This window comes from Larus michahellis, chromosome 10, assembly GCF_964199755.1.
Source record: "Larus michahellis chromosome 10, bLarMic1.1, whole genome shotgun sequence".
Taxonomy (NCBI): domain Eukaryota; kingdom Metazoa; phylum Chordata; class Aves; order Charadriiformes; family Laridae; genus Larus; species Larus michahellis.
In genome coordinates, this window is record NC_133905.1 from 17,310,481 (window position 1) to 18,447,936 (window position 1,137,456).

Here is a 1,137,456-nt window from a genome sequence, read left to right on the forward strand (position 1 = left end):
GCCCCCATCTGCAGCACGTGTGCAGTTCCCTCAGGGATTGCTGGTGTCCCAGGACCCCACCGCTCCCAGACCTCAATCTCTAGCTCTTCTGTGTTTCCTTTCTTCTCTCTGCTGCCCATAATTAGGGGCAGATCTCAGACAACAGACCCATGTAGGAGTGGGAATGGTAGTTGATGTGGCTCAGGCTGGCTAAGGAGGACCTTGATAATGGATTCAAACCACAAGATCTAGGGTGGCTGTACTCTGGGATGGGTGTGATCTCCCTGAAGACCTCCCTGAGTCCTTGTCTTCTTGACTTGGCGTCCTTCAACGTGTACCAGACTCAGATCCCAGGAAGCTCCAAGTCACATGTTGCTTCTGCAAAGCCTTGGCCTGCCCATCTCAAGCCAAGAGGTGCATGATGAAGCTCCTCTTAACTTCCACAGGGGTCCAGAGCAGGGACCCTGGCTCTGCTTGCATCTCCCTGAGTAGAGGTAGCCCCGACTGCCAGTGTAGCATCGCTCTTCTCCTCCACCAGAGACACACAAGCAGGGAAACTAGGCCAAAACATGATGGTTTATCTACCTTGTCTCTTGAGAAATCCCTTTTTCTTCATTTCTTTGGTGACCTGTGCCTTAGCCCAGCTGGGCAAGAGCTGTTTTATGATGTGCGGCTGGAAAAGAGAGGCTGAATCAGAGAGTTTTGGCAGTGGCTGGGCTGAAGGTGGGGTTTGAGCATGGTACCAGCTGCATGAGCAGCCCCCCAGGAGCCTCCCCAGCTGCTCCTGAGCCATCTGCACCTCTCCGAGAGGCAACCCCGTGCTGGCGCCAGGATTTCTGGGTGTGTGCCTTGGTCCTAGGAGGGCTTTTTTCCTCATGGGGAGGGTTGCATGGAAATAGCGTGATGTGGGAATCTGCTCTTTGCACTGAAGGGGTTAAAGTCTGCTCCCTCCTTCTAGGCTGACCATGGAAAATCCTGCTCATGCCGGGGACTGAATGCAGGACAGAAAGTAGGGCTCCTAGGATACAATAATACAAACAACACAACTTGTTCCACGAGCGGCGGAAACGAGCAAAGCCGGGTTTCCAACGGGTTTGTGTCGTGGGGTAAAGGGTGTGCGTGGGCTCTCGCTGGCCAGTAAAAGCTAAACATGTGCTCATCGGCTCCTCGTCAGCCACCAGACTTCACAAAATTTACATTCCCGTAATAACTGGGAGCCCCTGTACAGAATGGCTGAAAGTGTCCATAAAAAAGGAGAGGCGGAGAAGAGGGTGCATGGGCGGTATGGCTGCGTAAACCTTGTTTCCATAGAAGATCAGGTTGTAAAACGAAGGATGCAAAGAGAGCATCCTCTGGGGAAGCTTAATGGTGTTTCCACTGGTTTCTGTCCCAAATTATGCATCCACTTTGTGATGATGTTCATTTTGCTGGGGGCAAAGGCACCTCAAAAGGCAGAGGTGCTGCATGACAAAGTGTTGGGCTGGAGTACTTTGAGTGGAGTTGGTCTGTTTAGCAGTCTGGCTTTTGGCCCTCAAACTGGAGAAACCTGTGTCTGAGTTCCCGTTGCAGCCTAGACTTGGTGTTTTTGGCGTTGATCACCCTGCGGCTCGGACATAGGGATGTCCTGAGGTTGATGGATGCTAAAACCAGAGCCCTTCCACTGTCCTCTGCACCAGGCATGGATTAACCCCCTGAGCCGTATCCAGGGAAGATGCAGCTACCGCATAACCAGCTTCTGGTGGCTGCGTAAGTAAAACAGGACTGCTGGGATCATGTCGCGCTTGTTTTCTAGGAGAGAATAAATGTGATGGAGATGTTCAGCAGATGTGTGCTGGAGCCCCACTGGAGCCAGGCTTTCATCTATTTGTCACAAGTCCCTTCTTGGCAGCTTCGCCAGCCCATGCCACCCTTCAGGGGACAGAGGAGCAGTGGGGATGAGGCTGGGGTTTCTAATTAAACCCCATAAAGATGTGCTTGTTGTTTTTTTTTCCTCATTAGGATGTGGTGGAGGCTCCTTTGTGATGCACTGGTGGGGAGAAGGAGGAGGAGGGAGCTGCTGTGTCATCTTCACGAGGGTGGCAGTGGCCCCACTGGTGTCCTCTCACTCTGAGCACCCACGGGTGAGGAGGAGCACTGGCAGAAATTGGTGTCCTATGACTGAGTGGGGGAGACGGGGCAGCCCCATTCTTGTCCCCCCTCACCTGGGTAGGAAGCAGCATGGTCCATACCCCCTGTCCCCAGTCTCCTGAGCCACCCGGGGGAATTGTGGCTCTGGTGTGTTCCTTGGCAAGCTGTCCCTTGTGTTGAGGGATGAACATAAATGCTGTCCCCAGGGAGCTGGGGTGGCTTTGTGTTACTGGGAGGCCAGACCTGCTCTGTGTGGTTTGCAGGGGGATGGCACCGGCTGAGATGACTCGTCACTGCGAATGCACTAGACGTTACCGGGGTGCTCTGTAAGATTAGTGGGAAGGGAGGAGAGGGTCTTAAGGTAAACAGAGCAAAGCTGGCAGATGACTGCGCCATCTATGCGCAACCTCGTCTAAGCCTATTTATATAAATCATGTGAAACCCAAATTAGAATTTCATCCATCTGCTGTGCTGTAAGTCGCTCTTCCACTGGCACAGCAAGCCAAGAAAACGCTCTTAACTCCGTAAGATCTGCCTCAAGCATGAGAAAGGTTCGTCAATACAAGCCCCAGAGCTGGTGGGAGGGCTGAGATGCTGCATGTCGCAGCGTCCTGCAAGGCTGCAGGACACATTGTCACCAGATCCTCCAGTAGACAGCAGTATGTTGACATCAAGGGCAAGCCAGGAAGAGATGTAGATGTTCGACGAGAAGCCTCCAAGACTCCCCACCGTGTGCAGGAGGACAAGGGCTCACTTCTGCCTTGTGCATGACATAACCGTGGGTGAAAGCACTGGGCAAGACCATCTCTGCCTGGCTCCTGGTCCCAAAACCAATGCCCAAACACTGGGGTGAACTTGTAGTGGTTTAGCACAATGAGGAAGGTAGGGAAATGTCCTCTGTCCTTTCCCGTGTTTCCTACTTGTGGCAGCCTTTCCCTCAGGGAGACTCTTACCCATTTGCTTTGCAGGTGTGCAGTGCTTCTGCTTGGGGCAGCTCCTCGGGGGAGTTACACCACCGGCAAACATGACCACGGCTCTTTGCCTGCCTTCACCTGTGGTCACTGAACTCGCCGCTCATCTGGGAGCACACTTACAGTAGGAGCATCCCGCGGGCCGATGACTCGTCTGTCCGGACGTGGCCCTGCCAGCCAGCGCAGGGCTGACCCCGCTGCCGCGGCAGAGCCGATTTCTAGGAAGCACGGCTGCCAGCACACACAGCAGGTCCCTGGTGAAGATGGTGACTCACCAAGGGATCTTTTGACCTCTCCACCCAGCAGCGTTGCGATCTGGCTCTCTTGACGTTTAGTGCTTTTCCTGTCATTAAAAAGAAAAACCTACTTTATTTTTTTAACTTTTTTTTTTTTCCTCTCACTGAATTGAGGATTTCAGTGAACAGTTTGGGGGTAAACAAGCTAAGATGACACTGTGGAGGAACAGTTGGTCGAGTTTGCAAGAGATGGAGCCAGATCTAAATATGGCACAGCCTCGCTGGTACAGAGCAGAAGGAAGGCGGCATATGTGTCTGAGCAGTTGGATTGCTGCACGCTCTGTTAGGTTTCCTTAACATCAAGTGCGTCTCTTCCCTTTTTCTTTCCTTTTTAGCAAAAAAAAAATAATAAAAAGGAGCAGAAACTCACAGAAAATGTCTTTGGGCAGAAATAGGGAAGGGCTACAAGGAGGTGATGGGCCCTCTGTGTCCCCACCGGCTCAGCCGGCAGGTGGAGGCAGCTGTGTCTGGACGAGATGCTGCTCTGCAATGATGAAACCAGAAGGCAGTGGCCACCACCTCCAGTGCATCTCGCTGCTGGTGCCCACATCAAAATTTGGCCTGGCAAATGCCTTTTCCCAGGTGACCTTCATGCTGCTGCCAAGTGTTTGGTACCGATGGAGGGCCTGGCCCGGGCCACGTACCCCGCAGAGTCCAAGACCTGCAAGAAGGAGAAGGTCACTGGTGCTCACGTGGAGATGCTGCGCAACATCAGCCTTCCAGCTGGGCCTCTGCACACCAGGAGCAAGATGCCTTTCCCAGGTGCTCTGGACTGTGTACTGAAACTGAGAGTCTCCTCCAAAGTCCCAGGCCACGCCGTCGACACAGGAAAGCGGCTTGCTTCTAGGAGTTCCTCCTGGGAGGTGTATCCTCACACCCTACTGGTCGCATAAGTTTTTGAGCCCCTATGTCCACTGACATAAAGCCTGCAGAGAAATCAGAGTGTCCTTAGCCCGCATTCACCGCTGGAAAAAACTGAGCAAGGATTTCACTCTCCCTCTGTGGCTGATGATGGAGACAGCTGGAGGCCAGGCTGCACTGGGAAAACAACGTGCTGCCAGATGCATGCTCCTCGTGTGGCTGCCGGCTCCTCCTGTGGCTCCTGCCTGTCCCGGAGGGCAACCCACAACTCCTGTGCTGTGGGGGATGAAGCTTTCATCCTGTGGGATGCTCTTGCTGGGTTTTCACACATGCAGGGAGCTAGGGAGAGGAAGCCAAAGGCGAGACTCTTGCGAGCAGCTTCAGTCAGGACTTGATTCTTAAACCACCCGTTCACAGGGTTAGTTGTGGAGCCTTCTCCATCCCTGCAGGATAGACAGATTTGACTGTGAAGCTGCATGTTGGAGTCTTGTGTCCCTACATTTGGCCATTTAAACCAAGGCTTCCTCATGGCTTTCCAGCAAGATGGGCTGACGTGGCTGAGTGTGAAGGGTTTAACACAGATACAGTGGGCAGGTGACTTCTCCATCCATCACCAGCGAGGGCAGGGCCGTGCACATGAAGGATGGGAAGGGACCGGCACTGTGTCCTGGACCTGAAGAAGACAGGAGCTGAGGGTGAAACACCGTGGGGTGGGGACCTGCTCGGTGGTTGCTGCTGCTGAGCATCTCCCCCTGCAAATGACTCCCCCCATCCCAGCACTAACGCAGGGAGCAGCCAGCACTATCACGGGCTAAACCTAGACTGGACCTTTCTGTAGCTGTTCCAGCTTTGGTCGGCCCTGGGTCCTGCCCAGGAGCGGGGGAGGATGTCCCCAGCCCCCTGGAAGCACCACAGCACCCTTCCTGCTCTCCCAGGCCGGCCGGCCGGGCAGCCAGCCCAGTGTGTTATGCAGAAAGTCAGTAAACTGACACTATAAAAAGTCAGTATTTGCCAGTGAATAACATAATGGTTTTTCTTTCGGTTTAATTGCCTCAGAGTAAGTTTCCTAATCTGCATTTAAATCAGAGACCCCAAAATCCTCAGCGGAGGAGAAAGAGCTCCAGAGAAAGAAGGAAACAAGGGCAGGTCCCGGAGCACCAGTTACGCTGCCTGGTGTGTTGCAGCGATGCCGTCTGCCTGGAAGGAGCACCCCAGCTTGCTTTCAGCTACTTCTTCTGCCCTGTGAAGACTTGTGTGGAAATGACCAAGGAACAAAGCACCCAGCCTGCTGCTGGCAGGGTAAGAGGCTGCTGGCAGGGCGTTGCTTGAGCGAAGAGGCTGAGGACGGTGCCCGACTTCCTGCACTCGCATCCTGGGAAAGCAGGTGGAAAATCATCCTGGTTGGGTCACGCATTCCTGAGCGAGTCCTTAATGCCAAGCGTGTGAGTAAAAAAAGGATTAAACAGAAGTTTAAGAGCTTTAATCACATAGAATGGAGGTGGTCAAAGCGTATCTGTCAGGAGATGTTTCAAATGCCCTTTTGCGAGTGCTGGGATTCATCTTATTTCAAGGGGTAGAAACAGAGGAATATAAAAGCAGAATCTTCTGTGATGCAAAACTGCCGCTTGTTTCATGGTTTTGCTTAATTCATTTTTATGAACAGGCTTTTAATTCAGTTTAACTCAGTCTCTTCCCCCCCCCCCGCTCCCCCTGTGCAATGCAAGCCCATTTGTGTCTAGGTTACTGGCAACCAGTATATCGAGCTCTAGCCAAGCACGTATTAAAATAAAGCTGCAATCTGCTGAAAAACAGGTTTTAAGATGGAAACAAATAATTAGAAACACACAAATTAGTGTATGTCTGACAACAGGTTGAGCTCCGCACGGATTTAAACAAAGCTGTAATGGCAGGATGCGAGCGATTCAAGCCGGAGGCAGTGGCGGAGTGTTGGATTTAACGGGTCAGCCAGAAAAGATGGGGGGAAGGAGCGTAGCCGGGGGGGGAATTGGCTGGGGCTGGGCGCCCCGAGCTGTGAGGTGAAGGAGCAACACTCGGGGGTTTTGTGTAACTCGCGGCCTCTCAAGGGCCGAGGCCTCGGATGAAGCACGAGCTGTTGGCTGGTGTTAGGAGCCCACGGAAGCATCTTGCAGCCGGCGCTGGTCCTTCCCCTCTGCCGTCTGCCTGCACTGGTGTGTCTTTACTGGGCAGTCGCAAGGCACCAGTAAGCCACTTTGGTGGGCAGGGTGTGGAAGCGCTTTCTGTCATTTTGTACCCGTGGTGTTGGGTGTTTTTATGCCTACAGGCTACAGCGGTCTGGCACTGACCCGGGGACAGGCTCTATCCCCCGGGCAAGGCAGGGGGGAGCAAGGGCATTGCCCCTGGCTGGGCAATGGACAGCGGGTCCCCTGGGGAGCTTTCTAGCAGCTATCGAGAGCAAAATGGTTAAATACTCATTTTTTTTCTCTCATTCACATAGGCATCTCACCGCTGAAATCGCAGCGTGCCCGTTCCTCGGCGTGCGTGCGAGCGAGCGAGCGAGCCAGGCACACCAGCAGCATGGATTGTTCTTCTGCACCCATTGTTATGGAAATCGCCTTAGAGACAGTCGCTCCAGCGTACATTTTTAGAAGCGTGAGTGAGCCGCGCAGCAGGAAAACCGCTGCGAGGGGAGGGAAACCACCCGCCGGGCTCCCAGCAATGCCCCTTCCTCCAGCAGCGTGGTGGGGCCTTGCCGGTTCTCTTGGTGGGGATGGGATTTAGGGTGTTCCTTTGCCGGGTAAGGCTGGGAGAAGGAGCCTCAGGAGGAGCAGCCCCTTCTGCGTCAGTCTCCAAGGAAACCCTTGGGGCTGCGTGGCTCAGCCTGGAGTTTGGGCAGTGGCTCACGTGTCCCAGACTTGTGCCTGAATCACTCATCCACACTTCCATCTACAGTTTGCTAGTGCAAACAGCCCCATTTTAGGCAAATTGTGGGGTTTTCCCACATCCCTAGATGCCACTTTATCTCAAAGATTCTCACGGTTGGATTGGTGTGCAGGAGAAGTGATGTCCTCCCATGAGCTCGAGAGAAACCAGCCCTATCTCTGTTTCGAATGCACATTCCTCGCCGCTGAGTCTGAAAGGAGAAGCCTTTTAACGCTCCCACACCTCCCAGCTTTTGAGAGCAAGCCTGGGAGCCGCGGTGGTTACGGGGAAGCTTGGGCAGCGGGTGCTTCCAGGTCTGCTGCCACCAGCCTGGTTGCAGTGCCCGAGCCAGAGCGGGTCACCCCGCGCTGCCAGGGAAGAGGGGCTGCCTGGTGGCAGGCCGGAGGAGCAGAGGACACCAAGCAGGTCCCTACCCCAGAGGTTTCCAAAACACCCCGGGTCAGGGCTGGCCAGCCACACGGGCAGATTCACTGCTCACCCCCCATTCGCACAGAGACGCCCGTCCCTTTCATCCCAGTTTTGACTGAAAAATTCAGCAATTCTGGTCTCGATCAGTTAAAAAGATGGGCAAGGTTTGCTCCTCTCGGGCTTTGCCTGCACTCGTCGTGGCTGTCTCCCGCGGAGCAGGACCCGACCCCCAGCCTGTGCCCAGGAGCTTCGTGCGGCCTCAGCTGATGGAAGGGGAAAAGCGCAGATCCAGTGACCTTTGTTTGCACAACCACTGCCCACAGCCCCTGCCTGACATTTGAGAAGCGACCGTAAGTGCCGGGGGGGTGCATGATGATGGGGGTGCTGGGCAAAGCAGACGAGCCTCATCCCTGCTGGCGGAGTACCAGGCTGAGCCGTGGCCTGTCCTTTCTCTCTCTGGAAGTCCTGGTTGACTTGCCAGGAACCAAGGACAAGAAACCTGCCTCCAGCTGCTCGCTGGCCAGGCAGAGAGTTTGGCCACAGTTTGTCTATTCCCGAGACCGTTTTGCTGCCCACAGCAGCGATGGAGCCGGAGCAGCGAGGAGCGTTTGGCTCTGTGGGACGGTGTGTCGGTCGGTGCTGTGGGATGGGGCGGGAGGGAGCTCACAGGCTGGGAGGGCACCTTGTCATCAGAGTGGGGTTGCTGGGAGTCACAAGGTGATGGCAAGATGCCACTGAATGGCCTGGCCGGCCGGGTCCCCAGCTTCGGCCCTGGCTGCTCCTCAGCATCCCCCTGGCGCTGCCTGGGGCCCGTGCCTGGGGTGGCGTGGGGTGGGGTGGGGAAGGACAACTCCGTCCCACACCTGCCTCCTCTGGCTTTTGCAAGCAGGCTGGTCTTCATACCTTCAGGCTTCACAAAGGACCACCGTGTCGGGCGCTGCAGGTGCGGCTGAAGCCGCTGAGCATCCTGGCCTTTGCACTTGCAAATCGTCCCGTTCTGCAGCCAGTACAGTACATTTCTCCCCAAACCTGGGAGACTCTTTATCCCAAAGGTCCCTGGTGTTGCTAACCCCAAAAGCTCAACCCGCCACAGTCAGAAGCATGAGATTAGCACAAGCCCCCAAGTGTGTTTCTTTTGATAAAGAAAATTTTGGGGGAGGATGGGGAAGGGTAATTCTTTACATTTTACATTCTGAGCCATTTAAGCTTATTTTACTTCCCTTGCTACTTTATCTGCTGCACTTGCAATGGCTGGAAGCTCTCTTTTATTTTGTTTTGCGTGCTTTTAATGTGAAAACAGAGATTTTTGGGGCAGGTCGCTGGAGCTCGGCCACAGGAACTGACAGCCCTGGGCCGTGCCTGGCCGTGAAAGTCAGATGCCTTCGCTGGACATCTGGCTGCTTTAGCAGATAGCAGGGAAGCGCACTTTAGTATTTATCCTGAGCTAAAAAAACACGTAGAATGGAGAAAAATATACAAAGTAGGCCATGAAAACAGGGTTTGTGAACATCTGAGATCCGCTCCTAATTAATAGCAGTTCCCATCCCAGAAATCATACCATTCAGCAAAAGTTAATCATCTTTGCTCATACATACAATACACTTCAAGGGAGAATGAGTCACCCTCATTGAAATGTCTAATGTTATGAAATCCAGTGTGACTGATGTAACAGAGCCGGCTAAGCTCTCCAAATTGGCCGGGAGCACCAACAGCCCCGTGTGTAAGTTGACTTCATTGAGTTTTGCTTGTTTGTACCCGGGCTGGATTTCACCTTCAGTTACCAAAGCAGAGTCATGGGGAAGGGGCCAAGAAGGCCGCGGGCGGGCAGGGGAGGGGGGAAGGTGCCGCAGAGAGGGGCAGGAGGGGTTGCCAAGGCCAAGCCTGGCGCTCCTCAGCTCCCACCCTGGAGCTGCCCATCCCCACTTTTGGGAGCCCAGGAAGCAAGTCCGCACAGGGGCCCCGATCCTGCAAATATTTTGGCATGGGCGCAATTTGCAGCTCTGCTGGGGTGCCTGGGACCAGCACTTCAATCGCATCACTCTGCGCGTTTCACTGCTCCCAGGCCCAGGGATTTATTCTTCATTTCTTGGTTCAGAGAGGAATGTAGGTTGAAATCAGCATTAAGATTCTGCCTTGATATCAGCTGTTCCCTCTTAAATTAAATATTATTACCTGCAAACATTTCCTTTTAGCACTGGGAGCCGTTTGCTTGGTGTACTTTGTTTAAATGTCACCATATGAATTACTGAAAGTAATTTAAATATTTAAAGACATATACTGCAAGTCTAATTTTATTTTGAAATACTGAGCCAGACTCGCAGCTGATGCAGCAGATAACAGCTCAGCCTGGCACCCCTGGTTCCTGTCCCACTTCTTTAAATTAATAATTTGCATTTCCAACACCTTTCACCCAACAAGTCTGGACTCTGAGATTTTTTTATTTTGTTTTTTTTTCAGACAGATTTTCTTTTCTCTTTGAGGCCTTGCAGCCCCTCGCGGATGGGTGTGAGTCCCTCGGCGGGCTCCTCTCCCATCCATCCACCTCGCCTGCCCTTCCGTGGCATCTGCCCCGTAGGGCAAACCCTGGGAGAGATAAGATCAGAAATGCCAGGGCCCCGGCAGAAAAGACAGCAGCGCTCTCGTATCTCATGTTTTCCAACCAGAGGAGATCTCCCTCCCGACACAACCTTTTCATCTCTCATTATCTTTATGAATAGCTTTAAAAAAAAAAGTATAATTTCTGGCACAGTGGCCACGCTGCTGAAGAGCTGTTCCTCTTCCACCTCCTTCTTCACCCACTCAGATGGAAAGCTACAGGTAATGTTGGGGAGTAAATGAAAGGCTTTCCGTGGGGAAATAAGCTAAAATAGTAAACAAAAGGCTGATTGCTAAAAGCAAAACAGCTGAAGATGTCACCAGGAAAACAACGGTGACGAAACACTCCTCATCCTTGGAAATTACCTTATATGCTGTTGGAAATTACCTTCTGACTCAACCGGCTCAATGCGTCTGATGCCACTTTGCTAATAGCTTTTACTTGACCTGAATACCCGTGGTTTTCAAGGAAATAACGTTCCCCGTGAGAAATGCCACCACCCGGACCTAAGCCTTCCCCAGCTTTCCTGAGAAAAACTTGGGTTAGGTGGATGCTGTGATGTCTCCAGCTCCTGGGAGCAGCCCTGATGAGCTGTGCTCCCGCCACCGTGTCCCCATGGCCAGCCGGTTTGCGGGGCTGGGACGGGCTCCCTGCGTGGGAGCACCCAGAGCCTGCTCGGCTTTGATCTCACACCTCCACCTGCCATCTCAGCCGGGTCTCTGAACACAAGGTCCAAGTTACCTTTTAATCACACTGCAGGCATCTCCCCGGAGCGTTCATCTTGCCTGCTGCCCTGCCTGCCCCTCTCCCTCCAGAGATGAGTCTGGCTTCTTACGCAAAGCCGGTGACTCATTCCCCGGGATGTGTTTGCTTAAAAGTTGCCTGGTCACCTCTTTTCTCTGCTCGCTGCTTCCTCGCTTTTCAAAGCGGGAGTGAAGAAACGGTGACACACAGGCACAACGCACGCCTGTGCTGAAACGGCACAAGCTACTTGCAGGATCCCACTTCCCATGTGCCCTGTGTGTCCCCAGGCCACGTGTCCCCTCGTGTTGTGGTCAGCGGTCAGATATGGAGAAGCATGTCTATGATGTGAGCTCTCCCTGCCCCCCTGGCTTTGCGTGTGCCCCAGGGCCAGCCCAGCTACAGCAGCACCTGTGAAAGCTGGGCTGTCATTACAGCTGGGAAGGTTTCCCCCAAGTCCCCTTTGGCCACTAAAGCTGGCCCCTACAAGCCACGCTCGAGCAAGCCCCAGACCCTCGAGAACCCTTCAGAGATGATGCTGCCAGTGGGCACAGCAACGCACATGGTGTCTTGGGTGGGATCTAGCAAGTGCCTTTGACGATGACCTCTCGTGCATTGCTGCCTTGTGCTGGTACCATCCAGTGTCTTGTCCGCTGTGTTTGCTGGGGTGATAGACTGGGTCCAGCAAAGCTTCCAGGGCTTGGCTGTTGTGACATAGATACATTGCTTGATGCCACACCGAGGGGCATCTTCCTCCTTGACCTACAGCACAGCAAGGAACCAAAGGAACCATGGGACCAGCTGTAAAGCCAGGCACAGGAGGAGCAAGGCCGCAGCCAGGACATCTTTGCCGTGTCTCAGCAGCCAGGCAGGCACAGCGAGACAGGCCCACAGCACTCAGAGGGCAGGTCTCCTTCTCCAGACAACGCTGGTGCGTCCTTTCTGGCCTGCAGTGGGATGAACTAAAACCAGCCTGAATGGCCATGCTCCGAGGGTTGTGGTTAGCAGCTCAAAGCCCAGCTGGAGCGCAGTGGTGTGCCCCAAGGGTCAGCACCAGGCCCGATACGTTTAACGTCTTTGTTAGTGACCTGGATGATGGGACCAAGTGTACCAACTTTTAGAAGATGCAAAACTGGGAGGAGCGGCTGATCCATCAGAGGGTCATGCTGCCATTCAGAGGGACCTCGATGGGCAGAGAGAAGCTTTGTGAAGTCCGACAAAGGGAAGTATGAACTCCTGCCCCTGGGGAGCAATAATCCCATGCACCAGTACACAATGGGGGCCAGCCAGCTGCAAAGCAGATTTGCAGGTAAAGACCTGGGGGTTCCTGGTGGACAAGTTCACCATTCACAGCAATGAACTCTCACAGCCAGCAACAGCATGGGCTGCGTTAGGAAGAGTGTTGCCAGCAAGCCGAGGAAGACGAATGAAGAAGGCTTTGGTTCCTCTGTCACCAAGCACTGCTGCCACTGGTGGAAACGGGACTTGCACCCCGTGGGTGTTTCAGATATTGCTTGCTAACTCTTAGGTCCAGTGAAGCACTGCATGGAGGGGCTTTACTCCCATTTCAAGGCTTGGAAACGGGATACAGATGGGGGTAGGGACCTGCCCAGCATCACACGTTAGGCCAGTGGTGAGTTGGGAAGGGACCAGTCTCTTCCCTGAGAACTGATCCAGTTCCCCCTGTGCTGGGTCATGTTCTTGCAGGTCATATATGTGCGTTGGAAAGCTGTGAGTGTACCCAAGAGTGTCCAACAGGCTGGACCAGTGACCAGCAGGGATTGCTGAACAAGTCCACAGCAAATTGGAGTTACGTTAAATACACTAAATAAAAAGCACCAAAAAGAAGCGAAAAAGAGATCGTCCCAAGAGATGGTTTGTGTTCAAAATAAAGCTTTTTTTCCTGGAAACTAAACTTTTGGGGGAAAAACAGTGGGGTTCAGCTGAACATGACTAACACGGGGAGGAAAACAGAAGTCATTTTCCGATGTTCTGAAAGGGGAACCAGCGCCTTGCTCCTGTAACGCTTCACGGAAATGGCCTCTTGGGTTTTGTTCGGTTTTAGTTGAATCGCAGTGAGGGGTTGCAATACCGGAGGACTTGGTGCAAGAAAAAAACAACCCTCAGGAACCGGAGCATCTTCACAGATGGCTGAAAAAGCTTCTCAATGAGAAAGCAGTGTTGCCACAGCACAGCTGGTGAGACCTTGAAGCAGGGCAGGAGCCTGGGCTGCCTGTCAATTAGTAGCCACCAAATACATCCAAAACCAGAACAACTACACGAAAAGCAGCGTTGTGAGGGGACGTGCACTGGCTGGGAGACCTGCCCTGCTCGTTGGAAGAAAAGGATATGAAAAATGATTGACTTTAAAGCCAGGCATGGAGAAGTGGCAGCATGGTGCAACCTCCTTCCCCAGTATCTCTGCATCAGCTAAGGGCTTAATTGATGCAGTTTGGGGTTTCGTTGATAGGCAGGGATGCGGTGCACCGCCACGTTGCTGAGTCCACCTCTGATCTTGTCACGGTGCAAATCCCAGATGGTGCTGCCAAAGCCACCGGGACGGCCTCGGATCCGCCGCAGCAGGGCTGAGCTGGGCTGCCTCACCCTTTCAGCGGCAGGGAAAGTCCTGGCTGGGTTTGCGTGGCAGAGGAGCACCCAGAAACCCAGGCGCCTTGCAGGACCAGGCAGAGGAGCGGCGACCGCCCAGCTCAGGGTGGGGAGAGAAGACTGTCCTGGTATTCGGTGGCCCTGCTTGAAATCAGACCCAGAAAAGTAGTGAGGAGGGAGAGCACGAAGGCTGGTGAGCCAAAGCCTGGCAAAGATACGGCGTCTTCTCCCACCTTCTCTCAGCTTCTCCTACTGGAGGGACAGGCTGGGAGCTGGAGGGGCGACACAGCACCTTTCCCAGGAGGCTCTGCACTGCCTGCATCCATTTCAGGTTTTCCCCATCCGTCTCCTCCCCTTGCCCCAAGCCAGCACCCCAGCAGCAGCTTGGGAGAGGTGGGCGAGGGGCACAAAACTCACCCCCTGGGCACATATGGGGCGGGAGCTGGGTTAGGGACACACAGCTGGGTGCAGCCTGCGCCCGCCCTGCTCATTTCCAGCCCTTCCTGGTGGGTGGTGAAGCTGCTTTCGCAATTGTTTCCTGTGAAAAGCCCGCACCAGGAAGCTTGCCACTTAGGCTCCTTGAAAAAGAAATATTTCTCTGCAGGAAATTGCTTCTTGAACACAGCCCGGCCGCCCAGGAGAAGCTGCCGAGGAACTGACGTGTGCGCGGGGCGGGCGGCCGAGGACGCCAAAACTGTGGAGCCGGAGAAGCGATGGAGATGTGAGCGGATCAAAGGGGAGGTGCTCAGATAGCACCAACAGGTCCTGCACTCGCTGTCTCGGGCCATTCCTCGCTGCCTGTTTTCTTAGGAGAAAGGACTTCTTTTTTTGGTGTACAAAAGGAGGCTTGATTATAAATGGGGTATGTAGGTATATATTCAATTACACACCATGCAGTTTGTGTCCCAAACATGCACGAGACAGGCTGGAGAGTAGGTATTATTGGCTTTTTAAGTCCCATAAATACTCTGTGCTGCTCCATGATCGCAGTGACAGACTCTAGAGGGTCTAATGCCAAAGGGAGCTTCGGAGCTGCCCCCTCCTCTAATTTCGTAAAGGCGGTGGCACACCGCTTCCATACCTGCTCATTTAAAATCCATTGATAAAAGGGTAAATAATCTTAAATATTCTCCTGTGGAAGGAGCCTGGAGCTCAGGAAGCGGTGGTAGAGAAGAAGGGAAGCGGTCATGCTCAACGATGTTTTCCCAGTTTAATTAGATTGGAGCTGCCCTCCCTTGGTGGTGGAGCCCATGGGGGGGGTCTTGGCCCCTGCTTAAACATGAGCTCTCTTTCTCTCCTGGGTTTTATAGAAAGTGTGGGGATGTCTGAAGTTCTCATTTAAGCAGCTATCCCAACCAAAGCATTTTGAGAAGAGCTGGGCCAATATTTCCCAGATATATTAATTTTTGGCTCTGCAAATTTGATTTTTTTGCTTCCACCCAGGTGGAAGCATGCCCTACTCTGTAACAATGCAGAGGTTTCCTGAAACCCTGAAGATGGACATAGACTTTTCTTGGGTGCCCAGTGAAAGGATAAGAGGCAATGGGAACAAATGGAAGCATGGGACATGATGGTTAAGCATAAAAAAAACATTTTTTCACTGGGAGGGTGGTCAGACACTGCATCAGGTTGCCCAGAGAGGCTGTGGAATCTCCATCCTCGGAGATATTGGGATAGCCAACTGGGATGCAGTACCTGCCTTAGTGGATGCTGCTGTGAGACACGGGTTGGATCAGAGGCTCCTCGGAGGAACCTCCAGCCTCAACCCTTCTGGGCTTCTGTGACCTCTAAGAGTTTGTCACAGAAAACAGCAAAATGGGGTTCTTGGAGCCTCGATTTTTGCTGTGGAGATGTTTAAAGGGAAGCAAATGTCCACATTCCCCAAGGAAGCACACAGCTTTGCTCCTCCACAGTTTCACAGAGCTTCTAGATCTACCTGGAGACCTGCATAGTGGAAAGGCCAGAACCAGCCCAAGGAGAAGGCTCCTACATCAGGTCAGGTTGTGCAGACGCAAAGTGGGTACAACTGCCCTGAGCCACTGCACATGCCTTCTGGCTTTTGCACAGGAGGGGTTGGTTTGCTGCTTCTGCAGGAACAAGCCAGAGAATAATTTTGTAGTCTTTGGACCAGAACTCATTGACAAATTGATGGGAAAGTCTCCAAGCTCTGCAGCAAAAGTGCCTCCCAGAGAGGCGAAGGAGAAAATTCACCACCCAAAGACCTGGCCGTGGAGCTTCCATGTGCTCGTGGCTGCCTCATGCTCCACAAAGGTTTCTCCACATGGCGGTTCTTCTCCTCTTCTCCAGCCTACATCTACCTGCCTTTGCTGGGACAGCAGAGGGGAAGATGCTTGCCAGGGCTCGGCATCCTTGCAGGATGGAGCCCACCAGACACTTTGCCCTGAAGCGGGGATGTGTTAGGGAGGAGAATCTGTTCCCATCGCCGAATTAGACGCCTGCAGTGTCAGCGCTGATGCTCCACGGGGACGACTCGCTGCGGAAAGGAGAGCACTGCACTTAGATCCTCCGGCTGAGCCTTTGTGGGTGAAGCGCTTCACCAGGCCAAAGTCATCTGACATTTTTCTCGGGGGCGGGTGAAGCTAATGAATCCCAATTAGGCAGTGCGGAGGCCGGGGAGCTAGATTTCTGCTGAATATATATGAAGACAAATGTAAATTCTAAACTTTCTAGGGAGTATTTTTACCCTGGCTCAGTGTTAACGTTGATAAAAATAGTCACAAATTAGTGCAGGAGTAGAAAGCAAATTTGGGCCTTTTTTTTTTTCTTTTTTTTTCTGTTAAAACCATGCATCTATTTCTCTACCAGGAGTTAACCTCTTACATCCATTAATGAAACATGGGGTAAACCATCAACAAGTGCCCTTCCCTGACAAAACAACTCCTACCTCAATTAAGTAATTAGGAAGGAAAGCTGAAGTTAAATAAAAAGCCTTTTTTTTTTTTTTTTAAAGATAGAAAAAAGTGATTCAATCAAAGAAATTCAGCACTGCGAGAGGATGTTACCATCACACCAGCCCACCTGCCCGGTTCCCTAGCACCCAAATGCTTGCAAAGGTGATGGGGAGGCACCAGCCCCGTTCTACCGATGGGAAGACTGCAGTATAGAAAATTGTGATTTCGCTCAACGTGACAGAGTAAACGAGAAGCTTTCCTGGGAGCCCAGGTCATCTGAGCAAATTCCCAGCTGAAATACTGCTCACAAAATACTGCTTTGAGCCGCCAGACCATCATTAAACTGCCAGGAAGGAGCATCCTCTCTCGGTACTGATGGATATTTGACCACCCACACCTGAGACAGGTGAAGACTCCTGCAAGAAGGAGCGTAATAGGTACATGGACTGATGTCTGGGCCATGAATCATACCTGATACTTGTTATTAGATGTTGCAAACGGCTGACTGAGCAATGAGAAAGTAAGCCTTAGGAAGGTTTAGCTGCTACAGCCCAGAGTTTTTGGGGAAAGGGCTGCTTTGACAGCTGAGATGGGAAAGAAAATCGTTTTGTGATGCAATGTTGCTGAGAAAGTGCATATTAAAAAAAAAAAAAAAAGGGCAAAAATGTGCTTTTCAGAGGTTCATTTTTAAGAAGGAAATGTGGTTTAACTTCTGACCAGCTTCTGATTGATTGCAAATACTTTTGCTTTACTCTTCAAACCCTTGGGAACCCTAGCCCTCACCTAAGCTGCATTTAGTATCGTGAGTCCCCTCATTGTGTGACACCTTCCTCCCGTTCCTCAGACTTTGGCTGTTCCTTCAGCTCAAAGTAGCAGCTGTGACATCCTTGGGAGCAATTCCCGCGGCAGGGCTAAGTCAGGACCTGGAGCGAGTTTGGGGTAAACATCTGCTAACAATGCATTTATCTCGTGTTTTGCCGTGACTCACAGTTGTGGTCTGTGTTTCTAAACCACAAGATGAAGACCCAGGTAGAAAAGAGACGTCAAAACCCAGGCTGGGAGAAGAGAGGTGGCAGCGATGGAAACGAGGAACTTGAGACAGTGGCTTCATTGGCATCGCAGGAGACCGGGATGGATGAGAACAAAAGCAATCTGAAATCAAGCCAGGAAGAGGCGTCTGTGGGAATGGGGAAGTTGCTGGTCACTGTGCTGGGCATTGAGTAAAAAGGCTGATGGAGGAGAGAGTCTTTCCACAGCAGGACAACAACCAGAAAGACACACACAGCCCTGCGTATTAGAAACCCAAGGCCACATGCGGTGGTATGGCATGGAGATGATGGCGGTCCACATGTAGAGTGGTTGTCGCTTTATGCTATCCTTTTCGCAGGCACTTGGGACTCTTTGGAGTTTAGCTGTAAGCTGCTCATTTCTGGACGTGTGCTGACGTTCTAGCTGTCAGCAAAGCTATGTACATGGTGAGACAAACACCACCGAGAGCCCTGAGCCCTGGCCAGCCCCTCTGCGCTGGTGCTGGCACAGATGATAGAATCATAGAATGGTTTAGGTTGGAAGGGACCTTAAAGATCATCTAGTTCCAACCCCGTTGCAGTGGGCAGGGACACCTCCCACTAGACCAGGCTGGTCAAAGCCCCATCCAGCCTGGCCTTCCTCCCCAGCATCCTGGCCCCAGTCTACGTGCCCCTGATCTGCCATACTTTGGGAAACCTCACGGCTGTGAGGTGCCTTCTTCCTGGGAGGGGATTTGAGGGGGATGCCCACGGCTCTCTGCAGAGCAGAGGTCTCTTCTTTCACGGAAGAAATCCTGCTGGATGGCAGCTCCGGCTGCTGCCGGCAGGATGCAGGGCCTGGCAGAGGGAGCCTGGCGCTGGAGGATGCTACCTCGGGCTGGCTTCTGGCTGCGGTGCATTTTGGAGCGTTTGACTCAAGAGGGCAGCATGCCGACAGGCTGGCACCAGCCGCTGCCCGCTGCCCTGCCTGCGCCTGCCTGCTGGGCTGCAGGGGGAACCCACCGGGATGAGCCCTGCTCCTGCTGGGAGAAGCGATGGGAATCTCTGTTGCTCCCCTCCCAACGTCCCTCGGCCCCTGGCTGGGCAGGCAGAGGATGCCACACCAGCGTTTGGTGATATTATTTTGCTTTCGCCCTCGTCAGGGCGAAATCTGGTCTTGCCTCTGCAGGTGACGCGCCTGGAGCCTGTCCCGAAACTTATGCGGTTGCTAATGCGACCGCAAAATGGAGGTGAAACGTTTCTCTTCTGGTTTCACGGCACCGCATGCCGGCGGTTACACCTGCCTCCCTCGCGCCGCCCCAGAGCGGCCAAGGAGTCCCCGTAAGATTTCTGGGCACCGTTTTCAGTACAGCAGGGGCTTTAGACCCAGAGGTAAGGGGTTTGTTTGCACAACCCGCCGCTCTTCCCCTTGTGAATGGAAGGTGCTTCGATAAACATACTGAAAGGTCAGCTATTTTCACTGTGGCTTGCATAAGAACCTCAACATCCTCTGCTGCAAGAGCAGCGTTAGTAACTTCCTACTGCAACACTGAATCACAATAGCTTCCCACAGCAACCAGCGGTAAAAATAAACTGGGCAAGGGGAAGTGGACGGCTTCTGCTGTTCCGCTTTCTCGGGCACCCTTGAGTCACAAAAAAAGCCATGTAGGACGAGCCGTTTATTTTGCTGATGCCGATGAAATCCACGAACGGTCGGGAGCACAGTCCCACTGAAATCACAGAGTGTTTTGCAATGGGATGCTCAGCGTGCTCAAAGTTAAGCATGTGCTTGAGTGCTGTGTTGAGTCTGTATTTTTCATCAGGATCCAGACTTAGGAATTAGACTAAAAGGAGACAGGGACCCCAGCGCAACTGAGTGCTGCTTTTGTACTAAAGACAGAGGAAAATGGCCTCCTTGGGATGTTTTATGTGTCGAGGGTATATAAAAGACCACTGGGGAGACAGCGGCTCTGTGACGGTTTCAGTAGTAGATCTTGGCTTTGAGAAAAGCAGATCTTGACTGGATGAGACGCATCCTCAAATACAATCCGATTTGTATTTTTTGCCTTGAGACGTCATTTGAACAGCACAGTTTTAAACACTATTATGACTAAGACTCTGTGTGTGTGTGTGTGTGTGCGCGCGCACGCACGTGTTTGTTTGCGTGTGGGGGTTGTTTTAAAGAACAATATCTTTCCTGTTACACAAAATACAGCCCAGGTCTTGAAATTCAGCCAGCTGGGAAAAAACTCTGTCGAGACCTCGTCAGGTCGCTGGGCCTGGGAATCTGCTGGTGAGACAGACCCCGGCTCTTCCCTTTGTGACAGTATTTGCTGAGGAAGTTTATAGTAAGAGGCTAAAGTGAACATAAGTTAGAGCCAAAAAGGAACGGCTCATCTGTCCCAGACCGGGGAAGAGGAGCCATTCACTTCCCACTGATGCCCTTGGGAGTTTGGGGAGCTTGTAGGATAACCCAGGTGAGAAGGGACCACAGGAGGGCTCTAGTCAAACCTCCTGCTCAAAGCTGGGTCAGCCCCGGGGTCAGCCCAGGTTACCTGGGGCTGCGCTGAGTCGGATCTCGAAAACCAAGGATGGAGATTGCACAACCCCTCTGAGCTAGCCGTCAATGTCTGACTGCCTGCGTGGTGAAAACAGACTGCAACAGAAGCAGCTCATGCAAAACCACATTTTTAATGTCATCCTGCTCATTAAAAAGAGAAAGATCAAATCTATTTTGTAGCAGAAACAGTTTATGTGAGGCACGGAAAACTTCTGGTACTAGAGGACTGATTCACATGAAAAGGCACGTAAAAGATGGAAGGAAACCAGAAGGATGCCTCCAGATACATTCCTATCTTGAAATTTCAGTATTGCAGCACAAAAGGTTTGTATTTATAGTAGTGGATACCAATAGGGAAGATGATACTCTAAAAATAAGTGAGGATGCACAGATGAAATAATCTATTTTTGAGGCTCAAAAGAGAATCTGGAGGCTTAACGAGCCTCAAGTCAATGTTATTTTGGAACTGCGTGCTGCCGTCGAAGACCGAGGCAGGGCTGCCTGCGACCCGCTCAAAACCCACGCAGGCCCCCGCCCCCCGTGGGCCCTCTCGCTTCAACCCCCGCAACTTTTTCTTAAGCTTTTGGCTGAAAACTAACCGGGGCGGGGGGCAGGGGGCGGCGAGGCTGCTGGCTCTGCCCGGCAGCACCGCGGCGTCCCGCCAGCCTGGGCCCGGGTCCGAGTCCCCTTGCTCCTGCCGCGCCGCGCCGCACCCCGCGCGCGCCTTCCCGCGCTCTGCCCCCGCCGCCGACCCCGCCCCCTGCCCATATTTGGGAGCGCCCGCTTCCCCCCGCCGCGCCTCATTGGCGCTGGGGGCGTGGCAGGAGGCGGTGACGCGACGGCGGTGGGCGGGGCCCGGAGCGCGGGGTCGCACCGCCCCGGTGCGTGTGCGCGGGGGCCGCTTCGATCGCGATCCCCATCGCGATCGCGGCGGGCAGGGCCGGGCCGGGCGGGACGGGGCGTTGCTGCCGCTCGGCCGGCCCCGCCGCCCGCCCCGCCTCCCGAGGCATGACACGCCGAGCCGCCGGCGAAGCCCCGCTTTAATTGAGGCCGCCGGGATGGGGCGCACCGCGTAAGGCAGAGCGGGGGCCGTCGCGCTCCGGGCCGCAAGGCAGCGCGCACCCACGGCCGTGCGGGAGCGGAGCCGCCGTCCGGCAGAGCGCAAGCCCACCCCGGTCCCGGGGAAGTGAGCGGGGCCGCGTCCGGCCGCCGCGTGGGTGGCCGGTGGGCCGGGCGCTGGCGGCCGCCGCTGCCGAGCCTCATGAAAACGCAGGTCTGGGGGAGCTCCCCGCGGGCGCCCATGGCTGCGGCGATGCCGTGCAAGAGCGCGGAGTGGCTGCAGGAGGAGCTGGAGTCGGGCGGCGGCCGCTCGCTGCTGCTGCTCGACTGCCGCCCCCACGAGCTGTTCGAGAGCTCGCACATCGAGACGGCCATCAACCTGGCCATCCCCGGGCTCATGCTCCGCCGCCTCAAGAAGGGCAACCTGCCCATCCGCTCCATCATCCCCAACCACGAGGACAAGGAGCGCTTCGTCAAGCGCTGCAAGGCCGACACCGTGCTGCTCTACGACGAGGCCACCGCCGACTGGCAGGACGGCGGCGCCGCCACCTCCGTCCTGGGGCTCCTGCTCCAGAAGCTGCGCGATGACGGCTGTAAAGCCTATTACCTGAAAGGTGAGGTGCCCCCAGCCCTTGTCCGTCCATACCCCCCCGGTTGGCCCCTGCATCCCCGGCTGGAGGTGGCTGTGTTGTTTTGCTTCCTTCCCTTCACCTCCCTCTGCCTAATTTATTATTATTATTTTTTTAATGTATTTTTTTTCCTCCTCTGCATCCCGTTTTAATCCCCCGCACAAAATGGTCGCAGGTTGGAAGTGGCCGGGAGCGCCCCGCTTCTTCCTGCGTCGCCTCCTCCGGCAGCGGCAGAAGGGAGCCCCCCAACCCTGCCACCGGGGGGGTGCTCTCTAGCGCTGCCCTGTCCCAAGCCGACCCCGGCCGGGCACCCCGGGGGCGCCCCTCATCTCCGCTACCTGGAGGGGGCCTTTCGGAGGCTCCCCGCCCCGGCGCCAGGCTCCCCTCCGGAAGAGATGGCCAGGTTTTTGGGGGGGTAGGAGAGCCCACCCACCCCTGTTTTTGTCCCCCCCCCCCCCCTTCATCTCCGAAAAGCGAGCGCTTGGGTTTTTCTCCCGCTTTCCCTGGAAATGCCGGCGGGGCTGGGAGCGGGCAGCCCGCCTGGTCCCCCGGGGCCGGGCGATGGAGGAGCGGGGAGCCTGGTGTGGGGGAGCCGAGCCCCGCACATGCCCTTCCGTGAGGGCTGCGGTGGTTTGGGGCTTTTTGGGGGGTCTGGTGATTTTTGCGTGGGTTTTTTTTTTTTTTGGCCGTTTTGAAAGATCCCAGCAGGCCTCCGCAGCGGGCTGAGCAGAGCCCACAGCTGGGCTGCTGGGACCCTTCCCATCCTCCCAGTGCTCCCAGTCCGGTCGCTGGGTGGCGGGTTTGAGGCAGAAATAACAGGAGAGCGGAGGAGCGGTGCGGGGGGGGTGGGGGGGAGAGTGGTGAAGAAAGTTGCCACTTGCAGCCCTTTAAAAAACACTGCTGCTTCTTGATAGACCCTTTTTCGTATCCCGGGGAGCCCCTGGTAAGGGTTTGGGGTGGCAAGGGGACAGGCGGGTATTTGGGGACCAGCCGTCAGGGCTGTGCTGCCCGCACAAGCCTCCTTCGAAGGTGACATGGTGAGGGGGACAAGCACAAGGTTGATCCCACTTCTCCCCTCTCGTACCTCCACTCCCCGCCCGTGCCGGTGGGCGAGTCCCCCATCCCATCCCATCGCATCCCATCCCATCCCGGTTTGGGGTTTCCCGAGGGGCTTCGTTGCTCCTTCGCTTTGTCTTCCCGTTCCTCTCCCCGTCCTCCTCACCCCTAGCTGGAAGGAGCAACTTTGAAGTTACTCCTAAGCTCTCCCCGATGGGCAGGGGAGGAGCTGAGCCCCTTTCTCTGCCTTTATCCGGGAGCCTCGGTGGGAAATGTTTCCAATTAAAATTCCAAAATGGCTCCTCGGCGCTGTCTGGCGGCGCGGGGGGGGACGACCGAGGGGAGGAGGACGAGGACGAGCCTTTTTTTCATGAATGGATGTGGCAGGAGCTGTCTGTCCTGCTCAGTGACCCCGCCACAACCACCGAACCCACTAACAAAGTTTCCAGGAGGCCTTTCTAATTAAACCATTTGTCAGTGTCAGATACCGATGGCTGAGCTCCGGTTTAATATTGCCTGGAAAGGAGGTAGATCGGTGGGGTTTTGTTTTTGTGTGGTGTTTTTTTTTTTTTTTTTTTTTTGCTTCCCTGCCTCTGCCTTCCTTCCCAAACTGTTGCGCTGGAGAAATGGACTTACGAGCAGACATGAGGGGTCCCTTGCCTCCTGAAGCCCACTGAGGTTTAGGTGAAGAACAAACCTGTGACACTGACCTGTTGCAAAACGTGTTTGTAGTGATAAAATAGGTGTGAGGATCGCTCTTTGGCAAAACTTATGGCCTTTTTTTCCTGCTTGAAGGTGAATTATTTCATTGGGGTTTAGTGCTGGGGCTGGGTATGTGGTTGTTCTTGCTTTATCTTTTCAGACGCAGATACTTTTGTGCTTTTCTGTCTAGGTGGCATAATAGCTCTTGCCTAAACTGCCCCAGACGCATATTTCAAAGAAGCTAAACGAGATGAGATTGTCTCTTGCCATTGATTTTATTTTTGGGTGTTTTTCTTTTGTGATTGAGATTTGGCCCCTATTTATCTCAAGCAATATCGAACTTTGTAAGAAACACTCTTTGGCTTTTTGGGACCTGTTTGCTCACTAACAGTTGGCCCAGGGAAGGTGAGGGAGCAGGGAGATGCTTTTCTTGGGGTGAAGTTGAAGTTATACCAACTTTTTGCTGGCAAAGACTTGCTAAGTAATGTGCGCCTCTGTCTAGGTAGAAGAATTTCCTGTTCTGCAGAATAAAACATCTTTTTCTCTCTGCCTCTCCCCTTCCCTCTCTCCTTTCCCCTTTCCCAGGTGGCTTTAACAAGTTTCAGACCGAATACTCGGAGCACTGCGAGACGAACCTTGACAGCTCCTCACCCAGCAACTCTCCCCCGGCATCAGTCCTTGGCCTGGGAGGGCTGCGGATAAGCTCTGACTGCTCGGATGGCGAATCCGACAGGGAACCCAGCAGTGCCACGGAGTCGGACGGGAGCCCCATCCCTAACAATCAGCCTGCCTTTCCAGTCCAGATCCTACCTTATCTGTACCTGGGCTGTGCCAAAGATTCAACCAACTTGGACGTCCTGGGCAAATACGGCATTAAATACATCCTGAATGTGACTCCCAACCTGCCAAACATGTTTGAGCACGATGGAGAGTTCAAGTACAAGCAGATCCCCATCTCAGATCACTGGAGCCAGAATCTCTCGCAGTTCTTTCCCGAGGCCATTGCTTTCATTGGTAGGTACTTGGCAGAACATCTCTCTTCATACTCACCGCTTGGGAATGTGGCGAGCTGCTTCCCAGGGCTGTCGTTCATCCCTGGCCTCACCTCTCTGGGGCACAGCATCGGTGCTAGCTTAGCAGTTGAGCCGAGGTGACACTTCTGGTGCGTGTCACCCTGGCTGGGTTCAGGGAGGTCTCTCCTTCGAATATTCATCCCTATTACAGCACCACAGCTGGATTACCTGCAAGTGGTAGGACCGGCCCCGCTGGACCCGGCTGTCTCTTGCCCTTCTATGGGGATTTGCGCTTGTGTGAAATGGCTGAACCGAGGTGGTGGGGAGCTCCTTTGCCTGCGTTGCTCGGAGGAATGAGTGTTGATAGGAGCTGCATTGACTGGTGTCAGCAATTCCTTAGCCCCAAGTGTGGTTGAGATCTGGGGTTGGGGGGTCGGGGGGGGATGTTTTCTTTTCCCAAGGGGATTTGCTAGTCTAGTTGTGATCCCGCTGTATGTTGCCCTAGCATAACTAACTCCTTGTATGGATACTTCTCCTAAGGTAAGTGTCAACACAATGAGTTAGTGATTATAATTGCAGTGCAGAGCTCAGCTGGAAAAACTGCTGTGCAGACGGCCCCTGAGACAGCTGTGGCTGGTCGTGGGGAGGAGTGTGGGGGGCAGATCTCTTCTCCCAGGCTACCATAGACTTTGAAAATTGCTTCTTATTCTGTGAGAAGTGTCTGTTGGACTGAATAAGGATGTGTACTTCCAGCATGACCGGTGCAGTCTGCTGGCGATGGTCGTTAGCCTGATCAGTTCTGACTTATGGGAGGTGAATGGCACAGGTAGTCATTACCACCATTAACTATTAAAAGCCTTATGGCTTCACATCTGGTTTAAAAACACCAGTGTAGGGAAAGGCAAGGAGGACCTTTACCTTCAGACTGAAATCTCTGCAGCCCATTTCGATGCTGTTGTGTTGGCTCCCCATTTTGGACCCTGCTGCATGCGCTTGCTTGCTGTGCTGTAAGGCCTGAAATGGGGCAGAGCGGTGGTAGATTCTCCTCTGCTCTTCAGCTGTCAGAAACCCGGGTTCCCACGCACTCTCCTTTGCCCCCAGCTTCTGTCCTCTAGTAACACGATTGTGGTCAGAAGCGGCTGCTCCAGTGTGGCAGCAGGGACCCATCTAATGTCCCATCTACGTTTCCCACACAAAGTGTAGTATTAAACGTCGGGGGTGAGGTACGGGGTCCCTGCTGGCATGTGGCATTTGGGATCCATCTGCTCAGACGATGTCTCTGAACACTGCACTTGTGCTTTCCAGTTAATGACAGGAAATGGAGGATTACCTCACTCTAAAACCAAACACTGAGAAATGCAGCACAGGTCAGATGAAAGGCAAAAATGTCTCAGAAAAATGTTGAATGGAGAGAGGCTAGGGGGAGGGCTGGGTACGCTGGGGGGCTATTGCCTACTGTACTGGAAATTCTTGCCTGGTTTTGCAAGCTGGGGCAGAAAACCTGTTGTGGCTTGGGTCTGGATTTTGTTTTGCCTGCTCTGCTTTGCCCTTCCCCGCTCTTGTGGTGCCAGTGTCCCTTACCTCCGGCTTTGCCTGGGGATCCTCTTTCTCCTGCCACCTTCTCCCTCCCCTCCAAGCTCTCAGTCAAATGACTGACTTCAAATAGGGCTGCCCAGAAGTAAGCGGCGCTGGGTACTTGCGTGCATTCAGCGGTCTCAGCGGCGTGTCCCTCTTTCAGCACTAAGATGTCAATTCATAAAGGGATCACACTGTTCCGGCTGTGCGAGAGACAATGAGTGTGTGTGTGCGCTTTTCAATTGGTGGCCACGAAGGGGAAATTTCGTCGCAGTTCTCTCGCCATTTTTTTGGTCCAGCTTGCATTCCTGCTCCCCGCTACCATTCATCCTGAGAGTCTCCTCCAACACAAGCGTTTGTTTGTAGTGAAGTGCATTTCTGTCGATCCTGAAGAACAGTTTCACAATAAGGGAAGTTCCTGCACTTCAGACTCAGCTTAAATTGGCTCCGACTACATTCAGATAACTTTGTAGTGGAAGGAGGACAAGGACAGCAGAACAGAGTAGCTGGCGTGTTGCTGGTCTGTAGGCTCACATCAAGTGCGCAGCCTTCCCCAGTTAGTTGGTGTTGAGGTGGGTGTGCTGTGCCCGACCACCAGCATCTCCCTGGAGCTGTTGTCTCCAGCTCCACCTGCCTTTTGTAGGTTACTCCATTTCTTGGTTTGAATAGAGGGGTACCGATGCTCCCTTGCCAAGGGATGTGTTGCCAGGCTTGATCAACACTTCTCAAGCATGTGAGATGCTTGGCCTTGCTGTGCGAAACGGGGATATGCAGCTTCGCCGTGCAGTGGGGATATCTCAGGAGCCCTTTGGGGAGAGATGCGGGTGTCAAAGGGACAGGAGATGGTGTCCCTAGGAGCGGGGTATCCAGTTCTGGCAGTCGTCCTGGTCCTGGGAGCCTGCAGCTGCCACCTGGCCCTGCTCCAAAGCCATGCGTTTTTGGTGCAGAATAATAGACTCCCCCTTCCCCTTGTCTTGTTTCAGATGAGGCCCGTTCCAAGAAGTGTGGGATCCTTGTTCACTGCCTCGCTGGCATCAGCCGGTCTGTAACAGTCACTGTCGCCTACTTGATGCAAAAACTCAACTTGTCCCTGAACGATGCCTATGACTTTGTGAAAAGGAAAAAATCCAACATTTCCCCAAACTTTAACTTCATGGGCCAGCTCCTGGACTTTGAGAGGACTCTGGGACTCAACAGCCCTTGTGACAACCGCTCGCCCAGTGAACAGCTCTACTTCACCACCCCCACCAACCACAACCTGTTTCAGCTGAACACTCTGGAGTCCACATGAAGGGGATGCCGCCTGGTCGGGAACTCGAGCATCGAATCGCTTCTCTTGAGCATTTCAACTCTTAGGAAAATATCTGTCTTGCCAGGCAGCTCTGAAAGGACTAGCTTCTCTGGGCAGAGGTGCCTGATCGCTGCTTTAAGAAGGCTAATGCCGTTCATTAGTGTCCTGATCAAAGTGGTTTGAAGAGGTAGTCTTTTTACAGGGGGTTACTTAATACAGGCGATGTTACAGCGTTTTGAACGCAGCTGTTACCGGCAATAACCGCTTTCCTGGGTGCATTGGGACTGTCAGAGCACGCACACGTGTGAAGAGCTACCAGGGGTTAGCTTGCTGTGGAAAGTGAGGAGATTTATGCACTTGGAAACCTTGAACAAAAGGTTTGGGCCAAGACTGTTTTAAAACCCAAGTTTACTTTTTTTTGATTAAAAAAAAAAAAAGGTAGATCTTACTCGAGCTTTGGGTTCAAACTCTTTTTAAATATGTAAGTTCCTGACTGTTTGTACAGACGAGGTTGCAAAACCAGTATTTTATTCTGTTTCTTGTTTGATCATTTATTATTTTTTTTTAATCAAATGTTTATATTGACCAAATGCATTTTGCACACTTTGTGAAGCCTTGGTATGTCCTGGCATATTACTGGGTACTCCAGAGAGAGATACATGCTGCTGCTGTTGTTGTTAGCATCTGGTAGGAAGCTTTGTTATGTGTGAAGGCCAGTTGGGCTTAAACGCAACCCCTTCACCACTCCTGCACTCACAATCACAAACTCTGCACTGATTCAGCCAAGGTGACTAAGCCGCAAGCTTTTTTTTTTTTTAATGCCACCCCTGCCAAAAACACTGTTTGCTATTGCCAGAGGTGAAACTCTTGTAGCCTCCAGAGTTGGTAGAAGCATGTCTGAGCCCAGCTTCGTTCTCTGCTGCCTGTTGACTGACTTAACGTCATCCAGCTGGCCTAAAACCATTCCAGCTTCCCGAGTACAGAAGGTAGTTGTGATGTTGGCGTTTCTCGTGCACACTCAATTCTTTCCCCACGTGCGCGGGGCGGAGGGGGGAACACGGCGAGCGCCTGGAGCAGAGCGAGGATTGCGTAGCGGGACGGGACTGAATCGTCACGCACGGTGCGTGTGAGGGGAGTGAAGAGATGTGGAAATGATGACGAGAGCGTTGTAACAGAGAATTTTTTTATATATATATATGAATATATATATTAACTGGCAAATTCTGAGATGATTGGAGCTTTCAACAGAGGTTCTGACTTTTTTTTTTTCCTCCTCTTTCAAATAACTTTATGCCGTGCCTTCTATTCTGAGAAGACTTGTTTATATTTCTGGCTAGTGTTTGGCAAACACCTTATACCGAGCTGGGAGGGGGAGGAAGTGGTAATAATTTCTGGGAGGAGGGCAGAACGGATTTGGAGATTTCTTTATTGGCTGCAATGTAGTCCCTCCTTTCTCCCCCCTCCCTTTCCACTTTAACTCTCATGTAACTGAAAAAAAAAAAAAGCCACGGATTTTTTCTAAATATCCAGTTTTTTGTACTTTTTTCAAGAAAAAGAAAAAATAATAAAAAAAATCTCCATCTGGAGGAATGTTTGACGCTGTCACATCCTGAAACTGTTCTTTTTGTTAAAGATGTTACCAGAATGTTGGAATGAACTTCTCTTTCTTGTTTTCTGGTTGTTTTTTGTTTGTTTGTTCGTTGGGTTTTGTTTGCAACAATGTTGGGATCGTGGGTCATTAGAAGGGAGAATGAGCATAAGTATGGTTGCGAGTGAGAAAAGTGAGAATATCCTAATTGCATCTTACCTCATGGAGGAATTTATTTTTTCAGGGATTTTTTGACAGTGCATCTGTATTGCATTACAGCTAAGCTGGTTTGTAAAGGCTTCCTGTGCTGTTAGTGGTCTTTCTTCTTTAAAGGAAAAAAAAAAAAAAGATGCATCTTCTGATTAGTACAAATGAGAGCTTGTTAGTGAGGAATGGTTCTGCTTTCTGAGTTATGAAGGAAAATTAGTGACCCTATATATACTGATCCAATATTGGGACTTTGTTTGTATTGCAAATAAATATTATTTTTTCTTTAAAAATGATGTTTGTGTCAGATGCTTGTCTAGCCTCTGCCCATATAAGGGCATGCTGCTCCTATCCCTTTTTTTTTGTGGCCGATTAGTATTCTTCTGTGACCATGAAGAGCATTTGCTGGGCAGTGTTCAAGTGTGGTGTTTGGTTTCATGCACAGCTTAATTTTTAAGACCTGTGGTAAAACAGAGAGGGGGAGGTGGGAGGGCAAAGAGAGGGATATGGGGTATTGGATAAACCAGAGAACAAAGAACAGCTTGAGAATGGGACCGGCTTTGACCCCAGCCATTCCTCTGTGCCAAAAATAAATAGATACTAAAGACACTTTTGTTCGCTGTTTAAGCGTGGCCTACAAAGGCATGGCAAGGCCTTGCCCACAACTGTTATGATAGCAGGCTTTATTTCGGTAGGAAAGCAAAAAGTCGTGGCTCCGTGGGCAGCCACCCGATGACTTCTTCTGGGTCTCATGGAGAGTGGGAGCCCTGTCCTGCATCCTCAGGTTGGGGGCCAAGCCCCTGGCTGCAGTGTCACATGTGGGCTGTGCTGTCCCCCTGTGCTCCTCGGCGGTGGGTGCAAGCGGTTTGTGGGGAAACAAGGAAGGGCTGATGGGGCTGCTTTAGGGGGAAAGGTGGCTCCAAGCATCCAAGTGCAGCCCAGCTAAGGCAGCTGTGGCTTCCCATGCCTCTGCTCATAGCTGGGCAGGACTGAGCAGCAGTGCGGGGTGTGTGTGTCCCCATTCTTTGCTTTAACCTAAATGTCAAGAAATTAAATTGCTATCTACTCAGTTGTTCAGTTCCTCAAAGTGTGCATGTGTGTGTCTGGGCCTGAGCACCAAAGACAGCTAGTTTTATTCCAGAAGGAGCTCAGGCTGATGGGTGCAGAGTCCATCGCAGAGCAGGGGGTAGGTGGTCAGAGGCTGAAGCAGGAGCCAAGGGAGAGCGTGTGTGTGAGAATTTGTTTGTTTACTCCTTGACTGCATGATGGGAATCTATATATTGATTTTGAGACCTGTTTGTGGTTCAACAAATGAAAATCTACCTGGTATGCAGGAAAAAGACGACCTTTAGGTTTTCCCTTGTAATTACATGGTAGAGTATCTTGAGGTAGATATGAAACCATGCTGGAGGCTGGCTGTGCACTCAAGGAGTGCAGAACAGCTTGTCAGGTGTAGTGCTATATTTGCTTCCATCTAATTTCCTCCTCTGATTTTCTGCTAAGGTGTGGAATAGGATATTAGCAGTTAGCATTAGCCCTGTAAGCACATTTGCGCGGTAGCTGTGTTGTGGCTGGCTGGAACAGCACAGCTGCTGTTTGTGATGGTCTGGGTCGAAGAGCTGGTGTGCAGGCAGCTGCCAGGCTGCTCCTCAGCAGGCAGCTCCCTTGGGGTACCCGATCCTGGGAGATGCAAGTCTGTTGTGTGTCCCATCACTGCTGCGCTCAAAAGCCCTGTTGCCAAAGAAAGGAGATGGCTTGTCTGAAAACCATCCTGCTGCCTGCAAGTGCCCTTTCCTCCAGGACCCAAAGGAGCCTTTTCCAAGCTTTCTGGCCTTGACAGCAGGGAGCAGCCAGCCTGGCTGGTCTTCTGCCATCAGTGTTTTACAAATGGATTGCGTGGTGCTTCTTGGCTCAGAGGGGTTTCCTGGGAGACCTGATGTCCTGTAATTTAGTGAGGAGACAAGAACTGATATCAGGAAAGGGGCAATGCCAGAGAAATAGTTACAGAGAGAAGAGAGAGCGTGTCTACACTCCCTTGCAGAGGCGGGCACGAGCACTAGCTGAGCGTAGGAGCACGGGCTTGAGTGAGAAAGCTGGTTATGTTCAGATCAGTGGAATTTGGCAAGGAGATACCGCTTCCCACACGCAGCAGGGAGAAGCTCCTTGGTTAACCCATTGATTCCAGACAAGCCGCTTGCATGATGCTCTGTGGTGCTCTGCTCTACAAAACCAGGTAAACTACACAAGCAGAGAGATCTGCTGTCCCTGGGTTTTCACTTGTGATGCCACAAGCCCTCAGGCAATACGAGTGGGATTTTTTTGTTTGTTTTTAATGGATGACTTTGTCTTACACCTCTGATTTGAACAGCTAGAGGGACCACAGGTCCCAGGTGCTTTCAAAAAGTTTCTCCCTCCGTTTCAAGTGATGGCAAAAGCACAAAGCTCTGAACTCAGGTAGAGCTAAACTTCTGCAGTTCCCCACCAGGAAGCCCAGGTGGCTGATTTTAAACATTTCCAGCAGCCCTCTGCACAGCATAGCACATCCTAGATCCCTCTATGCTGTGGGCATGGTAGCTGGCAGAGCCTGGTTGCTCACCCCAGACAGAGAGGGAAGGGTGAGGAAAGCAGGTATGTCCTGAGCACGAGGGTGACTGTTTGGCATCTTGTGAAACGGGAGAGCAAAGAGTAGGTTCCCAGGGCAGTACAGTGAGGATTACTGGTGGCCATAGACAACACAAAGGCCGGGGAGATGTGCTCCAAACAACTGCGGGAGGGAGGTGTGAAGGGGTGGCGGAGGCAGCATCAGGAGCCCAATGAGCAGGATGTGAGCTCAGGGAAGGGGCCATGGGGTTATTTGTAGCTTTCTTTCCCTTGCTTGTGTCTACCCTTACCCCTCTCCCGGGCTCTTATTTCTTGGTGTGGCATCACACGTGCTCTGAACATGATGCAAGTCAACCTCTGCAGCTCTGAACTTGCTGGCTGTTGCGTCACCCCGAGACACACGTGGGAAAGCAGACTCTTCCTGCTGCCATCTGAATTTGGGTGCTCACATTTCCAAGGTAACCAGGTTATTTGTGGGCTGTTATTTTCTTTTTTTATCCTTCATGTGAGCAAATCAGGCTATTTGCAGTGTTGCGAAGGCATGTAAATAGCTCTGCTAATCAACACATCCCTGTATTTACAGCTGATTGGCACAGGCTGTGATAGTTATGCTCTGGGCTGCTCAGAAAGCGTGTGAAAGTGGGCTTTCTTCTGGATTTTGTGCCATTTGCTCCTTTGCGTCTTCAGGTTTTTTTCTTAATCATGCTTGAGGTCAGAGTGGTGGGCTGGCTTTTGGGATGAGAGGGCAAGTGAGGAAATGGTCAGCAGGTAGGGAGAGCAGCTCATAGGAGCCCCATCCAGCCTCCATGTCCTGTTCTTGTGAGTTCCTCTGTTCAAGCTGCGACATTCTCTGTCTGCTGGCTTTGTCTTTTGACTTTCTCCCTGTGTTGCCCAGCCATGCTGGCCCAAAGGACCGGCTGCAGCGAGGCTGCCCAGAGCTGCTGCCATGTTGCTGCTGGATCCCAGGCCCAGGCAATGCCTGGGATTTGTGTGGGAAACACCACGGCAGGACTGTGGCATGAGGGAAATGGCTGTGCTGTGTGCTGGCTGTTGTAGAGGCTCGCCATGCCAGGAAGGGGCAAGCGGGTGCTGAGGACTGCCATGTCTGGCTGGGTAGTGTGGGGTTTGGGTTGCCATATGGGGTTCAGGTAGCGACATGACGATGAAGCAGCAAATGTGGCTGTTTCCTGGGGTCCATGCTCAAGTTTAAACGGCTTTTTGTGAGGTATCTGCTTTAAATTGGGGAAACTGTGAGGCAGGGAGCAATATGGCGTTGGCTTGGGGCAGCATTCTCCCCAGGGTGGGCAGTGGCAGACATTTTGTGTCCTGCCTCTCCACTGGATGCCCCTTCCTGTCATGGCCGCCGCTGCCCTCAGGAGAGTGCACCAGCCTCCCTTCATGGGCCAGCAGGGCTTGGGGGCGGGGGGGAGGGGGGAAAGTACCTCAGTTAGAAATGTCATCTTTTCCTAGCCTGGCTAGCTGTCTGCTCTCACCTTTTACCTCTCCAAAACACCCGAGGAGCTGTTGTGGCACCTGTGGAGACCCCGACTGCAGTCCTGGGAAGGTCTGAAATACTTGTGGCCATCATGATGGTGCAGAAACACGGCTGGGTCCTGCAAAGGAGGCGTGGGAGGATGAACAGACAGGGGAAGAAGGCTCCGTGCAGCTGGCGGCAGTTGAACCCCTCAGCCTGTGATGGCGGTGGCAGTCCTCGGCAGCCGTGATGGCGCTGGCACCAGCGGTCAGAGACAATGAGCTGCTTGCAATGGAATTGTAAGTTTCTGGTGCCTCCGGGCTCCTCCCCTGACACCTCCATGCTGCCCTGCTCAGCCGTGTCACGATCGTGTTTTTAGGTTGGGAGCTGGGTCAGGGCGGAAGCTGTGGTTCAGCTTTGATGGCTCAGTCAAGGGTTGGGGATTAATTATGGGTTGGGAATTAATCATGCGGCAGGCGCAGACACCCAAGCTGGCTGTACAGCCCCAGACTGCTGCTGCCCAGCCGCTCTGGGCTGTGTGGACCCCTCAGTGCTGGGGCAATAGGGCCCCCCCCTCCCCTGCTTGGTGCATGCTGAGGCGAGGCCTTTTTTTCTCTCCTTTCTGTTTGTTTGTGCCCATAGCTAAACTTGCACTTGTTCTGCGTTATCCTTATTTGCTTCTCCCTGGTTTCTCTACTGCTTTCTGTTTCTTTGGATCACTGGGACTTGAGGTACTCTCACCTGGCGGCTGCTCCTGTGAAGCTGTGGTCCTTCTGCAGAGCCCTGGCTCTGTCTCACAGACATTATGGCATGTTGGAAATGGAGACCAGCTGTGCTATGGGAGGTTCGGGGAGGGATATGTGTTACTTCTGTGCTCCTCAGTGGTGTGAGTGATCCAAGAGCATGTAAAGCCTTGAGAAGTACCTGGTGAGGGAACTGAGTATGAGTGGGGGAAAGGGAATCCAGACAGATTTATTTATTTTCCTACTTTCTTTCCCTGGGGAAACATCTGGCTTATGTAAAGCCATTTGCTGGGTTTCTCCCTGCTTTATTTTGAAAGTCTCCGCATTCAGGCACTCTGCTCTTCTCATCTCCCTGCTCTTCTCATCTCCCATCACTGCCTCAAGGGCAGATTCTTCATGATTTGGGGTTTTGCTTTTATGAAGTTTACTCTTTGTTTCTGCTCTGTGTTGTGTTTTTCTTTTCTTTCCTTTCCTTTTCTTGTAAGGACTGCTCAAGTTTGGCTTGTGGTTTTGCCTTGTTTTCTTCTGAGAGGTGAATTGTTGTGATAAACCCTGCAGAAAGTGGGAGGGAGCAGACTGGTGTGTTGGCGAGACCCTGGGCACTGATACGGCATTAGTGAAAGCTCTGTAACAGCGAGAAGCTGACCTCTGAGCTTTGGTTGCGGATGAGACACGCTAGAAGCACAGCATTTTTCTGTGCAGAAGATTTTGAATTGAAATGTGTATGAGGGGGTGCGGTTGGAGGGGTTGTGACTTTGGGTTTGGGGTAAGCACTCCCTTTCGCCAATGTGGCTCTGTATTGGACCTGTCATTTTACCATGCAATCCTGGCAGTTAACTGCTGAGTATGCGGTGGAAGATTTAAAGCTTTGCTCCAGTAATGCAGTTTGGTTCTTACTCTAAATTTGCCACTTCCTCTCCCTGGATGGCTGGTTCTCCGCTGCTTGGAGCAGGCAGCGGTCCAGGCAGGATCGCATCCTTGAGAGCCAAGCAGGATTCTCTCAGAGCTGTGCAAAGTGTGATGCTGAATCTGAGTTTGAGGGGATTCCGGGTGTTGAGCCTGCAGAAAGCTGTCCTGTCCTCTGACAGAACAAGGATCAATTCTGAGGTGAGCTCCATCTCCGTGTCCTCTCTGACATTCATCACCTTTCCTCTGCCCCCGTTCAGGCTGTTGCCTTCTAATGATCCTGTGCTAGAGGTTCAGGCAGACTCCTGCACGTCTTGGCCTTGCATCCAGTTGGCAGAAAGCTGAGAGAGAGAGATATGTTTGGGAAAGTGTTGTGGGGGTTTTTTTTGTTGTTTGGTGGGTTTTTTTATTTTTTTTTTTAACAAGAAGCTTCACTATTCATTCATTCCCCAAATAGCTTTCCCTCTTCTTGGACAACATCTTCCTGCTAGGACAGTCCAAGCCTGTTCTGACAGGCGGCTTATCTGCCTTGCAGCTCTGACTGCTTCCTCTGTCTCTCCTTTGTGTGGGAGGTGTTTTTGTCTTTCCAAACTTCTGCTGACTTCAGTGGGCGCTAGCTTGTGCCCAAACATGCACCGATAGTGCAGTTCAGTGCTGAAATTCGCCGCTGATTTTTATTTATGTCCCTGCAGCATGTTTTTCTTTGCAAGGGGAGGACTTAAGTGGTTTGGGGAGGGGCAGGAGGGTTGTTATTGAAAGCTGGTGAAGCAGAAGTTTTCCGCTGACCCTGTCTGCCTCTGTCCAGCGAGTCCCGCAGCAGAACATGGTGAAGGCACCATGTGTTGAGGGGTGCCATGCCAATGGGTGTCCAAACTGTAAAAAAACTGCGTCTGAAAAAGCCTGGAGCAGCCAACTTGCTGCCTTCCTGTGTTGCCGGCTGCTCAGGCAGTTTTAGAGAAATACCTAGTTTTAAATCAGGTAAAAGTGGAGAAAAGTGCGTGTGTGTGCATGAAGTAAGATTTACAATTGTCAGTATTTTTAATAAAACAAATCCAGTCACGTTTGAAGCTGCTGGCTGCCAGTGTGCATTCCTGATACAAAATCAGTGCTTCCACTGAAATACAGTTTCCAGTCAACATAATGGGACTGCCACTATCTGTGGCTCGAACTAGCAGCAGCCAGGAAAGCCCCATCTTGTCCCCTGTCCATGCTCCGCTTAGTGTCCGTATCAGTCTGGTGCCTCCAGCCTCATCCTCCAGCCTGGGCTAACCAAGCTCCTCTTAAATGGAGAGGGAGAAGGCAGATCCTCTTAGAAAAGGGATGTCCATCTTGTGAAGAGCGCTTCTGGATCATACGTGCTGGCTCCTGAGCAAGATGGGCTCTTGCAGCTTGTGTTGATTGGCCACCAAAAGATGAAGCACTTGGCCTTGGAGATGGGACTAGTGATGAGTTACACACAGGAACATTTTCCCTCCCTCAGTGTTAAAATCAAACTCTGATCTCTGGTAGTCCAGAATAACTCCCAGATGTCACCGTCCTGAAATAACTATGAATGAAACTCTGGATGATGTTTAGTTTTCCTGACTCTCCAAAACTTCTGTGAGCCTGCTCCTTGTGGAGATATGTCTGGTTTTATCTATGGAGTTCTCCACATTTCTTCCTGAGCCGTGGCCATGCGATGCCACCACGTGTCCAGTGCTACTGCATGTGCAGCGTAGGCTCAGGGATGTTTGTAGGTCAAGGATGACAGATACTCAGCAGGACTCATAGGTGCTGTTATTTAATTGCATTCCAACAGCAGCGAAAGCAGTAGCAAGAGTAATAAACAAATTATAGCCTACATTATGAAGCTGACAAATGCCACCCACACATTACCTGTCTTTAACCACTGTCATTACTACTCAGTCTTTGTGGGAACTAATCTTGCTGCTCAGTGTCCGACTTGTTCACTTAATATCATTATCTGAAGCAGTCGGCCGCTCCTTGTGAAAGAAGAGGAAGGTGCTTTTCCTGAGGCTTTTTCTCTGGGTGCTGAAATGTGGGTAGTTCTGGGGTGGAGGAGGCTGAAAGGAGCACTTTGCAAAAGCATGGTGTGGCAGGGAGGTGAAGACTGAAGTCCACAGGGACAGTCGGGGGCAGGGGCTAGGGATGGGTGGCAGGATGGAAGATTGCCACTTGGAGGAAAAGGCTGCACTCTGTTTGTCTCCCTAGGATGGACGAATAGTATTCAGCAAAGGGATGTTAGGAAGAGCCATGTTTTTCTTCTCTCCGGATGTTTTCCAGGGTTTGGGAGCAAGCTGGGTTGCTGAGTAATGACAGTTCTCTTTGTGGCTGCTCCAAGCCCAGGGCGTTGCAGGAGGAAGTCCTGGTGGTGTTTCTGTGGGGACCTGTTCAGGATCCCCCCAGGAAGGAAACCGATCTCCAGGAATTTCTTGCAGTGGTCTGGCATAGCTTGAGTTCAGCAGAGTCAAGGATGTTCAGCCTCCTTGATGCCTGGCTGCTGCCATTATGTTGTGTCAGTCCGTCCTAAATGTTAATGACTGCCCTGTGCCTGGGGTGCAGCTGTTCTTTCCCCAGTGATTTAACTGGGAGCCTTCCTGGGGGAGGCCATTGAGGCCTGCAAGCTGAGGAGCTGGGCTGAGAGAGCAAAAGGGAAAATACGTCTTTTTCAAGATACTCCATGGGTGGCTGGACCCTGGCCAGCCAGAGGTCCTATTGTGCTCCCAAGGTTTTGAGATATCTCATGGGGTCTCTAATGGGTAAATAATAAGCTGAAAGATGGGAAACAAAGACGGAGAGGTGAAGGGCCATATTTCTCAGTGGAAAATTGACATCAGTCAAATGGGACAAGGGCTTATCGAAGGCCAGAGCTTTTGAATGTGTCTGGTAATGATAAAGAGGAGTAAGTGGCAGATGAAGTTCACTGCTGACTATTCAGAGTAGCAAAACCGCAAAGCTGCACTGAATAGCTGTAGGAAGTCCTTGCAATGCGGAGTGGTGGGGTTGCAGCATATGATGCTGAGAAAAGCAAAGCAACCAAGGGGGAAGAGGGAGCCATCTTAATCTAAAATGCGGTGCAATGGGCTCAAAATGGGATAATGTCACTTGGGAGAGAGATCTCAGAAGTGCAATGAACTGGGCTGTAGGAGCAAGGCTCTATTCTGAGTATGGTCAGAAAACTCAAAAACAATCAATTTCTAGGAAAGGAGTTGAGAACAACCTGTGTAAATGCACTGTGTGAATCTGTAGTGAACAAAAGCATTTATGTAGGTTCGGGGGAGACTGGAATAACTAATGCAAGGAAAATCCATTGAGTGCTCTTAAATATCAATACGTAATTTCTCTCTTGTTGAGAAAGTCCTGCAGCTGCAAATAGCTGGGGCCTGGGAAAGCGTTTGCAGTGAGACATAGCTGCGTGCTTGGCCTGTTCTTATACTCTTCCCTAGGTGCTGCTATCAAGTACCACTGAAGACACAGGCCACAGGTCAGGATGAAGCTTGATCCAACCACAGTTAGTGGCTGTGATTCATCTGCTTTTCCAAGAAGATGCTGTCCTGGAGTAAGCCATGTGTGGCGCACTGTGTGTGTATGAGGAGCTTTTATGGAGGTTGGACATACTGTGCTCTCTTTCTCTCTGTTCAGTGAAGAAAGCTGATGAAGTGTATGGCTGGAGGAGAAAATTCCTGAAGTCGTTGTACATCTGTTATCAAAGGGACATTGCAATGTAGCGTAGGACAGCCAAAGGGACATTGCAATGTGGCGTAGGACAGCCAAAGCAGGGAGAGGGGCTTTGTACCAACAGAAACATCTGTTTTTCCACTAGCACCAGTCACTCTGAAATGAATAGTTTCCTTAAGTGATGGAAAGCCATCACCCAGGTCAACAAACTCGCCTCTTGTCTCCTCTGAGGAACGTTTCAGCAAGAAACCAACTCCAAAAGGATTCACTTCCTTTGACCTGTCCTCTCCCATCACTTCTTTAGTACTGTGCTTCTGGTTAGGAAGAACTGGATGACATGGAAGTAGCTGGATGGGCCAGGGCAACTCATTTAGACTGGACATTAGGAAAAAATTCTTCACAGAAAGAGTGGTCAGACACTGGAATAGGCTGCCCAGGGAGGTGGTTGAGTCACCATCCCTGAATGCGTTTAAGAGTCGTTTAGATGTGGTGTTGGGGGATATGGTGTAGGGGAGAACTTTGTAGAGTGGGGCTGATGGTTGGACTCGATGATGCCAAGGGTCTTTTCCAACCTAAATGATTCTATGGTTCTATCCTATGATTCTGCCCTCAAAGCCCCAGTGTGCTACTTTAACCAACAACACAGTGGGGCGAGACACTGTGTGGGAGCGTGAGACAAATCCCTAATATTGCTGTTGATCAAATGGCCCTCTGAGTCTCCTGATCTGCTGTGGTGATAAGTCATAACAAGGACTCTCTCTTAATCCTCATTATCCTCAGTTGGCGCTTCCTGCCCACATACACTAGATATTTCCTATCAACAGGGAGTAACCTCTGTGGAAGATAGGATCAGATTCCCAGGAACCAGGCTGTAGTAAGAGTGAAGGAAGAATGAGGAAACTGTCCTAATTTGAGGCTAATCTTATAAATACAGGGCTGGATACAGACAATAGGAAGAGAAATGCCAGGAGAGCTGTAGCATTTGGTTAGGGAAGGATCATCTTTTGCCAGGAGTAGCCTTAATTGTAACTTATGATGTGGTAAAGTTGCTGTTTGATCTCAGCTTCAGCAGAGGGGAAGAGAGATTCTGCTTTGTGTCTCCAGAGGAGGAGTAGCCTGAGAAAATAACAGAGAAAAGTGTCTTTAAAAGCAATTTTTTGTCACTTGTGTACTGATTCAAGCTGCAGTGCATGGATGGAGTGCTTTATTTCTCAGTTTTTATTTGGATAAAACAGTAAATACGGAGGAGAAAAGGGCTGTATGATTTTTCCTGAAGCAGATGTGCTAATATACCCATCAAGTATTTAATGTTGTGTGGTGTTGCTGAAAACAGAGAAAACCACAAATCTTTTCTTCTAGCACAAGTGGGTTGGTGGGGTGGAGTGTTTCTTTCCCCTACCTAGACCCATAGCTGGAGCCTGTACCAGTCAGAGACTTGGCCTGTCCCTCATGCTCGCCTTTCACGTGGGCTGGGTGGAGTGTGCTGAAGCTGTTTGTGGTGGAGAGTTCTCTACAGACAGTTGCTTTTGTGAACCTTTTTAGACAACCTGTTAAAATGAAGAGTTCCCTCCTACCTGTCGTTGTCCTATCCACACCACAACACCATACACAGAGCCCTTGATGCCTCTGTGTGTTTCATTTGCCAGCAGGGTGAGAGCATGTGCATGTTTGTGAGAATTACCATTACAGGGGTGTGTGAGGGTCCTTAACCACACATTCATGTGCAGCCGGTATTCTAGCATGATCCCATAACCATACAAATGACTACAATGCAAGAAGGTGTGGACACTGGTTGCTCATCCCCACCCTGAAGGCAGTGTCGCAAGTTCCTGGAAAATGCCATCATGTCCTTGCGGGTTCGGACTCGTTTGACTTTTTACTATCCATCCAGCTCACAGGTGCTTGTTGGTGTTTAATTTATTACCCATCTCTGGGCTGATCACTGCTTCTTCTTTTGGAAGCTTTACAGGTTTTGTCTTGGACCAAGTTTGTGGAGCTACAGTGACGTACAAGACCCCTGCTGCTTCCTAGAAACTTTATGTCCCTTTTAAATAGGCTTGGCCTAAGATGAGCGATACAGTAGTTCCCTGTCCCAGGCTTCCTGTATAAGTTAGGACAAGGCCTTTCAGCCATCTCTATTTTAATTTTTCCACTTCCTATCATTTCTGGCCCTCCCAGGATAGCTGATTTTTGCCTGAAAGTCAGCAGAAGAGTCATGCCATGTGGACATCCATTCCTCCCACAGGTGGTTTTCTTTGTTGTTTTCTCTTCACTGTAGCAGGTTATGTGATCTAAGGGTTCTATTTTATTATAAACAGTGCACAGTTTGGCTCTGGTGGCTGGGGTTTTTTTTGTTTGGTGGTTTTTGGTTTTGTTTTTTTTAAATTTTAAAATGACTGATGCATTTGGGCTCTGTTGAAGATGAACTCTGTCAGGGAGCAGGGCTGGTTCAGAGGACATACACACTGGTGTGGGCACTCCAGATCCTCCTTTGTGCTAAGTCTACTTTGATAAAGGGTTGCTAAGTAGTGCCTACGGGTGGTTGATGCAGCTGGATAGTGAACAGAGTGCTTATAATTGCTTTTGCTATCTTCAGGGATGTGCTTCCAGCAAGTCACGACACCTGGTAACGTGCTTGTAACATCTATTAACCTTGTAATTTTATAAGTGGAGCTTTAATCCTGCCTGGTTGCCAGTGAGGTCTGGAAACATTGACTGTGGAGCTCCATGGTATCTGCTAAAATGCTGTGCCTGGTTGCTGAGCTCACTGGATTTCGCTGCCTTTGCTGTCTTTTCCTCCTTGCCACGTGCTTCACTCTTTTGCATAGGTCAAAGCCGGTCCTTGTCTATTAGTTTTCTCTCCAAGACCTTCTGTAGCGTGGATGTTTGAATGTTGATCCTTTGCTAGCCAGGTGCTGCTGTGTGGTATTTCCCCCTTTACGGGTGGCAGATACCCTGCAGTTGAAGGAGCTGTGAGGCTGAAGGTGCCAGCATTCCTGCAAAGCCCTGAGTGGCCTGGTGAGGCACTGGAGTCTGGGAAGGTGGAAGGACTGTAGGGAAAGTTTAGGCTTGCTGCAGAAAGAAGACAGATTGAAGAACTCTTGTTTTGTGTGTGCTATTGGGATGTGGTCTGCTGCAGGAAAGGGAGCCTCTATGCTGCAGTCTGGCTGTGGAAGGCACATGTCAGCAGCAAGGTGCTCAGTCAGGCAGGAGGTAGAGGGAAAGGAATGTCCTACGCAGGCTGTGAGCAGACCCTGGACTGAGCCACCAACAGTCAGTTGGTGGCAGAGCAGGCATTGAGCCCTGAGCTTTTAACAAACCAGCTTTCACAGAACCTTATGGCCCAGCCGCCTTCTCCAAGGCCTGCTCTAAGCTTAGGCATAAGGTGTCATGCTGGAGTACTCAACTGCTGGAGTCCTGATCTATAGCCATCCCCACCTGGTCTCCTCTGGAGAAATGTAAGCAGCAGCATCCTGCCATGTGGGAAGCCCTGAAAGAGAGAAGGCTCGGCCAGGAGGAGGTGCAGAGCACACAGCAGGATCTTGGGGTGGGGTTTCAGGCTGACTTCTAGGTCCGGCTCTGGGGCAACCCTGGTAAATGCACTTCACAGCACTGGGAGGGACTGGTGTTCAGTGAGCAGGGTGGGGTGGATGTTCTGCGCCAAACTCTCGCTTGTCTCCTTTCTCCTTAGGGCATTCTTCATTCATTATACTTGCTACAAAGGCAGCTTTGGTGGAAGTAACCAGCTTCCTGAAAGTGGAGGCCTTCTCTGAGTGAGCACCCGATCTTGGGGTTTGGGTGAACTGCTATGTCTGGAAGAGCAGGGTGGGGAAAGCGGGGAGTTTTGTTGTGTGCTCCATTACAGGTGACTGCAGACAAGAATAGAGAGCAACAAACAACACCAAAGAGCAGGGAGCCAGTTTTAATTGCCTGCAGTCAGATACTCTTTGTGAGCAGAGAGCAAAGCATTGAATGAAGAGCACAGCCTACCTCTAGTCTATGTCTTCCTCTTTCCTGGCTCTAAGAATGACTTCAGGTGTGTGGCTCCAAAATAAGCGGTGAGAGACAGTTTAGGGTGGGTGCTGTCTTTTGCTTTCCACTTTCCTCAGTACCCCAGTCAGCAGGGACGTGACCCCAGGCAGCACCTCTGTGACACGGCTGTTGTGTGAAAGAACAAGCTGGCAAGTCCTGACTCCTTATTTATATTTTGGTGAAGGTTTTTATCATGTTTCCTGCAGACACAGACTGAGAGGAACGGGTGGTTCTGCTGTTGGCATGCCTTTCTGATAAAGGCCAATGGCTTTTAGCAAGCCTCATGGCTCTTGAGTTGCTGTTGGGTCTCTGTATATCCCCTTTTGCTGCTTCACATGGCTGCTTCACATGACTGCTTCTGCTGCGCCTGCTGGAAGACAGGTGTCTTCTGTGCAAGGGATTTGAAGAAGTTACTTAGCCTGTTTACTCTTCAGTTTTATAACCCTTATCCTGTGTTTTGTTATTTTTTTTATTCTTCCTCTGCCTTGAAAAATCTCTCCTTTACCCTCCCCAAGTAGAGAATATTTACAGGAACCTGTAATTGTTAATTGAAACTGTTTCTTGCTTTGCCTGGAAAAAAAAAAGCAAACTACGACTGCAACACAATGGAAGTGTAAACAGGAAAACATAGGAAAAAGTCTTCATTTTGGAGCCATATTCCCTCAAGAATGCAAAACCTTCTAGGCCTTGGAAGGTCTATGGGTCAAGTATCAATTGGTGTGATGTACCAGGAAAGGAGATGTTTAGCTTTTTTATTTATGTCTAGTAGAGCTCAATGAAGCCTTCAGAGAAAAAAACAACTGAGGAGGATTCAAAGGGAAACAGCACATAGGGCTTCCAACTGTGTATGCAGCACTTTTTATGAGTTTCACAGGAAGGTTAATAGTTTATTCTCAGCAGTGTCTGTGGAATGTGAGTCTGTAATTTGGAAACTTTTTGCATGACTTTCAAATTTAAAATAAAAGAGAAATCTGTCCTAGATTTTAAAAAGTGACTGTGGAAGTTCCCCTCAAAGCAGTGGTGAGATAGCCCATAAATAGCGTCTAGAAAATCATGTCCCTTAAAGCTGTCTCCACTTGGAATCCAGATTTAATAGGCGATTCAGGTTATCTTATGTTTGAAAGTCACCATGTGACTTGGGCAACCAAAGGAATAATTTGTGAATTATCTATTAGGTGAAATATGCTCACATAAACCATACACTGAGTAATTGAATATGATGAGTAAAGTCATCAAAACTGAAGTCTGTTCGTGGCTAACTTGTGAACTGACACAGGAGCTATATCATTTGATAAGCATTTGGTTCCAAGTTGTACACCTAGCTCTAGTGTCCAGCTGTAAAAGAGAAAAATGTTTAGTTAAGCTCAGTATTGATGGTTTATGAAGATCAGATCTATTTTTATTATCGTTGCTTTATTTGGGGAAGACTTCAGAAGTTTTTGGAGGTGTGTGTCTATTTTTTTCCTTTTTTAACCCTTTTGACAGGATGCTAGCAGGTCAGAGGCAGACACTTATCCCCTCTGCAGTTGGTCAGACGGTTAACAAGCAGTTTATTTGGTCTGGAAATTTGGAGAGGTCCTTGTCTCTGCTGTACTGTGGTCCTCCCAGGCAGGACAGCACTTTTCACCTCTGCAATTTGAATTAGGGCAAAGGAAGAACAAACTGTCACTGTGAGCTGTTCCAGCCAACTCCCTTCTTCTGTCAACTGCCAACCATGATTTTATGTTTAATTATTTGCATTACCTCATTAGTCCTGTGCTAGGTGTTGTACGAGCCTAATGATGTAAAACCTTTGCTAGGTTTAGACATTGTACAGGCTTCCCTGTAGGGCGTATGTGCTCGAGTGTTTGAAGTGCTGAAGGAGGGGAAGCTGGCAAAATGCCCCTTATCCCCTCTCTTGGAATAGTAAGATATTTAAGATGCTCATTTAGCCTGCTTATTAAAACAGAATATTCTTCTTCAGAAGTACATTCCTGCACTAGTTAGAATCTCCTTTATAATTTCTGTGCCATGCAACCGAGCAGGACATTTGAGGGACACCCTGTCAGAGGTCCACTATGCTCTTCCCACCAGAGCAAGCCCAGGCTGGGAGCTGGGACAGGCGGTTCAAAGGTGCATCACATCAGTTATTTAGAGACCTTGGGCAAAGCAGAATGCATCAGAGTCTTGGCTCTCCAGAGCATAAAAGTCAAAGTATCTCTTCTGAAGGTGCCTAGTAATTACAAGCAGATCTCCTCCCTTCCAGAGCCTGTGGTGAGGGTTGGCTACTTGTTATTGCCCTAATGTTATTTCCACATCCGCACAGCCTGTGTGTACATGCATATTTCCACTTGCCCTTTTATCATGTTCTTCTTTCTGAGCTTCCATTTAGACTGTTGATAAACTGTCTGTATTGTTTAATATGGGTGAGGGTGTTGTGTTTTGGAGGGTCTGGCAGGGTTTCTTATGGAGTACCTGGTGGCACAGGACCTATTAAAGTGTGGTCTCGTGGTCTAACAGTTGGGCAGTGTTGCCTTCTGGTTCTCTCCTGGTGTGGGTGTGCTTGCTGCAGATGCCAGCTGCTATGGTGGGTATGAAACTGGGAAAGGATGTTCTGTGTACTGGTAGAAAACCTCTGAGCAAAGGGGGCTAGGAAGGGGAATGTGCAGTGCTGGTGGCAGAGGAGGGACAGCCTGACTCACAGAGACCCTGTCCTATGCTCACCAAGCCTGGTTTGCGAGGGTGGAGAGGGAAATCCCTTCTTCTTTCGCCCACCACTGCCCTGCTGCTCTCATACAGGGCTGTGTGTGTAGTGTCTGTGGAAGCAGAGCAGGGCAGGACAGCAGGTGCCCGGATGCCTCACCCTTTCTCAATCCTGTGGCCGGACTTGTTAAGCCCAGTTCTCTGTCACCTGAATCACACCTGCCTTAACCTGGTGGAAGTGAGGTCAGGGACTGGAGCTGGAATGTGTCCTCCTGTTCCCACAGCTAGCCATACACTGAGAAACCCAGGAGCTGATCATGCTTCACTGCTCTGGTAGGAGATGCTTGCGCTTTACCCCTCTCTGGAGTGGTTGGGTCTGTCTGCGCTGAAAAATGCTCCCTCCGGAAGAGGAAATATGGGCCCCGCTTATGTGAGATGTTGCAGAGCGGCCAAACATCCTCAGCAGATAGAGATCATGTAATTCAGGTGGACCACTAAACTTTTAGGCAGCAATTAGGACTTATTCAGTAACTCTGAGTCAACTAATACATCTGGGTGTTGCCTTGGCATGTTTCCGATGTCAAATCCTTCCTGTGTAGGCTTGATGTTCTTACATTCTCCACCAGCCTGTCAAGTGCTCCACTTGGAAACCTGGTCAAAAGCCTGTGGTGATGCCAAAAGGAGATGTTCCATTGAATTCCCTGGCTTTCCTTTAGTCCTCTAAACCTGCAGATGATCCCAGGCAGTTTCTTTGATGCCTTCTTCCACAGTGGATGAAGTAATTATGACTTCTGTGCAGCAGGCTAATAGCTCTGAAGACTTTAGTCAGGCTGATTAACAACGACTGTGTTTTAATAAAAAATCTTCTGGTAAATCCTTTTGAATTGCAGCCCTAATTACTCTGCAGCCTGATGTGCAGCAATTGCAAAGCTAATAGGATCACCTGAATCCAGTTAATGAATCCTCTGTTATGGCTTGCTGTGACTCACAAGATGTGTAGTGTTTCTTCTGGTCTCCCCTGCCCTGCTCCATTCCCTGGTGAATATTTATGCTCTGTATTCCCAAAGGTAAGGGGGTGTGCACTGAAATTTTGCATGAATTAACTTAAATGTATGTGCATCCCTCCACTCATTACTTCAAGGCACTGTAAGGATCAAGAGCCTGGGCTTTTTGCTTTGGTCTCAAAGTGAGTTTATTCAAGAAGTCACTGGTAGCTGCTACTGCCTGGTAGCTCTTTTCAGGCTTACAGGTTTTGGTGAGAAATCTGTTCATCCCTGTTCTCTGCTTCTCTGGTAGTAGTCTGCACCTGTGTTAGAGAACAGAGTTAGGAGAAACGTACTTTCCTTGCTAGCATTTTAAGCTAGTTTGTCCTGCATCAGGAAAGGAAAAAACATTAATCTGAAAGTAATTTGTTTGTTGGAACACTTTTTCTTTCCATTTCAACCCTTTGTATGTAAAGTTGCTTATGCCCCCTGGCTGCTTCTCCCCAGTTCCTTTCAAAGGAAGAAGGTGTATTAAGACCAAATCCAAGTTCTTCCATTTTTGACAAGGTTGTAAGCTAGCGATCAGGGTTCGGAAGGCTCAGAACTACTCAGGAGTGTGACTCCAGGCAAGCTACAGGGATCCAGTGGTGCTTTTGGTTTTAAAATGCCTTTTTCTTTTACAGGTGGAGGGTCTAGATAATTTGGGGCTTGTTGGCAGACTATTATTTTAAAGATTCAGCCTCAGTCAAGGGTAAGCAAAGGATTGTTTGAAAGTGGCCTTTCAAAACTTTCCTCCTTGTTGATTTCTTGTTCTTATACTGTGTTTCTTACATAGATTTATAGGATTAACACCTTGTTTAGGCACGCTATAAAATGTGCCTCTAACCATGTAACTTATAACTACCATAATAGCTAGGAAGCTGACGAATTTAGTGGCAGGAAGGAAAGTAAACATCTAAAGGATGTCATAAAGAGATTCAGGTGGGTAGGACATAGCAACATACCATAGGAAAGACTTGACACCAGCCATATTTCTGGTCCCGTAGATCCACTGCAGTCCTTTACTGAACATAACGCAATGAACCATTTGTCTTAACTGCTCATGGAATTGGGGATTGTGTAAAAGCATGGCTGTTGGGCCTGGGCCTGTCTGTCTCCCAATTATTGGAGGTATTACTGTAGAGGGGAGGATGCATGGAGCAAATCTTTATCTTTCCCACTGCTCACACCACAGCCAATTTCATATATGGGTCCAGTTCATCGTGAGTGTGTTAGTAGAGGATATTGGAGTGGGGGTTTTCAGAGGCTTAATTAAATCTCTGTCTAGGAACTTGAAGACCTTGGATAAGAGGGAAAAATGATAAACGATTCAAGTGTTGCAGTACAGAGAGATGAATGAAGTTACAAGGGAACTGTACAAATATTTATTGACCCTGGCAACAGGTTTCAGGCCAGTCCATTACAGCTGGGAGGAGGGAATGGCACTTTTTTACAATTATTTTTTTTTTTTAAGCAGAGTTTGGAGGAATGAAAAAAAAGGCTTGGGTGATGTTTAGAAAGAAGAACAAAACCAAGCCCAGCAAATCTGCTTGTAAATGATAAGACAAGGAGGGGCAGAGTAGCAGAGGTGATGCTGGAGGGTTTATGTTGGTTTCCTGGGCATTAAAAGTGCAGTATCATCTCTGTGGCTGCTCCTGCCTAGCTGGGACATGCGAAAAAACTCTCATGAGCAATGGGCTGAACATGGAAGGAAAGGAGAGCAGTTCATCTTGTATTTTTAAATATTATAGTGTCAGACTTCTTCATGTCTGGCTTTCCCCTGAAAGTTCTCTTTGAAGCCTCCTCTCATTTCTGGTGTTTACAGGCATTTATCCTCTGCTCTCTGTGGTTACTGGGAATGGATTAGGAACATAGGAGCTGTAGCATGGGTAGATACCAGGTTTGCTTGCCTATGGTGGGGGTTTGTTGTTGGTTTTGTTTGGTTTTCTTTTTTTTCTTTTTTATGGAAGAAATGGGTAATGTGTTTTGGGGCTGGAGCGAGCTTGGCTCTGACCTCTGAGATACCGGATGTCTTGTCAGTGACATTAGCTAAGTGGCTTGGGGAGAAGGGGGATGCTTGTGTTCCTTCACTGCCTCCCAGAGGGTCAGATGGGTTTTCTCGTGGTGGGTGGGCGGAAGTCACTTCTCACTTTGTCCTCAGACAGAGCAGAGGGCAGCCGTCTCGCTTACATTTCCCTTAGTCTTGCTGATAAATATTTGTATTTATGATGTTTTGGAAGCTGAGTTCAGGAAGATCAAAACTCAAGCTTGTCAGCTTTTGGGAAGAGTGAGAACTGGCTGCTTCCCACGTGTCATATGTGGGATTGCTTCACATGGCTGCTCTGTGCTTGTGCAGAGCCTTGCCCTTCCCTAGAAGATGCTCCAGGTCCTTGGGAGCTCTCCGTACAGGAGCTGGGCATGAAGGAACGTGGCTGTCTGCTGGGCAGAAGCAGGATCTGGGGACCAGGAGGCATGGAGTTTGTTCCTGGCTCCATCTAACTTCAGCCACCTGGCTTCAGTGCGGTGGCCAGGCATGACAGAGCAGCACGTGGTTGATGCTGCTGGTCAGCAGCAGACCCTGTCCTCACTTCACATTAGGATGGCAGACTAGATCCTGCCTAACATCTGCTTTGCCAGTTGCTAGCGCTGAATTTGTCCCACTTGACTCCTGCTCGCAGCAAGGCTGGAGGGGGAGCTGTCGCAGTGAAGCTCCAGTCTCCCTCTCTCTGAACCTACTGTGGGAGTTTTCGGCATGCCCCTGAGTGGGACTAAGATTTAAAATCCTTACCCTAACCTATGGGGAAAGTATTCAGGAGGCTTTAATCTTTGGAAAATGCATTGGGTTCTCTGGATGAAAGAGCTATTATTTACCTATCAACAACATAATCCCCCTCCCTCCTACAGATTGCAGGCAAGCTCCCGGGGCAAACGGCACTGTAATTAAGAACAAATATTTACTATGAAGGACTAGCTGAGGCCTGGCTGGGCAAGCAGCCATGAGCCTTGTCTGAACTTGCCTTCTGTTTGTTCCCCTTTGAAAGCAAGGAGTCAAAGTCTTTTGTCAGAGGAGTGTTTGTGAGGCACAAGATGGTGGGTTGGGCCTCCAAAGCAGCCAGGAGCCATCAGGCTGTTTGTTCCAAGCCTAGGAAATCCCCCACAAGCAGAGTTACTTGCATCTAGAGGCACTTCACTCTTCTGTTATGGATTGCTTTAGGTAGATCTGCAAGTGAGGGTGGGTGCAGAGATAGACCAGCATGCAGGGACTGCAGCTGGTGCCATGCAAGTCTGTGGAAATACTTGTCTGCTCTAAAATCATGAATTAATTTACGCTTCGTTTGCATCTACTTTCCCTTTTGATTTCTGTTGCAATTCAAGAGTTTACTTCCCAGGACTCAAGCCCTGGTGTTTAGATGCAAGGGAGCTTGGCTGCTGGAGAAAGCTCGTCCTTACAAAATTGCTGGGACTGTTTCACAGCTCAGACTCGCAGCCTACTCACCTGCCCTCTGCCACTCTGATCAACAGCAAGGAGGGGTGACAGGGATCTTGCTCATCTTCTGGCAAGGCCCGGCAAGCTGAAATTTAATAAATAAGTCAATTGTGAGTAATAGAAACAATTGCAAGGATGTGGTGTGTGGTTCAACCAGCTATCACTGCTGTGGTAATGCAACAAGGCATGTGATTAGACTGGGAAATTGCTGTAGCAATACCAAGATTTACAGCGTGAGTCCCACAGAAGGAGCAGACATGGGAGATGTACACAGTCACACAGAGCTTGCAAAAGGACTGAGTGAAGTGTCTGAACAAGGTGAACACCAAGTTCCAGAGTGCTGAGGAAGCATGGAAGGTACCCCACAGCTTGCTGGGGTGTGTATGTGTGCTATAAAAACTCATGTTTACAACTTGTCAGAGCTTTTGAGGAATATGTCGCCACCTGGTCTGATTTAAGAAGGGTTTTTTTGGTTTATTCCTCCTTGTTTTAGGGATAGTCATGTATTCTGAGCAGTGTAACAACTGAAAATGGGGCTTACGGATGCCTCATGGGCTGAGCCTAACCTCCCTGGAGCTCTGATCTGAGAGAGCTGCTTTATGTATTAGATACCTGGTTTGGGTTTTTAACATAAACTCCTTTGCTCCCAGAGAGAGAAGTTTATTTGAGGCTTTATGCTGAATGATGTGCCTCCTTTTGTTTTGGAGCTTAGATGCAACACCAGGGAGAACTCAGGCATTACGTAGTGCACAGGGTCTGGGAGGGCTGGCAAGAAGAAAGACTCTCAGCTCTGAGCTAGGAAGTCAGAGAAGAGTGAAGAAATGAGCTAGAGAGGCTCTGCAGACTTGATATTAGTGCTCCTTAAGAAGGCAAGAACAGCTTCATCAGTGCCTCATGCTGTGGCTTTATCAGTGCCCACCTCCTGCTTCGTCCCATTAGATGTTAGCAGGGAGGAAGCGGCTGCGCAGCTGCTCCAACTCTTGTGCTGTGACCAGTACGTTAATGCTGGCGAACCCCAACCAAACCTGTAGCTTGAGTGAAACAGAACTTGCTCACTGTTGTTTTTTTTTTTTGTGTTAAACCCATTCTGGTTCGTGAGCGTGTGCAGCTTTTAGCTTTGGTGTCCAAATTAAATGCCAGAAAAGCTGTCAGGTCTCTCGTTTGGCTTCAACAAAGTTGTTGTCCATTCCAGTGTCTCGTGCGGATGGGCTGTAGGAGAGGAGCCCTGCTTTTGTTGCCTTTGCCAGTGAGTCAGACATCTAGTCTCCCTCTGCCAAGCCTGCAAGAGTTTTGCTTGCTTTTTAAAGGGAGTGTGTTAGTAAAGCTGCCTGGAAGATGTGCTGTGCTTTCTGAAAGAGAAGTAGGCATTGAAATTCTGATCAAAGAAAACATAGGTTGGACCTTTGGGGGAAATGGTTCCTGCCTTGTTTTGCTGATTCCTGCTACTACTGCTCTTTCACAAGGGTCACATTTGCTCCTTGGCAGGTTGAGGGATGCATGTATTTTGGAGTACTGTGACCTGAAAAGGTGAGTTTGGCTAAAGATCATGTCTGCAAGTATTCCTGAGATGAGGCCTTGTTTGCCTTGGCTAGCTTAAGATCCTGAAGCCAGATAGGCTACTAGATGAAGGTTGTGCAGAGACCTCTGACTTCCTAGTGCAGCAAGCAGTAATCAGGACTGGGGAGACCATCTTTTAAAATTGTGTTTAGAGTATTATATCAAGGACAAGTCTGTCCCTGGGACTACATATATCCTGCAGAGTTCCCTCATTTCTTTAAACTTACTATGTTAAAGAGGTGGTTGCTAAAGTGCCTCCTACCTCTGTTCTTCCCTGTTAGTTTAAAGACAACAGTAACAATTATCATTTGAAAGGGACCAAAGGAAAAAAGATATTCTTTTCCATCTGATGTTATAAAGAGACTTTAACACCTCATTTTGGGGGACTACCAATTGTGTGAGTACCAGTCTTTTGTGATAGTTATCAAACAAATAGACTAGGTGCTTCCTAGCGCTGCAGGTACACACGTGATGTTCTGAGATGGAGCATGTGAAAGGAATCTGAGGAGGCTCTGAGGACCCCCAGAGAGGTGAGTGGGAGAAGCAGGTTGCTGTGGCCCACACAGCCTTACACAGAGCTGTTGAGGAAGAGTTAACTTGCTCTGTCTGAGCTAAGCCTGGAAGCAGAGGTTTATTGGCTGAACGTTGGAAATCCTCACTTCGTGCCAGGTGTAACAAGGATCATCTGGTAAAAATGTGTGTCTGCCTGAGACACGGATCTGCCTTAGACATGCATTGAGCACGAATGGAGTTTGCTGTCTGCTGGAGGAGCCAGGTCCCCAGTTGAGCAAAGCCTAACGGAAATTGGATCCAGTCCAGAATGTCTGGATGGCATATGATATTTACTGAAATATGGCATTGCTTGTGTAAGCAACACACCCTTCTCCCTCACTCTGGAAACCATCTGGGCTTCATGTATGAGCGGTTAAAAACCGGAGCAGGAGAGCATCTGATGCTGTATGGCTCTTGTGATGTATTTCCCACTCTGGCCTCCCTGCATTTGCAGGCATGGGAGTCTCAGCCATGCCTCAATGTCCTCTTAACAACCCGCTGAGGCTTTTCTTCCCTTTTTCTGCAGTGGTTGTAAACAGAGTAGGGTTGTATGAGAAGTTTGCATGAGGATTTACTTGACAGGGTAAGAGGCAACCTCTCTTGCCTAGGCCAGGGTACAATCATTATGCTGGCCAAACCTTCCTCCATTTCTAGCTGGGTCCACAGCCAGTAGCTTTATTGACTTTACTGATTTTTATACCAGCTGGAGACTCCTGGGAATGAGGAAGGGATATGTGGCATGTCTGTGCACCCACGTAGTAAGTGTTTTTTCCAAAGGGAGCTGAGCACCCTTAGGAGAGGCTTGGGACTGGGCAGGACTCCCTCTCCTTTACGTAGCCAGGCTGAGAAGGGATTTTTCCAATTGCTACGTTGTAAGGGCAGGAGGGGCCAGGGGAGTATAGAAAATTGTCCCCTGCCTGCCTGAAATAACGCAAGTGTGGCTGTGCTTTTCATTAGCTTCTCGGATGGGGTTTAGTCAAAGGTAGCACCTCTGGGGTGGGGTTAGGGTTTCCTCTGCTGTTTTCAAGGCTTTCCTTGTAGCTTCCTCTCTGTCTGTGTGTGCACGCTCTGTGGGTTTTGTTTCTTAAAGGGAGCGTCATATGACAGCCCCAGCATCTCTGATCTTTCTGGCAGACCGATCCCTCTTCCTTCCTGAGCTTGATAAACAGTCCAAGAAACTGCGCCTGTGTGTGAGTGCATGTGTGCCTTTCAGAGACCCACAGCTTGCTTCTCCAGTATTTGGTGTGGTTTTTCTATCCTTCCATTGTAGTTTCTGGTGATGGTCTGCTTTGCCTTCCTACCTCCCTTCCTCCTGCGGTTTACCTGCTGCTGCTTGACGTGAAGATGTAGGTGATACAGAATGACCCATTTCTGAGAACCTTGGCCTGTGCTCTCTGGCCTTGCACCCTGATGGCATGGGATTTCTGAGGTGGTTAGGGTTTCAGGCACCCCTGAAAAGACACTGCAGTGATTTCTGAAATCAGCCTGTTCTTTGAGCAGTGACAGTTTCTCTTTGCAGCGTGGATGCTGTGGCTTGCAGGTTAGCCAGATGACAAGCGCAGGCAGATGCTGGTAGGAGAGGAAAGCCTTCTCTGTGTGTCTGTGCAAAGCGCTGTAGCACAGCAGAGCTCTGGTTCAGAGCAGCAGGACTCTGATATAGTAGCACAATGTGAATCGTTCCCAGACTCCAGCTGTCTTTGGCCTAACATGACCAAAATACAGAGAGGCACTAAAACAGCCTCTCTTGCTTCCAACCCCAGCAGCTTGTGCTTTTGTGTCCCAAGAATCTGACTCCAGCTATGTTAATGCTATTGGAAAGTGGAAATGCCCTGCGTGGAGACACCCATCGAGGCCCAGAGGGGTCTGGAGGCTTGATCTTTGCACGTCTGCTCTGAGAGGGTCTCATAGGCTGGGACTGCCCAAAGCCCCTTGGAGCTGTGTCATTTCTAGGCTGAGAGGGGGTGCGTTTTCCTCAGTTCCTGAAATAGTGCACGTGTTTGAGTCTCATTCTCCTCTCTAGGTGATCGCCAGATCTGAGTTCCCAGAACCAGGTTGGACTAGCCTTGTACCATGTCTTCAGCTCTTCCAGCTGAGTTTGCCCCTTTCCTCGAGCGCAGCTGATGTCTGAGAAGTAACATGTGTTCATCCCCATCTTCCAGGGTAGGAGGAAGGTTCCACTTCTGTGTTTTCTTTTTCTGTCTCTCGGAGCCTTGGAGAGATCCGTCAGCTCGGCATCCATCAGCAGCATTTAAACAGGTCACTTCGGTACCAAAGTACCTTCTCTCCCTCCCTCCTTCCCTTCCTTTTTGCTACTTTGGCAGATTGCCTTGCCTGATTTACTGCATTTCGATTCATCTCTGATATTTAATCTCCTCCCTGGAGAAAGGTGGGCAGGAGAGATGCTGTTACTGCCATGAGGTAGGAATCGAGAGCTGTAGAGTGTTATTTCATTCAGTCTGAAAAAGCCCTCTAATAACACAGAGGACGTGTTGTGCTGTAGTGAAAGGCGGCTTTGAGAGATCGTGTAATCTGCCCTTGCCTGGCCTTGTGCTGTCTTGCTGTAGGACTGGAATCAAAATACCATCTCAGAAACTGCAGCCCTGATTGGAGCTGCTTCAGCCAATTCCATCTCCATGTTCTGGAGAAAGACCTTTCTCTCCTCCTTCCCCGTCCTGGTCAGATGACATCCAGGAAACTTGTTGTCCAGGTGAGAAGTTCTTTCATTTGCAGGGAGGGAACCCGGTGAAGGAAGCAGTCAGCTTTATAGCAAGTGGGGATGGGTGGGCTAAGGATATTGGAACAGGAGAGTGATGGGAGGGAGCAGATGAAATGATGGTCCCCTTCTCTCAGCCAGAAGGTTTGTCAGGGTCAAAGGGTTGGAATACAGATGAGCAGCTGTGAGGCAGAGGCTGGAAAGAGCTCTTTTTGTTCATGCTGAATAACTCCTGGTCCATTGGCTGCCTGTGTCTAGCTGTATGCTGTCCTACAGTCATGAGAGCTGTGCCCTATTGTCCTTCCTCTTCCCTGGGACCTTCCACTGGGTTGAGGCTGAGCTGCCTTGGGGGCCCCTCTCTTAAGAGACTGAGGACACTGACCGATGACGTGCTCTGAGCTTTAAGGCAGTGGGTTTTGGCCTCTTCTCTCACCTCTAGAGAGGCGTTCCTCTTTCTAGTTTGCCACCACAAGAGAGGGGTGGAGGTACCAAGACTTGCTTGGGCCAGCCTTGAGTGAAAGAGTAGGGATCAGAGCCCTTATACAGGTTGAGTTTTGCCAAATGAGACTTTCTGTGCTCCTCCATGTTGCCTGTGTTCCTTAGCAGAAAGGGAATAGGATGAGAGCTCCCACTGGATGTGTTAATTTCTGTGGGGCCATGTCTATCCAAGGTCATTTGTTTGCAATTGCATCCATATGGGTGGTGCCTCTGCCTAGCTGAGCTCTTGGAAGCCCACCAGAAGACAGGCCTCGTGTGACTATGAAATACAGAGATTTTTATATGGCCATCTAAAATGCTACTCTTTACCAGGACACAGCCTCCTGGGGCAGATGGAGCCAAGTCCTACATCCTACTTAATTTCTTCTGACCACTGCTGTCCTAGTCCAGCTTGCATATCAAAGGCTTTTTGAGAGCAGGGTCCTGTGATCTTTGTTCAAAATTCTTGTTCCCGTTTGTTGGGAGTGCCTGGTCTCTTCAGGGAATGGTGTAAGGAGGTGGTGTCCTCGCCTTGGCTGTGGCTGTCCTCCCTCCTGAAGCTCAGTACAATCTTCACTGCCCCAGTGCTTACAAGGAAGCTAACTGCAGCTTTATTTACGTGACATGGGTGGGGATATAACAAAAGGAAATGAAGAAGCCCACACTAACAGCAATGGCTTTTGTTTGTCACCAACAATACTGCGAGTTTGGCCTCACTAAAAAGCAAATGCTGAATGGCCAGCTTCCATCCCATCTTGGGCTCTGGCTGTATGCTCTTGTCTGGAGGGTGGAGGAGAATCAGGCCCATTTGCTCACTGCAGGTCCTGATGCATAAGGCGGTGAGAATGATATGATCCTCTTCCCCAGGAATTAACCTTGGACGAGGCACGTGTTTAACCGCGGTAGGTCGGGCTCTCCAAGCATTCTCAGAGTAAGACCCCCTCCTCTTTCCAGATGGTGAAATGTCTCTGAAGAGTTCTCACTCTGGATAGACTTTTTTATTTAACTGCTTGGCCTCTGCCCAAGGGAGTCTGTGTGGCTTTATGGGAAAGGATTTTTAGTTGTGCAGTAATGGTGTTGTGCACATTTGAACATGTGTACCCAGTGGATCATTCAGCCAGGGATGAAATTGCACTGTTGACCGCAAATGTTTGTGCATATGCATTGATTGCACTTATCTGTAAAGTTACAATCCTTACTCAGTCAAAGCTTCTGGTATTATACGTCTGCTTGTTATTCTCTGTCCGTGCTCTGCAAGGCTCTGTTAAGCCTGTTACCACCTCCTTCCCTGCTGCATACTTGTCTTTATCATCTGGTGCCTTCCACCCAGTTGGAAAGTGGCTGCGTCGCTGTGCCTTGCTGCCCAGATGTGCTTATGGGAAATAAGAGATTTCTTCAAGGCCTAGTGGCTGATGATGGTGGAACAGCAGGGTTAGGGAAACCAGACCCTCCCCTTGGGGTTCAGAAAGGATCACGATTTTTCTGTTGCTCCCTGAAAGGGTGTGTATGCTCTGTATCTGCAGGGAGATAGACTAGATTTGACTTCTAGGAGAACAACTTTTTTACTCCCTTTTGTTCTAAATGGATGGGAGGAAGATTGGATGAGGAGAGGGGAAGAGCTCTGAGAATTAAAAGGTGAGGATGGTATAAGACTGGTGAGGACCTGATAGTAATCTAGGTTTGAAATCAAAGATGTTTCCTATTTACTGCGGTGCTGAGACATGGAACATCTTCCTGTAGGGGCAGAATGAGATCAAGTTGCTTGATGGAGGGAGTTTTACTGGTTTTTGAAGGGAGTTGATTATGAAATGATGCTGTCTGTGTTCACGGGGCTTTCACCTTGTGTACTGGGAAGGCCTCCCTGGTGTCTGTCTCTGCCTGTACACGGTCTCAAGGTCTGTTTGGTATCTTGAAAGCCTTTTGGCTCTGCAGGTATAGGAAATGCTGTGTCAATACAAAAGTATTGCCTCACATGCCATGGGACTGATGGGTGGAAAGGTGCCTTCTCATCCGGGGAACAACTCTTTTGGGACGTCTGTGTCTTTTAAAGGGATGTGGCGCAGGTAACTGATGTGGCCAGGCCATTTGTTAATCAGCTGCAGAGGCAGAGTAACAATGTTGAGGATAGCATTAGAATTAGCATTAGTGCTTGTGTCCCACAGATGAATTTGGCTGATGCTGAAGCACGACTTACCAAAAGTTAGTATCTCTGACAGCTGCATCCCCAACTAGCTGAGAGAATACAGGGGTACAGGGTTTACATCCTTCAGGGGTAAAGAGGGGAGGAGAGAACAGCAGGCTTGGCCAATGCCAGAGTGGGGGACAAGCTTTCCTTTCTTTTGGTGAGGAGGACAGAGGAAATTGGACTTTTTGGTACATGTAAAAGGGGTGCTGAGGAGACCACTGGTGTATCCTTCTCTCTCTCTGTCTTCCTTACTGGGATGGCTTCAGCTGCAACTGAACATAATACCTAGAGTGATGAAGCCTGCTGGAGGCTCCTGTCTGGAGACGGTTTGAGGAGGGACATTGTGTCTGCTTTTTCCCTTGCATAGCCTAGGCTTAGAAACACTTCCCATAACACCCAGTGGGATTTTTCTTGAGTACCTGTGGGTATTGAGGTTGGCAAGTCAAAAGGAAGGTTATCTGAGGATCCCATGGATTCACCAGGGTTACCATAGTTGCCGTTCCTGCTCTAGCTGTAACAAATTCATGTGCTCACATGAGAACCAAGAGAGTGATCACGAGATGCATCAGGGCTGTTTGCCCCAGAGGTCTGTAATCACAAGATGGGAAACAGTTCCTTGGTAACACTGCACAATACGGTGTTACCTGTCACGTGGTGGGTACCCATCACTTCATGGAAGGGGCTGCGCAAAACACGCTTTCAAAGCTCTGGTGTGCAAGTATCTTCTTCCCCCAGGCATCTGTCATGAAAACTTATGCTTGGGCACTGTGGTGGGGGTGTTTCAGTCACACAGGGGAGGAGGCATGCAGGAACAGTCTGTATCCAGTTGATGGGTTGTGCATGGTCCCTGCTCTGAGAAAGGTGGTGTAGACTGGATGTTTGATATTCTGGAAAAGCATCCTTGCGGTGTAGGATTTATCAGGGCTTCAGGTAATTTTCCAGTACTACCATAAAATCTGCTGTGTGACCTTCAGTAAACTCACCGTTACCTGTGTGTGCCTCGGGTCTTCTCCCATCCCTCCTTGGCTGGATCGGTTCTTTCCATGCAGGATCCTCTCTTGTTCAATGTCAGTGCTGTGGCCCTCAGCCTGAGCACAGCCCTGGTTTTGAGGTGATAGTAACTCAAAGCCTTTGTGGAAGCTGAAGCTTCCAAAGGGTCTGAGCTTCATCTCCTCTGTTCCAGGGAGGCATATCTGGGAGGGAAGGGGGAGATTTGAGGGAAAATTTGGCTGCAAGATGGAGCAGCATGATTTTTTTATTTTTTTTTTATTCAGCGCTGTGGTGGCCAAGCAAGGCCCTGAGTGCTGCTATTGCTTCTCTGTCAGCTTCTTCCACTGGAAACTCCAGTACCCTTCTCTCCTCTACCTTGGATAAATAACCGCTGTCTCAAGACCTGCAGGAATGCCAGGTGGAAAGTGTTCCCTTCCTTTCAGACTCACTGTACACACAGGGCTCGTTTACAGCTTGCTGGCATGTGCTAGTTCAGAGAACTCACTGTGCACTGCCTCCATGGCACGAGCAGAGGGAAGCCAGGCTACAGGACACAAAAGAAGTAAAGGTGGGGGGATCTGCATGGCAGATAAACACATGCCTGTGCTGGCAGTGCAAAGGTGTTCAGTGAGCACAACAGGAAGAGGGCTGATCCCAAGCTGTAGGAAGACAACCTGCTCAGCCTTGTAACTATGCTCCTTTTGTCCAGGCGTCTCCAAACACTCATCAGACACCCCTACCTCAGAGCAGCCCTTGGAAGCAAATACCTCAGGGAGGAAAATTTAACCTGCAACAAGTTTGAGGCCACAAAGCAAATTAGTGGTATGGTTTGTGATACTACCAGAAGATGTGATTTCTCCATCCATGCTTGGCCACAGCTAGGTACCACTAATTTTCTGGGGACAGACATACTTTAAAGGGAAAAAAAATAATATTCTTACATCCCATCCAGCATCAGCCTTTTCTCCTTGATACAGCCACTTAGAGTGGGAGGGCTTTCAGAAGGAATGGGGAGCTGGCAGTGGTGGGAATGCCTACAGTAGAAAAGGCAGGGTGTCGAAACACATTGGTACACAGGAGGAGTAATATGGATGGCAGCAAGGTGCCCAGGAGGCACATGTGTGCTAAACCTCTCGCTGGGACTCCAGCAGTCTTTAGTGGAACTTTGGTAGAACTGGAGAGATGAAGTGCAAAGCAGTCCTGATCTACAACCCTTGTGGAAGGAGCAGAAAGAGGACTTGTCCATCATTGAACTATTTTCAAGCAGCACAGCTTTTAGGTAAGTGTTCCTGGAAATGTGATGGGTTTTCCTCTTGCTCTGCAGGATCCCCTTGCCTTGATGACGTGAGTGAGTTAAGTGCTAAATGGCACTGTGGTTGGTGCCACAGTCAGCTTGGCTTCCTGCGGGGTAAGAGCCCTCTCTGCCTTCAAAGTGGTAGAGAGGTGCCTTGGGACACGGTGGGAAGGGCTTTGCAATAAGACCTGAGCTTTTGCTCAGCAGTCTCATGCCCATTCTGTTTGAGAGGCGTATGCACATGCTACGGCGGTGATTGGGACCAGATGGGTGCGCAGACCTGGTTCTCCTTCACCTGCCCTGTCCCTCAGGTGTTGGGCTGTGGGCTTGGGGCAAGTCTCTGTGGGTTGGTGAGTTTAGCTCAGGTTCAAACGTAGGGGGAAATGAGCTCACCCATTTCTGCCTCTTTGCAGGGCCCTGTTCTGACTGGCAGTGCCGCCCTGTCCAAGCTCTGGAGTCCTGGTGCTGCTCCAAGGCCGCCAGCCTTGCAGAGGAGGAGATGGTTTTGTTTAGTTTGCTTATATGAAGGAAAAAGTCTGTCAAAATAGGGATTTGGAAAGGGGAGGGGGGAGCAGGAAGTCTTCCTGTTGGCATTTATTAGAAGGGAAATGAATGTTTTATGTTCAGGGGCTCTGCTGGATGTGCAGTGCTTGGGGACAGTGGTGTGGTGAAAGCCTCCTGACTTCTTGGGTGCAGGGCATGAATGTGATCTGGAATAAGCAAGAAAGGGCTAAATATAGAAGCCTCTGGCTCCCATCCTGCAATGGCGGCTCTGCCCTCGCTGCAGTCCTGGAGGCAGCAAGTTCTGCCTATTGTTCCGGTCACATTCTTGTGTCCCACGATGGGGCCTCTGTGATGGAATAAAATGAAGAGAAACAGATGGGAAAACAATAACCCAAGGAACAGGCCCTGAGCTTTGCTGGAAGCTTCCAAAAACCCATAAATCCCCAAATGCATTTGTGCTGGATTAGGGAGCTGAAGCAAAGCAAGGGCCAAGTACTTGCCTTCCTGTATCCCCTGTGCTCTTGTTGCACAGAGACGGCTCTCTATGGGGGCTCTACCTTGCAACAAATTATTGTAGTGGCAACTCTGTTTCCTTAATCTTTTAATTCTGGGAACTTCCCCCGCTGTCCTTTCTCTGCACTCCCTGACTTTTTTGTCTTGCAGGCCCCTGGAAAAAGGACTGCACGAGGAGTCAGCCCACCTTTCCATCCTTCTCATGTACAGCAGAGCTCACTGCAAGCAAAACATGGTGGAGTCCTTGCGAGGCAGTGGAGCAGTCTCTCTGAGTTTCTGGTAAGTGCTCTATAGAAAGGAATAACCATTAGTGACTGTGAGCCTCTTGAAAGGAGAGAGGGGCTGACTTGAGCGCTGAGCAGGGAATATTACCTGCCTGCAATATCATGTTTGGTGACCATGAAGGTGTCAAAGTAGTTAGAAGTCCCGACCTAGTCACAATTGGCTTTTTGTGCGTGTTTGAAGTCAGTGCATGATGTTCTCAGCAGATTGTTGTTATCTATAGTATCCCTTCCTTGAGCGTGTGTGTGCAAAAACCTCCGTGAGCAGCTAGGAGTATGGATGACTCTGGAGGTGAATGAATGAAGTTTGGTGCTTTCTGCAGAACTCTGCCTTACCTTGCAAAAAACCAAATAGCTTGTTTACTCACCTTCCTGTCTATGAATTGGCTTTTCTCACACTCAGACAAAAGCTACAACTGTTTCTTTCCCTAATAACTTATTTGCTGCTGTCTTTTTAAGATGAAGCAGTTCCCCAGGGGATCAGACCAATGTTGCAGCTGGCTCAGGGAAAGGGGGAGGCAGTGCTGTGGGGAGCAGGGAACAGGATGGGGGGTGAAGTGAAATGAGGTCTTAGTTTGAACCAACCATCTTGTAAAACCTCATCTTTAGGATCTGGGGCAGGAAGAACTGCACACGCTGAAGCTGTGCTGCTGCAGCTGTGCTGTTACAGCATGATAGCGAAGTCATTTAAAGCTAGATAAGAATCTATACACCAGCGATCTTCATCCTTGTTAAAATTCCCCTTTTCTCCCCCCGTTCCATTCCCCAAGCATATATTCTTTCAGTCATCCTCCTCCCTGATATGTTTGCTCTTTCCAACCACTGCTCCATGTTAAACAGCTGTTGCTGCTCTGAATGGACAGATATATCCCTATGCAAGCAAAGAAATGGTGAAACTATTCATGTGCTGAAGTGGCTTGGTCCAAAGCTACTGAAACCAGCAGCCAGGCCCACATTCTGTTTAATGGGCTTTGAATTAGGCTTGACGTTACTCAGTTGCACTGGCAGGATACAGATTTTCTGTGTGGCTGGGCACAATACTAGGGGGTATTTTGTACAGGCAGATGTGTACTCTGGGATTGTAATTACATAGTTTATTAACTTTATTGTTCCTTGCATTTAAGCGGGATACTTTTTTCCATTGAAATTATAGTGTTTATGCCCTTTTGTTCTTTATGTACGTGAAACCGCATAGGAACCACCAAGTTGCTGGTAAAAAGCAAACTTGAAATTGTCACAAAACACTGTTGTGCACAGGGGAGTGCATTGCTTCCTTTGACTGAGTGTTAAGCTGCCAAACTCATTTCATATCCTGCATCCCCCGCTGTGCTGCAGCAGTGTGGTGCAGCTGATGTGCTCTTGTGTTACTGCTTCTACAGCTGGGTATAAGGAGCTCACCTAACAAAGTATATTTCAAAGGCAAGGCCAGTAAAGTGCGGTTGGCCCCTACTCCAGTTCATGTGTTTGCTTGTGCCACCTTGGAGGACTGTCCTCGGAAAGCACGCCGAGGACAGGGAACTGCTTCTGCCAGCACCGTGGTGCTACAGGAAATGAATCTTCCTGTTTTGTTACCCACCTCGGTTCTATTTAGGGCGAGCCCTGCTTCCTGCTGAGAGCTGAACAAGGGACCAATGGAGGTAGATTTCATGAGGAACATGAAATATGTTCTCCTTTCTTTGGGCCTAGAGCCACTGAGAGCCTTTTCATACCATGTGAATGGGATGTGGGAGGAAGCAGGGGAGGAGGAAAAAGACTCCAGGCTGATTTTTCTCTTCTAGGATCTGAGCCCCATTCCTGTTGTCTCAAAGGAGAGTGGTTTATACCACCAGTCAGTGACCTTTTCTCAAATGCAAAGCAAATATTTTCTCAGCAGGCCTAACCATTGTGAAACAAACAGTAGGAAGGCAGGGAGATAGCAGGTAGCTGTAGATATCGTAGGTCCAGTGTTGCAGAGCTAGGGTGGATAACACCAGTCAAGCCCGCAGGAAGAGACCTCTCTACCTTTTACAGAGGCGACTGTGCAGTCTCCGCAGAGGTGGAGAGAGCAGAGTCTGGCTCATAAAGTGAGGAACAAGGAGAGAAAAGTCAGGGTCTTCAGTAGATTTCAGCTTCTCTAGCTCAGAGGTGAAGGAAGGAGCTAATCCTCCTATTTGTCTTGTCTTCCTTCTGAGGTACCAGTTAAAGCCTTTATGTGTGTAGGCAAGAGTCACTTTGATCAACTGCAGTTACTGTTAAGAGAAAAAAACAAAAACAACCCCAAACCAGCACATAGTAGGGCATAAACAGTTGAATCCTCAATTAATCAGCTGAACACATGGAAGAAAAATGTTTGGGCTTGAATGAAGTGTCGAATTCCATTTGGATGGGATGGCTTTCAGTCATGCCACACTGCAGTGTTTTGTTTTGGAAACAAACCAGAGTCCTTTAATCCTTCCTTAACATTGAAGCTATTCTGTAATTTGCAATTTGAAAGTGCAGCTTGGGGGAGCTGATTGCATTTCTCAGTGCCTGTTCCTTGTGCTACTCACAACCCTGTTTGGGGATTTTTGTGTTCACGCTGTGAGAGCTGGTGGGTAGGTCTGCCTTTTGGAGGCAAGCGAACTGATTGATTTCACAAACAAAACTGAATGCGAGCAGAACTATTTTCATGTTCAGTGCCCTACAGACCCCTTGGCCCTGAGGAATACGGTGACTGGAGGGAGCCTTTATGTCTCATTGCTGTTACAGACGTGGGCTCTCAGCTAGGAGAGACTGGGAGTAATTGTGTGAAAGCAGGAGCCCACCTAAATAGCGATGCTTGCGTTGTATTGCATATATGGTCTGACTTGCAGGAAGAAGGAAAATTTCCTCCTTTTGTGATTTTTAGATAGCATTAAAACTTGCTGTAGCTCAGCCCCCGGATGCCCACTCCATTTCTGAAATCACAGTGGTATCAAGTCAGCTTCTACGCAGTTTTGAAGCAGATTTTCTACGAGTGCTTTTGCCATTGTTGTGGGTAGTTTGGTCAGCTTTAGAGCTCTGCACCATATCAAAACTAGTTTATCTTGAAGCAGGAAGGATTCTTGCTGCATTCCCTCAAGGCCTCATTGTGCTTGTCCTGTACAATCACAGTGCTTAGCTGGAGGCATTCACTTTTTGGAAAGAGTAGTCAAAGGAGCGACTTGCCCAAGAGCGCGGATGTGCTTGGGGAGGCAGTGTGAGAGCAGAACATGGCTCTCCTGTTGCTGGAGCCAAAGACTCTGCCATTGGCCACCTTCTTCGTGGAGCCTAAGCCTGACCTAGAGCTTGTGGTGTTCATGCCGCTGTGATTTCTACTCACAGCCTGGGAATAAAGGTCATTCCTTTAGCAGTCGTTTAGCTTCTGCAATAGAGAACAGATAGATACAAGTTGAGGCTTGACTTGTTTTATTTATAACTCTAAGCACCTAAAGTGCACGTGGCTGTAATGCTGTAGCAGGTACAGCATTGTTTTGACTTTGAGGGATAGGGACTCCACCTTTCCGTTATTGAACCACACGTAAAAGAGCACGGTGCTGCAAGTGGGTTCTCTACTGAATAATCCTTTTTTTCTTTCTTTTTTTTTTTTAATTTTGGTAATTAATGTTGCCTTCAATATCATATTGACACACGTGTAGGTTTTAAAAAATAGTAACTACTGTCCAGTCCATTCTGCCCCTTTCCGTGCAGCAAATCAATCTCTTGTACGTGTGGCCAGAAAAGCATCTGTGAATGACTTCACCAGATATAGAGCAATGGCAAATCCAGCTCATGATGTATGTTAGCAATATGAATAGCTTACCCCTTTCTTCTGCTCCTTGTCTCTCCTGAAAAGAGTAATGGAAAGTTAAAAGAATTATTTAACATAGAGTAGATATTTAAAGAAACTCTTCTTCCTGTAAAGTGTATGCATGGTTATCGACATCGTAAGGAAGAGCATTTTGTCTTTCGCTCCTGAATGATGGGAACTCGTAACGCAGTAAATTACACCAATATAAAAGTTAATGTACTCAGCTTTAACATGGATATTTTACTGTTATTATCACTATTGAAAGTGACATCCATCACAGTGACATGCACCCAAAAAGGAAAAAAAAGCCTGGTGTAGTTGTGTCTAATAACCCCAATTACAGAGCTCTTCTAATGCCTTTTTTTATAACAGTTTTGCAGCTCTGTATTATCTCCTATTAATGTGATTTCTCTCCTATCTATAAATTTCTCAGGATTGCCTCTTCCCCTCCGCTTTCCATAATCGCCATTTATTATCCACACACTTCCCATAAAACAACGCTATAGGTGACAGAGAGAGATTGATGCTGACCTAGATACAGGCCCACCCCCAGCTTTTTTCTTTCTTTCCCCTTAGCAATAATATGCTCATTACAGTGTTGAGGAGGCTTTGTTAAAAGGTTCAGCTTCTCCTAGCAATTGGTGCTAAAAATAGTCTCATTAGCTGAAACTTTGCTCAATCAGCAAAGGAGCTCTTGGGAAAGAGGTACTGGGATGGACTCAAAACGTAAATAAACAAGAGGGAACTCCGTCCCACTGACCTGTCAGCTCCAGGACTAACTTGGACCTGTAAGGCAACGCACCAGTAATGTTTTTTGTCTCTGCTCTTTGTGAAAGGAGGCTTCTCCATCCTTGCTGGCTAGAGTAACCGTGTACCTGATGTTAATTTTGCTCACATAGTTTTGGGTGTTTATTTTAGTGTTCCCACAGAGCCTTTTCCATGGGCAGCTGAATACTCTGTAGGCCTTGCAAGGCTGCAGCACTCGTAAAGTGCTCCTTGGGGGCTCACAGTACTGGAAAGCAGACCCTTCTCAGGGGGGACAGGTATGGAACAGTCTCTGGCTCACTGCAGCCAAGGGATTTAGGGTAATCTTCAGGCCGCTTTACTGTGGCTCTTTCCAAACAGCTTTGCGCAATTCTTTGCATTTCCCTGGAGTCTGCTGGGGCTTCCCAGCACGAGCAGCTCGTTTCTGCCTGCCCAGGCTTCAAGAAGTGCAGTAGAGTGCACTTGTCTGCATGCATCACTCCCTGAGCCAAGGGCCCTGCCAAGCAGGACACATCTGTGACATCTGTGGAAACCTGGGGCAGCTGCGCAGGTCAGGGATCCTGAGGAATGTCTGGGTAGTGCCCAAGGAGGAGGGAAGACTACTTTCTTTCCCAGGAGGCAGTTAATCTTGTTTTCTGTCCTCCCATTGCTAGGAAAGCTTTGCCCTGTTGGCCATCACTGGTAAGGGGACACTGGGTTTCTGCAACTCCAACTTGCTTGCCCTTTGCCAGCCTTGCATTTGCTCTGCAAGGAGACTCTTCTGCATAGCAAAGGGTATCTCATTATCTTCTGTCCAAAACGGAAATGCAACTCATAGAGTAATTATCTCTCCCATTCTTGCTTCCTTGTTTCTTACCGTGTTAGCATACTCATAACTAACCACAAAACCTTTTTTTATTTCCTCCTTCATCCGAGTTCTTGCAGTTGTACTGCACTGAGCAACTGAGGCAAGTTTGAAATAAAGCTCTGCCTGTTTTTACCTACCTTGAATTGAGTTTAACCCTGCCCTTTGGTGAAAACCAAAGGGAAAGGTCCAGCTCCCCCGAACAGGAGGAAGCATGGGAGGGAGCTGGTAGCAGGCTCTTCTCCCCTCTCTGCTTGTCCTCACCTCTCCTTTCCCAGTCAGACTGCTACATGAGCCCTGTACAAAGACCCGTTTTTTGGGGAAGACCTTTGCAAGCCATCCATGATGAGGTTGTCCAGGCAGCTGGCATGGGCTGCCCACGTAGTGCTGTTGGGGGATGCATGTGGCCCTTGAATTACAGCTCTATTTATCCTGCCAGATTGTTGTGGAGTATGATTTGTGGTTCCTTCAGGGAATTTTTGTAGTTTACATGTGTTGGTTTCTTAGTATCCTTGCTTTGTTTTTATCATCATTAGTAATGAAAAAAAATAATCAATTTTGAATAACTCTGAGCCTGCTTTGGTAGATGGACTGTGCTTTGGTTAGTGAGGGAAAAAGCTTACACTGAATGCCATGTTATTAATGAACCATTGGTTTGATTGTTTCATTACTGCCCTGAAACATTGTTTATATGACCAATACGTAAAGCTTTTGTATGTGTGGATATATCCAACATCATAAGGGATGCAAAAGCATTTCTGAAGGCCCCTCAGTGGCCACCAGATTGAACATCCTCCAAAACTTGTTGATGATTCAGTTTAGCTGGGGCATTCCCAGGAAAGGCTTGTTTCCTCCACTGTTTTTCCTGCCTCTGCCCATAGCACTGGTGGGAGAGCAGGGAGAAGCTGGAGTGATTACTGGTTACGACGATCCATCATTCTTGTGAGCCTGCACCTTGGCTTGGGGATTGTATGTGATACGGCTATGCAGGGGGAAAGCCAAGGACCTGTGACAGCCATCCCAGGGTTGTGAAGGCTGCGGATGCTTCTGTCAAATTGTGGCTCTGCAGAGCAGGAAACTCCCTCTTCCTCCTCCCCAAGAGGCCAGGAAACCAGCAGAGGAAGAGAAGTCAGCGTTCACAGACAAGGAGCAGCACGAGTAGGTGGGCTGGGAGGCAGCTGGGCTGCCCCTGTTCACCTTGGTGCTGTCAGCCCTGCTCTTTTTGACCAGAGCTGCACAAGCTGCAGGCTGCAGCCAGTGGGGTGCTCTGGAAAGGGCCTCCTCTGGTGTCCTTGCCAAAGAGCCCTCAGTCTGGCTCAGACCACCATGGCTGCGAGGTCCCTTGCTGCCAGCTGCATGTTTGGGTGAGGGTGGATCTCTCCATGCAGCAGGACACTAAGCAAAGGAAGGAAGTGTCTGCAGGCTGGGTGGCTGCCCGGACTTCCTGAGCAGTTACTTGGGCTGTATGACAGCAGCAAAGAGTATGTCATTACCATACTTGCTTGTTTGATATGGCCTCTCCACGATCTGTGATGTGGGCTCCTGAGCCCAAGCAGGAAGAGTAATTACTGTACAGCCAGATGGTTTCATTTTTTTCAGGGAGATTAATTAGCTAGCATCAACTGGCCCAGTCCTGGCATCTGAGAAACAAGTACTTATGGCAACAAATGAGCTGTCAGTTGTCCCCTCCTGAGCCTGCTGAAGGAGTTCAATGGACATTTCCTCAGGCCCTTGCTACCTAGATGTTTTGTGCTGACATATGTTACCTGTCTTGGTTCTTGAGGTGTCTGTTGAAGCTTGTGTGATAGGCATGTAGGTGTGTTAAGGGAGGATTGACCAGAGTTTGGGTGTTTTTTCAGGATCACCTGCATCTTTGAGGAACAGCTCTGCTGCCAACTTCACGGTACCCGCTCTTCCTCCACGGAGGAAAGACTTCTGAGCCTGCCGAGAGTCGCCCAGTCACGTGGGACAGTGTCAGGGATGTGACCACAGAGAAGTGCATATGCTTGTCTTCTAGGAGCCCCCACAGCTCTGCAGAAGCGCTCTCAATAGGTACTAGTAAGTAAGTCTTTACAGTATGAATTTCTTGGAATACAGCTCATGCCTTTGTTGGGCCTTAATGAATGGAAAATGGCATCTGGAAAGGCTGTACACTTAGCTGTATTAAGCAGATGGCACTGAAGGTGAAAAATGAATTTAAAGACTATTATTTCAAGCCATGGATTGATTTGGAGATGCTGAAGCTCATGTGGTGGGCACATAGGTGTGTTAAGAGAGGTTTGACCAGAGACTGGGTACAATTTCAGGATCCCCTGTCTCCAATAAGGAACAGCTCTGCTGCCAACTTCACAATGCCCCCTCTTCCTGCCACAAAGGAAAGACACTAAAGTAGGTGCTCCTGGCAAGCTGAAGATTTTATTGCAATTGCTCTATTGGGAAGAAAGACTACATAATGCTCTTGGAGCTTCAGAAACAAAAGGTTCAGTGATGCCACAGCTTCCCATGCGTTTGTTCTGAAATCTGTGTCCCGTGCTGGAGCACATGGACCTGTCTGCTCAGTTCCTCACTCATGGGCAGTGAGGTTTAGCTTCTTCCCTTTGTGCAAGTCTCCTCTTGTTTCCTGTACCCATTTGTGACCTTCTTGGGAGGGCTGGAAGCCCCAGGGTTTTCCCTTGAGGGACGATTGCTCATCCTTGAATAAGATGTTTACTCTTGCCTGTAATTGCATAGGGCTTGAGCAGCGCCAAACCCTAACTGTGCTTCCTTCCCATCTCATTGCTTTCATGTAGAGACATGGGTGTGTGAATTGCTTGGGGAGGTTCAAGTTGTGGCATGATAAGCTCCATCTCCAGGCACTTTCCCAATCTAGTTTGTCAGGAGCAGGTTCTGCTTCTTGTTGTCCGTTCATTGCAATCCCCAGTGTACATCAGGGTCTCCTGGCCTTCCTCCACTGCCCTGCCCACCCCCGGCTCACTGTACAGTGGGGAACCAGTTACTGGTTTTAAAATCGGCGGACAAGCATCCTTTATTCTGCTTTGAAAAATGGGGAGGTTTGGAGCAGTGGAAGAGAAAGGACCATGGGTCTGTTCCAGTATTTATTTTGCTTATTGGAAAACAAAAACATTTACCAGGCTGCTTTCAGAAACCAACAATCCATAAGCTTGGTTTTCATTAAAAAGGCACTCATTGTTTTTCCCCTGAGGATTTAGTGACATTTTTCAAAATTTTGTGTGCACAATAATTGTATTTTTTTATCAAATTTTGTTCTAACTTTGTGACCGCAATAAAGTTTAGGAAACTATTATTTATTATGGGTTAAAAAATATTCTGTGAATCTGACTGCTTTCCTTGATTACTGGGGCATACTGTGATTCTTCTCCCAGTTGCAAAACAGCATTGTAAATGCTGCTTTCAGACTCTGTGGGACGTTCCCAAAATGGCTTGGAGAGCTACTGTCTCTATCATCTATTGCTCAGCTCAGTTGCTGTGACCCTGACAGAGGCACTTATGGATAGATGCCACAGGGAGAGAGAGAAGGTGGTATCTGAGCCTCCTCCTCCTTCAAGGTCTGTCTCTTTGCTCTCTCTTCCCCCCACTCCCCCCATAAAAATAAGGTGCCCTGGTGATGATGTTAAAAGTCGTGCAAAGCGAGCCCTGATACATCCATATTAACAGACTCCTGACTGTTTAGCACTGCTTCAAGGATGGGGGTAAGGGGAGAGAAGAAGGTTTTCCCTTGAGAGAGGATTCTTGGAAAAATCTGTGCGTGCTTTGAAGACGGGGAGTTGACCTTTGGGGGCACCAGAGAAGATCTGGAGATGGGGAGGTGACCTACAGAGACACTAGATGTCTGTTTTTTGTTGTAGCCTGGTCTCCAACTCCCTGTAGCATGTGAGCAGGAGGTCAGGGGAATACCTAGAGGTCAGGCATCGTAAGGGTCCTGTGTCCCCTGAGTACAGGCCCAGTGAAGCTACCCACACATCATATCAATGTAGATCCTGTATGTTCATGTTGAGGGGAAGTACCCCTTAGATGGAGGGGGCTGCTTACCTTCCAGGCATGATTTGCTGCTGAGATGGGGAAGGTATGGCTGTCTTCTAGGAGCTGAACTGTGGCTGTCAGGTTACTGATCAGCCTTCAGGTAATGGTGGCTGTAGGCCACTATTTGCCTCAACTAAATCTGAGTTCTGGACTGTGAGTGCGCAGTAGCCATCTTGTTACCAGTCAGCTGAGCCCTACAGCATGACCCTGTCTTGTGCTAGATAAGCCCTCAGGTATCCTCTAAGGCACCGGAGAGACGGTCAGGTTAGGTTGACAAAATAACCTCTGAATGGATTTTTTCTTCATCCTTTCCCAGAGGGACCGTTGCATTTCCATTCTCCTAGGACACATGGTGGCATTTCATTCCTCTGAGGTCAACTGATTGTGGCCATAACCTACCAGAGAACATGAATTCATCACTGCTTTACAGTCAGACTGGAGGGTTTTTAAAGAACCTGCCATAATTCATCCATGGTTATGGCATAAGGCATAAGTGATCAAGTAAAATCTATGATACATCATACAGGAGGGAGCTGTGAGCTGCTGTTAATCCTAACGTAGCAGCAAATGACTGTGTGAGATGGAAGGCCATACAGAAAAGAGCCTAAATGTATTTATCTGTTTCCCATTTGTGTCTGCAATGGACATCTTAAGGCACAAAATTATTCTAAAAATCCAGCTTCCTTTTTGGTTTATGGCCTGAACTTTCGTAACTAGATATGTGAATTATGCACGAAGTATCTTGATTATTCTCCTCCATGTTAAACTGCTGCAGCCAGTGTAATTGCTTGCAAGTATTGTGTGCAATAGCAATGGAAAAATCAGGTTTGCTCTGTATTTATTGCATTTCACTCAGCTTAGCCACTGGAAGCAGCTTGAGTCAGCTTTGCTTCATCTCTCACACCCTTAACCCAAAGCTGCATTGTTTAGGTTCCTAGTAGAACTGGTTGGGAATCTTTTGAGATGATTATTTGTTAGTAAATGCTGCATTATGTAGATGATGACTTTTAGTAGAGGAATGTAAATTTTGGTTAAAATTTTTGTGGCTACCTCTTGTATACAGAGACAACTGCTCACTGTAGTACAGCCCGGGATCAGACGCTGGAGTTAAGATGTGAAAGCTCTTACCTCCAGAGCCAGCCCCCCAGATCTTCAGCCTCTTTCCCTCTCAGCTTTGGACTGTTGGCTCTTCTTGGGTAGACATGCAGGGTTGGGTATGCTCTAAGCTGTGGAAGCCGCTTTCTTTTTCCTTCGCTTTTTTTTTTTTTTTAAGGGTTTGAATTTATGCCACATCAAATGGTTAAACAATCAGTCCCTGAAATATATCGAAAAACGGCAAATATTTTTCTCTGGATGACTCTTAATTCATGACTGAGAGAGGGAATCCTTCCAAGAGATTAAGCAGGAAAAATAGTATCTGCCCTTGGACTGTGAAAGCTTCTACCTCTGAGGGGGCTCTTTGAGACTCCTCTCAAGACCTGCCCACTGTTGCAACTTGCAGTGAGCCAAAATGCTTCTCACCACAATTGTGTGACTGCTCAAGGGAGTCAGGCCTGGGCGACTGCATGAAGTTTTGGTTCTGATTTGGCAATTGGTAACCAGTGCCCAAAATCACGGTGCAAATTGAAGCACCGAAGAAATCTGGGATTGGGACTGGTACAGCGTGGTTCTGTTTGAAAGTTTGCTAACATATGGACAACTGGAAGCAGCAGTTTGCCTCAGTTCCCGTATCTACATTTGGGCAAGGCTTATGGTCGACCAGGAGTGAGCCCTGCTGGGCTCAAGAGTAAAATCTTGTCTGTTTTATCTGTAGGAGGCAAGATCTGTATCTACCATTTTTACTTTTTTTTGTGAAGAAATAAGTCTTTCACCTCCAAAATAGAAAAGCTCGCTTGTGTTTGTGTGTGAACACCCACAAACTGGAAAGGCCAAATCTCTTGCTTTTCCTGTCCTCAGTGCAATTTGTAGGGAGCTGCCTTTGCTTGCCCATGTCCCCAGCTTCACTGAAGGGTTGTGTTTGCAAAGCTCTTCATGTCTGACCAGCCGAGCTCTGATTTGGATTTATGCGCAGATTGTTTGAAGTTCAGGCATAAAACCTAGGAGGGTTGATTTTATTTTGTTTTTCCTTCTTAAGGGGGGGCTGTGAGTCTGGGCTGACAGAATCGATTGGACTGACTTGTCTATCTTCTCTCCTGAAGCCAGCTGACAGTTTTAAACCATCTTTAAATCAAACCTTTGTGGCTAAGATTTACTGGGAGCTTTTTACAAATGAAATGCAAAATCTGGTGCTCTCCACGTGGAAGACAAATTCTTGAATCTGGTTTACTGTGCATTGACAGTAATGTGGGGCTTTCAGGTACGTATTTACGTGTATGTTCTGCTGTGCCCTGCAGTGGTGATAGATGCTTCCAAATGGCCCTGCTCAGAAAGGGGAAGTATCTTAGTGTTTGAGGGCAGATCCTGTGAGCCTCGTAGATTTATGAGAACGAGGGCCCTGAAGTGGGTGAATGGGACAGGTACCTATAAATATAATGAGCTAGTCTTGCACGCAGAATAGCTTTATAAATAACAGCAGCCTTTTAGGTTTCCTAGGAGGTCTGGCAGTCTTACAAATGAATGTGCTGCTAGTTGTCTGAGACCAGACATCAGAAAGCTGTCCACGAGTGCTGTTGGCCCACTGTCTCTTTTTCCCTGCCCCCCTTCCCTCTCTCTTGGTGGGGTGTTTTTGTGTTGGGTTTTTTTTTTGCTGTTTTTGGTTACTGAAACACAGACCCTGCCTGGCCTGCAATCTCTCACTGTTGCTTGCTGAAGATGAATGATTCATCAGGCCCAACCTGATAAAATTATGCAAGCCAGTCACCAAAGTTAATCAGACCAAAAGGAAAGAGAGGAGGGAAGGAAAAAACAAAAACAAAAGGCCCCAGAGCTAGTTCTAATTTTCAAACCTCTCCTGGGAATTCAAAAACGCATATATAATGTTCTCAGCCCGGGTTCTCCATCCTCCTCCAGCCTTCATTGGGAAATCGGAGAGCAACCCAGGCGATCGGTTTTAGAGTGCAACTTCCGATGTTGCAATGCAGAAGAGCATGATTCAACAGGCCTCTGCCTGCCGTCTGACGGCTCATTCATGGCGCCTTATTTGTTAATAGCGCTGGGGAGCAGGCGGCTGCGGTTGCAACCTGCTAATCACTTCCACTCGGATTTGTTGTGTCACACCAGCAAGGATTGAGGTGAGGGGGCTGAGGAGCTGCTGACATGAATCATGCGGTGCTCTGCTGTGTAATTAGGAAGGAGCCCTGTGGTTCTCGGTGCACTGGCGAGATTTCTCAGGCCTGAAACATAATAAAGACTGCCACCCACTTGAGCAGTGAATTAGCATCATCCTTGCTGATCCTCAGAGAGGCTGAGCACTTGCTGGAGGCCTGGTTACTCGGGGTCAGGGGGAACTGGGGTTTGGCCAGACAGGGCAAGGATGATAGTAGGTCACTGCCATAAATGGGGAGGACAGATCTAGGAGGAGGGAGAGTGTCAAATGGGAGGAGAGTGCCTGGGGGTGCTCTGTGTGAAGGCCGTCACTCACTGCTTGGTGTGTGCCTGCAATAGTCCTGCTCCCGTCCACCATCGTGTGACTAAATGAGACAGAGTTGCGCAAGCGGTTGCAGTGGGGTGTGCCTCTCCCCTGCCTGTTTGCTGTGATGCTCAAGGAGTTCCCAGGGTGCTGCTTCCACGTCTGCAGCTGAAGAATATCCTTTAGTTTCTCTCAGTTGGCAGTGGGGTGCTGTGCAGGACTCACCGGCTTCAAGGCCAGTGTGGCTGCAGGCCTCTCTTGGCCACCTGTGCTCTTGGGGGCTAGTGAGAGAGGATCACCGTTAGTCATCTTTCATGCCAGTTCATCTAGCTGTTCTTTGCATCTTTGGTGCTTTTAGCTTCGGGATTTACACCGAGCTCTTAGTGAGCATGAGGAAATGTGTTAAACCCTGAAACCTTCACACCACCAATGGCCTTGTTCCAGAATGAAGAGACTAATTAGTCAGTGAGAATGCTTCAAGGGATTTCGTCAAATTGTCCTGTGATTCTTTCTAGCCTCTGAGTCCGCATTATAATAGAGAGGCATTCCATTTACTCTCTCTAATTTTAGGTTAATTTTAGTTTAGTTCAGTTCAGTTTTGGTATATTTGGTATTTAACAATGTTGTATCAAAACAACATCTCCACATGATTTTAATTTAGAATTAAATTACTGTGATACTGTCAAGAGAAAACCACATGCCAGACCCTCAGCTGCTGTGAATCAGCAACAATCCATTGATTTCAGCAGGGCAGCACTGATTTAGTCCAGCCAAGGTTCTGGCCCACCCTTGCGTAAAAGGAAAACCCGTTTCCTCACCCTGGTTACTGAAACACTGCATATCAAGATGGGATGTGTCTAAACCACCTCCTTTTACTTTTCACCACTTGTGTCATTTTGTTTATGTTTTCCACTACTCATTTTTTGCTGGGGCAGTGAAACTTTTCTGTTGGAGATAATTTCACTCCAAGCTCACAAGCCTTGGCACAGCTGAGTTTTGGAAGGACGGGTTTAATGTTGCACTGAATATGAAAAATGAGATTATCTTCTGCAAAATAAGGTTTTTGGCTGTAATGTTTTAGTTCTTGTACATAACCTTCATGCTATGCAAGATGATAGGGGGGATGTTTCCTGCTGTTTTCTATTCTTTATATGATGCTTGAAGAAGCCAAGGGTTGGTGTGTGATTACACTCTTCAAGTCAGAGAGCACCTGAAGAGCTGTGTACCTTTTGAGACAAATTAGAGGATCTCAGACTGGCTCTTGTGTAACTTCTCTGCAAGAAATACGTTTCATGGGCTAAATGAGAGTCACTTCATTTTTGTGAAAAAGCATCTGGTTTCCACAGCACAGTTGTATTTTTCTGTTGGTGCTGTCAGGCTGCTTTGAACACCACAGGTGGCAGCTGCATTATCCACTGTGTCCCTTCCATATGAGGAGAGACACAGTGGCCCTTGGGAGAGGGGGCCCAGCTCTGATTTCTGATCCAGACGGTCCCAGGAGCTCTTACGCCTGCTCAGGGCAGGGTAACCGTGTCCCTGCATCGATATGGTCCATGTGTTTGACAGAAATCCTGTTAAAGTTAGTGGCTTCTGCCTAGGTGACATTGCAACCTCAGCCACCTTCCCACAGCAAAAGGAAGAAACCCCCTTTTTGACAGGTAACAGGAAAAACAATGACGTATAATGTTATAGGTTGGGTGTAACTGCCACCCTTCATTTTCTGCAGTTGTAAGAAATTATTAACGCTCCTTTGTGGAATCAGGGAGCTGAAACAATGGTGGCCTCCACCCCAAGCACACGTCACTGCCCAAAACAAAGGCACAGCCCCAGCCTGCATAGGTGTGGACAGGTTTCCTTGGCTATTGGCTTGGGAGAGCCTGGCAGGAAAGGCAGGGGAGGCAGCCAGGGAGAGCCCTGGGCAGAGCAGCAGTCAGTGCTTTGTGGGCACTGAAAAGGGAGCGGAAACAGGAGCAAATAAACTGCGTCTGGCATGGTGAGGAGAGATTTTGTACCTGCTTCCTACATGAGCAGGATTTCTGCAAAGAAATAACTGGCACTGCTGAGAGGCAGAATCCATACGGAGTCGACCCAAGGCTCTGGTCGACTCGTCTGAAAGAAAGTCACTAAAGAAAATGAAATGACTTGGAAAACAGAAGGCATTGGCAGGAGTACAGCCTGTTACCGGAATATATTTGTTGTATAGCAGTAAATGGAGGAGCCTGATTTGCCTGGCCCTGTGCAAATCCCACTAAGCGTTTACAAACCAAGAAGTGATGACTGACGCAGAGCAGAGGGGCAGCAGGGGGAGAGTGAAGTGCTTTAAATCTCTCATTTTCATTTGACTCAGTTCCAGGATGACACAGTCCACCCTAGATTAAAAATAACTACAGAAAGGAGTAGAGCACTTCTGCTTCAGGATTCTTTTGGGAGCATCACAGGTTTGATTCAGCCTCCTTATTTAGCTTGTATCCCAGCCTGTCGGTGGAATTGTACTGTCATGGCTGAAGTAATACTGCAGTGATGCTCAGGTGTGACAAGGACCTTGGGCTGCCTTCCTCATTTTAACATGAAATTGTAAGGAAGACTTAGCAGTATCCTTGTTTTTAGCTAGAAAGGCTTTTCCTACAGAATTTGGGGAGAGTAGGGCCTAATGGATCAATGCTGGTTTGGGAGCCAAGAGGTGTGACTCTATCTCCCAGTGTAAGTTTTTGTGACAACTGTTGGGAGGGGGACTGTTGCTTGCTATGGCTGTCCATGACTTCTTTCAGTTGCCTTTGCAAGTGCATCAGTAGAAACACCTACCCACTGTCCTTTTGAGTCTGATTTGTGAAAAAATACATCTTGTATCATTGCTGCCATGTGCAGATTTAAGCCAGATGTGGTGAACTTAAAGAGAACTCAAAGACACTAACTCCTTCACACCAAGTTGCAGCAAAAGTGCTAATCTTGTTAGAAGAGTCCCCCCTGCAAGCATTCCCCCCAGAGGAGACAAAGTTCTGAGTGGCTGGGTTGGGGTCGCTACTGTCAGGGTGCAGAGCTGCTTGATGCTGGGGAGCCTTGATACAGAAATACGTGGGGCACCCAGTTACTGCACAGGACTTCTGGATAAGTTTTCTGACTTATCTCTTGGCTGCTTGGAGTGGGCCTGTAACGAACTGCCTTGCTCTGCACCAGTAAATGTGATCTCCTATAGAGTCATCAGCTATGGGTGGTGTGAACTGGTGTAACCACGGGATGAACAAACCTTTGCCTGTTCGTACTACTAGAAGATCTGACAGGTTCAGCAGGGGAAAGTTGACTTTGACGCCTCCTCAGTAAGGTTAGAAGGCAGCTAATAACTCCTTTCCCCGGTGGCATAGAGCTGATAAAAACTAGAGCTGACCCAGCCCTTTGAAAGCCACTTCCTGGCCTCCTCAGCCCCCTGGCTGAGACAGGGAGGACAGGTGTGCAGTTTGGTGGGCAAACTGAAAAATAAGACAGAAAGGGCAGAAATCCTCCCCTTTAAGGGTGGCAAATGAGGAAGGAGAGATTTATCCCCAAATTTTGCCTTTATTCAACTGGCAATATATTATCTCCAAGTAACATCATCAACTAAAAACATCAAGTTAAGTTTAAAATGGCTGCTTCAAAAGAGTTGGGGGCTTGTAACCGTCAGACTTTTTACTGCCAGACTTATTTGGGGATTTGAATGGCTTCATATGTTTTTCTGTGAATTTACTGTTTTCTGTAAAACCAAACTGATTACCCAGCTCTCTTATGGTCGGATAGGACCAGCAGGGCAGCAGTGGTGGGGTGAGAGGTTCCTCGCAGTAGCAAGCAGACAGGACTTATCTGCCAGTTCTCTCCAAGTGCCGTGAATGGTCTGTAGGGTATTAGAAACGTTGCTGTCATCTGAAGGATGTTTCATGCTGCTGCAGACCAGAAAAAAAAAATATCTTTTCTAGGAACTCAAGCCTGAGTAACTTAATGAATCCACGTATTTCTCGGTTTTCTCAGTTATCTCCTTGTGCTGCCTCACCCTTTAGGGTGGCTGCAGTTGTTCCCAGTTCATGAGCAAGGGAGTGTTAGACACTTCCTTGTAAGGAGCGTACACTGGCCTTACCTGCTGCTGCTTTGCCTTGCAGGAAGTGTGATTTGCGCAGATCCTGCTGCTTATCTCATGTGGGAGGCAGAAAATGTCTTCATCCAGCAGTGAGGTAGGAGTTACTTGCTTTTATGTAGAGATGGGGCTTTTCACTGGAGGGCAGGGCTTTTGCTGCTGCTGTTTGTCGTGGTGTGCAAAACACTCCCATCAGAGATGGGGTCCTCTTGGGCTAGGCATGCATGGATAGGAGCAGATTGTTCTAAATCACAGAAGATGTTAAAATAGCTAAGGGGAAAGCTGGGAAAGGCTGCAGAGAATCATTGACTGTCCCACGTCCTTTTGGTAGACTAGTGGCACTGGTGCCCAGCAAAGATTGTTCAGTGTGCACAAAGTGAGTTTCTCAAGGGAATAAATGTCCAGTGCTCCTTCAGCTCAAAATAGTTGGTTTTGGCACATTGTTGCCATAGTTTCACATGCACTCAGTGGATGCAGCCAGAGAAGACGGATGAGCCTATTGTTGCCGTAGTGTTTTTCTGTTCTGTTAGTTTTCTGCCAGTTCAGTGAACTGAACTGGCTCACGGAACTATCTCCAGTGCCAGAAACATCAGAATACAGAGTAACAGTGGAATCAAGACCGGCCCTTCTGACAGCTGTTAGATTAAAACAGCCACTCTGTTTTACTCGCTCCTGATGCCTCTTCTTCCCTTCACAGGTATGTCTCCGGGATCCCTGAATTTCTGCAGTTTGCAGAATTGTCACAGTCCTCCCTGGTGAGTGAAGAAGTAGAGACCATGCTTTCCAGCGCAATCCGTGCGGCACCGTTTGCCACTGCTAAAACTGTCGGCGTGAAAGCACACAAGCAGGTGGGTATCTCACAGCTGGAGGAGGAGTCCCGACGTGAAAGAGAAAAACAAGGAGCGTCTAGTGTGTGTTTATGAGAGCTGCTCACAGAAGCTGGCCCTGCAGTGAGACTTGATGAAGACTTCACTTACAGTCCTTCATGGGTTTATTTTCCTTCATGGGTTTATTTTCCATCATGGATGAAGAGTGGGCTTCAGCCTGGATTTTTTTATTCCAGTTTGTGCTCTCTCCATCCTGGGGTTGAGGTTGCAGCACCTCCTCAGCACAGTACCTGAGGGAGCTCTTAAATTGGTTGCCAGACTCCTGCAGTTCTCACTAGAGCTAGGGTTTCACCTCCTGTTTTTCAGGCTAACTGCATGAGGTGGATTGAAATTTCAGGGTTTCCTTGCACACATGTTCTTTTTTTTCTGACGTTTCGTCACATCTCCCTGCTTTCAGGTGGGCTGTTATGGCTGATATAGCATGAAACTTTGGAGGGGGAAGGCTGTGTTAAAGTAGTTAAGGATTAGGAAGCGATGGGTAGATTGCCTGGGGAGCTTGTGGTATCTGTTCCTGAAAGCTTTTAGGAAGAGGCTGGCTATGCACTTCAGCCATGCTACACAACAGTGGGGCCTGTTTTAAGATGGGATGTGAACTGCTTGTCTTTGCACAACTCCTTCATCTCTGCTTTGCAAACAGTACTTGCTAAGATAATTGTCAATGACAAATGCTCATGGAATATTGCAAGTGCGTGAATAACCACCTAAGAAGTATTTGGAAATAGCTGCCCTTGGTGTTCTGGGCTCAAGCTTCCAAACAAGAGCTCCAAATAAGTGAGCGAGAAGACAACACATGTTCTCTTAGCTGTGGGTACCCTTTGGTGAATGGGTGTGGGCAAGAAACCCGTGCAGAAGCTGTTAGTAATCCTCGCGGGCTCTGGTGTGGTCACACCGAACCAGAGGCTTAGTGTTATATGCGAAAGCAATGACTTTACTTTCTATGAGAGTTATGAGGCTAAGGAGAGCCACAGGCACGAAAGAAAGCCTCTGAAACAGGATGGAGTGGCAGAAAGGCTGCATTTTCTCAAGGGATCTGTACATTGCATGAAATTAGATGATCCTGCTGCCTTTTCTGCAGCAGGTAATTGCATGTTTTGTGTGTGCTTTGGTTGTTCCTTCTGACCCAGAGTGTGTTTCTCTTCCCAGCCCTTAGCTCTTCCTTTGCTCTAAGTCTTTTGATTTGTTCTTTCTCATTCTCTTCTCGTCTTTGTGCATGAAGCACAGGCCAGAGGTGCCTGCTGCCCCTTTGACATCTTCTCAGCATGACTGAGGCTAGCCAGGCTTTGAAAGAGAAGCAGCTGCAACATGGGGCCTCCCCAGCAGGTCTCCTGTCCTGCTTCCGCTCCATCTCCGTGCACACATCCGGAGGATCCAGTCTGCTCGCAGTGCCATGGCTGCAGCTTCAGACAGCCAGAAGTCATCTGCAATTTGCCTCCTGTGACACTGAGTCACAGGAGAGAGGAAGGTCTTGATTCACTGTCTCATGGGAAATGCTCTGGCTCCAGGCTTCCCTTACCATTTCCTTGCTTAGACACCAGTTCAGCAAAGCATTTGAATAGAGTTCATTTAGCTACTGTCTACAGCTCACTGCCCCACTTCCTCCCCCCAGCATGACAGAAAATGTCCTTGTGGCACTGATGGTTGTTTCCTGGAGAAGTGTCAACTGTATGAAGTGGAGTTTGTTGCTTTGATATTCCCTATTCATGGTGAATACTGAAAATACTTGTTAAAAATCATGACTCTGGTGGCAGAATTTTTTTTCCTTTTCTGTTTTTGCTAACTCTGTCACTTCAGTAGTGGGGAAATACACATGTATGATGGAGAGGGGGTTCTTTTTCTCCAGTGCCAAAAGGAATACAACATTTTAGGGAGAGAGAAAAACTTCATATTGCTTTCATCAGTAACTGAAACTTCAGAAAAAGTGTCTATCTTTTATTTTTTCTACTATTTTGGGGGAGATTTTCTACTTAGCCACCTTCTTGGAGGTGCTGGCCAGCTCTGCCTTGGCTTTGGTCCAAAAGTGTCTCTGATCTGCAAAACTGTCCTGGCGATGTCACTAGAATAGCCTTTCCTGTGAGATTTCTGCTTCCTGCTGTGCTGACAATGCAGTCGGATTTGGTGGGATTTCTCCTGTGGTGAGGGGGACATGGTGTGGCTGCACAGTTACTGAAGTCTCAGGCTCCTCCTGCGCAGAGGAGGAATCGGTGAAGACCACATTCTACTTAAATACTTGAGGTTTTCACACTTGAGGGTTTTACTAGTAGGTATTATTTTAAATCCTTCACGGGTGGAAGACAGCCTTTGGATTTGTCAATCTTACAAAAGAAATTTAGTGTTTGGGGTATTGTGCTGGGACTCCAGAGAGCTAGTTTGGGAAAACTAAGAATATAGCACCAGCCATCTGGCCATGGCTGGGTAATATTGCTTCACTCCTTTATTCCTTCTTTAATCTGCTCACTCATGGCAGGTAGTACAGATGGAGGTACACCGGTAGTGTCACTCTGACATCGGGTGTTCTGATGGCGTTAGGGGCTACTGGGTGCCTATCTCAGATATACAAGGAGAGGACAATTCAGACAGGTTTTTTTAATTTCTTCCCTTACCAACCAGAAAGCTAGAGCCTCGTGGCTCCAGTTGTGCAGAACTGGGTGGGGACTCGGGGAACCTGCTTATTTTACATCGGTGCACCAACTGCTGTTTGAAGGCAGTGGTTCTGTGTCATTCAAGGTGATGTTGAATCCCTAAAGCCTCTTTCTAAATCCCTGGTGCCTCCTGTCTCTCTTCCTGAGATCTGCTGTGTTGCAGACCTTGTTTTTATGGAATCTGCCAGTCTGGAAGGTGCAGCCTGCTGTTCAGATCACATTTACAGAGGGCTCATGCTAGACTTAAGCCCATATTATGTTTGTTCCTCTGTGATGCTTATATTTGTCTTGTACTTTGTCTGGGAATTCGGATTGTGTGTCTTGGCTAGGCTCTGTCGTATATGTTTAATCCCAGCTTCTTTGCTCTCCTGCAGGGACTTGCTAGGAAACAGGAAGTAAATGGAGTGTCTTGTAGAGACAACTTGGAGGGAGAGCTGACTGCCAGCCAAAAACCCCATCCAGCTACAAAAGCAGCTGTTTCAGCCCAAAGAATTTGTAAGCAGAATTATTTTCTTAGCACCTCATCATACTTCCTGCAGGAGCTTGGGCAATCAGACAGGTTTTCCATCCTGGTAGGCTAGGAAACATGGGGTGCTTATTTAGATAAGTTGGTGAATACTGCTTGGTGATCACACGGCTGAGAGCGCTCTATGCGGGTGAGGGGGGAGAAGAAGTTTTGAGGTGTGAAAAGGGGAACACTTGGGCCAAATCAATACTGGAGGTTTGGAGTCAAGTTTCAGTCATTTTCCTGTGCCTGCTAATTCCAAGCCCCAGCTAGACCAGGTGTGTGTGCATGCGTGTGCACGAGTGTGCATGCCTCAGGCACAGTAGAAAGCAGGAATTTTCCTAGGCTGTGACGCACAGTCTACCTGGAGAACTGGATTTGTCCTGGCTCAGGGCGCGGGGGACTCCCAGCTGTCCAAGCATCGGTTGTGTCTGGAACGTCTTCTACACTGAGAAGGTGCTGGAGTTAAAAAGAGAGAGTGTTTTTTATGAGAGACTAATTGGCACAGGAAAGTAGAGACCTGCTCTCTATGTCTGACATACAGGTCCCACTGTCACTTTTTTTATGGAAAAAAAATCCTCCACCTCTTGATGACAGACATAGGGAAAACAGATTTGTTTGATCTAACAACACAGTTAGGTGTAGTGGGCTGGTTCTCCTTTGCTCTTTGTTTCCCCAATGGCTCCGAGTGGGGAAATTCCTAATCTCTACACCTAGACATGCCCTCTTTGCCAAGCCTCATCTTGCCAGCGTGGCTTGTGTTGAGGCTGCGACTGGGAGAGAAAAGCCTGGTGGCTATTTTTCTAAGACTGTAGCAATCCTTTGCCAGTGCCCAAGGGTCTGCTGCAGAGCTGCTGCTTCAGGGTGCTGGTATGGACCTGCTTCTGGGCAGGTCCTGGCCAGGGCTGTCTGCCCTCCCCTGCCCCAGGCGCTCATGCCCTCATGGAAGGAGTGACTGAACCACGCAGAAAGCAGCTCTGACACAGTTTACAGCCCAGTGTGTTAAAGATAACGTCAATTGGTGCTGCTTGGCTGCACCGACCGCTTCCTCCATCGTGTCATTACTGTGAGGGGTAGCAGCCTGTTCATGATGCTGCTGTTACAAATATGGTTTCCACTGTTGTTGTGAAATGGCATTGTTGTCCTGGAGATAGACGCTGGTACCACGGTTCCTGTAGTTCTCCCTACTACAGAGAGATCTGGGTTCCCCTTTTCTACCTCTTTATGCCCTTGCAAGGTCCATGGGACTCTAACTTACATTCTTGAAATTCTCAGTTTACAGTTTGGTCCCAGCTGGCTCAGCTGCATAAGCCTCCAGAAAGTCTGTGTCATGGGACAGGAGACCTTTCAGCTGGAGAAGTCAGTCACTTGTTCAAGCTTGGCCCAGATGCGTAGGTAAGGGGTAAATCTGCCTTTGTTTCTCAAACGCAGCAGTAAGCAGCAAGTTCAGGGTCACGGATGGCAGCACAATCACGTAGTGCAGAGCTGCTGGGGGCTACGTGTCCTCACCCCTGCCCACATATGTCTCCCCTTGGGGAATGGTTACAAAATTGTTTCTCTGCAACTTTTATGACACTTGCTGTCTTTTATTGCACTTCCTTTTATATTCATAACTTTGGTTGATGAGGGCAGTAATTCAAGAGTGATGTTACGAGCAGTCAGCTGCTACCAGCCTTGCTGCCTGGCTGCTGCAGGCCACCATTTCAGAAAGCTCCAGAAACAGGGTGCTTGGGGGATATTGCTTGCCCTGAGTTGAGGCATTAGTGCTGTGAGCAAGCCTCAATTACAAAGCAAATGTTACTTCTAGACCTGATTGAATTCTGTGACATGCTTACACGTGCAGCAGGACGTAGTATACTTTTTTTCACAGCCCGAACTGTTGTGTCTCACTTGCTGTGCCGGCCTAAATACAGGGGTGAGTTTCACTGGGTAAAGTGATTCCTGCGCATGGATGAAAAACCGGTGAAAGCATAATGTAAGCCAGTAGCTAGAAATTGAAGTTAGATAAATGTAAGCTAGAAATAAGGTACATGGTTTTAACAGTGACTATTTAACTGTTGGCATCAGTTACCAAGGGATACAGTGGTTCTTCTGCCACTTGAAGCCTCTGAAGAAACCACGTCTTGTTATCTCAACCAGAAGAAATTTTGGGACATCAGATGAAATTTCAAAACATTTTTATGCAGGAGACCAATATGAACATTCCTGCTGCCCTCTTAAAATCTAGAAATCTAAAAATAGTTGTTTTAAAGGCACTCGGCACTCGTTAGAATAAATATTGCTGTTCTGTGACAATTCCTCTTTCCCTCGCCTTAACACTGTTTGCCTAACGTGTTGCTCTGAGCTGGTGGATTGTAATCAAACCCAGTCATAAGCTGTGTTCATTAAATGCCACACTATGCCTGTATAATGTGGAGTGGTAGTTTATACCCAGATGTGAAATGAGGCTGGTCTATGAAGAGGCTTCATGCTGAGGTCATGGCTTGCTGAGCATTTCTTTTGGTGGCAAGTACGTTCAGAAGCTTCTCCTTCCACTCCTGCTCCTTTTCTGCTTTCTTGTTTGCCTTTTTTTTTTTCTTTTTTGTAACAAAGCTCCCAACGCCATCATATGTCAGAATGTGATTTCCTTCCAGCTGCAAAGGCTTTCATGTTGAGAGCTTTCTCACTGACTTTCAGCCTTGGCTGTCGTCTTAGGGCTGCCTGAATATGTGTCTCCAGACCAGTTTGGGAATGTAAGACCTGCGGGATAAGCTGGCTGTTGCTGAAAAAGGCACCCATTGGGAGCTGCTTTACCAGGTGGGAGAGAACGGTCATGGCCAGAGATTAACTAGGACCTCAGCCAAGGCGCCCTGGTCACTGGTGACCTCCCTGCAGTCACTGCCTAGGCCAGGGATAACTGTGCGAGGGGTGCTGATGTTTCTGAAGGAAGTAGGACAGACAGTGATCTAGTGACTGGAAGGTCCAAACTCTTGACCTGAGATTTGGGAAATTAGTGGTTTTTAATCCTCGTGATCCTTGAATGGCTTTAGGCTATGAAAGGAAGTCTGGGCCTCCTGAAACACCCTGTGCCACAAACACAGACTTACTGTGAAGGACTGTATTAAAACTGGTTTCCTAATTGAGGTTTTGTTTGCAGGATACTTACTAAGTGTGAGAAACCTTCAAAATGACTCTAAATGCTCATTTGTAGTTTTTTAAAATTTTATTTTATGTGTTTCTAACCCTATTACCTATTTTGGGCTTAGTAAATAAAAAAACCTCCAAATATTGCCTTTGACTTGCTGAACTTCTTGGTGATGTCTGTGTTGTGAATCTAATGTCAAAGCATCACAGCACTACGGACGTGTTGATCCTCTCAACAAGCAGTGAACTGCTCCAGGCTAACCAAGGGGCGATAAAATACATCTCCACTTAACTGCATGCATCTATGTAGGAGAATTATCTTCCCTTACCTGACATTAGTCAGGAAACCTCTCTGGCCTGCCCAGAAGGGGTGGGGTCCCTGAAGTCTGTGGATTGCTGGGGAGGTTATAATAGATGCTTCTGTTAAGCTGTATTCTCTAAACACACCACCTTCTTCTCCACCCAGTTATTGCCCTGCCATCTCCTCCCCGCTCTTCCAAATCTGTTCTGCGTAAAAGAAAGTAACAATTGCAAGGTCAAACTTTCGAATTCCTAGGTGCTGCTTACGCATGCTGTTGAGTTGATCAAATGGTATTTGAAAAGTGCTAAGGATATCTGAGATCAGTACGACAGATCGTGAGATCAGCTAGACCTATGACACCCCCACTGAGAAACAGAAATGTTGGAGGTCAAAGGTTTGAGTAATAGGATGAGGAAGTTACAGCCCCATGTCTGACTCACGATCTTTCGTCTTGCTCTTCTGAGAAGGGGATCTTTCTGCTTTTAGAAAAGCATTAGTTTTGCTTTCTAAGTGTTCCCTTTGATTTCAAAGGGAGGAAAAGTGATTGTAAAAGAGGAATGTTTGTCCGTGTTCTCTTTCTCTGGGCAAAAGCCTTGTGAAAGCACAAGTCAAATTGACTTCAGGAGGAACAGGGCTATGTCAGAGAAGGGGTATATGGTGCTTTCTGACCCCAGTGGTGAATTTTGGCCTAATATTGGCAAATGACCTCTAGTTCCCATCCTGCCACGGGTGACCTTCTGAGTCCAGACTTGGAAGCTTCCATATGAGGAGCAATGGAGCAATTTGGGATACTTCAGCCTGGAACAGGGATGATTTTGGGGGGAATGTGACAGAAACCTACAAAATCTGTAGTCACATGAAGAGTGCATAGGGACTGACTGTTCCTTCCTTTTCCTATGCAAGAAAGAACTGGAGGCCAACAACTGTGTGCAGGGGGGTCAGATTTCAAACAAATGAAGAGAGATGATTCTGGATATATGAGGTAATAGACCTGGAGAACTTCACATCAAAGGGTCTTGTGGGTGCAAGGTTCGAAGGAAGACAATAGTGTTTCAAAGCAAGATTTTTTAGAGATTACTAAATAGACAAGCCTTCTAAGGCCAAAAAAAGTCTCTTCAGCTGAAAATAATTGATGGCTAAGTAAATAATTTGGGTTTGAGGAGGGAAGTACCATATAGTTTTGGCCTCCTCTTACTCTTTCCTAGGTGTCAACTCATAGTTTCTGTTGGAGACAGTAGTGGGATAGGTTGACTCTTTGGTGTGGACCTGTATGGCTGATGAGTTCTGAAACAGTTAACCCTGGAGACAACATTAAGATTTTTTTAGTCTCCCCAAAGAAGCATCAGCACAACTAAAGCTTTCTAGAACATCCCAAGGACAGCTGATCTCCTTAGAAATGGTTTCCAAGCTATTTCTAAATTGTCTTCAGTCTCAGAGATTACTTCCTTAATGCCCTCCATGCCCACATAAGCAGTAAATAAGAAGGACTCAGCTTGCACAGGGAAGTATCCCCTGAGTATGAGGACCTCCCCGTGAGGAGGGGTAAGGCTGCCATGCACAAGAGGGGACAGGTGAGGAAGGTGAGGTCTGGGTGAAGGTGCTACAGTGGGACTTTGGAAATGTAACATTTGGCAAGCTGTATTTTCTTGGAAAGTTTCACCTGGCTACAAACTGATAGGTGGTTGGGAGAGCTGGGCAAGAGTCCACACGAGCTGGACTGGGCCGGAGTAGGAACTGGTGGTGAAAAAGAAGCTCTGAGCTAGAAGGTGCGGCCCTGTCTCATTGCTCCATTTGCTTTTGAGCACAGCCAACCCAAAGGAGCGATGCTGGCTGTTGGTTTTCTCAGAGCGGGAAACCAGGCTCTCTGCTTCCCGGGTACTGGTATCAGCAGGTTTGACAGCTCCTCAGAGGGATTTTTGAGGGACTGCTTAATGTCATGTCTACGTGGACCTTTTGTCAGGGAAATGTCTATTCCCAAAACTGTTTTTCTGAAAAAGCAAAACTGCGGGACTCTCTCCTTTATTTTTCACTTTAAAAAGACTAACTCATAAATTTTGTACCTGGCAGAACCTGCATCTCCCTTTGCGATGGCTAGAGTATGCTTTTGCAGCCAGTTCTGCGTACACAGGGAATTGGGGAGCAGGTGACTTCAACTTAACCTTCCCTCTGAGCTTGACGAACAAGCTAAGGCAATACAAAAGGGACCTTCTAAGAGACTTGTGCAGCTGCACAGCCCTTATACTGGCCCCATGATGTGTTTATCTTTTGCCTTCAAGGAAGTGTCAGAGTTAGGGGAAGCTCCCCCAAGTGGGATGGCTTAAAAGACTGTATCCTCTGCTGGGAAATGCACATGCTTCTTTTCTTTATGAGCCATTTGATATATTTTTCCTCTCTTTCTCTCTCTTCCCTTCCTCCCCTGGCAGCAGGATCTCTGGCCGTTGCATGCTTTTCATTAAATCTTTCTGAATGTAAGCCTGTATGTTCTGACACAGGGTCAAAGAGTACCATGGCAGGGATAAAATTCAGCAACAGAATGGAAAGGTTTTTCTGGTTTTGATTACTGGACATCGCCAGTTATTGTGGAGTGCGTTCTTGGCTGGGGTCTGAAGACTGAGTTAAATATCACCCGGAAAGGAGCGTTCCATGATGCTTCTGAAACACTGAACTTCTCCTGAAATATGAGCGGGTGTGGGAGTTGTCTTGGCCGATTTCCAGCCTTTCTAATGCTACTGTCACTCTTACCCCACGTGTTCTGCTTTTGCAGTATCCATTGGAGTAGGTTATTTAACGTCCCTTGCTGATATGAACAACTGCTGCTGTTGTGTTGCGGGGTTTAGGTTGTTTGTCTCTAATGAAAGCCCCACACTTAGGAACAAACTCAAATAACCAATTGCTTACTCAGCTTTGCAACTCTGTTATCTGAAGGTATAATCGCTTCCTGCATCTTTGTTTGTCTTTGCCTCCGTGCTCTTGTACTGATGGTCTGGGAGGTACCGTACTGCTCCTGCAGCTGCTTTTCTCTGCTCCAAGGCACATCAGCATGTGGAGAGAAAAAGCAGTTCCTGGTTATTGCTGCATCTTCTTTCAATGCCTTAGACACAGGCTGCTCTGTAACATGGAATATCGTCCCTCTTATTTCTGAGGGGAGAGGACAAGCAGCCTTTATGTCTATTGTGAAGACTGTGGAGTTTGCACCTAAGGGGGACAGTGGCAAAATACATCTGTAACCTCTGAGCAAGTGCAGCGAGGCAGAGGAGGTGTAAGTCAGAGGGGGGCTGATCCCCAGTTACCTGGTATAAGCTTTTGTACTTAGATGGCATGGAATTTGTGGGCATCTCACTGGCTGGCTATGATACTGGCCAAGGCTGCAGAGGTGAAATGTCAGGGCCCTGAGTGCACCTAATAGGACTTAATTGCCCTGAGGAGCTGCCATGGGGCCTCACCCGCTCCCCTGCCCATGGGCTTGGGCTCCATTTAAGCACAGTCCGTGACTTTCAATTGCTCCCTGAGCTATGGTGTAGGTGTACCTGTCTCCCACTCCATACAGCCATGCCTGTGCCTGGCCATGGACCTCAGACTGGGACCCTGACCTGTGGACTGACCCCGTTTTGACGTTGGACCTGCCTGCTGAGCACTGGACTGTGTCTGACCCTAGTTACTGTCACTGGCGCTGACTCTGACATGCAGTTTGACTTTCTGACTTGACCTGCCTTATCAGCATGAATGATCTGGACTCTTGGTTGATCCTGGCTGCCGTCCCCAGTGCCGTCTCACTTATGTCCTGTGGGACGGGGCCCTGGCTGGCGAGCCCTGCTCTGCCAGCTGAGTTATATTCCTCATCCCATAGAGAACTGCCAGCCCTGGCTGCTCCCTGACCCTTGAGAGGTCTCTATGGAGGGTTGATTCTTTGGAAAGACTCATCTTGGTGTGAAACACTTCCTCAGCTAGTAGCACAACAAAACAAGAGCATGTGGCTTTGGGGATATCCTGTCTGCCCACTGGGGAAGGTGACAGCGTGCATCAAAGCTGTACCTTCCTTGAAATCTCCAGTCTGGTAAATAGGTTCTCACCAGCTCATTAATTGTAAAATTAATTAGCATTCCAGCTGTGGGATGTGATATAGTTCTTAACCCAGCATGCTGGCCAGGCAAGAGCTTCTCTCCAGTCTCAGGAAAGGATGTTTGGGGATTTGGGGGTTTGTTTCTTGTTTGCTTTTTAAGCTGCTAATACTTCCAGTGGTTTCTGCTGGGATCAGCAATCTGCCCTGTATTGTGAGGCTTGCAGCCTCCCAGGACAAGAAGAGAAACCACTCTTGTAGAATCCCTGCTAAACAGGTTCCCTGAAAAATATGAGGAACTAGTGATTGCTAGCTCCTTGGAAGCAAAGATCATGACAAATGCATTTACAGAGAAGAAACAATAACAATCAACAATAGACAGAACGAAATGGCTCCTCTGAGAATAGGAGCCAGACTAAGGAAAGAAAAATGCTTGGGTTAGATAGTAAGTTTTATGAGAAGGGGGAAGAAAATGCCAAGAAAGCAAGGGTGGTAAAGGAGGGACAGGGGCTGGGGAGCAGCCCCTGGAGAGGGTATGCGCCATGTCCAGAGGCCACCTGTGAAGCAAAGCCTTCTCGCTGATAAGACAGCAGTGTGAACTGAATTGCTGCAGCATTGTCCCATGGGAGACAGGCTCAGCTAAGCAAAGCAGTGCATTTTGCCCTAGGGCAGCTGTCTCAAGGGAGGGAGCAGAGGTTTCCTTGTGAGAGGCACTGCCAGGTCACCCCACTCGCTTGATGTTCCTCATGGCAGCTGCGCTTCTCCTCCTGAAGGGCAGGTAAATACACAGAGGCAAGTGTGTGATAGTTTCTGCCAGCTGTTGCTGTCCCAGGGGGATGGAGACAGCTGTACAGAGGGGACTGTCCCTCCCAAAGAGGTCTGCATGGGGCTTGCAGTGCAAGAAACCTGTTCTCACCTGTGATGTGTACTCTTAATTCAGCACTGTTTTGTACTAAATCCCTCCTGCTCCTCTCTCTTTCCTTGTTAAGCTTGTCTCAAACTGATGGCAAATAAAATGCATTTTTCCTCTTTTCTGTGAGGTTCCTAACTTCACCTGTGATTGCAGATATTGGAGGTTGCAAGTTCTTGCTTACCTTCAGAGATTTACAGCAAAATCCTCCCACATGCACTGTGCACCTCAGCGGGCAGAGTGTAAGGCATGTTCTGGGGATGGCTGGGAGACGTCCGTGGCCTTTTGGAAATCCCCGTTTGTCACTGAAGGGTAAAGTGGGCTAACTATGTTGTCACTGGGAGCCTCTGTTCTCTTGTTTCTTCCCAAATGAAAGGATTTAGGTGATCCAGCAGCCCCTGTTGTGTTTGCATGCTGTAGCCGCAGAGGAGTTTTATTGGATATACTACGTGCAGCTCACAAGGCACAGGTCCTTGTCAAAGTAAGAATTCACACCATGTTCCTCTGAAGCTTTTCTGACTATTGTGGAGACAAATCGAGGCTGAAGAATCTTATTGTTGCAGAAAATAGAGACAATTGTGTTTTTCCCACACAAAGTCACAGAAGAGGGCTGTTGTGTTGCTTGAGATTTGGGACTGGATTAAACTGGAAGTCTGGAACTGGGGAAATGTTGAACAACTTGAATCAAAGCTGATGAAAATTTTCCTGTGATCCCTTGTGAAACATAATTCACTTACCCAGATAATGGGTGTTGTGTGACTCTTAATTATTGTAAAACCAGAGTGTGTTCCTGCTCCTAAATTTAGTTTGCTTTTTTCTTGCACTTTATCGAGTAATTTCTTCCTTTTAAGGTCTTAAATCTCTTCTATATTATTACTGCCTCTCTTCTGCCCAAGTAAAATGTAAAGTAACGCAACCCTGATCTGATTGTAAATAAGATCTTAAAATTATCCCTAGCTTATCTAAGTTTGGGCTTCTCAGGTGGGGACTGCATTGGAGCTGGCCTGGTGTTGGGTAAATATTTCCAGCTGTTCAGGCACTGCAGAGATCCTCTGCCAACACATGTTCCTACAGCCTGGACTATCCACAGTGTCATCACAGGGGGAAAAGATGGGTTCTTAGTATTAACTTGCATATGTACTACCAGGTCAAGGTGGATCCGAAGCTCCCTGTCACCTCTGAATTGATGTGGTAACATGTATATAGAGCTCTTGCATGTACAAGATGTCACCTGCTAACTGAAATCAAGAATATGCGTTTCTTTTCAAATAGTTAACAACCACTCAGATATGATGTTCTCCTTTGCTAGGCTGTCCTGAGCCACTACAGCAGGTGTTGGCCTTTTGAGGAAACTCTGCTCTGAAGTGGATGTTGCTCTAGGTGAACCCATTTCTCCTGTTCCTCTTCAGCGTATGGGTGGGTATGTGGTTCCCTCTGAAAATCATGAATCAGCTCTAGATAAACAATGCTTCTTGGGGGAGGGCTGCCTGCAGTAACAATCTCTTGCTTCCACTCACATTTTTTATTCTATTTTGAGGCAAATGTAGATTACCACCCAGGAGCTGCTTAAATTATCATGACTCAAAAACATCTTTAGGGTACTTTTTTTAACGTAATGCTGATTTGCCAAATTTATCTGCACACCAGTTTGCAGATCTGTCCATCCAGGACTGAGCCGGTTTGCTTTCAGATTGACCAAAGAGAGTATCCTCTATGCTGGGGTCTCACAAGGAGACAGCGGAGAGCTAGATTTTACATGTGTTGATCTAGAGTGATGGTGACCTCAAGCTGCCCGTCACCTGCAACACCTAGGAGGGATTTCTGCATAATCCTACCTCCCACCTCACTGGAAGATCTGTGGGATGAGGATGCTTTCCCTCAAACACTTATTCTGGCTTCTGTAAAAGACAGGATTCAGATGCAAAAAGGTTTTATGGCAAATCTTATATTCCCAGTGGGTCTGACGTTGAAAGACTGCTACTTTTGTATTAGACATCCCTTGACCCATGCTGTTTACCCTTCAGTATATCCACCCATTTCATAAATTAAAAGTAGCTACGTGTTCAACTAATTGTGTCTTCAATATGCTACTTATGGTGGATGCTTCCTTCCATGCATCACAGATGCATGATAATAACATGTTCGTTGGGAGGGGACCTGGGAATTAGCAGCTTTGCAGTGGCCATAAGCAGTTATTTTCTTACTTATTTGATTCTGCATGATGCTATTAGCCTGATACCTGTTCTGTTCCTGGGGTAAACTGTAATCAGAATGTGAGGGGTACTCTTCTACTGAATTTGTGTGAGCCTCAGCAAACTCTTTTGTCTCTTTTCATGTAGTTGTGAAGCAGACAATTAGTAGAAGTAACTTGCTATTTGAGTCAGCGTGCGTGGCTTGACCTGCAGACTTTTGTGTCCTGAACTTCAGACAGCAGTTCTTAGCTACAAGCCTGGATCTGTTATGGAAAATTGTAACAGGTAGCTGTCCTCCAAAATGAGCTGCAGAAAGTTATGCATGGCTATCCTTTGCTGCTCTTCCTTTTTGAAAAATATTGTCATCACTGGCTAAGGATTGCTCTGAACTGAGGGATTTGCTTTAAGATGGCAATCACGTTTCTGCATACTGTGAAATGCTGGAGGTTTAAGAGAAAGGTGAATAAGGAAAAGCAATTTTACACCCCTAGGAAGCTTAACCACAAAAAATATAGCAGATGTTGCAAAATGCTGCAGCTGAGAAGTGACAATCAAGCTTTTCCAAAGTGTGCTCCAGGTAAGTTTACTCTCTAGCTGGAAGGTGCAACTGGAGGAATGATTCTCATCTCTTAACTGAATGGATACAGTCTTCCTTCCAATATTGCTGACACTGGTGCTTTGCCGCTCCCCTTCTTCTGGTCAGTGCTAGAGAAAGGAGAGGGCCAGTGGCTGATTCTCTTTGCTGTCTGACAGAAGGTGAAGTCTGCTTCTGCCCGTACTGCAGAGTGAAACACAGAAGTTAGCTCAGTGTGCACGTGGTCGCTTTACAGGATCCTTGTTTTTCATAGGAGCGATCAGCACTCACATGGGGGATCTGGCTCCAGCCCAGAATATGTAAGAGTGGTGGCTCCCTCAGAACATTGGTAGGAATAGAATCGGCGGCAAATACCTTGGAGTATGGAAAAAATGCATCAGGAATAATGTTAAGATTGATAATGGGAATGAAACTTTAGTCTTCATCATGATGAGATATGAACTCGGGGTTGAAACATGCTGCTCCACAGAAACTGAATGGCTGGTTGATCTCTGTTCTTATCTATAAGATATGTTGTCGGCTTTTCCACTGACCTTCTCCTGGCTTCTTCAGACAGCTGGATTAGCTTGTCTTCTGCTGGAGTGACCTATTATTTATCAGCTCATTATCAAAGGATTTACTAAAAGCTTACACCAGAGGCCAAAGGGTCAGTATCCAGAAACATCTGCACTTCTTCCATTATCCCTAGGAGGTGAGTCGTATGTGGCATTTGGCCCTTGAAGTAACCTGAGCATGTGAGAGGCAAGCACGTCTCATCTGTGAACCCGAGACACAAGTGAAGTGTGTAAATCGCTGTCTGCCATCATTTGGTTGATCCTGAGTAGGAAGCTAAGTGTTCCCTTGCTCATGGCTCCCATCTCTTCTGCTCTCCAACCCCTGTAGTGAACATAAAGCTTGCAGTGTTATTGAGGTGGGAGAAGCAGATAGCTGAGAGGCAGTGAGAAGAACCTTCTTACTGTGGTCTGTGTACTTAACTTTTTTACCCCATCACCAAGAAATACTTGAGAGAAAACTCAGCAGCTCAGCCTTTCAAGGTGATTTCTGAAGCTCTTGCGTAGTTATATACAAAGGTCCCGTGGGGTGAATAGATTCAGAAACACTCCTGACAAAATGGAAAGCTGAGGCCTGTCAATATGCAGCAAATGCAACAACTGAACAGCCCAGGTGATTGCTGGAGAGAAGGAGCTGTGACTTGTTATCTAAAAGAAGGCAAATATTGTGTAAGGGCTGCTGCTTTGAGACGTTCACCTTGAATCAGAACCAGACATATGATCAGAAAATTGTATTTGTTTCTGTCTTCCTCATCAGTCACTTAATGAAAAATAATTACAATGGATTGATCCTCTTGAACGTTTTAAACTTATCATCCCAAAGCCAAAACCCATCAGGCACACTGCTGCTGGTTCTCTCCTGTAAAAAGGTCACATGCGAGTAGATAGTCAGTCCTTCAGAGCTGAGCGTTGGCAGAAGTAGTCACTCACATCCCAACCAGAGTTTCCTCCTGCATGGGACAGTCTCATTAATGTTAAGAAAATTCTGTATTTTTGGACACCTGGAAGCTGAGCTGACACCTCAGGATGTACTGATTGATAAGAGATTGTGAAAAAAAGGGATGACAGATTATGAATTTGACAGTTCTCTTGGTGTAAAAAATTGCATTTTTCAAAACCATTGAATTTTGCAGAAGAAAACTTCAATCTGCAAACTTCCTTTTTTTTTCCTGAGAAAAATGATCTTTCATAAAATAGAAAATGTTTCATAGTAATTCATTTCTCTAGTTCCTTCTGGGTGGGGAGGAACTGTAGTATCCTGTGATGCTGAACAAGATGTGCTAATAGAGCTATTAATCCTTTATTTCCCTCTATCTCACGAGAAATTTATACCTGTTGAAGGGATGAGTAGACTATTGAAATGCTCCCTTTTGGCGTTGCTTAAGTCCACGGGAACTATTGAAATGGAAATCAGGTTCCCAAACCATCACCCACAGGAGAAAGAGAGATCTCAATCGATTGTTTTTGGTTAAACAAGGAGAGAAAAATGGGCTGAAGTTTTGCTGCAGGGGAAAATGGACAAAATGTCTTGAGGATTACACTTGGCGCTTTTGGTCCTGGAGAGGCACCCTCTGTTCTTTAGCAGCCTATCGAGTATTTTCCCAATGAAATATCATTGTGGGGGCATGGAAAACAGGGTCAGAAAAACACAAATAGGGAAGAGACTTACCAGTGGCAAGAAACCCTGTTTCTAAGGGCTTATGGGGAAAGAGCAGCATTTGGTTATTGTGAAAGAGCAAAGCTGTCTTATCTGTTCACCAGCCTTTGAAAAAAAGGATGCCATGTCAAAATTCCCCCGCATTCTTTTTCAATGCATTTGTTTTCTTTTCATCAAGAGTTTGGGGAAGTATGATGTTGTGGTTTTCAACTCTTAAAGCTGTACTGCCTGTTTGGATGTTTGCTCCACACGGGTCAAAATCGTGAACAGGGAGACTAATGTCTTTCATCCATCATCACGTAGTAATTTGTTGTGCAAGACTTACCTCTGAAGACAACTTCATCCCTTTCCAGACTCCTGGAGATCTCTGAGCTCTCAGCTTCCCCTCTAGAAAGGGTGGTTTGGAATGCAAATTGTTCAGGTCAGGGTTTTTCTGCCCAATAGCTTTTATCATAATGGTATTACTTTTGTGTATCACTTTTTATCTTTTCCCTCTGTTCTGAGATGTTCCATTGCCATCGTGCCCTCAGAAGCAGCTCTACCCAGTCCCTAGAAGACTCTATCCAGTCCTGCGATAAACCAGCCTAGGCCTGTGTGTCCAGTGAAATTGGCATTACTTCATCATGGTGGCAGCGTAGATGTCTTTGGTCTTTGCCAAAGAGGTACTTCCTCTGAGAACCAAATATGTTTTCACCTTTGAAGCCCAAGCAGCTCTGTCGGATTCAGTTAACGAGAAACGCACAAGTGCACATATTCTGAAGTGGCTTTTTGCTGTTTCTTACTCAATGAATGTGTAGAAAGTAATTTTTATTGTAATGCTGACACTGTTCAAATTGAAAACTACAGTTGCCTTTTTGCCAGAGCTGGGCTTCTAGATGATGGGAGGTGTTAAATACACAAGGTGTTGCTGCATTGCACGTCAGCCTATCTCTAGCTACAAAAACAAAGCAGCTAGTTGCTAAATTTTTCGTTGCCTTAAGAAGGCTGCTTAGCCCTAAAACTGTACAAGAGCTTGACATTTATAAATATGCCACAAATAACTCAAAAGCATTGTTGAGTGCATCACTGATGACGACACACTCAGAGCTAATTGTACTGTTGAATTATGTTAACAGAGTTTCAGGGGAAGCTGTTTAAACTCCAACTCCCATGAGCTTGGGACAGTGGCTCTTGAAAACGTCCAACACCTGGAGCCTGATTGTCTCCAAAGCTGCTTTTCTGTCCCTCGGTCATCAGTAGGTGAATGATTTTTTTTTCTCCCTGAGATTCAAGTGAGGAAAACCATCAGAATTTGTAAATCTGATTTACATGTATGACAAAAATGTATTTTGCCAAGCAGGGGCTTGCAGCGTAATCACACTTGGATAGACCTCTGCTCTTAGTGAAACCAGCGGTTGTAATGTGAGGGAAAGGTGACCGTGTAAGGGGAAGAAAATACTTCATTTTGAGCTGCCCTTAAGTTACCCTAAAGTCTGAAAGATCAATCTGCAAGACAAAAGAGAGCAGGAGAAATGCAGAGCACCCGTGGCTAGGAGTGCTGGGGGAAAAATCCTTCCCACTGTCCTGGGAAGCCCAGGACTTGCATGCTGCAGAGGAAAGGGTGAAGTGCAGCTGCCCTGGACAACATCTTCTAGGGAAAATTCCTTCTTTGCCTGAAGTTTGGTACCTTCTGAGACAGGCGAGACATTTCTCTATCAGCCCTTGAAGGAGGAAATTGAAGGCAGAGATAGGAACAAGCTGTGGGCAATTTGAATTGCTTTAATTATTCAATTAACTTTGCACCACTGTGGGTGATGAGAAGATGGAGAGTTCTGATAACACAGTGAGCTATTACTAGGGAATCCTTAGGACTTTCAGGACTTTTTGATGACTTGCCTGATGAAAGAACTATACTGAAATGAAGACCAGAATCATCGTAGGAGCCCTTCAAATGCTGGGTTCAAGACAGATGCCAACTAATGCTTGGGAAAGAGAAGTTTGCCTAGGCTCCTAACCTCACCCGGGCTTTTCTGCCTGGCACTTTTAAAGCATTTTACTCCCCAGTTGAGTGGGGTCAATCTGGCATTCCTTACAGGCTGCACCTGCACTCTAGTTTTCAAAGCCATTGCACAGAACACTGCCATCCTTTCAGAACAGTGTCAGGGGAGAGGCACTGACAGAGGATGGCCTAAGAGATGTGAGCCTGAGCAATGACTATGCCTGGCTTTGCCAACCCAGCAGCCAGGAAGATGGGGACAAGACAAGCATAGCCATGGGTGCAAAAGCCTGGGGAGACATCTTCACCTCTTGCCCAGCCAGGAATTGCCCACCAGTGTCCAGCTTTTGGTCTCGGCTGTAGATGCTAGGAGAGATCTGCATGCTTTCAGTAATGATAGGGGGGGTCAGGCTTTCCCTCCTCTCCTGTGTGGTGACCCTAGACGCAGGTACATCTAAATAGGGTTGTCTAAAATGTCTACGAATAGGATACTTGGAGCCCTTAGCTTTGTAAATAACTACTTATAAAGGCATTTGAAATGCAGTGATTCTGTCAGCACCACTGTATTCAAACTTTCCACCCCTCCTCTTTGTTTCTGCTCTGTTGCAGAACAACATAGAAGTAACCATAAAGTTGTGCTTGCAATAAAGCCTGGCATACCATATAGAGGATTTTGTGGCCTCAGCCACCTTGTGTAAGGCAGGGTCACCAGGGTCGTGGTGGGTTGACTCATCTATGTCAGCTGTGGGATCCACTAATTGCTGTGGCAGGTGGTAACCGTTACCTTTGATTTGGTGGTTTGAGGAGGCGAGGTAGAACTTGGATCAAGTCAGGCTGGGGAAGAAGGTCTCTCTGAAACAAAGTTGGAGCTGCACTGGTTGAACAGATTTGGATTTTCTTTGCTCTGGGAAGCTCAGTCACTTTGCAAGTGTGAGAAGGGGAGAGATGGGAGCACATGCCTGACCTCTCATATGTGTGGTAGGTTTCTACTATTTTTATTTTCCTTCAGTCTCAGAGACTGACTGACAGACCCTAAACAGTGAATCTGTGGGTCTGTGTGTGTTTAAAGGCTGGGGCCAAACTGTGAAGGCTTGTTTCAAGGAAGAGTGTTTTTACTGAGAGCTCTGTGAGTAATGAGTTGAGATCTGCCTCAAGGCGTGTGATGTGCTGGGTGCTGTCTGGAAGCAGCATCACCCTGAAAGCTCCAGAGTTAAAGGTGACTGTGAGCAGACAAGTGATCTGAATTTTATTGACTGGCTATCTTATGTGTATCTGGGGAAAGAGCTCTACCTTCCCATCCAGTTCTCAGCCCTTCCCCACATGCAATTCCGTCTCTTTGGTGCTTGTCTTGAGGCTTCTTGCCCTGGTTGTTCAAATGGCCTGCTGTTCCTGAGTGCTTCCCCAGGTTAATGGAAGATTAGAGTTTCTCCAACCATGATTATGTTTGAAGTGCTTCAGGAAACTCTACAATTCCAGCTTGTGTACACAGGCTTGAAGAGAGCAGCGTTGGATGTTGCTGGGGGAGAGGTGGGCTGTGTGGTAGCAGGGAATATGGTGCAAGCCCCTGCCCAAACACATCACTAGTGGGCAGATCCTAACTCATTTGGGTGGCTATTTGCTCACAGGATGCACAGGTCTGTAGGATTGTGAAAAAAACCCTGGAGGCACAGGGGTCAGCTGGATAAGCTGTAAGGGAGCTGGAGTTTTCCAAATGCAGAAATTAAGAGCTGAGAAAACTGCTGCCCTGTGGAGAAGTTTTGAGAAAGGGAAATGAGTTATTTCTGCAGGTGGTCTCTGGTCCTCTCCCCTTGTAAAGTGCTGGCTACAAAGAAACCAGAATGGTAGAGGATGATAAGAGGTGGCTGCCCAGGTCTGCAGTGGAATTGCAAACTCAGGAGTCTGAGTCTCACAGTGCTAAAGTCCAGAAGCACTAGAACAGGGCCAGGTAGGAGAGAAGCACAGGCTGTTTGCTGCTGGGGTCTGCTTATAGCACTGTTAAACCTGTGTGAGAACCCTGCAGCCAAAGAAGGTGTTGGTCAGGAAGCTCAGCAGCAGGAGGAGAGTTTGTAGTCCCTCATTTGCTTGTTTGGAAGCTATCTCCAACACAAGTTGATTCAGCTGACAGACGGCTGGCTCTTTTTGCCCATAGGCAGGAGGTGGGATGAGACTGCTTTTAATTGAACTTCCTTGGTTTGTTTGAGTTGCTCAGCTGGCTTGTTTCAATGATAAAATACAGCGTGTTCTGATATTGTATAGACTTAAGTGTTGGTGGGTCAGTTGTGATAAAACATCCCCAAAGTACTGGTGAGATGATGATTAAGCAGTAGCTTTTAACTAAGCTGTGTGTGCTGTAAGTAATTTATCAACAGCAAAAAGAAGCAGCAGGAGAAGGGCAGGACAGGAAGAGAAATGTTTCTGGTGAAGAATGTAAAATGGTATTTTGTTTTTTGCAGAGCATGTGGGGAACGTGGGTGGTTTGACTGGAACGTATGTAGAATTTTGTCCCTATTGTGGCTGAGGGAGTGAGCAATGGGTGCACCATACTGCTAGGCAGCTTGTTCCTCACAGGCATCGCTGTATAATAGATACATGTACAAGCCACCCTTAACATGTTTATTGCTCTCAAAATGATAAATCTCACATATTGCGCAGTGTTCCAGTGCGTTGCGGTTCATGCACAAAAAGCAGGACAGAAAACAAAGATGCAGAGGAGGGCTACCATGTGCCCTAGGGAGACACTGGCTGCTTCTCAGCCGCTTTTGCACAGTGCAAGGACCACTCTGCTTGGCCCATGCCACTCCTCGGGGGGCTTGCTGGTGTTTTACAAGTTCCTCAGGAGCAGGTTTCTAGACTTGAGCAGCCCAGCATGAGCTATTTCCATCCTCCTGTGCGATGTAGCAGACATCTCTGGCATGACTCTGAGTCAAACTGTGTCAGTCAGCTGTCTCGGGAGCACATGCAAATCTCATTTAGGCCTTTACAGAAAAGATGCGCAATTCCCTTAGCGCTTGTATAGATTTTCCACAGTGTGGTATTTGGCTGCTTAGTCACAGAGTTATCTTTGTGTTTTAAGAATAGATTTGACTACAGTCTCCTTGGCTGTGCTGCAAAAGAAAGACTTTATTTGTCTTAGCACAAACACCTTGGTCTGAGTGTCAGATTTGCCAGTGAGCTTAATTAAACAGGCTCCTTAATAGGTTTTGTTATCATTTTAGTGCTCCACACTTGAATCATGTCTCTTAAAGGACTATTTAATGAATTTCTGAGGCTATCAGACAAGTAATGTTCTTTGGTTGCTTGTTATGTAAAATTCATTAATGTCTCCCTTTGCATACATTGTTGAATTACAAATATTATGACTTAATTAGCTTATTGCAATTTATGGGATGGTGGAGGCTGTTTTTTACTTACTGATCTTATGCAGAAGTAAGCTGTTTAAAACAGGCCAACAAATAGAAACTTGAGTTGTTTTGACGTCCCTGCTGAGAAACACCTTCCCTTGACCCTCACCACCTGGGGACTTTTCCATAGCTTGCTGACCTTTATTGTTCCCATAAAAAATGGGAAAATCTGCTAGCTTTCTTTTTAGGGGATTGGCAGGACTCAACCACCTTTGTTGCTTTGAGCACAGAACTTTGAATGCGTATTTTCTTCTTAAAGAGGAGAGTCTCTCTAGGACTTTTTTCCTTTTGTGTCTAACATAAATATTTGGGGGTAATTCCTTAGCTGGTATAAATTGAAGTAATTCCATCAGCAGCTCTGAGAAAGGGTCAGAAAAGTACCCGAGTTGTCATTCCAATGCTTCCTTGGGAGTTTAAATTGTTCACACTAGTAGAAAGAATTGCCTCCCACGGGCAGGTACAAATCTGCAAGGCTATTGGTCTCTGAAATACCCATGCTAACAGAGGTGAAGGAGGCTCAGTATATGACAGCTGTGGGCCAGAAAGGGCACAATGTCCTTTGAAGGTTCTCCCTGGTGGAGGTAGCTCTAGATAACCATCACACCAAAGTATCATGTTCCAGTTGAACCTTCCAGGCCCGCTGCTGACGTTGGATTTCCGGTATCTTTACAAGAGCCTGGTGTGAAGTTACCATCCATTCAGGCTATCCAGATTTACTTTCCCAGTCAGAAGTTTTGCTGGACAGCAAAATGTGTAGTGGGTCAGAAATCACAGTCAAATGGTTTCTGCAGGGTGACACTACCTGCAGTGCATCCTGGATGTGTTTGGTGTCTTAGTACCCACTCCCTTGCAATGCCACAGCCTCTCTGGTTTGCACTGGGATGGAGTCTCAGCCCAGCAAGACAGGGGCATAGCTAGATGATTTGTGGAGGAAGCAGAGGTGAAAGTAATAATAATAGCCCAGAGCGTAGAGGGACTCTCTGGCACAGAAACAGGACTCTGCCCTAGATCTTAATGGCAGAAGCATCCTTTCTTCCATCTGTATTGATTTTCAGATTCCTTCATGCTCCATTTCTGAGTTCTACCCTCATTATAACTTGAGAAAAGTTGAGCTGCTTTAGTGGTCTCTCTCTTTCCCTTCCACTCTCCTTCTCTTCCTACAGCTACCTCTTTTGCTCCTTGTTCTTATATCCGTCTATGCAGTGCACTGAACTCCTTCAGAAGTCAGCTGCTGCTGGTGAAGGCTGGACCTGTTTGGAAATTGCAGCCACAAAAGCCAGACTCTCCAGTGTAACAAGGCCATTAAACCTCCTGTGGGAATTTTTAAAGCTGGCTTTATCTGCCCTGCAGAGAGAAGTGTGGGGAGAGGCTGTTGCACCATTGTTCCTCCAGCTGATGACGCAGACTGGAATTGCTTCTCCTTGAACGCTGCCTGTGTTGGGTTGATGCTCAGCTTTGTATTGTCCTAATCCCTCAGTCAAGACCACAGCAACCGCACCAAGGTAGAGCAGCCCCGAGGCTGTTCCCTTATTCTAACACGTGCCACCAGCAAATTGCTCAAAGAGATCAAATCTTCGACTATACTCTGACCCAGCATCTCTGCTTCAACCCAGAATGTAACCACTTGGTCTGGGAGCAGCCAAGTTAGATTTGGACTTAAACAAACATAAGCAGCTGCTTAGCAAATTCAAAGCTTTATTTCCCTACTTTGATACTCTTCCTTCTCTCCTCTGTCATTTCATGGTTCAGCAAGTGACTGTAGGTACTTCTGAAACTTCTGGTTTCGCTGGAAAGAGTCAGGTCAATTACAAATGTTCATGCGGTCTCATCTTCCTTTCTGGATCAAAGGGGTGGATTTGAAGGGAAGAGGAAGTTTTCTCATGCTGTAAGATTTTTTCAATATTTGTTTTCAGTATTTTCCTACCAAACTGGAATGAGTTATACTGTAGTTACTGTAGTTTCGTGTTGCCTGGTAATTGACAAAAACCCCATACTGGTCAGCACCAGCAGAAAAGGCACATAAGGTACTCCAACTTTCTAAAACAAGAATGTTTCTGTCCCATTCCAAAATGCCTCCCCCTCCCAAAATGTTCAACTGGGAGATTGCTGAAACTGGTCTGTTCCCATAGCTGGATTAGACCTCAGTGATTCAGCACTGAGAAACCTCCTCGGGGAAACTCCTGCCAGACTGTACCCTGGCATCACTTGCTGACTAAGTCGGGAGCTTCCTTAAGTAACATGGCTGCGTAGGACAATAGGCCAAAGCCATGGTGCTACAATCCTGGAGCCCAGCTGTGTCTCACAGCTCCGAGAATGGGAAAAAGCCCTGTCCCATCCCAAATCCTTTTTATCCTCCAAATGCTACAGAATGTGAATGAGCTCACCCCTCCAATGCGTAAGGGGTGTTTCTGCTGCTCAGGGAGAGGTGACTGGCGTGTGGTGCAGGGAGGGCTCAGGGCAGCAGCGGTAAAGCAGAAGGAGAGGTGTGAAGCGTGCTGGTGCACCCAGGTCTAGACCTGCCTGCTGCCCAGTCCTGCCTCGTGTTGTTGCTAGCTGGTAATAAAAAAAATAAATGCTCCAGGACTGGTGTAGCCAGTGGGTCTGGGATGAGAGCACACTTGTTTATATGCTCCTGACTGCACTCAGCCCTAGACTGCTGCTTTCCCAGGAATGTCGGTGGATGCTGGGCTGCCCGAGAGCGTGGGGCACCAGGCAGGAGTGCAGGAGCCAAAATATGAACCTGCAGCCTTCTGAACACTGAAGAACCTCGTGGCTGTGGGGTGTAGATCAGCCACCAAGTTGCAGAGAGGACGGATGAAGAGCCTTTCCTAGAAAAGACTGTGGGGTTTGTGTAGCTCGGGAGCTCACCAAAAGTTGCGGGAATAAAGTGGAGAGCAGCATTTATCCTGGGAGGGATTAGACAGTAGGAGAGAGATTTACTTTTGAGCTTTTGATTTAATTTGTTTCGCATGGCATGCCTGCCTCTTCTCTATTTAGAGTTATCTTGTCCTGTTTGTACCCTTTTAGTGCTCTAATAAAACACAGCCGTGGGGCCAGAAGCCTTTTGACTTCTGCCTTGGCTGCCTCTAAGAACAGATGTGGCAATTCCACCTCCCCAATCTGTCTGATTCAGCCTGGTCCAGACCAGCTTTTAACTGATGAAGAGACAGAGACCAAAGGCTTGTCAAAGTTGTTCTACTTTCAAGGAGCAGAGCTGGACAAGCATTTTGGTCACCAGGCTTCCATCTCCCTGCTGGGCCGGGGTGTTTGCTGCCTGCAGTGCTCCGTAATGTGTGCTTGTGTGGAGGCTGTTCTGCACATACTGATTTTGAGCTGTAGGGTTTCTTCCAGGAAATCTGTAACTTCCTGGGAATAGTTTGTATACAGGAAAACCTCCTCCTACCATTTGGGAAGGAGCATTCTCTTTTGTACTCTGTAAAATATATGTAAACTGTGGTGGGTTTTTTTGGGTTTTTTTTTGTTTTTTTTTTTTTTTTATGAACTTCTGATGAGTACACAAGCTTGGAGTTTTCAGGGGCCTTGATGCAGTGACTGCATCTCAGTTTGGGTGTGACATTTGTGACACAGGTTCTGAGTTGAACTTGGCAAAGGAGTGGAGCCACGTGGGTCTGTCCCTTGTTTGGTCCAGGATCCAAGGCACAGAAACCATCAGTGTGGTTCAGTACCAGAGCAGCTGGTACAATGAAGTGGCACAAGGTTGATGTATTAGACGAGCCGTAGACACCTTAAACCAGCAGATGCTACTTTTGAGTAGGTGGCTCAGGCCATGCCATCTTTCTATGTCTGGAGGCTGCAGCTGGCCCTGTGCCACTGCCTTCATCCTTTCACTGCTTCCTGGTTTCCAAGACCAGTTGTGCTTGGTGGAGGGATGTGTAACAAGGGGATGTCCAAGATGATGAATCTGTTCTGAACGTTCATCTGATTGTCTCCCAGTTGCCCTCCACCCAAAGCTGACTTTGCCCTTCAACCTGAGCACTCCTCACCCTGATTTCTGGGTGTCTTTTTAGTGTAGCAGAGCTAAATTCAACTCCATGGAATGAGTATTGGAGGAGAAGCAAGACTTCAATGGATGTCACTTTTTTTCAGCTCCCCAGCAGTAACACCTCCTTGAATGGAGGCTCTTACCTCCTCAGCAAACAGTTTACACTGGCATACCTTGATGTTTGCAAGGAATGAGACTTGTCTGAGGTCCCAAGGGTAAAGCAGGCTTGAGGAACATGCTGTTAGTGTCACAACATCCCTGCCCTGTCTGAGGCTCTGCTGGTTTTACAAAGCTGTTTGGATGTTGTCTGCTCTGGTGTCCCTTGTGTATGTGAGGGTCAAAGCAAAGTGGTTACCTGATATTTTGCATCTCAGAACAGGAAATCACCCTTTTTTGCAGTAGGCTTCAGGTGTGAATTTGCAAAAAACAACCAAGCCAAAGACTTGCCCAGAATTCCTCCCAGGAAGGCAAGTTTGGCCAGGGAGAGGGGGGGGAAGACAGCATAATTCTTTAGTAGAATTAATAAAATTTAATTTTGCCACAGACTTAACTCTTTTCTTGGATTCAAACAGTTTCCTTTCACCTTCCTTACCTGAGCAGGTTGGGAGGGAAACATGGCACAGCAGTAGCAAAACGGGGTGAGTCTGAAGAGAAATAAATCATCTCTATCTGCAGTGTCTTTGTGCCAGGCAATTGGCCAGTACCACCTATACAAACACTGGTGTCCACCTGGCATAGGAGCAGCTGAACTTCAGCCCAGCCTAGCAGGTCTCCAGGTGCCAGGTACTTTTGGGTGGCATCACATATTGAATGTTTCCCAGAAAGAGAGCGTCTCTGTGTAAATGTGCTGAATAAACATAGTCATTCTCTCTGTCCAACCCCATCCTGTCAAGCATAAGGTGCAGATGCAGGATCTCTTCCAAATTAATTCTTTCCCCTCTTCTCTTACTGCCTCCCCCTTCCACCTGTGGTTTGTGAGCAAACCAAGGCCAATCGCCTTGGCCAGAGTCAAGCAGTGTCAGGCTGGCCCAGTTCTACCCACCGTGTGGCCAGCATCCCCATGCTGCAGACCTGATGCAGCTCTGCCTCCTCATGGACTTGCTGCACTCAGGAAAAGGGTTACACTTAGCTTTGCCGAGGCAGAAACATAACCCAAAACAGCACATTTGGTCATAGGGGAAGCGGGGTGGGAAGTAACTGGCTCTTGCTCGTACCCGTGCTCCATATATCTTGTGAAAATAAGCACGTAAGGAAGAACTGGGACTGGGTAACTCTCATGCACCTCTTCAAGATGGCTAGTAAAGGTTCAGGAGTGGTAGAACACCAGCATGCGACAGATCAGGTGTACAGGAGGGCCAGCCACTATTGGTTGTCATTGGTAGAAACACAGGTTTTGGAAATGGAGCTCTGGCCACCCTTCATATTGGAAAAAACTTATTATTTTTTCCCCTAAATCCAACCTGCAGTTTAGATTAGGGGCATTGTTCTGTGCTGCTTAAAAACCTAGACTGTTAGAAGCATTCAAGAAACTGAAACTATAGATAAACATTTGCCATATGTATTTTTAATTGAAAAATGTTTAAGCTGCTCTCGCTTCAGTGGAAAACCCACTAAGCTGTTTGATTGCTTCTGCTGTATTCGTGTTACAAGAAGGCCTTGACTCTCTCCACCTTGACTATTCAGGAGCTTCCTGAGGACTCAGAGAGAAAGATGGGAAATATTATTTCTGCAGAGAGTATGTGAGCAGAAAAAAACCAAGTCTCTGAAGTGGGATTGTGGCTCAATGTCCCTTTTGGTCCCTTGCATAGTTTAGACAGCTTTGAGAAATGGGTTTCTCTTGAAGGAGGACTTGGAAACTTGAAAAATCCCTAAGATGGGGGTTTTCAAGTCATAGAAGAATTGTTTTATGCTGCTGCAGGAAAATCACATGTTGTCCCCTACTAGATGCAGCAGTTGTTCACTCAGTAACATGAACCATCCAGCTGAAGCACAGAGTGGTGATGATACAACCTGTGCACTCAGTTCTGGGTTTTGGGGGCCTTGAGGGGCTTGTTTAGGTTTTTATTGAAGGAAACAGAGGTGACCTTAGCGTTGTCTGGATTCTCCAGCTTCCATATGCTGCCCTGGCTCCCATCGAACTGGGTTACCACAGCGCTGGCTTTTACCATCTTTCCAGGTTAAAAGAAAAATATATATGCTTGATTGCCTCTCCCTCGGAGCCGAGGCTGCCGTGGTGGTACTGTAAGGGAGGGCACTGTGCCACGACCCTTTTCAGCTCGCTGGCTGGAGCACTGTGAGGAGTCCGGCAGCATTTTGTTTGTGAGAGAAATCCCTCTGGCATTCTGTGCTAGAGCTGGATTTACTGGAAACAGGTCCTTGATGAAAACCTTCCTTGCACAACACTTTTCCCACCTACAGGCAGTGGTGAATGGCACGTCCAAAAGCCTTCAACAGCCAGCTCTTTTGTAGATGTCTGGCAAGAAGGCTCCAGAGCTGGAGAATGAGACTTAACTCAATGCTTCTTTAATTGAGGACAGTGCTGTGGGTCTGTGTATCAATGAGTAGGTGATGACCCTGCAAGTTCACAGTCCTGCTCCCTTGTAATAGCTCCTTGGGGCCGTGTTTGTAAGAGTATTTTTTGTAAAAGCTTGTATTACAGAGTGACGGGTGTAGAGAGTTGAATTTGCAGGCCCAGATCTTGAGAGTTTCCGAGGGAGGGAAGGGGGTGTTGTTTAGTTTCTATTGAAATATGGAGGTGCTCCTTCAGTACTGCTCTGGTTTTCAGAATGGGTAGGGTTGGGGAGAGACAGTGTATATAGAAAAAAGAATATGGGATTTTTGTGTTTTGTTTTTAACAATCCTGCATAATCCTGTGGCTGCTGTTTGGTGATATTCCTGCTTCCCATGTCAGCCAACACTGGCAGCGCAGGTGTATGTCTGCATTCCTGTTGACTCAGCCCCCTGTAAGTTCCCGGTGAAGGCTTCAGTCTCTTCTCCTTTAATTGATGTGGTTTGCTCCGCTCTGCTGGAGACTCTCTTTACGGACCAGATTGTGACTTTGGCCCCAGCATGTTACTCATGTCTACACAGATGAGCGTAGACAAACCTGAGCTTGTCTGCCTGTGCAAAGATGAAGTTGAATGTGAGCCAGACACCTCTTAGCATGGAGTCAGAGTAGAAGCAACTGTGTGCCAGGCTCTACAAAGCTCCGCTCACAACCCATGGAAGTACCTTCTGCAGCTGAGAAGATGGTTGCATCCCTGTTGCGCATCGTGCCTACCCCCTGGGAAGTCCTTGCTGTACAGCTTCCCTGTGCACAGTCATTTGTCATTAAATCCCATCCAAGAGTAAGCAGGTGTTGGGGATTTGCAGGTTTGTGGGCTCATGGTATGCTCACGGGCAGCAGGAACCCTGCTCCTCAGGATAGCTTTCAGGGCTCAGATGCAAAATGAGCATGTTCTCTGGGAGCGTATCCTTACTCCACAGTAAAATGTGGCCTCTCAAGAGGGCTAAACTTCCATGGGTGAGTAGAAGACAGCCTTTGGATTTAAGATCTTCCAAAGAAGATAGAAAAGGCAGCTGTAGTTTTAGGTCAGAATGGTTGTTCCAGACAGGTAATTCTGCACAGGGGCTATTAGTGCATGCATCAGCTTCAGCCAGGTGGGTATGGATTTGGATCCTAGCTAAAGGAAAATGAGCTTTATACTGTAGTAACAGTATCTCAAAGCTAAGGAGAGACCTCTCCTTACCTCTCTGCTCAGTAAGTGGATTTTTGGTGAGGAAACCAAGATACAAAATGCACAAATAGAACATTGAGATGGGAGGTATGGAATGAACCTTGTAGAAGTGTGTACTCCAGCCTGGTGTCTGACTTTAGTTGACTTGATCATCTGAAAACAGGGCCTGAGTGACTTCCCAAGGTCCAAAAGTATGGCATGGGCTGCCTGCCAAAGAGGCTAGTTGGTGACAAAAGGGAAGGACCCCACCCCCTTGGGCTGGCAAGGAGATCCCCCGAGAAGCATCGTGCTTCAGAAAATGCCAGTTGTCTGAGACAGAACAATTTCGTGGGAAAATGTTGGGTTTGATGAATTTCATTTGCTGAAAAATATTGGACGAAAATGTTTTCAAAACTGTTCGACCTTTTCTAAATGGCAAAGTTTCAATGTTTTTAGGTCCAAATGCTGCTTCATTTTGATAGCTAGCATTAATTGAAGGTTAAAAAAAATGTTGGAACTGAAATGAAATTCCTGAAAAGGAATAGAAACAAAACGTTCTCTTCCTCTTTTCCTCCCCCGGTGTTCTTATTTCTGGGGAAATTGCGAGATTTTTTGACTTTTTTGTTTCTCTGAACTGGGATATTTAAAACCTCACAAATTGTTGTGGGAGGGCATCCCATCCGGCTCTCTATCCACCTTCTCCAATGCAGTTGCTAGTATTAAAGTGATTTTTTATTTTATTTTGTGATGGAGCTACAAGTATTTTTCAGACGTCCCAAAGGGAGAGTCTGTGGCTCTGCAGAGAGACTGGGGTGCAGCCTGTCCCTGCAGCTCTCGTCTGCCCAGCACCGTCTGTTGGTTCCTGGCGAGTCTTGGATCTCCCCATATGAAAGGAAAGAGCGTGAGCAGTGTGGTGCGATTTGTGCTGTGGCTAAGTGACAAACACACCGTGTTTGCTGAACTAACACACTGGGAAAGCATGAAATGATCACTTTAAATGTACCATGGCTAAAAGGAGCCAGTTGTATGTACAAGTTGGGAGCCAGGACTCTTGTCTAAACATACGGAATATAAGGTAAATAGGACTATGCAGCAGGGGATGTCTTTAAAGCCTCACCAAGCAAATACTGCTCACTGGTCCAGAGCTACAGACAACGGGAATGTCATCTGGCGAAACTGGCTGGAGCAAAAGCCTGTGCATATGTGACATTTGCACTTACCAGACATCTTACAGTCAGGTGAAGGAACTGGGATGGAGAGAGCAGGAGGGCCTGAAGCTTCAACCTTCATCCTCTTTAATTCTGCATTGGAGTGAAAATGCACCTTTCCATCTCCTTTCTTAAGTGGAAAGGATTAATATAAGATCTGTTGCATGGGGTGCAATGGGAAAAGAGGCTGTGCTCCCCCCCCAGCATCCCAGATCTGTTGATGTGTTTCTGGTGGATGCAAAGAGCATTCATTGCTCCTCTTTTAGCTTTGCTGTCTTTGCCTTGTCCATCAGGTAACAGGTCACATCACCATAGGTGAGTGGTGATTTCTTGACTTCCATGTGTTACTGTACTGGCTCCTTGGCTGGGGTATATTGTTTCTCCTGTTGAGGTGATGTGGGACAGTTTTATTGCACCTCTTGGAGTCTCTTCAGCAGGAGCAAGAGTTTGCACTTCAGGCATCTTCATAACACGGATCTTAGCCTTGTGCAAAGGTTGCAGAGTTCAGCTTTGCCTTCTAGGGGTGTTCATGAAATAAAAAAGTAAAGGCACATCCCTTCCAAGTCCATGTAAGCTTGCAGAAAGACTCTAGTATCAGCAAATGCAATAGGTTTACAAGTTTCAAAGTCATAAGCTTCCATGAAATTGCTGCAAATTAATGAACAGTAATGGTAAAATGATCATCTTGGTGCCAAGGGTGCTCCTACAGATCCCCACAAGAAGGTAGTGTGAGCAAGATGCAGTCTGCAAGCAGAGTTTGGGGACTGGTGTATGGTGAGGTGTAACATTCCTATAAACAACAAATATTGATTACGGGTTGCTAGCAATATTTGTTTTATCTTGGTCATTGATCTATTTCTGAAACATGGAGCCTTTTTAAAACCCCTGTCAAGCTGATTTGCCCCAAAAAGGGCTCCTGTAGGAGAGCCAGTAATTGGACCTGCATCCGTTCCCCGTTCTCTAATAGCAAAGCCCTTTCTTCTTCATTTCCCTGTTGGTATCGGCAGAAATGCCAAATATGAAAAGGTTGCGATGTAAGCAAACAATTTTAAACAGGATATTTAAAAACAAAACAACGGCAAACAACAACAAAAAAAATCCCACAGGCAAATTTGAGGAATTTTTAAGATGTTTTGCCTCACTCTGGTGGGTGCAATTAGTCTGGGAGAATGAATGGATACAAATATAGAAGATTTGAGATGGAAAAATCAACATGCATAATTTCTAGGAGAGATACAGAACTAAATTCTCCGTACTATTATATAGACTTTATTCAGTGCGATAATTCTGATGTTTAATTGTGAAGCCGCTTTCTTTTAATTTGCCTAACGCTTCTAACGGATCGCTCTGGTAAACTGCTGTTGTTGAAATACTTCTTGCATCTTAATGTGTCTCTCAGTACCAGGTCTGCTTTCTAAAATGCATCTTGCAGGTATTCTTATTTTGGGTACCCAGGTAACTTCTGCCTTGGCAGCCATTCACTTTGTTTGAATGCTCCTCTTGCTGAACATTTGCTCCTTGAAGCAGAGTATAGGCGATGCTGTGTTCCACTGGTGCGTTTTTGTGTGCTTCAAAATAACCTTGAGCTGAGAGGGTGAAACTGTCTCTTATAAGAGTAGCCTGCGTTCCTCTGAGCAGTTCCTTCGATGAAAAGGATGTAGGGCTTGTACAAAGAACTTATAACCCTTTCCCCTCTCTGCTGGTTTTCCCTAATAGTTGACATTGCTTTCATTTCTGCTTTTTGTTCTAAATATGTAAAATGGACTTTTAAAAATTATTGTTGTGGGTACTTACCACGAGAACGTGAGGTTGGTCTGCCAGAACAGACAGAGTTCCCGCTTTCTTCAGTGTGCCATTCTGCCTTTCAGCCCCGCAAGCCCCATGTCTAGGCCCTACATATTTAAAAAATAGAAAAGCAGCCTGATTTTGCTGGAAATTGGACATCTGGATTCCAGTCTGCACCATCAGACTTGGCACGCTGCACAGCTCACGCCATGGGAGGCTGCTCTCTGCTGCCTTTGCGCGTGACCAGCTCATAGTGGTGCCACTAAGCACACGGTGGCTGCAAACAAACAGCCCGTTGAGTGCCATGCGATGCTCCTGAAAGGTGAGCAGTGTGGGCAGTCGTGGGGGATGCTTAGAAAACATCCTAAGCCAGGGTGGCCAGAGATAGTGGTGTGGCTCCAAATTGTTCTGCTGTTGGCTTCTCCACTGCTTTAATGTGTCCATCACTTGGCAGCATGTTTTCCTGCTCTGGGCATTGGCTTGAAGAACTGGAATCCACTTTTCCTCAGTTATCGTGCCCAGGACCTGACTGTTACCATCAGAAGGGGATAGCAGCTCGGCTTCTGAGAAACTCAAAGGCTTTGGCTTATAAGTGGCCCTTCAAATCACTTATAAGCATGTGATGGGATTTTACAAGCATAGCGTTTTTGGTTTCATTTTTGGATCCAAAGAAACCCTCAGACTTAAAGATTAAAAACCTGCTCACCAATCTATTCTTGTATCAGCTTGTCATGTTCCATCAAAACTACTTGCTTGGTCACTTCTGTGTTAATTTTGAGCTGCTGTGCTAGCTGGTCAGAAAATCTTGTCAAGGGTTTCAGCTGGGTACAAGAGTGAAATCCAGGAGTTTGTCAGACTTGGAAGTTTCACAGTACTTTCGGGTACTGCAGAGTTTGAGCTGTAACTCAAAAGGCTGGTGTGTGTGTGTGTAAAATAAGCAGAGCAATGACAGATCTGTAATGTAACCAGATTCTCTGCATTTTCATGTTTCTTAAATATGTTTACACTCAAGCAAAATAGTAGTTTTTTTATGAACACACAACTCCTAGAGCTTTTTCTATCATCAATGCTCTCTTTATTATTTTCTGCAGATGTAACTCTGCATGTGAGATTTCCATAGACAAATAATATCCTCTTTTTTCTGGGACTTTGGAAAGCAACAAGGAAAGCCAAACCAGTCCCGTCCCCCTGTCGAGGTTTGCTTTGAAGCATGGTTGCTTTGTGGTTTCTGCAGGGCACAGCTTCAAGTTTGGAAGCAAATGCAAAGAGAGCAGATTCTGGCCAGCGAGTTCACCTGCCAGCAGGGTGCATTTCTTAGGTTTTACTGCTCCAGTGCCCAGAACTCTCCCTGCAAGACACTAACAAAGCAATTAATGGAAAGGGCTTGTAGATATCCCCACAGGGAATAGTTTGTCTCCTTTTCATGTAAAACTCAGCATCCAGAGTTACCTTATGCAGCTGGCCTAAGATGGCTCCTTGAAAGTCCCAAAGTACCTGGGCTTTGGGTATTCCTTTCTGCCCGTTGTTGTAAAATGCATCAAAAGTGTGGCTTGTCTAATAACGTTACTAATTACCACTAGCTTAGTACTGGCAATGCCGCAAATGGTGCTTGCCAGGGCAGCAGTATCTGGTAGGGCAGCAGTTCCCTTTTAATGAGGGGAGCTTGCTAGTTTGGTCGGTTTGAGCAGCTTTCTTTGAAATACTGTCTCCAAAATTCAGGAAGAGAAAGCTGCCTCCTGTAGCTGTGCTCGGAGATCCCCCCCGACTGCATCGCATTGGGGCATGCGGGCTTTCCGGAGCCCTTGGGAAAGATTCACTCTGGCAAGCAATGAGAAGCAAGAACCATCCAAGACTTTAACAAGTCCTCTCTGTGTTTGGAAGTTGATTTTAGGTGCTCCCACATGTTTGTGTGAATCAGTGGTGTGGTGGTTTGTCTCTTTGTTTCAAGACAGGGTGAACTACAGCTTTGCTACCTGAGCAAGCGAGTGTTGCATTCTGGCTGCTTAAAGCTATCTCTGGCAGGGCGGGCTTTGCTGGTTAAGGAGAGCTGATGTTTCAATCTGACCAAAGTCCCAATGCTGCGTAGCAGGTAGATCAGTGGCAGGCATGCTCCTCGCCATCTAAGCCTCTGTGTGTGGTGCTTCAGATCAGGAGATGAAACGTAGCGCATAGGGAAGGCCAGCGTCACCAATTCTGGACAACTGAGGCTGTTAACCTTGACGTTTACCTGCCCCTGCTGCACCTCTGAATGGGGAACTGCCTCACGTCTGTCGGCAACTCTGGCTTGTGTAGGAAAGCAGCGGTCACAAGCAACATTGGCCCATGAAGCATCAGAGCATTGGCAGTCCCTGTCACGGGGTTTATTTAAGTAGCTTGAGTTTTTACAAAGCTGCTGCCTGCAAGGAAAGGAAGTCGCCAGCCACAGATGAGAACAGAGGCTGAGGTTGTGAAGCACAATGTCAGCTGGGTGTCAGAGTTGGGGACTGGGGCGGGAATGCACCGTATCTGCGTGTGGCTTTGCCAGAGCCCAAAAGCTGTGCCTGCGTGTTGTCTGCCAGCGGTGCTGGAATCTTCTGTGACACCTCTGTGTGTGCCTGAGAGAGAAGCGCACCCTGGTGAGAAGGTGATTAGGAAGGGGTGACCTGGCACAGACGTGATAGTGTGCCTCCTTCATAATCTGCCCTGTGCTGATACCAGCTTAAATTCAAAACTTGTCACCTAGGATTTTGCTCATGTGTGTCCTTTCTAACCTGGGCTGCAAAGGATCCAGGAATAGAAAATGGTGGGTTTCTTAACGAAAAACTGTGCAAGATAAAGGTGTCATTTATTTCTCATCTCTCACTGTATTGCCTCTTTGCTATCCTGTCCCCGTTCCAGGCCAAATCACACATTTAAGAACTCTTTGGTTATGGTATTCATAACGAGAAATTGATAAATTATTTTAAAATCCTGGTGCTTTTAAAAGGGAAGGTTATCTGAGGCACGAGTTAAGGTGCTTCAAAATGTGGCAGTGATAATTGTGCAATGGGAAGCAAAGGAAGTTCTCTCCCAGATGAATTATACTATGAGTAAGAACATCCTACCTGCCAAAGTCCTCCCCAGGGCTCTGGTGGGATCTGGTACATCTCCCTCCTTCCTGTCTGAATTTGCAGTATGACACCTGTGTATTATTTCACAGACCTCTGCCTAAAGCTGGCTGTCTGCCCTTGGGATGCCTGTGCCTTCCCCGCAAGCTGTGGTCATTGGGTTTGCGTGTCCTGGGGGAAACCAAGGCTAAGACTGTCACAGTGGTGCTTTCTGAAGGGTGCTGTGCACCTGCTGTGCTTTGGTGCAGCCTCCGTACCTGGGGGCTGTGGTGATGGTGGAAGACATGCATGAGGGGGGGAAAAAAACCAACAAAAAACAACCAAAAAGGATGGGAAGCAAGAAAAGTTAATGTGTTGGTGCAACAGGCAGGCACGGGGAGGGGGAGTGGAGGGAAAGGGTTTGCAGATGCAGCTCTTCTGTGCTCTTATCTACCACCCTGGCAGCAGCCTCAGCGCTGAGACATGGCTCTTTGGGAACTGGCCCAAAGCTTTAATGAAGGCAGGCGGGGAAGTGCAGCGTATTCCTGGCTCTCAGGGGCCGTTTGTCTCTCGATAGCCGAGGCTATCGGCTTTCTCTGAGGAGACACATCATCACCCAGCCCTGTGCTGGATAAGAGCTTTTGAAGTCTTCTGTTTGATATGCGTCACTGCCTCGGTCACGCAAGACAAGACCTTCTCTGGTTTTCTTCCTTTCCCTGCTGCAGTTTCACCCACCTGGTATCACAACCAGAGATGAAACAAAGCTGAACCATGTGTCTTGAAATAACTGGAGTTTGGGGAATGGGATTTCCTAGAGAGAGCAATTAGCACCTTCAGAAGGTCTTAGCAGGAGTGAAGATGAGCCTCTCCTTCGCATGCACAAACTGAGCTTTATTTCATTTAACCAGCTCCCTGATGGTCACAGCTCTTCTGCCGTCATCTGGCTGCCGGGGTCTGCTTTCTGTGACTGCTGTGGCCTCCGCTTCTCACCTGCCCTGGGGGTCTCTCCGTTGGCAGGCACGGGCAAATGTGCGGGATCTGCCCTCTGAGCTCAGACATTCCTCCGAGGTCAGGGCATGCTGCCTGTGAGTATCTCTGGAGGTCACACAGCCCCCAGGAGGACAATAGCGCCGGCTGTGGTAAGGTATTTGTTGTTTCAGTTCAGGCTTTTGTCACTAATGCCTGGTAAAGACATACAAACAGAAACCAATCTGAGCTTTCAGGGGTGGTGTTAAATGTTTGGGGAGGGGGATTCGTGGTTTCTCTACCAGCAGCAGAAGACTGCTTAGAACTTGTTCACGGGAGTGATGAGCATGTAGCTAATAGTTTATCTTTTCCCTGAAATGCACATGACTCCCGCTAATGGAGTAGTAGTAAGAGCAGTTAGCGGCGTAGTACGTGAATGTCCTAGGTGGGGTGACCTAGCTTGGCGGCTGGTGAGTCAGGATGTACGAGCAGCTGGTGCCCTGCTGGAACCAGGGTTCTTGCAGTTAATGTTTGACAGTGCTGTGTGTCAGGTGACCTCTGGCAGTTTAGAAGTCAAGTCACGCATGGAGTTAACCAAAGGAAGAAGTCATATGAAGGGGTGGGGTGAGGTACCTAACCAGCAGGCAAAGCAAACAAATGATGAATGAGTTAAAACAACACTTCAGGATATAACTAGAAGGGAAACTCTTCTGAGAAGCTATCTCCAATCTCTGATTATCTTGCTATTTCTAAGTGAGGGAATTGTGAGCACAATGAACTGTGCAAGATCAATAATAAAGCGCGTTCACCTTGGATCCTGCTATTTCTGCTGTGCAAGCAAACAGTATTTCACATGACTGCTGAGAAGGAAAAGCTAATTAAAGAACTGTTATTTAATTGGCCTAGGTTCATCTTTATCTAATAGTCAACGGCAGACAAGTGAGTCTGGAAAGAAAAGCTCTGGAGGGATGAAGTGACTTGACCGAGATTAAAATAAACTCAGGCTTGAAATCAGCCCTTGTAATTCCCAGCAGAAGGAGCCTGCCCAGCTGACCAAAAAAATCTCTTGCCTGTGTTGCTGGCAGAGATCCTCAGCTCAGAGCACAATATAAATGCCTAGTTTAAAAGAAATTACTTCTGTAAAGCTTGTCTTGGTGCTTATACACCTACATGAGCAGTGGTGTCTTGGAGGGGAGTGAACCCACCAAACTAAGGGGAGATGCAAGTGGTACGTAGGACAGTCAAATTCCAGCGAGAGGATTGTGTTGAGCTGCTGGGATGTGCCCAGAGCTTTTTCTTTCATTGTGAGTTGGGGGGGGGGGGGGTGTGTGTGAACCTGTACATTGAGAGAGTTCAGCTGCTGTAATTGCAGTGCATTCAAAGGGGTTGAGGGCTGTCTTCTGTATTTGTTGGTACCTCTGCTCAACACACCGTGTTTCTGCGGGTTTCTCCCATAGTTTTCCTCTTCGGGGAAGCTCAGCCTCTGAATGATACAATCCCTGCACGCCATGGTCTTAGGATCAGGCCTTATAGATGCTTGAAGTGCAACAGGGGTGTTGTTCCTGAGTAGCATTTGGACTCTGTAGGATAGAGGCAAGGTAAAAACATATGGTTAGTGTTTTGATGGCAACTATGTATGTGTGAGTGAGTGAAGTGAGGGATGTAACTCATCCCTGTTACCCTTTTTTTAAGGGCTGGCACTGGCAATTCCCCCTGCCCCTAGGAAGCTGCCTCCTACTCAAAACTAGGGAAGCTCAAGAGGCACAACTTGGGAGAGAAACCAGCCTTTAACTGCTGAAGAGGAACACAGTTCAGTGTCGTGTCCTGGGGTCTTCTGGTTTGCTTAGAAAGAACAGTGATGTCTGTGGGGACACCAGCATGTTGAACAGCCCTGGGGCTGATTCTTGACTTTTGTCCTCTCTAGTGGCTTTGCAGTTGATATCCATGTCTCCTGAAGTCTGGCATGGTATAAATCATACCAGCCAGGCTCTGATCTGCATTGTCTATAGCTTAGCTAAACGTGCCCGTGTAGCTGTCTGGGCAGCTAAAGCAGAGTGTGTTAGCAAAGGCATTTTTCGGGCTGAAGTGAGGTTGGCTCCATGCCCTACAAGGGCATCTGTGGTTGACTGATACCTGACATAGTCTGCTGGGATACCCACTCATCACCCGAGCCCGTGGTCTGTGGGGCTGCGGTACCTCCAGAGCAGACAGTGCTTTCATGTGGAGGAAGTTTCTGGGTCAGTAGATCTTGCCATGGATGTTTCTGGGGCTGTGCTTACTGCACGCTTCCTGAGCTGACAGCGTGGCTCCTCTGACAAACTTGTGCCTGAGATTTAAGAGACAAAAATACAGTGTTTGTTACAAATGATTGCCCCTGTCCTCTTCAGTCCATATCATTTCCCAGTCTGACATGGTCAAGTTATCGAATCAGTGCTTTTAGAGGTTGGATTCATTTTATTTGTGACCAGGCAGTCCCGGAGATGCAAGCTGCCAAGTATCTGTCAATAATCAACCAGAGGATATCTTATCTTTTTTTTCCTTGGCTAAACACATTGTAAGGGCTAACACACCATGAATAATAGATAGTCATAAAAAAAACACATCCCCTGTAAATCTGTCCCAGCTGTTACTAGGCTAAATTTATGACAGCAATATATAATCAACTGTTTTTACAAAAAACACTGTGCTAAAAGTTGTGGGTCTAGTAAGACATCTCTCCTTTCTGGCCTATAAGAGTCCATCTGGAAATGTAAAAATGCGGGAGGTTACGTGGACAGAGACTTAGGGGTTTGGGATTTTTTGTCGGCCCCCCCCCCCCCTTTTTTTTTTCTTTTAAATCCACAGCTGAGCTGTTGTGCTAGCTGTCTAACCCGAGACAATCTACAGGAAATGGATTTGCAATCTCCGTGTTTTGTGCAGTATCTGTCTGGTAAAAGCAATGCTTGAGGAGGTTTATTCTGCTCTCACTAACCTCCATCTGTTGCTCTTCAGTTTTTTTTTCCCTCTATTATGAGATGTAGATAACCCATTTGCTCTGGTGGTTGAGATGTTAATTGTTGTACCTCTTTCTGTGTATCTACCCCTGCATTAAGGCAACCTGAATTCCCATTAATTTCCACTTGAATTTGGACTTGAGTTCAGCTTTCTGGTCATCTTTGTGGTGTCAGGCCTCATTCTGTTGGCTGCTGCCTGTTTCAGGAGTCTAGCAAATCATAGGTCAGCACTTTTCTACCCTTAGAATAACGTTTTGTAAAAATAATAGTTTGAATAAATGAATAGAAATTGTATTTCACTTATATTCTGGTCGTTGAGACTTTAGGATCCATTTTTTAAGTGATCCTCTGTGTAGCAGTGATAATCACTGATAGCAGTGATTTTTCTTGTCTCTGAGAAAAAGTTAATACTGCAAGGGTCCTGGTGAAAGACTGAGCATCAGGAATTGTCTCATTCAGAAAATTTGCATGTAAAAGTGATTGTGTCACATCATAGTAATGTATGTTAGGATTTAGGCTGACAAATGTTTCTTTGCATTGCTAACGAACTTGGAGCAAGTGTCTGAAAAGCCTCTTCAGAGCCTCAAGCTTAGTGGAATCCAGCATTACGGGAAGTCATTGAGGTGATTTCTGCATCCAGGCAACTCTTGATACAAATAACATGCGAGTTCAGATAAGGGTAATCAAATCGTATGCCTCAGGTTGTAAGATGATATCTGCAGGGGTTGGGAAAGCGTGTGCTCCCCAGTGCTCGCCACCGGGGTTGGCAGGCGGCCAGCCTTTGCCATTGATTCACCTGTCAAACTATTAGGGAAGAAAAGTTTCATTCAGCATTAATAACAGTAATGAAATCCATTGCTCAGCTCTTTTCTTTTGCTTTCTTAAAAGCATTTGTGTCTTGGAGGTGACCGAGAGCAGCAGGTTATAGAATGCAATCTGTTCTTCTGGGCTTTCTACTCTTGGGCCTTCAGTGTTTTTAAAGTCTGCTGAGATGACTTTAAGCATCCCAAAAGTGCAATTCCTATGGGCCCACAAGCCTTTTTGATCTTTGACTCAGGCTCCTGGTTTTATGGGAGGGGATTTTTTCCTGCCAGAGTGCGCTGGCTGGTGTGGTATTTGACTCACAATGAAGATATATTAATACCATGCCCTGGAGAAATGACTGCTGAAACAAACCGTCAGGCCACTGTAAGACTTCCTGTCGTCTGAGAGGTTCTGGGCAAAATCTACAGCCACCAAATAGCAGATTTATACGCAGTGCTGTTGCAGCTGCAGTAAATCTAATGTCAGCTGTAACATGCCAAAGGCAAAGCTTTTCAGGCACGTTGCAAGGATGGCTTTCAGCGTGGTAGGGAAGCTTTCTCTGATCCCAGGCAAACATATTAGGAACTACAGAAACACTCAAATTAAAAAGGATTTGGTGGGGGCAAGTAGCACCAAAATACTTTATCGGGCTGGGATGCAGGAGGGAGATGGGTTTGTTACCAGCTTTACTGCTGGTTTGCTCGGTGCTCTTGTTGTTCCCCTCCTCCCCCTAAATGCGTTGTGTAGTATGCATGCTTTCTGAATATTGTGCTTAGGTTTTTGAATAGAGGTAAAGGATCGATACTGCTTCAGTTTCAGAATGTAGGTTAAAAAATGGCCTTTCCTCCTTTTTCCATGTCTAACAGCTTGCTTACAACATAGTTAGCTAGAATATGTTGCAGTGCTTTAGTCCTCTGCACCTTGGCCTTCCAGGTGTATTTTACTTGTTAAGTTGACTATGCAGATCCCACTTCCCCCCCACCCCACCCCAGCACGAGCTGTTGGAAGCAGTTCCATTTCAAGGGGAGGGAGAGACCCACATCTCCCCTCATGCAGGAAAGCTACAAGTGCCGTGAGATTTGAGCCTCTTGGTTTCATGATTATTTTTTTTTTTTTATTGCTGGCTTCATGATTCACTGGTTCTGATCAAACCAATTTCCAGCAATAAACAGGAGGAAGAAAAAAGAAATATGTGTCATGTTGATAATACGATAAGTGAAGGGAGCAATGACCCTCAGCTGAGAGGAGGGTGAGCCAATCCTATTGCAAAAGAGATGGCTCATCCTGTTACGTAGCATCACACCGCCAGGAACTCAGGGCAGAATAGAGATGAGAGAAAACGTAGAAGAAGGATAAAAGGATGAGTGACCATAGGCCCCGATTCAGGCAAGCATGTGTACCACTCCCTGCCACCCCACCGCAGGCCACCCGACACAGGTGCGTCTGAGAGCAGGAGGATGGACATGTCTCACCCAACCTAGTACGTGTGGGCAGTGGATCTGAGCGTGTGTGCCTGTCACAGCCATGGCTCTAGCCTGGGCTCTTTGGTTTTCATCAGTGGCCTGGGCTACCAAACACATCCACTTGGCTCCCTGATAAGAAAGGGCAGTAGATTAGCACTGAGGCTGGGTATGATGACAGGGCTATTTCTGTGCACCTTCAGCATATTTCTCTGAATGCTCGGCTGTCCCTTAGGAGAGACGACTTTGGTCTGTACTCAAGTACAAGATATTTTGGATTGTAGCCTGTGAGGTACCTGCCAGTTTCTCAGTGCCTCTGCCTTGCACTTCTGGGGCCAAGGTAGCTGTGCAGCAGCAGTGCAGCTGTCATATGCTCATTTGCCTAATGAGCCTAAGCCTTCAGAAAGCAGCTAGGAAAGTAAATGTGAAACTGAACTTTGACTTCATGGGTTCAGCAGAATAGGACTGAGCTGTACATGTGAAAGAGCAGCAAAACAAGCTTGGTAAAGCAGTACAGCTGCTTGGATTTGGGCTGTTGTGTGGATGTTCATGTTGTGGTTAGAGGCTTTATCCCCAGTTGGGTTGTTGCCCTCTGATCTTCTTTATGGTGCCTGTTTCATCTTCCTACTGGAAGGTGTTCTCAGCTGAAAAGGTGAAATGGCCAGCCTGGATAGTGCCTTCACCTCCAAGTGGCTCACGTGAGCTGGTTTCCCCAGGTAAAGCCTTTGCCAACAGTTCACATGTCCAGGGCAGATCTTGGAGCTGGGCCCTGCTCTCTTTTACACTCGGGGTTCCACGTAGTCACTTGCTTTTCTCATGCTTCTGCATGACGTGCTATCAGCGGACATCTTATCAACATTAGCACTGCTTTGAAGAAAGCTAATTTATGTGATAAGGACTTATTGCTCATTTCTCAATCTGTACCAGCACTTCGTGCTCAAAAATAAGATTAGAGTGATCAAAAACCTGCAGGACAGTCACCTTAGATAGTGTTTTACTCCTGAAAATGGCGTACGTGACATAAATCTTTATCAGGATGTCATTTAACAGGGACAGAAGCAATTGTATATCTACCGGCATATATTGAGTATTTAACATTTTTATTATGTGGCGTTTATTATTTTAATGAATCACTATGATTATGCAGCCGCACTGTTCAGCGATAGAGGGACATCGCCTGGCTAAGTCCATGGGCCCAGGGTGAAGTCTCAGTGGTGGTTGAAAACAAGCTGCTAAAGCAGCCCTGCTGTTGGTGTCTACTATATAAGGGACTGAGCTCGGTGGGAAAAGCTGGCAGGTTGTCCTGACAATAGCGAGTCTCAGAACTTTAATCGTAGCTGGTTTATGAACAAGCCAAATCTCTCTAGTTCCCATTTAAAAACAAGTGGTTTAATTAGGCAGTCTGTTTATGGTGAGATGTGTATCTAAAGTGAAGGGCATTTCTTCATCATCTTCCACTTTGCTAATGAAAAGCACAGCTACAATAAATTGCCCGCCTTGGGAGAAATGTTGTATCTCCATAGATTTTTTTGTTTGATATGGAGGATGCCCTTAAACCTGACTTAACTTGACCTTGTGTTGTTAATTTTTCCCACCTGCAAAATGTCTTGGATAAGGCTGAGACAAACAAAAGGAGGGGAAAAAAGTATAAACTTAATTTCTCTGTTGCTGTGAACTGGCATAAACCTTAAAAAGACAATATGTTTAATGTCTGTTCGGTTCATAGTAGTAAGCAATTTATTTGGGGGCATATTAACCTGGCACGGATACTTTTGTCAGCTGCTGTACTCTTTGCTGTGGATTTGGGATTTTCAGCGGTGGAGCAGATGACCTGGCAAGGGGTAATCACTGGAGGTTCTCAAGGAACAGATTATGTAGTCATCTGTCTGGAAAGGTGCAGCTGTAACCAATCTAGCCTGGAGCAAGGAATTGGATGAAACTGAGTTTGAGAGCCATTCCTGTGCTCTTGTTCCAGGGATCTGGCTTGCCATGTGCTGTTGACCAGGTCAGGGAAGGGCAAACATGGCTAGGCTATTTGGAACATACCATCAACTGGTTTTATATGTGGGCATGCTGAAAGGAGATGGAAATGCCGACAGGTTGACTGCATCCGTGATGGCACATTGTGGAGCTTGCTTCTCCTTATCCCCTCATCCATGTGTGAGGCTTCTGAAGGAGCTTTCCACCCACTGTTGGATGGTGTGAGCAATGCACCATACTCTTGCAGACTATGCTCTGGGTCTTGTTGCTTCTTATTCCCTTCCTAAAAAGAGAAGCGTGGCTATACTGAGCCAGGTAAGAGACCCATCTAGTCCTGTATTGGCTCTTGACAGTGGCTACGGTGACTAAACCAAGCTTGCGGTGATACTTCCTTCTGGGATGTGCTGTCCTGCCCTACAGTGGAGGTGTATCCCGTGCTTAATAACTTCTGATGGGCTTTTCTGTGAATTTGTCGAATTGTTTTCTGAACCCTTGGTGTAAGCTCTTGATATCCTTTGTGTTTGTTGGCAATTAGCTTTATAGGTTGTGGTTGAAGCCATCTGTGATAATTTCTTGTCCTGGTGCTGGGTCCTGTATGAAGGCTTTAATCGCCCTTGTTTTCTGGCAAAGCCTGTGCTCTTGAATCTCCTTGTAGGCAACTCTGTCTTTCTCCTTTTGTGTTAGAAAAAGGTGAAGTCCACAATGTCAGCTAGGAGAGTGTTGTGTTTGAAAGCAGGGGTATGAGTTAGCAGTAATGGAACATTCAGATAAGGTTTTTCCATGTGCAAGTATATTGCAGGGGTTTTGTAAGTCACTGCTGTATTTGACCAGCTCTGTTTACTTAAATATACAGTTTCTCAGATGCAAAATAAATTTCAAAGGCCTTGCTTATCTCGTCAGTGACTGAAAGAGAGGTCTCAATGGGGAGGGCTTTTGCTCTGAAACAGATGTGCGGTGTAAGTAATGGCATTGTATGATCACGTCATGAAGGACGTAACAATGTGGCTGTCCCTGCTCTGCCCTGGCTTCCCAAAAGAACTGTTAAAATGCCATTTTGTGCTAGCTTTGGATTTTTCTTTCCTTCTCTCACTTAAGGCGTTACCCTGGGAACTTGCTCCTTCTCAGAAGAGATTATGACCAGAACTGAGCCACCCTGGGCCATGCAGTCAGACAATAGGGCACCTTCAACCTGAAACGGCAGGAAACTGTGTTGATTTTTAGCTTCCTGGGGGTCTTTTCCCTTGGCTCCATGACTGGGGTTACACAGTTCAGCTTGACGCCTGGGGTGGGGGTCTGTAAGCAGCTTGTTTCCCCGTTCAAGAAAAGGGGATGCAATCATCTTTACCAGGGAAGGTGCTGAGAGGTGACCATCGTATCTGTATGCAGCTGGTCTAGGATGTAACGTGATCTACTATTATTATTAATAACTTTCAAATGAGAAAAATGGCAGATTGTTTTAAAGCCCTAGTTCAGACATATGCGTAAAAAATGACAGAAGCGTTTAAATTGTTTAGACTCCCAAGTTCTGTTTCCAAAAACTACTCTAGGGCTCCTGTATGCCTGATTACAGTTTGCCATTAGGGGACTAAATGCCTCGGGGAAAACATAATTTTCTTGTTTCACTCTGCCATTTCCAGGAAATCTCTCCAGTTGGGGCAGATTGGAGTCTATCCTGTGGAGGGAGCCAGAAGGAAACTGGGGTCCTTGAGCTTGGTCAGAGTCTGCCCAAGGCATCTCTTGTTTCCTGAGCAATGAATAGATACCTAAACAGTGGCCCTTTAAAGTAACCCAGAAAGTCATGACTCTTGCCTACGCAGTACTCCCAGGGACAAAAGAACATTTCATAATTGTTTGTCCAGATAAACAAGTGTCAAGCCTGCACTGTGAATTAGTTGTGGTGGCTTAAGTTAGCCTTTATTATCAGCAGAAGAACACTTGTTATTTAATCTCTCAGAAGAATGCCTGGGCTGCTCCTTTGCTCACTCGGTTAAGTAACACGTGTGATAAGGTTTTTCTTGTGTCAGGTATTGTTTTATTCCACCTAGAAGAACAGATCTTTTGGTTTAAAAACAATAAGTAATCAAGGTAGCTTCCTAAATTCCAGTGGAGGTCAGTCAACTTAAACCAGCTCTGGTCCTGAAGCTGGAAAATGACTGTGTCTTCAGACAGGGTTGCTTTTTCTGTTGTCAAAGGTGGTAAGTGATAAGATTTGGAATTGAAAGTTGTATAAGGCAAGCTCATAGGTCAGAGACTTTCCAGGTATAAGAAAAAGGAAAGAAGGCAGGTTAACTCTACTTCACAATGCTGATTAAGTATGGAAGAGTCATAGCTCTTGGCGGGGGGGCGGAAGGGGGGGGTGTAATAAATATCTATATATCACTCTGTCTTTAGTAATACCACTTTGGAGTGTATCAAGATACTGATGCTGAATCCGTGGCTGCAAAAGGCCCAAACCCCACGCTGCTGGCAGCGTTGCTCTTATCTTCAGTGAAAAAATAACTGCTTGTTCACAGCCTGTTACATGTAGTCATTTGAAGGTGGTTTGCAAAAGGGCAAATGAGAAAAACAAGGACATTTGAGTAGGTTTTGCACTATGAGGATATCTATGCTATCACCTCTGCTAGTAAATCCTTGCAGTATATAAATAGAAGTGACCCACCTTAGCCCAGTGTCCTGGCTCAAATGTGGATGCTGATAAAGGTATTGGGGTTGTTTTTGGAAGGAATGGAAAATAAAATTGCAGTCTTCCTATGGGCCCTGGTCCTATAAAGGCAGACCATCTTCTTAATTTTGCCAGTGGGGCTGCCTAGGTGAGTAAATTCTTGCTGGGTAGTTTATTGATGTTGATACAAACAGCTGTGTTAGCTTCAGAAGGCTGAAGATCAAGCTCCAGATTGAAAGAAAAGGGCCATAATCCTTACAGATCTGATTCGTACTTCTGCAAAAGGTCAGTTAACTTGCATATTGAAAAAATCTCAAAGTCCAGAGCGTAGTCAGTCTAAATGTATTCTGCCTGCCAGCTGGAGATAATTCCTTGTTGGCCAATATCATGCTCCTGGCCTCTCTGATACAGCTGGTGAATGGCCACTTATGTGGACCAGTGTGGGTCCTGCTCTGCATAATAACCCCAAATTGTCCTGTAGAACTTTCTATTCATAAATCTTCAAGCACTTTGCAGAAGTACATTTCATTGTGTTTTACAGAGGGCAGAAAAGGCATACAAAGTGCCGTTACTCATCTGAAGTTGGCCAGTGGCAAGCTGTGGACTAGAAAACAGTTCTCGCTAGTTCTAGTCTAATACTTCTCAATAGATCACGCCGTTACTCCCAATATGGTAATTTATCAACAATTATTTAGAGTGCAGAGGATAGGGAAAATTCCTAGGCCAATCTGATGAAGATCCCTGCTGAAAGCTAAATGAGTACAGGCGAGGAGGAATTCTTAATATATGGCACTGGAAATCGGCATAATGGATACTTGAGTGAATGCCTAGACTCTGATTCAATCCTGCAGCTGGTAAATGCGTACTGTTTGTTATGGGAACAAGGCCCCTTTTGCTCATGTAAGAAAGCTCCCCGTCAAGAGGAGCAGTGACTGCTAGACCTATCTCGCAGTAAGTGACTTTTAGGGTGAAGTAAACTTTACTTTCTTTTACCTTTCATGGAATATGTAGGGACAGAGACTCTCCCAAGACTTCCCCCTGCCTTGAGTGTATTTAGTCCTGGAACTGCTGGGGAACCAGAGCTGTTGAATAGACCGAACCTGCTCAGGATTGTGTCCCGCTGTGTGGTGCCCAAGCTGTCACCTTGATGGGAAGCCATGCAGTAGGAAAGTGTGAAACGCTGCCGATCTCTCTGCTGAGAGACAACGCAGATCTGGCACTTGGGGGGGACATCCTGAATTTGATAATAAAGGAGCAAGCAAGACCAAACAGCACAAAACACAAGGGGCAAGAGGTTTCCTGTTCAGCCTTGTGTGTTGTCCTGGGTTTTGGTACAGAGAGGTGAAAGAGGGCAGGATACTGGCACAGGAAACTCAGATCTTGATCTGTTTTGTTTTTCCTTCTTTAAGGCAAAGGACAAATATTGGAAGGTCAGGAAAAATAAGAAGTCACTTATTAGCAGGAACATTACTGCAAGTTTCTGAGTGACAGTGACACTTTCAGCCAGATGCCCTTACCTTCATGTAAGAAACAGCCTTCATTGTAAGAGTTTACCTACAAAAGATGGGGCAGAAAGGGAAAATCATCAATTTCAATTTACAGATGCAGAGTTGAGCACAGAGGGATAACTGGCCTGCTCCAAACTACACAGGTGACATGTTAGAGGAGCCCTGGCCCTGCTCCAGTGCCAGTGCTTGCAGACTTGATCCAGCTTTCAACCTCTTCCCCCCACTCCTGCCCCTCCTCCTCCCCCATTGCAGCACTGTAGTAACACGCTCTTGGAGCCGGTCCATCAGCTAGGGAGAGGCTCACAGCTTGCTGTACCAGGGCCTTTGCCAAGTGGCTCCATTAAGAATTGCTTTCATGATTACAGCGCTTATGCAAGCGGGGAGCAAGCTTTTGGGAGGATGTTTATATTGCACAGATCCTTTATCTGGCTTGGCTATCTCCTCATTACCTGCATCGAAGAATTGCCTTCCTTAGTGGCCAATAAAACTAAATTGCTAAATCCAGCTTTGTGTAACCCTATTTACCTTTTGTACCAGATTAACCTTTATCATATTTGCAAGTGTGTTGGGAAAGTAACGTAAACAGAGAGGTAGGTGGTGGAGGCAAAGGCTAGCCTGAGAGAGCCAGCAGTGCCCTATTTGCCAAGGGCCCACAGATAAGAGGAGGCTTGTGCCAGGCGGGGAGTTGCAGAGAAGCTGTTGCTGAGCTTGTGCTGATCAACATGATAGTTGTAGGAGTCTTCCACGCCTTCACTGGATTAGCAGAAACGGCTGGGGTTTAAAGTAAACACTGAGGAGCCCAAACGTTGTGGAAATTATTGGTGGGGAAATGAGTCCTTAGGGCTGGCTTCAGCAGGCAGCTGCCCTGGGTGACTTGGCTGTTGGGTCGGTGCCAGTCTAATGCTAACACGCTCTTCCCAAAACACGCCCAAAGCGCTGTCACCGTGCTGCTGTGCTTGGCCTACGTCTGGGGAATATCCCAGGGTGGTTTTTGCTGAGGTGCTTGGAGGATCTGTGTTATGTGAGCTATGAAAGGATTTGGGGTGGCAGCGATGTTGGCTGTCTGCTGGGGAAGACACGACAGGGACCCAGGGGACTAGCTCTAGTGGAATGACATTATGGCCTGTGTTTTTGCTGGTGTGCACCCATTACTAGGGACAGGAGGTTTCCAAAAGTTCAAATGAGGGGAGCTTCCTATTTTTCAGAGAGCTTGCTCCATGGAGCTCACTCGGAGCAGGTCTGGTCTCTTAGCCAACTTGGTCACACTGTGCAATGGGAGCTGGACCAGTCCCTTTCATCTCTCCGGGAGGTAAAAAAGCCTTATTTTGGCCTTGAGAATATTTATCCATGAACAAAACAAGTACAACCTGGACAAATGTTCCCCTTTCTCCTCCATTGCAGAATGTGCTCCTGTGGCTTTTGCCTGCTACTGTATTTGAAACAAACATGTGTCTACAAAACTCCACAACAATTACAGCCCTGGCAAAAATTTCTAGGGTAGATTAGTCTTATAAATGGATCTCACATCACAGGTTGAGATCTTGCTGATTAAAGTTCATATGTGTTTCCTAGAAAGCGTGGCTGTATAGTTTTTAGACTGAGTAGCTGAGAAATGTGTGGATTAATAGCTGTGTGGATACGTGTTCACATTTTTGCCCTAGTATTTTGTCCTGTCTAAGATTCAGAAAAAGAACTGAAGGAAAACTTGCATGGATCTGTTCACCAATACTTAATTTCATATCAGGATTTCTGGACTTGTGGAATATTCAGTGATTTTGAGAGAAATTTTTGCAGCATTTGGACAAGCACTTGCTATTGAGAGCTGAATCGTACCATCACTGAGTTCACAAGGCTGAGTCCCACAAAAGGGAAACTGGAGCTCCCCTTGGTTGTTGCTCCTGTTTAATTGAATAGGAATACTCATCCCTTTAAACTCTGATCTCCTCAAGAGGCTGTGTTAAGCTGAATCCTGCAATTTCAGTTGAGTGCTTTGCCTTATCCATGGAAAAGGAGGTCCCAAACCCTTGTTTTCAGTTAGATCTGACAGGCCAGGAGAGGCTTCCCTTGCTGCTGGAAGAACAAGGAATGCACAAAGCACTGCTTGCTTTTAGGGCAAGGTTTCAGGGTCCCGCTGTCCTGAAGCAAGGAGCAAAGGGAGGAGATCCGAGAGAAATCCTGGGAGTGCCAGTGTTCCCAGTGACAGGTGGGTCAGAAAGCTCATCTCCTATCCCTGCCTGGAAAACCCAGATTTGCTCTGGGGATGGGGAATCTGAGCAAGCTTACAGGTAAGGTGCCTTCAATAAAATACCATGGCGAAGTATTTTGCTTTCAGGAGAAGGGACTAAAGGTAGAGAATTGGCAATCTTGTACCTGGAGCTAGACAAGCCAGTGGGTTCAGGCTTCTCAGGGCACCCAAAGCAACACTTCTGGTCAGGCTTAAGTTGCGGTAAAGGGCAACCTAAGCGGTTTGAAGGGCTTTTCTTATTTGGAGAGGGGTGGGAAGAAAGGTGCTACAGTTTAGTTCAGCTGTTTAAATAGCTTGCTGTACAGTAAGTTTTTTGGAAAGTGTCTTCAACGAGGGGATTTGGGGATGGTCCACCTATGGGAATCTCTCTTGGTCTACATCTAATCGTGGATCCTCCTTCTGCTTCATGACTTCCTGAGAGTTTGTGGTGATAAACGGAGCAGCAGGATACAACCGAGCGCTGGCAGAGGATGATTTGGTCTAAAACAGTTTCTAGTGGAAAATATTTAAGTGGAAATTTCAGCCTTCAACTATTGCCCGTGTTTCAGATGTCTTGAATGGCCTTGGGGGGTGAACGTTGCACTGTTACTTCTAGGCCCCTGGTTTGCAACGGAGCCAGTTTTATGCTAAGGGAAGTCCCAAGCAGGTGCCTACAGCACATCTCAATGCAGCGTCATAGGCTGGTGCCGATTCCCCTTTTACAACTTATACTCTAGTATAGTCTTTTCTTAAAATTGCCTACCTTTGTCCATGCAATCACAGTGATTTAATAGAAAGTCTTCCCTGTAGCCTGCTCCTGTCTGCTAACAGGATAGCAATAATATTTAACCGCTTGCATCTGTTTTCTTACCTGAGATGCAAGTTGTGTCGTTGCTTGCCTCGCTACTGGATTTATCCTGAAGGTGTACCTGGAAGCTGAACGTGGGCTGTATCTGACCCAGCCTTCATCAAATTAATAGTAAGCCTGTGTTGACAAACATCTGTGTAATTTCAAGATGTGTTTTCTTTTTAACCTGTTTAAAGTATTAACTAGTAAGCTGGCATAAACAAAAAGACATGAGAGAAGTGGGCACATAAGCATGTGAGCTGATTTTCTTTGGTGATTCTGCTGACTGTAGAAGAGACTTGGAATCAGGCCATGATAACAGTAAATTAAATGCATCAAAACCAGTGCCTTCTCCCTTTTCGGTTTCAGCCCTGATCTTGTTCTTACAGCCATGTTATGAGATTGAGTCTGGGGTAAATACTGTCCTCAATGAAGCAATGATCAAACTCCCTGCATGCAGTGTGGATGTACCCAGAGTGGAACTGAGCTTCACCCACTTCCAAGCCTGGGATGCAGTTTGGATGTGGAAGAGGTGAAGCAATGGGAATATGGTACGCAAGAATATCCTGCACTTGAACAAAGATCAGTTATTTTGAAATCTTTCCATCCTAATGTGTTGTTAAGAGTAGGAGCGTGACTTGTATACAGCTCCAGTTGGGACACAGCCCTTTATCAGGTGTAACAGGGCTGATGCAATCAGGAGGGAAGAGGTGGAGCAACAAAGCCATGCTTCCCCCAGTCATCTGCACCTCAGTTACATAGCTGCGTGCTTGCCTAGCTGTATTTATTGCTGATGGCTCTTCAGAGAGAAGCAATCGCTTGGTTCTGTTTCTGGGACACCTGGAACCTAGAGAAGGTGAAGCTAGGGGGCATGGTGGCCATGCAAAGGGAGAGCTGGGTCTTGGAGCTTCTCCGAGGAGTGTTACTCCTTCCTTTGTGCTGAGGGTGGAACAGGCACGTGCTTAGTCTGTTTGCTGAACAAAAGCCTCCAGCTCCTCAGCACATTAGTGGACTCTAATAGGCCTAATCACAAGTGACATAGTTTACATGGGATTTTGTCAGCAGCAGGTTTGCATTTTTTATTTTTATTTTTTTCATTTTTTAAATCATTTAACAGAGTTACATCATAGAAAATGCAAGCTCAGTGGAAATTTTACTGTCCTGGACTTTGCAACTTTTTCAGAGCAAGCAGCAGCCAAGCAGATAATCCCATCTTCTCATATCTGTGACTTTGTCCTTCTTGTCCTGACATGAATTTGATCATGATGCCTGTGTATGTACTGGCTCCTTTCACAAGCTGGTGGGGACAAAGGGAGGGTACTGAAGAGCAGAAGAATACTGATAGAGACCTGCAGCTGTTGATTAACCAGTCTCACTTGCAAAGAAGGCCCACAGCAATCGGGAATGGTTAATAGCTCCAGAGACAGGATATTGGCAGGACTAGGCTGGGCTTTTGGTTTGTTTGAGTAGCGAAATAGTGAAATCATGTGTAAGCGTCAAGGCTCAGTTCTGAACCAGGGAAGGCAGAGGTAGAGTCAAGTATCAGCCTCAGCCTTTTCCCGTGAATTTATGAAAATCTTTGCTAGGAGATATCAAATGTGAAATAAACATTTCCAATTGTTGGGTGAGAGAAAGGTCCTTAAGCAAAACTCCCGCTTATGAAAGTGAAAAACTTGCCTGTTTCCCCTCCAACTACCATCTTGTTTCGAGGACCATAAGGTGCATGTCCTAGGCATAGCATAAAATGTAAGCTGGCCACAAATGTTTCCATGAGAGTGTTGTTATTAGAAAATTTTGTTAAAATTGAGACCTTTGTGGGAAAGGATCAGATTTAATGAATTTCCTGTTCTGAAAGTAGTTACGAAAACAAGTTTAAAGTTGTGGACATATGAATCCCTTTTTTATGAAGAGGGGCTTCCTCCCCACCCCTCACCCCCTTCTCCCATTTTGGCACAAAAATCCATTTGAAACTTCATTTTATTCATAGTTTTAACAACTTTCTGGAAAAAATGGCAATCAAATAAGAGTAAAATATCAGGCTTTTGTGGGTCTGTCTCCTCCTAGCTCCTGTCAGTGCCCCACTGCAGGGTACCGAGCCATTGCTGAGGTCTGTCCCCTGCAAGTGGTGGCACATTGGCCAGAACAGGGAGGGGAATACAGGCAGGACACTGTGAACACGTAGTCCCATGTCCCCTCTTCCATGCTGCCCTTGGGGAGGTAAAGAGGACATGGCTGCCTTAAGTTACATAGGGGACAAACAGGAGCTGGAAGGACACGTGGCCCTTGGAATGTATTGTGAATGGCTGTGTTGCATGAGTGTGCACTTCCACCTGTCTCAGGTGCCGGAGATGGCTTCCAAGACTGTGCAGAGCACCAGCAAGCTACAGGAGAAGCCCATTTTGTTACATGATTCAACCCTCTGCCATGCTTCTCAACTGGCCTTTCTAACACTCACTAGCTGTCATTGTTTAAATTCTTCCTGTCTTCCTAGGGATTACTACAGCTGCCCCAAAATGTAACAGTCCACAGACTACAATTCCTCATCCTTTTTTTTTTTTCTCTCCCCCCCCCGCCAAGGGCTGTGATGGAAGTGGACCCCTCTCTTCCACTGCCTTCTGCTTGCCTTACATTTACTTGCAATGCTGTGCTCCTACTAGCCTGTCTATTACGTGCGTGCCAAGGATGGTATGGCCACTGACCAGCAGAATGATGTTGTCCCTAGATTTTGCTATGTCAGAAATTTTACATATATTTGATGTATAATATTATTTTTTTTTGTTCATTATATATTTTTTTGTAGTTCTCAGTGTTTGTGGACAGGGAAAAACAGCTTCCCAGCACCGCCATCGCGATGCTGTGTTGTGCTCCGTTGTACAGTGTAGGCTTGCCCTGTGTTTCCGCCTTTCCCTATTCCCCTTACCTGCCTCATCCCCAGATGTGCACAAGGTTCAGCTTGCTCCTTGGAATTTGCACTGGAATAGGAGCTAGGAGGTGTGTAGCTTCAGCTGGGAGAAGCATTTCTGTAACCATACTGCAAATCAGAATTGTACTTTCTAGACAAGGCTCAGTTTGTCCTTTCAGCCTTGATCTAACAAAGCTGGTGCTCAACTTCCAACCTGCATTTAGTGACATGGCATGTGAGTTTAGGCACACACAGTTAAATGCTGTTTGGTGTCCCGTGGAGAAGCTGTATTTCAAGGTGAATGGCTCTCATGTTGGTTTTTTTTTTCCCTCTATATGAAGTGTTCAGGACTGTAGTGTGAGCGAGGCAACAGGCCCAACATGCTGTGGTGTTACTGAAAACATAATAGTGTTTTGTGGCAGTTGTCCTGTCCTCTTCAGCATCCAGGAGCATGGCTAGATCAAAGCTGCTCTAAGCTCTCCGAATTCAAGCAGATGGTGATCTTCTCTCCCTTTTCCTTAACTTTGGCCTGATAATCAGCCTGCTGAAGCCAGAGAAAAGACTCTGTTGAATGTAATGGATCAATTGTGTAGGCTGGATTTGCACTAGCATGTTTCAACCTTGTTCTCTTTAACATTTGGAATAAGCTTTTTTGCCAGTTTCCCAGGATATGAGGGCTTGAGAAAATTCAGAGCAGCACAGGCGGTATGTATGTGAGTCACTCAGTGTTTGAAGCTTTTGCCCAGTCATCCACGGATTTTCCACACGATTTTGAGCAGACAGGTTGTGTTATGGAACAGGAGCAGATGAGTGAGTTGCTTATGGAGGCCACTGTGCTCGTCTGTCATACACACGTGTCTCCCATTGCTCCACAATGACTCACCTGTTCATGTGGGGTCTGCAAACCTGGCTGGACCTCTCTGGCCTGGGACCCACTCTGAGTGGGTGTTTGGGACAGTTGGATTTAGATGACAGGAAAAGGCTCTTCCTTGCTTCTTTCTTCATTGCAAACATACTGATAGGCCATAAAATACAGACAGCTGGGGAGTTACGGCAAAATCCAGGTAGACTCTCACCTTGTTCTTGCTTTTGCCCCTTGTCTGCTTCCTTCACCCATGGGCTCAGTGGTTTCAGGTGCATCCTGAGAGAGATGATATTTCTGGTCTGATACTGCCACAAGTCTAAAGGTTCTCCATCTGTCCAGGCCTGACTTCCCACTGGAACCACTGTTTCACTGCCAGCCCGCCAATAATGTGTGGCTTAAATGGCATTGCCATTGCCAGAACTGCTGCTGCCACTGTGCAGGAGCTCTCCTGGAGCTCATTGCAAAAGATTGTAAGGAATGAATAATTTGGGATCGTATCCCTGCTTGTGCTTAGCTGGTATCTGTATTCAACACGTGCCTATGAAGTCAGTAGGCAAAACTCCTGAATCCTGGTGCCTCAGGCAACTCAAGAGGGAAAATATTTCGTATGTATCTTGTCCGTTCTCTGCTGTTACTTCTGATGGTCTTCCCAAATGACCCATCCTGCGCGCAGGCATTGATAGAGAGGTTAGGAGGAATTGGTGATACCGTATGTGTGTGGCTTGTTGTTAAAGGACCAACAGGAAAATAAGAGGGGCTCTGTCAACAGTGTAACACAGCAGGACGTGGAAAACAGAGTTTTTATCGCCTCTTTTTGAGTATCTGAGAACAGGATGGGACGCCCTGGACTTCCTGTGTTATAATTTTTCTCCACTTTTCTTTGCATACGCTCCAAGCTGTTGGTATCTTGACTGTAGCTGGTCTACAGCAGGGAAATGGAATTTGTCCTTAAACCTTCATTTCCCTTTTATTACAGTCTACCAATCTTTCCTCTTCTGTCACACAGAGATAAATATTCGTTTCAGAATTAAAGACCATGCCAGGACTAGACTCTCTAGTTTGTCTTAATAATTTCGTACAGTTTGTTTCATATGACGAAATTAATAAACATCTCTCATCTCAATGCATGCTCTGTTGCATGTGTAGGAAACAAAGCCGTTCGGACAGTCACAGCTGTGCTGTGCTCCCCTCGGCTTGGGGAGCGCGTTGCTGAGCCCCACAGTACTGCCCAGAAACGTCCTGCCTTCTCCCAATGAAGTACCCTGCTGTAGACCAGACAGAGACCTGACTGGTTCAGGAAAGTCTGTTTAACTCTCCTAAATCGCTGTTCTGTGATTAAAAACTTTTACAATTTATCCGTTTAAAGTAGAAGACCAACAAAAATTTTGGCAGATTGAACCTCATCTAGTAAGAGAGAGCACTGCTTCTTGCTAGAGGCGTATCGGAGCCTTTAGTACTTCCCAAGGTTTCTTCTTTCTCCCCTCAATTTTGCTAGCACCTACTCCTACCCAGTATTTTATAAAGAAAATAGTTGGTGGCAGCTTTAGAACAGCTATGTTAAGCAGGGGCTCCCTGCAGTCAGATCAGCCCATTGCTGTCTCTGCCCAGTTTCACTGTCCCTCTCTGAGGGGGAAAGGAGCATAAGCCTGTTCTTGGCAGGTTCCTACCACCTGGTCTTCAGTATTTAACTGTACTGGGGGCATGTTCTCCTTTTGCCCTCAATGCCTGCCTTCTGCAGTCAGCTTTGGCTTTTAGGGGGCTGAATGCACCTCTTGAAGTTCTTCTGCCTTTCCGATGACTAGAGAGAGAATAAGGAGTCAGAGGTCCTGGATGAGGAGAAAGATGAGGCCATTGACTAGCTGACATGGACAGAACTTGTCCATGGGGGGACAGCTGGAGGTCCTGTTTAATCCTAAAAGAAGACAGTTCCTCTCTCAGACCAAGCAGTCTGAGAAGATGCTTGGATTATCTCTTGCTTCTCCCTGGCAGTTCCCAGGCAGCGTGCTGCCCCTTGCGCTGTGGGCAGGGAGGAAGAGGAGCCTGAAATGAAGGGCGAGGTGAAGTTGTGCAAAGGACTGCACTGAACCTACGCTCAGCAGCTGTGCAACAGGCTGTCCTGGGAACACACCCCCTCACCCTCGTCATGGATGCTGCTTTTCCTGACCTCTAACTAATCTCCCTCCACAGTCCTGATCTGCACAGAGTCCTTGTCTGCCTTCCCATTTCACAGCCAGGATGTGAACACCTCTCCAGTCTCCCCTGGCCTAGGCTAGACCAGCTTTCCTTGTCGCACATGTGCCCCGCTTCCCCATGAAGAGAAGTCCGTCTCGGTTCCAGCGAATTGTATTTGACTTCAGTGGTTTGCATCGTGTGCTCCGCTTCCTGCTGCATCGCTGTAACAGCTTATTCCATAAATATATTTTATCAAAAAAAGGGCGCCAAGGGACAGAAAGCATTTTAAATGTATAGTCCATGGACAATGAGCCATCTCTAAGAGACACCCCATGAGGCCTGTGAATCCTCTCTTCCCTCGGAGGACTTCCTGTTCCACCTACCTTCTTTCACACCCAAAAATCTTCTTCAGAGGAAGGGGAATGGTAGAGGCAGCCTGAAACAGAATTAGCAGGGTTAGAGAGGGAAACTGTCTGGCTGTCTTGTCCCGTTTGATATGTTGCCATGAAGTTATCTACGCTTCCTGCTGTTTATCTTAGGACTAAATGAGATAATTAAGTGTATACAGAGATAGAACTCCATTCATCCGAGGTCCTCAGTATCTTGGAAATGGTCTTTTGGCTGCTTCACAGAAAAGCAAGTCTTTCTGCTTTGCTTTCTTTAAGTGTTTTGCTTCTGGCACGGGTCATGTGGAGAGCTCTACCTGACCTTAGCTGGGGACAGGAGCGAAGTATGTTGCCCAAGGCCACAGGGGGAATCCATGACAGGAGGAGAGTCCTTGTCTTTGAATCCCTGCTCCTCAGCCCTCCCTCTCTCATTCTTGACCCTGGTGTTTTGTGCCTTTTCAGACACAGTCCATTATCTTCTGTTTCTTCTGCCTGTTTTTCAGAGTGAGCAACAGGAGATGTACTGCATGAGGTGGTTAACTCATCTGTGAGAAAAGCTCTGCAAATGATGTGTCTGCAACAGTGTAGGAGAAGTGAAAAAGTGTCATTATTTTTCTTCTCCTTTATAAGTCCTTGGTTCTCCATAGCAGGCCCTGGGATGCGCTGCGGAGGAATCCATGAGTAGGCTGTCACACACTGCAACATATGATCTCAAGAGTTAGGAAATCCCTGCGGGACAGCGCTGGTATACTCTGAAAATACTAGACCTGAGTGCGTGAGACACTATGGTAACCCCCCGGGGCAGTACCCTGTCTTCCAAGCAGAGCAAACACTCTTGCTTTTTCCAGGCTCCATTTCTACCATTCCATCCCTGTACCTTGAACAATCATTTTCTCCGTTAACTTTTGGCTAGTTCAGGCTCTTCTGTGTCATAAATGTTAAACTGATGGAAATTAAACACTCCTGGTGGGTTCCCAGCCCTCACAGTAGTCAAATTCCAGTCCTTGAGCTCCCTGCAGCCTTTAAGTCATGGGGTGTTGCCATGTAGTGCCGAAATCGGTGCGAGGTTTGTTCTGTGATGCCCTACTATGATTGCAAGTATCCAGCGTCAGACAGTCAGACTTGCCTGTTGAAGCAAGGTCATCTCCTGAGTTGTGCACCTTGAGGAGGTCAGGGTAAAGGTACCTGATGCTCCTGGCCTAGCTGTTCCAGGGAGAGGAGAAAGCTAAGCTATGTGTGCATTTTTGGAGAAGAGTAGTGTCTGCCCCATGAGACTGTTCTCCTTTAGAGGTTCGTGTCAAAGTTCTGCATTTTTAGTGTTTTTCTTTTTGTAGTATCCATTGAAGAAAACTCTTCTTGAAGAAAAACTGTCCTGGCGGAGTTGGGAGGATGTCTTTGGGAAGACAGCAACTGGTTTTCCAGCTGGAAGAAGCTGCAAAGCTACCACAATCTGGCTTTTTCTCTAGTGCAAAATAATTCTTCCTGAGCCATAGCTGTAGAAACTTGCTGTGCTGACTGATGTGGATGCTTGAAAGCAAGCACAGGCACCAGGAACCTGCATTTGTGAATACACATATATACATGTAGTTTAAACACTAATTCAGTCTTTCTGGCAGTGCTAGGAAAGGGAGAAAACTTTACAAATTGTAAGAGACTGTCAAGACAAGTATGTGTTCTTCTGAAGTCTCCCATCCCAGGCACGGCGCTCCCTCCTGCGCAGAGCCCAGAGCTGGTCAGGAGAATGCAATGACAGTGCTATGTGAGTGCCCTGCTCTATAGCTGTGCTGCTTATTATTTTGAAAACCTGCTTGCTGATCTACAGAAACAAACCCCTAAGTCCTTGACTCCTGAAATTCTTCATAAAAATACTTCTGTCAAAAAAAGAGTTGGGTTTGATCTGCAGTCTGAAATATTTGACTAGAACATCAAAGTGAGTTTGGAGAGGAAGGGTTAGTTGGTAGAATTGATGTTGCAATTTACCTGACTCTTTTCCAACTCTAGATATTTCTGACATGGATGTTGTAATCTAATTTCTAAATACCCATGTTTCCCAAGTATTTGGCATTTGGCTTTGTTTTTCATCGGATCCTTCTGAAAAGTCAGTACTTACCCAGGAAGTTTGATATAAACACTCACAGTATCCTCCTCTTCTGTACGCATTTATATATGCTTATAGGAAATAGGGCTGTGATCTAAATGCTGTTCTGACCAGTATCAGTGTGCAGGAAACTTAAGTAAATGTCTTTTTGATGGTTATTATAGTATAAATAAGCTGTTAACAATAGTGCTCTTCCAAATAATTAAAAATCCGCTTACAACTTCAAAAGCAGTAACAACGTCTTGGTTTGTTCTGTTGGTGCCTGTTGCCTTGTGCTGCTGCTGTTTAAGGGCCCAATCCAAACTCTGAACTCACTGAACCAACTCCCTGAAGCTGAAGGAGATCTTTGGTTGGGCTTGACTGGCCTTTATAGAAGCAAAGTTCTTTGGACTTACTGGCTGTAGTATTCCTCCCTTGAACAGAATTTTTGTAAAGGCTGAAGATACGGGTGAAAGCTATCACTGACAGGAAGACTTCAAGGTCTTCCCCCGACTGTTAAGAGAACAGCAACTGTTCTGTACAACATGCGAGTAGTTGTTCTTAAAATCACATATCGCATACGGACTTATAGCCAAGCTACTGAGACTGAGAGTTACGTGCCTGTTAGAATATTTAATGAAGAGGAGCTGGTCAGTGTGACTAACTGGGGTTTGGAGGCATCAGCGTACGTGGTTGGTGACAACAGGGACTTGCAGGTCAGGGAAGGAACCAATGAGCTTGAATGAGTCCATTTTCTAGTGTCCAGGAGGATACTGATCTTGAGGGAGTGGAACAACCCAACAGCAGAAAAAGAGGTCCCTTGTGATGTCTCAGATCAAACACCCAGAATGAATGCATTTCAGGTCCAAGGCTTATATTGTACCTGTGCACAGTAGATGGCCTTTTCTGTCCCATAACCACTTTATGGAGACTCAGTCCCAGCTCACGGTGGGGAAAAAAAAATGAGAGGGGTGGGTTATCAGATATGCTGTTATCAGATATATGTACATGCAAACGAAACATTCATCTGTTTACATGTCTTATAGTTGGTAAGCAAAGTCGCGTGAGTCTTTTGCTATGTGCCTTTGGAACAGACTACAACAGAGAAAGCAAGGCCTGGGAGAGTTGGCATTATGTTGGGCAAAGCCTGCTAAGAAGCCAATACTTAGTTTGTGCCTATGCACAGATAAGATCTTGCACTTAAATGGAACTTCGTGTTCAAAATGGTCGCTGAAGAAACGATACGCAACCTTTGTCTTTCTGTTGAAATGTTCTCTAAGGTGCTCCTGATAAACTATTCAGAACAACATCGCCTGGTTTGTCAGGACGGGAAGTGAAGAACGCTTACCTCTTTCTTAAACTTCCAAAGTGACTAAGCTGTGGCAGAATAAACAGTAGCTATTTGCCTGTCATCACATCACTGGGAATAGGCCTTTTCCCAAGAGCAGCTACAAAGTCTTTGGTGATGACTCTAGTTTGGGCTGTACGTGTTATGTTACATCCAAGACCTCGTCCCTGAAATAGTGCAGTGCCCTACTGCTGTGCTTGTGTGCTGCCTCACGGTTGAGTCAGACACCACTTCCCGAAGAGCTCACGTTCTCCTGTGGGATCTCTGCTCACCACTGCCCACACCCAGTCCTGTTGCGCTCTGAGAAAGACAAGTCATAGCCTGGGGTCACATGGTTGCAAGTTGTGCTTATTATGGTCTTTGTTCCTAAGACTACCAAGATGATGCTTTCGCATCCAAAAAGCAGCCAAATGACTCTCCATCCGTCCCCTTTGCTTGCTAATACACAGCTATACTGGTCGGGACCTGCCTCTGAGTAATCCCCTTGCCTCCTCTGAAGGGTGTCGTCTTAAAAAGGGCAATGACACATGGTTTTGATACAAACTTATGAAAATGCGTCCTTAAATAACCAGGGCAATTGTTTAAATCTTATTCCTTAGAATGGTAGCCTCCAAAAGTTTTGATGACATACCCCTTTTGCTCAAAAGTTGTCATTAGGAAGATCATTCTCAGTGCATACATCATGTAAGCACTATCCATCTTTTAGTAAGTAATGCTGAGAATCTAGAGCTTATCTGTTACAGAAAATCATTAAATTGCTTGTGGACCACTTCTACTTTGGTGAAATAAGAACTCAATCTGGGCTTCCACTGTACAAAAAGGACAGGACGAATGGAAAAGGTTTATTCAAACAGTTTATTTCCAACTGTATTAGGCTCTATTTATTATAAAATCTATTAGACTGTATGTTACTAACTCTATTAGACTATTTATTAGTAGTTCTATTAGACCCTATTTATTTCCACCTCTATTAGGCTCTATTCACTTGCTAACGACTATTTCTACCTGAACTAATACATGCCACACTGGGTCCAGATGCAGCGCTGGTGGCACAGGTGGGATACTGTGGGGCTGTTGGGCTTTGGCCGTGGGGTGGCGTTGGCACAAATCATGGCAAGGGCTGCTGCCAGCATGGGCGTTGCCAGCCAGGAGCTGCAGCAGGGAGAGGCCAGCCCAGGGGACCAGCTCAGCCGCTGTGCCAAGCTGCAGGGGGGGGAAGGTGGGAAAGCCCAGCCCTGGTGCCAATGGTGGCACCTGTGGTGCAGGAGTTGCAGCCCAGTGCAGTGCCGCAGCAGCATGCTGGAGGCCAGCTGGGGCCTGGCTGCTGGGTGGTGGTGCCAGAGATGGGGCAGCCTAGAAGTTCTCCCTGCCTATGGCTCCAGCAGGGTCAGGAAGTGGGTGGGCAGCAGTGTCTAGAGCTATATGGGGTCTGCAGATGTGGGGACGTGCTTTAGCATCTAGTTGCTTTATGTTGGCAAGTATGGGCTTTCTGTAAGCAGACACCTTTGTGAGCAGACACCTATTTCTCCACCCCAGTAGGGGTTCCCCATGGAAGCCAAAGATCTTGGTGGCTTCCGGGGCACTTTTCATCCATCTCTGCATTCAGGCAGAATGCAGCTGCAGCTCTTGTTTTGTGTCCCACTCTTGGCTTGCACCTTTCCAGCAGTTGTAGATGATCCCTCTTAAAGTTAGATTTATAATAGAAGTGTAAAAGCTAAAAAATCTAAAAATGTAAGCTTGATTGTTAGGCTTGTGGACCTGTTGCTTCTACTTTGATGGGTGGAAGTCTGGTGAGTCTATAAACTCTGTCTGGGCTTCTGCTGTGCAAACAGGACAGGACAACCAGAAAAGGTTCATTGACCAAACAGTTTATTACCAACTCTACCAGGGTCTATTTCTTAACAACTCTATTAAGCTCTATCTAGTTAAAACGTTGTGCATTGAGACACTATGGACTTGCTGCCCACTCTCCATGCTCTATCTAGGATTTGCAGGGTTGGGGGTGCAGGTGCAGGTGGGGCAGTGGGGTGGCCTTGGCCCCAGCAGAGCTGAGGCTGCTGCCAGCATGGGCATTGCAAAGCACAGAGGAGCTGGAGCAGCACGCTGGAGACCCTCCGAGGCTTGGCTGATGGGTGGTGGCACAAAGAAGAGGGCCAGAGGGATCAACCTCTGGCTGCCCGCTGCTCCGGCAGGCTCTGGGATGGTGGGAGCAGCTGCCGGGGGAGGCGGAGGGATGCTGCTGCTGAGGCTGGGAGGTGCTTCAGCCCATCGCTTGGGGGGTGCCTGCGTGTCCCCTGCAGGCTGAGCACCCGGGCTTCTGGAGGGGTGCCCTTCATCCATGGCTGGGGCATCCAGGGCTCTGCGTTTGACGCCAACCCTCCTCTTGCAGCTTGCCAGCAGGTGGGGATGGTCTCTGTGGAAGGCGGGGTTGTAGTAGTAGAGGATCTAAAAAAGCAAAGGAGAAGAGTCAGTTGCCACCATCTTGAGACTGGAAAACCGCAAGCTACGAGAACCGGGACTCTGAATTGCAAAAGACCAGCATGGACATTGAAAAGGGCTCTCAGAGCGTTTGAAACCTAAACGTTACCTGACGGTCCTGTTCAGTTATCGCCACCCCCAGGATTTTGCTGCCTGGGACCAGAGCATCGTAGGCTTTTCAAAAGCATAAGAGCTGCTTTGGAAAGCCAACTACCACTATTGTTCATCAACTTCAGTGTTGAATGAGCGGGCAGGTGATACTCTGGTGCTTAGATGTACCTTCTCAGCATTCAGCAGGTGCCACAGGAAGGTTTCAGATTTGCAAGACACGTAGCAAAGACACTCAGAGAAATCAGGTTATGCTGAATCTGACTTTGCACTTAATGGGTTCAAACTAAGCGGATATAACCAAACTGTGTTTTATCTGTGTTTCTACTAGTCAGAAAGACTAACTCAAACCTTCCTGAAAATGACCTGAGAAGGCCATTAAACTCAGACAGCTCACAACCGTCCCCATCCTCTGTATTGCGAGGCCCAATTTGATGTGAAGGTCCATCTCTCCCCCAAGAATACTGTGAGCCTCAGTCCAAGTGCAGAGCAAGTGCTGTACCTGGCTGTGAGCAGAAGCTGCTGCTTCTTCTGCCAGGAATTCGGGCAGGGAGGCAGATCGTTGGAAATCCTGTCGCTGTTTGGTGAAGCTGTACAGGTTCATCTGCCGAAGGAAACTCTTCATGCTGTTCATTCCAAAAACTTGTTGAGGTCCTCCCCCACCCAGCACCTCCTCTTTGAAGAGTCCTTCATTGATGGCAACACATTTTCCATCTGCACTCCACCAAACGGACCGAAACTGGTGGCTTTCCACCACCTTCCAAAGCTTCTGTGGGAAGTGGAGTGCTGAGAACCCATTGGCTTCAAGTGCCTTCTTGCTGGAAACAGGAGGGACTTGCTTGGTCTCACGTCCCTCACAGCCAGGTTGGACATCCAGCTCCACCTTCCACTCTCCTCCGACAGCGTCGCAGCGTGTGCTTTCCCCCTGTCCTGGAGAGCCAGCAGAAATCATGCTGGCTGAATAGTCCGGCACAGCTGGAGCAGAAATCGATGGTGTTTCTTTGGGAGACAGCTCCCTTTTCATTTCTTCTGTCCCAGTTGGACCAAAGTTTTCCTCACTGGCCATCGCCATGAGCAGCCTGGCCTCGTCCTGCCAGTCAGCAAGCGAAGGCCGACTGGTGCCGGGTGACCGGGGGCACCAATGGGACATTCTGACATGTCATTGTGATGCCCGTGCTGCACAGTGGGGACATCACAGCGTGACATCAGGGTGCTGTTTGACAGTGGTGCCCCGGCAGAAGGGAGCAGCCAGAGGAGCCCTTGCTGCAGAGCACTTGCTGCTCTTCACTCCCAGAGCCAGGGGGGTGGTGGGACTCCCGAGCCCAGGAGTCAATAAAGCTGTGTGGGACGGTTGTGGGCAGTGAGAGGACGGTGCTGTGTCCGGTTGTGTCTGGGCGTGGGTGCGCAGGGAGGAGCGGGGACGGCTGCGGCGTTGGGCACCCCAGTGCCCCGTTTGGGAAGGTGTCCAGCCAGGCACCTCTGACACCTGCAGAAATGTCCTTACGGTCTTTGCTGTCATTTCAGTGAGATGGTGTCTGTAAGGAAACATGATCCAAGATATCATAGGTCCCTTATCTGTGCAGTTATGTAAATACTAAGAGCAGTTGCAAGTACACAGGAAGAAGCCTCAACTGTCTAGTATTGGACAAAAGGAGGAGGGGAATTTTTCTAATCCTCACCTTTTTCAAGGGGTTTTAACACATGGAAGAAAAGAGCAGGACCTTTTCTGAAAAATCAGAGAGTCATTTAGGTTGTGAAAAACCCTTAAGATCATCATGTCCAACCATTAGCCAAGTCCGCCCCTAAATCCTGTCCCAAGTGCCACATTTAAATGTCTTTTAAATACCTCCAGGTATGGTGAGTCAACCACTTCCCTGGGCCGCCTGTTCCAATGCTTGACAACCCTTTAAGTGAAGAAATTTTTCCTAATATCCAGTCTAAATCTCCCCTGGTGTAACTTGAGGCTGTTTCTTCTTGTTCTATTGCTTGTTTCTTGTGAGAAGAGACTGACCCCCACCTCACTACACCCTCCTATCAGGGAGTTGTGGAGAGTGATAAGGTCTCCCCTCAGCCTCCTTTTCTCCAGGCTGAATAACCCCAGTTCCCTCAGCTGCTCCTCATAAGACTTGTTCTCTGGAGCATTCACCAGCTTTGTTGTTCTTCTTTGGATGTGCTCCAGTACCTCAATATCTTCCAAAAGAAGGGAGTAAAACTATTATGCAAAGATGTGACAGGATCAATGTTATCTTATACCTTTTTACTGTGGTAGTGCAATGAAGAAGAATCATCTCCAATACAAAGAATCCTTTTCCCGATATCTCCTGCTCTAAAGGTGCCACTTCCAAGTGGCAAGACCAGAGTCAGGGCAAACCTGTTGTCTCTAACTCACTTCTGCATGGAGATGGACAAGAAGGCAGTGCTGACATTGAACCAGCTCCGTTTCCAACCATTATGTGCTCCACAGTGAGGAAATGACCACAGGCCATTTGCTTATCAAAGCAATGCTGAAGGGAGCGACTACGTTCTTAGTCTCAGTTGAGAGAAATCAGTCTCTTCTTTGTTGTGATTAAGAAACAGCCCAGTTGGACAGTCTAGGTTTCAAAGACTAATTTCTCCAAAGCATCTGTAGTCCGAGAAAATCTATTACATCTCTCTTTGAGTGAGGAAAATGCTGTACCAGCACCAACTGGTTCATATTTTAAATAGTGTAAATCATTTACGCTAAAGGTATATTGCAAAAATTTGGTAATTAAGACTGAGTGATGATATTTATACCAGCTAAGTAACAGCTATAAAACATACAGCTAATGTTTCTGGCATGATTACACACACAATACAAGTGGAAATGGTTTATTAACCAGCTGAACAAATGGGAGAGTGGAGAGGTGTGTGCGTATGTGTGTTGCTCAAGAGGAATTAAACATTAGAGTGGAAAAGCAACAAAAGCAAAACTAAACTCCCAAGCCAGTGGAAAAGTTGAAATATTGATATAGCTAACTTAAAAACACTGTCAGCTGTTAAACATTCTAGTGCCAAAAAAAGCGCATTCAGTTCTTGCCTGAGAGGCCAAACGCTCCAGTGATGATGATGATTATGGCTAAATAGAAGCAGCAATGAGGTCCTGTACTAAGCCATACACAAAATCAATACTTAGAGAAATCAAGTGTATATTGAGGACGTGAAAGACACAGGCATTTCATACAAGGTTTTTACAAAAATACTTTTAGATAAGGTTTATACTGTACAGGACTAGAGTTTTAAACAATATCTGACATTGCTAAAGTGTTCATCTAAGTACTGGAAAGGCACGTGTGAAACCAACCCATCAGGAAGGTTCACAAATTATACGGCTCTTACGTCTCCGGACAAGAAGTGCCAGAATGGTTAGAGCATCAAGCCTGGAAAATGAGAAAAGAGCCAAGGTTTAGGGAATGTTTTGCGGAATGCTTAGGTCATCACAAGTCAAATACTTTCAAATGAAACTGTAACTCAGTCAAAAATGTGGTGTAGTAGGTCTGAGTTTTGTACTTTTGTAATGGTGGTGAAAAATACAGGGTAAAGACCATGGTCATTGCCAGGAAAAGGAATATGGCCATTTAGAAAGTACTTCAATGAAATAGTGATTTTAATAGATCAATGTGAAGTTTTACGTCAGCAGAATTGAGAAAGACTTGAAAAAATCTACACTGCTAAAGTGTATTTGCTGTTTACAAAATATAGCTAATCTTAGTGAGTGGGAGCAGTCAATATTGTACACGATGATGAAAAATAAAAAGAGAAACTATTTGTATTTCACAACTCTCCTACCACTGTGTTAGAAGAAAACATGAACCTTACATAAGGAAGTGAGCTAAACAAAGAATATGAGTATATGCTTTTTTACTGCTTCCAGGGGAGTATGGGTTTTACTATGGAATTATTGAAAAGATTTTTATATGGTATGCATACTGGGTACCTGGTGTGTACAATTTATATCTGTAAAATATTATCCGCTGTAACATTTCCATTACAATCCTGCATTTGACTGAAATCTCTGAAGGTTGATAAAAAAACTGTGGGGAATGGAACTGCCCAGCCTATATCTTTTCTTCCCCTTTCTCTGAGGAACCTTCTCATTCTTTTCCCTCCTCTTGTTTTTGATGGTGTAATAACTGTGTGCTTTGTTAAGTCCAGCAGAGCCCCGGGGAAAGTTTGTAATTCAGAGCCACAAAAGCCTGACCTTTGTCGGAGACTGCGTAAGTCACTCGTTGCTTGCAAGTCCAGTGAAGAGCGTAGTGATCATGGTAGTTATTTCTGTGGTGTTAGGAGTGCGCTGGGATGCAAGAACGGGGCAAAAGGTTTGCAGACTCTCATGGGGAGTGCATGGGGCTGCTTGTAAGGAACACCCCAAACTGTCATCAAATAGTAAATGCTGAGGGAAATGTGTTGTAATTTTTGTACAAACACCCTTTACCACAGTATCTGAACACCTGTGGGGAGATGCTGCACCAGGATGTGGTCAGGTTTAGAGACACACACACTGATGAATATCACATTCTACCTCTTTAATTGCCACCCCATGCAAATCTTTTTTTGGCAAATAAATCAAGGAGGGAGGTTGGTGCGTGATTCATTAAATGTAGTGCTCAGTACAAGGAAGGTAGGAGTGGGCAGGTGGAGACAGGACTTCCAAATGCTGTGGAAGCAGCTCTCTTCACAGCAGCCTGGAGATGACCAAAGCTTTCTTTGGGACTGACAGGAGGTTTCCTGTTCCACGTTTTACTGAAGGATCTGAAGCAGCAAAGCCCAGTGTTTTTGGAGTAGGTCTCACTGTCACCACCGTCCTCCCTACCCCAAGTCTGCCCACTTCTGGTCTCCCTGCCCTTCCTGTACACCCCCCTACAACTGCTCCTGTCTTATTCCCACCTCAGGTTTCTGCTTCCTTGCGCAGCCCTGCTCCTAGGTGCAGCCAAGCAAATGGGGACCCCAAGTTGGTAGGCCTGTGGAATGCAGCAGCCTGAGCCCTGCTCCATGTCATGTCTCACTTCTCGTTTTGGCTTATGTGACCTCGTAAACTTGCCTATTGAAGAGAGAGAGGCTTCTTGTAGCTTCCATCAAATTTCAGAGCTACCTGAAAATCAGAAGGAGGACTCGTAGGATTGTAGGAATGTGGAAATAAATGGAAATGTTTAACTTTGTTACTTAAATAACTGTTTACAAACAGGAGAAACTTGTCTTTGCTGATAGTAAGTTGTCCATACATGAGCAATGAGAACCTCACCAGGCCAGCCTTTCGGTTGAGTGTAGATCAGCAGAGCCTATGCGACATCCTTCCCTTCCCTGTCCTTCTGTTCTCTTGACTGCCAAGTGGGGGTGATGGTGTCTGTCTACATTTGTATCAGCCAGGAGAAGACCCAGTGATGAACTGGAGCCAGAAAAAACATGTGTGAAGCCTAAACTCACCTTTGGCGTTCATCCTGCTTCAAGCTTGTGATTTTTCCCAAAATGCATTTTCAACCAGTCTTAAGCTGCTTGCAGCTTTTGTTTGTGTTTGGCAAATAACTACAGCTAAATTAATAAATCAGAAATTAGATATTTCATACGGAAATATTCAGAAAACCCATGTGTGGTGGTGCTGTTCACCGTAATTAGCTGGCGACAGCACTGCTAGGTGAGGCACAAGACCCAGTTTCAAATCCCCTCTCTATATTTAGATGCAGAATCTGGATTTAAAAGTCTCCTGCGCCACAGAATGGCCATGTTGATAGACTGAAGGCCATTTTGTGATGGGTTTTTCTGCCTTTCTACCCAAGCTCCTTGTGGAGGTGGGTGCAGTCACCAGGGGCCAATCTGTCACTAATCTGAAAAATGACTAGCCTGGCTCTGGTGTGCTGGAACAGCTGTCACTGGGCGGTGATGCCATTACAAAATACTCTGTTCAGCTGCGTGTACCTTACTCATAAGTAGATGTTCCTTATCCTCTAATTACCTCTGTGCTACTGTTACTCCCAAGCACCTTGGAGCACTATTAAGTAGTAATAATTACTGATACATGTGGGAGAAATCAAGGTTAATACATGGCTTGTTAAGAGAGGTCCAGGAGGAGCACAGCAAGGGGGTTTTGTCTTGTACAATGCATGAAGCTCCCATGGGTGTGTCTGAATGCAGGCTTGCTAGCAGAAGAGTTATACTCAGAAGATGAGAGGTTTGGTTCCTGGGTATTGGACGCTGTCAGGTTAGCAAGTGGGATAACAATACTCACAAGTTGAGCCTCTGTGGTTTGTTTTATTTTTGTATTTATTTTGCTTTGCTTTTTATCCAGAGGGCTTTGAAAACAAATGGCAGCTCCAAACTGGTGTTGAGTCAAGCCCTTGGTCTCGCTCTAGGCATGTGGAAATGAATCGGAGTGGTCAAGATGGGCTGTATCACTCCAACCTGCTTTGAGTACTGTATCACAGACCTCTGTCCTGTATTGTAGGGAGTCTTGTGTCTCCCTGTTGCACTGAAGCAGTGAAATGAAAAGCTGAGTGAGCTGCAACTCTGCACGACACAGTTGCATGGGGAAGGGTTTCTTGGTAAGAACACAGTGGGATGGTTGCGCTTGCCAGCTGGAGCTCTTGGTTTGCTACAGCACTTGCAGGGCCCCTGCAGTAACTCTCCTTTAGCCGGGACGGTGCCTGCAGGTACCATGGTCTGTGCCGCAGGGCAGGAGGCTGCTGTGGGGAGAAGCAGAGGCCCAAAAATTAGTATTTTGGCACCAAGATTCCTATTGTAGGCCATGTCCTGTCAGTGTTTTGTTGCCCGCTAACTACTAGCATAGTGAATTTAGCTGTACACAGGTCAAGAGTGGGGCAAAGAATGCAGAAGTTGTTTGGGTTGTGGTACTGGGTACTATACATTGAAAGCCAGGCATCCAAACCTGATTGTAACTGTGGTGTTCTGCAATTCTAGCTGCCCTGTGAAGATGCTTGGAAAAGGACACGTAGGAGGATTTTCTTGCAAGGACCTCTAGGATTGCCTAGTACATACTAGTTATATTTGCCCCAGTGTTGTGGCTGACCATAAACAGTGAGTGGAACAACATCAGAAAGCTCTTGTGGTTCTGTTTTAGTCTTAGCAGTGCTGCTCACCACAGTTACCATCCTGGTCTTCCCCTCTGTGCTTTCAACGCCTCCTCTCTGAGGTGACCAGCACCCCAGCTGTCCTGCTCAGATCGACTGTCCTTAACTTGAACTTGCTGGTTTAGAGTGAAGTCCTCATACAGAGAGGGCCATCTGTATCTGTCTTATGGGTCAGCAGCTCAGTCCAAGACCAGACTCCTCCAAAGGGCACAGGTTTGAAAATGGGGACTTGAACGCAAGCGCTTGGCCTTGTAGCTGCAGTAGATGTTGGGTCCCATAGGAAGCCTAGCACTGAAGTGGTGAATTAATGAACTACGGTACTGCATTTGCTTTCAGTTGTGTTCTTGTAACTAAGCCTATGTTGAGCTGCTGATGGTTTTTGTACCAGCTGGAGTGGTCACGTTCTTCCTTAGCAGTTTTTACCTCTTTCTGCATTTTTCCTTAATGACAACAAGGGCCCTAGTAACGTGACCTTCCGCAACTGTGAAAGTGGCCTGGTGTGTTTTTTGGACCTTGAGTCTTCAACATGACTTCTCGAGGCTGCCAGGCATGGCCTTCTGGTGCTCCTTCCTTCTGGAAAGTGTGTGAATGTGCATGTGTCGGCCTACGAGGGTAGCACAGGTGATGCACACTCAACCGTAGCTTCTTATGATGTAACTTCAGGACTTCCTGGCTGCACACACAGTCCTTCTCCTCATGCCCTTCTCTAAGAGAAGAACAGGCTCTGGTACTGCTGTCTGTTCCACGTGATGTTCTTGTTGGGGCTTGCTCTAGTCTGTGGCATTAAAAAATAGAAAGGACATACCCTGTTATCACTGTGCTGTGGCAAGAACACAGTTGTATTCATGTAGAACTATTGCGGTCTGTTTGTAAGACATGATATAATTGAAAAGTCTGGCACATTTCCCACAGCAAACATTGTTAATCCCCACTAGCTAGGATTAGTCACCACTTCTTACAAGCCTTGACACAAAGCTAGCAAGTTATTCAGTTAATCCGCACTTAAGGATAAATACTGCATCCTATGGGAAATTAGGCAGCGTCTTCTTCCTCTCCTATTGTACAGTGATGCATTGTGTCTCGTACATCTGAAGGTGGAAGGGAAAAATGCAATAACATGTGATTGATGTTAGCAGACACCTGCTATCACAATGCAGCTGGATCAGCAGGGAAATTTAGTACAAAATAGCTTGCTGAAACCAGGCAGTGAATATAAACAGCATCTTTGTGCTCTTCATGGCACTGGAGAATTTTCCTGTTACACAACAGTAAGTACTCGATGCCTCACAGCTGCAAGACTCTTTCAAGCGTCCTCCCTTCCTTTTTACCGTGGGTTTTTTCCCCGTGTGATCTCAAGCTGTATCTGCAAGTAGTGTCATTGGAGTTGGTTAGTGTATTTCCCAGGAAACCGAGGTCACCGAGACGAAGATGTTTCAGGCTCTGAACTTTTGCAGACTCCAAAGTGCAGCTCCAAGTTTCCTCACGGACAATTTCCAAAACAGCAAGATCTTACTGAGCAGGCGACCTGAGATCCCATTTTTCTGGGCAAAATAGCTGTGCGGATCTGGAAACACCAGGTTTCTAGCTGTTGGGCAGTTTACCCAGGGAAGCTGGCTTGAAGCAGAGCACCAAGGAAGCTTGGAGACTTGAGCTCAGCGGTTCTGCCAGGGAGTTTCTTCCAAGCCTGCACATTGCAAGTGTCCAGCGAAACTGAGACCACCATCAGTGGGCACAAGCAGGGAAAGAAGGGGCCTTCTGGCTGGGGAGCTCTTGATTTGTGAGGAGTTTTGAAAATTTCTGATTTCAGTGTGGTTTGATCTAAAACCTTTTTTAAAAAAATATAATTACTACTTAAATGAGTATTCCCTTAGATGCTTAACTCTCCCTATGGTTTTGACCAACTTAAATTACATTTTATCTTAGCTCATGGGATAAATAATTACATAAATGAGTGGATGTTTCTTCACATAGTTGATTTATCATCTCATTGGACTGAGTCATGTTTTCAGGGATTTTAAGCTTAAATTTCACTCCCAGTCAGTGAAATGGAGTTGTAAGTCTTAAGCAAGATGCTTTCAAAAAGAGAAGACTCATGCTAAGAGCTTTTTCTGTTTTGACAATCTGTCTAGTAGTCACTTATCCACATTACTGTGTGACTAAGTCTCCTTATATCTGGCAGTGAATTGTGTTCCCCTCTTGCCCCATCTCAAAAAATTCTTCTGGTGACCATGTGCGTGACCAGCCCTGACTCCCCAGTATCTTGTCTGAGTGAACGCTGGCTGCCAGGCAAAGTCTGGCGTGGGTATCATAGCACGTTAAGGTTTTGACATATGGTGATGTTTGTCTTATCCTTGTCTTCTGCTTTGCAGTGTTGGTTGTCTGTCTAGGAAAAATTAGGATTTATTTCCATCCCATCATCAGCAGGCTAAAATAGTTCTACGCATGATGTTGTAGTTACAGCAGGCTGAGCAGTAAAATTGTGCTAACACTGTGAGTCCAGCGGAAAAGCAGTTTCAACCTCTCGCTTGTTTATGTTGATCCGGGATGCAGTAAGGATGGTTGCCATGCTCACTATCCGTTTAGAAACTCTCCTACCTGTAGTTTGAATTTTTTAAATACTACTTTATTATGTTTCCACCATATTTCTTCAAGACAGGTCAGTAACTGCAGGAAGAAAGGATTGGACTCATCCTGTCTTTGCCAGCACTGGAACCAGCTTGTCCCTGCAGTCCTTTCTCGAGGGCACATCCTGGACCTATGTTCATGGTGACCAAGCAGAAAGGCATCCATCCCTGCTGGCACCTTATCGGTCAGGTCCAAAAGCTGTAATGTTTCTGTGCTTTCCCCAGAGTGCTTCTTTTGTGTCTAATAAACAACATTGGTAGGGGTCTTAGAGAATATACAGTGTTAAGGCTGCCTTTGTGAACTGACGCTACCCTGCAGCTCCTGGAGGCAAGAGCTGGTGTGTCTTTGGGGCCTGGAGATGATCGGGGAAAGGGGGTAGGGGGCAGGGGGCGGTTACAGTTGAGATAAATCGCTGAGTCAATTGGAAATTGCTAGCAGTATTTTTCTCCCCTTCTGTTCCCATGTAGAATTTACACGAGAAGGTCATGTTATTGTTGTTTCCTCTTCTACATTCCCTGTCAGACAAGGTCATTTTCGAAGCCGATGACCAGTTAAGCTTTAATTCTGCAACCATGGAAAATTATTATCAAAGGGGACAAGCTTCAAGGTAGATGATTAACTGGCACATCCGATGACTGGTTACACTTTACCAGACTCCTTTTGCACAACTCCCTTCAGCTGTAGCGAACTTGAACTCATGAAAATGAGTTTCCCATGAGATATAATGTGGTGACTCTCCCTTACAGTGTAGCTAAAGCATCCAGTCCTGGCTGAATAAATAGATGGTAGGAGAAAGGACACAGTCCCCTGGTAACGAACTCCTAGGAGCTTTCCCTGGGAGCCCAGATGTTGTCCATGCTAACAGTCCCATGTTACTGCCAGTAGAATTTGCTTTATTTTCTGTTTCCAGGATTAAGAGAAGCATAGTCTAAGTTGCCCTGAGATAGGTAGAACGTGTCATAGTCCTTAACTAGTGAAAGCGTCAAAGTGGATTACAGCCAACCCCAGTCCTGTGCTGGCTCAGGTTTTGGAGTAGCTAAAAGCCAGGCCAGGTTTCTGTGAGGTGCAATTCATCAAGGAGGGAAGTACAGAGAAGTACAATGGAGCCAGGAGGAGCAAAGTAAGGGCTGAGTTACAGCAGCATGGCCTAAATGGATCCTTCTACTACTGTGTTTTGGAAATGTTGTTTTCCTAAAAGAAAATGTTATGAGGCTGTATGGTGTTTGCATGTATGCAATATTTATAGTCTTCTCATCTGAATTAGCTGCAGGGTTTGAGTGTTTTATTTTTAATAAAGGAAAAAGGAGGCTGACAAGGCAAAGTGGACTACAGCTGTGCAATGAAACCTCATGGAGAGAAAGACCCTGTCACAAGGGGAGCTTTTTTAGTAAATTCATTCATTGCTTCGTGTGTATACTGTATCAGTCTTTCCGTTATGGCTTCCCTTCACTGTGGTTTGAAAGGGGCATTTGAGGAACCTCAAGTCATCTTGCTCCCACCTGAAACACAGCAGGCACTGATGTGGTTAAAGGCATTTGCAGCCAAACCATTATCTGCCAGCCACCGGCACAGGCATCGATGTCCGTGAAGCTGCCCACCTATGTCAGCAGAGCATCTGGCACAAAGGTTTACCCCCCTGCTGAAAAACTCACCGAAGATGACTGCTTTCACATGACTTTTTCCACACTGATGCCATCCTACTGCAGCTAGCCTGCTTATGGGTATCTAGTCTAGCTCCTGGACCCCTGTCACGGATGTGTCTAGACTGACCGCGGCTGTCCCTGTTTGACTGCAGTCTAGTCCAGAGTCCATCTGAGTACACAAGAAATAAGCAGAATTTGCCTTGCTGGTGGTGCTCGGGGAGTGCGAGGCGCAGAGGCAGGTATGCAGCCCTATCCCTGGCAGCGTTCCCTAGGCTCAATTATCTTGTCTCCCTTGAATGACCCCTTCCAGCTTGCGTACGGCTGAGGGCAGAAATTGGCCTTTACTTTGGTTTATTTACGGCAGCTTCATTTTTGTTCTGTTTCCTCTATTAGCAATAAGGAATGAATTCTGTTCTTGGCTTAATCAGGGTAACTGTGAGCAGGCTCACGCCTGTGCACTCGGAGGCTGTTTTTAAAAGCTGGCTGATACCAGTGTTATGGTGTAAAGCTGATAAATCTTTAAAGAGACGGTCACAGGGCTGCCCACAGAGGCCTGACATTAGCTTCTATTGACAGTGGTAGAAACTGGTGGTGTACATCTCTGCGGTATCAAAGAAGGGTATCTAAAATTCACCTCTGCCTAAAGGGCTAATCTCCCGAAGTCCTTCTGAATGGCTTCTGAGACAGGCTTGAGCAGGGCAGGTGTTCTGTTTGTCCCACAGGCTGTATCTGCCACCCCCTTCCCCACAAATAGCTTTGAATAGCTTTGACAGTGTTGCATGCACAGGCCATTCAGAAAGCAGAGCAAACTGGTATGTCTGATGGACAGCTGTTAATTGAGACCTGCAGTGCCGAAGGCCTCTGGCAATCAAAAATCTGGATATAAGGGGTTTTTTTGTTGTTTCTTTCTAACCAAATGAATGGAACCTGGTGTTTCTCACAGGTGACGTGATCCCCATTCCCAGACCTTATAATGAAATCTCAAACGTTTGGACGCAGGACCAAAGGAGGAGCCAGCACTGGCAAACACCTTGTTCCTGCTGAAGGTGATGTCCTTGTTCTGGTGGAGACAGGCTCAGGTGTGGGACCTGTGTAGTTACATTCCAGGTGGAAGCTCATCATCCTCCTTGGCTGCTGTTCCAGTTGTGTAACTTTTGGGAGAAGTTGTCCAGGATGACAGATGCCAGAAGGCACAAAACCCAGTTTATCCTAGAATTATATAATTCTATGGTAAACTGGGTTTTGTGCCTTGTAAAAGTTGTACATGAAATGCAAGATGTTGGAAATAGCGAAACAGATGCCTGTCTCTAATACCGCCAGCAAGACAAGGTTTCTGGGAAGAATATATCAGAATAAACCAGCTGCTGGAGCTGGGAATAAAGCTGACAAGAAATGGCCCTGGAGAGCTTTTTCAGGTCTGAAAAAGAAGCTGCTAAATATTAGGGAGATGTTAATTGTTTCACGATCCTTAGACCATCGTGGCTACAGCAACACTGCTGTGACAGCAGCAGCACAGGCATTTGCTAACCTCTTTCTCTGTAACTCCACTGGGATATGTTAGTTCCTCGTTACCCTGCTCTCATCGGCCTTCTGCCTTCTAAAATGCAGAATGTTCACATAAAGACATTTAAAAAAAAGTAACCCAGAATTGATTTTACATGATGGACGTGTCTGTCAAATTTAGGAAGCTGGCCAAAAGGCTAACAGAACTGAAGAACAATTGAATACAAGCATTTTTCTGCGCCAAGTGATCTGCTGTGACCTGCAGTATTATTTTCACAGCAACCTTTTCTATATCTGAACAAGAGACAGGATTCATCAAGGTACGCAGGGGAGCGCCAGTGGGAGCAGTGGTGGCTTCAAGCCCCAGCAGTCAGGCACTTGGGTGGTTTTGACCTGTGCTTTTCCATAATCATTATCTAGGTCCCGTCTGCTGCTGTTCCTGCTTGGCTGAAGGACTACAGTGTAACTGCTGTCTGCTGGGAGCAAGGACCTATTTGCATTATAGCATATGATTCCTTAATAGAAGACTAGATTTGGTATATTCATGTGATACGCAATACCTTTGAGACCTCTCCATCCAGTTTAGTTAAGATATTACACCAGCTGACAGTGCCCGAGACTGTGTAGAAAGCTGGCAGCCAGTAGTCCTAACCGGGAAGCTGTTTCCTACAGAATTAGGCAGGGCCAAAATCTTCTGAGCCTCAGAGACTGGAGCATTGCTCCTCTTTTCCACGAAGCTGAAGTTGATTCGATGCACACTGAGGAGCTGGGTCACAGCTGAACTTTGTAAACAGGTGTGAAGCCACTGCATGAATGGCTTTGCACCTGATTACACCAGGAGGGGCTTGGCCCTCTCTCCTCCTATTTCCTCTTAGTTTGACTGCAAAGTTAAAAGTAGTGTTTATTCCATAGTACTAGCCCGATTTCACTGGTTTATACTGCAGACTATTGGTGGGAAATTTTAATGATAGGTATTTCAATTAACATGCTTGCATGTTTTATTGTGTTGTTTTGTTATGCTTGTGCAGTTTGTAAAGGGCCAGGGCATCCCAAAAGAAGGAACATAATGTTAATCTGTATTATTACATACCTTCTAGTGTCAGACTCAAGGAAATCCCAATTGTACCTCTGTTCTTTAAGAACAACAGCAAAGAATTTGCCCTCTAGGAAAACTCAGGAAAGCAATAAATAAGCTTTTTCCAATTTTGATAATGAAACTGCAAGGAGATAATTCCTAAGCATGGTGGACATGCCCTGTAGCCTGTGCCAGCAGTCCCCAGGTGCTGCGGGGCCAGGCTGGTACCCGCTGGGCTTGGGTGTTTGTGGTCTATGCTGGAGGTCTGTCCTTACCATAAGGAGGCGGTGGGGATGGAGAGGGCTAAGGAGGCTGGGATGCTGGAGGCTGCAAGAGGGATGAGAGGGATATGGTTGATAAAATTTGGAGGAGAAAAGCTGGTCCCAAGCAATAGGAAGTGAAGGCAAGAGCAGCAAGACCTACCTAAGAAGCCTTATGGAGGCAGTTTTGGTAGCGTTTCTAGGAGGGGACTGATTCCAACTTTAACAAAGCTCTGATCACAACCTTTTTCCGAGGCTTTTACAGGACAATGCATCTTAGTGTTGCCACAAAATTGGGCCTTGAAATGCTCTATGCAGCCTCTCTGTTGGCAGCCACATCATCCCAATCAATAACATCAGTCCATCAGCCTTCTAGAAGCACTTAGTAGTTTGGGCACAATCAGGCCCGTTCAAATGCAGACCCAGAGTGTTGCAAGTGTAATAGCAATTGGTCCTGTCCCCGACTGGTATGAGCTGAACCTCTGCTGGCGTTCATGGACTGTGCTGATTTGAATGAATTCAGGACCTAATAGTAAAGCTTTTCTTGAAAACCCATTTTAGGAGATGCTGCTGCTGTTAACATGGGACTGTATCTCTATCTTGAATATAAATGCAGAGTTGACTGCTATTAAATACACAAGTGAATGAATCATATAGCAATAGCAGCACACAATTGTCAGCTCTTCTGTGGTCACTGTGCACTTCAGACTGATGGCTCTGGGGGCATCCCTGGAGCAGGAAAAACCCATACTTTGCAAGAAAGTGGGGTTTGGGAAACAGCAACCCTTTTCTCACAACCAAAACGGACCACAGCCAGGTGTTTGGGATGTGAGTTCATCTCATGCAGTATCTGCTGAAAATGTACAGCAGGGCTCTGGCTGTATCCTCTTTGTGGAGCGAGTCCTGCATCTCAGGATCAAGCTCTAAGGTAATTAGAGCATCACTGTCCCCACCACCAGTGCTCGTGCACTGTCTCAGGACAAGGGGAGAAGAGGCACTGGAAGTCTCAGCTTTCATAGAATGGTTTGGGTTGGAAGGGACCTTCAAGATCACCTTGTTCCAGCCCCCTTGCCATGGGCAGGGACACCTTCCACTAGACCAGGTTGCTCCTTTAGGGTACTTGACCCAGCTCAGATCAGAGGCCTCTGCAGTGCCAGGGTATTGCTCTTGCTCCAGGAGCAGATAGTCCGCAGCACTGGGCTTTGTTACGCTCCAGAGTCCAGTTCCCCATCCTCCCTGCTTGGACCCTAAGTTAGAAAAACTCAAAGTGCCTCCCACCCCTTGAAGGTGTTTTACACACGAGAGTTGACTCATCTGCACCTAAAGGCAGGTGATTGAGACCTGAGTATTTGTCTAGAAAAATAAACCAACAATAATGAGGTGGTTGGTAAAGGTTTAAAGAGGTAGCTTTGAAGATAGGATTTTATCTTAAAAAAAGGGGGTGTGTGGAGGATGAAGCAAATGGCTGTGAAGGACAGATGTAAGGAGAAGCCTGTAGCATTTGTATTTGCAGTCCTTCCATTTTTTTGCTTCATTATCTGTCTGGAAGGTGATGGAGAAATACAGAAACCAAATAGTTGTTTGCTTTTAAAGTATTTTAATCTTTAGCTTGAAGGTTGGGAGAGCCCTGCATTGGCCCTAAGCCACGTGTTTTGGTTTGGTTTTACCTGGGGGGTGGCAGGGAAGGATAATTGTCTTTTCCCCCCCCCCCCCCCCCCCCCCCCCCCTCACTGAGGTGAGCCTTGTTGGAAAAATTCCTCCAAGATGAAACTCCCTTGGGCTTGCCATAGTTACACTGGGAATAAACACCATGTGTGGTGTACAGGGCATCGGGCAAGATATATAGCAGGCCTTTAGCAGTGATTTCTTTGTTATGTTTAACCTACCACGCAGGGATTTCACAATTATTGCAGAACATAACTCAGTGTTGAAGTGATCCAACAAAATTTATGATATAAATCTTTACAAAGACAAGGGACAAAAAGGAGGGCAGTGCACTTAGGAGTCTGAATGCTGGGCATAGAGAGCATGTGGTTTATCTCCACTGCGCAAAGTTCTGCAGCAAATCCTGTATGCGTCAGCGCAACCGACAGCAGAGCTACAAGAGCCCTCCGTCTCTTGGCCAGCAATCTCCGTAGCCCAGGTAGCATTTTCTTTTAGCCTTATCATAACAAGTGTATCTTGGCTTGCTGTTAGTGCTGTAGGAATAGTTGGGTTTAAAATTCTTGGTCGCTAATGAACAGTGACACTGTTTTGGGTCAGCTTGAGTGTTCACTCTCCAAATCTGCTCTATGCAAAGAACAAAACAAAAATGTTAGTTTGGAGTTGAACAAAATAGTTCTGCTCTTCTAAATGGCCGTTACTGGGACAGCAGCTCTTTGCCCCATTCTCCTGTGGAAGTCAGGCTTGGTGTCACCGTGGCCTCCAAGGCAGGACTTGGTTGTTCTGCTGGAGGCCAGACTTGGTGCGCGGTGAAGAGAAGCCTCCTTTTCCATTTGGAAGAAGGGTGGTGTATCAATAATGAATTTGAGACCGTTTTTTCTCTATCTTCCCATTGCTTCATTGGGCGAGTGAAAATACTGGCAGGGTCATATACCTTGCCTTCTGAGAGACACGTGTTCTGTCCTGGCTTTGTTTCCGTGATGCCAGGTGAATTCTTGCTTATAGATCATGCCAAACTGAAGTTCACTTAGGTATTCAAAACTCCTGTTAATATACAGAGTATACCCTTATACTTCCAAATATCAGCTTATCACCTAGTTAGAGACAAGACACAAAAGAGCAACTCTGCCAAGGGAAATGAGATGAGATTCCCATGCCACTGAATGAAATATTATCTTGTGTAAACCAGACAAAATGTGAGTCCTGAACCCACGTTCAGCCAAACTACAGCTGTTTCAAAGCAGCACTACAAAGTGCCTTCTCTTTTTTTCATTTCCCCTAGACAAAGCACTTATCGTGGAAGCGAGGATGAGAACAAACAGGCCACCCTATCAGTCTGCTACCAGATCAAACCTGGTAGGAGGCCTGACTTACAGCTGGCTTGTTACAATGGCCAAAGGAGGTGAGACCAAAGCCCAGGTCCCAAATTCCAGCTGTGCAACCAGATCCAGGAGGATCTACTCGAACACACTTCTCTTTTCCACCAGAGGCTATATCCAGCGGACTTTGTAAATTTGTCTCAGTTGGTGCAAAAAACAGTTCTGGCCTCTACAGCAGCTAGTGGCACGCGGTTGCACAATCGCACCGTATGTGAAAACGCACACGGTTAGTTAAGCTGCAGATATTGCTCCGTGTTGAGCAAACCACACCCCAAGACCTTGTTTATAACAAGATGGGGAGGGACCACATTTGAAGACTGTTTCATGGCAACCAACTGAAATCATAATTAGCACAGCTATCTTCATATGTTGCAAGATAATTTCTCTTCCGGAGGGGGTGGATGTTAAAGGATATGTAAATAATAAATTAAAACGAAGGGCTCATTATTAGCTTGCTCTCTAGCTGCAATTTGGTAGACAGACTTGGACAACGTACATTCTTGAGTTGTTGCTGCAAATTAAAATAGAAAAAGATGTGTGTTTTGGAAAAAGATATTCTGCTGCTTGCTGGTTCACACGTCATCATTTTCAAAGGGAAAAGTCGCAACTGCGTGACTTCTTGAGCTGGGCGTGAACTAAGCAACCAGTTCAGTGCAGCGAAGGCAATGGTACGTATGGCCCATCAGTTCTCAAGCACGGCTGAGAGCAAAAGTGAGGGACAGCACAGCAACCTTTATGGTATTAGGTGTAACTGTAGGCTGCCGTTCTTTGTCAGAACGTGAGGAAAAACCAAATATTTACTATTGAGGATGAATGGAGAAGCAAGAGCTTTTGTGGAGTGTGTGTGTGCAGAGTGGGCCCAGTCCTGCACTCTTGAACAGGCTGACCTGAAAGGTGGCAGCTCCTGCTCTTTGTCAGTAGATGCAAGAGACACAGTGACCATGTAGAAAGGTCCAGAGCTGACAACATGCCGGAGCCGACTTCAGAGCTTTTTGTATTTTTAGCATTGCTGGTGGCAGAGATACCAACAGCAGAATGATCCCAGCTCCCTTTGAGTGAGAAATGATTCACGTTCTGTAAAAATAAAGTTTGATGCAAGCAGCCCTGTATCCTCTGAAATGAGGACCGCAGCTCTTGAACTTTTAAAAGGACCTTTTTTTCCAGTTTTTTAGAAAGACTTAGAGTTTTACTGTTAGTTTGGATTACCTGTTTCTGTTCAGCTCTCCTGGACAGTATTTCCTGGGAGCACTCTGTTCTGCTCTGGCCTGGCACTGAATCTGAGCATTACGAGATTTTAAACTCGGATCCACTTTGGCATCCCCAATATTGGTGTGAATTATTCTCTTCTCCACTTCAGCCAGATGCTGGTCCCTTCAATAACGAACCCTGTAGTAGTTAATGCATCACTCCGACCGTTCCTCTGATGTGTAATCAGAGAGACAGCGTGAGCTTGTGATACCAGAGCATCTTGTCCCTGGCCATCTGCTCTGGGTGCTTTTTGAGGCAGAGAAAAGATCTATTTCCAGACAAGTGGCACTTGCTTTCGTGGGAGAATCTGAATCTTCAGCAAAAGGTTTTACATAGACTTGAAATAAAGAAGGGGGAGGGAGCGTGAGTGGGGAAAAAATATTTTAGTAACTCTTGTGGTGGTTTATAATATTTCAACAAATGGCATGCACATACCATACAAAGGCAGCTGCAGAAACAGCATTCAGAGAGCTGATGCCTCTTTTAATTAATTAATTACTTGAGCTGTATAAAAGGACATTCACAGATAAGCCACGAGTACAGGATTTTAGCACAAAATACTGGTACTGAGTCCCCACACCTTTGGAAGTTGTTAGTCTCATCTAAACCCTTTTCCTTGTAGCAACGTATCTTATGCAAGGTCCCTCCTCGGAGGCTCCATCTGCACTGTGGGACTGAGATCAAGGCCCGGATTTTTCCCTGGGATCTGCTGGGATGAGGTTTGATGAGGAATGCAGTGTTCTCACCTAGAGTTGTGCATCCCCGTGCAAACGCTTTGAAATGACTGGAGCCAGTTCGTTGCATTTTCATATGCAGGGAAATACACGCTCCTGGAAAATCAAGGCTGCTTGTTCCGTGCCTGCTCTGTAGTACAGAGCTGCTTTGCACGTGTTCGTGTGCAAGGCAGATGAAATGACTCAGCACCAGGAACCGAAATAATGATTCAACAAAAAGTTTAAACAAAAGTTGCAGGATGGCAAAAAAGCCTTGTGTGGACTTTCCACTGTTCCAACAACTACTTATGACCTTTCATACACTCAGATAAGTGGCTTTATCAGACAAAAACCTGAAGCAGGAACTCAGCTTGTTAACAGAATCACTTGGGTTGCAAGTGACATTTCTTTCCTTCCCTTTACAGCTTGATTGCCACGTTTTAAATGGCAACATTTATTCTGAGAAGAGTTGACTGAGATTTTGGCCACATCGTTGATTTATGCACCAGATACCGTCAAATTGTATTTGCGTTAAGGAATGAGCCGTAAGCAGGGAACTGGAAACTCTGGCTTAAAAGGTGAATGTCTTCTGAATATCTAGGTTCAGATCTTAGGTCACAGCTTAAAATGAGTATTAACAGCTCCTGGAAGTCTACAGGGGTGTGTGTTTCTTTTATTTATTTTTTTTTTTACTATTTTATTTTTAAATCCAGTCAAGTAAACCAGTGCACAGTTGGCACTGTTGAGGACAGGAGGGTGACTGGCTGATAAGTCAGGTCAGAGCCTGCATCTGCAGAGCAGCGTAAAACCGTATGGAAGAGGTTCGGTTTACCAATTGATTTATTAGATTTATTTGTTCATCTGCGACTTTGAGCAACCTGATCTAGAGAAAGATATCTCTGCCCATGGCAGGAGGGTTGGACTATGATCATTAAAGGTCCCTTCCAACCCAAACCATTCTATGATTCCTCTCCATTACAGGTACAGCTTCATGAGGAGGAGGACGATGCGAATGTATAGAGTATTTTTAGGTTCTTCAGAACTCATCAGATCCTTTCCAAAAATCCCAAACTTTGTCAGTTGATCATTGGAACAGGTTATATTTCCTCTCTTCTATCTCATTTAGAGAAGGGAAAACTTAAAATGTGCAACAAGAAGAGTAAGGAAAGCAGGGAAAACAGCAAGCCGTTAGAGCTGTGTGCCTGGGCAAACCTCAGAATGCTCCCAAATCTCAAGTCTTTTTCCAAATCGTACAGATGTGAGTGGTTCTCAGTGCTTGTGCTTGTCTCAGTGCTTGTCTAGTTTGGGTGGCATGGGAGAGGGGGTTATGCTTAAAAAACATCTATTTCCTTAGATACAATCTTAGAAATAGCTTAAAAATCCAGTTTGAGGTAGCTGCCTGTTTTGGAAAATTGCAACACAAGGAGCTAAAACTTTGCCAAGTTGCGTGCAATAGAGAACAGACCGGGATGCTGAAAAGTCCTGGGCAGGCTGTACCAGTAACGTAATCTGTAACGTAAAGGATGTGTTATGTAAACATAACATTTACTGTAATGTAAAGTGTAGCTGAGAGTGTGTGATAGGTAGAGGGAGAACATTAAGCAGCTTCTGGTGTGTTTGCTCTAGAGAAATTGCAAATGGATGTTAGAGAACCTGCTTCATGACTGCCATTTAGATTAGAAAGCCAGGCAGGTAAGCGTTGCTGTAGAAAATGATGAAATGCCAAGACCCTCAGACATTTAGACAATGTTCTTCTGGGAACCCACAGGACAAAGAAAAGCAAGCAGATACCCAGACAACTTCTTTACTTGAGAATATAACTCATCAGGGTCCTAGGAAAATCAAATCAAGCTGAGCACGTTGTTATCTGGACTGTTTCAGCTCCGCAAAGATTCCTTTAAAATACAGTTGCTTCAGCGCCACAAAGATTCCTTTAAAATCCTGTTGTTTGGTTAAAATAATTTCTTTAGTATTTTCAGCATCTCCATGAACAGAAATCTATGGCCTTTCTCATTCCGCAAATCACTTCTGAATTCTGAGCTATTTATTTCTTCAAGAGCAGGTATTTTAGCACCATTTTGATGTCTCCTCTGTCTCTTCTGCCTGTAGATTCAGCAATGCACCTGAGCATGTTAATTGAGGGGTGTGTCTGCAAGGACTTTCAGGACTATGATCCTCTAGATAAGACTCTCCTGGGGCATTTATATGGAGGGGAAGTCTGGGTAGGTATTGAGGTAATTAAATTTCTGCAGGGCCTCTTGGGGACAGAGTCGGGCTGGTGAGGAAACAGCGATCATTGCTTGGCTCAAGTCAGTCCCATCAGCTCAAAGGTGGTAGTTAGGATTGGTGTTACCGCAGAGAAGGTGAAATATGTTGCCTTTTCTTTCACCCCGCTGCCCAGTGAAAGCTGCTGTGCGAAGCTGGGAAAGTCTGCACGTCAATCATGGTAGTAAAGTATGAGCATTGCTTTGGGTAAATCCCTGTAATCAGCTTGGAGGAAAGAATTAATAAAACATCTTAACTATGTTCTAAGAATAATGTAGTTCCTAAACATTCCTATAAATGTAAAATCGCTGAAGGGGGTCTCTTCTTAAAAAGCCCTATATTCAGTTATTGCAATCAATAATTGTATGAGTTGCGGAGTAGATACCAGACAAAATATTGACATGTCTTAGCTCCCAACCAGCCCTAGAAATGCCTGTCTTCCTCTTCTCTTGTCCTAAAGCAGTTTGCATGTTGGGAAATACTGTCTGGGCCCCATGGCATCCTCCCGAGTGATCAGCTGATGTTTTCGGAGTCCAAATATCACAAAATTTGGAATAAAATATGGGACATTAAGTTAGAGCTTGTTGCATGTTGAGTACCAAAGCCACAGCCCAGCTCAGGCAGCTGCTGGGTGAGTCCTCCCTGTCCCCAGCTGGGAAGAGCAGTGATTGCATCCGGTGCTTTTTGCAGGGTGCTGGTACAGGCTCAGTGCTCTGGGCTTGCACAGAGGGTAATCTAGATGCAGGAGATTGAAATTGAAGAACCATCCAGCATGAAAAGCTAGCATGAAAAGGTAGTTATCTGATGTGATGGCAGTTAAAGTCCTTTCTATGTAGTGCTCACATAACCAGCCAAAATAATTAGCACTATGACTTCGCAGCTCCGAGAGTAACTATATAAGCTGCTTTTGATAACGTGCTGATGTTGTGATGACACAAATTGGCAATGTGTTTTCTGGGAAGTCTCAGGCTGGCTGCTACTCAGCTTGGGCTCTTCTTTGTGATCACCCTTGTGGGGCTCGAGCTCTTGCCTTTCATTAATACCACTGCGTTAGTGGTATTGAGGAGACACTGATATTTCATTCACATCCTTTCTTCATTTGGATTTCTTCATTTTGCTTTTTGTCATCTATGGAAACCAGTCTATTCTAACCCTGTCCTGGCTAGATCTCTTTTTGAGCTGATGTTCAAACATACTCTATTGCCATATGAGCCAGCCTAGTGAGTATTTGCCAAACAGAAGCTGAGCAAGCCACAACGGGCTGGATATGAATGAGTGAAGTAAAAATGGAAATCACAGGAATGTAATTTTGAATGTCCTGGTGAGTCACAATCTGTTTGTTAGCAACAGAATGCCTTTTGGAGACTGTCTGAAAACTTGGGAAGAAGAGTACGGGACATATCGTGTCACCTTTGCTCACACTGAGTAGACTGTTGTCCTGCTGCGAGACTTCAAAAGACACGTTGCCCAACAAGAGTTGTGCTGGCAGAGTTGAGTTCAGAAACAGGGAAGGAATCGAGTATGTAGCCTTTGACTTGAAATACGAAAATCAGAGTACAGTTATGCTCTGTTCTCTTTTCTAGATAGATCCATGGTATTTAAAAAGAGAGAAGAATACAGTGCTCTCTGATCTGGAAAAAGTTATACTTTGATACGAATCTGAAAGTGGATAGTTGAAGAAGAAGGCCCCTTTCCAAACGAAGGTAGCTTTGTGGTTTATCCTTTAATAATCATCTTATCTTAACAGGGGAGCATAGCATCTGTTCATGATTAATCTCTGACTCTATTTGGTTACTGAATGTTATTCATTAAAAAAATGGCTTAAAGTAAACATATTGTACTGCCTTGGACAGATTCTGTTTGGGAACTGTTTCATTTGAAGACCCTATTTCCCTGGCACTTTTCAGTGGTAACTTTACAGGAAATACGATTTTTAAAGTATTACCTGGCAGATGCGATTTGTTATCGCTGCCTTCATTTTGGCCTTCTGTGCAGATGCTCTGCGAAAACGCAACCAGCACACAGCCTGTCTCTGTGCCCCTCATTGCCGTGTTTGCTCTGAGCGTGGTCTTCAGAGGAACTTCTTCATAGCCACCAAGGACCATGATATTTTTTTAAATATTTTTTTTTAGCATGTGCATGGTCCTCCCACCCATCCAAAGCATTTGGTTGGAGCACTTTAGTAAATAGTGAGACTTGTTGGGAACACAGAGAGTTTTCAGTGACCTAATGAGGAAGGAAGACACTAATGCCCTAGGTCTGATCCTGTCATTTTCGCTCATGCTCAATGAGTTCTGTTGACTTGGAGAAATCAGGAGCACAGGCATGACCGGGCCACGCTGCTAATGATACTACTCTTGGATTTCACATTCCTTTTTGCAATGCAAGACCGAGACTTTTGGTGAATTCTTTACAAGCTGGTTCATAGTCTCAGTTAAGCAACACATCCATTATTCATTGAGTTTATTAAGACAGTTCTAGGGACCAAGTAAGAGAAGGGCTTAGTTATGGTGGGCTTCTGAGTCCCTGCCCCCCGATCAGGTTGTATAGAAGAGGAGGGTGGGCAAGAGGGGGAAAGGGCTGGCTGCAAGGCACTTAGTCACAGACTCAGCCCTTTCCTTGTTCAGCAATGCGTGTGCTCAAGCGCTATGTGAAATGGCAGCCTGATTTCTGCACTCTGTGTTGCTGTGGGGGCTGTAGAGAGGAACACTGTGAAGTGTGTGAGAACACGGCATGAATGGAGAGCAGAAAATTGCTCTGTTCCGTATTTCCCTTTCTTCTCTTTTTTTTCTTCTTTTTTCCCCCTCCTCTAATGCCTGCCACCTTCTTCTGATCTAGCTTCTTTTTGTGTTGTCTTTGGAAATCAGCTGGGCTACCTTAGTGAAAAGGTTACTTTCAGGGTGTCATGACTTAGAAGCCAAGGCCAGGCCTGGTGAGCAGAGCGGCCAGATGTGGATGTGAGACAGGCTGGTGGCTCCTGGGCTCACAGCCTTCCTGAAGGCTGGGGGAACCCGGAGGGCCGAGGCTGTCATGGGGCTGTAGTATTGTTTGTAGCTGAGCTGGTTTAATTTCTACAGCATGCGCGCTAAGGCATGCCACCAGTGTGCGTTGGCCTTGTGTAGGGTAGGTGGGAGAAACCCTGGTTTTGGGAAAGGCAACCTGCTGGATCCAAGTGCACCTTTTTCATGAGCACATGCAAATCTGTACCTGACTCCGCTCTCTAGCTGGTGCGAGTCTGGAAGAGCGGTAAGGAGGAAGCATCCACCAACTTTACAGGGTCTTCCTTACTCTGCGCAGTCCCATTCAAATGGGGCTCGGTGGTGCACACCACGGTGTCATACTGGGACATGCTGCTCAGAGAGCTGTACTGCTCAGCATTGCGTGAGCACCTGCGGGGTTGTCTCCAGGGGAGCTCATGTTCCTTTCATGGGACACAGTGACTGGCATGACTTGGGACCTCATGCCGTGAGCACTCTGGAGATTCTTCTTTTGGTACCTCGGGGTGATCCTAACAGCAGGTGCGGGTGTAAAAGGCTCGTTTGGTTGAGTTGCTGCTCACTGCTGCTCTCGCTGCCCAGGGCTTAGGCTGTCAATGCGGTATCCACCCAGCCAAGCCTTCTTTTTCCTTCTGCTTTAGAGGCATCCAAGTTCAGCTCCCTGGGGCAGCGCCCACGGACTCAGAGGTGCAAAGGTTCAACTGCTGTGAACTCTGTCCTGATTTTGGCAGTTCTCCTTAAGTGTCTAAGGGCTTTTGATGTATAACCTAGGTATGTGCTAGCTAGTGTTACCTGTAGCCAGCTCTGCACTTTACAGTTCTTCGGGGATCTGTCCTCCACCTTTGTGTTTTACAGAGGCCTCCAGGCTTCACGTTTTTCTCACCCCACTAGCTGTGATTTACTGTTTCTGCCTTAAAATAGCCTTCTAGACCATGAATGCACTGTGTGCTACAGCACACACCTGTGGACGTGCAGCTGGGGGCTTTTATTGTCTGTTTCCCTGCTGGTCGTGCTGCGGAAACACGAGAAGGACCTCCCTGCGGTACTCTGACCACAGAGGAGTGCGCTTAGCTGCTGGGACATGGCTGTTGGGATCCCTTCGGCAGCACAGGTTGTGTCAAAGTTGTTTAGAGCACCCAGTGCTCTTGTGCAGATGTTGGCGTCAAGATCTGGGTGGGGGTTATCTTAACTACAGCTTTGCCATCCTATGAATTCTACTGGAGTTTGGGAAGTTTGGCATCACAGTATGTAGAAGAGGTTCAGACCTTTTTTTTTAACAAAGTAATGGCCTTTTCTTCTTCCAGTCTGCTGCTAATAAACTTGTAAACTAAAGAGAAAGGAGTAAATTGGGAATGGGTCCAGCGGAGCTGATAGAAATGGGCAGACAGAAAGCAGGAGTCAACAAAGTTGACTTTTGAGTCCAGTATTGGACTTTGAGGCTCTTCTTCTTCTGGGAGGTTAGGGGGTGGTAGGTTTGCCTCCATTCCTGCTGAACTCCTGCAGAAAAAATACCCATTTTCTTCTATTTCTATGGCATCATAACACTGATCTAAATTGGAGCAGCACGTGCCAAGAAGTTATCTTTCCGTGGAGAACTTGTTAAAATGCTTTTTATGGCCATTTTCCCTATGGCTAGAGATCCTTTTAGGATTTTTCTTTTTAAGGAGCACAGTAAGTTACTGTGTGAGGCCCTCTGCAGCCTGTGCCAATGCTAGCCTGCCTGTCAGAAAGTGGAAACCAGAGGGGCCAGTCAGCAGGTCCCCTGAAGCACAGTGCCACCATGTTGGCTGCTTACAGCCAACCGCTGTGGAAGATGACAGGGTGACACAATGGTCTGACTCATTTTCCAAGCTGCCGCCTTTACATTATTGAAACTGTTGGCAAAGACTGAAAATGCGGCCCATAACAAAATACATGGGTAATTGTGGCTGGGCAGTGGGGGGTGAGTGCACGTGCATCAGTTAGCTTGCCTTTAAAATTTGGTTTTTTTCTTCTGTCTATGTTTTAGATCTCTCATCTTGTGAACTTTTGGGAAGGAACAAGTAATTTAGGATCTGAAGGACACCTAATTCAATACCATCCAAAATTCGGTAGTTGCCTGTTGTCGGTGCAGATGTGAAGATGCAGCGCAGGAGCTCAGAGAGATGGAACGTCATACCATGCTACATATTTCAGCTGTCAAGGTAAGCAGCTCCCTCCAATCCACACCACAAGCCCTTACGCTTCAGGGTAATAAAACTAATAAAACATAGTGCCACATAAGTGGCAGTACTTCGTCAAGAAATTGTCATCAGGAGTTGTGCGCGCACAAAATATTTGAGGGATTTGCAATGAAAATAAAGGGCTAAAGACCTCTGAACCCAACCGGGAAGTCCAGCATGAAGGCAGGGAGCAGAGGTCAGGCACATGGAAGGACTCGTGCTCTCCTGCCTTGGAGAACAGCAAGTGTGTCATGTCAGCTCCATAACAGCAGAGCAGCCTTCTCTTGAAGGTCAGGCTGTCAAGAGCTGATTTTTTTCGAACAGACCAAGATATTTTTCATTAAGTAAGTCAAACTTCTGCATGAGTCATTTTTTTCTGTTTCAGGGGGAAAAAACCCCACTATTTTGAAATGCTGTTTGGTTGGGTCTGTGTAACACATCATCCTGCTTTAGTCAACATTCAACACACCTAAGAATTAGGGACAGAAGGCACTCTGTCCCACTGTGCCCGATACTTCTGTAAGTGCGAGGAGCTGTACTATTTACTTGTATTATATGAAAAGAAAACTATAAATCTGTTTCCTTTTGAGGTTATGACTATCCCCTGCTGAATGTTTGAGTGCTGGTAATTCTGGTTACGAAATATCTCCTTGCTTACAATTTCCTTACCAAAACTAGAGGGAATCAGAACTCTCTCATGTGCAATTGTATGGGACCAGGTCAGCACTACTTTCTTGCCAAGAAAGATGATTTCATATGCTCATCCTGCTTAAGATTGTCAGCGTTCTTTGGAAGTCTTAGCTCTACATTGTCTCAGGTAGATGGCTGACAAGGCAGATGTCCCTGTGGTTGAACTTTTTTTATTCCTGTTTTGGCTGCTGTGTAGTTGTCTACTGGCCATACATGTGGTATGTTTTGTACATACACTTTTTGTACATACATTTTTTGTATCTTCATTTCTCTGTCAGTAAATATGAGACTAGCATTATTGTCTCCAATATAAAGTTCTGTAATGGTCTTAGAGTGGAAAACGCTGGATATGACCTCAGTGGTGATGCCACCAAGTTCTGGGGCTGTTTTAGAGATGCGAGTCGTACGGACTGGGATGGTATGGATGTTCACCGTTCATTCCTTTGCCATCAGCTACACAACAGGAGCAGCAGGGCTTTTCAACAAAAAGAAAGTTCCTCTTTCAGGTCTCTATGTAGCTGTAGAAAATACAGAACATCCTCTTTCACTTTTAGAATGAAATGAACCTAACTAAAGCACCGATTGTGCCACGGCCTCTAGGCTGATGGCCAGTGTTGTGATCCTTTAAGGGTGCATTAACGGCAACCTTCAGTTCAGAGGTGTTGATTTGTGTCTCTCCCATGAGATACCAGAATGGAGACGAGGCATGGATCCCTCTTGTGTTGCTGAATGCTGACGGACCACTCAGTGTCAATGGGAAAAATGTTTGTTCTGCTGTTGGCCTGTCTTCTGGATGTGGATTTGGAGAGGACACAGTACAGGTGATGTTGCAGGTTAAATGCGAGCTATCAGACAGAAACAACTATGAGACAGTAGGCTTTCCTGCAGCCAGATGATGTTAATAGATCCCGCCCTCCGCTGCATGCTTTAGAGAAAAGCACAGTCTTCATAATAGGCCAAATTCACAGGCTTCTATTTGCACCATAATCATCTCTGGAAAGAAATTTCTCACTGATTAACATATGCCCAGAAGCATTCACAATGAATAGGCCTTATAGTTTTGTCTTCAGTGTACTGCAGACATTTGGTCGTATCTTCAGCTGGTGAAAACTGGCATCGCTTTGTTGCCTTTCCAAGTCAATTTACAATGAGTGAAGATTGGTCTTTCTGTTCTCCTTCACATGAAGGTCATGTAACTTTTGTGGCTTTGTGCAATATGTTCTTTCTAAAGAGAAATGAATGTGCAGTTGTCTTTTATTTTGCAATGATCTTCTAAAGTACCCAGTTCAAAGATTGGGCGTGCTTGACACACTTTCCACCCATTTCTTTCAAATTAATAATCCTCTGATGCCTGTCACATGATCTGTTGGTCCTACGAGGGTTTGAGCTTTGATGGAGGAGTAGTCTTTGAACAAGAAGAGAGGACTGGAAAATCTGGGGAACTTCTGTTTTAGAAGCTTTGATATTGTGCTGGAACTCTGTCCTACTGTTAGGCTGTTTCAGTATTTCCAGGCTCAGAGGGTCATTTCATAATAGATATGGGAAGGATTCTCACTTGGTTTGTCTGCAGTTTTCTTAGTTGCTTGGGGAAGACCGTAATAACTTGCCTGCTAAGACTACCATTACCTTGTTTTCAATAGGATCTAAGAGTAGGATGCTTCAAAGGAACAATGTAGAAAGTTGGAGGAGAACCAGCCCCCACTGAGGAAAGGTCTCATCCTAAAGCCTCAGCAAGGGAGCTGGGAGGCAGACATTTTTCCATCCCTCCCCTTTCTTCTCTGTGATGATTAAGAGCATCAGCTGCTGCTCACTGTGAGCAAAGGTTTAAGAATTTCTCTCACAGATAGTAGAGATGTGAGTCGTTCTGCGGGCATACCGCAATCAGAACTCAGCTTCCTGCACAGTCAGGCCTTGAATCAGATTCCCCAGTGTGGCAGGCAAGTGGGCTGTTAGCTGGGCATCCTCCAGACCTGCCTCCAAAGAGATCCCAAAGATTAGAGCTCAGAGCTGGAAGAGTCTTGAAGCATTTACAGGAACAAACTGACTTGAGAAGATTTCAGGCACCACAAGCAACGAGGAGGAAAAGTCCCCTTTGAAAGCCACTAGAGTTTGGGCTCCAAAAGCCAGCAGAGGTTTTCAGGAACCACTGCTTTTTCTGAGAAGAAAACCACGGAGTTGAAACTATGAATCCACAGCCACCCTCAAGCTATGGATAAAGGCAGAGTATCTTTAAAGTCCAAGCCTAGCAGGCCTGGCAAAAGTAGTCGGGAGCAGGAAGGGTCCTACAAGACAGGAGCCCAACTGCTTGAAGAACATCAGGTTGCATCACAGAGTAATGGGGGAAGAAATCAACAGTTTCACAAGCAGCAGTAGAAGTCAGATCTGCTTTCTGACATGTCCTTCTGGGCGTTCTCCGGGGTCAAGGGAGAGCTCAGATTATCAGCCCTTCCCCTAGTAGGGACACCAGCAGACACTTTCTGCTCTGTTGGACCCCCAGTTTTCTCAAAATTCAGAGGAACTTGGTCTGTTGGTGGCTTCTCTTTGTGTTCTAATTCCAGTTGAAATTGGACAACAATTCCCAGAGACAACAGGGCACATGCTCTGACCATACATGTGGGTTATCTCCCTTATGTATTGGGAGAAAATGGTGGAAAGCACCGCTTTCATAGGTCTGATCTCCAGGAAGAATCACCTCTACAGAGAAAAAGGTGACTGCCCTGTGACAGAGAGTGTATCTGTCATTGCTGTTTCACTTTGAGACAGTCAGTAATTCATCTCAAAGGTCTTGTTTGCACTTGATGCTGCCTCAGAAATCCTGAGTCACTCTTTACCCGAATTCACCCTGGTACATCTGTTTACTCTGTGGTTGTACGATGATTGGGAAAGTCCTCAAGTAAAAAGAAAGTCGATACTGGCTCCTTCTTAAAAACATAGTCCTGCTGCTTTTACAATGAGAAAGCAGGTTGGACGTCCTTGATAAAACACAATTGCATGTCAGTCGCAACATTTCTCAGGTGTTGAGACATAGCTTAGTTTTGCTGTCTGCTTGTGCTCAGGATCTCCTGGCTTTTGATCTCCAGGAGGGCCAACACACGTTTATACCTCCAAGATGTTAAGTACAAATTACATTTATGTCAAAAAACATAAACATAACATCTCAGACTACCCTCTCAGTCCCTGCCCTGGAAACGGTTATAGGTCTGTATCAGTGTGGAAGAGCCAAATGAACAATTTTCTTCCCTGTTTTCGGCTTTGAAGGGTGTTTGGGGCCGTGTTCAGCTCAGCTCTGGCCTACGGTTACTGCTGTCTACATGCATGTCTGTGTCACTTAGATCACTCTGTCTTTGCTGGGGGTTAAGACTGTGTACACAGCTAGTTGCTGAGGTCATCTGAAGTGTACTTACATTTATTCTGCAGTAACTTGCTCATGAATTTAAGCTCTGAAGGGCACCAAGCAATTGTGCTTATCAGTAGGAGCCTTGGTGCTCACCTCTTGCTATTGGGCCCTTTCCTAAGTTATCTTCAACCTCAGTCATCACTGGCAGTCCTGAGAGCTTAAAATCAGACAATTGTTTGAGTATTCATTAAGCTCTAAATACTTAAACAGTGAAACCTCTACAAAAACACCTCTGAAAGCTGAAGAAGAAAAATGTAACGACACTTTCCTGCTGGTAGCCATAAATCAATAGGTTTTTAGTAGATTTTGATGAGCGTCTTAATGGGGCCTATCAATCTGACTGCATTTAAAGTTTCCACTATTTTTATATTACCCAAGTGATCACAAATCCTCTGGTGACAGAGAACTTGAGAAAGATTTAGCAGAATATGAGTTTAACTGAAATTCTGACCTGACAACTGCGGTGTCTCCAACAACCACCTGAAGTCAGTAGCGTGCATCTTTCCAGGATGCACAGAGACTACACCAATGCCTTTGTGTCTTTTGTGGTAGGACAACTATTGGTCTTCCCATGTGTCCTACCTTCATTTTCTACCTGTAGGCAATAGCATTCACTGCTGTCATACCTGGCCCAGGAGACATGGAGTAAAAATTCAGATAAAGGAGGTAAACTAGAAAAGCAGTGTATGAGCCAATGTCGTCAGAAGTTTGGGATGGTAGAAAATTTGGTCACTTCCCGGTCAGGTGATTTACTTTCCTCTAGCAATGGATGTAACGCAGCTACTTGAGAGTCTCGCCACCTTTGTTTTGCTCCTGTTTCAAAGCTAACAATAAAGAAAAAAGATATCCATTAATATCTTGTGGCTTAGGAACTTGAGGAAGCATAAATTGAGAGTTTCAGGCATTTATTTTCAACCAGCTATCCCAAAGGCTGTTTGAGATATAAAGACTATCCATCATTTGGCTCCTGATGCCAGTGCCACTGCCGGAGAAAGATCAGTCAAGCTGGATCATCAAAGTCAGAGCCACAGACAGCTCCTGTGGGAAGTCGTTGAGAAGTCTCATGTCTTAATTCCTTATTGCGTAGGAAATAAAAAGGGGATTGTGCACGAGGGGTGGGAATGCCCTGTTTCTCATTATCTGGATGCATGGTCTTGAAAGAGAGGGTGGAGCCCCTGTGTGAAAGATAAATCATATTCATGCAGTTTGTTTCCCTGTTTTTGCCTTCCAGTGCTCTCTTCTGGGAGCTGGAGTCCAGAGCCTTTGCATGTGAACTGCTGTATATGGCTAGTTGTTTATTTGTGATGAGAAAGAGCCAGGCATGGGGAAATGGAAAAACCAGACCCAAAAAGTGGAGTGAAAGCTTTCTACTCATAAGAAAGTGGCCACTGTGACTTTAGAGCTGTAAAGGCAGGCCCAGACCTCCATCTGCTTCCAGCAGCGCTGGCTGTGCTCCGGGTGCTGGCTGAGCTGCTGGCTTCGAGAGGCATCACAACACAGAGCTGTCACAGGGGCTGACAGATTGACTGTGCCATGGGGAATGGATGTGACGGATGGCATCTGTCCGTGCCGCTGGTGGGGATCCCCTCCTGGGAGCGAGTGTCCCTGGCAGCTTAGCACGGGGTGCAGCGGGCTTTTGGGAGCTGCAGCTTTGGTAGAGCAGAATAAGGAACGCCGGGAAGCGTCTTTGGGGCATGCGTGTGAGCAGAAGGCAGTGATTTGCAGTGGTCCGTGAGATGCACTGTGGTGTGATTCAGTCACCAGCCCCGTCTCTTGGCTCAGTTCAGGACATAAAGCAACTTGGAAGCCTTTTTTAAATTATTTTTTCCACTGATAGGTATGTGCGTCCCAAAAGCAGCTATTTCTATCAAGGCATTTCAGGGCTTTGTGGGGGAGGAAGGGGGTGAAAGGGAGAGCCTAAGAAAAATGCTTACGTTTTGCTAACCAAACCCCAACTTTTCCCACACGTCTACCCCCAAGGTGGGATTCCTTGGGGCAGTTCCATGTGTGATTTGTTTGGATTTTAGGAAAGAAAAGTTACCTGGGAACCAAAACCGCCTTCAGAAAAATACTGATAAACCCTTTCCAGTTCCATGAAACGTTTCTCGGAAGGTAGGAAACAATTCCCTGCCTCCCTCCCTGTGGTTAAACAAGGCTGAGCAGTGGATGGGCAAGATGAAGCTTGATGGTGGTGAAGGGCCTCGCACGCCCTGGGGCTCCTGGGCACAGGCTCTAAGCTGGCAAAAGCCAGCAAACTCCCACCTACGCCTGCAGTGAACCAGGAACTGCAGCACTGATAACATGCCCCAGTGACAGCTCAGTAACGTCTGAACAAGAAGATACAGGTATTTGCTAAAGGCCAGGGTCCTAAATCTGTCTTCAGGGGGAACTTTGCACAGAAATCCACTGAAAACCAAGGAAGCAGCATCCTTTTGGACCTGTGGGAGAAGGTTCAACACCATGTCGATTAAGCAGGTAGATGAATTTGAATAAAAGAATGGTGCAGCTCAAAATACACAGCTGTAGCTTGCCCAGTGTGGTCTGGTAGTGCCAAGATATCCTCTAAAAAGTTGTTCAAGCTCCTCTGTTAGCAAACTTTCAGGAGCACTGACACAAGGCAGAACCGCAGCGCAGGTAACACACTCCCTCCCTCCTGCATAGCTTCATCACTGGCTACTTTGCCCCTCATCAGATTTGATTAAAGTCTCTCAAACTGCATTAAAAATTGAAAGAATGGTGCTATTAATTTTCATGGCTGCTGATTGCAGTAGGCGTGTTGCATTAGATAGTTCAACGGTTAGGTCAAGCTGCGGTGTTGTTATAATGAGAGTGTGAGACGTGCTGCGCAGAGAAGAGCGAGCTGGGCTCTGCTCCGTGGTGACTCCCCCACGCCGGTAGGTCTTGTAGGAGTAGTTTGATTTGCGTGCCCCGTGGACGGGACATCACGTCACAGTGAGTGACTTCCATAATTGCTACTGGTGTTGGCTGTCTTGGCAGAGAGGCCGAAGATTGAATGCACTGTGGGGAGTGAGCCCTGGGCTCGCTCTAGCAGAGACCTCTTTAGTTAAGGGTCAGGATACATGGACAGGCATCAGTAAAGGGGGAGATATTATCTGCGGACCGACAGCTGACACCAAGCTGCAAGGCTGCTTATTGCAGCGTATTTCAGTGTAATTTAGAATCTGAGTGTATTTTTAATTCTTAAAAAAAAAAAACAAAAAACCAAAAAACCAAAAAAACAAACCCAAAAACTGAAACAAAGCAACAGGAACAGGGTCTGAAATAAAAGATTGCAAGAAATCAAATGAGCAGCTTCCAAGAGCTGCATGTCTGCGTATTGCTCTGGGTTCTGTGTTCCGATATTAGCTCTCAGCTTATGCCCCAGTAAAGAACAGCTGTACTGGCTCTGGCCAAAGACTCTCCTTAACCCGGTGCCTTGTCCCTGACTGTGACCAGTAATGCATACTTAGGGGAACGGTAAGAGAAACTGTTCATAGTGCGATCCTTCCTCTGGCCCATTGTCTCATCTTCTGGCATCAGCATCCTGATGGTCCCAGTGGACCTAGTAATTGCAGTGGTCCTAAGTCTTGGGGTTTTTTGAGGGTTTGGTTTGGTTTTGGGTTGTTCGGGGTTTTTTTGGTGAGAACTGCTGGACCCTTGTGCTTTAATCACCTTTCTGCCCTTTGTGTCTCTACAGACCTCGGTCATTTCCCCCTGACATCTCTTTTCTGAGTTGAGGCTTCCTCCCACATGGATACAGGAACTCTGCAGTAGCAAAATCACTGGTCAGTCCATTCTTCTTCTCCGTTTGTTGTCTGTCCTTTCTAAGAGGGGATGATGAGACACCCCCCCTCCAGGAATCATGACTTCGGTGCATCACACGGTTATTTTTTTACGGTGGCTTTAAAAAAGGAAGGCTTTACCTTCCTTTTCTCTATTTCTCTTTCAGTAATGCTTTCCGAGATCCTGCATGCCTTTGTGACCATTCCTGAGCCTTGAGCTGGCGTTTTTAGAGCTCTATCTGCAGGAGCCCCGAGCAAAATGATAGGTGACTGTGAGAGCAGAAGGAAGCACAGAACGCTCACCAAGTGGAGAACTGCACATGCAGGTAGACACTTCTTATTTTATACTTTGCCAGTGTATTATTTGTGCTCTCTGAGCATGGCCAGTGTCCCTTTGGTGCACATCTCGGTCCGCCTTGGAAGTGATGTGACTGCAGGCAGCAAGACAAGCGGAGCATTGCCAAATTCTTGGTCATATTTGAGAACTCTCTGAATTACTGGCTGGTCTGTGTGGATGCTGTGCTAGAAAGAAAGAGGAAAGATTTGTTCGAGTTGTAGATTACAAGGGTTTCAGAATGACCTTGCAATCTCCTGCATGCAGAGTCAGCCAAGTAGCAGACGCTGGTGCTGTTCAGTAACAGCGATGTAATCTGGCCCCGGGGTTATTCCGTGTACATCCCCTGCTCACTTTGTGGTTTTGCATTTCCCTAAAACTGTTTTTTCCTAAACTTAAGCGGTGAAGATGAAATCCCCCTCTGATGCATTTTTATTCCTTTTTGTAGGTGTTACTGTCTTGCTGAGAAAATGAATTTGGTCCTGAAATACTATGTTCCCATTTCTTGACTCTTGCACTCCGTGTCTGGAGACCTCCGTCCCCTTTTGTGTATGTTTGATATAAAGCTCTTGTTGGTAGCTCGGATAGGTGTTGTACAGCACGTGTAGACATAGGCATGTCCTACCAGTAGACTATACAGCTTCTTCCACTTCATCGAGAACAGGGGAATTTCTACCTGTTAATTGGAGCTGCAGTAAGGACTGGATTTCCAGTTCTTGCTTTTATTTATCTGAGTTGCTTTTATTTGCCAAAGTACAAGCCCTCTTCGTGCTCTTGGAAATTTCCACTGGCTCCACTCATAGAGGGCTTTGGGATTTGACTTCATCTGTTCAGACCAAGCTTGCTGGTCAGGGTTATTCTACCCATTTTTGTTCAATAACAAAGTTGGTAACTCTAAACTCTCCTCCCCAGAAAGCAGGCTCTGACACAGGGAATAACACGCCGTGTGGGTGACACGTTTAGGTCTATCGCTTGGATTTCCATCTCTCTCCTCTAAGGAGGGGAGCTAGTCTTTGTCAGAAAAGAAAAAAGGACAGAAGTGTAAATAGAAAAGCATTAATTTAGATATCTAGGCAGTATCCATAGAATTAAAATGATTGAAAACTTAAAATGGGATCAGGGAGATGGCAGCAGGGCCCCCTGGGCTTTACATAAGAGGAGCTGTTGCATTTGGGGGAGAAGAGGAGAAAGAAGTGCGGAGGTATTTAGATGACTGCTCTGTTTTGCTTCGTCACCGAAAGAGGGATGGTATAAAGGGGAAGGCGGGGGACAGAACAGCTTTTGTGTTTGGGCATGGGCTGGGAGAAATAACATGCTATAAATATTGCAGCTGACACAGCAGAGGCCCATTTGGCCAGGAATATAGGGCAATAAATGCAGTCAGGTGATTCAAGGGTGTTGTGCATAAGTCTGCCAGGTAGTTAGGCGAGAGCTGATCAGGAAATAATTATGGCTGATAAGGGGAGCTTGTAAGGAGGCCAGCACCTTCTGTGACCATGAAGGGTTTTAATGATTAACCGTTATGGAAAAGCTAGAAGCACATTCTCCCCTTTCTTCGAAGTCACATCCGACTGCTCTCCTGCATCATTAACTTCAGTGCTGCCCTGCCGAACTGCAGGCCGCTCTGCCGGGGCTTCGTTGCTGAGCGGGAACCAGGTTTAATTCAGGGCAGCTTCTGGGATGTGGATGGGGACGCTGGTTGCTTCTGAGAAGGGCAGAGGTGGCAAAGTGCAGTGTCTGCCCAGGTGCCTGGATCTCCTGGAGTTAACTCTGTGGGGAATCCATACCGCTCCTGGGGAAACTGTGGGAGATTGCTGTCCCCTGTGTATTGCAAATGAAACCCACCCTGGTGGTAGGCTCATGTGTGGGTGGGTGACAGAAAGCTGTGTGGCTTGAAAATGGAATTGGGGAAAAGATGCAAGAGGGATGAGAGGGGAAATCTCCTGTGCTTTGAGTAGGTGCAGCAGCGTATGGCTCAGGTGCTTCAGGACCAACGCACAGAGTGGAGCTTCCTGGGACCTGGCCTGGATACTGGTTTGGAACATCTCCTTTCTGTTTCATTATGCAACGATGAAAACAGCAGATGTCAATAAAAACAGCTCTTGCCAATGTGATGTTGAATTGACAGCCTGCGGGTATTCCCCTGCTGCAGCATTTACAGCCCAATATGGCCCTAATGTTTTGCCTTGCTCACGCTGCGTGCTCTGACTTCCTGGGCTCACACGAGAGAAGAGAGCTACCACCATCAAAACTCCTGTTCTCCAGAACTGGGAGAAGTGGTCCAGACTGGTGGGATCCCATCTTCTCAACCACTTTGGCTCCACTTACAAGGTGCTGTAAGCACAGGCTTGCACCTTGTGGCAATGCCATGGGAAGATGAAGAGGCCACAGACCCCGTTAGGATTATATGATGGTGCTCAGGATAAATAAGATGAGATTTGTATATTCTGTCTCCGTATATTCCTAGGGTTGGCCAAGGGGATGCAAGGATGGGGACCACATAGCAAGCTGGCCTTGCCTCTGGTTGGGTCAGCCCGTTGCGACATATCACAGAGAAAACCTCTGTCTTTTGTGCGATAGCTGTTTCTTCTGTCCCCGGCTGTAACAGCGAGGGCAGAGCCATGCCCGGTGCTTGGCAGGCACCAAACTAGCAGTCTCCAGATTTGCTCTGTGTAGGGAACTGGCTCTGAATATTAAGACGGCGGTGGTATTAAATATAGACAGTGGGAATGGCGCTGGAGCAGTACTCTGGAGCTTGAATAGACTTTCCTTTGCAACCTTACTCTACAGCTGTTATTATAGTGTTTGCTAATTGATTTTACTTGATTAAATGCATTAGACGAAGTATTTGCTTTGTAGTGACTTGTATGGTTAGGCACAGGTGTAAACCTCTGTGCAGTCCCTCTGCAATTAGCACAGATTTTTCCTGCTCAGAATTGCCCCTGGCTCGACAAGGTGCTGCCATCCCTGTGGACCAGGCCAGTGGGAGTGGGGGGAAAATCCACGGGCTGCAGGTAACTCCTGTGTCGGTCTGCGTCGCCGTACGTGTTGGATAACCTTGGACAAAATACAGACTCCATCATCATTTCTGAGAAAATTACGTCATTAATATATTGTCTGTAATCAATAGGCCGTGGCCCTGATTCAGCAAGACACTTAAGTACATGGCTAATATCCATCATGCAGTCTGGTACCTTGATGGGTTTCTTTATTATTATTTTTTTTTAAGAGCCTGCTTTTGCATTTAAAATTGGATTTGTGCTACACTCAGGCTTTTGTGCCTACAAAGAGCAGCAGCCGTGGCCTGACCACAAGGTGCTCGCGGTATAAATAGGACCTCAAAGCTGGGAGATGCCGTCATGCAGAGAACAAAAAGCTAATGAAAGCCAAGAAAAGGGAGAGACCGTTACTGAGCAGTGCATTTGGCCTCTTGTGGCCCTCTTGACGGGCACAGAAGGTTGATGCAGAGATCACAGATTATAGAGTGGAAGGTGTGAATTTGGTTAAATTGCTTTTGGCCATCCTTAGTGCTGGACGAGCACACAGTGTCCAGGGGGTGAGGGCAGCGAGGGGACTTGCTTATGAATGGGCAGAAAAGTGGTTGGTGATTTCTTGCGATCCATACTGGAGGGAAGTAGGAGCTCCGACTTATTTTCCAGGTGCGATGTAAATGAATCCTTACAAGGCTGATCTAGTTCAAGATGTCCCTGCTTACTGCAGGGGGGTGGACTAAACGGCCTTTAAAAGGTCCCTTCCAACCCAACACACTCTATGATTCTAAGGTGCTATTTGAATTTTTCTTCTTCTTACAAACATTTTTATTTTTAAAAATCTGTAATTTTATTTTAAAATGTTTCTTTTTTTTTATTTGAAGGATGAGTTAGGAACAGTTGTGAAGCAATTGTTCATTAGGCTTGTAGCTGGGTTTCATTTATTTTTAATTGTGTTCAGCTTGGATAGCTTTTAATCAGTTTAATACTTATCCTCTCATTTCACTAATTGTAATTTATTCCATTCAATTGTGTATTTTACAAACATTCATTTCCCCTCGCAGATCTCCTGTAATAACCCCTAGAAAGCTGAGGAAATGGAGGCAGAGAGTTTCAAACCACCTTGAGAACATCTTGTAGCGACAGCCTGGCCTGTTAGGAGCCTGAGTCGTGGTGAGGGGCAGGAGGACTGTGAACCTCCAACTACTGAGATGGTTTTGAGAAATTATCTCTAAACTGAATTTAAGCACTGTATCAAAGTCCCAATTAAGTAAGTACTTAAGCAGAAGCTTACTTTCAAGCACACCACCAGTCTTGCCCCTACTTGACAAACCATATGCTGGGAGTTCAGTTACTACCCTTAGGCGCAGGGAATGGCTGGTGCCGTTCGCCTGCCGGGAAGTGTTGCTGTAGGTGTGTAGTAAAGAGGGAGAGTCTGAGCTTCAGGTGTTGAGCTGGTATCACCTGGAATTATTATGTTGACTTGGTGGGAAGCAGCGTGATTTATGCATCCATCAGAGCTACTCGGCAATGGTTTGGGTTTTGTTTATTATTGCAGCGCCAAGTGAAGAACTGTGAGGAGTCAAGGGCACCTCCCCATGCACAAGCAGCCACATCTGGCCGTGGGCTGTGTCTCTGTGGTAGGCTGCAGGGAGACAGAAACTTCCCCAAGTCACTGAGATCTCGGCGGAGCAGCACCAAGGCTTGGCGGCTGAAGAGCGATGAACCCTGCACTGAGCTGTGTGGAGAGCAGAGGGTCAGCCCCAGCATGGGGGTGGGTGGAGTCCAGCGAGCACAACCGTATGGTTTTTGGGTCACAGCCATAAAGTCAGAGCTTGGTCACACACTGCGGATCACCTCTGTCTTCCCTTCAACTACTCCTTTGCTGTGACCTGCTTTGATCAGAGCCTGATCCTGACTGGAGAGGAGTCAATGGAGAGGTCAGCCCTGACTTTGCCCAACTGCTGAGCCTCTCCAAGGAGCTGCAGCGCTGACAGCATTGCTGATGGCTGCCAAATACACTGTTTTCCATCCCAGCCTCACACCATCTTCGTCTCTGCTCAGCAGTCCAGTCTCCCTGGTTACATGAGCGCAGAGCTAGGACAGGCACAGTACAATTTTGCCTTACGTTCATTGATCCTGGCTCGGCGTTTAACATGACAAAAGGCTGTTTGCAAAGTCATGGCAATTAAATTCTCTAATTGTCCTATTTTTTAGAGGAGCTGAGTGTCTGGCATGTAAGTGGGTCACAAAAATAGTCTGTTTAGCACTGTCCCTTTTTTAAAGGCAAGGCAGACTTATTGCAGCTCCACAGGTGAGATCCACGAGATCCTCAGTGGGAGTGGCCCAGGCAGACAGGTCAATAAACAGGGTCGGCCTGATCTTCGTGTCAAGTTGGTGGCCATGTTGCATTCCTCTAGCAGCTGGTGAAAATCTCTGAAATGGCAGAGATAACAACTGATATTTAGGGAACAGATTATAGGGCACTAGCTGGAAGTCAGTCAGGAAGCTGTAGGATGCTCCTGTACTCCAGCAACACTACAGCACCACCGCCTGCATGTGCTGCTAAAAAGAAATCTGTGGCTCCAGTGGATTGTTCCATCCAGCTGTGGCTTCACCCATGATCTTCGAAGCTGGGACTCAGAGACTTTAAGCAGCTTCCAGCGTCCCTTCTGCTCCCAGCCATGATGGTCCAATTGCTATGCTTGTAAGGACTAGAGAAAATGTGAGGCAGTGGGAGCTGGAGATAGAGCAGTTGTGGAACAGCTTTGCCAGAGCTTGTCTTGAACCGCTTTAAGGTCTCAATCTACCCCTGGATTGTGCTCATATGGGAACTACCCCCTGCCCAGCTTTCCACTGCCATGGCACAAGGAGGAGAGATCTACTTAGTACCAAACCCTGCCTCCTTTCCCAAGAAACCATTTTGCCTGGTGGTACTGACCGCTGTAAGGGTTAGCGTGCCTCACAGGCCTAAAGCAGAGCTCACAGCCTCTTGAGCTCTGTGGAGTTTGAGGGTCTCTCTTCAGCATGCACAAAACCGAATTAAACAATCAAAAGCCATTCTACCCCAGGGCCAGCTGTTCTTACAGCACCCTGTCACCCCACTGCTTCCCACCACGCCACCCAGCAGAGCTGGCATGGCCAGGGCACTCTCGATTCTTCTCTTGTGGGAAGGCTCTAAGGTGGTTTTGCAGCTGATGAGCACTTCCCCGGGGGAACTACGCGTAGGGAGCTATGGTCATTTTGCTCTTAGCTGGAGCTGACGGCTGAGCTGAAACCAAGTGATTCAGAGTATGGAGAGTGATTCAGGGTCAGGCTCTGGGAGAAGCTCCTCTAACTTCGCGTTCAGCTAAATCCAAGGGCATCGCTTTGGCTTGAGACTCAAGTTAGCATTTTTATCTCCATTGGTTCATCTGCTAAAGCGGTCAGACGTGGTGTTATGTATCCTGGGATAGATGGTTAAGTTTAAATGTGGACAAATTTGCTAGTGTCCCAGTACCTTAGCTTCTATGTGCCATCTTCCTGCAATTTCAGTAGCCTTGGGGTCAAGCACATGATGATGATGGGCAAGGGGTCTCTCCATTGTTTAACACAAGTCTAGAAATACACCTTAGTTGATGGCTGGATTTAGAAGCTGAAATCAATCCCCTGCTGCTTTGTATTTATGCAAGCATCCCTCCTGAAGCGCCAAAGTATTAAAGGAAAGTGACCCTCCGTGGGCTATGGGAGGTTAGGCCACCAGGATGAAGTTTGGACAATACTGGAAGGGATAAACGTGAAGGGCTCAGAGCCTCGTGTCACAGCTGGAGATGGCTCATGTTAACCTCGCTGAGAGCTGTTTGGTGCTGTGTCATAGCTGGCACGAGCTGTCGAGCAGTTGTAAACCCAAAACTAGAAAAGCACCACAGACCCCGAAAGGCTTTTTCAGCCCTCTAAGCATCCCCTCCTTCACAGTGTGGAGGTACAAGCCAAGACCAGACAGGAGGAGCTAATTCTGTAGTAAAGAGGAAAACACTTTGTCATTAAGCCTGACAGCCTTCAAAGTTTTCACAGTGCTGGAATTTGCCTTAAAAATGGGGAAAAAGATGATTTCCCTGGATTAATATTTCCCCAAACTTGGTTCAGCATGCCTAGGGTTCAGAATAGATCTGGTTGTTTTTATTTGGTCGAGAAGTTAGAACAGCCTGGCATGGCTGGACGTGAAGTCATGCGTTTGTGGTATTTATGAATTCTTCTGTGAATGTATGGAAAACATGTATCATTATTTCAATTCCCAGTGCTGGAAATAGTGCAAATAAATGACTGTGAGTCAGGAGAACGTGAATCAGCGTAAGTTAGCTCTACTGCCAATCATTTAAGAGCACGGACATGACATGGGCAGTTATTTGGCTAATTGGAGCAGACCTTTGAGCATTGAAATCCAGGGTTTTCAAAGGAGCCTAGCAGAATTAGGTGCCTAAGTCCTCCTGCTATCAGTGGGAAGTGGGTACATGCTTCCTTTAAATGCTCAACTTAGCAGAATACCCAAGGTATTTTATTTAGATGTTACGGGAACAGCATTTCCCCTGGGTGCGCGGGCAGTGTGTTGCTACCAAGAGGGGCAGAACGCCTCTAGACAGAGAGCTACAGCCTGAACCCGCCCCTGCTAATGCCCACTTCAGTCCTCCACTCATGCTGAAGCCTAGCAGAAGGATTTCAGATGCTCACCGGAAGGTGTGAGTGGGAAGAGCCCTCCGACCCCAGGAACACGATGTGTGCAGTGTGGTCTAAGGGTGGCAGCTTTGTCCACAGTCCTTGCCAACACCACTTGGAGGGGACACCTAAACGTATGAGCAATGGCACTGCCCAGCATAAAATGTGAGAGGGCAGATGGTCCCATGTGAGAGGTTAGACAGAATTAGGATGGTTTCTGTTTGCTCCGCTGATGTGCAAAGTGACTCTTGTTTATCCATCAGTAAAGTTGCACATTTCTCAAAGGTGAGCTGCATGTTGGAAGTGTTCACCCAGACACCGATGCTTCCAGCAGAATGTGCTGCTGTGTCCCCAACTGCGGCAGCTGCTGTAAGTCTTTTCAGCCTATTGATATCCACTTCCCCTCACCTTTCTTTCTGTCGGTGGGGAGTGTGCATGGACTGGGGCTGTGGATGTCAGCCGGGCGAGAGTTAAACGCAGCCATGGAGCTGTTGGTTCACCTTTCAAAGCGTAGTGGGAGACATGTACTTCTGATCTTGTAAAGGATCCCGTTTTCTTGCTGGCAGCACAGCCTGCTCCAATTAGAACACAAGGACCGAAACAAGGCCTGGAGTCAGTCTGTCCCCTGCTGTGGTGGTGGCACTGTCACTGCTTTTGTGGTAAGTAGGGCAATTTCAGTGCCAGTCACCTCTCTGAATACAGCCTTGCAAAGACATGTGCAAAGTCATTGATTTTATTTTAGCACCAGCGTGTTTTCCCTCTGTGAGATTGTGGAGCTGGCAGGACAGCCCTGCCTGCAGAGGATTTGCTTGCGTTTGGGCTCCAGACAGGCAAGACAGGAATCCTAAGTGCTCCCTGCTTTTGTGGCTCATCTAGAACAGCAAAGCTTGCTGCTTTCTCCTCCGAGTCACCCTCTCAGCACAGAGACGGCCAAGGGGAATTGTTTGTTGTTTTTTTCTAGTAAGTGGGTTTACCCAGGGGAGGCAAAGGAATGGAAGCATCTTCATCAAATAGGTGTGATGGTCGTGTCTTGAAGGCCTGGCAAAGGCTGTTGCCAGAGGCAGTGGGGACACGCAAACACCAGAGATGGGAGCATTACCTGGGATGCTACACTCTCTGCCTCCAAAGTGCCTTCATGTGGTGAGCCAGGAATCAAAGCAGGGGGGCTGAAGTGACATAAAGCCACGGCGGAAGCGAGCAGCAGGCTTGGGAACTCGGTCCATGTTTCTAAATGGCAAGGCGCACCAGTGTTGCAGGGTCTTCCCATGCTGCTTCTGTTCTCAGGGTTTTTTCAGGCCAGTAGTCATGTCTGTGTATGTAACAGCCCTTGATGAGACCCTGTTTGACAGACCTTGAGGCCATGTACAAATCTAGCATCCTTTGGCAATAAATTATGCACCAGGGAATTGTACTGTAGGAGAACCAACTCCAAAGGCTACCGGAGGGTGCCAGGAGCTTGTTGTTGAGAGAGTAATGTCAGTCTGACCTGAGATCCCTGCTCAGGAACCACATGCTGCCCTAGTGATAGGCAGGACCCTGCTGAGGTCCCGTGCTGTGTTACACAGAAGGTCATCCAACGCATCTTCCAAAACCAAGACTCCTCGTTGCTGTCAGGGAATGAAGCCCAGGTTGCCCCCGTCTCCCTGGCTCTGCTTGTTTCCCAGTGAGAGACCTGTGCCCAGTTATGCTATCAAATTCCTGCATGGCTCACGGGTCCCAGCTCGGGAATTCAGTGGCTAGAATGGACCGAGCGGCTTATTTGAAATCCCTGCGCACCACTCTGTAATTAAGAACAAGAGAGAGTTTTGCTATTAATTAGCTTTCATTGACCCACTTTTGACCCTCCAAATGCTGTTGCGGCTCACTAGGTCTCTGAGAAGGCATGTCATCATCTCTGGGGAGAGATTAATCTTTGTTACTGCTTCTGCATTAGCCTGGCGCTCTTCGTTAGTTTCTCATTAACGTTCTGGCAGATCAGAGTTGCCAACTGAGTAAGTAACATTCACACAGAACATTGTTAGGAAAATACAGTGCTTTCATATGGCACAGTAATGTCCTAGGGCACTGCTGCCCAGGCGTCGTGGCAGGGCCCTGGCTGTTGCAGATGGGCTGGTAGCGGCAAATGGTGGTCATGGATAGCGTGACACAGGCAGCAGGTCATGTTAAACCATATTGGGTTTGTTCCTCTCTTCGCCTAGACTGGCGTCTCCCTTGATTGTCTTATCCGCATGTTGTTTCAAGCCACTGGAGTCTCCAGGTCCTGCTTCTGTTGAGTTCCCACTGCCCCCTGTCACAGAACAGCCCCTGCTTAGCTCCATGGAAGGTTGCAGCCGTAACACTGGGGATTAATTAAGGTACGAGCCCAAGTTTTCTAAGTCCTATTAATCAGGATACAACCCTGTGGTTTTTACCCAGGATGAGAGGGGAGGAATCCAGCAGAGGCTGCCTCACAGATGTTTTACCAAAGGAAGGAGCAACTGCAGATCCTCCAGTAGGTAGCCTTAAAATCAATTCCAACTGCTGTTTATCAAAAGAAAGGTCAGCACCAAGAAATCACGTTGCTTTGCTGCTCTGCGGCCTCCCTGTATTATGTAAATTAGGAGAGGGGCTTCAGTTAGTTTGCCCCTACTGCGCTCATATGATGTTGCAAAAGTTTGCTTGGCTGTTGTCTGTGCCGTGGTCCTGCTGTGAGAACAGCGCTGCTAACAAGGAATAACGGTACGGTGTTTGTTGCGAGTCCCAGCCACAGGTCACAGGGAGCTTCTGCTCTGCCAAAAGGGGTGACCCTCGCAACCATTCTGCAGGAGCATAAAATGAATCATTTCTAGTGACTTGCTGGGAGTTGGTGAATGAGTCAGTGGACAAGTCAAGAGGCCAGGTCTCCTGGCTCCCTGGGCTGTGCGATGTACCTGGCTCTAGACTTTGGAGAGCAGAGCACGTTGCTGGAGTCACCTGGAAGAGGCATTACAACATGGAAGTGCAGCCTGCTGTTCTCTCCCAGCTACTTCAGGATCCCACGAATCATTATCTAGAAGTGATTCACTTCTTTACAAGTGCTGCAAATGAGATATGTATCAGGGTTACAGCAGTCTATTGCAATGTTAAGTTGATTTTCCTTGAAAGCCTAAGGTCCTGGATCAAGGGATTGTCTCTTTTCAAAAGCACATTGCAGTTGCTGAAAGAACCTGCTAAATGCAGTCCTTGAAGGCTCTAAAATTCAAAGGGAAATAAGGAGAAACAAAATCATGTATTTAAAAACCCCCACACCATTGCTTTTAGATTTCTTGCACATGCATTTAGAAGGTTTGAGACTGTTGGTAATATTGCTGGTAGAGACTGCTCTGTGAATCTGGGAATGGGTTGCAAGTGTCATTGGCTGGCTGGATCAGGAAACACATGGTGGATCTGACTCACCCAGTGGCTTTGGGATATGGTGGCCCTGTCCCTTCTGCTGGACCAGAAAAGACCAACCCCCTGCTTTCCATGGGGTCAGGCAGAGCTGCCAGACAGAGCCAAGGACCTGTGCAGATGGAAGTTGTGAGTTACCTGCCTATGGCTCTGGGTACAGGCAAGTGCTTGGGATTGGGACCTTTTTATTCTGAGCAGCAAAGGTAGTGGTCAACACCCCAGGCTAAGTACTCGAACACACGGCCATTCTCACTCAGGCACCAGAATGAAGTTAAGCTGTAGGATGCCCATGGATCTTGCTTACGTGCTTGGGAAGAGGAAAGTCATCAAAATATAGGCAATTCCTTCCCAAAGCACTTGTAGCTTGAAACGTGTAACATCTCAACACCAGTTATACTGGGGTAATGCAGGAAAGATGGGAAGGAATTACATGTGGTACTTTAAAGGTGTCTCAGTGTCACTGGCAATAGCTCACCTCTGGTGGAACAAGAACCTGGAAAGCTGGGAAGAAGCAGGTTGCAAGAGAAATGCAGCGACTGTTTGGTCAGCTGGCCTGAGGAAGCTCAAAAATATGAGAAGTGCCTGTGTAAGCGTGGGACATGCTGCCCGCGAGGGAACCTGGACGGTTTGAGTGAACCTCAAATCCAGTTTCAAGCTATTTCCTCCTTTCTTCACCTACTTGGAATGCCCCAGGGCTTTGCAGTTGCTTTGTAGGATTGTCATTGGTGCAGGTACTTGGGACTTCTCAGGGTGTGCAAACACAATCTTCAAATCTGTTGCTTAGATTCAAAGTTTCGGTGTTTGGACACATCAGCTATGTGGTATGTTCCTAATCTCCAAGTGGATGAGGGTAGTTCTGGTGATCGGGTTGGAGAGGTAAATACTCACCACTACATATTTCAATGTTACTTTGAACAAAGGGCTAAAAAATGTGATTTATTGCCTCAGCAAACATTCCTGCCAGGGAACATATTTGCTAGATGGTTGGCGAAAAGCTAGATCTGAAGGGATGTGAACTCACTCCAAGGTATTTTTATTTGCACATTTCAAATAATTTTGCTTTCTGCTCTCTGTGCCCCCGTGGAAGCTGTGCACTAACCGGGGGAAAAGAGATTCCTGCCAGACTCAAACAAAACTTAACCTGTCTTAGCAGAAGATAAAGGAATGGGATTCAAACTGGGATTCGGAAGACAGGGTCTTTTGCTTATGGAAAATGGAGCTTTTCCAGTGGTAGCATGCTGTCTGGGACTCAACAGTAGTTTGGAATACTGCTGCAGTGCTCAGTGGGAATTTTGGGGGAACCTTTGGTCATCTGCAGTTCCCATGGTGCTGTACTGGTTGCCCCCTTTCCCAGGAATGGAGGCTGTGTTGGACACATCACCAGCTGTGCCGTGTCATGGGGGATGTTGCATGGTGAGAGACAGACAATGGAAGGCAAGGCACAATTTCCACAAAACATCCCAGCCATCTTTCTGTCTGCAAATAGTTTTTGGAGAGCAAAACTGATGTTTTTTCATAAACCAACGTAGTATAAAAGGATCCCATCCATACTTTTCCTATTCGAGCCTACTGCAATGGAAAACTTCTGATCACGCCTACGTATTAGTGGCATTGTGTTAATTACTGTAGCATCTTAAGCTACATCAAATCAGCCAAATCAAATGCGGCCAATCTTGGTCATTGCAGGTGTTTTCCCATTAAAAGAAAGCCTTCACCCTAATGGGGTAACAGTCACAACATTAAAAAAAGATTAAAAAAATCCCTCAATGAGATGAAATACACATCTGGAAGGGGTAGAAATAGCGCTGGCAGAGGAGATGCTGGAATAAGGACTTGTCAGGTGGGGGCTGTTGAGATGCTGGATGTAGGTGTGGAAAGAGGAGAGCTGCTACCTCTCCCAGCTGAAGATTAGGTAAAGGCAGCGTATGTCGGAGCTGTCTAGACAAGGTGGAAAACTTATTACAAGTATTGGGGAGGAAAAAAAAAAAAAAGAAAGGGGAGCAGAAAGAAGAGGAACAGAGGAACAGAGAGCCAGCAGATTGCATGGTTATACGCTGCCTAAGGAAGACAGGTTGAGATTATATAATTCTCTGGGGGAACTCTACATGAAACAATTACATGTTCAAATTGGTGCACTATGTTAGGTTTTTTTTAATTTTTTAAAAAAGGGTTGAATGCTCAAAAAAAGTGTGGAGGAGGGTAGTGAAGTGCTGAGCTGAAAACCTTTTTTTAAATCTTTATATGTACTGCGTAGTGGGGGAGAAAGAGACAGCAGAGAAAGGATGCGTTTGACACGTGTCAGAGATATCAACAGCTCCAGTGACAATTTTAAGGAAATTAAATGGAAATTAAAGGGAAGCATTTTAGAGCAGAAGTCCCAAAAGCACTTAAAAATATAGAACATCAGAAAAGCTCAGCGTCTGTCAGCAGTGGGGGATCAGCTCCTTTCCTGACCAGCATGCTAAGCTCAGAGGGCCAAGCCTGCGTCAGCTCTGAGACACCAGGACCCGATCTGATGCCCATCAAAAGCTGTGCCAGAGCACAGGAGAACCTCCAGGGCAAAACAGCTCCTTCCAGCAGGCAAAAGCTCTTAAATCCCAGCATCATCTAGGGATGAAGGGAAAGGATTGGGAGTCTTGGGTAGTGATTCAGCTTTGTGGCTTCTCTAATTCTTCAGCTTAGCTGGTCAGAGGAGTTCATGAGTTCATAATGATTTCATGGGGTTTTCCTCCCCATTGCCCCATTCCTTTTGCTGTCCAGGGGGTTGAGGAGTAGCCCCAGCCACTGGCCGTGCTCTTCATCCTCACCTCAAGGTGACTTCAAGGGCGTCAGGCTTTTTGCTATTCTTCTCAGCTGCCTGCTCATGGTGCACAATGTGCCATCTGGAAGGCAGGGCACCACAAGGAAGTGTGTTATGAAGCAACTGGAACTGAGACTTTGCAAGCTTGACTTGACTTCCTTATTTCAGTTTCTCATGGTCTTGCAAGGCCTATATACAGAGTGTCGGGTGGGCCCGGTGGTCTTCCACTAAAAACCAACCGGCGCTTGGCTGTCATCACTTAGCCATAACACCACGTGGCATCTCTTTCCTCAGGGCCGTGCTTTCTTTGATTTCTCTGCCTGACTCTCATTTCAGTCTCATGGGTATTTTCATCCTTCTCAGTTTTACCACGCCAGTGACAGAAGCAGGCATGCTATGACCCTGCTGTTACTTCTTTTGGGCTCCGGCTGCCTACATGATTCAGAAGATCAGGCAGCACCTGTAGCCTGACACAGAGAGGACCCACCGAGATGCACACCAGGAGAACAGTGAGTGTGTTGTGTAAGGAAGCGAGAGAAAAAAAGACAGTAGCGTGTTTTCATTTCCTCAGGAACACATCCCAGAAAAAAAATCCACAAGAGGGTGAGTCATCCACAGAGGATATTGGCCTCTCTGAGTCGCAGCTGCTAGTTTTTAATTCTATAATTTTAATTTACCAGCCAAATGCAATAAAAGAAGGAAGGAATGGTTGGGTAGGGTGCATATCATTGTCTCTCTGTAGGATTCTCCCTTTTCTGGCATGAATGCATGAGATTGGCTGTTGGATCTCAGGTCTTTGAGCTGTGAGCTAGTCATGCACAGGTGAATTCTGTGCAAACACATCTGCAGGCTTCAGGTGCAGCTGTGTGGGATCATATAAGATCATATCAGCGGTGAAAACAGTGAAAAAGATAATTAATGTTCTCTCTTCTTGCCTTCAGAGGAAGGCCTATATACAAAGCCCAGGCAACACAAAACTGGGAGAAGCAGCTGATACGCCAGAGGGACATGTTGCCATCCAGAGGGATCTGGACAGACTGGAGAAAGCTGGACAGACTGGTCCTGCCAACAGGACCCTCATGCAGTTCAACCAGGGGAAGTGCAAAGTCCTGTCCTTGGGGAGGAACAACCTCAGGCACCAGCACAGGCTGAGGGCTGCTCAGCTGGAAAGCAGCTGCGCAGAGGAAGGACTTGGGGGTCCTGGTGGACACCAGGTTGAACATGAGCCAGCAATGTGCCCTCATGGTAAAGGCGGGAACTAGCACCCTGGGCTGCATTAGGCAGAGCATTGCCAACAGTGGAGGAGGTGATCCTTCCCCTCCACTCAGCACTGGTGAGACATACCTGGGCTGCCAACCCCAGTGCTGGACTCCCAGTGGGAGAGAGACATGGACAAACTGGAATGAGTCAAAGGCGGGATAAGGTTAGGGGGTTGGAGTATCTAGTATATGAGGAGAGGCTGAGAGAGTTGGGGTTGTTTGGTCAGGAGAAGGGAAGGCTCGGGGGGGATGCTGTCAGTGGACACAAACTGAAATGCAGGAAGATAAACATAAGAAAAACTCCCTGTGAGGGTGGTCAAACTTGGGAACATGTTGCCCAGAGCAGTGGTAGTCTCTGCCCTTGGAGATATTCACAACCTGACTGGACAGGATCCCTAGCAAGCTACTCTATGTGACCCTGCTCTGAGCAGGAGATTGGGACTAAATGATCTACACAGCACCCTTCTGGCCTCAGCGATTCTGTGATTTTATTCCCAGTTGTTACCATTAAATGAATTATTCATCTGTCAATGAGTTGAGATGATCTAGTAAAGAACTAAAGCAATTCTGTGTTTAGCATGAAGCTTCCACTGGGCTGGTGTGGATTAGCTTGGTCAGACCACCAGTCTGTCAACTGGATAAACATCCCTCTTCCATTTCTGCTGTTTGGCACGCTCTGAGCAGTAGAAAGTCAAGTGCTGTAGTACAGAGCAAACCCAGAGAGAGTTTAGGATCTCTTAAGTCTAGGACCTGTTTTTGTTAGGTGAATTGGAAGAGCAAGGCTGTAACAAGATCTTTTCCATATGTCAGGTCAGAACCTCTTCAGTTATCAGCCATCTCCGACTGTCGGGTTTGGCTGGAGTGAGCACAAAAGGCAATTTTTCACGAGGTATAAGGAGTTGGTAGCAGATACAACAAGGGACATTTGCAAAACGGTGCCAATACTTCAAATACTACCTTCAACTATCACTGAAGAAGGAAGCAGTGTGGGAAGAAAAGGAAGGCCAGCGTTGTGAGTATTCAATTTGATTGTAGCTTGTATTGCTGGTCTAATAGAAATCCTGCGTGTTTCCCCAATGACTGACACAACTTGGAGGCTGGGATTTCAAGGTCTTACTCCATTAGCAATAATGGGAGGATGGGACTGAGTTTTAATTCCTGGCACCTTCTTCAGGCCGGTAAGGCAAGTAGTTTCAAGGGTCTCAGGAAAGAAAGGGCAAGGAAGTCTTAAAGGTCAGGCTGTAATCATGAAAACAAAAGTCTGGTGGGACTGCCTTAAGGTACAGGCAAGTCAAGGGCTCTGCGAAACTAAGAGCTCAAGCAGCCAAATCTGGTCTGTTTGGGACTAAACTGATGCCTTAGGAAATGGACAAGAATGGAAACCAACCAGTCCTGCCTTGGAAGATCTTGCACTTCCTAGCCTAGGTCAGCCTGGAATAAACTGAAAGCGGCTGAGAACAAAGTTCCTTGTGCATGTGTTGTTTTAGGTTTTTCCTCTATTTCTTTCTGCTCTTTATTGAGATATCCAAGCTAGTGGCACAGGAGGAGCAGAGACAAGGGGTGGGTCTGGCGGTTGTGCTTCTAAAAATCCCTAAGAAAGACCTGTGAAAACATGAAGATCCTTGGTAAAATACCTTTTTTTTTTTTTTTTTTGGAAAACCAGAGAAATAATGAAAAATAGCTCCACAAGACCCTCTTCATCTTCCTCTGCTGTCTTTGTGGATAAGAGGATATGGCTTTCTAAATGCAATTTAAAGTTGGAATGCAATGTCCCTCTTCCCCTGCTCCCTCCAACTTAACTTAATCGAGATAAAACACAACCACTTTATTCACGCTGGTGTTTGAGAGCCAAGGGCTGCCTTGTGGTTAAGACAGACGTGGCCAATGGTCTCTTTCTCAGACCCAGCTCTGCCGGCAGCAGTCTGTGGCACTGGCAAATACTGTTTCCCTGCTAGGGGAATGCGCTTCTGTATGAATTTCCCTGGACTATACTCTTGTGTCATTAAAGCTAATCCTGTCCTTTGAATACGTTATTGAGTCAGATTCTTCTTTTTCTGTTTATTAATCACACATACTGAATCAGAATGGCAGCTTCTCACCACATCTGGCTTTTATTTGTAGATTAGACTTAATTTCCACCTGAAGATACTAAATATTTCCAGTGGCTGCAGCACTAGGAAATGCTGGTACCCTCAGAGCCATGGCAAACAGGGTGTAAAAACATGCGTGACATTGCTGTCTAACCTACTGCTGTTATTTCTGATAGTGCTAACAGTGCTGTCAGAGAAAACCAGAGCAAGTAGAAAAGACATTATTCAGTAAAATTGTGATGGTCAGGGATGATGGGGCAAGAGTCATTGAAGTTGCTCTTGCAAAACATCTTCTAGATGACTCTGCTCTCTCATCTGCAGCCTCGGTGGGGTGTCAGGCAAGACCTGGACGTTAATGAACGGAAGGAGACTTGAATATGGCAACTGTTAATTGCAGATAACTGTGGGAGTGATGATGCCAAGATTGTCACTGTAATGCCAAAAGGATGCTTAAAATTCAGACATGTAGGATTGTATTTAGAGCCTGTTCTCACCTCTCATGGTGCCTTTACGCAAATCCTGCTGGATTATCATCGCTCTTTAAAACTAGGCACACTTTTGAAGTTCCTAAATTCAGGTAGAATTTTAGACTTTTTTTTTTTTTTCCTGTCTAAACACCAGTTGTCTCTGACTGGTCCTTTTGGGTGCTGGCGTCCCATCTTACACATGAGGGTGTTGAAGATCCTCCGCAGCATGCCCCAGTGGCTGCCCAGTGCCGAACGGCCATGCAGATCGCAACGTTCCCGCCTGGCTGGGGATGTGCAGCGAGCTGGTGACAGAGGGAGCAGGTATGGCTGGGGAAGCGCTGCCTTGTCTGTCTTGTGCTTTGAAATACCTGTTCAGGGTACTACTGATTCCAGAAAATGCTGTTCCCTTGGATGGGAGTAAATTAATATACAAAAATCCCTCCCTACCAGCTGACATCCAATGTACCGTCTTTACACTTTTCTATGGACCTCAATGTTTTGTGTATAGTTTCTGCATAATTTTTGCATAACACAAAATTGCACCAAATGGCTCTTCCCTCAAAGTGTTGGCGTGCTTCTGCAGGAGCTGCGCCGGGCAGCAGAAGATAGTTGGTGGACCAGTGGGAAACCTGGTGTGGTGATTTCTTCGGCCTCGCATTGAGTTAATCCTCTGGGGCCTTGAAGGGAAACGTGAAATGGTGCCAAAACTTGAGGTCAGAGCAAAACTCGAGGAACAAGTCCCTGCCTGAATCAAGTCATGACTCCCTTAGTCCACCCTCTGGTAAACCTGCGCATGAGTCCAAATACTTCAAACATTGTTCAAGAAAAGGCAATATCCCTGGAGGCGTGTGTCCAGTACACACAGCGTATCCGGTGGGAGTGGGTGGAAAGGTCCACAGAGTACATTGGACTCCTCCCGGAGTAACCACAGGCCATTACAAGTGCCCTTGTTCTCGCTCAAGAAGTGAGTTGTCACCAGAGAAGGAGATTGCTAAATGTTTGTGAGTGTTAAAAGCGGAATAGAAATCAGGGCTGGACCCAGGCTCCCCAGCCTGAAGTGCTGGGGTTGAGATAAGTGGATGTCAAACCTCCCTCTCGACTGTTGCATCAGGAACAAAATGTTGGGTTGTTCCCCGTTAATTTAGCCAACCAGATGCTTGACTTTCCACCAGGGTCAAGTTACATGGGCATTCAAAGGACACTGTGAGTATCTGGAGCCACAACCTGCAAACCTGCCGCTGCAAGTACACCTGCATTCTGCTCTGAGGCAGTGAGGATCTCCCCAAAACAAGCAGTCTTCTGGGCCACTCACGGACAGGAAGGGTCACACAAGGGCCCTGACCTGGGGTTAGCTCTCTGCCCTTTGGGTGCAGAAGGTATCTCTCAAAATACTGTTAAAAGCCACATTTTCTCTTCGTGGGGAATTCAGAGAGTTCTGATTTTTTATTTTTTTTTCTTGAAAGCGAAACAAAACCCCAAAGTTGGATTTCTGGTGAAGAGCATCACAAAAATAATAGAGGCCATCAAAATGCAGTCCTTGTTTCAAGTGCTTTTTTTTCTAGAAAACTGTCAAAAGTAAACAATTCAAACGTATCTTTAAAATACAGAAATGCAGGCTTTGTACAAGGGCACTCAGCAGGTGGTTCCTGTTTCGATTTTCTTTCCAACTGAAAATGTAAAAATCGTCTTTATGCAAAATGGTGGGCTTTTGGTGAATTGATCTTGTCTTGCCCAGACAGTTGGTTTAGGTCAGGCTTTGAGGAAACCGGCCTTGCCGTGGGCAGCCACTGCTTCAGCATCGCCGGTGCTATTGCCTTCACCTTGCAAACCCTTGCTTTAGCTTCAGCTCCCTGGACTAATTCTGCACCCTGCTGCTGGTGGGGGCTGTAAGACTGGGACCTGCTGCTGGGTGTTGCTTGCCAAGGCAAAAAGGGCTCCTGGGACATGTAGTTTGAGTTAACTCTGAGAAGACACAGGAGGCTGAGTAATCAGCAGGGTAGTGGGAAATTTGGCAAGCGATGCCTGGGAAGATTGGGAACAGCTGGGATACCCCTGGCAGAGTGAAATACCTCCTGGAAGGGGACTGTGGGCCACTCTCAGCACCTGAGCTGAGTTGAGCTTTGATTTAGGAGGGGATTGGGAAGCAAGTTGAAGGGTAAAGCATAAAGCAGTGGCTGGGAGAGGAGGAGGTGGTTTGTGTGGGGCTGGTGCTGCTTTCCCCAGTGCCAGGAGAACTGGTGGCAGGAGAGTTGTGGTAAGTGTGCTGTTGCTGTGCTCACTAGCTCCGTTGTGCTAGCCTGCTGTCTGAAAAGGCACTTTCCAGTTTATCCAAAAAGCAGTGGGTTGCCTGGAAGAAGGGAGGCAGTTGAAGTTGCTCAACAGGGATGGGACAAGGAGGGGCTGGAGCCAGGCAGCAGCTCTGCTGCACTCTCAGGAGCGTGTGAATCTGTTTGTCTGTCTGCATTAAGCATCTTTGTATGTAATTAGCACCGCATGGCAGATGCAAACTTGGTTGTGTCTTGGCCACTTTGCTTTGGGACAGCCATCTGCAAGGCAGTAGCACTTTGCTGCTCTAGTGGGCTCTCAAATTGGTGGGCAGCACTGCCTGTGTTTGGGGAAGGGAGGGAGCTGAATTTGCATAAACCCTTGGGGATGAGATGGTATCCCAGACCCCAGAGCACCTGTACCAGTACTAGCACTGGTGGAGCTGCTGTGGTCTGCAAAGATGTTCTCTCCCCCACTGCTGCCAGGTCTGTTCCCACATGGACCCATTGGTGTGGCCTGGGGACAGGAGGAAGAAATGATATTTGTGACTAGCTGATGGCATGGGTGTTCTGGAGCGGGATGAAGGAGGAGGTGGAAGTTGATGGAGTTTCTCTGTGATTGTCACTGCAAGTTTGTGGGCTCCTAAGGAAACATGCAGTACAGGAAGGGGCTGGCTTGTCCATCGGTCTGGGGATTGCTGCCTTTGCTGTAACTTTGATCATTGGTACAGAGTTATGGTTGGGGGAGAGCTGCTGCCTCAAACACGCTCAGCTCCTCAGAGCTGAGGTGTGCAAGCGTCTTTGGTCTGGCAAAACTCCCTGAGCTTCCCCGATTCCTCTACCTTCTGCTCAGGACAAGAGCACAGTCACTGGGAAGTAGAGGATCTGGCACCGAGCGGGTTCTTGTGTCTGTGTGTCCTTCAAGTGCCCTATCTTTGGTGTTTGTGCTGAAGGTGCGGGGAGGTCTCCAACACCCTGTACAAAGGGAGAGAGAACTAATGTTAACTAAGGCTCTTAAATGCAGGTGCTCTGAATTGCAGCTGAGTTTCCTGTTAGGAGAGCTCAGGAGCTGCAGGGGATGATGCTGAGTGTGAGGAACACCCCTTTAACTCGCTGACATGCATTTCTGCTCTAACGGTGTCTCAGTGTGACATGTTTTATTCCTGTAGTAGCCTGCGGGTGCCCAGTAGAGCAGGGGGCTGCTGGGGTGCTTTCTTCTGCTGCGTTATCCAGGAGGACCGTGCCCAGGTGGGGCAGCCCCCAGCAGTGGAGCTTGCCTGGGGCTGGGGGCCGCTGGAGGGCAGGGCAGAGAGGTGTGTGCTGGCACTAGCGAGCATCGGTAGCCAGCTTCCTACAGGCATCTCCTGCAGAAAAAGGGGCGGGGGAGTGGGGGGTAGGCTAGCGTGCGATTTGAGCAAACACGTGGACGTTTCCAGCAACTTTCATGCCCATGCTCATTTGCTGGGCTGCCACATGTTGCAGGGTCAGAGGGATGTTGAAACTTTAAAAAAGCGTAGTGCCTGTGGGCTGACTTAGAGGAGCCTGTGTACACACGTGCCAAGTCAACCCCCATGTATGTGGCTAAAGGACCTGGATCAGAGAATTTATTGTGTAACTTGTATTTCTGCACATAAGTGGATATTTCTGTGTTTTGTGTGGGGAGAAAAAAACCCTCCGGTGTGAACATGAGAGCATCCGTTATAGCTGATCTCAAAAGAAAACGTGGAATATAAAGTGATCTTAAGTGTCTCTAGTGCTGTATTTGTACTCACTGTCTTTTGAGGTAAAAAGGAGACAATATGGTACCACTGGTGCTAAAAAAAAAAGAAAAAGACACTTACAGAATGGCACTTTTAAGTGTACGGGCCAACCTGGAAGCATTGAGAGAGTAGTGGCAAAGCACCGAGATGGCAGGTGACTTTGACCCACCTCTCTTCTCCCAAGTGAATCCTTCTGAAATGCTGGAGACCCTTATATCTGTAAGTACTCAGCCCTCTCAATTGGCCTTGCATGGCACTAGAAGGAAAATAGGACAGCTTTTTAGCAGGTTAATCCACTCCATTCTGGTTTCTTATGGAGAATGAAGGCATTCTTTCTAAACCTCAAAATGTCGGTCTTCATGGCTGGCCAAGAATCTGGAGCTAAGTGATAAATGGGGCAGACTTCTGTTTTGTAGAGTTTTTTACCAATGCTGTAAATAGTTTTGTGGAGTTTGTTTTGTTTTTAAGGACCAAACTGCTCAAATCTGAATCTGGGAACAGGCTTAGTCAAAAAGTAGTATTGGTGCTGAGGGAAATATCCACCATAAGAAACTGTTTTCCTGGTTCTTGTTTTTGAAGCAACTGTTTTGCTTCTAGATGATGCTTACAGTTTTCTTAAACTTGTGGCTTAATCAAAGCCGCTTTGCCTGTTTCTGTTTTGGACTGCAGAAGGCATCTTTGTTAGCTGAGCTGCAGAAGCAGCAAATGCCACTGGGACATAGAAGGGGCTAGAAGCTTTAGAGAGAAAATGCAGCCTCCTGCATTCATAGGTTTGGTTGTGTTGACTTTTTCTGCACCCCCAAATATACTCCCTGTTCCTACAGCGAGTCAGCATGAGCCAAGAGAGGACCGGTGTTCTCTGTAATTGGATTTTACAGCATCTGTTCATATGTCGTTCTGCTGAAACATTTGAGCTTTGTGGAGGAAACCTACTTGAACTGAAGGGCAGTACGAAATGGCTCGTATGCATGGATGTTGTTGCCATCTGCTGCAAGGGGTTGGGATGCTCAGCAACATCATGAGCACTGTGCTAATGATGCAAGCTGAGATGCCTTGGGCTGGCAGGAGGCCGTTGCATTGGTGAGACTGGGTATTAGCATCCTGACTGCAGAGGAATCCTGCTCGTCTGCCGGCTGTTCGTGGCATGGAAAAGATCAGGGTTCTCAGACCCTTCTTAAAGAGGGGGAAGTCAGAGCTGGAGTGTGTTAAGCTGCCTTCATTTCCATGTAAGCCCGTTGAGAGTGTCACACTCTATCAAGCAAAGACATACCAAGGAGGAGAGGTTATTAAAACACGTTTCAAAAATACCTGAAAGTCAAGCATGTTTGGATTTTAATGACCAGATTTGTAGGACTTGATGCCACCTCAGGCTATGGTGGAGGAGCATAGCCATCCCATTCACCCACTGGTGTGGCAGGTCCACCGCTCTGTGGTCCCACCAGACTCTTACCATAAAGAAGTCCTCTTCTGGGTCCCACAGAGCTGCACCAAGACCAAGCCGTGGTCGCAGGGAGGGTGCTGCTGCTTTATGGAGCCAATGCCGCAAGGCAAAGTGCTCTACAGTGAAAATATCAGACTAGACTTCTCCACAATAGCAACCTGCCCTTACAGGCATAGGCTGTATGCCTGTACCTAATCCTGGCTGCCTTGTTTTGGGGAGGGGACAGCACAGTGCTGGGGCTGCTTGGACCGGGGTGCAGGACAGTGCAGCTGCATGTCAAAGCTCAGCCTCACTGTCCTCACCCATCTGGAGTTCACCTCTTGTTTCTCCTGAAATTCACGGAAAAGAGCCCTTGTTCCCTGTGGTCCACGCATCTTCCGGTCAAGAGTTTGAAGAGCACTCCTCCGCCTCTCCATGAGGATGGGTAGCACTAGCCTGACCTCACTTGAAGCCACTTCATCTCTCACCAAAGCTGCCGCCGCCTGCAGGGTCACCTCAACAGACTGATGCCTTCTCTTGAACTTCTGTGCTTCTGGGTGACTTTTCTTGGAAGGATTTGAGCCTGTTGCCTGAGACAAGTGCATGAATGAGTGATACAGGCCGCTTTAACTTGCGTCGGGTATGTCCTTCTACCTCATCTGCAAAGGACACTGAGAGCTGGCTCACCAGCCCCCAGCTCCAGCCTCTCTGCTTCCTCTGCAAGGGAAGAGAGTCCATGAGAAGGGGAATGTGCTGACACTTTCTTCTTGCAAGAGACATTCAGATCTAGTCCAGCACAGCAAACTACAATTATTGTGTGGTTAGGAGCCCACTGCCCTGTCAAAGGCCACACAACATTCCTCGTAAGTAAGAGGGTGGAGGTGGGTAAGTTGGAGGAGTCAAACTGGAGCTCAGTAGAGAGCAGCATGGACAATACCGAGGTGTTTCTGCATACTCGCATTTCTCCTGAAGCTCTCCAAAGCAGATGCCAAGATGTGGTGACCACTTGACTAATGGTGCAGGGGGCAGCAGGGAAGGTTTTTTTCTTTAAAAAGGCGGTTGGGCAGTTTCTGAGGATCACTTCAAGTGTTTTCTTGCTCAGAGATGCTGAGACTGGATACCCAGAGTTATGTGAAGCAAATCTTGAAGAGCTTTTTCGGACTCAGTAAACCAAGCAGGGACAAATAAAACCACTCACTGATTCTGATTAGAGAGAGCTTTGAATTTAATTGAAATGGGAATAGCAAGTCTAATTTTCTAGCTTGCAGCGTGTTTCTGCCTTAGACTCCTGAAAGTAGGGCTAGGCACAGGAAAACACTAGTTATCTACTTCAGCATGTAAATTATTTATTCTGCTTACAGAAAAGCTGGTTCTCTCCAGCAAGTTGCTTATCCTATTTTTAAGTTGTGGGGGTGGTTTGAACTGTGCGCTGCTCTGAGTCAGGCATCAGATGTCCCCAGTGAGCAGATAAGCTGACTTCTGCACGGTGAGCTGGCGTGACCAGAGTGCCTCAGGCCACGTGGTGCCGGGGAGGTACTGGTTGTGGTATATGTCATGGAGCATTTCTATGGGGGCAAAAGCAGTGCGACATACGTTAGAGCCAAGTGTATGCTTAACGTGGATAAACCATTGGCCCTTGACCTCAGACAAACCCATCAGAAAGCGACAAAACTTTGCCAGGGTGTGGGTGGTAGAGCTGCCTCCCTTTAACCACAGGCTGGGACAAAGGTTGGCCCAAGCAACTCTGGTGGTGAAAACTGGACAGCCCTGTGTCTCCAGGCTTTGCAAGGGTCCCTTCATTGTGCAGCGCTCTCCTCTGTAGCTGGAGAGTTCTTGCTGGCTATTCCGGATGACGAGTTCAGTCCATCTGAGCTACTTTGTCACCCTGTGTCAGCAGTTTTTGTGAGATGGGCCAACTGGCTTCTGTGCTTGGTGCCTCTGTCACGGAGGTTTTGATGTAAATTGAACAGAAAGGATAAAAGTCCTGCTCCAAAGAGCTGTAAAGTGTGCAGTCTCGTCTCCTCCAAGTATCAGTGGGCTACATCTGTGGCCTTCATCTTCCCAGGCTCCTGGATTCATAACCCCTTCCTGGCTGAGTGCATGGGGTGACTGTTCGCTGGGTGTGACTGACGGGGGTGTGGGGAAGGGGTTTCTCCACCCAGATGCCTTTCTTCCTGTGTTTTGCTGCAGTCTTGGTCTCCCATGGCAGCTTAGTTTTAAACACCTGGTGCTGAAAGTTATGGGGAAATCTGTCTCTCATCCAGACAATCAGCTTTACAGCGTTTGCCTTAAATGTCCTTATAATGTCTTCTGTTAAGAGCTCAAGCCCGAGGTAATATCTATAACTCCAGTTTATTCCCAAAGAATTACTTGGTGCTGATATTTTGGTCATCAACGGTGTTTTAATTGAAAGCCTTACCAGGGAACTGAGCTGTAATGCTGTTATCTCGATGACCGTGCTCTGTCCCCACCAGCTCCCCGCTGGAGCCGCTCTGGCAGCGGGCTCGGCTCAGCTCGGCGTGCTGCTGGCTCTCCAAGAGCTGGAACTGAGCGCTCAGCCACCACGCTGATCCAAGCCCTTGCCTTTGGCAGAGGCACAGCCTGTTTCTAAAATTGTCTCCGAGATAGTTTTGCATGGGTTTGCGTCTCCTAGACGGACAAGCCGGGTGGTATTTTATATGGTGTCATTGTTTGTTTAGCTAATGAAGTAGGAAAAAACAAAGAGCTGGGATCCTTGGCTCTATTGAAGCAGCTGTCAACGAGAAGCCCTGAGAGAACGGAGGAGCAGGGACCTAGAAGCTAGGGCACTGAACCAGGGCTCTGAGGGATGCTTTCGATTCCTGACTCAATGCAGTCATGGATGAAATGCAGAAAAGGATGCCTCAGCCCAAAAGGAGGAGGGAGATGCTGGGAGCTGCGTGCTTTTGCTGGTTCTCTCCCAGGGAACAGTTGCCGCAGTGGTGCGCGGTGGAGGCCAGCTTTTGTCTTCTGCCGCCTGCCTGGAGCGAACGTGACCCACTTCTGCAAATGTTTCCAGAGTCTTCCTTCTGGAAGAACTTGCCCACAGAAGTGTGGTTTCCCTCCCTCATGGCTTGTGCCCTACCACGTAATGTGGGGCAGTTCCTTTAGTTGTTTTTATCTGGTGCTGGGGAGTCTAGTGAGAAGCTCCTGCCTGGAGGCGCTCTGCTGGAGAGCAGAAAGCACAAGGAAAACAATAAAATGTCTTCCTGCATCTCCCCTTTAGTTTGCCATTTTGACTTCAGACGCAAGCTGCCATCGTTTCCACATGGAGCAGCCACATGAAAAGCACCACTAAACAGTTCTCTGAGTTTCTCAACAAGAAACACAGCAGCTAAATATATTTAATCTGTGTGTATTGTTCATCTTGGCTTTAATTTCCTGTTCTCAAAAGGTTTAGGAATTTAAATCCATGAATCATTACTGAAGCTGTTAATGCTTGGAGCCTTTTTCAGAAATGGAGATAAAGGAACTGATATTAATACCAGCTTAGCATGAATTCAGCCAGAACAAGTCTGTGAGAAGTTCACTGCCATCCCAGAGATATCACTTGGTTTCTAACCATGACGAAAGCTGCTAAGAAGTGAGTAGGTGGATGAGATCATTCTCCCCCAGGTAAATAGGATGCTTCCATTTAAAAAAAAAAAAAAAAGTCTCTCTGGCAAGTTATGGGTTGCGTCATCCCCATCTGGAGACCTCTAGAGCACTGTAGTGTTCCTCTGTTTCTAAAGTTGCAGTATCTATTCAAGCAGTGACTTTTTCAGAGTGCAGTCATGAGATTTCTCTGGGGCTAGAGGTCATGCACTTGCCCATATTGAATAAAACATTGGAAGAAAAGTTTGCTCAGTTCCATCTAGCTGGGCTTTCAGGTTCCTGCTTTTATACTTGCAGGATGTAAGCATCCTCCCAAAGTCCCGACCTTAACAGGCTCCCGGATGCCTCAGAAGCAAGGCCTGGCCATGAGATGCTTCAGTGGAGGATGTGGCTTTCATTTATCTGAAGACTGAACAGGATTTAAGGCAAATCAAGCCATTCATCTTCTTTCAAGAGCCTGGTTTGGTTGCAAGAGCATGCTGGGCTTCCTTTGACTCCTCTGGGATTGTCAAAGCAGAAAATCCAGGAGAAAGGTCCTAACTAATGATTGTAGTCAGAAGTGAAATGAAAACTATGCAAGGACTAGTTTTTTATTTTCACTTTGACTGGGTTTTAGTTCTGGAAAGCCATAAAAGTAGAGAATTATTCAGGCGAGGGGTGACTTAAGGAGGTCTCCTAGTCCAGTCCCCTACTCGGAGCTGGGCCATCTGTCTCGTTGATAGTGTTGGTAGATGCGACTCTGCAGAAGAAGCTGCCTCCTCCTTTCTTGTTTGATTTGTGCCTTTGGGTAGCACAGAAGCAGAGAAAACTACAAGGCAGCTGCAGGAAGACATTTGGAAGGAACAAGCTTGGTCCTCCTTAGTAAGTTTGCTCTAATGATTGCTCTTTCCAGGAGGGAGGAGAAATGGCCTTGTTTCTAGCATCTTCCTTCCTCTGCTTCCCTCAGAAAAGGGAAGGCCCTGGTGTAGAGGACGTAGTCCTGCTTCTTCTTGCTTCCCACACTGGTGGTGTGCTGGAGAGCTGCTGCTAATTGAGATGGGGGATTGGTTTCTGTGTGCATTCATGCTGTGACTGAGAGTTCTTGCTGTCGAACAAGCACGTGGTGGAGGGAAGGGTGGGGATGGGGGAGGCAGAAAGCACAGCAGTGTGTTGTGGCAGTTCAGCAATGTGCTGGCTTGCGAAGGTGCTGGATGTCTGGTGGTGCACCAAGGCACTCTGTTGCCCTAATGTTGATGGAGCTGCTGTTTTGTGAAAGTGGAGCGCTGTTTGGGAAGGAGAACTGCACTAGTTGCTTATATACACGAAAATGTACCTGAGTTCTAATGAGAAATTGAGATATTCCTACAAATACACCTGTAATTTGCATTTCTCTCTTCTAGCACATTTTAAAGACAGAGTTTGAGAGTCCTACAAAGCAAAATGCTAAGAAATGTGCACCCTGAGAGCCTGCAGCTTCTAGTACCAAAAATGGTTGCTGAATCTGAATACCTGATGGCGCTCAGTACGATCGCTGTTGCTCTCCTTTCACCTAAGCACCTGTGAGCCCATTTTGGGCAGTTTGGATTCTCTCTGAACTCGCGCGGCAGAGCCCTGTGGTGTGCTTGCTCCTGATGAACTGCTTGTAAGGAAAAGGCCTCTGTCCCCTTTTTGCCTCTGTTCTCCATCATCAATTAGCTCGAGTCTCTGAGGCTGCAGCCCATGACCGCATCTTTTCCTTTCACAGAGTGCTCTGGAGCCACTCCTGCTCCTGGAACAAGCACTCTCAGAGCCAGAAAGCATCAGGCTCCGTCTGAGCCTCTGGGGCTGTCTCTCCATCTGTTTGTTTAATGACGCGCAGCAGCCTCATCTCTGACTTTGCACCCTCAGGACAATAATCCACTCTGATGTTCAGGCCAGCCAGCTATTCTTCTGAGATGAGACTGCGGCTGGTGCACTGTAGGTCAGAGACAGTTTAAAATTCTTCTTCTGAATTGCTTTATGGCTCAAAATGTTGCTCCGAAATCTGCAGGATAGACAGAAAGCTTTCACAGATTTGCTTGCTGCTTTCCTGCTGAAGGAACGGGCGAGCCTCAAAATGCAGATACAGTTCCTTGAGCTGGTGGGGAGGGCACCAGCCTGAAGGTTGGGAGCCGAGAACTTTTATCTAGCTCCAATGTGCGGCCTTGGCCAAGAACCTTTGTACCCCTTTTCTCCCCTCGCTGCTGCTGTAGAATGAACTGTTCAGGTCCTTTGGGGTAGGACAGAGGCGTGAAAGTTTGTGGAGTTGTTGCCATTCTGTAAAGCTGAGTGTAGATTCACAATGACGGTGGTGGCAGTAGCACTGATTTTTAAAAGCTTAAATTTTGTGAAGCAGCGAAGGGTAAGTCACTTGCTGTCACTTACAATCCAGAACCACCAGCATCAGGAAATATCTATGGCAAAATGGGCCTGCCAGGCCGGGGGCTGCTCTGTGTCCTGTGAGCACTGTGTGGTTAATAGAGGAAGGAGGGGGAAAAAAAAAAAACCACCAACAAACCCAAAAAAGACCTGAAAGGGAAGACTAGCTTGAGATATGCTACTTTGTAGTAGATGCTTAGAAGAGCCCATACCTGGGATAGAGGGGGAAGCAGGTGAGCACAAGCAGGGCAGTGGTGCCAAACGATGTCTGAAGGAAGCTGGCCCATGAAATCACTGAGTGAGAGTGGCAAACCTTTAGGAAAGAGAGACCTCATTAAAGTGCTGGTTTCAAAATCCTCCTTTGCTCGAGGTGTTTGGTTCCTGTGGCCTTTTGTGTGAGAAAGTGGCGTAGTTCCTTTCTAAGCAGAAGCTCAGGCGTCAGAAGGGAAGAGTGGCAGGGAACGTATCCTCTTGGGGATGCCCGGGAGGTGCTAGTCCAAGTGAAATACACCCCCCAAGAAAGGAAGGCTCCACCAGAGGTGTGCTTTGGGTTTAGTGCACCATTAAATAAGGGGAAACATCCTTCTCCTTCTGGGATGGAATGAGGAAAATATTTGGCTTTCCAATAATCCACTGCTAGCTCTTTCCTTTTTTCGGACAACACGGTATTTTCAGCTTGTTGCATCTCACATCACATTTCGTAGGTAGACCAAAGGGGTTACCCAAGTAGCCTGGTTCTGTGCACGAGCCCTTGTACAAAGTGGGGTCCTGTTCTGCCATGTGCAATCCAGGCCCAGAGCACTGTGAGCGAGGCTTTCTGAAGCAGGTGATATGACCCCAAGGTTTTTTGCATGCTCCAGGTGGTCTTGGCTCACCATGGGACCAGGAGAAGATGCTTCAGGGGCCCTAGAGAATGAGCACAGGGATGGGAATGGTGGGGGGAGCTAATCTGCCTGCCGTGCCATTGAGAAACTCAGGCCAGCCAAATATCTACATCTGAACATCTGCAGTTGCTGGCAAAGGCAATGCCAGGCCGGATGAAATCCAAGCCCTGAATTACAGAGACAGATGGAGTGGGGTCAGGGGGAGGCATGGGTCAGAAGAAAGCAGCAGCTGATACGCGCAGGCATCCTTCTCCAGGGTGAAGGAGCAGGAGCGATTTCCTTTTCAGAGCCAGCCATTACCCAGCGTGGTGCTGAGCACAGTGGGTACCGTTCATGCAGAGTCACCAGCGGTGCCTTAACAAAAGCCCTAACAAAGACTAGAGCAGGCTTATTGCTCGCTGAGGAGCCACAGCTATGCCAAAAGAGCCATGGATGAAAAACACATATGGGAGCACGTGTGTGCATGCACCCACCCGTGTAAGTGAGGGCTGCATGCCCAAGGCAGGCTGGCCTGTTTGGGTCTGGTGTCTTGAGAGGCTGCGGTACAAAAGCTTCTCTTGATTTGCTTGAGACAGTGTTCAGTCAAGGAGCTTGATTTCAGTGAAACAAGGGTCAAACCCTCCTAGAACGAGGAGTTATTTTGAGAGTGATTTTTTGAATGCTTGAGTTGATTCCACTGAGTGGGATCTGGTTTGTTGATTTTTTTTTTGTTGTTGGTTTTTTGTTTTTTTGTTTCTTTTTGTGAAAGTGGAAACTTGACATAGACTTGAATATTTTAAGATGCTTCCATTTAGGACATCCCTGATTGATAATGGAAGTCAGATCTATCGAAGTCTTTCCCTGCTGTACCTTTGAGAAGGGACCTCAGAGCGCTGGAGAAAGCAGGACGGTGCTTGCTTGCAGTGCTTTTGGGGTGGGAAGTACTGTGGATGTGTGGGAGCCCTTCCACTTCCATAGCCCAGCATCTTAAGGAGTTTATCCACCGGCAGTCTGTGCAATCAGCCTTTCAAGTTCCCCCATTGGCATCCTGGTAATAGCAGAAGGCATTTTTCTCCATTATAAAAATCTCCGTCTGCTCCACCTTATTCAGGGGTGTTCGGAAAATCTGGCTCTTTCCCCTCCTCTCCCCTGCTCCCCCAAAGTGCTTTTCTTTCTCCAAAAGCAGCATGTTGCATCTTTCTCTCACCCCAGCAGATGTATTTGGATGCTTGTATGTGCTCAGGGTTATTGCTGCTACCTGCTATTTTAGCAGGAAAAGCCCCCGCATACAGAAGAGAACAAAGCACAAGGATTCCCGAGGTCTCCATTGATGCAGAAGGCACAGAGCGGAGTGTGAAAGAGATGACAGAAGCGCAGCAAGATCCTCCTCCATCCCTCCCCCTTCCTCGCCCTCTGATTCAAGGAGCAGGGGCTGGTTTGTGAATGAGGAGCTGAAACTCGTTGAGACGGAACAAATAACCGATAAAGGCGCACAATAGTGGCTGCTCGCAAGCCGAAGTCAGCAACGAAAAGGTAGCGGTTCTCAAGAGGGGGCTTATTTCCTGATGAGTCATTGGTGCATGACAGATGGAAGGAACTAATAAAATGTTACGGACTCACAGAGCTTTGATCTTCCTGCCTTTCCCCCAAGCCCTTTTTCCCAAGGGTGTGGGCTGTGTTGTCGAAATGAATAGGGTGGAAATCTCATTTGGAAAAGGCTACCCTGGCAGCCGTGGCTTGTGGAGAGAAGGTCAGGAGCCCCAGTCCAGCACCATGCTTCGGTGTGTGCTGGATTTTAACCCCAGTGTGTTTTCATAGCCTTTGAAGCACCTGTACCCCGTCTTGTTGTGTTGATGCCAGTGCATCTTTCGGCCTGCTTGCAGGTCAACTGGAGCAGGGATGGGACGAGTATGGCAAAATAGCCATTTTGCAGCTTTGCACTTATTTTGCAGGTTCTGGGCTACATGCAAGAAAGAGTAAAATCCATTTCTAGGTCAAATGCTCTCATCTTCTAATTTCTGTTCCAACAGCTGCAGCTCCCAGGGACCCAGCAGCCCAGAGCTGGGGCCCTTGGCAGCCACCAGCTTTGAATTTATTTTTGTCTTACTGTGACTAATCTTTAGGGTGAATAGGTTTAAGTTTTGTCTCCAGCATTGTGATGCAGAGAAATTTGTTCTCTTTATGGAGAAGTCATAGGTAAGAGCCCTGGCGCTTGCATGCAAAAAGCACAAGCGTTGGCTTGTGCAGAGTTGCCCCCTGGGCAGAGGGAGCTCTCCTTGAGTTCAGGTTGTCTTTCTGCTGCTGTCTGTCAGTCTGGCTGTCACCACACAAACGGAGGAGTGTTAGCAATTCACATAGGGCTTTATTGCAGAGGATTGAGCTGTGATTATTATTTAGGTGTTTTTTCCTCCCCTTAATAAGGGGCGTCTGTGAGTTCCTCTCTTGAAAATGCATTTCTTTTGTTACAGCATCCGGTCTGGCTCTGTTCAGAATTGCTTCTTTCCCGAGCTCCTGCCTTGGTCCTGCCATCCCCACATGCCTCTTCTAAGCAGCTGTCCCCTGCTCCACTTCACCATGACAGCTCTGTCGTGGCCACCACTCAATCTTGCACAGGTAACTGGTCCGCATCCCGGCCACTGATGGGTCTCACAGGCTTTGCAGCACCACCTTCTGCCTTGCCCCCTCCTGCAAGCCAAGGTAGAAACCTCCACAGCGTATCTATGACTGCCTGTTGTTCGCTCCTCACTTGGCTAGTTACAACCTGTGGAAATGGGTGTTCCGTCCCTGAAATGATGGTGTTGGGATGTCTTGTGTGCGTGCGGGGTGTGTGGGGTTTGGCTCTGCAGATCTCCCAGCTCCCTGTACTGCTGGTCGGCTTCCTCGTGCTGCCTTTGCTGCATTTACTCAGGCAGTGCTGCTGCTCTTACTCCCTTGGCCAGCTTCTTGTTCTACGCCATTTGCTTGTGGTGTTGTGATAACACCATGAGAGCCGTACACCACCAGCCTCTGGAGTTTTTTAAAGTTTGAATGAGTGATTGAGGGCATCGTCTCCCCTCGCGCGGGCGTGTTGGTGTAGCTCCATGTTCTAATTCCTGGAGCGGAGGTAGGGAGGTGAGGGGTCTGCTATTTAGGGGGAGGAAAAACCTGTACCTTTGTGTTCCGCTTTTATTGTATTTTCTTTACTGCAGTGTAGGAGGGTTACCTCTTGTTGTTAAAGGAACACATAACGTGTCCAGTTGTTTGGGGTTTTTTTCTAAATGGAAATATATGTGGCTTCTCACTGAGAAGTATTGATCCAGAGCGACATACAGAACTAACCTGAGCCTGTTAGCAGAGATAGGAAACGTAGGAAAATCATACCAGTGTCATGGCTTTTGTTTGAAGATTGTCACAAAACCTTGTGGAAATACGGGGCTAGAAACAGGCAAGGGCAAAGGCTTTGTTTAATGTCGGGATATAACATTGCAACTCAGGACCTCCATGGGCCTTCCTCTTCCAGATACTGTATTTCACTTTTCTGTCTGTGAATTCGTTACATACCTCGGCTGGTCCCATGGGCACGTAATCACAACAGCTGGGGGGGCTCTGGATTAGGGTGCAACTGCAAAGCTGCAGATGTGCAGCTACAGCGTCATTTTCAGCTGCGTTACAGACCTCGCTTGCCTGGCTTCATTTTAGCAAAAAGCCCGTGGTTCCCGCTTGTTTTTCATGCGAGTGGCTTTCTGACTGGTTACCTGCTTTGCTGAGCAGGGGGGAGGCAAGGATGGACCCTGCCCCTGGGTGGGTGCAGAAGTGACGTCCCTGGTCAGGAGGAGCAGAGCCCAGTGGGTGCAGGTGACACCCCAGGCACTGGGCAGGGAGATGCCTGCGGGAGTCAGGAGTGGTTTGTCCGTTTGGTTTGTATTGTTTAACACTTGGGAAACTGAAAGATTATGAGTTAAAATGGCTCTTCTGTCCTTGAAATTTAAGAGAAAACTAGGGAGGGAGGCCTGTACAGAGTGAACGCTTAAAATAATATCTTGGGTGGTTTTTTTTTTTTAAAAACTTGGTTTGCCAAAAACTCTTAGTAAGACTTTTTGCACTGATCTTGGACAGGAAAACATTGCAAAATACCACATTCTCCTTGGATGATAACATTGTTTCCTGCCCCACTCTAATACCAGCCATGCCGTCCTTTTGCCTCAATTCCTGGGATTGCTTTACTCAAATGTTTGCTTTCTCCACTGGGCTGGACTCTCATACTTCCTACTGGTTTTGGGGGATTGGCTGAAACCGCTCCAAGCCTAGAGGCAGCACAGCCCAAACGCTTGCTTGCTTGCTGCTCTGGAACTAAATCTGTGTTCCCAGCTGATATTTCTGACAAGATCCCACCCCTTCACCTCCAGAGAGCCAGCTGGCATATGTAAATCCAACCAACTGGATTTATAATCGCCACATGGAAGTGACAAGATAAGTGCCAAAGCCATGTCCTTCAGTTATCCCCCGGGTGCATCACTGAGCTCTGGACTTCAACTCATCACAGAAAACACGGTTCCTTCTGCAGACAGATTTGCTTTGATTTCCATAAATTGGCTTTAATTTCCATATACTGTCCAGAAAACCCTGGTCTAAGAGTGGTAGCTCTGGAGCTGGTTGTGTTTGGAGCAGATATACCTACCTGGAGACCTGTGTTAGCTGTTCGTCCCGTCCCTCAAACAGCTGTCTAGTTTCTTGCCTTTATTTACACCACCACATTTCTTTTAAACCTACAAGATCCAAAATCCACCAGGCAAGTTGCAGTATGCTCTGTGGGAGGTTTTTTTTTTTTGCATGAAAACAAAGCCTGTGGCAGACAGAAGGGTGGTTGAGCCTCCCTGGGCATGCTGCGGTGACCATACTGTCCCTGGCCATCTTCAGCAGGTGGTAACGTGGAGCCTGAGCCTGGCTTTTCTAGTCCTGTTCACTCTGACAAAGTCTTGTCAGTGGCTTCAAGCTGAGGTATTAGACCACAAAGGGAAGAAGCTGAAGGACAAGTGTAACTGTAGGCTCTGCTGCGTCTTAATATGCTGCTGCCATCTTCACAGCAGGAGAGGGGTGGCTTGTCCCTGTCTTCTCCCAAGCCTGTGGGCAGTAACCCAGCGTCTCCTCTCAGCGAAGCGGGCAATGGTGGGACAAAAAACTAGTCCAGCTAAAACAGTTGGCAGGACCAAAACCCAAGTGCCTGTCTTCCCCTCTCCTGTGTCCCTGGCAATGGCCCTGCAGGCGAGGGGTGGGAGAGTTTTCTTCTCGCAGGTTTCGGTCATATGGTGCACATCAGCTCGGTATGCTGTTTATGCTGTTTACTGGCTCCTTCGCTCCAGAAACGTTACACAGGGGGGAAGTTCTTGGCCAGTGCGAGGTTGAATTTTCCAGACTCCGATCCCATTGGGGTTTCATTGCTTGCAACCTTTAGCATGGTGGTGTTTTTTTTTTTTTTTTTGCCCTCCTTAAATCCAGGCTTCTGCAGCCTTAATTAGCTGACTGAGGACATAAGCTTGCCTGATACGTGACAGTTTTGATGGGGAAATATAAGGTGGTGAGTAGAGATGCTCAGGGATAGTGTTTTCGGTCTGTGGAAAATCTCAAGAGTTGGTGTCTCTTTCTCTCTCTCTCTCTCTTTTTCCTGAACCTGGATATGAACTCAGAATTTCCCCCCAAAACCCCCCACCCAACAACAACAAAACAAGAACTTGCAGATCCCACCCCCCTGTCTACACTTTAAATAAAACCCTTAACTCTATTTATACCCTTTATTTAAATAAATACTTTTATAAATACCCCAAAGTATTCCTGGTGACTCATTACTTCAGAAACGTCAAAACTTTTTTTTTTTCCCATTCAATGTTTAACAAAAGTATTTCAGTGCGTTTGTTGAATTACAGTTTTGTTTGAAGTAGGAGATTTCTTTGCGTATCTGTCTTTGATGGCACATCCACAGCAGGTTCTGGGGAGAGTTCAGTGCGGGGGCTGCCAGCAGCCTGTGTGACCTGGCTGGTTGGCAGCCCTGGCCTGCACGAAGGTACACCAGGTTCCTGTGCCCACTCAGAGATGGTCTGTCTTCTGCTTCATAACTCAGTGGACGCAGCTGGGCGCAACGCGAAGCAGGTAGAAGAGCAGCCAATGTAACTGTATGGACTTGTGTGTGCAGCTATGGGGCTTGTGTTACCCTGCAAGGCCACCCAAGAAGAGATGGAGAAGGAAACTGAAAGCTTTGGCCATGACCTAGACCTTGGTCTGAGCTCAGAGGAATAACTGAGTGAGCTGAGGAAAGGTCTGGAGCTGCACTGTCTCCTCCCATCGCTGGCTACCGCAGCTGAGCCAATGCAGGGGATGTCACTTGCTCCTGCTGGCTCTCTCCAGGGACTTCCCTGGTTCTCTGCTGCTACTTGGTTGGGCTTAGCACTAAAACCCTGTCTTGGAGCAAAAAGAGCAAAGAACAAGCAGATTCTTGTCTGCCAACAGCACCAGTGTCCTGCTAGCTGGACCAGCAAGGTGCTTCCCACCTAGCCTTGCTCTCTGTGTCACCCCTGCCTTTACCATGGTCTGAAGTGACCAGCGCAGAAGGGATGAGGACATTTCTGTAGCTACTCAAAAATAACAGCAGATGTTCCTAGCAGCGGGAAGCTCATCTACCCTGCGTGGGAGGTGCATTTGGTACAACCTCAGCCCTGTGTTGGTTGTATCTCCGGCCTGTAATTTACACAAGGAAATTGAGATAATGGCAGGCTTGTGAGAAACACCAGTAGATTTGAGTCTAAAATATTAGAGAGGTGACTTGTGTGGGCAGATGTTCATCCTGGGTTGTGCAGCATAGTCATATTTGCCACCTTTGAGATGCCCTGCCCGGGCTCAGTGTGGCTTATCCAAATACCTGTTGGGAAGAGAAGCTATAACACTTGCTGTGTTATAAGTAGGGAACCAAAATGAAGTGGTTCGGTGCTGTGTCCTGTTGCCAGGAACTGATGGCTATGGCCTGGCAGGGGTGTGGGGAGCAGGCCCAGGAGGGATGTAGTGCTTCAGAAATGTTCATTTCTCCCGTTACGACTGAAAACAAAGCTGTCTTACTCAGTCATGCAAGGGTAAACCTTGGACTGTCCCCAGGGTTGCTTTTACTTCTCATGCAGTCTTTCCTGGTGTGTTTTTCTTGTGCTTCAGCCCATGTGTTTCCTTCTCAGGGCTGGGAGAAGCAGACGCCCCTGAGGGGCGGGTGTCCTGGAGAGCCACAGCTACGCATCAGCCTCCAGCCTCTTCCAGCCTGGCTTCCTATGCCGAGTTCTAGCTCAGCTTGCAGCCTCCCAGCACAAGGGTTTGCAGAGCCCCGATAGTCCCAACCACGGTGAAAGCCAGCTTCTCTTGGTTTGCAGGTAGACCCCTCACCATACGCGCTGAGGTTGATTTGCAGAGTATGTGGTGAATCACTGTGGCATGAGATGGTCTGGAGACGTTTTTCCAAAAGATGAAGTGGGACCTTTATTATAAGGGAACCCAGGCCTGTGGGTTCCCATTCCTGAGGTCAAACAGAAGGTGGGAAGTGAGGAGTCCTTCACCTGCCTACAGCCATGGGGAGGGTATTGCCTAACAGACAGATGCCTCCACTGCTTCCTCATCCCCTTTTCTGTCACTCTTTCCTTTCTTGCCTTGAATGAGCCCCTCACAGCAGTGGCTTTGGGGGTGGCCCCACAAGAAGTGGGGAGGACAGCGTGCTGATGTGTGCGTGGCTGGTCTTGCTTCAGAGCAGAGGCAGCTGCCCTCAGATACCAGGATGCCTGGGAGATGTGTGACAGCCAGCTGAAAAGGGATAAACTGATCCCAATTGAATTTACAGCATGTAGGATGCTTTGCCCTTTGAGCTTTATGTATGTGTCTCTATATATTTTTTTAGATATATACAGTATCTGGTTGGGTGGAAGAGTTATATCACTTTTTTTCTATCATTCCACATAAAGAATAGGCTGTTTCTATAGATAGGTGTTTCCTAAAATCTAAGAATGCATGAGTGAAGATGCAGTGTACTGACACTTATACCTGCTTCTTCCAAAGCAGATCACCAGAGTATTTTCAGGGTAGTTGAACCATTATGGGCCAAAATAATTTTGAGAGCCGGTGTGAAGTATCTGTAGAAAGCAATTTTCTACAATCAACTACTGTATCCTATATTTTTTGGCTGAGTTCAGGAGCCTGTTATGTGATGTTGGTCCCTCTCATCTTTTAATCACGGCCATGCAATGAAAAAGAGCAAAATTGTCCTTGTTTCAGAATAATTGACTGTGATGAAATAGCTGCTTGCTCTCGGTGGAAGGTAACTGTCTGGATGTGTGCGAGGAGTGCCAGGTCTCCATCCCTTCCTTAAAGAACATCCAGTAGAGGTGTTTATTTATATCAGCCCTTGTACTAGGATCTGGTCCCTCCCCAAAGGGAGTCACTAGCAGCTCTGAAAACTGTCAGTGCTATTACTGGGAGATGCTGCTGCATATATAAAGTCTCTGCTCTAAACCCCGCTCCCAGCAAAGAAGGGATGAGCTGTATTTGCCACAGGAGCTGCTGTGAGAGTGGATTAGTTACCACTCAGTAAAGAGCTGCTATTTCTTTATGGCAGGCTGCATATATGGGCTGTTATGGTGATGCAGCCAAAGGGGCTTTTGATGCGTTATTCCCATTAGAAATTGGACATACACATTTCCTGGATGCTTTTGAAAATGTCTGCAGACAAATCATTAGCAGCAGGACGGGAGATAGGACTCACAGTATGAAATGCAGTTTCTCCCCCCATTTCTCAAAGAAACTTGGAGAGAAGGAGCAAAGTGAGGTCTCAAGGGAGGGTGGAAGTGCTGTACCATCCAGCCCGCAGGTGCGCAGGTTCCAGCTCTGTTTGCTGTCTCCTGCTTTATTTCAGTCACACCTCGGTAGCCGGAGGTGTGAGGGTGAATTTTAGATGTTGCAGTTAGGCCGATGTCATCTTCCTGGCAGCAGCGAACTGTTACATCCTCTCCCTGCTTCCAGCTTTGTCTTCCCATCTCCTCCCTGGCACAAGTCCTGGCGCTTGGCAGACCTTGTGCTGGGAAGATGCACCTCGATAACCTGTCAGAAGCAGGTTTGCTGTATGTGGGGAGTTGTGGGGGGTGAGTGGGTTCGGTGCAGGGTCTGGGGAGCGCCAGGGTAAAGAGGATAAACGGGGGCGCATGAGCAAGGGGAGCAGCTCTTCTGGCATCAATGATCCGTTAGATTGGTTCAATCTGTATATCTCTAACTTACATTAAGACTAAAGATTTTTGATCCGCATACATGTTTTCACTTGAGGAAAGCCATTGTTTTAGGATAGCCATAGCTGAAAAATTGCGAAATGAAAAGTTGATTCATTTGCTCACAGCATCTTTGTGACCACTTTCCAGAGAAAAAGCTTCTGGATAGGGCAAAAAGTTTTGCCTTTGTATTTTGGAAGAAAAGCAGTTCCTTGCAGAGCTCATGGTGAAAGCAAGCAGCAGAAGAGTTCTTTTGCTGAGATGAAAACCACGTGAGAAGCTGGGGCCTGGGAAAGAAGAGGAGAGGTGGTGATGCATGTTTTTACAACTCTGCCTAGGCAGTGCTGCCGCAGAGCTGCCTGAAGAGTAGAGCCCCATAGCTAAGTGTTCGTTGGCTTTAACTCTGATAATGTGCTCTATCAATCTTGCATTTCTTTTGATTATGGCAGTTTGCTGTTCCTGCTCGCGCATGGGGTGCTGGATGCTGGCAGGGCACCTGGTCCAGCTGCCTGAACCGCTGGGAGCAGAGGGTAATCCCTGATGTTACTGGGAGGCTGGAAGAGGAGAAAAAGCAAAGGGAAGCTTGATGATGAGATCAGAGCTGTTTACTTAACCCAACCCATTGGCATAACGCTGGGAGTCCACAGTTCAGTAAAAGGTTCCCAAGATGATAGAAACTGAAAGCTCCGAGAATAACTATTAGGAATGAAAGGTGCTATTTTGTAGTGTTATGATTGTTTATATTTGCTGTTTAAAATGCGTAGACATATACACAGCTGGGAGATCTCTAACTCTCCTGGATGGGAGCCTGGAGAGGCTCCTCTCCTTCATCTGCAGGACAAACTCCGTGGCTCCCTTGGAGCACCCGGACTTTGTCCTGCAGCCTCTGTCCTGCAGGGTCTTGCCTGTCCCGTTGGGAATAGGCCCTCTTGCCTATTCAGGACATGGCAGAGCACTTGGCTGGCCTGAGGCAGGGAGAACACCCCTCTGACACCCAGCTGAATTCAAGGAATTTGTTGATAAGCTCCCACCTGCCTTGGAGACCAGATTAGCAGCATCTGCTGAGAACCCTAATTATCCTTTTTCCCTGCCAAATCTTCTGTGGTTGTCAGCCCAGCGCAGGTTTGTCATGGCAGACTCGGAGTCTGCATGTGTTGACCCTGCTGCAAATGAGTAGATGCTCAGGGCACAGCTACGTTCTTGCTCCCCACAATGGATACCTCTGTGAATCCAATGTTGCTTTGGCTGCTGAGATTAAAGGTAGTGAATTAAGTGGAAGGAGGTGCAAGGACTTTGAGGGACACCTGTGGTTTTCCCTGATGGCTGCACAGGCCGGAGATAAGCAGGCTGTGATTTGGGTTGGGGCAATTTTGCTTGGGCGTCTCTACATCAGAGGAAACCATTGTTGTGTTTGGGCTTAAATACCTCTTCATTAGTTTTGGTGAAAAGAAGGCAGACAAGCTACGCTCTTGAGCCCCTCTTCGAAACTGAGCCAAGAGACTGTCTTGGGAACCGTGACCCTGAGACTGCTATTCTCTTTTGCCCCAGAAGAAAGAGGCTTTCTGTTTCAGTAGTAAGATTCTTGTTTCCTACATAGAATCAAATAACGCAAAACCCCACACCATCAGAACGCAGGAGCTGTCCTGCTTTTTCCTCAGATATAAGCTTTTTTTTTTCCCCAAGATATTTTTTTCTTTCCTCTAACTAGAAATCCTTCTAAAATATATTAAATATCTCCCTGAATGGCACACTTCTGAGCACAAGTCTTACATTTCTTGTGTACAGGATTTTCTTCCAGGCTTTGTGAAGTCCTCTTTGTTAGAATGAAATGCAGAAGAGCCAGATGGTTTGGCTGGAGTCCAGTTACCTAAGAAACGTAGCACCAGGACTGTATCAGAAGCTATTTCCTTTAAAGATCATGCTCAGCCTGCTTTGTTCTAATAACCAGCTTAGAGTCAAGATCAAGCTGTCAATACCTATTTTTTTTCCCCCATAATTAATCTGCAAGTTTCAGCCTGGAATCAATATAAATGACCTCATGGCTCTTTTTTTTTTTTCTTTTTTTCCGTTCTTCATATAATGTTTCTCCACATGACTCCTCCTTCAGGGGTGCGTTGAATCGTGCATGGTTTTTTCCCCAGTAAAGCTGTAGTGGAAATTTTTATGGTCTCTTGCTCTCTCTGCCCTAAAGCGTCTGGGTCGTCTGTACACGTGGGGAAGCTGGAGGAGCTCTGACACCTCCCTGGTCTATAGTGGCTTCAGAGCTCCTGGAGCTTCTACAGGTGTTCTGCCCTTTGGGAATGGATGGATGGATGGATGGGGGGTGAGGTGTGTGCTGCTTAGGTGCTGGCCTGTGTGTCTGCTGTGTAATGACGTGCAGAAGTTTATATATATACACAAGATGTTTGCGACATGAAGCTGGGGAGCACGCCGTAGGCTTATTTCCCAAAAAGGACTAAAACTCATGCAGTCGCTGGGTCCCTGCTGTGGAGGGATACGGGTCTATTCAGTCATTCAGTGCCTGTCAAGTGGGTTGGGCAGATCTTTCCAAGGCCATCCTGCTCTGAAAGATGGCACCGGCCACTATACTGCAAGCAGCAGGTTCTTATGCTGGGAAAACCTTTCGTTGCTTTCGTTTTCTCCCTGGCATGTTTGAGGTAAAGTTAAATTTTCAATCTCGTGTTAGACTTGAAATCAAAACCTGATTTTCTTCAGCAGAAAATCTAAGGGAACGTTGGGGTTGATTCAGTGGAGACGTTCTTGCTTTGGTTCAAATACTTTTCATGTTCTTTGTCTTTCAGATTGAAGTATTCTATGTTTTGAACCAGCTTTTTTTACTTTAGGACATGTTTGCTTAAAATTAAATATAAAATGGGGAAAAAAATAAAGTAATGTTGGGACATCCATCTTTATCTTGAAGGGGGATGGCAGAGGGACAAGGAAACACACATGATCACGATCCCATGTGACAGGCAAAAATTTATCCCAGAGGCAGTACCCATCAGGATCCTTCTGACATGGAGGATATGATTTAGCAACTGCTTAGTATCATGCTCCAAGCTGAGTGCTCTGGTATATCCATTGATTTTTTTAATTTTTTATTTTTTGGTAGTGAGATAAGAGATGACTCTTCTTTCCGAAGAAGACTCTGATTGTGAGCTGTAAAACTGGTGAAAATCTGGCCCCGTTGACTTCTGTAGCGTGACCTGGTCATTGGCAGAGCCTTGGCTCCAAGGCATCTTTCTCTCTTCAGAGTCTGTGTCACCAAGCCTTTTTTTTCTTTCTCCCCGCCTATGACTGTTGTTGCACAATCACTTCACTGAAGTAGCATATCAAAATAAATGAGTGAAATTGGACGCTCCCTCTGCAGATGTAAAATTTATTGTCCACTCGTGCCTTTGCGCTGAAGTTAGGATCTTGGGTTTTAAAAGCCCTCCTTCCCCTGGCTATGTGGGAGTTTCCCCTAAAGATGTGGAATGTTTACTGCATACCAACGGCAAGACATTATGCAGACATGAGGCTCACAACACCTACAATTTCTAAACCGCATGTGGCCTGTGTGGATTTCCTTGTGCCGAATTCACATGGAAATACAAACACATGTGGCATTTTTGTTGCTTTTCTAGGAAATCACTGAGCACAGCCCTGCTAAATAATACTTCCTACTGTTAGATCCACTGCGTGTGGGGGAAGGTATTGCCTTTGTGTCCCAGGCTGATGGAGCTGCATGCCAAGGCTCATGAGTCATTCACCCCGAGTGTCTGGCTTTCCAGGAAGGCAAATCCCAATTTTAGAACCTATGAGGGACCGAAGAGCGCCTTAGGGAAATAATAAAGGAAAGGTCATTGAATGTTATCAGAACGGGAGGTTTCCAATGGGGATCATGCCAGGAAATGCATGATTAGAAATTGGAGAAACTGTGTTGTGTCAAGACAGCTGGAATAAAGCCAGCAGGATACGAAGTGGCTTCTGCCTGCTGGAAGGAAGGGGCAAGTGAGCTGGCAAGGCATGAGAAGAGGGGAGGTTGGGGAAAAATGTGAGAAATTAATAGCTGGCGTCTTGCTCTGTGTGTTCGATAGCACTGTACAGCTGTCAGATGTTCAGTCATCGCTTGGGTGAAGGGAAGGGGCATTTCTCTTGTCTTGGTTGCTGCCAGGTGAATATCAGCATGTGCTGACGTTCCTCAGAGCTTCCTGATCCACAGTCAGGATCTCTCAGGCTGGCAACCAGCAAGGTGGTGCTGCGTGGTCCTTGAGGGAGAGGTGTGCAAGAGGAGGACAGGAGTGGCAGGGCAGACTGTTGATGCAGGGGGATCTTCCCGTTGTGCCAGTATCATCAGCCTTCTGCGTTTCTGATGGGAGAAAAGTCTTCTCTTTCCCACTTACAATCAATATGGCTGAAAAAATATCAGTTCTCAGGGAAAGCATTGGTTTCCTTGGTGCATATAGCAAGAATGAGAATGCTTCGCCTCAGTGTCCTACCCAAATTGTGATGAATCCTCAGCTGTTTTGTTTGATTACTTGCATAATTCTTTCTTTGGATATATTGAGCAAAATACATGTGCGCTACCAGCAGCTGCAGGACTCCACCCCAGGGATGGCTCCATTTCAGTGGTGAAATCACACTGGAATGTGCTTCTCATCCAAACATTAACCCCACTTAACCTGAAAAAAAAAAAAAACCAAAACAAAACCACTCCAAGTTTCTCCGGTTTGAGAACAATTTACTAGCCTGCTTTTTTGTAACAGAGGGACTTAAGTGTTCTGTTTATGTCCTGGTTGACCCACCTCAACTGTTTGACAGAGAGCTAGAAGGCTTAGCCATATTATGTTCATATTGCTTTGGAGGAAAAGATGTCTAAGTGGAAGAGAGAGAGGCAATTTACTTCCCTTCTCAAAATTCTGCTTCTGAAAAGCTTACTGAAGACATACGCTTTGTGTGATTGACCTCTTGGTCAGGCAAGCAGTCTGGTGTCTTTCATGGCCTTTTCTGTGCCCTTTGCAACTTCAGCTGAGTTCTTCTAGTTGAGTTCCCTTTCTCTTGGTGTGCCTTTATCCTCCTTTGCTTAATGTTCGCTTTTAGCTCTAGTATCATGTCTCATATAACTGGCCTCTATTGCATGCGTTGAGACACTTTCTCGTAAGAAACCTCAAAAGCCTACTCAAACGACTTCCTACTCAAACCAGGAGTAATGCTCTGCAGAGTTGGTACCTACGGCAGAATTGCAAGCATCGCCCTTAGTGACTTCAAAGCGTTAATGACTTGTGCTGCAAGACTTTGGTAACATTTCCTTATTGTGACACTGGCTATGAGTAAGCAGTTGGCGCATGGTTTGTGATACCCCTAAAAAGCTCCTGTCAAGAAACTGCATCCCTCTAAGTTCCGCTGGGGAATAAATGTAATTTGACCAGATGCATCTCAGGGCTTGGTCGCTCCCATGTGTGGCAACGCAGGCTATTTGGGCATAAGTATTTCACTGGTAGAAGTGATATGAGTTACCAGGTGGGGTTGCTTCATAGTTATATTGCTGGGGAAGAATTTGAGGGGTTGTTCCCAAGAGGCCCGCTGATTGCTTCAGTCCAGATTGCCACCTCTCCTGTGGTTACCTTCTACACTTTGGTCCCATTGCTCTTAAAAGCACTGAAAACTGTGAATTGCTGGATCGGCACATTATTGGTTTTAAAACGTAAATGAAGAGTCTTTTGGTAAGTGGATTAGTTTCTCCACCTGGTTTGGCTTGAGCTGTGTTTTCCATCACCTGCAGTTGTGACAAAGTACTGACACTGCTAATGGCTCTGGGACAATATCAGGACAACCTAAGTCCTTTCCAGTGAATGACTTTAGAAATCATTGTTGCTTCTGTTGCTCATTGTATTTGTATTTCTTTCTGGCACCGTTATTTTGGAAACACTAGCTGTTAGGCAGGTTGATGAAGCTTTCATTCAGCATTGACATCTGATTTGAGAAAGGGCTGGAGTCAAAGTTAAGGGACACCAAGCTTCTTGGTATGGCCACAAACAGTTGACAGTATCCAAAAAGACATAAGGAATGTTGGTGATGTGCTATGCTTTCGCTGTTCTCAGAAGAAAGAAAAACGTGAAGACCCTAATAAGGATATGAAGGGAGAAGCAAAAAAAACTGAAATGGGGGCTTGAATTGGTGGCATGAATTTTTCCAGTGAGCTGTTTGTTAACAAACTAGGTTTGAGTCCTAAACTGGCTACATAATGTAACCAAAACACTGTGGAAATCAGATACTTCAACACTGCAAAGCCAATATCTTATTAAAATGCACCACCTGATTAGGTGACAGCTACAATTTATTCCCAGGGAAATCCATTTAATTAGTTGGAAGGAGTCAGGATGTTTGATCTTCTGAGAAAGAGACACTTCCAAGGGCTGGTAAATACGAATTCAGGAGAGGGATTTTGTGAGGTGTTCACAATGCATCTGTTCGCTTAAACTTGTAAAAAATCATTTCAGCATTCAATTCTCTTGCGAGCCTTTGAATGTAATGAATGCTCATTCCAGCAAGTGCTTCAGGTTCACATTTCATCTGCAGTCAGCCCATTTTTCCTATCCGGCTCCTTCAGTTGCCAGAGAATTCAGAAAAATGACCCAAAATCGGTTCAGAACTACCACAGCTCAGGGGAACCTGCACATCAGCTGTTGCCCACAGAAAGCTGGTAACACCGTGGTCGCGGACTCTGTGCGGTGTGATTTCAGGGAAGGGAGGGTTCCCTCTAACAACGCTGGTGGTTTTGGAAATCCATTTTCACAGCTGCAGCTGGTGTTTGGTTCCTGTGGAGATGGACGATTTGGCGCTTTTTCCAAATTCCCCTCCTTTCTGCACCCAGCTCTCCTCTATGTGTGTTGCCAGAGCAGCCAGCGCTAGCTTCACCGTGCCAGCTGTGTTCTGCATTGTGGGAAAACAGAGGGTTGATCTACAGGAGGAGACTTCCAGCCCAAAGAGTGTATGCAATTTCCACACACGCATCAACGTAAAGGTGTGGCATAAAACCTGATTTTAAGAAGCCTGGGGCAAGGGTCAGACTTAGAAATTTTTTGTCCTCTGTAAGCTCCTGTCTTTAAGCCATCTCTCCTCCCCTCCCTCACAGTGCTTTAATGAGCACAATGTAGAAATATCTCTACTCCTTCAACTCACGTTATGAGAACTTTGATCGAGATTCAGTGTTTTATTTTTTTAATTCAGCCTTTGGTATCTGAAGAGGGTAAACTCTCCCACTACCTGTTTCATGGGCACAGGATAACAGGTTTTAGTGTCACTGTGTCATAACAACCCCACCAGTATGGTGTATAACAGTGCAGAAGCTGTTGCGTGAATGGGCAGCATTTGAGATGATTTTTGGGGTGGGTAGTGCCCTCCCAGTCTGCCTGGCACAAGTGACTTGAAATGTCCCTGCTTTTCCTTTTCCATATAGAGCTTCAGCCCTTCATCCACCTCTTCCCCATGTTAGATATTCCCCCTTTCATTGGGAAGTAGCTCCCTGAGGATTTCTAGGAGGAAGGAGGGAACAGCTAATAACAGAGTTAAACCTGACCTTCTGTGCGCGCCTGAGTCCGCTTTCCCCAAAGCGGTGCATAAATTAACATTCTGGCAATAATACTGAGCCTGTTTAATTTTCTGTTTGACTGGAAATGTTGGGAAAATGTCATGATACTTGATTTCATCTTTGTCTATTTTTTGCTCCTGCTGAATGAAGCGTATTGGACTCTTGAGAGTGCTCACACGGCGCGTCTGGGAGCACATAAAGGGGCACTGTCCCTCAGGCATGTGCTCCTCAGCCACGCAGGAAGTATTGGGTTTTACATTTGAAGCCTGGCTGAGGTTCCCTAATGGCTGTTAATCCACTGGTTTCTTTTGACTATATCCTGTGCCAGACCCGGTCCGACCTCAGAAGTCTTGGGGTTTGCGCTTGCTTCACATAACCGTTCCAAAATGTGTAGAAGCAGGAGGCTCCGTACCAGACTGAGTGTGCGAGAGTGGGATGGACTGAAGGAGTGGCTACAACAGCTAAATTTTCCATGCTGAAATAGTGAAAAGCCGATTGTACTTTCAAGTATTTGAAGGGGCAAGCCCCTCTGAAGGAAGAGAAGCTCTAACCCAAAGGGGCTTTAGTGTAAGAGGCAGCAGAGGAAGTTAAGAAAAGTTTAAGGGTGGGCTGAGCGGATCTGCTGCTGACGGTTGTTGTAGCTTCACTGAAAGCTGTGGGAATTCATGCCAGATGGAGACACGGCCTTGAGCATTGTTGATACAAGGAATGGTTTCCCAGGAGAAAGGATGAAAAACCTTAACCTGTAGAGATGGCCCGACGCATTGCGATGGTAATGAATCCTAAAAATAAAAAGTTTGGGAAGGAAATGAACCCTTTGTTCACGGTCATCCTTCCCTTTCCTCAAGGTTGTTGAAGAGTGCTCTTCTCCCAAGTTCAGTGCTGCTCCGATGGCTGCAATCCCGTGGAAAACCTGTCCCAATGAGGCATTTTTCCTTTAGCTCACTGTGCAGCCTTGCAACTATTATCTCTGTGCTCACTTTATCTGTTCCATTTCCCCATGGCTTCAACTAGTCTCATTTGTCCGTATTTATTTTTTTCAAGCGCTGGAATAAGAAAAGAAAGAGGTTTTGTCAGTTGTCTTTTTTTTTTCCCTGAAGACCTGGGGGGGCTGCCTGTGTGTGCTGCAGGGCTGGCAAGCACCCTTGCGCGGGGTCTGGTGTGCATGAGGACATGCAGACCACATGGCTGCAGCCCCGTTTTTAACGAAGGACGCGATGCTTTAGTGATAGAGCAGTGGCACTGAAGGCAGCGTGATTAACCACCGCCCACGCGAGGAGCACACGCACAGAGGGGCCATTGAGCACAAGAAGTTATATATTATTTCTTTTCCCCACCTACTGCTCCTTGATGAGGGATCCCAGGCACAACAGCCAAACCCTGCTTGCTAATGTCCCCCAAAGGGAAATTGTGTCATTTTGAAAGAAGTGGGCCTTGCAAAGAGAAACAAGGTGGGGTGGGGAGAGGAAGAAAAGAATATGGAGGCAGTGGAGAAAGGCGATCTGGGAATGAGTATGGAGGTTGGCAGAGCACAGGGAAGTTTCGAACAAAAAGCCTCCAGCTGGGCGCTTCTGGAAGAACATGTTGATGTTGTCTGGATGCCCCTGAGCTGCGATACCAGCTGAGAGTAGCAGCTGTGTAAACACGGGGCTGGTTGGTGATTCCTAGGGACAAATGTTGCAGAACTGTTCAGGACCTACAGAGTAACCTGAAGGAGAAGTACAGGACAGCCCATGGTGGTACGGACTGGGTAGGCATAAGTGTAGGTAGCTGTCATTTCAAGCACATCTTCAGAGGGGACAGCAAAGCAGGGCAGAGGAGCAGCTTACCTGAAAGCATTTCAGAAAGGCATTTGCATCCTTTCTGGTCTTGCTTCAGGAGGAACCCCGTGTCCTGTGCTGTGGGGACAGTCAGCTGCTGGGAAACACAAGTCCTGCATTGCGTTACTGCTGGCTGAGAGAGGGCTTGAAAAGCTCAGGAGGTTCAGCTTGTCAGAGACCAAATGTAGAGGTGACCATGCCAGCACATGCTTTTCGCTCCTGTAAACTTCAAACAATTGGATTTTTTGTAGAACATTTACTCCTCCTAGCTATGGTTGTTGGACCTGAAGTTGAAACATATGGAGGGAAGACTTTGGCCCGTGTTAAATGTGATAAATACAAGATCCTTTGTTATAATAAACCAATTAATCAAGACTGCTGCGGTAGAAAACCCGGTGAGTTGCTGGTAGCTCATGACCCCTGAGCGAGAGCTCTCGGTGATCCTGGGCCTTTCAGCCAACAGATATGGTATGGCCTCCTGAGTTTCTCAATGGGATTTTACAAAGATTCTGCACATCTCAGGGCTTAATCCCAACATGGAAACAGAGTGGGGCTGATCAGAGATCATTAATGCTTTAGGAAGAGCTGCCAAAGAGGAAAAACTGTTGTGAGCCTTTTGGGTAAATGGTAGAAGCTATTTTCAGCTCCTGTGCCTCAGTGCTGTGCTGTTGTATCTGCTGGCCAACAAGTGCCCGTAAGTGCCCCTGCCCTTGCAGGGGAAAGCTTCCTCAGCATCGTCGTCTTCAGTCAGTCTGCAGCCACCAGGAAACGTTAGTAGCCAAGACCTCTGAGTCTCTGCAGAGATGCTGGCTGAAAGGCACATGTATCAGAGTCATGCTGGCCAAACGCAGGCCCTAAAACCTGTCCCCAGAGATTCACTCCTCATCCCCTCAAAAGATACTGCAGAGTGTTATGAATCTGGCCCAAAATTTCTGTTCAAGCTGCTGTAACAAAGTGACAAAGTTTCCTCGAAGCCAGGGGCCCCCTTGTGTCATGTGGCGGTGACCAGCTCGTTGCTGGATAGTTGGGATTTGCGGTGCCCTGGAGACGGGTGGGAAATGGGGTCTGGCCCTCTGGGACCTTACGCTGTGTCAAACACAGTAACTTGCCTGGCCTTTGTTTGGAGGTTTGTCAAAACTGCAGGACAGGTTAGATGCATGTTTTTGACCAGGATTTTGAAGTTAAATGCCTGTAATGATATGTACAAAATACATTGTTCTGGTGCAAAGTGAAACTTGTGGAGGGCTTAAATGCAAAGTCTGTGACCACTCTCCCAGGGAGCAGGAACGTGTATGTGTGTAAACTGGGAGGCTTGAGATTGGTGGGATCTCCAAAAAGGTGTTTTAGTAGCCGGGCTTCCTTTCGGCGTTTTATTAACACATCTGAGCCTGGACTCTTCCTCATACTCCTTCATTCCTGCCAAGGAAACACAGACTAGGGTTTGGGGACAGAGGTCCCTGTCTGTCTCTCTGTCTGCCATGTGTACGCTTCTTAGCAGCCACTGCTCATCAGCATTCGTGTTTTGAGACTCTGGCTGACGGTGGCCAAGCCCCTGCTCCAAGGGGCTTGGGCTCTTAGCAGGCAAGATGACCAGCAAGATGTGAATTTTTTCCTTTTCTCTTCAACAGAAGTGCTAATTGTGTGGCTGGCTGGGAGCACGCAGGAACAGCAGCACGAGCAGTGGAAGGGAAACCCAGATCTCCCAAGTACCAGACCAGCAGCTCCTCCAAGGATCACCGGTTTTGCTCTGGTTGCTGCATGATGCTGAACTGCCCTGTTCCTGAAGTGGGGCGAGTGCTTGCTGCAGTTGATGGAGAAAACTTCGGCGTTTTGGAGGTGAGTTGCTCAAGCAGACTTTTCTTCTCAGTGTTTCCTTCTAGGTAACTCTGGAAATTTGGGACTTTTGGTCTGTGAGGTTGAATTTCAGCTTTAAAAGATCATATGAAATCACTTTTTTTTTTTCCTACAAACTAACTGTGAAACTATAGACACTGGATGGCTTCGAGAGGTTATTAAGAATTACCTGCTACCACAAATAACATCCAGAAAATGAGTGAAATTCTGGTGTTTTCCATAGCTCTGCATGCAAAGTCGGTGGCAGAATCAAGCTGTTAGTTAAACCTTGTCGACTTCAGGAAAAGAATGTGAAAGCAACTTGATAACTTTATTTTTTGATGGGTTTCTATTTTGTCTGAATCAAGCCTTGCTGAGGTTTGCACTGTTGCTGTTGCAGCAGAATCGGTAGCGGGTGGCCTCTGCGTGCAGACAGGTCTGGTTGTGGGGAAGATTTCAACCTGCTTGTGCATCCGAGGGTACCGTTTTCACACGGATGTGCTAGCCACCCTGGCACTGCTTCTCTCCTGCATTCTCCATTTTGTGTGGTTTTGGTAAAAGCTTCTTCCCCCCACTGCTAGCTCAGAGTTTGTGTCGATTTTTGTATTGTTTCAGTGGTTTTTCACCCACCACATAAATATCTGTATGTTTGAGTCAGGACTGAAACCTCTAGGAAGAAGGGGAGAGATACACACACCAGACTGCAATCAACCCTGATCTATATGTGCTGTTGGTTGTAATGGTCTTTATATGACATAGTATCGGGTAATCGTAAACAGCTGGTGTTTCATAGGGGTGTGTCTGTCCCATATTGACATCCCCCCTTGCCACAGAAAATCAATGTCTTATACGGAAAAAACAGATGGGGACTCAGAAAATTTTTTTTGACCATGATGTGAAAACCCACAAGCGTGCAGTAAAGTTTTCCCCTCCGCCATACACTACCAGCAGCTCCTAGGGTGGAGAGTTTCTGAAGGGTCAGCTCTGCTCGGAGCGTTGAGAAGCAGATGGCTCAGCTTCATGGGCCGCACACGTTGGGAATGATGGTGGCTCAGTCGTTTATGACACTCAGTCCCTTGAGGTTGTTTTGCAACAGTGTTATTGAAAATATATTTCTGGAAGTTGTGTGAAACTGCTAAAAGAGATTGTAGGTGTTGGACAAACTGAGGGATCTGAAGCAGCGAAACCCCGGGGCTCTGGTTTAACATCAAGCCAGTGCTGCTACTAGCCCTCACTGCAAGGTGTATTTGGGACATGCACTGTAGACAACAGTTGTGCATGGTGAATCATGAGCATCCGGTGAGCTATCTAGGGGTGAGAAATCCACCCTGTGTTTGGCAATATAATATATCACAGGCTTTGTGTGGCTGGAGGGCATTAGTGGAAACGCAGGTGACAATGGTAGGAAGGAGCCTCTGCAGATCCATGTTAGTGCCGACGGTAGGGACCTCTCAACTGCTCAGAACTGATGCTGCTAAAAAGCCTGGAGTCTGGGAGCAAGGCCAGAGGCTCTGTGCCGAGGAGGAAGCGCAGGTCTCTAAATTCGGGTGCTATGTTTTCTGCTGGATAGCAACAAGCCTGGCCTTGAAGAGCCTGCAGAGAGCAGCGGGGAGGAAGATGTACATGGCAGTACATCTCTGGAGCTCCATTGCAGCCTCGGTGTGCCTTGGTCATCACCGTGCCAAAGGCTCAACTTTGTGAGTAGGAACTGAGGGTCTCTCACCTTCCCCTTCTCCAGAACGAGCCACCTGTCTGGCTCACAAATGCTCTACATCACCTGCTAATGAAGCAGATGGCAGAGGAGATGTAGGAGGAGATGCTGGTAGGAGTTCCTACTCAAGGCCATATCAGATACCACTGCGGGGTTAACATGGCTGTGATGACCTGCCATAGTGTTTGGGTAGCACCTAGCACCACGGAGATGTGATCCATATCCAGGCCTCCTACAACGATGCACATAAATAACAGTGATTTAATGGAGAGTTACTGTGCTGAGTGGTCCAAGGGCCCCTTATTGCTACAGATGAATGGAGTCTTACAGATGACAATTCATAAATTCTGAGTTATTTACTGCATGTAGCCTGTCCCAAGCAGTAAATCTTACTTTCATTTACCCGAACTTAATGTCTTTTTAGAAACAATACTGTTGTCTGTGAGCCTTTTAGAAGATGTATCAGTTTGTGAACTCATGGCTAATGGATGGTTTGGATGGGTTCCAGGACATCAGGAAATCAGTTGTGCCCATTCTGGCTAAACTTGAAAAAAAATCTCAGTGTTTAGTAACACTGTCCAGAGGCAAGTAGAAAGATGAAGCTACAGACAAGCAGGAAGAAAATACTCTCTCCTGCTGCCTCTGGTCTGGGCTATGGGATCAAGCCAGAGAGGTGCTGCGCTGGAAGCCGGAGGGGTTATTACACAGAGCAGGACACCTACCAGCAGGGTGTAGTGAACTGGGAAAACAAATTGGGAAAATCAGTGTAATACTTTGATGCCACAAGTCAGGAAGGGGTTAGAGACTTCAGGCTCAAGGACACAGAAGCATATTTTGCACGTGTAAGTTGTATCTGTAGAAAGGTATCTTCCTTGACTACCAGGTTGCTTTGCTCCTGCAAAAGCCAAGGGCAGTATTCCTACGGACTGCAGTAGGAAACTTCTATATGCAAATAGTTTTGTCTGGAAACCAGATACATCAGGAGATTTAAAAATTTAAAGACCCAGTTCTTAGATCTTTTGCCCCAATAAACTGCTATGAAACAAAACCGAGGCTGCTGCCTGTACCTCTGTTGCCTACAGGTTACAGGGAAGTACTCTCTTTAAACTCTGTTCTCTGAAATAATACACTTTGCAAGATCCATTTTATTCTGTATGAGAAAAGAAATTTGTTGTGAGCACGATCGCTCTGCTTTATGGAGCTAAATGGATGAGGGTAGCTGTCTGCCCGATGTACTCCTCGGCCGTAATGGAGTCTTCTGACAATGTCAAAAGGAGGTGAGGGAAGAAAGGCAAACCACTTGCATTTTGTATCCCTGTGGATAAAGCAGGACACGATGAACCCATTTCATTCTCAACATGAATGCAGACTTAGAGCATATTGCTTGGTGGTTTTCTTTTTTTTTTTCTTTTTTTTTTTTCTAAAAGCCAGTAGTGTGGGTTTTCTTTCTGCACTTGTGAAACATGGGTCACAGATGAGCGATCCCACCAGATAAAGTTGTCACTAGCACTTATGTCCAACTGGACTCTTGCAAGTTGTCCTTGCAGCAGTCCTTGGGGCTTTGCATGGTGGCTAATGAATTGTCGACTGCACTGTAAGTGCCCCCCCACCCCCGCCAGGCTGACAAAATGTGGCAAAAGGTACGTTTGTGCAGAAGCACGTCTTCTGCACCCTATGGTCTCTCCAGGAGCTTGGGTAGGATTTGCTCAGTAGTTCTAACTGGGAAAAAACGGATGCACGATTGCTTGAAGGTGGACATACTTGCCTCTTATTTGGTATTTCAGTGACCTCATTCAGAACATGAAAGTCATGGGTCTTTTTCCTTTTATTGCTGGGAAGGGTTTAAGTTTGAACCTGGTTTTGCTTCGTATTTGTGGGGATTTGTGGGTTGAAGACCCCAGGAGAGCACTTCTTTCCTTCCAGAGCTCTAGTGATCTCATCTATTTGAATCCCTGTTTTCTTTTCTGTTCTTTTTGTACCATGTCTATACAGACTTCAAATGTTTGAAACCCTCAGTGGTTTGCTGCTCAGGTTTTTATAGTCTTATATACCATAATCTTTTCAGTAGTTACATTGAAACCTCTCTGTTTCAAGTGTAACCAAGTGTGAATTACAACCCAGAAGCACATGAATAGACCCTGTATCTAGAAGGAGGCAATTTTTGATACGCCACAAGCAGCAAAGTAGACTTGCATCAGTGGAGTTCCTTGTAATACAGCTACTAATGGTCCTGGTACAGATCTGAGTGGATCAGAGATCAAATTAGGTAGGTGTTAAGGGTGTTATCAGAGATAGCGAGGGTATGGTGAGCATGAAGTATGAATGATCTTCTCCAACCCTACCTAGAAACCCTGCCAATTTGGGTGGTTGTGCGGTGTGTCATGTTCCATGCGGTGGAATTTCTTGTCTAGCTTGAAGACATAGCTGAAAGAAAAAAAAAAAAACTGACCTGAGTGAAACTGTTCAAATTTATACACCTTCTCCTCTCTCCTGGGAAAAATAAATTGGCTCCTAAGGAAGGTGTGAATTGCTGAGTCTGAGCTTGTGGCTCCCTGATGAGTCCTACCACCTCGGAGACACATCCTGGAGGTCTGCTCTGCCTCCCTGCTCTGCCGGACGAGAAAATCGCTGCCGGGCAGCCTTGCCCAAGTGACTCCCATCTGTCAAACAGTACAATTGAATTTCCTCTCGGCTGACAATTTCTGAGAATTCATCAGCGTGGTCGTTAGAGGGGGTTTCACCCCTTCGCGTGTGGTTTTGCAGTCATTGTTTCAAATGAGCTCAGCCCTGAGTCATTTAGGATTTCTTCAGAGCGTTCATGTTCCAGTGGCCTGGCTGGCAGGCGGGCATTGCTCTTGGAGACAGTGCTCTCTTTCCATGCTCCTCTTGTTGTGTGTGTGCTAAAGTTGCGTCCCGAGGCCATGAACTCAGTCGAGACCCACCTCATTACAGGCACTGTCCCGGCAAATGGTAAATTATTGGGTTTTTTTCCAGAAGTGATTATAATAAGGAAGGGTAAGACAAAGGGGAATGTGTCATTTCCCCATTATAGATGGCAAAAGGAGGAGAATACCTCTTTTGTAAGAGATGTGCTCAGCTGTCTTAATGGAAGTAATTCATATACTGATGGCAGTAGAAACTGTTTTTACCTGCTGCAGCCTGGTGTCCTTCCAGTGCAAGAAAAGGTGTAGCAGCAGAGACAGCCTGAACACAGTACAGGCAGGAGAGGTTGTTCTGGATGAGATGGACCCCTGTTGGAGGAGTACACGTTGTCTGAAGAGAAGACCCAAAACGCCTTTCCCAAGCCACACAGGAAGGTGAGGGCAGCACCGTTGTCCTAACCCCCTTCTTCCTCTCCCTGCCAGCTGACAAGTTTCACTGGCTTCACTTCTCACACCAAAGCAAATTAAAGCTAAAGAAAACACAACAGCAGGGAAAAGTCCCGTCATCTCACAGCATGGGTCCCCTGCAGAGAGATATTTTCGACCATTCTGTTTCTTTATTTCCTAATTAGAAGTAATGATGTGTTTTTCGGGTCAACATGACCTCCTTTGCTGTGAAATATTAGACTGGTTTTGACAGTGTAACTAAATATAGGCATGCGCGCGCACGTGTGTATGTGTGCACATGCACTAGCGGGAATAAACACGCAGTGCTCTTCACTTAATTATGAACATACTTTCCTCTGGGGAGCGGGGAGGGAGCGCCTTTGCCTCCAGTTAGGGTTTGTTTTTTGTTTTTTTCAAGTAAGTAGAGAGAAGTTTTCTGAAGAACAGATGGTCTGGAATGAGGAATAGAAATATTTTCAGTCAAAGAGGGGCCGGATGATGTAATAAGCCACAGGAACAAAGTTCAGTTATTTTATGCTCTCATCCAGACCTCAGAGCGAAAATGCCTCTGTTGTTAATTTCAGATTCATCTGCTTTTGAAGGCTGGCTCTGTCTTTAAATGCTATTATAATACACACGGAGCTAAACTGAGCAAATAGCTATTGAGCAATGATGGAAGAATATATTTGTCAGGACTGGAAGTGTAGTGTTTGCAATGCAGATGATAGGCCAGATATGCATTTGATTATTCCGGAGGGAAAAGGGTGTACCTTGAATAACCTTAATGGAGGTCCTCAAAATTCGCATCTGCCTGACTGAACTGTAGTTGGCTTTTGAGTGCTCAATATCTGCTCACAAACGCTTGTAGAGGCATGGCTAGCTCTTAGCTGGTGACTAAATGCTCTCCCGCTCCACTTACATTCATAGCTTCTACTGGTGAGGGCTTGTAAATGTGCATGTCCCCACCGTGGGCCGTTAGGGACCTCTTCATGCTTCCATGGGCAAACCAGTGAGAAGCAGACACGATGCCCACTCTTGCAAGGTCAACTCCTTTGGTCATGTTAGTTATTATCATTTGTACCTTTTGAGAGAAATGCTAATGAAATGCTTGTTGTCATCCTGAGTCATAGACTCTTTGGGCAAGGTTAAGTGTCAACAGGCTTGTGTTGTGTCCCACCAGGCAGAAGAGAGCCTTGTGCAAGGCCAAGACAGAAGGAAGAGGAGGAGAGAGCAACGGAGACCCTGCTGGGTGCAATTTGATACCTCCAGTGATGAAGAATGGCTGTGAGAGTTAAAATGACACTGATTGGAGCTGCTGGTGGTGACCACTTTGCACTCAAGGTGGTCAGGCAGCAGCTCTTGAGGGAACCTGAGCAGGCTTCACTTCTCTTAGCTCAGAGCACAGAGCTGGGATGTAGCTCTGTGAAGTGCCAGTGTCCCAGAGCTGGCTCAGAGGAGCGAGGTAGCGGTATTGGAATGGTAAGAGGCTGTAGGAAGTGCAGAAACTCTTGCAGTGGGTCTGAGCATGGAGATCTGGCCCACAACTGATGTGTGCTGAGAAAGGTGGGGAAGTATGTGTGACAATCACCTGGTGGCTCTGATGAGAGAAAATGAGGATAAGAAGTGCTGCAAAGGATGCTCGGGAAGACTGTTTGAAATGCAGCTTTCAGGGGTGGTTACATACCTGCAGAAGCATCCTCTCTGCCTCTACAAAGATACTTTTCAGGACTTCATTAATTTATATTTCAATTGGAATAAAATCCATGCTGTTTATTTCAGTATTGATCAAATTGGTATTAGTCACTTGGGCAGTGCTGTGCACGAGTCCTGGTTATGTTCTGGTTAACTCCCTTCAGAGACACCAGTGTTGCCTGTGAATCAAGCAGAACAATTTATTCACGAAGAGAAGCCTAATGGATGGTTTGGACAGCCTCCAAAAGCACAGCTCTCCCTATCTGAACAGCCTGAAACATTTCAGCACTCGAAAACAAAATCCAGAGATGGGCATGGCTGAGAGCCGCACGAAAACTGACAGCCTGAGATTGCTTTTTCCTTTCTCTGCTTCCTCAGCGTCTCAGGACAACTTGACTCCTAGGAGGGAAGGATTTGGGAATCCAAATCCAGCCCAAATGGCACTGCCCCAAATCCACAGCTTTACATTCTAAACTTCAAGGGTTGAGGTCTAGAAAGCTTCTGAAAAAGCACTGTGATGCCTTACAGGTGCAATGCGTCCTGGGCCCCTGCATGGCTTTACTTAGCTTTATTTGAGTTAGCACGTCCTAAAGCCTGAAGTGACTGTGAGATCTGAAAAAAATTAGAATGCAGGGCAATTTGAGACATGGCTAAAGGGAGCTTTTCGTTGGTACAGGGTGTTTTTAGCTGTGATTACAAAAATAGTTAAGTCCAGTAAAAATTAACCTGAAAGTGTACCTGGAATGGGGGTTTTAGGGTGCAGTGGGTTGACCCCAACCAGCAGCTAAACACTCATCTGGCCACTTACTCACTCCCCCCACAGTGGGATGGGGGTGAGGATTGGAAGAACAAAAGTGAGAAAAATTCCAGGGTCAAGATAAAGACAGTTTAATAAGTGAAGGGAAAAAAAAAAAAGTGGGAGGGTGGGGGTGGCGAGGAAACCCCAAAGAGCAAGTGCTGCAAAGGCGGTCATTCACCACCTTCCATCAGCAGACCAATGCCCAGCCAGTCCCTGAGCGATGATACCTTGGGACCAAAGGGAGGGTTAGTCCTTCCACCTGTGTCCGCTCCCAGCCTCTTGCCCACCCCCAACCTACTCACTGTGGGGGGCAGAGCGAGAACAAAGGAAGGTCTTAATGCTCTGTGAGCACTGTTCAGCAGGAGCTAGAACATCGGTGTGATATCAACACTGATGAAGTCACAAATCTAAAACACAGCACCATACGGGCTGCTAAGAAGAAAATTAACTCCATCCCAGCCATATCCTATGCATAGGGTTTTAGAAGGGAGAGGGGCTTTGTCAGATGCATGTCTCATGAAGTCAACAGGAGCTGGGGAAGCGGAATCAAGAGGCTACATCACGCTTCCCAAAATGGCAGTAAGAAGACACTATTAGCTGCAGGCCTGGACACAAAGCCACTTTCAGCAATTCCAGCAGTGATTTTGGTTGGTGATAGTCACCCATGATACATGGCACAAGACAGGAGATAGAAAAGCAATTAGTTCATGAGTTCAGAGGATGGAGTTTGCTTGGGTGATGGCAGTAGCATCCACTTCTGAAGGCCGCAGTGCACCCTGGCTTCCAGGATCAGTGTTTGCACTTCTCTTCTGCCCAGACAAAGACATGCCGTCAGCCAACCAGAGAAAAATGCTTTGTAAGGGAAGGAAGCCGGGTGTTTCCTAAGGTCCTGCAAGTGGGTTATTTCCTATGGAACCCCGTTTTTGGCTGGGAGGGTTGACTTGGGGAATGTCAATTTGAGATGCTGTTTGTGGAGCATGCACTGTCCCTTTGTGGCAATGTAGCTTGAGCTCGTCTGGATGATGCATGCGTTTCTGGTGGTGCGGTATGTGAGCATATTGGACGGTGAGGCAACACGGGGCTGTGGTTCCTTCATGTGTTTTTGCTAGGAGAGTTTGTGCTGTGAGTGTTGAGAGAGCTTGAAAACTCGCTTGGTCAAAGCGGAGAGAATCACCGTGCCCACTCTGTCACAATCATCAATCTGTGAGTTAGTGCTGGCTGGTGCGGGTGTCTCATCTTAGAAATTGTCATAACTGGGCACTGATGGTCATTTATCCTTGCACAGTTTTGTTAGAAAAATGCCAAGTGGGTACAAAGCGCTTCCGAGCGAGAATACAGCAGTGATGGTCGTGTGACATTGCAGTAGTACGCAAGTGGAGAAATCTTTACCCAGACATTGTAAGGGCTCCTTAGAAGCCAAGATGCGTCTGCTGCTCCATCCTTTGGCTGCAGATGGAAAAGACCCTCATGTGCTAAGTGCAAATTCCATAGAAGGAGACAGATAGCATCGGCAGAAGCACACATCAACAGGAAATGCATACAGGAGAAAGGGCAGGTATGTGGTATGAAGTCTTGAATAGCTGCCAAAAAGCTGATCGATGTATTTAATCACTCAGAGGAATCCCAGAGCCTGTGTGGTACAGCGAGGGTCCCTCGAGATGGAAGCGTTACTGCCTATAAGTAATGTTCCTGTTTACTCCCACTGATGCTTTATGTAACAATCCTGCTCTGCCCCTGACTGCCTGTCAGATCCAAAATAACTTTCCTTCTGATGGATGCCTCCATGCTGGAGGGGAATTGTGGGGATTTGCAGTATGAAATGGCCAGCAGCAAGAACAGGTATTCTCTCTGTGCTGACTTCTAGAGGCACATGGAGGCTTGAAGGTGGACGATGAAGATTCAGGCACTAAACACTGCATTTTTTTCCCAGATGTTTCTTTACCTGAAATAAGGATTATGAGAACAAGAGTCTTTTCTCTGGGAGAGAGACTCTGTGATCAGTCAGATGCTTCCATGAGTTTTGCATTAAAATACAGAGTAGAAATCCTAACATCATAATCTCAGCTGCTCTTTTTTCTGACTTCCTTGCCATGTTGTATTTTCATTAAGTTGTGGAAGGCAAGGCTAGGGAGATGATGCGAAGGCCAATGTCCAAGCCGCGTCCATAGTATTGAAGAACTGATGATTATATTCCAGCTGCCCTTGACCTAAACCCCTAATCAACCAGTCATGTTGCAGCGGCAAATGGAGGGATATTTAAATTGCCTTGAATCATTTAAAAAAAAAAAAAAAAAAAAAACAACCAACCAACACCTTTTTAGTCCCCATCTGCAGATAAAGCTGTATATTTTTCCTCCTTTATGAGAGGCGGAAGGGGGAAGCACTGTTGGAGAGACGCCATGGGACACATCGTGTTGTGGGGCAGAACATGAAAATTGCAGCAGCATCTTAAAACAATTCAAGGTGTCAGCAGCCAAGTTCCTACCAGGAATGCTGCTTTGATGATGCAGCAAGCTAATCTTCTAGGACTTGCTGAGGTCATGGCTCAGCTCGCATTTAATGAACAGCAAAGTTTGTGGTAAAGAGGTAGGCTCTGATTCTTTTCAAATCTTTTACCTTGCTCTGAGATTTACCAGGGCAAAACTCACCCTGAATCATTTTGGGTCATCCCCCTTGACTGTTAAATAGAGGAAGAGAAGCAGCAGCTAAAACTTGACCTTGTTTAGAAGAACTGTAATTATTTATGTCCTTTTTATGGACTGCTGCTGCCAGCAACTTTCTCTCACTTTGCGGTTGTGGGTCACAGTGCCTGCCGCTGATGTGTGTTCAGCTGGGCAAATATCGCATGCCATATTCCATGAATATATTCCCTTGATCAGAAATCAGAATTTCTTTCAGCTGTGTTTATTTCTCTCTTCATCTGCTCTGTTTCCATCCGTCCATCCGTCCACCATACCCCCACCAGTAAGACCTACTGCTCAGTTTTTCTCAAGACTAACACAGTCTGAAAATGCAGTTGCTTTTCATTTTACGCGTGTGACTTAGACCTCTCAAAGTTGTGTTTTCGTCCCCCTTCCTCATGTCTTCCCAGTAAGCTGTTTTGAGATGTGTCAAGGGATAAACCTAAGTTGCGTTTGTCTGTTACAAAAAATCTGAGGTCTTGGCTATGCTGTGAACACCTGCCCAAAACAGGACACCAAAGGCCATTATACCCACCAAATGTCTCCTCATTGGGACATAGCTGTGCTTTGTACTGTCAGGATGTAAAGGAAAAAAAATATACCTTTGTGTGGACACAGACATACAGCACAACACAAGTTATCTTTGTTTAGGAAAAAAAAAAAAAAGGGTGGGGGGGATTTGCTGGTATAACCATATCTACACATGGGATTGCTGCCAGCACAGCTCCATCAGAGAAGGATCACACCTCTTCATATCCCTGCCTTGCAGAGGTATGCTGGCAGAAATGCTTGTGCATACGTCACCAGTTGTTGCCTGATTTTTCTCTTTAAAAGGACTCTGCTGATGGGAAGCAGGGGGAGCGAGAGACCTGGCCTGAATTCCTTCACTTCACTCACAGAATAGCTCCCGTGGGAGAGAAGAGACTAATAAATGGGGTGTGAGTTTGAGATACTGGTCCCCTGACAAAAATACGCATCGGCTGAAATGGTGTGAATCCAGGCTGCTCTTGTCTCTCTGGTATTATGTCAGTAACGTGATTCTCATTATGGCTGGAGCAGAGCCATGCAAGTTTTGTCCTCAGTGGGAGAAGGGAGACATTGTGTGGTCACAGCTCTCTAGGGCAATCCTGAAATTCATCCTTGCTTCAAGGCTGCATTGGCTGTTTCAAGCTTGCTGGTGGCCGCCTGACATTATTGAATTTAGCAGAATCAAAGAAACCACCTGCAAAATCACCCAGTGACCCAGTTTCCCATTGAAAAGGCATCTGGAACTAAGCTTGCTTTGGATACATGTTAATTTTTCATATTATAATGTATTTATGGTCATGCTGAGCTAGTCCTACACAAAGTGTAGGGTAAGGCCCGCTCCTGCCCCAGGCAGCTCAGAGTCAGGAACCGCAATCAGTGAATCATTGATGTAGGACTGAACGTATCGTCAAAGTAGTCCGGTTTTCCTACTTCCTCCACCACACAGGCAAATCCACAGTGTTACCAAAGTTCCTCTCATGCTCTTTGACTCCTCTCCAACCTCTGACGTGGACTATTTGCTCTCGAGCAGTGAGCTGGGAGGTGGCTGTCCATGCTTTCTGCAAAGGAGATATTTTCCTGCTGGTATCTCGCAGCTTCAGCCTTGGAGCACCAGGAACCTGAAGCCATTTGTTCCTAAGTGTGTCTTCTCATTACCGCGCCAACATCTAAACCCTTTCTTTGATCCCACCAATATCCCAATGCCAGAGAAGCTTTCCTGCAGTTGTTTCTATAGTTGAACCTGTGAAAGTCATTTTACCTGGTTTCTTTGATGCACCAAAGTGTTCCCTAAATCCACCTGTTCTTGCACTTAAGGTCTGGTCAAGTGCTGTGTAACGTTCAACTTGTATCTCAGGTTTCATGACACAGGGTTTGTATTCAGTTAACTCCAGTTTGGATGCCTGTAAAATTCCCAATATGCAAATGTCCTAAACTTGTCAAATTTGGACTGTAAATCTCATTAGAGCAGGCTTTTGTGTGCCGTGTCCCTGACTTCGCTTCCAAATAAGCTGTCTTCAAACTACTTTATGGTAGTTCTCTTGGGATTTTTGCTTTTCTGTTCTTGCCTTTCCCCAGAACAGGAGGAAAAAGAAGAGGAAGAAGAAAAGTAAAAAATATGCTGGAAAATGACAAATGTGAAAATAATTTGCATATGTGAATTTTTTTCCAGCCTTCTGCACAGGTTCGCTTCAGATCAAAGTTCAGGTCATTCCCCAGTGCCTGAGGTTTTTTATTTTCCATGTTTGCGGCACAGAGGATGGTGGAACTAATATGAAGTGATGCCAATGCCTGTTTGGACGTTACTTGGATCCGTAAAAATGCGCTCAGTGTTTTCCAAGTATAAAAAAGCCAAAAGAAACCACCTTGAGGTACCGTGCGATGTTATGTGCTTTGACCCAGGATAACTAAAATGAAAGGTCTCTCTGAATGCAGGGTGTTCAAAACCATCCTAGTTTTTTACATATATGTGTGAGGAAGGAAATGTGTTTATGGGGCACGCTGAGCTTCAGCTTGTGTATTTGCTTCTGCACATCTGTGTGTCCACGCAGAATTTACTGAGTTTCTCTAGTCCAACTTTTAAAGGTGGCCAAATAGAGAGCTCATCTTCCAAATTACCCAAATTGAACCTTTTGTTGGAAATGTGAGTAAGCAGGGCCAGGGCTGGGAGGCTCCTTCCAGACAGGCTCGCTGGTCAAGTGCAGTCTCCTAGGTTAAGTACGGGGTGGGGGGGCAGTTGGAGCCCTGTGAGGTGCTGCTACAGCTGGTTGTTCAACCACAATGTACCATGTAATTCAAATATAAATATGAAATGGAGCTGCTGTTATTTCTAGCTCTTCACGGTCTTGTTCTTGTCCGCAAGGTTCTTGCGCCAGGGCAGTTTGAGGCTGGACCCACGAAAGCCAGTATCGATGGGCAGTGCTCAGCTGGATTGAAACCTCGGAGCTGCTCTGCGCTTCATCTTGCCTAAAACAGGAATAACTCTACTTTTTCTTCCTATGTGCTTTCCATGGTACAATGCTGTGAGATCCATGGATGAACCACTTCGGAATCAGCACTTTGTGCAAATACCAGGCTGATAAGCTGGGGAACTGTTAGCTGGTGGACAAACATCTCAGGAGGTATCTGTGTAGTTCTCAGCCTTGTGCTGGGGTTGACAGTTTTTGCCTATCCTATTTTCCCACCATACCTGCTGGCTTGGGGGTAATGAGAGAAGTGGAGGGGTGAAACACTGGGCCTAGCACTGACTGTTGAGCACAGTCTCAGTTTCAGCTATTTGGAGATCGACGTAGCAGCTGCTGGTATACTAAGACATTAACGGGCACCAATACCCTGCCTAACCTCCACTCATTCTCCTAAGAGCACTTGGCGTGGGGATGCGTCACTTGGGGTTCAGCTAGACAGAGCAAAGAGAAACAGTAATAACGGAAGAAAGGAAGGATGCAGAACTAAGATGTGAGAGGAGAAGAGGTCTCCATGAGCAGGATGTGCACTGGTAGAACAGGTATGATTATACGCAGGAGCACGTTGGACATCTATGAATCAACTACATAGGTGACATGAATTGAAACGGAAGAAAAGCTGAGCACGTAGATCACGACACCAGGATGGGAAAGCAGGTACGCTCATAGGTTTGACATTCTCTCCACCAGCTCCTAGCGGAGTTTTAAGTGGCAGTCACTGAAAATGAGATGCCCTTGCTCACCCTCTGTGATGCCTGAGAACTCAGTCCTGAGTGTGAATGCAGGTTCCATCTTTGATGTGTAAGAACAAGCTTTGTTCTCGTCGCGCTGGCTGACTTAGGCAGCTGTGATCAGAGCCCCCCTTGGCTCTGCATTAACACAGACAGCATCTGCAAAAGTACAGTATTGTGCAGATACCTGCAACTTGCAGGTGGACACCTGTGTACAGAGGAATATCCATGTCTGTCCAGACTGTCCAAGCCCAAGGCTCAACTGGCAGATTATTCTTCCTGTTTAAAAATTGCATCGCCCGTCCCCTTGCCCAGCCGGAGGAGGAACATCTCTCCTCCTCACTGCAATGGTTTACAGGATTGACGGCCTTCTCCCGCCCCCATGCTGGCCTACTTTGGCTTTGGGTTTAATCTGGCCTTACTTGAACAGCCTGTTTTTCTCATGCAGGGGGTTGCCAGGGGGCTGGGGACGAATGCCTAAACTCTTCGAGCATTTCTGAGTGTGAAACACGTAACTCCGTCTGTGTTCAGGGATGCTCGCTGTACCTGTTACTGAAGTTCGAAACAATCCCAGCCCTGGCCTGACACAAATAAAGGTGTCTAATCTAATTGCTGCTCCCTGCTGCAGGGATTACTTGTCCTTGGCGTGCTGGGACTCACATCTGGTGACACTCGCCCCGTTTAATCCCGGGGATGTTATCCCTGCCACGGGAGGGGCTCCCCAGGCAGCCATCTGTGCTCTGCCCACCTTGACATTGCCTCTCCCCTGGCATCCCCTCGTGACTGAGAGAAGCAGGGAGGATTAAAAGCAGGAGTAATATGGCTATGGAATAGCAGGTCACTCTGACAGCGGTGGGAAGGTCTAGTTGGATTGAGTTTTCGGCTTTTAAATGAAAGAGGCACTAGGTTGCTGTTTCGTACAGAAGCCATTAATTAGCAATTAGTGGCTCGCTGGGCCAAACTCACGGCTTTGCCTATCCAGTTTAGTACACCCCAGATTGCTCCGATATCTTGATATGCACTGGGAGGATAGGCCCTTGGCTTTTTAAAAATTTTATTCTTTTTATCCCAAGCTACAGGAGCTTTTGGTTTTAAACCTGGAGGGTCCTTATTTGCGATTGCTACTTGTGATGCAAACAGCAATCCTCAGGCATGTGCACGCCGCCCGCGTGGGTTAATAGCTAAATCTGAACAGTGTCCTCTGCTGTCTGTGCGCTAGGGCGTACTCTCAAGTGCTTCTAGCTTTATTTTACAACCACAATTTCTTCTAAACTTAGCAGAGCATACACTTTGTCAGGAACTGTTTCCATGCCAAGTTTCAGGTTTCAAAGTAATGCCATTTTTGAGCTATCCCCTACTTCTTTCCTTCTGTGTGTCTCCCTCTCACTTGCACACAAAACTTTCTTTTTAGTGTAGGAAATTATATTTTTTCCACACGTTCGTAACTTAAAACATCTGAAGAGGTTTTTCTCCAAGTTTATATTTAAAAGAAATAATGAAAGCCAACACTGGCAGAGAAAGCAGTGTGAAAAGTTGCAGCTCAGAAAATCCAGGAACATTATGGGCATTTGCAGAGGAGGACTAAAATGGAAGTCCTTGCAGCCTGCCTTAGCAGGAATCCGTATGCAATATTCAATAAGATTATGGCTGCTGTAGCACAGAGTAGTACTCCTGTTTGGGCAACTTAATACGCTTTATAGAGCGATGAGAATTACTTGCTGGCAGTCCAGTCGGTGGTTGCGATCCAGCATCTTCAAAAGCACTGCGAAGGCTGAGCATTTATATATTTGCAGATTTAACCGGGAGGGTTGTGCTGTGAGTTTCTGGGCCGTTAACAGTTACAAACGTCTGGGCTTTCTTCATAGTAGCATCATCAAGTCAGCAGCCTTTTGGACAACTCCATCTGGCCTGGCAGAATCTTCCACCATTCTGTGACGTCGTGGGATTTATTTACTGGCTGTCCCCCTGAAGAAAACCGGTGTAATATCGGCTGGGTCTAGGTTGTCTAGAGGCTGGTAGGCCCAATTTAAATCTATGTTTCAGAGGAGTGCTCTTAATCTATGCCTAGACATAGCATAGACGTTCCTATATCTTCACTCTAGTTGAGGAATAGCATTAGATTTTGGTGACCGTGTGGCTGCTGGTCAAGGCAACGAGCTAGAGTTTGACTTTCCTCAGAAAGTGAAGTTTCTCCACTTTAATATCTCATGAGCCAGACGCTGCCATCTCCTACAGATTTTCCTCCCCTCCCACCCTGTCCTCTGAAGCCCCCCAGCAGTTGTTTTATCAGCAATGATGTACACACGGGTTTCAAAATGGGCACATCTTTTGTGGATTTTGCTGACCTCTGGCACAAAGTTACTCTTTCATGCACTGCACAGTTGGCTACGTGGCAGAAAGTGAGAGATCTGTAAGACAAGACTAGGAAATAGGTCTTGGACTAGGAAATAGGTCTTGGACTAGGACATACGTCTTCTGCTTGCTTTTTGTATAACAGAAAGGGTTTTCAGCTATAGTCCATAATTCTGGGACCAGGGTGACAACTTGGCTCCACAGAAGGAGCCAGCCATCTCACAGATCTAATGCTCCTAAGTGTCCCTAGTTTATGTTTCGCTCTGGAGATCTCAAACCTACCAAATTACCTTCTGTGGTGCTGTTAGGACTTGTGAGTCCAGAGTTATGGATTCATTGGTGTGTAAGAGGATTTGAGGTGCTACGCAGTTAATCCTGGCTGTAATGCCAACTACAGTGACAAGTTGGCCAGCCTCCTCTTTGGCGACATCCTTGCCTGTTTCCAAATCCAAATGTTATGTCCGGCTTGAATCTTTGTGATCAGGTAAATTAAATTCTTAGGTCTAAACAGTGCAGGAATCTGTAAAAATGAAGAAGAGTAGGATCTAAACTGGCCTCATTTAAGCTTATCTTTTTGTCTAAACAAGCTTCAGCTGGGAAAGCGGCAGACCTTCTGGGACCAAATTGTAGGTTCACTGGCCTGAAAGGGATGATTTGACGTTTCATCTTTAGGCCTGGCAGGATTTGTTTGGGTGCAACCCGTCTATTATGCAAGAGCATGAAAGATCCCGTGTACTTTCCATAAAAATCTTCCTCAGCTTGGGACTGTTTCAGACTTTTGGCCATGGAAGTATTTGTAAATTTAAAAACAATCTGCTGATTTTCTTTAAACCAGCCTTGTTTGGTGTGTTTCTCAGTTTTGTACTGCTTTGAGTTGTGCGTGGGCACTGTATTTAAAAAAAAAAAAAAAAAAAGGAAAATCCAAGGATATTGTTATCACCAGAGGAAAACTAGAAGCGGTGCCATGGTGTAGTAAATGCTGTGTAAACCCAGAGTAACAAAATGTTCTTTCATTTACCACCTACCATAACACAAAGCGGTGTTTTTGGGTGTCAATACTGGTGCGTACCGTGCACAGCGCACAGCTCCTGCCGCAACCTGATGAAATGCTGCCCGTTGTTGTTTATAAGCTTGCGTTTTTGGGACATGCCAGGTTAGATACAGGAGGTTTCTTTGTGGCTTAGCATCCGTAAACAGCCTCGTTTGCTTTGGCCTCTCTGCCGATTGACATCTGCCCCTTGCTAATTACGCACAGATTAAAAGGTGATCACCCAGCTACTTATCTTTACAGTCCAGGTGGCGGTGCCAGGCGGTGTGTGTTTAACATGCCAGGAGAGCTGGGAGCCTCTTGTCCCACACCAGTCACCCTTGGTCACCGTGCCCACCGCACAGCTCTATTTCTACTTGTTAAATATACTTAATAAATAAATAGCACCTTCTAAACGCGTAGGCGGGTTGTCTAGCGTGGCGCTGGCCCTTCCAAACACGCTCTGAAGTTGAAACTGTCTGTTCAGCTTGGCCAGGATTTATCATTAGAGCTGTATGGGCTAGAAAGCGTATTTGTGGCCGGCGTGCCAGCTTGCCTGAATAGCCCGCAGTGTAATCTCCCTCTTTCCTTAGTGGGAGGAGCTGCCAAAAATAGCAAGCCAAGAATTTGTCCATGTTATTTCTGGGATTGCACCAGGAATTGACATCAGGAGGAGAGGAGACAAAAAGCAAGCAGTGCAAGAAGTTTAGGGTCCGTGGTGGTTTGGGTTTGGAGGTTGCCTTGGGGCTGCATGGAGGGGGCTGGTGGCCACCTCCTGCGCCTGTGTGCTCCCACGTGCGAGACCCTCCCCAGGCCTTGGGTGGCTTGAACGAGGTGACTTAAGTCTCTGCTCTCTGTTAGGGCAAACGTGCCTGGCCCAGCGCATCGGGCAGAGCTGGGCAGTCCATTTTGTGGACCCATGGAACAATAATGTCCCCTGCAACAGCCGCGGGACTGTGCAAAGAGTGAAGTGTTAGTTCTGCAGCTGAGAAAAGGCATGAATGAGCCCCAGCTGAATCAGCCTTCACAAAAGCCTGTGAATTGAGCTGTGACTTGTCTGTGGAAAGGGCTGTTTGTGCTGCAGGAGACATCACTGCCCTGGACAGCTGGGTGGGATCCCAGGGACAGGGATGGAGACGCTGAGCATGCCTCTGCCGCTGCTGCCCCATACAGAGCCGGATGGCCCCTACATCATGGGGATGTTTCTGAGACCAGCTTGAATGAGCCTCCCAGTGAAAAAGTTTTGATTATTGCTGGTTAGCAAAAGGAATATTGAAGGTAATGCTACATTGGTCCTACCTGGTGTTTTCGGTGTTATCTACCCCTTCCTTTCTCCCATACTCTTTGTTTTTAGCATGTATCCATTGGCAGGAGCAGTAATTAGCATCCTAGTCTGCTCCCAGAGCAGCTCCCCTATCACATGCCACCGCTTGCTTGGGAAAAGGGTAGGGGATGTTTAGAAAGCTGAGCTGACCCTGGGCTGAATGATGAGACGTGAGGGAAGAACAGGATATTCTTGTTGGAGAGAGAAGTGAAAGGCGGTCACAGCAAGGAGCGAGGAACTTGGGCTGTTGAATTGACAGTGTAGGAACACGGGCTGCGCATGAATGGTAAATCAGGCTTCGTTAGTGTTGTTGCTGAAATAACCACTTTGTTAGCCGAAATGGATTCATGTCATATGCATTGCGGAAGAGTTCAGAACTGCCTCTATGCGCTAGAGAAAGATCTGTCTCCCTCCAACGCAGGCTGTGGGCCAACTCTCTGGCCCGTGATGGAGCTAATTTGGCATCCGAGTCCTGGGTTCAGTGGCACTGGCCTCATAAGGGCCTATTTAACTGCCTGACTTATCTCCAAATAGCTGCTTGTTCGCTGCCTGTGGTTGCATTCACCATTATCTTTACTTAATAGTGCATCATACTACAATGAAGAGGCTACTGAGTGTAAGTCCTAGGGAATGAATAAATTGCTGTGTTGCCTGTTATGGGCCAGAAGGAGGAGTTCAGTTGCAGTGCTGGTCCACCCTTGCATCTCTGAAATTTGTCACGCTCTCAAAGTTGGTCCACGTGCTATGTCAGGTGTCCACTTGATCATCCTTGGGGGGGCCACCAAGATTTACCAATGCAGAGAGAATGAGAAATGCATGTTCAGCTCTGGTGATTAATGATGTTATACTGACATCCATTTTAGAAAAGGCCATGTATGGAGCTCAGCACTGCTGCTGCTGTGGTGGAAGATCCATCCTGCTTTGCAGAACTTAGAGTCTAACCAGAGAAGCCAGGCAAAGGACAGTGGTGGTGGGGAAAAGGTAGATATAAAGGCTCCAAGAGGTAAAACCGCCTTCTCCAAGTCCTGCGTAAGCCAGCAAGCAGGGCTGGGAGTATAAATTTAGGTGTCCCTGTTCGCAGACCTAGATCAAAATATTCTAGGCAAAAACTATTCTGTAGGTTGAGATTCTGGATAATGCCAGCTCCTCCTGATCTCTGTCTTTAGCCATAGTTAGTCCTGCTAGAATCAGCTACAGAGGGGAGCAGCCCACACTGAAATTAAGGAGATCAGCATCCAACGCTAATCCAGAAAAAATCTGTCCTGTCTGCAGCAGGTAACAGGAGCTGGGCATGATGGTTTTGCCTGCACCTTCTCTGTGAGAAAGTCACTTTCATCCATCATCCCCTTTTTCTTTCCTCAATGAATCAGAAATCAGCAGAGCATCTTGGTTTTAGCACTTGCAAAAGAAAGCATTGAGTACTTTTATTTGAAATAACATTACCGTTCAAAATTGATCTCTATTTCTAACTGTTTAGAATGGCTCAAGCAAAGTATTTCATTCAAAAGGGAATTTTTTTTAAGAGAACAGTCCTGGGTACCACTCTACTGATTATTTGATCATCTTTAAGATCTTCTGGAAATGGCAGCCTGCCTTTTCCACATAAAAAAGATGTCTTAAAGGCACCAGCCGGCACGTTCAAGGGGAATACTGTGGTTTTAACTCCTCCTCTGGTCTGGTATTTAAAGGATCATGTAGAGATGTGTGGATCATTTCAACAACTTGAAAACAATGTGGTAGATTTAAAATTTCCCAGTGAAAAACATAATAATCACAATCATAAACGCATAACTGGGTCATCCACCAATTGTAGGAATAAAAGAGTTGCAAGGCAGAACATGCCTCAAGTATTAAACTCAGCAGGATTATTTGATTAACGTATTGCTGTCGTTCCCATTAATGGCACAGAACTGAAGCTGCTGTAGGTGACCCAGCAAAAATGTTGTCATAGTTTTTAGATTCATGGGAACTTTTTTTCTAAACTACACAATAGAACAGCTGCACTGTACAGAACACGGCATCTCATCTAGGCACAGCCTTGAAAAGCCACGCTGGTTTTCTTTGGTGCAGTAAATGCCAGCCAGTCATTCCATAACTCGAGAGCGGTGATGACCACTCAGTATGCAGGATCCCAAACTGTAAAGTTGGGTGGAGAGGAGAGGACGAGGCAAGCTGAGGGCAAGGAAGCAATTTGGCTGCACAGCTTTTTGGGATGCTTAAATTGATGTGAGTGAACAGGACCCATTAGCTCTGTTGGAAATGCACTTCCAAACCACTTTATCCTCAAAGGCATTTAAGGCCTGGATGCAGTGGGAGAGCAGAGTGCTGAAAATGCTAATCAGGAAGTTTTAATCCAGTGCAAAAAGTGACTGACGAGTAATTAAAGCAGGGGAATACCTTATGGAGCAAGCTGTGAGGTGACTGGGTTGAACCTCTGTTTGTCGCAATGACTCTCCTTTATCCCTTTGGTTTGGTTTTGTTATTATGCCATCACATGAAATCCTCTACAAATAAGATAGATAATGACAGCTCATGAAACTCCTGATCTGCCTGCCCTGAAAGAATTTCAGCCATGGCCCAGAAAGGTAAATATTATTGCAGTTAATTTTTTTTCCCCAGTTCCAGATCCTTTTCCTAAAGGATGTCAGGGTGGTGGCCAGCTGTAGCAGGTTTAACGTAGCAGACATAGGGAGATCACTATACTGAGCATCATCAGAGCTGGGATTCGGACCTCCTTTTCCACTTGAGTTGAGATACGGGCTTGTAACATCCTTCAGTTAAAATCACATTGAACCACCCCGAGATTCAGAAGTGCAAGTTTCTGTACGCAGGTAGCCACCTGCAATGCAAGCCCTGCAGTTTTGATTAAAGGCAGCTCAGCAATCCTTTGGGCCTTCAGGAAAGCATCTTGCAACGGAAACTTTGTACAAATTGAACAAGTGCAGTCATTAATAGTTAAATAAATACCCTCAGTACCTACATTTGGGCTTGAAAGTGCTGTTTGGGATGGTTTTCCTCATCAGAACTCCAGCACAAGCCAGAGTCTGCTTCTCTGTCCAGGCACCTTGGCTAGTAGGGAGATGGGAGCATCCTTATTTTCCTGTACTTTCAAGTCTAGCTATTGTACAAGTAATTCTTGTGTTGGAAACCCAAGGTGGGTGGTTCAGTCCCTAAGGACAGAAGGAAAACCCAGTGTGTATTCTGTTCCTCCAGGGATAGTGAAGGCCTTTGTTTTAGGAGATGGCATGGTTAGCTGGTCAGGAGAGCTTTTATCCTAACAGGCCAGAGCTGATATTGTTCTGTAAAGCTGAAACGGGGGCTCTGGAGAGGAAGATAAAACTCTGTATGCTTAGGCAGGGAGCTGCCAGAGGATTTTCTGTCTGGGGACTCTCATCTTTCAACACATCCTCACCCAGGCGTGGTGACTGGGAGATCAAGGACCACACAAGCTGACATTATCTCCGAGACTGATCCATTTCAGTTCTGGGTAAGGGTGGTCAGTTTGCTCCATTGTGACTGCTTTAATGGGTTCTCTGTAAGGCCGCTAGATTTTGTCCCTTCCCTTTGGGTCCAAGCCCATTCAGCTAAAAAACCCACACAAAACAAACCAAAACCTTTTCATTCAATCTATTTAGATTAGATATTAGGAAGAAATTCTTTACTGTGAGGGTGGTGAGATACTGGCCCAGGTTGCCCAGGGAAGTTGTGGATGACCTATCCCTGGAAGTGTTCAAGGCTGGGTTGGACGGGGCTTTGAGCAGCCTGGTCTGCTGGAAGGTGTCCCTGCCCATGGCAGGGGGCTTGGAACTATATGATCTTCAGGGTCCCTTCCAGCTCTAACTGATCTATGATCACTTCCCTGGACTTTCCCCTATTCGCGTACCTCCAAGTGATTTTGGTGTTTGAAACCTTTCCTCCTAGCCAAAGCCCTCGCTCAAGACAAACTCTCTCTGGCTCAGTGAGGGTTTCCCAGGGTAAGAACTGATTCAGGACACGATGATGCAGTGACGGTATAAACCATAACCTGTTTATTTTAGCCAGTATTTAGATTTCAACTGAAGTGGGAAGCAGCGTGAGCTGCTGCAAGCCCAATGCTCACATTTCTCACAGAGCATCGGAGATAGCATCGGTTCAAGGTGGGGCTGGTGCTGGTGGGAGCCTTCACAGTTGATGTTAGAGGAGAACGGACACGTAGAGCATCACGTCAACCCCTCGTTGTATGTGAAGACATAATGAGGGATGTTACAGATTAACCACAGTGACGTATGCTCATAGGAAGCAATGGGCCTGGCACTCTTTCCTCTGTACAGATAAAGGATCAGATAAAGACGTTGTGCCAGACACGGCCTCTGTTAGAGGAAGAGCTTTTAGGCTGGTAAAGTCATTGAAAGATATCAGATTGAAACACTTGTCCTCTTTCCTATCCCATAGTCATTCAGCACAACCTTTCTTTGTTTGAGTGCCATTACTGGAGTTACTGGGGAGAGTTCAGGCGTGCATTGCTCCCATCGTTTTCCTGTTTGCTCCTAGAGAAAGAAGATTCAAAGTCAAGAACTTTCTGCGCTCACATTTCTGTGGCTGGGGGTTTCTTAGTGTAAAGAAACATTTGATTCAGTGAAATGATAAGTAATGAAATAACTAAGTTTTTCCTAATTCCCGGTTTTTAGTCTAAATTTAGCCTCATTTTCTTAATTCTGTTTTGTTATTTTTACTTAAAAAATGCAACAAATTGGAACACAGAAAGGAAATAATAGACTTATTTTTTCCCCTACTATTTTTTTTTCATTCTGATTTTTGACATTGTGACTCTTCACCAGCACCTCTAAACACGGACTAGCTCTCAGGTGTGGGTATTGCCCTACCTCTGCTGCCCACGTTCATCATTAACAGCGCATTGTAACATACCACTCGGCTCTCCTTTAATTTGAGACCAAGCTACTGCATGTCCCGGAAGAAGCAGCAAATTGCTAGAGAAGAGAGATAACAAGGGGACAAAAAAAATAAAAAAGAAAAGTATTCTGTAGCAATAAAGAGCATGCAGGAAGATGCAAGTCATGCAAATCTCTTACAATATAAATGCTGCGTGCTCTCGGGGTAGCGTCAGTATGAAAAGTGGCTCTAGAAGTACAGTGTGTAGCTTCAGCTGCAAAGCACGTGAATGGCAGCGATGAAGCCTCCGTGTCGTTACCCCTTTGGGTAGCACTCCTTCAAGCGGGGGGCTCTGTGGGAGCAGTCATTTTAGGACCCCCTTCTCTGGCCTTCTTCACAGTTATGTTTATCTCCTTTCTAAACATTCTCCCTGTTACCAAGTGTATCTTTGATGAGCGGCCAAAGTTCATATCCGCTCTTGTGTTTAACCTTCATGTTTAGCGGCAGAGGTCGGTGAGCTAATTACGTGCGCACCAGCCTTCAAGCACGTAGACCAGCTCCTTTTCTTTTCACTGGGTGACTGATTAGCCGCAGCAAGCCAGCCCATAAAGGAAGGGGCAGCTGTTAATGCCAAGGAGTCAACAGGGTTTGTGCTTGCACCTTGCAAAACACGTTGGAGGGTTTGTGGGCAAGTGCGAGTGGTGAGTCCAGCCCACTGCAGTTTCCTTAGGTTGATGTACTGAAAACATTCTCCGTAGCTGATAGAAAACGTCTTCAAGGTGTTAAGAGGCACGGTCCCATATTTTGTCTCGTGATCTGGCCCAGTTTTGCTATTCTCGTGGAAGTGAAATATTGGGAAGCTCCTGCCGGAGTTTCCCCCAGCATGGGGGAGTCCCAGCATTGAAGAATAAGTCCTTGAGGAAATATTACAGTGGTCAGTTGGAGTAGGACCCTCGGTGGTGCAACGTCTGTGTGTGTGGAGAAGACACTGCAACCTTTCTGCCTCTCGAGGCCTTTCAGTGGAAAGACAAAGCGAGCTGTCATGCTGTGCAGCGTGGTGGTGATGTTCATGGTGTGTTTGATCTGTATCTGCAGTTTTCTTTCAAGGCACAAGAGACCTCAGCTTTGCAGCACCTAACTGGAAGGATCTGGAGTCTCAGGAAGCTGTAACCCTAAAACTGTTTGTCATTACCCTCCAATACATGTAGCACGTGAATAGGCCACAGAGTGGTCAGCACAGGGGGACATCTAAGAGGGCCAATGATGAAGGCTTTGGAAAAGGGTGTGTCCTAAGTTCTCCTCTTCACTGGGGCTAAAGCATCTAATCATCTTAGCAGAGATCAGTTCACAGATGTCTAACACAAAATATGGAGAAGGTATGGCCTTCTCCTTTTAAAAGAGCCCATGGTGTGCCTGACCTGCCTGTGGGAGCACATGCCCAAGAGGTGTACAGTGTCAGTAGTGGGACTCTCCTTGGGCAGAGGGATTTGAGGGCCCCATTTCCCTCTCCGCAGAGACTGTCCCAGCCCCATGGCAGGGTGCTCTCCCCTCCACCTTCATGCAGCCTCATGAAGGTGGTGTTTTGTCTGGGGTTTTGGGGATTTTCTTCTGAAATGCCTAAATAAAAGCATCTGTTTGGATTGCTTGAGTGGGCCATTATGGACACCAAAACCAGAAGAATTTTTCCCAGAGTTTCCAGACCTAGGTGGCTTTAGCGCCCACCGAAACTTTGGGAAACGGAGCTTTACACATAGATTTCCAACTCTTTATCTCCATGTTTTGTGTGGATCTAACGCTTTGCATTAATACTTCTCAGACACTATATTTTGCACTAATGAGCTCCAATACTTAGTATAAGGAGCAGAACGGAACTGAATAAAGTGCCAAAAGAATAATTATTTTCACACTTGAGCAGCAGACTGACAAGGACAAGTCCTGCTCAACCTAATAAGCTCCTGGAGCAGGAGGTGTTTTAGTGTGTTACCGTGAGAAGTTGAGCTCCAAGAGGTTAAGAGTGTATTTCTGAGCTTCCTAAAGACTGACGCCTACTTGAAATGCAAACTGAAGCAGGGAAGCATTAGCAAATCAAAGTGTGTTCTTCACTTGGGGGGCAGCTTCTGTCTTCAGGGACAGCTGGACTATGGGCACCAGTTTGGTGCATTATCACTTTTTCTTCTTCACAATCGGGAAAGAAAGTTAGTGCTGCAGTTGAGCAGAAAACTCTTGCCTGGTCCAAGCAGAAAAATACACCTTTTGCTGTTGGCACATCACACTGTGAATATTTGCTTTGGCTAATCAACATGGAGAAGTTGTTAAATGGTTTACCTGCTCTGTGTACCTCGCATTTGTTGCTAAGCTCTTCAATATTTAAACACCCATCTCTCCAGCACACAGCTCTCTGCTGAGCTGGGGTGTGGAGGCTCCGTACAGTGTCTCCCACCGACCTTTTTGGTGAAAGGTGGAACTGGGTGTGCAAAACATCCCAGTAGCAAGGATGGGCCCGTGCACCATCAGCTCTACTCTGTAGGTGGTGGTTGTGTGCTCTTGGTGGGAGCTGCGCGTGGGCCATTGCTGGGCTAGGTTGAGCAGTGACTGCTTGTGGCACTGGGATTTTGCTGTCTGTAGGATGCACAGGGTGCCTTTGGGAAGGCGATTTATTATGTTTGTAATCTAATTTTGGCTTTCTTTTGCAAATAGTGTTAGACTAGCAATAAATTGCAGGGTTTTGCCCGTGGATCTTAATAGCAACTTGTTGGCAAGAGTAAACTGTTCTTAAATGTATTTGTCCTAAGGAAGAACAAGCAAGTGAACAAAAATCCAGCCAGTCGTCATCTGTGGTTTTAGAGGGCTCAAGGTGTGAGTCCTGTCCTAGGATTTTGGCAGTTTCTTAAGTAAAGCTCTCGGGGTTTGATGAGGTTGGGGTTTTTACATTGACTTGACTGCTGCTTCTGCAGCCGTACCCCAGCAGGGTGGCCCGAGGGCTGGATATGAGACAAGCTGCTTTGAATCGCTGCCTCCGGTACAGGGTATCATATTCGTATGATTCTGTGATAGGGATTGTTGCTGGGTTTTGACCCTCCCAGGATTCAGACATAACCAGAGGTACCTCTCGATGCTCTGTAGAGGTGAGACTTTCCAAAAAAATCACTTAATGGAGCCATATGTAGCCAAGAATAAACTACCCCCTACCCCAGGTGATGCTTGTGCGCGACTTTGCTGTAATGCTGTACAGCTTCTGAGGCACACCGGTAGATATTTTTGTGACTTTGCAGTTTCTTCTGCTTTAAGAGCTGAAATAAAGAGCAGCACACAGATGGTGGCTTGCAGCAGTCTTCCTGGTCCCAAAACCCCAGGGCTTACGTCGCATATGCTCCAGCGCTGTTTACTGATGCTGTCTCTTAGCTGTCGGTTGGTGTGGTTGCAGCCCCAGAGCGCTCTTGTAGCACTGCTGGAAAACTGACAGCGGCACAGAAGTGATATCTTCACCACCGGTTGAATTCATCCCTGCCATGTGGTGTCTGGCATGTCCACACGGATGGATGCACTCTTGCTTTGAGCTCCTTCCGACACCCCAGCACCAACCTGGGAGCTAGGCTGGCCCTGTTGCCGTAGCACAGAGATCTCTTCTAGGGCAAAATTCTCACTGCTGATGTGGATATCTGTGAAAACAGCGGTAAAAAATGTCTTTTTGTCTTTTTTTTCTATTTTGTCCATAAAAATCTGTAAGCTGCAGTGCTGATGCTTATTACAGAAGGAAAAATAGGCACCCTAGATAGACAGACTGCTGGCTGGAGCTTAACGTGTTATTTTATATTTGTCCACCATTTTTAGCTGTGCAGTGGCCCAGTAACAGCTATTCCAGCCAAATACCTGAGGTTTATGTGACGTGGGCACGTGCGATGACAGACTGTGCATATAGGAATCTGCTGCACGATGTGCTGCAAGGGATGGATTTACTGAACAAGAGGTAGAAGGATTTAAACAACCTTTGCTCTTCATATTGAAGAGTGGGAAGAGTTCGGTTTGGTTTTTAAGTTCTGAGCACCTGCAGGATGATCTTTTTTAGGATCATAGAATCATTTTGGTTGGAAGAGACATTTAAGATCATCAAGTTCAACCATCAACCTAGGACTGCCAAGTCCACCCCCGTTTTGCCCTGGTAAAGACTGAGTTGAATTTTGTACTCAGATTCCAAATCAAACTATTTGTTGATGTCATGAAAATTATTCCTTAAGCTGTGTCAAACCCTCAAAAATGTGACTAATTTCCTCCGTTCACTCAACACCCCTCACTCAGTAAACTGGCGCTGGAAACCAAATGGCAAACCAGCTTGTGGCTATTTTTGCTTTTTGTATGAATGTTCTGTTTGAATGTTTTTTTGGAGTTGGGGTTTTTTTACCTTTTCTGTAGCCTTTTTTATCTTTTTGTGATCATTCCAACAGCGGTGTTTCTGCTGTGTGATTTTTCTCTAAGCAAATGAAATGTGTTTGCTCAGATTATCTCTGAACACAAACTCTGCATCTCATGTTTCCTGGGATGCGTTGCAAGCTGTTGGTACATAGCCACCAAAATGGGGAACGCATGCAGTACTGGGGTTTCTATAATTATTCAATATGGAACGAATTTCTAAATTTGACCATGAGCTATCTGAAATTCACTGTTTGCAAAGCATTCATTGAAACAGGCTCGTACGATGCAGCAGGATTTCAAGCAACAAATTCATTCAAAGATTAGTGAGATACATTTGAGCATTCAGCGGGAGAAATACAACTCATCTGGTAGTTTCCAGGTAGAAAATAGTTCATGTTTTAGTTATTGTGTTGTCTGACTCCTTTGTACAGGAACATTTCGCAACAATTTTAGCCTTCCAGTAATGCATGCGTAGTATAATTTTAGAGCGCTTTGAGATAAATAGGTCTGTGTGCCTTTTTTACAACGATCTCTAGGAACTTCACAAATACTGATTATGGCTTACGTTTTCCTTTCCACCTGGGAGGTGAATGTACGCAGTTGGGTTCAGTTACAACAAAAGGTTTGCGATCGTAGAGGGCATCTGATCTGCCTGACATCACGTGCAGTATCTCAAGGTCAAGCCAGACCTCGGGTATCCTCACTTGGTGCTCTCTCTCCTAACTTTATCCGTGGCTTCAGGCTTTCTTCACATGTGCCATCAGAAGGAAACATGTTTGTGTATCCCATGTTTGCCAGTAAGAAGGGTTTCTAATATCTGTGCAAATGATGGATAAGAATTGGTTTGAGACAGGTTTCAGTGTGAGCTGGGACTCTGATCGTACCAATGTGTCAACACTTGTAAAAGTTGAAAGCTTAGAGTGGAGAAGTTCACAAACATCCAATTATCTCTCTTGGCCCTGAATTGGGCTGTGAGATCTCAACTTGAAAATACCCCAAGAATTCAAAATAAAAGATCCATAGGAAGAAAATGCAAATGGAGGGAAATATGGTTGGGCCGTAAGCCTTAGAGCTTGATTTGAGGTTTGGAGAAAAGTTAAGGCTAGCTGCTGTTCTGTCCAAGGTGGATCGTGTGCCCATGGCCAGTCAGGACATCACTCATCTGCCTGGCTCGAAGCACCAGAATGTGTTTTCCCCAGCTAATGGTCACTGCCTGCAGGAACTGAGCCCTGATGAGCTGTGACAACATCAAGGATGAAAAGGAACCGAGTTTGGTACTCAGTCAAGGTCAGAACACATGTGGGGGCTGAGTCCCCTGTTAGGAACTGCCTTCAGCCTCAACCGCGTTGGCCAGGCATTCGGAGCGGGCTGGCCAGCCCTTACAAATTACAGAGGTCTTTGGCCTACAGTTGCTGTCAGAGCCGGCAGCGGTCATCAGTACCACGTTACTATGTCATAAGTAAAGAGTATTGGCAGAGATGGCTCTCTGAGCCATGTTGGCTCCTCGGAGGACAGTTTTTTCAGGTTGTCTGCTTACCATAAGCTTTGCCTAATGTAGTAAGTCTCAGAAGAGCTCAAGAGGAATTTTAATGTGCAAAAGCTGGAAAAAGAAGTGACCATCTCATGGCAGGATTCGCCTTTCCCCTTCGGCCTCTGGATCACTCTCCACTTCCCTTTGGGTTTTGAATGTGTTCCCAGAGCAACACGCTTTGCCCCCCATGGGAGCAACGCACTTCAGTATTTCCTTCTATGCATTATTAAGCTGCAAAAAGAGCTTTGCAGCTTTGAAATATGTTCTCTTTAGCTGTAATTAAATCTTTAAATTCTCCTTCAGGCTTGGATAAGACACAAGCTCTGCTCATACCCCAAGTTTTTCTTCTCTTCTTTTTTTTTTTTAATATATTTTATTAGTCTCACACTTTGCTAATTACTGAACGCAATGATGTTTCCAAAGCAGCCACAAATAAAAGTATTTACTATTCAGCGAGGCATGTGTTAATCTGGCAAACTATTATATTGGCTACACGGTTTCTTATTTAATATGAATCACTCTGTAAAGCGCCTCAACAGCACAGCTTCTTATTCATTATTGCTTAATTTCATGATATCTGAGATGTGGGATTTCAGTTAACGGATAATTGAGATCATAAATCAAAATATTTTCAATGAGATTACATGAAACACAAGATGTTCGGGTTCGGAGCCTGAAATGCCGTTGTCCTTCTCAGCAACTCTCAGCAAGGATGGGCGAGGTCTGCAGGCACGTCCCTCTTTCTGTCTTGACTCCGACGCTGGCTTAGCCGGGAGAGGGCAGGTTTTTGGTGTGTTGTCCACTTTCTGTCTGTCTTAACATACTTGCATCGCCTCTGTCAGTGTAGGATTCACAAGTGATGTCTCTCTGCCTCCTGACACATCTGTTGGATGGGAATCTTTCCTATCCTTAGTTTACCACTAGGAAGATGAGGCCAGTCACAGCACACGCACCCAATTTCTTACAGAATCGGAGCATCCAGTGATGTACATGGGACTTGGATGGATTTTCAGGATCTGTACTAACTTGCCAAAAACATCCTCCAAATGTCCTCAGGGTTGCACAGGAAATCTAGGAAGGAGCAGAGATGTCATAGACAGGCGGTTTCAACCACTGACCCTTCTTCCTAGCTCTTTTCCCTGGCAGGCGCTGAAAATAAACTTACACGGGATGACTAATTCCTTCTAAAAATCCTGATTATTGCTTTTGTTACTGAAAAGGGCTCATAGCTATCATAGCAGCTGCTGACTGGGCAAGCATTTTAGAACGGACAAGTTACTAGCTGTGCTGATAGGTACCTTAATCCTCTCTTCCCCGTTTTGGCCTACTGACCTCCGTGAGCCTTGGATTGATCATGTTACCAATTTTCTAAAAATGACCTGTTTAATTCCTTTTCTGAGAAAGCAGAAGAGCAAGCTCACAAGGAGGACAGGAGTTCTCTTCGCATGAAACAAAGACGTTGTAAAACAAGAATGTCCAGTTCTAAATTTTTCTATTGGAGGCCAAAACCTGCAGCATAGTTTATACATTTTTAAAGGAAAAGTATTTTGGGGGCCAGATTCCTTTTGTTTATTTTCTTTCTTGGCTCATTTGTAGCAGCCTTGAAAATAGTAGTTTCGTATGGAAATGCTGATGCAGCACCTGGTGGCCAGCAGCAACCCGTATCTTCTCCGGTGTATTTTAGGTTGCCAGCAAGGCCTGGGCTACAGCTGGCCACATCTTACCAGGCAAAATTACTGCTTTTTATAAGGTCAAATGTGTAGCTTCTTCCTACTGGAAAGCTTGAGGAAGGACAATGAATGATTCATTGTAGGCACTCCAGAGGCACACAGACCCCTCGTGTGCGTGGCTGTGGGAATACATTAGTACACAGATTTCCTGTTCGTACAGTCCAAGTTATGTAGAAAATGCCTTTGCTCCATCGTTGGAGGACAGAATGGGCTGTTTGTGACCAGCTTTCTCTTGTTTCCTATTCCTTTTTGCTCTGCCCCTTCCAGGGTGTTGTTTGACTTTGCTCCTGAGCTGGGAGTTTCACCCAAATCATGGACGATGTGGATTTAGAGCAGCTGAACCATTTAACCTGGGGGTGCAACTTACTGTGGCTGTTATGGGACCTCCTGAGGCTTTGTCCAAGAGTCTCCACATTGGTCCATCTATCCAGATACTCAGAACAGGCAAATATGCTCTTGTTGCTAATCGCATTTCCTGATCCCATACCCTGGGCTCTCAGGTATTTGGACAAAAAGCAGGGAAAGGGTGGAGAGGCCATGGGATGGGAGAAGAGAAGTGCTGGAGAATCAGGGGTGGAGGGTGTTTAGAGAGAAGAGCATCTGGGGCAGATGTTTCCTTGTGCTGTTGGACCCTTCGGATCCACAGGTGCTCACACCTCTCTGATGGGATAGGGACACCATCCTATTTTAGGGAACACAGTCATTTTTCCGAGACCTGAAAACGTTGCTTGAAGCCTTCAAAGCGTTGGTGGTCTGGTGCTGAAGTAATTTTGTGGATCCGGATGTGAGTGGTTTTCCCTAGGCTGTGGTCAACTGGAGGCATAGCTTGCAATTTGGTGCAGGGCTTATCGGTCCTTGGGTGCCTGTGGTTCTGCCCCATCATCCAAACTATCTTCACCTTCTGCCTGCATTCAAAAATTAGAAAGTGCTAGTTTTCGTTGCTGAAACCTTCTAGGCTGCCTCATAGCTGCTTTGCTTTTGGTCAATGTTAGCTAAAGGCCTTGTTAAGAAGTTCACCCGTGGGTAAGGGTAGATAAAGGATTTAGGCAACGTAGTGTAAGCCCCTTCTCATCACCTGGCCTGGATCACAAGACCCAGGGAATTTCACTCACTTCTTGAACTCTTGAGGGTTTTTCTTTCTTTCTTTTAATGATTAAAATAGCCCTTAATATTATCATTTGCTCAAAGTGTAGAAATAGACTGAAAACACATTCCCCAACTGAATCAAAAAACGTTCAGATCTCATGTCATTATTTTTTAACCAGGTCTGCATTAAAAGTTTTATGAGCTGCTCCAGTTTCGGAAGGTTTCCCGTAAATGAACTTTCCACCACTCTGTGACAGCAGTGTGTTGCCAACACATGGATAATATGGAAAAATGAAAGAGGAAAAAAAAAAAAGCCCTTTCCCCCCCCTTTCGTCCATCTGTTACAAGACGGGACTGTGGCAGGAAACGAGGTTTTGCAGTTTTTTACGAGCAGAAGTGTGTTGTGGGTTGGGTTTTTTTTGGTGGGTTTGTTTTTTTGTTTTATTTTTTTTTTTTAAAGCCGTGGAGTGTGTCATTTCAGAGCGCTCTCCAGCAATCTGGAAGCAACCAACGTAAGGCATGGAAAAGACATTATGTAATTGCAAAAGACAAAAAACCCTCCCAATGCTGAGGCCTTGTGGCAGAAGCCAGTCTCTGACCTCACCCTTCTCAGGATCTCTGGAGAACACTGTGTTCCTCTGGCCCCTCGCAAAAAATAGCCTCTGCCAGATCTCAGCAAACAATTCCGGCATTTCCTTCCCCTGCCTCTGGTCTGTGGGTGTTTTGGAGTCTCTCGCATGTGTGGGCAGGGATTCATTAGCTAAAATAAAAACCGTACTACAGAGCTGCATTAGAGAAAAAAGAAAAAAAAAAGTTAGGAAAAAAAAATAATAATGCAGGCAAGTGTAATAAGCCTGCGGTATCGACTAGCTTGGACTCAATTCCAGTTTGGGAATTAATAAAGAGTAAGCCAGAAATAAAGGGGATCTCGTGGGTCCTCTTGTCTCCCCTGCTGTCGTCGGTCGCGGTCCCTGGTGCCCGGTCTTGCCCGGCAGCAGCTGAACGGCTGGGGTCTGAAGCGCTGCCTTCGCAACTTCTGCTGGCAGAGCCGAGCACGGGCCGAATATTTGAAAGATCAAGGTCTTTGTTCTTTTCTAGCTTTTCCCAGTATAATCCCAACAGAGATGTAATCGTTTGGTGTTGTTTTTCCTCTGAATTCTCTTTAATTTCCTGCCTGTGGTTTTGGGGGTTTTGTGAGGTTTTATAGTTGTGGAGAAATTTTGCTGTTTACAGTGGCTGTCCTACATGCTCTAAAAACAGCATCCCATTTCTTCTAAGAAAAGCCCTTGTATGTCCTAATTTAAATTGCCGGGTCATCATTATTGCCACTGCGCTACTCCTAAGGGAACCAAAATAAATATCCCTCCTTCGCTTTGGTCCCAGGTCTCTGGGGACAGGAGGATACCGTTCATCTTCAGGCTGCAGCTTGAAGACCCCAAATTTCACTGCTGGCGCATCCAAAAGCAAGGGAAGGCTGCTGTGTTTCCCGACCACAGAAGCCAGCCGTTTTGCCCTCAACTTTCCCCGCAAACGTGCTGGAGTTTGGTTCATGTCTGCCAGCTGGAGGCAATACCTTCTTTACAAGCTTCTGCTTTCCGCAGGCAGGCTGCCAGCGGAGCCGGCGATAGGTTTTCAATGGCTGCGCTGTTTATTTAAGATCGTGGAACCTCAGAAGGCTTCCAGAAGCAAACAGAAGTTTTGGTTGGCCTTGTAGGGAACCTACATCTGTCTGCTTGGGCTCTGCTACCATTGTTTTAGCATTAAGAAACATTTGCGTTGCGTTTTCTTCAGCTTAACGATTTGGCTGTCATGGTGCAGGAAGGAGCTTTGTCCTGTTCCTGTCAGCAGCGATGCTTTCCTCGCTCGTAAGGCTCTGCATTACGGAACAGGTCAGGGCTGGGAATTCAAAGGAGCCTGAGAGCTGGCTGTGGTCAGGAAGCCACGTTATACGTGTTAATGTTCCTCCACTAGGTTTGAGGGTATGAAAGTTGCATCTATTATATAAAAATGCGCAAATTCAGTGATGGGAGGAGTGGGAAGACTGGGAATAAATGTAGCAAGTCCCCATGCCAGAAATGGAAGAGCCTGTCCAAACCAGTCCTCCCAGGAGAGTATTCCCCATTCTCCCACTCCCCACTCGTGACTTCTTCTTCTTTTAAAATGTCCTTTCTGTGTCACTGAGGATCTCTGCTAAGACCTTCTGCCCCATGTCAACCTGGCCTTGCTGCTGCAAGGAGATTGACTTGGTGGTGGTGTTTGTTTTGCTTTGTTTCCTTTTCCACATTCTTTTTGGTTCCAAGGAAAAATACAAGCAGAGAGGAACATCTTGTGTGGGATTGTGACTTGGATCAGTGTGTGTTCAGTTCACCCTGGGTGCTCCCCAGCAGCCTCCCAAGGCGCCAGCACAGAAGCAGACATTTCATCCGGCACAGCACACGTGGTATTATTCAGAAGACTTGGGCTCTCAGGAAGGGTGGGCGTCTTTCTCAAGCCCACCCACCACATTACGGCAAGCACAGGGCTTCTGTCTCCATGCCACAGGAGTGCATCCCTTCCCCAAAGCTAAAGATGATGGAGAGACATGCAGCCAAGTTCTTCGCTGCAAATCCAGCTCCTGCAGCCAGCGAAGGGCAGGTTTGATCTGTGCCGTGGGAGGCAGGGAGGTGAGCGATTGCAGGGCCATGACAATGATGCTGCGAGAGCCACTAGGTCCAAGAAGCCTTCCTTTTGGCTTGAGCTTGATTTCTGGGTAAAACAGAGATCCTAGGTTTTAAAAAAACACTAGCATATCCCTGGGATAGCCAAGCGCAGCCCAGCTGTGCTCGGTACAGCTGGAGCAGGGCACCCACAGCCATGTCTTCCTGATACGTCAGCTCATGGGCTCCTTCCTGCAGTCCCTTCCATGCTCGTTGGGAGGGCAGAAGGGCAATGAAGGATGAGGAGAGGACCTTTTGCCTTCAAAGAGGCTTGCGGCCATGCCTACGAGTGCCTCTGCATTGATCAGTACTCCCTGGCACCAGCCTGCTGACTGCAAAGTGGTCTGAGTGCTGGCTCTGCCACTTGCATCGCTACAGGGAGAAGCTGCTGCTTGTCGGCAGCTTTTTTTTTTCCCCATGTAGAAGAAACCATAAATCATTGATGAGTCCTTTACCTAAATGACTCTGCGGCTCCTCCACCAAGGGAACCGGGCTGCAACAACCCGGAGTCATTGGGGGGAGTAGTTCCTGTTCCCTTGTCCCTTAGCAGTGACAGAAGAGCGTGCAGAAGCCCCCTGGTCTGGTGGGTTGAACATTGAAACCCTGGAAACCTGTTTGCTTAGTGCTGCCGCCTCATTGCCTTGCTTCTGGAGAAGTATCTGACATCTCAGTGCTGTGGGTTTGTCCCTCTGTTGTGCCAGAATAAAAAGAAATAAATATATATATAGTGTATTAATAGACATAATACATCGATTTTATTATCTGTTGTTAATTATATATTATACAAATATATAATTAATAATATAATATATTGAATAAATATAAATAACTAAAGATTAATAAATAACGCTGTTTGCCTCCCTTGCAAGCAGCTCTAAAACGTGGCAGGTCCGTGTAGCGCTGTGGAAAATGCAGTGGAAAAGGACAGAAAACTACTGGTATCGAAAGTGCTGATGGTTGCTAGGACCCTCCAGGCCACTTCGAAAAACCTCTGCTGAAATTTGGTAGAAACTGAGCATTGTGACGGAGAGAGAATGAGCTGGCTCGGAGGGTCGGCGCTGGCTGCCCAGTCCCAGCCGGCTCCTTGCAGTATTTTGTCTCGGTTAGAGGGGTCAAGCTTGCTTCGTAGGGTGATTGGTAAGAGTTTTTGAGTTTATTGAGAAATGTCCATCGTGTTTGCCGCGGTGAGGAGCTCAGGGAGGTGTCAGGCGTCTCTAAAGCTCATGGAAAGTGGTGGCTGGGGAAGCAATAGAGACGCAGCTGGGAGAGGGGGCAGCAAGAGCTCGATGTGGTCATTAGGCACCGGGGGGAGGAAGCGAATAATTCCTGCTGCCGGCAAAGCTGCTGATGTCCTGGGGACCTACTTTCATGATTGCTGAGGCTGGCAAGTCTAGAAGGATCACACAGACATCATTTATGAACCTGAACTCAACCTGGTTGTTCCTTGCTGGGGTTTCCACTGGGAAGATGTTGGCTCCATGCACCTAACTCCTCTTCTGAGGATCCTGAGCCCTCGTTAAATCTCTGCCTGATTTCTCAGGTAATTTTCCATTTGCACAAAGTAATTTGATTTTGGAGAGAGAGGGCACAGAAAGCACTGCCAGCAAGCTGTTACCCCCTGACAGATAACACTCTGTGAAGAGTGCCTTGAAATCCCAGCCCTGAGCCCTGGCTCTCAATGCAGCCAGCAGCGGGGTTTAAGCCGTGTCCCCGAGCAGACACCAGCACAAGTGTCCCATCTTCCTCTCCAGAAGAGGTTTTGCCTTGTTGCCTGGTGATGTGCCTCGTGATAATTTGCCAGCAATTACTTCAGAGGTTGGTCTCCTCTTGTAAACAGTCTATCGACTTCAGGTTTGTCATTCAGTTTCTGGGCTGAAATAGCGCGCGTGCGTCTGCGTAATCCCTGGTTTAGGTAGAATAAAGCCTGTGTCTGGGGCACGTTTTCTGCTGGATCGATTCACCTGAGAGGCTCAAACCTGTGATCATCCATAAACGCTGCAAATCAGTGCTAGTCGCTGCAGGAGTGGCATTGGTGTCTGGTGGTTAACGAGGGCTTTGCTCCGTCCTTGATTGAGGTGGTTTTGGGTGGGAAATGGTGCCATTCCTTCCCAATGCAACTGGTTCAGTAGCTCTTCCGCTTGTTCTGTCTCCATTTCCCATGCGTGCCGTCAGTAATTTTGCTTTTGCCCCAGACAGTGAGATTTAAAGTAGCTGGCAGATACCTTGGTGGTACCAGGGAACGAGAGGTGCAGAAGTTGTAGAACTGAATTTTTCCTGCTGTGCAACACACTTCTTCCCAGTGGTTTTCTCACACTCTTCCTGCAGTAAACCAGCTATAGCTCTGTCCGTGCTCTCCATCGGTCTCGATATACATCCAGTTGTTGCACAAAGTCATTTTGCTTTGGTGTGATTGAGCACTTATTCCTCCTTTGTGCATTTTTGATATTTGGGGGTGCAACTACAAGACCATTAAAAGCATTAGCATCTCCTAGGGTGGCTTTGGACTACGGGCCAGGCTGTAGCCGGCTCCTGGACCAACAGATACGCTCAGAGTGGCAAAGTTGCAGCTCCCTGGGATTTTTTTTTTTGTTACTGTGTTTGACCAGCTTTAAAATCTGATTCACGTGTCTGAACCCTGTTCTCCTGCTAACCCTCTTCCCCATCTGAATCAGGAAAAAACCTTCTTAAAAAGGAAAGTAAGAGTTCTCCTGGCTCTTCCTTTACATCTGCATCAACTCAAAACAGGCACGCGATGCTTGGAGAAAATAGAAAGGGATGTCCAGCTGGAACTGGATTGAATGCCATTGATTTTTAGAGGAAGCCATTAAAGAAATGATTTCCATGTTTCATTTATTGTTCTACTGAGAATGAAACACAATGAAAGATGTCCCCCCAGTGCTGGATAACCTCTCACCAAGGAGGAATAGCTGTTTACCGCTCAGCTCTCTGAATATTGCTATGTTGGTACAGCACATCAAAATGTTCTCTCCAAACATTTTTGGAACAAGAAATAGCTTTTGTCAGAAAAAAAAAATAATTAAAAAATTGCTGAAAACTGATTTTTGCTTTGAAAAAAAGGCAAAAAGCATCTCAGACAGGTTTGAGGAAAGTAAAATCCTTTTGATTTTTCTCTCCTTCCTTCTCTCCTGTTTCCAACCCAAGCCCTCAGTATCTCCCAGGCATAGCCATGGCACAGCCAGGCTGGAGTTGTTCAAGGGAATTTCTCACTTCTGGTTTGCCAGTAACACTGAGCTGAAGAGCGTCTGGCTCGGAAGGAACAAGCCTGACACGTTAGCTCGTCTTAAAAAATGGATGATTGTTTTAAGTTGGATTATTTGCAAAAGGTTGAGGCTACTAAAAATAATTTGCTTCTTTCAATAAGCAGTACTTTATGGTGGAAAGATCATAACTTATGTGTCTTGTCTTTTTATCACCAGTAAGTTTTTAATATATTACCATTTATCTCTGGATTAGTTGAAAAGTTCATCGCTATGCCTTTTCTCTCCAAATTAACATAAATTAATTACTCCTCCCGGAAATGACTGTGGAGAGAATAGAAATGCCTTTTGGTAACTGGTCAGACTTGGACAAAAACCCCAAAGTGAGTGTAGCTTTAAATGCAGAGAGAAGAGACAAAGCAGCCCCCAGTATTAGATGCCAAACAATAAAGCCTTTAACATGTCTTCGGGATTTCGAGGGGACTGTGCTGCTGACCTCTCATTCCTGCATATTTTCCACCAGCAGCGTGGCAGCCTTTTCCCTCTATCTGCTCTTACAAACCCATCCCTGAAACGGTAACATGAGGACCAAAGTAAAAGCGGGCACAGAACTGACGGCTCTAGGTGGGAGAGTGCAAGAAGCTCTGAGCTGGTGGCCTCTGGGGTGAAAATGGTCCGAGGCACTTAAGACTGTGGACAGATATCCTGCTCCCGGTGTGGCTGGGCTGGCTAGAAATATCGCTGCTGCTCACCAGGAGTGATTTCTCCAGCTCTCCCAGCAGAGGAGTTGTCAAGCCCCCGGTGTGGCTGCTTCCTCCCCCGTAGGCTGGTTTGGCTGGTAGCGTATGGGGCAGCTCTGGCATAGCCGTGGTAGCAAAAATGTAGGATGTAGGAATGGCTTCACCTGACCACTGTTTGTAAAAGAAACAATTACAGCCTAAATCCAACTGCAAGTCTTCAGCTTTCTGCTGCAAGTAGCTCCTGAAGGTGTTCAGGCTTGTGGGTAAGTTTTGGCGATATGGTTCCCAAGTCCTGGTCCTGATGGGACCTCAAGATGAGGATGGGTGCACGGTGGCTCCTTTTCACTGCAGTGTGGACAATGGTTGTCACACACACATGAAGCTGCCACTGTGCTGGATCTGTGTCATGTTGAAGGCATCACCCATGGTATGAAGTGCTCACCACAGGTAGCACGCAGCTCTGGCAGATGTCCCTGCTCTGGAGCCAGAAGGCTTGGGCAGAGGAGAGGAGCCTCCACCTCCTGAGAGTCACACTGGTTTCGTGTGAGCCTGACCGTGGCTTGGATACCCAAGCCTTGCCCCTGCAGGAGGAGGAGGAGAAGGCAGCGTTTAGAAGTGACTACTGGGGGCGCGAGCACCCTCCTTGCGTGGTGGCATGAGTGCAGAGGACCTGCTGGCTGCTGGCATGGGGGGTATTACTGATGGATAACGGTGGGGTGGCTGACTTCGTGTATTAACAAAAGGGACACCTGACTAGTAAAACAGTAATTACCTTTGGATCTAATAAATGTAATTATAGAGTAATCCGCCAGAGTATATAATGAGGTGGGAATATTTTTAGCCTGCCGAGTGAGTTCTTTGCAGTCCCCCGGTGCCGTACTCTGAGTAAAGAGCACTTATGCAGCACTGATGGCCTGTAGCTTTTAAGAAATTACGGTGATGCATCTTTAAAACTGGCAGCTTTATTAAAAAGGGAGGTGGGGGGATGCTATTATCTTAACATAGCTGCGTTAAGAGAGAATACGCATTTCAGAAGGGCCCCATTGCGCTGCGAGGCTTGCAGGCTCGATAGCCTGAGGTACAGCGAATAGGCAGAGATGCTGAGAAATTTGTCTGGGCCATTTCGAGCTGAAGGCGCTGCTGTTCCCGGATCCGGGCGGTGGGGCTGGGCCGGGCTGGGCTCCTCCAACGCTGACGTGGTGCTGCCCAGCTGTCCCGTGTGGAGTAAGAGCAAGACAAGGAGCCTTTGTCAAATGCCTGGAGCACGCTGCAGCACAGAAACTGTTTGAGCTGAGCCAGTGCTTTAGCCCCATGTTTGCTGCTCAGCTGATGAGTGAGAAAAGGGAGAGGAAATTTAAATTTTCTGATGGAATAGATTTTTAATATTTTTTTTAAAAAAAACAAAGGTCCAGGAAAACCCACTCATGTTTGCCATGTGTCCAGGGCATGTTTTCAAAGAGCTGTCACAGAGCAAGCAGCTCAGCATCGTGTTCAAGCAGGATTTCGGGGCACCTGCTCCAGCTACTCCTATTGCCGAGCATTCGGAGAGCAGAGCCTTTGGGGCTGTGTCAGCACAAGCACCCCTCATCAGCCCTTCTTTTACTTCCTCTGCTTAACAAATACCAATTAATATCATTTATGAGGACAAAAGGGAGGTCACGCTGTCACCCTGTCCTGCGCTTGCATGATTTCAAGCTGCGGTTTGTTACTTATGTGACAAAAATTATCTTTTGCTCCTATGAAAAACTTTCCATTGCAAGTTTTGGAGGTTTTCCCCCCGCCCCCAGCCAAGAGTTTGCACATTGGAGAACATTTTTTCTAAATTCAGGTGAGGATTTTCAAAGCCAAGTGGCCATAGTTCACCTGAGCCAGCCCAAGCACTCCCAGTCGTATCAGTGCCTTGGCGACAGAGTGGGATGCTGATGGGACGGGTGCTTGGGTGCGTCCCGTTGTCCTTGCGGGGTGATGGGGCTGGCTCTTTCCTTTGCAAACACCTGCCTACCAGGAAACCCAGTACATAGATGTTCGCAGTGAAAGGTGGGCACTCCCCAAGTGCTTGCAGAAAGCCCATTAAAATAAAAAAAAAAAGGATGTAAAAAGTACTCAGCTAGATTCATTTCCATATTTGCAGAAATTTCCCTGGGAATGCCTTTTGCAGCACTCAGCCAGCTCGTGCTATGAATTAGCTGAGCCCTTCGCCTGCCCCCCAGCCTGCAAAGCGATGGTGTGCTGCCTCTTTCTTTCTTTTTTAGCGGACGTTTCAAAAGGCGGTATCTTATTCCAGCCTCTTCAGAGTGGAGTGGGAATGCAGACCTCGAAACACCTGCTTCCCGCACCGGCAGCGCTGAATGGCCGAGGAGCACGCGGCCGCTGAGCCTTTGTTTTGGGGCTTGCTTTTAACTACAAGGAGTAATCGGAGTTGGCTGTTAAATGAATGAGTTTGGTTGGAAGATAAGCCCGGACACCTGAGGTCTTGCATTGCCGGCAGGGCTGGCGAGCACCAAAGGGCTTTTGAAACAGGCATCCCTGGAAAGTCGCTATTATGTGTGAGCTTTACACTCAAACACCTTTGGACAATGAAGGCACCAGAGGACACTGCTGCTCCCGATTGTCAGCAGCAGAATAAATCCATGCTTCCTGCGGCGTTTCCCGCCGCCGGCCGCAGGGCCAGTGCCGAGCGGAGAGCTTTGCAGAGGCACAAAAGCTCTCTCAATAGAGCAGGGGTCAAACTGCGGGTTCCTCCTTTCAAAACGGCTCCTGATCTCTGATGCAGAGCGCCCCGCAAGACCCCCTTTCGGAAACAGAGAAAGAGCGACATTGTGTTGCTGAAGCGGAGCAGAGAGGGAGGAGGAGGGAATCCCAGGCCCTGCTGCTGAAATGAACCTGGGCTGATGTTTTCAAAGCTCCCCACGGCAGAGTTTTAGGCCTCCACCTCCCAGCGGGACTGATGGGAGCTCTTGCCCTAAATCTTTTTGCTGGTCCTGGCTGTGCAATATCTCTTGGAGGGGGGTCCAAATATCTGCAGCCGGTGGTGGGTCCTGTTAGCTGTGCACCCCATTTGGTCCCCCATGTGTGCCAGGGGGTTTGCTGGCCCTGGAGCTGTAGGGAGGCAGCGACATGGGCTCTGGTACTGAAGGACACCTGCGATTGCAGTAATTCAGGTGAATTGGTGATGTGTGTGTCAGCACAAACGGGTTGGCTGCAAGGTACGTGTGTGCTTTTTGCAGAGCCATGGGCTCCAGTTTCCACAGCTTTTCCCAGGAGGCTGGTGAGGACCAGCAGAGGTCTTTGGGATGAGTTACACCGTGGTGCCGGGAACATGCTCGCTCTTTCCTCCAGTGGCGATGGGGTGCATGTGGATTTGCTTCTGCAAAGCAGATGGAGATTGTGCCATCTAACCTCGAAGTAGCTGGGCTCCATGCAGAACTGATGTCTGCCTTTGAAGTGTGAAATATGGTGCCCTTATAAGTAGGCCTGTAGTCTTACAGTTGTCTTCACTCACAGCCCTGTCCTGCGGCGGTTATTGGTGGCAGAGTTGTTTTGTACAGTGGGCTCAGCTGGACATGGCAGCCCAGGATGGCTAACGGAGGGTGCTCAGAGCAACCTCGTTGCAGTTTAGGTGGTGTCTGTGGAGAGTGAAGAATTAATGCTAAGGACTTGATGTCCACACTGTACATGTTTTGGGGTTTGCTTTGACTAGTTCTGGTCAGATCTTGGACCCATTAGCTGATGGGACATACTTTTTATTTGTACCTGTACGGAATGCCGTTCTCACAGCCTGAGCCCTCTGTGTGGTGGGAGCCAAAGTGCAGAAGGTGGAGAAGATCAGGACTTCTCCTTCCAGACCACACTTCTGATCCAAACCAGATCCTCCTGAGGACACTTTCTTGGACTCTCCACCAGCAGCATTGCTAAGGGTTAAAGTGATGCTCTGGCACCTTGTTCCTGTCAGTGTGTGCTGGGTGGCAAGTCTGGAAGAACCAATGGGATATGCAAACCTCCTTCTCTCCTGTACAAAAGGACAGATACCTAGGTTAGGTCTGCCAGCAGCAGCAGGAGGGGCCCAGGCATCCAGCCTTCACTGAATTTGAGCGTCCAGCGGGCGCTTTGTTCCCCTGCGTGCTGTGAACATCCCAGCCCTGGGCCTTCAAGGCATGGCAAGACAAGAGCCACTGTTAGCCAATGTATAAATGGATACAGCATCTGCATTTTGAGCCTCTTACTACCTTTTTTAAGGTGAACATTTTCCCCAGAGGTTTCTGAACTCTTTGAATAGTGTAGAAATATGGCCATGCACATAGTGCCCTTCCTGTCCAAGCCCTGTGAGATCCTTGGCTGCATCACCCTGGCACAGGTGGGGTCTTCAATGGCCCTGGACCCCATTTCTCCACGCAGGTGAAGAAGCTTTTGCAAATCATCCCCCTCCTATTTTTCTATCCACAGAAAGCCCAGTTCTAAAAACTAACCCGGGGAGCCTGAATTTGGCCATTGCATTCCCCATCTGTTAAGTACATCCACACAATGATATTTCAGTACGTGCCTTAAAACAATGATTTCCTTTTCTCTTATTGTTTCAAGTCCTTTGGATTCCTCGTGCAGATTAAGGAGTGTCCCTGTAGAGCTGAAACACAGCGGCAGAGCTTCTGGGGTAAATCGGATCCCGTCTCCCTGCAGAGCACCAGCAGCGGAAGAATAGCGCTGTGCTGGCATTGCATATTTGCTTTGCAGCCAGGAGTCTGGGGAAAGAAAAGATCCAGCTTGTCCATATTGCATGGGCGCAGCCGCCACATTTTTAAGGGGTGGAAGAAGGGAAGGGGAGACCCACCAGAAACTCACTGAAAACTGCCATCCATCTATGGCTTTTCTTTTCTGTGCGATAAACTCCTCTGCTTTCCGCTGTGCAGAAAACAGCACGTGGGGAATTCCGGTGCCAGCAACACTTTTTACTGGAAATCAGGAAATGTTCTTGAGTATGAAGTTATCAAACAACTTGACAAATTCAGATGCGCTAAGTCACCCGGTGTAAACATCTGTCTGGCCTGCTTTTATGTGCCTACAGCAAGGGTGACTTATCCGCTTCTTGGCGAGATGTGATCTCTGTCCTCTGGTGCTATTTTTAGCTTATATTTATTTGGAGGAGGCTGTTAGAATAATCTCATAGAATAGAATCGTAGAATAGTTTGGGTTGGAAGGGACCTTTAAAGGCCATCTAGTCCAACCCCCCTGCAATGAGCAGGGACATTTTCAACTAGACCAGGTTGCTCAGAGCCCCGTCCAACCTGAACTTGAATGTTTCCAGGGATGGGGCATCCACAGCTTCTCTGGACAACCTGTTCCAGTGCCTCACCACCCTCATTGTTAAAAATTTCTGCCTTATAGCAAGTCTAAATCTACCCTCTTTCAGTTTAAAACCATTACCCCTTGTCCTGTTGCAACAGGCCCTGTTAAAAAGTTTGTCCCCATCTTTCTATAAGCTCCCTTTAAGTACTGAAAGGCCACATTGAAGTCTCCCTCAAGCCTTCTCTTCTCCAGGCTGAACAACCCCAGCTCTCTCAGCCTGTCCTCATAGGAGAGGTGCTCCAGCCCTCTCATCATTTTTCGTGGCCTCCTGTGGACCCACTCCAACAGGTCCATGTCTTTCCTGTGCTGAGAGCTCCAGAGCTGAACACAGTACTCCAGGTGGGGTCTCAGAAGAGCAGAGTAGAGGGGCAGAGTTGCTTCTCTTGACCTGCTGGCCATGCTTCTTTTGTTGCAGCCCAGGATATGGTTGGCTTTCTGGGCTGTGAGCGCATATTGTTGGTTCACGTCCTGCTTTTCATCCACCAGTACCCCCAAGTCCTTCTCTTCAGGGCTGCTCTCAATCCCTTCATCCCCCAGCCTATATTGATATTGGGGGTTGCCCTGACCCAGGCGCAGGACCCTGCACTTGGCCTTGTTGAACTTTGAGGTTCACGTGAGCCCACTTCTCAAGCCTGTTCACGTTGCTCTGGATGGCATCCCACCCCTCAGGTGCGTCAACCACACCACTCAGCTTGGTGTCATCTGCAAACTTACTGTGTGTGTGCACGCAATCCCGCTATGTCATTGATGAAGATATTAAGCAGTACTGGTCCCAATACGGACCTCTGAAGGACACCACTTGTCACTGATCTCCATCTGGACATTGAGCAATTGACCACTACCCTTTGGATGCAACCGTCTCACCGATTCCTCATCCACTAAAGAATACACCCATCAAATCCATATCTCTCCAATTTAGAGAGAAGGTTGTTCTGGTGGACCATGTCTAAGGCCTTAGAGAAGTTCAGATAGACGACATCCGTAGGTCTTCCCTTTTCCACTCATGTAGTCATTCCATCATAGAAGGCCACTAGGTTGGTCAGGCAGGACTTGCCCTTGGTGAAGCCATGCTGGCTGTCTTGAATCATCTCCCTGTCCTCCATGTACTTTAGCAAAGCTTCTAGGAGGATCTGTTCCATGATCTTCCCAGGCACAGAGGTGAGACTGACAGGTTGGTAGTTCCCAGGGTCTTCCTTTCTACCCTTTTAAAAGATGGGTGCAATGTTTCCCTTTTTCCAGTAAACTGACTGCCATGATTTTTCAAATATGATGGAGAGTGGCTTGGCAACTACATCAGCCAATTCCCTCAGGAATCTGGGATGCATCTTGCCGGGTCCTATAGACTTCTGTATGTTCAGGTTTCTCAGGTGGTCATGAGCCTGGTCTTCACTATCTATTTCTTGATGTAGAGGCCAATGCCTCCGCCCCTCCTTCCTCCCTTGTCCCTTCTGAACAGCCTGTAGCCATTGATAGCCTCACTCCAGTCATGGGATTCATCCCACCAGGTTTCAGTAATGGCAACTAGGTCGTAGCTTTCTAGCAGCATGGTGGCTTCCAGTTCCTCCTGTTTGTTGCCCATGCTGCGTGCATTGGTGCAGAGGCACTTCAGCTGGGCTGTTGGCCGTCTCATCTTCTTAGAGGAACACCCCTTAATTCATTTGAGGTATTTCACTGCTGTTTCCCTCTTGGCTCCTCCTCTTACCTCAGTAGCTCCTGGCTCATCTCTGTAAGACTTCAAGTGTGCCACAGTGTACCCAGCACTTCTCAGGCCTCTAATCTGGCCTCACTTGCCTTTAGTTCTTCGTATGACTGTTCTGGGGAGAGGGGTGGTTAAAACATTGCTGTGGCTACAGCTTTTGCAGCATGCTGTGACATGAAAGCCCCGCGTATGGTTCCCTTTGAACACTGGAGCCATTGGACCCTGGATTGTTCGTACTCAGCTGCGTTAGTGACTTGCTTTCTGATGCAGGGGCAAATTGCTTTGCTGCTCTGTTTCCCGTTTACCTTTTGTCCTCACGGACAAAGCTCTTCTGGGGCAAAATTGGCTGTTACTGAGTTTTCCTGGCCCTCGTCTTGGAGTGTAGGGGACGAGAGGCATGGCTGGGAACTGTTAAAAAGCAGCTATATTCAAGCGTAATACCATTGACCTCACTGAGACTGCTCACATGTTTTAAATTAAGCGTGTCCTTAAATATTTTCCGGAATCGGAGCTGGGTTAGTTTAGGCTGAATACAGTAAGAAATGCATATGCATTTGGGACCAGAGGGGAACCTGACTGTTTTAAATCCATTAAATGTAAAAGAACAAGACTGTCTGTTGGCTTAAGAGCTGGAAACCAATTTTGAAGTCAGTATTCCCTATTGCTGAAAGGAACCCAGCACAGCGGCTGCACGGTAGCATGGGAGGGAGGCAGAGCTCCTAGGGGAAAGGCAACCGTCTCCCTTCACCCGGGCAAACCTGGGCACAAAGAAGTGCTTGGTGCAAACGTCTGCTTGCTTTGCATTTCACCTCTCTGTGCAGTGATGCCCTGCTTAGGAAGGTAATCCCACCTGTGGGAATCGCATCTTCATGACTTCTGTGCTCCCCGCCATGGGACGGCAACATGGAAATAGATTTGTAGTTTATACGAAAGGAAAACCTAAAGACAGCTTTTCCGAAAGTTGCCCACGCCAGGATTACCTACATCTTTTCCCACTGAAGAATTTCTGAAAGGATACATCATTTGGGGAAAAGGATGATCATTTAGGGAAAGTTGTTTCTTTTGTTTGGCATCAAAGCCAGCTTAGAGGAGACTTTTTTTTTTTGAATAGCAGCCAGCTGCATTAGCAGTCTTGAACCATGTTCTTCCTTCTGCTTTGAATATAAAGCCTATAGCAAGGGAACATTAGTTTTTCGTCTTGGCAATAAATCGTGTCTTAAGCTGCCAGTAGTGAAACTTGCCCATTTGCTTGGGAGAGAAAGTCAAAATAAGCACTAATGAAGGAAAGAAGCAAATCCAGCATTTCAGGTCCATGTTCCCTGTTCCCTATGAATAGGCATATAATGCTTGGAGCAGTTTTGGTGATGGCATGGAAATCTGCTGGATGTTACTTGTGCAGGTATAAATCCTGCTGGCTGTGAGCCATTTCTCTCTTATCTTACCCATCTCTCTTATCACTCTGCTGCAGTGAAACGGCTTGAAATTCACCTCTGGGTCCTAAGGCAATGCTCGTGTCCTTGCTTTGGCTTTTGTATGTAACAGCAGAGCATGCGTTGGCTCTTTTTTTTTTTTTTTAAAAAAAAAAAAAATACAAAAAAGGAGGGAAGAAGAAGAAAAGATGTTAACTTGCTCCAGGAAGGATCTCCTACAAACCCGAATGGAGTAAAATAGATGCTGTTTGGCGCTCCAGCCACAAGAGAGAGCTTGTCCAGTTGACGGAACTAATGCCCAATTCATGGGCTAATTCTGCACAAGCTCTTTGGTGCCTGTGGTCAATATCCCAGAGGCCAAGGAGGCTCTTTGAGCCAGCCGGCACAGGGAAAATGGGTGGCTCCCCTGGGATTTGCTCTCTTGCATGAGCTATTCATGGCCCTCAGTCATCACACATCGCGGTGCTTTTGGGTTTTTGGCTGGTTCTTAAAGGATGTCCCGGTCAGGCTGAGCAGACACAGAGTCTGTGGTTTTCTCTCTTCCTGAGTTGAAGTCCTGTAAAGTGGGAGTGCGGGAAAGAAATGAGCCTTTGTAAACTTTTAGTTTGCAACTGTTGCTGGGTCTTGTGTCTGTCCGTTCATCCCAGTGCCTGTCATCACGCAGCTGCCACAACCCACTATTTATCTTGTTCCTTTTCTTTCTTCCTCAATCTGTTCCCCCCCACCCCTCCTTGGTCTGCCTTGCTGCTGGAAGCTTTTTTTTCTCTCCCCCTTGCTTTCTCCTTGTCTCTGTACTTCTCTTTTTCTCGACTGTACATTTGTTCACCACCTGCATTCAACCAGGCCTGTGGCAAGAGCAGCTCATTCCCTTCAAACCTCCCAGGTGCGTTCTCATCATCTGCAGAAGAGAAACGAGCAACGGCCATGGGACAAAATGAACTTCACTCCTGTGATTAGAGCACAGTGAAATTACTCAAAGGCCTGTTTAGAAAACAAAAGCCAAGTTCATCTTTCCTTTGAGTTTTAATTCACCAAGGTGGAGACCCAGCAAAGCCGGACACTGGGAGTCCCCACAGGGCCGGTCTTGGTGCGTCGCAGCCCAGCCAGGGAGTGTGGATGGATGCTGGGCACAGTGACACGGGTTTAGCAAAGTTACTGAGCCCAGGGGCTGTTGCGGCTTCAGGGGGAATTTTGGCACCCAGTCCTGCCTTCTTGGTGCGTAGAGTTGGAGTAGATGATCTTCTGAGCTGCCTCCCTGCCCTTCATTTCAGATGAGCCACTCTGACAGCCTGTGATACACCTGCAAAGTGTCCTGCCCGACAGACAGCCTGGCAAACTCACGAAGGATTGGGAGCATCCATTTCTGCCTGAGGTCTTGTGCCTGCCCAGCTGGGACTAGTACGAGAGGAGTCCCGTGGTGTGCATGAAGGAATGAACATAAAACCACCTTCTCACCCACTTCCCTGCATCCTCACCTCCCTACTTAGTGTTTCCAAAGATATATTTGCATCTGCTCAAATGATCTCAGGAGTGATTTTTGGAGATGAACAGGCTTTCCTACTTCTACATCAGCTTTAGTTTTCCCTGTGGCACCCTGAATTTGTTTAAACCTGAAGTTCCAGAAGTGCCAAACTGTGGCAGAAGGCTGTTGAAACATGTACAAACTGGCAAGCAAAATACACTGCATCTTACTGAGAGGGCCAAAGGTTCCCTGCATCTTAGAATTATCCTCCACTTATTTAAGGACTTGAGTACAAACTCAGAAACCTAACTGTACTCACTCATGTCTCTCAGCTATTTTATTTATAAAGAGCAAAACGTCTTCTGTGTCCTGCTAAATAACTTAACTGGAAAGATATGGTGTGTAATTGCTTCATAGTTACGGTAGTGCATTTAGAATTAAGCTTTGAATCTTCCTAGATATTCAGATATCAGAGCTGTTGCCCTGAACCTGCTCTGTTTGTAGAAAGATTTGCAAACAAGGCAATATGCAATTCTAATGGAGTATTTGGTCAGAAAACAACCCTACGATCCTTCTTCAAGTGTGGATAAATCATGGCTTATGTAGAGTTATGGAAAATTCGTTCTGATTGCAAACTGAAGTTTTTATCTAAGAAATGGGAATTTTTTAGAAGATGTACTCTGGTCGTGATTTGCCATATTGTCAAAAGCCAAATACTGTATATAGCATATCATTCCTTTCTGTGTCTCTTACTGATTTTGGCCAACAGCTAGTCAGGGATGAGAAAGCACGGAGAAGAACTGCTGAAGGCAAGGCTGTCGTCTTCCTTGTCCTGCTGCCTCCCATCCTTGCAGAACAGCATGTGAGCCTGCAGAGCTGCTGCTCTCTCTGACAGGCAACAAAGATTTCTCTTTCAGGAGAACAGTATCCATAGCCAGTAGCTTCTAAGGTTTTCGTAGTACCCATGCCAAACCCTAATTGGTTGTCTTAATCAAATACCTCTTCTTTTTTGGCTTTGTGCACTTGCTTGTTAAATGTAAGAATCCACTGGTGATCTGACTTGGTCTTTGGAGGTGAGAACATATATATTTTACATATATATATACACAAATGCACATGCTTCTTAGTGTTGTGTCTTTGTCTCAAATTCTTGCGTTGAGATGCATGGTGTAAAGAGGCATTAAAAACACCGGTGGACATATCCGTTTATTTTTTTAGCAACATATCTAATTCCTATTACATTGAGCCTCCTCCAAAAGGACTAATGCAAACTGTCAATAATAGAAGCCTCTAATGCTCCTCAGCTCTTGCAGGGGCTTGAGGTAAAGGACCTTCTTTTCCACATATCGCTTTGTTTTAGCTGTATGTTTCTTGATAAATATATATGGTGTACTGCCAACTTATGGGTGCTGAAAAAGAAGAAACTACCCTCAGTGCCGCCTTATGAACATCATTATGATTCTTGTGACTTTTTGACTGTTGGTCTCTGGAGGGGGGAGAAGGTGTGAAAATCTTTCTAGCCTTCTCCTTCTATCCAAACTCCTCTCTCTGAAAGCCAACCTGTTCCGAACCGGTGAAATGAGGGAGTGCAAAATTAGGATAGGACTGTGCCATGGTAAGAAGACAAAAGGTGTAATTGCGTTTGCATACTAGAACCCATGGCCAAATATCTTGAAATATTGCCTGAAGCAGTACTCTGGCTGCTCCCCTGCGCTTTGCTGGGCACGTGGCTTGTCAGCTGGATTCAAGAGCAGGCAAAGAAATGTTGTGAGGTGGTGTGACAGCTGTAATTATTGTAGAGTGGGGAAACCTTTGAGAAAGCTGGTACAGTGTGTGTGGTCTCCTTAACGTGCCTTTCTCTGTGCGTGTGGGTGTACAAAGCTCCACGTATGAATCAGCTTGAACTCCAGGGGTCAGCTTAAAGATCTTGTGATGAGCCAGGTTGTGTTGAGAAGCAGGAAGAATTGATTCAGAAGATGTCAGTGCAGGAGAAAGTAATCCCAAAGCATTTTTAATGATGGTGGCTTGGAGTTTCATACCTGGTTTACCTTCTTGAAGGAATAATCTTCTCTGTTTCCACAAGAAAATACTTTCACTCCAAATATTTAATTGTTACTGAAAAATCGAGAGGGGGACTTTTGAGGCTGGGGCAAACACTAATCTCTGTGTCTTCCTGAGTCCTCATGAGTGCCTCTCTAAAGCTGTATCAAAAGTTGTGCATTTTTGTCTGTGATCTAGGCATTCCCCTTCCTCCTCTGTGGAAGTTGCCTTCCCGCGATGCACTGCACTTTCTGCAGTAGGACTTAGGTCCGCACAATCCTCCACTTCATTGATAATTGCCGTGCTTTTCAAACTAGATGAGTTCTTGATTACATTAAAAGGGATGGCTGTACTCAACTGGATGTTAGCTATTTTGCTTCCAAGGGTAATTAGTCATGGATTTAAATAGAAGGAAATAATTGATGTACACATAGAGTGGAAGCACTTCTCTGCCATTATGGTCCAAAACCTCATATTTATTTGTTCATTTTGTCTGAACTTGAAGTGTTCCTCTGTTAGCACAGAAAAGGAGTCGGCTTTTTGACATAAGATTTTTCTTTGTCTTACTAGAAGCTATTTTCTCATTTCTGGAAGAGTGGGTAAGAGCAAATTACTTGGATTTATCATACTCTGAAAACGAAAACAAAGGTAGTTTCCCGAAGAGTTAAAACATGTTGCCGACATGGTGGTTTTGACGTTGATATAACATGGCAAATGTATACTGCGATACACCTGCACGTATATGCTTTAACAAAAAGCTGTAGTTTGGAAAGGTTCTGATTCAGGATTTCCATTGAGAGGTGTGAGACACACTGGTATCATCAGCCAAGAGCACCAGAAGGGTTTTTGCTTTGTCTTCCTAAGTCCTTTTCCTCCACTGACCTTGGAGTTCAGGTTCCCTGTCTTCCCTTCGCTTCTTCCGAGTGACTTGGTGTGGTTAGTTGTGTGATGACATCATCACAAGGAGGAGCATCGCCTGGCTGTCATGCCTCCATCATTTTTTGGTCTCATCTCTATTTTATGCTTCCCTTGGGTCATCCCTCAAGTTCCCCCGTTCCCGAGCAGCCTCTCATGACTCATGTTGTTGCCATCTGTTCTCCAGGGAAGTCGTCTTGATTATCTTTCCAGTTCTGTGTCCACCTTTTCACCTAGCTCTCCATGGTGAGTTCTCACAGGAGAGAAATGCCCTGCACACAGGATACAGACCAGTGTCATGTTGGTTGTTGGAGCAGTGTCTTAGCTAGAGCAAAAAGTATCTGAAAAACTAGGCTAGGATACAGGAGCCAGGAGAGCTGAGCTGAAGGTCCCTCAAGGAAAGACGGGACCCAATCCAGGACTCCCACACTCTGTGCAAGAGCCCGAGCCACTGGCTACTAAAGAACAGAAAACCCTTTTGTTTGCTGCTTCAGTTCATCAGATTTTGACTCAAATCCACAGATTTCTGGCTGACCCACACTGTATTTCTGCATTAGTTTTATGAGTAAGCTGTTGGGGGGAAAATACTATCTATGTGTAGATAGAAGTCACAGCATCAATTCCTACCGTGCTCTCAATCTGACAAGAGTTACATCTTGCTACTGTACATAGGAATTCCCATTGCTGCACATACAAATGCTAGTGTGCTACTTAAAATCTCTTTCATGTCTCTTATTGGGCTAGAGAAATGCCTTCTCAGAAACCTGTGCTGTCAGCTAAGCTGACAAAGGTTTTATTTAACATGAGGCAGAACTAATATCCTTTAAAGCAAGCTGCCATGCCGTTAATTGTCACTCTGGTTTGTGTCAGATGCTTGCAAGAAGCGTGCTTGGTTCCTCCACAAACACAACAGCATCTTTCACTCTTAATGAATAATGCGCTCCAGATGTTCCACCCTGTGAGAATTTCTTGCGCATGCTGCAATGCCAAGAGAAAAATAAAGCAGTTCAACTTATTTAACCCAGATCTCAGACTGTCTGTCTGCATCATCTAACTCCATCAAGCTGATGGAGCACATGGAATGGATGGAAAACATGTGGTTCCTATAGACTCCTGCATTTCATATTGGTTAACAAATGTAGCATTAGTTTACGCAAGGCCATAACAGGCATGAGCTTAAACCCCGTGTATTCGTGGCAGGTTCTCTACACCTTCCCCATACCGTGCCATCAATACTCATGCTTTGCTAATCAGACCTGGAGCTCTTGGCAAACTTTGCCAGTCCTCCTGTTTCTGCTCGTGGTATCAGCTTGAGGACTCTTTTACTTTCCTTCTTTATAGGCAAGATACAGGCATAGTGCCTAAACTGCCCTTAAAAATTTAAATGGACTGCAATCCTTTTCTGCCCAAATATTTTGTGAATGGCATTGGGACCTCTTGTGTTCTTGGCTGCAGCTCAAATACTCATCGTAGTGTTTCCAGGCAAACAAAGACTGGTGTCTTATAGGAGGGTTTTAAAGAAGTCCACTCGGGATGGGCTCCAAGCTGTCCTGCACAGACTGTCTTGCTAAGTGAAATGCCATCACCACCTTCCCACCACTGAGTGGTGATGGCAACCACACAAGTGAACCATTGCAGGGAAGGGCAGGAAAAACAAGTGTGACTCTTGATGCCCTACAGAGCCCTGGTTCTTCCACCTGAGCATGCTGAAAGGGGTGAGATCTCTGTATTTAGCTCAAGAGTTTTCCATGGTTGTTTTCAAGGGGGAAGAAGCACAGTTTTCTGGTTCAGGCATCGGGACATGGCTTACAGACATAGCATAATGACAAACTGCCCGGGTGATCCCACTCACGTTGTATGGGAAGCTCATGCACTTGGCTTTGCCCTTACAGAAAATGGATGTGGGAGTTCCCAACAGGTCAGACTCTTGAGAGGGTATTGTTACAAGGATGAAGATATTGTATTGCTACGAGGATGAAGATATTGGTGTGAGGATGTGTGCCTACATCAACACCATAGTCCTGAATGGGAGTGGAGAGTCATAAGGTTGGGCAAGCAACTTAAAAATCCCTGATGGGTTTCCAAAAGTCATCATTCCTGTGTGCTCAGAATTCATTCTTTAAAAGTTATCTAAAGTGTGAACTGGTAATTTAGGGGAAGTCTGTGTTGCCTATCCCAGGTACAAGACCCCAGACTTGTATGAGTAAGAGAAATCAGTATTACAATCAGTAGGACCTAGTGTGCTAATTCAGTGCATTAAGTCCGTATCTTGCCTTGAAGCGAGAGGTGGTGTGAGCCAGCAGGAGCTCTGGTGCACAGGTGGGACGTACCGGGGGGCTGCATTCTGCACTGACAGCAGGTTTTCATGGGGAGCGCCAAAGACAGGGCTTCAGTGCCAGAGAGTTGCATTGTCTTTACAAATGCAGACGGAAAATTATTTTCTTTTTTTCAGTGGCCACACAGTTTGGAGAAATTTTAATTCTTACTGAAAGCTGGAGCTCCAAGTGTCATTTGAAAATAGCAAATGTACAACCAACCTATTTTCCACTAGTTTCATGTAAGGCCCTGGCATGCCCTGGTCCATCCTGGACTGCACTGTAGGATACACGATCCTGATTTCACAGAGATGCTGAGACCCTGCTTTTACAATGCCAGGCACCGCAGAGGTGACGGGGACACGTGTTGCTAGCACGCTGCTTGCTGGGCTCCCTTGCTAACCTCCCAAAGGGTTCTTTAGACAGAGCAACCTAAGCCTCAGAGCAGAACAGAGGAGAGGCCACCAAAGCAATTTCATCCTCCAACCTAAGAAAGAAACTCTGCAGAAGATGGTGTCTGGTTACCCATGTGTGCCTCTGTCAGGGCCATATCCGTACGGGATTACAAGCGAGTCTTTGCCATATCCACCTCTGCACCACGGCTTTCTGAGTTTATTGAGGCTGGAGGACACTGACATTCTCTAAGCCCTTTCAGAGACATCTTACTTCCTTTGAGCTGTGTGAAAGATGCAGAACCAAAGCAGCATGCAAGAACAATTATTAAACGTTGTTAATTAGGATGTGCGAAGATGGTCCCTCTCCCCTTTTCCTTTGAAGCATGAAAGCCCAGAGGGAGCCTTTATTAAAGTCAACAAAGAAATCTCAAAGGAAAAAATTCCCTTCTTTAATGTGGTCACACACATCATCTCCCGCCTGGTGTGACCCAACATGTGAATGTGATTACGGGCTGTGTCGCATCAGGGCACAGGCACACTGTGCCCCGAGCCACGGCGGGGAGAGGAGAGGGGCAGAGTCCGCACAGCCGGTCTGACACCCAGCTGCTTGGATCCTCTTGCTGCTGATGCCAAAAGCACAGCATCTGGAGCTTGCTTTTGATGGATCACGTATTTTTTTGTTAACTACCTTTGATTTAACGTGTTCTCTCTCCAAATCAACCTCTGATAAAAGTAAGCTCCAGTGCCCAGGGTAGCAGCTGGATATCCATCCTGGATTTTCCTGCTGGGGAGGGGTGGATGTTGCAACTTCTTCAGTCACCAGACAAGTCTTGTCTGCGTGTTTAAAAACAAATTGGAGTCTAACAGTAACCTGGTTATGGCTGATTATGGGTTCAGGAAAGCCCATCAGAAATACCAAAGATCCCACTGTACTTTGGGAATTAGGGTAGAAAACCTCAAGATTCAGGTTGGTTATGTGACAAGCAGTCACAGTATTACTTCCCACTCAACTTCTCAAATGGCGTCTATTTGTAGGCATAAATATTTTGTCCTCTTTAATCCCAAATGATAAAGACAGGACTTGAGAAGTCCTGCTTCCAGAATTTCTGCTTCCTTCCCTTCTAGGGAAAGGCGGGGTGAGGTGAGCTCTGATCCATAGGATCAAAGACATCGGGGTCTTACACCGAAGCAGTATTTTCTGTTGGATGCAGGTGGTGAAGACGGGGCGCGATATGGTGCGCTATACTTCTATTGTATGAAAATATGAGAAGGTGGTGTCCTTTCTTCTTCTCTGAGCTGCTCTGTGGGCTGGTGAGAGCAAGCACTTGATGTGCTATACCTTCTCGGGGATGCTTTGGTAATCCTGGAGATAAAACAGGGCAGGTCCATTATAAAATTCGCAGAGTGGAGACTCTGTACCTGCATGAGCTCTTCAGGAGCAATCGCTGGTTGTTGCTCTCAGAAATGTTTTGTCCAAACAGAAAGAGCGCAAAATGTGCTGTTCTTGTGCTGTTCTGTGCTGCTCCTTTGGTTTGGTCTGACCGTGTTTTTTCTAGGGAATTTTCAAATGTACCAGGATTGCTGCCCCCCCTCCCCCCCCAGCCTGTTAATTTAGAAATGGGGCAGCATCCTCACTGGGGTTTTCTGTAGCTGATACTACCAGCCACATCCCTCTCCATGTCCCAGAGCTAGGCCGTGAGCTTGAATTTTTCCAACCAAAATACCAAAATTCTACCTCCCTTTCTTTTCTCAAAAAAAAAAAGGGAAAAAAAAAAAAGGAGAAAAAAAAAAGCCCTATGAAAACAAAACAATTTCCAAAGAGAAGCATCCAGCCGCTTTCTTCTGACACCCAGATAGCTTGGCACGCTCATCTAATCTTCTGCCTTGACTGCTGGGCTGGCTGGCCACATCTGAAAGGAGGGGGATAAGCCAGCAGTCGGAGCCTGTATCTGTGAGCGATGTTGGTGGCAAGGAGGCTTTGGCAGTGGGTTCCTCTCTCACAGCCGCTTTTTTCCCCAGCTGGAGGCTCCAATTGTTGGGCGATGGCACATGAGCCTCCCCCTGAGCCCGGCGGAGCCCCGCGGGAGCCGGCTCCGCGCTGTGAGCAGACAATGCAATTAGCTGGGTTTCACAATGCGCCGCTTTGGGTGACCTTTCCAGGGAAAATAATTAGAGGGAGACCATGTCTGCTGTTGATAATTGGCTTCATTAGCTCTGAGGTTAATTTCAGGGATGTGCCCAGGAAGCAATAGAAGAGGCTCAGGGGAGGCTGTCCGGTTAATTACTTGTGAAATAAAATAGTCCGTTGGCTTTGTCCTTGCACGTGCATTGCAGGGGGTTTCACAGGGCAGCCTGGGCCGATGGGCAGGTTGGACCCTTCTCCTGCCATCACAGCGATGGTGGGGTCAAACAACTTCTTGGAAAGGGAAGTTTCCCAACCCTTGGTACAGACTTCCCTGACCATTAGGGGATTTGAAACCCGGGGTCGGGATCTGTAAAGACCCGCTTGGTCCCCCAGGCTGCAAGCCAGAGGACGGGGCTGGCCTTGGCGTAGTCTCCTGTTTCTCAGAGCTTGGGGGTTGCAAAAGGGATATCCCTTACAGGAACCTGTTGTTTCTGGTGGCACTGAGGGTCCAGAGGACAGGAGCAGGACAGGAAGCACCCTGGGCAGCAGAGCCACAAGCCCTTTCCATACTGTATCTGGTCTGGCACTACAGAAACAAGTGTCACTTTTTGTCTGTCACCAGGGCTGTCCCCACATTACCCTAGGGCTTCTCCGCAGGGCCACGTCCCTCTCTACAGGGACAATTGAGACCGAACCTTGCATTTCCCACTGGGAAGACATTTCCTCATTGCATGTGCAACATCTCTGCCTTCATGCACTTTCTTTTCCTTTGTCCATCTGCTTTGGTCTCACCAAGGTAATTAGGCACTTGGCCCACTGACAGCCCTGTTGTTTGCGGCCGTGCCATCTCCAGGCTGGGAGTGGTGGAAGGATGAGGAATCAAGACAGAAGAGTGCTTTGCAAAATGGATTGGGATGAAACTGTCCTCCTAACCCGGCTGGTGTCGGCATGCACCCACCATGCTCAGAGGGGCTGGTCACTGCAGACCTACTTCAGACCCATCCCGGGCACGGACCCCTCCTCCCCTGTACTCGCCTGTCATTGCAATAAGCAAACTGTGGGCTCTTTTTTAGCTTTTTGTAAACTTCCAAAGCTTTTGCTTCCATTTGTAACTGAATCTGCACAGGTTTTGGCTTCTGCTTGCCAGTGCTAAGCTGACTCCCAAACACCCACCACTTGGTTGCCCCTGGCACCTAATGTGTCAGCCACCACTTGAGTGTGCGGTTTGGTGGGGTTTGCCGGCACCAGGACTGGGGAGAGGCACAGCCTCAGCCTGTTCCCTCACTGTTGTCTGAGGATTTCATGTTAAAAACGTGTTATTGGCTTGTGGGACGCGAAGGGGAGAGGGGAGCAGGCAGAGCAGGAACATCAACCCACCTCAGCCCTCACCCCTAACACCTATGAGGGTGCTGTAGCCAGAAACAGCTCAAAGGGCATCCCAGGGGTACATGCAGCATCTGAAGGGCACTTGAGGTACATTACACTTGTGTGGCACGTCTTTGTGCTATGAACTGACGAGATGAGCGTGTCAGACGTGAGTGTTTCTCTCCATTTTTTTTTTGTTGAGAGCAAAATCAGAGGGAAGGAAGAGGTCCTGGGTTTGAAAAGGCAGGAGAGTCAAGCATAAAGAAAGTGGGAGAGGAGCACTTGGGAGCACATTCCCACAGGGAGCAGTTGGGCAGGAAAGAGGTGACCAGGTCAAAGGAAAAGCATATAAACAACCCAGAGAGAGAATCTTCTTGGCTGCCGGTTTGTTTATCTCTTGCAGGAAAGAGCTTAGCAAGCCGCGTGCATCTCTAGCTAGCTACAACGCAAAGTTCCCGTCCTTTCGAATGATAACGTAGGGAGAGGACTCTCAGAAGTCACGTCTGTATTTCCTGTCCTGATTTTGGCATAAGGAAATACTGTAGGTTGTACCCTAATAAAATGATCAAAGGTTTTTTTGTTTGCTTGGTTTCCCTTTCCTTGAGTGCACGATTCCCTGGCAAAGCTCTCTGCAGTGTGGTGGAAAGGTGGGAAATGTCTGGGATGTGTATGAGAGAGATGCGTCCTCTTGGCCTGAGTGAACCAATGCTTGAGCCTGTCTGGACTTGGAGAGGCTTTGGGGATTAGGATTCAAATATCCATCATCTGATAAAGACTTGAGCTTTCAGGGGAGCCAACAGGACTGGGACATAGATGTGCCAGACCATCCCAGTGGGTGCTGGGAATTTTTATGCTCGTGAGGTTTTAGGAAAATCCAACTTGGAATTTCCTGGTTTAGTGTCTGCTGTTTTTTCCCTTAATCCCAACTGTTCAAATCAGTAACCCTCAGCACTCCGCTGCTCCCTAGCCTGTCCTCTTCCAGCAGAAAATACATCCACTGAGTGAAGGAGAATATATTGTACCTTGATGGTAGAAACACACTTTAAGAACATGTTGGATCACCTCCAGTGTTCAAATTTCTCATTTGTGTTTGGAGTCCAATTCTGCAGCCTTTATTAGCAATTGCAACTAAGCTAGTGTACGTGATGCACTTCTCCGGACCCTTTGATACGCATATTTTACGTGAGAACGTTAGTTCAGTTTAATACTTGACACAATTTTCTTCCTGTTGTGAAAAGCATCACTGAAATTCAGCATGCTTGAGAGCAGCGAAGTCCTGCAGGATTTATTTGAAAAGCTTGTGCTCAATCTCCGCTTTTAAATTCCATTTAGCTCCATGGAAGTTGAAGCAGCTACAGTGATTTCCATGAGCTGGGTGTCCCTCAATAATCTAGTTGCAGCTCACACCTCCGTGATAGATATTCATAAAAAGTCTCAAAGCCATAAAAAAGTTGTTGCTTTCTATTCTATGCTGTAAAATCTTTATTCCTCCAAACATTCTACAGGGAGACACACTCATTTGTTCACAAACTGGTCCTGGTTTTGCAACCGTGTTCCTGGTAAACATTTTCTCAGCAGTTGTAATGATTTCCACCCAAAGGGTTGTTTAATTATGGTTAATTTCTGCAGTTTGGAGGGTGGGTGGCTGATGAGATCACATGGCATTGTTTGTGCTCCATGAATCAAAGCCTTAAAGCCAGAGTTGAAGGACCAAGAAAAAAAAGTTAATAAGTAACAGGTGTCTAGGAAACATCTTTGGAGAAATAAGTGTTCGGTGAAAATTGAGACGGTCTTGTGAAACTTCTGGACATTTTCACAACTACCTGAATGCTTTTTAATGATCATCTTGCATTGTGACGAGGCAGAAAGCTCCTCCAGCACTTTTGTTCATGATACTTTTTGTGACTCTTTTAAGTTTCTCTATTAGCTTTAGTGCAAGTATTGGTTTGTTTGCAATTAGTACTTTGAACCCAGTCTTTTGTTCTAACTCAGCCATCCATTTGCTCCCTCAGAATCACATCGTTAGCTTTATAACCTCTCCACACAGATATGGCCTTAAATCAACACTTGGCTTCAGGCTAGTGATATTTCTTTACCAGGAAAATATCTGCCAGCTCCTCCCCAGTGGATTTGAGAACTAGGCTGTGTTGAAAATAAGGTTATACTTGGTCATTTCTCGCTCTGCGGTCTTTAGAGTGAGCATAAAGCTCACTGCTGCTTTATCCGTGTCATTTATGGATTTCCACGGTGCCAAAGGAGGCACAGAGCATATTGCAAAGGCAGATTATCCAGAATAAATCATATGGTGAGTGTTGCAGGTTTGCAGGTGACTGGCTTTGGGACGATTTGAACCTGAAATATGGTTTGATGGTGAAGGTGAAATGATCACTTGGAAATGGATGGGAATGCCCTCCGTTTGTTTGGAGAACTGTGAGACTCGCCTAGCATACAGGAGCTCTTTATTTGTCCTTCCCTGTTGCTCCTGTCCAACATTTCCTCACTTTCTCGTTTCCTTCCCTTTCCTCCTTCCCTTCCACCCCGTTCCTGGGACTGAAATCTGTGAAATTGGTGACGTCGTCCAAGGACCTGTTTTGAGCCAGAGCCGCTCATTTCTGGGGTGATGGGACACTGTTGGGTGCAGGGAGTTTGGAGTGAGCAGCCGTGGCCCTCGCCAGCCCACTGGTGTATCTTCAGAGCCATCCGTTTAACCCACAAATCCCATCCCACTGAACTAGCCTTGTTGTGTGTCAATTTTCATTTCTGAGCAGAAACAGGAAACCAGCCAATGTGTGAAAACAAGAAATAATGAGAAGACCTGTCTGAGCCTTGAGCCAAGGTTTGATTTGCACCGCAGTTTCGGGTCAGCTCTCTGTTTTTTTTCTAATTAACTCAGCAAACGTGTGTTGGGTAAAGCACAGTCTGTGTTTGCTGGGTAAGACCAGTGAACAGAGAGCTCTCGAGCAGAGCGGGGCTGGCATTCATTGAGGGTGAGCTCACCTTCGTGATGGGGTTTTACTGTGCTTGGCTGAGGCCTCAGAGAACCACCACGGCGCAAACACTCACTGGGCGTAAACATCTGGAGGCCAGAGCTGTTGCTCGGTCTGTCTGCGGAGCATTTTGCACAGAGAGGTCCCAATCCAGGCGAGAAGCGTGTAGCAAATAATAACAAAAAGAAGCAAAGCGATTTTTGGCAAACACAGCTAATTAGCCCATCATTCTTCTGTTCCCTGGAGATGATCTAACAGAGTTGTCTTCAAAATCCAGTGATTAAACCCTTTATGTAAATATTATTTTAGCCATCTTTAAAATTACTTGCTCAAATGTCAAGAATGACATTAGTGTAAGAGAGGCTCTTCTTTCAATTACATTTCCTCTTTCCTTTTTCTGTCTCATAATTTTTTAGAGCCACCTGCGTAGATTATTTTTTAGCACCTCTCTGCTTTGTCATCAGGTAATCTTGTTGCTAGTGCTGGGAGGGGTTTTCTCCTCTTTTTATTTCTTTTTTTTTTTTTTTTTAATCATCTTTCATGTCACTTTCATTTTCCAAGCTCTGAGCTGGAAGGTTGTGAAACCTTGTCATAACTCCAGAGCTTTGCACTTTCCTTGCCCAATCTGACAGGCATGGTTGAGTAGTTAGCACCTGGCCCTGAGGGTCAGGGCACCTCGTCCTATTTCTAGGTCTTTCCTGTATTTACCGTGTGACCCTGAATGAGTCACGCTCTAAAAAATGTGACTGCAAATAGCAGTAATGAGAATTTCTTAATCCTCAGCCTGACTTTACGGTAAGCTGGGTTACCCGCGCTGTTGCTCTCAGTGAGACCTCCTGAGTTTTGTACCTTGGACCCACGCTAATGTCCACTGTCCTGGGGTTAGCACAGGGGATGGATGCTGGCGTGCAAAGCACAGCTGCTTCTGGCCAGTGTGTGGCACCAGGGCCGTCCCACCTCCACCACCTGCCGGTGGGTGTCCTACCAGCATGTGGTTAGGGGAAGCTTTTGAAGGAGTCAGTGCTGGCTTTCATCCGTTCCTGTTGAAGACAGTAGGAAATATGGAGGGGTTGCCCTCAGATTCCCCAAGCCAACCCTCGCTGTTGACCCCAAAACATCCCTTTTTCTGTGCAGAAGTGGAAAGTTTTCCACATTCAGTACTGTTTAAGTTCTCCATCATTTCACTGGGGTTTGTCTAACTGGCGTCTGTAAGAGCTCTCCCCCAGATCAGCGCTTACCCCCAAGGATCCTGCACCAGATAACACATCGTTTCTGCATAGCTTACATACGAGCTAAATAAGAGCCTCACAAATACCAGCAGAACTGGAGATACCTTTAATTTCTCCTCATTGTGTCCTCCACCCTCCTTGCCCCACAGAAACATTGCTGTTCCTTGTAATGATGTTACTTCCCAGAGGAAAATAGGTAATTCACAGTCACACAAAGACAGTTTTGGCTCCTCAGAGCTCCCCATGCAAGAATAATTTCTGTCCCAGAAGATCTTTTCAGAAAGTAGTAGACGGATCATTGCAGCTGGTGGAAGTTCTTTGAGGAAAGCGATGATAACCTCCTTCATCTTTCCAGTGCTCAGGGAACCTGCTAAATTTGCCCAAATGTTGAGCAGGTAAAGTTGAAGGTGACCTTGTTTGACAGCACCCACCATGAACCAAAGCCCATGACAGTTGTGTTTGGTCAGTGCTGCTGGCAAGGGAGGAATTGCAAGAGAGGAACATTAATCTTCTGCCTGCGGCTTTGGGCAGCATTAAGAAAGCCTAAATCTCAAAAAAGACTTAGTGAAACTTGCACGGTTTCATGCAAGCCTCAGCTGCTCCACCACGGTTGTGAGAGAGCCTCAGCTGGTGGCACGGGCTTTCCCCAACGGCTCTTCTCATCATCCACTGAATGTCATGGGCAAATGGATGTGAGGGCCTTCCCCATAGGCAATTTCATTTTCCACCGTAGTCATACAATAAAAGGCTTGTCAGGCCAGGTTGCATGCAGTGACCATAACAGTAAAAGGCAGTCATTTGAAGAAGTACCTCAAACTTTTAAGTATATTACAGGAAGAGCAAATGAAACAGAGGATGTAGAAGGCCCACAGGATCAGTCATCTTGTAAAATGCTGGGAAAAGCTGTCATTTCACGAAATATCTGCTTTCACAATATTGCCCGTGGTTATTTAGCAAGTCAGCAAAGGCAGAATTTCATGCTCTCGTCTCCTTCGCGCACACTAAATGTATGAACAATCTATACCAGTGGTTTGTTTCCATACTCCTGTCGTTGTTCATTGTCATATGCTGGTGCACAGGGGCATTCGGACAAAGCAACTGAAGTTTGTCTCATTTCTAGTTAAAGCAAAAGCTCTGTAAAAGGCTCTCAGCTTTTTGGAGGTGTTGAAGGCTGAGTTGTTTTCGCCGCCCGCTGCAAAACAGCAGTGCTTCCTGCAGCCCCCCTTCGTCTCAGGCGTCTCCTCCAGCACGGGCTGGGATTAAGGCTGTGACGAGGTGAGGGAGAGCAATTGAACAGAAGGATGGAGGAAACTGATGCATTTTAGCTGTGAACTTTTGTGTGCTTTGCGTTCCCTAGGTGCTAACCAGGCAGCCCTCCTCACCTCTGTGATGTCCCCGGCCAAAGCAAGGACGTGCTACTCTGGGGAGGGAGAGGAGGTGAAGCTGGAGCAGTGCTGCCTGCTCATTGCATTTCTCATTAGCAGGAACAAGGGGGTCCAGGAGCCCCCAGGAGCCTGGCTGAATTCACAAGAAACACCTGGGGAGGGCTTGTTTGTACTTAATAAAATCCAGGAACAAAAAAAATCAAAACCAGTCCCCATCAGCCCAAGAGGTGGGCTGATGAAAATAAGCCAGTAAAGCACAGGCTGGACACCAGCAGTGTGGTGGGTCTTGCATGACAGCATAGAGCTTGTGAAGGAAGGGGCATGTTCCAGGTAGTTGTGGGGATCCAGGATGGTGGCAGAGCTCCGTGGAGGGGCAGAGAAGGTTGCACAAGGCTTCTTGGGGGAAATGACCGCATTGGGAGCAGTGCTGGTGACTTTTCCCCCATGTCGCAATAAGAACTACGAGAGGCAGAGGGGAAGATGGGGAGGAGATAACCGTGTTTCTTCTGGCAGGACAGTCTGAAGCTGTGAGATAAAGCGCAAGGATTGTTTTGTCTGTGCCTTCGTGCTTTTTCCTTATTGTGTCTCCCAGTGCCTCTTGCCCTGGGTCCTTTCTCTTCATCGCTCCCGTGTTGCTGTGTTTTGGAGGAGGAGCAGGGGACTGCTCTCTGGTTCTGGGGCAAGTAGGGCAAAGCAACTGCCAGGCTAGAAGTGCCTCTACTGAAGAGTTTTTTCATTTGGGTCAATAGTCCCAACACCAAAGGTGAGGCCTCAGGACAGCGCAAGTCTGGGAGCCATTCCTCAGTGCACCTGTGTTTGAATCTTTGCACAGGCTCCCCCATTCCTCCCCGTCCATCTTGCCCTTCCCCTTGGTCCTCCTCCACTCTCCTCTCTGCCGTGGGAGATCTTGGTGCCATCCTTCTCATTTCAGCCCAACTTCCTCCATATGCCACTTTCATGGCGGGATTAGTTCACCTCCCTGCTTGGCTCCAACGTCTCCTGTTTCCCCAGTGTGCTCGGCCTCTGCTCCTGTGGTTCATGCCCTGAAGCTTGATTTCTCCTTTAATCCATTGGCAACACCTGCACTGTGCAGTCCTCTCAAACAGCGTAACGCTGGTATTATTTGCAGGGTAGCTTTTTTGGTAGAAATGGCCAGTCCTAGGTGGAAACCCAAATGTAGGATAATTACAGCATTCCTCCCTCTCTCTGTTGCTTCTTCCCATCGAGGCAGCAGGGGTGTAAATCCCCAACCTGCTTTGGATGCGAGTGGACATTTGTCCCATCGAGTGCAGCTCTGGGAAGGATGTTGCCAGAGAGGGTGCACAGATGGCAGAGGATGCAGAACCGTCACCTCTGTCCCCCTCTCAGGGCCCCAAGAAGAAGTGGTGCTCAGGTGGGCTTACATGGTCATCCAGGAGGGTCCTTCCTGCATAAGTTCAGGCCTTTGCAACACAGATGGGTCAGTGAGTGGGTTGTGCTCCTATGGCCCTTCAGAAAGTCACCTAGCATGCCAAACTTCTTAACAACAAGAAATAACTAGGAATTTCAAAAATTTTCACCATCTCCCCACTGTTCTGCTGCATGATGATTGTTGCTGGATGCCATTGTGGAGATGTGTTGCATCTTTGAAAACAAAGTGACCTTGTACAATCTCAAGCATCCAAATGGGATGCTTGCTGCTGGATTTTCTGCTTAAGCTTTGTGTTTTCTGGATGAAAAAGCTGTGAGATCAGGCTGTGAGGCAGCTGTGGTAAACTGTTGCTACTCCAAAGGATGCTACTTTCCTCCAGAAATGAGACGGTCCTCTCCCTACATAAAAGCCAACTTTTAGGGCACATTAGGAGTAAATGGCTGTTAGATGGATGGAGTGAGCTGGGGAAACAAAGCCAGTGCAATTAGTTGGTGTATGGCTGGAGGGAATTAGTTAATTTAGGCTTTGATTCTGTCCTTTGAGAAGAAAAATGAAAAGACATGTCATTAGAGGAGATGAGTTGTTTTAACCATTGGATTGACATTCCTGTTCTTTCTGTTGGACACCTTTTATCAGCAGATATTTGGGTACAGCTGAGGGTACCAGACAGGCACTGTGTTAGTCCTGCAGAAAAAGTCGAGACACCTTAGGTCATGTCTCAGAAATTTCCCAGTAAAACTACACTGGTGTAACAAAACCTCGGCATTTGGGGTAGCCCCAGCGTGTGGATGCATTGCATACTCTGAGGTACGAGTGATGCTACACGATTATACTGCTCTAACCCGGTGTTATTATTATATTGGGACACTTGAGACGGTAAATTTATGGAGGTGGATGTGCCAGTAGGCGTATTGTGACTTAAATCACAGTATCTGCTGAAGGCAGTGTATAGTTTTTCCCCATGTATGTATATATTTAAGTAGGCAGCAATTCTGCGGCGTTGCTCACATCAGCCCACCAGTCCTCCCTACCTCATCGATAAAAGAGCGTGACAAGTTCAGGTTTTGGGGGGAAACTAGTCGGTGCTGCTGCCTGTTGTTCACCCACAGTGTTGGAGGTGGTCACGGGGAGCCCTTCTCTGAGACGGGTGTCAGACGTGGGACGTTTCAGCCACCCCTTTGGAGCTGTGGTCAGCAGGGTGGCTCAGCAGCGAAGGGCTTCTCTTCTCTGAATTATAAAGCAAGTCCTTGCTCTGGCTAATCCTACGGATCTCAATGTGCGTTGTAGCTAAGCTCACAGTGGCACAGATTTTTACCTGAGGAGAAACGTCACACATAAAATTCATAAATACAGAAGCCACGTCCAGCTGGACAGGGGCCAGCTGCAGAGCGGTTTTAATCTGCTTGTACCAGGGACAATCCCAGTGCAGGGATTTTCTTGGTCCCTTTCCACGGTCCCCCAGCTCAAAACAGAGGTGAGGAGCCCCGCTCCCACTTTTATTGGGAAAGGTGGTATTTGGAGGGGCTGGGAAGCAAGGTGTGAGAGGCAATTACACACCCCGAGCTTGGAGGCCGGTCGTGACTTTTATGATCTCATTTCCTCATCCACACACAAACGCTTGGCCAAAGCCCAATCTCTGCAAATGAGCTTTGGTCACCGCTGGTTTTAATTAGCAGGAACAGTCCTGTGCAGTGTTCCCAATAAGCGAATGACAAAGTATCAGTCTCGGTCTCTGGCAGTTTTCTCTTCTTCATCCTGCCAGAGGGCTTTTTCTGAGCCCCAAACCAGCCCCTTGATCTCCGCTTCCAGGAAACCTTTATAAAATTCAGACCAGATTCTTGAGCAAGAACCAAATGTTTCAGCCAGAAAGATTTCTTTTTTCCTTTTTTTTTTTTTTCCATTTTATTTTTGGAAAGGGTAAATGGAGGATGATTAAATCTGAACAGAATCTGAACAGATGATATTTTCAATGGCACGTTTAGCATTTATCTGAGAAGGCTCCGATGGGCACGGCGTTGCTGTTGTTTTCTTAAAAATATCAATCAGGCCAATGTGTTTAAACACGTTTGGCTGTTACCTTCTTTCCTCATGTTTCACAAGTACAACCAGTGAGTCATGTGCGATATTATTTATTTGTATTACAGCACAGCAGTGACGGCTGCCATTGTAGGAGGCACTGCAGAAAGCCCAGCAAGCGAAAGGCTTCGCTTTTAAAGAGCATCTCCAGCAAAACACCCAAAGAGCTGGCTAAAATTGCCATCCCCCTTTTCCCACAGCAGAGATGGAGGCGGCCACCCTCCCACAGCAAGCAGCATGGCACGGTGCTGACATGACTCCTCCTGGGATGGGGTGGTCTTGGTCATGTCAAAGAGTGAGCTGAGCTTCTCCAAGCCAAAGGACAACCTGCTGCGGCTCAGTGAGACCTCCCACAGTGGAGCCACGGCAGACTTACTGCTCTGAGCTCTGGTGGGACGCCCCAGGGGGGTCACACACATGGGGGCTCCCATCCCATACAGTTGGGTGAGGGAAGGAAGCCTGACATACCTGCTGGTCTCTACCATCATTAAATAAGTCCCCCGGTGTATGGGACTGAGCAAGGGGAATGTTTTGGTGTCTGTTCATCCATGCCCTCTGGCTGATGCAGTGTGTGTGTAGATCATCCTGCGTCTCCCCCACCCAGTGCCTGCCGTGACTGCCCAAAAATGCTTTTTTGCATTAAAGACGGTCTCTCTAGAGGCCTTAGTTAACTTCCCGATTAATTATTCATCAAACCGCCAGTGAGGCCATTAAGTTTCTCTTCCTTTGAAGACACCGGTACCTATTTCTATAACAACACCAGAGGAGGAGGCTGCAGATCTAATTGTAGGCATGCAAAGTGAGGAAGACTCCTCGTCTGCTGCTTTCCTACTGTGCCTGAAAAGCCTCTCCTTTATGGAGGTGTCAACCGCAATTTCATTCTCTTTTCAGAGGAACAAGTGCCTTTAACCATTTATACCCACTTAAACGAAAGACTTTTGTGCTTCTATTAAAGTCACAATGCAGAGAAAAACGGGCCTGGCTGGCTGGAGAGTCTCCCATTGAGGAAGGTCCAGCCTGCGGCCAGAGGGGTCGTGGGTGCTGCTCTGCCCTCCTGACCCGCCGACCTCTCCCAGCTGGAACAAACCTGTCCCTGCTCAGCCGAGGCTGGACGCAGAGCTGCGTGGGCAAGATTTGCTGTCTTAAGGCTGCATTTTGGGACATAGCTACAGAGCAATGCCTCCCACCTCCAGGTCACACCTTGCCCTGTCCCACCAGCCATGTCCAAAATCCCCCACGTTGCTCCAGGAGGTCTGGGCAGCCAGCACCTGACTCAGCGTCTCAGAAGGCATTTGCCCTCTGCTTGGCTTTGCTCCGCTGGCTTTGTCCAGTGCAAAACTGCTGGTGGAAACGGCCTTCTGCAACCCGTGGGGGTCACCTTGCTGCAGAGCTCGAGCCTCTGCCCGGGCACAGTGATTTTCTTTGTTGTTCAAAACGCTCCAAGAGCTCCAGGCTAAGTGCACAACAGCAGCATTAATAAATAATAAAAGACATCAATAGTTCTGGGGGGTTTTATAGCCACTCCTATCTCGAGATCTCAAAACATTTCACAGATGTTAATTTATGGAGCCTTACAGATGCTCTTGCCAGACTGTTCAAGAGTGGAAACCAGAGTCAGAACATGCAGGAGAGCAGGAACCAGATTGCGGCCGCTCTACCCTCCTGGCCTCCCAGGTAATGAACCTTTTGGGCCACAGGTCTGGGCAGCATCCAGGGATGCTGCTTTTCCTCCCTCATTTTGAGCACCCTTTTGGTTGGATAGAAAAGAAAACGGGGAAGCTGCTCCCACACGTTGAAAGTGTTTCCAGCGACCCTTGGTGTAAATAGCCTGGAAAAGTGCTGGTGGTACCCATCTAGTAAGCACAGGCCTGCTTATATGCTGTGAACCGTGGTTTTAAGGGAACAAGATATCACCGTCGTAGAAGAGTATTATTTTGACATTAAAATGTGATAGGATTGAATGATAAGGGAGGAGACTCTCTGGTTCAGACAATCTCGTCCTCTAGGTAGAGTTAAGCAAGCTTAACAGTTAAACAAGGACTTTTAATGGTGTTTGAGGCTGGTTTGCTTTCACAGTCCTTTATTAGGGTCTGTATTAAACCTGGTCTCAATTAGCTCATGGCTGGAGTGATCTCAAGGAGGCTTTGCTGGACAGGCTGAAGCCCCACAACAGAGCTGTAAGAAAGCCCAGAGGAAGACACTCCGTCTTCCTTTCTACATTCCAGGTGTTTGCTTGAGCATCAGATGGAAATGTATTTCTTGTGCCATCGCAGTGGCTGTAGCTGGCTTGGTGCTCAGCCTGGTCTGAAGAGGGAAGTAAATGGCAGCAACAAAAAACTTTAGTAAGAAGAGGAAAGTCGCCTTGCCTCTTTCAATGCAGGGAATAAAGTCCCGCTGAACAGCAGTATAAAGTGCAAAGGGCTGAGATCTGAGCAGAGAAACCTTAAGAGTGTCTGGTACAGGGGGGAGGACACATGAGCTGCCTGCTTAGGAGCACATACAAATGCCCAAAACCCAGAGCAGCTTTGGGTATGTGTGTGTGTCGCTGTATGGTCAGCGCTTATGGGGAATGAAGCAAATTACTTTGTATTTCCTAAATATACTCAGTTTGAGCATACCTGATCTCCAGGGAATCTGTTCAACTGTGCCATGACCGGTGTGGTTGCTCAATGCCAGGGCTGAGCTAAAGTGAAAGGAAGGATGTTGGCAGAAAAAAGGGGTTTGGTGGTGTTTATTTCTGTTTATCCCATCTAAAATGACTCTCTAGTCTTGGCACAAGGCAGCAGGGAAGAGAAGGGATAAAGCAAGGCTCAAAATGCATCTTTCTCACTGACCTATGCTCAGTTAGCCCCACTCTGATAGCTCGCCAGGACAGATTGTCTGTGCTGGCAGTCTCTAGCGAGGAAGATCACATCACCTAGGTGAAGCCTTTCTCAGTCACAGAAGATTTAGTTGTTCTTGGACCAAAGGCAAAAAAACCCGAACCCGTGGAAACCTAGATCCTCTTTCTGTTTCCAGAAGCAAGGAGGGGAGGGAGCGGTTTCCACCTCAGTAGTCGAGTACGTGACAGTGTGACAGTCCATGGTCCTTCCCAGGGCTGCCTGGCTACCATGCCAGCAGATCAACTAGCACCAAATTGCGCCTGTTAATGATCACAAAAATGGGGATTAAAAGTTATGTAAAATAGGCAATGTGATGGTTAGTGCTGTATCAGAAGATGAAAAAATTTCCCTAGTACAGGAATGCAATATCTGCACTTGTCTGCCAGGCTGCAAAATAGCGTATCTGGTTCAGGAGTGATGTTGGAGGCGGCATCTGAACCATGTCAAGATGTTCCCTAACTAATAGCAGCCCAAAGCGGCTACGGGTAACACTAAAGAATTATGTTCCTCTACAGAAAGGCTTCCGAAGTCCCCGCGTAACAGGAGCAAAGCAGAATCCAGCTGGTTTGGGGGTTTTTGCCTTTTTATCAGCCTCAATTTTATTTTAACCCACCTTGGTTGGGGGTGGATTCCTTTGGCGAAGGTGCTGCTGTTGGTCAAAGTGTGTGGAGCAGCAAGTTCCCTCTGGTGATGCTGAAGGCTGCAACATCCCAAGATCTCAAGCCGCTGTGAGCCACAGATGCAGTGCTGCTTCTGGGCTTTTAACAGGTTCTTTGAAAACCTGGAGAAGGTACAGCACAGAGCCGCAAAAAGAGAGATGAGAGCCAGAGAAAATAGGCATCGAGGGCGAGAGCCCTGTTTAGCGAGGCAGAGAGAAGCAAGAAGCAGTTTGACATCTGTGCCCAAGTACTTTTGCAAAGAGAAAACGCCAGATACAAAAGGGTTCCTTAATCTCAGGAGGTAATTCAACGTGAGCATCCCTGGCTGGTAAAACGCAGCAAAGAAAGTTCAACAGGGCTTGTGTTTTTGGCAGCAGGGACAGAGAGCCTTGGGGACAAATCACCCCCAGCAGAGGCTGCTTTGTCTCAAACACTGTAATAGTCTCTCTTTTGAGATAGGCCGTAATCAACACAAGCCATTTATCTTAATACTGGGGTAATTAAGCTTAATACAGGGTAACTGAGTGAAAATGAATAGGCTGGGATGTACGGGAAGTCAGATGGGATAATTCTTCCTGGCCTTCCAGTATACAAACAAGCTTTGTAGTCCTAACGCGAGCCCCAGAGGCTCGCTGTGTTTTACTGTGAAAAGACGCAGTTTTCATTATCAACCAGATACCCTTCGAGGCTGTTTTCACAGAAGCTGGAGGATGTGCCAGGGTAGAAATGGCAGGGTGTTTTTTCTTTTTAAAGCGTTGGCAAACTTGTTCCGGCTTTCCTTTCTGCAGCCAGGAGCCTGCAGGGTGCGAAGAAGTCAGGTCTCCAAAGCTGCAGAAAGGGGCTGTCTCTCCCCAAAAGTACCCGTGCGATGCACATCTCAGTGAATAGTTCGGGAGGGTGCCTGCGTGGGGAGGGACGGGCAGTGCCGTGTGTGTGTGTTCAGCAGTTGCCGCCTGATGAAAGGTCAGCCAGGACGCTGCCATTTGCAGCGGGAGCGGACCGGAGCCATGCGGAGTGATGTCTTTAGCAGAGGTGTCCCATGAGCAGGGAGGGAGGGAGCGCTGGGAGCGCTCCTCTCCGCAGCGTAAATGTCACTGCCCATCGCCTCTCTCCTCCGCTCCTGCGCGCCCAGCCCTCCGCAGCACTGTGGTGAAAACCTCTTGGTATTATTGAGAAAAATGCATTTCTTTCTGTCTACTTTCTGTTTTGTTGTTTCTGATTTTATAGCCATGTATATTCTTTATTAACTTTTTTCGCATCACCATTAGCTTCAGCCATGTTAAGTCCTGTTGGGTGACAGAAGGGAAAAAATGCGAATATTTGCTCTCCCCAAATCTGGAGCAAATACAGCCGGGTGGCAGTTCAGGCTCGGCTTCTCATCTGAAAGCCGGAGCTGTGTTTCTAACAATACAGCACCCACCCAGCATGAAATTGTAATGGATCACGCTTTGCCCTAGGTCCTTGGCTTATCCTTGGTTGACACTGAATTAAAGGACGTGGTGTGTGGTACTCAGTAAATCCCTAACCTGCTGTCCCAGAGACAAGTATTACCACCCGAACCACGCTGACACACGAGATTAGTGGAAGAGGTGCCCTCAATGCCACGGGCAGAAATGGGTCAGCTCGGATTTGGAAAGCTCTCCACTTGAAGTGAGTACCAATGCAGCCTGTAGAAATAAAAGGCCAAAAATGCCGTGTTTTCTGCCTTGGAGCCCTGCTGAGATCCACAGGGAGCAAGTCCTAAGCGGCTGAACAGGACCATTCGTGTGGCGGGTATTAGCTTTGTGAATGGCATTTTATTAGAAATTCGGTAAAGAAATCAGAAAACAGTCCAGGTTAGGAGCCACACCCTTAGCAACTATGAATCTGCTTGCTATCACCAAAGTCCCTAAATTTATACTAACATACGTCAGCCAAAAAATTTGATGATTATTGTGAACTTTTCAAATGCAATTCGTGTGTGTCTGATAACTGCGTGCAGCAGCAATGCAAATATCATATCTATTCCTCCTTCCCGCTTTCCCTTGCCCTAATCAAATCCTTTATTCATGCGTCTTCTGACATATACTAGGTTTTCTGGCTTGGTTCGGCAATGACTAAGTAGCTGTACAGTAACAAAACAGTGCTGTCTTTGTTCTGGAAAAGTGGAGAAATGAAGATGTATAATCTTGAAATAAGGAAGCTCACAAGTGAGAAGGGGGCCGGGCACAGGCTCTGTAGTGCTCTGGCATGAGCTGGGTTGAATTTACCAATGCTGCTGAGAAGGAGAGCAAAGAAAGGAAACGAAATCATTTGTTGTTTTGTTTTGCCACCTCTTAAATGACTGAAAACCCATCAGAGCTGACGGTGTTTCTGTGGTTAAACTAATGATACTCGTCCACCTCTCGTACGTTTGCCTTGTTTTCCCCATTTCGCTCCCCCGCTGCCTGCTCACTCTCCACACTGCACGTGCTCGTCCTGCCAGTCGGGGTCACAAGCAGCCCTGATCAAGTTCTTCCTCCTGCATAGCGTCACGTCTTCAATTGGTATTTTGCACAGCAAATAGTCCCCAAAGCTGAGCTTTGCTTAGGACAACCTACTGTGCTCCTTCCATCGTGGGAGCCTCTCCAGAGACAGCCCAGCTGGGCAGTGTGTGTGTGCTGTAAGGAGACCTTAACTGTATCTCTTCCCGGGTGTTTTTTCAAACCCTACTAACTCACCATGCTTGTAGAAAGCAAAATTGAAATATAAAGCGTTATCCATCCTGCGTGAATCCTCGGGGCGGGATGGTGTAGCTTATGCACTTTCCATTTGGATGCCCCCAATCTGCCTGTACTTCTCGGCTGGCCACCATATCTCTGGAAGTGTCTGAGGAGGGACGGATCATCTGCCGCAAAGGCGTTGCTGCTGCGAGGTGCAGAAGGGATGGAGTAGGCTGGGGACCTACGAGCTGGGGACAAACCTCAGCTCCTCCCTTGAGCTGCTGGAGCCAAGTGTCGAGCTGGGGAGCGGGGGGAGCGAAGGTCTGCTTTACTTGCTGGTAACCTTGGAAAGTCTACACAGACATTCAAGGCATGCAGCGGGCAGGAAAGGGGAATGCAGAACAGGTGGAAACCAGATGTGAGCATGGTTCATTTGAAAGTTTGTGCGCAGACCTGTGGGGCGTTGCTGTCTCTGCTCCTTTGAGTGCGCCCCATGCAGACTAGTGTGCACTGGTGTGTGCACAGCATGGTCACCAGTGCTACGATTAATTCCCTTGGGAAATTTGGCTTCTCCCACCATCTGATGGTGTGCGTAGTCTGCTCCGTGACCACTTGTGATTCTGTCCTGGTGTAGAGGGTGTGCTCTACCCTGGCTGGGTGCTCTAGGTCTGGCTCTGGAAGGGGGAAGATCTGCCTTCCCAGAAAGCCCTGGAGCCTGCTTTTGGGGAGAAATATTCGAGTTGGCTATAGCACAGTGAGACTAATGGGGAAGGAAGGCAGGGCCAGCCTGAAGAGAGACCCAACTACCCGAGAAACTGTCTGGAGACTACCCAAAAGAGCAGCAACTGGGTGCAGAGCCAGGTCACAGAGCTGGTAGAAATCAGAGGCACCTGGAACAAACTATACTGAGTTCACAGCAGTCTGGAAGGCTCAGTGAAACCAAGCCTAAAAGAAAGGACTTGTCTTTCAAGGCTAGAGTGGGAGCAGAGTTTGTTTTAATCTTTTTTTTGTGGTAGTTTTAACCTTTTTACTGTAGTTCTTTATTCCCAGAGTTCATTGCTGAGGCAGATGCTGGAGGAGGAGGTAGTTGTGGATGCTGCTGGTGGCACACTTACTCTGAGGGAGAGCATGGGTAGATCCACCTCAAAGCTCTTGAGCCTTTGAAAACCCATCGCCAGATTTATCCCTTCAGTTCCTGTGGCCTTCTCTGGCCAGCCAGGACTGGTTGCACCAGCACCAAGCCAGCACAACTTCTTGGCCCAACCAGTCACCCCAGTGGGAAGCCAGCTCTGGTGGACGGGATGAGTGCAGTGTCCCAGCAGTGCTTTGCAGAGCGCGTCCCCAGGTTCTCAGCCTGGAGGGATGTGTTGCCATAGCGAATTCTGTTTCCCAGATTTTCCTGCATTGGTGGGAGCTTCGTGAAACATGGGGACACCTTCTGCTCTTTCCCATGTCTTCGGGGTCCTTTGGGTACCGTGGGCTTGCTTTCTCGACCAGGGTGGTTTCCCTGCACATTCCCCATGGGAAGAACCATCAGTGCTGTCGTGACGCTGGAATTCATTACGAGACAACTGTGACAACTGCAGGAAATAAACAGTGGGAGCAGATGGGCTTCCAGAGACCAGAAATCCCATTTCTCTGTGAACGTCCTCAGCAATTAGAGCCACACTAAAACAAAGGAAGGAAGAAAAAAATGCCGAAGGCTGGGGGCAGCCTGTAGGTAGAATTGCCTTAACACATGAGTGAGCCTTTTCCGGTGGCGGCCGCGTGGTGTGTACCTGCAGGAGCTGTACATGAATCACCTGATATGCTCTTTGCTTCGTTTTGTTGTTACTCATTGAGCTGTTGCGTGAAGATTTCCACACCGCCACCCCAAAGCATGGATATCTTTCAGGGCTTTGTGTTTCATCGGCTCACTTCCGTGACCCAGTTACCCAATTCAACAGGGACGTTTTGTTCTCTTTTAAGGGCATCGTTGTGAAAATATTCTCTTTGCTTCTTTGATATCGAGGCAGTGACTAAACCCCATTCTCCTTCCCTCTGTCCCATCCCGCTCTGCCCATCTGTAAATCCTGTTGTTCTGCGCTGAAATACCTTGGCCGCAGCAAAAATTACATCCTTAAATATGGTGCTTAGCAATACGTAGAAGACAGGAGAACTGGAGAAGGCTGTGGAGAAGCAGTGGTCACCTAAGGCATTAGGTATTGCTCACAGCAAACCCTCTTGGCTCCAAACCTCGTACGATCTGGCTGTCTTGTGCCAAAGGGGCTGTGGGTTTGTTGTTTGCCCTCCAACTAAAGTCCTTATTCAGTCCAGAATAGCTGCCGTTCTTCCCTGGGGTTAATGCATCGCGGTTATGCTGAGGGAGAGGCCCAGCATGGGCTGCTCTTGAAGAACAGCAGGTTTGGATCAGCATCAGCACAATTAGGGCTACAGTCAGGAGGAGACAAGCAAAAGCTGGTGCAGTTCGTGCTCCGCTAGGCTGAGCTGGTGTCTTCTTTTAGGAGAAGAGAGAGCTCAGGTGGTCCTGACAGATGTCAAATGGGATGAGGGGGCTCATAGTGGTAGAGGAGGAAGATGCTACATCTAGGTGTGGGATACAGGTTGGACAAGTGCCTGTAAATAATGAGATCCAGCTGCTCAGAGAAAACTATTTAGGGGGCAGGTAGTTATGGCTAGTCAGGAAGTTTTTCCAGCAAGTTTTGATTTTTCCTTAGAAGGAATATTAGAATTTGATACGTAAACAATTGCCACAGTAAGCTTTGTATTTTCCACAGCAATTTTGAGTTGTGCTGGAAAACGAAAAACTGAAAACCTAAAACCTATTTTATTTTATTTTATTTTATTTTATTTTATTTTATTTTATTTTATTTTATTTTATTTTATTTTATTTTATTTTATTTTATTTTATTTTATTATTTCTTATGAAAGGCCTGAATGTTCCCAGGATAGGGAGTCAATTTTCCAGCCGCTTCTACTGAAACTGGTGATAACTTGCTGATTTCCTGGAGGTGACAGCTGGTGTCTCCCATGAGGGCTAAGGCATACGGTGAACACCCTGCCTTGATCTGAGAGCGTCCTGTCCTGGGTTTGCTCCCTGAGAAGTGGCAGATCATCCTAAAACCCCCCTCAAATGTGCTCCAGCCATGACTCAGCCACGAACTCACACACGGTCCTTTAAATTGCCAGTGCGCATGAGAGTTGGTTTAAACAGTTCCTTCTCTGTAGCGATAAATGGAAACCTAGGGCTCCAAAATATGCAAAGATGCAAAATAATCCTGGCAGTGGGTAGTTAATCAGGCATTAAAACCCAGGACTGAGTCCAGGCAGAGATTAGACAGTTGCTCTTTAATCAAAGCAATTGAGCTCATGTGTGACTGCTAATAACAGTGCTTTTCAACCTGGAATTGGAGTTAGAAAAGCAAGGTTTTCCTGTAATTCCATGAATACTATTATTATTATTTGTGCAGTGATCTGGAAGCATTCTCTTTAACTGTGGTCTGGGATCAGGAGCTGTCAGCTGCCTGTTCCTGCTGAAGCAGCAGTAAAATAGAAAGATGCCTGGTCTGCCTTGGTCCATCGCATTGCAGAAGCCACGGTGAACCATTGCTTCTGAAGGTTAACAGCTTGCCAGGGCTTGCTACCAAAACCCTGCTGCATCGGTCACTGCGAGGACGATGCTCCTTCTCACCCGAGCAGCCCTGGCAGCAGCCAGGTGCCTGAGCCTGAAAACCGCAACACCCGAGCGATCTGGTTGTGTGCAGTGCCCAGACTTTGCCACGCGCACAGCCGGTCGGTGATTTGGTGGTTTGGTGTGTGAGGTGGGAGCTCAGTCCCAGAAACCCTGTCCCTCGTCCCCCTGGGCTGTGGATCATGCTTTATGTGGACTCTGAGGCTCCGTCACAAAATATGGGTGTTGCTGTTGGGTGACTTTAGCCTCCAGGCACAGCAAAGGGCTGGGCAGGAGGACCAAAACCACCTTGAAAGCGTCGGTACTAAATACACAGTAGTCCCAGCAGCTGCCTGCTGCTGCGGGATGGAGCTGTGCAGATGTGAGAGCACGGGATTAGCAGGGCCCTGAGCTCCTCGCTGTCAGGATTTAAAGATGGATTTGAGCTGTGCGGCTCAAGCGCAAGGCAGCTGCCCTTGGGGCTTGTGCTTGGTTTCTCCTTGCCCTCCTGTGCTGAATGCCAACTAGTTTTGCTTCCCACCAGGCTGCCTCTCTGCACGAGTGCCTCTCTTCTCCGCTCTGGCAAGGTCTCCGCTCGCCAAGCAGAGCTGGTGCTTACTGGAGCTTGCTGGACCCTCATGGGTGCTTACTCGAGCAAAACTGTTTATGGCACTGGGAAGGTTGCCAGGTCTGTAGGAGGTGTCACCAGGTTTGCACCTCCATCTCCCCATGGTCACTGAGATAAATTGCAGCCCAGACTATTTGGTCTTTCCTAGTGCATGGACAGGGCAGGTTGTTACCAGCCAAGCAGAGTTGGTGGTACATGTGGAGTTCATTTTTTTGCAGTTTCCAAAGGTTTTGTAGCTTGGCTTTTGTTCTGGGTGTGATAGCAGGTCAGGCAGTCACAGATTGGCTTGCATTCTCTCTGATTTTGGAAACCTTCTTGTCAAAACCTGGTTGCAATCTGGGCCTTTTTGACTTCAACCCACTGTATTTCCATGATAATCCATTTGAGCAACAGCATCTGAATGAGTTTTGCCCATTGGTTGCTCCATGATGCGTCAAAGAATGAAGAAATAGAGCAACTCCATTCGTTTTCTCCAAGGGCTTTTGGGTGGCAGTTATGTCTGGCTTGAGAGAGCAGACACAACTTCACCTGCTTCCCAATTTTTTAACTAAACTCCAAATATTTCACTGAGTATTGAGCATGACCTGTCATCTTCCTAGTAGAAAGAGGAGTGCTGGGGACATTTCTCATTTTTCAGGATGAGAGAGGCTTTTCTCCATCCTACTAGCGTTACGCCAGTAGTAAGGAGTGCTTTTTGGAGGCACTGTCTGCAGATGGGTAGTGAGTAGCTCGCTGGCTGTCCTGGCGCTCCGCTCTTAAGTTTGGCTTTCCTTCATGTTACTAATCCTCCCTACTTCCCAGCTAGAATATTGCCGTACATTGTGGGCCATACAGAGTGCTAGAAAGAAATCAAGCACTTGGGAACTGGCCCAGGCACATGAAGCTCAATTGATCTTAACCTTAAAATTCACCAATAAATAAAAGGAGGCAAAGATATTTGCGAGGAAGCCACCTTGCTGCTTTCCATGCTAAAAAGCTATGAAATTTAGGAGTGGAGATGTGTGTGCAGCCAGATGAGAGTACTTCTGGGTAAAACCAGGGAGATAAAGAGATATTCAGGCCATGCTCTGACACCCTGCCCCTCTCTGGTGATGGGCTACAGTATCCACTCCTTGTTAATCGATGCTGCTTATTGCCATCAGGGCTGAAGGCCGACCAGAAAGCACACTGAAAACAGGCCAGCCACGAAAATGGCCATCCGGGGTTGATTTCTGTGGTGTTAGGAGGAAAACAAACGAGCTATGAAGGAAAATATGAGAGGGAGGTTGGGCAATCGAAGGCAGCACAGGGGGGAGAGAGACTGCTAAGTAAAAGCAGACTGGTGGCGATGCCTGCGCCCAGCAATCCTTTCCAGGTCCCTGCACCCAGCAAGAAGTCACTGCCTTCTCTGTTAAGAGTTAACACTGGACCAGCACAATCCCTATTTTTAACCGTCTTGATGTTTCCTAGCAGCCTGTTTTGACTGGGTTATGCTGAAGCCCTGCTGTAAAGTTTCTGCCATTGGGGAAAAGAGGAATTCCGGTGCTGGCCCGGGAGCTGCAGGACATTCCCAGCGTGTCCTGCTTTGCTCACTGCTTTTTTCAACGCTTCTGTCTGGTTGAAATAAGAGCCCTTCCAAAATTTCCGAACAATTAAAACTCCTTGGAAGGCAGGCCTGGATTATCTTTCAAGAAAGGAGGCTGACTGCAAGCAAAGTTAGCAGTGCCAGTGTTGAACTGTGCAACAATGCTTGGAGCAGTTTGCCCTCCGATGGCCAGTTGGAGCTTGCAGCTCCTGCTCTCCACCACTGCCACAGAGGTTTTCCTTCAGCTCAGCTGGCTCCAGAGTCTGAATTATTGCATTATGCTCCTTGCCTGCATGTTTACTCCGTCCCTAGGATAATCTGTTGGGAAGGGAGAGCAGGGAGCTTGCTGGAGCAAAGCACTGTCAGGGAGAGTGTCCAGCACCTTCTCCTTCTCCAGCAGCACTCTTCCTTGAAGGCAGTTTTGGCTTCTTGGGGGCATTTCACGGTTTGGTCACTTGTTTGTGTTTGTTGAGACTCTTCTATGAGCTACAACATACCCGGAGCTGCATCTGACAAGTGTTTGCAGGCTGAAGGACCATTAGGTACAAGCTCTCTGGACATGTCTTCTGCGTGGCTCCTGTCGTGAGATCGCTGCTCCGCTCAGGGGATGGATCCCTTGCAGATCCCATGCGTTTGAGCAACCCCACATCAGGGTGTGCCAGTAACGGGGTGAAGAGAGTGGATTGGCCTGGCATGGACGGGGGACACGTCAGCCACCCTTGGGCCCTGCTGGGCTGCTGGTATGGGAGCTGCCCCTGCCCTGGGAAAGCCCACGGGCCGCTCCTGGTGTCTCTTGCAAATACTCCACATGCCAGAGCAAAGCAGAGAGCTGGCACCAAGGACCAGCCACGGAGCAGGCACTCCCCAATAGTCAGCTTTTGTCAGGGATGAGGAGGAACTGCTTTGGAGGGGGCATATTTTTATCCTTCTCTCTGGAAGAGAAAATGGGATCAACAGAACCACGAAGAAAAATGCAATGAAAATAGAGCATTATTTTGCTCTTTGTCAGTGTTTTGCATGGTAAAACAGGAGAATAAATACAAACTCATAATTTCCACAGTCTTTTTTTGAACTACATTTATTTCCTGAGGCTTAGAGTTTCAGGCATTTAGGTAGAAGACAGAAAGGCTGATTTTCCCCTCTCCCCCCGGCCCCACCTTGAGTGACATCCCAGTAACAACCAGGTATGAAGCTCTGACTGCTCCTCTCCTTCATCCACCTGTCAGAAAACTGTTCCTCTACTTGAGCCGTTGAATTTGTTGTGATTTTTTTTCCCCACCATCTTCAGCAGATTTCCCAGCTATCCCTGCAGCCCCTGTCTATCTACAGTGGACTTCTAGGCAGAGCTCTAGACAGTGATTCTCACCCTGGTGACGTATGGTGTCCCCAGCCCCACTCTCCAGAAGACAAACCTCAAAAATCTGGTCCCTGTTAACTGGCCATTAGCACCAGCAATATCCAGAGTTGAATTTCTCGGTCTTTGAATGGCCGTTAGTTACCATGCTGTGTCCATTGCAGCAAGCGTGGAAAGCCAGATGATTTTAATGACAGTGTGTCCATTGAAGTCTCCAGTTTGTGGGACGTTGTGATCATTTCCTCTTTCTCCCAGATAAAAGAAATGCAGAGTAGGAGAAGTTCCTTGGCCATTGTTGGGTGGACACTTTGAATATCTCATTTAATTTACTAGATAATGATCACATTTATGGAACAGCTTGTTTCAATTTTCTCATTATCACTAACCGAGATGATAGCTTATTTAATCCACTTCTGCAGCACTTCACAGACAATGAGAAGTGGGGGAAGGAAAGTCATTCAGGGGAGCACGTGGGGTGCTCGCGTAAGCAGGCTGGCACAGATGAACCTGCCAGTTCAGGAAGCCTCAGGTTTCTGATGAAGATTACTAATAGGAAACAATGTGAAAATGAGTAATTTTGCAGGGCTTCTGCTGTTGTCCGTTCAGGGAGAGCCATTGTAGGTCATTACAACTGGTTTGATGGCATCCAAGAGCAGCGTCAGGATTGTCCTCGACACGCTGTGCTCCCATGCTGCTGGAGCTGCAGTGGGTAAACCAGATGCCAAAGCTTTTTCCTCCCAGACGGTAAGAAGTCTGTGCTGACTGTCAGAAGACTGATATATTGTCTACCAAGAGATCTGAAGCAAATGATGAATGAGATCAGAGATGAATTTGTCCTAATACTAATACGTTATTTCTAAGAGCACAGATTGTTTCCGCTGATTCTGAAAGAAATTTAATCCTCTGCCACTGAGAAGGAAATGGGTTTGTAAGGCTGAGGAAGGAATGCATCATAATCCCAGAAGAAGTAGGCAGTGATTTCTGGCACTAGGGATTTGGCAGAATTTTTGGGGTTGAGGTGGAACAGGAGGAGCTTTAGCTAGCAGATTTCAGCAATGGTAAATGGGGGGAAGGACACCTGCGATCTCTTGGCTGTCTCTAGGCTGCTGTGTCTGCTTTCATGTCCTCACCCGTGTGATGGTAGAAAGATTAATTATCTGGTGGTTTTACATGGAAGAGAGCGAGCTGTCATTCTGCTAAACCTCCTCCTTCTCTGCACCAAAGTGCATGTAAAGCCCTACTGTGGGAGAGGACAGGGTCCCAACTTCAGGATCAGCCGTGGAGGAGAATCACCTGTTGGTCCAAAGGGGACTCTCAGGGAGCTCTGACATCTCCTTATTTGTCCAATGTGACGGATGACAAACAAACCCACCCACTGCCCAAATCAGAGCAGAAAGAATGTGGCAAGGATTATATTCACGTGCATGCCTTCAAGAAATACCACCTTTTCTGGAGGCTTGTGCGGACCCCGAGAGTAAAGTAAAATTATTCCTCCTATTTCAGTTGGCTTCTAAAGAAGGAGGTGCACAGAAAGGGCCTGGAGTATTTAGACACTCAGCTGTCTTTGATGGTTTTTCCCTAGGACCTTCTGGAGAGCTCAAATGAAAAGCCAGGTGTGCACTGCAGGGGGATTTGTTTTTCCAAATGGAAATTGTAAGACAAGAAGAAAGACTGTCTTTTCAAAAGCCAGAAAGCCTTTGGATTCCATTTGTAATTCAGACTAATTCAGACTGTCAGTCCTTCTTGTATCCATTATACGAAATATCTGCTTGACCTGTAGCTGTTTAGGAATCATTCTTAAAATAACTCTATTAAAGTACCAGCATCAGAGCTGTGTCTAAGAAGTCCTTTATGATGGGTTGTCCTGCCTTCAAATCCTATTCATTTTATGTTAATTGCTGACAAGTCGTAATTTTCCAGTAAACCACTCAGAATAAGCCTCATGCAGATATTAATGATATAATAAATCTTTGAGAAGTCACTAAGAGTGAAATATGAAAAGCAAAGGCATTTGCCTTTTGGATTTTACAGCTTCATGTACTGCTTGGCTTCTAGACAATGGGTACAAATTCTGTGTGTAGATGGCTGATTTTTAATCCCCAAATCACAGTGATGAGTCAAGCAGTTACCTATGGGATTGGCTTGGTTAGGATGGGAGCCTGGGTTGCATTTTCTGTCTGGATGTAGGACAATGAGGTGCCCAATTCCCACCAACTTTGGTAGCAGCCAGGTACTGTGTTCACTTAGGTTCCTTTGATGAGTCCAAGATGTTACCAGTCATACCGCTCGTTGCGTTTCTACTCTCAGCCTTACGGGAGGGTTCAATGCAAGTTGTGTGACATGGAGGGGTGGCCAAGGTGCGCTGATAATAAATGGCATGGTCAGACATGCCTGGGGGTACTGCTGCTGCCTTTGGAAACTGCCCAACTGCACCCAGGTCCAGGAAGGGAGGTGCTGGGAGGAATTGCTGGCCAGACCACCTAGCTAACGAAGAATAAATCCTCAAGTGCCTCAGCCCTGCAGTCACACATCTGCTGTCCAATGGCGAGTGGGGGAATTTCTACAGAGTGAGTTTGTTCCAGGCAGCTTTGGTCTTATTATTTTTTGGAGGAAACCCAGGAAAAGTTATATTGGAAAGCTGAAAGCTATTATGGCCGGATAGCTGCTAAGCAACTTGGTATGTGCCCTTGGGGACCAGCTCTCCCAACTTTATGAAAACCAATATAATCTGATTCTCTGGTTTTGTGTCACTGCAGGCCCAGTGTGGTGTTGTCTACAAAAGGATCATGATGCTCAGCAGTTGCTGCAGTATTTCCATTCTCTTTTGTGGGTACGACAGAAAGGGAAATGAGCAAGAAAATGGTGAAAATGTAAAGCGCATTATTGAGTTGCTGCTTCTTGGAGTCCAGTAAGCTGCTGGACACTGTAGATTTTTCAGTCCTTTCAGTTACTCATATTAGGTAACTTCTAGTATCACTCATGGATGTTTAAAGAGAGGAAACCGGGATTTTTCCTGTCTGCCAATTGATTGACAGTGATCAGTACACAACCTCCAGGGCAGCTAATGGGCATCACCAACGCCCACAGGCCTCTCCTCCTTCCCCTATTTACCACCACAGCTGCCTGGTGTGTCTGTTGAGCTGTTAACTTGGGGCAAGTGCTCCCACTGGAGAAGATGTTTGCTGACATCTTGTCTCAAGTCTGGAACAAGCTGAAAGTATGTTTGGGAGGAGATATTGAAGCATGAAGGAGCACCCGAGCTGGAACTTGAGCTGTGCTTCAAGGGAAAGAGGAGGTAATCAGTTCTTAAAAATAGCTCAGCCTGTAGGAGGATTGAACTGGTTAGGAGCTGATGAATGTCTTCTTCATCCTTCCTCTTGTTTTGAAGGAGCAGGCCATGCAGCTTTTGACAAGCCATGAGCACCTTTAAGTTTCAGGGAAGGCTTAGTTGTCTATTTGGGCCCAGGGCTGGCACTGGTTGAACAGCACCATGAAGCTGGAAGAGGACGAGAGGATCCAAACCACTGGTTTCTGTTACTGAAGATGACTGTGCAGCATTCCTCCTCCACTCACCCGCAGTGCAAGTGCTCTGCGTCCCGCCTAGTGAAGTCATTAGGAGGGACCTGCCAAAGCCTCCACATAGCTCTTACGTCCGCTCCATGCCCATGAGCTTGGACTGAATCATCTCCCACTGCAGGTCCTGACAACAAGTCACTGTGATTCAAGAGATCCCAGGAGCGAGGCAGCTGGGCTCGCTGGCTGGGGAGAGCCACCAAGTGAGGGAGGCTTTCTTCTTGCCACCGTGCTTCTTATCCTGGTCTGCTCACAAGCAGGAATGGCCAAGAGCAAACAGGACATCTCAGGTGTGCTCTTAGGCTTAGGAAGGGGAAAGGCATGAATAGAAACCAGGAGAAAAAGTTGAGAATAGGGATGGAAGGAGGAAAGCCGTTTTGTCCAGGCAGGCTATGCAGCCACCTATGCAAAAGTCTCTTCCCATCATCCCTGTAACACGAAAGATACTCCAATGCTCACAAAGAAAACTGGTGAAAGGTACACAGGGCAGGAAGCAGAGGTTGGAAAGCTTTGTTAAATGCACTGATGGTCAGCGCCTAACACAAAGATCATCTTTTCTGCTTCAGAAGATAATGGGTGGTATTGGGAGAGCAGTGCTACACCTCAGCCTGTGCCATGGTGGAGCATCCTGGGGAAAAGAGTAGCTGCGTTTGGAGTAAAGAAGTATCTGAGCATGATAGACAGCATGGGCATTTTGGAGGGCCACGGTCATCACCTGGAGGCATTTACTGTTGCATCTGGTCAAAGGATGACCCAAGATGAAACTGTGGTGGCCTGAAGTGTGTGGCAGCTGCTTTGTCTCCACTGTAACATGAGTGGGTAAAGGGGAAAAGGAGGCTGTTAGCCAGCCTGCACCTCCTAAACGTGATTATTTTGTTGTGTCTTCAGCAGACTAGGCAGCCAGACTAATGATTGGTCCTTTGAAATTCCTAGCCCTCTCCCCACACCGGTGCCTTATGCTTGTGGCTGTTCGAGGCCGAACAGAGTCTCTTTGCGTGAAAGGAGCTGTCATGAGCTAGTTAGAACTGGCAGCTAGTGCTTGATTTTACATTATAACCCATTTTTTTCCCCACACACACCAACTGTACATGTCTCGTCATGCCCGGGCTGTGTCATTTCCGTTTGTTTCCACTTATTACATCTCTCTCTGGCTGGACTCGCTTCCTCACCGCCCGCTGAGCACACGTGAAATTGCGGTTGTGCCCAGAGCTGCGCAGACTTGCAGCGCTGCGTTTGTGAGCCCTCGCTCCTCTCTGCGCCAGCCGGGTTGGTCCCAGATGAAGAGACAGCACGAGCGTTGGGTGGCACCACGCCAACCGGGCGGTGAAGCCAACAGCTTCCCGCTGGTCTCATAGTAGGTGTGGTGTGATTAACAACAAAGGTCTCAGAACAAGTGAGTAATCTCCCTTTCAGTCCCAGCTCTTTTGCCTTTTGTTGTTAAAAAAATAGAATAATTCCTTTGCGCTCCATTGCTGATCTCCTGAAGTCCACTTAACGGCCCTTTGCACTTGATTGCCACCATATATCCCTATCAGCAGTGTGGCTCCAACTGAACCTAGAGCCTCCCCATGCTCCCGAGTGTTGTGCCCAAGACAGCAGGGATGTCCTGGGGTGTCACTTGTAACAGCAAATAGGGGACCTTTCCCCATCTTCCAGAGGATGGATGAGGCTTGTCCAGAGATAGACGGGAAGCCCAAGGTAGAGATTGGTGCTTATGTCTAATCCCTTGAGCCCTAGTGGAGGACTTTTAAACTTAAGACCACCCTTTCTCACTTGATCTGGAAAAGCAGCAAAGTACGTGTCCAATGTTAAGCATGTAAGTAGCTTTGTTGCTGATTTGCAAAGCCTGCTCATCGCCAGATACATGAAAATCACTCCTTTTAAGTGTCCCAATTTAAGAATACAAAAATAAAAGAACCTAGTCCATTTACATCGTTTGGCAAGTGATTTAAATCTTCCAGGAGCAAAGGCTGAGCTGTACAGCTCTTGTTAAAAGAAAGTGCTGTAAAAGTGCAAGGATATATTTCCTTCACAAAAAAATCCCATTACAAGTTTTTATATATTTATCTTTCCCTTCCCCATTGATGTGTTGCAGATAACTAATAAGCTGGTAAGGCTGATTATAATAGATCCAAAAATAAGACTCAGAGAGATTCCCTGCAGCCCATATCCGACAGGTCTTGTCACTTGGATGCATTTGTAAAAAGCTGGTTTGTCTCTCCCCTTGACAGATGCTTTGATGAGCTAATCATCTCATTTCCGTGAGCTGCACATCTGTAAAAACAAAAGGGGATGAGACTCGAACGAGTGACTAAGCCCTGTTCTTGTTTGCATTGTTTCGTTACTATTATTTGAGCGGAGCTGGTATTCCTCCCGTGGAGCCTGCCGTGCCCCGCGCCAGCTGACAGGTGACATGCACACATGCTATTTTGAGCAGATGACACCTCTCTGAAGTTCTGCTCACCAAGAAGGCCACGAGAGGGTTTGTCCCTGCACCAGTGATGGTCTGTGATACCCCAGGAGCAACCAGCCTTGGCTCAGCTGGCCCTGCATCTCACGAATGTGTTGCCCTGACTTAGGAAGCAGATAAGAAGGGCAAAGCTGGGGAGGTGACGGTGATGCAGAAATTCCCGGGAGTGACAGACACTATTCTCCATTTTCTGCACCAGTGGTCATCCCCACGGTTGGATCTCCACACAGGCCACAAGGAGCAAGAGGTCCTCATTGTGCTTGCCACGTGTGGAGCAAGTGCTAGCCAGGGGACAGGGGTCAAGAGCCTGCCAAAACTTTTCTGACGGGGCCATCAATTTTGTGGGGTGACCTGCTCCAGCAGGCAGAAGCCCTCTCCTGCACGTTAGGTTGGGCAGCATCTGGATGCTAAATAGGTGGATTCCTGCTTTTGTCATTGCCAAGCCATAGTTTCACGTTTTGTTTTCACTGTGCTCAGTGGCCACTGAGCTACAAAGACGAACAACCTCTTTGGGCTTTTCTGTACGTTTTCTGTACTTTATCTTTACATTGTGGCAGCCGGAGTGCCTGGGATTCCCAGTTCCCGTGGACTGCAAAGGAACTAAGGGGAGTTCAGTGTCTCGATCCGATGCTGAAAGTCCTGACATCCATCTTCTGCATCAAACACTCCAGCCCGCGTGTTCATTCTGGGTAAGGATCCCAACAGAGAAATGTGGTGTGATTCAACTAATCTGCCTTTGCTTTCCACCACTAGCTAATTTAGATGGAATTTGCCGCACGTCCCTTCCTAGGCAGTTGCGGTTTAGCGTGTTTTTCCCTTGCTTTCCTAGTTTTCCTCTTTGGTCTTGGGTTTTTCCTCTTCCTCTTTCCTCTGTGGTCCTGGGTTTCATTCCCTTGTTTCAGTGTTTTCTGGATTAACTTTATAGCAAAGTAAATTGCAACTATATCAACTGGGGAACCCCACCCCACCCCCCCATGTGATGAGTCGCATCAGGAAGTTTGTGTATTTTTTCTTTAGATTTTCGTGGAATAGAGCTGTGATGGAGGAAGAGCAGATAAAAGGATCCTTGAGTGCAGGGAGGAATAGGCCCAGCTACTGAGATGGGCAGGAGCGTTAAATGCCGGTTGGGCTGTAAATCCTCAGAAGTTTGTTTCCTTTTTTCAGTTCAAACTTGAATTTAGGAGAATGACACATTGTGTGTCCCCCGCCTCCACCTGTCCAGAACCATTTGTTTCAAAGCAAGAAGAAGGTTTTTGCCCTGAAGTGGAAGTTTAAAGGGAAATTATCAGGTACTTTCTAAACCAGTTTTGCATCTTTGTTACTGCTTTATCTGTAGTAATTTGAAATGCTGGGGGTGGAATGTTTTTTGATGCAATGCCAGCGGAAAAGTAAAGCCCAGCTTTAACTCTTGGGCTCCTCTTGTCATGGCTTTGTACCTTAGGATCGTGTTCCGTGGACGGTAAAACTTCTTTACGCTTCTCTGGCAAATATGAAGGGAACTCAGAATGTATGTATGTTTGCCTGATGGTGGACACAGGGCTCTGTGGACGTTCGGTTTTGCTGGTCAGTGTGACCAGGGAATGTGCCGGCAGAAGTCGGTGGGGTGCAGCATGCGGGGCTGTGGCCATTCTCTCCCTGCCGTGCCAGGGCTTTGGGCCATGTTTTCCTTCGGTGGGAGTTATGGCAAGCAGAGGAGCTCACGCTGCCCTTACCGAGGTGTTTCCTGAGTCAGAGTCGCAGGCTGCACACTTGGCATGTATGCGTTAGCCAGAGTTTTCGGAAGGGGGGTGCTGGTACGGGACTGTCTCAGTCCAGAAAAGGGGATGCGCAAAAGTGAATTACACTGTGAGCAACCAGCCTCGGCGAGGCTCCTTCCTGCCTCCGTGTTCATGGATCGGCACTGGAACATAGCTTAGTGATTGCATTTTCTGTGCAAATGGTTCCTGCTCTGTTTTTTTCTCCTTTATTTCTTCTTTTTCTTAGTTAAGTGTATCAACACCAGTGCATGGAAACTGCACTGTGGGCTAACGTTGCTGCTAGGCAAGGGTTAAAGTGTGGCCATTCCCCTCTTCCATTTCCTTACTAATAGCTTTCAGACCTTGGCATCTATCAAAATAGATGCTGGAGCCAAAAGCTAACAAAGGTGGAAATGATCGCCGCAGGGCAGGCCGCTGTTTCCTGTAATGTGATCTCAGGCTGGGCAGATACGGCTCCAGCTGCAGCCCCTGCTTGTGCTGGAGATGTTTACAAGGAGCTGCCACCATACCCAAAGCTGGAGCAGCCCAGGGAAGCGTCTGTTCAACCTGAGAACAAGACCAAACCAGGCAAGGACAGATGTCGTACCTAGAAGTGTGGGTTTGGACAGAATATGCATAAAAAGACATTAGGGGTAGGGGTTATAAGGGTTACCTGTGCCCTGGGAGCCAGCTTTAGCTTACAGAGGAGTATGGTGGGGAAAGGCAACTGGTTTAAGTAAAACACTTTGGCCAGCCCATGCAGTGGATAATGAAGGACACGGCCGCTTGGCATTCCTGAAGCTCCAGTCAAGTGCAGTCGCCTCCTTCCTTCTTCCTGACCTAAAACCCACCAATGGCCAATGGTTCAATAGGGGTTGAAGAGGGACCTTGGTTGGGTGTAGTTCTTCCTGGTTTTATGGTCGTGTGGAAACATGGTGGCTTTAAATGCCAGGCTGGTGGTGCCCCTTGGTAGAGGTATGGCGCAGCAGTGGGAGGAAAAGGCAGCAGTAGCAGGACTTTGCTGTTCACTAGCAGCTGTAGCATGGCTGAGCGCTGGCGTAGACTGATGGCAGCTTCTTCTGGACATGCTTGGGTGTTGGGGTGGCACCATGGGTTCCTCCTGGCTGCTTGTTCTCTGCTCTGTGCCTCTTTTCTGCTGAGAGACAAAACTCTGGAGGAGCAAGAGTCTGGTGGAGCTACATCTGAGTTGCAGAAGTGCAGGGAAAGGCAGTTACTTCTGATCCTTGAGGCATGCGATGGGGGAGTGCTGCGCTCTGGAATCCCATTTGAGGACAGTGGAAGCTACACTGGAAGCCCAGCATGTTGGGAAACAGTCTGTAAATGAAAAGGGTGTGTGATTTCATAAGGCACATTGAGGCTTGTGGAGGAAGCTTACCTAAGTCAATTAGCAATATACATGTGCCTTGGTGTGCATGAATCCTACCAGCAGTGTTGAGGCTTTTAAAGCCAAATCTGATACAGTTTTGAGCACTCTTGGAAATAGGAAGGTATGCAGGTCTCCTTTGAAAGTGCTCCGTGCTGGAATATTAACTCAGTTTTAAAAGGGTTGCCAACACACGTAGCTCCACCAGTAAAAACGGAGGTGAGGTTACACCGGTTATGTTGGTGAAGAATGGTGTACAGACAGCCATTACATTTTAAATCAGGCTCATTTTGACTTATTTAAAGTTGATTAAGAAAAGGTCGTTGTTGAACCACAATAAACCACTCTCAAATAAAGGAAGCAATACAAATTAATCAAGTAGGTAATAAGCTGGATCTAGAACACCCAGGTTGCGTCTCTGCCCATCCAGTTTTCCATTAAGATCCCTTTTGCATTTCAGACTTTCTCTCTATTATTTTCTTTGTGCCTGTGAAGTCATTTTAGATGTTCTCTAGTGGGGTTTTTCTGTGGGCATTTACTGAAAATAGTATTTAACCTCTTGCCCCCTAAAGCTTGTGTTCAAATCCTTCTCCATGCAGATGGGGAAACAAGTGCATTTCTTATTCACTCTCATCACAGATCTGACCACGGTGCGCGCTCTGCTTGAGACTGCTTGGGAGGGACTGGAGGTTAGGAATTCAAGCTCTGTGCATACAGGTTTTTGCATTATGAGAAGAAAAGACGAGTGCTCCAATGTTCAGAGCACCTGAAGGGCAGGTATAAGACACTGGCATCCTTGCATCTGCCACGGGTTTGGTATGTGACCTAACTTTACAAACCGCTCCTGCCCTAATGCAGTTAAGACCTCCCTGAGTTTGAAAAGTGCTTTGAGATCTTAGATGATCAGGTCTTTCTAGAAAAACAAAGCATTGCTATATTCACCTTCTCTTTCAAACCTTTTATTATAACTGCCCTCTGTGAGCACCAAATTCACACAAAAAAATGTATAAAGCATTAAAGAGTCATTGCGGTCTGTCTCCTCTCCCCCACTAATGGCTGAAGTTTCTCAATTTTGTGCTCAGTTTCCATTGCTTGGGAGACGCATACGTCAAGCCAATAGGATCCATAAATATTCTTAATCCCACTTTGCTGACAATTTTTTCTTGCTTTAACCTGAATGCAAATGGAATCCCAATTCATGTGAGAAGCCTCTGTTCTGCCTGGCTGCATTGGTAGTAATGCCCCCTCTCGAAACGTAGCACCCTACGGTTGCATTTTGAATATAAAACCACATTTATTTCATGTTTACATCATCTCTGGACTTTGAAATCCTTCAAGAGCACCTCAAAATGTGCCCTCAGTTTCTACCAGTTGCCAGGCACTGGAGGAAATGAGGCTGTTCAGAACAACAGCCGCAAGGCAGAGTTCGGGATGTACTGGAGACTCATCTGGCAATGCCAGAAAAAGAAAGCACTGCCTTTTAGGAGGGTTTCTCAAGTGCTTACCAGCACAGTAGGCGTGGGGTGGTGGGCTGTCATCGTTGTGACGGTTGAAGCAAGTGGGATCTGCCAGAATTAAGCTGTAGCTCACAATTTTGAGAAGGGCTGTTGCCTCACCGCGGTATCCAAAGGTGTGTTCGGTGCGCGGCGGTACATGTCACCCTCATTAAGCTTCGTAACGTCATGCAGATCTGAAGCTGGTGATTTGCTTCTGGGACCACTGCCATGCCTCGGGGTGCCTGACGGGAGGATTATTTTTGTTCTTTGCAGAAGACACTGTTTTCCAAATGGATCATAAAAAGAAAAATGTGCTTGTAGGTGTTGAAAGAGCAAATGGTTTTGCATTTGACTGTGCTGTGCTTTTTCTAGTTTCTCTGCTTTTTGGAAGCAAAAGGGGACTTTCATCCTGATTTTAAATTCTGCGTCCTTCTGGACTCGTTCAGTCCACGTCACTACAGTGAGTGAGGACTGTGATTTTTTTTGGGGGGAAGGCATTTGAAGCAGTGTACAGTGATTCATAAAACAGACCTTCTGAGATACCATCCGCTGCCTTAGCCAAATCTTGTCTTTTACGATTTCCTGGGTCTTTTCATTTTTGTTTCTGGTTCGTAAGCATTCATGCTCTCATACACCCACAGAGTGTTTCTGGAGCTCTGTTAGGGCAGCGTCCGTGCCTGGTCTGAAGTCCATTTCATCCTTTCTCATGGGGATGATGGTAACCCACACTGCAGTTTTCCATGAGGCAGTCTGCCATACCGTGTCCTGCCCGCAGTGCTCTCATTACATGCTCTTTCTTTACTCCCTGTTACCAGAGACCCTCTCTGGACCCATCTGTGCTTGTCCTGGAGGTTGCTTCTGGTGCATTTTTTTTTCCCATGCTTGTAGCATGGGTTTCTCCAAGTCCTTCCTGAGAAGTCCCTAGCGTCTCCTTATAAACTGATTTTGGAGGATTGTGCCCCTGGATTTCTGCACTATAATGTTTGGATCCTTTTGGAGACTTCTTATTTGTTAGCAGCTCCCCAGGCCTACGGCTGTCCTGGTCTCCTACACCAGCATGCTTCTCTTCAGCCACCATTTGACTGTGCAGGTCTGTTGTGAAATCCTTTCCCTGACTCATCCTTTTGATCCTTTTAAACTGCCCACTCCAAAAGCACATTGTAGGCCGGGATGAGGAACTCATCCAGGCTTGAGCTGTGCTGGTGCCTTTCATCCAGGCATCTCTGAAGCTTCTGCAGAGGACATAGTTCCCACCACGGCCCCTTGCAGAGTGGCCCACAAGTTTGTGTCTTCTCTGGCTGCTGGGAAAAGTCCTGAGTTTGCTGAACGCAAGAGGCCACTGCCTTCACGTACTGGAAGGCAGGTTCAGCTGGGCTGGTGTCTGGGGCAAGGCTGAGTCTGCTGGTCTTATCAGATATTATTCTCTGCTGCTGGTGCTTTGGATGTGGTGATATCTCCTTTTTATTCAGTACTTTCAAAATGCTCCTTTTTGTGAGGTCAGCAGAAACAATTTTTCATGCAATGGGGGAGAAGGAGCCAGTGGGGCTGTGAGCGGCGATGTGGAACGAGGGAGGTTGTGGATCCCCATCCCTGGAAGTGTTCAAGGCCAGGCTGGATGAGGCTTTCAGCAGCCTGGTCTAGTGGGAGGTGTCCCTGCCCATGGCAGGGGGTTGGAACTAGACGATCTTTAATGTCCCTTCCAACCCAAACTTCTATGATCACAAGGTGGGTCCTTGCTGGGTACCGGGGAGGTAGAGCTGGTGATCTGTGAACAGCCAGAAGGAAATCAATCGGTAAACACAGCTGATTCCTCTGGTGGCACAACTTCTGTCATTGAATATGCAGGGTTATCAAATCTTACCTGTTGTTAAAACCCCATGAAAATGGAAACAGCAGCTTCAGAGAATTTTGTCTCTCTGTCATTTCGTTTAGCAACCATCTGAGCTCCGGTTACAGGGTCTGTCTCCTTGGAGCAACCTTCCTAGGCGGATGGATATTGTCTCTTTTCCCCATGAATTCTTCATGGCACTGTTGATCTCCTGACTTAAATTTTTTACACAATTAAGGAAAGCAGTATCATCGAACTGTCTGTACAAGAAAGTGATGATCAGTGACAGCCTGGATGTGTCACATCAGCAACTTCCTACGAGGCACTTGCTACCCCCACAGAAGTTATTTCCAGACAGTTTTAGTTACTCTTTGTCTTGCCCAAAGGCAAAAGAGTTGTTCAAAAAATGAAGAGGTCAGTGGGGCCTGCAGAGATTTCTTCTTGTCTCCATGCGGTCTTGGGAGGTCCTGTTTTCCCACCCTGTAAGAGGAGGAAGTTCTTACTGGATGGAGGTGGAAAGTGCGTTGAGATGTGCAGCACAAGTTTGGCAGGTACATAATTGCATAGAGAAAGGGAAGCGGGCCCAGTGCTCTGCCGCGAACCCAAACCACACACAGTAGAGACTGAGCAGAGCTGCTGGTCCCGGGGCTCCTGGACAGAGCAGGACACAGTTGTGGTCCTCCATGCTCCAAAACAAAGTCAAAGGGGAAAGTGCCAAGCAGGCAGCCATCGCTAGGGGACAACGTGCTGCCTGCACGGAGGTCTGAGTGCTGCTGCTGTGTACAGAGCACCACTGATGCTCAGCAAGTTGCAGTTACTGGCATTGATACTTGTCTCCTCCTCTTGGGTCTGGTCTGGGAGCAGGACTCTCCCAACCTTCATGCAAGGAGGAGGATGATAGTGGTTGCACATGGGTATGCGTCAGGTGGAAAAAATAAGTGACAAAGCTGCCTTGTACAGAAATGTTATCACTGGTGGTTGTGGTTGTGTGCATGTTTTTATTTTAATTAACCTCCAAACAATATTTTTTTTTTTCATTTTAAATATTATTTAAGCCCAGCTTCAAAGTGACCTCCTGAGGTAGTGGTTCAGATAATTCTTAGAGGAGAACAACTTTTGAGTAAGAGCTAGAGCCTCATAATGGGGCTTCGAAACATTAAATCCATCACTTCATTTCCCCAGGTACCTGCGCCTGCGTGCCTGGAATACATTCGCCTTATGCTCCTTTGTTTGAACTCCAGAAGGGGTGACAGAGTTATTAATTAAAACGATGGCGTGCACAAGGTTTGGAAAGGGAACAAGAAACACGAAAGGCCTGTGAACAATTTCCTCCTCCTCTCCTTCCCCTGCAATTTATTCTATTCCTGGTTTTCCATGTGATTTCTCTTCCTTGCAAACAGAAAACCAAAAACCAAATCAACCCGCCTCCCCCATCCAGACTTATTTTGGGGAGATGCTTTGGGAACACCTTTGGCTTTGAACTGAATCGTTGCTTTATTTCATGGGTACGGAGGCAGCAGCAGGACCCCCACACACGCTCCCTGAATCAGGTGTTGGCTATGCAAATAGACCTCCAAAAGATGTGTAGGTAGTAAATCCCTGCCCTGGTGTGGGGATATGAAGGAGGTTCTCAGAAACATCTTTTTCTTTGTGTTCACGGCCCTGTTTGAGTCAATGATGGACGCTGACATTGCCTCCATCTAGGTCAAGCTCTTGATGTGGAAAGACATAGAGCTAGTCACAGGTGGAGGCTAAAGGTCAAATCCAGGCATCCGCTGCTGTCACATCTTCCAGACAACAGTTCAGGGCCCATTTTCCAGCCCTGGCATCCTCCAGAGCTCTGCGTCCCACAGAAAACATCCTGTGTATCCTACTCTTCTCTGTAGCCTTCTTGCCACCGTTCCCCCTCACTGAGGAAAGCTGGTGTCCTTACTGGCCTGGATGCTGCAAGAATAAGTACAAGAATAAGTACATTGTCTGTAGTGATGTCATTTTAAAAAATTAATACATTAAAAATGTTTCCTTCCTCTACAATAATGATAATCTTAATTTTTGAGCTTCCTGCAGTGGAACATTTTCTTAATTGAATTCCTAATTCATTGAACATCTCTAATAAGCATGAATGGCAATTTCATCTTACTGGCTGTATTCTTCTAAGGGACGCTCTTTGGAGGCTGGTTCATGAAACAAAGACTCTTTTCCCCTCTCAGACCAAGATTTTAACTCCAGCCTTTGCTCACCAGTCAGCAGCAACCTGGGCACTCTGCTCCTCCCGCCCAGGAAGTCAAACAGGAGTAGTGCTGGGCTCCCGTCATTGCTGTCTCCAGCTTGAAGGCACTAACCCTTCTGCAGGCACCCTGGGATCATCTCTGGTAGTTGAGCTGGGCTTCCTCTGCTGAGGAGGTGCTGGAGTGGACATCCCTGAAGGTGAAGGCTGCTCTTGCCCCAAAGCACCACCACCAACCAGGAACCCCCTGTTCTGTGCTCGGTTCAGCACTGAATGAAACACGCGCTTTACTACATGCTGTGCAGTCTTACCGCATCCTTCCCTGACCTGCTTTTTTCGAAGGACTTAGGGAGCTAGAATTCCTTAGCTGGTGTATGATGAATCTGGAGCATGCTGTCACGTTCTGGTGCATCTTCCTTATCCTCCCATTTCCACCGCACTTTTTTTTTTTTCTTTTTCTCAATATGATAGGTCCTTTGTTGGAGATGAGCTTCTGTGTCTGTCATGGGATACAGGTACATCTCTGCAAGAGCTAAGTCACCACTGGGCTGCCCCTCTAGCTGGTTCATCTGGAGAAGCAGCCCTGCTGTCATTTCTCCTGCCTGTAGGAGCACAAACACTACAAAGGACTTGCTTGAACCAGGCAATTTTTGCACCATTCCCTTGCCACATGTCTCCTGATGCTGGCATGACTCCTGATGGAGGGCATGCTCCACTGTGCCCTCCATCCCAAAGTACACCTGAAGACATCTCTAACTCCACCTAAGTGCCTAAGTTGCACAGAGCTTTGTAGGGCTGGTGAAGATGCTTTTGGTGATGTTACAGTTGCTTTGTCTTGTTGGAAGACAAGAAGAATGGAAAGAGAAAGAGGGGAAAGCAAAAGGGATGAAGCTGAGAATCCCGAGAAGTTACCTAGCTTCAACGTAACTGGTGGCTCACAAGACACAACTCTTTCTCCTTAGGGTTTTTTGAGCTCTCCCAGCAGCCAGTCTGTCTCTGCTGTACCCCAGTGCGTGTCGTTGGTTAGCTCTGGCCTTAAAGCAGTGGCATTATTGGTCCTTTGAGGACCAACTGAAATCCAGCTACACTCCTGAAATGAGCATGTCCCAGCTGCTGCCCAGAATAAAGCATGGCAGCAAGCTGAGCACATGAACCAGTGCCCTCGGATAGCTCCTCTGTGAATGCAGCACTGTGTTCTCCAAGTTAAATGAGTTCTCACAGCCACAAGCTGGCATCAGTAAGGTAAGGAGATGGGCACCATGTTTGCTACATGGAAAAAGGCCCATCAGTTATGGGAAACAGTCTTTCATATCTCATGTAGTGGTGACATGCACAAATTCTCATGTCTAGGACCATCTTCGGTATTTCTAGAGCCCTTCCCCAAGGTCTAAAGTATTTATTCAAGACCAACACAGGGTGAACAAGCTATAAGGGGATTTGGGTTTCTTGAGAAGCCAGCACCATCCCTTCCCTTCGCAGCCAGGACTGACTGTTCAGGGCTGCAATCCAGAGGAGGACATCCAGGCAGTAATTTCCAGAGCAACCCCACATATTGCTGCTGGTTGTGCAGGAGCTAAATCGAGCATGCATATATCAAGTAGCTGCAGCTTTGCCAGTTTATTGCACCCAGGAAAGCCACACTTACGACGTGCAGAACTCTGCAAGCGATCTTGTGCCATGCTGGGTCGTTTCCCGTGGCAGAGGCTTTTTGCATGATTACCTCCTAATTGTCCTCTGTGCCTGTCACTTTACGGCTTGCCAGGCGAGGCTACAGATGAAGCACGTTTGTTTGAAGCATTATTCTTTAGATCTGGCAGAGAGATGGCAAGTTTGGAAAAAAGAAGAAGAAAAAAAAGAGTAATGGGAAACAAACCCCTCTTCACAGGAGATCTGAATTCTTCCTTCTTGTCTGAAGGTCACTGTTGATCACGAGCCCAGTTACAGCGCGGCTCCTGGAGAACATCTCTCCCTTGCCATCCAGCTTCATTATGGTTCCTATTTTCTCTTGCCTCCCAGGGCAACATTATACTGCACTTTCATTGCCGCTCATGAGGGAAGGGAGCCCTCATCAGCAAACCTCTTGTGCTTGGAATAGTCCTGATAAAAAGCTGTTTGTGTGCAATGAGAAGGTGCCTACCTCAAAATCACTCCGCTGTCTTCTGCGGTCTGTTATAAACGTGACAGCAGGCAGATGAAGAACATTTTTTTTTTCCCCCGTAACAACTGATCGAGTCCAACTGTTTAGAAAGAAAGCACTGATTACCTGCTATCTCAGGAAAACTAAGAACAAGCAAAAGTGCAAGGCTATTCTCACTAACTCTGTGAGGCCAAAGGGTGTGCAATAACACCTTAAACTCCCAGGGCACAACACATCTGCTAACAGAAGAAGTTGTACCAGGTTCTGGATGGACCATTTCGCTGTTTAGTGGTAATTTTGCAGAAAACGCACTGTGCTGAAGATGCTTTTCCATTTCTGTTAACATGGGAATGTTCTCCAAGAACACTGAACATGAGCGATATTTTTAACTTAAAATGGCTGCTTAAAATGCAGGGAAGAGTGTGGCTAATGAAGCCTCTGATCATTTAAAATTAGCGCATGTGGCTCAGAGAATACAGCCCAGTCCAATTAGCGCCTTGCTAAAGGCACGTACAAAACCAGGAGCTGTGGAGGGGAAGGAAGGTCTAGAGACCTTTCAGCTCCCATCTACAGAACAAGACAGTGCCCTTTGGTGGTAATTTTAGTATTCTTCCTGTGACTTCGGTTTGCAGTGGAGAAGAAACAGAGATAACAAACACCCGTGGATTTTCTGCAGCTTCAGTGCTGTATTTTCCAGCTCTCCCTTTTTCCTCCTGTGTGGAGTGCAAGACATACATTTTATTTGAGGCCAGAGCAGATCAAAATCACTCAGTATTTTATATATATGTTCAGGTAGGAACTTAAATTTGGAAGTTAAAGTTTGACTCTTGGTTATTTAATTTAAAAAAATTAAACCACTATTAAATTTAAAATTTAACTACGGTCTTGTGGGGAGTGGCAGAGCACCGTTTTCTTCCCAGCAAAGCCCAAGTGATGGAGCAATTGGTAAGGGCTCTGTATCATCGTCCTATACACTGGATCAATGGCTCGGTGACACTCAGCAGTGACATCCCACAGTCTGGGGGACTCGTTTAACCCCATCCCCTATCAATTTGATGTCTTCTCTTCATTTTTATTAGTAACACTGATTTTTACTAAGGATAGAAGCTTGTACTGAGCATGCATCGTTTAATTAAAGGGATGATGCAAACATGTGTCTGAAATTGCCTGTGAACATTGACTTCTGGGAGGTTGTCCATATTTTGTTTGGGCTCTGGCAAACTGATATCTGTGTAGCGCTTCCTCGGAACAATTTGGTTTGCTTTGAAAGCAATAGCTCATTTAAGGCTACTTAGTATGTGCTCTAAAGCCGAGCTGCATCAGGGCTTCAACTGATTTCAGCTCTCATTAAGCAAATGGACACATCCCTGTCTCTTTACACCAGGGGCCTCTCAATATACTGATGTTCTTCATGGATGTAGGCAGGACAGCCTGTCCACTGAAGACCTGCCCAGAAAGGTGACCACTGCCCAGCGCCGTGTGTGTTCAGATGGGTCTAGCCGTGTTCTCAGACGTGGCATGTGTCTCATCATTCTCAGTAGATGAGCCTGCTATTAAAAACCCCCCAAACTACAGGGGCTTTAAATTATTTAGAGAAGCTGGACAGGTTCAGATACGAGTGCAGTGATGTTGTTTCAAACCTGATGTGGTCATCAACAAGGATCTTCCACGGTGTAAGTTGTAGCGCTGGTGGAGGATGTGGCTTGAAAAAAACCAAGGTCACGTAAAGAGAATATATTGTCCTTTCGAAGTGGAATGAGTCAACTGGTTTTCTGGAGGCAGATTTATAGGGCTCACTTAGAGGCAAGCCCACATCATCAGTCTGTACAGCAGCCTTGGAGCCTTCAGAGCACTTGAAAATTGTTGCCAAATTTGCATCTCATGTGGAACTGGGGATCCAGAGCCTCAAAGTCTGTGCCGTGCATGTCGGGGGCAGAGAAAACACCAGGAGTCAGACAGCACAGGCACACACAATTACCCCCTTCAGTTAGTCACATTCCCTTTGTAATTAAACCTTTGTTTGGTGTTTCAGTGTATTCCTTGCTGCACCGAAGTCGCTACTTTTCCATGACATCTTCTCCTTTCTGTATTGTACATGTAGTTACACTTCCCTGATCACAGCAATACGGAAGCTCTTCAAGAAGTGCATCATCACAGGACTTGCATTTGTCTTCTGTGGCTCTGCCTTCTTCCGTGTCCCTGAGGTAACAACAGAGGTGAGTATTTTATTTTTAACATTTTCCTTTTTTTTTATCGCTGCTGATAAACCCGCCTCGTCAAAGGAGTTGCGTAGCACTTGAAATGTGAGTCAGCTCTGAGATCTGGTGGGAACTCATTTTAGGGTCAGTGCGTGGGAAAGGTAGGACTCCTCCAGAAGTGAGGTTTATTTCTGTGTTTCCCAACCAACTGGCCTAATCGCGTCTGGAAAACAGGCCATCCCAAGCTTCACTGTGGCATCAGTGGACTTGAGCGTATTTAAGAAAATCCCAAGACTTGAAAATTGACTTTGAGTAGAGAGAAATGATGGGCAGGATGGCTGCCCATCAAATGATGGTGTGACTTGGCTGCTGGCCAGGTCAGTGAGCAGCCCTGCAAAACACCCTGTAAGACAGATTTTCCAAAGAACACGGAAAATCATCTTACCCAGTTTATATCACCTAGAAATTAGAGGGCTGGGCTTCCTGGGTGCTCATCTTGAGAGTATCAGAGAGTGATTCCACCCTGCTGTGTTAGCATGGGGAGCTGAGGGAGAGCACTCTCCGAGCCCAAGGTATTACGCCTGGTAATGCAAGTTGTATTACTAAAAGAGATTTAAGCTTGTAAATGTTGTGAAGGGCTAAAGATGTGCAGAGGGATGGTTACTGCATCTCAGCCATGTTCCTCTGATGATGGTCTGTAGGAGGAGATAAGCAACCTGTTGCAGCTGTCAGAGGAATAAGTCTCTTATCTCAACTGGTTGATCCATAAAGGTCCAAGCCCTGCTCTCAGACAGGTCATTTTCACTACAACATCAGGACATCCCATAGACTTACTGAGGGTATAAGAAGCCCAGGGTTATCAGAGGTTATCAGCTCAAGCCTCTGGCATTAAAAAAAAAGGCCCAAAAAGATTCTTCTTAGTTTTGCAGGCTGCGTTTAAAGAAAAAGAAAGTGGGCATTAAAAAAAAAAGGTATACAACTGAGAGATTTAGGAGGGTGATCCAACCCCCTGCAGCCAGAGAAAGAGACTGTCACAACTCTTAACTCCGGTACTCTGGCCAAATTATTAATAGAGAAGGTGACTGACAGATTCCAGATACTCAAGTCAGGCTGCCTCCTGACATTTGCTGTCGGTAAAAATAAGTAGCCTTTCTTTACATCTAACAAAAATCTCTTCCCTGGCTCTCCTTGACGGTTCTCCCTCCTGTCTCCACCTCCAGAGATGTCTGAACAGTATAATTTCCTTTTATTTTTAGCCGTCTTTCATAATTGAAAGTATCTCTGTGTCAAAGAGAAAACGTTCCCATGAATTCCTCAACAGGCACTTACTGAAAGCAATTGATGAAAATGAAATATTTAATGGGGTTTTATACCTGTGGATCTGGAGACACTGATGCATCTCAAAAGCAGAATTTTAATGACATCAGGGTGGATGGGCATGTGGCCATCATCTCCCCAGCTTTGCTGGTGCTTCTCTTTTGGGGTCAGTATTGGATCCTGCCTGAGGGGTGCATGAGTCAGTGGCAGGTGAGCTTTGGGAAGAGGTGGCTGCTTCTGACCCCGGAGTTTCCTGCTGTTCCTACTGAAGTCCCAGTACTGCTGCTTGGATCAAACCTGCTGTTTCTCACTTGTCAGTAGTATTTAGGGTGGCTGCAGCGCTCTCCAGAGATTTAGCCGCTTTCACAGGCAGCTATTCATCTCATCTAAGGTAAGAACCGCTTGGAATCAGATCCAGGGTCCAGCTAGCCCCATTCCTTCTCTTGAAAAGTGGCCAGAACAGATACCTCTGGAAGAAGATGACACAGGAGCTCCTTCAGGTGGTTTCCTGCGTATGTGTTGCCCACCTGCATGAGTTTGCATTTGAGATCTTCCTGAAGTATCGTTTTTGTCTTTGTATTTAATAGTCTCTCTATGACTTTTCTTCCCTGGATTAGCTCACCTCTCCCTCGGCCAGTTCTGTGATCCCGTTTCAATGCTCAGGGAAGGCAGATGCTGCTCCTGCCCCTCCTCAGCAGCTCAGATGGATTTTGCCTTGGCCTAAAGAGCTGTAGCAAGAGCATTTCAAAGAAAGTAGAGGAGCAGAAACAGCCCCTCAACAGCACACAGTGAGGCAGGAGTTGATTCAGTTTCACACGGCTACTAAAACTGACACTGAGGATCCAAGGTTTTAATTGCATCCACTTCGCAAATCAAGCTCTCTCTAATCAAACTGTCCATGTTGTGACTCACCCCTAGCCCAGAGCTGACTGCTGTGCAGGTAGAGAGGACGGACCTTGGGTCATCTTGCCTTTTCTCACTCCCTCACCAGCTAATAACCTCTCCTTCCTATGTGCCCACTTCTAGGCTGCCTCCCCTCACCCCCCCAAGTGTCACTGCTCTGTCCCCAGCCACCTCCCAGCAGGAGCAGTGGCTCATGCATCTCACAGCGTCTCAGTGGAGAAGGGTGTGGGGAACCCTGTTGTGTCCTCAAAATTAAGGAGGCAGATGCCCACCTTCTCACTGCTGTCCCCAGAAGTGGGTATCAGCCTAAGGAGGGTCTCACTTGCTGCCTGTGTCAGTCCCTCACGGTTTTCTGTTGCAAAAGCTGTGGAAGAGGGTTTTCAGCGCACTGCGTCTGTTTGGGAATTATAACGCGGCTGGAATTTATGAATCATAACTAATGGTGTTGCCAGGTACAGGGAGGATTATGTGTGATCTAATAACACCTGACCATTAATCACCTGTGGTAGGTTCTGAGCACATTGCACAACAGGTAACATAACTGACCTTTTAAGGTGAAACCACAAAAGGTGTTTCTTTTGTAGGTGTTTCCTTGCTCTGCTTGGCTAGAGCATCCTGGTGAGTAGCAGGACCTCCTGGCCTGGTGGAAGGAGGCAGGAGTATTGTCTCACGAGTGTTGTCACATCTCAAAGGAGTTTCCCACTGGGGATTTCTGCAGTGATTTCAACAGCAAGCGGGAGAACTGAGTCTGAATTTTCTATGAAGCTGTTGTTGCACAGGTGTCTGTGGATGCCCAGAAGCCCAGGTGGTCTCCAAAGGAGGCTGGAAAGGTTCTTCCATCTCAGAGAAGACATCGCTGGGCTGGACCCAGGACTGTAATCTAGCCCTACAGTGTTCCTGCGTGTGAATTTTGCAGGGTCAGAGCTAGCAAACTCATGCCGTTTGTGCATCGTTCATTCACTCCTGTCCACCATCCCCAAAGAAACACGTTTCCCCTATGAAGAGCTGCCTCCATAATGAAGATACAAATAATTAAGATAATGAAGATGACCCTTGCCTGGCAGTGACAGTCCATTCCTGCTGCCGCCCCGGCACTGGGAGCAGCTGGAGCATGTGCCACCCGCTCAACATCCTCAACAACCTCTTGGGCTAAGCTTAGCTTAACCAATACAAATATATCTGCCGTGTGAACACAAGTGCATTTAATCACTGAGATAAATTTAAAGTAATTGCTCAGGTGACATTCACCCTTCCAGGGGCATTTGTGAATGAGCAGGGGTTTTCTGGGTAACCCCACGCTCTGCCCAGGTGCTGACAGCGACTTTTCCAGACAGCCAAAGCACAATTCTTCCTTTTGAATATCTTCCCTGCGGCCCTTGGAGTGGTTTCAAGTGAAAAACAAAACGGCGACATTTTAAACATTGCCTCCCACGCAGTGTCTCTCTTCAGCCTTCGTTGCCGCTTGCTGTGGGTTCAGAAGTCTCTGGTGGATCAGCCTGCCCCCGAAAAAACGTGGGTTTGCCAAAATAGAAGCATTTTTGCAGAAGGCAATGATTTGGCTGAATGTTTTGCCAGCATGCATCTCTGGAGTTTGCAATTTGTTTCAGCATTTTTGTGTCTTTGTTTAATTTTGGATTTCATTTTCTTGTACAAGATGCTATCAAAACAAAGTGTTTTAATGTTTTCATATAATTTTCTTTGGGGCGGGGAAAAACATTGATTTTCAAATACATTTTGAAATGCTAGAATTCCCTACCGAGCAGTAGTCTTATTTTGCTGTCAGCTCACAGCATCAGCTCTGGTTACACAGACGTTAATGCCACCGTGAAAAGACCCGAACATCCTTTCCACTAATATGCTTTACTTTCAGGATGGTGAATTATTTAAAATGCTTTCTATGGCTTTAGTCTGTCCCAAGCCACAATCTCATATTTCATTAATGTTGGTCTCATAATCGATTATTTCTTCTCTGGAAGCAGCTGGGATCTCCTGTCAAGGATCAAGGTGCACTCGGTACCCTCCGTGGGTGGGGATGGAGAGCAGGGCAGATGGGGTCTGGCCTGATGCACTAATTCAGCCAAAGCTAGGGGTGGCTGTGACCTGCACGACCCAGCACGAGTTGGAGAAGAGCGAAGCCAACAGCTGAGCAGAGAAATTACACAAGCAAGGTGAAGTAGACACTAGGGTTGGTGGACCTTAGAGAGAGAGCATGGAACAAAACAAGAAAAGATCTTTCAAGGCAATGGGAAGCATTTGTATTTGATATGCCTCTGCAAATGCCGTTTTCTGGCACCCAGGAAAACTGCTCAGTTTTCCCAGGTGCCAGAGGGAGAGTGTAGAATAATGTGTACAGCAGAAATTCCTGCAGCTCTTGGCTCAACAGAGCATAATTGCTGAAGACTGGAGCCTGCTCAGGACAGTGGACCTAACACCTCTGCGCTTGTAAGAAGCGGGATCTTGGGTGACCACAAGCAGTAAGCTTGGGATGTCATTAAAATAGCAACACCTGTAGTGGCGCAGAGGCCCGAATTCCCTGCCAAGGAGTTTCGGTGTGCTGCTAACTTGGAGGGAAGATGCCACCTACTAAATCACCCAAACCACTTCCTGCAGCACCTGGTTTTTCCTCACGTCTCTTATCCAAATGGTTGCTAGACCTATGTAAAAAATGCTGTCTCAGCTGAAATAGCTGGGCTGGGCATTGCTGGATCCACACCACACCTCACCAGTGGGACAGCTGGAGGACAAGTGACATGCAGAAGGAGTAACGCCTGAACCCGCACCATGGGCAGAGCCAGGGCACAGCCCTGTTCCATACTGGAGCTTGTCAGAGTACAGCTCTTCATCACAGCCCTCAATGGAGACAGGTGACATGCAGGCACTTGTGGCTGCTCATGGGCTCTTGGAGATGTGAGGGCATTGCCAGAAATGCATCAGGAGTGGTCAGTTAGGAGAGCTGCCCAAGCACCTTCAGGGCCAAAGCAGTACCAGCTTTCAGATCTTGGATGCATCAATCCAGATGGGGATGGACAGCCAACATGAACCCTTGTCCTGCACCAGAGTTCCCCTCTCCAAAGCAGCTCCTTCAGGAAGGGCGTGGTTTTGGTCAGAATCTTCTCTCTTGACCTGGGACCCAGCCCAGTATATTGGTGGTCCCTCGGTCGCCATGGAGTTGCATGCTCACAACTCACATGCCAAAGGCAAAAACCCCACAGTGATTCCCTCTGGTCATTATTTTCTTAATATAGTGACTCCACCAGGCAGGTAGTCAGCAACAGCGGGCACTGTTGGCAGAGACAAGAACCCTCTTGCTTTCCTTCCTGGAGAAGGGACTTGAGTGTCACACTTGCTCCCTGGCCGGGAGAAGACCTGGCAGAGAGGATCGGCAAGCCATGGGCATTTTGCACTCCCAGAAACTTCCCCACCACCTGGTCAAGCCAATTCGATGACTATTGTTTCTGGATGTGGGCTGGAAGACAGGCAGAGGTATCTCAGGCTGTCTGGAACCTTCAGCAGGGAGGAGGGCAAGCTGCCTGCTTGCTCCTCAGCTCTCTCTTTCTCAAGGGCTTCAGGAAGCTGGAGAGATTCAGAGGTGGTTTCTTCCCCTTTCTTGAAAGTGTGGCTAAAAATAAAAAGAGTACTGAAACCAAGCCCAGCCCACGAAGCAGTGTGTAGGTGTGATGCTAACCAACACCTGGGGCTGTGAAGCGTCCCAGGGGAGCTGGCATCCATCTGGTAGACATGTTGGCTCTTTCTCCTCATTCTTTCCTTGGCACCTTTTCAAAGAGCACACGAGATGATGAATCTAATGTCGTTTTGTTTGAAAATGCCCTACACATATTGTTATGGTTATAAGGAGAAGAGGACAGCAACAGGACAGTGGTTTTCATTTGCAAAACCTACCAGGACCCTCAGGCTGCTACTGTGCTCTCTGCTTTTATTTCATGGCTGAAGGTTTCTAGAGGTGGCTGGTAGAAAATGGTGAAGGCAGATAGTTCCTCATGGTGAGAAACCAGGATGTCTCTGAGGTTTTGCTCTTGGTAGAGGTAAATAGACCAGCGGACAACATGCGGTGCACAGCGGTGAGTTCTTGGACGGACCTGGGTGGCAAAGGGGGAAGGTTAAATGGAAAGGATCTGCTCCAAGTGTCGTGAAACCTCAGCTCAAGACCTGAAAGGAAGGGTGCCGTGGCAGTTGACTTGTTATAGGTTCTCTGTGGCAGGACAATGTGGACGTGCCAGCCCCATGGTGCACCCTTCACTCACACCCTCTCAGAGCGTGCATGGGTAGGTTTTGTGTGTGTGATGGGGAGACATAGGTCCTCCCTGAAGATGGAGGATTTGTAGGGCCTTTCCATAGTGAGAAAAGTCATAAAACGTGCATGCCACTGCCACAGTCTCCCCAGAAGACCCGTGCCTCCACTCTGCCATAGCAAAGGGGATTGGGGCAGGGTGGGCATTAACATACTGATCCTTACACAGCCTGAGAGCTACAGCTATGGTGGGTGAAGGGCTGTAGTGGACAAACACGGACTTAGTGTCACCTGTAATCAGCAGAGATTGGCATTTGGGTATGAAGGGAATTTGCCACTGTTGGGTTCAGTAAAATTGCTTGGTGATACTGTGACCTTGGAGCAGCTGATAAGGATATGGCCTTTGCATGGCCAGGAGGAGCTGTGTGCAGCCTTAGGGATGGGAGCATTACCTTGTGATGCAAAAAAGCCTGAGGTTTGGTGGCTAAAGGTAGCGCAGGCGGGACAGTGCACATACAAGATGAGTTTTATGAGGTGCATTGGTCTGCAATAGCCTACTCGGGCGCAGGGTCCCAGCTACTGCAGCCAGCTGAGAGGCAGTAATTCCCCTTTTCGCCCCACGTTTTCCATCCCCAATGCCTTTGGTAGGACTAGGAAATGGTAGGAAAGAAAGTATCCTCAGAGCAAGCCAAGTCATGGAGCAGCAAAGCTGGAAGGAGGGCTGTGAAAACCCAGGTGGGAACCAAACGGGCTGTACTTCCAGTGGCAAATTCTCAGAGATGGGCTTCCAGGGGCAGTCCTGGATAGTGTTGCCTACGGATACCAGCAAAACAAAAAGCCATGAACGTTGCCTAGACCCCGCATTAACATCCTTTCCCACTATCCACAACCTCTGCTGATGTAAATATGCAGCTGGAAGCAGTTTATTCCCTGTCAGCCCTTTCCTGCTTATCTGGAGCCAGCGGCGAGAGCAGGAGCCGCTCTCGCAGAGGGACCCTGCAAATCCTCGGACGAACGCCTGGACCGAGCGCTGTTTCCCAGGGGGATCGAGGTAGATTGGATAATTAATCACAGCTTGTCTGGGGGAGGATGAGGAAGTCTGAATAAAGGTGTTAACGGCTCTTAAAGGCTTTCCCAGTTCACAGAGGGTGCTGCCTCAAACAGATTATCTGGAAATATTATTAGCTGGAGTGGGAAAGGTTTTTTTTCCTCCTCTAGGCTCTTTGCAGCCACCCTAAATCTGCTTGAGCTGTGGAGACAGGTTTTATTGTGTGGGGGGGAGGTGGGAGAGAAGTGTTGGCTGTCAGTGGGTCAGCAATTAATTGGTTTATTCCTTTCTCACGGTTATTTTCTAACCAACAACTGCTAAAACCCTGGTGCCCACTTTGTCCCAGCTCAGGAAACAAGAACCACAGGGATTTGGGGGGCGGGGGGGAGGGACCCCAGGCCACGAGGTTGGCTTTGCAGGGGCTGCCGGGAGGTCCTTTGTCCCTTGCCAAGCCTCTTTCGCCTTGTCTCGTCTTAGGAGGAGGATGTGATTAGTGTTTTCTGCCATGGGATGTCAGCTGAGGGATGAGAACCATGTGCCAAGAGGAGGAAAGAGCTGCCACGGATGGATGGTAAGTGAAAGCAGAGACGTGCCCCCTTTGCTCCAAAGGAAGCTTTCCTTCCAACGTCTCCATGGCCCGTTAGTTCAGATGAATGCCATTCAGCCTGGTGCTGCCTTCTCTCCTGGCAGCAGTGGCCTTGTTCCTGGGTGAGGGTGGGCTCTTCTCCATCTTCCACTGCCATCTGGGAAGCCATTTCTTATGAAACCAGCTTTATTGGAGGAACGTTCCTGTTTCCCCATGGCTTTGTCACAATTCTAGTGCCTTTGCAAGTCAGAAACAAGAGGGTGCCGTCAAAGCAGAAACCTCGTGCCCTGCCAGCTCCAGCTCAGCCCAGTTTCTGCCCACCAGCCCTGCTGCTATAACCGAGCTGGTCGGTGGCAGGACTGTGCTGGCACAGCTGTGCCTGGCAGCAGGGTCTTGCTGGGAGCATCACAGATGGCTCTCTTACGGTAATTGCCCTGATAGTGCATCTCGAGCTGGGAAATCACCTTTCAGACCAGAGGAGGAATAGAAAAAGGATATGGCTTTGGCCTGAAGGATTTTGATATTTGTAGCTTGGCATCATTTTGGCTTGGAGTGAAAAGCAGACGTTTCCAGTCCTAGAAAGGTGATGGAGTGGGGACTGTGAAAGTGCTGGTGCAGGGTCATCCCCGCTCTGCTGCGCCTGCCTGGCCTCCCCAAAGCCTGCTGGGCAAGTGGGAAACCCCCTCCAAGGAGACATCCATTTGAAATCACATCATCAAAAGGGAACGCTCCCTGTTGCCGTGCTGCTGCTTCTCTCCCAGCTCTTCCAAGATCTTCAGTAGGAATTAGGCACTCGGAATGGAGTCCCACGGGCTGCTTTCGTCATGGTTACATTGATTTCCAACAGCTAATTTAGCCCCAAAGAAAGCATAATGAAAGCAGCAGATTTCCATCTGCGAAAGGGAGACCATCCCTTTTGGACGTGAAGCACAGCAAGCCCAAACCAGATCCCCATTCTCCGTGGGGATCGTCCTGCAGGGATGACGGGAGAAATGAAGTGAGTCCCCAGCCCTCTCTGGAGCTAAACTGCAAAACCACAGGCTTCGCCAAAGCCCTTCTCCCAGCAGAGTCTCTGTCTCTCGACTCAGGGCTGGAAATATTGACAGGTATGGAAAATCCATTACAAATAACTAAATTAACCCTCCTTGCGGCACTGCCAGCTCTGTAAGCGCTTCCCCAGCTGCTGGGGGACCGCAGGAGCACTCCCCAGAGCGAGCGGACGCAGGTGGTGCTGGCATGTGTCTGGAAACAGCCCGACGGCGGGGGGGAGGATGGACTTTGTGGTTGTCTGGACCCTTCCCCTCCGCGACGGGTCCTTTCGCCAAGCCCTGTAGCCTCTCTGGGGTTTCCAGGCAGCCCAACGTCTGCCCTGGGGGAGCCCCACTGGAGGCCTGGGGTCCGGGCTTGGCAGAGGTGGCAGAGCAGGGATATACCCAGTTTCCTCGAGGCAGAAATGTAATTTTGCATTTAAATAGCTTCTTCCTCCCAAAGGGTCCTTAAGCATTCGCTAAGCTGTTAAGAGGCAGGGCGGGTCTGGCTGGCCAACCTGCAAGGTGATGGTGGGATAGAGGGGAAGGGACCAGGCACTGCACGGGTCCACACTTGTGACCAGCACATTAACTATGGGAAGGGAGAGATGTTGGCCAAGGGCTCCAGTGAAACCCTGTCATCAGGTGCAACCTGCCAGGGGCTCTTTAACGTCCATCTGCTAGAACCTGAAGCAGCACATGTTGTTGAGTAGCTCCTACGTGCTCGTACTGAACAGAAGGGCGGTGTCCACAACCAACGCTGCATGATTTTTTCCCAAGGGTTGCTGGAGAGCATGGAGCAGGCAGGAACCAGGAGAGGGACAGGCTGTTTTGATGTTGGACTCTTGTTACTGTGTTAAGTGAACCAGAAGGTCAGCGTTTCTGGTGTGCAGGCAAGCTTTGAACTAAGCCAAGCTCTAGCACATTCCACAGTCCCTTTCCTTCTTGAAGGATGTTTCTGGTAACACGTTTCTGGGTGGCACAAGGAGCTCTGATCTTGATAGTGCTGGATAGAGGCAGAGAGATGCTCCAGGAGGAGCAACTGGACAAGGGGCTTGTTGCAGTCATCTCCTGCCGTATCCTTCCAGTGCTCCCCACTTCCCTTCAGGCTTTAATTCTGCAAAGCAAGTTGGATTGTAGCCACTGGGACCAAATAGATGTACCTGGTTAGTCTTGTGTTGCCCATTACGGGGATAGAGCAGCGTAGTGTACATGATGGACGAGACCAACTGCTCATTCTTGTCTTGAAGAGCCTTCTGTTAGATGTGAAGAACCAGGGTTCACACCGCAGCTTATGTTTCACCAGTAACTTCTCCTGCATTTGGAATTGCGTTGTCTCTCTTAATCATGTAAGGCTTATTTTCCCACACTGGAAAATGAATTCAGCACTGCTGGCAAAGCTGGGGGCCAGGAAGTTTTAATTACTGTTTGTACAGTGCTTTGGGGCTCTGGAGTGAATGGTGCTGGAGGCCTGGGAAGGGTTATATTATATATTGGCAGATACTTATCTTTTATTACATATGTGAGCTCTGTGGTCCTGTCAGCAGCTCCTTCCTGATGCCTGGATGCAGTGAGGCTCCCTAACGCAAGTAGTGCAAGTACCCCCCTCCTACAGCCACTCACCACTGCTGAGCATCACTGCCCAGTAAGAGGGGGACCTACTGAAGTCCAGTGTCCACCTCCAGAGAAACTAAACTCAACCAGCCAGCGTGTACCTGTAAAACCCACCTGCTCTGCAGGAGAGAAGAGCCATGAAGCTCTCCTCTCACAAGGCTTTTCCCATTAGAGCATCCTTTCCTTAGGCAATGCAGCCACATCCTACATTAACCTTCCTGTCCCCTTGCCCCCCCCACTCAGTACAACACCTCCTTAATTATAATCCATCAAATTCCTCTCTCCGCTACCTGGAAAGAATAGGATTTGGGGACAAGGAACAAATGTGAAGGCGTAAGTCTCTTTTCATGGGAAAGACAAATCTATCCAGCACCCTGCTGGGAACGCTGCTTTGCCTAAACCCAGCATAATGCAGTAAGAAGTTAAGACTCTTAGCGGCCAAACAGTGCAAGAGTCCTATTAAGCACATCCCAGGTCTTTGCGGTCAAGTGCTCTGCGTCGCACCCAGCGTACCGTGTTTGGCACAACAGGGCAATTGTGGCCCTGCTGGTCTGGCATTGGTGTCCCACATGTGCCTGGGCTGGGCTGCAGAGAGGACAGGCCGTTCAACGGCCTCTTGCAGGTCAAAGCCGGTGGTTCAGGAAATGAGCTTGTAGCGGACAGAAGGTTTTCGATATTGGCAAAGTCCTGGGAAAAGGACAAGTTGGCTATCAATTAGTATGTGTGCCCACGTGGTTACAGCTGTGGGTGTGTGAGGTGATATGGTATCCAGGATCGTGGTACCATCCACACAAAAATCAGTGAGGGAGTACAATGACTTCGACCTAAAGTATTATTTCAATTTTTTTTCATCCATTTGTGTTTTGGTGGCACGCTTGTTTTTCCGACAGATACTGCAGAAATATTCAGCTGATTGCTGTAAAGGACAAAACTGGGGTTACTTAAAATTTGCCAAAGTGTCTAAAAATGTAAAAGCCTCCCCGAAAGATGTGCTTTTCCTCTTTAGCCAGGTCTCACACCGGTGGTTGCTCCCGAACGGTGGCTTTCTGGGATGGTGGGGAGCCGCTCGCTGCCTGTGCCAGGCACAGCAGGACGGGGGGGATGGCCCGGGCGGGAGCCCTGTGCGCGGGGTGAGGGCAGAGCCCAAGTGACAGCACTGCAGTCACCACCCAGCGGGTGACATTGCCAGCACTGCTTCGGATATGTCCCTTTCAGTCTGAGGTGTGGAGAAGGTAGGAAGAATTTAGCTGAGCCTCTGTGACCTCGATGCTGCTGGTCATAGAGGGTTTCCTTTACCACCAGGTATGTTAATGGCTTCTGCCATGTGGCTGCTGGGTCGAGAACTGTGGCTTTCTTGGCACAGTTGGTTCCAGGTGCCACGCGTTGCCACAGCCACCTTGCCAAAATCAGGTGAGGAGTGTATCCACCAGCCCTTCCGGCAGCACCAGCGTGCTGGGGTGTGACGGAGCCAGCCCAGCTCCACGCCGAGGAAGCGTGGAAAGGCACGGGGCTGCTAATGGTCCCACTCGCATCCCTCCAGTGCTTCCCCACTGGCGAGCAGGTGTCAGAGGAACATGTTGTGCAATGGGTTTAGTCAGCCTGGGGTAACTCCTGTTCTCTCTCTTTCAGGATATTCTTCTCCGCACCCCACCTGACATCCAGCGGAGGCAAAGAAATAAATGCATGGATCCAGGTATTGCCTGCTGCTGGGCTGGTATCACAAGCACTCCGGAGCAGTAAAAAGAGTGCTGGCACCACAGATTTCACCTTTAATTTAAACCGTCCTTTTTAGGGATGGGGCCAGAGCTGGCCCTGCAAGGGAGAATCCAGCTCCAAACACTCTAAGGAAGCAAACAGACCCTTTAAAGACATTTAATGCTGATGAAAGCAGGGAGGGATTCAATGTAAAGCCACAAAACCAATTTTGAGGAAGAAATGCAGCTTGTCTCCTGTTCCCCATCCTGCAAACTGAAAGGGAGAGGCTGTCCGTCACTGCCTGTCGTTTCGGGTCAGCATCCCAGGCAAGGGCAGCATCCCTGGGTGCTCAACGGACTCTTTGAGTGTGGTTCTGTTTAGGTTGGCCACCGCTGATCCCAGCCTGTCTTCGGCACACGGACGCTTTTAAGCCCTCGGGGAGGGGTCGGCGTGGCCAGCCAGAGGGGGAGAGCGCCAGCCCGCTGCACGCTCCGCGGCTGCCGAGGACACTGCTGCGATTCATTCATGTCCCCGCTCAGGGCACAGACTGTAAACACGGCAGGGAAGCCAGGCCACGTCCCAGCCCAGCTTGGCTGCCTGCCTCGTCGAGGTCCCCATCGCCCAGAATTTGGAGCTCGTCTCTTTTTCCATTACCTCCAAGCAGTAATCGTGAATGTTTCCGTAACGTTTCCTAAAAATAAAAACATCAACAGAAATAGCCATTCAATAACACGAGTCTGTGCATCTCTGAGCCCTGAGCAATCTGCAGGCTGGGAGGAAAAACGCTGAAATAGCTCATGAGTTTGAAGATACGCTGAGAAGCTCCCTTACTGCACGCGGACCAGCTCTTACCAGCATCACCTGGGGCAGGAGGGAGGTTTGAAGACTGTTTTTCTTCCCTCCCTAGGCAAATAGCCAACCCCTCTCCAGAAACAGCCCATCTGTCTGATACTCTGTTTGATAGAGAAACCTGTATCTGAAAAAAGAGACACAACTTGTGATGACCATGACGAGATGCCTGTAGTGCGGCAGCGTATGAACTAGTTACTGTTCCTTCACTTAAGTAGGGTGTTAATTTTCTGTTATGGCTTTCACGGGGAAAGAAGTCAAAGGATATGGGCACCCTATGTTGGGCAAGGCCTGGCTGCGCAGCAAAGCGTAAATCTGGTCCGGTTCATAATGGCTTTAAATATCAGGGAGCTGCTGTTGATGGAGAACTCTGAAGCTGTCTTGACAGCAGCACTATGCAGCAGCACAGGAGAGAAATCAGAAAGTGAGTACTTTGTGCAGCCTTTTAGGGAACGAGGGGTTGAGCCAGGGTGTAAAGATAACAAAATTAACTCCGACTTGCAGTTCAGGCAATGTTAAACCCCTGCAATTCAGGTTTTTGGGGAATGACCCTACTTGGCATCCTTTCTTGCCTTCCTCTGTCCCCATCAAAATCTCTGGCTGGATCCTTTGTAGGAACCAGTGACAGGGACGGGAGCTTCTCCCCACCAGCTGAGGATGGATGGTGGGTGCTCTGGTGGTTAAAGCACTGGTATAGGCTGTATTAACCCGTCTTCTGTGCGCCATCTGTAAGCTGGCAGGTCTGATGGGCATGCTGCATGGTTAAACAGCCCAGTGTTCACTCCAGGAACAGGGCATCCGAGGACATGGGGAGGACATTGAAAGCTTTGTCATACAGCCTAAAGTCTCACAGCAAGTGTCTATTAATAAGCCATGCCTACGCTTCCTCCAGGTATTTACAGTGCGCTTATTCCCTGTTAGTTTTGAAAACCACAGCTCCATTTTGACATAGCAAGTCCTTTTCTTTTAGTGATGCATTTGGTACCACAAGCGCGTTTGGCTGGGGAAGTGTTGTCGGTAAAAAACTACCTCATTTTGAAAAGCCAACAGGATTTCCCCTCTAAAAATGATCTCTGTCTCCAGATGAATAGTTTCAGCCTGTCCCCTGGGAGCCTTTCCGCTCTGGCAATGGTGGCTGGCTGGCTTTAATGCTGGCTGTGGACGGGTGCCACCAAACCCCTGCAAAATGTGGCAGTGACAGCATCAGCCCAGGCAGTGAGATCATCTCCCTGCTGTGCAGGCTGTCCCAGGGGAACGGGGGCAGGTGGGGATTCCTGGGTGCGCAGAAAGGGACCTTTGGAGCCTGCCAGCATGCAGGGACCCCCCTGAAAACCCTGAAAGTTGCCCGGGTTCTTACCCTTGCCCAGGGCAGAGCCCCTTGTGCCATGCTGATGCTTTGGCAAATGAGCCGAGACTGGCATAGCTGCAAAAAGGGGGCAGACGACGACCGGGATCAGCCCAGCTCGTGAGTCAGGTCAGGCTGGAAAAGAAAGGAAAAAAAACAACTTCAACCCAGGAAAACAATGGGGGAAATTAAATGGAAACTAGGACCACTGAGTTCCTCCACCCTTCCCCAAGGAGAGCGGTAGAGGGCAGTTCCCAAAATCCAACATCTGTTTTAACTCAATTGTATCCTCTGAGAAATGTCTTTTTGCTGTTAGATGTGCAGCTCCTGCTGGAGTGGCTTCCTTCTCTTCAGCTGGAGCCGGGGACAAAGGAAAGAATCATTGGTAATGAGCTATTTATGGAGAAATTTATCTTGATATTTCCGTCACTAGTACAACACAAGGCAGCGCTGCAACTTTCCTACCATGGTTAAGGACGGCACTTGGAGGAGGTTGGGAGCCTCGAGGTCCTGCGAGTGGTAGGAGCATGTTTCGGCATTGCTTGTTTGCAAGAGAAGAACCCGATTTGCATTGCTGGAAAAACAGCCATGCAAAAAACCACAAAAACCCGTCGTTCTGGTCAGGCCCTTGGATTTTGTCAGGATTTTTTGAATACTCCTTCACAATTAAAATTCCCAGTGCGTTGTCTTGCTGTTTGCAAGGCTGATTGGGAAGGTGCAGGTAAACTGGCAAGTGGGATTGCCCCGAAGCATCAAACTATCTTTAATTAGCCCACCTGGACTGCAGGAACATGGTTAGCTGGCAGCACATCACCCCTCCCGGTACATTAGATACCGCACAGTGGCTTAGTCACACTGGAGAAGTAAATGGCTCCCAACTTGCTGAGACAAATTCCTCCCAGCTTTAATTAGCTGTGAGGTGCTGGAGTGCCTAAAACTCTCACCTTGCCCGTGTTTACACTTGGTGCATCAGTCCAGTTTGGACACAGGTCTCCAAATATTTGCAATTAGCAAACATTGCTAAGTTTTGCCGTTCCAGCTCTCTGCAATTAGCTGGAGAACACAGGCTAGTATCCCCAGTCTTTTCAAAAACAAAAGGACGGATGCTCAGGTCCCAGGACTTCAGCAGTAGAGGCAGAGCTGCTCGTGCGGCTTCTCTGCTGTGTGCTGGCTCCCTGTCACCCCCAAAAAGAAGTGACAGAGGGAGAGGCTTCTGGCACCCCCAGGATGGAGCGGGGACCATGTAGCAGGAGCTGCTAATATAAATGAAGGAGCCCTTAATGCTTAAGGCTTAATCCTTCCTTTGTTGTCAGTTTTTATACCACGTCTTGGAAAATCGGTTGCAGATGATGTGTGCCCATGGACAGTGCTTGTTTTTGCCGGAGTGTCTGTGACAGAGCTGGCTCGGTGGGAGGCTGGTGTTATTTTGACCGCCTGAATTGTCACCCCTGGGTGTCCCTGCACAAGCTGGGGTGCAGGAGTCGGTCAGTTCTTGGAGGTGGGGCTGAAGCCAGCGCAGGCTGGAGGGTGCCTGGGGGTGATTTGGTTTCGCTGTGACTTCGAGACAAGGTGCTCTTGTCCTGGACAGCTTGGGCAGTTCTGTTTGGAAATGGAGCATCTCTACTCATCTTGTGATGTTTGAGGAAGCTCTCCCCTTTCCACATCTCCTGCCTTCCCATCGCATTTCTCTTACTGACATGATGACAGCCAGGTAACTGAGGTGTTTTGAAATGAGCCTCCATAATTCTGGTGGTGACGTGAAGGTTCCCAGTCCAGCCAGCTCGCACTTGCCAGCAGTAGACTTAGCACTTCTTATCTGACAGCAAATGCACTGAAAATCTTAAAAACAATCTGCATTTTAACCTTGGTCACACTAAACAGCTTTCAGGATGTAGTGATACATTTTGCTGGTTGCAAAAAGCACTATTGACAGTTGTTAAATAATTATGTTTAATTTGCACTAACAAAGCGCACAAAATCCACGTCCCATAAACTGTGCCAAAGATAAGCGTTGCTTTTATATGTAGACGTACAAGGTTAATTTAAAGCTCTGAAGTCTGCTGACCCTCCAGCTTGTTGCACAACCTTTCATACATGTGTGAAAATGGACGTGAGAGGCAGTACGCTTGGGTTTACCTGTTCGTACTGGCAGCAGGGAGCTGCAGTTGCTCTGGGGGGATGGATGGGTTTGAACATGCATGGCACTAAGGCACGCACTTGAAAACTTCCAGCTCATAAATACTCATTCTCTGTTCCAGAGGCGCTCGTCTGAACCTGACTGCAGTGAGCCGGATAAGGGCTACGACACTCGTCTTCGTGTTGGTTGGTAACGACTGCAGCGCTGATGGCCAGAAGCGCTGGGCGGCACGCAGCAGCCATGGCAGTGGCCACGGAGCCCTCGCCAGTGGCAGCGCTGCCTTGGTACCGGCAAAGTGGCCCTGGGACGGTGAGGGGACACTTGGGTCTGTAGCAGGGGAGGGGACTGTTCTCAAGCTAAACAGAGCTTGAACTGATACTTTATACCTCCCGCCCAGACTCAAAAAATGGGAGCCTCGGTCACAGGGGTGTTCTCCTTTGTCAAGCTTCTGCAGGGCTTGGTTGTAGCAAAAAGTAAGCCCAAGCCCCGAGACAACATCTGTGTCAAGGACCTGATGGTTGGTAATGGTTGAGCACATATATTTGAGCCAACACAAGCCAGTGATGGGGGGAGCAATCCCATGACACAGCCTCATGGGTTTCTGACTGTGTTACAGCAGCGTGAAGGAAAAGAGGGGCAGGAACAGGAGGAGGGGACGAGGAGGTGACCCTGCTGGCAGGAAAGCAAAGGCCTGACCCTGGTAACGCGGTTCATTGTGGTGGTCTGCTCTTTGGGACCCTCCATCCAGCATCAGGTCCGTCACCTTTGCGGGAGGTGCTGCCCAGCTCCTCTTGCCCAGCCGGGTGCTGCTGGGACAGTCGGGCTTTGCCACTTGCCTTGTGTTGCCCCTTGGAAAGGCATTTGCTGCGTTTGGCGTTGGTTGGGATAGTTGGGAATTGAGAGGGTTTTCTATTCTGCAGTCATCAGTGGCTGAAAGGCACAAGTGCTGTAGTACCTGGTGTTTTGTCTCCCATCTACTCTGGGCTGTAAGATTAATAAGCCAAAAAGGGAGTAGAGCATTGCATCTACCCTTTCTCCCAGCATGGGTTAGGAAAAACAAAAGGATAAATCAGGAGACATTTCGGCACTTACCTCCTGTTTTTACAGAAATCACTATACATTACAAGTGCCTTTGCATATTTTATAGCACTTTAAAAAGCCAGTGTAGCTAATCTGGAAGTTGGCTTGTTCAGAGAAGCACAAAACATGTGCAGCCATAAAAATCCCTCATTTGATGCCAAGCTATTGCATTTTCTAGTGTCTGAAAGGCAATCACTATTGCACATCCAAAGAGTTTGGCTTGACTCCCCCCAGCTCCTCGTGGTTGGTGAGAACAAAAACACCAGCACAGCATCTTGAAAAGTTGTGTTGTTGCCATATGGTACAGATGTTTCGGTAGCAAAGGCAGCCTCCATCCAAGGGCTTGCCTTTGGAAGAGAAGCAGCATGCTTTCGCCCAGTTGGGGAAAAAAAAAAAAGCAGTCCAATTAAAAAGGACAGGGATAAGCAAGGCAATGCCAAAAGCTTGGAGAAGTAATGCTCCTGGGACAATTAACGTCCCCCTACAAACAAAGACATGCGGTTCATGGGGGGTTTGGCTTGCAAAAAGGTGTCCCGAGTCCCTGAGAGCTAGTGAGGGGTTGGGTATTCATAGGGTTTCTCTCCTCTGTTTGGTTCTTATTACTACAAAATGTGTGGGAATTTGTTTTCTTTGGAAAAGCTCCTTCTCTGCCTAGTTTCATTGAAGGTGCTCAGGAGGTTCAGGGGTTATCAATGGTATCTATGAGATGTGTATGTGCACACACAAACACTCAGTGTGGTCACATAAACCCCCTTTCCTATGCTAAAAACGTGGCAACTCCAAGTGCTTGACTCAACATTCAGTCTTTGAAGATGGTTCCCATGTCCCCTTCCTCTCTTCACTTGGGTATTTGGTGCATTTGATTGTTGGAGGGAAGAGGAGGAAGACAAGCCTTGGGGTTAATGGAAAGGGATGCTGGTTGTCTCCAAAGCTCTTCCTCTGCCCTGATTCAAGTGATGGCTGGGTCACTTTGGTCCCTCTTCTGCCGCAATGAACAGCTTGGCCCAGCCAAAGTATGTTATCCTCTTCAAAAAAGGTCCCAGCCACGGGAGGAAAGCCGTCTTCAAACAGGGAAGGGGGTCAGACGTGCTGGGTGTGCGGGTCCAGCCAAGGGGGCAGCTGTGAGCTGGCCCACGTGGCAGTGGCAACCTGTTCAGCTGGTACAGAGGACAGCTGGGATCTGGCAGTAGCAGTTGGTGCGTTTCCTGACGGTAACCTACTTAAGGGGAAGGCTGAAATCTGTTGCAGGAGCAAGCAGCCAGCAGCGTTGGGTGCTGGTGGAAGAAGGAGCACAATTCAGACACCTGAAGGCATCTCCCTGTAGGAGAATTACCTTCCCTATAAAGCAGCAGGCATTGCTCTTAAGTGTTATCAAGCTTAAATCGGTTCCCTAGGTGACATCCTGGTAAGTGGATTTCCCAATTAAGCACATCCCGATTAAGTGGGATGTACTGTAATTACAGAGTGCTCAGCGCTAGGAGCAAATCAGATCCGTTTGCAGCAGAAGGGCTGGACCAAAGCTCTTCCCCAGTCTGGAGTGGGTTGTACCAAGGCATTTCTGTAAGCGTGAAGGTGGGCAGGCAGGAGATGGGATTTTGCAGCCACCCCCGCCGTGCCAGTAGGCATGTTTCCTGCAGAAGGAACATGCTGGAGGAAACCCTGATGCCATATCTTTAAACCCTTTGATATGAGAGCAAGTTCCTTTTGAGGTTGAACTCCCGTGTCTCGGGCTAGTCTGTGATCCTCGGGGTGAAGCCTTTGCTCCTGCCAGAGACATACCTCTTAGCAGATACGGTTGTGCGGTTACCGTGTAGGGAAACAGTGGATCTTCCTAAGGAGCAGAGGCTGTCAGATGCTGCTGCCATCCTCCAGGCAGACATTACAGCCCTTCAGAGCCAAATTCCCTTTGCACAGCCTGAGGGAGGTGGTTCTTGCTTCACAACTCCCCCTCCCCATCCCTCTGGCTTTCTTTTTGAAGGTATTTGGCCCCCAGCGTGAAGTCCCATGGTCCTAGAGTCACACCTGGGCTATGTAAGCCCGTTCCTCTAATGCTTTGTGGTTCTCAGCTGCTGTTGGGGCATCACGGGGAGAGAGAAAGAAGATGCTCCTTTGTTCGCTGGCTGTTAGTGAAAGGAATAACTGAGCGTTTGCTGCCTTGGACGGGTCAGGGCATTTTTGTCTGGCTGGGGATATGAAATCTGATTGGAGACCTTCTGGGAATTAAGTGGTCAAGGCAACACCAAAATGCTGGAGATGGGACATCAAGTGTAGATGTGGTGCAAAGGGAGGTGAAGTCTGTGCCAGGAGGGGTGCGTGGCACAGGAGCATGGCCGCTTTGGACCTGGAGCCAGACCTGAACATGGACCCTCAGACCGGGCCAGCCTCTAGCTTTACCACTCGCCAGGTTTACCCAGCCACCCCAGGATCCTTCATTCCCACTTGGCTAGGAGGAACGTAAGTGCAGGGCAGCACACTTTCCCTCCAGGCTCCCAGACCCCTAGGTCATGCCCGCTGGTGCACATCTTTTGTGGCTGTGGTGCTTCCAGGGGTCTTGTGCCTACGGGAAAGATGGCTAAAAAGCACTTACACCCACCACACCCATGTTCTTTACACGGTTACAGGGTGGGGGGCAAGAGCCCATCTAGTTCCCCGAGGTGAGACCTTATATTTTGGGGTGACGTATTACACGGTTTTTAGCTGCGGAGAGAACATTCCTGTAGGATAGCAGGGGAAGCCGATGAGCTGCTCCTACCTTTGAGAAGGTTAACCATGTGTACATCAATTGGCTCTGTCCCGTGTGGGTGTGGATTGATCCTGACCTCAGCAGCCAGTTGGCATTCCCGCTCGCTGGGCTCACCCATGGAGGGCATGCTGCTGCTGGCCTGCACCACTGCAGCACCTCAAACCCCTTGCTGATGCCTCCTCGCCTCCCGCTCTGCTCATCCCTCTCCCACCCCAGCAACTTTCCTGCTCCTGCCAGCCGGGCTGCATCATCCCCACGATGCTCCGTATCCGATCCCTCGGGCAGTGTCCGTGTCTCTGTGTGTGTGTATTCTACCCTCGCTCTGCTGCTTCTTCCCTACTGCTGGTTATGCAGTGCCACCCACTGGCAGAGCCTCCCAGAATTCCTCCTCTGCAGCTCTTCTCTGCCATAGGTGATGCTCCCAAGATGAAATATTAGAAGCTCTGGTGGGTGTAATTCATAGAGCGCGTCGCGAGGGTGCTGGCCCGGGACATCTGGAAACCTTCTGGCATCCTCTCCAGCGTATCTTAGTGTATGCTGAGCCCAAGCTGCAAGCTCGCTGTGCTGGCAGAGGCCCAGGTGTCAGCTCAGGCTGTGTTTAAGGCAACTCATATTGGCTCGCCCCAACCGGCCATCCAGCCCTGCGTCCTGCCTGCAGCGTGGCAGGGCAGGCAGCAGCAGCAGCAGGGTGGTTTCCCACCCCTGCTTGCTGGATGTGCTAAGTTGGTTTATGTAAGTTCTGCATTCATGTTTTCCCATGCAGGATAAAATACAAACCCCTGACTGACACCAAAACCCATGCTGTACATAAGGAGCATGCATCCCCATGGGGATTGTGCTCCCAGGGATGCGGGCTTGGGGACTTGTGCGGGAGGGGATGCTTTGGAGCCACTTCATTTAACAGTCAGCCTGGCCTCCGCAAATTTGCCTTGTCCTTTTCTCACCCCATTTATACTCTTGCCTCCATCCCCAGTTTGATGCCCAGTGTGAGTCTGGTCGAGAAACAGGAGGAGAGACAGAGCGAGGCAATTCTTGGGGCCTGTGCATCGTGAGCCGCCATGCGCAGGAGGCTGATGCCAGGCTGGTACCCAGGGAGGCAGCCGAAATCAGTAACTGCCTGGATGCAATCGCCATGTCAGTGCAGCAGCAGCAGCACAGATGGACTGCCAGGAACCTTCTCCCCAGCCTCGTAATAGGCAGTGAGTGTTTATTTAAAATAAAGCCTGACAAATGGCATGTTGGGGGCGTCAGGTCCTGGAGCACCGTCTTCCGAAAAGTATGAAAAGGCACCGGAGGGGAGCCTGGCACAGCCTCCCAGATGACAGTAATTAAAGGCTTTTGCACTCAGGCGCTGGGAGCTGCTCCTCTTGCAAATTGGCCTTGATTGAAGAGGAAGAGAATGATTAGGCTGAAGGGGAGCGATGGGGGTGGCAGGCGAAAACACCGAGGTAAGTCTCAATTTGTTTTCTGTAGGGTTGGATTATTTTTTTTCTCTCTTCCTCTCTCCCAAGCGGTGTCCGTGTGGGTGGAGGGAGCTGGGCTCCAGCTCTGCGCAGCCTGGTCTGGCTCTGCCTGAGCCGCTTGGGGGACTGAAAAGGAGCAGCTCAGCTCTGGTCCTGCCCACGCGGCCCCAGAGCATCACCCAGCGCATGGTGCAGCCGAACCTCTTCCGGAAAGCTCTCTGGGATGGGTGGCATCAGGGTCACCCATCCCTTTGCAGTGCTGGCAAAGGGGTTAACCCTGAGCTGGGCTATACCCCTAGCTCCCTATAGGGGCTATACTCCTATAATCCCTATAAACCCCAGGGGTTACAGCTCTTTCCCCTATTTTAAGTATAACGGGGATGTTGACAGCTTGTTCAATCCAGGTTTTACCACATTATTTGTTTTAAACCTCTGTTTTTGATAAAGTTGTCTGAATATATTTGGATTCAGTGCTAAGTGCTGTATCAGTGTGAGGGGCTCCTGCAGGGTAGCTGACAGCGTTACAGAAATACGCTCCCTTTTCTTCCTATAGGTTTGCCCCCTCTCAGACCATGAGCACCAAAGATGTCCCAGCTCTGGCTGCCCCTGCTGGGGTCCTCCATGGAGCAGTTTGTCTTGATAAACTCGGGGATGACACCACAGTGTGAGCACGGATGCTACCTCCGAACCCATCCAGCTGCTTCACAGCGCAGGGCCAAGGAACTGGTCCCAGATTCAACCGACAACCTCTGGCCCCCAAGTGCAGAGCATTAACAGACAGGTAAAGCAATTCAGCTCGAGTTATGGCAGGAGAGAGCACCTCTTTTGTCCTGGTGTGAAGGGTAGCTAAATAAATGGGGTTTGTTCAAGCAACTGTAAAAACTCTGGCACAGAGGTTTTGAGCGGCCAGCCTTGCTCAAGGAAGCTGCTGGCCCGGTCTGCAAATGGATCCCCTTGTCTGGGTCCAGTCCTGCAACCGCCAGACCCAGTGGCCAAACTCCCTGTGGGCAGATGGGGAAGCAGGCCTGGTGCCCTACATTTGGTGCTCGTTAATATTTGGACGAGATAAGTGGTGTACTTAATCTCGTGCAGCAATTGTGTTTGTTATAGGGCAATAACTCTGCAGGGTTACCATGAAATTCAACGTGGCTTATGAAAAATGCGGAGGCGGGGTTGCAAACCAAACCTCTGGCAGGAAAAAACCTTGTTGCATGGGGGTGAAACCTGTTTGAATCCAAAGGGTGATATGATTGAAGAAGGGACGGACGATGATGCCCATCCATCCCTACGTGCAGTACCGCAGCCCTTTCCCAGCAGCAGGGTGGGAGATGCTCTGCCTGGCCGGGCTCCGGCTCCTGCAGTGGCACTCAGCCACCCCAAATCCTTCCTGGCCTTTCGGAGGGGAAGCTGCTTGCTAGAGGGAGCAAGAGAAGTGAAAGAGGAAAAAACAAACAATTTGCTTCCAGCTCCTGCGGGCAGGGGAGGCAGTTACTATGTGAGCAAGGCTTGTGGCACCGTTTCATTCAGCACAGTAGTGTCCGTGTACCCGGACCCCCTTGCGCAGCAGGCTTTGTGCTCTTGAGGTCAGCTCCAAAACCTACTTTGAAGCCCATGGATGGTCCCTGAGCTTTGCATCCAGCCTTAAATATCCTACTAACGTCTTGCAACATGGCTTGTACGGCCACGCTCGGCAGCATTGCAGACGTGAGCAGCCGGCTGCTAGAGGAGCAGGTGGATTGTGTTGGAGGGACAATGACACTCCAGGTCCATACAGCCAAGAGGGATCAAACTGGCATTGAGGGGTGATCGGAGGCACCATGTTCAAGCCAGGCTGGATGCTCCTTTGAATCTGTGCGTGCTGCTCCTGGCAGTCACACCAGGTTGCCTTCAAACCTGCAGCACTTGAGGAGCGGAATCACATCCCAGGCTAGTTTTTCTTTCAGAAGGTGGAAAAGAAGAAGAGACTATGCTTTCTCCTCCAAACCAGAAGTGAAGCTGGATTCTCTTTCCTCCCCAAAGCATCCGGGTTCAGTCCAGACCCCGCTCTACATTACCAAGTGAGCAGCAGCATCTTGCTTGCTCCATCTCATCATCTCCATTTAAAACACCCTGAATCCTGGTCATGGTCAAGCTGAGCAGTGGGTTCAGCTGATTGCATTCAAGAACAGCACAATAAAACCTCCAGAAAATTATTTTTCAATTCCACATGCTCCCTCACAGCTGCCTTCAAGCCCTGTGCCGCATGTGGCTGCGAGAGGTTCCCAGGGGTGCACAGGGTTGGGCTGCGTAGGGGTGAAAAGGGGGGGTCTTTAACCCCCCCAGTGCCAAAAGGCACTTTTGTGACCCTGCTGCTCATCTCTCCCAGTTATGCACTGTTGTGACTCGACAGCAAGATGACAGAGGTTAGGAAAAGGCCTGGGATGGCTGGGATGTCGTTGCCATGGAAATCACGCAGTGTCTGGAATAGCAAGAACAAGAGCAACTCAAAAAGTAATGATCTGTCACATTGATTAAGGGGGAATCAGAAGGATTTTGTTTGGGGAAAGCCTCGTGCTTCAAGTAATGTGAATCCATATGCCACATCTCCCTGTTCGCCTCCCCCTGAAGGGCTCTGTCAACAGGAAATAATCTGATTTGTTTTGACCGGGGGTCTCTCTGGGGAGTACCGACGTGGTTCCTGCCCATCAGCTGCGCTGCACAACTCCGCCATCCCAGGATGAAAGGCACCAAGTCAATGCAATATTCATTCACTTCCTCTTCCCTCCTTCATTCATTTCTTCATCCATTCATCTGCTTCATTCACATTTCTCTGGCACTTTAATGAGCAGCGCTTAGCCTCTGCAGTCCTGCAGAGCCTTCCCCTGGTACGCTCTTCACTGCAGATGGCTGTCTTCAGGCTTATTCATTCTGCAGAGCAAACCTCGGCGCGGCTGGAGCGGGGTCGCCTTGTGCCCAGCTGGGCGCTTGGGTCTTTAAACCCCATGCTGAGCCCCTCGGGTTTTACTATTCCATCTTTCATGTCTTGATGTCCTGCTCTCAGGGACCGATTGAGCAGGGGTGGGTGGGTGATAGCCCCCGTGCGAGCTCCAGGCTCGGGCCAGGGGAGCCGAGCTGTGGGCCAGCAGTCACAGGGCGAAGGGCTTGGGCAGCGAGCAGTCACAAGCCATATGCAGGAGCAGAAGCAGGAGGCACACGTAAGCCCCAGGTTTTAGGGATTTTCCTCAGATGAGCATTGCCCATCCCTCCCATTGCCCAGCTTTGGGCACTCGCAAGCGTATGGGTGGGGGGAACAAGCACGTCTGCATTTCAGTGCCCTTTTTTTTTAAACCACCCCAGAGCAGGTTGGGGGTTCTTTCCCCAACATACGGGCATTTCTCTTGAAGAAAATAAAATGCCTGGGTAGTGGCTGGGTAGAAATCCAAAAAAGATTAAAAGGAGAAAACTGATTTTCCTGCCCATGATCTCACTAGTGGAAAAAGATCCTTTCCTCCCCCAGCCTGAAACACGCTTTTGCTGTGCGTGCGGGTGAGCTGTACTCCATCGCTCTCCAAATAGCTAAATGCATTTCTGAACCGAAGGAAGCAAACAGAAAACATCCGTTCTTTGTATAATGGAGAAAGCTTTCTCTTTTGTTCCCTGCTTTTTATCAAGTATCTGCTGCCATTATTGTTACTCACTGGGTTATTACCTCCGAGTGGCTACTTCCACCAGCGTGAGCTGGTTTATTGTCTGCTCAGAGCAATTATGGATTGGGATAATTCCTGCCGTGCTGTTTCATTGTGGAAGGATCCGCCGCGCTCCGTGGCCAAGGTAACTTGAGGTGATTAGTGCTGCCGAGTTACCCATCAAATTAATTAGGAGTGGGTGGCTGGTGCCGCGCCGTACACTGGGACAGAAGGATGAGCAGAGGTTGAACCCAGGCACCTTCTCGGTGTGAGAGATATACAAGGGAAGGCTTTTTCAGTGGAGCAGAGATTGGGGTTAGGTTTATTTCTAGGACTAGTTCATCTTTATTCTCTGGTTGACAAAGCGTTGGCCAATGCGTCCTCGCTCTGAGGGTGCAGGACCCCATTGCTGTGTGTGCATAGAGGACAGGAGTGTCCCTGCAGTCCCGGTGGAAGACCCTCGCTGTCTTGTTCGTTGCTCACATCTAGGAGGTCATTTGGTTCCTTGTCCTGTGCTGCAAAGATGAGAGGAGGAAAGCATTTCTCGTTCTGTGTGGGATTTCCCCTTAGGAACTGCCTCACCTTGCTCTTTGGAGAGGGCGAATAAGATGAAAACGTTTCTCTGAAGTTTGAAATCGAGACCTTCTCCTGGGCCTGGCGCATCTGCGGAGATCAGAGCCCCAGTGCTGTCGTGCGGCCTCTTTGAACCAGGGGGAGTTTCACCCCAGGCAGGAATATACACCTGGCTCCATGTTAGAGGGCTCAGCCTGCAGGTTGCAAAAGTACCTGGTTATTTTTGTTCCTTTGATACTTGATCGACTATCAAAATAACTTATTTTTTTTTTCCTCTTTAACTCCTTAGGAATCCCAAACAAACCTGCCACAGGTGAGGCACCGCCAAACCCCCCGGGTTGTCTGTGCACAAAAGGGGTCGGGTCATCCCTTGCGCAGCCCCGCGACTGCAGCCTCGTGCGGTGCAGGGTTTCTTCTGAAGACGGGAGGGCTTTGTCGTGCAAGAGGAGCTGTGTGGGTTTGGCAATCCAGATGCGCAGGTTAGTAACAATGTGTTTATACAATCACTTGCCTAGTAAATAAATACAGAAGTGTGACACTTTTAAGCGCTTGCTAAGGCCCTGACAAACACTGTTTTCCCACAATTAGTAACCTGTGGATTAGGAAGCTGTTATTTTTATTTATTATTAATAGCACACAATAAGGACGGATTAGCATGAAACTATAATGCCATCACATGCTCTCAAAATCCTCCATGCCAAGATCCCATACAAGTTCAGGACAAGTTGCAATGACCTTTTCTAAGGAGGATTGATAATAAGAAGTCTTTTTTCTTGCTGGCTTAGAAAAACTAACTAGCGAGGCTGAATCTCTGGGATTGTACGCATACATAAGGCATCACAAAACAGCTTTGTTCAGTTATTTATGCCATTATTAAGCTTGGCCCTCCATACCCACTGAAATCTCTAGGTGTCTGGACTGCACCTGACACAGAGAAGTCCTGCTGCACCCACTTACTGGAGCTCCTCTTGGGTTTGATACTAAGCCCATGCCCTGGGCTAGGTCAACATTTGCCCGTTTCCCAATATTTTCTTGTGCAGACCATGGCTTCATGCTTGCTTTGCTATTCTAATCTGGCCTGTCTGAACTCTCAGATATCCCTTCTGCAAGAAATTGATGGTTCACACTGATGTGAATCACACAAAGACTTCACCCCTTTCCTGCTGCAGGTTGGACCCTGGGAAATGTCATTTGGGGGTACGGGGACCAGGAGGTGGTAGGAAGCCACCTCTCTCCTGCTCCTCTCTGCTCTGCCTCTCATTCAGCTGAGGCTCTAAGGGTCTGGAAATCCCTCCTAAAGTTTCAAAGCACTCTTCTTTGTGTCCTCCCTTGTTGGGCTAAGTTCCCAGAGAAAGAGAAACAGTGGTCATTCACAGAGTGCACTACCCTCAGCATCATGGTGATGGCATCCGGGGACCTGTAGGACAACCCTGCCTTGCCTCATGGGGAGGCAGAGAGCAGGCAATAACTTTGGAGTCATTATGCTGCCCCTGTCGCCTGCTTTTCCTATCAGCTGCGTGAGACAAGCTCTCTTTTTCTGCTCAAAAAATTTCCCGGACCAAAGTTTCGCAGCTACTTTTGCCGTCCCAGAGTGCACTAAGGTATGGGCCATCCATGCAGATTTTCTCCTTAGGTAACTCGGTGCCTGAGCAGATCATTTGCGTCCAGGATGACTTGGAAGACACATGGAAGCCAGTGACCACCTGGAGCTGTAGATGGGGTCGATGGGCGTCGAGGCAGTAACATCTCAGGTCCAGACGGGCACCCAGCAGCGGCATCCTGGCAGGTGACTTGAGATCTCTATCAGATGGTAAGATAGTGGAGGCCTCCAAAGACTTTTCCTACATAAAGTTGGTGTCTTACATCCCTTTTCCCTCGTATTTTTGGCCCTTGGCCCGCACTTTCAGCATCTTTGCCTTGGCCCTAGCTTCTGAAACAGCCCTGGTGTTCAGCACGCTGTGTGAAGGTACCTCCTGAGTGCCCATCTGCATTCATGGAAATAGTCCTACCAGGACCTTGTGGCATTTGTAAATACTTAAATTTTGTGAGGAAATACCCTGTTTAAACTTAGGGTGATATTAACTCCGTCTTCTTTGTGTTCCCCCATGTTCCTGAGCTCCGTTCACCAGCCCTGGCCCCTGAGACAGCTCCACTGAAAGCAAATATGTCAGTCTTCACTGCACAGGGAATATTTTAAGGCTCTGAAAACAAAGTTTATTATAGCGAAGCTGCCAAAAGTGTAACCACTGCCATGCTAAAATATCCTCTCCTCCTACATTTGTAACGTGGGAGTCTTTTATATCCTCTTTACTGCTGCTGAACCATACATTTGTCTTGGCAGCAGATGTATATAGACTGGGACCTATTTCAGTGTCATGCAAAAGAGCTCTTAGGTTAAAAGATATATTACAGCTTACTGGAAAGCTTGAAATTAACTGCGTGATGATGCCACATGAAGATAAAGAACCAGCAATTTCATTGAATTGCGATTTTATCCATATGGGCTGAAGGTTTGAACTGCGTTAACATCTCCAAAGGTCTCCATTTGCCAAATTAACTCTTGAGTTTTGGGCAACTAGGTGGAGATAGGAGAAAGGTACCTCGTTTAACCATTTCCAGAAAAGCACTGCCGCCTCCTCCACTGTATGGGAGTAACCCAAAAAGAAGGCAGCCAAAGCACAACCCCTGCTCCAGCCATCGCTGGACATCGCGGGGCCTTGGGGGAGGCCATCCGCTTCCTTTGCTCTCAGGCGCGGTGGCAGGAAAGACTCAGTCAGTCCCTACGAAGCTCTGCTGTGGTTATTATTAATACCAAACCCATAAATGTTAGTACTCCAGTGGCCAAATTCCTCTGTGGTGCTGACAGAGCTCTCACAGCCCTCGCATTTAAGCAGCGGCACCGAAGGCGTCCTCGGATGGCCCAGCATTCCCTCGGGCGTCTGGCAGCGGCAGGCAAAGAGTTAACGATGGAAAAACATGTATAGGTTTAGGGGAAGGATTTTTTTTTTAAATATATGTTTTTTGCTTCACATCTGAGCTCTTGGCACAGTGTCCCCCGCCTCTAATCACACCTTATAACTGCAGTTTAAATCAAAACCCACAAGGCTGGACCAGTTGGATCCAGTTTCTATTAAGCCATTTGATCTGCGACTGAGCAGACTTGCTGTCACCAAGCCAGTCCCCTGCCTGCGCCTCTACATAATGAGGCTCCTGCGGCAGCCTGCCGCTCCCCGCTCAGTGCAGGGGAATCCATGAAATACCGGGTATTTCATGGACACGTCCCCCCTGCACCATCTCTCTCCGCCTCTCGCCCCCTCCCCAAGCAGCCGGATGGTGAAGCACAGCCGGCGGCTGCACCGGCGCAGGGAGGAGGCTCTTGCCAGCCTGTTGGAGCACATTTTTAAAGCTTTGGCCATTTAATAAGTAAAAAAAAAAAAAAAAAAAAAAAATTAAGTCCTCTTTTTGTTCCTCACTGCAATTTGTTCGAACGTTAACCCCTTGAAAAGGTTGGTCGGTGGTTTTGTTATTAAGGGCGCTGTGCGGCCGTGAACGGGTATGCGGCTGCCTTTAATAAAAGATGAGATCTCCTCCCCTTCGTGGTGCATCGCTTCTCCGACAGACCAGGGCTTGGTGCCACAGCTGATAACGTTGCCTGGGCCCCCTTTTGCTCTCTGTTGGTATTAGTAAGGGAGCTGGTCTCCTGGTTTTATAGACTTAAAAAAAAAGTCACTGTTTATTCCTTAAATTAACGCACCCACTGATGCACACATCAGCAATAGGAAGGAAATGGTCTCAGACACAATCTCAGCCGCCTCCGTCCTCTCCATCGCTGCTCCCGGGACCCTTATGTATGCAGGGCAGGAGGATGGAGGGAAGCGATGGCTCAGCATCCAGGACTGCATCCCCAGCCTTCTGGTTTAGCTCCTTTTTGCAGCCATTTTGAACACAAATAAAGCAGGAAAAATAGCATGCAGCCGTAGAAATCCAAGCCAGTCTCCTCAATCAGATGTGTTTGAAAGCAGAATTGCAGCTGCAACAGGGAAGGAGTATATTCACCCACATTTCCTGCCTTTTTTTTAATCGATCTTTTAAAAAGCACTGCTTTGAGTAGGAAGTTTGTTTGGGTGAAATTATTGAGGGTTTATTCTATTAATGGGATTTTTTTTCTTTCCCTTCACATGTCACTGAACTGCACAAGACGGCCACAGACTCCAAACTCTGAATCCCCATTTGAGGACTCTGAGCTCCTGAGGTTGATTTTACGGCTTCAATAATAGGGAGAATTATGTGAATTGGTGGCAGAAGCAAGTTATATGATGAGTGGAGAGAAAAATGGCTCCGGAGGCAGGTTACTGCTTGAGACAAGGCTGCAGCAGGCGACGGCGCCCGGCTCTCCCAGCAGAGATGGCTGCAGTGAAATAACCCAAGAGGTCCTGGTTAAAATTAATTGAGTTAATTAATTGAGCAGCTGTGGCATGGCTATTTTCTCTGCATGCCCTGGCTCTTAGTCCTCCTCTCCAAGGGGGGAAAGTGCCGTTGAACCTGTTTATTGGCAATGCTGGTTCTGTGAAGTGGAGGTTGTCACGTTCAGTGTCCCATCATCTCTGAAATGATCAGGCATCGCAGGTGCCTGAGCCTCAGCTGGGAACGAGGAATTTTAGACCTTGCGACAGTATTTTCTAGATGCAGAGAATTGAGAGAAGGAAATACTCTGGAGAGTTGCTATGTTAGTGTCTGCAGAGGGATGGCATTGCCTCCCCTCCGCCTGCCCGGAGCCCAGGATGGGGACATGGTGCTGGGTGGCACATGCAAGGGGAGGGCGGGCTGGGTGCACGGTGCTCTTCAAACTCCTCAAAAATGGTGTAAACCCGGATCTTCACTTTCCTTTTGTTACGTGCAGCAGGTCAGGTCCTGCTCTGGAAGTCACTGTGTTGCAGACCAGACACGTAGCTGATGGAAACGCTGCTGCTGGCCCATGGAAGGGATTTTGGGGTGGGGTGGGGTGGTTTTTTTTCAGCCAACCCATTCAGGAAAGAATAAGCTTTTATTTTCTTAGCCGTCACTTTTTGCAGCATGTGTCAGGCTAACAATGGCTGGGTATTCCTCTGAGGCTGTAAAATAAGCTCATTCATCCTTTCTCTATATTTGTAGGGAGAACAAAATAAAAAAACAAAACACACAAAAAAAAAGGCAAACCCACTGAGCTACTGTTTGGTCTCCAGACGGAGCCTGTGGTGCGGCACCAGCAGCCAAGCACTGCTCTGGGTCAAACATGAAGGCAACGTGCTGTTTGTGTTCACCCCACCGCATGGATGGAGGGCGAGGGAGAAGGAAGGAATGTCAGTGGGAGCCTCTTGTGGGCTCCTCCTCGCCAAGGGGAGCCTCCCTCCCGCCGCCTGTGCCGGAGCTCTGTAATTTCCAGCAGGATCATGTTAACCACGGACCGTGCAGGGAGCAGGGCTGGGGTTTCAGTCCGTGGCCACCTTCCCGTTGAGTCAGGGCTGAATCACCACTGAACACAAAGGGCTGGAGATGCTGTTCTGGTGGAGGTGGTGGTGGGAGCTCCACCTGCATCAACGGTGGGGATGGACGGGGGGTGCTGTCACTTGGCATGTGGCTTTGTGGCCTGATGTTGCGTGGCACTGAGATGCAGCGGAGGCCGGAGGGGAAGATAACAAAGTGACATGTATGTCTTTGGAAGGAGAGACAGCAAACGAGTCACCTGACTCGCTGGGAAAGGGCTTGGTGGGGGATTTGGGTGCTACCCCAAAACTCCCTGCCAGTGGCAGTGACAAGTGAAGGCAAAATCTCCAGCGTGGCTGTGGGAGGAGGACGGCAGCACTGCAAACAGTTTACCTGCCAGGAGCAAAATGCTAGAGAAAGTGTATTCAAGCATTTGGAAAATCTTGTGGGATTTTCTGGGAAAAGTGGTTTAGTACACGGCAATCCTGGAGAGGGGTGGGAGCAGCAGTTGTGCAGCTGCAGGTAGAGGTGGACGCGCACTGAGACGAGACCTGAGCCCAAATTTCAGAGCTTGTGAGCAAACACTGAAATCCTGGTGGCCAGTCTTAGCTGAAACGCAGACCTCACCAAAAATTAGGTGAACTCATGGGCACTCGAACCGAGGCACTTAAAACAAGGGTGTCTTGTCACTTGTGTCTCTGCTTGGCCCCAAGCTCTGTCTGCGTCGCTTCCCGTTAGAGATTGTGCTGATGGGTTTGAACTTTGTATGGGGAAAGGAGGTTGCGGGTGCTTAAAAGAAAGGCAAAAGCCTGGAGAAATGGTCTTGAGAGGGATCGAGCTAGACTGGATTGGATTGGAGGATCAGGATTAACCTTCACACAGTGGTTTCCCCCCTTTCCATGGAAATTCCAAGAAACACCAGCTCTCATTGGCACTGCAGCTGTCTTGAAGGTCTCGAGATGTCAGACCTCAGCACCCACCTCATTTCTTTCCAGGTTTGAGCAGATGCTTTATCTTGACTAGTTTGGGCTAACTCATTGGCACATCCCAGTGTTTTTGCTGGCAGGGAGGTCTGGCCGGAGCTGCTTGACCTGGGGATGCAGTTCAAGAGCAGGAATCACACCTGGGGAGAAAAAGGACTCATGGGAATGGTTGAAGAAGGGAAGGAGTAGAGCAGACATCCCTCCCGTCCTTCCAGCAGGTTTAAGGCCTATTCTTTAGTGTGTTTTACTGGTCCAAAAGCAGAGCGACCATTCATCCTGCTGAATTCCTCCCAGATTCTCCTGTTGTAGCATGACCAGTATGAATGCCAGCAGCTGGAAGACTGAAATAGCAGCTACCATTGCTTAGGCCCCACTGATTTGTCCTGTGGTTTTTCCATGTCCTTTAATCTCCAGTAAATAATCCCTCACTTCCTTGCGGTCTTTCTAATTCCATGCTCTGTGCCGGTGCTTCCTGTAAACAGCGGGGCTGGTGGCCCATGCATGGCCACTGCCGTGTAATTGAGGCTCTCCTCAGCCGTGCAAAGGGCATGTGACAGGGCTGTTTTTCAGGCTGGATGTGGCCGTGTCCAAGTGCTAAATAATGGAAATGCCTCATTCTCCTCTCCATCCATCCAGCCAGGAGAAGTCAGGCCTAGCTCTGATGAGGCTGGTGAATAATACAAGTGTAAAAACAGCATGTGTGAGAGCATCAGGTCTTGGCACCCTAATATTATGCTGTCTGATCTCCAGCAATCATGATTAGGCCAGCACTTGAAAGCAAAATTGGACTAAATTATGGGCAATGAGGTCCCTCCAGCATACGTTTGCACTGGTGCTTGCTCTTCCGTGCAGGAGCCTTGTCCTGTGCAGAAGCTGTGATCAGACCTTGCTTAGCCCTTAACTGCCACATCTGTGGTCTAAAATTTTGAGGGGAGTCCTAAAATTAAAGAAAGAGATGAAAGACCTGTGCTGAATAAAGGCCTTTTCTGACGTTTGTCGCCCCATGGGCTTGATCTTTTGCACTTTTGTAGGTAAGAGGCCTCTAGATCCTCCAGGGCACTCTCGACAGCAAGTGAGGTTGAGAAGGCATTTTTTCCAATCAAAATATCTTCAGCTGCTTTATGGCTCCCAGAGCTGTAAGATTTGTGTATCAGATACCCATCCTTAAGCCTAAGAGAATTAATTTTCCCCAGGTGAGTTTGTGTTAAACGGATGGTGGATCAAAGCGGGTTGTGAGAAGAGCTGGGCTGGGCTTTTCGGGTGGTACAGCTTTTCCTCCTGTCTGAAAGCTCATCTTTCTGGGTTTATGTTGACAGGTGGATCCCTGCACAGATACCCAAGGAACCAACAAGCCATTTTTGCAGGAACATCTTTGCTCCCAACGTATCTTGGGCTCTCACTTGCGTTTATCCTGCCCATCTTTGCACATGGGGTGTCTGCACATGCCCAGCTGGAAGATGAGGATGTGAGTGTGCTTATGGAGGTGGTTCTGGAGATGGATGGGTGCAGTCCTACCACCCCTGCCAATATTTGCAGCTTGCAACATTAATGCTTATGGTATTTACAGCAAAACACAACCATAAGAGGGGTCTTATAACCAGATGGTTAATGCGTACTGCTTCCCAGCATGGCTGCTTCCAGAAATCTCCACGTTTTGATGTGCTGGCTATTTCAAGTAAGCCCCAGTTTATGTATTTTCTTTTCATAAGCTCTCCACAGCCAAGCTGCGACAGCTAAGAGAAACCCGCTCAGTCTTTCAGTGATAACATCTCAATTATCAGAGCACTGCCTTCTTGCACATGAGGGTTGTGCGTGCGCGTGTTGACACTCCTTAAAGTATTTTCGGAGCTGAAGCATAAGCAGGGACTCAGCTTGGTGTGGCATTGGGGACGCTGAAAAAAACGCCAGGAGGGAAAGGCCAACCTCAATTTGTGTCATTTAATGCCACTTAACGTCTGTCACCTTGTTTAGAACAGGACAGTCAATAGCAAACATGTAGTAGAGCCAAGTTTCCTCATTAAATGCTAACAACGCAGTTGTACCTCACCCTGGTGCTTGTATCGTAGGGAATTGTGTGCATCCTGCAGTTGGATGATGTGCTGAGACGCACGCCGTGGGTATCCTGCTCCGTGTGCTCTGCTGTTGAATAAAGGAAGCCGGGAGGGCTGATGCCAGGAATCACATGGGAAATCTGGGTTTCTGGCTGCCCACACAGCTCCAGCATGACCAAATGTTGGCAGGAGCGATCCCAGAGCATCCCCTGGAGATCAGATGGGCAGAGGACTGGGAATTGCTGGTTTTTTTCATGACCACCTTTCCCTTGCAAAGTAGATGCCACATTATCACTAGGTTGAGCTGTTGGCTGCAACGGAGCCGTACTCAAAATCAGACAAATCCAAAGCTGTTAGATCTTTCCCTAAGTCCTCTTGAAAGCATCACAGGTGTAGAAGAAATTACACCATTCTGTATGGATTCATGCCTGCTCTCATGGATCTCCCTGGCCTCAGGCTGACCATGTGCCTCCACTGCTCCATTTTTTCCAGCAGTGGGGATGTGAGAAGCCTCGAGAGGGACAGAAAGGCTTTGCCCGAGCAGCAGTAGGAGCCCTTGAGACCAGAAACCAATAATCCTTGCCTGGAGCTGGTCTCTTTGGCTCCAGGCACTGCTGAGTTTGCTGGTGGAGAAAACCACTGCACTGGATCAAACCACTGTTAAAGCAGACTTCACAAATGTGAATAGCTAGTGGTCAAAAAGAGCTGCCAGACTCCTGCTTTCTCAGTAACTAATAAAAGTGCTTTTTAACACAATTAATGTGATGTCTTGCTAAAGATTGAAGGAAATTGGAATTGAGACATTTGTATTTTGACAGACTCTGTGGAAAACTTCTGTTCAGACTGGTAGGAATGAAACCAATAAATTTCTGAAGAAACTTTCTGAATTCAGCCTTCAAGATAATAGATAGGCTGTTCTGACTGCGGATAAATAAACTTTGTTTTTATAAGCGTTTAAAGACCTTCAGGATGACGAAGTGGAACATACTTCAGGTCTCCAAAGATGGGAAGTGGCTTCTGAGTCAAATGCCCTCCCGTGCCAGGGCTCGTATTTTAGACTGAGATCACTCTTTTGTGACTTGTTGACAGGTTTTTTGTTGTACTTTGAAGAAAAAAAGGGAAAACGTCCCAGGCTGAAAATAGCAGTGAAACATTCCCCAACTGGCCAACCTGTTCTTCAAGAAAACTTCCCAGGGAATGTAAAGCTCTAGCTGCAGCCCTGAAAATGACAGCTAATAAAAGACACATCAAGTGATGATTGGGGTGAAAAAAAACTATTTTGGGTGACAACAGCCCCTGCCTGAGGAGTAGTGCTCATCTCTTATCTCATGGTGAAGGTGACCACCTGAGGAAGGAAAGAAGGTAGGTAGGTTGGTTCCCACCAGGAAACACTTAGAGGATGGACTCTCAAGGTGGGAGCAACTCAGTCCTTTTTTGCCTCCCCCTCTTGTGAAGAACAACCCTACTTGCAATTCCTGCTCTCTCTGGCAGCAGCCGCAGCCCTCCCAAAGGCAGGTGGTGGAAAGGCTGGATCAGAGCTCATCACTGTCTGGAATAGCAGGGCAGGTCTCTGTGCAAGGCTGGGGCTTAGTTCTGCAAATGAAACCAAAACAGATGCAACGCAGAGCCATGAGTGATGAACAACGCGGAAGCAAACGTTTGTTTCCTTTGTTCTCCTGCGTATCTACCAGCTCATGTGAACTGTTGGATGGGTTGGGCAGAGGCCAGCAGTGTAGGCTTTATTTGAACTGAACATGAAGTCACGTTTCTGGAGGAAGAGGGAAACGAGTCACGTATGCAGGGTGGAGCCCAAACCAGGCTGATGGGCCCCGAATGGATGTGGGTGGCCCGTGGTCAAAGGATGGCCCTGGCACAAGGGCGGCACACTGGAGAAACGTGCCTCGAGGTTAAATGCCAGTGCCATGGCCAAGTTGCTGGGGCTCAGAGCAGAGGCACCAGAGCATTTCAGGGGCTGTCTCAAGGAGCTCCACCTCTCCGGTTTCTCAAAGAGAAAAGGAGGGGAGAGCAGGTCAGGGCTTGTGATGTACGAAGGTGATGGAAATGGGGGAGTGACGGGATTTAGGAGGCAAAGTCTTACAAGATGGCTGGAAACGGGCACCCTGTAAATCCAGCCTGTGAAAAGAGCTCTATTATTTAAAAGTCATGAATCAGGGAAGTAGCTTGGAGAAGCTTGTGCTGATCCTCTGCTGCTGAGAATGTTTTGATCCAGACTGATCCCTCCCCCCACCAAAGCAGATGCTCTAATTCACGTGGAAATCAATTCAGGTCTGAGCTGCCCTGGGGAGGAGCTTGGACAGCTGCAGCAACCCACCCTGCCTTCGAGACTGGATTAGGGAAAGGTTTTCCTTGCCAAGGAGCTGAGGGGCAGCAGCGGAGGGTCTGAAGGAGGTGCTGAGGCTTTGACTCACGTGCAGAAGATGGCCCAGGAGCAGGAAGATGCAGCAGCATCCCTCCGGCTCCGCACGTGGGCTGTCCTGCGCCTCTGCTGCTACCTCAGCAGCACCTCCCGGGCCCCGGCTGCTGGTGGTGGGGCCAGAGGGGGGCTTTTTTCTAGCAAAGTAAAAAAAAAAAATAATCTGCTTGCAAGTAACTAGTTCACACTCCGGCTGGCTGCAGGAAACGTGCTCCTGCCGCCAGAGACACTACAGTTGCTACAGCAACTGCAAAGCACAGCGACTCACCAACACCCTCCCTCCGCCACCCTCCACCCCCCAAAATAAGGCAGAGCAGGGAAGGTGATGATGGGCAGACAAAGCAGCTGGTGGGGACGACATGACCCCCGGCAGTCGGGGCCGGGGCTGCTACATGCTCTGCTGGCCGGGCAGCACTGCGTTCCCATCAGTCCTGACGAGCGCTTGGTTTCCAGGTCAACATGATTTCGTTCACCAGATCTGCAACGCAGGGATGGCCTCGCAGAGCACGCGCGGCCCCCAGCCTGCCTTCCCACCCCAGGTGTCTGCAGGAGGGTGATGCTGGGTTAGATCCTCGGTGCTTGTTCAGCCGGAGGGGCCAGTGTGGGAGCTGTCGGGATGGGGATGCGATGCTGGGGATGCTGCAGGGAGCACCGCAGCAAGAGGGAGGCAATGGGAGGCTAAAATTGAGCTGGGCTTTGCAAGCACCCGCCATCTCATTGCTATTTCGGTCGGGCTCTCCGTGGTTCCCAGCACTGTGCCATCCGGTCACAAGTGGTGTCCCCCAGGGCTCGGTGCTGGGGCCGGTTCTCTTTAATATCTTTATCAATGATCTGGATGAAGGGACCGAATGCACCCTCAGTAAGTTCGCAGATGACACTAAACTGGGTGGGCGTGTTGATCTGCTTGAGGGTAGGTTGGCTCTGCAGAGGGATCTGGACAGGCTGGACCGATGGGCTGAGACCAATGGTATGAGGTTCAACAAGGCCAAGTGCCGGGTCCTGCACTTGGGTCACAACAACCCCATGCAGCGCTACAGGATTGGGGCAGAATGGCTTGAAAGCAGCCCGGCAGAAAAGGACCTGGGGGTGTTGGTGGACAGCCGGCTGAATATGAGCCAGCAGTGTGCCCAGGTGGCCAAGAAGGCCAACAGCATCCTAGCCTGTATCAGGAACAGTGTGGTGAGCCGGACTAGGGAAGTGATCATCCCCCTGTACTCGGCACTGGTGAGGCCCCACCTCGAGTACTGCGTTCAGTTTTGGGCCCCTCGCTACAAGAGGGACATTGAGGTGTTGGAGCGTGTCCAGAGAAGGGCTACAAAGCTGGTGAGGGGCCTGGAGGACAAACCTTATGAAGAACAACTGAGGGAGCTGGGGTTGTTTAGCCTGGAGAAGAGGAGGCTGAGGGGAGACCTTATCACCCTCTACAACTACCTGAAAGGAGGTTGTAGAGAGAGGGGGGCTGACCTCTTCTCCCTGGTGACAAGTGATAGGACGAGGGGAAACGGGTTCAAGTTATGTCAGGGGAGGTTTAGATTGGATATTAGGAAAATTGTTTTCACTGAAAGGGTTATTAAACATTGGAATAGGCTGCCCAGGGAGGTGGTGGATTCACCATCCCTGGAGGTGTTTAAAAAAAGTGTAGATGGGGCACTGAGGGACATGGTTTAGAAGTGGCTCTTGTCAGGGTAGGCTAAAGGTTGGACTCGATGATCTTAAAGGTCCCTTCCAACCTCAGCAATTCTATGATTCTATGATTCTATCCTGCCTCGGTAAAAGCACATGGTTTCCCCTGGTGCTCCTCTCTTAAATGCTTAATGGCAGGAGGAAGAGCTGTTTTAAGAAATGCTTCAGTGCTTCCATCCGAACACAAGGTTGTTTTAGGTAGGTGGAGCAGACAAGAAAAAGCTTCAGCGATATTTTTTCAGGATCTTTCAGCTATTGAAGGGGTGGCAGCATGATGACGCAGGGTAGGGGGGAAAGGAGAGGCATTTTGGACGCCTGGAGAGAGTAAGGACTCCTGGGGTCTGTCCTGCATCCCCTTCCCATGCCACTCCCTGCTTTCTCTGTGCCACTATGGCCTGATTTCTTACACTAAAACACCTAAAAGAGGCTTCAGGTTTGCAGCTTTAGGGGAAAATGCTTGAAGATCACCTGCCCCCAGATCTTGGCCAGGCTGGATGTGTCAGGTTTGCTGAGTGCCAAGGGCATAACGGAGATTTAAAGGCATCCACCTGCCAGAGACTTCCTAAGGATTTATTGGAGTTCATGAAGAGGTTTGAAAAGCCTGGGTAAAATCACTATGGAAGGAAATGTGTTTTAATCCCAGCCAAGTCATAAATCAGGCTATCCTTAATACAAATGACTGCTTGAGATGAGGATGATACACGAGGGGTAGGGCTGTGCTTCTCCTTTGTTCGGCAGTCCCTTGTCCCAGCCCATCCACTCCTGTGGGGACCAGCTCGGTTATTGCCGGCACTCAGAGCAAACCTTTGTCTATGCAGATGTCCCACTCCTGGGCATCGGGGGTTGGGATGCCAGTGGGGCTGATGGAAGTGTTGCCACAGCCCATGTTATCTTATCTCCCTAATAAAGCCCATTTCCCTGCAGGGCAGCTGCTGTCAGGCTGAAATCAGTGGCCTTGGGCACCCTTTCCAGAAGAGGTTGGGTACAAGCGCTATTTAAACCAGTAAAACGTCCCAAGCACAGCACCCGCGGTGGTCTGCACTGCGCTGGGGCTCAGAGAAACCCAGCAAAAAACTGTATACAAAGTGGCACTAAAATGCAAGCTTTCACAGCGGGAATTGTGAACTCTGCAACAAACCTGTTTGCAAATCCCAGCCCCTTCCCATGCAGCCGTGGTGCAATTAGGTTTTCCTTTGTATGATGTGCAAAAGAGGGTGTCAGACATGTCTCAGCACTGACCTTTTGACAGGGCAGTGCTACCGGGCCGATCAATAATTTATGTCCTTAATATTAGAGGACAGCCTTTGCGGAACTTCCTATTGCTGCCACCCAGGATAAGGGACGGGAGGGTGGGCTGACTGCAGCAAGCCCTGGGAGTGCGCGTGGAGCACACCAAGAGGCATTTGCCTTAGTGGTTTTGATGGGGATATGATTTCTTAATTAGCACAACCTTCTGAAAGGATCCGGGTACGAAACCGTGGCTAAAATCAAGCAGCGGATGCTGCACCCTAAAAATCAAGTGGCAACCACAGCCAGGTGGCTTTTGGCTCATCTAAAGGCAGGGAAAGAAATAGCGTAAGATCTGCTTGGTGCTGCAGAGGGGAGGATTTTTGCGGCTGCCGAGCCAAGCGTGCAGCTGTCTCTGCCCCCCAGGAAAGACGAGATGGCCAGGCGGCTGGAGCAGGCAATCTGGCCACAGGAAAGCACTGGGGGTGCAGGGGAGCACCACCAGCTTGCAGATATTAGGACCTGACTTACCATCCTACTGATTTCTGTGCACTAGATAGTCAGGGAAGGGAGATTTATAAGCAGATGCTTAGAAACATAATAGCTGAGCCTCCTGCTAAGCTGGTTTTCACCCATTGCACTGCTGTTCTTCCACCTCTGGCAGGCAAACGGCTCCAATGCCCATATCCATACCCCATAAGGCAAAGCAGGTGAAGTCCTGGGAGCAGCAGATACTGATGCCCATACTGGACCAGGTCCCGTGCATTTTCCTTGGCAGCGGCCTGGCCACCTGCCCGAGACTCTGCCCCAGCTCCTGCTCCTGAGAGTATAAAACTTCTGGGGCTTTGCTGGTGGAGCTGTAAGAGTGAGGCTGACATCCATGAAATCCACGAGGATGCCATGATACCGACAGAATCAGCTCTTCCTTAGAAAATTATTAAATGTGAGCGAGCAGCTAGGGAAATGCCCTTGCTGCTAGAAACTAGGGAAGTGCCAAAGGAGGGGCTTCTTTTTACTCTTTCCCTAAATACTTACTCCCGGCAGGGTCAGAGGCAGCAGCCAGGGGTGGGGGGGATCTCTGCGCTGCCCCGGGAGCTTGATAACCACTGGCAAAGCGTTGCGTAGCTGTAAATCCTGCAAGAGATGTCTTCGTCCCAAGGGGGGATTTGAAACCCATGTCCTAACAGAAGTCAAAGGAGAACGCCAGCGTGTTAGCTGCCCTTCCTGCCTCTGTGTCGTCTGTGCTAACGAAGAAAGTTTTCAGAGCCACCAGCTGGGGATAACGTCAATCAAAAAGCCCTTCTTGCCCCAAGCCGCCTCGCCTGAGAGAACAACCCAAACCTGAACTGAAATGAAGGTGCCACGTCATCTGCCCCTCTCTAGGAATGCTGGGAGAGGCTCCAAAAAGCCAGACCCCTTCCCATGTGGAAAGTTTCTGCTCCTGGAAAGCCCTGACCCTGCCACGTCCCAGGGCGCCCCTCAGCCATCCTGCCACCTTCGTTAAGCAAAAGAGTGTTAATGTGCATCACTTACTGGAAGCCGCTGATGTCGATGTTGTGTGAGCATATATGTGTGCTTCATATATGTCAGCACTTACATGGCAATTAGCAAGTCCTTCCCCGCCATACTTTAGCTTCCAGCATGGGTTTTCACTTTGGGTGAGAAAACCCTGAGCATCACCTCCCGCATCCAGGGGCTGCTGCTTGGAGCAGGGTCCCCGCGGGCGTCTTTGCCCCAGCTCTCTGTGCCCGTGGGCAGCGCATCCCCCATGCCCAGCTGCGTTGACGGCTGGTCCGGCTTCGTTTTACATGTGTGCAAAGCCCTAATGAAGGCCAGGGTGAAAGGCTGGTGCTTGCAGACACCTCTGAGGCTGTGCTTATCTGATCGGCTTAATTTTCTGTATTTTTATGTATTTTATGGCCCAGAATCCCCATCCCCACTACCCTGGGGAAGTGCCCTGTGCTGGCTCTTCCCTGATGAATGTCACCACTTGACACCAGAGTGGTGGCTTTGGGTGATATCTGTAACATTGGGTGGTATCTGGCATTTCCAAGCTGCAGTCCTGGACGCTCCAGTGTTCCACTCTCCTGGGGAAAAGGGGATGAAGGCTGCAGGGGAAGCACACATTGGAGCCACCGCTGCCTGCCATTGTCCCTGCTCCCAGTGCTGGAGCCCCCCACCTTCGGGCATCGCGCCCGACTGCAGCTCCTCAAACCCAGGCAGGGTCTCACCATGGGATCCTTCCGTTCCCAATCTCCATGAAACGAGCCTGAAGCTCCTCTCTCATCCCAAGGCTGCACCAGTTGTTTCTCAGTGTATTTTGGGTGCCCAATGATTAAAATTGCATTTATTGTATTCATTTTCCCTTTAATGGACTTCAGGAGGACATCAAGCTAGACGACGGTCCTTAGGTGAGGACACGCTTGCCAAGGCAGAGACAGGCAACCATTTAGCTTTGTGCAATGAGGTTCACGAGGCAGTTTGTCCCCGCATCCACCCAGGCAATGCAAAATGGGAATGAAACCATTCCCTAGGAGTAACCAGAAAACAAACACAAAATGCATGGAAACCCCCAGGGCAGAGTAAAGTAAGGAGCCATCGCATGTGTGTATCAATGCATAAAATCCACTGGCACGTAGCCCATCTTTAATGGGGGATCCCTGCGTTTTTGATGCCCCGTGCTGCAGCCAGGCATTAAAATGCCGGGACATTTCTTGGCTGCAAGGGATGGGAAAGGGCTAGGGCTGGGGCTGGGCCGCAGCACAACACAATGCTGAGAGGGCTATGGAGCTTAATTAATCCGCTCAGTATTTTTTGCTTGCCTCGATCCACACACCGTACACCCTACAATGCTTTTATTGTACAGAAAACAAAGCTCTTGTGCTCGAATGTAGCAGCTACAGCATTAGGGTCTTGCCTTAACTGGAGCTTTCTCAAGTGATTTAAGTCCTGTCTGTCTCTGCTGAGAAATAGTTCTTAGGATGAAGAGAAATCTTCCTCTTTTTTTTTTTTTCCCTTTTTTTATCCTTCTGCTTAATTTGCAGCCAGAAAAAAAAAAAAAAGGTGTTTGCATGCAGAGCCAAGTTATCGACATCTTTCAAGGGTATCAGCCCTCGTGGTTTTTCCAGCATTAAAGCAACTGCAATTTTTCCAGGGTTTCGGAGGCGTGCTTGGCTGTTGGTCCTGTCCCCGTTGCCAGCTGCGGGAGGGACAGGAGGGACTGTCCCTCTCTGCCTGCCCAGCTTCTCCAGGGAATCGGGGCTGCTTTGGACAGCGGATTTGAGAGCCCAAATCGACGTGGCCCCACACAACCCAGCCCCATGCATCAACCACAGGTTTCCAGCATCCAGGAGAAGGTTTGCTGGCTTTTATTGCTGCTAAAAAATACCTCAGCCACTGCTGCATCTCATCGGTGCGGGGCTCGGGATGTGCGGCCTCCTTTTATGTGGCGTCATTAATTCCCTCCCATTGGCGAAGCACCTGAAGATGAGATGTGCTGCACGAGTGCTAAGAATGACTGGGTTTCTGTCTCTTGCCTGCAGGTCCCTGGGTTAGAGGGGCAGGAGCTGAAGGCAGGGCTGGGGGACCCCACGCTCTGCCTGCTGCCCTGCCTCCGGCAGCGCGGGAAGCCCTTTCCTAAGGCTTGGAAAGGGTTTGCATGCAAGCTCTTTCCAAACCCCCCAAATCGGGCTTCAGCCCCACTCATAGGGAGTGCCGGGCACACAGCACCTGGCAGGATCAGGCCCTGCTTATCTCCTTCCCCCTCCCCAGCTCCGCTTGAGCAATAACCTACTTTCTTGCTTTGCGGAAAGAACATCTTGGATTACGTTGCTGCAAATGACGGGTTTCAGTCATGGTATCAGATGAGCTGCAGGTAAGCAGTGGGTTTAATGTCAGCTTTCTTGGCAGCTTCTTTATTCCCCCTCTGCTTTGCACAAACAAGCCATCTTTCTGTGGAAGTTCATTTTCCTTTTCAGCCGCAGCATTTGTCAACACGGCTTCCCAATAATCCTCGCCACGCAGATAAAGGCAAGCCGGCAGCCAAACCGGATCCTTCTCCTCGAGGATGAAAACCAGCCTGCTGCCCACTCCAAAACTGACGGGCAGGTTCGTTAAAGGATTCTCCCCTGTATCACAGCGCCTTGTCACTGCAGAGAAGGACAGAAGTTGCACCCACCTAACAGATCCTAAATCCCAGGGTGATGCTCAGTCGGCCTTAACTCCTTCCTAATCAGCCCCATTCAATTAAGGTGCAGGCATCAGAACCCTGGCCCCTGAGGGTCTGGGATGGCATAGTGCCTTTCTCTCCTCATTAGCAAAATCAGGGTGTCATCCACCAAACTCCCGTCCAGGATATAGGGAGGTAAATGGGAACTTCACATCCCTTTGGCTGTCTCTGTCCTTGACACAGCCATTCTCTTTTTGGCCTCGCGAGGCGCTCAGACCAACATATCTAAACAGCATATCACTTTATATTATAAAAAAAACCCAAAACCCTTCAGATCAAAGCCTGACACGGGCCAGGCTGCGTGCCCTGTGGATTGGCAGGATGAGACTCTGCCGAGCATCCGCACTGCCTCCGGTTTAGCCGGCGAAGGCAGGAGACGGGGCTGGCTGTGCCAGGCAGAGCAGCCCCCACCTTCACAGCCCTGCGCCCGCCTGCTTCCTTGCCGTGCCTCAAGCCTCCTGGCTTGGAAGACTTTAACTTGCAGCCTCGTTAACTGCTTCATTTCTGCTAATTTGCACTATCCCACCCCCAGCAACATCATGAAACTCTCCAGCAATGTGAAGGTGGCGTGAGCTGAAATGCCTTTGCCGCCGAGATAAATAGCATCGGGGCTTGTTTTACCGCTTAGAAATCTTTAAGGAATCAAGCAGGTCGATGAATAATCCGTTTTTAAAAAAATCATAACAGAGGTGCTGGGTAATTGGATACAACACTGGCCTAGATTTATACATGGAGTGACAAACCTTAACGAAAAACAAAATTAAAGGGCCCTGCATGGCGCAAGTTGGGTGCTACACGTTTGAATCCTGGTGAGCAGCCACTTCGTGCAGGAGCAGCTCTGTCCATACCCCCGTGCGCCCGCGCAGAAATGGTGCTGGGGCTTAGACAACCTGCACAGACATCGATTTTCTTTTTTCCCCCAGCTTGTGGATTTTAAACCTCAGCAGTGCTAAAACGTGCTGTGGGCTCGCAGAGGACACGTGCAGCCGGTGGGGTGAACCGCAGCCCAAACAGCTGGGACTCCGTGCCCTTCTCGTAATAAATTCCTCCCGGACGGTGTTTCAGGGGATTGCTAGGATTTGAGGAGAGAGGAAGCCGGCTGGGAGCGAGGCGGGCTCCAGGTTTATCCTTGAAAGCCCCCACGCTGCGGAGCCCGAGGCTGTGTTTGGCAGCCTGCCCAGGGGGAGACGGCAGCGGAGGCTGGAGGCGCCTCGTGCCGTACGAACTCGCCAATCCTCTCGCCAGCTCCACTGGAGATAAAGCTCCCTATTAACAATGCATAAAGCAGGCCAAAATCTGAACACCTTCCCAGGCGGGAGGTGAAGCAAAAGCTCAAAATAACTTAAAGTAAGGCCTTCCTGTGCTGCTCGCTGGAAAGCGGCCGTGTTGGAGCTCTCCCACAGCGTGTCTGACCCGCCTGACGGGAGAGCAGGATGCTGAGCAAGGCTGTGCCACGCTTTTCAGCACGACGGAGGCAAAAATCAGGTCAAAAATAACCCCATCCCAACATCAGCAGCAGAGCTGGGAGGAACCAGAAGTCCTGAGCTGTTTCGAAGTCACGTTAAATAATAAAGCAGAGAAATGAATAAATTAGCTCGGCATCTATTTAGGTCAGCCCTCTCCTGTTTCTCCCAGCCGCCTCCGTGTGCCTCCTCCCCGCAGCGATCAGCTGCTCGGTGCACGCTGTGCCTGCAGATCTGATCGCTCCTTCCGAACAGCCGGGCTCTCAGGAAGCATGGGTTGAACAGGTGTCGCATCGGCTGCGCACGTTCACCCTGGCCTCGGGAAGCGGCAGGCGAACTTCCTTTTCCGTTACCGGGGCACAAAGTCTTCTGGAAAATCCCATTAAAGAAATAAGCGGGGCTGAACGCACACGACTGCTCCCTTCCTCGCGTTATCTCCTACAGGCAGCCCTTCACAGAGCCGTGTGGTCCTGCTCAGTGGGTTTGCAGCTGCCCAGGAGACGTGTCTCCATGCTTTGCCTGCTCATCTGCTGCCAGCCCGGCGCAGCCTGTGGGTAGCCCTGGTCATCATCCAGCTATTTCCCATGCCCAGCTTCCAACCATGGCAGCGCCTCCACCTTTGCAGACCATCCTGACCCACCTTTCAAGTGCCCCAGGGCTCAGTTTAGTGATTGCGGTTGTCATGTGTTGATTTGAGGACATCCAGCCAGACAGACCAGACTGATCAACACCGAGGGAAATTAGCTTTTAAACCTCTAAGCTCCCCTCAAATAATTCAAATGCCTCCAGAAAAATGCAACTACCCTGCAGTCCTCTAGACACATCTTTATTTACACGTTTCCCAAGCCTGAAAAGGCCTCTTTGGTGTCCAGAACATCTCGTGGTTTTCAGCTATCAGCAAGGTGGATGAACACTCACCAAGAAGGAATTTATCTGTATCAAGGGCTTCTCGATCTCAGTCCAGCTCCTGCATTGCCAAAACTTATAGGAAACACAACTGGGCTGGGCTTCCCGACCCTGCAGGTAGCTGGAGAAGGTTTCCAGTGATGAACCCAGCCAGAAGACACATCCAGGGTGTAGGCAATGGAAAATGAGATGTTACTAAGTTTGGCTGGGCTTAGCTGGCTCCTCGCGGGTCCCAGCCCATGAGTCACCAGTACGTGGGCCACCAGCACGGCCTCCCCTCTGGAGGAAGGAGCGGAGGTGGAAAAATAACAAGAGGAAACCAGTTGTTAGTAGTGCCAGCTCTGGGGAGAGTGGGAGGAGGTGGCAGGCCTGGAGAGAAAGGTCAGGGCTGCATTGCAGGCTGCTGCCTGATTTTTCCTCCTGCTTTCATGGTGGGAAGCTGCTCACAGGATGTAGGATGTGCAGAGGATCCGGGCTGATTTGAGGGATGGTCTCCATGGGGGAATGAAAGCCTCCGAGGGCAACCAGGCGTGATGGAGCTGCTGTAACTTGTCCTTCCTCTTGTTCGCGATCCCGGCTCACCCCTCTCTTCTGGTTGCTCCTCTGATTTCTGCTGTGCTAAGCTTGGTTACCCCTCTTGACAGCAACTTTTGGCCCAGTGCAAACACTGTAAAAGAAGATACTCTTTGCAGATGTACTTGGAACAAACACGTCCATCTCCCCGCTGTGGCTAAGCACCAGTGCAAAGTGTTTGTTCCCCAGCCCCTGCCCCATCGTAGCGCTGATGCCCCTCTGCAGCTAACCCAGAGACTCTGTGGCTCCTTGCACTGGCCCGTGGTGGCAGGGGGAGATTCAGACAACTAGATCATGAGCGGGTGACCCTATTCCTTGTCCAAAGCGAATACAATGAAAATATTGCTGGGGAAAAGAAAAGATTGCAGCTCTCCATCCTCTTTCAGTGCCCCAGCTCTCCTAACTGGTGCTAACTGGAGCGCACCCAGCGGAGCATACAAGCCTTGGCTACTGTTCCCATGTCCCTGCCACCAGTGAAGGAGCACTTGCGGGGCTGTGCCATGCCGGCTCCCCATCCCGTAGGGATACCTGCAGACGTGGATCAGCGCTTCCGCTCCCCTTTGCCTTGCAAGAACTCATTCTCTCTTGAACCCTCCAGCCTGATGATTGCCACCAGTTGTCACCAGTTTTCCTTACCGCCTATTGTAAATCTACAGAGCGAGCTGTCCACACAACTGGCAGGCCAGCGCTTTGGATAAGCAAAACAGTATTTCTTCATGTCTTTAAGAAAATTATAACAGATGTCAGGGCAAAAAAGCCACAGCCAGGTAGGGTGCCAGGTCAAGGAGGAAACTGTTGTGTGTCTTGCTGTTATTCCCTAGAGATGTCCCTTCTCCCTGACTGGGACCAGTGCTCCCACTTTGAGCCCAGAGTGGGATCTGTTATGCTCAGGCTCCCTCTAGTGCCTCCATGTCCTGGTGTCCCTGTTTCTCCGTGTGGTTTCTCCAGAAGTGTAATGGCCATTTGTCCCTGTGGACTGTCCATCATCCCTGCTGTCCTCCAGCGTCGCTAGCTCGGGCTTATGGCACAGTGAAGCCCTGTTTTCCCACAAGCTGGGAACAGCCCTAAAACTGCACAAAATCTGCCCCATCCCACCAATGTGGGGACGTCCTGGGGACCTGCCAGATGGCTCAGCCCTTCCTCCGCTCACTGGAGGAAAGGAGGGTGAAAAGTGCCTGAACTGCCCTGGGGTGGGCACCTTCGTGAGCCAGCCAGGACAGCCGAAAGCATTGCTGCGCTCTCCCTGCTGCCCGATACCTCTCCTAGAGGCAGCAGCATTTAGGGACACCCCATAGTCCATGTCAAGCAAAGACAGCTGGGCTCCTTCTGATCAACACCTGAAGCTCTTAGCACGGATTTTGTCTGGCGTGGAGGACACCACGTAGCAGAGGCTGTCTGTGCACTGGGGTACTGACGAGCTACACTGTAACGCGGCGTCCAGCATCCTACATGAACACGACCTAGCCTCTTTTTGTACCACCCCTGAAAATGGGGAGGAAATTTCCTAATGTCTTGGGAAATGACCGGCCTCGACCGCAGTTTGAGCCTTTCTTGTAAAACTCGGCCTGGCTCAGATCTGGCATCAACACCGCGCTGGATAACCGACAGCCCTGCAAACGCACCATGCAGAGGTGAAGGCAACCTTAATTTCTCACTTAACAAGGAGGTGTTCTTTGGTATAACCATGAATCGAGGCAGCTACTGTAACTGTGGGTAGGACAGCACACTCAGCCGGGCGCCTTGGCAGGGCTGGTGTTGCGCTGGGTGAGCAGAGATACAGAGCGAGGAGGAATGCGGGGTCCCACAGCCGTTTCCCGGTCCCAGGGGATGGCAGCAGGCCACTCGTGCTCCCAGCTGCTGAGGAAGACCTCCCAAGTGGCTTCCCCAAGTCAGCCTCAGAAGACATGCATTGGAGCAATGGTCCCCAGCCATCACTGGCCCATGATCAAGCAGTGCCCAAGGGAGGTGCCCCGGGCACCTCACACTTCAGTCCCCTTTCAGCATGGGCTGCGGCCCCCAGACATGTTGGGAGAAGTTTCTTGCATTTAACATCTTCCTTAAATGTGTGTATCAGAATACATAACATCAAAACACCTCCAAAATACTGCATCGGATGTCAACAAAACCCTCCCCATATACTTTTTGGGGTGGACCGCAGCGGTTCCCTGGAAATTAATGATTTCCACCCACAGAGCACTTGGCCTGGGCGCTGAGCTTCTCCGAGTCACTGCCACTGCTAAAAGGGGGAGGTTTTTTTCATCGCCCCCAAGTCCAAATGTCAGCTCACAGGGAGGGAGGAGGCAAGATTAGAGGAGTCTGCTGAAATGCGGCATCAGCATGAAAGCCGTGACAAACCTAACAGAGATCAATTGGCGTAAATGTGTGCGATGCAAGGACATTGACTGAGATAACGCGGTTGTCAAAGGTACTGTGAGATTTTTATTTTAACCTATGATTTTTCCATAATTGTTTTGCAGCTGGAGTAATTACCATCCTATTTAATGAGCACAGCTCCTTTAATAGATGACACTTGGGCTAACATGCACTAATTAAGTCTGTAATCACTAAAAGTATGATTGAAGGTTTTGAACTGGCCAATCGTTCTCAGTAACACCGTAATTAGAGACATTGCAACTCATTAGAGCACAGCAGAAATGCAAGGGGTCTCCATCACCCAATGCTTGACCCTGCCTTGGATCATCCTTTTCACCTGATATTATGCATTGGTTTGCAGTGGTTTATGAACTACCCTGAATATATTACACTCAGCTGAATGCAATTCCACAGTTTTATGTTAATAATTTGGCTTATGGGTCTCGTGTATCACCTGGGCACAGCTTCTCTGATCCCCACCTGTCTGACTGCTTGGCTCACATGCCCCAGCAGCAGCTGTGAAAGACTCCCAGGGAGCTCCAACAGCAATAATTGCAGCGAGATACTGAAAGAACTTGAAAAAAGATAGCTGAAACCACAAAATAAAACCTCCTGTTTCTTCCTATGAAGGAAGGCTCAGAAACGAGTGCAAAAACATCAAGAGTTTTCACAATCTAGTGGCCAAGATAAGGGGACCTGGCAGCGTATTTCTTTCTGCCTTCTGCAATGCAGTGGACAAACACGCCTCTGGGATTCAGTGTTATCTTCCACCGAGCTCGGCTCTTTGGGTTATCAGGAAGCCAGGTTTTCTCTCTGCTGTTGGTGGCGATTAGCTGGCCACAGGGGTGTCCGAATATTTTAAGACTGCAGCTCACTACAGTGGAAAGAATTTTAAAAGAACAGAGCTTAAAAAGTCAGAATTCTGTGTATCAAGGAGGATTTCATGGACAACCTCATATTCTGGCTGCAAAATGCCAGTAAAGAAATATTGCTATTTTCATCTATTTTTACACTATTTGTTGATAACTGCTGCCCAGAATGAAAAAAAAAAAAGCCAAATATATTTTGCAACTTAGGTGTGTCTGGAAATAAGAGAAATATTGAAATTAAATTGTATTAGCTTTCTTTTTCCTGCCTATTTTCATTTCAGTTTCATCAGCATTAGCCATCTGCCAAGGATAATTTATTTTTCCTCATTTTTGTAACAGGATGAGCTTGTTCACAGCTATCCAAACTTGAGGCAGAGTAGCTAATTGCTCCACAAGCAATTGGCCACTGAAAATATGTCTGGTTCTCTCTCCTGTGTACTCGTCCAGTGGCTTTGGTCTCTTCCAATCCAGGTTATTTTATGCAATTCACTCATGCCTCTCATCATAAAATAAAGGCAATGCCATGACAAGATGGCAGTATTTTTCCATGCTACCATGATGCATGGGCATGCTACCATGCCTGGGCCTTTTTCACTCGTTTTTCAAAGGTTCCTGGTCAAAAGGAACCGGGCTTTCCAGGATGAGAGAGTTGGGGTTGTTCAGCCTGGAGAAGAGAAGGCTTTGGGGAGACCTTAGAGCCTCTGCCAGTACCTAAAGGGGGCCTACAGGAAAGCTGGGGAGGGGCTGTTTGCAAGGGCATGCAGCGATAGGACGAGGGGCGATGGTTTTAAACTAGAACAGGGCGGGTTTAGATTAGCCATTAGGAAGAAGTTCTGTACAATGAGGGTGGTGAGACACTGGAACAGGTTCCCAGAGAGGTGGTGGAGGCCCCATCCCTGGAGCCATTCAAGGCCAGGCTTGATGAGGCTCTGAACAATCTGATCTAGTTGAAGATGTCCCTGCTTCCTGCAGGGGGGTTGGACTAGATGGCCTTTAAAGGTCCCTTCCAACCCAACACATTCTATGATTCTATAAACGTACATCAGCCCCAGACTGAAACGCTGCAGTTCGTACACAGACAGACCCCAACGGGCTTGGGCCAGCCTGGCCTCTGGGTCCCCTTTCTCCTTTTGCACTTCCCCGTGGGAGATGCCTTGGTCCACAACCACAAATCACCACCGTCTCAGTGCAGCTGGTGCCAGGGCTCCCTGACGGCCGTCCCGCACGTCCCCCTGCGTTTGGGGTAGTGGGAGCCGCCACAAGACTCAGCACCAACCTTTGGCCGCTGGCGGACGGACCCACTCCATCCGGGCCTGCTGCCGTTGAAGGAAAATGGCTGGAGTGCTCTGGCTTGGCTGGCGCTTTCGCCAAGCAACCGCGCCGTGGGCAGACGCCGCTTCATTTGCCCACCTCTGTCACCATTTTAGTGTCTTTCAGACACTAAAGTACCTAAGTCTCGGTCAGTGCACTTTGCGGTGGTGAGGCTCTAAGCTCACAGGCCGGCGCAGCCAGGTGCAGTCGGACACAGCACGGAACCCGCTGTGCCCTGACGCGTCTTCACCGCAGCCGCGGCCGGGCTGGGCCCAGGGGAGACCATGTTAGGGGGAGGCCATGTTGGTGGGGGGACCAGCTTGGTGGGGGACAGCGTGGGTGGGGGGACCGTGCCCCGCCAGGCCGCAGGGGCTCAGGTGTTGCAGGGGCGGGAGCGGAGGCGGCAGCCGCTGGGGCCGGTAGAGGGGCCGGCGTAGCCCGGGGGTGCGGGAAGGGGAGCAGGAGCTGGGCGGAACCTCCCTGCTGGCGGTGCCTGTTGCGCACCGGAGCGCCGCCGGGTTCCGGTCCGCCAGCGCCACTTCCCGGCAGCCCCTGCGGTGCGCCCTTCTCTTCCGGTAGCGGCGGCGGCGGCAGCGGTGAGTGTCGTTCCGCGCTATCCGGCTCCATCTGGGCTGAGCCCGGGCCTGACCCGACTCCGCCGGGCTGGAAGGGAGAGAGGCCGGGCGTGGGGCTGTGGTGGGGTGGGAGGTTGGGGGGCCGGGGGCTCGGGGTCGGTACTGGTACCGCCACCGCCACCTTGGCCCTCCCCGACTGAGGGGTGTCTCCTTCTCCCGCAGGTGCAGCCATGGCCAAGTCCAAGAACCACACCACGCACAACCAGTGTAAGCCGGGCTCGGTGGGGACGTGGGGGGTGGAGGGAGGCGAAAGGGGGCGCGTCGCCGGGGAGGCCCAGGGCTGCGCCCCGCGGAGGGGTTTGACCGGCTGCTTTGACCCCCTCAGCTATGGCAGCCCCGACTTCCTCTGCTTCTTGCAGCAGGATAAGCTCCCGAGGGAAGGAGGCAGCGGTACCCTGCTATGGAATGGTGTGTCTGATGAAAAGAGAGCTCTGCAAGAGTCAGGACTTGTTTGGGCTCGATATAAAAATAATACGTAACCAGAAAAAAATAAGCATTGGTTGGAACTAGATGATGTTTAAGATCCCTTCCAGCCTAAACCGTTGTATGATTCATGTGTTTGAACTGAGCACGTTACTCAATGGCTTTCAGCCTGTGATGCTTTGCCATGCTGTAAAGTGGCAGAATTCATGGGTAGGTGCTGCTTGGTCCTGCACAGTGAGCAATGGTGTCTTTTAATGCTAAACACACGTGCTTGAACTTCTTGGTGACTGAGGCCTGTTATTGTGCTAGTGATGTCACTATTGGTATATTCTTAGTTACTGAGGAGCCTGAAATCCTTGTATTAGAAACTCATACAGTGCTGAGGACACGGTGTGGAGAGGAATGAGAATAGAGCTGCTTTCTTAATTTGCCTCTAGTTTGGATAAGAAGGGTTAGAAAATTTTTACTCCACATAATTTTGATAGGGTCAGCTGGACTTAAAGGAAAGCTGATGCAGCTATTTAGTAATGACAGAAATGGTAATTTAAATTGTTTTCTGTTCTTCCACATAGCCCGTAAGTGGCACAGAAATGGCATCAAGAAACCCAGGTCCCATAGATATGAGTCTCTCAAAGGGGTGAGTATTTCTATTGATATTCCCAGGCTCTTAAGCCACTGAGGTTTAACCATGAGAAGTCTAGTATTTGTATTATTTTGACTGACTTATTTTTTGCAGATGGGAGCTTGTGTTTCAGATGGTCAGAACCAGTGTGGGTTTCTGTTTTCTCTTTTGCTTACCTTACATGCAGCTGTGATATTTCTAACCTACATGTATGTCTATAGAACTGCTTTTTAGTTATTAGCCAGTTTTGTTTCTGTCCTGCTGAGGTGGGTGTCACTAACTGCTGCTTCCAGTGAAACGAAACACGTGTCCGTTAGATAGCTTTTCTCCCTCTTGAGTCCTGCCATGTCTCCTACTTCTCTGTACCCTTTAATATTATTTTACCATCTGTACTAATTCAGAGAATTTGTCTCGGAAGACGAGAGGAATTGGCATTTCTGGACACTATGTAGGAAAGTGAGAGCATTTTGCTTTTTCCAAGGTTAGACAAGTGATATAACAGGATCTTTTCCTGTGCTTGAAAGTGAAAATGACATTTTGGCTTTGGGGAGAGTTGTGATTCTGTTTGCTTTGGAGATGTGATTATTGGCTTTTCGAATGTGACATAAAAGCTTGTCTTCTGCATAGCTCAGTGAGGGTTCAGTCCTGTCCCCTCCCGCAGATAGTCCAGCCGTCTGAGTCCGTCACCTTGCACCAAGTGTGTATGAATTCAGATGACAAAACCCCGATACTCATGTGTGCCAGCTAAAATGCTATTTACAGTAAAATAACAGATGTTTCTCAGTGGGACAGCAGCTGTGATAATTTTGAGAATTGGCCCTACTCATGACGGGATGCGTTAGCCAGCCATTAGCTGACAAAAACTGGGGAGCAACTCTTCTGTATGCTGTCACTTTTGTCCTTTAACGTAAAAAGGAGAGACCTGAGGAAACACCATTGGTCTTTGCCCCAGGATTATGTGTGTATGGACTCACTTGCCAATGTTGGTTTGTGGTGCTTCAGATCCGAAATGTATTGTGACATGGAAATCAAATTTGTCTTGGTTACAGCTTTACTCAACTTATGCTATTCTTTCTGTGTGTTTATTTCTGGGGTGTTGGGTGGGTTGTTTGGTTTGTTTATGGAAATTAGGAAAATAGCTAGTTAAAGGATGGTTACAGATGGCTAAAATAACTTTGTTGTTTTAATAAATCAGAGAAAAGTTCTGAATTAATCACAGCCAGCATTTGGGAATAATTGGGACAATCTGGAGATATATATGATTTTTACATACGTCCCTTCTACAACATGGCTTATTTTTTCCTTATAGGTTGATCCCAAGTTTCTGAGGAACATGAGATTTGCAAAGAAACACAACAAAAAGGGGCTGAAGAAGATGCAGGCCAACAATGCAAAGCAAGCTGCTCAGCAGAAAAAGGAGTGACGTGGTTTAAGTCAAAAGAACCAGTTTTCCTATTGGCATGTATATTACAGCATTTTTGTAAAAATAAAATTGGATGTAACAAAGCCTTCACCTCCTGAATTTGAGGAGAACCATCCAAAAGTCTTGCTTGGGTTGTATTCTGGATGCCAGCTGGAGTTGGGGAAAGGTTTTGTGTTAATACCGACAGCCTCCACACACACGAAGTAAAAGAGCTGCTCCATCCTCAGTGCAGTTCTGCTGTAATCGTTGGTACACATCATGAGCATGTAGTAGCTTGAAGTCGCTTTTCAAGTTGTGAAGTGGTTATTGACTGAGGCTTTAAAATTTAAACAAAAACCGACTTGTTTCTTTTCCTATAAATTGAAGACAGTGTTGCCTGGACTTTGAGGTGACAGTACTCAATACTATCAAGTAAAATTATTTTTGCTTTAGGCACACATGTTCAGAGTTCTTGCGTACCATAATTTTTGTGATAGTTCCTCGTGCTGTTATATCAAGATGAGATTTCCAGGGGCTGTTACGTGTCTGCTGCGTTGCTGTCCAGGTAAGGTAGTTACAGTTAGAGCTTTGGAAATCTTGAAAAGTGGGAAGGTACCAAGGCTATGGTGTTAGAGTTCATAGTTATTGGTGTTAGAAATGGTGTGTTGTACTCTGAAATACTTGAAAGTACTGAAGTGTCAATGGAGCTACCATGTGAATGCATAAGGTTATAGGACTATATAAAATATCCGTATTTTTCATAGTTACTGTATTTTAGTGGAGATCTTTCATCAGGTACGCGCTTTTTCCTGTTACTGGAATGAAATGTGCTGACTGGTGAGATCAGGGGAGTAACATTCCAAAGCCTGAGAGGTGTTGTGACAGGATTTTGTTACTGCTGTCCTTCTGTCGATGAGGAGATGACTTCACTCTCCAGGTCCCATGAGCCAGCAAAGCTGGTTCAAGAGGCCCTTTTTTATCACTGAAATGAGCGACCTATTAAAATGCAGAGAACTGTTCCTGAAGCTGCAATTCCAGCGCTTGTCCACCTGGTGGTGTAAATCCACGAATCGACACAAGGGCTGCAAGTTTGCAAGTATCTTCCTCCTTTGCAGTATAGCAGCAAAATACTTTCTGGATAAAAAAAATATATATATTTTTTTCAAATGAAATGTCCAATTAGTGTAATGGACTTTATTTTAATAGTTCAACCAATTACCAAAATACAATATTATTTTGAAACAGGGTAAGTAGTTTAAGTTCTTTATGGCTTTAATTCACAAGTCTCTTCCCAATTCCCACTTTTCCCACTCTTTGCAATTCCCAGTTGGTTTTGACTGATTAAAAATACCACCCAGCCCTAAACCAAGCAATATAAAGAGATTTACTAACTTAAAACTCAGGAGTTAAGGGCTTTTAACGTCTGAGGGAAGTCTGCAACCCCCAACTGTCTGACTCCTGCCTGCGCATCTCTTGGACTGTTGTGGAGAGTGATGTTTGTCAGCCAAAAGAGCGTAGTTGCTGAATGTGGTGGTTTAGGCCAAATTGGCTGATGACGAGATAGATGCTCTCCCCGCCACCCCTCGCTCAAAGGAGAGGAGGAGGAGGAGAGAGAGAGAGATTTACGAGTTTAGAAGGAACTAAACTACTTTAATGAAATACTGACAATAACATAAAGAAGGAATAATGAAATAGATACAATATATACAAAACTGTATCAAGCTCCCAGGATGATGTCACCGGCAGGCACTGGGGAAGACCCAGACTGGACTTGGCGACGGATGGTAACTGGATTCCAGAGCTGGAGTCAGGAACACGCGGATCGGGATCAAAGGCCGATGAGCAGACGGTCCTCCTTAAGTCAGATATTGAAGAAAGAGGCTTGACCCTTTGATCCCCTAGCTTTATACTGAGCATGGGGCAGATGGGATGGAGTACCCCTGTTGGTCAGTTTTGGGTCTCCAGTCCCGTTCCCTCCTCCCTGCAGGGGCAAGCCCTCTACGCTTTTCCGTTTCTGACCCTCCAGTGGGCCAAATAATAACATTATCTGAGCTTGGCTGTTATAGCAATAAGTATAAGCAAGAGCCTCTCTGTGTACCATCCCTTGGCATAAACTAAAAACATTGGTCTTATAGCTCTGAGAACGAACAGTTTTCTGCACAATATGCTGTTAATTTCAGAGAGTTAGAAGAGGCTTAGCTAAGAAGTAAAATTACTGGACAGAAAGTTCTGTTTCACCTCAAACCAGGACACTGTGCAAGAGCAGCGTGCTGGTGAGGAGGGGTGCTGGGCTGGAGAGAGTGTACAGTCACAGGGTTTGTACCACCAGCTAGACTCTGCTAAATAGCCAAGACAAAAAGGTTGTCTGGTCCCTGCTGCCCTCGGGAAAGGCAGGAGGTCAACAAGTGAGAGATTCCTGATGGTAATCTTCCCTGGAGAGTTGTTTTTCCAAGTGATAGGTCACACAGAGACGGATCCATGACGCTTAAATCCCACTGGCCTCAGTGATGCCTGAGTGCCTGTGGCTATCAGAGGTCTCAAGCTCTGTGGCTGGTGCCTTCCCTGCTTGAGCGAGTTTCTCTGCAAAGGCGAGGTTGCATAGCCCTGGTTCAGGTGAGCGTGCACATCTGGCAGCCTCAGCCACTGGCCCAGAGCTGTAGTGCTCCCCCTGCAGCCCTTGCTGGGGCTGGCAGAGAGACCTAGCGTGGGGAGATATCCCCTTGGGTTGCTGCTGGCGTTGGAGGAGGCAGAGTGGCTGGTCCAGCTATGGAAGTGAAGGTCAGTCTGGTGCAGATGTGTGTTGTGACAAGAAGAGTGAAAGAAAAAGGCTCTGAACAGAGGACTTTGTATTGCTGCACCTTCGCCTGTGTATCTGCAGATCTCCAGCCTGTTTTAAGTTCTGCATTTGAAATCTCTAGCACTAAGTCTTTTCTATGGAATATGGGAGATTTCATCTCTAAACGCCCTTGGTGTCATCCCCAGAGTGCTTGTGTTGTGAGAGGAGCTCATCCGCAGGGTGCGGTTTGAGGGAAGAAAGAGAGAGGCAAGGGTCAGGCTGAGAAGAGAATGTTGGCATGTTAACGAGAAGGCGAGAGGAAGACTTGGGCTTCCCGTGGCTCCAGGCAGCTCCCCCAGGCCTGCCTTCAGAAGCAGCCGCTTCATCTCGCTGCCCTTCATGCTGCCCTTCAGTGGGACAGCTTCCCAAATAAGGGCTTGCTGACTTTCTGACCAAAATAGCGTCTGCGTGACAAAATGCAGCGCGGTGGAACGTAACCTTAATCCAGGCATCATTGTGTAGCAAGAGACAGGAATTTTGCGAGCTTCCACAACAGCTCGGTGTCAGGTTTGTTGCTGTCTGCTCCCTGCACACATGACACTGCCTGGACTTCGATTGATCAACTATTGTGTTTTCTAACCCTGTGACGGCTCAGTCCACAACTTCCCTTCTTGTGGTAGAGGTTGCCCGAGCCCAGAAGGGAAAGCTGCAGAGGGGAGTCTGTGCTGACGTGGCCCCGTGGTGGGTCTTCATCCTCTTTTCACTTGCCCTGTGAAATCATTTAAGTTCTGTGTCTTGATTTCTGTTGGTCAAGTGAGGTTGAAGATCCTTTTTGGGAGGATTACGTATATGGAGCCCAGGAGATGGAACTGGCAGCTGTGGCCCCCTTGAAACTATTCCCATTATGCAGAGCTCTGTCATCTTTGACATTTAAAAACTTCAGAACTCTTATGATTAAGTCCTTGGTATCATGCAGGAAGCCAGTGAGCTTGAGAATGTCTCTGCTCAGCTACTGCTGTATGTTGGGCCATACGTTTCATGCTTGCTGCTGTGGTATGTCATACCCGCTGCATTTCTCCTCTTTGCAATTAAGAGGTCTCGGTATCAAGTTCCAGTTTGGCTCCTTTTTTCCCTTTGATTAAAAAAAAAAAAAAAAAAAAAAACAAAAAAAAAAAAAAACAAAAACCAAAAAACCCCAACACAAACGATAGGGAGCAAAGGGCATGTAACCAAATACTGCATCAGCTCATTTGGCAAAGGTGAGCGACTGCACTGAAAGCCAAGAGCACAGAACTGGGAGGAGAAATCAAAGCAATGGGAGACGCTCAGGTGAGGCAGAGCTGGGGATGTTGATGTTCACAGTGAAAATGAAAAGCGGGGCTGGATGCTTGTTGCTCTGTCCCCCTTTACTGCCTTCCAGTAGTGTGGTAAAGCAAAAAGCAGTGAATAGAACATGAGTTCTGCTTTGCCCAAGTTTCAGGGCTGTTACAGGTGTTTCTATGCAACAGGGGCTTTGGCATGGTGAAATACTGTTTATCTGACATATCTTAGCTCACATTGTGCTGCTGCTGCTCTGGTGGCAGATGCATGACTGTCGGTGAGCTGCAGAAGCTTTCTTAGGGGGATGAGAACCAAACCTTCTCGGGTCTCCTGCAGCCAGTCAGTTCGCACAGCAGAGTTTTACCAAGGGCTAAAGAGAGGCCTCGAATACGCTGCAAAAGCTGCAAACCAGGGCAGGAGCTAAATCTACTGCCAGTGGAAGCAAGCAGAGCAAATGGCCAGAGAGCCGTGGCTGCGTCCAGTGGCACAGGCTGCTGTCACCTACCAGTACAGCTCCGTCTCAGCTGGGGGGTTAAGAGCACACAAACCTGGGGACTGGTTTAGAGAGTAGGAAGTGGCTTTTTGCCAGATTAAAAAAAAATGGGTGGATGTTTCAATTACTCTTTTTATTTATTTTTTTATTTTTATTATTGTTATTTTTTCAAGTAGTGCTTGTGGACCTGTGTTACATTCCTTAAAGGCTTCTGGCACCAAAGCTTCACTACGCCTGCAGGGAAAACTAAATTTGTTTGGAGTTGCATAGATACATGGAGTCCTCTGGGTGATTTTCATTCATCGTTAGCACATCTCCAGGCACATCCCCTCTGTGGAGGCTTCAGCCAGGCTGCTCCTGTGCTGGTTACTGGTTTTTCAGCCATCTGACCCGCTCGCCAGCCTGTCATGTTGTGTTTCATTCCTAATGCAGTTGTTCCCCTGTTTGCCAACAGTGAAATCCACCTCACCCTGCGGCATTTGCTGTCTTACTCCTGGAGAACTGTCAGTGTGTTAAAACAAATTGGTCTTGCAGCAGTTTTTCTGACTTCACGCAGGGCACGCTGACCTGATGGCTCCTCTAAAAAAGCCCAAGTAGTCCCCAGTGTATCAGCTCTTCTAGGGACAAGTTTCAGCTGCTATGAGACCTCGGGCCTTCCTCTCCAGCCACCACCTTTCCTGTTTTGCTCTCAGAAAAGAGTGGGTAGACAGCGAGGCTGTGACTTGCTGCTGCCTGTGCCATTGAACCAAGGGGGGAGAGCTGAGACGCGTGGCTGGGCGGCTCTTTGCAGCCATCATTTTCCCTGGGTTCAGAGGGACTCTTCCAAGCCTGCCACCAAGTTGGCTGAAGGGAGGGGGTTAAGCTGGGAAAGTTATGTATTTTTTTTCCTCTTGTTCACTCTTTAGGGAGCCAAAGCCTATCAGTAAGCAGTGGAGGTGTCCTTGTTCGGTGTTGGGAGCTGCTTGGGACAGAGGGAGATAATGGGGCTGTTGGTGATGCCTGTGGAGATGTGATGTGAGAGTGCAGGCTGCCCGTGGGCTCGATGGCCATGGCTGTGGGGAGAGCTGGTGTCACCTTTGCTTGTGGCCGAAGCCCAGGTATTTGCACCTCTGTGGAGGTGTCCAAGCCTGGGGTAAAACATTTCAGCTGTGTCCTCAGAAGCAGGTCTCGCTGGGAAACACCTGCTGCTGCTACACTGGGGAGGTAGAAAATTATTATCTTTGGTCCCTAGGCTATGGATTCATTGGAAACAGAAGACAGTGACATTCAGGAGCGTTTTCTGTGATAGGGTTGTTGGACCAAACACATTTCTGTGTCTGTTGGCTTCAGGTGTACCTGCAGTTCTGCTGAATCAGCAGGAGCTATGGTACTAAGGGCGTAGGACCCTCGGGGACACCCCTTTGAGGGGGTCTTACAGATGTTTGCAGTACGGGTGTTCCCAAAATACCCTGGGTTTTAAGAAAAATCAGCTACTCTAGCTGACAGGGCTTCATGTCCTCGGTTTCTCTGATGTTACAAGCCCTGCTTGGACAAAACATTTGGTGCTCGTTGTCCAGAGGAAAGACACAGCCGTGTCCTTCCAAGCACCTGTCAGCATCTCTCAGGCCTCTTTTCACCTCAAGCCTGTTCGGTCTGAATTACAATATTTCATTATTGCTACAAATGAGAGCATGTGTCACACCAAATACAGCTGCTCAGGGTGTTATTTCCATGGCGGGAGGGGCAAAAAAATAAGCTGGTTTGGGGAGGAAAGGCAGAAGGAGGGTGCAGTGGGCATGGGGACACTGGCATGGTGGCACCCTCCCCCAGGGTTGAGGGCAGCATTGCCCAGCTTTGCACTGAGACAGTCTTGTGCCTTCTCTGCCAATGTTTATTTTGCTTGGGTAAACGTTTGATTTTAGCAACACGACCACAATGTGTGAGCTGTGCTGGGGCTGTAATTCGATGGGAGGAGACAGCTATGTGCAGGGGAGCTGCTAATGCCGCAGGAATGCTGCGCTTCCTTGGGACAGGAGAAGATGGCACGCGGGGCCCTCAGGGACAGCACGGCTCATCCTCCTCGGCCCGGCTATCATCTCGCGCCTGGGGGCCAAGACCCAAAGCAAGGTTGTGCCTTGCTCAGGGCCCAAATGGACGTGATTTCTGAGGGAAAATTGGGTGTTTCAGTTCTTGCAGCAAGGCTCCCACCCGGGGCTGCTGGACAACCGTGAGGTGCTGCGGGGCCGCCATTGCCTGCCTCCTGCCAGGCTGGGCAAGATGGGAAGGAGGAACCCAGTCCATCTTAGCAATGGCTTTTATTCATATTTCCAAAGAAAATACAGGTCGTCTTTCTGCATGTGCCACAGGGTGGCCGTCAGGATGGTGGGGAGGAGGAAGGGGTGTCCATTCAGGACAGCCATGGTGAGAGCGGGGAGGAGATGGACTGTCCCTCACCCAGGGATTTCAGCAGTGGCATAAGTGGTTGTTAATTCGCATTTCGTTGCTAAAATGCTGCTGATGCTCCAGTTAAACCAGCAGGCACCAGTGTTAGCTCCTGAGCCCGCTCACTGTGGCAGGGGTCAGGAGATGCAACATGGCGGCTCCCCACCGAGCACCCGCGGCCCCGTTGACTGGGCTTTGCCACTGAGCTGGCAGCAAAATATTTCCTTGGAGACTTATAGCTCCAACTGTGGTGTCACCTTCCCAGACGCGGCTCGCAGGCACTTGTTGTAGCCCTGAGGAGCAGACCCATTAGTCACAAATACGTGACCGGGGTGAAGCTCTTACTAAACCTCCAAGGAACAACCATCTGAGGCACCCAGTATTAACGCGTTTTATTTTCCCAGCGGCCACCCTTCTCAGTGCTCAGTCTTCATGCCGGTAGCCAGGGGACTTAGCCAAGGAGATGAGATGCGGAGCTGGAGGGGTTTAGGAGATTCGGGCTGTCATCTGGCCTCAGATTTATTCAACTCCCTTCATAAACTCCAGGAACTCTGCCAAAGGGAAGACATAGGAGATAAGGGGTGTGAGGTGGGACTGAAGTACCCGCGCAGCTGCCAAATGCACTCTTGGCAGCTTTCCCCAGCCCTGTCTCCTTTTCCATCCCCGATGTGCAAGAGGCTGAGGGGGGATGGCTACCGCTTCTCTGGCTGTGGCGAGGCCTCCTCGTGACTCCCACTGGAAATGTCACCAGAGCCCAGCGTCACTCTCAGCTGCCACCAAAACACTGGTGGTGAGTGCCTGGAGAGGGACATGGCCATCAGCTCAGCTCGGAAATGGTCTGGGGGTCATTTCAGCAGCATTGCCTTCAAATATACAGCCCTTCAGAGGTGGTGCTTGTGTTAGGGGGCAGGAGGGACAGGCAGGTCTCTGATGAAAAGCAGGTTTGCTTCAGTGCAGGCTGGCTTTCTCGGGATGAGGAGAGTTAAGGCAGCCCCAGGCCCTTGCTACCATTTCACAAGCATAAGAAGCCCCTCATCCCTGTGTGAACACCAGCTGTGATCAGGCGTATTGCCCAGCACTGCCTGGCCTGCATGAGCTCACACCCATCCCTGAAGGCAACAGAGATCACAGGAGCTGCCCAGGGACTCACAACCAAACTGCACGCAAGAAAGACTCCTACCGTCATAGTCAATCCTGCCATCATTGTTTTTATCTCCATCTTTCATCAGTTCTTCTATGTCATCCTCGGTGATGGTCTCTCCCGTTGCCTGCAGCATGATCTTCAGCTCCTCGAGGTCGATGTAGCCATCGGCATTTCTGTGCAAGGATGGAAGATCTCAGAAGCAGACCAACATGCTGGGGAGGGGGAACTGGGGTGGCTGCACCGCTCCCACCACCCCACCGTGCTGCATCGCTGTCCTTACTTATCAAACATCCTGAAAAGATCTGAGAGTTCCTCTTCAGTTTTTCCTTTGCTGTCGTCTTTCATACACCGGACCATCATAACAAGGAACTCATCAAAGTCTACAGTGCCGCTGCCTGCAGGCAGAGTAAACACCATCAGACAGCCCTGCGGTGGGTGGACAGGCAACACCGAGAGATCACACTTCCCTTCAGTAACCAAGGACCAAAACTCAGGAGGGCAGCCCTGCAGCAAGAGGCAGCTTTCAGGATGCTGGCATAAGTGACTGAGGCCATTGACCGACATCATCACTAAAATTTTACATTTTTGCAGTCATTTTGCCGAGGCAAAATGAACCGAAAGTCCTATTGGAAGCACTGATGAATGGAAATTCCTGCTATGGAGCATGGATATGTGTCCATCTCATCTAGGTGTTAACAATAAGAGTTCCAGAAGGTGGGTATTTGTGCAGTGTAGTTTTGCATGAGCACTACAGTACAGTACTACAGCTATTTTTCCTTTTTTGCCTGATTATTTTCCAGTTACTTAGTATGGTATTTCTGCCCAACTTGCACACAGTGGATTTTGTTATGTGTGACCACTGGTACACTGATTTAATCAACATTGGCAGTTATTTGTGTGTGTGTATACTCGAGCAGTGAAAGACTTTCCCGATGACAGAATCCTGTAACTGTGGCATTTCTGAACCAGCGGTTGCTGCATTCAGCCTATATTTTGTTTTTTAAATGGATATGTACAATTTCAGAGTAGCCCCCAAAATCAGCTCAAGCAAGATCGTTATAGGAATCATAATTTTTATAGTTTCTCTTTGCCTGGAAATTTTCTAAAGGAGCCACGCTGAAGTTTGGTGGGTGTTTAGTGTCCTTAAAAATCACAGCGCTGCAGGTCGCTCCTGGCAGGCTGTGGCTGTCCCCAGCATGGATCCTGCCAGCGGTTGCGCAGATGCTGAGCGCTCCCGACCTGCCCCATTCCCCCCATGCCTGTGGTGCTTGGCAGAGTGGAAGAAACCCAAATCTCTCACCATCCTCATCCACCTCGTCTATCATCTCCTGCAGCTCCTCAGGGGTGGGGTTCTGCCCCAGCATCCGCATCACCTTCCCCAGCTCCTTGGTGCTGATGCAGCCATCCTCCGCCCCCAGCACGAAGATGTCGAAGGCAGCCTTGAACTCTGGGGAGAGAAGGGAGAGGAGATGTGGGGGTCTTGCCCCATACCTCAACCTTGCAGGCGGGCAGCCCTGGGAGAGGGGACTCGTCCCGGACCAGTCTGGCCAAAGCATTTTCAGGGGTGTAATTGCCGAGGCAGGCTGGGCTGCCGGCTGGGGAGTTCCTCGTTAAGCTGCAGTGTCAAGTTAAAAGATGCACCTACCATTTTTTTGTTCTTCTGTCAGCTGCTCAACCTGTAAGAAAAAATACAGAGACCAAGTAATTTTTCTTCCTCAGCATCACTAATGGTTAAAAGGTAACGTTATTTGTTTAACAGCCTTTGCAAAGGTCAGCCAGGCCTTACAACAGTCACCCTCACGGACTACAGGATATATGACCAGTGGGGTTTTGACACCACAACTTTTTGTAGTCTAAGAGAGTCTCCCCCTTAGAAAAAAAAATATTCCCAACTCCTTTGAAGTGGGCAGCGTTTCTCTAGAGTGGCCACATCTATCAGAATTAGCCTCTGCACGAGCAGGGAAGACCCACTGGGAAAAGCATTTGTCTCTGTCAACCTTTTGGGGATAATTTGTTGCTGTCGGGAGGCTTCGCAGCAGGACGGCTGGGCTATTGAGGGCTGCTCGTGTGTGGGCTGAGGCCAGGTCAGAGGTGGGATGTGCTGGCGAGGTCCCTGGGGAGGGAGAGGTGGACAAGACCAACCCTGGTATTTGTTTTTCAGCCCTAGAGTCAGGAAACTCTCTGCGCTATCTGGATCATTAAGAGCTGGTCTGTTTCCACCCGAGTCAATGTTTATTACAAAGGTTCCTGCCTCAGAAGGGAGCTGCTATTCCCTTTAGCATGTTTCGGGTATCTCCCCGAAGAAATGTCCCATGGAGCCATTAGGTGTTAGCCAAAATGGGCTGGCAGATTGTTCCCAAACCCTACCCTAATTCATTCCCTGCAGACGATCAGTGGGAGCTTATTAGTTAACATGAACTAATTAAAATAATCAATGAGGAGAGCAAGGAGGAATCCATCAGCTCTGTATCATGCCTCCTTAAGTGCATTTCTCTCTTTGGCTTCATTCCTGCCTGCAGGTGCTGCTTATCTAAAATTGCTGACCCCACCACCGTGTCCAACTGCCCCTTCAGTACCATCCATTAAAATGCTGACTTTTCCCTCCCAGGCTGGTTGACAGCCTCTCTGGAGTTGGCCAGACCCGACCCCTGCCAGGACTACCTCTGTCCCATGCAGAGGTTGCCTGACCCCACGAACATCTCCTTACCACCATCCCTGTGCCCCGTGTGAGCCATCCCCAATGCCCATCCCCACCGTGGTTTGGTCACTCTTCAACCCCGGGTTGTGGCACCCTGTGTTTGAGGGAAGCCTGATGCTTTTGCCCCGAAGAGGAGTGGTTTTGCAAAAGCCAGCTGGAAAGTGCTTTTTCTTAGCAGGGCAGAGCCTGCGGGAAGCGGGCAGAGCGCCTCATCCCATTCCCCACACGCCAGGAGGTAAAGACTTTTGAGTCAGAAAGCGGCAGGGACGGCGGCAGGACTGCCATTGCAGGAGGAAACCCAAGCCCACTGTGGCCCCGGCAGCTGCCAGCCTTCGTGGCTATTGTCTGGGCAGAGGGAGGGCAGCCAGTGCTCCCTCGGCCGATGTCCACGGCCACTGGGTAACCTGACCCTCTTGGTGCATTCGCTATTTATAAGCCTGGGCAAGAGAAGTGCTGGAGATAAAGACGAGCTCCCCAATTGTTCCCAGGCTTTGGTATTTATGCTCGCAGCCCTTTATCTGGACACTTGTCCCTGGCACTGTTCTTAGTGCCGCTTAACAGAGCCTAAAAATGTTCCCGAAATAGCTTTGTGTTTGCACACCCTTATCTAGGCATGAGTGGGCAAGATGAAAATCCATTGGGTTCTCCGGCTGCACGTAGGTAATTTGGCATAAATATAATACTAATATATGCCATCAGCATGCAGCAAATAAAAAAATACCCACTTTTGAAGCTTCCTTGACTACTGAAATGATAGAGGTGGAACTATGCTGCATGTAAATTAAATGCATTATAACTATAGAGTGACACTTTTATTACAGAGATGTCTCTTGAGCTGTTTATAATGCCCTCTGGACACGGGAGCTGTTCGCGGCTTTATTCCCTTTTTCCCTCCGCATCATTTGAGGGACAGGTTTCCCCAGCTGCAGTGTGGGAAGACAAGCACGAAGCTCACAGCACTGTGGCGGCTGTGGTGACGCCGAATCTGCCTTATTTTGCTTTTATCAGCTCTCTTCTTCATCCCATGTTTCCATTTGAAGTCAGGCAGGGGAAGTTGAAGTTCTTGAATTTTTTTTCCGGGTAAATGTTTTCTTACAGTTAAAATCTTGGGGAATAGATCCACAAAAAAGCTGTTTGTCTCAGCTGTGCCTGGCTTAGGCTTATTGTGCCCCATAAAGGTGCTGGCAGCCAGTGCCCGGATCTTGAGCCCCACATTTACCAGCGTGGCCGCACCTTCAAACCAGCAGCAAAATCCTTATGGTGAACCCATCGGGTCTTTTGCGTGGCCCATTTCCCTGGTTGAGGGCTCTGTGTTTGGGGTAAGTTTTTGGTATCTGAGGTGGGAACTTCTGGGTTGTTCTCTATTGCTGCAGTTCCTTTTTTTCAGCTAAATTCCTCCATGGTCCAACTCTGCTGACGTCCCCACGCTTCAGCTAGGGATGACCTTTGCCTGTGGATTTTTGCCCATTTCTGGGGCAGAGATTTGGAGAGAGGCTGGAGCTTGTGGATGGGGAACCCTTTCTTTTGGGGCTCTCTGCCCATGCTGTGAGCGCACTGCCCCAGCAGACGGACAGACCCTTTTGGCTGTGGGCATCACTGGCTTCCAAAGCACCTCAGCCTTTCTCCCTAATTACAGGCATGAAGTCCCTAAACAATAAGGAGAGAACCGTTGCCTGGAGTTGCAGAGAACATATTTAATTTAAAAGCTTAATTAGAGATGCCTGGGCTTTCTTTGATTTTACAGGTCATATTTTTCTCCCTTTCTGAGGTGTTGGTTGGGGCACTTGGTGCTTTCCTAAGCCGTTTCACTACTGTGATTGCTAGGGTGAGTCCATCTCATGAGGTTCGGGCTCACCAAAGGACAGGAGAGGTGTGAGCAGTTGGAGTTTTTTCTTCAATTACATATCAAGCACTATCTTTCTTCCCTCTAAAAACCTTGGAATTAAAATAGGACTTGTATGATGTGTTTTTTTGTGCCCTTGGTTAAAGTCAAACCTAATCAACTATATATTTAAAAAAAAAAAAGCTCTTAATTTAAGCCCAGTTATGGAAGAGACACAGTAGCAATCCACACAATCCAGAATCTATTTTCATCCTTATTCCACCTGCATATCACTGTCTGTCTACGTTGTTACAAAATAATGCAGTGTTCTTATTACAGACCAAATAGTTTGGGTTTACGCGGTGAGCGCAGCGTGCAGCTGTGTAAGTTAAAATAGCCATTAGGGTGCTCTGCGTTCCCCGAGAGCATAGCTCACATTCTGCACTTCCGCAGGAGTGGCAAAGCAGAGGAGGATGTTTGGAAATAAATTACAAAAAAAAGACGAGGGTTTTTTTTTTTTAAATCTTCCAGAAAAAAATATTCAGCTGAGGAAGGGGGGGAAACGTAGCAATGGCAGAATTTTAAAGCACCAGAATGAGGAGGGTGAGGTTTAACCTGGAAAAATAATGTTCATTTCATGGGAAACGCTGCTCGGCTTTATCTGGTCTAAAACCAGCAGCCACCTCTTAGGCTTTCAAGATTTCGCTGAGATTTGTAACTTCACCTACGGGCCATCTCCCTGCCTTACAGCGGGGAACCAGGGGAGTAATTGTAAATAATTTAGCAGCACAGTTGAGAGTTTCACACTTACGAGGAGAGTGTGAAACCTTCAGAGCCATCAGTGGGAAAGGTCTGTGTCCTGGGTGATGATGTTGACTAAAAGTTGCCACCCTAAAATTATTTCTTATTTGGCATTTCTCCATTGAATTAATTCTGTCACAGCTTTGGGGAATCCACTATAAAACCCAAAAAAACCCCTTTAACCCCCCCCAAAACCACAGGCCCAAAGGGAGACACTTACCGCTGCCTTATAAATGTCATCCATGGCTGGAGAGGGTGGGCGAGGGGCCGGGGGACGTTACGGTCACACTCTGCTGGCGCTGCCCCTGCAAGCCCGGCTGATATAGGGGGCTGCCCGCCCCCGGGGGATGTGACCAGCCCACCATCAGCCCCGCACGCCCATCCCCGTTCCCGCAGGAATGCCTCGCCTGCGTGCCTTGGGATGGGGACGCTGCCGAGCCCGAGGCTGGCACGTCTGGAGCCAGCCCCAGCCCTGCTTTGGGGCAGCTGGAGGTTTCCTCGTGACTTTTGATACGGGAAGGAGCAAGCCCTTTCAGCCAGGTTTTGGCAGGACCTTGTTGATATATTGCAGTATTTGGATGTCCTGGCTGGACACATGCCACTGTGTCACCTCCACCTCCCATGTTTCCCCCCCCGGAAGCCACATTAGAAAGATTATACAGTGCCTAATTAAATTGGGTAATACAGGAAAGGCATGCCTCCCAAAATATCCCCATCCAGCAGCAAATGTCCCCCGTGAGCCATGGGAACAGGAGGTTTTGGGACCTCCCTGTCCCCTCCGCTGGCCGTCCCCAAGCCCATGGTGGGGATGGACTGCTGGGGGACACGCAGCCACGGCTGATGCCCTCGGAGGAGCCGATGCCGTGTGCCTGCGGGTGCCGAGGCCTGAGAGAACGTGCGATCCTGATGCCGCGGTGTGGAGAAGCGTGGAGGCAGATGGAGCTTTGCCTCCGTTTTCTGCATTTAGCTGGGGCTGCAAAATGGGGGGGGTAGCTGTCAGCTGTGCTTGATCTCAGGGATAATTCTCGGTCCTTCAGGAAACCGGGACTCACTTCACCCAACTAGCGAGCTGACCTGGCAAATGGGGAAAATCCACGCTCCTGGATTTACCACGGATTTGGAGAGCAAAACATGCCGAAGGCCTTCAAGTGATGACCAGTGTTTTTTCAGTGCAGGGAAAAGCATTTTAATCCACAGCGATCAAAGCTAAAACCTCTTTTTTTCGTGATTCAGGACTCCCTCTTGTGTCCAAAGGAGATATGGATGGCTCCAGCGTCTCAGCGTGACAGCGCTGCCTCCAGCTAGCTCGTATCAGTGTTAGAAAAACTGAAAATACCATGGATGCAGCTATTAGGTTTTACCTCCTCTAAAAATCCTTTCTCCCTTTAATATTAATCATGTTGCATGCAAGAAACCCGCTGTCCCTCGCCTTAGCGGCATTAACCAGTGATCCCGGAATGGTGTCAGGGTGAGCGCAGCGCCCTGTCCCACACCACATCCTCCCAGGCTCTGTGGTCCTGAAAGATTAACTTGCATTTAAGGAATTAAGTTTTGAAGCACATTAATCTTCAGAATTGGAATATATTAATATTTTGGTTGCCTTGACCATACAAATGGCAGAAAAAGCTGCAAAGGGCAGTAGTTATTTTGTTAAAGGGGGTTGGCGCACAGGCTGGGATGGGGGACCTGCTCCCCATCACCGCCCAAAACTTCCCAGGCACCCCATGGAGAACCCCAATGAAGTGCTGGCCTAAGGTGACACCCACGCTGTTTCCGCCCACCTCGGGATTCCCTGTGGAGCCGGCGGGGCGGCTGGTGCTGGCCCCGGGCACTGCCAGGCACTGCAGCAGAGGGCGAGGCATCGCGCCTGGCCCTGTCCCTCCGTACCAGGAGGCGACAGCTCTGAGTCATCCCCCTGAAAACAGCCCCTGGGATGTGTCAGAATATATCTAGGGCCGATGCGCAGCGGGAGCTTTAACATTGCCTTCAAAGGGTCGCGGCCGCGCTCCCGGAGGAGCTGGGATGAAATCCAGGTTGGGATGTGGAAGAAGGGTCCCTGTCTGCTTAGAGAGGGGAAATCTGGGCCACTGCACGCCATCACGGGAAAGCCACACTTCTGCAAACGCCTGATGTGAACAGAGACTTGCAAAACACAGTCATGCCTAGAAGGAAAGGATGAAATCCATCTGGCAGGAGAGGCGATGTTCCCTCCGGGGAGGGAGGCGAAGGCATCATGCCAGCCCCTGCCTCCCCGCCCGCTACTCGGAGCCAAAGCTGCCAGCATCCTCTGGCTCTCCGGAGCGGTTCACTTATGAAAGACTTGGGAATTGGGGGTTTTATAGAGAAACTCAGGGTGTCTGCTTTGCAAAGCACGGGGGGAGGCTGCTGTGGCAGGTATGGGGGTGTCCCAGGAACACCCATCCTCTTCGGCTGCTTCTCCTGCCACCCCACACGAGACCCACGGCAGAGACAAGTGCAGCTATCTATAGCCTGAGGAGGGCCGCCAACACGAGCGCCCTTAATCCAGGCAATGGCCGGCTCAGCAGCACCCCGGCTGTCGCTGCGGTTCGGTACGGCATGTTAGCTCGGGCTTCAGCTGCATCCCATGTGCGGTTGCACTTGTCAGTCAGTTCAAGGTACCAAGACAAGCAGAAAGGTTTACTGCATTTTTTTCCTCCAAAAATCTCATTTCGGGTTTTCCTTTCCAGGCAGCTGCAACCCGCTGCAAAACAAGCAAAGGCATCCTTCAGGTCAAATACAAGGAAATAAAAAGCAGAAGCCCAACTAAGTTGCAACTTTATTTGAGGTCAGGGGTGTTTGGGCAGTCTGTCATGGCTCCAAACTGCAGCGAAACACTCCAGTTTCCCAATTTCCTGCACAGGGCAGCCAGCCCCAAGCGGGGCCAGACTCACCGACATCGAAGCTCTTTACTGCTACCCACATCCTCAGAGGATTTTAGCTGAACGAGCCCCCATTTTCCCCCTTCCCCAGCTCCATCGCTCCTGATGATACATCTTCTCCGGGAGCCAGGACAGGGCTGTCACACCACATGCCACCTCGGCGCCCGCAGGCAGAGGCTGCTTCAGGGAGAGGAGAAGGGTGCCTTTCCAAACCCACGGACGTGCGAGCGCTGCAAATTGTTATTTAATTAAGGAGACGGGACATTCAGAGGAAGCTTAATTAAAGTTGCTCTCCAAAACCACTTATTATCTCATCAAGATGCTGAGCTCAGCAGCAGCTCCTGCCGGCGCTGGGTCAGCGCAAGAAAATCTCTCTTGGGCTCCTTTACTATACGTGTTCTCTCCTTGCACAGTGTGAAAGGTGCTCTGGCTAAATCCTGACCAAGGGAAAGCGTTTTGCAGTGAAAATAAAATCAAAATGGGTTTATCCAGCTGCATTTGCAGAGGTGTGTTTGTTTATTTGCCACCCTGGTCCTGGTTGCGTTTGCCCAACACCAGTGTTATCCCTGTAGCATTTCTGCCTTGGCCCCACAGCTCCCTTCTGCCAAGGAAATACTTTCCATCCAGATGACTTTGAAACCCGTACGTGCATCTAGTGCGTTTGGCACTTCTGCTGTTATCAATGACTCTACACTGGAGCTAATTGCGTCCTCCCTTAGGTAGCATAAACAAGGACAGACAGAGGTCACCTTTGTTTTGCTGGAAGGTGTTTTTTTCCCCAAACTTCCTGTGACTTCCCCTCAGTGTTCACAGGGAAAAGGCCAAGGAGGATTTGCTTGCCATCCTTTTAAGATTCTCCGCTTCTGTTACAAATTCCTGGCAAGATCCCATCAGTGTGCACTGATTTGAAACACTTGCCTGTGCTCGGTGGGACAGTGCATAGAGGTAAGGAAAGTTCGTAACGTCAGCAAAGTCACCTCAGGGTACACCGTCCTCACCCCGGGCTTGTCCCTGAGGCCTAGGGCTGAGTCCATGCTGGTCTGACCCAGCAGCCCAGCTCCGGTTTTGAGGTGTGTCCCGGTTTGAGCGACACAGGGCTAATTTCTCTTCTAATGCTTAGGAAAGTGGCACTTTTAGAGGCCTCTAGTATCTGAATTTTTGAAAGTATTTACTTTATAGCCAGCTATGGCGTGTGGGTTTCAATGTCTCGGTGTTTCCAAGCTCCCCAGGTGTGGGGACGAGGAGCAAGACACGGGTACTCGACCCAAGCTGGCCAACAGGATTACTTCATACCATGAACATTGCATTCAATATCAATTAGAAAGTTTGCTGAGGAGTTCTCTATTCTATGATGGCGACAGTCCAGAGAACTCCTTGCCCCTGTGCTGGAGCCCTGAGCCCTTCCCTTCCTCCCGAAGCCACAGCGCTTGCGGTGTCCCACATTTGCTGTCCCTGCTGGGAGCACACAGCTTCCTGCTGATGGAATGATGAGTATGAGCCTCATATAGTTTGTATTGGTATTGGGATCAATATTGATTCTTTAGCAGTATTAATGTTAATTATTTAGTCTTAATCTATTAAACCTGTTTACGCTTCAACCCTCGGGTTTCCTTGGTTTTTCCCCTTCCCGGGTGGGGAGGGGTCATTGGGAGGGAGCATAATTGCCTAAACGACAATAAAAACGTAACAACTGCACCGCACAGCACTGTGTTGCATTGCAGAGCACTGCAGAGCCCCGCACAGCCCCGCACTCCGCCGTCACCCCGCACACCGCTGTCACCCCGCACACCGCTGCGCCTCTCCCGGCGGGAGAGCCAGCGCGCATGCGCGCCCCCGCCCCAAACCCCGCCCCGACTGCCATTAGCCCCGCCCCTCCCTGTGTCAAGCCCCGCCCCTCCCTGTGTCGAGCCCCGCCCCTCCCAGCATAAACCCCGCCCACACCAGCAAGTCCCGCCCCTGCCGCCGGCTGCCAATAAAGAGGCGGCGGGCGGGGCGAGCCGCGCCCTGAGGGGGGGGTAGAGCTAAGATGGCGGTGGCGGCAGTGCGGGCCGGGTCGGGGGCTGGTGCAGGCGGCGGTGGCGGCGGCAGCAGCAGCAGCAGCTACCAGCGGGGAGCGGTGACGGCGTGAGCGCGGCGGCGGCCGGTCCCCTGCACTTCCCGCGGCGTCATGGAAGCGGCGGCGGGGGGCGAAGACGGCGAGGAACCCCCGCGGGAGGCCCGCGTCGTGGGTTCCGAGCTGGTGGAGACCTACACGGTGCGGGGCCGGGGCTGAGGGAGCGCCGGGGCTGAGGGAGCGCCGGGGCCGGGGCTCCCGCGGGGGCGAGCGGCGAGGCCGTGAGGGACGTGCCGGTGTCAGTGAGGCGGGGGGGAGCGGGCGCGCCTTAGGCAGCCTGAGGGGGAGCGGGCTGAAGCCGGGAGGGCGCAGCGCTGCTTTCTCTGAGGGAGCCCGGCAGCGGTTCTGGGCCCGGTTTTGCACCCACGGTAAAGCTAAGGCGAGAATAATTTGGCAGAGGTTTCCCAGCGGTTTTTGCCGCCGTGGGGGAATGTGTGTTGTGGGAAATCGGCCCCGGAGGAGCGGGGCTGCGGGTCTCTGGCCGGGGGGGCCCGGCCCCGGGGCTCCTTGTAGGGAGAGCCGGGGTTTTAGTGGAGGCTATTTTCAAATGTCACGTTCTCGCCCATATATACCTATATATATGCGTGTATATGTACATATGGTTATGAAAAAGTGTTATCGAGTCAACATAGCTTTTAAATTTGGACTAAATATAGTAAGAAATATTTTCTTCAGGTGAACAATACTGTAAAAGTCCCTCTTGAAAAGCTAACCTTATTTTCAGAGTAAATCAGATGATTTAGGATAGACAGTTTTTTCTCTTACCCCACAAAAATAAAAAAAAAGGAAAGATTGTCAGCAGTGTTTTTATTTGGAGAAGGAATTAAATTTTTGATGTATAACTTGTTTTTTAACTGGTTGTATTCTACCAAGAGTTAATTGGTCTGTTTTTCAGGAAGAAGCTCATCATAAAACAAACGTCAGCATAATTACAGACAGCATCTTGAGCACACCACCCTTTGGTTATATAACTAAAAAATGTTTTCTGCTCTTACCTTCTTTTAGTGCGGTTTGAATGATCTTTTTTTTATATAGAATGTCTATAGTGACATCAGGTTTCTTCCTGTTGTAGGAACCTAAAAGAGAAAAGGGAGCAATGGTCTAGAAAGGCAGTATTTGTAAAGTTGTGTAATAGTTACAAGTAATACTTCAGGTTACTGCCTCTGAAAAGGTACATGAAGAAAACAGAGCAACAGGAGAGTGATTTCTGAGTTTTTAATAGGACAGAGCATTTACACAGCTGTAGTACATGAAGGGCCTAACTCCTTTCTGATTGACAACCCTTGAAACATCATTGTGTGGGAATGACTGTCAGGTGGTGAGTAGCCATATTTACAGGCAAAAATGTCATGAGTGTTCAGTGAGGGAATTGGTTTGAAGCTTAAAATAAATTCTTGAAAATTGTTTCAGCCCTTTCTGTCTTGTTAGTTACGTAATGTGCAGTCACAGAAGTGATACTGCTGCTGTTGAGACGTTACTGCCTTGTGAGTTAGGATGTGGTTCATCCCCCAAGCAAGGTTGCTTTCGCAGTCCCCGATGAGCCCAAGAGGCATGGCGAGGCTTGCGGCATGGTGACTGGAAACTTCCATTTGAGGTGTGAACCAAGACTTAGCAGAGCTCATGTTGTTGTTGAGGATTTCCATTAGTATTTTGCAATACCAGTGAATCAGAAATTCAAGTGAATTTAGTTGAGATGATGTCAAAATGTTATCTGCCCCCTTATTCCAGTGGAGGTTATGGGCACAGGAGGTGAAATGTTAGCTACTTTGTGGCTTCAGCCTGCAAACTAGTATTGTGGTACAGCCAACCTTTGATAATACCATTAATGTGCTAGATTGAGCTGTAGTTCAGGCATGTATCTTTGCAGGTAGTGTTCAGCAGATCAGCTGATAGTTAGGGATAACATTTTAAGCTGCTGCAGCTAAACCCAAGGAGGCTTATTTTTTCAGGGCCGCATTTCTTTTTTAATTATTATGGCTCTGGAAATACAATGCCATTTTAATGCCATTTTTCTTGGGAGCTTTAAAAGTAGAGTGTTTTAAAGGCAAGATTTACTAGTATTTTGGTCCTACTTTGATTCTCTTGCTGCATTTTTGAAGGAGTTGTGGCATTAAGCTTACACCTGTGTGTAAACCTCTTAAAACTGTTAGCAGGACTCCAAGCCTGCAGACAGTTTGTATGAGATAGACCCAAGCCTCTAGAAATACAGGAATTTATCTTTAAATGGAAACGGAAATTTTACAAAATTATTCACAAGGTTAAATGTTTCACAAAAATTATAATTTTTGTTTAGCGTTCAAAAACAGATAAGCAGCACTTAAGGACTTGATAAAGACCTGTACCAGAGCAGAAGAAAGTGAAGAAATTAGATGGTGTAGAAGTCAGTCAAATCTGGTAAAGGTGAGAAAGGAAATATACCAGTAGCAGGGTGCATCTTTATCTGTTAACATGTAGTAGTCAAGGTGGCAGTGGTCCTAATTACATCCTTTTTTTTGAAAGTTATTTTTCTTTTGGCATCTGTGCTTCCTATTGTACTCTGTATTTCAGAGCTCATAATCTCAATAGAAGGAGACTTATTTTAATGACATCCATTTGGCAGTTGTGAGATTAAATCCTGTAAAATGTGTTGGGGAGGCTCATGTTTCTGTGTAAATTTGAAGGTAGTTTTAAAAATGTGATTCTTGTTGGAGTTGCTAGGGTGGAAGGCAAGGTATGGATAAATCCAGCAGGAAAAAATACTGCACTTGTTGATGTTTTTTTTTCTGTTGGGTTAGAAAAGTATGAGTGCTCTTACTAGGTATTTCTCCTGCATGTGCTGGTCCAGCTAGATGCTGACTGAAGACTGGCTGATTGCTAGAATGCCTCAAGGCTGCCAGTGCTTCATTTGTTTCCTGCTATGTATTTGTTTGGCCCAAAATTGCCTTCCTGCTTTTCCTGTCTTTTGCAGCTGTTTTTAATATAAATACTAGCTTTGTTATTTAAGGAAAATACTGTGGCTTCCTTGAATGGGCGTAAACTAACTACTTCAGGAGGCAGGGAGGAGGAGATGTGGTTGCATCACTGCACTGGAATTTGGGACCTACTGGCTGAAGTCACACCTGTGTCCCAGGCTTTTGTGGGCAGCTCTGCCCTTTTGCTTGACAGTACTGAAGTATGAAGTTGGATGAGGGAAACTGTAGAAATGCAAGTTTTCCATATAAAGTGAGATGGGCAGGTTTTTCTAATGTGTACAGGAAGTAAACAAAGGGCAGGCTGGAATCACTGCTGTTCATTTAACAGCTGGTTTAAAAATTATACATCTTAAAAAAGTTTTAGTAAATATTTCACCTTTAAATATTTAGGGAGACAAAGGCATGCTGGTTGGTGGTGTGAATACTTAACTACAGAGAGTTTGAAGTCCCTGGTTAGAAAAATCTTGAAAATATACAGCACTACAGATATGCTAGACACTTTATGAAGAACTTGGCCAAAACAACGGATTTATAGAAAGGTGTACAAAATTTGTTATACATAAGAGTTCGTTAGAGATATGGGGTGGAGGAAAGTCTGTGAATGTTAACGCTTTTGCATTTTAGCTCAGTAGAAATGCATATGGCATAACTATGGGTGGAGATTTCACATGGTATATTTATGTCTGGGAGACAGTGCGGCATGATAGAATTTCATCATCTCTCCATGTATGCCTTCTAGCAGTTGGCTTGACGGGTAGGCAGTCCTTGAAGAATCTTAATTTAAACTGTCAGCCTTGTCATTAATTGAAGATCAATTTATGTATCTGACTTCTTCAGAAACTTAACTTTTTTTTTTTTGCTTTAAAATGATTGATTTCTGTATTGAAACAAGTCTTTGAAGCACCAGAAGCATGTTGCATTTGTATTTACTCTTCAAGATAACAGCAGCATGTGGACTGATGTGAAATCAGTTGCTGTCATTCTGCGTACTGATGCTGTTTGAAGGGTGAATGTGTACTGCCAGCTCTGGCTGCGCTTTATGTGGGGATTACTATGGCTTTTTAAAGACTTAATTTGAGGAATTGTATCAGTGCATGAAACACTTCCTTAAACGGGTATTTTCCTGACCAGACTATCTGTTTGGCTTACTGCTGTGTTTCTAGAAGTGGTCAGTGCTTGCCATTTCAGCAAAAAGATGTGAAACCTTTATTATGTATTTACTCTGACTGTATTGTATACAGAGATGAGGGACATTTGTTCCTTGTCTCACGAGCTCTCAGTTGGGAGCTGTGACGTTTACTGAGTTTTCAGCATCTAATATGAGCTTTTATGCATTGCGTACTCAATGTGCGTTGCATATAGCTATGCTGCTTGCTCTGCCATAATTTAGTGCAGTCAGCTTTTAAAAAGAACTAGTCTTTTTATTATGATTTCTAAATGTAGTACTTCTTTAGTTCTGACTTTAATCTTCTGGTTTCTTTTGAGTCTCTCCTTGCATTCCTCAGGCTTATGAGGTACTTTTGAATGCTCAGGTTATTCCTGTTCTAATTTGTCACTGGCACAGTGAATAATCCTGATCTGCCATTTCCCAACACAACATGATGGGAAAGCAGATGCAGGCCTTAATTGAGAGTGTAATTCTGTGTAGGCATTCATCTGTTTTCAGTGCTCATCCGAACACTGACGTGTCACTTGCTGTATGCACTAGTCAGACATCTTGATTCAGTTCTCTGTAGGACTTGGGTTTTGTTCAGCAAGCCAGTGTCAGATGCTTACAGAAATATAATTGGTATGAGATATAGTCCATCTTTTAAAATGCAAGTGGTATTCTATTTAGGGTTTGTTATTGTGCTGGTCTGTACTAACAGTAAGCGAAAACTGTCCTTTTCCGTAACAAATTGAAACTTGATGCTTTTTCTTTCAAGTAGCAACTAGATGTGCATCATTCTTATAGCAGCTATGAGTCAGGTCTGTGATCTTTGGTAGTAAGCAAGTTCTCAACTCTATTAAATGCTTCCAAGATTTGATTACAAAGTGTTTTTTTCCCCAAGGAATATGGTTGTATTGGATAACACAGTTTATTTAATTTGTTATTTTCAAGTAGCTGTAGAACTGGTTTTGCTGAGTCTTGTTTGTTTTCTACTTTGTGTTTTATTTTGTACTTTTAAATTTTCTTTGGGATGGCTTGTTTCTGCCATATCCAAAGGTAGATTGTGAGTTTCCTGGAGAACCAGTACTGTTCAATCTGGAAAGTTGCCTACAATGAAAATCTTGAATTGTTTGGTACATGGATGGTTAAAAATACTTAGTTTTGTGTAAAAAAAAAAAAAAAAAAAAAAAAAAGTTGCTTTAGATAATTTCAGTGATTCTTTGGTCACAGTTGTAACACTTGGGAAGTTATCTTGTGTGCTTTACCCTAAAAGGAATAAAACAGCTAACATCCAGTCAAGCAAAGGATTTGTCTAGATTTCTGAAGGGTTAAGCTCCAGATTTCTGCTTAACTGAGAAGTGACAGCAGGATGGTTGCCAAGTTCCTTTGCCTGTTGTGGAATTTGGTAGACTGAAGAAGGGGTGCTGCTGTCTCAGGCTTGTTGTGGATAGCTGTGAATGCCAACTTAGCTAGCAGAAGTCTTCAGAAAAAGAAGTAGCTTTAGAGATCTTGGTTATTAACCTTTGGGTTGCAAAATTAAAAGCCATTGCTTTACGTTAAGAAGCATCTGCATGTTTTTGTGTGTAGAGCAGCCTTGTGAATGTGATTAGGCGTCCTACATCAGCAAAGCCACTTTAGAGTTTAGATTAGCTTTTAGTTAACTATGATTCTTTAAGAATGTAGAATCACCTTATAGTGCAACATTAACCAGCACATCTCACAGTCAGCTTCTCTTTGAGACAAATGCTTTGCAGTTCCCTTACTTTAATTTCTTTCTTTCAGGTATACGTTATTCAGGTCAGTGTTGGCAATTATCAGTGGACAGTCAAACATCGTTACAGTGATTTCCATGACTTGCATGAAAAGGTAAGGATGTTAAAACTGTGGCCTCTGTCTCTTGCAAAATATTGTACAGTTTGTGTAGTTCTGTTGTATGTGATGTGAATTCTACACTCAGTAAAGAGCAAGAATATCTGCCAGATGCCATCTGAGCTGCAGACTAAATCCTTTTTGTATGAACAATACTACTTGCCACTGTTACACTCCCCTCTTAAACTGAGGGACATTGGCCTGGACAACTCTAGCCTTGGACAGAGTGGATTTCAGGCTGCAGTCATTAGACATTTTGCCAAGAGATGTTTATGATCAGCTGATGTGGTAACCAAAAGCTGGATTGGAGCAAAGACTCTCTTTTGGGAGGGGTGGATGATAAAACTGTCCTTAGACATTAGCATGGGGTAGTTAATAACCAGTGCTGATTAAAAATGACAAGTGAAAATGATGGAAAATCCACTATATTCAAGAGTGTGCTGTTTTCTTCCTCAGAAACGCACCAGTTATTCTGTGGTTTTATTACCTTAGTTACATTCTGCCATGTCATACTGTGAGCAGTTCTCTCAAAAAACACTATTATTGAACTTCTCATCATCTTATGATAAAATATTCTTTCTGAAAATACCTAAGACTTTGAAGTCAATAGCTAAATTTATGGAAGTAATTTTATTTTTGGACCTCACCAAGATCAGGCAATGTGCTCTTAATGTGTTCTGTTGCATCTTTTGTGGAAGTTCAGATGGTGAGTTGGATAGTAACTGGTTTTTGTCTTTCAGCTTGTTTCAGAAAAGAAAATAGATAAAAATCTGTTACCTCCCAAGAAGATTATTGGAAAAAATTCCAAAAGCCTGGTGGAGAAAAGACAGAAGGAATTAGAGGTCTACCTGCAAACCCTGCTAGTCAAGTTCCCCGTTACAGCTCCAAAAGTTTTGTCACACTTCCTACACTTTCATTTATATGTAAGTTGTTTTTAGCATATAAAATGGAGGCCTAAGTGTCTTTCCCTAGTTGTCTGACTTGAAGAGAATTGTATGGAATCTTCACAAAATAGCTGAAACTGCTCTTTTTTCAGCGTTTTGCACAAAGTAATAAACAAAACATCTTTAAGATTTTTGACACCACTTTTTATTGTAGTAGATACTGTGCTGGCAAGGAGTGTGGGTAGGGAGGAGAGGAGAAAATAAATGCTGGCAGGATAGTTGGAAGCTGTGAATAAATCTGAAGCTGAATTGGTTGTTAGGCTGAAGTCAATAGTGCTGGCTCTCCGAAGGAACATTGCATAATTGATCCACACGCACCCCTACTTAGTGGTTAATGGGTAGAGCTGTGGTTCACACTGAAACAGTTTCCAGTAGCCCAAATGAAGAAAAATGGTGCTTCTCCAGGAGAAGCACACTGATGAAGTGGCCTCTGGAGAAATAGCTCCAGTCAGCAGACAAAATATTATGGTAAAGGATGCTTGAAGTAAGAAGCAATGACTTGCTTTCCTGTTCAGATTGCAATTTGTTCGTTCATCTCTTGTGTATAATTAGGCTTTTTTTTTCAGTCTGGCATCATGTAAGGGGGAGAATGAACTTCATAGAGAGGAAAATGCACTGGAGAACTCAATGGAAAGGAGGAGCAGTAATTGCTTTGGGGAGGGATGTGCTGAGATGGCCCTCCATGATTTCATATGAAGGCTTCAGAAATGAGTCACAAATGGTCCATTAGATGTGTTAATTAAGCTTTAGCAACACAGAAAAAACCTGTTCTAGTTATGTTACGTGAACATAATTATTCTGCTAAGACTTTAGAGTTTGACTTAGATAAACAGTAGGTTTACTTCATAGTGTTGCTGTTGCCCTGCAGATTTCAATGAGAAGCACCAGTCTGTCGTGATCAAGCCCTCTAAAATTAATTAGAGGTCTTAAATGTATTAAAAATGTGTGTGGTGGTGTAGGAACAGTTCTGTTCAGATGGAGCAAACTTCCTGATTACCAGGAAGTTGCAGAATTTTTCTGTTCTCTGCCTACTCAGTCTCTTAAATGATGTCTGTTTCATTAACGTTTCAATGCTGTAACTTCAACAAAGGTTTTATGCAGGCAGAAATTCTTCCTAGTCCTGCTCCTGTTTTTCAGTTAGACTGGGTTTTTTTCCTGTTGCTGTAATGTTCATCCTTTTTTACTTTTCCAAAGAACTGGCATTATTTAGATACAAATGCTTCCCTGTTTCTATACTGTGCTTGTGTATTAAGAGCAAAGTTGTTGCTTAATCTGCATTTCTTTGCTTTAGGATGAGTCTGGCTTGAGGTATAAACTCAAATGTTTTTGCTTGGAACTTTGGAGTACTTTTGAATATTTATGAAAAAAAGTTAGTTGTTCAGCAGAAAAGCTAAATATTTACCACAACGATTCTACTGGAAAATAACCTTCCTGCTGAACTTTGATCTTTTAGAATATCTTTGTTACCAGACAGCCCGTGTGCATGCTTGAGCCATTATAAGCCCCGATATTGCCTCATTAGTTTATATAGGAAGGCTGCAATTTTTTGGCTATTCTTATTTGTAGCATTTCCAGTAGGGATTATTTAATTTTATTTGCCAGGTTAATGAAACTAAATGGAGTAGAAATATCTACAGTAAATACATTACAACCACTTTGGAGCCTTTACATGTCACAGGGAAAAGCCAGGTACGGTTTAGCAAAAAGAAGCAGTTGCATGTGACAGCAGTGTAGAACATTATTGTTACTTATTTTGTTGCACTGTCTTATACTTTGCCATCTAAGAAGATTTGGTTTGTTAACTTACAGATAGAAGCTTTTGCAAGAAAAGAATTGAGTACCCACAAACTGCTGTTCAGAGACACCTGCAGACAATGGACTTTTGTGGGTTTGATGCATATAAGTAGTTAGAGCTAAGACAGAGGTCTCTTGTAGACAGAGGAATAGAGTTGCTTTTTTTTTGCCTGCTAGTCACTGAACAGTTCAAGTCATAATCTTGTTTCAATTATAAATGTAGAAAAAAATTCCTGCTCTGTGTCCCAGATGATGAAAGGGATACAGAGTATAGTTTTCATTATGTCTGTGCATGCCAAATGAGTGTAATTGGCTTATTCATATGAGTCGGAATTGTTGAATTTTGTTTGTAATGCAGCTTCTAGCATGTTGTTCTCAAAACTGTGGTGTGGAGGCTTTGTTCATCCTCAGTGAGTGGGGTTTCAGTTATACTAGGAATGTGCTTTTCTGAAATGCTTGCCTCATCAAATGAGCTGAACTGTCTGCTGCAGATGTCCTGTGGATTTATTCCCTTGTTATGAATCACGAGGGATTTGTCAGTGAAGTAGACTCATCAAATACTCATTTTGTGATGATCTATAGTACCTGTTTATCCTTTGCAGCTACCTTAAAATGAGATGTGTGTGTCTAGGGAAAGCTTCACTATCACAAATAGTTTTATTGTTTCTTTTTGTGGGCCTTTGAGAGAGAACTGATGGAAATGCTTAGAACTACTTCAGGACTTCCACAGAGCATTTACTTTTTGTGGAAAGAAGTATGCCCAGATGGGAAATACTTGTACTGATCTTTGTGCACCTTCAGATTTAGAAAGAACAAATCCCTGCATTGAGTTTTCAGCCTTTTCCGTTCCTCCTGGAGCTGTCAGTGCCTGGAATGGAGTTGAGCACCTGGATAGGCCCAGGAGGATAGAGAAGATGGAAGATGGAAAAAGGGGGCTTTTGAATTACTCTGCAGCAAGCAGAATAGAGTTGAAGTCCAGAAGAGTAATTACTTTTTATGTATCTCTCTTTCTGGACACGTTTAGTTTGGAGAAGAGGAGGCTGAGGGGAGACCTCATTGCCCTCTACAGCTACCTGAAAGGAGGTTGTAGAGAGGTGGGTGTTGGCCTCTTCTCCCAGGTGAATAATGACAGGACCAGAGGAAATGATCTGAAGTTGCGGCAGGAGAGGTTTAGGTTAGATATTAGGAAGAATTACTTTACTGAAAGAGTGGTCAGGCACTGGAACAGCCTGCCCAGGGAGGTGGTTGAGTCACCATCCCTGGAGGTATTTAAGAAACGTCTAGATGTGGCACTTCAGGGCATGCTCTAGTGGCAGAGATTGTAGGGGGGTTTTTGTGTGTGTGTGGTTGGACTTGATTTCAAAGGTCCTTTCCAACCATGAAGATTCTATGATTCCCTGTAGACCTGTTAATCTAAAGTTTTCTGTGTATTAGTGATACTCTGAGGAAATGTTGAGTGCATGATGCATTAGGTTAGTCTTAATGTTAATATTTAAAGAACACTATCCTTGTAATAGTTTCTTCAGAACTGAGCTTTCTTTGAAGTTGGACTAATGATGGCTAGTCATAGTTGCTCTAGTTGCTGTTGCCCTTTTCTAATGTATGCAGGATGTGATTATTTAAATGTAGTTCAGTATCTGCTATCTTGGAAATGAAAACTGTATGAAATTAAATAATTTCAGGTCATTTTTATGAAGTATTTTTAAGTTACAAAGAAATCCATAAGACATGATCACAGTTGATTTCTGTTTAAAGAAGTCCTGTACCGTAGCAAAAAAGGGAGACTTCAGCAAAAGTACATGTTGAAAAATTGTAACTGTAAGTATGTAAATAACACTTGATTACAATGGCTTATTCTTTACAGGAGATCAATGGGATCACTGCTGCGTTGGCTGAAGAGCTCTTCCACAAAGGTAAAGAACTTACAAGATTTTAACTGGGAATGGTTTCCTCTATGTGCATGCATTAATGTACCTGTGATATTTAATCTTCAGGCAATGAGAAATCTGAATATTTCATATCAGACTGAGACTTTTTCTTCACGTTTTTCTTGCTGCTTGTACTTTCATTCAAGCTGCATTTTGGGAGGAGCTGTAACAGTAGTGCCACTACATTTAGAAACAAAACAGAGAAATTGATGAATTTAGGTTTTGAAGAGGACCTACAAGTCTGTGTTCTTAAAGGATAGGATGTGATAACTGGTGATCAGAAGCTTTTGTTAAGCTTTCTGTCTTGGTATGTTTTAGTGTAACCTGTAAGGAAGTTTGGTTTATATCAATGAGTCCTGATATAGTGTGTGTTAAATGTGAGAGGGCACTTTACATATCTAAATAAATATTGTTCTTCCAGAATTCAGGAAACATGAGACCTGGTCAGTTAATTAAAGGATGGCCTTTGCTGAGGCTGGAAGATGACAGTGACATGCACTTACTGTAACTGCAACAGCTCTAACTGGTCCATTAACAGTAGGAGGCATGTGAAATGATTAACCATGCTAATTTTGTTTTGAAGGACATGATAGATGCTACTGTGTAATTCCAGTTGGCTAAGGTGATAGGTGAAGCCTGTTTCAGCGTGCCATTTCAGATTGTTCTGGCACAAAATTAACTTTAGGTCAAGCCATTTCAGAGGGTCCACGCAGCAAATTTTGGAACACTTTAAGGAAGCTCCTGAAGAAATCTTTCCTGACTTTGTAGTACCTGCAGTCCCACTGATACCAAAATCATTGATGTCTGACTGCTGTATATAGTGTAGCCATCCAGTAACATGTAGCTGGACGCTTGGACTTGCTCCCACTGAAGCCAAAGGGAATTCTACTCCTCAGAGCGTGTCTGAGAACTCAGCTTATTGTGAAAGCTGATGCTCTCTTGTCCCTGAAGTCAAACTGATGTCCCTAAAAGGAGGAGAAGAAAGGTATTAGTTCCATGTGTGCACGTTCTGACTGCCGTAGTGCTTTCAGAGAGGCTTTTGGATGCTGTTTCCTACTGTTGCTAGAATGAAATAGGATTGTAAAAATATTATCAAATAATGCATTTCCTGTTCTGGGAGTTTGCATTGGTATTAGTGTGGTGAAAGTCCCTTATACTCTCCAAGAAAATATATTTCCTACAATTTTGCGTTTAGACAGAGGAGCAAAAGATGTCTGGGTTTTTTGGGTGGCAGGCACTGCTTATTCTGAATAGAGTAAGTCCTAACTGCTATAGAACTCACGGATTTATCTCGGAAAAAGTTTAGTATCTCTTACCTTATATAAATGAACTTTGATTCCAGTCCTGTTAAGATTGAGGGAAACTTGCTATTAGTTGCACTAGGAGCAATATTTGAATACCTAAATTATTTTGGTGTTAAAAAAAAAATCTTAATTCAGCCATTCTACTTTAAAGTGGCAAAAAAGGACATTGTTTTGGTACCTTAATCATGAGCTTAGAGTATAAATGACAAAGACTTAATATCTATCATTAGATCTCCCATGTACCATTTATTCTTTTGTAACCATTGCAGCATTGTGTTTGATAACATCATACTCTGTTTTTCAGGAGAGCAGTTATTAATGGCTGGGGAAGTCTTCACCATCAGACCCTTGCAGTTATATGCTGTCACTCAACAGTTGCTACAGGGGAAGCCTACATGTGCTAATGGAGATGCCAAAACAGATCTAGGTCATATTCTAGACTTCACTTGTAGACTCAAGTATTTAAAGGTGAGCTATGCTTGCACACATACTGGAGATGTTGTTTCTATGACATGATTCTTAGCATGCTCTTGGAGTCTAGTTTGAATGCACAAGAACTTTATTCATAGTAAACACCTGCAAGCATTTAGAAGTCAATATTAAATATCTCTGTTTATTGTCAGCCTTCAATACACATTGTTGTCTAACGAAGATGTTGATTCTCCAATGTGGTCTCTTCAGTAGTGCTCTCTGTAGAGATGCAATCACAGAATCGTAGTGGGTGCTAGTAGGAGTGCCACTGACCTAAATATGAATATTTGATAAATAAATAATATTGTTCTCTTCAACCCTGCATTCTTTACAAACACTCTGGGTAAGCCAATGTATATGTGTATATATATATGCATACAAGCACATGTGTATATAAATACTGTCCCCTTTCTCACCTTTGACTGTATCTGAAAGCTTTAAAAAACAACCCAACAAAACCCTCAGTTTCATAGATGAGATGGCACTGAATTTCTACCTAAAATACCATTTCAGAATAAATGTAAAATAGTCTCAGAACAGATAATTTGTTTTTTTCCTACCAAATAAGTGAATTGGACTTTTTCCTGAGTAATTTTTTTAACACTGCTTGCTACAGCTCAAAAACTTTTTAGCCCTGTTATTACATGAAGAGCAGCTTCCTTTGTGTGGTATGGTGAAACAAAAGGGAGTAGATCAGGGGAAGTGTCACTGGAGGACTTAGGTAGTTGCAAAAGCAAAACCACAGCTGTACTGGTATTCCTGTGGATCTTCAGTTGCCTTTGCCATCCTGTGTGTGTATAGAATCCTCTGAACAGAGGATTCTCTGTCTGGAGAAGAGCATGTTGTTTAGAAAAATGCCCATCTTCAGAATTTCTGGCGTTTTTGAATGCTTGTGAGTGGGCACCTTCAGAGCTTGGAAGATACATTTAGAATCATAGAACAACTTGAGTTGAAGGGTAGGACCAGACAAAAACCTTAAAGATTTCTCCCAAAATTATATTCACAGCAAACATAAATGAAAAAAACTGTCTTTTATGCTGCTGACATGCTCTGACTCCAGAATCCAATGACCACATGGAAACATTAGATGCAGTTTTATTAGATGTATACCAATGTCTAATGTTTCCTTCAAACCTGTATTGTCAATGCCTTGAACTTCATCCCCGGTTGTGGAATTGAAGACAGTTCTATCTTGGAGGATCCAGATGTTTCAAGGAAGTTGTTTTTAGTGAATGCAGCTCTGCTTGTTCAGCTGAGAATGAAGCCTTGGTCAGTCTTGCCTATGGTATCTGTTTCGCATGCCTTGTGTGCTACAAAACACAAGCACAAGGTGGCAGTTCAAGTTCAGTGCACTTAGCTGGACCAACTAACTTTTTTTTGCTGAAGAGTTAATCTGCAAGTTTCATGAATCATTCCATACTTGAAAAATTGGTTGAAACTTTGGCTGTCTTTCCAAGACAGCCAAACGGCACTACTGTATTTGTGCTGTTGCCTGCATAAGACTATCAAAAATGCGGACAAGTTGGATTATGTGCACTAACTCTGTTCGTAAATGTTGATTGCTAGGTCACTGGAACAGGGGGACCTTTTGGAACCAGTAACATTCAGGAGCATCTCTTGCCTTTTGATCTGTCAATTTTCAAATCGCTTCATCAAATAGAGGTATGACTGAGTGCTCATAATTTTATAGAGGCTCTGCAAATGCCAGGTCTGCTCTCAGAATAGGTGATTGTATGCTTTGATTTGGTGCTCTGTGTGTCTTTACAATAAAGTGGTTTCCAGCATATACAAGCATGCCGTGAAGATCTAACAAATGAGTTAAAATGGTATCTCCTATTACAAAGTACTTTTCATTTGTAAAGCACCAAATATTTGTGATAATGTCCTGACGTTAAATTTGCTTGCGAAAGTACACTTTTGGATATAGTGGTTGTTGCTTGATGTTTTGCAGAATTTCTTCGTTGATCTGCTTTCAGTATAAATGACAGGGTTTCTAGAAGACGTTGTTCAATGAGTATTTTGCAAAATACTTTTCAAACCACTTCAGATCTTTCCAGAGAGAGAATATCCAATTGCGTCTACTGTTGATGGGTGTAGTACCTTTTCTAGTACATGAATGCTGTTGTCTCATTGATATGAGAGACTGAGTTGGTTAAGAACTGAGTGGATTCCTGAAGTCAGTGATTTATTGACATTTTATTGTCGGAAAGAAACTACAGCAGTCTGAATAGTAGAAGAGAGTCTAACATACTGCAGAGAGGATATTGCAGAACAGTATCAATTTTCCTCTTTCCTGTGAGCATGGATAGTTTCAGGTGTAGCTTTGCTTAATGTGGGGAGAAAATAAAAGGTTTTTGGTCTTGAAGACTTTAGTAATTGTTCATGAAAAGTTTTGGATTGACTGGCACCAGATTGACCTTTCCACCCAGTAGTGAACACTGTCCAAAAATTTACAGTGGTAATTTGGAAAGAATTTTTTCAAGGGTGGCAGGAGCTCGCTCTCTATTTAGTGTGGTTTCCCCAGTACGCCAGCAAATGATCCAGTTGTAGTGGTTGCACAATGTGTGCGACCCTCTACAGAGGAGGACCTGGTTGATGGACAGAGGCTGCAGCAGACCTTTGATGGCTTTGTTCCAAGTCGAGCTACAGAAAAAAGACTTTGTAATCTTAAACTTAATCTGTGTAATTAGCTCACTAGCATAGTAAATGATTAGATTAGTATCTTCACTTCCTAGGCATGTATTTTTTCTTATTATTATTCACACGTGATACCTAAATAAACATGTCTGCAGGTAGTCATAGTTTGAGATACCTCTCTTTTTGGTAGCAGTAAAATACTGTGCCCTATTAAACTACTTGAAGAATACATGAGGCAGAAAGTCAATGGAGAAGAAGCTTTGTTCAAATAAATGTTTGAATTTTACTTTTCTATAGTAATGTCTCTAATGTCTCTAATTTCTTGCTTTGGCTTTACCAAATGTTGGTATTTCTGACCTGATAATCTCAGGAGATTTTAAGGGAATGGTGTAACTGCTTTCCACATTGGTAGAGAATCTGCTATTGAAGCTTTTAGCTGCTGCTTCTGTGTCTCATATTTGTCTGTTCTAGCATTTCTAACTTTGTAACATTATGTTTTTTAAATAGATCAGTCATTGTGGGGGAAAGCTTATCAAAGGGCTGACTTCATCAAAACATACTCTGGCCACAATGAGTATTCGATTTTCGGCAACATCAATGAAGGTAAGAGTGAGTTCCTACTTCTGGTGAGTGTTTAAAGCATGTGCAAAAATAACATGCACATTGTGGAAATATCCATTTGGAGTCCATGTCCTTTTCTGTACTGCCTGTTGCAGGTTCTGCTTTTAGAACCATGGAACTGAAAGGGTTTGCTAAGCTTTCAGAATCTTAGCTTTAAGTGGAGAAGTGTTTACATGTGTCCCTTCACAGGGACATTTCTGATGCTTTTATTGGAATGTATGCTTCTGGTATTCATCCAGAACTGGATGTGTATGTCTTATTCTTTTCTCTGGGCTTTGATTTGGCAAGGGATGTCTAGTAGGGTAATTTTCACAGTCTCTCTGTTGTTCTACCACATTCTCCAATTTGGATTGGCTGCAAGTGTTGGAACGCCCTCCCTATAGATCTAAAATAATTCTGACCCACTCAGCTCACATTAAGACATACAACTTAAATCTGGGTGATCATAAAGCTTAAAGATCTCCCTTACATAACGTTGTTTGGATTGTTTTCAAAACTATTAGCTTTTACTGAAGACATGAGCATGATATTTTAGTGTGCTTGTCTTAAATAGGAAATCCTAGTGCCTGAGGCCTCTGAGTTTGACCAGTGGGAGCCAGAGGGTGCAAGTTCGAGTTGTCCAGTGACAGCAGTTATCCCAACATGGAGAACTTTAACAACTTTGGATATGAGTCACAATAGCATCTCTCAAATTGATGATTCAGTGGTAAGAAATATTTTTTCATTTGTGAAAAAAGTATGATTGATCTTCTGTAGCACATTACACAGCAGGAATTTTGTATTTGCTTTATATATCTTTTTTTTCTGAAAGATTTTAGTCTGCACTTTTTTTATGTTGATTAGCTACCCAAGTTAATGTTTAGGAGAATTTTTTTTTCCTTTTACTACTTTGGTATTTTCCTTGCTAAAGGAGAAAAGTTTGTCATTCTGTGCTCTGTAAGCAACACTTCCATGAATACGGACTTTTTGAAATATGCTTTACTGTTTGCATAGTCCTTAGGCCACTTACAAAGGTTTTTTTAAAAAATAACAAAACATATCTTGGGCTCAACTTTGGAGTGTTATCAAGGCTGAAACTTCCTGCATATTGAAAAACCTGTGGTTTGCTGGCAGCCTTCTTGACATCAAAACAGCATGAAGAGCATGGAAACAAAATTTGGAGTATTTTGCCAGTACCTTAGAATTAAATTTTGTAAATCAGTTATTAAAAAAAATAATTAACATTCATCACAAGGACATGTGTCAAATACTAATGTAATTTTTTGCTTTAACTACTCTTGTGAAGCAGGAAATAGTTATGTCTGTAGAGATCATGGACTTGGATCACAGTTTTCTTGTTAAGGATTTTCTTGTCATGTAGATTTGAGTTCTTCAGGTCTGAGTCCAGGCCTAAACTACAAGGCAAATCATTGGTGAGATTACAGTCAAAATATAGCAGATGCAAATACATTGGTGTCAAAATTCAGCATCAAATTCAAGGTTTGAGTCTTCCAAAAATAAAACGCTTTCTGTGTTAAAGTGCATTTTTGAGAGGTTTGTGTGACCTTGTAATGCTTGGCTAGTATAATCAAATACTATAATCAAAACACAGAAACAAATCATTGATCTTCTGGTTTTTGGTACCATTGTCTTTATCCAGGTTTCTGTGTAACATAGATATGCTTGTTGGATAAGATGGAAACATCTATTAATGATCTTAATCTACAGTTAATGGGGCTAAACTGGGAGCAGCTTCAGTGAGAAACCAGGTTTCAAATCAAAACTTAACCCTACTCCTCAGAGTAAGAGCAAGATTCAACTCTCTTGTTGCACTAGGTGATATGGAATGCTTTAATACCAAAAGCTGAGAGGAGAGACTGTGCATTGGATGATACCTTTGCTTTGCTCGTTGATTAGCTGTTAGTGAAGGAAGTATGGACTGATTTAAAAGCTAAAATGCATTCAATGCATACATTTTTTTCTCCTCTTCTAGAAATTAATTCCGAAGATTGAATTCCTGGATTTGAGTCACAATGGGGTGTCTCTGGTAGAAAATTTACAGGTAAATGATGCTTTCGAAGGTGACTTTTTTTTTTAGAACACAGATTTTATTGCGTCAGAAGTTTGTTGCTTATCTTCCTCATGGAAGCCCAAATAGCTTATCCTTCATAACAGCAAGTACTCTTTTAACAGTGCATTTCTTACTTGCTCTGGATATTTTAATTTCTTTGCCAATATCGACATATAACAGCTAGTTCTTAACTAAATTAATTCACTGCCAGCTGTTATCTGTGTGTTTGTAAAAATGCAGTTGAGGAAGTTCCCTTTCTACAAGCTTGAACCCATGTAATGAATAATTTCATGTCATGTTTTTCATGCTAGGCAGTGTCCAGCATGAAAACACAGTTGCACAAAAAAAATGAGCAAGCCATAATACAATGTCTTTGATATTGCTCAATTTTAATTAATTGGTGTATGATGTGGATTTTCTCTGCTTTTGTAGCATCTCTACAACCTTGTTCACCTGGACTTATCCTACAACAAGCTTACATCACTAGAAGGTGTTCACACAAAACTGGGAAACATCAAAACTCTGAATTTAGCAGGAAATCAGCTGGAAAGGCTGTGTGGTCTTAACAAACTGTACTCATTAGTCAACTTGGATCTGAGCAACAACAAAATAGAACAGGTAACTTGATTTTCAGTGTCAAATTCAATTGTGCTTCAGATCACAGGCAACTTCTTTTAGTGGGTGAAACTGCAAATAAATAAAAGTGGAGGTATATAATTGTATTGTCATTGTATGTATGTAATTTATGCAAGAAATGCTCTGTCTGTATGCTCATTTTCATTTAGCCAATCTGTATTCATCCTTTTATTCAAAAACTTTCAGATTGATGAAGTGAAAAATATAGGAAACCTGCCATGCTTAGAAAAGGTGGTTTTATCCAGCAATCCATTGAGCATCATCCCTGATTACCGGACCAAAGTACTTGCTCAGTTTGGGGACAGGGCCTCAGAGGTAAGCCACAGTGCACTTCTTCCTTTGAAACTCGCATTTGAAAAAATCTTTTTCAAAGCCTGGGTGAGGAAAATAGTGTGAATGTTCTAAAAACCTGATGAGTTTTTAGTTTGCGTTGGAGAAGGTCTGTAGAGAATGAAACCATGTTAACATTATTCAACTATGCTTCTGGATCTAAATTAAAGTTTACCATGTCTTCAGGGGGTAACAGTATGTTAATACTGAAACACAGTTGTGCTGGAAGGGTGTTAAGCTTCCCAAGCATTTCTGAGTTTGCATTAAATTTGTATCATGTTAGAGCAAGGTCTAATGTGATAATGGTTACAAAGATGCACATGGTTTGCATTAAGCTAATTTTTTATTATTACATTAATAAAAATAAGTTGCAGAGCTGCCTGTTTTCAATATTTTTAGATGTTTTAACTTTCTTTTTTTAGGTCTGTTTGGATAATATTGGTACCACAGAAAAGGAACTAGACACTGTGGAAGTGCTAAAAGCTATTCAAAAAGCAAAGGAGGTGAAATACAAGCTGAGCAACTCTGATAAGAAGGTGAGTCTGGTGCTGTGAGAGGAGTAGAATGTGCTGTGTGCAAAAAAAAAGCTTACAAATACTTCCACAAGTATTCTAAGCAGAATTCATTAAACTTTCCTTGGCATTAAAGTTTTTACGCTTTCTTTGTGCTTTAATGTGGTGCGAACTTTTAACGTTGCTTCTTTTTCCTAATTAGTTTTCAGTGTAACTTCAGTAATTGTCAGACTCCCTTTTTATGTTGGCTTGGGAGAGAGGAAACGGGAGGAAAAGATAAAATGACTTAATGGTGTACACAATGAATATGCAGTTGACCTTAACAACCATATTTTACATCTTATACAAGTACTGCAGAGGTGTGACTTTACCGCTTGTGTTGCGGAGTACTGAAATGACTTTCACAAACTTTCTTCTTGTGGGTGTTTAGCAGTGGAAAAGAATCAGAAATCTGAATGCTCCTTGCCTTCTCTTACGTGTATCTGTGTGCCGTGTAGTTGGTTAGTCTTGCTTTGGTAATAAACTTACTATCAGAACCTGTTCTGTCCCTACAGTGTAGAAATCCTGTTTTCATTTTTTTGTGGCTGTGAAACTTGCTGCTAGTTTTGTGCATACAGTGATTAGTCAGTGATCAGAATGACTTCTGTAAATGAATACTTAGTGGAATTTCACTTAGAGTGAAAGTAGAAACTTTGGACGATCCCACCCACCCCTGCAAAAAAAAAGCTGGCACTATCTTTCCTTTTACTAAAACTGAGAAAGCTTGTGTAGACTTATTTTAGTTCAGGATCTAATGTGTCCTATGTATTTAGTTTTTTCTTTAATCACTGCATACTTTCTTTATTAGATCAGTGAGGACTCCAGGCTCACTGCCGCCAGCTCCAAATCAAACTGTTCTTCTCTTACTGTTCGTCCTTCCTCTCCCTCTCTGCCTCGTCCTGTCAGCTCCAGCCAAGGTAATCATGTATGTATCGTGCTGCTGGGCTGAGCCTCTTGGTTCTGCTTTTCTAAGCTGCATTGATATACATGAATATTATGTGCATGGATAATAGGGCATATCAAGACAAAGCAGTAAGATCTGGTGGTATTGGCTTAGAAAGTGGAAGTTGTATGTGAATCAGCAAAACTGACCTGTTGTTCACCGTAGCGTTAATTAATTGTAGTGGAAGTTTGGGTACAGGACTACTTTTACTGCATCATCCTGCAGAAATCACCAGCAGAGGACTATGTATCTTTTCTTAGTTTAGACACATGCCTTATGGAAAACCATGGCATGTAGAGACACGTTTTGCAATTACTTTTCTGCCTGTTCTTGGTCTGCAAAATGTGGGGTCAAGCAGCATCTGTTCCATTTTTACTCTTTTGCAAGAGCTGCATTTCCATCAAACCAAAAGGAAGATAGAAAAAGGAGAGGAGTAAAAGGCAGTTGTGGGATTAGTGTTCTGTCTGAGTCTGTGATTTCTGCACACCTGTTGTGCTCTACAGCACCTGCTAACCTTACCTGAAAATTACTTTTACTGTGTGTCTGAAATAAGCATGCTTGTTGCATTAGGAATATATAAGAATGGCTTATCTTTCATCTTTTGTGGGAGAGCCCGTAAGACTGACTTACAGGAATACTCATTTGTGACTGAGAAGAGATGAAGATGCTCTTTTTTTCTGCTTTGAAAACTTAAAGTGCAGTAGGTCATGAATAGTGAGAGAAGGCTTTATAACCAATTAAAAGAGGAGGGATTATATTCTCAATAATTTCGGGTGGAATACATTACTCTTAATAAATTGGTGGACGGAGGAGAATAACATGCCTGAAAAGCTTGATCTTTGTAAAAAGTCCGTTGCTGTGATTTCTGCAAAATCAATAGAGGTGTCTTAGTTCACTCTATAAAAATGAAATTGTTCTGACAGTGTTTGATTAAAGGACAGGCAAGTTACAGACTTAGTTGCTGTTTATGTACTTCATTTGCCTTTGTAGCCCTTCTAGTTGGCTTTTCATCTGCAGATAAAATGCCAGTTTTTCCAAAATGAAGTCAATGCTTGCTTTAAAGTATTAAGCATTTAAGGTATGAGATTGAGACAGTTTGTCTATATAACAACCTGCATCTTTATACAGGACTAGGTGTAAAAATGCATGCCAGCAATCACTGTGACTGTTTAAAAGTTATTTGTCACTAGTCTTTTTCTATTACAGTAAATGTTTTGAAGCAAATGAGTCTTGGGAGGAAAAATATATCTAGATCTTTCTTTCTGAAGTACTTGGGAGTTTTATAGAATTATAGAATAGTTTGTGTTGGAAGGGGACCTTTAAAGGTCATCTAATCCAACCCCCCTGCAATGAGCAGGGACAACTAGACCAGGTTGCTCAGAGCCCCAGCCAACCTGAATGTAAATGTTTCCAGGGATGGGACATCTACCACCTCTCTGGGCAACCTATACCAGTGTTTCACCACCCTCGTTGTAAAAAAAAAAAAAAAAAATCCTTCCTTTATATCTACTCCAAATCTACCCTCTTTCACTTTAAAACCATTACCCCTTGTTCTGTTGCAACAGGCCCTCTTAAAAAGTTTGTCCCTATCTTTCTTATAAGTTCCTTTTAAGTACTGGAAGGCCGCAATGAGGTCTCCCTCAAGCCTTCTCTTCTCCAGGCTGAACAACCCCAACTCTCTCAGCCTCTCCTCATAGGAGAGGTGCTCCGGCCCTCTCAGCCATTTTCTGTGGCCTCCTCTGGACCCACTCCAACAGGTCCATGTCTTTCCTGTGCTGAGAGCTCCAGAGCTGAACACAGTACTCCAGGTGGGGTCTCACCAGAGCAGAGTAGAGGGGCAGAATCACCTCCCTCAGCTGCTGGCCATGCTTCTTTTGTTGCAGCCCAGGATATGGTTGGCTTTCTGGGCTGCGAGGGCATATTGTTGGCTCATGTCCAGCTTTTCATCCACCAGTACCCCCAAGTCCTTCTCAGGGCTGCTCTCAATCCCTTCATCCCCCAGCCTATATTGATATTGGGGGTTGCCCTGACCCAGGTGCAGGACCCTGCACTTGGCCTTGTTGAACCTCATGAGGCTCACATGGGCCCACTTCTCAAGCTTGTCCAGGTCCATCTGGATGGCATCTTGTCCCTTATAGAAAGACTGGTATAAGAGTCAAGGTTTATTTACTTCAGTCCTTTTTCACAAGGTTCCTTTAGTAGAGTCTTGGGGAAGGCTTTTGTAAATAGTAGGAAAATTAGTACTAGGGCAGACTATTTTTCAGGTTTAACAATAGAAATTGATTATTTGCTACATATCTGTCTATCAGAGATTGATTTCAAAATACTGATTTTGAGAAATATATTTTTAAAAATGGAATTAGCTAGGTAGTTAGTTTCACTGTTAGACCTTAAATCATGAATAATGGAATTAATTTCCTGATATGCTATTTCTATGAATTGTTTTCTCTGCAGTTTTTCTGGACACCATCTGTTTCCGTAACATATTATTCATATTAAGTGTCACTGGCAAATGGCTTATGGAAAAAGATTAAATATTTATATAGGAAACAGAAAGATAAAAATAATGCTGTCATGGTCTGTTTTTCCTGTCAATTTGAGTTTCCTTCTTGCTAACACAGTATTTTGTTCAAGTAGTAAATACCTCTTGTGTTTCCTCTGACTATGAGATGGTTTGATGTAATCTACTAAACTTTATCATCAATCCAGAAAGGTACATGCAGGAGTTTCTGTGCTCAAGCCAGAAGCGTATCCACACTGTAATTCTGTTGTTCATTTGTGCATTTATATACTTGAGCTCCCTGGCTGGCTCAGTGGTAATGCTGAAAATTGATTTGCTCTGTTGCATCAGTGCGATGCTGTGAAATATCAAAGAGGCAAAAAGTCAAATGTCCCTGAGAATGTTGGTTTATATCCACTCGTGATAAGTTTTTACTGCTGATTCAGCTTTGAACCCTTCAAAAAGATTCTGAATAAGGTGAGATAATTGTCTTGAATGGTATTTGAGGGACCAGACCTTCTGAGTCTGGTTAAAGGTTTTACACAGATATTATACTACTTCACTTGAAGACTACAGAAATTTGAGAGAATGCTACAAAGCTTACAAAGAGTGCTCTGCTGTATTTTTTCCAGACTGGCAATGTTTTGGTAAAAGTAAGGGTTAGTATTAACAAAACTGACTAGTTATGTTCAAATTAAACCATGTGATGTTAAAATTAAATCATGTGAAGAACTCTTACACCAGATGTTGAGATTTAAATTGTTAGCTTGAAAAATGAGCTTAAATGGCCTTTAGTGCAACTTTCAGTGCTGTTAAAGGTACTTCAGTAATCAGGCTAAAATTCTGCCTGCTTTTGTTTTGTCCTGGCTATTATGTGTAGATACCCTTTAGCTTTAATGATTTATGATCAGATCTTGGTTATACCATTTTAAATCCACTTGTTTGGCAGATACTATTAGACATTCATTTAGGTTTTGCTTCAGTGATTTTAAGAGCTGTTTATATTTGTTCTAGAAATAATTTGTGAAGAAACAGTCCTAGCCAGCAGTTTTTTGCAATCCAGTGGTTCGACTCCTACAGACCATACAGTTCCCCAGAGATGCTTTGAAATACCACACTCCAGATGTAAAAATCAGGTAATTGCCATCCTTCTGTCTATTTTATGGTATTTTTAAGTGGTTTTGCAAGCTTATTTCTGATATTAGATGTCTGTTGCGATAGTAATCCATAGCAAAGTTTTTTTGATTCTCAGAGCTATTGTAAGGGAGAAGGAGGTAGCCCCAAGTTTGAGTGAAGCGGTTGGTCTGCCTTGTAAATTAAATGCAAAATTTAAGTTTACTAGAGTTACAGAGAATTGTTGTCACTATGTCATGACTTTGAGAAGTTTTCCCAGTATTAGTATCACATCATTTGATATCCACTTAGATACTGAGTGTAAGACTTCTGTCTTACCTTATTACAATATCAGTTTTTGAAAAGCGGTTCTCTTGCTAGTAGAGTGGAAGAACCTTCTCCCTGTCAATAAGTAATGGGCTTAATTTGTCTCCTTCAAACTCCTGCTGCTTGATAACTTCTGTACTGTGATTTCATTTGTTGTGTTGGAAACACTCTTCATATGTATGGCTTCAAGGAATGAGATGGCAAGACTTGGGGGAATCTCTTCCTTTGCTACCAGTGTAGTTGGTCTTTGTCAAGTTCCTCTACCTTTTTGGCTCACTTTACTTCAGTAAAAATTTGTAGTGTGCTGAAATGTCCATGGGTCACAGGTTGGATCTGTTCTCAAGTCAGCAGCAGTTTCTTCTTTTCCTGCATTAATAGACTGCTCAACCTAAAGTAAACAGATAGTGTTTCAGGATCCTTAAAGGATAGCTGTTCAGCTGCTCAGGAGTACAACAGTCAGGACTTCGCAGTCAGTTGACTAGTTTTAAAAAGCAGCTGCCAACATTAACTTTGCTTTTCATGTATGCTGAAGTCTGACAGCAGCTGTAAGTAGTTGACGGCTTCCTGATGTTTTCTTCTCCTTAGGCACCTGTGCCTCTACTGGATTCATGCAAAAAGTATGGAAGTGGTCATCATATGTGGTAAGCTAGATATACAAGTTCTGGTTTAAATCCTCATTAGCTTTTGGGTAGTAACAGTGGATGCTGCCTTTTTAAACCTGGCCTTTAAGCAGTACAGTCTCTTTGTATGCTGCCTCTGTTCAGTTGTTTTTTTGAACCAAAATCAGTTTCATGGTGTGAAGTGTTTTTAACCTTTGAACCCTGGAATGCAGTTGGTAGTTTCAAAACCAGCAGTAGCTGTATTGTAAAGTCGTTTAATGCACAGTGACCTGCTTATTGGGGTTGGGAAGTGGAAGATGAGTTAAACATTTTAGGTTTTACTTTCTATAGCATTACATGCTACCAGCCTTTAAAATCAATAGCTGTGTGTGCACTATGAAGATGTTTTACAAAATTACAATGACTTAAGTGTAGTAACAATAGTAAACCTCAAACTTCTGAGAAGCAGCACCATGAATTGTAGGTAGCTACGTCTGATTTTTAAATTCAGTTTTGTACTTACTGTGGCTTGTTTTCTCTTTTGAAGTTTGAATCGTTCAGAAGAACACTGTGTGGTGCCTGACCCCTGTAACACCATCATCTTGCCTTTTAATTGTATGTCATACACTGCCACAAACCAAGATTTTATCCAGCACCTTTCTGCCTTGATAGTGCAGACTGTGCAGAGATCGCCCCCCTCCTTTACAGAGAATAAAGGAAGCCCTCCCGGTGATTCCAGAACCACAGACAAAGAAGATGGATATTTTGAAATGGGACTTAATGAAGGAGAGCAGACTTTTGAGTTCAGCACTCCTTCAGATACTCAGTCATCTGGCAACATAGCAGTCGAGAGTGTTGACATAGTCAAAATTCTCTGGAGTTTTTCTATTCACATTCATAACGGACTCAGGCAGTTTGCTTCCTGTTTGGTTTTGACTGATGACATGCTAGCTGTGTTTGAGATTCCTCATCAGGAATTGAGAGGAAATTGCCAGCACATCTCTTCTGCCTTGAAATTAACGCTGTGTTTTCCATATACTGATCTAACAGAATTTGGCTTTCTCCTGCCAGAAATCTGTTTAACCCTGAAGCTGAAAAACAGTGAAAACTACTTGTTTATTGTTTCAGACTCCCAGAATCTTCAAGACTTTTATTCTTGTTTACACGCGTGTTGCTCTCAACACTACACATCAGTGTTACCAAGCTCCACATTGTACTGTGGAAAAGCAAACCTCCAAGAGTTTCTCTGTCAGCTTATGGAATTGAATTGCATTTCAGCAGAAGATGTTGAAATAAAAGGTTGTTTCCCAACCTATCTTGTTTGTGGGAATAAAACCAGTGTTCAGAAAATCTTGCATCCACCAGAGTCAGCTGGCAATAACAAAGAACGGTCAAAAAATGTTTTGTGTTCTGCACTTTATTCTTCAGTGTATAAATCTTCTGACCAGGGTCCCTGTGTGGTTCATCCGTGTTGGATATTTCTGACACCCCAGTATTTGTACATAGTAAAGGTGGATTTCAGTTTACTGCCAGGTAAATGGGTAGGCACAGAAGACTTGGAAAGTGTATTTAAGCTGAATAGGATTCCGTTAGCATCACTTGTGTTGCATCCAACTCATGGTTCCACCCAGCAGAAGGGTTCATTTTCGGATGGGCACGTGTTGGAGTTGCTCGTTGGATACAGAATTGTTACAGCAGTGTTTGTTCTACCTCATGAGAAATTCCACTTCCTAAGAATCTACGGTCTTTTAAGGACACTCCTGCAGGATGTTAAGACTATTATTATTTTCAAAGCTGCAAACAAGCCAGATGCTGTAAGAAATCATGTTGTGGAGGCAAACAGACATGGTCAGTCAGCAAGGTAATAATTCCCATAAAGGTCTGTTGCATGGTGCTGAAGTGAATGTGGCCTAGCCCAGTGTGTTTACAGCTGTCATTGGTTTTGGCCTGTAGTATTGATGAACTACTTTTTCATTCTGGTAGGATGTGCGAATGGTTATCCTGGGCTGTACCTGTCTAACTTGTTTGGTTTGTTTTATGGTTGCAGCATAAAATGTATTGTGGAAGGAGACTTTCTATTTCATGTGATTACAGGCTGAGGTCGTGGCAGATTGACGGCTATGCTCAAGAGAAATCATTTGAAGTAAACTATTAAGAATAGAAGTTGTCCACCCATTCCTAATTTCTGAATGAACTATACAGTATTAATTTTTGTAGGGGAAGAGCTGTGTATTTCCTTAAATTTGATTTAATGGGTTTTCTGGATCTCTTCTAGCTTTTGCAAGCCTCATCTGACACTGTCATCTTTATATCCATCTGAATTTCTTATGCAGAAGATAACAGAAGATAACCAGATTCCTGTTCACCTTCGTGTTTCTGTGTCTCTGCAGTATGTGGCTGGGCTGAAAGGAAATGCCCTAGTTGAGTTTTTCCATGGCAACATTGCAGAGGTATTATGTCTAGCCCAGGTGTATAAAAAGATGCCATGTGGCCTTTCAGTACTATACAATATTTTTAAAAGAACTTTCCTGATCAAACTTAAGAGTTAGGCTCTGTGAAACCTGGAAGCGTTTTGGATAAAAGCCTGTTTGCATTACTCCATTTTGGCTTCCCCGCTACTGTGATTGGTATCCTGCCAGGATATACTTTGGCTTCGGGAGCCTTGATGCAAAACAGCAGAGTACATTTGTGTATCGCTTGAAGATATGATTACTCCAAGAATGTGCTCTTTTTTCTTTAAAGTAGCAAAAAGAAAGAAAATTAGTGGAGTTGGAATTATATTGTGACGATATGAGCAGATAAACCTAATTTCTGAATAACATATTTATAGTCTGTGGGGAACATGAAATTTAAAAGCACAAATCTTATCTTTAAATTCATGATGTGACTTTTTCAGTGATTAAATCATTGTGGTCTGAGTACAAATGTCAATTGAAAAGCTTATTGAGTAATAGAGACATTTTTTATTCCCTTACCTCACTTCAGATCTTTTAAGTAAGCACAAGTTATAAGTTGTACTTTTCTTTTTACACCAGGAGAAGCTGATAAAGAAAGGTCACTAATTTGAGGATTCACAGTGAGCTCATCAAGCTAGAAGCTGGGAAGATGCCTAGTTGGAAGAGTGGTTGTAGCGGCAAGCTGTGCTTCTGTCCTCTCTCTTGAGGATCTTTGAATCCAGCCCCTCAGTAGCATCTGAAGGCTCAATAGACTTTTTGAGGCTTGGGAGGCACTGCTCATCTGTTGATTAAAATTTTGCCTGCAGTGTTTGTTCTAGAAAGTCTTTGTTGTGCACTAGATGCTTTTTTCTAGAAACTAGAAAGTTTTGGTCAGAAAACAAGGAATAATTAGACCATGACAGAATTTCTTACATTAAACACAAGACATTTTCAGTAGACTGCTATTGTGTTTGCATCAAAGCTGCTGCGTTTAGCGGCTGTGAGGTGAACTTCTGCGCTTTGTCTATAGCATGTTCAGGTGCTTCAGATTTTGAAATTGTCTTTCTAGTAGTCTAAAGTTGCCACTAAGGCGATGAAACTGTCTGAAATATCAAAGTGTGCAAGTGATTTAGGAAATACAATTTGCATCTTAGGTGGAAAACGAAGAGTTGAGACATCTTATGTGGTCTTCAGTTCTGTTTTACAAGACTCCCAATGTGGAAGTGATGGCTTGTGTGCTTCTGTCAACAAAAGCTATTTACTTTCTGTTGGATGATTCTTTCATTCATGCTGATGAGCACCAGTCAGGTAAGATCGTTATTTTGATCCTTAATAAGGCTACCAAGTTAATGCATGTCTGTGTGTGTGTCTTCAGTTTAAGTACCAGTTTTCGTTGATACTCTTACTTGGACTTCCTAGTTGAGGGAGACAATGGGACTGTTTGCTCTATGCAAAGTACTTGTATGAGGCTTTTATGTTCAAAAAACAGGGTCTTGAGTCATGGCTGCTTCACAAACAGACCCTTCCGTGTGCCATTGTATCCATGCTTTTCTCAGGTGTCATTTCATATAGTCCCTAGCTGCTTCACCTGGGCAGCTGAAGGCCCTTTCATAACCAAAATGGTAAATAAAGGGTCATGAAAATCATAGTGTACATTCAATTCATGCAAGCAGTTTGTTAATGCATGTGCTGATTTAAATCTGTGATGTGACAGCTACTTCAAGAAATGCTGTTAACAAGGAGATTTGGTTGTATTTGTTGATCGAGAAATTATTAGCCAGTATTCCCACCTTCTTACTAATTTCTTCCTTCAAGTGTGATATAGGTATAATGGAAAGAAGAATCTGTTCTTTTTCTTTTTACTTTTTTCTCATATATCCTTTTCCAACAGATTTTTGGAACAAAGAAAACTCAGATTGTGAAAATAGTTCTTTCCACCTCTCTTGCTGCTTTGTGCTAAAACTTAACGACCTGCAGTCAGTAAATGTTGGCCTGTTTGACCAATACTTCCGAATTACTGGTGAGTACATCTTGTGCTTTAAGTTTTTCCAGTTCTGTTTTGTCTTTTTAGTCTTGTCTTAGATGGATTCCTGTCTTTATTTTATTAGTGAGATGGAAGAGTAAATTATTTTGTTACTACTTTTTCCTTAAAAGAAATTAAGTTACTGTAACCCTGGTGGTGCTGTACTAGTAGGCTGATAATATTGTCTTGCAGTATCTTGTAATTGAGGTAACTGGGAAGCTTATTATCGATGAATTAATTGGCCCCAAAAGTGCTCTTAAAAATTCTACTGTCTTAATGACACATAGAAAGGGAAATCTAAAGTCTTGCTGTTCTGAAGCTTTGGCTTGCAAAAAAAGAGTATGTAACAAGTTCACAAAGAAAACGGAGGGCAGTTTTTTCTGTAAGATAAATTGTGATGATAAGAAGATAAGGTTGAACTACAGCAATAGTAGAACAGTTAAATCTTAAGTATACATCACACTTTAAATCAAGAGAAATTATATTCTTTATTTTTGGTGGGATTTTTAAGGATTCTGTTTTCCAAGGATTTGGAAGCTTTCTGAATAATGATGCATGTTTTCAGGAGAAATAATCCTTGTGAGAAATCTTTTTTTGGTGACAGCTGCATGTTGGTTGGAGAAATAATAATGCCACATACAGATTTGTGAGTGGTTTACATTCTGTCTTTTCTTCAGGACACTCTGCAGATCATATAGTCACCTGCCTGACAAGAGACAGTTACAACACTCACACCTTCATACAGCAGCTTATGGCAGTTCTGTCACTGCTTGCACGCACACCTTCACCTGAACCAGTAGATAAAGACTTCTACTCTGAATTTGGGAGTAAGAACACGGGTGAGTGGTCTTCTCTACATGTTGTGAGTCATTTAGGCATCAAACTTAGAACACCATCTAAAGTGTACTGATTAAAAACTCTTTTGAGGGAAATTTATGCATCAGTTGTTTCCTATTTGATACCTTAACCAAACTCCATGACTTTATTTTATATGTGCCTTATCTGAACAAAATTGTTAAATATAAAGCCTCGCACATATGAAGTTAGTGATGGCTTCTTGAGTCCAGCAGAAACAGCACTTCCTATACAGTATTTTCAGGTGCGTACTAGTGTAGCTCCCACTGCAAGTTTCAGCCTAACCTGTAAAGACTTGTAGGTTAAAAAACAGTGTAGGGAACAAAGTCCTCACTTGCTCAAATAAAAGAATCCTGTCATTCTTGAGAATGTAGTGAAGTGAAAACTAGACTTTTTAAGGTTTGTTAGGTTCGATTCCAATATCAGGTGAAACTTTTTTGATTAGAATTCTGAAGCAAGTTGAAGGCACAAAATAAAATGGCATTTTCCTGAAGAATAGTGCTTATTGTTACTGTTACAAGGAGAAGCTGCCTAAACCCAGAAAATGCAAGGTTTTGAAAATGCAGCCAATTGATTTATGTGAAAAAAGCAGGCATGCTTCCTTCAAGCTTTGGTATGTTGTATTTCAACACTTACAGGAAGTAGGGCACTGCAGTGTCACCTCCTGCCACTCCAGAACGTAGCATGGAGTACTCATCCAGTTGGGATATAAAAGTAATTTGTGTAGAGTCATCTTTTTCTTTTTTTGTTTTAATTCCTGCTTTTTCTTTCTGCTTAGAAGCAGGGATTTTGTTTGTGTTCGGAGGTCTGATAATGCTCTCAGTGAGTTCGGGAGTGGGGAGTGGGAAGGAGGCAGAGGAGGTCAGCTGGTAGGGAGGTGGATAATCTCTGACATGAGAATCCAGCTGTATTTCCTTTAACCTCTTCTGCCATTGCCCTGAACTAGTTATGTGGTTAGAAATTTGCAGAAAACTATGTTGGTAATGCAAGAGAGACTCCAGTAGAGATCTCCAATCTAAATAAAATTATTCCAATATTGTCTACAGGTAAAGCCATATATGAATAGATACAAAACCTGAATTCTTCCAGCTGCAGTCAAATGTCAAAGGTTGTTGCTTATCCTAATGCATTAAGAAAGTATTGCGTAGTACTAAATGGAAGTATAATTATGTATGTTTCTTGCAGGGAAAATGGAGAATTATGAACTGATTCACTCTAGCAGAGTAAAATTTATTTATCCAAATGAAGAGGAAATTGGGGACCTTGCTTTTCTAGTGGCAGAGAAGATGGATGGTTTGACTAATCTTCAGTCCCTCAACATCCTTCTGTATGTGTTGGCATTTCAAGTAAATCATGTTGAAGGATCTGCCCAAAACACTAGTTCGCTTCAACCTAAAACACTTATATTAACCAGCTCTGATTTGTTCCTCTTTGATGAAGATTATATCAGTTACCCACTACCTGAATTTGCGAAGGAACCACCAAAGAGAGATAAGTATCAGCTTGTAGATGGAAGACGAATCCGGGATTTAGATAGAGTACTGATGGGTTATCAAACATATCCGCAGGCCCTTACGTTTGTGTTTGATGATGTTCAGAATCAGGATCTGATGCAGAATTTAACACTGGATCACTTTGGAGAAACCGATAGTGCCCATAAGGGAAATGCAAAACAAGAAGGCAGCAGGAGCAGAGAGATCCAGTGGTACATCTTTATCCCAAGTGCAGAAAGCAGGGAGAAATTAATTTCATTACTTGCAAGACAGTGGGAGATCTTGTGTGGTAGGGAACTGCCTTTGGAACTCACTGGGTAATTATTGCACAGCTAAGTGATTTCAGTGTCTGTTATAAGGTAAAGCACAGTGTTTAAATAGGTAGCGCCTGTCAAGTTCTGGTTTTTTTTTCAATAAGGAGCTGACCTGGACTCCCTTGCTCCCTAGTGCACTGAACATTTAATAGTACACAGAAATATTCTGAAGTGTTAACTGGGGACTGAACTTCTTGTAAATTCTATTTTTTATGCAATAGTATATAGTAAAAAAAAAAATCATGAGACATCCTGGGAAACTGTATGGAAAAATTAAGGAGTCAACACTAGATATGCTGTCGTCTAGGGCTGTTAAGGTTTCCGCTATTTTTCTGTATATATCAGTCTTGCTGTTCTATACAAATTCTAATGTGTAAATAAGGGTAAATGCTCGTGTATGTTGAAGTGCAATGTTCTTTGTATGAGAAGTATTTTGGGTATGCTGCTAATGCTTATTATTTAATGATCTTAGTTTTACATATGTTTTCATTTGGAGCCAAATGTAATTATTTGCTGCCAATCATGAATTTAGCAGTAAAATTTGAGCCGCAAGCAGGTGACGTTTTCATATGAAATTTGTTTCCTGGGCATTCTTTTTCCTTACCCTAGGATAAAGAATAATTGCCTGTTAAAGATCCACTCAGTGTCATCTTGAAAGTGGAAATACCAAACATGGGTATGTGAGCATTTTGTCAGCAAATAATGAATTTGTATCTCTGAACACAAAGTCTTTCTTTTGCCTATTTTGTCAATACAAATAAAGTGTAATTTGACAGTTTTCTTTTGGCCTTGTCTTTATTCATTTATCTTGTGTTTGCAGGATACAATATCAGCAGCACATATGTTCCTAGAGTGTATTGTAAGGTATGAAATATGCAGCAAGATGAAAGAAGAAAATAGTTTATTCTACTATAGCGGGTTTGTACTGGTCCAGAAACAGAGCTGAGTCATGGAAACTGAGGATCTGCAGCTTCTAAACACAATTTAAGGAGGATCTATTTCAAGTGCTTTTGCTTCATCAGATATTAAGGAATTGCTTTCCAAGTTGTCATCTTTAACTTGAATTAGTTTTAGTCTATCCCACGACAGTAAAATCCCTACTTGCTATTATGAAGACAAATACTGAGACTTTGAAAAATACTATTCTATGTCCACTGAGATTAAGAAGGGAAGGACTGTTTTGATACATATGTGCCAGCTGCTGTGGCTTAAAACTGATGCTCTTTAAAAACAAATAGAAAATTTTAAGTTGGAGGAGACATCTGGAGGTCTAACAGTCGAGCTCAGAACAGGACAAACTTTAAGCAGGAAGCTCAGGGCCTAGTCCAAACAAGTTCTTGAGTTTTCTCCAAGAATGTCAAGTCCACAGTGGCACTGGGAATGTGGTGGTTCCGCGGAGTATTTTTCCATGATGATGAGTTTGTCTGTGCTTTTTGGGCTCCACAAGCCAGGAATGTTGCAGTCAGTGCAAGGATGACAGACACAGGCAGCCAAAGTCAAATTGTCTTGCAGGATGCAGTGGAGTTCCCCAAGCGATGAAGGTGAGGAATATTACTTGAGCGCTGCTCTGTTTTACAGTTTAACAGAGGAAACATAGCCCTTCTCAAGCTTAGACCAAACTGAATAATTAAGGTAGGTACCGTAGACTCTTGGTGAAAACTAAACTACTCCCTGAAATCTCAAGGATACTTATGTTGTCATTAGGTAGAAAAAAACCCTGTAACTTCTAAAATAAACATCCTAGGGATAAACTAATTAAAAGCTTAGGTCTTCACTAGTTCTTTCCAAAGTAACTCTGGTAGTCACTTATTTGTAATTCTTGTAGGTAACACTTTCAAGTTGCTACAGGCTCCTCTTACAGTCTGATCTGCGAGCATTTAAGAAATTACCACATGAACAGATTATTTGATAATGGTTTAAGTGAATGCAAAGGGAATCTGTAATGAGTCCTATGGAACTGCCTAGCATTTGAGCCAACATGAATAGATGCCTCTGCTCTTATGCTAGGGATCATACTTGTTGTCTCTGGATCCTACTTCCATCTTATTTACAAGGCCTGTCCTGGGGGATGCTTTGTGCTTGAGATAGACCTGAGTTCTGTTTCTAAGCATCCTTTGCAAAGCCCAACTGTTCAAATATATTTTAATACACTAGTGCATATCATAGAACCATGTATTAGAATAAACAAGGATAATCCCCTGCTTGTTACATAGTCTGAGCAGTTAACATCTCTTTTCAGATTTTTATTGCAGCAAGAACACAGCTGTGATTGAACTTGAAATTCTTTTAAGTCCACAGCTGGTTAAAACATTAAATCTATCCCTTTGGATCAGATTATTAATCCAGGAAACAGGTACAGTTGCCCCTTGAGACCTTGGTAAACCCTGATCGCATTTTAAGATCAACAAAATGTTCAATAATTCATTGGATGCATACTGCAGTACTTCTTAATTCCTCCATTAGGTATCTCATCTATGGTGCTATCAGAATTATTTATTTTCAGGGCATTTTTTCGATAAATAATCTTTTATACTCTGCCAGGTAAAGCATGGGCTATGCAAAGTAAAGTGTCTTCCCTGACACTTCGCTCTTGTTCATTTTTACTTGGAAAAAACCAAAACCAACCCAACCAAACCAAAACCAAGAAATCCCTCTCTCTTCTGCCACCAGATACCAGATTCCCTGCTCTTTTGCCAGTGTTAAAACCTGCTGGAGTTACAGTGCGTTGTAGGTGCAAATTTCTGTTCATTTAAGTACAATGTTAGGCTGAAAAATTTTATTTATTGTCTTTCCTCAGCACCTGCCTGTTGTCTCTATTGTCTATTTCTAATGTAATCTTTTGTTTCTATACTTAGAGATTTATTTAAATGAGTTTTCTTTGAAAATGCACAATCCTTTGTCTTGAACTTTATGGATTGTCTCATTTTCATTTCAGAAAGATTTCTCAGAGCTTTCCACAGTTAGTTTCTGCAGAAAGTTCAGCGAAATGAAGTAGCTTTGTAAGAGGTTGGGGTCACATAAAACAGTCTTGATTTCTTCCTCTGTTTTTGCAAGAGTGCTACGAAGCCCTGCATGTGTATTTCTGTTTCTTTATAGTAATCCTTTATACTGAAGTCTTTTACTGCTTCCAACCCTTGTTCAACATTAAAACAATGATTAAGGAGCTAAAGTGATCAGCAGATGCTTGTGTTGGCAGGTGGGGAGACGTTTTTCAGGAAAATATCTACTAAAGCATCCACAGTCTGGCTCTGCAGCTGTTGTAGATGTGTGCCACCCTAGGAACACCCATGCAATTATTTATGTTCAGTGTCATCAGCTGAGGATCTGGCCAAAGGTTTTAAAACTTTCCTTGTTTTACAATTGAAAAATTGTAAATGAATCTCATTAGGAAGGAAAGTAAATGAGGTGCTGACCTGAGCCAAACTGTGTTTTCTTTGCAAGAAGGAATAACAGTGTGACCTGCATCCTGTCTGTCCTGTGTCCATTCCTGTGCTGCTTTTACAGCACTCGGTGATCTGCCTGGCTATAACGTACCGAACAGTGATGTATTTACATCAGCCCCTTTGACTTGTCTTCCTGTCCTTGTCAGCTTTGATAAGGAGTTTATTTAAAAAAAAAAAAAAAAAATCAAAGTACCACAAAATGCTGCTGCTTCTTGCTTGATTGTCTCTGATCATAAAGTTTACTTCTGCGGTATTAACCCTCAAACATACCAAATCTTAGGTGGAGAAGCAGCAACATGAGGAAAAGCATGAAGTTGTGGTTCAGAGCAGACAGACTGCAAACTTCTGTTTCCTGTGCTCTACTGGATAACGAAAGGCATTTGGTGACTCGGAAATCTAAAAATTGATGTGGAAAAAGGGGGACTATGAAACTTATTAGACCGAGAAAGTGCTGAAGAAAGACTGTGGCCAACACTGGAAAAAACCCACATAAATAGATGCATAAAGAGTAATAGCCGGAGGTGGTAGCTGGGCACTAAGCCCTTGTGCTTCAGACCTTAAGGTTTCTGAGAGGGAATGATGAGAACTCCCAATGTCTCTAAAGTTGTTGAAAATGCTGAGATAGCAGGATCCCGGCTGTCATCTCCGTCATGCTGTTCTCAGGCAGGTGCTTCAGTGCAATCCTTGGCAAACTGTTGGCTATAGCTTTAGTTAAGCACATTGTAGGCCCTCTCTATCCCTTATAGGTAGCAGTACATGAAGGATAAGCAGTACCACCATGGGAAAACACACTGCGTCTGGTCATGCTCGTGTGAGCAGGTTATGAGTTTGAGTAGCTCAGCCTGTTTGTTGAGACATCTAATTCGTATTGAGTATGTATGGGGAATTTAGTGCCTGACTCTCCCAGTACAATCCCAGAGCATTGCTTAATAGATGGGAAAGGCACAAAAGTAAAACCAAGAGATGGGAATGTGTAGCTGGCTTTCACTGCAGGAGTATGTGTAAAGGAACTGGGAGTCAATAGCATTAAAGAGGCCAGGGCTTACAGCATTTACGTACTGATATTTGTAGTGCTGCTCTTCTAGGTTTTGAACTAACAGGATGTGAGCAGCCTCAATAATTTCTTCCTGAATCGCCCAACAACACTGTGCTCAGGCAGCTCTACCTGTCTGCTTGGAATTGGACTGTTGCGTGTGTGAGAGAGAGAGAGATAAACAGGTTCTTATTCGCTGTGCGACCCTTCTGGGTGGTTTACGTTTATCAGCAAACTTTAAAATTCCTGTTTCTTCCAACTTGCCAAGAGAAAGAAACCCAAAAAAAGTAGGATTGGGTCCTACCCTCTTCACCAAGAGCCTCAGGGGTGTGTTCAGTAAGTATGGTACAGCTGGCCCTCTTCCTACACACCAGCGCTTCTGGCTTGGTCTGTTTAATCCTTTCCTAGTGCCTCTTCAGACTTACAGTCTTTTTACACACTTGTAATTCAGAGCAAAAAGACTTTTATGTTCTTTACCAGAAGAGTGGAACGAGAGTCTGTTTCTCACTGTGGATGTAACTGAACAGTCAGCTCCCACAGAATCTGTGTAGCAAGGCAGACTGGATGGTAAATCATTTGGCTTGGCTCTGTAATTTCTGTAAAGATTGCTCAAACAAAAGATTTCAATAGCAGGAAATTGCCCAAGCTAGCCAGGGCTGCACGCACTTCACAGAGCAGGGCTAGTGACCCAGCATTTTAAAATGCAGCGTGTGACACAGGCAGGGAGGCTGGAAGGGTTTCTAGCTGTATCCTTTTGCCTTTACCCAGGCGACTTTTTTTTTCCCCGTGGAACAGGTTCAGTAGTTTTTGCCAGCAGTTTTTCAACTCTGAATGTTAATATGTTCACAGAAACAATTCCAGGTCTTAGATAAGTTACTTTAGAGGACACAACCATTCATCAATGTATAAAGCAAAAAGACTGAGCGAGGAAAAAATCCAGAGCACTGTTGCTTGCCAACAATCTGCTGATGACTTGGGAGACTTGAGACCACAAGGTAAATTATTAGTATTCTGTAGAAGTTTTCTGTGTTGGGGCCAGAAGTTGAAGGTGATTCTTCTGAGACCCATGTCTGGAACTTCAGCTGCTAAACCAGCTTTCTTCTGCTGCGTGGGCAGAAGACACTTGACTGATAAGTCAGCCTCCATGCTTTCTGAAACAAACTAAAGCCCACGTGCTAAACCTCCCAGATAAACACACTGGCAGACAATTGACCACTCCTACCCTTCATTTTAAAATTGTATTTGTACGTTTCTGTTTCAATCAAACATTGACTAGGATGTGAACAAAAAGCTTCTAGCCTGCCTGCACAGGGCCATTTGCATGCTTTGTCATGAGATCCTTACAAGTCTTGCCTATAAATTTTCCCTTTGACGAAGGGATTTTTTCTGCTAGTTTTCCTGTCTCACATATTCCTTTAATTGCTAGTGACATAGCAAGTCCTGTGGCTTCATTCTCATTGCACTACTGGGTATTTCCTCTGTAAATTCTGGACAGTTTAGAAGGAATAAGATGTTGAGCTCTCTGACAGATCTCAGGATCTTCTTTGTGGGACTTTGGGGGATTGAAATGCTTTGTGCAGATGCCTATGTATAAGAGCTGGTCTCATATAGAAATGAGCAAACAAACTGTTTTGTTTTGGTTTTTTTATTGACAGTTGTGAAGGGTGTTGGACAAAACAGTGGAATAAAAAAATTGATCCAATGCATTTTGCCTCTAAGGCATAAGCTTTTTATTGATGTGGTCCATGAGAAAATCCATCCATCTGCCTAGGATGAATCCACCTATCAGAAGAGAATAGGAGCAGTGTAAGCAGAGCAGTAATTTGTGTCTGTTTTGCCCAGTTTTACTCCCTGTCCTGATTCTATACCAGTATTGCCATCTTTGGATCTGTGTGATTCTGGGAATTAGAAAGAAGGTGAAGCACCAAGCGCCTCCAAATTAACAGGTGGCCAAGAGCCATTAATAATGCTCAGTGGAAAGATGCCAACATGCTCGCAGTAGCAGTATCACCAAAGTTGATGCAGGTTTTGGTGTTCCAGATCCAGCAGCAGTGATCAGCAAAGTAAGTTTCCATTCTCTCGGAGCAGTTCGTACACAGTGGTTGAAACATGCTGCTTGCGCCTCTGGATCAGGAAAGCAGCATCTGATGACAGATGATCTTTTGATTTTTCAGTTTATGCTCTGCTGCTGTACAATGGCACTTCTCAGTGTTTGCATTTTTAGCCTGTATGTTGCTGTTGTGTTGCTTGCCTTTAAATGAGATATGGTCAGATAAGGAAGTTGTCTGTGAACCTTTTAATGTTGCTATGAATCTGATTTATTTAATTCAGACAGGAATTGTCACCAAGTCTTTCTCTCCCTTCCCTTCCTAATTTCCTTGCAGCAGGTCAGATACAGCGATGATAAGCAGCAGTGGAAAGGCTTGGAATCAGTCTTTGTGTGTCCTTTTTCCCCTGTACCATTTTCAGTGTTGGGCCATTTAGAAAATGGTCTGAAGATTCATTAAAAGATGCCCATGCCTCTTTAAGTGCCTCAGGGTAAGCTATTTTTACCTTAAAAGCTTATCAGCTTTCTGTGGATGCCCAGTACTGGTAACTTAATTCCTATGTCATATAGCCAGCTCTTGGAAAACCTATCAACAAGCACTCAACATCCTTCTAGGCTGCCTGTTGTAGCTGTGTATGCCTAACAGGTAGCATGGAGCAGAGGAGCAATCTCTTTTTTCTGTTTAGATGGCCAGTCTAGTACCATGACTGTACGGAAAGAAAGCATTGTACAGCTTCCCTACTAATGTCCCCCTCTACAAGAATGTCCTGCTGTCCATTTGTGACTTTGCCATCCCACCAGAACTGGTGAGCTCTGTTGCCTCTGCCTCCTTTGAGACATCTGCAGGGTACCAAATGGTTTGCAGAGCTGTGTGAACCCTCTGACCTTGACAGAGTGGACGTCTGTTGGACAACGATGGTCCCAGGGCTGCAGTTGGCCTGTAATGGGACAAGTGGGCTGAGTCGTCAGATTGAGTTGTGGGCTGGTACTTCTCACATGGGTCACAGTGGATGGTTGTGTGCCTTATCTGCTTCCTGTTAGTGCAGGATATATAATAGTGCTTGCTGTTCATCATGCTGTCTGGCACTGTGGGACGGAGGAAGAGGTAAAGCATAATTAACAGCTCTAGTAAGTACAGCAGTTGTTATGTACTTTATATATTAGCATGTTTATCTTTTGGGGGGGGGGAAATATTAATGCTCTCAATTATTTATGTAAACACAAGAGTAGCTACCTATACTGGTTTCATTTAGGCACCTTCACGTAGTATTAATGGCTCAAAAATTAAAAGATCCTTGCTCAGTAGGATTTGTTACTAACAGAAGCAGTCTTTAGACTGCCCACTACAGTGGGTTCTCTTGGCAGCGTAGGGAGGCAAAGTCCATGTAAAATCTGTCGATAATCAGTCTTGGTTGGTTGTAATTTTCAAAAGGAGAAATTCAGTTGCAGACCATACTGCAGGCTAGCATGTATTTTTTTAATCCCATTTTGGGACTTTCCTATTCTGAGTGCTATCAAAGTGCTCCTTGGATTCATCAAGCTGTCAGCAGAGTGTTTGGAAAATGATGTATTTTGCCACTGCTTCCATAGCACCTGCAAAATGTGATGCTTTTCTTGCTAAGAAACTCAAATACTTTAAATAAATATCAAAGCCTACCCAGAGTGCTTGATTGATTGATAGGATGTGCTTACATTAGTGCTCTGAAGTGCAGCATGTCACTCACATTGCTTTGTTCGTGCATACTTTGGGATAGGCAAACCTTCTGTTTGAGGTGTTGTGGACATAGTAACATCAGTGGTAAAAGGAAATTAACTTAACCTTCATGAATTCGTGGTATTTAAGTTTGACCATTGGATTTGCCTTCAGTTAAGCATACAGTTAACCTCTTTTCATTCCAATTAGTTGAAAACTAAGGATTTCCTTCCTTCTGTTTTGAACTGATATGTAAGAGGAAATCCGTAGATGTTCCTGTTTTGAGTAAACCTTTTACTAAGGAGTTCTGTTTGTGCATTTAAAAAAAGAATAGAAAGAAAGAAAAAGGTGGTATTGGTTCAGATGCAGTGCTAGAAGTAGCAGATCCACTTCTGAAGGCTTTGCAGCCAAAGAGCAGAGTGCGAAAATGCTCTCTCTCTGTTTACTTTTAACCTCTGGTTTGTCTTGGATCTGATTCTTAGTAGGCGGTCTTATCTTACAGAAATTGCAGCCTCTATCACCACCCCTTTTGTGGAAAGGGTCCTGCCTGTAAAAGCATGAAAATGCATCCTCCTGGGTTGCTGTTTTTCTTCTTAGCAGCGTGTTTCACTCCCACAGCTGACTGCCAGAGTCAGAAGGTAAGTCTGTGAGTCTTTATTTAAACGTTCATTGAATGGGTCTTCATATTTGGGCAGCTGCATGTTATGAAATAGTCCTCCCCAAAACTCCTTTTTTCATTTACATTCAGTTAGGTGCAGAATAACATCCATAATTAAACTTCAGTACGATAAGGTGTCTTCTCTGTCTATGTGTGGATATGTGTGTAGTCCAAACTGAGGAACTAAAAATAAGGTTGACGGGAGCTGCTTGAGTTTTAGATCAGATTAAATTTGTATTTATGTTCAGCACTGGATGCAAAAGTAGTAATATGAAAGGAATATAGTCGGCATCTTTGTCTTCCACTGTTTTCAGTATATGTGAATGGGAGCTTAGCATCTGGCAGGACAGGTCCTTAAGTTTCCCAGAAAAACTTTATAAAAAATTTTTTAAAATCTCATCAAATTGTTGCTTTGCAACAGGGTAAATACTTTCAGCTACCTAGTGAGGAGCGTGGAATACTTTCCATTTTGTTTCAATTTTCTTGATTTTCTGTTGATTTCTTTATCTCCGTCCTTGGGTTTAGCAGCAGCATCTAGCAGGATGTATGATGCCTTTGTAGATCTGATCTAGGCTCCATGGTGAGGCATCCCATTTTCTGTCGGCTAGAATTCACACTATTTTGTATTATTTTGTCTTCTGAAATCGCCCTCCTTGTGTCCTGCTGTTGGGGGACTGAACTGGCCTACAAAGTCAGAAGCTTTGTGGGGCCTTTGGAAATCTTATTCTCTGGGGATCCGAGCTATGGAAGGGTTGTCTTGAATGACAAAGACGGGCCTTGTGGGGAGTGGACAGACCTGCGCTAAGGAAGGTACGTGTGAGTCTAAAAGACTTAATTTAGAAAAAGCCAGAGCACTGGAAAGGTGCTTCAGTGTCAGAACTTTGGGTGGAAGCTTTTGTAGAGACCCTTTCATAAAAGGGCCATAAATGCCAAATAAGCATACAAATAAGGTAAGGACCTCATGAACCTTTGAGCTTGTAGGTTAGTTAAGGTGACTTGTGCACGAACATGATTTTAAGAAGTGTCTGTACTGGTGTTTGTTGTTTGTCTGGAGGCATAGGTTCCAGGCAGATGGGTTGCAGTACAGTAGTGCGTTCAGAAGCATGGGCTCACATCTTCAGCTGGTTTAAGTGAAAATTTTAGTTTCTTGACTTTGAGACACTGTGTTGATTTCTGTAATCACTGAGGTGTCTGTCTGTCTTGGTGTGAAACAGTTAAAATATTAGGTAATGAGTACACACTCGCAGAGAAGTGAAATATTTTGAATCACCTCTGGAGCAGTTTGTTTAATCCAGGAAAAATAACACTCAAGAGTTTTTTCCCCCAAGAGTTTCACTCTTTTTGGAGAAAGAGAAGAAACATTTGAAAGGATATAATGGGAGGGAAGTCTTCTCCAATAGTTTAGGGTGGCCATTGGATTTGATAGCAATAGTAGTCCTGTGATTCCACAAGAGGCCTCCGTTGGCTTGCAGGAGCCTTGCAGGGGCTATGAAGAGAGAAAAGAGAGATTTTGTGCCTGCTGCTTCTCAGTGATGTTACCTCAGGGCTCTGATTTGATGGCTCAAACATGACAGCAAATCTGTTGGCCTGATTTGGTTTTTGTATAGCTCTTAGTATGGGCTGGGGAAGCTGCAGCAGATGTGAGAGCCATGAACATTTTTCTGCTGGGAGGAGGCCGGTCCCGGGCTGTGCTGGAGGAGGACCAGAGGCAGGTGGAAAGTGAGGGGAGTGCTCTCTACATCCCTGTGCCTCAAGTGCTCTGCAGCTGAGGTGGTGGGAAACACCCAGGGCAACAGTAGATCTTGTGTTATGTGATCTCTCAGCTTGATTGTTCATTCTATTGCTGAAAAGTGTCTTCCTTGGGCCAGTGCAAAGGGTTTGTGTGTCCAGGAGCCACTGGTCTGTTCAGCTAAAGTGTTATTGAGAACTTCTTGGGGAGGTGCATGGCTATAATGACTCAAGCATGTGTCTATAGCTCTGTTTTGTAAAGGCCAAATGCACTGGAAACCTGGTGATTCATTAGATAATGACTTTTTCCAGAACTGGCTCCCAGGATTGTTGGAGCCGAACACTGACGTCCGAATGTGTTTTTCTTTCTTACTTGAGGTTTTGCTGTGCAGAAGGATTTGTGTTACGTTTTGAGAGGAAAAGGTAAAGGGTGAAAATGAGAGGAATGAAACTAGCCCTTAAAAAAAACTTCCCAGCTTGTTGTCTTGAGGTGGAATAACAGAAACATGAGCACTTGAGAAGTCAGGGACATCTGTGTCCAAGTGAGAGGAGGGAAGGAAACACTGCAGCATCCAGAAGCTCAGATATGTCTCAGCTAAGCACAGAGTGGCTGCTCGTGCACATGGCATGTGTTTGAGTACAGGGTCCAGCCCTGGCAAGACAGAGCTCAGTGTGCAGAGGCACCCTGGGTCTTAATTTAGTTCGGTTACAGCTAAGTGTCTTCTCCTTTAAAAGCCTCCTTTAATTTTGGAGCTGTTTGAGAGCGCCAGTCCAGGTACCGTCCAGGCTCACATCATCTGATCCAAATGGTGACTGCTTTCACCCCTTTTCCCTGGCATAGCCACCATGCATCTCACTGACTCTCGGCCCACCAGGCAGCATTGCTGCATCACAGGGACAGACATTGCCTCTCACTGCTTCCTCTCCACCATCTTCAAACTTAGAAACAGCAGTCACGCATGAGCCCAAGGGAGCAGTGCATCATTGTTTTCCAGGAGCCACCTCTGACTCAAACTCCTGCCCATCTTTCATCCTCTCCAAAATTTGGGTATCCAAACTGATGCATTTATGTGCCTTGATTCCCTTTTCTGCTTTCCTAAGAAGCAAAACACTCCAGAAAATGACTGCTTCATCAGTTCTGTCACTCAAATAAGAAGGGATTTTTTTTTTTATTATTTTCCACACAGCTGTTTTCTTCCTCTTTCCTCTGGCCTGTTGCTGACACAAGCATATTTCCTTATAAAAAGGGGAAGATCTTACTGGAAAGCTGCCTAAAACTTATGAATTGTCCCAGGAAGGTAGGGTAGGGGGGATTCCACAATAACTGTCTTGTCTTAGAAGCCCGCCAGTAATGCTAACAGGGAGGAGTGACAACCCTTCTCCTCTCCCAGCATCCATCTCCATTTAGAAATGGAGCCACATTGATGAAGGAAAGAGAAAGAAAATGGAATAATGTGTGAATAGTGGCGTCTTCCTCCACCACCATGACAGAGAACACATTTAATGGCCCAACTGTGTCAGACAGCCGTCTCCTGATGCCTGGAAGTAAAGATGAAATAGAAGATCTGAGAGTTTTAATTCAGTGTTTTGTGCTCTACTGTTTGTGTGGTCTTTTTCATACAAATAGGGTGGTTTTGACACCTGCTAAAGGTTTGTGGGGCAATTCTGACACCCGTAATATCATAATTCATGGCAAGGTGTCCATCTCTCTGTTTCTTTCTTGGGTGTCTTCCCACTCCTTTTTCTGAGGTATTGTCTCAGTGAAGGTTAAAGCTGGGATTTGGTGGGACTAAAAAGGCAGGAGATGTACCGTTCTGTCAGAACCAAGTGCCTGGCTTCAACTGGCTCCTTTCAAAAGCCTGTCTTTAATCTGGAGTCCTAATTTGTACTTGAATCATCTGGTTTTGAGCTGTTTATAATGCAAAGAAGGAGTCCTTAACATGACAGGTTCCTTGGGGATTCTACTACCAAAGGAAGTGGAGGTTACTCTATGGTAAGGAAAGCCCCAGATGCGCAACTAGAAATCAATATCTATGTGACGGGCCACTACAGACAAAGGAATCACTTTCTTTGTTGGGCAGCATTCTTGCATGGATGGCTGCAGAAGATGGATCCACGAAGATGAGAAAAAGCTCAACAACTCCAGGCAGAGGCAATGTGGGTGTGAGTCAGGAAACTGTTGCAGGGAGATGTCCCTGCAGACCTGGGACTTGAGGGTTATCTCTCAGGAGGTTTTCCTGACAGGGTCTGCTGGCTATCATCTGGGAGGGCCTTCCTGAGCTGTTGCTAACTGATGGGAAGCCATGGGCTTCCTCCCTTGCCTTGAGGCAAATGTATGCATTTGGGCTTAGGTTCAGAGGAAGCAAAGCTGAGATTGCTGATGGGAATCAAAACCAGGGAGTTCTGGGCACAGGAGAGCTGCTGCATTAACAGCATTGCTCAGGATTGGCTTAAAAAACCGCAGATCAAGGCCTCCTCCCAAAATTTGATCTCATGTTTTTATTTTTAGAAAATACAGTGCCTGTAGAGGCACAGTTAAGGTGAGCTGTGTTTCTTTTTTCCAGTCAGTGACCTTTTGGGACGAACACACCTTGTGACTGCCAGCTTTTTTCTGCCATCGTCAGTGGCAAACGTTGTCTCTTTTTAAAATGAGCAATGATGTTTCCATGCAGTGGCTTGACTCCAGTAGTTTAGGAATACAAGGAAACCCTTTTGGGGTACAATCCTGAGCTTCAATGACAAACTGGCATATGATGATGATTATTTGCTCTGAGGCTGTACGTTTTTCAGCTGCTCTGTCCGTGTTTCATTTGGAGAAGCAGAGTTGGTGGGTACCGGGGTACAGAAAAGCCCTGTGAGGAAGCGTGAACCATTAAAGTTATTCCCGTTGGGTGGAAGAACTCATGCTGAATTTATCACCAGCCATGTGAATTAACCAATCCTTAAGCCTGATCTTCTTGCCAGTGTTTATGGGGTCCTTCTCACCTAGGGTCACCTTTCCTTTTAACCCACCCCCCTGCCCTTCTCAAAGACAATTGCTGTGAGAAATATTTGTGCGAGCAGCTCCTGGGCTCACACAAATAGACTGAACTAACACATTCGGTTCTTCAGACCCGTGAAACAGCAATGAAACCACCAATGAACTGGATCGTATCAATGGCATGGAAAACAGAAACGTGTTGCACTTTAATTCAGTGCCTTCTGGCAAGGGTTATTAATTTAGGGTTTGTCCTCACATACCACTACCGCATGTTTGCAAAAGATCAGCTTAAATTAACAGTGCTCACTTAAGATTATTTTAGAAATGGTTAGAATTTTTGCTGTGAGGCGTAGGGGAAAGATAAGATAGCTGTGATCTGCCCTATTGCCTTCCAGCTGAGATCCAAGCAGCGTAGCGTGCAGCAGCAGGGCGTGATGGCTTAGCTCATATGAGCGTGTGGTATTACCTCCCAGCAGCTGCACTGGTCACTGCCCTCCCCAGTGGTATCTAAAGAATGGTGCAATGTTGATAAAGATATTAAAGGTTGCCAAGATGAGTGGCTAGGGTAATCATTTCCATTCTGTTTTTCCTTTTTAAGTTAAAATCCATGCGATGCAATATCAAGACGATGTTTACCTTGAATACAGCGTGTACTGCTTGTGCTATAGCGCATAAAACATTGTGTCCAAGAGGCTGGTTAAAGACCACCAAAGGATTAGGAGTAAGGGACTGCAGGTAAGGCCTATTTCCTAACCATGTTAACCTTTTGGTGCAGCCCTGCTATGCGGGGAGCAGCATCTATGCCTTCAGGAGAGCACATGTATGTTTTCTGAGCTCTAAAGATGCAAGGTGTTTTGTTTTCAGATGCATAAAAATGGATTTATCGCCCCTATTATTGTTGCTTTTGTCTCCTCGCAAATCCAGTGGACTTTCTGCTGGGCATAAGGTTCTATATATACAGAACAAATTACATGATAATTACTTCTAACTTCCCTAAACAGCCTGAGTTTGCTAATGTTCCTGTAGCAACTTAACAGAGGTCTGTCTACCGTAGAAACCTGTTTCACACACAGAATCCCATAGTGGATTATTAAAAAAATAGTATAATGATAATTCCCGTGGCGTATCCTTCCAGCTTCCAGCAATAATCCTCTGAACTTTTTACCTTCCTACTTCGCTTTATGACAATTGCTTGTTCATGTGTTCCTTGCTCTTATTCTGTTGAGCTTGGCTCTAATAGGAAAAGGGTGAAGGAAAACTGAATTTACCAGGAAGTTTTTAAAAAATGAAACACTATAGATTATTGTTTGCATATCTATTCAGTAGTGAATGTTAACAGTTAATATGTAGCTCCATTGTCTACTGTTTTCTGTGAATCGCTGTTCTGTTGAAATACTTTAAAAATAGCTGTAGCAGTTTTGCAGTTTATAGCAGTTTTTGCACAGACGCACATAGAAGTCAGATTGAAGCCAAAGCGGCAGTGCTATTGAGACAATTTCCAAGTTCCTTTTGGGAAGGATGTTGAGCCAAAAATAAAATGAAGTGCAAGAATAATGTGAGTGTATGCAGCTTTTCTGAGTGTTATCTGCTCTTATGGTGGTTATTGTACAGACCCAAGAACAGTTCTGTACTGCATACATGCAGAACAAGAGACGCTGCCATCAAGGGCTTACCCTGTGTGTAGAGGTGGTGGATGAAGGGTTGAAAAGAAGATGCTTCTTTTGAGGATTTAAGGAATTTGTCCACGATTGCACAGAGAATCTGTGAATAACACAGCTATTAAATCCAAATTTCCAGCATCCCAATCTGGAATCTTTAGTGCAAGACAGAAAGGGACAAGTCCTGCAAGGAGATTTTGTTCTTTTGAGGTTATTTTAGGTATGAAGTCGAATGTTGAGTCACCCTGGAGATCCTAACTTTGTTTCTATGCTCTCTAACCCTCCAATGTCCAACGTTTCTGTCCTGATGTCCTCAGACTGCCCAAGATCCTGTCTCATATCCAGTCCCTGGCAGATTGCTTGTAACTAATCTTTGAGGCTCAAATCAATGGGCATCCTTAGAGAACCCATAACCCTAGAGCAAACTCTTGTGTGCAAGTATGGCGAAGGAAATGAGTGCCCTTCCTTCCACTGAGAGCTCAGTGCACTGCAGTGGGATTGCTTAGAAACCCTCCAGCAGGCGTGTGGTATGATTGTGCTGTAATCATGAATCTTGGATTATTCTTTTTAAGATACACTGTCAAATTAGGAGAGAATACCATTTCCCAGCCAGGGTGCCATCACATATGTAAAAAAGAAATTGAGGAGAAAAAGTGCTGTCCAGGATTCTGGGGTACGGAGTGCTATGGTAAGTTTTTCATTTTTTTATGACACACTCTGTCTGTTGAATAAGTCAAATCAGTTTTAATAGGAGGCATTAAATATTCATTGAGGTGATTAATAATCATTATTCCTCAAACACTCACAAGGTCTCCGTTATCTCTCTGGGAGGTTCAGAATATAATGGGGAAGGAATCTCTGCTTCAAATGAGTTGAATCCTCTTACATTTAACGCATAACATAACCTCCTTTGGTGGAACTTCCTTTTGTCTCTTCTTTAAAAATAAGCTTTTGGAAAGGGTTGGTTTTGTTCCTCTTTAAGAAAGTTTCCAAAGGAAGAGGAAGATATTTCTTTCTGTTGTCCCTCTGGTCTGCAGTGCGTGTGCCACGTGTACGTGTACTGCTGTTAGTCAGCCATTCAGCCACTGAAAATACTTAGCAATTCCAACCCATGGTGAAAATAACTGTCCCAAAACTCCCGCTCAGGTTTATGACAAGTAATGAGAATTTAGTTTGCCTCATCTCAAAATTCCAAAAGCAAGACTTACTCAGCTAAACACTTCTCATCTGATTGACAGATTGATGGAATATGGAAAGACACACTCCAGTCCTGCAGAAAATAGGAGGTCATTTGAGAGCTTGAGCCTATTCTCACACAGAAGTGGTTTGAATAAGCAATTGGCTTCATCAGAAGAATCACTCATCTAAAACTTTCAGAAATAGTCCCTAGAATTTGGACATACCCCACTCCAAAGATGCGTGGACCATGTTTGTCTGAGCACATTCCCAGCTCTTCATGAAGTCGGGGAAAGCTGAAAATGCTGAGTATCTTTGCAAAACAGGCTCCCACCTGTCCTGAGTTTCAGAACTGCCCTCGGTTCTGCCACTGATGCTAGCAGCAGTGGCTCAACCTCAAAACATGTTTCAGTGCCTTTGCTGAAATTTAGTTAGTTATGTACAACTGGGACTTTTCCTTAGACTTTTAATAAAAGGCTTTTCTTAGCTAGCAGTCAAATTGCTCCTTGGTGCCACTCCTGGCCATGCTAACTGTCTCTGGGCCAATGTTAGGTATATTGGATAAGCAGGCAGGGACCATGCTGGTGAAGAGGCCATTGCTTTTGCACAACTGGAATTCCTAGAGGAAGAGGAGATGGAAAGGGGAATACAGTGCTAGTTGTTCAATCTCATCTTGTCTGGCCTGTCTCTTGCCTGCTAGAGTGTCCGGGTGGCTCTCAAAATCCCTGCAATGGCCATGGGACATGCTTGGATGGTATGCAGCAAAACGGGACCTGCACCTGCAAGGTCAGTGCTTGATTTATTCTTAGGGTCATTGATTTTGTCAGAGGGGGTTGTATAGTGTCTGGGCAGACGCCTTGGATGAAGGCTGACCTTCTGTCTGGAAGGTCATTAGCAGCTTCTTTCATTACAGCATCACTGTCTGTGGTTTTCTTGGAGTATTGGTGTGTTTGGAATAGCATTAAGGCACTGTTGGTGATGGTGTGGAGTTGTGAAGGATCTCTAGGGTGAAATGAAGAAAGAATTGCATGGATTTAACCCTCTGACCAGTTGAAACAGTCAGTGTCAGTCTGTGGCTGCAAGAAGCCCTGCAATACTTGGCTTTTAATGAGCTGCACCTTTTCCAGACTTGAATGATATACTTCCCAAATTAATTGATTCGGCACCTTGGCAGGCAGATCCTGCCTCTTTCAGGAGAAGCAAGAGATAGGAAAAAGAGAATTTAGGGCAGATTTTTATTTTTTTCTTTACAGCTCCAGACTTAGTACAACAAAAGCATAAACAATTCCTGTGTATTTGAGTCATATAGAGCAGTGTTTCTAAAATTTTTAGCTTAATGGATCAGTGTCAGACTTGAAACTTTCTCTCGTGAACTGTATGTTTTTAGAGCGTCTTTAATAGCATTGTGAAGGGATAAGTAAAATCCTACCTCTTGGGCCCTTCTTTGAGAAAGTAGCTTTTGGACTTAACTCAAAGACACTTTATATCAATTAAAATATATGCTAAAGTTCCCCAAGCCCTGTAAAATCAATGTCAAAGGTCCAATTGGCATCAGAATTCCAAATTCCTTTTTCAGAGAGATATCAGAAGCCAGCTGGCACATTCCTGTCTGTGATCAGGACAGTGTTTCCTCAACGCCCACCAGAGTTTTGCTGGTGTTTGGCATGCCCTCTGCATGTTGGCTTATGCTGTGATCTTCTCTGCCATGAGGGCTGGTTGATACTATTAAACCACTGAACAGATCAGTTTTCTTCACTGTATTGCTTCAGCTGTCACAGAAAATCGGAAATGGGGAGAGACTTTGAACTATAGCAATGTGTGAAACAATGCAATGACACAGAAAAATAACACCTGGAACACTCTGGGGCTCTTCTAGGAGCAATATGGTGGTTTTGCCTGCCAGGATTGTCAAGATGAAAATCGATTTGGCCCAGACTGTCAGTCAGGTAAGGATGAGTAATTCAGGTGAAACCTCCACAAAAATGCCTGAGAGCAAGGAAAGAGGAGCGGGAAGGCTGGGTGAAGAAGGGTGCTGGAGAGGAGGAAGGGATGCCAGCTGGCAGTGTTTAATAGCAGGTGTCTTGACATTTTGTCTTTGTGCCCTTCTCCACTGTCCCATTAGACAAATGATTCTCAGTCTTTCATGCAAATCAGTCCATTTTTCCTATTCTAAGTCTCTCTCCCCCTTTACCAGGGCTATCCCAGTTTCCTCTCTCTTTTTAGCCACACTGTTACTACATCCCTGAGGTGACCCACACTCACTTCCCAGCTGTTTTCCAAACTCCTGTAACTGTCCCATTTGTCTCCCAGCTTCTTCCTTGTTGCCCTCCCTACAAAATTAATACACAAAGTTCTGCTTCTCATATATGGCATTTTTGGAAGCGATTTATGACCAGTGCAGTCTGGCTGTTAAAGGAGCCCTGTTCATCCAGCTCCTGGTTCCCTTGTATCCACACAGGTGGGATGGGTGTGATCTTGGTGACTGTGCTCATACAACGACACCATTGCTGGGATCACAAATGTGGTGGGCTTTCATAATACTGCCTCCTTCCACATGGGTTGCAGGAGACTTAGCGGAGTGGGAAGTTAAAACACGTGCCTGAAAAGGTGGTCTAGACCTTGCATTCAAGGCTGCTCTTACAGGGCTCACTTTGTCTTCTTTAGCCCAGGCCAAGCAGTTTGCCCTCTGTAAGCTCTGACTGCATGGCCTTATTTTTAAAAGAAGCTACATTTGCTGTGGATTATTGGTGGGAAATCAGGGTGCTAAGTCCCGGAGCAGTTGGCCAAGGTATGCCTGGAGTCCTGTGCACTGCCTTGTAGCTAAAGGTCAATTTTGTCTGGACTTTCCTTGCAGTGTGTGACTGTGTGCATGGGGAATGCAACAGTGGCGTCACTGGGAATGGAAGCTGCACATGCTATGGAGGCTACACTGGCCCCAGGTGTGACCAAGGTAAATTCATTGGGAGCTGCAGAGGGGCTGTTGAAGCTAAACTATGATATGGGCTTGGATGCATGTGTCCCAGAAGGAGCTGGGGGGCAATAAATAGCTTGGGAATGTAGAGAGAAGGTGATCTGAGCACTGGAGATCTAGACAGAGGGAAAAGCTGGGGTCTGCTCCCCACTCCATGACAGTGGCTGAGATTGACCATCTCCTTGTGCCTATGTTCTTTCTCTGGAAACCAGATAGATCCTTTCTTCTCTCTGAGCCTTACGGAACCTGACTACCTAGGCTGATTTAGAGCTGTCCACACCCCCTGGCTTTTGTGCCAGCTTGGGGCCTCTGGAAACCGTATTTGCCTTAATTTCCAGATATTTTATAAGGTAAGTTGTATCTTACAGCAGTGCCCTGCATGCTTAAAGGGAAACTCTTTGCTGTGTGATTCCAGAGCTTCCCCTTTGCAAAGGCATGACATGTGAGGCCAACAGCGAATGTGTGGTGAGGGATGGGACAGCAATGTGTGACTGCAAGCTGGGCTACAGAAAAAGTGGGAGCACTTGCCAAGGTGAGAAACTTCTCTGTGACCTAAATGGTTCAGAAGTAAATCCAAGCATCCTCTGTCACTCACACTTCTATTACTGAAGTAACATGAAGAATGTGTCATCCAAATTCCTCGGATTAAAAAACCCAAAATGTCTGCTGTCTCTGAAATGATTTTATTTTCCTGGGAAACTTTAGAAATTTAATAGTATAAATTCCTTATACGCAATTCTTTCCAGGCCTTTTGCATTCTGCTCTGATGTAGTAAGTGCTGTTTTGAAAAGAGAAATTTGGTTACTCTCACCTCTCATCTCTTTAATTGCAGCTCAGGATCCTTGTGCTTCTTCTCCATGCTCACCCTTCGCTGTGTGCAAGGTTCTTGGACCACGAAAGTATCAATGTACCTGCAAAGAAGGATTTCAAGGAGATGGGAAGTTTTGCCAGCCCATAAACCCTTGTGTTGACAACAATGGAGGCTGCCCAGAAAACTCCACAGTTTGTGTTTACAGACGTCCAGGAACGGTAAGGGCAATAACAGCACATCGGCAACCTGTAAGGGTCTGAAAAATGGCCAGGTGAGAAGTTCTTCAAATGACCTCACCATTGTGTTGGTCAAATCTGCTCTCCTCACCTTAGATTTTGCAAAGGGAGACCAGGCAGCTTTTTTGTAGGGGAACTTATTGGGTAAAAGATGATGAATGCAGCTTTATAACCACCCTGTTGCCTTCCCTTAGGTATCTTGTGTTTGCAAACCTGGGACAAGTAGGAGAACTCCTTCGTCCGAGTGTTCTGCATTTCCCAATGATTGCCGGCAGTATTTCTGCGACGTGACTTCCACGTGTGAAATTAATTCCCAGGGAAATCCTACGTAAGCCAGTTTAAAGATTGCTATTAAAGAAGCTTATTCTGCAGCTAGAATAGAAACTGAATTTGGATGAGCTGAATTTTGAAGAAACTGAGAGCTGGGGGGAATGGGCAAGAGTCATCTTTTGAGAAGAGCCTGTTTGTAGCAAGCCCATTGAAAGTAAGGAGTTTTACATCAGTCATTGTACATTTTGGCATGTTGGTCACAAGATGCTTTAAATCTGGGGCAGCATCTTCTGTGATGTGAACTGGAGATGTAGCTCCCCCAGGTTGGTGGTAGTAATATGGTATTATCAGTTAATAATCAATCATTAAAAGGGAGATGTGTGACTTGTTTGCTCACATTTGCCCACATTTTGTTCTGAGGGCTAAGTCTTTGGCTCTCCTCCCACTCAAGCCTGTAAACAAGAAATGAATTAGAGTTGCAGATTGACAGGGAAGGGCGAAGCTGAGGGAAGAAACACCAGACCTCATTTAGTCCTCTGGAGCAAAACACCTAGAAGTTGATACCCCTTAGATGGGAAATATTGCCAGATCCAGGATCACTTTTGCATAATGACCTCCCAACACCAAAGAAATCTTCACTGAGTAAGAAAAGGTGGAGCTTCTCTGAGAGACTGAAAAGGGAAAGAGCAGTCCTGTCTCCTTGACCCTTCCTTCTCCAGTGCTGCTAAAACCGTTAGTATCCACCTGCTCATTGTGTGCTCCAGGCCAGCACTGAAACAGGGTGGCTTCCCTTTCTGAAGATATGCTAGCAAAGTGCAGGACATGGTGTTCAGCACAGCCTCTGCCTTCGTATATCTGTTCACCAGCAGCTGGCACTCAGCCCTCTGAGGCTGGAGTAATGTCAGTTCCTCCCGTGTCGCATGTCTTTGCATCCCTGAAACAGAAAGAGCAGAGCCGATACTTGGACAAAACCCAAACGGGAAAAAACACGGTTATCGGCCAGTGATCTTAAGTAGCCTCTGAGTAATGACTATAAATCCGTGTGAATCAGGACGGAGATTTTCACATGTAGATAAGCTTTTCTGGGAAAGTCATTAGTCTGTCTGGGGCCCTCATTAAGTCTAAGACAAACCGTAACTAACTGATGTGCTTGAGCTGGTACTACTCACTGAAGCTGAGGGGTCACACAGGAGCTGTTTGCTAGATTTTCACTTAGCCTGTGGTTTTTATGCATTACGTCAAATTTTCAGTTGCTGTAATGACCGGTACTGACTGAATATCTAGTTAGAAAGGTGTCAATAAATATATTGTGACTATCTGAACTCTAGAGCAGTCAATCCTTAGGTTGATTGTATCTGAGAAAGCATCTTCACTGTCTTTGGGTAGGTCCAAATTTGCTTGCACTCCAGCAGTGTACATCATTTTTCTTGTCCCTTAGTTTAGGCAGAAGTTACCAAGCTTTAGCTGGGGTTTGTCTTTCAGGTATAGATACTGACAAATTGTTCTACTCACATTTGTTGAATGTGTTGTGAACTGTTTTATAATGGTTTGTTTTGTTTCATTCTTGTCTCTTAGCTGTGTCTGTAAAGAAGGGGAGATTGGAGATGGGAGAAGTTGCTATAAAGATCTCTTGAGTGAGATAAATCAGTATAATTCACGAGGAAGGTTTGCTAGGAAATTAAACGTCGCCAGGAAAATGTTTGGTAAATGTCTTTGGTTTTTGTTTGGGGAACGGAGCAAATGTGGGGACAAGAGTGTGTCAGAAAGGGCTAAAAGCTTTTCAGCGTAATAGGTCTATTTCGCAGTTTGTGACCATGGGCTGCAAAATCAAACACATCACATCTCTGAACTCATATTACCAGTTCTGGATTGTGACTTGAGGAGATTGTTGCAGAGAGCACTGCAGATGAATATTAGGTATTTGACAGTCCTGGAGAAGGACGTACCATATCTGCAGAAGAAGGAAAACGTGCCTTGGAGGTGTGATTCAAACCCGTTTGTATCAAACCACCAGCGTGCCTCCACGTGCAGTATCTATGTTGAAGGCTGAGCATCTTTCAGCTGTTGCTGAGTTTTCTAGCGGTGATGCTCGAGGCTGGTGTGCCATGGGTCCTCTACTTAGCCGAACATCTATGTAGATACGTAGATTGAATTGTGCTGTTAACAAGAGGAATAATTGTTGCTGGAGTTAAGCCATATGCCAAGTGACTACTTCACGTTGCCACTCTTTTTACAGCTTCTGGTTGCTCAATGTTGCTGACTAAATACGGGCCTTTGACAGTCTTTGTACCATCCCTTCTTCTGGTTCATGATAGAATGGAATTTAATGTAAGTTTTCTTGGTTTTAGCAAATTTTTGCTGTCTTAGGATTCTTGCCTGCCTGAGTTCTGCAGCCTGTAAAAACGGATTGACACATGAGAGAGGAACTTTGGAAGGCAGTATTTATAGAAGCAATCTCTTGGGAAGACTGTTCTTTGTCTGGTTATGTTGCAATCTCATAGAGGATGTTACATCCCTCGTATTATTTTTAAAACCTCTCTCTCTCTCTTCAATATTGACAGAGTTTGTTTGTTTTTAATGTCGGGAAGTGTAAGTTTTTCTGGCCATTCTTCATTTAAAGCTCAAACCTCCTGTGTGTGACTATTCTCAAAACTTTAGGTAGCTTTTCACTACTTTGAGGGTGGAGTTTTCAAAAGGGGCTGAGATTTGTGGCAAAGTGTTGGATTTTGGGCCTATGGCTCTAGATATGGGTATGGTGTTAACTTCTTGAGAAGAGCTCATTTTATTAATGGGGACAGCAAGGATGGCAAGGCTGAAAAAAACTGCTGTGGGAGCCAGAAAAAGAGTTTGAGAATTCTAGGCTTCAGCAAGTAGGTCCTACAGGTCATATTATTATTTTATTTATATTTTAATTAAATCGTGTTTGTTTGCAGTAGTTTTTGCACAGTTAAGTCCACAACCAGGCTATCCATCATTAGGATGAGAAGGTATACAAGCCATTTTCCCAGTACAGAGCTAAAAATCATTACACACGATCTACAAATGCAGCTCATGCAGTAGGGATTTTAATTGCATGCTAGGCAAGGTGCCTGTTGTGTTTCAGGTGGCAGCTAGCTTGCAGCTAGCACTCAGATGTGAGAAGGTAAATGTCTTACAAATAATTCAGACCAACCCCATTTAAACACTACATTTTCAACTGATTTAGAAATATCATTCCTTTGCTTCATAGCAAAGCTATCTACGCAGCAGCAGTAACTCACATAAAGTCTAGGGAGCAACTCCTAACCTAAAAATGCAAGGGACATTAGCTGTCTCCTACTGCCTTTTTGAGCAGAGGTTTCGCTGACAAAAGTCAGGCCCTCTGCCGAGGTCATCATGGTAACTTCTGGGTTCATAGAAAATACATCAGCAAAGGCCCCTGAGTTATCTAGTCTACCTGTTCCCACAAGGATCAGTTCCACCTAAATCAGTATAGACAGAGGATTGTCTTAAAAAACCACCAGTGATGGAAAGCCCAGAAAAGAAAGGAAGAAACTAAATGTAAAATCAGCAGCTGAGACCACTTTACATGGTCCAACATAAACAAAGATTGTGTATGGGGAGCTTCAGCCAGTTTAATAATCTGGAGCATGCAAGGATAGTTTTAAAATTGTCCAAGTCCAATAGGTTTCTGTCTAGGTGACTCCTCTAAAGTCACTTGCATGTGTTTGAACATGTAAGTAAACAGAAGCAAAAGATTTGCCACAGTGCTAGTCCAGTGAAACCAAAATGAAGAGGGAAGCTCGATCTTGTATGCTAAGAATTTCTCTGTGTGTGTGTTAGCTGGGAGAAAGGTAATATCATGGCTCCTTCAGTAAATGAGGTTTTTGAAAGGAGATGTCATTTATCTTCTTTATGTGGTCTTTATTCCCCAAAGGATACCACTGCTGAGGATTTGTGCAGAATGCACATTGTTCCTGGTCTGCATTTAATGGAAGACATGGTAAAAGCCAAGACTATGTGGACGTTGTCAGGACATCAGCTAACGTTCAGTAGCCAGGTAAGTGTTCTCCTGAATGAAGTCCTGGACCGCTGCTTTTGTGTAGGACAGACTGGAGTTTGAGCATAGTTTGCTTGGTGCACTTTCTTAACCAGAAACCTTTTTTCTCTAGTCAGCCTGCCTGCTATAAGAACAACAGGGTCCTTTGTGGAGTCCAAAGCAAGGTGATTTAAGACCAGACATCCCAAGCAACCGCTTCTCCTGTCTTGCGGCAACCAATTAGCCAGAATCTGACTCCTAAGCTTATGAATGGTCTTTCCTTTGTCAGTATATGTATTCTGGAGAATTCCCTTTAGCAGCTACAATATCCACGCGGCTGACATGGCAGAGGCAGCAAAGTCTCTCTTCAGACTGAATGCTTCTCCTTGGAGATCGTGTGCTTGGACACAGACATATGTTGAATATTTTCTCTTCCAGTTTCCCTTTTCCCCTCTTTCTATTTTGTTTTTCTTAGTCATCCTATCAAAGAGTTTTTCATCATTATGTTCTGATATGGAAGGATTTTTTTCTCTTTTCCCTTTTTCAGTTGACTCATATTTTCCAGCGTCCACTGTTCTCTCTCCATCCTGCACTTTTCCTGCATGCATGCTTACAGCGGGCCAAGGGAGAGCCGTATGTTTCCTCTCTGAGGATCCAGCCTTGGCCTTTAGGTCTAGGTCGCAATACATGCACCCTGCATGCATCAAAAGGACAAAGCACTATTTGGAGCTGGGGAATCCGAACTGAGCTTGTCAATGCTCCTTTTAAATTTCTTTCCTGATTGTTTACTCAGGAGTCTTTTGATCTGGGAAGTCTGCCCCTCCCCTTCCTTTGTTTCAGCCAGAATTCAGGGCAGGGAGAAGCAGTTCAAGAAATGCACGTGGTGAAATGAAAAGCACAGGGAAATTGTGCTTGCCTGAACTTGGATTATGGCTGCAGCACCGATACCTTGATGCTTAGTTGTAGGTTACCCTTGGAACAGCTCCATACGCCAAGCTTCAGTGCGTGGTTGCGTACAGTATGGAAGGACCAGATACGTGCCTTATAATTCAGTGAGCCTGACTGGTTTGGCTTTGTTATGAAGACTCCTTGTTGGCATTATAAGCCAATAAAAATTGCAGTCAAAGCTGTTCCAGGATTGCCTCCAAATTCTCTGTGCCGTGCCTCTCTCCTTGTACTTGGCAGACTGAGGCAGCAGCTACTTGATGGTCAGTGCACCCTTTTCTGATCCAGAGGTGGGGTCAAGCATTGTTCACACTCAGACAAACTTAATTCTAGAGCAGACTGTCCCAGATTAGGTCTCCTTTTTGTAGTAAGACTTAAAAGTACTCCCCAGGATCAAAATATTACCCAAACTCAAGTAGAGGTGGGCTGTTTGTTTTACACCCAGGCCGCTCCTTAAATTTACTTTTTTCAGAATAACTCTGGTTGTGCCTTCACTTTGCTGACACATAGGCGGAGAGCACTGAAGGGAACAACGATTTATAGATCTATTGTGATAACACACATATACCACATGAAAATAACCTTTTGTTATTATCCAGACGTACGTCAAATCATTTCGATATCAAGACCTGCCGGGGGAACTGTACAATGTTTTGCAGTCGAACCTACCAGCATCCAATGGCATCATGCATATTGTTAACACCCTAAGGAAAAAAACCAGCACTGACAATCTCAGAAACCCACAGGTATGCAGATATTCGTATTTCTTCTGTTTTATGGGACAGCAGGATAAAAACTTAAAAAAAATCTGTTTACATCATTAAACTTCCAAACCAGTGATGATTTTTTTAAAGGTAAAAGGCTATTTATTTTCTTTTCAGCTCCTGTTAGGCACTATTATGTCAGCATGCCCTTACAAGTAGCTGATAGCACTGCATAAGCCGGATACAGACCTCGCAGTGATACTTTTACAGCACTTGAATGAGTAGAGAGTTCAACTTTCATGAGTAAGATCTGTCCCTTCATAGCAAATGAGCCCTTTTTTCAGTTGTATCTCACAGAATGTGTATCTTACAGGATAAATATTGAAAAAGCATTTTTCACATAAAAATCAAATGAAGATTTTCCTTAATCGGTCTGCACTGCATTTTGAAATTGTAATGAAAAAGTTGTCTTTGCATTAGCAATATACAAAATGAGGACAAACAATCATTAGAGTTTTGCATTTTGAAGTCTTGAATTTAAGACACTGGGCAGGGGTTTCAGGTTCAAGTTCTGCTAAGCACTTTTGCCTGTTAGCTGGGAGACGTTTTTGCTATAGCTACTACATTGCTATGCCTGAGCATTTTTATATTTTATATTTATATTTTATATATGCAGGAAGCAGGCCCTGTTACCTCCTACCTCCTTGCAAAAAAATTGCTCATAGAATAACACAAGCTCTTGGATTTGGCAGGATTTTGGTAGTAGTTTGTATTTACTTTACATCATTGTAATTGATGTATAAAACCAGTCAGACTGGGTAATATTATGGTTGTATTTTATGTGTTTAAAAAGCAGCCATAATGTTGTGTTGAGTGTTAGTACCTCCTCAGCTGAAGTGCCCTGAGGTTGGTGTATCAATTGTACAAGTTCTGTGTGTTCATACGGATTTGATTGTGCCCATCGCTGATGTTTAAGTCTGCTGTCACTTAAGATGTTCTCAGTCTTATTACCTGCATGGTGATGTTTTCCAAAAAGGAGTGTCTGTGGGCCAGAGGGGAAGCTGGACCTCTGTGTTTGCGTGCTCAGGTACCTGCAGGGAAGGATTTGCAGCTACTGTGGGGTGGCAGAACAGTGAGAGCGCTGCCTGCAGAGCTTGTCTTTCTCTGGGCTCCTTCAGGCATTTCCTTCCCTTGTGATGTTGGCTTTGCAATAAAGGCTAGTGATCGCATGAGCCATTTTTGGCATCAAATCCCTTTGTACCCATGTCCCTTGGAAATCACGTTCTGTGCCTCTGTGTGTTCTGCGGAAAGAACTTTCTGCAAAAACCTATGCGGTTTCCTGCAAATAAAGGTCAGACAAGTCCCTTCACAAGTTTTGATACTTGAAGGGACGTTCCTCCTGTTACCTTTGTCTTCATGGGCGATGTGGCAAAAAGGAAGACATCTATTTCCTCTGTGTTTTCAGGAATATGCATACGTATTGTATTTTGTCAGCATTGGCGCTCATTTGCAGGTGGCAGAGTGAACTCTCGTCCTCAAAGCACAGGGAGGCTTAAGATGACAGAGCAGCTCTGCTGCCTATCAGCCCAGAACTGGTTGGTATATTGCTGGAAGTGGTGTGTCTCTGGTTTTAATGATAACGAGCAATTGCATCTTCATTTAATTTAATCTGCAGATGGGAGTAGGAAAATAAGTGCGTGATACATTGGAAAATCTGGTTTGTTGTGCATGGGAAGGAGTTTGTGCCTAAGTTCCTTTTTGTATTTTCTTGCAGAAAACCATTGGCGAGATCCTTGCATCAATGGAGATCTTCAGTAGATTTGAAACTATACTGGAGGTAAGCATGTTTGTGTCTGCCCCAGGAAGGTGTGGCATTGCTGCTGTTGGTAAGCCTGCTGCTGCTTTTGTGGGAAATTTTGAATAACATTTAAATACATCTCAGTGGTTTGGCTTTCTTTCTGGATGCTTTTTTTCTGTGTCATTTCTTCTTTTGTGTATTTTATGTAAGCAAACGGAATGGAAACGATCGGAGTTGTCACATCTATAGGGGATCCGGCACAAGCAGCAAGCATACATGCCTCTTTCCCATCGGCTTCCCTGCCTCTCCTTCCTCTCTCCCTTGGAGAGTTTGTTCTCCAAAGCATGTTTAGTTCTTGATCACTGTCAGGACAAAGAGTGAAGGTTTCATGACTGCCCATGCCAGGCTAGATTGTAGCTACCTGGTTTTGGGATATAGATCTCTAAAGAAAAGCAGTCCTCAGCTTATAAACCCTTGAGGCTGCTGATTTAGTTAGTATTTTCACTAGGGACAGGATGATTTTCCTTTTACCTCCATCAGAGTCATCTGGATCTGCTGTAGCATTGCTCACAACAATCATGGCCTGCCTGTTTTCAGCTCTGTGGCTGTTAGTTGTTTACAAAATTCACTAAACACAATTGTGATTATAGACTTGATTCTCTTTTTCTGCTCTTCAGGCAAAAAGATACAGTTTTAGTCTCTGCATGTGTACTTGTGTGTTTAAAGCACGCAGGGAGCATGAGCTCAGTACTCCCTTGTTCACACCAGCGGCTTCATTGTCCAAGCTATGTTTTTGTGGCATTTATGCCTCTGTTATATTACATACCTATCTTGGTGTCCAGATGCCCCTTGTATGCGTTTGCTTTTCAATAGCTCTGCCTCTAGTGGGTTGCTTAGAGTTTCCTCTCCCTTCCTGGTAGACCGCCCTCACTAACTCATGCTAGATCCACCATGAAATCTTTTATTGTTTTTGCAGAACTGCGGCCTGCCTGCAATACTGGACGGACCAGGCCCCTTTACTGTATTTGTACCCAGCAACGATGGCGTGGACAAGCTGAGAGATGGAAGGCTCATTTATCTTTTCACAGAGGTGAGACCTCATAGTACTTAAAGACATCCTGAGCTGCGTTGCACTAGGCTTGTGCAATGTATCTGATCATTTTTCTTCCTGGAGATGGCTAAATCATGTCTCTATTTCTGTAAGACTTTGGGAGAGAAGTGAATGCTAATGGAATCTGCAATGAGAAATATGGTTAGGCAGATTGCTTAAATCTGATGTTTGGCTTGCTTTCCTCACCCTTGCTTTGGGTAGCGAAAAATGAAGGAACTTATTCATCAAGTGAATTCACTGCTCCAGTACATTGGCATTGTCAGTCTTTGGTTAAAAGAAAATGTAGTTGCCTCCTCTGACTCCTGAGCATTGAAAGGGTATCCAATTTTTATGTTGTCTTCTTTCCTTAGGGCATAAATAAGCTTCAGGAACTTGTGAAACATCATATCTACACTTCAGCAGCGGTAAGGCAGGCAGCTCTAATTGCAGATAATTGGGGTCCTTTGGGCCAGTATGTGTTGTTTGGCATAGAGATCGGAGTGTCGATTACTTCAGCTGCTACTTCTTGGACTTTCCCTGGAGGAGCAGAGATGTGATTCAGGATCTGATGAGGCAAAATGTTTACCATGGAAGCGGCTGGCAAAAGGACAGCTTGTGCTCTTCCATCACAGAACTCTGAGTTTCCTGGGAGTGATGGTGCTCCTTAGTTGTGTCGCCTTTACAATGAAAATATTGTCCATCAGAGTTTGCTGCAGGCAAATGATCTCTTGTTATCACTTTAATTTGTTAAACTTTTAACTAGGAATGTACCTTAATTATGAACTGTCCAGCCTACAGTTTCCCTAAAACACTAACAGCAGCAACACAAAAGTTACAGCCAAGGGAAGAACTGGTCCAAACTCCTTGCTCCTTTTCCTCTCCCCTTGGGCTCCACCAGTGGCTAAAGTCAGAGATGGGGAACTGGTGCAAGCGAGCCTGTGGTCTGAGCTGGTACTGCCAATTGTTGCACCAACATCACTGTGTACCATAATGGCAGGATAAATAAAATCAATACAGTGCATCAACAAGACATTTTACCTTATACAATAAACAAGAGAAATGTTTAAAATTAGACAGAAAACCTGCGGAGGAAGTGAATACTCAAGCATTATGGTACAATGTCACGTCCTTCATTAGGAAATATCAATATTATTCCCATTCTTTACTGAGAAGCGAATGTCAGTCCTTGTGATTTTCCTAATTCCAATGGAGAAAACAAGCAGCAATTTGACAAAACAGCAAAACGTAGTTTTGCTTGCAGGTGATGAATGACAACGTGGTAACAAACTGAACTACTTTTTAATAACCTGTTAGACACAAAAGTAACAATTATCTTGCTTCTCAGAACTTCTCACTTCTCAAATCATTAAGTAATCATTAAGTAATCGTTACAGTAGCTGCAGTTTACATTTTCTTCTGCCTTTAGAAATAAGCTTATTTATAAAGTCAAAATATGTTCTCTACTATGCTGCTGGCTGAGCTTGCGTTGTTTATTGAATATGTCCTGGAAAACCTCCTTATTAGGCTGACCTTACTTCCAGCTGCATTAGTAAGAGATGCTATTAGGGAGACTTGATGTCAGCTGTGTTGGACTGTTATTTGCACAGGGAATGAAACCCAAGGTTGCTGCCACCAGCACTGCTGTGCCTGCAGTACTGCAAACAATTCACACAAAGTCCTGGATTTCCCTCTGACCCATTGTTTGTGTTTAAGGCATTTCATGAAATGTAAATGTTAAAGTCAAGTCCCCTTTAGAAGGTTTTCTAAGTGGCAGGAATCATGGAAGGATTCTGAAGCTGTACTGAAATGACCCTGCTTTTTCATGGTACTGTCCCCTTGTGTTTTTATTTCAGGTGACTGTAGAGAAACTGATAACGATGCCCCACATTGTTACTATGGCTAACCAGATACTTACCATCAACATCAGTGCTGATGTAAGTATGAATCAAAACCCTTTTGGGCAAACACTCCTGTGCTAGGAGAAATTCTGGATGTGGTTCTGAACAAAGTGGTTTCAGCCCATCTCTGCTTCCTCCTCTGCTTAAAAAACTAGACTTAGATGAGGACATTGAATTATTTTGCTTATTATCCAACCTGTGACTCCACTAAGAGGCTTGACTATTTGTGTGTTTGCACTTGATGTTTTGTACCATCTGTTTCCTGCGTTGGAAGTTATGTAGTTGATACAGTCTAATGGGCTAAAATGCAGATAAACTATTTGTGTTTCTGCATCAGGGGAGAATTCTGATGGATGAATCAGGGATCCCCTTAAACATACGGGACATTGTGGCATCAAATGGTATTATCCATACCTTGGATGGCATCTTCATCCCTCCTTCAATAATTCCCATTTTGCCTCACAGATGCAATGAAGAGCAACATAAAATTGTGACGGTAAGTCAGCTTCTCCCCTTCTCACACTGGTGGTTGCTGTAGACCCCACACCTGGAGGGACAAAAGCAGGATGTGTAAATAGCAATTGGGAAATGTGTTCTCTCAGAGAGGTCCCCTGATGTGAACTTAGGCAATATCAGCACTGTCCATGTTTCTTCTGCTAGCGCTTGGCACTGCTTTGCTGGCAATCAGCAAATGTTCCTTGTAGTCTGTTGCTCTTTCCTTGCACCCATCCTACCTTTGATTCAGAAGTACATTTGCCTTTTCATAAGGCCTTACATGATCTTCTTCACACCGTAGCTGCTAACTCAGGTGACAATGCTTTGTTCCCATCACTATCAGCATTGGTGTCCTGTAGCCTGGACAGGAAGCAGTTATTCAGTAGCAGGAGCTACACGTGTTGTGTGATGTTCTCACGTGAACAGTTTTGTATACCTTATTTTAGGCGCTTGCTCCCCAATTTGATCATTGGTAGGTTACTGAAGAAAGAAGATGAGGCTCTGAGTAGGCAAGAGGCACCTGATTTGAAGAGACACAGTTAATCCCAAGTGGCAAGTGGGTCCACATAACTTGCTGTTTTACTGGGGCCTGCTGCATGCATGCCCAAAGTGTTTTCCAGCATAGCTGTGTGTCTAGTGGCTGATATACTCACAGAGTGGAGACAGACTCCATCTTGCACTCAGGTGCAAGCATCTCCTCAGACAAAGGAGTCATTTTATTTAAGTGATAAACTTACCCCATTTCAGAGTGTGGAAGCTCCTTCCTAGGAACGTTTCTGATACGTGTTGTGATGTATACTGGGAGCAGTAGCTCTGTAGTGTTCTTGGCATGGCTAATGGCCTCCTTTGAGAACATTAAGTTTTCCTCTCTTGTTTTCTTAACAGGGCTCTTGTGTGGATTGTGAGGCCCTCAACAACAGCGTTTGCCCACCTGGCAGCAGAGAAATGGTAAATATTTGTGGTTATTTCCAGTAGTTTCTTCTTTGCATGATGACATACCAACACACTGATAGACAGTTTCTAACCCAAGCCACTTTTAAATAAATAGAGAGCAGGAAAGGCAACCAGAAGAGAGGATTGATAGAGGATACAAACTCCCCACATATCTATGGTCTGTGATCCCAGACTGTCACCCATTAACTGCTCTGTGCTATTTCTTATTCTGAAGTCAGTTTGCTGAATCAGTGGAGGGAGCTGTGAGACAGTCTGGGCTAAATGAAATTGTAGACTTCTAGCACTTCTGCTTTGCCTCAGGCAGAGCTTTCCTGCTTGCATGCCGACTCTGCCAGCTCCTCCACACTGCCAGAACCAAGCCTGATCCCACTAGTACCATCCAGTGCTACCAGTGCCTATATCATGGACAGAGAATCACAACAAGCTTTCTGCATTGCAGAGGGTGAGAAACAATTTGTTCTTGGCCTACGCTCCAGGTTGATTCAGAGATGAGCAGAACTAGCTGAAGGTGGAGTAAGGAGGAGGAGGCTGGGTGCTGGTGTTTGAGTTATCCCACGCTGAGTTTAGCAGAACAGCAAGTTCCAGGAAATCCCCATGTGAAGGCCAGGCTCAAGATGTTGTTTGTGAAAGCCGGAGAGGTGATCACCACTGTTAACTGTTGGGTGTCTTCTGAGAGATCTGACATCCAGCAGAACTTGCTGATGCTGTCACAGCATGAATGTCTGAAGTATATAGCTCTGCAAAATCACTAGTCGCAGTGAAATTTCCTCTCTGATTGAGGCAGGTGAAGCCAGAATCATCCAGAAGCCAGAAGAAATGCAATTTGTCTTAAGTAGTACAAGAGTTGGAAAACACTACATACAACTACATGCAACACCCTTTATAAAGTATTTTTAAAACAATTTTTCTGTGTAAGCATGTGACAAAGTATGATAGATCAGAATCCAAATGTTTGCTGGCATGTTTTTAGATTGGGCAGCCTAATGCGATTATCCTGGTTTTTTTAAGAGCATCGCCTCTGCCACCAGCCCACACATTCAGCAGCATTTGATGTCAATAAGATTTTAAAATCAAAATTGTTGAATTAGAGTGAAGAACTCCAAGGACTTGCTTTGTATTCCTCATTATCGATATATGTTGCATTGTTGCCGGTAATGCATGTGATGCCCGATGTATTTCTTTCCTTAAAGGTGTCAGCATAGGATCACTGTGAGCTTCTGCAAAAGAAGACAATGACACGTTAAAAGGAAAAGGAAAAATTGGCAAGAGTTTCCGTTTGCCTTACTTGCCTGAGCCGTTAAATTTTCCTTGAAAATTGGCTCTGTTATTTTTTTTTTCAATTATCAGACATTTGATAATATTTTAATATGTAACTTCACACATCAAACCCTTGCTGTTTGTAGTATATAATTAACAAATTCGTCATGCTTCCATTTTCCTTCTACGTGCTGATTTCTTTTTTCCTTTTTGATTAGGATGCTCTGATGTATACACAACGTTACTAGAAAATCAGTAGTTCCATTGTCAGTTTTGTATTTTACCATTGTATTAAACAGTTGCTACTGAAATTTTTGTAGTCATTTGCACATTAGTTGCACATAGGTAATTTTACTTGTTGCTTCTTAATGTTGCAACAGATTTAGAAACTCAGTACTGATAGATAGTTGGCACGTCCTTGGAACAAATACAACTGTTCGTGTGTTTCAAGCACTGAATGTACTAGATCTTTGGATGTATATTGTCACTCTCATCCTTGCATTTCAGGTTCATTTATTGGACTTTGAAAATTACCTTTTAACAAAGTTTTCAGAACATTGCCTTGCTCAGCTAAAATTAGTTCTGCTGATTTTGCCAATGATTAAACTTAAAGCAGTAATAACTTTTAATGCTAATTTCTCTCCTATGATCAAAAGTCAGTAGAGCATTCACTTTGCATTAACTGACATGTCTCTACTGCAAGTTTGGGTTTTGGTTAAGCAAACACCTGCAACTGAGGGTTCAATTGAGAGGTTCAATTGTGGGGATACAATGGCCTATTTTTGGTTTTGTCACTAAGTTTGTTTTCAAAGGCAACTGAGCTTGCTTTCTCTTTCAATCTGTTTGTCTTCTTGCAGAAAAATAGAAGCGAGGAGTAAGTGTGTGTGTACGATAATGATCCTTTTTTCTGTGAGATATCCATTAAATGACTCTTGTTATGAGTGAGCAGTTACAAATCTTATTTAGTATTCCTCACGTAACAGAGCAATTTGATGTGCAAGTGATCCAGGCATGGATAAATTTTATAGTAATGAAACAAAAAACTTCTGTTATACCTGTGTTTCAAACCTCATTTTTTTCTGAAGCTTTAAGTTTTGGTTTGTAAAGAGGGAAGATATTTTTATTAAGAAGACAAAAAAAGGTAACTTTGAATGTAGTGGGTTTCACAGACAGTGGAGACAGTGCATGTGCGTACTTTTGAAGTAACAGCTGTCGTGAAGCTAAGCATCAAGGCTGTGACGTGAATTGCTCTGCTTTTTTGCACTTGGCCAATTGTTTGGATCATTAAAGACTGTCCAGTTAGAGAGAAAATGTATTAAAATATTAAATATAGGTGTAAAAGGATAGCTGCACCAAATTTTAAACCCTTCGGTTTTTAAAGGCTGTAAATTAAATAGTATTTTAGCCAGTGAAATGTTTTTGTGCCAGTGATTTTAGCCAGTGAAATGAATTTGACTTTGAATAAATCCACGAGAGCTGCGCTCAGCTATGCCTTCTCTGAATGGGCCATCTTAGCCCGAATAGCTTTTGATGTAGTGTATTGTTTATAGTGTGAAAATGTGATCGTATCATGGAGTAGGGTGTTCCTGGAGAAGCCTCAGATCTGAGAACTTCGTCTTACAGTACGGTGGAGTTTGAGCCTGCTGTAAACTGTGTGGCTTTTAATGTGTACGTGCTTACATTAAATATGTGAATAATTCACTGAATGCTGGGATGCTGCTAGGATACTTAAAGTTAAGCACAGAGGGTGAGTATTTTTGCCCTGTGAGGGTCAAGGCGCTTCTGCAGATTAGTTGTGTCAAGGAGGTAGCATGCGGAGTTTCCGGTGGAGTAATTTACTACCCAGAGCTCTTCCAATAGCAAATAGTGGTTGGTATCGTTGGGATGCAAGTAACGCTTTTTTGTTTTCTATTGTAATAAACCTATTAGAATTTACAGTAATACCTAGAATAAATGCATTGCTGAGGTAGAGAAATCAAGCTCTTAATCTGAAAGTGAATGTATCAACAAAATTAGGTAAACCTTGTTTAGGGTTGTGCAATTTTGCTGCTTTGTTAATCTGTAATGTATTAACTTTGCTTATATAAGAGAAAATGCATGAAGTATACCAGACTTTTGTTAATATAGACATATTTATAATTAAGACTTTCCTGAGTTTTGTGGGAATGATTTAGAAAACTGCTCCTTTTGTTAAGAGACAGTATTTACATACTGCAGGGAAATCTGTGGTGGTAAATCTGTTTTGGAAATCCCACTTTCTAAGTATCTAGTAATGGATCTAGGACTACACGTCTAGGATACCAGTTTGCTATGATATTATTACAGGATAAAGAATAGTCTTACTCTCACTAAATATTAGAGACTGTGTAAGGAGTGCAAGAAGCCGGAAAGGTGTTTGTTCTAATATAGAAACAGTCTGTTTTATGGGGAAATCTAAAGCTAGGTGGAAGTGTGAAGATGAAGATTGAGCTGCATCGAAAGAAGCGTGGCCAGCAGGTTGAGGGAGGTGATTCTCCCCTCTACTATGCTCTCATGAGACACCACCTGGAGTACTGCACCCAGCTGTGGGGCCCCCAACATAAGAAGGACATGGACCTGCTGGAGTGAGTCCAGAGGAGAGCCATGAAGATGACCAGAGGGCTGGAGCACCTCTCCTATGAAGACAGGCTGAGAGAGTTGGGTTTGTTCAGCCTAGAGAAGAGAAGGCTCCAGGGAAACCTTACAGTGGCCTTACAGTGCTTAAAGGGGGCCTACAGGAAAGCTGGGGAGGGACTCTTTATCAAGGAGTGTAGTGATAGGATGACGGGTAGCAGTTTTAAACTGAAAGAGAGCAGATTTAGATGAGATACTAGGAAGAAATTTTTCACTATGAGGGTGGTGAGGCACTGGAACAGGTTGCCCAGAGAAGTTGTGCATGCCCCATCCCTGGAAGTGTTCAAGGCCAGGCTGGATGGGGCTTTGAGCAGCCTGGTCTAGTGGGAGGTGTCCCTGGCCATGGCAGTGGGGTTGGATCTGGATGATCTTTAAGGTCCCTTCCAACCCAAACCATTCTGTGATCTATGGTGCTCAATTCTGCCCCTGTCTTACTCCATGATAGGTCACTGAGCATTGTTCCGTAATTATTTGCAGTCCTTTCCCCTCTCTCTCGCTCTCTCTGTCTCACCTCCCTCCCTCTTTTTCCTTTCCTCCCTCACACTCTCATTCTCTCTTACTACCGCTCTGCCCCACTCTCCCTCCCTCCTGCCTTTCCCCCCATCTCCTTCCTCTTTCCTCCCCTCTTTCTTACCTTCTATTTCTCCCCCCTGCCTTTTCTCCCCCTTGTCTCTTCCCCTCCTCCCCAACTTTCCCTATCCTCTCCCCCTGCTCTCACTCTCTCCTTTATCATAGACACTATTACCAGAACAAAAGGGCAGCACCTTGGCTCAGACTTCGGGACTGCTGGAATTGAGAGGAAGCCACCGTGTGCCTTCTTTCATGATAGGCATGCCATAACGCTATCTTGCTCACCTTGGCTCCTCTGTGAACTTCCTCAGCTCAGAGATAGGCATAGTTGCTCTCTGCAGCAAAAAGAGCGGAGGGGAAGGTTACAGTGCTGATGACTTGTTTTGTTTGTACAGGAACCAATGCTCTTCCCAAAAGAATGTGTCTACACCCATGATCCACAAGGCCTGAATGTCCGGAAGAAGGGGTGCGCCAGGTACTGCAATCAAACCATCACGGTGAGTGTGATGGCAGACCGCATTCCCTTTGAAAGGAGCTCAGTGTTGCTCTTCCTCGTTCATCAAGAGCTCTGACTCCTTGAGCTGAGAGAGGGCTGGATGGGAGCAAAAGAAAAGCTGTCCCGTGCAAAGGGCTGTCCCCAGGACTGTCACATGAACTAGCTACCCACTTTCTCTTTGGCAAACACAGAGAGAACACAGGGTACCAATCTGCTGCAAATTTTAGAAAACAGCTCAGTTAAGCCTGAACACAATAAATAAATAAAATAAAGCACACTACTTGCCACCAGCCAAGCTGGAGGAATTCATGAAACAAATAGTGCAGTGGTAGCTGTGGCACGTTTTCTCTGAGAGTTGCCCTGGTTTTAGCGTTTCTCCCAACGGAAGCTGAGCACAGGGAAAGTGCTGTAAGCTGTGAAGTGATTGCATCCTGTTTATGAGACATTGTCAGATGGTTCGGGCAAGTCGCCCTTAGCGAGTTTGTGGACCTCGTTTGTCTGCAGCTCCTGAGCTCTCACAGTGACAACTATATGGAATGATTTGTGGCTGTCTCATTAAATACTGCTGATTGTTTGTCTTATTGTTGTTCTTCCATTGGTCAGTCGTCACAAGGCCTGCGATCCAGGACTGCTACGTCCCTCCAAAGGAACGCAGTCCTCGCAAGGATAAAGTAGGAGTGAGTGGGTCAGCACTATTAAAGAAATAAAAGCTCATAGAAAACATAGACCCTGTTTGTTGAAGTCAGAGAGAGAGCAGAAAATAGTAATTTATTTTGAGAAGAATAGGCTGTGACCAGAAAGAGGGGTATTGTTGAAAAATAATTTTAAGTGCATGAGCTTCTAGAAGCGCAGATGCCAAATGAGGCAGTCTGTTTCAGTCCATGGCAGAGAGGAGGACCAGGATCTCAGCATTATGGGGGCAGGATGACTCCAGGCAATTCTTGTTAAGCCACGTCATACCTTACCAATTTTGCTTTTGTTTCAGAAACCTGGATGCTGCAAAGGATTCTTTGGTCCAGACTGCATGCCATGCCCAGGGGGATTTTCCAGTCCATGCTATGGCCGGGGAAATGTAAGTATTAAAGATCCTGCTGTGTTGCGATGAGACAGTGTGGTTAGAGAGTGTAGTTGTAGGTGAGTGCAATTCAGAATTTGTGCTCCAGGCTAGGCTCACAGCGGCGGCAGCAGAAGATCCAGGGAGAATGACATGTATTCAGTGGGTTTTCTGTCTTGAGCTCTAACATGAATCATGTCATGGCAGCTGGGGACAGCTCTGGCTATGGGGGATTTTGTATTACTACCGCCACTCTTCAAAGTCCTATTTTTTTACTGCAAGTATCAAAGTGCCTTTGATAGATATCAACACCTTGGCATTGCCTTGGTTCCCTGAGCTTCAGTCACTTTGGTTTTCTTTTTGTTTTCCTTCCAGTGCAGCGATGGCATACAAGGGAATGGCAACTGTCACTGCTTTGAAGGTTTCAAAGGAATAGCCTGCCACATCTGTTCAAACCCAAACAAGCACGGCGAGAACTGTGATGAAGGTTGGTAATTCTCATAGAGAGACTAGAGGAAAATGTAGGGCAAGGATATAGTACAGGTTCATCTGTACTGGATTCCCTTCTGGCAAGACCAGCATCACAGAGGAAGTGATGGAATTGTCATCATGGGTGTCCTTTCAAACAACAGTGGAGAAAAGTGCAGGGGGCTGGACTAGGTGACCTTTAAAGGTCCCTTCCAACCCAACACATTCTATGATTCTATGAAAACATGGCTGATATGACAGTGGTGATGGGGGTCTTGGAAACATCAGACAAATTTAGGTGTGGGGCTTTGATTTAGATCTCTCCTGCAAGGAAAGGAAAGACAGTTGACAAGGACCTTGAGCTTGATAGCTTAAATTTGAGCCTGTCCTTACAGCCTATAAAAAACACGGACCCATGCAGTCACAGGATCTGTTCCCCTGACAGGTTTTGGTTTATGGTGGATGTCTCTCAGCAGACATCCCTCTGTCAAGAACAAATGGGATGATCCTTTGGTGTCACAAGAGGTTGTGAAGGAAAGTTGGGAATCTACAAAATGCTGTCACTGTGGTGGATTCTGGACTTTTTGTAGTTACTGATCTTACACACGTACTTGACAGATTGTGGCTGTGTCCATGGTGTCTGTGACAACAGGCCTGGCAGCGGTGGTGTGTGTCAGTCCTGGTCCTGTAAGGAAGGCTATAGCGGGAAATTCTGTGACAAGACATCCAAGAACTGTGGCCCGGGCGGGCTGTCCCAGTACTGCCACCAGCACGCTGTCTGCAGCCTCAATGACACGGCAAGGTCAGTCTTTCTCGCATACACATTCAGGTGGGCACAGTGTCATTGTACAGGCACGCAGCGCTGTGAGGCTGCCAGCCCTGTAATTGCATGTATATGCCTGCCTACTTGCTGCACAGGATTGTTTGAGTAATGCATCCAACCTGCTAGAAATCTCAGTCAGGTTCTCGCATGAGAGGCTCAGACTGCCTTTTTGCTCTCTGATGGCTTTCAGGAGCTGCTCTATCTGTGTCCCTTTTGTGCTTATAATTTTAAGGTGCATCTGCATGGATGGATATGAGGGTGACGGCTTTTCCTGCCAGCCCATCGACCTGTGCAGTCAGCCAGGACGAGGAGGCTGTTCACAGAATGTAAGTGGGGTCAGACTGTCGAAGCATGGAGAAGCAACTCCTGTCAATCAGAGCAGGGATCCAGGACTCCTGGGACTGTGACACATTTTGTGTGCTGACTTTCCCTGTCCGTAAAATGGGGTGGAATAACAGGTACCTTGACTAGTCATCATAAGGATGTCTGTCATTTGGGTTGGTGCCAAAATGCAACACCCCAGGGAGAGTTTGGCTGGTTTGCATGAGGTATTTTGGCAGCTACAGAGATTAGCTGTACAGATAATTTTTGGTTTGTATTGATTTTCCCCTCAAGCTCTTCTAATGTGTGTTAGTTTCTCTGTTGCTGTGTTGAGGCTGTAGCTTATCTGTGAGCTCCAACTCCTAGTTCTAGTAACCATCAGCACTACATTATTATCCATTCAAAGCTACATTATTATCCTTAGTAAAGAACCGTGGTGCTTTATGATGGAAATTACTGACAAATGGTCAGACCTTATCATAATTTAGACCCTTGAGTGAGAGGAACCCATTGGGCTGCGTAGAAGGAAATAGGATGGCACTGGGTACAAAGTAGGTCTTTCCTGAGAGACATCTGCCTCTGCCTTCCATCACTGATTCCATCCCGCATGTCCAGCCAGGAGGCTGTGCTCCTACTCTTCAGGGAATATTTCTGTAATGGAAAAGCTTTACAGAAGCGTGGAGAATGCCCTGGGAGTTCTGAGCCACCCTAGACACAAGTGTCTGCCTCTCTGAAAACAGTAAATGTTTCCAGAATCGCTTTATTATGAAGTTGTCTAGGACTTTTCTGGAAGAGATGCCTCCACCCCCTACCCCCAGCGCTGGAATCAGTTGGTCATTCACAAACTCTCCACGGTCTGATGAAGGAGATTTGTTGTTGTATTTGCACCACACTCCCTCCCTTCTTCTGCCGAGTGTAATTCTTTTTCTCTCCCTTCTTCTGCAGGCCCTGTGCACCAGTACAGGCCCCGGCACCGCCACCTGCCAGTGCAACACAGGCTGGACCGGGGACGGGAAGGTCTGCGTGGCTATAGACAACTGCATGCTGGAGAGCAGAGGGAACTGTCACATCAATGCTGACTGCGTTTATATCGGCCCTGGCCAGGTATCATCAATGCTAAACAGTCTAATGGTGGACTTAACATTTCCTAAGCTGCTCTGAGGTGGCCTGGGATTGCCAGAGGTAGAAACTGGGCTGAGCAGCAGCAAAGCCTGCTGGTCTGCTCCCAGAAACACCGGCTGCAGCTAAAACTGCAGTGTGCTTGCATGAGGTGAGATGCACTGATGGGTTTGAGGCTGCTGCTCTACTCTGAAACTTTTATGAAGCAAAGGGAAGAGACTACGCTCCATAATACAGCTCAGTATAAGGCATCAATTGCTGTGTCCCCCTCGTTCCCAGATCACAGTATTTTCTCTAAGCAATGCTAAAATGTATAGAAAAGCATGTGCAGCTCTTCAGATAGTCCATGGAGGGAGCTGGGCAGGCAGTTGGGCATCTTGAGAGAGGAGGAAGGCACGCAGGAGAGGTGGCTTCTCAGGGTGCTGCGTCTCATGGTGCTTCTCCCCACTGAGCCAGGGGAGCACTGGACAATGTGCTGAGAAAAGGTGACAAATCTTTAGGAGATTTTAGTGAGGAGAGTTGTGCAAGTGCTCTCTCAGCTATCTTGAAAGCAGGAAGCTTTGAAATTAAGCCCTCTTTCTCCCATCCACTAAGTCTGTGACATTCCCTCAAAAGCTGGAAATAAAGATGGAAACCATCATCTTCAAGTGACTCTCCCACAGCCAAGCAGTGCAAGGGATCAATGTGCTTAAGTAAGCAGGCAGTTCCTGCTAAGGAAATAGCTCCACGTTTCCAGCTCTTGAGGGACCAGGAAGAAAACTTGTGAAAATAAATTAAGAATAGTTTTGCTGCTTTAGGCCTTTTTCGGGTAGCAAATGAGGATACTCTGAAAGGCCTATAAAATTGAAATGTCTCTTTCTTCCAGAGCAAGTGTGTCTGCAAGAGGGGTTATGCTGGCGATGGCCACAACTGTGATGCAATCAACCCATGCCTCATGGACAACGGTGGCTGCCATGACCTAGTGAGTAGCTAAAGTGCTGTCCCAAGGCTGACATGGCAGTGGAGGTTCCTCTGCTCCTTGGCAGAGGTTTTGCAGCCACAGCATCGAGATAATTGCAAGGATTTACATTACATCGTCTTATTGGCATGCCACTGAGGTGTTGTAAAGCTTTGGTCTCTGATTTACCCAGGCAGATCCTCTGATTTTTGTGAGTTCACCCAACCAGAGCCATCACGTAGGCTTTGCTGCATGAGTTATAAATTCAGTGCCACCGTAAAGGCAACAGGAGGAAGGTGCTTGTGTGTGCTCCTTTAGCCCAGACTGTAGGAGGCAAAAATTCAGTTCCTAGATAGGTGTAGCACTGTGTTTGCTCTCTAATTTCTCCTTTCCTTGTATTTGCAGGCTAAGTGTGTACCCCTTGGAGGAGGAGAGAGATCCTGTGCTTGCCCTCAAGGCTTCATGGGGGATGGCATGACATGCTATGGGGACATTCTAAAAGTGAGTAAAAAGTAAACGTCTGAGGTCGTCTTGAGACCGGAGAGAAGTGGCTCTGCTCTTACTTTCCTTTTCTCTGTTACCTGAGTTGACTCCTTCTCCCAGCACCAACCTGACAGCAGAGCACATGTGTCTGTCAGCCCAAGGCCACATAGACAGAACTGGTGCCAAGGCCGATGTGTTCATGAAACCATTGGCAGTAATTTCTAAGCTGCTTCACCCCATCTGTCCTCTGCAATAAGTCATCTTTTTGTTGTTTGGAAAATTTTTCAGATCAGAGCTGCTAGGCCCATTTTTTGTCACTAGAAATATCAAATGCCATTGTGGATTCGGTCCCTGTCCCTTGTAAACACGAGCAACTGCAGATGAGCTGAAGAGAGTTTGTTTATTTGGGAGTATATTTTTTTAAATGGATGGAATGTAGTTTTGGGAGTGGCCATCCCTCCCCATGACACACAGTGCCTGTAGTGGTTGTGAGGTAAGAGAGGAATGTCTAAGGCATTATTGCCAGATTTGATACTGCAGAGGGCTCCTTTCCTGCCCCCTGGGTCTCCCAGCCCTGCGACCCCAGTGCTCAGCAGGGGTAACCCTCCTGTTGTTTCTCTTTGGAAGGAGCTGGACCAGAATTCCCACTTCGCAGGCTTCTACGAGTGGCTTCAGGTAAGAACAGCCATGGGATGCCCACGTGCTTAAGTTTGGTAGAAGTGAAATCTCCGTGAACACTGCTGTTAGAGAAAGAGCAGCTCTGTTTATCTTCCGTTAGAGGAAAACAAAACAACAGCAAAGGAGAAATCGTCACAGAGAAGGCATGTAGAAAAGCTCTGGAGTCTGTGATAGAGTGAGGGTTGTGAGTGTGTTTTGGGGGCCTTATTTTTAACAGCGGAGGAAGCTGGGGCTGTGTTACACTAAATTTTCCTGGTTGTATCATCTGTAACTGCTGGCCATCATAAAATAACACAGAAAGGAAAGAAAAAGGGGTAGCATTATAATAGCTATTTTTCAGAAGAGCATGCTTTGAGAAGTTAGACTGTATATTTGTTCTTTTTCTTGTTACTTCTTCCCTGTCTCCGGTGTGGCAATAGCAGAGAGGCAGACTGCAGTAAGTCTGTGGAAGCATCTAATTGAGCTTTAGCTTATCTGTCCTGCTTCATGTATTGCTTTTGCCAGGAATAATCTTGTTGCCTCCCCCAAAACTGGTGTTGAGGGTTCAGAAAGGATTTAGGGATATAATTGAATGGGTTTGAAGATTAATTGAAGTACAAAAGTAGGGCTTAAAGCAGCAGGTTTTCCCCTGGCAAACAGGTGTCACTTCTTTTGGCTAAACCATCTGTGGCATTCATTGACTGTCAACAGCACTTACCTGTCATGCGAGGAGACCCTGCTGTGCTGCTGGAGTGTATGTGGGATGACTGTTGATTATATTTTGTAGTGTAGATGTGGCACTGGCATGTCTTATTTGTTCATTTTTGTGCTTTGGAAAGCAGAAATCTCTCTTCAGCATCCCAGCAGGAACCAATGTCACCGTCCTGGTGCCATCAGAGGCCGCGATCAAAAACTTGAGCGAGACTGAGAAAGATTTCTGGTTGACCCCCTACATGCTGCCATTTTTAGTCAGGTACAAGGAGACTCCTGCCTTTGCTTTATATTGCCAAACAGAAACAAATTCATGAGCTGGATTTCTGCTTGTACAAGACCAATAAAGAGTTATCTTGAGATAAATACATAAACAATACCTAGCAGGCAAAGAATTTAGTAGGCATTTAAAACATAACAGACCACAGGCTATGGGAAGTGGGTTTATTTTTCATGTATTTGCAGAGATTTTCCTTGTCATGTTGATGCAGATGGCATCAGGACAAGTAATTCCCTCCACCTTTCTCTCCACGTTTACCTACTTCATGTGACAGCCGTCAGTGTTGGGTGGTATGGTCTCATCTCCCTGTTATTACAAACAGTGCCCTAATATTTTCTTTGCCTGCCTTTCTTCCCTTCAGGGCCCACTTTCTGGAAGGCGTCTTCACTGAGGAAAAGCTCAAAACATACGACAGGCCAGAATTACCCACCCTCAACCCACCGACCAGATGGCAGATAAGCACCAGGAGTGGCGTAAGGGTTTCTTACATAATGCACGTCTACCAGGGCCAAATTCAGCTGCTCAAGAGCTGCTCTATCCCATGGGGAGCCTGGATGGGATGTCCTCAAACTCAGACATCTTTCAAAAATTGTACCCAGATCTATCATGTGCAACCTTGAATGAACAATATCTTTATTTTGAACTTCTTTGGCAATTTCTAATCCTTTTGCTTCTCCCTCTCATACTTTTTCAGGTATTAACCATCCAGAACGCGAGTATTGTTGTCAGTGACATCCCTGCCAGCAATGGCATTATTCATGTCCTCAGTAAGGTACGTCGGTACATGCGATACTGGGAAATGCTGCAGATGTAGCAGCGGGTTTGTGTTGCAGCATCTGTGATGGACCCAAGGAGGAATACGTGTCTGGACAGTTAGGAAGACATACAATAGCAAAAATACATTTGGTTATCACAAGGTCCTGACAGATGTTTCCTGTGGAGCAGTGTTTAATGTTTAAAATATTTGTCTCCAGGACAAGCCAGAGGGCAGTTCCTCTTCTCTTGGCTGACAGAAGAGTTAAGGCTATTGCAGAATTGTGTAAAACGAGGCCATTTCTAATTGCCTTTCTTGCAGGCAGGGCAGTCTAGTGTGATTTCCCGCACAGGCCCTTGCCCAGCCTTGCTAATGAACTCACTTTTTCCACAGGTTTTGTTTCCACCTTCAGGAGATATCCCATCGAGTCCTCCAGGTCTGCAAAAGCAACTCGAGACAGTTGCCTCATTCAGCACATTCAAGGAGTTGCTAGAGGTAAGCAGTTGAGGTTAGCACTACTGTTGTTGTCAACTGTCTTTTGAGCAAATGCCCACCTTATCCTGTACGGGTCGACTGAAATTTGGACGGCCTGGTGAGAAAAGGGAGACCACCTGTTCCCTGCCGTTCATGAGGGATCTTCTAGGAAAACTCTTTTGAGCAGCCAAAGAGTTATACACTTACAGTTAGATCTCTATATCATTGGTATATTATTACAGTGGAAGATGACTTGTCTAGCATAGGTGCTGTTATGCTTGTAGAGGGCAGAGAAACCTAGAGGAGAAGGAAGGTTTGAGGATAACCGAGAAGCTGCATTTATGTCAGCCCAGGAGAAGGAACAAGCAATTAGATATGTGTGACTGAGTAGAAGTTGCATATCCCATTTTCAAGCATTTCTTCTAGCACTCTTGCCTTTGTAATTGTTTTCATGTGTGGTTTGTTCTTTAATGAGTACAAGTGTAATTGCTAATGTTACTGTATTGACACTTTTTAGCAATACCAGCTCATTGGAAAAATCGAGTCCTCTGAAAAATATACGATTTTTGTTCCTGGAAATAATTCCATTGAGGAGTACTGCCTTGCTGCCAATGTGACACAGTTGGTAAGCTCACTGCTTGCTTGCAGTTTGGATACGTATTGCAGTAAGTGCAGGGTTGTGTACACTGTCAGATGATAAACTTGAGTTCAGTGGATTTGAGCATGGAGAGGAGAAGCATATCTGATGCTAAAAGCTTGGAGAAACGTGCCAGAGAGAAATGAGAGGGTTTCCTGGGATGCTGCAGTCGGATCTGAAAAGAATATTTGGACTTCAGATGTAAATTTCTGAGTAGATTTGAATGTGGATAGACAGCACAACATGTTCCCCTTTCTGACTGGCTGTGGCATATCTGTGGCAATTTTGAATCTTTTGAAAGGTTCCAAAAAACATTTGTGACTTCGTCCAGTAACAGAGTCATCAGGTGTGATCAGTCATCTGTGATAGGGAGTTACTAGGCTCTATGGGCTTAGTTAGCTGTTACAGATTGCTTAGGAACTCTTCTCATGCCATACCTCTGACTGAATTGTAGTCTAGGAAGTCAAAAGCGTCCTAACATTTGGGCTTTTTGTGGATTTAGGACAAGGAGACAGTGCAGTACCATGTTGTACTGGGAGAGAAGCTCTTGCCCATGGACTTGAGAAGTGGAATCCATAAGAACAGCATGTTAGGACTCTCCTACTGGCTAATGTTTTATCAAAACAGCACCCAGGTAAGGAAGACTGTCCTGCCATTTGAGGACCTGGCTAGACCTATCACTTTCTAAGGCTGGTGTCTGGATACAGCCTTAAGGTTTGCCTACAGTTTGTCAACAGCTGTCAAGCAATCCATGCAAAAGAAGTTGAAGGTTATTGTCTCAGCCATTTCTTTCTCCTTTGCAGAAGTTTGTCAATAATATTCCTTTGGATGGAAGATTTCTTGAGACAAAGAATGGCATGTTGATCGGCGTTTCACAGGTCCTCCAGATACAGAAGAACCGTTGCACTGCCAATACCACCACGATACAAAAGGTAATGATGATTACCAAGGAGCTGAACACCATTTCACAGGGTTTCTCCATCTGCTGAACCAAACTGATGAATATCAGACAACCTACCTTGTCTCTTCCATGTGGATGAGACAATAGCTTGTGGTCTGACCCCACATGAGCCTCTTGTGAATTAGGGCATGATGGAGACTTGGCACCTCCTAGCCTCAGACTCTGTACTTCTAATGCAGCAGATCGGCAACTCTTGTGCAGATCACATTCAGTTCACTTGCTGGGGTTCTCTCACAGTGCCAGCCGTGGGGCAGGCTGGTGCAGGGACTCCCAGATGCTCAGATGTGGACGGAGAATCCAGCCCAATTCTTGCATGGCATGACCACAAGCTCCTCTAGGAAATGCTATGGTCTGTCTGGGAGTCATGGCCAATGTCCAGCCCGCATGTATCATGTGGCTCTTGGCCATCTGAAGATTGCAGGGTCAGACTGAGGTATGCCTGCCTTGTTACAGATAAGAAAAAAGGTATTTGCAGCCTTGCGTGAAGGAACTCCAGGCCTACAGAAAGCCCTGCCCCAGCTCAGAGACTCAGGAAAGGTGTAACAGGATCTCTTCTGGTTTGTTTTGTGGTACGGTCTCTGGAGTGCAGAAGTAAGACCTTGTGTACACCACTGGAGTGCAGGAATAAGACCTCGTGTGAAGACTTTGGTAGCAGCCAGTACCTGAGGGTCATGCATCATGATTTTTCTTCTTTTGGTGTTTTGAGCCATGGAGCACACATCTTTGTCGTTGTCCCAGCCAGCAGCCTGTACAGCACCATTTGTAATTCAAGATTAGTGTCTTGGTGTGACGTGGGTGGAGGGCACACATGTGACTTGTCCTGTTCTCTGTGCCCTAGTCAAGATGCGGCAAGTGTGAGAAGGGGATCAAGTGTCCACCTGGATCAGTTCTTGTGGTGAGTCTTTGATTCACGTGACATCTCACAGACTGTTTGCAGATAGTGCTTTGATGTCCTTTTATTGCTCTGTAGATGTCATCTCGATACCTCAAAAAATGTGCCCTTGAGTCCTCTGTGGCTCATTCATTAGCAGGGTTTGTAAGAGAAAGCGGAAGCCAAGGGAGTCTTACGCAGGAAAAACACAAACGTGAACCATGAGGCTCCTTACAGAGCTGGCACAGGCTTTGCCTGAATTTCAGGAGCCCTTGAGAGCATGCAGCGTGGGGAGTTTCCCCCCTTAGCAGGGAAGAAGAGATGTCTTTTTTTCATCTTTTACTCTTCTGACATCATCGTCAAGGAGAGCCAGTTTAGGAGTGCATTAGTCATTTCCCAGTCTGGACCATTGATTCGTTCACACAGATGGGCTGGTTGTGCCTGCAGCTTGTTTATGCGTGAGTGACAAACATTTCCAGAGAGGAAAACAATTAAACATTTCATCTCCATGCTGGCTATGAATTGCCTAGCAGCCACATCTGGCTTCTTAGGCTTCATTACTTTACTCTATGCCAAAAATTTTCCTATTACTTTTTCTCAGTATTCACACTGTCATGTATATCATGGATTTGGCAGGTAACAAAATAAACTGGTGGCCTCACATCTAGAGATGCCTCATTGGTCTTCAGCTCTGGATAGTCCAAATTTTTAGGGCTGTTCCTGTAGGGTAAAAAGCATTATTCCTCTGTTAGGCAAGAACACTGCCATATGTACCAAAATGTACAATGTTTGTCTAAATATTGTAATATCTTCTATCTGTATCTATGTTAATTATATCTGCAGGAAGTGCCAGGAAGCAAGAATCTCGCTCGCTGTGAATTACGCTCTGGGGATACAGAAATACTTGGCTGCCATTTCACCTGTGCAAAAGTTTCTCTGGTAAGAAAAACATTTGCCTCAGATTCATTTTGACAAGAGCAAGACGAGTATTAGAAATACAGCCATGGAAATACAGCCTGTGCTGAAGTCCTGGCTGCATTTTTGCCATTGCGTCGCTGAAACTGGGCTTGTCTGGGAGTCGGTCTCCATCCTGGAGATAGAGGGCACTGGAGAAAAAACAAACCTGCGGAAATGTCTGCACAGTGATGGATTGTGGCCTGCCGCTTTGGTATTGTTGCTTTGGGTTTTGTCCTGCAGAGGAAGAGGAGGAGTTGAATGTTTGTAGTCTGGTTTCCTAAGGAAATGAGACATGAATGATGGCATTTCACTTGTGCGTGTGCCTTCCCGAATAACTGATGACTAATTGGAGACAAAGCAAAGTGAGGAGCAGAAGGTCTTGCAGCTATTATGGACCCTACCACGTTCACAAAACGTGAAAATGTGTGGCTGGGAGAAAACACTTGAAGAGGAAATGGTAAAAGAAAGTGTGTATTTGAGCTCTTACAGGTATTGAAGCACCCCCATGGTAAGTTTAGTGGGAATGGGAGATTGAGGAGAAGGGAGAGAGGGAGTTGGACATACAGTACTCACATGCAGAGCTTCAGTCAGCACTTGTCTCTCACTGAACACTTCTGCATCCCTTCGTTAGACAAGGTTTCTCTTCATTTGGTCCCATCATGGTTTCCTCTCTCGGTGGGTAGATGCAGAAAGAAGAGAGCGGTTAAATGAGGCTTCTGAACCAAATCACCTTTGGCAGAGCCTCTCTTGCTGGTGGGACATGGTAAGGACACAGGCAGGAGATAGACTTGATGGGCACAGGACTGAACATTTGCGTTACTCACCAAGTGGCCAGTGTTGCTCAAGGGCATTGCAGACCTTTACATGAAGCTCTGGGCAACAGAACACCCCATTTTAGAGGGTTCACCCCATCCAACCTGTGCACATCTGGCCTTTTCCTGCGTCGTCAGAAATTATGGATATCACATAGTTAAAGGAATAGAGCAGCTTTCACAATAAAGCTGTACCTTGTCTGTGCTTCACAAGACGGCTCACCCCAACTTGTTCTTGTTCGTTCTCCAGAGATCCGTCTGCTGCCCCGGCTACTACGGACACATGTGCGAGATGTGCCCAGGGAAGCCAGGCCAGTGGTGCTCCGGGAACGGGGAATGCCAGGATGGTATTGAGGGCAGTGGAGAGTGCCGATGCCTGGAGGGTTTCCATGGTACTGCCTGTGAAATGTGTGAAGTGGGCCGATACGGAGCTGACTGCAAATCAGGTGACACTGATGGCTATTGCAGCTTGTCTCTACCATCCTGCTTGCAAAGGGAGAAAAGTGGCCACCTCTCAGCTCTCGGAAGGGGTGGTGGGAGGGAGGAAGTGTCCCAAGACCTCTGAGACAGGCGAACAGCTGATGGGCCACCGAGAGAGGGAAGCTTGTGAGCGCTTGTGGTCAGCTAGAGGAGTAGCCCCATTTTTTCATCCTCAAACCAAGGCACGACTGACTGTGTTATGCTGCTCATACTGCTGCCACCCAAACTACAGAAAGTAGAGGCGAGTGGTCTGTTCCTGGGCTTTTTGGCCTAATAGAGAGGGAACAAGAGCTGATACTCCTGTGGCATTTTCTTTATGTCAGTTCGATGCATTGGATTAGGAACAGAGCAGCCAGCAAAATGGCAGCAAGACTCTGCTTATGAGACCTGGTTGGTTTGACAGTGATGAGTGTTTATATTTCCCCTGCAGAATGTGCCTGTGACAATGGCATATGTAACGATGGACTGCAAGGGGATGGGAGCTGCGAGTGTTTCCCAGGATGGAAGGGCCCTACCTGCCAAGAAGGTACGTGAGTGTGAAGGGGTTCATGGTGTAATTTGGAAGAGAAATCTGTGTTAGCTGAGCAAGGTGACTGCAGTTGCACGTGCTTTGCATCCCCCCCCGAAAGCTTATCAGCCTCTGCTAGCTCATTCTTGCCCACAAGCTGAATTTGTGGTGTGACTTCCCAGCAGTACATGACTCCCGGAGTTATTTTGGTGAAATTCATGTAGGGAAAAGCATATCACCTGCTTCTGTCCCCACTGAGATTTGAGGCACCTCAAGAAGAGCCCGTCACCCTGGGAGAGAGGTAAAAGCTCCCAGCCAGACTGGGATGACCATGACTCCTGTTACTTGCCTAAGAAGGCGGCAGGACTTGGTTTGAAACCTCCAGAGGGTCCCGGTGTGTCTGCTGAGTTGCTTTTTCTGCTCACAGATTGATTTAGGTGAGCTCAGGCCATGGTCTGCAGTTCTCAATGATTCTGTCATTGTGTGTCGAAGTAATTTATTGAAGGTGGTTGTTCCTGGGATTTGGGATTATGATTACCATTGGGGTGGGGGTTAACCTGAGCTCCTAAATACTTTGGGATTTTAAAGGTTTGCACACCAAGACTGATTTTGTAGTGAGGTCAAATGTTTTGGGGGCATTTAGAAATGGAGATTGAGTGGAGCAGTCTTATATAGTATCAATGTAAAGCATGAAACAAGTTCATCTTTTTGCTTCAAATGGGGAAAAGCCAAATGCCCCTCTATGTCTGGATTAATGAGTTTTCAGTCCTTGTTTCATTCCTAGCAGTCTGGAGGCCATACAGGTAGGATCAAATTGAACCGTTAGCTCAGACAGAGAACATCAAATTCACTCCAGTGCAAAGTGCCAAAACATAAATCCCATGAGGTTTTCCTGCTGCCACACAGGACGTGAGAGTTAGCATAACTGCTGATGTGTCCCATCATCGGTCAGGGCACCACAAGTGTGGCAGTGAGCCTGTTTGCAGGGTCCTTTACTCTAGATGGCAGAAATGGCCCCAGCAAGAGCTAAATTGAAAATGCCAAGTCACGTTTGTGTTTTCTTTTGCAGTAATCGAGATCGACTTATGCAATAACACTTGCCATCAAATGGCCAAGTAAGTACAGACAAGGGACTGGGTCATTCTCAGAAAGCCATGTGTGTTTGTATGAGTTTTACATAGAGGTGATTCTGTGTTTAGGGCTTCACAGAGGGCTGGGAGGAGCTGCCTGATCATTAAAGGTGCATAAATGTGAGTTCCATCCTGGGAACTCTCTTTGGTGCTAAGCTGCCATGTGCTTTTCCCAAGGACTTTGTCTGAGCATAAATTCTTTCCAAGTTCCTTGTGCATGTGTGGATGGGAGAAAGCAGAGACTCCAAGGTACTCCAAGGCCGCCTCATTCATGGAGCAAATCAAGCAGCCATTCACAAGCCCTTTCTGCCTTGCCTGCCCCCCCATGGAATTAAATAGGCTGATGGGCTGTGATGGCTTCTCCATCCATTATCTGGTCTATTTTGGGGTACTGGGACCCAGCCATCTCTTTTGTACCATGCAGAAGCATATGGGCATGGTGAAGGTGCACTGTGCGAGGTGTGAAGCTGGATGCCAGCTTCCCAGCCAGAGTGACTTGAGTATTTGGGACTGTAAAGAAATACACAGCAACTTCAGGCATGTTCCTCCTGAAGATGCAATTGTGGTTTCTAACTTGCACACGCCAGGCTTGTATGGTGTTTCCCACTGGTGAAGCAAATCAGGAGATGTCGTCAGGGATCGTTTATCCCTTTCTTGTTTCAGCTGCCTCAATAGTTCTGCAGATTCCCCACCTACATGCTCCTGCTCTGCTGGATACACAGGGAATGGAACCCATTGCACAGGTATGTCCAGCAAGTGTGGGCAAGATTCAAGGCTTGGGAACAGCTGTTGAGGCTACACAGAAGCAAGGGTTTTGTTTGTGAAACAAACAGCATGATGTTGCCAGGAAAAAGATCATTCAAATCCTTCTCCTCTCAGCCATCCACCATGAACTCTGCCATGCTTTAGTAGAGAGGTTTTCCAGTCCAGAGCTTTACATGGGCTGCTCTTGTTGTTGCTAGAGCCTGCGAGAGAGGGATAAAAAGGGAGGCAAGTGTAGCAGGGCAGAGCTTATTGGTTGTGGAAAGAGATGCACATGGATGGGTCGTTTTAGTTCTGGTGTCACAGCAGCAGTGGCAAAGATATAAAAACTTTGGCCATGAATCCCTGGAGTATGGATGCTTCGATTCTCTAGAATTTTGTACTTCTATTTTTGGCCATGATGAAATTGGGTAGAAGCAGAGCAGCAGCTGTGCCAAAATGAGGTAAGATTTCAGGATACTGCTCTAGAGCTACATACAAACCTCGTCTATGTCAAAACCAGATAGTCAAGAAAAAAAACACTCAGGATGATAAAACTGTAACGGTCAAATCAAGACATTGATAGACAGCACAGTTTCTTTTCAGTATTGCCCTTGTTTGAAAATGCGTGAGGGGAAAAAAGGAAAAAAACCCTTTCACATTGTGCAGGAAAATATTTTTTTCTGGTCTAACCATTAGTCCTCAGTGAGCGAATGCTGTGACATAAAAACTTCTTAGTCAAATTTGGGGGTTACTTCAGCTCAGCATGACTTTTGGACTGGCCTCTCACAGATCTGGATGAGGCCCCATGCCTTTAAAGGACCCACACTTTCATTGAAAAACAAAGGTATTTTAATAAGATGTTGTGATTTTTGTTGAGATGAATGATCATTCCAGCACAGTTCCTCTTAACTATATGCTCTGAGCTGATTCTGCTTCTCGTGTTTGTGGTGACAGAAATAGATCCATGCACTATCAATCACGGTGGCTGCTCCGTACACGCTGTGTGTACTAAAGTGTCCCCAGGAGAGAGAACCTGTGTTTGTAAGGAAGGCTACGCTGGAGACGGGACGCTCTGCATGGGTGAGTGTTTAGTGCATGTTTTGGTGATAGCATCAGTGCATCATCTGTGAAAAGGGGAATTTCAGGCTAAAAGCATTAAAATTTCAGGCTAAAGTGCTGAATAACTCAGTTCTCCTTTTGCCCTGCTCATGCAGTGATTATTTCAAAGCCAATAATTGCTGGCTGATCTTGATTCAACTGTGTTTTATTTAGCTTTTTGTCAAGGTGTATGCACAGGTAGGTGCACGTGTGTACATGCATACCTGTAGGTATGTGCTCAGCATTCTCCCAAGTCACAATTAGCAAAGTGGTCATCACTGTCCCAGCACAGGGCCACCCAAAAGTGGGCAGAGAGCCCACACTGCCCTTGGCACCTGTCTCGCTGCATGGCCTCAGACCAGTGTTTTGGTCTCAAAGCAAAAGAGCCCTGAGAGGTTTCTTGCCCTGATGATGCACGTCATGGGGAGATCCAGAGATGGAGGATGACTGCAGTCTCCCACAGTGGTGGTCTGAGATGAAGATGGAGCTGTGGGAGAGTCCAGTCCTCTCATATCTTTTAAAGCACACCCGGGCAGGCATGGGATTTTCTGTGGGTGGATTTATCACAGCTCAGAGACCCACTGTGCCAGGAACAGAACTTGCAGTTGTACCCTATTCCTTTGCTATCACAAGTCACTTTTCTACTAAAACGTTTTGCAAGCTGGGAAGATCCCCCTGTTGCTTTCCCAAAACCTCTTTGGGTCACCAATTCCCAGCTGTCTTGAGCAGCCCTCAGCAATAATGTGGCCTTATTGTTTTGCTGCAGAAATTGATCTCTGTCTCGAAAGCAATGGGGGCTGCCACACCAACGCAGAGTGCATTAAAACAGGCCCAAGGAAGGTGAGTACATAAGATGGATGTCAGGGCAACATTATTATGGAGGTTGTCACAGCTGTGTAATTCTCTTAGAGAGAGTCCTTTCCATGGCAGCGTGCTGCCTTCTGCTTATTACCTTCCACACAGAAAAGCTGCCTGGGAAGGGCATGAAAAGGTTGCTGTTTCCTTGAAAGCAGATGCCTGCCTTCTGTTGGCCAGAGGCTGGAGGCAGTCTCGGGTTATATTTATTGTTGACACAAGCATGGTTATTCATGAATGTAGCAATGGCTGCTATACCACATGCTTTCCATCTAGCTCTGCCGTTGCGTGTTTTATTTTTGGGTCAAAGTTTCAGATTGAGCGTTTGTTCTCCCTCCAGGTTGCCTGCAACTGTCTTCCTGGTTACAGCGGGGATGGCGTGAGCCAATGCAACCCCATCAATTTGTGTGAACAGGTATGTTTGCCTTTTGCTGTTGCCAGAGGCGAAGGCCACATCCTTGAAGTGTTCCTTTCTCCCAACAGTTAACATAAAGAACAGGATTAGCCTGCTTGTTTAGAGCTGGCTGTCTCCCCTTTTCACATGCTGAAGGGATTTCCTGGTGTTTTCCTGGTTTGTTTTCCGTTGCCTGTCACAATAACCTGCAAGTACGTCGGCCACCTGGCGCTCCCTCTTGTGGGAGAAGCAGTGTGGAAACAGTGACGCAGGGTTGGAGGCATGTTGGCTTGTTTCTCTGCATCCAATTTGTGTGGGACATGCTCAAAAGCTTAAGAGTAACCTGTGCTCACCACATCGCTGCCATGTCAAAATGTCTCTCTGAATCATGGGTTTTGTCATCACTCTGGGTTCCAAAGTAAGGCACGGAAATCTTGTTTCGTGGGAGGATTTAGTGCTGAAAAGCCTGTGAGGATTTGGGTGAGGTTTATTCTAAGGCACTAGACGGACGGGAGGAATGATTTCCTTTCCACTGGGCTGGATGTAGTTAGCAGCTCCTGCATGAAAGTGGCCATTCAAATTGTTGATGATGCTCCTCCATGGAAGCCTTTCACTTTCCTTGCTAGAACAACGGAGGCTGTAGTCCGTTTGGGCTTTGCAAGTACACGGGCCCCGGCACTCGAAACTGCTCCTGCTCTTGGCACAGTGTCGGAGATGGCTTCACCTGCCATGGCAAAGTATATCAGGTGAGAAGCATGTGCAGCATCTTTTGTGTTGGGCACCCTGCCCTGCAGCAAACCACTCCCTCCCCTCCGAGTGTAAGCTGCAAATGAGCAGATCTGTAGCGTCGTATCGACACGTGTGTGGTGTAGGAGTGGAGACCAGCAAGCTGTCCATAAATTGTAGGTGTATTTGATGTGAGAATCACAGTAAAGGGACTTTGCTCCAAAGGGAGTCATGATGTGAACACTTGGCTGCTCTGCCAGCAACATTGTCCATACCTCCAGGATGCTGTTTTCTTAATGTTATAAGCAAATAGGAGTAATGATTTTTTTTTCCCAAGGGGACTCACATCTCCCTGTCTGTGGGATCAGGGCGGGTGTCCCCTGTGGCAATGCCAGGACTTGAGAACCAGTCTGGAGGGCAGCAGTTTGTCTCCAGCTCTGTTGCAAATACAGCTGTCCTTGGGCAAACTGGTGACTTTTTCTGGTAGTGGCAAATAAAAGCCGTCATCCCCACAGCAGAGCTGGGAGAAAAGACATGTACTCAGTTCTGTGCTTCTGCTCGTACTGGAAGTTAGTGTGGTAAGACGAGGGAGTTTGCCCTGCCAAGCCTTGTCTGCCACTCTGGACAGCATCCCCGAACTGGTAGTGGCAGCACAGTGAGGTTAAAGCAAAGGTTTTGTGAAGCCCTCAAGGTGTCCCGTGAGCACAGGGGCAGTTAAACCTCTGAGACAGCTGCTGCAGAAGCAGCCAGCTTTCATCTCTCTCTGCTGCATCCTGCAGCATCTGCAATATGAATGGTCCAGGCAGAGGTCACTGCCTGCTTTGTAACCCCCACATCATCCGTGCCTGCGGCACTGGCAAGGGAGGGAGGGAAAGATCACTATGGTGCATCAGGAGAACTGGTGTCTCATTGGGGTGGGAGAGTGACCGGGGTGGAAGGAGCCATGCTGGCTGGCCGGGAGCGAGTGGAAGGGACTCTGCTAACACCAGCTCTTTCTCTTTGTTTAAGGAGCTCGGAAGAATCGAAGATGCATCCGTGTTCTTTAAGATGATACTGGTTGGTGACAAACAACTTTGTCCTTGTCTCTGTGTAGTAAATCCCACTTAAGGTTTTCTGCAAAGGGTCTTGCTAACTGGAACTATATTTTCTGTTTCCCTTCCCACAAATGCTCTTCTACCACAGGCGGAAAACATCAAGGAGCTCAGTGGGGCAGGGCCTTTCACTGTCTTTGTCCCACGGACAGATTTCATAGGAAACACCACGACAGTAAGTGTCCTTCTATCCCAAGCACTGTCAGGTGTTTGGCAAGCTCCGGTCACGGCAGTGTCCTCTCTGGGGTTGTCTGCCCAGTGAATAGAAGCACAGGGGCTGCGCTGCAGAGGGTTAAAGGCACCTCCCATTCTCCGTCAGTGTATGAGCAGAGGTTTGGATGCCGGCTCACTGCAGAGACAGTCTGGGCAGGGGTGGGCATGGCTTCTGTTGTAAGGACACCCTTACTGGAGCCTCTGCCTCACGGTACTGAGACACTGTGCCAAATCGGTGATGCCCATGGCTATTAGGGGTTAGTAACAGCAAGGCTTCAAGGTATCTGTGACGAACACCTCTTATTCTTTCTCTGTGCCCCAGGCCCTGCCATTCCACTTCCATTGGTCCCTTCCTTTTAGTCACAGCAAGTGGGATGTTTGGCGCAAGTGGAGACCTGAGGGAGGAAAGATTCTTATTTGTGACTCTGTGACCCAGATTCTTAACCAACAGCTTTTTGGTGTTGGTGTAATGGAATATCCCATTACCATCACTGACAAGTCACGTTGGGCAGCATCACACCGCTAGTCCCAACCTTTTTCTCACAGGCCTCCCATACACCCAATGAAGGAACAATTCCCAGTGACCACATATCCCAGACATCACTTCCTCTAGGCCAATATGGTCATTTGTCCTCCATCAAGGGACCTGAATGCTGGTTTCGTTAAGCTGGTTGAAATTTCCCAAAGCTCTCCAATGGTTTTGTGCATTCACTGTGTTTTGGGAGGGACTGGCTTTCCTGTAGGGGTGGGTCAGAGGGGGCTTGGGCAACCCAGGTATCCCTCATCAGGTCTGGGGGTTCCCCTGCAAGGCAAAGTGGCCCCAGTGTGACCTCATTCTTGTTTTCTGTCTGTAGTTTGAGGAGTGGAGGAGCAGAGGTCTCCTCCGGGACCTGCTTCGCTACCACATGGTGGGTTGCCAGAAATTGCTGTCCAGTGACCTGGAAGCCCAGGAGTCCCTTACATCTTTATCTGGCCACAAAATAAAGATCACAGAGAAAGAGGTAGTTCTCTCCCGCAATTCCCTTCCCTGTCCCATGTGTCAGGATGTCACTCTTGCTGTCATTTGAAGGCCACTGTGGTTGTGGCAAGTTACTTGCTGCAGACAGCTCATAGAGTGGTGCCGTGGGTGCGACTATCTCATCACATCCCTTCTCTCTCAGAATAGCATCTATCTCAATGAGGAAGCCAAAGTGGTTGTGAGTGACATCGTTGGCGTGAACGGGGTCATTCATTTCATCAACAAGATCCTCATTCCAAGTGACCTGGTGGACCGAAACATTTCCTCAAAGATCTCACGGGTAAGGCTGAAGCAGTGACTGTGCCCTGATAACTGCTGTGGTGAGGACAGGCCTAGGATCTTTCTCCCAACAGCTGTGATAGTGCTGTCCCTGATAAGCCCTCAGCCCAAGATGACGTGGGGTGCTCTTCCTCCCTGTTCCTAGCTGTGTAGGGGTTGTCGGAGGGCACAGCTTCGGCTGGTGCAGGTGACTGCATTTGTGGCATAGCAATATCTGGGACAGGAGCTGTGATTCATCACCAGGGAAGAACAGTACTGGATCTAGACAGATGCTTTCCAGCGCAGAGCAGACTGTAGTGTGAGATTGCCAGTGTCTCTCTGGTACTCCTTAAACAAGCTCTAGGAGCTTACAGATCCTGCATTTTATAAAAGATAACATGTTTTCTGTACAGCACAGCAGAGTGCTGAAATTCATACCAGCTCCTGCCATAGCAGCATCTAGCCAGGGTGAATCAGAAAAGTGGCAGCTGCTGAATGCCAGCACTCGCCAGGCCAAATCCAGCAGCATGATGATGACAGAGTTAAAGTTGTGTTTAGCTACTGTAGTTGGTAACCATCTGGTTTCTCCCCTGCATTACTGCTCCAGGTCCTGGAGGGGGACCTCTTAACGACAGTTGTTTGCTTTCTTCCCTCTGCAGCTAAACATCACGGAAGTGGCAGAGGCCTTTGGATACACCATTTATAGCAAGCTGCTGCAGGTGAGTGACCTGACTCCTGCCGCTCTGTGGGGAGGTGGTGTGTACACGAGCACGTTCAGTTTTGGCTTGTGGCTTTTTCTTTGTATCCCCTCTTATCTCGGACAGGACGCTGAGCTGCTGCCACTGGTTAGTGACCCTCTGCACAGACCCTTCACCATGCTGTGGCCCACAGATGCTGCGTTTAACGCCCTCTCGGAGAAAAGGCAGAAGTGGCTGTACCGCAGAGAGCATCGGGATGTGCTGGCCTCCTACCTCAAAGCACACATGATCAGGGACATAAAGGTAAATGTGACGACAAACTGGCTCATACCTCCCGAGGCCACATGTGGTGCCACCACCTGCCTATGGTTACACCAGAGCGACCTTGCCAAATATTTTGCTGCTGTAGAATGTGCAGCATTTTAGTTGTCTTGAGTAGACCCAAAGCTATTTGAGCATTTTAGGCAACTACTGCTTCATTGTGAACCTCTAGTGCAGGGAGGCTGAGCTGAAACCTTCTGTCATCAGCTTCTTGGGGAGGGCACATCGCTGCCAGAGCATCAACACAAGGCTCACAAACAGGGTCTATAGGGGCAATGAACAAGGGAAATCCAGCTGAGCAAAACCAGGGTCTGCTTACACTCACTGGCCTCTCACTGTTCGGGAATCTGGGACTAACCCAGCATAGTTACGCTGTTCCACCCACACCAGCTTCACGTGCTGACATGTCACACCCCCTTTGAGTGTGGCTGCTGAGCCCTGTCCTCACCAGGCAGCATCCTGTTAGAAGTATGAACTGCCAGTTTTGCCTGTCTCTCCCTTCACTTTCTTCTTTTTCCCTCTTAGATTGTGGCTGGTAACGTGCCCCAAGTCAAATCCATCCGGACCATGCATGGCTCCACCATCTCATTCAGCTGCAGCAAAACCCATGTGGTGAGTGATGGTGATGCTAGGCTCGGCTTTCCACAGAGCGAGTGTCCTTGGGCATTGCCAAAGGGCAACCGATGCTCCATGTTGGTCACTAGCAGGAAGTGAGCACAGTGTTGGGGTGCTTGTGGGCTGAGACACCCCATTGCCCTGGCTTCAGCTGAGTCTGTAGAGAGGCTTGAGACTCTGTGGCCAGCTGGCAGGAAAGTGTGGAGGCATGTGGTACCTGCACATGCACTTCCCGATGACCAGGTGGCAAAGCAAACCACATGGTGCCATGACCTTTACAGAGCATGTAAAGTTGCATGGACAGAGGCCATTTCTTAGTTTCCATGGCCATGAAAAGTGGCAGTTGGGAAGTGTGGTCAAGGACATGAGCACAGAGATTTTGGAGAGTTCTTGGGGTGATTGAGAAGTCATGGCAGCCAAAAAGGGCAACTTTTGGGTGGTGCAGCCAGTATGTAGGATGTGCCAGGATCACAATTTGGTTTTTTCCTCTGGTAGGGTGAGCTCCTGGTGGGGAACGGCGACGCCACCATCATCCAGAGGCACATGGAATTCAATGGGGGCATTGCTTATGGCATTGATAGGCTGTTGGAGCCACCGGATCTGGGATCTCGTTGTGATGAGTTCCGCTTTGTTGAGCTGCAGGTGAGCACTTGCAATGAGGCCAGTGAGGATCTGTTGGGAGGGCTTGCTACTCTTCCTCGGCAGAGCTCTGAGCAGCCGAGAGAGGCAGAAGCACATATTGAGTTGTTGTTGTGGGGTTTCTTTCTCCCCTCCACAGGGATCTACAGAGAGCTGCGGACTCTGTGGCTTTGAGCCACCCTGCCCTGCTGGCTCCGTTCAACAGGTAAAGCTCACAGCTTTGTCACCAAGGAGGCCTGTTAGGGGCTGATGACAATACCCATACACCCCTCATGTTTTAGCAGCAAAATGAAGGCACACTTGCATGTGGCAAGTCCCTTGGCTCGGTCGCATTGTCCATACCTTGCCCCAAGTCACGCAGTCCCATAGGGCAGGAGCTGGGCTGAGCAACATGGGGTCGGGGGCTCCAAGGGTCTTTGCTTAGTCAATCCCTACATGGGTGACAGCAGCTGCAGGGGCCCCTGTAGCAGCACTGGGGGCTTCTCTGGGTGCTTTGTAACAAAAGAGCTTGGTCTGGCCACTTGAGATGGACCAGGGATCAGATGGTGAGCAGCCTTGAGGGGCAGTGGTTGTACCCCATTCTCACTGCATCGCCCATTGTCTCTCTCTGCCAGGCTTCTGGCACGTCCCTGAGGTACATTGGTGGCTCCTCTGTCACCAGTCCCATCACATGTTAGGAAGTCTCTGTTACTTGTCATAAAACTGAATGAGTGGCACAAAAAAAGTCAAGGTGAGACGTCAGTGACCAACGTGGCAAACTCTGTTTTGCCTGTTTCCTCGCAGGGGGGGACCAGGCGCTGCTACTATTACGGAAACCAGCTGTTGAGAAACACTTTTCTGTTTCACCGCAACTCCTTGTTGCGGCCGCCCTCCCCGTGGGACTTCAGAAGACACTTCTCTTCCAGGGGGCCTCTGAAACGAGGCTGCAAGAGGAACTGCGTTTCCACCCAGTGGGTCCCGCAGTGCTGTGCAAACCATTACGGCCGGGACTGTTGGGGTAAGGAGCCGTGCGACCCTTTCTCGCCCCAGCCCTTTCTCTTGTGGGAAGGTGGCATTTCTGGTTCAGCACAGATGGCTGGTGTCCACGGACATGCATCCTCAAGGAAAGGTGGGCAAAACCCCAGGCAGGGAGCCCCAGTCTATAGAGGGTGCAGGGAATGATCCCCTGGGAGTGTGTGCGGATGGTATAACGGGGAATTCCTTTTCCTTGGAGAGACCTGTGTCCCCATGGAGAGCCCTGGGCACAGGGCTGTGGGGGGTGGCTGTCAGACATGTCACTCACCCCTAGATATTGATGATGCTCAACCATCCTCTGGCATCTGCCCTCTGCACTTTGTGTGTGGGCAGTTTTCAGGTCCTTGGGTGAGCCTGCTGCCAGGTTAGCGTGGGGTGGGCCAGCACAAACTCAGCACGTTGCAGCAGAGGGTCATCCCAGGCTGGAAGCTATGCTAAATTTGTCTCTCTTGCCCCCATTCCTAAGGTTTATTGTCATGGGGTGTCCCCAGCACTCACTCCCAGGACTGCCGAGCAGGCTCTGTGGTCCAAGCACCCCATAAACGGCAGCTCATGTGGCACCAGGCTCCCCTCCCGCACAGGGTCACTTTGTCACCACAGCCTCACTAAGGTGCCTCATTTGCAGCGTGCCCAGGAGGGCTGGAGGCGCCGTGCAGTAACCGTGGTACCTGCGATGACAAAATCGGTGGCTCAGGGAGATGCAACTGCAGCCAGGCTTTCATCGGGACCAGCTGTGAGCTGTGTGCGCCGGGCAGATATGGGCCAGACTGCCGAGGTAAGAGTCGTTCCACCCGCGGGGCAGCAGCAATGCAGAGGGTTTGTGCCGAGGTGGCTGCGGCACATGGTGCTACTCGAAGAGGGGGTGGGTGCTGGGCTGACCCCTTTGCAGCTTACAGCATGGGAGTCAGTGCTGCCACGTGTGCGTCAGTCCCAGTAATGCTCGGGTCAAATCTCTGGGGCTGGGGACATCCCTCTGTGGGCTCTCGGCAGGACAGCCATTTGGGCAAACATAGTGTGCTGTCTGAAACGCCTCCAGCTGTAGTTTGAGAAGGTTGGGTGGCACATGCCGGGAGCCACGCTACCGATGGCCTCGCTGCTGCGCTGAGGCCGTGGGGTCAAAAAACTCCTTCTCATTTGTCACGCACAGCTGAGAGCCCCAGTCTGGCAGAAAGTGTTAGGACATATTTTGGGCTGGGGACAAATCTGTAAGTCGTGATGAACTCTGTACAGAAAGAGCATCCCCTGGGACATGCTCAGCAGGGACCTGTGCTCCTGTGAGGCAAAGGCAAAGGGAAGCAAAAGGGAGTTCCCGTTCCCCTGTCGCAAGCTGGGGTTTGTGGGATCTCCAGGAACGTTTTTGATGGCTGTATGGTAGCAGAGACTCAGTGAAAAACACAGCTCTAGAAATGCCTAGGGGAGGGGAGCCATGGGGGTTTGAGGCTTGCCCTCCTCTGTGAAGGGTGCGTGTTGCAGAGGGGGGGTGGCAGGGCTGGCAGCGACAGGAAGGGATGCATCCATACTGCCTGTCCTGCCTTCGTGCACTGCCCACACGAGCCACCTTTCTGCCACGTGCTTGTCCCATGGCCTGAGCGTGGCCTTTCACTGCCACCGAGGCAGATGCCGTGACAGTGTTTTTATCCATTCCTCACAGAGTGTAACTGTACCGAGAATGGCGTGTGCAACGGAGGACTGCATGGCGATGGCTTCTGCTTCTGTGCTGAGGGCTGGACTGGAGACCGCTGCGAAATCAGACTAGGTGAGGAATGCCAAGCCCCACCACCCGCTATTCCCTGGAACCCGGTGCCATATGGCTGCTTTCCCAGTAGCTGGATTGTTCAAGCAGCCGGTCAGAAATATGTCCAAAAAGGAGCTCTCAGTTGCGGGGCTCATCCTGAGATCTGGCCCGTGCTGTTGAATTTCACAAGGGCTGGGGTGGTGAGGAGGAGGAGGAAGGCTCCACTTAATCATGAACAAGTCCCTGAGCTCAGAGGTGCTCCAAGAAGAGCTCGAGGGTGAGGTGAAGGCCTGAGGTATATCTGATGGAGGAATGGACCCCTGGGTTTGGGGCAAGGCATCCGCAAAAAAACACAGGGGGAGAGAGGGGGGAGCGTGGGGTAGGGGGCCTTGGGCAGAGGCTGGCGACAGCAGCCATGTCTGTGGTGCAGCTCTTAGATCATTCTGACCTCTGTGTGTTCTGGTTTCAGTCATGACGCCCACCTGCTCTCCACCGTGCCACCCCCACGCCGTCTGCCGCTCAGGCAACCTCTGCGAATGCAACCTACACTACGAAGGAGATGGGAGAACGTGCTCAGGTAGGGGGGAGCCACCAGGGGGTGGGATGGCGAGGTGGTGAGTGAAGGGGAAAGCAGGCAACACGGCAAGACAACAAGTCACCATCTCCTGATGGCTATATTGGTGTGACAACGGGCAGGACAGCCAGGCCGACCACCAGGACACCTCGCAGGGTGTTTTAGTTAACCTAACACTTTTATCCCTGCAGTGATCGACATGTGCAGCCAGGACAACGGGGGGTGCGCCAAGCACGCAGAGTGCACGCAGGTTGGCGTGAATGTCTCCTGTGCCTGTGCTCCTGGGTATGGAGGTGACGGCTACGTCTGCGACCCCATCGACAGATGTGCGGACGGTAGGAACGGGGACTGCAGCGAGCACGCCAACTGCATCAGCACTGGGCCGGTGAGTACATCCCCTAGGTCTGGGGAGACCCGCGTGCCTGGGAGCACAGCGCAGGTGGCTGCCGTGGGATGCTTCAGGCCGCTGGAGGACAGCAGTGTGACAGTGTCCCCCTGTCCCCCAGTCCCCAAGCCTGACCCTCCTCTCCAGTCCCCTCAGCTATTGCGCTCATCCTGCAGGCTGTTACTGCCAGGCAGGGGCCATGCCCTCGGTCTGCTGCCTGGCTGTGGTGACAGCACTGCTGATGCTATGCTGAGGTCATTTTTCCCCATTCCTCTGTCTAAGGGACATAAGCTGTGTCAGTCGTGGCATTTATGGACTGTTTTGGGGGCTCCAGGGTGGTCAATGCTGGACATTTTTGGAGAAGAACCAGGGTTGCTCATTGCAGGCCAGAAGATGGGACTTGGGAGCATGAGGTAGTGCAAGAACCATGAACCATGTACCCCAAAGCTCAGCTGTCTTTCAAACAGCACATGACGAGGATTCAATGTGACATTTTTTGGTTCATGTTCAGTTGGGTGTGGGGGCAGGACAGACGCTGTGTGGCTTTTTGTAGCTCTGTCACAGTCCCAGTGTGCTGTGGAGGCGTTCTGAAGGCTCATCCCTGTCTTCGTGGGGTACAAGGTTTCCCAGCTGTCATCTGCGTGTTTGCACTTACACAAATGCCATCCTTCCTTTGTGCTGCAGAACGAGCGGCACTGTGAGTGCAAGCAGGGCTACATCGGTGACGGGATCCAGTGCCTGGAAGAGGCCGTGCCCCCCACAGACCGGTGCCTGGAAGACAACGGGCAGTGCCATCGGCAGGCCATTTGCACCGACCTGCACTTTCATGGTGAGTGTGCTCAACCCCGCAGTGCCAGGGCTGCTGTTCCATGGAGAGGTCACACTCCCTCATCCTTCACCTTCTGGCCTTGGGAGAGCTGGAGGGTGGGATCGCCGAGGGACCAGGGACTTGTCTCTGTAGCTTGGTCTGGTTTTCACATTCCCCTTTTGCCCTACACGTCACACGGGGAGGACAAGCCATCCTCATCTGCTCCTGTGTGACGCATGAGATGGCCTCTGGTGGGATTACGCTGCCAGTAAGCACTGACTCCCTCCTGGGAGGCGAGAAGCTCAGAGCAAGCCTGCTGCATCCCACCTCGCCCTCACTTGAGCATCGTCCACACCCCACCGTCCCGTGCAGCACAGAGCACCCTCCGTTGGCTGCCTGTGCTCACACAAGGGACCCACGCGACTACCCCAGGGAGGCTGCTCACTCTCTACTGTACTGATGCTCCCTGGCCTTGGTATTTTGCAGATAAGACTGTGGGCGTATTTCATCTGCAGTCACCCCGAAAAAAGTACGACTTCACTTACGAGCAGGCTCAGAAGGCCTGTGCCGCAGAAGGCGCTTCCCTGGCCACTTTCCAGCAGCTCTCAGCAGCACAGCAGGTCAGGGCAGGGATGCAGAGGTCGGGCAGGGGCTGGCTTCATCACCTCGGGGTGGGTGGGGGCATGAAGTGCTTCTCCCCACGCCCAGTCCAGCGGTAGCGAGCCCGTGATGTGTTGGTGGGCGACCTGCCAGGCCCTGTTTGCTTCATCTACATCCGTGAAACCAGGAGGGCAGGTGGGTCTTGCCAGTCACATTGGGATGGGATCTCTGGCAGTGCCCAGTACTTTAGGTGTTGGGGGACAGTAGCAAAAGGCTGCGCAATGGGAACGTGCATCGAGGCAGAGAGATTATTTTTAATCTAATCATTCATTTTCCTCGTCTAGATGGGATTCCATCTGTGCTTGGTGGGTTGGCTGGACAATGGCACAGCCGGATACCCCACGGCCTACCCCAGCCCCAGCTGTGGGGCTAACCGAGTGGGCATCATGGACTATGGCTCCCGAAGCAACCTGAGCGAGACCTGGGATGCGTTCTGCTACCGGGAGAAGGGTGAGTGGTGCGAGCACGTTTCCTGGGGATGGTCCTGTTGGGCACAAGAGGCGTGTTGGGGCAGCAGGCAGAGAGCTGCGCTCAGAGCATAAGGCCCAGGCAGGTGGGTACATCCCCCTCTCCCCTTGCCCATGTTGGGTGGGAACATGCCGAGGGCTATCCAGAAGTCAAGGGAGAGGTGGTCGGTGTAGCCACCGTTGGTGAGTCAAATCACATCTTGGCTTTCCTTTGCAGATGTGACTTGCACCTGCCGTGATGGGTTCGTGGGAGATGGGTATTGGTGCAGCGGCAAACTCCCCGATGTCCTCGCAGACCACGATCGCTTCTCCACCTTCTATTCCGTAAGCGATGCCCTCCTGTTCTTTGGTACACCAGCAGCTGGCAACAAGGCGGAGGGAGGGCCATAACAGGGAGAAGCAGTGGTTTGGGCTGTGTGTGGGGTGCAGAGTACAAACACAGAAACATTTTGTTTCTGGAACTGGAGGATGTTTTCTAGGCTCAGGAAGGTAACAGCCTTGAGTTGCCTGCAGCATGCTGATGGGGAAGATCTCCCATCTTTTCCAGATGTTGCTCGATTTTGCCAATGAAACAGAAGGAGGACTGGACTTGTTCCTCTATTTGTCTGATGACTCCGCTCCCAAAACTCTGTTTGTCCCTCTGAATTCTGGCTTCGCAGACAATGAAGTAAGTAAGCAGGGATGAGCGGCCGCTCGAGGGCGCATGGAACCGAGTCCCAGAGGAGAGCGGGAGTCTGCCAAAGCTGGCGCGATGGCGATGAGAGATAGTCTGGGGAAGGGGGAAGAATTTAGATCAGAAGGGACTGCTAGAGGGCTCTAGACCGCCCCCTTGGAAGAGCTGTTTAGATCAAGTTGCTCAGAGCCTTCTCCAGATGAGCTTTGACTGTTTCTAAGGCTGGCAATCCTCCCTTCTTGGTGTAGTAGTTTTGTGCCACGTTGCCCATGAATTGAGCTGTCTTGTGGCCATGGCGAGCGTCTGGGCTTAGGCCGGGTGGGGGTTGCACACAGCAGGAGGGAAGGGGTGAGAACCAGCTCAGCCGTTTCTCATCCCTGCTCCCTGTTGTTTTTTTCAGACACTGACGGGAGAAGAGCTGAAGCTCCATGTGTCATCCAGCAACATCGTCCTCTTCAGCTTCAACCTCACAACGGGCACCATCATCCCATCCCAGTCAGGATACGACCTCCGTGTATCAGACCTCCCAGCGGGCAACAGCACAGAGCACGCGGTAGGTTTAACCTCAGCAGAGGTCAAAAAAAAACCCCCAAGTTTTCGCCACATCTCTTTTGAGACAGGGAAGAAGGGGGAGGCTTTCTGGTCGTGTGACATCATCTCTGTCCTGCCCTGTAGGATGCCAAGGGGATCAATGACACGATGATCGTGGAGTGGGACATAGTAGCTTTCAACGGCATCATTCATGCGATCGCAGAGCCGCTGAGGATCCCCCCGCCCATCGCTAATCTTGGTCAGGTGCGTGTCCGAGGGGAAGGAAGGGGCTGAAACACCTGGGACCAGGCCTGGGAAAGGGGACAAGGTGACCAAATCGTCCTAAGGACTGGCCACCTCCTCTCTGCCCTCCTGGCACGGCTCCTTTTGGGGGGGCTGCCCACGGCCACGCTGGGGCCTTCCTATTGCTCTGCCAGGGCAGTGGTGTAACCGGGCCCTTCTTCGTGGACGCAGGTGAACGGCGTGGCCCGGGCGCCGGGCTCCGTGGCCACGGGGACGCTGTCAGCGCTGTGCTTTGCGCTGGTGCTGGCAGCCGCTGCCGGCGCCGCCTATTACTGCGTGAAGAGGCGGCGGCGGGAGGAGCAGTTCGGGTATTTTCAGGTGTGTGCAGCCTGCGGGGGCGGCGGCCTCTCCGGGGCGAAGGTTGGGGCGGGGTGTCTGGGGGAGCCCCGGGGGGCACTGGCGGCTGGGGCGGGGGCGGTAGCCACGCGTGGGTGCCGCGGCTCGTCCGGGGGAAGCTCTGGGGGCGGGGGAATGATGGACCCGGGGGAGCCCCGGGGGGAGGCCCCGCCCACCCCGGGAGCCCCGCCAATCCTGCGCCTCCTTTTCCAGGCGGACCTGCGCGAGGAGGAAGAGGAGGAGGAGGCGCCGCAGCAGGAGCGCGGGGCGCCGCGCGCCGCCCGGCTCCGCCCCCAGCGGCCGCTCGTCGCCATCCCCAACCCGCTCTACGGCGGACACGCCCCCGACTACGAGCCGCTGCAGGTGAGACCCGCCCCTCCGCCCCGCCCCTCCCCGCCCTCGCCCCGCCCCGCGCCCGCCCTCACCCCGTCTCTCCCGCAGGACGCGCTGCTGGCGGACGCCGACCACCGCCGCTCGCCGCCGTGAGGAGCCGCTCCCGCCGGCCCGGCCCGGCCCGGCCCGGCCCGGCCCGGCCCGGCCCGGCCCGGCCCGGGGGGCGCAGACAAATAAAGAGCTCAGCGCCACCGGCTCTGCCCGCGCCTGCCCTCCGCCGCCGCCGGGCTGTCAGCGCGGCTCCGTCCCCGTCCTCGCCGACCAGCGCCGGTCCCTGCCGCCGGTCAGCCCCCAGCCCAGCCCCGCTCCCGGCTGGTCCCTCCACACGAGGCCCTGTGCCAGGTGCCGCCCGCCAGAGCCCTGCCTTAGGCCGGCTGAGTGCGCCCCGTGGGCAGCCCCTGGGAACGGCCCTCCCTCACGCTCCCCCCCGTGGTCACGTCCAGGTCACATCAGTTAGTCCCCCGCCCCAAACACCCCTTTTCCTCCATCCTGCTGGCCCCTGCCTGCACTATGGCCACAAGGCGCATACAGTGGGCCGTGCTGGGCTCCTCGGCCCCGACTCTGACATCCACCCCCGAGGCAGGCAAAGAACAGAGCAACACCCCAACACCACCCCACCCCACCCCCCCGCAGTGAGCTGGTGTCATGGTTTCAGCACAGATGGAGTTAACCCAGGGCAGTTGGTTAGTCAGTTAGTGACGCATGCTGCAGAGTTTTATTGAGCCTTCACACTATACACAGCACAAAGACATCAAATGCTGCATGCACATACTACAGCTGGCTGATTAGAGCAGCTATGTTAACAGCATTCGTTCAGGCCACTGAGTTGAGAGCAAGGCGGTTTGAAAGTCTGCGACAGGCTGGCACGTAGCACACGGAGGAGGCAGGAGAAGCAAGTGACAGACTGAGGGGCCAGCCTGGCACAGCGCCAGGTGGGAAGGTGGGGGAGAAGAGACGGGGGGGGGGGGGGGGGGTGTGTGTGGGTGTGTGTGTGTGTCTCACTGAGGGCTGCAGACACACACTGTACTTCACACCTGTCTCTGAGGAGTTTTCTGGCAGAGGATCCTCCACACCTGGTTCCTCACCCTCGGCAGGCCTATTGACACTGCTCAGCCCACACAGCAGTTGCCACAGCCCAGCGTGCACAAGCAGCCCCTGCCTGCCCCCTGCTAATCCCCCAGCGCCTCCCCATAAACCACCCCCTGTACCCTCCCCACAGACACATTGTGCTGCTCAAAAGACCTGGCTCACACACGTGCTGCAGCTGCTCACCCCTTGCCTTGCCTGCTCCCTGCCAGGCCCAGCGCACGAAGTGCACCCGTTCTCTGTTCCCTCTCTCTCCTACCTGTCACCTCAACAGCAGCTGCCCCGACAGGCAAGCTGGTACCGTCACCCTTGGTGCAGCCGTGAGGAGAGGAGGCGGTGGATCAAGGCAACCACCATCTCCAGAGCCTGCACCAAGAGCTCTGCCTTCAAACTGCCTCCGCATGTCCCCCTGTCCAGTGAGAGCAGCCACATTACTCATCTCCTGCGAGTTTTGGGGCCCTCACAGACCACACGCCCCTAGGGACGCACGCCTCTTACACCTTCATCCCACCACCATCAGCCAACCACACAGCCAGCTTTCCTATGACATGGCATTCTGTTTCCCAGGGCCAGCCAGCAGCAGCATCCCCCAAATTCTCAACAACACCTACCCACCTCACTGCCCCATCACCACTCCCCAGTGCCCTGCCTGTCCCTTGGGGCAGTCTGAAGCCTTGCCAAAACCAGCATGGCCCTGAGCTGGGTGAAGAACCTACTTTCTGCACCTCGCATCCTAAAGTAGCTCTGACCTGCTTCAGTCTCCACCCTTGTCCCCTGTCCTCTATGCTCTGGTATCACTAGTACCACCTTTCCTCTTCCTCCTCCTCAGGAGGCACTACAATGCTTTGCATGGCCACACTCCTTTTCACTCCGCTTTCACTCCTCCATGCTCACCAACTGCTCCCCCACCCCAGGACATCCTCACCAGCCCCTCCATCTACCTTAGGCCACATCTCAGCCACCAGCTGAGCACAGGTGGCCACCTCTGCTGACAACCCTGTACCTTCCCTGAAAGGCTGAACATATCCCTCTGCAAGTCACAACTGACCATACTGCATCAATTGCCAAAATACTGATGTCAGGTGGTACCAAACCCCCACAATACTGAGAGTGCACGGCCCTAAACTCACTCAAAAACCAGGCTGGTCACCAAACACTTATTTTTAGACCTTCTGACCTACTCCCACCCAGCTCTCACACAGGACTTGCACATCCTGCACATTTAACTAACAGTCGCCTACCAGAGTCACCAGCTGGACAGACCAGTCTGGCAGGGAGCAGGACTGGGGCTGAGGGCTGCTGGTACCAGTTCTGGGTAGGTACCACTGCTGAGCCTTTGTCATCCGTGATGCATTCACTGCTGTGCTTCACCCATTGCCCCGTTGGCAACCCTGTCCCCTCACTGTCCCCCTGCAGAATCACTCACGCCATAGTTCCCAAGGATCTTGGGGCAGCTACAGACCTGACACACCTTGTCACACCTCACATGGGTTGCGCTCACCAAGCACCAGAGACTCAGGACTCCATTTCTGAGCCACATCTCTGGGCACAGGGAGCAGCAGCTTCTCACCACCAGCCCTGGCTCTCCCTCTCACCTACTCCTACAGAGGAGCTCACATATGACCCAGAACAAGCACCCGTCCTGTGTCCAGCCTGCAAAGCACCTCAGGGAAAGGGATGGAGCCAGTGAAAGGAAAAAAAAAAATAAACACACCATCTACACACATACGTAAGTGTCAAACGCCCTTTAGTGGTAGACAGAGGTGCTGCTGGCCGAGCAGCCTGGCCCTACGTACAGACTGGCACGGTGCTGTTGCCCAGAGTACCTGGCCCTTCACCGGATGTGCACCATCTCCTCCAGGAAGGGGGTTTTCATGCAGCCTGTGCAGAGCTGATCCATCCAGAGCGGAGCCTCATGCTGCAGGGGGGTGCGCCGGGGATAGAAGGTGAAATTCACGTCATAGTTCAGCAGGCAGCTGATGGAAGCCATGTAGATATCAGAGAACCGCACCAGCCGTCGAGAGAAATACGTAGGGTTGTGGAAGGTGCGGAAGATGCTTCCAAACTGGGGGTTGAACAGGTTCTTTGTCAGCGACCTGAGAGGAAAGAGATGGCATTCTAAGTAAGAGGCCAGGGTCCCAGGTTCCTCCTCCAATCCCTTAGCCCTGGGGCAGCCCGTTCCCAAAGGACATTTTGGGATACCCCAAGTACCCTCCCACCCAGGCTGTGATGCAGACCAGCACCCATGCAGTGACACTGTGACGAATATTCACTGCACTCTTACTGGTCCTTGCTACCTGTTATGGGCAAGGACCCACCCGCAGTGGCAGGAGCTGCAGTAGCAAACAGCCCATCAACACCCCCCAGCGCAGGCTGACACCACCTCCCCTTCCCCACCTTGCCTTCAAACCCATCCAACCTCCCAAGCTGCAGGGCTGCACTGCTGCATTGCCCCCAAGACAGGGACACCAGGGAGGACCACAGGCCATCAGCTGCAGTGCCACTGTCCCCAAAGCAGGTTACAAAACAGACCCAGTGCAGGTCTGGGAGCCCCCGAGAGACCTCCTGAGCAAGGGGGACAAAGCGCACCTGATCTCCTGCCGCTCCTTCATCCATTCCAGCAACACTTGCTTTGACTCTGCATCCTGATACATCTGCAAAGACAACAGCAGAAAGCACCATGTTGCATCAGTCCTGCAGACCAGACCTCAGCTCCTCCCAGTTACCACCGTAACTCACAAACCCATGAGTCCACTGCACCAGGAGAGGGAGGAGCTATTTTTGAGAACACAGGCAAGATGGTACATCCCCCCATTCCCATGCTAAGCCCAAAACGCAGGGTCAGAAGGCAGCATACTACCCACCCTGCTCAGAGAGGAGCTGTTTACCTGCATTCTCTCTAAAAGCCCCGTCAGAGCCTGCTGCCAGGTCAGGGAGTGCATGTACTGCTCTGTGTTTATGATCCGAATCTCCGTCTCCAGTTCAGGAACGATGGCTCCAGTCCTCCAGCCGTGACGCAGCATGAGGTCCTAGAGGTCGGGGTGAAAAAACAACCAAGAATTCAACATAAAGAGTGAAAGCCAAACACAACCCTGTTTCCTAGAAGAGCTCTGTTCCCATTATAGATTCTCAGGGGACAGGCGTCCATGGCCCATGCCAGGTCATGCTGGTAACACCCATCTCCTGGCCACCAGCTGCGGAGGAACATTGAATTCACACAAACTGCTCTCAAATTCACAGACCAGCAGATGTTCTTTACCCACACAAAGTACTTCAGGAGCCCTTTCTCCACTGCTTGAGTCTGCATGACAGCCGAGTGGGGATGCTTATGTGTCCTGTGTGTGCCCTGAAAGCCGCAGCCGGCAGAGCCCCCAGCACAGCATACTGGAGACCTGAGCACTCAGAGCAGGGCCCTGCCTTGCACTCCCACACAGCTGCAGCCACACCGCCCATGCAGGCTTGCTCCCACCTCACCGGAGAGCAGAGACCTTTTCACTTACCGCAAGGTCGCTGTACAGATGATCACCAAAGTAGAGCACTTTGGACCCACGCCAGCCCGTCAGCCTCAGAAAATCAAAGAGGTTTCCCTGTAAGTAAAAGGAGCACAGAGAGAATTGTGGTTACAGGCCAGATGTCGCCATCCTCACCCCATGGTACTGGGCAGCCACCTCAGTAGCACCGTCAATGCAACTGGATGTGCCACCTTACCACATACAGATGTGAGCACTCTCATGAGATGTCAACCTGCTTGCTCCCCTGCCATCCAAACCCAGAGGTTTCTGTCCTTCCCTGCCTTGTCTCACTTTCTTCCCGTGTGACAACCCCCTAGACACCCCTCAGCTTTTCTCAGAAAAAGGCAGAAACTCTTCCCAACCCAACAGGCAATTCAGGGGAAATTCTGTGCTCTATGGCACAAGTCAAGAGGACTATATAGACTAAAAAGGCAACAAAAGGTGGTCAAAAGAGAAAGACACCTAAATTAGAAAAGCCTGAGGGATGGACAGAAAGAACCCCAGGTGTTCTGGGTTTAGAAGTTGCTGGGCTCAGGTGATAATGGTTTCATCTCACAGGGTGCCTCAGAGGTAAGGTGAGCGCCATCATGCAAGGCTTTTGGAGTCAGAAGCACTTGAGGCTGTTCTCACATCACTGACCACCAGCCCAACCCAACAGCTTAAGAACACCCACACGTTCACAGGAACTGTCAAACCAAGCCAAAAAGCCAGGCAGCTCGGGCAGATTCACAGCTAAGTAAACCAAACCAAACCCCAAAGCACCAGCTAAAGCACAGCACACAGCAACTTTTAAGGGTTTCCAAACATCCGTCCAAACACAGAGGAGACTTCAGGGACCCCCCCTTCCCTCTCCACACAAGTTTTCCACATGAGTCACAACAGAAACAAAACCCACTAGGAAAGGAAAAGGCCTCATCGATGCCAGGAGACTAGACTGTACTAGCACAAGCCATCAACGCAAACCTGCGAGCCACTCGGCAGCAATCTCTCCAGCCAGTCGCCAGTGCCACGAAGGGAGCTAGCATGCCTGCCCAAGAGCACGTCCCAGGCAGAAAACCCCCAAACACAAGCCAGCTCCCACAAAAGCCTGCAGCCCTGCATGCAGTCACTGGCAAAGTGCTGTACGCACTGCAACGGGTGCCCAGAACCAGAGCCATGGGCCTCCCCTTGCTGCAGCAGCACCAGAGCTGTGCAGACTTCCCTTAATAGCACAGAAACACAGGGCCAGGTAGGCCTCTGCACTTCTGGAACATGACATTGCTGCTGCTGCTGCTGCTGCTGCTTGCTTGAGGGTTGCTCAGGAAGCTACTGGCAGAGCAGGGAAATAGACCCTTGGAAGGAGGACAATTCCTTTGCTGTGTTCTGGCCACCTCAAACAGCAGTGGACCTGACAACCAGTTGCGTTTGGACCCCCACTGAGCCACAGACCTACTACGTGATCTCCAGGAGCTGGCTGTCCTTCTCCCCTCCTGAGATCGCAGACTAGGGCAGGGGTGGGAGAACATACATGCCACAAACAGAAAACACCACATCTATGAGAAAGGAGGGAGTAGAGTGTGATAACTTGAATTTCACAGTCCCTAGTGCAAAACACTGACCCCTGAGGTCCCATTCATATGAGATGATACCCACAGCACAACTGCCGTACAGCCATGTTTCAGGGGACAGGAACAAATCAGCCCAGAGGCCCCTAGCAAAACCACCAGCACAGCAAGGTCCATGGCCACTCACACTTGACAGAAAGAAGCACATTGTGGGCACTTCAAGAAACCAAAAATGCTGGGGACAGGGTGGCCTAAAACCAGGATACGCGCTGTCCCATCCCAAGAAACATAGTTAGGCAACAACCTTGATGTGGTTGGATGAACATCCTGGTGGGGAAGAACTGGAGAGGACCCAAAAATCCCACCCTTCCCTCCTTCCTCCTTCCTCTTTTCCCTTCCCCAATGCACCATTCATTTGGGTGAGCAACCTGCATCTACAGGATGTGGGTGGTCAAGAGCAGGATTTAATTCAGCAACAAACCCCAGGGCTGAGGTGCACCTTTCCATCTGAGGGAGCTGCTAACCTACTGGGAGAGAGACTTTGTATGAGCTCTACTTGCATGTTCCCAGCTCCTAGCTCTTGGCAGAGGACACGACGCTAGCAGAGTGCTTTGACAGACCCACCGGACAGGCCAGAGGCTTCCCAACAGCATTACTCAAGGACATGACCTACTTTTCTACCGCAGGTCAGGTCCCAGCTACTTCACCATGCCGTCACTAACGGTTTCTTCCCGTGGGATTGGACAGCTCACATAACCAAGAACAAACCGTCCTAAAGCCACTTTAAAGGCTATTTGTTCTCAGGGGACAGACCAGCTGCAAGGAGAACACCCCAAGGCAGCAAGTTCACCAGAGTAACAGCCCATCCTTCAGACACACTCATCCTTCAGGAAAGGGAGAGAGACGGGAGCCAGGCTTTGTACCCTATTTGATCATCCTCATTTCTCTGCTCCCTCCTCCACAAGTACACCTTTTCCAACCTTATGGAGGACGATTTGGAGTGAGGTGTGGAAGATCTTTGCATGCATATCAGATTGCAGAGAGCTCTGCCTTCTTACCCTGAAGGAGCAGGCTTTTGGGAGACGCTCCAGGACAAGAATTTCAGGAGCCAAGGGACAATGTCAGAAGGGAGCTCCTAGGCTCAAGGCTTCACTGTATGCTGGGGCAGGGGGCATTCACTGACCCCTGCTACACATGCAGAGGATGTTTCCCTATTACCCCTTCTCAACAAACAGGGCAACCACACGGAAAAACTCAGCCTGGAAGAGAGAACTCAGCACAGGTCCTCCGGGGCAGAAAGGCAAGCACTCAACACCCTAAGTTAACTGATCCTTCTCTGCCTTTTCCCTCCTTGTTCCCTGTCCCTCCATCTCTAATGACAAGGCCAGTTGAGCTTGGTGGGATACATCACTCCTGTTGCACACCTTTCTGCAGCATGACCCACACACGGAGCTGGGTAGGAAACTTTCAGAGCTGCAGGCAAAAAGTTTTCCTGCCAGGCAGCTCTGGTATACTTTATTTCAGCTCTGCCTCCTGCAACTGTAAAAAACTGTGTTGGGAACGCAGCCTTTTCCACACCTGGCATGAAGCATCTCTCACCATTCTCAGAGGTCAATTTATCGCATGCTGACAGGCAACACAGCCCTTGGCAGGGTTTTCCGATATACAAAAAGGCCCTTTATTCTAATGCTTACATCCCAGCAGAAGCTGAAAGACTTTTCAGAGGCATGCAAATTGCAAGGCTATTGCTCTACAGCATGCCAAGAGACATGCTGAAAGCATTCAGGGGGACAGTGTCCTACCGGGCCAGCAAGAGCTCTCTGCATGTGGACAGAAGGCATGTCTCGCTGCCACCAGCCAGCACAGCACACAGATCCTAGAGCGTGTCTTCTTACAAGTGCCCTCTAACGCTACCATAGGCGCTTTTTTCAAGGATTTCCATTTTTCACTTTTCGAACACTGGTGTCAAACATCCACAAGTGACCTATAGAAGAACCTATCATTTTCCCCCACTCTGACTAAGCAGATTTTCGTTTACCAGTGACTTCCAGGTTTTTCCAGGGATTTCCAAAACTGGGGACTTATCAGTCCCCACCACTTCAGACTCTTGCTTCATATGCCTTATGCATCCACTTTACCTCTTTGTAGATCTTTCCTTTCTCCAGCTGGTTTATTTTGTCCCACTGCAGTGAGCCTTTATCATCCAGTTTTCTGAAAGGTCTGGAAAAAAAGCGGGAAGACGTCAACTTCTTTTGATTTTTGGTGATTGTTACCCAGCAACCACAGCATTTGAATCAGAAAACTTGTTTACCTATGTAACAACTCATAATAAAACCTCTACATGAGAGGTGACCTTCTGGGCCTTCTGCACTATTTTCTCAGGGGAAGAGAAAGTGCAAGAGGGAAATATCTTTTCAAAATGCTTCCATTGATTGTAACCATTTCATGCTAGTATCCCTAACAACTCTTCTTGCTTTTCAGATACAGAAAGAGGAAGATAATAATAATAATAAAGACTACCTCTGAAATGCTAAGGCCAAGAGGCTTTGCCATGAAACATTTTTTGTCCCGTTCTACTGTGGCTATACGCCAGCCCAACAGAGACTGTGGAATGTCTTAATAGCATAAGGCAGTCTCTGTGCTGATCTCAGCAGCTAACCCCAGCTGTCTCTTGCTGTTCCTGAGGGCTTGCCTGGTTACCTTCCACTTGGACAGAAGCAGCAAAACAAGGCTTAAGTTACTTGAACCCCCACGAACATTCGTATTCAATGGGAACATTGCTCCGTCCTGGGATATGAGTTCCAAACTGTGAGCTCTGGGATCAAAAGCCTTGGTATGAAGCTGCTCCTGCTGCAAGCAGAGCACAATCTCATCCAGAAGTACTGTATGATCCTGAGCTGCCACAGGGCAGAAGGAATCCAGCCTTCCACCATGAACTCTACAGCCTACCTGGGTAAGGGGCTCCTCAACCATGAGTGGTCTCCAGCGCACACCTGCATTTTCCCTCAGAGAAAACACTCCACAGTTCACTACAGCTCACCATCAGGAGGTTCCCCTAACCTTGCATGTATGTGCCGTGTCATTCCACTGGCTCACTACCTGAGTGGACCTTAGGCACCACATAGCTGTAAGGTTTCATCTCCTAGAGGGCCAGATCATCATAGCTCCAGGCTACATTTGTAAGACACTTCACCTACATCCCACGAAGAAAGCCTTTACCAAGTCAGCACAGCTTATAAAGCCATTTTGTAGGTTTATTCCTATTTATGCTAATGGCCTGGGAAATAGGGGAAGAAAATACATAAAGAGGAAAGAATAGACCTCTCCCTCAAGGGCAGTAATTCCTGGTCAGTCATAAGTTGAGGCAACAAAGCAGACACAAGTTCCCAAAGCAAATAATCCAAAGAGCAAAGCAAGGACAGCAGCTTGTCTATCAGTTAGTCCCTTGGCAGCTCCTACATGACCACAAAACCCAGCTGCCACGTACAACGGCTTACAGAGCTGCCAATTACCAAACAGCATGTATCCAGTAACTGAAAAAACCCAAAACAAACAAACCGAAAAAAACCAAAACACACAGATATTGCTGTGGGGAACAGGAAAAGGAAAGATTTTGGCAAGCACTCAAGACCTAGAGCCAAGAAATGGCCATCTCTCACCCACACTATTCCAGAGGTCTTTTCTTTCTAAAGATTTAAGTACATTATTACCCCTAAAAATCTAAGTTAAGCCCAGACCATGACGAAACAGATGAGGCTTAGAAGACAGCCAATTTAAGAAACATGCTTTCTGCTTGGCACTACCCGTTCTATACTCTTATTCCCAGAGTGGTCAGTTTGCATCTTCTCAGAGAGCATCCGAGAGGGCAGCAGCAGACTGCTGCCTACTAGACCTAGATTACGCTTAGAAAACCACTACTCTTTTGGAAGGTAAAAGGAGCCGTTTACTCCCAGGAAGGGGGCCCAAAACCTCAGGCCCACATACAGCAGTGCAGTATTGCCCCAGGACACGTACTTCCGCCGATCAGTGAAGAAGTTGGGCTTGTCAGCTTGCACAATGACCATGTCGAATAAGTCCCGCCAGTTCTTGCCAACCATGTGTTTCATTCCTTTGTCCCTAAGGGCAAAGAAACAGAGAAGTTAACAGATCCAGTACTCTTTTTCACCCAACAATGCATCTTTACAACAGTCTGTCCTAAATTTACTCTCATTTCAGTAACAGAGAAGAAAACATAGAGATTTATGAATCCCCCAAGGCTGTCTCATTGCATTGAGGATTGCTGTAGCGCTTTGACCGTTTCAAGCTGTCCCACCCTTTCTCCTGTCCAGAAAAGTCTGTGATGCAGCAAAAGCTGCTAGAGGTAATCTAAGGTGACAGAGCTCTGTAACATTGTGGCCAGCCACAGCCTCGTGTCTTCTTCTAAAAGTGAGCGTCAACAGTGTAGAGAGAACCATGGGGTGCAACGTTCACCACAAACGGTTCCCAGAGAGCACTCTCATCGCTATTGCCACAAAAACCTCTAGCATACGACTTTCAAATGCTCACAGGAGAGACCGCACTGTGCAGCTCTTGCTGTGGTGACCCATCGATGTGCAATAACAGTACTCACACAAAGCTAAAGGGACTGTTTGTAATGAGGAAGAGTTTCTTCTTGTGGTTCACCAGGCGGTTTAGCACAGCATAGATTTCATCCCCATGCAGAATATACTGTTCTGTATTGGAATAAAGCAGACATTATCAATCAAAAACTTCTGGTGTAAGTCATGACCACATTTATTTAAAAACAAAAACAAACCTAGCCCCTATACCAATAGTAATGCAAAAGGCCTGAGTTAGATCCACCTCAGGCAGGCAGGTAGTAAACCAACATGGTGACAAAATGGCCTTCCTTGTCCTCATCAATCCCATCTAGAGGGAAGAGAAAGACTGAGGAACTGAAAAGGCTGGCAAAAAAAGGAGGGTTGATACCAAACCGTCACAAGGGACAGGCACAGCCATTCCAGGCCATGTAGCTACCTGGAGCTTGAAGTCTCCCCAGATGATGCTTTTGCATGTTCCCATCATGCCAAGGACCATAACCCCTTGCTTACAGGCTGAAGGAAAACAGAAACACAAGCAATGAGGTAGTTGTTTCCTCCATTAAAATAGATCCTCCACCTGATCCTAAATACCACTTGGTTCTTAATGCCACTCTTAATGGCACCCATCAGCCTTTAGGCATGCCACAAACAAGTATTTAATTAAGTTCTATGTCCCCCTGACTTCTGTGACTGCATGTGGGACCTACACAGTCATCTTACACAGAATGCCACATAGTATGACATATCAAAATGGATTTGGCACCAGAGCTCTATTAAACTCACCCAGATCTTTTTCAATCCATTTGTACATCACTCCTTTCACATGCACATCTCTAATAGCATCCTATAGAAAAGGGCAGGGAAAAAAGTTTCAGTTTTATATATGGCATTCCTGTTTCTCAGCACACAAACCTATTGCCACCAATGAGGACCAATACAGTAATGACACATCCCCTCTTCTTGCTGAATGAACAAAAGCTACGTTAATGCTAAGCAGAGAACCTTGCACAGCAAGGCTCGCCAACATGCCAAAAAGTGGCTAGCTGAGTCAATGCAGTAGAGGGGAAAAAACCTCAAAATCTACCAATGAAAGCACAGCTTCCTTCCTGCTCCTGGAAACCAGCACGTGTTAACCCACTGTTACCAAGGCAATCAAGACTGTGCAACTCCAAAACGATTTACTGCCCCAAAATTGTACTGGCCCAGACACTAGGTGGCTTTTCTTCCTCTCTATGCCTGTGGAAGCTCTGCCAAATGTGACCCAAAGGATGGGAGCATGGCCAAGGCGAACAGCAGCAGAGGTGAGCATCTGTAATTCCAAAACATTCCCCATAGGCCAAGGAGGGCTACATCTCCTGGCCCCGGATGGCCAGTGGGCACAGCAGAAGCTTCTACTAGGAGAGTGAGGGTTTTTTGGCAAAACAGAGCTGCCCACTTTTCAGGAGGGAGGAAAGTTAAAACAGATATTGTCAAGGGCATCCAAATATCCTCCGTTTTCCAGGACAGAGGCTTTGGACACACCCAAGTGAGATTCTTCCCAAGTCTATCCCATGAGATTTGCCAGATACACGAAATCATTTCCAGAGCAGCAACACATTTTGCAGTGTTTGCACATGCAAACACTTGTTTTAACAGTTTCGTTTTCATCCCTGACAATATTAGACAGGTAAACAAATGCTGCCTTTCCCCAGGGCCCTTAAATCCCTGTAACTCCATGTGCTCCTTCAGGAGTTGCCCTTTCAGACTGTATTCCCACACTTGCCACTGATATTGCTACAGTGATACTTGCACACAACACCTGCTCTCACTGCAGTGCTGGTGAAACCTGCTCATCACCCCAAAAATAATTTCCTTCAAAGCTGGGAGAGAACCAGAATTTACAACTTAGATGGGGGACGACAAAGGAGGAGGAGTTAACTCTTCAAAAAAGAGTTTTAGGAGTCTCTTTCCATTCAAATTGTGTATTTGAATGGTAAAAAGGCAGTCACATCACACCAAGAGTCTGCCTTATTGGAAAGAAATTGAACAAAAAGCAAGCAGAAAGAGATTCCATTGTGCCCCTTCCCTAAACCCCTGCCCCCCAAAACGCAAAAGAGAAAAAAAAGAAAGTGGAAGAACTATAAGGTTCCTGCATGTAAAATCTTGGTAGCCTGAGGAGGTGTCAAACAGGGCTCAAAAACTCTTCCAAAGGGTATCAGGGTAAATTGTATGTTCTTACTCTCAAATAGAAAGTGAGCAAACTGGTGTGACGGGACTACTAGGTTTACATGTCAGCTTCAACCTTTACCACTGCCTCCGGGTCTGCCATTTTGACTCAGTGCAGTGTCTCTCGCACTCAACCTGCTCCCAAACGCTCTGCACTGCAATCAGGGTTACCACCGAGAATTACAGAGGAGTGTCAGGTTTACACATGTCTTAACCCACTGTGATCCTGCATTGTAATAACAGTTGGGGCTAGGCAAGTCCTCTCAGACACCTGTCTGTGTAGGCACCAAAGGATCTCTGTGCTCATGTCCGCAAGCCATTTCTTTGCACTTGCACTCAGGTACTGCAAAGGGACAAGTTTTGCAAAAATGTTTATCCTCATCATACAGAGCAAAATCAAGAACTCTGCTGGTGAGAGCACAGGACAGTCCCCAACTTTTCAGTGTAGATTTCAGGCATTGGCACAAATTTTTCTGTTGGAGCTCTCTTCTCTGTCTATCTCAGGCACTCCTCAGAAATGACTACATCCCTCAGCAAAAGGATGTGAAGACAAATGCCAGGATTAGCACTCAGGAGTTTTGGGTTTTAAGCACACCATTTGCCCTCCATTGAGTATGTCTTAGGCTGTGGCAACCATCCACCTGCTCTCAAGATTTCTATTAGGAACACATCCATTTTGACCTCAAAAGAAGGTTCAGAAGACACTCTTGACAAAAGGCCTCAGGAGTCAGCTGTATCTCCTTCTTCCCATTTTCCCCACCCCAAGAGTGAAAACAACTACAACAACAAACACCCTAGAAACATATTAAGGTCTTGTGGGAAACTGGCTAACATGCTCTTATCAAGCACTGACAGAAGGTCAGAATGTAAGCTGTAATCCTTGGCTGTAGCAAAGCTGTCAGGGTGGATCCTTATCACAGCAGCACAGATGTGGAGCTCCATTTCCCTCACTAGAAGCCTGAACAGTGTATGTATGGGCTGCTACCGGTGGATGAGCATGAGATTGCAACAAGGTACAAATCAAAAACCCCTCTCCATGGAAAAAGCATTCAATACGACTTGCCTATCAAGGAATGTGCATTGTCTGTCAACAGAAGACAATCTCAATCACTTACATCTTGCCTACGACATTAACTAAGAAGTCAAACAGTACCCTCGAACAATGCCGATAATCCCACACAGCCCTTTCAAATACCAGGAGTGAAGCTGGAGAGCACACTTAGCACCTTAGAGTAACTAGCTCTTAAAAGCGACTGTCACTCACTGGAAAACACCCCAAAAGGATCAGACTATTCTGCAGCTGCAAAGGGACGGGGTAGATTCTCAGAGCAGGCAAGGGCAAGTGTTTCACAACAATTGCTGTATAAAGCAAACCGGTATACGGTCAAATGCCTCTTTGAAAAATGAGATATTAACAGGAAAAGATAGAGCTTAAAAGTGTTTACACAAGCTGTGTGACATATTTCCCAGAGAAGGACCTTCAACCTGACTAGCCTAGGCACTCCTGCAAGAGAGAATGTACAGCAACACCAACTCTGTGGTACAGACAGAAACCTAACGTGTTCTGAAAACACAGCTTTGAATATTCCCTGGTAACACTTTAATCTAAAGGGGCAACAGTGTTGTCATATTAGGCTACTCACTAACACCCCTTAGGTTTCGGTACTGCAGAGCTCACCAGTGCTAACAAGCCAAGCAGTTCACAATTCTGACGTGGTATGAGCTATGGGACAGTAGACATTTTACTTACAGATATATCCTTGTAAAGATGCACCTGGTCAAACTCAATGCCATGAGTTATGAAGTAATCAATGACTGAAGAGAGCAGCGTCATTTCAGGGAGAGAAAAAATATCCATAAACTGCTTAAGTGATGGACCCTGGAAAGTAAAAAATTAAGGAGATACATTAAACAAAAAAAAATACTTCTTTAAAAAAAAAAAAAGTAAAGGCAACAAATAAACTCTTATCACCCAGTACCATCTGGAAGACATTTCAGGCTAACAAAAAGCAAAACACTAATGTGGAAAGTCCTAGCCACTCAGAAAATAGCCCTCTCCTCAACCAAAACACTAACCTAATGCATTAACACTTGACAAGAGAGAGGCTTCTCCTTCGCAGAAATCATTAAACAAACCCAGCATCGTTAACACCATGGGGTGAAGGTGGAGGAAAGCGGGAAGTCAGTCCCGGACACTAACTTTTATTTCAATCCTATGCCCTCTGCTTCCCACCTGGCCTCTTGGCATTACCACAGGTGCCAATAGACAATGCTCTACTAGAGAAGCAGCTCTGGCCCTTGCTGGAGGTGCCCCATTGCTCGTCTAAACCAGGCTGTGACACTGGACACATGAGCACCAAAGCTGCTCTAACAACATTCCAGTGAGGTTTCACACAGCAATGCAAAAATTACTCCAACAAGCACTTTGCCAACGCCTGTCTACCCTTAGGTCACTACGGCAAACCCAGCGTGGGCACAAAGAAGAAGAACTTCAGCCCACCCAGCAGTCAACCAGAAATGGACAATTAAATCCCAACCTTGCATTAGTCAAGGTTGCAGTTCTCCCATATATTTGCTATTTTTTTGCCTATCAATCACAAACCTATCAGCAGGTCAACAGCCTACTTTGGCTCCAGGCAGGCCTTCCAGTAAAATAAATCTTGTTTGTTCAGTATGTACCACCTGTGCAGAGGACTATGGTGAGTCTCACTGGTAAGCTGAAGCTGGAATAAATTTTTTCATCTTTCATCGCTGAAGGGCCAGATCAGCCAAGGGGACAGTTACTAAAGTCTTGTATGTGGAAAGCAATTTGGGAAGTGCATAGACCTCTCAGTGAACCCAGTCACCAGAGGTACCCTAGCAATTCAGTCACATCATGCCTGTGCATGTGAGCTTTGAGCAATCCGTGACTGACAGCTGCAAAGTTGCAGCTCTCTAGGGTAATACTAGTCCACATCAGAAGGCATTTTTTATAGCTATGTGAAAGACAGACATGAAAGCAGCGTCCAAAAGATCACAGAAGATACACATGGTGGACGCTGACAGAGGGCACATGCTGCCTAATGACAAACATGTGCTCCTGTCGTGTCAGGATGTAACAACAGTAACATCTCCCGTTTAGTCTGGTCTAGTAAGGGTAGAACAAGAGACTAGCACTCTTTGCAGCACTATCTATAGGCAATATTGGGGCAACACAAATTGAGGTCAAGAAAGATGATACAAAAAGGGCAAAGGAATAACAAACAGCATCTTGTCTGAGGTCTATTACCAAAAAGTGCTGCAATTGAAAGCTAGGTGACTGTGCTGAGAGTTATACAATTTCCCCCCATCATCCAGCATAGGACGACTTGATCTACAGCAGAAGAGAACACATAGGACACCCTCTGGTTTGGGACACATACCACACACGGTGGTGCTGCTTAGTGATACTCACTGAATACTTTCAACAGACTTGTCCATTTTGATGTGTGGTTGCTAAGGGAACATTTCTCCCACTAGCAAACCCAAAATTTCCTTTTTTTTCCTGTTCAGGGATTCTGGGAAAAAAGCAAGAGGGACACAGACAGGCAGTTCCTACTGAAATCACTACGTATGGGATTTAGCAGAGCACAGCAGAGCAATGACCTGTCCCACCTTTCAAGACCTTAAGTATAGAGAAGACAGTTAAATGTTCAATGTTAACAGCAAAGATTTACCTTGTCAACTCTGATTTCATTTTTGTGCCTTGCATTATTATCCTACAAGGCAAGTACAGCCTCCCCAAGTTCCTTTTAGTGAATGGCCTTGGCTTCCTTAGAGCAGACATAGTGACACAAGTCAGGATGAAAACCAGACCATCGTTTTAGAATGCTACGTATTTTTTCTCCCCAACACCCACGAGTTCTCCACCTTCACTACAGGCCATCGCTAGTTCTGCCAGTGAAAGCCACACTGGCTGCATTATCTAACCCAGGGCAAGATCTGTGCCTACCTACTGCAGGTGCTGGGATGCCCGTAGCTGTCTGCACTTTGCTGCCAACAGAGGATCAAGAAAACCCTTAAGGGAAAATATTTACACACTTCACCTATATCAGTCCCACTTGTCTTACACCTTGTCGCCTGGAATCACTGACCTGGCAGACGTTCCTGTTACCCATACGGATAGCAACATCAGCACGGCAGATTAAGGCAGACAAGATCTAAGATCCCTGCTAAAGCCTCACTCCATGCCAATTGCACCGTACCTGCTCATGCCAGCAGTCGTCTTAGCCCAGATGCTTTCCCAGATGCTGTTTTAGTGGCACAGGATGAGCAGACATTGCCGAATGCAAATGTCCTTAGTTGTTGTTATATAATTGTATTTACTTTTGCTCTCTTTGGGATTCACCTATTAGCTTTTGGAGTTCATTACATTATTAGGAGAGGAGATTCACCTCTTCACAAATAATAAGCTGCTATCCCTACTTCTGTGGCCAAAGCTTATACCAAATTTTTCAATACTAACTAGAGGAAAGAAGAAAACACCCGGTAGGTACAAAGCAGCACAGAAAGGCCACTTAGCACGAGCACCTGATCCTATAAAAGGCAACAACTCAAAGCAAATTTCGTGTTTACAATTATTTAAAAAGAAAAGTGAAATCATCTCCAAGTTTGCCAGGAGAGAGGAGAGTTGCACAGCCGGAGGCTAATCGAGTGCAGTTTACAGACAGATATCAAATTCTAAACAGAAACATCCTATTTCAAAGCTGGAAACAACATTGAGCTATAAACAGAATATATGCTTATCCAGAAAGCAACCACTCAGATTAATTGTTCCCAAGAGAGAGAGTGAGAAATCAAAAAGTGACCTTGCTGGAGACTTCACACAGCAAACTCAAAGGGGTATTACCAGAGGAAGCCTGCCCTTCTCCCTCCAGTTTCCCCTAAGGCAACTGAACTAACAAAGGGCAAGAAACAAAGCAGTTCTGGGGGGAAAGGGATGTGAATGGCCCCGCTTGCCCACTGCACCACACTAGACACTAAAGGAGAAAAATCTCTCCTAACTTCCTCTAGTTTAGGCAGCCAAAGGATTTCTACAGCTCCTACAGACAGAATTTCAGTCCTTTACTGTGACAGTAAGATTTTCCGCCTAAAAAAAACCCACCCCAACACTCATGGATACCAACCCTATGAATAATATCCACTGAGTAGGTCTGAAGAGGTATAGAGAGGGATCCCATTCATGAAGGCAAAAAACCCTACCCAAAACAAAAGAGAGAAAGGCACTGCAAGCACCCTGCTGCTACACATACATAACCCCTCCCACACAACTCACTGTAAACACCATCACAGCAGGCTGGCCTGGTAGCTTGAGAGCTAGATTTGGCCAAGGAAAAAGCTGGGGACATCTCTCTATCAGTCTCCAGAGCCGTTCAGCTCTAGGCCAATAGCCCTGGGGTTTAGGAACGCTTTGCAGATGGCTTTCACATGCTAAACTGCTAAATAACCTCTGGGGCAAATTCTCACTAGAACAAAAACACACACTGCAGCTCACTAGGGACTGAGCCTTTTGGAGTCCAAGGGAGGCTGGAGTCATTTACATGCTCGTACAATTCACTGTGTTTTCCTAGTTGTTAAAGAGCTGCCGCAACATAGCAGTAAAGGGCTTACAATACCTTGCCATAGAAGTCACTCATCTGGTACAAGGGGATGTGCTGCGTACCACCATAGAGTTCAATTACCTCTTCATCAGGCACTGGTTTGAGCCCTCTAGACACAAAACAACAGAAATAGTTTGTCAATAATCATCAGTCTGCACAAAGCTACCAACTACAGAGAAAGAGAAAATGGAACAAATAGGCTCCTTTCTAAAACTCACGTAAAACTCACGAATTTCTCTTGCACAAAGGAGATAGCCAGAGGAGCCTGACAGCCCCATGGTTTCTTAAGATTCACATAAAATCTTTCCCGAGACATTCTTCAGATACCTTGCTCGCTCCTTCAAGTTAATTGAGGAGTTTTATCCACATTCCAACAGAGAGTTCAGCCAGTGGCTTCTCTCTGAAGGCTGTCAATCTGCTAACGGGACTGCCCCACCAAATCCGCCCCACGACCTGACTTTACCCCACGACCTTACCACTGGGTAACTGTAGGTTTGGAGAGGTTGCTTCCACGAGGTATATCTACCTTGAAATGCAAAGGTGTAGGAAAAGAGCTTTCCTATTCAGATTTCCTAAGCAAAACAAGTTCTTCCCTAAAACCATTCAACAAAGATCTCTGTTTTTCCCAAAAACACCATAATCACAGGTATGGCTATAAGCTGTACTGTTCGTTAACATCAGGTTATCTGACTGCTGCAGGTATTGCTTCTTGCACAATTTTTGATGGCTGTTTACTCAAGCAGTCAGCAACTTTCCCTTTCTTCTTTCCTATTCAAGCATGGTACAGCCTCTGAGAAGCTGAAAGTTGCCTCAGTTGTGCTCAAAAGCAAAGGACAGTTTAGGAAAAAGATGCTTCAAGAAGGACAGTTACAAAGGGAAAAAAAGTTTAAATGCACTTTAGCTAAAAATCTCTTTGTGAAGCTGGAGAGAAATATGGGGCAGTACTTACCTCTCCTTCCCACCCCACCCCCAAAAAGCTAGCACTCAAAGCAGACATTTCTCTCTGATTATGAAACTCCCTTTTTAATATTCTTAGAGTGTTTACTGTAACTGAAGCTTAACAGCAAAAGGGCACAGTTCATGAAAAAAACAAAAACATTGGCTTCCATGCTCAGGAAATACAACGCAGATCTACAGGAGCTTTTCTACCAATAACTATGAATTACTACTTCTTAGACACCAACACCGCTCCACTTTGGGGCAGTGTTTTCTCCCAGTCTTTAGCCTCACAAATTTTTGGAGAAAAGTTTGCTCCGCACTCTTTCAGCCACTTATTCCAAAGCACACCCAGTTTTCCTTGGAGAACAAAAAAAGAGAAGGAAAACCAGGACAAACTAGGCCTTAAACAGAGACCAGATTCTGAGGCATCATTACTTTATTGACATGTCAGCACTACTTTAAGATTTTATTTGCACATTCAGACCACTCTCCTCAGCTTTGTGACGAGGTGCAGCAGACCACTGCTGGGATCCACTCCTGCCTGGAGAAGACAGGCCTGTATGCGGACCACATACAGAGGAGTCCTTTCCCAGTTGCACTGTTTACTCACAGACATTAACCCAGATATGCTGTAGCTGCAGCTTAGACATCACACAGAGTACGTGACCAGATGTGCCATTAACCATTACAAAAAGCTCCATGTCTTTCCCACCCACGCTTGGCTTGAAACGCTTGAGAACAATAACTCCCTGCAGTTATATGCCAGGTAAGCATTTGAAACAAGTGCAAACAGGATAAGCCAGACAAGACTGTGCTCTGCTCAGAAAAAAAAAAATAAATGCCATGAACATACATTCAGATTTATTAATCCACATTTGCATATATGGGCATTTAGAAAATTATTTTCAGAACTGACAGACCTATATGCCGTCCCCAGCTGGACATAATGGAAAGCATCGATCTTCATCAGAAGACTCTGTGATAAGGCATAGATATTTACTGTTAGAGTGGGTAGGTTTACACTGAAACCTTATTTAAGTTTCAAGTACCACACAAATGACATTTAGAAAAATAAAATAAAAATATTTTTTAGAAAAATAAAACAAACATCCCACTTGTATGTACTTTGCGCTGCACTCTACTCCCCAGCCACTTTTACACACACTTATTCATACTGTGACTTTTTTTTTCCTCTCTGGCAAAAGACCATCTTTCCATGGCCGAAATACCACTGTCTGTTACACTCCAAAGTTTGTGAACAGGGATGAAGTTGAAAAATGGAGAGAACAACGCTTCTGTGAGTCAGATAGGCTCTTCTTATCTCCCTTCCAAAAGCACACACATTCCAAAGGAGCTTTGTGTGCACAAGAGATCTATTTCTTATCACATTTATCTTAAGCAGAACTAAGTGGGCAAGTTTTGGTTTAGAGCGCAGCTGCGCCCAGTCATTTTCTTTACACAAGAACTCTCCCCTCCATCATTTCTCCCTCTCCCCAACAGACATTTAAGCAAAGAAGTTCATGAGCACACCAGGCTGGTAACATTAGAGATTTCTTTGCATTTTTTGTAGCAGGCTCCTCTATTCGTGAGTCATCCCGTCTCCCCCATCCATCATTCTGAAGCCGTAGCACAAGTTCTCAGGGCACAGAGAGCAACCTCACACTAAATCCACATCGCGCTGCAACTCGAGCAGGGACACGGCATCAAACTATTTGTGCTGCTTCTACCACAGCACAAGGTAATTGATTTCACAGAGCATTCACAACCTTCAGGCACCTTCTTTTATCATGATACCGTATCAGTGGGCAGACCTCCCACTAATTTGTGAGGAGTGCAGACAAATATGCTGAAAGATTTACTTGGACAGGCACAACCCAGTTTTTCATGTGTTTTGCAAACTCTGATCCTGAGAAAAGAGAGTTCTCACCACCTACTCACTCACAGGGCACTTTGCTAGGCTAGGCTAGTCACCTCTGTGTTCCTCTGATATATCAGCCAGAGATTTAAACAAAGAAAAAAACTTCAGTTTCTCACAGATCTATTTCTTACTTTGTGAAGTTAGAGGCATGAGAGGTCTGCTGACATGCTGTCACCTCAGTTAGGACAAAAGACACGGGAAAACTCTATATAGTTTTTTTTCTTCATTCTCTTTTTTTTTTTTCCCCCACTGCTGGAGAACAGCACACACACTCCAGCCTGTACTGCCTGCTTCCCTGAATTTGCTCAAAGCTCAACATAAGAGAAGCTACTACAGTGAAGCAACATTCTCTGCTGTGCTCCCACCTGACTGCCTGGCTGTGGCAGCCAGCATTACATCACTGGGAATCAGGCTTCATGGGAATCAGTCCAAAGCACTGAAAAGGGTTAAAGCTAATGCTTGCGCTTTGCTTGCCTGTGCTCCTAAGAAGCATGCATCTCAAGTAGCTTGGATCTTTTTCCAGGCAGTCCTATTATTCGGGGTGGGGGGTGGGGAAGGCTTCCTAAAGCATTCTCCTGACAAGTCATTTCTATTATTAGAGTAAGACATAATGCTTCTGCTCCAGGCAAGCACTTGTAGATGCAGGATTGAAGTTTGTTGTTTAAATTTCCTGAAAGACAGAAATGATCACACAAACAAGCTGAGTTTTCTATTAATTAGCTTAGAATTAACTGACTTTTAAATTGGCAAGGATGTTTACCAGAGGTCCCATTCTGCTACAGGCTTTGCAAACACAAAAGACATCTTTCCATTGGAAGATTTATAAGCAAGAAGAACCCACGAAATGAAAAGCACAGCCACTGGGACCACATATTTCACTGACAGTTTAGTGATAGATATTGTAAGAAATGACAGAAAGTATTTCCACTAAAAACATAATGCAATGGAAGACAAAGCCCAGGAGACTGAACTTTGTACAGCTTACCTTTTGTACATCATAGTGAAGTCCACGTATGGCAAACCCTGGAATGTAGTCATACTTCCCAAGCCCTTCTGGATACTGGGAAGACAGACAGCGACATCGTTAGAAGCATAAGCACTGGGTTATCAACAAAATTATTTCAACAAAACTATTTCACCTGCTGAGCTGTCTTAGTCCTACTAGTTGTCTCACCCCAGATACAAACTGACCAAGGAACAGGTACACTTCATTATGCACCTTCAACAAAGCAAGTGGATGAATGGAGAGAGACATAAAGGATCAGGATCCCCAAAACTAGTTTCTCTGAGGTAAGGGACGCTAGTGAAAATGTAACAGATTCAGTCAGGCAGTGAGGACACTTCTAGTAAATTCCATTCAATGCATATATTTGGCAAAGCAATGGCACTGCAGAGCCCCTCTAAAAAGAAAGACGTGATGAGAAGAAAATGCACAGACCAGTCACCTATTGCAAACAGGGTGTCCATTACTGGACATGCTCTACAGCATCATCCACATTGACTTGCACATGTCAAGTCCTGTATGGCTTCAGTGTTAGCCCACAGTTCATGTTTATCCACCACCTGTACCTCCAACCAGCAATTCTGTAGGCATTACTTCCATAGTTAGGTAAAACAGACCAGACCCTTCTAGACTAAGGTTCTTGCTCCATATTTATAAAACCTCAGGAATGTAGAGCATGGTAAATTGTCTCAAAGGAAATTAATTCCATGTACAGACAAAACTCTCTGCAATCAAAGATTGTGAAACATTAAATTTATCTCAATAAAACAATTAATTGACACGTGCACAATGCGGCACTTTGAAAGCACGTCTGGGATGTCACCAAGACAGCAGTAAACTTAATTGAGTGGAAATTCTTAGCACATCATTACCTTGAATTGCTCTATTAGGATGTCTCTGGCAGTGTTGAAAATCATAGAGTGTAGCAAATTAGAATACTGTGCTAATGTGTAATCGTAGTCAAAGCCATATATCTCAACATCTCCCAGACTGATCTCGTTGTTAGCGTAGATAGCGGCCGGGTTGAGGAGATTGCAGACTCCTGGTGGAAGAAGATCTAAGAGAAGGGAAAGGGGAGAGGTTAGAGAAAATGAGACGATCACTGAAATTTCAACTTTTTGTTCTAGGCCTGACAGCAGCTGGAAGTACCACACAGCAGCAGCAACGGAGCACAGTGCTGCTGTCGAAGGCTGTTAACCCACTCAAATAATCCTCCCTGTGAAAAAACACACTGTGAAACCTCTGGCTGCATCTGGTGATGATGCTAACCACTTCCACATTAAGACTGACCTTTTGTGTCAGGAAGCCCCAAAACAATGTCCTCGGGTCTCTGGCCTGCATGAAACAAAGCAGACCAGAAATTTTGAAGTGTCAAATTTCTAGCTCACAGCAGCTGCATTTTCAGCAGGCTCACCAACACAAAAGGTACCTGCACTATATCACCAGAAAAACATGTGCCCCTCACTTAAAACTTGAGCAAGACAAACAGGCTAACTCTTCTCTCTGAGAAATCTAGATTACTTGAAATTAGAAACTTTGAGGTTTGCGTTTTGGCATTTTTTTTCTCACAGAAGCAGCCAGACTTCACAGACCAATCCTGCAGGTACCATTAGGGCTTTTTTATTATTATTATTAATAGGCAGGATAAAACAAGGTTTTGTACAAAGACCAACAAAATGTAAAAAAAAAGTAACACATTAACCTCTGCTGTTGCAGCACTTAATGCAGAGAGCAACAAGTTATCTGGTTTCCTCTGATAAACAGCTGTGGAAACAGCTCAGTCCTTGTCTGTGGTTTTTCACTTCAAAACAGGGTTACTGTGCAAGATGCTTGTGAATAACACTTTGCTCCCCAGACCACTGGGAAAATGGGGGTTAAGTGACATAGCAGCTGAACTACCTGTGTATCCTTTTTCAGAGCTCATCTGGAGAGCAGAGAGCTTTAGCCGCACTACAATGGGAGAGACAGGAACACAGCCTCCCCAGGCTTCCCGCTCTATGAGATCTCTCCATTGCAAGATGAGAAAGAGCAGTAAAAATAGTTCCCTGTAGTAGGTTGCCTAGTCACATCCACACTGGGGGGCAGAGAGGGGAAAGAGACATTTCCTCCCCCCTTGAAGATGGGTAATTTTCTCTTTTAATGATAGGAAAAGTGCAGATATTTTTGAGATCCTACACAGCATCAGTGGGTAGGATTTTTTTTTCCCTTCCTACCTTAACTTTTGGCTTTTAGCAAGAACCCTGTGCCAGTTCTTTAGTGCTTCCTTGCTATAAAACCAAGTTTCATCTGAATCTAGAACAAAAAGAATATTATTAGAAAGAGATACCAGCCATTCCAAATAAAGACTTTGTCTGGAATAATTACAGAATTTAGGTAAAAGTCCAAAGTACATTTGCGAGCGCTAATCCAAAGAGGTGACATTTATTTTTCAGGGAAGAGACACATTAAAAACCATATCCATCCATCTCTCCTAACTCACTGTCCTTTGGCCTTCAAATGCATTTCACCAGATCAGCTAGAGAGGAATTACTAGAAAAGAAAGCTGTATTTTAAGGTAGGAGGGCTGAATTACTGGCTACCCAGCAAGAACAAGAGCCCTCTTTCAGCGACTCTGCTGGTGGCAAAGTTCCTGGAAGAGGCTGAAGAGGGTGGATGCAATAAGAGTACTTTCCACTGGGATTTTAGAAGACGGGAAATGTAAATAGGATTCAGACGATCACAACTTTCATCGTCTTAACATAAATGCTCTCTGCACCATGAACAAACAGAGCTCCACTTCCTGTCCCCAACTCCAGACAAGTTGTGGGAAGATCTTTTTCTAAGCATACACTGGGATTTGCGGGGTGTTATTTTTCTTCCTCACAAGGAAAATGACACAACCCTAGTCACATCACAGTGCAAATATGCAGTGCTTTCCTCTCCTAATGAAAGCACTTCTTTTATTTTTTTTAATGACAAATGCGCCCCACTTGCTGCTACCGTATCCCTACAGAGAGGCCAAGGTCTTCCAACATTCACCATTTGCTAAAAGATTTACAAAAACACATATTGATAGTCTGAGAGCAGCACAAAATACCATTGCCTGAACCCCATCTCTCCTTTCACAGAAGACAGGAGACTCATCTAGATTCAACAACATATGCCAGCCACAATTTTTGCAAAAACACAAGCAGGAAAAGCTAAGGGAGCAGTATCACTTTGTAACAAGTAAAGGGTAGTCTGAGATTTTCCAAGCACATGAAGCGAGTCTTATCTGTGATCAGAAGCATAAGCAGTAACTGTGCTGCACAGTGTGATTTATGAAACATGTTTAGATCCACTGGATGAAGTCATACTCCTCCCTGCCAGCCTCAATCATACAGAGCTTCTCTGCTGTCCTCTGACAGCCTCCTGCCCAGCTCATTTTACCCTACTCAGATATTTCGTCACTAACTTACACAGCATGTTCTCTCTTACCCCATAAGGGCCAAAGAAAGAGGCACACACGAGCCAAATTGCTTTATCACCGTTGCCTCACACATAATGTGTTCCCTATGCACACTTCCCGGAGCACCACACGTCTACGTGCTGTGTGTCCTATCACATCACCGAACCAAACTTGCAGCAGCTTGCTTTCCACGCCATCATCCTCCATCCTAAATTTACAGTAGTTCTGAAGTCACTGATCTCTTAGAGAGAAGGAAAAAAGCTCTGGGTTTCAGTTCAGACTCTTGCTGCGTGTTTGGCTCAGGGTAAATGTCCATTTGCAGCATCCTCAATAGAGTGGTCAGTGTCATTCTCCTCTTTATGTTCAGTCTCTCTGCAGGTCCAAACTACATCAGGGAGGAGACAGAAGCTGGGAGCACACATGAGATCAGTTTCAACATGACAGCCCAAACATGCCTGGCTTAGCGAGCCAGGTTTCAAGAAGTTTGGGGTTTTGCTTGGTTGGTTGATTTGCTTTTTTCTGTTGGCTTGTTTTTTGTTTTGGTTTGGTTTGGTTTTTCTTTAAAGATAATCACCTGGGTGGTTACAAATTCTGAGTGCTTAATTAAGTTCTGGGCTGCAGACTTAGGCGCTGAATGCTACTGCTCTGCTGGCATTCAGCACGTAATCTGCCAGGGATGTGTGCCTCAGTTTGCATGGCAATCGTCGAATCAAAACAAACAGATGACACCCTCCAGAAGCCCATGATGATGCCATTTTTCAGGAATGATAGCTTTTGCTTTTCCTCTGCCAAAACACCAAAATAGACTGCAGGACAAATATGATAAATTACAGAAAGAAAAAAACCAAACCAAACAAAAAAAAAGGCAAAAACCAGTTTTGGTTACTTAAAATGAATGATAACCCCAACTAATCTTTCCATCTGGGTCCTAACTGGAAAGGGAGACAGTATCACAGTTAGTCACTGTCTACTCAGCACTTCACCCAGGAAGTATGATCTAAGGGAGAACCGGCATGCGTACATTTGAGGACAGTGGGGAAAAAACAGCTCTTGCAATAGATACAAACCCCTGGAATCTGCATACTTGCACAATTTGCTCAGGTTTGCAACTCTGATGGTTTTAAGGGAAGTGTCTGCATATCCATGGCACATGATGAAACTCAGCAACAAAGGCAGACCACAAGAAAGCATGTTTGATCTCACGCGTTTTTTAGACCTGGGTGTAAATGCAAGGTAAACACACATCATCTCCTTCATTTTACTACTATGAGGCCCTGAACAGCTGCTTAAATCGTAATATCTTCATGAAGGCACAAGTGCCTCTTCCCAGGCAATAGCCCACATTGTTAGAAAGCAATAACACTCAATCCCTGACAGGACAGCAGAGATGGAAACAAAAGCAGGTAATTAACTGCAAGCAATGATTAGAGACGCCAAGACACCATATGGCCCCTTCTGATGTGAAAAATGCTCCGGTCAGGAGGTGCCAAGCACGTTCGTGCTTTTCTGAGCTCCCGGGGGTACCAACAGCATCAGGCAGGAAATGCTCCTTTTCTCTCAACCTCATATCCAGCATGTTAGTGAAGAATAATACATAAAAAAGGCAGCTCACACCCATCCACCCATCTCTCACGCATTTTGTACTCCCAGACGTCCAATACAGCAGACATCTGTCCTAACTTCTTTGTAAGACTAGCGAGGAAAAGAGCGATACTGAAAAGCAGATGGCCACCATCCTACATGTTCTTCATGAATAAAAAAGTTCCCTTTGCTCACACTGACTTGCTTTCTAAAGACAAACTGCCAGTTTTTCCTCCCTTCCAAGTACCTCTTTAACCCTTTAAAGTGTTGTTGTGTACCATTTCACAGCAATTCTTGCAAAGCACTCTAACAAGCCAAAGCAGATGCCTCCAAACACGATGGTAAGGAGGGGGAAATATTACTTAAAGAGCATTAAATGACAGAGGAACCATGTCAAAAGAGTGCTGAAAATTGCTCTGGAACATAGTCTTGAATTTATGCCGTTATGCCTCAATATTTTGGGACTTCTCACCAATGAAATCAACACAAACCAAAGTTAAAAAATACCATTTCATTCCAAAATAACTTTTTTTAAATACACAAAGGCAGTAGACGAATTCTGGTACAACAGCTCTTTACAAGAAAAACCTTTATATTTAGGAAAGCAGAATTTGGAAGTTAACATAACTGGTCACACTTCCAGTTCTGGCTGCTAATTGTCATTTTCAGTCCCAGCTCAATCTGTAGACGCCACAACTCGTGAAACGTGCACACTCCATAAGCAATTTGCAGGGCATTTATTATCATAGCACTAGACTCATTTCCTGGTTTGGCAAGAACGAAGCCCTTAAATCCTTGTGCCTGCTTGAGATTAGTGACACAAGCAGCATCAAAATGTGCAAATGGGTTGCAAAAAACACCTGTGCACCACACTGGAATTGCCAATGCAATGATCACACAGGGCTGTCGCCTTCTCTCCCATTTGCAAACGCGATGGGCACATGTTGCTGACTGCATCTTGCATTATTTAGATGCAAGGGTATCTCTTGATCCACACAAACTAAAAAGAGCAAGGACTACCTCTGAGCTACATCCTCAGTGTTATCAATGCCCAACCACGTTCTTGTTATCTGCAAACTTTTCTCTGCTCTCAGTAGTTCTCACATTTAACCACACTCAAGCTCGTCATTCAGAGGCAAGAAGTTAACAGTAATTTTAAAGGTTTCTTAGGAAAGCTGATTTATTGTAGCTATGTTTACAAGTTTGAAAGATCTAGGAAAACATATATACACTTATTTACAGCCAAATCCTCACTTGCTTGCCAGTTCCATTGAGTTTCAGGGTTGGATGTTTCCCAGAGTGCAAGACTTCAGACATTGCCTACTGAGAGAGCATATCGGCCTTCCTTGACACTTCAGATGGCATCAAACCAAAATACAGCAAGTCTTGCTCAACACACCACTCTGACAAATGCAACTATACTTTTCCTTTTGGCAGAGGAAAAATAACCCACATTAAGAGGAAGTAGTAGCCTGAAATTCTTACAGGTAATGAAATGTTTTTTGTATTACCTTGCTCAAGCCTGGCAGAACACAGATGTGTTTTTACGAAGTTGAGAATTTCTGGCCTGGGCTCTGGCCACCCACTGAGCTTTACGGCACAGATGCTCTCATCCTACACATCTTGCCCTGTCCAACTCGGTCAGTATTTATCACTGGAATCCCCTCTATGCAAAAATGCAACAATGCTTTATAAATCAGGTCCTAAGCAAGAGATGGTTTGAAAACACATAATAAATTATCCTGGCAGAGACCTCTCTCCAGAACCAATAGGAATAACTGACAATATAGGAAAAAGGACTACACAAAAGATGGAGTTTCAGAGAAGGGGGGAGAAGGTGGCAGTACAAGAGTCTTCTCAAACTCAACATTGATGAGTATTGAGATGTGACAACATTTTCAAATCCATAACCCAACCACAGACATTCACTTTTACATCAGACTTAGAAATCAGGAACAAAGGAACAGACTGATGCCACAGTTTGCACAACTCAGTTCAGTCTCCAAAGCAACAATTAAAATCCACTTGGACAAACTTTGTTTATGCCTTTTCTTGATAAGACTTGAATAACAGCACAGTCTTGAAATTTTGGTTTGGGGAGATATTCTTTAAACAAACCTTCTTATTTAGCATGTCTAATAGTTACCTGAAGGTTTGTAAAGAGTCTGCTCTGTAACACATGGGCTACTTCACCTAACTTCATTTTGCATTTAGTCCTGCTGATCAGTTCTCCATCTCCAATAACCACTGTATCTCTTGCATCCCAACAAGTGTAACTATGCGAATACAAACTTCTCAGCCTGTCACAGTGTAAAGTAAGCATTTCCCCAAGACTGTGACACAGCCTATTAATGTATCATCATTTACATTTTCAACAACATTACGGAAAAGAAAAAAAATGCCACGGAGGATATTAAAGTCCAAACACCTTTACAAGTCTTGCAAGTTGGAATGTCTTTCAAGCCATGAAGCTAAAACCACAACTCAGTCTTTGAGCAGGGACTTAACACGAAGCTACAGTCCTCTGTCAGCACCCTGTACTGCCTTCAGCAACTCAGGCAAAGGAGCTCACATCCCACAAAAGCTGGAACACATCAGACTGAGCATCCAACAGATCAGAGGCCAATTCCTTTACATTTGTGCATCATGAAGGACTTTAGATTTTATGTCGAATCTTGTGTACTGGAAGGTGGGGAGGAAGGAATGACAGAACCTGCCAATCTCAGAACAGTGAGATGGTTCTTCCAGATGCCTATGGCTGGCTGCTGTCCTCCCAAACCTTAGATAAACAAAAGCTAAGGGAGAACTATTTAACAGCAGACACAAAGTCACACTTCCTACTCTCTAGAGTGCTTACTTTCAGCATTCCAAGAATCAAAACCAGCAGGAAAACGTTCTCTGCCCTTATGCCATGAAAGCTATTCTTTCACATTCTTAGTCGAGTTTAATACAGAGAGATCTGCTGCTGCTGAAAAGACCACAATCCTGCTTTGCACATGGACAGATTTGGCGAGTGGCGTGAGTCTTCTCCTCACTTAGCAAGACGTCAACATACCTGACACAGCCAGGTAACTTCTTGTCCAGAGGAGCAAAAATATGCACACATGCATAAAAGGCATTTCCCATCTGTAACGCAAACTGATCTCAGGATCAGGAGACATCCTAGCTGCTGTAGCATCACTCTTGTCCACACTCACCCTTGTGCCAATGATGAGTTACAAGTTGGACACTGGACTCCTCACCACATCAGTCAACAAGACTGTCTATTTGCCCTCGTCTAACCACCTTTCTGTATGCCAACCAATGGCAAATTAGAGAGAAAAATGCAACAAGCCCTTCGTTTAGACTATTCACCATGAGGATATCCATGTTAGAGGGGCCAGTTGTGAAGATCCCCACATAATCTGTGTGTCCCGAAATGCTGAGACCAGCTGAGGGATGTTGACAGAGGGAAGCCCGGGATGGGGAGAGGAAGACCAAGGCCAGATTTCAATATAATAGAAATAAAAGCATCTCCGAGGGCCCTGGGCGATGGAGACGTGCAGATGGCATTGCCAGGGAGAAGGCTTCTAACCCCAGCAGCTGCCACAGCAATGGGCACATCCTCAGCTCTGCAGCGCGGGGAAAGGCATCAAGATGCAAAGAGGAGGGAAAAAAAGGAGTTTAAAAAAAAAAAAAAAGGGAAAAAGCCCAAGCCCGGCAGGACGTGGCAGTCCCAGCGCCCGGAGGCGGCCCTTACCGTAGACCAGCTTCTTCATCTCATGGTACCTGGCCCACAAGTAGGTCTTGGTGTCGGCTCCCTCGGCCGGGAGGGGCTGGCTGCCCGCGGCGGGGCCGGGCTCTGCGCCTCGCCGGGCTCTGCCGGTGGCCGCCGGCTGGTGGTCCCTGAGCTGCCCGTGTCCGCTGTCCCCGGGGCACTGGCTTGCTTTAGGGCGGCAGCTCTGGCAGGAGACGGCCACGGCGAGGAGCCGGGGGGCCGCGCCGCTGCCTCTCCTCAGCGCCGCCATGGTCCCGGCGGACGCCGCAGCTTCGGGGCAGCCCGCGAACAGCCGGGCCTGGCTCCGCTCCGCTCGCCGCTTCTCCGGCCCCGGCCCGCGGCAGCACCCGCCGGGCGGCCAATCCCCGCCGCCCGGTGCGAGGGGGCCGGGCCGGGCCGGGCCACGCCTCGACGGGAGGGGGGCGGTGTGGGCCCGGGCGCGCTCCGTCCCCTCAGGAGGCGTGGGGGGCGGGGGGTGGTCCCTCACCGCGGCCCCGCCGTCGAACCCGCCTCGACCAATCAGGCGAGCCGAGTCGGCCCGCGCGGGGGTCACCGACCACGTCCTTCCGTTCGCCGGCTCGTAGGGGCTCGGCGGTCCCGCGCTAGAGGTGAGGGGCGCGCGGAGCGGGGTCGCGCGCCCTGGGTGCGGCGCTGATTGGCTGCGCGCGCCCCCGCCGGGGAGGGGGCGGCGGGACTGAGGGGCCGCCATGGCCGCCGGGAAGGTGGGGTGAAGCTGGGCCCGGGCGACCCGCTTCTTACCTCACCCCCTCGCCACCATAACGGGGAAGACGGGGGACTGCGGCCCCGCGCCTGGGGCTTTCCCACAGCGGGCTCGGCCTCCCGGCGGCGGCTTGACCGTGGGGCGCAGGGGGCCGTTGTGCGTGCCATCCCGCCCCTCACACCCTTCCTCCTGTTTTCTTTTTCACCGGCGAACTGGTGAAGGCGCCGCTCCCGCCTCGGTCATGCTGGTGAGCAAGAGGGTGAAGCGCCTCTTGCAGCTGGTGCCTGGGAAGCGGCGCTTCGGCGTTTACAGGTTCCTGCCCTTCTTCTTCCTCCTCGGGGGAGCGATGGAGTGGTTCATGATCAACGTCCGCATCGGCAAGGAGACCTTCTGTGAGTGAGGGGAGGCCTGCTCCCCGCTGCGTCACCGCTGCCCGCCCCGGGCCTGAGCCGGTCCCGGGTGCCGCGGCGCCTGCTGGCGGTGGACACGACGGAGGCGGCTCCCTCTAACAACGAGAAGTGGGTCTGATGGTGGGGTGGGTCCCCACCCGGAGGATTATTTAAAGATAATCAGCAAGTCAAACGCTTCTCCCTTTAGTGCAGGGTGTGATGCTCCAGTTTCTGCCTCCCTAGCAGAAGACACTGGACACAAACAAAAACCCCCGGAATTAGAATACTAAATTCGATTTTTTCGCATTGAAAAAGACTCACCAGGGTTGTCAGAATTCAAGTGTAGGTGTGGGTTCATCTGAAACACGACTTTTTTAATTGAAAAAGAAGTATGAAAATGAGTTGTGAGAACTTAGCTAATGGCATTTAGTTTCTAGAAGTTAAAGCATTTCGTTTTAATTGTGCCATTCCCTTTAACAAACCACCCCTGGAGGTGTTCAAGGCCTGGTTGGAAGGGGCTTTGAGCAACCTGGTCTAGTGGGAGGTGTCCCTGCCCATGGGAGGGGAGTTGGAACCAGTTGATCTTTAAGGTCCCTTCCAGCCCAAAGCATTCTATGATTCTAAACCTTGCTAGAAATTTCTGTCTGCTTCAGGAAAAGGATCAGCTCCACTGCACGTTATATGAGAATATTCTCATTTTCACGGGAAATCTAGTTGAGTCTCCTGGAGCATAAACCAGCTTGATACTATTTCCATAGCTGACAAACTCACTGCAAATAAAATTGCTTCTTTGCTCGCTTCTGAGGATGGGTTTGCTGTGGTTTTTCAGTTTAACGTTTCTGAGGCATAGTAATAAAGTCAGGTTAGGAACTAAAGAACAACATCTCTGTAGCAGTCATTACATTTCAGCTCAAGCCTTGTTTTCCTGAAAAAAAAAAATAAAAATTGCTATGCCTAAAGGATACTATATTACAGTAACAATAATTGTGCAGTTTAGCCTTATTACTGCTCCACAATCCATGAAAAGTGATAATGTACAAGACCAATAACCTCTTTTTTTTGTCTGCAAGAGATTTTATTTGGTGGTGGATATTTAGGGATGATCAGGGAAGGCAGGAAGAACAACTAGGACTATAAAGGTGGCTATATTCCTGTGGTTTGTTTCTTTAAAAAAAAAAGCTAAAATACTGAAGCTATGCTGGCAGTCCTCAGGCATTGACTTTTTGCCTGCAATTTTGCTTCCTATTGGCTTCAGCCAACTTGGGCATTTGTGTTTTTAATTACCCTCATGGGAAAGTAGACAAGAAATGACTGTATCACACTGGAAACTTAGTTTTGCTGTAAAAACATCTCATCAGGACTGATGGGAAGAACTTTAGCCTGGATGGGAGGAAAAACATGAGCTATTTTTAAGTGGTAATAAGGATTTGTGTTGGCTTGAATTTTCAGTTGCCTGTCAGTCAGTGTCTGCAGGAGAAAATTGGATTCAAGTTTTAAAAAAAAGATAACAAGCTTCATACATTTAATACTATCTTGCACTTGGAAAACACTAATATAAAAAAAATCTTTTTCTGGCAGATGATGTTTACCGTAGGAAACGATCTGAAAGACAGTACGAGGCAAGGATGGAAAAAAATGAATTTTAGCTGAAACATTTCAAGGGGAACGTCCTGAATGCTTCGACTCTCTTAATACCAAAGAAGCATTACTGCCACGTTGATGGTAGGGGAAGAATTTGCCTCTGCAATATGAACTGCATTCCACAAGTTTGTGTAATACGCTCTCAGATGGTTTTGGCAGTTTTATTCTTCCATCTACTTCATATCTTTAATATTTTGTATTTAAGTCAAATACAATAGTGAAAAGTTCATTGTGTTTAGGCCTCTGCCTTTTATTTAATGTTTGTTTAGTACTATCAAATAAACTAAACTGAATAAAGAGAGTCTGGCTCCCTTTTTCTTTGCTCGATGAGACACTATTCTTGTGACAAGACCAACGGGAAAGAAGTGTTACATGTTGCATACATAATATCTCAGCACAATGGAAATAGTCATTTTCAGTTAGTTTCCTTTGTGCTGATAGAAACTGCTCTGGAATCTGGTTTGTTTTCTTTCCAATATGGTGTGGTTTTAACTGGATACAAAGAGGACAGACTTACTGCTCAGTGTTTACTTAGCCCATGCTGTTTGGAAAGTCAGCCGTGATTCAGGCTCCGCTGCCTACAAGTGCTGTAATGCCCAGTGTTGCTACTCTGACACTGAATTGAGCTGAGGGCTTTGGGGGAAAATGTCTGATGTGTTTACCCGGTAACAGGCAAAAGCGTAGAACGTGCAGCCTTAGCAAACCTGAATTCTGCTTGTGGGACTTGTCTCCCCCGAGCAGGAAAACAGCCAACTGCTCTATCCTGGACAGCTTTTACTCCCCAACAGTGACACTGGCGTGTGTGGGAGCATGTCAGTGGTTATGCATTAGGGTGACTGGTGCAGTATAATCAGCGAGGATCGTATATTAATGCAATTGGTTTATTTCTGATGGTATGGGTATATGCTTGAGGGTTCCACAAAGAAGCCAATTCTTAAGATCAGCCTAAAATCAAACCTGAGGGAGTTCATATACTTACACGGATTCCTGTGCTAACTCCTAACAGCCTTTTTCCACAGAAGTTAAGTTTTCATCAACTAAAGAGACAATGGCTGTTTTGAACACGTTTAGGTGCAGGTACTCAAATGGCAAGTGGAGCGTAAGTGCTGTACTTTGTGCGTGTTGTGTCTTCCAAGGACTTACCTGGAAAGTAAGGTAAGTTTACCTAGTGCTATGTGTGTTTTCAGGAGATATAAAAAACTGACAAAGAATTAAAGATGTGACTGTGCCACTGCATATTTTGACTGGAGAGAAAATGAATTACTTGGGGAAAATCTCTATTTCAGAAGCGAGAAGAACCTAGATTTTGACTTTGGTTCCAGGGTAGAGCCCAAGTTCAAAAACTTACACACAAGCTTTTTTGCAGTCACAGATCATTATACTGAAGCATGACTAAAAAGCCAGATTTTTAAAGTTGCTGAGCTTTAGCTCCCCCTGCCTTTGCCTTTACTTCTTGAGCCTTTGGGAACTCCCTTGTGCTTGGTTTCCATAGCACAACTAAGTTTTTCAATATCTTTGTTTTTTTGAGAGAGCCCTGTGCCCTTGTTAAGTCTCAGTACTCGGAAGCCTGGTGTGAAAACTGCCCGTCGCTTCCCTTAAGCGCTGCTGAAACAGTAGCAAAGTGTTTCACAAACATCAGCACTGAGGCAAGGTCCAATTTTTCACTTCAGAGCTCTTGCTTATTTTGCAGCACTGTTTCCCATCCGCAGCTGAGAGCACCAGGCACGTCTGGAAGGTATCTCAGTACGCAGAACGTGAGACAGGCTGCAGTTGCTCGCAAGAAGTCTGGTGTCGGGGAGTTCTGTGTCACTGGCCTTTGTGACCAGTGCAGGAATAAAATCCTTCTCCAAGGTGGCATTGTACCATTTTGTGCAACACAGATCTGTTATGACAGAAGATGAAGCTTGACATTTAGAAATCTGAACTGTATTCTTCATTTTACAATGTGTTTGTTGATTCTTTGGCATTCTTAGATTTTGCCAGTCTCTCGCTAATGCTGGAAATAAGAGTAGCTGGAAGGCCCCAGTGCCCAGCCCATTCCAGCACCAAGCACGCTTGGGGATTCAGTATCTATTTTTATCTACACCAAATCTTCAACAACCAAGGTCTTCATTTGGTTTCTCAATTTTATCCCTGACGACTCTTAGTTCTGTGCTCTTTGCCTTCCCCAGCGATCTCTTTCCCATCTTCTTTCTGGCACATCTCTGTTTCCTTCCCGTCCTCCAGCTCCCCCCCCATCAGTCTACTATGGTGGTGGGCAATGGGGAGGAAGCAAGAACTCTCCTTGGGCGCGGAGCCCAGGCCAGCACTGGGAACACACCGCTGCTGCTGTTCCGCACTGCAGGAGCAAGCCAGGAACACGGCTTTCATTTTAGGCGCTGCTGAGCCCCTGCCAGTTCTGGGGCTGAGCACGTCCGTCCCTTCTTCAGGGAGTTCATCTGGTGTCAGCCCAGCACGCAGCTTGGTCTCACGTGTTCACTTTGCAGCACGAGACACTGCAAATTAGCAAAGCATTTCTGCTGAAAGCTTTCCAAATCACAGAAGTCCAGCCAATATAGATATCAAGCACGGAAAATTTCAACTCATTAAAGCAGCAGCAGCAGCAGAGAGTCATCTGCGAACAAACAGTGAGTGATACTTATGTAGGAGCAATGCTGCTCATCACGCCAGCATTACAGAGGGGACAATTTCACCGCCGATTCAGAATGATTCTGTGGAAAGAATGGACTGTTCACTGCTGCTGCGCACCCAAGGATGGCGCCTGCTGAAAGGTATGTGGTGAGCCAGGGAAGTACTGAAAAGTTCTGGTAAAGGAAGCGTGTATGTGCCCAGCCCGTTCTCCCTGGCTCAGGGGTGCAGCAGAGTTTATATCCAGCTTTTCAAGAGTAGAAAACAGTAAAAATAGCCATCTGTTATGTATTGATGAATTCTTCCCTGCAGCAAAACTTTTACTATCTTCAGTGGAGGCAAACTTTCACTTTGGACTTCATACAGAGATACAGAACTGTACCCGCGCTCTGGTTATGGCCAGCCCCGGCTGCTTCCAAGAAAGGTGCAAAAATCTGCAACAGGCACTGGTGGGATGACTGGTCCTAAGGAATTTCCTGAAGTTGTTACTGGATGTTGGTGCTTTGCACCAACCACGAGGATTAATTATAGTCCTCCCCAAAACCACCCAATGGAAACTGAATTCAGGCACTCGCTGTAGAGACAGCTGCACAGACTTCATGAAGGATCCACCATCCTTCACCATTTCTGTCCAAGGCTTTTGTCCTGCTTAGCTTAACTGGGGCTGAGCCACAGCAGTTACTGCTTCTGCTGTGCAATTGGCTGCATTCTTCTCCCTTCCTTCTCACGTCTCTCCTGATGCCTCCATCATCTGCATGGCCAGACTTCTGCACTGGATTTCTGATCCCTCCGGGTGCAGGAAGGACCAATCTCTCATCTATGGATGACCTTCAGTATTTCAGACTGAGCAAACAAGATGTGGAGGATGATTGGAATTAGTCTCCTCTGTGCAACTGCTCCATCCACCGTCAAATTTTAGAAAGGCGGAAGTTCTGTAAAGCTGGCAGCCTGCACGACAGGCGGCGTTTAATCCCCAGCTCCAAGACATGAATGCGTGTTAATTAAATATAATGCTATCTGTTCTGGTTGTTTAAATAGCTCTTTGTAAACTGTATAGCAGAGGCAACTTGAGACCTGAGAGCTTGATACCACTTAATTTTTCTTGCCCTCTGTGGTATTAAAGAAAATTTCTATTCTGGATTTTAATCTTATTGTGTAGAAGATGCTTTTTTCCATATTACTGTTCTAATTTCCTTTATTATACAGCTACATAAAAGAGAGTCCTGAACCAGGTTAGCTTCCAGTATGAAATTAAGGCTTGCTGTTTATTTTCAAAGCCATTAATGTGGGGGCAACTGGGACTGACTGAATCTTATCATCTCCACTCAGCTTGCTCCCAATGCGTCACATATTTTTCAACGTTTACTGTTCATGCTCCTTATGGCTCAATTTTCAACCATACTTTTCCAGCATCACTGTTCTGAGCACCCACCAGGCTCATCTTGCAATACAGAGGACAATATAAAAAGGATTCTTTACCCACACACAAGCACACACTACTAAGGACTTGATAAAATCTGTCTCAGCAACAGCCAGAATTACTTGAAATAAAATCCTAACAAAAGTCTTGATGGGACACTCAAACCTGGTTAATCCAAAACACTTTGCAAACTATTTTTATTCAAATTAAAAAGACTCAGGTAAACAAAGTGATAGTACATACATGTTATAAACCTGGTTAGCAGCTTAACCTTCAGGAGTACAAGATCTAATGAAAAGCCAAGCATGGATTAACCAGGTCCGAAAACATATGCTGGGGGAAAAAAAAAAAAAGTCACCAACATCAACGTTTTGAATTTTTACACAAACAGTAAATTTTCTCATGGAAGGGAAGGACTGAGGAAGAGAACAAATAATTATTAGTCGTCTCCAACTGGTTTATGAAAATACCGGTCCTAGATTAATCTATTTTCCACTCTCACAGAAGCCAACCATTTCCCATACATACTTTTATTTTAATATGAAAGTTTTGTTTACGTCAGTACAATGAACGGCAGTGGAAAACAAACGAGGGGTTCAAACACCCACAAAGAGAAAGACAGACAGACATGTCTTTTTTTTTTTTTTTTTAAACCAGAGTCAGAAAACAGTTTCTTTTGCTGTTTTTGAATTCTAGACTGTAGCCATTATATCCTAAATTTTACTGCAATCGACTGAAATGCCTCCAATATGCAGAGACATGATTTTGAAATAAATAAACAAAGCTTAAAATAATTGATTAGGGCCAGCCCGGTGGCTTAGCGGCAGTGCTCTGCACTGCCTTGCGGGAGGACCCAGGTTTCGTTTGCACTTCCAGTCTCTTGCTCCTGGGCCGGGAAGAGCAGCGGAAGTCGGGGCCTCAGCTGCTCGGGCCGGAGAGAGCCAGTGCCGCAAGTCTGCTCACCACTGACCTTCAGATAAATTAAACATCTGAGTTATACAGGCTCCAAAGGGAGTCCCATCCAGTCCTCAAAAGAAAATAAATAAAACAATAACTTAACTAAAATCCATCCCAGGTTCTTTGGTGTAATTTTTGTTAATGCTGAGAAGCAGGAGAATCTGGTGGTGGGTTAGTACAATTCATGATAGTTCCAAATACTCAAACACTAGGATTTGCTGCCTGATTCGCTTCAACGTCCCATCTTTGTGGCTAAAAATTGCAAAGTCTATGGTAATTTAAACACATTTGAAGATGATACTGTATATATGGGGGTGGTCTAAGACTACTCAGTTTCTGCTTTATTAAATAATCTTGGTCATTTACAGAGGCCAGTAAAGAACTCCTGTACCACAGGTGTGCTACTTGTAGCGTTCAAAATTGTAGTTTCCCTATATGTTGCTTAACTCCATTTTCTCCACATCCATTGCACATCTGACCTAAACTGTCCTTAAGTGCCTATTTGTAATTACACAGTTTTTCTGTGCAATGACTGAAGGATTTCAATAGGAGAGGGAGAGGAATTAGCCAGTAAAATTAAGTAATAGTTTATACTTGCACATGTCACTTCCCTCATCAATTGTATCAGCAAAAGAGAACCCAAGATATCCAGTATTTGAAGAAAAGTATTTAACCTTCTGCCGAATGTACTCAAATAAAAATGTTCTGTACTATTAGACTTTAAAAAACATTTCCACATGATGAACATCTCTAGCAGTAAGATGAAGTGTATCAGTAAATTAGTTCTTTTGGACTGAGTTGCAGTGACCATGTTCCTGCCAACAATTAATATAGCTTTCCCAGTTACTTAATGCAACCCAAAAGTATTAATTTTTTTTCTAAAATTAAATACATGAAAGGATTTACCTTTAAACAAAGAACTTTGCAGTTCAAAAGGTTGGTTAGTTACGAGGACAGGTAAGTCTTTAGCAGAAGGCAGTCACAACCTTGAAATTTGGCAAGAAGAGCCTATACTTACCTTACCTAGCTAACAAAAAAAAAAAAAAAAAGAAAAAAGAAAAAAGCCCCAAACCCCCTGAAGGCTGCAATGAAAGTACTCTATTTCTCCAGCGTACTAGGTATGCTGAACTTACACATACCATACAGTAGTATTTTACTTTGAAGTTAATTTAAGTGTCAAATTTCTCTCAAATTCTGCGTTGCAAAACTTTCACTAAGGTGAATCAATACACTTAAAGAAAGCATACAAAAATGCCTTACAATGCCCAATCATTAACAGAATATGCGTGAATTTAAAACCAATCACGTTACTTCACTACCAAAACAACTCCACTTTCCTTCTCCTCTAACTTACCTTCCTGAACTGGTTTGAAGCTCTGCATGCCTCTCCTTCATGCAGCCAGCACTGCTGAGGGAGGAAGCTTCCCCTTCCCACTGCTCGGTGTTGGGGACATCGCAGAACCCCCAAAGCAGGTCATGGCAGATGAAACATTTCACCTTCTAAGGGCATTCCAGCACACGTATTCTGTTACTGATTTAGCATCGCAATGGCCTTGGCTACACAATTAAATAACTGGACAGGACTGGACAACATTAGCGGTCAAGACACCCTTGTCCCGTCCACCTTAGCACTTCCATGATTGCTGTGACCCACTCAGCTGCCTCGGTATTACTGGAAATGTCATTCTTGCCTAGCGTCAATGCACGTCTTACCTTTAGCGTCTTTTAAGAGATCCTCCCTGTTCACATCCAAGCGAGATTTCTGCTGGAAGTGGCTAGCACACGCAAACACATGTACACACATTCTTCTAAGATGTAAACTATGACTAATTTCACATTCCACTGTACCAATCTGTAAATACTTTGTTTTCTTTTTTTCTTATTTTATATAAAAACAATGGCATCAGATTCTCAGCAATAAAGTATAAGAAAGATGAACCCTTGACTACACTTAACCAATTATGAAATCGCCTTTCAAACAAAGGAAACATATGCAAAAATCCGTGTATTTGATAAAGTCAACTTAATATAACAAAAAGTGAAATATGCTTATTAAAAGTGTCCTTATATAAAAATGGTCTTGCAATGTACAGTAAAATGCAATACAAATTATTGTTGGTTATCTCTCCCCACCCAGTAACTAAAACAGCTATTGTTCCACAAAACTCCTTATATGCCGGTATCAAAGAAAGAAGCAATTATGCAACTAAACATTTTCTATGTTGTATGCCTGACGGATGTTAAGGGTGTCTCGTAGCATCAAGTCTCGCAGACGCCATAATGCATCGGCCATTGTGGTATGAGCCCCTTTACTTTTCAACCAGTGCGAAGGGAGCCGGCTCTCTTGTTCTTTTGATAAGTGGACATCTCGTCTTCGTGCTGGAAAGCCAAGAAAAGGTCCAATTATCTACTGGCTTTGATATTCACCACAATTTTTATAGAAAAAGGCAAATATAATTCTAGAGTGTAACTTTTACCCCTATATTTAAGCCCATACAATTGATTCTTAGATTTATACAATATCAATGGCATTTACCTGCTGATAACATATATATTCCCAGTCTGTTGATTCGTTTGTTTTTAACAATTACTTGCATGTGTACATTTCCTTAAGTAAGCAGCAGATTTATTTAGCATTTTCCATAAAAGCAAAAAATATGAGTGGTTACAAAGAAGCGTGTTCTGTCTGGAAACATCCCACTCTGTATCAAAAGCCTTACCTGCAAGGGTCTGGTCCCACTTGCTAATACTATTTGATTCAGCACTAAGCCCCTCAATGTATTTCAGATAGGCTTCAGAATGAAGAAGCCTCTGTGTCTTTGGTGGAGGGGAGACAAACATGGGAGTCGTGGGCTGCTGCATTACTGGCTGACTCACTGGGCTCTGGCCGGGATACGGAGGGGGTGCCTGCTGTCCCGGCGGGCCGAGAATTCCTATCTGCAATGACAAAGCGATGGAGAGATCACATTTGGAGGAACTGCAAGGAAGTCGCTTCACGTCTGTGCATCAGGTCATCCTCATCCAATGGAGCTTCAAAAGAGGTTCTAAGCAAAGGCATAAGGAAATTTCCCTGGAAGACACCCACTTCAGCCAGGGCTATCTGCCGGGATCACCGAGATGCACAGAGACAGAAAGTGCAAACAAACCATATTCATATTTAACAGACAACATTGCCCATATTTCTAATCTATGTAAACATATTCTGATTACTATTACCATTTCTCCTCTGACCTACTACCCTTAATTTCTCCTTTTGCCTCCTTTTTATTTCTTGTTTTCTCTAATTTGATCATAAATCGTGTAGTCTGTGAAGTGCATGGTTTATCTCTAAAACATCTAACCCAAATTGACCCTAATCCTTGGATGACTGGGATACTCCCACAGAATAAATGCTTGTCGTTGTCAGGCAAAAATCAGTCACACACACACACACAAAAAAAATAAAAATAAAACCCACAGTTACACAGAAGAATTCCGACCATTGTGATTAAGTAGCAGTACTGAGAAATCTTAGCACAGATATCCTGTGGTCTGGAATAGCTCAATGTCATGACATATACACTTTACTACTTTCTCATTCAACTTCTGGCTTTGTTTACACTCTCTGGCCAAAATCACCTTTCTCTTTACGATGCAAAAATTTAGTCAATAAAACTGGAAACGTGCTGAACACTTCATCTGTATTAATCACTGAGAAGGAACATTTGATCATCACTGTTATCCAGACTCACAAATTCTGAACTGCCGATGAACATCTGCTTTGTCAGTTTGTGAAATACGGGAGCAGACGCTCATCAACGGCTGAGAAAGCGGACGGCATCCTCTCTGCAGCACCAAAGCATGCAAAACCTAAATTATCAGCAGTTCAACACCGTGTTGAAACGACTCAGTTTAGTAGAAGGAAAACAAAACAAAACAAAACACTCTCTTGCTTATACTGCAGAAGTTATCCCACTGGGCAGAGCCTACTTAGTCAAATAACAATTCAGCCAAGAAATATCTTACTCTGAGTGTAAGATATTAACTGGTTCTAAATATTAACTGGTTCTAAATACATCGGTGTACATGTGGTTTATGTCCTCCCTGGGAAGCCTATGTGCTACCTTACACGTATTAACTGAGATTGTTGTTTAAATGCCAATTTAAATGCTAATTCAGAGCCTTAGAGCCTCATAAATAATGCAAAAATGACTCACCTGCTGTCCAAAAGGACTTGCTCCGGGTGCTGGAGTGCCTACCATGGGGGACACATTTTGGCCTATAACACCTATATTCCAAAATATAAAATAATTAGTCTTATTTCAGAGCAGTGACAAACACCTCTTTGGTCTTCTATAGTAAGAATTTATACTTTGATATCATTGCTCACAGTTATTTTAAGCAGATGTACGACATTCAAATATACCCCTCTCCCCCAATAAAAAAAAAATAAAATATTAGAAGTTTCTGAATGAAAAAAAAAAAGCCAATATGACAACTAGTTAATTTAAGAAATGAATTAATTTAAGAAATGCAAAGTGAGTAATTTTTGGTTTTCAGGGTTTTTTTCACATTACTTAGTGATTGCCTGACTAAATCTCTTCATTCATAACATACACTTTTGGCTTGACAGGATCTTGTGGAATCCTTTAAGAAAGGAAATGCAGATTTGCTTTGGCAATTTTTAACATTTTCTTGTGTTCGGTTTTATAAAATACATTCACAGGAGGAGGAAATCCAAGCCATTGCAAAAATTCCATTAGATCTCACTCATATAAAACGCAAATTGCAGGTTAAGCTTAAGTAGTCTTATATGAGACCGATGAACATTTGAAATAAATTTCAAAAAAATAAAACCTGTTAGTTTTTCCTCAAACACATTGAGGCTTTTCCCTATTGCACAGAGTGCAGCAGAAAACACTCATGTCAGTCTTACATAGAAAAATTTACAAATCTAAATGAGAATCATGCAGTTCCTGATATTTTACATACAGATGCTTTGGTCAGGAAAAAAAAATGAGTTATGTGTGCTGCTGCTTTCATTTCTATTTATGCCACTTCTCCTATTCATTCAGTAGAAAAGCTGCAAACTAACTATGCTCTTCCTGAGGGTTTAATTTGTACACAGATTTCTATATCAGTGATCAAAAGATGTGCCACTGCATTTTGCACACGCAAGTGTATTTCAATTGCATTTTCCATTTGATCACAGCCCCCATTTTAAATGTATCTGTACCAACAGCAAGTCAAAAGTTGGGGAAAAACATTGATAATACAAGTTGTGGAATATGGCACAGCTTTTTTTTTGGTACAAAGCGAAAAGGTCTGGAGGAGGGCACCCGCACCTTTCCAGCATCGGAACACAGCTGCACCCTTCGCCCACCCTGCCCAGTTGTGGTCCTCCATTCCCAGGCATTATTTTTTCCCCTAATCCATATCCTCTCGGTTTAAAACATCGTACATAACAGCCCACTTCTCCGGGGGGGAAAAACTCTTCAGAAGAAATGCACTGTCCTGGATTCACCTCCCCAGCGTTTGCGTTGGTCGATGTGTGCTCAGGGTCAGTGCCCGGGGGAGTGGGAGACAGGCTCACAGACACGCGGCTGTTTTCCTACTCCCGCTACCTGACATTACGGTGAATCTTAACACACCAGCGAAGCCGCACACCTGATACTGATGGATTTTAAAAAAAAAAAACCAAACAAGCAAACAGAAAAAAAAAAACAAACCCAAAATAATTTACATACAGATAAATGTCTTAACAGAGCTTCTGATAAACACAGCTGCAAGTGGGGTGGGGGGCGGCAAACGAGACCACTTTTGTCCACAGCTTGTTTAACTGCTGAACATATGGGATGTGCATCTTTTAAACAGGCACATGAGTTATCAGAGGTAAAAACCAGAAAAAAAATCAGCAGAAAATGGGAACAGAGGGCAGAGGAACATTATTCCCCATAATGGATGGGGACATGCTAATGGCGTTAACACTGGAAAAACGTTTACCTTTCATTCAGCCTCACTTTTCATCAGAAGTGTGGCAAAAAAATAGCAAATATGCTCTCAAAAATCAATTCTAAATTTGGCCACAATAGCATACCGAGTTCACCTTATCCCCAAATGTTTCCCGTTACTGTTCTATCAACAAGGTTTAACCTGAACACTGTTTTATAGTAACACACGTCAGTGCCCCAGTGGCCAATGGGTATAACGTGACCAGGTTCATTTAAGCGCAGTCTGACTGATAAACATTAACATACCAAAAAAGAGTTCAATAAGGAATGAGAGCAATAAATTTCATTTATAAGCCCACTTTAAATAAGAAAAGGAGGGGTGGAAGGATGCTGTTGAGATGAAGCAGGGTGAAAGCAGCCTACGAATAGGCTGATTTCGGCTTTTCTGACCTCTGATAAACTCAAGCACAATTGTAAGGTCTTTTGGCTGGAGCAGAACAACTGCTGGAGCAGCACCACGTTTCTCCAGTAACCCTTCCCTGCTGGTTTACTGGACACGCTGTTCTGCCAATGTTTTGCATCTACCTCATACATTCAGCAGTGCATTGTGCGAGCGGCAGCTAACCAAACCTGCCATGTTGAGAAACGAAAGCTATGACCAAAACAAGCTGCAGATAATTTCTGTAACAACTGGTTAAAATGGCAAGTACATGAAAATGAAACAAGGAGCGAATGAGGATGACATTCTTACCGGGTGGTGGGATGCCTGGGATGCCTGGCATACCTGGCGGAAGTTGGTGGGGTGGGGGCACCCCTGGGTGAAGTGGCTGCATGCTGCCCATGCTAACAATGCCATCAACTGGGCCCTGCAAAGGTGGCAGCACCGGTGGATAGCCACTTATCATGCCTTGAAGGACACAACAAATTTCAAACATGCATCAATAACATGCAATATGATCTACACAGTAAGACATGCACTATCCACAAAAGAAAACAAAAGGAAAAAAAAAAAGCACCTTTAGTACAGCAAGACGATACTACAATTAGTATCTTGCAAAAATGAACAAAAATTAAAAATATGAAACACTATACTTTTGATGAATTAGTATTTAGTGTATTTATATGTTCCACATGGGGCAATAAATGCTGAATATTCAGATATGTTAACACAAGGAATAAATTCAGCCACAATTAAATGTTACTAACGCAAGCAATTTTAATACAGCTGAAAGCTCTGCCATCTGCGTACAGATTCCGAACACAGCACTAACTACACAAGCTCCACGCACAGCCCGGCCGCGGGGGCTACCTCCCAGACCAAACCCGACTGGAACAAAAATAAAAACCTATGCATTTTTCTGCAGTGCGTATGCAAAATTAACAAACAAAAGCCCTCCAACATTCGCATACTTAAAACTAACGGCAGTGATAGGGGTGATTTTTATTAAACCATCTCCAGTATAAACTAAGGGAGTTACTCAAATTTGAAACCTGACAGCACTGCATGTGCTGAGCTGCAGCAAGTTACGCTCACGGCACTGCACCCAAGTAAAAGGACTTAAGGGAGCACCTGCAGTCCCTTACAGAATTTCACTAACAATGTTTTCAAGGTGTCTTTATAGGAAAATCAATGATACAACAAAGACAATATTGTGCTGCTTCTCATACCTTCAGTTTTCTGCATATGAGGGAAGAGCTTACTCTGATTTTGGCTCGGGTTTGTTGCTATCCATGAAGTGAACCTACACAATAACACTGCACTACGTTTATTAGGTCCTGGAACTCCCTCGCCTCTTTTCTAGGCTTTTTGATTTAAATGGATGCATTGTCAGGTAGCCAAGGAAAGGTGTTGGAAAGACAATGAAAAGATGACAGAGGACAGAAGCAGGTCTAGAGAGATGAGGCAAGTTTAGAAATGCAAAATTGCTGGGGATTCTTATAGTCTGTTCCAAGAAACCACCTACCGAGTCTCTGCCACGCTCCCAGTAACTCATAAAAGAAACTTTCAGAAAAGGGATTTCTGGATTAAGACTGACTGAAAACACAGCTGTCATGAGCTCTGGATCGAAACAGACAAAGCAGCTCCAAAATACAAGCTAAATTTCTCACTTCCTCAGGAAGACTTACAAAGGTGAGAAACCTGAAATTCCAAAAGCTTTACGTGGAGCAAACATTGAGAAAATAAAGAACTGATCTCCCTTAGACCTTTGTTTTCCACAGGACACCTAGGCTGACGCTTACTAGACAGGTCTTGGGTACCTATTTCAAATATCTGGAAGCTCATCTGTACCTCTTTATTAACATGGTTAAATCCATATTTCTAATGCAAAAAGTAAAAGAAGAAAAACAACAGAAGCATCCCTAGAATAAAGAGTTTTCACTGTACTTTTTAGCTTGGTACCTTCTAGTGCACCCCGAGCTCCTTTCACGTCATCGATGCATTTACAAACACTTCTGAAGTTTTAAAACAAACCAACCAAAATAAGACAAAAACCTCCAATGAAAAAGCCCTGTATTTATCAATCATGAAAGCTCACTCCTACATCTCCAAATTGAACTAAATACTCACTCAACAACTGGCTGGATTAATAAAGTAGTTGTCAAATCTCCATGAGAAATCACTTCTTGTAGCTTATCACAAGGTTATTAGAGCAGCCACTTTCATACCCCATCTATGAGTTACCACTTCGATTTTAAACTAGTAAACATGGGCAAACAATTTCCAGGTCCCACAGCTGTAATTTATGACGTCTTTCAATTACTTGTTCTGCCTACTTTTACTACAGCAATGCAAGATTAAATAAAGTTTTTTAATGCCTAAATTTACAAGAAACTAGAGTGCTGCGCACTAAGAGACATGCATCTGAGAAGGTATCCAGATTTCTTGGACCTGTGAGCCATAAAGAAGTTCTATGAGTTTCTGTGATGGAGAAGTTCTCTGAACTAGAAAAAAAGCAATCAAATGATGGAGGAGGATGTGAAAGAGGTCTCAACAGAATAAGACACTTCTAAATAAGACTTGTGGAAACTAAAAGATGAAAGACTGTTTTTAAAATGGGCCACAAAAATAGAAAGAGTTTAAAAAGATCCACTTGATCACCTACTTTAAGGAAGTATTTCATAATGCCAAAGTGAAGAGACTCAAATGCCTAACTGCTTGAATAAGATGATGGTCTTAAATACAGGTTTGCTTTTGAGGCTGCCGCCGCAGGAAGTAAGTTAGCATGTGTAGTTTGCAGAACATACATTTTTGGAAAAGTTTTAAGAAAGTGTAGTAATAAGTATTACTGCCCATCAACATCTACCTCCAAAAAATTGGAAAAGTGACTCAATGCCAAAAAAACAAGAACTAAACCAAGAAAACACAACCACAAAGGATGACATTTCTACACATTCTAGACTGAAGTAGGTTACTCACAAAAAAGATGAGCACTGGAGAACTCCCCTTTTTATTTTCTTCTTAATATATGCACAGATAGGTGTACACACACACACAAACACACACCAACTGCAAACAGTTCAGAGGAAAATTACCAAGGAGAAAGTGAAAAAAAAAAAACCAACGAAAGAAAAATGCAACTCGGCGTAAACAAACGTTTTGTAAACTGGAAACCAGGAACCAAATAAGGAATATGCCTTCAGTTTAAACATCCATGCAGCCTATTTACTGAAAAGGGATCTAGAGATCGAGATGAAAAATGCTTCAGGCTGTCAGCTCTAAATACGGCCACAGCCTGTGAGACGGGAAAGAAAAAGAAAAATGACAAAAGAATAAATGGAATAATTGGAATGCCTTACGGGAAAGTTAAAAATTCTCCCAAAACTCAAACCAAAAAAATCTCAAAATACTCATTTTTAGCTACTTGCAACTATTTTGACCTTGACTGAAGTAATCGAATCATTTTAGTTAGAAATGGGGGAAGGAAAACAACCTAATTCATTTCCTCACCAATGTATGGCTGATTCCCACACAAGAAATCTCCAGTGGGCTACACTGTGTTCAGATCTGATCCTGAAAATACTTACTCCAAGCATATTCCCTATGAACTCAAGTCAGATTACGACTGGTAACAAGCACAACACCCAGCACCAGGGACCTCACAGAAGAGTTCTTCCAAGCTCAGTTTGATTCTGAAAATCACCTGATAAAACCAGCAACGTTGGCCTTTCGTATTTGTTCCTGCAATGGCTCTAGATCCTAGTCTGCTCTGATTACCAGTGTCTAATCAGCAATTCTGTATAGCTTTTGCTTGGATTTAAAATCTGGTTTGGATTCTGTTTGCCTCTCACCTTCCTGACAACAAAAAAATTTAAATAATTTGCCTCCTACTTTACCACTTCCACTGACACCGCATGCACTAGAAGAGTGGGTTTAGCTCACTCCCCTCCTGCCGTAGCAGGGCTAAACATGAACTCCGCAAAGTAGAGTGAATAAACATGACTGCACACAAACAGAACAGGACCACTGCACGAGGAGGACTCTTTTTCCCTGCATTTTCAACAGGCTACTCACTGCTGGAGCAAGTAACGCGGGACTATCAGGCTCCCGCTGCGGTTACGTATACTCATTATGAAGAAAGACTGAAGAGGTTGAGCTTTTTTCTTCCGTAAGAACAAAGTGACCCAAGAGAGTGTTCAGAGTTATGAAGGGGGTTGATATAGTGGATGAGGAAAAAATGGTCATAGCTCCTACTTTTTACCTGCAACGGGTGTCAACTGCTGATTGAGCATTCCCATTGGTGTTGGTGGCGGCACCACCCCCATAAGAGCCCCGACAGGAGTGCCTGCCCGGGGGGAGGAATTCTGCTGCTGTGCTGCTCGCTCTCTCTCCTGCTGCTCAGCAACTTTAGCTGCCCGCTCTGTAAAAGTATTTTAGATTTTCAGTTCTGTTTTGTAACCCAGAATTTCAAAATATTATCTGTTCATTAAAAAAGGACTAGTCAAACACTGGCATAGTTTAGTCAAATATAAAGTAGAACAGATGAATCTTTTTATACAGCATATGATTTGATTTCATGTGGCTGCAGCTAAGACTTTTAGAGAACCTTGCATGAAAAATATTCCACAAAGTTTTATCTTTTTTCTAAAAAAAATAAATAAAAAAATTAATAAAATAAAAATTTAAAAAGTCAAAGAATAAATTTGATAATAACACCAGTGTTACCAACATGAAGCAGCAGTCCAGCACTAGGCTCGCTCCGCACTAGGAAAACATGGCAAAATGTTCCCTCTTTTGACACCACTGGCTCAGCTGAACCAGTTACAGACAAGGCTGGCAGCTCTCCCGTACACTCGCTACCAGCCGCTGCGGGAATTTTTAGGCACCGTTGTCTATCGGACGTGCCCCAAGGTAAGACGCAAAGAGCAGACAGCAGTGCCAGCTGGCAGCCCTTTATTCTTGGGCTCCCCATATTTTACTACTGATGCAGCTGAAAAGTGGTGGCAAAGTCGGGAAGCATTTGCAAAGTTTCCCTAGTGTAGACAGGTCCTTAGTGTTTGGAACATAACAAGCAGCAGTTTGATGAACCAAAAATATTTTTCTCTGCCTCTTTCTGTCATTTTCCCCATTTTGGTCCCCTTTGAGCTATTATTTCTTTTTTTTTTTTTTTTCTTTTTTTCTGAAGATGTCTAACTCACATTGTGCTGCTCACTGGAGGTCATGTGTGTCCTTTGTACGATGAATCTGGTCATTATCTCAATCAAGTTTCTCACTGTGACTGCAAGAACAAAAGATCTACTGCAGGGGAATTTGACCAGAGGACAATTTTATATTACAGGAAGGGCAAAGGGTCATGGGAAGAAGAAAGAAAAAAAACCAAAACAACAAAACCCCAAGCAAACAAAAAAAGGAGATATACTGAATGCCCACTCAAGGTGCTTTGGGGGCATGCAAGTTGCTGATTTGTTTACTCTGAACGTTTTACCTGACTGACACAATGAGGAACAACAAAGAATAAATGAATGCAGCATACATCTCCAGCAAATTTTAATAACAGTGAATGCAGGGCTAGAAGTTGTCTTGCAGTTGGTGAAAGATGAAAACTGCCACTAAAACAGCAATCAAGGTCCTCTGTCAAACAAAGGCTAAGAAGAAGTTCATCAAGGAGATTAAGTTACGCATCCTGCCAAAGTTACTCAATTTCTCTAATATATGACTGCAAATGTCTATCACGTGTTTGTCTCCTGTAGAACCTGTTTGTGCAGCTTCTAGTGCTACTTCCATACACTCAAAGACCAGTTTCATTTCCAAAGGCATCTCCCTCCTTCTTTTCACTTCTGTCATTTCAGGAAGAGATGACGACGCAAAGAAACTCTTAAATTTACTACACGCAATTCATACGTGATTGAGCACAAAATACACAAGACATGTAAAGGTAGATCCTGAGGTGGAAAAATGAGATAATCCTCTTCAGAGCAGAGCAAGCATTTGTGGAAAAGATGAAGCAGCTGTTCTGACTCTCACCTACTTTTGGACAGCTAAAAAAAAATGGTCAGACAAAAGCAAAAGTTCTGGAGACACACTGATGAATGAGAAATTACTGTTAAGCAATCGGTTTTATCAGACTTCGGAGTGCTGAGCTTTGAAGAAGGACCTGATGTAGGACAGTATTTGAGTTTTCCCTAGTCTCTATCCATGCCGTGACTGTCATGGAACTAACAGATGGAAAAACACCGCCAAAGGGAACTGTAGGAGGTGTCTAGAAGTTCAGCCTTGAGCATCCACCTTAATACTCAACACTAAACCCAAACCATTGAGGCCAGGACTTGAGATCATTCAAGTAACATTTCCAACACATCTCAAGAGACAGGAAAGAGACATTCTGCTTTGAACAGAGCTTTTCCTTAAAATGGACCTTTACCTCAATCCCGTGCATTATTTTATTTTGTGAGGAGTTTTCGCAGTACAGTTAGCCATGCAGGCATTTCCAATGCAGCCTGTTCTTTGCTCAACTACTGCTAAAAAACTCAACTACTACCCTGCACGTCTAGCAACTGAAATTTTCAGTGGGTCAAAATGGATCTAAAATGCAAACTACTTTTTCACCAGAACACGGAAAGGCACTTTTGCACTGAGTGTCAAACCATGCCTGTTCCCTGGCCCCTGGTGCACGTCCACGCTAGAGAGCATGTGAATTTTGACTCATTACAGTGGAAGGAGAGGAGTTTCTCTCCTTTCACGCATGGTGAGCAAACGCATTTTGGACGCTTTGTAACCCCATCCCAACCCCTCAAAACCAAATAAAAGTTAGTCTAGTTCTGGGCAGTCAGCAAGCCAGAGAAACTGCAGCCCAAAACACAAAAGCTTTGGGAAATTTTAAAGTGAGAAAGAGGATTAAAATGGAAGCACTCAGGCAATCATTAACACAGTGGACAGACGCTGTTGCTACCAGTACATTACAGCTACGCCTTCCTGCAGAGCGCAAGACATCAAGCTCCTCTAAGGTAGGAAGCGATGACATGCTGGCCATCCTACTGCTTAAGAATTAGGCTGTAAGGAGGGACTTGACAATAAAAAGATACCACGCGAACCTAGAAGGGTGTAAAAGGAAACTACAACAGGAAAAAAGCAAGGCCATAGCACTTCCACAATGAAAGAGCGTTACCATTTCCCTTCACAGCATTTGCAAAGAAAACCTGCACATAGCCGAGTGCTGATGTATTACTCTCCAAAATTGCAAAGAGGCCCTACTGCAAATTTGGAAAGGACTGAGACAGCTGAGGGTGGAAAGTGACAGCATGCAGACTTCTAGTTTGAATATCAAAGCTGCCTTTAAGTTATGGAGTACACAGAAAACCTAGCAAATCTCATTTTAAAAAAAGCAAAGTTATAACTTAATTGGGCAATAACTTTCTAGGGTTTTGAAACTTTCCTATCCAAAGCAGCATTTTCTTCCAATAAAATTGCAACAGTCATTTAAAAAAATGCATTTTATATTGGAAGTGTTGACACATTATTAACTAGAGTAGTAACTATGCATGTTAAGCCAATGTATTTGGCTTGGGTAAGATCCTGCTGTTAAGGATCAACTGTATTTTATTTTAATCAAAGTTGAAACACAATGACCAACATCAGTAGGAAAGAAAGAAAGAAACAGACAGAGAGAGAAAGGTCTGAAGTATCCCATGCGTGTTAAATATTACTAGGCTTACTTCTGGATATGGAAACTCTTAACAAAATCAGTTACAACAGCTGATTAATAATGAGACTGAACAAGACTATTTACAGTATCATAACAGATTTTGTATCCTTGATTTTATCCTAACGAACCTTTTTATGACTCTAAGTACTGTTAATCAAAGAACTTTTCCTCGCTCCACTGTAAGCCTTCTTACCTGCCGCTACAGCTCTGAAAAGCTTCTGGTCCAAAATTCCCCCCAGTCCTCCTCTAATGCAACTTTCACAAACCATTTTTCCAACTGACTTCTAGCCCAGGGGCTTCACGCCCCTTTACTTCTCATTTGTCCCCTTTTTCTTGGTCTTTGTTTGGTTATTTGCGGCAAAGACACTTAAATTATCAGTTGTGCACTATATAACTTAAACATGCTCTTTGCTCCTCTTCAGTCATCTCTCAATATGTACTTCTCTTTAAGGTACGTCCAGAACACAAACTTAAATATCTTCTTTTATTAAACCTGTCATCTGAGTAACATTAATGACGCATTGAGAAAGAAAAAAAAGCAAAAAAGAGTTTAGCATCTTAGTTTTTATTTACCTTCATATTCTGCTTTCTTTGTTGCTTCCAAGTTTCTCCATTCAGTTCCTACGAGCCTGCTGAGCTCTCCAAAGGAGTAGTCTGGGTGCTGAGCTTTAATCACAGCTCTCATCTCGCTGCTAAATAAGATGTACCCACTCATGTTGATCTTCCTTTTTGATCCCTCCTTCTTGGTGCTGCCCTTAACAGACTTGGGAGTGGACTGTGAGAAAAAGCAGTTATGACCACGAGTGTACAAAAGAGAAGCTTCTCAACGTAAAAAATTCAAAGCTGTAAGAAACAGTATTTTAAAATATTCCCACATTTCTCTTGAACACATTTGCATAAGGATGATCCAACCTTACAGCCCCTAAAGAGAGATGGCATCTACTGATGCATGGCAAGAGCAGATGCAAACCCTTATGAAAAATACACATGTAACAAACAACAACAACAAAAAAACCCAAAAACGAAAACAACAGTGTTCTAACACTTTTCAATCCTTCCAGACATAATGTCACCTTTGCAACCCTCAAAAGGCCCTTCTTTTATCCCGAACTTTACAAATTTCTCACATCTTGAAGAGGAAAATTGTTTCCAAAACCTGGTGGGGGAAAAAAGGAAATAAAAATATATGCATCTCTCTTCTTCCTATCCTGAAATTCTGGCCACGTTACTAACTCCTATTTGCCACTTTGACCCCACAGGTCACTTTTCTCTCAGATAAAAACAAAGCTTCAGTGATACAAGATGCTTAAAAATCCTCGCTCACCAAGTTAAGCCAGGCACTGGATAAGCTAAGGCATACTCGTATGTTATTCCAAACTTCACTGTATTAATTTCCAAATGGCAATCCACCCTTAATGTTTTCATTATGAACCTAAAGACAACACTTGTCTTTTTGGGAGGAAGTCTTCTAGGTTTGTCTCTAAGATGAAAGAAGGGAAGAAAATTCCATGCAGGTTCTGGGATGACACACAGGGCACACACAACTCATTCCAGCTTCTCAGGCAAGCCCACGTTGGCAGACGGAGAGTTCTCAAGTCAGAAACAGGAAAATCTAACGACATATTTGGGCTTTTGTACATCTGCACTTCGATAGATACAAGTTTATCAGCCAGTTTTGCCTTGACAGTGCTTGCAAGTTTCGATAACAGTAATCTAATGTAAAAGCCTACCCACCACTTTGGAAGGGCAAACAGGACTCTGAGAAACTGTAAGAATTCTGAATTTGATTCTTGTAGTTTCCGTTCTTTTACATCTGTGATACGAGGATTTTTAAACAGTATCTTTTTTCCATTTGAGTCAGATAACCGCACATATTAAATGTGTTAAGAGAAGAAACAAACCAGGACCCCTTTTATGCCTTTTCTCAGCCACATTGCTAAAATAAGAAATGAAGTTCCACATCTTTTTCTTTTTTAGGTTCTACTTCATTCACAGCCAACTGCAGCAGGAGACCATCATCCACCTGTTTGTCAAGCCCCACAATACCATGTGTTCACTTGTCTTGACTCCTTTTATCCTTAGGTGTAGTAAGAGCTTCTTTGTTATCAGCAGAAAAAAAAGTTTAAAATTTCTGGGTTTTAATAGTTCTTAAATAAAAGTCTATACATTTATGAGAACATAAAGCAAATACATGCCTTTTACCTAGGAGCTCTGTTTAAAAAGATACTTTTCACTAGGGACATAAATAGAACAGATTATATGAAGAAGAAAGTTTATTTCTGTGCTATACGTTAGTTATCTCTCCACCAGAGTTAAATTGTGCTCTGAATGCCAGCTCAGACTAACAACCCTTTTCTTTCCAAATCAGCAGTGAGGAATCTGCCAGGGCGCTTGTGAATCATCATTCACTTCTTAGCATGCATTGCTATTGATCCTTTTCAGTTTTCCTTATGTGTTTTTTGGGGGTTTTGTTTTTGTTTTTTTTTTTTTTTTAAACTTCAAGTTCTAGACTTCAGAGTTCACATCCATCTAACGGTATATACACACATGTTGGATCTACCCATTGAGCCTGACTTCTCACCAGTTATCCTGAAAGCTCTGCAAGACTGTCCCGTTACAAGCAATTAAAAAAATAAAATAATGCAACTGTCAACCTGGCTTTTAAAAGAAATATCATGTATTAGTATTTAAATAAAACTTCTTAAGGGAATCTGAGCAAAACACAGCTATGCATAGAGACAGAAAGCAAAAGGAGACCAAAAGTCAGTGAACGCTGCAGAAGGTAGTTTGAGGACATCTTGAATGTCCAATGATCCCTATTTAAATTGCTTTTGGCAGCCACCATGCTTAACAATGGTAATATTTTGATTTATAAAAAGTTACCTTCCACTTCCTAAAGTGTCACATTAGTTTGTTAATGCTGGTAACATGCTTCCTATTTGTAATACCTTGCAAGAGTTTCCATGCCACTTATGAAATTCAGCATGTCAAAACAAGGGCAGTGAGACAACCTTGCACAGGAAAATGCATTTGGTGGTTTGCCCACATGTCAAAAATCACAATCAAACCAAGCTAAAGCTTTCAATTTCATCACATCTTTTTCATGACATCAGAAGACAGCTACTTCTATCGGGGGATCACATTATTTCTTCACCTACTGATGAGGTTGTCACTTCATAGTCAATGTAATGCAGCAGAAATCCATATTGCTGGTTAGAAAAGTATCTGAAACTCCCTCCCGTTCTCAGCAGGTCATTCCCATTGCTTCTTTAATGCTGGCATTAGCTTGGATGTGGCAAGGCGATGAGGCAGTAAAGGGTTTAATCCAGTTGCAAACAAACAGTTTTGGTTAGGTTTATTTCCAGTTACAGCAGTTCCCCACCCTGCTCCAATACTCAGTTACATGAATACGAGGGCTTGGGTAAGAAATGCAGCAAGAGAGGGAAGGGGGTCCAAAGTCCCCCATTTAAGCAGCATCAATGACTCATGCCACATTAAAGCCAGCATACAGCCATACACAATTCCTCATCTACCTCCTGTCCACTTATCAGCAAATTAATACTAAAGCTTCTAGGACATCCAGTTCTTCTAACTTCTTCAACAAATTCCTACTTCCAAGTAAGAATAGTAACTCAACAGTAAAAATGTGATATTTTTTTTTCCTTTGAGGATGATGCACAGCATTTTCTAAAAATGTAGCAACACCGTAACACCCAAAATGTTATCTTTTTTCAAAATTTAAGCTTAACAATGGGCACTAGAAAAATTGAGAACTACAGTTAAACCGTTACAGGCCAATTTTATATTTCAGGCCCTGATATTTATGAACACGCATCATAGAAAACCTACTAATTAGAAATAACTTCAACATAACATACAAAAATGTCACCTAGAAGATTTTCCTCAACTGCATGATTTCCTTTAAAAATATTTTAATGGACTTTAATATTATCACCTGGATATCATATTGGATATGCCAGAACTGTTCCGTGTAATTTATTCCATAGACTTGTCAACTAAAGTATGAATTTGTTTGTGTATATGATAAAATGTTACTGTTTCTTTGTTTGTTTCGGTAGGGGAAAGAATGTGGAATATAAAGGTTTAAAGGTTTCTCAAGACAGACCCTTACCTGTGGGGGAGTATAAGGCATTATATCCAAATCACTAGCTAACGGGGTCTGAAGCTGAGGCATAGATGGCGTTTCAGTCATATCACCTTCCTCTTCTCCCATCTCTTCCATGTCCTCATCGCCTCCTTCCAACTCAGCAAATTTTGCTTCTAGCTGCTGAATCTTCTTTTCCAGTAGCGGAGATGGTTCCTTCTGAGGAACTATGGGTTTTCTGAAAGGTGGAGGAGCAAGACAAAAGTAGATGATAATACATTCCTACACTACCGGAGATAGCATATATTTTTTTAAGAGAAAACCAACTTTTCTTTCTTTATCATTGAACAACATGGAAATAATGGTGACTCAGGATGTGCCCGTGCTTCCATTGAGAACAGTTAGCAGAAATCATTCAGTGTCCACGGACAGCGTTTCATTTCAATCACTTGTTTGAAGGCTGGGGTTTTTTTATTTTTTGTGAGTTAGAAGGGGACTTCAATGCAGCAAGTACTTCATTTCTGCAGTAGAATGCAGTTAACACCACATATTCCTTAGATTTTACATTTTACTTAAGTTAGAACTTAATATTTTTATTAATATCAATGTCCACCAACTGGAAAGCTATTTGTTACCCATAATGACGACTTAAGTATTGTAATGACATCCAAAAGAATTTACCAATCAGAAAATGTAATGACTTTTACTAAAGTTGGGAAAAGAAAAAGAAAACATCCATTGGTATTAAAACCATGAAAAGACTGGTGTTATCTAGATTTCTTTCCAAAAGTGCGACTAGTCAAAGTTCATCTTCTACTACCACTATGACTTTTATCTATGTACTGGGTCTGGCTGGGATGGAGTTGATTTTCTGCACAGTAGCCTGTAAGGTGCTGTGTTTTGGATTTATGACCACAACAGCGTTGATAACACATTGATGTTGTAGTTATTGCTGAACAGTGTTGACGCATCATCAAGGCCTTTTCTTTTTCCCACTCTGCCCCCCAGCAAGTAGGCTGGGGTTGGGCAAGGAGCTGGGAGGGGAGACGACCAGGACAGCTGACCCAAGCTGACCAAAGCGATATTCCGTACCCCTGTGACATGCCATTGTGCTCAGCAATGAAAGCTGGGGGAAAGGAGGAAGAAGGGAGGATGTGTAGGTTTATGGCATTCGTCTTTCAAGTAAACATTACACATGCCAAGGTCCTGCTTTCCAGGAAACAGCCAAACATCTGCCTGACGATGGTAAGTAGGCGAATAAATTCCTTATTCTGCTTTGTTTGCATGTGCATCTTTGTTTCACTTATTAAACTGTCTTTATCCTGAGCCATGAGTTTTTCTTCCTTTTGCCCTTCCAGTTCTCTCCCTCATCCTGCTGTGGGCAAGTGATCGAGCGGCTGGGTGGGGGCTTAGCTGCCCACCAGGGTCCATCTCCCACAACACAGAAGAGTGCTCAGGTCACCCTCGCATTCCCACCACGTTTTTACCTAAAATAGTATATTTCGTCATCTACAACTTTTGCAGAGAGTGAAAACCTCTTCAGCCCTTTAAATTTCTTCATTTGTTTGTCGCTTTCATTGTAGCGGCTCTCACAAAGAAAAACATCATTTTCAGAGATTTCTGTTGGTCTGCAGGAGAGGAAGTCTTTGAAGGAGAGAACGGCACACTTTCCTGCAGAAATGAAAGAGCTGGGTAAGAAGGCAGCCACACTTGCAGGGATTTAACAGAAAGTGTTGAAATTCAAGTTTTTGCCAGTGTCATAAGTCTGGAAGATTCACAATATTTGCCCCAACTATGGAAAATACACCAATCAATATCCCTATTAAATAACGCCACCCATGAGAAACCTAGATGAACTTCACTCAGCTTTGGGATTTTTTTAAAGAACAAGAAAAGCTGCAAAACAACAAAACCCCACGATCACTAACTATATTTAGCACAGCATCATAACTACAAAACAAAGTACATAATCATCATCTTATGCAACAAACCAAATATCAACTTCCTTCTGGACTGACTTTCCCAGTAACACATACTGGAATTAATTACATTAATAAGCGAGAATAATGGAGTTTTCTGTTCTCTGGCTGCAGAAAATGTTTACTTTGATATCATATGTGTAATTCCCTTATTGTAAGAAAGCTTCCTTATAGTGAAAGTTCTTGTGACAGGAATGCATATTAGAAATGGACTGAATAATCTCTCCCCCCCCAGTCAATTGAAAAAAAAAATACTTGGAATCAAACCTGCACATAGCTATAAATCACTTCAGATTGTATAGGAAAAGAAAGAGTGCCCATTGGATGCAAAGTTGTTAATAATTACCCAAAATGCAAGTCATTGGACAGGTCTCCTCCAAGTTACTCAAGAACACTTCCTTCTTGTAGAACATTTTAGTTGGTTCATGTTCAGTTTCTTCAGGATGTATAAAGATTGGACCAAAGAAATACGCGGCTCCATCTCGCACCCACATCTTTTCAATTCTGGAAAGAAAACCAAACCACTGACATAAATGAAAGGCCATCCCTCCTAAATGAGATGCTTTAGGACGTAAATGAGACGTAGCTGGACGTACTAGGTTGCTCAGGAAGACTGTCACTGAAAAACAAGTACAGGAGAACAGGCTATTCCAACTGTACAGCTCTACCACCTTTTTATTCAGTGGCTAAGTGTCTACCTCAGCCTATTAAGAGCTTGTAACATTAGCGTCATTCAGAATATTTTTTCCCATCCTCTTCTGCACTTTCTTGCAACAAGCCTGTCTTTTATCCTAGTTAGTTTTATAGACAGAAACTGCAAATAAAGAAGTTGCACCTACCTTCCTACCCGAGGTCGCACTAACCCATGTGATTTTATGAAGACGCAGTCCCCAACCTTAAGCCACATATCATTGTAGCAGAGCTGTTCAAAGTAATGGCAACCAGGTTCCCCATTGGACATTTCTACCGGAACATCTTCTTTGTCCTGCAGAAGAATATGCATTTAGAAACTTGTGGAAGGAGGAAAACCAAACACATATATGAAAAGATACTAGGTGCAAGTAAAAGACTTTGCTCTATCTTTACGTTCCCAATAATAGGTAAACACTAAACAGAACCGTACACGCAAAAGTGAGAGGCCTTGAAATTTAAAAATAAAATCGCAAAAGCTAAAGATACCCTCCATGTATGCAGCGAGGTTCCCTATTTCACAAAGCTGTAATTTTGCCAGAACAGTAATTTGCAGGACCTTTTTTGTTCTACTGGTTCAAGGTTAACCGGCCAAGCCAAACCTTGTCAGCAAATTTTGATGGTTTGTTTTAAAGCATAATAATTTGCTTAAGAGTATATTAAGTCATACATATTGAGTATATGGCCAAGTTAACATACATAGAAATTTAATGATTCAACTCTCATACACAATGACATGAGCACTCCATGTATTGCTTGCAAATTCATACCATTTGCCCTATTTAATTTTTTACTTTTTAGTCAAAACTCACATTGTGCCTCATTTTTGACCTTTTAGTCCAGGATTTCAGAAAGCCAATGAATACACAAGCTATCTCCCCAAGGTGTGCAAAGAACAGACCCTACAAATTTTCATTCTCTCAGTAGAAATAAACCCTTCTTATGTCATGAATGAATAAATACAATATATACTAAGTGTCTGCTTAAAGCTGACAATGAGTGTGCTGGGTATTCTGTTCTGAGCTTCTGTTAGAGAATTCAATGTAAAGCGCATTTATTTTATGACTCCAAGTTCATTTTTTTTATGGTTCTAACTTTATTTTAGATAAATTTAATTCAATTTAATACACGTATTTAAATTTATTGCTTTTATAACTCTAAATACAACAAAACAAAACATTTTACCCAGTATGTTGCACAGAAATATTCTTAAGCATTTCAACAATAAACTGTTCAGTTATCAACCATAAATACATCACAAACAGCAGAATATTACGCATCGTTTACTGCTGCCTAGCTACTGACTATTTTACTGAAATACTACATAATAAAACACTTCAGCATTGCCATGAACTAAAATTAGACTTTTAGTTCTACCGACTCTTTAGGCTTAAGGCAAGAGCTTTAAAGTAAAAGTGTAATTTTCTTTTCAGAAGTTTTTTTAAAAAAAAACAAACAGCCCCTTCACATGATCACAAGAAAGCATTTGTAGAATCTAGCAAATATGTACACAGTTTATTTTCTATTTAGTCTATGTTTTGTTTGTATTTATTTACAAATGTGTATAACAATTTATAACAGAAACATATTTATTTACATTTTATTGTGTCTGGATGCTGTGAAACAGAAATCACGAGGGGTCACATTTTGTCATTCTTTATCTGACAAACAAAATCGATGTTCCACTTTTTATCTTACATACCTTTTCAAGATGAAGGATACTTTCTCCCACCTTACTGTCCTCCAATGTTTCAGCGTGTTTCTCCTCATCTACTTTGTCTGTATTAGCAAACACAGAAGCAACACGGACCACAGGCAGGGGCACGTCTCGCGGGACAAACCTTACAGAGCTTACAGGCATAGTCCACAGTTTAATCTTTTTAAAAGATTTTGTCTTCGCAGAATAACGTGACTCACAGACATAGACATCCTCATCTCTGAAGTTTTCAGGACACAATTTAAAATATTCCTGCAGATTAAAGACAAAATATGAAATCTTCCAGCAACACACGCACATACCCTATAGACACACAGCGAACACCCTCTCATGCTTCCTGATTTTTTTCTACGTTTCTATCAGAAACATTTTTAGACTAATAAAGCCTTTCTGCTGAGTTCTTTTCTTCCAGTTTGACATCCAAATTATACTAAAAATTAAAAGCAAACAAGAAGAAATCCCACGCTTAGAGAAGCAGCTAAATTCAGTACAGGTTGTCATGTAAGAAAAGTCTGGTTTTATTCATTTACCAAACCGGTACATTAACAACTACAAGACCTGCAGCCTAAAACCACCTTTACAAGATTTCTGAGCTTTGACTTGGAAAAAGGACACAACCACCAGGTTTTGGGGAAAGGAAGGAGTAAGCTCCATGCTCATTGATATGTGACCGTGATACCCATTCATGTACTCAGCAGCTGTAGCACTTTGTTCCGTACAAACACACTACCTTCAAAAAACCGGCTGAGATGGGTTGGGGTGCTGCAAACAAGCCAAAAATCCTCAGCACAAGGATGATGTGGAATCAAATTTGAGACAGAGGTGAAAAGAATTGATCCTCTTACCAAGCCATTCAAGTCTCCCTCTCTACCAAACCTAAATCTACATCCTTTTATGGGAACCTTCAAGAAGCTACCTGCAATTTCTCTACTACATGCTCTAAAAATCAGCTAGTTAATTATCTAATAAGCATATGATTCTACAGACCAACCAGCACCAGGAAACATCATCACTTGGATGAATTATGTATCTCATGAAGAAAACGAAGAATACAAACAGTCCTCAGGAGCAAGTCCGATTTTATTTAAGTATTAGTAGAATGTCTCCGTGTTAGAATGCCTACAGCTCTTCGAGAAAATAGCAGAGAGCATATTATTTGCTTAACAGATACGTATGAATAGTCTCTCACCTTGACAAACATGACAACACATTTGCCTAAAATTTTGCTAACAGGAACTTTATTGTAATAGTCACTTTTAAAAACTTCTTTTTCCAAGAATTTTCGTGTTGCAAGATGAAACGTTTCATTAGGTCGATAAAACCAACACCCGTAGAGCCATTTCTCTCCTTTAAAAAAAAAGAAACAAAAAAGAGAAGGGAGAAAGAAAGAGAAAAAGACGTAAATTGCATATTCTCTAGTGCATGATCAAGAAAAAACAACTCTAGATTGATGTATCAATCAAATAGCCACGCAGTCATTTATACTGAGAGTAAACTGTTCTAAACCAAGACAAGATTCCTTAGTTGTTTCAGGTAAGAAAAATACGGTTGCTTAAAAAGCCTCACAATTGTTTTTTCCCTAATTAAATCTGACTCAGGAAAATGAAGGAGGAAACAGTTCTTATTAATAAATCTTGACTTTCAGGCCTTGAAATTGTGTCAAAGTCTACACAACAATCACCTGATTATTTGAAGAACCTTGGATAACTGGCTTCAAGTTTTTTAAGAAGTATTTCTTCCATGTTATCCTGTGACAAATTCAAATTGTTAACAATGATTTATAAAGAGGTTACAGAACCACAGAACTGCAGGGGTTGGAAGGGACTTTTGGAGATCATTAGTCCAACCCCCCGCCAAAGCAGGTTCGTCTAGAGCAGGTTTGACAGAAACGCATCCAGGCAGGTTTTGAATATCTCCAGAGAAGGAGACATTCTTCAACCCCACAATCTCTCTGGATGTTGTTACAAATATGTACTACTGTTCTAAATCAAAGAAAATCTGTAATCTGTAGACTGAACCAGATTAAAAAGTGCTATTCACTTTCTCCATGACAGACAAACATAAGAAACAACCAACTGGCCTATGGTCCATCTACCCAAATACAATGCATCCATCCGAGTGAACATGATGGGCTATTAGGAGAACACATTTGATCTTGGCCACTCTCCGTAACTCATTCCACTCCTACAGCCATTGCATTGGGAGTGTTAAAGAGCTATTCTCTTTACCTGGCCATTATTTGCTGGTTATTCCCTTTATTATTTAGTTTAGACCTGTTGCACATGGACTTGTCTTACCCATTTTTGAACCTGCTGATATAATCTATCTCCACAAGCGTTCACTAACCACTGTATTAAAAAGCCAAACGCTTTCACGTTTTAATCTATTAGAATCATAGAATGATTTGGGTTGGAAGGAACCTTAAAGATCATCTAGTTCCAACCCGCTGCCATGGGCAGGGACACCTCCCACTAGACCAGGCTGCTCAAAGCCTCATCCAGCCTTGCCTTGAACACTTCCAGGGATGGGGCATCCACAACCTCCCTGGGCAACCTGTTCCAGTGCCTCACCACCCTCACAGAAGAGAATTTATTCCTGATATCCAAACTAAATCTACCCTCTTTCAGTTTGAGGCTGTTACCCCTTGTCCTATCATTACACTCCCTGATAAAAAGTCCCTCCCCATCCTTCCTGTAAGCCCTCTTCAGGTACTGGAAGGCTGCTGTAAGGTCTAAATTAGTATCAATGAGTGCCTTCCAATTCTAGTACTGTGAGATTTGTTAACTAGTATTTCTGCATTCACCTCTTCTACCCACTACATGATTTGGCAAACCTTAATTATAACCTGGCTTACATTTCTCATCTCCAAATTTAAGAGTCACAGTCTTTTAAATCTGTCCTTGTAACACATCCATTCCATCCCTTTAAAAGAAAGTGCAACCAAGGTGCTTAACTCAACTATACCCCACTGTAGTTCTCAGCAACTGTAGTTTCCAGGATTGCTGAGAGTGCACCGTGCTTATCTGATACTCTGGCCGTATCTCTAGCCTTCCTTACACTTAAGTGAAGTATCTGCTGCAAACAGAGGGCATCACTGATGAGAAAAAACAAAATAGTACTTGTTATGGCTTGATTTGGCCTAAGAAATGCAAGATTCAACTCAATTCTGAAATTTAACAAAGGCAAGTTCTCAAACTGAGCTGTTCTGTGGAACATTTGCAGTTAAACATGCCCAACTTTAGTTCAGATTTCTCAGCACAGAAAAACTCCATGTGTTCTTCTGCGCCTAAATTACAAGGAGCTCATGGCACTTTGAAGAGCCTGTTCTCTGGGATGCTTACAATTTGAGGGCAAGTGGAGACGAACAATAAAAAAGCATGTGCTGATTGAAGAACTTTATATTTGTAATATTCTTTGGAACAAAGCAATTCAGAAACAAGAAACATACTCACCAGTCTACACACACTTCTACAAATAAAATAACTACCATCTATACAGAAAAAGCTCAAGTTCGCAGTGTTAAATAGTAATAATAAGAAGTTTTGCCATATTGTTTTCCTACAGCAAAGACATCCTTACCGGCTGAATCTTCCCACAGCCTCTCAATACAGACTATGTGAGGTTGCAAGTTGGCTTCAGCAGGCTCCACGTACACATAATCTCCTACATGGTACATGCTGTTCTTGAAGCTGCAATCCTGGCTGTAGGTCCGATGCAAGCTTGACAGCCCAGCTGATCCAGAAGAATCTTCACTCTTTTCAGCTTCTTATTTCAAGAAGGGAAAAACAGATGTTAGTAATGCCACATTTCCACATTAGCCAATTGCTGATATGAATTCCCTCATCCCTTGCTGAGTGCAGAACGTGCCACATGATACCCGATGCATCCCTCCAGCGAGAAGGAAGGGTTTAAGTGTGTTTTATGCCGCTAGCCTTTCTGCTCCTGGTGCTGCTGAAGGTTGGGTTTCCCTTCTTCAGTTGAATATTATTGAGCCCTCCCAGTGAGTGAAGAGGAACTCAAAGACAGCACTGAGGTCAGAAGCCTTCAGAAGGCTAGCTCTCAAAGGAAGACAGAAAAAGGGCATCACAGCTGTTGTTCCCTCATAATATCGAGCCTGGTCAGAGCAACCAGACTTTACTGCCCCTGACATGAGTACTATGTGGGAAGATGAACCATGTTACAATTCAAGGACAAAGAGCTAACAGCTCTGCTCCCACCTGTGCGACGGAGCAATTAGAAAGCTTAATTCATTCCCCTAGACATGCTCCACAACAATTATATGGACAGTAACAGCCAGGAACTGTGAAGTACAAAGAACCTTCACAACAGGTTCCTTACCCTAGAAAAGAGTGTAAGCCCATTCTTCTTCACACTCGCAGTAGCCAAGTGAGAAACACAAAAGGCTTACTTAAATACCGTTTCTTTAGCAGCATTAAAAGCATGATCATAGCCAACACCATCAGCACATCAAGAAAACAGCATTTGTCAAAAAGGAAATGCCTAAAAGGTCAATTGGAACAGTTACTGCTATGTTAATTATCAGCAGAAAGGTATAGTAAAAAAATATTGTTTTCTTTCATAGTGTCCCTGAAGTAAGACTACTGGTACCCCAATGTGTTCTGATTAAAGAGTTTACATAAGGTTAGTGTGTACCTAATCTCCTTCTTAAAGCCATCTGGCATGGCTGCCAAGGATCAAAATAAAATAAACCTCTCATAACTTTCAAATCCCCACCTTTGGTGGACAACCAGATTATTAAGGTCCCTTCAGTAGGCAAAGCTGCAGGAACAGCAGAGCATACATCATATGCACAGGTATATTTTTCAATTAATACATTTAAAATTAATTAAAAGTAATCTTAAAAGGAGCTACCTCTCTTCTCCTCCTCTCTTTTGAGCTTATCCTCCTCTATTTCTTTGGGCAGCTTTTCCTTCTTTTCCTTTTCTACATCGTTGTGAAGATGCTTGGTGGTATAGCTGAGAGCAGGTGACAGAAGAATCTCTCCATTCTTACAAAGTTCATCTCGAATTTTAATAAAGAACTGCTGAAGTTCAACCGCATCCTCGTAAATCTCTGAATCAGTCCTGTACAAAAATACATACAACAGGGCAGACACATAGTTTGTGCAGAGTCAAACAGCATCCTAAACACACACGCATCAATCACCACACTTAGTGATAAAACTAAAACTTCATTCTACCAACAGATTTCTGTGATCACTCGTAACAAGCAGCAGCAGACACTGGCGAGTCATGCTCCACCTGCTACTCTGCTGGCAGTTTGTGTTACAGTTTACCTAAAACAGTATTTTTGTATACACCAGTCCTGAAATACCAGAAAAATCAAAGGTAACTGGCTGCAACTAAAACTACTTGACACTGGACCTCTATCTGTTAACTTCTGAAAACTTAAGTAATAACATTATTATTAACATAACTGACTTATTTTAATTACCCATACTCCTGTTAGAAGATGTTTTAATAACATTTTTACCTCCTCTCCTTCAGAGTCAAGATCTCACTTGTACATCCCCAAGTACTCTACCTAATTCAAGTAAAACACTGAAAAAAGTTGCAAGTGTTCATAGTTTTTGCACAGTATTACCATAACTCATAAAACTGTGATTGCTCCAAAAGAGTAATCCACTAGTCAAGCGGTTAGTGAACAGCTTCTCCCCTTCATTTTTTCAATTTGAAAGTTAGCACAAACCTGGTTTTCACGACATGAGCCTTTGGAAGATTAAGATCAAAATTATCTCCTTGTTTATAAAAGAAAGCATACATTCTACTGAAGACCTGATAAAGCTTTTGAGATTTAGTTTTCTAAAGACCCATATCAAGGAAAGCAAACACTTTAGAAAGCCTTCAACCTTTCTCTTATCGCAAAACTCATGCAATAAGATAAAGAATACCTGAAAAATATGGCTTTGCTCACCTGTTCATTCTCCTTGCCCTCTCCAGTACCTCAAACATATTCTCCTGGAACAAGTCCAATCTTCTGTAGCGATTATTTTCAACATTTTTTCGGATAATATCAAAAGTCAGAGGAGGTTTATTTGGGAAGTTGGGATCAACAGCAGGAATCTCAGCTAAGGAGTCGCTGTAGCATCTGCCCTCATCATCCTGGTGGCTCATAACAGATACAAAAAGGTTATGGATAAGTTCCTGAATTAGCAAAGTGACATTGGGCACATGAGAATCCTCATCTCCTTCTATTTCTCTCCGAGTTTCAAGCAAAACTTTATGCAGGACCAGGGCATCTTTATAAATCAAAGATTCTGGTTCGTTGTATGTGCAAGCATTATTGAACATCATTACAAAGTCCTCTACCATGGAATCAATATCCTGGTATTTATTTGCCATCATATGACTTCTGATCTTTTCCATGTCAACGGGCTTTTTAATGGTCACATAATAGTCAGGAAGTTCAGACCGAGATGGCAGCCTCAAGAAGATGGCACTCAGTCGCCTGCCTCGTTTATCCGTGTAATTCTTAACCGCTTCGTACACCTCATTCAATTTCTGTTGCATTGGAGTCATGTATTTTGATTTTTTAGGAGAAATGCCACTTTTTCTACCTAAGCAGAAAAAAAAAAAAAGAAAAAAAAAGAAAAAAAAATCATTACAAAAACAGAGCTTGCACACTTCTTTGTCCATCTCCTTTCCATTGCAGAATTGCTTACTGAAGAACCACTTCATGGTATGAGCAGAAGACTCACAACATGGAGCCCATTCCAAGTTGCAGCTCTTTTATTTTTCATAATAGTAAGAATAGGGTTTTTTTTAATGTTATCTTTTGGCAAACACAGAATCATATGTTTCTATGTAGTCCACCGAAAGGTCTCTTCAGACTTACGCATGGAAAACATCATTTCCTACCTAGTGTTATTAATAACTTCTCTAAATTCAATTTGGTCTTACTAGTTGTACATGAATTTCTCTCTAGAGCCATTAAAAATCCAGTCATCACGGGGCTTTTGCTACCACTAAAATTAAGCGTTCTAAATATTATCAGATTCCTTTACGACAGGTTTATGCCAAATTAGAGAAGATTATTACAGGTAAAATGTAAAATAAGGCCTCCCATGGGACTAGCAATCAGAGCTTTATGGTTAATTCAGGATCTCTGTTACTGTACTGCACAGACTCTGTGAATTCTCTACCACCTGTCCCTTACCTCAGAGCTGCACAATTCTATTTTCAAGAGGGCTGTGTGCCTGTACTTTAGGCCCTTCTGTGCAATTTTATCCTTCTCAGTTTGTTAAGTTCTGAACACATAATAAGGGGACATAAGGTCTGAGCAGTAGCAAATGCAGTTTCTAAGGGCAACAGCTCTAGGAACAGACATTGTTGGAAATTTCACTTCTGTGTTTTCCATGGCTTTCAATAATTTTCCAAATAAAGCTCACATTTCTTTTATCATTCTGTGGAAATCCCAGACATTTAACCAGGGAAATTAAGAGCTTTACTCAGTTTGAGAAGCACCTTACTTGTAAGCAATGCCAGCAGCATACATTAAGCATGTTAATGAAGTGTTACTGAGCCCATAATGCAGCATTTGGATAACAGCACATGACTAAAGGCCAACCATTCCCAAGTTTTCTTTCTTCACTCTAAGTTACTTTCCTTAGAAAATGCGATATGCAACAACTAGATTTTATTATATGCACACACAAACACTTCATTGCTGTCATGATTTTGAGAATAAAATTCTATTTTGCATGTCAGTGTGAATTTGTAGATCATGTCTTCTTGGCTAAACCGAAGATCTCTTAATCTCTATTGTTGGGTTTTCATAGGTGTTGAAATGAGGCATAGCAATGTACGAGGTTGCCTTACTTAGCTTTAGTTTAGGGGATGCAACATCATCATCTTCAGCTAAGGGCCCCAGTTCTTTCCTTTTTTCTTTAAGGATCTTTTCCAGCATATGGGCATCATTGTATACCTATTAATCAGTAAAGTAATCAAAAAACAAAACAAAACAAGGTTTACTGTGTTTAGACTGGTTCAGAACTAGCCCCCAAGAAACATTTAAATGCTAGTTTGAAAAAGCTGAATGCAAAACCAAACACTTGATTAAAAAGAAGGCTTATTTCTCAAACTTACACCTTCAATAGACTTACAAAGATAAGCAGAATTGATGAACACCATCTAAATCAGGGAGATATAAATATTGAATAAATTATCCAATTAAGCTGCATTTCTATTCCAAAGACTACAAAGTGGTGAGGTGCAGTTGTCTCATCAACTTCCTCATCAAATCATCCTGCTGAGCAATGAAAGATCTCCTGAACTACTGTGATTCCATCAAGGTACACAGGACTAAAACAGTCCCCCTGGGTCTTCAAATCCAATCCTGGTGAATGCAACCTCATCATAAAGCCCTGTACAGCAGCTGACCAAGTTCCTCATTAGAAATAGCTGGAGGTTTCTTACCACCACTTTGTTCCACAACATCGTGCTTGATGGCTGAGAAACATCACGATATAGAAACACAGAAACACCCTACAATATATTGCTAAGTGAAAACCTTATTCCTTCCAGACTCCTTTTGCTAGGCTAAACAAGTCAGGTCTTCTTGTCTGATTTTCCATACTCTCTACTTCCATGAAAACAAAGCTGGTTTCTTTCAAGCTTAAAACATCCCTTCTCAGAGGTTCCAAGCTCCAAATCACATATTGATGGCCATTCACTGTGCAAATACCTTCACATGATTAACTGAGAATGATTAATGAAAATTTAGTAACCAGCTTATTTTTTTAAAACATATTAGGAAACATTCAGCTGATGTCCTTTGTAGCAGAGGAACAAGTTTAGCTAACAGGAAATAAGTTTAACCTTCGCAAAGGAGCGTGTTGCATTTCGTGTTTATACAACTACAGACAAAGACAGAATTTAAAACTTCAGCAGAGAGAAAAAGTCATATTTCTATTTTAGTTCAGGAAGCAATTATTATAAACAATGAGAATAATAATCAAAGCTAAATCATCCAACCATAACTTATATGTCTGCAAAGAGGCAGAGAGGTAAGCGTGACTGCAGAATCAAAACAGTACCTGGGAGCCTTCCTCATTATAATGCCTTGCATTTCGGAACATGAGCTTCATGTCTTCAATCATGGCTTCTTCCCCTACGTACTTATCATTGCGAATGTTGTGTTCTATCATTTTCAAGTCCATTGGCTCCAAGATAATTTTATAATAGTCTGGATAGTCCTTTTTGGATGGCTTAACCATAAACAGATCACAGAGCCGTCTGCCTGTGCCTGATTCTCGAGCTTCCAGAACTGCGTTGTATAAGATCTTCATTCGTTGCTTTCGTATATTCTTTTTACTGTTAGGTTAAGTAGAAGAATAAAAAGGAAAAGAATAAATGTCAGGGGCTGTTTTCCTCACTTCCAACACTAATATCAAAATGACATTATCCTCTATCATGAGAAAACAACCACAACCACCTAAACACACACCCAAGAAGTTCACCATTAAGTGTACTAGAAATGCAGGTCCATTTGCAAATAAGGACAGCACCATAACAAGCAGTCTGCTAAATAAACAGGAAGCCAACTTTAAGATACAATTTTTTTCTCATTCACCTTGAGTTTCAGTGTTCTACAGAATAGAACAAATAACTAGTTTTCTAAATGCAAAGGTCAAAAGGAGCAATGCCAGAACAGAGATGTGCTTCCAAATTCCACATTTTAACATGTTTCCAAGTTTTAACATTTGGTTCAATGGAAGTAAGTAAAGCAAAACCAAAGCCGAAACAGTAAAAGGCCTGACAATACTCAAGATTCAGGTCATGCATCTGATACATAAAAAGGGACATTCAAACAACTTTCTTCTGTGTCACTATTATTTTCCCAATGGGATGAATTCTGCCTCGTTTCCTTTTTCTGCAGCATTTTGGAATTCCTCTTAGTGCTTCACTTCTGCCATCAGCAGCATTTGCAATCTTCTTTTACTTCCTACCATTCAGCAAGTGAAACTGATAACAACTATTGAACAGACAATATCAAAAGCATTTTCAGGTTCTCTTCAGGCACGAAGAAAATAAAATCGTTTTGATTTCTCTTACCTATGAACACAACTTTTTCTCTTTTACTGTTCTTAAATGACAAGGCCTGACAGATTTTTTTTCTTTTAAGCATTTCAGTATTCTCTTGCACAAGGTGATCAAAAGAAACATAGGGTTAAAAGGACACTGATGACAGTTTCACTTGCCTGATTAGGTTAGTAGTTCTCTTTGAATGTGAAGATCACAAAACTAATGATTTTTGCAATTTGCTCCTTCCCAGTCTTTATTTGGTACTATGGTCTGTCTTACTATTCCACTACTTTTCTTCTCCTTAGCATCCCTAGACCGTACCACCTCCTAAATCCATGTTAACATTTTCTCTCTGGAGATTTTTTTATGACTGTATATTGTTGCACTTACTTGATTGCTCTTAAGTGAATCTTTGCTGTTGCTCTATTTCATTCCCTTCCTCCCCCCATAACTGCTGTCACTTTGACAAAACAAAGAACTAAAAATACAGAAGACTGAAGGTCATAAGCAACACTAAAGAAAGATGCTGAATTACAGTTTTACACTGGCAGTTGCTACTATTGCAATAATATTGTCGGAAGTTGGAACTTACTTCAAATGATATCATGAGGCCGACTAGAGAAACTATCATTTGTTGGAGTGAAATACATCACTAATATCAATTACACAACAGCCATCACTGTTAAAGGATGCTTTCCATAAACCATCATTATTGCTCACCAGAAGAGTGTATTTTAAATCAGTGTGAATTTTGTTTACATTACAGCATCCAGAATAATCAACCTATTATACTCAGTTTATCTATTTCTCAAACACCCCTGTCGGCCCGGCTGCTGACGGGTAAGTAACCAAAGAGCTCAAATTCAAAACGGGGAGAGCAGCAGTCCTCCAACATTAATGACGAAAATTCCTCAAGCAAGAGTTCAGATCATGGAAAATGAAAATATTTATGCCAGGAAACTTCACCAAATAAAAATATTTGTAGAGTAAGACTATAAACTTCCAAAAATTTAATTCAATTGCAGTGTTAACCTTAATTATATTCTGAAATTGGTACACAAACCACATGAATAGTCATATATTAGAGAAGTGGTAGAAAAGAAGCAATAATTGCTAACAACCTGTGAAGACAGTCTACACATCAGGCTAAAAAAACCCGCATAAATAAAAATCCTGAAATCCACTGACAAAGTTACGTAACTCAGTGCAACTACAGCATCCATGCCACTTACTGAACTGAAGTTACGTTGACAACTGCCAATTAATAAGGCAAAAAAGGAAAATAAAGTCATGAAATAGTTTTGAATTAATTTGAACCAACACTTAATGAAGTTAAGTTTCAGAACTACCAATCCTTACACAAATGCTAAAACCCATGGTTTAATATTCTCTTAAACAAATAAAAGATGTAGCAATATCATGGTCTGCAGGAAGTACAGAAGTGCATACCTTTTCCTTTTTGAGCTTCCAGTATCTGATGTAGCAGAAGAAATCATACTGTCCCCATCCTCAATGTCGTCTCTCCTAGCAAGCTCCTTCTTCTTTGCCTAAAAAAAAAGAAGAAAAACCTGAAGCCAAACTCACCGCTGGACATTTCCAGAACAATATTAAACACCAGAACAGATCAGATGCAACCATGGGTTTTGAGACTAAATCATTGTCAAAATATTTCCAGTGATTTATTTAATACAAGTTGGCCGACATAAAATAGCAGAATAATTATTTTTAACTGTCAGAAAAATTTTTGAGGAATCGATTTGAAAATAATGCCATTTCAGACTGCAGCACTTGGCTGGAACACTTCATGAAATCTGAAGTGTTTTAGCATCCTCCAGTTACCTGCAAACCTTAAAAAACCTCCACATCATCAATTTTCTCACAACTTCATTGGGTTAAGAGTCATAGGTAGAGAATAAAAGTGGTCAAAAGAAATCACAGAAGGCAGCAGGTGTGCTGAAGAAAAATTACTCTATGATGGCCTCCATTTTCATACTTCCCCCTAAGCAAGAAAATGCTACTGCAAATACAGGTCTAGTTAAAAATCGTTTTGGAAAAACATTCATTAGGGAGATAAATTCACATATGAAGATATATCTTTTGATTATTCTACTCCACACACCTGCATAACCTGCTGCATTTTCAGTACTCTTTTATAGATGGCAGAATTGGGAACGTTGTAGCGCTTGGCATTTTCGAACATCAAATTCAGATCAGCCTCCAACTGATCTAAAGTTTCATATTCGTGGTTCTTCAGCTTGGTTCTGCAAAAGATAAATACCAATCAGGTATTTCACAATTACACATTGGAAAACAGTTCTTTAACATCTTCATTTTTACGATAAATCAATATCCAAAGAGCTCTAATTACAGGAATGTGCTTTCTCTTTCTGATGCTGCAGTAATGTCTTCCAATTGTAACTGTATTAGGGAAACATATCTCCTCTTAAAGAATGATTTTGAAAGTTGTCCAACGGAAGTCCTGTTCTCATACTCAGACCAGATGTGGTACAGACGAGGCAGGAGCACAACCTGCTGAGACAACTCCAGGACGCCTCAGCTGTGACCTGTAGGGCCTGGGTACGACGTCAATGCGACGGGTGAGCTCTGCGCAGCCACCAGCGCTGCCTTCCCCACACATCAGTTCCACCCACCTTCAAAAGTGCCCAGCACCTCTCATACTAATCCCCTCCAATTTTTGCCTTCTCTTAAAATCACCTGGTTGTTGACTTGTGCTACCCTCAAAGTGCACTTCGGGTGAAAAGGACTAACGACAAAAAAACCCTTATTTTTCATATGCTGAAGAGATGAATCAGTGCACTACATTTGCCAATAACTTAATGTTGTTTTCTCGTATTTCTTTGCACAAGTGGTGAAAGTTCTAGCCAACTTTTTAAAACCTTCCAATACCTCATTAAATGTAACAGAAAACAGTAATCTGCAACAACAGAAAAACCAAACTCTATCACAACTACAAAACACGGTCATCCTCCTTCACATCTCCTTCCTCACCTGCTTGCCTGTCACATCCACTGGTCACCACCACCTTTCACGTGCTCACCGCCTTTAAACCCAGCCTAGTTTCTAAGGCACGGAGCTGAACACGAACCTGTCTGATGGAGTGTAAGCACTATCACAAAATAAATTTAATATAATATCTTTTAGTCCCAACCCTTCCCTGCCAATGTGACCTCAGAGCTGAACCAGCGAACAACTTGTGTCATACAGGACTCTTCACTGGTCAGCCAAGGACGAGGAAGCCCCGGTTGGATTAAACACAGCACAGAGCTGAAGCTGCTATAAAAACTACCGAGAAGTGCCTGTGTTGTCTACAAACCTGTCATGATGGAAATACATTTCGCAGGAAACATCCAACTACCCGCATGTTGCCAGGATGGCAGCTGGATGCGCCTTACTGACATGTAGCATGTTACTTTCTTATTTCTTTCAGAGCTGAAAAGCAAGTGTGTCCTCAATGACTATGAGAAAAGCAAAATTAATTTGGGATAAATGTCCTAAGTGTAAAATGTGGAGAAAATCATTTGTTGCCATTCTCATTTAAAATGACCAGTCTAGGTTAACGTATCTTTTTTAACACTTGAAGACATCAGTATCTTGCAAACCTTTATGCATGTTATTTAGATTATTTTTAACGTTTCCAACTGAAGCAACAGGTAATCGAAAAGTTTTCCTGTCAGCTTCACTCACTCTGCAATTCCAAAAAAAGGAGAGTTACCAATATAATTTTCATTAAATTAGTAAAAAATACAAATAATAATAATAATAACAAAAAACCAAACACACACACCTGCTTCCAAAAGCAAGAGTTTGGGTACCAATTAAATGGCCATGATGAAAAGGCAAAGTTAGCCTCCATTTCTACCTTGTAAAACTCCAGCAACAATTATTTGCATATGTTAAGGAATATATGACTGCTACTAAAAAAGTAAAAAACAAAATTAAAAGCCCGTTAAATTCAGGATTATTTTGCCCTAAACCACTAGCACATGATGCATAGGCTCATAAATACCGAGGATGTAAACGCTGAGTTTATTTCACGCTCTTGCCACTGTCTGGGAACAAACACTACAGGTGACCTTACATCTTCTCCAGCTAATCTGAAAGCAAAATCTATAGAGTAAAATGTATGTAATTAATTCTTGTAGTTCAACAAAAATATTGCCAAGCCATTCGAGGACTTCAGCACACAAACACTTGTTGGTTTTACAAAAGCTAATACATCATTAAGAAAATATTCAAGAAAACATAGAATAGAAAGGCTTAAAAAACTTGCATCAAAAAAACCAACTAGTAAGCCCATATTTATCGAAAACATCAAAAGTGAGTTTTCATTTTTTTCAAAACAAAATTATTTAAGAACATTCTAATTTGTCAAGGCACACAGGGTAATTCAGCGTGTAAACAAGCAGTGATTTCCTTGTTTACCAATGCTACTACAGATGTTTATAAAAAGGTTTCAAACTTTCAAAGGATTAATGTAAAACAAAAATAATGTCTAAAGGCAATTCTGCATCTTAGAAAAAGCTACCCAAGTCAGATAAACTACTTTAGAGATTATGAACATAAAAAAAAGCCTCAAAAAGCAAGTCCTGTGTAGGAATCAGTTCAGGAGCAGCACCAGAGAGAAGTGCTGACCAACAGACTTCTGTCTCCCCTTGGCTGTAGATGGCATCAGCGTAATTTGTTTCCAAGTGACAACTCATACTGACAAATTTGCAGAATCAGGCTCCAACTAAGGATCCCATAAAGTGAAGACTACCACAACTGCCTTAGATTTGAATACTAAATACTTATGACAGGTGTCTAAGGGCTCTAAGGTGACCCTGCTTTGGCAGGGGGTTGGACTAGATGATCTCCGGATGTCCCTTCCAACCCTATGATTCTATGATTCTAAAATGTCTCAATGCTTTTTACTGATAAAGACAACTGCTGGAGGACAAGGACTTCAGAAACCATAACCACCAAGCTGGGATAAAGTCCTCTCAAGATCTACTCGCAGTTCATCCTCTTGCAAGTAAGCAAGTGTGAATGCAACATTCCTACTTTTCAACGCTGGGCTCATATTTTGCTTAAGTATTAGTAGCATGTAGTTTATAAACATTCTTGTGCAAGCCTGGCATGTCTGCTTTCTTCCAAAGAAATAAAACAAGCTTTGACAGACTAGACAGCAAGAAGAATAAAAAGTGGAAGTTTCTAGCCTTCCCATTAATTTCATAAATTACAATTACAGAATTGCGAGTTTGTATTTTGATTGCTACTGCAGGAGGTCTGGCTTCAGCTTTCTGAAAGAGGAACCCACAGGACCACATCTAAATTGAAGTATCACTTCTTCAATTCAAATTGCTTTTTCCTACTATCACTTTGTATTACTCTTCTTTATTTGGAGTTGTTCTGTACCCAGCTTAAAGTCACAGATAGGGGGGAAGATGAAAAAAGCAATGCCGTGAAATGCCACTGACGATCCAGGATTACACTGACTAAAAAACTCAACATCAACCACCATCCTCCCAAGACACTAAAGCCAACAGACAACTCTACATTCTTAACACATGTAAGTTCAGCATCTATGAAGTAACACTGTCAGCATGATACCATAAATCAAATTTACTTATTAGTAATATATCTTGATCCTGCTCAATCAAATGTTTAGGCGCCAGTTTTATCAAACTGAGAAAAGGGGGGATTTGTCATATCTTCTGAAGCAGAACAAATTCAAAGCAAGCTGCAGGCAGAACAAGCACGGCAATAGTGTTCTCTAGGGAGTATACCCTGCCTGCAACAATTTTATTTTTACAAAGAGAGAATTTTAAATTGGTCCTGTATGATATCACGATATGGTAAAAGAAACTGGTGACTCTTCATAACAGCAGATCCCAAGCCACCTGACGCTAACAAACCTGGGATTTGCTTTACCTCTCCTCCCAGAGACAGCTCATGCGGATCCCAGAACACCACGGTCACACGCTTCATCTAAAAATATACCACTTATTCCACATAGCCTTGGTATCCCACACTAGCTTCATCTCTCTGTCTTTAAGCAGTGACCTATGCACACGACAATGCAGTAGTCTAACCCTGAAACCCCAAAAAGCAGGAAAAAAAAAACATAGGAAGTTGCCATTTGTCTTAAATTCTATGTGCACTGACTCTCTGCTCTCTCGTGACCCCATAGAAACAAAATCTTTAAGCTGATGGAGGTGGTGAGGACCGAAGTTGTTCACAAGCGAAGAAAAGCAGCTTAATGATATCTTACTCCTTTAGTAAGAGCCAGAAAACAAAGGGAAACATTATCTTAAAAAGGAATGATGAGCTATAACCCAAACTACCTTACCAGGAAACAAACTCTTGCTTCTATCAGCATTTGTTTATCCACAACCAAATAAGCAAGGTGCAGCCCATCTGATTTTAAGCAAACAACCTACATTCACAGTTGAATTCATGAAAGGTCTGACCACAAAAGTAAAAAACAAGACTTAGCCATGGTTTGGAAAGCCAGACGACTTCCAACCACACATCTGAAGAAATAAAAATGCACCGGGAGAAAAGTAATCCCGCTCTAGTCCACAAATAATCTCCTACCTCTTCAATGCACTTGCTGTCAGCAAACAATGGGATGATTAACCAAGAAGGGTATTCACAGAAGTACTTTGAACAGATTTAATTAAACTCAGCAGAACTCAAGTATTGTGCCTTTTCTAAATTTACAGTATGAAATGCAGTTTTGCAATAAATTAAGAAAAAAAAAATCTCACCAATCTTGGAAGAAAAGAATTTTATAGACATCAATTTATTTTGCAAAGCAAGGCTAAAACTAAGCAAATCCACATCGCTGTTCAATAGCAAGTCACTGCCAACATATTACAAATTAAACTTCAACTTTATACACCAGAAACCAAGAGAAATTTCTATGAAATGATTGATGGTGATACAATTGTACCCAAAAGCATGAGTTAAATTTGCAAGAATATCATTTTAAACATAATGACCTTTGCAAAATGAGGAAGAAAAGTTTCATAAGGCCACTAAGCCCAAAACAACATGGCATGACATTTAATTTGGTCAAAATCAGAATAATAATTAAAAAACCATACAGTAAGCTGGCACTCAACTCCCTAAAAGGTCTACTGGAAACTTATCAGTCCTTCAGGTGCAGCATCCTAAAGAACTGAAGAACATCAAGATACTGTCTCCATATAATCAAAAGATCTCATTAGTCAGACACTACGCCTAAAAAATGCCAAAGGAAAAAAAATAAATATTCAAACCATGGCTAAAACCAGTTATCGTGTAACTTCTTTTCTCTTCTTCTGAAACTGTGAAGTCCAGAGGCTACTCCAGCCCCCTTGGGGAAAAACCACTGTAACAAAGAGAGCAATAAAGGCATTTGACAAACGCCCTATTGAGGAATGAAATAATCTTTTTATAAAGTACATCCAGAACCTTGTTCACTTGAATCTGTGATTTTATAAAGGCCATACATATGATATGCACTGAAAGTACTTGCTAAGGTAGGAAAATTGCTTATACCTACAGAAGATTTTAAAACTGTACAATATTCAACAAATATTAAATCATATTAAGTGAAAAAAGGAATGAAAGAACAGATAAATCTCGAAGTGAAAATTTGCAAGGTGTTCTAAATATTAGAGAGAAATAAATTTCTCTGCGAAGAATATTAACTCATTCATAAATTAAGCAAACTGTAACACAGTGACATGTTACTTTCCCAAAGTCAATAGAATAATAAAACATTAATGTATTTTTTTTTAATTGAGAACTTAACTTGTATTGGGCTTAAACTGTCATTGAAAAACAAAGTTCTCAATAAACTATTCAGGCTTTAAGCCAGACAGCAGTCTCCATTTTTTCAAGATAAGTTCCACTCCTTTATTTGCCATATTACTAGAAATGGTTAATATGCCTGACCAGATCATATTTACTGTAAATTCAACTCAAGTAATTAATAATTAATCCAAAGGCAACAAGAGTCACCACAAATTTCACAGTTTCAGGAGAACCTCAACACATCCCACTGCAGTGAAATGTAAGAGTTAGATTCCCATCTCACAGACAATTGTTCAACAGGATGTAGGTTCCTAAGAAAAACGTATTTCAAATTCTCAAATAATAGACATCACGCAAAACCAACCGTGTTTTATTCCAGATCCACACACTTTTTTAAACCTCAACTACAACCCCAGCTTCCTGGAGCACAAGACACTGGGGCGTGCCAATGAAGACAGGGATTTGGGTCTCTGCGCACCCCCATGGGCCTCACATGTGTGTCAAGAAAGAACTGCTGCCAGGGAATTCCCCGGAGCGCGTCCCTCCTCCAGGCCACTTGCCTTAGGGATCGCACTAACGTTGTAAAATGTACTAAGGAACACAGTTGTTGTAAGCATGCCAGGATCTGGCACTGACGTACCAGGTAACTGAACACATTGAGCTGCATTGTTTCCCAACTCTTCCTCCAGTCATTTGTAATTACAGAATGACTTTTCATCAGCAACGTTAAGTTTGCAAAATAACCTCCACACCATGCACTTTTACCACATCTGAAAGTCACGGCCTTCGCAGTGTCATGCCTTTCTTTGAAAATAGGATATTCTTGTTCCACAGCTCCGAGTTTTGCCCTGGTTGAGGCAGGGGAGTCTCATCAGTGCGAGCACCTGGTGGGAGGGAATGACGAGGGAGCCAGACTCATCTCACTCTGCCCACTGATGGGGCAAGAGGTAACGGGAACAAACTGAAACACCCGAAATTTCATCTGAACACAAGAAAAAGAAGAAAACCCTCCAAACTCTTTTTTTTTTTTTTTTTCACTGGGAGGATGGTCAAACACTGACGCTGGTTGCCCAGGGAGGTCGTGGAGTCTCCAGCTGGATATAGTCCTGGGCAACTGGCTCTGGATAATCCTGCTATAGCCAGGGGCTGGACTGGATGGTGTTCCTTCCAACCTCAGCTACTCTGTGATTCTGTAAAGAGCAAGTCAGGAGGAAAGTAGCAGAAAACTAAAGCCATTGGCAGGATTACCTCCCACATCCAGGAACAGCTCAGGATCAGCACCTCAAATGACTGAGGTTCATAAAGCTCTTAAAGTGATTAAGTGGCTGGAATAAGTATAAAGAACATCTCATTAAAACAAAACGTACCCGTACTCTCCCTTCTAGACATCATATATTATTTTGTAAGGGTTTTCCTGCATTTAACACAGACAAACTCCTGAAATATATGACTAGCTATAAAATTTGCAACAGCCACACATGCCACAGTTCACCCTGGCAGGATGGCCTAGGCAGCCCGATGCCAAAGCGAAACAACGAGACAGGAATGCCAGGCTTTACTCCAACACCTTCAGGTTTTTACTAGGACAATTAACTTTTCTGTCCCCATCTGTGAACGGAAGATACGTTCTCTGTATTCACATCTCAAAAAAACCCCAAAACCACAAAACAGAAAAAAAACCAACCAACCACCACCAACAACAAAAAAGAAACCCACAAAAAATCTCCACCCCTAATGTGCGGCAGTTTTGAATACCTACGGACACATTTGCAATATCAGTAAAACCATGCTAGCTTCAGTTTTCCCTAAAGCACATCAAATCAGTACACATATCCATGACTTCAACGCTTTTTAGGAATAGTAAGAAGTGAAGATTATGTGGTAATTTTAAAGAACAGTTAAATTGCAGAATTTCCTAAAAGCAGTTGTTGGGCTATTATAAATACTGTATTTTAACTTTTGATCTACAAACACCATTTCTAAAAAGACTGTCCCTTTTTATTTTCTAAGCTCTCAGGCAGTAATTTTTTTCTATAGTTCTTCGTATATTTGCATGCCATTTTTGTACTGCTCACACAGCCACATCCAACCTGCCTACACTGTAAGGAAAGCAGAAATGCAGCTTTATTTATTATTTGTCCTATAACTGATATAAAGTATATTTTTAATGGAAGGCCTCACCCAATTAAATCTGTTTATACATAATTTGAGCCAATAGTCTTTGGTACATTCAGACAAAAAAGCTCCCTGACAACTGTCAATGATTTTTCTCAGTTTCACCTTTTTTTTTTTTCCCCATCAAGTACATTTTGTGCTTCGTTCAAGACACAACACTTTCTTTGCCAAGCAACAGCTGTACTAGAGACAGAAGAAAAAATGCTTTAAAGCCACTAATGGCTAGATAACCAGAGTGGTAGCTCCACACTTGTTCCCCAGCACATGTTACCTTATGATTTAACAAAACCGCTGCTTATTCAACAATTTTACCAAGTCTAGCAGATCACATTACGGTATAACTAAAAGGTACAGATCCATGTATTAGCGTCTGGGTCCAGTCCTCACTCACTGAAGCTGGAGGACCAGCACTCCTGCAGTGTAGCTCAGGCAGGGAGTGGAGCCCCAGAGGCCACCGGGCAGGAGGCCAGGGCCATCCGAGGCTGGTCAGTGACATTAAGGTCTATCAATGCACTCAGGACCCTGACATATATCCATCGTATTAGCATATCTTGGACCGCTAAAGAAAGCTATTGCTCCCTTTTTTTTTTTACTCAGGTTTTTAATCCAATGACCGCGCTCTGCGGGTTGATGAACCTTTCATGGCTCACAGATTTATAAATCGTGTACTGCTTTGCTACTTCATCCCAGACTAGCTACATTATGAACGAAAGTAATTATTCTCCACAGGTCTACAGTGACCTAGACAAAAGGAATGTAATTGCAACTATCTTTCTATAAGTCACATTGCTGAAGACTATTAATTTAAAAACCATGGCAGTAAGAGGTAACCAAGCCATCAGGGTCAAGGAAAAATAATGGGGGGTTCTGCAGAAGCTTTCATCCCTGCTGCTCACCCAGCCTTCAGAATTATTGATATGGTAGCCTTTCAGGCACGTTACAAACAAAACTCCATGGAAAATAAACCCAATGGTAGCCATCTGTAAAAGATGATAAAAAGACTGACGCAGACTGAGTTGAAACAGGAAGCAACACAAATATAGAGGAAAGATGGTATATATTGCATTAGGTATTGAGAACTTGACCACAAGATAGGATCCTGGAAATAAAAAGAAACCCTTGAACAGTTTGCCACCAGGTGTAGTTTGTGTTCAGTTTTCTTACCTGATTTGCTGTAATGAAATAGGTGTTTTAATTTGCTGATAATAATCAGGATACTTCTTCTTGGAGGGCAAGTGGAAAAAGGGTTCAGATATGAGCTGGCCCTGATTATTTCGGCAACTTCTAACTGTGTCATAAAGCTGATAAAGAGGATTAGAAGTGTCCATGAAGGAAGTAATGCTCTCGGCTTCAGATTCTCCCTCTTCATAACGAGCAGCAGCTGCGCAGAGAGAAAAGAAAAACGGGAAACTTAGCAGGACAATTCAGAGTGGGTTTTTTGGTTGACCTTTCAAATTAATAAAGATCTAAACAAGGAGAAAAAGCAGTCCCTCAATAGAGGGTGTTCAGCCACTCTCTGGCAGTCAGATTCATACCTCAGAAAAAGACATTACAAATACATATTATGAGGCTCAAGCTGACAAAAAAAGTGCTTTATCCAGGTATTGCAATCTCTCTTATCAGATGAGACTTCAGTTCTGTCACTGGTAATACACTCCTGCCACCTACAAGTGCTGAGAACTGTTCGTATATGAGACTACACACTACCTACACAACAGCTACATCTGATTTACTCATCGAACCATTAATACTAATATTTGTGCCAAATACATCTGGATATTGAACGGCTGCCACTCTGCTACCTGACAAAAGCTCACTACAAGAATATAAATTGACCAACCATGTCTGGAATTTTCAAAGGTGCCTAGCCAGTTAAGCAAAATGGCCAAATTGAAAATTAATTTTTGCATATATATCAAAAAGATTACCTCAAAACTTCTACAATCCTTTAGACCATATTAATCACAGCTCAATTCAGAAATTGTGAAGTTTAGCAGAAAAAATTGAAACTAAAGCCTGAGAGTGTATTTCTAATGTATGCAAAGTGAAGAAGAAATAAATATTTTAGAATTATTATATAATTAGCATAAACATTTCATAATAAAGCGTTTACAAATTTTATGGCAAACTTTTCTAGTTATCTATATGGAGCATATATTATGCTTCAGGAGTGAAATGAACGAAAGAAATGCTGTGAAAAACTAACATTGACTGCAGATAAAATCAGGATAAACACTAAGGGAGCAACAGAACCACAACAAAAACACTGGTAGTGGAAGCACAGGACCGGAAGCAATAAATAGCAAATCCTTCCACGTTTCTCAGTACCACAAATGCTGTAATTTGCACCTTGCAGACAGGCACAACATAAAATCTATGTGGTTTTGCACATACCAGAGTTTAATTATTCACCCTTTTTCCCCCTCTTATGAATTAAAGTTTGAAGGAAAGCTTGGCAGATGACACGCTGGATAACTCAGTTACACAAAAGACAGCTCTCTAACGCTCACGCCAAGTTTCCAGCTGGCACTTTCCTTATTGCTCAGTGGAGGCTGGCAACGTTTCAAGCTTTCTATCCAAGTTCAGTAAAGACATATTGAAATGAGGACAAAGCCAGGGGACACTCTCTGGATAACAACATAGTACTAGCATTTTTCCTCTGCAGTCTGACATTGCAGATCTATGTGAGCGTATGATGCACGGGACCTACTGGAAAAGCTGGATGCAAGCTAAACAACAAGCAGACCTCAGCAGATATGCAAACACATGACGAAGACATTCATTACTGATTGAGGGAAGACGCTCAAAATTATCCTAATTACGTATCTGTACAAGCAGCATCACTTAATGGCCTAGCATCTACTACACGCTAGCCAGCAAAGCCGCAGCTGGAGAGAGTAACTCAGGTAGAGTCGAAAGATTGGAGTTAGCACTATGTTTTCCTGTACCTAACACATCAGCCTGAACACAGAGATAAATGCTAACATCTAAGAGGATGCCATCAGGTAAAGTAAGTTTCCAAAATGGATTATGCAGCAAAATACCGTCTCTGGTTTTGTTTAACTAAAACAGTTCAGTTCAGTTTGTTCACTCAAAACAGTTCAGTTCAGAGTGCTCCATCAAAAAGTAAGAAACAGAATAGAAAAGCAGACCTTGTTTTTATGAAAGAGAAAAAATAAGAAACTAGTCGAGTATGTTGCTGTTCTCTGACACATGGCAGCCAGCAGCGCAGCAGTTCAACACCCTAAGTAAGAAGTGTACTTCCTTTGTATTGAAAGTGTAACACAAGGCATTCCCTAAAATAAAAATCTAAGTAAATTAAACAGGCACTAAAAGGAAAAGCGTTTACATAATATTGTAACACAGCTATAAACAATTTCACTATGATGTGCATGTTCTTTAAAAGCAATGTGTCAAACATTACATATTCTTACATATTCAGAAAATGATAGTGTTCTCCTAATATGAAATCTGTTATCTAAAGAACTGAAGAAGAGTGTATTACTCAGATCAGAAAACAGAAAAAAATCCGTATTTTGCTATGGAACAAACAACCTATTGCAAGACTGTAGATTCTTTAATATGCAGCAGCACCAGGTCCCACATCCCCACTAAGCACAGGCTGGCCGTGGAGAGTAACAGTCAATTATTCCTCTCTCATGCAGCTGTTACCACAACTACAGTTAGCAGATACAGGGGAAAAAAAACAAGCACACAGTAAACCATAACCACAAAATATACACCATTCAACAGTCCCAAACAAAATGTATTTCCTGCTGGTCATTCCATACCACAGTGACTGTTCCCAGTGAAGGGACAGCTTCATAATGGAGTGATGTTAAATTGACTTCACCGCAAAAGGAGGAAGCCATCTAATTTACAACTGGACTGAGCTTTTTTTATCAGATATAAACTCATATATCATATACACGTATTCTTACTCAATGATGAAGACAAAGAACAGAGAGAGAGGAAAGTATCTGAGTGTATAGGAAGAAAATTAGCCTTTACTCAGTAAGTGATTTGCTTTAAACACTGTCTCCTTTGTGGTCTGAAAGCACCTGGACAACAATGAATGCTCAAAATCTAACTGAAGATAGACACTAGTAAAACCAAAAGCAGCACCCAGTCTCAAAACCTTTCTAAATGAAATAATAAGAAATAAAATAGCTTTGTTTACTAAATGAAATACCTATTTGTAAGTAATACGTAATGACCACCTATGCCTGACTTTGCAGACGTATAATGAGGAGCGAGGGAGCTGCAGAAGCTGCTCATGCCCTTGTACATTTGAGTTGAAAATCTACAAGCTCCATCACACCATGACACCCTCTGAAACTGTGAGGATAAACTCCAAGTTGGAAACAGATATTGCTCATTCCTCAGGCAACTGCTACAATCAAAGCAGCTCATAAAGATTTAATTCTCTATATCAAGAAGGAGAAAGTTCCCTTCATGTTCAGTCATGCAGTCTACTTCTCATTTATTTTAGCGAGTGTTAGAGGAAGGAAAAAGGATGAGATACCAGAGCAACTAATAAAAAGACCACCTGGTTTAAATAAAAATCTCTTTCCTCCAGAGACTGAAAGCATGGGGATGTTCAAGCAGTACATTGGACAGAAAATCTTATGGGTGACAGAGGGCTGCCAAAAAAATTGACATTGCCTCTTAGGTGAATGCAAGAAAGATAGGAGAGAGCTTCAACAGCAGCAAGGCAAAAATCTCAGACGTGTAAGAATGGCCCCATGAAAATGACAATAATGTCCACAGTACAGGTGGCACCTGAAAGTAGTTATATCACTTCAAGAATTTAAATCACATAAAGACGTAAAAAGCTATGTGGTTTTTACACAGTTACAATTTGCAAAAATAGGAGCTAACAATCACGCTGAACCAAGCTAATAAATACTCCTCACAACTCCCAGAAAGCAGCTGCTCTGAAGCAATAACTGAACTCTGGGATAACAGGAATAAAAATGCTTTTGCTTGCAGCAAGATCTAAAATGATCCAAAAAAATTCTAGAGCATATCCGTCCACTGGAAAACAGTGGTGAGTACAATTCAATTACCAGGTGTGAAATAAATGCCCGAAAAACATATATTGAAGAGGTGCATCATTTCACACCAATGCAGAAATAATGTAAAAAACAAAAAACCACCAACAGTATATGTGAAAAAAAGAGTTTGAAAACCTGCTTTGAGATGAATGCAAGGAAGTTACTGAGAATGTAACTATCAAAACAGGCTGACAATCTATAACAATTTATGACCAATACTGAAATATCTAATATAATGCATGTATTATGGCATATATGCTTATAGTATAATGCTAAAGCATGCTTATTACGAAACCAGGGATGCTGTGTGAAGGCATGCCTTTTTATGTGCTTTTGTTTCAACATAAGCCTTCATGCAAGATTTCATGACTGCTCGGCTAGACCAGGTATTTCTAAATTAAGTTCTAACACTTATCTATCCTTATACTTCGAGATTATCTTCACCTTAAAAAATAAAACCTGACAGGTACTTAGAAGACCCAATGGCACAAAGGAGCAAGAGAGAACAAGCCAGTGTGAGTGAGACTTCTCTCAAACAATTGCAGCATTGTAAATCTCTTCTACTGCAAGAAGCACTCAACGTCTTCTCCACTGTCTCCTTTTCTGCTTCATATTAGAAGGAACAAAAACAAGCAATAGTTTCCTAAGGCTTGGATAAGGATACTTGCAGACACACACACTAAATTCAAAACATGCGAGCAAGTTTGGCCTACCCTATCTTACCAGCTGTACATTCATAAATTCGTACTTAGAGGAAACCGGGGTTGGATTTAATAGACTTACATGCTGAGCTTGGAAACAATGCAAATTATTTTTTAAGTGAAGATATTTGAATGTATCAGGAGCTCTACAGTTTTGCTTATTCCAAACACTTTAATTTAAGAAAATAAATAGAGAAACCGCATTTTAGTTCCTACCAGCCAAAGCTGCATCCTCATCACTTTCTGATCCATACTGCAATGCCATGGTTATTGCTGATAAACGATCCCCTTGGGCTGATCTTTTGTTACTATAAAAGAGGAAAAAAAAAAGTGCAAAATTAAAAAAAAAAACCAACCAGAAAAGGTTTATCATGTTAACCATTAACAGTCACCCAGAGTGTGTAAGTAAACAAGTGAAGCTCATCACAGTTGCCTACATGATCAGGAATACAGATATGACTACGCAAGAAAAGACTGGAGCCTTTAACAAGAGAAGCCATTAATGACTCGTGAGTCTCCCTCTATTTTAAGAGGTGGTCCATCAAACTGAAATACTGGACACACGATCAGAAAGCTAGAGATCACGCTAGCTATCTTCTGTCCTACTTGGAATACTTGAGTATTTGAATTATTGAGGAAGAAAGGGGATGACAACAAGTCCCTCCCAATTAATAACTTTGATATTTGATACTGTTTTATAAGCATCTGTCTACATGAAAGAATTCAGCACATCATAATCTGTATATGCTCTCTTCTCCCATTCCCCCATCCCCACCTTAGCCATTTTCAGTGCACAGAGTGCCTGTACGTGTGGCAGCTTCCTCTGCTTTCCAGGCGGAGTAAATCAGCATCTACGCTGGCTATGGTCTCACAAAGACTTCTTCAGCAGCCCTCTCTTCCTCCCTTTTGTCCCAAACCTGTAGCACAGCATTTCATACCTACGCTGTAGGCTATGCTTGACAATCTCTGCTTTTAGACTATGTCAGCTCTTTAGGCACCTCCAGCAACGGGCTCAGCCTTGCCCTGTGGGAGCAAAGCGAAGACTGGGAAAAAGCAGATGGGTTGCTTAAAATGACACCAACTCTCTACAAATGCTCAATCCCTTGAAGACCCTTGCAGCTGCTGTGTTCAACCACGGTTTCAGAGTACACACACAGGGAATTAGCCAGCAGTAGTAGCATTTCAAGACAGTAACCCAGACTGCAACACGAGACCTCTGCTAGCTACCAAAATTCTCAACAGATGACTGAAAGAACAAACCAGAAACGCTCCAGTAAATCCAGTCTACTCAGCAAGTTTGCCATAAATGCATCCCAAATGCAATACTTTTCTCTTTGTTTCATTGGTTTCCACCTTCCAACAGGTTTCATTGGTTTCCACCTTCCACCTCTTAATTATTTAGTCCTACTTATTATTTCTTTTTAGTCTCCAAATACAATTTTTCTAGGTTTACAACATATTTCCATGTTTTCTTCACCTGCTTTATTGTAATGAAGCTTAACATATTGTTCTTCAGAACATTTCTAAGGAAATAATTGCATACAGAATATTTCACGACAGGTGTTTTGAAATGCTAAATACAGAATCAAACACGGAAAAGTAATTATGGCAAAGTAACTTATTAAACCATACTTAATAGATATTTGACTGAAATACATTTGAATCTCAAAAGTATTTGAGTCAATATTGAAGGGCACTCTCAACTAAAAACCAAACCAAAATGAAACCCAAAATTTTAGTATTTCCATATGACGAGGATCCAGCTTTTCCTCCAAGTCCACAATTTACTTACCGATAATATTTGTTAGAAGAATTTCTCTCATCACCAACACTGCCTTTACCCTGTGAGGAAGGACCTGTCAGCTTGGAAGCAGTCAAATTTGGTGTCCTTAATGCAGAAGAGACAAGCCAAGCAAAGGGGAAAAAAAAAAAAAGAGGCCCACCTTAGACCCAAGAAAAGATGCAGCAAGGATAAAGCTTTTTACAGAATTACTTTGATAGATCAGCCAAAAGGTTCAGAGAGAGATATAAAAATGTTTTAAAGCTACAGTAAAGTAATACTAAGATATATTTAGTGCCCCAGCATTGATATCAATTTTGTTTATAAAGTCAGAGGAAGGCAACACTTAGATTGAGGATTAATAGTTCTACACACAGCTCAGCCTACAATAGCAGTGAAAGCAGCCGACAAAATGTTCCTTAGCATCCAGACAAAGCTAATCATACAGACCCAACCGTGTTTTATCAATACTTGAATCAGTGTCAAGTTGTTTGACAGTGCATACTGTCAAGCAACTTTATTTTGCCACTTTATTTCAGGGAAGACAGTTAAATGCACCAACAAAGAGCAATTTACTGTGACAAAGGATACAATGAACTCTGCAATAGAAAAGCATGACTTTTGACACAGAGGCAGCACATCTGTAGAATTTAGGTTAGTAGCGCTATGAGGAATTTGAGCCTGATCCATCAATGACAAAGAAAAACAGATGTAAATTCAGAAGAAAAATACAGTAAATAACTTTAAATGAACTTACAGGGGTATTTTACCAAAATCAGCAATAGGTAAAGGAGACTCCCCTTTTAAGACAATTAAGCAGGTAGGACTTTAAATAAAAAATAATAATTCTGTGATGCAGACTCAGCAGAAAGAAACGAAAAACGAATAATAGTTCGATTAAAAAAAAGCAACCAAGTGAAATGCAGGTGAAAGGTTTGGTTTTCATGGTACTTTCTGCTCACCACAATTTTTTTTTGCATTCAGCCCAATATTATTGTAGCCTGCTTCTGGCATTACACTTTTTTTTTTTTGGCCAAGTTAGAGAAATAAAGGAGGGAGCTGTCAATTATTCTGACGTTCAGATCACTTCAGGATTTGCAGGTCTATTGAGAACACAGTACGCAAGAGAAAATCTAGAATAAGGTAGCTGAGAAGTGGAAATGGGTTGGCAGTGCAAGAGAGGAATTCAACTAACAAATATCAGTGTGATTTATCTGTCATCCCTTCTTATGCAAACATCTTTATTTTGAAGAAAAACAGTTAAGTCTCAAAATTAAACATGATACACACATGTGACATCCTGAGCTTCATCAACGGCCAACACAGTGAGAAAAATAAAATCACAATTTAAATAGAAAACCTCTATGACTATATGTAATTCTAGTTACTGAATGCAAACACATATGTACGTTCGGTGTCTGCAGAATCAAGGTCTTCTATCACTAGATGTACTTTTAAGAAGTAAAATTATTAAAATATGTGTCAGGAATTATTCCCTAACAGTATTTCTGCTTTTTTTTTTTTTCCCCTCCAGCAATGATTCATGGGAAGCATGCTAAGGCTGAGCAAATGAACCAGAAAAACCACTTCATAGGTTGAATGTCTCAAAGCACCAAATCGTAAAAATCAATCAGGTAACTTCCATTTCTTTCACACGTAATAATCCTAGGCAATATTTTTAATACTGACACCATCATCTACACATTTTTCAGACAACAAAAAAATTTAAACTTCCTTTCAGTAAAGTAAGGGATTGCTAGTGTTTTCAGTTGTACCATACAAACCCTTGCGTAAAACCACAGCGGATATTTTCCAGCATCAAATGCCAGCAAACAGCTCAAATACATAGAGAGAGTCCACTTTGTAAAGTGTTTGTCAACTCCTTGGATGACTTGCAAGACGTTGCTTTATTTATTCAGATAAACTACACAGCCCATACTGGCAAATAATATCCAAACCTACCTTTAAGCGTTACTCATAAATAACAAGTTTATACGAGTAGAAATCTAATTGCATTTCAGATAAGCAACATCTAAATTGACTGCATCACTCCTCTGTACACTAGGAATTTTCACAGGAAGAAAGTGCTGTTTCCTAAGTAAAATCATTCCATGAAACAAACATAGCTATCAACAGTTATTTTATACCTGCCTGTTCAAGACCAAATCTATGCTTCACTGATTAATAGTCCAGACCTTCAGTGTCCTGCACCTCTTTTCATAGCTAGAAATTGGTTTTCAAACAACAGTTTATATAATGTGCACTTTCCTCTAACTATCTTTTGCCTGACATCTTGTTCGTATTTTTCTTCCTCTACATAATTAACTGTGAGCTCTTAGTTTCAGCTCCTAACAAGGTTCAAGAACATTCAGCATCTTCCGTAAAGCAAGCACAACAAAGCACCTTGTTCCTCACTATTCCTTTTCTGTTATTAACTTATAAACACATGTGGTGGAAATTGGCCGGAACTTAAGTTATAAAAGATCCACTGGCACTGTTTTTCATAATCAAGTACATCACAGAAATGTTTCACCACAGAAGTATTTCAATAAAAAGTTTTCTTCCAAAAACCGTTTTTCAATTTTTAACTTTTAAAACAACAATAAACTAAGTCTTCAAACAATTATTTCCCACTGTATCCTCCACAGCAAAATTAAGGGAACATCTATAGAGATTTTTATATGAGATTGTAAAGAGAACTCTATTTGCAGTACCTGATTCGGAGACTTGACTTGGCCAACTCACTGTGTTCAATTTCGGCCTTTTTCATATTAAATATTTTTTTAATCGCATTTGCATCCTGTCAATTAAAAGAATTTTTTTTGTTTAATGATGAAAGTGAAGAAGGTTACAGTCAGCTATATCCATCTATCTAAAAATCTAAAACAAAAATGAAGGGGTTTTTACCTTTAGATATAAAACTATTTTGCATGAGAAATGAAGCATAGAACAAAGTCTGCCTGAAATACACCCACAGCAGCCTGTAAAAACTGAATAGAATAGCTGAGTAGCTTCAAGCTCATTTTTTGTCGTAACCTTTAAAAAAAATAAATCTATAATTTGCTAATATACACAAATACCACCTTGAACTAAACAGGGAAATGAGTTTCTGTGCCTTTGCAATCAAAAAGTTGCTACTGTTACCAAGCTTTCCAATGCTTGCTCGCTGTCATTCTACACCCCTGGCCTCAATACTCAGGAGGAACAGTTCACAAAATAGAGATTACAAGTTTTGAGTGAGGTTTCAAGTGTGAGTAATGTCGCTAGGAACTGAAACTCCCATCCAAACGGAAGCGCAATTGGAAAAGTCCAAGAACCACTCACATAATGGTGTTAAACATATACAAGGTCTCTGCCTACAAAGCCCTTGAAATCCGAGCACACAAAGGAGTAATTTCCCACTGAAATTCTCTTACTTCCAGAGAAACAGCAATGTGATAATTTGACACAAAATGCTGGTGAACTAAGGATGAAAATGATAGGAAGTGCAATTTGATCACAAAAACATGGCTAAAAGGAAGAGGATCTTCCAAAACTATTCAAAGAAGGCATGACTCCAGTTTTGAAGCTTATGATGAAAACCATACACTGTTCCTGCAACGTGGAAAGAGGTAACAGTAGAGTACTACTGCTGTCACTTGGACCTGTAGTTTCAGCCATTCCAACTTCAATCACAAGTGCAAAATCCTCCATTCCTCCGATGAAGTCACATAACTCATAGCCCGAGATAAAATTTAATTGAAAAAAATCACATACCTCAAGAAAAAAAAAAAATACATACACCCCAATTATACTAAAAGCAATACAAAAAAAAGGAAAAGCCACTAATGGCTATTTTTTAAAAAATGCAAACAGAGTCTTTAGGGCATTATGCTAAAGATTCAATACGGATCAATCAGGACAGAAAGCAGTAAAGAAAATCTGAACTCAAATCAAACTATGAACAACTGAAACTAACCTTAAATACTTGTGATCCAGGCTCATTGTAGGTTTTGGCATTCTTTGCCAGAAGGTCTATATCCTTGGCCATTGCATGAATGCTTTTATAAGTTCCATTCTATAAAAAAAAAAAATCCAGAACTGGTTGAAATGGGAACCTTCATATAGCATGAGAACTAAGTCAATAGTGAAAAGCAAAGGGAATTTGTGCAGTATAAAGAGAACATTTATAGAAAAAGAGGAATATATTTATAAAAACGACAGATAAGTATCTGGAAAAAGTCATCAAAAAATAACGTAACAAACACAAGTGCTAAGTCCTTATAGACCTTACAAATGCTAAGCACAAGATTGAAAAATACTTGATACATTAGATTATCTTAATTTTGAAGGGTTCTGACAAAATGTTATTTTACTTTTATTCTCCAGTTCAATTAGTCTACGTGCTATCCTTCACTATTACACAAAATGCTAGAATTACAGAACAGTATTTCAAATTACTGGAGAAGTAAGATGAAAAATGCATCAGTACAAAACATCTATTTATAGCACTAGAACAAAAGTAGGTGATGATAATGCACGACCAAGCTTCAATACTTCAATGTTTTACATTAGCAGTACTTGCCAAGGAACTACTTTAAAACATCAAACATCAAGGAACCCAAAATATTCAGGCTCAATGCCAGCACACTACAGTTTACGATGCTTGATCTTCAACACAGCTACTTCTGCACCGTTACCCAGGACGGAATACTAAATCAGCGTAGCGTTCAGATTTTTAAATAGCAGGGCAAAACCACATTGCCTTTCCTACCACCATAAACTTTGGCTTCTCACAATTTTAGAATGCTCACTGTTAAACGAGTCTATACTCATTTATTAATATGCTCATACTGTACCTGTATCCTTTGGGCAATAGTTTTAAGATCTATGGGCTCCTTTATTATTGCATAATAATCTGGATATTGCTAGAAAACAAAAATAATTTATATATTACTATAAACAGTCACAAAGCTATTTTTCTAATAGCTCATAGAATGAGTTATTAGGTGAACTGCAGATAAGAACAGTGTAAGCTTCACGAATGTAGCACTAGGCTTCAATTTGGGCAAGACAGATTATAAGGCAGATACAAGGAAATATAATTCATTAATGAACTGACATAAAGGAACAGATCTGTCTGAAAGCCAAATACATGGTGATGGTCTTCGAGTATTTATTTTGCTGGTTAAATTTGTTATGCCACACCCTGAAACAGAACGGTGAAATCCAACATATTTAAAAAGGTTAAAAACTGCACCAAAAAACCCCAGTTACCTAAACTGGCAGAACAGGGCAAGCCCCAATCTGCAATGAAGGGCTGGGAACGAGTTGGAAGGAGCAAAGAAGGGAGGGAAGCTCGAAAATCAGCTGGAGTTTGCCACTCATGAGACACTAACAAAGAACTGCATCCTGAGTGTGCCCATCATAGTGTATAACATCAGTTACAGAAACGTCCAGGTTTCCAACTTAGCAAACAATCAATATTATTAAAGTACCTACCACTTTAGAAGGAAGTTTCTGAAACAGTTCACTTATGAGGCGTCCTGATGGGTTTGTGGCAACAGCTACAGCTTCGAGAAGCTGTTCAAGAATTTCCTTCAGGTAACCTGGAGATGACTAACATAAGAAATGAAATCACAGGAAGTTTTAATAGCAGACATAGTGGAGCACTCCAAGTTGCACCGGAATGTATGAATTTACTTTTTAAAGAGAGAAAAAATCAGCTATAAAACACGGATGCAACTTTTGAAAACAACATTGTTGATGCATTTAAGTAAAGCACATGAGAAAACCTGAATTTCACATTTACACTGCAGACTGTCAGACATACATTACATGTTGTTAGAACAGACTTGGTTGTCAACATTCAGGAAAACATGCATCCCAACATGACAAAAAACAGACAGGCCCAAACTTCCTATCATCGTATCTGGCTTATAAAACACTTCAGAAACAGCTGCATTAACCGACTGGGACACACGCTGGAAAATGATGCCATTAGACATGAAGCTTGCTTGCGTCAAACCTCAATGCTGGCACGATATCAAGCACACATCATATTAGGTTCAACTAAACCAGAACCACGTTTTATCCCTATAGAAAACCTCATCGCTTTTTTTCCCCTGTTGAAAGTGAAACACACATGAAATGCTGTGAAATTATTAACGAATAAACTTGTCTAAGAAATACCTTTTTGGGCATAATTTAACTACGAAAAGACTTTATGCTTTTTCCCCATAGGGAGGCCAACCTTGCTCTCGGAGTCAGCTGACGTACACAGCCATGGCCTACCCAACCGCAGCTGCCGTGCCCACACTTACTAATTCAGAATTTGCGCCTTGATTGTCGTGCCCGTCCTCATCTTCGTCTTCTTCCTCAGCATCACCTTTTTGAACAAATTCATTTTTTGTGCGCAAATACAACTCCCATAATTTGCAGGCAGCTTTATATTCAGGAGAATCCGGCTGCAAAAACAAACCAAACATTCTACTTAAAATTCAGATCATTCCTATCTGACGGAAATGTATACATTATTAGTTGAAAGGTTTTAAAGGCATTAAACAAATAATAGAAAACCTCGGAAATTCCTGCTTTAGATGTTCTTCAACAGAGATGTTAAGAATCACAGTAAGCACCAGAAAATATAACCTCTATCACTCCAAAGCATCTAAGTCTTTCTGAAAACTTAGCAAAAAAATTACTTGAGTAGAGGCTTGGACCAGCCTATAAGATGAATCTGGAGAAATCATTAGGTTCTGTTGAAGCATAAAACTACTGGTATTTAAAACAGACTAAATATCAGTATGCCAGAAATGTGATTTAAGCCAACACTGCTACCATTGTGTAGCACTTGAAAATTAATTTTTATGGAAGAAGAATGCAAATAAATGTGCCAATATCTTTGAAAGCACTGCAATGATTTATGCTCAGCATTAACTGTGAAATTCCAGATAACTTGACAACATCCTACTGGGTACGCACCTAGCTATATTTTTTGGAAGAGCTAGAAGCATTACTCAGCAAATTAAGTTTTGTAAATGCAGAGTTGGTAGTGGCAGACAAGCACGTGCCTATTAACATTGTTACTTAATTACCCAGAAAAAAGACTGCTTTTCCTCTCTTACATATTTTTCTTTCCCTTTCCTCTGTCACTTAACCTCTGTTTCAGGTATTCCTGCAGATGTATCACCTTGGTACAAAGCAGATTATGCTCTTCTTACTTCACCCTCTCAACCTCTGACAGCTTGTAATACAAATAAGAAACCAACGTGAGAACCATTCTGAAGCTTATTTTACTAGACTTAAGTATTCCCGAGACATTAGATAGACCAGGTGTTAATTATGAGGAACAGATTTAAAGGGTATTCCGCTCCACTGGTCTGCCCCCTTCTATATTAATGCAAGATGCTTGAAAGTGTAAGACTTGAACCGACATACTAAAATGCCAAAGGTTTCCATTCTAATCTAGCATTGCACATAAAACATCTGCTGCAATAAAGACCTTGATGATGAATCAGTCGCCCCTGTTTTATAAGCGCCATTGGAACTGTGTGGGTAAGGTAAAAGATGAAAAAAGAAGAGGTTATGTTTGTGTGCCATACCTCCAGCTCACAACTCCGTATTTCTCTGGAAACGTCAACATTCCTTCATGCTAGAATGATGGCTACCCATTTCTATTCTACATGCAAGATTTTTATGATACAGGCATAATTCTGAGTCCACTACTCCGTAGGCAAAGGCAGCACACATTTTGTAAAGCTCTAATCATTCTTTCCTGCCATCAAGTCCAACCCCCAGGCTGGATGGGGCTTTGAGCAACCTGGTCTAGGGGAGGTTGCCCCTGCCTATGGCAGGGGGCTGGAACCAGATGATCTTTAAGGTCCCTTGCAACCTAAACTATCCCGTGATTCTAAGTCCTTCTCCCTCATGTAGAAACCAAGAAAAAGCCAACATTAAAGGACGAGTGCCTTGCAAATCTTCAGGAGTACACAATGAATTTGAAAGTCTTTGTTCTTTTTCTACTGTAACCAGAATGTGTAAACGCATTAATCCATAATCTGATTGTTCTTCAAAAAGCTACACACACACACGCACAAACGTGAACAAAATAAACATTGCTTTTCTGAATGTCACCTGGTTACACTGGTTGGGTTATTCAGAAAGCAGTCATTTGGATCATCTCCAAAGCCAAAGACATATGAAAGGTTGATGATTTGCTGTATTATCTCAGTCACTACATACAGTTTCACTGTTTTGTGTGTTTAACATAGCCTTCCATTACATGAGATTAATCCAATTTTTCCCCACTTCCTTACAGCAACTGCAATAAAAACCATTACCATCTAAAATAAAACACATACACAGTTTAGGGGAATGGACATGGCGGTTTCACCCTTGAGGAAATGTATTGTCACATATACTCACAACCTATCATCATTGACCGCGACAATCAGCACGCCTTTTTTCCATATTATTAAGCAGCCAATGGACTAGAAAGATTCAACGCTCCTACTGTATGCTTGGTGTTATTTATAAATTCTTACTTTGGGAAAAAAAAAATTATCATCTTCTACTTCAAAAGGTGACACAGAGTGTGTTGGGAAGGCTTTGATAGCAGAATATTTTTCTCAGTTTACATCTCTGCTTTTGCTCTTTTGGAAAACTACATGAAGATGCTTACCACTTATTTTATATTTTTCAATAGAAAAATTGCTATAGTAGGACATCTCACAAAGATACAATCAAACTTATGAAAAGATATGTAAATAACTGCAGTGTGTGCTGTTTTCTTACCAATAATAAAGGCTAAACCAAGAAGTTTTTTGGCCAAACCAAGGAAGAATGTGAACATTACTCTACCACTTTTACAATGAGTTTGAGCCTTTATAAATAGTTTCCTCACCTTATAGTAAGCCTTCGCGTTGTTAAAGAGAAGCTGAAAATCAGCAGTCAGCACATTCACATCATCATATTCCTCCATCTTCAGCTTTTGTTGGATTTTCATTAAATCAATTGGCTGGGAAACCACTTCATAATAATCTGGCTGATTTCTGTTGCAATGACAAAAACAAGCATTATATTCCAAGAAGTAAAACCAAAACCACAGCACTAAAGTTTGTATGTGTCCATGACTAAATAAAAGAAAGTTCCAATATATTTTTGTTACAGCTGAAAGATCTGGGCAGTGGTCTATTTGTAGGCTTACTTTATTACATATTCTGCTATCACCCTCAATTTTCTGAGTTTAAGATAAAATTCGATGTCTTACTATCTACTGCATTTTCAAGGGTTGCTTCTATTAATCTTCCCAAGATATGCCCTTAGTATTACAATGCACCACTCATGTGAAATATTTTATAGTCAAAGACACAGATGTTTTAGGCTGGTGTCACAAAAAACGTTTTAAAGTAATTCAGTGTATCCTTTTTTGACCGAAAAAGGGCACCAATTTTAGCATGTCCCATTGAATAATTACATCAAATACTCAGATCGAACACTGGTGTGAAACTATGACAAATTTAGCTTAAATTTTTCACAGCTATTAATGCTGTAGTATTCCTCAATATCTACTTACTCCCTGATTAAATCTCAGGTTCAAGGCTTAACCAGAACCACGATCTTACCTTCGCTTCGGTGCCCTAATGAAAAGTTCACAAAGGAGCCTGCCCTGTTCGTCTTTGTAATCTCTGATGGTGTTGTAAAGTTCATGACATACAGCAATCTAAAATGCAAGAAAATAAAGTCATGAAAAAGAAGAAAAACTTAAGGAGGTAACAAATCAAAGACTGCTTACAATGGGAAAGACAAGCTGCTAATCCACAGCGTGCTCTAAAGCAGAAGTGTGAAGAAATCGGTGGATCTCATACATTAGAACGACACTTGACAAGTATGCCAGGTACTGCAGAATTTTAATTTATTTTTTTGAACATAGGAAGCTTTCTTTCAATGCTAATTCTAAGTAAAAAACCCAAAATGTAAATTAATTCAGTACAATTCTCTCCTAGTTATAGACATCTAAAACAACGACAAGGTTCTTCTGCCCTGCAATTAATTAAAATTAGACTGTTAACTCAAAGGTATAACAGAGACACTGTACACTTCAGCAATCACTGCCTGTGCCGTTCCCCGCTTATCTCACTCTGCATTCACTATTCAGACACAGTTCTCAACTTCTGCGCGTTATGGTATCAGCTCCTTCTCCAACATCCTTCCATCTGCTAAAATCATCAGCAAAAAAAGAAAAGCAGCAAAAGGAAAAGGGAAAAGAAAAAGATGAAACTGGGGGGGGGGGGGCAAGAACAAGCCAAAGCTGAATGAGATTCTAAACAAAGCTTAGCCAAGGCGCCAACAGATTCAGGGCCAGTGTATATGTGTTACATACGATAATCCATTTTATAATCCAGCATTTCCCAAACAGGGACACAGTATCCCAAAGCAAAAGAGTTGTGCATAATAAGAAGGTACTAACAGGATCTACAGTTGGGAGATTGGAAAGTCTCCTCCTCTTTCTGCTTGGGCCTGGTATATTCGTGGAGTGGTGGCCATCATCAAAGTCTCCTCCACTGACGCTGCTGGAAGGTGAGGTAGCTCTTCGCCTCTTGGAACCCATGGAATCCAACTTCTTCTATAATGAAGAGAAATGTTCTTAAACTCATGGCATTGCATCCAAACCCTCTGGTGAGAGCTAAATAAGAAGCTAGCAATGCTTTAGGATGAGTCACTTATGTTTGTTATATGCTACAGTTCGGTTAAGCCATATATCTAAACACCAGATTTTTGAAAATTGGGAGGAGTAAAGGGAAATCAAAATGGTCCTGCAGTTTTATAGCCACTAATGACAGCAATGTCAGAACGCCCAGGGCTCATAGTGATGAAGATGAATTTAGCAGCGCTCACTAGGATATGTTCTTAAACCATCTACATTTTGATACCTCATCCTATGCATGACAACTAAGCGAGAACCGCTGTTTTAAAGGAAAGAGCTGTACAGAGACAAGTGCTCAGCTCTAGTGCAAAAGCAGGTCATTCCATGTCAAATTAAAAAAAGAAACAAACAAACAAAAACCCCAAACAAAAAACTCCACAAACAAAATATATTACAAACTAAAATTCAAATGGCTACTGAATACCTTGTCTTAGACTCAAGCCAAAAAAAGGTCTGGAGCATGGTGTGACCCACCACTCCCACTTTATGTGTGGGATGAATGGCTCGACCATCAAGAAGTAGAAAAAGCCAGCTCCTTTTTTGGCCATAGTTTTCCATTTATCAACACAAACAGTGACAAATTAATAACCACCATCCAACAACTATGGTGATTTACAGAACAAGTTGTTGGCTCTTTCCCAACTTCCAGCGACAGCATCATAAAAATATCTTTATTTGTAGCTGTCTCAAAGGCTGAAGACAGAACAGGTCCATCTATCCCAGCCTATGCTCATTTTCCAACCAAATCAAGGAATTTCTTCTAGGAAGCACTCAGTTAATTTACAAGCTATGGCAGCACAACATAACCACATTAGAGCATTTATGTTAGAGACAGAATTAATTTCAAGCACACAACTGAGATGAATAAGGCAGGAATAATTAACAGTTAGGATAAAGAAAAGCTAAAGCCTAATGCAGAGAAATGGAGAGAATGGTGTACATGCAATCAATAATTTACCAGATTTACCAGAGTACAACCAGCACCTCGAAAAGCCAGTCTCCTCATAGTGTCTGATGGGCAAGTACAGATACTGGGAGAAGGTAACACTAAGAGTGGCAAATCAGCAATGGTGTTAGTACAGTCAAAACTGGAAGACAAGAAAAAGGAAAGAGAGAGAGAGAAGAAAATTGAGAGTAGATACAGACAGATTATTAAATATTATTAATAAATATAATATAGACAGATTATTGAAGAATAAAGTCGAAGAATAAAGTCAAAGAATAAATCGAATAATTACTGTGAGAGAAAAAAGCAAGGAACAGAAGGTAACTTTTTTTAGCCCAGCGAAAACTCTACAGAGTAATTTTGTACACAGAACGCTAGACATTTCTATAATTTTTACAGTAAAAACACATTTCTCTAATGTTCCTGAATACATACTACAGATTTCACAGTCACTTGCAAGAGAATGATTCATCAAGCTGAGCAGGGAATAAACGTTAAGTGATATCTGACCAGCGAGTAAAAACCAGAAAGCAGTAAAACTTACAGAATGCTAAGTAGTACATTGCTTAAAAAAATAAGAAAATAATTTATAAGGTCAAGAAACATTCAGTAGACTCTCTAGTGATGATGCACTTCCATTAGCCTTCAGTATCCTCTGATATGTAAGTAACATCAAGGATCCAACCATACAGGTTCACTAAAGATGTACCTGGTTTGACTTCTAAGCAGTCTCCGAGACTAATTTTTTTTCAGAAATTCCATGCGAAATGTACAGAACCATTTTATGGCAAAATGATTGCTTCTGTTTAGTTCATACAGCTACCGTCTTCAGTAAAACCCCAGAGAGATTGTTTTCCTCTTCAGTATTCTGGACATTATCATAACACATGCATACAGAGAATCTTTGTGCTCTATTAGCAGGCAATTCATCTCAGGAATGGACAACCAGCCTGTTGCTTTTGGCACTGCCTCCAACTTTTATCTGAGAGCTACAGTGTCCAATGGCTAACAGCAGGCGCGTGCTGATGGGGAGGCTGCTAGAAAACACAAGTCCTTGCTTGTGAAAGAAAGGCAGGAGGGATCAATGGAATCAATAATTCTGGTTCACCCAGGAACCCAAAGGCACACTCAGTCCAACGCTATCCTGAAATAAAGATTTGGGGCACCCCCAAGCAGCACCTGCCTGCAAACTGCATACACGCTTCTCTGGGTCCGTTACCTGAGGCACATGTGCTGTGGCACTTGGCCAGACGCTGGTGTATGCTTGTACAAGCGAGACACCTGGCCATTCTGCACACAGCCTCCAAACATTCTTCTCCTCTAATAACCAAGGAAGGTGCAAAACACGTATCACAGTCTGAACAACATCATGAATACTCAGTGAGAGAACAGCTTATGTAAAACTCCTACCAAATGTCAGGCTCCAAAATGCAAACTTTTCTCTAGATCTCCATGCTCCTGAACACAGATAATCCTACTGTGCACGGAAATGTATTGTTTTGCTTAAGAACGCATCTCCTAGACTTTCTTCTGCAATGTAGCTGCTCAACAGGCGCACCGAGAATCTCTACCGCTACAAACAAGTCACCTCCCGTGCAACAGGAGCTTGGGCATCTACTTAATAATCGCTCACATCGCCCATAAAAATGTCACATAACCATAGACATCTCTATAAGAAATGCTTTGGCCATTAGTAATATACGTGTATACTAATATATACACAACGGGCAAAAGATTGTCTCTCCTGAACTCCTGTACTACTACTGATCACAAGCATTACCTCGTCTAACCTCATTAAATAAGCAGTTTTCACGTGCATTTGAGACAACACACTTAAGCCAAGCCAAGGAGGTTCTAGCACACATTTCATTCTCTGCCTGCAAGTAGAAAAAAGCTAAAAGCCAGCAGATACCACAGAAAGTATTTTATCATTATCAGGATCTCCCACATTTCAACAGAAATACTCAATAAACCATGGTAAATTTAGCAAATGGAACAAGGGAGGGAAACACAGCCCAAATTTCTCCCGATTGTCGATCGCATTGAAACCAGCTACACCACAGGAAAAGGGGGACAGCAGCAACCAGACACTATAAAAGGACGAAGTTGGCGAAGGAGTGAGAGGCACAGCAGATCCATCGTTTTATCAGCACCGGGACAAGAAACAAAGAGGCAAAAAGCACAGTTTCCCCGAACGGCCCCCCCGGCGGGCCCCTGCCCGGTTTACGAAGTGTTAACGTTGGCCGGCGAAGGAGGAGACAAAGAAAAACACCTTTTCGGGCACCGGACCGGCCTGCTCCCTCCCGGCCCGACAGGACTGTGTCCCTTCCCCGACCGCACCGGGCAGGACCCGCTCCCATCGCCCGGGCCCGCTCCGGAGGCCCCGGGAGCGGCCGCGCCGCCGCCGGTCCTCGGCCACCCGCCCGCCGCGCGGCCGCTGTCACCGCTGCGAGCCCGACCCGGGGACGGGACCGGGACGGTGGCGCGGGGCGGGCTGAGGGAGACGCCGGGACGCCGGTGAGGGACAGCGACACCGCGGGGGGGGGACGACCGCGCCCAGGGCCAGGTCCGCGGCGGGAGGCGGGGACGCGGGAGGTGACAGGAGGAGGCGGAGGGACTCGGCGCCCCCGGGCCCGGCGCGGGGCCCACCGGTGGCGGAGCTGCTGCGCGGCCGGGCGGCGCTGCCTCCCCGCGGCGGCCACACAAAGGGAGGCAGCGGCCTCCTCGCTTCGGCCCGCCGCCCCGCCTGCGCGACCCCGGGCGCCGCTCCACTCACCCAGCCGGCTCCGCTCCGCCTCCGACAGCCGCGGCCGCACTCGCCCTCCGCCGCCCGGCCCGCCACCGCTGCTGCTGCAGCCGCCGGTGCCGCCGCCGCCCCGTACCGCCGAGCCCGCCGCTGCCGCAAAGCCCGCCCGGCCGCCAAACGCGCCGAGCCCGCGCGACACCTCCGGCGAGGAAGGACCGCTTCGCTTTACGGCAGCGCCCGCCGGCGGGAGGAGGAAGGAGCGCGGCCTTCCACGTGGAGCGGCGGCTGAGCGCGGCCCGGCGGCGCCATGAAGCGGCCCAGTGAGCGTCGGGCCGGGGCGGCGGGAGCAGGGGCGGGCTGAGGGCGGTATCGCCGGTGAGGGAGGGCAGCGGGATGGCACCGGGGGAATAGCGGCGCGTTGGGGGGGGGGGGGCGGGGAGCAGCCGCCTGTGGCCGAGCGAACGGCGGCGGCCCGGGGCGGGGGATTCGGCCACCGGGGCTCAAGGGAACGGTGGCGGCTGGCGGCGATGGGAGCGCGGCCGCTTCCCCGGGAGGCGGGAGGACGGCGGGGAGCTGACGGGCCCGGTGTCTTGCAGAGCTGAAGAAGGCCAGCAAGAGGCTGACCTGCCACAAGCGCTACAAGATCCAGAAGAAGGTGAGTCCCGGCGGGCGGCCGGCCCCGGGCAGGGGGGTGTCTCTTCCTAATCAAAGTGTAGCTTTACGATGAGACATTATGCAATCGAAACAATTCAATCTAAAGTCTGAAACGTACCATTTTTTACTCTATATCTGTAAATAGGAGGGTTATATATCTCCCCCCCCGCTTTTTTTTTTGCCTTAGACTGAGAAAATATTCTTGTTCCTGTCTTCAGATCAGAGAACACCACCGAAAAGTAAGGAAAGAAGCCAAAAAACGTGGACGCAAAAAGCCCAAGAAAGATCCCGGTGTTCCCAGTGCCGCACCATTTAAGGAAGAGCTTCTACGGGAAGCGGAGCAAAGAAAGCAGAGGGTAAAATACAGTTTGTGTTAAAGAGGACAAGAACTGAGACTATTCCTGTTTCCAGGGCAGCTTTGTGTGTATGCGTGTGCAGGTGTGCGTGCCCAGAGGTGCAATCATGGGAGACTGTAAATGGTCTGAGTAGATACATACTGTGGAGAAATAATATATTTATTTCCAGTATTATACAGTGTGTAACAATTCTCTCTCGTATTTTTAACCTTCGTTTCATCACTGTGTGTATAAACATGCTGGAAGCATCATTTCTAATGTAATCAGAATTGCCTGTGATGCTAAGATACATAGATGTCTCATCAGAACACTAAAAGCATCTTGGCATTACGTGATTGTACAAAAAATACGGATCTGCTGTCTGCAGCATGGTGGAATGTAACATGAGAGCAGCACCCTTACCAATTGTGATGTGGTTGCTGCACAGCTGTTATTTTGGGGTCCAGCTAATGGATGTGTTGCCTCTGGGTTGGAGGCAGTTGAAGGCGACAGTATTCTTTTCAGAGGAGGATGCAAAAAAAGTTCCCAGTGTCACTTGGGCAGCCATAACTTCTAACTAAGCTTTGATCAGAAATAAATAAATGGGGAGAAAAAACAGTCTTCCTTACCACTTTCCAGTGTGTTTTATCTGGCTTGGGTTTTTGTTTGCCATCAGCTTGAAGAACTAAAACAAAAGCAGAAGCTCAATAGACAGAAAGAACATGAAAAGAAGAGGAAGCTTGAAGCAAAAAAGAATGCAGCCAAAATCAAAGAAAAAGCAGAAGGAAAGGTAGGTGTCTGGTATGATTTTGATTCTTTGAAGCTTATAGAATCAATAAAAGTCACCCTGAAACTACATCTTCTTAAGCAGTATGTTATGTGTTATATTTTCGTGCTGTATATGCATGCAAGTATAATACACTAATTCTCAGTTAAATCACTCCCTTTCACTTTTATTTGCATTCAGGAATCCTCTGGCAAATCTAAAGCAAAGACTAACAAACTGCTGGATAAAAATTCAAAGAAATCATTTTGCAGGGAGCTCAAGAAGGTGAGACACTTCAGCTATTTTTATATAATTTGATGAGAGTCAGCAATGAGACCACTTGTTATTTTCCTTTTTTGCACTGCTGTGCAGCTGCTAGAGAGTATAAAGGTTGCTTGTGATAAACTTCAACACTGATATAAGGGATTTTACAACAGAAACTGTGAGGGTTTCAGTCTTGTCTGGTGTGAGCTGCCGAGACATCCAGCACTTTGAGGCATTAAAGCCAATGTCAGTACGTACTGACTGATCAAAGAGCTCTTGTAGTAATGAGGTACTAGTGCCTAAGGATTTCTTGCTTTTGGAGGAAAAAAATGAAAATTGCTTCAGCTTTCTGGTTTGTAGTTCAGAATAAAGGAGCTCAAACAGGAACAGTTGTATGAAAACTCCCCAGTCGTTCTGTGAAATTCAACAGGAACTCTTGTAAGCCACATCTGTTCCAGAGTTGTCATCTGTCAAATGGTCTGTCATTTTGAGAGTCTTCTCTCTTTTTTTCTACCCAGGTGATTGAGGCCTCAGATGTGGTTCTAGAGGTTTTGGATGCAAGAGATCCAATGGGCTGCCGGTGTCCTCAACTGGAGCAAGCTGTAACTTGCTCTGGAGGAGACAAAAAGCTACTGTTGGTTCTGAACAAAATTGGTAAGAAGCACAGGTTTTCTTCAAGTGTTACTTGGTCACTGTGTGCACTGTGGTTCTGTGAGCTATGAAGATTCCTTTCTTCCATCTGAGATTCTATTGAAGACATAAGATCCAACTCTGAGCTCACTGCGCTACTGAAGAGGTCACACTTCCTCCACGTTTTAGTCTAGTTTGCTGAGAGAATACCACAGACGTAAATGCACGTTAGCCCCTTTCTTTTGCAATAACTTCTGAGGGCATTGGCTAGTTTCAGCCAAATTTGACAGAAGTTAAAGATCTTACAATTCTTAACATTTTTGTGAACATAAGTGAGCAGGCAGAGGTCACAATGCTGGCCCCCACTGAGGCAATGGTGAGTTAAAGATCAGCAAATTAATGCAATATTGTATTTGAAGTTTGGTTTGGGGAAGTATTTTCTCTCTTCCATTCCCGTATGAAAGAACGCACATAAACGCACGTGAAAACTGCTAAAAAGGCTGGAAATTACTAGGTTAGCAGCAGCACAAAAAAAAAAGAAAAGGAAATACCAAGGGCAACAGCAAGAGCAAAGTGAACTTTGTATTAGAGTAGCTTTTGCAGGGATGATGCTTCACAGAACATCACACTCTGTACCATACAAAGTCTCCTAACAAGACTCCAGCATTAAAAACCTGATACAGGGGCCGGAAGTGTAAATGTGGTATGTTCTGCTTGAGGCAAAAAATAAAGACTAGAACTTGCAACACTGGATGCCTGTGGGGAACATACCCACTACTCTACTAGTTTTCAGACAAACATTATTTGTTAGAAAGAAACATACTAAACAGCTAAAATAGAGCCTGATTCCTGATTCCACATTAGACTTCCTCCACGCAGTGATATCTAAGATTCAGAGGAGTGAAAGGACTGTGCCCTTTTTTCCCAGATTTAGTGCCAAAGGAAAACTTGGAGAAATGGTTGAATTATTTGAAGAAGGAGTTTCCAACGATTGCTTTTAAATCGGCAACACTGATGAAGGACAGGACTATGGTAAGAGCACTGCAGGCTGTCTTATGACTAAGTTGTATGTGTTTGCAATCGTATGTGTTGAGAAACAGGAACTCTTGTTCTTTAAGATTCCTTTTCCCTTAGTTTGAGAATACTGTTGCGACTGATGGATATGCCTTTGCACTTTGACTAAGTGGTACTGTGGGGCAATTCGTGCTGTTGAAATACGTAGTAGTTCGTGCCCAGGATGCTGGACTAGAGTAAAAGCAAGCCTTTTTTACTGTAAGAAGGACAGTGAGGGGAGTAAGATGAGGAATTTTTCATTTTCTATGTAGGATGGTTGCACCAGTTACTTCTGAATTGTTTTGTAGGTAAAGTGGTGCACACTATACTACTGCATTCATGAAATAATGTCAGGTTCTACCTTTTTTAATGAAGAGTATAAAGGGGTTAGCTCCTTGTGTCCTAGTCTCAACTCTTGAAGATGCTAGTTCGAGTCATACGTATATTAATACATAATGCTTCACATGTCTTAACCCTGATAACAGCATAGTGAAATAGACCCACCTGCAGAATGGTACAGAAACTGCAACGCAGAGAGCAGGTTTTGAAGTCCTTAAAAAAAAAAAATAATTGAAGTCCCTTGAGTGAATCTGCAGATTTAAAGATTCTACCATCTGAACATACACTGTTATTTTATCGTTGCACAACAAACCTGCAGCACAGCCTGAACTGAAATCACAAGCCCTATTAGTCAGTTCATGTTCCTTTTTCTCTTAGTAGTTGATGGCTGCCTTTTTTTAGCGTCACTTAACTGATTAGCCAATTCCTTATTAAAATAATTTCTTCTGTTCAGAAGAACACAGTAACATCTAATAGAGGATAGGAGTCGGAAACGTTACAGTAGATAAAGAAATCTAAGCATACGTATTTGTCTTCCTAAATAGCTCCTGAGTGTGGTGTGTTGTTCAGGTTTTTTGCCTTTGAATCCTGTAGCAGGAACAGTTCACAAAAAGACGTGCACGTGTTGATTTATCAAGAACCACTGAATGCTTTGGAAGCAAATGCCTTTTGAAACTTCTTCAAGACCATGTCAGGACTCAAAACAAAGCCATTCAGGTTGGGGTAGTAGGTAAGTGTTTAGAGAGACAGGAGTTACCTTCTCCTCCCATTAAGCTTTTGTATTCTGTATTACAAATTGGGTAAAACAACTAAAGCTTTTGGGCTTTCTAGTCACTGCTCTTACTTTCAGCTAAGACTCACTGTTGTAGTACTTCAGTTGGCAACGGTCTATGTTGCACTTAGATGCATGTAGTGTATGTGATCTCTGGAAGGCACACTGTGTGAGGCCTTAGTGGATTCAGCAGCTTAGGGAAACAAGAGAAGCAGTTCACATACCATGCAGCTTGCACTGCCTTCCTACCTGATAAGATTTGCAGTGTTACATCCAGTGATGTCTTTCATGCCCCTGCTATTATCAGTGTGAGAAATGAGGATACAGACTTTGTCTTACTTCTGTAGTGAAGACTTCAGATCCAACTCTGATCTCACACTGAAGATATACTTTACTTTACCAAAGACACCTGGAAGAAGCAGTTTTGATCAGTGTTACATAGGCTGAGTTTTCTTATTTAATTTACAAGGATTTATGTGGTTTCCTTTAGGTTTCCCTAATGTGGGAAAGAGCAGCATAATCAACAGTCTTAAAGGAGCTCGTGCTTGCAATGTTGGCCTAACAAGAGGTGTTACCAAGTAAGCTGAGTCTGATAAAAGCTGTTAATTTCCCTGTTTGTTTTTGTGTTCTGATTACCTTGAGTTTGTTTGTGTACAGTTTCCATCCATTAAGGGCAAAGTATGACCCTGTGTGCAGTTTTAAATGCAGGTTTCAAGTTGCCAGGATGAAAGATTCTGATCTGTGTGATGACAGCTGTCACGAGAGAATAGTGTATAAGCTTGCTCTTTATGTACATTTGGATTTCTGTCCTACGCAAAGCATATGATGAGAAAACACTGAAACTGACTCTCTGTATGAAGTGCATTCAGTCCAACACTGAGCTTTGTGGTTTGCATCCCTCACTGTTACCAGTCCTTTGCTAGTTGATTACCTCTATCCACTCACAGTGCATTTCTCTCTGAATAGGTCCATGCAAATTGTACACATCGATAAACAGACAAAGATCTTAGACAGTCCAAGTATAATTGCAGATCCTTCCAACAACACCCTGGCTCTGGCCTTGAGAACTATCCTAAATACGGAAGAAACAGCCTCAGCAGGTGTGCTTGAAGGAGTAGATGCCATTCTAAATCATTGTAGTAAACAGCAGGTGAGCTCCACCTTTTCTACATCTCTCACTGCATTTGACTTGTCTTACAGGTTTCTTAGGCCAATAACGAAAGTTTGTTTCACTTCAACTAATTGGTAGCTTTTGTACTGCTTTCTCCTAACTATACAGAGTGGCAAACTTTGGCTAGTGTATCCAACACTAAGTGTGGTCTTTCATCCTTACAAATGGCAAACAGAACCAGCACGCCACAATCCTGTCAGCCAGAGTCTGTTTTCCCAATAACTTTCCCGATTTTTAAAAAACACTGCTTTTAAGATCTCATCATAGTATCACAGAGTGAAAAATGAAGATATTCTGACTGCTTCCTATTATTACAGTGAAGACCTCAGATCCAACTCTGATTTCACTCTAGTTTCAAGTAAATTAACCTAAGCCCAATTCCCATTCAGTTCTGTGATAACTGTTTTTTCACAAACCACTGTGCTGTCTCTATACACCCACTAGTGTGGGTGAATGGCAAATGAATTTGTTGATGAAGTAGGCAGTTTGCTTTGTAATGTTTACTCCCACATGCAAGAGGAAAACGGCTCTTCGCATACTTGTTCATCCTCATTGTAACCTGATTTGCTTTTTTATTCCTAAAACTAAGAGAAAAAGTTCTGAATGCACCATTTTCTTTTGCACTAGGTAATGATGCACTATAGTATCCCAGATTTCAGGAACACTGAGGAGTTTTTGACTTTACTTGCTCAGAAAAGGGGTATGCTGAAAAAGGGAGGTGTTCCTGACATAGAGAATATAGCTAAAGTGCTACTTTGTGACTGGACAGGGTACGTATGCTATGAATTTTGCTTTATGCTGGTCACCTTTTTCATATTGTTAATCCAGCACAGCAGAAGCTCTGAGTCCTGAGAAGTACTTAGAAAGGACAGGCTGCCTTTTTTTTTTCCTTCTTTATCCCATTTTACTTTGGTAAAGAGCTGGACTGGCTAACAGATTTAGAGAACACCATCCATGGATAATTTTCTGAAGTAGTGAAGGATACAATAGATTGATTCAAAGCATGTTGCACATTACTCTATAGACAGTTTACTGACTTCTGGTATAACTCTGTTTCCCCTCTGTTAAGGGAATTTGCCTTCCTTTCAAATACTGAGTCCATTTAGTCCTCTTCTACAGACAGGAAAGGCTATGGCAAGCTTTCTGTGGAAATTCATAGCGATTCCTATATTCTGAGGGTGGGAATAAATGTAACTCAGTAACTGAGTGACTACTTCCCTTGCTCAAGTGGTTCAGCTGCTTTTACAGCTTGTGATTTTACAGGCGGATGATTTGTGGTGACGAAGTATGCCATTTCTTTTTCCTCTCAGGAGCGGTCTGTACACTTAATACTGTTATTGACAACTTCTGAGTCAAACAGCTATTAAACAGATTATAATAAATGAGTAATTAGGTTGAGGAGTTTGAGAGGTTTGTGTTACAGTGATTTAACTATGTTATCTGGTTGTTTTTTAATGCTGATACTTTATTTTCCTAGAGCTAAAATAAGCTACCACTCACAACCTCCAGAATCTCATAGACGGCCACCATATCTTACAGAAGACATAACAGCTAAAATGCAGGAGTGCTTTAATTTAAAAAACCTAGAAGAAGAAAACAAGAACGCTGTTCAAGGTAGGACTGTTACTGTAACACACTGCTACCATTAAGAGTGGTAGTAGTAGTTCTAGTGGGAGATTTTGAACGGAAGTCCTGCTAATATTTATAGGATAGCTTTGCCAATATGCAGTGAATATGAAATTTTAAGAAAGAAAGGGATTCTGATACAAAGAACAGTGCATCTGTGTTTTGTCTTAACACAAATTACCCCTGCTAGTTCTTTGTTTCTGCTTATCTGACCTAACCCTTCTAAATAGGAAACAGGGGAAAAGAATGTTGAAGAGCACATAAACACTGGCTAATTAGGCCAACAAAATGCATTTTACTCAGTACAATCTATATTCAAATCCAAGTCTCTCAGCTCCTAGCAGTCTTCTCTAGATGCCTCAGAGAAAGCTGTTCTCAGAGAATTGTCCTTTGTTCTGTCTGCTTACGTGGGAGTTTTTGTGGAAGAGAGGGGCAGGACACTCTTTTTTCTAGCCCTGACCTAAAATGGCATTGCATCTGGTGCTGCCTAACAGTGACTTTAACAGACACTTTCCTATGTTTTTTCGAGCTTTAAAATGCCCCAGTCCAGCAAGCAGCATCACTTTCCAGTCAGCTGGTATGACAAATGGGACAATACAGGAAAACAAAGTAATAGAGGAAGTATCAGAGTGGGAAAGCTTGGAAACAAGTATGGAGGGGGAGGAAGACGAAGAAGAGGATTTCACAGAAAGTGATGATGATCAAGATGATGTGGAAGAAAAAAAGGATATCAGAGAGGTAAACCAGTGCTTCATTAGGCTGCTTCTACCTATACCCAGTCAATATCCTGCTGTAAACAGAATGTGTAGGTGCTCTGGAGCCACCAGGAGTAACCTAAAAGCTCCTGGAGATATATAATACAAGGGGACATCCACACTATCATCAAGTCTCTGTTAGGTTTCAGTTGCATTAGAGACTTCATTAGTGATGTCCAAATAAACACTTATGTCTGACCTCTCTGATTTGTAGGAAAGTAAAGTTCAGGTCACCAGGAAAGCAAAGCTTGGAAAACGACAAACAAGTCCTACAAATTCGGAAAAGCAGATAGCAGGTCTGTATTGAAAACCCTGGCTTGAAGGATAGGTCTCTAGTACTCTAGCACTTGGTTTCATTAACACAGGATTTTCTTTTCTCAGAAAGTGAACATTCCAATTCACTATCACTCAGCTTGGATAAGACAGCAGATGAAGACGATGCCTACGATTTTAATACAGACTATGTGTAATGAATTATGTGTGAAGACTGCATTTGGAGACTCTTATTATTGGCTTTCAGAACAGTCATGAAGACTTGTTTTCTGGTAAAAGTTGGAGGAATGCTGCATACCAGAGCTGCTGCAAAGATTCACAATTATTACTGTGTCAAATAGTGTATATAATACTGCATCTCTCTTGATTGTTCCAGATTTTATACAAGTCTAGGAAACTGACTGTATTCAGCTTTAAGTCCTAACTTTAATTCCTGTATTAAAAAAAAAAAATTTAAGAAGTTCTTAATTGAGTCTGTTCACTTTGCCTTATAAAAAGATGTTGCAAAAGGATAAACCCCTTGTCTTTTTCTTTGAAAAATAATGGTAAATGTTTAATTCTAGTCATGTTCAAGTAATTAATATTTCAAGTTAAGTTTTCATTTATGAAATTAAATTAAGCATCATTATTAATTAAGCATCATTTATGCCTCCATAAAATTTAATTGCTTTTCCTAGAGCATTACAGAGATGGTACCTCTAAAGCATGACTTAAGTCAGTAAGTTTCCAATATACTTTTGCAAAACTTGGAGAATTTTCATATGTAAAGGCTGGATGAAAAATATTATTTATTTTAGCTAGACATAAGGTATTTTATCTAAGTACTGAGAAAGGTAACTGAGACAGTAATCTGTCTTCACTGGGGAACAAGCTTCTTGTTCTTACGGTGCTCTTGAACAAAAGGCTTATTTCCTAATAACACCTATTATACATGGTAACAACTGGTAACTGTAAAGCAAAACATTGCCCTATTACTGTGCTCAGTAGCAAGAGAATTACCAAGAAGCCCTGCAGCTGCTCAATGAAATAAGCATTTAGAATAAAAGCCTGACAAGGACCATCTTCCTCCTATGTGCCTGTTTTCTTCCTATTAACTTTAAACGTCTGATTTCTGTATTCTTTTCTTTTTAATGGATAGTTGTATTTTCCCTAAACGTATTTTGAGGCATAGTCCTAAGCTGTTTAAAAAACTAATCAAGTGCAGACACAGACACACGCAGGTCATTTAAGCCAGCTAAAACACAGCCTGGTCATCAGAGTTAAGTTGGTGTGGGCTGATCTAGTCCAGTATTTCAAAGTTTGGTAACTGAGCTTATTTCATTACTCCTAACTGCTTCAAGGACAAGAATAGTTCTTGTTATCAAAACTCAGGAAAGGAAACAATAGGTAACAAGCCACAGATCAGCATCTGTGACAAAAACAGAACTATAGGCAGTGACTGCAAGGAGCCAAGCAGTTGGAAACCCTTTTAAATTGTAAAGCGGTACTAAAACCATGTTCATACACGTGACTGAGCCCTTTAGCTCTGTGCTACCCTGTATCACAGGCCATGCAACGCTGAGCTCATCACTGCATTGACACAAAGCCGTTTATCTAAACATCCTACACTGAGGACTGTTCACATGCAGTACTATTGAATAAAAACGACAACTTGAGTTCAAACCTGCATTAAATGGAATAGTTGGCACAATAGCTCCTGCGATACATCAGCTAATAATAACCACTGCTCAACACTAACAACTATTAAAAGAACCCACTTACCTGTAGAAAGGCGATGGGCAGACAGCTGCAAAAAGGCACAGGAATCTCTATGAGTTTAAAGGGCCAGACTGGAAAAGGCATGGTGGGAAAAACTTCTATAGCAGAGCCATGCTCGCTTGAGAGAATTATGAGGAGCTTAACAGTTAACAAAATTAATCAGTAGTTCATACAGCCTGATCCCCCAAATAAACATTTTGCACAATTTAGGATGAGATTGCTTTTGCAAAAATAAGCTCGATTGACTTTAGTTTCAATTGCTTGTTATTGTATTTAAGTACAAAGGAAACACACTTCATCTATCAGATCAAGACTAGAACCAGATGCCATTTACCTGAGGTTTGAGTCAACATGTTAAAATTAGCTTTTATTTTTCAACAAGGTTTTCTCCACCGCTTTACAAAAAAAATGTTTTAGTGTTCACTGGCAGTTAAAAGCACTTTGCATAGTGAAATAATACTTGAAAAATTCATCTTTAAAAACAAGGTTCGATTTTGCAGAATTCTGCGAGAAAGACACAGAAATGATTGGGAGGACATGTCATGCAAGAAAGGGTTGTTGAAACTTTCACAGGATAAGAAAACAAAACAAAAAAAAACAACCAACAAAACCACCAGAACAAAACGCAAGCACCTCTTAATTACAGTACATTACTGTGCAAGATTTGCATGGTGAAAGCACCAGCTGAAGTCCTATCTTGTTCTTAGAAACTGTTTCTTTCTGCAGCTGACAAAATGATCATCCTCTAGAAGACTTGTAGTAAAGAGCAGAACACCACAAAACAGACAAATGAACTAAGAGAAGTGCTAGTTTGTGGAGATCCTCCCTTGCTTTCTATAGTGCTACTGCGGCAGCGTCTTCTGTCACACAAGTGAGGTGGGTCTCCTTTGGACCTATGCATTTCAGTATCGCACCTGAATAAGTGCATCACCTTGCACTCCAGAAGGCAGGGACTGCTCTGTAATACAAGTTGGCTAAAAAAAACAAGTTCTGCTTGGCTCCAGAAGTTTCCTGAGAAAATGCCATCAGTTATTAAAATTGACTCTACTTTGCTTCATAGGCTTCTGAATGTCTGCGGATCAGGCTGAACTTGCCTGTAGGGTCAGGGACATACCACTTCTCCCAGACTTCAGCGTATGAAGCTGTTCTTCCCCATGGTTTGAAATGTCCATTCCAATGAAGCAACTTGGCAGCTTTCACAAACTGAGGAGAGTACCTTTTTCCAGCACTAGACCCTTTTATTGGAAAAGAAGCATTAGTGCCTAAAATAAAGGCAGCAGAAACACCAACATACAATATCTTAACTCCAAAACAAAGGATTTTAACACAGGACATCCTGTCATTCATGAAGAAAGGAGGTGATATGGGAGGCAGAAATCAGGACAAAATGAAAAACATAATTGGGTGCAAGTGAATGCCACTCAGATCTGTCTCAGTGTCTATTTTAATGTATTGCCTTAACTTCCAAGTTCTGTAAACCCCCTTAATACCCAGATGTATTCAGCAGCCTATGTATTGTTCATTGGAAACAAAACCTAAGCAAGCTCTCCCAGCATTAGGGTTTCACCAGTAGCAGAACAGATATGAATGTGTGTTCCTCTCAACAATCTTGGAGGAAGCACCTAGGATCACTTCAGATCCAATATATATTTGGAAAAAGAAAATGAGAAGTAATTCAAGCATAACTCAATTCAAGAACTATCCCCCTAGCAGTTCAAAAAAGAACACAAAGGACCAGGCCCACAAGCCCCAAGATGGTATTGCAAAGCAGTGTTTCTTAAAGAAGAAGGTATATATAGGGGAAGAAAAGATCCATTTGCTGCATCATCAACTAGGTGTCCAGCTACAGACCTGCAAAAACACACTAGGGGAGCGGTGTCACAAATGTTTCATACATACCGAGATGCCGGACATTCCACATGGGATCAATACTGGAATGTTGCTTGTAAAATACAATTAGAAGTGGAGGTGTTGTGATGCTGCCAGCCAGACTCCTACTGTAAAGTTCCTCTCTGGAAGAGAAGATAAAAAGGATGAGGGAAAGGACGCTTCTGTGGCCCTAAACTAGTTGATTTTTCACTTGCAGCTGTATGACAGGAATCCAGAGATACATAGCTGGTGAGGGGCCTGGAGGACAAACCTTATGAAGAACGACTGAGGGAGCTGGGGTTGTTTAGCCTGGAGAAGAGGAGGCTGAGGGGAGACCTTATCACCCTCTACAACTACCTGAAAGGAGGTTGTAGAGAGAGGGGGGCTGACCTCTTCTCCCTGGTGACAAGTGATAGGACGAGGGGAAACGGGTTCAAGTTACGTCAGGGGAGGTTTAGATTAGATATTAGGAAACATTTTTTCACTGAAAGGGTTATTAAACATTGGAAGAGGCTGCCCAGGGAGGTGGTGGATTCACCATCCCTGGAGGTGTTTAAAAAAAGGGTAGATGGGGCACTGAGGGACATGGTTTAGAAGTGGCTCTTGTCAGGGTAGGCTAAAGGTTGGACTCGATGATCTTAAAGGTCCCTTCCAACCTCAACAATTCTATGATTCTATGATTCTATACACAGCCCTTCATTTAACAGTTGAATGCCATCACCATAACCCAACCCCTGACACAGTGTCACCCCAGCTTGTGGGTACTTACTCTACATTAAGTGCCATCCACTTCTCCAGTTGCTTAGTGATGTTCTGTAATTTCCATTCTGTCAAATTGGCAACAAAAACTCCTGGATTGAAAGAGCAGGTGTTGGCTTTCATGGCAAGCTTTCGGATAGTTTCTTTTTTATAATCTAGAAACCCAATGTAATTATACTGGAAATAACGAGAGTAGAAATTAGATTAAAATATGGTCAAATTACTATTTCAAGAAAAAATGTTCAAAACTCCCAACACACAAACATAACTTGAAGTTGTTAAAGCAAACACCCCTTCCTTTAACACAAGAGCAAGAAATTTTATTCTTAATTTCTTTTCTTAAAATCACATTTTAAAAATATGATTATATAAACTACATATTGTAAGGAGTGCTGCATGGTTTTAATAATACTATATTATTAATATGGTACCACTCCCAGAAGAAGTACTTTTTATACACTCACAAATGAGAAATTCCCCCTTTGATGTTCTAAGACCTCCTGCTGTTCCACGCTGGGAATTGCTCTCATTGGAAAGCACAGCAAAAATTCAAAGTGGTTTTACTGTGCCTAAACAGAAACTGCAGGTGTCATTTTGTAACACAAACAGCAGAGTAAATTGATTTGGGCAGGGACAGTCACACTTTTAGGTTCTCTGCATTTGGAAGTCAACCTGCAAGAACAATAAAACCGAGAGCCTGTTTCCAAAGCCTGGGATCTACAGTATTGTTACTGCTGCATCAGAATAAAACTAACCTGATTGCCGGCTCCACGGACAGCAACTTTATTAGTGGTTGAGTCACAATCATCTGAAAATGCAGCTGCATGTCCAGGTTTCAATGGAGTGTTGTAAAGTTCAAGAATATCGTCTGGAAAATGGAAGCAAGTACAGAAAAATTAAAAGCAATCCCGATTAAGCACTGAGTGACTTTTTGTTCAGCCCATTGCTAGAGCAGATAAAACCATTTCAGTTGAATGCAACTCATTTGTATTTACACAGTTTTTACATGTTTCCTTGAAGTAGGAGCATTTGGTTACTGTAAGAGACGGCATACTGGCCTCAGCATAAGGCCAGTGGCAAAAGCTTAAGAAAAGGTCCCATACCTTGCACTATTATATCATCATCCACGTAGATGGCCTTCTCCGCATGAGGTACCAAACTGGGCAAGTAGAATCTTGCAAAGGTTAACTGTGAAAACAGGAAAGCAAGAGAAGTGAAGAATTAAATGAAAAATTGTCCAAATAAACATGAAATTGACTGACACTCCTGGCACTTCTATCCAAGACAACTTATATCTAGGAAGTAAAGCAGGCAGCAGTACAAGTTATTTAAAGTAAACTGGTTCCATCAATTCCTGGTTTCCTATGAATTTGTGTATTGATAAACTAAATGTAAAACTGGTCTATATTAGAATTTCTTATTTCTCCACATATATCTGTAGTATTTCTGAGGTGTTGGCATGCTTGACATGCAAGCTGCTGTGTTTCACTGTAGCTAACAGAAAAAAAATGATACTAGACATGCGTATGTAGATATTCAAATTCACCTCTCACTATCTGGAAATTTATTCTTACTGAAATTTAGGAATTTAGTTATAAAAGATTGCTTCTATGCTAACAGATTTGATCTCTAGTTGTGTTCAAAAGCCAATATCAAAATATATTGTTACTAACTAATAATTGCAAACGGTAATCAACATCATCCTCACTGGTTTTAAGGTGTCTGCCTTTTGAGGATCCACTTGTACTTTCCCTTCTAAGACACGAGGGTCAAAATCCAAAATTCGGTATCTCAAATTTTTCAGAGCAGTGTTACTGAGCCACAGCCTGCAAACAGGAGAAAGGCACAGATCTTGTTAAATGAGACAAAAATGAGACAAAAAGCAAGAGATTCAATTGACAATGACACAGGTCTTGATCTGGCCACTCGCTTCCCTACCCAACAAACACACATTTAGAATGTAATCTATGGCTGATGGTGGTGGTGTCCTGCATGACTGCAGGGGCACGCCACTATCAGCATACTGCACAGCTGTGACACAGCAAAGGTAGGTGGTTGCTTCTTATTTTATTAGAAATATATGGTCCTGTTATCACAGGTCCTTCACAAAAAATATCAGTATTTTTACCCAGGATGTGGGTAAAAATAAGAGAGTCAGAGAACAATCTACAAAAATAGAGAAACATTATTGCCAGCATTTGAATTGCTTACATGAAACGTAGAAAGTAATTTTTACAACATTCTACCAACAAACTCCAACCCCACTGTTTGGATATAACCCCACTGGAAAAGATGGATCTTTTCCACCCCTGAGACATTACCTGAAGAAACAACTGCAGGACTCCCCACAGCAGCCTTGTCACAAAGCTGCAATAAGCAGCGGCAGAGAGAACCGCAAACAATTTTGAGGAGTGCAGTTCCAGGGGAAGTCAGCTCTTCCTTTTCTAAGGGATGCTTAAGTTTTACAGTATTGTGGGAATCTAACGAAAAGATCATTACCTCAAGTGATCCACAGTATCATTCAAAGTAACAATATGGAAAACCACATTGGATTTGGTGTTACGATAAATACTGTTCATTGCTGCAATTGCACCTCCAAGCCTCTCATCTGATGCTGCAATGACCACAGAAATCTCCTTATCATTCCTTTCATCTGCCAGCCTCTGGGGAACTGCAGGTATGAAATCAACAGGCTGAAGTCCTAATGGATTTGAATCTGTGGAGTAAAATGGCAACACATACTTGTTTTATGTAAATGAAACGGACATTATTACCATGCTAAAATTCCCACCACCTTCAATTGTTTCTACTATGCAACCACTTGGATGTCTCAGTTGAGGTGTGGATTACAGCATGTCAGTATCAAACACTGAAAATACAGCACCTGCTCTTGAGAATCCGAGATGTTAATGAATAGGAAAATATTACACTTATAAACTACATACGTTTAACTGTACATATTCACACGCAGCACAACATGGTACTAAAATGAGGCTTAAACTGCAGTAGGCCGCACTTACCTTTGGTCTCTTCTGCCATGTCTATAATCCCACTGAATTTCCCCTCCCATTTACCCTAACCATCTTCTAGTCTCCTCCACATCACCCTTCCCTCTTTTTCTTCTACTTTCTTTTCCTCTTAGGTAGGAACCAATGAAGAAAAAAGAAATTCTAAATTAAAGTCACTGTTGTGAATATTTTCCCACCAAAGTTCAAGGCATTAAGTACAGCCCATGTTTATTCCATGCATCACAGATCACACTACATTATTTAAGCTAAAACAACACAAATTTATACTCATAGTGTCCAGGAAAATGGGTGATCAGCATTGAAATTTATGATTAGATCACATCACCTGTAAAATCTGGCAAATTCCCCACCACCCGCACTTTTTATAACACTGGTACCTTTCAGATGATCTAGACTATTACATATTAGATAATTTTAGGTAATTTGAGGAACATAGCAAACAGGGACTTGGCAGTTTATGGGCAATATTCTTCTGTTCACAAAGCTGGGCTTCTGCATGCCTTTTTCTGACAACAGAGCTCAACAGCTTTAACTTCAGCTGATTCCCAGTTAAGGCCTGTCAGGCTTCTATTCAACTGCTGGTAGGAAGTACCTGTACAACTGCTACCCAGGAGCAACAAACTGGGACTTGGCAGTTAATAGGGACCTGGAGAAGCTCTGTGGGACCATGTGAAGTTCTTAAAAGCAGACTCCCAAAAATGAAAAGGCTTTGCTAAACAAACTGAATTGTATCTTAATGACTTTTAAAGCCAGAAGGAACACTTCCTGCTATTCTCACCTGGCTTCCTGACAAAGAAAAGTCACAGGACAGCAAGAACAGACAAGCCCATCAAGCTGAAGTTTCTTGGGTATGAGAACAGCAAAAGATGTACTCATAAAAGAGTACAAAAACTGTATCTTGTTATGCAAATGATAGATCATTATCATGGTGGTTTCTGTCTGGCCAGAGCATGTGCTTTCCCACCAATCTAAAATAAAAAATAAAATGCAACGTACCTGACAATTCCCGTTTCAAGAAGTCGCTGAGGCCTAGGAAGTTATGATGAAGAACTACCAAAAATATGACAACAGCCACTATAAGGATGGAAATGTTCACTGAAAATTTAACAGAAAAGAAGTTTATCAGTATAACCAGAGAAAGGCTGGGAAGCTCAGAAAAGTACAAAAGATATTTTTTAAAAATTAGACACACACATACACACATACCTTTCCTTAATGTCATTTTTCTTTTGTTATTTTATTTATTAGCATAAGCTTCATGCAAGCCTGCAAGAGAAAAAAATGTCAGTCACTTCCTACTTCCAGTGCATGTCTACACAAGGCATAGCATACTATCACCAGGAGTGTCAAAACAGCTTCTGATTGTGGTGAATGTTTCCTTCTCTTAAAAAGATACAACCATATGTCACATTTTAATAACTGGGTATGGTATCTCAGCAAGTACGTAGCTACAATGACATGCCTAAAGAACCCAGAGATTAAACAGAAGACATAGAGATCTTGCCACTTAGTTCACTGACAGAGAAAAAAAAAACCAAACACAAACCCAAACTCCTCCTGCCAGTCAAAAGTGATCTGGAAAGAATCTGGAAGACCGTGTATGGGTTTTGTTTTGTTTTTTGGTGTTTTGTTTGTTTTTTTGTTTTTTTTTTTACCGTTAAACCAATTTATTTAACTATCTAAACTGGAAGCATCCCAGCAATAAGGCAAACAGTTATACATTTCTTTCCATACTTAGCTAACTGCAAGATTTTGGCAGGACACAGTGTTTATAAGATTTTAACATACAGCATTATACACTTTCAAAACCATGAAATTCTCTACATAAAATATAACAGAATATCAGCTGAAGCGTCACCACACAAGAAAAGATCTCAAAAGTGTAAAAGAAACTATTACCAACACGTTATAGAAGGGGATAAGAACACACACTCAAACCAACGATGCAATTCTGGTATGCAATTCAGGCACACATAATTCATTATTTAACGGTACCAGTGATTGTGAAATGAGAACAAGAACTACGCATCCTGGAATGCGAAGCAGCTCTCAAGTAACATGCAGAAAGCACTCACACCATAACAAGAGGCAAGACTCAAGAAACACAGACTCTTCTATATTAAAACTCTAGCGAAATTTCCAAATTAAGGTACCACAAACTGTGTTTTCACTATTATGTGTGTCAGACATAACCATCTTCTTTCCGCTGTTGCACTTCTCCCATGGGGAGGATGCATCTACCGCGCACAAGAAGCAAATGCCGTGTGCCGTGTCTGCAGCAACACTGGGGTCGGTCAGGACACGTCGCCTTGGTTTGCAGTACAACCCAACGCCTCTCTCGAACATGGAGCATGTTGCGATGCTCCTCGGTCCCTGCGGCAGCGACACACAGACAGCTCCTGCCTTTCACTGACACCACAGCAGCCTGTGCTAGAGCCACTTACAGACTGACTTCTGCAGAAATTATCGTCAGCTCAGACACAAACCCACGCTAAAATACTCAAACCCCTGCGCATGGCTGCACTGCCGCAATCTCAGTGGCTCCGGCGCGGACGTTTTCACACACGAAGCTGGGCACACGACTGCTCCCCCCCCTCCCCCGTTTCACCGCCTCCTCCTCGGGCTGCACAGCAAACCGCTCTCCCTCGGGCCACCGCCTCGGCGAGGGCTCCCACACAGCTCCTCCTCCGCGCCCCAGGAGCCCCGCTCGGAGGGCGGCGGGTCGGGCCCAGCTCTCCTCCACCGAGACACCACCACCCCCCCACCATTCCCCTCACCGTCCGCTCGCGCCGCCGCCAACTGCCACCTCGGCAGCGCGCGCCGCCGGCGCGGCCGCCACCGCCCCCCCAGCAGCAGCCCGACGGGCCGCAGGTGTCCGCCGCGATGCCTGATAGACGGGGACGCGAAGGCCGCGCCGCACTCGCCCTACTGCAATAGCGGGGCAGCTGCAGCTGCCGACGGCTTCGTCAGCAAAGCTCGAACCTTGGGCGGGAAGGGCCGCCCGCAGGCTGCCAAGTCAGAGTCGATTCCGGGCAGGCGATACCCGCCGATGCCTTGCACCTGCCGGCTGAAGACCCCTCAGTAAGGGGTCCTGAGGCACGATGCCGCTGTTGCCGGGGAAACAGCGTCCCGCACCGCGCCGGAGGTACCGAGGAGGACGCAGGGGAGGCGGCGGCACGGGTCCAGCCCCGGGGTAGTGGCAGCGCGGAGCCGATGGCGGAGCCGGGCAGCTGCCACCTCAGGATAACGGAGGACAGGGCGGAGCGAAAGGGGAGTGCTTCCGGCCACCTCAGCAGGCGCCTTCCGGTACCGTTTCACCGCCGTGGGCGTCGCGCTCAGCAGCGGTACGCACCGGAGGCTACGCAGGGCGAGGGAGACAACCGGCAGCAGCCACAGGGCTCTAACCTCGAGGAGGAGCAGCAGCAGAACGGGGAGTGTGAGGCGCCGCTCTCCGCCGCTGCCGCCATGCTGAACATCTTCCGCTCCATCCCCACGCAGATGGTAGGGCAGCCATCGCCGGAGGCCTGGCCGCGCCCGGGCCCGCGTCCCCTTGCCGCTGCCGGCGGGTGGTGTCGGCGGCGTCGTTCCCCTTCCTCCGTGCGGTGTCGGCACCTGGGCGTGAGGAACTGCTGGGGGGCTCCGTATCATTTCCGTGTTTTGGTCTGAAAAGTCGAGGTTTAGCGTGCTGTACGGTGAAGGTAACGCACAGCCCTGCAACCCAGCCCCGTCTCTGCTGCTCTCTCTGTGCTATATGGCTGTGCTAGAAAGCACAGTGTTTTCATCAAGAGCCACGTTTTCTAAAGTCACGCAAACGCAGGTGACATACATACCACGTATATATATATACTCTCTTTTGTGGCCTTGTGGTTTTTACATAGTGATACAAAACTGGCTACAATGATATTTTGAACTTGCATTACTTCTCCTGAACAGACAGTGCTGGCTTTTATTTTTAGATGATGTGGTCAAGATTGTAGGGGAAGTGTTAAGTGAATTAAGAGCTTAATTCTTTTACACTTTAAATCCAGATGCTGTAAAAAAAAAAAAATCCCTGTCTGGTGTGAAAGTTGAACAAAAAAGCTGAGAACCTGTGGTCAGGCTGACTAGGCTCTAACCTGAAAGTGTTTAATTGGTAGGTTTGTGTTTTGGGTAATTAACAAAAAAATATCTCTCTCCACAGGACTACAAGGGCCAAAAATTAGCAGAACAGATTTTTCAAGGAATCATTCTTGTCTCTGCAGTAAGTATACTAGAACTATGGGTGATAACGTACAGGACTATTTTCTTTTCTGATCTTACAAACAAGTTTGGGTTTTCTGACAGTTTGGCGTATCTGGGTCATTAAAAGCTTTAGACAAAATCAGAAGGGCTGATTTCTTCTTTCAGTCTTTCATTTCATTATTGGCCTACAATTTTGAAAACAAGGTTGGAAAGATGTATGAACTGTGCTTTTGAAAAACCTGTATTTTTCTACTTAACTTTATCCCTTTTACCCCCCACCTTAATCATGGCATAAGAAATGTTTCTGTTTCTTTAAAGTTTGATCTTTTTAATATATATGTTTTTTTGCAGGTAATTGGTTTCATCTATGGATACATCACTGAACAGTTTGGATGGACTGTCTACATAGTTATGGCTGGATTTGCTTTATCATGTTTGGTAAGAATTTTTTTTCCCCAAACCAGAAAATACATGCACTATTTAACCTGAAATAATTGTTAAATTAAGGGGCTGTCAGCACAGACAAATGTTTGCTATGTAATTCAGACTGTTATTACATATCTGTACTTTTTTTGATCTGTAGAAAGTGCTTTACAAGCCAGTAAGTGCTTTTTCCCAAATGCTAGTAAGATTTTAGAGAACACTGCAATTTAATACTGCTTTTGAATTAGTTTTTCATTCCAATTAGGCGTTACTTTTAAGTCAAGCTGATAGCACTGAAAACATAATGGACAGTAAGGCTTTCTGTGGAGTAACAGCTTGTCATGAGAACTTCGCAGCTGGCCCCTGCCGACTGAGGAGAGGGGCTAGGACACAAAGTAGTGAATTACAAGAGTAATTCATATTCCTACACACAAGGTGTCCCGTTCCAATTGGCGTGCACTGAATGTGGTTTTACACATGGTTCTTATACCTTTCAAGTGTTCAGATACAGCGTGATTTGATTGATCACTACTTAACACACACACACACTCTACTGGTTTGAAAAGCAACTGTAATTCTATGGCATCATAATCCATCTGGTTCTTATTTGCTCTAAACATCCCTGGAGTTGGTCTCACTACAGCCGCTTATCTCCGATGCCAGATAACGGGAGGTTTTCACAGAGGTATAGAGTGGCTGGGACGCTGGTGTTATCTCGGTAATCTAGGGGTATCCTTTTTTACTCCAGGGTGGGTGCTGTCAGCATCCTCCTTGCAATGAGCTGGGGCTCATCGTATACAATGTCTGTCTATATCTCTATAGTATGAATTTGTATGAACTTTCTTAAAGACTAATTGGTATAATAGTTAAGGAATGAGATTTTCCTAACAAGCTGTACAAAACACTTACCTATAGCATCTTGATTTACACATTCTGACTTCATTCCTTTTCCCTAAGCTAACGCTGCCTCCGTGGCCTATGTATCGCCGCAATCCTCTGAAGTGGCTACCTGTCCAGGAGTCGGGAACAGAAGAAAAGAAGCAAGCAGACAGAAAGCCAAAGAGACATGCTAAAAGCTAAAAAACGTGGTTCTTCATGCTGTTACTTCATTAATTTTTTTTAAATGCATTTCCACTGGGGAGATAATCTCATGGCTTAGTGTTTGGTTTTTTTCTTACTACTGTCATGGCAAACGAGTATACTTTGTATACTACCCTGAGTACACCAAGATCTGCAGAGAGCATGAAGGCTCTCTAAATTTTGGCTGGAGTTTCAGTGAAGTCACTGGGAAAGGAAGGGGTGGAGGCATTAACTTTACGCAGCTACTGGAGGTCATATCTCACTCAAGTATTTTACTAAAAAGGAACCCAGACAATCAAATCAAGTCTAGTTAAGGTGTTGCCATAGCCTAAAAGATAATATACAGCTGGACTTCTACTAAAATATCTCTAATCGTGTGTAAAACAAGCTAGCAGTAGTGTCAGGTTGTAAAAAGTACTGTAAAACAGTACATACCCCTTTGTTCTGAAAAATGCTAAGAATTGGAAAGTGTTCTAGGATAGAAGAGTGCAGAGTGGCAGTTTTTGTTTAAAGTATATTTGCCTGGGTAAAGAAAGTAACATCTCTGCATAATACAATAGCTCTGGAAACCTTTTAACTTGAGTATCTAGTACGCATGAGAGGCAGCAGGATCCACAGGTATTGCACATTTTTGCAACTGTGATGTTAGTCTCCCTCAGAGGTGACAAAGGTTACAATATTTAAGCTAGAGGCAAGGAAAGAGACAGTTGTGCATTTAAAATTTTATTTTACAAATTGAATTCCCTTTTGACTTCTTTACCCTTTAAAAAAAAAACCAACACGTGCTTTTTCTGTAGTGATGGTACACGACAACGCCTGGGCATGTGTCGCAACACAGTCTGGACGCAAAGAAAGGGAAAAGCTAAGATGCCCGTTTCTCTAAGCAGCCCTGGTCTTGGGCACTCTCATTCCTAAAAGGAATTAGTATTTGTAAGGCAAAGGTATTTCTCCAGCTGGGACCATGGTAACCATGGCTGTGTTCCTTTCAAACATTTTCAGTCTTATTTTATCCAGTTACCAAATACTTTCCACCACCTTGGTGACTGCCTTAGCAATAAGACACAAAAGCAAAGTCTCTGCTTAAAAGCAGTACAACTGCCCCCTTTAGCAATTTAACTTGGCAATTTACAGAACCTGGAGGGCTTTTGGTGCTACAAAAATTAGTAATTGTTTCTCTCTGCTAAATTTTCACAACTATGTGATGTAATAGCTTATAGCCTATCACACCGTAGCCTCCACAGAGATTTCATTACCATATTTAGTATGTGACCATACCAAAAATCTTTTGCTATGACAAATTCAAACCCAAACCATCTTTTTTTTTTTTGACACTCCTTTGTATACAAAACTTGGTATCTGTCCCTCTTTGCATCTATAAAAAACAACTTTTTAAAGTTTCATTAAGAGAACATAAACTAAACTAAACAGTTTCTCTTCTGAGAAAGTGATAGCCTGGTTCACATTTTAACATGAAAAAATATTACTACAAACTATAACCTTTTTTGCAAGTTCAAGTCCTTATTCCAGCAAAGCAGGTCAATGGATTGTAAGCTGGTCCAATCTATCAAATGAGCGATAAACCAGTCCTTTTCTCTCAGGAAAACATTTGCTCAGAACTTCACATTTTCTTCAAGAAATTTCAGATGGCGTACCTTCGCACTGTAACTTGTGTACTTCTCTCCCATATGCTCCCGCAACTGCAGCTATTTAGAACACACAAAAAAAAAAAAATCACAAAATTTATTGACACTAAAAAAGCAGGAACTACCAAAATATTAACAAAAAACAACACCAAAGCACTCAACTGAAAGCAGCAAGTGAAGTTTGACTTCATAGATGGGAGGGATGAAAAATGGAAGAGACTTTATTGCCTGGAAGCAAATGAGTTCCAAATCCCACCCGCCAATTTAAAATATAAGTCAGATCTTCAGAGGTTATACTAACTCATGCAATGTTTTATTTGTAACCAAGTTTTGAATCAAATGTGCTGGAGGTATTTCTCACTCACCCTAATAGGAATAGACATTAAACTGTTTCTCACTTTGGACCTGAGGGGCACGAGGCAAGCAATGTGAAGGTAAAAACTTATGGGTCAAAAGAAATTATTGGGGAAACGCCACAGAGTAAAGTTATTCGCATCCCTTGCATCTTCCACAAACTCAGGGATCATGGTACAATTCTAAAGCTCCTATGCTTTCTGAAGAAAGTGTGGTTGAACATAGCCTACATTCAGAATCAAACTTTTTAAGATTGAAAATTACAATATACTTAGGCCCTTGCCTGCCAATGACTACATAAACACTTTCTGGAATCAAGGTTTGCACCACTATATCAGTATCTAAAACAAACAAAAGGGGTGTGGGGTGGTGGGGCAAAGACCCTGCTCATTCATCTAGGTTTACAAAATTAAACAACTTTATTACGAAAGACAGTCACCTCTCTTTTCACTTCATCGTCTTCCTCCATGATGCTGTACGCCTTCTCAAGAAGTTTCACTCCCAGTCCTTGCACCACATCAGATCTCAGGATTTCAACCATTCTCCTAATCTTCTCAGGAACTGATAACATATCTATGAAAAAAATATATCAGTGCAGTAATAATTTCTTTCAGTATAGTCAATTTTCATATTCCATGGAGAAGAATAATACGGCATGACTATAAGTATTACCACAGAACGCCAGCTGACCATTTGCATGAAACAACTGTTCCTGTGAACTGGCTAGCTACAATGATCAACAAACCGTGGGGAGTCGGAAGCACTCAGATGGTAACTTAAGACACCAGAGAGTACAAAGTCAACGCAGACACAGTTTGCACAATTAGATGCCTGTAACTTCATTTCAGGTGGTTCCTGTATACTATATCACAAATATCATTTGCATGAAGAGTACTATTCTCTAATATTACAACACTACCCAAATATTTTAATAATTCAATCACTTGTACTTACAGCAAATGTAAAAAAGTTTAATCACTGTAAAGCACTAATGGCATCATTTCTGCCATCTGCCTATTTGTCACAACAGCCTTTGAGCTGAAGCTGCCAAGGAGAGAGAGTCATTTTATAAGAGGAGGCCTCCATTAGAAACTTAACTGAGAACATGAGCTTGCTCTTTTAATCATGGAAATCAACATTATTTTCATAGAATGCATCACCTTCTGAAAATAAAATATCTGATCTAATTAAATAAGTTTCAGCTTAGAAATGCAGCAGCCCTGTCATCCCAAATGGTATTAAGTAAATAGCTGGGGGATCTCACTGAACAATACTTGAGAGTGAGAAAAACAGACAGAAAAAAAAGAACCACTGAAATTTGTACCTTCAACATTCTGTCATACCTGTTTAGAGACAAACTCTTTCAATGTATTTTACTTTAGCTATGCAGAATCAACTTCAGAGAAAAAAAGCGTTCTCCCATTGCTTTGCCTATCGCCAGAGTAGTTACAAGCAGAATCCTTAGCATTTAAGTGAATAAGCACAAGATCTGAGACTTACACAAAACTCCAGTGTTTAATGCTTTGTGTACAATTTCAGCTTTATCCGTCATTCACAAAGCTTTACAGCTATCGAATCGTTTGAATGCCTTAAAAATCTTATTTCAAAATACTCAACTCCAACTGTTCATTTTGGAAGCTTCTAAGTCACATGGTGAAAAATTAAGAATTACACAGATCAATCACACGTTCCTTTCATTGGCAAGTAAACCACAACTACAGCAGTTTTGGACACAAAATTATTTAGAAAGATGTTTACTTCTCTAAGCATTGTTGAGAAGAAATAAAAGTGCATTGTCTTCTGTTGCCCACTAGCAGGTTTTCTTTGGTTATTAGCAGTTGACAACCCCTCACTTAATGTAATAACAGAGCAACAAACCTGAAGTAATCTCTTCAAATTTTAATTCCTCTGATTCATCAGGTGATTTTCCATGCAAAATCAAAGTGTCTCGATATCTTCTATGAAGTTTAAACTCTGGGGCTGGAGTCGAGGTTACACAGTATTCAGAGTTCTCCTTAGAGTCCATTTTCAGTGTCCGTGTCATTAACTGCACCAAGTCATTCATTTCATTCATACTGCTTTTTCTAATAGAGGAGAAGTAAGATGCAATTCAGTCACCATTCATGATGCATCTTCCCCCTTTCAATATTTTAGTGAGTTTCAGTAAGTACTCCATGTTAAATTGTTTCTTGTGGTGCAGTTTTATCAATAGCAACATTATCAGCATTTGACCTAACAAAGGCTCAGAGCCCATTCTCTTAGCAACAATTCACAATCCTGTTGGCTACAGCTACCTGTCTAGCTGCACCTGTGGTAATGCAACAAATAATATTTGTTGAAAAGTTGCTTACGCTGACAAAATCAGAAATAAAATCAGCCTCATTCACATATTGGCACCTTTAAACTCATGCTTTTATCCTATCCTGACAGTCTATGTCCTTCAATGCTGGAAGACTGGTTTGCTGGGAAGCTGTAGGTGACAAGAAGCAGAGGTACACAATCACACGTCCCAGAAAGCCAAGCATGGAAAATTTATAGTCACAGAGGGGCAACTGTTAAATAGAGTTCGTTTTCTTTATGCATCACATACTTCTTCAGTCACTCACTATGTAGAGATAAAGCGTGAAAGCAATTCCTGCCATTTCTTTCCACTCTAAGTCAAGGTCCGATGTAGCAATGAAAACCCTTGCGCAGTATCAAACGAAATACTTACTTCTCCTTGGAATCACCATCAGACTTATCTGTAGAGCTTGTGGAAGAGCTTAACTCATCATCAGATGGGCAATGGGTTACTCCCTTTCTCTGGGGGAATAAATGACAAAAATTCTAATAGTCAAAAGTAACTTATCAATATGGCATGAATTACTGTTCTTACACAGAAAAAAACCCAACCTATTTCAACAACCATATATTTACAGATGGAGCTTGATAATGTTTGAAAGGTGTAACCTTTGTTTTTAAACACAAACTAATATACAGGACATACTTTATGGAATGCTTATTTAACTAGCATTGCATCTCAGTCGTGCAGTTTTAACCACTATAAATGCTTCACCAAGTGCCTCTATCAAAACCACTTAAATCACGTATGTTTATAATATAGCTCTCTAAGAACAGGCGAAGTCATTACCCTTAGCCCATATACTGGTCTTTAATACACATTTTAAAATAATATTTAAATACATTTTTATCAGGTCAGTAAGCTCCCAGCATTCCCTAAACCATATAGAGACTTTAGCTACTCGTGCCTGTCCAGCCTGGTGTTCAGTGCACAGCACAATATGCACAAACATCACTGGCATATGCACATACAATTAGTGTGTACTAACCTTACGGAATCTCAGTTTGCGAATGCAGGTGAAATTTTTGCATTTAGATACCAGTTATAAGCATACACACGAAGGTAAAACTTGCAAAACAACTTCCATGCAAGTACTGGGCTGAGGAAAATAGAGCCTACACTTTGAAAGACTACAACTTCTTCACAGCTACTCTTCTGCATTTATTGCTATTAATAACGTTCCCCTGATGTTGCAGAAGACTTTGTCCAATAGTTTTTTTTAAGATCTTAAAAAAAACTTTCTAAATAGACAAGGAAGACAATGTTAACAGAAACTATTAACTTTTTATCTAGCAACTATTCTTTTTTGCCAGCACATAAATGTATGCACTTAACATGACTGAAGATTTTAAAAAAAAAAAAATAGAAACGTTCATACACCACTACCAAAGCAAAATTACGTGTACCAGGCTAAAGGTAGTGTGTTGTTAATGGAAATTCAAAGCAGGCTCTTCATCTATAACTAAAACATAGTTCAGGATAAAGTTTTTCCCGTACAAAATAAAACAAACACTGCAATTTAGAGAGCCCATAACAATCAGTAAGAGATGCTTAGTCTTCATCTCCAACAAGTGGAGTGAAAATGCACAGCGAGCCTGGAATTTTAAACTGATCCAGTAAAACAAAAAGGTGGATTAGACATCTGTACTCTACCCCTGGGACTTACAGAGTAATCTATAAAGAACTCTGCACTCTTATTGACCGAGAGTTTCTTCCACACATAGAGGGTTTTTTTTAAATATTATTTTCTTCCCAAATTGTGCCTGCATTTAAATATTTCAAAAGCAGATGACCCCAGTTTACCTGAGAAATACTGGGATCTGATGAGGACTGAGCAACTTTAACATGATTTTCCATATGTGATTTTGCTTCAACTACTGCACTATTTGACGTTCGTCTTGCTGGAATCACTGGAAGGATGACATTTTTACAATATTTACAACTTAGCTGCATGTATTTTGAATTAGTTTCATGCTCATGCAAGAAAAAGTCTATCACCTTGCAGAAGACAGGCAGGTAGGTATTCTGCTAAGAGAAAACACTGAAGCTCCTATCTGAAAGGTGTATATTCTGCGCTTCGCCTACATTTCAAAGACAAGTTGTCACCACTAAACACAATTGAACATAACTGAGTAAGAAGCAGAAAAATACAGACATGTTAACAGAAATTTTTATTTAACACATAACTAGACCCTTAGTGCATCTTTCTGAAGATGTTAGTGACAAACAGACAGCAAGTTATAATTTCTTCACAAAGAAGTTACCGGCCTACTTACATATAGCATGTTCACATGCAAACATAAAAATTACCAGAAGGGAACATCTCCTCCTGAGACTGTTTCAGCCTCCTTCGCTCTCTTGCTGACAAGGGCCGCTCCTTCAAAAGAAGTTAATTTGATATTAATTCGCAATAGTCACACTGACTTTTGTTATCTAATCACCTATAAAGTGAAAAAACTTTTTCAACTGTCATGGAAGAGAGAGCTATTAGAGTAGACTTTCTGATCGTCTAACAAATGCTTAGTTATTTACTGCAAAACAGCCTTGGTCAATGAGACTAATACACACTCTAAAAGGAGCTTCTGACATCCCTGGTTCAGCAAGGCAACTTCTCGTCCCGCACTGACCAGGTGCTTGAGAGGACACACACCGGGAACAAACTGCTCAGAAGGAACAAGAGGCAAAAATAAGCTGACACAGCATTCAGCACTAACCTTTGAAATGACAGCTTGGCTGGTTTTGGTGCTATTTACAGATTCAGAGACTTCAGCAGCGTGGTGCTCTGCACACCTCTGTGTTGTCTTTGCGTTCACATCAGAAGGAAAAGGTAAAGGCCGCGGAGCAGCTGCTCTGAACTTGAAAGAGAAGGGAGCAAGAATTTACACTTTTTTTATTAAAAGTTAAAGGACTTTGCAATCTAGAAGACTTTCTTGTGTGGTAAGGCTGGATGCCAGAGGTTTTGGATCCTACTGTAACCTCCTTACATCTCCCAGCTTCACCCCTCCCTCTCCACACCTCATCTTGTCTACACTTTCCTTCTCTCCATGGCTGTATCCTGTCCCCCTCCTCCCAGACTATTTTTCAGCCAATGTTTTCACAACAACTGTCCCCACCCTCAAATATCACAAGAAACATAGGGTATCATACTGAAAACCTATCTCCACCTTCTCTGTCCTTGTATAGCCGGTGCCTGTCCCCAAAGAAATCTCTCTGCTCAGTGCGGAAGCATTGACAGGGGCCCTATATTATGTGCATGCCTAGAGTTCGCACTCAGGGCAGCCGTTACACAGGCCTGTCCTAAAATACTAGCAATCTACTACTCGCTGCAAGTGGCCTTATCCACAACAGTCAGGAAAAGTACTGCTATATATTTTATAGTCACAGTGAGAAGCCCTGATAGAAATCGCTAGAAAAGACTGCAGCACAGCAAAGGCAAAGCCCCCAGTTCACTGTTTCCCTGTGCCCACCTGGCACACCCACCTCACACCTGTGAGGGTTACTGAGATTTTCAAAGATTTACACCGACTGCTTCTAAAGGACACCTTGACTGTTCTGCATTTTGTTACCAACGAACTTATACAGATACACATGAAACAAGAACAGCATAAGCCCTCCACCCTCTTTTTTAAAAAACAGATCCCATTTTTGAAGAGCAAAAAGGTGCAGGAGCCTTAAAGGAAAGAGGAGAATTATTTGAGTATCCGTACCTTCTCTGAACAGGCTTCAGCTATCTCTCTCTTCTTCTGCCGTCGCTGCCGTGAGAGAGAGGGTTCACTGACAGAACTATGAGGCTGCAAGTGGGAGGTAATTTTTTCCTGAGCGTCACCCGAAGCTCCAAGACAGACTTCGTCCTAAAAAAAAGTATTTTTAAAGAAGGCAGACATGCCATTTCCAGATTTACACATATACAGTTTTTTAAAAAAAATCAACACAGGCCACTTTCCTATTTGTATGGCACCCACCTTAACGTATCAGTTACAAACCAATAAACTCTTACCTGATAGTTAGAAAAAATACCTGCTGTACCAGCGTTTTTAATCTACTAAACCTTCAAAGAAGGACACTTACTTGAACTACAACAGGAACAAATGGTGCTAGTAGCTTTTCAGTAGAATCCAAGCTCTACAATAGATAATGATTTCTCATTAGAAAAGTGTGTACAAAGATCTCATTGTAGACCAAAACGCAATGAAAAGATGATCATCACCTAGTAGCTCCCCATCCAAATCTGGACCAACTCGATATTAGCCAGGCCTATTTAGAACATAGAACAAAGAAGTTACAAAACTATTCTTGCCATCTCTCTTCTCAGCTGGAAAAGAAAGCTGTTCCCTGTAAAAACAGAATTCCATCATCTAGATGCAAGCCTAAAACTACTTCACTGTGTTGCCTTTGCAAATCTGAAGCCAAGGCTCCCAACTACTTGAACATCTCAATAATTACATCAGTAGCATCCTACTTAAACAGAAAAGCGTGTGCAGCAGCTCTCTAAATTTTAAGAGCTGGTCACTAGTAAAATCTATCTCAAAGTCTATTTCAAGTAAGCATAAATGCATTACCAGGTCAGTTTGCTTTTGGTCTTTTGATTCAGGCTGCAGGAGTTTCAAAGTATCACCATGTTCTTCTATAGCATCCACAGAAGACTGCTTGGACTCAATATTTTCAACTTTAAAAGCTTGCTTTGATCTTTGCTGTAGTCCATCTTCCTTAATTGGTGGGCTACTGGATGTTATTTTAGAATTCCCTGGAACATTTAAATACTTTGCTTGATTGTTCTCTGGAATATGCTCACTGCCACACTTCTCACTTCCGTACTTCATTTTTTCAGATGGTAAGATATCAATATTCACTTCACTAACTGTAGCTAAGGAGTCTCCCAGGTTGTTCAAATCATTATTGCTTGGTTCTCTTTCCAACTCAACAGCTGGTTTCTCTGAGGGACAAAACTTGGTGGCCTTATATTTGATAATGGCGTCTTCTTCATTCTAGAGTTAAAAGGAAGACCAAAAAATTAATTACCTTTTGGGTATTATGCACATATGAAAGAATCCTCTGAGCACCAAAGGAAAATGTCATGGTTCCAGCTGGGATGGAGTTAACTTTCTTGCTAGCAGCTGGTATAGTGCTATGTTTTGGATTTCGGATGAGAAATAGTGTTGATAGCACACTGGTGGTTTTTGGTTGTTGCTAAGCAATCAAGGCCTTTTCTGCTCCTCATATCACCCTGGCAAGAGCAGACTAGGACGGCACAAGACGTTGGGAGGAGACACAGCTGGGACAGCTGACCCCAACTGATCCAAGGGCGATTTCACACCACGTGACGTCATGCTCGCTATATAAAGCTAGGGGAAGAAGGAAGAGAGGGGACATTCGGAGTGATGACATTTATCTTCCCAAGTAACCATTACGTGTGATGGAGCCCTGCTTTCCTGGAGATGGCTGAACACTCGCGTACCCACAGGAAGCAGAGAATGAATTCCTTGTTTCACTTTGCTTGCATGTGCGGTTTTCACTCTACCTATTAAACTATCTTCATTCTCAACCCAAGACATTTTTCTCACTTTTACTCTTTCGATTCTCTCCCACATCACAACTGAGGGGAGTGAGTGAGCAGCTGTGTGGATCTAGCTGCAGGTGGGGTTAAACCAGGACAGAAAATCATTAACATACCAGAGTACATAAACCGCAACATAATTACGATCAACTACAGATAGAGAGCCTCAAAAAAGCTGCAACCCTCATTTTTAAACAGATACAGGCTGCATTTGCAAATGAAATCTTTGAGGCATTGGATTATACACATGCAGCACACCTACTCTTCACCAGGATCGTGAAAGAAAAGTTGTACTCCCTTGGCTCTTCCATAAGGGAGGAGCCAACAAGTACCAACAGTTTGTAAGATGTACTACACCATACACATTCAGTATTTCAGCACTGAAAGCTTAAACCCACAATAACAGACTCATTACAGAAAACAAAAAACATGCACAAGATTAACCATTACAAAAGATTTGTAATCCACTGCAAAGAATTCCAACAATAAACAATTTTTGGTTATACCTATAATATTTTTTTTTCCAGTCAAAACCATATATTTAAAAATGATTACCGCTTAGTTTTTATCTCATAGTTAAGACATTTCAATTAGTTTTACTGATCCACAGCTGTTGATTTACTTCCACTCTTGCCTAAACACAATTCCCTCCTTAATATGAATTTTACACACTGCTAGGAATCAGATCTATGTTCTCACGAATGCTCAAGGCACTTCTTATAAAACTGAGTTTTTTCTCTAGAAAAAGCAAGTGGGGTTTGGTTTGGTTTTTTAAAGAAAAAAAATACACATATCTCACAATTTTGTATTTCCTGGCTTGCTCAAAGGAGTGGTTTTGGTGTGTAACATGAGATTCATTCTTTACTGAGACCACAGAACAAGGATCTTTAGGTTTAGAATTCACTGTTTTCTTATGACTTCTGGCTGCTTTCCTGTAAAGAAAATAAAAGTTGCTCATTCCATTACCATCAACAAGACCTATTTCTTTAGGTTATACTAATTTAAAAAAATCCACTCCACTAAAAAGCTTACATACAGACAGTATAAGACACTGGGCTTTTTCAATAGACTATGCACAACATACTCATTTTCACCTCTATAAAAGGAGCTTCAAAACAGCATTCAGACTCTGCCAGGAATGCACACTTATTCTGTATAGCACCAAGATCAGTCCTGCCTGGAAGCAGTAAAAAAATTGACTAGACCTAACAAAGAAAAATAATTATATCAGTGAATATCAAAAGGAACCTGGTATTACAACTCTCAGCTGATAAAGGGCCTAAAAAAAACATGTGGAAAGATGTGCATTTCTTATCACTTCCTTGAAAATACTGGTGCTTCTTTTTTTCTTTTTTTTTTGTTAACCCTCTGAATAAGCCATGCAATCCTAACCATTGCACAGTTTTATTCTGCATTTGCAGAAAAAACTAGTTTCCATTCTAATTCCCACATATTTCGCAAAGAATCTACAGAAACTCTTACGTTCATACACTTTGTAACTGCACATAACAGAACTAATTTTATCCTGCTACAAAAAATAGGAAAAGTCGTAGAACAAAGACCACAGTAACATGAATATTTTGCACAGAATCGTTCAAATGAAAATATCTTACGCCTTTGTGGCTTCCAAAAACACAGAAATTTGGTGCTTGATATACGGCTGTCGTAGTATGCTTTTCACGCTCGGTCTTTCCTCAGGTTTTTTACTGAGCATAGTTCGTATTATTTCTACCAACTGTGGGCTGTAATCCTTTGGCATGGGTGGCAACTATAGAAGACAAGGGAAGTCTGACATTATTTAACATATTTATTAATAGGGGCTACTGCTAGATTATTTAGGTAGGACAGTTATATTCAGCTACATACTCTGCGTTGTTCACACACCGAAAGTTACCCAAGTGTTTAACATCAAACAGAATATAGAAATTCTAAGTGTTTTGTCTAAGAACTGTTCATAACTCTTTATTAATATTAAAGTCCTGTGAACAGACAAAAATTGATATAAAATAAAGCCATGTTAGCTTCATTATATGCCAAAGCAAGACAGATACTTAAATAAGTTAGTGTTACCTAATAGGAAAATGGCATCACACCGATAGTGATTTAATTCTTTGCGCAATGTTTAAGCCAGAAGCAAATTAAGAAAGTAAGTCTTCTCAGAACTTTGAATTAATCAATATACTAGTTTCATAAAAGGATAACAAGAAACTCTAGCAATATCTACACGTTATTAACTCCCTGGGTCAGATATTACATCATATACTGCCACGGAAAGCCAGACTTTCAACGTGTATGATGAGGCATGTAACATGCAAAGTATTTTTAACTCCATGCAATATTTCTGATTGGAAAAGCTAATCTCAAATTCTAGACAGAAAATCCAAGCACAGATAAAAAAATTTTAGAAGTTTTTACCTTTCCTTCAATAATTCGATAAACCAGAGAGTTCATGTCTTTAGCATTAAAAGCATGTTTCAGTGTAGCCATTTCATAAACACAGCAGCCTAATGCCCAAACATCAGACTGAAAAAAGGGAAAAAAAAAAGTTTTGGGAAATTTTTATTAACTGTAGAAATTTTATCACCTGTCACTTAGTCACCTGCTTTCAGAGGCCTTTAATGACAGTAAATTAATTAAGACCAAACTCTATTGCCAACTTTTGGCTTCGGTCTCACTCTTTTGATTTTGATCAACTGAATTATTTCCTTCCAAATATCACCAGATTTTTCTGAAAAGAAGTGTAAAAATTTGCTGTTCATAGGGGCTTTCGCTTGTGTTCTTTTTAAGTACAACATTGGTTCTAACTGGCAAATGAAAATCTTTTGATTTTTCATTGGAGGAACAGTTTCCCCTCAGCTCTTGCTCATTGCAGATACTCGCGTTTATGGTACGTGTGGTTTGCAGCAAGAGCTGAACAGGTATACAGAGCGTGTTTGGTTTATTTTGTTTTATTTCAAATTCACAGCAACACTCTGCTTATTTCTCTACTTAAAGTTTTGTTTTGTTTTTTTTTTTTAATGCTGCTGTCATGTCTAATACAGACTTTTGAGTATAAAGCTTCCGGTCTGTTAGATAATAAATTTAGAAGATGCAGCTATCTAACAGACTGATATTTTTGTTTACATTGGCATGCTGTGCTAGGTACAGGCAGCCCGCCGACCACCTTGGCTGTGATACCTTATCACACGCTCTGATTTCCCACCTCCTGCAGCAAACACAGTTCCAGAAACAAAGGTCCCCGCAAATCTCTCCCCTATTTTTTTGTTCAGTCTTTGGGGACATCAAAGAGAGTCGGAAGCAATAAGAAATTAAAAACAATAGATAAGATTGTAAAGTTCTCAGACAAACAAAGTAAGTTATCTAATGAAGTAGAAACATTTCCATTAACATACTCTACCTTGTAGTTGTAGGGTTTGTTAGAAAAGAGTTCAGGGCTCATGTAGTATGGTGTGCCTATGAGAGTGCTGGCCATGTCATACTGGTTTTCCAACACTCTGGCTATTCCCAGGTCACCCACTTTGATTATATTTGTTCGTGTCAGAAAAACATTTTGAGTTTTAAGATCTCTGTGCAGAATGTGCTTTTCATGTAAATACTGGGGGGGGAAAAAAACAAACCATATAGAGTTAAGTAACTCCTAATTCTACGCTGAAAAGTAAAAAATCACATTACACAAGTCAAAGAGGGAATATTACAAACACAGAAAAGACACATATATCACTACCTAAGTTGGGAGTGCCCCTGCTGAAGGCAGTACTAGTGAATTAACATTGAGAATGACCGATATAGACACGAACCCAAAACTGGGCACTGCTTTAGCAAAATCTCCCTGTGTGGCTCTAATAAGCCAGCAGAAAAGAGGAAATGAAAATATAAAGTTAAGACTCAGACTTTAACTCACTTTCTGCTGCCTCCATTTCTTGACAATCATTTCTTAGTCTTAAACATAAAATTTCAGTGGAAAATACAACGTGGGCTTTGTGTAAACAGGGAATAAAATTAGTCTTATAATAAACAAGAACAGGGCAGTACTGTAGACTTGGGTATGTCTGATCACAATTGGCAACTTTAGGATAGAATTTTCTGTCCAACTTCTTAGTGTTAACATTTACATCTGTACTATAACAATTGTCTTTAAAGTTTGATACCCTCCAATTACTAAATTTCCACAGTGAGATAAGATTTAATAGGAATTATGAATTAGTAGTCTAAATTTACCATTAAAAAACACCAGCAAAACCACAGAACACAAAATGCTTCTGAAATAATCTGCTCTTTTTTTTTTTTTTAAAAAAAAAGCAAAAAATGTACATTTTGCAAATTTAATCTAAACTTTCAAACCACAGAAGCATTTCAGACTAGAATTGCAAACATTCTGGAGTTACCACTGCCTACTGTGATACAGAGGTGTAGACATAAAATATGATAGCCATTTCTTACCTAGAATAGTTAATTTGACTACAATGACCTGTGAACATTCTTAATGTACTAATAACCGTTCTATTTAGATGTTAACTGGAATCCAAAGTCTGCAGCCTAACTGTGGAATTTTTAAATGCAGAAAGAGCCAAATGAAATTTATATCTGAAGGCAACAAACTTATACTTTATTTTACCTGCAGTGCCATGGCAATCTGGACAAACCACTCCACCACCTGATTCTCAGGCAAAAGTTTGCCCTTCTGCTCCTTAAGTTTGTGATACAGATCTCCTCCCTCGCAGAAGCCCATAACAATATATAACAGGCCATCTTCCCCCTGCCAGGACTCTCTGTAGGTGACTATGTTCGGGTGTTTCAACTGGGATAACAACTGTGCCTCCTGTTCTGCCGCTCTCCTCTCTCGGTTGGAAGCATTTTTAAGGTTTAACTTTTTGATGACGTACTGTAAAAGAAATCGCAAGGTGTATCATGAGACATGAAAGTAATCATACAGAAGCCCGAGGGAATTCCCCAAACCTAAAGGAAATACAGTATTTGAAATCACGCATTATTTTGTATGGAGACTGCGGTTTGTCTAGCAGCTATACATCATTTCTACCATTATGCCATAAAAATGGAATAGGTGTGGTTATTCTAGTCATCTACCTGAATGGTAAGATTTACTCTTCCTGATGTAAATTCTGTTGTAATCACTTTTAAGGCATCAGCTTTCCACAGAGCAATCATGCCATGGTATACACCTGACCCCTCTCTTACCTGAAAGCTTTTAAATTGAAACATCTTAAAAAAATTTTACTTACTCAATTTCAGTGTCCTTGGCAACTATTTAGGGTGTCTACTTCCCAGGCTGGCCCTATTAATTTAGTCCAGCACATTTAATTAGTGTTGAGGAATACTGCTCCCCATATACCAAGGGAACCAATTATGCAGAAATCAACAGTACCTCGTGATTTTGTGTTTCAGAAGTCTGCTGGATATTAGACAAGCTCCTCAATTCTTACAACCTGTGACGCATGACAGCTCCCAAGAGGAATATTACAAAACTAATTGTGTACAGGATCATCTAAGTTTAAAACAAAATAGAAATTCTGTAACTACTATGTTCTACGTGACAAGCCAACTGCAAACGTATCTTCGGGCGTGGAAACCAAAAGCTTTTAGCTTTATATCGGCACCTCTCTTTAGACAATATACTACAAAAATGCAAAAAGCACACATATGGTCTAACTTTAAACCTGGCATTGGTTATATTTGGTTTAATGAGCATGTTATCCTGACAAGATTCTCAGAAGTCTATTGCGATGCTTTTCTGCCTTATTTGATAACAACTTGTGTACAAACTGGATTTGATGTTTTTTGGTTTAGGCATTTGGAGTCACTTGACTTTCTCCACAAAAAAACCCCAGCATTCAGTTCACAGTAAATACGCTTAAATAAAATGTAAGTTCTTTCGCAGAACATGTAGCACTATGCCAAAGCCAAAAAAAAAATAATCCCAATCATCCTGCTACAGAAGAAAGTTTATAAAAGTTGACAAAAGATAAGACACAGTAAAATGCATCAAATATTTAAGATAAAATAACAACAACAAGAAAGCAAGGCTCTTGCCAATGTTAATGATCAGCCTCACGACGAAGAGGTGAAATCCCAGGACGTGTATACGGTTGAAAGTCACCTCAATGCACTGTTTACTTTCAGGACCACGAGGTTAGCAGCTCTTTGGGGGACATTGGACTATGCACCGTGGTGACTGGCCTGGAGGGAACAAGTGCTGCCATCTCTGCTATCCAGTCCATAGGTTGTAGGGATTCACCTTTGGATTCCAGCCTCTTCCCTGCCTTCATCCGGAAAGGACGCACCTCCTGATTACTGCTGGACACAAACACTCCTCCCATCATGTCCGGTCAAATCCTGGGAATAAGGCTCACAACCAAGGTTCCTGCTGCACTGCTCTGTGGATGCTCTCCATCCCCATTCCTTTATCCTCTTGCATTTTCTATCAAACACTTTTGCTTTGGCCAGGCAAGGCAGATTATTTCAAATTCCCAATCACAAGGCAAACGCCTTGCACTTCAACTCTGACATAACCAAAGCTTTGCCAGGTTCTGCCGCAGTTGATACAGCAACCACAAAGCCCATCCTCCTCCCATAGAGCTGATGCCAGTGAAAGCCAACACCAGAAGCTGTTTTTTCCACCCTTGCTATCATTTTTATCTCCACCACACGTGCATGTCTTAAAGAGACTATACTAACAATAACAGGCCAAGAGGAACCTTTTCTACTTCCCGCTAAAAAGAGCGGGCTGTATTTTCCTGTCACCCAAAGGACTACCAAAGCTAGGTTTTCCTTCCCAAAACAAGGCATTATACATTTTAAAAAAAAAAAGACAAGAAACATTTTTACTTAAATGAAAAAAAAAAAGTGAGAATTTTGGTTTTATTTGTGGTTTTTTTGAGATTAAAAAGGGAAAAAAGCCACACCTTTATTAAAAGTCTTCACAGTCAAGGGAGGAAAGCAGGAACACCTCGACGGGCAAGCCCAGCTCACATGGCTGCAGCCACACCTCAACACCGTGTCACGGCCACAGCCACACCCCGGCACCAGGCCACAGCCCTGCTGGTGCCCGGGGCTGTCGCCAGGGCCACGTGCCAAGGCCGGGCCACAGGCCGCACCCCCCAGCCAGCCCACGGCCCCAGCGGCACCCCCAGACCAGGCCACGGCCGTTCCCCTCGCTACCTGCTTGCTGTCCTGCCGGTGCCGCACCAGGCTCACCTCCCCGTAGCTTCCCTTCCCCACGGCTCGGAGGAAGCAGTAGGCGGCCAGGGGCATCCTCCCGCAGCCCAGGCCCGTTTAGTGCCCGGCGGCCGGGGCCCGCCCGCCCGGCAGCGCGGCCGCCGCTGCCATAGAGATCGCAGCGGCGCCCTACTGCCATAGAGAGGACGCCGCAGCGGCGCGCAGGGCGGACCGCCGCACGTCTCTATGGTGCCGGCCATTCGCGGCCCTGCGGCGGCCATTTTGGAAGCGGGTGAGGCGGCCATGTTAAGAGTGGGCAGGGAGCCTGAGGAAGGTGTGAGGCAGGCAGTAACCAGTCGTGGTGAGGGGGTTTCCCTCTTGTTAAACAAAGCCGCCTCCTCAAGAACAGTGTCTTACGAGGTCCTGGGCGTGCTGCTCCGTGTGCTGAGCCCTGGGGAAGGGTGGCGACAGCGACGTGGTGACAGCCCTGCGGAGAGCACCATAACGAGCCCCACCACCCTGCCACGCGCCCTGGGGCGTGAGGTGGCTGGGGAGGCCTAGGCAGAGCACAGCTGCTCTGCAGAGCCATCCTGTCACCTTTGAACGGGGCACAGAATTGGTTTAAAAAGCTCCGGGCTGGTTTAAAATTTGCTCCTGGACCTGTCCTCCTGCGTCCCTCACACAGCTGCCCACCTCAGACTGCAGAAAATACGTAAACTTGAATATTTTATTATCACTCAGCTTTTAACTCCCAGCCCTCAAAGTTTGTGTTTCATGAAAACAGTTAAAAAGATCAAGAGAGAATTAATGCTGTCAAGATAACAAGAAAATGAGCCTTGCAGCAGCAGGCTGAATGGGTATCGATTGTGCAAGATGCAAGACCCGGGGAGCTTGGACCAGGGTTTCAGCCGTGAAGATGAATAGGGAAGTATGTAATATGAAGTTTCTGGACTAGTCAGGACACATGTCAAATAACGATACCTAAATCGGGTACCTGAGTGATATGCAGGATTACGGGAGGTAGTTTTTGAAGAGGAGCATAAATGGATTTAAGAGACTGCAAGCTCCACTACAGCTGCAATAAATTTGAGCCAGGGACAGCCTTTAAGAAGGTATCAGAAAGATGATGGTTTTCGTTTGGAAAAGAGGCGCGTCTGGAGCAGAGATCAATCTCAGTTGCTTGTGCAGTAATGGCTGTTGAATTTCACTTTGGAGATGCTACATAGAAGAGACATTCTGAAATAGTCTGTAAATTCAGTAACAGTATTTTGTAACAGTATTCTGCAGATTATGAAAATTCAAAATTCAGTATTTGATTTTTTCCCAAATGCCTAATGACTAATCCCACTTTTCACACTGGGTTATTTATTAACACTCAGTAAACAAAGAATTATATATTTACGTGTATCGTTCAGATTGGAACCTTACTTTTTTCCAAAATGGAAAACCATCTATTGCTTTGTATTTTATTATTGATTCCTGCCTTTGCCTCATCAGACTTTTTGGTAACACATGTCAGGAACATCAAGGTAAGTAATCAGCCATGTATGGGGCTCCCATTCTTCATAGATTAACTTCCTGCCATTTATCAACATTTATCAGAGAGTTCATACAGTGCTGCCACCAGGAGCTTTGTGTTCTCTGTTGCCAGTGAACACAAGGTCAGACCTGGGACTCAAACTAGTTTACCTCTAATCAGCCTCAGGTTTGGATCAGCTCTGAAGAAGCTCTCCTGTCTCTCTTTTTAAAGGCATCCCTTTCCTCTGTTTTCCCTGTCATCACCACATAATGGTAAAATGTTTTAGTGGTCATATATTTAAGTGCGTAAAACCATCAGTGCTGCCAGGGAACTGACTTTAGCACCTGTAAAGCAATGCAAAATATCAGTGAAAAGATGCCTCCAAGTAGCAAAAAATAGAAATGTAACATGGCATCCAGATAAATATGTCCACTATCCAAGTGACATGGTAGGATTTTTGTCAAAAGATTTGCATGGTAGCGTAACATGAAGTATATCTCTGTCCCTCAAAGAGGCCATTCTGGTTTTGACTGGATCTCTAAGTAAGGCAGTGCTTACTGTCGTTCTGCTAATTTTCTTCAGTTAAGTTGCTGGCCACTACTCCTAACCTCAGAAAATTATTTTGCCTTCTGTCAGTAGTTACATAGCATGACAAGCTACAGAGGGCAAATCTCTTTCGGGAGCCTTGTAGATTAGTGGGTAGAACAGGACAAAGCAATTAACAGTTAATTCCTGTTGATTAGGTTATGGTCTTTGGACTTCTTAATTTGAAAATCAGGATAATAACGTATCTAACTTTTTTAAAATCAGCTTGAGATTTATTGCTGCAAATTGGAGATGCCAGGGATTATTTAACCATTATGTAGCCCAGATATAATGTAGCTTTTTCCTCCTGATTACCATACTACTAGTTGTTCTCTGTATGTCTTGCAATGCTAAAGCCTTTTGAAACGGAAAGTGGCCAAAGCACAGTGCAGTGCTCCATCCGTACATGCAGAACACTACAGAAAAGATGGTTGATTCTCCCAGTTTTATTATATGCTTTATGCAAATATAATTTGATTGAAATGGACTAGATTGCTGTGTAGTGTGGAAGTCTTAGTCCCCATCCCTGTCTTAGCTCCATTGAACAAGTAGTATGCCAGTGAGGAGTGATGAGGCATTGCTGGAAGTCTGGCTGGCAGATGACCTTCAAGCTGTAAAACCTGCTTTTAAAGCCATAGTCAGGTAAATTCAATTGGCTTCCCCATTCTGCTGAAAACTGAACAAAAATCCAAATCAAAGATCACTACGTGCACTTGTACACCTTGTTCCTATGCGTGCAGCTACTAAGGGTGGGGAATTTTTTTTCTAGATTAAAAACTACCCCTAGAACTACATATTCAAAGCATTCAAAGCACAGGTAGCGATGATACAGCCTTCCTTTTAAGGCTCTCATTTTGGCAGCAGCGAGACTCCTACATAGCTCACGAGGAAGTTTAGTTTTCATAGTTTAGCTGCATTATCCTCTCTTCTCTGTGATTTCCAATTAGCATCGCTTGGGATGATGAAATCTTTAATGTTGCTGTAGATTTGGAAATAATTTTCATGCTTTATTTTTTCTGTGTAGTACTTAGGAATATATGCAAATACCTCATTCAGTGTTGTGAATTCCCGGAGGTCACTTCAAGTTAACTGTACTGTCTTTGCTGAATCTTTTAGTCATGCTGCGTTTTAGTTTCCCAAGCTGTAAAATCAGGGCTTCTTTCAGCAAGTACTATAATGGGAGCCCCCTTTTCACTCCCTGTTTTCGTGGGAGTTCAAATTTCCTTTTTCCTCTGCTCTTCCTCTCCAGTTTCTATAAATTTTTCACACCTATATTCTTTGCTGTTGCCACAGCAGAACAGTATTGAACAAAAGCAGAATTCATTACTTTTATACAACCAAAAAAAATTAATAATTGGTACAATTGGCAAATATGTGGAAACACTATAGAAACATTTTATCAAGTAACTGTAATTACACAAGGTAGAGGATATTAAAATCTCAGTTTGGTCTAGAATTGCGTGCCATATTTTTTAATGGGACACGATCACTTTCTGCCCACATAGCTTAACATGACCTTGATGTTAGTGAGGTCTCTAGCTACATACAAGCGAATCATTAAGAATAAAAAAAAAAATAAATCACAGAATCACAGAGTCACCTAATCCACTCCTCTGCGCAAATCAGGGTCAGCTAAAGTAGGTAGCCCAGGGCAATGTCCAGCTGGGTTTGGGTATTGAAGATCAGCCCAAGTACAAAGCAACTAATACCTTTCACCGGGAGATTTTTCTGTATTTTCTTTTTCAATGAAAATGGCAGAGTACCCCCCAAATTATTTACATAATCAGAACAGAACTCTTTCAAAACTACTGCAGAACCCATAATTCTGATAAAGAATGTGCACAACAGCAATTCTGTAAAAATTAAATGTGGGTAAAGAGTCTTACAATTTAGGAGGTAGTAGTTAGAATTTCAGAATTTCTAACTAAAGAACTCGTTGTTGTAGGTTTTTTGTATTCTTAAACTGCTTGGTAATTCCACTTTAAGGAAAAGTTTGTACCAAGCAAACTGACATTTCAGTGACTTCCAGCTTTTCATTTCCCAGGGTCCGCACCTCAGTTCGTGTTTTGTAAGGGGAAACGATTAGCTGTAATGAGGGTATAGATATAGAAAAGATAATTTCAGTTTTGGAAAGGAGGGATTTGAATTGGTGCGTACTTTACACAGGCATTAAAAAAGCCCACGTAGGTTTATGAAACAAGAGACATGTACACACAGAAATCTCCTGTATGGCAACAACAGTTTGAAAGAGGAACCTGGAGAAATGTACACAGACTTTTTGGTCAGACTTTTACAGAAGTTGAGAAGCCTCCTCCCAAAAACCTTGCATTATCATAGATTTAATATAGCATCTTGAAAAAGGCCTCGAAAATAAACAAAAAGTAACCCTCTGTGTCTCAATTTCCAGCCTGTAAAACTCCCAACTGTGAAAGGTAACAAAAGACATAAATGTACCCAAGATGTATATCTGCCTGTGTCTTTACCCAGCTATCTGGTGGAGCAGCTAAACACGCTTGCACAAAACATGACCCATGAGGCTCTTAGAGCCAAAAGAGATAACGTATTTGCTTCCGAGCTTATGGGAATTGAGTTACACAAGCTGTTATTTCAACATGATTCAGTAAGTATGTTTGAAGCCTGTTCTCTCTTTCAGAAGAGAGCATGTGGTATTTTTTAGAGCTTCTGCTATTTGGACCTACTCTGGGAGCAAATATGCCCCAAAAAAGCCCTAACAGCTTTTTTTTTTTTCCCTCCAAGCAGCCTTTCGTAGTGACCGCCTCTCCTCTCTGTAAACCAGCTGAATTACCATTTTACTGACTCATGTTAGAATGAGAGGCTGTTGGCGTGAAACAGGAAAAATTTAGGAGTAAGTCTGAAAGAGTGTAAGGATGGGTCTGCCTTATAGTTTTGATGTGTGTGCGTGTCTGGAAAAAAACGTGCAAACTGTTTTTTTATGCTTTGATAGAAACCCCTTTTATCTTCCAAAGGAGAATTAGTTTGAAAAGACAAAATACATACGATAGGACCCAGAACCAGGAATTCCCAAGAAAAAGGTGTTACCCTCAGGACAAGATACTCTGGTTTTACTTTGATGTCACCACACAGCCAACCTATACTCACAGAAGCTGCATTAAGCAGATTTTAGCGTGTTCTTTAGTCTCAAGGACATTTAAAGATAAATGGCACTGAGCATTCAAGCCTCTTTTCCTCTCACTCTCCCCTCATCTCTCAGGTGGTCCATTATTGTTTTTCAGCTGAAAGAAAATAACATCTTCTTGTGTCTTTGTGAGCAAAATATAAAATCAGCAACATTCAAAGTTTAACCTCTCTTTCAAACCCACGGTATTTGAGATGCCCTAACATCGGATGAAAACCAAAAGATTCACCAACACTGGGAATGCTATAAGCAGAATAATTATACCTTCCTCAGATGCCTTACTTGCTTTTCCCTCAAATTTACTTCAGTTTACTAATGAGGACCTTTCTCAAGGCTTCCTTCTCACAGACAGCTTCTTTTGACTTGCAAGCAGAAGACAACTACATAGGGGTTAAATGATTTATTTCTAAATGCAGCTTTCCTACCTTAGTCATGATTTTTTTCCTTGTTTTTTTCTCTTTACAGAAGCGAAATGCTGATAATGACTTGGTGAGTAAGGCTTGGTTTTGTTCGGGGTACTGAGAAAGATTTATAGTGACAAGAATATACTTGCTGTGTTCACAACGTGTTTCTCTGAGTCCAATATGAGCAAATGGATATTTCTGCGCGTGTGTGATGAGGGGAATAGCCCAGAGTGGCTTGGTTTAGGCAGTAGGACTAACTAGACAGTTCCTTTCCAAGCTCTGATGGAAACTCCTGGACAAGGAAAGAAAATGAACAAATGATTTTTAACCTCGTTGTGTTTGAATAAATAGCAAAGTTGTTCGAAGTCATTCTGTATCTCTAACAGACATCTGTTCTGTGTTGGTTTTGTTTTTACTTTTATTTTATGTTGTAGTTATTTCTAAGGAAGGCAAGAGACCTCATCTCTGATGCTGATTCCACTTGGCATCTGGACTCCACTTCAGCAATGCTTAAATGTTTTGATTGTTTGGGGACTTTCCTAATCAACCAGCCAGAGATCAGGCTAGCCATAAAAACTCCAAGATTCTTTCCAGTGTGGGTTTTGCTGCAAGAAGCAGACCTCGTCGCTGTGGAGTTGCCCAAGGAGTCATATCTGTTGTTACCTGTGCTTTCATTGTTTCCCGCAACCTTATAGCTGAGCATTCAAAGAAAATAAGTATTGCGTTACCCATTTCCTTGTTTAGAGAAGAATGAGCCCCAGTTGTGAGGAAGTTGAGAATAATATAAAATGGAATTTGAGCCATCTGGAATTGTTTAGGTCTATTTTTAAACAAGATGACTACTTATCCCTGCTCTAGGAGTCATTCACTCAGCTGGTAATTACAGTCACAGTGAGGCAGCAGTAAGTTGTTGTGCTCTTTGACTAACCATAAACAAGAGTCACAGTCTCAGTAGAGAAAAAACCTGATTCTTATAATGGCAGTGTCTTTGCTGTAGTAGTATTTTGTTAAAGAGGCCATAGTTATAACTCGTAGAACAGCACCATGATGGCAGTGTGATAGATATCGAAGGAAACACAGCTGTGCTCCAGTTCTTATAATTAGGTCTTTCCTGTTTTGCTTTGGAGTGATAGACTGTCCTGCCATGACTGCTTTTTAAAAACATGATTATGGCTGATTAACACAGACATCAATGTAACAGCTAGCTCTTTTTTTTGTTTTTTCATTTTTCAATCTACAGGTTGTCAATGGGATAGAAATCTATAGCATGAAAATTGATAGTAAAGTAACTTCCCGATTTGCTCACAATGTCATCACCAGTCGAGCTGTCAATCGTGGAAATGGGCACAAAGAAGTCTTCTTTGATGTTGAACTCCCTAAGACAGCCTTCATTACCAACTTCAGCATGTGTGTAATCTTTACAATACTGTTAGAGAAGACTAAAAACCTGTGCAAAAGTAACTGGGAGAAACGGAACCCAAATGTTAATTTTTACTTTGCCATTTGATAGATTTCTAAATGCCTCCTGGGTAATTTTCTGGTACTGTTAATTTAACATGCAAGATACACGGAGAAAGGCAAACATTGGTACATCTATAGAAAAGATGACTAATTTTCAATTATTTCTATTCATCATCATGGACATTAGGGAATTGGGGATCATCTCTGGAGATCCATTCACCTTTTCAGAAATATCACTCACTCACTCTGGTGTTATCAAACCAGAAAAGTTCCGTTACTTAATTTCCCTGATGGCATTATAGCTCAATTCATCTTTTCCTTTAAAAATCATATTTCAATGAGAGGCAGGAAATAGAATTATTCCTTTACATTTTTACCTTTAGTTGCAATAATATGCAATTCTTACACCATTATGAGATTTAATTACATCCATCTCTGCTAATCACACTATGTCTGTTTTATTTTCAGTGAAAAGAAACAGTAGCTTTTAGGCATGCTAGAACTTTTACTGCAGGAAGAGATGAATCCCCTTTTTAATGGTGTAAGGAGCCTAAGGTTGAAATGTTCATCTGTAGAGAACTACATTTGGACAGATGAGTCTCATCCAGAGATTTGGCTTGCCATGAGATGAGGTGAGGTGAGGTGAGGTGAGGTGAGGTGAGGTGAGATGAGATGAGATGAGATGAGATGAGATGAGATGAGATGAGATGAGATGAGATGAGATGAGATGAGATGAGATGAGATGGTCAAGCTGCTGAAGTGTAGGAATATGACAGTTGTAAGTAGTGTTGCTATCACCCTAATTTTGATCTAATTAATTTTCAAAGTAAAAATTGGTTTAGATTCTCTAAAGATACTAAGCACAGAGCTCTTCATTCCAGCTAAATTCACTGAGAAGACTTAACTTCAGTGCAAGTGCTCAAATCTTGGCAATATCAGATTCCTGAAAGTGCTTTTTAGCAAACCAATCAATAAACAGAGAATTGCCTATAGTAAGTTTTCATATATCGGTGCAAATCATTCAGCTAAACTAGGTCTTCTTCATCTGCAGGACAATTGATGGTGTCACTTATCCTGGAACTATAAAGGAAAAAGAAGTTGCAAAAAAGCAATATGAGAAGGCTGTTTCAAAGGGACAGACTGCTGGTCTTGTCAAGTAAGAATGATGTCTTGTGTGGCTTCCACACCATCAGCCCATAGCAAATTGTAAGGCTGGAAAGACTTTGTTCTGGCATATTTCTGAAGTGGTTTGTGGTTTTTTTTACAGGACCAAAAAACAGTAATTAAGTTAAGAGTTATTGTAGTGTAAATTATAAAAAGAAAGTACAACTTCTGACCACGCAGGCAGTATCTGCAATTATAGAAAGACTGTTTCTGCAACTTTCACTGACTTTGTATGACCTGTTCCTGGGATTAAGCTCACTGGGAAACTTAAATAAAGTCTACAGTTTGAGTATGATTTTAGCAATAGATCAAAATTCCCATCTTTGTTTTACTCCTTTTTGAAAATTGTATTCCACCAACACAAACAATAAATACTGAGAAAGAGGGTAAAGCTATTATTTTTCTTATCCACTTAAATACAGAGCTTCAGGAAGAAAAACAGAAAAATTCACCGTCTCAGTCAACGTTGAAGCAGCCAGTAAAGTCACTTTTGAACTCACATATGAGGAACTGCTGAAGCGACAGTTTGGAAAATATGAGATGTTCATCAAAGTTAAACCAAAGCAGCTTGTCAAAGATTTTGAGGTAAATGGCAAACTGTATCAAATTAGACTGTAACTTAAGAGATGATGAAATTCTGTGCATCTGTTGAAAGTGGAGTACCATGGTCATTCCCACGGCATCACGGGTGAGATAAAGGCCCATGATAATATTTTTAACGAATCACATGGGGAGTCCACACCAGTATGCTTTAGTGCAGGTTTTTATTTGTAAGCCTGACAAATTGGTTCAGCTCCTAAGGCTCCAAAAGAAATGATGTATGGAAACCTGAAAAAGCCATTACGATGTCTTGGGGTAAAACAGAAGACTAATAGCTTTTATAAATGTCTTTATAGCATAAACACCTTTCTCACACCACTATGAAACTACATCATCTTAAATTAGCGCTACATATATCACATTCTAGAGTACCGTGGCTTTTGTGTGTCAAAACTTGTCTTTAATCACTCCTATCTGCCTTGCTAAAACCCAGCTCTAAGGCAAATTTTTTTTCTCCTTTGTATGCCCAGAAAATACTGTGTAAAAATCCTTGCAAAACTAAGCATCTATAAGAGTTTATGCACCATTATTTTAAACACACCACGATAGAAGGCATACTGAAATATAGGTCAAAGTTGGGCACAACTCACAGCTAATGGCTGGGTCATATTTTTCAAGGACTTGAATATTTATTGACATTTTACAAAATTCCAGTATCTAGCTTTCAAACAAGTTATATTTCTATTAGGTTTATTTGTTTCTAGCTTTGTTTCTGACTTGATGTATTGTTATAAGTTGATATATATTGATATAAGTGATTGAGATATATATATATAATTGATATAAATTGTATATATTGATGTAAGTTGATATATTGTGAGGTAACCAATGACAATGAATTTTCAATGACTATTTCAGATTGAAGTAAATATCTTTGAGCCCCAGGGTATCAGTGATCTGGAAGCAGAAGGAACATTCATCACCAATGATCTACAAAACACCATTAAAAAAACTTTTTCAGAGAAAAAGGTACAATGGCTATTGCATTCATATTTTATTTATCACGGTTATAATTCTGAAATAATAATGTCAGTGCCAAAATGCTGTAGTGGCTAGCAATGGAAGTGAGAGGAAAAAAAATTCAGAAAATGCATTAAAGGCTTGTCTGTGCAAATGAGCTCTGAATTCCAAGCTAGCAAGTTGAAGGCCATCTCCATGCTGTTCAGAAACCACGTAGCTGTTAGCACAGGACTGTACCCACACTGGTAGGCCTTGTCCCACAGCAGTAGTTGGAAACCCGGCTACCAATAGGACTGTTTCTTACAGAAGAACTGAGTCAGTAAGAAGTAGTTTTCTCATGCATGGAGGTGGTAGAATTCCTAAGACATAGACTGCCCAAGAGCCAAAGGTGTCCTTCAGAGTGGAGGGCTGAACCGAGGAAGATGGGGAAGGAAACATATGAAGAAAGCTCTAGATAGCAGCCTTCACATATCAGTTACCCATCAATAAGTATATAAAAACATATGGATACAAGCTAATACCTAACCTGATAAAAGAGGTTATTCTCATGTATTACTGTAAAGTGTATTTATCTATAAATAATAGTAGTTTTACAAAAATGCAAACTTCTTTGTGTTCTGTAGAAAATTTTCAGCTTATTAAGGTTCAGATCTAATGAAGGCTTTTCTTTTCAGGCCCACGTCTCTTTCAAGCCAACTCTTGATCAGCAGCGAACCTGTGCACATTGCTCACAGTCTGTCTTGGATGGGGATTTTACTGTTAGATATGATGTGAAGAGAACAACTCCAGATAATTTGCAGGTAAAGCTGACAGCTGGAAATTTTGAACTGTTGAACAGCTTAGCTTGCATAGTAAAGGTCAGGGAGCAGTGAGGGCCAGCTGTTCCCTAAAGGACAGGGACCTGAGTGTGACAACACAGCTGACAGCATGGAGGCTTTGTCAGCCACCAGCCCACTCCCCACAGTACCTGAGCGAGGCAGACCCAGAGACGGTAGTCAGACCCAATGGAGAGTCCAGGTCACCGGGCAAGTTTGTGGTGATGAGGCAGCCCGAGGTCGAAGTGGGAAGTCAGTCTGCAGGGTGGGATCCAAACCGGTGGAGTCCATGGACAGGAACAGGTCTGGCTGTGACACAGCTGGAGACAGGCATTCTTACAGCGTAGCTCAGGCAGGGACTAAAGGCCCAGGCTTGCGCTTATTGAAGTTCCTTGGCCCATGGACAGAGGTGAGACTGGTCAGGGCCATCAAAGCCTATTAGTCCGCTCACAGGCTAAACACTAAATGAGAGTAATTTCTTCTTTATCCATTCTGTCTTTAAGATATACAAAAGTTTTGGGGTTTTTGGTTTGTTTGTGTTTTTTTTTACATTTTATTTTTCAGATTGTCAATGGCTACTTTGTACACTTCTTTGCACCAACAAATCTTCCAAAGTTGCCCAAGAATGTTATTTTTGTAATAGATATTAGCGGCTCAATGTCTGGAAGAGAAATAGAACAGGTAAGTTATTACATTACTATTAAGTCCCAATGGAAGAGCCTCTGTTGCGATGGAAGGGACACGGTGGCTTATAGCGCTTACGTGCAGCTTAAGCTGTACAAAGTGGTTTTATGCTGTTACCTCTCTAATGCTCAGTACCATAAGAACTAGTTTGAAGCATTACAGTAGAACAAAATTCTATACATTTAGGCTATATTTACTTACTTATAAATGTTATTAGTTCAAAACTCTCGATATCAACATTTCCAGAGAGCTCTGTCACATGCACTGGACAGTTCCAAAATTAAAATGTGCATACAGTGTTTATGTGCATTATCTATATTGTTCATTCTGTCTCCTCTGGGAAGTGGCAGCTCTTCTCATAGTGGAGACTCCTCATTCTAAGCTAATGCTCAGAATTTTCGGGCTTTGGTGCTGCATCAAAATATCCATGCTTGCTTGTGTATGAGCTTCTCCACCAAGCCGTAGCTACCTGATCCCACCCCTCTCAATTTGCCATGCCAGCCTTCCACAGTGTAAGCAGCGATCCATGACGTGAGACCTGATTTTCCTCTCAGCTACAAAGATTTACCAGATGTAATTGCAACTGGCTGACTTCACTAGAGTTACCCTGAAACAGACACAGGGACTGGCAAGGACAGAACAAGCTCAGAATTTTTGCACAACATAGCGTGTAAAAGTTAAAAATACCCAAATGCTGAGAGATTAATCATGTAAAATCTGGAAGCACCTATTTTGTTGAACGTTGAACCATACATTTAAATCTCTTCATCTTATAGACAAGAGAAGCACTTCTAAAAATCTTAGATGACATTAAAGAAGATGACTTCTTCAATTTCATACTGTTTGGTAGTAACGTACACACCTGGAAAGAAACGTTAATCAAGGCCACTCCTGAGAATCTGGATGAAGCGAGGAAGTTTGTTCGGGGCATTGACACTGAAGGCAGTAAGTACTTTACTGGACTTGCCAATAGGTCATTGCATAAGTATATTTATCAATTCAGTCTGTGAACACAAAGCTACAGCTTCTTTATTTTATTTTATTTTATTTTATTTTATTTTATTTTATTTTATTTTATTTTATTTTATTTTATTTTATTTTATTTTATTTCTGATGAGACACTCGTAAAGTTTAAATTTACTCAGACCATGACATCTATTTTTTCTTACGTTTCCAAAGTCCAGGTATTTTTCTGTCTCAACACCCCCCTGCTTGCAGACCCAAATCTTTCATTTTCATGCCATAATGAGATCCTGTCAGATTGCAGTGAAAAATGGGCCTTTATTTTGACTGCTGAAACCAAATTTCTATGTCTACCTTGCAGTGACGAATTTATATGGTGGTGTAATGAGGGGAATTGATATGCTGAATGCTGCTCATGAAGAAAACCTTGTGCCCAAGAGAAGTGCTTCTATAATTATCATGTTAACAGATGGCAAACCAAACGTAGGTAGGTTTGTGTTGGATGGAATAATAGAGTGAATTAACTAACAAAAAAAGTGCTCGGTTAAAATTGGCCTCCATCTTTGATTTCTGGATGTTTTCATGATTTAAATGCTACTATACCAGCATCATACTATTAAAACATGTTTTTGATAGTGCCTCCTAAGAGATCTGAACATGACTAGCCACGTTTCATTTTGTGGTAATTTTATCTATTTATGAAGAAAACTCAAACTTTCTGTGGTTTGATGCAGGTATATCAAATACTGAGGACATTCAGGCGCATGTAAAAAAAGCCATAGAAGGAAAATATCCCTTATACAGTCTTGGGTTTGGCTATGGTGTTGACTACAGCTTCTTGGAGAAGATGGCACTGGAGAATAAAGGATTGGCCCGTCGTATTTATCCTGACTCTGATGCGACTTTACAGCTTCAGGTACAGTAATCACCACTTAAATTAGATGAGGTACACATTAATTCATATAACTGTACAGACTGAATATTTAAATGTTTCTTCTAAAATACATTTTCAGTTTCTATTGCTGAAATAGCAGGATGTTTCTGGGCACAGAATGAATTAAAGAATTCTGGGCACCTATGGATTAAAGAAATTATGATAGTTAAATGTTTTCCTTTTTTTTTTTTTTTTTTTTTCTGTCCTGTAGGGGTTTTATGATGAGGTGTCAAATCCCATGCTCACGGATGTGGAATTAAACTACCCAGAAAATGAAATATCAGACCTAACTAAAACCAGTTTTAAGCATTTCTATGATGGGTCTGAGATTGTGGTGGCTGGGCGCTTTATAGACAACAACCAAAACAGTTTGACTGTAGATGTGAGAGGTGAAGGTGTAAGTATGGATTTCTTTGACTTAAGTAAGGTACATTAAATGTCTGAATGTTCAAAGCTGGCAATACTTAAAATATTTACTGGTACAGCATATATGTGAGAAACTAAATGTGCCAAAATCATTGCTTTTAAAACTGCAAGCTACTCGCCTAACTCGGTCAGGTATACTAGGGTCAGTCTGGAACAACTTTGTGCAGTGTGACTGGATTAGCTTTGCTAACAGGTTGGGTTTTTGTTTTGTTTTGTTTTGTTTAGTCTCTAAATAGCCTAGCTGGTTCTTTCAGGAGGCAAATCTTTAGTCTTCCCGGTCACTAGTCTTCATTGGGTGAAGAAAACTGATGGATAAGATCAGATCCCTTCCAACCCAAATCATTCTATGGTTCTGTGATAAGCCAGCTGAATATTTGAAATGCTTTCCTCTTAAAATAGAAGTCTACTTCTAATACGAATCAAATGATCTAAATACCTCTCCAGCTCTGGATTCTGTAAAAATATTTGCCCTTTATACTCAAGAAACACAACTCAAACATATTACAGATCATGTTATCCTAAATACTGCGAACTGCATATATGCACCATATATACACCATGCACTGTGGTGCATTAAATATATTATATGGAATTAGGTGCATTTCAAATACAAATAATGTATTATTAGTAAGTTAGCCAGCATATCTGCTTGAAGAAGTTCCTGAATGAAATCAGCATCATAATCAAAGTTCTTTAAATCCTGAGTAGTCAAATTCTCATGAATTAAAATGCCACGTGAATTTGGAAACTGCATGATGTCCTATAGCGTACACTACTAACCTTCACAGAAGCAACAGAACAAAGATCCTGATACAACACTGACTATTTCCTGGGCAAGTGCTGTGTAAGAGCAGAATCTTTTTCAATTTAATAAGATTTTCAGATGTGAAGGTCTTGGTTTTGGGAGGTTCTGGAATTCTCTGGCTACCTATGATACAGAGCAATTTCCTTATTCCTAACAGGCAAATGACGCCCTGTCATATACCACACAACAAGATGCTGAGCAAACAGCTAAAGCTTTCCAAGAACAAGATTACATATTTGGAGAGTACATTGAACGGCTCTGGGCTTATCTCACCATTGAACAACTCCTGGAAAAACGGTAATTATATCTAGAATAACATCTTTGCTATGAACCTGTTAAGCCATCTGACTGGTGCAACTTCTAGGATGTGAAGCTGAAATTCACATCACACTGAGGTGTCAATGGGAAGGCGTAAAAAACAGTAAGGAAAATCCCCCCTTCCTATTCTCCTCCTCAACCTCAGCATTTCTGTTTCAGGTTGCAAATATAAAGCACAGTTTCGCCTTTTTCTTGGATAGCCAGTGGAATCAGAAGTGCTTTTAGACTGTAACGAATATTCCTTATTGATGAATTAGCTGCAGAGAAATGACTTTGCTTGAAAGAAAAATATTTAATCCAGAGTTCAGTGAGTAATTTAGCAATCATTGATGCTAGGAATCTGTACCTGTATTCAGTATTGCAGCTACAGGAGAAGAAAAGGAGAATCTTACAGCTGAAGCCCTGGATCTCTCATTAAAATACAAGTTTGTAACGCCACTGACATCCATGGTGGTAACAAAGCCAGAAGACAATGACAATCGAGATGGGATTGCTGATAAACCCATTGAAGGTATAGACAATTTCACAATTTTGCTTTATTTGAAAAACCAAGTGTTCCTATGATGTTCCCCTAAGGAAAGGATTTCGTTTGGGGACAGTTTTAAACACGTACCTGAAAAATCTACTTCAAACCTTGTGTATGGTTGATGCAAAATTACTTTTCCATTGTAAAGTTCATTTCCATCAAACCATCCTTCATTACTAAATCATACAGCCAAAATACCATAAATTCAAAATAATTGTATTTTAAGCTAAATATATAAACTATTACATCAAAAAAACCCCCCGAAAACCAAGAAACATTTTTAGTCTAATAATCCAGCTATATTCAGTTTAGTTCACATCACTTTCTCCTTTCTTTTTCTACATACTTCAGCTTAGGAGTAGGTATAGTAACATCTTTCTACATGAAAGGGGAAAATTTGTGAGATCTCCCTCATGCAGGGTGTATCAGGTTGTAAAAAGGTGGAGATTATATCTGTAAAATGCAGTAGTCATATATATTGCAGAAAGAGAAGGAATTATATTGAAAGCACACAATTTGTTCTCAACTCCTCTGATACTTTGGCTAATTATTAACTTCGTGCTGAATAAAAGACTGGGCTTTCCTGCAGTTCAGCCTCTTTGTTTAACCTGTGTGAAACGAAATGACTCCATTCCTCTTCAGCAAAATAAGGCAAGTGTGATCCACTCAGTGCAGCACAAAGCCACGCTAACCTCATCTATGTGTGTTGTTTGGGCCATCCACATCTCCCCCTCCTTCAACAGGTCTGACAAACCTCTTGTGAGGCTTTTCAACCTCTTCTGTTATGCATCCATTATTTTTTCACCAAACTTTTGCTTAGTGCCCCTAAAAGTTCCTCCCAAGCTCTGCACGGGCTCTCTGCTGGCTTCTAGATGAAAAACTTTCTTATCTCCCGAATTTGGCATGGTAACTTAAGGCATTTTAGCATCACAGAGATGCTGGAGGTTAGTGGGGTTTTCTTTCAACCGGAGTAAGTCCTGAAATCAATTAATTGCCAAGTGCCCTTCGATTCTGAATAATTCTTCAGGCATTCTGTTGATAAAATTTTTGCATTATTTTTCATAATCATAAAGATGTTAAAACACTTTGTGTTTAATTTAACATTCAAGTCACTGTACATCATGATGACTTTAAAGTTTAGAGCCAGACTCCATAAGATGGAAAAACTTACATAAACGTCTGACAGAAGTGCCATCCACTCAGAGTGATCTTCAGCTCTTTGCTTTCCCTTTCCAGGTACTTGGAGTACAAAGGACCTTTTCTGAACCTCTTTCCAAGTGAATCCTCTTTGTATAGTATATATAGTGTATATATAGAAAGTATAGAGCTGTAATAGGAGAAAATACTTAAAACACTGCTGCTGTATAGGAAAATAATTTTTACACACCCTAGAGTCTATATAGACAAATAGATTACTGAATCATCCAGTCAGTATTAACAGAATGATGCAAATGCCTTGAAAACTGCAAAAGGGTAAAACCAATAAGGACCATTGGCAATGTGGAAACAGCATAACAATTAAGCAATTACTAATAGTGCTCTTTTCTTATGCATAATTAATTGCAGTTTTGCTGCCCCACATAACAGCTTTTTACATTTAGTCTGTTTCTGTTTGATCTACAAATATTGAGTTGTATCATTGGGAAGAAATGGAATTTTAAAATACTGAAGATACCTGGTTGAACTGTCAAACAGTTTTTACTTTATTCTCTTAGAGTATGTTTTAACAGGGTCAGAATCCTTTGTGTTTAATCATGCAACTGAAACTGTAAATTTCTCTTTTTCTTCCTTTTACTTCTTACCCGCCCATGGTAACAGCTGAAGGTATGTACGTTTCTTATTAAAAGTACTTAATATTTTTAACTGTTAGGCATGGATTGCCTGCATCACTCACTTGATCTAAGATGCAATAGTTTCATAAAATTCTTGGTGAATACATCAAGACTCTGTTATAACTAGATTAAAAACTTTTCAGCTGGAAAGAACTGTTAACACCGTTTTCAGTGTGGTTCCTTCCATCTCTGATAATCACAGCATCCGCAGTGAGGCTTTGAGCAGCCTGGTCTAGTGGGAGGTGTCCCTGCCCATGGCAGGGGGCTTGGAACTAGATGATCTTTAAGGACCCTTCCAACCCGAACCATTCTATGATTCCATCATCCCACCATCCCCAAATTCACACCCAGTACGAGTAAGTTGCTTTGCGGGGCTAGCACTGCTGACTCCCAGGTACCCATGTGTAGCAGAGTCTCTCGTACAGAGATGTCTTCATTGATGTTCAGACACCCCTCCATAGCTTCAGATGTAAAAAAAGTAGACTAGAAAAATGTGGAAGCAGGTGAGTAAATCTTACTGACTTCCCAGTAGTACAGTTTAGAACAAGATAACGCAGAGGAATTGGAGAAGAGCAGGTTGTCCCAGTCCCTTACAGGGCAAACCACATGCCGGTGCAGAAGTAACATTTTTGCTGAAAAGTAGGGCATGCTTTCTGCCTGTTCATGACATTTGCTTTGTTGCAGTACTAAATGAATTCTTTTGACTAAGTTTTTCTTTAAATATTTAGAAATTTATACATAATTACAAGATTTTGGAGTTGGTTTTGGTGGAGGGAAGTGGGAGAGATTGTTTTTTCTTCTTTCTAGCCTCTAAAATAACATTTTGTTTCATTCACAGCACAGGGCATCACAGCTGTTACACTGGGTAAGTCATTAGTTTCTGAACGAAGCAGGATCTGTCAAAGGAAATCAGTTCAGACAACTGAAATTACTGGAGAGACAGAAACTGCCTTTTCTAGGTTTACAACTGTATTTTAACAAATCCTACCAAATTCTGCTCACTAATAAAATGTTGCTCGTTGCTAAAAACACACTTAAAAAGGTTGAACGCCACCAGATGAAAAAGTTTCAGCTAAATAGCTTTTAAGGAGTAAATGCCAGTTCATCAAACCGCCGTTTTTTTCCTGAAAGCTCTTTCCCAAGAACAGAGGATGGACTTGAATTTGCATCTCCTTTGGAACTGTATAAATCCAGAGACTACGATGTCAGCATCTCTGGCTAAATTAATATGTTCAGTTACTTATATAAAAAGAAACTGTTTTATTCAAGAGAGAGAGACAGCAACTGACCCTTCAGATTGCTGGTTGGGCAATCCTGGAAACAGGAGAGTTAGATGTAGGTTTTTGCGCTGGAGATTAGTCTCAGTTCCCTGTCTGATTTTCTCAAGTCTTCATTGAAAAGACTTAAATTCATTCTGGAAAGAAAACAAATGTCAAAACCTCAAAAGTTTTCAATGGATGGTGTTGCATTTCCTTGCTCACAAACAGCTTAATCTGTAAGTCTGAGACATTCATGTCCTACAGATACATTATTTGTGCCTTGTGGAAACCCTCAAAGCAACTCAGATGACAAGTGAACTCTATCTCAATCCTGAAGCTTTGCTTCATTCAAAAGGGGCACAAACTGTCATTCCACAGACTATACACCTTAAAAACTAGGATGGAATTAGCAATTTACCGAGCATGTTAACTTACTGACATGTAACTTACTGATTGCACATGTACTGTGCAGATAGTGTATAAATATTCCATTTTGATGGGAGGTTTTTTTCTAACTATTTTTTTATTTACATTCTGCAGCTCCACAAGTCTCTTACCTGTATAATGCACACCCCACGTGGTATACTAGTGGTGAGTACTTTGCGTAGTGTCTGCTTAGAAGGAGAACAGGAGAGAGGGTATTTAAGACTAAATTGCACAATTCTTCTGCGTCTTTTAGGTAATTCATTTCCACAAAAGCAGCCATTTTTTATTTCCAAGGGGCTAGTATTTTAATTTAACTTTAAATGTCTCTAAATGTTTTTTTAAAGATCAAGTCACTGTGATTATATATGGCCATTTTCTTTGTCCTCCTTCCCCTTGCTAGGCTTTGTGTTGGTAACTGCCCATTCTCTATTCAAGTGAACTTCCTGCCCTCGGTAATACTTTCATGGCCCTCAGAGAGCAGTTCGAGGTGGCCCTCCTGAACCTACAATCCATGTGCCAAATTTTGCAGTAGCCAAGAGACACAGGATATATCCTGCACCTGGGAAAGATGAGGGGAAAAAGGACGTCGTTCACTTTGGGGAGATGGTAGCAGCTTCCTTGGGACCCCACCACTCCTTTGGAGGATGGGCTGGACTAAGCTGGGCATACAGCTTGTGCTGGGACCAGTTCCTGCTGGTCCCCAGCATCAGCAATTCCATTGCCACAACATTAAATGGTCACGCGGAACTTTGAACCTGTGTATCACTGTGCAAATACCAGTGACTTGCCTTTACAGTTGATGGAGATCCACACTTCATTATATCGGTGCCACAAAAAGACGATGCCATTTGTTTCAATATCAATGAAAACCCGGGTGCGGTGTTAAATTTAATAAGTGACCCAGTTACAGGTGAGTTTTTAATTTTTTTTAAATACAGTAAATCAGGATGCCTATAACAAAATGTCTTATGTTTAAAGGCTATTTCTCCCTTCTATACTGCGTAAGCTTGTTTCCCAGCAAAGTTAGTAGGAGTTACTGTAGCTGTGATAGGGTACTATTACCATTGCTGTGTTTTCACTTCTTGGAGCAACATGAACTTTTAAACTTTATTTGAAAACCACTGTGAGCGTTGAGATACATAATTTGTCTCAGTGAGTAGTAGCACAAGCAATGAAATAATCCTTAGGCTACCATTTCATGGAATACCTGGTAAAGAGAGACTGATGGCACACATAGACTTTTTGTGCTCCAGGAAATATTTAACTTTTCTCAATAAAGTGATTGTTGTCTTTGTGGAAATCCACACAACAGCTCCCAGAGCTTTATTCTACTTTGGCACAAACATGCACAAGTAATTCTTATCGATTCTTCAACTCTTATTTGTTTCCTTGAGTTGCTAAATTTCCATGACACTCCTTGACATCAGCTGATCAGGTCCTCTCCATAAAACAATACTTGCTGTTTCCTTTTATGTTAGGCATCACAATCAATGGAGAACTCATTGGGGATAAGAGAGCAAACAGTGCTGCAAAGATCCAAAACACATATTTTGGAAAACTTGGCATTGCAAATGAGCACCTGAATTTAAAACTGACAGTAACTCCTGAGAAGATCACAATTCAGAATGGCAATGAAAAAACAGGTTTCACCTGGCTGGACTCAGTCACCTTGCAACAAGAAGGGTAAGGCTTACAGAAAGAACATCAGCCTCCTTTATTAGTTTCTACACTTTTTTAGTGTTGATAAATAATATACTTTTGAGGTAGGTTGTCTGAATATATAAAAGAAACTGATTAAAGTCCTGCTGGATTCTGCTCTCTACTTTTTCGTGTAACCGCTGAATGAGCATTCATAAATTCCTCTGCTTGGAATAAGTGAAGAATTTTCTCTGATTTTGTATTGCCATGACTAAGGTAAAATTAGATTTGGTATTGTGCTCAATGCAACAGTGTCTTGCGAATACTTAAAGAGTAACTTTAGATATAGTATGTAATCTTTCAAACAAAGACATAATAATGTGCTGTAAACAATCTCCATTTTAAGCAGTGGAAATTGTGATGTTTATAGCATAGGTACATTTTTCCCTGTCAGCAGATATATTTTTTGTGAGATTTATCTATTACAGAATCATTTATACCTGTGCAAAAGGAATGGGCAGCATCTCCTCCTCATTTACATTTTCATTGGCTACCTGGAACAAAATTACTGCCTTCTCAAAACACGGCACTGCAACAGGCAGAGCACCGGAGGAAAACTGTTATTCGTACAGCATGGCTTCTTTTTTTATTATGACAGCCACATTGATGATATCCCTCACACAATCAGAAGCAAAACTTCTAGATAGTTCATGAGTTGTGTTTTCTGGGAAAAAAAAAAACCAACACCAAAAACAAAAGGAAAAGGTGTCAGGTAGCATCCAGGCAAGGAAGTGATGGTTTCATCAATAACATTTTTATTACTGAGCATGAGGAGCTGTATCTACATATCACTAACCTATCTGTGATTAATTGCACTCTTAGAGGATGAGTTTTGTTAGAAACATCTTCCTGAAAAGTTTAAAGGCCAGGCAGCCTTTTACAGTGTAATTTAGTAGGAGTCTTGGACCATCTGTGAACACAGAGATTCACATGGTCCAAACTATGCAGCAAAACCTCTATTTTAAAAAATACCAAGTAATTTATAAAGCCATGTTTGTTTGTTGAATATGTTTCTTCTTCTCAAGTTTCTTCTCATTGCTGTTAACTCTGCGCAGCACAATGCCCTAAGTCACGCTTTTCTTTTTTCCTCAGTTTAACTTTGATAATTAATAGGAAGAAAAATCTAGTGCTCAAAATGGGCCGCGGTGCCTCATTTGTTATTGTTTTGCATCAAGTATGGAAGAAACATCCTCTCCACCAAGATTTCCTAGGACTGTATATATTGGAAAGTGATAAACTGTCTGAACAGACCCATGGATTATTAGGTATGACTGCATTTAGTGTTTTCATGCTTGTCTTTCCTTATGAGGCTACATAATTTGTAGTCACAATCTTGTACTTAATCTTTCTGAACTGAGACAGTGGAGGGAACTGCGATGACATTGATTGGCCATATTAAGATTTCTGACAGAATATTCTGGGCTCAGACTGTATGTATCATCTTTTTTTAAATTCCTCTGCTGCTGCTGAAATCACTGGCATCCATCGTCCTCACTGGCATCTTTAAAGCCCTTTATCTTGCTAAATCCCACCAATAGATTTTTTTTTTCTTACTACAGTATTTCTCCATCCTCTTGGATGGTTTGATCTCTCCTTTCCTCTTTATCACCTTTATTAAGTACAAGCAGTCTGAGAAAATATATGTGTTTGCTCAGTCAAAATTTGCCAAACCTCAGTTAGGGTATCCTAGTAAGAAAAGAAGTTTTTAAGGTATATCGTGATTTACTAGCATATATTAAAATCACAGAATGCCTTGTATTGTCTAAGATTTTCCTCATGTTAGCTAACATTCTTTATTCTAGTAGAAGGTGAAGTGGGTAATTCAGGGATCAAAATTTTGACCCCATTAAATCCTGCTTTCTGACAGCACAGTGGGTTTGCTGGTGTGCATTCTCTGTTGGAAAAACCACAGATAGCAGCTATTCTCCCTTGCCTTCCAATTTTCACTTACAAACTCAGATAAGGGCAGGAAACGTTCATTTTGGGTCAGTAAGTTTACTCACTGTGGAAAATTATGAACTGCTGCAAACTTACTCGTCTCAGTCTTGGTACGTGCTTTGTGGCCTGAGGGGAGTGAGCCAAGGTGTCAGTGGTAGGACACGTTATGTCCATGCATCATGGGAAACGCTGTAACAAAACACAAAAAGAGCAGAATACGGATGGATATTTACGCTTTCCTGCTCCAGTCTCCTTGGGCTAAAGGACTTCTCCACACAGAAGTTATTCTGCTGTGGTATGAATTGTAAGTTGCAAAAAAATTGCAAAAGCCCACGTGGCATGTGGGTAACACCACATTACAGTTCACTGACTTACACGTCTCATCGCTATTGTCATCATCTTTGACTTTGCCTCTGAACTTCACGAAGTAATCTAAAATCTGTGCTCATTATATCACTCAAAGCACCAGCAGGACCTTGCACCAGCCTGGACAGGGCAAAAGTGTGCGAAAGCTAATCCTGGCAGGAGTCTGAAGTTTCCTTAGATGTCCGCCTTGTTCTGAGCATAATCACATCCAAAAATTTCAGAGATTGACACATGCATTATTTGATTAAAAAAAAAAAATCTAAAGACTTGGAGAATAAATACAACTGAATAGACAAGACCCAAAGTGAGGCTGTCTTGAAGGATATCTAATTTTACTGCGCACTCAGAAGCTGGAGCTTATATCCAGATGATATGCAGAGAGGTCTGGTTTATAAAAAGTAAATAATACCAGAGGCATATGTTCAACCTTACACGAAACTTGGTGTTTGCTTATCCATTGAAAACCCTGAGGGAACATGGAAAACAGCATGGAAATGTAGAAGTTTGGGGGTTTTAATATGTGCAACATGCCTGAAATGGTAATTTTGGCTTCTATTTTTAGGACAATTTTTCCACCCCATTGACTTCACCATACTTGAAATTCATCCTGGGTCTGATCCCAAGAAACCAGATGCCACAATGATTGTGAAAAACAATGAACTGACAGTAACAAGGTAAAAAAATAATTAGGTCCTTAGCAAAGACTCAGGAAAGATTACCTCGTCAAAGGGCAGGTTCTGGTTCCACGTGCCCACGGCTGTGTTTTCCCCTGCAGGGGCTGGCAGAAGGATTACAGAGCAGATCCTGTGCACGGCGTTGATGTTCCCTGCTGGTTTGTCCATAACAACGGAGCTGGGCTGATAGATGGTGTTCATACGGACTATATCGTTTCCAGTCTGTTTTAAACAACTGCAGCTTCCTCCCAAATCAGGGGTATTTTCTGAAAAAAATATTTTCAGGGTATATCTGAAAGAATAGTATTTTTCAATGTTTAAGACGTATTAAAAATACGTAAGCCTTCCATGGTCAGCAATGCCAAGATACGACTGATTCTCACAGAGAGTTTTACTGTGTTTTTGATCAATTCTGAAGTGCTAAATAGATACCACTCATCCCCTGAAACACCCTTACTTTATTGAATTAATTTACTAGTTTTAAAATTCTGACTTAAAATGTTACTTCCTAAAACATAACAGAAACATTCTACCCAATTTTAAACCAATAATTGAGTGTCAGGAGCGATTTAAATAAAAGCCTCAATACTTAATGCCTTGTTCTGTTATTCCAACAGTTATCGGTGTTTTCATTCTGGTTTCACAAAGCCCCGGAAGCCAGGTACATTTTGAAATTCCACGTAAGAGGAATGACAGCAGACAGAGCAGGACATAGTCCGGGATAATTCAGTTGTACTTACAGCCATCTGCCCCCTTGACCCCGCAGTGCTGGGGGCTGGTGCGGGGCCGTCACTGGAGATGACTCTTAGCAACCAGGATTTCTGTATTTTAGTATTTTAATTTGAACCTAACTTCTGAGTGCCCAAATCTTTACAAATTAATGAAATACGGCAGTTCCAAACAGCACTCAGGTTTAAGTAATAGTAGCTGTCTTTGTGCAAGACCCTTTACTGAAATGCCATGACTGTCTTCCAGTAAAATTCCTCCCTCTGTTCCCATAACAGAATTTATGTACATACTTCAGGGCAAGAAATGTCCCATTTATGTATATTTTCATTTTGTACCGCAAGAAATCATAAGCTATTAGTTCTAAAGCAAGAAATAAGTAGATTTCTTATTTACTTTGAGTTTTCTTTTAATCAAATCAGCCATAGCAGGCTAACTGTGGTCTCACACGGCCAAGCAGAGAAAGTCAGTGTGTGGGGAAACCAGAATGCAGGCACACATGAGGAGAGGAGTGTAGTGGAAAAAGCATATGACATAAGGTGGGATGGGATCAATTGAAAGAAGAAAAGGTAGAGGTGAACAAAAACACAACAGAAAAATCAGAGAGGGAAAAAGTAGAGGAAAAACATACTTACTGTTAAATTTATGGGAGAGACAGGCCTTCTCCAGGAACAAAATCCTCTACTAAATGCAGAAGTTTTGTAGAAAAAGAAAAATAATCCATTCTTGGGGGGGTGTGTGGGTGGGTGGGTGCGGGAGTGTGTGTGTGTCACAGTGGCTAGGTATCTCTGCCTGCTAAATTCATACAAAAGTGATGAAAGAAAACAGTATTTTCTGCAGAAAATAATAAGTTACTGAAAAATGAGGAAGGCAGGGAGAGAAACAGGAACGACTAAGAGAAGACCAGAAAATTGAAACTAGCACGGTTAAGTTTACGTGGTTCTGAAGTCTTATTCTAAGATAATGAATTAGATGGAGTAAAATAAAGCAATGATCCATTCTAGATCCTGAGATGGGAGCCGTGGGGCTGCCCATCAGGGCTGCTCCCCTACCTACTCACTTCACTAAAGCAGAAAGGCAGCGTTCAGCAGATCTGGACCGTCCTGGCTGGCAAAGTGGAGGCACAAGGCGATACTGGCACAGCCTGAGCCAGAGCTTTCATATTTAATATACAGGCATGAGGCAAATCTCCGGAGGCGGCAGGAATCTTGTTGGCTGTGACTGAACTATCAGCCACAAGTTGACCTCAGGGGCTCTAGTCTGCTTTTGCACGGCTTCTGTGGCAGCCTGAGAAACCCCACTTGCACCGGTGGAGATAGAAAAATCCCCTTTTTAATATGTAGTTCTTCCAGGATTCCTGCAACGTAGGAGATAAGGCAAATGTAGCTAAAGGTAACAATAAGGGGAGAGAGAAGTAGCAGACGGATGCCTACCCTTAGATAAAAGTTTTACTCCAACTGCTGACTGGTACAATGCTGGTTAAAAGAGAAGAGTGTGAGATATACTGCTTATTCTGCATCGGAATTAGAAATTACAGAATGCAAAATATTCATTCCTGTGTCTGCCGTCAGCCTCTTGAGCAAGGGAAGGGAGCGCAGGAAATCAGAAGCGCAGCAGAACTCACTTCAGGGCTGGGAAAGAAGAGGAGGAGAGTAACTAAATGACAACTCGAGACACAATTCAAATGAAAAAGAATGAAATGGAAGATACTTATGGAATGGAAAGCACAGGTGCAGAGGGGAAGAAGCACCGCAGAAAGGATTTGGGAGCCGCACTAGCCAGGCACACCAGCGACACAGGGCTGCTACAGAAAAGACAGCTATCCCTGTGGGTGCAGCCAGCCAGAACCTCTTTTAAGTCGTGAGAGGCTCCATCAGCTGGGGGCGACTGTGGGCGCAGGGTCCTGCGCAGCTCTGGGCACAGCTCCTCAATGCCGCGTAGGCAAACGACGCAGTCCAGAGGACAGGAACGGCTTTGTAGAGAAGCTGTAGGAAACAGGGGAAAACAACCCCAACTACGTGAAAAGTTGCTGTGAGGAAGGCTGACATCTGGTTTTCTTCCCATCTATCAGGGTTAGCAGGATCTGCTTCTTTGCAGGATTTGCGTCTTTGCAGGAAGGGAGAACTGCGTTAACAGGGCCGCAGGCTGCCTGGGATGTTTGGGGAACCTCCAGAACTGCAGGTTTTCGCGGATGAGTTAGAGGAACAGCTCTCCAGAACGGTCTGCGTGCACTTGAGCCTCACTTAGTGCAGAGGGGTGAAAGATGCCCCTCCAGCCGTGCCTCACCGCTCCCTATTTCAGTGCTGTTTGCTGTCCCTGCAGTTCGCGGGCAGGCGGAGGAGGCAGCATGTAGTCAGCCTGTAACTGAAAGCAGGGAATTTTTAATTTGCAGTAAAAGTCCACTGATAAAACCCAGCATCAACAGCATGGAAGTCAAATACCAGGTTCATTTATAATGGAAATAATCTCCTGCTTTTCAAATGAGTAAGCCTGTTTATGATGTGGCGAAGCAATCTGGTGTTTCCAGTTTCCAAATTCCACATTGTCTGTCATGTAACTTGTCCAGCCAAATCTGCATCTTGGAATTACAAGCAATTCACACAAACGTATCTTGGCATCGTGTCTACACACTTTTAAAAAACAGGCTTCTAATTACATGGTTTGCTTTATCTTACTCACTTCAGCAAGAAATTTCTTCTCTTTTAGTACAATGCTTTAAAATAATAAGTTTTTTACAGTTTTATATTATTGGCAGGATAGAAAGCAACTTTTATTAAACCTTCTACAATGCTGGCATATTTATGGGTTCAAAGATACGCAGGAACTGAAATTCTAAAACACAAAATAAATTTGGAATTAAAATTTATGAAAAAACCTGAAGACCAAAACTACAAATTGCATTTCACAGGCAGAGGCTTCCGTGTGTACGATTCCTCTGAAATGTTACCTCGGTGCACCGCGTGCTGTTGAGAGCTCTTCAGTATTTGCAAAACATCTTCCAGTGTTTGCAGAGTGTTGTAGGAAACGGTGCCCAAAAGCAGCTGCTGGATTTCAGGGCTGAGATGCTGTCTTTTGCAACAATTCAGAGGTCGGTTTCGCAACCAGTCCGTGGCCATTTTGCAGGCATTTATAAATCAGGGCCTCAGAAACTCTGCAGCCATAAAGGGGCCAGCCTGGGCTGCACCTCTGTATGGGCCCGTTGCAAATTTCAGCAGCTCTGAACGCTGTTACAAAACCGTCTCCAAAGAACCCCAATACAGCAAGGGTGCTTTTTTTCTCATAAAATAAAAAAAAAAAATGAGAGAAATGGTAAACTAATGCCGCTTCAAACTTCATACTCTTTTTACAAAACACACAGTTCAAGAACACCGTCATTTGTAACTGGGTAGAGAGTGTTTATTTTAGAAATCTATCGCTGTTTGCATGACAGACTTATTGAACTGGGTGATGCCACTATTTTTATTCAGAGACCTAAGTCTGCGTCCGTATCAAACTGTGAGCTGATGATGTCAATTTTATTTAGTTCATTCACATAAATCTTCAACGACATAACCAGATTGAGAATTATAAACCATTTTAAAATAACAAACAAGCAAGCATGTTCTCATCTTGAAAGTGTAATTATTTCAAGGTAAAATATTTGTGACATTTGTATCTATAGTAACAGGTAAGGCTTTAACCGTGGTTTTCTTGATGAGAGAAAGTATCAAAAATATTTTGAAGAGCATCATTTACATGGTTTTCTTTCCCAGAATTCTCTTTTCTAGGCAGTTACATCTACTGACCAGCAGGGAACAGGCTCACTGGTTGACTCAAGCCTGTAATCCTTCTTGTATTGCCTGAAACAAAATCAAAACAATAAAAAAATTGTGATAAAATAACCACAGGCCCAGAACCGACCTTATGTTTGCAGCTGGTATCAGGGATCAGAGGGACCGTGCGTGGGCAGAGCTGGCTCCTCTCCGCTCCCGGAGCTGCTGGTGGGGACACACAGGGACAGCGAGGAGAAACTGCACCTCGCTGCATTTCTTCTGCATCACAGAAACTTGCTAAAAGCAATTGAAGTGTAAAATTTGTTTTCTCATGGTAAATGTGGCTGAGGAAACACCCTCCCTCTATCCATGTAAATGAGGCAGCAGAATCTTACTTTACTTGGCATTTTTTATGCAAACCGTAGCCCCAGGGTATGATCCCCCCATGAAACAGGAGCCTTGAGGCCCGTAGCATCACTTAACAAGCAACCAATTCAGGCTGTTAGGGAAAAATTCAAGCAGAAGGTCCTATTATTTACACCAAAGAGGCATATTCTCACAGACAAACCCTCCCTTAGTTTTTTTCATTTTGAGCTCAGGGATTTGCTGATGAAATACGCCTCAAAAAATACATCACTCCCTCTTATCCCATATCTGTTACCTGGTAACTTTGTGCACAGCTCCAGACACACTTAGGAGTCTTCCGTCAGCTCTCTGATTCACGTTGGAATTATTCTCAAATTGTGCTTTTGAATAAAATTGACCTAAGCAACAGACACACAAATTATGTAAAAACACAAACCATCTCAGTATTGTTATTCATTTAACCCAAATGGCAACTCTAACACCAGGAAAGCAGCTCTCTGTCTCAGAAAACAAACCAAAAGTCCACATTTGGAAGCTCCCTGAGTAAATTAAGAAAATTCCCAAGTTTCAGCTGTCATCCCCAACACTCCTCCATGAAGAGATTCAGCCTTGCTCTGGTGGGGTTTCACATTTTTTTGGTGGTTTTAGAATATGCAGCCTCTCCATTTGCGAAGTCTTGGAAACAACTTCAACTTTAGTCCTATCAGGATTTTTGGAGTTGAGATGTTCAGGACCAGCTGGCTTTCATTTCCTAACAATTTTATGTCCGCTATTTATAGTCCATTATTTGACATCAAATTAATTTGCTGCATAAATTATGTCATTCCACAGCACTGTTGAGGTTAAGCCCAACTATTCTTTTCGTCTTATTTTAATGCTTTCTAACCCCACAATAATCTATTTAAGCTTGTAGCACCGGTGAGGGGAAAAGCATTATGTTACGTTTCAAGGGTAAGAGCTCCCCTCTTCACAGCGTGGGGTCTGGACTGCCGTGCAGTAAAGGGTGATGTTAGATGTCTGAAAAGAATAAATTAAATGTAAAGTTTCTCTAGAAACCCCCTGTGTTTCGGCATTCCTGCTGCCTTGCCAGCCCACTGCTTTTCATGAGAGCTCGTCAGGACGCAGGGAAGTAAAATCTGAATAAAGGCTTATGATGTGGCTCAGAAAAAAGCCCCATGTTCTCATCGCAGGAGCTTAGTTACAAGATCATCCTTCTTTGCTGCATGCGTCCGTAATGATACTTACCCAGAACTCCACTGACTTTGTCAGAAAAACGGTCGGTGTTCAAGAAATACAGCCCAAGGAAATCATCTGGAAACTTTACAAAGGAAATTTTTACTGTGACCGTATCAGACAATGATGCTGTAACGCTCCTTTCCTTTTCAACTGAGACTCTCAGCCTAGGAAGTAAATCATGACATTATTTCCAAGAATAAGAAGAAAGAACATGTATTTAACTAGCTGAGGTTAATTTTATTATATAATATATATAAAATAATTTTATTTTTTGCCTTGTGTTTCTTTGCAACTGCATTTTTCATGATCTGTCGGTGGTTATTTTAAAATTAGAAAATATTAAGTAGCATATCTTTTCTCTCTGTGCTGCATAACATATCTTTCCTGTATCAGGTTACATGCAAATACACCAACAGAGAAGAACTTTTTGCAGATAAAAACACCTTATTATCCATAATGACAATAAATGCTTGTATGGGAAAAAAAAGGACTATTTTTTCATCATTTTAATGAGAAAAAAGGTAGACTAGATAATATGATTCAATCTATTTTATGAACAAGTCAAATACTTTTTTCTTGGATATTTCACACGTCTTTTTCAGACCCTGCCTTTCTTCTAACCCAATTGATTTTATTTTGACCCCAGGTGGGCTTGCAGACCAAACATCCACTGTCCTTTTCCTGCCTTGCAGACCGGGTCAGACAGAACAACACCCCCAGACGCTGCTGCGCAAAGTGCTGCGGTTGCTGGGGCCCGGGTGCTGGTTTGAAGCAGGAGGATCGCTCTGCTTGGCAAACGACAAATTATAGAGGGGCATAAATCCAGCATGTTCTTGGCTCCGTTTTGGATTACAAAAATAATTGAAAGCAGTTGGTTTAGGACTTCTGTTATTGTCTAGAACTGCCTAGAAGGGAGGGAGTGCTGTGTGTCCTCTCCACCCCAGACCAACAGCAGATCCTCCCGGAGGTTTATTCCAGCAATGCAAAAAAAGCTGGTGGAACTAGCGACATTCAGCTCTTTCTTGTGGTAGTGAAGGATCTTGCTCTAATTAGTCCAACAAATGAAGTCTACATTTAAAGTACCCTTTCTCCAGCAGTGGGCATTTAGTTACAGACAGCTATTCAAACACTTTATGCCTTCCCATAAAAACTGTCAGCTGCCCAGATGTGAGTTATGGCTGAAACTGAGGAGAAAGAAAACTCCAGCCTGCGTGGAGCCAACCAATGTATAAAAGAGACAGTAAATGTCAAAGCCATCACTTCACAGTACTCGCTCTGCGGCTGAAGGAAAACAAAGTGCCTGGTGGCAGCCAGCACAGCGGTGGCACGGGGGCTGCTATGCGCTGCAGGGGGTCCTTTTCTTTGGAAGACAAATGTTCTGCCTCTGGCATCGAAGCAGAAAGGCAGGCTGGTGGTGCACTTGTTTTGATTCTCTTACACAGGCATGGAGAATTAAAATCAAACCTTTTTTGCTCTCCGTATTTGAAGGTACCCTGCATCCACCCACGATGAATTACTCACCTGATAAGGAGATTTGGAAGTACTTACTTGAAGCAAATGGGAAAGTGGAGGCCTGGATGAAAAAAAGATCTGACACGTTTTTCAAGTTTGGGAAAGGACAGGGTGATGTTTCTTACCCCTGGATGGTGGAGGTGCCCGACTCTGTCCACAGCAGCCGAGTGCTCTCGTTATTGTGGGTTAGGACGATCTCATCCGTGGAGACACGGATTTGCACAGGGGGATTCACATAGTTAATGTCAAACTGCACAAAGTGATTTATCCTGTCTCCAAGTTTCCCCGTCACAGCGAGTCCTTTAATAACATTGACACAAATTTGTCAAGTGACTGTGCTTTAAGGTATGATTCATCTTAATAAAACTGCTTCATCTTTGTGGCTGAAACTACTTCAGGGTCTCAAATCTAGTTTTGGGAGGCACAGCACCCCCAGATTTCAGCTCCATGTGCCCCAAGGCTGCGGCGGGGTCACCAGAGTCTGGTTATCCCACGTTGCCACCTCCTCTCACAGAGGTGGCTCTGCTCCATAATCAGAGCAGCTGACAACCAGCGCCTGGAGCCACAGCTCCTCTGAGTACAGGACCACAGAAAAACCGCAGCGCATTAAGAGCGTGCCTCTTTCCGGTAGCATATAGGGATCATGGCGTTTAAGGTCTCTGCATTCTCAGAAGCCCCCAAGGGCTGGGCGGGGGAAAAGCCTAAAAGCCATGGTTGTGACACCAGGAGAAGGAGGTGACCCACAATCGGACCTGTGAGAAGTGCCCTCAGCTGTTGCACAGGGAAAGTTAATATTGCCTAATAGAAAGGAAAAATTAACCACAGCCTCTTGGGTCACTGCAGGGCAGAAGGTATGATACGGCCCTTCACGGAAGGGAGTTATTCCCAGAGACACCAACTGCTCTCATAGACCAAAGTGACTGTCCTTGTCCTTGGTGTGAGGGGTAACCTGGCTCACTCACCTTGCTCCGGATCTGACAGCAGGTGAACAGACGGATGTGCTTTTCCATCAGTATTTAAACAGATTATTTCGTTTTGTTTGGGTAATTGCAAGAGAAGCTGTGGATATTCGTTGGCTGAAAAGTCAGAAGAACAACGTTAGCATGCAAAGAAAAATCTTGCCTGTGCCCTTTGCCTAGGCACAGCAAAATTACTTCATCAATTTATACCTAAAATATTAGTTATAGCTTTTATAGAATAGAATGATTAAAATCAACACAGTAATAACTATTGAAAAGTACACCCAGACACAACATCTTGATATGAATAAACACAACAGATTTTTAAACTTAGAGTTTATTAAGGACAATAAGCCCTTAAAAAAAGCTGAGGTTGAAGATCTGTTGTACTATGTTTCTGTTGGTGGTTACATCCTTGAGCCAGAGAGGATCTCTCATGGAATATGGGGATATTTTTCATTTATGTGGAAACAACCAGCCAAGGTTTGCAAGAAGGGGTAGAGGGTTTTCTTAGAGCTGATGCAGTCAGACTAAACATTATTGTATGAAAAACTGTACATTACAGTTATACTAATTATTAAAATCGGACTAGTATATGTATTACTTACCAAGAGGTCGTGCTCTTGTTTTGTCTCTTAGCCTGTCAACTGAAATACTTAAAATTAGTGAGAAGAGTATAATGAAACATTTTTCTCTAAGTTGGCTAATTAACCAGGAACAATACTGTGACAGAAGCATTTCTAGCAGAGCTCTTCACTGACTTTTATGGAGAGCTTTGCTTGAAACAAGATGTCCCACTGGGGAAAAAAAACCACAAAGTCCAGTGCCTGTTTCTCTTAGGAGCGACTGTGCCAATGGGGCATGCTCAGCCTGAGCTGCGGGAGGGTTTAGAGCTCCATTTTCAACACCTGCTATGCAGCATCGAACCCAGCTCCCCAGCCCACCCCAGCTCCTCTCGCACACCACTCTGAATAACTACCTACTGATGACAGCTTCTTGTTGCTGACAGATTTGGGCTCAGAGCGCCATCGACCTGAAAGAAAAGGATTTTCCAATGTTTTGTTGGTTTGCTGTGACACCTTGCATCTCCCTCCCCACACTTTAAAACAGGGAATCCCTCCCGCTTGTTGCCTGCTGACTTTTTTGGATACAGCCACGAATGCACATGTGCGGATCCTATGGAGGCAGCAGACAGCTCCTTGTCTGCTCAGCACTAAGGGAGCTTGTGGCGATGCTGAGCTCTGTCTCTGCAGTGGTCTAGGATTTCCTCTTTGCAGGACAGGCATTGTCATTGTGCAGAACAGCTGTGCCCCACGTTGGCTTCACATAGTAAACCCAAGGACTAGTAAATTACATTTTTTACACCCATTTCCTTCAGCTCACTAATATATGCTTTCTCAGACCTTCACATTTATTTTCAGGAGGTACAACAATTTTTTATTTCTGAAAAGGGTCCAAGATTGTTTTCAAAAGTTTATAGTTCATTATAAAAATATCTGTGGACTGAAATACATATAATAAAAACTAAATTCTATATCAATTGGGCATCCACAATCAAAATGGATTTATTAAAGTAACGTTGCTATGAACCTACATGTGAAATGAACTTTATACAATGATTCTGAATAAAAACAAAAGAGGAGCATTTACCAGGAGGTGGTCCACTCCTCAGTCTATAAGCATCTGGAGAAAGAAAAGAGAGTATTAGTACTTTATTCATGATTGTATTACATATACCTTACAGGAGTATGTCAAACATGAAATCTGTAATTCTCAGCTGCATCTGTCTTCCTTTCCCAAAGTGAACCATCTGCAGTAATCAAGTCCACAGAACATGAACACTGACACCAGGAAAATATTTCCATCCAAAGGACGGAAATGGACAAAACCCACTAAGAACTTTGCAAGGAAGGGATCTGCAAAAAGGGATTTGATTGTCTGCTAGAAGCCTGGGGCCTCACCCGCCTGGCACATGGGCATGGGGAGGCGGGGAGTGGTGGTGCTGGTGCAGCAGAGTTGCCCGTCCCTGGTGCGCGGGCAGGGGCATCTGGTGGAAGGGGGCACCCGGCATGGGATGCTCTGTGAAGGGACCGGCTCCACGCAGAGCTACAGCACCAGCACAGGCTCACAACATGGTCCCTCCAGAGCGCTGCAGCCCCAGACAACAGCTGTTACTAGCAGTTAAAAATCAGATGAGCTCAACACGCGAAACTGCCACAACACCCAAAAGAGTGCATCAAAACCTCCCTTGGCCCCAGAAACCCAGCACTGTGTTTGCCCCTTCTCCTTCCTGGCCACTCCAGCTGCGCTGGTCTGTCACAACAGAGAGCAACTGTGCTGAGTGATGCTCAGGCAGGCACCAAGCCCAGATCCAGTGGGAACATCCCTGTACCTTCGAGCAGCTGTGCCTGCCCAACCATCACACCAACACAGGGCTTGGCATCTACTACAGAAACAGGTTGTGCTGCAGAGGTGGCCCCAAACTCTTCTCTTGCAACCAAAGGGAGCTTTGAGGGAAGGGCAGCGCCAAGCCCTGTGTGCCCCCTGAGCAGGGCAGGATGGTCGCTGGGGTCTGCTTCTGCTCAGGGAGTTTTCTGCTATCAAACTCCCCAGCACCACTTGGAAACATGTAACCTTCAGAGAATGGGGCAGAATTGTAATTCCCTCAATACATTTCCGTGAAAGAAGCAGAGCAAAACCAGGGCTCTTCACCTATAAAATCATTGCTATTATGTTGTATTATCATAGCTGAGATTATCAGATTAATAATGCTGGAAGTTTAAAATAAATATTCAAACAGATCTATTATTTCCAGGAAGAGAGAAAAAAATACCTATATCATCCTCAGAAGTCATTCCAAAATATCTTGATCTTAATTTTTTGACAGATGCTTCACTCATGGTAGGAAGAAGCAGAAATGATCATTAGCACCTTTCACTTGAAGAACTGTTTTTCCTCATGAGTAAAGACAATTTTGAACTTTGAGACTTGTAATGGAAGAATGGAAGATTTTTTCCCTTTGCCCATGTTATCCACCCAAACCCTGCACAGACCTTGGCAGTCATTGCTTACATTTTGCTTCACATATTTTTCCAAATCTCAGATACTTCCCTCTATAGAACAACCACCATGAGGTGTTTTGGGGTTTTTTTGGTGTTTTGTTTTTTAGATTAGAGACTATTATGGATATATGCTACTGGAAAAGAAGAAAACATTTACCTCCTACTGGAAAACTGCTGGGCTTCTCATTATCTAGCACAAGGAAGAGGGACAGATTAGTGTCATGCAGTCCGCACTAAATGACTTTACCCACGCGCAAACCAGAACACTGGGAGAAGTGGGTGTTGGGCTTCAGGGGATGAGCTTTTTTTTGTGTTAAAGGATAGGTGGATGGAGCACATGCAAGTCTTCTCGCAATGGCATACTTTCCTCCCCTGCATTCATTTTTCCACTTCAATGCTACAGAGAAAAGTGTAGAACCCACTGGAGTGGCAGGAATGCCGAGTAACAACTGTTAAATTACTTTTAGTTAACATATAAACAAAATCATTTTCCCTTTCAATAGTAGTGCCCCATTTCCCCACTTCACCTTTTAAAAAAATCCTGTATGTTTCATTTTGAAAGGAAGCGAATCCCTGAACTCCTGCCTCTGATGTGGCTTATTACCATGTCACATCACCATAAAATGAACCTATACTGGAGCTCAACAACAATTCATCAATAACAACAGTGTATTTCATGGGGGCTGTTCAATGGCCCATTTACCAGCTTCAGTGGGTTTGTTCGCCAGCTCTGCCTGCTCCTGGCCAGTGGGTTTGGTGACCACCATGGACGTGAGGGGTGTAACAAAGCTGTATTGCAGAGACAGCTCTAAGGCTTGTGCCTCCAGGGTTTTCTGGTCCTCCTCTTGTGCTGAAATACTAAAGTCTGTGTTAATGATGAAGAAATAACATACAGAGACCATAAGCAGGTCATCTTCAGATTCTTTTTCATATTAGCTGTGTCTTAACAGATTTTTTACTATTGAAGAGTGAGTAGTCTTATTGGGATAACTCAGCTGTTTACGTGCTTGAAATAATGGAAATACTTAATTGTTTGCAACACTGGAGCCTATGTATCATTCAAATACATAAAAATAATAGATACATGAACTATGAAATGTCCTATGGACATACTTATTTTTCTATTTACTAGCTATTGGCATTCACTTACCTACAGACAACAGAAAAATACATAAATATACACAGGTAATTTAACAACAGCTCATCACAATCCATGCGATTAAAATATATTTCATAATAATGTCATGAAGAATGTTTTATATTATGTTTTCATATATGTATATACATACACACAAACTGAAAGGTGCCTCGTGTTCCTCATAGTAATGTAGTATTCTGCCAGTATACTATGTTTTTAATACTAACTGCAGAAGTATTTCTGTTTCTTTGTGTTTTCCAATCATATAATTTGTGAATATGAAATTTCTGTTTTAAGAAATCAGAAATTTGTAATACAAAACATTAAAGTAGCTTACGATTTTTCCAGAAGCTGTTGAATGGTTAAGTAAGCCCACAGTCTCTCTATGAAATTTCCAAAGATGTAACTTTGATTTTGAAACACTTGCTCCTTCTCTTTGACATTTGCTTCTTCTTTAAGAGTCAAGTCACTCATATGCTGAAATGGAAGAAAACTGGCCATCAAAAGAACAGTTCCAGGCTTCTTCTATAGTCGTATTATTAGACTTAAAAAACATCTTTCACAACAGAAGTGCCCTTTTTGTCCTTCAATTTTGTCCTTTCCCATTGGAAAATGCAACTCCAAACTACTAAAGAAGCATGTCTTTTGGATATGTATTTCTGGACTTGAAGCAATGTTTTAAAAAAAGGAGGTAATTTATTTGTTCTATTTCAACATTTTTAAGATTAATAATTTATTCTAAAATGACAAACCAGTTTCCTAAAAATGCTTGAAAAAATATTATGGTTTTGAAATGATTAAAATTGCTGTTTGCTTATTTGTGGATATATTTCAAGGGTTTTCTTTTGTAGCAAATTCAGGAGGGGAAAATTGTTTGATACTCAAATGGAAAACATATATTGCACACAAAAGACTTTTTGAAGTCTCCTATTGCACCATAAAAGACAGAAGGGAGATATGTTTTTCACAATTAGTAAACTAAACACTTACTGACTGAGCTTTAATTTCTACTGGCAAAAGATCGAGCTCATTGCTAATTTTTCCAGATACTATAATTTCAGATCCTTCAAAAAACAGCTTAAAATTGTTCTTCGTTAATCCCTCAATGGCATTTTCTGGATACTGCATTTCAATTTTCATTAATATTGGGGTAGCCACCTCTTGATAAAAGCCCTAAAGAAGCAGAGAGAGAGAGAGAGAGAGAACACACAAATGATTGCAAAGCAATAATGTTGAATGTCTAAAACCTCCTTAAAAAGAATGGAGCAAAGCTTTTTCTCCAGCAATGTAAGACTGCTGCAAACTTAGAAAAAATAGTTTCTCCCCAAGGTTCGGCACACCTTCCCCAGCCAGGCTGGCAATGCTCTACAAACTGCATTTCCCATGGTAATTCAAGTAGGCAAGCAGTATCCTCATTATCACCATCCCACCCAGTCCGGTGTTTTGCTTTAGCCACCTTTCACAGCTGATTTTTTAAACTTGACTTATCCTGAGGATTAAGTTTTCTCTTTCTGGCCTGGAGCTGGTGTTAATCAAATCCAGTCTCTGCACATCCAGCAAAACCAGGTAGAAGTGGCTTCCCAAAAAAGAGAATGTCATGAAAGTTATAACCCCTCTCCAGATGGACAGGAAAGACCCAAGGCTGGTGGTACTGCAGAGCCAGTTTGCCTGTAGGTGCCTCAAACTACCCGCTGATTTTTAGGAAAACCATTCCAAACAGCTTCCAATGATGGTACTTCAAGTGGTTTGAAATCAGACCTGAGAACAGAAGTTTTTCCACCATCACCTCCCCTGGGCAATTTGTCTGTTTGCAGAGGTACAGAAATGTGTGAGTTTCCAGGTCTGTCCAAATGCAATTGATTTGAGGAGGACTTCAACTTTGAGTTGTGGCTAAGGTACAAGCCCTCAGATACTCCAGAATTACCTTCCTTCCTCCCCAAAACTAACAGATACACTCAAAACCAACCGAAAATCTCAGAAAATCTGTGGGTTTGCTGCTAAGACTATACATAAGCTGTAGCTGATAGATGGCTTTTCTGTTATATTCCTTAGTCCTGACCTGGAGCTGCAAGGCTGCATCAGCGTTTTCATAGATACGACGTGCTATTCCCCCATTGCTTAGGGCCATTTTCTCCAGGAACCTGTAACTGACATCAAACCCGAAGCCAAGGCAGAAGAGAGTGTATTTCCCATTGACTGCTTTCTGAATGTTTTCTTGAATTACTTCCACATTACTCTCACCTGTAATAGAAAGAAAAACATACCCTAGTTTGTTTGCTTTTTTCAAGTACAAAAAGACAGCAGTGGGTTTAATGGAAAATTCTGCTTAAAATCTTTCAAAAATAAGTCAAAATAAAATGTTAAAAATATACGGGACAGAATTCCACTAATTGAGTTGGAGATGAAAGCACTACGCTGCATTTGGAGTGCCAGAACCTGATTCTCCCCCTTAATGACTTTTACTATCTTCTACTCATGTTGTCACGGCTAAGTGCAAAATATTTTACAAGATTACAGGGGCCAGAGGAGGTTTTTTAGGACAGAAGGGACACATGCTACAAATTAACAGCGCAAGGGGACGGAAACACTTGATCAAGCATTGGGAAGACAAGTACTATCCATAAAAATTATAAGCATGAATTCAGAGAAGAATGGATTAGTTAATTGTGTAATTCAGACAAACTGCAAATGAACTCAGCCATGCTTCTCTCCCAGCCTCTGTGTAACAAAGGGGAAAGATTTTCACACCACCATCTTATCCCATTTGAAGAGCTGCCGATGGCCCTGTACAGAGAGCTTCTCTATCAGCATTTCCAGGCAGGAACTGTCACCGCCTGTACCAATATCATAGAAGCAGCTCAGATTTTTCCCTTTCAACCTGCTTTGCCAAGGAAGGCAGTGTACACTGCATGTATTCACCTGGCACCCCATCACAGCTGGATTTCTAGCCAACTTGTGGATGTGCAGTTTGCTGAGGGATATTTGAGACTCACTGAGACTGTGCTGAGCAGGCAGCACTGTGAGCTGAATTTTATTAAAAAACCCAAACAAATAAGCCAACCTCAAAGCAGTACGATTGCACAATCTGAACAGCAGACTAATCTTATTAGAGGGCTTACAACTGAACTAATATTGCTGGCCTTGGAGAGATACTAGTGCCACACAAACTTAGACAAACTCCTGTTCAGAACAAGTGATCTTTGTGCCGTTGCATCGGGAGTTATTGTTTATTTAACCCAATGTTTTTATCTCAACCCTCTGGTTTGTTCTATCACAGCTGATCACTAATTAAGAGCTAGACATGAAAAAGAATACAAAATAAGAGGCACCTTGAAAATATCTCAAGTTTGGGGAAAGGAGGGTGAAGAAATGTAAGCAATACCTCTCAAATGGGACCGTACATAATATATGCAAAATGTCCATGTTTCTGCTCGAAGTATTTTACTTTCACATTTCAGCTATGCCTGGAGTATCTCCAACAATTCCCTCAATTTTATAAACTGGGAAGCCAAAGGTATTTAGTAAAACAGTTCCCAGCTAAAGGACATGTTGCCACGGGCAGGCAGGCTCTGCCATTGCTTTCTACAGCCGTTGCCAGAGCCCTCTCAATCATCCTCTCTCCGACACAGATCCAGTGATAGCCCAGCCTGCTTATACCAAAGCTCTTTCTGAAGCACAGACTGTGTCTATCAACATTTGGGATGCAAGTGTAAAAGACAAAACAATCAAGCAGAGACAGGACTGAGGCCAGTATTTACTCACCAGAAGTGGGCTGGCCGTCTGTCAGCAAAATAATCATGGAGACGCTCCGCTCTGGCAGCCTCTCGGCTTTATCCAGCACGCTCACGGCAGTCAGCAGGGCACGATTGATATCTGTGCCTATAATGAGAAAGCAGGCATCACTCACCTAAAAAGGGTAATCATCTGAAGACATCGGTGCACTTCATCTGCAGAGGCCCTGCAGAGTTGTTTAAAGTTTTCTGCAGGAAGTAATCCTTCAGAGAAATGATTTAGGGGTTTAGCCTGCTGGGCTTAATTATGGTGTATTATATTGCAATGGCGATGCTGGAGTATTTTGCTTTTGAGAGCATTTTCCACACATATGTCATGGGAAACACAAACATGTCTAGAGCCATTAAAAAGTGCTTAAATAAACACATGGTCATCTGCTAGCCTATATTTAAGAAAAGTCTCCTAGCCTTATTTGAGAAGTCAAAGAAAAGAGCTGGGCACAGGCGGGGTTTATTGGTGTTAGCACCTGGGATAATACCTATGTTAACACTAACTGTGTTAACTAACACCTGTGTTAATACTCTCAGCATAACATTAACAGTATATATATCCTTTTAGATGTTCTTAAAACTAAATAACAAAACAAAGTGCACTAAGTGATGCAGCAATTGAAATGCTTCATGCCTGTTTTGATTATTTTGTTTCTGTAGCGTGGCTTACATGGGAGTATAACTTTGGATGCATTTTTTTTTTAGAAGGGGACCCTTGATATTAAAAAAATCAGCAAATTTCTGTCAAATGTTGAGTGCATTGCCATTTTTCTGTAGGAAAAAAAATGTACTATCAGGAAATCTTCTGGCCATCTCTGTTATAAAAGTCTGAAACAAACTTTGTGGCTTGTATGGTTCACGGATGTGATGTCACCATCTCTCTATATATCCATATCAAAAATGTAGTCACCAACACATTCACTCCTACAACAGCCGTTCTATCCCACTCAATTGAAAACTTACTTGCTTTGTGAGCGCTGATGGTAGTTCTGTGGCACTACATGACCAGTACAAATAATATTTTTTTTTTCTAAGCAATATATTATATTGGGTGCTTTTTTGTGATTACAAGCAACTAGGTGGTGCTCTGTACCTCCACTAGCAGAAAGAGTTTGCACGAATCCTGCAGCACTCGCCACGTTCTCTGCAGTGGCTTGCAGCAAAGAGCTCTTCCACTCCACTACTTTCCTGTTAAAGGTGATAAAGCTGAAATGATCTTCCAGGCGGAGGTCTTGCAAAATCTTCAACAGGGCATCCCTTGTCTGTTCCAAGGAGAAAACAACCACTTTGAATATTGCTACTTCTCTGACAGAACTGGGATTGGAACTGCAGTCTAATAAGGGGGTTTCTCTACAGCATTATTCAAGATACAACCCAATGCCCTTATTTCGTCCTAACGGTATTTTTCTGGTTGAGACCATCAGAAATGGCCTATTCACTCAACTTATAGACACAAAAACACACCTACGAGGGCTGTAGTGGGCTTGTCTGGTCTCTAGCAAAGCTACATACACAGCCATCAATAAGGTAAAACAGATAAATTAATTCTTTAAACTTCATTAAAGAGAAAAAAATCAGAAGCAATATATTCTGCAAAGATAGAGCCAGAAATGTGTTCTTTGCCTTAACATTTGATACCCATGAGAATAGCCATATCAGATTGCTCTTTGATAGCTTAAACCTGTGCATATGTATTTTCAAGCATTTCTATATGACGGCAAATTTTGCTGTGTGCAAAACCAGCATGTGTTTCAGAAGTGAAATTCGCAGTCACTCCCTCAAAAGGCTGGTGCGTGTGAGTGATGCAAGGAGAGGTCAGTACTTTAGGTAAGTTACCTGTTCAATTTTTCTGCCTGCCATGGAGCCACTTCGATCTATAACGAAGATGACATTTTTGGGAAACACTGGCATTTCATGGGGTGCAAAGTAATGCACAAAATACCCATTGACAATCTGAAATACAGAATGAAATCATGTCTAAAATTATATCTAAATAAATAAATGTTGCATGTTAACATTCTGGCATAGTAAGAAGGGAGAGGATGCTTAGCATTCTGTTCTACTAGATAAGCCCAAATCAAAGAACTATTAAAATGTATTTCCTAGCTGGAAGTGAAACTATCTGTAGAGAGCAAATTACAAGAGAACAGCACATATATATATATTATGCACCTCAGTGCCATATGTATATTCGTATTATCACTGTATATTACATTACCTCTTCATTATCACCCATGAGCACATCTTTGCTCATTGACTGTGACTGCCATCTCTTAGCACATCCATGTATATACTTCATTAGTGATATGGTATGGAAAATAGTGTACTTTATTCCCTAGGATATGCATTGGTCCATAAATATTTTTAAGTTCCTGCTCTGTTTACTTATGCCCTCAGTTGTCACAAGAGATAAAAAAAATCCCAAGCAGTCATTTTAATAGTTATATAAATCACATTCCTCTAAACCTCATTTACAAGAATCCACAAATACACAGAATCACAGAATGGTAGGGGTTGGAAGGGACCTCTGGAGATCATCTAGTTCAACACCCCTGGCTAAAGCAGGTTCACCCAGAGCAGGGTGCACAGGAACGTGTCCAAGCAGGTTTTGAGTATCTCCAGAGAAGGCGATTCCACAACCTGTCTGGGCAGCCTGTTCCAGTGCTCTGTCCCCCTCAAAGCTGAGAATTTTTTGGATGGAACTTCCCATGTTCTAGTTTGTGCCTGTTGACCCTTGTCCTGTTGCTGCACACTACTGAAAAGAGTCTGGCCCCATCCTCTTGACACCTGCCCTTTAGATATTTATAAGCTTTGATGAAGTCCCCTCTCAATCTTCTCTTCTCCAGGCTAAACAGGCCCAGGTTTCTCAGCCTTTCCTCATAAGAGAGTTGCTCCAGTCCCCTGATCATATTCATAGCCTCTGCTGAACTCTTTCAGTAGTTCCTTGTCTTTCTTGAACTAGGGAGCCCAGAACTGGACACAGCAGGGCAGGGCAGAGGGGAGGATAACACCTTACCTCAGCCAAAATAACAAAAAAAGAAAAGAACGCAAAGAGATATCTATAGAGTGGCAATATAGATTTGGTATTCAAACAAAAGTTGAAAGATTGACTTTTTTTTGTGTGGATGACCCATTCTTGTAATGTGTATGGTGTCTCAGGGGACTCACTGAACATTGCCATCAGTTCCTGCTGACCCTGGATTAATGGGAATAGGTTTTCCTGTCACTCTTGGTGTTTCAAAGTAACTGTTGCTGTTTTGCTCATTGCACTTCATATTCAGACGTATCTATGATCTGGAGGCATTGTCATTTCTATTTCTTTTTTACCTGTATATCACCTGCAGCAGCACCTCTCTTAACATCATAGCGCACAACAAAATCACCATTGAGGAGGGTTTCATCGAGTTCAGGATTTATCTTCTGTTGATCTACAGTTGGCTTAAATAAAATATGAGCCTGCAAAGCAATCAAAAGAAAAGATTAAAAGGAACATAAGTTAAAGCTGCCACTGGCGGTGACATCTGGCAGCTGCTGCTTTACCTTGGTTTCGTTCTGCACTTTCGTGAGCGCTTCAGTTAACTCATTTGTCATGAACGTGCTGCCTGTCTCCAAGAAGCGTATGCCTTGGGGCTCGAAGATGTGCACATCAATCTGACAGTGAAGAAGTCAGCATCAGCATCTTGGAGGGAACATGGCCGTGCCCAAAATACCACCATGCTGCTCCCTGCCCACCCCTGGCCAGGGCAGCTCACCTGGAAATGCTTAACAAGCTGCTTCGGTCGGACTTTGATCAGCAGCTCGAACTTCCCCAGCTGCCGCTTCAACAGCTCCTCATACATCAGCTCAAAAGTGACTTTGCTGGCAGCCGCAATGCTGACAGACACGTGAAACTGCTCCAGTTTTCTGCCTGTGATTCTGGGTGGGGGACAGAGAACAGATATTTACATCCTGCAGGGAAGGTTTGTTTGTGGTGGACAAAGTTTATGAATTGTGCTAAACAATGGCCAAGAGGTTGCGTGGAATAAATAAAAAAGTATCAGTAAATGTTATTTATCACAGAGAAGATTTTTTCTATTGCAGGTGGTATTATATACATTATGTTATTACATTAGTGTGTTGTGGGTGCTGCATATGCAAGCAGAGAAATGGGGCAGAAACGGAGCATGCTTCAGACTGGGATCAAACAGAACTGGGACTGAATATATGGGAAGCACAGATTAAATATAACCCAAAAATGTGATGTCTGCTCAAGTGCCATGGTCCTCTGTGCTTGTGGGGAAGCAGACTCAACGACTGAGCATCATTCCAGCCCAGCAAGGCGCTCCCACATATGACAGTAAGTCCCAGGGCAACACTAAACAGTGACACCTCCCACTGAAGCCCATTGCAGAACCGGATATAAATCATATATATGTGAAAATATACATATATATATACACACACACCCACACACCCTGTCCCTCCCAACAAGAACCCAAGGCTGCTTTTCACATTTATCCCTGCTGAGAGGTGGCTGGCTCCAGTGTTTAACCTGCCCCCAGCCAACCATGAAACCGAAGAAAAGTGTTGGAGCAGCCTTACTCAGGACAGCAACGTACTTGACGAGGCCGGCGCTCTGCCCATGTGAGACCGCAGTGTCATATTCCTTTTGAGCAGAAGCTTTCTCCTTTATTATTCCTGGGTATACTTTACCATCGATGGACCTGTTTGGTTTCCATAAATACTAATTAATATTAGAAGGAAAGAACTGGGGAAAGAAACAAGAGGAACATTGCACTTTGTAGCCCTCAGGGCATGAGCAGGGGACACTGTTTGGCTCCCATATCCCTTCCCATCCAGGAGGATGCCAGGAGCCGCCACCACCTTGGGTCTTGGGGAGGCTGGAGCAGGAGAAACACCACCACTGAGCACGTTTGTCACCCACCCTGTGCAGCAGGCAGCCTTGCCCTGGCCCTGGGCACCTTCTTTCTATTTGGCTGCCTACTATTTTGCCCTGCAGAGCATTTTGCGCAGGACTCTCCAGAGCTCAGCTCTTTGTGCTTTTTGCTCAGCACCTCCTGAGAAGAAAAATGAACCCTCCCCTCAGCCCCCGGAGCTGCCGCCTCCATGCCACAGGTAAGGACTGGTCCTACATGGAGAAGTTGGTGATGAAGGCCGTCTTGGGTAACTCCACTTCAAAGGTCGCCTCTCTGGACTCATTAGCTTGGTTGACAATTTTGCTGGTGATGACAGTGTGAGCAAATCTTGATGTGACCTTGCAGTCCACGTGGAGGCTGTAGATTTTAATAGCAGGCTGAAAGAAAAATAAACAGGCTGGAACAGAAACACTCAGTTTTTGCTCCTGAGCAGGCCTTACCTGGGTGATATTATTGGAAAAGTCTGATGAAGGAATGAACCGTTAGAAGGTTCGTCTGGAATTGGGGAGGGGGGAACTGTTCACAACCAGACTGGCCATCAGCTTATTCACATCTCTGCAGCTGTAACCACAGCCCAATGCAAAATCTGCAGGTACATCGGTGTGCTGTTGTTCCACAGAAGGCTTCTGTTGAGCCTTTTTCTGTGGTCTTCTCTCCTTGAGCTTTGAAACCCCATGTAGGCCGCCAACCCCTCGCTGGTTGCACAAGCAGGGATGCCCTTTGAGCACTTGTGTTTCTCCTGGTCTGGTGCTTCCAGGGCCCTCAGAGCTGGAGGGAGGAGGGCACTGTCCTGGAGCTGCCCGGGAATACCCCACAGGGTGGCTGGACTGGGAACTGCCTGGAGCACCTGCCTCTCTAAACACCCTCTTTGTGCATTTGTGATGTCTGTTTTAAAGGCCTTACCTGTGTTTCAGTGACACGAAGAAGGGTTGATCTGGACATCATCAGCTTTACAATAGCCCAACAGTTTATTAAAATAAAAAAGCTCAGCATCAAAGCAGATCATTGCACTTCAATTTTTACTTTTCCAGCCTCATAAATCTTTTGAATAGCTAATTGATCTTTAGTTGTTTTGATAATTCATCTCCTGCACTTTGCTCACCAATTAAGAGCATCCACTGACCTCTTCTTAATTAGGGCACTGGCCGAAATTCAAAAGTTCAAGCTAAATTCAAAAATTCAAGCTAAACATGGCCATTCAATACAAAGCTGCGACCACAGCATTGTGCACAGGCATCAGGGCAGGAGGGGCCACAGCCGGCGCCATGTCAGTAATGGATGGCTGTTTCTTTTTTCATTACGCATTGCCAGAGCGCGCTCCATCTCCTGATGCCTACTGACAATCCAGGACAATGGGATAAAACCCAAAAATACCAATCGAGAGAACAACTTCCTGATCCTGGCAGTTTGGGTGTCTCTCCCTGCTGCCCAGCCCAGCTGGAGTCCTCCCTGCCCTGCCTGGGGCTGTCTCTTCCCAAAGGCCTTCTGAGTATCACTGAGCACCTCCGCTCACGTTTGCTGCCCTGCCACGCGCAAACCTGCCTGTGGCATGTTTGGAGGGGAGGTTTTGCCATGACTGAGGAGCCCCAAGTTGTGGCTCACTGAGGCAGCGCAGGCACGTGGTGGCCATTGCTGCCCATGGAGCATCCTTCCTGCACAGGAGGAGCTTGTCCCGCGCAAAATTTACCTTGTGAGAAAACCACCCCACCACCATGTGCCAAAGGGATGCTGTGGAGATGAGGTGATGGGGACCTGCATCCCTTGCGCTTGCCCAGCCCCAGCAGCATTTTAGGCTATGACCAGCACAAACGAGCACGCAGCGGGGTGCAGCACGGTGAGGGGCATCGCTGTGCCCTCAGTGAAGGAGGCAGGAGAGGACCAGACCCGGGTGTGTACCCAAAAGCAGTGGGGAGTGACTTGTGGCCACTCCTCAAGACACCGCAGGCACATACACAACATCCAGAGCTTCTGGCAGAGCCCAGAGCCACCCTTGCAGCAGCCACGAGACCTGTCCCTGCCTCCCAGAAACCTGCCTGCATTTTGGTTGCATTTCACGCTTTTCGAACATGCATGATAGAAATAAAAACGCTCCAATACAAGGCTTCTTCCATTTCTCTAATATTGATATTTTTAAAATAAGACCAGTCACACACCCCCCAAGATGATACAAAACACAGTTTTCTCTTCCAGACGGTACAAATAACTGTCTACTCCCCTCTTTTCTGTTCCATATAAATTTTTAAACACCTGTCAGAAACATCCTGGCAGTGCAACGGTCCTCATTTGGTCCTGCTGTAACGGCACTGTGTCAAGATCCAAACCTCATCCGGTGGCCGAGGGAGACCCACTGATCCCTCAAATTTTATATTTTACATCCTTGGGGAAGAGTGTGATCAGACACATCTGCAAATGCTCTCCTGCCACATTTATACTGTAACAGCCCAAACAAACAACCAAAACAGCCTTAAAAGGACCCAAAGCTCTGAAATCACGACACAGTACACCCGAGAGGTGCCACAGGTGGTAATTACCAGAGGAGTTACCTGCACTATGTGGCTGGCTACCGTGATACCATCAGATCACCAAATGAGCAAACAAGATATTGTTAAAAAAAATAAAATAGAGCAAATACCTTTTGAGCAATAGTTTCTGCTAATACTACGACTGAGGAAAAGACCATCAATGTGAACAACATTCTCTCCTCCATTTTGGAAAGACCAGATTTTCAAATGAAAGCTTGGTTTATCTTAATCAGTTAATGAGTAACTTGTACTTGAGGATATTATGTAGACTTTGAAGAGACCCAGAAACTTAATATTGACATGTTAAACATAAATAAAACTTGCACTCAGTTAACATTTATTTTTCCAATGGATCTTTGCTGTTAAACATTAGAACTTTAATGTTTCATAATGCATAAAGTTAAGAAATCTTTATGTTTTCTTTTTAAACTTAGATTTTACTGTGGCATGTGAAATCCCACAGGCAGATGAACTGGTCTGTGCAACAAGCTGCATTTTTGGATGCATGAATCTCTACCATATCCAACTAATAATTTGAAAGGGCACATCATTAATGCCTTAATGTTACCTCAAGCACTTCAGAGATTTGGAAATTGCCAAGAAGTGCAACATTCACGTGAGATTTTACAGCTGGTGACTTCTTCAAACCTTGTGCCCCCCTGCTCCCCCTGCCCAGCCAGCCCATGAGAAGTACGGAGTGGCCCTCTTGAAATATCCCTTCTTGCTTCCTCTGACAAGCCATAATCCTTGTTTGTCAAATAGCAGAGTCAGTTGTGGCTTGTCTTTAGCTAAACAGTAAAAACAAATTAATCAGACCTTGCCTGGATTCCCTAGGAGGAGAGGCGCTGAGTCAGTGCCTGTACATACACGTATGTAAATGTACAAAGAAGACACAAACCACCCAAAACCAAGCACTTCTGCCCTCGTCTGACCCTCACACAGCTGCGATGTATTCAGCCAGGGATTCTGCAAAGCTGCCTTTAACCCGTGGGCACAGTGGGGCTGTTTGCACAAAAGGTTAGTGCTGGGAGAGCTCTGCACCTGAATTTACCTGGAAACCGAGCGGGACGACTCTTTTCACCTCCTATTTCATAATAGTTTTCATCCAACAGGGATTTTCAGCAGTTCCTTTGAAGTTTTTGTCGGTCGAGGGTTGGTTTGTAGCCCTGGAAAAATAAATTCTCTTAAAAGTCCAATTTTATACACAAATAATTATGGATAGTGTTATACTAACATAATTCCTAAAATACATGCTCACTCATGTGGTGTTTAGGTAGTCTCCTAATGCAACACAGCTCACATGATTATTTAAAAGATACTTCTCCAGCTGAGTAGTTGTGATGTCTGCCTCTTCCACAAAGCATTTTAAACACACTGTGGGGAAATAACTGGGGTTTTTAGGCAGTGGGGTGAACAGACCCTAGGCAGAACCCATTTCAAAAGTTCATCTCCTCAGCTGGGGGAAATCAAGGTGAGAAACTGGGGTCAGGGAGCAAACCGTCACGAGCCCTTCCTATGCCACACATCCAGGGCTTGCTTGTTTTATTGGAAAGCTTTCAGTGTGCTTCATTTGTTCATACATTCCCAGCGCAAGAAAATAAAATGTTTGAAGTCTTGAAAATATCAACAGGACAGGAAAAATAGCATCCCCCGGGGCTATAGTTCAGAGGATCTCTTACTCATATGCAGCTGCTGCATCAGCCCCCAGTTACTGTATGTATTTATATGAACACATGTATACAGGTATGCATGTTAACATCCAACCAGCCAGCGCTGTGGAGAGATGCAGTCTGGAAAGACTCCCTCTCACCATGATTTCCCTGCCTGTCTGCCTTTTGCTGGCAGCTCCAGGATAGCAGACAGCCCTTTCTCAACTAAAACCTGCAGTCTGTCCACATAAAAACACTTTTTCATACTGCGTTTGACAGCATTTCCCCCCTTATAACTCCATGGTGGCTGATACTATTAATTGCCCTAAATTAACACAAAGATCCTGTGGAAATACTTGCATCTGCATTTGCTTCATTGCTATTTTACAGATAAAGCATCCAGGTGGAGAGCATGCTTCCAGTGGCCTTGGATTTGCAAGGAGGTGCTAATGCAGGGCTCAATAGTTTCGAGAGACATTTAGAACTTCACCATAAAGATTCTATTGAGCACAGCCTGGTATTACAAGGCTTGGGCTTTAAGTAACTTTTTTTAAAAACAAACTTCACTTCTTCCAGGCAGACTGTTAATACTGCTTGCAAATACTGTATTGTTTATAGCAGGACTGGAAATATGTATATTTTAACAGAGAAGAACTAAAACTGCTCTACATTTGATTAACTTCTACAACTCATGTAATCTTTAATCCCTTAAAGTGCACAGGTTTATACACTTAGTGGCCTAAGATCCCCAAGAGCCAAAGCTTTAGCTTTAATTAAGTGTATCTATCTGTCATTGGTTTTCTAATACCCACATGTAAAATCGCACATTAAAAAGCTGCTTTAACTGCTCAGATTTAGGCTGTGCGGTCAGTTCTGCCCCACTCCTGGGAGCATGGAGCCAGCCAGCGCCCAGGGAAGCTGTGAAATCCCTCACGCATCCCTGTGTGTCTTGCTTAAGCAGCTACAGGGAAATCTCATGCTCAGCCCTAACCCCAGACTCGAGCACCCTTCCCCGTTCCTGTACTACCCACCAGCGAGAGCCACCCCCACTGTTGTCCAGTGCCCGTTGCTGCTGGTACACTGGGCACCAATCCTGCAGCACCCAGTGCTTCTTACTCTGAGGAATGAATGTGCTGTGAAATGACTTTGGATCGCCTTGCAGGAAGGATGTAAGTCCACTATCGCAACATAAACACTTTTGAGCGCAAAATGATCTAAAAAAATCAAATCCTGGGGCTTTGTTCAGACACTTCTTTGTCACTATTTCTCAGTATGAAATTGAGGGAAAAGGAAGAAAACACGTTTTCCATGATTGGACTTACTACCAAGAATGAAGAAAAAAATGAAAAAAAATTCTTTGGGGAGCTTTGTATTTCTTCTTCTCACCTACAAATATCTCCTGTCCTGCTGCAGCAACTAGTAACTTTTCCAGCACAGCAGAAAGGCTGGGGACAGGGGAGGATTCCTACAATTCCTACAGGAGAGCTCAGACCTTGCTGTCACAAACGGGGAGTGACTTTGTCCCAGGGATATGCTTTTACCTCCGATGCATATTTTTTAGATGAGGTCCGTCTTAAAAGACTGAAAAACAATCCCTGGTCCTGACCACTTACTGTCACACTGGGAAGCATCACAAATAATTAAGCCTGAGAACATCCTGGCAATAAAAGCTGTTAGCAAAATCCCAAGTTTCTGGTAGGTAACTAACTTTGTTTCCCTGCTGCATCTGCGCCCCAAGTCTGTGGGACACAGAGGCTTCTGTGCTTTGCTAAATCAGCACCAACATACCCAAAGCTGGGTCTGAAACACAGCAGCCCCCCTCTCCTGCTACCCAGTCTAGGAAATCTGCGATATTCAGTTGCTTGTGTCGTACGAAAGAAAGTGATAATATTTTGCTCCACTTGTCCCTCTCCATCATTCTTCTAATTACATCCTGCCAACTTCTCATCACAGATTAATTAAGGAGGATTTGTTAAACCTAATGCGGGGACAGCTCCAGTGTTACCAGGGTGGGAACTCCCCCCCGTGTTTTGTTTTGTTTTTATTTTCAAGGCCCTGGAAGGGGCCTTTCTCAGAGGAAACGGCTGTGCTGCGTTACCTGTGAGGAGCCTGGGCCTCATGAGTAAATAGTGTCCAGCAGAGAAAGGAGGCACTATCTTGGCTGCAAATAATAATCTTTGAAAAAGAGTAAAATGGGGCAGGGCCACACACCAGCAATACCTTTAATTTTTTAAGGAAACCTCCTCCTTAAACCCAAAGGAATTGCTCCTGCCTTATGCACATCCCACTCTGCAGCCTCTCTGGGAGCTTCATGGATGTTGCCCTGTTTTATCCATCAAGTGTTTGGGACACAAAAGGCAAAGATTATATTCTTCACAGTGCATAGAGACCATTGATACCACTCTAATCTCTTAATCAGGCCTAGCCTGTGCAAAATTAAAGTAATTCTTTAAATAAAGATAGCACTTACCTTACCATCCCCAGACATGCTGTCAGGGACTCGGGGTGGAGAGGACTCAGGGATGAGAGGATCACTCATATTTGAGCACAAAGATCCAGCTGAGGGGGAAATACTCCAATTTATAACCTTGTGGGAAAACAAGTTTGATGTTTAATGCAGCAAATCAAGATGTAAACAGAGCTGCAAAAAACCAACTTCCACTCAGAGTGGGTTTGCTGTTGTACAGAGACACTCAGCGGGTCATTCAGCAGGAAGACATGTCAGGAGGGACATGGCACCTGTGCTGCCGGTCCGTCACCCCACTTCTCACTTGATCCAATGGCACATGAGGAAAAAGTCACTGGGGAATGGGCTGAAAGCCCTCCCTCGGCACTGGGGCACACTGACAGCCTGACATCTTGCCTCCTGGCAGAGCCGCTTGTGGGCAAAACATGGTGCTTGCTGCCCTGAGGCACCCTGAGCTGTGAGGGGAGAGCCATGAGGGGAAGACCGTGAGGGGGCAGCCGTGGGGGGATGGTGAGCCATGAAGGAGAGAGACGAGGGGAAGGCCACAAGGGGAAGGCCGTGAGGGGGGAGCCATGAAGGAGGGAGAAGAGAGGCAGGCCACAAGGGGAAGGCTGTGAGAGGAGAGCCATGAAGGAGAGAGAAGAGGGGCAGGCCACGAGGGGAAGGCCGTGAGGGGGGCCTGCCGCCCTGTGCACACCCCAGCCCTGAGGGGCCTCGCCAGGGCACCGCTGCCATCCGCACGGATTTGGGTGAAATCTCCAGGTTTCTGTGACACCCCTTCGATCAGCTCCTCCTCAGCTCCCTCTTGGCAAAGGCGCAGTGTGAAGAAATTGCATTGACAGCAAAACTCTGTCCTCTGGATGTTTATTCTTTGCGTTTGACAGATTAGATCACAGCTTGTAACGCCAAAGTGTCCACAAAATTAATCTAAGTCTACATTGAAGTTAGCCACCACAGTGTGCCAAGCTGTGTCGAGCATTTTTTTATTAAACCATTACAGCAAACACCATTCAACACATAATAAAAGAAAGCACATAATAAAAATTAACACGGAAGTTGTACCCTTTGACATGAGTCTATTCCCTACTTAATGACTTAGAGTAGAAATTAGCTACTTAGGTCTACAGTGACATTAGTGTAAGAGGCAGAAATTTCGGAAAACGTTACAACAATCATCTGGGCAAGACACATCCAGCTCCGCCGTCAGCCAAAGACGCTCTTGGCTGGCTCTTTGGGTTTCTCAAAGACTGTTTCGCCCCCCGTCCGATCCCGGCTGAATATGGAGGGTGCTGCAGAACCCATTTGTTCTTGGAAAAGAAAACCAGGAGAGGCAATCAGTGAAGTAGCACACCAAATTTGCCGAGTAAAACTAGTGCTGCTGAAATACATATATACACATTTGATAAATATTTCATCTGTCCATCAACTTAGAATCATTGGGTTGGAAGGGACCTTTAAAGGCCATCTAGTCCAACCCCCCTGCAATGAGCAGGGACATCTTCCACTAGGATCAGGCTGCTCAAAGCCCCATCCAACCTGACCTTGAGTTTTTCCAGGTCAGCTTCCCAAACCTTAAAGCACTCCCATCCCAAGCACGGGACAGCTGACAGCACCTGTAGGTGGTTGCTACCATTGACTGGTCCCAAATCCCTGCAGGTGCTTCAGAAACTTGGAAACTACTGAGGTCCAGGCCATTGTGCTGAAAAGGTGTTAAAATTCATCATCTTTCCTAATACTCTCCCACTGGTGGTGGAAAAGCAACACAAAGACAGCACACCAGGGCTGTTCAGAGCAAGCAGCCACTCTTCTCTCACCTTTTATTCCCCCCCCGCCCCCCCCAAGTTTCTGCTTCATCTCAAACACATCACATTCATCCAATTAAGAGGCCAGAAATCCTGTAGTCTATGACCAAGCCTCCAATCTTCAACTTGGTCAGTTGTTGACATTGGTTCCAGGGCTTGGTTTGAACCCTGGTTGAGAAGGCAAAGTCAGGGCTCTCCCTCCCACTTTGTCCAGACAAGGAGAATGATGGCTCCAAGCAGAGCCCTGTTACCACCTCTTGGCCACCAAGATGATGGGTGCAAAGTCCCTGCACTGCCAGGCCAGGGTCTGTGTGCACAGCTGGCTACTGTTTCAGAGGCACACTCTTTCACCTGAAAAGAGCAATTACATCCATGGTTTTCTTTGGAAGACTGCTTAATCATTTCCATCAAGGAGACTCACCACACTGCTTCATCACTTGGTAGGTTTTGGATTTAATTTCCTGGTTTTTGGACAGGTTTCCTCTGGCTCCTTTGAGGTCTTCTTCCTTCACTGGAGGACGCTTCTTTTTCACAGGTGCTGGCTAAGAAACGGACATATTGCCCACACATCAGTATTTTGTGTTTAGAAGCGTAGGGAACAAAACTACCTTAACGCCAAGGCTACAGCATACAGAGTTGCTAATACATATCACACCTATTTCAATTCTGAGACTGTACACTCAGATGCTCCAGATCTTTGCACAACCATGATTTCACTGCCCTTCCCAAAATCTCTTGCCACTATTGCTGTTCTGAAATTGTCTTCTGATTGTACAGCCTTTGGAAGATACAGTGGTTTGCTTAATTTTATTTTTTTTTTTTAATTATTTTAAAATTTTCTCTGTCCGACCCTGCCTGGTCATTCTGCAAGTACAAAATGGTAATTCAAGAATGTATCCAATATTTGGGAAGGGAAAAATCCTTCATTACTAAGTGGCGCTTGTCAGTCTACTCACTGCTTTGGGAAATGGGTCAGAGACTCTGAAGTCTGGCTTAATGTAGTTGGATAAACTTAAAAGTTGACCCATAGGTGTCGATCCTAAATTTAGGGAACAAAATTATCTGAGCACACAACAGGGTTGTCTACAAGCATGCACTGAGCACATCTGAAACACTGGACTCAGAACCCAAAGAAGGAGAAGGAAATCCAATATGGAAACAGATGCATCATCAGGTGGTGTACTGCAACATCCAAGTACTAATCTGTTTACAGTTTATCTTGTTAGAAGAACATCAGGACAACATTAGTTCATATCAACCTATCCCTACCTTTAAATTAGCACTTCAAAGTCAGACACAACGTCAATCAGCAGCAGTCGGCACCATTAACATTCCCTCTTCAGTTTACTATTTCAAGGAGAGATTGCCAAGGTCCCACCAAGGCAGACCTTCTGTCAGGGTGCAGGGGCACAGGAGATGCGATTAAAAAGAATGAAAGACCCACTCTAACAGATCTGCACACCAAAACATCAACGAGAAACTTCTCTGACCATCACTACATACGCAGGGCTTCTGATATTTGGGTTCTGGCAGTGGTGGAGCCTACTTAAACACTTCTAGCTGCCACCTGTAAAGCTAAAAACAGTTGCAGAGGGAAACAAATCTCCCAAAGGCCTGCGAATGGCTGGAGCAGCAAGTCCCAGGGAGCTTGCAGAGACAGCCCATGCATGCCCAGCTCTCAGCAGGGGCAGGCTGGCTGCACTGGAGCCTTCGGCATGTTTTCCACCAGCTGTAAATTCCCGGGAACGCTCAGAATAGCTTGCTGTCAATCCCTTTTGCATGTGTTGTGGGAAACAAAACGTTCACAGGACCTCTGGGGAAAACACTCTACGAGTGGCCAAAGCAAGCAAGAGGAAAGGGTGGTAGCAAACCCTTCGAAATACACAGCAGCTTTTGGTTGGTTAGCTGGTTAACTAAACATCCCTATAGCCAGGGTTTCGCTTGTCCGTCGGCAATGAGAATTGGCATGTGATGGGAATGGTCCCCCCTGCCCATGGCAGCCAGCACAGACCCGTGTTGGGACCAACACAGAAAAGGGAAAAAAACCCTGTGTTTAAAGGGAAAAACCCATTGTTTTGTTAACAGCAATACAAAATCTGCTCACGTCCTTCACCAATTATTGGCAAGAGGCAATAACTGCGAGGCTTTTTTCCACCAGGACAAGGGGCTTCCTGGGGACAGGGTAAGAAAAGGAGGCACTAGAGATGCACCAAGACACAGCCAGGCTGAGCAGAACTGTTGGATTTCACCCAGTTATTTTAAAATAAAACCTCTCGTGCTTTGGTTACAGGTGAATTTTCCAGCAGGACAGCTGCTGTGGATTAGCTGGCCCCAGCTAAGAAGCTACACAGAAAGGTTACTGGGAGCCACAGAGGTGAGCCCTGGCCCCGCCAGCACCAGCAGCTGCCAGCGTCGCAGCCGCACGACTGCTAATTGCTCCCAACGCAAGTGCATTTATAAGCAGGGTTTGCCAGGAGCCATTCCCAGCTGGCCCAGCAGTGCAGCCTGCGCTTTATCTCCTCCTGTCACAAGTCAGAAAGTGTTGCTTTACAAGATGTACGACTGGTTTTTTTAAGTCTCTTTCTTCGGAGTAAAGAAGATAAGCTGAACTGAGTTACTCTGTGTGGTCGAAGGACTGTGCCCTCCCCGTGTCCTTACTCTCCATCCCACCCACCACGTAAAGCACACTGAGGAGAACTCTGCCAGGCACGCACAGCTTGTGTTGAAAACATAACACTTCTGTGAAAACCTCAACATTCCTGAGCTAATTTTAAGATCGCTTTGAAACAGTGATTATCAGGGAACACAGTAAAGACAAACCATTAATTACAAAATGAACGTCAAAGCATGTAACACAAAATTTCAGTCTCAAATATTATATCCTAAGATACAATTTTCAGTCACGCTCTCTGTTTTCCTGCACGTTACTGCATTAAGCTATACGTAGCAGCGCACTTCAGTATAGCCATGTCCTTTTCAAAACAACTGCCAAAATTTGAAATCGTTGTCTGAGAAAGCGTGTTGGAAAAGCAGAAATCGCTCCTTCTGTGAAATATCCCAAACCAGAGGAGTGGTTTTCCCCCTTCCTACAGAAGTAAAAATATTTATGATAAAACAGAACATTTTAAAACTAAATTAATTAACCACGCAGAGGGCAACTGCTTTCCTCTCTTCATCAAATAATCCCTCCTAACAACTTATGAAAATATATAAACAGAGCATTTAAATACTTCAACATAATCAAACAAGTCAGAGCAGAAAAGCCGAATGCACTGGTTAACGAGAGTAACTTGCTAACAAGCTATTCCAAGCAAACTGTCTAAACCAGCAACACATTTGTCGGGCGCCCTGCTCTAACGAGAGCAGCCTCTCCATACCTGTGACATAACTGCGGTGCTCACTCGGCCGTAATCCCTTCCCAGGTCGTTTCCCGGCTTTGATTAAATCCAGCCGATGAGCTCTGTGAACGCCTGTTTTTTTCCTCTACTTATATAGAGCATCTAACATGAAGTCATGAGCTGGGTCATTTTCCCAAACCAGAACCCCGGATGATTCAGGTTGAGAGAGGCTGTTGTTGCTGAAAGGTTTATTCTTAGCGATGACTAGGGTTTGCAGTATTTACCGCGCCCCGTGCCTGGGGACGGATGGATTTGGGGACAGACGAGAGCAGACAGCTGTGGCAGCGGGACCGTGGGGAAGCCCGATCCACTACAAAATGATTTCCCGGGGAGTCCGCTGGGGCTCTATTTATAACTTTCAAAGGCAAAACTTTGTTATGGACACAAAATTGACTCTGAATCCTCTTGTAGGGGGAGGGGGAAGAAGAAAAATATTTTATGTTTCTTTCTCAGTTTAACAAAATATGCATTCTCTAAACATTATATAAACCTAACATCCAAAGCATAACATTGCGCCCTAAATCACTTTTGCACAGGGATCTTTAACAGAGGAGTATTTTGTGCATTTTGGAGAGTTAATAAAATAGGATATGATTTTACCCTTTCAGTTCTATTGCTGAGTTTGCTCTGACGCTGGTTCTTACACAACTGAGAGAGTAAAATCACTTTCTGCTTACAGCAGTATTAGTAAGTTTAATCACTTCACCTGTCATCCGCATAGGAATAGCTTAGACATGAATAAATTCAGCGCTCCCCACTGTACGTGTTGACAGTAGTAAAACCTTTTCCAGAACTTTTAACAATTTTTTAATTAAGTAGAAAAAACCCACAATACACTCTAAGCATGAATTGTACTTTTTGTTACTGGGAGAGTGTTGGGTGGGAGGTTGTTTCCCTTTTATAATTTATTTTTTTTTTTGCATCATGCAGAAAAAAAAATAATCAGCTTCTGTGATCATACTCAACAACTACAAAGAACCAAGACTCCAGGCAGGTGTGTTAATACGAGAAAGTCAGATGTGACAGACCTCCAAACGTCTTTTACTAGAAATATTGACCCTTGTAGTGGTAGAAATCTGCCCTGGCCTTTTCTCGAGCTCTGCCTGTGTTTTGTTTAGGCTACAGAGAGAAACACAGGAGGTAAAATAAAAGAGGTATTTTTCACTATGAAAACACGACACCAATAGCATAGCACTAGCGCCATACGATCAGGATTTGATTTGTGGGTTGTGAACAGGCTCCGGGTGCCCATTTTGCCTTTAAGCTGAACTCTTTCCAGGCTTGAGAAGATGCTTTCATTTACATGACTATCAGGGGAATTATTTGTAGGTTAAGAAGCAGTTTGGATGTTATGTACTTAGCCATTCCTTACGTTGAATTTCTATTTTAAACGCACAGCTTCGTAAACTAGAGGGAACGTTTCTGAAGAACAGCAGGGGTTTTTTCTGTTGTACAAAGTAACACCTCTCCTTCTCTACTAAGAAGTTTCTATACGGTCCCGTAAGTGTCACTATTCTGATGCTATCTATTAAAACAGGGAAATAAAATTCTGCATGTTTAAAGCAAATATTTAGAATCCTGAACTATTTTTTCCCTTCAGCTTTCAAAATTGCTTCATTTAATTTGTACTACATGTTCCTCACTCAAAAGCAACAGTTATGCTTTCATGGCATTTTAGTTTATACAAACAAAATCAAAACACCTTGTTGTGTTTTGGCTTGCATGCCATTCGGGGGTAGGAGGTGAGGCACCTGCAGAGCTAGACAATATATCCTGAAGTTTCTAAGACATCCCCCATAACCTGGACAATTCTGTTCTCTTTGATTACACATTTCTTAAACCCATTCTGAACAAGCAGCACAACCATTTCCTCTTACAGATCGTGGGCTAATTTTTCCTTACAAAAAACCAATCTAAATCTACAGTTACTTACATTTCAGAGTAGAAATCCTGTTTGCCTGGTTGAGGTCCTGAGATCTGTTAAATGGCACATGAACACAAGATAGGCTCATTTATTTAATAACGGCTATTAAAAATGCAAGTTAACCCTCTTATATTCCACTGCAACATGGAAGGGTTGCAGCTAAAGTGTGGCGATGACCATGGAGTAGTGAACGCGCACACGTCTGGCCACTGTGATCTCCAGGAGACACAGATCTTACAGAAGATTTGACTTCTCCTCCAGCAAACTGCTAACATCCCTCACTGGACTGACAGGCTTCATATGTTGAAGATTATTCCCTGAATTCCCTTTAAGGATGCAGAGGGTACAGGGCTGCTTGTGCATAGTAGATGGTAAGTAACAGGCAAACATTATGGAGGAGTTAGAGGTAGTAGTGGATTGATACTGTGCAGGTCCAGCCCAGCAGAACATACTAAACTGCTCCTACCAAGATAGAAGGGGTGACAGCAACAGCAGCTCAATAAGAACAGAATTTCTACTGTATTCTGGCGTAAAGGTATCAACCTTTCACTATGTGTGGCCTGAAAAAAAACCAAAACGAAAAAAATCGATCACCTGCACATGGTTATGTTACAGCTTCACAGTGAGCCAGCTCCTGTCCTCCACGGTCCCGTCTCACTCCTCCAGCACTCCGGAAAACTGATGGTAGATACCTTGCCATACCTCCAGGGAACCTGGAGAAGACGACAGCATCTTTCTGCCCAGCAAAGCAGAAAAAACCCAAGCTAGGTTACACTCACTTTGTTGGGTATAAGGGAAGGCCAAGTGCTTGCTGCAGGCACTTGGGTAATCAAGGAAGCTGCTTCCCTGGAGTTTAAGATCCAAGTCTGCACTACACAGAGAGCAAGTAGGAGTGATGTCTTCGTCAGACGGAAAACAACCAGCACTGCTCGCCCTGTCCCCTTTGCATGGGTTTGGAAGGTAGCAGAGACTAAAGTAAGCAGGGAAGACATTGGTCATCTCCAGCATGTTGCCCCCTCTGGAGACAGGGGAGAGATGCTACTTGGTTCTACAACTAGACGTCCCCCCGTGGCCCTTTTCTTTCTCCGAGGAGGTACTGCCCAAGTTCTGTGATACAAGGCACTGCACCAGCAAACTTCTCAACAGGATCCTCAGCCATCTTCCCTCAGCTTGCATTTCTGCTACCTGCTGCAAGCAAATCAGAAGAGGAAAAGAAGATAAAAAAGGTTAATAAGTTATTGAATTAGGCCATGCCTCTGCCAAGTAGCAGGACACTGGAGGGAAATTCAAAAGTTTCTACGTTTACAAGTTCTTGTTGCCAACGACCAAAAGGTCTGGCTTTGCTTGAAAAGCCGAAAGCAGGCTGCGATAATCAGCTGCGTGGTTAAAGCATTTTAACACTCCAGAAGGCCTCAGGTCAATGTTCTGCCATCTCAGGAGTTCTCAGATTGCACACCGAAGGTTTTATTTTCAATATGAAAATACAGATGGTTATTATCCACATGCGCACACGCAGAGGGCAAAAACCCTCCCTCAGGGAACACATCCGAGAAGAGCTTGCAAGCATTCTGACAGTCGTAAACAAAATCCGCTAATTAACAGTGTTCCCTCCAACTGAAATGGGACTTGCTACTAAGGTAAATGAATGCACTGAAATTCATATATTATGAAATATACATGAAATTAATATATATTGCACAGGAGAGTGCAAAAAATTAGAGCTGCAGTTCCGTAGCAAAACCCGCTTCCCACAACGGCACATTACAAACATTGAAACACGCATACTTTTAAACAGAACAAGTATAAAACAAGTGTACAAATCTGTAATAAGTCAAACTTTATTGTAAACCATTATACAATGTAATTACATCAGATACCCTTAAAAGTTTAAGGTAACACCACTGATTAAACAATATGGTCCAAACAGAGGGCAGCAGAATACAGCTGTTGGTTTTGCTCACATAGGCTATACTCTGAATTTACTTACAAACAAACCCAACATTCAGTTTGAGACGGATACCCACGCAAGACAAAAACACCTACAAAAGAGTCCCTTTTTTAAAGATACTGCAGTTTTACTTTGTAAAACCATAGTAGTCATTTTCAGTAATTGAACTGGAAACTTTACCTAAAAAAGTTTGCACGCCTATGCTGTAGATCTACTCTGACTTGATGTGGCTGAATTTACTCGCTTTCATTACTGGTTTCTCCTGTAAAAAGCACAGCAAAGTTGCAAACGTGGGTTAGTCAAGCACAGTGGCAGAAATTCCTTGTGATGCTCAGCCCTCAGCAGAGCGCGAGAGCCCACATCTCCCTCCCCAGGCGCAGCTGGAACCGGGGCAGACGCCTGCCAGAGGGCGTCACTTTGCATTGCTTTAATTTGCAACTCAGTTTCTGAGTTTTCCCTGAAGAAAAGCTATAGTACATTTTAGTTAGCAACATTAACATACAGCATTTACCTACTTAAAGTAAGACAAGGGGACCTGAACATATTAAAGCCGGAACTTGAAAACCATGTAATTAGACAACACCGGTGTTTTAACTTTATGCAGATGCATCACAGGTCGCATACTAGAAACAGTTAATACATTTAGGTTGACCATTTGTGGTAAACTTCATCTCCACCAATACTTCTGTGTCTCTTCTCTAAGTTACAATCCCTTTCTCTTACTTTGGCTTATACTACATAGCTTGTTTTCATTAAACAGAATCACTTTTTTTTTTTTTAAGCACAGCCCAAATTAAACCTTTGCTGGGAGTTGTCCTGAAGTAGTTTTACCAGGCATAAATTCTGAGTGCCAATTTGAGGACAATGCAAATGTTGTCACAATGTAATATTATTACTGGATCAACTCTTTACAAAAGATTTATTTCGGACTGTACTGCCAATACATTTCAACGACCAGTAAGACATAGTGAAGCACTAGGCACATACTTCCTTCTCACACATACAAGCTCTTCAGCCAAGAGCACCTGTCCTACTTGTACCTTCTGCAAGGAGAAAACCGCCAATTTTACATTTTCCATCTCTTTCACATGATAACAAAGAATGAACAGAAAAAAAACCCATTTTTGTTATTTGGCTAAGGTAGCGAATAAAATTTTTATCTTAGTAGAGAAAGTTAGAGATGTTTTTTGTCCCCCTGTGAAGATATGCTCCTCCTGTTACTACTGTGGTATTTAAAATACTCCTGTCTCTTTGGCTCATAGTGCTTTACTACATCATCTCACTAGGCATATCAAAATCTCAAACCAAGTGACATTTAAGCACTTAAGACATGAAAAATTAGGCATTCATATAGCTTTGCTATAACCATCTTCAAGAAACTGCTCCGTAGTGCTTTACACTGTTTTGTACTTGGTCAGTAAGTTTGAGGTCTGCTCAAAACAAATATTTTTACATGATTAAGGCCATAGTTTTATACCGACACTTCACAGATTAAACATGAGACTAGAACTAGAAATAATTTTGATAATTTAAGTAACTGGAGAAGAAAAGGGAAAAGGAAGATAAAATGAAAGCTTGTACAGTTAAATTTGTGTGCGCTGCTCAGTTATCTCTGACGGTTGACGAGGATAGCCATGGCTGTGCAGTGGTATGTAGCACATGTTGAATAGCTTTATTTCACTATCTGAAATAGAACAAATCCTGTGCTAAAAAAATAAATGCTGACATCTATGACAAGAGCCAGTGCTAGCTCTTAAATCCCTTTGGAAAAGTGAGCTGTATGAGACTATTCTGTTGATGAAAATGAATTCCTTGAAGTACTGTGCTTTTGGAGATATGCGCCTGCCCAGCGGTAAATAGTCAAGAGAAGTCACACAATCAATGAAAAAAACAAAAAAACCTAGAACAGAGACAACGCTGATTAGGGACATTTCCCCATCCCCTCACCTCCCCCATTTCAGAATAACTCAAGCTTCCGTTGTCATTCATTTCTAGATTTAGTCTAAAAGAGCAACCTGCTCTAGTGGGAGGTGTCCCTGCCCAGGACAGGCAGGGTGGAACTAGATGATTTTTAAGGTCCCTTCCAACCCGAACCATTCTATGATTCTAAGAAACACTAGTACTTAAACTTATTGCAGTTATTACATTTCAGTGCACAGTAACGGAGGTCAGTGGCTCAACTAAACTCACAAACATTAGGTTTGGTAGAATGTCCCCTCTAGCCGGCTGGACATGCTGAGGTGTACCTGAAGTCTCAGAACGTTGTGTTCACCTCGGCAGCCAAGCAGTGAAAAGGAATGCTGGAATAGTGAAAATAAGTACGGGAGCGCACAGTTCAGTATTTACTAAGGCCCAAGAACCCCATTTAAGTGGTCTGGATAACAAATCACATTAAGACCTAGTAAATCTATAAAAAATGTAAAAAAATCTTAAAAAGTTCTGAGCAGTTTTCCAATGAAACTGTTAGGTTTAAGGCTTGGAACATTTTCGATGTTCAGATACTACAACAGATTTGCAATTAAGGTCTGTTGTCACCTCTGACACATTGCCTTGTCCTGCACAAGGTTTAACTAAGGAAAGCTGTCAGAAACAATCATTTATGAAAATACGCAAAGCAAAAGGATGTCACTGAAAACATGTCTCCTAGGTTTCAGATCAGCATGTGTTATCAGAAGACATACACTGAAAATCACAGAAATTCTGTAGTAATGACTGTATTATACCTCTCGGGTTTTTTTAAAATCACTACTAAAGGATAATCAGACTTTATGGAAATTAATCAGGAGATTTTTTTTTTTTTTTAAATGCATTAAATAGAAGATTGCTTTTCCAACAAAACCAAGGGACAGAATTATTTGCAATACTGTAGCACAACTGTTTCAATCAGATCACGGTCCAGCACCGCCGGCCCTATATAAGGAAAAGTAGAAGAAATGTTCCATCTCTTTTGGGTCATTCGAGAGGTATGCACAAGAGACTTGCACAAACAGAAATAATTAGAGTCACCCATCGTTATTCATTTCACGAATAACCTATCACAACAGATTTTTGTTATACACTAAAGTGCACGTTTGTCAAATATGCAAACACCACCTCCTAATAAAAAAGGTAATTTCAAATTATGTGGTCAAAAGCACACTTAGGACTGCATTTTTAGTGATATTTGGTGACTTCAGCAGTGACAGAGAGCTTTTCCCTTTGCAATCCCTTTGTCTTAAACCAGGACATGAGGATAAATAAGATTTTTCACTACAAATCTTTTGACCTGTTCTGCACAAAAAAGGGAACTGCACCCTTTTCTCTGACAAAGAGAATCTTTAAATACAACTGTATGAAAATATAACTTAAATATAAAATAGTCAAATAGATTTGAGGAGCCTTGGAAAAAAAAAAAATCTTTGTTCCACCTATTAGCTTCATAGGTACCTGGTAGCAAGTAAACATTTGTACTTAAAAAAATAACGTTAAGTTACAGCTTGTAACCATAAACTATTCTGCTCTAGGAATTATGCTGCAAAAGCCAGTTTTAGTAATAAAACACACTCCTTTAACTTAGTTGATTCTGATGCGTTTTGCAGAACATCTTAAACTGTATCATCAGTAACCGTAAGTGAAAGATTACTGTATCTGTTTTCTACGATCTTCTCTGAAATGTCAGATACAAATCCCCCCAGCGCCTGGTCCTTAACAACGCTGTGTTTTTCACACACGATGAAAAGACATTCTTGCATAATTGGTCAGTGTGTCTGTAGTGCAACTGAACTGGAAGTCTTCCAACCATTCGCATTCTGTTGGTAGACCTTGCCTTTAAGTCAGTTTGTATGAAAAGGGAGATGCAATTGCAACATTAAAACCCACTGACTGAAGTTTCTGCATGAAACCTGCACATACACAGGTCAAGGAATGTGTCATACAGGCAGACCAAAACGATGCTTCTTTTTCTTAATGGGCTTTAAGTTGGTCAGTCTACGCAGGTCCTCTTCAGCGTCCGATTCCTCCATCTCATCATCTGCTGAAATAAGGATCTAAAAACAAATTACAGCTTCTGAGTAACATGGATCAAAGTCACACTCTTTCTTTATTCTGCTTTTAACCTTTTACTTCTTTTTTTATGCTTGCAAAGCACCTTATTACTTGCTCAAGAAAGAGCTTACAGAACACAATTTGGACTTACTGCCAGGACTATGAAACAACGTCACGCATCCTATCTGGAACCTCCAGTAAATTGCAAAGAAGGATGCATGTGTATTAACCTCTACTACAACCACCGCCTCCAAACCCAAAGAAGTGATTCCAGCACCTCCAGATCAGTGGGGGCAGCTTGCTGTTAAAATGAGAGAATATATAAGCTCTCTATCCGCACTGGTAATATGGCAGTCATTTCATTAAAGAAAACCCCATACAAATAGTACTGTCTATAACACAGAAAAGTTACATTAACCAACTAAAGCTAAAACAACTCACCTTCAGAGATACCACTCATCTTCCACCTGAACTGAAAACTGCCCACTTAGTATAATTTAGAATAAAATTATGCTAAGGCAAGGATGTACATACTTCTCCAAAATCAGGCCAGTTGCCTCCACCAGCTTCCTCTCACAATGAGAACTGCCTATTAGTTTTGTATTCTGTGTGGAGTTTTTTTTAGAAGCATTTGTAACAGTTCACCTGTGACATTTAAATATATTATGTCTTCCTGCCCATCTGGAAGGAAATTCACTACCATGAGTGGTGCGACAATGCCATTTTCTTAACTGTTTTTCAACTGCAAATGCTACTAACTACTGTTCAAAGACAATCAAAGCTAAGTTGACAGTGTTACAATGAAATCAACGTCATGAGGGATGAACTGGATTGATATTGCATCAGTTGCAATAATTAACTCTACATACTTCTGACTCTGACTCCTCATGAGATGCTGCTCTCCTGTATCGGACTTTACTTCCATTTCTTGAATCTTGTCCTGCTTCCTTTTCTTCAAGTTTAGCTTTTGTCTTCCCTTTCTTCATAAGAAAATTATCTACTACCCAGAACATTAATGCCTGTTAAAGAGAAGAGGGAAGTGACAGTTCAGTATTCTTCAGAGTAGCATGTGTTCATTTGGTCAGTATTTGGATAGAATTAGGAAAACTTGACAATAATTCTGGATTGGCCAAACAGGTATAGGCATATAGTCACATGGCTTATTGCACATTGCATTAATGATCTAGAACATAGCTACTTTAGTCCTTTGTAGAAGAATCACAGAATGGTAGGGGTTGGAAGGCACTTCTGGAGATCATCTAGTCCAACCCCTCTGCCAGAGTAGGGTCACCCAGAGCAGGCTGCACCGGAACGCGTCCAGGCAGGTTTTGAATGTCTCCAGAGACGGAGACTCCACCACCTCTCTGGCTCTAGTCCCTAAATCCCAGACTGCTGGAAGAGCATACTTTGGGAAGGATGATTGCACACTTGCCCTTTTCCTCTACTCCATCATAGGTCAGCCACTATTAACTATGGTCAGACACGGGATACTTCACAGTACAGCTATCCTTAGACCAACTGTTTCCTAAAACAAATTTCATTGTAATTTTATAATCTCTATGTCAGCATTTTGTTCAATGTACTGAAGTCATCAGGCCAAAGAGGTCTATGACGCATTTCTGCACCTCTCTGGAGCCTGGTTACTTAGTTCAAATGGATTTCAGCTTTGTAAAATCTACATATCCAGACATTTTATCCATTCTTTAACACCCTTCTCCTTTAAAAATTAATTAAGCATCAAGGCACACTGTGCTTTAAGGACTAACATTAATTAATCAACACATGGCAGAAAGATATCCAAGTAAACATCTCACAGAAGCGTGCAAGTTGTACTAACATTAACAAAGAAGGGAACTATCAGCATGACGATAGCCAGCTCCAACTGGGGGTTCTCTATAGGATTCAATAAAGCTACCTGTAGAAAAAGAAAAAGATTACATTCAGATCATGGCAGCATGTGCACATAACTGGATTAGTAAGTGCAGTTGTTCACATACTAGCTAATGCTACAGAATAATTCGTATGAACAAAAAAAGGACAGCTTTGTAGAAAAGCGAAGTACTCATGACAGCTTATAAATCACCCCAGGTAAGTAGGTGGGGCTGGCAAGAAACTTATCTCTGCCATTTTTGTTTACAGAAGTCTGAGGAGCTACGTTAGAATAATCTTGAACATTTTAGAGCTATGCGCTCCCCAGGAACTTCTTTTAAGTTGCATCTTTAGGAAATTTAAACAGACCAGTGTTTCATGAAACACACAGTAAGGAGAAGACAGAGTTCTAACACCATGCACCATCACTTTGAATATTATGTTGCACAGATTCTGTCAAAATAAGTATTTATCTGGTCATCAGCAACGGCTTCACTAATCCATTGCAAATTACTAAAATTCTACAGTTTAGATCTATCAACAAGACCAGGCAAAGAAAATTCTTTAAAATACTACAAGAAGGAATACAAAATAGCTTTAAGTAAGGGTTAACGACTTAACAAAAGGAAGAACCACTTTTTAGCTTCAAGAGCAGTCAGACAAGGAGATAAGAACAGCCACTACCACAGTTAAATGGCACTGACTGTAGACAGTTACAATGCTTGAGCCAAACCAAGTAACACTATTAGAAGTCTGTTGCTTCACAGCTTCCACCGGAAATTCATTTGTCTGTAAAACGCTGTAAAAATACAAACCTCTTTCCACTGAGGTATAAGAAGCACTATAATGATGATGGTTTTCTCAAATGTCATAATCATTATGTAGAGAGCACACTGTCCCACCCAAGCACCACACTGCACTGGATCCCCTGCAAGAAAGATACAATACAGACATAGGGTTGATTTTACTTCACAGTAAACATTTTAGAAAAGCAGTATGAAGAGGCAGGGCACCTATATCCTCCCTAAGTGCTTTCTCCAGTTTCATTAGCGCTGCTCCTTCCCCACCTTTCAAAAGCATCAGTTAGAATATAACAGGACTTTATCCGATTCAGCAGTCCCTGGTTATATGCTTACTGTTCTACATAATCTGATGAAAGACAGATATAGTTGCATGACATTTGTTTCTCATCAAATTGTTATTTTTCATCCTTTATCATGAAGCATTTAGTTTGATAAAAGGGAAAACTTAATGGAAACATAGCCGGGGAAAAACATCTTTCCCTTCAGTCTAAGCAGAAATGTGATGATTTCTGCCATTCTCCCTAGGCTACCTTAAACATATTTATCCTCTCTACAAAGTTAGTTACCATTACTATCCAATCATCATTGAAGCAACAGGTGCAAGAGCTGCTATGAAAAATTTAACTGAACAAAAAATTCAGATCACATTTCAGTTTCAATCTGAAAGGGTTTGAAATTCTGCTGCACCCCATTGTGGCAGGGCGAAAACTTGAGTGCTTTAAGTTATCTGACAGGACAGAATGAAGACCACAAATATTTGAACACAAAATCTTACGTAGAGTACTACAGTCTATGAAAGCAAGGAAAAAAAAAAAAGAAAAAAGGGGAAACAGGACTGGTATGCCTAAGAAGCTTTGTAGCTGAGGTTAAAGCAAAAGGAAGCTTTGGAGGACGGCGTTAGCTCTTTAGTCTTCACAATTGTCTTCTGCAACTTCTTCAAAGGCAGCTTAAAACTTTCAGCCTGGAGATGAATAATGGGCCATGGAAATTCAGATGCCTTTACGTATTTGTAATGCATAATGGATAGTTGCTACTTCCTTTTCTGGAACATTTCTGAAAGGCTTTCAGTATTAATACTTGGTAATAGCCTTGAGACTTACTGTTTGCTACTTAAATGCCACGAAGAGAAACTGATAAATCAGGCTGGAGCCCAAACCAAAGAGAACTTCCTAGACTAGTTTTTACAGTAAGAGCTCGTGATCAACACTCAATAGTCCAAGAGGAAAATGGTTAAAATGCTCAAGTTTTACAATTATATGCTACAGTTTATGGCTTCTGTTGCAAAAAAAAAAAAAAAGTTAAAAAATTTGAAAGGGGAAACACCAGCAATTTGAAGTTGAGCAACCACGATTCTTCTGAAGATACAAGGCCTGAATTAAATTAGAAATTAATTGCTAAAATTTAATTCTCGATACTACACACTTTTGTTAGCATTCTCTACCTTTCTTCATTAACTAGCAAATATGAAAAAAAATAAAGAAAACCTCTGAAGAAAGACTTACCATTGCAACTTTACCAGTTTATTCTGAGCTCTTTTCAAATCTGTATTTAATTCCTAAAAGCAAAGACAGCTATAGCAATTTTGCATCTATTCCAATTCTGCCATGTGAGATTTTGTATATCCAAAATTTGTGAAACTCTGTATTAAGAACATTGTGTGCTATTCACCAATGAACATTTTGTTCCGTGATGGTTTTGGTGGGGAGGGGTGCTGGTTTTTTAGCGCATGACTGAAATTAGAAGTTGTGTATTTTAAATTCTACGTGAGGATTTTTGCGTACCCTACTGCATCTACAAAATTATTTCTCAGCTGTAATTACATGCAGGGAGAACAGGGATGTGACGCTGTCTGCTTTGAATTTACCAAGTCTTTTGACAGTCTCCCAATAGCATCCTTGTAGAAAAGCTGAGGAGAGATAGACATAGACTGGATGGGTGAACATACAATTCTGACAAAAAAGAAAAAAGCTTTCACAATGCGAGTGGTAAAGCACTGGAGCAGGTTTATTCAAAGAGTTCTTAAATCTCAAACTACCGATAAATTAAAAACTGGACTGGATCACCCTCCCTGAACAACCCACGTTAGCTTTGAAGTTAACCCTGCTTTGAGCAAGAGGGTGGATTATATGACCTCTGGAGATCCTTTCCAACCATTTTTTTTCCTTGAATTTTATAACCTATGCAATTCAAGGGGAAAAGGTAGAAGTTAATAACATCCCCACATCCAGCGGGCGTTCCCAAGAATATTTGGGACATTTGTAAGTTCAAAGAATCAGTACACAAACTCAAATTAGAACTTTACAGTTAATGTTGAAGCCATAAAGCTCTAATTTCATTTCTAATGCCTGACAGTCTCTCTTGAATTCTGATTTTATACCTGTCATGTATAAATTACATGTCTAGAATAAACTAGCAATTCAGTAGAAATCTTGTTACGGCATGAAAAGCACATTAAGACTGAAATTGAAAAATTTTGAATCCTCAATGACAACTGTACCAGCATTTTTTGAAAATGCTGGCAATGAAAAACTAGTCTATACTACTGTACACTACTGTCATCAACCACTTTGTAGAAGCACATTTATAGACAGCTCCTGAACAAAATACCTGTGATTCCTCTATCCTGTAACTCCCCCTCTGTTCTTCGCATCCTGAGAAAATTTACGAAAATGCCAACTCACATAACTACTCCAAAATACATTTTAAAAACTGTTAAAGTAAGTGCTATCTACCATATACGCCTGTAAGTTGCTCTGCAAGTTGCAAACAAAGAGCTAGAGGGAAAAGATGCATCAAATATAATTTCTAAGCTTTGCCATCTGAGAAGCAAAGACAAGCAAAGAGAGCGCAGCACGATGTAGGTGCCAAGAGAGTTCATTGTCACCAAGAGGGATTTAGTCACCTGTTTTCTACTCACAGCAGCTAGAGTAGCCTAAGACAAGAAGGGAAGGAGAACGCGGGAACATTCTTTTTGGTACAGATCATGACTGCTTTCTCCTCTTTACATACTCAAATATACTAACTGATTCTGCACTTCTATTAAAATCCAGCTGCTGATGTAATGAATCTGCAAATACAAACCTGGAAATGTGAAGACAAATTTAATAAACTTAAAAATTCTGACATAAAAAAGCCCTTGAGGGAGTGTCATGTTTGTTCGTAAATCAGTGTGCAGTGCTGTTATGCTGTACGAAGAGCAATCATTTACGAATGCTGATATTTTGGTATCCATTCTTTCCTTGAGGCATTTATGCTCAAAAACTATCCTCCATATAAAGAAGAGGCTTTTAAAACCAGCAGGACACTGCTATTTTTGTGACAGCTTCAAGTAATGAATCACCAGGGATCAAGTAATAGAGCTAAGAAGGGAAATGAGCTCACAGTGAGAATTAACTTGAGACAAATGATTATTTGGGCTCTAGAAACACAAACAACATCGCTCAATCACAAGAAGAGACTTGGTTTGGGTTTTTTTTGGGGGGGTGGGGCAGGGGGGAAGGGAGAGGGGGGCTCTTGTTTGTTTTCCCACACTTGCAAACAAACTGAAATCACACTGATCTCAAAACTGAGGACTTGACTTTACTCCTTCAGATATAATACCACAAGTCTCTGATACCTTCCAACGAGCAGACACCTCACCACCCATGTATGCTAAACACCCACATTTAACTTCAAAATACTAAGTCTAAACACACTTGCAACCCCTTAGGACTGTATTTTAGTCCCCTCTTCTACCCTACTTAATTATTTTAATAAATCTTATGAAAAGTAAGACAGGAGTTTTCTTAGGGCCAAAGTGAAAAATTTTAACTGAAATGGTAATATGAGGGTTTTCAGCAACAACAGTCATACTTAACAGAAGAGGGCAGCAAACAATCCAATGCAACTTGTCCTTTTCAGACAGATTTCTTACATGGGGTCTAACCTCACTGCACGGCCATTACTAATAACCTTCCATCTGCTCTCTAGTTCTCTCTATCCCAGAAGCCTCTCATGATTAACAGAAACACAGATTTACACTATGCTTTTTAATAGTCCTTACGATAGCTCGATTAAAAATCCAACACGCTAAGGTCAAGATATCACATTAATGAAGATACAGAAAAGTTAGCCACTAATAAAATGATTTGATACTGGAAAGAACAAATAAAGGGGACTTCACTATAATTTCATACATTGCTTATATACACACGCAGAGAAGAAATACTTGATAAACAATTTTAGGCATTTCAGATCTCCTAACTCAAAACGACAGTAATGGATCAGTCGCAGACCACCTCCACAGCATAACACAAGTAACAAGCTCATGTGTTGATTTTAAGAGCTTAGTTACTGCAGTCACAGATGTCTCATAACTAACTAAAATAAAAACAGGTTCAGTTTGGAAGTCAATAAGACAAAGACAAGTTTCAGGAGAGCGAATATACTGCCCACATCTTTCCATCCACACAGACCACTTATCATTAGAAGGACATTAAAATGGCAGATGACACAAGAAAAACCAGAATGCTCTTAGAAATAAAAGAAATAAATTCTAGTATTTGACATGATTACAAGTACCTACCTGTAATTGTAATAGATGCACCAATTTTTTTTTTTTTTTTGCTGAGTGGAAAGCCGATTTTATGCAGGCTGAAAGCTGTTCAAACATCTTTAAATGGCTTCAAGCCAAGCCAACAATCAGAAAAAGGGACTTTGGGCAATAGGTCTCAAAGCTCAGTCAGAAGGCACAGCTCAGCCACGCCTCAGCTCTTTCCTTGCCCTTTTCCCTTCCCTGGGCATTGGCGCTTACCTAATCCCTTAGAGACCCAAGTCTGGGGACTGATCTGGAGAACTATTTACTTTCCTACATATGGTGAATTTTCTGATGGTTTAGCACTCTGAAACAGGTCCCTGAAGAGTCAGATGTGGACCAGTCCAAGGAAAAGAGTGGAAATATTGGACTGTGGCATGTGGGAAAAAAAAGCAGATAAACAGGACTGTGGCAGTGCCAATTTAAACAGCTAAAATGGTCATAATCTGTACCCTAAAAGATACGCATTAAATCTACATAAATCTAAAAACATGCCCTAATGGTATAGGCAGTTATTTCTCCTGAGATAGATGCTTGTCATCATCTCTATTTTAAACTTCTGACATTAAAGCATATAGCAATTAATGCTATTTGATTTAACTGTAAACTTCCCAAGCTTTTAAAGTACTTCACCTTGGCAAGGCCTTTATTTATTTATTCTTACTTCCGTCAGCCACTTAGAATCATTAAAAACAAAGAAACTTGCAAAACCAAAAAAACCTACTAATGATAATTATGAAACTGCTATGAAAGCTTTTACTTTGTTAGGCAAACATTATTTTAACTTTTTTTTTTTCCCAAACCATAGGTTTTGTTTGTTTGTTTTTCTCTATGATAAAGAGCCATAGCTCTCTTCTAAGGCAACCTCTCCCCACATTCCTATCTCAAGGAGCTTCAAATGCAATTTTTAGCATCCACACAGAACTTCTATTCCCAAGCAGCCAGACTAAGCAATCTGAAGATAAAAGGTTGCACAGAATTAAATGTTGTTGTTATGTATGCTACTCAAATGAATCCGCACATCCACAATTTTTGCACATCAGTGGACTTCTGCAGCTAACGTAAGATAAAAACCTACAACTTCAAGTAAAAGTGATTTCACTAGTCTATCCCTCAGCCTGTACAGAAGACACACACATTTTTCATCAATGATACAAGCCCTACTTGCAGGAGTTTGAGTGATTGTTACTTGAGGACAAGCACAGGCCGCCTTGCCATTCTCTTCACTGAAAGTATGTGGTTGTTTAAAGAGGGCTGGCAGAACTCTTAGCCCGTATCTTCAGACAACGGCATGTGGTGCAGTGAAAGCTTTAATAGGAAATGACCTTCCAGCTATCGTTTATTTAAAAGTGTTTCAGAGTAAATTTATCATGCTGTTATTTTTTCCATGAGATTAGCCAATATCATAATTTGTTCAATCACTCCTAAAAAATAAATACTCAGGCAGTTGTTCCAAACTCACTAAATGCTTAGAGACTCGTTGAACTTTCTAGCACAGAAGGTGCATGCTGAGATAGAGAACTTAACAGAAGCCTCGTGACAAGTGAAATATTAAAATGACCACTATAATCATTGTATAAGGATCTGAAGATGAGTTAACCACGAGCTGAAGTATTCTGAGCTCCTATTCTGAAAATCATTTCAGTGCAAGAACGGAAACATTTACCATATTCACCAAAGCGAAGGGATTCCCACTGCTGCCATTCCACAATGCTGCTGACTGCACGTATACCGATGTAGATTAACAGCATTCCTAATGTGGCATCTAACAAGAAGTTGATAAGGTACCTGAAAGGAAAAACGCAAGAGAGAACAAGGAGCAAGGGTCCATTTTCTGCAAGTTCAGTGTATTTTAACACCACAATTGATAAAAGATCAGTATGTATGCTGAGAAGCCAGAGTATCGAGAATAATCATTTATCCACTTCTGTAATTACATAGTTACCCTAAAATTTAAATAGTTTTAAAACAGTCTTAATATTTTGTTTCTGTCCTTAATGTTAAGCTCCAACTTCTGTTTTCATGAACTCTGGTGTGTGCATATGCATACTCTTATATAAACTCCAATATTCATTTTACTCCTTTAAATTAAAACGAGATTTCCTTTTCACGGTTGCTCAATTCATTCTGCATGGAAAAAGTATATTTGTATAAAACCAAAGGAATAAATGGAAAAAGGAATAAAAAGGGAAGTTATCTTAAAGACACCTCAAGGAATTTGAAGGTAAAAAACACAACCTAAAACACTCTCATTCCCAGGGGGAAAGACAGCATAACTAGACAGTTTTTCTTGCTCAAGGGAGCCCCCTCGTAGCCTCAACAAGGAGGGATGAGCAGTGGAACTCCACACCTAGAGACTACAGTCACTATCTAGGCCAAATTTCAACTTCATTAGCGTTAGCAAAAGCAGCAATTTACTTTCTTGCACTTTAGTTCTTGTCCAATAAACATTTGAAATAATCAGGAACAAGCCTTCACAGAAAAAACCCACCAAATGAAACCACCCCTCAATGGACACACAACTGCTGCACTGCTAATTTCATTGTTTCAAGAAGAGCTTCTGGGATCTTACCTATTCTTCAAGAAACTAGAGATTACTGTGGGTTTCAAATTAATTCTTAGGTTCATTAAATGGTGCCACTGAAATTCAGAGCACTTTGTAAGTCAGTTTGGTTTATTTACCATTACTGATTTTAGCTGAACAGCAGCTGAAAACGAGCCAGCTATTTTACACATAGTAAATCCCTGTTACTGAGATTCTGACTTGGTAACTCAAATACTTAAGGTAAACTCTAGAGTTTATAGGAACTTATCTGCAGGGATAAAAATAGCAAACCAGAGACCTGTGAGCGTCTGCTGACTGCAGTGACAAATCCATGTGGACAAAATAGTATCGGGAAGAGGAAAGCAAAGATAGAACATGCGGCATTCAAAACAGTAAAGGAAGAGTTGTTCTGACCCTCAAAATCCTATTTAAGAGCAGCTCAAAAATAAAAATGAAGTGGGCATGCCTTGCTTCAGCAAAGACTTACCCATAAACTTTCTAAAAAAAAAAAATAGTTATTTTCTAATAGTTGTGTGTCAAATCAGAGTTTTAATGAATTTTGTATTAGACAAACATTAAAATCAAGGTTTAGTATTTGGCAGAGGAAACTTGGCAATTACAAGTCTACACAAGTCATTTTAAGGCCACAAGGGGCTGCTGTAAGTCTACAGGAGGAAGGCAGCCATCAGGAGCAGGGAGAAGAGATGTGCCAACACCTATTTCACATCGAATTACAGCCGACGGCGCAGGCCAAGTATGCCCAATATTCCCAAGCACATTAGGCTCACTACATGTTGGAAACAAGCTCGCCCCATGCTGCGCTGCTGTGACCCCGCTCACGTGTAACTGCTGCTCCGGCACAAACACCACAAGTTGCTGCCCCGTCAGATCAATGCATTCGACTGAGAATTCAGCGAGTATAAGGCTGGGGTTCACACAAGCTTCCCCCTGTACCACACACAGACAGCTGAGTACCCTGCTCTACAGAAGAATGCTGTTTGCTTTTTCTATTTAAAATTCTTCAAACAACAACCTATCAAGGTGTTTGCTTTGATATTATCACACACCTGCCTGAATTACAGCACTACACTCCCAAACTAACAAATGACAACTTTCAATTGTAGCTCTTTCCAAGCTTTGAACCACAATGTTTGCTAAAACTACATTTTCAGGTTTTGTTCTGAAAATAACCCACAAACTACAAAACAGGAAAGAACAGAAAACTATCCATGTTTGAATTTGCTGAGTAAAATTAGTATTAAAGTCACAGACAGAAACGTTGCTTTTGCTCACAAATTTTGACCCACTTGCACACTTAAGATACATTTTTCCCAAGAAAGGCCAAGCGGCTTCAGCTGATACAACAGGCTGTTTTTTTCTGCTAACAAGGAGGACCTGCACCCTTATCTGAAAAATAATACAGCTCCACATTGTAATTTTTGTTATCCTGGGAACAGCAAATAACAGTTCTCTACCTCACCCTCTTACTTGTTTTGTGTCATGTTACGCTTACATGAAAAGTGGTATTTAAAAATAGTTATGTAGACTATATTAAAACACGCTAGCAAACCTTTTATTTTGAAAACTCAGTACACAGCACAAAGTTATTTTTAATTTTAAAATACTGTAAATAAGTTAGTGAGCTTGAGCTTTAAACACTGACAATTTTACACACGCTTTGTTTATCTTATGCAAATATGTACTTTAATATATAAAAATGGTATGAAAGCAATTTGCACCTGCCAGTTTTTCAATCTATCAGGAAATTCTTACATCAGAGTAAGCAAGGAAAATCCTACAGTGACGCCTGGTATTATTGAAACTGTCATAATTACAACCTAAACTTTACAGTTAGTGGGGTAAAATAAATGCATTTTCCCTACCAAAACGCTTTGTGGTGGGAAGAGAAAAGCAGTATTTTATTTGCACAGTTATAGCACGTAGGAACAAAAAAGAAACCGAGGAGGAACAAGGGAAATAAAACAGGCTTGTGAAGCAACACAAGCATATTCCTTGAGCTGCGTAGCTCCTTTGTTTACCAAAGGACAACAGTGAGCAGATGCCATTGAAGGAACTAGATTGGTTTTAAAGGGCAAATTACTAGGCTTTTAAAAGTAATTTCACAGCTTCTATTACCAAGAATGTGTAAGCTTCTTTAAGCATGAGCTCTATCAAGAACAAACCCAAATAATTATCATTTGCTTCAGGAGCTCCTGTGAAGAGCCTGACACGGTCTTAGTCATAAAATCTTCAAGTTTAATATACTACAGTGAAATGCTTATCTACTTAGTCACACTGCTCCAAGCGTGACATTGCAAAATTAATTTTTGTACTAACTGCCTGGGTACCTAGCAAGATTTCCTGCTTTTAACAAAATGAAACTAATACTGCAGTAGCTAACGTAGGTTTCAGAAGAAAATACAAGCATGAATGATTTTCGCTAAATATCCCTGAAAGCAACCTGACTTTATAGTAAAGCCTTGCTGCAGTGAACAGTACAGTCTGAGGTCAGCGTACACAACTTTACACTCATTTCCTGTGGTCCCCAGCACCTCCTTCAGTAAACAGTCGCACATTACAATGTGCAACCTCAGTCCTCATTCATTAACTGGAGAGGAAGCAGTAGTAAGAGTTTACCCTCATTCTAAAAATATCTATATACAGCCCAGAAAAAGCTTTTCCAGGTCCTGCCAGCCATGAACTAAAAGAGCAGAACTCTGATCCTTGATAAACTAAGCTTAAACCATGGGTTTTCAAAAATAATTGATTTTTACCATGAAAATGGGTTTCTTGGCTCTGTCTTGCATTATCGTCCACATACACCACCAAAATCAACTGCAGAACGACCATAAAGACTGAAAATTTCAATTCTGAAATTGAACACTCACAGTGAACAAGGGTCTTCTTCTGTAAGGTCTGATAAATAGACATTTGCAAAGTGGATGAACAACATCCCTATGGCTTGCTTGGAAGTATCTAAAAACCTGTAGAGAGTAAGAACAGCTTTTAAGACACACAAAACTGTTTAGAAGACAGTCAGACATTGCAAATTTATTTTAATTAAAATTCCAACTCAATTGCTATTTTTTTCTTCAAATGAGAACACAAGAATGAAAAAGTGTCATGGTATTTAGCTTATTTAACAGTGTTCCATTTTAAATGCTGCCCCTTTTTTTCCTTGAATATTGTTAACAATAAACCAAATCATACTAACTTGAAACCTTACCACTGTAAATTTAAAGTCTAGGGATATCCTCTTGGTATCATATGCATTATCCAAGAGCTAATCCTCACTAAACCTTGCTAAGTCTTTAATAACCTCCTGTAAACAACGAGTATCCCAGCCTTGCTAGATATTTCAGTCCTTTTATGTTTATGCCTTTTTAGCAAGTATATGGCACCGACAAAAATAAAATCCTCATCATGTGCTTATTGGTGAACAATTTAATAGCTGGCTAATGATTCCCTTATCTGTAGTATTTTGCTAAAAAGCCAACATATTTTTCACCTGAAAGCATCAAGTTGTCCTGCTGAATTTTATCTAAAGCTTAGACCACACTGCAAAAGAACTGCAACCTTGAAAGCATTATCTCCAAAGCAGATGACAGAATTAGAGAGAAAATAGTTTGCTACTTAAAGGGAAAATATCAAAACCCCACTTAGGGACTGATTCACTATAGACTCCGGCCCTTACAATTCTTTTGTCATCATCCTTTGCACAAAACCAAAGCTTCCAACAGATGTTTTATTAAACATTAAATATAGGAATTGCGTCAAAAGCATTCTGTAGGCAAGACTGTGTTCAGACCAACACCCATTTTGCCTGTTGTTTCCATGTCTAAAAAGACCCAAACACCCCAAGAGATCCAAACATCTTATGCCTGAATTTATCTCCCCTCCCTAACAATTTTGTCTTAAACTTTATTCTCTTGCATTCATTGCACGACATAGAATGCCCAGTGTTGGTGATGAGGCAGGAAGCCAGTGAGTTTCTTATCTATTCAGTACACTAGACTATAAATAACGATACTCAAGTCCCAGAACAAGATTCTTTGCTTAAAAATTGAATGCTAGCACTGCACTACTTAGAATTTCAGGCTGAGGTAGACTAGTACACAAAGATTTTGTATTTCGTGTTCCAATAAAATAAAGGTCAGGATTAGTTATGAAAAGCAGCATTGTATGAGATTTTAAACCACCCAAGTCTTCAACAACCGGTATGACAGCTTAACATTTACACCAGTCTCAAAACTAATACAGGTTATGTTGGCATTGCTACAATCCAACAACTTTTAAAAAGTAATAAAAGCAAATATAATTCTTACACTTTGTATTCTTTTATGGCTTATGTATTTATATCTTTTACCATACTGTTTTCCATCTTATATGTAGCAGGATAGCTATGGAACATGGAATTTTGTTTATGGCCAGCTGAGAGCTTCTTGTAAGCTTCTGTAAGTTTGTAGATGTTCAGATGCACCTTAGGGCAACTGTAAGCTTCCAGCTTCAGGAGGAAGCACAACTTGAAGCTTTATGTCTAAATGCACATCTTTCTTTGTAGAGATTCCTGTAAGATTTTAGTAAGAAAGAACCATCGGGGAAACGCTCAGGAGATAACTTTGCATTGACTCATGTATTCTGGTAACCTTTTTTGTTTCTGATGCTCAGCCACCAATTTTTTGTCACCACTTTTTTGTATCACCATATGCAAATAATCATTCCTTCACATGCAAGAAAAAAAAGAACAAAGTATTTAAGAACATACCATATCCTCCAGGGACGTCTTTCATGCTTTGGTTCTCTGAAGCGTTTTACTACAAAAAAAAAAATAAAATTGAAGACAATCAGCAACTCCCAAACCAAGAAAAATATAGAAAAGTGAAAGCAAATCCTCTTGCAGAGATGTTACATTCTTTGATAAATTAGATCTTACACAACTGCATTTCACTTTATCAATCTCTAAGGATAAATTTTTAAAGAAACTAGCTCCCTTCCATCACCTTCAAGTTCCTACAGATCCATCGTCTGACTGCCAATATATCTCACATGAAAAAATAATCTATTACCGACCACCATTTCATTGGGCTTAGCTTTTATGACCGCCCATCCAGAAAATTTAATTTCCGATAGTAAAGCTGGTATTAGAAAAAGACATTTCTTTTGCTCACTGGAGACCAAAAGTCAAATTGGAAAGTATTCTCACAATATAGGGGCAATCTATAATATTAGAAATAAATCAAGTGAATTAGTAACAGGATAAATACATTCTCTGAAAAAGTCTATTTTTTTTTATGGATGACAAATTAGACTTTTGCAGGCAAACTGAATTGCAAAAGGGAAGCAGGACAGGTTTTTTTAGTCAGGTAGTCCCTTCACAAAAAGGTTGATACTTGTTAACATATTAAAACAACCCCAAAATCCAGTATACAAATTAACACCAACTATACAAAGGCAGAAAAATAGATAGATTTGACAGTTTCAATCTTGATACAGCTTATAAAACAAATTGTTCGTGTACTGGATAGAAAGCTCCTTGCACACCCCCAAAGGAACACAAGGGCAATGGCAGGGGAGCCTGAATCATACCCTGCCCAGCTACTCCCAGGTCCATCCCAGGAGCCGTCCCCACAAGCCCAGAGGAACAGCAGCCTAAAGGCAGATGGGGGAACACAAACGACGGACTCAGAAGAAGGAATGGCTGTCCCAGGAGAGCCTCAGCCCCACCAGCCAGGGGAGACCTCCATGCCAGGGAGCCAGCTCTGGAACACCTTTGGGAGGGAAGTGGTCAGTGCATCAGGGTACGGGGCAGGTATGGGATGCAGGGAAAGAGTGTTTTGGATTTGCCCAAGGCTTACTGTGGCTTATTTAGGGGGGGAACCAAAGGCAGGGAAAAGGAAGGATCTAGATGACTCATGGAGGAACAAGTGTGGGAAAACAGAGGCATAAGGGGATAAAAACAATTGCGCATACATAAACAGTGGCTGGTCCATACACTTGGTACTGTCTGATCTACAGTTTGTCCTATCTTCTTAGGAAATTCCATTTCTAACTCTTTCCAGGCAAGAAAACCTTTTTTCCTACTGGGAGCACACATTCAGCCCTGCCACGGGTGGGGAGCCAGGACAGGGAACCACGGCAGCCTTATCTCTGCCGGACCTGGCCTAATGCCTTAACGCAGAATTATTTTCTGTTACGGCTGCAAGACACTAATTCCTTATATATTCCAAAGACAGACCAAAGATAACAGGGTAAAGGAAAACCTTTTCACTAAGGATGTGTTTTACTTCCTCCCTTCTGTCTGAAGTTCAGGGTCATTCACCAGTTCCTTCAACATAACTCTTGAAAAATAATTATTTAGGTTCTTATTTCAGAAATCTCCACTTCAAAAAAAAAGAAAAAGTTAGGCCCTGATTTGTCTCCTCCCCTTCAACTTGCAGAGATTCTGTCTTAAAAGGCACAAACCATAACAGGTATAGGTCAGGCAAAACATCGATAAGTATTTTAACCTGCTGTTCCAGGTATTAGCGATGAATTTACGTTTCAAATAAAATGCTGTATATAAGTTCTGCTTACCTAGCCTACAAGCCTTTAGAAGACATTTTGGTTTATGAAGCAATCACAACTTTTTCACAAGGAAGGCAATTTTCTCCAAAGCCAACCATCCTCAAACAATACAGCATTAATATAATTACCCAAATGCTTTAAAATAAATAAATACAAATTCATCTCCAGCATGGAGGGGCAGCATTTGCAGGGAGCACCAAGCTAACAACTTGCCATTTTACTGTCTGCCCTGTTACTCCTTCTGACAGCAGAGAGAGAAACCATGTTTCATCCCCATGTAATACAACCATTAGAAATTTAAAAGCGACAAGAGGAAAAAAACCATACATTTACACCAAAGATAAAGTTGTAATAGCAACATTTGCCAGCAGTTTCCTCTGTGAACAGCATGCCATAAATATAAAACTTCTGTTAAAAATGAGCAACACCCAGCTAAGTTAACCAGTTTGCTGTTTATGACAAGTCGTCCCCAGTTACACTATGCATTACTTTAATTACTGTCACTTTTGCACAACAACAGGAAGCCGCAAAGCATCACAAAATAAATGCAAGAAACAGAAGTTTCAACTTACTGTGGAATTTGTGCAAGATGTTTTTCTGCAGACAAAATAGAAATTAAACTGGTAAGATGTGCATAGTTCGCAGGGGAGGAGGGGGAATTCCAAGTTTAGGCTTTTGTCCATTATTACTATGAAGAAGTTGTATAAGCCTGTGGACTCATTTCTTTCTCTATTCACAAAAAATTGCTTTGGAAGAAGATATTCAAAACCAATGCAACTAACACCATTTCAAATTTTATCCATACTGAGAAAAAGACTTCAGAAGGTCTGTGTTTCTCTGGCCTGTTCCAAAAATGTAACATTTAATTTGAGTTAACATTAAACAGGAGAGTTAACTTTGAAAGCCTCTACAGATGTCTTTTGGGAATGTATTAAATGGCTGATCACACCACAAATTTCTACCCCCCAAATGAAACGAGACAATCTGTTTAAATGCTTGAGGAGTTGCTTGCTACCTGATGACTCTGTACCTGTACACACGAAAGCCCACTAGATCCATATGAAACAGGGCTGTTTTCTCAGCTTAGTTTCTTGCAGCTCTGTGTCTGGGAACATCAGGTATTTCTGAAGTATGCAGCTATCGCCAGGTATTTTCCTACATACCCCTGGTGCAGTATCTGGGTTATGCTGCCTACCCACCACAACATATTATCACATTGGAGTGGTTCAAGTTGAGAGCAATTTAACTTCTCCCCCAGCAAGAAAGAGTCTTTTCTGTATGGCTGTAGAGAGCCGGGGTCCTCCCAGCAAGTAAACTGAGCAAATAAACAACAGGCTGTACAAAACCACACTGGTAAGCTCGGCATCCATAGCGTGTTTGCTAATAATAAATTAATTTTGCAACCAAAAACCAGCACATTTTTTCAAATAAAGATTCTGCAAATTTTTAAAGCATCTATCAAGTTGGGGATGGGAAAGCAATTCTTCCACTTGCCCTCCCCCAAAATACGTCACGCTTGTAGGCACTCTCAGCCCCACTCACAGTTTCTCTTGGCAGCCTGCGCGGCCTCAGTGTAAACTCGGAGACGTGCGGCGGTGCGTGTGTCAGCTGACAGATGGGCCTCAATCTGCCAGCTTCTCACTGCGAGGAGGTGGTACCACGCCATATGCTTCAATTCAGAGCCTTATACTCACACTAGCAAGAATTCACCATATTTAATATTAATTAACTAATAATGTTGAGAATTTCATGCTGAATTATAAACGAAGAAAGACGCACTCCTTGTTTATACATTCAACGCCAGAATTTTTCAGGAAAAGAAATAAAAGCACTTCTGCCAACAAGCATGTGAGCTGCCAGATGGACGGATAATAGATAAGCATAGAAGACAGAGTATCGCTAATGCAAAATTCAAGTTCATTAAACTGTCTTCACATTTCATTGAAATTCTAGGAATAATTAATGCCAGAGTACTGTGGAAGGGTTTCTAATAGTTACTTTAACACAGGAGTTTAGCAATCAGTATTCCAGAAAACTAAAGACTAATAGGGAAGAATAAAGGCCATATATAAGAACAGAGACAAGAAATAAAGTAAAACCTCTCTGAAGTGTCAATATGAAAAGCAACACTTGAGTCTGTACTTGGAATTCAGCCTTTTCTTCTCTCCCTCCTTCACCCTCCCAGAAAGTCCCCCAGGAAATATTTTGCTGCTGTGAAGTAACTTCAAAATGCAGTTCAGAACTCCAAGTTTCTGGATGGCTGCTCTTGTACCAGCTCAAAATAGGCCCAACTCAAACATCTGAAGCGTTTCTATGTATCATATATTATTACATTTCTCAGACACACCTTCTGGCAGTTCACAATAAGAATCCTTCTGATCCAAATAAAGATCTAAGAAGATCTATCTAGCTCATTAATTTAAAATTCAAAAAAAGGAAAATAAGCTAAAGAATATTCAACATGTTTGATGTCCTCTGCAGCTGTACTACAATAACGCTGCTCTTCTGAAGAGAGAACTGGGAATTTCACCTGTATTTCCAGTGCTTCTCAAAACTTTTTCAAAAACAGGTCAAAGACAAAGCATGTGACAAAATGTTTCATCTCATAAGCCTCCTACGCTTTCTGTCCTCCTTTCTGTCATCAGACCTCAGCAAAGTGACAGCTGAGGTAGCCAAACAGAAGAAGAAAACCGGAAGGAGGAAAGGTTAGCGAGGATAAGATCACATTCGCACATCACACACAAAAACCTGCTCATGTGCAAGGGTAGTTTTCGTGAGGGCAGAATCAGACCCTTCTCGCAGGTGCACAGCCAACAGGCACAAGGAAAAGGCCACAAGTTGCAGCCAGGGAAATTCCAGCATAGATAGAAGAATAAAATTTCCCACGAGAGCAATTAAACTCTGCAAGAAGTTGCTCAGAGAGGATGCAGTGACTTCAGTCTCATAGACCTTGAAAATGCACCTGGATGATGCCTGGAGCAAGGGGACATCGGCTGGCCCTGCTCTGAGCAGCAGGTGGGAACGGGTGACAGCTGGGGTCCCTTCCAACAAAAATTGGTCTGCAAGTCTAAAAATCATCCTTTGGTGATATGATGCTTAAAAGCTCCAAGATTTGAGCCAATTACCAAAGGACCAAAACATAGCTAACTAAAATCCATACACACACGTATATACGTATGCACAGAGTGTAACAGTGAGAAATGTGCTGCAGTTTGAGGTTCTGCACAGTGTTACACTACGAAAGCGCTGAATCTTCTCCAGCAGGTTGGCTTTGCTGGGCTTCCTGAATAACGTGTCGCAACCAGACAGATCCTCCAACACAGCCCTCATAGTGCAAGACTGATGTGATTTGAAGGATTACTTTGATTAACTCACATCGTTTCCAACATTCAAGACAAGTATTAAAGTTTCTGGTAGAACACTGTTTTACTAACTACGTATGGAGTAACAGATGAAGACTTAAACCAACCATTAGTATACATACTTGGAATCTGATGCAGAATTTCACATGGCTACTCTCAGACAACTATTTTCAGAACATTTGGTTATCAGGAGAACATATGCATCATGAATGTGGTCCTGCAATTTCTAACCCTGCAAAATCAACTACGTATGCAGGCCAGATTTCCATTTTTTAAAATTCTATTTGGGAATATTGTCAAAAACACTGTTCTGCTTGCTAACATCAGTGCTTTTCCCACAACACTGAAAACTGTGTCTGTTAGGAATATGTACATGCACGCTAATAATTCCTGAAAATTCACACCACCACGGAATGACAACTGTTGGTGAATTTTATGTTACCTGTGATCTTTCTCATACGTTTGCATTTACCTCTCTTTCCCATTAAGCAAAGCTTTTAAGAGGGTTGTCTTGCAGTTTCACTTTATCCCCCCATTATTTTCTTGGTAGCAGCAAAGAGGGAATAAGAAATTACAGATTTTCCCAAAGTAGATTTTTTCTTTCTTAAAGTAGCTTTGCAAGAAACACACCTAATGAAAATGGGCTAAAATGATGCCTTACAGAAAGGGATGCAAGTGTATAAGCTACATATCACTTGATTGCCAAAAGCTTTTGTGACACTTACGAGCTCAGCATCTCCCTGTATTCATAGTTTTAAAAAATAATAATAGGAACACAGCACGCGTGAGGTATGTTTGTTTTAAAGACAGATAATAAACAGAAGATTCACTGCGTTCTTGGTAATTCAATTTTTGCCCTACTGCAATTCTTCCTTCTCTTCCTATGCCCCATTAACTACAACTGAGATGTTCAATTACAGGATACCCTGAAAACCCACTGCTTATTTCCCTACATAAGAACCTCAAAATTCTTCACTATATTTTTGTTTAATGACCTAGACTTGTCAGCACTCTTGGACACCAATTATACTACATCAGAAATTATACCGGACTAGAGCAAACAGGAACATCCAGTGATATAGCTGTACTGGAGAAAGATACCAGGAACCACGATTTCTTCATGATGAAAAAAGTTATGGAATAACTCACTGAAAGGAAAATTTTCCAGTCCATGTTAAAGACTGACATACTATATGAAGTGCATGAGCTCAACAGCTTTGCTCCCCTGCAAAAAGAATTTTTAAAACTTCCGTAAGACAGAAAACAGTATTAGCCATACAAGTATCTAACCTCATTTCTTAATTCCATTGTGTCCTTGGCCTCAGAGATACGTGTGTAATCAGGAACTTGTCCGTTAAGGATGGTCACCCAGACAGAAACTTATAGAAACACTGGACACACATTTTAATGAGACAGCTAGTTAGTTATTCAGGGACATCGTAAGACTAATGATTCAGTGTCTGGACAGCCATGTAGTACCTGCAAAACTGCAGATCTTTTCCCAGTCTCTTCGCTCCAATGGCAGCAGTTAGAATAACTGGTTACAGTTTTTAGGCAACAAAAACTTTGTGAGAGTTAAACAGGTCTGACTGGTACGCTTGTTACAGCAGAGATCAAGGGACTTTGTTTTACTGCAAAGTTAAACGAGCAAGTGCCGAGCATCAGCCAAGCCCAGCTATTTCATGACCGGGGCTCTTTTGTCTCAACACAGATGACATAAGAAGATGGAAAACGATGTGTCAACACTGGATTTCACATAATTTATAAAATGGGCAGCAGTGCTTGCTGGATAAACACTGCAGAATTACAGTTACTGGAAGCTACCTAAAAACATTTACTTCCCACCTGCTTCCACATCCAGCTAAAAGCCTATCTGTAAATTTTGTCCTTACAAAGGTTTTGTGATAGCTAAGGCAACAGCTGTCACAAACTGAAGCTCCCCTTCACAGTGCAGGGGAGGAGAGGACAAACAGTTTCCGGAAAAAGAAAAAAAACAAAACCAAAAAAACAAACACAAAAAAGCTGCTACCTGAGCTTTGGAGTATACAGACTAAGTTACTTCTTTAGGAAGGACAGCCAAACGCATTACCTGGGGTCAGTGAGCTTTTTATTCCTAAAATGTACATATTCTAAGCTCAAAAAAAATTCCAAATGCTTAGCTTGTAAAGACTGGCTGGGGGACACACAAATAAGTCATATTACCTGTTGCATACAACTCAGCCTAAGACAGTTTCACCAAGGCTGATCTCATGCATCCTGGTAGCACATGACAGTGTGGTTCTGACAGAACCATTAACTTGGCTGTCAATAAAGGAAACAAATGTGTCTTAGTAGAGCATGCAGTCCAGACACACCACATCAATAGCCACTGTCATCAAGCTTTTTCCCTTTTTTTTTTTAAAGGTAAAGCTTACTTTTAAAATTGCTAAACTAACCTAGCAGACAAAGAATTAGACACAAGTTCTACCTCTCAATTGCTAACCTATTTGCTCTCTCCCCAGAGAGAGCAGCACTTTAGAAGTCACAAAATAAATCTAATACACACTACGTAAACAAAAGTATTCAGCCCTTTACTTCCTGAAAGACATGCCAACGCTATAGCAATACTAAAAATAAAGAGTTGGAAGTAATTGCTTTGAGAACTCCAAGGTAAACAGCACAAGTAGCTTAGGAAATATTTATCCAAATATTAAATTTATAAGACAAGATTTAGTCTTGGAGACAGGCAATTGTTATCTTTGCATTTAGCATACATAGCACTGTTCGGTCAAGGTGTGCTCTATTTGAAAGGTCACAATAAATCAGTTTCACAGCACTTTCAGAGACAGAAGCATATGCTATTGTTTCCTTAACAGGTATGAGATAAAGTAAAGCAAATCTAAGCCTCCAGGACTAAAAGTGTGTGTAAGATTGACTTTAGAAGTTTAATATACAGCCCTCTTGCAAATGCTTTTACACTTGGAACCAGGTGTTATTAAACAACTATCAACCAAACTAACAAAAGGTAGGCTGCTAGAGAAACAGACAGCCCATTCCTACCATGTGATATATACACCTAGTGAGAGCTGAAAAATACAGTCTGATGCATTCAAGTGGACTTTTTTTTCTAGTAAAAATAAGAACCATTTGTGAAACATTAATTATTTAGTACAAAACAAGCAGAATCAATCCATATTAATGTGCACTAAGCAGCAATTTACGATTCACAACACCATTTTCACATACAGCATTCACAAGATCACTCAATAATACATGAAGCTTTCCCAACATTATTAGTATGACAACAGATATCAATGAACTTTAAGTCGTTCACGACGGTTGTTTTAAACCAGCTCTTGGGAACTGACAGAACTGCCAAAGCACAGCTACGAACTCACTCATCATTCATTAAAATATTCATTAAGCCACTAACTGTAGCAGTTTTAAAAGCAAACCCAAAATATAAGTTCAGATAAACCCAAAAAGAACAGAAAAGGAAAACTTTATTTCCATTTGTAGAAAATGATAAACAGCAAATATATTAAATCAAGAAGGCCAAAGGCAGATGTACACTGTATGTTTAGAGTCCATTTAAATTCTGAATAGCTTTTCTTACCAGATTCATTCTTTCTAGGCTGCTGAAACTATTGAAGCATTGAATTGCAAGCAAGATAACATCAACTGCTTTAAAAAGAACAAAAGATACACAGTCTATTTTCATACATTCTCTTTACACACGATCAAATATCATGAAAGGAGAGTCATCAGCTAATTATGCAGACTTCTTTGATATAATGTGTCTAACAACTAGGTATTTCCTGCATAAATTAAATTTCTGAAATCAAGATGGAAACATGTAATAATTTCCATGTGCATGAGCATTCTTCTCAATGATAAAGGTGCTACCTCTTAACGTTTGCTTAAGTTTCATAAAAGCATCACAACATCAAAACTTAATACCAGCGCTAAAAACATAGTGCTATGAGAAAGCTCAAGTTTTTAAGATCAGATGGAGGAGGGTGGTTTCTTTTCCCCTCCTGTTTAATTGCAAAGCTCCTTAGACTGTTTCATCTTCTAACATTACAATTACCTTGCAATGAAGGCATTAAAACTCAAGGCATATAAACTAATATATGCTGCTAGTCACATCATCAGGCTCCAAACAAGAAAGGTGTGCTGGGAGAAGTTGCAGAGTAGGTGGTATTTTAAAGCACAAGATTAAGAGCAATTATTCTAAAAAGTAATTAAAATTGTACAGCATAACATCTTCAAAAAAAGCCCGTTTTCATCCTCAACATTCATTACACATGACAACGTATGTACAAGGTTATGACAACAAATATATATAAAATGCGTGATTCAGGGTCAGGGGTAGAAAACAGGTCTTCAGTATCCTGAACAACGTGTGAACAAGTTTAATTATTTCTGATTAAACCTAAAACCTCATCCCTATACCACACCACCTGCAAAGGCAGTCTCATGCAAGCTCCAAGTTTATATTCAGTCTGCCAGTGAGATTTAACTTGCTAAGTTTTGTCGGGAACACGTTTTGCTATGATCAAGAAATCTTTGAGAATGCAAAGCATATCCTATCAGCAGGCATGAGAAAGCAGACCTGATTTTTCATTTCATCGACAAAATCCACACAGATAAGACCTTGTTAAATACCAATTTAAGAATGCAAACTTCATTAACCATGAAATTAATATCACTGCAGAACACAAAAAATGCGCACTGTGTATTTGTACAAATCAGCTCCTTACAAATTTAATTATAAAAGACTAGTCAAGAACACATTCATTATGCAGTTCACAGTTAAACAACAGTCTAGCTAACTGTCCAGAAGTTAGTTCTAATTAAACACAGCTTCAGAGTTTCTGGATAATTTATCATTTTAATAGTTTCCAAATGTCAACATAACTTATCCTTTTTCCTAAACATTTCATAATGTGAATGACATGCGTAATTATACTTAGAACAATCTTATTATCTGGAGCACAATTATATCCAGCAATCAGCTGAGTAATAAGAAAATGTAATACATCCTGAGCCAACAAGACAAAGAGGGGCATCAGACAACTGTTAATGAAAAGTGCAACTTACTTGCAGATTACAGATTATTTGTCTAAACTGATACCTTGTTTGTTGTTTTTTTTCCTTAACTTTAATTGGCATAGCATTTCAAGAATTACATTAGTAATTCTGCATTTAGTGATGCTAAAATATTAATGACCTGACATGATCAGGATATTAAGTCACCCAATGAAGTGCTACTACAATCTATATCCAACAAAGAATCAGACATCTTGAAAGCAGTTTTAATCAAAAAACCTAAGGAAATGTAGTTTAAACAGGACTAAACATTATGAAAACATGTTTCTCCTATGGTCAGTAAATGCACAAATACATACTTAATTATGCTACAAAACAAGACTGGTCTTCTGTTTTCAAACTAGGAAATAATTCCAAAATTGTATTCCTAAATTCATTTCAGGTTATTTGCTTCACTTAAAGGATCAGCTGAGCTGTTCCCAACAACTCTTACTGCTTGCTTTTATAGAACATGAAGTTTGTCAGCAAGATTTGTCTTTTTCTGCAGAGCTCACAATGTCCAGAATTTATCCCAACTACATATTTTATATATTAAAGAATACTACAACTTTGGCATGGTAAAATAAAGCAATTTACTTAGCTAATTTGTCCATGTGGATGCATTGCTTTTCTCCCTGCTATGGGTCCCACTGCATCTCTCATTTCTGTTTGAAACACGGATAAGGATGACACAGAGATACTGAAAGGACTGATGGCTTATTTATAACAAACAAGAAACAGCCATGTAACATAGACGCAAGCGATACCTCACCATCTGGGCATAACAAAACGCTTGATCATTGTAAGGCATAATTTACTTGGCTGTGACCACAGTGACCTCACAGGGCTTTTCCAAATCCTGCAGGCACTCAACCTACAGAATAATAGCTGTTCTCTAGAATACCCCACTAAGATACTGATCATTACTAATTACCATGGATTGGGCCCGAAGGAGCAAGAGGTAGTAGAAAATAAGGTGTTTTAACCACCACCCCCATCCTGTTTCCTCCTTGGCCTCCAGCCAGACGGGAGGGGACTGCATCACCCCCCCGCGCCAGCGGCCCAAGCCGCAGCGGGAGCGCCGGGAAGAGCGGGATTGTCTCCTGAGACACCCTGGGCGGGGGGCGCGCCGCGGGCCCGGGAGCTCTCCAGGGTCCTGCCCGGGCTCCTTCCCGGGGGCTGCCCCCGCCCCGCCACCCGCCCGCTTTCCCGGGAAAAAGCGCCGATACCTCCACGTTCTGGATTTTTTCTTTACCTCCTCCTTTTTAAAATTTTACTCCCCCTTCGCTCCCTCCCCAGACTGTGCTTTTTAACGTAGCTCAACAGTCTATCTTTCTTTACCCTAAGGGGGATTCATCCCCACTGTTGTGATACCTGAAAGTGGCCCTTAAAGCCATTTCAGACAGCCTAATATCAGGGAATCCCCAAATTAAAGTTCTCCTTATATCTGTAAACTCACCAGGAAACTTGCCCTCATGAAGACTTCTAGGAAAAAGAAAAAAGTGCATCTGACAAAGTGTGATCCACTGTGTAGATTCAATACTATTCATACTTTCATGAATATGGAATATCCTATTTATGACTTGAAACTTCCATACAACACAAGTTTTTAAATCAGCGGCACAAAGGGTGTTTCCAAGGTGGCCCTCAGCAATTCACGTGAACACATACTGCGTCACTCAGAGCAAATGCATACAAGGATGGGATATTATCAAGTCAGGATAATATCAAGTCTTTTTAAATAACACCTTGATTAATAAAACACCCCCTTGCTTGCATGTCACTGCCCTACACCTCAGGAAACTGCCATGTAGAATAAACCCGTTACTGTTACTCGGAAGCCTGCATTTCGCTGCTGATGTTATGGGGTGTCAAAGTCAACTCCGGACACCATTTTCACATTTTTCAAATCTGCTCAAGCAGAAGGAAAATTGCTATGCAAAACAACTGGAAATCACATACTGTAATACTTTTGTATCTAAGTATCTAATAGCTTGCCTTTTTTTTTTTTTTTGGAAAGGCTACTGAAATGACTTAATTTCTTCTCAAGTCCCTGCTCCCCAGAACATTATACCTTGATGAAAATATGAAATCATTCCTCTGAAAAGCATATTTTTGCTAAAGCATTTGGAATTCCACTAAACTACCTACTAAGATAGCTTATTATACGAAGACACATTCAATTTCCTTGCATGGCTTATCAGGTCAGAAAAATATTGCTGTAAAGTAAATGGATGCAGTTTTTAAGGTACTTCCTTTACAACACTATAAGCAAAGAGATGAACTTAAAAAATAAACAATTCTTATAAAAGATACTATATTTATTTTTTTTCAGCTGTGACCCTCAGCAGCAAACCCACGTACTCACTTATTCACTGCACTTGTACCCAGTCATTTCACTTTTGTTACCACAGAAGCTTTTACCTTTCTTGGTGTGAGTACAGACACAAACTGTAATAAAGCCATAAAAAGGTAACAGCCCACACACTCTGGTCTCCTTTGCAGCATATTTATATTTTCCCCCACAGATGGACACAAAACAACCTTTTACCTGCAGACAACAAAATGACTCTTCTATTTCAATAACCCATCAATATGACTCACATGTAATTTCTCAGCTGTTCCCTAAGTATCCCAAAACAAACATAGCCAGGCTCTGATATGGTACCAATCTTTTCACAAACAAGTTTAGTAAATAAACTACATATTCAAGATGAAACATTTTGTGTCAGACAGGGTAAAGGGATGGGCAATGGGGCTTTTTCCTCATACCTTTCTGCAAGTTTGGCTAATAAAAACTCTGTTATTTACAGCTACGTGGTACACGTGATGTGCAAACATCACTCTCGAATCATTCATTACCAATAAAAGCCTAACCAGAGAGTGCTCAGAAGGTGCTTGGGATTTCTGACAAAACACATCATGTTATGCAAAAATATTTTAAACCAGCTTTGTGGCATCAATAATAAAAACCCCATAGCTATTACACCAAAAATGAAAAACCCACCTAAGAAGCAAAGCCATATTTTTAAATCAAGATTACCATGAAATAAGATACAGGCATCAAAATGGCAAACTTTGAATAAAATATTATCTTTGGCTTACTGACCTGAAGCATAAATACACATCTCATCCATCAAGGGAAACTCATTAAGACTTCCTGTTATGAAGTGGCTTGTCTTAAATAAACTAGTGTGGAAAATAATGCATATTTAGGCAGAAGGGACAAGAGTAAAATTAAGCAACAGACTTCAAAAAAGCAGGCTACCAGACTTGAGAATTAGTGGCCAGAATCCAAAAGGGCTGCCAGTCCTCGCCAGATTTGCCAAAAAGAGGTAGTTTTTAATCAGTTAGTTCCTTTTGATAGGGACTTAGAGCCCACGGTTAGGAGAGAAGTTGTCTCGCCTGACTTTCGGCACATCTGTAGTGTCTGGGGGAAACTGTTCCAACACGCCCCTATCTTCACAGCAGGGGACTGAACTCTGAGCAGTAAAGATTAGTTCACAGTGATTAAAGACAACACACTGGTGGGCTCCGATAGTATTAAAAAGGCCCTCACTTCTCTCGTGCACAATGCTTTACAGAGAGAACAGGAGGATGAGATTTGAAATCAGTGACTAAGTTTGGGGATTTGGGAGGCCTTAAACAACTTACAGCAATAAAATCAAATGCAAACTTCTGCTCTTTGGTTAAAGGGGTTAGGGAGGCTCCTGTATGAAGTCAGGATAGATGACAACTAGCTAAAGCACCTTCTACAAGAAAATGATTAGGGGGTTATGACAGGTTGTAATTTGAATCTGAAAATAACAGGAGAAAGTCACTCATTTAAAAGGCTACTGTGAGGAAGACAGTAAGTTAAACTGTTCTTCATTGTCTGTGTGACAGAACAAGGAGGCAAAAGCTACAAAGAAAAGGAAACTTCACATTTAATTTCAAATGATCATTTTGTCAACTCAAAGCAAGAAATTCTCTGTTCCTGTCGCTTCATGACTGTGACAATTCAGTAGTGAGGGCACACACAAGGTATGCCGATAATGTGTTTGGGGTAAAAACCTCTCTTTGAAGTACCAGAAGATAGTCGCAGCAATGCAGTTTCCATGCGCCCTCTGTCAGAAAGTCTCCACATTTTCAACACGTTAAAAACCTGAACTTGACCACATTTTAGCCCTTAAAAGATGAAGTTTAGCTGCTGTCATTGGCAGGTCAACTGGCAGCATAATTTTACAGCAATTGGATAGGTGCATGCATAAGACAGTGGCAAACCGGGGTGTCAGATCTTAAACAATTTTGCTTTAAGAACAGTCCTTCAGTCATTTGTAGATGAACATCTACCAGTGAGGCACAGAAAAGGTCCTCCTCCTCTTACAACTAGTTACTACAATCAGGAAAAAAATTCAAAAAAATTTTCTTTGTTCCACTGAATGCAAGCATGGTAAGATTTATGTAGAAAAGGGCAAGTCTGGGTCAGCCTTTGATTTAACCACTTAACAAAAATTCTTACTCTTTACATGTCAAATCAAATATTTTTCAAAGGAAAACAGCCTCTGTGCATAAAGAGCAATTGTACAATGTATTGCCGTTGCCATTACTTTAATTTCTTTTTCTACAGAGGGTTCTGCACCATTAATTGCAACCAAAGTATTAGAGTATCTCCTTCTAGGGTTCCCTTTCAAAAAAAGAAAAAAAAAAAAAGGACAAGTGATTTTGCCCTTTTTAAGTTAAATTTAAATACCAGACAGTCACATTTCTTCATTTCTGACTTTTTGCAGAGGAGAGCTGGAGAAGTGATACAGCCGCATACAGAGAGTTAATGCTGTTCAAAAGGGAGGCCCACCTCTGACCGGAGAGTGGTGCGACTTCTCAAGCAGCCCCTGCCTGCAGCCACTTGTTTCTCCCTCAGCGCTACCCACTCTGTTGTGTCGGACAGCTGGAGGACCAGAGCACAGAAATACTCCAGCTTAAAAGTAACCATGTCTCCCTGGTTATTTTTCTTGCTGCATTGGTTCTGTGATCCAGCTCCAGAAGTTGTCATCACTTCTGCCACAGCAGCTCAGGGACAGGAACAACTGTGTAAGTGCCGAAGTGACCGCTGAGGAGAGGTCATGCTCTCCCTCCTGTTCTCAGCCAAAGTTTCCTGATTCCATGTCACATGGCTCACAAAAAGTCCTACTTGTTGAGTCAGCTTTTAAGGGTTTTGGAACAACACACCAGATGTTTTGCATACAACATAAAAAGGATAGAAACATTCAGATAGAACTAGCAGACAGAACAGAACCGCCCCTCCAGCATAGCACAGCACTTAACTGAGAGACAACTGCTCTTTTACCAGTGTAACTGGTGCAAATGGTGGGGCCAGCTTCTCCTCCTGCTGGGGGAGAAGCCCAAAATGAAGTGGAAGAGAACGTGGCTGTCAGAACTGGGACAAACATACCTATCCTTCTGTTTTTAAATGTAAGCACTTGTATGCACCACAAGTTGCAACTTTTTTTGCTCTAATCTCCTTTGGGAACAGGTTCCTTTTCTCACCAGTACCATTGCGAGGGCTGGCTACCTTTCTTTCACTCCTTTCGTCCACAATTTCAAGCACTTAATTGACAGTCTCCTCCTAATAGTTCATGGTTTAAAATCACCCAACCAAAGTTAGGAAGTGCATCAAAAAACTAGCCTTCCATTTTCCTAAGTCCATACTTTTTGTATTCACTTTTTCTTGTCTTCACTGAGCGTTCCAGTGTTACTGCAAAATGCACAAAGGTAAGTGATACCATTTCCAGGAAAAATATACTATCCTGACATATTACATCCCTAGTTCTTCATCTTTTGACGCACATAAGAATTACCTATTTGCATCTCTTAATTCCAGAAACAACAATGCGTACACATCATCTTCTTAAAGAGAGGTACTTTTGTTTGGAAACTGCTAAAACTCGTAATTATGAGGATGGTCTGACTGGCCACATGTTACACCGCTGACTACTGCTGTCATTCAGTAGCATAATGATGACTGCTACATGCACAGCTTTTATAAGAGCAATGCAATTGTTAACCATGACTGAAACACTAAAGTATGCAAATATAGTGGGTTAGTAAACTTTTGACTTAACCATAATTTTATGACACTAGCATGAAAGGGCATCAGTTCAATTCTAACGTAAACAGGAACTTGGTCTTTGGAACAGTCAAGTCGTAACACTTGTAGCTGGTGTTCCCTTTTACCTCCCCCACATTTTATTAACAGCGACTCCACGGTCAGCTGAGAAATGGCACTGGGCTTCCTTTTAACTCCTCAGCTGAAAGGACGCTAACTACGGTATGGGATAGAGAGAAAAATCCAACAAAGCTGTTCCTGCTGTTGTGATTCCCTCAGAGTGGGCAGGGTTGGAGTCACTACGGCCTCCAGCCTCTCTTGCTTTTCCACCGAACTCAAACGAGCAGCGTTAACAAGCCACCGCTCATCAGCTGAGCTGCTGCGAAAACCCACAGGAGCTCAGCACTTGCTCTGGCTCAGAGGTGTAGCACATACTCCAAGTGCACTGCGATTCCAACAAGCGTGTCTTACTTTGCTGCTGATGACATGATAAGGTACAGCTGCAGTAAAACTGATACAGGCTAACCCTTTTCTTTTGGGTATCCTAAACCCAAGTGAGCAGGCACACACCACAACACCTTGCCGGTTGTATTCAAAGCAGAAAACACACCCACCCCCAGAGTGGTGAATTATACCAGCATAGGTGCAACTATTAGGAAAATACATTTCAGAAAGTGTATTTCCTCAAAGTACGTGAAGCTCAGTCTCTCAGAAACGACACTGTTCGCCTCAACACCTGCCTCCGAAGCCCGTCAGCCGTTCCCTCGGGCCGCCCGGCTGCCCCACTCCGCCCTGCCGGGGCACCGACCCCCGGGAGCCGCAGGAACCGCGGAGAGGCCTCCCCGGGCCGTGCCCCGCAGCCTCCCCCTCAGCACCCCGCTCCCCCACCACCAACAAAGCCCCGGCCGCGCTGCCCTGAGGCCGCTTCGGCCCCTCACGGACGGCACGGCGCTGCTCCCGGGGACACTGCGGCGGGGCCGCAGCACCGTTAAGCAAGCCCGAGGAGGAAGGGAGCCGTCCGGCCGCCAGGCCGCGGCCCGCCCCCGCCGCCGCCGCCACTCACGCATGAGGGTGCTGAAGGCCACGACGCCCAGGAGCCCCTGCAGGAAGATGCCGAAGCTGTCCATCAGGGCCCCGTTTTCGCAGCCGCGGTCTCCCGGCCCCGCCGCCGCCCCCTCGCCGGGCCGCAGGGGGCTGTCGGTGAGGCCGAGGCTACCGTTGGGCGGCGGCGCCCCCATGGCGAGGCGAGGCCCGGCCAGCGCCCGCCTCAGCGGCGCATGGCGGCGGCGGCGGCGACGTCGCGACCGGCTGGCGAGGCCGCGCCCCTCCGCCCCGCCGCGTCACCGGCCGCGCCGCTCCCCCATTGGCCCAGCCGCCCGCTGCGCCCGCCCCTCAGCGCCGCCGGGGCAGCGGGGCCGCCCGCGGCCGTGGCCGGGCGGAGGAGGACGGGCCGCGTCCGGAGCTCTTCGCGGCGGGTGGGAGACAGGCACGACCCCCGTCCTCGGGCGCCAGGAGAGGGGTCCGCGCCTCCGGGGGCGAGGGGGAGGAGAGCGGCGGCAGGCTTCAGCCCGGACACCGGCTGCAGGCGCCTTAGCGCTCCCCAAGGAGCCGGCAGGCGGCAGGCAGCGTCCGCCGGTGCCTAACTCCCCGAGCGGCACCGAGCACCCTCTGGCTCCGCATCCCCGGGGATTTCCAACCTGCGCCCGCCCCAGGTTTTCCTTGGCCAAGGGCTGCAACTCAGACCCACCGGTCAGGAGAGTTTGGCATCAAGCTAGAAAGAAAAAATGACGACCTGTAGTATTTAGCAAAAATGTTTGTTCTTTTGAAAGGGCACTCAGTGGCACAATGGATCAAAGGTACCACGTCAGCATTTTCATTTAGAAAACGTACCTGTTGACCAGCAAGTCTGATGGGCCCCATCGCACCACCACAAGGCAGGACCACATCCAAGTTTAGGATCTTATGTTTAGTGCAGGATCAGCCCAGGTCACGTCGCATTGGAGCTTTTTCTTACACCGTTTCCTGAATTTCTTTAAATAATTAAAATCCCCGTCTAAATTTGAATTCACTTGTAAGTACGACCCAGAAAGTACAGCATGTTTAAGTCTATCAGAAAACTAAGCAGAGCCTGTGAAGCAATAGTTGTTCAAATAATGACTCCATTCCAAACCCACCTGCATGACTGTCCCTCCTGGCAGGTGATGCCGAACAGCACTGGCACACAGCAGTGATTTCTCTGATATTTAGACTGGGCCACAAACCCCTGGAAGTTGCAGCTAGAAAAAGAAATGCTCTCAATTCTCTGACTGACAGAGCGCAGGGACAAAATGCAGTCCAGTGCGTCTGCACCCCAAGGCAATGCTCCTCCACTGTGAGCTGCATCCAAAGCAAGAGGTCAGGAACGCGAACAGAGTTATCTAAGAGAAAGGGCAAGGACCAAAGGAGGTCACTTTTTTGTCCCCCTTGCACGCGGGGCTCACAGCCATCAAACGCTGCACCTCAAACCTGGGCCTGACCTATTTACTTGTAGCCCAGGAGCGGTTTTCAAGCTTTCACAGCAGCTGCTGGACATCAGACATTCCACACATGTACCTGACCTGGATGTTTATACCGGTTAAAGATTTACCTCATGCCTTTTACACACAAAATTCGTTTCAGACACGCATCTGGAAACATAACTTGAAGGGCTTATGCCTTGTGTTACTCCATATTCCATGCTTTAAAATAAATCATTGCCCAAAAATACCTCTTCAAGGGTTTTCAGCTCCTCATGACTCCTCTAAGCCCTTCTGAAACCTATGGCAGACAAGAAGACGACATTGCCTCCCGACACATGCTGTTCACAAGCCTTCTGATTTCTCTCAGACAGTGCTCTGTGAAGGCAAGTAAAAGATTTACCTTAAATCCTACATATTTACAGATCTTTAAAGACAGTGTTGAGCAAATCAGTTTCATCCCGCTCCCATGCACCCAGTGTAAAATCAGCTCAAGACAAATGATGTGCAGCCAAGAAACGAGTGCCAAGGAGCACACGAGTACAATCTGTTGGAATGCCAAGTAAAGAAACAAGAACTTTGCAAGGCTGACCTGTTTCTGAGGCATCCTGTGAACCTTCATGTTAGTCAGAGAAAGCAAAGCCAGCTGTTTTTAAAATTTCAACTTGACGGTATAGTGTAAACCTTTACAAAACCATCCAGAAGCAGCAGCAGCATCTACAAGGTTTGCTTCTGATTATACCAAGCAGCTCCTTACGTTCAAAGAAAGCCATAAAAGAAAATTACTCTGATTCATAGGTTCTGTCCTCAGCTTTTGTAGGTTAGCTTCAGCATCCTGTGAAACACACAATCTGTTACCTTAGAAGAAGGCTTAGAGAAATAGGATTCCTGCATTTGAGGGATCTGTCTACAACCCAATGAAGCTGTTAACACGAAGCCCGTGCAAGTGGTATTTACGTGGTCTGCATTTACCTTTTATGCAAGTCATGGAACACGCTACACAGTTTTCCCCACACTTCTGTAAGACGGAAAATTGCCCACAGTAAGCAGCAGCAATTATCATTATATTAACACCAACGCCATCAGTAACAGTTTAAGTATCTTTTTTAATTTTCTTACAACCACTTAAAACTGTCATATACCACAAACTTATGTACACTATTTACAGACAAAACAAGCAAAATATCCATCCAAAATATTTTTTAAAAAATCCTCTGATTAAATTGTTACACCTGCTCAAACAATGGTGGGACTTAATAGGCATAATTTCTTGTGCATGTTTCTCTTCCATGTAGTACTTCAGTCTCGCTGCATATATATATATATATATTTAAAAGTTAAAGAAAGATAAAACAACAAGCAGAAGGGACACAACACAATATGCATTTAAATCTTTGTTTAAGAACAAGCAGCTAATTAAAAAAGGCAAAATACAGGAAAAGTGCATCAGTTCCAATGAGTTAGTATAAGAAAGAGGCCCACAGGTGGAGAGCAGGTACCCTTTAGGGTAGAGTCTCCTACAAGACCTCTGATTGTCTACAAAGATTATTTAAAATTTATTTTAAAAAGAAATAAAAAAAAATACAGAAATGAAAGAGGAGAGGAGAAACATGACACCTCCAGATTTTTTTTTTTTCCACGAGGTTTCTTGGAAACTGGTGCTCAACAACTTCCAGAGCGGGCAAGAATTCATTTGTGCCCCGATACCCATTGTTCGTTCACACACCTTGAGCGAGCCGTCCCCGTGTCTCAAGCAGAAGGCCTGTTCCTCTTGAGCTGTGCAAGGCTCGAGGACTTCCACAAGCTCTGTGCCCGTGTTTGTGCTAACTCAGTTAGACCTACTGCCTCTGAATTTTTTCAGCGCAAGACCTGCTCGCTTCCATGGCTTAAAGCTGAGCCAAACACTGCTGGCTTTGCACCTAACACAATACATTTGTCTTCTCATCGAAAAGTCCACTTATGTGTCTGGTGCATTTCAGGACAACAGATGTGACATTGAGGAAGCTAGAAATGACCGTGGAGACAAAGTGTCAAAAACCTTAACTCATTTTTGCTATATTTCATACGGATAATTATTATTATTTTTTTTTTAGAAAAACACGTAACAATAAGAGAGGCTTGTTGTATCTGGTGTTCCCGAGTCCCATTCTAATCCTTCACCCAAAAGGTTGCCTTTGAAAACAAGGCTACATGCATGTTTGGGGAAGGCTGGCAGCACTCTAAAATGTGGGTTCAGCACACAATCCCTTTAAAAAGGAGCCTTCAACCAACATCTGAAGTCTCCTGACAGAGCCTATGTCTTTGTGCTTAGTTAATTTTAGGTAATTTGAGCTCACAGTAGGCAGTAACCAGTCTGCCACTATGTGACAGGCCTGGTTAAGGAGTAGCTTTGTATAGGATCATCGTATTTTTGGCTTTCTGGTAAGGCTACTTCATCTAGTAACTTCTCCTCCAACAACAAATTTGGTCCAAAGGTATCCAGTCTCCAACTTGAGCGTGATAGTTTCGAAGCCCATTCCATTACATTCAAAAATCTTGCAAGCCACTTTGCCTTTTGCTAACAAGGTACCGAGTCTTTGTACTTTATACAGAAGAATGGAGTGCTCAGTCCAATCAACTGTAAATATATTTACACTTCTGTGGACCTAGCAGCTAAGTACTCCTTCCCTCCTTTAAAGCATCATTGTAACCAAGAATAAACACTAGCAAATCCTAAAACAACAACAAAATACTGCTGAAAGTTGTGACGAGAAAAGTAATCTTAACAACCACTCCCGAACTCTGTGTGTACTGTTTCCAGTAATCCCAGGAGAGACTGCAAATGCTCCTGGAGTTCTATACCACACACAAATGAATCTGCTTTTTATTTCATTCCTCAAAGAGCAACTCTCAGAAATGTTTAGCGTTAGAAAAAGTAGTCTTCATCCACCAAGATCAGTGCTGTACCTCTCCTGTTCTGGAAGCATTGCTTTCAGTTTAGGCTGGACTGCAAACTGCTCATACTTTGGGGGACAATTCTACCACATTAACCTTCCATGACTTTCTTGCAGGTCAAGTACTTCTCTATTATGGATTTCTTGTGTGGTGCAGAAACCACGCTATAGTAACTAAAAAAATCTTTCTGCCTAACAAGGCTAAGCTTAGCACAGTACGAGTGCCACAGGGAGGCACCACCAGGTTTCTAACGCTATGACGTGCAAAACCAAGAGTGTACAACGCATGTGAAAGTAAAAGAAGCAAGAATACAAACCCTCAATGGGTCAGCCCAAGGGTAATCTCCTTTTACCACCCACATAAACAGTACACGAGGCCCAGTGGAGGGCTCATTTTCTTGTACTGAAGACATTTATGCAAGACACCACTGCCTTTCTCCTGGACTCCAACTTTGTCATATCTTATGGTGAATGGATGTGGTAGAGGACAGAACAAATCCCTGAAGCCTAAATTACTGCAGTCCCAGCAACTCCTGCTCATGAAACATCGGTATCACCCAAAGCCAAGAGTCAGCCCTCGGCTACCCAAAATCCAGTTTTGAAGAAACAGAGCAACTAAAGCAGCACGTGAGCTGATTTCATGTTATGTTGGAGTAAGATGAACAAATACAAGTGCAGTTGTGTTATCTGCCACGCATAGAGAAAGAGGAACTTGAAACAGAGCCAAGTAGAAACACCATCCATCAAGACAAAGCCCCAATTATCCCTTTTAAATCCAGCAATAAAACAGAGTGCATCTTTTTTCCAGGAAACAGAGTGTACAGTACCCGTGTGCAGCATAAAAACATTTCACAAATAATGAAAACATCCCTTCTGAAAATCTCAACAAAAATAGATCCCATTGGGACCAGACTGTCAGTGCCTCCCAAAACAAGGCAGAAAAACCCAGCCTATAAAACACACCAAAGGTGACCAGTGAGTATACCACTAACCTCTCAAACTGCTGACTGCTTCATTTAGTGAGAAAAAGAAGTATGACATTTGTACCTAAAACCCTTGGTGCCGTGTTAACAGGTTCACTAACCTACCCTTAAAGCTCTTTTCTCTCCCGATAACTACTGAAAAAGACATCTATCTGTCCACGGGGAAAGGTGGAAGCAACATCTCCTGGCTGTGCAGGCCAATTCTGCTAGGCATCAGTGCAATAGAATTCTGGAAACCCTGAAGAATGACAAATATGATCCAAAAGCATCATCTTCCAGCTCAGAAGTTTTCTGCTGGTCGAATTTCTCAAGACAAGATGCTGACAGCAAAGCAGCAATGCTCCTTTCAAAAATTTTTTCAGGCCTAATGGCTTATCACTGAGCTTGTCCCAAGGGAACAGAGTAAAGGCAGATGACCTAAGCACAACATGAAGAGCCAAAACATCCATTTGTTGGCCACGTATCTGGTGTGAGGAAGAAAGGTGGGGGCACTTTGATTTCTATTTAATTATGTTTTCAGACTCTGCTTACAACTTGGGAGAAAAAAAACTTGTCCTAGCTACACACTGCCCACCCTCCCTCCCTCCCTCAAGAATACTCAGCTAGTAAACCGTCTGTCTGACATTTATGTTTTGATTCTGGAATGGAAAAAAATTATCTGATTTTAGCACTTCTGTAAATAGTTCTGCCTTGACTAGGCAGTTGATTAGGCAGTTATTCTAAGGGGCAAAAGAAATACACCCCAGTTATTTAGCTTTGCTTACTCTAAACAATTTTCATTAGAGGCAGCTCCCCCTCAACACCTCTGTGGCAGATACAGACACGTAGATTATGCAAACTCAGCTCTTGGTTTCCAGATGACCTCCTCGCTGCATCCTACAGCTCACAGCATCAGAATATCCGATCACATTAGGCCTAAGAGACCCGCGAATCAATCTATTTGACCAGAGTAACCAGTGTTTATCAGAAACCAGCACAGGCATCTTTCTAAAACAAATTCCTGCAGTGAGCACCTTCCTACCTCAAATGCCAGGGGATTTCTGCAGAAATGTATCTGAATAGGAGATAAAGGACCAGGGCTGCATGCATAAAGCTCCTGCCTGTGCTCCTTCCAATACTCGGAGAACAGACAGACAGAACAAATGCGAGCCATCTGAAACCTTACACTTATTTGATGCAAATCTTGAGCCTGATGCAGATTTCCCACATCTTTAATGGAAAGTAAGGTAAGCCCTGTTACTTAAATTGTAAAGCACAGGTATGCAGCAAGTGGCTGATTGGGTTTTATTACCCTGGAAAATTAAAGTCAGCAGTTCATCCTACTGTGAGTCTATTGATGGAACTAGATGTCTCTCTGGTCCTTTTCCTTTACTCTAAAAAAAAAAAAAAGCACACAAACTCCTTCCCAACCCCCCACACTTTCATCAAGTCTGATCCTGAGCAGCTGTAAATAGTTAAAAATACAAAGTCATGCTCGTAAGATAGTTTCCAGTATGCAAACGCTGGCAGAGCTAAGCTGCAGTCCTCCACTGATTGCTGTTTTCTTAGTTTATTCCCTAAAAAGCTGTTCAGGTAGCAAAGCAAAAGTCTGCTGACAGGCTCTGTGTACATGGCCCAATTGTTTGCTGTAAGAAAAAAGAAGTAACTTCACAATTAAAAAAAAATTAAAATTATCTGACAACCAAAACATAGAAAATGCAAAGGCACTTTCTCTTTCCTTCCTTTTTCCCTACAGCCCATCTGTAAGAGAAGTGCAAAATAATTAAGTTTTCTGACATCTGAGAAAAAGGTAACATCCAGGTTAAGCCTACACAGGTTTCCGCTAAAGCTTTGGACCAGAAGCTCTCCACGCTGATACTGGTTTGTACTCCTGCCGTGCCTACAGAAGAGAGACTGCTGTGCAGCTACAGACGATTTGTCCAGAAGTAGTAGTTCCCTCCCTTTTTAGTTCATCACTTCTACTGTTCAAGCTACAGAGGTAGTAAAAACAAAACAAAAACCAAACAATGAAACAAAAAACCAAAATAAACCAAAAAAGCCCCAAAAGGAACCACACTCTTGCTATACTGTACATTCAGAACCCTGTGGCCACATTGTTGTCCTAACAATGAACAAATTCATTAAAAAACTCAACATTAACACACGAATGTGCAAAGAGCACATTCCAAAGCCAGTGCTGTGGTAAAGCAAGTGTTTGTCCACAGGGAGGGAAGGGGATTCTGTGAATCATCAGGAACAGAGAAAGGTTATTTCTGGCAGCCTACATGCTAACGTAAACAGGATCCGTTGCTCCTTTTAAAGTTCCGTGCCAACAGAACTATTGAAATGTCATTTCCCACCAGAGGAGACTTTTCTGTAATCATTAAAAAATACATTAAAAAAAGGGAACCATAGAGCAAGAGACTATTGTGTTCCCGAGCTGGCAGCTGGAAGAGTAGCCCCTGTGTTTGCATTGGCATTTTGCTCCAGATGTTGTCTTCCTTTTGTGAAAGTGAAAAACTGAGGCTGACAGATGCTCTTAGGTCACCAGGGCCCCAGTTTAACTTCATTTGGCTTTCCTTGCTAGAGAGAAAGGAGCATGTTTTTGTAGTTGTGCTTCAAAGGTCCACTTCAACTTGGCTGCTCCTCAGTTAGCGAACTGCTGGTAAAAGGCAAGTTTGACCCTTTCAATGTGATGGCAAAGTTTAATAGCTGGCCCAAGCTTCAAGTCCATACACTCCTGAACGGTGGGCAGGGTCAGCAGCAGCAGTGCCTGGCCATCGATTTCCTGTCAGAAGACAAAAGACTCATTAGTGATTTTGCATTTTTATTTTCCCTGCTCCTTCAGCTTTGACTTGCTGTAATTTCAGATTCATGACCATTTCTGAATCAGATGTTTCTTTCATGCTACTCCAGGCAGCTTAAAAAAAAAATCTCTCTCTCTCTCACAACAAATTAACTCCTGTCTTAAAATGTAAGCTCAAATTCACTGGCTAGGGGACAGAACCTCATGAGATGTAATTTTTAAAAAATAAACCTAGTAGAAGAAACAAAGACAATTTAATGCAGAAAGTCTCTATCTAACCTTCACGTCTTTCTAGAGAAACAGCGGTTCTACAAGGAACATCTATCACAAACCATACTCATCTCCAGTTCCAGTAATAGTTTTGATAGATGATGGGTTTTTTATGGGAAATTTTAGCCAAGATAGAAGAACAATGTTAACTTGACTCATGTTTGTACTCTAGTTGTCATTACTTCAGCACAAAAATGTTCACTTGTTGGGCAGCTGTACAACGTTGTGATACCTGCAGTTAGCCTGCAGAATGGAAAACATTTACCATCTGGAAAAATCAACACAGTGGCAAAACTATATCACCTAGAAAACAGGCTCCTGCCTTCATGCTGCTTGGTTGCAGGCATTCTCTATAGTTTTGGGATTTGGATGCCCCCCAGACCAAAACGTCCTCCACTGAGGACTAAGAAACCTGAAAAATTCTGGCTATTCCCTGAATCCTCCTCTCCCAAACTGTTGTTCTGGATGCAAAGGTTGTCATGTATTTGTTACCTTGCTACCGTATTATAAAATTTAAACTAGTTTCTTCTTGTGATTCATTAGAGGGTAAGAAGCAAAGTAACAGATTCAACATTTTAACAGACAGAAAACCATACCTGATCAAGGAAAATTCTTGCCAGCGGTGCACAGTCAGTGGACTTGAGAAATCGTACAACATCAGCCACGCTCCATTCCAGAGGGTTACTGTCCAGCTGCAGCTTTTCAGCAACTTCCATCTTCATGTCCTAGACAAGCCGCCCAGCACAAAAAGAATTCCCAAAATATTACATATGCAATGGACCAACCCTCCCCTCTACTCCCCCCCAACTCAAACATTCAGCTGCCAAATAAAGCTCTAAATTGTAGAGGTTTCTTTGTTAGCAGAGGTGTGCAGAATAGCACTGTGCTGAGGGTGGAGGCTACAGCACTTACAGCCAGTAAGCAGGGATCTAAACCCAGGATTTGATCGACACCACATCACTGCTCAGGTTGAACCAAAGAGTGCTAACAGCTGAGAAATGGAAATCATTCTGTCTACAGCTTTCTGTTTAGGCTATACTACAGTCCTGTAATACGACTGTAATAAAAGTAATGATTTTTAATTATTCTGTAGTGTCTTCACAATGCCCTTTATGGGGTAACAGAGTATGAGAACACATGTATGATGGTTAATATGCCCAAGATATTTGTGCTTGCCCAACAGTAAGCAAGCTAGAACACAAATCTACATTCAAAGTTACCTTTGGCGAAGGAGGTTTATTTTCATCATCAGAAAAGGAAAAGGTCCTGAGTTTCCTCTTCCGCTTGTCTCGGTCCTGAGCCAGGGAATGAGACAGTTCACTCTGTGTAGGAGAGGATGACAGTGATTTCTTCTCCGATACCTCTGATTCCTCAAGCAATTCATCTTGGTGCTCTGAGGTACTATCTTCAGTCAGAGATTCTTCATCTATCTCGTCCTGGTCATCCTCCTCTTCTCCTCCACTGCCCTGACGAGGCAGGAAAAAAAAAAGCGATGAAATAAAAATAATGGGAAGTTTCGGACAAAAGCTACGAAGGCCACTCATTTATCAGTTGTAACCTGAGGTTACAAGGAACTAACAGTTTGCTGTTTCAAATGTAGCTGGTCAAAGATCACATATCGTACCTACTAACGTTGTTGGCAGTCTCATACCTGGGGAGATCCAGCTGGAGTGTTATCCACTGAAGTAGAAGAACGTTTTTTCTTATGAACAAAAAAATGTTTTCGTCTCTTCCGTCTTTTATTTGGTTTCTTCATGGCTACTTCCAGGTTACTGTGGCCACCCGGAGGCCTGCCTATCCGCTTGTTTTTCCGTTTTCCATAATAGTGTGCTACCAGGACAGAAGAAATGAGCAGCATGTTGAAATGCACCTTCAATGTCACTAGTTATGTTTGTGCATCATCAGGACTGGAAAATCAGCAGAAGGATATTTCACAATGGAAATCCCAATTCTGCAAAACTTCAAAATGTGTATGTCTATATTTTCCTCTTCAATTTGGTTTAAGGAAGAAGAGTTACTAATCAATTTTATTTGCCCACTAAAAATTTAATTCCTCTATCTCTGAGAAGCCCCAAATGATCAGATTTTATCATCAGCCACAGATTTGGTCCAATTTAATGACAGTTTTTGTAATGTTTTGTAGTTTTGAAACATGGCCTCAAAGCATTTTTTGTTCTCACAGTGTCAAATGGTTGAAGTTAGTTAAAAAAAACCCTAAAAACCTAAAAGCTAAGAAAAGAGCTTGAAGGTGTTTTATTTCGTTCCACAACAAATTGGTAAAAGAATTACAGTGCCACCTACATTACAGTATTAGAGTCAGTTCTTGTCCCAAAAGTTGTCTTAAGAAGATAAAGCTTTAAGCACAAACCAAGAAGTTAAGCCACAGTTCTACCACTTAATACAGAATTAATTTTTTCTCCTCTACACCCTGGCACACGGCTATTTTGTAGGCCTGTGTATGTAGTGCTTGAGCTGCTCCTTGTGTAAGCAAAGCAATGGATTTTGGATTCCTTCTGTGGCCAAAGTCAGAAGTAAACCAAAAATATAACACCCCAAGCCCCACCTCAGTTTGAGATCAGCAGCCTACTCACTGTATTTAGTCTTTGTCAGGACAGAGCAGTTCTCTGAACACTTATCCAGCACCATCTGAGGGCCAAAGAGGTTTGGACAACATTCCAGCTTGATGCACGTTTTTCTACAGAAATCTGCCACCCGGTCTGCCGTCCTCACAACTTCCACAGTTGCACGGTAGCTCTTCCCTTTGTACCTAGCATTGAAAATATTGTCATAATTCATCCTCTAACTACCAGGATAAAAGTACTTCATTGAGAGGTGTACAAGAATATTGCTTTGAAATCAAACTCAAGGAAAACCTGAGCAATGAGGAACTTGATGGACTGACCAAGTCCCGGAAACAGGCAGTCCTGTCTCTTAGGACAGGTCCTCAAGCAAAGAAACAAAACCAGCACCAGAGATGCCTGCAGTACCAACCACAGCAACACTGCCCTGCCAGCAACTGTAAAACACCATCTGAGAGGACTATCCCAGAGCTTAGGTGTTTTGTTTCCTCTGTTCACAGATGGTTTGTTCTTTCTTTGTATTTATGGTACTGCAGAAGTGTCCACTGTGAGGTAGACAGCTGGGCCCTAAAACCAAGACAGAGTGCACCAATTCAGCTAATAAAGGAAACAGCGGACACCTTCTAGTGAGCCATTCTACGCATATACTATGGCAAACAAATGAACTACTGTCACATTTCCAATCGGCGTTCATCTAACTGCTGAACAATGCGTCAGGGACAGTCACTTGCCATGACTCCACATATTGCTCTTGTTTGATTTAAATTAAGAAAAGATTTCTTTTTGTTCAGCAGCTTTGCTACGACACTGACAGAGCCGCACTGTGAAATATCTGCCAGAGTCATTCATCATTTCTGCTTTGTTCTCCCAGCACAGCTACCGGCACGTGCTGATATCTATTAGGGATGTCTCAGGCCTGCAAGTATCTAGATAATGCACTGAAAAAAGAGCTATATCATCATAGTCCAGGTAGTCCTGGTGTCACTACCGTGGCAAAAGAAAGCACACAGCAACTTCAGTAAAACCAAACGATTTTTTTTTCTCTATTCTTCAGCTACATCTTCTATTTACATTAACCTTTCATATGATCTTCCTATTCACCAAATCCAGAGCAATCCTTCAACACATGGAAAGGTGTCTTACACATGAAATGAAAAATTAACAAGAATTGCTGACACGTTCAAAACTATGTAGGAAAGTGTGCTATGGCACACGGGGAAAATCTAATCTCTAGAACACATATACAGTAACCTAATTACAAGACCATCACTAGACTATAAAGGAATATCTGGATTTATCAAATATATCCAAATATGATCACTGCTTTTTTCCTAATAAAATAATCTTACAAAGAAGCTCCAACCCAAAAAGCTCAGCAGGAAAACTAGGGAGTGCTTTAGGGTAGGCTACTGGAGAAAGACTTCCAAGCCAGGCCATTTCAGAGGACTGCTACAACTTAATTTCAGAAGAATCTTCTTCCACTGAGAAATTTGTGTGGAAGTGCCATGGAAGCTGAGAAGCTTCCTAAGCAGCGTGTGCTTCTGCTTTAAAATGCTGACAACTATCTTCAGGTGAATTAAATTATCTTAAACCTCACCCGCAGGTCTGCCAGTGTACATGCTATGCTGTACCAGTACCACACCACTCTTACTTCACCACTAGGTGCTTACAAGTTGGTAGCAGAGCACACCTGGCATGTTAAGGAGCATTAAAATCAGACGCACTTCACCAGACATCCATAAAGAAGTTTATAAAGATTTGTCAGTTTAATGGCTGTCAACATGTTGATATGCTAGAAGTCATTTTTCCTTCTCTGAAATGTGCGAAGTTAAAGCATAGACTGCAGAGAAGTTCGCCACTGGGAGCAGCTAAGCAGGGAACAGGACAAGAACTTACTTGGCTTTCAGGGTCTCTCCATGCCCATGCCATGCGGCCTCTTCATCCAACTGCAGTTCTCGCAGGACACGGCTAGGTTTGTAAGCTGCATTGATCAATAAAGTGAGAACCTACGGTGAAGGAGGGAAGAAGAGAAAATACATTTAAGTTATTTGTGCAATAAATCTGTTTTAAAGTGCCAGAGTAGAATAGGAAATTACTTCTATTCATCCAAATTATCTAGCATCAAAGTACTCATTCACAGCAGGATGACAGACACCTCCAGATACTGCCAAAATGAAAACTGAGAGCAGCCGACACTTTGGGCCTCGCCAAACCTTCGGGATTTGTCTGCAGAGTCAAGAGTGTATCTAGCTATTTCCAAGTCATTGCCCTTGAATTACACGTCACTAAATTAAACCCTGGGGGCTGAATACCACAAAACTTGCATAACCTTGGGTAAATCTGAGTGATTATCTTCAAGATTGTTTGACATGTGAAGGTGCGCCAAAACAACCTGCAGGATTTTGCTGCCTGCCAACCCACTACTTGCTACAAAATCAGTGCAGAATCCTAAGCTCTCCTCTGTTTTGCTTTCATGAACCACACTAAGACCTGTACTATAATAAAATAAGAATTTCTCTGGACCTGTAAAGTAACTCGAAGTTGTGAATAGCCTGAAGTTAGTGGCAGACAGTAGAAAACATGCATTCAAATTGTATTTCTTATTTTCAGTACGTGTTTATTCCAAATCATTCCCAAATTGGGTGCATCAGAACCCTGACATAAGAAACTTGCAGCTTTTGTCCTACTAACGCAGCAGTCCAGAGGTCTACAGTTCAAAAGAAGAGTATTAAATATAATGCAAGTAACAAACTTACTCTAGGATTCATACACTGAGCAAGAGGCATAATGGAAACGAATACAACTAAGCATATTGGTTGAACTTTTAGCAACACTCAGCATCTTTACATCAGGAGGAATTGTGCATACTTTATGCTTTGAGGCAGTGAAGCAGGTTAAACCTTCAAGGTTAAATGAAGCTGCCACCGAATTTCACACTTGCTCTTCTGCAGTGCTCACATGAGAGTACTGAAACTTGCGGAAAGGATGGGGTACTTTTCTGCATGCAAAAATGGAAGTTTTTCAATAATGAGCATGACTCTTGTCTGCTGGACTCTAGTTTTAGAGCAATTGTGCCAGAAATTGTGTGAGACCTTTCTTAAGGTCTCTCCCAGTTATGGCGTGTGGTAGGGAAGGTAAAGATTCCACAGATGTTGAGCCAATTCCTGCATTTAAAGTGATTGTTTCATGAGAGCTGAAGTGTGCACATATAGTTATGCCTCGGGAAACTTTCAGCCTCTCAGGTCAGATAATAACTACCCCATGACCTTTTTTTGAGATTTTTGAAAAATAATTATTGCATTAAAGTATCTGTAAATTTTCTGTGAAACACCTTCTGGAGAAGAGGCTCTTTGCCATTAAAGAATGTCTTTTTCCTCCCTCTTCCCCTCCCTCAGTTAGGATAGAAGGCAAAACCACAATTTTATTTGATCTTTGCAAATCATATCCAACTTAAAAAACACAGAGAATTCTTTTAATTTTCCAATTACCAAAACCAGTTTGCCATCTCTACTAATAAAATCCGTATTTCCTCTGTTTTAACATCAACAGTGCAAACTGTAAAGGAGTTTTGGGATTATCTGAAGCTAAATTCTGTTAATTAAAATTGATGCATTTATTACAGCTATAAAAAGATACTAAGTCCTTTGATTGTGGTAATTACAGGTTACTCTCTTTTAACCTAAAATAAAGTTTAGCAGTGAAGGCTGACTGTAACTCAGATAAACCAGAGGTTCCAGCCATTCATAGAACAGTTCGTGATTTATACTTGATTTTATACAAAAACCACTCTTTACTCACTATCAGCTTAAAATTATTAACTACTCATCTATAATTAAAGAGGCACTCTAGCGTTGATGACACACTGCTATACGCGGGTCCACTATGTACGACCACCTCACCTCTTTCAGAACAAGAACACAGTTGCCAGGTCCCACCGACTGAGGAAGCTCTGCAATCCTGCCTTTGTTTAGGTAAGGCCCTGAGAAGCACCGGTGATTGAAGTAGATCTTTGGGCAGCAGTATTTTCCATTAATTACCACTGAGAAACAAGAAAGTAAAGATTCAAATCACACGCTACAATTTCCCCAGCAAAGAACAACTTCTTGCAGTACGTAATATTTTGCCTGCTGTAAAAAGGGAGGTGTAAAGGTCTTGAATGGCACGAATTTGGGGTAGTTTCAGCATCACATTTGCAATGACAGCACTAGTTGCTCGATGTTGCCAAAATATTTTTCATACTTCAGAGGTGTTCTTGCAAATTGTCAAACTATAGGAAATAAAGTTGGTCATTTATCAGAAGAGAAACATTTCTTCCTGGCTAGTCTGATGCTTCATGGTATTACAGCTGTGACAACAGCCAAGACGACGACAGTCCCAACGTTTTGGTAGCAGAAGCATTTCCTACACAGCAATTATGGATACATTTCCCAGTCAAGTAATTATCTCTGCCCCAAACTTCTGCCACCAGAGAAGCTGGCAAAGTTTATCCACTGTTTATCCTAAACTGCAATATCACATTGCTTTGCATTTTTAGACTCTTTTCCCTCAATCAGCAAACAAAAGGTACAGCAACTGATAATGTGACCTTTGATGAAGTGACATCAAGTTTTCTAAACCTATTAAGCCGTTCAACGCCGCTCAAAATTAAAGTTATGTGTAATATGTATTGCAAGATACTTATGTATAAATATAAAATTGTTTTACCCTAGCAGTGTTGTAGTTTTTCTTGATTGAGCAACACTAGCACTTAAAGATCTTAAATTCAGTAGTTGATAACTGGCAGATAAACAAACGAAGTCAAATTTACATTATGGGTCTATTAAAAGCCAATTAAAATGCTAAGCAAGCATGAATCAGTTCTATAAAGCTTGCATTTGGTGCAACTTCAGATGTGCATTTAACTGTACAGAAAACAGCAGAAGAAGCATTTTGTTGCCAGATAGATGTGTATGACTGTTTCACCAGCAGATGTACTTATTCATCATATTCATTCTTGCAACAGTTTAGAAAATTATTAGATTTCGCCATCTGGCACACAAAGCAGTTTACTGTTTGAATTGCTTTTGTTTATCATAATGATGAAGTTATCATAAAAACCAGACAAACCTGCTTCCCAAAGCTAGAATGTCACAACTCAAGAGCACAGATGCAGTGCGCCTGTTATGTTTCTCCCAACATTATTAAACATAACAGGTGACAATAAAAAAAATCATCTGCATAGGTCATAGTACACGTTTGGCTCCACATATCCTCTGCTGGGGAGGGGGGGAAGTTCTGGTGTAAAAAATCTAATTTTCAGGTTTAATGAAGATATCAATTGCAGGACACAAGTAATTGTATGGTTTTGTTTGTTTCATTCTTTTTTGAAGTTCAAGAAATCATCAAGGGATGAAAATCTTCAAACCCTTTGCTCCCCTCCCTTCTCCTAACAGAAGGGTGTTGAGCAGCTGAAGAATGAGGCAGCTGAACTGTTACAGGGTTTTGTCTTTGTTAGCCTGCCCTCTCTGATCAATACCTGAGTCAGAAGAGTTCAGTTCCTGGTTCTTTAGGCCATCGTGAACTGTCCTTGAAGACAAAATTCTGAAATGAAAAGAAGATTGGGAAAAGGGACAGATGGTAAGGATAGTCACCTCTCAGTTACTAAACCCTAACCATTAAGTTGTTTTTTTTTCCTCCAGGCCCAGCCTATTAATCTGCTTTTTATACCTCCACTGTTTCACAATAATAACATGCAAGGACTATCAAATTCAATTTGGAAAGGACTACTGTACTCCTACAGCTAGCACCCATCCTTCCTTGCTTGAAGTACATGGGCTCCCATGCTGATGAAGACACCACACAAAGCCACTGACAATACTTTACATTTTCTGCCTCCTTTTAACTTCATTTCACACTTCATGGCCCAAGGCAGAGTACAGTCTTACCTCAGGCATTTTGAAAAAGATGGGTCTTAAACGAAATACAACCAAAATGACTCAACTACTCCAGTAAGAATTCCAATTACAAATCATGGAAGAACAGCCTGCTCAGTATTTTAGGAGCAATGAAAACATTGGCAAGACTACTGACAGATCTGGTGTTTGTCAAGCTGTAAGAGTCAATAAAACAAACTGTCAGGCATTCTACTGAGCGTTTCTGAGCAGGCTCACATGAAGGAGTTTCATATGCATGACAGAGAGTTTATAGATGAATTATAGGTATTAGCAGAACTCTCCTTTTTGGCTAGTCTGGGACAAATTTAATCTGGGAAGGAACTATTAGAAGTTAATCTACTAAATAACTCACACTAAAGCCAAATTTTCTGATCAACTGTGCAAAATCACAGCTACACATTAAGGCAGCCACATTTTCTAAGCATATTTCATTACAGAAACTGTATTATTTGGGAATACATCCAAAAGGGAATCCATTTATTTTCCCTATTAATCGCCATTAAAAAAAAAAGGCTCAAGCCCAATCTTACAAAGTCTTAAGATCAGGCTATTTTTTCTTGAACGCCCTCCAATACTCACAGATACTGCAAACTTTTAGAAATGAAAGAGCAACACTTTCAACCCCAGAACTTCAATGACTCGACCTATTCAATAATTCATCTTGGCTGCACTATCATTGTTAAAAAACAGATTCCATGCTTTCTATCTCCTACTAGAGCAGTGCAAGAGGTCTTTTTCTACATCAACAGCAACTACCAGCACTAAGATAAACGGATTGTGGAATCTCTCAACCCTCAGTATAGCACTTCTGTAAAGCTAAATCTCCCCTGAGAAACATGATTTACCAATCAGAAAAAGAAAAAAAACCCTCCCAAGCCTCAATAACAAATAAAAGAAAAAAACCTGTTACTTACTGTTTCTCTGGTTGAACTACTGCAATTTTTTTCTGCTTGTTTACTGAAAGGAAGAAGACGAAAATATAAAAATATATGTAGTAGACTCATTTCCTCTAAGTTATACGCCAAAAAGAATCTATGTTCAAAGTCCCCCCAGTGTTAAGATAGCTCACCCATCTGCACTAGAGACATGCTGGCCCCTGTAACGTGAAGTAACCCAAAAGGTTTACTTCAATTTTCACTAAAAGTTCATTAAATCAGGCACGCATATACCCAGTCTTCTAGGAAATCTCACCTTTTGCACACCTTTCTTTGCATCATAGTCCCTAAACTACCTTTAATACCAGCCAAAAACGAATGATATGCTTCCCTTTTCAGCACCCAAAGGTGCCGAAACCTAACCAAAGGTTAGCTTCATAGGCCCAACTCGCCACTCTACTGGCACAGGGAACTTCAATCCTGTTTAACCACAAAATGGAACGAAATCAGCTGGTTAGAAACATGTTACGACTTAAGGCAATTGCTATGGAGAAAAAACAGTGTTGCAACTAAAAGTCAACTAGGTGATGGGTGCACTTCCTAATTCGGGCTTTCACAGTAAGGTAATAATACTAAACAAGGCAATGCAAGATGTGCCTCTTCTGCAATTTCAGGCTTTGTCCCCAACAAATGTCTGGATTTTTTTTTAAAGCATCTTTTCCCTAATTAGGTTTCCCCTGCTTCCTCCTCAGTCCGTTGCAGTGCAGACATGTCTCAGATAAGTTTCTCTTGCTTTGACTTCCAGTAAGGGGCAGCTCATTCCAATCTTACAATTTTATTATCTTACTTAATAAACATTCAGAAAATTCTTCAGTTTCTCCAGCTCCCATTAAACTTTAACAAACAGAGCTCACCATTTGAGAGACGACACTACTGTATGCTACCTACTAGTTAAAACAGGTTTGATTAACTTTTCAACATTTTGTTATTAAGGGATCGTAACCACCTGGCCCATTTAGAAAGCTAGGCCCCTTTATTTCAACGCCAAAACATATACACACTCAACATTGTTTTGTTATGACATTAATTTTACTTGCGCAAGTGCAAGCGTAAAATCAGTATCAGGGTCAGACACATGGCAAGAACAGCTCAGAAAAAAGTATATGCACAGCGTGGGGGTGTGTGCATGCACACAGATATGATTTCTTTATTAGATTAACAGATCATTTCCACGTGCTCACACAGCATGCAAAGGTCTCAAGCCAACACTGCCTGTTTTGGAGTTGTATGGATTCCAACTGCACCTAACAGCCAGGAGAACAGTTGCACAAGGCATGGATTCTGTGTACGTGGTGAATGTTTCCAAATTCAGTGATGCCAGCAATGCAGTAGCCTGCTCTTGAAGGTCTCGCCACCTCTACCGACCCAGCTAACCATTGCAAATAGAACAGAACTGATACCTATTGCTTTGCGAGGAGGTCTGAGCTGATATCCATTCGTCTCACACCAACCCACCGGAAATATATTCATTGATTCCACGCTCACTATACAGTCAGGGACGGGCTTCTTGGAGCCTGTTCAGTTTAGAGAAGCAAAAAATGAAACAACTCATAAAAATAAAAAAAAACCTCTTTTGGTTAGTGCTTGCTATATGTTTGCCAGTGAAGCTGCTTTTACTTACGGTGTATCTGGAACACACTATCAATTGTTAATTCATCCCCTTTTATTGACCAGATTCTTTACTTTGCTTCCTCCTAAAGGCTGGAGATGGGAGTTTGCCATCCACAGTTTAGCAGAGATGCACAGTGCATAATAAGTCTATGCTGATGTGCTTCCAATCAAGAAATGGGATTATAATGGAGAACAGCTGACATAGGCCTATTCTATCTTAATGAAGAACCTCTATTAAAAGTTTTCTTCCTAGGTCTGGTCAAAGCTTGCTCAGAATGCAAGTCACTCGTTTGTATAAACGTTACAAGACCCTTGCTTTCTAAAAGACACTGATCAGCACTTTGCACAGGGCACCAGCCTAGCACTGACACACTGCAATGCCCAAATGCCATTTTCGCCTGGCTTAAATAAGCACTGTCATCCAAAGCTAACTGGGAAACAGACAACGCAAATGGCTTTTTGCTGTGTTTTCATTGAGGAAATGGCGATTTGCTGCCCATATTCAGCAGGCAATGAGTTTGCTCCAGATACTCTTCAGGTTTGATGATGGTACTACAGAAGAATCAAGGCAAATGCTACTCTCCTCCCTCATCAGGCTTACCTTCCAGCTGAAGCCAGAGGTAGGAATCTTTCAACTTGGTGACTGTAGCAATGCAAACTTCTTCAGGATCAACTGGGTTCACAGCCTCAAGCTTCATATTCTCTTTAAATCCATGGTCAGAAGAAGTTAACTAGGAAAAAGACACAATACTTCTGTAAAATACCATCTGTATATCCAGTATATGATATGAATAGCCATGAACAGGAGCAACACAAAAGCTTCAGTGTTTGAGTAACATGGAAAGATACTCAGGCAATCTGAGATTTCAGTTAATTAGCACATTGAATACAAGTAAGATATATTAGGAACTACAAAGAACTTAAGTTAAAAAAAATAGGCCCTATAGACACACCTAGAAAAAAACATGTTTGTACTCAAAAATAAGGATGCTGACACTCACTGAAAGGATTGAGTGCTTTCTAAGCAACCAGGACTTCTCTGCTGCTTGCTACCTAAGTGATAAGTCTGATTGACCAGGCTCTCTATTTTATTATGTTAGCTTGGAAATCCATTTTATGCATGCAAGTAACATTCCTGCATCATCCAAATGAGTTCTGGCAGACAGCAAAGGAAGCTTTCTTTTCATTTTACATTTTTTGGATAAGTAGGATTTTACTTTATTCACCAACTTAGTCCCCATTTATTGAAAAATTCCTAAACCGTAAGAATACATATTTATCCACCTCTGAAGCGCCTGAATTAAAGATAAGAAGTAACAGCCAGACAGAGGAGTCTTCCTCCCACAGCCACTCTGCAACATAATTACAAGATCAATACATTACAAATTCTGTAACTAGCCTACAGTGATCAACTCTTCTCAGAAAAGGGATAATAAATTCAATGACCTGTTCTAAGATGCCACAGCTTACAAGACAGAACAAAGGCAACAAGAATTCATAGCCAGCAACACCTTCTTCAAAAAATGGTAATTATTCACTTTAATTTCTTCCCCTAAGCACTGCAATAGCCCAAGTACAGTAAATGGAATTGGAAGGCAGGTGTTAATAGTAACCTTTTCTACTTGACAAGGTATTCTGCTTTGGGAGACAGCAACACTGTCACTGAATCAACAAAAGCCCAAAATCTAGCAAGTACTTCAGGCACTGATTAATGCAAAATGATTATTTGGTACTAATTTAAGATGACTTGGTATTGATTAGTACAATGGAATGAATTTTTCAAGCTGAAAGGAAGGAAGATTGAAATAGTACACTAAGTAAATGAAAACAAGGTCTATTAAAAGGCCCTGTTTCCACAATTACAGGAGTGCCAAGGATTGATGCTGTTTTATGACTATTCTATGGACTCTTGCACATCTCAATTTTACAAAACATTCATTTCTTTTCGATCTGCTTTATCACATTTGGTCCACCACTTCCTTGTCTAGGAAGCTGGCATGCCCCTACTACTGTTCACATACATTTGCAGTTTCTTAACTCTTCTGTTTCCTCAGTTATCACAGGCAATTTAAGTCAAAAACATGCAAAAGGTTCTTCTCCCTGGAATCAAGAGTGTCATTCACGTGACAGAAGAGACATTTTTCTGCAAGAGAAGCTTACCGAAGGGAAGCAGCTCTGGGGAGCTGCCTCAGCACCACATTGTTTGAGGTAGTCAGCCCAATCGAAGTCCTGCCCAGGATAACCTAAGCGAAGAAAAAACAAAGGGGTTAGTTTAACAGCATGAGAACAAATGAGTCATTTAAATTTTATTTTTTTTAAATAGAGCACCCAAATGCGCTCAATACCAATATATTAGTCTCTCAAACACATGTTAAATACCAAGTCATTAAAGAGAGCAGTTCTTCGTCCTAAGAGGCTCATCAAGTTTGCTCACAGCTGTAAATCTGCACACATTTGAAGGGAAGAGTCTTAACATGGAGCCCATCAGGAGGCAGAGCATCTCTCCAAGAAAAAGACAAATTAAATTCTTTTGGGGGGAAATACTTCACTTCCCTGTGATCTAATAAACTCAAATAACTGACAGGAACCGGGTGCAGCAGTGGGCTGCTGTGACAGTTTGAGGCTGGCAGTGTATCACCAAGGAGACAACTGCAGCAGTTATTCCAGTAGGACGTTGGAAGCGCTCCCCTAGAAGGAATACCTGTGACAAGGGTTTAAGAAATCAAGCAAAATTTTAAAACTAGTCTAAGAATATAGTATTAACATGACAACCTAAAACCATGAAGTTCAACTACCCTCCAGGGAGGGCCTAACCACAGGGCTTAACCTATTTATTTTTCTCAGTTTTCTCCGTGCCAGTAGGACTCCTGAGACAATTCAGGATGCCCACCATTTCCGGGGGGGCTATGAGAAGAAAAGCTTAAAATCTTTGTGAGCTCCAGTCACACACCTAGAAAGCAAGATTTCATCTTTCACATGCAAAATTCTAGGTAATGCTGGGTCAACCAAAGCCACTCTTTGTACCCTACCCGAGCAAAGGCAAAAGACAAACATCCTATGCTCTTTGCTCCTCTGATGTCATGAGCAGCTAAAACAAAACATTCTGAATTCTGTGGCAGTAAGTAAGAGGACTCAGTCCCTGGTTTTACAATACCATTGACATTTCCATTTTGAGAAAATGCATAAATATTTCAGTAGCTGAGGATCACTCCCCAATTCCCTTATGTCCTGAAGCAATGTTTCAGCAATCTGCTACCTTGCCTGATAGGTCCTTTGAAAAAAAATACTTCATTAACTTCTAGCGATAAGATATTCTAAAAATATTTTAAGACATTGGATAACAACCTTCCATTTTGACCAGAAGCAAAAATCCAATGCAAAGACTATAGGCTTCTGATATCATATTAATTAATGCTGATATCAACATTGCCTTGGAACACATACTCCATTCGTTCAAGTGTTCAGGATTCTATGCATGACCAGCATCCCCCAGCCACTGTCATCTTCTCAAATCTAGGCACGCACCCAGGAAACTTCAGTTTCAGTAACTCAAAACTCCTGCTTCTCAGAATTTGATCTTTATTGTTCTTTGCTTGTGCTACTACATGTAATTATTTTGCAGAAGTGTTGTCCTAAACACGGCGCTCTGGGGATTGGCAATCTGTTTCGTCGAAGGAGGAGAGAGTATGACAAGCTTGCACAAACATACCTGGTGGGGGACTGAGATGCAAGCCGTTCTTCAGACTCCATTGCACAGGGAAAATACCAGCACTGTTGACATGACAAATGTAAGACTGGCTGGTCGTACGCTCTGGTCTCAAGTCATCAATCTCTATCATGAAATATTTTTCATTGTACACCTGTATTTAGCCAAAACAGAACCACATAGTCTTATAAGTAGCATATTCCGATCTATTGCTTCCTCTGCCCCATTCTGATAATTTTATTAAACAGCAACACTGCGCAATGGTTATATTGAGAGACTATCTGTCCTGAAAAAAAAGCAACATTTCCTGGAAAATACACAAGAAAAGATTTTAAAACATGTTCTGGTTTTATTTGCACAGCAACACTTGTTTAACTACACCAAAGCAGGTCTCTTTAGAACCATCCAGCTTCTTACTAAAACAGGAAGATAGAAGTTGCTCAAAACCTGATTATGTTGGGGAGTTTTCATTTCAGCTTTTAAAGCCATGTGTGGGCCCTTGTTTGAAGATCAAGCCACATAAACGTCAGAGCTTATACAGTAATGACATTAACTTTTGCAAAAACAAAACCCCAGAATCTATATTCCACTGGATATTTGGATTATGAGGGATTATATCTAATTTTAAAAATCCGTGTTTGACAATTTTAGCCATTTCATCTTTTGAGCTTGTATCTTTTTGGAACATTTTCCCTCCTTTCAAATCCAATGTCTTCACCATCAGCAGTTAAGATTTTTTTTCACAGCAACCTGTCCCCTAATGGAGACAAACAAAACACTGAATTTGAAAACTAGTTCAAGATTTTAAGATAACCAGTTGATGAGACTTTCCTGAGCATTTAAGAACAGAAGTGGCAATAGAATTGAATCTTAGCAGGACAAGTTAAAGAACCCTGGTACCTTGAGAACTGTAGCAGGAGAGATTACAAAAGGAGCCACTGGGTCCAAAGCTTCTAACTTCATGCCTTCAGAGAACGAATGCACTCCAATCACAGGTTTATCCTGAAAAATGAAGTATCAGAGTGATTACCTGCCTTTCTCCATCAAAAAAAGACATACCTTACATAATTCAACTGAACTGGATAACTTGAGTTTTCATTAGTTCACTCTAAGAAACCAACAGGTCAGAGTACCAGCAACCTCTCTATAATAAAAAGAAAAGGCCAACTACGGTCTGTGGGACCAACAGTTTTCTATGAGTTTTAGGAAACTGAGTCCTCAAGATTTCCTCCTCTGATGTTCTCCCCACAGAAGCAAGATTTCACAATACAGGGTGGTCTGGTAAATCAATAAAAATTGGGTTCTTTTCCCCTAACCTTTAGCGCTCATCACGAGCTACACTAAAAGAGAACTGTAAAAGTCTCCATTTTCAGCCTAACAAAAATCTGCAAAACAGGGCTTCCTGCTCCACAATTATATATATTCTGCTCTGTATATGACCCGACATGTTCAAGAGCAACAGCCAGGACCTCCTCTTCTATTCTGCTTATGGGTCCAAACGAAGCTGAGAAAAATGAACTAAGAACTTGAAGGGCTAAATTTACATTCCTACTTCCCAAAATGTGTCAAGATTTATTTTTTTTTTTTCTATCAATACATATACTTAAATTCAGACTCATTAGTACATTTGCTAACACTCAGAATATAACAGGACACCTTATACACCATGTGTAACTGTATCAGATTGCAGATTAGATGTTACACATGTTAAACTTTCAACGTACTCACAGAATTAGAGAGACTGTAGCAACCCTGCACTGCTCTAGAAAGCCAGTAATCCAAAAGATCAGCTGGTGATCAACTGGATATGCCATTATAAAAGATCAGAACCAGGGATTCTTCCCAGTATGACAACTCATGGCTCACATACTTGTGACTGGTGCATTGTCTAACTTAACAAGATTTGTATAATAGTATGATTATTATTTATCATTCTTATTTTTTTAAACTAGAGGGAGAAAGGAAAAGAAACCTAAAAAAAACAAATCAAGGAAATAATTTTGAATAACCGTGACTGACTTCCCCAAATTATTTCTTAGGAATATGGCATTTTCATGATATCACTCACCGCATTAAACTACACATACTGTGTCTTTACCTTAAAGAGATCTGTAGGAACTGATGACTCCTCTTCCTCCTCTTTCACCTTCTTCAGGATCTCTTGCCAATCTGCTTCGCTCTTCAAGGACCTAATGGCTTGAATAAAAAGAAAGGAAAACAGTGAACTTCCTTCTTCTTTTCCTTCAGAACACATAGCAATAAAGCCAAAAATTTGATTTGTGCTCCTCCAAGTGCCCAGTTCAATATCCTTGCAAATACCTTCCTTCTTAAAAACTTACTGTTTTCTTTGACCTTTGGATGTGCTACAAAAAGGGACTGAAGTCAAGCAACACTGCATCACCTATATGCTGCCCAGTCTAGTTTTTCTGAGAAAACAGGGATCACATCAAGGAAAACTTCTGGAGAAACATATGACCAGAACGTAAATCCCCAGCTGGATAACGCTAGCTTGTTTTACACTTACGCAAGCAGACAGTTCAAGAAATGTTCCACAAGTCTGTCCCAGCTGCGTAAGTTACTCTTTTACAATCTGTAATCGCAGACCACACACGTCTCTGATAGAAGAGGAACTACTTGTACCAGTGCCATCACGTACAAACGATGCCTGTCAGTATATCAAAGCTCTTAGGTATACATAAAAACGAAACAAATCCAGTAGCTATCTAATATTTTAAAAAGACTTTATTCACTGAAATAGCACTGTGGAATCCAGCCATCTAGTTTCTGTCAGCTATTTAGTGTCTCCCTGCTCACATTCCTGATTTCAACAGAGCTTGGTCAAGCACTAGCAAAGGTAATATGCTCAGTCATTTCACCAGAAATTGGTTTGGTCTCCTCAGTACTATTTGTCCTTGCCATAAGGGGAAGACACTTAGAAAACACCATGCCAAAAACAACGGTTCTAAACAACCTGAACTTCCCCCAGCTAATAGCAGAGTGTGCAGAACCTTAGATGTAGACCTGCCTTTGCAGAAAGGCTTCGTGGCTCAACGTTCTGCAGTTTTATCCCAAGGTTTCCCCTCATCAGGAAACATGTTAGATCACTGCTCAGCTCATAAGCAATTAATTTGTGTTTTAGCAATTTTATGCCCCTCTTCTTTGATGACTCACCCTGACATGCACATGCCTGGAAAACATGGTCATCTGTCCCACCTTCTGCCTCTGCTTCCACGCATTCACTCCCTGAGCCCCGTTTTTAAGGACATTTTCATATCTACGTAACACCTCTTTAGACACTGCCTTAATTAGCCCAGTGGACCTGGAGTCACAACGGCAAAAGCTCCTGTTGAGCAGTACTTCAAAACCAGGTGACTTTTTCACGCCAGGAATATAAACCTACCAAAAACAGCCGTGAAGCAACCCCTTTCTCAATTCCTCCCTCTCCACAAACAGGGGGAAAGTTTTGACAGGCAAAACCATTTAGAAACTTTTGACAGGCAAAACCATTTAGAAACTTTTGAATGAGTGGATGAAAAGTCTTGGAGGACTATTAACTGGTGTTTTTACTTACATATTATTAGGTACAGTATTTTTCAGATCACACACTGATTACATGACTACCATATGCATCGGGAAGGCAGATTTAGAGCACCAAAGCAGCAGAGGTATTCTCTAGTCTCTGATCACCATAAAAAAAAGACACGTTTTGAAGTACCTAAGGGCGGTTGCAGGCTATATCCATGCTGAGCTGCCCACCCCACTTGATGAAGAAAAGGGTCCAAGTAGAATAGCCATTGGTCAAATTTGTCAGAATCGTCCAGCCCTTCATATCGCAGTTTAAGTCTCCCACCAACGTTTTCTACCACGTTGACTATCCAGGCTTCCAGGGAATCCCGGACGTTTTGCAGTTCTAGTCGGGAGCCTGGTGCAATGAGATCCAATGGATTTTTCCCTCTGTGGAGCTACAAAAAGAACACAAATTATTCTGTACAACAGAACAAAACAAATCCCTTACTTCCATTTCTTTATACACATTCTTTTTGCATAAATAAAGTATGAATACAGAAGTAAATAAATACAGGTCCCTTACTAACACAAGACAACAGAAATGACAATGTTTAGAATCGCTGGTGCTTGCGTCAGAGCTTCTGCACTGCCTGTAGACATAGTCACACATTTCAATTAAGTCCTCATCATCATTTTCAGAAGCATTATCACTTATATATTCAAGGTTTGAAGGCAACATGAATAATCTCTTTCTAAAACTGAGTCATCCAGCATACAAAGATGACTAGACAGGAAACATACAAAAATAAAAATGTCTATTGTAAAGAAGACATCAATGGCATCTTCCAAAAAAATTTATATTCTGTACTTTCCAACCAGACACTGACACGATGTGCAAATACTGTCTTAAGTGCAGAGGAGGGGATAAAAATTTGGTTCTTCACTAACAAAGACGCAAGATTTAAGTGAAACAACAATCTGCCCATTAGTAAAAAAGAAAATAGAATAAATAAATGAAAGGAGTCAACTGAGAAAGGGGACAACATGAAAGCCAGATAAATAAAGGATTATTTCCTTAGAGCTATATGAAGTAAGAGCAGAATAGGAGGAAGACTCTGACTGAAACCTAAGGGTGTTTGAAAAAGGTCTTTCTTTTGATAGGATTAATGAACAGCCCAAACCCGCAGTGACAGGTATGTTTCAGGACAACTCTTATCAAAATTAAGTACTGGAAATGGGAAACACTAGAGAGTGGAACTTCAAGGTCAGCAGCATACTGCAGTGCTCCCTAAACTTAAAAAAGGATATGAAATGACACTCTGAATAGGGGTTCCCTTAATGACAAAGGGGAAAATCAAGACAAAAGCATAGACGCAGCACGTTGCAGCACTTACCCCCTCCAGCAGGTTCGCAGGAGCACTGCAAGCTCCTTTCAGCACCCGCTGAAGGAATTCCTCCTGGTCAGGTATCTTGTCCTTGATACCTGAGTGAAAAGTGGAGAAGACAGACTATGATTCTTCCTGCCAGTTAAAGATTATTCAGACACCAAGACATTACCACACTCTTGCGCTGCCTAATTCACAAGAATCTCCCACACATTCACCAGTAACACCTTAAAAGAAGAAAAAAAAATCCTTCAAGGAAATGACAAAGCAATAGAATTTGGTGCGTGATGATTAAGAGAACTACAATCCTCTGTAAAAATAAGTCCAGTTCTGAAATTAAGCTAACTCCTCGCTGGTGAAAGAGCAATCTCCCACTGTAACTCATGGGACTTCAGAAAACCGTGGCAGACAACCTCAACTTGTCATCACAGCAACCTCACCTGTGCATAACAGCAATTACGAAGACTACCTGCAAGGCTTACAAACGACAAAACCATACTTTTGTATGTACCGCCCGCTTCTGCAATATGGAGCCAATACCTTCAGGCACTTTGAGAATCTTCTTGTTCTGCTTGCACCAGCCGATGGGGTGTAAATCAGCTGTCATGATATCACACCAAAAGTCAGCCTTGCGGTCTTCCCCATAACCATCATAACGCAACAGGAGCAGCTGCCCACAGGTAGTAATGATGGTGGCCACCCAGTAGGTGTTTTGGTCGGACTTGACGGCAACTTCTAGCTTCATACCAGGGGCAAAACCATTCTGCAAACTTGTATCCACCTAAAGAGGAAGAACACCATCACATTTGAGCACCTCCCAGAAACTTCATGGAACAACAGGAGGAATCATTTAGACACGCTCATTAACAAAAAACCTCAAGCCAAATGCTATCCAGTCTCTTCAGAGAAACAACATCACATTACGCAACCCAAATTGGAATGTACACGGAATCATCATTAGTGAAATCTCCTTTCGTTTCAGAGTATCTTTTCAACCTTAAATCATTATCTTGCAATTCATCTTCCTGCCCTGGATGATACTTCACCCATCACTAAAAAGCCTTCCAAGTCACCGCTGGGCTGCCAAGCCAGGCAAAACTGGAGGTCAAACTCGGCAACACAACTTTAACTTTTTGTGTTAAACTATGTCTTTCAACCTCTTTGGACAAAGAGCCTGTTTAAAGTACATACACATGCTTTAGATAACAACACTACTGTCTCTTCCACCACGCTCATTTAAGAAGGCACGAATCTGCACAAATTGCAGAATACAGATCTTTATGTCTCTATGCAAGAACCCAAATAATTCTGTACGTAGTAGCATTGTTACATAAATTGCATAGAACACAATCAGTATGTGTTCTTCAGTGAACTCAGGCTTTGACAACAATAAAGGTCCAAATAGTGTGTGTGCTCTGTGTGTGCGTGTGTGCGCAGGTGAGGAATCTCACTGCACAGTACTCAGATACTGAAATGTGACCTTAAAAAGAGAAGGCAAAACATTAAGTTTCTGGTATCCCCAGCTTCTCCCAGCTCAAACATTCCTGAAAAAGCAGAAAGACTCTGTTCTGCTCTCACTGTCGTATGCTTCCAAGCTACACTTAATTCCATGGCCTCAGCCTTAATTAAAAATCTAACATGTCACATGTCAATCCCCTGTTCTCAGCTGAATGTAACTGATGTTTTCTTTCTTAAGTGGTCCCAAGTTCCATTTCCTCTTTGAGTCAACTGCAAGAAAGGCTTTCAGTATGATGCAGATGCAGTAGATATTTTCTGGGTTATTTATTACCAGTTCTGCGCTGACGGTTCAGTAACTGCCGTAGCTATTATAGTCTCATCAGCCAGCCCATACTGGTTTGCTAAAAATAAAACTAGGAGAACCACATCAGAAAGAAAAGCATATGCCTCTGTTAACTGTTCACATCCTTTAGGTTAATAGCCTTCACTTAAACCCCTTCTTCAAAACAAAATCAACAGGACCCAATATCTGCAGGCATTTTGAAGTGATATTACAGAGGCTATCTCTTCAAAAAGATAGCTGTTTTGCTGAAGAGATACTACTAAAGAATTTATATTCTGATTCCTGAAAGAAAAGCCATGAGCTCGACACCAAGTCTGAGGAATTGCGAAATCTGTGCAGCGCTCTGTACCCGAACTTTCAGCAAAGCCTCACGGCGGAGAGAGCTGCATTCACCGAAACCAACAGCAACAGATGGAGCCTTCCCTGAAGTCAGGTGCATTTTTCTAACACTGTCATTTACGTTCCCCAGCCGATACAGCGGAGACCAAGAAGTTAGCACCCTCTCCTGGCAGCTGGGCAAGACTACACCTCTAAGTGGCTTCAAGCACAAAACTTAGTCTCTTTAGGCTGGCTGGCTGCGCAGACCAGCTAGCAGGAGATGCTGGGGAAGCTCCAAGAGTATTTGCTCTGGAGCAGTGGGTCTGAACGTGGCAGTTTCCCACTGCAGATATGGCCTGCAGAGATAGCCCCGAGCAGTTGGTGACAGTGCTGCTTAGGCAGCTCCGAGCCCCAGTCCCTCCTTCCCATCGAGCTCTGTCCCCCCGGCTTTGGGCCATGTTGCAGGTCAGACCTGAGGATCCGAATCGGCTCAGGAGGAGACAATGATAAAGAACAGACAAAAAGCATTAGGAGCACGCAAGAACACATAGCAAATGCATGTGTTCAGATGATGCTGAACACTAGCTTATTTTTAATACATGTTTACGCACCGATGTAAGTTGCAGAAAGGAATTAAAAAAGAGAATTCAATAATTCTAGAGAAAGTATATTTAGACTTAGGGGGGATGACAACATTGACATGCAGTGTCCGGGTTTTTGTTAAGCTCTTTTTCCTGCTAGATTGTAGGTGAAACAGTCACTTTGATCTCAATAATGTTTAATCTTTTAAAATGCAAACAAATTAAACCTTAGAATACACTTAATTTAAGGAAGTAGCTTACATTTTCCAACGTGTGTTGCTCATAGTAAGAACAAAACTTTCAGAATTAATATAAGCATACAAATAAAAAACCCCTCCTCTCTCCCAAAAGCAAGTCTAGTTCTTTGCTGTGCAATCATGGAGTACATTTTCTTAACCTGATCACGTACTCTCCTACAACGTGGGTTAGGTGTTTCTCACCCCCCACTCATAATGGGATGCTGGTCACAGTCTCACTACTACAATATTTAAAAAGAACCAAATAAGAACCTTAAGCTTCCATCTAAAATTTATTTATACTAATTAATTAATTTATTTATGCATGCCTGTTTGCTCTTGTGCCAATATTACTCTTCACCTTAGTTTTTTCCATTGGTTTTTTGAGAGTACAAAAGTAGTTCCCTCTTAGCTCTCCTGATGGTAGATTATAAAAATATGTCATTCTTCAAGTCAAGCAACTAGCACTGCACAGATTCCATCTGCGGGGACCACCAGTCACTGGCACGGAGACATTAGTGCCTGCACGCGCTCCACTGAAAATCTCTCACCTGATGTATCCTGGAATCACACTAACATTTTTTTAGGGCTTCATCACATAGACAGGCTGTCACTATCCACTGGGAGGCACTGAGGTTCTCCTCCTCTGCCTGTTCCAAAGCATTGCTTTCTAATGGACAGCAGAAATCCTGAGCATGTGACCTTGCACTATTGAATTTCTATTAACAGCAAGATCTAGGTGATGTGACACTGCTCTAAATATGCTCCTCTCTCTGCTTGTCAATTTGGTGTCAGCATTAACTTTCCAAAATTTTATGCCAAGCTTATTAGAGAGAACATCAAAATTGGCCTCCAGACAAATTCTAAGGAAACTCCGCTGGCAGACGCCTGGCGGTTCCCCTCCTCGAGACACAGGTATCTATTATCACACCCATTCACGACCCTGCGTCCGTGGGTCAGCTCCCGTGGCATGCCGAGGCACGAAGTGTGGCCAGCCAAGCTCCCCAGGCACAGCTCCTCCATCCCGCTGCCCACGAGAGGGACCCAGTGCAGCCAGCAAGGACTGGGCGCAACGCAGTCTCCATGACAGTGTTACTTGCACCAGCAAAACTGCACCATGTTCTACACATGTAGGGAATAACAACAATAAAAAATGTGGATTTTTCTTTTTGAACCTAATTGTATTTTTACTGACGATGGCCACAGCAATCAGACCTTGTTTGACACCACTGAGTTGGCAAAGAGTCCAGCGCAGGGGTTACAAAGTCATTCAAAGCGTGTCTCCTGCCGATTAACAAAACATAGCCGTGATGTCAATTCAGTTGGCCACCACTGTAAAGCTGGCATTACAATTAGTTTGTGTAATGTCCAAGCTATGATAGCAAGTTTCTTTAACAGAGATCATGTAAGATAAGCCACACCAGAGGAGCAGAGAGATCGCTACTGCAAAACGCCATTGCCGATTCCATCCTGCTCCCTCGAGGTGGGCTGCACAGACACCACCACTCTGAGTAAGCTTGCTCTTGCTACAGCCTTAGTACGCTAGGAAAAACAAAGTGAGGATAGGCCTCTCCCCTTCAGAAATGAGATAATGAGATATTTGAATGTTTATTTTGAACAAAAAGTTTATAATTACATCCCAGTGTATAGAAAAGCCTCTGCAAAGTCCACATTTACTGTGCATCTTTACTACTAACACAACTGCCAGATTTTAATAGATTCTTTAATGTTTTGCACTTCTGCAGGTTACCTTTGGACTTAAAATGCTTTGTGATCCTTCTGTGAACAGACCTCAGTTTGTGTTTGGGCTGATTTAAGTCTCCTGTACTGAAAGTGGTGACACCGGACCTGAAAGCCTGAGCACCACAGAGTGCTTGCCAAACAATGTGCCACACACAAGTCACTATCCTCACTGCCATCATAAAAGCCCCACAGCCAGTCTTTGAAAGACTATTACATAGTAACTTTAATAAAGAGATGGATAAGGATACAGGCTGGCAGCTTAGAAGGTGTTTTAATTGTTGGAAGCGACCCATGAGGTTTGGAAACCAGCTCTATACAGCTCACCTTCACTGATGACCCAGCAGAAGCAGCCAGACTTTACATTTAGATCTCACCCAATGGGACCAGTATCCTACCAGTACCTAAAGGGGGCCTACAAGAAAGCTGGGGAGGGACTTTTTAGGATGTCGGGTAATGGTAGGACCAGAGGGAACGGATTAAAACTAGAGATGGGACAATTCAGGCTGGACGTTAGGAAGAAGTTCTTCACCATGAGGGTGGTGAGACACTGGAGCAGGTTGCCCAGAGAGGTGGTGGAAGCCCCATCCCTGGAAGTTTTTAAGGCCAGGCTGGATGGGGCTCTGAGCAACCTGACCTAGTGGGAGATGTTCCTGCCCATGGCAGGGGGGTTGGACCTAGATGATCTTTAAGGTCCCTTCCAACCCTAACTATACTATGATTCTATGACAGCGCACTCCAGGATTTTACCAATAAACATTTGATTAAAGATATTCAAGGGCAAAGACAAGAGCTTATCAAGACTTTATCCTATCCATTAAGCCTGCGCTTGACAATTATCCTCATCAGTTTTCTAATGACTACAGTCAAGTGTTTGGCAGAGTTGTTATCTTCTCCTTGGCCTCCTTGAGAGCCACCATTCAAACCTTCTTTGAGAGCACATTTGAATTCTGCTGTTCAAGAACTATGCCACCAACTTTCTAAAGCTAGCTCCTCCATAGCAGTTGTCCCATAGCTGTCATCAAAAGAAGAAGGAGACTGGCCAGTTTGGGCTTTATGAGAAAAATCAAGCTTATCTTCTGGTGCAGAAAAGGCTAGGAGCCCCTTAACTTTCAGCACGTGGGGATGGGATTACCCTGGGCTATGCACAGAGAGGAAGACAAGCAACAATAATAAAAAGGTAAAATTTCTCATTCTAAGAAACATGATTCTAGTTAGCCTTCCAGATTTGAGTACAGCAACTCATTCAAAGGAGCCCTAAACAGTGTATCAAGAAAACACCAAATGTAGGAGGTGGTAAGAAAACACCCACTCCCTTACTCACATGTTTAAAAGATCCATGGGGGGCTGCAGTTGCTCCTGTGTCTTCTAGATACTCATCCCAACTGAATTCCATTTCTTCCACACTGGAACCAGCATCTGTAAGAGAAGCCAAACACCTTCTATTTAGCAACCTGTTGGCTTAAGTCTTAGAATACTAAGAGCTACGCTTTAGTTCCAACTGACTGACTACGCAAGTGCGCAATGAACTCCAGTTATGCATTTCAACACAGAGACAATGCTGTTTAGCCTTTCTTTGTATGTGAAGAGCACTTTCAGTTGGATTTGGTCTGAAAAATAGTGCGATCCTGAGGATATTGAATAAGTACAAATTGTTTACAATTTGTGAGAGGAACATAGGCAGAAGAGTTCTGTATTTGTATCAACAAACATGAGAGACCCAAAACCCTGGGCATCTTGGACCATCAGTGTATTTAATTAAAAACCATCCAGGAAACGGCAATACCCATAGTAAAAGGATTGAAAAGAAAGACTAAAACCATTTGAAATATGACTCCCCTCTTTTTAAGTTAGATAGCATTTATTTAGATATTATAAAACACCAAAAGCGCAGAGAAGGATTCAGGGTAGTTCTAAGGAAAACAGCTCGAGACAACTGAAATCAAGAATACTCAGGTTAGTCACTTAAAAAAACAGCTCATAAGGTGTAACAGCTTCTTTAGACCAAGAAAACTTCGTTTCTGGATGAATTTAAAGCAAAAATGCGCCAAAACCACTCAAGCCACAGTTCAAAACTCACTCAGGGTGTTAGGGAAGCAATTAGCTGTAGTGAGCCACACTACAAATTACTCAGCTTTTCTATGATAATTGTCAAGCCTGTCCCCCAGCCCCGGTCTCCCCTTCAGCTCTTGGCTCACTTCCCCGCCCCCCTCCTATTCCTGTCTCCTCCAATGTGTAACCCACTCTGCTGAAGAGATGCCACAACCCACACAGGTTGGATTTCAGGTCCCCTGTTTAGTTCAGCATGCAGCCACATTATATTTTTCCTGAAGCAACAGCTGAGATGACCAGGGAAGGTCCCACCTCATACAAGTGGCATTTTTGACCTCAGCGTGCAAACTACAAGTTGAGGTTCAGCAGCGAAAGGGGCAGCAGTGATATGACATAAAAGTAAAGCTTTTCGTTCTCACTTTTAGACTGATTCTACCATAGTCGTCTTTATGAATGAACACCAGAGAGTTTAATCTCTCAGTACCAGGAAACCTGATACCTTGTTTCCATTTGAAAACAGAGAAATCTCTGTGTATCAAAGCAGGCGGAGAGCTCAGCCAAGGTTATGGGACACCAACATTTCCTACAGGCTCAGCCTTTCTTGGGACAGGTGGTAACTGTGTTTGAGTAGGAAACTTTTAAGTGCCCCAAAAAATTAATGAAATACTATTACATGCCCTTATCAGACCCATGGACATGCTGACAACCTGCTAAGTGTGCTCCACAACAGTTCTTAGTCCACAGAGAGGGGCAAATATTTGCCCAGAAAACTGAGCTGCTTTGAATTGCCTAAAAAGCCTACAAGTCCTGAGTGTAAAGTAGGTCCGTTTTCTTTTCAAACTGATTGTTAAGCTCCATCTTCAACTTTCCATTGTAATTCTAGGAATTATCATTTCTCCAGGTTTAGAAATGCACACTCAGTTAGTTTCTGTTTGCTGATGACAGTATCTGTTTTAAAGGCAGCTGTTATCTCTCCCAAACCCAATTTCATTTTGCTGTTTTGAAACAACCCCAGTTGGTTATATTGGCCTTTCAGAAGCCTCAGAGCTCAAAAAATTCAGAGCTTGACTATCACCATCACTTTTAGGGGATCGCTTTTAACTTACTGAAGAAATAGACCTGGAAAATGACAGAAGTAAGTAATTTTATTTAAAAAAAACAAGTGAGAAAGTAAAGAGATTATGGTACAGACTACTGCTGTGTGCAAATTAGGGTGGAGCTGATCAAAGCTTTGCCTGCAAGCCATTCTAAGAAAAATATAATTTCGTTGCAAAGTGTTGTTAAAACAGAGTAAGATTTCTCAACTCATTAAAACAGCATTTTACTTTAATATAACCATAAAAATGCTTAAGTTCACAGCTGTAGAACCGAAGCGGGAAGAAACATCAGCTCGAACACATCATCTACGGTCCGCTGAAACCAAGAGTGAATTTTGTCTGATTTTCCCCCCTCCTAGATCAAGCCAGCTCACCCTTTCCCACTGAAAAGTGCCCAGCTGCTCAATAGCAGCAACAACCCTACTTTCATCCAACTCCAAAAAGCACCCTGTATGTAAAAAGCACTGCTTGCACTGTCTAATGCATTCCTGTTTGAAGGGAAACATAAAGCAACGTGACTGCTCTGTGCTTTTTAACGAGTTTGAAAGCCAAGTAGCTCGACCTGGGAATACTACACGGATCTTGAGGCTTTCCAGCCCTGCTCTTTACCAAGCCGCTTCCAGCACGGAGTGAGTCTTCAATAACGTCTTATCATCAGATAACTGTCTAAGGGGCAGTTAAGCTCCTTAAATGAGGCACAGGTCACTTAACACACTGAAAGGGTCAATTAGTAACTTATGTTGCCACTTAATTGCTACAAGGAGCTCCTGAGAAAGCCAGTTTGCATGCTGCTCCAGCTACCCTTTTGCCTCTAACTACGGTTAAAACCAGTTCCCAACTGGATCAGAGCTACCACAGGTCCTTTGTCACTCCACTAATCCACAGTCTCTGCGGCCTGTGTGTTTTCCTGTCTGAAAGAGGTGTTTCCTTCAGGGCTGTGCTGCGGTGAGGAGGGTCTGGATTGCTTTGTACCGTACTGTGCTCAAATCTCACCGGCACACCCAGAAGCTCTCCTGCAACTCATTTTTCATAGGAAAAATAAAAAATAAATCACAAATTCGTGTCCAACACTCACTGCAAATGCAATACTGTTCCTGCTTTATTTTAGGGAGTTTCATTGAGTCAGAGGGATTTTTTTAAAAAACTTACTTAAAAAAGCACCCAGAACTTTTGCTGTTCCATTCATTCATAAGAGTTCAACCCAGTTTGCTTTTACACTTTACTAAGGTTTCACAATTAAATCAAAATAGGTGATTAGTGTCAGACTAAGCATGCAGAGCTGGGAAGTTCAGGTGCTCTCCTTCCTTTAGGAGACTGACACAGTTAAGGGCTGCGCTTAGCTATAGGATTTAACAAATCTATCTGCTGCTTCTCATACCTGGCCCTGCCACAGCACTCCAGGTTATTTAGCGCAGCACTTACTGAATCAATGTGGAACATGAAAAGCTCACTGAATAAAGCTCCAAGCAAAAATGCTGAATGAGGTTTCATAGCGAGAGCAGTAAGTTAGTTTTTTAATTGTGGCACATGTGGTAGGACTACCTAAACCATGAAAAACTGCAGAAATCAAGTATCTGTTTTTCAATACCTGAATGCAGAAACACTCCAAGAGTGCGGTGAAGGACCGTCGCTCTGATAAGGCCCACGCTAGCTGGAAATCTTTGAGAGTCAGAATCCAGTCACTTTTCTGGCTTTATTGGCAGGAGAGCTGCGGCAGAGCAGGTCCTGTTTAAATCAGGCCTTTGATCGAGTCTGCTGGCATTTTTTGCAAGACCCCATTGCACAGCACCATCCTCGTGGGTTTGCAGATCCCAGGACACACAGAGGACTGGTTTAATGAAGCTACATTCCTGAGGGGCCATATGTCTGTATTAAACGTCCTGACCATCCTGAGTTTAAGCTACTCAATAAAACCTCAGATACTTACACTAGAAATTCACTGCTACTGTGAGAAAATTTGCAAATTAACATGACAGATGACAACAACCAAAACCATATTTAATCCAAAAGCACAATTTAGTAATGTAAAGCATGAGTGTACATATACTTATGTTTCTTCTTTCTCTCCATATCCTTAATTGAATAGAACAGAATTGTTACAAGTCCTGCGTGAATTCAACTTTTTACTACATGGAGACATATTTTTCTATGGTAGACAGGATGGCTGAGCCACACACCAGCTCAGTGGCAAAGCACAACTTTGGCAAAGGCAGGGAAAGAAACCAGATGCGATTCCCATCTCTGTGGCCTCGCCATACAACAAAGGTTTTGCTTTCAAATCAAGCTAATGAAAATTTTCTCAAGTAAAATCTGAGAAATGTCCTACAGAGGGATCTGTGGGGAAGGCTTACCCACTCTGGAGGTGAGAAAATTAGAAGTTTCCTTGGTAGGTACATTGTTTCCCACTTATCACTATTTCTACTAGCATTATTCTGAACACTAACTCTTCCTTTCTGAATTTTACCATGAATTATGTCCTGATGCTCTCTGATACATGCAGGAAGAGAAAGAATACTGAATTGTAGCCATTTGGGTACAAGAAGGTAGTGAAATATTAAGGACATTAGCCTTTAAAAATACCTGCAATGGAAACAGTCTACAGCAGGCTGTTTCAATCTTTGGATTTGAGTTAAATTCTCACTGTAAATAATTTTCATGCATCTTTAATGTGATTTAGTTGAAGACTGTCATATTGGACATTTAAGTACATCACACTGAAGTCTGCAAGACCTTCAATTACGGCTAACCTAAAGGTTTCTCACCCTGAAACCTAGATACATTTCAATCTGATTTTAATACCAGTTAATCTTTTCCATCTACACCAGGCACAAGGCCATGAATAAATGAAGACAGGTTGGAATTTCAGCAGCTGAGAAAGACTGTGACAAGAATGAAAGCTGTCTTTTCCCCTCGTAATGCAGGAGAGCATCACAACCAGCAACCCTGGCCACTGTCTGGGTTCTTGCAGGCAGAGAGCCAGCGTATGAAAAAAAGACAGAGGGGAATCTCCAAAAACTGCTAAAAATCATCAAGTGGAAAAAATGACACCAGCCAAAGAATATGAAGGGAATGTTCCAGCAGTGGTTGGGACTGGTCTAAATCAAAGCACATCAGGAAACAATATTAGAGGGTACAAGAAAACCAATGTGCTTATGCTTACATGGGTAGCATTTCCTGGAAACTATCTTTGAACTCAGCAAGCAAAGCTCTCTTCAGTTATTGTTGGCTTTTCACAGCCACCTGTACTCAAACCAGGCACAAAAAGGATTCTCAGGAAAATAGCTGTTGAGTAATTTCAAGACAATATCAAACCCTTCCCAGCTATTCCAAAAGCACACAGAGAGGGCTGTGTGACCTCTAATACTTTTTGAGGAAGATGGAAAATTTTCAATAAAGGTTTTAGTACAGAGGGACGTGCTATCAGACTCCGAACACCCGAATGCTGACCATGTCTACGTCTCCGTACAGTTCTTCTCAGATGCTCAGCATCTTTTCTCTTTCTTACACTACGTGACAGAAGTTAGCAGTCTCTAGTAGCAGAGGAAACCATATTTACATGTGCCTGGAGATGTTCTGCATACTTGTGCATGCTGCCTTTTCTTGCTTATTTAAGGATGTAATGTTGACAACAACTTGAGTGATTGGCTATAATTAATAATCAAAAAGCGTATTTCAGCATCGTAAAGCAGATGACAGCATTCTGCTAAGAACAATGTACATCAAAATCATATTTAACATTTTCTTCACTAACAACGGCAGCAATTAGGCTTCCATACAGTAAAGGTACAAAAACTACCAATAGTGAATTGTTCTATGAGAACAGCTGCTTGTTGCACAAGTTCCAAAGGAAAGTAATACTCAGATAAAATCCTAATCCAATTGTTTACACTGGTAACTACAAATTAAAATTTACTTTTTATTAACTGTACCAACACTGTAGGTAGGGACCTCCTCAAGGAAAAGGAACAAGCCATGGCAGGCAAGTCAGAAAAATGGATAGGCCCTACCCCCTAAGAGTCTACAATCCCAGAACTGTTTCAGAAAGCTGTTATTATCCCTAGCCATCCCACACCAGCAATTTTCTCAGCCTGGTGTTTCAAGGTGAACCAAAACCTGAGCTAATTGATCATAAAATACCACTCTACAGCAGGTTTGGAGTTGATAGCCCAAACCCATCAAAGCAGGCACACCACGGCCCATCAGGAAAACAGGACAAATTACAATGGCAGCAAACAGCTTCAGTTATCTGACTTTTTAAACCAGCAGCACAACCTTGTCAAAATATTAGGAACAAGACAAACACAAGGACAGAACAAGATAATATTAACCAGTTTGACAGAAAAATGCCTTAAAATAGTAGCATTAAAGCCACTGGGCTTTTCATAAGCCCATCTCATACTGATACCACAAAGAGAAAAGACACAGCTTCTTAAAAACACAACTACTAAGATGGGTGAGATTTTGTTCTCCTTTAAGCTAATGATACATCTTGATTTTGTAATAGAGCAGTAACAAACATAAGCCCCATAGCCAGATTCTAACCCGCAGTCATTGAAATTTGAGTTTTTCCCTGTATACAGTACACAGCATCAGACACATGAACCACGAAACATTCACTGTGCTCATCTTTGTTCCATCTCGCTTGCAAGTTTTTTGAGAATTGGTAGCCAGGGAGCTCAGCCGTACTATTACCTGTGTCATATTGCTGTTCTCCATTCATCTCCACAGTAGCCCAGTGGCTATCTTGAGCAGCTAGAAGCAGGGAAATCTGAAGCTGTCAGGGGCTGGTGGTCATGAGTTGCCTCTCGTCTTCGATTCTACTAGCAGCCAGGACATTCAAGAAGGGATCCTGAAGAAAAAATATAAATACATGAAAGAAACAACTGATAAGAAAATCTTCATTGGATTTTAACTACTTTAAGATACATTAATAACATTACTCTAGCAATAAGCCAAAAACCATAAAGCAAACAAGGGCGTCTCACTGCGTTTTAGCTATTCCACACCTCTCATCTGCAGACCAAACTGATTCTAGAAAAAGAAATAATTTTCCTAACTCAGTAGAAAGCTGACTTTCAACATCTCTTCAGCTCCCCAACAAATCCATCCCTCTCAAAAGCTCCTTCAAACCTTCACAAGGCTGAAGAAGAAGGGAACTGACCAAGTCATGGCTTAAGAACAAGAGAAAACAAGAATCCAGCTCCTTTGTCACCTGGACCAACAAAAACGTCTAAACTCAAGAAAGCCAAACTGACACTGGCAAGGCAAGAGCACAATAAAACTTACAAAATGTCTGCTCAGGCTGTGGGTTTCTAATATTTTAGCCATTTGCTTTCCACAAGCCTTCAGGTGATTTGCAACTCTGGTCTTGAACGGCTGTAAGACAAGTTTAAATATATGTATACATTTTAAACTTACTACACTCTTAATGGCTCGACCAAGGAGCCATCACTTAATCACTTTAATAGGACTTGAAGACACCAGTGAAACTGCTCTGCTATGACACAGCAGCTCATTTATTATCAAAATGTTGTCTCTTATATAAGCAGAAAAAACCAATTAATACTCTGTACACCAAGACACAATCAAGATATGTACTTTAATTTCATTTTATAATATTTTACCAACCTAAAAATTTTCTCTGTTTTTTATGGCAGTTCATTTTACTGTATATTAGCTGGTAAAACATATTTTAAGATATTCAATACAGGTACAGTCACCTGTCATTCTGCATACTTAAGAGATGTTTGTACTGACTTCACCCATGCCAATGATTCTTCAAGGAGAAGCAGTCCTGTACAACAGTAGAGGACTGCTCCTAACCACATTACATTAAAATTATGATTCTGGGGTGTAAGAAAAAAAAGCAAGTGATAGAACTCCAGGCTACCCATAACGCAGACTCCTCCTGCTCACCAAATTCCTTAAGCATCATGTTCACCTCTAAGGGACAAAGCCCCTCTCTGCTGATAGAGCCCCAAATAGTTATGGGCACAACAGGACAAGAAAATTTTTCAGTCTGTTTTGACAAATCAACCCTAAAAACTGAGAGACTGTACAAATGTAGCTGACTGGACCATTTAACGTCTCATTCTGTCACCCCTAAGCCAGACACTCCTGCCCTGCAGAACATCTAGAATGGCATATGTGAAAAAATGCCCTAAAACTGGCTGGTTTTCATACCTTTGTTTTACTACATACATCTGTGTCCACGGAGCGTTTTATAGTTGTGCAAGCTGAAGGTACTCCTGCCGCGAAGTGTATCAGGGAAAAGAATCTTTTTTTTTTTATCCTACTAGGTTTAAAAAAACCAAAACCAACACCCCCCACCAAAACCCCACCAAACGCCCCAAAACCTACCAGGTTAAAAAAAAAAAGCAAGAAAAAAAAGGGAGCAGAAATACACTCCTAAACGTTTTGTGATGAGAAGCCATAACTTTCAAACCTATTCCTATGAGCAATTAAATCATTATTCCATTATTAATGGTAGAAACAAAGGAAGGACAGGTCTAAAGCAAGCCTACTAGTTCACTGCACTGGCAACGCACTGCCAGTATTTTTCCCTTATAAAATTCTCCACTAAAGCAAAGTTGTATAGTAAATAAAAGCCTAGGTTACATCTTTCTTTATTGATATCACACTTTGACTGACAACTTTCTATAAATCAATGTGATGGGGCAGGAGGGGGTCCCAAAACCAAGATGATTGGTTTAAAAATTCTTTTTAAAAAAAGGTAATCTTTAAATATCCTCTGCATTTTTCTTGAACGTCTGGGAAGCACCTGTTTTTTCTTTTTAAGCAAGATACCAGAAGTAATGTAAAGGACTAAAAACCAGGTTTTAAAAAACATAGGCTGCACTACTTATCTAAACACATTTTGAATATCTGTGGTTTAAAAAAGGGAGGATCTGCACATTCGGAAAGTCAATTTTTTAAAAAATGTTTTATACCTATAATGTCTATGAAGACTACTCAATAATCCTCGAAGAGGTTTTGCAGGAGGGTCCCTTTTTTTTTTTTAAGGTTAAAGAAACCAACCTATTTTAAGTGTATCTATTACAGCATGGACAAATGCCCAAGAAATGCAAGGTGCCTAGCATATGGCAACACAAAAATCTTTCCTCAAAATGAGTATCGCAAATGAGAGATTTTCCAACACGATATTGCTTTTAAAGGTGCAACCCTGACTCCACTTCTGAAGGTACAACTGGACAGGACACAGGGTAACTACAAATGACTCGGAGACTACCCAGCCCTTCTCTCTCTGAAGAGCATCTTCCACCTCACCACAACTGGAACCAGACCATAAGCAGTTTTATGCAGGCTGCAGTTGCATTTGTGTTCTCATTCAAATAAGTAGTTTGTGAATTAGAGCTTGTCTGAAAAATTCTAACAAAATGGTTTTTCCTCTGAAAATTTGTCTATTTGTTAAAAATTGAAGTATTTTGAACTTGTAGTTCTATTCCAGGGAAACTTAGGTGGGAGAGCAACTCCTTCTGCCAGCTTGCCTGCCCAGTTCCTCAGTGGTCTCTCAGAGGGAACCCCAAACCTTCCCAAAGTACCATAATTCCCTTTTGTGGAGGATTTCCGTGGCTTAATTATAAAACGCTGTGTAGCAGGATGCAAATGTCCCGAGCATGTCTGTGGAGCATCCAGGCTTGTTAGCTGGCAACGTCACACAGGCCAAACCAAACTCGAGTTACACTTGAGAGTGAGATGCCAAAGCTGTATTGCAGACTGAGCTACAGTTTTTGGCATGAATTTTAGGGAACTGCAGTGAAAAGCACTGAAAAGCCTGGCTGAAATCTCCTGTACACAACACTGCTAGCTTCATTCACACACAAATAAAACAACAAACTCAAACAGTATTACAGAAATAGCCACCAGCAGTGCTCAGTGGTGTAGGAAGTTCTCAAGTACAATCAAAAATACAGCCAACTTTAAAAACTTGCATTACATGTGAGAATAAAAATCTTTAAGAGTAGCAAGAGGTATCATTAAGAGCTCCTATTGAATAATAGCTTAATGCCACAAAAACCTACTATGTAAAAGATATTAATATGGTTTTATTCATTATAACTTCAGGAATGTGCCTGGAAGGGAACTCAGCTGCCAATTTCTGCTATACTGCCGCTAACCGACTCCTCTCCAGCTCAAAAAGGCTGTGCTCAGCATGTACCTACAAGGTCACAAGTTAACTCCCAATGCAGCTCTGTCTCTATGAGAATGTTACCGAGAAATTAAGCACAGGTACCAATCTCTATCAGTCTCCCTTGGCTCCTTCCGTACTCCTTCCCTGCCCTCAGGACAAAGCCGTGCAGGGTGAGCTAACGCAACCTTTCTGGAGACTTTCCTCCTGGAGGCAGACTGACAGTCCAAGCTTCCATTTATCCTGCCCTCTATCAAGGAATGCTGGAAGACGAAGTCACTGGCAACCTGCACAATGCTTGGCACACAGCGAAGAACTAACCAACAAAATACTTTTTAATCATTAATCAAAATATTTCTTGGTAATGGCCTATCGTAAGTCTATCAGCTGTCACAATGCTAAGCCAAAACAAGGGCAATGCTGTGAAAAATGCCGAGTGAAGCATGCGGTCCAACAAATCTGGGGATGTGCCACTGGCTTCTAATAGTGTAGCCCTGGCAAAGTACCCTCAGAATTTAATTGCAATTAGGATATTTTCAGTTTGTGGGATGCAGCTCTCAATTAACTTCTACACCTAAACTAGGTCACATAAAACTAACTACATCTTTTTCTGCAACACAGAAAAACCCCAAAAAACACCAAAATCAAACACAAAAGAGGCTGTTTATTTAAAAGATGCCAAATACTGGCAGCTCCTGTTGAAGCTGATTGATATTCTGCCCAAGTCAAGTTGGGTAGTTATTCAGGATTTCATAAGCAGCTCTGGTGTTTTATGTACACAAAATTGAGAGTACTTGTAATTAGCACCCGCCATGGCTGATGCTTACAGTCTGGCACCCCAAAGATTATCTTTTGATAAATCTCGAGGGGAGGGGAGCACAAGTGCTGCTGGAACACAGCTGATTTGGAAATACTTTGGACTCTTCAGTCTCACTTCTGCATTTCAAACCTCCTTTCAGCACATGAAATATTCAGATGTTAGCAACTGGAGGCAGCATTAAAAACAGTTACAGTTCATTAAAGCCAGATGGCTCACTTGAATATGAAAAGAAATCAAACATAAGTTGGATGTTGAATTAAAGTAAATCAGCTGGTGTCTGAGGCTCAATATTATTTTAAAACAAAGGCGCATGAGACAATGGGGACATGAGACACCCCTGCAGACTGGGGGAGAAGCTACAGAAAGGATCAGGTTTCAGCAAATTCCTTCATGCAAAGGCATCCAGTAAAATCTATTTCAAACCCCTGTGTCTACCATATAGGGCTTCACTCTGCGCAGGCAGAAAACCTGTTGCAGGGGTCTCTCGGAGCAGGGAAGAGGTTCTTCTGAAACCTACAACTCTGCTACCGAATACTGAGATAAATCTACTGCTAACACCAGGAAGGAAAAGTAAAGGTCCTTTTTATTCTTGGACGGTACCTTGGAGGCAGGAGGAGAAGGGGTAGATGTTCTCCTGGTCCCTACACCCATTCACACATATACTTGTGCTTTTTCACTTCAAGGAAATTCTAATGATGTGTTCCCTACGAGGGGAGATGGCACATGCACTTCATCTAAAGACTTTTTGTAACAAATTCTTTATTGTAGGACTCACAGCTATGACAGGAACAGTGCCCTGTTCAGCACACCTGCTAGTTAGGTCCAGTGTTTGTGTGGAGATTCTTGTTTGCATTTCAGAAAGAAAAATTATTCAGGATAAAAGCACCCCTCTACTACAAACTTCTGTCTGACAAACATTCAGAAAGAACAATGTGAAATACAAACTGGGTACAGACGAGTGCCCCGCAGCAGCATCCCTTTCCCAGTGTGCAGTTAATAGATAGGAAACCACCAGTCGTCCCTGTGCTTCCTCGTGCATTTTACCTCAGTGACTCTTCCAGTGAATATTCCCAATTCATCTTACTAATGCACAAGCTCATCATAAAAGCTCTTCTGTAGTTAAGATCTAGAACTCTTATGACAAAATTAGCTGGAAGGAGAGACTTTTCCTTCGCAGAGAGAAGACTGCACCAACTCTACGTGCCAGTGGGCCCAATCCTGCCACTGCAGTGGCCGGAGCTTGGAAACGTGGGACACAGCCCCTCTTGATCCTTACTGCTGACGCTACCGCACGCAATTGCAGTCACGACCCGCGGCCAGCTCCAGATGCTCTGCTTTTATTATTACTGCAGAAATCAGCAATTTCCACAGCCTGCAAAAGACAAATTCAAGCTTTTTTTTTTTTCCTAACCTTTTTCCTAATCTAACACCACTACGGTCAAACATGAATATAAGCATGAGCTGCCCCTTTTGCTACAAGATGAGACAGTGGCTCCAGGGGAGCATGTTCAAATCAAGATTTGTATGCGACTGGATAATTGCAGGGCACGCACCTTGTCAACATATAAGCAGATCTAAGCTAGCCAAAATGCGGTTGCGCCAGGTCCTTTACCCTAGGAGATACGCCAGGAGGAGAACATCAGGCCTCTGGAGAACACATTTGCACCTTTCTCCAAGGACAAAGAGACTCCACCCAGCCTGACTGAGCCTCTGCCGACCCATCACTGACAGGAGAGAAGTCAAAAAATGGAAAGGACCCTCTAGGATGACAACTTAAGTTCAAGTGTTTTAAATTCCACTAGAATTTATTTTTAAAATAAATAAATACGTAAATCTAGAGCACAACATAATAAACTATTCAGGTAGGAGCCAACTTTATTTTAGGTCCACTTCCAATGTGTAGTGCTTGATTCCTCAAACATTTTTATGAAATCCATTACAGGTATATTGGTGAGTTCCGTATCACAGTAGTTTGGAGTACCATTACTTAGTATTTTGAGCACAAAACGGCTGAGATAGCTAATAACCAAATTTCTCAATCAGAACCAAAACCAACAGGGCTGGAGAGAATTAACTTTTAAGCTATTCAGTGCAAGTTTCATTCCCTCTTTTGTAGCAATGCGCATGCAGTACAGAAACACGCCAACCCCCCATACTAGGCTCAGTACATTTCCTTAAAACAGCCATATCCTTTGGGGGGAAATGTCAGAGATTCTGGCTGGACGCTGCTGCCAATGCAGTGGAAGGATACAGCTGATTACCTGCCATAGCAAATCAGCAACCATCTCCATCAGGGCGCAACGGCAGATATTTGCCTCCTTTGAACAAATCTCACCCTTGAAATCAGGGCTGAGAGAGGCAAAGGCAAACAAATATTCAGAACACCATTCAGTGTAAGGAATCTTTGATATCTGTGATGGTAAGGAACTGTTTAAAATTCACAGATCAGCAAACGTCTGCATGATCACTGCAGCTACACTCGGTTAAGCGACTCACCAAAACCTCAGAAAGCCACGCTGCCGCAGAAGCGTGCACACCGGTGACACTTTGCTTGCTCTCCTCTCCCTCACTCGAGGATTTTTAACTCCATTCACACCGTGTAAGACCACGGCAGGCACAAACCCAGCCTCTGCCTAACCCGCCACAGGGAGTACGAATCTTGTTTTGTGTGTTTTGCAATTCAACAACCACACCAACGCTTCTCTCGGTGCCCGTGAACTGTTCTTCTGTACCCACAGCACCAAAAAGACATTACACGGCTGACACACAAGATATTCAAATTATTTTCTTGTGAAGCCAGGTATTACACATACCTGCTTCTATACCCTCCCCTCCTGCCCCATCCCCCTGTCATTCTCCCTGCTGGAGCCCTCAGCAGAGGTTCTACTTCTCCAAGAAAGGGTCTCCAAAGTCCCATACTTCATGCAAGCTCCTAGTTCTCTAAGCCTTTTAGAGGCAAAATAGGGTTTAAGAGCTTTCTCATAATTTTGTCTTCTCTTATTTAGTCACTAACAGTCAGAAGCCTGGATAACACTTAGATATTTTCTGACTTTCAGCTGTATAAACAAAGTATTTCACAAGTATATGCCTTCCTAGTATCTGAGCCTCTACAAGCAAAAGACAAAGCAGAAGACTTCTCACAATCTCCAGTTTATGCTGGAATTCCAATTTTTCCAGCCATTTTAATTGCTGTTCTGTGATGAGGAAAAATCAATTTCAGTTGCTTCTGCAGGAAAGAAAACTACCTGCCACACAGCCCTTGGCTCAGCAGTTAGCGCACTCCAAATCTTTCCAAGACAGCCCTGCAAGGCCCAGAAAGTAGACTACAGGTAGGCAAAATAAAGTTTTATGCTTCTATAACAAAGTAATAAAAATACTACTGATTTTGTTAAAGTCACAGCTGCTGAAGGAATTATCCTGTCCAACTTTGGCTGACTTGCACTTCTTTTAAGTATTATTTTTACACACATGTATAGAACAGCGGGTCTGTAAACATGAGCTAATTTGCTTGCTTCTCTAAGGATTTATCAAAGATAAATAGATCATTGAATCGCTCTTTACTGTAGGTGTGATCACCAACATTTTCTTTAGGCCACCTTGACAGCATACTGGGTGCTCCAAAACAAAAGCAAACCCCTCCTATATTATTCTTGTATTTAACTAATCAGTAATGAGGCAGCAATGTTTCCATATTTTTTGCTGTTGCTAGACCAACTGTGACAAAAGCTAGTCTGAGGTTACCACCTTCTGCGATCATGCCTCCAACCTGTCTCCTACAGTCACATCACACAGTTTTGTTCTTTCGTAACAGGCCACAGGTGCACCGTCCTGGTGACCAACCCTTCTTCAGCAGCTCTGGCTGCAGACTTCACTTTACCTAGTTACGTTCTGTCCAAGGACCACGGTGTTAACCAACAACCAACTATCCTCCATGAGAAATTGTTATTTCATCAAAAGCAGCCAAAATTTCTGAAGTTTCAACCCCTATAATCCCTCTCTCCCAAGTCTCTACTCTTGTCAACTTACTTGGACTTTGTGTCAAACATTGTGCTCGTCTTAACGCTCAACTTCTGCTCTTTGCAAAGGAAGCTTTCCTGGAAACATGGCACAGGATTCCTGCAAACCCTTTCATCCTTTTGCCTGCCAAGAGCATGCTTGAGTGATCTTATCTGAACTGCTTCTGTATGGCCTCTGAGAACAAACCCCATTGAACATGAAGAAAATATATGTATATATATGCAAATAGGAACTACTATCACCAGAGTTAGATTAATTATTAAAATTTACTGTATTCTTCTGTGACACCTGTACTGCAATCTGCACTCGCTGACCAGTACTCATAACAGTTCCAACCTTCCATTCCCCTGCTACCAAATCCATTTTAGCAAAAGAGAACTCCCAAGTTGTTCATCTCTCCCATTGCAAGAGCAAGACTGAGACTCTTCAAGAGAACTGCATTTAAAGAACACACCTTATGGTCTTATGTTTCTGAAGAAATTCCCAGAAAATATGAAAGGGGCAAAGGATCTGCTGTGGAGAGTCCAGAACCTAATCAGCAATAGCAACCCAGGCGTACAGTAAGCCGTGTGGCTCGGGAGCGCGCTTCACACCTTCCATGATGAAGGATGAAGGTGAAAGGAACTACAGGACTGCAAATACCTCGGTAGGGGAGGTTAGCCAGTCTGCACCACCGCAGTCCGTTCCAATCATAAAAGTGGTTTGGTTTTTTTTATTCCAAGGGTTTATTAAAAAAAAAGCTTCTGTTTACAACAGCTTCTTGGGCTTTGCCCACAAACAAAGCAGGCAGAACACCAGCACACACTGCTCTGTTTGCACCGAACCAGCAAACCCCAAAGTTATTTACAGACTTTTAAATTGTTCCTCCTTCATGCACTGACACCTTCAGGACTCAGACCAGTATCTGAATAATGCACTTATGTAGCAGCGTCCCTTGTCCCTCTAGCAGAGCCTTTATGCCTGCAGCAAAGGAGACTCATCTGCAGCCCCCCAGCCACGGATGGATGCGGTGGGTCCCCCCCGCCGGCCGCAGGACAGGCCCCAGCCCCACTCCTGCCTGCCCAGCGTCCAGCTGAGGCGGGCACCGCTGGCTTCCCCCGACAACTCCTGTCACAGCCCCGTGCCCCAGGTTCAATACAGCAGGTTGCTGGCATTGCACAGACAAACAAACAAAAACCTCGCAACAGACTGAAAAGTTACAGCCTGGCAATCCTTTCTGCCTTGAAAATGTGGAAACGTTGTCTGCGAATGCGTATTTTTATTAGCATAAAAATATTTATCAGAGAAAAGAAGAGTCCCCTTTGTCAAAAAGAAGCCAATGATCATACCTTTAACTCAACCTTTTATTAGAGCTATTTGTAAAACAGAGAAAAAAACCCCAATAATCTATTTAACGCAATTCTGCTGATACAATATGTGGTGTTTTTCTTCTTTCATTTAGGTTATGTCAATTTATGCAATTTTTCCAATCCCAACTCCTGCCTGAAGTCCAGTTGCTTCCAGGATTTTACTGAAATGGATATGCCTGGATAGGCCTGGATATGCCTGACTATACACATAACACACTTAAAACTGGAAAGCCTGGTTAATAAATGTTGAAACACTCAGGTCTAGCTCAACAAATTATGAGATCTGTCTTTACAACCTGTGCTTCGCTACCCAGCTGGTAAAGCAATTTCCATCAGACTACACCTTAAGTCCAGGTGAGAATGCAAAAGTCACAGCTCCATTCCCAGCTAATTCAGAAGCAACTGGACCACCAGAGCATCACTTGACAGGGGAACAACACACAACAGGGCGTCCCAAAAAGTTCCTTTGTATTTACAACAGGTTGCAAATAAAACCTAATAAGAAATGCTTAGATCGATTCTTTAACATTTAAGATAGTGGGGGGGGAGAGGGGGAGTTGACAAATCATTCAGGTTTGATTTTCTTTTTAAATGCAAAATCTCCAGCATTATTCTGCTTTCTCCATCTACTTCCTACAGCATACAGACTACAAGAACAGTGGGGGTTATCGGCCAAATAAAGAAACCGGACAGAACAGACTGCTTTGTTTTCACTGACGATTTTTTATTACATATCCTATAGCTTGAATGCAATTGCCTAAACTTACAAGTTGGCCAAGAAGATGAAGGAAGAATGTGAAATTCCCACTGCCCCAAGAGCTCGGCAACTTCTTATTCTCTGCATAGAGACAGCCAGCATGAACAAGTAAATATTCTGCCAGTAACATGTAGTATAATTCATGGTGAGATAAAATGAGCGCTCAAAGAAAATGACTCCTACTTCTACTTCTGAATCCCTGGTGCATTTAAATATTGAATCCCACACAACATTATGGTGTGATACGGATGGCTGCCCAACAGAAAGTGATACGCAAGAGTTAAACTGCCAGCAGGAATGTAACAGCCACCAGATTAAGGGACCCTTTAAACTTAGTTTGAGGAGCCTTGAAGTGAAATGTACACCACCACAAACAGCACTATGAAATATCTGGTTTCGCAGCTCCCCCACAGTAACTACATGACATAAATGGGTACAGTATCCTGGTTTAGACCGTTAAAGTGAAATGACTAAACTTTTTGTCAGAGTCACCACCGGTTTCCTTCTGGCTTGAAATAAAAATGCACAGAACTCGCTCAGATGCTACTCAAGAGACAACTCTGAGCCAATGCCAAGATTTAAGATCTGCAGTACATAGCCTTAGACAGCAACCTGTGGAGAGCTAGAGGTGGCAACGCGGACTGTGTAAGCACTTCACAACTATTAGCTCCAAAAGAAAAAAGAAAATAATGCCCTTTCCTTGGTCTCAAGGAAGAGCACTTCCATTGCTAAGTGGTAGAAGGCAAAGCACCAATGGATTAACATAATTAAGGATACTATACTCAGCTATCCACTATGTGAGAGTGTTTTAAACCAAAAAGTAAATTCATTGCATATATAATTTAGGCAATTAACAAAGATACAAATTCATCTGTTAGCACCTGAAACATGAAAATTACTGGAGGAATCTACAAAAATTTATCTGTTAGAACACCAGGTTTGGAAACTAATTTCAATGCAGGAAGGAAGTCCTGCAGACGGAGTATGAAGGTTAATGCAGTCTTAACAAAGTTACAATAAATAGCTCCATAATATTGCTATAAGGCTGGATTTATTCAAACAAGTCCTCTCTGTCGTCTCATATTCTGTGCATACGTTATAGGAAAGTCTTTGAATAAAATCTGAGCGGGACACTCAACTTGGCTCAGCACTCAAGTCATGTAAAGGGAAAAAACCCTGCACTATCTTCCAAATCCCTTTTCGAAATTGAACTCCTATTCCAGAGAACGACCTAATGGATGTCACCACTGCAGACAATACAATAATTAAAAGAGAAGACATGGAGGGGGAACGAAGATACTTTGCAAATATGACATTTTAAAAAAAGTCAATCATATAATATGCTTTCAATATGTAAAAGCATACTCCTACTTGTTCCCTTCCTTTGTCATGTCATTGAAATAGTACATGATCCAGAAAAAGGTAATATATTACACCCATTTCTCAGAAGAGCTCCTAAATCACAAGCTACACATAGGAAGGGCAACTCTCCCTCGAATGCCAACACAACCACAGGACAAAATCAGACCTCATCAGCCAGTGCGCGCTCACACCACCTCCAAGCATTTGAGATCCACAAAAAAGCCCAACTTAACACCAAGGACACTCTCCACCCCACCAATACAGAAGTTTAAAGTTTTGGAACTAAACCTATTTATCAACACATTGACATCTAGCTATAGATCCCATTTTCCTAGAGCAAGCAGGAACTCCAACACATCTCCAACTCAACTGGTGCTCTTCGGTGCACATCACTTGTGAAATTATAGCCCATCTCCTCGATTTGGGTTTAAAAATAGACTTGCTGATCTAACCTTAGTTTTCTATTTTTAAAATATCAGCACCGATATTAGGGGGCAACAAAGGGAGTGAATCTCATTCATACTTTTCTACAGACATGGAGTGTCGGACTTTCTTCCCTGAGCAAACAACTGACCCCTGGTATTCAAGTTGTCAATGGTAGGCTAGAGTGAAAATTAAGAAGGAAAATACCCGGTTTCCAAGTTTGTAGTTTTGGTACCATATAATTTCAATTTAAATATTTCAAGTTTAAAGAATTTCAATTAAAAAAAAAGTCTTAATGAAGAATCTGCATTTGTTTTTATGCACACTTATGACACTTACAGAACACACAGTCTATATAGACAGATGCAACTGTGAATCAAACTGCTGTCCAAGAGACAGAACACCTATTTTAACAAGCAGCGGCACTAAAAAAAAAAATATAAAATGATTACAAATAAAAGCTGCAGAAGGGAACTGGACATAGTTTTATCAAAAGCACTCATCACAACACATCGAGCTGGATCAAGAGAGACTCAGAACTCTTAATTGTCCTTATGAGGAAATTAACTTACCCTTGGGCAGCCAGCACAGATCACAGACAAGGAAATAAAATGTGGAAAGCCTGTGGCTGCAGAAGTTGTCTTTGGCAAGTGAAACCGAGTATCATCTTCCCTGGCAAGGACTCTGTGCTACCCACTATCAAGAAGTAAGCTTCAAACTACCAAATGAATTCAAGTGCTGGACCTAATACATTTGGGAAGTGATAAAGGGAAGTATTTTAAAAAGGGACAACCACACCCAACACTCATTTAACACACTCTACAAAGCCACCTCATCATCAAGACCATCAAGCCTTGCTTTTAGAAATGCTAATAATTCAGGTGACACTCGAGAGAAAATGAGACTACAAACTTTCCAGGGTCAGGACTACAGGCCTGTTGTATCATTTTCTTCACAAAACCACATTTCGGAGTACAGCATCATTTCAGGACTTCGATGCCTCAGGTTTTTTCGTAGCTTAATCTCACTGCTCCATTACCATGAAAGGCAACGTCTCATTAATGCAGAAGTACTGGAATGCTACCAAATAGCACTGCAGACGGCAGGTGCATCTGCAACAGCCCCGCTCCGCGCTCACCTCTGCCCATCCGCTCCTCGGAGCCAGCAGCATGCCTGTGCCCCTCTGGCTCCGCTGCGCAGGCCAGGCTCCGAGCAGAGGCTGCACCTCCTCTCCTCCTTCCAGCCACTGCTGTTCCTCCCTGGGGCCCGGCAAAGCCCGCGCTGCCTCAGGTGCAGCATCACCGATTTCATGATGGTACTACACAAGGAGAAAGAGGATCAACACCTCAGGATGGAGCAGACATTTGCAGCAGTGGAACACGAAGGTATCATCTTGCCCTGCAGGACAGCTCTCAGTGTCCTGCACTAAGTCAGCTTGGGGCCATGGAGCAGTGAGGACACCCCCTTCCTCCTCCTCGCAGCTCCTGCAACCTGCAACTGACCCACTCTTCACAAAGTCCACCACCAGCACAGTACAGAAACACCAGCAGCACAGAAAATTCAGAAAATTAAACAGTAGCTGGTTTCACTTCTACTGTAAGGACAAGTTGCCTTCTCCTTCCCCTAGCAGACCAGCTCAAGCATCAATTCAAAGCATGCTACCTGTATACCACCCAGATGTTAGACCTTGACAGGACTACAGTTATTTCCTACTCACAGGCACTCCCTAATTTAAAAGCAAAAACATGACCATGAATTACCATCTAAAACAGGGGGAAGCCAAAACCAAAACCACAATTCTTCCATGCATGGGAGCCAATGGGGAATGTATCTCAAAGGCTGTGTCCCTTTGCTCAAGTCTCCAAATGTGAATATAAGAACTTCTAATTCTATTTTTATATAATATATTTGCTTTACATCTTAACTCTTTAAGTAAAAAATTTCCACCTCAAATCAGAAGTTCTAGGTAAGGTAAAACGCTTCTTCCTACAATGCATATTTAAAGATCCCTTATCAAAAATATTGTTTGGGAGCAGGTTATCCTACATCCCAACCTCCACCAACTATTCAAAAAAAGCCCCTACAGTTTGAGTTTGGCAGTCAGATCTTGATTTTGATCCCCAGCCTCTTTTATGGGTTTCCTGTGCACTCTTAAACAACGGCAGTGCTGTTACCATGAGATGCATTCTGACGTGAGCTGCTCCATATCTTCCAGAGATAACGTCACTGATGAAACATCACGGTCCCTGTAGAAGTACGAAGTCTTGAGTATAATCACCTTGAACTAATCTAATCTAATCTAATCTTACTTTCAAATTGATTCAAGAAGATTCACCAACCCACCAGTGCAGGATCTATCACTCCCAGAAGAAATGATAAAACTGCAGACGAGGTTACATGATTTCCCTGCAGGTGCAGGAAAGCTCATGGTGGAACCAGGATCAGAAGCAGCTCAGCAGTCCAATGTGTGGCTTTGTGAGCTGCTAAAGTGGTGTATCTGTTAGATACTACTGAGGTCTCAGATTGTAACAGCAAAAATAAGTGTGTTTTCCCCAGTGGTGACAAAATATGTGTTTACTGGCACTACTCAAATGCTAACAGCAAAGCCTATGATACTGAAAAACTAGACAGAAATACCTGAATTATTTAGTAGACAGTGCACAAGTACCAAACAAGCCAAAGCATGATCTGACCAAGAAAAGAACAAGGAAAAAACAACCCCAACAGATATTAGTTCTCAGATAAAGAGAAGAAACGGCTGACTGCAGGGTTAAGAGAGGAGCCATGGCAGAGAGGAGGGTGCAACTGCACGGCCAAGGATGGTGACAAGCAGCCCTGCTGCTTTTTGAGAGCCAACCATGACGATGACTGAGCTGCAACATGAGACAACATCCAGAAACTTTTTTTTTTCCCCTTTTGGACAATCTTTCTGAAACACTACCCAAAACCCCAAAGTACACCTTGGCCAGCATCAGGGAAGAAGGGGGACAGAAAATGCACATTTCGACGACTCCTTTTAATAATCCTGTAGAGAAAATCCTGACCAACTGATCACGGCTAACATTTCTTCAAAGGGAACATTTCTTGCTCATTTAACTTACAAAACTCTGTCTCCTGCAAATGACATTTTATTTATAGCAGTGGTATTTGCTGTATAACTGATTGGGAAGGCTGTAAATGAGCATCATTGCATATATATGGAAAACAATGATAAAGCAGTCATCAAAAAGCTACAGAAGATTTAAATATTCAAATAAGGCAATCTGCATAACCCCCACCTGAATTTTAATTTTGCAGAACTTATTTCATAGCTTTATGCTGTAGATTATCTGTGCAAGCTACTTCTTTTCCACAGAAAAATGGCATCTTGCACTTTAAGAAGCACCCACCAATTCCTAGAGTCATATTAATTTTAATTCTTGGACTGAAGGTAAAGGAGGCTTTACCGTAGGAGGACAGGTTATTTTTTCAAAGTCTAAGTGCTCAAGGCAAGAAGGCAAAGGTGAAGACCCTGATGAGCCACAGTAAGGTTATGGTGGCAGTGAACTGCATCGAGGCTCCTCACCTGCCAAGCAAAACAAGATTATGACTTGTAGCTCTCTAAAATGCAAGCTATCAAAACGGGAAGGAGAGGAAAACAGTGCTGCGGAGGCAAGGGAGATCAGACATCACAGCAAACCAGCCTTTATATTGGAGCAAGGATTTCCAAAGGAGAAAGAGGACTGACTTCTAGAGGACTCCACAAAGAATGGGCTTGTACCAAGCACGTCAAAAAGATGTATACACGAACTGGAAGGCGAAAGCCTGCCCACATGGCAGCTTTCGACCTGGTATTCCTAAGAAAGCACGTCAGTTGAAAACCCCCAATGCTCTTGCAGCCTTGCCCAGCAATGCAGTGCTGAAGGCCAGAACATACAAAACCAAATGTTTGCACTTCATATTCGCTGCATACAGGTAAGGGAGATCAGGAGCTTTTCTTCTTCAAACCTTACTCTGAAATCTTGAGCAAGGCAGATTCTGAGCAGACTTTCTTTCCAGACCATGGGATTTTAAATATTATCTTCTGCATGTGCACATTTAGTGGTACTAGTTACTTTTTCAACTTTCTTGATCGTGGAGATTGACTACTGCTTTGGAAATAACACCGTTTCATCCTTAGTGCTGCTTGGATTCAAAAGTGGGAACACCAAAATATTCCTCAAACAACAAGAAAAAGATCATTTTTAGTACCACTCAATTCCCTGAGCACAGGGCATTCTATCGTATGTATTTAAAGAAGTATACTGACTGCAAAGCTTAAATTTGATAATAAAAGCCTCAAGGACGGAAGGGTGTTGGGCTTTTACCCATGGTACACACAAAACTGGGGAGAGGGGGGGAGCCAGAGAAGGGAAAGAGAAAATGGGGGCTCAGTAAAAGCAATCACTGCAATGTTGTCTTAAGCACCAGAGAAATAAAAGGTTAAAGAAAGAATAAGCACCTAGAAAATATCCAGTTGATTCAGAAACAAAATTTTCTCTTACACACATTAACTGGTTGGTCCAGAGATTCCCGTGAAGGAACTGGGGCCAAGCAAATCAAATGCTTTAGCAAAAGACCTGGTAATTTATTTTACTGACCTACAACACATTATTGTAGCAAATCTCTTCTACATTTAAAATTCCTGCCCTACAAAGCCCACTTAATGGCACTTTAGGGTGACAGTAAGCACTTCCTAGATCTAAACAATGGGGGGGGGGGGAATAAATAAAAAATAAGGTTGCCTATACAGGTCTCATTCTGTCAAACCCTTCGTGAAAATAGAACGCAAAGAAAAACTCTTGCTCTTCCCCACGCAATAGCCACCCCAGGTCCACATACCCAGCCTCTTTCAGGACTAGAACCTTTTCTTCGCTTCAGCCAAACAAATCCATCCCACTGTATCTCTGGGTGTGAGAAAAGGCTCCAAGACCAACGTCCCAAAGAGCTTCTTTATTTCCTGCATCCATGAACTCTACAGCATTCGTTACTACAATAAACACTAAATATTTCTCTCAGCCTCCTGAATTGTCAGCTTTCAATGATTTTTCCTGTTTTATCTTTAACTTTACACACTCTGACTTCACTACATGATGGTACAAAAAACCTACACGTGCTGCTACTGAGATCATTGCATTATTTAAATAACAACTGAGTTAAATTTTCGTTGACATTAATTACAAGTTTGTTCATTAGTATGTCAGTTAGTGTGATAAAATTCAGTTACTGAGAAGAAAAAAAAAAACTCTATTGTCTGTTTCTGGCCCAAATTGGCTGTACACATCGTGGCTTTATGCTGGGTTAGGGCAACCCATGAGGCTGGGGACATGCTCAGTGTGACTCACGCTTTCGGCTCTTGAGCCCCAGCACTTGCAAAGGACGGCTTCTGAAGAAGAAAAAAGAGGAGAAGAACAGGAGAGGGAGAAAATCAGCATGAGGGAGAAAACTGGAATAAATATACATTTTTCAGAGCTGTCCTTTTCCCCTCCTAAATTTTATTTCAGATGCGACTAGCACTCGCTTTCAGATGAAATGGAGAGTTTAGATTTTCAGTGTGTGAAGGGAAGTGAAAACACTATCTCATGCTTCTGATTCAAACTACCCCGACACAGAGAGGGAGACGTGTAATTGCTTTGATCACCTCCGTACCTGGATTCAGTGAAGTGGACACATCACACTGATCCTCAGTCCACACCACAAAAAATCTTCCACCTGCCCGTTGCCTCCACAAACAAGTGAGCAACAATGAACAGGCAAAAAATCAAAGCGCTAACAGTTAATGTCCAAATAAGTTCTTGCCTCAACACGTGTTATGAGAACCTTTGATGTTACAGAAAGAGAAGGAAACTGGAAGAAAAGGTCAGGTTTTCCTTGAGAATGACAGCTCCTCGGGGCTCAGCCTCAACACGGAACAAGGAATCGTAACTCAAAAAGATGTTTGCTTCTAGACTGTACCCCTTACCTGTTTTTAAAAAACTTGGGAGTATTCTTTACAACTTGGCTATAGTTCCGCGCATAAGTAAACCAGAATAAGGCTGCACTACTCCCAGAAAGGCAGCTCCACACGCACTCATTCATCCCTACCCCACACTAAACATTCCACTAGAGCAAACTCAGCAGCAAAACCAAACAGGAGACTGTGTCCAGGCTAAAACTCCCCCTATTTATAAGATTTATATGAATCTACTACCCCCTTCATCTTCTCAGTCAGGTACAGCACTCAATTTTAGCTGCAAAGATAAATGAGATTTCATAACTTCAGTTATTTATGAACCTGTTAGTGTCACATCATCCTGGCTATCACGCAACGTTCATTGATTCTGTGATCTGTTGGGGCAATAACGCCCCTTTTGTATGGTACAGTACCATGGGGCAAAAGCTCTGTTCTGAGAGAGTCACAAGAAACATTTAAGCACAGACCAGAAACTACAGAGCTTGGAGTAAAAAAATTTTTTACTTTCTTCATTTACATGAACTCCCGAAACATCTCAGGCAGGAGTTAACTTGCAACACCAGCATGGCACATATCAGTGACCTTGTTTTTGCCAAGAAGGATGTGCAGCAGAGGCTTAAAGACGAGCCTGTGCTGCAGCCACTGAGCAGATTTCAGGTGGTTGCCAGGAAGCATTACGGCAGACTAGCAGAGTGCTCTGTAGCACCCACATTTTGTAAATGTCCCCCCCGCATCACGGCAAGAGAAGCCGCGGGAAGACAGAATACGCTTTGTCAGACTATGACTTCACTGATCAATGCAATCTGACTTACAAGCTACACAGTTGCTTTTAATAAGTTTCAAAGTGCAAAACAGTAACTTGAATCATCCTTTCAGGTTAATTGCACTTTCAGAAGTAACCATTTTCTTTAGGCACCAGTCCCAAATAATGTTCAGGAAACCTTGAAACCTTTTTTTCCCCTTCCAATTGGTTTCAGCCGCAATGCTTCCCACCTGCCAGAGTGCGCGCTGAGCAACTTCTCACTGCCACCTGGCAGCCGTCTTCCCCACTTCCCTTCCACCCATAGCTCTGCACATGCACATTACTTCTTGTGGAGTGAAGAAACACCAGCGCTGTTAGAGATACCTCTAGGAGATTTACAAAAGCGTTCGTTCATACAGCAACAACAAAAATAATTAGAAATTCTGTAGAGATGATAGTTACCTCTGCTTCCCTGATGACAGCAGTACTGACAAGCACCTGGAGCGGTTATGTCTACCGGCATTCACTAGTACTCGACTCATTGCTCCTGACCAGTTTCCCATTCAGTGTTGAACACAAGACGACTTACCTATGCTGCTATTTAAAGTACATGCAACAGTACCCAACATTCAGGCATGTCACATAAACTAACTTAACCAGCATAAATAACGTGGCTTGCACATCATATGCACTCTTTCCGTGTTACAATTGGAGGAAGGAACCCCTCTATTCATTCCTCTGGGTGACCAGAAGATGTAGGTTTTCTCAATTGAGCTACAGCAGTAGTCTCCATGTGCATCCTTCATCAGTTAATGGAAGGCCAGGCACATGGTGTACTTCATCGTTTTAGTTTGCCAAGAAAGCCGGCAGGCAGACTAACAGTTAATAAAACAAGCATCTATTATTGCACTAACACTGAACTTGTATACTTTAGAGAAGACTGAAGCTATTTTACTCCATAGCAGCTGTGTTTACACTATAGCACAGTCTGGTACCTCTGAAACTCAAGTGAACTTATATCCGACAGTAACTACGCTGGTTCCAAGGGAAAAAAAACTGTTAAGAGGAGAAACACACTTCAGCTTCTTGTGTTAAATGAAAATCTTTACTTCAGCTGCTTTTAAAGGTACCACAGCTTCATTTACCATGGACCAGGAATACAAACTGAAACCAAAATATATTGAAAGCATACAGTAGCATCATATGAAAATTCATCTGTGCTCACCAGATCACACTTTTTCCTTCTTCCCCAACAAGGTACACAAATACATTTTAATCAATAAAGAGCAAGCTTACAGTTAGACTCTGAGCCACATCCATCAGTCACTGTCACGAACAGAGCACACGTCCTCTAAAGTTTCTTCAGATGAAAAAAAAATGTCCATTGTCAAGATAATTCAGTGTTACTTTTTATTGATTTAGGCTCAGTGGAGATCTTCCTTTCTCCTCTTAGCACTTGCTGAACAGAGTGGCATATAATACTTTATCTAGAACTATCAAAAGCTTTGAGCAGCTATTCTGCACGATATATTCAGCTGGACCAGATCAGTGGAGCTGATTGATTACTCAGAAAAAGAAAAATCTACTTGCTTTTACCTGAAAACCATTGTATACATTATGTTGAAGATGCCAGATCCATCACAACAGGACCCCAACTGGGGAATGCGATCATCTCTGAGCCTTCTGCTCTGGCTATGCAGCAAAACCATTTGGTAAACCATAGCAGCGGCTCAGAGGCAGCAATCAGGGCCGTGAATCTGTGAAGCCACGCAGCAGCCGCAGCCAGGCTGCTCCCAGCTCCTGGCACAAACAGCACCAGTTGTTCAACCTCAGAAAGTCGACTGTTCTTCAGCCTGGCCCTTTCACTCATTGCTCAGGATGCAAGATAATGCTGTTTTGTGGGTTTTACTTAGTATTTCTCCTTGGGCAACCGCTATTTTATTTTAATTGAGCCTTACTCCATTTGCCTTTGGTTTATGGTGCTAGATCTGGTGTGGACTGGTGAACACAGATGATGTCTCCTAAGCTTAGAGTAACACAGGTAAAACAGATCTAAAGAGCAGTAAATTTTGAGTTCAAAGATCCCCTCTTGCCCAGCACATCAACACTGACTGCTGCCTCTAGAGAGCAGCAAGATGATGGCTGCCTGCTAGCTGCCACCAAGCTCTAGAAATGGGAGTGCGACAGTCCATCCTTCCTGCAGTGTGCTGCGTTCCTACTACTATTCTCCTCTAAAAGCAAGGATATGAAACCACACACAATTTGTCTACTTTGTCTTGGCTTCCTTCTTACCCAGGATAAAAGACAAAAATAATTCAAATTAGAAAGGCCCAACAGAAAGTGCTGCATCTAAATACAGAGAGGGGGATGCAATCCTCCCTCCCAAGTGGGGGACAACACAGTGAGAAAAAAAAAAAAAAAATCAGGAAATTTGCAATTTACCGCTGGCTTTTTTCTCAGGCTGGCTATTTCCAGGTAATGCCAGTGCCTACAGATATGTAGGTGAGGCTGATCACAAAAGCCTTCCCAAAAGGCCACTGCCTTCCTAGGAGGCAGCTGGGGATCAAAGAACTCAGAGCCAAATGCAGCTCAGGACTTTAAGTTAAAATTCAGAGCTGCTCTTAGGTTGCCTGATTTCACGGCTCCAGAGGCGTGTTCGTTATTGTTACCACAAACACAAATAAAACCGAGCAAGTAATGACAATGTCACGAGTCCAACGCCACGGACTCCTGAGCAGCGTGCGTATGACCAGCTTTCATTTAAGTGATGCACAAGTCAGAGCATGACGAAGAGCAGTCAGGCAGTTACATCCAGCACTGCCACAGCACTGCTTCTCATTCTTTCAATCCAAATTACTAAAAGTGTAGTGAGTTCTGGTTTTAGTTGTCACTGAACACAGACAACTTAGATTAGCTTAACAATACTGCACGATATCGGGCATGCTCTTGATTTGAATAAGCCACACACTGGCTGACTGCCTCTGTTCTCAGTACGTTTTCTTTTAATGCAAAACACCATGTTAATTTTTTTATAGCTGGTGCATGTACAGTCAGTTAAGATAGAGAGATCACATCATAAACATCTATTACCAAGAATTCGTAACTACCCAAAAGGCACATAAATGACAGTGTCTTTTAGAAACATCCTCTTGATCTCAAATAGATGCCTACAAAAAAAAAAAATCCCAATTCTGTTACAGCGATTTTTAATCATCACTACAGCACAGCCTATAGGACTTTGCTATCAAGGAATTGTGGGCAGAGGACACGCAAAATTAGTTTCCGCAATTTATAGCAGCACTGACATTAAACACAATAAATGCAATAGGAATAAATAAAGTAGGAGTTATATGCCATGAGGGCTTATTCATTTATAATATAACTAAATTAATCCACTATCAGTATCTAAAGAGAAACTACTGAAATCAAATGCTCTTGGGGAGTTGTTAAGCGGAAATGAGAAATTGGGTTTACCCTTCACTGCCACTTCACTGTTTAAGCAATATGGGATTCCAGGCTCCCACTCCAGATCATCTGCTTTTAACAGTAAAGCTGAAAATAAACTCCTACTTTAACAGCATGTACGTTTTCTTCTCTGATGCACCAAGCTAAAGACTTAATATGGGAGTGTTGTCTACAGACAGCAAAACAACATCTGGCAGCTTTCCGAGCATCCCGTTTGAAGTGACTCTTTACACCGCGTACTGGCAAACTGCAAAAGAAGTCAAATCATCTGGTGGCAGAGCTGGGTAATGCCCCAGGTACAATCACAGACTTCACATCAAATTTCTACTTACTAGAGACTCAGACTATTACTTTAAATTGCTGAACATTTGTATCAGATGTCCCAAGAGAGGAGAGGTGCCTACCGCTGGTCTGTGTTGTACTTGCACTTCACAACAGCCTTCTCCTTCCAACACAAAAAGAAAACAGAATTCAGTTCAGGTGTGCAAGGCCATATAGGACTTCTGTGATAACACCTGAAGTGATGCTGCTGTGTAACACTATTGTAATTTGCAGTACCGACCCTTTACCAAAAAGGGTTATTCTTGCAGAGATACAATTTTTTAAAAGGGAAAGCTAAAAGAGATTAAATTCATTTTAAAAGCATCTCTGCCTACAGTGCAATCTCCCATGTCCAAAGCTAAGTGAATGAAACCTTGCAAGAGAAGCCCAGCATGACATCATGATGATGTAATGTCACACAGGAAACCAAAATTTAATCAAAACTTGGAGGAACCGCAGTTATTAAAAGGTATTAAGTGATAACCCGTACAATGTTTATTAAAATATTAAAACATATTTATCAACAGCTTTGCCTTAGATATCACATTAAACAAGACCTAATATCTAGCTTTCACCTGCTTAGTGAAATATCTTTCAGCTTTATATATATATACAATATATATATACATATTTATATATTTATATACATACATAAAATGTATAACAACAACATTGGAGAAATAGATTATATAAATGCAAGAGGAGAATCAGACACCACTAGAAGAACAGGAAACCTCATGGTTAGGGGGAAACTGTAATCAAGTAATGGGAAGACAGAAATTTTGCACAGCATCCAAGTTTCCACACACTAATCATCAGTCACGGTCAAGTAGCTGAAAAGGCCACCTGACATGTTTATGTTGAAAAAGCTGGATGGCTCAAGGGATTTGCAAGATGTTAAAGCTCACGTAGGAACTGGTCCACAGTTTGATCAGCATAAGTATCTTGCATGTACACTTAATGCAGGTTAAGAATACCCCCTGCTGTTGTAGCTGAACTGCACTGTAAGTAAGGGTGAGCCAGAGATAAGGTGTAAGAGGAAAGCTGTTACTAAACCAGTTTTGATAGAGAGAGAAATCATTGCATGTGAAGAAGCTCCCAGCTGCCAGTGTGACGGCAGCTCAAGCTGGAAGGTCAAAAGCCATTGATGTGATATCCATAAAACAGCCTAAAACGAAGGCAGGTACCACGAGGCAATAACAACAGCCCGCACGTGCTCCTTGCTTTCCTCATATTGGCCAGAAACAGGCTTAACTGGCATGAATAAAAATTAGATATGCTCCCTTTCATACAAACAAATACGTTTGCTGCAATTACATACGTATAACAGTGACCGAAAAGGTGCAACAACCAAAACCAAGAATTTTTCTTAACCTTTTTCTTTTTTTTTGTCCTCAGAAGGAAAAGATTGTTATGGAAGGTCTTCAAGCAACAGAGAGCTAGCAGGTAATGAAAATGGATCATTACATTTTGTGCATATTAAACCACAGCTGCTCCATTCCAGGTCTTCTCACTATGGCATACTATTATTCCTGGGACACGAGACTCCCCAGCGCAACCCTGACATGCGGGGTCCTTCCATGCACCCAGACCTCCCCTTCCTCTGATCGAGATTCTTTCTTCCAGCCACTGTATTCACCGTACCACTCATCATCTTTTGCCCAGAAGCACACTGATAGCATGAGCAAGCAAACCTGAACTCTTAATTTTCCTCATGTCACTCCGTATAATTTTTAAGGGGTTCTTGTATTCGGGTAGACACGATCTTGCTTCTACTCTAACACAATATTCCATTTCAGTTTTTAAAACCTGAATGGCAACCCACAAAAACCCAGAAGGCACATTACACCTCTTGGCTGCGGCAACTCTGAACTAATGTTACTGCAAACTTTGTGTTATTTTCATGACAGGACAAATGGTTTCAGGCTTTTTTTATTTACATAAAGTCTGCAAAGGCTTTTGCAGGGGAGAGGGTGGTAAGAGGACAAAGTTAAATCAGCAAAGGCTTGATTTTCCAATGTTAAATTTCATCTATCTAGCAAGATTACAGTGTCTACATCGATGGGAGGAGTTTTAGCCTAAGCCCACTCTGCTTTATAAATTAAAGTTAACAAATATATAATGAAAAATTATCAGAGAATGTTAGTTATCACTGCAACTTCCTATCGAGGACCGTCAAAACTATCTTTTTAGGCTTAAAACAATTTGTAAAACTGGCTTATTTTGATAAAATCAGGTTAACAAACAGCCACACATGAAGCCTTACTGACTGATGTAAGGGAATAACAATACAGAGAAGTTTAAATAAAGTCCAAGTTAAAATAATCTTGCTAAAAGTTACTGGCTCACAGCTGATTGGTTATTGAAGGGAAGACGATACAAAGTCCTAAGGATCAACTCTGTATTAGCATATCTGCAGCAGAGCTAAGGCAATAGCTTTGCAGATTATAATTTTTTAAAGAATTCTGCAAATCACAGGCGACCCTTCCTCAAGTTTTTCAGGTGGATGAACTAAAACTAGGTTCACTTTCCATTAGGTAACTTCCACTTGCTTCTCTGAAGCAAACTTTAGATAACAGATAAAGAGAAATATCATGTACATTTGGGGACCCTGTGTAACCCCGTTTTAGTAGTATATGACATAACTTAGCAATTCAGGCTGTTGGCAGAGAAGATATTTTACGATCAAGTCAATTAATGAAGCCATCTCAAATGTCCATCTCCAGCCTGCAAACACATACATGCACGCTTGGTTACAGAACTACCCTAACGATTAAGAAAACAAAACAAAACAACTGCTGAAAGCAAGTGGTGGCAGAAGTATATCCCCAGAATTGCAGTGGCAATAATAATTAGACTTCAGAGTTAACAACTCACTGTCAAAGCGGGAAGATATAAACATCCATGACAAGTAAGACAGAGTATTGGTGCCTCAGGTTTTTTTATAAAAATACTTAGCTCTTATCAAAAAGTGGCAATAGTAAAAATGGCAGATTTCTGTTGTGAGGGAACTGAGAGGCACCTGTGGGCACGTACAACTGCCCTGTATTTAATCGACTCTGTAGGTCATTCTCTACACTTCTTCAGCACCTACGGCACAAGGAAACTGTTGAGCTCTGTAACTTTTTGTATGAGGAAGCATCAGGAACATCTAGAATACATTTGTACAATACAACAGTACACTATAGCAACGTCCCAAGCTATTACGATGATTCACAAAGATTTTCAACATTCAGCATTACATGAGACTTGCTAAAAACTGAGTTTGTTCTACAGTTTATTTTTAGAAGTCTCTACCTTCCCCTTGCTGTGGTTCTCTGCAGTGCTCAAATTTCTCCCTAAAATGTTTAATAAAATACATGAAAGTCACTCTTACAGTCTTCAAGACCCCAGTATTTGCACTGCAGTTCCACCATTAATTCAATCCATCCCCAAAGCTGGTTTGACCACCATAAAGACCTTCCCCCCAAACCCAGCTCCATTCCCCAGCAACACCATCACACTGACAACAGCTAGTTATCAACCCCATCATAGAAACAGTTCCTCAAAGGACTACAGTCACTAAAAGTCATTTAAAAGCTACTGTGAACCTTTCAATGCAAGACACGTTTGGGAAATGCCAGTTTCAAACTGAAGCCCGGGACTTCTCTGTCTGACACGAGACGCCAGGAAACACCCTCAGGGAAGGACCTGAGTCACACACAACTACTTCAATTCATGAAAAATACTATTAACACATTTAGGTTCCTGCACTTCTATTTCCTACCAGATCAGGAGAAAACAAGCACACTCATCTCTTGCAGAAACAGGGTTTTCAGTGGCTTTTTCTGAAAGGTTTGTGCCTTTTTTGTAGATTCAAAACACAAAGGCACTGGTTGCAACCTGATTCCGGGAACGTGTTCATCTGAGCAGTGGGATTACACACTTGCTTTCTCCAGCTGAAAAGCGTAGCTGCTTTTAGTTTCTAATTGCGTATTTTTTAATTATTAGTTTTATCAAAAGGGACTAAACTGACAGTACAAGCCATTTTTACAAAAGCAGACAAGCAGGGCATTAGATATACCAGGTAAGAGATTAAATGAGGGAAGAATGTTGTTTGACTAATAAAACCCATTACAAAACTTGCATTGCCTTTTTTTTTTTTTTTTTTTTTTTTTAAACTAAGTTCATTCAATATAAGCATCAATTTTTCTATAAACTTGCACACAGCATTAGAGCAGAGAACAAGATATGCACATCAACCGCTTCAGGAAATTGGCACTCTTTCTTTACAATAGTTCAAAGTATTTCCTTCACAGAAATTTTTTTGCACAAAATAACTCATGAAATAATGGTACTAATATTTTATCAAGCTATCAGTCTAAAGTATTAAGTATTACATTTTCCTTGGGTTATTTAACCCCAGAGCACTGGGAAAGAGATGGGTTTTTGAATGATATTAAGAACATAAGTGAAAAGCATTCAAAAGACATTCTGAAACCTCTTGACTGTGAAGCTCATGTTCAATCTGATCTCTATACCCATCTTCATTTTTCTTTTGCCACCTCCCTCCCACCTTTCCTTCCCCACAGCTTCTTTCTCTCCATCAAATCAGACATCATCCATGTTTGCAAAATCAAAACAGCTGCAGTTCCTCACAGAATGAGGTCCGAAAGAGGGACAGCCCAGTCAACTTCAATTACTGGCATCCGCCTACAGGTACTCACTTCTGACACTGAGCTGCAGTGAGCAGGTCAGCATGTGTACATACAACTTCACCCCGCGAGACGGAATCAGAACTTTTTTATCATAAAAGCCAGTCCTGATAATGAAATGGTTCTAGCTCCAGCCAGGGAACGCTTTGCTACCAAGAAGATAGGTGCTCTAACCCAACTCCTGCCATTAGCATAAGACTAAGCAGCTAATTAGCAGAGAAACAGTGAAGCAGAGCTGATGTGTATTTACTACATTACTACAGCATTAGCACTTAGCACAAAACTCTAAAGAGCTTTTTTGAGTTCCCAGATTAGCAGGGACCTCAGGCCATATATCCTGTCAAAGGTTTTAGGTACCAACGTTGATTGCTTCAATGGGAGTTGGACTCCAAACGCCATGAGAATCAGGGTCCAAACTACTAAACTTTAAGAAGCAACCTCTGGTGTAGATGTAACAGGAGAGAACAAGCTGTCCTCTGCCTGACAGGACAACTCCCGCTAGCGTGAGAAAAAAGCAGAAGTAGTAATTCATTTTCTGCCCCCCCCCCCCCTATTTTTTTTAAGAAAGATTAGCAAGCTGTAAAGGAAAACGCTCCACCAAGCTGCCCGCAAGCACAATGCTTGCGTGAAATCACGCTGCCAGTTACACCAACAGACGTCATCCTTTTCGCATCCTCTCAAAAAGTGTTTCCCCTAGGAAACCAAATCAATAATCTTAAGCAATAGCAACTGCACACACAAAGCAGACTGCTTTAAGTAAAACATGAAAAAGCACTGTTCGTGTTGGTTTTCGGATTATGTGTTTTAATTACACCCCTTCACCCTCCTTCTTGCTTTGTAATTGAATTTTCTTTTATCTTTAGAAGGCTAACTTTAGTCTTAAGAGGCTGTGGATGGCAGAGTTCAATCCTTCCACTGCAGAGTCCTAAGGTCTCCCACTGCTTTCCAACATTTTATTCGCATTTTGTTTTATAAGGGTTCCAGCTCAGATCAGCAAATATGTTTTGAATGGAAATAAATGAATATTTAAAGGAGGGACTTTATAATGATGACCAAAAAAAAGTTTCCTTTTGTATCTGAAGGGATCCCAGAAATATCAATATCCCAAGCTCCATCACAAGGGCTTAGAAAAATTCTATTCAACCAGTAGATATTTACAGGACACACTTACTTACAGTCCACTGGAAATTACAGATTTGGGTACCATAACATGCTCTTCGTTCTACCTGCAAGATCCAACAAATCTCACAAAGACAAGGTGGCTTCAATACACTGCCACTGTGTCATTAATACGCTCTCCTGACTGTCTGATGCCCTGATACTTAACTTTTCACACGTGAAAAGAAATGCCTTTTCCTGCTATCATTACTTACAGCATAGAACTTGGCCACTATTTCAGTTCCACTGCCAACACATCTCTTAACATTATGTCCAAGCAGCAATAATAAGAGGCTAAAAGCACAGAAATACGGTTACTTCTAACCTTACAGAGTGGATTACTTAATACACTTCAGGTGTTAAAGCAGCATCCTGACCTTTCCTGTGAAGTGCGTAAGTTAAGTTTCATAACAGGCTGAGAAAACATTTCAGAGCAACAAGGCTTTAAATGTGGCTTCAAAAGTCTAGAAAACTGAGAAAAACATACACACTGGGCTGGCTATAAAGCCAGTATAGGTCTTAGTGGATTGATTAATTCTGAGAGACTTCAGGCATCAACATAAATAATCTTCAAAAGTCCCCGCATTTGATCGGGGAACATCTTCAACCAACCATGATCTTCAAACCTTCTGACGGGGAGCCAAACGGCCACCTATTTTTACTCTAGCTTGTGAACTGTTCCTGCATTACCCAGTGAAATGCTGTTTTAGCTTGCTAAAGCTCCATTTGAGTCACTACTAAGACTCTACCACTCTTTGCATGTACAAACTGTGATGGCAAAACACAGCTTTTCCCCGTATCTTTTCCTCCTAAATGGAATTACACTATTATGAGCTGTGCTAAATCATGGAAATTCTCTCTCTTCAGGCAACACCACAAAAATATAGTCTTGCCTTTTGTTATTGCTCATTAACTGACATGCTTCCTTCCCATTCCTCCCTTTAAAAAGTACTGAAAACTTAAAAAACGAGAAGAATTTAAAAAAGACAACAGCTTCCAATGATCCAAATTTCAAATCACAAGAACATTAATAGGCCTAAAGGCCTAAGAATAGCGACAGCACAGGGTTTTAGTGAAGAGTTCACAGTAAGTGATGATGTTCTTATTACCCCAGCATCAGGAGTGGTAAAATTACATGAAAATCTGTTCTCATTTTAAGATTTTTTTTGCACTTTTGTTCATACAGAGACAAAACAAGACTTGAGCCTAAGGGCTCAAAAGACAGAGTGCAACCGAAAAAGATTCCTCCTCTATTTTTAGGAGTACGATTTCAAAGCTGGATCCTGACAACGCTGGAATATTTACACTGTCGTAAAAAATGTTTTCCAATTAATTCTTTTTTCTCATTGAATTATTTTTGCAGACCCGTCACAAAGTATGCACAAAGTTCAGTGCATATTTTTTCAGGCATTGCTCTGCGGGCACATGCAACCTTATTTCTGTTGTTAACATATAAATACAATAGAGAGATAATACTCTTCTATTCAAGTTCCACTTCAAATTTTGAATCACTAGCTGTGATTATTAAATCAGAATTTTAATTTTAGAGCACGATGTAATAAAAACAGTGCCTGACAAAAATCAAAGGATACCCTCATTCTGAAAACACTACCTTAAAAAGTTCTTTTATGAAGTCTCCTAGATCTTCTTCCTCTGTGTCAATATTCTGCATCTAACTGTAGGCCCATGGAAGATCTTAAGAGCTAGAACCTCTAGAAATACCTGTATGTATTATAATCACTTGCTTCCGCTGTGAGGTTCGATTTTAAATATACTCTTGATTAAATGGAAAAGAAAACCATTTGCCTGGTTGTGGTTACGAAACATCTCTGCTGACAGCCGGAGTCTGTTTTGATTTGCCGGGTATAGATATGGAGTTGCTAGCAAAACATTAAGTGGAAAGTGCAGCATTGGATGTAAATTATACCATCTCACACTTAAGTGCTGCCCTCAGCTGCAACTGGAAATTGCACAGACAAGCACTGCCATGATCACTTCTAGGAGTAACAAGAATGTAAAAAAATGAATTATCAGATCTCTACGCAAAGCAAGCACATAAAACTAGCGAAAAACTGGCCTAGAAAAACAATGCTCCCTAAAAGCTTTCCAAAGCTGAGGTCAACACCTCTGCAGTATCTTAACTTTAATTCTTGTAAGGTACTTTGTTAGCCCTATGGTTACAAAAATAGTCTTCTATACACACAAGATTAAAAGCTTGTTCTTGTATACCAGGGCTGGGCACACCCAGAAGAAGTGAACGGCCACAAAACGAACAGAAAACTGCTGAGGTACAGAGAAATAATGAATGGATTTTTCAAAAGGGCTGACAGAAAAACACTCATTAACAGCAAAATGAAATCACTTTTCTGGCTTCTCGATTTAACAATCCCCAACGTACTCACTACCTTACCCAGAAATAATTCGTGTGGAATATAAATCCTTTGGATTGTGATACATTCCTACATAATATGGATAAAATGCAAAATCCAGGTTCTGCTGTGCACATCCCACAGGTGTCAGACACCAGAAACTCCACAAGGCACCAAACAAGGAGACCAAGGTGATCGCTTTCGTCTAGATTAGGGATGTTCATTTTGCCATTTTCCAACCTAAAGTAACTGGTGATCTATTCACGCTGTAGCATGTAGGCTTGGTGGCTGTGTGGAAGCCTGCAATACATATCTGAATTAACAGCATTTTAAAAACTTCACAACTGGGAAGTTCAAAATAAGATTTTTAAAACGTTGAAAATACCAGTGTTAATTTCCATACCACATACTGCACAGCAAATCCAGGCAAAGATAAATTCCTTCAATGAAGTTTCATCATGTAATGAAGTTAATTCATCAATAACATCACATAAGAGTTTTACAAACTCTTTACGACATAAATTGGGCATTAAGGCCAAAACCAAGTTTAATGGTCACCTCAGGTGAGAGGGTGGTTAAAAACTAACAGGAACACATGAGAAGTGGCATCTGCATTTCTGCTTCATAGATCCTCCACCATTGCAATGAAAACTTCCTTAAATTAACAAAAATTGTGCATTGTAAGTGCTAAGAAGTGACAGTTTAAGAGGTTTTTCACATATGGAAAGATTTTTGTATTATTGTTGCTATAAGGATGCAATTTAGTTTTATCCAATTTAATTCCTTCTCCCCCTCCCCTGAAAAATACCTGCATGAATGTTCAAAGGCAACAACAGAAGCTGTGGCCACATACAGCCAAAGGCCAGCACATCTCCCCTGAGCTCCCGGCACACTGCTGCCCGTGCCCTCTGCCCGTGAGCCACGTACAGAAATACCTACTCGAAACAGAAAAAAGAAAATCCATCAGACCGGTGCCCACTGTTCACATTTCAACTGTGGGAAGCTCTGAACACCATTAATTCCCATTCAGTGTCTTCAACACAAGTTAAGGAAAGCAAATATCTTGCAATCCTGGTGTCCACAGACACAGTACTCTTTCCAGGACCTTCTATTGTCCATAGACACTTGAATCCTTTTGGAGCATTTTCTGGAAGACCATCTCATATCTTAAAGGCTGATTATGAAGACAGGAAGTAACAACAGAAATAAAAAGTAATTTTTCACAATACAAGGAGGACTAATGAGTCTGTACTGAGTCTCGCTTTTCAAGAGAAGCACACAAACATGAAATACGCGCAAAGTTTTAAGACAATACAGAACTATTTAAGAGATGAAAAATAGATGTTGTTTGCGAAGAACTGCAGAAGGAAAATAGAAGATGAAATTAAAGCCAGGATTAAAAGACATAGAGAAAGAAATAACCTCGCCTATACAACAAGATCTAAATTAGCTACTGCAACTCAGAATTTCGAAATTGTAATGACTAATTCTCTTGAAGCAACAATTCCATGCTCATTAAGAACCCCAAGGAATGGAGAAGAAAACAGAAAACACTGTGCTACAATTCTAGAAATCCTGAGCACCTTGAGACAGCATGTAGTGCCGGTGTCAAACAGCCGTGGTGAGAGAAGATGCACAAAAAAGGTATCAAAGAAGATCAGAGGCTTGAAATACTTTTATACTAACAAGAGACAGATGTATAATTCAGTTTTATAGGAAAGTTAAGAAATACCCACAGTCAGAAAGAGCAGTCCTGCCCAGTCCAGCACTGCGCGCACACACACACAAGCTGTGGACAGGCTTCAGCATCTCCTTTACAAGAAAACTGGTTCCTTCTTCGAGCTTCAGTGCAATTATGGAAGAGTACAATAGAGATGTGTAAAACCAAAACTAGTATGAAAAAGAAGAATAAGGAAAGGTTATTCACTATTTCTCCTACCACAAGAACCAGAAAACACAAATTGAAGCACCTTTTCAAGTTGCATATAATTAAACTGCAGACTCATAACCATGGGAAGTTGTGGATTCAGGAAGGATTAGACAAACTATTAGAGAACAGCTCACATCACTGGTTCCTATGCAGCCTACACAGCCGCGTCACCCACTGCGAGAAGGGCCGTGCTCTGCTTCACTATTTCTTATCCTCGTTTCAAAAGGTTTTTGAGGTGAGACACGAGACTAGGTGTCCTACCAGTCTGACACATTATGGCAATTTTTATGCTCATCACAACTGAAGCTAGACTTGAAGCTGCTCTTCTTCCAGCAACACAGAGAAACTTCTCAGCCACGTCCAACAGCTACCATCACACTGGTGTTTTTCTTTCAAATCCCACTGCTAAGGTAGGATCTCAGAAGAGTTAACTTTATACATTAAAGTGGATTTTGCCATGCTGTTTGTCAGAAATCCAGTTTTTGCATTGCAGTAAGACAGATTTCTCCCTTTTGAGCAGATAATAAAGAATTCATGCACTATTAGTCTTTGAAATCCAAAATACACTGCCTGTTTCAGAGACTCTCCCAGCCTGACCATTGTAACCACCATAACCCAGCTTTCTGAAAAAACACATGTTTGGAAACATCAATCCTGCTATTTTTCTATGAAGGTGCCTCCACTAGTTGATAGGCAATTGTTATTTTTTTTTTATACTATAAATCACTCACATTTGCATATAAGAATGATGAAGACTGACAAAGCATATTTTGATGTCACTGTATACGTAACAGCAGCAAAGAAGGGCATTAATATAAATTGCTTTAACTAAAAGCATATTAAACTACATAATACTGTGATTTCTCAATAACCTAAAAATAGTTCCCAATAAGATTCAACCGCTGTCTGGAAACAAAGTATAAATGCAATCTTTAAATAACAATCTTAGCTTTACTATAAAAAGATAATTTCTGTATTTCTTACTGGATAATCATAAGAATTATAATTTATGTCAAGTTGCATTTAGATGGAAATTGGACTCCAATTAGAAATGAAAACTGCACTTTAATTTTACTTAGCTAAGTAATATTCTTACCTTAAAAGCATATACAGAGAAAGCAGATACAAAGAAAACAATACTTTGGTTTTCAATTTAGTAAGTACAAAGAGTTAAACCGAGCAACATTAACTGCAATTAAGAAAGCTGATTTTCCTCTTGTCACCTTCTCCTTCCAGCTATTATGCTGCTGTCTTATTTTTGTACCCAGATTGGAAGAATAAGACACAGTCTTCCCTGATTTTTCAGTTTTCAGTCACAGTCTCTTACTTACATAAACTGAACTGGTTGAGAAAACAAAATCAGACGAACCGACTGTTGGACACATTCCCTCTACGCTTGCAGCAAGGCCAGAATTATCTAGAACCAGCTTATTATCACAATAAACTCTGGATTACTTAGCCAAGCCACTTCCCAAATACACTGGCATTCATTAAGAGGAGGGACAAAACACACACTTCAATTTGCTAGGGAATAAGTTCAAAAAGTAAGATTTGGCCACAACAGCAATGGAAATCCAAAAGTCCATTTCCCCTCCCTCACCCAAATATATTAAAAAGTTGAACAAATAACATAAGACAAAATAATCACCTTAAAAAACAGACATTTGCTCTCGGCTGCTGGGCAAAAAGGCCTTGCTGCTAACTTGATTAAGTCTTGTTTTGCAAATAAAGGAGAAAAAACTTCCCTTAAAGAGGGGAAGATTTTCATATGCCTGTGCCCATGGTCACATTCGTTTAAAAGGAGTTGATTAGTTCAGTTCAATTGGCCAATTAGTGCTATATATGTAACACTTCTGACTGATCCTGCGCTTTCATTATTTCTTAGGGCCATTAGTTTAACCCTCATGGTAACACTTTAAAGAGCAATAAGCAGAGTTAATCCTGGAAGGAACCACTGCTTTCTTCAATAATTTCTCATTTAGGATGCGCATTATGGGAGTTTTGCGGGCCCAAGTGCAAGAAAGCATCCTGTGTTTTCACCCTGCCCGTCCGCTAGGCATTTCCTACCCAGACATTTCTTTAAGAATGTTGTTGTGCAGATCTTGTCATTTGTATTAAAACACCACTTGAAAAGTTTAGTACTTCCACATGAATAGGGGCATATCTGGAACTCGATATTAGGAAAATATAAATACTAATATACATATATGAGAGAGAAAGCCTGTGTATATAATACATACATCTGCCAGGCTTCAATAGCATCTCTGAGTACCGCTTAGGACACCACAGCTTTTTCAGCACCACATCCCCATTCTCGGAGCAAAGTTAATGGGCACTGAGGCCAACGGCGGCCTCCTTTCAAGAGGAGATGCTTTGACAAGACAGAAAGATACCTACAAAAAAAACCACCCTAGTTTCAGGCAAGGCTTTACAGCACAATGGTTCTTCGCAGTCCTTAGATTCAAAACACTTTTTAAGTTTTATGATTTCAAGACAAATAACTTTCTTTTTTTAAACCAGAGGCCATGGCTCCCTATGCAGAGAGCAAAGAGCACACTCGAGCAGCAAGCGCACACATTACCACAATTCCCAAGGAGCTAGATATTCCTAAACGTATTTACTTCAGTCAAGCCACAAAAAGAAAAAAATATCCCAAATAAAAAGAAAAATCTTACATTTATATATATTTTCACAGGTCAAGAGACCAATAAAATGATAAGAAATGCCGAGGCATCACTTAACTCCAGTACAGACACCCATAGAACTTACGGAGCCATTTGTAATAAATGTGCACCCAGCATCAGAGGGGAACTGCCTTCACTTCCTGACTTGATCGGTTTGTTCTGGAAACAATGACAAATCTGAAGGTGCTATTTATGGCTTTCTGTCACCCATCCCCAGAAGAAAGAGAGACTACAGCCTCTAAATACATCAAGACGGAGTTCTTCTTCTCCAAACCACTTGAGGTCTACTTCGGCATCACTGCTCCAGCCCCTTACATTCTTGAAAAAGATTAAGTGACAAATAGCAAAACCTTGCAGGGTTCCCCACCAACACCATTACTTTCAACCAATGACCCAGTTCTGCAAGACAGAGCACCTCTTGAGATATGCTGAGAGCCCTCCACTCCAATCAGACAAAATGGGAGAGGAGGTTGCTCAGCCCTGCGTAGTTTACTCATAAAGAAAAAAAAAATAATCCAAGATGCATCTCTTCTCTCTCTCATCAGTACTCTCGGAGAATCTCAAAGCTGGTTTAATAGCTGCATCATTTTCAGATAACACCAAATTCCACTAGTCTCCTTCCCAACTCATCTATTTGAAGAAAAAGATCATTTCTGTAGTGAACAGGAGTGTCCTCAAGTGTAACAGCAAATAAACCAGTGTAAATGAAGTGCCACAGCAATATAAACAATGACCTTGAAAATCAGCAAGTTGCTGCTGAGGGTGACTCTAGGGACAATAATCACATTTTAAATGTCCACATAATCTGAACAAATTGTTAAGATTACTTCTGTAACTAGCAACTCACCTGAACTGTAGCTAAGCAATCACTCCACCTGCCAAATCCGAATAGGTGAAAAAAGCCACAATAAAATACGCATAGCTCCCACCTACTTTAAGTGAAAGAAAAAGTCCTATTTGAGCATTGTTTACAAGAAGTAATCTGTGCAGCAAAATACTAGTGTCATTTAAAACTTGCTCTATCTTAAAATAAAACAAAACAAAAAACACGACAAAACAGATTGAAAGAGCAAAAATCCTAATATTGGAGCCAGGCATCTATAGAAGAGATGGCTATTCCACTACAAACCTTGATGAAGATGAAGTCCTCTTATTTAAGGTTTTAATGTTATTGCTTACCTGCTTTTCTTAGGCTCATGTGATTAATATGAAACGTCTGCATGTACACAGTTTTCTGGCTATCCTCTCATGACTATTCATCAAACCCAGTCAACAAAACATGACAGAGGGGCAGGGGTCTCAATGATATTAAGATCCTACAAGTGTTGTACTAGGATGCTTATTTTCACAAGGAAAAGAAATCTAAACATAACTGTCTCCATTGAAAGAAACACTAATGCAGATATCACAGAGAATCCAGAAGAGGCAAGAAAGGAAAACGAGGAGGGGGAGAGAGAGGAAGAAGGAGACCTTGGGACCAGAGCTTCCTTAGTCCTGAGGCTCCCAGGCCTTGTTTATTTGCAAAGTTCCCAGCCAAACGTTCCTCAGTGGTGTCTGTAGGTGATAATCCAATACTACTAAAACAAACAAAGCAGAAAGCTACCCCTAAGAATTGCTGCTTTCCACCTTCAAAGTGTTTTTAAAGCATTCATCTAGGACCCTGTAACTACTACGCAGCTTTCCATTAGCTAAAATACACTTATTTCCCAGATATATGGAGAATTACCTGCAGAGTCTCAACTAACACGCAGAATACCTTGTTCCAGCCTAAGCTCACACCCTCCTTTCTCACAGAGGAACATTTAAAATACTCAGACAAGCAATTCTCCCAACAGATGCCCTATTAAGAACACAGAGCTGAATTCATGTTGTAATATTCAATTTCACAGACTAGCCTTTGCTGAGAACACTTAAAAAATACGATCTCACCCATAAGATAATAATAACAACAACAACAATCCTCCCATGATCACCACCAATTCACAAAGGTTGTCAGCAGAGTCCAGGAAAAGGAAGAAAAAACCAACATGGATACAGAGTGAACACAAAACGTGTATGTGTTTTACATGCACCAAGTCTTACTTTTACAAAAAAAATACATTCTGTACCCTTAGAACTAAAACCATTTTAAAATTAAATGAGCAATAAGTAACATCTCGATGCTTCTTTCATAGGCTTTATCAATATAAAGAAAACTGAGCAGTGGGAAGAATTATTCATTAAAGTCAGAAAAAAATATATAATTACATAAAAAATATCATTACACTGATGATATGGCTTTTAAAATAGTAAGACATTAATATATAATTAACATTAAAATTTACTCTCATTTTTAACTTTTGCTGAACTTGGAGAACACAAACTGCTAAATCTCCCTCTCGGGATCTTGCATACTAACACAACATTTACCTTCAGGACAATGTCAGCAAGCATTTGAATCAAAACAAAACAAATCAACTCCCACCCCCTTACTTTATCCCCTTACTTTTCAAGTAAGAAAGTGATCCTGAGAGGGAGAAAAACAAAACAAAACAAAAGCTTTAAACAACACCCACCTCAAGTTTAAACCTCTGACCTAAAAAATGATAGCCATTTCCCAAAAGCAGAAGCAAATTGGCACAAAGTCAAGTCCACTACCAGCAGCAACACTGATGCTCAAAGCTACCAAAACAAAGACGACACATAAAATCTGCTAATCATCAAGCAAGATGAGTCAGATGGACGGCACAAAAGAAAGACGTTATAGTTCCAGAAAACATTTATAACTTACAGAGGCTACAGAGTTTTAACTCAATGATCAATCTACAAGATACAGAAACACACACTTAAAAGGTCAAGAAACCAAACCCGAAGACTATTCTGTAACACTACGACTGCCATGTTAATATAGCAACAATGGATGTAATGCAAGCCCTGTGTTTTTAGGTATCAAAAGCTCTCTCCCCAAAATGCCCCTTACTAAACACATCCCAGGTTTCAATTTCTCCTGCACTTAAGGGACACTTTAGTGAATTTAACACGAGTCATTTCACTGTCAACGTGTTCATGTAATTAAGTTGCCATGTGTCTAAAGTGCATCACTTGTAGAACAATTACTTAAGCCAAGCCAGCACAAAGTGACTGTATTGATGTCTGAATCACTGCCCGATGATCATGCTATGGCCAAACTTCACAAGTGGAAGCATAGTAATCATGTTAAAGTGATTTCCAACAACAAATACAGTGGATTCAAAAAGTAAGCATGACAGAAAGGCTAAGGTCTAGAGCTGTCACTGGTCTGTCGTGAAACAACAAAAAAAAACCCCACCCTGTAACGTGTTACTGAAACATACTATGGCAAACGTATTTTTACAACACTCTCTAACATCTTCCCCACGAGACAGTGAAAGGGTTCCCAGAATACAAAGATTACAGCATAGAAACTATATCAGTAATTAACATGTCATCTTACACTTAACCCACCTTTCTTCTCCACACAGCAATTGCTTAGGAGATTTCCAGGTTTAAGAATCAGGTAAAATAATTCAATACCAGCAAATTAATAGCAGATGGGGGGAAAAAACTGCAAAGGAAAAACCATACAGATCAATAATTACTAAGATCTGCCACTGTTTCTCTGCTATCTATCCTGCAGTGCTGTCTCCCGTAGAGAACGTGCATGCCAGCTTTAACGTAAGAGGATACTTAAGTCTTCCAATGTAACTGCCCAGCAGAGACATACACCAAAAATGAGCAAAGCCATGCTCCCAACACTTCCAGGCTCAGTCTTAGGTATGAGTCATAAAAAAAGGTCGAGTGAAATCTATCAGTTTTACTTTGTTGTCTGTCTTGTCCAGAAGCATCTTCCCGTTTTTCCACTAACACCAGTTCTGGGAAGAACGAGATTCCATTCTCATCCTTCAATCACAGCAACAATTCACAAACCAAAACTAAAAGAGGAAACGGCCGAATTGGAGGCAGGAAGCCCACTAAGTCTTCTTCCTCAAGATGATCTTTTAGATAGACACATGCTTTTTTACTTTTTTTAATTGTAAAATCCATGTCCGTAGAACCTACCACACAGGAAACTCACTATGTTTTCAGTTAATTGATACATTTTCATGTTGACATTGATACACTTTGCCCCAAACACTGGCTATTTTGAAACAGACCTTAGCCAGAACAGGAATCCATCCTGCCGGGTGCTGTAGTCAGCTACAAGTTACAGCCCCCGCTCCAGTACGAACAAGACTAATTTCCCATTAATAACTTTTTCTCTTACAAATCAGATGTTTCTGACCAGTTCACATACATCGTAAACCTTAAGCAAGTTACAAAACAATGGTATTTCTGAAGTTATAAGATGGGTTATCCTTTTCTCCAGCGTGACTTTTACACGATGCACCTTCTATTCTGCCTTAGGGAAATGTTCGCTATGGTAACCTCCTGGGCTACTGACAGCAGCCAGCTCCCATGAAGGAAGGAACAGCAAAGAAACAGCAAGGTAGGCCTTTTCTTTTCCTGTAAAACCTCTCCCACCAGAATTGTGCTATCAGAGTGGGTAAAACTGTCAGACACAGAGGTCACCATGTAAAACCATTTTATAATGGCAACAAGTTTCTCCGAAGTAGATATAATTGTTCCGCTAAAGCACACATGTGACTGTGAAACGGACATCACTGGCCTATTTCTGAATAAATAAGGGCCCTGTGGAACTGCAATAGCGAATGTAGTTAAAAATTCACAATTAACTGCCCGCCTTGTTTTTCTTCTCCTTTCATTATTTCCACTGTGGAGGGGGGCGGGGGGGTGGGAGCCCTGGTAACAAGTTTGCAAAAGCCACAGACGGAAAACTTGCACAGTCCTTCCCATGCGGGCATTCCGCCCTCCCATTTCCACCCGCCGCCGCCCGAGCGGGAGCCCTCCCGCAGCCGCTGCCCCAGCGCCGATTCCTCCCCAGCCCGAAGTTGGCGTCCCGGGGCATCCCCGGCACCTCGGCGGCCGCCCCGGCAGTGTCACCAGCGGCGGATTTACGACTTCAGGTGCAGAAGCGGCGGGCAGCGCAGAGCTACTCCCCGAAAGACAAAGGCTCTCGCTCGCCGGAGCGCCGCCGGGCGCGGAGACGCCGGAGGTGCGGAGCGGCGGCGGCGGGCGCGGCGCGCACACAATGCCCGGCCCCGCGGCAGCGCAGGCCCCGCAGCGCGGGCGGCGGCGCTGCGGGAGAGCCGGCGGCGCGGCCGCGGAGGCGGCGCCCGCCCCTCTCCCCCCACACCCACCCCGAACGGGAGGCGAAGAGCCGCCCGCTGACGGGCCACTTGACGGGGAGCGACGCCGGCCGCTGCCCCGGGCGGGACGCGCGCCGCGCCGAGCGGAGCCCGGCCGCGCCCGGCGGGGGGTGCGGAGCGGGGTTTAAAGGTCCCCTTCCACCGCCATTTTGAGGGGGAGGGGGGCGAGGGAGAGGCGCTCGGTGGGCTCGGCCCCCCGCGGGCGTGGGCAAAGGACCGGCCGCGCCGGGGCGGAGGCGCGGCGCGCACAAAGTTCCCGCGGGGGCCGGGCGGGCCGGCGGGCAGGCGGCGGGGGCCGGGCGCGTCCCGGTGCCGTCGCCCCGCCGGCGGGCGCGGGGCCGGCCCGGGTGGGCAACTTCGGCCCGAGCGCGCCGCGGGACGCCGCGGGCCGGGGTCGCCGCGGGCCCCTAGCGGGTGCGCGCAGAGTTGCGCGCGGGCAATTGCGCGGCGGCGGGCAGCCGGCCCCGCGCATCGCTCCTCGGCGCGGGCGAAGGCGCGCTCCCCCCGCGCTGCCGCCGCCTCCCCGCCGCGCTCCGCCTGCCTCTTCCCTCCTCCTCCTCCTCCTCCTCCCTCGCCGCCTTTTTCCCGCATCCAAACTTCGGGAGCCCGGAAAAACCCTGCGGGCCCCGCGCCCCGGCGGCAAAACGCCCCCAACAGCTGCGCCCGAGGCCGCTCCGCCCGCCCGCGGGCGCCGCCGCCGTCCGCCTCACCTGCGGGGAGTTTTTCCAGCCCTGCGCCGCTGCCGGGGCTCGGGCTCCCCGGCGCTCCGCTCACTGCCTCATTCCAATATGGCACGGCCCGCCAGAGCGCATGCGCCCGCCGCCCGCCCGCCTGCCTCCCCCCCCCCCCCTCCCGCCCCTCCGCCCTCCCCTCCCCTCACGGCTTTTCGGGCGCTCCGGCTCCCTCCTGGCGCGGGCGCGCCGAGTCCGCCGCCGCCCGCCCCCCCGGGCCGCCCGCCCGGCCCCGCGGAGCTCACCGCCGGCCCCGCCCCCGCCGCGCTGCCCCGGGCTCCTGCCCCCGGACACCTGCTCCCGCCGCGCCGGGGACAGCGCGGGATCGGCCGCCGGTAACGGGACGCGCCGCCGCCGCCACTCCGCTGGGCCGAGGCGGGGCGGGGCAGGGCGGGCGTCTCCGCCCTGCCCGGCCGCCTTCGCTCCGCCGCCACGGGCAGGGGCTCAGCCCGGCGGGCGGCCGGTGCCTCCCGCGGGATGCGCGGTCCCGTCTCCATCCCCCCCCGCCCCGTGCCCCGGCGAGGATTCGGCCCCCTTCCCCCTCGGAGATCAGTCGGCCCCGTCGGTCGGGGTGCGGGGCCCGGCGGTGTTCCCCACGCACGACCGCGACCCTCCCCGCGAGGCCGCGCAGCCGGCGGGCCGTGTCGGCGCTGCAGTTTGCGGGGAGCGGGCGGGCGGTAGCGGTCCGTTCCCCCTCCCCCGGTGGAGACCGGCGCCCCGCGCACTCGCCGCCGCTGCCCGCGGCGCAGCGAAGCGAAAGAAAAAGGAAGCGGGTTGTGCAACACCGCGCTCCTCCTGCCCGTGCGACGGAGACGGAGGGGTGGAAGGGGAGCGCCCCCCGGCCCCGATCCGCGCCGGCGGTGCAGACCGAGGCGGTGGCTGGCGAGGAGCCCGCCGGTCGGCCGCCGCGAAGGGCGGCGGGGGGACAGCGGGAGCCGAGCGCGGAAAGCCCTTGCGCTCCCGGGGAGCGCATCCGCCCGCCTGCTGCGGTGGCGGCGGGCCGAGACGGCGGCGGGAGCGCTGCGGCCGCGCTCGGCTCCGCTCCGCTCCGCTCGCCGGCGGGAGGAACGGCGGGACGCGCTGCCGAGCTGCGGGGCAGGCACCCGCCTTGCCGGTGTCTGACCATCACGGCGGGGATTGTTGGTGCGTACGTGCCCCTGGCGTTGAGGTGGACACTAGTTGCTAGCGACGACGAGTAAGTGTTTGGAGGGGAAGGGCGGGCAGCATAAAATGAGCTGTAATCATTTTGTCTCTGAAGTAGAGAAGTGTCAAGAAAGAAATAGACCTCACAGTGCCGGAACAGCAGGCAGGAAGAACAAACGTAACCATGAACTTTGCTAATTACGCATCCAGCGGGCAAATTACATACACTGGTCTCTACGCGGTGGCATCGGGGAGACACGCCGAGCCCAAACTACTCCCGAGCGATGCAGTGCGGTACCGAGCAGGACGTACACAGCCCCGCACCCTCACGGGAAAGACTGAGAAACCTCCGTTTCCCGCTGGCTTAAAGTAAAAAAGTGGCGCCGTTTCTCCCCGCACCCGGGAGGCAGCACGGCGCGCCCGGCCGCCGCCCGGCACAGCGGGACCCACGCCGGGGCAGGCGGCCGCCCCGGGCCTCGGCAGCCGCCGCCGCGCTGCCCGAGGAAGGCCCTTTCCCCCGGCGCTGGAGGGCTTCTCCCCGCGATCCCGTTTGCCGGTGCGTCGAGCGAGGCCCGGCGGCGGCCCGCCCGCTCCCCTTGCCCCCGCTAGAGGGGGGTCTCGCCATGTCGAGCGGAGAGCCCCGCCGAGCGCCGCTGCTCCCGGCCCGCCGCGCAGCGGGCTGAGCCCCGACAGCGGGCGGGCAGGGTGGAATTAACTATTCAAATTAAACTGCTTCTGCACCGCCTAATTGCGTCCCAGCAGACACCGGCTGGATAATCGAGTGCAGCTCCTGGCAGCCCCGGGCCACCCCGGCCAGACATCCCGTCTCCGCGGGTCCCGAAGAACGTCTCCGCAGCCCCCACGAGTCGCGGAAGCCGCCCCCTCCCAAGGCGCGGCCTCTAAGAAACTCAGGACTTTTTCTACAAAAGCCCCAAACTACAGAGTGCAACACGAAGAAAACCGCAAAAGTCAGAAGTATCACGAAGTTCTCAGACCGGCAAGAGCGAGAAACATGCCCTTTCAAAATGCTCGGATGAGCCTGGAAATCAGCCTTTGGTACATACACCAGGGGAAGAGAAACAGCGTAGAAAAAGAGATAATCCCCACTGGTCTGATCCGTGAAACACCTAAAAGGTGTGTTTTGTCACTGCACACTGACTTCTATGTCCTATTAATTGTCAGTCACAGAAGGGCATCTATTTACAAAATCTTTGACTGGCCAGCTTCATGATACATTAGCTTTGTGTCATCTGCGGTGATTTGGAGGAGGTTAAAAAGGCACCAAAAGGAAATTGAGTCTTCCTTTCTGGACCTTCTGGTGTGTTAGCAAACCTCCAGAAATATGGGGCTAACACACTGCAAATACACATTTCATCATACGGGCATTAAATCTCTTTGTATCCCTTTTGTGGGAATGGCAATACACAAGACAGCCAACACCATTCTATTACCCAGTTTGGAGGATGAACTGGATAACTACACTGCCGTGCGGACACCCTGCTTTCAGACAGCCCAGGTGCCTTGCTTCTGTCTTCAAGGCTTTTCTAGCATCCACTTTTCTGAAACCAGAAACTTTCACATTTCCAGACTAAATGTATTCACTACCAATTCATTGCATTTGCTCTTTACCAATATTACCCTTCAAATTAAATAATTTTGCCTCTCTGATATTTACCTAAAATGTCCCTATAAATAGCAATTAGATCATCAGCTCTCAGTCTTTCTGCTGTGTTTTTGATCTTCTCTCTAAATAGGTTTTCCATTCTTCCAGCGTCCTCTATACCTTCTACCCAGTGTGCACTGTTCTAAACAAGGTCTTAACAACTGCCTTGTACAATGATATTAATACCTCGCCATCTACTGAAAATACCTCTCTCAATGCATCCCAGAATACATTAGCATTTTTAAGACCACATTACAGTAGCATCATAGTTATCCTACAACCAATAACGTACTTGGATTCCTCTCCTCATAATCTCACATTTGATGAACCTCCAAGCTTACTTGCAGTTATTCTAATTAATCTTTAAGTGCATGACTTCTTGCTATTATACTCCATCCGATTTCTGGTACTCCAGGCAATAGATCATCGTCAGCAATTGTGCTAGTGCAGTTTAAGAAGATACTGCGCCTTAAAATGTGCATCTTGTCCTATTTTTAAGATTATTCACTATCCAGCCTGCTCAGAGGGCTTCCCCTCTTCCATGGCAGCTCACTCTCTGTGCAACCCATCCACTACTTTGGCCGTGTCAGAAAGGTGGCAAACATGCTGTTCCTGTAAAGCAGTCTGCTCCTCAGCCTCCCTGGCTCAAGGCTGCCCACACCTTTCTCACTGTGCTCCATTTCTTCAACCAAAGCCACCATTGGCAATCCACTAATCTCCAAGAACTACGATGGTTCACCTGTTTCCCTACAACCTCTTACTATGTTTTGGCACTTGCTTTTGTTTTGATGCAGACTGTGGTAGGTCATTTCTTCTACTAAATTAAACCGGAATGCTTCACACAAAATGAGACGTGTCTTTTAGGATCATCAGACTCCTAATCATTAAGTGTTTACATTAAGTGATTAAAGAGGGATTCTAAATTTTCTCTAAATACTCAGTACTTGAATCAGTAAGTCACGTACATTCATAGAATCGTCAAGGTTGGAAGGGACCTTTAAGAATATTGTTAGCCTCACCCTGCCTTTTCCTTCTGTCATTCCCTCATATTAAGGAAAACCTCTTTTTGAAGCTTAGTTTTCAAGCTGTGTGTTAATTCAAATTAGACACAAGTTGGTTAAAACTTTCTGTCCCTACTTCCAGAGTAGAAGATTTGCTTGAGTGAAGACAGTGAGATTGGACCTAACGTAGGCATATGAGTACCATATACTGGTCTTACTGGAATTACTATTTCTATCTTACGTGGGGAATCCAAGAGTGCTTCTGAAATCCTGGGACCCCTTGCAACCCTCATCTGCAACCCAAGTCCTTCATGGGGGAAAAGTTGGTTTTTGTGAAGGAAATGGGCATTACAAGAGCTGCAGGGCAAACCAACATGGCCCAGGATGCCCAAAGGGGAGCTGAGACCAAGCTGAGTTAGTCTAACTCTACTCCACAGGGAGCTGTACACAGTGGTTTGAATTAATTAAGTTTTCCCTAACTATATGGACTTTCTCAGCAAATGCTGTTGATGTTTAGCTGTTAGCCTAGAACTGCACGTCTTATTCCAAAATATACAGTATTTTACTACAGTGCTAAAGAACAAAAATTGCCAAAGACTTTTTAACATTCAATGCTCCCCACTGTTCCCATGGGCATCAATGTACAGCTCGTACTTTTAGGGTAATAACCAGAGACATATGTTGTAGTATTTGCAGTTGCCATTGCTGCGGTCAGTGAATCAGACTAACTCTAACCCAGAAGATAACCTCCTGCGGGTGACTGAGTGACATCCCCGGACTTCTGCTTTGCTCTTCCTGTTTTCAGATATTGTTTACTCTTAAATTTATGTCAGTTTTAAAGTTGGTGGAAGGCTTAGCCGACAGCCCTGTGAAAGACAATCTGTTCATCCCTAAAGGAACACAGACACAAGGGAAGAGCCACCCAGACTCCTCCCTTTGCTGTTGCTGAAGCGTGCTGATGGCACACAAGCTAAGTGCAATTCAGACGATCCATGTCCTTCAGTGGCCGTGTTAAAAATGCTCCCGCCATCAGCAGCAGGTGCCAGATGTGCTCGTAGCTTATGGTGTGGACATTGGGGATGTCAATAATTATTAAGGTAACACTTTCCTTTGTTTCAAATATTCACGACAGTTCTCTTTAAAAGGCATTTCATTGGTGTGCAGATATGCTTGATCAGGTTCAGCTGTAGGATAGACAGAAGAAACCGAGATCCAAGTGGTTTGCTCTGTACCTTCCTTTCCCCACCCACCTACTTTCTGGTTTTGAGACTCGAGACTTGGCACAAGAAGGCTTCAGGGCCCATGTTGCTCCCTTATCAGTCATTTTAAGTGACAAGAAAGGCTACAGGGCCTTTAGTTAGACACTAAGCTGGGAGCAGCAGAAGAAAGCATCTGTAAACTGGTCCCTGCAGCATGGGACACCCACCTTCTCTCTAGTTCAGCTTCTAGGCATGCTTTTTTATGCTTGACTGCTTTTTCCACCTGCATTTTTGCTTCTTTCTTATTTTACCTGACGCTGTACAGCCAATTTTTATAATTTCCTATTAATATCTATGGTACCTCACTTGGTTTTTTTTTGGTTTATTTTACAGTACAGATTAATTCCCAACATTGTAAGGAAAGCAAGTTCATGAAAGAAACCTGGATTTTACCAGCTATGATGCTGTGCACTTCACATATGTGTCATTTTCCCCTGCCCTTTTCTTAGTCTATTTAGACTTGGCTTTTCAGAGAGGTTTTGCTTCAATCTGTACTTGTGCAACAGCTCCCCATATATGAGGTCCAGTGTTAGCTGGGTTCCCCAGGTTCATACAGTAATCATGGAGATAACTGACACAAAGTAGACTCCTTCACAAGTTTTCTTGAATAATGGCTGAAAGTTGAACCGTTCACCCATAAAGGAAACAAGTCACTGATGAAGTGATACAGCCTCAAGCTGAGCCTTACGAGAGTCCAGTATTTCAGATCTGGAATCCTGCTCCTGATTCTAAGTCCCCCTGCACACAGGTGGAGATAAAAGCATGCAATCTTTCACACAGCTTAAATGCTATTCTGCAAAGGGGCATGTATAAATATTTTCTCCCTCCAGGTTACCAGCAAAAGAGGGCACTTTGAAGCTATCTTTGGAAGTTTTATTATAATGTTGCCCCTATTAACAGACACTGGCCACAGAAAACAGTGCCATGCCATCCTACACCTTCCCCAGGGCACAGTCCCTCCTCATCCTTCCTATGACTGGCTGTTAGGATACTTGCCAACTTTTCATAGTTTTTTAATAGTTAAAACAGTTGAAGGCTTTGCGTGTGTAAGGCACATTATACAGGTCACAACAGAGAGGGAAAGACTTCTCAGGCTAAAGCCTGGGAGAGCTGGGGAAAGAAACTGCAAGTAACCTTGCAGTTTTCCCAAGTTACTTATAGATGCGGTGGATGCCCTTTCCACAGTTCACTCTGTGTACCAAATAGGAAATTATTGCTAACTCTGCCCATCTGTGATACTTGGTAAGATACGGCAAGCCCTGTTCCTCCATCTAGTTCCCTCCAGTCCTTTCTTTCTTTCTTTATTTTTTATTTATTTGGTAACTAATCTCCAGAATGTTAGCAGCCCTCCTCCTGTCTCCTGCCTCTGGAAGGTCTCTGAGATGGTGCAAGTGAAACGCTTCATCACATAAGAAACAGGGAAGCAGTCCCAAAGAGATCCTACCAATGACCTAATGAAAAGACATTGCCCAGCTCTGAAGGTAAAGCTGGACTGGGAGCACTTCCTTTAGTACTTAAGTACTCTGCTAGCCCAGCCCATGTGATGTTTTCAGCACATTACAGCACAAATGGAAGTTGTTCGCTTCATACATTGACTGCATGCTGACATGCAGCGGGATCCGTTTCTGGTCAAAGGCAAAATATTCTTCAGCAATTCAAGCTGATGCTTTTGAAGTTGTGCAGGTAAGACGGTCACATCACTCAAGTATGGCACAAGTATCCCCATGCGTTTAACAGCTATGAGAGTGCTGCTAGTGATCTAATGAATGTGTGAACTGCTACAAAATGTTTACTGACTGCACTAAGAGATATAAAGATGCTCCTGGTCACCACAGCACAAACTTCTTGTGCAGAGCGGGGTTGGTGGCTGAAGCTAATCTGAAGCATTAAAAACTGCCCAAGAATAGCCATTGGTATCAAGAATATTTATTCAAGCCATGCGGCATCCATTCACGAGGTATGGTTAAGGCTGTGTTGCTCTCACATTAGAAGAAACCTACTCACATGAGACTAAAGTTCATTGTTTAATGAAGAAAATACTAAATTGTTTTTTGCTGTAAGAATAGTATGTTATAGAAAAGATTTCTTTCATTTCACCTTAAGGTCAGGCTTCCTGGAGTGGCTGGATAGATTTGGATTCTAATATTACAATCAGATTGCACTTCTAATTAACTCCTTGGATTTGCTTTCTTGATTTATTTTTAATTACAGACTGATTAAACAGGGTCAGATTTCACTGAGTGATGTTCACTTTGCACTTCTGCAAGGTTTATAATTCCTCCAGTTTCTGCGAGATGTTCAGTCAACAAATGACACTAGCACAGCAGGCAAATAAAGGGGAAGGACTGTATTCTAGTATGTGTGTCCACGTTCACATTTCTTTTTCCATGGCATCAAGAGGATGAGAACATTCCAGAGGAGAAGGAGGAATTTCCCAACTATCACCTTCTCCCAGTGTAATTTTTGTAGTTGGCATCTGTACGAATATAGTAGAGGACTGACATACTCTTTGCACTTGCGGCAGGCAGGATGCATGAACCTTTGGGTGGGAACCAAGGACACCACTTGCTTTTTCATGTCCCCCATGGCTCTTACATTTCTGCAGTGTGGACCATCTCTGTGCGCACACTACTGTTACACAACCAATATTGACTCAAAACAAATCAGATCCAGAGCCAATAAACTCAGGATAAAAAAATGAAAGAGAAGGAAAGCAAGTATGGTCACAAAATGTTAAAAAGTTGAGTACATACATACTCTATATAGAAAATACCTTAAGAACTAGAATATTCATCTCTGTAGAAATGCAAAGCCCCTCTATTTATACGATATTAACTTTGCTCTTTTATGGTTCTCCTCTTAACATTTCTATCCACTTTCCATCTTCTCATACAATTCAACTTAACATCTGTACAAGATAGCTGTCATCAACACCCAATACTGAAGTACCGTCGACTTCGGTAAAGGCATACCCTTGCTAAGATTAACTTTCAAATACTGCCTGTATTGTCAGTATTTTGCTGTATTTGACTGTGATTTTGCCAATACTGATTAGCAAGTATTGGCAGGAAGAGGTACAGGGGTTTTTTTTAGAGATACAGATGGAAAAGAGAGGCAGACAACATGCTTTTTTAATGGTAATGTTTAGATACATGAGACTGTGCAAAAACAGTATTGTAATTTACCTAAGAACAAATACCCAAATTATTTGTTTCAATTCATGGGCAAAGTGATTCCCTCCCCGCCCCGATTAGATATCTTTATGTAGTTCAGTAAAATCCTGATCAGTCCAGAAAACCAGATTAGGAAGACAGATCATAAACAGCAGTAAAGCAGCCCATCTCGTTTCATTATGCAAGCCAAATGAAACACAGAAATAAAACTAAGAGCGGGAAAACAACTAAGACTTAAAACTGTGTTGGGAATACTCCAAAGACTCATTAACAGATGAAAAAGTATGATTATCTTATTAAGAGTACTACCACCCATACAGAAGCTCTGATCAAAACAATAATTAAACAACCAATAACAATCTCCCTGCATCATTAAATACTTTTGTACAAATAAATTAACTCTGCCAGCCAGAAACATCAAATGGAGATAATTTACCTCAACCAACTAGTAAGTCCAAATACTCAGAAAGCCTCTCACATTCTTACCTGGGAATGTGCTATCATCCTTCTTCCAAAAAAAAGCTTTTAAATAAATGATCTTGACAGCATCCCTATAAATTTCTGTATTTACACCACCACTGATAAATCAATGAACCATGTGGCTTGAGATAACAACCTGTCCCTTTGCCAGTGGTGAAAACTGATTCTCTTCCAACTAACACATGCAGCTGGGCAGGAATATTTATTTCTGAGCAAAGTAAATGGACACTCAAGTACAATTGTTGATAAGCAGAATCTGGCAACAAATCAATATTGACTTTAAATAACCAATTTATGCCATTACTTTTTAATACCTATGAATCTTGTTAAAATCCCATAGCATGCCGTCCTGAAGCGGCAAAGCCTGCTTAATTTCTTTTGGTTTGTGGGTTTATCGAATTCGAGGCTTTAAGAATCCTGTTATTGGTGAGTGTCCGTTTCTAGCTTTTCTCTTTTATTGGCTTCCTTTGAAATATCTCCTGAGCTCTTATATCTTCACTTCAATTTGATTTTTTTTCCTGTGCCTGAGAAGGGTGCAGGTCTGAAGTTGGCACGTGTGTATGACTGCCTTGACTCTACAGAGGCAACCAGTACCAATATTATTTGGGGTTTCAAGGGCATAGATTAAAGCATGTATATGGAGCCCTTATTTATGTTCCTTTAAGCAATCTAAAGAAGCGTTAAGTATATAAGAAAATTTGCCAGATCACGCAAAACTGCATTCTTGAGCTACATAAATAGCAGTGCTTGTGTATGTATCATCTTCTAGCCTCACTATCAAAATCTAAGACGAGGGTTAAGAAAAATGCCTAGATTCCTAAGGTCAGAATCAAAATTTATACACAGAAATACAATGCAGAAACCAGGAGTTGAAATTCCTATAAAGTAAAAACTAACCTTTCCAGATGCACCTCAGAATGAGTCAGGGCTGAGCTACGTTAGCAAAGCAGCACTTGCAGGGAACTTCATCCATTGCAGCCCATGCTGAACCTGTTTAGGGGAAAGAAGAGTAATACAGTCTCAGAGGTGTGTTACTCTGGAAGCTTTTACTAGTAGAAAGCTCAAGAGCGTAAAACTACTGGTTTGAAGTAGATTAGAACTGACGAGCCTTATGTTAGCATGACGGCCGAATACGCATTTTTAGGAGCACCTCCGAAGACAAGTTCAGCCTCTTCATGGAAGTGAGGAGACAGGAAAACCCATTGGAAGAACCGTGCACAAAGAGAACTTTGCTTTCTAACGTGCTAGACTCTACACCTTTTTTGACTAGCCACTGTTTTAGCCTTGATTTGTGAATATATTTAGGCAATTGAACAGGTTTACATGTTTATTCATTTTCTCCCTTAATTTAACAGGAAGTTGTAAAACAAATCTAACTATACTGCTGTAGGGAAAAATAAGTGTCCCACATTAGATGCAGTGATCAGCACAGCCACGAGCATCTGCATTATATCTGGGTTCTTTAAGAAATGCCATTTAATTTTTGGAGCACTTGTAATGTGCATACTACAGTGAGAATCAGACTTCACGCTTACTGGTGTAACACAATTATTGCTACACCATCAGAAAGTAGGACTGTCCCTTGAAGTGTCACTGAACAGTTAACTACTTTGGGGCTTATTTTGTCATGTTGTGTGCCATCCATTAGGAACTATCTCTGGAGAGAGGACAGTAAACCAGGAAGACCAGTCTGATCCATTCTAACAAATCCAATATTCTTAAATCATGCTCTTTAGTTTCCCAAATTAACTTACCTCATGGCTTCCCCTTTGTGCCTAGAAAGATTTATTGTTTTTATTCAACCTGAAAATCCGCTGGCATTAGATATATTAGGATACCCACAGGTGGTTCTTTTGTCATCCTATCACTGCAGTGGGAAGATAGCAAAATAAATCAATAAAAACAATGTCTTGGTTGATGCTTGGGGAAACCAATCTGTGGTTGAATATATAGCTCAGCAACAGACTGCCCCATGTGCAGACAGTGTTAGGTACCATGGCTTCCACTCACTGGAGATCTCAAATAAGGATTCTGGGTTTTATTTAGCTTTTTCCTACCACTCAGGTTTCTATATAATTCTGCATCCTTTTAAAAATAATGTTTTTTTTTTTTTTTTTTTTTTTCCCCCAGATATGCACTAGAGTGAGGGCTATTTTTCCACAAGGTCATGTTTTCTTTCTTTGACTTGAACACAACCTTTGCAGCAAGAGCCTGATATAAAGCTGGTTTTCAGTTGCCACTGTCCAATGTTTGTTTTCAAAGATTGCACGCAAATCATGCCAGTGCTGCCTTCTGCACTTCCTCCATTTTATTTTCTATTGAGACTGAACGTGAAGAGCTGCAGCCTACTTATAAGATCACAGTTGTTGCAGCAGAAAACCAAAGCTATTTCCAAATGTGAATTTTCTTAGAATCAGTGTATTTTCTTCTGCTTGTAAGAGAAATGAGTATGAGCATTCTGAGTCTTTAGTTATCCTCCCAGGTCTGAGAAGACGTGAGGAGAAGCGGAGTCAGTATGGCAGGGAAAGTGATTGATTAGTAAATCCATTTATTTATGCTCTGTTAAGGAAGTAGAGTGGAGACTGCTGTAGTGAAGTGAAACATAAAAGAAATAAGCAGCAATTTACCCTATAGCTGCATTGCCCAAATTATTTTTCCCTAGGAACACAGTGGACATCAGCAGGCACAGGCATGGTCAGCCAGCTCCCGCAGAGAACAGCCTCTTGTTGAATTTGCTACCCTGAGAACCACACAGCTCCAGGGCACGCAGGGCAAGTTGTTGCTGCCCCTGACTTGTATGGGGGGAGGGGTTCCCCACCACATACGAAAACCATGAAGCATGCCTTATGCAGAAATATATCTATATATACATATATAGATATCCTTGGATTACACGTAACTTCTGGCCTGTAGAGTAACTGCCAGAGGAACATTACACAGAACTTGAGCTAACCCGAGAAGGAATGGAGGAATGTCTGTCAGGATCTAGCTCTCTCTGTGCCCTTAGAAGAAGGGTGCTTTGTCCTACTCTTGTCAAGCCAACATTGATCTCATACTTGAAGCCACTGAAAACTCAAAATGATAAAGCCATAACCGAAACCATTTAATAACTGAAGCCATTGAAGGACCTCTGCTGGGAAGCACAGCCTTGGTTTCCTGATATCCTGCGAAGGGAAGACTGGCACTCTGTGTGTTGCAGATCTGGTTGATAAGTTCTGTTTTTATTTTGAATATAGTGTGCACGTGCACATCCAAAAAGCAAAATACATAAGGAACAAACAAAGGCTGCTTCTTAAAGGCTGCTATGCCTACTCTATGGAATACTTTTCACCTTGTCAATCAAATATAGGAGGTAATCAATGGAGGTAGTTACACAATAGAAAAGGGCATCCTGTTTCCCAGAGTTCCCTGGTTTAAATTCCCCTTACTGCAGAGCCAAGTGCTCCTTCATGTTCCTGTTACAAAAGCGAAGCTCTGCGTCTCACTGTCAAGGAGAGCATTTGTTAATTGTTTCCAAAAAAACCTAGAGTGAGTAAACATTTAGCTAAATAGCTACAACATGCAGAAGGTGCCCTACACAATTTTCAGTGCTATCAGCTGCAGCACAAGATGCTTGTGTAGCAAGAACAGTCATGCCAGATGTTAGGTATGAACCCGCATATTTCCACAGCATTTCCACTGGGGCAGGGTTGGTTCAACTCTGTGACAAGTGTGACCTTGCTGAGGCAGGAAAAGCCTCCCTATGTCCCAGCATATCCGACGCCCCTCCAGGACCAAAGCCTTTGTGCTTTGTTTGCATCTGACATGAATGGTCAGGAAGCCTTATGGTGGGACTAGGAGCCAAGATTTGGTCACCTTATTTATGAGAAACAGAGTCAATGCAATTATGTGATTACTATTGTGAAGCAAGAAAAATACCTTCTTTTAAACATTCACAGTTTGCTGCAGCAAGAGTGTGGGGGTTTGATTGCCAAAATTGCTGCTTTAAGAGTTTCCTTTTCTCTTTTTTGTCCTCTGTGGAGTCCGATTTCTGCTTTTTTTTGGTTCAAAAACTGGACAGCAGAGGGTGCCAAACCCCCAAGAGGGAGAGCACCCAGGCCCACTGAGCTCTCATGCATCACCTTAATTCCCCCGCGTTGATAGCTCTACTCCAGCGCGAGTGGTCAGACCACATCGAGACACTTGAGAGCCGCATGTTCCATCTGCGCTGATAGCTGTACTGGAGTGTATTATCTCGTTTGGTTGTGTCAGCACTTCCATTACAGTTTATAACCTCTTACTTTGTGGATCAATCTAGGCTATTGCAAGCCAAGTTATTTTCTCTCTGATGTGCAATTGGCACTCAATGTTATCTCAGGAATCTGAAGCCATGTTTTGTTATCAGGATGTTGCAGAGACGACTCACTAAATTAAAAGCAAGCACTTGATCATACAGAGCCTAGCATAAACCCTCACCCACCTCTAACATGGGGTACAAATACTACACAGCCATTGATGAACTAAATCTGTTTAACTTCACATCATTTGTACTCAGCTTTTTACTTTGGACAAAGAAACATGAGATTAAAACATCAACAGCTCTGAACCTACAGTGAATTATGAAATGAAGGGGTATATTATTATTATATATATATATATAATATATAATATATTATATTAGCAGGCATTTCTTTCTGTTTTAATAAAAAGATACACATTCTACATTTTCTGCAAACACTACTCATGGGAATGAGATGGAAATTGGTCCTCAAGTAGTAACTAGTTACAATAGCTTCTAAAAGAGCCTACAAATTATTCTGATTGTATTTAGGAGCCAAATCCCGAAGCCTCTATTGTATTCAGATTCTTGTTCTTTGCTGGAGTAAAAAATTTTTGCACTTGGTCCAAAGAGCATTTGTTTCTCTTCTATTTCTTGCCAGTTCCTGTCCTGAGGATGAGCATTGTCAGATGGCCAACTTTACTGTTCACATACCTGATACACGTAATCACTGGCCCATTATTTCTACACAGGAATGGGATCCATCATTCCTAATTGAAAATTTTGCAGATAACAGTTGATAATTTGTAAACAGTTATTCACTTTGAATGAGTTATGTAGGCTCTGTTTACTTAATCTAGCTATTTGTCAGCTTTATCAGTCACTTATCAACAGAAGCAGAAAGCAGGCCACATATTACCCATTCATCATCCCTTCCTGTCTCGGGAACATGTGCAATATATATTCCACATGCCATAGCACTGGTGAAATAGCTCATAATATAACATGGCCAGCAGAACTAAGTATAATCGTTACTTTCTCAACGCCAAAAACTTGTTGGGTCCTTCATAGCAGAGGTAACCTTTTCATTCAGTCCAACACTTTAGGCCTAACGAATTAAGCGATTGTAACTATGTCACTGTTGCTGGCAGTAAGGACAGGAGGTGGGTTTCAAAGGGTTTCAGGCTGGAGCGGTAACACCTGAGACCCCTGTGCAGTAATGGGGGAGGATGTTTACTGAACAGGGAAAAGTACAGGGAAGAAGACGCAGCTAGAGAGGCCCTGTGGTCCTTCAGGGTACAGGGAGGTACAATTTTTAATATCTTTCTGTAGTAGCACATGATACTGAACTCAATTTGTGTAGAAAGTAATCATTCCGAAGACACACTGTCACAAAAACGACCTGTAATTGCTTGCTGTACAGGTAGTGTGATGCCCTCGGCCTGTAGCCAGCAGTACTCAGGACTGTACTCCCCTCAGGGGAGCAAACTCGGTAACTTTTACGCCCCAATTAAATTAGGAAAACTGAAACACCAGCACCATCTCACCTCACCGATACCGTTGGTGCCTCAAGCTGAAGGGAAGCGCCTTCACTGAAATGTGAAGTTTGCCCCAACTACGTGGCCTCAGCGGTGGCTTCTCCCTGCAGGCCTCTCCTCTGGGTGTCCGGCAGCCTCTCAGGGCACTTGGTTACCCCTGCTCTGCCCAGCAGAGGAGGCTGATGGAGATGGGCAGGCAGCGTGGGGGAGCCACAGCCGCAGCTGCCGCAGCTGCCCCACCGGTCGTGCCAAAGAGAAGGTTCTGGAAAGGGAAGGGCTCTACTTCCAGCAGGTGCCAATGGGCGCACCACAGGCCTCTGCAGCCAAGATGGCCGTCTCCCATCTCCTCACCTGCTAGCTAGGCTGACGCCTCCCCCTGCCCCCCCCCCCCCCAGTTTTTCCTCATAGTGGTTTTACTACGTGGATAGGCATCCCTCGCCCCCTCTTCTTTACCTCATACTTAACTCTCTGCATTTAATTTTACCTCTCAAATGTCCTCCCTTGCCCTCCCCTTGTCCCCACTGCTGGCAGGGCCTGTCTGGGGCTTCGTCCACAATCTCAGTGCAGGTACTTCTGTCATGGTTTCATGCAAAATAAAATTATTGTGCGCCTTAACAAAAAAGACTTGCTGGAAAACCAAGGTTAGGAAATCACGAGCTCTGTCTTATCCATCAGTAAACAGTCCACTGCTAAAAAAGAAGACACACACCACCAGTCTTACACAAAACAAGGGCACTGGGCTCAGCACAAAACTTGAGTAAAACACTAGAAAAGAAGTATCGTCACTCAGTAACCTTTTAATAAAGTCTGGCAGGAAGACAAAGTCTTAGAAGAGCTTTAAGAAAATAAGCCCTTTCTCCTATCTCTTTACAGAGAGGGTGGAAAGCTGTTGTAAGGATTTCAGATGTACTATAGCATGAAAACATTTTTGCTTGAAAAAAAACCATGGAAACACATTTTAAAGTTATTATTTTGTAGTTCCCACAAATTCGCCACTGCCTACCAGTTAAATATTTGCTGCTGCTTATTTTCCTCCCAAGACGTTCCTTTGTTTCTTCCTTTGACTTGGGGAGGATAGTTGTGTGGATTACTACTGTGATTAGCAATTTTCTTTCCAAGGGAAAATTTGTGCTATTTTTTAATCCAAGACTCCACATGCCCCTTGTGAGCTGGAAAAATAAAAGCTTAAAAATAATTCAATAGTGTCTTCAAATTTAGGTAAGCCACTCAAAAATGAGCTAGCGATAGTGTAGAAGCTGACACGCTGAGCTGGCTCCACTGGTCTTTCACCAGTAGCCCCACAGTGAATTAGGAAAGGGGGGGGTCTTGCAAATCTCTCTTGGATGTGCAGCTCCCAGGAACCCTACTTTAGGTAGCCAGAACCTCCTAAAACTGATGCTCTTCAGGATACTGCCAAAGGGAACGTGGAACAACATTAAAAATCACAGTTAATGTGGCCATGCAGTCACTGATCCTCAGCTCAGTTCAGACACTAGTAAATTCTGCAGTGTAGATGAGCCCTTTGGAGAGCTTAATATGTTAAGAGAATCCATTACTTTTTGCTGATTTATTTTATAATGGCTCATTTACATGCACTAAGAAATGGTATTTTTATACTAGTAGAAAGGCACAGATTGCCTCTTTGCAGTCATACAGGTTTTCAATTTTAGACAAGATCTTTAAAAAACCGACAGTACTATGAAGTTCCAAGAAGCTTTTCAAAGTCACTTAGGTTTCTAAAATCTATTACAGTTATTTTTTCCTTCTTATTCCAAAGGTTGCATTGTTGGACTCATGGTACTAACGAATCCTGTTGTATATCTTGAGCAATATGAAAAATAGGGCACTAATGTTTTAAAGTCTCTAAAACATTTCTCAAATTGACTGTAAAATGTGGCATTTCTACAATACATGATTGTTTGGCAGCATATAAAAGCTTACTGGTTCTCATTTGGGTGATTTGCATAACTTGTTCATGGCATCATTTGTAAATATTATGCCCATCCCAAGCTGCTGCTGATAAAAGAATAAAATTGCCTTTGCCAAAGCACATCATACTATAGAGGAGAAAAAAAAAATTCTAAAAAGAGTGAAGCTATACAAAGCGAGTTAAAATTTTATACTGCACTAATTTCAGGAAATCACTTTTGATGTCTGTTAGGAAACATAAATGTGACAAAAAATTCTTTCCTTTCCCTGTGCAAAGTGATTCTATGAGGACTGGACAAGCCAAGGAGCAGTGGCTACTCCCGAGGAGCTGTTTGCCGTGAGCAAGCTTCATACCAGCACCCAGAAAGTCCCTTTGCCCACGCAGCAGAGAAGAGGGGCTGAGAACGGTTCTTCTGACTCCCCAGGCTCGCCACTGATTAAGACGCAGCCAGCAATTCTGTTTCACACAGACGGGACAATTCAGTTTGCTCACTGACCTGTGTTGACTCTCCAATACTAACAAAACCAAAACACTGCTACAAATCTATTTCACCCAAAAAGACTGAATACAGAGGAAAAGCACATTTACTTAGCAAGGCGGGGCAACTTCCATATAATCATCTTAGAGTGTGATTTAATATTCATGACTATCCTAGAAGGTGGCAATTTTGACTTGTACTACAGAGTTCAGTGGCCTGTGCTTGCTTAGGAAAGGTCCTTCAAGGGTTGCTGCATTTCTTGTGGAAAACGCCTGTGGTGAACATGATGCTGTTCATCTTTGGAGGCTCTGTCAGAGTCACCAAATAGGTGGACACCTGGAAAGCACGTGTGGTTGTTCCCCTTCACAGTCAAGAATATGTCATTGTGGCTGCTTTTATAATCTCCCTGATTAAAAAGCTCAAATGAAGATTTTTGTCTCTATAGTTAGGGTATTTAGTGGGAACGACGAGTAACGGATGCAGAGCGCAACTACATCTGACTGTTTCTCAGAGTTTCAAACTCACTGTATTAGCAGATGTGCCAACATCCTCACACTAATTTTTATTCTAGTAGTTGAACTGGCTGTTGTAAACTTTTAGGAAATATGCCAAGCACTGAGAGATGCTAATATCTCTAGATGTGAAGGTAACACTTTAACAAGGTACCATTTACACATGATCTGCGGCTGAGCTCTGAAGTTACTAGCGTGCCGCTGGGCAGGGAGGGTAATATACTGCTCAGCTCCACTAAACCTGACAGCTGGCTTAACTAAAGTGTTTGTCTCCTCTGCGAGGGCTGTAACAGAGCAAGTATCTCAAAAAGATGCGGTGACTTCTTAAATCAGTGAAATTTAATGGCTTGATTTAGATAGTGCATTTCCTCCTCACCTTGCATTTTTCTACTTCTGAAATTTAGCAAACTACAAATGAATGGTTTTTTTCAATCAGACCTTAAACCAGGGGGAAAAAAGAATTGTAAGTCAGCAGCCAAGGTAAAAGGATCCCCAGAGAAAGCACCTGGCATTATTTCCCGTGGTGAATCTTTGCCTGCCAGCTTGAATTTGGGAAAAGAGGCAGAAAAGAAAGTTAGAATTTGCTTTCATCATGAAAGATGGAAAAAAGAGGGTAGGTGACTAATTACATCTATAAGGTAAACATATTCTATTCCTCTAGTATATAGATGCCACTAATAACCTCAGGTATAGGAATATTTTTAAAGTACAGTGTTGGCACTTAGGTAGACATAGCAAAAGAAAAGCATTATAGATTGTATTCTTCCCATCTCAATTGCAACAAGATAAAAACATGATTTCAAGCCATTAAAAACACAGTGTTTCGCCAGAGATTGGAAATACTTCCAGGAACATAATACTGAATATACCTTTCCTATTTTCTACAAACCAAGATTAACTCAGCTAATGAATTTATACTGATGAGTGGAGTTCAAAGCCACTGATTTTTGAAAGCAGATCTGACTATCAGGGCAATAAAGCTTGGAAGGATGGAAAAAAAAAAATCATCTTATTAAAGAGGTGTTCCCAATCAATAATGCTACATGTGAGCATAGAAGGTGTAATTAACTTTTCAACCTGGTTTTGGAGCTCTGTATAGGTGATTTTTATGCCACATTACAAGATTCGGTTGTTCCTGCTGCAGTTACCAGCAAAGCTTTTCTTTAAAAGCTGTGGAAAAGATGAGGTTTGAGTTGAGAAAATATGAAATAAGGAAAGATAAGGATTTGTATTTTAGAGTTTGCAAATACCATTGCAATATCTGTACATTTATCCACTGTAAAGTCTGGACTACAGCAGGGCAGGGAAATGCTTCCCTCTGCACAAATATTTGAGAATATTTTTGCCCCAATCTGTGTTAGGAATAGCACAAATTCTTCCAAAATATTCTATGCAAAATAAGATCATAAAAGGCTGGTGTCTCCCCAGCAGCTACAACATTATTAGAACATATTCTGTGCACAAAGAATCTGGATTCAAGTTCCTGGTCTGCTGATCTTAAAGAGGAAATTGAACCCAAGACTTTAACCTTAAATACCAGCATCCGGTTACTCAGGAGGTTGATCCAGCTCTCTAGCTTTAATTAGAATTGGATCTAAGAAAATATTCTTAAAAATCTGTGCCTTCCCACTAACACTTTGCTTTGAAGAGGCCACATTCTTAATGAAAAAGCAGGGTATAAAAATGTTTCTTAATAACTTTTCTCTGGATTATACAAATAAATTTACTTTGTGATCCCTACTTAATTACTGTTGTATATGCGTATCAGGACTGGGTCCAGAAAACTCACCAAACAGAATTTAAAAAAAAAACAACACCTGAATACTTAGCATTTGGCACGTCCAGCATCTAAACTAGCTGAGGGAACATGCCAGCCAAAGAACCACTTCTATTAAGATATCTTGAGTAAAGCCAAGCAATAGAACAGCATGCAACCAACACTGCTACAGAAATACCATGCATTTCTCAACCGTGAAATAGCTCAGCAAGACACAAAACCTTACTGCTAGTGCACAGCAACATCCATGCACAACAGCAGTGATCCCAAGCACAATTATTTTCCAAAGGATGTTTTCTGTGTGCTGGAGCTAGCTCAGGAAATAGCTGAGCTTCTTCAGCTATCTTCTTCAGATAGCTTCTTCACAGTTAGAGCATCAGCATTGGAATCAGCCCTTCACCAAGCTTGGGAAGAAGACACAGCTATGGAAAGGAACACCAATCTGAGCCTTCTCTAGCTTGGATGGCTGCAGCTTTCAGGAAAGCACCGAAAGTTGTCATTGAGCCTCTGGAAACTCTGGAAAGAAAGTCCTAAAAGAATTAGTCACTGACCATAAAGCCCCTGCATATAGTTGCAAAGCCTGAGCTTACTGTGTTTTGGCCACAATAAAATGCCACAGTTGTTCACAGGGCCTAGCTGGAAATACAACAAGTTAAAAGAATTAGTAAAACCAGCTGAAGGTGTTGGTGACCTGGACTGGCTGACAGCACATACCACCTACCTAGAAAACAATTTGCTGCAACAGAAATGAAGGGTCAACTATTCAATAAAAAGCAGAAAAAATCTAGAGCTGGAGCTTAGAGTGGCTAGCAGGTATTGCAGTGGCATACAGACATATCCTGGAAAACAAACACAGTACTACCCACACAGTTCCTTCCCAGCAAAACATACTCTTAACAGGTAGCTCAGAACAGATCCAACAGCAGAGACAAAATGCCCAATTTGCTCAGGGCTGCCATCCTTATTAAGTGACCATGGCATGAAAAACAAGGCTGACCAGGTGGAATGAATGATGAGATGATTGTGGCTCTGGCACAGAGCCACAGTCCTGTTTTGGAAAAATATTTAAAGAACATTGAGCCATTCAGAAGGAACAGGTGTGGACCTTTTATTTGACTAAATCTCCCTCTGCAGCAAGGCTTAGGTAAAAAGGCAGCAGCTGCAGATCAATAGATGGGACTATCAGCAGGAGGAAGATAAACATAAATTGCACCTTCAGAAAGATAGTGTTGTGCATGTGTTAATCCCCTTCCAGTATATAAATCCAGGAGCCGTTGCGATTATCATGCTGAGCAAGGAAAACCAAAAAAATGTGAGGGCAGAAGAGGCCCAAGAACCTACTAAATGCTCCAAAGAGATTTTCTCCAGGAGTCCCTCGCTTTAATCTCACTGTTTCTGAGCATAGGATAGGATCTGGTTATTTAAACACCACTGGCCAGAATGGAGCTCTAAATTAAGGGAGGAGAAGGAAGCACTGCATCACAGCTGGTGCCCTCCCGTCTTAAATCAGCTGCAAACACTGCATTTCTGTAATGCTTACTGGTGCTCACTAACCTCTGGGTTGACTGAGGGAGACCAAATAAATTGGTGAGCTATGCCATGGATGAAAGGAGAGGGATTAACCCTTTGAGCACGCCTAGAATCCCCTGCAGGTCTGTCGTGACAGAGCAGCTCAAAGCCCTGGGCATAACACTCTGCTGAAGAACAATACAACCCGAAATTTTTTTTTAAATTTCCTTATCCTCACAATAGTTTGAAACAACAAAAACCAAAAAAAAAAGAAACTATAAACATGTGAAAACCAGGCTGGAAGGTCTGATTTCAGTAGGGCAATATTTGCTACCCTGACAAGTATAACACCACAGGTTATATTTTTCTTATATTTGATTTTTCTGTTTTCAAAGGACTGACCACAAAATAAACCTTGACATAGCCAAAATTGGATGGTACTAATGAAGCACCCAAGAGGACAACACGCTGTTCCTCTGTGTGAGCAGCAAATGATTGGTAATTAAATAGCTGTCAGAGGGGGGGGTTGCCTGACGTATTTTTATTAACTTTTTGGGTATATTGCATACATGCTCCAGAGTGACCAGCTAAGGTAGGTTACATGGCATTTGAAGCTGAATTTCCTGAGGTGAAAACCTAATAACCTGACAGAGCACAATATTGTAAGTGCTCCAACCTGCTCACTTTCTCATGGTGGGTGCACAATTAATTTTTGATCTGGAGAGGGCGGACTGACATTTACAGGCATTACAGACACTTGCTTTAGAGCAGGGATTTCATTCTGCTTCTATAAAGTGGAATGCACAATTCAGCTAATATTGGATAAATAAGGTCTATAGAAAAGGTTGCAGCTGCCTAGTGGTGTGAAGTTCTTTTTTTATTTTTTTCCTTTGATAGCAGAAAATGAATGCCCCCAGTACAAAAAGTTTTTGATTTGGGGATTTTCTCAAGTGAGAGTATTGTGTAGTACAAATGAGTTTTACAGATAAATACCATAAAATTTGATGCTGAAATCCAGAGATTAGCTGAGCCCAACCTGAAGGATACACAGTTAAGGAGTGAACATTAAAAAAAAATAAAATCTTGTATTTCAGTTTTGGTTTATTAGTGCTTAGTAGAAAGCACAAAATGGTCCAAGAGAACAAAATGGGCGAACACTGTTTTAAAGACTTTAAGCTGTTAAGCAACCTGATTTCAAGGGAAGACTGCAGAAGACAGACTGCCTTTTAAAGGAAAATAGCAAATATTAACACAATAGCAAGTAAGCAGAGATTTTGATGATTCGACAAATATCCTCAACATGAAACAGCAAATCATGTTGCATTTAAAATAATGTTTGATGAGAAAGGACTTGTAATCCCTATAGGAACATGACCAGATAATATAGGTAAGGTTGACATGTGTAAGGAATCCTTTGAACGCTGTGGCAAGCCTGTGGGCTGTATTAGAAGTGCTGAAGGGAATATTCAGCATATGGTCCTTGAGACAAATGCTCTGATATCCTGCTCTTTCAATAAAAAGAAAAAAAAACCACAAAGCACATTCAATTCAGGTTTTGTCAGTACTTCTCAAAGGACTGCCAAACTTGGTTTGCCACGTATCCTGAAATAGGACACAGTTTCCATTGGCGTGATTGTTCTGATGGACTGAAGGGGTGGCTTGCTTCAGGTCCTCCTCCTGCTGTGGCATCACTGGAGGGTGGCTGCTGCCTGCTGCTGTGAAAGGGTTGCTCTCCAGGAGTGCCAGGGAGTGGACAACTCTTCAGCAAGTACTTTGTATGTCATAGACAATACACGGACACCACACTGTGCAATTTCATAATCTAATATTCAACTACCAAGCTGCCACATTTTCAACAAACCCTTGGAGAAATGTAGGAACCCTATCAAAACTGCAGCCTTATCACTCCTTTGAAATTTTCTGACGTGCAGCAGAGCAGAGGGCATGTCTTATACTGAAAATAAGATCAGACATTTCCTTTGTCTGACAGCCAACCGTGGTTAATGGGATTCTAATTTAATCAGAGTACAGAATGGGGCAGATGTAACATTGATAAATTATAACTGGGATCAACATGCAAGAGTACTGCAGGTAGGAGTTGCCTTGGAGAGTGACAACTGCAGGAGAAACTACAAGTATCAGCACTGACACCCAACAGTGGGTCGGTCCCACAGCACAGCAAATTGAAGCACACCTGGATTTTAAAACTGCTCTGAATTTTCTTATGCGCTGTACTCTGTCCAGCCCTACCTGAACATTCACATCGTTTTTCAAAGGAGGCTGAGTTGTTTCAAACCACAAGTGCTCTTATTTTTAAAGCAGACTAAGCTGCAAGCACATGAAGAGAGAAAATGTAGCGAGGAGACCAGAGCTCATCCAAAACCTTGTTTTTTGCTTCCCAGCTACAGTTTGCTCACTGAATATAAGTTGCTCCTGCTTTCAAAACCTGCTTGTGTGGACATCTCCTTTATGTGCCTCTGGAAGCAGCCTGAAGAGTGTAGTAAGAGTTGATCTACACCTTCCACTGTGTAATCCCTCCCCCAGAACTAATGCTTTAGGCAGACAACCAGGATAAACTGGAAGAAGATCCTTGCCACATCATTGGACCTCCTTACCACGAGAGGTTATACATGCAAGTGTTTATAGGGATTCAAAACTTACTGGATAGATTAATAGAATAAAACTCAGTCAAGGCTCTTCAAAACAGCCACCGTCACTGGTTTAGGAATACTTATGCTGCAGCTGACTGAAGACTGGGAGAGTATTTTGGGTAGTATCACCATGTGCTTGCCCTCTCTTTATGCTGTTCACCCAACATTTGCTGCAGGACAGACAGAGTATTGTAGTAGATGGGTCTTTTGCCTGACTCGATGCTTTATTACAGTGATGGTAAATGGCCCTGTCCAAAGAACTCGGTGCTTTACAGTAAACATCTGGATCTGTTTTCTTCGCAGTGATTATTAGCTGACTCAGCTCCATAAATTAACCCAGCCAAACAGCAGAGGCATGCTGAGTGCTGTGGGGGTACCTGAGAGGTTCAGCGCTGCCAGGATGTTCGGGGATGTCTAGTTGTTAGACTTTAGCAAGGCATATTTAATATATGTAAATAGGCTTTTTACAATGAGTAATGTTGCCAAATTTTCCAGATTGCTAGCACTGTCCTCCATTAAACTTAGAGGACAAATTCACAAAATACATTATTAGGGGAGGGAGCAGTAATGCTAGTGAGTAAATCTGGTGATGCCCTTAATCTTGGGAAACAGAGAATGGATATCCTTGTTTCTTAGCAAGGTCAATGTTATATATTGTCAAACTGCTAGAAATAGTCCACGGTATTGTTCTGTTTCAACAGATTTAGTCAGAATACACAAAATTAAGTAAAAACACAAAGAAAAATATCTTAAGGGCCACAAGAAAATAATTCTAGACAACTGAAACTGAAATGATGTTACTGACAGGATAATGCAAGTGATCCAAGTCAGAATTAAAATTTCTCTTAAAAGAAATATTTAACTATTAAATATTGCAAAGAAACTTACACTTATATCTACCATGAAAGGAAGAAAACATTAAAACTCTGATATCCCCAATGTAATTTATTGTAATCTGTCAACAAAATCTTTAACTGTCTTAAACTTATACTGTGTGACTTCATAGGCCAGAGTTCTATTTCTTTAGATACTAGAATCATGTATCTTAGAAGCCATCCTATATGGTCACTCCCTTCCAATTTCAAATTGGTAAAAGATGAAAATGTAGAAGAAACTTTTCCACAGCAGTGTCGATATTTGAATGGATGAAGCAGTGTCAGTTAGCAGTGTGTGAAGAAGGCAGTTCTAGAGAATTAATGCTATGAGCATTAGCCAAAACAGATTTTGGATCTTCTCTCAACACTCCATTCATCTTGCTTAATCTATTTCATGTTTTATTCATGATTTTTTGAGTTCATTTGCAAAATTACAATGCTTAACTAAATTGGTACGTTGCTAACAGACCTTTTAAAAATCCTCACAAACTCTTTTTCGTGGTGGTATGATGCAAAATATTATTGAAAAATAGCTATTTTATAAACCCTGGGAAAGCTATTTAATAACTGCAATAGCACACTCAAATGTAATAACACACTCTATTGATTTGATTATCACCAGATAAACACACTTCTTGGTTGGCTGAATGTGCCAGGCGCAATGCATGCACTGCAAGAAGCTTGGTGATTTCAGGGTATGTTTTCTGAGCGTGCTTTGTGACCACATTACTTCAGAGGCTGTAACGAGACAAGTCTACTTCTCTAATTACTGCTCTCTGCAATTTTTTATAGAATTATAGAATAGTTTGGGCTGGAAGGGACCTTAAAGGTCATCTAGTAGATTCCCATAATTATGCATTATGACTAGCTACAAGAGGACAATTTTAAAAGAGCACCAGAACTACCTACTTCAGTATATCTTTTGCTTCAGATAAATGATGGTCAACAGATTGCCTAAAATTCAAGATAGGCTGAATTAGGATAGAGGATGGCACTTCTGGTTTGAGGATCTCCCATCCTCACTTTTGGATTAGGATTCTGTGCAGAAGACGTGCAGTAGTAGAGTAGGCAAAGTATTGTGGGTAGCAGAACTGAAGGACCACCAAAGTAGTCCACAGTGCAGAAACGCCCACTTGAAACATACCTTGACAGGCAGATAACTTATTACTGCTACAGAATAGGAGCCCAGACTCCTGCCCTCTCCCCAGACAGTTGATGAAAGGCAAGGCCTTCAAGAAAGATCATGTTGATGTAAGTCAATTAATGGAAAGGATCCTCAAACTGAGTGTGAAGCAAAACTTCTGCCTCACAAGCCCAAAGGCTGGCCTAGTCTCCAAATACAGCTGTGTTCTTAATCCCACTGAACAAGGCATGCCAGGGGATGGGCTGGTCCCAAGGAAGGAGTTTGGCAGAGAAACACACAGCTGTGTCAGCATGCAGAGTGAGAGGCTTTGCCTTTGTAACTACCAATGACGACAGAATTCTTGGTATTCTGACAGAGTGTCAGCTCAGTATCAGAAACAATCCAGATATTGGGCTTTATTAGGAAAGGAACAGGGACATCCACAATGCATCTGCATCTTGACAACCATGGCTCTGGTCACCATCCGTCTCAGAAGGGATTTACTAGAAGTGGAAAGGACATGAAGATGGGCAATAATCACGGTTATGGAATGGCTTCTGGTTGTTGAATGACTAAATGGACTAGGATGGCTAACACTGAGAAAGATTTGACTGAAGGGGACTTCTTCACCCAGTGCATAGTTACCCTGTGAAGCCTATTGCTGGGCTGTTGCAGAGGCTAAATTGGATATGAGTTCAAACACAACTAGACAAGTGAATAGAAAAAAAATCACTATGCAAACAAACACAAAGATACCATCTTTGACTCAGGGAAGCAGAGCTGCACGTGCTTGGGCACAGGGAGAGTATTTTTGATGCTTCTGCATTCCTGTAATCTTCCCTACGGACCCTGCTGTCAGTCTCCAGTCACAACAGGCCCTGGCCTGGATGGGCTTTGTTTTACCTATTCTGGCTGGTTTTATGTTCTACCTGCAGCCTTTCTGCATAAAGCTCCACGATCGCATGCTAAAATATGCCTTTACTCACTCACTCTACACCTGGGGAGTGGCAGAATAACCAACCACTCAGGAGGAAGCTTCCCCCCAGGCACTTTGGCTGCACATCAAAATGCAGATCATCTGCCCTGCTCAAAAACTTGACAGCCAAGAGTAGCGCAAGGGGGCTATCTGGTGTGTGCACCGAATTTCCCCAGAAGCAGCCCGGCGGTGGCAAAGACCTGCTGTACCCTATGGAGACCAACATTATAGCCCCTGACAGAGAGAAGCACATTTGAGCCCAGGAGAGGAGAATGAGGTTCAGGAGGCTGTAGCATATGGGCTGGTGTTCTGAATCTCTCCTACCAATTTGTATAGCAAACCTGCAATTTCTGTGGTAGCCATGGAAACTAAGGTACTGGAGTACAATGAAACACATGTATGAATGCCATTGCCACCACTGAGCGTACATCACTCAGCATTTCTCGACAGCAAGGGCATAAAGGAGGATATCTGTGTAATCACAGTTTGGTTATGGCCACTGAAGGCTGAATAACTATCGGACCACAGCAGCTCTTCTGCTCTGACCGGGGAGTAGGGTGGTTGCTAGGATGCAAGGCCAGTGTCAAGGAAGACACTGTCCACTTGTCCGCTCCAGAAATAAAAACAAGGAATGGATGGGAAGAAATGTTCTCTGGCGAGCTGTACGATAAAGGTAGAAATATGCTTCATTTTGTCTCCCTTCACATTGCTAATAATCTTGATGCCCATAAAAGTTTGCTTTCTGATGTTTTTTCAGTCAGTGAACTACAGAAGTCAATGGAGTCATCTCACCTGGAGTGACAGGCAAAATATATGCTCCTGCTAGTCAATTTTCTTCTGAAAGAAACGCCTAGAAGCTGGTGAAGGACCCTCATTCAGTATACAGCATAAAGCTGTAAAGAACTGCAAACTACGAGGCTCATCCTGTAAAATATTAAAAAAAAACCCACATTATTTCCCTCATTTCTCTGTAGTTCACTAGCTTTTGTCTAACCACTGCTATTCAGGCTAGTGCCATGCTTCCGCCCAGACACATCAGGTGTGTTGTGTTTTGAGAAGGCCGTGCTGAATGAGATTTTAAAATTGCATAAATCAGGTCAGTCTGGCCAAAGGATGCCTTCCCTTAGGATTTGAGGCAGACCTGAAAATGGAGATGTTAGCTTCTCAGCATGGCTTACACCAAGAAACTTGAGCTGTAAAAGCTGGATAAGAATTTCAACAGGGAACAAACACTAATAATCCTTCAAACAAGTTGGATTAAAGCAAAAAAAACCCCAAACTGTATTGCTTAAAAACTGAAGAGACCATGTACAGTCAAGTCACAAAGGGCCTTTGAAATAGGGCAGAGCACAAAAGATTCCTTATAATTTGCAGCAGTCACTTGGCTTGCACCTATAGGAAAGCTGACAGAAAAAGGTGTCTAACAGAGAGGCGACACGGTCTAAAATGCTGAGACCGGCCTGTTTGAGAAGAGAGGCGAGCAGGCACCAACAGCGAGCCAGCCCGAGGGTCAGGCCAGCCAAGAGCAGAGAGCTGCGCTCAGCACGCCCAGCCCCACCGTCCACAGCCTTGTAGCACCTTCTCTGAAAAGGAACAATTAAGATTTCTAATATTAAGAGGTTCTTAACATTCATCAGACTGCAGTAAGAGCTGACTGCTGTGGCAGGGATGCCAGGTCCTTGACAGTGGAACCAATGCATGATAACTGTGTCTCCTAATTAGGGACTCCTGAGTTCACATTTTTAATGGGCATAAGCGTTGTTACCTACTTAAATCCTGAAGATCAAAACTTAGCACTAAGGCAGACCTTAGTGCTGCTATGAGCTCAGTTTTCGTTTTCATCTTTTAAAAAGAAAGATCTCTGCCACCGATGCCCTCCTGTAAAATCTAAATCCTGGAGTCTGAAAGTGACATTTTTTCAAGCAGTAAGTGTCACTGCACTCTATATCTGTTCTCCAACCAATATGTATTTATATCTTAACTATAGCTATACCTGGGCACGAGGTGAAGACCTATCAGAATTAGTTCCATTTCATGCTTTTTTGTACTGTGAGTTCAGTAGCTAGCTCACAAATGCCTTACAGGACATCAGTCTCACCAGCTGCCTGACATCTGCAGCTTAAGAGTAAAGATATTGTCTAATTTAGGGTGCCAAATTTGCAAACATGACAGCTCTATGCCTGGATGGCCCCTCCAAGCCAGCTGTCTTAGCAAACCTAGCCAGAGGTAGCGGGACACGTCGGCTAGTGAAGGGACCCTGACTGGGGATTAATTTAACAGGTTAACAGACGTGTTAAATCTGGACACCAAGAGAGTATGATAGATTACATGCATGACACCAAAGTACTTCATATGGGATCTCTAATTCACCACAGATTCCTCCAAATGACTTTATTTCCACCAACAGTAATATTCATAAACAATAAGCAATTATAGAATGAAGGCAAGGTTTAAGTTTATAAACAGAACGGAAATGTCACTTAACTTCTAAATTCTATTCACTTTACTTTTGCCTTTCTTCCTTTTGACACTCATTTAGGTGAGCTTTTACATCCTCGAGTACAATAGTCGCAATATATGGGGGGGTGGGAGCTTGTCCCATTTCCCCAGAAGCACTTTCCCCACCAGATCCTGATTCCCGCCTGGCATTTCCAGAGAGGCGTAATATTAACCAGCTGCACAGAGGAGCATGGCTTTGCAATAGGTTACCCAAAAATGACTCTGAAATTGACCCCGAGCCAAACTCTCGGCTCTGCCAAAGGGATGAGGCTCTACAGGAAAAATTACAGTAAATATTCACTGGCAGCTGAGGAAGAAAAATGGGCGTTTAGTTCACTGGTCTAAGCACAGAAGCAGAGGCAAGAAGCACAGGTTAATTCTGCTCTGAACTTGAAAGTCACAGAAGCAAAAGAGATCATGGATCCCTTGTTAATCTTCTCGTTTACAGCTAAAACGCTGTGTGGCTGTAGCAGGAGGTATGTGCTTATTGATATCCAGGTTAGACATTTTAATAACAACTTGGAAGAGCAATGCAGGGAGGGAATTACATGAAAACAAGTTCCTAATTGCTGTTCCTTTTCTGGTCGAGGATCATGTACTGTTCGTGAGCAAATTAAAGTTAAGATTTTAGCAAATGCAGAGTGCCCCATAATTTCTAAAGTGGAATAAATAATTTCCAGTGAATAACTCGGTTGCATTCTGCCTGTGAAACACATACAGATCACTCTGTCCTCAAATTATTCCTAGTCAATTAAACTTCACAAGTTCGACTTTACAAGCTGTGAATATTTGAAATTTGAGCTGCTGCTCAGGGGTGATATTGATTCTCTGCTCTCCCTGGTTGAGTGCACAAGCTTGTCTATGAACACTTACACTTAACAACTGAAAATTCATCTTCTACAAATACACAGGTGCAACCGAAATCTGTTTCCTTCATAAATTTTGGCTACTAAAATTCAATTACTTAAGTTAGGGTTTAATTTGATTTTGTTTTTGTATCACACAAGCACCTAGAGTCAAGTCTGGCCGAGGTTAAGGTATTCTAGATACTGCTGAAACAGTCTGTATCTTGCAAATAAATGTACTTGAGCTGCATAAACATTTCAGAAATGGAAATATGTTTACACTCAAATGAAGTTTCAGAATTTTGGGGTAGCTGCATTTCCTAACATATTTTTACAGCTACTGAATAGTCACAGAAAGATTTTGCATACCTCAAGAGACTAATAAATTATAACACATGACACAAAGCCTCTTCACAAAAGTCTGTTACGTGGTGTTCAACAGTAATTCAAGCCTCTGCTTAAGCAGGCTTGGCCGTCAGAAATGAGAATAATATTTTGTTATTTCAGGTAACCAATTAGGCATTTTAAATAGAAAGTATGAGCTCAAATGAACTGCAGCTGACCAAACTCGGTGTTTGTGATATTCAGTGAGTACTTTTGTAGTGAGGCTACAAAAGTGAGAAGCTGATTAACTAATGAAAATAGGAAAGCAGCGTATGTGATGTTAGCGGTACCTGGTTGCAGCATCAGAAGATCTCAGGGGCTTGTAGCCAGCGGGCTGGACATGTAGCATATCAGAAAAGCATGGAGCTGCTACAAGTTCAGCTGAGCATCTCAGTAGCAACTTATTGCTTGCAGAGACGAAGACACAGCTCTTATTACATCTCTTGGACCTGCTATCTCCGTTGAAGACAGGAGGCCTGCAGTGTCCCTCCTGAATTTTCTGGAAGGAGAGTCCCCCTCTGGGGACCAGGCACACCCTTTCAGGGTACAGATGCAGCCGGGAGCTACGAGCACCACAGCGCGCTGTCTTACTCAGACTGTAGTGTTTCTCAGGCTGGAAATTCCTGTGTTTGGAGCCACATTCTGCAAAGGGTATTATGTACAATGGGAATATAACATCTAGACCCTTGGCATGTTTTCTTTGTTATACCTTATACTTCTACTGCCCAGAGAGAAACCATGTTTAGACTATTGCCATTCCCTGTGCCACTAGACTCCAACTCCAAACAGATCCACTTCAGCTGGCTGACATGGTAAAGGCAGTGCTTAATTTCAGCTTTAGTAAGTTTTGGCTAACGTTTTCTTCAATCCAAGCCTCCTAATTTTGAAACCTTTTTCTCTAAATAAAAAACCTCTGTCTTAGTAAACCCCACCTCATTTATTCCGAATTAAGAGTTTTCGAGTTACTGAATGCAGCTGTTTCTGTCCTTCTTGGCTTTCCAGTGGCCTCAGAAATTTGCGACACAGACAGGCTACTTAATGCGGACTGTTTCTAAGCTTAAAAATGGGATTTTGAGCAGGAGGAACATTGAACTTTGGACAGAGAAATGGAGTTGGGAGAGTGTGAAGTGCCTGTATTTTAATTCTTTATTTAGATTCCTTCACTAAAAGGTAAATGGAAGATGCAATGGAGATACATTAGGGAAAAAAAGAGATCTCTTTAAGCAATAGAGCTTTTTGCTTGTCCAAATGGCAGTTCAGTCATCATGCACTTGATTTTAACAACAGTGAAATTAAAGAGCAATGGGACACGACTTACCAGAAGGACAAAGCAAGAAGAAATCTCAGTGATGCACACAAGATACATGATACAGCTGTACTAACCAAACTCTGCAGTTATCTGGCTTAATCTATGATTATCAAAACAACTAATGAACTAGTAAACTCTTCCTATCCCAGAGTCTGAAACACAGAGGCCAGTGTAAAAAGTTGTGAAAGAAAGAAAGAAACAGAAACCAGGTAAACCCTCAACACCGTTTCTCTGCCTGCGCTGGGAACTACTTGTGTCTGCATCTGACATAACCAAGGCGCAGACATCATATGAGGCACAAACATCCCAGCACCTTTATTTGCACTACTATGAGACCACACAAATCCCTGGCACAAAAGTTCTTTCTGCTTTATGTAGAAATGCATTTGGTTTGGCTTTCTTCCCTTCTCCAGAAACTTCTTTAAGTTATATAAAGGCAACAGACTTGAAAGTACAATTAAGAGATACAGTCACTTGTTATATGCATTATGCACGAGGTAATCCAGACACGCTGTAACATAGCCTCATGTTTCCTTCTGCACTCTTTGACTTTAAAGCTTCCACCACTATTGTCACACAATCTTTGTGGTATTCAGCGTTTGTGTCCACTGAGGTCACCAGTCCTTTGAAACACTGCAATGAGCAGACTTCCTGGCATTTTCTTCATATTTTGAGTTATAAACAAGACTGGGCAGGACCTTCTTAGGTAGGACAGTCTCAGGAATCTCAGTAATACCCCCTGCCATGAGGACACAAACCTGGGAGCAAACCTGGAGCCCCTCTGCTTCCAGTTGAACACTTGCTGCTTTTATTAAACTCAGGAGAATTTCAGGCTCTGGCAGACTCCGAGCCCTCCCTTTAAAACACTTTCAAGGGGGTAATATACAGCGTAAGTGTTATGGTCTTCCTGCATTCTCTCAGAAGAAAACCTGTCTCTGCAGAGAAGTTAACATGAAAAAAGCGCCACTTATACTTTATTTCTTGTTTCTTACTTTCCACTTATACTTTCTTCCCAATGTCCATGTTCTTTAGCCTGCCAAAAAAATCTCTTGGCAGCATCTTTCAGTCAGATGTATATCACAGCTTCCCTGTCATGGTTTTTTGGCTTCATTTAGGTAGTGCACATGTCCCAGCCCAGGACAGTCCCTGCAGAAGGGGAATCCTGATTCAGTTCTGATGTGCTGCTCTCCTCCTGCTTCCCAGTGTGCAGCTGATGTCGGCCTGTCCTCATCACTCGCATCTGTTCTGATTAAATTCACCAGATAGCCAAAACTCTTCTGCCCTTTGAAAGTTATTGCCTCCCAATAACCTAATAAAAGAAGCATCTGGAAACCTTTAGAGGTTTAGATATGTCCTATTTGATTTACTGTATGAGTGGAACAGGAACAGGACTGAAACAATATGGGAGACTGGAAACAAATATATAGTTCAAACTTGGGAGCCGCAAAACCCTGCTATTAACACCGTGTCTGAGCAGTATTAATGCTGCCTTGGCTCTGTGATAAATTAGATTAATATAAATTTTGTACCCATTAGCGTCTCCTATCTCTTTTTCTCCAAATTACATAGGACATCACTGCTCACCACACCCTCATCTATATGCAAAAACTAAGCAGCTTCTTTATAGTACAAAACCATCCATGTGCAGGCAATGCTACATCCAAATTTCTGAATCCTGGCCTCTGCAGTCATTAAGCAAAACAAGTTTATGGGACTGGCTCCTCCGTTATGAATGAGACACCAGCTCAGACAAGCTACACTTGACCTGGAGGGTAGGGACTCCTGACAGCAAACAGAGCTGCAAAGGAGATTTCTGCAGAAAAACACATTCTGGCACTGTTTGAGAACTAGATTAGGAAACACGAGACCGCACAACCCTGCACACGCACACGCACCCATCTGTGCTGTAAATACAGGCTGAGTTTCAAATAAAAGGTTCTACAGTTAGTGAAATCTTCTGTCCTTACCTCTGCCCCTACCTCCTGATTTATTATAATTATTCTTTAATAGTTCTCGGTGACGAAAGCTTTAGCAACAATTCGGGCCTTTAGTCTTTTATCAGTTTTCCCTAAATCCGCTCGTTTTTCAGATTCACTCAGCCCTGCAGTTACAGCGCACTCTGAAAGTCCATAAAATCTTGCACAGGTTCTCACTAATGTGGTCTTTGTGATGACTCCTCTATCCTGATATTAAAGATGCTCAACTTTTAAATGTTTCCCCTGTTTCTTCTGGGAATTGTCAGTTTAACCTCCTGACTGCTTCGTTCTTACTCTCTTATCTTTTAGTTTCCCACTTGAATGAGAAGCTTTTGCACATATCAATGCAAGGAATAAAGATAGGAAAAGTAGTTAAACTTGAATTTTAAAAAAACATTGTAGTACATTGCCTGCAGTGGAGCTACTATTCAAACAGAGCTAGGTTTGCAAAGCTGCGCGGCAAGATGCCAGCAGCATGCTCCAGCTTCACATGTGAGCAGGAAAATGCTTTACTCGGAGATTCCCAGTTAACTTCACAGCTTGAAGGACTCTTTTCCCTCTTTAATTCAAGTACAGCTGCAACCTTCTAATCTGCACCGTCGCAGGCTGTGGTATTTGGAGTCATCAGGAATAAAATATTTCCGAGCTTTTTTCCTAATTCATAAGCAGGTTTTTTTTTGCAAATGTGCAGAACAAATAAGCCGATAATATATATTCTCTGAATACCAGCAACAGAGCTTTGGAAAAAATCTGTGCAGCAATAAGGCTGACAAGAACAGTGTCTTTGCTGTATTAATAGCTGAACTGTTCTGAAGTGTGGTAGAGATTCAGTTAAAACAAAGCATGATGTGGTATGAGGTAACTAAAACTAATATATCTCAGAAAATGAAACCATACCATATTTTTATATAAAAAGTAATTAACTTCTGGTACCTTCGTTTTCAAATCCTGAGTTTGAAACCCCAACGCGTTCAATTTTGAAGTACAGAGCAACTGCCCATAGCAAAATCACTTTAATATGTCATAGGTTGGGAACTTAAGTCAACAGATATTTTTGAGAAGTTAATCAATAAAGCTATAGCAACCTTTAGACCAAGAAGAAATTATTCTAGCGGAGACATCAACTTAAATCTTTCTTCCCATGAAGAGTTAGCAATTTTAGCGAAGTGCAACATGAAGAGACAGATTCCCTGCAACTGAAAGAAAGGGGGTTAGATTTTGTTACACTGGGATAAGTCTAAGAGGAACTCCTATCGAATTCACCAAATAAACTTTACCCAGGGATTAATAATGAAAGAGGAGATGTGGCAGATGGTGGTGCTCATGGAGTAACATGGTCCTATTTACATTTTCTCCCACTGAAAGGAAGCATTCAACAATGAAAGAAAGAAGGCTCCTGGCAATGAATTTGGAAACTTCTTAGAATAATCTATTTAATACAGGAGATACGGAAGAATTACCTCCAAACTGGGATTTGACATTTACACCAGCAAGAATAATATCTCTAGTAATACTAGGGAGTTTGACGATACAAGAGCTGTTAATATTTCCATTTCGGTACATAAACTTGTCATCAGTTGGGGGGTAAAGAAATCTGTTCCTCCGTGGCATCACATCACACTTAATTAAACAAATTAGGGAAAGGATACAAGGGGAAAGAGAAAGGGGGAGAGGACAGGGAATGAATTAGTCTTTTTTTCCTCTGAGTCCATCCATCGCTCGTTACAGTTAGCAACAAAAAATCAAATTAGTTGCACCAGTGGTCTGTTCAAACCTGTCAATTTCTGTATTTCTAGTTTAAATTAGAGTAGAATCAATGGAAGTTTTACAAAGATAAGTTAAAGGCAAAGCTTACAACGCACAGCGCTCAATCTGCCTGCCAAGGCAAGGTTTAGCCTTACAGGAGTCATTAAGGTTAATGCAATCTATACTGATGTGACGGTAAGATGCTCTATTTTCATTACTCCAGAAAGAAGCTCTGATTCACTGTGGTTAGGGCTAATTGACAGTTTCCAAATCGCACGGTAGTAATTGTTTACAGTTGTAGAAAGGGAGTATATTGTTTTCACTGCTGGTTTACTTGATACATTTATCCACTTAATCCCTCTCACTTAATTCTCTTTGATATGTGGAAATAAGAAATAATTGAATTCTAGTATCTTTTGACATTTACTTTTCAGCTAAGAAACTGTTTTGCTTTTTGACCAGGAATTCAGGTCAGGGGAAGAGCTTGAACATGACTGCCCCTTCCTTCTGAGAATAACCACCTAGCCCAGCTCACCCAGCTCCCTGATTTAGTTTGAACAAATCAAAAGCATGTTTACTGGCTCCAGAAAGTTAGAAGATGCAGTCAGAGTGCCATAAGTTTTCTTACTAACAAAAGCAAAGTGCTTGCTCAGCCTGCTGCACATCTGACTTATCTCTTCTACCTCCTCACCCTGTTCTTCAGATACTTGCAGCTTCCATTTTGTGTGCTCTCATCGTCCATCGCTCTCCTTGGAAGAAGTCTGGTACTCCGTTGCCATTGCTGAGCATTAGAAGGCCCTGTACATACAGAAGAGCTACTTCAGGGCAGCTCTTTGTGTGAGGACATAATGATGCAGGACTTGTAGGAGGTGGTGGGTGAGTCAGAAAAAAACACAACAGAGGCAGCCCCAAGATCCTGAATGGCTGAGGTATGGCATGAGAAACCCCGGTGAACAAGCCCAGCTTCCATGCAAAGTATGGGTCTGGGGTGATCAGCAGCCTCAGGGGCTTTGTCCAATCGCTCCTTGCATTGGCAGTGCAGTAGCTCCAGGGGTGTACCGAGGCAACGCAGCTCGAGTAGGTCTCTAAGCAAACTTCAAAAAACAGCAGTTTAGAAACCATTCTCCTCAACCCCCCCTTCTGCCAGGCTCACACAGGACATTTTATAATGTAGTCCTAGTTACAGCAGCTTTCCATGCAGAGCAGAGAAATGCTTTCAAAGGACTGTGCCATTTGGAAAGTTTTCAGACAGACACATACATCCTAAGGGACCAACAGAGCTGGTTATTTAAATGCCCTACTCCATGGAGGTTTTCTAATCTGATCTGGAGATCCTGCTGACAGCACTTTCTTGACGAGAGATTGCCCTGTAAGGGTGGTCTGTTCCAGGGGCTTCAATAGGTATACACAGCACATGCTTAATGAAGTTCATTTTCTGCAAGGGAAGTGTAGAGGCATGCCTTTGCCTACAGGACAAATGATCAGCAGATTACACAAATAAAAGAAAGATAGTATCTATTTATACATTAATAGCCAACAACACCCAGGTGACAGAGAAAGAAGATTGTGACAGTTTGGCAAGGCTGTGGTAGATATGTGAACATCATTAATACATAAAAGAACTTTTTAAAAAACAGATGAGAGTTCTCATTTGTAGAATCAAACATAGTTATTTAACCAGTATAAAATCAAATACGCATATGAAATGCAATGAATTGTACACGAACTAAATGAAAAGCAAACATGTTATAGGCTCCCTAAGTGAACCTGAATGCTTCACAGTTTGTAAAAGTGACCATATTGGTATTTGAGGGGATGGTGATCACAAATTCTGACTCGCGTTTTGATATGGAGCAGTGCTGTGGTGCTTTAGGATGGATAAGCCTGTGGTCGATCATGACTCCTAATTTGCTTAGCGCATTTTGTAAACTTCAAAATGAACTCAGGAAACATCAGCTATTGAGGAAGGCACCATGTGATACTGCGCCTGCTGAATCAGGTATTTCATGCTGTAATAAATCCCACCTAGAGTCAGCTGTTCCTAAATAGAAAAACAAAGGGGTAAAATCAAGCGCATGTAGTTGAGTCGATTAGGTACTACCCAATACGTCTAGGCTGCAATATTAAGAATACAATAAACAGTCAGATACTGAAAGTTAGAAGATAAACACAGTCACAGGGCCAAGCCACTACATCCAGTGAGAGATGCTAAAAAAGATGATTAGTTTGGGGGAAGGTACTAGATAACACAGGCTTAATTCTAAGAAAAAGTCATGTCAGAGGGTGTTTCAGGAGCATTCGTGACAGCAGTCAAGTAGTTAAGTGAACCAGTGCTGAAGGAAAAACTTAATTCTGCTTCTAAGTCTATGAGTTAAGGTGGTGTCTGTTTGCACAAGAGGTCTCTGAAGTATCTGTACACACGTCCTCCAGCTACTGCTTTATGAATCTTGCAATTTTCTCTCCACGTGAGGCTGCAAAGCTCTGTAATTCACTGTCTTTCCCTACACGTGCAAGTTCAGCAACTTCTCTCTTAGAGCCAGTGATGGGGTTTGCCAGGGAAATTCAGCTCTCTTAAAGCACAGAATTGCTTCTTCCAAACACGAGCATTTTCAGAGAATCTGTTTTAAAGCAGCAATGGAGACAGTAGTGGGTCCGAATCTTTTCAGGACCTCTCCTCCCCCCGCCCAAATCAAGATCTTGTGGCTACATTCCCACAGCTGCAGCATCTCAGACTGTACCTGTCCCTCAACAAGGCCCTTTAACACTGGGTTATTTGTCTGTTGTTTTTAGGACCCCTGAATCAATGGATCTTTCAGAAGGCTGTAATGTTTGAAACTTTAAAAAGTATAAACCCACTCAGTTTCAGTAGCCAGGACCGACAATAACTTCTTTCCTCTGACTATGGTTCTCACACAGGCTCTTATTTTGCTCACTTAGCAAAGAACAAGGTGGCTAATGCATCCTTTGAGTCTTCCACCACATCACATCTCTCTGCCTAATCAATTCGGACTCCCAAAAGCTTAAGGCAGCAGCCACTGAAAAATATGAGAAACAGTTATCAGTCAAGAGAACAAGTATCTACGGTCTCCTGTCCATTTCTGCCTGCAGTTACAGAACTCGTTCTGGTCTAAGATTAAGAGTTTTCCATGGACGAGCTGTCAGCTCCCTTCTCACGCACATGGGGCTTCAGCCGAGGGCACCGCGGATGCCTCTGTGCAACAGCATTTGACTTTACATACCAAGCTGGCTGCAGCCTACACAAACATGACAGAATGGACTATCCCTGGAAGTGCTACCCCAGATACGCACTTGCTGTTTTTTTATTTTACCGTTAGCAAACTGAAAGAAGCAGAAAAATTCCTTCTCTTAGCATTTCACCTTTACTTGCCTGAAGGAGAGGAGGGATTCCCATGGTGTCCCACACAATTCAGCCCACGCGACAGAGGACAGCAAAGCTGACAAGGCGCGATGGTTTGCCTGTCCATCCTCCCTCAGCCATACGTCACCTTCCACCATTCTTTTCTCTGACATCTTCAGCCTGGGAGAGTCTTGACTGTATGCAGTTAGTAACTAACATGAAAGGGCTGCCAGAGCTCTTACAGGATTGTTAGTACTACTGAAAACAAAATAATTCACACCAATGATTAATGAAGAAGGCACTGGACAGATATACCTAAAATAATACTTCCAGACCCCACGTCATAGCCTGGACTGAAAATTACGTCAGACTTTCAGTTTAACTGAAATGCTGTAGGAGGTCTGAATGTTTGTGCAACAGCATTCTCCTGGGATTACTCTGTCTTGCATTATTATGCTGTCCTGAGCAGACAATATTGAAAGATATTTGATATTGTCGGGTTGCTTTTTTTTCTATAAAGTTTTATTGTTATGTAAAGGAAGTATTTGTTTTCCCTTCTCTAACACATTTTCTTTCCTGCTCCAATTTGCTTAATTGCACGTTACCAATTTTATTTGTGGCTGTGTTTAGAATGTCAACAGAATAGCTGGTATCTGTCAGCAAAATTCTGACTGGTCTCACAAATTACTATTCCTGTGACATACTATCAATGACATCTTCAACTTCTCTGCCTTGCTAAGGTTCCAGGTAAAAGCTACACATTTAAGGAAGCTTTTGGGGGCTTTGATATTGTCTTACGCTAAAATGCAGCCATCTGGTGGGTAATTAGACCTACCACTAATTACTGGAGCTGGGTGAACTGAGAAGATGTAAACAGAGGCTTGTAAACGCCTCCTCTATTTGTCACAGCAAAGTAACATGTAGATATATCGGCTCCACCAAGGCACGTCAGTGGCAGTACTCTCCCGTCAAGAATTAGCCGTTTCACTGGGTTCAATGCCTGGCTGACCCACAGGCCCTGCTCCCAGAGCTGTGCTGTGCGGTGTCCACAGCACCTCTGCAGTGCCCAAGACCCCCAGCCTTCTAACTATAATCATGGGGATACTATTATAATTAAAAGAAAACCCCAACCCCGTAAGGATGCTCTGGCACATGAGGAAACACTGCCATAGCTTCACAGGTTTGGAGGACTCCCCAGCATGATGGAACCTCAAGGGAGCAGTTACACCAGCTGTAACATAGCTATATGCAAATATCGGAGCTATATAACTGCCTGCACACAAGTGGGAATCAGGGGCATGGGACAGCTGAGCACGACAAACTGCACTGTTATGTGTGTATGACACCACCTGGACACAGTGTCATTGTCCCAGATCTGACGGGAGGCTGGAGGAGGTGATGGTGGGGAAAAAGGTTGTGTATGGCTGCACTGCTTTCAGGGGCTAAGGTGCTCCACCGTTCATCTAAAGCTTAGATGAACAGGACAAAGCCTGACAGCTCTGTATTTTGAGGGCATGTCTTGAGTTAGAGTGAAACAATGGAAAATGGAAAACCGAAATTCAGACTCTTCACATGTGTTGACCCAGCATGGAGAGGGAAGTTCCCAGCAAGGTCAACAAGAATGTCACAGTTTCAGATGGAGCAGTGAAAACACGTGTACAGATTGTGATTTACTGAGGTCTGAAACACAGAGCTGAATTAAATAAATTTTGATTAAAGTTTAAAAACTAAATCCCTGGCCATACTCTGTGCCTTTAAGTCACTTTTAATGGAGTGACTGGATTCTGCTAGTGGTTAAACAAACCTGCTAGCAAAGCAAACAGCTGTAGGTCTGCATACCATTTTGCCAGCTACTCAGTGGTTTACTGGAGCAGCCCAGTGCTGAGACACAAACAAGACAGAAACAGTCCAGGCTTTGTAGGGTTTGCCATATTCTTCCCAAATGGCATTTGTTTTGCAGGCTTGAGATTGTTAATCTTACGTTGCTCAACACATATGTGAGATCTGCAGCAGCCAAGATAGCTACGCTGAGCATTTCAGTAGCTCATCCTCCTCCCAGACCATGTAAAACTTTCCAAGCTTGAGCAATTTTCAAAATTCATCTCAGGTCTAGCTAAACACAACGTGTCATGTTTTCAGTTTGACATCACCAGATGCCTGGCCCAGATACACTACAAGACGAAATCACTTTTCTGACTAGAGTTTCACTCTGAATTTTTGCAGGTGGAGACCTAAGTATATTTTTACACAGCGGAAACTAAGTAAGTTAGAGCCTTAAGGGTGAGTCTGCTAGGTCTTACAGACTCCACTGTGCCTTGATGTTTAATGCTTTCACTGTCATTATTCAAAGGGCTTGTGCTGCAAATTCCAGCTAATCCAATGCAAATGCAGAGTGTATGCATGGACCATCTCTCACCTTTATAAGCAAAATATAGACTACAGGGACTTTTATAACCTTGGGGAAAAAAAAGCACGCAGGAAATGCTGCAGTGAAGAGCACCTGCCATTGAAGAGGCCTCATCGGCAATACAAACCGGCAATCTGAGCTGAGCGTTGCAAGCACTGTCTACTCATGAGAAAGAGCAAAGCTCCTTCTTGTGTGAACCTGTTTGATAAATCCTTTTTGATTCAGTCGTCTAGGAAGTGAGCACCTCTAAGACAATTTGCTTACACTGCTTTGTCAGCAAGACTCTCGGGTTATGGAAATTTCAGCTTTCAATCAATAAAGTAAGAGTAAGACTTGCTTATCTTTGAAAAAGAAGGAACTCAAAGGCAAATCATACTGTATTCAACTAAATAAGGGTATTTGTGTTGGATCTCATGTAACACGACTAGCAACAACAAATGGGCCGAGAAATACAAAAGGTGAGGATTTTTATAATTTCTTAAGCTATCTCTAATGCACTGATACTTTTGTTGGCAAGTTCTTTAACAGGCTGAGAAAAAAGATGAATAAAACTCAACATTGACAGCTGAGACACCAGTTTTAGTGCAATTTGGCTGATGGGAGTTTGCAAGAATGTGTATCATGCATCCAACACACGTTCTACATCCCTCTGCATTCGAGGAAAGGCTTTCAGGCTTTCTCACAGCACAGCTCATCTGTGCAGCCACAAAACATGGTGAGCAACACCAAAAACTCATACACTTTTAAAGAGAAAGATGCATATACTGAAAAGACAATCGGATAATCAATGTGAAAATGACTCCTATAAGACTTCCAATCAATGATCTTTACTCTTTTCCTTTAGTCATACTGGCCTTTATTTAAAACCCTTTCTCCCCAGAACACGCAGTGTCCACATAAGCTAAATATTTACCTTTGCCTGTATCCTCCTTCCCCTTCCAAAACACAGTACAATGATTAATAATGGGCCATCCAGCCCTCTATCTATGTAAAGAACAACTTTTATAGAACAAACCTAAAATACAAGTTTTGGAAAAACCTAGAGTGTTTCCCTGAAATTCTGCAAAAAAAACCCTTCCATATATTTTGTGCCATCTTCCGGAAAAGATCAACCAAGACTGTTCTCAGCCTGGGAAGCAGCAATCACACACACAGAAGGCTCATCGTCCTGGATGATGAGATGCACATCATCTTTGCTTGGCTTCGCCAATGAGCTCCATTCTCGACACTTCATGCAGGTCCCACTAGTGCTGGTTATTGTTTTGCTCCTGTTTCAAGGTTGGTTGAAATTTTTAAAACAAGAAAATAATGAAGAGAAAACATTTATATGCAAATACTTGCATTCATATATACATTTACATGTTTGTACAAGAGGAGTTGTTTCCTGCATGAATTAAAAATCTCATTGTAAACAGATGTTGAATATTATCATAATGGAGAAATGCTTCAAAGGAAGGCTTACAAGCAGAGTTGATCTTGGTATACAGTTATATTCAATACCTAAAAAGCGTTATTTTTTCAGGAAGTGGTGAAAAAGTAATAGCAACTCCTTTAAATAAAACATTTAAACCACTACTCATCAGAAAACCCACACTAAAAACATTCAACCTAAGTATTGCTAAAATCTAGCACTTTCATTTTGACCCTTCCTATCTAACTGCTAAGTAATGCCTGCGATTAATATCCCCCATAAATGCAGGAGTACCACATAGGCCTGCAGGTAGCTAATACTCCATATGTGCTTTTTTCCTCTCCTCTGTGGCCCTCACTGCTTTGAACATGGTTTTTGTTACTGCTCTGTGAGCGTTTTGCACCAAAGTATTGGCGTGCACTTGTTCTCTGAGCTTGGTGTGGCCACACTGATTATATTAAAACCCTGACAATTTACAAAGTGTTTGGATTCATTTGGTCTATCCATTTTTGCTGTCCAACAAAAGAGCCGAAATGAATGAATCAATTTTTAAAACAAATAGGACTTGACAGCAGAGACACGGATTTGTGTGAATGGCAAAAGGTGCCTAATTAAGAGCTCTAGGGATGATGAGGCTTTCATTTCTCTAATGAAAAGGAGCTTTGTGAGCTTCCAAGTGTTATCCAGCTCCAGCAGAATGGATCTCTTCTCCAGGGAGAAAAACACAATTCACTTTTCATGCCTCAAGTTAGTTACTGTTACCCATTTTGCCTTCCGTGTGAAACTTGGGCCAAAGCTTTCAGGTGACCACCAGCTTCCAAACAGATACTGGGAAGGGATGTTTTCAATTCCCAGGCAGCATGGAGTGACCATTTCTAAAACCAAACTTGCTCACCACGTCCCCTAACAGCCTGCCTAAAACACCCAGTATTTTCTCTCTAAAAAAGCATAAGATCCCAGTTTTTTACAGTGTGTGTTCCAGTCATGATGGCAACACCGTGGTTGGATATAAACAAACTTGATTAGTCGAGCACACTGGTCTCCCTATTGTCTTCCGTAATAAAAATACACAGAACATAAAATAAAAGGTTAATAGGCAAGATTGCGTCAACTATTGCACTTCTATTAGGAAACTAGCTAGGAGGTGGCTCTAACCAACAACAAAGCTTGCTCTGAACACTGCCGCTCGTTTGATGTCCCCCAAGGGGAAAAGGCAGGGTCTTTCCACATTTGATTACTCCTTGTACGATTAATCTGGGCTTGCTTAATCCTCACCCACAGTGCGCTACAAGTATCTGCTTCAGAAGTCCGTTTGAGTATTTCAGAGGGTGCTAAAACTGAAGAAAGAGCCCTTAAAGCGGTAGATTTCATTTCAATTTTTGTTTGGTTGGTTTTTTTAAAAGAAAGAAACAGGCCCTTAGGTAAACTGGGGAGGACTCATGGCTGTTTGGGCCGACAGTCGCAGTACTGTGCAGCAGCAATTACTGTGTTTGCGTGGGGCTCGGGGCAGACGCCAGGAAGAAGCCAAGCTGCTGGGTTTCCATTGTCTTTACAGTGCTTGCAAAGACTTTTGGAAATTGTAATAATATCACCATCCAAACTCAGCCCGTGGTTTGCAGAAAAATGTAGTTGTACAGCTCCATGAGCAGCATAACTCTGGGGGCAATCTTATTTACAGACCCTGGATGAGGCTGGACTGCCTCTTAGCCCAAGAGAGCGCTTTGGAGTGCCTTCGTAAAGCTATTCATAGTCTTTTAACTGGGATTCTTCTTTAATCCTCCATCATTCCTCATTATACTCTGTCTTCTCAATTCTTTTCCTTTAAAATGAGATTAGTCCAAAACAGAAAGACCCTTTTGTGTCTTAAATGTTCCTTGGCACACACCCGGTGAGGTGCATCTGGCACTGTTTTACCCAGGAACAGCTCTGCAGGGACCCCCAGCAAAGCCTTCAGTGTGGCTGTACCCATGTTAAACTAGATGTGGCTGAAGAAAGAGTTAAAAATGCTTTTATTCCTCAGAAGAGCCGTGATTTAGTGATGATTTGGGACAAGTTACAGATCTTTAGTAACATTTGAGTTTGACCTGCCTACAGGACAGCACCTTGTTCTTGTGTGAGATAAATCCTTGTGAAAGAGCATCCCAAAGTGCACATTGCCCACCATGGTGCCAAGCAGCCAGCCAGCCTCAGGCAGAAGACAAACAGGGCAGAGCCTGATGCGGAATATTTGTATGTTGTGGACATACTTGTGTGGACACATTAGTCCATGCAGCTGAGCAACACTGGGCATTTTGTCCATCGTAGCCAAGAGGAAGCTGGCTCACACCTAATGCCACCTCCTATGTCTCTATAGGCATTAGGGCATCAGGACTGGTAAGCACAGACATCATGTTTGTGCTTTAAGCCTGCCCTTATTCATGACCTAAGAGAGAAACATCTCAGTTGTGCCTAACGTTGAGAAGCAAAGAATAAAAGCAAGTGGGAGAAAAAAGCATTTCCCCCATCTTTAAGCAGCACAGCTGCTGAGGCAGCAAACCCAAGCACAGAGCTTAACGAGAGGGCACAAGTGCAGTCTCCATGAGAGTCCGGGCACAATGGTGGATGCTCTGCAAAATGGCAAACTTCTCAGACAAAGATGCTTTCATCTGAGAGCTCACTACATAGAAAACAGAGCATAGCCTGGTACCCACCTACTTATAAACTATTAGAGGTAATGAACTTAAACAAAGCATCTCGTTTTTCCTGGCAAACAAAAAGGAAAAATCATTTTAACTAAACCGGCTCAAGTGAAACATGAGGAGCTGCTGCCAGCAATCCAATTTAGGACTTCGCATTTTTTTTCAGTTCATAACCTTTCGAATGTACCCATTCACTTAGGCTAACTTTCCGGTGAGCGGGACTGTTTATTTCACTGGCAGTCTTTAAAACTCAGTGGGGAAAGTTTATATTTCTTCCCATTTTCTCTAAGATAAAAACATCCAGATGGGTGGAAATTCTATAAAATGGAAGAGGACAGACAGATTTGCTGTCGCAACTATAGGCAGACACCCCCCCACATTGGTACCAAAAAATAAGAACAGAGGAACCTGCCTATGATTCCATTCTTCATATTTAAGTTTGTCCTTAACTGGACAGGAATAATGACAAATTAACTATATGCTCCCCAAAATTAATGAAGATTAAGATTCGCTGTTTTGTGAGCTCAGATTACAGCATCTGTTGTGGCTGAGGGTGAATGTAGTACAGGACTGTATTTCTAAAATACAGCCTGACAACTGATGTTCAAAACTTTCCAACAAATAGATATTTTTGAAGATCTCAGTAAATATGTACACAATTAGAAATTTTTAGGAAGAAATACACCAACCTGACCCAGGAATCTGCTTCTTACAGATATTACCATCACATCTTGGTCTGAAATTCAGCCTGCAAAATGAAAATTATAGCCAGATTTTCATCTATATTTGTAAATACTTGTACTTTTAAGTAGTGACTTGGAATTTTCATAAAAACCTCCAAAGTAAAAAAGCTGGCAATCGTATTAAATAGTATTATTACAGAAACTATCTTCATGCCGTGCTCAGAACACCAAAACCAAATTGAATTGGAAATACATCTTGAAAAATTTCAAGTGGATTGCATGTTAAAAATGAAAATTTGAGAAACAGTTTGCTCATGCTGAAAAGTAGCAAACTTTGAGAGCAAGTGAAGCAACGGTCTGTTGAGAAAAATGGAGAGCAGCCTCAACTTGCTCCTTTCAGGTTTCGTTATAACTGTGAATCTCCACTTGTGCTCTCTGGAAGGCTTAATGAGAGCTGCCAGTTTTTCAAAGCTAACATTGGTTAGTTTATGGTTCCACACACAACAGAGATTTGTGCATGCTTTGGCAAACAAACAAGTCACATTGCAGTACTGATGATTGAATTCATGATTTCTCAGGTTGATTTAAATTGAAATCCGTTGAGTTCTGTTTTGATTTTCAAAGGACCTTTTTCAGGACTAAGTCCAAAGGTTGTAAACCAACACCATTTTTTAAACCACACAAAGCAGTCAGACCTTTTCTCCTATAATTCCAGTGCATCCTACCATCACAGTGACCTCCTCTAATGAAGTTTATAGAGTGTCCCATTCTGAGTTTGCTTGTTACAGCTGACATGAAAAACACGGCATCAAAGAGAGGAAGAAAAGCGGGCTGAATTTAAGTAGGACAGTTAATATTAAATAAGAAAATGCCATGTGGAAGTTGGCACCAAAATCATTTCAATCCATTTGGGTATTTTCATATAAGTTTGTGTGGGCTGTTTCTCTCACAAAGGAGGAGCGATGCAAGCAGTTATTGCTCAGTTAAACTGTAACACTTGGGAAGAAGCAAGTACTTTGTGTAGATTCACCAAACTAACCAATATACCTGATTATTTCCAGTTTACAGGGTCAGGATGGCCCAGCACACCTGAGCGAGGCTGGGGGCTGGCAGGCAGGTCCAATCAAGAGTCCAGACCATCAGGAAAATTTAGTGACAACGAAAGATCCAAGATAAAGCTGAGAAGTCAAACTGCAGTTTGGGGTCAGGTCCAGTGATGGTGACCAGAGCTGGATGCAGCCCAGCAATCCCTGGGGACAAGGCAGGTCTGAGGTGGGAGCCACGTGGATCAGTAGGGATCAATGGCCAGACAAGGGCACAGCTGAGGTGGGCTGGGACCAGCACTCCTAGGATGGAGCTCAGGGGAGACATTGGGTGGTGCTGGTAACGGCCATTAATGCCTATTTGAGCCCTCTGGCCCTGACAGAGAACGGTGCTGGCTGCAGAGAGCATCGCAACACACAGACACCTTGTGAGCGAGTCTCCTCCATGGGGTAGCCTCAAAAAGAAGACCATCCTGTCCCCCTTTCAAGTCAACTACTCGTCACTTCACAGTTATTCAAAACACTGAGCAGTAACTTGTAAAGCACTACATGGGTCTCCTTGCTCTTTTTTTCCAAGTTGCTTGGAATTCAGTTCACCAAAACCCTGTGTTCTGAGAAAGACAAAACACTGGGAAACTAAAAGCAGCGGTTCAGGCTTGTTTTACACAGTTGCAGATGTACTGAGTTAGATCCGTGTAAATCACAGGCACAATCTGCTGAATAATCTCATCCTTCTCCCCCAAGGCAGTGTGGATACAGGCGTTCCCATATGGGCTCCTCCTTCCTTTTAAGAGCCATCAAAGCGTGTAATTTAAGGGAGCCGATGAGACCATGGGTGCTGCAGTCAGTAGATGGCAGTTACACCTCTGTGAAAATCTAACCTCGAAAGACGGCAGACGTTAGTCTACAAAAAATGAGTTGATGGAAACGAAATAACACTTAAAAGTAAAAAACCCCAATGACTGAGTTTCCTTCTTTCAAACCCCTTTGATGTAGACGGCTTGGGTGGAATTTATCGGCTTGGCTAACAAACCATTTGCTCCTTCTGACTTTCTGCTTCTTCTGCACCAGCACAGCCCATCTAACCCCCAAGTGAAACCCCACAACGACTGAGCTCTCCAACTCCTACTTTAATTTAGGTCACCACAGAATTTTATTAATTTTAGGCTTTACAAAACTTAACTTTTGAGCTTAAGGAGTTCTGGCTGCTTTCTGTGAAAAATCCATGGCAAAGCCTGACTTGTGTCCCTGAAGTAACCAGAAACTTTTAAATCTGGAAAGAACGTGCTTTAAAAAAGGAAGATAAATCCCCTGGCTCACAGGTCATATAGCCAGAGACTATGAGGGGCTCCCAGGAAAATCCAGGAGGGCCAAAAGGAAAAATAAAAATAATGAGTGTAAAAAGAAGCTATTTAGGTTCTTCCCGTATCACAGAGCTCAGCAGGAGTCTTGGGCTAAAATTAACAGAGAAAAGGCATAGAACTTATCTTTATCTTAAGCAGGTTGCTTTTTCCTTGCTTCTTCCCCTATATAATCATTCATGGATTTAAGAGCACAAAAAGCACTCAAAAGGCTGAAGAGTAATAGTTTCTATTTATTCACTTCTGACTGAAATTAAGGACTATGGCCTTGCCTCCAAGGGCAGCATTTTCTTTGATTTTATATCCACACCCATTTAAACAATCAGCTTTCCAAACAATATTTCATGAAGTTACAGGCACTGAGTAATGCCGTAATAAAATGAATGATTTTTAAACATTTGGCAGACTTTTCATTTTCTTCCTGGATTGCTAGTGGATCCAGGACGTTGCTCATGTGTCTGCAAGAGCCGCTTCCTTGAGGGACTGGTTCAGCTCTCCAGGTCCCGTGGCTGCCAGCGGCTGCTAAGCCTGACTGTCCCCTCTTATTCCTGATGGATAACACTTCCCCTTTGTTTACTTTCAGAGTGAAAAAAAATTGTGTAATATCATAAGTTTGGGAATAGATTGTTGCACAAATTATTCATGAGCTATGCATTATGCATAGGGTGTTGTAATGGTAAAAAAGAGTAGCTTGTACTGTCATATTTGCCTCGTGCAGGCATTTAATCTATACACAGCCTTATACATGGGCCACTTAGAGTCGAGTTTCTTGTGTGAATAAAATACAGGCTTTCTGCAGCCCGCAGCAGGGAGATGTACTGTAACGCTCGCTGCCCTGCAACCTGTTTCGGGCTCTTTCCTTTCCGGGGTTGACCCAGCTCAGCTCAGCACAGCCCCATCCTGCTGCACCAGTTCAGGCGTTTGCAGTTTGGCCCCAAGCCTTGACTCTGCCGTCAGTCCAGTTGCATCCCTGCGTAGCACACACCTTCCAAATGGTTTTCCATCAATCAGAGGGAAGCAGTGGAGTTTCCTGCAGGTAATTCTGAGCAATTACTCATCTTTCCAGATCTTCCTTTAAGCTGGGCGCAGACTGTGGCACCCAGAGCACATTACAGAGCCTCGCGCGCAGATGTAGTAATTAGGCATGAGGGCGTCTGAGCATCAAGAACCGCCAGCCATTTGGCTCAGGAGGGTTGTGACACGAAATTGTCTTTCATCTGCATGTTATGCTGAGCTTTATTTCAGCATTCAGATGGAGGAACTTCTTGTAAAATGGACAGTAAAAGTGCTTTTTCTTTTGTTGTTCTTTTCCAAGTATCTTTCACCAAGCATGGTTACACACACACACACAGTGTTGCAGGTAACAAAGAGCAGCAGTTGGAATTTCCCCTTGAATGCATAAAAGCAGTGATTGAGGAAGCAGCTAATCACGATAGCAAACGGAACATATTGTCAGGGGAAACAAATCTTTCGTAAGTTTCTAAAGCAGTATTTCAGGAGGCGTAGTCCTCGTTCACTCCTTGCACTTCTGCCCTGCTGGGTCAGAACATAAAGCTTCCTTCAGCTCTCACCAAAACATTTGAGTCTTTACTAAAACACAAACTCCTAAGTCAAATTCTTTTTTTTTTTTCATGAAAAGCAGAAAGCACCCACCAAAGTTTGCATTTCAGCAAGAATTCCCCTTCCCAGTGGAAAGACCAGGTTCAAACTGAATTTAAGCAATGCATTTCCCTTGGCAGTGATCTGATATGCTATAAACCCGCATCACTTGGGCTATTTTTCTGTCAACAGGAAGAGATGAAAAAATGTTCTTTGTGGACATAGTCATCCTTTTCTGGGTAGAATTTCCAAGAGTACAAACCCCTTTTGAGGGCTTATCTGTTTTTAAAGGATGTGCAGGACTGCCCAGTACTAACAGACCCTCATCTGTTCAGCACAGTCCATTTTCTCAAATCTGAGAAAGCAATCAATTTTATGGTAAAAAGAGAAGTGTAAAAATCTGAGATTATGACATTTCATGCCTGTTCATGCTCCATTACTGGCAGACTTACACAGTAAAAGCAAAAAACTTTTCCTTGCTGATCACCAGACCTACAAATCAGGTGCAACATCTACCTACACAAGTCCAGCAGCACCAGTCTCCAAACGCATCTTAAAAACATTGTATTTTTCTCCTTTCTGTGCTAACTTTGTCTTGCGGGAACATGCAAAGGAATTTTCTAGGTTTTGTTTCTAGCACTGTAGCAAGAGCAATGGATAAAGAGAGCAGAAAGCACCCCAAATGTAACCCCGGTTACGTAGGCTTGATAGTCCAAAGAGGATCTACAGGAGTAATTTAATATCTTTATCTAGTGATGAACCTTTGAGTGTTGACAATGACTAGCAAACCTCACTAAAAACTGGTTATTCCTTAAGAATAGAAAGAAGGACAGTGACTGCTTCTGCCCCTGGACCAACCCAAGGCATACAGCAACCCAGTGAGGCTCTGGGACTCCTTCCTCTGCCGGTGTGAACGCAAGCAGCTTTATTTGGCTGTGGGGAAGGCTTCAGGAAAGAGGCACTCGGCTCTACTTTGGCTCTATTGCAGCATCTATTGCGCTAAAAGTGTTTTGTTTGTACAGTGGGAGCATGTTTCTGAATCGATAAAGCAGTCCTTGGCTACAAAGTTGGTGACCTGAAACTGGGGGGCACAGCAAAGGGCTGGGAGAAAGGAAGGGGAGGATGGTTCCAACAGAGCAGCACTGTGTGAGACTAGCAGCCTAGAAGAGCCAGGGGCTTTCTGAGGATAAACACATTCACTAATTAGAATTCACAATCCTTAGTGGCAAGAGGTAGTAAAAATTATTCACCGCCTATTAACAGTGTGTATTTATACGTACACATATATACACACCTCTTAAACCCAATGCTTTTGGCTTCACAGCCCAAGCACACATGTTGGTAATTTAGTTAAGGCACCAGTCACAGGAGACTGTCGGTCTGTTAATGCTCTGATACCAGCGACACTGGTATCGTCTCATTGTTTCTCTCACTCATTATAGAGACAGGAAACCATTTTAAAAACTGTGTTTCATTCAGCTCTACGTTTGCTCAATTCCTACTGCAGCAGAATATTGCCCCAACCCCAGGCTCCTGTGTGGTCTGGGGATACAAATACAAGCTGGGACAGAGCCATCAGCATTGCTCACTAGAATTCACATTTCTAGTGCAGGAAGAATTATGGACTACCTTTTATACAGAAGTCAATCTAAGTATGTGATTCTGAATACCTTGATTTTGTATTTAAATAAACTAGCATTCTCCTTGCCGGTGATTCCCTCTTCTCCAATATAATGTAAATAACACTTTATAAGTTTCATTTTTTATGGTCGCCATGACGGTATCTTACACCTTCCTTCAACAATGAAAATTATTCATAAATAATAACACATTTTCCCAGAAAAAGGAGGACATTTAGATGATTTCCCCCTCTACCTTTTCAAATACCTTTACATTGTGTGACAATTACCCATTCAACTGTACTCCTGCTACTGTAACAATTTTATTATTTTATTTCCTTGTGCTTCTAAGGCTCGAAGGGAAAGAAACCCAGTGCAATGTATGGAACATCTATGAACTCGGTTCTGCCAGTCGCCAGTAAGGACAAGAGGCCTGTGCATGGAAATCACACCAATACAGGCTCCTTCCCAGGGAACACTGCAAGCACACAGCAGCACAACTTTCAGAAATTAATTTCCTGGCACTTCCCATAGAGAAACTATGGGCCGTTATTGTGAACAATCATGAAATTTCAGCCCCTTCGAGCAGATCAGGCCTGGAAGAACTAGCTATCACCAATGCAATGTTCATGCATACCATTTATCAGCACGGAGACTAAAAATGTTCCCAGAGACAGACGTCATACAGAGGCGCCAAGGAAATATAGGGTGGCAGCTTCAGCACATCAACTTCTGTGCGTGCAAACATCTTACAGTTGTGTACAATTTTTGTGCTAGAAAGCATAAAATTAACACAAAACTAGAAAGCACTGTGCTCTTAGTCCCCATCTCACTAACCATTAGCTTCTTTAAAATGCTCTAACACCAGCAGGGATTTTTCAGTTTTAAGTGATCACAGATTTTCATACCAATGTACACAATGTTTTAAGAAAGCCTTGTATTAAAGCATAACAATAAATAAATTGTGCTGAAAGCTCCTCTGATCACTGCATGGAAACACTTGCATGGATACAAAAAGACAGACTTGAAAGCCGAAGCGTAACTGCTGTAGGCAGGACTGAAAATGTCTGTAAGAGTACATAATATAAGGACGTACCAAAATGATGTGGGAGACATCGTGATACCTCATCCTCCCAGGCAAGGTGTGCAAGTGGCATTTACCTGGCATTAGGACACTTAGTGACCTTACAAAACACTCTGCTGAGTCCTTGTGAGCCTCAAGTGACCAGTGCTCAGGGAGCTGGGTCCCATCTAATGGCTTGGGCCTTGACAGCATGCGCCAAAGTCTCTTTCCTCTCCACCTCTTGCTGCAGCACCTCTCCAGCAGAACAGATCTCAAAAAAAAGAGAAAAAAAAAGAAAAAGCTATGCTATTAATGTAGCTATAGAGACATTCATAAACCCAGCACTGAAAGGGGAGCTTCTTTTGAAGTCTGTTGTCTCTTGCATTACTGCCAAGAGCGGGGATTCGGAAAGGACTGATCATATTTGGTCTTCCACAAAGAACGACCCCTCCTGCCCTGAGCTGAGTGTCTTTCAAGGAAACCAAAGATTTTCTACTGCCAATACCAAAGCTAATGTCTAATCAGAAGGGAACAAGAGAAAAGGCTTTTCAATCACGTGATAAATAGCCTGCCCTCCTGTCACAGACCAAACCGAGCGCTCTTTGTAGCTCAGGAACACCCTGCAAACACGCAGAGCTGCACAGGGCAGGGCAGAGCACGGGGTGAGCCAGGGCAGCAGGACGGGGCTGCAGAGGGCGGGCGGCGGAGCTCAGAGCGGGAGAAGCGTGTGCCGGCTCTACAGGGTGCCTCCGTCCCAGCCCGGGCATTTATTTGCTGCCTTGGAGAATTTTCTGCCTAATTAACAAACTAGGTAGGGGGTTCCTTTGTTTTCCAGACCACCGGGTCACAGACCGAAAAAGCCTCCTTTGCTTCTCACCCTGACTCGATTTCTGTGATCACTGCTGTTCTCAGGAAAGCATCGGGCATGCTATAATCATCCTCAAAGCTTTATTTATCCCCCAGTGCATACTGGCTTTACCCTGAGGCAGCTGTTTTCTCTGGCTGAGTGGAGGGTATGTCTACACAACACGTGAACGTGCAACGCGTGGCACAAATGCCCAAGCAGCCTATGCAACGTGGGCTGTGCATGGAGGCAGGACACACACAGGGGCTTGCAGGAACGCTACAGCTTGTGCTGAGGTTGGGGTCCACACACGGCGGCTGCATGGGCTGCAGGCTCAAAGCAATACTGCAAGCACACTGTTTTTTCCTGCATGCGCATACCCTGCGACTGGTGAACATCTGGGCTTGCAAAACTCTTGGCTTTGCAACTCCAGATTATACATGTAAAGAAACCTGAGCTGGCTCTTAATGTCCTGCAAAGTGCTTTTGAGGCCCCTGTGACTTGCACCACGGAGGGAGTCAGCACGTACTACCAAACAGGCACCCGTGGCAGCGGGTCACCAAGCCAGGGGTGGTGTGGGGAGTGTTGGGTGCCGGCATGTCCCCCTGGAGAAAGGCACAATTATAAGAAGAAGGAAAGAAAAGCCGTTTGGAGCACTTATAGAGCTCAGAGGAGAGACAGACACTGTGGGCAGCAGCTTCTTGTAAAACGACCACACTGGGGCTGCCTGTATCTGAGGGACCAAAGGGACTACAACCAGAAAGGCGCAATGCAAAAAATGCCTATGGAATGTCACCATTTTGCTGGAAAAACTGGGACCAGCTTCAGGTGCAGGAAGCTGCCTCATGTGCCGGAGTATCAATCACCCCCTGCGGTTCTTCCAAGTGGGTCCCTGCATGGAGAAGCACTACCAGCTGCCTGCTTATCCTGCTCTGGCTGCACTGCTGCCTGCTCCTTGGGGCACCCTGCTCACCCATAAATATTGAACAAGGCAAAAGGGCCAAGGGGTTAAAACCACCCCAGCAGCAGCTGTGTTGGATAAAAGCATGGAAAACCTTCTCACTTACATCAGTGTAAATCAGAGATACTTCCACTGACAAAAAGGCAGCAGAGTCGGTCCAGGTGAACAAGGCTGGAATCAAGCTGATAACAATTAGGACTCTTTCGCTATTTTTTTCGTCCACTTCAGTCGTTTACCTCTGCTTCCCTGCCTGCTCCCTGTTTTAGAACAAAACTAAAACGTATTTGTTCGCAGTCTCATGAATCCTTTTTTCAGAGCCTTTCCTGAAATGTTCAGATTTCAGATGGTCACAGGGTTTTGCCTTTAGATTTCAAGCTCCTCAGGGCAGAAACAATGTCAAATCAGTGTGAGGCATCATGCATACTAATGAGGCTATAGGAATAGTAACTGTTCAGATAGTTAACACATCTTTTCTAAACCAAGTCCTTTAAGTATTTTGTAATCCACACTGCTAAGAATCAAGGGCAGAAAGAGCAGGGATGTCTTGCTCCTTCCATTACTTTTTCAGCTAATAAAGTATTTTTTCTGGTGTGATATAGCATATCCAACTCAAGCATGGCTGTACACTGTGCTCTGTAATCAAGAAATCTTTCTTCCCCTCTGCTACACATCTTAAATCACTGGCTTCAGTCACTTACAATGTGCTGCTCCCTGCAAAGAGTTAATAAGACTCCATAAAAAGGCTGTATTATTATAACTTCTGGCAGTGGCTCACATATACCAATCACCTCAATACAGGATTTTTGGCAGGTATTTATGCTTAATTTTCTATGTAAATGGCTATTTTATTAAGAAACCACATGTAGTTTCTTGACATTTCACTTTAGCGTGGACGAACTTTGAGCAGACGCCACCTCCTCTTGCAGTGGGTGCTGCACTCCTGGACTCAGTGGAGACAGCCAGGACGGCAGCATTCAGCACCCAGGCACCGCAGCCTCCTACTCCAAAGGATGGAGAGCAGGAGGTTATCAGTGGGGCTACACAAAGTACACCCCAAAATGACATCATGACTTTAGACAGACATGATGAGGAATACTTCACCGAACACTTCAGGATTTAGAGAGGGGCAGCTGAAACCTGTACTGTTCAGACGCCTTCCTGCCTCCCAGATGGCAGACACTGAGCAAGATCTTGTGCTGCTGAGGTGACCTGTTCTGGTCCCCTGAGTTCATCCTCCCAATTTCAAATGTTAGCGCTTTAACGTCAGAATCTAACACAAGCCAACAGTTCAAAGGTGAAAAGCATTTTACAACAAAATGAAAATCATAACAGTGTTCAGGAGGCTCAAAATGACTCATTTCCCAAGAGGAAATTATTGGTATTCTCTCTCCAGCAACTCTGCTGGTGTCAGTGTCATTAAAAAGAGGGGGTGGGAAGACAGATAAACAAGAAAGTCTTAAAAAGCAAATACGTTCTAACTAGCGGTTATCACTGCACTTAATAATTAGGGTACTAATTAAGAGGGTAAGTAACACACTAGCTATTAGCTTCTGGTAATTAGTGTTTTTTCTCTAGATAATAACAAGCTGAAAAGAAAATAAAAAGACCTGAATCCATTTCACCATTCACCCTGTCCACATCATAAAAACCTATTACACATATTAACATTAATCATTAGCACCACAAAGCAATACTTTTAGATTTTGCAGCATCTTGTAGCTCAGCATTTCAATGTGCATTTTTTTTTACATGCACAGACTGAACCTTGATGGTGTCTAATGGGATTACCATTATATATGCAAAAGTCAACTCCTTAAACCACCCGACCTTAACACTGCCACAAGGTAGCCAAGAGATGCATGCACAGACGGATGATCCAGAGCTGGACTGCACAACGCTAGCGTAGCAGGGAGAAAGTACAGAGAAAGCCTTTCTGAGAGCAGGGTAAACATTTTTCAGAGCCGTGTCCTTATAGGTGGGAGACTTGGATTTAAATGCCTGAAGCTAAATCAGGCAGGGAGTGAGTCTGAGTTGTCTCATATACCTGCCAGGTTGTGCTCAAGGATAATTTACCCCATGATTTACCATACTGTCACCTGTGACAAAGGGTTTTCCTGCCTTCCCCCTCAAACCATGGCCCTGCAAATGTTGTAAGAAGTGGAGAGCAGTGCCCAGGTCCAGCTGTGTTAAGGCAGGAGGAGGGAGGTGATTTCTTTGCAGCACCCAGCACAGAGTGACCTGCACCCGCCTTGTGGCTCTCTATTTATGTACATACAGCCTTAATGCTGATCAGACAGCAAAAATGGATCAGAAGTGATGTTTCTTGGATATCCTTTCCAGCTGTGATGGGTAGGTCCATAAGCAGGTGGTATCCAAAACCTCCCCATCGCCCTCCACTTAACTGTGCTTCAGCTCACACCGCAGAGCAGTGTTGGAGCCTGACAGCTGCATCCCTTGGGGCTAAGCTAAGCCAGAAAATGCACGTGAGCTGTGCACCTCGTATGCTGGCCCCCGACACCTTACCTGAGCTCGTGGGAAGCCGCCCCACAGGAAAATGTATGGTGTGGATATCGGTCCTCAGCACCTGCAGTCTTACCTCCACATCCATGGCACCACAGCGCTCGCTGATGGAGACACAGCCAGTGATACAATTGCTCAAAAAGGACCACAGCTTGGGCAAGCAATTAGCCATATGGTTGTTTTTGACTACTTATGCAGAAAGGAAGATGCTTGAATTATGTGAATTGCGTTAAAAGTAACTAAACAATAAAGAATTTGAAAGGTCTTGCATTTCTGATTTTATGGAAAAAAAATACCAGATTATTATTTGCTTGTACATGTTGCTTTTCTTTTGCTGATTTCAGGGAGTTTATTAAGATGATAAAAATACTTAATGCTGAGCTACATTCTGTGCATTCACTTTTAAAATAAATCTTTGTGTGGGTGTAATTTAGGCTGTGGGTAGATTAATACTCTCAGATTTGCCCATGGACAAGAATATCTGTATTAGTTACAACAAATCAATAATGTAAAATGTAGTATCTTGCTAAAGCACTTTTTTTTTTCTAAAAGATATGTCAAATTACTATGCTGCTGGACACAATGTAAAGGTGTTAGATACCACAGAAATAGAGTCCTATCTGGGGTAAAAGCTAACAGCCACTCTAGCTAGCTAAGTTATAGAACTGTAATGAAAGACAACGAAGAAAATGTTACATCTTATGTTGCTTTTAGACTTACCTCTTACCTCTATCTTCTCACACACTGCTAGAAAGCACAGGAATGGTTCTCAGACTGCCATTGTCTTGAATGAACTGGACTTTCCTTGACTTCTAGGAAAAAAAGCCACTTGAAACAATGAAATCAAGAGTTATTATCTGCTAAAGCTGCATTCCTATGCTCTCATACATTTCAGTACCATTTTATGAGCAGACACACACACGTGCACACACATTGGCCCCACTGGGGAAACAGGGTTATTTAAAAAAACCCCATATAACTAAGAGCAAATATGAGATTTTTTTTTAATTTGTATTACTTAAAATGCATCAGTTGCTAAATTTAAAATTGTTGGTAAGTAAACAGTAGGTAGCATTATAGAGAGCCACTCTTCATAAAATTCTAATTATCCCTTTCCTATTTGTTGTGACATGCCCTCGCACAGATTATAGGTTTGGACTGATGCCCAGTCTTCTACTTCGAAAATGCAAAGTAAGCACAAGAGGTTTGTATAACCTCCAATTGCTTTTCTGTGCATGGTTAGGACATTTTGTGAAGCTGCTGCAAGTGAAGGTAGCTCAGGCTGTTTCACCTGCTGCTTCTCACCCTTTTCTCACCCCAGGGCAGCCACTATTTCTCCCCATTGCACGCTCTGCAAAATGGAGCTCCTCCAAGATCCTTGTTGATGGGCCAGTGATGATCCCCACAGAAACACACTCTAAAATCATTCATAAAAGGCATTTCTGTCAAGATACACTGCATCGGTCCCCCTGGCAGAACCCCCTCACTCAGCCTGATGTCATCCATGCAAGGTTGTTGGGTCAATGAGGTGTTGGTCAGTCGCCGCCCTGCCCTCTCAAGGGAGCAGTTCTCATTGATGTTCCGATCTGCACTCTGGGATGCTGGAGAGTGAAAACAAAACGACCCACTCAAGTCTTCCAAGTTTCAAGTGGGAAGCGAGGAAGAGAAAAGCTCCAGTGGGTTTGGGAGCATCCAAGTCACCAATGTTTCTTTTAAATTAGCACGGGGGTTTTGTGTCCTAATTTTTTGTGTCTGAGTGCACAGGGTAAAAGACTTCCAAGTATGCTCTACAGACAACCTGTCCTCAACCCTGAGAGCTGAGGAAGCCCAAGTCACAGGATACGTTGGGCACAGTGTGCTGACCATCCCCACTGCTCAGCGACTGGTCCAGTGGGATCACAAGTAAGGATATGTATGGCAATAACTACTATATCAGCCCTAATGTACTGTATGGTGTATTTAACCTCAAGGCTATTACCATTATCCAGCTTAGCCAAATGAATGTAGTAGAAAAACATTTACAGTTGCCGGAGGATTAATCTTCTGAATGATGCATGGATTTTAGAGAAAATGCCTTTGATTTATATAATGCTATACTAGGGGATATAATTTCAATTAGTAATTGCTAATTTTGATTTAGTATGTTACATAGTGGATGTAGCACGTTTATTATGGTTATATTACCTAATTTATTATGATATATATTTACTATAATGGGAATATGCATTAATCAATAGATACACTGATTAACTAGGGACTATTCACTACACTGCCACACTGGAATAACACAAGCCAGGAACAGACACAGAGTATTGTCAGATGCTGTGAATGATATATCTAATTCTGAATTTTACCCTGGAACAAATGAAAAAAAAAAGGCAATGATTATCAAGTTCAGAAATGAATATATCTGTTTTAACAGGCAGTGTGTCAGATGTACTAAGATGTAAGCTACTTGCCCAGAGAGTCCAATTCTTCTCGAAATATATGATTTATATATTTTAATATGAAATGTATCACTCACCAAACAGTTTCTTTCAGTATGTGATATATACATTCCACCTGTAAAGTACATTTTGATACTGAAATATACCCTGTTGTCTCGCTTCTTTCAGGGGAGTCTGTTTCTAATTCTTTACATGCTTCCTGTGTTAGAACGATATCAATAGCATCTTTCATAAAGTTAGTCTCATGATGGCTACACAAAACCTTTGCTTAGTGCTTTGCATAGAGGACTGTAAGCAGCTGAGGCGCCCTGGAGAAATCAGGACCTGGTAATGCTTCCTTTCCCGCTCTGCTCCTGGCATGCCCCATGCTGCTGCCTGGCAGCACGGGAAGCCGCTAAAGAAATAAAGAGCTTTATCCAAAAAGATACACTTTCCCCGCAGTCTCTGACGAAAGGTGTGGGAAGCTGTAAGACCAAAGCCAGAGGGACAGGACCTTTAACCCCCCACAAGCCCTTAGGAAGGCTGCTTGTGAGCTCGTTCCACTGTTATGCTTACAAAAACATGTACCAAGTTATTGTGGGAATAAAGGCTCTGTTTGGCTCTTTACTTTGAAAGAATACCTGCACAGCTTTCTACAGGGCTCTGGCTGTCTTTTCGAAGTTTAGTTTCAGTGGCACTCTACTGCCTTGATGGACAGTGCTCCTGTGCTGAGTGAATAAAAACGGAGAGCTGGAAAAGGCCTTGCAAGATCATCGAAGAACGCCCTTGGTGCAGAGGCAAGACAAGCATCCCCGGATGCTCCAACTTTCTTCCAGCCTGTGAATTATTTTACACATATAAGTCAGAAGAGCAGGACGTTCCCAGCCATCAGATGGAAGGAAACCAGCACCCGGCTGTAGCAGCCATCAACAACTCCAGTCACACCAGTAAGTAAAGGGTCATCCCCTGTTGCCCCTCTTCCTCTATTGACTTTCTTACAGAGCTGCATTCCTCAGGTTGTTTTCTGCTCAGGACCATCCACATGTCCACCCACTGGAGCTGCAGCTTTCTGCAGATCTCCAGCATCTGCAGTTCCCCGGATGGAGACTGCCACTTTCCTTGGTCTGTAAGTGCTCAAACAATGCCCTACAATCACAAAACCTCTTTGTTTACCTGGTTCTCCAAAATAATCACAACCTGCCTAAGCAGCACATTGCAACCTCTTTACTCCCAGCAGTCAAGGAACACTTCCTAATATCCCCCTTGCATTTTCTTTGCTGCAAAATTTACATCCTTTTATCTCGCTCTTATGGAGAGAGAGACAGGAGACAGCAGGGAAAGAGTACCTTCACTATGGGATGGCTATTGTCATAGTTGAGACTTTTCTTTCCTGCACTGAAACTGCATTCGCTCACAGATCATTTTTTATGACCTCCCCTCTTTCTTACTGCTGTCTTTCAGAATATCTCAGAATTGTCCACCTCTTTCTCATCCCATGTTGCTTAGAACTGGAGGCAAAGTCAGACATACACCTTACCAGTTTTAACTGAAACAAAATAATAACATTTTGTGACATAGACAGGATACATCCAACAGCACATCCCAGGATGATGCAGGGCACAAACCACCACATTGTGGTGTATATTTAGACCTTGAGCTACAGATCTTCTGTCATTTTTACATCTAGCAGCATTTCTCCATTTTGTGCTTGGGGGCTGATACATCACTTTATCTCTCCAGACAGTCAACCTCAGCACCCCATGGACAGTACTGGTGCACCCTACCATGAGAAAAGGGATGCCAAGGAGGCGGCCAAGGTCTGAGATATGACCCAGATGAGGGTTCCTTTACCCCATTCACATCCCATCAGCATCCCCACAGCAGCAACCCACACGCTCCTGTCTGTGGTGGGTGCTGTGGCTAACGTGCACCCGGCTTATTTAGCCTGGGATGAGAGAGGAAAGCAGACATTTGGCTGATTGCTGTATGACTGACAACATGCCCTCTGTACCAAAAGGGGAAAGGGAATTGTCACCTGTAGTTATCAGTGATTATAAATCATGACAATGGCAGAGGGAGTCTGTCAGCTGAGACCATAAGAAGTACTTCCAGCTCAGCAAAAGTAATCGGAGAACTTCTGAGAAACGCAGGAGAGAGCAAATGGCTTTTTGATTACCAAAACCAAACTCCTCAACTCCTCCTCCCTAAAGCAGATCTAGAGAACACAAAATCTATTAATCTACAGGATTTTGAGGGCCAAGCGCACCAGAACAGCCACTGTTTGCAGAGTAAGCAAAAGCGCTACTTAGCATATGAAGAGCATATGCAGCAGAGGAAAACAGAGGTTAGTTCCAGCAATGAAAAAAACCCAGCCCCAGAGCATAGATTTGAAAACCATATGCAGGTTTCTAAGTAACCAGCCTGATTTTTCTGACGTGTTGAGAGCTGACTAGTTCCCAGTGAAATCAATAGGAGACGTCAATTGCTGGGTACTTTTGAAAATCAGGCCAACTCTTCAGGAGCGTAAGTAGGGGCCTGAAATGCCTGATTATGCCCCATTTGAAGTCTGAGCCTCGATACACAGCAATATGCCTGCTGTTCAGAAACATGTCTCACAACATGCACATCCTCTGTGAGGATGAAAGAGGAATTCTCCCTGCAACAATCAGACTGGGAACAGAAACCTCTATTCCCCCCTCCCCTTAGAAAATTACATGTATCAGCTTCAATTAGGAAAGAGGAAAAAGCCTTTTACAGATGTTGCAGCACATTATCAAACACTGCATGTTATATAATGCAGAGATAAAGTAATGGAAACTTAAATTCGCAGGAAAATAAAAGCTGTGGTGTGCGTGTAACTGTGATCTGTCCTAATCTACTCCCAGGCAGAAGGTAAGACAAGAGGTGAGAAAATGGTGAGGCAATCAGAGGTTAAAGCCAAGCCTTACAGAATATATTTCCTAATTAAAAAATGCTCCAAATATTTGCTCTGATGCTTTATCTTTCTAGTGCTGGCTACCGGCGTGCTTCAATAACCACTTTTTCTGGGTTTGGGGCAGCTCGTGTGCTCTGCCACTGTTTCCTTTATTACCATTCGGTGCCTAATGGCTGCATTGGAAAACGTGTCGCATCCTTCCATGAGCACCTTCCCACCTGATGCATGCTCTGGCATCTCTAAGTAGTGATTTACTGTTGAATCACACAACAAAACTGACTATATCCTTTATAAATTCATAAATCCCAAGCAGGACAGTTTTCCTATTACAGCTGCAGTATTGTTTCAGTGGTGTAACCCGCATTGCTGAAGGAGAGACAATAAATTGTGAGGCTGTGAAATCCATTGTATTTATATATGAGGCTGCTTTTGGTCTCCATTTCCTAGTCACAAATAAACTGAGATCTTTTGAGTTTGCCACAGGGATATTTATAGATTGCAAATGGTGACACGTTAAATCAATTGGCTTCTATATTTTCTCTGGGATATTTTATTGTTTCCTGCAAGTCAATGAATATTTTCTGCATCCTACAGATTCTTTTCCATGTGGAGAAAGTCTGGATCAGCTTAGGCTTTCTTCACACTCTTCCTTTATACTTACGAGGCTGTGATTTATATGTGTACAGCCATGCCTTTCTTGCAGCAGACAGACGGAGCATGAGAAATGATATTTGTTATGTGGCTTTTTGTTTGTCACTTTTTTTGTCTTCTACCTACTAATGCCTCTCCTTGGATTATTTATACAAAAATCACAGAAATACCTATTAGAGCATTTATAATAATGATTATACAAAGTATTTTTTGAGAGTTTTTGGCAGTACCATTGTATCTAGGATGTGGTATCTAGGACCAGAGGTGCTAGACCTCATCCCAAAATAAGGATTTTCAAGATCTAATCACCATATAGTATAAACCAATACATAGGAGCTGCCATCAGATGGTCATATACTCTCCTCTGGTCCCTCAAAGATAAATATCAATAGTTTTCGAGGACCACACCAGGGAACGTCTCCCACTACAAAATCACTCAAAAAATTAAGAAGAAAATAAAGCCTATGAAACTTACCTGAGCTGTGTGCCAGCTGAGTGAAGGAAACTTCTCTCTTTCTAAAACAAATCAAGGAGTGTGCTGGGGAGCGGAGTCATTCTGTAAATTTAAAATCAGACAAAGAATACAGAAAGCAACATAGAGGGTATCAGTAGCTAACCTGATGGAAACAACAGCAAAACAAATTAATATCTTTTCTTCTACCTCCTGCCAATTGTGTCTTTAAGTAGTGTACATTCAAAGGACAGGATCTATCTGTACACTGTATATACTTTGGGATACCAATATAATTGTCAGGGAGTGTGCATGGACTGGTCTGTGGTGCGGTGCTGTGGGACATATTCAGGTTCCTAAAGAATGAAAACCCAACGTCTGTTTCTTTATTTTCTTCCCTGGCATGGCGATGCTGCCAAAAGGGGATAGCAGGGTTTCCTCCAAGGTAAGCTCAATACTGGGGAAGTTTTGCAGCAATCCTGTCCACGGCAGCTATATCAGCAAGACTAATTCACAGCATGCTGATGAAAAGCTAACGGGTTTGGAAAGTGGTTTCTCTTTTTTTTTTCCTGTTTACTTACATCCTCAAAATGGCAATAAAGATCCAGGATTTTTATTTTGTTCTGTTACAGTAAACGCATTTATGCTAAAAGACTTGAAACAAATTCTGCTTACTGCTGAAATAGCTTTATGTTCAAATCAGTAAAATACAAGAAATGGGTTGTTGAATGTGTAAGCTGATCCTGCTTTGACTTATTTACTACTTTTCTGCAGTACTTAGTAAACCTTACAAATAATTCTGTAACTCTCTGCAATCATACTTCTACATGCAAATTTTGGTGTTCAGATCTTGCCTTTTCTGTATATAGTCTTGAGCAGGATCTAAAGAGTATCTAGAGCCCCAATATCTATTAAAAAAGGAGGCAAAAAGCACTGTAATTTCTTCTGTCAAGACCAGAGCTCCACATTACACAAGACACTAGTGACATGAGCAGGAGGAGAAATAGAGTGCAGTTCTGCACTCGGGTTAAGTGAGAAATGATTAACATGTTTTCCCAGTCAGATTTTGACCGTCTTGAAGCTCTAGTAATCTTTTGGTATTTGATTAATCCTTTTATTTCTAGAGCAATGGTTGTAAAGATCAGAATTTAGACAGGACTACAAATGATGCAAGATTAACGGGCTCCTAACTCATCACAAAAAGGGTAAGCTGTTAACATGGTATAAACAGGTGCAGTGACACAGGAGGCTAAGAAAGCCCAAAGATACTGAACGAGGAGTAGCAGCACCCATCCAGGCTCCAGCAGTCATGGTGCCATGGCAGCGGGGTGCAGGGGCCCCCCTTACCTGGTCAGAGGTTCCCAGCTCCGCACTGGGAGCACAGCACCATGCCAGGAGCAGACCATGGCAGGTGGTAAGGCCAAGGCTGCAGCACGGGACTGGGGCTCATAATGCTGCCTCTGCCAGCGCAGAGCAGCGGGGGCACAGCTCACAGAGCCCAGACACAGACATCTTCACTTTTTAGAGACTAAACCCTATTTTGGTTATTAAAAGCCAGCACAGTCCACCAATAGAACACCCTGAAAGATGCTCAAGAATTAATAACATCCAGAAAAAGTCCTCCTCCTGCAACCTAACAATGCAAATTTAGGCACCTCCCTGACTGAGGACTCACCAGTGCCATCCCTCCCACACCCTAGTGCTCTGCTGACCTTCCAGCAGTTCCTACAGCAAGAAGCTGGAGCAATCTTGCAAACTTGAATGATCAGAAACTGATTTGTCCTTAAGTATAAAACACAAACATTACTCCTATCTCTAAAAAAACGTAAATCTGCTGCTGTTTATCTTCTTCCCGGAGAGCAAGGGTTTGCAAAACTTACCCCTCACTCAATAAAGTTCTCATTAAAATTTAAACTGTTACAACAGTTCTTTGAGTCCTTACTCTGTTTTATCATCATCCATCCCAAATGCACACATCTCTCTGTAGCATGTTGTAGGCTCAAGGCAAGATGAGCAGAGAGCAATGGTAAAGCTGTCGCTGTAAGCATGATATAATTTCTTAATGCAGAAGAAACTGGAGGGTCCTAAATAGCTGTGTGTTCTATTTCAGAAGGACATAAACTCACTGGTCCCTGCCTGCCCCCTGCGCGCCACAGTGCTGGGTATTTAGGTTTCAGGGATGCGAGGTGTGTTGAAGTCATTGAAGAATGAGAATGAATAGCACATTCAGTTTCTTTCTAAAATAGCTGCAAGTTACTTATATGAAAAAACGTGAAGTTTCTGTGGTTGTCTACACAAAAACTTTGCTTTAGTTTTAACTAAATTAATGGAAACAATTTAATCAGCCTGAAGGCCAAGTGGCCTGCCATTCTAAAGGTTTATCTTTTGCTGAAGTTGTTTTTCTGCCTGCTGACATATCAAACAGGCCAATGCTATCAGCAGAGGATGCCACGGAGGAGACAAAAGTGAATTTCCAGTGGAGACAGCATGGGAAGACGGAAGAGAGCATCACAAAGGTTAAGAAATGATGGGAGGGAAGTGGGGAAGAGCCTTAAAAAAATCTAAGAAAATACAAAGCAGTAGATAAACATACAGGGAAAAAAAACGACAACAGGAAAAAGAGGAAAAAGAACAAAGGGTAAGTTGAAACAGTGGTGTGATTTACCAGGTGGTGTTCTGCGCTGTAGACAATACAGTTGTGCTGTAGATTAGTTTAGCCTAGGACACAAAACACAGTGGAAGTCACAGAAGATTGTTCAGAGGCTGATCGGTTTCAAGTACCCAGCAATAAGCCAGGAATATCTGAACACATTGCATCCCTTTTTAAAATACTAATGGCCTCTAGGAGAGTTGGAAAGTTAGCACTAGCCTAGTAATAATTCAAACAGATTCAGTCTCTCTTGCCTTTTCCCAGTGGGTTCCTAGACAGCACGCATGCAAAGCATGCAGCACAGCAGAAATCCTGTCTACACTGAAGCAGATACATACAGACATTTACATGGGAAGTTTTAACTTCAATCAGCTGGTGCATTTTACAAAAACAAACCAAAAAGTAAACCAACAAAAATTAAAATGTGTCCAGTGTGCTGCAACGACAAACTCACTACCTCTTTCCAGGTCTGGATGCACGTCTGCCTGCTGGGAGGCTCAGTCCTTCCCCCTGAACATGTTCTGACTCCCAGGACTGCCTCCCATCCACTGTCTGTTGCAGCCACCTTCTTTCCTGCACGGCCCAGCACTCCCAGTCGGCATCGAAATGTCTAAGGACAGGAATGACAGCTGTCCCATTTAGCTTCCTGCCTCTCTCCTAAGTGCACACAGAAGTGGAAATGGGGGAGCTTTGCTGCAGGCAGCAGGGGCTCAGCACCTCTGCTTCCCCTTTATCCTCTGCCTCTCCATCTGTCAGGGCATTTCCAGCTGCAGCAGACAGAGACAGTAAATGCTAGGCCTAAAAAGGAGCAGGCAAAATGAATGCAGTTTGAATTCTGGACTGGCTTTTTAGCCATGTCCTTCCCAGAGACAGTGCAGGCACCTTCAGGTCTTCTAATTGCAAACCTAAAAACCCTAATCTCATCTCCCCATAGTCAAAGTGAAATTGGCTACTCTGTAAAGCTCCAAAATGCAGCAATTAGACTGAACTCACTTTTAAAGTCCCTGCTAGCAACTGGTCTCTGCAGGTAACGTACTTGTATTTCACTCTAATTTTCAGGCATTTGTAGAACACAATAGGAGGCGAAAGACATAGGTGCTTTGTACCAAAAATACTTTGCACGTGTGCTATTGTGTTCAGCTCACACAGAAATTCCATGTTTGGATTAAGAGGCAAAATGATCTGTTGCAGGTAGAGAAACAAACTGCAAAAAACCCAGGGAGATGAGATGAGTCTCCTGAGCCGCAGCGCTGTGCTTGAAGCACGACCTCTTTGCTAAACGGATTGGGGAAAGGTTGCTTTCCTTACACCACCTCGAAGCAGCTGATTTGAACACCACCGTATCTTTTCATGCAGACAAGAAATTAGGTCAAAACTTTCTAGGAAATTTCTGCCGCCTATTTTAGAACACGGTTCAAAAGATCAAAGGAGAGAAATTCTATAGAAGCCTGTATGCAATCTCATGTGGAAATGAAACATTAACAGGAAGAAATCTTGTGACTGAATACTGCTGAGCTGACATCCAGGGGCTTACCTTTTTAAAAACCTCGGTATAGCTCTGCAGCAGCAGAATGTAAGGCAAAGAAAGTGAGTAAACTTAAAACAGCCCTTCCATCAGCGCCCACCCTAAGGGCAGAAACACCATTCATTTTGTTAACATTATGGCATCGTTTCTCCCCGCTCCCATCTGCACCAGCAACTTGGCTGCAAAGAGCCACTTTAGCCTTTTACCAACAGTAACAAATCTTACCCGAGCAGTGGAGTTTTTATCAGTAGTTAGAGCTCCTCATTCATGTTTGGTATTAAAGTGTTCTTTCTTCTAAAGCACTGTTTTGATTAGATGATCTCTTCCCTGAGAAAAAAACCCCAAAAAACACAACACTTAGGGCCAGATTTTTAAAAAAGCTATTAGGCTCCTGCTTAATTTAAATGCATAACAGCAGGCAACTCAGCCTAATTCTCTACTTGAGCACACAGTCTCCTGATTTATACACACAAGTGGAATAGCTTTTGCGGATGCATATTTTGCCTCTTGTTTTATCCTCCTTGTGTTTTAATAACTTACCTTTACTTATAGTTTTCTTAATTCGGATTTGAATTACATAAACAATCATTTATCACACAGACCGCATTGACCAATTTCCTCCAGTTCCTTTGAAAATAGAGTTCACTGGACTCTTTTCGTCCCAAGTCATCTTGTAGCGCAGGAGTTTTGGGACAGTCCTACATTTGAGAGACAAACCTGGGTCTTGTCGTGAGTCACGGAGGGTAAAAGAGCAGAGGATTTAACTCCACACATCATTAACTCCTCCCAAACAGCCAGAGGGAACACTGAATCTCACAGTAAGAAGACTTTTATCGCAGATATATCTTCTTGCAATTTTCACGCTGATCTCTCCATAGGTTCCTTTGATTTATGAGGTCATTTGTCTGTTGACAATTGATTGAATTAACTACTGTAGAAGAGCATTTCTGTCCCAGAGCAGGGAAGAGTTTTTTTAACCCCTTTTTTGTTAGCTGTAGTTGAAACCAAGTGGTTGGACATGCAGCTCCTCTTTGTATGATGGTTAAATTTCAAAACATTCCAGAGACTTGCAACTTTCTTTAGAAGATGCAAAAGAGACAAAGATGTCCTTGATCAGATGAATAGCAGGTTGCAGGATGTAATATTCGATAATATTTCCTAAGCATATAATTACTGCTGATTGTAATTTATACTGGAATACAGCTCAGCTAGCATCAGTTTCCAAAACATTTCCACCTGATCATGCAATCCTTCCTAAAAGGACACCAGAAAATTAAGCTCCTACTGAGAACACGATTGCCACCTGAGGACAGTGTAAACAGTAAAATACAAAATAACATGGATCGGACACTAATCCTGCAGATTTAGTGGTGCACAGACCTCAGGCCACAGATAAAAACTCTACTAGACTGGGGCTGTGTAACCTGACTAGAGACAATTCCTAATACTGCCGGCAAGTAGGGACTGGGCATCACAGAAATGCCAAAGGGGATGTCCTAATGCCAACGGACACGTACAACTTTGTGTGGATTGCTTCATAGGCTTACACCCCTAGCCAGGTGATGGGGAAGAGAACCCAAAAGAAAGGCTTATAGAGGGGAGAGTAGGAAGCACAAACTTTTCACTTGCACAGCTATAGCTGACCACAGACCACCACCAGTGGAGTTTAGGCAACCACTGACTACACAACCACGGCTAAGGGTTACATCTAGTCTTCCCAGAAGGACATTGCTCAGTTAAGTGCCTTCACTTAACATATTTTCAGTAATGCATGGATCAGATAATAAAAGAAAGGGTCAGCCCAGAGCGGCTTTATCTGGTAATGACCCTTGTTCATACCAGGCCCCCACCAGTGGGGAACAAGACCTCCACTTCCTTGAAACTCAGCAACTTACCCTTGAACAAGACTTGCCCTTGCAAGTTGGATTCTCAATTGCCATGGTGTCACTGTTTCTTAATGATCCTAAACATACCAGAATTTCAACACTCACGGTCTTTTCTTTCATCTATTTCTGTAAAATTATGCTAAGTTTTTCTTTCATGGAATATTGTATTACCTCTTTTGAAACATCACTTGTACTCCATCATTAATATTTTCAGTGCAGTTTTTTTCTTTAGAAACAGTTCTTTGGACTACCTTGTTTTTTCTGGCATTGATTCCCTGATTATTTTTTTTTGGTTCACAGCTCACTTCTCAAGGCCAAAACTCCACAGGCAGGGTTTCTATCAATTTTAGTTGGAGTTCTCACCTGATTAGAAGCTGCAGCAGAAAGTTTTATGATCACATCCAGAGCATGAGGTTTCAGCTTCTCCTGACACATCACTATTTCCAGATTTGATTTCAGTCCAAAGGGGGCATCGAAAGTTGGAATTAAAAAACACTTCATTTTCAAAATTCCTTGTAAAGGAGAAGACTCTGAAATAAAAATAGTAAAAAATTCTACCCCTCCAGATTAATACTGTGGTAACTTGAAATACTGCTTTTTTTTAATTGTTTACGTTTCTTATTTGACCTGACTGTAGGATACACCAGAACAGTATTACTTTCTAATCACAGCATAAAAATATTTCCTGGTAATGCACAACAGTTTTTCTGAGCCGAAAATAAAATGTAATGTTCATCTGCTTATAATATTTAAAGTAAATAAAAATGAAATACGCTATTGGGATTACACCATACGAGATGACTGAAAATGCTGGCGTGATTTGACATGTAACAGCCCACTTTGCTGGTATTAGCAGGCCATGAAATCTTATAAAAAAATAATAAAACAGGAGAAAAAATAATGAGTTTCATAAGAAAAATGCACTTTTTGATCTTTTCTCAAAAAGAAACTTTCTGTTCTGCATTTTGTCCCATACCACTGTTAGGCTTGTTAAGGAGAAGCCTTTTCACAAACTGTACTAATTAGTCAGTAAAGTAATGAAACCCTTTGCAGACCAAGCCTAACTGAACCAAAATCTTACTGGCAGTTAGCTGGTCCCTAACTCTATTGGCTTCTTCAGCTTCCGCTTGTATCGGCTGCTGTTCTGTCTGTATCAAACAGCTCAACTGGTGAAGTTTTGCAGCAACTCCAACCACAATTCAGGTCCACCGTACGCCCATGTTGTGACCAAACTGGTGACACCATCCTACAACCCCACTGGTGGGTCAGAAATCCTCCTGGGGGACAGCTCAGATGCTGAAGGTAAGGAAACCAGGGCCACTGATGCACATGACGCCCTGTAGATAAGGACAGGCCCAGACCTGGTGCACGCTACAGACTGAGTGGATCCAGCCCCTTGGACTGAACAGGTCACTTCTGTCTCTCTGGAAAGCCTACAACGCATGGCATGTAGCAGAACAGGTTCTGGGGTTGCTCCACCTTTGCCTGTTCCCTACCCAGATGTCTGGCAGGTGAAGATGGATAGTCGTCAGTCTTTGACTCCTTTTGCAGTCTGTCCCGTCCAAGAATTAAATCATATCACTGTATTATCCTTCACTTACAGACGACTGCCTGTTGGTCCTACTACATGGGAGCCAAGGAAAGAGGAAGAGAAATAATGATGGAAACTGTCCCAAATGAAAACAATGCAGTTAATGATCAATAATACACTGAAATCACTACAGCTATAAAAATAAGTTTTCCTTCCACTGAATACTCTATTCATTAGAAGGAACTTAAAACCAACTCTCAAGTACCTTCTCCCAGATGAGACTTTTAGACAAGATTTAGGTTACAACGTCCTGATGGAGGTCTTATGGAGTTATGGTCCTACTCCCTAATGCCAGCTTTTGAGATGGACATAATTTATCATAAAATGAACTTCTTTTGAGGTATTTCTCTTTGTGGTATTAAGACAGTATCTAAACCTGCAAAGAACACATACACAGAATTTTTGCTTCACAGACTCTTGAAGAGTTTTGTGTGGAAATGATCCAAAATTTCTAAACACGCTGCAAAAGCCTTCTGCCTCACGGATCTGAATATAAGACACACCAGGAGCTGCATAGACCTGCTACCTGAAATCAGAGAAAGCAGTTAGGTTTCACAAGCTAAACTGAACTGGCCATGTCTGTCAGCTGAGGACACAGCCAGGAGGATACCCAGTTGCTGAAGGAATTTATTTAGACAGACAGACAGTCATTTCCCACCTCCACTGACTAAAGGCACCAGCACCACAGGAATAAATGTCCTCTCAGCCTGAGCTGCCGCTTCACAAGTAGCCAACAGCAAAGAAACCCAATCCAGAACATTTCCGTAGGATAAAATGGAAACAGTCTTTTTTTTAAAACCATTGCATTCTCTCTCATGTCAGAGACATTTCATCAATGTTTTGTAAAAGCACATAAAGTCATTGGTTTGAAAAGCACCACATTAGTACACTCTGGCTTTCAAACATGCGTTTTTCCAAAATCATCATTTTTATTCATGCAGACACTTCAAAGGGAAAGATTAGAAGAAACAACACTTCTTATTCCTCCCCTATTTTATCTGTCATCAGGATGGTAATCTTTAATACCAAATGCAACTTCCACTTCAGTTAGCACTGAAGCAAATGAGTATTATCTGCTGAGTAACATCGTTATTTCATCAGCAGTTTCTCTGTTTCGTTTGGAAGCTCCTGATCGAGGCAGCGCTCCCGCCTTGAGCCCGGTTAGTGCATTAGCCCTGGCAAGATCACAGCAAAAGTCATATGAGCAAAGGTCCTCAGAAATGGAAATTACTCCATGAGCTTTTAATGCAAATCAGAACAGGCCAGTCAAAGTAAGCACCCAGGGGAAACTAACTGGAAGTGAAATATGGACTCAAATGATAAAATGTAGCTCAATTTTATACTTGATGTTCCCATGTATTTATGTCTAACATCAAGGACAACAGTATGAAAACATTGGCCTAAGGAGCTGATTTGCACTTTTCTTCCTGTCTGTAGTGATACCTTTCAAGCACAAAGAATCGGCAAAACCAAAGTGATCTCAGGTGGGTAACATTATTGCTTGAATCATTTAATCACAACTTCTGAAACACTGGAACAGGTTGCCCAGAGAGGTGGTGGAGGCCCCATCCCTGGAGACATTCAAGGCCAGGCTTGATGAGGCTCTGAGCAATCTGATCTAGCTGAAGATGTCCCTGCTTCCTGCAGGGGGGTTGGACTAGATGGCCTTGAGAGGTCCCTTCCAACCCAACACATTCTATGATTCTATGAACTTCAAGTTAGTAATGTCATAGTCCTATAGGCATCATTGACCGAAGAGACCTGTCAGCCTGTAAAACCTGAACACACGTTAGATATGAGGCTTTTAGACACAACGACAGCTTTTAAAATTTGGGAAAAGCATACAGACATTTGTGAGGATGAGGGCTTGCTTGCCCACATGGTGCTTTACTTCCAGTTTAGGACCCACATGGAGCACAGAGAAAGGTATTTTAAATTAGGACATTTAATAGGCCCAGTTTGCTTTAAACATTTACAAATTTTGCAGTGAACCTGCCCAACAGTGAAACTGTGTTACTTGAATGGATGGAGAAAATTGGGGCTGCAGGCTCGCGCCCAACCTGGAAGTGCAGGGAAGTACCAAAGCAGCAAACAGCAAAACCACTGAGCTGCAGGGCTTACAGCTCCCTGCAAAGTCTGCAAGATTAAGAAAAAGGACCAGCAACAATTATGTGAATTCTTAAGAAACCGTGGAAATGAATTCAAACTTAAATACAGACCTCCATTTGATGGCTGACCCATGTCTATGTTAAAGCCCAACCTAAGACATGGAATTCTCTTATACAACTGAAACACTTGTAAGTGAAGGTGTGCTGCTCCGGCTGCCCCTGCCCCTCCAGCAGCCTCTTCCCCCTTCCTCAATCCTCCAATCAATTAAAAATAATAACTGGACTGAAGCAGTGTTGGGGCGTATAGAGAAATCACTTCTGTGTTCTGCTAATACGCTATGAGCCAATGTTCATGCAGGTGCACATATAACTGATTAATAAAAAAAAAAAAAAAAAGAGCAACATGCTGGCACAGCTCTCCTTTGGAGAGGTCACAAACTACCCTCCTTTGGAGAGGTCACAAACCACTCTCCTTTCCAGCAGGTGAAAATCATGCCAAGAGAAGGAGGCTTAGGACCTGCAAACTACAGACTGATCATGGTGAATATATAAGCATCTGTTTTCGTGCACCAGATAATTGGGTCCTTGGGAAGCAAACTAAAAAGACGAAGAAAATCTCTAAAATTCAGATTTTGCTTCAAGCCACTCACTTTTTGCCCGCAATCACTTTATATGAGAGCAGTGACTGAGTACAGATGCAATTGCAGTTGTCCTGTCAAGCAACCATCCGTATTTCTTGGGTCCTGTTCCTCCCTAATGGGCATCGTTTCCCAGAGATCACTGTGTCAGAGCACTAGCACTTTTTACTGTAATCTCTTTTTTATTCCACCTCTTCTTTCTCTCTGCACCCACAGAAATCTGTGTGAACACCTAAAAATATGTATGACTTGGCAGATCTACGCTGGGGCTCCTCACACATCAGCAGTCTGCCTAAGGCATTGTGTCCAAAAGCTGAACATCATTATAAGTTATCCAACTAGCTGATAAAACGTTACTTCATTTTTGTTTCCATGCATTGATTTCCCCCTTGATGTGACAGCCCAATCTCCCACTCACTCACTGTCACCCGCTGTTTTCCATTTGATGCTGACGTTCAGTCACTCAGTTTTTTCAGTACACACCTTCCTTAGCATTAAACATACACTTGCCATGGGTTTGGCATGCTGAAATTGCTCTGGAAAACTTTATTTCTTTAGTTTAAAAATAATCTAAAATATTTCTTCATTGTTCAAGGTGCTCAATTCCCCTTGAAGACATCATGCTGACTTTTATATGTATACTGTATGCTGCAAACAAATATATTGTATATATTTATATTTATATTATATATATCTGTATTTTATGCCTTTTATATATAGAAAGCCAAGATCTTCAGTGACCACGTGCAGCCACTATGGATCTCTGAGCACCCACCGTAAGTCTGCACTCAACTGCTGGCCAAAGTCCCAGTAAGGTAAGTGCCCACCTTCACCCTTGATGTCTCTAAAATTCACCAGCAGACCTAATGGAAGGATATTCTTTCCTTCCTCAGCTAAACAACTCATCAAGCTTAATGCACGTATTTTTGCTGGGATTCAAGCAGGCAAACCAGGAAGCACTGCAAGTCACCTGCAGGCAATTGCATTTTAAAAGAAAATCAGCATTCATAGGCTGAACATAGGGTATTTGTTTGATTTGATGTTTCAATTCTTTGCAGAAAAACTGGGAATGTATAAAGCACTGACATTTTGATTGCCAGGGTTGACTGTTCACTGCATTGTAAAGTTGGTCTGACATGTTAAAGAATTACACCCAGACTTTTGGATGATGGGTTTTCTGTTAGGGACTGATGTTCCTTCCTTGAGCTTTGTATCTAAGTAAAGCTTTTGAGATGGTCTTTCTTTCTACACTCCAGTTATCCCAGCCCAATCATTCTCTGAATGGTTAAAGCTATCCTGACTCTTTATACAAGATAAAGGGTACACGCATCTGAAGATCAGATTCAGCTTGGCGGCCGGGTTCAATCATCCATGACTGGGAAAGCACCAACATCACATGCTGTCTTAGAAAAAAACCACCAAACCATTTTAAAGACAGAGCAGGTACTTCCACTCCAGATGCCCATCTTGACACACCTTAAAAAGCCTGATTTTCTGGGGATAAACACTGAGTCGGTTTAAGATTGTTAATTCCTTTATATTCCACTTTCTAAACTTTCTGTAACATTCAGAAATCTTTCTCCAGGGAATAAGTAAATTGAACTTTTTCTCATAGCACGCGCTCTAGGTAAGTTCCAACCACTCTCTGCTCCTTAAGGGGCACTTACCACATCCCAGTGATAAGCCCTATACATCCTCTTCAAATCAGTGAAAGATAAAACAATACAGTTACGATGGACAGTGTTATGGTGAACAAATACTAAACAGTGGTTAAGGTAACTGTCAGATCTGGAAAGCACCTTATTGAGAGTCAAGTTACAAAACATATCTTCATTAAACAATGACTTGCCCCCAAAACAGCACTTTTCAATATTTCTGTATGAAACCACTGTCAAAATTTTAGGCTGCTTCTTGGAAGATATGGATGAATGTCCAAGACTTTCTCTTAATGTTTTGGGGTTTTTTTGTTTTTGTTTTTTTTTTTTTTTTTTTAAGGTTCTGGAATCACTTAGGACTTAAAAAGTACTCAGTTAGAAGCAAAAAGAAAAATGAGGCCAATTTCCCTGGTACAGACCTTTTGGAATTTTTAAGAAAGAGAGCACTATATCGGCCAGTTTGAATTTTGCATATATGAGTGTGTGAGCACTGAACAAGCCCTTATTTGCCGTTTCCAAATGACATGATATTACTCTTCATGCCTGTAGCTACAGGTTGTCAAGAGAGAGGAAATGGCAACAGTCAGGCAAACAGCAAAAAAATCAAATCCAATAGTCGTAACCCACTACACTGTCTTTCACTTACACAAAACCAAGCAAAGATGAGCACTGTGGCCAGACTACCAGGAAATATACTTCTTTACCGATGGTCGTCAAGACCAGCAGAGAGCCCTCCAAGAGGTCTTGCAGCCTGGACCTGATCTTTAATCCAAAATAGCCTGAACTATGTGGCATTTGGCACGCTTGAAAAATCCCAGGTTTTATAGGATTTTTCCCAAGGATATGCTTCCTGTACAGAGACACAGTGTGAACAAGAGTTTCTGTCGCTGCTGCTGGCAACCAAGTCTAGCAAAGGATGTGCTTGACAGCAAAAGAGATTTCTATCGTGGCCCTCTCAGCCTAAGTAAAATTACATTTTAAGTCTAAAACAAAGGACTGAAGGTCAAATTGCAAAAGAGCTGGTATTCATAATTGTGAACAGATTTTTAAAAGAGCTCCATGTATATGGCCTGAGTATTTCTGAGTTTCTGACCACAAAACCAAACACTAAACTTTTTTTAAAAGCTCTGATGCCTCAAGCCATGCAAGAGCCTATATTAAAATATCTTTTTAATATTTCAAGGTTTTCTCAGTGCCAAGCTATTAAATGTGTGGACTGATTTCCTCAGAGCAAAATCCCTCCCCACAAACCCAGACAGAATGTCAATCAAAATAGTTAATTACTAACCAAAAAATCCCAGTAATTGACTGCATGGATTTTAATTTTATGAGATAGTGTTATCCTTATGAGAGCTCTCCAAGCTGAGGCTGGAGAACAATGGCTCCCTGAACATAAAAGCAGTTTCCAAATCACAGCAGAGATGGTAAGGTTGAATTTGACCTCACTTGCTCCAATAAAAATTCAGGTTATGTCCATAAAAATGAATGAGAAATAGGTAACAAAAGGGGTGACAACAAGAAGAGGAGGAGGGTCTTTTTGAGGGACCCTTTTGTGAACAGCTACAGCTAAAAGTGCCTTGGGTCTTGCATCAGCAATGGTCTCTAGGAGGTAAACAGTTTAGTAGACTGCTAGCTACAAAAAAATCACTACAACAGCATCTTAAAAGTGGTTATTACACAGAATTCTTGCATATTCTTTCTTGCCTGCACAGCAATAATTGGTTTGAAACAGCGAACAGTGACAATGCAAGACCTCCACACAGGGTGGTAGGTATTCTCATGAAGAAGAGCAGTGTCCATTGTCAACATTTTATCTCAAGTTTCGCACTTGGATTTTTTTTCTAGAGGCCCTGCATTTATGTAAGAATCACCAGGAAGGTGTTTTAAAACTATTATTAAGGCTCAGAGTTGTGGTGGAAAGCTCTAAAGAGTAACACAGAATAAAAACTGCATTGCCGATGCTCAAAGACAAAAGGCTAATTAAAAGGCTTCACCAGCTTCTTGCCGCAGAGGAATGTCCTACGTGCATGGTGCCCCAGTCACGAGCGCAGTTGTCCTGCTCTGCACTTTGGCATTCAGCCTGACGTTGGCAAGGAAAGGGGAGAGGACCTGGAAAAGCGATGCTGAGATTCATGTGCCGTATTCACCGCCTACAGCATATCAGCGTTGAGTATCCATGATGCTGCTATTGCAAGAGTCTGGCTGCAAAGCGTTCCAAAGCTAAGAAGGAACTTGCATTCTGAAGTTAAATAAAGTCTGTTCTTTGAAAATTCAAAACTGGGACAGACAAACCATGGCGGTCCCATACCAAATGGAGCAGTATGGGTATTACAGCAATTACTGCAAGATATGGAGTGATGCTAGACAGTCTTCACTTCAGCTGGTGGGCCCTGGCAGTCAGAATTTCTCTTAATACAGAACTCACTTTCAGATATACCTGCGTGTCCCATCCAGTGTCACCTTCCTTTTCTCACAGATTTTGTTTTAGAAGTGTTTAACGATGAATATTTTTGCCTAGCTGTCCATAAAGCAAGCTAAGGAGATTTCTAATAACTCCCCCTGCACCCCTTAAAAGGTCCCTGTAAATTACCTAGAGGCTGGATAAGCTGAAGCAGCTCTTACTAGAAGCAGCTTAATACCTTTAGATTTTTGCTAGTCACAGCATCAGGTAACTTCAAAAGTTTGAAGCTGTTTATCCCCTTAGGAAAAGACTGATAAGAATATTTTAAACTCCCAAGAAAATTTTAAGAAAAAAGCAGAACATTTTGGACAAATCACTTGAAATTTTGTTTGCGACTCTTCTTGCTCATTATGCCATCCTAGTGCTTTACAAGAGATGTAGTTCTGTACTTCATGTCACTATTCTTCTTTATGACCAAGCAATATATTTTAGGTAATAAAGCCGGTAATAGTTCCCTTCTGTTGGCCATTGCAGAGTATTTACAGGGCTCCACATAACAGTTTACTGCAGGATGTACAATTTGGGCATAGAATCATAGAATCACCTAGGCTGGAAGGGACCTTTAAGATCATCAAGTCTGACCACCAAGCTAACACTGCCAAGTCCACCACTAAACCACGTCCCGAAGCACCACGTCTACTCGTGTTTTAAATATCCCCAGGGATGGCGATTCCACCACTTTCCTGGGCAGCCTGTTCCAAAGTTTGATAACCCTTTCTGTGAAGAAATATTTCCTAACATCCATCCTAAACCTCCCCTGGAGCAATTTGAGGCCATTTCTTATTGTCCTCTCTTGTTACTTGGGAGAAGAGACAGACCCCCACCTTGCTACCCCCTCCTTTCAGGTAGCTGTGGAGAGCGAGAAGGTCTCCCCTCAGCCTGCTTTTCTCCAGGTTGAACACCCCCAGCTCCCTCAGCCGCTCCTCACAAGACTTGTGCTCCAGACCCCTCACCAGCTTCATAGCTGGGATGGACAGTTGCTCGGAGAAGAGAAAGAAGGCAGAGACACCTCACTGATGTCTCAGAGATGCTCTGCTTCTGCTTTGGTGGCACATCCAAATAGAAAGTTTTCAGGTTTTTTACGAAAACAACATACTTAGAAAACGAAGGTGGAAAAAACCCTAATGAAATCCCATTGAAGCTCGTTAGCACCACCAAAACCATACTGCAAATGACATTTTTTTCACCAGAATATTTCAGAACAATGGTATCTACCACGTTATGTATTTAATATGATGTAGCAAACCACCGATTTGAGAATCTATTATTTCCTTTCTTTTCTGGACAGGCGAAAGAGAGGTAAACAACTTTTCCACCTGTAATACTATCTGTTATGTCCTATCAAACAAGGATGCCCCTTATACAGTACCTTTGTTCAATATGTGATGCTCCAGCTGCCTCCATCTAACCAGAAAAATGCTAAAAGCTACTGTGCGTTCTGCTGTAAATTAGAAAAATAGAAAAAAAATCCTTCTCATTTGTTATCACAACTAAATAGAGTTTACGTTGATAGGCAATGCCTAAGATGACATTTCAGTGTGGCCAGGAATCTACCACACTGGGGTGATCACTAACCATGATTCCGGCATCTCTTCCCATATGTTTCCCATTTGCTGCAAAATCCCCAGGCTCTGAAGGCGGAGGCAGAGATCTTACGGAAACAAGCTTCACTCACTGCCCAACCAGGATTTGTTCCCTGATTCATACAACACATGCAGCAAAGGAGCAGAGATCCCATGGAGGAAACAGCAGTGATTATAGAACAAGGCTACCAGCGGATAATCACCATGTGCCAGCTCAGTGAGGAATGCACAATTTAGGAAATAAAAAGACGCAGCTACTCACATAACTGTTCACTCACACAACTACATTCAGCTAAACTTCAGCACATAGGAACAACAGTTGAGTGCTCCAACCTTTCTCAAATAGGACAGAGGTTGCAGGAAAAACAGTGAGTGACTCAGTTACCCAAAGGCAGTACTTGGCAGGGTTGAGCCTCTGATCAAACAGAGGGATTAGATAGTCAGGAGAAAAGTGGCACAGCAAAGAAAAACAAACTGAAAAGAAACGGAGATGAAATAAGATTCTCTTATTGATTTGCACTGAAGATGAATTACTTAGTTATCACTGCCGTTGTAAATGAAAGCCATGCCAAAGGGGTATAGCTTCTAAAGGAAAACAAATTAAATGTTTTCTTCCTTGCTTTGTGTACAGAATGTGCCTGACTTCAGAAAGTCACTGCAGAAAAAGCTGAAAAATAAATGAAACAAAATAAATGTGTCCTGCACAGGGCAAAACACCTTGAAGTTGTGCATTTAGCAATGAGTTCACAGCAGTCCTACAGCTAGAATCATACACTTCTCACACCTAATGGCACAGCAAGGTTTCCACAAACGAGAAGGATTTCCAACAGAAACCAGCAAACTTGGCATCCCCAAGTCCAGACTGTCAGCAAGTGCTGAACCTCCTCCTTACACAGAAAACCTGCCCTGGGAAACTGCAAGTCTAACACCCAAAGATAAGCCACATGTGCAAGATCCTAACCCCAACCTCTGAAATCACAGAGGGGCTCCGTGGGCTAGCAGAGGAGGGACTGAAAGGAACACAACTTCCAGTGCTCTGCAGCATCCACCAGACCAGACCAGACCAGGGAAACGTTCCCACCTCTCACATCCTCGACCTGTTGTTCACACCAGCGTTGCCTCAAAGCACTCCAGCAGTGCTACTCTGTTTTGTCATTGCTGCTTCATAATTTTTCACAAATGAAGCCAGATACTTTAGTGATTGTGAGTCTGACTTACAAAGCACATTGTACACTCACAAATGATCTGAAAACTATGTTGGGTTTGGTGCCAATTAGAGTTCCTATGGCTGAGAGTGAAAGCCCAGTTGATGTGGTATGCAGGGAGTCCTCTCTCCAAAAGAAAAGATGTTTCTAACCCAGAACTGCAAGATAATGGACTTCAAAGCTGTGGAGTTTATGCATGGAAAACCTGTCACTGGTGCAGGACTGAAACCTGCTTATCTTGGCCTTTCACATGGTGTAATTTGACAGGGCCCATAGCACATCTAAGAGGAAGGAGATGGAAATGCATCTAAGTGTACTGAATTTATTTACTTATTTATTTTTAAATAGTGGCAGAAGTTACTCTCTTCAGCTTGTGAGCAGTCCCTGTAGAAGTGGATTAGTACATGGGGCACAGCAGGTGGTAGCAAGTAAAATCCTTTACAAGGTTTGCCCATGCTGGGCAGAAATATACTTGTAAATTGAAGAAATCATTATACTCCTGAGAGTCCTTGGGTAGGAAATGAGTTTATCATTTGCTAGCAAATGATTTTGACCTTTCTGGCAAAGGTTAGAGGACAAAGATATATTAACTGAAGTAATTTAAGTCAAGTGTAAAGTAACAAAGAGTTACATGGCCTTGGGGAAGAGTCTGAAGTCTTAGTTGCTGAAGATGTTTCAGCATTTAGTGGGGTTTACTATTTTAGGAACAAAATTGTCATCATAAATTTCTGGGGGTTTACCTGGATAGGACTGGAACATTTTACATCTCTTAATAAAGTTTATTGCCCACTTCATCTGTCATTTGATACCTATACCACAACACTGCACCAGGCTTCCAGGATTACGCTGTCAGCTCTAAAGCAAATCATCTTTGTGATCACAGAGACAGCACTTACACGCCACTATAATCTCCATGGGTATAACTGTAATTGAGTTTATGTTGGGGCTGCACAGCAGCACCCATTAAGGTTTGTGAAGAGCTCAGGTCCTCAGATGGCGGGATGAAGTATGTCACACAGAAATATTTTATAGATTCTTCACTTTCCCCTCATAACCTAAGACTTTTTTCAAAAAGCGGGAGCTCCTACGATGGCCTCCTGCTACCTGCATGTCCCACTTGCACATGTAGCCCACGAGCAACAGCATAAGCAAGTTTCAAGATCAGCTTTCACGTCAGGATGAGGCAGCTCAAGCAGAGCTGAGAGCACGCTCCAAGCGTGCACCCTGCCTTGTGTACCCCCCACTCCCCTCTAGTCAAAGCCCCAAGGAGCCTGGCACGAAGTTGCTTTTGCAGGGAAGTGTCTGCTGCAAACAATCCTGACCACATCGTGCTGCCAGTGGCAAGTGCTCCTCAAGTAGATGCTCCTAGAACCAGGATGGATGTTGCTTAATGCCACATTTACTTTCTCCATAAAAATCAGCCATATGAAGGCAGTGGCATGCCATGCAAAGGTGAATAACTCACAGGAGCATTACACTTGCAACAACTCACATAAACCAGAGGCATCCTTGATATGGCATGCATTACCCCAAGTAATCGCTCCTCAGCAGCTCATTGTGCCCATACCTCACAATCCCACAGCTTTCCAAGGAGCTCCCTGTACAAAGCAGCACCTGAACCTGTTGGGTTTTGCAGTCACCATAGAAAAAGTGCTGCCAGGCCCCAGCACAAGCATTAGCATGGTGGAGGTCTCCTAACTGCCCGAGGGCTCCTGAGATCCTGCTTCATCCCATGAGGTGAATCAACACAGATGATGAATCACTCATGTTATAGCGAGCCAGAACAGTAGCATCTACAAACCTGTAATGGCCTTGCATCATCTCAACTGTTTAATTTATTAATTCATTTTTGTTAAAGTGTTTTTTCCAAATGTCTGTGGTTTTTAACAAAAATAAAATTCCCTCACTACAAACCTTTCCCAAGACACAGCCTTCCTCTTTTCTCCCCCTTTCCTTATACTCCCAAATAATTCGAGGTGTGTTAGGAAACATATTCAACCAGATCTTTTCCAATAGTTAAGGTCTGGACACATCAGAAGATATTATTACCCAAATGGCCAACAGCTTGCTTCCTAATTTTCTTATGCATTGGCCCTTCCCATTATCATTGTGCTACGATATAAGGCTTCAACTTGATTGAAATACACTTTATTATAATACTCAGGATAAGAGCTTGCTGAAGCAGTACCTAAGTTCATTACCTTAAACCTTTTCAAATCTCAAATGGAAAGCAAGAATCACTGTTGTGCTCAGATGCCTTGAACTTTGCTAATTCTCCATGTGCTACCCAGATTATTGGTCCTTACATCAGGCATGTCGGATGAACATGTGTGGTCCTCAGTCTCATTCTGCAACATAATGAAAAACAGCTTATCTCATATCAGTTTCTAAAAGAGCTCAGCTATCTAAGGTTATCCAGGACTTGCTCTATTTTCTGCTGCTAAACTAACGTTTAAGAAGAAAAAAATAACATATGAAAGATACAAATATCATTACTGAAAACAACCAGTATCACGTACTGACAAGGTTTGAAGGCAATGCATGGAAAAACTAAATGTTCAGTCCTACTAACATGGTTTTAGAGGGTTATCTAGAAGTAGGAAAGGCAGAAGCAGAAGCTTGGGAATACGATGACTTAACTCTTACCCAAAACGTCAGCTAGCCAAGCCAGGGAGAGACATTTCTTCCTAATGCTGAGAAAATCCGTCCTAAGGAAGAAGCTTATTAACTGTTATTTTGTAAGTAGCCCAAGTTCTCCCATAGTTTTCAGCTGAATGATTTTCTTTTCATGATAGACTCATAAAATGGAAGAGGACAATAAACCCCTTCTACCCAACATAATAAGGACATTTACACAGAATATTGGAAATACAGATTCTCTGCCCGATTCACAGCAGTGATTTGAAACGTCAACCCTTTTCCAGAAAGGGCTTTTGCTATGGAACAAGAGTGTGTCCCAAGGCTGTGCTGTGCAAGCCACTGAGCATGTCCTCCAGGTGAGTATGAAATGTCTCTAGAGAAGCCCCAAGAAGTCCCCCTTTGGGGGGGGGGGGGGCAGGCAGGGGGAGGAGATCCTTTTTTGGGTCATCACTTCACAGCCCAGGGAAGCAGGAAAACAAAGCTCCAGGGTCTCTCTTCCAAAGTGGCACGAAAGACTCAGAGTCTCTGGCTGGAGCTCATCCAGTTTGTAACAGAGACTAATAGCTGCTGAGCTGGCAATGAAAAGAAAGTCTCCCTGGCCTGATTAGAGCATCTACTTAACAGGCAGGACACCGAGATACCACTTCTGCTCTCATAAATATTTAAGTTCTTTAGACAAACTGGAAGAGTACTAATAAAAGACTGAGAACAACCCTACAGCCTTTACCATGGTGGCTGCTGAGGTCCTTTTAGGTGGGAGTTTGTCACATTTTCAGCAAAGGGTCTAAGGAAGAGGGATATCTGCACTGTGTCCCACCTCTCTCCCTCGTGGCTCTGTATAAATCCAGCTCTTCATTTCCTTTGCTCCTCTGATGTTAAAGATATGTTTAAAAATGGGAACAACTTTTTTCCAGACTAAGTCATGGATTTGATCCAAATTAATTTCTGTTTGTTTTTTATTTTAATGAAGTATTTGTTAGAATTCAGACAAAACTGACTTCTCCTTTACAGCAATAAAAAAGGTTCACACAGCAATAACTCATACTTCCTGAGACTATGAAGAACAAGGAGAAAAAGAAAAATGCTTTCATAATAGTAACAATTTACAGTTTAAAACAACTTTTCCATCTCAGTGTTATTCATGTTTCATCTCAGAAACTGGTGCAGCATTCACTAACTCAAACTGAAGTCCACAGCAGAAGACAACCATGAGTCAAACAGTGTGGATCATGCTGCCCTTAACGCCATTTGTCAATGCTCAAAAAATTTTTTGTAGTCTAATATGAGTTGAAGCACAAACTACATTTCATAAGATACTATCATCACTCTGTTGACAGTCTGACTTTTCCTCAGAACCATGCATTAAATCACAGCTGTAGTCTAAAGAAAACTCCAGCTTGCATTCAGTGAAATACCAAGTGGAAAACAAAGATGGAGAGTTTTCAAGAATTACAGCAAGATCTTGCTCAACATTTGCCTGTTCTGGGCTACTTTAGCATTCAGCATTTTCTAATGGCACTTACTGTTCCTCTAGTCATCTAAAAATTGAAGCGGACGGTCTATTGAAAGACTGGGCCCTGATGTTACCAAGGCCCCAAGTTTTACTTTTTAAAAAAATACTTTGAATGGGGGAAAAAAACCCCTTTTCCCTGTGATCTCTGCAGCAGCTACAATAATTACATCCACCTCAGCAGCTGTCTCCAACAGTGGCGTTCGCCTTCTCCCAGAGACCATGGGAGAAGGTGAACTCCCATTACTCATCCAGATGTTCTTCCTTAAGTAACTGCTTTAGTACAATGAATAGTTTCCTTTGTCCTGGCAGGACGACATCACAAAGAACTACGAAAGACAGAGCCTGAGATCATTTTGTTACGCCAAAAGGAAGACGGAAGTCATGTGGTTTAACTATAGCACGAAAGATCACAAAACTAACAACCTGCCAGAAATTACGAATGCTGTGCTCCAGTATGGAACATACCTTCTTTCCCTCCAAAGTAACAGCCCCTTTCTGTCTACCCCTCACTCCCGAACAGCCATCTGGATGCAAACCCATGATTCGCTTACTGGCTTGGTCATAATTACCCTGAAACTTGCTGACAATTACTTCGCCGGCAGCTTGACGCAGCTCACAATCAAAAAGAGCTGAACTGCCCTCTCCTGGGAGCCGTGCAATCAGCAGGGCAGCCTCTAACAGTCAAATGCATCATTAGCAGGTGGAGAAAGCTGTTGAAATGGGAAATGAATGCATCAGGCAGCCTCCTCCAGATGGACTGCCCAGCTTTTCAATTTACAGTTTCACTGAAATTGGACTTTGTGTTTTGGATTCAACTTAAAGAGCGTTTCTTCTGCAGTCTTCAGAAATAGGTATTTTTGCATCAATTTCTTCACAGATTTACACAGATAGGAACCTACATGTATTTTTAGATTAAATCAATAGGGCAAAGATTAAGTGAATGCTGTCTCGGAACAAGCGCTTACAGAAGAGCTTAGTAAGACTGACTTAACACAGCCTGAACAGGTAACTGCATACTGTACATAGCAGAAGCTTGTTTGCACTTAGGATTATTCCAGATCTCCTGTTAATTTACTAGAAAGGAAAAGGCTCCCAGGTCTACGAGTGATGAGGGAAAGTAAATCAGCCTGCAGCTACAACCCAAAACACAGTGAAAATTTGAGCTTATCGAAAACAAAAAGAGCTTTCATTGTTACTTGTTTTTATGATACCAGCCTTGAAGCAAAGGACCGGTAGCCGGGGGAGAGATTAGTGACAACAACGTGCAACTTCAGACATCATCAGCCTGCCCCTTCAGGTCCCTGATCTCCACTTGAGAGACGCTAGCATTGAAGAAAGTGAGGAGTTAGCTTACAAAGGCTGCAGGAGATATATGGATATATAGACATATATATATGTTTATATTTTTTTAACATACAAACACAATGTTTTTAAAGCGGGTCTATCGACAAGAAGCTGGAATTGCCAGGAATTTGCCAGGAAACTCTACTAAGTTATCGACAGAAATCACAAGGTGGGTGATTTAAAGAGTGGGAAATGGCAGTCATTATGCTAATTAGGAAAAGTTCTAGGGAATGCATCTAAAGCAAAGCCCACCAGGAATAAGAAGAGTACGTGCTTTTAAGATTTAAAAAAAATACTTAAATTGCCTACCATAGCCTCAGATGTTTTTGTTTCTTTGGGTTTTTTTTTTGTTTTGTTTTCAAAACAAAGTTACATTTCTCCAATAACTTGTTCTTCTTCTGCAAGCACTTGGGTTAAGGATGATCAGGTGAGTCACTTCATGAATATTCCTGCATCCATATGGCATGTACAAGAAATCCATTAGAATTAGTATTTCTTTACACAGTTATTTATTTGAGTAAGGCCTCCCTTCAAAGTGCTGCTGCTGTTCTCTTAACATAATAATCCTGATAAATTACTCTTTTCTTCAATGCTCCATAAGCAAGGAACATAAAGACTCAGCACTGCTACATTAAGACCCATTACTCTGGCTCATTGAAAAGAAAACACCATATTTTTAAACACATTTTCCCCAACAACAGATGCCTCTCTACGTTTTAGAAGCTTCAGATGCCATTTTTAAGTAAGAAAAAAAAAAGTCAGCCACCACTTGTAATTATTAAAAATTCATTTGTTTCTGACTGCTTATTGCTCCCACGTAAATTTGGGAGATATTACAACTCATTTCCTAACCAAAGCTGCTTACGGACTTCCAGTCTTCCTGGGGTCTTTGACAGGGCTCTTGATGAGACACACGCACAATTGGTAGAGTATTTTGCATGTGACTGGATACAATAGCTAGATCCTCACTTAGATTTAAGCCAGGGTCACTCTGCTGAGTACAATCCAGCTGAGCAAACTGCCACCTGCTAAGGATCTCCTGAGCTTCCCATGGAAGAGTTTCCCATGTTCATTCAATTCCGCTTAAACTAATTTATCTGAAAAGCAATGGGGTTTTTTATTGTGTTTTGATCATAATGAGGTTCACTAAGACTTTAGATACATGGGCTGGTTTGGAAAAATTTTAGTATGCCCTACTCTTCGTATTTAGTTTATGGGTACATTTTTCTTTTTAAGGAACACCTGTAAGCCATGGGAGGGAGCCCTGCGAACATCACATTGAGAGCCTGACCTCCCTTCCATGACCACCAGTTCTGCCAGACACAGGTCACACTCACAGGACCAAGTGGCCACAGTGATTTCTAACCCCTTCCTTTAATATTCTCTTTCTGACGCCTTCTCCCCAGGCTGGCAGCCTCCCCTAACTGGCCAGTACAGTCCAGTACTGAGCCTTCCTCTCACGAGGAGAAGGGATAGACAAAAAGGCACGGAGCAGGCAGCATGAGCTAGAAAGCAGAAGCAGAAATGGCAGAAGAACCTGAAGACTATGAAGCCTTAAAGAAAAAAGGATCTTATTGTGCCTGCCAGTGGTGGATGTGATGACATGCTGCTTACAGGAGAGACTGGGAAGGAGAACCAGAATAATACGGTTACTGTCTATGGACTTCAGGAAAGTAGACAAACCTGACAGTCTCCTCCTCATATTGCCCAAAACAGACTCGGTGGCTAGGACACTTCGCAAGGAGCAAAGCCCACCTAGCAGCAGGTGGTGCCATCTGTCCCACTCTAATTCCTTCTCGCCCAAAAAATTCATGTCCCAGTTAGTGAGGAAGGTAAAAAGAACCCCAGCCAACCCACAACAGCCTAATAGTGAGGGAGCAGGGAAACTGGAGGCAAGGAAGCAGAAAGCTAATTTTAGCTAAATAAAATAAAAATAATAATAATTTTTAAAAATGTGACTGTTAAATGATGCTTTCTCTACACAGTCTACTCTTTTGCCCCTATGTCTGAAGGTGAATGATTAGATAGAAAATCAAACCACAATATGGTTTTACCAGTAACACTGCTTTTCCTTTGGTGTAAGAAGATACTGGAAATGAGCAGGACCACAGCCCCACAATCCTTCTCTTCCAGCTTTCCTGCTCTGTACTGGAGGGAACGTAACTTCAGAAATTATTACCTGAACATCCTTTGTACCCCACACCTGCACGCAGGCTGGTCTCCACTGGACAAAACCAGCCCACAGACACTTCAAAAATATTTTCTTGAATATTGCATGCAGTGGGAGTGGGAGCATCCATGAGACAACCACAGCCTGAGCTGCCATATATGCCCTCCCCCACAGTGCTGGTATTGCTGTGCTGAAGGACAGGAAAGGCTGTGTTGGTATCACAGGGTGAGGTTTCATATGCAAGTTTGTGTCCTGCTGCCAAGCAGGTTCAGCCATTGGGACTAGTCACCTCCACTGACTTCCTTCCTTCCCCGGCAAACGCCAGAGCCCAAACCAACAAACCTTTCCACCTGCACGGAGGAGCAGTCCCTGTGCCCCTGCAGTGCTGCACACTCTGGGTAGGGCAGGGCAGTGAACAGTGGAGCAGAGTGCTTCCCAGTCACGCCAAGCGCCATGCTGCACGCGGATACCAGCTCTAATCACTCCCTCTGTTACTTGACAGTTAATACAAATATCAACAACGCCTGAGCTGAAATACAAAGGCCCAGACCATCTTGGGAGAGGCTGCATCACATCCTCCCCTACTGTGCATCATGGTTAATACTGTCTAACTTGAGCTTCCCACCACGGTGCCACACCTATGAAACATGGGCAGGCACTGCCTGGCACGTTCACCTTCCCTTCTGTCACATGGGGCTGATGTATCTCAGACAGGTTCGCATCACTTCCACCAGTGTTGCTTTACCTATGGTCAAGATAAGGGATTTTCTCTGTCAAATCTATCTTACACAGCACAGGCAGTATCCTCTCTTATCTCTATTTTGCTATGTACCAATGTATTAAGCACTCTGGGAGATGCTGAACAATAAATACCAGCTCCGCACTATAAGCAAGACCCTGTTGGAACCTCAGCGAAATAAACCAAGACCCACTATGCTCTTTGGTTCTACATCGCATGTAGCATAAGAGAGGGAATTTCTTCCACTTGGACTAAATCAGGTTTAAAGAAATAACACTTCATTCCCCTGAGCTCATGACTAACTTCTTTTCAGCAGATGTCAAAACAAACACCTTAAATAGAAGGTAAAATTCATGTTACAGCAAAGCACAGCCCCCCCCCCCCCGCCCCCCCCGCCAATGTATGAACTGCAAGAGTTGCAACTAAGTTATGAGAAAAATAAAGGGATTCACTTCTAAATGATAAGGAAAAAATGACAGAAAGTATCTGGCACCGCTTAAATGAATTTTATTTTGGAGCCATTCAGAATTTAGACTTTGGATGAATTCCTTATTGAGGCAAATAAAGAATTTGCTGGCACAATGAGGAATAATCTCCTACCCTAACAAATGAAACAGGGTTTAATTTGATTTAATTTCCCCAATGGTGCAATGAATAATATTCTTTCTGGATCTGTGTTTCCACTGACAATGACTGTGCTATTGCTGTGCTCAACGTGCTCATGTTGCAGACATTTTGCATAAGATGCTATAACAGAAGAGCTTAGAGGAATCAAAGATGTCACCATGCTGCTATTGTACTTCCCAGACTTGCCCATCCAAGCACTGAACTTTGGGAAATATTTGATAAAGACTATGTATCAAGATAAAGATAAGAGAAAGGATGGTTCAAGGGTTGGAGGAGGAAGAAGAGAAAAGGTAATCGCCTTTCTGTGCCATATACTTCCTAAAAGCAATGCCAACACGCATTAAAAAGCAATGGTGGGCACGTGCTCCTTTGCAAGCAGAAGTAATAAAAAAAGGACTGAACCAGCAGTTTCCATCCAGTGAGGAAGGAAAGCACCACTAGACCCACGGAAGGGATTAAACACACTGGTCCAGAGGAGTTCCTGGAACAGCTCCACAACAGCAATATATTCCAGCGATTAACTCAGTTTCTGATTTTAATTTTCACACAGCACCACAAACACCCTTTATCCACCCTCTGGGTACCACTCCTCCAGAGACAAAAAAACATTTAGTAAATGCTACTGCATGCGCTCACCACTGCTTGCACTTCGTTTTGCTTTGGTTTTTAAACACTGGCTTTCCATATCTTAAGCATACCTAATCATTTCAGGTCTGTGGGGTTTCAAATTTGGTTTTGCTTCTAAGAATTCAAGTTTGCTCCCACTGTGATATGTTTTAATCCTCCTCCCAGACATGAATTCAGGCTGAAGGAGCCATTTCCATATGCTCTTGTTCTGAGTAGGACCAGAGGTCGCTGTGCTAGAGCTCAGCATGAGCCTTGCTGCCCTTCCAACACCATTTCACAAACTCACGTCTATCTTCTGGACTTGCATAGGCACTGACTATTTTGCAAAAGAAAGGAAACAATTCTTCCAGAGCTTTACCCTTTGCATGCAGTACCAGAACTACACCTTTTTTTAAACAGGAAAATTACTGTGCCAAAGGCCAAACGTTGGAGGTTTGTTTTGTTGGCCTTTGGCGCAGTAATTTTCCTCAGGTCCAGACTTCACATCCAGTTTATACAGGACGACAGTGCAATGAAGACTAAAGAGATGCCCACAATTGTCCTGAGATTATTCCTGTGTTATAATATTGAGTATGACGTAAGCAACATGGAGACGTTGTACAAATTTTTTTTAAAATTCTCTGCTGGGCACACCTAAACCCTCCCTGAGGCCCCAGACCAGTGACAAGTCTCAGAACACTTCATGCTTTCTATTCCACAGTCTTCCCTCCAGACATCCATTGCAATTCTCAGCCAAAAGCAGCTCTGATACTTCCCAATCACATCTAACTGCCAACAGAGCAGGAATATAACATAGACCCTCCTCTGAAGCTTGGCATAGCCCAGTAGCTTGGCATACTCAGCATCTTTCTTTTGCACAGGCATGTCTGCTCCCCACATCATGCTCAGAGGTGCACGCTCAGTGTTTTGACTAATACAGCACAGAGATGGGGCTTGCGTTACCTTTTGTGCAGCCTTGAGCACAAACCCTTCCCGTTCCTCCTCCTCCCCTTACGAGTACAGTTATTTGGAGTTCAGCAGCAAAGGCAGGGGAAAAGGAGGCTGGTGTAGGACTCATGATACAATAACCACAAGTTGCTAGTAACCAAATGCATCTTACTTCCAAGTACTGAAAGACGTGAATAATAAGCATAAAGACAATCCCTGTTACACCTGTATTGTGAGCACTGGAGTATGAAAGCCTCAGGCCTCCTTTGAAAAAGTCCGCTGGTAAAAAGTGACCCAACCTAAGACTGCTCTATTCAATGGTGACAAAGCAATGGAAAGACAACATTTTCCTGTCTCTTGTCATTTTGAAGTCTGTTTACTTGCAACCTTAAAAGGCAGTGAATTACCTCAACAACAACAAAACAAAACAAACAAAAACCAACACAAAAAAAAACCACTCCAAAAAAAAAGATGACTGTCTGGTCTCCGGAGAATACCTTGATACCAGATAAATGTTCCTCTTACAGAAATGAACATTAGCACCCTTGGATGGCATCTTTCATTCTGTGAATTGCCCAATTACTTCAGAAAGATGTACTGGTATTGTTGAATGCTGATATAAACTCATTGATCTGTTCCCAGACTTACCAGTACACAAAGGACGGAAAACACTCCTGGCTCTGAGTTTCTATAATGTGCCTTATTGATTCTCTGAAATGCCAAACTCTGCACTTGTTTACACACATGCTGCACTGCAAAGCCCCCGTGCGTAGAAAATGCCCTGCCCAATTTTTTCCTTTTTACTGAAACATTTTGTATGAAAAACTAAATCAGCTGTAAGTAATATACATGGATTTTTGCTCATGTTTACAGGGCAGTTTTATTCAGAGAGCACTAAATGTGGATTTGTACAATGCAGTGTTTTTTTCAGCTCAGAGTAGCATAGGTTTAATAAACTTTTTCAGACCTGTCTTAAGAATGTTGGAGTTCACGTGGTTTATTGATCGGTTTGTCTGTCCAGGGCTCCAGAGCTCTCCCTTCACCTGCAGAGTCTGTCCGTACAGGATGTACAGGGAGAAGTGGGTCCAGTGTTCCCAGATCTGCAGTGTACAGTCACTGTACTTGCATACATACACATACAGAGTTCCTTTGAACTTACATTAAAATCTCTTTTCCTGAAAAACCCAGGGTAATAGGAGTCAGGAAAACAGTTGCCACAAAAAAACCTTACCACTCACTTTAAGGGTGCTTTCAAGCTACTTTAACATCGCACAAAGCTTATTGTAACTAATGCTGCAGCTGATCAGTGGGATTTCAAGGTCTGGTTTTGGTCTTTACACTGAAGTAATTGCTAGTCAGAAAGATTTTGTTCTCTGGCACGTGCTCCTCCTCTCCACCCTCAAATAAAGTTCTCACTGGTATTGCTTCAGTCTGCAAGTGTGAATTTTTTGCCAACGCAGTTCTACTGATATTGTCTACCAGATCCCTGGTACTGTCTACCTTACCAGCATGACTGCTCAGAGCTAATAAAGAACCGACTTTTCCTAAGGACTTTACTTAATTAACCACTCCTGAAGCAGAACAGCGTCCTTCCACCTACGCTAAACATACAACAGTTGTGTTCATCAGGTTTGGTAAGGCGCTTCTCTGAAAAACCACAGGAAGCAGATCTGACTAAGATCTATAATTTTCCATAGCTGGCTTTAGAATAGATCAAGATTTGCCCCATAACAATTTTTATCAAATTAATAGGTATCACAGCCTGCACAGTACCCCCAGGACCAGAAAGATGCCCAGTGGGCCACATTTGCTTTTATTACACCTGCAACAGACTGAGCAGAAAGTGAGGCATGAAGCAGACACAAACTCCTAATGGTTTTACTCCAGTGTTTCCATGGTCTCTCATCAAAATGAAGAGTACTCTGCAACACACAGCAGATGCTGCTCTCTACAGGGTAAATACTGTGTTTTCTCCTACCTTCTTTCAAGGCGGAGACTGATCCCCAGACTGACACATGCTCTGTATAGCTGTCTTGGGACAGGTAGGTCACTTGCTCCAATCCTCTGTGGAGCCCTAACGCTTCTGTGTGTTGCCTCTCCATCTCCTCCTTCCAACCGCATGGTGCTCAGAGTCCCCACTGGGACTGTTAGCAACCCACAAACTTCCAGAAGGCAGGAGTGGAGGCTCACCAGCACTCCTGAGCAACTGAAAGAAGAAACGTCGTCAACAGAAAGTGGGTAATGAACTAATCTTCTGGGATTTGGGTTCTGAAAAGGAAAAAGAGGGGATAAAGGGGAGAAAACCACCCGAAGTCCTAAAGACCATCTTCCCCCTGCTGACATCAAGGGGCAATGATTTGTTCTGCCATGACCAGAAAAACAAACACTCATCCCATACATCTGTGTACAAACTAGAAGAAACAGGTTCACATGCAACTCGGATTCATAAGCCATGTGCTGGCCCTCTCTCCAGGGATGTATTTCACCCCTGGAGTTTAATTAAGCTCTCCTCCTTAAGTAAACAGTATATTCTTAAGAGATTCTGAGGACAATTTATTCTTCTCTGTTTATTTTCTTCCATTATTGTATGTAGTCATCTCTTATTTATATCACACCCTTTGTGTATTCCATACAGCAAACCTAAGTACCACACCATTAGCATAATGTAGCTGCACAGGCTTCTTCCAAAAATTTACAGTCCCAGGCTAATCCCAGCTAAGTACAAAAAGCAAAGATCAATTTTGCCACATCTGAACTAGACTGGATTTAATTCCATCCGACGCATTCAAACGACAGGTCGGGAAACACAAGATTCTGTAAGGTCCTGTGCTGAATTACAACCAGTATTAAGGCAGTGGACTGAAGATGTCAATTGTGGAATATCCTCCTAATGTTTATTAACTTCTCTGTCAATGAGAATCACTGCTCCGACAACAGACTGGCTCATGAAAAATCATTGTCCATCTGCTCCCAGCTCACATTCAAGGGTAAAGGACTTGCTTTCATTGCTGAAGTGAAAAAAGTCGTTTAAAAACCACTAGAAATACCTCTACTATCACACCAAGGCAGTCACACCCAGAGAGCTGCTGAGCTTAGGCTGTTTTACAGGGGCATTGACACAGCATATCAGAAAAATTAGCGAAGCCATTTAAAGACTTCAAAATCTCCCACTCTGGAGCCCTGGCTGAGGCTGCCACATGCACAGCTGGAGACAAATGAAGGTCAGCTTCTTTTAGTCTCATGTCACCGTGCCAGGCACTGCTGCAGCCACCCTGAAATATTCGCCATCTCCAAACTGCCTTCAAAAAACTGGTTCAGCCAATGGCACACACTTTTGCTTGCCATTAGCTTAAGTTAAGAAAATGCTGTTTCAGCATCCCCACAGCGCTCTTTAAAATGCTGTGCAAAAACCACACGGTGGCCAGAAATGAGTCATTAAGGACTCTAATTTCTGCTGTTTGTGTTACCATGTACAAATGAGTTAACCAACATCCTCCTGACAAAAATCACTACTGGGAAGCCTGGTACAAGTCTAAATGATTGACGGGGTCCAGAGTTTAGAAAGTTAATAAATTAACTGCATGCTGCAGTACTTAGAAACCTTCAGGTCCCAGAACTAGACAGGCTGCATCAGGTACACTGACATGATAATACTAATTAGATAATACAACTACAATGTAAAATGGTATCTAGATAAAAAAAAAATATAGTGGGTGTTGGAGGTCTTCTCTGTGGGGAGAACACAGGCACATGCATTATTCTGGAGAGAAGTAAAGAATGACTTATCTAATTGAAACTACGGGGGTGTGAAGGGAAGGGGGCAAGAAAGACAGACTGTAATTATATGAGCTGGAAAGTGGCCAGGACACTGGGGTTAGCAGCTACACAGTCAGAAACCACCATGAGATCTTATGTGATTACAAACCATCAAGAACCTAGTTCTAATTCTTATCCAAGTTACATTTGGCAGCAGGGCAAGGCAGTAATCCAAGGCACTGCTTTCATTTGGGCTGAAGGACAGAAGTCACCTATACCCTTGCTCCCTGTCCTTTACTGCCACCTTCTTTTGATGGTTTCTCATCTAAACACTAGCAACACCTTACAGAGTGAGTCGCTGGTGAGATGTCCCATCCCTGGAGCTGTACAGCCCTTGGCAACCATCCCATCGAGGAGGGCTTCCTGCAAGCAACTGCAAAAGCGTTCATGAGCACTGCTTGAGCTGTCAAAGATCTGGAAGCAGCACTGCAGAGGGTGCTGGCAGTCACCTCTGCCAGTGGCATCCCAACAAATTCCGATGTGTGCGGAGGCCCTTGTACAGCCCTCTCTGAATGAGGTATGGCCACCTCCTTTGGGGAGCACCATGGCAGAAAACAAGCAGACAAAAATTCTCTTGCCCAAACCTTGAAAAGCCAAACCCCATTTCCAGATCTATGACAGCTGTAGGGATCCTTTTGATCACAGAGAGTGTATTGTGCTACTCCCAAGATATGATGCTTGTTTCTGCTTCTCATGCTCTTATTACACATTATTCCCCCAAGTTTTATTTGGAAAGGACATGGCTTTCTGCTACATTGATAGGGCTTTATTGTAAGCAGCAAGGATACCACGGAGCCATTCATTACTGTCAGACTTACAAGAGACTATCACAAGAGTTAAAACAAATGCCAATACCACGATTTGCTGTTGACAATACAGTGCATGTTATTTCCAGACATGATATAGAAGTACTATAACAACTTAAGTGTCTTAAACGTGCCATAAACATCCAAATTGCTGTTGATATTTTTTTTAAGGATCAAAGAGACTTAAGTAAGTACCAGGCCACTTAACTGTGAACAACTGCAGAATGTTTGTCAGTCCCCACAGACCATCTAGATCCACGGCCCCAGCTAACAAGGGCCGCAGAGATGAAGCACGAGAGAACATTTTGCTCAGCAGAGCCTTCCCATTAAACCCCAGTATATATCGAATACGCATTTATCGATAACCAAAAGAGCCACAGGCCTAGGTTTCAAAATATAGCAACTATTTGAGGCCCCTGTCTCATAGCACTCCAGTTGACTTGTGTCTTCCCCCCAGAACAAACCAGTAGTTTTAACAGTGTTTATATGAATACACATAGTATTCTGATGAACACACTACTGGAGTCGCGGGGGTTTTTAAGTGTATGCTTCTCCATTCATTAGTTATTTGCATATTTTTTCCCTTTCTGCTTCACAAGCAACTTTCCCTTATCTCATAAGATCAGATACACTTTAAAACAACTAACATAAAATAAAATTTAAAAAAGAAAAGCTTTTTTTTTAATCTAAAGGAACACTATTCTAAGATTGAAACTTCCAGCAGCTACTCCTATATCTTTCTTTCCAAACTTCAGTCTCATGCATCGTCCAGAGAAATCATTTTATAATAGGTAACATTACAGAAACATAAAAGTTGCTATGGAAAAGGCTCTTTGGGCACCTCCCAAAGCCCAGTGGTTTGAAGATGGCACAATTTCATACAGGCTTGGTCAGGAGATTGGGTTTGGCACTCTCAGGACCTAAGGTACTAAGTAGCACTAAGGTAAGCCTGGCCAACCAAATGGCCCTGAAAGGTCCACTGAGTCCCCACGGAAGAAAAGCGTCCAAACCCCACTATGAAGGATGCACATTTTGCATTTTGTAGTGTTTTATGTTCTGAGTGTAGACTCCATGACACTTCATTTGGAAAATTATATTCCAGGTTAGTAGATGGTGGAACAAGAGAGCATTTCATGGCACTGCACGGGATTTCCTCTGAAGAAAGGGGACAAGATCTGTTATTCAGCACTTTGGGAGATATTTGCCCTTGAAAGTGCTGTTGAGAGAATGCCAATATTCAGGACAATCCAAATGCTTGACATTTTTGGCCCCAGATAACACTAAGGAGAAAAAAAAAATAAATTGAAAGGCATGCTCATTCTCTTCTTAATAAAAATTTTCTTATCTCTTCTCTCTAAATTCTTGCTCTCAGGGTTTTATGTCTTGGTCATTTTTAAAATCACATCAGGCACCAATCTGCTACACAAGTAACAAACCTCCAGGCAGTTATTATTCAACAATGGACTTAAAATTAATGTAGCAATTTTTAGTTACCTCCAAGCAAAACAAAACCACATTTCCTAAAGTTTTCAACTTTAAAAAAGAAAAAAAAGACACATCTGTCTTCTTTAGGAAGCAGCAGAGAGGAAGTGTACAAGTTGGACTGCGAGAGAAAAAAAATAAATCAGCATACAGAAGATGACTTCTTGCAATGCTTCTCACTGGCTGCAGCGCATTGTCACTTGGCTGAATCTCACCTTTCACAGGCCCAGAAGTAATGGTGACTCCAATAAGTGCAGCAGCCGGAGAGGATAGGATTGCACTGGCCATCTGAAAATGCTGAAAAACCAAGTCTGCACCAGGAGACACTGCTAAAGGACAGTTTCCCAACAGGCATTCAGCAGAGGCTGTGTTGGTTTTTTTTTTTTTCCAAGGGTGGAGAAAAAAAAAAAAAGACTTACCAGTATACGTTTAAGCATCAAAAAGACAAAAAGAAAGAACGAGAGGAGAGGACCAGTTCAGCCCTCATCAGACACTAGCTGCTCATGGAGGAGTTGTTCCAATACTTTTGCCCTGAAAACATATGCCATTTTCACTCCTTCCCGCAGCAACTTTACACTCTAGGGTTTCTTTTCTGCATCTAACATAGCAATGATGTACACACACACACACACACTCATGGGTGCAGACTGCCATCCCGGAGGGCTGGAGATGGCAGTGAAGTGAAGGGTAGCTGCTATGGGTGGCACTGGCAAAACACTGAAAGCTGAAGAGAGACCAGACCTCCTGACTTGCCTGTATTTTGCTGCTACAATGCTGCTCAGCTGGATTTTCAGGGATTACCAGGTGTGCAATGCAGAAACCTTTGCTCTTTGGGAAAGCCTCAGAACTTACTTTATTTTTTATTTTTTTAAAATCTGTCATATCCAAGGTTGCTCTGAGAACAAAAAAGCATTTAGAAGAAAAAACCTTTACTGCAAGAGAGAGTTGAGTGGTGGAAGAGACACCTGTGGCTTGCTCTGCATTTCACCCAAGGTGCAATTCCTCTACAGGAGCGTCTCCTTCCCAATAGGAATGCTCTGGGAAGCAGCACCTGTCTGTTCTGGCACCAAAGAAGGTACACATCCCCACAAAAACCCCTCAGATGACAAAATGAGCATCCTTTCTGTCATGTTAAATATGGAGAAACACTGGAAAGGAGGAGGTGGCAGCTCAGGAATACAAGCCTCAGCAGATGTTAGTGTGTAGCATCAATGGAAGACAATCTTGTGGAAAAAGCCCTCTGTGGGCTGTCCATTTAAGTTGCCGCTTGGCTCTGAATCTCTCTGAGAGCGGATTAACCATGGAGGCAGCCCCACCAGACCGGCAGATTGGCTTGAGAGGAGGCAGACAAGTGACCCAGGTACCACAAGCATAAAACATGGGCTTGCTTTTTAATTGCACAGTACCCAGCCAGAAATATTGTCCTCGCTGGCTGGTCTACAAGACACAACATGCCTTTTTCTGTGCCAACACACAATGACATTTTATTCAGAAATTCAGCACAACGACATCTGCTGCTGCAATGGCCAAGTTTCTGCCTCGGCAAAACTTGGACTGGATTTTAGCTAAGTGGCCAGACAGGTGATAACATGGCAAAGTCTCCATCCTCTGAAAGGAGACTGTTGGCTCTTCACAGGGGTGCAATGGGGCTAACACCGGATTCTGTAGGTGTGGAAAAGCTGCGCACTTCAGATTTCTGTATGTACCACAGACACCAGAGATGCTGTCTTGCTTGACTTCAGGGAATAACTGACTCTGTGTGAGGAGTGTTAAGGTCAGCAAAAAGGGAAAAGAAAGAGTGTCAGAAATAGGCCTTAGGCACCCCAGAGATCCATAAAAAGTGGGAAAGCGCTGTCTGGGACAATGTACTGCCCTGTCTCCACCATCTGTTGTCACATTCACTCTATGCACACTCAGGATGCATGAAAATCCAACCCCCCTCTCCACCAAGTTTTAGTGGAAAGAAAAGTGGGAAAATGGTGCCCAGAGACATCCAGGAGTGTTATCCGGCACCGAGGTACAAGCAGTAGGAACCTGGTGCTACATTCCCACAGAGGCGCAAGTCACTGGGCTGGAGAAGTATACAAAATTTTTCCTGGAAAAGGTTTTAACCAGCTACATAATCTTGCTGTGTTTTGAAGAAGTTTGCATCATCTCAAAATCAAGCAGAGGCTACTGAGTGAAAAAGGCCTGCAGGCACTAAACTATTTAGCTTTTTTTAGTGCTTTAGCTTAGCAAAGTTAGCAGCCAGGCTGAAAGCAGCAAAGACTCTACCAGTCATAGAGTCAAGACAAAGTGGAGGCACCAAAACCTGCTTTCCAGTCAGTAGAAGGCTTCAAAATGTTAATGAAAAGTCGTGTGTGCCCAAAATACAAGTGTTTTCTAGGTAATTATTCAATGCCCTTTTTTACTAACAGTGCTTATATCCACAGTGAAAACATTCACTGGAGTGGGAAAGGCATGACACAGAGAAGAACAAGGACTGGCAAAACTCCAAAAGTTTCCACGTTTCATCCTAGAGATCTGCAAGAAATCTAGACACACATCACCCCAAACCCCACAGAAGCAGTAAGTGCTTTGCAGCAAATGAGCATCTTAGGTGGATGTCATCACTCAGATCACAGCCAAATACTTCCAGACTAATACCTGAAATCCTGGCAAGATTAGCCAATGCTCATGCTGTGCAGCAGATAGCCTGATTTATGCCTGCAGGAGACAAGAGAAGCCAAGGGCTCCTCGCTACTGTTGTCATAACATCCCTTATTTCAAGGAAAATTCAAAGAATGGGTGTTTGGTAAGACTTCGCAAATAGCTGATTGTGGAGGACACAAAGCAGGCAGACCACAGGAGGGATTTTCAGGGTTATTGCATGCACAGATCCTGAGCTCGTAACACATTGTATTGAGGGAGCTCCCTTTCCCTTAGCAGAAACTTGAGAGCTTGTCCCTCCAGATAGCTCCTGCTTGCCCCTCCACAAAGCAGGGAGGCTTGACTCCTGACCAAACTCAGAGGAACAGTTTTCTCCATCCACAGACCCAGAAATGAAAGGTAAAACCAAAAATGCCTTTTTGTTTTCACAGGTACGCAGGTGAGATCGCAGGCCAGACGCATCCCTCCCCTTACAGAGACCACTCCTTGGCTTCTCACAACATGCCTCATGGCCGCAGCTCTGCCAGCAGCATGCTCACAGCACGTGTTTCTAGTTATTCCCTTTTAACCTCTCTGGCTTCACGTTACAGAAGACCAATATAAAGAACCCAGGTTCACTGTAGGTGGATGGGAGCAGGAAAACTTGATCCAAAAGGAGCAAAATCCTGCAGCTGTCATTGAGTTAAAGACTTAGCATGAAGTCTTAAATCACAGTGACCGTCAGAAGCTGAATTGCACATGTGTGTGGGATTAAGTCACATCTAACTCCAGGCTTTCCATGTACAAACACTTTAACAGCTACAGGCAGATTAAAAACATAAGCAAAGAAATGTAAAAACCAGAAGTGTGTCTTCAGCGTGCGCAGCTGGGGCCAACTGGCACACGGCTGTCATGAAGCACTGCACTGCTTCGTCACGAGTCTCAACCAAAACGCAATCTCTCCTCTCCTTGAAACACTCCTGAAACAAAGCCTCGCGGCTCAGACCTGCCAAGTCTTCTTTATTTGGACCAAAACTCACTCACACTTGGCAGCAGTTCGGTGCAATTTGAAGCTGGCTCAGACCTAAAGTGAAAAGATTAATGGGATATTTGAAATCTCACTCCCATTTTTCCTCAGATCTCACTTATGTAAAAGCACTGATGTTGGTTGCTGAGCTCCTTAAAACATAATCTGCACAATGTGCCACAGTAAATAAACAGATTTAAGCACCAAGTCTGTTTAAAAGGAGTTTATTTAGAAAGCACACACATCACTAAAGAGAGCTTATTTCTTATCTAACTCCAAGCACTTAGAAGGCAATCCTTCAGGGGTGTTCTGCTGGCAGTGTGAGATTAATTTTGTTTGCAGCAATTATTTTCAGGATGTTCTCCACTCACATTAAGAGGCTGAAAGTTCAGTTAGTTTCTTGGCTTGGGGATTAGAGAAAAGCTGGAGACATGAAAAAACCACAAAACTTTGGGCCAAACTTACCCTGAAGAGTGGTCTTCCCTGCTTGGGTGGACTGTCCTTCAGCAGAGGAAGCAACGAGAGTCTAACACACTCAGATCTGCAATCAGAGGATCTGACAGACCACAAGTTCAGCCCTGCTTCTCAGCAGTGGCCTCATCCAAACGAGTTAAGGCCTCCAAACAGTGCCTGAATTAACTCAACTCCCAAACGTACATTTAATAGACAGACAGAACTGGAGTTGCTTTTCCTGCAGAGAGGCTGGAGAGAACCTCAGCAACCACCAAGAGACATGTTCTGAACACTGACCATCATGGGACCAACCACACCATCCATTTTTTTGAAAGCCAGACCACACCCCAGTGACAAGTTGTACCCTTTTCACATAAGTCGCCAAGTGTCCAAGTTCAAGTAACAAACAGCACATGTTCAACAGCCTCTAGCAATACTTCAGGCCAGCAAAGATTCTGAATTCCCTCTGGAAATCAGGGAAAAGTTTATATTCCTCAATCTGGAAGCCCCTGAAGGGGCCCACTGAAGCCTGCTTAATGTTCACCATGGACTCAAAGCTCACAGGAGGGCAGGGGCTTTGATTTAAAAGGTTACAGGAGAGATGACAACTTCAGCCCATAGATTTTCTTCCTGCCATGCTGATGAGTTGGTTTAGTGGTGACTCAGGAGAACAGCAAGCAGCTACTGAACCAACAGACACATTTTCTTTGCTGCTCATTCATCTGCAGCTCAGGATTTAAATGTGGAAGGGGAGAGACCCACAGTCTCTGGAGCTTACCTTGGGAGCTGAGAAGCCGAATTCATGTTTTTTCATCTCAAAATATTATATCGTGATTTAAGTTAGAAAAATATTTGCACATTGCTACACCAATCTGAAGTGATTTAGTCTTTTCTAATAACAAGGAACTGTATTCTGTTGTGTGGACTCAATTTGGCATTCACACAAAGCATTCCTGGCATCCTAAATCCCACCATGCCATTTCTTTCCACCCTTCCTTGCTCCCACTCCCACAAATATGCTCAGATCACTAACTTGGACACAAGTGAGACTGTAGGCTCCCTCTGCTTTTTAATTCTGGTTTTCTATGCCCTGTACAATACATCAGGCAGCACCATCTAACTGATCCAGGCAGCTCCTGAACATTTCTTTTTTGATGCCAAAGCCTGTGGCTGCAGATCTGAGCACACCCACTTGGTACCAGGCCCATGCTGACTGCATGCCTGTTGAGTACAGAATTACCAGCTACAGCTAACAGCAACTGTTGTACAAAGTGGTTTAACATTGCAATAGTGGTAAAAATACTCTGGAGAAAGTAGGTGCTTCCATTGTTTCAGGAAATTAATTCCACATGGCACCTTATTACCCCACATTGCCAAACGCACTGTTGTGCAAGTATACTGCACACACTAACTCTCTGCCATGCGCATCAGTAAAAATGCTTACACTTTATTTCATGTATAACCCTTCGCCCATGAAACGTAAGACTGATGACTGATTGGTATGAAGAAATGACAACCACAACTGCTAAGGAATACAAGTAAATAGTTGCATACAAACTGTACAACCCTGTGGCAGATCAGCGAGAGACAGCTGACCGTCATGACATCCCATCTCTCAGCGAAGAGGACAACGTGTGGCCAGGGATGCGCGCCAGCTTGGTTAATTCAGGGGGTGAGTGCACTGAATACTGATTGTAAGGTATCATGCAAATAAAAAAATTGCTTTATTTTCTCTGTTTGCACAGTGATTTAGAAAGTCTCAGTGCCTTGGCATCTCTCGTCTACATCCTGTTTTTGTCCTGTAGTACAAAATCTTCCACTGTAACATTTCAATACACAAACAGCTAGGCTGCTGAGCGCAGGCCATTTTTCTTACATTATTCTACCAGTAACTTTCTTGGAAGCCCCTTTGGCTTTCAGATTTACGGCATATAGCACTGTTCTTCCTGCCTGCAGCCAAGAAGGCTGAACTGAAGTCTGTCTGCCTCTAATTTGATTTTAGCATCTTTACACATCTGATTATTTACTGTAACAAGGCACAGACGTTCAGACAGACCCATTTTTCAAAAAAATCAAGTCAAACATCTTGAACACATCTCTATCTACCTGGAATAATAAAATTAAAACACTCTGTAAAAGCAGGGTCAATGACACCAAGCTATGCCATTATGGCATTTCACAGACGACTTGGCCGAATCCAGAAATGTTATGTTTTCTCCATTGCAGCACTCCCTCACTCTGTCTCTGGGTGATGCTTTCTATGAATTTTTAGTGCCATGAGCCTTTCCACTCTCTTTCAAGGTCACAGCATTATGTGCTCTGACGCCTCTCACAGTTACTCTACATTTTTCAGTTCTGCTCATTAGTGCAAGCTGGCAAACACAACAGTTTATACTTTGGATTTAATGCTGTAAGTCCAAGTCACTCGGTTCTAGAGAAAGAAAAAACTCCAAACCTACTACTACTGCTAACGTACCCAAACACCACTCATGGAAGGAGCTGAAAGAAAAAAATGCAGGATTTCTAATCTTTGTACTCTCCTTTTAACCAATCCAGTTTCCAAAAGAAACAAAGGACAAGTAAAAAGCAAAATTTTGCAGGGAGCATACAGAAGGGACTGTGCAGCAATCCTGAGCCAATGGGGCACACTGGAATGTAAGAACTGCACACAAATTCCAGTGCAATCTAAAGTCATTTACAGGGTAAGAATCCTACAGATCCTACAGCTGGGTGCTGCCCTGGTGTGTGGTACTGTCGGTCTCACCACTGTGAAGGTAACAAAGTGTTCAGCGACAGGAATGTCGGGCTGGCAATCAAACACAGAGGGAAAGCTTGATTCACACCTACATATACACAGTAGTTATTGGTGAGCTGCATCTCACCTATCTCCTAGTTTCTTTCAGATGAACCCTTTAATAGGTTTTGGACCCTGGGATCCCTGCACCTTAGGCCTTTGGAATAAACTCAAATTATCTGTATATCAGCTATCTGCTCATCCTTCCCAGAAACCTCCAGCACCGCTGCAGCAGCTACAGCTTCTTTCAATCACTCCGATAGGGAGCTTTTGGAAACCACCCTCCACGAGACCAACCAGCTCACTGAATACCGGGCTTTTAGTTAGTTATAGAAAAAAACAAAAAGAAAAATCCAAACAAATATACAAAATGCATACTTTGTTTTTACTCAGCCCCTTTTTCTTCCTTACCTGAAACATTTCAGCTTCTGAAAGCCTCTCCTATTTCTCAGGTTCCTCCAGTGATACCTCTTCCACAGAGCAAAAACATGAGTAGGAAGAACCTCCAACAGGAAGATAAGACTTTAGCTGACAATGAGCAATTCCCCCCTCAGGGAACACATGGGACAATACCATACAATAAGTTCATGGTTTGTATCGATAATGCAACAGTGAGATGTCAAAACTTTAGGTGATATAACTTTAGAGACACAAAAGAAGAGCTCTCTATAAACACAATTTCTGAAACTACCCTAACGCTTCATAATGTGACTGTGCTGGAAATAAGGATGGAGACACCCATTTTGCCATGTAATAGGATTTATACCTGCAGCAATTCAAACAGTACTGATACACATCTGCTCCTTTCTAATGGTCTCTGCTAGGGCAGCCCTGGAGATTTTTGTTCAGAGCAAGGCCCTGTCACAACTGGTATTATCTTGAACGTTAACAAACATTGACCTTCCAGCCTAAACCTGAAGTCCTCAAGCATCTTGCTACAAGGCTGATATCAAATGTGCTCAGTGGGTGATGAGGTCAGTGAACCAAAACCTATAATCCTTTATGAAACATCAAGTCCTCTCCAGCTTGCAGAATTGCCTGAAAAAATCTGGTACAAAAAGCCAAAATGTCACTCATTAAAAGTGTGTAGTTGTAGCTTGTTAACAGAAGTTGTTCACAGAGCTTTAAGCAGGTAACAGGCATGAATAATTTTCTGGATGAGGTAAAACATGCAAACATGTGGTGGCTTACAAGTATGTTCAAAGCAATCCTTTTACTATTTTTAAACAGCATACTAACCATATATGAAAAATTCCTGACTGGATTCTTCAAACACAAGTGACACGTGAAAGCTGACATGTCTGTGCAGATCCTGCTATGAAGGACACACTGGAATTTAGCAGTCCTGTTTCCTGTGTTACCACCACCACAAAACCATCCGAGACCAAACGCACGTTGCAACAACCAGCACCAACCCTCCTCCCATGCACTCCGGGATGTATAACCTGTGTTCGGCTTATAAAGCTTTGGAGCAAGAGCTGGTTCTTTCCCTTTTAACTTTCACATAGTACTTAGTATAATGAGGTCCAGGAACACTGATACTACTGATCGCTATAAAGCAATTAAAATCCTGCCATGACTTCCTTCAGCCTTTTTACTACTGATTTACTATAATCAGCTCTGAAGTCTTCATGAGTCTGCCTGTGACCATTAACAACCTCAGGAACAGTAAAACAAATCCTAGCAAAGATGCCCATCTTTTGATGTCTTGAACGTCAGAGACGTTCCTCTCCACAGAGCAGTGATATTGAGTTCAACAAAAACGGCTCCAGTGTGAGCCCCATGTAACGAAAGAATACTTTAAGGTAGGCACTTCTCCTTCTCAAGGATTGGTTTTTTTTGGATGCTCTCCCTCCCCATTCAAAATTGACCCCAAGTGGTGGGAACTCCTCCAGAGATGGACAGGCCCATTGTCTGTCCCCATTTCAACATCACCCTTACAGGCATCACAGCTACTGCCAGAAGGACATGGGCTATATTTATCAGTGGTTCTTCAGGTTAAAAAGTTGAGACATTCTCTTCACATCACAAGCATCAGACGCAGAGCAGTGGTTCATAACTCTGGAGAGGGAAAAGGCAGGGTCTGATATATTTAATATCACATATTACAGCAGCTTTCCAATACTTAAAGGGGGCCTATGAGAAAGATGTGGAGGGACTCCTTACCAGGGAGCATAGTGATAGGATGAGGGGTAATGGTTTTAAACTGAAAGAGGGGAAGATTTAGATTAGATATTAGGAAGAAACTCTTTACTGTGAGTGTGATGAGGCACTGGAATGGGTTGCCCAGGGAAGCTGTTGATGCCCCATCCATGGAAGTTTTCAGGGCCAGCTTGGATGGGACTTAGAGCAACCTGGTCTAGGGGAAAGTGTCCCTGCCCCTGGCAGGGGGGTTGAAACCAGATGATCTTTAAGGTCCCTTCCAACCAAAACCATTCTATGATTATCAGCTATGTAGTGCTTAGCATCGCACATTTGCTTTCTTTATGCCAATTATTCAGTCGGTGGTTCATTATAAGCTCTTTCAGTAGGAGCATCAAGAGCTGCTTAAGAGCAGCTGGGTCATCATCTGACATGCACAGCACCATGCACCCACTCCAGGAATAAGACAGACAGCAGGGAGAACTGTTGTGAGCTCTGCCCAAGGCAAGTTTTCACTTACTCACTAACGTCTGCACACATTTTATGTGACTTTTTACTTAAGAATACAATAAAAGTAGTTACCATAGCAATTTCCACATCACTTGATACTTGTGCTACCTCTTAAGAGCCACAGCACCTTTTTATAGAAATTCTTACCAACATACCATGTGAACTTTCTGATTTTTAGATGTTTTGGAGGAAAAGACATATCTTAAATTTCCTGAGATTTCAGAATCCTGTTGAAAAGCGGTGCCTTTGTTTCAACAGGGAACACTGTATATTGCACAGTAGAAACTTAACGCATTTCAGAGGGGACAGAAGAAAGTGGCTCATTCCAGAAGTATTCATCATCCACAAAGAAGATGGAAAAATGTCTGCCAAAAAGAAGACTCTTGCTCCGTCAAAGATACAGCATGCTTAAAGAGAAGTTTTGTTTCCATGGTGACTGAATTTGGAGTAGGAACATCCCCTGCATCAGACATTGCTAAATCAAAAACCCAGTTGCTTTTGTTCACGCAGCGAGCTGGGTTTTTAACCCTGCCTCATCCACACAAACATTTAATTAGTATTTTGCGCTCCTATTTTCCTGTGTACTGCTTCTCTTTGTAAAAGAAGAAGGAAGAAGCAAGAAGGTACAACTAAATATGAGAAACCTGATCATGCAATCTTAATAATCAGAAATAGCTCTAGTTTTCAATAGCATACCAGTATTTTTAACAAACATTTTTAAAAAATATCAGCAACAAGCTGTCCATTAGAGACAATTACCAGTTATGTATAGGCCACTAACACAAGTTCTTTTTTACCGTTCTCACCTCTCAGATATAAAAGCTAACCCTTCCCTCATACTATCAATCTCACACTTTCCTAAAGAATGGGTAAAAAAGGATTCTCAGCAGCCAGCTTCGAAGGGACGGCTACTGGAGCACAGTGAAATGTGGGAAAGGACGATTCAGAGCTGAAGGTCCTCAACAGCCACATTTTGATCAGTTGTCTGTCTGTTTAAAATTCTGTTCTCACCTATATCACAAAAGCTGTCAATGGCTCCACTTCAATCAGATTACTGCTGTTCAGACTAATACCAGGCACTGGACTAGAGACAAAGGTCATTAGCTTGAGCACCTCACCTTATGCATTGCCAAAGCACCACATGATGCAGAAGCTTGAGTGAAGGCAGCAAAAGGTGAAACGGAAAACCATAGCTTTGTGTCGGAGCAGTACCAACAGGCTGACAGCATCATGGCTTTTCAGCACTGCATGGCTAGATGACAACGGGAAATATAGTTGAATCCTTTGCTGCTCTGGAGACATCTCTCTGGTGATCTCACGTGTAGCGTATGTAATTTTTGTCACTGAAACTGAAGGGCCAATTTTAGCACTTGGGTTTGGGCCACAGTCAATGAAAGCAAAATCTGACATAACCACTAAAGCCACCAGCATCTTCTGGTAGCTGCAAGTGATCTATTGCCATATGCAAGTTATGGGAGCTATGTGGAAAGGGGAAAAAAAAGTCCATGATGGCTCAAAATAAATAAAAAATACAAAATTGTGTTTGAGATACAGAAACCAGAGTTAACTTAAAACGGTACTCGACAGAGTTAGTTGCTCTAGTATTTCTGGCTAGTGTTTGCCAAGTTGCACAATTCTCAGCATAGAAGAATTTGTTTTTTCCAGCAAACAAAATGCTTCAGTACTTCTTTCTATATAAAAGAAAGAATGCCAGCTGCAAGCAAGAAACCTGGTAAAACAATGGGCATTGGATGTTTCCATTTAAATATATCTGAAGGATCAGAGTCATCATTATCCAAGTTGCCCAACGCTTCTCAGTATAAGGCTCTTTCTTTGTCAGTTTTTTATGCCATTGCCAAGCTTTAGGCTGAAAGTTTACATGCTGGGTGTATGCCTCAAGCAATTTCTTTTATCTTTTTTTTTTATTTTAGCTAAAGCAATACAGCTGTTTCTGAATTAAAATGAAGAAACAGTACGCTGCTTTGACCACAACAAAAAGTGTTCAACCTTTGCCTTGTTCGGCTCTACCCATCCTGCAACTGCGAACACAACTCAAAGCTTTGGCAACTAGTGGCACTAAAGCAAGAATATTTTCTGCCATCTTCAGGAAAATCCACCCAAGTTTAGCCACTTTACCAGCTTTGGAAAGCAATACCTCAACTTGTATGTGCTTATTAAAAAAAGTATTCAAGATCCTTTTCCTGAAGTGTAGCACTCTACACTTTGGCCTTAAAACGTAATGTTTTGTTGACTACTGTCAACAGCATTGTCCAAAGTCCCATGTTACATGCAACCAAGCAGGCAGAAGCCTGATGCTGAATAAAACGTATCTCTTTCCCTTGACTCTGACTGTTTTTTCAACAGCACGTTGCCCCATCAATAATTCTGACTAGACTGACTGTAGAAACAAATAAAAAGAAAAATGCAGAAAAACAATGAAGCTCAATTAATTTGGAAATTCAAAAGGTACTTTATCAGCCTCTGAAGATGGGAATTTTTTGCATCCGGTTTCAGCAGAGCCTGCCATATGAGAAACAACTGAGACCTTATTTTTATTTGGAGCAGAGCAAAATGAGTCTTTCAGTTAAGTTTGTGTACAAAAGCTGAGGTTTTAAGTCCTTCAAAAAATAATTTTCTTCTACTTTTATGGAGTTAAATGAAATGTTTTCACTCAAATGTTGTCTACAAACAGGCCTGTTTACTAAGTCAACTCTTGCGATATCAACAGTTTAATTCTCCAGAAAACAGGACGATGAATGGGACTCCTCTCAGCTCACTTAATGACGGGTGTCTAACAAGGTGGAATCAAGTGGTCTCTAGAGATTCCTGTCTCTCTCAGCTGGCTACTGAATGTAGCTAAGACCAGACACTTAATTTCTAGGCAGCAAAAGCTAGATGAAATGAATCTTATTTATTAAAACCACTGGATATCGACTACTTGTGCTCCCAAAAGAAACAACTGCAGGATGAAAGCTTGGCTCTCCTCACTTCCACGTGTGCTCATGGCCTTATGTCAGGGATTCCAGCTGCAAGAATCAGCTTGATTTGTGTTGCTTTCATCGTACTTTAAAGAAGTTTTTTTAGAACTGCAACATGAAATACTTAGAAATACAGTAACAATTTATTAGCACTGAGAAGCATTTCTGGATCCTGCACAGTCAAGGCCTGGGAGTAAAGGTTCTCACCCTGTCACAAAGTGCAGAAAGGATCCAGGGTGGGAATATGCCCCTTTTACAAGTCTCAGCCATAACGGTCATGTTTTAAAAGGTAAAAGAAAGGAAGCAAATAAAACCTCTTTCTTTAGACATGCCACTAATGTGCAACAACTCCACTAGAAGGGGCAAAGCCAATCTGTCGCATTCGTTTGTGTTGGCATGCAGTGAATTTTGACTCTAATTCCTACCAAGGGAGCTCAAGTTCTTCTGTTCTTCTGTCTCACAGCCTCTTTCTTTCATCGTGTTACTTGAGCTCCTTATGGCTGTCCACTTTAAAAATGACAGCTGTACCTTTTGGTTTATATCCCAAGTCAAATAGTCCCATGCAAGCGTAAATCAATATGCTGATATATTTTGAGGTACGCATTATACCTGAAGATGCTGCTCCAAGCAAAACAAGCTTTGCTTTTTGCTGTAATCTGCTACGCAAAGACAGACTAGAAGCTCAGGAGTGTCTATTTCATCCACAATTTATGTTTAGTCCCATTAACTTAACAAGTAGGTGACAAAACGAATACATTTATTCAGCACAAATTGGGCAGCATCCTTTTGAGCTTTCTTTCCAACTTTTCATAAGTTCCATGCACCTGAACAAGGAAATGAATACATTAAGCAGAAGAGCTTAATAGAAGTTTCCAATTACTATGTTTTCCTCTTCAGTCCTAAAACTGACATTTATGATTAAAAAAAAAATAGTTGATGTTAGGAAAAGGCTCAAATGCCAAAGAAAAGATCTGAGATCTATTGTGCATAGGCCAAGAATTTTAAAAACGAGACTGGGGGGAGAAACACATTGTATTTTCAAATCAACTGAACCCAGCAGTCAATAGGTTATAAATCGTTAAATAAGATGCCTGTTCATACAAGCTCTCTCCATGATTTACTCACTAGCACTTATGAAACAATAAGAGTTTACTAATACAATCACCACAGCCTGTTACTCAAAGCACCCTTTACAACCTTCTGACAACTGGCCTTTCTGAAGGATGAGTAAAGGATGGCAATGAGCAATTTGGAAACAGAGCGTCATGTCTCTCAGCCCTATCAAAACCCACCAACTGCAAGAAATTAGGTGGCTTAGTGCAGTGCCACATCTCCAGCAGCACTTCAGCCTGTCAGCATCTTGGCACAGGGAGACAGAATTTCTGGATTAGCCATTACTTGTCCTGCAGATCCAAGGCTCACTGGTGCTCTCCTTCCAGTTATTCTGATCCCCAGAGCACTGTGATTTTCTGCCAATTTTGCATACACTGCTGTTTCCAGAAATTCCAATTCAGCGTTTACACGTGTTTCACAATGATCACTCCTAACAACCATTGAGAGAAACAATATTATCATGTTTTAATTTCCTATGAACTGCTGGCTAAGGCTACCTAGAAAGTTGTGAGTGCCAGATGGTCCAATTTATTTTATTTATTCTTTCAGCATCTTTATAGAGCCATAGGCACTTTACACATTTTGCCATTTGAAATTGTAAACACTTTGCCATCACCCCTAAAGTTCTGCCAATTGCCTCGTCTATTACCTTTGCTATATCATCAGTTACCAGTCAGCATCACAGGCTTGACGGCACCATGGCTGAAGTACAGTTAAAAGAACTACAAATCCCAAAATGCAAACACCTCTTAGACAAACTGAGTGCCAAGCAAAGCCTGACTGGTGAGCAACCATAGTTTTTACTGGGAAATCCTCTCATTGGCCCTGGATGGTGAAAGTCAAGTATGCAAAGCACAACAGAGTCAGCAGCATTTACTTTGTCATGGCCCAGATAATGACTTCAAACACTTTGTAGAGACAAGCAGAAAGTTTGAGAGTTGCTATTTTTATTTCTCCTGTTAGCTCTAACTTGGCTGACTCAAGAAGATGGGTTACTTAGGTCAACCATTAATAAATAGTGGAAGGACCATCAGTTAGAAGTGACTGTCTTGATACCAGACAGGAAATGCTGATACATTCCTATATAACTTTGAAGTATGCCTATGAAGAAAGGCTCTTTGTCAACAGCCAAATAAAATAAAATAAAAAAAAAACAAACAAAAAAAAGTCCACAACCAACAAAGTTATGAAAAGGCCATTTGATTTTACAGCTCCAAATAGGCAAGTGTGGAAGTAGATACTTAAGAGATTTTCTGAGCAGAGATGGGCTGGAGCACCTCCCTTATGCAGGATCCACCTCCCCATCCAGGAATAATGGAACTTGGTTTAGTCTTTTCATTTCAGTATGTTTTTTTTTCTGTCTGAGAATTCCCATGACAGATCCTACAACACAAAGGAAAAGCTGCTTTCCAGTCAGTCGCAGATCTAGCCAACATGAAAGTGGGATCCTTACCATCTGCTACCTGGAAGCAGTTCAACATGCCTCATTTCTGCAAGAAAAACAATGAAGGCAACCATTGTATTACTCACAATTATATTTAACAACAAGACCCCTAAAATCTCACTTTATTCCCAGTCCCAGGCTTCCTAGAGCCCATTGTCCGAGCTGCCTCTCCTCCCAAGCACAGCTTGCTCTTTAACTGTCCCCACCCTCTTGGTGTCCGTACCTTCTCCATCCTACCAGCTCTGATCCCAAACAGTTTGTATATACACTTATTTGGGGTCCACTACCACAGAGTCTTAATCATAAGAGCATGACAAGCATTCCACCATTATTAAGCATTTCCAGTTTTTTTACTGGGGGGTTTAATTTGACTTTTGCTTCTTTCCTTCGTTTTGGCACTTATTGAGCTATTAGATTTAAAAAAATGTCTAATGTCACGGAAAAAGCTGAGGGCTTCTTTACTAAGACCAGCAACCATGGAGAGAGTCAGGTTTTATTATTCATCATGCCATTTAGGTTCTCCTTTGTCACCTGTGTTGCTCAAGTCACTTTATTGTACTGTGCATTTACCCTATAGCCAACTAACAGAATTACTTCCCTGCTATAAGACAAAGCAATGTGATAACACAGGCCAGTCACTCAGGCGAAGGAAGAGCTTCCACTTCATTTGTATGGAAAATTGTAATTTGCAACAGCCTTAACACATGAAATATTCTGCATCAGATAACATAATCATCAGCCTATGCTCCTCAGAGGCCAGTAACTCTTGTTCAGCATCTCACCTAGGAAGAAAGCTTGGCTGACTGAAAAAAGTGCTAATTAACTAAAACTCTGTTTTGAAAAAACAGTGTCTGCACGGGAGAGTCTGGCAAATGTTTCTTTTCCAAAGCATTTAATTTATTTGAACAAAACATTGCATTTTAGCATAATTACAGTTTGACCAGCTATACTGCTGCTTCTCAGGGAACTACAAATCTGCAGCACAGAAGCAGCCATACTGGCTGGATGAACTTTCTCGTTTTTTGCCCTTTTTTTTTTTTTTTTTTTTTTGGAAGTGCTGTAAAGTCAGCTGTTTGACCAATCTTTTCTCCAGTTGAGAGTCATATTCGATATAGCTTTACAGTCCCGTTGCAAATCTACTGCCTGGGGAAGCTGCTAATCCAGAGCCCTGCAGCTGTATCATAATCTGAATTAACATTTCTGGAACTGCTGAAGATGTAGAAATATTATTACTCATTTGATAGATGATTGGAAGGAGTCTCCCAGGCAGGCAAATTCAAAGCATCACGTAGGTGTTATTTCTTAGACTTTTTATGTAAATGTCACTGGGAAGAGTAGATGAGTAGGACAGAGAACAGTAGATTCCCAGCTCAAACCATACACTCACAGGTGGGTATCTGGGTTGTGGAGAGGAAAGATTTATTTATTTTTTTTATGTAAAGGCACCACTTAAGAGACTCTCAATGTAAGCACTGATCAGTTGTTTAGAGATTACCACAGTTAAATAGTGCTGGAGAATGGAGTAAGGAGAGAAGTGCTGAGAATCTGTCTTCATGCTACACAGGAAGGATGTTTTGGGGGAATCTTCTAGACAAGCTGCAGTTGAGCCTGGGTGTTATTTATTCAGGCATCCTGAAAACATCCTTCAGTTGCTATGTGGGGGGTGGCAAAAAAGTGCAGGTAACACCCTCTGGTCTGTAACCAGTAGGGTGATGGCCGAGGCTTCTTCCTCTGCTTCGTCTCTGCGGCCCTGGGAGGAGATGAGACCAGCACAAACTGATGGTACAAGAGTCTTAGAGACACAGGCAAAGTGCTCTTTGCTTCATAAGCCAGTTCCCAGTGCCTGGCACTGCAGGGTCTCAGCACTCCCTACGGTCTCATCTCCTAAAGGACACCCAGTGCGGGATTCCTGAGGATCTCCTAACTCAGCTCCTGGATCATATTTCCACCACGATGGAAAATTAATTAAGGCAATACTCAAAACTGCAGAACTGAAAAATATTATCCACATTACTAGTATTACAGCGGACTTGTTTTTTTCCATTCAAAAATCCCCAGATACTCCATGGGCATCAAGTTCATGATCCTTCCCACTGTAAGTACAGTTTGAGTAACACAGTTTTGCACATGCGGCATTTCCCACAGTTCAAGGAGTTGAAGTCATCCTTGCCTCCTGGTGTAGCCCAACACAAAATCCAGAGCTATCAGAGCTTCGGGATGCTTGCAGTTTTTGTGAGTGTGATATTCTGCCTTGGGGAGGGAGATGATGTATCCCACAGTTATGTATTTGCCAACCAGATCTTCCCCTGTTGTGGATATAAAATTTTGGGTCAGGCGGACAGACCTTGGTTCTGTTCCTAATACAAAAGTCTATTGCTCCCACACAAGTCTCTCTCCAAGGACGGTGGGGAGGCATTACCTCCCCAGAAATGCCACGTCCTCAGTCCATACTGGGACATTTCTTGGGTACCTCTCACATATGCACCAAGTTTGAAGGTGCTGTTTATGTCTGCCTGTCTTCACAGCTCAGGGTGACGTTACAGGAGAAGTGGCCGGTAGAAACGCCTGTTCCTGAGAAGCAGCCGGGCTCTGGCAGGCCCGGCGCAGGGCTGAGCACAGTGCGCTGGCGGGGGCGTTCCCCACACTCCGCGCCCACCCCCTGCGCGCAACAGCCGCGCTGCAGAGCCGCGGGCCGGCGCTGCGCGGCTCCGGCTGCCCTCTAGTGACTGGCTCAGGGGATAACCCTCCTCCAGCCCGACTGATCTCCCTCTGGAGCTGCAGCTCTGCTGATCCAGCTAGCAGCCCATGTCTATAAATTCAGACGTGGTTCGGATGTGTGTTATTAACTACACACAAAAAGATATTTGCCATCAGCAGATGCCAAATCTACAGATCACTAAAACAGGCAGAATGAACAGATAATGAAACACTCTGCCCACTTACACGCGTGCTGAAACCATTAGTGCTCTTCTTTCTAGCAAACATTTCTCAGCAGTGAACCGAAATGTTTTCAATCAGATTCTGGACTTCTGTTACATGCAGAAATTATTGTTCACCAGCCATGTTTCGCCACAATTTACCAGTTTTGACAGGCTATCTTGGGAAAGGCACTTCTGTTAGAGAGTAGCGTTTCTGCTCAGAGCCTCCACCCTCAAACACTCAGCCACGCTGTTAATCCAAATCCCCTCTACTCAGCTAAGGGGCTCTGGTTTATTCCAACTAAATCACTGTGTTGTGTTTTTTTCGTTGTAGGTTTTTTCTTTTAGTCCCTGAATATTTGCAGGACAAAAAGATGGGTTTTGGATCTGCTTCCTCAACACCTTCATTATGCCACAGCTATATCAGACACTCCTGCAAGCCTGACCATTTAAGCATCTACAGAGAAAGCTCATAGTATTAAACAGCTGCACAAACACTTCTTGGGGATGTTTCAAAACCACCCTTATATGTAAAATTTCAGACACAGAATGAGCTTCAGTTTTCACTATGTCAAACCTCATTATATTCTGCTCTTGCAAATGGTGGAATAATTTATCCTGTTACAGTCTGATGAGACTCCAATGCCAACGTTCCCCTGACCCACATACTCCCTTCTGAGCCATTTTGAGGGAAGGATCTAAAGACCTATTTTTTTTAATTACTTTATAGCATGTGATTAAGATAACTTGGAATAAACTCAAGGGAAAATGAGGGCAGAAAAATTAACTCTTGAGAAAACTGCAAGTTGCTAACATGAAGTGTACTCATTTCTTACATTTTAAAAAAAAAAATTAAATCATGTTATGACTCATCACCTGGAGTTGCCTCCCCAGGCTGAAAGCCAGGCTGTACCCATTTAATTTTTGGACTTCCTAGAAATTCATATTTCAGTTTGAATTCTGTTACAAGTTTTAGCTCTCAGACAATCATATTAAATCACAGAAGCCAACGCCTCTCATCCAAACTCAGGCAATTTTAAATCATTACCCGGGATGTGATTAGAGTGCGAGCTGGGGTTAGTGCTTCTATCGGACACAGGGACTACTTTAAGTGACTCATCTTTGCAATGCATTCTCCAAAAGTCTCATTATCCCTTTCCAGCCCCACTCAGCTGTTTCTCCCTTCCCAGGCTGGATTATCTCCAGCAGCTTCCCAGGGTTTCCCTACTGTAGGTGTACGGTGTCCACCTCTAGCTACTGACTCAAGCTCACAGACCAGACATCTCTGTCTTACTCTTGGTGAAGTAACGTAGAAATGCTATTCTCTCCCTAATCATTCCTGTTTCATTTGTACTATTTATTCTTTTTTTTAAATAGTAAGAGTGAGTGTCAGTGATCACCAAGTCAGCACTGAGACTACTGGACTCTAATGTTGTGGCAGGAAGCATAGAGGCACACATGCTGGGCTGTGAAGACTTGAAGAATATATGTTTTTAGAGCCCAGAGGGGTTATTATTGACAAACAAAATCTACAGGCGCTTCGTGAATTCACAGACAAGACAGATGCTGGCAGAGTTCACACATGATAAAATAACTGATCTATCTCAGGGTAAAATGTGTTGCTTCCTTTAGAAGCAAATGACAAAAGTTAATGATACAGTTGATGTTATCAAGTTATTTTTATGGTTTTTTTTTTTAATCAGTAAAGACACTTCCTCTGAATTAGTTTTATTTATAGCTGTTCAAATCAAACCAGTCAGGAATTCAAATCAAGGAGTTTCAGATCTTTGTAGAAATCTTTAATTCACTATGCTATTATAACGTAGGTTAGGTCGACTTCAGGGTTCCCCCCCCATTTTATAGCACCTGTCTATAAACCCTGAAATCACCCAGCTCCAGAGACAGGCAGACCAAGCCTGAATACACATCTTCATTGCGCTGCTTATGTAGGATGTAGCTGTGGTCAGTCTGACCACCAAAGAAAGCCAGAAAACCTTCAAGCCATTACAGTAATGCTGCCAACATGTAATTTCTGAAACACAGATGTTTTCTAAAGACACTGTTGAACCCCAGCATGCTTTGTGTCGCTAAGTCTTGTGGGAGCAGTCATTTCAAAGCTGCTTGTCATGGTTTAGGAAGGGTGATTTTCATTTTCCAACTATGCAGCTTGATGTCCCTAACATGTTTACAGCAAAATCCCAAATATCTCAACCCAGTAGCCAAAAGTTCCAGTCACGAGGCAGTTGCCTCTGAATGACAACTCCCGGCTTCCTCTGCCTGGCTCACTGCCTAAAAAGAAGTGAATGAGAGCCCAAAGCAGACACATTTCCACAACCGCAGAAAATACAAGAAACCTGAGCTTCTCTTTCACAGAGGTTTGGCTCTTCTAACAATCCAAACACAACACAGTAACGAGAAGTAGATCTGTCCATGTCTGCAGAGCTGCTCCCTATTGACCTTCCTCACGCCTGCTCAGCCAGCATCCTTGATCCCATCCACAGTGCCTGGCCCCTACCTGCCTCCAGTCTCACAGAGGAAAAAGGCTGTCATCCTTGCGCCCATCACCTGCAAGCCCATCAGCAGAGCTGCCCAAATCCTCCCCGACCCCTCACTGGGACATGAGTGTACACGCGAGGCGGAACTACAACTACAAATTTTGCTTCTAATCAGTTCTGGATAAGGAAAGAAAATACAAATTAGTTAATGTCAGATATACTCTTTGTCTCTGCATTTCAATGACCATGGTAACTTTATGGTTTGTAAACTGTCATTTCATTTTGGTGGTGAATTAATCCCACCAGCCTGGCAGCACATATAACACTTAATGAAAGTAGCACTAACACTTCCACCTTAAGCACTGTGTGTTGTTAGGCTTTAGCAGGACTAAATTGAAGATTTTAGCCTTGCGCTTCTAATATTTGAAGTCCAGGTTTTAAGAAGATATAAATCTTCAATTCAAGAACTAGTTCTGTAACTCTGTCTCATTGTATCCCTTGTTTTAAACAAAGTCTCATTTAACTGGTCTATTTTTCTTTTCCTTGTAACATGCAAAAGTGCCCAAGCACTTTGAATGTAGACATCTCCATGAACAGCAGTACCATGTGAAACCATGTGCTCACCATTTAATTTTTACTGAATAAATTTTACTAATAATTCTGAATGCAGCACACTGGCCTAAAACTTTACCTTGGAGAAACAGGCTATAAGAGAAGGTAGTGTGATGGAGCAAAAGGAATGAGCAGGTATCCTTAATTAACATTTGTAAGAAAATACAGGGATTGTAAAAGGTAGTAAAACAACTATTGATATTACCGCTACATACTGGCTGGCAGAAGGATACATGCCATTGGCATGGAAGGATAGGAATGATGCTGCAGAAGTGAAAGTATGCAAAGGTTTCCCAAGGGAAGGTGCAGAGAAAGCTTACTACTTGATCTCAAAAGATTTTTCTTTCCGAAGATCAGGATTTCTCAGCAGACAGTAACTATACCAAAAAATTCTCTATGTATTAAGCCTGACACACCTGTTTCCTTTTTATCCATCAGGAAAAAAATACGAAGTCAAAGGCTTTATCAAACTTGTCAAAACAAGAGAATGTTCCTACATGTCAGCCTCATCAATCAACTGCTGCCACTGCGGGAAATGCAGTATTAGGTTTCACATGGATAATAAACACTTTTTATATTTGACATTGATTTCTAGCTTGTCATTTTTTTATTAATACCTCAGCCCCAAAAGGAAGAAAGAGTGTAAAGCAAGGCAGAACGATGAGAGTCTTAGTGGATGTATTGTATTTGATCTTGCGGATAATTTGCATTGGCCTTATCCAATGAAGAAGGTAAATTCTACTGTTCAGGACAAGTGGTCTTCAGTGCTGTAAGGCTTTTATAAGGCCATCTATTTTAATCTTGTCTTCACAGTTGGAAGAGAACATGAAAGATAATATTAGAGGTGGGAGAAACATCTAGTTTCCATACCAGTTATGTATTTGTCCAAAACCAAAAAGGATAGGTAAATCTCACTCTATTTTCAGATTCATAATACTTTTTCAATGGTTGCTGTTAATTAGGAAAGTGGCTGTAGGCTCCGTTCCCACGGCAAAGGAGACAGCATTTACAGAAACTGTATCTATCCAGCTCTGCAGACACCTCAGTCTAATCTGGCCTCTGTATCCTGGAAAGACAGGATGAAATCAAAACCCCCAGACCCCCCAAGACACAGGGCTCCTCATGGCAGCCATGCACTGAGATGCAGCGGTAACCCGCTTCCACTTCTGGCAGGATGCCCCACCTGAGGCAAGTAACTCATCCTTGGCTGCTGAGTTTTTTCCATCGGTATACGAAGCAAAATTACTACCTGACAGCAAGAGGGCAAATGATTAGTTAATGTTTGTGAAGTGCTAAGAATTGTTATGACAGACCTTGCTCCTGCCAAATGCAGGAAAATCAATTAATCCATCTTCAGTGCCAATCCATCTCAGTTCCAATCAATCTAGTAATCGGCTGTCTGAATGCTATTTTCTATCAGTTGCACATATATTTTCCACCTTGTTTCAATACAAGCATAGATTATGGGGGTGTGTGTGGAAGCCCCACATAAGAGTGAAATTAAATTTCACATTAGTTTTCCTTCCTCACAAAGTGCTTACTCATCTCTAATCTCTGTTCTAGCATCAAGCCAGGCACCAGGGAAATACATATGCAGGTTAATTTCTATGATCAGTACCTTGACGTACCTTGAATGAAAAAAATGATGAAGTAACGATTAAAATGCAAAAATGTGGCTTTTTGGTGAAGCAAGCGCTTGAAAGTTGCTCTCAAACCACACAAAATTGTTTCTGCTAAGGTGTTAGGCAGCTGGTGTGCTGTGGCTGCTGTTTATTGTAGTAACTGCTGTCTCATTGTTGTCTCCAACCCCCTCATCTATTTGGTACAGTCATCTTTTGTTTCTCACAACTGAAGTACAGTGTTTTTCACAGGAATATGTTTTTGTTCTGTGTCCTGCCTTGCATACTGAACCTTAATACGGGCTTCTACATGCTAAATATTAATGTTTAGCATTTTCATGTCTTCTATTATGGTCATTCTGTGTTGGCTTGTGCTGCTCTAAGGGTAAAATAATCAGTTGCGTGCCTCCAGGGTAATCCTGGTCTTAGGGGAATTAAGAAACTGAATTTTAAATTCAACGCCTCATAAGCCAGGCAATTTCTGCTGATTCAGGCGTGTGTGAGACAAGCAGCTGCCCTGGGGAATCCAGCACTGATCTCACACTCACATGCTCCACGAGACAGAGGGGAAACCCTTCTGCTTGTATCACACCACAGATGAGTCTTGGGACTGCTGTGCCAGAGTGTGAGGATTTTAAAGGGATATTAAAGACAGGTCATGCAGATGGGCACGCAGCTGGACTATAAAGTCTGCAGAGACACCTTCTTTTAAGAAAGCACAACTGTGCAGCCCCTGGGTGCCTGTCTCTCAGTCTTGGGACCTATTTTTCCAGCAGACTTTTAGTATGCTGAACAGTGGCATACAGCAAAGTCATGAAAATCAGGAGAGTCTCAGGATAAACTGGCAGCACATAAAGCTAATTCAGCTATGTTAGTAGTGCCCCAGGAAACATAATACCTGTTCTTTAAGTGTGTAAGAGAAAGATTAATTAAAAGTTTGTTTTGACGTAATTTTTCTGCTCTTTGTTCTCTCCCAGTTCCTTTAAAGTTGGGTTTTTTTTTTTCTGTTGAAAACAAATCATACTTAGAATAAAGAGACTGCTGACCTACATTCTCACAGCTGTATTATACTTAATTGTGAGGCACGTCAAATGAAATTCAGGAGTGAAGTGATCGGCACCGAGACAGGCTGCAAAAACACCTACCTCTCAAACTCCTAAGCTTCTCATTTGAAACCATTAGAATAATCTCTTTGAAAGATCCAAGCAGGATTTCCAATGACTGAATTTTTCTTCCAAGACACACCAGAGAAAGGCTTTTCACATCATAGAAAAGCCACTTAACTCCAATGCATGGAGCTCCATGGAGCTCCAACCCTGAGCCAAAACCAGGCACATTAAACTCAGAATATATGTTGCCTAAAAACAGCTTCATATACAGGGATGTTGTGACCAGATTGCTGTGGTCTGTCAAAATAAAGACAAGGAGTGTATACCAAAGCAGAGATGCCCACACCTGCATATTCTAAGATAAATACTGATAGGGAACAAATTAAATAATACTGTATTAAAGAAAGTATTTGTTATTTTGGTTTATGCGCATCTAAAAGGAATGTCCTATCTGAAGGTCTCTGTCTCCTGGGGAAGAGGGATAAAAGCACTTTGAAGCTGCTCTTGGAATAAGGAGCCTGATTCTGCTTGACTTTGCTTCAGCGTCCAGGCATGGATCCTTGCATCCTCCCCAGCACAGACTATGGTGTACGGCACCATACGGTGCTGCTGCCGCAGCCACACAGTAAACAGGCCCATGAAAAGCCCTCCCTCACTCCAGACAGTAGTTGTATCTACTGGATAACAAGTAAGTGTCAGTCTCTTCCCAATTCAGGACACTGAATTGCTGAAGAGATGCTGTAAAATGCTGGTAAATTTTACAAATCACCCTTGGTCATCATGCCTGAAGTCACGTTACTCCTGCGGAACAGTTTAAAACATGGGACATGCCTCAAGCTGGGTGAAGGGTTTGCACAGGCTAGAAGTGCCCAGCCATCTTGCATGGTCCCTCAACTGTTTGGACACACTTATTTTGCTGTGGTTTTGGGGCACAACCAGCAAGTGTGTTTTACCCAAAATCACATTCAGAATAAACCTTCGAGTATAACAAAATGGCATAAATCAAGGTGAATTAGAACCCTTTGAGCAAAAAATTCCATAAACCGCGAATTTACCAGGTAACAAATGTACCAGGAAGTACATCTCAGACACACATGTACAGAATATGTTTACATGTACGTACGGACACAGTTTATATACATCTCAATTAAGCTGTTGTTTGTGTAGTCATTATTCTTATTTCAACTTCAAAGTCAGCTACGGCTATGGATTTCAAAAGCATCCTTGACTGCGCACTACTTGTATTTGGTGGATTCTTGACTACTTTCAGAACAAAAGCATATAAATGCAAAAAAGAGCAGGAGCAAAGACTGCTGAAAGCTGCTATTAGATATCATTCTAAATAAAACAGGCTAAAACCATATTGTAAATATGTCTATTCCCATAGACCATTGTTCAAAAAACACAGCCAATGTGAGAAAATGAGAGTTAGTGAAGACGAAGGAGATTCATCCAATGTTAACCTGCTTAAAAGAAGTAAACTATAGACAATGAACAGCTGAAGTCTTTATTCCATTTGTGTATTTAGACAGCACTGAAAAAAAAAAATCTCTAACCTCTTGCTGTTACACAAAACAATATTCAATGTGCTACAGATTTCATGTTTCAGGCGGCATACCTTTTCCTAAGACTATAAATATGTTTTTTCCTTTGTGCAGCACCAGAAACTCCGTAAGGGAACAAAGGCCAGTTGTAAATTTCCAAGCTCATTTTAAGAGGCTTTTGCTTATCTTGCATTATTTTGTTCTTTGCTGTCTCTCTCAATGGTTTCTTGAACAAAACACCTAACACTTCTAAGTGTGACAAATTTTCTAGCAAGCAAGCAGCGTACACAAGATAACATTAAACACAAATGGTCAACTTGGTGCAAATATTAATTCTGATCTTTGTGAGGGTGAAAGAAAAGGGTCTCTTTGTATGATGATGTAAAGCCCTTACTGTAAACATTGGGCATCAAGAATGTTTGCTATCATGTACTTAAGTTCATGACTAAGTACCACCACACCTGAGACAAGGAAACGGCTGAGGCCAATGAGTTGCTTTGGCTGGGTTTGTAAGACCTTCCATTTGGAGAAGGAGGAAGCTATAAAATAGAGGATGACGTGAAAAATCACCTTGAGCTGAGCAGCAGACAGAGATGCTCCCTGGATGGGATGCGTTGTGTTAGGTGTCTGCAGAAAACCAACAAGCAGACCTGAGCCTGGACCTCTCAGAGAAGCTCTCAGAGAAGGGGTAGCAGGTGGACTGGCATTCAAGAGTGCCCTGAGAGCTGAAGGTTGAACCAACATGCTTGGCCTCAGCCAATGAGGCCAGAAGCACAAAAAACAAAACACAAACAACTAAACTGGTCCCCTTCACAGCGCGTCAGATTCTGCCATGGTGATGCTCCACGTGAGCATTTCAGTGACAAAAAGCAAATCCTTCTGCTGATCTTTGACCACACTGAGCAGTGAATCTCAGCTTAGAGGAAAACGCTAGTGCTTCAGCCCCCCGTCTCTCTTACTCTGGCAGCTCATGATGTTTCACCCCGTGAAACATCCTCACTCACCACTGCCGCTTGGAAACTGCTAATTGCAAGACATGTCTCTTAATGAGTCCCATGGTATTTACAGAGACACTGTTCGTTTGGAGTGGTGTTACCTTGAGGACAGTTTTCCAGCATAAGCAGTACTGAAGCACACCAGGGCATACCTGACAATCATCATTTCTGTCACCCACTACAGCTGTACAACGACTACCCTGAAAATTCAGCTCAAAAATATCATTCTTGTTAGAGAGAAAACGCAGCTCTGCCACAGGTATACCAAGCAACATAGTTTTAGATTATTTTAAAGTGAGATTTGTCCAACTTGTCCTGCATTTTCACCATATCAAAATTGACACAATCCAACCAAAAGAAGCTCATCTCTCTCCTATTCATTTCTGAGAAGATATACTATATTTCTGCTGTTCTCCAGATGTACAGCATCTATAATGCTAATAATTTTTTCAGCATTTGTGTAATAATGGTTTTAAACTGATTTCTCATGAGATATAGAACACTCTTTATAAAAAGACAAGGCTACTATCTTTTAAATACATTGTTCTGGATCCATATTTACCATTTTTCTCCAAATCTATTTCATCTTCGTAAATTTTTAAGAGTCCTCAAAAGACCACAACAAAAAAAGTTCATGGTAAAAAGTTAATCCTACCAATGAGCTACTCCACTCAGTACAGGTCAGGACAGAATAGCTACTGATTTGTTGACAAATTCCGTTTCAAAACATCCCACCCCGTACCTAACACCTACACGCAGTGGAGCAGCAGGGTACATGTGTGAGGTATGTTTTACAGTCTTTGTTCCCATTTCTGCCCAAGTAAATACAAAGGCATTGCCCTCTGTGCATATAAAATGATGAGTAAATCCTCCAATCTATGCCAGTCTGAACCATCTCATATAAAAATACGGAACCCAAAGCTCCGCCCAGATCTTGCTCCTGCTGGATTTCCCACTCAGTTTTGCTAACACAGAAGATTCCACTTGAATAAACAACCAAATATTGATATTTATGCAAATGGAACAAGTTGCCATGTAAACTTCTGAAGTTTGCTTGTGTTTGCTTCAAAACCAATAAACAGTACTTTGAACCTTCTATCTCAAACACTATGAAAAAGATGCCTTTCAAGTATACAAATATAATTCAAATCAAGACACTACATGCAGTGTGAAATTTTCTACCACACTGTAAGGCAGCAAGTACAGTATTATAGCTAAGCTGTAAGCCACCAAGATTTTGTAGTAAAAACATTGACAGACCATTAGTATTATAGTGCCTCCTGGCAGTGCTATAATTAGATTGAACATAACTATTAGTCATCTTAATTAGTATACACATTCCTTGTTTAGCACAATAAAAATTACAAAGCAAGGATGCCACTTAATTAGGTGACCTGGGAATTGATGCCTACCTATATTTCACTTATATTTTAAGTGTCCTTACCAAGATTAAATCTAATATTTATAACCAAGTCTGGGTATTTATATGGCTCTCCACCTGTACATAAAATCACCTGTTAAATTAATATATATTAAATACCTCAAGGACATTTCTGAAGTTATGCTAGCAGTTCATTTGGAACTGTATTCCAAGGAAAGAAATACATCACAATTTTAGAAACTCAAGGTTAATTGCGTATTCTAATAAGTGTCTTACATACCATAAATTTAAAAGAAAAGAAAGTGTATTCAGTTAAGTCCCCATCATCCTTCCAGTTCTCTTGATGATGCCTCATTGTTTCCGTAGCGAAGTGCCTGGACCTCTTTAAAACCTCTGCCACTGGACTGTCTAATCGCTCCACTGTTGTGGGGAGAGAGGAAGGCAATGTCAGATCTGAAGTCACACTGAGCTTCACCTAATCCCAGCAGTACAATATCTATCCACGTTCAATAAGACACGTATTAAAAACTATCTTACATGCGCCTGAAAACATCAAACTGTGAACCCGTCTGTCAGGACCTGTACGTGGATCTGTCCGTCGGTGCTCCCACATTGTTTCTCAGTTTTAGGGCACAAGTACACATGCAAAGAGGGCACATTTGCTACATGACCAGCAGTACGGAGGAGGAGTTGAAATTTTGGAAGAAAGCACGCCATTTCTTGAGTATGATAAGGTAAGACCTCTACTAAAAACAAATTCCTACATACTCAGGACTGAAGCTCTATTTTCTGCTCTGTTGCAGAATCCACCTGCACTTTCCTCTTTTTGGTTCCTTGCCTTCTCCATAATTGTTGCAGTTCGTAAGTGTTCACTTATGAAACTGGAAAACTGCTCAGTGGTACTTCACTATTTCCTAGTGCAAAGACACTCACCGGTGTGTGACAGGACACCACAATCCTTTAATAACCTTTGCTTGGCTAAGGTAGCTTTAGTTTTGAAGGTCTAACAGACCTTATAAAAATGACGGCAATTCAAATAATAAGAAAATAAAATGGAAATCACCACTTCAAATTCCAGTTTTTGATGATTTAACACCGCACTATTCACCATGTTTAGCACCAAGTCCTCAAACACACTTTCCAGCTGCCATTTCTGCAGATTTTATTTTTTTTTTTGAGTAGAACTAAGCAGCTACATGCATTTATTAGAGGGGTGTTTTTAAGTATCAATATCATCTATCACACATTTTAAACTAGTGGAAACTTGGTATAAGTAATCCCTGGTACTATGAAATGCTCCTGCACTTCACAAGTACCCTAATTTCTGCAGTGCTGATAGGCCATTGAGAATGCATCTAGGGCATTCCGCGAGCAGTCGGGGGACTTTGGTTTAAGTCTATTCACCTTAGGAAGTGCCAGAGCAAGGTGGTCTGTACCCTTTCCCATTTCACAGGTCAACCGAGGAGTTATTTATCAGAGGCAGATTGAAACTAGTGGTCTAAAATGAGACTAGCTGTTAGTTTTGTAGCATCAGACAAAGAGGTTACAGAATTGTTAATTATGTTTAACAACTTTACTTGCACTAGTTTCATACAGAGATTTATTGAAAATCGAATGTGCCCTCCTTGCCGAACACAGATACATCTTATACAGCAGGAGACACAGAATAAAGCAAGCAGCTGAGAGCCTCTAGTGTGTGTCTTTAACTGTATGAATGCAATTACACCACCCTGTGTCTAAGCCTTGAGTGGGCAGAGCGCCTTTCAGTCTGCCAGAGTGCAATATAGCATACAATAAACAGCTTCGATGCGATACAAAGGCATTTTGCAATAAAACTGCTGCTCAGAACAAGAGCCCATAAGAAAAATGAAGACAAAACAAAAATGTCATGACATTTGGTATAGAAACCAAACGTGCTTTCTTGCCAGGTACCTGCTGACATTGCCAGACTTTAACCTCTTTCCTCCAGCCCAGAAAGCCCACCACAGCAGTTAGCAATCTGTTCACACCATCATTAAACCGATTATCCCTTAGTGATGGAAACGTCTCTACAAATGCCACAGTGCCACGGCTCTGTGACAAATCCCATTCCTTCTAAGTGGAGAGTGTTTAATATTTACTAGCCCCGGATTAATTTGAATTTAAAGAAAAAAAAAAAGAGAATTAATGAAGAAAATACCTTCCATGGGCAGGCTACGGGGTAAATATCAATATGTTTCATCAGAGCTCCTCTAGACCAATTACAGCAACTATTCCTTCACCAGGATAATTCTTCAGGCTATTAAAAATAATGGAAAAAATGAAATTCTCTCTCCCTTCCTTATTGCAAAGGACTTCCAAATGATAATTGTTAAAGATATAGGGAGAATGTGAGGGTTATTGTTTGCCATGAATTAAGAGACTTGCCAAAAAACCATAATAGACTTGATATTCAATGAACCCAGCAATAGAAAACAAAAGAATATAATTCATATAAAAAAAAAAATAAGGCAACAACAATAGAGGTGCAGGAAGTAATTTTTCTTACCATAACTGATTTTCCAATTTCTTCTGCTTCACCAGACTGGAAATCTTCAGACCATGGGCTCCCCAGTAAACCTTTTTTGGATACTTCAGGAAAATCTTTAGTGATGTGGCTCCAAGGCGCCAGTGTCAGGGTCCGAATCCTCCTGAAAAGATGCACTGTGCTGGTGGATTTCTTATGCACCCATGAAGAGCAAGAACAGGCGATTACTGTTAAGTGCTTTGTCCATTATCCCCAAACAGCCGGACACTTTTGCTAAAAAAGTCTGGAAATGAAAGTGTTTAACACTAACAGATAAAATGACGTTGCAGGGCTTCAGCTTTCGCACACACAAAAGTTGAAGTGGGCATCGTTTATCCCATCTGATGAAACAGCACAAGTCAGTCTGCGTTGGCTCACGTTATATTTGCTGATTTCCTTCATAAGTCATAGTCTGCTAGAACAAAGCAAAACAAATGAAAAAAGTACAAGGCCAAGGTTCACGAGAAACTAATGATGCCACAGAGAAGAGACACTTGAGCGGGCTGTGAGAGGGACTCAACTGATCAACATAAAACTCGGCAACTATTCACTTAATTTTTTTTCTAGGTGAACATAATTCTTACTACTTTAAAACGCATTATGTAGACTGTGCACCTCCCTGTCCACTTCACCAGTTTGCCTGTGGAGGAAATTCGGGGAGGCAGTGTTGAAAGCCTAACGTACAATGTATTTATAATTTAGAAGACATCCTCTGTCCTCAAGTCCTCCTTCCTCTCTGTTCTCCCATCTCCTCATTCCTGTAACAGACTGAATAGTCTCCTGCGATAGCTCTCCTCTACAGTTTCTTTAATTGCAGCTTTTTTGGGGCACAACTTTTTGTTCAGCTTTAGTGCAAGCTCTCCCATTAAAATTAAAAACGTAGAGCAAGGCCCTGTTTAGCTTTCTCCTCCTGATTCTGTTCATTCTTTCACACAACCACTGGAAATACTTCCTTGGGGCTCAAGTGACATACCTCTTTTTCCTTGTTCTTTCTCCAAAATCCCATTTTTCCAGCGGAAGGTCCCATGTGCCCATGCCCAGGGGCTGCAGGGGGCTCTGTGAGGGGAGGCTGGGGCTGCCCGGAGCCAGGCAGGGCCGGTTCCAGCCGGTTCCGCCATGGCCCCGCCACGAGGCAGGGCGCAGCCCCTCAGCGAGGCTGGGAGAGCTGTTTCAAAAAACTAATTCTGAGAGGGCAAAATGGTGCCTGGCAGCAAACATGAGGAAAAAAGTGTGAGAAATAGCCCTGCAAACAACCAAGGTCAGAGAAGGAGGACTGCTTATTATCACCTCCACTCAACTTTACAATTTATTTCTGCACTTCCAAGTTGCAGCTAGACGCCAGTCTTGACAAATTCTGGGAGTTGAAATGAAGAGGGAGCAGGTGATTTGTTACGTGAGGAGACGTTCTGTTCCAAAATGAAACTTTTTCCTCACAAGTACAGAAAGAGTTTGCTTTCATCTCCACCAAGAACCACATTTTGCGACTGAGGAGAACTGAATAAGAAGTGTAGATTCTGCTTTTCCCCCTGAAATACACACACTTATTTATGAAATACAGGGCTGAAGGATTTTTCTCTAGGAAAAGTGTATTCATAATAAATAAAAGAAAAATAGTTTCAAGCTGAACTGCCTTGCAAATTAGAGCTTGACTTCAGCTTTTTCCATTTTATGAGTCAAGCCTTTTGCTTTTATTAAGGGCAGTTGAAATTTCAATTTACTCATGGCTGAATATAGTTCTTCATTCAACCCACAAAAAAATATTCGATTTATTGAAATGTTTCAGTTTCAGATCATTCCAAGCTAATATTTGTTCAGCTCAGCTAAGCTGAAAACCAGAAGCCTATCTGTATTTAAATATAGTAGAATAATTTCTTCCATCCCTGTATCTGTGTCAGCCTAATCAGGTCACCGGTGGGAACTGTTGACTGGTAGAAACACAAGGCTTTATGAAAAATGACTGACCTTGCTTTAAAGCAATTTAGTTTGTGTCAACATTGCCTTTCTCATTAAATAATAGGCTCTAAGTGGCATATCCATTCTTCTTCAGTGCAGACAAGAGCTCTCCAGGCAAGTCCTGGGATGCTATTTTTAGGCATCTTATAGTAATAACGTGCTCAATGCGCTGTTTGGAGTATGTCTACGATAATTATTCCTTGTCTGCTCTGTTATATTGGTCAGCTCCAGAGAGAGCTCATAAAAATGTTAGATCCTGCACCTAAGATAGATATCAAACAAATGTAAACATTTGGTAGCACTTGGTTAGCTGTAAATAATACCATTGCAACAAGTTCATTAAATATACACACACCTACTTCTGTCTGAAAATGCTGAACTGAACTTCAGCATAATTCTTCCTTGCTTAGTTACTGGAGATGACTCCTTGTGCAACCACCTGTCATTAATTTTCCTACTTTTGTTATTTCCTCTATATATTACCTGGCCCATCATGCAAGTATTGGAGATGATAACACAGGTAATTTCATCTGTCAGAACTGAACCAGCAGTGAGTGAGAAATACTCTATTCACTTGGTTTTCCTCTTCTTTTTTTTTTCTAAGATCTTCCTTCTTTTTCCTACTTTTTTTTTTTTATTATGGCCATTTCAAATCACCTCATGCTGCTTTGTAGGAAGGTTCTCAAGGTGACACGTATTAAATTAAGTCTCTCAGTATTCCAAGTAATTCCTTAGAATTTGCTGTTGTGATTACGTAGTTAGGAAACGTGCTCCCCTGTAATTAAACATTAGAAAGATGCAATCTCAGCCTAAGATAATGTAATAAACATATTCAAATACGTATTTATGCAATCCACATTATTAGATTGGGTCTTTAAATATCTTTGCTCTGCGTACTGGCTACTAAGGATATAGGAGAGGCAACATGGCTTAACTCAAACCGTTGTTTAGTGACAAGTCATCTCTACTGGGAAATCATTTGAGGTATCAGCCATGTTGTAGCATGCATGCAGCTCATCAGAACTTTTTAATGATTTATTTATGTAGTCAATCTGGTAGTGTTTTAGCTCTGGTTATCAGAGCGCTGCAGTTAATTGTGTTGATTGTAGGGTCTAATGCGTCCTTTGCAATGTACCACAGGCTAGACTGGCACTGCTTTGACTAGGCTCAAGTCTTATTTTAACAAGCAGATGTCTGTCTGCATCAAAAGGAGACTTGTCTTCTGCCCTATACAGACATTATTTATAGGATCCCTTAAGGTTCTTGATCAGATCTAGTGCACTGTCACGTCACTATCCTTCCTCCAGGTAATGCTGTTAATCAGCGTGATGTGATTTGTCATTTCTAGGTTGATGACATCCAGCTCTATGACTTTTCAAAGCTTAGCGTTGCATATGCTGTCACACCATTTCAAACATATTGAACTAAAGCAAAACTGCTTTCACTTGAAGTCAGATAAAAGAGCAGGTCTGTTAATGGGTCTAGGAACTTCTGAACAAACTGCTCTCTCTCAGGCTAAACTCTGAAGGTGTAAAAATAATCTAAATTCTTGTGTTAGGAGTTCTAAAATGTTAAATTTGCTTCAGTTTCATTCAGAAAAATCTCAAAGCAACATAATACTTTAAGAAGAGATTCTTATTCCCACTCCAATGAGTTAGAATAAGCCCCACTAGAAACAGCAGTGAGATGGCAGAAGGGCAGACAGTTCAGCTTTATCCAGGCCACAGACAGAAACGGAAGCAACACCCATTTGGCAATCTAATTAACATTATATACAATTCCGGAGAAAAGCTTATGCTTTTCAAAAAGTCCTTTTTTCAAAAAGGACTGAAACACAGCTGTGCGGTAGCACACAGCACCTTCAGCACCCAGTGCTGAGGGTTCATGTACTTCATCACAATGTTTTTATTCGCCTTCACAGATGCAGCTATGGCTCCAGCAGCCCCTCCACCAGCACGGCTGGCGTACAGCTCCCAGCCACAGGAGAGCCATGCAGCTGCTTAGCACGCTGGCCAACTTAGCACCCGTGGCCCACGTTGCAAAGGCAAGTATTTGTTATTGTTATTCAATAATGAAGTTTATTACTTCTGAGCTCGAGAAGTCCCTGGCAAAAGACAATTTCTCAGTGTCCCCAGCCCCATTAAGGAAGGGCTCCTAGCCCCCTTGGTTTCAGCTCTTCTCCCAACAGTGAAATATCAGTCATGATAACATAAACTTGAGAACTTGATCCAAAATAGGAAACAGTAACAGACAATGCCAACACTAAGACTTTTTTTACTGTCATTCCTAATAAAAATACCACTACTACAATAAACCGCCTTGCTTGTGACTTCAACAGCACCATGGCTAAAAGAGATACAGGAGCAAGACCATTTCCCAGGCCAGACAAACAGGCTCTCAGAGGAAGAAAGTTTGACTCTTCACTGAGGGGAAGTAAAAGAAGCTGGCACAAAAGCAAAAACAGGAAGAAAGAAAATCCTCAGGTTTGAGCTAACAAGGCCAAAGCAGTAAATTAGTAAAGTGATGTGATTTACTGATTTCTGCAGTGTCAAGAATTAATCTTTTTTTTAGAAAAACGATAAGAAAAAAATTTTTTGCTGCCCCCAAATAAGTCTCCAGTCGTTTCAGGCAGGTCAAGGTTTAACACAGAGAGGGATACCAAAGTAATAAATAATTAAAAAGGTTGCTTCTGACATTGTCAGTACCAATTATACACCAAAGCAATCTCCTGATAAGCATGAGTGAAAAGGAGACGAGAATAATTGGCAACACGAAACGAAGTTCTGATTCATTAAAGACTGACAACAAGGCCTAAATCTGTTGTGTGATATGCACATATTTATCATATTAATACTAAGTGGAATGGAGAAGTTTCCTGAGAACTAATGATTAATATCTAGTCCACCAGTTTTAATAAAAATAGTCTAGTTTTTTTCCAGCACGCAACTAGGAAAATTGTTGAAGAGATTACTGCTGCTTAGATTCATCTCCTTGGCTGTTTCAAAGTTTGTTTAAAATTATTTAAAAGGTTGCAAATCCTTATTAATTGGAAAAGTTGTCCAAATCCCCAGGAATTGTACGTAGTTAAACACCTTTTTAATCAAATCGTCAGAAAATTAAAACTGTAGGGTACATATTACTTCTAATCCTGGAGATGTTAAATATCAGCATAACAGTTAAGTTTCCAGAGCTGAAGCGTGAACTTCAATAAGGACAAAAAAGTAGTCATATTTAAAAAAAAAAAAAATATGGAGAAAACTTAATTAAGATGCCGTGAAGGCCCAGAGCAGTTCTGGATTTTAAAGATAAAACAGCACCTTTTCATCTCTAGCTGAAACACTTTAGCACCTTGTACTAATTTGCCTGAATAGTGAAGAGATATCCAAGAAAAATGTAACCATTCTCATTGATCTCTAGGATCTTCCAAAGAGACTATTCGTTATTTTTGAAACTGTGAAATGCCTGTTGACAAAGGCATCAGTACATGCTGGAAAAGACGGGGCTACTTGTGCATCCCAGTTTTTCTAAGCATCACAAGCTGAGATGCATTGAAAGGCTCCCCAGGGTGACTGCTGCACAAGAGGAAAAAAAAGTCGTTTTGTTTTTGCAAGGTTAAGTGTAAGGTTTGGAAGGGCTTGGTATGAGCATCAAATAAGCTCAGGCTGCAAAGAGTATATGTGTGTGCCAATTCTTTAACACAGCAGAATCCACAAGATGCACTGCATAACCAAAATTCTACATATGCTATTCCTGAACCTCAATCACCTCCAACAGCGTTAAATTATCCCTCACGAAGAAAACAGTGAGTACATAAAAACAGACATGCTTCCATGCAACAATATAAACTGCTTGCCAGTAATACTAGAAATAGAGGGCTTTGCTACCAAATGACTTTAAAGCCCATTAATTTCTATAATTAACAGATTATGCCCTATAAATATCACTTCAGTAATCCATATTCCCAATATTGATATAAACTTGTTTCAAGAGTATTACAGTCAGTTTCCTTTAAGAGTAATTTTATTTTTGCAAAACCCAGCTATCTTTTATGTATTGAAACACCAAGTAAATATTTATTTTCTCATGAGAAAAGTAGAGGTAAGAGAACTAATTCAGAAGGTTTGGGCTTAAAGAATGAATTAAAAAAATTGAAATGATATGTAGGTATTTTAACTGACTTTTAAATACTTGTAATATTGTAAACAAGCTATGAAAAGAAATCGAGATGTGGCTGTATTGAATCTCTGCAGAATGTTTCTGCCAGTCTTCTCTTCCATGTAGGCAATGAATAAAGCCAGAAATAAATTCCTGCAGAAAGAAGAAAATAGAAAATAAGATAATTTGCTGTGATTTCTTTCTGCCGTGAGAATTGTCTGTAATCTACAGCACATAGAAGCAAGCAGAAAGTTGGAGCAGCTCTTCTAGAAGTCCTTTGGAGAACAGAAACAAAACCACTGCAGGTAATTAAGGCTCTGCTCCTTTTGGACTAGGAATAAAAAAAGTCAGACTTACTCTGAGACCTACTCACAGATCATGTTACATTTTTAGAACTGGAGGCATTGTTATCCTTTAACCATAAGAGCAATCACCTATTTAAGTTGAGAAGATATAATCTTTTCACAGTACCATAACATTAGTCAGTTCTAATTGAATTTAATTGTTCCTTTGTTGCCACGTTTGCTCACATTTTTATGAGTATTAAAAAAAGACATATAATTTGCAGATCTGAAGTTCTGGGATGATGTTCACTGTTGGATAAACATCGCAGTTTTTCTGTCTGTTTTGATCTTGATATTGAAATCCCATGAAAAAATCATGGGATGCTACACTGAGGCTTGTGGTTCAGGCTTGAGACTGATTTATATTGTATCAAAAGGATATGTGAACCAGACAACACTTTGATGCGGATATTTTTCTACTCAAATTCTGTGGGCTTTGACCCCTTGTGGAAACATTGGAACTACAGTCGTGTACCGAGAGGATTTGGTTGGCAGGAGTTCCAGGGCTTGAGCAACCTAATCTAGCATTGGATTTAGCTTTGCATAGAGAGGGTGACCAGGTATTAGTATCCCCTGAGGTCCTTTACAACCTGAACTATTCTTCAATTGCATGATTTTGCTGTGTATTAACGGTTCAGAATTGCAGTTTATATTCGTGTCAGATCGTGATGCCATACATACTGGGTAAGTCGTCAAAGTTTTTGTTCTAGACCATTGGTTGAACTCCAACACAGTGTTGACTGTACATTATGTTAAACAGATTTTGATCTCTCTTCTGGAGAAGATGCCCTTTAGGATTTCAGTACTAGTTGGGCACTTGGTCCTTAAAACGCATTAGAGCGCCTCTCAGCTGTTGCCTTCACATGGCTTTGAGAGAGTCACAAACTCTCTTTTCTCAGCTGCCCCAGAACAGGCCACGAGGATCATCCCTCCTTCTCAGAGCACTAAGAGGGTTCAGCGAGGAGAGCTGGGCACAGGCACTGCCCACATCCCACCTGCCAGAGTCCTTCTAAAGCCAGCATAGCAAATCCTTCTGAACTCATATTTGCTTCAAAAGACAAGTTATCTGCACAACAACTTCATATTCCCCAGTTTCTTGTACTGGTGGAACTGAATACCTCTTGCTTTACGAACAGGGTTATGGAGAGTTGAATACAAAAATAGCTACAGGTTATGCTTGAAGCCGGATGGAAGAAGTAGGGAAAGAGGAAAGGAAGGTCAGATTATTCCAATAATACTGGTAATATCCCACATCTACAAAAAAGAAAGCTTGTGTAATGATAATACATTATCCAAAAACTCTGCTGAAATTCAACTGTGATTCAGCAAGAGTAATTCAGGTCACAGTTTAAGCTTTTCACATAATTAGTTTACATTTAATCAGACTACTGGTATGTAAACATAATTACCATTCTCAGACCTTTAATTGAAATTGTCACAGCACTACCGCTAGCTACCTCTCCAGATCTGTTAAAATGGATTTCCTGTTCATGGACACTAAGTGGGCACGACAGTATTCTTGAAGACCCTGCCATGCACCAGGCTACCCTTACTGGGCAAGACTCTTCCCAGTCACCCTGGTGAAACTAGACAAAGCGCCATATTTCAGTCCTAATCATATGTGTACTAAATTAAGTTCAGCTGGTGTCAATCAGGCCAAATACATTTAAGCTAATGCCTCACCACCAAGCTCATGTACAATACTTTCTAATTGTGCCAGTAAAGCTTGTCTCTAATGGGATAAATACATACAAACTACGATTTTAGTGCAAAAGTATCAAAACCCATTTGTGACTTCTGACAGGGTTTTTCCTTCTTGAAAGAGCTTACAATTCGCTTATCTGGTCAGAAAATTAAATATCTTCATTAAAATAGGTGCAGTATTCTTTAAAAATGCCTACGCCTAAGTCTTAGAAAATATCAGCTCAAGTATTTAGAAATAGTGTTAAGAAACAATTTCTTCCCCTTAAACGTCCATTAACTTAGCATACAATACAAAGAGCAGGACAGGAGCAGCCTTGTACACACGTTTCTCACAGGTGTGCTCTTAAAACAAGACACCTGCAGGTCTTCTCAACTCCATCACCATTGTCTCTCATTTTGAACTACCCTCAACAAGAGCTATTCACTATTCATAAGTATTTTTAAGAACTAGGCTTATCTTTATTTTTTAAATGCTCTAATTCATATTTTCTTTTTGATAAACTCCAGGAGTAGCAGCATCAAAAAACTCCTAAACTGGTGCTGAACTTTCACCCTCCTTGTGGCCTTCTGAACAGCGTGGATGAGGGATGAGACAATTGCTAAGGAAAAGTGACAGTTAACTTCATTAATACCAGCTCAGGATGCAATATGTTGGCAACGGCATTTTTCTTTTTCCCTTTTTTTGTTGTTGTTTGTTTGGGTCTTTTTGCTTTAGCTCCTCTTGTTTGCTTGGCCCGCCTGTCTAGCCCAGACTTGATTATCTTTTATAGGGATGTGGAGTGAATGCAATTACACTAACAGCTGCTCAATATTTGATGAGCAGCAGCCAAAGTTAGCCAGAAGGGTCAAGACAGTGTGAAGCTGGGGGGAGATAATGTGCACTTGCAAATTTTACTTACATTCTCCACAAGTTTAAATTACTTTTAATGAAACATTAACTGAAGATTTGATAAATGACCCCTGAGACTTAAAGTTTCACAGGGAACTTGCAGTGAAATTAAATTAATAGGCAAATTTTCAGCATGCAGTTTTTGCTGTTAAACCAAAATCTTTTTACCACTTAATTCCTCCATATTATCTTATTATGTTACACTCAAATCATTTTCCCCTGTGCAAATAATACCTATTATTTACTCCCTCTTACTTATTAATGTCAGAATTCCTCTGCCCCAATTCCTTTCAGAAAACTGAACATCCTTTGAAAGGTATCTCCAAGATCTTGCTTAGCACCAATAAAACTAAGTAAGATTTTCACAAACATTTAACGCAGTCAAAATATTTCCTTTGTGCTGCACACGCTAGCTTAACTTCTAGTACACTTTCCTCCTGAAATAAAAATTTTAAATGAAGACGGTATAGCTTCATTGCCATTTCCATGAGGAGATCATCTATATCCTTAGAAGTTTTCCAAGAATTAGAAAGTACTTAAAGCTACTTGCATGCAGCAGATAAGGTCTCACATCACTAGCACCCAATTCCAGTCTGGTTCAAGACCACAACGACTAAGAATCTGTGACTATTTCTCATGAAATCATATTTCTTATGCAAATATAACAACAGTGCCAAGAGAAACCATCTTTGCAGGGTCTTTCCAGAGGGGCCCCATGGGTTTCAGCGAGAACCCAAGTAGCTCACAAACACTATGGAAAAATTTGCCACAGTTTTCTTAAGATAAAGCTCGTTACTAGCCCTGCTCCATTAGGAGCTCCCTGGAGTAAAGGTTGTCCCGTATTTCTACAGCGCATGGCATGGTAAGTATGAGTTATATATTTGTCTCCTTTAGGTGGGACTGTAAGAGTGATTTCTAGATGCTAACAAAACACATCCCAGACACTAAAGCATCTGACATACTGCATAGTAACTGGCTGTTTGCCTTCTTATTCTTCGAAATCCACAATTCAGTTGTTGGTATTTCAGGCTCACATATCCTCACTGATGTTAAGGACACAAATTAAATTATACAGGTCACATACACCTGTTTAAATAGAAGCATTATGTTAGAAAACACCTTAAGATCATTGATTCCAACCGTTAACCTGTTACTACCAAGTCCATATAGAATAGCAACATTAAAAAACAGAATAGAAACATTTAAAAAAAATAGAATAGAAAAATCTTTTAAAAATCCAAATTATGATATGGAAAAAATCCCACAAAACAATACAGAAAATAAATACTGACATTGTCCAAAGGCTTTGAAAATAAACACTTCAAAAGGCTATTCAAGTTGGGGGGATGAAAAGCTCACAGTGTTCAGAATGACAAAATGAGTGATGAAGGCAGCAAGGGAAAAAAGAACCTTCGCTCTGAAACCCTGCACCATAAGGGGCACAGTGTGGGCATCTGCGATTCTTGTAATGGAGGTACAGATCACACAAACTCTGTAAAATCTCTGTATTCTTTCCCCCTTAGGTATATTTATAAGAACAACTTTGAGGCGCATAGGGCTAAGGACACAGCATATATTACCCTACACAGGTATCTTCAATCTCAGCTTTTACACAGAATCTTTTTGTTAACTCTTACTCAACCTGGATTGCTGAAATTCAACTTCAGTGACTTTTGTCTGCAAAGTCAGAATCACAAAGCATTTTAAAATGAAAAATAACAGATTACACCTGTTCCCTTCGTTCAGCTTTTCTTGAGTTCTGAAAAACTAAATTCAACTATGGTAAATATGTCCTAGTCTGTAACCATGATCTCATCTATAAATAAAACACTGAGAAAACTTCCTATCTTACGAAATTCTAAAAAATTCTAAGCAAAATAAACGTTTATAGTCATACAGCATAGCTCATGATCATCTTTGTATAGTTTAAATTAATTTTCTCTCTGGACACAGGAAGCAAAAAAATTCTTGGGCTTGATTGAGCCTCTTATGTCTAAAGAGTTGGTGTAAAAGCTAATGTATAAAATTGTAATCTTAGAACATTTCTCGTATTTCTTTTTTAGAGCTAGACCCCACTAAGTGCCAGGGAGATGATTTTTGTGGGATCTGCAGACTTGCCTCGCAGACACAATTAAGGAATAAATGTAGGTCTATTAACTAATCCAAACACCTGTGCATGTACAGTAAGTCACACAGTATTCATCCTAAACTAAATTGATTTTTTTATGTAGCATGGAGAGCTCTTTTTCCATTACTAGCTCATACTGGCCAGGTGGGACAAGTAATTCAAGCCCATTGTTCAAATAAGCTAACCCAATTTATGAATAATAAAAATAAAATCTGGCACAGGCACGGGAACGTGGTTTTCTTCTGTAAAGAATTTTTCTGAAAATTCAGTCTGTCATCCTAATTGAGGATGTTCTAACACTCACATGAGATAACACATAAGAATAAAAACTACAACGCAGACCTCCAACCTGGGGTCTGCAGCATCTCTCACAGCAGAAGGAAGACAGGCTCGTGCAGATAATATAAGAGGAGTCTTTATTGGCCTTCTAAATAGATAAACCACTTTTTTTCCTAGTCCTTCCAACTGGGAACTAACTTGGAAGTTTTGCTGACCGATGAAACCAAAGATTTTCCCATGATGTGGCCTGAACATCACAGGCAAAAGAAATAAACTTGGCATAAAGTAGGGAATTTTCTACTAGTTCCAGAATTACACACACACTTGTCGTAATCTCTTCTTCTTTTCATGGCAAATCAGCAACCCAGCACTCCAGTGACAGTATCTAAAGAGTCAATCCCTCTGAGAGCATCTGGCAGTGTTTTGAAGAAGAAAGGCTAGAGAGTGTGTTCCTGTGCTATTTAATTAATTAGCTGTTTCTGTTCCATCAAACATCCGTGCTCTCACTGACCCACTTAAAAATATGAATGAAATAGTTGAGCTTCTTCCTTTTAAAAGAATAATCCTGTATTCTGTACTTGAGTTCCTCCTATAGCACTAATACAACAAATAGCTGATAATTATTGAACTAATGTTCATAATTATCATCTTTGAACACTGACTTCCTTATAGAACAGGTTTTGACACTGTTTAATGTAAATTCATTACCTGGGTAAATTCAACAGACCACAAAACGAGCTGAGTTCTAGGTTATTCCAAGATGAATGGGGAAGTAATCTCATCGCATGTGCTGATGGTCAGGAGTAAATTGCAGGCCTCACTTGTCCATTTTGGCTTTAAAACAATAACAATAATGTCCAATTCTTCTACCTTAATGGTTGAAAGTGGGTTCTGCGTTAGCTCAGCATCAAAAACCTTCCTAAGGTCTGTAAGGGGGTTTGATACAGAATGTTATCTCAAATTTCTTTCACCAAGGTTCTCAGAGCATGTTGCTATTTTCTATTACAACAAGAACTGTGATTGCTTCTGCAGCCAATTACGTGTGTTCAAAGGGAGAGATAGCTGCAGGAATGCATCACTTGATGTTATAACATGTTATAATTATGTTTTCAGCCCTAATCAGTGAGAAGGGATACAAAATTTCCCTTGCAACTTATAAACGCCACTATCAACAAGCAGCATTTTGTTGCATAAGCAATTCTGTGATTGACACTGGGTTTTTTTGTGGAGCACAATTCCATATATAAGTTCACTTAAGGCTGTCAGCGAGTACAGTGAATTTTGTCCTGGAGAGCACTGCATAAACATTCACTTTTCCAACAAGCAGCGCCAATTTGGCTGATCATGGCCCATCAACAGATAGCTTATCCCACTGAGACCAGAATAAAATTCCTGTTTAAAATTAATCCACTAACCCCTTTATTTTGCTTTATTCTGGAAAGGGAAGCCAAGAGGTCAAAGAAATAACCCAAAATCTGTATTTTAATTGTGTGAAAAAACAAACATCTTTGTAAAAGTCATCCCTTTACTAGTAAGAACGATAACAAAACCTTGCAATTTTACAGGATAGCCTGCAATCTTTACATGTTGCAGATTTGTTACAATTCAAAAGAATAAAAACATTTCCTATGACATCAAAAAAAACTCTTCAGGGGAATTAATTTTGATTTCCACTTTCTTTGACCATGTAACAACATAAATGTAGGCAACAAATTTGTCTTGGAATAAATTCCCCAAATCTGCTATTCTGAAAATGATCAAACAAAATGTTTCAGCTTCATCATCAGATTCTTTTAATTTTTCTTAAGTTGACAGTCTACTGCAAGGGAGAGATTCACGAAGAAAAGTTATGCTTCAACAACATAGTTTTTTCTGCAATGGAAAATCACAGAAAAAGTTATTCTAGCTCTCCCTAGAGGCAAGATGGGATGCACTTGGGGAAAAAAATAATAAAATTTTTTTCCAGTGGTAAGGAAACAACTATTCAATGAGCTTAGTCCTGCTCCAGATTGTCTGTTATATACATCATTAGTGCATGCTCTAAAGAAGAAAATAATCAAGAAATAAAGCTGTCAGCTTTTTTTTTTCTTCTTCTTCTTCTTTTCTTTTTTCTCCTTAGAGCAAATTTAGTCATAAAGCTGTGCCAGGTTATTGTCCTTCTGGGCAGAAGCCGCAGCAGGCACAGCCCCGGTCCCTGCCAGCGTTCCCCTAAGGAATGGCCCGGCTGCGCCCGCTGCCTTCCTGCTGCTCCTCTAAGTGGTGCCAAAGTGGCACCAACTAGCAGCAGCTGTGGAAATCCAGAGGGACACCTCTGAGGATCAGTGCTGATGTAAAGGCTAGCTTCAAAGGAACAAGCATTTGTACATCAAACAGAGTCACAGCCAGTAATGCAGCACGAAGGTCCAGGGGCAGCAGCGTGAGAGCCCATCTACAGCTTTTCTACCCACTCTTGACACTGAAGCTGTCCAAAGACCGAGGGACTGAACTCGGTATTTTCACCTCTGGTCTCCGCTGTTCCCTGGAGAGAAAATGATCCCTGGGTGTCTCCCAGCTGACAACACGCTGAGTCACGCTGACAATTCTCCCTCCTCGTCCATCAGAGCAGCATGGGCAATGGCTGGCCCGCAGCCACAGGGCAGCAGTCATCTGCAAACGCTGCAGCAGTTGAAACTGGCAGCCAGGGCCTATTTAACAATTTATCTAAGATTTAAATATAACACTGGAGAAGTGAAATAACTGCAGGTGCTAAAGCTTCCTCCCCTGTGCACTCACCTTTTCTCTTTGTAAAAACCCTGATGTGGCCACTCCATCTACGTAGCTTCTCAGGCAGAATTACAATATTGCTTGATCTGAAAAGTCACAGAGTGGTAGGAGCTTTTCTTAAAACAGCACATTTCCCCATGCAGTCAGGCACACGCAGGTGGGACAAGCTGTAGCTTTAAACACACCGTAGTTGTAAGACATCGTAGTCTTAAAAGCATCACTAGAGAAGCAGTCAGGAACTGACATTATCAGAGGGCTAAGGACACAAATGGCCAAATAATTGCATCTTTGTCAGTGCCATTTTACTCCTTGCAGGAGTGTTGTAGGTGATAATTGACATTGTCATGATGTAAACAGCAATTGCCTCTGGGCACTAATGTGGAACATGTGCTGTTTTGAGTCATCCCCGACCTCTGTGAATGAGCAGAACAGTCTTGGCAGCACTCATGTCATGTATTAGTCAGCAGCGTCGGCACCGCCGCTGCTGTGATTCAGCTGCGGCTGAAGGACCTGCTTCCCCTACGAGTGCACGATCAGTTTTTTTGTAGACACAACTGATTTTCAAGCCCCTAGTTTAATCTCACTGGAGTCAGGAGTTGTACAACCAGATGAGTGGTCAAATATGTGGATCATCTCATATCTCCACACCGTGCGAGATGCATCCTGAACTAGGTGACCGCCAGAGAGAGGGATACACTGCGTGCACACCCCGACTCTGGCATCATGTCTTCTGAGCATCCGAAACTTCTGCAGGTCCACAGGGAAGAGTACGTGTGTACACCCATCAAGTATGTCCAGTGCAGGACGAAGAACATGGATATAAAATCCCCCCCACTGATATTAATGTGATAATGAATTAATTAACGTATCGAAGTGCAGCACCTAAAAATATTGATCCTGATTCTAAAAAAATCTGTGCATGCTTAAATTCACACAACTAGAAAAGTTCTGTTAATGTAAAAGGTATCTCCATAAAGCAATGTACCCACAGAATAATTTTACAGGATCAGGACCTCACTTAATGACAGTAACTCCTCAACATGCCATTTTCCCTACAGTCATTTATAAAAACTTTGTCTACAATTTGTTAAAATTAGATTATTATATTTTTCCTCCTTGTGCTAAGAAACAGTGATGATTTGGGCAAAATGATCGCTGTTCTTCCGCTGCTACCAAAAAGTGAAATCCAAGAAATCTAGTGTGGAGAAAATAAAGAGCTATAATAAATGTGGTGACTGCAGGAACAAAAGTAAAATAGATTATACTGCTGTGTATTTAGGGCAAAGTCCAAAAGCTGTCATTTACATTAGACTGCTTTACACAGTTAAACGGCAAGTATAAACAGAGAAAAGGTCCCTATGGAACAGACACTTGCTGTTTTAAAAGTCATTCTTAAAGCAAAATTGCAAAATAGGAAATCACTGCCAGTTATAAATACAGTAAGGGAAAAGAAAGAAATCTTAACGGCATGAATTACCTAGCTACTCTTAACTAACGCCCTGTATTCACTTTTCATTTGAGCATTCAAGTGCCTGTCAGAAGGACACTTCTAAAAAGCAAATATTAAGCCTGCATGTTCAGGTATTTCTCAATTTATTAAGTGCCTGTTCAGGAATTATGCTTGTGCCAAAGTGGAAATTAACACAGTTGTCTGAGGTTCTAATGTATTTTTCTAGCAGAGAAATCGGTTTTATTTCTCTGTCTTTATTGTATATCAATGACTGCTAAAGACAATTAATATATATGATAAAGGATTCTTCATAGTAGTTAGGGATGAAAAGGATCACAGCCTGATTTGTGCGTAAATGACTCGGGCTCTGCGTTCCTTGCATGCTCACAGAATGAGAACCCACTGCCCGCAGCGTGGCTTTCCTGCAGACCCAGCACAGCAGCCACAGCAGCCCCCTTCCTTCCTCACCGGGCCTCTGTGCTGGGCCTCTGTGCTGCTCCAAAATGGCTCTTCCCTCAAAGGCAAGCTCTCTTCCAGAGTCAATTGCCTTAATTTATTAATTCCATTCTCTTCTGGGGCTTCCTGTAATTTCTAGCTGCTGGGATTGCTTTTGTGATGAACGCAGTCAAAGGGTGAAATGCAACTAGAAAAACTTCTATTACACAACTGTATTGAACTGTCAGATACTTTCTTAGTATTTCCAAGCTGTTTAAGATGTAAAGAAATGTCCCTGAGCTTAAAGGGTTATTAGGTTGCTAATGCGTGATGCTATCTCCTTGCTTTCCAAAACTGTGCTGACAGACTCTGCAGAAGGGACTCTACTACAAACAATCACTCAATTGCCTTCTGTCCAGCAGCGAAAAGTCCATCAATAGCATCTGAAAGGCTTAAACAGAGTTGAAGAACTATTCCTGTGATCATTTTTACATGCTGCAGGCTAATAAAAACAATTAGGAATTTCTGACAGGAGGAACAAGAGAGTCTGCACGACAAGGAAAGCTTCAACTCCCAACTCACTTGCTGAACCAAGACACTTCACTGGGATCGCTGGAAGTATTGGCAGGCGAGAGTCAACAAGAAGCCTGCAGAGCAACTACTGCAGATAAACACTAGAAAATAAGATTTCTAGTGGGAACTCAGAGGCAACCTCAATAGGTGACATTACCTACCCTGAGTATAATACCATAGTTGAAAGTCTCTATGCTGCAGATCACCGTTGCAAGCACAGAGAAAACAGTAACCTAACCACAACATTGAACTATGGCTAAATGCCTACAATACAGAATAGGCTAAGAAAGCCACCAGAAGAACTAATAAATATAAATAATGAGTAAATAATGGCAGCTTTTTCAAACTAAAAGTTGTTACTGGAAGCTGTTTCACTGTTTAGAAAGCAAGCTAGTCTAAAAACCAGCTGTTCTATCATCTAATGCAAAGAAAAAAAAAATCATTGCTCTGGGAGAAGCAAGTTTTACTGAGCGACATTTCTGCAACTGTTTTGCTTCAATCATCCTCCATTTGAATATCAGATGATGTAAATAACTCAGTCTCACTTGCCAGATTTCTGTTTGTGTGTAAAAAGTAAAACAGCCAGGCATTACAGCATCAACAGTGTATGGGCTGTTGGAAAATTTCCTTTTGTGAAAATTTATTATACATACTGATTTTAGTCTAGAAAACAAGACATACAGGAGAGGACAACATAGTTAAGAAACTTTGTTGAGCCTCCCATCGTTAATAACAATCTTAGATCATTAAATGATCTAAGTTAAGATGGTTTAACTTCATTTAGCCTTGCACAGAAAACCAGACTCCATCACACATTTCAGCACTTCCCAGGTAAAGGCAATGAGAGTGGAGTTAGTAGTAGTAAGTACTGCAGCAGGGGAAATGAGGTTAAATACAGTCATTAGAAAAAAAGGTTGTGTCTACATAGTGGGGTTCACTGTTTTGTAGAGTGAGCTCTTGTAGAGCTAAGTCTGATTGTTAGCTTTCAAACACTGGTTAAGTATGAACTATTTGTTAAAAAATAAAGATCACAGAAGCATACATAACATGTAAATTCAAACTGAAAAACCTAGACAATGCCCTAACAGATTCCATGCAAGAATTTCAAGTTTTATGTATCTTTCACAAGCTCGTTAGTAGGATTTTAACAGCTAGACATCAGATAAGACACAAGAGTCACAGCATCATTATACCCCACTAAAAGAGTCCACAGCTTCTTGTTAGTACCACCCTAACATTTCTATCCTGTTTCATTGCCTGGCAAATTTATCAGAAGGGATAGAGCATGAGTAAGATATGAGCAAAGTCTTACAGGAAGGTTTAGTATGGCAAAAGCACGACAAGCTGAAGAACGTGATTTAAGAGTTGTAGTGAAATAAAACCTATTAATATAGCAGCAAGCATGTTGTTTGTCATTGTTCTTCAGTGCAAAGGAATAAAATCCCGAGCAAACACTTTGAGCGATTTCATTAGTGTATTTCTGACCGTCAGTTTTGTTGTTCTCTTTGTAGGAATGCTGAAAGATGCTCTGTATAATTGAGTGTATGTTATCCCCCCCCCAATGCAATCGGAGCGTTTTCACAGATTCACAGCAAAGGATATGGATCTCTCCAGTATGCCGGCACGAACACAGATTCAAACGCCTGCGTACTACGTGACGTAACAGGAGCATTTGTAGCCCGGCATCGTAGGAATAAGAGAAGTTTTCAGGGGGAGGGAATATCTCTAATAAAACTGATATAGCTGGGAAAAATTAAGGACACAGAGGACCTTCTACAGACAGCTGGAAAACTGGATGAGGTTTCTGGGATGCAGTCCCTACTTTACTAAGAGTAACATATTATGTTTTAAAAAGGTAAAATTATTGCATTTTAACTTGTTCACGATAGCGACTTCATGCCGTTTTTTACAGACCTGGGCAAAACAGGTCTTACTGATCCGAATATCTTACTGATGACTCCCAATAATCTGGTGTTAAAGGTGGGAAAATGTGATTGTTTCCCTTTTCAGGAAGTGTTGTGCAGCGTGAAGCCGGCCAGTCTCACAAACCCCACAGACCGTAGAAGCACCCACAGGAAACAATTTGCTTACCGAAGACTGAGCTGAACCTGGGGAAAAATCAGACAGTGGTAAAATCCTGGGGTTGCAGCTGTCCTAACCTTTGGGAAAGCAGTGATGTACACGTTCAACATCAACCCTGTGGTGGATCCGACCAGAAGTCCCAGCATGGAACAGCTACAAAGGCAGGAAACTGAAAATTACCCTCCATTTGCAACACTTTTACCCATATTTACAGCCAGCGCTGAGGAGCCTGTCCACTGCCGTGTGACATCTGACAGCGGTGTATCAGCACGTTTGCCACAGACATCATCACTCCCTCCTTGGAGCACTGGGAGTTACAATCCCATCACCCCAAACTCACTTCACTTGGAGTTTGATTTTGCTTCTGCTTTCATCATCCTAAATCAAATGGGAATGGCAGGCTGACAGGCCTTGTGAACACACACGGCAAGTTGCAGCTAGAAATTTCCTTTTGAAGTTTTCAGTCTGCTCATTACAGTAGGAAGCAACAGTCCTGATCATGTGCCACATTTGAGCAACCCTGTCCACATCCATGGATGCTCTGAAAAACATACTGACACGTCTCCCTTGTTTAAGATGCATTTATACAACAAGAAACCCACCCTCACTGTCCTTCATTTTGCCCGTAGACTTGTCTCAGCATTTCCTTAAGATTCCAGGCTATAACAGCACACACAACACCGCAAAAGCTACATTGTGACTTTAGCATCAGTGGTTTTTTATGGAGATGGGCATATTAGCTAGGCAATGATGCCACCGCCTCACCAACACACACCCAGCTCCACAGCCTCTCCCTGCCAGCCTAGCAGCAGCATGAGAAATCTTCTGCTGGGCTTAATCAAGCTGGGGTAGGGCAGCTTGCGCCAGGCCAAGACAGACAAAATGACAACTGCCACATCAGCAGGTGGCCACCAGTTGCTGTGGTCTCTAGACACGATTCTTAATGAGAACAAAGTCACCAACACTTTAAAAGCACATGAGAGGATGTGATCATTAAATGAAAAATGCAAAAACGCTTGGTTTCTTCTTCTTTTGCTATGTTAGCCGCCCCTGCAAGATAGATATATGAAATAAAAAATAACTACAAAGCAAAATAATTACCTTTTGGGTCTTCTTTTTCTTTGGGAAGTTCTTTCAAACTTCTATTAAAAACAAAAATAAAAAACACCCAACATCAGCATTCCTTGTCCTGTTCTCATCAGCTTTCCTTATACAGGCAAACCCACCCCTGACATCTTCAGCAAAGAAAGCCAGTCAAGAATACCAGTCCCAGCTCTAACTGAAGTACAGCTTTTTCTACTATGAACGTCTCTGATTTTTGGCACTCCATCTGCTCCAGGAGCAGCTGAAAACAATGGGACTACCTAATAATAAAATTGAAAACAAATGTAAAATATGGTAGAAAACCATGCAGAATAATTAGAATACGTACATTCCATAAACTGATGTGCTATGAAGATTAATAAAGTAATTAGAATATTAAAAGGATGGAAGGTATAAAGAAAGAAAAAGCTTTGATGTGTCCATCAGCCTCTGAATTCTGTATCAGGTAGATACGATGATTAATAGCACTATCCGGCCACTGCTGGTGACAGGGACCACGGAACACCTGGAACTCATGGGAACACCTACATCCAAACCCTTGTGCTTCAGGAATGACTTTGCAACATGCACCGATACTGGTACATACTCATTCTTTGCAGTTTCTGCTGTAAAAAAAAAATTAAAAAATCTACATCAGAAAAAGACCCTTTAGATTCATCACAGAGTTGATCTTTTTAATGATTCTCCTACACAGGTCTCATTGATCAGCTCTGTTAACAAGACCTACTGACATTTTATACAATCACCACCGCAACAACAGAAGAATTATGAATCCTGACACCTTCAGTAAGGGGGTTTGTTGTGCTGAAGCACGTGGCCATAGAGAATGAGGTGCAGTGGCAAGGAGCAAGCCCATCCAACAGAGGGGCCAGACCTGGAAAGATGCGGTTATGCCATCTGTCAGCAGTTACTGAGTGCTTCCTTGCCTTCAACCACCATTCATGCTCCTGGGAGTTACAGCTGTCACAGACTGAAGAGGAGGCAGCAGCAAAAAAAGGTGCTAGGTATTACCGCACACTCTAAATAGAATGTTTTGAAAACTCACACAATATCTTCTATTTATGTGAGTTCTTAAAAAAATGTTAGCAGCTTGAGCTAATCCAACTCCCACCATCCAAGTTTTAAGAGGATTCTCCAGGAACTATACAGTCTTATTATTCTACTAATAAAGTTTAATAAGTCATCTTAGACTACAGATGTGAAGGGTGGTAAGCAAGAGGGTTTCACTTACATTCACTCTCATCGAACTCCTCCAGCAAAAGCACTGATGATGTGTGTAATACTGTGCAGCCCTCCCTTTTAGGTAACACACTAAGGAACTTAAGACTTGAGCGTAGCGCTGCTATTAGAGCATGAACTCATCCCATCCCATCGCGCACGGCATAACTGCTGGTACCATCATGGGCGCGCCATCTAAGGAAATGCATTGAGTATTACCCACCACGTGTTTAGCTACTGCGTTAGTTGCTAGCAACCAAAATCTCACGCAATACGATAGTTGCCAAGGTAACCGCTCTTCCAGAGGGAAGATGAAACCTGACGACAGTCTGTGCGCACTCTCATCTAACACAGCTGCCCTAGGTAATTTAGGCACCCCATAAATCTGAAAGGATCTCAATGCTTTTGTATCCTCAGCTAAAACACACCTGTCAGGGCTGCCCGCTCTGTACAGATTTGGGAATTCTGGAGTATTGGCATCATGTAACCTCGGATCTAACAGGGCTCCCTCTGCCCATGGGAACATCACATTGTTCCAGCCTGCAGAATGGAAACAAGGGCCGATACAATTGTCTTTATAATATTTTGAATAGCTGGAGGGCAATGTAACTTCTTTTGACAGGGTAATTTTTGAGTTATAATGCACCTGGAACAACTAAAAATTGTACAAGATTATGTTACTTGCTGCATTTTCTCAAAACCATGCAGAAGAGGGTCTAATATTATCCAGGTATCTGTGGAGCAGGGTCCTTCGTGCACTGACAGTAACAATCATCCAAAGGCAACAGGCAAAGCAGTGAACACAAGGGATGTAACACAGTTTGAGAAACTCAGAGAATCGTTCAGGACATCTTCCCGTCTTACATACAGACTTATCGCTGTGAACTAGCCTGCGTGCACAACGCCTCAGTTCTTCTGATGGAAACAAAGGCGCCTCCATTAGCTCATGTCAGAAGGCATCTCAGCCCAGCAAAGAGATCGAGCGGGAGTTTATTAGTGCACATGTGTCTTCAAAACAGGGCATGAGTAAAGGCTGTCAAAGTTTAAGTGCATAATCCATAAACTCTATTTAAGTCAAAATATTCAAATTTTTAGTTGTGTGTATGTACAAAGAAATCAAATACAGACCTTGAGTGCATAAATGCTTTCACAATAGGCACAAGGGTTTATCCACTGAAATTAAGCCTTACTCAGGCTCTAATTGCATAACATAATCTGCTTGCAAGGGAGATTACGTGACTTGGTGTAAAAATACTGGTTTTGGAAACTGGTACACTAGCTTCGTGAAATCTGCTTGAAAATATCTGGCTTTGGTCAATGGGTTTCTTTCTCTCAAGCGCTGGCAATTTGGTGCAAGAGAGATTTAAGATATAATGAACACAGGTTGTTCCATACTAAAAGTCAGATACGTGATATACAGAGCCAGACTGAAAATTTCCCCAAGGCTTGAGATTTCATACAGAACACAAGTGTAATCCTCCTGTGCTTCCACAACTATCACATTCTTTGGTATTCCTAATCCTACTCGCCTTCCCTCACGCTCCTACATAGAAACAAACTAACGAACCCTGGTTTTCCACTGAAACAATCCTTAATACATCAATCGCCTTTCATTCTAAGGCCATTATCACAATGACTCTTGTGGACTAGAACTACTGCATCCTAATAGAGTAAGTAGCATAGAAGGATCAATCAAAAGGGCAAAACTTAAAGCAATCAAATAATGTCAAGGGAAAAAAGAAAAAAGAAATCCAAGTATCCCAGCAGAAAGTTAGAAAAAGCTTAAAATCTAATACATATACTACACTTCTAGAGATTCACAAGTCATAGTGGAAGCTACTAAATGCTTCCTTGACAACTGTGAAGTTAATGAATGTTTTTAGCCAAACGATATACTCCAGGTTTTTGTAAGTTAACACGCGGCAAACATCATCACCTGGGTTGAAATTCAGCTTCACCTCAACCTTCTTGCCAGTGACGAAGAGACCCGTCGTGAGTGAAACTCTTCGACTGTTAATCTTTAGCACTGGCAATAGCTTTACCCACGAGCAACAGGTAAGTCTGTTGTCAGTGTTCTGCACAGACTGGCTAACTTGCCACCTGTTTTCCTTATTCACCCCTTCTCCACCTTTTCAAGGGAATGTTTCCGCTAGTCCAGCCTCCATCTATAGCCCTTGCGGTGCAATAAACCTAAGAAATTGGTACATCTAATAAAAGCTCTAAAGCTGATTTAACAGCACGAGCCAGATCTTCATTCTTTATGGCAGAAGGAGTCGCACAACACTGCAGCTGTAATCCTAAGGAAAACCATGTTGTTTAAAACTTATCGATTATTAAACCGTTCAAGAGTAAAAACCATCTCAACTGACAAGGTAATGCCAAATCAAGTGTCAGCCCTGAATGCTTAAAATGCTGCTACAGTTTTGTTCAGAGAATAACACAGCATGCCAACGAAGAGCAAGTAACACGATGAAATAAGCATTTATCCAAACTAAAAGTGCATGTGTATAATAAACCTTAAAAGGGCATGCACCGATCCATATATTAATCAGATTCATAACAATAGACCAATTTTTCTCTCTCTGGGGTGTGAAGAACAGGGTTATGAATCATAACATCAGCAGTTAAAGATCACACTTGAATAACCTAATTGTGTACAACAATGATAGGATGAAAAGAAACTTAATCAAACTCTGAACTATTGTTAGATTTCATTCTCTTAAATACAGTTTTGTGACATGACTCTAATAAATTATTTCGATAGAAAAAAATGTTTGTTTACCTTATTAATATTCCAAACCTCCGTTGCCCATTTTCTCCGTGCTTCATCTCTTCATTTGAACAGGAATAAACACAATTATAGAGGAAAACAACTGGTTTTAATGCAAGTTTTGATTTTTGTTACAAATCACGTAAATGTATAGTTTTTTAAAATTTACTGCCTTATAAAGGAACTGGATTTTTGCTACATGCGAAAACTGTCAGCCAGTCTTTAAATATTTATCTTTGAATTCCCCTGGTTGCATGTACTTGGGAATGTTTTCATAAATACATCAATAACTGTCTTGTACAGCTCATTAAGGAAGCTTTTTATCCTTTAGTGTAATAGTTCAGTTTACAGTTGCCCATGAATCATTTTTATGGACCTCCATTAAGCATGCCCTTCAAACTGCAATTATTTGTCAAATTTTGTATATATGGAAGCAATCACCAGAGAAACCATGAAAGCTGAGAAGACGCATAAACATTTGGAACCAGAACTTGGCCCATCTCCAGCAGCGTATTCTCTCCTCCAGCGCTGACTCCACGGCATATGAGATGCACTTAATGGATCCACCTACGCAAGACAGGCAGGTTGGCCAAAGGGCAGGGGGGGATGCTGGCTGACATTAACCAAGACCAGACACCTTGGAATTGCCTCCTCAGATCTGTCATCGGTCTTTCTCTGAGGTCCCAGGACACCATTCCCTCACTTCTTGTAGTTTTACCACTTCCCTTAAGACCTTGTATCCTGAAGAGGGGACCTCTGCCACAGTGGGAAGCTGCAGCCACTCCTGTTCCTTGCCCAGCCCAAAGCACCAAACACCAACAAGCTCCTGCTATAGAGAGAACTTACAGGGATGTTGCCCTTCAACCTAATATGCCCAAGCTATTTTTACTTCCTGGAACTTAGCAAAATACAGACTTAGATAAGTAGGTTTATAAATATCGTTTGGAAGCTTTTTTCTTTTTAAATGCCATAAGTACGCACATGTGCTGAAAACCCTAAGTGTTCAAGAATTCAAGATTTCAAGCTTCAAGAATTAGCTCCTGGAAACCTTCACTAGTATCCTATTATTTTTCCCCAAATCTAGTGCTGTAATTGAGTTTTTGACAGTAATTTCCATCTGCCCGGTCAATGTGAATTTGGTCAAAGAGGTTACCTTACAGCGAGCGGAAAAGGATATGCAACAGGTTTAAAACGCCGGTCCACTGCATTAACAGCTGTGATTGTCTACGCGAGCACTCTGTAAGGGAAACATAAACCAAACAATAGCACCCAAGGCTACGCTCGATTGATCCATCTAGTCAAGACAGATGGCAATAATGTCTAAGACAAGGTAAGGAGATGAAAATGAAGAAAGAATTGCAGTAGACTTTATTCTGAGTGGATGGTGCTCTTGCTGCCAAGGGCGGGCAGCAATAGAAGCTAGTGGCTTACCAGTGTCCACAGAGAGCTAAGCTGTAAGAACAAATTAGATTAGCATGATTAATTGCCTGATTTGTGTATTCTGACCCACTGCTGTTGAAATCTATTAAATATTTCACTACCAAATCTCACCTTCTGCAAGAGCTGTAGGTCACAAGAAGTTAACATACATTGTCACTTGTTATGTTGTATGCATTTCTGAATATCAGCCTCATGAAACAAAATGCTTTTGTAACAATGCAGAACGTATTTTCTCATACAGAGATGTGGCTCTTGTAGCTTCTGTCACTGTTGAGCATCACATACTACATTATTCCTAGTATCAAATCAGCTTGTGACTAATCTTATAAATACCAAAGAATATTAATGATTTCCCACATACTGCAAAATATTACTGCAGTTTAATTGTACAGCATGCTTACGCTATTAAACTAGATACGGGACATTAATCAGTTAGCTACAAGGTAAAATACTATTAACAATTTTAGCAGAACTGGGGAGCGAGAGAAGGACTTTTGTTCCGTTACAATGGTGACGAGAAATGGCGATGGATGTGGTGGCTGGCCATAGCTGCATTGCGCGCACACCACCGTGTACTTCCTTCATTCTGATCCTACTGATAGATTTCATTGCTCCTCACATGTTCATGAAGGCAGCGATAATGGATAATTAAAGGTAAAACTGAAGAACAAAGGAAAAAGCTCATTCAAAAGTAAAAGACAAGCTACCTTCTTATCTTCCAAGGAGGTTTTCTTCTTGATCCAGTCTAAAAATAGTTAACTCCGAATTTTTTATTATTTTTAATTTCTGCTAAATAGGTCATGTCTGAAAGACTATTAATATGTTTTTAAATACTTTGACATCCAGTCCTGCCACAGTTTATATTATTTAAAATACATTTTCTTGTCACACTTGAGCAGGTGGAGAAAGGGACTTCACAGGGACTCCAGCTCTCCCTATCTGTACCAGTAGCTGTTTTTTTCTTGAATACTGTAACAATTTTTCCAATTACCATGTCCTTTGAGGTACTGTGGAGAAGTGATGCCCATTACTAGTGCCCGCTGTCAATAGAAGGTTTTTCCACAGCATGAACAGGAGCTTCTCATCTCGGGAGGCGTTAAAAGCTTTTACCGGGGTTCCAAAATTCCAGCAGCATTTCAAAGCACAGCAACGCGACTTTCATGGCAACAGCTCTGCACCCTTAACTCTGCAGCCTTGTACCGTAGGAGATGGGGACCTTGCAAACACAGAAACGGAGCAACAGTCCAGCGTAGCAACAAGAGATATCCATAGATATCCATGTCCAGAGATCCTGATGAACCCAGCAAGCTGGAGCATCGAGTGTTGCAGCCCTCTTAAGTCTGATGATCATGTAGATTCTCAAGCAGTTGCTAAGAGCATGTTGGCAAAGTCCACAGAGCTGCTGAGCAGATCTGGAAAAACATTCAAAACTCAGCATCCCAGCAATGCATTGGGACCGAGACCTAGGAGCAATTTCTAGCAAAGCTAAAAATACAGGCACGTGCACTTGTGTAAGAAAATGGTTTATGTCTCTTTCTCAAATGTTTTCTGAAGTGAACTTACCCGTGTAACTTGAGCCTCCTCTCCACATCATTTGTACTTTGTCCAACTCTGGTTAGAATTTTGTCTCTCGGACAGATGTTAGACTTTACATGCATCTAAGGGGGGTGGGGTGGTGGGAGGAGGGAAAAAAAAATAAAATAAAAAATCAATAACCAGCATAATTTCATCTCCCACAAGCTTCTTTGTGAGGAGTCAAATTCACATTTGAAGCTGTCTGCAAATTTGAAGCATATATTATTTATTAGTCTTACAGAGTTGAATAATGATCTTTTTACTAGATAGTAGTGTTTACGGAAGGCTCACAGCATAAAGGAGGAAAAACTCCTCCTGAAGAAAATTGCGTTTTCCCACCATTACTTTCATTACGCAAGTACAGGATCACAGCAATGTTGTTCTGCACTACAAACCCACCCACATGCAGACCTTCCAGCATAACCTTAGTTATGAACTTCCAGCAAGCAGTCGCAATGGCTGGAGTTGAAGAGTAGACAGCAGCCCCGTGGTAACCACTGCCTGCAAGGTTTTCCCTTGGTCTAAGCAACACCGTTCTTCCTAGCTTGCCATCACTAGGGCCCACGGAGCAACAACCAAGGTGACAGCAGTAGAAAAGTCCTCCCCAAAGCTGTTTTTATAGAATGAAGGCTCAAGGTCCCAGTAACTTACTGATCTGAACCACAGCGTGTCTGGACAGTGTGAATCTTGGTTGTTTCCACAAGGAATGTGTCACAGTAACATTACTGCTTTACAGGTCTCTACCACCTCTCTTACAATAAAGTTCCTTTTCCAGCTGATTTTTCCTTGTAACAGAGCTTTGCTCTGCATTTTTGAAGCTCTTTTATTTGGGGGGAAGGGATGGGAGGGTGGTTTTATTTGCTTTGGCTGTGCATCAAGTTGCTGGAAAGATTACTCAAAATCAAGGTAGAGCATGTGCTGTGGCAATTATTACAGTGACAAACTATGTAACACCTAAGAAACCTCTAAAGTAAATAGTCAGTCTCCATAAACAGGTGTTTCTTTATACATCTGAAGCTATATGACTCAAACAAGAGCCACCCTGTGAGCAGATTTTCTGTGCATTGAATTTCTGGTCACAAAAATCATTCAGCAATCACCAACAAGCACCTCCAGTTACTCAGGTGTTGTCATAACGTCACCACTTCAAGCTCCTCCAGGCCCAAACCTATTTCTCATTTCCTGTGAAGCGGGAGCCAGACGACGCTCCACGTGGCAACGATTCCCGGGATGTTACTGACGCTTCCTCTCCAGGATGCCAAATGCGGCTTGTGAGGTTCTGCAGGCCCTCAGCTGGGTTCAGCACGCCAAGCACCTTGGAGGACAGCAGCCACAGCCCCCAGGCCGTACCTTTCTTCAGTGTTCCAAGCGTGGAGAGTCTGTTCTGTATGTTCAAATATTACACAGAAGCTCAATGACCCGTAGATATTATTTTAAGAACAGAGTATTTAACCCAGCAGCTATTGCATATCAGCTAAAGGGATATATATTCTTCTAGACTAGTTAAGAGTAAAAAAAAAAAAAAAAAATCTCTTCTTTTGGTTTGTGTACTACACAGGATGTTCCAGAGACTTTATATACCAGTGTTGCTATGAAATAAGTTGCTGCACAGACGAGCAAGCAGAATCGATGCACTCGTGTACAGCTTCTACATTATTTTCCACAGCTATCCAAAAATGAAATGCCACGTACAGAGACTTGTTCTCTATTGCTTAATTCATCACTTCCATGGCCACAATTCCCGGCGCAGCGGGTAACGCTATATAAAGTAGCCTCTCACACACTCCCCTAAAATCAGCAGCAGGATAGTTCTGTTTTGTTTCACTAAAGTTATGAATGTTAAATGATCCTTTTTATATCTTTTTCTTCAGCAGCTGCACTGCATCCGAGAAACCTTTTATTCTTCACACTATGTAAAATGATTAATGCACTTGTTATGCTGTAAAGAATTGTAGTGAAAAAACTACAGGTTGCAGGGGTACAGGCACTTACTTGCTCCTTGCAACTTCAAATTCAGTGAAATTTAATCCTACAGCTCCACCGCACAGAAGCCAGTTGACGGCGGTATGATCTAACTGGCAGTTTCAGGTAACACCAGCCAAAAATACTTATTATTAGGATCTCCAAATTCAGTGCAAAAACATTATCGCAAAGTTTTCATCTTTCTCTGAAGACTGAAGAATTGACAAAAGGCTGTAAAGGCCTGAAAGTTAAATTTAACCTTTAGAACAGGGACATATAGTGCAACATAGGAACAAATTCAAGACCAGAAACCAAATAAAACAAAACAAAGCTTAGATACGGCCTCATATTTCTCCAAGATTAACTAGAGTTTGAGCTCTTTTGACAAAGTATTCTGCTGCAAGCTTACGTCTTTTTTTATTTTGCCAGATTATCAGCCGTACTATGAAAAGGTAAGGTTTCTATACAATGTGCCGTGGGGGAAATTTTGTATTTCATTTACCATCACCTTATGATTCCTCCACTTTGCAATTTCAGAGATGAATTAATGCTCACTTGCAATGTGACTGTTTTTTAAAACAGCCAAGTGTCACCTCTTCTATGGAAGCAAAGCAATGTGGGTTTAATTCAGTGTAGATTTGGCTTCCTGACAATTTGTTGCTTTTGAATAAGCAGAAAAATAAATTAGTCATGTGCAGTGCTTTGGAAGCAGAAATGCTCATTCTAAAGCTGAGAGTCATTAATAAGCATTCACAGCCTTACAAATGAATAATTGTGGGGAACCAAAACACCGGCCTGAATTTGCAGCGTAAATTTAAACACATAATTTAGTCAACAAATTTACTAGAATGTAGGACACAACAAATTCAAAGAAAAATAGATATTAGAAGACACATTTTGAATTGGTGTCAAACTTATCTCATCTAGCTTTCCAGATTTTCCCTATAACACAGATCAAATGAATCCTTCATGTTTCTTGCAAAGCCAAGCTATACTCTTCACGTGAGGAATTCCAGCTCTACAGCGGTGTGACAAAAGTCTCTGCTTGCTTTGTGGACTTGAACAAAGTTACCCTAGAAATTAATTTGCTGTGTTGCATTTTAGCATTACAAATGCACCCAGTGTGGAAAACAGGCATTAATAATGAGATTTAATATCAATATTCTAATCCAGAATATTTTTTATGGAATATGAATTCTTCCTACTTAATCACTCTGTTCTGTTTCGCTTGAATTTGTTCTTTACTTACAAAATCCGAATGATCCAAAACCAGGTGGAACAACCACACATTCACCTACTTCTTAATGCTGTCAGATGTAACCTAATTAAATGCTTTGTAAAAACCTTATCCATCCTCCTGCCAATACAACATCGCTCCTAGAAAACTATTTGCTACTGCTTTCTCCCATCAATTTTTCATGCGTCAAGCAATGGGTCTTTTGAGACCAGCCTTTTATCTAAATAATCACGTTGTTAAAGTTTTCCCCCTATTATCGATTTCATCTTTTCTTTCCTCACAGTTTATCTGTGTCTCCTCATTGTGCTTCGTTATGTCTTCCTAACGGCCGGAGAGAAGACGGACGGCTGCTCTGAGCTATTCCTACCCAAGTGGTGCCTGTTCACAATGTCACAAGTTTCCCAATAGTCTAAAAAGTTCTGATGAGCCCAGGTTTGCTCATCGCACTCGTAAAGCATTTCAAACCCTGCTTTGAGAGTGATTCTTTCCTTTTTGAAAGCGGCGCTATCTCGTGTTAACAATAAAGTCCAGCTACTAGTGGCTGAATCTTTAATGAGTAAGATAACGAGTACTGTCTTGTGACGCCCCCCTGCACATTTTGGCTAGGACCTGCATTTTAATTTATGTCAGTGTACACATAAACGAATTGTATTAAAGTGAGAAAAATGAAGCCTTGGTAATAAGACTTCACTTCCTATTCTGGCATTTAAAACCTTTTTGTAGTGGTATGAAGAGAAACCTACCAGTTTTTGTGCAAATTATTGATAACAGGATCTGCCATGCTGAGTAGCTTTCGTAGCACGGGAGATTGGTATGTTCATCCCATTTTTGAGAAAAGATGGTGTGTGTTCCCACTTTACTCCACTTCTGCTTTACTTACAGATTCACGTAACAGTTTCCTATGGAAAAGACTTTCCTGGTGTTTTCCCTGCTGGTAGGTCACAAAGCTCAGGCTCCTCTCTTTGCTCCAGGTGCTAAATATCATTAAGACAGGCAGGTTATTATTAACTGGATAGCACAAATGGTGGAGCTGCTGCAGAGATGCCACAAGATCTAGCAAGAGAGGGGAAGTGAATAAAGAACAATTCTGGTGACTGGCTGCAGCTTCTCAGTGTCTGAAGAGCAGCGAAGGGGTTGCAATACTGTATTCTGTGTCACCTCGTTACTTCTGGGTTGTAGGTGGTAGGAAACGAGACCACTAAATAAACTTTCCGTTTGCCCTTCATATCGTGGTAAGCCAAAGCCCAAATACTGCAGTCACCATGAAACAGCTTGACACTGACTGTCTTAGTGACTTCAGTTACCATGGCGTCTCTTTACATATTAGATCTACTGCAGAGTGGGGAATACTGGGGTTTTAAGCTTTTTACAAACACATTTCTTATACAGTCTAAAGGAAAAAAAAAAAAAAACCACACACCAAAACCCCCCAGAAAAACCCACCAGAAAATACATTATTTAATAAGGCACATTTCCTTGCATCTCCTAGAATAAGCTTTTAAAATGTTTGCTTAGTGTTAATCCCTTTAAATTTAAATAAAGAAAGGCAAATATCACCCCAAGACATTTGAGCCTAAATTTACGAAGTTACTGTTTTTTTGGCTGTCCAGGTGAAGACACTGAAAGCGAAATTCATCTTCAAATTGCTGAGGACACATTGGCTTCAGATCACTTACCGAAAGGGCTGGGTTGAGAAGTTAAAAACAACAAACCCACAGAGTTGCCAGTCACCTGCACCGCCTGACAGCTGAAAAGGAAACAAGCATTAAACCAACTCAAACACTCCGATACCTAAAATATGTTAATCCCTAACACAGTGATTAATGAATAATGAAGGCTTAGAAAAATTACATTGAAACAGACATAATTTAAAAAGACAACGAAAGAATGGAAAGGTGTTATGAGTATTTAACAGTTCTCTAAGTGGGAGACTTGCAAATCTAACCAAAAAGAGTGTGACTAATTCTAATTTCAGACATTCATATTTTCAGTCCTTTTAATAGCTCATTTTCGCTCCCACATACGGATGCTGTACAGGCTTAATAATCCTTATACTTTTAGTAATTCATAGCAACAAACAATCTTACGGAGTTAAAACCAGACCAGGAATTTAAAGTCACATCCGTGCAATAGGAAAATGCCACACAGCAAATTATCTCACCCTGTGCCTGACATAGTTTGGCTGATATTAGGATTCCATTAATTACAGCTTTTGTTGAACTAACATCATAGAACGATAGGGGCTGGAAGGGACCTCTGTAGATCATCTCTCTATATATATTCCTGAATATATAATATTCCTGAACCTCACCTTAAATTTCTTCCCTTTCATTTCACAAAGTTTCAGTGTTGTTTCCCTTAAGAAAAAAAAAAAAAAAAAAAAAAAGGAAGATCTCCATACAGTACATGCGTCTGGTTAAAAAATAAATACCATTCAGAAGTTCCTAAGCATACTACACGCAATGTTCTGTACATCCCCGCGACTTAGTGAATCAATAGGCCTGTCTAGGGCTCATTTACAGAGTAACTGTCATGGGTGGCTGATTGGCCAGTGGTTAAAATTGAATTTAGGCTTGTTATAATTCAGTGCACATTCTATTTACTTCATATTAAAAGACGGATTACATTTCCCAAACTATCTCATGTAACCTTCTTGCCACATGTCATAGCAGTAATAAGGCCAGATTAAATGCCAACTAGGGGCTCTGCTTTTAAAAATTAAGTTTTTGACAGAACCGCTCACCTAAAATCCAGGTGTTTGTATTGGTTAGCAGCTAACCAGGGGGCTGGGTTCTTTTGCTTTGCTTACCTGCGAACCTGGAGGAACAAGACGACAAAACCGCCTCAGTGTGGCCAAGTACCTAATTGTATGTTCACAAAACAGAAAATGGATGGCTACGCCACAGGTAGTCGTTAGTTGCCAAGATGATTAAAAACAAATCAGACTCCTGCTTGGGAGGCTGCTGTTCTTCAGGAACTCCATGTAACCTGGTGGTCACCTGATGGACGTCTGAATGTGGCACAGTTCCTCTGTCGTTTTGCTCCAGATAAGGAAAGTTGGTGTTTTCTACACACTACCTCATCCAGGCACATGGAAGATATCTCCCAATGCTCCCAAACGCTGGGAATCAATGGCTGCTGCGAGATGCCTACAGCTGGACAACAGTAAGTTATTTACATCGAGCTTGGAAGTCCCCATAGAGAAATGGCAAAGAAGGCAAGACATCCTGAGACAGCCCCGTGCTCTTTCCTGACATCGTACAGATCAGAGCCCTGCTGCTGCAATAAAAAGACTTGCAGCTTCCATGACTCTGTCTTCCACAATTCTACTACAGAGCGGTTACATTTTATACGCTAGCCATAGTGTCATCTTTCCCCCCCCTCCCCTTTTTTTCATCTTTTCTCCAAAAAAGAAAGCTGAAGCCACAAAGCAAAGCAGAGGCAGAAGAACCTCACGACACGCTCTCCACCCCCTGCTGCAGCCCCCAGCGAGCCCTGGGGGGTGGGAATGTCTCAGGGATACGTACACGCACATCACACACGTCAGTTTAAACAAAGGAGTCAATACAGTGATGACGCAAACTCAGCTCGGTCCTGGGCTACAACTGAACCGATTGTTCGAACTGTGGTGGTGTCTAAACAGAAACTTCAGCTCGCTGGGGTTTCTTATGCATCCCAACTCCCGGGCTGACAAAAGAGCAGATATGCCTTGTAGGACTTGAATGTCCCACGTATTTTAGAAAGTATGGCTGCACTAAAAACCTTTTCTATGTGCTCTTCCAACAATGCAGAAGTTTTTATGCTAACTGCCAAAGAGTGGCTTAGCTTAAAACCCAATAGACAGTTCTTTCCACTACCTTTTCTTTATGTTCTTTAACAGTAGCAAAAGAACATTTGATATTTTTAAGCCAAGAAGAATGGGGGTTGGTTAGGCATTTTACTATGGGATCAAACATTAACCAGACATAATCCTGTGGCTTCAGAACATCAACCTCTTTGCACCAGCTACTCGAGCAGCAAACACATGTAGCTGTAATCCCTGCCTTACACCTCAAATCCAAACTGCCAAGGTTAATCTGTTGTCAGCCTCTCACATTGGACAGGCTCTAGCTGAAATACATCCTGAATGCATAAGCAAGATTCCGCAGAAATCTGAACTGCTTACGTTGCTGGATGGGATTTTGCAGTCATGTCTTTAAATCCATCTTTTAGAAAATGAAAAACACTATAAGAAGGACTTAGCAATGCTGCGATGCAACCAGCAGTGCTAACCAACTGGAGGAACTTAGACCAAGTCACCTGCCTCATCTAATAGGCTACTTAGCAATTATTGTTTTCTGAAAACATAGTTCAATCTCTACAACAACAACAACAACAAAAATAATACAACCAGCCTAAAATGGGTACAACAGAGGAAATACTTTTTGGTATGACAAAACCCTCGACTCGTTCAAATTAATCAATGAATAAACACTGGGAAAACCTGTACATCCCTTGTCCAGAAAACACTGAAAAAACTCTTTAAGTATTAAAAGTGAATGCTTAACATCAAAGAAAACGGAAAAAAGTCTCCCTTTAACTTATGCTGCAGAGCACAGAAGCATGGACGGAATGTTTTATTACTTAGGTAGAATAAAAAGGCCCAGATTCCTCCCTCCAAATTCCATCCTGCGTTTCCATCCAGCCTGCACCCAGTGTTCTCCTCATATCAGATATTATTAAATGACGACCTCAGCTATTCACAAAGCCAGAAAATCAGTATGATGGCCTTGAAGAGTACAAAGACATTATTATTAACAATTTGGTGATGATTGCTGTTGGATGCCTTAAAAATTAACTCTCACAGGCATCAGTGTCTCTGAACTGATTTCAATAGTCACTGTGAGAATTTCTCTGACTTTATTCTCCTGGTGATACAGAAACAATGGATGTGTGATCCGAACTAAACGAAGGCTGGAAGTTCACACTTAACTGCGTATTTAGTGCCTTGGTGAATCACACATGGGGCTATGGTGGCAGAGATGCTTAGGAAGAGGAAGGACAGAGCAGAGCAAATGCCTAAAAAACAACCCTTAAAGTTGGCTCAGACGAATGTAGCAAATTTAAATTTTCTGTGCTCAGCAGTGATTTTTCTAGGAAGGCTGTTAATAGAAATAGTGAAATTTAACAGTTAGGATAATTTCAGACACCTCTAAAAGTATAGAATTATCCACAACAGAAACTTTACCAATTCCTTATCCAACCTAAGCTACGGAGCAGAGTCAAAGTCCATGTACACAGAATGCAGGAATACAGCTCATGTCAAGTACTGACAACTGTTCCTGAATGGTTTCAAGAAATCCATTATTTTATTTCAACGAATGTGGCTACTGGTATTAACTCTCAATCTAAATGTTCACAAACAGGTCTGTGAGCAGAAAGAAACAAAGAAAGGAAAAATTAGGTCCTCCAAATTATTTGTCCATAAAGTGTGCTCTTGATATTTTGGGGGACGCTCATCAGCATGATCAGTCTTTCAGCTGGTCTTTTAAACTCTGTCCTCTCCCTCCAAAGCTGTAGAAAAACTTGTGTTAACTCAGTAGTTGATTTTCCTTTTTTCCTTTTTTTTTTTTTTTTAAACCAAGTCTTCTGTACAACATGCTTTATCTGAATGGGCAGCAACTCTGATCTCTTCACTTTGCTAGTCCAGAAAAAAAATCTGTTCTAACAGAGGAGAGATTTTTCGTTGTTGGCTATTAAAGCACTCAAAAGCTCCAAACTGTCACCAAAATTACAAAACAAAAGCTTATGGGTGCTGCAGGCAGCACTAAAGAAAGCCAGTTCCCTCAAATTCTGCCTTGTGCTGACAAAGATCTCATCAGAACCGACAGCTGCTTCTCCTGACAAAAGATGTTTCAGACAGGTGATGAGAATGCGTGTCAGAGCCGTGTGTTTACACCCGTGTGTCTCTCAGCGGCCTTCTGTAGGCAGCAAACACAACAGGGAGAGAGACCGGCACAACAAGAACAGTTCTAGAGATGGGAGAAAAGTTACCCGTAAACATTTTGGTTTGGCTGGGGAGAAAAGGTTTCCATTTCAGGACATTTCAGTTCATCACAGCAGCTTTTGAAGGATCATCAGAATTCAGAGGAAATCAGATCCAGCAGAAATCAAGACTTTGCATCTCCCTTTGCATGTGTTTGGCCTGATAAGGGTCAGCTACTAGAGGAATTAATAGCCTCTTGTAATCGCACCCTTGCCTGATAGAGACAATCAAGTTGCTGGGAGCTAACAGCTGCCACCAAAAAGGCTTCGTTACAAGTCCTCGGTTGATTGTAAAAATGCCCACAAAGAACAGGCAAGCAGTTGAAGCAAAGTCATTCGAAGTTTCCATCAAAGTTAAATGTGCTTGCAGTATATTGCAACCATTAAAACGACTAGGTTTTACCAGCAGTAATTACTGAGATGCCAAAAATCGCATGATGAATTAGCTCAATAGAAAGTCCAATGCAGAAGTGAAGGGCAGATTCATCTTACCCAGCAACATGCTCACCCCGGACACGACGTGTTTGCGCAGCCTCAGCACAGATTTCCTCCTGCGCCGCCTTTGGTGCTTCACCTGCCCGAGGTGAAGGGCACCTTTCCTCGCAACAGCGGCCGCTTCACGTCTTTCACAGCTCCCATCCAAAATGCATTCACCAATTGAAACAGAAATAAAAGCATCGTCTCACTACTGCATTTAGGGATTCGGTGAACCAGAAGGCAGGTCACACACTTGGTGACCGCTGAATCAATTAGCCCATTAGGAGGAATTAAGTGTGGCCAGCTTCGCATTTACTGTAGGAAAGGAAAAACTGGAATTGGCAAAAAAGAAAACCCGCTACATTTACTCATTTCCTCATGACTGAATATCTTTTAAGTTAATGCAACGATATACAGAACCTTCAAACACAGAGACAAACAGAATATCCATTTACTTAGGGCTCAGTAAGTTACACCTCACTGCATCTTGCCACTGAACTTCCCAATAGAAGCTGTTACTGAGTTTAAATTCTATATAAAGATTTATTCCTTAAAGAGGAAGAAAACTCTTAACACTTTTTATTGGTAAAATCCATTTTGATCTTCTTTAAACAGCAATTCCTTAAATTTGCAAACACTCTTGCCAGAAAGGAAGATGACTGACTTTTTCTCTCTGATCAGGCAGTACTCGTTTGCAGGTCGATTCACACACAAGACTTGCTGAAATCTGTCTGGGTGAGGCGGATCAAGAGGCACCTAACAGAGCGGACACAGGTGTGTCCGTGTTTCTCCGAACCAGCAGGAGCTCACTGGCAGCACCAGTACCAGCTCGGCCACCCTCCTGCTCTCAGCTGGACACTCTGGCCAACAACTACCAAACTCCGAGTTGCAAATTATCACCGGTAAGAGAAGAGGTCAGCTATGGCTCGAGAAATCAGTTCATTCTCCCAGCATCTTTTGCACCCCCCTTTTTATATCCCTGGAGAATATCATCCATCGTATCAGAAATATGTAACGATTACATACCACTTTCCATTTGCAGATCTCAACGCTCTTCACAAGAGGGGGCAAATATATCATCCTATTTTCAAGATATGAAAAAGAAGTAACTCAAGGAGAAACAGTGGTTATTTCAGGAAAAGAATCCAGGTCTACTGAGTTGCAATCAAGATGCTTTTACTGTCATCATATTTGTTAAAGCACTTCAGACAATTGTATCTGGATTTGAACACAAAAACTTCCTTAACACACAGGCACGTACATATATTTCATATCACCAAAAAAAAAAAGCGAATCTTCTATGTGCTCATTAACAATAGAGTTATTGATTTAAGATGCAGCAGTACACAAGTATCAATTGTATAGACATCTTTCCACTTAAAAAATTCAGCCTCTTTTAAAGCCTGTCCTACTCACACATTGGTATTCCAGTAAAAAAAGGTCAAGGAGGGGTCACCTCAAGACATAAAAACATTTTCAAATAACATTATAAAAGCAAAAAGTGAAAACACACTGCTCCAAATGCGGGTCTCCAAGAAACAGCTTGAGATATCTGCATTCAATACAGACTCGTCCTGAAGATAAAATGTTCGCTTTTAGAACCTCTTTGATTACAAAAATTTGAGAAAAAACAGTTTATGTCTTATTAATAATCAAATGTTAGATATTGGAACAAGAGGTTCAAGGATGTTAAACATGCCAGAGGAATAGAAATGCTGTTTATATTATAGAAATACTAAGATAGGTGATTTCCGAGCTGTTTGTAAACTTTTCATAACACAATTTAACAAACTGCCAGTACAAAAGCTGAGGAGTCCTTTGACAGAACAGGTCTTAGGCAAATGCTGTTTTCTTTTAACTGCATAAAACCACATTTTTGCATAACAAATCTGGATGAGTGTTCATAGATATCTGTAAAAACTATTTTTATAATGCAACTAATAAATTTCCCACAAATTGTAGGATTAGATTGTAAATTTGGTCCACAAATATTTAGCAGACATAATAGGACAGGATTATAGCTGACTATTACAACATTACATCCCCTTTCCGCAGTGCCAGCACGATATCAACCATGGTTTCTATGGACTTAGTCTTTACTTATGTAAGAAATTTGGAAAAAAAAAAAAAAAGAAATCCAGTCCAACACTACAGCACAACAAACCTCATTGATTTCGCAAGATGTGACTGCCAAGAAAAATGGCTTTCATCACACTTCATAATAAATTTATCTAAAAAGTCATTTGTTTAAAGTATTGCCTCAGAAAGCTCCCTTGAGACATGCCGTTTTGATGGCACTCTTTTCATTATTCAAATATAATGAAGTGATTCTGCATGGTTATGCCGGACTATAAATCACTGCTGCAAAAAAAGGCATGTTCAGCATGTTAACAGACCAAAGATCAGATTTTGAAGAGTGTTTTATTATTGCATATGCACTTTATCTCTTGCACATACATACCAGATAGCAGCTCATACCACTTTCCCGAATTCCATCATTATTAAATTTGGGAGCTGAGAGGGGAGAGAGAGACTTTAAACAGGGACTCGTATTTCGCAGTTCGTGTCCAGTGGTATTGCAAACGTCCTGTTTGAAACCTCCCTGCTGGCCCACACATCCACACCGAACTACTGGAGAAAGTCAGCAAAAGCAGAATACTAGCTGTAGCATTTATTGCAACCGACTTCTCGTTAACAAAGAATTAAACACACATTAAAGGCTACCTCTAAGCAGCACCTTAGTAAGAAGAAAATGAAGAAAAAACAGCTAACATGAAAACTCACTTCTAGAAAATAGCGAAAGGAGTCTAAAAGGACTTGTGTTATTTCCAAAGCTGCTGGGAGATGTGTTTTCTTTTATGCTTCATTTGATTTACACCCAGTCTTATAACTGAGTAACTGTCAAATACTTTTCTAAGGTCGCAAACTAAAACCCAATGGCAATCTGTTTCACACCGTGGATTATGCAGCGTGAAAATCATTCTAGGTTTATGAGATAATTTTTTTTAATTTAGTCCTGGTCATGCCTCACAGTTGTTTGGAGTTTTCAGTTCTTTAAGAAACACTTAACTGAAAATGAGCAGGATCCCCTTTGTCAGCGCCACACTGACTGTAAGAACATCGAATTACTTCAAACTAGTGAGAAACTAATTAAAATTATAACCTCCTATTATAAATGTTAAGCTAGCACCGATTTAACTTCTAGACATAGAGGGAACAACCCCCCATGTCTGCATATGGCCCACTGCATGCTTTGCTTGCTTTTCCCTATTAATTTGTTGCTGAAAAATGTTGTGGCTTATTGAACAGCCCAGGCAGGCCCCCTACCAACCGCCAGTACGTTCAATGCTGCAGGTTTACCTTGGGGTCTGTGGCCTCATGAGCGTAACAGAATTTTTGGGGAGATCATAGTAAGACTTAAAAATGTACAAACAAAGAGCATCAGTGGAGTGCAACCAAGTTATAGTAAATATAACTTGAGTAAGGCACTGATGCTGTGTATTTCACTTCTGCATGAGAAAGGTAAGATCAGTAAGAGCAGATAACAAGAAGGTTTCAGGGACTGCATTCTAGTTAATAACGGCTTTCTTTTATCAATTATGCAGTTTTGCATTGTTGTATTTTTATTGCCTTTCGTCACTATATCATATATTCATTCAGATCTTTAAAAACTGAGCAAGAAGATGTAGAGCACATTACCAGCCCAGAAAGAGACCTAAGCTACAAATAATCTAACATAAGATAAAGTATTTCAAGTCTTCATAAATCATTTCAACATCAAGGATGCAAATCGGGAATGTATGCCTAGTGAGTAATCACAGTGGAATGCCGTTTAACCCAGCCGACGTGAAAACCTCCAAGATGAGTGATGTTTATAGTGGATATCACGAAAGGTTAGTGCACTTATCTTTTACCAGACTTGCTAAAAATGAGAGATCTGAGATCTCCAGATCAGGAGATCTGCTTTAATCTTAACAGCAATTGCAGCACTGTGTGTAGTTAACAGTTCAAATGACAAGAGGCTGAAAGCTAAACAAAGCAGGCAATGCGAAAGCTGAGTCGTGAACCAATTTGGTGCTCCCTCTTGTATGAGAAACTGCCAAAACAATCCAATTTTGCAAAACTCAAGAGAACGTGTGTCCCATCTAATATCATTGGCTTCAATAGAGCCAAATGCTTGATTTAACCAAACAAATTCGGTTAGATGGTACAAAAGCAGCCAAATTCTTCTTACTATTTTCAGGAGCTGCACAAATGTCAGGGAGAAAAGTTACTAACTTACTCCCCGTACTCCCACACAGGGGATAAGCAACACTTTTCCAACAGAACCTTGCAGGCTTTCCATACAATACTCTAAAAGGTTGATGATATGTAAGTAAGTCTAAAAAAAAAAAAACCAAAAAAACACAAACCAAAAACCAAACAAACAGAACTCCCCCCCCCAAACAGATTCCTATTCTTAAATGTACAGAGCTAATAAAAAATACCAGTGTCACTGAAGAAACCAGAGGAAGATAGGACTGGGCATACTAGGAGATATTGTTGTCTCAGAAGGCTGTATCTGTTATATTCTCTTACAACCATCTCTCAATCGTTCCTCAAAGTCTTCAACCCTTACAGGTTTCAGCCTGGACAGAATCTCCAAATCATATCTATATTGGAAAGAAAAAGATACACTCAAAAGTCTGGGAGTTGGGGAAAAGCATGGAGCAAAAAAAAGCAACCCAGTCTCAATGCTTTGTTTCATATCTGTTTTAACCCTCATTCAGATACAATCCTTCCAATTTCTTGCTGTTTCTTAGAAACAGGATTTAGGTTGAAATATTTTGGGGCCAGGACCTGTGACTTGGGAAAACAGTTTCTCTACACAGTTCTGCAAATGTTCATCATAACAATTATTGTGTCTTCACCTTTTCTCTAACGTCAACCCGTGTCTCATCAAAAAAAACAAAAAAAAAAAAAGTAGCAATATACACAACCAACCTATCTAACTCAAGTGAGAATGTATAGGAAAGTACAGAGGGTTGTTTTATTTGACACTCAGCCAAGGACTTCTGCTTGAAAACAAAGGGACAGTAACCTATCTGTATCTCAGGATTATGCATTTCCAAATTACAGTCCGAGCAACGTGCAGCTCCAGTGCCACTTCAGCAGGCTGCAGGCACCCAAGTCCTCAAAGGCATTTCAGGATGCCCCTACAAGCTCATCTAAATGGCTGGAACTAGGCCAGGGAAGAACCCTCCTCAAAAAGTCCGCAGGTCTGGGTATGCCTCGGGAGGGTCACTGTCCCCTCATGCTCATCTCCAAGCACCACCGGTGAAATGGGGCCTGGGATGAGGGTGCCCAACGTTTGCCAGTAACCGTGGTAATGATTACAGTGCATGATGGTCAGCACACTTTGCCCAAGGAGTCGGAGAGCTCATTTCACGCCCCTCCTCAGCTGAAAAGCTGGGGGCAGACACACAGACCAGAGGACAGTGATCTGACCTATCTGCTCGTATTTGAGCTAGTCCAGATCACGGTTTCTCCATTCCCCTGTTGAAGCAGGACCACGGTGCCACCAGGCACGTCCTTGCTGCGCTCAGCCTGACTTCAGATGTTATTACTCATTCCTAGCACAGCACGTGGGATCACAGTCAAAGCCTTCTTAGAGATAAGAAATACTGGTACTCTGCCCTGTCACAGAAACAAGGTTAGTTACAAATTTGGCCAATGTCGTCTATCTATTCGCATGCACTGCTTCACTCTGTTCGGTTTTACCCTTGCACTTAACATTCCCACCTATATTGAACCGCGTATGACAATTTAAACCTTAAATGTTATTTACAAAATCTGCCCCATCTTATAAGGCATCGTGGGAACAATTAAAAAAGAGAAGCAAGCGTGAAGGGCAATGTGGCACACACGTATCTGCTGCAAAAGCTGATTGAAACATATTAATTTAGGCAAGCTTCTTATTCAGTGCAGTGATCAGTCAAATTCATTCACGCTCTAAAACGCTAGTCATTAACCACATTGACTACATACTAAACCAAGTGAAGATTGTTATCTAATGGAAATCACCAAGTGGGGCTTTCAGGAGCTTTGTTTTACAGCAGTGAAATTCCACAAGTTTCCAAAGAGCTTCTTACGGCTGTTAGAAATTAGCCACTAAATTACTACCTGATAAAATTTTACTTATACAAAAAAATACATTGAAAAAGCAGAGTGCAAGTATTTTTTTCTGGATAACTGAACTCTTACTGTCCAGGAACTGAGAGAGAGAAACCTTTCTCAAAATCCAGAATCACAAACTATGCTTCCATGTTTATGGCGTTATACACCACAGAATGGCCAAACATTTCAGCAAAGCACTGACAGAAAATGAGATAAGACATTTTTAGGATTTTATAATGAAGCCAAATCACAAACTGTTCCAAGCCCCAGTTTACTGTTAAAGCTGGAAGGAAAAAAAAAAAAAAGATTATATCAGGCTCCAAGTTTCCAGGCATCGGTTTTCAATAGAAAAACCCCACATCTGACACCGCAAAGAGCACAAGGCAAAATTATAAGGCAGGGCCTATGAGCGAGATGGAAAATATTGCTACATGTCAGGCTCTTCAACGTGAAAATTGTTGGTGATTTCAACCAATTATTTTTTTTAAGAAATATTTTCATAGAATCTATGGAAATAGCCCAGGCAACACAAAGACAAGTAAAAGTTTCTGTTTCCAAGTATAGAAGATCAGGCCATTTTCTGTGTAACTCAAGTTAAGGAGAAGATATAAAGAGCACCACAAAGAGCCAAAGTTGTAAAATAAAACTGTGGATCCTGAGTCCTTTGCTAGCTCATTTTCTTGCCTTTTTTCTTTCTTTTATATTCTCCTTCAAGAGAAAACTGCAGTTAACAATTTGTTTCAGCCAGCAGAATAGGCAGAGGTAAAAAAGTCAGATCTTTTGGATTCAAACTTTTGTTGGAAGATTACCGTCAAACTTGCAGCAAGCTACACGTTAACAGATCAACCTTATTCTGAAAGCTTTCATTCAAATTCAGTGGGTTTTACTGTGCCCACTTTCCCAGAAAAGATTTTACCTAATAATCAGGTTTGTAGTAAACTGGGAATAATGTGTGTATTTGGTCAACGCATCTTTATTAACAAAAGGTACATCATATGGGTCAGGGACTGGCGCTGACTTCAGCATATCGAGCTATTAAAAGAAAAGAAAAGAAAAAGTCTCATCATCAAGGGCTTCTCCTACCACCACCCTCTCCCTTTTCACCAAATATCAGTCAGCAATTTCCCTTCTCCCAGACCTTCTGACAGGTCTGGAAATTGCCGCCACAACTCAGTTTCATCCTACTCCATCATTCCTGGGCTGTGACACAACAATTACTAAATGGTGATTTATCCCCAGTTTCCAACGGGATTGAAGCTACAACTCCAGTGTGGTACGCACACAACGAATTTTAAATGGGTTAAATAATTTGGATCGGCGTGACTTTAACATACACACTGAAATGACGGTGATCTTGGGTTTGCCTGATAGAAAAGCTAGCAGAGGTTACCCGTGCAAGGTGCACCAAGGAAGTGGTAAAAGGCATCAAGAGCATGAGCCAAGGGGGGGGAAAAGGAAAACAGAGCGCTCCTAAGGGCTCCCAAAATACTTCCCCCGTATCTTATTCTGTCATTATTTTTAATCGCTCTACCCTTTAGTCACTGCCTGCCAAAGGACAGACTCACCAACGCAAAAGCTGCCTCTCAGGTTCAGATACTTTTCTGTTTGCAAGTTTGGGTGTGTTTGCAAGTTTGAGGGGATCCTTTTCAGAGCTTAGTAATCTCAAATGGAAGTCTTCGTGGAAGATGAAGGTTTTAATTGCAATAAAGAATTCAGATGTTTTTCTTTTCTTTTTTCTTTTTTTTTTTTTTTTTCCAAAAAGGGTAATTATTCTGTTTAAACATCACAGCTTTATGCAGGTCTCTGAACGGTGGTCTTTTAATAAATGAAATGGCATTTCATTAAAACTTTAACCCTTCATATTTCTCTTTTTTTTGCTGAAGTTCTTTGGTGTCAGTAGAGTGAATAGAATACAGAAAGTAGCCAAAGTACTGAATAGTATCTCAATACTTATGGAAAATGATACACATGCTAATGCATAAAATAGATCTCGCCTTTCACCTTTAACTCCTTTAATTTTCCTTTAGCTGACATGCTCTGAAAGGCAGTCACACTTTAAAATGACATATAATTTAATACAAAGTCTAGGCTAAAAAGACGAGGAAAATTGCATGAGTTTAGCACAAATAATGTTGAAACTGAGACACACTGGTCTTTCCTGTAACTTCTTTTCCTGTTCTTCTAATACTCAGCTGCAGCACTGCTGATAAAAGAACATACTTTCAACTCCAAGGATAAAAAAACAATAGAGGCACACTAAGGAAACAGACTCAGGCTGAGGCCGAGATAAAGAAGATGGTACTTTTGACATTAAAAATATAAATTATGAAGTTTTCTGCAAGGAAATCATTTACAAAACTTTTGATGGACTAAGCAAGGATGCAAAAACACCTGCTATTTTACCACAGGCTAATTGTGTCCCATCTGCAGTAAGTAATCTGCATGGCAGTCAATACAAGAAGCGATCTTGCCAACTCTCCAACTAAGTTGTATCAGGCTTTAACGGTATTTGGACATGAAAGTTCCATTACTGGAATGCCCAGGAAAAGCAGAGCTGGCGCTCCTCTGAGGCAGTGCAAACTGATGTCTCATTTTGCCCTTGCTGGTCACTGCGCTGCAGAAGGGACTTTTCAGACAAAACACAACATTAACCTTATTCTGATCACTCTTGGTTAAGACCATTTTGTTCCTGAAGCATTAAATAAGGCAGTTCATTTCCTGGCCATATTCCAATTTAAATAACCTTCCTAAGTTTTATCTAGAAGTTTTGATTCATTCTGACACTCCTTTGGGTTTTTTTTGGCCAGCCTCAGTTTCTCCCTTGCGTTCATCTGCCCATCAGACTGCGTGTCACTACAGGGGTAGCTATTTCTCGGTGGCGGGTGCCTGAAGATCTAAGGCATGCCCCAGAGTTTGTAAAGCTTTTTGTCATCTTGACAAAAGAGGTTAAAGATAGCCAAAAAAGCATTCTGTAGTCTTCACATTCATCAGAATGTTCTTAAAATACTGAAAGGATGTTACAAAGGTGGGAACGTACCCAGCTTGTTTTATAGTTAGGCCCATATCCATGAACAATCCTAAGTGTTTATTGCTGGTTTTATTGCATCCCTCCCTTAGTCACTCTGTACATTTTTCAAAAGTCTAGAGACTCTATAGCTTTGTCGCTCACCCTTTACAATCATTAAAACATGGAATGCATTTTTGAGTTTGCAGTTGAAAGATCAAAAAAGAAAAATTACCTCTCTCATATTTTACAAATCATTTGCACAAAGGAGATCAGCAGTTTAAACACTGAAAAATGTAAAACTATTGCAAAGCATATAACTCCTGCAAGATATCTTGGGGCTTTTGTGCGCAAATGTAACAGATATGAAACCTGAATGACTAGGGACCTAAGCACATGGGTGAGTTTTACTAATAGACGTGTCACAGCTAAGCAACAAGGCGCTGCCATAGTAAGTCCCCACGTTTCCCTTCTGACTCAAGTCTGTCTCCTTCAATCAAGACGTACACCTTGAAAACAAAAGAAAGACCCTGTTCCTATTACACCAGAAGTAGCATCCACGTAACGTTTTATGCTGCCATAAATCACATGAAATGGTGTTTTGACCAGAAATCTTAGCCATACTGAGAGGAGAGTTTATGCTGCTGCCAAAGTTCTGTTCTTTGCAAGCCAGTATTTTTCATTTACAAAAGTTTTCTCAGAAAGCTCTAGAAATTGCATTGACTTCAGGTTAATACAATTTCTTCCTATTCAAGTATTAAATTATAGATCTCTGTTAGTTCAACCGACTAGTACTCGTTAAACTGAAAATTAACCTAATTGATACTTCCAGTGATTCTAAAATCATCCTTAGAGGTTTTCAAATTTCTGTGAATATATCTTAAGAAGGGACTGGACACCTTTCAGGCTACAGACCGATTAGCAGTGTTTTGGGGGGATGAATTCCTGCTCACAGTATAACTGGGACAGATAGCATTTCTGGTGCTTAAGAAGTTCACAGTGTTGCAGAATCTGCAAAATGCAACATTACAGCAGAAAAAGTAAAATGAGATGCAAGAAAGGACCCGCTCCTCATGAGTTTCACTTACGCTGTACCACAGGAGCACACACAGATCAGGGCAGTGAAAGAACCCACCTCCGCGGCCTACACAGTGTCCCGGAGAACGTCCCCACTCACCTGCCTACTTGTTCCTCCCTGTTCCACAGCATCTTCTCTGCTTTAAAAAAAAAGATATGCAGTCTTACATGGTAAGAACACCAACAGTAAGCTGCTAAATTGATTTTACGAAACATAAAATATGAGGAACATATAGCAATTTAAGGATTTAATTGACCAGAGGTGCAGAGAGAATGCCAACTGAATATTTCTTCACCATCTCAGGAAGGCAAACGACTTCCACATCCTGCCTTTTGGGAGAAGAATAGGAGATTTTAGCATGCCTTTCCCTTAGATTTCAATGTATCTGTCTTACATATCAAACATCACTGTAAGGAATACACAAAATTTTACCCTTAGGTACTGAATAAGGGCTGGACGGGAAACTTTCACAACCACATTTTAAACAATAAACTACTCCACTACTTCCGCTTGGAGACTTACCAAACATTTAGAAAAAGTTTCCTACTTTCCCATTAAGTTACCCCTATTTTGGATTTATTTTTTAACAGAAAGCCACTTCCAAACAGCCAGCATAACTGAGTTTATGACCTCTTGACTCAGAGATATTCCTCCCCCCATGTTAGGGCTTGTAAGAAAACATGCATACAAGCAAGCAGTAGTTCTTTCTCTATTACAGTGTGTGCAAATGGAAAAATATATCAATAACAATTTCTAAGCAACTCCCAATGCTTCCTTTTTACTGTTCCTAAATGAACAAAATAAGAGTTTTTGCAAATATTTAAAAAAATTAAAGGAACGGTAGTATAGTGTCAGCCCATGCAGCTCAATGGAAGGGCCTTTATTGCAATATTTTCTCAGTTATCCATCCAAAGTTCTGCTGTTTCTCAGATGAAGAAATATAGCGAAGTATTCTTATACATGTTTAAAGAGAAACCTCAAGTAAAAATGTTAATTTATTTTTTTTTTCATTCTTATCAGACAGAAAGTAACACAGCTGCCAATCACAGAATACAAAGAAAAACCAGTTACAGGCCCTGCTGGTAGTGAAATACTTCCCACGTGACAAATAATTGATTTTGAAGCAGAGATACACACAAGTCATACACATTAAAAATGGAAAAGCCATTTCTTATCTGTATAAAATATCATTCAGTTCTGTAGCAGCTGGAATGCAACCTAAGTTTATTAACAAAAGAATAGCCCCTTGAGACGTGGACTTGCTGAATTGATTGCTGAATACTGTCAGAAATATTATGAGATACAATCCAGACACTAAATCTCCACTGTTAAGAGATCTTATTTAATTATTTTCTTGAATGGGGCATTTCTTGACATGGTGGGCAAGGGAATTCACTGCTGTCAAGAAGGCAACATAATTAATTGTGCAGCAAGGAACATGCCCTTTCCATTATGCGTTCATCATTGTGCACTTGAGATGCTGTATTACAACCTACTTGTATTTCTCTTTCGGTTTCTCAGCTGTTCTTCAGGTTTCTCTCCTCTCTCCCTTTCTTTGGAAGGCGAAAGCTACGGAAATTATCACCTTCATATAAGATCAGTCCTACACTAGCCTTAGCTGATAAATAAAATCTAGAGCCTTTTAGGCCAGAGAGGTTATTTGTTATATCAGTTTTCCAAAGAATTTCACGATTGACTGTAGCATTAGCACAAGCAGGTTAGTCTGCAGTGAAAATCCGAGAGAGAGCCATATATAAAGTTGCACAAATTTGATAACTGTAGCTAAGGCACAAACCTCACATCATGGTCTTGGTGGACTTACTCCAAGGTCAGCCTTCACCCTCAACCGTTCCATCCATCAAAACTAAGAGGTCACAGATTGAACCAACTGCTCAGAGGCCAGAGCGCAAGATGCTGGGTAACGGCTCTCATCAAGGTCAGAGCTTTTGGCTTTCGCTGCACAGCAGCCCAAATCTAATATTCACATTAGACTAACATTCACAACAGACTTCATCATAAGAAACATAAAAGAGTATGCTGAATAACTAAGAGGTCCTCTCATTTCCCAATGTGCGGTTATGGTGGTAACGGCCACATTTCTCAGTAAGTTTGTATCACCCATAAATTACTCGGATAATAGAAAAGTCTGAGTGAAAAAAGCTCTTTAACAAAATTCCGAGTCTTCCAGACTTGCAGAGATTTTTAGAACAGGGAAATTAAATGTTTTCTTTTATATTGTATTTAACTGCATTTTTATGATGGGTAGATAGCGACCACAGAATAAAACTGTGCATGAAAACGGGAATAGAAAACAAGTGAGGAAACTGCCCTTCCTTCACAGGCAAGAGCACCGTAGCTGTAATGCAGTCAGCAGGTGAGCCCAAATTTTGCATAAACTTTTGAAAACAGAGGCAGATTGCTGACAACAGAAGACGACGCTTCTGATCAAATTCTGATGTCCAGCAGCTACTTATGACAATAAGAAGCCCTAGCCAAATTCAGCTCTGCTTTAACTTGTCTGACCACAATACACAGGGACAAATTTGGCACCTGATTTTCAGCTTTTTCCTAATTACAGTGCTTTGTATGAGCAGTGGGAAGTATATGTACAGACATTAGAGCAAATTACATAGGCTCAGCTTCTCTCCTGAATGCAGCCTGTCAGTATTTGTGATCCCCACAATACGATACTGTTAAGTTTAGCTGTTTTGCCAAACACTTCAAATCAGTGTCAGAGTGCAACGTGACGAGCGAGCTCACTTCTCACGATTTTGCTAATGCAGCACGTTCAGTGCCTAAGCACAAAACCATGAACGAGGAAGCCAACGCAGTGTCCCTTAGGATTTAATGCTAAAGGCACGCATGTAGACTTACTAAGCAGCTGTTTGAATAGTCACACGTTAAAGTTCGGTTCCCACCGATGACACTCAAGGAAACCATCGAAGCCTCTAAAAGCCATGTCTTCAGTTCTCTGCTCAACTCTGCCCTGGGCAGCAGCTTGTAATTCATACCCCAGAGCTATCGCTAGCACCAGGACACCAGTGTCTCCTCAGAAAAGCTGTGCCAAAGCAGGTGAGAGAAATTTAGAATTAGTAAGTACCATAAATAAAATGAAGCCCCCCGAAGCTTCCTTTTATTTTACCTCCCTGGAAATATTTTACCCCCCAAAAAAATTCACTTATCTTGTAACCTTGTATGCTTCTTATTAGTGGTGGTACTTATGATCGGATAGAAGGATTATTTTTTTTTCCATCCAATGGGTAATGCTCTTTTGGATGAACAAAGTGTATGAATTCCCATTTGGCACGCTGCTTTCAGGTAGATTAATTATGATAATGCATAAATTAAAAATCATGATTCATTGTAAGAGCAAACAACAGAAGGGCACACACACAAAAAAATGCAAACTCATGATAAAGTCTTGTGTTTAAGCACCAGACATATTCAGATTTTCCCAAGAGAGAAAATTCAATCTGAAAGTCCTCTGAGTGATGCAGGCATGAATTCATCACCTGCTGGCCGGCTTATTGTGTCACAGCATTTTCTGATTTCCTTCTCTACATCAGTTGTATTAAACAGCTATTACCATAAGCAAAGTCATGTTTGTAAAGCTTTAGCATTGCAAACAATCAGCTTCTAAGACAAAAGATGTCTGCATGGGAGAGGCAGCACGGTTAAGTAAACTGCACAGCAGGCTGGGAATGTTATTTGTTACTGCTCCACACTGTTCTGAAGACTTAGTGTTACACCCAATGAAATGTTCTAGTAAGTAGGAAACACTGCAGAAAAATCTATTTAAGCAAATCAACAGCTCTGCTCCTCAACATTTGTTATGACTCTATTGCCCCGATAAGAATCACAATTTTCACGGCAATTTCTATTCTTTTTTCTGTTCTGTAGCCTTTTTCCCGTCCCCCAACGGAGTCCCACAGCAACTCCCTACAGTATAACATAAATGCCCTGATATTTTGTGCCTGGGACAGGCAAGCATAACTCATCCATGGGACACAACAGCCAGCTAGAAGTGAGCCCAGGCAAGGCAAAAAGAATATTCCTAAGATCCTTCCGTCATCTCTCATTCATATTGACCTTCGAGCCTCGCACTTATTTGGGGACAGACAGGTTTTAAAATAATGGGCAAAGAGAAAAAGCAGCAGGCTGCCTTGGGACACTGCATGCGATTTCCCTTGATGCCCACTTAAAGAACACGCAGTATCAATAATCTCTGGCTTCTCTAGAGGCCTCCTAAAATTGAAAACTCTATGCAAAGTTTAACTTTGAATAAATAGTTCTTGTGCCTGAAGCCAGGCTTAGGATGCTGCCACGTGTCTGAGGAGCAATCAAAAGGCATTTGCAAGAAAGTTGTGTCTTCCTTCTCACTGGCTATTACCAATCTCTCTAACTCCACTGGCTGAATCCATTGGCCAATTTATAACTGCCCCTTCATCTTTATAATTAATAAAATTGGTAAGTCTACTTAACACTCTCTAACTCCTTGTAAATGTCTTCTTGGTCCTATCCATCCTTAAAAACTGCTGCCTGATAGAGCCAAATGGTAAAGCCTTGTGTTTCTTTACTTCACATGCTTCAAAGAGCGATGTAGCTGTTTATAGATACTAAGACCAAGCATCAATAAGCAATCGGCAAACACCTTAGGAACTGAACCTGTTTCACAGGTAAGCATCTTTAAAAATATTACCTGAAATTACTGCTAGGCCCTGCTTCAGGCACATTTTAGGAGAGTTTGGTAGTACAGAAAAGTTTAGCATGAGTGGCTCACAGGAGTCCCTCCAGCTAGAGGTGCAGCTGCAGCCTCTCCTGCCCCAGGCTGTAGCCTCAGAAACGTGTCCTGGCAAACATCTGGAGAGATGCACCATGATACTAAATACGGGCTTGTACTTAACTACATGTATTAATTTCAAGTAGGCCGCGTCCAAATGAGCTGAGCTGCTGCCACCAATGTGAGCTCAGCGTTTTCGAGAATGAAATTTAGACTGTCAGTAAAAAGACCCTTGTTTTAAAAGGTATACAAGCAATTAGCAGTGTATTGCACTGAAGACCACATCCAAAATTTGCAATAAACACTTGACATTTTCAGCCCAAAGTCAGGAATAATTGAAATAAAGGTTGCTTACATCTTTTCATGGCTTCCTTACACCTTGTTCCAACCTCCTCCATCTGTACCAACAGGACAAAATTTAGTTCCCAAATTTAACTATTACTCCACAAGCTAAATATTTGGGATTGTGGAGAAAATACAGAAAACCAGCATTTTCTGCTCCTTTTTAAGGCCTATATTTATTCATTAGTCATAAGTATTTGTGAACTGGAAGCAGGTGGAATAATGACATGAGTAGCCAAGGAAGCGGGTTGGTAACACAGACAGAAAGTGCCAGACGTACCATAACCTAAGCCTCCGTTTGCTTTGTAATTCAAGCAGTCTGAACTACAAAGAAATAAATCTAGTTTTAAAAGATGAAAACTAACCGTGGAAAAAGTAACTCTGGAGTGTTCAGAGAAGACAGATTTATCACACGGACTGTATTTAACTGATTAGTCCGTCACATTGCAGGAAACCCTTCCTTGCTGGCTAATAACAAATAGAGCATTGTCTCCCTTTACAATAGAAATGACACCAGAAGAGTCACTAAAGTGATGAAGATTTTGCTTCTTATTGCAGAGGTAATCCAAGACACTTGATGCAACACCCTTAGCCTTGCCATATATTCTGCGCCCACTGCAGAATGCAGAAATAGGCCAGCAAGAGCAAAAACTGAAGCACCACGTCCTGAACAAACACCTACATCACAAGCTGAAAGTAAACCTAGAGACAAAAATGTCTTAGGGGAACATGAAATCTTCAAGCTAGGAAAAAGGAGATTCCTCCAAGTCCTCCCGCGGTCACAGAACAAAGAATTTGCATATAGTTCCCTTGTTTGGGGAGCTGTGGTTGCTGTGGTTTTGGAGGTCAGTCCATCTGTTTCAGCTGGGTTTTACATGGTCATCTGTGAAGATCTGCCATGGCAGGTCTCATACAACAGCCTTACTGGGGCATGAGAAGCCTCGCATTGGGTGACCCAAAACGTTTACCAAGTTCATTATTTCCTCAATTTTGTTATTTAAACCATCCCTTATTAGCTGCAAAAACCATATGGGACCCTGCTATAATGAAGCTATTCAATATTTTTAGCTGTTTAATTTTGGATCAGCATATCATCTGGAGCAATCACCCCTCACATTTCACTTTAATTGGGCTATCTGGAACAGAAGGGTTGAGAAAGCCGCACATGTTCCATTTCCAAGCAGTATGTTCAACTGGCTTATGAAAGGTTAAAGTCAGGAATAAGAAAATAGCTTTATTCCCCCAGGAGTAATGTCAGTTGATCAGTTTAAACACAGATGTTTTAAACTCCACATCTAATAAAGAGTATACCAGGGCTCCAGAGATCTGCACAAATAGGGAAATTCCTTCCCTTCAAAGTAGATTCTCATTATAATGGCTTCTACTATGCAAATACCTGACAAAGAAATTATAAAAGCCAACGCAGTGGGTGGTCTGCTTGGGTGACAACACTGATACATCTCTAGTTGATGATAATATGTGATTTGTTACTGATAAAGAGCACTCAATATTCTCAAAATGCAAATGTTTACACAGCCAGACAATCGACTGATCAGTCCCATGCAGACCGAAAGATTACTGCCTGCATATTCTTAACCAGGCTTCTGAACACCTCAAGGGAAATAAAGACTCGTTGCAGTGCCCAGCTCTCCAGCATCACTCAAAATAAGCAGCCAAATGCCCGATTTTTTTAATCCCAAAACTTGAAAGCCATCTTCCCTTAAAGAGATTACCGCAATAGTCCAAATCACTATATAACATTAAGCAAATATTTGCCTATGAATAAATCACGCTCATACAGAATTTACGAGCTGAATTTCCTTAAACTAGTCCTTAGTTTAAGTGTGAGCAGCACTGCAGGGCTCTGTGTTAACAATTCAAACTACCCCAGTAATGCAGCACTTAAAGAGCGGTTCTGGACATGTAATTGTAGTGCCCGGGCAGTTTGTGATACATCCCACTTCCTGACCACCTACTTTCTCCTTTCTCTTCATCTTTCCTACTTCATTTTCGGGTGGTTGCCTTTACTGGTTGGGTGGTTGGTTCTCTACCATCTTGCAGAGGTACAGAAATTTCTGGCTGTGAAACAACATAGCATGTCTTAAGAGATTCATCCTGGAAAACAGTGAACCTTGGATTCATCCTCAAGAGAACTGGTAACTATAATTCAGGTACTTCCCAACATGTTACAAAAGAATGCCTAAATAGGGTTGATATTTGATGACATTTTGTAGCAACATCCTTGGAGAATTTGACAGGCTGCCTAACAGGTCCCCACAAAAAGTCCCTCATTCTCCTCTACCACGGGATTCTGCATTTACAGTTAAGAAGTATTATTTAATGGAGAGAGAGAGGGGAAAAGGAAAAGTTAATTGAAATTAGATGTTGCACCCTGACCTACCACAGCTAAAGATGGAAATAGATACATTAGTCTTGAAACAGCATTTTTGGTTAATAGCTAAAGCTGATATTGAACAGTTAATATTCTTTTCCTTAAGTTATCTCTGCACTTCGTTTTCTATCTTATCCACATTCCTCAAGGGTTTGATGCTAGAGAGGCTTAAAAGAGTAAATGTCATCAGTGAAACAGATCAGGTTCCGAACACATAATCATGTAGTTCAACCAGGGTGACATACCAGGACACAGCACTTAGAGCAGCTACAGACAGGTGTAACTCTGAGTATCAGCGTAACCAGCTATTTCTAATCTCACCATGGTCACTCCTGAATGCTGAGTCTTTGACATAATTACAAACTCCATTGGCAAAGATGAACAAAGCTGTATTGACAGTCCTGAGCATTTAAAAACCATGACTAGTTTCATCGCAGCATGATGAAGATCTTAATTTGCCCCATGATTTGAGCGTGGCAGACAGCATCTCAGTCTTCATCATTTAACCATAGGTTATGCTCCTCTAAGACTGACCGAATCTCACAGTCCCCTGGGAAGGTAGAGGATGTTCCACCCACCAGGAGCACTATTAATTTGAGAGTTTTGGGAATTCACGAGGTGAGAAGCAGCTCGGGTTCCCTCCACTCACTCGTGAGGTGTCCTCTGAGCTGCCTCAGCTCTTGGTAGGGGGATGAGACGCCCCTGGCCGGTGTCCTGTCCACACGCTGCAGCAGCCAAATCCAGCGCACCCTTCCAGAAATCGAAGCACCTCAAAGGCATTGCTGGTCACCAGACGCGCTGAGCCCACATCACCCAGAGCAAACCAAGCATCCAACAGGTTCAAAACCAGGTTTTCTTTTCGCTGAACTGGATTTAACGTTACTTTCCAAGAAAATAAGGCTTAATTATGAGGCCTGTACACTCAGCATCTTCGTTCACTCCACAAATACTCTCTCATTAGATACATTAATTAATATCTCCAAGGCACTTTGGCAACCAGGAGTCTTTTTGAAAATGCAAAGTAGCGGTCTACATATGTGTAATCTAGGTTTGTATTTGACACTAAACTAAGAACAAAGCATGGTTTGACAAGGTCAGAAGAGAGTGCTGAGTACAGCAGTTTGCAAGAGAAACTTGGACATGGCAGCACAACTACGTTGATGTGCTACCAAAGGCGTCCCTCCAAGAACCCTCCAATACCCTGCTTCGTATTCAATAAAACCTATTAGTACAATCACTTTGACTTCTAATATGCTTTGTCTTGTACATCACTAGGTCATTATTCTTTGTGAACGTGTTGTCAGTATTTAATTCAACTAAGTTTGTATCCATGGCAATGGTTAGAAGCAGACTAAAGAAAGAGGAATGTAGTCATAGACCAGTAGCTCAGTAACAAAAAAATACAGCAGCCCCTTAATGAAGTGAGAGGAGGTGAACAGGAGGCAGGAGAATGCCAACAAAAGAGTGGGGAGTTGTAATGACAGTTGCAAGGGAGGGCAGAGAAGTGCGGGAAGCTGCCGAATTCCAGTTAGTCTGTAATTTGGCAAATCTTGTATTTTTAATGTCAATGTTTGGTGGTCACTTCCAGCATCCAAGCAAATACAAGCAAATTTGGAGGGAGATGCTAATTCCTCACCAAATTAGGTCTGTCAAAATGAAGCGCTTATCTACATAAGTGTTTTGTGCTGCTTTATCTTCCAGGGAACAGCAAAGGAGCACAACCCTCGCCTCCTAAGCAAATTCACTTACATGGATTTAAAAGGCTTCAGACCTCCTTTAAAGGATAATACACTTGTTGAGAGGGTAACAAAGCCCACACTAAAAACTGTGACACTTTCTGTAAATGAGTGACAGCAGAATAAAATTGTGACCATCTTTACTATGTAAATGACTTACCATTAGCAGCTCAAGACAAAATCCCAGGTTGTGAATCTACACAACCCTGATGCTGATCTTTGGTGAAAACTATATAACCCTGTTAGTAAACCGTCAGGAAGGGGCTTTAATGAAATTCACCCAAACTGGAGAAGCGTTCGAGATATTTTCCAAAATTACCACAGGCTACAGTGGTTAATGAAACACAAACTATACACGCATCTTCTAGTTTCAGGTTTCATTACAAGAAAAAAGCTCTCATCCAGGTTTTAAGGCAAAAAGAGTTCCTCAAGCTGTTACTAAATCACTCAGCTCAAAATCAGAGTTTATAAGCACATCTCTTTCCAGCAGTACCTTATGCCTTCCAGGTTTTGATTCTGAGAAACTGAGTTAAAAGGGATGAATATGAACACAAGATATACTATCACGTTCTCATGCATTTTTCTCAGGTAGAGACTACAGTTTTTAATATATAGATTGCCAGCTACTTATCCCCATTTCCAGCTAAAATGGGTTAACTATTTCTTTCATAAGGCAACAAATGCTCTCTAGTAACAAAAAGCGTCAAATCTGCTATGCACGTGAACAATTGAACTCAGTCTGTTTAGAAACCTGTGTAGTTAAAATTCCTTCTGCATGACTGCTCTTTAAACAATATACCTGAAATCAGCTAAGCAAAACCGCAGAAAATCTTGGAAACTGAAGCATCTTCTTCTACAGTAAGATGTTGTAGCATTAATTTAACTAAAACCCTTTTGAAAACACTTTAGCTACTTACTTAACGTAACTCTCTCATGTGTGTAAGAATGCGTGTATCAGCTTGCATCTTCCTCAAATAAAGCGGCTGAAGCCCTCACTTTTACCAAACTATCAAGAATAGAAAACATCTGTTGCCTCAAATATTTGATGGACTGGGGAATTAGGAAACGTTCATTCACGGTGTCAGCTGAACATATGTGGGTTACCATTATACACATTATTAGGCTAGCTTCATGTTTTACTACTTTTGCCACAATAGACAAATTCAATTTTGGTATGTAAACAGAAGGGCTATCTCAGAACTGCAGGAACAATCTTGTGAGAAGCTGAAAAACATCAGTTCGGACAAACTATTTCTTCTTGTAGCACATGGTAATGTAAGATAAAAGATATATAGGCTAAAAGGTGGACTAAAGCTTTTTCAGCGTTCCTCTTCCTTATTTCCACAGTGTACTTAAAGCCATTAAATATGGTCCTGTGGCCTCTGAAGCATGTAATTACTGAGATAAAATATGAAAACCTCTATTTGTCTTTCTCTGTTGCCAGCTCCACAGGCTGCCAAAAGGAGCCTGCACCGTGCTATGTTCTCTCGGGCTTTGTCAGAGAGATTTTAATTGTCCAAACCAACCAGAGCAGATACACCAAAATATGCGCTCTTACACCATCTACATGTAAGATTTTTAATGTTACAACCAGAACACCCGAAGAAAAGGACAAAATTCACCCATTCCTCAAAGGACAGCAAGTAGACACACTCAGTACTGCTGCAACTGTCTGAAATCCCTCTTACATGTAGCGACAAACGAAATAAAAAACCCACAGCAGCTTCGGCACCCACACACAGCACCCACAGGAAAACTTCCTAAAGCAGAATTCAGAATACCAGCTATCAGTAGCCACCTCTGCAAGTTTTTCAGGATCTGGGTTGGTTCACAGTCAGTTGGACCTTCAAGTAATAAAGAGCAGTGAAAAAACAGATGCAATTAAAAACACGTTTCTTGCCACTTTGTAGTTTTCACAAAGTAAATAAATGCAGAACGTTGGAGATTGCCTCAATATAAAATGTTACGGTTTAACTATTCAGTTTATCATTGTCGTAAGTTAAAAAAAAGAGAATGTCTCACCCAGGTCCCTAGCTGACGCCACAGAACGCAGCAGATGACTGCTACAGCTGTCACAGCCAACAACATTACTGGGACACAAATGATCCTTCAGTAGAGTGGCTTGGAAAATAATGGTTTATGCTCTCAGTTTACAATCTATTCATGTTTTGTAACACTGCCTAGAGCTAAAGACCACTCAGAACTGTTCCTGCTGGGTTTTTTCTTAAAGGGTTAAATAAACCTGGGAGGGGAGGAATTAACAACAGAAAGTATCTCAAAGAAGTCCTATTAAGTATGTTTATTTTCACCTCTTTCTGGTTGACTGCTAACTACATTTCCTCCGATAGAAACAAATCCAGGCATCACTGAACCACATGGATATGTGCACCTGGCCTTATAGTCAATAAATCCACTGGATGCAAAATATTTCCTCGACTCTACCAGATATCAAGCCCAGAACATCTCAGTACTGACATCTGCCTTAGAGTAAACAGACACAGGATTTATGGTTGCTTATTAGCCATCTTCCATCATTCCAAAGAAATGCAGAATTTGAGTAGAGGTGGTGGCCTAGTACCTACCTACCACTAGGACAGATTTTGCCCCACACACTCCAGCTTTTCACACAAGTAAATTACATACAGATGTACAGAAGAGATTAGGGGGAGTTCCATGTGGCCCTCTATTTCTCAGTGCCATTTTTTTCCAGAAATCAGAGCAGCAGAAGGGCCGTCCAGGCCATCCAGACTAACTTCAGAACTACAATAGACTTGTTTTCGGTGTAAGATAAGCTCACAGGTTTTCTGCTTTTCCATTATGTCCCCATTTGCAGAGTGTGATAAATGTAACGAAGTCAGAAATTGTCTGTGCAACCAAAAATTCTCCTGTGATTCTCTCTGGAAGTTTTGGGGTCATATACACTATTTACTAGAGTTCAAGATAGAGCCTAGATTACTCAAAAAGTCCATCTTATCCTTATTTTCATTCAAGGATAAACATGCAGCTTGCTTATTCCTTAATTCTTTGCAGTGCTCTGAGCTACACACCAGACAGAATTAGTTCTACTGAATGAATCCATTAGCTCTATCACTAGCTTAATTTTTAAAAATTACATTCTCCCACTTCTCCAAGTTATTACTAAACTTGAGATCGCGAACTGAAAGACTGGATGCCAACTTTCCTTTTCTGCCCATTTAAAGGGGGAACAAATACAGCATAGTCCACTGTCATCCCTTTCCCTAAACAACACTGATCAGGGTACTGTCAGTATCATTCAAGTTGCAAATCAGGCAAGAAGGATTTATTTCCTCAATGTTCTAGTAAATCTTTGATCTTTCAGCTTTATCAGCCTTCTATTTATCTCTGATATTTGCCAGAATCTCTAGCATCTCCTCTATCCAGTAAGGCTGTGGTCCAATAGCTAATTTTTTTATGCAGGTACAATTTTAGCCTAAGAAAGGAAATGAGGGAAAAAATGAGGGGAAAAAAAATGTCCTCACATATATATATATAAATTTGTGTTGGATTTATATATATAATTTTATATATATATAAAAAGAATTCATGTTGTTTTTTTCCTTGCTGAACCCCACTTTGAGCATTTCTACCTTACTGAAAGTGGGCAATTTTAAATGTAATAGCCAGTAACTCTCACAGTTATCTTAAACTTGAGTATATTTTCCTTGGGTTTTGGTAGGTTGCTCCTCTGTCCCATGGCAGAAGAGGAGTAGTATCCAGGAGTGCATGGTTTGCTGTGGACTGGGATGGCTTATAGCATACAGCCAGGGAATTTTTGTAAAGTGTTCCCTTCTGGGAGTGGGGCCATGTTCAAGACCATACAGAGAATAAAACAAAAGGCTCAAGTCACACTTTAGGCAGGCAGGTTAGAAAGCTTCCAAGGCGACAGATTTAAGTGAACTTAGAATCAGCCGTCAGCATGCCAAGTTATTTTGCAGTACATTCACACGAAGGGAGAGGGATGGCTCAAGAAACAAAGTTAAATCATCACGCTCCAACACATATATCACAGCCCTCAGACAATTTCTGGAGGCATAGGTGATAAATTAATAAATTTAGATTACAAAAGCACTTTCCAAATATAGCTGGAGACCTAGGTCTTGGACTATAAGAATACAGAGGGTGGCTGGGAATTGTATAGACACATGAACTTCAGACCAGTACACGTAGCTATACAGACCACTTCATTTCTACAGCTGCTTAAAGTATAGTTAATTTAAAGTTACTGGCTGCTCTGTCTCTTTCAACACTGAATAAACATCATCTGTAACATGTAACCATATGAATTTGAATGGTTTGTTCTAAAGAGCGAATAAGGAAAAGAGCGTAATTGCTCACATAAGCAACAAGTAGTATTTATAGTGGGGCTGCAAATACAAGAGTTGCTGCAATGGCCACCTAGTATTTACTGGTGTGTTTATATACATACATATATGTGTAACTCGTATGCAATTTTTTTCCTGAAAGCTTTCCATTCGCAATTTGATTTTATATTATTATGTTGACACTGCAACAGCGCAGTGTCATTGGGATGCTGCGAAATATACACCACAGATGAAGATGTCTTCCTTGATGGTAGCGGGGATATCACCAAGGTGTAAATTAATAGAAGTTGCACTTCCCCATTTTTCCTTCCAGCAACTGTGCCAGTCCACAGGAGAAGAAGAAAAAAAAAACCAACCCGAAACTCTTTTATCTATTTTATCGCCAGAAACCTCGAGTGCTTTCCCTTTGGGATAATTCCATAGCCATGCTGCAACACCAGCAGGTACATACTTACCAGCGCAGCTCACAAACTGCCTGCTTTTCTAAGGTGTTCTTTCAGGTGCACCTGCAGCTGCTCCTTCCGGGGAGTTCTCTGCATGCAGCTCAATTAGAACGGCACTAACAATCTACAGATGTTTATAAAATCTACGGAAACAGGGAAGGTTCAGATTAACCACTGCTTGCCCGCCCCCTGCCCTTGAATCATGTACACTTTTTATACAGCAATTCCACTGAACAGAAATAGTGCAACCCCCTTATAATACTTTATTCTGTAATTAACTAGCGAAAGGATGTTGCACTAACAGGAGAGGTGACCCTGGTTCTCATCCAGTGCCTGGACTAGTAATTCTTCTCTAACTACGGATGGTAATGGGAGATGATTGGAAATATCTGTTTTGACTGCTTTTGAAGACCCAGGAAAGAGTTCAGTTTTGCTGCTCCTGCTCCTCTCTCACATCACAATGGCACATTTTTCACTATGATAAAATTAGTTGTAAAGACCTGGGAAAAGCAAGTCTACTTGCAATGAAAATAAAGTCATGACTGGGAGAATGGTAAGGTACACAACTATGTGTGCAAAACACCATCGTGAACCCTCAGTAACCACAAAACCCAATTTTTTTTGAAATATTTTTTACCTGGGCAGAGATGGGGTAAGTCAGAAGATATATGAAAGTCCAAAGATATATGAAAGTCCACTCTTCAAAATTTTCAGCCCAACTTCACGTATGAAAGCAGTTTAGATACAGAATACAGAGCTGATTGATTTACCTCAAATAAAAGGTTTGATAATCCTGAACAAGCAGTTACAACACAATATTGCCAATTTTGCGAGCTGTCGGCAACTGTGTAACAAATACCTGTAAAATAAACAAGGTAAGAAGTTTAGATGACGACCACAGAATATTTAAGCATAGAATATTAATGCTAGAATATTTATGCATTCCAGCAATAACAGAAATGGTCTAGGCCAACTGCTGTATTGTGATATCCCGATTTTCAGACAAATATCATCCAGCATATATTGGAGCTAGTCAGCAACTGACATTTAAATGCATTTGTAAAAGAAATTTTATGATTCTTTAAAAAGCAAAGTTGTTACTTCTTCCAAAACATGTTGGCCTTGAACTCTTTTTGCACTGCATCACAGATATACATACAAGCTTTAAATGGTATTGAAAAATGCAGCAAAATAAATATGCAAACTGTCATCGGAATAAAAGCCACTTCTGTTCTGTTAAACCTTGTGTGAAAAATAGCTTCACGTCACTGGAGTACTGCAGATAGATGTTGAAGAGATGCTTTCCCAAGGTTTTCAATCAAACCATCAAGTAGTACTTTACCAAATTTCCTTTGGTCCCACAGAATTGTAAAGGTACGTGTTTTTAAAAAACTAAAACGTTAAACAACAAAACCTCCATTTTAAAAAGAAGCCTTAATTCTTCACCTGTTTCAGTTTACATAGCAATAAGTAATTGGTTATAAGTCTATTCCTACAGAAGGAAAATAAATCTTTAAATCAACATTTCACATGAAGAAACTGCAAGTCATCTATTTCAGCAGAGAGAAGGGCAGTTAACGCCTGCACTGCTGCTCTGCATCTTTTTTTTCTCCTTTCTCTTTTCCTCTCAACACCTATATGCTTATGAAAAAACAAAACAAAACAAAAAAACCTAAACCACTCCTGCAGTTACAGTGTTTTCAAACATGCTTTCAACATTTTCCTTCATGGTGCTTTGTTCCTCACCACCTGCGCAGCTGCTGATACGGTTTTCTGCACGCCCCGTATGCAGGTCACACACCGCACACGCCAGGCAAGCCTGGGTCAGAGCAGCAGACAGAAAAACCTGCTTCCAAAGATAAGCCGAAAATAAAGCATTTGCTCTTCCCTGTAGTTCAGTTTACGCCCAGGTAAAAAAAAAAAAAGAAAAAAAAAAGCATCAAAATTATTTTCTAAATTCCAGTGGCTTTGAGAAGTCTTTTACTCAGGGCCAAATCCCCCCACTGGTCCACACGCACTTGTGAACCAGTGTCTTAAGGACCCACATTTCACAAAGCATGTCTTGTTTTTTCTTAAAAGCATGGATCTTAGCAGTTGCATTCATTTCAGGTGTCAGAGGATGCTGTATGTTACATTTTGGTTACACTGCCCAACTGGCACTGTCCTCTCGTGAACACAAAGAGCTATTTGGCTGCCGTTGGATCCGTTACCAACAAATGCTTCCCAACTGATTCTTCCAGCTTTGAATTACAGAAGTTGAGTGTCCAGGTCTCTCCTGGGGAAAAGGTTGTCTTGTCTTAGAAAATCAAAACCAAGATCAGGGATGGGGCAAGAGTACTGAAAAAAATGAAAGACTTGTCAGAGTCCTGGGTTATGTGGCAAAAACTAAGTTTTTTTTTCCTGAAGAATTTATCTCCAGAAACTCAAAGACACCATGTCACGGTTTAACCTTCCTTAGTTGGACAAAGACATAACTAAAACGTCTAAACTGCTCAAAGGTTTTTACAAGCAGAAACTACATCTGTGCAAAACATTGTTAAAATATACAAACATTAAACCCATTTCAGAGACATGGAAACAAAGACACAAATGACGTGAGCTGGGCATTGCGGGCAACGGGACGGCAGGAGCAGAAGGCAGGAGCCCGGCCACTCGGTGGGGTGGGAGCAGCACTGGGGGCCCTGAGAGCCCGAGACAAGAGGGATCACTGATCCATTATGGATGAGCTGCTACCGAATTTCATATGAGGTAGCACAGACCCGAAAACATAATGATACGATTTGCACTACGGTTTTTGATAATGCAATGAAACTAATTAAAACCTGGTCTTTAAAAATCTTTGCAAGTGCATAAACTAACTATTTAAGCAGAGACAATAACCTTTTTAAGGGTCTACACAATCTAACATCCATGATTTCACACTTTCTTTTGTTAAGTGGTTCTTTCTGCAATTAGTGTCAGTGCTGTTAGAAGTCAAAGATGAAAATGCATCTTCACAAGCGAGAGTCCTAGTATAAATCCATTAAATACATTTTTTTTATGTTTGAAAGGGAGAAACATTGAGAATGAAACAGAAGAAAATGTGTCTCAAAACAAAAGCTAATTTGTAAGCCACACTAGTTAGTGGGTGTTTACTGGCTTCATTTCAAAGCTCTCCCCGCATCAGTCTCCCCCCAGAAGTAAAATGTGGGGAGGGAGTTCAAATCCCCACCTTTTTAATTTGCCTGGGCAGAGCTAAATGTCCCATTTTTATAAGAATGAAGGAGAAAAGCAGCATTGCCACTTCTACATTCCAAAAATCTATTCTTTCTCAAATATCTTTGGCTATTAGGAAGCAAATTTAGCTACTGATCTAATTTGTTTCAACTTATAAGTACTAATACCCAGGCAAACATATGTTGAACAGGCTGGTTAAGAATATTTAATGAGAATTTAGTTACCGATTTGTAAATGAAAAGTGCAAGTGTGGCAGTTGCCATAGATCCTTGTAGTTCCTTGCTGGCACTGAGCCCAGCTAGGCTTAAAAATATGCAACATATTGATGGGAGAAAGGGAGACAAAATTTGAATATTATGTGTAAAACTTGCTGTGAAAATACAATTCTGCATATGGATCTTAATATAAATTGTATGAGCAAGACAAAATAATTCTGAACGCATTTATGGATGCTTTGTGCTGATGGGATTAATGCAAATATTATAGTCACATCATAAATTCACAATGAAGGGAATGCCTACAGGCAATTCAGTTTCCTGTCCTTGGTAGCTGTGAACAGAACTGTGTTCTGTTCTACATTTGTCAGCAAATGAAATGGTGAGGAGTAATCTCTTCACTTGTACCTACCTCTTTGTGACATTTCTGCCTTGGAAACAGGAATGCCCTTTATTGAAGAAACAGCCACAGAGAAGACGCATCGCGTTCCCATTCCTGGAAAATAGAAGGAATGCAAAAGAGAACTAATGGACCATTATTAAACCCTAATGCTAACAGAAGTTAAGCCTATTGCATTAATTAATTATGATAAACTCTAGCAGTCCCCTCCTCCCCTGATTATCATATCCATCATATCCATCCTGTAAACTCTTGCCTCATTTTCCTTCCTAGCCCTTGTCTAGGGAGTAAAAGAATTCTGAGAACTGGGAACTAAAGAGCTGCTACCGAAAGAGGTTACTCGTCAGCACCCCCAGTTCCCATCACTGGGCAGGAAAGAATAGCCCTTACACAAGATATTTGAGTTGGAGAGTCTTTTCTGGGTGACCTGCCCAGTCTGGCACTGTTGGAGTGAAGAATTTTTCCTAATGCACATTCCGAACCTCCCAAGACTTCACTTGTGGCTGCTGCCCCTTGTATCATTACTAATACGTCATCTCCAATTACTACTTGGAGGGCAGTTACAAAGCTGCCACCGGGTCACGCTTTAACCTCCTTTTGCCAAGAAGTGATCTAACAGGAGCTTCTCTCCACTGAGCCAGCACAGCTCCCTCAGCCCCTGGTGGCAGCTCATGGCCTGCTCCCCGCACAGGCAGAGCTTGTCTCTGCCGCACAGTCACAGACTGACACAGAGCAATCAAAAAAATAACAGCCGTCAGAAAATGAAACACAGAATTCGACATTTAAACAAGGGAGTACTTCAAAACATTGCACAGGCAACACGAGGACTCTCTAATTGTCCTCCATGGTCACTCACAGGGTGTACTTTCCACCTTACAATGGTGTCCTGGTTTGGGCGACACAGGACTAATTTCTCTTCTAATACTTGGGAAAACTGAACTTTTAGAAGACTCTAGTGTCTGAATTTGTGAAAATATTTACTTTATAGCCAGCTATGGTGTCTGGGTTTCAAGACCTCAGTGTTTTCGAGCCTTGCCAGATGTGGGAATGAGGAACGAGACCCACGCACTTGACCCAAGCTGCCAACAGGATTGTTTCATACCATGAACATCACATCCAATATGAATTAGAAAGTTGGCAGAGGAGTTCTCTCTCTTCCTTAATGGCTGCAACCCTGAGAACTCCTCATCCCGGTGCCGGAGCCCTGAGCCCGTCCCTTCCTCCCGAAGGCGCAGCGCTCGCAGTGTCCCACATTTGCTGTCCCTGCTGGGAACGCACAGCTTCCTGCTGATGGCATGATGAGTATGATCCTTGTGTATTTCATATTGGTATCTGGATCAATATTGGTTCTTTAGTGTTATTAGTGTTAATTATTTAGTCTTGTTCTATTAAATCTGTTTATATTTCAACCCTCGGTTTTCCTTGTTTTGTCCCGGATTCCTCTTCCCAGGTAGAGAGGGTTCATCGGATGGGAGAATAATTGTCTAAATGATAATAAATGGTTGTGGGTTCCTCAAACCATAACAACAGATAGAGAAGTCTTAGTTTCCCCACAGACTTCACTTTTATAACATTGCTATGCATGAGAGCAATACAATTTCACGCACACACAAGAACAAAACCAGACATAATTGCCACCTGCTTTGGCAGACCCACCGTCCTAACGAGGAGTGTGATTCTGGCAGCGGATGGAGCGTTTCAGTTTGTGCTCTGGGTTCTCATTGCCCTCAGCAGGTTGTAGCCAGCACCCGGCACTTCTGCAAGGCACATCCTGGGGCCCTTAACCTGAACCGCGGCCACCTGCAAAGCAACTGGTTTGGGCCTTGTCCGGTGTCAGTCAGGAATCCCGTGGAATCCAGTTCTCTAGGACAGCCTTTAGTTGCCTTAATTACCTGATCAGTTTGCGAGGGCCCCTTTTACTGCCCACACGCTGCCCCATGCACTGAATGCAGCAGGAGCTGGTGGAAAAGTGCGTGGCTACAGATGGCGTTCAGCACTTGCCCACCCTCCTGAGGGCAGAGGAGCTGCACGTGGAAGGGATCGCTTCGACAGCGGCTTCCCAGCATCTATCATCACATCCTAGCAAGTTTGTTCATGAAACTGGGGTTCCCAGAGGCTTTACGGTTTGGTTGGATTTTCAAAATTACAAGAAAAACATAATTCCGCAGTTAGCCAAGTTTTATGGATTTTATGGATTTCATATCCCCACTTCAGATTATAAACACACTTTAGTACCTCAAAATAAAACCTCATAAAGAAATTTTAAAGGAGGGAGAGAACAACGTATTCTTGCTTGTTATCATTCCGACAGAAATTCCAACTGCTTTAGATGAAATTTTTCCTTTCTTCCTACTCTCCAAATCTATTTAGAAAAAAAATATCATACTAGGTACACAAAAAATACTAGCATTTTCCTTAAGCACGAGTTGCTTAAATTTCACAAAGCTATAAGCACTTGAAGATTTTTGCTTTCTTTAATGGAAAATTTCAGAAAACCTCAACTGGACTCACTGCTGCTTATACCATATATGTTAAAGACATAACCTTAAGGAATTAATAAAGTACCATACAGAACATTAAGACACAGCACTGAAAAGCAAAACCCTGGAAGAGTGAAAATGGGAAAAACAGTCTTTTCAAAAAATGAAATTTTAAAATAAGTGTATTATATTTCAAGTTATTTTCTGTGACTGATCCGAGACAGCCTTCTGTTCAGATCACCTTTACGCACAGCCATGCCCCACGAAGACCGCGTGGAGAGCAGAGCTGCCACCGCATGCCTACGTGGGTACACCGTGCCTGGCATCCCGCGCCCCGCAGGGATACGGAGCATGTCATGGGCCACCGAGGCACAAACCCTCAGCTGTGAATGGTTCAGCAGCTCAGTGGCGGCAAGTGCTGCAGAGACTCTTCTGGGAAAAGCCTTCAGGTTAAATAATGAATCTTCTACTTTCCCAGCTAAGAGCTATAAAGCAGTTCAGATTTTTATGTGTTTATAGGTATTTAGAAAAATGTTTATCCAACCTAATTAATTTCCTATAGCCTCTTCTAGTTTCTTCCATAGGATTTCTTCTCATCCGTGAATGGTTACATACCCATTATTAAAGCTGATTACACACCAAACAAAGCATCTGAGCGTAGTTATAAAACCTTTACAAGAAGCCATGATCTAATACAGGATCTGCGTGGCTCATTAAGAATCTGAGGAATTACCCTGAAGAAATGTGGCTGTTTTATAGAATATTATTTGTGTAAAAAGCATTTTTATTGAGTTTTTAAATTACACTGGCGTATAAACTGCCAATCAAAACTGCCTATAAAGAACAAGTGAATGAAATGCTGGTGAACAGGCACAAATTATGAAGACAAGGGCTGAGAGATCAAATGAGTTACAACCACACAGCAGCATCTGAGGCAAAAGATACTTTCTGTACAGGCAATACCATTTATCACAACTATCAGCTCAAGCCTATTTTCCACCCCTAACACCAACGAGTTCATTCAAAGTTTAAAGAACTTTAGAGGATGCTTTTATGAGGATGATTTTGCCCAAACGAAACAGAAAATTAATTTCAATGTCATTTGTCCCTGGTTCCCGTGGGGTCAGGGGAGACCAGCCTGGCTTGCTTTCTTCAGGCAACAGGCCAGCACTGGGCATATGAGGACTCACACCATTAACTTCCCAGCTAATTTGCACAGAACTTGTTTAAGTAAAAGTCAGAACGCACCTTCCTTATAATGATGGGGAAAATGGTTATTTGGACTAGGCAGAGCAACTCATGTTGTAGCTACTCATTTTACGAAAAAGAAATAACTTTTGACAAGATTGAGTTTTGTATTTGTTGGCTTCTTGTTTCCAGAAAACTAATCTACCTCAAAAGCCAGCCAGCCGAGTGCCGCAGTCATGCACAATATCTTAGATGCACTCTTAACGAATTCATGCTGTTGTTCCTCCTCCCAGCAGGTCAGCACACCCAACACAGACTTAAGTCAGCCCACTACATCAAATCTCATTCTACCAACCTCCACATTTGCCGATGGAGCTCATTTCTCTGGCAGCAGTGACACTCGTCACACAGGACACTTCATGTCTCCTCCCCCTTTTTGTCACAGAAGGTCTTTCAGGGCCACCTGTGACCTCGAGACTCCCTCAGCTGACCTATTGCTGGCAACATTAAAGCAGCAGGATTACTCACTGCTTTCATCAGAGCAGTGATCCGCAAGAACGGTGCGAGGGCAAGGTGGTCAGGAGACACAGCAAGGGAGGCATGAGCATTCAGTTGCTGCGGTAATAGCTGTCAGTTAAATTGTTATAAGCAGATATTCTGATAAGGATTGGAATTTCAGATGGTGCAGAACAACAGTGCAAACTCTGTCCCGCAGCCCACAAGCGGGTACATTGCTTCAGGGGCCGTGGACACTGGAAGCTTTCTGCCTGCTGCAAAGCTGATCTACTGATTTCAGGTGCCAAAGACAACTCTCTCCAGGCCTGGGGCTTCCAGAGGCAGGTTCAGCTCAGACCTGTCACTTCCCAAGAGAAACACCACCACATCACATCTCAGTGACTTCCACCCTGCAGTTTAAGGCCCAGGACTAGCTTGGTCACCACGGCTATTACAGAAGTAGCCCCCCTTCAGAAGCATATGCTGCAAGGAACTTGTTCACCAGTTTCGCTTCACTTTAGTATTAAGAAGGAAAAATCCCACCAATTATGTGCCATAGTGTCTGGAGAAACACGACAGGGAGAGAGAGAGGGGAACGCAGAAACTACCCCAAGTCTTTTTTTTTTTTCTTTTCTTCTTCTTTTTTGCACTATAACTTGCTATCCACCCTGCAGTACGTGCACCCTCTCCGGTAACTTTAGCCGGAAGGCTTATGCAGGTCATGGGCAACTATTTAGCAAGACAAAAATCACCTTTGCAGTTTGTCTGCCTTTAGCCGTCAGCTTTCTTCATTAGCTTTGTCAACTGGAAAGCCCTCTGCTTCACATAATATACACAATCCTTTTAATATTAACCAATATTAACACAACATATTTAACATTTCTACTGCTGATTAAAAAAACTTTTATGTGTTTAACATATTAATTTTCAAGCACAGCATTCTCAAAATGCTCCTATACTATCTTGACATAATCAACTATCTAAGAATAAACCCACAGTCATCATAAATCATTTAACAACCTCCCAATGACATACAAGGTACCCCCAGGCTTCCAATTTATCTTAATGCGATAATCCAATATTTTAAAAAATTTAAAATACAGAAATGATGGTACAGTGAAATAGCAAACGGCAGTAAATCAGAGAACTTCAGCATTTCTAAGCAGCACCCCCAGGGCTGCCCAGATTACGTGGGAGTCAGGCAGGATCACAGCACGAGGCTTCTCAGTCCAAACCTGCCCCACATCGGTTGCAGGCAAATTCACCCAGTCAGTTTCAGCTGAAGCCCATCAGACATGAGAGGAAAAAACCCCAAAGAAGAGATAACAAGGAAGAGGTGGGTTTTTCCTTTTGCCATTGGAGTCCAGGTCTAGAGTGCATCCCAGCTGTGTACAAGCTTGTAGCCATCACTAATAGTATTATGAACTTTTATTTAAAACAAAGCCAAGTTTAAACTGAGATTCTTATAGAAGCAGCCCCTAAGTTCTGTGTTACTGAGAGGAAAAGAAACCAAAAATAAGAACTGCAAACCACATGGCTTTTTTAGTGAAGAAAAACCTATTTTCCCTGAATGCATTCTAACCAGGCAGTGGCTCAGTGTGCCATGCAAACCTGGCCTAAAACCAGTAGACATCCCTGTGTTTTAAACTCTGCCCTAAAACCATGGCCATTCCTACACTCCAAGAGTATAAGCTAGCTCAACTGTTTCAAACTAGATTTTCTCTTAAAGATCATATGTTAAAGGTTATGTTTCAAAGATACTTCTGACCTGTTTGATTCCTGAGCATCATGAAATCAGCGTCACAACAAAGTGACTTTGTTGTTACATCTATCAAATTCAGTGAAGGATATTATTTGAAAGTTTGGAGTTTCTTGTGCCTCAATAATGTATTGGACAGCAATTGTGAATTTTTGAAGACCTTCATACTGGGAACTTTGCAGGATTCTTGCTAATACTTTTTGTCATATAGAAAAACTTTTGACGAAGCGTTCAGAAGACTGCGCGGCACAGTAGCCATCCACTCAGTATTTCTTCCAGTGTTTGCTCACCAGATTGCTCAAGCAAATGTGGCATTAGCTGAGACACCTGCTTGGGTAGTTACTGGTTTTTTAGAAAAATAGGTTTTAAAAAAGTTGCTGTGCAGGGGCAGCTGCGCTGTACAGAATTAGTCATTTCACTGATGGATTTTAAAAGTGAAGTTTGGCTGCAAACTTGAGAAGGCTACATACAGCCCTCCTCATGCAATTCTAGCAAATCTTTCCTTTTCTTTGAACACTGCATGCTAAAGAAGAAAATAAGGTCACAACAAGAGATGTCAAATTAATTGCCTCCCTTATCTGAAAAAGTTCTTCACTGCTGCTGGCTTTCAATAGGCAACTAAAAGCTGTCTCTGCTAAGGCCACCCCTCTTCAATCAGCTACTGCAGATACACTACGCAAAAGAAACATTTAGTGACTGAGTCTCTCAAGTCGCACAAGTAGATTAAAATCCTTTTTAGAAATGGCACTGTACTACTACTCTTCCCATCTCCAGGCTTTGCCTCTTCTAGTCATTCTCGTGTCTTCATTTTGACCTTCTGTGTGCGCACTTTTTCTAGGTTTAGTCTCATTCTGGCCTTGAATAAAGAGCGATATTGTCTGCTGAACGCCGAGGTTAGTAAGTGAAATCTATCAACTAATTCTTTTCATAAACCCAAGATTTTATTATTTTCCTTATATCTTCCACAGATCTCTTTGAGCATGAACGTGTTCTCAGTGCCACTGACTGCAATACCAAGCTCTTCCCAATTTACTATTGAGACGGGGTGAGCAGGGTCATTTAGCAGAGAGGCCAACTCCCTCTCGAGACTCCCTGTTTTCAGGTGAAGACTAAGGCTGGGCAGCAAGAAATAACCTTACACACAGCCTTACCTACTTCTGTTCCTTGCACTCATAAACACACATCTGATTTGCAAACGCTCAGTATTGCATGGAAAATAAGTTTCTTCCTACCACGATTTTTAATCATGCTATAACTTTACATTGTGATCAAATTATTTCCTAGGGTCTGTCAAATCGCTGAAGGTCCAGAAAAAGATGGAGAACCTCTAAATGTTCCGTGCTCTTTTGAAATGACTATTCCCCCTCCGTTAAATCCTACAGGACTTTTCTCATAAGAGGAGATGTGGAAAAACTCCCCATGAGCTCAGAGCGCTTTACAGGAGGAGACACTTCGCTGCAATCTCTGCAGGAATTGCTAGTGGAAATGACAGAATAAACATTGTCTTCTCCTGGGTTTCATAAAAACTACTGACACCAGGATTTTATTATCAATCCTTTTTATCCTAAAAATAGCCCAATGTATAATAATAGGGTTTAGTACTAGAGCCAGCAATAAATGAATATGCTTTACAGACTCTGTGCTTTATTACTGAAAGATGACTTGCTTTTTAGATTTCAAACTTAATCTTTTCCAGAGGACCTTTATATAGCAGACTAGAAAAGTCCATCCAGTTTTTACTAGACAAGCTAAACAAATTTCCTTTGGAAAGAATAATTTTAATCAGACTAGGTTAGCATGAAGGTATATGTGCTATTGTTTATGCTTAGAGCCTCAGGTCCTGGAATCATATTCAGTTTTTTAACTGAATCCTCCCAAAAAAAATCCACAACTCACACCTATACAGTAATTTATGTATGTTTTCGTAGATACAACTATATGGAACTATAACATATACATTATATATACAAGTATATATACAAGACCTTCTACCAAACAGCCCATACACACGCAAACATAGGCCAAGTTTTCTCCTCACGGCGCTGCCATTCACCCAGCTTCAATCATGATGAAAAACACAATTTGACTGCCCATCTCTCCCTTTCAGGGTCTACCATTTCCCACATTAAAGATCACCTATTTCTATGGTGTATTCAAAATGCACCTGAAAGGGAAGAATCAAGTTTCCTGAAAAAGATTATTTTGTCTGTTTCTAGTCAGCCTTACGGGTCCAGAGAACCCTCTGGAAGGTTAGATGTTTATCTGCAGTTCATTTCTGCTTTTACTGACAGTCACTCACGTATCTTCTTATCCACTTACCATACAAGCACTGGCTAAATAAGATGACCTTGCCTTTCATTTAATAAAATTAGTTCAATATTTAACATCGCACATGATAAAGCTACATCCTGAAATTGCAGAGAGCAGACTGGCCTCAATTATATTCTTTGTTTTAACAATTCACAACCCATTGCCATCTAAATCTACTGCAAACTAAGTTTTCGAGCAGCATGTGAACAATAATATTTTCAAGAGAAACATTATTTCCATTACACAGACTTATCTTACATTTCTTTAAAGATTAATCACCTGAGAAATCCCCACACACATAAAAAATTTCCTCTGGTATACTTATAAAGAATGGCCATTAAAATCAGATCTACAACTTCTATTGCTACTACTCATAACTAAATATCTTTTCATTAGTTTCAATCACATTTAGTGCTGGCAAAAAGCATTTAACTATTAAAGAGGAAAAATCCTCTCAGTACACAACAGGCCAATTTTATTAATGTGTCTGCCAACCACACAAAGGCCAGATGATCTTTGTGCTTGAGGAAATCCTCCAAGTCACAATGTAATCTCTAATCTCTGCTGAAGCTTTGAAGAGGCAGTTGATGCTACTCCACGTTTGTGACCATAAACTGATTTCACAGCACATTCAAATGATAATAACTTTGGAACACATTGTAAAGCTCTGGATCCAAACTTTGACTGACCAGAGTTCAAATCCCAAAGAAACTATTAATTTCCAGAATGAGCTACTCAGTGAAGCCTCTCCTAATGTACTTATCCTTCAACTGCTCTAATAAATCTAAGTCACGTGCCAAAGAATCTTTACCAAAAACTAGAGATATTTACAGTGCTGTCAGTGTTATGATTAAAAAAAAAAATATATCAAAATGAGACAGATTTCAGGAATGGTTGTTCTAAAGCTCTAGATGGGCTGAAATAAACCAGTATCCCATTCTCAAATTTTCAGACTTTGCATTACTGAGAAACAGGACGTCCTTGGTGATGTGTGTCCTGGAAGTGGCAAAGCCAGCACAGCCTCTGGAAGCGAATAAGCAGCAGGATTGTGTGTGCTGCAAGGGAAGGTGCCCTCATGTTACATATAGTAGAGTGTGAAGTTAACAACCCACAGTATAATCAGGATTCTTAATAAAGCTGGTAAATTTTTCAACACAGATGTTCCCACTGAGGAATTGGATTTAATCAAAAAGCCTTCTTTTTCCAAGAAAAATGTTTGTCATATTTTTCAATGGCAGAAAAACATTAAATGAAGGTAACTGAGAGTTCAGTTTTAGTCCTGTTTTCTCCAGAAGGGTATTAAAACCTTTCCTTTGCTTGTGCACTCTAAAAGGGTGAGGAAAGGCATAGAAATTTTAAATGAAGAAAAACAGAACTTCAACTGGAGAAGCATCTTTAAAAACAAGTTCAATTTTTTTATTAATTATTTTTATTTTTCGTGTGTCAAATGTAGAAAACCATCTTTTTCCTCACTTCATCCATCTGTCAAAAGCTGTGGGCCCCCAGATGCTTAACAAAAGCATTTTTTTTGCAAAAATGAAAACTGAGCATTACTACCACTTATTGAACAATCTTGCCTGGTTAAATGGAAAGCCATTATTTACAGGAAGCCTTTACAAGGCAGAAAAGACAAGACCTTCAAGCTGACAGATCCTTCTTCTCAGTCTAAGCGTATAAGTATTCTTAAGAGTGGCAAAAACATTACCATATCTCCAGTGTAGAAAGATGAGACTGATGCTGTTGTTGTCAGGCAACCAATTGCAAACTAAATATGACGCTTCTCAATATGTGTATATCTCAAATTCATTAAATACAGAAACTAGATAGAAGGAATTATGTAGCAGAAAACACAATCACTAGCTTTTTAAAAATCAACATAACAGTAAAAGCACATTCGACAATGCAATTAGCTAAGATGGAATCTCGTCTATTGACTATGAATATTCTTCTACAAAGTACGTAATCCCTAATAAGCATGAATGTCTCACTGAATATGCTCACATGTAATACCAAGTTTAAGCTTGTGTGATCTGTGAAGAGGTCTATGCTCAAAGGAAAGTGTCGAGTGTATATATTTAGATTGTTTTTTCCTACTAGACTCTTTGTACAGATTTAAGTTTTTTATGCCCTAAACATGCATCATGAAATTTACTTAGATTGGAACATAAACATCCCTGTATTATTTGATATCCAAAATGTTATAGTGAATTGGATGAGAAAAGTCAGCTACAGTATTAGGCAAATAAAAGTCTTACTGCTGGGGGCTGCAACAATAACATCATATAATAAGTAACATGCACCAACATGATCCCATTTTCTAGAAACAAATATATTTTAAAAGTATTGTAGATAGTGGTGATATTGACTTACGAAAATGTATTCCATTAGAAGCAGAGGCACTCAAACCAGAAGAGAAGGTCTGGCAATATTTGAAAGTACAGCTTCAAACCTGAAGAGGTACAATGACTAATTAGCTCGTATCATAATCATATTGGTACCCATTTCTATTGCAACTGAGTGATGGTGCTATAAAACTATGTATTGTGAAGCACGTGTACACACAGACACACCCCCTCGCACAGACACACACCCCCTGGGACTCTCCATCCTGCATATATACAGAACTTGACTGTACAATTTTGCCTTGAGCAAACTGTAAAATGGCGTATTAACCGCATAAAATACAAATACTACAAGATACATGAGAGGAAATAGAAACAGTTGCATACAGATAGGGCAAAGCAGACCCTAAGCCGTTCTCTGTCAAAATGCAAGAATCAGACTAATTTATTCAAAAATATTTAGGCTGAGAGAGAAAGAATTACTTAATGACACAGAGGTTTTTTCTTATAATGTGTTTTTTTATTGTGTGCAATTGTTTCCCTGATAATTCTGGCCTTTTCTGCAACTGAAAAGGAGTTTTTAAATAGGGTCGATAGCCTATAAAGATATTAACATTGTATTTAAGTATTGTATGAAGAAAGTCCTGATAAGGGCAAACAGGGCAAAAAGGAAACAGGCTTAAAAAGAATTCAGACCTTTACCAAGCTTAAAAAAAAAAATCCAACTCAGCTGCATTTGAAAGCATCCAACTCCTTTTAGAATGAATACAGGTATTTTTTGACTCCCCAGTGCATACTATAGACAAAACAATACCAGAAGAGTTTGTCTCTATAAAGTGCATATACACTATATGTATTTTGAGAGACAGAGAGCTCAAACAGAAACATACACAATCTGTCTCTAAAATAGCCAGTTATACACCAAACGATATGAACCAATTGCCTGTGTCTCGTGTCACACATAACAACACCCTTTACATCTTCGTGACTTTAATCTAGACCACAGATAGCCTACTACAAGTTTAACTGCAGCATAAACAGAATAAATAAAAACAGTAATAAATGCAATTGTTCTATGAAATCAGATATACAGGAAGGCCTAATTTTTGCTCATTGCTACTTTTTTTGAATTGGAAAAAAACTACAGCAGTTACCAATGTAAAGGAAAATGAGGTAAAAATTATTATGAAGTGGCTTTGGAAGAAATATTCATTTATCTTCCATCAAATCCAATTCTTTACTGGCACAGATAGCAAACAATAAGTTCTCCTCTGTAAAACTCCTGCTCAAGAAAAACTTTGCTCTGTTACAGTAGCATTGAGACAGACACCTAAGAAATTTCATCAGGAATAACCTGCTGCAAACATAAAAATGACACTGAAGAAGTCAACATGGTCCCCAGCTACTCCACACAGCTGATATACTTACGTGCTGCTAAGCACCTTGACGACATGTGCGCAGAAGTGTGAATTCACGTATCAACCAACTGGGTTAACTTCTCTGCAACTCTACATAATCTGTCCACGTCCTAGGAACAGCTGAGAAGGTAGCCTCCTTCTCTCCACCTGATGCTACACAACAAGACATTTAAAACAATGCATTGTTTCTCCTCTTAATGACATCTAAATATTGCCATATAACAGAGCTCGGACCTACCCAATAACCCAGGCAGAAAGTCTAGTGCCTGTGGCAAGAACACTGTTGAACCACCGAGACAATACAAATCATTCCGTTTTAAGATGCCCTCTGCAGGGAAGGGTAATTTGACAGTAACAACAAGGGGCTTCTCCCTTTTCATCCCAACTGGCAGCACCCATTGGTTATTTCTTGTGGAACTTTACTGGTGAGAAAACTGTCCCAGTGCTCCCACAATGGCCCAGGACACTTGGCTTGTGGTCTTGAACCTATTCGCAATAAAAAAATATATATATATATATAAATCCTGAGTTAGATTTTCTTCCTTTCATAGTTGTAGAAGCAGGCAGAAAGGAGAAGTGTCGTGTCAGAAATTAAACACCTGAGTACTACGGTAAATAAATGAAATAGCTCGAACATAACTTCCTCTTGATGCCAGAGGTATCAAGAAGGTAGCAAACTGCAGCATCTATTTTTAAAAGCACTCAGGGGATAATTTAAAGAAATACAGACCAGAAGAATTCCACTTCAGAAGAATTGCCAGAAGTGGCAAGGAAAATTTAAGGACACATGCATAAACAGAACATATGGAGGAAGAGTTAACACCATGTTTCTAGAAGAAAGTCACAACGCACGAGCTACTAGAGTTCTTGGAAAGAGTCGCAGAGCATATGGACACGAAATACATGCCTGATAGTCTTGTTGGATTTCCATAAGGCTTCTGATCACATACGTTAGTGAAACTTCTCATAACAGTAATCTGCCAGGGGACAGAAACATACAAGTTGAATTGGTTAAATGTTCAGAAATGAACAATACAAGAATAAATCCATCATCTAATCCAGGAAGCCTCCAGTGTGGTCCCACTGCTCAAGCTGCAATCATGCAGAGATCACAGATAGCATAGATTTCTGCTGAAGGCTAAACTGTTCAACGCATTCACAGATCATCTGCAGAAGGGGTGAATACCAAGATGACAAAGTCCACTTACGTTAAGAAAGCATCTATAATAACAAAAAAATAACTTGACTGCAGAGAATCGCAGAGGGTTCTCACAGACCTGAGTGACTCTGATAGAAGAGCAGATAAAATTGATAAATGTGAAGCAGTGCATGCAGAGAAATATGATCCTAACTTTTTACACACAGTGATTGACTTTGAAACTGCTATTAGCACTCAGGAATGAGATTTTCAAGTTACAACTGACAGTCCTGTAAACACATCAACTCAGTCTTCATTAGCAGTTAAAAAAAAAAAATCAAATCACATGCTAGGAATTATTAACAAAGGAATAAGAATGCTCCCTTTTCTCTCTATCACAACAAAGCTGTCATCTACTAGAAAAAGTACAGAAGACAGCAAAGACAATCAAAGAAATGAAACGGCTTCCACTCAGATGAACAACTAAATACATCGGTACTATGTCTGGAAAAGAGACAGCTTAGAGTATGATGAAGATAGTTAAGCTACTAGAAGTCATGGAAAAGTTAGATAGGTAACAAGTGCTCAATAGCTCTCATAATACAAGAGCTATGGGATGTCAAATGAAATTGCAACATGTAATTACACTGTAGAACTCGTTGCCTTAAGATATAAAAGTTTACAAAGGTTCAGAAATGAATTGGATCACTGAAAAAATGAGGGAAGTGTTATTATGTGCTTATCGTGCTCTTAAGTATTTCCCTAGGCGTCTGCTTGCGCACTGCCAGGGACAGGATCTAGGTTTGGAAGTTCTTTAATTCACACTTCAATGACAAAGTTTCATTACTTCAATAGGAGCAAGATCAGATAATAAAACTAGCATATAATCAAGGAAGCTACACTGGGGCAAACGAGCATACTGCAGCCCACGTCACAACACACGGGAATAGCATTCTGTAAGGGATTTAACTTCGATGAAGTGTTACAGTATATTCTCAGTAGTTTACAAATAACCAACAAACAAGCCTAGATGACACTGATCTTGACACAATGTTGGAAACATTTTCATTCTTCGTAACAGAATACTGTTTTCATCCTTTGCACCAAAAGAACAGTAAGAAGAAAATTACTCGACAGACCTTGCCCGACTGTAAATTACACAGCCACAACCTGCCAGAAAAGCCATTGTGAAGTAGAAGCTGTAATGGTCTTCTCTACAGCTTTAGGAAAGCAGATTAAGAAATTAACTATGATGAAAACAGAAAAATAAAGGTAAAATCAAACAATTTTGCCCCAGTCTGGAAACATTTGAGACCTAAACCAGGAGACAATATAGTACCAACTCCAGGTTTTATGATTTCCCGCACCAGATCTTTCCTCTTACCAAGTACTAAGAACATTCCTAGCTTTACTGCTATTTATTGCTTTTAAAAAAAAAAAACGCATGGGGAAATGCTGCTGTTGAATTGTTAGATTACTACTTTGTTTCCAGGATTAACGCTGAAGCAACAAACATGTACTTTAATTCTGGAGCCAGAGATAACACCATCTGCTTTGACAGCAGAGCTACGTATAGGAGATATTGTTACAAACTCATAACAGCTTGTTCATGTTATTTATATTTCAATGAAATCAAATCAATTCAAGGTAACAATTTGCCTGCAAAACAGAAGTCTCCAGAGCCAGGCAGTCCTAGTGTGACAACTGGATAGCTAGGGAAAATAAGCCAACAGAGCAAATATTTGTTTACTGACTCAAAACGAGAGTGGCACAATTCCTGTACTTAACAGCAAACCCTACTCTTTCCAGCAGCCACATAACTTCCCAACCAAGGGAAAGGTTCCATGATTGGAGACAATATGCATCATAGGCCTCTTTCTTCTGGACTCGATCCTTTAAGTTGGTTAAGTTCTGATTACCTATGTGGAAGACAAGAGCACAGAGCAACATAGTCTGCAATTCAGGCAACTCTTGATTTATTTCTGGTTCTACCACTGCCCTGCTGCGTTGTCTTGAGCACTCACTCACCTCACCGAGCTGAGCATGGCTTCATGTCCCATCCTCTGCCTCTAAATAGTGCCCCTAAGCAGGCTGGCTGTGAGCTCTTCTGGGTCAGGGATTGTGTTTTTACACTCTGCAGCCCCACTGCTCAGCACAGCTGGGTCTCCGTTATGGTGAAAGCCCTTTGGCCTACGTCCAATACAAATAGGACATGACGAGGATCCCTTCATGTACGCAGAGGGAATAAGATAATGGGCCAAGGATTAAAGGTAAACAAAAAAATCCTCTTTAGTTACACATGTGGAACATTCCTGACACAGAAGACGTATTCCACCTGCAAGAGAAAGACTGTCCAAAAAATAGCACATAAAGGAAACTCAGATGGTTGTGTGACCACTGTAGTGTCACCAGGCAGGTCCCACTGGAAGCACAGACTGTTCTGCCAACACCAGACCACATGGTGGGGCGAGTGTGAAGGTCACTGAACACTCCTTGAATTCCCTCTCCCTCCTGAAACACCTGGGCTAAATAACTCTGCATCTGAAAGAAAAACAATAATTCACGAGCCCCTATTCTTGGGGGCAATCTGTGATGATCTCAAGGCGGATGAGAGTACAGTGAACAGCCCTGTTCCCCAGGGTCAGGGCATGGGCAGGGCAGGCAGGAAGAAGGGGGAGCGGAGCTGCTGTATTCATGGGTTAGCTACCTTTTTATTTTAATATAAAGAACACAATGGAGAGTTTGAAGTATGTAGGAAAGGTCAGTATCTAGCCCTATCTTCACGAAGCTAAGGAGAAACTGACACAAGACACCTTTAAGAACTTCTGCCTATGACTGTGGAATAAAGGACACCCCTTTTAGTGTGTTTGAAGAGGTCATGAGTAGGCAAGTAAACCATATGAAGTGGGAGCCATGCCATCAGGTGCATTTTTTTTTCCTTTTCTTTAGCACTTTCTACAGTTAATTTGAGCAACAAATTCTAAAATCGTTTTCAGCTAGAAAGATCTTTTAAAGTAGATGTTACAACTGAGCAAGTAAGAGACTATTGACAAACACTTATGATTTATTTACAGACACTCACGCAAATGCAGTGTTCTCCCTAAAAATTTTGACAGAACCTTAAAACAATGAGACAGTTTTCTGTGATGAGCATATCTGACACTTTGGAGCTTAGAATGTATCCCAGGCTGGAATAAAAGTAGCCGTGAAGGGTCCCGGAGTCAGCTAACTGGAAGAAATGTTGCATCAAAGGCCTTACGCCACTAGTCCCACCAGTGAGTTCACACTGTAGCTATGAAATACGGTAATAGATTTTTTTTTAGAAACTACAAATTGCTCCTTTTGATTTTTTTTTTTTTCCATACAAATCCATATGTTTGACAAATCCATTCATTAGGGGAAGTGGGTCTTTACATTAGGAATGCTAAAGGTTTAAATACAAGAGGTCTCGTCAGGAAGGGTCCTTGTGGGTGGTTTTAAATGCTAACACTGAGAAAGAAAAAGAGATAAGGCCATTAACAGCTCTAGTGTCTCCCAGTACATTCCCCTGTATAAATGCTGGAAAGCCAGCACATGGAAAGAAAGAAGGAAATGCTCACAAAGTCCGTGCTAGTTTCATGTCAAGAATGAGAGAGAGATTCATTGGAGATCTGGATTTTCCTGCGTCCTTTAAGTCAGCCCTACGAGACTCCATTTTCCGTTTCTTTTTCAGATTTAATAGGTTTCTGAGGGACAGCCTCAGGAAACCTTCTATAAAGCGTAAGGACTTTGATTACATTACTGTCAATATTTTAGGTTTAAAAGACAGACATGGGAGCTCACTCAACCTTACCACAAATGAATACCACAATTTAAACTCCACTGTCAACATTGCAATAACCCTTTAAAAAAACAAAACACCAGCAGCATATCTTGGTCTCTAAGGTGCGTTCATATATTCACACTATATTTAGGATAGAACTTTTTTTAAAATGCAAATCCACTTCAATTCAAAGACAAAGTTTCATTATTTCAATAAGAGCAACATCAGATGATAAAACTAGTATATAATCAAGTTGTGTGTGATTACATCACTAAGTGCTTTACGTTAGAGTGACAGATGGAACAATCCCCATTAACAAGCTCTAGAACCAAAGCGACAGCGTGACTCTGCCTGTTCTCAGCAGTGCTAAGGAAAGGATACCCAGAATCAAACTAAAACCAAGAGCCCAAATTTTCAGTTTATAGTTTCTCTGTGAAGAGATCAGGCGATGCCTTCGATTTGAGCACCCAACTAACTTCTGAGCGCTCAGACTGCAGACTAATCCTGTATCTCAAGTCAATTTACGTACGGGCATTACGGAATCACGGAATCACGGAATCTTCAGAGTTGGAAGGGACCTCTAGAGATCATCTAGTCCAACTCCCCTGCTAGAGCAGGATTGCCTAAACCACATCCCTCAGGGCTGCATCCAGGCGGGTCTTGAAAATCTCCAGAGAAGGGGACTCCACAACCTCCCTGGGCAGCCTGTTCCAGTGCTCTGTCACCCTCACTGTAAAGAAGTTTTTCCGTGTATTTGAACGGAACTTCCTATGTTCTAGCTTGTGCCCATTGCCCCTTGTCCTGTCGCTGGGAACCATTGAAAAGAGCCTGGCTCCGTCCTCCTTAAACCCACCCTTTAGATACTTGTAAACATTAATCAGGTCCCCCCTCAACCTTCTCTTCTCCAGGCTAAAGAGTCCCAGCTCTTTCAGCCTTTCCTCATAAGGGAGGTGCTCCAGTCCCATAATCATCTTGGTTGCCCTACGCTGGACTCGCTCCAGTAGTTCCCTGTCCCTCTTGAACTGGGGAGCCCAAAACTGGACACAGTACTCCAGTTGTGGCCTCACCAGTGCAGAGTAGAGGGGGAGAATGACCTCCCTCGACCTACTGGCCACAGTCTTCCCTATGCAGCCCAGGATGCCATTGGCCTTCTTGGCGACAAGGGCACACTGCTGGCTCATGGATAATTTGCTGTCTACCAGGACCCCCAGGTCCTTCTCCTCAGAGCTTTGAAATGCTTTGAAAGAAAGGTATTTATTCCAATGCACACAGAGTTCCCATAGTCATATTATTGCACAGCACCTTGTGTCAGCATGTGTAAAGAAATGCGCGTTCTATGGGTATAAAAGTTTCATGAAATGAGACCACTCCTATTTTGTCTATACCAGCAAGACAACAGCTAACTTTTAAAGTAAGTCCTCATGTCCACACAAGAAGCCACCACAGGCTACTTGCTTCTACCACAGCACCCATTTCCACGCCAGATTATTACAGCAGGATGCCTGCATCCCACCGTAGACAATGTTATGTACAGAGCTTGTACAGCTAAAACAGAGCACAGGGCAGAAATAAAACAATGGGTTTTTACAGAGCGTTTTTCATACTCTGGTTCTACCTCAATATATTAAATCTAGTTCTTCCTGTGTAAATGGACAGCAACACACCATCCTCCGTGGACCGCAGCAACCAAAGGTCATTTGGTATATCTGGGAAAAGGCACATTTTCAACATTTGTAGTAACTGGGACCTTTAAGCTACAAGTACTCCTTTCGTCATCTCCATAGGGGAAGACCTTTGCCATGCAGCACAACATCTAAAATAGATAAGGAAATGGCAGTTAGAGCTAACACTAGGCCAACCTCACAAGGTTTGCAGCCCCTCTTTACCATGTGCTCCAGTGCATGAATGTTTGGGCTTTGTTTCCTGTAAATTTAAAGATACTTCGCCTTCCCCACCTCAAAGGTTTGATGATACCTCAATGGTATCAGTTTTTAGGTTATTTTCAAAACACCTGATATCTTTTTTAAGCAATGGAGAAGTGAGTAAACTTGTGAACTATATGTATTGGCTGCCTCTGAAATAGTACTTAGACCTGAAGATAAAGAGCTACTTCTAGAAGGAACTCAGGTTTACACAAAGCATCCCTTTTCCTCCTTTACCTCCCTTTCATCCCTTTTTCGTCCGCGCACCCCTCCCAGTTCTCCTAAAATGAATACACATTGAATGGATAAAGCAGTTGAATTCATTAACATTTAAGTTCGTTCTTCCAGATAGTTATGCCTTATATAGAATAAGCAATGAAGTGAGAGTATTTCAAATACGAACTGCTGCAAGCCTGAAAGTCTTTTTTTATTTTGAGAACAGTGTAAGTAATATGCAAATATGGCACTGCAAAGGACTCCATTTAAGTAAAAACCTCACCTTGTATCAAATGAAAGCTTTTTTCCTCCTCATCCTCTCAGTATGAGCATTCTTCATGTGAACTTGTGATCTAGCTAAAATATCTTGCATTTTTTACAATAATGGGTAAAAAAAGTTATATAGATGCACTTTAAGCTGAATAAAGTCTTGTAACACACAATTAGATCTGCCAGTGTTCACAGTGCCCAAAACGTACAAAATTCATTGAATCATCAAAACAACCTTCCAATTTGCTATCGCTATTCCTTCACCTTCCCACACTGCATTTCACATTATCATCTTTTAAGCACTTACAGTGGTTTACATTTTTTTTGTAGGACATGAGGGAATCAAGGGGTTATGTTTAAAATTTAATGCAAGGAGGCTGATACTAGAATCATCTGTAGCCTGAAAAAGGTACCAAAATCCAAACTCTACTCAGCTCTGGACTGCAATCTGACTCAGACTTCCTAAGTGCATCTGGGGAAGTCATTTAACCTCTCTGCCCCATTTATGCCACCTACCAGACATTTTACTTCTCTTCTAGTGCTGAAAGTTACTGACATTTAAAGGGAAAAATCTGCATTACTGGAAATGTTCAAAGCTAAAAGTACTCCTCCATCTTTCAATTCTCTGAAGAGCTACAAAGTCTGGACTGATAAAGGGATATTCTGGAAGCAGTCAAATGAGACTACCTCTACAGGTGAGATTTCTACAAATAAATGGGAAGGCTGGGGGAATCTAGGCAATGGAAGATACCCGACGTTAGATGCAATACATATCCTAACGACTGCTGTAAAAATAGCGGCTTACCATGCAGTACCTTTGGAAAGTCACTATAGTGTTACCAAGCAAAAAGGCCGCTCTGGGATCAGTTTTACCCATAATACACGTCTGTAGTTCATTTACCTGATGAATCTAAATTACACAGCCTCTCCCCTGCGATTTCAGCCTCCTCCAACTAATCCTGATTAGTCTTCCCAGCACTTCTTATTTAATGGTTCAGACTGGCAGCACCTAACTCAAGGGGTTAGTAATAGTGTCAAGTCACCTAGTGCATACCTGAGAGAAATAATTAGACAGAGTCCCTGGGCACAAAGGCAGGCACTAAGGGAAGCAAACACAGGGACAAAGACAGAGGGGGAAAAAACAAAGACTGCTGCTTTCATGCTAGTGCAATTGATGGGAGAAGCTCACTCGCCCAAATCTAACAGGTAATTCTAGCATGGACAATGGAAATCAAAAACTGCAGAAGATGACAATATACACCCAACTACGCTTACAGCAGAGTTTTATTTGCCGAAGAAATTTAGCGTTCCATAGCAACTGTCTAAAATAATTTACTTGCACTACTAAAAACGTTAGCTTTTTTCATTTGTAATTATGGCACGCCAATACTATTTTTAGTTTGATTTGATGAGGATCCCTACATTTGTAGAAGAGACTGCTTTGACCAATAGCGCAGATATTTCTTTTTTCTGCAAGAAGTGAAAGGATTATTTTAAAATAACCCTTTCACACATAAGTAGACAAAATAATTGAAATAAAAACTGATTATATAAGACTTCTAATTAACCCATTTATCACCAACCCATCTGTTACCAACCAATTTGGTCAATTCATTAAAACGAATTGCCTCATTACATTTAGCACAAATTATGAGAAGTATGAAGCTTTAACACTGTAAGGGAACAGAAAACCTTCCTTCCTGGCGGAAAAGTTCCTAGTTGCCTAGAAAATCAATCAGCAGCACAGGCTGTTCAGTAGATCATTCACCCCACCTTTTGGCAGAAGAAAGGACTGCAATGCTGTTGGGTTCCCTCTTCCTTCCCCACTCTACCAACACTGGGAAATCCAGACCGCCAGAGATGCAAAAGGCCTTACAGCCTTGCTTGTCCCTCGAGCTGAAAGCATATCATTGAACATCTAAAATTTAGAAAATAAGATTACCTGTCCAGTTGTGATGTCTTGCTAAAATGATGCCACTCAAGAGCGCCAAGCCTCGGCTAAGAACTTGCTGCCGTAGTGAACCGGAAGCGACTGCAAATTTCCAGGCTCCAGCCCGACAGGTCTCCAGAGGTCTCTGGCCTCACTGAAGTTGCCAAAAGTTATCGCCAACTTAATTCATCTGAATAACAAGATCCATACCAAAAATAAGAAAGTCAGAACATCTTTAAAGGCACCTTGAAAAGAAGTGTAAATTCATACTTTGACAAACACTAAAATATTATTACAGATGAAGGAAACAGCCTCATTTATTATTCACTGATAATATTTCCTGGGGGTGAGGGGGGAAAACATGTCTTTTGCTACCAAGGACTTCAGTAGCAGCCATGCAAAACCAAAACAAGAAACAAAAGTGCAGTATTGTTAAAAATAAACATGTAATGGGGCTTTTCCTTTTAAGCTGTAGAAAAATAAATAGAAGGCTGACAGAACTAGTAAACAGTTAACACGGCATTTTGAACACATGCTTATGAACAGCTTTAAATAACAAAGACAGTACCCAGCTCTGTAAACATCCAAAAAGCTACACCAGGAACCACCACAGAAGAAAACAAAATCATCTAAGGTAAGTATCACTTCTCTTTGTTACGGGAAATACTTTCATATAACTGTTAACAGGACATTGCTATTATACTGTATTGCTTTAGGCCATATTAGCATTATGTGCAGTAATATAACCCATGATTACAGAAAGCAGATAAATGGGCTTACATGGAGCTATTTCCTGGTATTCTTCATTTGAATAATACACATTTTTTTCAGTTACCGTAAGACAAAATCATTAAGAAAGCCTTATTCCCAAATCCATTTATGGAAATATAAAAATTGAATGCTCCAGTAAGAAGCTAAATTTTTGTTAAATGTGTTCTCAGAAATCCTGATTCTCTCAATTAAGGCAGTCCTAATTCTGCAACACAGAAACCTGGGGGGACAGGCCCGGAGCAGAAGCCACACCATTCAACTGAATTCTGATGCCAGCTTGATCCCTGACTGCACCTCACACTCCTGACAGCGAGGAAGAATTTGGGGAGCCCAAAGTTTGACTAAGGTTTACCTGTGATTTTAGAACGAAAAGTCTATAGAGAAATTCTTAATTGACTGAAAATGGTTTGCACAAAAACAGCTTGGGGGAGAAGAAACACAGCTATACATCAGATCACATAAATGGAAAAAAAATGCACAGCCTCACAGGTATTGCCAGTAAGTAGCAAAAAATGCAGGTCACAAACAATATCTTAATTAAATCATTCAACTACAATAAAAAATTGAGTATAATAAAAAATTGTATCTTCATACTGAGAAGTAAATGAATTAACTATAAGTTAATAAACTCTTCATTGCTATAAGAAGTCAAACATTAATTAACAAAATGGAATTCGCATTTTTATGCTGGAGGATACAGCCAGTAAAATGTTGTACATCAGGAGTAAAAGAGAACCCAGAACCTGGGAGAGAAACATCCAGGGAACAAGGGGATGCAGTGCCTGGGGATCGGGCTCAGTGAAAGAGCAGCGTGTGCGGGCAGAGAGGAGGGGAGAGGTACAGAGGAGATGAGGGGAAAGGGAACGTGGGGGCAGAAAATAACAGAAGACAATACAGTGTGTGGAGGGGAACAAAAGCGTATCGGGCTACAGCCATTACAAATCACCATTGTGCTGAAACACAGCAGTTGTGATAAACGTCACAGAGATGTTACATGACTACAAACACATGAGGAAATATTCTCAAGTTCACAATTCAGGAAGTAAAACGCCTCCAGGTAGGGAAAGATCAACACAATTTCAAAACACGCGGATGCCTAAGGAAAAGCCAGACACCCCCCACGCATACTTTTTACCATTAGGAATTGTTGCTCTGCATTAGAAAGGCTGAGGTAGCTCTTCGGTATCTGGTACCACTTGCTGATGCCACATACTTCACAAAGCCTTTTTGCAGGTTACTTAGGTTAAAAGAAAACTCAGTGAAAGCTTCCCCGTTCCACTCTGCTCAGAATCAGAAAGTTCATCTGTTGACTGTGAGAAATATTTCTGTCATGCCTCAACTTTGCATTTCATTTCAAATTAGGAACTACAAAGGGCAGGTTTAATCAGAAATCCTGACTGGCAGCATCTGCCAAGACAATACATCCTTATGGAGCCAAATAAGTCATTATCCCTGTGAAGAATTTTGGGTAATACCTATAGCATGTTAAAATCCTTAAACAGTAAATGGAAAGGGGAGCAGATTTTTCCAGCATAGAGTTCCAGCTGTATAATCTACAGTATGTTCTGCATCTTTATATAGGCTAGTTTTACTACCTCTCAAACATGAAGGCTTTGCTGTCGCTTCCACAGAGATTATCTATTCCAGAGATATTTAAATGAGGAACAAATTAGAAAATTATAATTTAGGTAAAATTCCTGCCAACTGTTGCAGGAATTTTTACCATACGCCAACTGTACATTGCTAACCTATCGCACCCCTTCCTCCTTTTTCATGCCTTTCAGCTCCTTGTAGACTGTTCTTGCAGGTGTTTAGCAAAGTCTATACAATCATCTGTTGCTGTGTCACCAACTGCAGGGCAAATCCACGGTGCAATTAAGACAGACATTCCAGAACTAGTATGCAAAAATAAGCTAAGTAGCAAGACGTTGCAGCTGCACGCTCTGAGCCCAGCCTACCTTCCTGAGAGCCCCAGCCGGGTCAGGGTCTTGCGAACTTGAACGAATCCAGCACCCTGAGTGCTGAGCTGTTACCAGTACTGCTACACCGGGTTTAGCTTGGCTTTATTTTCACAAATCAAACTCTTGTCTTGCTGTTTAGATGCAGCCTGAAAAATTCCAGCCCTGAAAAGAGTGCAGTTTTTTTTAAGCTTTCAAAGCTTTTTTTCCTCCCCACCCTTTTTCCATGCTTTACCCACTTTTCTGATAATTTTAATTTTGTCAACTCTGTAGTGATGAAATGCCCTGACCAGAGGCCAAGTTCTAGCTGCCAGATCACCCGTACACTGCAACAGGAGACAGTTCTTACACTTAAATCACCTGTCCACTTACTGCCTTCTCTTTGCCCTCCAGGAATGCTGATATCTTTAGGAGTTGATAATAGTTTCACTGGTAAAATTAGGTAATTTTTTATGTAGGCTATTATCTTTTAATAATTTTAAATCTATCCATCAGCATCAGGATCTGAGCAGTTCTTGTCAAGAGAGTCCAAAGATTTTCACGTTTGCCTTGAACCTTCCACCATTAAGAAGCTGAATCAACTCATTTGAGGCTCAGTCAGAGCAAAAGCTCAGTTTTCATGCCTATCCATAAGCACAACAGCTTTGCAATTTGAGTCTGCTCCTGCTTTTAAGAATTTAGCAGTAAGATGAAGCAACGAAACAAGACTGGATAGATGAAACACAAAAGGGAACAAGATAAAACAGCATTTTGCAGCAGAGGCAAACTCAGAGGGAAAAAGTCACATTACGTGGACGGAAGAGACTTCCTCTAGTTCTGCATTAATCTCCAGCACTCCGTTTGCCAGCTCTCAGCCACCAATGTGTCTTTTGGCCTCTTATATCGCTTTCTTCCATTACTCATGAATGCTGACAGTTCAGAAGTCTTTTTGTAGATCTGGATTTCCATCTTGGGTTTGAATGTTTTTCCCACCTGAATATCTAGGTACAAGTTGAGTGTGTTTAACTGTTATCAACATCTGTTTTCAGATCCCTCTGCCATAAAACAAGACAAAACAACTGCTATCACCTCCCTCCCCCTCACCCAAGCCAACAGCGTGGTTTTCTTGTTCAGTTTTGCAGCTTACCATCCCTGCTTGCCTTCTCATTCCTCTTTGGAAGATGGCTGCAAAAGGACTGCATTGCTGTGTTCCAGAAGAAACAGGAAATACGCTTTCTATACAGGGCAGGATCACCCACTCAGACAAGCACATACAACTGTCCAAACTGCAGCACATGCAGGCAGCAAGGTTTCAAACACAGGCATGAGCATAAAAAAGGCTGAGTGAGAGCACACAACCCTGGAAGGTGCAGAGGGAAGTCAAGAGCACAAAACCTACTGCACAAACGCTGGCTGATAAAATATTTCTGTGATGGCTTCCTAACCGCTCTCTTCCTGTCTTATTCCCTTCTTGTCCGTTTTGGGGAAAGAAGACTGGCTTTTATGATCCTATTAATACAGCACAACATCATGACAGCCTCCTGGTCTGAACTTCAGCACGTCCTCCATCTGTTTGGGAAAGCAGTGATTGTCATTAGGGATGCTGGATGTGGTCTAGGGTAGCAGAAACACACCTCTTCATCCAGGGATCAAACCATTTTATGTCAGGCAAAGATGTATTAGCTATCTCACAGGCAGGAGGGAGAAATGCACTTACAGAAAGCCAGTATGCATTACACACAAGGTCCAAAACTACACCTTTAAGAAGCCAGACCTGCATTTGGGGAAGCAACTTGAAGGTGCCGGCGTGCAGACAAACAAGGCAGTGAAGAACACAGGCTTTTAGAAGAAACAAGACCAGGAAACAAAGCAAACTTCCCCAAGACAGAAGCAGTGATATGTTACAAAAGGTTATCAAACACTTAAAAAGAAAAAAATATATCTTTTTCACCTAAGTTCGAAATCCTTCTTTTATAACTATCTTTTTATACCTGATGACCATCAATTTGGCTCTTCAAATAACAAATAACCCTAGAAAAACAGACTCTTGTCTAGTTCATAGATTCAGTGAAAATAATAAAAGTTTGTAGTTGAATTTGAAACTAAGTAATTCCACTTCGTTCCGTAATACACACATACAAAAAGTAAAAGTATGAAGTCAGTTCAACTGTTTTTCAGTAGTTGTGATACAGCAATAGTACTGCTTTATGACTTTAAAAAAATTTAAAAGTTAGAAGACGACTGGCAGGGAAAAGAGAAATTATTAAGTATTTTAGTATCTGCACCCTAATTCTACATTGTAAATCACCCAAGAGTCACACCTTCAGAAAGAAAAAAAGCCTAAGAGAAACCAAATACTTACTGGGAGACATACTTTTCATGTTGAATGCCCAAGCCATCAAACCAAAGTTCAGAAGAAACATTTTGGGTTGACAACTTGAATTGAATACTGAGCCATATATTCCTTTCCTCTCTACATATATAAATACAAAGTACGGTGAAAGTGCAATTGTGCAAAACAAGGACAAGCTATTCTAAGCATACATAAAGTGTCAGGATGATAAACCGCATAAGCACAGAATTAAATCAAAGTTAATGGCCACTAGCTGGTATTTAACTTACTTTCATTTCTCTTTTCTTTCCATTTTTCCACCTAGCCTGCTCAGCTAATAAAACTGCTGTTATAAGAGAGAGGCAAAGGCACGATTCAATGCTACATCAATTATTATGACTTTATTGTGACATACTGGTATTCAGCTGATCCCAGAAGGCTATACTGATGCCTTAGATGCAATTAATTTTTGATTGATCTAACTCACTCCAATACTGCATGTAAAACGTTCATAGACATTTGAATAATTCTATTATATGTAGGAGATTACTGCACAGAGATAATTTGAAATTAATTGCCAAGTTATTTTAGTAAATGTAATACACCATTCCAGTCCTATTGTGGTAACAGTTATGTGACTGCTTTACAAAGTAAACTAATGAAATAAATGAACTCTGACTAATATGTGGCATAACAGGGCTGAAAAAGTGAAATCACACTGTAGGTTTCTAATCTGCCTCTCAGGGTTGGGGCTGGTGCACTAAACGTTACCATTGCAGAATCGAATATGAGAAGAACGACCTCATAAAAAAGATTTTGTTTCCCTGGCTGCAGGTGACCTTAAGGGGGGTCACTTTTAAAAGAATGGATAGAAGATGACTTCTCAATACCTTAAGTGTTTGCAAAAACTGAGGATAAAGAAACATTCGTTATCGCAGGGGGTTGCCAGAGTTTGTTTTGTTTTACGGGTGTTTGTGATGAGTTTTCCTCAGGGCTAAGTAGCATTTAGCACTATCTGGAAAGACTGACAAGTTGGCTTTCAGCAAGAAGAGTACAAATTTGAAGCTCTGCAAGTCAAGACCTGAGGAAAGCGACTGCAAAGTCAAAGCAAACCAGGCACAAGCAGGATTTTCACTAGCGCAGGAGAAAGGTGCTCATTTCTGGACGCTGACTGCAACCGCAGTCTCTGACTCTCCCCTGGGAGCACTGCATCCATATTTCAAATCATTACTACAAAGCATAGAAACACGATACAGTGATACTTTCAGTGGGGTCAGGAGCCCAGAGCGCCACAGGTATCAATAGAGTCACTGTAAAACATTTCTCTTAATCTTGCCTCCAAGGATGTCAGAACAATTCCTGCCCTCAGCAAACGTTCACTAGAAACTACAATCTTAAATTGTTATTAAAAATACAGAAAAAGATATCATGAAATGGAAAAGAAAACCTTAATATTTATGTATCATTTTTTATTGTAGATAATTTCTTTTTATAGACGAAGTTCCCTGATAATGATCTTATAATTTAATATCAAGTGCTTTTTCAATGTTAAGAGGCATTGGATCTGCTCAAGCCCCACATGTCTTAAACTCGCACACACTAACTCCTAAGGAACAACAGAAAAACCAGCATTGACAAAATGCCGACCTCTACCCTCCCACCCCGACCAAAGAGCAGACAAGTACAGCAAACGGTCTTAGCAACTGCTCCAAGACCTGACAGCTCGCACTGGCGTTAGATTGCTTAGCAAATTTACTTCAAGCTACTCTTTTCGTCACAAGCTCCCAGCAATACTACAGCAGACGGTATTTTGGCAAGCAGAACTAGGCTTCTATTTTAAAAAGCAGGAGGAAAAGAAGGCAAAAGAGAAGCAGCGTTCTGCAGAAAGGGACAAACATGGGAGTGAGCAACAAAAGGAAAGCAAGTTTTACTTCTGAGATTATTTTAGCAAAAAAAAAAAAAAGGAAAACGCAGAGCATCATTTGGATTCTTTCTCTAGGTGGGGATACACAGATCATCTCCGTTAAAATCAAACACAGCAGCAGCACTGTGAATCCCAGCAGACGCTACTAGGCATAAACAAATGAACTGCTTGTTCCCCCATTAACTCTCCCCTGTGTTTGCAGGACTAAAACTTATTTATTTGCTGTTATAACATAGAGTTTTTTTAAAAGGAAGTTGTTCTTTACATATTTCTTCTCAAAAACATTTTTAATGTGGATTAATTTTGGGCAGACAGTCTGAAATTTTAATCCCAATTCAGACCATGTAATGTAGAGGGAACCACCACTTCTGCAGACTGTCAGAAGCTGTGGTTCGTGTGGAACTGATAGTGCTTACAGCTGATTAACAAACTTGTAACATTCCACCTGTGACTGACTTATTACTACTTATAACATTTTAAAGTGAAAAAAACAGCAGCAAACTATCCAGAGGAAAACATCCTTAATATCTTTTCACAAGTCCTCCAATGTATCAGGGCTACAGATAAAGATCTTTTTTCTCAAAATGTGTGTAAGTTACTAGTCGTATTAATAAGTGAATCTGACTCTGCAACAGGCATGATAGTCTCCAAATTCCAGTAGCAAAAGAACTTTTGCCCTGTTTACCCAAAGAGACATAGCTCTAAGGAAGCCAAAGTAAAAATGAGAATGTAGATGGCAGGCTCCTTCAGGGAGTCTGGACTAGCTGGAAGTGACACTGAAGACCAGGATGGTCAGAGAATGATTGTCATTCTAGGAAAAATATTTGTTCAATTGCTTTACTGTTACTGGAGCACTAACATTTTTGTTAGAAACAGCTAGCAAGTGGTGGTGTTTTGAGTAGCTGGCACAGCTACAAAAAGTAGTGTCATTGGGAAGAATGAAAAACAAATCTGCTGCCTGGATACCCACGCTGGCCGGTCAGTGATCTGATCTACCAGGTAGCCCAGGGTAAATCACTACTTTTCTGGCCAAGTTTATTCCTATGTAAAATGGGCCACTCCCCTCACAGGCATCAGTGCAGGAAGAATTCCCCATGCTGTCACTGTGGCATAGTTCATAGATTCATAGTTGGAAGGCACTCATAAGGACCATTGGGTCCAACTCCCTGCTCCTCGCGGGACTACCTAAAACTAAATCGTATGGCTAAGATTGCCATCCAGATGCTCCTTGAACTCTGACAGGCATATTAAGACTGACAGAAATAAGAAAATCCCTGGCAGCTCCAAGTAGTCACTAGCGGTTCTTGTCTTACAGGATCACAGCTGTATTTGAGGCTGGAATTATCTTTTTCTGTCTTTAGAAGAAGGTACGAAAAGTTGGTCAGGATCCAAACAGGTAAAGCAGGTGTCCAATGGTGACAATGCTTTAAACATACAAGTTACAAGCTTTTCTTAATTATTTGAATGCTTTGTCTGTAAAAAAGCGTCATCACAAAAGAGCAAATTTGTATCGTAGTACAGTCAAAAAACTGAGAAATCCCAGAAACTCCTTGTCTCTGACAGACAAAGGCAATCACCCCAAGGAAGAGTAAGAAGTTGTTACCACAATTACTACTAGACCAAGGAAACGTAGTTCAGGAATCAAAGTCAGTTCAGATTAGCAAAAGGGTGAGCGCGATTAACCAAAGCTAAGTACAGGGTGAGATCCCCTAATGTCTCCTATGGATTGTATTACCTAAAAATGAAATCAAAGAGCAAACGTAAATCATTACAGGAGTTTAAGAAACCTTAGTCACGTGCCTCCAGAATACTGCCCGTAAAATCACTGGCAACACTGAAAACATAGTAAGGAAAAAAAGGAAGAGTTGTGGAGATCGTGAAGTGGAAATTCTATCACAAAGAAACAGCTCCACCTTATGTTTGAGCAGCAGGTGTATTTTGTTCAAACTTACCTTCCAAATATACATATGGGGGAAATCCAGCTAACACAACCCATAGAACGATTCTCAAAAAGGCATCATTACAGCATCTCCGCTCTGGAGTTATTTTTTTCCACTCCAGTTTTCACAGTATTACTGGTGGTAATAACTATGCTCTCCACAAAACAGATGTTGTGTCATGACCTCTTTACTTTTCCAGGCTGAATTCAATGCCAGCAGTGAATTTTCTAGTGACAAAACAACATTATGTTCAGCTGCAGTATTTTTCCACCTAATTCACAGCTGCAGGGGAAAAAAAATATTCAAACAACCAGTTAGAACCCTTCATAAATTGTTCAGAGTTACCAGGGAACTAGTTTTAGGTACTATATTTCAATTCAGGTGACAGAATCCATTCATTATTGAAAAAGTATATTAGCTTAACAGCTCCTGGCTTTGATCCTTTCTTTTCCAGACTTTACTTCAGCACCAAATGATTTGTAAAATTTTTGAACTGAAATTCATGCCCAAAATAGGTAGGTATTTTTAAAACAATCGGTCTTCACTTTTTCTTTGCTGTGACCAGGTGAACACCTTCCTACCTCGAACATGAACACGTAAGTCCAGAATTAGGTAGTGAAGTGCAATTGACGGTGTCTAAACCTTGTTCTGAATTGCTGTATATGGACTTTGCTTAAATAATATGCTGCTCAGCTGAAGGATAAACTGGAACATGCATGTAAACATAGAATCATAGAATTGCTGAGGTTGGAAGGGACCTTTAAGATCATCGAGTCCAACCTTTAACCTACCCTGACAAAAGCCACTTCTAAACCACGTCCCTAAGTGCCCCATCTACCCTTTTTTTAAACACCTCCAGGGATGGTATTTCACAGTTCAGAGCACAAAAAAGATCTCCTTGGGGCCCCATGTCCCCTTTCCTTGAAGTAAAATCTAGATGGCACCGGGAGAGCAAAGAGTGGGAACAATTAGACATAATGTACAGGGGAGGGTAACTTTTTTGTTGTTGCTTTTGCCAAGATGATGCTCTTGGCAATGGTTGGGAGTCAGTGTATCAAAGAAACAGTGCTTGCCACTGTGGAGACAGTCCGGGGGGCGGAGGGGGCAGGAAGCAACATGCAATGAATTATTTCAGTCATACAGAAATTAAGAAACCTGAAGTATCTTTAAAAATCAGTCCTGATTTGCCAAAAACAGTACTGTTCAGCAAAGGCACTCTATATAGAGCCTTATACAATTTCTCAAGCGATCTCCTGAAAAGAAGTAAGAAAAAAAGTTAAGTCACTCCATGCATGTATCAAAGGAACAGCACACTTTTACATCAAACCAGCGTACCATGGCCCATCAGGAACAGCAGAGCCCTTTTCCTTTGGCCAAAGATTATCTCATCCTGGCTTTGTAGAAGTTGTCACAGTCACAAATATCCTGTGCACCCTGCCACAGAGAACAAACAACAAGGAAACAAAAAATAAACCATACTGTTTTACAAATCATTTCAGAGGTGAATTTGCCTGCTACCCCTGGCATTCCATAAGAAATGGTCTCCAGAAGGCAGTTAGCAGAACTGCTACTTTAATAAATATTTATGAATACATCAGTGCAAACTAGATTTCGCTGATGTTTAATGCTTGTTGTGTCGTAACAGAAACATTTCCTTCGGTCTGTGATGTTCTAACACACACACATATTTGTTTGACATAAACGCTTGCATTCATCTGGGTGAAATGGATTTGGCAGTCATAGCCTGTTGTCACAACCTATACAAACACCAGCGGTTTGTGATGGCAACAAATGGCACGGAAATTGATTGAAGTTTTGACATTTGGAAACTGTTATTCTTGTTAGTGGCCAGGTGGTTTATTGATAACCAAGATATGGCATCAAAACATTTATTAATTGGAGTACCAAAGATTAAGGGTAATTGCATGTAATGACTTGCTCAAGTTGTGCATGAGCAGCTATAACTTACATTTGTGCTTTTTTTCTTTCTAGGACTGTAATCCTCATTTAACTTTTTTTTTCCCTTCATAAAGCTTGTTTGTAGCCAAGGGATGTCTTCAGCTAATATTCCATGGCAGTGACATTCTTTAACTATAAGTTCATATGCCATCACTGTTTCTTGTAAGTTCTAATGACAGAGAAATACTATGTTGTCATTGAAGAAAAATTAGAGTATTACTATTGGTATTACTTTTTAATTTGATGAGGCTATTCATTGAGCAAGCCTCCCACCTTTGTAAAGCATTAATCGTATCCAGACAGCAAACTTTTTACTCTAACTTTTTTTGCTAATATTCTAGCCCGTAAGCTCGAATAATATTGTGATATGCTTATGTCTGTTCTCCATTTGCTTGATACCCACTAGTTACACTTTTCCCCTTCCAACAAGCAGATAAGCTTTGTAGTTAGTACAAATCATTGTTATGGCAGTATTCTAATACAGCAGGCAAAGAACAACAATAACCACCAAGAATCATCATGTTTTCTTGGCACAGTCTCATTGCAGAAGTCTTTGCTCTGAACTCTTATAGCTTGCACAGAAAAATTTTCTTTCATGGTTAAGATGTCTGATATTGTTACTAGACTACAGGTATCTCTACTGTTGTTTCCTTTATTCTCAGGAGAGGTATTAGTTTTACAGCCAGTTTCATTCTATTATTTCTTCCTGATACACTGCACAACCAGCTTTTCCTACAATTACAGCCGGGCTGTGCCTTTTCACACACATTTAGTCCTGTATAATCCCTGGGGACTGAGCCACACGTCCCCAAAGGACAGTAAGTGTTTTACCGTGCCCTGAGCACGTGCCTTTTTTTCCCTGTATTGGTGACCACTTAGTAACAGCTTGGCAAGCCAATTCCAAATCTGAAAACAGTGATTTCTCTGAGTCTTCTTCTATTACTTTTTTAATGGCCAAGGTGCTCACAGATGTGCAGCATGAGACTGAGACCCAGGCCATGGGTCAGGACACATACCCCCTAAGTGAGCAGGGGAGCTTCCACCCTGCCCTCATCCAACCTTCCTGTGCTGAGCAGAAGTTGAGTGAAGCCCTAGCGCTTCCCTGATCCTACCCCTGTGCTTCAGCAGAGTTCCCAGATGAACATGTGTAAAGCTGCTGTGCAAAGTCATCTGATGGGAGAAAAAGAAAAAAAAAAAAAAAAAGAAAAAAAAACACTAAAAACCATCAGTATAATTCTGCGGGTACCACAGAAAAACCCACAGTTTCCACAGGCTAATATAAAGTCAACCTCAAATGGGAGGACTGTTAGAGAGAGAGAGAGAGTATTATCCCACACTATTGCCTGTATTTTCAATGTATAAATAAAAGCCTACTTGACCAGCAAAACAGAATGACAAGCAGTCTGTAGGAAAGTATACTTTACTTCATGGGTATACTCTGCTTTTTCCCAGCCTGTTCTATTAGCTGCCTAGAGAAGCACTTGTGCAGATACATACTCAAGCATTTTATTTGCAGGGACAGAAATGCATTCAGAGATGGAAGTAACTCACAGACTAAAGATCTGTCCTCAGAGGGACACTATGTTCCTTGAACATGTACTGTACTGTGCCATATTTCCCTTCTTCCTTTCCTCATACCATAACATCTCCCCACTCCCCCAGGAGCTAAAATTCATTACACAAATGAGAGAAGGCACATGAGTGCACCTTATGGTACTTGTTTTATAAAATTATTCCCCAAAACCCCTTCCATTAGGAAAGCGTTAGTACTGCCAAGTCAAGCATCCAGAACCAAAAAGAAGCCACAATTAAATTTTTCTGTGCAACCTTAATTTGCTCCCTCTTCACTCCTTGCTGCCAGGGCTAGTAAGCGGGCCATAATGTAACTTTCAGCTAGCTGACCAACACAGTCCTCGTTCCACCCCAGTACAGAACTCTGGCGACCCAACACGTTTTTACATTGAGACTGGCAAGGCTGACTTTTTTCAGCAAATAAAGGAGAGAGATATCTACATAGGAGAGGTGGTTATGAATGGTTTACTGACATATGAATGAAACTGTGTCAGGAATAAAACAAAAACCCCAACAACCAAAAAAGGAAGGAACTGGAAATATTCACAGTGATCACAAGGCTCTTTCTCACAAGTAGAGCACAACTATGCCTCGGTTGCTCTCAGACACAAGCAAGGCTCTTTGGAACAGCATCAGTGCACTGTTTCACACTCCCCGCACTCCCAAAGGAGGAGCCACGAGGGAGCAAGAGTCTGAGATATTCCCGCATTGAAGAAAGTTAGGCAAAGCTCTGCAGTCTTCTCCCAAGCTCTGTTGTTCTTCCCTTTTGAAGCTCTCTCTCGAAAGTTTATCACAAAGAACAAAACATGATTATTGTTTACTAGTAAATTCAAACTACTCATACATCGTATCAGTGATTAAGGACTGTTACTACCTCTCAATGTTTTTTTTTCTTCATGACACGGCTTTAATTATTTCAGTCTTCTCAAGTGGTCACAGATATAACACATCTGTCCTCCCGGTTACGTTCCTTTCTACTTTCTCGGTTCAGTGAGACGGCTTAAAACTTCGGAACTAAGTCACGCTGAACACAGACGTATCTGTGAATCAGGAAATCCAGCTAGCAATCAACGCACAGAGCTCTATGAGATGCTCACTTACCACAATTAAACAGGAAGTCTGACAAAACAAAAACCGTAGTTGTTTTACCCACAATTACAAGAGGAAAACCAACTATCCTACCTCAATTGCACATGAAAGCACACACTCATCAGATCCCGCAAATGATGCTCACGCTAGCAGTGTGCAGTCACAGACATCCCACCCGAAAAGGGTTCATTCCCCCTTCTAGCTCACAGCAAGGTAGCACATGAACCACAGCTGAAATCTGTAAACTAAAGAGAATAAACATCTTTTTGTGGAAGTAATCCAAAATGCAACAGAGATAAGCACTTCCTATCACTGTTGTGTTTAGATCCCCCAGCTGCTAATGCTTTGGAGCACGTCTTGCACTCAGTTTCCACGGGCCAGCTGTACATCAGATGTGGAGAGCTTCAAACTCCATTTTAAGCTTATAATGCAAATGAACTGCATTTACATAGCACTACCAGAATGCAAATGAGTTATGAATTTTGTGCCAAACAAAATCATTACATCTCAGCAGAACTATTGATACAGTTCAAAAAGCCTCAGATCCTCTCTCTTTGCTATTATCTTTAAAATAAGGGTAATCAAACCATTAAAGAAGTATGATGTTTAAACACCAAAAAATACGAAATCCACAAAAAGAATTCCAAAGTTTAGATTTAAGCACTATCCAGAAGCCAGCAAATTATGACTGGCTGACCCCGGGGTACTCACACTCAGGCAATCTTTTATACGAACTAACAAGTCAACACCTCTTATAGGTGCTAAACTGTGGTCAACATTCGAGCTTACAACTATTACGTTTCATGCCTTGTGAAGCAGATTAACCATTGAAGTAAAAGCTTCAACTCCTAGTTTCATCTCCTAAAAAACAAAAAATGCACACATGCACCCCTGCCCCAAATTCTTTACATACAAATAAAATACTTACAATACTAGAAAGGAACAAACAGGTGAACAAGTGGTTAGTACCTAACACTAGTATTGACAGTTGCAGCAAACAAGGAAACCTGGCCATTCCAATCCATACAAACATACATTTCAAAAAAAGCAGAGGAAAAAAGGTGACTATAATGATGCCACTTCTTACAAAAATACTACAGTAATTTTCTCGATGTGTGTGTTAGGAAATGGTGTATAAGATTCCAGGTTGATAAACGAATTTATACATAAAAAAATCCTTGAAAATCCAACTAAATTTAAGCATCAATTGTACCAAGGATACAAATAACACTCCAATAAGCCTCAACTGGAAGACAAAACCAAAATGTATGGGAAATAAATTTTATTCAGTGTTATCCTATTATATAACCATTGTAGCTTAGAGTTGTTTGACTGCCTTCATCCAACTGTTAAAAAAACCCACATCACTATGTATTGCATCATAACTTCTTTTCCAAAGAAAAGTTTAATTCTCCTTTGACTTGAACTAAAGGATTTCAGAACACCTTAATGAAATTTATAGAAAAGCATCCCATGAAAAATTAAGCCTCTCTGCTCCAGGAGGGCTGGGGGCACCGCTCCTGGCCTATCCTGCCCCAGGCCAGGGGGGCCGTGCCCTTGACCTTCCTGCTTCCCCTTACAGCCTCCAGTGCCACCTCGGAGCTCGCCGGCCCCAGCACCCCCGGCCAGGCAGCAGCGGGGCCCTTCCCTCGGCTCCGCAGCACCTGGGACCAGTAGCCCCAGCGCCCCCAGCCAGCTACCATTGGGGTCCTCCCGTGGTTCCCCAGCACTTCAGGGCAGCAGCCCCTCCAGGGCTGCCGGTTGCAACTCCAGGGCCCAAATCCTGCAGCCGGCCTGGAAGATACCAGAAGACCAGCCCTGCACCAGCCCCGAGTCCTGGCCCCGATCCCCAGCCACCAGCACAATGCAGTTGGCCATTAATCTCTGTGCTAGGAGAGCCCACACTCATTTTTCAGCTTCTTCCCCCTCTCCCTTTCTGGAGGGGCAGCGTTAGGAGCTGGGCCCAGAGGGTTGTCCTCTCCATGGGGCTTGGGAGCACTGTCCCCAGACCTCCCTCCTAGTGGGCTGGCCTTGGGGCCTTGCTGGCCCCAACAATGCTCTGTGCCCCGAAACTTGTCCTTATGGGGCCCTGCCTGGGAGCCCCAGGACGCTGCGCAGCCACCGAAGCACCGGCAAGACATTTCTGGAAACTACAGGGGGCTTTTTTCCCTCAGTAACTTGCTATGTAAACCCATGTCTCTTACAGCAAACTCGCTTACCTGAGTCAGGCCTGTCAGGCCTCCTAGGTTCCCCTGCCTTCCCCAGAGAGGACAGCTGCTCCCTACTTTAAGGAATCAACTGCCATGTGGCATCGAGGCCTCTCGGGAAGGCACTTAACGCACGCACCGTAAGACCACCTGTAGAGTTTGCCTGAAGAGCAGAGGGTTGTTCACATCTGGACAGCCACCCGTGGGATTTCCTTCGTGCTTTGGTCACCACTATTGTTTGATTCCACCTTCTGGCTCTTCGCCAGCTTCCACAGAGCTCTTCAGCAGTCACTCTGCAACCAACTCTTTTCTCCTTCCTGCTCTGGAAAGGGACTTGTTGGGCTCCAACAGCAGGGAAATCCTTTCGGGTGACTTGAGCGGTGAGCGCAGGACAGTGGCTGAGGGGCAGGGGGCCCTGGCCCTCCAGGAGGGTTGCTGGGCTCAGCATCTCCTTCTGAGGCGGATTTGGGGGCTCCTGCCAGCCTCCTCCGTCACCAGGACTGCGTCCCACAGTATGGGGGAAGCCCTGGCTTCGAGCAGAGACCACTCAGCCCAGCCACCAGTGGACAGCGGGGCAAGGGCCAATGCTGGGGCTGGGGCCATAGTTTTGGCGGGGCGAGCCACAAGGGCCGTGCCGGGTGGGGTGGGCACAGCCCACATTGCCGGGAGACAAGCGATGGTGCTGACTGGGCCGTGCCAGGCCAGAGGCCCCCGGTCCCAGGGGTGGATGTGAGCTTCCTCCACGGAAACTGAGCAGGCTGCAGGGCCAGCAAGCCCCCAGGCACACAGCCGTGGCACTGGGCAGCCGGCCAAGGCCATCCGGCCAGGAGGGAGGTGGTCTGGGGAAGGTCCTGCCAAGCCCCGGGCAGAGGAGAACCCTCTGGGCCCAGCCCCTAACGCTGCCCCTCCAGAAAGGGACAGGAGGAGGAAGCCGACAAATGAACGTGGCACCTCCCAGTGCTGAGATTAATAGAGAACTTTATTGTGTCGGAGAAGGCGGATCAGGGCCATCACACAGCGCATGACTGGTCCCGCCTTGTTGTCTGGGACGACTGTAGGGAACTTGGGCCAAACGTGGCAAGCAGGAGCGGTCTTCCATCTGCACAGGCCCAGGGAGGCTGGAATGGCTGCTGCCCTGAAGTGCTGGGGAGCCACAGGAAGACCCCAGTGGCCACTGGCTGGCGGTGCTGCGGCTGTGGGTCTTGAGTACCAGCGAGCTGTGGGAAGGCCCCAGTCCTGCCGGGCTGGCTTTGCTGCTCTCAGCACTTGGTGCTGGCTTGCAGCTCCTGCCTCAGCATCTTGTGGGCTGGCTGTAGGGATTTTGGGCCTGACGTTGCAATCAGGAGTGGTCTTGCACCCTCTCTAACCCAGAGGACCTGGAGCAGCTGCTGCCCTGGAGTGCTGGGGAGATGGAGGAGGACCCCGATGGCACCCGCCTGCTGGTGCTGGGGCTGCTGCTCTTGGGTGCCAGAGATCTGAGAGACTGCCACGACGATGCCTGGCTGGCGGTGTCGGTGCTACTGGTCCCAGGTGCCAGGGAGTGGAGGGAAGGCCCCGCTCCTGACTGTCTGGCGGTGCCGGGTGCACACTGGGCACACCAGGATGCCATAGGACTTTCTGTCGCCCACAGGCTCCAGGCAGATGAGGCAGGTGGTATTCGCCTCTGGAGGTGCCTCCACTGCCTGCTCGGGGCGGTGCTCCCAGCAGAAGGACCTGGAGGGCAGAAGAAAGGGATGGGTGAGGTGAGACATGCTGGGTCCTCTCCTGGTGGGTGGAGGAGGAGAGAGTCCAGAGATTAACAACCAACATCATTGTGCCGGTGGAGGAGGATCGGGGCCAGCACTTGAGGACAGCCCACATCACGTCCTGCGGCGGCGTTTGGGCTGGATGTAATGAGTTTGGGCCCTCCGTCGCAAGCGTGAGCGGTCTCGCACAGGCGTGGGCCCAGGGGCACTCGGATGGCTACCGCCCTCAAGTGCTGGAGGATGCCGATGCGGCCTGGCCGGTGGTGCTGGGGCCGGCGAGCTCCGAGGTGGCACTGGAGGCTGTAAGGGGAAGCAGGAAGGTCAAGGGCACAGCCCCCCAGGCCCAGGGCAGGATAGGCCAGGAGCGGTGCCCCCAGCCCTCCTGGAGCAGAGAGGCTCTGCCAAGCCCACCCTGGGCACCCGCTGCCAGGCCTCGCCTGGCCCCTGGGCGCTTTGCCTCTTACCGGTGCTCGGGCCAGCACAGCTGTCGCACTCCCAGCTGGCCGTGCTGCTGCTCAAAGAGGAGCAGTGTCTGTGGGTGCCCTCGGCAGCACAGGAGGAGCACAGGAGCAGTTCCCAGGGCCTGGGGAAGAAAACGGGGCCATGGCTGTGGGGACAAAGTGACTGCAGCACAGGACTGTCTGGCAGAGCTCTTGCTCTCAGTCCTTCCGCTTGAAGCCCTCGGCCAGACTGAGATCCCGTGCAGAGCCCCAGGGTGCAGCGTTGGCAACTTACCCCTCTCCGTCTGCCTGCTGCCTGCCTCCTGGGCAAAGGCACCCACTGGCATCACAGCGGCTGTGCCGTGCAAGCAGCGCCTCATCTGCATGGCTGTCCCGTGATGGCAGGCTGATGGAGAAAGGAAAATTGATGAGGCGCCGCTGCCCCGGCATGAGGCAGATGCAGGGCGCCCCTGCCCTTCCCCCCATGCCCTTTTTCCAACTCCTCTGTGAAGCTGAAGCCCAGACTCATGGCACAGCGAAGGGCCAGGACCGCTGGGGCAGGCCCTGGCACAGCACAGCGCTTGCACCCTCCTGTCTCATGAGCCAGGCAGAAGGACACCAACCTGAAGGGGATTCGGATGCCCATGGTGAGCATTTCCGAGGGAAATGCGTCCCTGTCCCTGCACAGAGGGCACCGGAAACCAGCAATGCCATCACGCACAGCCTGTCCCTGCAGGAGAAAGATAAGGAGCCTGAGTGAGGCCCGGCGGTGCTGAGCGCCTGCTGTGGCCTGGGGAGAGAGGAGGACTCCTACCTGGATGCAACCTCTGTGGAACCAGGCGTGCTTGCACGCTGGGCACACCAGGATGCCATGGGTCTTCTTGTCCCCTACAGGCTCCAGGCAGATGAGGCAGGTCGTATTCGCCTCTGGAGCCGCCTCCACTGCCTGCTCTGGGCGGTGCTCCCAGCAGAAGGACCTGGGGGGCAGAAGAAAGGGACGGGTGCGGTGAGACACGCTGGGTCCCTTCCTGGTGGGTGGAGGTGGGGAGAAGAGGTACCTGTACTGAAAGAAGAACTGGGTGACGCATCCACCCTCCATGGCACAGGGGAGGTGGAAGCTGCGCTCGCAGCCCGTCTCCCAGCAGGTGATGGTGGCCCCGCTCTCTCCACAGACGAAGCAGTGCTGGAAAGAGCACAGCAGCCCCCGTCAGCAGCAGCCTCAGGGCCTCCACAGCCAGCCCCACACCTCCAGGCAGGGCACGGGACATGGCTGCGCCTGGGTCACAGCCCGCAGCTGCGCCTGGCGGAGGAGGCTCCCGTGCTGGAGCCTCAGTGGAGCAAGACCTTTGTCCAGAGCCGGTTGGAAGGGCAAACTTCTCCTGGCACAAATATCCCCGTTCTTGTTGGATCCTCACCTTCTGTGCTGCCCAGTCAACTGTCCGTCGAACGTCTTCAGGGAGAAATCCCAAGAGTCCTAATTCCTCAACTCGATGCTGGCAAAGGCCGTTGGCAAAAAACTGCAGAAGAGCAAAGACAAGGAGCTGATGAGCAGTGCGGGGCAGGGACTGCCTGTCGGAAAGCTGGAGGGAGCCCCAGAGGAACTCACCAGGCAAAACTCATGGAAACAGAGCCCATGCTTCTGCAGCTTGCGCCCGCAGATATCTGGGTCAGCCTCTGCCCGGTGACACAGCATGCATGCTGGAGGGGAGAGAGCAAATGGCACCAGGAACGAGCACCTCTGCGGGGCCGGGGGAAGCGTCCCTGAGGGATTGCCCCCAAGGGCCCGACTGTCCCTGCCCAGCTGGCTGATGGGCAGGGCTGGAGGCCTTGGGGAAGAAGGGGGCATTGCAGGCAGGGGTGTCCCAGCAGGTGCCCACTGTCCAGCCTGGGCCCCACTTGCAGAGCTCTTGCCTCCCCCACCCACCACTCCCAGCCCCACGCTGACCGCCCTGACAGCCCCTCTGCCAGCCTTGAGAAGGGATGCTTTGCTCTCACCCTGCTCCATCGAGTCGAGGGCCTTCCGCTTCCTTGCGGACATGGCACACGTTGACATAGAGTCTCCTCGTCTGACCCTGCGGGAGCAGGAGGACACAGGTGACCCTGCCAGCACAGGCTCAGAGCCCCGAGGTGAGGAGGAGCCCCATCCCTCCCCTGCCCTCTCCTCACCTCTCCAGGTCGCACTGACGCCCGGCCTGGGCCAAACATTCCATTTCATGCACCTGGCACCGTGGGTCACCATGGCCACTCTGACATCGGCAACGCGGGCCTGTGTGCGCCCCAAACGCGGACAGGGACACCCTCGGCCACCACCTCACAAGGGTGCCTGTGCAGTGCCGAGGCTTAGGCCCGAGCCCTCAGCACTCACAGAACCGGGGCAGCTGCTCCTGCAGCCAGGGCAGAGTCACACGCCAGGTCCCCCGGGGCAGCCGTCGAGGGTGGCACTGTTGGCTGAAAGGTGCTGGCCAGGCAGGGCAACTGCAGGGCTCCCACCCTGGCCAAGGGTCGACTCTGCTCCTGCCACGGGCAGCGCTGCCAGCAGGTCGGGGAAGGTGATCCTTCCTTCTGCGTCGCACTGATAAGGCTGCGCCTGTAGCACTGCCTGCGGTTCTGGGCTCCCTGGTCCCAGAGGCAGAAGCCATCTTTGAGCTTGGCCTGGGCTCACACAGCCCATCGTCTCAGGCATGGTGGCCGGGGCACAGCACAGGACCTCGGGACGGCACCTCAGTGTCACAGGTGGCCCCACATCTTTCTCCTGAACTCCTTAGCGCTTTGGTGACACGCTGCCTCCACAACAAAAAGCAGCGGGACCACAAGCTGGGAAGTCGCAGCGGGAATGGCCTTCTTCCATGGCAATATCTGTCTTTCAGAGCCAGTGTGAGCTTTTCCTTGGTGGGGTGGCAAACTGCAAGTGGCTGTGGGGCAGCTTCAGAGGCGCCAGAAAGGGGCATATGCGAGCAGAGAGCATGGGAGCCCCCTCTCCTGTGCAGCTCTCGCCCTGGCCCCCGCCTTTACAGGTGGATTTTGGGCACTTCCCTGCTGGAGGAGTGGGGAGGGAAAGCTTTCGGGGAAGAGTTTGTGACTCAGCTCTCTATATCTTGACAAAACTCTCCCCTCGGCTCAGTCTTGTGCCAGCAGCAAGCCTGGTCCAAAAGGCTTGGGTCTCTCCTCTGGGCAGAGCCCAGGGCTGGTGGCCACGCACTGTCACAGGCCACAAGCCCCCCCGGATGCTCCCCCAGGGCAAAGGCTGAACTGCTCCCCAGGCTGGCCGCACCCCAGGGTCTGGACCCCAAGCCGGGCAGCTCCCACCAGCACTGTCTGTCACAGAAGGTGAGTTTTGTCCAGTCTCTCTCTCCCAATCTCCCTCTCCATCCTCCCTCAATGCCTGTTATTTCTGCTTCGCCAGCTGCTGTGCTTCCTTGGCCTGATGTCTCACTCTCTTTGGTCTCCTGTCCAAACAGGAGCTGGGCTGGGGCTTTTACCATCTAGTATTCCTTGGAAGAAGCAAACCTCAAGTCTGTAAACCAACCCTACTACTGCTATAGTCCGCATCCCTAAGTGGGAAACACACGCAGAGGCAAACACGGAACGTCATGCAGGAGGGCACCTCTTGAGACCATTTAGTCCAAGCACCAGCTCAAGCAGCATCCCCTGGCGCAGGCTGCCCAGGCCCCTACCCACGCGGGTTTGCTTGTCCCCAGGCCACAGCAGGTAGCCACCAGCCCGTATTTGGGGCACACAAAAGCCAGCAGTGGGGTCACCGTGACCCACGGGGACAAGCCCACAAAAAGAAAAAAGGGCTCAAGCTGCACACCATTGCATAAGGATCAGCAGTGTTGCTACATAATTAAGCTAAAAGCTTTCAATTGTACATGTCTGAGCACATGTTTTTCATCGCTTGACATTTTTTGGTCCATCCAAAGACTGCAAAGGCAACACTCATCATTATAAACCTGCAACTTGTACGTTCTGAAACTGCCAAATTCAGAGCTCAGACCTGCAATAAACACACCATTAGTGAACCTAAACCAGCAGCCTAACATCTAATTTTACAACTTCTGAATTTCCAAATTTTCAACAATTAAAAAAAAAGTCATTACAAAGATTAAGACTGAAGTAGTAAAGAAACACGACATGAAGAAAAATGGTTGTAACAAAATGAAGCATTTTTCTATCCAGTAACGGAAGTTTCAATAAGCATAAATCCTTGAGAGAAATCTTATCAAATATATTTAACATTTGATTTCACAGACATGACAAAATAATGTTTATTGAGAGAAATTTTTCATTTTGGCATTTAAAATCTCAGACAAAAAAAACCCAACAGAGCGAAAGAAAGAAGTTTTATGATTAACCTTTGGAACTTCAGCTTACAGCTTTCAGATTGTACTTAACACCTGTAAATACTGCTCAAGCCCCTTTTTTTTTCCTTTAGCTAAGGCTTCAGAGTATTTTTGACAAGTTAATCAATACCCTCATCAAAGAATGGTACGCTGAATTAAATAATCTGGCATAGCTAGCATGGACACACACTGCGTGTGCCATTAATTTGCTTGTAAATTTCAGAAGTTTCTGTTCTACACTTCAAAACACTGACAACGCAATCTCTCTGCACCACATTATGTTCTACTTCAGCAACAGTAACGTTGCTATTGGTCCTTGTCCTAGTGTCTTCAGCTTTTCTTTTATTTTTATGGGTTTTGGGTTTTTTTGTCAGACCGTTTATTTTCCAACCAGTTAAGCAGCCCACCATGCCAAATAAGGGCACCCTTAATTACATCTCAAGATGTAAGCTGTGTGCAGCCTTCATACATGTACTCCCCATTGGTAAGAGTGGGAGCTCTCTCCATGAAGTCTGTCAACCAGGTTATGTCAAGAAGGGTGTATCTTAGATCTTCATTCATTACCAAAGAGGCTGCTTGAAGGAAAGCTTAGAAAAGAATGATGCATAAGAACAAAATTACTCGGCTCTCTTTCACTGTACTGGCCCGCTGAGAAGACAAAATAACGCTCAGATGGCAATCTTACATTGCCACTCCATATCAATGCTTCCAATAAACACATGTGGAAACTTTTTTGCATACGGATCTTATGCAAAAAACACAGCCCTTTACTGCAAGCATGTACTAGAACTGTTCTGCACATGAGCATTTCATGTTCCTTTCTTCATATAACGGGAGAGGAACTGGCTTCTGACAAAGTGGATCAGCTTGGTCTCTGTGCAGAACATAGTAACGATGGTTGCTGCAAAGCATAGAGCCCCCACACTGATGTGAAGCAGCCTTGCCATCCAGCCCTTATCGCAGCAGAAGAATACCTACAACAAAGGAAACAAGCAATTGCAGGAAAACTATAGTCAGCACAAAGTCAATTTACTGTCTCAATAAAAAACAAGGTCCAGCACCTCTCCCAACCACGCTAACATCACCATCAAGATGATGGCAGTTTTGCCACATGCACTGATCCTACAATAAATCAGCTTCAGTAGTCATAACACTTGCTTTCTTAAAATTCTGTCAGCAAAACTGAGCATTCGGTAGACACCTGGTAAATGTGGAAGTTACTATTATTTGGAATGCGGAAATACGTTAATTGAGATATTAGGAAAACTCTGATGGTGCTATCACACAAGTCCGCTATTTTGCAGCAACGTATTAGGCTATTTTCTAACAAAACCTCACTGAAAATCTCCCATTCCAAAATATCAAGCTCTGCTTTCTAAGACCTAATAGATTTTTCAATCTGTCAAATTTTTGTACATTGAAATGCTATCATCTCCGTAACAATTAGTCTGCACAATTACAATCTCATAGTCTGAATAAAGTGATAAATGTGCTCTTGGCAATTTTTCTTTCTGTTTTTGTATTGGTTGTTTTTCCTCTATCACTTTTTTATTACCAAATGTTTAGTAACAGTTTCCTTGTGCTACTGCAAAATTTCCATTATTATTAAGAAGTAAAGACATGGATTTATCTACAGACAGCAGAAATGTGTTAAATTTTCTATCACTTGTGAGATACACCTTCTAGAGGTGGCAGCGATACCTTTGTATCAAAGAAAATCTCTTAACATTGCATCTTGCCTTGCCTGTAATGGAAGTCTTCCAGCCTTTTTTGCTAATGGCATTTCTCTGCTTGTGGACACACAAGCCATTTGACACCGACTTTCACAGTGAAAGCAACATGGGAGAAAGATGCTCACCTCTGAGAAACCAGTGATTACTCCACTTATGACATAAACCAGTACCAAAAATGGTGAGGGAAGCAAGCCTGTCAAAGGTCTGTAAGTGCTGTCTTTGAAGTAATCATAGATATAGTGGATGCTGTGAGCTATTCGAATGCCCATGTTAAAGCAGTTGGCAAGGATAAAGCCTACACTGCCATACCAGTGGGTCAAGAAATAAGAGATGCACAGAAACGTGAAGGACAAGGCCAGCATAACAAAATTGTACCTAGGGAGAAAAAAAAAAAAAGAAACAATTTAACAACGTATACAGCTACAGCATTTATTTACTAACTTTATCTTTAAAGAAATACCACAATTTATTTTCTAAAATAAGGAACAAAAAAATTTATCTTCTAGTGGTAGAAAATAAATTTGAGAACTGAGGTTAATAAAAAAAGAAGTCATTGAAAGGATGGAAAATACATCAAATTAATCCAAGAACTACATTACGTGAAGGAAATTCTATTTCACTAATCAGCTGTATACTCATTTCAGAAAGTCAAATTTAGTAACAATGATTAGTAATGTAAAAGCTAGGGGATTTTTTGCTATTTTATTTTAGGTATGTATTAAATGCTCAGCAACAAGATGATGCTTTATTTAGTTTCTGCTCCAAACAGTGGCTTTGAAAACAAACTGACGCTTCAAAGGGGTGATGAAAACAGCCCTTGCTAAGTCTAAAACATACTACTTTGACTGTGGAAAGCAGACCTTATTGACATTGATTTGAAAAGGTCTTGTACGGGACAATTGCTGCATAAGCAATAAAGCTTAATGGTAGCACTGGGAAGGCAACCAGGCTTCTAAGTCAATAACGCGGGATGAACACAGAATCAAGAAATGATCCAGGCTGGAAGGGATCTCAGGAAGTCATCTAGTCTAGCCTCCTACTTAAAGTAGATAAACCACTGAATTCAGACCCACAATTTAAATCATTCAGAAGTGTACCTGATATACAGTTGCAAAATTTTAATGAGTTTTAAGTGATAGACTGTCTTAAAAACTGTAATTTCAAGTGCATACGTACAGAAAAGAAGACTTCACATTTAAATTACTTTTCCAGTTAGTGAATTGCCAAAAGCTAACTTAACAATCCTTTTATTTCTTAATTTCTGACCTTTTTACCCAAGCATTTAAATACTTGCTAAAGCTTCTACCTCTAAATCTACAAGCAGACAGCTAAATAAGGAGTTGGTTTTCAGTGGGGCAGGATATTTTTATGTGATTTCAAATGCACCAATCTCTTTATGAAAGGTCATTACATATAAATTTTTAAGAAGATCGGTGTTTATCAACAAATACAAGCATGTAAAAAACAAAAATAGTGCATGTTTCCTTGCCCATCTGTTGCACCTGGCTCTGGAGACTAGGAACACAGTTCTTAAAGTGACTGCAGAATGAAATTTGCTCTTCGGAAAAATACATTTCCAGGCACATATCCAGGCAGAACAATTGTTCTTTTTACATACTGAACTCCAGGCAAACCATACGCAGATTAATTACAGGAATATCCTGGGGACACGATTTCCTACCTGTCTACCTCTTCTTTGCACATCAAGGCAAATGTAAAACATTCTGTTACTCCATTAATAGCAAGAAATAGGACATATAGAGAGTAACATCGGAGGAGATCTGGACCTAAAAAACACATTAGAATGATAAGTAGATTATTATTTCTTTTATAAAACCGCATTGTTTATACACTAAGAAATAAAAGTTGTAACATTATCACTAATACTAAACTTAAGTTCATTTGAGTAGGTTTCCTGTCTGGATATCTTGAGAAGAACACAAATAAGCAAGGCAAAATAAAAACAAAAATAAAACCCGAAATACACAAGCACAGTAGTTACTATAGTAACAGAAAAGACATCCATCAAAAAAAAAGTATTTTATTAAAAGGGATTTCCTAACTAAAAATTAATATTTATCATAACCCAAATCTGCTATTGTACAGAAATTTTTGGAAGTTAATCCAATAGTCATTATGAGGTACTAAATGCAATAAAATGTATATTTTGAACACAACAGTAAGAAAAACGAAAAGGCTGTTCAACACATTCAAAACAGTGCCAGATAAAAATTATACTCAGATTTTTATGGGTCAGAGAATTTATACGCGACTTCGAAATTCTCCATTCAGACCTTAATCTTTTTCTTGTCCGTTAAAAACTGTAACACTGGGAAAATAATCCCACGCTTTTTAACAGGTCAGTGAGCATCCCTCAATATTCCTTCTTGATGGCTGTAATGTTGTTCATATCACTGAGCCTCCTCGTGTTTCAGTTGTAAAGAACAACTGCCAAGTGAGCAGTAAATACACTGCAGATGTGGGGCAGAGCTGAAGACTTTCTTTACAAGTATGCATAAGAACATTAGACTAGAGAGCAGTCAGAAAAAAAAAATATCCAAATGAATATATACATGAATATCTGGTCAAATAAAGCCAGTATGCACGCTCAACATTTCATTTTCACACATTATCATCAGGTAAAAAAAAAATATATACTTCTGAGTCATTTGACTTGCATCCACATTCCTAAACATAGTCCTTTTCAGTCAAGTAAGCATGTCTAACAGATGAGGCCCAGACATTCATTCTTGAAGAGGGACAGAAAACATTTTCTTCATAAAAAGAGTTGGCTGCTGAAGTCCAGAATGACTGCCTTTCACAATATTTGCTTTCAAAATTAGAAACCAATCTGATAGGACCAGCAGCAAGACAACTCAAAACAGCATGCAAAAGTTATTAACATTTTTTCTTGGTTATGCAGACACAGGGTTTTCCTCAAAATCACTATACAAATCTAGCACGAGCTTCCAAACAACATGCAAGGGTCTAAAGCAGAAATACCTAAATGGTTAACACTTAATAACAGAAAAGTGTCTATGGGGTTAGAATATATCAAATTATCTTAACACCGTATAAGGTAATTGCAATTAATTTTAATACCCAATGAGCAATATTCCAAGGTTATGGTTTGAAGGTGCAGAACTCTGACAGGTGCAACTGTCTTCAATAAAATATACTGTCACATGCTTTCCTCTTCCCTGTAACTTTCTCTTAATTGTAATAGATGTGAAACGGAAAATTCGAGCTAGAACTCTCCCACGATGGCGCACAGGCAAAAATTTCCAGACAGAAATGCAACAAAAAAGCTCCTCTGAGGAGCTGCTCCATCTTCGCCCAAGATAGACCAGGTAGGAAATGAAACATTACACACAGAAGGCAGACTGTTTTTTCTAGCAGGAGCTACTGTAAAGTCAACTGACAAATCACCGAAAGGACCCAAGAAAACTCCAGGCTACAATTTGTGTGTTACCAGTTCAAGAAGGAGGACTTAAACGAACCTCTACTTTCTCTCCTGAAAATCCAAGCTGACCTACAAATTCCTTGACTGCTTGTGTGGAGCGATTTGTAAAACCTACCCCTTAATATGTACAACTCTAGCAAGATTGTTACCATTATGTGGTTTAGCACTATTAAAAAAAAAAAAAAGTATTATTGTTTCTATGCTAAAACTATGGATTCTTTGTTTCCGGTTTGTTGTATGGGTTCTTTGGGGGTTTGTTGTTGTTTTACAAAAGCTGGAGTTAGCAATTTCCCATCATGGAGTCATCGCACAATCTTTTAAAATGTCCTTTTCCAACTATGTCAGATTGCAAAAAGGCAGAGCCCCAAACTTGATCATGCATATTTAGAGCTCCTCAGTATATTTTAGTTTAAGGTGACTACATATTAAAGATGCTATTAACAAAGGCATGAGTTCTGGATCCAGGCAAGACAAGTCACTGATTTAAAATAGGAGTTTTACCGAAACAAACAAACAAAAAATCTGCTGATTTGCCCAAGAATTCATAATAGCTGCAGTTTCTCTTTTCAAAGAATGGCTTTTTTGCCAGCTCTATAAAAATCTTTACCTGTTCCAGAACTGAGCATTGAGCCTCCATAAATATCCAGAGCCAGCTGAGAATAGGCATAGCCAAAAACCGTGATGGTAAGGCCAATCAGAAGCACAAGTTTCAACAGCAATTCTAATACATTTGCAGCCATAGCAACATCATCCTGAAAAAAATGTAGTCAATTACATGAATCAGAATCAATATAATAGTTATTTTCACGGAGAAAAGCTATTTCATGTAAAGAAAAAATCAGTTTGCACAGTGTGAAAAGGTGTGAAACTTATCCTTTGTTATTGAATTATCCATACACGTGGTCTTAACTTCCAACAATTTTTATATATTTATTATTCCATGCTGTGTTTTACACATCACAAATTCTACACAACTATTAGCCATGAATGTGTCTGTTCAAAGAAATGTGCAAACATCATTTGCACCTGTTTAACAGTTAGTAAACGGCAAAGAAGAGCATGGCATCTGCCCAAAGCCACAGTTTGAGTCAGCAGGAGGGTCAGATTTTTATTGCTGCCCGGGACTACTGGATTTGCCACAGCAACAAGCAACTTGTCAGTTCTACTACCTCATTACAAGAGGCATTCTTGTAATTCCTGTACTGTAATTTCAGTACATACAGTGAAAACTCATAACCATTTTGCCAGTTCTATATATCAGGTACACTATATATGAAATATACATATACGTACATCTTTCTTAGCCCACCAATGAGCTGAAGCATGGGATTTGTTTAACTGCAATAAGTTGTCATAGTATCAGACAAAAGCCCAGACTGACCTTCAGACTGATGAAGAGTTTCTTACATAGAGCACGTGTGAATATTACTGTTTGGAACAAAGCTCTTGTTTGTTTAACCATCGATATGCCACATACAATTCAAAAGCTCAAGAAAAATACAACTCTCCTTCCCAAAACAGTAGTTAAACATTACTGTTTAATACTTGACAACTACTTATATTTTCAAGTCAAATACTTTCAGACAGCATTTACTTTATAGAAATAATATGTTTTCAGGATTTAAGTAATTGCCTAGGCAGATCTGGAAATACATGCTACACTAGGGTTTACATCACCTCACCCTGTTTGGAGCAGATGATTATAAACTTCCTTTATAATACAAGACAGTACTATGCCACTGTTTATCTTAATTTCTTTGGTTCAGCCTCACTCAGTATTTTTGTCCTCCACTTCAACTTTTCAATTTTAACAGCATTTATAGTCAAATTTGAACACACACTTCTGTCAGTCACACTGCTGTGATGCAACTTATCTGTAACATAAATCAAGCATTTGACATGTAATGAATCCAAAATAAACATACCTGCTTCTGATCCTTTACATTCTTCCCTCTTTCCAACACTTTAGCAAAAAAGACATAAAAACTCTCCTCAATAGGCAAAAAGATAAACCTGGCCACCAGTGAACCAAGATTATTCACGATATCATATACACCTAAAAAAAAAAAAACATAGCAGCAACCTGTAATTTTTTTAGACACATTTTAATTCTAAGTCTCTAACAATGACACGAATTCTAATTTAGCATTTCCACTGAACACAGAGAAAACAAATGGAACTTAGTGCAACGTTAAAGCAGTGTTCCCTAAAAATTCTGACAGTCAGCAACCACAGCTCAAAATTACAAGGTTTGCTCACAGAGAGCAAAGTTAGGACAAAAAGCATCAACTAGAGAGATGTGAATCTAGTAACAGCACCAAACCACATTTAAAGTTCTTACTGTAGAGAAATTTAAAAGATCCTGATGAATTTCACTAAATGAGAACAGAAGTGTAAGGATTTACCGATACAGGAGAAGAGAAAGGTATCTATTTTTAGCGTGAGGATTTCTTTTTACTTTCACTGAAGTGGAAGAGCAATCCCACATGACATTTTACCAGCGCTTCCATTAGCAAGATACTGCTCCAAACCTGCTATGACATCTATCTATGTGTGTGTGTACATATATATACACACATACATACACACACAGAGTACAGTCATTGAGAGGTATACGGATAAATGCTTTACTTATTCACAGTGAAATAAGAGAATAAGGTTCTGGCTGATTTCATAGGACCTGGAACCAACATTTCTCAACATTTTGAGAGTACAGGCATTTTTGCACTCATAGCTCTTCTGAAGACCCCTCAATTCTTCTGCATGGGAGGAGGACCAGAATGGCTCCAGTTACTTGTGGCAAGCACATCTACTCAGTATTTATGGAGGAACATACTACTGCCAGCAATTAAAAGTAATTCAAACTAGCCAAGAAACTTAGAACAGTAGGCCAACAATTACAGCCTATTTTCCTTCCCCAAGCTATAAAGACCCAAGGTGCTGCCAACTCACTCATCTGAATGGCTACTGCCACATATTACTCTGTAACCACTCTGAATTCTTTTTACAGAACATAAATCAGTTTTGAGATGAAATGCTATAAACAATGATGTTCTTGCCACCATAACAGGTTCAAAAGGAAGACAGAAAACAGCAGGAAAACAGAATTACAAAAACTGAAGACAGAAAACTATAACAATAACACATCAAATACTAATACAGTTGTGTTTTTTTTTAAGACGAAACAAGATACATGGTATCACATATCCAATTGGAAAGGTTTAATCCAAACAAAGAAAAAATTAAAATCCAGGAGCTTACATTATTTTCTATATCTATATCAATCTTTCACTGAAATGTATCTCCAAATCACAAAGGCGTTGAAATCTTCTCAGATTTTCACATTATCTTCACATACTTCAAGTCATTTTCAGAACCATCTGAAGAGCAGTGACTAAGAAAACTGTGTCACCATTCCACAACACCATTGCACTTACCCTGATCTCCAAAATTTAACACGTTCAAAAAAGTCATCACATATCGTTCACCTGTAAGTTCAAAATAAAGAACTTAAGAACAAGTCCCTAAATTTTTCCCAATAGTTGTTCAGGCACTTCCAGTATTAAGTATTTAAGAGACGCAGTCAAGCGGGACAGCATCTAGTTCAGAATACCCTCAAAAACTTCATTCACGTTAGTAACATCTGCCAGCAACAATCTCTAGAAGTCACATGCCCACATCCCCTACCAGCTTTCTCAAGCTTTAAGTCAATTTTGTAAATGGTATTCACTAGCCCTTCTCCATCACAACCATACGCCAAGCCTCACCCTCTGTCAAAATCTGTTTCAAGAAGGATTGTTTGAAGAAACTCCAAGTCAACCGTGCTTCCTTCCAGTTGACAAAGGTCTGCAAAAAAAGAAGTACTGAAATGTAATAAACATGACTGAAACTACGGAGTAGAAATAGAAAATACAAAGCCAGTACAATACTCTAGGCTAGCTCTAAATGTACTGATGAGAAAACCCCACAATATCATAGCTACTAACAACTAATCTAAAATAACGCTAGATTCAAGTCCTAATATCACTCTGATCTGACAGAGTCTTTCCCTTGCTGAAAATTACTATTGTTGCAGATAAAGTACCCAAACAAGCTTTCTACAGAAAGTACTTAGAGACAGGAACAAATACCTCGTGCTGTTTAGCACACCAATATAACTTTCACCTTCATTGTAGATCTAAATTGTTTACTGCTCTTCAAACTGTCCCTACAAGTCTTGCAACCAAGAACCACCTTTATCTTTTCAATCTGCAAATATTTTTCAAACTATCTTCTTTCTCACTGTGTCTTTTCATTTCTTTCTTTGCCTCATTTTTTTTGAGAGGGCATCAGAGATACTTGAGCGCCTGTAGGATGCTGTGTACCACCAGGTTTATTTGTGGAAAAGTCCGGGTACCAAAATCCATAGTAAAATGGTTCTTGTTTCTTTCCTGCCTTAGATCCAGTGATACCTGGTCATTCCCCTGTGCGTTGGAGATTTCTACCTCCAGTTAAGAGTTTGTGCAAACATACTAAAAGATAAGTCAGCAACAAGCCCACAATAACAAAGAGGTCAAATTTCATAACATTCTTCTGGCAAGGATTTTATTGATACGAACCAAAGCTCTCTCAAGAAGAACTTAAAAATCAAGAAATAAACTGTGCAACGTACCTCATCTTCCACCAAGTTAGGTAAGAGAGCTTTCATTCTTGCAACTGGAAATGACTTCTTTGTTGCTTCAGGAGACCCCAAAAACATCACAAAATAAATTACATAGCTCATCACCAGAACACTGACGTATAAAAGCTGCAAAGTTAGGGAAGGAGCGAAGAAAAACAACCAGTGATACAAAATTAACTTACAAAAGTAGAATGTCATGCTAGAATTCCAAATTCAGTGAGAACCAAATGTAGTAAGTAGCCCTTATCCTTGTCAAATTTTCAACTAGGTAAAGACTTTAACTCCCCAAGAATGCTGTTGATTTTTTTTAATATGTAAGTTATCATAGCCCTTTGCCAACTCTTATGTTCTATTCAGCATTTTTTATTTAAAGTCCAATTCTAAAGCAATTATTCACTTAGTCAAAAAACAAGTCGACAGAGCAACATCTACACTTCTGCCTTTGATCCGTTATAAACTATCTACTATAGCCACTGCAAAGGCAACAAAAAAAATAACTAAATGTCCACATCTGAGGTGGATCACATTTTCATTTCTAGGTAAACTGATATTGTGCAGGTCATAACACTATTTTTCAGGTGCCAATATACCCATTCTTCACTTCAGTAAAGAAAAAGTTTTAATCCGAGTATGTGTTACACATGATTACCACTTCCTGATAAGCTGATACAGGTTGGTGGTACAGGATGATAAAATTACATGTGATTATAATCTTCTACACAGTAGACTCCAAAGTCTAACATTAATACTGAGGCCAAGTCGTGAACAGAGTCTTCAAGCATTAGAATGTGTAACTGATTAAGAAGAGTTGACATAAAACTTATACAGAATAACATAACCTTATTACCTAACATAACCTAAGCACAGAACAAGGTGCTTTCTTGTACCTCCATTAAACTGCTCAAGGTCAAAGTGCCAAGTCAATAATGAGTATCAGGAAAATACTAAATACAAGTGCTAAATCTTAAACCTCCCAGGAGTATTTTCTCTACCTCCTCAAAGTTATTTAGCAGCCTAAGTGTCAAATGCAGCAGCAAATAAAAATTCATACAAATCAATTTCTAGAGGAAGAGAACACAGGAAACTTACCTGAGACAAGGAAAAAATGTAGAGGCCCCATTGAGGATAAAGAACTACTAAAATAACCGTCAAAATGCATTTTGACACTACTGAAAGGCTTTCAGCAATTACCTTTAAGAAAGGGAAGAGAGAGGTTTATTTTCTGCCAACTTAACCACATACACAAACTTAAAATACATCAGTTTCACACACAGAATTTATGTGGGAATATAAGACTTTCATAGCCAGTGTGGTTTTATCACAGAATTTCTTTTTGCCAAGCTAGCCACATTAGATTGTAATTTCTCCATAAATTTTCTATTCTTGCATTTCACAATTTTTCCATTGCACTATCCCAGTCCTTTGTATGAGACATAAGGGAGAAAATTTTGCTTGAGACAATCAGATTCTCAATTGTTGCATTTCACAATTTCATACAATCAATTGAAATGCAAAATTGTGGAAGCTATGTGTCTCTCCCTCCAATTAAAATTCACGATTAAGTATTTAATGATCACTAAATAAACCAGCTTTCTTGCTTTAACAGGTACAAATTCATATCCATGTTACAACTATGTCATACAGTACTAAACAGTACACACAGATTTGTGGGGGTTTTTTATATGCTTGAATATACAAAGACCTAGTTCGCGAATCTGTTCTTTTCAATAGAGAGAGACAATTCCCCACACACACATACACTCTGTGTACTTTACTAACCTTAAGTCTCACAAACAAATGAGCTTGTGCTAAAACCCAGAATGGTTCTCCCAGAAGCTCGATAATTGCAGAAAGACCAAATGCCACTACACCAGCCTGATAATGAGGAACCACAGAAGGATCAGGTACTTCAAGCAAGTGTAGCCAGACTAAGCCCAAGAAAATAGACCAAAACACACCAAGAGGGACTCTAAAAAGTTAACATAGAAAACAATCAATAGAAATGTTACGTAAGCAGAAAAAATATCCCCAAAAATTAGATTAAAATTTCGCATATTGCTGTAATAATTAAAAATAAATAAATAAAAAGTCCTGAGGAATTAATTTCTGTTGTTACAATACCAATCATACTTTTCTTGTCATGAACATCTTTAAGGCATTTTACAGAACACAGAAAACATTTTTCTGACTTGTCTATTTTCTACTCAAGAACCTAATATAAGGTCAACTATCTGCATTTCTTGTTCCCTAGGACTGAACAATTCTGAACTCATCAGCCTGTGGAATACTGCAAACCCCTGACTGCTACAATTTTTATAGTCTGTGATTACCAGGGGTTTGGCAGACAAGCTTGGTTGGATCTTGCTGTAACAGCCAAAGATGCCACCACTCCAACTGCTAGTCTCACTCTTCCAAAAATGACTGGTTCTCCAGAGAGCAACAGCAGAGTGAGCAGAAGAAAATGCATGCCTGCACCTCAGGTATGCCAGTTCACAATGCTCTACTGTAGCTCAGAGTCACTTTGATTAGTGACTGTAGCTAAAAAGCCAAACTAGGCACAGGAGTGCAGACGTGTATTACCTTCTGTTGACACTGCTTCAGGAACACGATGCTTCTGGCAGAGTGCAGAAAGTTTTATATCATTGCAGCAGGATCTATTTGACCCTCCCATTATCAGCTCCCTAAGGTATTTGACATCAAGCTCCTAAGATGAATTTCAGATCCTTCAAGAAAGTTAATCTTCTTTTTAAGTTATGCTTCTCTATGAGGAAAAATTTAAAAAGAAAAAGGTGCACAGTCATTGTTAACTCTATCATTTAATGTCCACTTGAAATGCTGTCAAATAGCAGAAAACTGATTATAATACAGTGAAGAGAACAGATCTAATACACGTAAAAGACAAGCATTAAACTCATCCCTGAAAGAGACAATTCCTCTTCTTTATACCTGGATGCAGATGACTATGCACAACCTCCCATTCCTGGGCCAGATGTAATTAATAGCTGTGCAGTTCCAGGGAAAGTCAGCAGGGTGACCCAATAGAAGATCACCATGCAGGGGTAGTTTTACACCACATCAGACAGGTAAACTTACTTCCCAACCCACCTAATTGTGGCTGCACAGCTGCTTGATGTGACAGAGGGGAAACAGCAGAGAGGTGTGTCCAGGAACCAGAAGGGAGAGAAACAAGTCATAATGTCCACTTAGCTGCAATGTGTGATTGCACTCTCTGGGTACCGCTTCACAGAGACTTTAAGCTATCCACTTTCCGCTATAAATGGCATTGCAGTTGAAAGTAGTTGTCCTACTTACTACCCCCTGTTGCTTAATTCCAACCCTTTCTTTAACCCTTTCACATCTCTCCTGCCCAACACAAACATTTATGTTGCCAGGCCATTGAATTGCACCAGTGCTCAAGAGCAACAGGGTCTTTCTTTAACATCTACAACATAAATGAAGCTTTAGGGTAAGCGACAGAACAAATGGCTGCCAATAACATATTTGGTGATGCACTTTCCCACATGCTCCAGAGAGAGATCAGTTTCACAAACACTAAACAGACTTGACCAGCTTCCTACATCAGACCAGAAACATGACTGAGGCTACTAAATGCTCAATGCTGAAATAATTACCTCAGTAAATAAATACTTGCTTTAATTTTGCGAGCTCTCGTAAGTTCTAAAGAAGTAAATTTTTAAGGGTATCTTACGTCAGCCACAGTAGATTAATTGTTTTGGTCCAGTTTCTCTTTGTACTTCCACTCAAACAAGCTCTGCGAAATGCCTCCCTGGCTAGGAAGACAACTGTTGAATACAGTAGAGTTAACCTAAAGGAGGTGAGGGGAAAAAAAAAAAGGAGATAAAATTATTTCTTTACATACTATTTCTGAAATCCTTCATGCATTAGCATCACTGATAGTTTTTATACAGGACTGCCTGACAGACAAATCTAACAGGCACGCAAACAAAACATGGTGATATGAAGCAAATCATCACCATCTTGTAAAGAAGGAGGGAAAGTAGTTACGTGTGATTACTCAAATGGCAAAATCACTTTAAAGCATGCAATAAACCAAAAAAGCAGTCACAAAATTTATTGCATAATAACAGCATGCAATACACGATTGTGTCTAGCTTTTCCTCAGCAAGCTGATACAGTACCTCCACTTCAGGCCAAAAAATAGAAGTTGAAGACATTCAACGATCAAACACGTAACAGTAAATTAAAGAGCGTTATGCAAAGCGTCATTAGTGACAGACCCTGCAGACCATAGACCCCGGGATCCTGCAGCAAACACACACACTTCCGAAAAGCCCCGTCCCTGCGGGACCCCCGTTCCCGGGGCAGCCTCCGGGAGGTCCGAGAGCGCGTGGGGCGGCGGGACAGGGGCTCCCTCACCTCACGTTGACCACGCCGATGAGCTCTCTGGAGAGGTAGCGCAGAGTGAAGGCGTTCAGCCCGAAGGTGACCAGCCGGAACAGCACCTGTGAAGGAAGCCGAACGGGAAACACCTGCGGGCCGAGCGGGGCTGAGGCGGCTCCCGCCAGGCACCGCCGAGGAGGAGGAGGAGGAGGAAGGAGGCGGCCCGGGGCTCCGCCGCACCTGCAGCAAGGCGCTGGAGGAGGCCAGCCGGGTGGTCTGGCTGAGCACGTCCTGCGCGGCCATGGCCCCCGCCCTGCCCCGCCGGCAGGAAGTGGCGCCGCCGTCGCGCCGCGATCCCGTCAGCGCGGGCGGGGCCGCCCCGGCCTCGGGCGGGCGGCGGGGAAGGAGCCGGCCGGGACGGGGGCGGAGGTGCGGCTCACCTGGCCGTTCCCAGCCCGGCAGGAGAAACCCGTCCTCTTCAGGAACGCTTTGGACGTAACACGGGCGACTTCCAAAATAACCGCGCCCTCCAGGCGGCTCGGATGCTCAAACCAGCGCTCAGCGCCGGCTTTGTGCTTCGCAAGCAGGTACTCCACCAAAACCACCCCAGAACTGCACACTGGCTTATGAGAGGAGGCATCGTATTAAACAGCATTTTCTGACAAGCGCTATTTTCCAGAGATTTCTGAAAAATCTCCGTGCGAGTGCCACCCATTCCTTTCTAAACTGAGGGCAAAGCCGCCAGCCTTAACCAGATGTGAGGAGACAGACACCCCAAACGGAGGGAAAACGCCCTCGCTGCAGGAAGAGGAAAGCATCTCACTTCATTCTGTGTAAAAATAAAAATAAATAAATAAATACATAAATAATTAAAGCACCAAACCAAAAAACACTTAAAAAAAAATCTTCAAATAGTAAAGATGCAATTTAATTGTGACAGACTTGAGTTTAATAATACACTGACTTGTAGTCTTCCAAACAGGTACGACAGCCTTGGTGTAAATCAGCACAGTAGTTTCAGACTATTTCAGATTATTATTTAAGCAGCAACATATAAAGATTCCATCTTTCTAAGTTACAGAACATTCCCTTCAAAAGCATGGCCCTTCCAGCTCAGAAGTCACATTTTTCTTAGCAATGCTACAGTTGAAATAAAACTTTTCACAGATGTTTAACAGCAGCTGTTAAAAAGTGTTTTCAGGGCAGGGGGAGAAATATACAAGCCCTACTTGATTTCAGCTTCTTAATGACAGAATACGAACAGCAACAGTTTAAAATCAGGATCTTAAGAAAAGCTGGCTAACCAGCCACGATTCTCCAAGCTCATGCAAAGAAGCTGCTTCTCCATCAATTCTGTTGTCCACATGAAACCCCCTCCCTCCTCTGAGGCATTACACCCACCAATTCATTCTTTCTGTGTTCAGAGTAAAGATTTTCAGATTTTTTTCCCTGTGGTCATTCTCCTGATCAGCATTCTTTAAGTAATTGGGAAATGATGTATAGGTGTGGATGTACGTGGCAGAGGAGTATATCCTATGAATTCTTTTTGGTGTGATACTAATATTGGGAACACCTAACTTGTAAAAACCTAACAAAAAGAGATTATTATCCCATCGTAAAGACGAGGAGATAGGGACACAGGGAAGAAACTAATCTGTGTTGGGTAATTGCAGAGACAGGAAGAGATCTCAGATTTTGGGTTATAGGAGGGTGTTCTAGCTAGAGGGGAGGAAACATTGCTGCCAGCCCTCTCCTTTAGGCAGTTTTCCAGTTCTCAAATGAAAAAGGCAATTAAAAATGTTGTCCTAACTCAGGCTCTGGGTTTTTCTTAGCGGCAGTAATGGTGTCCTGGTTCCGGTGGGGATAGGGTTAACTTTTCCTGGTATTCCATGCCATGTGAGCCACGCCCACCCTGAGCTGCCGGGGGAGGGGGCAGGAACTTGCTGCTTAAAAGCGGGCTGGGGCGTCCCGGGTCCGGCCGGTCGGCGAGCGGCGGGGAGCGGCGGAGCGGCGGTCCCGTAATCGCGTTTGTATATTCCCCTGTCCGTGTTGTTGTTGTTTGCCTGTTCCCTTTGCTGTTCTGTTAAACTGCTTTTGTCCCAACCCAAGAGTCTTGCCTTTTCTTACGATCCTTCCTGTGTTAGGAAGGCACGTGCGAGCGGCACGTGGTTCTTTGTTGCCATCTGAGGCTAAACCACGACAAATGGGGAAAGCAAAAATCAAGAGTATGTTATGGCTTCTGCTGATATCAATAGTGGGGGTTGAACTGTGAGGATTCAAACCCATCACATTTTACCAGATTTTACCACAAATTACCAGATATGCTGCACAAGGAAAGAAAAAGGCACTTGGGGAGCATAAAGCATGCAGCATCTACCAACACTCCAGTAAGGACTCATGTTATTCTCTCTATATACATGCAAACATTTGCATGACAGAAGTAGGGAACTTCAAGGAATAAACCAGGAGAAATTAGTGTGCTAACTGAAGGCGAGAGTCCGACCTTTTCAGGCATCTGCCATGGGCAACAGTAAGTGACAACTAGCAATGTTTTGTTGGACAGCTTGGCTTGTCACCTCATAAAGCTGAAACAGAAACAGCTGCAAAGCGTGGGGAGGTGGAAAAAGAAGAGAAACAACTGTAACTTCAACTGTTTTTAATAGGAACCGGCTTTACCACTTACACCCTTTTGGCATTAATGCACCTAAGCCACTAGATGGCAAACGGCCTTCGAGGCAGCCAGCACCGAGACACGCTGCTCAGGCCCCGGAGCACATGCTTGAGGCTAGACCGAAAGCCAGTATTTTTACTCCGGTAGCATCTTTCGATTCTACTGCATTTTATGTCTGAGCAATTGTTAGAATGGGCTAACTCATAACAGTAACGTGGCACAACACAGGTCAAAAGCTGAGTAAGAGCAGTGTGTTTCAAACTTACAAATTCACTTATCAGCTAACTTGCTTTTATTCAAAACTGTGTGTGAGCAGGCTCATCAACTGACTTGACAGAAAATGCTTATATTTAGTAACATAATTTGAGAACAGGTATAACTTGAAGGAGGACCAAGTTACTGAACTGGCATACAGTGTCCAGAAAAGCTTCACAGGAACATGCAGTCAAAACAACTGCTCTCCAATTCCCACAGCCAGCAATGCCCACTTGGAGCATTCCTGCTTCCCCTCACCACAACATACACCCCTTTCGGTTGTCCTGAGGCAACCGTTTGTGGCAGCATACTCTAAAATAGTTCACTTTCCTTAACAGCAAAGGAGGCGAGATAAACTTAACTACTGCAAAGGTCTTTACTTCCAGAGTTAGGCTACATCTGGACTAAACAAGGCTGGATGCTCCTCCAGCACAGAACACACACACACTCCTTGTCTCAGGATGATGGGATAAACCCCTGTTGTTATTAGAGGTACATAGAACCTCTAAAGCAGAAAGCCACCTCTTTGATCTACTCCAAAGTTGAACTAGACAGTTGTATATCCAGACCTTAGAATGAGCTGGGACTGTTCCTTCAGATCTTCAAAGTGAAAAACCTTAGCGCTTCATGGTGCTCAGTAGCCGTGTTCCACCTGAGATAACTGTATTTCATTACCCCATTAATAAGTTATTTCAAGATGAAAGGCGGACTTTGACTTCAAATTACAACCTATATATAAGTTGAAAATGTGAAGCCTGTTAAAAGCAGTTAGAGACCTTCAATAATATCACTTCCTCAGAAGGGAAATCATCTTCAGCTAAAATATTATAGCTAATTTCCTTCAGGACACAAATTCCCAAATTAATGATGAAATGAGACTGGGAAGCAGGAATTACAAGAATGCAAGAATGACATCAGCAGTCAGACCATGAAACAAGCCTGATCAGTTGAGACTTCTCATCTGTTCTAAAACAGATCTCATTGCAGAAGCAACATTAAATCCAGAATAAAGTATTGATAGCAAATTTGTATTTTATTAACCCAAATAAATACTGCGCTTTATAGTGCAGTATATATTTTAACATCTTAATTTTATTTGTGGGCTTCCTTGCCCTTAAAGGTTCCTTAAGGAATCAAGTTAGAAAACCAACTATGCTATGAAATCATAGGCAAAGTTCTCTGCTGCTGCCTGATACCTCCTAGAATAGTGCATGATGTAACACAAAATGTCAGACTAGACAGACTGTAGACTTCTGCAGCTGCTGAAAAACCTTTAAGCTTTGCAGTCAGGACCAATTTTAGAACCAAGAAAAAAGAAAACTCAAAACCCCTGGTGCCAGCTAAGCAGCCTTCCCCCTCAGTGGCATCCTCTGCAGTTGATTCAGTGCACAGAGACCAAGCGTGATTCTGTCTCATGGCTGGACACATGGATTCTAGTAAAAGAGACGAGCAGGTACAGAAGCGGTGCTGTACAGTACTGGCTCCGCAGAGCTCACTTATCACAACACCCCAAGCTTTGTAGGGAGCATGATGCTTAACAGAACTGCTCTGCTTCTGCTACAAGAGCACACTTTGCCATTTCATTAACAAGGGCAAAATACTTTATTCCTGGGGTGGCAAAAGACTATATTCCCCACACTGCTCAGAAGCCTCGTGCCAGCACAGAACAAATTATGTTGTCTGGTTTTAATTTTATTTGTTTCTTTTTAAAAACTACTGCATAGAAGAGATCCATCTCTTTGTTCTTGATCATATAAAGCTTGTTCCTTTGCAGAAATAACTAGGAGGTCAAAGCAAGGAGTAACATGGAGACTTACCAGACCAGGCACTAAATCTCATTAAACTTTCTTCCTCCTGTGAGCCCCCTCTCAGATCAGGGAGTATCAGGGCCTGAGGATGTAAAATTTCCAATTCAGTGCAGAACTGCAGGAAGCAAAAGAAGAAATTCACAGGCCATTCACCAGCAAAGGACCCACTAGGAGTTACTGCTGTGCCAGTTTCTCCTCCCTCCAACCAAAGCGTCCCCAGAGGGCTTTTTAGATTAGTTTCCCCAGGCCTTGTGGACTGAGTTAATCTCTCTGTGCACGTTAAATGGTTAAACACAAATTTGCATTTTTTTTTTCCCTGGCTACATTATTAGTTCAGCAAGGATTTATTTTATATCCTCTCTTTGGGACAGAAGAATAAAGGGGCTTTCTGAAGAATGCAGAGGAGTGTTTTTTTCTGTGATATGCTACATTTGAAAAATGTACTGTCTCAGCTTTCCAGAGGAGCCTTTGACTTTGTAGTGTTAGTGGTTTGTCTCACACATTTTCACAGCATATTGGCCTTTAATGCACCGTTTATATGTAATTTGATCAACTGGCTTCACTGCCTTATCAATTTCGCTTTTAAATTCAACTGTTATTTACTGAAAGATTTTATGTATTGCATATATGGAAGACTGACACTTTCTTATATGTAAAATGTAATGTAAACCACTGTTCAACTCAAAGGAAAAGCAAAAAAAATGCAGCAAATATACAGGTCAACCAGTAAAATTTCAAGGATGGGGTAATGCTAAGTTTTCAAAAATAGTGCCAAATGATTAGACTGCATACTTCACAGTATAGAGGCAGATTTTAAGAAATAGCATATTTTCATTAAAGAGCAAAAATCAGTGTTCTACACAATGCTGGCTGCTTCCAATAAGCTTTACGCTTTTCTTGTTCTCTGTGCAATTTAAAAATCTGTAACATTCAACGGACATTCTAAAATCTACACAAGCCATTCAAGTTCTTTAACCTGAGGGAAGTAATAAATTATAGTAGCTTTATTACTGGAACTGGCAAGCTCCTTGCTTAAAATTCTTGCAAAATTTGTACAGTCCTTAAACATGTACCTAATCAATTCTGCACAATCTTTACTGTCCTGTGTGTTCTAAATACTAGGCATTTCCTTTCTGTGTATTTATACATGTTCAGCTGAAGATGATTTCTGTCTTGCCTTCCTCAAGTCTAGAAATTCCAGCCACATTTGTTATCATCTGACTAACAGTCTCCGTCTTACCTGTCCCTTAGCTGGCTTAGGAAACTGTATTAGCCCCCCACTTTGAACACTAAATAGACAATTTGTCTCATTACAGGGCGCTTTAAAAGCCTTTCAATGTATAAAATGAGACAACTGTAATGGAACATCTCTCCATCTTTTTGGAAAGTTTATAGTGTCAGCAATAATCATAAATGAGACATTCTCTTGTGGATTGTTTCCTTTACCTTGCAAAATATTAATTGCTTTCATTTATTGTTCATGTCAAATATATGTAACTTCAACTATCGCTATGATAAGTACTGTTTCTGGGGGGTAGTACATCTCAAATTTTAACCTACAAACTTGAATTATAAGTGTGGTGATGAGTAGGAGCTGAGGCAAAACACGCACATTTTTTCCTCCTTCCTATGCATTCTGTAGGATTAGCTTCACAGTTACACTTGCCGCAGCAGGTTTGGTGTTGACTAATGCATTACTAGGGAACATACAGAAGTGTCTTCTGGAACATAATAGTAAACAGCCATAGTAAAGTTACAGAAACAGATTTTGCAGCTGTGAGCGCTTGCACTTGAAAAATCTCTACTAGCTAGAGCTTGGCATCTTTGCACTACAAAATCATCCCATAAGCTCCAGGCTGCCTCCCTTGAGGAAAAATGTACTTGAAAGACACAGAGGCGCAGAAAGTCTGTGAAAGAGACTTCTACTTGCGATACAAACACATATGTTCACAAACACTATTTGCTTTAATAGTCGTATAAAATAAGGCTCTGTTCATTAAAACAGTTCACAGCTGCCAAGTAGTCAGGCAGAATAATCCTCCTATATTTTAGAATTCAACAAGAACTGTTATTAAACTTGCTTTGACCTCAGCATGACTTGTTTGTGCATGAAATGGCCTTAAGACTTTTAAAATCGTCAGTGACAATAACTCAATGAACACAGTAAAATACACACAGTGGAAGGACTCAACTGGCAAGTGCTTCTGAAATACACATTAGAGGAGTTTGGATTCTGAGAATGCACTGAATACAAGATATTTGTGTAAAAGAGTCCAGTTTCTCTTTCCTTTTACTCCATTGAGTCACCAGGAGACTTACTTTTGAAGTAGATGGAGACATGCAGGAGTTATACTTAAGAACCAGTGGGATATCTGACACAAAACAGAATAAGTGTTTTTGCTACTTTAAGTAATTCAGCATCTGGGAGAAGAATCACTTAATGGAATGCCTTATAAAGGCTGAAAATACAGAATTTGTGAGTCACCATACACTGCCTTCAAATTACGTTTGTAAGATATTATATAATATTGTGCATGATCACCTGTAGAATGGAATTAATTATGAGTCAGGTATCTCTTCATGTCATTCATTTCCATCTCCCTTGAAAGCTGACTTCCATTCTTCACTGAAATAATCCCTCTGAGCAAGACAGTGATTAGTTTGACAAATTGATAGAATAAAATATCTCCATCCCCCTTATGGGACCTCCTCCAGCATTCATGACAGTTACGATTAAGTGAAATACATTTTTTGGATCCCTCTTAGTGGGAAGCAAGGAATCTCTTATATAAAAGAGTCCCAGCATATGTTTATCTGTTCAGTTTCAGAAACTCTCACGTTATCCTCCAACAGTTAAACTGCAATTTTAGTACAAAAATCTGAAATCCAATTAGAATTAAAACTCACTAGCAATACGGGAGGCAGAACTTAACACTGTGCCCAGCAGACTTCTCTCAACTACAAATAAGGTAAAAGGAAAGCTCCCAAAGGGCCTATTTACCTTTTAGTGGGAGGTCACCTAAACCCAACTTTTCAATACAGGGAAACAACACTGAGAGTCAGAATCATCTCTGCCACTAATGCAGGTGTCCACAGAGTCAAGTTACTGAGCCTTATTGCCTCCATTTGAATTGACAACATGACTTCATTGCACGACTTTCTCTTCAGTGCAATTACTCGCTCCTAGCTCAAGGAGGGCCAAGGTCATAAGAGAACTCACCTTGACAAGTCCTACTGTTCTCAATCAGTTAGGAACAAGACTCTACTCTCCGAGTTTAGCCTCACTGCCGCCCTAGCTGGCTCAGTCTCTAGGCTTATGTGGAACAAACAAACATAGGCTGGCTTAGGTCTAAGGACACCAGCTGTCCCCAAACATCACAGTTCTGGTGATGGACAAATAGAAAAGACAAGTGAGATTAGTCATCACATGAGATACTTCAAACATCACATGAGTCTTCAAACACAAGATCTTGTGTCATGCTAACGATGTTAGGGGATTTCCCCAACCTTGTCCCTTAAGGAGATACTAAAGTAAAACTCCCCTCTTGCTTCCCTACTAAATAAATTGTTCTGATTTATTTCCTCTTAAAGACATACTTTTTGCCAATCACTCCGAGTTTGTGTGATAACCTGTCAAGTAGAAAAAAATACTTCCCTTTGTTCAGCCAAGTTGTAACTGTATTACAATTGAACCATGATATGTCACCAGTTTGTGTGTAACTTGAAAAAAAAAAAAGAGAAATTAACATATCCACTCTCACTACTAAGATTTGGGGGGGAAAGGGGGTGTGACTGTTTGGGTTTTTTTATGCAACAGGTATATTGGCCTACATTGCCAATTGAAATAAACCCCCTAAAGATAACAGCAGCAATCAACTGTTGCCTCAACTGAGCTATGCATTTTTGCTTCATCTCTCCCTCTGCAGGTTCATGGTTTAGTTACAGAGGGTGAAAGTTTGCCTATTACAACAGAAGATGCTGTCATCCATTAATGCATCCCTGATCACACCTGCACCCTGGTGAAAAGACTGGATGTAGTACTGTCAAGACTCCTGGGCATAAATTATGAGGCAGCTTACTCATAAGTACAGGAGGTATAGCTTTAACGTGACCAGGAAGGTACTCTAGATATATTTAATGGGCTCTGTTTCCTTCCCCTGATAATTGTGTCAGGGCCACATGGGCACCCTGACGCTGGCATCATTATATTCTTTATATTTCCTGTGTTCCTAAGAACTTATGCTATGACAAGAGCTATATATCCTACCAGATATTCTGTTTTACCAGAAAGGCTGCATCCCTACCAACAGTCATGGTTTGACTTCTTGTCCAGTGAAAGAGAGGCTGAAAATGAACACAGTCAACTCTATAGCCCTCAAGAGAGCAAAAGTAACCCAAATCAAAACCCAGAAGTAGGCCTTCACAGGTTTATCTAAGTTCAAATTCTTGAGAAAGTTTATTGTCCTTACCAAAAGGGAGAAACTCTGAATAACTGGTGGACAGAACTGCTCCTACCAGATCAAAGGAGGTGGATATCTCTATCACAAATACTGTGCTGTCCACACACAGCAACGTACGTGCCTGGTAAGGAAAGCCATACCCTGGCTCCTGTATCCTGCCGTTGCATCTATGACTATTCCTTGCATCAGAAAAGATATACCACTAAATAGAAGAAATTTCATCTTCCTGACTTCATAAGCATAAAGGCACAACATGCTATTAATGTGGAGCCATAGTCTGTTACTATTACCTTTACTCACTGTTCTACAGGTCATGGTTCGCTCCACAGTTCTTTCATCAGCAGATTTCGAAAGCACTGTGTACTTCACCATGCGTTTTCAGATCTCCCTCTCCATCCTACCTAAATATAAGTTTAAAATTCTTTTCTTAGAAACCAATAATATCAGAGGCTCATTGTAAGAGATGTCACAGGAGTCGTTTAAGGTTTTCATGTATGGTAGAATACTCCCACTTACATCCTGAAGAATGCGGGGAGGTTCAAACAAAAGGATCTGACCACATGTCTGAGACTAAACCAGCAATGCATATCATCTTCTACCCACACCATACTCCTAAAACTTAATGTCTATTACGAAACAAGCTCCTTTCCATCTGCATGCAAAACTCACTATTTTATGTTACCGGTCTTGCTGAGAGTCCAATAGAAAAAGCAAGAAATTGTTAGCAACAGAGTTAGTGGCAAAGTAACTCCTGAAATCCTTTCCATCCCAGACACACAGTCCTATATAAACATTTCTATATAAACATTTAGGAATACATGTCCATTCTGACTATTCCACTGACTTTAATCGCTTCATCCTCTCTCAGACAGTAAATTGTACAGGGCTTCGTTCTGTAACGATGTTCATAGTGTTTTCGAATGCTATGCGCAGGTTTACTGTGGCCTGGGAAAGTGCTAGGCAGGAAATTATGTAAGAAATAAGCCTTATTTTGTTACTGCAATTCTGGCAGTTTTCCAGATCTTTATATCACTAATTGCATGTGATTATCGACAAAAGAGAGCTCTTCTAACCAAAATACTAAACAATGTAACTAATTCCATTGTACAGAATCAAAATACATAATTTGCAACAATGTAGGCCCCAAAATCCCTGGTGCCTTGGTAATCCCGTAAAGATAGAAAGAAAACAGTCCTTTTCATTATGTAATTCTGGATTTTTCACCAGTCCGCTCAAAACTGCTCTTGTCCTTGCATATGGGTTTTTCAAGCATGCTTTTAGTTATTGAAAAGAACATTGTATCTGCCCCCCCACCGCCCAAGAACCGTCTGCTTTTTAAAGACCCCATCATCAGTTGTGACTGCTAGTTGCAGACTCGTGTAATTGCTCCTCTTTATGAATAAAGCTGTTTGCTTTAAAGTGCCGTTTACTGGTTTGCTTCCCTAATGTGACAGTATATATTCTTTCCTGTACCAAAAAGAAGTGGAGCGGTTTGGGGGTGTTACAGGCTGCTAAAACTGAAATCTACGCTGGTGGAATTGCTTCTGAATAGATACGTAATAAATAATTGTAAATTTGACAATCCAAAGCAGGGAAAGCTGTTCAAAACCTCAGATTTTGTTCTAAGCATATTACTAAAATCACAGGCTGTTTTGTGCTTTTTGTGTAGATAACACATAAAGATTCATTCGGGGGCGGGAAGGAAATCTAACTCATTCACTTGACTTGCTTTTTCAAAATCCAGGCTTACATATGTGACAATCCTGTCACTTTTCACCTCTGAGACAAAATCTCACATCATTAAAAGAGAGAGAACGCTAAATCGTTCCTTTAAAGGTAATTCAATTTGATCACCTTAATAACGTAGAAGCACATAAAGGAGGTTTACAGCTGGGTAGCGCAGTGGAAGAGACAAAAACTCGAAATTCAGCTAAGAAAACAGTAAGCTTGCTCTTTGCTAATGCCATCATCCCTGCTTTTGTTCTACAAATCCCAACAAAGTAACAAGCACCCCTGTGTATAAAACAAGCTCTGTGCTAATACCGGGGCACAGGCTACTCATGTGTGGCTGCTCTTCCACTGGTAAAGGGAAGTGCTCTTTGCTATTAAGCTTTTTGTTTCAAAACTGAAAAGGAGATACTTCCCAATATACAGTAAAACACAAAGAGAATAAAGTAACTTCAAAGATGCCTATGTGAAATGGACAATAGAAGAATGCTCAGTACTTCATTATATTGCAAAAGGAGAAAGAAAGGTCTTGAAAACAAATGAGACTTCTTGCATCAATCATTTTTAAAAGAATGATTATTCTATATTTAGAGAAGGAGTCAGACACTGAATTTCACAACCATATGTGGAAAACATTAAAAGGAAAACTGGATGGGATTGCCAAGGCAGTGCGGGGCCAAGAACTGCTATTTTTTTAAACCCACCCAAAACACCGGGGGGTTGGGGGGGGATTTTCACACAGCTCTCCTCTGCAACTATTGCTAAAGTAAATCTGAGTAGCAATACACAAAAACTGGCAGCGCTGGACTGCTACAGACACTGAGTTACGCTGACAGCACCAGAACTAGTCAGGCAATTTTGGGACAGTTTCCAGTGTTCTGCTGGTTTGTGAATAAATAGGAAATTTCAGTCTAATTATTCCAAGGCAATTTGTGAGATGAGTAGGCAGTAGATGGAAGCGCACAACTTCCCAATCTTCCCTTGGAAGTGCATGAAAGGATTTTTACAGTCAATAAGCAGTGCATGTTAGCCAGGATTTTACTGTGAACAGTAGAAAATTTGTGACTATATTGTCAACATAGATAAAAATGAATGGCCTGAACATGCATTGTTACCACTTTCTTCTGAATAAGTGTACCAAGAACAGCAAAATGGGTCTTGCTCACAGCCCTCAAAAATATTACTTCATTGTTAGCTCCTTCCTTTTTGAGAAGGGACTACACCTAGTAGAAATTTGTACAATTTTAAAAGCCAAACATTCTTTCTTTGAGACCATCCAGTTCTGCCAAAAGCCATATGGTCCTGTTGGCACTTACTCTATCCAACTCTTCACGTATTCAGAGCATCATATCAATATTGATTAATTGTCAGAATGCTTGTATGAGACAAGCAAATAGAAATACGACAGCCAGATACTACAAACAGCACTGTATTCAATCAGATCATCTTATTGTTATCTTATTGTTGCTTTTCCCTAGTATTTTCAGCCTGGATAGCGTTACTTAAGTTACACGTTCTCAATAAGCGTACAAGACAGTATACATCTACGTAACTAACTACAAGTTGCAAAGTAAATGAATCATGGGGGTGGGCGGAATGGAGCAGACCATTCCTTTGTAAGATTAAAAAACATCTTGGGATTTTTATTTGAAAACTATGCCATGCAATTCCTACACTTCCTTTTCACCCCAGTGTTTCCCAGATACTTTGTCCTTCACAAGACTGTATTTGCCTCTGGGGAAAACACAGTATTTCCACTGTTCAAGCATTACAACTTGGCAGGGCAGAAGAGGAAATAAAGCATGTTTGAGTAAGTGAAACTACAAGTTGCATTTAGAGACTGAAATAATGCAGAGAGGCTAAGGGTGAATGTCCTCCTCTGAAAAAAAAAAAAATGGCATAGAGGTTTTAAGAGCCACAGCTTGTCAGCTGTCTTCCTTTTCATCACTGAAGGAGGATGCTGGCTCCTTAAAAGGATGTCTGTGTGATCCTTCCATTCTCTAAGGCAAAATATGAGAGTGGTCAAATGACTCATTATGGATCAAGACCTCACAGGACCCACTAGCGCTGCATCTCCAAGCAAAGAGCGAGCACATGTAGAAGTCCTCACAATACTCCCATGGGAAGATACGTACTTGAAGGAACCAAGAGGAAATTGGGAAACAGACTGAAACCTGGAACCCTGGGAAACAGACTGAAAAGGCTTAGACTCTGAAAGGACAAAATATATAGTTTTAGTTTACTGCTGTCCAGACCTAAAGGCAGTTCTGGTAGGAAGCCATACTCCCACTACCTGGAAGGAGGGTGGTGTTGCTTAGCAATCTGTTTTCATATACCATTAAAGAAGTGGGGGAAAAATCTGCACATATCAGAACACCAATGAAGATTTCACAACTAGTATCTTTATATTGTTCTTCCCAAGATCAGCCAGGACAGTCACATTCCAAAGATGACAGCTGTCTTGAGTGACTGCTTTTTAGACTAACCACCCGTGCAGTGGCTCTTTAGCTCTCTTCTGTCACATTATAAAGCTGCAAGCAGTAGAGATCTTGTGTACACCTGCACAGAGAAAAGTACCTCCCATTTACTTAAGACATATCAATACAGGATGTACCCCAAACCAGTCCCTACGTCACGTCTTATTTAATCACTTCTGAAGGCACTGGCTTTAAGAGTTTACATAGTATGTTGCTACACCTACACAAACATGGCATTTATCTGGGTAGTTGGTTTTGGTCTAGACTCTGTTGCTTGCCAGCTGTTATTCTGGGAGACAGATAATGTAAACAATTAACAGACAGCACATTCTTCCAGCTGGTAATGCTGTACAATAATTTCTCAGAAGTTATCCCAGAATTAGATGTAATACTGGCTATTAAGCACTCGATAGTAATGTGTGGTAAAAGACAGAACTGTAACAGAACGAACAGTGCACAGGAAATGCTGATTTTTATCTTCCTGGCTTTCTGCCTCTATTTTCATCAAATTCTTCAGGAGTGATGACAGTAGATTAAAAAGCATTTTTTGCATGCAGACAGTTTTCTAGCCCTGCTTCCTGCATTTCTATCACATCTCCATTAATTGAGATATGTTTTCATTAGTGATGAGGCACCAGTAGCTACTGCCATGAGCCGAGTCACATTCAGGTGTGCACTGCTGTTCAGAAACAGATGTTTCCCTCTCACAGCTAACCACATGGGCTGGCTCTTCCACACAAAAAGCTGTCCACAACCAGCTGAGTGGACCAAAGAGTCATAGTACAGTCAGATCCCTTCCTTGTACATAGGGCATTTTTATGAGCCACCACATATTTCAGAGGTGGAATCCACCAGGTTTTGATTTTTACACTTAGTTGTCAGAAGTAGTGGACCCTTCCCTGAGGTTTTCTCAGCGCTAAGAGCTGAGAAGAGTCTGCTGTCAGGTTGCCCTGAGAGGTGGTGGAGGCCCCATCCCTGGAGACATTCAAGGCCAGGCTTGATGAGGCTCTGAGCAATCTGATCTAGTTAAAGATGTCCCTGCTTCCTGCAGGGGGGTTGGACTAGATGGCCTTTAAAAGTCCCTTCCAACCCAACACATTCTATGATTCTATGCTCACGATGGAATAAAAGTTATTTTAGTCCTTGCAAGAGCCAATGACTTCATGTAGGCTTCTGAGCAGATATTGATACCAGTGATGTTACTGGTACAGACATAAACTTACCCACGTCTGGAAAACCAAGCCTTCCACAAATGTTTACTCAGCCATCAGACGCTCTGCAAGGATCTGCATCTCATCATCACTTGCAGCTTGCCCAGGATCTGGGATTAGTGAATCCAAGTTAATGAAGACTCGCTATTTCGGAAAGAGATCAATTCACAATTAAAACTACACTTCTAAAATGGGAATTTAAAATTAGCATGTCTGTAGGGGGGTTTTTGTTTTGTTTTTTTGTTTTGTTTTGTTTTTTTAAGCTGGAGTACCCTGAAGTTGTAGTATATGTGGATTGGAGCATCTTCTAGTAATTCATGTAATTAACAAAAGATACAAAGTTCTTTTAAAAAAGTTAAAACTGCAGCCCCATATACTGGTTCAAACTTTGTCCAGTCACCCAAGCAAGTGCATTCACCCTACTATATTTGTGGACTTCAACTTTAAAATCATTAAACAGATTCTAATCTAGTGAGATACTATGTTGACTTTGTTGAGAGCACAATTAGGCTCCTGCTACTTGAAATCTTCACCAAAAACTCTCCAAGTTTGTTTTAATGTCACTAGTGACACACTGACAAAGCCAGAAATATCCATTAATCTGTAAGAGTTAAGTGTTGTGGATACAGCAGATCTTAAGAGCTGAAGGCACTCAGTACTTGGATGCAATTCCTGGAAAAGCTTCAGGAAGTTCTTTCATTAACAGTGTTAAATCAGCAGATATCATAACATTTCAGTAACTACGCAGTTATTAAGCTGATTTTTCAATACCTGCAGAGGCTTCAAATATCTGGAAAATATTTTTGGTAAAACTGAACAACCGATATTAACTATTACAAGGTTACTAGATTGTATGGGAACACGTGCATTTTGTTCTGAGTGTCTGTACTATTGCTGCAAAGCCAATCTGGAGACTGTATTGAGCTCTACCAAAGTTCAGCACTACGTGGTAGTACACAAAAGTACTGTTCTGGGGCAGTTGCTTAAAGATGAGGTAACTCATGTCTGAACTTGACCTATTAGATAGTAACCAAGTCAGTAGCTTGAAAATATTAGTAGGTACCAGTTAAACTCACTTTCCTCTTGGATGACCTCTCATTCCTAGCTGGAAGAATCCCAAATGAAAATGGAACCCTTGGACCTGAAAGACTGGTCTTTTCTTCAAAACTGCATTTTTATTGTAATGCCGCTACCAAGGAGCTGCTGAAAATAATTACAAATTTTATAATTCTTTTCTAAACAGAAGCTGGTGGATGGCAACAATGAGTCTTTCAGTATGATCAACATCCTGAAGTTGTAGTTGAAGAAGTGAAAAAAAAAATATCCAAGTGAAAGAGTTTGTTAGAACATGAGAGACTAACAAACCAACCAACCAAAATACAACTAAAACAAAACCGGGGACAAAAGGACTCATATCCACTCCTCAGTGAAAAGCAGCTATTGCTCGCAAACCCCGTGAGGCATAAAAGTCTCCTTCCACGAGGCAAACAGGCCTACCTTCCGATGGGAAGAAGCAGACAATATTTGCACATGATTAAACCAGAATCTCAGTCTACAGCCATCAGAACTCAGTGTGTTTTCAAAGATGTTCTGATTAATCAAACTGCCTAATTAAGAAAGTTTTAAGTGTCTCTACTATAACAATTAAGTGCCTTTACTATTGCCTTGTAACGTGGTTCATTTTAAACTGCGACTGGCTAGAAGCTTGACTGTGCTGATAATCCAGTTATGTTTTGGGAATTACTGTGTAGCAGTTGATTAGATTAAGAGATGAAGCCAGAATTAGGTACCACTTGCCACAGCTACATCATTGTAGTCTTGTGCACGTGTCACAGGGCGCACTGTAACAGACTACGAAGACAAGTGCTGAAGAGACAGATGATACAGGCAAAAACATTCCTTTGCTCTTTAGGTTAATCCATGAATAAGCAAAGCAGGAATTTAAGGGACAGGTGTTATATTCTCTTTGATTAACAAAGAGAAACAAGCCGGCCTAATAAAAACATACACAAATCCCATTTTCAAATTTTGTCCTGCTTCTGTCATCATTGGAAAAAACGAAATAAGCCACAACATCAGGAGTATTTCTTTTTCTACTGTAAGTACATAAAATAAGCTGTGTTTATTTGTGCATGTGGTATACTTTCACCAGCCATAGCTATACTGGCGATGCTTCGGAGTACATCAAAACAAAAAGCAGCAGAAGGATGTGATTTTGCATGGGATTACCCACTCACACTACCGGACACTGCACTTGCAGTTTTTACAATTAAATAAACCATAGCTACATGTCTAGACTACTTCTCTAACCCTACATTTCTATCTCACAATAAACACTGTAACTGTTTTGTAAAATTTACAGTGGGAAAACTATATGCATTAATTATTGTCTTTTAAAAAGACATACTTTGTGGTGGCAGGACAGATATTTGCAACTAATTTGCTTCACATCACTGCATATTTTTCAGAGGTCTCTCCCAAGTATTTTACGAGTGATTCAGCAGTAATTCCAAAACAATTCTCCAATTCTCAGAAATTCTTTACCATGTATGGACATAGAAACTTCCCCCTCCCCTTCTTTTTTTTTTTTTGGAGTACGTTTTGCAACTCACCAAATGAGTGCAAGATTTCTGATGCAACTTGAAAATGGACTGTGTTCTAGGATTGCAAATGATCGGTTATTTCAGTTTGAGTTTAGTAGTTCGCCATTCAAGAAGAAATATTACTTACTTGTTAGAGGGGGCTGTGTGAAGACACAAGGCTCAATTCCTAGAAATGGTCAACACCTGTGAATTCAAGCACTCATCTGCATTTTCAGAACTTTATTTTCCACTATATACAAAATACTTCACAAAGATAATATAGCACAGGACAAAATATACTGTATACGTACACAAAAATAAACTAGTTACTAGTAAAAACTTTTGAGACTCACTGTGAAATATTAAGAATCAAGTTATGTGTCTATTCTGTAAAACAGTCATAAATATGCATGTTTTGGGAAAGAACTGTTGAAATGAAAGCTCAGGGCACAGAGCTCTTAAGTCTCCACTGATGGATGAAGATAAGATGCAATTTGTTTTTAGGCAAATTATAAAATGCCTGATTACTAAATTATGAATTAGTCATTCTCACATATTTCATACGTTGCTGTTAAACAGTTTACTTTAAGATGACACAGAGGATCTATTCGTAACCAGCCTCCAGTCCTGATATTTCTGCAAGGTATATAAAAATTGGCTGAATTAAGTTAGTTATATGAAAATTGTAATTTAATAAAGAGTCTGGTACAGACTTAAAAAAACCCACAAACTTGTGGTTGTTACTGTCAGAAGACTGATTTTTAAAAAACAGACTGTGGAATATTTTGCTTGGTTTTGTGGAAGGAACACTCCTGCCTATTCGCTACCTGGGTAACAGTATTTTGTCTTGAGATGTGTATGGGTAAATGCCTCAAGCAACATTTTCACAAGCGATAGTTACGGATTTTAGTTGCAGTAATCCATACACAATACAGAATAAGCAGAAAATAACATACTTCTCAAAGTCACTGACCTCCCCAGCTCCAGACAGAGGGCGTAAATTAACAGATGGCCTTAAGGACCGCAAGAATCAATAAAAGACATAGACCACAGATATTATTAAATGCTAGACTTTGGGACTGGGCATTGATTTTTATTGTCAAACTTTATTACTGCTGCAGGTACAGGATTCACTACAGACTTCTGTTCTGTATCGATTTGGTTGAAGAGCAATCAAGAGTTCAGTATTTAATGGCATGCAGCTCAAACTGAAGTTCCTACTTACTGCACAGAGGTTTTAATCAATTAAGTCTTCCCATTACATATTCTCATTCACTCTGTGTAACTGCCTTGCATAAAAACATAAAAGAATGATAATGTCATTTTGTTATCATTAATACTCCATGAAATTCTCTTTACTCATTAATTTAGTAACATTTATAGATCTTCAGTGTGCAAGGCTTTAGAAGCAGTCTAAAAATTGTCACAGATTTTTCTGCATGACCTCTCATCTTTGTGACTTGGAATTACACAGCTGTAATGAAAGACAAATTGAAGTATCGGAGAGAATAATTCCTGCAGTTACACACTACTCTGACAGTCAACTTGACCTTATTACATGGGGTCCAATTAAGATTCTTTTGCCATCTAGAGTTTTAAATGACCACTATTGATCACAGCTACAGCATGGAAGATAATAAACCCTTTCTCCAATATAAATTAAGTATGCTTTATCTTTAGCAAAGATGGTGAGATCACCAAAATAAATCCAACAAAAAGCTGAAAAAATGACAAACAATTACAGACTTTGCTTTATATAAACTCTTCAAATTGTGCGTGAATACTCTTGCACATGTAATTACACATCCAGAAATTCAATCTGGTTTCACCCTTGCAGCCTCTTCACAAGGATGACTTCTGCTAGAGACCATTTTTTACTACCATAAGGGCTGAGTAATGAAAGCCTGAAGCAGTGCTGATACACTTGCGGAATCCACTACAAAAGTAGAGAGAGATACAAAGTATAATTATGTGGAAGGTTAGATTTTGAGGAGCCATTTAAGTAATTAAGAATTCCAGCTGATAATATGAAACGGAGGGAACTATTAAAACCCATTTGTGTGAAAAGCAAGCTGAAGCATCGTTAAAATATAAACAAGATACGAGATTATTCTTCACAGATAATATGAAGCAAAATAAAATAAATCATGACAGAGATGAAATGTTGAAAGGAAGGAAAGCAAAGAGACTAATTAAGACTCGCAGGCAACAGAGGATGGCTGTAGGATTATGAAGTGACAGCATAGTCTGAAAGAATTTAGATACATAGAAGACACGCGGTACTACAACAAGAAAGTTGCTCCCTTGATACTAAGTGAAAAGTATGAAAATTAGTAACTAGATTAGGTGTAAACAGCTTTTCACACCTTCCTATTAAGAGTAAGGGCAATTGGGATCGCTTTACAAAAATAGCTGCTGATAAAAAACAACTAGTGGACTGTCTGGGTAGTTTTCAGATTAGCCAGCCTGAATGATAGCATGTAGATGTGAGAGAGTTTTGATCATATAAAAGTACAAATTATTTCTGAAAAAAATGAAGGATGATGAGGAAAGAAGAAAATAGGAATAAAACAACCACCAAAAAAAAGGATAGAATTATCTTGTCCCTTAAGTCTGCAACCTCTGAAAAATTAGAAACAATAAATAGCAACAATAAATAGCAAGGAGCTTCCTGAAAAAACTAAGTGATAAAGACTTTCTGACACTGAGAAAACTAGGAAACAAACTAAAGCAGATGTAATACCTTTTCTATTTAAAAATTAAAACCTGTTTTCCAACACTGTTGAAATTGTTTAGCTCTTTCTTCTCTGAGAAGAATGTTCTGTACAATGTACACCATGAAGTATTCTTTGAAATTGTACGCGGTGGAGATATGAAGCAAAACAGAGTAAGCGTCTGATAATTGGCCACGGTACTGAGACAAACTCCTACCCAATGTTGTGTGGTAACTACCAGAACTTATCGCCCCGTAAACAAAGTTTAAAATTTTAACAAAAGACACATTCAGTTGTTTTACTGTGCTGAAATTACTGTCAAAGAAGTTAAAGCAGGAAAAACTATTATCAAGAAGTGATATCTGCAAAGTGCAAAAGAAAATGCATTTCTGGAAAACAAAACAAGAAAAAAAAAAGTTAAAACAAAGACGAGAAGGAATGGTAAGAAGTGCAAAAAGAGCTCTTTGTTGCTTTTCCCACCCTTTTCATTGAGCTCTGTGCTAACAGATGCCATATCCATGGTGCCATTGATTCTATTGATCATTTACAGTACAAAGTAGGGAATGCTTTTGTACGGTCAATTTAGTAGTGATACAGATTGTACGATCACATGAAGTGACAAATGTTAAAAACTGAGAGCCATGGCAGGGCCTCATTCATTCCCAGCAGCTTTCCTCAGCTTCAGTTGGCTGGGAGGAAGGGCAGATTGCTGCAGACACAGCAACTGGTTGCAACAGTTGATAAGCAGATAACCTAAGTCAGGGCAGATCCTTCTCTGTGGGTACCTGCCAATAACTTCAAGAAGCTTCAATTCTTTGATCATGAGCAACTCCTGAGCAACTCTAGCCAATAAACATAATCAATAACACAGACGTTTAGGTGTCCTCTCTTGGTTCCCTATCCAAGAGTTTGTCAAAATCCTTTATGAAGTGACATTCCAGTGACAACTACAGGTTACTGGAGCTACAGTTATCAGGACCCTTCACACCACCAAGGACTCCTTGGCTAACAAACATTGAGAGTAACCACAGTCTGGATGATTTGGGTTGTTAGTCTGTTTAGTGATACATAATAATAAACATCTCTTCACAACTACATTGCTTTCTTATTCAAGACAAGTCACAATGGACAACTGTAAAACACGGAGAGAAGCTCAACTATTAAGACTGTGCACACCTATGAATTTAAGTAAGAAAAGATATGAAACACTGAATACCTCCCCCGCTGCTCTAAGGTTGCTGTGCTTAAGTAAGCGCATCTAAACACATGGCTAAATTGATCAAATGATATAATTACTGAACAAATTATATCCTCACTCCACACAAAGTGCATACTCTTTCCCCACGGCTCTCACTCAGAAAGCGCTTCAAATTAAACTGACACAAAGATGAAAATAATCACTTTGCTCAGACATTTTGACGACTGAACGGCAACAAACAGGCTTCGTCTATCATGTGGCACTATCTTCCGGAGGCAGACTGAGATACTCTCAAGGGTAACAATTTTAAGTTAACATTCAACTGCGTGTTCCTTCGCCAGTCTGAGCTCTCTACCAGTGAAGGGATTCAGAGACTACAAATTTCTGTGTTTCACTGAGAGGCGCTTTTTCATGCAAACCATCAAGATCAGGGACCAGAACTGGTCAGCTGTGGCAGTCCAGAACTCAGCATGGGCCAATAGGTTTTAACAGGTAAGATATACTACTGATACGAGCAAATAGCATGTCACATATTAACGTTCATTAGAAATGTACTGTACACTATCAGTTTTGTAATTCCCATCATCATGAGCTGGATTTTGTCAATGCCCCACAAACTGACTTGAGCATGGTCCTCCCCACGTTTCCTATTTTAGATCACTAAAACAAATGTAAGACACTATGCACCTCAAGCACATGGAGCCAAGCAACCATTTTAAGGGGAAAAACAACACCATGGGTCCATCAGGTTATTCAACTGCGATAGATGTTTCTATATGTAATGAAGCATGAATATTATACTAGCCCACACAAGGCTGCCACATCCCCCTCGTGTCACTGGGCAGCACATAAAGGGAATCTAACCCAGTATGCTAAGGTGATGATCAAAACCAACCTGAAAGTACCAGGGGAAACCCAAGCTGCACACGATCCTTCAAACTTCATAGAAGAGTGATTTGTTCTTAAAAGAATTTAATTAAACAAACAGGTTTTGGCAGATGATCAAGTACGATACATTCACAAAGGATGGAAAAAGAGTTGTACAACAGATAAGGCTAAGAGGAAAGCAACACCGCCTTTTTAAAAGATTTAACTGCTCATACCATCAGCAAGAAAAAGCCATCAAAATTTGGCTGCTCTTTGAGATGCATTCCACTTCCTTTCATCTTGAGTGAGCTTTCCTCAGGCTCCCATGGAAAAGCAGCTTTTTTTATTGGACAGGAATAAAAACAAATAAACCGTGAAGCTAATATAAAATTCAGCTCCTTTTCAGATCTCAAAATAAGACCTATTCACTTCCTCCACCCACCGAACCTTGCCAGACAAGAGCCAAGTAATATTGGGTAATACCAAGCCAGAGGAATGAGCTTTACAGGGGAGAACATCTTTGTTCCTACTTTCCAGAACCATGTTTCAGGCTACCTTTACCAGAGGGGATGACCAAAAAAAAAAAGTCAGCTTCTTACAGCCAAACTGAAAGATGCTCAAAGGTCAGTCTGGAGACCCTGCGCCCAAGTCATAAGCAAACTGGGTGTTAACTATCCCCTAAGTTTTATAGCACAGCATGGAAATTATCTGTGCTGTACATGTTAAATTAGTCTCTCTGTTACTGTATACAGTTGTGCTTTATAAATGAAAATTGAGACTCAGAACACACAAGATCTGTGTGGTTCTACTACAAACAGTACTTTATTTCAAAGCAAACTCCCTAAACCAGCATCCATGGTAAAAAAAAAAAAAAAAAAAAAAATCTGCAGGATTACCCAAAATCTCACATCTTTCTGGAGTTGCTCCCATTGCTTTTTTTTCTTATCAAGATCGTTCCCTATTGTACTAGAATTCATTTACAGTTCTAAATTATTTCCTTTTACTGTACTCTTTCTGTGAACAAAGGCAATGTTACTCAGCACCATTTGCTGCCTTTCACTACTCTCTGCAGAGACTTCTCTGTTTATTCAGGCATCCGCTTCCACAAGAGGACAACATGTTACTCTGTGTCCCTTAGTTTCTCCAAAACAGCAGCAGCAACAACAACAAAAATATTACCCACACGACCAGAGATGTAGCAGTGCAGCTCTGAGGTAAAGACATATTTTACCTTTGGGCTAGAAAAAGATTGCTAAAGCATCCCTGACAAAGAAAACGAGCAACATTTTCAGATGCTGCTATGCCTCTATTTGACTATGGAATGACAGGAGGGTGTTCCATCATCACTGATATTTATTTCCAATCGTGGGAGTGAAATGATAACTGACACGCAGTGGGAAATGAAGCACAAAGTGTTTAATTGCCCACCTGTGCTCATACCTACATCATGCTAAAAATGCTGAAGGACATGACAGCCTTGTCTACATTCCTGTTACAATCCCCAATCTCAGCAATGAGCAAGGACAAGCTTGCTGAGAAATGAATTTGGCCAAGTCAAATGTCTTTCCAAGCATGGATGTGGCCATATGGTTTCCCATGTGATACATCTAAAGCTTAAATTTTCATCTGATGTACTTTAAGACACAAAGGAATAAATACATGCAGTTTCTGACTGATGTGCCTGAAGGATTCTATCATTATTAGCAATATTATTGTCCCCAACAAATAACCATTCCCTTTTTGAATACACCTTCGTAAATGAATTTGTAGACTAACAAAGAAAAATATGATTCAGGGCTCAGGCTTCCCATGAAGCACTTCCCCGTAAAGGAAACTCACAGAAGCATCACTAGTTTGACTGGTCTCTGTGTAGGGCACAGCAAGATTCTGGACATGATCACTTACTGCTGAGGATCTTTTCCGGCACCTTAGAGCTCTGCAGTCTGTGCAGAGCATTAACAAATCACAATGCTCTTTGTTTAAACCAGAGTAACATCTTAGACCTAATTTACCCTTGCTTTACATACACGTAAGTTACAATAAGGTGTGTAGCGCCTGAAAATCATATCCTAGAGTGAGCTGTGGAAATAGAAGTCGGAAGGAAGAACTGCTGAAAAGCAGCAGGAAGGAGTGATGACACTAGGGGTCTTCTTGGCTTTCAAGAAGCAAGGAGGATATTGGCATGGAAAGAAAACAAGAGTTAGGTAGAAAAGCAATGCTGAGAGCACTCAACAGTGAGGAGCAGGTATTGGATATGCACTGTATTTGGTATCAAAGTATGTAAAGCTGTATTTGCTCTGTAAAGAATATGAAAACCACATAACAGATGTGAATATCTAATTTAAACAGACATCATTAAGACAGATGCTGAAATAAATTGCAAAATATGTAAAGTCAGTACTAATGTAGAACACACACGTCCAATTAATCTCACCTATTTCATTATTAAGACTTGTAGCAGGTGATTTTGTGAAGGCTGGAGCAAGAGTACTTCACATTGTCTAATCTCAGCTGCAGCCCTCAAGCATTCTTCTCCTATAATCATGGTTTGCTGTGGGAGGATGTGGGGGCTGTAATTGTCCCACTGAGGGCTTTTGATGGATGATTGTATTTCAGGTATCTGGGCCTGCAATTCTGTAAAGTTTACTTTGACTTAGCATTACATTAAAAATAAAACAAAGCACTCAGAACACTGCCAAAAAACCTGTGAAAATGGCTGCTCCTAAGAAGACGCGCTGCAACAGGGAAGAATTGTTTTTACTTTCTTCATGTAATTTTAAATAAAATTAAAGATACCAAGTAAAGACAGTGGATTTTACAGAATTTTACACCTATGCCTCAGCTGTAGTTGTGCAAAGCCTAGTACACAAAAAGAACTGGGTTTGTTTTTGTCTAAAGCTTTGAGTGGGTTAGCCAAGATATGGTGAGGAGAACTCGGTTCCAAAATTTAAAACAAGTACATCTACGAGAGCTTTTCTCTCTGAGCCCTCGGTCTAACCTGAGCACTGAGGCAAAGAGCAGTGGGTCCACAACCACCTGATTCTAATCATAGTGTCATACAGTTCTGTGATCTGTTGTTCTTAAATTGCATTTAACCACCTTAGAGAAAAAAAAAAAAATCACAGGATCGGAAACTATTTTGTTTACACTGCTAACTCCATAGCAATCAACAGTTACTCCTTATTTTCAAGCAAAATCAGTCCCAAGTGATTTAAAGCTCCCATGATGCGCACAATTGAGCACTTTGTTTTGTGAGACAAACAGATCAATAGATGACCCAAAAATGGTATTCGGGAATAGAAGTCTTACTTGCAGAGCTGTTCTCTTGTAAGTCTCTTCCTTCACTAACATCACAGAGCACACTGACTCCTTACTGTTTACACATAACTTTCTACATTAAATGCTGAACTCTCAAATCCACCTACTTACCATATGTAATTTGTAGCACGCAAATACCGTGCCACTTAAGGTGCCATTGTTTTTTCAGTAAGTGACATTTTTATGGCATCCCCACAACGGCACAAAGATCACTTCACCAGAACTCAGTGGTTATCGTTTGCCAAAAGAGAAAATAGCGATGGTTTGCAACCAGAGAAATGCGTTGTGCTCACTGGGAATATGATGTATGACACTGTGACGCCTACCCAGCAACGCAGGAAAATATGCTAATTTATAACAGTATTTAAAATACACACAAGAGTGACTGTATTTTAAGACTTCAAACACTTATATTATACACTATACACAAAGGTGATATGAATATTCATAAAATTTAGGCCTCCATTTTAAAGCCACTACTCTGTCTCTTTCTCTTAACAGAGACTACTGCTCTAAAATTGAAACCAACCAGCTCTGGATGCAAATTCATACCAGTCAGTACAGTTAGCCATATGTACCTTGAAGTTATTGTTTTATTTTGTTCCCACTGTTTTGATGAGCATCAGGTAACTATTTGATAATGTTGCATATGTCGTACATATGTGCTCCAAATTAAATCTGTACAAAAAAAAGCAAAAAATTTTTTAGATTAAACTTTGGAAGAGGAAATGAAGTTGCATTCTTGGCCTTCAATATAAGACTTAGCCTTTTTGGAAATGTTCATAGAGCAGTCAGCTCAAGATAATGCCATATGTTCAAAGTGAAAAAATACTTCTCCCCCAAAGAGGCATGTTAGGGCCACTGGTGCTGGAAAAGGAAGAAATATTTGATTCCCTGCCAGTATCTGAACTCTCAGAATACTGCTGTTCAGCATTCTCAGAGCTAAGCTCAACACCACAGCAGCTATTTATTTTTGTTAACTTGTTCATAGTTTCCCAACTTTTCAACTCACATCGCCATTATGAAATTTTAGCCTTCCCATCTTTCACAGTCTGTCCACCAGAAGTGGCAGATGAGGGATATTAGTAGTTTTACCATGCATTTATAATACTCATTTTGTAGCATTAACTACACATGTAAGTGCATGCTCACTCATGGACATTTAATGCATGAAGTAAGTTTCTCATTCATAATTCATTAATTCTTTAGAACATTTCAGTGCATAGTTTTCGTTAATTTAGGGATCCCTGATGGAAGCCTTTAAACATCCTTAATCTTTCAACCCAATATTGTGATCCATAAAGCTCCTTTTTCATCCAAAACTTCTATTAACTTCAGCTGATATTCTGACAAGGTAGTTCCAGTCACTGCAAATACTTGGAGGGCATGAAACTGACGGCTGTACTCGGTTAAGGTGGGAAGAGTTTAGACTGCAGTAGTTCAGGAGAATTAAGAGTTTTCTAAAAAAAAAAAATTATTTTTTTTTTTTTTTCTTTTTCCAGATGCAATCCTACCCCACACACTTCTGGACTGGTCTACTTTTAAAGACTGAATATACACTATAAGTAGATGCTCTTATATTGTAAAAAGCACCTAACATTGGTAGCTTATTTGGCTTGCCAACAGGGACTATCAGTATAGCGCTTGAGAGCTTAATTTGTGATCAAAGAACAGAATGCACTGAATTAACTCTTGGCCTACAGCAGGCTACGTTGTTCTAAAATTTCTGAAATAGCAGACTGAAATTGCGCCATTCACAGAGCAGCGAGTTGAAAATCAACAGGTAATAGATTCACTTAGAAAATAGTACATTTTCATAACTACATTGACGCTCTCATTCGTAAGGGTACCAGTAACAGTACCATTTGTGGTACGCTCTCTATTAAAATATCTTCCTAGTCCCATACATAGATCCATCAAGCCTGTGAGCTTAACATTAATCCTGTTTTCCTATTTAGGAACAAACACATATATGTTCTCAGTCTTGACTGGCAGGCTACGCACAGGACACTAAACTAAATGGCATAAGACTGCATCCGATCCACGTGGAGAAACTCTAAATGCTCAGCACAGCTGATTACATTACACTGTTCTACAGTTACTCATCCTACCCCATAGAGCTTCTGCTTCCAGCTAAAAGCACATTTGTTATTAATTTTTCCAAGACAGCTCCTGGGAGAAAACAACCCTTTCTTTCCCTTTAGATTTTTAAATAAAAAACAACCGAGCAACAAAACCAAGACAGGAGATGCACATTTGACCATGTTTACATATAAAAGAAATTTATGCCTTCTAATTGAGGGCAGGACAAAGAATCTCTTAAGTCCCATGAAACAGCTTGCCTGAGCACTATGTATTTTTAAATGCCTTTTGGATATTCCTTATTTGATGGCATCCCATCAAAAATAACGGTGCATTAAATTAGCATATCAAAAACCAAAAGATGGTAAGAACTGTGGATTAGAATCTATTCTCAATAAAATTATCAGGGTTTAGATATTCTTGGCAGTATCACTAGGAGTAAAAACCTTTTTATATACCCATAAACCATCATGAGCTTTGCAGGTAAGGAAATGGTACACAGAACTACATCTCTGTTTGCCTGGACCCAAGGATGCCGCTGGCATCTGGGTTTGACCTGAGGTTTGAGCAAGGAGAAATCCCTTGAGAATCTCATCCACCTTCTCTTCAGCTCCTTCTGGAGTTCTTTTGGTGTCTACGAAACTGCATTAAAATCTTACGTTTACTGTTTAAGCAAGTTCTTGAAGACTCTGAAAACAGCCTTCTCTCTCCCTCTTTACTCCCTCCCACAATGTAGATCTGGCAAAAAATACTCTTTGAGGCATATCAGGCCCCTCACCTGCATCACTGCTTTGAGATGCTGCTTAGAATTCTGCCTCAGCCCCACAGAAAGTATTTTTTTTTTTCCCCTGTGTTATGAGGAGAATGTCAAAGGGTTTTGTGATAAACAACAAGTTGTGGGTGGGAGCCTGGGGCTCTCCTCTTCGCTCCCAAGATACAGTCCAAATATGTAGCCAGCTCCCATGCAAAATTAAAACCATATTATTAAAATATTTTTGCAGGCTGCATCTGTTCTTAACTCCCACAACCTTGCTCCTGCCTCGATACTACTACCTACTGATGTAAGTGTTTCAGCTTTAGATAGAAATCATTTTAGGGAGGAGGGCCAGGAAGGTTAATGACAGCTAGCTTTTATTATTCAGGTTGAAAATGGCCAAAGTTAAGGACCTCTCTTTACATAATGGCAAGATCTCTTTGTGTGTACACTCATCTCCAGGTTAAATAAATAAACCAGCTCAGCCTGGGGTAGTAGCTCATTACTGCAGAAGAGAACTCACATGAGCTTTAAGTGACTTCCAAGACCATTTAGCACCTTCAGCAAAAATTATTGGGTTTGCTGTTTTTTACTGATGGTGTTTGATCGAGCATGTTTTTGGGAGGGCTGGCCAATTTATGTGCTAGGATAACTCTGACATTAAACAGGTCTGAACTTTTAAATCTGTCCATGATCCAACTAAAACTTTGAAATGACAAATTTCTGTTTCTGTAGCTCTGCTTCTTAGACATATTCCACTGTTAGTCTAAGCATACCAGTCAAGTTTTCCAGTTGCCCAGGCAGTTGTACAATTATTAGAAAGTTAATTCCAGATCCACTGTACTGAAATTGTTTTTAAGAGCTATTAACCTATGTAAATGTACATTGTCAGCTTGGATTCCTTACGGCTGTTGAATGTGTAGTATGTATCTTCTAAATCATGTTGATTGAATTTTATTAGTCAGCTGTGGGCTGGAAAAATGCCAAGGGATGTTACTGAAGCATACAGGACATTACAATGTTATTTTTAAATTTTCTACAACTTCTGTTATTTACGTAATTAAATTTGAACTTTCTTTTGTTCTGTTACTTTTATTATTCACATAATTAAAACTGATGCTTTCTCAAACAAGTGCACTGGTTTGAGGACATGGGAAACAAAACAACATAAGAGTCTGCAGTCCAATAGTCCCTCTCACTAACAGTTTCTATTACTTCTGAAGAAGTTATGGCAATCCAGACAGTTGTGATTAAACATCTTGTTTGATGTTCTCTGTCAGGAAAAGTAACAGAGTTTGAATGTGAGATGAAATGCAACGGGGGGAAAACAGGGTAAAAGCAGATGTCATCATTCTAACAAAACATCCAAGTTTGTGTACGCTTATCCCACCCACAACTCAGGAATGGAAAAAGCAATGGATTTTTCCCCACATCCTAGATACTTGACATTGGCCCTGCTTCAAGTGGGAGGTTGGACTGGATCTCTCTACCGACCTAATTATTCTACTTCTAATCCCCTTAGCAATGCACTTCAAAATGCCTAGAAACTGCAGGATAAGAAACGATTCATATGACTAAAGTACCTTTCCTACAGTAAGGAGCTTATTTGCTTCACAACTCTGCGACTTAATTTCACTTGTTCACACCCAGATTCTACTGTAGATAAGAGGTGACAACAGAAGCCACACTTATGCATTGTGGCATAGCAACTACAGCATGCAGCCAACTGGGACCCTGCTTTAAGGAGTCATTTTAAAATAGGGAACATTAGCCTACATTCACAAGCTGGAAGTACTTGCACCATGAGACAAACCGCTGCTTAATATCCTAGACAAAGCACCAGGAAGAAGGTACACTTGCTGAGAAATAGCCTCCTCTGTTCAGGGTCATGCTGTCAAAGAAAATGGATGTGAGCAAACAGCAAGTGATTGTCAAAGATTACATGATTAAGTGGATTTATCCATTTTGTTCATTAAGGACGTTCTCCTACAACATAGAAGAATTTTATGCATGCCAAACCCTTTTTCTAGAGTGTTTCCTTAAACTCTGAGGTCTTGGTATTCACAAGGAACACCAATACAAATTCAGATAAAGAGCAAAACCAGCAGGTAAGAGCAGTTTCATTGTTGCCTAGCTTAACAAAAGGGAAGTCACCTGACAGAAATACCTTTCTTATTTTTTGTCCTCCTTGCAGCAAAATAAGAAAGAGTTCAGTGTATTCTATTCCTCTGGATTTGCACACGGGTAAGTAACTCCAGTAACATCAGTTGAGTTATTCTGGCATGAACCCAGTGTAAGCAAAAGCAAAATTTAGTCTCTTGTTTGTTCTTCATAAGGCTCCTGACCCTTAAAGCATCAGACTGTTTGGAAACAATCCCATAGCCTTCAAGTTAAGAAGGCGAAAAAAACGACTTACATAAATACAAGCACGCCAAGTAAATTTGGTATTGCTTTATATTTTACTGACTTAAAAAATGCAGAAACATTTGTTTTAAAATAAAGTTCATAGGGCCTAGCTAGAAAGCACTCTTGGTGGGTGTATTCTACTACTGAATCTGCTGCTTCTCTCCATTACTTTTGGGCAAACTGCCTTTTTTTTTTTTCTTAAATGGAAACCACAGTTCTTGCCTAACTGCTTCATGGAAGGATTAAGAGTTTTGATAGCTATTATACCGGGTTGGATTTTGTCATAGATAAGAAAATATTTCTGAAGTTTTTTTAAAGCATGGCTGTTACGAGAATAACAATAAAAAGTCATCCTGTGTGTCACGGTAAGCTCGGCACAGGATGCATTACATATTTTGCAGTCTAAAAGTAGCACAAAGCTTGGTGGTTTTGAAGTAAGGATTCGGAGAGAGGGACAAATGGACCTCCTTTTGTAAAGGTTTCCCCCTATGCTGTCAATCGTGGCCTTAAATTCCTTTTCCAGCTTTATCTCTTGAGCAGATCTCTTTATAAAACAAATAGGAAGTGACAGCAATGGCACCAGTGATGGATGGAGTATAAGTGATCCACAATACCTTCCTGTTTCTCTCTGGGGATTGCGCTGGTTGACAAAGTTTGAATCTGCATTTACAGTCATATTCCATTTGTGGGGCTGGAGAACATCAGAGATCAGTCATGAAACATAATGCCAGATCTTTTTTCGTCCTCTTTTTTCAAAGGAAACAGAGCTAATTTGGTAACTATCATGGTTCTGACTGCAATCACTCATCTAACTGCTTACTTGAGCCTATTTAGCCATTTGGACCCGAACTTCCCAAGTCTGACAGTGTACAGAAACTGTCTCTGGAATGCAGACATCATCTCAGATTGGATCCCCTGCCTTGCTGCCCCTGCTAGAACTGAAAATGCAGAGATCAATGACCTCAACTAGAAGAACACTACTAGTTTCCTTCATCCTTGTGCGCTTCTTTGTAGAGATACATCTTATGGATATTTTGGCTAAAAAAAAAAATTCCTACAGAAACAGTAGAAATCCACTATTAGCAGAATCCAGTCTTTACAAAAGAAATTAAAAAAAATTGATATTTCAAAAAAGTACAAGAAAGATCAGAAGTACAAGATCAAGAAAAACAGCACACTTGAACATCCCACAGACACCGGAGAAAGCACAACTTTCTAATTTCATTTAGCTAACCACTGTAAAGTCCTCCTCTTCAAACAGACATCGACAAAGCATCCTGGCAACATCTGCTGCTCCACGTTTCAGAGACACACAGAATAGTCCTGCTACAGCAGATGATAGTTGCCACATACCCTGCAATATTTGATAATGTACCAGCTTCAGGAATCAAACAGCATCAATAAGCTTTATGCAGGGAGATGACCCCACACTGTGACAGGGATGGCATCTCTATTTGTAAACACGAAGGTAAGAAGTCCTAATGAAATATTACTCAGTAAACATCAATGCTACAGTTAGTCTCTAGTAAACCAGGTTCTTGTTTTACCAAAGGGTTCTGAGCTACCAATCGAAAAAACTGTCAAGCAAATGGCTTTAAGAGTGGCTCATTTATCGTATTAAATGTCACTGACTAAAAGTCTCCAGCCCTGTGGGACAGGATTGCCCTGCATTATGCATGGCAGCTACATCAGTTACCAGGAGAAGGCTGTGGGAGACGCTGAATTAGCTGTTGTGCGCTGATAGTTCTGTGTATGTACTAAAACCTTATCCAACAGAACCACAAAGTGCTGTGCTGACAGAGCTCGTCAAGAACTGCAACTGTTGAAACAGAGCACTTGTTAAACATTGTTCTGCAACCATGCAGTCATTTTTGTGGTAATGACTTTTGTTGCCTGCTGTAATTTAATCAGAAAATGCAAAAGAAGTGAGAAGATAATGGTCCATATTAATAGTTATTCAAGATGTCTTGACTTAAACACTTGTCATTTTTTAAGCTCCTCAGCACTGCTAGTGACTGCAGTTATTAGGACCTTCTTAGTTTTTCAGTTGCAATGCAGCATCTTTTAGCCTAATCGTCACTCCCGAAAAGCACACACACTTGCTTGATAAGGACTGGAGCATTCTTTCCTTATCGCGTATCATCAATAGTATTCAAGCCTCTGAAGCTGCTATGCATTAGTGATTTAACATATGGGGATTAACTGAAGGTCATGAAACCAACAAGTCATTGCATTTCTTCCTTTACAGTTATTTACATGAAGTACATGTAGACTCTTACAATACAAATACAAAAAAGCAAACATGCTTTTTAATTATTGAAATTAGAAATATTTTGAAAGAAAAGTCTTAATTAGCTTTCTTTGTTACATTTTTCTTTTCAAAATCTCAGCATATCACAAGAGAGCCTCCTTTATGTAGGCAAAATTGGAAGTAAACAGTTGAAACACCGGATGTAAGATCATAATTGTACCAGAAGAGGACCGGATACTTCAACATGATCATCTTTTTCCCTCAGATTTTCACCTCTACATGATGCAGTTAAGGTCAGAGCAGACCGCTTATAGTCCTGAAAAGTCATACGGGGACACGTGCTACTATAAAGGCACAGACAGCCAACAGAAATGCAACTAGGTATTAAAATTCTGCAATAGCTGTGAACATCCAAAGAACTTGGACAGAAGTGATCAGACTCGGGACATGTGGAGAGGCCACACCTCACCCAGATCAGTTTGGGCCAGCTCAAGTTTCACACAGCAGCCAAATAGCTGATTTTAAGGAAAGATGTACACTTGCTCCTAAAAAAGCTGGTCTTGCCACAAATCTTTAGTCCTGAATAGAGAAGTTACTTAGAGTATGAACAAGTGTTTGTATAGCCCCACAAAGATTTCTACAAAAACCAGTATCTGAGAATAGTAACAAGATGTAAAACATGTGTTTTAAAGGATGATTGTTTTTAGAAATAGCTAAGAGCTAAAATAGACCATTTCCCATGATAGTGACTGGTGAAATCTTGCTAAAGTGTTCCAGTGTAACCAGCATGAACTAAGAACTGCTGACAATACACCCATCTATTTCACAGAGAAATTAGGGACTGAGACATCTAAAACACAATGATGACACAGTCGAGGCAATACATCCGATATTATTAAAGGCCGTGTAGCCTCACATAATTTTGTCCTAGCAAGGCTATAAATCACTGCATCTCAACACTCTCTCTGCTTGGCTACATTTCGGTAGGGAATTTTTGTTCCCTATCCCCTCAGCCAAACAACTGAAACATTTACTGTTGGAGTCATCAGAATTATGAATTAATGTATTTGTGTAATTTCAAGAAAGTGGAACGCTCCCCAAGTACCACAGCAGAAACCATCTCAGAATTAGATGCGACTGTAATCGGGTTGGAGGCTCAAAGTAGAATGCCGATTCACTCACAGGTATGGAGAAACTGATGCTGGAACCTTACAAAAAGGATAAATAAAACAAAAAGTTTTTTAAAAAGTTGATACATAAGCAGGAGAGAACAGCATAGAGCCCATCAGAATTAAGCGTGCTTCTAAGCAACACCAATTTTCTCCTGACAGAAGCTCTACACAGAGAAGACAATATAAGCAGCAGGAAAGCTTCTGATCAAGATGATTATTGTATGCACAGCTTTAAAAGTTAATAGATCTATTTTTATACCTTTGAGAAGCAGCAAGACAGATGGAAGATTTAAACATTTTTGCAAAAAGCTTACAGTAAATGGCTTTATTTTTCTCAATTCTGTTTAAGTTTTCTATCATTTTCTCTCCCTCTCCAATTCTTAGAGATTTTTAAATATAGGGTCAAGTTAGTAACTTCTAACTGCAACTTCCAGTTAATGCCAATTCCTTTATAAATTGTTTTGGATAGTGTTTCATGCACTGATACTTTACAGAATAAGAGCTGTGCTTTCAAACTTCCAAGACTTCCATTTACAAGAGAAATGGGCAAAATTCCATTGTTCTGCACATTCTGGTCCATTACAGTACAGGAATATCTGAATATGCAACTGAAAAGATAATGTGCATCTCTAACATACAGCTAAATGAAACCAGAAGTAACCCCACAATCAATGCCCACTCTCCAAATAAGGCTATTTGCCTGTCTGTTCTTGAAATCAAAGTTTTATTCACAAACTGGAGGAGAAAATTTTTTCTCCACAGAACTCAAACCCATGTAAGAAAGTTTTAATACTTTAAACCTTTGTGCTGTATTAATCCTAAAAATAAACAAACACATACTGTAACAGCTTGCAGTCTTATGACAGGAGATGGAACTCATCAGGAGATTCAAAGCAGAGACATTTGAAATACTTCTGGTTTGTTCCAAAATCAACACTTTTTCTTCTTAAGTGATTGTTTGGGTTGTGATAGCTCAGGCTTCAAAATGAGTGTCATCCCTGCCAGTATCACCACACAGCATCTTTGAGTGGGAATCTTCCACCACTCACAGGGGAATCAAACTGTTGCCAGTTATTCTACCTGGACTTCGTGCACAGGCTTCCGATTTCCAAGGGCTTGAAGAAAAAAAATCAGGCCTTAAAGTTTTTACCTTGAGGGACAGAAAAAAGCATCTTCTCATTCCAACTAACCTTAGGGCAAGAGAGTGAAGTTTGACCTTCCTATATTATGTGTGCTGTTAATGATTATACAGAGATGTACAATTGTTATTACACCAAATGTCAAAAGACCACGCCTACTAGGTACCATCTGAGAAAGCAGTTCCTGTTCAGACTGGTACTGTATCTAGTGTTTTGCGAATCTGACTTCTTTTTTTTAACCTCTTGCCCTCACCAAGAAGACCTCAACACTTACATGAGCTTTCACCCACGGATCTGTGGTCCTCTCCTTCCCACCTCTGTAGTAACTACTCAAGGACCCCAACATAAGTGATGCTTTTGCACCTGCACTGGATCAGAAAGCAGAGACACAGCTTTGCTGGCATTTTCTGGAAACGGATCATTCTTCTGACTAAATTCCACTTCCATTAATTGCTGTCTGCTTCCCCATACTCACCTGCAGTTCAAATTGGAGAAGGAGCTTTCCACTGTCTTTGAACTGCTGTACACTGATGCAAGACCGATGGTTTATTCTCAGGTAGCTTATTTTCACTAACTTCAACAATATGCACCTTACACCTACACGAGACCTCTTTGACCTGCCAACATTCCCTTCATGTCTTTTTACGGCCATTTTCCCTTTATGGCCTTTTGTGAAACACTAGCAGAGCGAAGCTGACATAAACAAGCACTTGAATTGAGACACCAGCAGACTGGGTTAGTCTGTAATTTGTATTCTTGCACTGTTACTCCAGGATGATTGCATAGCTATTTGCAATGCCATAAAAAGGTACAAGAGACCAAGCCCTGCCCTTCTTGGTCAGTCACGACCCTGTAATTTGTGGTAGAAACAATCCTAGTATAGTAGGAGGGGTGTGATGGCACCATGCTTAGGTGTTTCATGTGTGCCAATAAAATGGAGCGAATGCAAATGTTAACCTACAGCGGGAACGAGAAGGGCTGCTGGCAGAGCTCAGCTCTGGCAAATCTTCCAGTTCATTAATCATGTGCTCTCAACTCTGCAGTAAAGACATATTTTCTTCCCAGTTATTCTGCATTTAAATATGGCCTTGTCCGTGTCCTGCTATGTAACATACTACCTGGGACTGTTCAATATGACAGAGGCTTAGCTACTTTAAGGAAGTGTAGTTCTAAGACATTTAAGACATTTTATTCTGCAAAACCATTAGCACAGTTGCTAGAAATACTTACAGAGAGCTGAAAGCTAAATACAAAGACTTTTCTTAAAGAACAGGTTTCATAACTAATTCAAGATGCTTTTTAAAGTAATAGAAATAAGTAATGAAGTAAGAGAAGTAATGAAGCAATAGAAATAAGAAATTAAGAGCAATTTAAATGTAACTAGGGACAATTCCTGTTTCAAATAACAAATTAATGACCTTCCAATCATACACCCTTTTATTCATCCACGATTACAAATTTTTGTTTTCTTTCTTTGCTATCATATTTCTTCAAACTTTGGAAAATCAGTTGAAGATGTTGGCAGCTAAAATTAAGTACAGATTTCCATAAAAGATCCACACCAAGCCACCAAATATATAGCAAAAATAAGGTAAACCAAAGAATTCCATCCAGAATTCTTTAATTTTTTATATTGTTCATCTTTCTTTATTGTGCAACTGCCCTAAACAAGTAAAACCAGCACAGTTAGGTGTGTGACTCTACCAGGAAAACAGAATAATGCTCACATAATACGTGGCTATCTTAACTGAGGAAATCAATCAGGCAGGAAGGCAATTTACGAAGGAAGTTAAAAGGCATCCAAAAAAAATGTCTGCTGGAACAAGTAGTTTGTGAAAAGGTAGAAAAAAGTTTCATAAATTTAATTATTTGCATGTATAGAGATAACTAAAGTAGAATTTAGTCAGAAAACTAAGTTACAACTTTTGTCTCAGCCACCACTCTTATTAAAAATAACTAAAATACGACCAAAAGTGTTCAAGGCTGACGATAGTTAGCTTAAAGTATTTAGTTTCCAATGAATTCAGCATCTCAGATCTGTTTCCTACCATGTTATAATCAGGGCTACGGAACTACAAGACAGTCTTTCATCTAAACCTTCTAAAATTTTGTGATGTTAAAGGTTTAGCAGTAATATATTTTTTCTTCTCTAAACATTTAATCAAACCCTTGCAACAAGTTCTCCTCAAGTATTGCCAACAATCTTTTGTGCCAGTTTTCACCATCTTTCAAAGAAAACTTTTTTTTTCTTTTGAAGAAACAAATGAAGTACGAGTTGTAGAATTGTCAGCACTAACACAGGGCAGATTCCAGAAGACAGAACTGTATTTTCCATTCCCCTAACCTTCATGGAAAATGTCTGACAGTCTCACAGAGTCATAAGCCAAGTATTTTTGCTACATTATTTCTTATCATAATTTAGTATATAAAGTCTGTTAAGGGGGAAAAAAAACCCAAACAGACACAATTTCTTGCAGAAGAAAGAGGATGTCAGTACCATCAAGTATATGCAAGCAATTTCTTTCACGGCAGGGAGGGAGAGAAAGAAAGAATGAATGAGAATGGTAACGCTTATTCCAGTGAAAATGTAAACACACCACAAAACGAAGGGTGGGTAATTCCCATCAATCTAGCAGGGAACCGTGATCCTTTAAAAGGTTAGGCTACAGTTTGTAAAGTACCGATATCAATATGCATATGTTTACGGCCTAAAATCAGATGCTAAACACTACCGAAGTGCTGGAGATCCAAGACAATACCCCAACAGTGGCTGGTAACATTCCAAATGATCGAGAGCAGTTCTGCCAGGCGGCTGTGCAGCTGTACTTGAAGTTTACTTGTTTCTTCTAAAAAAAAAAAAAACCTCACTTTGAACACACTATTCAATGTTCCCTCTTTCCTTCCTAACAAAGTAAACTTTGTTTCCCCAGGCAGTTGATCTATCAGGCTTTGTAGTCCTTAATTGCATTTTAAAAAGACAGCCATTCTGTGATGCACTCTGCGTGGTGAAACAGAATACACATCGTGAAATGTTCTCACTATATATAAAGAAATGCTGTGCTAATGTAACCCACTGATTAGTACCTCCGCAAACAGCAAGAAGCTGTTCTCTAATGCCAGGGGAAAAGATAGGAAGGGAAGAACTATATGACTGTACAAGAGAGAAAACGCAGAAAGCCATTAAGCCTCTTCATAGTGCTCCTGAAATAGCAAGCTCACTCAAAACAGATGCCATGGCTTTCGGATACTCTGAAAACAAAAGGCATTTTGCTGGTGCTCCTAGGTCTATTTTGTATTCTACTTCCCTATCTTCTACTCAAGGAAGACTGCCTACACAAATGCTGCGAAACAACAGGATCATAGTAGGGATAAGAGTATTCATCATTCAGGCTCGGCAGGAAACCAAAGTATAATATTAAGCAGAAACTGCAGGCCAAGTTCCACACTCAGTGTCTGGGTCAATGCTAAAACAGTAACAGCTTCAGCCCACGTCCTCCTAACTTTATAGCTTTAGAAGAGTACAATTTAAGCCACATTTTCAAATTAGAAATTCTCCTGCTCGTGTTTTACAGATCTGCACTTTGTCAGGACAGCAGGGATAGATTAGCTGGGAAGCACAGCGAGTAGAAAATATCTGTGTATGCAAAACGCCATGGTGAAATAAATTGTGACAAACAAAAATTGAGTTAATCTGAAATCCCAAAACAATTTCCTTTCCAATAGAAGGATCTTAAAAAGATTAGCCTGTAGAGAATGAGGAGTTAAGCCTTCATTAGCATTTCCAAGGTGGCCTTCTAGAGGGTGCTTCAGAACAAGGGTTAGTCTGGCCTCTGTCAATTTGCTCTCGCTCTGTTATAATAAAACACCTTGGTATCCACAACAGGAACTCTCCCTCCCTGATAGTATAATACAGCTGCAACATATCAAATGATACAAGCAATGGAATGGTACTCACTAGAAATAATCGAGCTCTTCCCAGAATTCACTCTGATGGGCGAGTTAATTCCCTTAAACATTTATCTAACATTTAAGGAGCAACCATTTGAAATCCAACAAAAAATCCCCAAATGCTCAAAGACTACAGTTTGTCATGAGCACACCTTGTACACTAATTTATCATTTTAGCTAATACGTTGACCCCATACATTGAAAAATGTTCTCATATATTAATGTTTTCTGTTATGTCAAATTCCCAGTAATTGGTGTTACTTCTTAATTTATACCTTATCTAAGGTGTCACAAGTTTTCCTTCTAGCATATTTTAATCTGTATGATTCTGACAGATGCAACATCCCTCTTCAAACAGCAGATCTCAAAGGTCTGCTTTCTAAACATAGAAAGAACTCTTCAAATTCAGTCCAGTCGGATGCTGTGATGGACACGGTTACCATGATTTCCAGTTATTTTCCAGCAGCTCTGGAAATAGCTTTCCAGTGACTAAACTAATATGCAGCAAGAATCTTCTACGAAAAATGGAAACTGAAACAATGCAATGAACCCTCAGAAGATGCTTCACAAAGTTTCATGACACATTAGCAGCCAAAGTCAGTTTAAGCAGCTAGAACCGGGTCATCGGTTGTGCCCATGCGTGACAATGGGCAGAACTTGTCACTTGTACCAAAACAACTCATAGACCTGTGCCATAAAGGGGATCTGTGAACAGATCTGAGTTTAAAAAGAAAAGGAAAAAAAGCACAAACAAAAAACCCCACAAAAACAAAAAACCACAAAGAAAACCACATACACACACTTTACACGTACATTTTTTGTGGTGGTTTCAACAGTCCAGTATAGAGCAACGCTACACAAACAATCCCTGCAACACATGTGAACAGTCGCTGAACTGAGGTGAGAAGGAGAAAGCTACCTGTTAGGGCAAGCCTGCCAACCAGGTCAGTAGCTCATGAAATAACAACTCTACCCACCTTAGCAAAAGTTGGTATTATTACACCAAAGGCATAAACTAGCTAATATTATTGTCCTAAGTGATGGACATTAAATGTTGTCTCACTCTACAGCTCCTCCGCTGTAAGAGGGAGGATAAGTCATTTATATTAGTTCCTAGAGAAGACTTCAGGAACTGGAATGGATTCTGGAGGTATGAGGTCCTAGATCACACAAAAGAGAGGCAGTAAGGGTTTTTTTACTGCCTGTTTCCAACTTTCCAGCTGAGATCTTCTGATTGTAGCTGCACATGGTTTGCAGCACTAAACGGTGGAAACCTGATTTAAGGGAGTAGAGAGTACAGGCACAGCACATAAAGTACCTCATTTTATAAGAAGCCTTGTGGTTTCTCCCGTGCAAGTCCACAGCCTCACCTGATAAGAAAATACTAAATTTGCTAGAATATGACTTTAGTTTTGTGAAAGACAATATTCTCATCAGAGAATGGGATAAAAACCACCATGGGATAAAAAACGTGGGTCATACCCACGTTCTGACTAGACCTCTGAAAATGACAGGCTCCTTCTCACTCACTAACAAACCAACCCCTGTGACTTCAGTATTATGGAAAGTTACCAACACTCCGATAATTTCTTAATTCCTGGCTTTAAAATGCCCCCAACTAACCATTTCAATAATTGTGTGGTCTGAGGGGCAAAAGGCATAATGCTTCCCTTTTATTTTGCTTTTCCTTCTGTTGCTGCAGCTAATAATGTTGTTGAATGTGGTTAATGACACTGGCACTTCACCTCAGAAAACTATAATTTAAAAACACACTTGTGTGTTTTTAAACAGGGCAAGACTGATAGCAGCTGCATTATCACAAAAGGTATCTCTTTGTAGAGATACAGGGAAGAGAAGAGGGCACCATGAATCTTGAAGATAATGACAGCACAGAAATAACTTTTCTCGGAATCCAGAAGTACAGGCCTTCAGCAGACATGACAGGGGAAGTCTTTCTTTCACGTACTAAGAACATTGAGTTTCAAATGTTTTGTTTCAGCTACTGCAGAACATGAGAAAAAGTGGGAGCCAGAGAGAGAAATTCTCCCACCCAGACTTAAGCTGTCAGAATGGAAATGAAGAGAAGAAATCAAAGAGAAAAGAATCTGTGATAACATCATATGACTCACAAGCTTTAACAAACTGCCTTCAGAAATACTGTTGGCCAGGGTAAAGGCTCCCTTGTCTTTCTCTTTTCCATTTATACATCCTAAGATTTGCTGTGAAAGGAAACACTGATATTTTCCTCCAAATCTTAAGGGAGAAACAGCTTCATGTTTTTGCAGCTGCACTTGCCAGAACGCTTTTCCCACCAGTCCCTTGGCTCTTTCGTCAAATGTCCCATAGTTCAGATTCCTTTAAGGATAACTGTCAAATCCTCATATTAGTCCCCAGAACACAAAGACATAATCCCTGTCTTAAAAGACTTCAAATGATTCTTCCATCTTGCAGTTGGTATAGCCCCTGCCATACCAAACTGCCAAAAAGAACGCAACACAGCACAGTGACCAAGTCAAAAACATGAACATTTTCCTATTTCTTTTTCTATTTCAGGATCCAGAAGCTGTCAAAGGTACACACAATCTGTTGAAAGCAGCAGATGCGTACACTTGCCTTGAATTTCGAAGTTGCTCACATGGACCTATGTTGGGAGCTTTTAGAAGTTCCTTCCAAAGCTGAGAGCATCAAAGCAAGGCTCAGCACCTACAAAGAGAACATTTTCCTTTGTTCTCCTTGGCAACATTACGCACGTTTATTCTGTCAGTGCTCACAGAACAGCCTTGCAGTATTCACCCTATAACAAGACTGTACCTCATTAAAGAGAGCAGTAAGACAAAACAGCTCTGTAGGCCAGTTATCTCGACCGTGCCTTTTGCTTGACTGCCCGCAGAAGCAGTCAATCTAGTAAAAGGTTAAGAATACGAATACAGATGGGCTAAATTTAAGGGGGAGGCTGGGTAGGAATATTACAAGATGACAGCAAGTAAGAGACATGTCTACTGTAATTTTTTTCCTTTGTAGCTACTCCAAATGAATTAAAAAAAAAAGGCTCATGAAAAAGATACCTGCAATACCTATGGAGTGCTACACCTGCACATTAAGTTAACTAGGTTTCCTCTGATCTATAAATGCTTGGCTAACACTTTGACATCTGTAGGGGCACTCCAACATCTAAAAAAGACTTGTTTATTGTGCTTACCTACACTCTAACAATTTTGTAAAAAGTAATCAGTATTTTGCAGCATTAAGACCATACACAATATACAGTGCAAAGAACAGTCATGTTCTTCACTGCAGTTCTGTTTGAAATAAAAAATGTCTGGAAGCACTCTGCCTCCAGATTGTGCCAAAGTCCTTTCGAAACTCTTGCTGGCTAACATTTGCCTTAGAAGTAACAATTTAAAAATCAAACTAGTCTTGGTTGCCTCTGCAGCACAATGCACGCGACATGTTGGCAACCTCCAAACAGGTGTCATACAGGAATACCGGTCTTACTGGCAGAGAACTTCTCTCTCACTCTCTCCAAGATCCATTTCACAGGTACTGCAACCAAAATAGCGCACTCTGTATTTATAGCCCCACAAAGCACTCCAAAAGGTTTAGTCATCAGTGTGTGACAATGGACACGCCCCTCCTTCAAGGGCTAAAAATAGGAGACTATTAAGGACTCCTGAACCAGATTCAGTGAGTGATATACCACTTGCCTCAGCAGAGACATTTTATTTGCTCAAGGTTTCTCTGCAGTTATTTACCCAGTGATATCTGAGTCCTCCTTAACTGCTTGCCTTGAGCATAGCTAATGATTACATGATTAATCTGTATAACCCTTGACGTTAAACAACTCTCATCAAGTCTTGTTGACAAGACTGTTTTCCTAGCCCCTCCAACACACAGCAAGTCACGCAACACAAATTCTTAGAAGGCAGCGGCAAGGTCATCTGAGACCTCTGTATTGCTTAACTCAAAGTATATATATTCATCCAGCCAGAACAGTAAAAAATGTCTTTGCTTTCTTCAAAAAGAAACTGAAACTTGACCCTTGCTTCAAATAAATGGCAGCAGGTTACACACCTGCTATAAAAATGTTCCAAAATTAAACTTCAAATGGTAATGAATCCAGAGTTTTAGATGGAATCGTTTATCAAGCCAGGTTTTAGCAGAATCGAAGGGCTTTATAAAGGGAAGAAAAAAAAATAATAATAAAAAAAAAAATCAATCAAATCCCCACAAACCAAGCAGCCAACCTGGTGAAACCCCTGAACCCCTGTTTTTAAGCTTTTTCATAAAATTCACATGGAACTTTTCAGCTTGTTGACAGCACAGACTGCATTTATCTAGGCTTTCCCCTGTTCTTTGAAAGGGTACACCAAGATGATATTTCCAATAAATCACAGCTGCTGCATTTGCAAATGAACAGCCAAAACACATATGAAGAGAATGATTCCATTTAATCCCCTTCATACTATCTATTTCCTTCTTTGTTAGTGGAAAACACAGAACATAGTTCTCAGCTTTTGTAAAAATTTGCGTACCATGCCTATATCTCCTGGTGGTATCAAAAGTTCCACTGCTTAGCTGCGATTAAGTGTGATTTCAACTGCCCAAAATCATCTTCAGAATAATGCTCTGCATCCTGTTACTATTGCCTCTCCTTCTGTTTATGTGCCAATGGATAAAGAGCGTTCAACAGCAGCACGGGGAGAAGCAAGAAACACAATCCCCAAAGAAACTACAAAAAAGAACACACAGACTCATCACCTGTTTCCCTGGGATATTCACATTTTTCTTTGGCTTTTTCTTTTTTCTTTTGTCATGCTCCAGAAAAATAAGGAAGTAGAACTAAAGAAAGTAGCATGTATTTTGCAGCAGTAGTATTAGAGAAAAATTACTTATTTTTATACATATCTATTTACCAAACCACTACTTCCACACAGTGGTACTGCAGAACAGTTTTAAATCAGGACAGTGGAATGAAAAAGTAGATAATTTAATTAAAGATTGTCCCAAAGCATCTCAATTATTTTCCTAGGCACCGCTTTCTGTGAAGAGTATCTTTGCAGAAATCCCCCAGATAACAAGGTCTGTGTTTAACTTCTATCATACAGGAAGAAAGTCAGATAGGGTGAAAGAACACTATAAAGATACATAATTAGTATCCTACATAATTGCATGACAAGTCACCTCAAATGGAAAGAGAAACAGAATAAGAATATAAATGGGCAAAATTCTTCCATTGTGGGGATTAGTTCTGATTTTATTCCTTAATGGCCAAACTGCTTAACTCTACCAATTTTTATTTTTACTGCTGACAGATAAGTTGACATCGCTTATAAGGAAGGCTTAAGAATCCACTGTCAGGCATTTATTTCCACAAATGATCTAGCTGGAAGGTGGTTGCACTGAATTTGCAACTGTGCACAAAGGTCTAGACAATATAGATTTAATTTTTAATCCTTTTTCTAGCATATGCATACCTAAATGCATTTTATAAAAAGCAATTCTTTCATTTTTTAACCAAATGTCTTCCTCCTACTTAAGTTGGATCTTCATATTTGAATTTTAGATGCTGTCTGATAAAAATAATTTTTATTCAGCAAAGAACTCTCTTAGAAAGATTTTCTGGACATTGCTCCACTCAGAACAGTGTCAAAAGGGCACAGACTTAAAGAATCTTTTCCCACAAGGTGTGTCCCTTCCCGGGCTGTCATCTGACAGACACATGAGAAACACCCACTGACCACAGAAGAGAATAGCCTAAGGGACAAAGGTGACAGCTGTACAAACATATTTTCAATGCCAGGTTTATCCAGGACAGTGAAATGCTTGGTTCTTAACCTTCTGAAGCCATCATATATAAAGTCTCCCCCTCTGTTTCCAGGAAAAATCAAAGGCAGAGAGCTCCAATATCTGGCTTCACAGAAAAGCCAAACATCTTGTAAAATGAAGAAGCCAGATTTTGCCTGTGGCAAATTTTACAAAACCTCTTGACACTGCTTAAAAGGCCGGTTTTGTTTTGTTTTCTGTGTTTCTACCTCTTGGCTCTTGCTTGCAAATACTTGGGCAGATCTCAGTTTTAGCATTCAAATTACAAAGTATCCATGGTGTGTTTGACACTGCTCCAGGACGGCAATGTCACACAGGCTTCCCTCTGCTGCAGAATGGCACAGTCACCAGAATCTGCCAGGACACAGCCCGCAACTTCTCACCAACAGTGATTCAGAGCAGAAAAAAAGCAGAAAGACGTAACCTAGAGGGGTGAAGCTTTGTCTCTGTTTGGTGTGCAAGGGAAAATAAACTAACTCATTAAATAAATGCAAACCGAAGGAATTAATTTAGTGCAGAAATGGGGACTCCCTTCGGTGCCTGGCTCATCATAATAAAGAAATAGCCAATGAGTTAGAATCAGATACGGTCAAAAAAGACCCTGACTTGCTTGAGTACTTATTCATCAGTGATGTGTGTTAACATTTGGCCTATATAAAGATTAATTTGGAAACCAATTGCTTAAAGGGATTTTTCAGCCATCTGAATACAAACAACCTTGTCCTCCTTTACTTCTTTTAGCTTGAAGACCTTCAGACTGTCTGTGATCTAGACTAAAGGACTCAACAGAATTGGAGCAAAAAATTCTGCTGCCTTCCACTAAAACAAGTCCAGGACAATTCATGAGTATGCAGACGGTTTTACAAACTGAGGTTGATGCAAATGACAAGAACATCCTTACAGCACATGACTCTCTGGTTCTGCTCTAGGGTTTTCCTGACATTGTTATAAGCAGTGCAAGTCATTTTGCATAAGACTAAGAAAACCAAGTAGAATTGACCAGAAAACAAGGTACACAGAAGAGCTGGTCAGGAATTCCTTGATGAAATACTAAATAAGACTTCTAACCTGATGCAGGAAAACCCTTTTCTATCTGGGTGATGGCACTGGTGCCACTTTGCTGGCCACTGGTGAGAGTCATTGCAGCACACCTTGAGGTGTCAACAACAGCTTGAACCAGCCAGCAGCAGTGGCAGAAAAAGACACATTCTTTTGTGTGGTGAAAGGGAAGCACGGGCATAAAGGGAGAAGTCTCACAGAGACCTAAGAAGTTTGGATCACAAAGACATTGGGGCTCTGGCAGCTTTTTTCAGGTCCAAGGACATGTCCTCAGTCCCCATGGCCAGACCATTCCAGACAAAGCAAGCAGCTGAGTAGGCCAAGGGAAGAGAAAAGCTGCAGGTATAAAACTGCTTTCAGGTGCAGCAGCAACTGCTGCCCAGACAGTATGAGCAATACCTTACATGTTTTGTTCTTCAACCCAGATAAGGTCTCTGAATACTCCTCATTTAATTATGTGCTCCGTTTAATCTAGAGTGACTGTTTCTCAGGTGAGAGTAGGCTTTAAGACTTGCAAGGCTTAACATTTGGCAAATCCTCTGGATTTCTCATCTGAAAGTATAAACAAAATGTAAATACCGACGTACCTGATACTAACAGGTATCTTCCTGTAAGTGTCACATTGCTTGCATTGTGCCTGAGTCATAGTATGGAAATCCCTTGCCAGAAGAATCAGTCCAGCAATAGGAGTATCCATGTGAAACCAGGAACATAAAAAAAAAGAAAACCAAGAATTACACCTGAGTCAGCATCATCAACCAGACTGAATCACTGCCAGACAAACAAGGCAGTTAGGAAACTCTCTCTGACAGGTATTTTGCTTGGGAATTTCCTCTTTCATATAACTTGAGATATTTTAAATAATTTTTTTTTGCAGAAGCTGATTAAAGGAACACTAATGGAAAATTAAATATTCTACAAAGTTCGGTATTATATTAATTGTAGTAAATGACAGTGTCCTCTAAATCCAGCCTCTTGACTGTTGACATATATAGTGATAGAAACATTTTCATACTTATTTGATACATAACAATGCATTTAGGAACATATATGGCTAGGACAGTTTGCCTACTATGCATGTTATCACGTTATTTGCCTGTTCACGTTAAAGCACTCTCAAGTTTTAGTAAAGAAAAGCTTTCTTTCCTCGTAAAGAAAAAAACTTAAATGCAGATAATAAAATTTTATAAACTGTTCAAGGCGTATTGATTTGCACCTTAATAGGTGTCATATGCACATGGAGCAAGATGTGAGTGTCTGTTTCGCTACTGGTGTGGAGGACAGCATGTGGCCCATTCAGCAGGCAAAATAATACTGCACAAGTACTGAAACTGGAGACAGAGTGATGCACCCTGCTCAAACCACAGCAAAGGAAAATCAGGACAGTAACACCGCACAATTATCTGTGATATACTTTGGCCATATAACTTGCACTTCTATATCCCCTCTACAACCTCTATAGTGGTTTTTAAAGTTACTCTGCATCATGAAATCAAAGGACGGAACTGTCACTGACAGCACTGACACTCCTCTGGCACCATCAGCCCCTCAAATCTACAGCTTGGTCTCTGGTAATCCACGGCGCAGCACTGTACAGGGCTCTAGTTCTACGCGTTAGGAAACCTGTAGTTGGACATAACATTTTGCTACTAGGTTTTAATGACAATAATTGAAAGTAGTTTTCAATGCTACTGAGTTATTTTCACTAAATACGTATTCCTAATCAAACTCATTAATCCCTTTTTCAAAAGTGCATCCATGCACAGGCACAAAAGACAATATAAAGCTTTCATGGCAATTTGGACAGACAGGATAAAGAAAATTTAGTTATTAATTTTTATCTGATTGACGTTCATAAAGCACTCCTACCAACCATAAACACTCAAGGGAAAGAATAGCCAATTTCCCTACTGACTTCTGCTTCAACAGTATATAGAAAGCAGATGAAAACGTTTTTTATAATCAGTAGCCTAATCAAACATTTCTGGCAGACTCTGTAGCAACTGAAGGACTATAAAAAGAATATTTCAGTGTTCTTTGAAACGCATATGAGCGAGAAGAAAAATGACACTTTTAGTGACTCGCTCTAGATATTTGTATAACATCAAATAAATTTTGCCTAGGCAATGCTTAGGAGAAAGAAAGCTTTTGTTATTCCAAACCTTTGTCCTTTAAATGGAAGCATGAGAAATAACCATCATTCACACTCAATTTATTCTTTAAGAATCCAAGAGCTGGCACTTTCAGTACTACAGAGCCTGAAGTAAGCACATGGACAGATCGCAGGTAATGCAAAGAAAAAAGGCAGTGTCCAGTTCATTTAAAAAGCCTTCCCACGTAAAAGACCCAACAACCTGCATCAGTAGTGCCCAGGCCTGTGATGTTACTGCAAGATATTCTGGGTTTTACAATTTCTTCCCCTGAAACTTCCTCCTACTTCTTTGCCTGGAGGAAGACATTTCAAATCTCCACCCAGCAAAACCCATTAAAGAGGGGCCATAAAGACAGTCTCAGATTGGTCTAGCTTGAACTGCATTTTCTCTGCCCTAGACTGTGTATTTATCCCAAATCTCTCCCTACAGCCTTATCAAGATAGTGATATCAACTTTACTCCTCACTTGCCTCCCTCACCCATTATGGTCACTCACCTGTTCCCTTACCAAAGGCCATCCTTCCCTTTTTATTTCTATGACCTCTCAAATAAATTCACATCTCAAATTGAAGAATTTGAGAATTGAAGAAGCTATAATATTAACATGCCCACTCCATGCCATTCATTATCTTGGTCCCTCGGCCATAGAATTTACTCTTTCCTCCCCCCTTACAGTTGTCATGTCTTTGCAAGTCATGAATTTTCTGAATTTACAGAGGGTTGGGTGAAAAGGACTCCTTCAGGCACAACTACAGTAAACAACATGAATAACTGAAGATTTTTTCCTCGCAGAAACTTAGGTGTCAAATTTAAATGATCGCATAAGAACGTCATCTGTCATTGAAAAGAAGTTTCTAGCTACCACATTTGCCGGATAAAAGCATAAAGCTGAACTAAACACACTCCAAAAGTTCAGAAAATAAAGAAATAGCTGCTTTTTGTATTTTTTAGATTTTTTTTTTTTTAAGTCTTGGTTTCTAATAATTTGAACAGTGAAATTATCAGCTGTGATCCTGTGCCTGTTTCAAACTGAAATTTGGCAGTCATTCGGCAATAACTGTAATAGCAAATACCACAGGGAAAAATCATGTAATAAAAATCTGTTCTTTCACACCTCTGTAAAGGCTCACCAGGTTTGAATGTAGCATTCTCTTTCCCCCCCCCCCCCCCTTTGCTATTTCAAACTTATTTCTTCTGCTTATAGTAAAGCACAAACAGAAAATAAAAGGATCCGCATGAGTGGTTAGGAAACCAAGTGTACTTTGCAAAGAACATAATAGGATTAGGAAAACAGTAGCATTTCTTGTTAAACAGTCACCTTACTCCCTATTTATGAGGTTTGGGGTTTACTTGAACTATTCAGGAAAGCATCTTACAGAACAGCAGCTGATCACAAGTGGAAGGCATGGAACACAAGGACATGTAAAACATGCTCTACCCACAAGAAGGACCAAAGAACTCCCTTCACCTCTTCTGTGCACTATCAAAAGAAAAGAGTAATGTTTAAACTATTATTGCGAACTCACTAAAGGAAAATATTTTATCCCATTCTCCAAAAACCTTATTCAACAACTAAGAAAAAAAAACAGTAACAGACAGAATCACAGAAAGCTTGGAAAGAACATAGGACAAGGAAAAGAAGCACAATAATATGGATGCACAAGAACTTTCGCATTTAAATGAGATTCAACCTCCTGATTCATCAAGACATCCATCTCACAAGGACAACCTATCTTAAGACTATCTAATTATTTTAACATCCCTTAAATGGGACATAAATACAATTCCTTCTACTGCGTTTCTGCTGTCAAAGACAAACTTGATTCCCCCCCCCCCCCCCGCAGCTACGTTTGCAATAGCTATACAAGACAGCTTTCCCTTCAGGGAAAACAGAATTGTAAGCCTAAGTCATTCTGTGAGACAAAGATAAGCAGGGGCTGCTTCATGATAGAAATCATTCTGATTTTGCAATTGATGATTTGTGAAGAGTTACAAGCCAAGTGATGAAACCTGACACTCTGGACGAACAGATCTTGACAGAGAAAACAAGCTTCCACAGCTAATGGAAGTGAACTTTGCACTACATTTCCATTTGACTTCAAATTTTTGGATAAAAGTACTAAATGCATTTTAATATGTGCCTGAGCACCATTGTCTTAGATAATTTTCTACAGAGCATCTCATTTTAGATGTTTCACTTATAATGCAAATAAACAACAAGAAAATGTCACTAACACATGACCTTTCATCTAAAGATGTTGTTTGCCTTCAAGAACTACATTTCTTCATATCCCCTGGGGACTAGTTACATGAGTGATTTTGCATCACCTGTACTTCACATATGTCTGAGCTAACAAAACACCATAGCTTAATAACTTACTCTAGATTTCAAGACTTTGAAATTAAGTTTTCAGCAGAACTGGACATTGATACAGCTCACTGTTCTCCATTCTAATTGCTCTTTATCATGCTTTTCCTCAGCAAAGAATATTTTTGTTCCTCACTGAGGAACAACGACCCTGAAAGCTAAACCTGATCACATACTTTGTTTCACCTGAGTGCTCCCCAACATTGTCCAAAACGGGACTTGAATACTGACATAATAGTAAGATCCCTTCCTTAAAGGTGTGCTTTTCAGACTCTTTCCTGTATTTTGTAGCTTCTGGATTCAAAGCCTGGAAAACGTGGTATTTCGGGACCCCACTTAATACTGGCTAAATTCCATCAGAACTTGTTTCGGGATATTAAGTGGTCCAGAAAAGAGTTTGAAATTACCAAGGTTATGATACCATATACTAGTAATAAGCAGAGGACAAAGCCACAAGAGAGTGCAGAGAGCTCAGCACTCACTCCATTCTTGCCTTCATTATACAACACTTAACAGATTTTGCTAAAAAAAAAAAAAACACAAACCAAATTATAAACCTTATAACTAAATATATATAATCCTTTTCATGAAAATTTAACTGGAAAACTTCAAATTACTTTACGCTATATATGCAAAGATCCTCCATATGTCGCAAGCTATTCTGAAATCCAAGTTTAGCAGCAGCTTGACACAGCATAGTCTGCAAGTGTGTGTTCTACGGATGAGCACTTCAGAACAGCAGCAGCTCAAAACTTAAGCAACTTCAGCCATTACAGGCCCAGGTGTGGTTTCTTTATCTTTGCAGTTCATTCTACTTGCCCTGCAGTTGAACTTAATCTATTAATATATAACAGTCAGGAAAGATTTCCTCTAGAGGCAGCAATGAACTTAATAGGTAACTGGTATTATTTTCATCTTACAGAGAAAGCAAGTGATCACATAACAACTCTCCTGGTCTCCAGATACCTTGTCCTCTAAAACACACTCCATTTTATTGGGCTAAGAGAAGACAATTTCTCCCAAATCAGGCACAATACTGGCGCAACCAGCATTTACTCAACTGCAGTGTCAAATAAAACATGAACCAGAATCTCAAAGAATGGCATGCTTCTTCTCTTAAATGTGTTCTGAAGTACCAAAAATTTCCACAAAACAGGGTAGAAACATGATATGAAGACAAAAGAAACCAGCACAAGAACACCAATTAAACTGCTATTTTGGTCAAGTTAATTAACAGAGCCTTAATAATCTTACCAAAGTCAGTCTCTCCAACTTTTCTAACCCTTCAAATCAGAAGGGTTAGAAACACACAAATCTATTGGTCCTAGACTCAGGAGAAAATATTCTGTTAAATAATCTGTGAAAAACATTCTTTTACATAGAGGTTTGGGGCTAGATGTGGGTGTATTAGTTGGCCACAACCAGTCCCAGGTGACAACAGTACAAGCCATTCCTCTCAAGAGTGTAGCTGCACCATTTTTCTCACACTGATGTCATGCTCTGCTATCACCCCTACAATCCCACCCCCCATATGCATATATACACTAATATACACAAACGCCCAACACCTTTACCAAACTGGACCACTTCCAGTTGCTAACAGCATATTTGGCTGGAGAGTTAAGAAAAGATGAGCCCAACCTTTTCAATCTATTCCATGTGACAACTAATAATCTTTCTACCAGCTTATGCCAAAAATATGACAATTACCTGCTACACCAGCTAAACACATCAATCAGTATTGTAAATCAAAGTGGTGCTCAATTCAGAGCTGCGCTGAACCTCAGACAGGCAGCTTACGTGCTTCTCTGGATCACAGCGAAACTTTCATCAGCTTGCAGAGTAAAACTTGAAACTGGGGAAATTATGTACAGTTTTATACACACACATCTGAAAGTAATAACCATCATAAAGTACATGTGCACATTCACACGTATCTGGAAATAAGGCAGATTTTCGATAGAAATCTTCATAATAAAATTATACCACAGCACAGAGGCATCCCAATAAGTTCTTAAAAATAATATTTGAAGCCTCTCTATGAAGTAGATTTATCAGTTTACACTAGTTTCCCTTCACACTAATACTATATTGTAGATGTCAATACAAATCTCATCAGCTGTATTAACATCTACATCACGTATTTTAGTATCACTGATTTATCAGGCTTCTCAGAAAAATGTACCTGCTACTGAAGTCTGAGCCAAGACTTGTGGCATATGTAATATTTCCAGGATCTGAACAACAGCTTTGTACTCACGTCAAAACAAGAAAAGCAAAATGATCTGGAATGACTCTTTGTCAATCACAGCACAATTTAAGACGTAAAATTATAATTGCACACTGTCAAGTGAAAACAGTTTTAGCCAAGGGTTTCTTTGGGATTTTTTGTTGGGGTTTTTTTGTTTGAGTTTTTTTAATGTTTTTATGTTCCTGCAATATCTTTAATGAAGTAGTTTTGGAACTTTCTTTTAATGAAGCTATAAAGAAAGCAGAGTACATTTCCTGGCAACAAATCACTACCTGGCAGGACTCTCTTTACTGAGGTTTTTTTCAATTCCTGTAACTAAAATGCATGATGCATTCTGCCATAAACAGAATGTTACTGGTACTAAAAAGGGGATTAAAATCAAATTATAATTATTCCTAACACCCAAAGAAGCATCCCTCAATCTGCAGAGACAGTTAATAGCCGAGAGAGCAATCAGTCAGATTGTCCTGAATGGGACAACATTCCACTCGACCTTCTCATTGTCACGCGAAGTTCACTTTTCTTAAGAAAAAGAAATTAGAATAGTTTCCCCCCCTTCCAATATTACTAAAAATGCATTTCTGGGCCAGCTTTATGAGCTCCCTTAGAACTCCTTAAGCAAGTCTTGCATATAGAAAAAAAATAAAGATTTGTCAAAAGAATTTAAGCTGCGAAAAACTTCTCTCTTTATCCACTAATTTAAACAATTTGGGTTTTCTATATATAGTGAATTAAGTCATCCTAGCAGATACTGTTATCACTTTTCCTTTCAATTTTGTTATTACTCAGCATAACAAAACAAACAGGATTCTTCTTCTATGCCACTTTCTTATGTCATTGCAGACAATGCATTACTACCTCCGTAAAAAGAAATCCTTTGTATGTCTTTCAGAAATATGAGTTTCAGAGCACATCAGCATATTTCCAATGACAAACTATATGCTGAAATACTAAGTTCGTTACTAACAACTTCTCAAATTAACAAATTGTGTCACACTGACGAGAAAAATGCTATCACCTAGAACTATTTCACATGGTTAGATGTAATATGAAGAGATAAGTAGTAAGCCTCTCAAAACTGAGAGATGTTATTGCTTCAGAAATCTGCGATCACGTTCTGCCTGTTTTTTTCACTATGTAGTTTGCATGAGGTAAACATAGGCAAAAAGTGTATCAAATATTCTCACTATGCACACTGAATACTGTACTAAAATTTGAGTAATAAAAGGGAGTTTGTTCGAAGTGGCCCAAACCAACCATTACTCTCTCTCTCTGCCCCTCCAGCATCCCAATCACTTGGAACATTTCCAGATTTTCCGCCTGGCTGTAATTTTAAAATAGACAGGAAAAAAAAATGTAATTTTGAAAGTATCATTTGAGCACATCACCACAGTTATCAGGTACAATAAATGTGACCATCTCAAGGAGGATATGTAAGCATTGTTATGTGCAGACCCCATGCTGTAAATTAAAATGTACACAGGCTTGGTATTCTGGACAAATAAAAACGTTTAAATGAACAGCTACTAAACAAGAGGTGAACCACAGAAGTTCAACATATATAGACCACAATGTACACCAGAACTAGTAAGAGCTAGTTACAGACAGTGGCTTAGCCATATACTTAGTCCCATGTTTTACAGTAACCTGACAATTTTTTTTATGTTTTGGCATTTACTGCATACTGTTAATATTTGAATTATTGTACGTTCAAGTAGGTGGAATACATAATTCCAGGGGAATTCCATCATAATTTATCATAAATGAATCTTACCACCTACTATACCATCAAGTTCCTGTTGTGCCTACAAATTAGTTGGCTCCAAGTATTCAACTCATTTCTTACTAAAGCATTTGAACTCTGAAATTGTACATTTTCTAAAACTTAATAAGCACCTACAAGGAATTAGCTTCAGAAGAATCAGTCTTATTCTTGCATTTTTAGTTCATGATGACTGCACTCATGTGCTTCTGTTTTTATTAGGATATTTTGTAAATTATTAATAATTTGTATACATTCCCTGGTTAAATAAAGGATTAAGAATTAAAATCACAACTTTATGAAAAACATTCTAATTTAAGCATCACAGTATTAAAACATTTGAAGAACAACTTGCATAAACAATATATTTACATTCAAATAACATGCCCCAGAGCACACACAATTTCTTATTCGATTATCTTGACATTTCATCTTCATTTTTGGTACAGAGGTAAAAAAAAAAAAGGGACAATTTGTGTTTGTTTATTAAAAATAAATTAATTCACCCAGACCTTGCTAGAGAGCACTCAGGATAGATTCCTTCAGCTAGTTCAAAACAACCTTCCCGGTTTGGTGTAAGCACAGATCCTGGTTTAGAGATTAACACAGCAGTGAAAACAATAAAAGCTATTCTCAGCAGACTTCATTTCTCCTGAAAGGTGTCAGATTGAGAGAGAAAGTAATACAATCTGAAGAGGAGCCACACAAGCCCCCTGCACACCATTCTGGCAATATTCATCAGCTCAAGAGGCATTATGTCTAGCACGAATTAAAAGAGTTAAATATTTTGACTGTGACAGGAACATCTGTTTAAGCCATCTGTAAATTTCTGTCTTGTGACCATTTGTCCACCAGAAGCCGGACTAAAGCTCAAGGTATATTGTATATTAAGAAATACCTGTGAAAGAAGGAGTAAAGAGGAACAAAGTAAAAGACAAGGAATAAAGGATTTAGAGGAACTCAGAAGCATACAAACAGTAACAACATAAGGAATATCCAACAGAAGGATACTCCCAAGAGGATAAAATCATCAGGAAAAGCCTCAGAGAAGAAAATGACAAGGTAAAGAATAGATGGATCCAAGCTAGAACATTTGGACCCACGTGCAAATGAAGCTAGTTGAAAGCATATGGCTCTGCAATTATTATTGCCTGGAAACAAAATAGTTTTGAGCTCAGATTAGGATGACATTAAAGCTTTCTGCTATGTTATTATAGTTCCATAATTGACTGCAATATCACAAGCCTATCAAAAAAGTCCTCAGTTTCAAAAGGTGAATTCTTGGTACACCCAATACATGAACTAGGATTCAAGGAATGAAATCTTTCCAACGTGAGGTACAATGTGGCTGTGACCGTTTTCTGAATTAGCATTTTTAAATTCAAGACTTAAATGTTGCTGAATGCGAATAGCACTTCAAAATCCTTTCTTCCTTCTATCTCCACCTATCTGGAGTCAGAACTCAATTCACGAGAAAAGCAAGTTGGATCCTGCAAACATTACTATTTAGAGTAAGTTTGGTGTTTACAGCTGGATCAATGAAACGCAGCAGTCCTCTGATCAGCTCAACATCCACAACTACAGACACACAAACGCACTTAATTTCAAAGCAGTAATTGCAGTGTGTACAACTACATGCACAGTTCCACTTTAGTATGTGCTTACATACATCGCACTTTAAATTCATGCTTATTTGCACATGCCTAAAAAGACATGGACCAAATGCAATTTAGCCAACTTGAACTCCACGCATGTCTGAAATCCAATTCAGTGCAATCATTGTAGCTTAGGCTCCTTCATACATGGCAGAATCATCGTAATAGCTCCAGCTGCTAAAAGGGAGAAATTTTCCTGCCTTCCTGTAGCATTCTCCACTTATCCTACATCTCTCTCAAGCACAGAAACCCTTCATCGAGCCTATGTTATTCAATGAAGAGGCAGAAAAATGGCCATGTTTGGGGGTGGTGGTGGTGGTGTTGGGGTTTGGGCTTTTTTGTGTGTTTTGTTTTTTCCCCTGGGACAGTTTGCTGGTATTTTAATGACTTAAATCAATCCATGGAGTATTCCAGCAAGCCTCAAAGCTGGCACAAGGTACTTAGTGAGAACAAGTCGGCAGGAAGACAGGAACAAGAAGATGGGGCATGGTATGACTCCCTGTTTCAGCAGCAGTGAGCTGTCAAGTCTGTTCACCCCTTGTTAAGAACCATGCAGATAGCAGGCAGATATTTAGCCATTTTTCTTTTACTTTTGGAAAGCACCCAACCAGTTAAGTCACACTCAAGATGCTTAAGTACCCACAACAGAAACCAGCACCTGCACAAGATAAGAATCACCTCGCCACCACCTTTGTAAGTTCTGTGGAAAGTACATGTGTACACAGAAGCAGCTCTGCTCAGACTTTATGGCTCTTCTCAAATAAGTTGAATGAAACTGATTTTATACATATTTGTGCACAAACAATTCAAGTCAATGTTGTAGTTAGAGAAAGAAATAGAGATTTCTTTTTTTCAGGGGAGACTTAAGGAGGCATTCTGTCCATTTGCTTTAAGCAACATACTTTCCCTTCTAGTTTATGCAAAAAAACAAAGTCCTCTGTAGGGCAACTTTGAACAGGAATCTGGGACAGGTGCTCTGAATTGCTGGTAGAGGAAGCTTTGCTTTCCGAAGAAGCCTAGGAAAGAACTATTTAAAAAAGGAATCCAAAATTGAATATATCCTACAACCCATTTTCCAACATGAAAGTCATTTAAACACCAAAAATTCTCAGTCATTCCAATTCACTCCTAAAATGATAAAACAGAATACAACATATATGTACACAGCATAAGTATCTTAAAAAAGAAAAAAAACACAAACCACAAAGAATTTTAATGTTTCTTTTCAGAGCTCCTAGGGAACGTCAGCACTGCTATCATCGTAATTCCTCAGAGTGCCTAAAACAGCATTAACAATGTTGTACTACTTACAAGCACAAACGAAGTGCGGCCTAGGAGTGATATTATACCTCTAGTATTAAGCAATCATCTTTTAACTGTGCACTTGCATGCTTTAAGTCTCACAGGCAGACGAAGTTTTTTTGTCTTTTTTGAAGAGTTTTATGATGACTAAAAGACAAGAATTTCTCCTACTTTTCCAAAAAACCAAAACCAAAGCCTATAATTTATTATAAGTAAAACACACAAGATAAATTCACATCACAAAAAAATGACATTAAAATACCTATGTGCATGTTTACCCTCCTACTTCCTAGATAATAGAAGAAATGAAATGAAACCTCACAAAGAGAATATAGATTTTATCCAGAACTCAACTGTGACAATTCAAAAAAAGCATTTTCCTTTTCTTTCTGCTTAACATTGAGACTGTAATTTTTTTTTCTCAGTAAAAAAAACCCCAATTGTAAGAGTTTTGAGGGCAGGTCAAGTTCAGGGAGGTACTCCCAAATGTCACGTTTACCCAGTTATTCTCAGGAGGCCAAATGAAATGGGAACCTCACCACAGCTACCTACAAGCAACTTTTTAGAACATTTGCTTCAAGTCCTACTATAAACTAACTGTAAACTGGTGAGTGAACAAGTAATATAATCCTGCTTTATAACAAAAAAAAAAAACCCAACACAATAATATTATAGAATCATAGAATGGTTTGGGTTGGAAGGGACTTTAAAGATCATCTAGTTCCAACCCCCTGCCATGGGCAGGGACACCTCCCACCAGACCAGGCTGCTCGAAGCCTCATCCAGCCTGGCCTTGAACACCTCCAGGGATGGAGCAGCCACAACTTCTCTGGGCAACTGGGCCAGGGTCTCACCACCCTCAGAGTAAAGAATTTTCCTAATATCTAATCTAAATCTCCCCTCTTTCAGTTTAAAACTGTTACCCCTTATCCTATCACTACACTCCCTGATAAGACTCCCTCCCCATTTCTCCTGTAGGCCCCCTTTAAGCACTGGAAGGCTGCCGTAAAGATATAGATTGACTACCCGATATCTGTATGTTTAGGAAGCACGATCCCACAAAATCCAAAAAGGAAATTACTATATTACATTGTCTCTTTGCAGTTTAGTGGGGCTTTTTTCCCCAGATAAATAAAGACTAAAACAGTACATCAAGATTTTGATCTGCACTTTCCTAAAGGACAGCTGTAAATACATGGATTTGACCCAGGCACACCACTAATTTAATTTGTTCTTTTTCACAAGTATACTTATGTTTCTTTCACAAATAGTGACACTTACTGCTGCTTCTGTAGAGTGTATTCCTCTACATTTAAACAAAGAATAAGGCCTTCCGTCAACCCAGATTTGCCCTACTCCTTCAAAATATCCACTGCTGAGGAGGAAGATATAAAATAATTGACAGAGAATAAGCAATGGTTCTGAAGTCCTTAAATTGCTTGGGAGTTGTTCTGAACCTATACTTTTTCCTAAAAGAACGAGCAGGAAAACCCCCCATATTTAACTAGACCAGGAATGACTTCCTCTCTTCTACTCTGGGCCAACCTGAAAACAGAAAGTTTGGATAAACATAAGGGAACTATTACTTCTTCTCTCACCTCTTCCTCCTCCAAATAATTTATATCATTGGCATTCTCTGTACAACCAGCTAATAAAAGCTTCCCTACAGGTCTAAATCTGCATGTAGAATATATCCTTTCCTACAGCCAAAAGCAAAGAAATGTTGTAAAAAAAATTTCTCCAAACACATTGCTGAAACTTTTGCAGAGTAAAAATAGTTGGAAATATGGCAGACCCGTCCCTCTCAAAGTTCTCTTCTCGTCTTCAAGCAAATGAAAACCATTGGAGGAGTGTGACCAATAAAGAAAAATAGCACCTATTTGTCCTTAGCAATACAGTAAATTTACTGTATTGGCAGCATAAGGAGGCAGCTAGTTAATATTTGAACATCTGAATCTGAATTTACCTTTCTGTCCTGAAAAAGCACAGGTATGTTTTTAATCATGAGAATGACAGGCAGTAAATCATATTTAATATCAGACTGGCAAAAAAAAGGATCTGTGGTGATCTAGGACACTAAGCATCCTGAAACATCCTACACATTTAGGTGTGTTGTAGATCATCCAGGCACAAATGACCATACATATTCAGGTATGCTGTAGAACATTAAATATTTGGATTTGCATGTTTTATCATATGTAATATTATGTAAATAATAAAATATTTAATTATGCATAAAATAATTAGTTTACAAAAATAAAAGGGTTCACAGACCAACTGACTTAAATTGCATATACTTAAAAGCATTTCCAAGTGGCACTACCTTTAAACACATATAAGGTCAGATCAACACTAACCAGAAATATGGGTGTGATCCCATAAACACTTTCGAAGTGTGGAAGAGCGAGGCGACACATTGGAATTCAGCACACACAAGACACCACACCTGCATCAAAAAGCAGCAAGTCTACAGCCTCCTTTGAATAGAATTGTAATGTCTCCAAAATTAACTTTTTTTGACAAGACACTTAGACTCCTGAGTTAAACCAATGCCCCAGTTGCAAGAAGGCCAGATACGCAGCAGAATTTATTCAGGAAACACGTCTGGAACACTGGCTCTAGTGTCTCTAATAATATAATCTATCTTCAGACACGTTTGCAAAGTAGCTCTGCTGCAGATGGACTTTTCCTCTTCAATTCAATTAAGTCCTGAGGGAAAGAATTGATTTTTAGCCTATTACTAAGAACTCAAGTAAATATTCTCAGCGTCTTTATTATTTTGCCAGATTTTAAACAGCAACATCAAACCCTGCCCTTCACCTGCTACCAATAGCAGTAAACAAGCACAAGTAATAGGAGTTTGGTTCACCTATTATTTGGCAAGCTCAATGCAGAACTACTATTTCCATCAAACACTCTCTCTCTAACCACCCTGCAATGTGGGGAAGAGAGGCATATTGACATCTCTCTCTCAAGCTGTGTGACTCAACATCTCTGCCATGACCCCCAGACATTAACTACACCAAATTCTTCCTGCGTGGTTCAACAAAACTGTGACGTGCCTAGGGCAGGTGACTTCAATCTTCCACCCTCCTCCTGTGCAAACACACACAGGTCTGTAGTTTCATTATTAATGTTTGCTTTCATTTCAAAGGTTTACTAGGATTTATTTTGCATGCTATCTTGTTTCACCGATACCATGCTCAGCTTTTGATAGCAACATTTGCTGTACCAATAAAAATAAATCCTACTAAATGACTATTGTAACACAATAATGGCCAAAATAATATATGCCTGAGTACAGGCAAGTAGATTGATTATCACAGACGGCCTAGAAGACATGAAAACAACATTATTAATCATAACTTTAACAAGGAAAAATACCCAAGCCTATAGTCCAAGTAGAAAAGAATTAATACTTGAGAATTAAACGTTAGTTGGTAGCACTAGCTGCCCAAAGTAAGCTATTAATTTGTAGTGGTCAAACTATACTTCAAAATTACACAACTGACCAATGAAATTAGGATTCAGGTACTCCTGTATCGTCACTTCAGCTCACAATAGGACATATTTTTCTTTCCGCAAACAAAGCCTCGTTCCAGTCACAGCGTGGGACTGATCCATGTTATTGTTTGCACAGTCTAATAGTATAGCTAAAGCATTTTAAGCAGACAAAACCAACCAAATCCACATGCTAATGCCATTGCAGTTTGCATTTTTGGATAACCACTTACATTGATAAGAAGAGAAAAACCCTTTAGTTAGTAACTTCTGACCATCTGACAACAATCTGAAAAATAACGCTAGCCCTTTGTCCCAGGGTTGGGGTGGCCCAGGTCCTACAGGTTTTATTGCTGTGCCTTCCGTGACCTGCTTATTCACTGAGGAGGGAACAGGACAGAGCAGTCGGTCCCCTGCCTGCTGCCCACTGCCAGCAGCAGGGAGAGGGGGGTAAGGCATCAGAGCCTGGAGCAGACTGGAGAGAAGGAGAGAACAGCCACACTCGCACACTATCCCCTACCAGCCATACCTTGCTGTCATGGAGTGACAGACCAGCAGCCTAACCAGCAGCCCTTAACCTCCTGTTCTAATCCAAGATTCACAATGAACATAACTGTAGTCCCTGGAAACATCCGTTAAGTGAGATTTATCCATAAATGAGGGTTAAAATCAAAACAAAACCTATATGCATTTTCCTAATCTCTTACCATTTTGACAGAATTTCCTGAACGTTGGAGCTCTTGATACCTGACAGCCTTGAAACACCACCTTTAAAGCAAAAGCCCCATTCAGCAAATTTGTATGCCTCAGGTGATTGCATGGTAGTTGCTGAGACTCTTCATTCCTCCCAGGTGAGAAGCAAAAGCATAAGTACTACCAACTAAAGTCACGTGATGGCCTAAATTCATTGACTTGATGGTCTCCAGCTTGTTCTCGTTGATTGATGAGACAACTTCAGCTGCAAACCAAAAGGGATTTGGGGGAAAAAACCCTATCGCATTGCTTTGCCCAAGCCAGTGCACAAAAGTGTGAATTGTCTCCCTCTATGGTGCCTCTGTTCTGTGCACAAATCTCCTGAAGCTTACACGAACACCAAAAATCAAATGTAATTGTTTCAAAAGAGAACTTAAAAAAACCCCAAGAAATTAGAAAATTAGGCTCATGTTCTTTCACAGCACAGTTTTCTTCAATACTAACAGAAATGTAAAAGCAACTATGAATAGGACTGTGGTGAGCAAGAAAATTGCATCAATACGTACACTTCCTTGTTCTACCATCATATTAACTCTGCAAAGTAAAGCTATCAGAAGGGAAGTAGAACTCTTACATTGCTCAAATCAACACTGGCAGCTGGCATGTTGAAACCCAATGTAAGGGTGTGTGTGCAGTAAACACCATACAATATTGTTTTTTAGTTTTGTCTAAGTTTTTTAGAAGAACTTAAATTAAGTTCTACTACTACAGTCTCAAATGTTCAAAATGCAGGTCTCTTACCGTCAAGAAAAGAATGCAGCAGGGAGGTATTTGTAAGACCTTGAAAGATTTTTGGCTTCCTTTTACACGGTAGCCCAGATTTTCAATCTTTTAGGAACTCCTAGATTACATTTACAAATCTCCTATACAAAAGATAAAATAGATTTTATTTAAGAAAGAGGAAAAAGTGACCAAGATTTTCATGTAAGTACTTTCTCATGGGAGTAGGGCTTTAAAAACATCAAACATCACAAGAATTGGCAATGCTCTAGGCAGGCATCTCAGCAAAACTGTCAGGAAACTATTTTCTTGCCTGGTTTGTAAGTGATTCATATATAAAAGTTCCTTCAAATGAGTAAAACTGCAGAGTGGTTGGGACATAAAGCATATCTCAGTTTTAATCTCAAATTCTTAAGACTCGCATCTGATAACAAAAACCACTCTGCACTAAGTTGCTTATACAAATATGTAGCAATTCGCATGCTTGCATCTGGCATCAGAATCTTCCCCGGAACCGCTCACTAACTTATACATCTCATCCTTCATGAAAAACAAAATAAATCCATCATTTTATTTAAACTCTACTAAGCACAGAACATTATGCAACTAAAACACAATATGTTCTAAACCACAATAAATTTAAGTAGAGAGACAGCAGCTCCTCCTAGACGTAGTGCCTAACCTGCAGATAGTTGTCCTGACCAAATTACAGCTCTCAGCAGGTACAGCAGTTTGCTCACGGGCAACATGCACAGAAGTAAACCCTTAAAAAGTACAAAAGACCGACTCAGCTGCAAGTCACAATAAATGGCATGCTGACTAATACAAAGAAGAAACCCTTCCTTAGTCAATATAAAACCGGCAAAGATAAGCAGTAGAAATTAATTTATATCATTATCAAAAGAGTCTCTAAAGTTGCAAGACTTCAGAAAAGGAAGGCTAATTTCTCTTTCACTTGGACATCAGTCCAAATGCATGTAGCAGCCAGACCTTCACACAAACAAATTCAGTATCTATGAATCCATAAAGAGCTCATATCCTTCAAGGAGAAAAGTATGAAAAACTGGAGGAAGAAAATCACAGATAACAAACCTTTGACCTCAACCTTCAGAAAAAGTTGGATAAATGACAATACATAATGTTCAAAACACTTCAAAAAGTGAATCTATACAGCAGACCACAGACGCATGTAGAAGGTAATGGCTGGAAACTCCCATCACCACCAGACTCTTCTTTTCACACCCCCACTACTACCAGAAAAGAGGAAACGAGAGCAGGCATTTGGTGGTTCGGCTTGGGAAAGAGAGACCAATTAAGTCAAAGCAGGGCTGTGAAAAAGAACTTGGCAATAACCGCCATGATTGTTTTCTGTTCTTAAATGACACTTCTGCATAAGTAGTCATCTTTGCATAAATGAGGTATCTGCCATCAGAATTAAAATCAGGTTTGTTTGCTCAAGGTTACAGGTACTGTAGATAGAGCGGTTCAGCTCACAAACTGATTACACGCTTGTACCAGCCTAGCTCTGAAATCTTCAGCGAACAACTTAACTTCCACTACAAAATTTTCACTTACACTTGCTGCAGAAAGCTTTCTCCCTCACTTTTTTTAAATATATGCACATGAAAGGGCTCTAAGTCACATCACCCGTACCATCATAATGTCATATAGCAAGAATTAAGTGGCCCCTGGCAAAGCAGGTTTTCTAGATGGGAAAATTCAAGAGAACGTACAGCTGCAGGAGACCCTGGTAGTTCATCACCTCCCCAAAGTCTTCCCCTAGCAAAGCAGTGCTTTACCTTGGGTTTGGGAGGTATTGGGCCTATCCAGCTACTTGAGAGATGAAATGTAAAAAGAACAGTCGCGTGTTAGTTTAAAACAAAGTATCTAAATACACATTTGAGAAAAATGGATCACAGGCAGTAGTGCCCACATCCCCATGCCCCTGTCCCTCTCCACATCCCTGTTTTTGTGATTTACCTTTTATTTTCCAATAGTTACCCTGTAATCTCAATGAAATCTAGCATGCCTTACCACTGCTAAAGGCTGATCAGTAAGAACTGATTTTCATCCCCTTCTCAACTCCAGTGCCTGGAAAACGTGTTAATAAAGCCTTCTGAGCTGCATTAGAATCTGTTCTGATGAAAGACAATCTCCAGCTGTAAGAGCATTACCACGCAAATTGCACTGCTGAGTTTTAAAAGCAAATTAGAGAAAATAATCAGTCAGCAAGAAAGTTTCAGTACCAAGAAACACCTCAAGTTTCTAAAGCCATGTTTCTGTATTAGTTGAAGAGATCCTCCATTTTATTTCCTGTGGATCGATTTTTTACATCTTTACTCGGTCCTAATTCAAGTTGAACCCATCGACTGACTGAACAAAGGCATAAGACACAAATCTCTTTAGCCCTTGCAAAATTTTCACAGCCCAAATGAGAAAACACTATTTGTTTCAGAAAGACATGGACTAAAGTGATGCCTTAAATAATTGAAATGCAACGGTAGTTAACAAATGGCTTGCTGCAACATTATATGGTAAAGTCATAAACCAAAATGGACTCTCTCTGACCACTTACACTCCATTAAATACCCAAAGAACATGAAATTAAATGAAATGCATTTTAAAGCACTTTCTGTTTTGCCAAACTTCACTGGAAGCATTGAAATGAGGAAAACTGCTTGTCCACAGTTAGCTTCTGCTTTTTCCTCTCTCATTCAAACTAGTTTTAGTTTTGCTTCTATAACACAAGATTCATTAATTGCTCATGCATATAAAGTTCCTCAGATTTTAGCCTAACAGCAATCTACATAATGAGGGTCCTCATACAATTGATTATAGCATTACAGTTAATCAGATGATATTCTGTCCCAAAGCAGGAAAGTATTATTTATATTTTTCAATTAAAAAAATACATTTAAACATACATAAAAACATGTAACTGTGCAAAATACTACGTATTTTAATTAGCAGCAGAAGTAAAAAAGAAATGACCCAAGATGATTCTGCTCTATTGCTTTAACCCAAACTGTGATTATCATTATCTCCACTAAAGCTCTCAGCTGGTGGTAATTTTGTTTTAAAATAAATTACTTTAAATTAAACTCTCTCTATATAAATAAACTATTGACAAGGCTGATTTATACGCGTATTATAGCCTTTTAGATTCGGTGTCAGACAGAACAACTGAGAGACTTCCATATTACCTTATGAATATCACGTGAAACACTCCGGAAAGAAG

General features: G+C 43.7%; 18 protein-coding genes, 5 long non-coding RNA genes and 4 other non-coding genes across 67 annotated transcripts; 16 read left to right on the forward strand and 11 right to left on the reverse strand.

The window, feature by feature from the left end:
• The first annotated feature begins 21,036 nt into the window (after nt 1-21,036).
• Nucleotides 21,037-27,846, forward strand: DUSP7 (dual specificity phosphatase 7). Its single transcript, XM_074602903.1, has 3 exons — nt 21,037-21,660; nt 24,019-24,447; nt 27,005-27,846. Exons 1-3 carry the CDS (start codon nt 21,249-21,251, stop codon nt 27,310-27,312), a joined length of 1,149 nt encoding a protein of 382 aa, XP_074459004.1. The 5' UTR covers nt 21,037-21,248; the 3' UTR covers nt 27,313-27,846.
• Nucleotides 27,847-60,173: 32,327 nt separating this feature from the next.
• LOC141749516 (uncharacterized) lies at nt 60,174-83,316 on the forward strand. The gene is made up of 5 exons (XR_012589381.1): nt 60,174-60,796; nt 68,054-68,252; nt 77,928-77,999; nt 78,600-78,750; nt 83,209-83,316. It is a non-coding gene; the product is annotated as an uncharacterized LOC141749516 (long non-coding RNA).
• A 14,816-nt stretch (nt 83,317-98,132) lies between these two features.
• On the forward strand, nt 98,133-331,203 carry LOC141749515 (uncharacterized). Of its 6 annotated transcripts, XR_012589376.1 has the most exons (8): nt 98,141-98,272; nt 165,309-165,428; nt 168,730-168,904; nt 176,707-176,794; nt 176,959-177,117; nt 227,405-227,612; nt 327,087-327,201; nt 329,988-331,203. It is a non-coding gene; the product is annotated as an uncharacterized LOC141749515 (long non-coding RNA). The 6 variants fall into 6 exon arrangements; XR_012589375.1 differs by lacking the exon at nt 165,309-165,428 and having other exon boundaries at nt 98,133-98,272; XR_012589377.1 differs by lacking the exons at nt 165,309-165,428; nt 327,087-327,201; nt 329,988-331,203 and adding an exon at nt 233,830-233,961 and having other exon boundaries at nt 98,133-98,272.
• Nucleotides 331,204-332,286: 1,083 nt separating this feature from the next.
• Nucleotides 332,287-340,603, forward strand: LOC141749524 (uncharacterized). 2 transcript variants are annotated; one of them, XR_012589391.1, is made up of 4 exons: nt 332,287-334,703; nt 335,178-335,271; nt 339,558-339,621; nt 339,721-340,603. It is a non-coding gene; the product is annotated as an uncharacterized LOC141749524 (long non-coding RNA). The 2 variants fall into 2 exon arrangements; XR_012589390.1 differs by having other exon boundaries at nt 339,558-340,603.
• A 7,784-nt stretch (nt 340,604-348,387) lies between these two features.
• On the forward strand, nt 348,388-362,858 carry LOC141749523 (uncharacterized). The gene is made up of 5 exons (XR_012589389.1): nt 348,388-349,225; nt 349,794-350,021; nt 353,768-353,957; nt 355,112-355,264; nt 361,241-362,858. It is a non-coding gene; the product is annotated as an uncharacterized LOC141749523 (long non-coding RNA).
• A 16,684-nt stretch (nt 362,859-379,542) lies between these two features.
• On the forward strand, nt 379,543-382,228 carry LOC141749517 (uncharacterized). The gene is made up of 4 exons (XR_012589382.1): nt 379,543-379,638; nt 379,840-379,884; nt 380,673-380,737; nt 382,032-382,228. It is a non-coding gene; the product is annotated as an uncharacterized LOC141749517 (long non-coding RNA).
• Nucleotides 382,229-389,502: 7,274 nt separating this feature from the next.
• On the reverse strand, nt 389,503-396,147 carry TNNC1 (troponin C1, slow skeletal and cardiac type). Its single transcript, XM_074602477.1, has 6 exons — nt 395,820-396,147; nt 391,924-391,954; nt 391,579-391,725; nt 390,559-390,673; nt 390,315-390,451; nt 389,503-389,685 (listed from the first exon to the last, which is right to left on the reverse strand). The coding sequence occupies exons 1-6, from the start codon at nt 395,841-395,843 to the stop codon at nt 389,654-389,656; spliced, it is 486 nt and encodes a 161-aa protein (XP_074458578.1). The 5' UTR covers nt 395,844-396,147; the 3' UTR covers nt 389,503-389,653.
• A 4,353-nt stretch (nt 396,148-400,500) lies between these two features.
• NISCH (nischarin) lies at nt 400,501-433,228 on the forward strand. Of its 2 annotated transcripts, none has more exons than XR_012589281.1 (21): nt 400,501-400,753; nt 406,496-406,579; nt 407,323-407,505; nt 411,185-411,233; nt 412,857-413,020; nt 414,590-414,685; nt 416,168-416,263; nt 416,835-416,987; nt 418,254-418,322; nt 418,764-418,949; nt 419,154-419,282; nt 419,720-419,833; nt 420,657-420,773; nt 424,306-424,427; nt 425,317-425,372; nt 425,878-427,191; nt 427,606-427,780; nt 428,920-429,073; nt 429,657-429,785; nt 430,466-430,627; nt 431,829-433,228. XR_012589281.1 is itself a non-coding variant. In XM_074602296.1 (21 exons), exons 1-21 carry the CDS (start codon nt 400,667-400,669, stop codon nt 432,455-432,457), a joined length of 4,260 nt encoding a protein of 1,419 aa, XP_074458397.1. In that variant the 5' UTR covers nt 400,501-400,666; the 3' UTR covers nt 432,458-433,228. The 2 variants fall into 2 exon arrangements, 1 of the variants encoding a protein (XP_074458397.1); XM_074602296.1 differs by having other exon boundaries at nt 420,657-420,765.
• A 6,753-nt stretch (nt 433,229-439,981) lies between these two features.
• On the forward strand, nt 439,982-501,239 carry STAB1 (stabilin 1). 3 transcript variants are annotated; one of them, XM_074602761.1, is made up of 70 exons: nt 439,982-440,101; nt 441,169-441,304; nt 446,631-446,767; nt 448,263-448,378; nt 449,567-449,652; nt 450,743-450,812; nt 451,721-451,816; nt 452,253-452,369; nt 452,670-452,866; nt 453,079-453,212; nt 454,730-454,857; nt 455,391-455,482; nt 457,071-457,193; nt 458,717-458,863; nt 460,596-460,658; nt 461,596-461,709; nt 462,081-462,134; nt 463,563-463,643; nt 463,945-464,103; nt 464,988-465,050; nt 469,931-470,032; nt 471,017-471,103; nt 471,461-471,572; nt 472,172-472,355; nt 472,609-472,702; nt 473,643-473,801; nt 474,682-474,777; nt 475,159-475,254; nt 475,864-475,911; nt 476,733-476,866; nt 477,246-477,357; nt 477,579-477,656; nt 478,032-478,133; nt 478,630-478,737; nt 479,252-479,383; nt 479,553-479,681; nt 480,549-480,605; nt 481,425-481,520; nt 482,601-482,796; nt 483,261-483,356; nt 484,408-484,453; nt 485,132-485,211; nt 486,167-486,292; nt 487,077-487,150; nt 487,506-487,580; nt 488,186-488,305; nt 489,294-489,341; nt 489,468-489,551; nt 490,444-490,590; nt 490,750-490,887; nt 491,525-491,584; nt 491,690-491,866; nt 492,410-492,496; nt 492,995-493,141; nt 493,278-493,343; nt 493,922-494,135; nt 494,778-494,927; nt 495,804-495,908; nt 496,357-496,464; nt 496,653-496,846; nt 497,531-497,675; nt 498,141-498,274; nt 498,599-498,764; nt 498,999-499,105; nt 499,329-499,448; nt 499,855-500,007; nt 500,130-500,249; nt 500,460-500,606; nt 500,838-500,987; nt 501,066-501,239. In XM_074602761.1, exons 2-70 carry the CDS (start codon nt 441,224-441,226, stop codon nt 501,108-501,110), a joined length of 7,809 nt encoding a protein of 2,602 aa, XP_074458862.1. In that variant the 5' UTR covers nt 439,982-440,101; nt 441,169-441,223; the 3' UTR covers nt 501,111-501,239. The 3 variants fall into 3 exon arrangements, with proteins under 3 accessions (XP_074458862.1, XP_074458863.1, XP_074458864.1); XM_074602762.1 differs by having other exon boundaries at nt 440,057-440,101; nt 441,152-441,304; XM_074602763.1 differs by lacking the exons at nt 439,982-440,101; nt 500,460-500,606 and having other exon boundaries at nt 440,984-441,304.
• A 749-nt stretch (nt 501,240-501,988) lies between these two features.
• Nucleotides 501,989-532,622, reverse strand: NT5DC2 (5'-nucleotidase domain containing 2). Its single transcript, XM_074602764.1, has 14 exons — nt 532,170-532,622; nt 524,295-524,479; nt 523,405-523,479; nt 521,422-521,477; nt 519,578-519,671; nt 515,695-515,823; nt 512,523-512,583; nt 511,769-511,871; nt 511,174-511,275; nt 509,298-509,379; nt 505,604-505,690; nt 504,992-505,132; nt 504,693-504,757; nt 501,989-504,199 (listed from the first exon to the last, which is right to left on the reverse strand). The coding sequence occupies exons 1-14, from the start codon at nt 532,435-532,437 to the stop codon at nt 503,938-503,940; spliced, it is 1,710 nt and encodes a 569-aa protein (XP_074458865.1). The 5' UTR covers nt 532,438-532,622; the 3' UTR covers nt 501,989-503,937.
• A 153-nt stretch (nt 532,623-532,775) lies between these two features.
• On the forward strand, nt 532,776-535,165 carry UQCC5 (ubiquinol-cytochrome c reductase complex assembly factor 5). 2 transcript variants are annotated; one of them, XM_074602765.1, is made up of 3 exons: nt 532,776-532,794; nt 533,115-533,300; nt 534,876-535,165. In XM_074602765.1, exons 2-3 carry the CDS (start codon nt 533,150-533,152, stop codon nt 534,941-534,943), a joined length of 219 nt encoding a protein of 72 aa, XP_074458866.1. In that variant the 5' UTR covers nt 532,776-532,794; nt 533,115-533,149; the 3' UTR covers nt 534,944-535,165. The 2 variants fall into 2 exon arrangements, with proteins under 2 accessions (XP_074458866.1, XP_074458867.1); XM_074602766.1 differs by lacking the exon at nt 532,776-532,794 and having other exon boundaries at nt 532,921-533,300.
• Nucleotides 535,166-541,915: 6,750 nt separating this feature from the next.
• PBRM1 (polybromo 1) lies at nt 541,916-604,609 on the reverse strand. 17 transcript variants are annotated; one of them, XM_074602576.1, is made up of 32 exons: nt 604,474-604,603; nt 601,710-601,839; nt 600,515-600,670; nt 599,670-599,767; nt 598,949-599,096; nt 596,367-596,510; nt 595,546-595,662; nt 594,903-594,971; nt 594,023-594,121; nt 592,779-592,864; nt 590,077-590,172; nt 588,501-588,592; nt 583,691-583,907; nt 574,668-574,809; nt 573,998-574,095; nt 571,561-571,837; nt 570,344-570,449; nt 568,440-569,082; nt 567,378-567,589; nt 566,085-566,270; nt 563,695-563,852; nt 562,491-562,757; nt 560,938-561,083; nt 560,445-560,602; nt 559,607-559,790; nt 558,147-558,357; nt 554,588-554,789; nt 550,574-550,732; nt 546,625-546,780; nt 544,140-544,210; nt 542,664-542,880; nt 541,916-542,322 (listed from the first exon to the last, which is right to left on the reverse strand). In XM_074602576.1, exons 2-32 carry the CDS (start codon nt 601,755-601,757, stop codon nt 542,150-542,152), a joined length of 5,136 nt encoding a protein of 1,711 aa, XP_074458677.1. In that variant the 5' UTR covers nt 601,758-601,839; nt 604,474-604,603; the 3' UTR covers nt 541,916-542,149. The 17 variants fall into 17 exon arrangements, with proteins under 17 accessions (XP_074458677.1, XP_074458676.1, XP_074458662.1 ...); XM_074602575.1 differs by lacking the exon at nt 550,574-550,732 and having other exon boundaries at nt 604,474-604,606; XM_074602561.1 differs by lacking the exon at nt 550,574-550,732 and having other exon boundaries at nt 600,515-600,667; nt 601,719-601,839.
• A 14-nt stretch (nt 604,610-604,623) lies between these two features.
• GNL3 (G protein nucleolar 3) lies at nt 604,624-614,138 on the forward strand. The gene is made up of 15 exons (XM_074602580.1): nt 604,624-604,763; nt 605,040-605,098; nt 605,316-605,453; nt 606,109-606,222; nt 606,400-606,483; nt 606,981-607,116; nt 608,021-608,124; nt 609,079-609,214; nt 609,747-609,834; nt 610,223-610,406; nt 611,055-611,197; nt 611,905-612,041; nt 612,583-612,791; nt 613,023-613,104; nt 613,190-614,138. The coding sequence occupies exons 1-15, from the start codon at nt 604,751-604,753 to the stop codon at nt 613,276-613,278; spliced, it is 1,716 nt and encodes a 571-aa protein (XP_074458681.1). The 5' UTR covers nt 604,624-604,750; the 3' UTR covers nt 613,279-614,138.
• On the forward strand, nt 607,176-607,250 carry LOC141749619 (small nucleolar RNA SNORD19). The gene has a single exon (XR_012589423.1). It is a non-coding gene; the product is annotated as a small nucleolar RNA SNORD19 (small nucleolar RNA).
• On the forward strand, nt 609,567-609,640 carry LOC141749620 (small nucleolar RNA SNORD19). The gene has a single exon (XR_012589424.1). It is a non-coding gene; the product is annotated as a small nucleolar RNA SNORD19 (small nucleolar RNA).
• Nucleotides 610,067-610,146, forward strand: LOC141749622 (small nucleolar RNA SNORD69). Its single transcript, XR_012589426.1, has one exon. It is a non-coding gene; the product is annotated as a small nucleolar RNA SNORD69 (small nucleolar RNA).
• LOC141749621 (small nucleolar RNA SNORD19) lies at nt 610,706-610,781 on the forward strand. Its single transcript, XR_012589425.1, has one exon. It is a non-coding gene; the product is annotated as a small nucleolar RNA SNORD19 (small nucleolar RNA).
• Nucleotides 614,139-615,185: 1,047 nt separating the features above from the next.
• On the reverse strand, nt 615,186-623,761 carry GLT8D1 (glycosyltransferase 8 domain containing 1). Of its 4 annotated transcripts, none has more exons than XM_074602582.1 (10): nt 623,479-623,761; nt 621,703-621,762; nt 621,493-621,591; nt 619,967-620,183; nt 619,176-619,293; nt 618,571-618,655; nt 618,223-618,335; nt 617,478-617,644; nt 616,739-616,851; nt 615,186-616,074 (listed from the first exon to the last, which is right to left on the reverse strand). In XM_074602582.1, the coding sequence occupies exons 2-10, from the start codon at nt 621,716-621,718 to the stop codon at nt 615,884-615,886; spliced, it is 1,119 nt and encodes a 372-aa protein (XP_074458683.1). In that variant the 5' UTR covers nt 621,719-621,762; nt 623,479-623,761; the 3' UTR covers nt 615,186-615,883. The 4 variants fall into 4 exon arrangements, with proteins under 4 accessions (XP_074458683.1, XP_074458686.1, XP_074458682.1 ...); XM_074602585.1 differs by having other exon boundaries at nt 623,646-623,756; XM_074602581.1 differs by having other exon boundaries at nt 623,274-623,484.
• On the forward strand, nt 623,710-626,291 carry SPCS1 (signal peptidase complex subunit 1). Its single transcript, XM_074602586.1, has 4 exons — nt 623,710-623,997; nt 624,677-624,736; nt 625,069-625,155; nt 626,098-626,291. The coding sequence occupies exons 1-4, from the start codon at nt 623,710-623,712 to the stop codon at nt 626,218-626,220; spliced, it is 558 nt and encodes a 185-aa protein (XP_074458687.1). The 3' UTR covers nt 626,221-626,291.
• A 636-nt stretch (nt 626,292-626,927) lies between these two features.
• On the reverse strand, nt 626,928-643,523 carry NEK4 (NIMA related kinase 4). 2 transcript variants are annotated; one of them, XM_074602578.1, is made up of 16 exons: nt 643,289-643,523; nt 640,728-640,994; nt 639,510-639,707; nt 638,528-638,635; nt 637,726-637,880; nt 636,912-637,044; nt 635,118-635,543; nt 634,627-634,680; nt 634,266-634,409; nt 633,273-633,413; nt 632,869-632,935; nt 632,362-632,468; nt 630,931-631,019; nt 630,096-630,301; nt 628,657-628,790; nt 626,928-627,923 (listed from the first exon to the last, which is right to left on the reverse strand). In XM_074602578.1, exons 1-16 carry the CDS (start codon nt 643,379-643,381, stop codon nt 627,831-627,833), a joined length of 2,415 nt encoding a protein of 804 aa, XP_074458679.1. In that variant the 5' UTR covers nt 643,382-643,523; the 3' UTR covers nt 626,928-627,830. The 2 variants fall into 2 exon arrangements, with proteins under 2 accessions (XP_074458679.1, XP_074458680.1); XM_074602579.1 differs by having other exon boundaries at nt 643,325-643,506.
• Nucleotides 643,524-644,718: 1,195 nt separating this feature from the next.
• On the forward strand, nt 644,719-667,392 carry LOC141749187 (inter-alpha-trypsin inhibitor heavy chain H3-like). The gene is made up of 22 exons (XM_074602254.1): nt 644,719-644,814; nt 649,012-649,035; nt 650,191-650,357; nt 651,463-651,567; nt 651,998-652,160; nt 653,034-653,144; nt 653,810-653,935; nt 654,515-654,631; nt 655,411-655,579; nt 655,959-656,084; nt 656,332-656,513; nt 656,743-656,928; nt 657,920-658,059; nt 658,437-658,632; nt 660,379-660,430; nt 661,277-661,303; nt 662,238-662,288; nt 662,920-663,033; nt 663,602-663,806; nt 664,914-665,086; nt 666,688-666,799; nt 666,901-667,392. Exons 1-22 carry the CDS (start codon nt 644,725-644,727, stop codon nt 667,028-667,030), a joined length of 2,766 nt encoding a protein of 921 aa, XP_074458355.1. The 5' UTR covers nt 644,719-644,724; the 3' UTR covers nt 667,031-667,392.
• A 3,507-nt stretch (nt 667,393-670,899) lies between these two features.
• Nucleotides 670,900-690,995, reverse strand: ITIH4 (inter-alpha-trypsin inhibitor heavy chain 4). 2 transcript variants are annotated; one of them, XM_074602633.1, is made up of 23 exons: nt 690,881-690,995; nt 688,465-688,625; nt 687,931-688,035; nt 687,085-687,247; nt 686,873-686,983; nt 686,660-686,788; nt 685,169-685,285; nt 684,426-684,594; nt 683,313-683,429; nt 681,610-681,791; nt 680,541-680,723; nt 679,888-680,027; nt 679,116-679,270; nt 678,570-678,602; nt 678,184-678,240; nt 677,001-677,033; nt 676,330-676,383; nt 675,959-675,997; nt 675,354-675,467; nt 674,517-674,691; nt 672,889-673,043; nt 671,939-672,041; nt 670,900-671,364 (listed from the first exon to the last, which is right to left on the reverse strand). In XM_074602633.1, exons 1-23 carry the CDS (start codon nt 690,953-690,955, stop codon nt 671,289-671,291), a joined length of 2,646 nt encoding a protein of 881 aa, XP_074458734.1. In that variant the 5' UTR covers nt 690,956-690,995; the 3' UTR covers nt 670,900-671,288. The 2 variants fall into 2 exon arrangements, with proteins under 2 accessions (XP_074458734.1, XP_074458735.1); XM_074602634.1 differs by lacking the exon at nt 678,184-678,240.
• Nucleotides 690,996-695,734: 4,739 nt separating this feature from the next.
• On the reverse strand, nt 695,735-700,313 carry MUSTN1 (musculoskeletal, embryonic nuclear protein 1). Its single transcript, XM_074602483.1, has 3 exons — nt 700,066-700,313; nt 697,110-697,230; nt 695,735-696,193 (listed from the first exon to the last, which is right to left on the reverse strand). The coding sequence occupies exons 1-3, from the start codon at nt 700,072-700,074 to the stop codon at nt 696,090-696,092; spliced, it is 234 nt and encodes a 77-aa protein (XP_074458584.1). The 5' UTR covers nt 700,075-700,313; the 3' UTR covers nt 695,735-696,089.
• A 29-nt stretch (nt 700,314-700,342) lies between these two features.
• STIMATE (STIM activating enhancer) lies at nt 700,343-740,180 on the reverse strand. 8 transcript variants are annotated; one of them, XR_012589302.1, is made up of 11 exons: nt 739,916-740,180; nt 722,537-722,585; nt 720,660-720,755; nt 716,893-717,014; nt 710,666-710,778; nt 709,819-709,896; nt 708,851-709,000; nt 707,850-707,983; nt 702,605-703,198; nt 702,020-702,063; nt 700,343-700,441 (listed from the first exon to the last, which is right to left on the reverse strand). XR_012589302.1 is itself a non-coding variant. In XM_074602481.1 (9 exons), exons 1-8 carry the CDS (start codon nt 740,088-740,090, stop codon nt 707,867-707,869), a joined length of 900 nt encoding a protein of 299 aa, XP_074458582.1. In that variant the 5' UTR covers nt 740,091-740,180; the 3' UTR covers nt 700,449-703,195; nt 707,850-707,866. The 8 variants fall into 8 exon arrangements, 3 of the variants coding, with proteins under 3 accessions (XP_074458582.1, XP_074458581.1, XP_074458580.1); XR_012589301.1 differs by having other exon boundaries at nt 700,366-700,490; XR_012589300.1 differs by having other exon boundaries at nt 700,366-700,490; nt 702,020-703,198.
• A 7,589-nt stretch (nt 740,181-747,769) lies between these two features.
• SFMBT1 (Scm like with four mbt domains 1) lies at nt 747,770-822,082 on the reverse strand. Its single transcript, XM_074602998.1, has 21 exons — nt 821,985-822,082; nt 780,492-780,648; nt 773,975-774,069; nt 768,515-768,755; nt 767,984-768,072; nt 766,798-767,044; nt 765,181-765,278; nt 763,983-764,084; nt 763,086-763,236; nt 761,537-761,619; nt 759,978-760,107; nt 759,166-759,279; nt 757,745-757,787; nt 756,413-756,477; nt 754,797-754,936; nt 752,794-752,903; nt 750,910-751,085; nt 749,970-750,148; nt 749,539-749,784; nt 748,915-749,043; nt 747,770-748,030 (listed from the first exon to the last, which is right to left on the reverse strand). Exons 2-21 carry the CDS (start codon nt 780,517-780,519, stop codon nt 747,890-747,892), a joined length of 2,607 nt encoding a protein of 868 aa, XP_074459099.1. The 5' UTR covers nt 780,520-780,648; nt 821,985-822,082; the 3' UTR covers nt 747,770-747,889.
• A 229,968-nt stretch (nt 822,083-1,052,050) lies between these two features.
• Nucleotides 1,052,051-1,054,995, reverse strand: PHF7 (PHD finger protein 7). Of its 3 annotated transcripts, XM_074602825.1 has the most exons (9): nt 1,054,880-1,054,995; nt 1,054,689-1,054,790; nt 1,054,332-1,054,456; nt 1,054,088-1,054,250; nt 1,053,897-1,054,003; nt 1,053,569-1,053,679; nt 1,053,298-1,053,416; nt 1,052,896-1,053,133; nt 1,052,051-1,052,801 (listed from the first exon to the last, which is right to left on the reverse strand). In XM_074602825.1, the coding sequence occupies exons 1-8, from the start codon at nt 1,054,964-1,054,966 to the stop codon at nt 1,053,060-1,053,062; spliced, it is 888 nt and encodes a 295-aa protein (XP_074458926.1). In that variant the 5' UTR covers nt 1,054,967-1,054,995; the 3' UTR covers nt 1,052,051-1,052,801; nt 1,052,896-1,053,059. The 3 variants fall into 3 exon arrangements, with proteins under 3 accessions (XP_074458926.1, XP_074458924.1, XP_074458925.1); XM_074602823.1 differs by lacking the exon at nt 1,052,051-1,052,801 and having other exon boundaries at nt 1,052,998-1,053,133; nt 1,053,897-1,054,250; XM_074602824.1 differs by lacking the exon at nt 1,052,051-1,052,801 and having other exon boundaries at nt 1,052,998-1,053,133; nt 1,054,088-1,054,456.
• Nucleotides 1,054,996-1,057,418: 2,423 nt separating this feature from the next.
• Nucleotides 1,057,419-1,072,151, reverse strand: RFT1 (RFT1 glycolipid translocator homolog). The gene is made up of 13 exons (XM_074602680.1): nt 1,072,072-1,072,151; nt 1,071,868-1,071,953; nt 1,071,179-1,071,295; nt 1,069,249-1,069,438; nt 1,068,559-1,068,660; nt 1,067,461-1,067,595; nt 1,066,577-1,066,655; nt 1,066,247-1,066,297; nt 1,064,735-1,064,865; nt 1,063,417-1,063,561; nt 1,061,028-1,061,133; nt 1,059,472-1,059,721; nt 1,057,419-1,058,587 (listed from the first exon to the last, which is right to left on the reverse strand). Exons 1-13 carry the CDS (start codon nt 1,072,132-1,072,134, stop codon nt 1,058,423-1,058,425), a joined length of 1,620 nt encoding a protein of 539 aa, XP_074458781.1. The 5' UTR covers nt 1,072,135-1,072,151; the 3' UTR covers nt 1,057,419-1,058,422.
• Between the last annotated feature and the right edge of the window lie 65,305 nt (nt 1,072,152-1,137,456).

Coding starts and splice junctions, on each gene's coding strand:
- TNNC1 (XM_074602477.1), bottom strand. CDS start 395,843: ATGGATGACATTTATAAGGCAGCG. Junction 390,674..391,578: donor AGACGAGGTGGATGAGGATG/GTGAGAGATTTG, acceptor CTCTGCCTGCAG/GCAGCGGCACTGTAGACTTT. Junction 389,686..390,314: donor TGGCAGGATTGACTATGACG/GTAGGAGTCTTT, acceptor TCCCTTTGGCAG/AGTTCCTGGAGTTTATGAAG.
- SFMBT1 (XM_074602998.1), bottom strand. CDS start 780,519: ATGAATGGAGAACAGCAATATGACACAG. Junction 767,045..767,983: donor CTGCGAACCTGCTGGAGGGG/GTAAGTGCTGCA, acceptor TTCTTTTTGTAG/CTCCACAGAGGGAAAAATCC. Junction 763,237..763,982: donor CTCCTGCTACAGTTCTCAAG/GTACCAGGGTTC, acceptor GGCTAAATACAG/GTGTACAATGAAAAATATTT.
- NEK4 (XM_074602578.1), bottom strand. CDS start 643,381: ATGCCCCTGGCCGCCTACTGCTTCCTCCGAGCCGTGGGGAAGGGAAGC. Junction 638,636..639,509: donor ACAAACCCTACAACTACAAG/GTAGAGTATGTT, acceptor CCCTTTTTTCAG/TCTGATGTTTGGGCATTAGG. Junction 627,924..628,656: donor ACGATGAAGTGAAAAGAGAG/GTGACTGTCTTT, acceptor TGTTCTAAATAG/CTGCAGTTGCGGGAGCATAT.
- NT5DC2 (XM_074602764.1), bottom strand. CDS start 532,437: ATGGCGGCGCTGAGGAGAGGCAGCGGCGCGGCCCCCCGGCTCCTCGCC. Junction 523,480..524,294: donor TCCTAATAGAGCAATTCAAG/GTAATGATGTGC, acceptor CTGTCTTCCCAG/TATCCAGAAGGGCTTGGGAA. Junction 509,380..511,173: donor TTCTTCACTGATCGGCGGAA/GTACGTGTCCTG, acceptor CTTTTTTTCCAG/ACCTTTCAGAAAACTGGATG.
- MUSTN1 (XM_074602483.1), bottom strand. Junction 696,194..697,109: donor CCAAGTGATGAAGCAGTGTG/GTGAGTCTCCTT, acceptor TTCTTTTCCAAG/AACAAATGGGTTCTGCAGCA.
- GLT8D1 (XM_074602582.1), bottom strand. Junction 620,184..621,492: donor CTTGAAACGGGAATTGTCAG/GTACGTTGCATT, acceptor TTTACTCCACAG/ATTCAAATCCATTAGGACTT. Junction 618,336..618,570: donor TGATGATATAATAGTGCAAG/GTATGGGACCTT, acceptor TCCATTTTCCAG/ACGATATTCTTGAACTTTAC.
- NISCH (XM_074602296.1), top strand. CDS start 400,667: ATGGAAGCGGCGGCGGGGGGCGAAGACGGCGAGGAACCCCCGCGGGAG. Junction 416,264..416,834: donor TTTCGGCAACATCAATGAAG/GTAAGAGTGAGT, acceptor TGTCTTAAATAG/GAAATCCTAGTGCCTGAGGC. Junction 430,628..431,828: donor ATTTGGGAGTAAGAACACGG/GTGAGTGGTCTT, acceptor TGTTTCTTGCAG/GGAAAATGGAGAATTATGAA.
- STAB1 (XM_074602761.1), top strand. CDS start 441,224: ATGAAAATGCATCCTCCTGGGTTGCTGTTTTTCTTCTTAGCAGCGTGT. Junction 464,104..464,987: donor AGCAACATAAAATTGTGACG/GTAAGTCAGCTT, acceptor TTTTCTTAACAG/GGCTCTTGTGTGGATTGTGA. Junction 485,212..486,166: donor GAATGGAACCCATTGCACAG/GTATGTCCAGCA, acceptor TTGTGGTGACAG/AAATAGATCCATGCACTATC.
- STIMATE (XM_074602481.1), bottom strand. CDS start 740,090: ATGGGGGCGCCGCCGCCCAACGGTAGCCTCGGCCTCACCGACAGCCCC. Junction 717,015..720,659: donor GAAGAAGACCCTTGTTCACT/GTGAGTGTTCAA, acceptor TTTTCCTTTCAG/GTACCTTATCAACTTCTTGT. Junction 710,779..716,892: donor CCTTCGCTTTGGTGAATATG/GTAAATGTTTCC, acceptor TCTTTCTTGCAG/GGGATCCAGTGCAGTGTGGT.
- RFT1 (XM_074602680.1), bottom strand. CDS start 1,072,134: ATGGCCGCGCAGGACGTGCTCAGCCAGACCACCCGGCTGGCCTCCTCC. Junction 1,068,661..1,069,248: donor ATTTGTTTGTGAGACTTAAG/GTTAGTAAAGTA, acceptor CCTTTCTTAAAG/GTAATTGCTGAAAGCCTTTC. Junction 1,066,656..1,067,460: donor CTAACTTGGTGGAAGATGAG/GTACGTTGCACA, acceptor CTTTTTTTGCAG/ACCTTTGTCAACTGGAAGGA.
- PHF7 (XM_074602823.1), bottom strand. CDS start 1,054,966: ATGCTGTGTCACCGGGCAGAGGCTGACCCAGATATCTGCGGGCGCAAG. Junction 1,053,417..1,053,568: donor CAGCAGGCAGACGGAGAGGG/GTAAGTTGCCAA, acceptor TTTCTTCCCCAG/GCCCTGGGAACTGCTCCTGT. Junction 1,053,134..1,053,297: donor CTGTGCTGGCCCGAGCACCG/GTAAGAGGCAAA, acceptor TTCCCCTTACAG/CCTCCAGTGCCACCTCGGAG.
- GNL3 (XM_074602580.1), top strand. Junction 610,407..611,054: donor ATCATTGTAGTAAACAGCAG/GTGAGCTCCACC, acceptor CTTTTGCACTAG/GTAATGATGCACTATAGTAT. Junction 612,792..613,022: donor AAAAAAAGGATATCAGAGAG/GTAAACCAGTGC, acceptor TCTGATTTGTAG/GAAAGTAAAGTTCAGGTCAC.
- UQCC5 (XM_074602765.1), top strand. CDS start 533,150: ATGCTGGTGAGCAAGAGGGTGAAGCGCCTCTTGCAGCTGGTGCCTGGG. Junction 533,301..534,875: donor CATCGGCAAGGAGACCTTCT/GTGAGTGAGGGG, acceptor TTTTTCTGGCAG/ATGATGTTTACCGTAGGAAA.
- SPCS1 (XM_074602586.1), top strand. CDS start 623,710: ATGGCGGAGCCGGGCAGCTGCCACCTCAGGATAACGGAGGACAGGGCG. Junction 623,998..624,676: donor GCTCCATCCCCACGCAGATG/GTAGGGCAGCCA, acceptor CTCTCTCCACAG/GACTACAAGGGCCAAAAATT. Junction 624,737..625,068: donor GAATCATTCTTGTCTCTGCA/GTAAGTATACTA, acceptor GTTTTTTTGCAG/GTAATTGGTTTCATCTATGG.
- LOC141749187 (XM_074602254.1), top strand. CDS start 644,725: ATGGAAAACCATCTATTGCTTTGTATTTTATTATTGATTCCTGCCTTT. Junction 649,036..650,190: donor GAAATGCTGATAATGACTTG/GTGAGTAAGGCT, acceptor TTCAATCTACAG/GTTGTCAATGGGATAGAAAT. Junction 658,633..660,378: donor TGCTTTATTTGAAAAACCAA/GTGTTCCTATGA, acceptor CTGAAACTGTAA/ATTTCTCTTTTTCTTCCTTT.
- DUSP7 (XM_074602903.1), top strand. CDS start 21,249: ATGAAAACGCAGGTCTGGGGGAGCTCCCCGCGGGCGCCCATGGCTGCG. Junction 21,661..24,018: donor TAAAGCCTATTACCTGAAAG/GTGAGGTGCCCC, acceptor CCCCTTTCCCAG/GTGGCTTTAACAAGTTTCAG. Junction 24,448..27,004: donor CGAGGCCATTGCTTTCATTG/GTAGGTACTTGG, acceptor GTCTTGTTTCAG/ATGAGGCCCGTTCCAAGAAG.
- ITIH4 (XM_074602633.1), bottom strand. CDS start 690,955: ATGGAGGAGAGAATGTTGTTCACATTGATGGTCTTTTCCTCAGTCGTA. Junction 683,430..684,425: donor AACTCTTTCTGCTAGTGGAG/GTACAGAGCACC, acceptor TTCTCATTATAG/GCACAGATATCAATCGTGCC. Junction 676,384..677,000: donor GAGGAGTGGACCACCTCCTG/GTAAATGCTCCT, acceptor CTTTTCTTTCAG/GTCGATGGCGCTCTGAGCCC.
- PBRM1 (XM_074602576.1), bottom strand. CDS start 601,757: ATGAGGAGACTGGCTTTTCGAGGTGCTGGTTGTACTCTGGTAAATCTG. Junction 571,838..573,997: donor GGAAGCTCAAAAAGGAAAAG/GTATGCACTTCT, acceptor TTAACCTAACAG/TAAAAAGAATATACGAAAGC. Junction 544,211..546,624: donor CCCAGGCATCCCACCACCCG/GTAAGAATGTCA, acceptor TTTGGAATATAG/GTGTTATAGGCCAAAATGTG.